The sequence below is a fragment of the Phocoena sinus genome, chromosome 9 (assembly GCF_008692025.1).
Source record: "Phocoena sinus isolate mPhoSin1 chromosome 9, mPhoSin1.pri, whole genome shotgun sequence".
Lineage (NCBI taxonomy): Eukaryota > Metazoa > Chordata > Mammalia > Artiodactyla > Phocoenidae > Phocoena > Phocoena sinus.
This window is the reverse complement of record NC_045771.1, coordinates 87,939,077-89,077,477: the sequence shown is the minus strand read 5'-3', so window position 1 is coordinate 89,077,477 and position 1,138,401 is coordinate 87,939,077. Positions and strand designations below refer to the sequence as shown.

General features: G+C 40.4%; 7 protein-coding genes, 1 non-coding gene and 2 pseudogenes across 35 annotated transcripts; 3 read left to right on the top strand and 7 right to left on the bottom strand.

Moving 5' to 3' along the window:
• Window positions 1-7,826: 7,826 nt before the first annotated feature.
• Window positions 7,827-115,462, top strand: PUS7 (pseudouridine synthase 7). 9 transcript variants are annotated; one of them, XM_032642768.1, is made up of 17 exons: window positions 7,827-7,960; window positions 8,618-9,546; window positions 67,217-67,634; window positions 68,518-68,602; window positions 68,736-68,837; window positions 76,321-76,465; window positions 84,059-84,170; window positions 86,575-86,652; window positions 100,086-100,214; window positions 100,857-100,982; window positions 106,341-106,402; window positions 107,495-107,655; window positions 108,644-108,770; window positions 110,133-110,234; window positions 112,554-112,683; window positions 113,613-113,704; window positions 114,333-115,462. In XM_032642768.1, the coding sequence occupies exons 2-17, from the start codon at window positions 9,390-9,392 to the stop codon at window positions 114,467-114,469; spliced, it is 2,163 nt and encodes a 720-aa protein (XP_032498659.1). In that variant the 5' UTR covers window positions 7,827-7,960; window positions 8,618-9,389; the 3' UTR covers window positions 114,470-115,462. The 9 variants fall into 9 exon arrangements, with proteins under 9 accessions (XP_032498659.1, XP_032498667.1, XP_032498660.1 ...); XM_032642769.1 differs by lacking the exon at window positions 7,827-7,960 and having other exon boundaries at window positions 8,329-9,546; XM_032642771.1 differs by lacking the exons at window positions 7,827-7,960; window positions 8,618-9,546 and adding an exon at window positions 57,218-57,438.
• RINT1 (RAD50 interactor 1) lies at window positions 28,990-53,122 on the bottom strand. The gene is made up of 13 exons (XM_032642778.1): window positions 52,952-53,122; window positions 52,457-52,502; window positions 46,060-46,244; window positions 43,983-44,224; window positions 41,280-41,453; window positions 41,032-41,181; window positions 40,297-40,453; window positions 38,430-38,540; window positions 38,106-38,331; window positions 37,434-37,571; window positions 35,739-35,938; window positions 30,178-30,392; window positions 28,990-29,236 (listed from the first exon to the last, which is right to left on the bottom strand). Exons 1-13 carry the CDS (start codon window positions 52,991-52,993, stop codon window positions 29,023-29,025), a joined length of 2,100 nt encoding a protein of 699 aa, XP_032498669.1. The 5' UTR covers window positions 52,994-53,122; the 3' UTR covers window positions 28,990-29,022.
• Window positions 63,890-64,325, bottom strand: LOC116759700 (annotated as a pseudogene).
• Window positions 115,463-155,775: 40,313 nt separating the features above from the next.
• On the top strand, window positions 155,776-385,985 carry SRPK2 (SRSF protein kinase 2). Of its 15 annotated transcripts, XM_032643949.1 has the most exons (19): window positions 156,279-156,420; window positions 156,507-156,561; window positions 158,340-158,398; window positions 255,069-255,132; window positions 316,066-316,217; window positions 344,445-344,553; window positions 345,280-345,367; window positions 345,587-345,674; window positions 348,164-348,270; window positions 355,749-355,914; window positions 357,060-357,085; window positions 358,566-358,812; window positions 359,422-359,904; window positions 367,079-367,179; window positions 367,298-367,405; window positions 372,465-372,534; window positions 373,171-373,263; window positions 373,620-373,712; window positions 384,339-384,523. In XM_032643949.1, the coding sequence occupies exons 4-19, from the start codon at window positions 255,095-255,097 to the stop codon at window positions 384,521-384,523; spliced, it is 2,154 nt and encodes a 717-aa protein (XP_032499840.1). In that variant the 5' UTR covers window positions 156,279-156,420; window positions 156,507-156,561; window positions 158,340-158,398; window positions 255,069-255,094. The 15 variants fall into 15 exon arrangements, with proteins under 15 accessions (XP_032499833.1, XP_032499831.1, XP_032499836.1 ...); XM_032643943.1 differs by lacking the exons at window positions 156,279-156,420; window positions 158,340-158,398 and adding an exon at window positions 155,780-155,914; XM_032643948.1 differs by lacking the exon at window positions 255,069-255,132 and having other exon boundaries at window positions 156,295-156,420.
• On the bottom strand, window positions 199,412-200,130 carry LOC116759810 (40S ribosomal protein S26-like). The gene has a single exon (XM_032643959.1). The coding sequence runs from the start codon at window positions 199,969-199,971 to the stop codon at window positions 199,624-199,626; it is 348 nt and encodes a 115-aa protein (XP_032499850.1). The 5' UTR covers window positions 199,972-200,130; the 3' UTR covers window positions 199,412-199,623.
• LOC116759921 lies at window positions 247,811-247,917 on the bottom strand. Its single transcript, XR_004351585.1, has one exon. It is a non-coding gene; the product is annotated as a U6 spliceosomal RNA (small nuclear RNA).
• LOC116759811 lies at window positions 303,905-304,165 on the bottom strand (annotated as a pseudogene).
• A 1,687-nt stretch (window positions 385,986-387,672) lies between the features above and the next one.
• On the bottom strand, window positions 387,673-485,427 carry KMT2E (lysine methyltransferase 2E). 6 transcript variants are annotated; one of them, XM_032643937.1, is made up of 28 exons: window positions 485,096-485,227; window positions 463,480-463,552; window positions 460,246-460,430; window positions 440,300-440,414; window positions 439,193-439,422; window positions 438,635-438,723; window positions 435,991-438,084; window positions 427,512-427,570; window positions 426,440-426,612; window positions 422,380-422,418; window positions 417,744-417,974; window positions 417,495-417,625; window positions 416,044-416,161; window positions 414,937-415,046; window positions 411,620-411,884; window positions 410,577-410,675; window positions 400,820-400,984; window positions 400,179-400,487; window positions 396,541-396,795; window positions 396,229-396,373; window positions 395,433-395,683; window positions 394,986-395,042; window positions 394,282-394,845; window positions 392,970-393,259; window positions 392,002-392,090; window positions 391,769-391,894; window positions 391,477-391,574; window positions 387,673-390,586 (listed from the first exon to the last, which is right to left on the bottom strand). In XM_032643937.1, the coding sequence occupies exons 7-28, from the start codon at window positions 436,047-436,049 to the stop codon at window positions 389,087-389,089; spliced, it is 5,133 nt and encodes a 1,710-aa protein (XP_032499828.1). In that variant the 5' UTR covers window positions 436,050-438,084; window positions 438,635-438,723; window positions 439,193-439,422; window positions 440,300-440,414; window positions 460,246-460,430; window positions 463,480-463,552; window positions 485,096-485,227; the 3' UTR covers window positions 387,673-389,086. The 6 variants fall into 6 exon arrangements, with proteins under 6 accessions (XP_032499828.1, XP_032499825.1, XP_032499827.1 ...); XM_032643934.1 differs by lacking the exon at window positions 438,635-438,723 and having other exon boundaries at window positions 435,991-436,071; window positions 485,096-485,427; XM_032643936.1 differs by lacking the exons at window positions 391,769-391,894; window positions 438,635-438,723 and having other exon boundaries at window positions 435,991-436,071; window positions 485,096-485,427.
• LOC116759809 (protein no-on-transient A-like) lies at window positions 481,012-486,339 on the top strand. The gene is made up of 2 exons (XM_032643958.1): window positions 481,012-485,694; window positions 485,907-486,339. The coding sequence occupies exons 1-2, from the start codon at window positions 485,101-485,103 to the stop codon at window positions 485,958-485,960; spliced, it is 648 nt and encodes a 215-aa protein (XP_032499849.1). The 5' UTR covers window positions 481,012-485,100; the 3' UTR covers window positions 485,961-486,339.
• An 89,664-nt stretch (window positions 486,340-576,003) lies between these two features.
• Window positions 576,004-1,110,214, bottom strand: LHFPL3 (LHFPL tetraspan subfamily member 3). The gene is made up of 3 exons (XM_032643957.1): window positions 1,109,652-1,110,214; window positions 743,931-744,167; window positions 576,004-578,340 (listed from the first exon to the last, which is right to left on the bottom strand). Exons 1-3 carry the CDS (start codon window positions 1,110,094-1,110,096, stop codon window positions 578,312-578,314), a joined length of 711 nt encoding a protein of 236 aa, XP_032499848.1. The 5' UTR covers window positions 1,110,097-1,110,214; the 3' UTR covers window positions 576,004-578,311.
• Window positions 1,110,215-1,138,401: the final 28,187 nt, after the last annotated feature.

The window sequence follows — 1,138,401 nt, the reverse complement described above, 5'->3', positions numbered from 1 at the left end:
ATGAGGTACCAAGAGCACACAGCTGGCTGACTGGCAAGCCTGTGCCCCCTTCAGTCTGGTGCCCTGTCCATTCTATTTCCCTGCCTCCTGTAGAAATCAACTGCACCTACCGACTTTTCTTCCTAAGCCCCTGTGGATATTTCCAGAAAGGTATTTTATAATTCTATGTGCCTCCTAGCTGGTTGACTCAGGTCTCTAGAATTTAATTTTACAATACTTCAGTATTTTTCTCCTTTTGATTTTTCCACTAGGCAATAACTTCTTGCTTTCTGATCTGGTTGGAGCTATTCTGGAATGTCAGGTTTAAGGTATCCATGTCACTGAGCAAAGTTCCCAGGAGTGTATTTCAATAAGTTTATTTTCTATTCATTACATCTTCATAAGCCATTCAACTAGAAAAGTAAATGAGGAAGGTGTAAGAAAACTGAACGCCTCAAACAATCAGTCCCACGCAAGTCTGAATCATTGCAGAATCACAACAGGAGCCGACAGCTCGGAGACGCTGCATTTATTGTGACAATTGAAATCACAAATCTGATCTAAGGTCATTAACATTGGAAGGGTTCTCTTAATTTTAGAAGGTTCTGGAGCTTTTCTGGATTCCTCCTTTCGCCTTTAAGTATTTCAGTAAATTTTTTTTTTTTTTTTTTTTTTTTGGGGTATGCGGGCCTCTCACTGTTGTGGCCTCTCCCGTTGCGGAGCACAGGCTCCAGACGTGCAGGCTCAGTGGCCGTGGCTCACGGGCCCAGCCGCTCCGCGGCCTGTGGGATCTTCCCGGACCAGGGCACGAACCCGTGTCCCCTGCATCGGCAGGCGGACTCTCAACCACCGCGCCACCAGTGAAGCCCCTTCAGTAAATTTTTAATCAAAGCAGCAGCAGCATCACAAAAGCGTTCACATCATCAGGCAACTGAGCTAGCTGCTGGGGGTGGGGGGGCTGTGAAAGTAGGAGCTTGCATGGTCTGTATTAGAGTTTTCATTTTCTCTCCAGCCACTTCACTTCTCTATTGGATTTCCTAGCTGGCCTCATCACTAAACCCCCTCCACTACGCACCCCCAAATCTCCCCCATGTTCCTGAATAATCCAGGTGCAGTGTTGGAGGGCTGGCAGGTAGAGGGTAGTAATTCTGGCACATTATTGGGATAGGGCAAAGGCAGAGCCCCATGGAAGTGAAGAGAAGGAAGAGGAAAAACATGATTCCGGGGCTTTTCCTTTGGAAAGAATCAGATGCATGTTTCTGTTTCTGTTTGCAGTTTTTACAAGTCTCTTGGTCCTGTCCAGCTCAATAAACTGAGAAGGTTTGGATCCATACTAGATGCTCAGTACTGGGCCTGCCTGGCCGCTGGACACACCAGAGACGGTATCTCCTGCAGTTCTCACTGTCCAGCATTTGGAGGATGTTCCCTCCAGGTCCTTGCCGAGCCCAGTACTGCTCAACATTTTAATTAATGAATCGGCATTCAAAGTAACCTTGGTGAATTAAAGCCATGAATACAAACAGACAGATTTATAGAATAGATGTCACCTTTCGGGGGCACAAGGGAGGTTTCTGGTGCTAGCAGTGTTCTGTATCTTGACCTGGGGGCTTGTTAAATGAATAGAATCACTGATGAAATATTTATCTGATTGTGTACTTAAGATTCATTAATTTTACTGTGCACTTTTAAATTTAAAAGTTTACACACAGACACAAAAGGTAAAGGGCAAACTTGGAGCCATAATTGTCTTTGCAGAAAGAAGAAAGTTAGAAGTGGCTTGAGGAGAATACTAATAAGCCCGTTTTCTCCCCAGATCCCCCAGAGGCAGTAGGTACCACAGAGAAGGGGTGCACAATGGGGTGAAAATGGGGAAGAGGGGCTTGAAGTCTCACATGAGGTTGTCAGGCCCCTCAGAGCCCCCTTCACCTCCCACATGCAGCCAAGTGGCTACTCTCTCTCCCCCCACCCCTGCGCCCCAGCAGGGGACTAAAAAGTTATTTTCTGGAAAAATTGAATGGGAAGCTGAGATTCAGGATCCAAGGAAACCAGGTCCAGCAGAGAAAGTTACCTTGGGGTGGAATAGGGGGGTGGGATGAGGCACAAGATTGTCTCTTTTCATCCCAAACTGTAGAATTTTAATGTGTTACAAAAATGTGTGTGTTGCTTTGATATTTAAAAAATTCAGATAAGTATATTATCAGGACACCTACACAATGATGAAATACATGGGAGCCATTAGATGATCTCACTTTTGTGTTTCTAGAGTACAGTGTTTGGCTTCGGGCTTGGCAGCTTAAAAACACTGGATACAGGACCAGAGAAAAGTGGTGAAAGTGATCAAATATAGTTGATTACAGTGAATAGTTGTGGAATACACTGTCCTGGAGATGTCTAAAAATGGAATGCCTGGGATGGCCTTAAAAACAATCCTCCTTCACACGGGGACTTTCCCAATGGAGATTTTCTGCTGGTAAAGTTTGGTGAGGGTTATGTGGGTTACATTGACATGCCGGTGCTTTTTCATTCAAAAAACATGTATACTTCATGTTTCCTTGGACTTCAAATTTATCTGTAGGACCCTCTTAAAGGACTGTGTTATCCAAGGTTGTTTGGATCCTAAAACAGGAGCAGGCATACAATTGGCATACAATACACGTTTGCTGAGTTAAAAAATGAAATGGTGTGTTGGTGGTAAATGTCAAACATCCAGCTTTAGGGGTGGCAGGGGAAGCACTTGCTGATTTCTGTAATGTTAAGACATCCACCGTGACTGATTTCAAGCTATCAGCGTGACCTCTCTGAATCCAGAGGGGGAAGAGAAGTGCACATTAACTCCTGTGAGCCTGGGCAAGCCAGCCCCAGCATACAGAGATTTTGGTCAATGCAAAAGACATGCTTATGACCATTGATACTATATCAATTCATGTTAAACTACAAGAAATAATCTAATCCATTAGTCAGGCCAACAAGGAGAATTTTGCTATCAGTTGGAAATAACCAACGTTCAAATCAACAATTTCTTACCACTTTTTACTTTTTTTTTTTAACTTATTCCTGCTTGAAAAGGGCACTGGGGCAAAGCGGATGTCTTAGTTTCCAAAATTATATCCAAGCAATTATCTTTCCTGTATAAGCAATCCCCACTCTGTGGGCTGTGCTCCAAATGTTTCATTTGGAACCTAATATATTCTTCCACTTAAATGTAATATCAAGGGTGATTAGGTTGCAGGACAACCCACAAAAGCCTATAAATCCCACAATGTACCTGAAGTCTGATATCAGTGCAGTGGTATTATTTTGGGAAGTGCGTCCTTGGTTTCAGCCAGGGAAGGCAGGATTGTATGCCACCTGGCTGCTGTCCCAGCTATGAGAGACCACTCCCCGCCACCCTGCCATCTGCCAGGAGAGTAAAGACTTCTGGCCTGTACCCTGAGCAGACTCCCAGCTCTAAGCCAAACCCGCACTACTCTGACATCAAGAAAACAGCTAGAAAGGACAGGGATTCCCCTGGCGGTGGTACTGGTGGTACTGGCGGTGATGGTGGTAGGGGGAGTGAGTAATAACATTACTGATTATGTGTTTTACATCTTTTCTAATTTAATCCTTACCATAATTCTATGAGGTCAGTAAGATTATTACCCCCGTTTTAGCGATGAGAAAACTATAAAGTTTTGAGAGGTCAAGTAATTTGGTCAGGATCGCACAGCTGGTAAATGGCGAAGCCTCTTGAGAAAGGGTCCTTAACTCCCCATGTAAACTGTATCAATAAATAGGAGATCATCTGAGGTCATCCTTCATACAAGTAATTTAGAAGCTCAAAGAACGTTGTTCGTAAGTTTTGTTCTGGGCGTCAATTTGGTGAATCTAATGAAAGCTTAAACAGACATAGTCAGTGTGATGGGAGCTAAATTTAGGCTTAGGATATAATATGATGTTCGGAAATGCAGAAGTAGCCTCCAAAATGAAACGGAACAGAAAAAAGAAGAGTTCATGTAAAAACTGGTGAAATCCAAATGAGGTCTATACTTGAGCTGATAGTATTGTACCGATGCTGGGGTCCTGGTTTAACAAAGACAGTGTTCTACGGTTATGTAAGACAGTATCGAGAGGAACCCAAGGAGGATACACTGGAACTCTTTGTACCATTTTGCAACTTCTTGTGAGTCTTCAACTGTTTGAGAGGATTTTAAAAAAAAATTTTAATGAAGTACTGTAGAGGGGGTACCAAAGCACCAGAGCTATTATCCCAATCTCCTCCTGAGATCCTTTGTACTGTGGCCATGCTGTTGATATTTTCTACATTTTCGTGTTTTGTAAAATGGATTTAAATTAATGTTTCAAGATGTTTTTTAGCATTTTTGCTCTTTTTAGGTTATTGAAGAATGAGGAAAGCTTCTGAGTAGATGAGGCACTATCATAGATAATTGAGTGTTACCATTTCACAAAGACTAACTTTGAGACTTGAGTTCCACAGAACCCTGTGTACCTGTTAAATCACAGTTGCAAAGCTAAAACAGGAGTCCGTGTTAGTTCCACTTGACACAAAGACTAATACGATGTCACTACTAGACCGTGTTCTGGTGGGTTGTTTTTTTTTTTTAATTCCAAAAATGCAGCTCACCAATAAAGCAACTTGGTGAAAAGGAAATTATCAGGTTCCAAACTATGTCTCCCTTATGATTTGCATAAGAACATTAATCACATGGTATATATACCTTTAGCTCCTCCCATCTTGACATGCAGAACAAGAACCTATAGTTCTTTAGAGCTGCAACACAAAATCTGAAAGATTAACCAAAACATCTTTCAATAGGAAACCGTATAGGACAGCCTATGGACGTAGGCTGTAGGATATATTTAGTCACGATTTCTCCCTTCTCATTTTCACAAGGCTGTTAAGATAATAACAGTGAACACTTATGTAGTTCTTAGTACATGCCTGGCACCATTTTTTAAAAGAGCTTTACATACATTAACTCAGTCCTGAAGACATCCTCTATGAGGTAGATACACTGTCCCCATTCTGTCCTTGAGGACACTGAGGCAGAGAATTTAGGTGTTTGGCCCAATATCACAAAGTTATTAATAGTCAGTGGTAAAACAGTGTGTTAAAGTGAGGCAGTCTGGCTCCAGAGGCCTCTACAGGACACTGCCTCACCATACAATTGCTCAGAAAAAGTGGGCTTCATATATTTCTCCCCTTTAACAGCAACCAAAACTCCTAGTTGAGGCATCTCTAACTTGTCCCTGGTTGACAGAGAAAACGGAGAGAGGGAGTTAGCCCACATTCTGTCCTGGCTACTCATGTCCCCCCACTTTCCCTTTTATCCATGCCCTCCCCCAAACACACACACTAACCCTGAGCTATAACTCCCAAGTTGACAGGCAGATTGACAAGTCTATCCAACACCAAAGCCTGAGCCCTTCATGCTAGTGGTCCACAAATGGAGTGACCATGTATTAAGATGACCTGGGACGTTCCCAGTATTATGGTTGAAAGCTTCATGGTAACGGACCCCTCATAGTCCTGGGCAAACCAGGACAGTTGGTCACTCTGTGCTCTAGAACCACTCAGGAAGCTGGTAAAAAGCTGCGATGCCTGAGGCAGCCCCCCAGCCTTGCACCCTGGCCCCCAAGGCAATTATATCAGACTGACTGGGGGGTGAAGGGGCAGACACTGTATTTTTTTGATGGCTCCCTGGGAGTTTCCAGTGTGTGTCCTGGGTCGATATGAGCTATGGGATGATACTAAGCACGAGCTGGAACCTCCGAGGCTCTTGGGATTCCTGATCAACATTTCCCAGATCTTTTAGCTCAACCCTCATGGGCTGCTATAACACAGGGTCTCAGTCCTGGCTGTCCACTAGGATCTCCTGGGGAGCCTTTAATTACTAGTAATTTGGGAATATAAAATGGTACAGCTGCTTTGGGAAAACAGTTCAGCAGTTTCTTAGAAAGTTAAACATACACCTCCCATGTGAACCAGTCATCCCACTCCCTGATACATTTAACTTAAGAGAAATGAAATCCTATGTGCACACAAAGATCTGTACATGAATAGTCATAGCAGCTTTATTTGTAATAGCTCCAAACTGAAAGCAACCCAAATGTCCATCCACGGGTAAAGAGAGAAACAAATTGTGATATATGCATACTGTGGAATCTTACTCAGCAATAAAAAGGAATGAAATATAGATACATGCAACAACATAGGCGAATCCCCCAAAATAATTATGCTGAGTGAAAAACACCAGACCAAAAAAAAATTATATATATATATATATATATATATATATATATATATATATACTGTATGGTTCTATTTATATAAAATTCTAGAAAATGTAATCGACAGTTACAGATTACAGATTGCAGGTCTGTGATGCCTGGCAGTGGGGGTGGGGCAGGGTTAAGAAGGGGTGAGAGGAAGGAACTAGAAAGGGACACAAGGAAACCTTGGGGGATGATAGATACATTCTTTATCTTGATGACAATGATTTCACATATATGTACATGCTTCAAAGCTTATCCAAGGGCTTCCCTGGTGGCTCAGTGGTTAAGAATCCGCCTGCCAATGCAGGGGACGTGGGTTCGAGCCCTGGTCCGGGAAGATCCCACATGCCAGGGAGCAACTAAGCCCATGTGCCACAACTACTGAGCCTGTGCTCCAGAGCCTGCGAGCCACAACTACTGAAGCCCACGTGCCTAGAGCCCGTGCTCCGGAACGAGAGGCCACTACAATGAGAAGCCTGCCCACTGCAAGGAAGAGTAGCCCTGGCTCGCCGCAACTAGAGAAAGACCGCGCTCAGCAACGAAGACCCAACACAGCCAAAAAACAAAAAAACAAACAAAAAAACTTATGCAAGAGTATGTCTTAAATATGTGTAGTTTATTATGTTAATTATACCTCAATAAAGCTGTTCAAATCCACAACAACAAAACTACCCGTATTCAGGCCCCATCCCCAAAGATTCAGTCTCCTGGACCTGGAATGGAGCCCAGGCCTCAGTACGTTTTAAGGTACCGTCAGTACTTTCAAAGGTGGTTCAAATGTGCAATCCTGATTGAAAACCACTGCAATGATGCCTACCACCTGCAGTTACTGCCCCAAACCACTAAAAGGATTAGTAATAATAAGGAGATGGAGGACAGAGTCTAAGAAGTGAGGATGATGACGTCGATGATGATGAGGAATGAAGGCCAAGTTGGCTTATTAAGAGATGGCATTGACAGAGAATAGCTGACTCCACTAGGTGGCATCTGGACACTTCTCTTTAGCACGAGTCCAGGGGAACTGGAGATTCAGGGCCAGAGCTGCCTGAGGTATGTTAAGAGAGGGAGCTCTGAGCAGACAAATGCACCCAGGCTTGTTGAAACAGAAAACAATCAGCAACTTGGGAAGATGTCAGCAGGCCAGGTGTCACTGGAAGTTCTAGTGTCATTTGAGGTTCAAAGAGCAGAGCTATTTTATTCAGGGACCGAGTAACTCCTGGAGAGTAAGTAAATGAAGTTCTCAAGGAGATCAAATGTCTTGAGCTTCATGCACAGAGAAGAAACTCTGTGTCCAGGGCACCAACTTGCAGTCCTGAGTAGATTTTTTTAATGTATTAAGTACACATAAGGTATAAAGAATCATAATCCAGGGCTTCCCTGGTGGCACAGTGGTTAAGAATCGCCTGCTAATGCAGGGGACATGGGTTTGAGCCCTGGTCTGGGAAGATCCCACATGGCGCGGAGCAGTTAAGCTCGTGGGCCACAACTACTGAGCCTGCATGCCACAACTACTGAAGCCTGCACGCCTAGAGCCTGTGCTCCGCAATAAGAGAAGCCACCGCAATGAGAAGCCCGCGCACCACAACGAAGAGAAGCCCCGGCTCGCCACAACTAGAGAAAGCCCACGAGCAGCAACAAAGACCCAACACAGCCAAAAATTAATTTAAAAAATCATAATCCAATGAGCACCTGTGTACCCACGACTCAGGTAAAGAAAATCTTATTACCTTTACCCCTGGAGTCCCCAGGATATTCTTCCACAAACCCATTCTCTTTCCTCTCACCTCCAAGGCAAATACTGTGCTGAATTTTGTATCATTCCCTTGCATTTCTTAGTAGATCTCCTACACAGGCTTGAATCTGTAAACAATACATTGCTTCATTCTGTATGTTTTTTAACTTTATATAAGTTGATTCATACAGTATATATTCTTGAGACAATATTATGTTTTTGAGAGTCACCCATATTGTTGCAAGTAGCTACAATCTATGGTTGCAAAGCTTTATATATTTATATTGCATTGTGAATATATAACAGTTTTTTAAAAAATCCATTCTAGTTTTGATGACCTTTGGGCTGCTGTGTTTTCTGTCATGCACACTGCTGCTCTGAACATTCTTGTGCATATCTCCTGGTACAGGTGTACAAGAGTTGCTCTAGGCGTGGAATTTCTGAGTCATGGTGTAGAAACATGTCTATGCTACCAAGATAATTCAAAATTGTTTTCCAAGGTGGATGTTCTCCTTTGGAAAGCTCCCATCATCACTGGCTGTTTTGATGCCCTATATCCTTGCCAGCAGTCTAATTTGTTCAACTTCCTAATTTTTACCAGTCTGGTCGATGTATAATGGTATTTTCTTGTAGTTTTCTTTATAGGATTGCCGGAGAGACTGAGAATATTTTCATATGTTTATTGGCCATTTGTCTTTCCTCTTCTTGAAGTGGCTATTCTGGGATAACTCTCTGGTGGGGAGTAAGGGCACAGACCTCAGAGCCTGGCCCTCAAGGACAGAAGTCCCAGCCTAGAGTTTAGTTTCTCAGGTATTTCGATGGCTGAGTAGAGGCCCTCCTGGCCACCTGCGTCCCACCTTATTCAGTGGCTCTCCCTCAAAACGACTGTCAGGTGGTCTTTATCTCAAGACCAGCTCCACACGGTCTAGTTAAGCAGCAAACACATGTAGGAGCTCAGAATCCACGCACTTCACGACCCCGCAGTCTGGTAGAGAAAACCGTCAACCTTCCTGCCCCGCCGCCAGTGCCGTGCTGCAGGCTGCTCACACCAAAGATGCTGCTTAGGACTCTCCACTGGACACCCCCGTTATTACACAAGTTCCTTCTGTTATTAGTCTATCCTCATGTGTTATTACCACATGAGACCTTGGGTCAGCAAGTACTGAGCTAGGTGCTAGAGACAGAAACAGGAAAAGACCATCAGGCCCGGCACTCAGCCCAGACAGCGGACTGGGCCCTCCGCCCGCAAGGAGCTCTGCACGGGTTTCCCTCCGGCCTCCGCGTAGGCCCCACCCCACACCTCCCAGACTGCTTCCCTCGCGATGAGGTGCAGGATTTGGTGCCCAGGTCTCAGCCTGTGGGGCGCGCATCACGTAACCGCGTCGGGCGGAAGGGGCGGGGCCGAATGGCCGTGACGCTGCGTGGTCGCCTAGCAACGTCCCAATTCGGAGCGATGGAGGCCAACAGCAGCAGGGAGATCGAAGCCAGGAATTATTTGGAAAAACATCGGATTATGGAGTTGCTGACCTATCTCACCAGCGCCCTCCTCTTTTTCCGGCCGGGTAAGTGTCTTGCCTACCACTCGGCTTTCTGTCCCATACAGAGCAGTCCCCGGAAATTCCCGGTGTAGCCATCCCTTCCCGCCCGCGTCCCGGGGGGCCAGCTTCCTTCCCGGCTACCACTCCCAGCCCCTCCGCATACACTCTCCTGCCTCTCGGCTACTCGAGCCCTTCTGCTGCTAGTTAACGCTGTGGCCTTCAAATTAAGCAAGACTTATTGAACGGCCTCTTTGTGCCTGCCACTAGCTGAGTGTGGCGGGAGTCTCGCCGGTGGAGGGCTCTCGCCGGTGGGAGAGAGGCCCCGAGGTCCGGTAGCCTGCCTCCTGGCTCCACCCCTTACTACTTTGTGATAGTGGGCAACAGCCTGAACTTCGGTCTCCTCTTCTGGAAAATGGCGATTATAATAATACCGATCTCATGGCAACGTGGGGAAGATTAAACAAATAATGTATAAATCATCCTTATGCCTGGTAAGAAACAGATGTTTCCAGTGTTATCCCTGCCCTCAAAAGAGTCTGTAAGCTGGTAAAAACAACTGATAGGGTAAAAGGAAGGATATTCTTGAGGAGATAGATTTTCCTGACATGTTTTCTATGTCTGATTCCCTTACAAAGTTTGGATCATTTCATAATTTTTGTGTGGTCTGTAAATGTAAAAGTTATGTTAAGGTGAAAGTGACTCGATGTGCTTCTCCCCAGGGTGCAGAATTGTAATTTACTAGTCTCATATGGAGTGTCCAAAATGCCCAAATTGTCCATTTGCCTCTGGGTAAGGAAATATAAAAACCAAATATTCCAATTTTGCCAAAAGCCTCCCAACTAATATGATCCTATATAAGGTGATCAGGTTCTCTCTAGTTGTTTTAAAATGATAAACCAGCAAAAACTCTGCAACAATTAAAAATAAATAGAAAATCAAAAAAACAAAGTACAAAGGAATGCACTTTTTTAATGCACTGGGAAAAAGTTGCTATCAAACTAATTTTTAAAAACCTAGTTTTTGAAAAAGTGAGTAATTACCATCTCTTGCTGGTCTCTGGTACTGTGGTGGTGAAAATAGTTTTTTGCTGTTAGATGCAGACATATATGTAAATGTGTGTGTGTGTCAAAACTTCAGAAATAGCAGAAGTAAAGCCAATGAATCACCAAAGTAGTAATCAGTAAAGTTTATTTTGCACACACCAAAAAGATAGTTTGAAAGCCAGGAGCACTCAAACCAAAACACGGAATGAGGCTCAGGGGTATATTGTTAAAAAGCGGCTTATATGGTGAGAAGATAGTGACTGTTTATTCTTCACAGTAATTGGTTTTAATATTATCATCATCTTAAATGATAGGGAATTGGTTACTTCATATCAACCTTGGGAAACAGTTTAAATTTTGCTTATTTACAGAGGCAGAAGCAAGAAATGACCCAGGTCAAGTTAGTCTTGCAAAATAAGCTAAATTAAGCTTTGCTTGTGTAACTTAACTGGTTTTGTCTGCCCAGGGAATTTTTCAAGGCTGGTTTCCATTTGGTCTTGATTTTAACAATACCCCCTGCCCCCTCCGTGGGCGGAGAGTATGAGCAACCAGTATAGCATTATTCCTGGTTACCACTGTTGATGTAGTCAGGCTGAAGAATCGCATATACACTGTTTGCATTAGTTGAGTCCTTAGGCAGGAGAGCCGTGTAGTCACTATCTTAATTCTTTATATGGTTATTGTTGATTTTGTCCAGTTGTGTGATCCTGATGAATGCCATTTGGCATGCGAGTGGCTGGAGACAGGCGTTTAAAACCCTCGAGAGTGTACAACACACTAGAAAGGTTAATATGATAACTATAAGGAAAATAATAACCAAGGATTGAAAAATGGTCCAGAGCAGAGATTCCCAGGACCCAAGATTTAACCAGAGATTCCCAGGACCTAAGATTTAACCAGCAGTTTTTAAGTTTTACCTTTCTAAGTGAACCGACAATTTTTTTGGATTAATGTGCCATTAGGTTTCAGTTTTTAAAGGTTATTTACATAGGCACAACCTGGTGTGTTAGCAATCACACATCCTCATGATTCCTCAAGACAGAATGAAGGGAGGATGTTGTATTTTAGGAGACCGCGCTGCAGGTGAGCTTCCAACTAAATGAGGTGTCTGTGTGCTGTGAGCAAGCAGGTAATTTAACAAGAGGCATTTCTAGGGAAACAAAAAACAAAGGCTAATAGTTTGAGCAAATTATAAATTCAGTTTCTGAGTTTGGAGAGCAGCCATTTGAGAAAATGTGTAGATTTGAGTTTGAAGCATCTCCAGATGGTGGAATGAGGATGGCATTGACAGTCTAATGGATTTTCCTGGCTTGCAGTTTGAATGTGTCTGGCGAGCTTCTGAGTGGCCATGTAAAAACAAGCATGCAGATTGCCTGCTCGTGAGCTGTTGTGATTTCTCTGAGGTTTATGTCAAGTTGTCCAGCTTTAATTTGTATGGCTTTGGGAAAAGGGCAGTTGAGTTTCATAGTGATTTGGAGTCAAAAGAGTGGGAGAAAATTGGAAATATTACTTTGGAGAGTTCTAGTCAAATACTGGAAGAAACTAGAAGAATTCAGGATCCAGTTCAGTTTACAAGTAGAAAACAAAACCTCAAAGAGGGTTAGCAGTACTAAAATCTGATATCTACAAACCTGTATTACTAAAACATAATTTTTCTTTCTATAATCATCCCGACTGTTACAAAGGATAACCAGTAAGAGAAATTTGTTTGCAAATTAAGTCTAGTTTCATAAACTTGATCTGATTATTTGCGTAAGTGCATTAAGAACAGTGATTGTATCGACTGCTTTTTTTTCTATTTCAAATGCTTGAACCACACATTTTTATTTCAGATTGAACCAGGAAATACATGAGTTTAGTTTTATTTTTTGAATTTTATTTTTTTATACAGCAGGTTCTTATTAGTCATCAATTTTATACACATCAGTGTATACATGTCAAGCCCAATCTCCCAATTCATCACACCACCACCACCACCACCCCGCTGCTTTCCCCCCTTGGTGTCCATACGTTTGTTCTCTACCTCTGTGTCTCAATTCCTGCCCTGCAAACTGGTTCATCTGTACCATTTTTCTAGGTTCCACATATATGCGTTAATATACGAAATTTGTTTTTCTCTTTCTGACTTACTTCACTCTGTATGACAGACTCTAGGTCCATCCACGTCTCAACAAATGACCCAATTTTGTTCCCTTTTGTGGCTGAGGAATATTCCATTGTATATATGTACCACATCTTCTTTATCCATTCGTCTGTATCGATGGGCATTTAGGTTGCTTCCATGACCTAGCTATTGTAAATAGTGCTGCAATGGACACTGGAGTGCATGTGTCTTTCTGAATTATGGTTTTCTCTGGGTATATGCCCAGTAGTGGGATTGCTGGATCATATGGTAATTCTATTTTTATTTTTTTAAGGAACCTCCATAGTGGCTGTATCAATTTACATTCCCACCGACAGTGCAAGAGGGTTCCCTTTTCTCCACACTCTCTCCAGCATTTGTTGCTTGTAGATTTTCTGATGATGCCCATTTTAATTGGTGTGAGGTGATACCTCCTTGTACTTTTGATTTACATTTCTCTAGTAATTAGTGATGTTGAGCAGCTTTTCATGTGCTTCTTGGCCATCTGTATGTCTTCTTTGGAGAAATCTCTATTTAGGTCTTCTGCCCATTTTTGGATTGGGTTGTTTGTTTTTTTTAATATTGAGCTGCATGAGCTGTTTATATATTTTGGAGATTAATCCTTTGTCCATTGATTCGTTTGCAAATATTTTCTCCCATTCTGAGGGTTGTCTTTGTCTTTTCGTCTTGTTTATAGTTTCCTTTGCCATACAAAAGCTTTTAAGTTTCATTAGGTCCCATTTGTTTATTTTTGTTTTTATTTCCATTACGCTAGGAGGTGGGTCATGCAGGCTTCCCTGGTGGCACAGTGGTTGAGAGTCCCCCTGCCAATGCAGGGGACACGGGTTCGTGCCCTGGTCCGGGAAGATCCCACATGCCGCGGAGCGGCTGGGCCCGTGAGCCATGGCCACTGAACCTGCGCGTCCGGAGCCTGTGCTCTGCAACGGGAGAGGCCACAACAGTGAGAGGCCCGCGTACCACCAAAAAATTTAAAAAAGATTTTGCTGTGATTTATGTCAAAGGGTGTTCTTCCTATGTTTTCCTCTAAGAGTTTAATGGTGTCTGGCCTTACATTTAGGTCTTGAATCCATTTTGAGTTTATTTTTGTGTATGGTGTTAGGGAGTGTTCTAATTTCATTCTTTTACATGTAGCTGTCCAGTTTTCCCAGCACCACTTATTGAAGAGACTGTCATTTCTCCATTGTATATCCTTGCTTCCTTTGTCATAGGTTAGTTGACCATAGGTGCATGGGTTTATCTCTGGGCTTTCTATCTTGTTCCCCTGATCTATGTTTCTGTTTTTGTGCCAGTACCATATTGTCTTGATTACTGTAGCTTTGTAGTATAGTCTGAAGTCAGGGAGTCTGATTCCTCCAGCTCCATTGTTTTCCCTCAAGACTGCTTTGGCTATTCGGGGTCTTTTGTGTATCCATACAAATTTTAAGATTGTTTTGCTCTAGTTCTGTAAAAAAAATGCCATTGGTAACTTGATAGGGATTGCATTGAATCTGTAGATTGCTTTGGGTAGTAGAGTCATTTTCACAATATTGATTCTTCCAATCCAAGAACATGGTATATCTCTCCATCTGTTGGTATGATCTTTAATTTCTTTCATCAGTGTCTTATAGTTTTCTGCATACAGGTCTTTTGTCTCCCTAGGTAGGTTTATTCCTAGGTATTTTATTCTTTTTGTTGCAGTGGTAAATGGGAGTGTTTCCTTAATTTCTCTTTCAGATTTTTCATCATTAGTGTATAGGAATGCAAGAGAATTCTGTGCATTAATTTTGTATCCTGCAACTTTACCACATTCATTGATTAGTTCTAGTAGGTTCCTGGTGGCATCTTTACGATTCTCTATGTATAGTATCATGTCATCTGCAAACAGTGACAGTTTTACTTCTTCTTTTCCAATTTGTATTCCTTTTATTTCTTTTTCTTCTCTGATTGCCATGGCTAGGACTTCCAAAACTATGTTGAATAATAGTGGTGAGAGGGGACATTCTTGTCTTATTCCTGATCTTGGAGGAAATGCTTTCAGGTTTTCACCATTGAGAATGATGTTTGCTGTGGGTTTGTCATATATGGCCTTTATTATGTTGAGGTAGATTCCCTCTATGACCACTTTCTGGAGAGTTTTTATCATAAATAGGTGTTGAATTTTGTCAAAAGCTTGTTCTGCATCTATTGAGATGATCATATGGTTTTTATTCTTCAGTTTGTTAATATGGTGTATCACATTGATTGATTTGCGTATATTGAAGAATCCTTGCATCCCTGGGATAAATTCCACTTGACCATGGTGTATGATCTTTTTAATGTGTTGTTGGATTCTGTTTGCTAGTATTTTGTTGAGGATTTTTGCATCTATGTTCATCAGTGATATTGGTCTGTAATTTTCTTTTTTTGTATATCTTTGTCTGGTTTTGGTATCAGGGTGATGGTGGCCTCATAGAATGAGTTTGGGAGTGTTCCCTCCTCCGCAATTTTTTGGAAGATTTTTGAGAAGGATGGGTGTTAGCTCTTCTCTAAATGTTTGATAGAATTCACCTGTGAAGCCATCTGGTCCTGGGCTTTTGTTTGTTGGAAGATTTTTAATCACAGTTTCAATTTCATTACTTGTGATTGGTCTGTTCATATTTTCTATTTCTTCCTGGTCCAGTCTTGGAAGGTTATACCTTTCTAAGAATTTGTCCACTTCTTCCAGGTTGTCCATTTTATTGACATAGAGTTGCTTGTAGTAGTCTCTTAGGATGCTTTGTATCTCTGCGGTGTCTGTTGTAACTTCTCCTTTTTCATTTCTAATTTTATTGATTTGAGTCCTCTCCCTGTTTTTCTTGATGAGTCTGGCTAATCAATTTTGTTTATCTTCTCAAAGGACCAGCTTTTAGTTTTATTGATCTTTGCTATTGTTTTCTTTGTTTCTATTTCATTTATTTCTGCTCTGATCTTTATGATTTCTTTCCTTCTGCTAACTTTGGGTTTTGTTTGTTCTTCTTTTTCTGGTTCCTTTAGCTGTAAGGTTAGATTGTTTATTTGAGATTTTTCTTGTTTCTTCAGGTGGTAGGTGTCTATAGCTATAAACTTCTCTCTTAGAACTGCTTTTGTTGCATCCCATACGTTTTGGATCGTCGTGTTTTCATTGTCATTTGTCTTAGGTATTTTTTGATTTCCTCTTTGATTTCTTCAGTGATCTCTTGGTTATTTAGTAACATGTTGTTTAGCCTCCATGTGTTTGTGTTTTTTACGTTTTTTTCCCTGTAATTCATTTCTAATCTCATAGCGTTGTGGTCAGAAGAGATGCTTGATATGATTTCAGTTTTCTTAAATTTACTGAGGCTTGATTTGTGACCCATGATGTGATCTATCCTGGAGAACGTTCCATGCGCACTTGAGAAGAAAGTGTAATCTGCTGTTTTGGGATGGAATGTCCTATAAATATCAATTAAATCTATCTGGTCTACTGTGTCATTTAAAGCTTCTGTTTCCTTATTTATGTTCAGTTTGGATGATCTGTCCATTGGTGTAAGTGAGGTGTTAAAGTCCCCCACTATTACTGTGTTACTGTCAATTTCCTCTTTTAGAGCTGTTAGCAGTTGCCTTATGTATTGAGGTGCTCCTGTGTTGGGTGCATATATATTTATAATTGTTATCTCTTCTTCTTGGACTGATCCCTTGACCATTATGTAGTGTCCTTCCTTGTCTCTTGTAACATTCTTTATTTTAAAGTCTATTTAATCTGATATGAGTATTGCTACTCCAGCTTTCTTTTCATTTCCATTTGCATGGACTATCTTTTTCCATCCCCTCACTTTCAGTCTGTATGTGTCCCTAGGTCTGAAGTGAATCTCATGTAGACAGCATATATATGGGTCTTGTTTTTGTATCCATTCAGCGAGCCTGTGTCTTTTGGTTGGAGCATTTAATCCATTCATGTTTAAGGTAATTATCAATATGTATGTTGCTATGGCCATTTTCGTAATTGTTTTGGGTTTGTTTTTGTAGGTCCTTTTCTTCTCTTGTGTTTCCCACTTAGAGAAATTTCTTTAGCATTTGCTGTAGAGCTGGTTTGGTGGTGGTGAATTCTCTTAGCTTTTGACTTCTCCATCGAATCTGAATGAGATCCTTGCCGGGTAGAGTAATCTTGGTTGTAGGTTCTTCTGTTTCATCACTTTAAGTATATCATGCCACTCCCTTATGGCTTGTAGAGTTTCTGCTGAGAAATCAGCGTTAACCTTATGGGAGTTCCCTTGTATGTTATTTGTCGTTTTTCCCTTGCTGCTTTCAATAATTTTTCTTTGTCTTTAGTTTTTGCCAATTTGATTACTATGTGTCTCGGTGTGTTTCTGCTTGGGTTTATCCTGTATGCAACTGTCTGTGCTTCCTGGACTTGGGTGGCTATTTCCTTTCCCATATTATATTGTTTATTTGAGATTTTTCTTGTTTCTTGAGGTAGACTTGTATAGCTATAAACTTCCCTCTTAGAACTGCTTTTGCTGCATCCCATACGTTTTGGATCGTCGTTTTTTCATTGTCATTTGTCTTAGGTATTTTTTGATTTCCTCAAAAAATACCTTCCCATGTTAGGGAAGTTTTCGACTCTAATCTCTTCAAGTATTTTCTCAGGTCCTTTCTCTCTCTCTTCTCCTTCTGGGACCCGTATAATGCAAATGTTGTTGTGTTTAATGTTGTCCCAGAGGTCTCAGGCTGTCTTCATTTTTTTTCATTCTTTTTTCTTTTTTCTGTTCCGCAGTAGTGAATTCCACCATTCTGTCTTCCAGGTCACTTATCCGTTCTTCTGCCTCAGTTATTCTGCTGTTGATTCCTTGTAGTGTAGTTTTCATTTCAGTTATTGTATTGTTCATCTCTGTTTGTTTGTTTTTTAATTCTTCTAGGTCTTTGTTAAACATTTCTTGCATATTCTTGATCTTTGCCTCCATTCTTTTTCCAAGGTCCTGGATCATCTTCACTATCATTAATATGAATTCTTTTCCTGGAAAGTTGCCTATCTCCACTTCATTTAGTTGTTTTTCTGGCGTTTTATCTTGTTCCTTCATCTGGTACATAGCCCTCTGCCTTTTCGTCTTTTCTGTCTTTCTGTGAATGTGGTTTTTGTTCCACAGGCTGCAGGATTGTCATTCTTCTTACTTCTGCTGTCTGCCCTCTGGTAGATGAGGTTATCTAAGAGGCTTGTATGGACTCTTTTAAATCTGCTTTGCTGGCGCTTTTTATAAGGAATCTCAGATTAGACTTTTAAAGTCTCTTTAGGCTAAGAAGCCAAGCCAAGAACTTGTCCATTGTTTCCATTGTGCAAATATGTATATTGTCATGAAAAATAAGAGTATTTAGTAAGAGTTTCAAAATTCTGGAGGAATCAGGTAGGGAGAAAAAGATTAATGTTTCAACCTTTGTTGCAAATATATACTTCACCAAATTGCAATAAGTTATAGATAGCTTAAAAGAGAGGAGAAAAGAGGCCTCTTTAAATCTGGAAAACAAAACATTAAAGCACCAGCAATGTTTTAAATTAAATCATAAAAATTAAAATCATCATCAATTCATTCAGTCTTACATAATTAATTCTTATTTTGCTTGATCTTGGTAGGCAGCTTTTTTTTTTTTTTTTTTTTTTTGCGGTACACGGGCCTCTCACCGCTATGGCCTCTCCCATTGCGGAGCAGGCATAGCCGCTCTGCAGCACGTGGGATCCTCCCAGACCAGGGCACGAACCCATGTCCACTGCGTCGGCAGGCGGACTCTAAACCACTGCGCCACCAGGGAAGCCTGGTAGGCAGCTTTATGAATCAGTTTTCCACTAGAGTTCTAGAAATTCTTACCCAGTTCAATAATATGATTTTATAATTATCAGAAACCTTTACTTTTCAGAGTCTTTTCCATGAATCTTCTTGAAGATTAAGCACTTTTTAGGAACATTTTTGTGAAAGCATAACAGTAAAACAATAACTATCTGTGAGTGGCAAAGGACCTAAAAATAGTCACGGTTAAAGATCTGGTAAGGGCTTCCCTGGTGGCGCAGTGGTTGAGAGTCCACCTGCCGATGCAGGGGACACGGGTTCGTGCCCCGGTCTGGGAAGATCCCACATGCTGCAGAGTGGCTGGGCCCGTGAATCATGGCCGCTGAGCCTGTGCGTCCGGAGCCTGTGCTCCGCAACGGGAGAGGCCACAACAGTGAGAGGCCCGCGTATCACAAAAAAAAAAAAAAAAAAAAAGATCTGGTAAGTGTTCACATACACACACCAAAAATGATGCAATTGACAAGGAAATTTGGTTACTTTTATGATATATAATGTTTTAAGATAATAGCTGCAATTATGACTGATAACATTATGCCAGGATATAGATTTTTAAGAATTTCATATAATTTCTGAATTACTTATTTTAATGATATGTATCTCTTATAAATATCACCTAAGAAGGTTAAATATTGCTTTTTATTTGACGATGTTTCCCATGCAGTCTAATATATCAAATAAGCCTAGGTAAATTAATATTTCGCTTTTAGCTTCATTCAGAATTTGATTTGGGAAGTTTGTTTAAAATGTCAAAACACTGAAAATATGTGATCAAATAGAATCACAGGTCACTGTGAAACAATACTCAGTTATCCATTCAACCAAAGTGACAAAAGATTTCAAAGGCAAATACAGAAAGTTATATAGTTGTAAAAAACCAAACAAACAAAAATTAGCTCTTTTAATTCAATGAGTCAGGTTTTTTTTTCTACATAGTCAAAGACCTGATAATGACAACGTGAAGCACAGTAAATTATTTTCATAAGACGTACATCTTATTTTAATTTTTGGCTGCATTGGGTCTTCATTGCTGCTTACAGGCTTTCTCTAGTTGCGGCGAGCGGGGGCTACTCTTCATTGTGGTGCATGGGCTTCTCATCGCAGTGGCTTCTCTTGTTGCGGAGCACAGGCTCTAGGCCTGCGGGCTTCAGTAGTTGTGGCACACAGGCTCAGTAGTTGTGGCTCGCGGGGTCTAGAGCACAGGCTCAGTAGTTGTGGTGCACGGGCTTAGTTGCTTCACCGCACGTGGTATCTTCCCAGACCAGGGCTCAAACCCATGTCCCCTGCATTGGCAGGCGGATTCTTAACAACTGCGCCACCAGGAAAGCCCAGGGCGTACATTTTTTGTTTCCTAGGCAGATTACATTAAAGGTAAAGAAAAACCTTTGTTCACCATTTCTTTTTTTTTTTTTTTTAAATGCTACCGTCTGTTGGCTTGCTTTTATAAATTTATTTATTTATTTATTTTTAGTTTTGGCTGTGTTGGGTCTTCGTTTCTGTGCGAGGGCTTTCTCTAGTTGTGGCAAGCGGGGGCCACTCTTCATAGCGGTGCGCAGGCCTCTCACTGTCGCGGCCTCTCTTGCTGCGGAGCACAGGCTCCAGACGCACAGGCTCAGTAGTTGTGGCTCACGGGCCCAGTTGCTGCACGGCATGTGGGATCTTCCCGGACCAGGGCTTGAACCCGTGTCCGCTGCATTGGCAGGCAGACTCTCAACCACTGTGCCACCAGGGAAGCCCACCATTTCTTTTTTTAAAGATTTTATTTATTATTTATTTATTTTTGTCTGCGACGGGTCTTAGTTGTGGCACGTGGGATCTTCGTTGTGGCGCATGGGCTTCTCTCTAGTTGTGGCACGTGGGTTTTTTTCTCTCTAGTTGTGGCACGCAGGCTCCAGAGCCTGTGAAATTGTGAAATTGTGAAGAAGGAAAAGAAATTCATTTGAGTTTTGCTGATGTGGTTCAGACTGCAAATGTTACAGCCACAGTGCATAAGTGCTTAGTTAAGATGGAAAAGGCATTAAATTTGTACAGTAAGATATTTTGAGACCACGTTCATATAACTTTTATTATGGTAAATCATTATAATTGATTTTATTATTAGTTGTTAATTTCTTACTATGCCTAATTTATAAATTAAACTTTATCATGTGGTTTCAGGCATTACAGAGGGTATTGGAATGTATTCTCCATGGATAAGGGGGAGCTACTGTATATCCATTTCTTTTTTTTTTTTTAAGTAGCTTTTCTTTTATTTATTTACTTATTTTTTAAAAGGTTTTTTTTTGTTTGTTTTTGTTTGGCTGTGTTGGGTCTTTGTTGCAGCACGCTGGCTTTCTCTAGTTGTGGTGAGCAGGGGCTACTGTTGGCTGCGGTGCATGGGCTTCTCATTGCGGTGGCTTCTCTTGTTGCGGAGCACAGGCTCTAGGCATGCGGGCTTCAGTAGCTGTGGCACGCGGGCTCAGTAATTGTGGCTCATGGGCTCTATAGCATGGGCTCTAGAGCACAGGCTCAGTAGCTGTGGCTTACGGGCTTAGTTGCTCATGGCATGTGGGATCTTCCTGGACCAGGGCTCGAACCCATGTCCCCTACATTGGCAGGCGGATTCTTAACCACTGCACCACCAGGGAAGTCCCTGTATATCAATTTCTAATATGTTCCATATTACTCACTATTGTATGATTGATGCTCAGGAAGAAACACTATCTTTATCTTGGGTCTTTGCAAAGCTCCTGGCATTATGATATGTATCTCAGTTTGAAAACGTTGGAATTGTAAGGGAGTTATGGAAAATAAGACTACACAGCGTGGTTGGGCTATTACTGTTGTGAGAAAACGTCCACAATCCCACATCCTTGATCCCTAAATTCTAGAAGCTCTGAAACCCAACAGATTTTCATAACTCATTTAGCAGCCAAATTTGACATAATCTGAAGTCATTTGGTAGGAAAATCTGGCCTTTTCTAGGGTATATTGGGAAATATAGCCCCTGGCTGGGCAGCCCTTCCCAGTGGTAATTCTATGCTGTGGAAGGAGGGAGTATTTATTTTTAGGGGATGACTTTAAAGAAATCAGAAGTTTTTTTAAGGAGGCAGTTGTAGTCACCCAGGTGAGAACTACTGCTGTGGCAGTGGTGGGGATCAGATGACTGAGAGCTACTGAGGAGAAAGACTCTGGAAAGATTGTCATGACTGACTAGGTTTGGGTGTCGCAGGTGCTTCCCATGTTTGAGTTAGTTGAGTGTGGTAGAATCTCGGAGCTGTGGAAGCACACTGACTGGGTTCATACTGGCTGTATGGCCTTGAGCAAGTGACTGTTGTGAGGAGAAAATCAAGTAAGCCAAAGAAAATGTTTATCATAGTACGAGGCACATAGTAAGGGCTCAATAAATACTTGCTATTAGTATTACAACTTAGAACTTGAAGTTTGTCTGCCTTGAAGAACTGATGGTCATTATCAGCTGACATTTATGTAACTTCAGTGGTTAGTGCCATTTGGCTCTTCCCTTCATGTTTAAAAAAATGTATATCTTTATATACTTACGTTGTAAGCATTTTCAAAACATTTTTAGAAGCAGGTGGAGTATAAATTATAGATTCCAAATATAGACATTATAGCACCTCATGTAGTCTGAAGGATATACAGCAACAAATCTTCATCAAAGTAACATACCAAGTTCCATTAGCATTATTTACATATTCTAGCCTTAAAAAGAAATGTAGTGAGTTGAAATCAAACTTGGACATATTTCTCCTTCTAATTTTGTTATACAGTTCAGAAAGAAATGACAGAAGACTACATACATGATGTGATTGCCTTAGTAACCTATCTGCTATAATGTATTAAAAGTTGCACAAAAAGGCACTGTATTAGATTAAAAGTCTGCCTACTTCTAGTTTCAACACATAAATTCCAAGGAGTGAAATACACGGAGGAGAAACCTATATGATTAAGAGAGACTTAAAAACATAACCTATCACAATGTGTGGACTCTGTTTGATTACTGATTTTTAAAGAGTGTTTACAATTTATGACATTTGTGAGACAACTGGAAATTTGAATAATGCCTGGCTATTTGAGAATATTAAGAATTTTGTTAGATGTGTAAATTGTATCACGATAACAGTATTGTGGTAACATAAAAAAGAAAAAGGAGTCCCCTCTTCAACAAATGGTGTTGGGAAGACTGAATAACCACATGCAGAAAAAGAAAACTGGACCCCTGTCTAACACCATTCACAAAAATTAACTCGAAATGCATTAAAGACTTAAACATAAGACCTGCTACTGTGAAATTCCTAGAAGAAAACACAGGGAAGAAGCTCCTTGACATTGGTCTTGTCAGTGATTTTTGGATATGACCCCAAAAGCACAAACAACAAAAGCAAATATCAACAAGTGAGACTAAATTAAACTTTAAAACTTCTGCACAGCAAAAGAAACAATCAGCAAAATGAAAAGGCAGTCTATGGAATGGTAAAGAAATATTTGCAAATCATATATATGATAAAGGGCTAATATCCAAAATAAATGAAGAACCCATATAACTCAATGACAAAAAACCAATTTGATTAAAAATGGGCAGAGGAACTAAATAGATATTTTTCCTAAGAAGACATCCAAATGGCAACATGTACATGAAAAGATGCTCTATATCACAAATCATCAGGGGAATGAAAATTAAAACCACAATGGGATATCAAGTTATACCTGTTAGAACAGCTGTTATGGGTGGACCTTGAGGACATTGTGATAAGTGAAATAAGTCAAAGAGAGAAAGACAAATACTGTGTGATATCACTTACATGTGGAATCTAAAAAAGCCAAACTCCTAAAAACAGAGTAGAATGGTGGTTACCAGAGGCTGGGGGATGCGGGATAGGAGAGATGTTGCTTAAGGATACAAACTTGCAACTAGTAGATAACTAAGTCCTGGAGATCTAATGCACAGCATAGTGATTACAGAGAACAATGCTGTATTGTAAACATCAAACTTGCTAAGAGACTAGATCTTAATTATTCCCACTGCAAAAAAGCCATGATCATTATGTGATGTGATGGAACTATTAGCTAGCACTGCAGTGGCAATCATACTGCAGTATAAAGGTACCAAACCAACACATTGCACACCTTAAACTTACACAATTTTATGTCAGTTATAGCTCAACAAAAAAGAGAAAAGGGGGTCCTTATCTTTTAGAGATGCACACTGAAACATTCAGTAATGAAATGTGATTGCTGTGATTTACTTCAGAATAATACAGGAAGAGGGGACCTAGGTGGGATCATGGTAAAATAAGACCAGCCACAAAACTGAACAGTTGAAGTTGGTGATGAGTTCATTATACTTTTCTGTCTACTTTTATTATATGTATGAAATTCTCAGTGACAGTTTTTAAAAGACTTTTAAAATACACACACACACACACACACACACACACACACACACACACACACACACACACACACAGACTCACTCCTACTAAATCCTAGGATTGAAGTACAGTGATGGAGCAGTGGAACATTCATCATCTAAGCCATACCATTTTTACTTCTTTTGGCTTCTTTTATTACCATAACTAACCTGGATTATTTCTGAAAAGTGGATTGATCTTGATTTTTCATTTTTCACATTGTTTAGATGAAAGCCTGTTTATCCATATCCAAAATACTGCCCTTATGTTAGGAATGAACATTTATGCTTCCTAATTGGAGGACTATATTAATCTAAATGTTTGTTTTTTAAAATCTATTTTTTCCTTCTTTTAGCTGGCCTTTTCTCCTGCATCATGTTTTCCATTTTGAGGGTTTTCAACTTTGTCCATAAATTAAGAGTCACCTGAGGAGCCTTTTTGAAAAATGCGTAGATCCAATCTCTGGACATTTTTATTCAGTCATCCAGAGTAGAGCACTTTTGTATATAATTATTTAATTGTTTATTGTCTTGCCTTTCCTGTAAGCAAGGCCTATATTCCCAGTGCCTTGTACAGTACTTCAAATATAGGTATTTAATAATTGTTACATGACTGTTTCCATTTGTGACATATTTTAATTTCATATCAGAAAGAATTGGAACTATTCTTTTACAGAAAAACCAAGAGAGTATTTAATACCTATATTGGAACAGCTGAGAACTGCCAAAGTATCAGGCGTGGCTTTCCCTTTCTTTATGGATAACTCTAACATTGCAGCCATGTTTCAGATGCTGGACTCCTCGAATAAAGGATCCATATCATTTATACAGTATAAAGAAGGTCAGTATCTTCTACAAATTGAGGTAATAATTTGTGGTCATTCTGTAAATTTCCCTAGCTGAAACTAATTCTCACTTTTTAAATTTTCCTTTCTTCTTATTCTCATAGCCCTAAAAACCCTGGGTCTGTGTACTGCAGATGAAGTTTTAAAAGATGATGGACATGGAATAACTTGTGAAAAATTCATGTATGAAGTGTAAGTTTATTTTTAAGTGACTAATATTTAAATAACGTGGCATGATTTTGAAGTACAATTAATACATTTTAAAACAAAGGTTCCTACCTTCTGATAGAAACATTTCATTCCCCTGAAACTTTCAGCTGACTAGAAAGTGAGGACAGGCAGGGCTGACAGTACTCTGTAAGCCTGGGGGGAGGGGAGGGAGAGGATGCTGGGGTTAGGAGGATCCAGAGGCAGCTTCCTTCTTTTCTCAATGGGAAACCCCAGCAATTCTCAAAGAATGAGGTAGAGAAGCGCCGATCTGCTAGAAAAACTAACAGAAAAGCTTTAAGCTCAATATACTAGTTGGAAAATCTCTGTATACAGAGTAATAAAATTTCTCTCAAAATAATTCCTAAAAATGATTTCATAAATGTTTATCAATAGTACAGGCTGCATGCCAGCCTGACAATTTCGGGTTTGAGGTATTACAGCATGAAAAGTACTAACTAAATGCTAAGTCAGAAAAAACAAACAAACAAAAAAAAAACCGAGGGAATAAAACTTGATAGTTCTGGAAGCCTCTAGCTAATCTAGTTCAGTTTGTTTAAAAGTTTTATTTAACATAATCCAAGGCCAAGGAGAAGTTAGAAGAAAAAAGAATGTTTAAGATTCTCATCTCATCATTAGTTACATAATTATTCAACAAAAAACGTTTCATTACATTACCTACCCCAGAGAATGATGGTAGCACAGTGCTGTAGCTGAAATGTTTCATCCACAAAGCAAAGGTTGCCCACTGTCACATGGAATGGAACTAGGAAGTATTCTGAATGGAAAGACATTTGTAGAAAATGAGAGCAATCCTATTTCAGTCACTATCTCATAATATGTTTTCTTACGGGAAATATAGTGAATTTCCAAACTAGATACAGGAACTTCAATTATAAACATTTTATTTTATTTTTTAACATCTTTACTGGAGTATAATTGGTTTACAATGGTGTGTTAGTTTCTGCTGTATAACAAAGTGAATCAGCTATACATATACATATATCCCCATATCTCCTCCCTCTTGCATCTCCCTCCCACCCCTCCAGGTGGTCACAAAGCACCAAGCTGATCTCCCTGTGCTATGCAGCTGCTTCCTACTAGCTATCTATTTTACATTTGGTCGTGTATATATGTCCATGCTACTCTCTCACTTTGTCCCAGTTTACCCTTCCCCCTCCCTGTGTCCTCAAGTCCAATCTCTACGTCTGAGTCTTTATTTCTGTCCTGTCCCTAGGTTCTTCAGAATCTTTTTTTTTTTCTTTAGAAAAACCGTATGTGTTAGCATACAGTATTTGTTTTTCTCTTTCTGACTTACTTCACTCTGTGTGACAGACGCTAGGTCCGTCCACCTGACTACAAATAATTCAATTTTGTTTCTTTTTATGGCTGAGTAATATTCCATTGTGTATATGTGCCACATCTGCTTTATCCATTCATCTATCGATGGACACTTAGATTGCTTCCATGTCCTGGCTATTGTAAATAGAGCTGCAATGAACATTGTGGTACATTTCTCTTTTTGAAGTATGGTTTTCTCAGGGTATATGCCCAGTAGTGGGATTGCTGGATTGTATGGTAGTTCTACTTTTAGTTTTTTAAGGCACCTCCGTATTGTTCTTCATAGTGGCTGTATCAATTTACCTTCCCACCAACAGTGCAAGAGGGTTCCCTTTTCTCCACACCCTCTCCAGCATTTATTGTTTGTAGATTTTTTGATGATGGCCATTCTGACCGGTGTGAGGTGATACCTCATTGTAGTTTTTTTTTTTTTTTTTTTTGCGGTACGCGGGCCTCTCACTGTTGTGGGCTCTCCCGTTGCGGAGCACAGGCTCCGGACGAACAGGCTCAGCAGCCATGGCTAACGGACCCAGCCACTCCACGGCATGTGGGATCTTCCCGGACTGGGGCACGAACCTGTGTCCCCTGCATCGGCAGGTGGACTCTCAACCACTGCGCCACCAGGGAAGCCCCTCACTGTAGTTTTGATTTGCATTTCTCTAATGATTAGTGATGCTGAGCATCCTTTCATGTGTTTGTTGGCAATCTGTATATCTTCTTTGGAGAAATGTCTATTTAGGTCTTCTGCCCATTTTTGGATTGGGTTGTTTGTTTTTTTTGATATTGAGCTGCATGAGCTGCTTGTATACTTTGAAGATTTAATCCTTTGTCAGTTGCTTCATTTGCAAATATTTTCTCCCATTCTGAGGGTTGTCTTTTTGCCTTGTTTATGGTTTCCTTTGCTGTGTAAAAGCTTTTAAGTTTCATTAGGTCCCATTTGTTTATTTTTGTTTTTATTTCCCTTTCTCTAGGAGGTGGGTCAAAAAGGATCTTGCTGTGATTTATGTCATAGAGTTAAACATACATTTTAAAGTGATTTTTAAAAGTTTATTTGTTATGTTAGATCATCTACAACAGTCTCCCTGAATTGGCAAAGAAAATTAAAAGTTGATTATAATTTATTATCTCTGCTCTTGTATTTTATTCAACAGACATATTCATCATTTATATTTGTAAATGGAGTTACTCTGAGTTTTCATGGCTTCTGAGGTTTTTGTTTTTGTTTTCTTAGGAACAAGAAGACTCAGGAAATATGGTCAGCATTTTAATAACACTGTAAGTCCAAGATAATAAATGATTCTACATAGTTTTTAGTTGTTCAGTTTCATTAATTCAGAACTTCATCATATAACTTGAAATCCAACTGGCTCTGGCTTTTTCTTTATTAAAAAAAACAAAAAACCCCAAAAGGAAAAAAGACACTTTATTTTCCAGTGTTAGGCCAGTTTGTCCTCAAATTAAGTAGAATCTCAACATCTTGTTGAGCCAGTTTATAAATTCCGACTTCATTTAATGCCGCTGTGGCAGGAGGTTGCCCTGAAGTTGACTGCAGGACATCTCTCAGAAGTAGGGCACAACCAGTGTTCAAATTCAAAACAATACAGGCTTCTTTTACACTGTTTAAAAAAAAAAAAAGCTGCAGGTAAATGAGATCTCCATTATCGATATCATCCCATATTACCCTGTAACAATTTCATTTTGAAAAACTAAACAACTACCCTCCACTGTTAGATCATATCATTTATAGTTTATAAAAACTATTTATAGATTAGCTATTTGGCTCTTTTAATGTGTTTTGACTGTATATGTACAGAGTTTATATTTCATTAGATTACTATAAGGTAATAGGATCATTGATTTCAGTACGTATCCATTACTTCCCAAAATGTGATACTTGGTAGTAACAGTCTATTAAATGTAGCTAAGACTTTAGGTACATTAGGATACAGGAAAAGAGAAAATTAAGGGACAAAATAAAAGCAGAAAGGTAGAATACTAAAAAAAAAGCAGAAATAGATACCTTACTGAAATGAGCAAAAAAACTTTCATTTTATCTGTTTAAAAGGAATACTTTATAATCTCAAAAACCTAAATAATTTAAATTTTACATCAACAATTTCTAAAAATACTTGTAAGAATTCTCTTACATCCATTTATAATTATACTTAGAACCAAAATTAATATCAAATGTTTAAGAAAACAAATTTTCTTCAGGCCTGGCCTGTTATTCAGTACTAAATATATTTCAGATTTCTTCTATTTATTGAATATGGCAGAACTGCATTTGCTTTCATTTTCTATTTATTTCCCAGTAATAAGCACATAGTAGCATTACACCAAATATTAGAAAACAAAGCCCAACATATCATTTGTATCCAGTTCTGCTCAAGTTTTTGGGGTCATGGGTCACATCTTGTATTACTGGTACATAATGAATACTTTAAACTGTTAACTGATGCAGTATATATTTAACATCACTGGAACCCTAAAGCTGTTAAAAAAACGAATCAACTTCCTCTAACAATTTGATACATCAAAATTAATTGTTAAATATTGCACTTACTGTTTAAAATAATTTTCTGGCCTCTTGCAATAGTGGGAAAACAAAGGGAAAAGATTCCGAGTCATATCGAAGTGCAGCTGAGCTGCTCCTCCTTCATTGAAGTGATTGGCAAGAATTATCTGAAAAAAAGGACAATTCATATAGCAGTTGCCTCTATCATCACAGCCCAACATACAGTCTACTCTTACTTACTTCTTGGTAGATGTATATGTCCAGCTTCTCTACAAGCATTTGCCAGAAGATTTTAAATAAGGAGAAGCAGAGCTGCTGCTCCAATTGCAGTAAACGGTCTCGTAAAGTAAGCAGTAAGGGGCAAGCCGAACTGGACAGGGACATCACTGCCTGCTCTGACTGCGATGGCAAGGACAACCACCTGGAAAAAAACAGAAACAGCACTGCCTGAAGCACATTAATTTTTATTATGAAATTTTTCATCTCTCTGTATTTTTAAAGATTTAACAAATCATTTTAAATGTGGGGAAGTGCACTGTCCTGGGGCATTTTGGTTAAGAAAAAATGTACAGCCCAACATTAAAAACTCTTTCAGAAAATAAATGTACTTACGTTTGTTTGCTTATTTATTTAATTTTATTTTTTGGCCACGCCACACAGCTTGTGGGATCTTAGTTCTCTGACCAGGGACTGAACCCAAGCCCTGGCAGTGAAAGTGCTTAGTCCTAACCACTGGGCCGTCAGGGAATTCCCTGTACCTATGTTTATATTGTAGTTCTCAATGAAATACTCTACTTAATGAGGATGATAAGTTTTTTAAATCCCCAATTTTAATATGACTTACTGATATAAGAGTTAAAATGTAAAACGCATTTACATTTAAGACATCAGCTAATTTTACACTCTAATTTTCAGCAAAACAACAGGGACTAATAACACTTCCAAACTGATAACAAGTCCTCTGTGTGACAGGACTGCTAGGACAGACATTGCCTGCGCTCAAGGAGCTCACCGTCTGGGAGGTAACAGATGTCACAGGAATCATGAGAGTGGACTAAACGATAGCACAGGCATGCACAGGTACTACAGCAGCACCTTGCTTTGTCAATGGGTGACAGGCTAGGCATTCGGCCCCATGCCAGACACCAGCTCGCTGGACTTACACATCTGAAGGTTAAGTTATGATCAGTTTATTCTGATTAAGAATGTCTGAATATATTTTAGAAACAGTTAAAAGTCTGGAGTGCAAAAGGCCAAGCTCTGTGCTATCTAGACACTTTGGAAATCTGACTGCATGTCACCTTTTAACTTCTATCAAACTGGAGTCGAGAGCTGACTTATAAGAAAGTACAGAGGACTTACCTTTCTTTTTTATACAATTTTGCAGCATCTTTAACTTCTCTAAAAACATGGTCTACTTGCCGGGTCAGCATGTCATGCTTTAAACGCTCTAACAGGTTAATCATGTCATCAAAGACAGAGCTCTCCATAGAGGCCAGTTGCCCCAGCTGCAATTTACTGAGAGTGTTATTCTCTGCAAAGACTTCCAATGCTGCCTGTTGAAGTTGTAGAAAGAACTGAAAGCAAAAATATGTTAACATGTTTAAGATACCTTTCTTTTTTTAACAGCTTGAGATGTAACTCATGTACCGTACAATTCACCCATTTAAAGTATACAGTTTGGGGACTTCCCTGGTGGAGCAGTGGATGAGAATCCACCTGCCAACACAGGGGACACAGGTTCGAGCCCTGGTCAAGGAAGATCCCACATTACAACGGAGCAACGAAGCCCGTGCGCCACAACTACTGATCCTGAGCTCTAGAGCCCATGAGCCACAACTACTGAGCCCACATGCCACAATTACTGAAGCTGGCGTGCCTAGAGCTCATGCTCTGCAACAACAGAAGCAACCTCAATGAGAAGCCCCCACTCGCCACAACTAGAGAGAGCCCATGTGCAGCAGTGAAGACCCAACACAGCCATAAATAAATAAATTAATTAAAAAAAATAAAGTATACAGTTCAGTGGCTTTTAGTACATTCAGAGTTGTGCATCTGTCACCACAATTTTAGAACGCTTTCATTACCCTACAAAGAAATCTCACACTCTCTGCCATCATCCCCCAACCCCCTCCTAGTGGTTCCCCACCCCACCCCCACCTTGTTCCTGGGCAACCACGAATCTCCTTTCTGTCTCTAGACCTGCCTGTTCTGGACACTTCATATAAATGGATTCATACAACCTATGGTTCTTTGTGACTAGCTTCTTTCACTTAGTATAATGTTTTCAAGGTTCAACGATGTTGTAATATATATCAGTATTTCATTTCTTTTTATAGCCAAATGATATTCCATTATATTTACCCATTCATTAGTTGACGGACATTTGGGTTGTTTACACTTTTATGAATAATACTGCTGTGAACATTTGTGTACAGTTTCTGCACAAACATACGTTTTCATTTCTCTTGGATATATACCTAGGAGTAGAATTGCAGGATCCTATAGTAAATCTATGTTTAACCTTTTGAGGAACTGCCAGACTATTTCCACAGCAACTGTACCATTTTACATTCCCATCAGTGGTGAGTGAGGGTTCAGATTTCTCCACGTCATGCTAATAACTGTTACTGTGTCTTTTTTATTACAGCCATCCTAGTTTGTATGAAGTGGCATCCCATTGTGGTTTTGATTTGCATTCCCCTAACGGCTACCTTCTTTAAGTGCTCATGTTTTTCTAGACACAGATTGAGAGCTGTAGTAAACCTAGAAGATATGAGTTAAGAGAATTAAAATGTCATTTTTGTACAGTATTATTTTAGGTAGAATTAGTATTATTCTTTGTACCCTACAGGAAAACAACACTGTGGGTAATTAGCAAAACGTTAAAAACCTAAATGTCTATTAATAGGAGACTGGGCATGGCTACTAGGGATTGTTCAGGGATGACATGTGAGAGGCCATCTTGGCATTTCTGCTGAAGCTGGCAGGGAAGTGGCAGTGTCCTTTTGAGCCTGTTCATGGACCGTGGAAGCCTGGAGCCACCCGTGGTCATACTTACCAGAGCCGACCTACGAGTGAAGCCAGGAATGAACAACTTTAGAGCAGCCGTGCCTAATCCTTTGAGTTACACAAATTCCTCACCTCACGCCACCCCACTCCCCTACTTAGGCCAGCATGAATCTGGGTTTCTGTCACCTATGACTGAAACATTCCTAATTCCGAATGGCTGGGTTATGTCAGGCTTAGCACAGTCTGGCAATGGACAGACAGCTGTTAGTGGAGAATGTAAATGAATGGAAGGTGAACTCTACTTTTTTCTGTGTAATACAAGAGCTTACATGATTTTCATTTAGAGCATTCACAGGCTGAAGGACTGTGAATGTGATTAAATGATTTTTTAATTAATTATTTTTGCCTGTGTTGGGTCTTCGTTGCTGTGTGCGGGCTTTCTCTAGTTGCGGTGAGCAGGGGCTACTCTTCATTGCGTGCGCGGGTTTCTCACAGTCGTGGCTTCTCTTGTTGTGGAGCATGGGCTCTAGGCGCACAGGCTTCAGTATTTGTGGCACGTGGGCTCAGTAGTTGTGGCTTGCGGGCTCTAGAGCTCAGGCTCAGTAGTTGTGGCATACAGGCTTAGTTGCTCCGCGGCATGTGGGATCTTCCAAGACCAGGGATTGAACCCGTGTCCCCTGCATTGGCAGGCGGATTTTTAACCACTGCGCCACCAGGGAAGCCGTAAATGATTTTTGATGTTAAACAGAATTTGTACCATAGTAACATACCAAACACAAAATTCATTCATGACTTGAAGAGTCAACTCTAAAATTTGGTTATTTCTCTCTTGACAGAAGGACCCAGTTAATTCAGTATCAGATTATAAATTTTCTAGGGCTAGGGATGATGGCCAATTCATCTTTGTTAACAGACTATGGCACTGAGTAAAGTAGTTAATGATGTTCCACAAATATTTCATTGAAGCTAACTAAACATGTGGTCCTGAATGAGTCTCTTATTAAAATCACTGGCATAAGAATCAAGAATGACAATTTGTTTCACGAAAAAGCTTAGCAGCAAATGGAGCGCTGTGGTGGAGTGAATGAATAAAAGCACTCACTAAAATTAGGAACGTGACACATAAAAGTACATAATGAGTGAATGTATTCTGATTAGGTGACTTTATAAAGATACTGCATTCATCATTACACTCCACTTATATTCATTTTATGAAATGATTATTTTCCTTGCTCAGCAGAATGATATGCACATGTATTTCAGTTAACATTTTTGTAGAAAAGGCTTTAAATAATTACAAAGTCCCAACCAAAGAGTCCAGATTAGAATAAACTATGATTGTGTTTATTAGATATTTATCTTGTTTGTATCTGTTATTAGTATATTTATTTTTGTTTCCTATTTTTTTTGGCTTATTACCCTGATAAAGACTTTTTCATTTTGTTTTTTCTTTCACAGTAAAGGAAAATATCTTCTATATAATGTGCTAGCAGTATATAATTTTTTATCATAAATTCATAATTTAAAATACATTCTTGTCATGTTTTCTAGACTTTCTAACTCAGGCATTGAATATTTTAAATGCCTGTGTGTGGCTATATTTCATTTCTGCTTTTATTTTTTGTTTTATTACATTAAGATTTGACAATGTATAGAAATTTTAATTTACCTTCGTTCATATTTGTGACTCAGCTGGACACACTCAAAAATTGTGTTTCCCTTAGTATACTGCGGACTTACCACCAATCTCCAGTTAATCAGTCTTTCTAATTATTTAACTCTAATTATTCAGTTCCCACTTTATCACATTTTAAAAGGGATGTTTTTAAGTTAAAATTATAGTTGTTTTATTTTCCTACTTTCATTTAATGACACAATTATATACATAATACTTATATTTATAATGTGTCTTCATATTCATTATGCTCAGTATAGTTTTTTCACCATTAAATGTATATTTTACTGTTTTATGGTCATCTTAATCCTGTGTTAATGCTTTCTGCCATGAAATGTACTTCATGGGCCTTGCTGGATTTTTGTATCCACACATATGATCTTAGAACAGTGATTCCTAACCTGAGGACACCCTGTCCAAGAAGGAGGATTTGGGGCTTCCCTGGTGGCGCAGTGGTTGAGAGTCCGCCTGCCGATGCAGGGGACACGGGTTCGTGCCCCAGTCCGGGAAGATCCCACATGCCACAGAGCGGCTAGGCCCGTGAGCCATGGCCGCTGAGTCTGCGCGTCTGGAGCCTGTGCTCCGCAATGGGAGAGGCCACAACAGTGAGAGGCCCGCGTACTGCAAAAAAAAAAAAAAAAAGGAGGTCTTGGAGGCCCTCTGCAATCATTTTAATATCTAAAACAGCTAAAGGAATTTATTTATGTTAAGGCTATAAAGACTAATTAAGTTTCTTCACTTTTAGTTGGAAGTACATATTAGAAAATCTGGTTACCAAAAGCCGTGATCACCAATATATTCCTTGGATTAATAAAAAGAGTAAAACTAAAGTACTAGTTAATAATTATATTTAGGCAGATCAAATCTGCCAACACATGGACTCTGCATGGAGAAAGGAAGGATAAGTAAAATCCTTGGAGGTAAAAGGCCTTTCACAGTACTTGTTACTAAATCCAGGGTTTGATTTTTAGATTTATTTAAAATATACCTTCCAGGGTAAGAAATTAGTTAATTTTTTTGGATGTGATAACAGTATTTTTTTTTAAATATTTATTTATTTATTTATTTTGGCTACATCAGGTCTTAGTTGGGGCATGCGGGATCTTTCATTGCAGCACGCGGGCTCCTCTCTAGTTGTGGCGTGCGGGTTTTTTCTCTCTAGTTGCGGCGTGCGGGCTCTCTCATTGAGGCATGCAAGCTCAATAGTTGTGGCACGCGGGCTTTGTTGCCCCGCGGCATGCAGGATCTTAGTTCCCCGACCAAGGATTGAACCTGCGTCCCCTGCACTGGAAGGCGGATTCTTTGCCCACTGGACAACCAGGGAAGTCCCCTGGTATTGTGTTTTTAAAAAAGGTGTTCTTATCTTTTAGAGATACATATGAAAATACTTACCATGAAATGTATCTGAGATCTACTTCAAAATAATCACACATGGGGGTAGAGCAAAGGTTTAAATGAAACACAGTTGGTAAAAGAAGCTGGGTGAGAACTTCCCTGGTAGTCCAGTCCACACTTCCAATGCAGGATGGGTGCGGGTTCAATCCCTGGTTGGGGAACTAAGATCCCATATGCCACGTGGCACAGCCAAATTTAAAAAAAAAAAAAAAAAGCTGGGTGATAGGCACATGGGAGTTCGTTTTACCATTCTATTCACTCTTGAATATGTTTGAAAATAAACAAAATATTAAATAATTTTTTAATGTATGAAATACTTAGGTTAAAAAATGTTTCTATTTTTATGACTTCATAATTTATGTTTCGAAGGCACTAAAAAGGTATCAATGTTATTCTTTTATTTTCCTTAAAGTCTTGAACTTTATTGATTTTGACACCATTATGCAATCTTAGCTTTTCGCGAGATGGCAATTACTATTCATGACATTTACCAAGTTCAAAGTCTAAAAAAGGAAAATGGTTCATTTTATAAACAACAATTTCACGAAAAGATGGCTTCTCCAGTGATTAAAATATCAGGATTATTTAACCGTTTGAGACTTGAATGAGAAAAATATGTACTTTAATCACACCTCCTAAGTTTGGCCCAACTGTGATTCTGCCTAACTTGCTTGCTACAGATTCAACATTTCAAAAGGCAAAACTGTTGAAGTTACTAATATATTACTTAATATATTTTGCTTGCTACAGATTCAACATTTGCTTGCTACAGATTCAACATTTCAAAAGGTAAAACTGTTGAAGTTACTAATATATTACTTAATATAAAAGATTAACTTACAACATTGTCAGCCCAATCTGCTAGTACTGTTGAGATATAGTTCACGGCATTAAGAATTGCACAATATCGAAAGCCAAGGGAAGCTCTAGTCTCTTCTTTCATCACCTGAGTTAATCGTATCCTAAAATCATCTACTAAGTCCTTCTGTAACTCCAGGAACTGCAGCTTTCTGGAAGCTGTGGGAAGATTTTTATATCTGTCTGTGGAGAAAGTTAACAAGACATATGAAGGTTTATGGTACCATCCATGACATAGTTATAGGTTTTTCCTACTGACTGGCTTTGGTGCCTTTGTCAAAAATCGATCGACCATTCAAGTATGGATCCATTTCTAAACTCTCTAAGTACGTGGGTTTCCCAAGTATTGGTATTTGTCAAAACTCATTGATCTGTACACTAAAGATCTATGCATTTCACTGTATATGAGTTATGCTTCTAACACATTGTAAATTAACTATACTGCAATTTAAAAAGTTATGCCTCAATATTTTAAAAAGGCATATGAGAAAGTTATATACCAAAACTATTCTATTTCTTCAACAAATAAATAACATTTTTTAAAAAGGAAGGAGGAACTAGGATAGGTTAAAAGAGATACACAGTTAAGGATTTATAGGTGAAATGCTAAGATGTCTGAAATGTTCTCTAAAATACTTCAGGGGAAAAAAATCTGGATTTTGGGGGGAGAAAAACACATAATAGAAAAGTGATAGTTTTAAACCTTAGTAACAGATACCTGAGGGTTCGTTATGCTACTTTTATATATATTAGAAAATTTCCATAATAAAATTTTTTTTAATCAGTTTTGCTAAATTTTTTTGTATTTTAGTGTTTTTCATATCTTTCTTACAGTTAGAATATAGAATTTACTGACTGGCCTGGAATGACACCTCTTCAGGTTACTAGACAGGCCCAAGCAATGGACAAGACACTGGAGGATAACGGCAGTGAGGGCTCAGTGGCATCTGGAGAACCAGCAGGCCTGCAGTGCCCTGGGGCAACGTGGATGGCTGCAGACCAACCAGGGCTAGAGGCAGCTGGGCCACCCTCCAGCCAGAACATTCTTGCACCATAAGAAGAGGTCCTATTACTATTCCAATCCCTAAAGTTACTTTATTATTTTACTGTTCTACAATCTTTGATATATCGAGGTGAAGAAAATAATATATAAAATTTAGGTCAATCACCATTTACTGAAGACACTCAAAAAGTTGAAAGGCAAGAGATTTCAGGTAATAAAATTAAATTCTTATTTGTTTTTATGTAACGATTCAGGAATTTTTCCCTCACGGAAACTAATGTTTAAGATCTTATTTAGATTACTAAAAATCTAAAAGCTGGAATGCTGTGCTAGAGTTCTGCCAAAATAGAAACTGCATTTGAAGGTATTACAATAACCACTATATATTTTGTCAAACTACCTGAAAAGTACCATGTGAAGAATCAGTACTTTCATTTACTTTTTAAAATTTTATGTATTGAAGTATAGTTGATTTACAACGTTGTATTTAATTTCTGTTATACAGCAAAGTGACTCAGTTATACATATATACATTCTTTTTCATATTCTTTTCCATTATGGTTTATCACATAATGGAATCCATCCCCCCCCCCACACCCCTTGGCAACCACAAGTCTGTTAAGAGTCAGTACTTTAAAAAAAAAACAAAGTTGTATCTTAAAAGACTATACTTACCAGTTATAACCAAGAGTAGTGTCATAAACGTCTCTGCACAGTCTGGAACTTTCATCTCATCCACATCAGTGATATCCTTATATTGGGATATCCAGGCAGCTTCTGACGAGAGCATTGAGTCCATTTTTTGAAGAGCAACTGATAAGCAGGAAAAAGGATTATGTCAAACAACTAGTTACAGATTGTTACATTACAAATTCCTAATCTTTCAACTCATAATCTCTTAGGAATGGTAACTTTTCATGAAAAAATAAATCTATAACCTCCTACTAGTTGTACTATATTTAACGTGCTCTATTCTAGGGTTAAATAAGATATTTTACTTCTCCCTGCCGTACCTACCCCAAATCTTCAAAATAGTTACACTCACTAGACAAGCCACATCCAATATGATTCCAGCAAGAACAGAAATACTATACGTAAAATCTATAAAACAGTTAACTATATACTGTACTGGCTTGAATATTCTACCCTAGAAACCTGTAGAGTGCAATTCTGGGAAAAACTGAAGCTTGATGGGAAGAAAAGAAAATAAGATGATCTCTGAAGGCAACTTGGTAAACCCTAACCAAGAAAAATATAGATGGCTCTAGTTTCTACCCAGAACTGGAGAAAATTTATATACGCAAAAAGAGGCATCTCTCCCCACCCCACAGCCACGTGAGCACTTACATTTTCTCTCCACAGTCAACCATCTCTGAAAACAGGTCTCTTCTGACAGAATATGCATACAATTAGCAAAAGTGCTGGGATAGCCATGAACGCTGTGTAGTTCTCTTTCAAACAAAAGCACCTCATCCACCAAATGACAGAAGAGACTGTCATCATAGAGCAGACAAGGAATATCAGCAGCTAACTTTTCAAGAACCAGCATCATAAGGCCCCGAGAAAATTCAAGCTACAAAAATATACATAAGCATAAGGTAATGAAAATGACAGGTTATTCATGGACACCTACAACTCTAAAACGGAAATGCTTTGGACAAAGTCTCTTACCCTTGCATTTACCGAAGAGCCTACTTTGTCTAATATTGGCTGAATCTTCTCATCCAGAAACTGAGTGTGGTTCCCAATCCACATAAGTACCTGAGCCAAGTACCATTCGGGCTAAGGAAGGAGGTAAACAGTTTGAATTCTTAAGTCATTCCAACTGGAAAGTTTCAGTTAAATGTCTCTATTTAATTGTAGACACACAGTACTTACAAAAATTAGTTGAAAATTCCTATATGTAAGAGCACAATTTCTACTCTGAACTTAAAATTCATGCAAGGCTTAATAATCAAATGTTTCCCAATGTACTCCCAATAAATTTCAATAATGTGGCTTATGTCAGTAAACTCATAAATTTACAATGCCATAAATATTTAAAACCTAGTACTTTAGAAATATGTAAAGTATAAATATTATATATATTTTTGAAGTAACATTCCAAAATAATTTTTAAACATGACCGTCTTCTGTTTTGTTCTTTTTTTCAAAACCTAAATTAGGAAAAAAAAAATTGGCTGGTCTGCATTACAAGAAATACAAATGCTTTAAAACAGGTATAATTATAGAAGAGTAATATAAGTATGCAGCTTTTTAAACTGTCCCTAGAGATGATTCTATAAACCTTCCAAGTTTTGCTGGGCAGGAATTCTAAAACATTTACTGAAAGGTAAAACCCTGCTGTGTGCTAGATGCTGGGAATACAGAAATGAAAAAGGGGCAGTAGCTACTCTCGGGGGCTGCATAGTTCAGGCTTGATGTCATAGTACTAGGACCACTGGAACCACACTTCAGGAAGCAACAATATAACTCACAATTTTCTTACTTCAAGTGATCACTGCCTCTCTACAGTTTAGGTTTATTGTTTTGTCTCACTTACACTTACTAATAGGTTCTACTTTTCTTTCCACCAACATCCCATCCAAAAAAGGAGGAGACCCATGAAGTACAAAAGAACAAGCTGAATTTAAGAACCAGAAATCCATTGTCACTCTACTCCCTTCCTATACAGATGTAACTGCCTATCCCTTGATTCCTTTAATAGTCTATAAAGCCTATAAACTCATTTATGGATGACACATACAATGCCTGGTGTAATCTGGCATTTAATAACATTTACTTCAAAACACTGAGAAATTAAGAATATATATTTTAAAAATAAAACATGACCCTATTACAAAAAAAAAAAAAACAATTACCGAATCCCTCTGCTACTTGCACTGCATTAGATGTAGCAAGACTCAAGAATAGTATCCACCCCCTAGCAACCCCCAAGGTTATAATTCTCAACAAATTCAATCAAATTTCATTGAAAACAGTTGTCAGTGATTGTTTTTCTGATCAAATTAAAGAAAAAAATCTCAACAGTATGCCCAGTACACATGGGTATAGTCCCTCAACTAAAATGTTGGTGATAATTTCCTCAAAGCCATTCCTGTCACTTATCCCCATACTCTGTCTTACACAGCTACAAATCATTTTAGCATCAGCACTTCTACTCAAAAACTAATGCTCTACTATCTTTTGATTCTCACTTTTCTTTCTGATATATTTATAAACCTGAAGGAGCAATCTGCACAGTGGAACACATGTAGATCCAGTTGTAAAAAGTGCCACAGCAAATGCTACAGCACACCCCAGGGGAAACTTCAGAGACTGGTCAGATGATGTGCTAGTGAGTGAGCTGATGCCTATAACAAATCAACACAAGTCCCAAAATATATCTATAAAGGGTAGTGACAAAACAGGAATTTAACTCTTCAGAGAAAAACAGAAATGTGAATAGAATCAGATTTTAACTCAAACCAGCAGAAGTACAGAAAGCCTTAACATTTGCTATTAATAAAAACCAAGGGCAAGAATTGGCAAAGCACACCTTGCTTATAACATTAGTTTGTCGGTTCCCTCTGAAGTGATACCTGAACCTCTTTTGAAGGGGAGTCAGCATAATCTGGATGGGCAGGATGACAGTAGGGGATGCAGGAAGAGAGTATTTTTCTGGAAGTTGTTTTGTCTCAGTAAGTAATTCATCTCTGACATAGTCAAGTCAAGGAAAAAGAAAAGCATATGTATATGTGTGTATATACACACACGTATGTGTATGTATATACACACACACGTATATGTATGTATACACACATTTTTCCGAGACATATATGATACTAAGTAAAATTAATTATAATACGGATAATATGTAGTCTAACTTTACATATGACTTCAGTAAAATACATGAAAAATGTTATTAGAATTAATCTCTTTCCTAAAATAAAGAATAATAAGTAATAAGGAAACATATTCAAGTAATCGTGCTATTAAATTAGTACTACGTTAATAAGGTTTCTTCCCATTGCGCATTTTTTTGATTGTCCCATGAGACCTATATGTGATGCAAACTTGTACAGTCATGCATTTCAGAACTCCTCAAAGCCGTCCCACCCACATGCAATTTATGTGGAAGGAGAACAGTCCATGGGCATACATAGATCAAGTCCAAACCCACTACTCCCTGGCCACTTTCAGAAAGCTTTACTCTCTGGTCACTTTACTCTCTGGCCACAAATCCACTCTAGAAAAAAGAAATTTTAGTGAGTTTTAACTCCAACAAAGATACGAGGTTTGTAGTTTCAGGAGCTGACAAAATAGTGTCTCCAAGTTACTGTATATCTCAGGGGCACTGGCTGGTCGACTTATGCCAACAGTCTGAGACTGAGGGGGTGCGATGAATGGCCAATGAAGCTGTGCTAAAATTTCCTCAAAGTCACTGTAACAGAAAAGTGACACAAGTATTACAGTAAAATACCGTGAGCACCAAATATCCATCTGAAAGCAATTACCATGAAATATGGATAAATTTCTTGCCTTGTAAGCTTGTCCTTGAGAATTTTATGCCAGAATTTAACAGTGGCTCTCATGAAACCAAGAAGATGAGTACAGGATGATTCCTGAAGCTTGATGTCAAGTTCTGCCATAGAGGCCAGAGTAGAAGCTGCCTCTGGGACATTATTGGTCATCAGATATTGCTGAATGTTATCACTGCAAAACAAGGCAAAACAAACTGTAAAGACAGTTTGTTCACAATAATTCCAAACATGGAAAAACGGCTGTTTCCTCCTGCTTTATATAAAGCTACATCCAAGAAAGAAGGAAGCGCCACCTTGTAGTGGCTTTTTTACCTGATACGCAAGTCTCTGGGAGCCTGGAGTCCTCAAATTCAGCATCCTTCTAAGAACAGTGGCCTGTGTTCAGGATACCTCCCTCCACCTGTCCCTTCCCACCCCTCCCAAGGTAACAGAATTTTCCTTTGTCACGTTCCCTCAGGCACCACTCATTTCTAATAAATCTGTCTTTGACAGAAGTCTGTCATATCTTAATCCAAAGGGGAGAATGTGGGTGGCATCTGGTAAGGTCAAATATGGTAGACTTCAATTTTTACCTACTTTGCCCAGCTAAACTGGATTATAGGAAACTTAGGGAGGTAGCACCTCAGAGTCTAGTCCTTTCAAGTTACTGTTAGCCAAGTTGCAGACAAAATTTAAGGTAAGCTCTACAGCAAGGGTAGCTAACTCAAATGCCTGGCAAGGCCTGATGGGCACAGTAAATGAAAAAAGCAAAGTGGGCGGGGACTAGGACAAGCTAAAAAGCACATACCCCATCCTAAGGCTCCAGCCAAGTGCTGCCACACTGGAGTGTAGGTCCAATGTAGCCAAATCTTAAAATTTTTCAAGAGAATCCAGAAACCAAGATTTCCATGTAAAATCAAACCAGTTAATCAAATTCTTTAAAAGAAGCCAAATACAACCTATCTTCAGGATTCATTCAGCCCATGACTACCATTTTGCATATTGGCTAAATAAAACGAAACATTTAAAACTGAAATGTTTCTTTTGATGAAAATAACATTCCATATCTTAAGCCAGAATAGGAACAAAATTTAACCTTTTCAATAATTAATCTCAGTTCAGGGGTCGGAAGTGCTCTCCCTCTAGGCAGCCTGTGTACATCCTACCCAGGCCTGGCCACTTCGCTAGGTGAGAGTAAGCTGGGACTCTCATCCCCCGCTGAGTGCCACGCTTCGGTTACGCTGCTGGGTGGGCACAGCACCCTCCTTAAGCGCAGGAATGTGTACTGCCACCCTGCCCATCTCCGCTATGCACTAGTACTTTCCCTTCTCCCTCCACCACGAGCGGCCTTTGTTTTCCACCATCACTGCTTCAGGCCTCAACAATCATACTAATCTCGTGTGTATTATTCTATTTCTGATAGCCTTTTTGGCCTTCCCCTACGCTCATTCTCTCATTTTTCGTTCTTCTCCTTTCCTAGTCATTCTTACTAAGTTTTTTAACAGATTTTGTCTTGTTTTTTAAAATTTTCATTTATTTATTTACTTATTGGCTGTGTTGGGTCTTCATTGCTGCGCGCAGGCTTCTCCCCAGTTGTGGTGAGCGGGGGCTACTCTTCGTTGCAGTGCGAGGGCTTCTCATTGTGGTGGCTTCTCTTGTTGTGGAGCACGGGCTTCAGTAGTTGTGGCACGCGGCCTCAGGAGTTGTGGCTCGTGGGCTCTAGAGCGCAGGCTCAGTAGTTGTGGCACAGGGACTTAGTTGCTCTGCAGCATGTGGGATCTTCCCAGACTAGGGCACGAACCCTGTCCCCTGAATTGGCAGGTGGCTTCTTAACCACTGCGCCACCAGGGAAGTCCCCAGATTTTGTCTTTTATAGCTATTTTCAGAATTTAAATCATGAAACCAAAAAATCTACCAATGTAGGCAGAAATTTTAATATAGCTTGTTTGAAAGGCAATACCAGACACTCACAATCAACTACCAGTGATATGTATTTAATTCAAAAAGAGTTACAATAGACCCTTGAGGAACATGGGTTTGAAGTGCACGAGTCCACTTATACACTGACTTTTTTCAGTAGTAAATACTACAGTAGTACACAATCCCTGGTTGGTTGAATCCGTGAATGTGGAGCTAAGGATAGGGAGGAATCGTGGATACAGAGGGCTGACTATGAGTTGTATGCAGATTTGACATCTGAGGAGAGCTGATGCTCCTAACCCCTGCGTTGTTCAGGGGTCCACTGTATTTCTTTATTTTTCCCTATTCAAAAGCAGCAGGACTCTGTTTTTCATCTAATAATAAATACTGTGTAGCTCTTCTTAGGTGATACCCACTGAAAAAAATTCAAATTATAGAGAAAGCAATCCATTTCATTAAGTGACCGTCTCTAAAAGGTAAAAGAGGAGTATTACCACACTGATGAGCTGTTTTATTAATTTGGCATTATAATCATTTTTATCATGTGTTCACAATGTAACTATAGGACTTAAAACTTTTTACTTGGATTACTTTCTTTCAAACGCAAATTAAGCTCCCTTAAAAGTTTATGTTCATTCATAATAAAGGAAAAGAATCATTATCATAATGCTATTTTCGTAACTGGTAAAATCACATTATTATAATCTTTAATTAACCCAATTATTTAATGGCATGCAGGTACTTTCTAAGACATAGCCTCAAAGGAAAATAATAATTATGAGAACAAAGAGGCCTGTTTTACCTGAGTTCTTCAATTTGTGAAATCCATTTAAGATAAGCAAGATGCCGTTCAATCTCTCCGATTTGGTTAATCATGGCTCCGAGATCTTCTATCCAGGGCTGTGCAGTCAGCAGATGGCTGTTAATGGAACTGAAGAGATGGCTTTCTTGCTCCAGAAAGTGATTAAGGAATTGCTTTGATTCTTCTGCACTTTTTAAGGCACTCTGAATTCTTTTAGGGATTTCTGATGAAACTGTAAGTACCTGCTCATACCAAAAACAAACAAAAAATAAAAAACAGCAGCAATCAGATAAGATTCTCATTTTTTTCTCTTTTTTATTAGTTACCTTCAAAATGCATGTTTGTTCTAATAGAAATGAAAATTGTCATTTAAAAGCTTCAAAAGAAACGTTGGGTTTCTGCATCCTGTACTAACCAAACCTCAACATGAAATGCTCTATGTGGAGGTGTGTAGGGAGGGCCCCCAGTAAACATCTTTGGATCTACCATCATGAAGCTCAGCACTTTCAGAGGGTCCAGCCAAAGAACATTTACCTGCTTTATCTACTAATAATTTTCTTTCAGAAACAAATGAGGCTCTGATTCTAAAAGTCTGGGTAACTAGTTGCAAAAGTTCCCCAGGTGATTCTGATTTAAGCCCAGATTGAGAAGGAACTATTGACTTGGTAAGATGATACCCAGGTAATGCCTTTAGATATGATATTTATTAAATAAATTTTTCTTACAGCAGATGGAAAAACATATACAAATATCAGGCATCAGTACAATATGAAAGGAATATTATAAAGGAATTTCAATTTAATCAACACTGATTAGACACTCTATACCAGGCACTGTGCTAGGGTCTGACAGATAAATTAGACACAGCATCTGCCCTTAAGCTCAGCTGGTATGGAAGAGAGATGTAGGCAAACCTTCAACAGTGGGATCAGTGCAATAAAAGAGATGCCAGGTGTAATGGTGTACTAAGGCAGTGCTTCCCAGACTTGAAGATGCATAGGAATCACCTAGAGATCTGGTTATAGTGCAGATTCAGACTTAATAGGCCTGAAGTAGGGACTGAGATTCTGCATTTCTTACAAATTCCCACACTTTGAGTAGAAGGTTTTGGGGTGCAAGGCAGTTGTGCTTGCATGGCTCATGCACAGACCTTTGCAGGTTAGGTGGAAATTTTTAGGGAAGTTTGCGCCACCAGGGAAGTCCCCCACTGGATTTTTTAAAACATTATTTCAGGTAATATGTTTATTATAAAAAGAAAAAAACTTGAGAATACAAAAAGATATAAAGAAATCACTTGTGGGACTTCCCTGGGGGCACAGCGGTTAAGAATCCGCCTGCCAATGCAGGGGACACGGGTTTGAGCCCTGGTCCAGGAAGATCCCACATGCCGCGGAGCAACTAAGCCTGTGTGCCACAACTACTGAGCCTGAGCTCTAGAGCCCGCGAGCCACAACTACTGAGCCCGTGTGCCACAACTACTGAAACCCGTGCACCTAGAGCCCATGCTCCACAACAAGAGAAGCCACCGCAATGAGAAGCCTGAGCACCGCAACGAAGAGTAGCCCCGGCTCACTGCAACTAGAGAAAGCCCGCACATAGCAACGAAGACCCAACACAGGCTAAATAAATAAATAAATAAATAAATAAATAAATATATAAAAGAAGAAAAAAAGAAAATAAATCACTTATTAACCAACCACCCAGAAATAACCATTATTATAATGTTATACTTATTTTAATGTTTTCTCCTTATGTGTGCATATATAAAAAAATTGGAATGATAGTGTTGTAACATTTTGGTATCCCAAGAACTTACTTTTAAAAGCACATTAAAAGTCATTGTATGAAAATGTCAGACATAAATGTCAGACATAAATCATTATCAGTAGGAACTTTCTTTTACATAATTTGTAAAACACCTAGCACATTGTAGGTCCTTAAAACCTATTAAGCAGTTTTAAATGATTAGACTGTCACAATCTATATTTTCAAAAATGCCTATATATTAATGGTTATATTTACATTATATTATAATGAGTATAGTACTGATATTGTTTCAGTGAGTTTTAATACTTGCCTGTTCTTCTAACTGCATTTTACTTTCTGTCATCTGTTCTATGAGTTTATCAAGTTTCTTTAAAGATTTAAGGTCATTTCCAACTTCCTGTTCTATAAATACCGCCACATAGGAAGGGAGATCACCGTTATCTGTACTTTCACAGACTGGTTGGTTTCCAACGACAGCTGCAATATTTATGTCACCTAAAATTAAAGAATAACAATTACTCAACACCACCAAGTACTATGGAGTTAAAAGAAATGCAAAAGATATACAAGGCAACATATCTACTTTCAAAAGTTAAAGAAAACACTACCTATATATGGCATTTTTGTATATATAGTACTTGTGTGTATATGTATATATATATACACACATACACAAAAATACCCTAATGAATATAGTGTGTGTAAATGAATATATGTATATATACATACACACTATATTTTATATTTATATAAAGCAGTCAGCCCTCCACATCCATGAATTCAACCGACTGCAGATAAAAAAAAATGTTTTTTAAATCCAAAAAGTTAAAAAAAAAAAAAAAAAAAAGAAAATAAATCCAAAAAGTTCCAAAAAGCAAAATGAATTTGCCATGCTCCAGTAACTATTTACATAGCATTTACATTGTATGCAAAATTATTATTATTAGCATTAGGCATTAAGTAACCTAGAGATGATTTAAAGCACACAGAGGATATGTGTAGGTTACGGGCAAATACTATGCCATTTTATATAAAGGACTTGAGCATCCAGGGATCTTGATATTCGCAGAGGTCCTGGAACCAATGCCCCATGGATACCAATGGATGACTGTATATATTTATATATATATATATGGGTATATATATGCATATAAATACACATACGCACGTACGCACGCGCACACACACACACACACACACACACACACACACAAATACCCAAATGAATAGCTATAAAGCAATCTATCGATCAAGTACTACTATAAAATGCTTAAGAGCTTAGGAAATTCTGAGTGAAAGAAAAATTACTAAACTCTGTCCTAGTACCCTAAGGTTGCAATAGATGTTGGCATGACAGTGCAGTTACAAACAGAACTAAACTTTTCTAGACAACTGTGTATCTTAAGAATCTTTTATTACTGAGGGGAAAAAGGTCAAATCTGATTCTGCTGATGCAGCTTTTATTAAATTAGTAATATATTTTCAAATTTTGTGAGGAATCAGATGGTATAGTCTAGAATAACACCAAAGGAGGACTCTGGTTTTAAAATGTTTAAAAAAAAAAAAAGAAACAAAAAAGGTATTGAAAGATCTCAAGTATATGAAAAAAAGCTGAAAGGGAGAGCAATGAGTAAAAACTCCTCCTGATATAAGAGTAAAAGAGTTTTAAAAGCTTCAGAAGTGATTGTACAAAGATGTCCATTTCAGGGACTTCCCTGGTGGCACAGTGGTTAAGAGTCCGCCTGACAATGCAGGGGACACGGGTTCGAGCCCTGGTCCAGGAAGATCCCACATGCTGTAGAGCAACAAAGCCCATGAGCCACAACTTCTGAGCCCACACGCCTAGAGCCCGTGCTCCACAACAAGAGAAGCCACCGCAATGAGAAGCCCGCCCACCACAACGAAGAGTAACCCCCGCTCGCCGCAACAAGAGAAAGGCCATGCACAGCAACAAAGACCCAACACAGCCAAAATAAATTTTTTTAATAATAAAAGTAAATTAATGATATAAAAAAGATGTCCATTTCAGAAACAGAAAAAAAAAAAATACGAGAGAAAACACATTACCAGGAAAACTCAAAATGGCTAATGCAACCACTAAATTGTACAATCTAAAGTGAGATTCTTCCCATGGCAAATAAACTAGAATTGGCCAGTTCATATTGGACTTATTAATATGACAAAAACAGGTGATTTGGAACCCTCTTAAGAAGAGTGGTAGCAGAGGCAACATGTACTATAGCAGAACACACAATACCCAGTGAAAACAGGAACGCTATGTAGCTTTGCTCTCATCCCACCAAGTATGTGAAATTTCCCAGAGTCCACTCCTTATTCTATGCTTGAAAGTCGATCATTTCCTGTAGTTCACAAGTCAGTTTTTCACTCTGCAGGAGTCTATACCTTCTTCCACTATCCAGAATATTTAAGACGTAATTAAGCAATTTAAGTTACCTTGAATTCTTTGTGGAATGAGGGAAGATTCAAATATATAAATTTAAAAATTCTGATTTTTATTTAAACAAAACACTTAAAACAAATTTCTAGTAAACAATCCACTTCAAAGGCAATTAAATTATTTTCCATGGTCCTACATTTGTGGACCAACAGCACTGCTCCTCTCTTCCAGAGTATCTCTACCTGTACTTTTGCTGATGATCTGTGACAGCATGGCTTTCTGAATGTGCCCTGAACCCAAGAAACCTGAAGGCTCAAAGCAGTTTCTTGACAAAGACCCACAGCTGGCTGCCATGTCCTTCTCCTACTCCCACCCCCATGTGCTAAGATGAACTGCTTCCTTTTGAAGTGTGTTTCCATGTGTAAGCTACTCCTTTTGGTTACTTATGGTTTCCTTCTTCCTGAAAAGTTTAGGAAACCTGAAGTTTGGGTCAAACTTTATAATGGTAACTCCATGTCACTGTGCAGCCATTAAGTTCCCTGATATTAAACACGCTCAAGGGACTTCCCTGGTGGTGCAGTGGTTAGGACTCTGTGTTCCCAATGCAGGGGCCCCAGGTTTGATCCCTAGCCAGGGAACTAGATCCCACATGCACACCACAACTAAGAGTTCACATGCCACAACTAAGGAGTCCACATGCCGTAGCTAAGGAGCCAGTGAGCCGCAACTACGGTGCCCGCCTGCCGCAACTAAGACCTGGTGCAACCAAATAAATAAATTAAAATTTTTAAAAATAAAATTAAAAAAAATTTTTTTAAATAAATAAATGAACCACGCTCAACTCTAGTAAGTCCACAACTTGAATGATTCCACATACAGGGTTTAATCTCCCTAGAGATGAGTTGTACCTAGAAATTTAAAAAACAAACAAAAAACAAGATACTGTAAAAATTCAGAGTAATAGCCAGTGAACTCCAAATGAAAATAAATACTATAAAATAAGGGCCCTGAGAAAAAGAGAGTAGAGTTCATAGAAACCAGACATTAGAATAAACCTGAACATACAGTGCATTTCTCTACTTCAGGTTTGCCTGTAGGATTTGGTTGTCTCTAAACAAACGATTAATGGTTTGTTAAAAGCGTGACTGTACTAGTATATATTTCGTTACAAGGACTACAACAATTTCTAAAAAACAAAACAAACAAAAACAAAAAAATAAACAAGATGTGTACATGAGAGATAAAGCTGGGGCAACAATACAGAATATCCTGAGAGCTCTGCTAGTTGGATTTCACCTCTGTTCTTTCTTGGAGCTGCCCTTGTAGAAGTGGCTCTTTACCAAAAATAAAGCGTTTTCCTTTTTTTTTTTTTAATTGAAGTATAGTTGCTATACAATATTGTATGTTACAGGTGTACAGTATAGTGATTCACAATTTTCAAAGGTTATGCTCCATTTGTAATTATAAAACATTGGCTATATTCCCTACATCGTACAATATATCCTCATAGCTTTTTAAAAAATTTTTTATTGGAGCATAGTTGATTTACAATGTTGTATTAGTTTCAGGTGTACAGCAAAGTGAATCAGTTATACATAAACATATATCCACTCTTTTTTAGATTCTTTCCCATATAGGTCATTACAGAGTACTGAGAGAGTTCCCTGTGCTACACAGTAGGTCCTTATTAGTTATCTATTTTATATATAGTATGGTGTATATGTCAATCCCAATCTCCCAACGTATCCCTCCCTCCCCCTCCCCCTTGGTAACCATAAGTTAGTTTTCTACATCTGTGAGTCTATTTCTGTTTTGTAAATAAGTTCGTTTGTACCATTTCTTTATGTTCCATACATAAGCAATATCATATGATATTTGTCTTTCTCTGACTTACTTCACTCAGTGCTTATTTTATACATAATAGTTTGTAATTCTAAATCCCCTACCCCTATATTGCCCCTCCCCGCTTCCCTCTCCCCACTGGTAACCACCAGTTTGTTCTCTATATCTGTGAGTCTGCTTCTCAAAAATAAAGTTTTAAGGAAACAGCAATGAAAGGCAAGAGGTTATAATCAGCCTCATTAAAAAACAACAGTCACTTCTGACAAAATGAAGATAAGAATATCTAGATAAAGATATGCCTAAATGCAAAATGTAACTACAAGAGATTAACATAATATATACCAGTATTTAGTACTGTGTATGTTCCCCTCCCCCAGGCCTTAAAAAACCCAAATTTTCCTTTGTTCTCTTCAATTTATAAGAATTAAAAGTTTCACATGCAATGAGAACGAGTAGCTCACTGGTAGGTAGAAGTGAAACTAGTAAGATTCTATGCCTCAACTTACCTACTATAAATTCTAACATTTGCCCAGCCTACACTCAAAGGTTGTAAATGGGACTAAAATCCATGTTTCCTGAATTTCAAAACAATATTCTTATTTTCTTCTCCTTCAGATATGATCAGAATTGGCTGGTCTGCATCAAACCTTATTACTACAGGACTCCATCTACTATTAAGTACAGGAGTCACAATGTTGACTTTTTTTTTTTTTTTTTTTTTTTTTGCAGTATGCAGGCCTCTCACTGTTGTGGACTTCACTGGCGGTCCAGTGGTTAAGACACCATGCTTCCACTGCAGGGGGCACTGGTTTGATCCCTGGTCGGGGAACTTAGATCCCGCATGTCTCGGGGTGTGGCCAAAAGAAAAACAAACAAACAAAAAAACCAAAAAACCCCGCGAACTACAGGTCAAGTGGCCCAGGCTCTTCCACCGATATATATATATATTTTTTGCGGTATGCGGGCCTTTTACTGTTGTGGCCTCTCCCGTTGCGGAGCACAGGCTCCGGACACGCAGGCTCAGCGGCCATGGCTCACGGGCCTAGCCGCTCCGCGGCATGTGGGATCTTCCCGGACCGGGGCACAAACCTGCGTCCCCTGCATCGGCAGGTGGACTCTCAACCACTGCGCCACTGGGGAAGCCCACAATGTCGACTTTTTAAATTTATCTTATATAAAATATGTGAGTTGTGTGATGTATCTGCAGACACAGAGGCAGGGCTATGTGCAGAGGGAATGTTTTGTGAAGATAAGCTTGCTGTAGCTTAGGGAGTAAATTCTATCTTCACTTTTTACAAAAAATTATACTCTTTTGATTTAACCATTTAAATGCAGCATAGTACATTCTTAGTCAAATGACATTCTTCAAAATGACACAATGGTGATTTGGGGGGGGTGGTTAATGTCTCTCCTTTCCTCTATTTTTTGTAAAGAGCACTTCCAATTGCAAAGAAATTGACCAAGCCAACAAAGGAGGATCTAGGGCTCAGTGGCATCAACTTCCCAGGCATCTGAATGGGGCAAAGGTGGAAATGGGAAGGGTTAAACTGAATGATATGAGGTACTCTCAAATCCTTTAAGGAAAAGGAGCTAACTTGTGGCAGCTGTGACTGTCAAGTGCTATGAAGTACTCAGAGCTTTCTTTCTGAGGCAGATTGCAGCAACAGGCAATGTTAAGGGCAAGTCTAACTCCTAAAGCCAATATGGTAACACAAGCACCCTTTCTGTTACTACTACTCATTCCCAGACTATTTGCCGTGATGAGAAGAACCAAAAACCCTCTGATGGAACAGCTGTGCCATGCTTCCCGCTTCCTCTCCCAGTAAATTTCACTTCAAAAGGCCCTCAAGATTCCTTGATTTCCAAAATCTTGCCACATTTAGCTTATAGAAGTAAAATACCAAATGTCCACCCCCTGGTGTATGCTCCTGTCCTAGGAAGGAAATGGAGATAGTGACCTTTACCCTATCCAGTTCAAGATCCAGGAACCAAGTTATCTGTTGTGCTCTTCCCAGATCAACAATTACCTGCAAATTCACTGAAGGTAAATACAACTGAACAATGATCATTTGACTCCTCTGAATGCAACTAAGGTGGTGGTCATCTCTCCTAGATCATTAGCCCCTCGAAATTCCTGATGCTTCATAAGTTGATGCTTCACTGAAGTAACAGGCAGGCCCCAATTACTCTGAATCTAGTATGAAGGGCAGCACTGGAGTGAAACCACAAAAGTCCCTGCACTAGGTAGGGCACAGGAAGTGCTCTTCTCCAAATCATGCCATATTTTACCATCCGGAAAGGCAAAAATATGTGTATGATGATAATCAGTATTTAATACAGAAAGAGAAAAAGAGATGCTTCATCTAAAAGATAACAGGCTAAGACCCTTCTCGATGCAGACCCTTGAGGGCAGAGTTTTGGAGAGATGGCTGGGTAGAAAGTGCTAAGGTGTCTGGAGTCCGCTTACTTTTCTCCTTGATGTTCTTCCTTTGGTCACCATTTTCAGAGCAGCACTAGAAGGAGATCAGGTGTGACAAACACATTAAGACTGAAGTGATAGGTGGAACTCACACAGGGTTCCCAGAGGGCATCCACTGGAAGACAACAAGGTCCCAGCCCCCTCCCTCTGGGGCCTTCCTGAGAGGTCAGGATCTGGAGGTTCTAAAACGGGCCACCTCCCTGGGGCCACCACTGCCACCTCTCCAGGCCCGGCCTCCAGGGCCACCTCCCCAGAATGACCTGTGTCATCTCATCGGGATCACCAGAGCCACCGCACTGGGACCACCTCCCCCGGGAAGTCTTTGCCACCTCACCAGAGTTGCAAGAGTTATCTCCCCCGGGCCACCGCAACCGCGTCCCCAGGCCGCCAAGGCCACTTCATCGAGGCACCCTCCCCTGGGAGGTCTGTGCCACCTCACTGGGCCACCAGTGTCCCCGCCCCGGGCCATAAGGGCCGCCTCACCCGGGTCGCCGGCGCCTTGCCGAAATCCCCGGCCAGGAGCATCCTGCCTCCGCGCGAGTCCTCGGCTCCTTGCGCAGCCAGCGTGGCCAATGGACTCTGGCTCCGGCCAGTGATCAGACACCAGTAGGGCTTCGAGACCGTAGCTCCCAGAGCCACAGCAACTTCCTCTGCCGTCTCTCTGGTTTCTTCCTCTCCTCCCAGAGAGGCCCTGCCCACGCAGCCGCCGGCCGTTCCCGGTGGCTCCCCCTGGCGGCGGGGGGCCGGATCGGCTGCTCTGGAAGGAGAAGGGGGCGGGGGCGGGGGGAGGAGGTCCTTCTCAACCTCGGTAAACCTCCTCCACAGCATTGGGGTCGTTAAGAATGGAGCTTGCAGGTATCCCTCTCTGCACAGTGTAAATTCAATATGAATCATTTCAACTTATATTTTAGATGATATCCCAGATGTTCTGAGTGTGAGGAGGCGTGTTGACTAGCTTTAATGTAATTTGGTTGGACAGTTTAGTTGCGGAATTTCCGGTGTCTTTATCTTTGGCTCTTTCTTTTAAGGCAGATCAAATTCAACTAGAGGTGACCCTCCAGCTTCCTACCTGGAGGGTACAGATCTGGTTGTAAACACTCTGGGACCTGAAAGGAGGAAAAGGACTCTGCGGCTAACATACACTTCAACCAGTGCAGAGACCAAAAAAGCCTGTCCTTTGCCAAGGAGGGGACCTAGGAGTGCCAGCAAGAGCTGAGTAGAGGACCTAGGGATTTGACAATTTCAGAAACAAACATGGAAGGTGGTATCGCGGAGACGGAAACAAACAGGGGAAGGGAAAAAAAGCAGCCCTTAGAGAAAACAGAAACCATTCAATGAGGAGAAAACCTTATTTATTTATACACTGAGATGTGTGACACCATTGCAACCATAAAACAGTAACAGACTACTATTTTAAAAGGAGCATTCAGAGACAAAAAAATATGATAGTAGAAATGAGAATTGAATAAAAAGGTGGAAGATAAATGTTGGGAAGTATCCTAGGGGGAAGAAAAGCAAAAGGACAAAGAAATGAAAAATATGAAAGAAAAAATAAATTAGAGGACCACTACAGGGTGTTCAAAATACAAAAAATAAGAACTGTAAAACAACAACAACAGGGATTAGGGAAGGAGTTATCACCAACAAAACAAGAAAATTTCCCCCAAACTAAAGGTCATGAATTTCCAGCTTGAAGAGGTCCCACTGAGTGCCATGCACAATGGGTACAACTTGGCTCATCCCAAGGCTCATCATTGTGAGATTGCAGCACACTGGGGGCAAAAAGACAATCCTAGCCTTCCAAAGAGAAAAAGAGATCATTTAGAAAGGATCAAGAATCAGCATATCTTTTGATTTCTCAAGGGTCACAAAGAAAGCTAGAAGACATGGGAGCAGGTCTATTAAATTCCAAAGAAAATTTATTTCAAACTGAAATTCGGTACGTGACTAGTAAACTACCAATCAAGTGTGGATAAAGAATAAAGGTGTGGGGACTTCCCTGGTGGCGCAGTGGTTAAGAATCCGCCTGCCAATCCAGGGGACATGGGTTTGAGCCCTGGTCCGGGAAGATCCCACATGCCGCGGAGCAACTACGCCCGTGTGCCACAACTACTGAAGCCCGCGGGCCTAGAGCCCGTGCTCCGAAACAAGAGAAGCCACTGCAATGAGAAGCCCTCATACCACAACGAAGAGTAGCCGCCGCTCTCCACAACTAGAGAAAGCCCATGCACAGCAACGAAGACCCAACACAGCCAAAAAAAAGGATAAAGGTGTGTTCAGACATTCAAGAGCTCAAAAAATTTCCCTTTCATTTATCTCTCCTTCCTCAGGAAGCTACTGGAGATGTACTCCACTAAAATGAGGGCTAAACAAAGAAAAAGAATGCATGGGATATAGGATACAGAAGACACAACACAGGAGAAAAATAAAGTGGGAAGCCCTGACAATAGCTGTGCACTAGACGTAGATGGTGCAGGTCAGAAGGCTCCAGAAGAGGCTCCTTCAGAAAGATGAGACTGATAGAACTTCTCATCTATCTGAATCTCTGGAGGGAGAGGTTTAAACAATCATTAAGAAGGCTTAGTGATGAACAGTAAAAATAAGATCATTATTAACTGCAAGAAAAACAAAAAATTGAGAAGTAATCATAGTATATTACTTCGCTCAAGATGTGAGTAATGTTTACCTAATTATAATGAAGTAAACACAAATCTGTTTTTAAAAGTACAGTATAACTGGGAACTTCTCTGGTAGTGCAGTGGATAATACTCTGCGCTTCCAGTGCAGGGGGCCTGGGTTCAGTCCCTGGTCAGGGAATTAGATCCCACATGCATGCTGCAACTAAGAGTTTGCATGCCACAACTAAGGAGCCCTGGAGCTGCAACTAAGGAGCCCACATGCTGCAACTAAGAAGCCTGCCTGCCGCAACTAAGACCTGGTGCAAACCAACAAATATTTTTAAAAAGGTACAATATAACTATATTAGGCAGATAAAGGGAAGGGAAGTGTGGTGGGGCTGGGGGAAGGAAGAAGAGCTAAATCCCAGTTTTCCACAAGTGAATTCAATAGATAGTGCCTAAAAGTGACACATCAAGAAATAGCAATGCAAATTTTACATAGAGAAATGAAGGTAAAAAAAATCAAAATAACCAGTTGAAAGATGAAGTGACTTTGAGGAAAGGGAAACAGGGAAGGGGCAGGGTGGGGATACAGTCTCTTCTGTTTCATTGCAAAACTTACAAGGTTTCTATAGAATTATTTGACTGTAAATCACAGATATGTATAATTGATAAAAAATAAAATTAAAGGAGAAAAAAGATTGCTCTAAACCCCAATTTTTACCTCTGAACAATTCATATTCCAGTGAAGGAAACAGATGAAGTTTAAGATTGAGTGCAGTAAGTTCAACAAGGGAAATGTTTGCAATGACTGAGGGAGCCCAGAAAACAATTAACTACTATCTGGGGAATGGAGAGAGTTATCTAAGATGGACAGAATGCTAGACAATAATAAGGATGAAACGAGATAAACTGTGTGTGCTAGGCACTTAGCAATCCATAGTACTGGTGTGGAGTTAAAAGCAGGATCCTGAATATTATACATAATATACATATTAGGATGTAATTTTAGCGTCAAGGAGAACATTAAACTGTCAAATGTTTATTAGAGGGAGTTGGAATGGGGAAGAAGTTTTGAACACTCCTGTGTTATTTTAACTATAAAGGCCAATAATAAAGAGCTGCCTTTTTGGAAAACAAAAAAGCAAAAAATGCATGTTTTACTTGGATCTTGTCTAAGGAAGTTTAGGCTGAAATGCAAAAAGGGTAGGTTTTGACCGTGGACCCAGTTAATGTCCAAAGAAACGTGAACATTCTTTCCTCCATACGTGCTTGTGGGGAGTTGGGCCACAATCTCAGAGAAGGTACTTTTTAAAGTACAGTTGACCATTGAACAATACAAGTTTGAACTGCCCAGGTCCATCTATACAGATTTTTTTCAATAAATACTTACTACAGTACTATATCATCCGCAGTTAGTCAAATCCACAGATGTGGAACTGCAGATACAAAGGGCTGACTATAAAGTTATACTTGGATTTTCAACTGGACAGAGTTGGTGCCCCTAACCCCTGCATTGTTCAAGGGCCAACTGTATACGAAAATTAGAAGTTTAGATTGAATTTCTACTGTGTGGGTGTGGTAAAAATACTTGCAGTTGCTGTCATTGGTACATTAACCTATGAATTAACCACAGTTCAAGAAAATGTGATTGTACATGCATTAGGGACAGAAAACTACTCAAAGTACTTAACTGAGGCGAGTAATATCAGCGGAAGGCAGCATAGAACGCAACCAGTCTTAGCGAATTACGTATGATCAGCTAACCAGATTCCCACATGTAAACCCAGATTTTAAAAACAAGTCTACTGCTGCTATGGAAAACTATATGGGGGTTGGTCAAAAATTTAAAAATGTAATTACCATATAACACAGCAGTTCCCCTCTGGGTATATACCCCCCGCCAAAGCGCAGGTGCGACCGCCTGAGAGCTCATGGAGTGAACGGACCACGGTGAGCTTCAGCCTCGCAGGTTGCAAGGCCAAAGGGTGCAAGCAAGAGGCTTCACGGGGGCCACTGAGCAGGGGTGGGAGGGAGTGGGCGGGACCTCCTCCACAGGTTGGTGGGCGGGGGCGGAGGAGGCGTGGCCGGCGGCGGAGGGCGTGCTCCGCCCCGGGGTGGGGCCAGCCGGGAGCGGCGCGTCGTTGCGCCGCACGTGTGCGAGACCAGCCGCTGTGAGTCCGCCTGAGCGCGGCGGCGTCCAGGTGCTCACCGAGCTCGCTGCTTATGCCTGGCCGCCCTTGCGGCTGGTTCTTACGAGTGGCCCTTGCCGCCGCCGCCCTCTGCGCCCGGAGCAGCGCGCCCGCCTCCTTGTCGCCCGGTCCGCGCCGCGCGCGCGCTCTCAGGCCCCGGGTAAGTGCGCGACCTCCCCACAGCCGCCCGGGCTCTGCGGCCAGCTCTCGGCCCTGCCACGCGGCCCAAAAACCCCGCCCGGAGGGGCAGCGTAGACTGGGAAGGTGTCCCGGCCGTGGTCTGAGCCCGCGGCGCGCCCGAGGCGCCTCCATTACGGATCGTGCCTGCGGGAGCGTGGCGGGAGCCCGGCTGGTTCTGCGGTTCGGCGGTGCCAGCCCCGCCCCCAGCTCTCCCGGCGGGTCCTCGCAGGCGCCGCGCCCTCCCTCCTCCCCGCGGCGCTGTTAGCCCGAGGATCTCAGTCCCACTCCTCCCATTCTTTGCCCCTGAGGCCCCCTAAACTCTTCTTCCTCCCGGAAGAGAAAACCCGCCTTTATCCCGAAGCCCTTTATAGCTTCCGTACACCGCTGAGCCAGGCTTCTACCGGGTCCAGCCCACGTGCTTTCGTTCTCTTATTTATCTGTCATTACTAGCAGCGAACCTACTACGTGCCAAGCAGGCACTCAGGTGACTGCTTGTTTTGTATACGTCTCCCAGTGTAGGAGCAAACCGGAGTTTTTCTCGGTCAGTGTTTAATGAGTGGATGGAGGAGGTGCTGTTGGGCGTGTTGACCCATCCGCACGGAGTCGTTACCGCCAACCCTGCACCTAGAGGTTTAACAGTACACCCTCATTGCCTGGGTATTAGCGCCTGCCAAGAAATAGGGTTTGGAGAGTTTAGTCTTTCAAATATTTGGTTCCGTTGTCCGACCACTTTTTTTTTTTCATTCCGAAAATATAGGGTTACTAAGGACTTTTGTTTCAAGTCTCTAATCTGTGAAGCCGGCATGCCCCCCATCACCTTGGCAATCGTTGCCTTGCACCTCCTTGCCTTGGCAATCGAGGCACCTGCCCAAAATCAGACTGTACACTCATACTGGATAGGCAGTGATGTTGTTCAATCATTAGGCAAAGTAGCCAACAGTTCGTGTGTATTAATTTATAACTCCTTTTGAACGTATCTTTTGATTGATAGAAGCTGGTGCAGTAGAGCTGTTAATGAAACGTGGCTTTTGGCCCCACGTAGGAGAGAGAAATAACAGTCCAGCTGGTCTGTTGAATAAGTTTGCTCCTGGCTCAGGTTCTTTACAGGCACTGTACCTGCTGCCCGAACACACACATCTTTTCATGTCTAGTTCTTCCGTCAAGTCTTTGCTCACCAGGCACTTCGTTAGAGAGACTTCACTAAAGAGCACCCCTCGTACTCTCACTGTCGTTACTCTGCTTGACTTGTAGCTCTTATGCGTGCATGTTCTGAGATTGTTTTATTTTATTCTCTGATATGTAAGCTTAATGGGAGTAGGAAATTTTCCTCTTTTCCCCAGTGCCTGGAACAGTGCCAGACACATAAGAGGTGGTTAATAAATATTTGTGAAATGAATGAATCTAAGGGACTTAATGACTTCGCATATTAGAGTGTGGTATGTGCGCTGCCCTGAAGAGAGTGCTCTTTATTGTGAAAGCTGGAGGGATTCTTGATGGTTTGCAGAGGACGGAGGATAGATGCATTTAAAAAGTGGAAGTTGTGGAGGGTTTTGAAGTACAGATAAGATTATTATGGCTCTTCTTTAGATGTTCATTTTGCAGGAAGTAATGTTAAGGGACTGTCAGTCTTGTATTAAAATTTTGAAAATGCTAAACTTTATTTTTGTTGTGGATTGTAGAGGAAGCTTATTGGTGAATCTAATGTCTTAATGAAAAAGACTTTTAAATACTGTTAAAATTGTAATATTTCTAATCCCATTTGGCTCGTTCAGAGTGTAAAAGAAACAAAGCCTATTACTTTAGTATTCCCGCTAAAGAATTGTGGAGGACTTTGAGTTCATGGGTAAGTATCATTAAATTTCATTCTATTCCCAGTCGTAGCATCAAGTTTCTGGTCGATAAAGATTTTAGTTGACATTTGAGAAGCTCTCATTAGTATCGTGGATAGTGTTTTTGTACAGCATTATGTTTCTTAAAATTTTTTTTTAAATTTTAGTACCATTTAGAAAACTCATAAAGCTCGTCCCTTTACTCCACATCCCCCCCCCCCCCCCTTTTTTTAAAGCCAGTCACTTTTTACAGCTTTGAGGTAGAAGGCTTGAATATGTATATTTAGATTATCCTGAATGCAAAGCTCATTTCCTTAGGGAAATCAAATGGGGGCCGTCAGGGTTGTTTTATTTTTCTGGTTGAATTCTTCTTGGCCTCTTGGATGTTCACATGATTCATTCTCTCTCTCTCTCATTTAAAAATTATATTTCATTTCAGTCTTTTCTTTTGTGTAGTTTCTGCTTAAGAAGACAACACTGATTTGAGTTCAGCCTCCCTTAGCACAGACGTTTGCATACCTGTTCTAGCAAATATGTTCTCGGCTTCTAGGCCCACAGACAGAACTTAGCAAAATTTATATTGAGTGATTTATAATCACTTGTGCTATATATACTTTAATAATCTCTGTGTTAGGGCCGTTGGCTAAAACAAATGGAAAGTATACTTTTGTTTAATGAGCTTGTCTTTACAATTAAATGTAACAAGAAAAAGAGATCAGGCAAGTGTCCACAAGTATCAAGAAAAGGACTGCCAAAAGATACTAAAGGTCTGTTTATTTGGTGCTCTTGGCAGTGCTTTGAGGGTCTCTTAAAATTAAATGGTATCTGAAGGAGAAAGCCATGTTTAATCATTAGCCCAGAGAACAAAAGAAGCATAAGAAGCTTTGGTTTTCCCCAGACTCAGCAATACAGTTCTGCAGTGGAAACCATCCATAATAAATATTAATGACCAACAGTTGAATAGCAGCAGCTAGTACAGACCTTTGACCAAGTCATCATTTTCAGCTTTAAAGAGAAAAGAACTGATACTTAAGAGAGGTGACCCACGTGGTAAATGGCAAAACCTAGATCAGGCTCCAAGTCATATGCCCAAACTGCCAAGCAAGAGTTGAAACCAGTGGTTGATACTTCAGATCCACGATCTGCTAGTATTCTCATTCCAGGGATGTTAGGTGTAACAATGCTGTCCTAAACCTTCTAGAATTTCATTCACATAGGGGAGAGTGAGGAGATGGGGTGATGTCCATATTTTGGCTTAGGTGACTGGTAGTTTGTTGCTAAAATTCCTTGAGTAAGAGGTGCAATTTAAAAGAAGTGCAGGGCTTCCCTGGTGGTGCAGTGGTTAAGAATCTGCCTGCCAATTCAGGGGACACACGTTCGATCCCTGGTCTGGGAAGATCCCACATGCCGCAGAGCAACTAAGCCCTGTGCCGCAACTACTGAGCCTGCACTCTAGAGCCCGTGAGCCACAACTACCGAAGCCCATGCGCCTAGATCCCATGCTCCGAAACAAGAGAAGCCACTGCAATGAGAAGCCCGCGTACCGCAACGAAGAGTAACCCCTGCCCCATGCAACTAAGGAAAGCCCGCGTGCAGCAACAGAGACCCAGTACAGCCAAAAAAAATTAATTAATTACTTAAAAAAATAAATAATAGAAGTGCATTTGTGGTGGGAAATGATGAGATCACTTTGGGACATGTTGAATTTGATGTTTGATTCTACCTCTCACCAGACTGTGTGACCTAGAGCAAGATACTCTGTTTTTTAGTGGCTAAGATGGGAATATTAATGACGCCTAAGTCACAGGGTTGAAGCAAGGCTTGATTGAGCTCCCTGTACACTATCATTGTTTAGCGGTCGTTATGATTGCCTCGGACCCCTCCCCTGAGTAAATCAGGGAGTTGGAGATGCGTCTTGGCTGGAAAACTTGGGAATGAGAAGGGAACAGGACTGGGGAAGCCCAGATTTAAGCAGCATGTTGAGTAGGAGGGGAAAAGAGCACCTGAGAAGCAGGACAAAAGCACGGAGTAGAAGCCAGATCTTCCACCAGAATGTAAGCTCCACGCTGGCGGGGCATTTATTTGATTTGCTAGGGTGTCGCATGCAGTACCTGGAATAACGCCTGGTACAGGGGTGCGCGGTGAGTATTTGCTGAGGGGATGGAGTGCAGGGACGAGGAGTGAGTGTTAAAAGGAGTCTGGAATTCCCCTCAGAGGGGTGCAGTTGCAGGAGAATGGTTATAATAAGGGGTCTTGTGAATGTGCTGGAAGGAGGTGTGTCTGTCCCAGGATCCCTGTTTTCTTTGTGAGTGGCACACAGGACTTGGAGAAGACCCTGCTGACCAGGGATGGCCAGGCAGTATGGAGGGCTGTCACAAGAGGAAGTCCCCTCACCTGGTGATGTTTCCTCCAGCAGCAGCCAGGAACACAGATGGAGACAGTAGGATGGGTACTTGGTTGAGGTTTAGCAAGGATCGTGCAGCTGGGCTAGTGAGCAGGAGTGTTGAGTGTGGCTTAGGAGTTAAGAGCTGTTGAGGTTTGGGGCGCTTGAAGAAATGAAGATGGAAGGGGTGGTATCTTGCGACTGCAGGTCTCTGTGTTTGAAGAACAGGTGATGGGAGAGAGGGAGCAGTAGAGCTGGACAGAGTGGTGGTTTGATGAGAATAGAATAATTAGTGTACCTTTTTATACCTTGAACTCTTATTTTTATTATAAAAAATTTCAAACATGAAAAGTAGAGAGAATGATGTGATGACATCCCCATATTCTCATCACCCATTGTTGTTTCAACAATTATCAACTCATGGCCAGTCTTGTTTTGAATCTATACCCCACTGCACTTTCATTCATCACTGGTAAACTATTCTGAAATGAAGTCCAGACTTCATATCTTTTCAACCATACAGATTTCATCCTGTATCTCTAAAACAAAGATTCTACTTTTAAGTGTAACCACAGTGATATTATTATACCTTAAAAAGTTGACCATGTTATCTTTTAATGAAGATACTTTTTTTGTTTGTTTTCTAATTAATTAATTAATTTTATTTATTTTTGGTTGCATTGGGTCTCCGTTGCTGTGTGCGGGCTTTCTCTAGTTGTGGAGAGCGGGGGCTACTCTTTGTTGCGGTGCGTGGGCTTCTCATTCTGGTGGCTTCTCTTGTTGCAGAGCACAGGCTCTAGAGCGCAGGCTCAGTAGTTGTGGCTCACGGGCTTAGTTGCTCCGCGGCATGTGGGATCTTCCCGGACCAGGGCTCGAACCCATGTCCCCTGCATTGGCAGGCGGATTCTTAACCACTGTGCCACCAGGGAAGCCCCATGCTATCTTAATGTCATCAAATATCCTTACTGTTTCAGTATACCTGATTGTTTCATAAATACCTTTTTAAACAGCTGATTTGTTTAAACCTGGATTCAAAGAAGGATCCACCCATTGCATTTCTTTGTAGGTTTATCTGTACGTTACCCTTTCCTGTTTTTTGTCTTGCTGTTTATTAGTTGAAGGACTGTCCTGGTCCTTGTTGAGTTTCCCACATTCACACTTTTGCTAATTGCTTCTGCGTGGTGGTGTTTAACATCTTCTGTCCGTGTATGCCATCTAAACTAGTAGTTAGACATAGGGTTTCAATCAGTAAGAACTTCATAGATAACAGCGTGTCCTTTCAGCGGCCTGCAGTGCCTGGTTGTCTATTTTTTGTGATGTTAGTGGCCATGGATGTCATTGCCCAGGTCCAGTATTTCATTAGGGAATTGCTACTTAGTAGGTCTTTGATACCTGTAGACGGGGAACAGTTTCGGCACCTGTTTCAAGAATTCTTCAAAATATCTATTGATGCTTGTTATACCTCTCTGGATTCTCTGGCAGGCACAAAAGAATTACTGTCCTCAAAGAATCTGCAGACCTCTTGAGGGAGAACAGGGGACTGGCATTTATCTAGTCCCTACTGTGGCCAGCCACTCTGTGTTTGTCATCTCATTTAATCTTCACCACAGTCCTGTGAAGCACGTATCATTCCCGTTTTACAGCTGAAGAACAGAGGCTTGGAGAGATTAAGTAATTTACTCAGACCAGTTACACAGCTAGAAAGTAGTGAGGGAAAGCATGGTATCTGGCTGCCCACATGGGTAGTGCAGATGAAGGGAGGTAAAATGGGAAGACATGGACTTAACAGAGAGGAAGGCATGGGAGTCAGGGCTCGTGGTCTTCAGATGAGTCTCAAAGGACAAGGGAGCCCAGGGCTGAGACAGGTGTGGAGGACCTCCCACAAGAGAGAGCCCGTGCATGGTCAGGCTGGGAGTGGGCACCTGTGCGGGCTGGACCTCGGTCGTCGGATGCCTGTGTGGAAGATAGTGGCACGTGGTGCTGGATGATGGATGGTGCCGAAGCAGAAGGTTGGAGCAGAGGAAGTAACAGGTGTTTCCATCCAGGCTTATGGCCATCACGTTGTTGAGAGGGAGGCTGATGAGTTCTCTGCGTCCTGGGTAGGAGGTAGACGTCCTACAGACCGTGAAGTCTGAGCCCAGCTGCGGATGTGGCTGTTACTGGCCGTGCTCTCCTCTTCTCACCTCAAGAAGGGTATCGGGATCTGCTGGTAGATCCTGTCATGCCAGCTCGGAACGTTGTGAGGGTTTTTTGTTTTCGTTTTTTTCTAGAGCTTGTGTGTCTTTAGTGGCCGGCAGGCTGCTTGAGGGGGATGAACCGGGAGGCGCGGGTGGCCCCAGTGCTGGATTGTAGGTGACTGAGAACTCGCCTAGGTAGTGGTCCATCATCCCAGGCTGATTTCTACCTGGCTGAAGGTCTTGCCATTGTAGATGCCCACCATGCTGCCCACCACCTCGGGCAGGATGATCACGCTGCACAGGTGCTTCTTCACCACCTGGGGCTTCTCTGTGGGCGGCACCGCCTTCTTGGCCTTATGCAGGCACTAATGCAGTGACGCCGCTCCCTCCGAAGCCCGTGGTTCTGCATCAGCTGCTCACAGGACATGTCCAGCCCCTGGTTGAGGTCCACACCGCCACTGGGGCATCGGGAAGCCATTGTGGGTTTGGGGTGAGAATATGTGTGACACAGTGTAATAAGTGGCCATGGGATGTACTCCAGGTGCCAGCAACACCGCAGGGCTGTACGTGTGCTTATATCCCTCCTACCCACCATGCCTCTTCCTAGGGTCCCTGTGTCAGGAAGAGCTCCCCTTATCCTCTCAGTTCCCCGAGACAGAAAACCTGAGTCATCCTGTAGCATTTCCTCTTTCCTCTCACATTTATCACCCAGTCCTGTCCGCACCACCTCTTAAGTGTCCCTGAATCCACCCCTCCTTTCTGTCACCTTTGCCTCAGATCAGGTTGTACTGATTTCTTACCTCAGTTGCCGTCTTACCTAATCTCCCAGCCTAACCCCGGTTTTTCTCTTTGAAGGGATACCGCGAAATCTCTCTGACTTATGCATCAGATGACGATTTGTTTTTCGGATGTAATCTCCTCAGTTCAGCTTGGTGTGGCTTCCGCCAGCTCCCCAGCTTTAAGTGTAGGTTCTCTGCATGTGTGTTTTACCCTCGTGATGCATGGTGAGCTCAGTGGGGTTCCTCCCGCGCTCCGTGCTCTCCTGTGCCTCTGCACATGCTGTACCACCTTCCTACCGCTTTTTGCACAGCCTCTCTCTTACTCGTTCCCCGAAGCTTGACTCGGGTGTTCACATCTAGTCTTCCATTAGGAAGAGGTCTTCTCAGACCCCCTCACGCCAATGCCCCCTGAGGTCTTCTGTGTGTTCCCATGTCTCGGGGAAGCCCTGGGCCCTGCCTGCCTCCGTCACTGGTGTGCAGGCTCTGAGGACAGTTTCGTTGATATAAAGTGAGAATGAAACACCATCAGCATCTCATAAACTAGCATTCTCTTTTACTATACCTTGCTTAGAACACATAAAGAATAAGTGCTTTCTTACTTGGATTAGAGATAATTTTGTATAACTAGTTGTAGTCTACTTCAGTTCCCATTTTTTGGTTTCTTCCATTTTCTTTTTTTTTTTTGTCTTTCAAAGGAAATTGTTTTTACTGACATTTTTCTCTACTTCCCCCCTTCTTTTTTTTTTTTGTAGCCTTCCACTTTTCACTTTTCTTTCCATTCTTTCCATTCTTTTTTTTTTTTTTTTTTTTTTTTTTGCTGTACGCGGGCCTCTCACTGTTGTGGCCTCTCCCATTGCGGAGCACAGGCTCCGGACGCGCAGGCCCAGCAGCCATGGCTCACGGGCCCAGCCGCTCCGCGGCACGTGGGATCTTCCCGGACCGGGGCACGAACCCGTGTCCCCTGCATTGGCAGGCGGACTCTCAACCACTGCGCCACCAGGGAAGCCCCGGATTCTTAAAATTTAGTTCATCATTATTATTCTACTGTAGATGCTTCTGTAGGTGGGCTTCTTATTAACCAAGCCTTGGAGAACTAGAATATTCTGCTCATTTATGTTCTTTATGTTTACCAAGTTCGTATGTTAATTTTAGCATTTCCCTATATAGGTAGTATAGGAAGAAGCTTTATCCTTATTTCAACAAGAGCATCAAATAAGATCAAATTAGGGCTTCCCTGGTGGCGCAGTGGTTGAGAGTCAGCCTACCGATGCAGGGGACGCGGGTTCGTGCCCCGGTCCGGGAAGATCCCACATGCCGCAGAGCGGCTGGGCCCGTGAGCCATGGCCGCTGAGCCTGTGCGTCCGGAGCCTGTGCTCTGCAACGGGAGAGGCCACAACAGTGAAGCTCGCGTACCGCAAAAAAAAAAAAAAAAAAAAAAAAAAAAAAGATCAAATTAGGCACTTGCAGTCTTAGATAAGTGTGTGCTCCATACTGGGAAGTGCATATGGTTTCCTAGACTTTTGCTTGGTACATTGTGTATGGGCCAGTTAAATGATAATCTGTATTTTTTAAATTGTGGCAAAATACACATAACATCATTTTAACCATTTTTAAGTGTGCAGTTCATTAGTGTTAAGTACATACACATGTACTTTTATTCAGAAGTCACCTTCTGAATAAAAATGGAACCAATATATAGAGCTCTTTTTCATCTTGCAATACTGAAACTCTATACTCATTAAAGAACTCCCCATTCTCCTTGCTTTTTAAAAAAATATGACATGGGGCTTCTCTGGTGGCGCAGTGGTTGGGAGTCCACCTGCCGATGCAGGGGACTTGGGTTCGTGCCCCGGTCCGTGAGAATCCCACATGCCGCGGAGAGGCTGTGCCCGTGGGCCGTGGCCGCTGAGCCTGCGCGTCTGGAGCCTGTGCTCCTCAACGGGAGAGGCCACAGCAGTGAGAGGCCCGCGTACCGCAAAAAAAATAATAATAATAAAAAAATAAAAATGACATGGTATCAGTCATATTAGTAAATGACTCATGTTAGTAAATTTATTTATATACTTCTAACTTAATCGGCTTTTCTAAACGATAACAATATACGTGAAACAAAACTCAGGTGCTGCAACTGTGGTATTCAGTAAACACAAGTCTCCCTGCTCTCCGCAGCCACCTACACCCTCTCCTAGAAGCAACTACCTTTCCCGGTTTCTTTTCACATTGTTTCTACATGTTGTTCAGTTTATGTACCTAGATGTCATTGTTCTTAATTTTTTGTTAATGTAAAAGCACTGAGATGAGCATCCTTACAGGTAAAACTTTAAGCACTTTCTTAATTATTTTCTTAGGATAATCCCTGAAAGTAGTATTTCTGGGTCAAGAGGCATCCATATTTTTAAGGCTTTTGCTGTCAAATTCCCTGCAGAAATATTTTGCCATTTTTCTATGCCACTAAAAGTATATTTGGGAGAATTATTTTCATAAATGATATTTAGGACCCTAGGAACAAAGTTAAATGTGCCTCTATTTGCTAAAACCCAATTCTTTATTGAAGTGATTATTACTGCCTGCTCTTTCTTGCTTCTGAAAGGTTCTCTTAAATTCTTTCTTGGAACCTTGACAATGGAGATGACAGAAATGACGGGTGTGTCATTGAAACGGGGGTCTGTTGCCGTCGAAGATAATGACAGTGTGGCCCCAGGTGAGGCAAAGAGACAGAAGGTCTCAGAATGCTGTCCGACCAAAGGTCAAGACGGGCTAGAGAACAACTCTCTACCCAGCGGTGAAAAGGTGCCTGGGCCACCCAAAACGGCCGGAGAGGGTAAAAAGAATTCTGACCCCCAGTCGGAGGAGGAGGGGGAGGAAGATGGCCTTTCAGAGGAGGGGGAGGAGGAGGAAGAGGCAGAGAGCTTCGCCAGCATGATGAAGCACGGGCTCACCGAGCTGGATGTGGGCATCACCAAGTTCGTGAGTTCTCACCAAGGATTCTCAGGAATCTTAAAAGAAAGGTATGTTTCGTTTATGTCAGGTTGTTTTAGTTATATTAGTTCTTTTCTCTAGAAAGAAATCAGCAGTCCTTTTTTCCATTTAGCTTTCTGTCCCCAAGGATTGTTCACACTGATGGTCAATAAGGAATAGGATGAAGGAAAGCTGCCTGGATGAGTAAACGAAACTATCTGAAGATAAAATGACTAAATAACAATTTCCCTGTGGCATCCCCTGTCAATATGTGAATGGGTGCTGTTTATTTTCTTAGAATATATTACTTTAAATGGTTTCAAGTTTTCCCTTGAATTGATCTTGAAATCTTAAACTGTTTCACCTGAATGGGCCACATCTGCAGGAGAAAGAAGGTGGTCTTTGGAGCCAGGTGGATCTGGGTGTGCATCCAGTTCAGCCACTTCATAGTTACTTAACTCCTCTGAGCTTCAGTATTCTTGTCCAAAATTGGATCATAATTCTACCTGAGGGTTGTTGAGAGTATTTTAAATAATGTCTGTAAAGTATTTAGCATAAAGGTAAGCTTCCAGGTGGTTCACAGTAGATACACAGGCTTCTGATTTGATTAAATTTACTGTGTTTGGTGATTTACTTTAGAATGGACTGTATAATCATAGGGCAACATTAATAAGCTTTGATTTAGGCATTTTTCTGGAAGACTATTCTAGAATTTCAGAGGGTCTTTTCTGTACATTCTGGTACCAAGCCAAGGTGTGGCTTAGAATTCATTGTGAAACCAGAAAACAATAACTCCGTGACTTTGCACTGAAGGTTTTTATTTTTAATCCCTGTTTTGCACAATGATAAGGCTTACTGTTGAGAAACTTTCTCCTAAAATTAATAGGCAGCAAAATGTTAATGCTCTGAGAGTTTGCGTTTTCTTTTCCTCAGATATTCTGACTTCGTTGTTCACGAAATAGGAAAAAATGGACAGATCAGCCATTTGAGTGACTTGTCTGTCCCAGTAGATGAAGAGGTAAGAGCAGCTCTCTAGCAGAAGTCACCTTCTGAATAAAAATAGCCTTTCCTGGAGATCATAGAAATATAGAGCTTTGACAGCCTCGAATTCTGTGTGTGACTCACTGGGAGTTCTCATGGTTATTTTAAAGGATCCTTCAGAAGATGTATTTACGGTTTTAACAGCTGAAGAAAAGCAGCGTTTAGAAGAGCTCCAGCTTTTTAAAAATAAGGAAACCAGTGTTGCCATCGAGGTAAGTAGCACAAAAACATATGAAAAGGTTTTTTAGGGTATTATTTTATTTTTTTTTAATTTTATTTTTTTATTTATTTTGGCTGCACCAGTTCTTAGTTGCGGCATGCGGGATCTGTAGTTGCCGAGTGTGGACTTCTTAGTTGTGGCATGTGGACCTTTAGTTGCGGCATGCATGCAGGATCTACTTCCCCGGCCAGGGGTCGAACTCTGACCCCCTACATTGGGAGTGCGGAATCTTACCCACTGGACCACGAGGGAAGTCCCCAGGGTTTGAATTGCTTCTTGTTGGGTGGATGTTAATAAATGTCTTTTGGAAAAATCACAGTAGTTAACAAAAGGATGGCTTTGCCCTTTTTGATCTAAAAGTGCATTGCACTAAAAATGTTTTTATCAGTGGCAGATAACGAGTATCCAGATAAGCTATGGCCCCCCCCCAAAAAAAAAGGTTATGTTTCTGCTTAAAAAATTTTTTATGTGACCACAAATCAACAAAGAAATCTGTTGTTTAGAACTGCAAAGTGACCATTATATCACACAGTGTCTGCTGCAAAGGACTGTCGCAGCCTGACAATGGTCCTGATAGGGAAGCCCTGGCTCCAAAGGCCTCGTGGTCTCAAATTGGACTCTGGGAGGGGGAGGAATTGGGGGAAGGAGGTAAGGGAGCGTTGCTTTGCTCATCTTGAGTCTACTTCTGCTATTCAAGAAAAAGAGAGCTCAGCTACTAAATAGAACAGTAAATGCCTTTTAAAAAGCTTTTTGTTTTGAAAATTTTATTCTCGATTAGTGCTGTCCAGTGGAATTGTGGTGGATTCTTTTTGTTTTGTTGTTTGTTTGTTTTGTTTTGTTTTTTTGGCTGTGCCCTGTGGCATGTGGGATCTTGGTTTCCTGACCAGGGATCGAAGCTGCGCCCCCTGCATTGGAAGTGCAGAGTCTCAACCACTGGATGGCCAGGGAAGTGCCCTGTCCAGTGGAACTGTGATGCGAGCTATGTTTTTAATTTTAAATCTTCAAAAAAAATGTAAAAGTAAAAACAGGCAAATAATTTTGACAGTATATTTTATTTACCCAAAATATTTCAATATGTAATCAATATTTTAAAAATTACTAATGACATGTTTTACTTTCTTTTTTTCCTACTAAGTCTTCAGAATCCAGTGGTATTTTATACTGGTAGCACATCTCTGTTCAGACTAGCCCCATTTCAAGTGCTCAGTTGCCACGTGTGGCTAGTGATGACCATACGGAACAGAGCAGCTCTAGGTGATCTCTGTAGCAAAGCAAATATGTTACAAGATTTTAAGAATCTTGAAGCACAAGATTATTAGAATTTAAAGTTTATTATTAAATTAAATAATGAATTATTAAATTCATTTTGTCCTATATTTTGGCGACTTGCTGGATTTGGGGTTGTTTGAAATTTCTCCTTCCATTGCTCCCAGGTAAAAAGAGTTTACTGTAACTTTTCAGAATTTATTATTTGCCTCCAACCCTCATCTCCTCGTCTACCCACCAAAATTTCCCTAAAATATGTACTGTTAAAATTTTAGGGATCTTTAATTTACTGAATTTACTCATAGACAAAATGTCCAGCAATGCCAAGGAGAAAATTCCTAAGAATTGGTTTTTTTTTTTTTTTTTTTTTTTTTTTTTTTTTTTATGCGTTACGCGGGCCTCCCACCGCTGTGGCCTCTCCCGTTGCGGAGGACAGGCTCCGGACGCGCAGGCTCAGCGGCCATGGCTCACGGGCCCAGCCGCTCCGCGGCACGCGGGATCCTCCCAGACCGGGGCACGAACCCGCGTCCCCCGCATCGGCAGGCGGACTCCCAACCACTGCGCCACCAGGGAAGCCCCCTAAGAATTGGTTTTGAGAGCAGTCTAGGAGGATGATCCAGGCTTCCGTTGCTTGTGCGACGCAGATACATATCTTAGCCCCACAATACACTTTTCCTACAGAGATGGCAAGATTTACTGTCACCTTAAAAATTATAGTTATGCCATCTACTGAAAGGTTTTACATTAAAGAGTATTAACCATGGGCAAGTGTCCTCATCTAAAAAATAGGAGGATGGACTTTCTGAATTTCTGAGATCTGAATATGTATTCATTCATACACACTAATTATGATTCCAGCTCATTGCTTTCAGTGAATTCTAGATGTAGACTCACTTCTTTGGTGGAGGTGTGTGCGGGGGGAGGCATGCTGTGCTGTGCCGCTTGTGGGATCTTAGTTCCCCCACCAGGGATTGAACCCAGGCCCCCAGCAGTGGGAGCACTGTATCCTAACCACTGGACCTCCAGGGAATTCCCTGGCTCACTTTTTGATATGAAAATGTCACTTATCTATAATTATAGTGTACTTTTCTTTTACATTTTTAATTTTGCTAGAATATTGTTAGGTTTAGCTAGTAGTAGTTACATCTTCTTAGCTTGCAGGTTGCAGTCCATCAGTGGGTCATGAAATCAATTTAATGTAGCTTAACCAACATTTTTTTTTTAAATTGAAGTATAGTTGATTTAAAGTGTTGTGTTAGTTTCTGGTGTACAGCAGAGTGATTCAGTTTACATATATATATATATTTTTTCTTTTTTCATAATCTTTTCCATTAGGGTTTATTACACGATATTGAATATATTGATAGTTCCCTGTGCTATATAGTAGAACCTTGTTGTTTATGTACTTTATATATGGTAGTTTGTATCTGTTAATCCCAAACTCCTAATTTATTCCTCCCCCCATCCCCTTTCTCCTTTGGTCACTGTAAGTTTGTTCTCTACGTCTGTGAGTCTGTTTCTGTTTTGTAAATAAGTTCTTTATTTGTATCATATTTTAGACTGCACATATCACATATTATATGGTATTTGTCTTTCTCTGTCTGACTTACTTCACTTAGTATGATAATCCCTAGGTCCATGCATGTTACTGCAAATGGTATTATTTCCTTCTTTTTTATGGCTCAGTAATATTACCTTGTATATATTATATGGACCACATCGTCTTTATCCATTCATCTGTCGATGGACATTATGGTTGTTTCCATGTCTTTGATATTGCGAATAGTGCTGTTGTGAACATTAGGGTGCATGTATCTTTTCAAATTTTAGTTTTGTCTGAATATATGCCCAGGAGTGGGATTGCTAGATCATATGGCAACTCTATTTTTAGTTTTTTGAGGAACCTTCAGACTGTTTTCCATAGTGGCTTCACCAATTTACATTCCCACCAACAGTGTGGAAGTGTTCCCTTTCCTCCACACCCTCTCCAGCATTTGTTATTTGTAGACTTTTTAATGATGGCCATTCTGACCAGTGTGAGGTGGTACCTCATTGTGGTTTTGATTTGCATTTCTCTAGTAATTAACATTGTTGAGCATCTTTTCATATGCCTATTGGCCATCTGTATTACCTTCTTTGGAGAAATGTCTGTTTAGGTCTTCTGCCCATTTTTTGACTAGGTTGTTTGGGGGTTTTTTTTGATGTTGAGCTATATGAGCTGTTTGTGTATTTTGGAAATTAATCCGTTGTTAGTCACATCATTTGCATATATTTTCTCCCAGGTGGTAGGTTGTTTTTTCATTTTTCTTTTCTTTGCTGTGCAAAAGCTTACAAGTTTGATCAGATCCTATTTGTTTATTTTTGCTTTTATATGTATTGGCTTGGGAGACTGAGCTAAGAAAACATTGCTACGATTTATGTCAGAGAATGTTTTGCCTATGTTCTCTTCTAGCTTTATGGTGTCAAGTCATATTTAAGTCTTTAAGCCATTTTGAGTTTATTTTTGGGTATGGTGTGAGGGAGTGTTCTAACTTTGTTGATTTACATGCGGCTCTCCAGCTTTACCAACACTACTTGCTGAAGAGACTTTTTCCCATTGTATATTCTTGCCCCTTTGTCAAAGATTAATCAGCCATAGGTGTGTGGGTTTATTTCTGGGCTCTCTATTCTGTTCCATTCATCCATGCGTCTGTTTTTGTGCCAGTACCACACTGTTTTACTGTAGCTTTGTAATATTGTTTGAAGTCTGGGGGGGTTATGCCTCCAGCTTTGTTCTTCCTCCTCGGAATTCCTTTGGAAATTTTGCGTCTTATATGGTTCCATATAAATTTTAGGATTATTTGTTCTAGTGCTGTGAAAAATGTCATGGGTAATTTGATAGGGGTCACATTAAATCTATAGATTGCTTTGGGTAGTATGGCCATTTTTAACAATATTAATTCTTCCAATCCAAGAACATGGGGTATCTTTCCATTTCTTTGAATCATCTTCAGTTTCCTTTATCAATGTTTTATAGTTCTCAGCATGTAAGGCTTTTACCTTGTTGGTCAGGTTTATTCCTCAGTGTTGTTTTTTTTTTTCACTGCACTGTGCAGCTTGTAGGATCTAAGTTCCCTGACCGGGAATTGAACCTGGGACCATGGCAGTGAAAGTGCTGAGTCCTAACTACTGGACTGCCAGGGAATTCCCAGTTTTTGGGTTTTTTTTGATGCGATTTTTCAAAGGATTGTCTTTTTGCTTCCCCATTCTGATATTTCATTGTTAGTGTAAAGAAATGCAACTGATTTCTGTATGTTAATCTTGTATCCTGCTACCTTGCTGAATTCATTTATCAGTTCTAGTAGTTTTTGTGTGGAGTCTTTAGGGTTGTCTGTATATAAAATCATGTCATCTGCATATAATGACAGTTTTACCCCTTCCCTTCCAATTTTGATACCTTTTATCTCTTTTTCTTGTCTGATTGTTGTGGCTAGGATTTCCAATACTATGTTGGATAGAAGTGGTGAGAGTGGGCATCCTTATTCCAGATTTTAGTGGGTAGGCTTTCAGCTTTTCACTTTTGAGTATTAGGTTGGCTGTGGGTTTGTCATAAATAGTTTTTATTATGTTGAGCTTTGTTCCCTCTATACACACTTTGATGAGAGTTTTCATCATGAATGGATGTTGAATTTTTTTTTTTTTGGCTATACGCGGGCTTCTCACTGTTGTGGCTTCTCCCGTTGTGGAGCACAGGCTCCGGACGCACAGGCTCAGCGGCCATGGCTCACGGGCCTAGCAGCCCCACGGCATGTGGGATCTTCCTAGACCAGGGCACGAACCTGCGTCCCCCGCATCGGCAGGCGGACCCTCAACCACTGCGCCACCAGGGAAGCCCTGGATATTGAATTTTATCAAATGCTTTTTCTGCATCTATTGAGATGATCATGTGATTTTTGTTTTTTCTTTTGTTGATGTCACATTGAATTTTTTTTTTTGGTTGCGTCATGTGGCATGTGGAATCTTAGTTCCCCAATTAGGGATCGACCTGTGTCCCCTGCAATGGAAAGTCCCTTACGTTGATTTATTTGCGTAGGTTGAACCATCCTGTGACCCTGGGATGAATCCAACTTGATCATGGTATATAATCTTTTTTATTTGTTGTTGGATTCAGTTTGCTAATATTTTGTTAAGAAGTTTTACATCAAAGATATTATTTTTTTTGATAGTGACTATGTCTGGTTTTGGTATGGGGTGATGGTGGCTTCATAGAATGACTTTGGGAGTGTTCCCTCCTCCTCAGTCTTTTGGAAGAGGTTGAGAAGGATAGGTATAAGTTGTTCTTTGTATGTTTGGTAGAATTCCCCAGTGAAGCCATCTGGTCCTGGACCTTTGTTTGCAGGGAGTTTTTTAATTACAGATTCTATTTCACTTCTAGTGATTGGTCTGTTCAAATTATCTATTTCTTCTTGATTCAGTTTTGGTGGGGTGGCCAGAGGTTTGTCGATTTTTGTTTACCCTTTTAAAGAACCAGCTCTTGTTCACCAACATTTTTAAAATGTAATAAAATAAAATAGAAAGTAACAGTGTATTGCACATCGTAAGGGTAAATACTGTTTTGTAAATTTCTGTTAGATTTTTTAATAAGGAGCAAACACATACATATTGCTGGCTATTGATTCCAAGTATGAAATATATTTCTCAGTGTAAGACGTGCTCAGAAATTGAAAAACAGTTGTGTAACTAATAAGTTTACATTTTCTTGGTGTAGATTTTTCTTTTTTGTGAACAGATGTACTAGAATGTCATCATAAAGTTACTCAGTATAGAACAGGATTCATTGGAGGCAGTAGTAGACTTGACTATCCGGGGAAATGAGTTTCTGACATCCCCAAAGACCCAGCTTACCTGCTTTTCCATCTGTGAGCCCTGAGGTATTCATTGTTCAGCCGAGTCCCTAAGGGGGAGCGTCTGTGCTGGGTGGCTCTGGAGTCAGACAGCCTGAATTTCAAATCTGGCTCTTCCAAGCTACAGCTATATAATCTTAGACACATTCCTTAGCTTCTCTCAGCCTCACTTTCCTCATCTCTTAAGTAGATATACTGGTGGCATGATAGGGAGCTGATTGGGATTGAGTAAGACAGCGATTGTGAAGTGATTTTGGTACAGTGCCTGGCGGCTGTACAAGGTCAATAAATGGGCTGTTTTGGTTTTTTTTTTTTGGCTGCATTGGGTCTTTGCTGCTGTGTGCAGGCTTTCTCTCCTTGTGGCTAGCAGGGGCTACTCTGTGTTGTGGTTTATGGGCTTCTCGTTGCGGTGGCTTCTCATCTCGGAGCACAGGATCTAGGTACGTGGGCTTCAGTAGTTGTGGCTCTCTGGCTCTAGGGTGCAGCCTCAGTAATTGTGGCGCACGGGCTTAGTTGCTCCACGGCATGTGGGATCTTCCTGGACCAGGGATCGAATCCGTGTCCCCTGCATTGGCACGTGGATTCTTAACCACTGCGCCACCAGGGAAGTCCCAAATGGGCCCTTAGGATTTGCAGTATTGTGAAGCTCTAAAAGATTTCTGATAGGAAAGTAACCTAAATGTCCATTGAAAGATGAATGGGTAAAGATGTGGTACATATGTACGATGGAATATTACTCAGCATAAAAAAGAATGAAATAATGCCATTTGCAGCAACATGGATGGACCTAGAGATGATTATACTAAATGAAGTAAGACAGTGAAAGACATACAATGTGGTATCATTTATATGTGGAGTCTAAAATATGATAGAAATGAACTTATTTACAAAATAGAAGCAAACTCACAGACATGGAGAACAAACTTATGGTTACCAAAGGGGAAAGGGGGGAGGGAGGATAAATTAGGAATTTGGGATTAAAAGATACATGCTACTGTATATAAAATAGATAAACAACAAGGACCTACTGTATAGCACAGGGAATTATGTTCAATATCTTGTAATAAACCATAATGGAAAAGAATCTGAAAAAGAATATATATATATGTATAACTGAATCACTTTGCTGTACACCTGAAACATTGTAACTCAACTATATTTCAATTTAAAAAAATAATTGAGAAAAAGACTTTTGAAATCATACCCCTGTACTTTGGTTACTTCACATCATTATTAAGATGAGTAGTGTTTTTACTAATTCCTTAGTATTATTTCCTTATTTAATGTTTGTCAAATTAGTAGTGTCATTATCTGTGTTTTTAATAGGTTATTGAGGACACCAAAGAGAAAAGAACCGTCATCCATCAAGCGATTAAATCTCTGTTTCCAGGATTAGAAACAAAAACAGAAGATAGAGAGGGGAAGAAATATATTGTAGCCTATCATGCAGCTGGAAAAAAGGCTCTGGCAAGTAAGTATGCTAGTGACTCGGCATTTCTTCCGTCTCCTCCTTCTCTCTGACTGTTCATGTTCAAGGGTCATTTTGCGGTTGTTCAGAGAAGGATATTGATCATGTCATTCCTTCAAAGAAGGCGAATAATACCATTTCAGATGCCAGAGCAATCCTGCAGACTGTGTCTGGTAAGGGGACAGTAGGTCTTATATGTGAGTACGGATTTGCTGAAATGATAGTGGTGCCTGAGAGAGAGTCTTAGGAATTTGACATGTTCCCTGAAGAGCAGAGCAGGCTGAGTGGCAATTCAAGAAGAAAACGGAAGGAATATTGCTCATTCTGTGCTCTTAATGGAGGTAAGGAAGCTGTCAGATGAACAGAAACTGCTGTCACCTATCCCAGTGGCATATTCTGCAAAGTCCCTCTATTGAAAGTGCTGCTGCTTTCCAACCGTGAGTACCTTCTTCACTACACATAAAAACGTGGGATATATAGAAAACCACCCCTTCGCCCAAGCCCATCTTTCACTGAGTAGCATTCATTTGAAATGGGTGTGTTGTCAGTGCATCCTATTGATATTTATGTTCTGTTTTCTCCAGCCATGAAGATTTCTATTTGCACATAACCTTAAGAAAAATTGGGTAATTTTTCTTCTTTTACCTGTCAAATCAGCAGATAAAATTTTAATGAGAATTACAGAAGGAAAAATTGTTTCCTCACCTTCTCCCCTACCATCGATGACACCTGTTAGTGAAGAGTTATTTCTAGGTATATTTGTTGGAGTAAAACTCGATGATTGTTATATAACAAAAGAGCATTCAAGCCATCAGTGCTTTGTCAGTTTTCTCTTAGGTTAATGCTGTGAGTGGATGAAGCCTTAATTGTCTCTAACTGTGGTTCTAGTGAAAGGAGAGGGTGTGAGAAAAATGGGAGCAGAAATAAGGTTTAGCTGTGCCTGAGAAAATCATGTCATCAAATCAGTAAGTCTGGTTAGTGACATAGTGAGAAACCTTGAGCTGTGGGGAGGAGAGGATGGAGGCCAGATGTCACTTCTCAGCGGATACCAGAAAGGGCAGTGAGATGATGTGTTCTGGGACTGCTTGAGGGCACAAGTTTTTTTTTTTGGTTGTTGTTTTTTAATTAACTTTGTTAATTTATTTAAATAAATATACACAAAAAATTATAATTCCAGCATATAATTCATGAAAAATTATATATTAAATATGCTGTGTTATTGACGTTAAACCTTTCAAATTCAGTGTATACTTATATTTATGACAATGTCAATTTGGACCAATCACATTTCAAGGGATTAGTACCCACATGTGGGTTGTTCCTGCTATATTAGACAACACAGTCCTAGGCCCCAGCATAGGTCTAAGTTGGAATTCAATACTTCTTTTGTTGTACCTTATTTGATAAGATAGAAATTTTGCTAATTATTTTTATTTTTATCGTGACCTATAATGATGGAGGGCACAAATTGTTAATCATTTCTCAATCCACAGTCTTAACGGCTTGGGTACTAGATGTTTCTTTGATGTCTGAGTCACAGAATAAAATATAACCCTGACAGCTTTTCTGCAGCCAGGGTTGTCCAGGCGAATTAAGCCCAGTGGGAAATGATGTGAATGGCTGTTTTTTTCTATTCTCCCACAATTGGCATGTAGCTGGTAACTCATCTAGCTGTGGAGGAGAGAAGGTGACTTCCTACACAAAGCAGATGCCTTGGTGCATTCAGTCTTCATTCTCTTGAGGAGCCCAGGTTGAGAAGGGCTGCTAGGGAGGTGTTCTTTATAGAGATGTAGTCCTCGTTGGTCAGCTACCCTCTTGCAGAGGCAAGAGGAAGAGGCAGGGTCTCATTCTGACGACTGGTCACGAGGAAGCAGATTGGAAAAGGCAATTTTTTTTTTTTCTATTTTCTTGACTGGTTACTTCTTGGAAATGATTGTTCTATCTTAGAGGATGACCTAAGCATTTTTGTGATGTTGGCATTTGCAGGCCAAGGTGGCCAGTACAGTTGCCCGCTCAAGTGAGTGGTTCCATATCTCTCGTGTTCTGTCTTTATCTGCATTTTCTGTGCTTATTCCACACCCACCTTTCTTTTTTTTCCCAAATAAAAAATTTCCCTGTTTTCCAAGGGAGGTGCTGAGCTCTGTGTGACATGAACACCGCTGCCCCCCACCCATTTCCCTTCTCACATCTTCAGTAAAGTATGAATTTCTCACTGTAAAAAGCATGAAGGCAGGTCCACTTGAATCAGTGCTTGGATGGAGATCGCGACCTCTCGGGCTCAAGGGGCTGTGGCGTTTAGTCAGAGATGGACTAGAGGTCTGCCATCTGCGTGTTCCCGCCCACCTTCTCATGGACCCAGATGGGCACCTGAGAGCCTATGAGTATCTTCTACAGATCTGGCCCCCCCTGCCCCCCTGCAATCTGGGAGTGGCCTAAAGTAAGCAGCATTCAGAAAGTAGGGAGAGCTGGTGCCTGAAGAAGGCTGTTTGTGCCTCTGCAAACAGAATGCAATACCAGTGACAGCTCATCCTCCTGGGCCGCCTTGCTAAGCATTTGAATGGATTAGCTTTTAAAAGCTTCATTGCAAAGCTAAGATAGAATGTTTTTAGAGCTCCCTCACTACCAAACCCTGACATAAATTGTTACTGGTGGGTCATGCATTATCTACCAGATTTCCAACATTTTTTTTTTTAAAGTTTTTATTTTTATTTATTTTTGGCTGCATTTAGGTCTTTTTTTTTCTTTTTTTTTTTTTGCGGTATGCGGGCCTTTCACTGTTGTGGCCTCTCCCTTTGCGGAGTGCAGGCTCAGCGGCCATGGGTCACGGGCCTAGCCTCTCCGCGGCATGTGGGATCTTCCCAGACCGGGGCACAAACCCGTGTCCCCTGCATCGGCAGGCGGACACTCAACCACTGCGCCACCAGGGAAGCCCGGGTCTTTTTTTTTTTTTAATTAATTAATTAATTTTGTTTTTGGCTGCATTGGGTCTTTGTTGCTGTGCGTGGGCTTTCTCTAGTTGGGGTGAGCAGGGCCTACTCTTTTTTGCAGTGCGTGAGCTTCTCATTGCGGTGGCTTCTCTTTGTTGCAGAGCACAGGCTCTAGGCGCGTGGGCTTCAGTAGTTGTGGCATGCGGGCTCAGTAGTTGTGGCTCACGGGCTCTAGAGCGCAGGCTTAGTAGCTGTGGCACACGGGCTTAGTTGCCCCATGGCATGTGGGATCTTCCCGGAGCAGGGCTTGAATCCGTGTCCCCTGCGTTGGCAGGGGGATTCTTAACCACTGCGCCACTAGGGAAGTTCCTGCGTTGGGTCTTAGTTGCTGTGCACGGGCTTTCTCTAGTTGTGGCAAGTGGGGGGCCACTGTCCATTGCGGTTCGCGGGCTTCTCACTGCGGTGGCTTCTCTTGTTGCGGAGCACGGGCTCTAGGCGCGCGGGCTTCAGTAGTTGTGGCACGTGGGCTCAGTAGTCGTGGCTCGCCGGCTCTAGAGTGCAGGATCAGTAGTTGTGGCGCACGGGCTTAGGTGCTCTGCGGCATGTGGGATCTTCCTGGAGCAGGGCTTGAATCCATGTCTCTTGCATTGGCAGGCTGATTCTTAACCACTGTGCCATCAGGGAAGTCCTAGCAGATTTGCAACATTCTTTACCTCAGATAGGGCCATGCATCCTAAAACACGGGTGTGGTAGATTCTAAATCATGGTGGCCAAACACAAATTACCAACTGTTATAACTCAGACGTTATTTTGTGTGTTAATCCAGTCTGATAGGGCACATTGATTTACCTACTAAAGCATACGTATGGTATTATTCTGAAAATACCATAATTATCATAAACCATATACTCAGGTAAATTAACTTACATTTTGAGATAGATAGTATACATCCCCAAAAACCTTTTTAAAGATTTAAGTTAAAAAATTTTTTTGTGCCATGTAATATGTAGAGATTCTCCATACTGTGCGAAATGAATGGCTTCCAGGAGGCATACCTGGATGGAGGAGTCCACAGAGACTCAGGATGAAGAGCCAGAGAGATACAAAGTTAAGTTTCTGGGAGAGCCTGGTGTTACGCAATCCATAGGAAGAGGGGATTTCAATGATAGAGTGGTTAGCTGTGGAAAATATTACAGACAGTTCCAACAAGATTGGAACTCTGAAATATGTCCACCAATTTTTAGCAATATGGAGATCATCAGTGTCTTTGCCAGAGCAGTTCTACTGGAGTGACTGGAAACCAGTTTACACAGTAGGTTGAGATGGAAGATGATAAATACACCGTAAAGAGAAGGAGAAAGGAAAGGAACATGGTTAAGGAGAGGGAGACGTAGGTTTGACTTTGAAAATGCAAGAGCCCTGAGCATATTGATGTGCTGACGGGAAAGAGCCAGTGGAGAGGGAGGGGGCTGATGATGGCTGGAGCAGAACCCCTGGGGAAGCTGCAGGGTGGGTGTGCAGGTGCAGCAGGGGAAATGGACTTGAATAAGAAGGAAAGAATGTTCTGCATGCTACCCATCCTGTCATCTTTCTCGAGCTACAAACATTTTTCCTTCTTTATTCATGAGGATCTCTGTGCTCAATACATGAATCTTCTTGAACGTGGTTTTCTTTTTTTATCTGGTTTCTGTTTCTCCTCTCCTGGGGCTGCCATATTAGACCATCAGAAGGTTGCTTCCTAGCCTGAGAATTCTTTGCATTCGTATTTTAAATCAGAGTGTCTCAAAAATGTTTGAAAGTTATTTTAAATTCACTTAAATTGTAAAGCTACCATCTATGCTACCTAGCATTCCAAGGATTTGGAGTTTTATGAAGTCAAACAAATTCCCCAAAATAAGTTGAGACTCACCGATTGTCCGTTATTCAAAACATTCCCAGTTAATCAATGCATATGCTTATTACTAGTTTGTGTACTGAGTGCACTTGGAAAAAGAATCCTTATGTCTGTTACTTGCAGAGGAGGTAATTGAATGCATGCTCACTGCTTGGATTTGCTAATAAAAGATGCATGCTTGTGAGCCAAACTCATATCAGTTGTCATGGTTTCTCTTAAGGTGTAATAGCACTTAGTTTTTTAATCTTGTGGTTTCATTTATTTCTTGCCACTATAGTTAATTTTGAGCGTACTGAAAGGGTAGTTAGAGGAAAATGTAGCTACATTTCATCAATTTTTATCACAAATTTTTTAAAAGCTTTTTATTATGGACATTTTCAAACATGCAGACAAATAAAGGAAGTAGTATGCTGAACCCCTGTGTACCCATCAACCATCTTCAATATTATGAACGTTCTGTTGTTTTGTTTGACCTCTTCCTCCCACTTTTTTTTCCTTTGTTGAAGTGTTTTTAAAGAAAATTCTACGTAGTACTTCATTTCACTCGTAAATACTTCAGTATGTATCTGACAGATAAGAACTAAAACCCTAAATCATTATCACATCCCCACAAAATCAACAATAATTTCTTAATAGCTCATACCCTGTGCATGTTCAGTTTTTCTCTGATTGTCTCAGAAATGCCTTTTGCATACAGATGACTTGTTTAAATCATGATACAAACAAGGTCAGAACATTGCATTCGGTGGGTAAGTCTGTTAAATCTGTTTTAATCTATCAGTTTGAGAACTGTTTTCCATAATAATTTTTTGCATTTTTTTCAAATAAAGAAATCAGTGCAGGAAACTCATAAAACACAGAAAAGCACAATACAAAACAATCATTACTTGCAGTCTCACAACTGAAAGATAATCACAAATAGCGTTTTGGTACACGTCCTCCCATATTTAAGAAAACAAATCTCTGGATGGGGAGGCACTTTGCATCCAGTCTTACACCTTTTGCTACATCCTGTAGGCACAGACAGTGCAGCTTTTGAGGGTGAGTGGACAGGCCACTGTGAGGGGATTGAGACAGGGAGGCCTGGACCTGTCGGTGAGTTTTCTGCTTGTTCACTGTTTGCCTCTGCGACATTCCATTGTTAATGTCTAAATGGCTGTTAACCCACCACATAACCACCAGGCGCTGTAGGAGTCCTCAGTAGAAACTTTCCATGCGATCATTTGCATGTTCACTTCTAAAGCACTTTAATATTATTATAAATTAAATACTGCTCTCTTGTGCTCTTTATGCTGTGCATTTGGACAGAGGTCAGAACTGCAGCAGGTAAGAGCGGTTGGCGTTTCATGTAGATAAAATGAAATGCCAATGATTTTTGTCACAAGTGCTAAGCGTAGACAGTTTTGCTTAAATGTAGGGAGCTGGAAGGAAAACCAAAAATAATATCCCTGTTCACAATTTTCTGAGGATGAGTTGTGAGGAATTCATACCAAGAGCCCAAGAAATACTTGTAGTGCTTTTTCTGTAATACTTCAAGCATACACGCTATGGCAGTTTTCCAAGACAGCTTATTGGTCAATTTGTTCTTTACATTGTAGCTTATATCCCTAACCTGTGAAGCAGTGCTTTTTCCCTTGGCAAAGGCAGGTGTACAAGTAACTTTAGTATCAGAAGTTTCTTATGTCTTTGAAGATGAAGGATTCATGAGTTCATGCTAAAGGGACAAAGACAAAGGAACATTTTTAAAAGAAGAAGACTTCTGGGGATTATATGAAATATTTTTTCACAGTCTTTCTTTCATAGAGTTACAGAAATCAACTGAGTTAGATGCGTTCATATAACAGCTGCAGCTGTGTGTCACACAAGACTCACAAACGTTATTGTACAACATCTGGGACGTGCAGTTGCGGCTTACACATTTCTCCCAAAGTGTTGAGTTTTCAGAACACTCTTTGGGCAACTGAAGTCAAAAATCTTAATATTGTTTAAATATATGTTTCTAGATTGTAGTGTAATTTTAATGTTCGTTTGGAAGAACAGTTTTAAAAGTCAGATTTTCCAAAGTCTCGAAATGTTTGCCAGTTTCTAAAAAGTTGAGCAATCGACGTAATAGTGGCTCAGAAGTTAATATTTAACCTGACTTAATTTTTAAAGTCTCCTCTTCCCCCAAGAATGACAATTAGGTATTGAATGCCAGCTGCTCTCTCTGTCCAGTAGACCTTTGCAAACCATCTAGTATTAGCTAAACTGTGATGGAAGTGGCCTTTGGAAAATCTAAACTTGTCACTGAGGCAGCTCCTCACAAGCTTTATCCCCAACCCTGCTAGGGCATCCAGCCTGTTGTGAGAACACCTGACTGGGGAGATGAGGCAAAGCTTGTAGGCTCTGCCATGACTGCTGTTTCCCTCTGGCCTGCATACGTTCTGGAGGGCCAGGCGGCCCCCTTTCAGACACATGCTTATAAAGTAAGCCACTGGGGAATGGTGGACCCCTCTGTGTTTCTCTGTGTGAAGATTGCTGGTTAGGTTTAGTCATTTGTCACACCACCTGCATTTCTCGAGTTTGATTTTAAATACAGACAGATAAGTATCCAGTCACAGAAAGTTTAATAATTGTAGACCACAAGGTATAACCACTTAACCCATATTTCTTGTCAGACTAGATCTGATTTCTCTCTCAAAGGTTCTCTAGCAAAAATGATCTTGTGGGGTTTCATAAGAACTCAGCTAACTTTTATTATGGTGTATATAATAGTTAAATTTTTTTTTTTTTAAGATCCAAGAAAACATTCTTGGCCAAAATCTAGGGGAAGTTACTGCCACTTTTTACTGTACAAGGAAAACAAAGACACCATGGATGCTATTAATCTACTGTCTAAATATTTAAGGTTAGTATTTTGTTCTTTTGCCCATACAAAATCAAAACGCAGAAGTGTATTTTCCTCTTTCCATGCTGATGAAAAGGGAGTGGGAAAATAGGCAAATAGGTAGCAAATGTGCCTCCTAGTTATAGTGGGTTTTGTTTGTTTGTTTGTTTTGGGAGGTTTTTTTTTGGCTGCACTGCATGGCTTGCAGGATCCTAGTTCCCCGACCAGGGATTGAACCTGGGCCACAGCAGTGAAAGCGCCGAGTCCTAATCACTGGACTGCCAGGGAATTCCCAATTATAGTTTTCTTAGACAACAGTTGAATTAATTTTTTTTAACCTCCTTGCATATTGCCAGTGATTCAAAATGAAAATTCTTTAAGTAAGTGGTTTACATGTAGTTGAGAGTTAACAGTTCACCTAGCTGAAAATAAAAATTAACTTTCTTCCCTGAAAGCCTACACTTTGATGTGTTTGCAGAGGACTGCTACTAAACCATAAGCTCTTAACTCCAGGAGATAGACTAGATTGGAAACCTGACACCAGTCAGATTTTCTCACAGGAATGCAAATATAGTAGAGTTTGGGTCTCTGAGGATGAGCCAGGTGCCATTTTATTTTTGGAAATGGGTACAGGTACCATAGCGAATCTGTATGCATGGAAATTTGTTTTCTGATATATATTTAACCCAGTTTAAACACAGCACACAGTGTGTTAATTTGCTATGGCTGCCTTGACAAGATACCACGGACTGGGTGGCTTAAATAAGAGACATTCATTTTCCCACAGTCCGAAGGCTGGAAGCCCCAAGCTCAGGGTGTCGGCAGGTTTGGTTTTTTCTGAGGCCTCTCCTTGGCTTGCAGATGACCACCTCCTCTGTGTTCTTTCGTGGTCTTCCCTCTGAGCGTGTCTGTGACCCGGAGTCTCTCTGTGTGTCCACGTTTCCTCTCCTTGTATTAGGACACGAGTCTAATTGGATTAGGGCCTCATTTTAACTTAATCACCTCTTTAAAGGCTCTATCTCCAAATACACTTGCGTTCTGAGGTACTGGCTGTCACAGCCTCAGCATAGGAATTTTAAGGGAGCACAATTTAGTCCATAGGACACAGTACCATTTGAAGTAACATTTTACTTTACTCTGGTTGCTCGCTCTCTCTGATTCCTTGTCTGTACCTGAACCTGGGAGAGTAGGCAGTTGGGGAGGGAGCTCCCCTGAGATCTGGAGTTGGGATTGCTCAGAGTTCAAGAAATTCTTCCCGTTTCTTTCCTGTTCGTGTGGAGCAGTTTTTATAAAATTCTTCTTGGTTAACTGGCTCACTTATATCGTCATATTAAAACTATTCCGATCCTTGTTTTAGCATTTGGCTTTTATACAAAGAAATAGCATGTATTTATGGAAAATTCACATTACTATTAACTTGTTTGAAATTGAAGGTATAAAATTTTTGAAGTGGTACATCTAGAATGTATTTTTCTTTACCTTCACAGTTATGTAATTAATGAATTGCATGTAATCAACAGGAAGTGCATTACTTCCTTCTCTGTTGCTGGCTAGTACTAATATTCTGAGTTACACACAGCTGGACTTCCCTGGTGGCGCAGTGGTTAAGAATCCACCTGCCAGTGCAAGGGACATGGGTTCGATCCCTGGTCCGGGAAGATCCCACATGCCGTGGAGCAACTAAGCCCGCGCGCCACAACTACTGAGCCTGTGCTCTAGAGCCTGTGAGCTGCAACTACTGAGCCTGCGAGCCGCAACTACTGAGCCTGTGTGCCTAGAGCCCGGGCTCCACAACAAGAGAAGCCACCGCAATGAGAAGCCCGTGCACCGCAACAAGAGTAGCCCCTTCTCGCTGCAACTAGAGAAAGCCCGTGTGCAGCAATGAAGACCCAATGCAGCCAACAATTAAATTAAAAAAATAATTTAAAAAAGTCACACACAGCTAAGGAGGGGGTTGTTCAGGCATCATTTTTTTTTTTAACACTTTTATTGGAGTATAATTGCTTTACAATTGTTCAGGCATCATTTACTTTCTTAGCTTGAACACTAATTTATGTTTTCCTGTTTTTTTTTTTTTTTTTTTTTCCGGTACGCGGGCCTCTAACTGCCGTGGCCTTTCCCGTTGCGGAGCACAGGCTCCGGACGCGCAGACTCAGCGGCCATGGCTCACGGGCCTTGCCGCTCTGTGGCATGTGGGATCTTCCTGGACCAGGGCACGAACCCGCGTCCCCTGCACCGGCAGGCGGACTTTCAACCATTACGCCACCAGGGAAGCCCTCCTGGGTATATTTTAAAATAAAGTTTGTCCTTACTCTTCTCTTATTCCATTACGGTTTTAAGTATATTTATTTTAAATCTTAAATTATGAGAAGCATGATTTCCTAATGGTACATGACTTCAGATGATTTTGTTTTTGTCTTATCAGAGTCAAGCCAAACATATTCTCCTACATGGGAACCAAAGATAAAAGGGCCATAACCGTTCAAGAGATTGCTGTTCTCAAGTAAGTAGTGAGTACATGTCAGGATTCGTACTGCAAAACTCCTAGCACCACCTTTCAGAGTTCTTGGATTTGCTCTGTGGAGTTTACCTCTTCCATCTTTAGATGGTGCCTCTGCCTATTCAAAAGATTGCTTTTCTATTTGTTTTTTTCTTCTTCCTTATCTGTATTTTCTAATGTTTTTGCAGCCAAAATGTTTTGCAGTAATTTTTAAAGGATTTTTGTGGTAGAGTCAAGAGAATAAGTGCCTCTTTCTCTCCTTTCTCTCTCTTTTTCATTCATTATTAAATATAAGTTATTTAAAATTACAGAACAGCGAATGAGGTCTTTTGTTACACACTGGAGATATACAGATGAAAAAGATGGCAGAGAAAAATAAATCAGAACTTATCACACAGTGAGATAAATGCTAAAATAGAGGTATATTTGGGGTATTAGGGTAGACCTGACGACAGAGCTTGGCATTCATTGTGGGGGGCAGGCCAGGGAGGTTTTCACAGAAAATGGCATCTAGATGAGGGCTTCTCTGCCTCTTCACTTCTGGCATTTTGGACTGGGTAATTCTTTGTTGTAGGGGCCTCCTGTGCATTGTAGGACGTTTAGCAGAAGCCCTGGTCTCTACCCACTAGATGTCAGTAGCATTCCCTCTACTGATGTCAGCATTGTGACAAACAAAAATGTCTCCAGACATTTCTAAATGTCCCTTGAAGGGCAAAATAGCCCCTGGTTGAGAATCACTTGTCTAGATTTTAGAAGGATGGGTAGGAGTTTCCTAGGGCTGGGAGGGTCTAGGGTTGTTGGTTCCACATCAAGAAAAGAGCTTGTGAAAAGACACTGGAAAGGATTTGGGGAGCATAGCATATTTGGTACCTGGCAGGTGTTTGAGTCTTGTGGGAGCTTAGCAGGAAATAAGGCTTGATGGGTAGGCACGGTCCAGATCCTGAAGGGCCCTGAGGGTCATGTTAGGATCTTGGACTTGACCTTAATCTGAACAGGGGGAGTCGTGTGTAGGGACAGGCTTAGGAGTTGTTGGTGAGCAAGAGGGATGGAACGGAGATCGGGGCTACTGCCATATGCTGGGGCGGAGGACAGGGGCCTGAACCCAGTCAGTTCAGTGAAGGTCAGAGGGAAAGGAGGAAGTTGGGCAAACTCAGGCTTCTGTCCTCATGCACCCCCTGAGGTAAGGAGTGGTGGGAGGGAGAAATAAAGGGGCAGGAGAAAACTTTGGGGGTGATGCAGATGTTCATTAGCTTGAATGTGGTGATGGTTTCACAGGTTTTAACATTCACATGTTAAAACTTGTACATTTTGAATATGTACGGTTTACCGTGTGTTAATTTTGTCATGAAAAAGTCATCTATGCTTGCTATCCCCACTGAAAACAAATGCATGTATGTATTTGTACTTTTCCCATCTTTTCATAAAGAAGTTGAGGTGGCGCCTCCTCTTCGCTCCACAGTCACCTGCCATCTGGCTCCTTTCCCACCCCTCCTCTGATTCATTTGAGATAATGTCAGGATTGAGCTCCCGGTTGCATCCTAATGGATTTTCCGGTCCTTTCCTTCACTGACCCTGGGACAGTGGCGTGATGTCGTAGTAAAGGCAGGGTGAGAACATCTCTCCACGACTTCACTAGTGGCGGTGTGGTGTCGCTGTGTTTGAGGGAGAGCGGGAGGAGATACCTGAAGATGCCAGTGCTCTCTCCTGGTGGCCTGGTCTCTCTCTCCTTGAGATACATGGAACGTGGGGTCGTCTCCTGAGAGTGTAGGGGGCAGGAGTGGGGAAGGGAGCTTTAAAAGAGTGTGATGATTTGAAACAGCCTCTGTGGGTGATGGGCTCGTCAGCAGCTCCTGACAATCGGGTACCGGCAGTGACTCGTGGGCTTGGGCTTTCCATGCTCTGGATGGTGGGTACAGAAGGTTCTTGCCTTCTCTTTGGTGTCCTGAAATACCATTGTAGTCAACTCCTGTGCTTTCCGGCCGGCCAGCTCTGGGAATTTTTCCACGTAAATTAAAAAATGGATTGGTTCAGGGGCTTCCCTGGTGACGCAGTGGTTGTGAGTCCGCCTGCCGATGCAGGGGACATGGGTTCGTGCCCCGGTCCGGGAAGGTCCCACATGCCGCGGAGCGGCTGGGTCCGTGAGCCATGGCCATTGGGCCTGCGCGTCCGGAGCCTGTGCTCCGCAACAGGAGAGGCTACACCAGTGAGAGGCCCGCGTACTGCAAAAAAAAAAAAAAAGATTGGTTCAATTTTTTTTCAACACAGAAGGAACTAGGTAGAAAATGAAAGTTCCACCAGAATTGTACTCCCTCAGAGATTGCCTTGCTTACGGCTTGGTATATTTTTGTAGGGGACTCTTTTTTCCTTATAAACCGAAATATTTGTTTTGAATGTGTTCGTTTCTTTTAAACAATAAATGATGTACCTCTTTCCCTGTTAATATGTAGCAAAAGATATTTAAATATATGGATGCATCCTAATTTATGAACTACTGTTCTATTTCTGAATGTTTACATAGTTTCGCATTTCTTGCTATTATAAGCAGTTCCATGATGAACATATTCGGAGTTAAATCTTGGCACACATCTGTGATAACTTCATTAAGATAAGCTTAGCAGCGGAATTACTGCCTTAAAGGGAATGTGAAGTTCTAGGTTTTAGGTTTTTGTTAGCAGAGTTTACTTGCCCTGTAGAAAGGTGGTACCAGTTTATCACCTTTATTCTTCTCCAGAATCCTCCCTGACACATATCACGATCTAAGAAAAAAATAATTTACTAATTTGAGGGTCAAAAAATGGCATCTCGCTATTTTCTGTTGCATTTTATGATGTGACATCTTTGAAGAGTGAAGGTATTTATTTCTCTTCTTCGTCAGCCACCAGGTGTCATACTTGATCACAGTGCGGCTCTATTCATAGACCTTTGCTGCCTTTATCATCTTCCTGTTGACTTAGTAAGAAACCATATTAGACACCTCAGTGTTGGCCTTTGGAAAGCACATAGCACTTATCTTGCGGATGCAGGCTGCACCCTTCGTTTGCTTAATGGATACGTGGGGCTGGACAGATTGGCCTTTCCCGTGAGAACTGGTGGACAGGATAAACCCACTCCGCCACACAAGGATTTTAATTATTGCTGAATTGATCAATCCTCCGGATAAGCAGCTTTTCAGCTTCATGTAACTCTCCAAAGTCACCTAGTAGTTTTAACAGGATCTCAAGCAGGAACAGCCTCATTCAGCATGATTTGTTTCTTTTCCTGCCTCTTCCTGCCAGTCTCCTTTCTGAGCCTGGGCCAGTCTTTCCCTGGCTTTGTTAATAAAGGCTTTTTTGTGCAACATGCTGCTTAGGTTGGCTCCTGATGTTTAAACGCAAGATTTTGGTCGTCCCAAGTTACTCACAGAATTGCTGTGAATTGACAGCCGAAGAGCTTGATCCAGGATCATCAAAGTTAAAACTATGAACGGTATCGTGAAAAGTATTGTCAGCTTCATTTCATCAGTTCTCAGGGAGCACCCACACCACTGAGAACTGAGTGTAGCTCTTGCTTTCTGCTGTGCTAGTGGGTTTCAGAAATATATGTTGTGTATTTAAGAATAGACAGTAGAATATGATTCAGCCATGAAAAGGAATGAAGTACTGATACATACTATGACATGGATTAAAACATTATGCTAAATAAAAGAAGTCATACACAGAAGGTCACATACTGTATGATTATATTTGTATGAAATGTCCCAAATAGGGAAATCTATAGAGACAAAGTAGATTAGTGGTTGCTAGGAGCCGCAGATCTAGGGCATGGGGTCAGTAGGTGTAGGGTTTCTTTTGGAGGTGAGAGGAATGTTCTGGAATTAGGTAGTGGTGACAGTTGCATAACATTGTGAATATACTAGAGACCACTGAATTGTACACTTTATAATGGTTAAAATGATAACCTTTTTGTTATGTTAACTTTAGCTCAACTTAAAAAAAAAAAAAAAAAAAAAGAACAGAGCTGTCTTTCATGGCTATTGGGCATCAGTCTCCATAAGCTCTCTCCAGAGCTGCCAAGTCGCTTATCTGATTCCTTCTTTCCTCCTGACTCTTATGAAATATTCCATTCGTTTCTACAACAGTAGTTACTGACCAAAGAGGGGTTCTGTCCTCCTGGTTCTCCCTCTGTTCACCTCCATCCTCTCCTGCCTGGACTCCAGGATACTGTTTCTGGATTAATTTATGCCCTGTGGCTCTACCATTGTCCCTGCATATCTGAAGTCAAGGATGTGGTGCCCTTTTTCTCCTGGATCTGCTGCCTCTGAGCAGCTGGCCCAGGCTGGTATAGACCCACTTTACACCTTTTTGGTACTCGGGTTGGACAGGGCATTCAGAGCCAGGGGAGAGGGTAAAGGAGTATGAGCTTTGCCCACGTCTCAGGCTAGCTTCCTACATTTTATAATAATTAATGGGATAATGACAAATGTTTTTTCCTCAAGAAATTTGGTCAGGCTGTTTCTGCTCATATTGAACCAGGAAACAGATAAGACTGATTGATAATGCATCAAGGAGTTGATTGTCTTCAGGGAGTATGGGGAAATTTTCAGCAAGGAGACAAGAATTCTCTGAGATGAAATGGCAAACTGGTATTATATCGGTGGATTTTAAACAGTTTAACTCAGTAACAGCATATTTTTAACAAGGGAATAAGATAAAATTTCCCCACTAATTTTTCATGTAATGTTGGAAATTCAGAGGCTGCAGAGCAGGGGCACACACCTCTGTGGGGCTGCTTCCATGATTAGCTGCTCTGGGTTGATAGACCAGGTGCTTTGGGGCAGAACAGCCTCTCGTGCAGGCCCCGGGCCCAGGAGCCGCATCCAGGTCCTCCCAACCCCTGTATTTCCAGGCAAAGCCGGAACATGGCTCCTCATAACAAGAGCCGGCAGGAATGTGCTTAAGGACCAAGGCTGAAAAACACTGCACAGTCCAGAGTAGTAAAGAGAGAAGTGTATTCAACAAAGTGAAGCACAAGCGCTCTTTGTTCTGGTAGTTCTCAGCGTAGATGTCTTTTCAGAGGAAGTCTGAATTCAGAAAAACTTAAAACGGCTTTCTTAGGCACAGTGATACACTGTGCAGCATTATTTGTAATTTTGAAAAATTGTAAACAACCCAGGTGACCCAAACTGGAAAATCTTAAATGAATGGCTAAATAAGTAAATTCCAATTGATGAATTATTTTTGACCATATTAGATTATTTGTAATTTTCAAAAAGGCTCTTTATTAAAGGAAAGGGCAAAGTGTGAAAGTCTCAACTGAAAAGCCAATGTCCTGTTTAATGGTGAAATACTAGAGCATTTTATTAGAGCTGGGAACAAAGTAAATAAAGATAACCACACTATTACCACTATTTATCATTGTTCTAGGCATACTGTAATACAGAAAACAAAATTAAGAAATAAGTGGTGTAAAAATTAGAAGGGAGGAGGCCAAATTGCAGTTTTTGTTACTGATATATTATTGTTTCTATGCAAGGAGTTGACTGAAAGTTATACAAGATAGGAAAGATTATGTACAAAAATCAATATTCAGATGACAGCCAGTTAGAAATTATAATGGAAAAAACTCTTTTACACAGAAAAAGTTTAAAAGAAAAGAACATACCTAGAAACAAAGATTTTTGTAAAGTATAAGACCTCTCTCTATGAAGAAACTTTGAAATGCTATTGATCGATGTAAAAGGACTTGAATAAATGAATGCTATAACCTGTTCTTGGATACATATAAATGTTCTCTAATGAATAAATGTATAAATTTATGCTGATACTAATGAAAATTCCAATAGAATGTTTCAGTGTAATCAAGCTGATCATAATGTGGGAAAGACACAGAGCTAGCCATAAAAATTCTGGACAAAGTGAATAATAAAGGGGTATTAGCCTCAGTATATATATATGACATATCTATAAAAAATATATACGTATAAATACATATATATTTTCATTTTTAAAATGTTTTTATTGAAACATTCTCATGATGATTTCTGCTGTGGGGTAAATTGTACACTTAGACTAGTAAAACATTTTAACCACACTTTCCACCCTAAGATATTTCTGGATTTATAGTAATCGATTTCTCTAACTTACCACCTGTTTCAATTTTTTTAAATTTATTTTTATTGAAGTATAGTTGATTTACATTGTTTCAGGTGTACAACAAAGTCAGTTTTATACTTATATATATATATATATATATATATGTATATAAACGCACAGACACACACACATATATTCTTTTTCAGATTCTTTCCCATTATTGGTTTTTACAAGATACTGAATATAGTTCCCTGTGCTATACAGTACAACTTTATTTTATTTTTTCTTTATTTTTTTTATATCTTTATTGGAGTATAATTGCTTTATATTTTATATATAGTAGTGTATGTATGTTAATCTCACATTCCCAGTTTATTCCTCCCTTCCCCCTTTCCCCTGTGGTAACCATAAGTTTGTTTTCTATGTCTGTGAGTCTGTTTCTGTTTTGTAAATAAGTTCATTTGTATATATATTTCTTACCACATATAAGTAAAAGCATATAATATTTGTCTTTGTCTGACTTACTTCACTTGGTATGATAATCTCCAGGTCCATCCGTGTTGCTGCAAATGGCATTATTTCATTCTTTGTTATGGCTGAGTTAATATTCTATTGTATGTAGGTACCACATCTTCTGTAGCCATTCATCTTTCAATAGACGTTTAGGTTGTTTCCATGTCTTGACTCTTGTAAATAGTGCTGCTATGAACACTGGGGTGCATGTATCTTTTTTTTAAAAAAAATAAATTTATTTATTAATTTTGGCTGCGGTGGGTCTCCGTTGCTGTGCGTGGGCTTTCTCTAGTTGCAGCTAGCGGGGCCTAGTCTTCCTTCTGGTGTGCGGGCTTCTTATTACGGTGGCTTTTCTTATTGCAGAGCATGGGCTGTAGGCATGCGGGCTCAGTAGTTGTGGCTCATGGGCTCTAGAGCGCAGGCTCATTAGTTGTGGCGCACAGGCTTAGTTGCTCCATGGCATGTGGGATCTTCCCGGACCAGGGCTCGAACCCATGTCCCCTGCATTGGCAGGCAGATTCTTAACCACTGCACCACCAGGGAAGCCCACATGCATCTTTTTAAATTAGAGTTTTCATCTTTTCTGGGTATATGCCCAGGAGTGGGATTGCTAGATCATATGGCAACTCTATTTTTAGTTTTTTAAGGAACCTCCATACTCTTCTCCATAGTGGCTGTTACCAATTTACCTTCCCACCAACAGTGTAGGAGGGTTCCCTTTTCTCTACACCCTCTCCAGCATTTGTTATTTGTAGGCTTTTTAATGGTCATTCTGACTGGTGCGAAGTGGTACCTCACTGTAGTTTTGATTTGCATGTCTCTTAATAATTAGCAATATTGAGCATCTTTTCATGTACCTGTTGGCCATCTGTATGTCTTTTTTGGAGAAATGTCTATTTAGGTCTTCTGCCCATTTTTTTATTGTTTTTTTTTTTTTTTTTGATAATGAGCTATATAAACTGTTTGTATATTTTGCAAATTAAGCCCTCGTTGGTTGCATCATTTGCAAATATTTTCTTCCAGTCTGTTGTCTTTTTGTTTTGTTTATGATTTCCTTTGCCATGCAAAAGCTTTTATGTTTAATTAGATCCCATTTGTTTATTTTTGCTTTTGTTTCCATTACTCTAGGAGATGGACACAAGAAAACAGTGCTATGATTTATGTCAAAGCATGTTCTTTTCAAATAATTAATTAAGTAATTTATGGCTGCGTTGGGTCTTCATTGCTGTGTGCAGGCTTTCTCTAGTTGTGGCGAGCGGGGCCTAATCTTTGTTCTGTTGCGTGGCCTTCTCATTGCAGTGGCTTCTTGTTGTGGAGCATGGGCTCTAGGCATGCAGGCTTCAGTAGTTGTGGTGCATGGGCTCAGTAGTTGTGGCTCGCAGGCTCTAGAGTGCAGGCTCAGTAGTTGGGGCGCACGAGCTTAGCTGCTCTGCAACATGTGGGATCTTCCCGGACTAGGGCTCAAACCCATGTCCCCTGCATTGGCAGGTAGATTCTTTTTTGGCAGGTAGATTCTTAACCAGTGCACCACCAGGGAAGCCCAAAGCATGTTCTGCCTATATTTTTTTCTAGGAGTTTTATAGTATCTGGTCTTACATTTAGGTCTTTAATCCATTTTGAGTTTGTTTATGTTGTTAGAGCATGTTCTAATTTCATTCTTTTACGTGTAGCTGTCCAGCCTCAGTATATTTTAAAGCATATCATAGAAGTATAGTAGGGACTTCCCTGGCAGTCCATTGGTTAAGACTCCACACTCCTAAGGCAGGGGGCACGGGTTCGATCCCTGGTTGGGGAACGAAGATCCCACATGCTGCGTGGCATGGCCAAAAAAGTATAGCAGTTAAAGCAATATGATACTGGCACATAAACGGGTAGCATTAGAATAATTACAGGCCCAGATATAGCCACAGAGTTAGTGTATAAGCAAGTAGCATTTAAAATCAGCAAAGAAGAGTGTTGGTTTTTTGTTTGTTTGTTTTTTAATTTATTAGTTGCAGCAGGTGGGCTCCTTAGTTGTGGCATGTGAACTCTTAGTTGCGGCATGCATGTGGGATATAGTTCCCTGACCAGGGATCAAACCCTGGCCCCCTGCATCGGGAGCATGGAGTCTTAACCACTGTGCCACCAGGGAAGTTCCAAAGAAAAGTTTTGAGTCAGTGAATTTGTTGAAATAACTGAGTAGCCACCTGAAAAAAATTAAATTGACTCCTTACCTGAGTTTTTATATGTCTTCACTGGAAGAGGCAAAGCTTTGCCAAATATTAACAAAGCCATTTGAAAGGTGGTATCAGCCACAGTGTCACTGCGAAGATAGATGGAGAGAGAGAGATATATGATATTACAGATAGATGTAATATGAATATTTATCTTTTGTAACCAGGTGCTTGGTATAGTATTTATACTCCTCAATCTACCTTTTAAAAAAAGACAAAAAGCCAAAAGATACGTGTATGCTGATAATTTAAAATGCAGAACCAAAGCCACTGAGCAGCAGGTGATACTGTTACTGACTTGTGTGTGAACAGCTTTCCCCTCTTCTTTCCTTAACCTCCTTGTTGCCGAGGATGAAGAGAGTCCATAATTTAAAGCAGAGCGGGAGGACTTGACCTCCTCCCATTCCTCTCTAAATGAGCCACTTTGGGCATCAGTAATTGACTGGGGACAGTAAACAGAAACTGCCAGTCAAAGCCCCTGGGACTCCAGTACCAGAGTTCTTTTCTTCTTTGCCACAACCATTGTAGACTTTAAAAGACCAGTAAGTCAAGATTAGTATGTTAGGGACAGCATGGAGGCCAGCACTGCTGTAAATGAGACATGATGAAAAGTACGTCACTACTGTTGGCCAGAAGGAAACAAAAGGAAAAGTACCCTTTTTACTCTAAAACAACAATAACTGGGGCTTCCCTGGTGGCTCAGTGGTTAGGATTGCACCTGCCAATGCAGGGGACACGGGTTCGAGCCTTAGTCCGGGAGGATCCCACATGCCATGGAGTGGCTAGGTCCGTGCGCCACGACTACTGAGCCTGTACTCTAGAGCCTGCGAGCCACAACTACTAAGCCCACGCGCCTAGAGCCCGTGCTGCGTGACAGTAGAGGCCACCAAGAGTAGCCCCGCTCACTGCAATTGGAGAAGGCCTGCACGCAGCGACGAGGACCCAATGCAGCCAATAAATAAATAAATAAATAAATAAACAAATTCTTAAAAAAAAAAAAAAAAACAGCTGCAAAAGTACTCTACTTATACCTGGGGATACTATTTAAAAAAAATAATCTCTGACTAGGCACACCCTTCCTAAATAGACTTAAATCCCAGAGCTATTTTAAAAAAATTCAACTAACTAAATTTCAACTAACTGAAATTCAACAGACTCACAGACTTAGAGAATGAACTTACGGTTACCGGGGTGGAGGGTATGGGGGAGGGATAGTTAGGGAGTTTGGGATTGACATGTACACACTGCTGTATTTAAAATGGATAATCAGGGCTTCCCCGGTGGCACAGTGGTTAAGAATCTGCCTGCCAGTGCAGAGTACACGGGTTCAAGCCCTGGTCTGGGGAGATCCCACATGCTGCGGAGCAGCCACTACTGAGCGCCACTACTACTGAGCCTGTGCTCTAGAGCCTGCGAGCCACAACTCCTGAAGCCTGCATGCCTAGAGCTCATGCTCTGCAACAAGAGAAGCCACCACAGCGAGAAGCCTGCGCACCGCAGCAAAGAGTAGTCCCCTCTCTCTTCAACTAGAGAAAGCCCGTGCACAGCAATGAAGACCCAACACAGCCAAAAATAAATAAATAAAAAAATTTTTTTAAATCAAAATAAAATAAAAAGAAAAGATAACCAACTAGGACCTACTGTATAGCACAGAAAACTCTGCTCTATATTATCTAACAACCTAAATGGGAAAATGAAAAAAAAAAAGTTTTACTGTACAGTCCTGTTTGTAGAAGAATGCCAACTAATATAGGAGGAATGGTGGGTATAGAAAAACAGTCTTTTGCAGTCAACACAGTAATACTTGCCTCAGCCAACAGTTACCCTTGGGGGACTTCCCTGCTGGTCCAGTGGTTAAGACTCTGTGCTTCCAATGCAGGCAGTGCGGGTTCCATCCCTGTTCTGGGAGCTGGGATCCCACGTGCTGCACAGCGAAAAAATAATGATAATAAAAAATTATCCTCGGGTACCTAAACAGTTGGATGAAAGACTATGGGGGAAGAGGATAGTCACAGAATTTTTAAAATGTCACCCCACAGATTACCAACTAAAAAAGGGAAAGGAGAGAGAGGTACCGTTTTGCTGCGATACACTGAAAAAGCCACAGCATCACCTACGTGATATTCCCACCAAAATGTGGGCACCTTAATGTGAGGAAACAATGATTGTCCTGGTTCTTGATTAGATCCTGAATTTAAGGAGGTTTAAAAAAAAAAATCTAAGTGATGTTATTGGGGGAATTGGGTGAATTGGATGTGGAGTGCTCATCAGTGGCCTTGAATTTACATAGGCTTCGTGAGGGTGACTGGTGGTTAGAAACACGGGAGACCCTGCTGTTCTTAGGAGACACACTGCAGTCACTTTAGGGGTGAGGTGTCCCTAGGTCTGCAGGTCACTTCACATGGTTCAGAAAAATACATAGGTTTTACCTGCATGTGTGTATGTATGCGCATATGTGTAATGTGTGGGTGTTCATATATCTAGAAATATATGTAAAGTAAATCTGGGAAACGGTTAGCAATTGGTAAATCTACAGGTGAGGTATAAGACCTTTCGTTATAGTGTTGCCAATTTTCTCCAGTTTGATTTTTTTTAACATGAAGTTGGGAAATTTTCTAAAGTGTAAAATACTATGAATAAACTCACAAAATGGGAGATAATATTTGCAAGCTATGTGGTAAAGGGTAGATTTCCTTAATATATGAAAACAGAAGAATATTAACAATCCAATAGAAAAATAAGTAGTAGGACGAACAGGTACTTCACAGTCAAGATAATGAAGAAATGTTTAGTTTCTCTCATAGTAAGAAGCATTCAGATAAAAATCAAAATAGCATTTTAAAAAAATAAATAAATTTATTTATTTTTGGCTGCGTTGGGTCTTCGTTGCTGTGCGGGCTTTCTCTGGTTGCGGTAAGCGGGGGGCTACTCTTCATCGTGGTGCGTGGGCTTTAGTAGTTGTGGCACGTGGGCTTCAGTAGTTGTGGCTCTCGGGCTCTAGAGCGCAGGCTCAGTAGTTGTGGCTCACAGGCTTAGTTGCTCCGCGGCATGTGGGATCTTCCCAGACCAGGGCTTGAACCTGTGTCCCCTGCATTGACAGGTGGATTCTTAACAACTGCGCCACTAGGGAAGCCCCAAGATAGCATTTTTAACTTATCAGCCTGACAGAGCTCAAAAAGGTTTATAACATGCTGTGTGAGGAGACACAGGCCTGAGGAAGTAGGCACTTACATATTAATGGTGTGAGTGTGAATTGGTGTAACTGTTTTGGAGGGCAATAGGGGTTAAAATTTAAGATCCCTGCCTTCTAATTCTAGGGGCTTATCTGAATCATTCACTTATGTAGATGCACCAAGAAGTCTATACGAGGTTATGTGTTATAGAATGGATTGTAATAGCAAAAGATAGGTAGCAATTTAAATGCCCATCACAGGGGACTGGTCAGATAAAGGTCAGAGAAAGGATCCAGGCAGTGCAGCAGCCATTCTTTGAAGCTGTACACAGAGTGAGGCAGCTCTAGAAGGACTGTATGCATAAGCCCAGTCTGTAATATGCGTTCTTTCAGTGAATATAAGCAAGATGCTGAACAATTTATAATGTAACAAAAATTGTTTTTTGAAAGGGAAGATCTGGATGCTAGTTACATGGTTGTGTTCACTTTGTGAAAATCTGTCAAGCAGAACACTTACGATCTGTGCACTTTTCTGTATATATAACATATGTGTTAAAAGCTTACAAAGAAATTCCAAAAAGAGAGAAGAGTGAATTCAAGGCCACTGATGAGCACTCTACATCCAGTTCACACAATAGGCATACCTGTGTGTTCAGAAAGTGTTACTAGAAGAATAGACAAGAAACTTTTAATGTTGGCTGCCAGTGGGGAGGGGTATTGAGGGATAGAGATAGAACAGAGGCCTTTCAGTACTGTATTTCTTTTTCTATGTGTATTACTATTTAAGAAGTTTTTCATGAAAATTTTATGCCATTTAAATGATAGCAGGAGGGTACAGATTATGGTAGGATTCTGACTACATATATATAGTCAGATAAAGATAAATATTATATAAATCTATCTGACATGAATTTAAGAAAGAAAGAATGGGAGGAAATTCAAAGTTAGATATTAACAGATTTTTTTTTCAGGTGATGAAACTGAATTTTTTTTTTCTTGTTCTGTACTTTTCTGTATTTTTCCAAGTTTTCTGTAGTGAGTTTACAATACTTTTCTGAGGGACGAAAATGAAAATTGACTTTTTTAATGCTTAATAACTATCTTTTTACCTGTAGGGATTGCTCTCTGCTCCCTTTCTCACCCCTCTTCCCTCACAAAAACTAGAAAATTTCACAGATGATACTGTTCCATTATCAGTATGTAAGTAACATGAGGCTCTAAGAATATAAACATTGCCCAGGTTACATCATTCCAATAGGAACAGGTGTCCTCATGCTGGAGGAACATTCCAGAGGCAAATGAAAGGTAGACTCACCCCACCAGCTGCAGTGCCTTTGTTTTGCATCGTCATAGTGTGTAGTCTCATTTCAAGCTGCCGTTTTCTGTAGTAAAGTGTCCTAGACCATTTCAGCCAGGCGATAGCTCATGACCCTCTTTCTGCTTCTTTTTTTATTTCGTATTTTTTAGAATAACTGCACAAAGACTTGCCCACTTGAATAAGTGCTTGATGAACTTTAAGCTAGGGAATTTCAGCTATCAGAAAAACCCTCTGAAATTGGGAGAGCTTCAAGGGAATCACTTCACTGTTGTCCTCAGGTAAAGAGCTGCGGGTATGAATGCAGACCAGAGAGGGTCTTGCTGTGTCACCTTGAGTCTGTTCAGAACAGTTAATCCCAGTGAGCTGGTGCAGATGCCCGTGGCAGCCAGGAAGGCGGGGTGGGGCCCAATGAGGCTGGGAGAGCAAACACAGCTGCAGTGTTTGTACCAACACGCCCACCCCTCTAAAAACTCAGCACCACCTTTGGAAAGAAGCCGTCTCCTTGAAATACAAAAGACGGCCTATGATTCCACTCATATTCAGTACCTAGAATAGGCAAATTCATAGACGTAGGACGTAGAATAAAAGTTACCTGGGGTATAAGGTGCGGACGGGGAGGTGGAGAGCTGCTGTTTAATAGGTGCAGAGTTTAGATTTGCGAAGATGAAGATAGTGGTAAAGGTTGCACGACATTATGAATGTACTTAATGCTACTGTATTGCATACTTAGAAATGGCTAAAAAGGTAAATTTAGTGTTGTGTATATGTCACAATTTTTTAAAAAGACAGTGTCCTCAGGAGGTAGAAAGCTGCAGGGGGCAAGGGAAAGGCACAGAAGCCAAGCCATGTCACTTGTGATATGCATCCCTGAATGTGTTGGCCTGTAAATTTTTTTCTCTGGGTAATTTGGGCCCCTACAGAAATATTACTGGAACTGATGACCAAGTGGAACAAGCCATGAACTCTCTCAAGGAGATTGGATTTATTAACTACTATGGAATGCAAAGGTTTGGAACCACAGCCGTCCCCACATATCAAGTTGGAAGGTTTGTATTTAATTTCTTAACTTTCGTCTAAAAGAGCTCTCTCCTTAAAAAAAAGAAGCAGGATGTTTTTTGTTGGTGGTGTTTTTAATTATTTCTAGATTTCCTAGAAAAAATGGAAATCTGGGCCAAACGAAGCAGTGTGTCTCATCCTTTTGGATGACCAACTGATCCACAGCCTCCTTCTGTTTTATGATAATACATGCACAAGGTGAAAAAATAAATCAGAATTCAAAAAGATATAACTTGAAAAGTAAAGTTTTTCTCTCTCCCCTGATAGCCCCTCTAGGGATTCTATTTTATTTTCTTTTTTACAGGTAAATCTTGGCTCAGTAAGTGACCCAACAGTAGCAGTTGGGTAACTCAGACCCAAAGTAGCCTGAAGGAGACGGTGTAGTTTATGATCTCTGTTAACAAGTGCTTCCTAGTTTCTTAAACCTGTACCTGCCCTTCCCCCATCCTTTAAAGAAAATGGTATAGGGTGCAATTAGCAAGTAAAATTTATTTTAAGAACTCTCTGATTAGCTTTGAGATAACAGGAAATCCCTGTACGGTGAGCTAGAGTGGGAATCCCATCAATAAATACTTGGGTTTATAAACTTACTTATGCTATCCTGCTGTCCAGCAGAGACTGTGTTACCTAAATAATTATTCATGTGGCAGTTAGAACTGTGGAAGTCTGAGTTGGAAGTGATCTGAGAGGTTTAGTTCATGTTCTTCCTGGTGCTTCAAATCCTTTATTTTAGCAAAGATGAAATCTCGGCTTAGGGAGCCTGCCCAGGCTCACTAGTTGGTCAGGTGCAGCACTGAGAATAGAGGGGCTCTTCTTGAATAAGTCCATGGTTCAGCAGCTGACTCCATGAAGTTGCATTTGTTCATGCATCTTTAAGAGCACAAAATGAAAAATATCATGTAGTATTTCCTCTACCTCTCTGAGGCAGTGTTAGGGTTAAAAGCTCAGGCAGAAGGGGGTAATTCCCTGGCCGTCCAGTGGTTAGGACTGTGAGCTTTCGCTGCCTAGGACCTGGGTTCAGTCCCTGGTGGGGGAACTAAGATCCCGCAAGCCTTGCGGTTCATCCAAAAAAAAAAAAAAAGGCAAAACAAAACAAAACCCCTCAGGCATTGAAGTCAGATTTCAGTTCTGAGCCTCCCATTAGTCATCTGTGAAATGGAAAGGATAACACCAGCCTCACAGGGGTGGTGAAAATGAAGTAAGCTGAAGTCTATGCAATACCTGTTTCTATGCCTAGCAGATAGGAAGTGCTCAATAAATGGAAAGTAATATATTAAAATTAGAATATACTAACCAGAGAAAAAAATGTTGCCAGGAAGAACACTGTAATAAATAATAATCACTATTATTAGATAATAAAAGATAATATTTTCAATCTTGCTAATGTTCAGAGGACATTGATAATGAAGATGCTAATTGTACTGTGAGACAGAATATTTAAGAGAAGGCTGTATCACCCGTTGAATTGGTAGCCAATTCGGCAGAACAGCAGCCATGGGACCCTGTAAATTTTGCACTCCAAAGATAATGTAGAATAGCTAATGAAAGTGACATCAGATTTATTCAGGGCCAAAGTTGCATTAACATGCCCAAGTATAAAGTCAGTATATAATCCATTCAGAATTCCTAACCAACAATTTGTAAAACACAAGAATGTTTCCTAGTTTCAGAGTAGCCCACTGTTACCACCACAGGACCACCTAAAGAAAAAAACCCTCAGTTTATAGTTTAAAGGTGGAAGAATGACTTGAATCCAAAATATTTAAAGAACTGTTATGACTCAAAAACAAAGAGAGATAACCTAAAAATGGTCAAAAAATCTGAGTAGACATTTCTCCATAGAACATAGACTAATGGCCAATGAGCACATAAAAAGATGCTTGACATCACTAAGGAATCACTAATCACTGGGAAAAAGCAGTTCAAAACCACAATGAGATACTACTTTACACCCAGTACAATGGCTAAAATCAGAAAGACAGACAATAAATAAGTATGGGTGGGGGACTTGGTGGTGTAGTGGTTAAGTGGACTTGGTGGTGTAGTGGTTAAGAATCCACCTGCCAGGCTTCCTTGGTGGCGCAGTGGTTAGGAGTCCACCTGCCAATGCAGGGGACTCGGGTTCGAGCTCTGGTCTGGGAGGATCCCACATGGCACGGAGCAACTCAGCCCCTGCGCTACAACGGCTGAGCCTGCGTACTGCAACTGCTGAAGCCCTCATGCCTAGAACCTGTGCTCTGCAACATGAGAGGCCACTGCAATGAGAGAGCCCGCGCACAGCAACCAACATCCAACGCGGCCAAAAATAAAAATAATTAAATAAATAAATAAAAAAGAATCCACCTGCCAAAGCAGGGGACATGGGTTCAATCCCTGGTCCGGGAAGATCCCACATGCTGTGGAGCAACTAAGCCCATGCGGCAGGACTACTGAGCCTGTGCTCTAGAGCCCGTGAGCCACAACTACTGAAGCCCGTGCCCCCTAGAGCCCATGTGCCTCGACTACTGAGCCCGTGCACCGCAACTACTGAAGCCTGCACACCTAGAGCCCATGCTCTGCGACAAGAGAAGCCACTGCAATGAAGAGTAGACCTGGCTCGCCGCAACTAGAGAAAGCCCACGTGTAGCAACGAAGACCCAATTCAGCCAAAAAAGAAAAAAAAAAAAGTATTGTTGAGGATGTGGAGAACTTGGACCTCTCATGACCTGCTGGTGGGAATCTAAAATGGTGCAGCCGTTTTGGGAAATAGTCTGGGTTTTCCCTACACGGTTAAATAATAGGGTTACCATATGACCTAGCTGTTGCGTTCCTAGGAATATACTCAAGAGAATCGAATACATATGTCCAACATGAAAATTTACACTGATATTTATAGCAGCCAAAATTATGGAAACAATCCAGGTGTCTATCAGCTGATAGATGGATAAACAAAATGTGGCATATTAATACAATGGAGCATTATTCAGCAGTAAAAGGGAATGAAGGACTGATACATGCTATGACTTGAATGAACCTTTAAAACATGCTCAGTGAAAGAAGCTAGTCACAAACGGCAACATAGTGTATGATTCATTATGTATGAAATGTCTAGACTAGGCAAATCCATAGAATCAGAAAGTTGATGGGGCAGAGGTCATGGAGAATAAGTGGCTGCTGATGGGTTAGGGTTAGGATTTCTTTTTGGGGTGATGAAAATGTTCTAAAATTGATTGTGTAATGTTGCAAAATTCTGTAGTATACTAAAAGTCATTGAGTTGTGCACTTAAAGGATAAATTATGTGGTATGTGAGTTATACCTCAGTAAAACTGTTTAAAAAAAAGTGGAACAAATCCTAATATATATGGTTAGATGATTTTTGACAAGGATGACAAGATCATTCAATTGGCGAAAGGACAACTTTTCAATGAGTAAGTGTTGGGGATACTGGCTGTCCACCTGCAAGAAAAAGAAAATGAAGTTGGAACTTTACTTTTACACCATATTAAAAAACTTAGGGTTTCCCTGGTGGCGCAGTGGTTAAGAATCCTCCTGCCAATGCAGGGGACATGCGTTCAAGCCCTGGTCCGGGAAGATCCCACGCACCACGGAGCAACTAAGCCCGTGTGCCACAACTACTGAGTCTGCGCTCTAGAGCCTGCGTGCCACAGCTACTGAAACCTACCTGCCTAGAGCTCTGTGCTCCGCAGCAAGAGAGGCCACCGCAATGAGGAGCCCGTGCACCGCAACGAAGAGTAGCCCCCGCTCGCCGCAACTAGAGAAAACCCGCACGTAGCGATGAAGACCCAATGTAGCCAAAAATAATAAATAAAATAAATTTATTTTTTAGAAAATTAAAAAAATAAAAAAAGAAGGTGGAAGAAGGAAAGATAATGTCAGAAAAATAGAAAACATTTTAATGTGTGGTGAGCCAGATAGGATGGCTTGTTATAAACCAAATATATATTTGTTATAAACCAAATATAAACCAAATTAGTATATATATTAATATGGCGATATATACTGAACCTTCATGTGTGTGGTAGTATCTTAAAAGTGTTAAAAAGTCCTGTAGTTGAGAAATTTTAATATATTACACCAGATGTTGGCAGACTTTCTCTGTAAAGGTAAATATTTAGGCTTTGTGGGCCATGGAGTGTGTGTAGTAGCTACTCAGCACTGCTGTTACAGTGTGAAAGTAGCCAGAAATAGTACATAAATTAAGGGTCACGGATGTTTTCCAATAAAACTATTTACAAAATCAAGTGGCCAGCCAGATAACAAAGGTTTTTGAGCACAGAAGTCTTTTTCCATGAAATCTGGCACACTAGTTCCTAGTCTTGAATTAATACTGTACTCTTTTTGGAAATGTTACTGAAGGCCTAGGCAGCTGAATAATGTGTCGCTCAGGAGTATATTTAAAGACTGATAGAGCATGGCTTGTTCCAGGACTTTAAGGATGGCCAGCAGTGGGATATCTATTAATCTAATTCATTGCATTAGTAGGTTAAATATCCATATGATCTCATCAGTAGATAAAACATTTTATATAATTTAATACATAGAAATATATAGATTAACTTAAACGTGAAAAATAAAAACGCTAGTGAAGTAGAAAAACAGAAAAATTAATAGAAGGGATTTTTATTTTCTTATGGTAGGGAGGGCCTTTCTCAGTATGACTCCAAGAGCAGAAATCTTAACTATAAAAAGTGTTCAGATATGATACATGAAATACAACCTCTGTGTGATAAAAGAGAGTATAATAAAAGTTAAAGAAGAAACTGCATACACTTAAAGATCAAGTAAGTCTTGAAAACTACTCTCTGAAGTGTTAACAGTGTTTATTTTTTAAAGGTTAGATAGCAGGTAACCTTTCTTATGTACTGTTTAATTTTAAAGAAGCATGTATAACTTATAATCAGCAAATGTAAAGATACTTCCATTTTGGCAAGAATAATAGAGAAGGATAAATTGTATTTATTCTCTTTATCTAGGCAAGAAAGTATTTAACATGGGAGACTTTTTTTGAGAAGTTTCAAATAAGTTTTAGTATATAAAGACAACTTTGATTTATACAGATAATACCATGTATATCAGCTTAAAGCATGACTAGGTAGTATTTATACTATAACAGCTTTCTAAAACTGTGAAATGATATTAAATGTTATGAGTAAACATTATATTTTTAATTTTCTTCTCTTAAGTTCTTTTGACATTTACATTTGAAACCTATGTTATATTAGTTTTTCTGCTTATTTTAAGTTTAATAAAATATATAAAGTTAATATGGTTTGTTACTCCACAGGCTTGGGCAAATAAGATTCATCTTAATGCAAAATTAAGTAAAATAAATGCTGTTTAATTTTAGAGCTATACTACAAAATTCCTGGGCTGAAGTCATGGATTTAATATTGAAACCCCGTTCTGGAGGTGAGAATAAAAATAATCTTAAGAAAAAAAAAAGAATATATGACTAGGTATTCATGGAATTGCTTTGAATTGAAGTATAGGTACAAATTGGGGTCATTATTTCAGAATTTTTAAAACTGTTTTTAAGGTAAAAAGTATAGTTTATGTCTTTTTTTACACAAGTTTTATGTATATATTTGAGATTTATAATTTATATCTTATTTTCAGGTCTTTAGCTCATCTAATTTATTAATTCATAAATGAATACATTCATTTCCTTTTCTCCATGCAGTATTAAATCTCTGAACATATAGGAATCCAAACAGATTTCACTGTGGTTAATTTGTTAAAGCAAAATGTAATACAATATAAAAACTTGGCAAAAACACACTGAGGATTTTTAAGTTTGGAGAGTTCATTAAAAACTAATGTCATGGGCTTCCCTGGTGGCGCAGTGGTTGAGAGTCCGCCTGCCGATGCAGGGGACGCGGGTTCGTGCCCCGGTCTGGGAGGATCCCACGTGCCGCGGAGCGGCTGGGCCCGTGAGCCATGGCCGCTGAGCCTGCGCGTCCGGAGCCTGTGCTCCTCAACGGGAGAGGCCACAACAGTGAGAGGCCCGCGTACTGCAAAAAAAAAAAAAAAAAAAAAAAAAAAACTAATGTCATACTGTATGGAAAAGGATTTAAGTACCACTTTACAAATCAGCAAAATAATTATGCCCACTTTGGATAATTATTCATTTGCAAGTTAAAAGAGATAAGGTCTAATTTTATGGAAAGTAATCCATTAACTTTGACAATACAATAGAAAAAGAGAGGGAAGGAAGAAAGGACTACCAAGGTTTTGTCTGATGTTGAGTCAGCTTGATAATGAACAGTCATTGGCTTTAAGTCCTGGGGTGGTAGCATGTTGAAAGCCATCTAGTTCTGTAAACTTTCTGTCCTTCCCATCTTTTCACTTTTCTGATGATTATTCGCAGGTGACCAAAAGCGCTTCAGAGTATCTCTCTTACAAATAGCACTTTCTAATTTTGTGTTCTCTGTGAAGTGTTTTAAGTTATAGAACTGTCTTTTGGATAAATTGTTTAATCACAGCTTTTTTTCCCCCCACCAGCTGAAAAGGGGTACTTGGTTAAATGCAGGGAGGAATGGGCGAAGACCAAAGACCCAGCCGCTGCCCTCCGAAAACTACCTGTCAAAAGGTGTGTGGAAGGGCAGCTTCTCCGAGGACTTTCAAAATACGGACTGAAGAATATAGTCTCTGCATTTGGCATAGTGAGTGCAATTTGTGAAGTCAGGCACTGACTTGAGGTGGCTCAATGCTTTGAACTTTTTATCTTTAAATATTTTACTAAATTTTGGAAGAACAGAAGGTAAATAAGGATCCTTTGGCAATCTCTGAGAGGGGTGTTGCCTGCGGGATCCTTGCTGAGACCCTGGGTGGTGATAGGGGAGGGTGGTGGGTGCAGGCAGTGGGGCAGTGGTTGTTAACATGCAAGGCACGAGGAAAGCATCTGTGTGGAAAATACCTACAAGGAAGTTTAATTTAAGTATCTTGGTATTTGAAAAATTCAGAACCCATCATAGAGTTCATTTCTTAGTCTCTGTAGCATCAGAGCTGTAACCTGCTTCAGTGAGAGGGTTGCACAGTAAGTGATCTAAATGACTACATTTTAGTGTGGTTTCTCTGTGGTGATTCAAGACTGGGTAGCATCATGGTAAGTGTAGCCTATACTGGTGTTTGCATTCTATAGTACAGATAGACTAAAGTTTAACTCCTAACTGTAAGTCTTGGTTACTCTCCCCCAGATGTACAAAAAAATCAGGATTCCTGCTGGAGGAAATTAGTTGTCAGTTCAGTCATACAGGCTTTCTCCTTCCATAGAATTAGAAAGCACTGTTAGCTCTATGATTGAGGTGTAAATTCCTTGAGCTTGAAGTCTGTATCTTTGATTGAGGGTATAAATTCCAAAGCACTTGCTTTCTTCACATGAACGTCTGAACTGTGGGTGCAAAACGGGAGCCGCTGCAGCTGCTGCGGATCATGAACACCCCCTAGTCTGAGGGCTTCCGTCTCTAAAATTGGTGGCTGTGTGTCAGTTACTGTTTCTATAGGCTGTTAGAAAAATGGGAGATTGAAGTTACGAGTTTCTTGTACTAGGGGCACCACTAAACAAGTGGGATGTCTTGGAAAGTACAGTACTTTTAATATTTGGAATGTATTTTTTTTTCTCTTGCCTGTTTTTTATTTTTCTCCCATCAGATACCAAGAAATAATCGCTTAATGTATATTCATAGCTATCAGAGCTATGTGTGGAACAACATGGTGAGCAAGAGGATTGAAGAGTATGGACTGAACCCTGTCCCGGGGGACCTTGTTCTCAAAGGAGGTAAGAGGGCAGACACCATCCTTGCTCACACAAACTTGGGTTCAGTTATTTGACACTAGTGCTTAACATCCAGCCTGGCTGCTGGTTAAGATAGCTGTCTGGTAAGCTTGAAAGGGAAAGACATTGTAAGCTCAGACTGACTGGTGTGGATCTGTCATATGTAATGAAAAATAGGCATCTGATTTGAAAATATGCACCTGACTCTCTCCGGGCTTCCATTTTCTCAACTAGGATAAGATTTGGACTAAGTGTTGCCTAAGATCCCTTTGCAAACCCTAATCTGGGTCTAGCTAATACTTCTCTACACTTCTGGGTGTACTTCAGCCTCCCTGCTGTCGTTGGCCAGTCTTAAAGAGTTTCTTTAAGTCAACACAAGACTGGAGTGCACTTTACATGGGGCTGTGATATCGTAGACATGCAAACAGTCCCATCTGCTGTTGAGCCCTTACTGTGTGCTGGCCCTTCTGCTAAGTAAGCCCTTTACCTGCATCTTCTAGTTTAAAGCTCAGTATTACTGTGAAGCATTCTGTCTGTTCCTCACACGAGGTTCAGTCACTAACCCCAAGTTTCCACAGCTGGTTAAAAAAAAAAGAGAAGGCTAGGACTTCCCTGGTGGGCCAGTGGTTAAGACTCTGCGCTTCCACTGCTGGGGACGTGGATTCGATCCCTGGTCAGGGAACTAAGATTCCACATGCCACTCAGTGTGGCCAAAAATAAATAAATAAATAAACATTAATTTTTAAAAAAAATTAAAAAGAGAGAAGTCTGGGAATCAAAACAAGTCTGTTTCCAAAGTCCATTTCTTCCTGGCTACTTCCTGGAGACAGTCTGCTCATCTGCAGGTGTGCCCAGTAAATGAACTAAAGCTTTTCATTTGTATGGAAATTTTAATTAATCTTTTCCTGATTTAATTTTTCCTCACTCAATATTGATCACATCTGGTATATTTTAATGTCCCCTGTGCCACCACATTTCATCCTCTAAATACAGACGGGGTTTTTTTTCCCATTGTTTATGCTTTTGGCAGAATGCATTCATCTGTGATAACTTTCCAGATAGTATTTTGTAGTGTTGTCTGATGAGGAAAAAGAAGCTAAAAGCCAGGAGTCCTAAAACGTGAGGGTGCAGCTGAGAAACAGATTATTTTTAGTTTTCTACTTTTTCTGAATCCACGATATTTATTTTTCGGGTAGAATAGAAAAGACAGAAAGGCAAATTAATTTCTCTAAGCTCCATGGGGCACTGAACCTGGGCACGCTTGCATTTCTGATTGCTTAGCTGTGTAATTTTAGAAGGTTGGACTTGTGGAAATACTGCCTGTTTCCTTAATTCTTCTTAATTTATCCATTGGTATATTTTCAGCTGCAGTTGTCTGTATTGAGGAAGACGATGTTAATAATTACTCCATCCATGATGTGGTAATGCCCTTGCCTGGTTTTGATGTTATCTACCCCCAGCATAAAAGTAAGTTCCCTCCGGGGAAGATAGTTAAAGTCAGACATAATTAAGCCACTGGCAGCCAAGAGTCGAGAGAGGGGAAAAAAATCAGTATTTTAAATATGATTTTAGAACCTTAATTTCCATCCGACTTGAAAAAAAATGTTTAGGTTTCAAACATACATAAGCCGTGTTTGCTTATAAAAGTCCCCCTGAAATAGATGCATTCAGATGGATGATTTAAATTAAGAAACCAGGTGGTGGAGGTGGTGGTGATGGTGATAGTGTTGGTATCCTTATTGTTGTGGCTGTTATTATTGGCACTGTTATTTAAAATTTCTGAAATTCACTAATTCTTACTAAGGATGGAAGGGTTTGGAAAGAGTCATTGAGAAAGAGAATGGATAATTATACTTTAACATTGCTTTTTTTAACCTTTTTTTTTTTAAACCGCGTTAAATAATATCTGTTCATGTGTTTCAAGAGTCAGTGAGCTCAGAAGTTTATAAACTGGAAACTTAGCATTCCCTACCCTTATTTCCCATTCCCCAGAGGCTGATAAGAATTACTTCTGTACCTTCATGGATGCCATTTTGACAGGGGAATTGGAACTTTTACTCTTGAAGGATTCAGAAATTGTAAAAAAGAAAGCAGCCCTGAGCATGGGACTACCCTGGTGGAACTGACTCTGGAAGTTTACTCCTCACCAGGGCTGGTCTGTCGGAGGTGTTTTCCTGTTAAAACATCTTTTCTCTCAAGATCCCAGAATTAGTTTACTTATCAACGTTATATTTCTTGAAATTACAAAATGATGAGGATTAACACCCTTCTTTGATAAGGCAAATACTTATAAAAGAGTGGAGTGGTAGCCTGCCATTTACATGTTGACTAATCAGACTGCTGTGTGAGGTTGGCCTCATGGAGGGAAAAGGATTAGACAAGAGGAGGGAGAATGAATAAGGGCGGTAGACAAGGGTGGGGTGGCCTGCCCGTGCTGCGTGGATGGCACAGATGATGCAGCGAGGAACCGGAGACCAGTACCAGGAGGTAGAGAAGGAAGGCACTGAGATGCTTGGAGCCACACTTGCCCTCTTTCCAGGAGAGAAAAAGAAAGCATTCTTTTCTACTCTCTGGTACCTCTCAAGGTCAGAAACTTTGGGCTAGTTAGTATCAGTTAAAACATACATTCAGCTTAGCCTTTGACAGAGCCGATTGTGGAGACCTCGTGGCCAAGACAGGGGCTCACAGGCTGGCTGGGTGGTGGTTCAGGCATGTGGATTCATGACGTAGGCACACTTGGTGTCAGCAGTGCTCAGTTAGGGATCCCTGCTGTCCTCACAAGTGGGTCGTGAGGGAGTCTTTCCTTGACCCTGGTCTAACCAACGTTTTTTACGAATGACGTGAGTAAAGAAATCTGCTTATCATATTTGCAAGTAGTATAACCCAAAATAGTTAATATTAATTATATGGAAAATAAGTATTTAAAAAGAACTGCAGAGGGCATTTAATAGGGTTAAATGTAAATTCTCATGTTTACGTTCAAAGATCAAGTGTACAGATGGAAAAGGCCAGTTTGGTGGTAGTCTACATGAAAAGTATCTGGTGTTACTATTAACGTAAGCCTGTTACCCAAGGCAGATGAGGGGTCGGTGGGGAGTACAGAAATATCAAAGGAGGGACAGTTGGAGGAACTTGTTGGTCTAGAGGAGATCATGGCTTAAAGGCCCAGTACTTACAAACACATGTGGAAGAAAGCAATTAATCTGTGTTCCAAAGCAGTTGACAGGAGTCACACGATGACATATTTCAGCATGGCACAGAAAAAATTTTCCAATAATTGCGTGCCTCACAAAGTGGTAGCTCCCCATAAATGGCGACGTGAAAGCAAAGGCTGGATGACTGTCTCTCTCTGGTGTTGTAAAAAAGTTTCTACATCAGGTGCGAGGGTGAGCCAGATGGTGTTCCCAGGTCTCTTATTTTTATACATTTATTTATAACTACCTTCTTCCGGAAGGAGTTAGAGGCTCTGTATATGGTCTCTTCCAACTCTGAGTACATATACATTGTAGTTGAGTAACTTCTGATGAAATGGCCTTTTGTAGCCATCTTGGGACCCTTAACCCCAGATACTGTGCCTGGTTGCAAAAATAAAGTACGAGTCGGCCAAACCTAAACTGGAGACACCTGGTACTAGTTAGTAAGTCAGTACGTTTTAATTCCATAGAACAGATTGGATTGTAAATTGAGATGATTAATTTTGTTAAGGTGACAGAATTTATGTTACTCTCTATAGTTCAAGGTAGCTTGCTGACATGCTGCATTCCAACTGATTTTGTTTTATATTAGTTAGTGAAGCCTACAGGGAAATGCTCACAGCGGACAATCTTGATATTGACAACATGAGACACAAAATTAGAGATTATTCCTTATCAGGGGCCTACCGAAAGATCATTATTCGTCCGCAGAATGTCAGCTGGTGAGTAATAGTCTGGAATGAAATAGAACTGAACTACTAGATTTTAACCTTTTTCATTATATAAATATTTTTCATTGCTTACAGCCTGGCATAAAAGTGTTATTGCTGTTATTGAATACTATTCTCATTACTGCTACTACCTGGTAATTTTCAAATTATCAGGAGATAAATGAATTCAAATATATAGTGAAAGTGGCTAAGTTTACATCTTACTGACATTGCTAAATTATTGAAGAGATGTGCAGAGAATGAACTTTTTCCCTATTCCTAAAAAACTGAGATTTTCAAGTTACCTTACTCAGAATTAGCTGTGAGTTCCACACTGATATGGTTGTTTCATTATCATGTTTCTAGAGAGAAAAAGATACTTGTATTACCCATTTTAAAATACTTTAATACCTAGTATTAGGTAAAGCTTTATTTGATAATTTAAAAAATTAAACCCTGGACTAGTTGCCCACTGTCAGGAAGTTCTCTTCCTTCTCTCCATCTCTTCTCCCTTTTCCTTTTCCCTCCTCTTCTCTGGATTGTGGGAAGAGGCTGACAGAGTTGGCCTCCATCTTGCCAGAGAGCAGTTTCTCACAGCAACATGGTGGTGTTAGTGGTGATAACCGCCCTGGAGAAAGTACACATGCTGTGATTAATTCAATTGCATCTCTGCCAAGTGAAGTTTACTACTTACCAACTACATACAAAAGGAATTTCCATCCTAGGGAAACATTTTTTATTTTTACCATAGGCTGGCATCATCTGTCACCTTGCTATATAGTATTTCTGTATAAAATATGGCCGTATTCTGTTATTGAATACTCCCACCTAGAATTATTTACACTAGGCCTGTGTGTTTTCCTTGCTAAACAAATGGTGATGAGTAACTTAGTGCCTGTTATGGAAATTCACATTCACACTTTTCTTCATATGTTTCAAAGGGAAGTCGTTGCATATGATGATCCTAAAATTCCACTCTTCAACACAGATGTGGACAACCTAGAAGGGAAACCACCACCAGTGTTTGCTTCTGGTAAGTTTACTCAGCCATCAGTTCTGTGTCAACTTTGAAATGTTTTCTCATACAAAAACATATTTAAAAAAAAAACTTACAATCACCACCATCTCCCAACCCACTCTATGATTTCTATTTTGTGTTTTGTCATCTTAGTTTTATGATTACAGTTGGAGGTCAGTGATTAAAAGAGTATTTCCCACTGAAAATGAATGAACATTATAGAAGGTTGTGATATTAGGTGATTGAATATCCTCCCCACTCCCATAGAAAGTTAACAAAGTTAAGTGAAAACCTAGCAAGAGAGTCTAAAATGCCTTTTCATTGTCAAATTCTTGTTGCCATTCCTTTGTCTGTTTTCACCCTGTAGCGTAAATTTTTTTTTTTTTTTCATTTTATGTGTGTTTCTCTCCTATGCTCTTCTGTCACCTACCCTTTCTATGAAGGTTCCAGGTAGAATTACTATAGGGATTCAGGTGGATCCTTCACTCACAGATCTCTTACTCCCATGCCTCATTTTCTGAGGCCCCATGGGAAGTAGGCTGAAGAAAGGAGCACAGTTCTTTTATCTGTATAGAGATTATGTGACTCGCCCCAGTCTGTCTGCAGCTGCCTTACTTTCTGACTGTTCTTTCTTGCCTGGCAGAAGGCAAATACAGAGCTCTGAAGATGGATTTTTCTCTCCCTCCTTCTACCTACGCGACCATGGCCATTCGCGAAGTGCTAAAAATGGATACCAGCATAAAGAACCAGACCCAGCTGAATACCACCTGGCTCCGCTGAGGCCTTTGTCTCCAGATTAGAAAATGCAGACACGTTTGCTGGCTTCCTGTTCATTTTCCTCTTAGTACAGACCCCTATGTGGATTTTGGATCTTTGTACTAAAAAAGCTATTTGTATTTTTCCAAGTTTTTATTAGCTTAATTTGCAATATTTGTACATACATACAAATTTTGAGGATCCTAATTCTAGCTCAGAGAATATCAGTTGGTTAGAATATATTTCAGGTGCTTAAATCATAGTAAAACGTCAGCTTTACTGGCTTTATAATCATTTAAAGGAATTTGGTTTAAAGTAGCAGTTTTAGGTTTTGCTACATTCTTCGAAGGACAACAGTAATTTTTTTTTTTTTTTTGGCAACAGTAATTTTTAACGCATCCATGGATGGAGTACATAGCAATGGAATTTAAGAGAAAACAAAACAAATCTTGGCTATGGATAAATAATTAGAGTGAGCCTTCCCCCTAGAACCTGTGAATATAAATAACAGTACTCATGCTTGTTTAAATGGTGATAAAACATCCACAAGTTTAAAAACACAAAGTGATTGTCATTATCCGGCTCATGAACCAGGTTCAGGTAAGTGTTTATAGACTTTTCAGTTGCCATAGCTTTTGCATTTATTATTATCATTGGCTTGCAGGAGAGTTGCATCAATAGGGCTTTTTGTTTCTTGATGTAAACATGTGCACCTCTTTTTGTTAGTTAAGGTCTAATTTTTATTCTAGGTGCCTTTTATGTTCAGAACTCCTTCCACTGGACTGATTGATATCTGCCCAAAAATAAATGATAGAGAAGAAAGCTTTTGAAAACTTACAAGGGCTCCTCCTATCAACAGCATTATCCTTTGTTATTCACGGCTTAGGTATTTCCAGTTCTGGCCATGCATAAAACTTTGCTCTGGTGTGAAAGCATAAATATGCCTTCCCAAAGGTGTGTGACGTAATTGTACCATCATTTCTAGAACGAAATATAATAAATATTTTAAAACACTCAGTTCTACTGGTTATGTTAATAAATGGAATAAATACTTAAACTGAATGCAAATGAGAATGTTGGCCCTGCTGAAGGCGAGAAACTAAGTGAATGAGAGCTCCTCAGAAAAGGTGTGTCGTGACTGGGGGTGAGATAATATGATGGCGTGTCCAATTGTGTGACTGATTGACCATATTAGACTGGCATCAAGGTTATTCTTACAGTAGCACCACTCACTTGCCTTCCAGCGTGCTTTCTGGATGGAAAAGAAAGGGGTAGAGAAAAGCCACCCTACTCCACCACGGGAATGTGGATGACATTCATCCTGTATCTGGCAGTGGAAACAAGGTGGAAAATTGTATTTTAGCCCTGGTATTTTAATGATGTCTGTCACATTGCAGAGGTTAAAAAAAGATTAGAACCCTCCTGGTAAATTACCCTTTCAGCTGGCTAATTTCTAAAGAATCTTTTGCCCCACCAGGGCCAAATGTATTAAATGTATGATTTGTCTATTTGTACTTTCCAGTGCTAGCAAGTTATTCTTCACCAGACTGATTAGTGAGAAAGTATTTATTGAGGGAACCTAACTCTTCATGTTGCAAGTGCATTCCGTACTTCTGCATTTATAAATTTATATTACAAAAAAAAAAAAGTGAGGCTAAACTTATGTTTTCTTCATTTTTGCAGTATTGGTACTTGTGGCTCTTTGTGACGAGTTAATTTTCCTGGCTGCATTAGCTGACTACCAGTTTGTGCATGTCTCCTCTTAAACAGCAGTGGAGGATAATGATTCAAGGCAGATTCTTAGAGCCATTTTGAGACTTGGGGACATATCTAATGCTAGGGACTTAGTCCACTGGGAATAAATCATTGCCATAGCATCTTGTTGTTAACAAAGTGGAGGTGTGGGGCGGGGGGCAGGAATACTGTAAGGCAGGTTTACGAAGCCTGCCGACAGCCGCATCCTCAACATAAAAGTATCTTTGAAAAAAGAAATCTTTGTTTCCTAAATTTTTGCCAGACAAATAATAAAGGATGAGTGTTTTTTATTATAATATAAAACCAGCGCTATCTACTGATGGAAAAGTAAGCTAAATAACCACCGGCTGACCATCAGCTGTTTTGTTCATGGTTTCATGTAGTAGATTATAACTAGACTGCCATTATACTAATTAAAAAGATACCTGGCTGATTCCCGAATCTTCATGGTTACATGTTGTAGATAACAACTAGACTTCTATGATACTAATAAAAATTTTTTTTTTCCTGGTTGATTCCTGAATCAACCGAAAAATTGGTAGCAGCTGCAACAGCACATCAGTACTTAAAACTCCACCAGTTGTTCCAGGCTGTACAAATTAGCACAAACCGGTATGTATTTGCACTAAAGTGCATTTTGTGGCCAATTTTGCACTAAAAAATCAGGGTGTGGGTATGGGTGTATAATACAAAATAGAATATATATAAATGTTATACTACTTATCTGTGCTAATGCGTGTACATGTGGTATTTTGAAACATAAAAACAGTCTAGGAGAATGAACTGTGGGTAGCATGGGTGAAGAAGTGAGAACACAGCAGAAGAACCTCAAAGCCGTGGATGGCCAGGTTCTGCCCTTCATGAATTGAAGACTGTGCCTGCATAACAAAGGGTAATTTAAAAGTTTTTCTTTGTTCAATGAAATCTGCTTTCCTACTTTACGGGGCTACATTTCTATAGGATAAAACTTCTGTTTTGGATCACAAACTCCTTGGAAAATCTAAGGAAAAAGTGTGGACATTGTCTTCAGGGGAAGGAAAGGGGAAAAGCATGTATATACACATACGTACACCTATACATACACGTATGTGCCAACTTTTTATACAGTGTAGTATTCAGCTAAGACCCCCTACTCTGGGTCAGTGCTTTCCAGACGTTAATGTGCATAGGAATCGCCTGGAGATGCTGTTACTGCAGGATGTATTTCAGGAGGTTCAGATGGAGTCAGAAATACCTTGTGTTTCTAACAAACTCCCAGAGGTACTTGTGCTGCTGGTCTGCACACCACACTTGGGAAGCAAGGCTCTAGACCTTTGCCGGCCAGTACAGCAGCCCTAGCCACGCGTGTTAATTTAAATTTAAGTTAACTAAAATGAAGTTGAGCTTCCCAGTCACACTAGCCACAGTTCAACAGCTCCATAGCCATCTGTGTGGTTAGTGGCTGCTGTATTGGACAGCACTGCTCTGGATAACAAATCCGTCACCAGAAGTATTCCAGTACACAGGAGGTGTGACATCCAGCGATGCTAATGATTAAAGTCAAATGCTCAGGTAACACGCATTCCACAGGTGCAGGTGGGGTTACGTTGCGATTAGATCCAGGGCTCACACTGATGGCTTAAGAGTTCCCACTTGAAGTAGATCACCCTAGGGGTCTTCCTTAAACTCAGTTCAATGCTTCTCATGTTCTGGTGTCCTCCTGGATCACCTGTGATCCTTTTTACTGCCCTTGCTTTCATCTAGATACCTTGTCCAAAGGTTCAATCAAACCATACTTAAAGCTCTCAGGCTGTTTTGCTCCACAGGGGGAAATTATCCAGAACTGCTGGATAATTAACAATTATCCTTAACTGATGTCATTTAAAACTTTCCTTCTTGGCTGGCACATGCTGTAGCTTCTTATGAAAGCAACAGCTGCAGAAAGCAAGCATGGTTGGAGGGTCCGTATGATTGTGTTGTCTCGAAAGTATGGTGATGACTTTGTGTTACAGCTTTTCCACCCATACTAAAGACTCCTGCAAAGTGACCAGTATATAAAAGAGATGGCGACAGGGAACTATAATAGAAGTTATTCAGAGCCCTGTCTTCTGATGCATACTTACCTTCCCCTCAAAAGCTCTAAATGTTTTTCTAGAGCAACTCTTTCCAATAGAAATATCATGTGAGCTGCGTATGTAATTTGAAATGTTCTCGTCCGGGTGGGGGCCCTGAGCCCCCACGTTGAGTCTGTTTAAAAAGAGACAGGTGGGATTAATAGTATATATTTTATCTAAACCAATATATCTAAAAGATAATTTCAACCTGTAATATGCAAAGCTAAATATTTTTCAGTCTCCATTTTGTAGTAAGTCTTTAAAATACAGTGTGTATTTTACACTTACAACACATCTCAGTTTGGACTAGTCACATTTCCAGTGTTCAGTAGCCACATGTGGCCAGTGGCTACTGTGTTGGACAGTACGGTTTTTTGTTTTTTTTTTCCGGTACGCGGGCCTCTCGCTGTTGTGGCCTCTCCCATTGTGGAGCACAAGCTACAGACGTGCAGGCTCAGCGGCCATGGCTCACGGGCCTAGCGGCTCCGCGGCATGTGGGATCCTCCCGGACCGGGGCACGAACCCGTGTCCCCTGCATCGGCAGGCGGACTCTCAACCACTGCACCACCAGGGAAGCCCGACCGTAAGGTTTTGAAAGAGCACTTCTTTATTGCATGTCATTGGTATAATGGTAAATATTCCTTCAGTATTAAGGTTTAATTTGTCATACTGTGAATATGTAAGTTGGGATTAAGGCTAGTTAAATGTGATTTTAAAATGCTTAATTGATTATTACATTTTATGGTTATTGGGACTAAATGTTTTTACTATGGGAGCACATAGCAACCATGGCTGTTAATGTAGATGGGAAATATTTCAGGATGCTGAAATTTTCCTTAAGCTGTTCCGATGATGTTCTGCAATTTTCTCTCCTCTAAGTAATGCAGAGCTGATCTTTAGTGCAGCTTCTGTTTAGATTTTAGATTCCAAATTCATGGAATATAAATTGAGGTTTTAGGGATGATAGGATTTTGTGACCGGTTAGCACCCAAAGCTGGGAACCCAAGTTGTTTGTGCAGGCGGGGTAAGGCGATTGAAGCAGGGCTGAAGTTTCTGCCTTGTTTTTTTTTTTATTAATAGCTTTGTTGAGATAAATTTCATATGTTGTACAATTCACTTATTTAAAGTATGTAATTCAGAGGTTTTTCAGTGTATTCAGAGCTGTGCAACCATCACCACAATCAATTTTACACCACCTTTATCACCCCTTACCCATCAGCAGTCACTTTCCATACCCAGCCCCTGGCAAGAACTACTTTCGGTCTCTATAGATTTGTCTATTCTGATCATTCGTATAAATGCAGTTATACAAGCTGTGGTCTTTTGTGACTTCTTTCACTTAGCATAATGTTTTCAACTTTCATCCATGGTGTAGTAGGTGTCAGTGCTTCATTCCTTTCTATTGCCACGTAATATTCCATGTATGAATATACCACATTTTGTTTATCCATTCGTCCATTTGACGGATGTTTGGGTTGTTTCCACCTTTTGGCTGTCATGAATAATGCTCCTAGAAACAGTTTTGTTCAGGTTTCCGTGTGGATGTATGTTATTTCTTTTGGGCATATAACTGGGAGTGGAATTACTGGGTCATAACTCTGTGTTTAATCTTCTGAGGAACTGCCAGAATGTTTTTCAAAGCATCTGCACCATTTTACATTCTTACCAGGAGTGTATGAAGGTTCCAGTTTCTCCACATCCTCACCAACACTTGATATCTGTCTGATTATAGCCACCCTAGTGGTTGTGAAGTTGTATCTCATTGTGGTTTTGACTTGCATTTCCCTAATGACTAATTATGTTGAACATCTTTTTGTGTGCTTATTGGTCTTTTTTCTATGTTTTTTGGAGAAATGTCTATTCAGATCCTTGGTCCATTTTAAAATTGAATTATTCGTCTTTTTGTGGTTGAGTTTTAAGACCTCTTTTATATTTTCTAGATACATTATCAGATATACAATTGGCATATATTTTCTCCCAGTCCCTGTGTTTTATCACTTTCTTGGGGAATGGGTTTTAAAGGTTGCAGGAGATATTCTTTGTTGAGATTTTGTTTGTAAACTAGTCCACAGTAACCCCAAAATGGATTTTCATGACAGGGAGGGCTCGAGGTTAAGTGCAAGAATTCCTCAACCTTAACTCTCTGGAATGAAAGGCACTTAGGCACACCTGGGAGCACTTCTCTTTCAACTCTGATCAACTCCACTTGTAGCCTCTGAGATCTGTGTTGGCACAAATAGCATGTGGGTAAAAGCACCCCTGCTACTCTCTTTAGACGTCCCCAATCCACGGCTGCTCTTTATTGGCCACATTCATCCTGTTTCTACATTTTTTTTCTATTTACAAAAATAGTTTTCGCTATGGAAGATCTGATGCCTGTTTTGACCAAGACAGAAGGTTTCACTCTTAAAAACCCTGGTCTCGAGGACTCAGTCGCTTCATTTGACAAGGAAGCCATCTTCCATTGACTCGACCCTTTGGAAAGATGATATTGTCTTAGTTGATCCTAATACCACTCTGTCTAATAATGTGGAGTTAAAGTCTGTTTCTTTCCTGAGCCACCCTGGCTACTTAGGCCTGGGCCCTTGTGCTTTAATTAGGAGGAAGTCATGATATAGATAACTCCAAAAAGTGAAAATCCAAAATTAGATATAGTTTACTTTTTAAAAATAAATAAATTTATTTATTTATTTTTGAAACAGGCTTTCTCTAGTTGCGGCAAGCAGGGGCTGCTCTTCGTTGCAGTGCGCGGGCCTCTCATTGGGTGGCTTCTCGTTGCAGAGCACGGGCTCTAGGTGTGCAGGCTTCAGTAGTGGTGGCACGCAGGCTCAGTAGTTGTGGCGCGCAGGCTCAGTAGTTGTGGCGCAGGGGCTTAGTTGCTCCGCGGCATGTGGGATCTTCCAGACCAGGGCTCGAACCGGTGTCCCCTGCATTGGCAGGCAGATTGTTAACCACTGCGCCAGGGAAGCCCTAGATATAGTGTACTTTAAATACAGCACAGCTTATTGATATCTGTAATTCTACAAAGAAAAAAATATGCATCATTCATTCCACAAATGTTTATTGCATTCCTGGTACAGGCATACCTCATTTTCCTGCACTTCACAGATACTGTGATTTTTACAAATTAAAGGTGTGTGGCAACCCTGGGTTGAGCAAGTCTATTGGCATCATTTTTCCTACAGCATCTGCTCATTTCACGCCTCTGTCACATTTTGGTAATTCTTAACAGTATTTCAAATTTTTTCATTATTTGTTATGGTGATCTGTAACCTCTGATGTTACTCTTGTAATTGTTTTGGGGCACCACAGACCGCAACCATGTAAGACGGTGAACATAATAAATGCTGTATGTATTCTGACTGCTCCACTGACCAGCTGTTCCCCAGTCTCTCTCCCTCTCCTCAGCCTCCCTATTCCCTGAGACACAACAAAATTGAAAATTGGCCAATTAATAACCCCGCATTGGCTTCTAAGTGTTCAAGTGAAAGGAAGAGTCATATGTCTCACTTTAAATCAAAAGCTAGAAATGTTGCACCTAGTGAGGAAGGTATGTTGAAAGCCAAGGTGGGCTGAAAGCTACGCCTCTTGTGCCAAGAGGCGAGTTAGCCAAGTTGTGAACACAAAGGAAAAGTTCTCGAAGGAAATTAAAAGTGCTCCTCCAGTGAACACATGAATGATAAGAAAGCGAAACAGCCTTATTGCTGATATGGGGAAAGTTTTAGAGGTGCGGATGGAAGATCAGGCCAGCCCCAGCATTCCCTTAAGCCAAGTCTAATCCAGAGCAAGGTCCTAACTCTCTCCAATTCTTTGAAGGCTGTGAGAGGTGAGGAAGCTTCAGAAGAAAAACTTGAAGCTAGCAGAGGTTGGTTCATGAGGTTTAAGGAAAAAACCCATCTCCATAGCATAGAAGTTCAAGGTGAAGCAGCTAATGCTAATGTAGAAGCTCCAGGAAGTTTTCCAGAAGATCTAGCTGAGGTAATTAATGAAGATGGCTACACTAAACAACAGATATTCAGTGTAGACAAACAGCCTTTTATTGAAAGAAGATGCCATCTGGAACTGTCATAGCTAAAGAGGAGAAGTCATTGCCTGGCTTCAAAGGACAGGTTGAAGACTTATTAGGGGCTAATGCAGCTGGTGTCTTTAATTTGAAGCCAGTGCTCATTTACCATTCCAGAAATCCTAGGGCCCTTAAGAATATATGCTCAGTTTACTTAGCCTGTGCTTTATAAATGGAACAACAAAGCCTGGATAGTAGCACTTCTGTTTACAGCATGGTTTACTGGATATTTTAAGCTCACTGTGGAGTCCTACTGCTCAGAGAAAAAGGGTTCCTTTCAAAATATTACTGCTCATTTACAATACACTTGGTCATCCAAGAGCCCTGTTGGAGATGTGCAGCAAAATTAAATGTTTTTGTGCCTGCTAACAGAACATCCATTCTGTAGCCCATGGTTCAAGGAATAATTTCAACTTTAAAGTCTTATTTAAGAAATACATTTTGTAAGGCTATAACTAATACAGGTTGAGATTCCTCTGGTGCATCTGGGCAAAATGAATTGAACACCTGGATTCACCATTCTAGATGCCATTGAGAACATTCATGATTCATGGGGAGAGGTCAAAATATCAACATTCACAGGAGTTTGGAAGAAATTGATTCCAACCCTCATGGGTGACTTTTGAGAGCATTCAAGACTTCAGTGGAGGAAGTAACTGCAGATGTGGTGGAAATAGCAAGAGAGCTAGAATTAGAAGTGGAGCTGAAAGATGTGACTGAATTCCTGCAATCTCATAAAACTTAACAGTTGAGGAATTGCTTCTTATGGATGAGCAAAGAAAGTGGTTTCTTGAGATGGAATCTACTCCTGGCGAGGATACCGAGAAGACTGTTGAAATGACAGCAATGGATTTAGAATATTACATAAATATTCTAAATAATAAATAGATGGTAAAGCAGTGGCAAGGTTTGAGAGGAATGACTCCAATTTTGAATGAAGTTCTGTGGGTAAAATACCGTCAAACACCAATGAGAAATTGTTCATTAAAGGAAGAGTCAATTGATGTGGCAAACTTCATCGTTGTCTTATTTTAAGAAATTGCCGTAGCCTTCCCAACCTTCAGCAGCCACCTCCCTGAAGTCAGCAGCCATCAACATCGAGGCAAGACCCTCCACCAGCAAAAAAATTATGACTTGCCGAAGGCTCAGATGATGGTTAGCAGTTTTTAGCAATAAACCATTTTTCTAATTAAGGTGTTTCCATTGTTTTCTTATATATATAATGCTATTGCACACTTCACAGATAGTATAACGTAAAACACTTTTATATGCACTGGGAACCCAAAAAATTCATGTGACTCGCTTTATTGCAATACTCACTTAATTGTGGTGGTCTGACTCGAACCCACAATATCTGTGAAGTATGCCTGTATACAGAAAGCACTGTGTTGATATATCCTTAAGTAGACCTTGCCCTCGGGGAGCTCTTGAAATTACTTTGTCCAGTACTTCCTTCCTGTACATATACCAACTGATGGCAGGAGAAAAACAGTCCAAAAGCATGCTAGAAAGGGAAGCCTGGCTGCCTAATAAAACTGGAAATAAATCAGAAAATGGAAAATTCTTTATAATGGATAGTCACAAAACTGGAGATAGTTACTTTTCAGAAAATTTTGAATGTAAAGTTTTTAACACTAGACAGATTAAGAATATATTTCTTCCACAAACTACTGTATATAAATAGATAAGAAACAAGGATATACTGCATAGCACAAGGAATTATATCAATTATTTTGAAATAACCTGTAATGAAATATAATCTGCAATGATACTGAATCACTATGCTGTATACCTGAAACTAACACAATATTGTAAATAAACTATATTTCAATTTTTATAGAATTAAAAAATTAATGAGTAAAAGAATATATTTCTCTTTAGATGTATAATTTCCTAATTTTATACTCAACAAAGACAGGTAATTATAAAGATTTAAAAATTCACAGTGCATTTTATTTTATTTTATTTTATTATATCTTTATTGGAATATGATTGCCTTACGATGTTGTGTTAGTTTCTGCTGTACAACAAAGTGAATCAGCTACATGTATACATATATCCCCATACCCCACCCTCCCTATCCCACCCCTTCACAATGTATTTTATTTCTTTTAAAAGAACAAGCTTTTGATATCATTGCTTTTCATGGCAAACTTTTCTTTTTCATTATTTATTTTATTTATTTATTTTTCGCTGTGCTGGGTCTTCATTGCTGCTTGCAGGCTTTCTCTAGTTGTAGCGAGCAGGGGCTACTCTTCGTTGCGGTGCGTGGGCTTCTCATTGCGGTGGCTTCTCTTGTTGCAGAGCATGGGCTCTAGGCTCGCAGGCTCAGTAGTTGAGGTGCACGGGCTTAGTTACTCCGCGGCATGTGGGATCTTCCCGGACCAGGGCTCGAACCCGTGTCCCCTGCATTGGCAGGCCGATTCTTAACCACTGAGCCACCAGGGAAGGCCTGATTTCATTGCTTTTCTCTATTGTTTTTCTGTTTTTGATTTCACTGATTTCTGCTCTATTTTTTTTTTTTCTTGGTATGCGGGCCTCTCACTGTTGTGGCCTCTCCCGTTGTGGAGCACAGGCTCCGGACGCGCAGGCCCAGCAGCCATGGCTCACGGGCCTAGCCGCTCTGCGGCATGTGGGATCTTCCCGGACCGGGACATGAACCTGTGTCCCCTGCATCGGCAGGCGGACCCTCAACCACTGTGCCACCAGGGAAGCCCTCTGCTCTAATTTTTAAATTGTTTTTCTCTGCTTGCTCTAGGCATAAGTTGCTCTTCTTTCTCTAGTATTTGATGGAAGCTTAGATTATTGACTTCAGATCTTTTCTGAAATGCACATTTAATGTTATAAATTTTCTGCTAAAGCACTGATTTTGCTGCATCCTACAAATTTTGATAAGTTGTATTTTCATTTAAGTTCCAAATATTAAAGTTTTTTTTCTTGTGACTTCTTTTTTGACTGGTATTTTATTTAGAGAGTCTTGTTTAATCTCCAAATATTTGGGGATTTTCATAAACAAAATGAAAAGACAGCCTATGGACTGGGAGAAAATATTTGCAAATGATGCAACTGACAAGGGCTTAATTTCCAAAGTATACAAACAGCTCATATAACTCAATAACAAAGAAGCAAACAACCCAATCAAAAAATAGGCAGAGGGGCTTCCCTAGTGGCACAGTGGTTAAGAATCCGCCTGCCAATGCAGGGGACACGGGTTCAAGCCCTGGTCCGGGAAGATCCCACATGCCGCAGAGCAGCTAAGCCCGTGCGCCACAACTACTGAAGCCCACGTGCCTAGAGCCTGTGCTCCGCAACAAGAGACGCCACCACAATGAGAAGCCTGCACACCGCGATGAAGACCCAATACAGCCAAAAAAAAAAAATAGGCAGAAAACCTAAATGGACATTTCTCCAAAGTAGACATACAGATGGCCAAGAGGCACATGAAAAGATGCTCAACATCGCTAATTATTAGAGAAATGCAAATCAAAACTACAATGAGGTACCACCTCACACTGGTCAGAGTGACCATCATTAAAAAGTCTACATGGGAATTCCCTGGTGGTCCAGTGGTTAGGACTCTGCTTTCATTGCAGAGGGTGTGGGTTCGATCCCTGTTTGGGGAACTAAGATGCAGGAAGCCGCACTGTGCAGCCAAAAAAAAAGTCTACAAATGACAAATGCTGGAGAGAGTATGGAGAAAAGGGAATCCTCCTACACTGTTGGTGCGAAAGTAAATTGGTATAGACACTATGGAGAACAGCGTGGAAGTTCTTCAAAAAACTAAAAATAGGGCTTCCCTGGTGGTGCAGTGGTTGAGAGTCCGCCTGCCGATGCAGGGGACGCAGGTTTGTGCCCCGGTCCGGGAAGATCCCACATGCTGCGGAGCGGCTGGTTCCGTGAGCCATGGCTGCTGAGCCTGCGCGTCTGGAGCCTGTGCTCCGCAATGGGAGAGGCCACAACAGTGAGAGGACCGCATACCGCAAAAAAAAGAAAACACTAAACTAAAAATAGAGTTGCCATATGATCCAGCAGTCCCACTCCTGGGCATATATTTAGACAAAACTATTAGAAGATACATGCACCCCTATGTTCATGGCAGCACTATTCACAATAGCCAACACATGGAAACAACCTTAGTGTCCATTGACAGATGAATGGATAAAGAAGATGTGCTACATATATACAATGGAATATCACTCAGCCATAAAAAAGAAGGAAATAATGCCATTTACAGGAATATGGATGCAACTAGAGATTATCATACTAAGTGAAGTAAGTCAGAAAGAGAAAGACAAATACCATATGATATCACTTATATGTGGAATCTAAAATAAGACACAAACCGGCTTATTTACAAAACAGAAACAGACTCAAAGACATTGAACAGACTTGTGGTTGCCACGGGAGGGGGTCAGGAGAGGAATGGACTGGGAGTTTGGGACTAGCAGGTGCAAACTATTAAATATAGAATGGATAAACAACAAGATCCTACTGTGTAGCACTGGGAGCTATATTCAATATCCTGTAATAAACCATAATGGAAAAGAATATGGAAAAGTATATATATGTATACATATATATGTAAAACTGAATCACTTTACAGCAGAAACTATATGTAAAACTGAATCACTTTACACCAGAAACTAACACAATATTGTAAATCAACTATACTTCAATTTAAAAATACATTGGAGCTTCCCTGGTGGCGCAGTGGTTGGGGGTCCGCCTGCCGATGCAGGGGACGCGGGTTCGTGCCCGGGTCCGGGAGGATCCCACGTGCTGCGGAGCGGCTAGGCCCGTGAGCCATGGCCGCTGAGCCTGCGCATCCGGAGCCTGTGCTCCGCGACGGGAGAGGCCTGTGTACCGCAAAATAAATAAATAAAAAAAAATATATTGGGGTTTTCCAGCTATCTTTCTGTTCTTGGTTTCTAGTTTAATTCATTGTGGTCTGAGAATATACTTTGGTTTATTTTTTTCTTCAATTCCTTCAAGTGTGTTTTATGGCCCAGAATGTGGTTTGTCTTGGTGAATGTTCCGTGTGAGCTTGAGAAGACATTTACTATATCCCAGGAGCTCCTGGGATATAGCCATATTTACTATACGGTAATATTTTCAAGCTCACTGATTGTTTCCTTGATTATGTCCAGTCTGTTGATGAGCCCATCAAAGGCATTCTTCATTTCTGTTACACTGGGTTTTTAATTTCTCGTATTTTTTAAATTCTTTCTTATTGTTTCCATCTCTGTTTACCCATCTGTTCTTGCATGTTACCTACTTTTTTCATTAGAACCTTTAACAGTAATCATAGTTATTTTAAATTCCAAAGTCTATGCCATGTCTGAATCTGATTCTGATGCCTGCTTTGTCTCTTGCCTTAAAACTTAGTATGTCTTGTTTTAGCCATACTAAGGTATATTAGGTAATAGAGACTGAGATCAGTAGGTGTTCCGTGTGCGGTCTTATGTTAATCTGGCTAGGAGTTAGACCGTGTTTCATATTTGCTGTAGCTGTAGGTGTCAGAGACTTTCATTTCCTCTAGTGTCCTTGTTTCTGTCTCCCCTGTTGGCTTTGTGGTTGAATAGAATCTGCACCTTGCAGTTCCTTCAGCTGTAATCCACTGTTATACTGTGGCCCTGTTGATGTGGTAATGTTTTGGGGAGAGAGGAGATGTTCTATAATCCTATGTGTAAATCTCAGTCTTTTAATAGGCCTGTGTCCCTGAACTTTCACAAGTGTTTCTCAGTATTTTTCCCCCTTAGGTGAGAGAATAAAGCTAGAGAGGGCTGGTTTGGGTAATTTCCCTTCCCCCAAATGAACTAAGGCTCTGGTGAAGTCTCTTCTCTCTACTGAATAGGTCTTTGTTAAGGAGAACACTGGGCATATTTCAAAATGGTTACTTTTCCCCTCCCCCTGCCAGAAACACAAGTGTTCCGTCTTGGCTCTTCATAATGAGAACCTAGTGGGGTTCCTGGAAGTAAAACCCACTGAAGTATGGAGACCTCAGTTAGACTACAGCCCCTCAGAGTTTCTCTCTCTAATGCTAGTCCACACCCAGTCTTTAGCAGTTCATCGAAGTTACCATGTAACTTCCTACTGCTTTATGGCTCCAGAAACTTCTGTTTCAGGTAAGCTGATCTCACCTGTGACTCTGTGTTCTCCTGTCTCTAGATTCTGATGTGACAGTTTGTCCTGCAACCTCAATTCTACTATTGCTCCGAGAAAAGCCATTAAAGTCATTGATTTTTCAGTTTGTTTAGTATTTTTCTTTCTTTTTTTTTTTTTTTTTTTTGTGGTACACGGGCCTCTCACTGTCGTGGCCTCTCCCGTTGCAGAGCACAGGCTCCGGACGTGCAGGCTCAGCGGCCATGGCTCACGGGCCCAGCTGCTCTGCGGCATGTGGGATCTTCCCAGACCGGGGCACAAACCCGTGTTCCCCTGCATCGGCAGGCGGACTCTCAACCACTGCGCCACCAGGGAAGCCCTAGCCTTTTTCTTTTAAGGACATGAGAAACAACTTCCAAACTCTTTATATATCAGAACTGACTCGACATGAGAAACAACTTCCAAACTCTTTATATATCAGAACTGACTCGACATGAGAAACAACTTCCAAACTCTTTATATATCAGAACTGACTCTGGAAGTCCCCCAGTGTGTATTTTTAAATTAATTAATATATATGTAATTAATCCCTCTTACTTGGAATAAATTACATGACACTAGTGCTTCTCAATCGCCATTGTATTAACCCCAAACCTCCTAAAATAACTTAACACTTTGCTGTGATTTCTAATTGTTTCTCCGTTTCTATGTGTGTATATATCTGTGTCTCTGTGTGTGTGTATCTATACACCTCTATATACTCACATATATATATTTATATATATATATATATACACATATATACACACATTTTTAATGTGGCTGTAATGTGTGTATCATACTATGCTGTAACTTCTTTTTCCACTTAATATTCTCTGTACTTCGTTTTCTTTAAAAGCTGAATTTATTTCAGATGAGATTTATATTCACCTGACGAAACTGTACTTTTCCTCAGGAGTCCTGAAGTTTCATTTATGTTATTAATATGGTATATATTATATATAGCATATACACTGTGTTCATACCATATTAAAATGTTGTGATTCTATTAAAAACAGGCCAGAAAATTTTAATTCATTTCCCGCTACTTTTTACGCAAGTATTCAATTATATAATTATTTCCTAATTTCCAAATAAAACATCAACATATAATAAATAGGAAAAGCTGAAATAAGTTTTTCTATTTTCCATCTTGTGAGGGTTCAACAAAAGTTTGAAAATAAATGTTTTTCTGTAGCTTTATCACATATATTTCTGGTTTACTATGGCAGACAGAACACACACATCTATCTTCTTTCTCTCCCAAGGTCTCATTGAATTATGGAATTATAGAAGAGAGTGAGCAGGTGGGGTCAGATTGATAGAGAAAAAGAGGAGGGAATTGCACTTAGTCCAACACACCATATGTAATGAAGGAAATCCTGGCGCTGGCAGTCGGCTAGTTTGAGCTCAATACAAAGAGCAGGGCTGGACCAGGAAGCCCTCTTTAGGATAATTCATTACTGAAGCATGTTTGGAATTGCAGGGACGTTTGGGTCCCTCCCCACTTGTCTTCCATCATTTATTCAACAAATAGTTGTTGAGCGCATTGCAAAGCACTAGGCCCTGTTCCAAGTGCTTTTGCCTAAAGAAAGTGGGCAGGTGGCCTGAGGAGGGCACCCAGCGAAGTGCTTCAAGCCTGGGCGAAGGAGAGCAGAGCCTGAGCCTACTTCGGAAGTCCACAACAGACGTGGGTGGGGAGGAGGGAAAGGCAGCTCTGCCTAGGAGAGAAACACGCTAAACCTGTTCCATGCAAAGTACAGCCCTCCTTAATTAAGCGATTGTGGGGTTCCCCAGCCTGTCTGCTGGCTCTGTACCCACACTTCTGGTGAGGCATGCTGGCAGGCAAGCTCTGCCACTTACAAGCAACCTGCTTTCCCCTTGGGGAGGCCAGCTGGGGAACAGAGAACTTCACTACTGAAGAAACCCACACCCACCACTGCCTAGACTAACCAATGGAGGCCTTTGTTCCTACATCTGAGTACATGTCAGGGCTTACCAGACAAGAGGAAAGGCAGCAGTAACATGGAAGAGAAGGACCCAGATGAACAAGCCCCATTGGAGACATAGGTAACTCTAAAAACAGAAGAGGCTTTCAAATTGTCCTAATTAGCATACTCAGGGGATAGTGCATCTATCAAGCAAAAAGTCTGCAATGAAAGGGAAGTAATTAATCGGACAACTGAAAGAGTGATTGCCAAGACGACATACTGGATTAGAAAAATGATAAAGTGGAAAGCTGAAGGCCAAGTAATTGGGAGGACAAAGTAGAGGAAGCCTCTCAGAATAGAAATAAAAAAGACAGCAGATGGAGGATATGTCAATGTAAAGAAGGAGAGAACGAAGACAGGAGAGTGGAGAAATAAATCATAGAACATATTCCCTAACTGAAGAAAAGTATGACTCACCAAGTATCAAGCAGGGCTAATTAGAAAGGTGCACACATTCTGATGACATTTCAGAAATCCAGAAATTCCAGGGAAGTCCCTAGCTGTAGGTTTAAGTGATAAACTATAAAATTATGTCAACAAAGTAAGATAATATTATAACGAAAAGAGAGAAAATTAAACACAAAAGCATTAAGTTACTGCTTTTCAGAGAGAGATCAATAAATACGACATTGCTTATTTAAGAAATAGATGACTTCGGAACTTCCCTGGTGGTCCAGTCGTTAAGACTCCGTGCTTCCAATGCAGGGGGCCCGGGTATGCCTCAACTAACAGCACACATGCCACAGGTAAAAGATCCTTCACACCTCAACGATGATCCCACATGCCGCAACTAAGGCCCAGCACAGACAAATAAATAAATATTAAAAAATAAAGAAGAAATAGATGATTTCATACAATAAAGACAAAAAGGTAGAGCTTCCCTGGTGGCGCAGTGGTTAAGAAATCCGCCCGCCAATGCAGGGGGCACGGGTTCGAGCCCTGGTCAGGGAAGTTCCCACATGCCATGGAGCAACAAAGCCCGTGCACCACAACTACTGAGCCTGCGCTCTAGAGCCCACGAGCCACAAGTACAGAGCCCACGTACCGCAACTACTGAAGCCCGTGTGCCTAGAGCCTCTGCTCTGCAAAAAGAGAAGCCACCGTAACGAGAAGCCCGCTCACCGCAACAAAGAGTAGCCCCCACTCGCCGCAACTAGAGAAAGCCCGCGCACAGCGACGAAGACCCAAGGCAGCCAAAAATAAATAATTTTTTTAAAAATAAAGATATATGTGACAGAGTTCTCATGGCTTAGCCATTAAAAGATTAATGCAGGCTTCCCTGGTGGTGCAGTGGTTGAGCGTCCGCCTGCTGATGCAGGGGACACGGGTTTGTGCCCCGGTCCAGGAAGATCCCACATACTGTGCAGCGGCTGGGCCCGTGAGCCATGGCCGCTGAGCCTGTGTGTCCGGAGCCTGTGCTCCACAACGGGAGAGGCCACAGCAGTGAGAGGCCCGCGTACTGCAAAAAAAAAAAAAAAGAAAAAGATTAATGCTCTGCTGAATATTTCTCGGAGTCCTCTTAACTCCAACAGAAAATCCCCTTTGTAGATAATGATCCACTGGAGACATCTGAGGGAATAAACCAAATTATTCCAGCCAGAAATCCTTGACCAACACAATATGTCAGTTTTATTTGAAATCTGACCTGCTTTTCTAAACTTAATTACCTGATGAGAAGATAGAAACTTTGTTGTGATACATATATTTATAAAGGACCTAGAAAACTGAAGATGGTAACCAAGATTTGAATGCTGTCTGTCTTTTTTAGTTGGTCAGCATTGTGTGGTTTATAAATTCTGAAAGATAATAACTTCAGTACTGAAAAGAACAAAAATGTTTCTTTGACATTTATGACATGTTACCCAGCCAGCAGAGGGAGACAAGGCTATACAGGTTTTAGCAGCTACACTTCTTTTTCCTTCTTTCCTTTTTTTTTAAATTGAAGTATAATTGATTTACAATATCATGTTAGTTTCAGGTGTACAGCACAGTGATTATATATGTGTGTGTGTGTGTGTGTGTGTGTGTGTTTGTACACACACACACACAAATATATATATTCCTCTTCATATTCTTTTCCCTTATAGGTTATTACAAAATATTGAGTATATTTCCCTGTGCTATATAGTAGGTCCTTGTTGGTTATCTATTTTCTATATAGTAGTGTGTATATGTTAGTCCCAACCTCCTAATTTATCCCTCCCTCCACGCCCATTTCCCCTTTGGTAACTGTAATTTTGTTTTCTGTTTGTGAGTCTCTTTCTGTTTTGTAAATAAGTTCGTTTGTATCATTTTTTTTAGATTCTACATATAAGCAATATCATATGATATTTGTTTTTCTCTGTCTGGCTTAGTTCACTCAGTATGGTAATCTCTGGGTCCATCCATGTTGCTGCACATAGCATTATTTCATTCTTTTTTATGGCTGAGTAATATTCTATTGTATATATATATATCATATTTTCTTTATCCATTCATCTGTCACTGGACATTTAGGTTGCTTCCACGTCTTGGCTATTGTAAACAGCGCTGCTGTGAGCATAGGGGTGCATGTATCTTTTCAAATTTTGGCTTTCCTCCGGATGTATGCCCAGGAGTGGGATTGCTGGGTCATATGGTAGCTCTATTTTTAGTTACTTAAGGAACCTCCATACTGTTCTCCATAGTGGCTGTACCCATTTACATTCCCACCAACAGTGTAGGAGGGTTCCCTTTCCTTCATACCCTTTCCAGCATTTATTATTTGTAGACTTTTGGATGATGGCCATTCTGACCAGTGTGAGGTGATACCTCATTGTAGTTTTGATTTGCATTTCTCTAATAATTAGTGATGTTGAGCATCTTTTCATGCGCCTTTTGGCCATCTGTATGTCTTCTTTGGAGAAGTGTCTATTTAGATCTTCTGCCCATTTTTTAATTGGGTTTGTTTTTTTGTTATTGAGCTGTATGAGCTGTTTGTATATTTTGGAGATTAATCCCTTGTTTGTTGTATCGTTTGCAAATATTTTCTCCCATTCTGTAGGTCTTTTCATTTTATTTATGGTTTCCGTTGCTGTGCAAAAGCTTTTAAGTTTAATTAGTTCCCAGTTGTTTATTTTTGTTCTTATTTCTGTTATTCTAGGAAATGGATCGAAAAAGATAATACTGCAATTTATGTCAAAAAATGTTTGCCTATGTTTTCCTCTAGGAGTTTTATAGTATCCAGTCTTACATTTAGGTCTTTAATCCATTTTGAGCTTTTTTTGTTTGTTTGTTTGTTTGCTGTACGCGGGCCTCTCACTGTTGTGGCCTCTCCTGTTGCAGAGCACAGGCTCTGGAGGTGCAGGCTCAGCGGCCATGGCTCACGGGCCCAGCCGCTCCGTGGCATGTGGGATCTTCCCAGACTGGGGCACGAACCCGTGTCCCCTGCATTGGCAGGCGGACCCTCAACCACTGCGCCACCAGGGAAGCCCCATTTTGAGCTTATTTTTGTGCATGGTGTTAGAGAAATGTTCTAATTTCATTCTTTTACATTATACTCTTCAGCTAGCGATAAGAAAGGTGATATCAGTCTACAAGGAATCATCAGAAAGATCTTGGAGACCATTTTCCAGATGAGGAAAATGAGACCCAGAGCAACATATTGACTTGGGTCATAGTGAGCACCCCTCTGATCTCCAACACCTGGTTCAGTGCTCTTTCCTTTACCCTGTATTCTCAAAGGGGGCAGTAGTGCCCTCTCAACATATTGAAAATGTGTGAAGGTATTGTTGAATGTCACAATAACTGGGTGGCTTTACTGGCATTTTACCACATGGAGACCAAAGATATAAGATGTCTGCCATACAGGGATATTCACGCCTAATGAAGTCTTGTCATCCACCCCTGTTTTTCAAATGTCCTATCAGATGTAGGTTGAAAACCTGTTTATAATTATCTGACCCTAGAAAAAAACTTCATTTTACAAATAAACACAAATATTTTTTTACACGTTTTATAATATACCCTGAATTTTCCAAGAAAACAGGTATCATGAATGTGAAAGGGCGATGTGACTGTGTTACGTACTGTTCCTCAGCAAGAGTTTTTTGCCATTTCAGAACACCGTATCACCTTATCATCTTTAACAAGTTTCAGAATAATTTTTTCTTTGACAGTATCGACATGCAAAAGCATGTATTTGGACCCCTACCTCACACCATATACAAAAATTAACTCAAAATGGATTAAAGATATAAATGTAAGAGTAAAAACTCTTAGAAGAAAGCATGTGTAGATTTCTATTAACTTGCATTAGGCAACAGTTTCCTAGATAGGACACCAAAAGCACAAGAATAAAAGAAAAAGATAAATTGGACTTTGTCCAGTTTTTCAAACTTCGGTGTGTTATAGGGCACCATCAAGATTGTCAAAAGGAAACCCACAGAATGGGAGAAAATATATAAATCATATATATAAAAATCATATATATATGATTTTATATATTCAAAATATATAAAATCATATATCTGATAAGGGTCTGGTATCCAGAACATATAAAGAACTCTCACAACTGAACAACAAAGACAATTGAAAAATGGGCAAAGGATTCGAATAGACGTTTTTCCAAAGAAATACAAATTACCAAAACGCACATGAAAAGATGCGCACCATCATTAGCCATCCGGAAAATGCAAAGCAAATCCACAGTGTGATAATACTTTACACCCCCAGGATGGCTATAGTTATATAACAACAACAAGTGCTGGCACAGTTGTGAAGAAATTTGAACCGTTATATATTGCTGGGGGGGGGAAGGTAAAATGGCACAGCTGCTTTGATAAACAATTTGACATTTCTCAAACTGTTAAACACAAGAGTTACCACATGACCCAGAAATTCTATTTCTAGCTATATACCCACAAGAAATGAAAACATTTCACACAAAAACTTGTACATGAATTTAATAGAAGTATTACTTATTATAACAGCAAAAAAGTGGAAACAACCTAAGTTTCCATAAGCTGATGAATGGATAAACGAAAAGGGGATGAAGTACTGATACATGTTACCATATGGATAAACCTCGAAAACAATGCTGAGTGAAAGATTTGGGATATAACATGCCACATATTATATGATTTCATTTATATGAAATGTCCAGTCTAGGCAAATCCGTAGAGACAGAAAGTATAGTAGTGGTTTCCAGGAGATGGGAGAAGGGAGAGTTGGAAGTTATGGGAGCTTTTTTTGGGTTGATAGAAATGTTCTGGTGTTTGATAGTTACACAACACTGTGAATATAATAAAAAACCACTGAGTTGTGCACTTGAAAAGGGTTAAAATGGTGAATTTTATTTTATGTGAATTTTACCTTTAAAGTTTTTTAATAATAATAACAAACGCATAACATGTTATACTTTAATGGAAACAACTATATTTTCCAAGATAAAAGGATAGTGAGAAGGGCATTGTTTTACATTTTGGCAAGTCTCTTTGATGTCTGGTCTAATAGAAAATAGTTGGATTTCATATCTGCTTTTACATTCAATCTGTTGCATTATGTTGTTTTGGTTGAAGAGTATCTGGCCTTAAACAGAAATGTAGTTGGAAAAGTGGGAGTTCATCTGTAGAATGTTTAAAATTTGAATATTTAAAATTTAAAAGAATGACCAAACGTTGGTGAGGTGTGGAGCTTCATAGTTTATTGGAGAGATTGTAAATTGGTACAACCGGTTTGAAAACAAGTTGGTGGTTTCTTAAAAGGTAAACATATACCTACCGTATGACCCAGTGATCCTATTCCTATGTATTCACCAAAAAGAATTGAAAGCACAGTATATACAAAATATTTTACACAAATGTTCATAACAGCTTTATTTGTAATAGCCAAAAACTAGAAACGACCCAAATATCCATCTGCAAGTGAACGGATATACAAATTGTGATACATCCATACAACGGGCGGTTGTATTCAGGAATAAACTGTTGGTACATGCAACAATATTATGTGTCTCAAAATAGTTATACTGAGGGAAAGAAGCCAGACCCAAAAAGTATGCATACTGTATGATTCCATTTTTAAGAAGTTTTAGAAAATGCAAACTAATCTGTAGAAAGAAGATCAGTGATTCCTTAGGAAGGGGAGTGTGTGGGGAGATTGGGAAGGAGGGATTACCAAGGGGCATGAGAAAACTTTTAGGGGTGATGGATATGTTCATCACCTGGGTTGTGGTAATAATTTTTCAGGTGGATAATATGTCAAAAGTTATCAAATTGTACACTTTAACATGTACAGTTTATTGTAAGTCAATTTTACCATAGTAAAGCTGTAATAAATAAATAATGTTTTAAAAAATGAATCAACCACATATATACACAGGTCTTGTTCAGATCCTGTTTCAAATCATTTGTAAAAAGATGCTTGAAACAATGGGAAACATTTGAATACTGACTGGTTATTAGATTATATTAAGGAATTATTCGTATTTTTTGGTGTGATAATGGAGTTGTTATATTAAAAACTGCCTTATCTCTTACAGATATATATTGAAGTATTTATGGATGAAATTATATGGTGTCTGCGATTTGCTGAATTGGGGGAAATGATGGGTATGTATGAGGCAAGATTATCCACATATTACTAATGCTGAATTTAAATGATGGTTACGTGGGGGTTTGTTATACTATTCTTTCTACATATGTGTATGTTTGAGATTTTCCCTGTTAAGTTGTTGTTTGTTTTTTTAAAAGAAAAGTTTACTTTAGTCATGCTCCAAAACAGTGGAGTGGTCTAAGTGGCATCTGATCTTCCCATCTGAGAAAACATACCTTTTCTATTAAGTGATAATCTCTATCATAAAACTATATACTTCTCACTAGAAGCAGAAAATTGAAGTCTGAAGGGCCCATGGGGTTTTTTGACCAATTACTCATAAATCTCTACGCTGATCTACTGTTGGAAGCATTGCTTAAGAGATGAAAGAAAGATCCAGTGGCATAGGATAAAAATGCTATTTTAAAACGTATTTCTTCTTAACTCATCCAAAAATCTCACAGAAATAACCTATCACTGGAGAGAGAACATCTTATCATTCTTTGAAACTCAAACAAAGCAGATTACATTTTTATTGTGACTGGAGGAGAATACATGTGGTCTGATCTTTTCTGACTACATACAAGTTTTCTAAATAAAAAACAGCCAACTGGAAACTATCTCTTGGGGACAAACAAGCTAAACAATTATGTCAAAGTATCATTTTCAAAAAGTTTGAAGTATGACTCATACAAACAGAATGAACACTTGGAAAATATTTTTTTCAACTCAGTGAAGGAACAAACAGAATGATAAGGCTGATTCAAAGAGTGTTTGAGGAGCGGGGTAGTGACAGCCCTTTCAGAAAGGAAATTTTAAGTAAGATTGTTCATCTTTCACCTGGATGAATCTCCAGAGAATTGTGCTGTGTGAAAAAAGCCAATCCCAAAAGGTTACATACTATATGATGCCTTTATACAGTATTCTTGAAATGACAAATTTACAGAAATGGAGAATAGATTAACAGTTGCCAGGGGTTGAGAAGGAGGTGTGGTGGGGGGCTTGAGAAAAGTGGTGTGACTGTTATAAAATGGCTACATGAGGAAACCGGTGATGATGGAAATGCTCTCCATCTTGACTCCATCCATGTCAGTATCCTGGCTGTGATACTGTATTAATAGTTTTGCAAGATGTAACCAATGGGGAGATTGGGTAAAGGGTACACAGCATCTCTCTGTATTCTTTCAACTGAATGTTAATCTAAAATAATCTCAAAATTAAAAGTTTAATGAAAAAAAGATTCTTCTGTTAGATACAAAACTAGTTAATATCCTATGACAATAAAACAATAACTTTGGTGTTTTTACCAAATTAATTTTGCCTTTACTGGACAAAAATCTGCAAGTTAACATGTGAATTCATAAAATCTAGGCCTTTAATCAATAGTGAATAGTGAGACAGACAAAGGGACTTCTTCTAGAATAGGGTCACCGCAGGCCACATTTAGCTGCTGGTCTGTTTTGGTGTAATCCATGAATTAAGAATGACTCTTACATTTTTAAAGGATTGTAAAAAAAACAGAAACAGAAGGACTTCCCTGGTGGCGCAGTGGTTAAGAATCCGCCTGCCAATGCAGGGAACACGGGTTCAACCCCTGGTCTGGGAAGATCCCACATGTCAAGGAGCAAGTAAGCCTGTGCACCACAACTACTGAGCCTGTGCTCTAGAGCCTGTGAGCCACAACTACTCAGCCTATGCACCTAGAGCCCATGCTCCGCGACAAGAGAAGCCACTGCAATGAGAAGCCCTCACACCACAAATAAGAGTAGCCCCTGCTCACTGCAACTAGAGAAAGCCCGTGTGCAGCAACAAAGACCAACGCAGGCATAAATAAATAAATAAATAAAAATTTTTAAAAAGTTCTCTCCATCTGTAGAGAACCTCTAAAATTCTCTCCATTACTGAAATAAAACCAGTCTTTGATTTAAAAAAAAAAACGGAAAAAAACAAAACCTGAAAACTTACTATCTGTATCTTTACAGAAAAAGTTAGCTGACCCTTAGATTGTAGATAATTAAATAATGCTTTGATGGGCCTGTTAAACAATGCTTGGATGTGACATTGGCAAGACATGCTGCTCTCTCTCTGCCTTATTTCTGTGTTTTGGACAATATTTTTTAACAATTAGAACTAAAACTATAATGAACTAATTTGCATTCCTTCTGCCCTAACCACCATATTTTCAAAAAACTCTCATGCTATTTTGTTTAAGTAATTCCTCATCTGAATAATACTGGTCTTTAAGCAGCTTCTCAATTCAGTACTCAGTGTAGAATATGGTCCTATCATAGCTTGCCCCAAATTAAGGGGTAACCCACCTTTGATGATATAATACTTTTGAAGCTGCCATTTTTTATAGTCATTGTACTTTTAAAATGTTCACAAACTTTACGCCAAGCTACCAGCTAATAAAGGCCTACTAAATCCATTTTCACTGTTTTATTCATTCTCAAGGATTATGAGGAACTTCAATTTCAGGTGTCAGAAGAAAATGTAATTTTGTTCCATCCAAATTACTTGTCATTATAAATGTTCCTTTGGTTAAAGAAGAACAGATTTTTAGATATTTTATGTAATCAAACAAGTCCGCCATTAGACTGAGGTGGCTCTAATGTCTTGGTGGCCTTCTTAGGCAAATCTAAGCCAGAGTAAATTCCTTAAATGTCTCAAGCATAAGAAATCTAAACCTAAGAACAAGCAATTACAAAGCCAAGTAGGCTTTCCTAAATAAGGCAGCTGCTTAGCCATTCAGGTAAGTTCCTTGCTTTGCTTCCAGGCCTGCTCTGTCATAGTCTTTCCCCTAGCTACGGTCAACAGAGAGCTCTTAACCATTCTTGTTCTGGTACTAAGTCAAACTCATGTTTGCTCGGATGAACTCTTCCAAGTGTTAGTATACCACAGTTTATCTTTTAACATCATTCATTCAAATATTCTCCATTTACAGGTTGTTTTTGTCGTAAGTTTAAGTAATAAAGACTACCACCTCTTTCTGGTTAAAATGTTTTCTGCCTCTAAGAATTACATATTATATGTGTATTATTATATATGCCTACATGTACCTATGTATATATATGCATTGTATACTATAAAATGTATATTCCTCTAAGAATTACAAACACTTCTATTTCAAACCAAAGACCACTATTCAAGTAAAAATTCAAGAGGTCATTTTGTTATTCTTATGTATAATAATAATTTTAATGGAAGACAGTTCATATATTATTAATCTGAGCTTACTTTATTTCTTCTTTTGAGCTTGCTTTTCTTTTTGCTTCAGTACATCATTTTATAATTATTTCAGTGGCAGAATAAGAAAGAAAAATTTCAAAACTTGAAAGGATTTGTTTAGGGATAAAAAAACAGTGCTACTTTACAAAGCAGGTACATTTATGGTGCATATTACTACTAGGGATCGTATTATGATCAGGAGTCCATATAAATGGATGAAAAACTCAAGAAAGTTAATTATAAGAGATCCCAAAACTGTAAATGTGATTAACCTTTTGAGGGCAAGGCCTGGCAAGTGTTGTATGTAATGTCCTTGTTGCAGTGTTAGGAGAAATGTCGTCACTAGCCAAATCAGTCATTGTTCTCAAGTCGTGTGGCACTTTAAGAATTTCACATCTTATCTTGTCTTGGAACGTTACTTCTAGTTAAATTAATATTGTTATTAGTAACGTCCTATCATGGACACTTGCTATGTGTTAGGCACTGCGCTAGGTGCCTGTCGCATGTTGACTCCATTCTTTACAAAACCACAAAAACCCCATGAGGCAAGTATTGTCAATCTCATGTTACAGAGGAGACTCTAAGACCTAGAAAGATTGAATTACTTGTTCACAGTCACTGCTAGGGAGTGGCAGAGCTGGGATGGGAAATCAGGTTGCTTTCTACTGGCCAGGATTCGGACACAGTGTTGAATTCAGTATGATTATTTAAATGACACTTTCTTCCTAGTTTTTTTTTTTTGCGGTACGCGGGCCTCTCACTGTTGTGGCCTCTCCCATTGCGGAGCACAGGCTCCAGACGCGCAGGCTCAGCGGCCATAGCTCACGGGCCCAGCCGCTCCGCGGCATGTGGGATCTTCCCGCACTGGGGCACGAACCCGTGTTCCCTTCATCGGCAGGCGGACTCTCAACCACTGCGCCACCAGGGAAGCCCTCTTCCTAGTTTTAATTCCCACTACCATTTTATTATAAATATACTTAGGCTATGAACTTATTAAATAAATATTTAATGTAGCACAAACTTAAAAATGAATACAACCACAACTATTTACAGGAACTTGTCTGAATTTATTTGCCCTTTCTGGTAAAAAGTTTAGGTTTAACTCACACACACGCAAAAATCATCAGAGATTTGCCACTTTGTTCTTAAAAACCTCTTTTGAACAATTAATTTAATGTCTTCAGATTACATATATAAAAGTAGGAGAAAAGAACAAGTCTTTGTGTTTTGGGCTGTAATAGTAATGAAACTTGTTTAAACACTTCATTTCATTCAGAAAATGCCAGATATGATATAAACAATGAAGTGATTTATACCATTTAAGCCATTTTGAAATACCGTAAGCAAAAAAAGTAATAGGTAAAGATTCTTATCAGTTGCAAAGTGCTTCTACTCAAATTTATTGATGAGAAATATTAAATTAACACATATTCAGCATAAAAGAACTTTTTAATTGAAGTATAATTGATTTGTAATATTGTGTTAGTTTCAGGTATAAAGCAAAGTGATTCAGTTTCTTTTTAGATTATATTACATTATAGGTTTTTGTAAGGTATTGAATACGATTCCCTGTGTCATATAGTAAATCCTTGTTCCTTATCTATTTTATGTATAGTAGTTTGTATCTGTTAAATCCCATACTCCTGATTCGTTCCCTCCTCCCTCTTTCTCCCCTTTGGTTACCTTAAGTTTGTTTTCTGTGTTCATGAGTCTGTTTCTGTTTTGTATATACATTCATTTGTATTATTTTTTAGATTCTGCATATAAGTGATAGCATATTGTGTTTGTCTTTCTCTGATTTACTTCATTAAGTATAACATTTTCTAGGCCCATCCATGTTGCTGCAAATAGCAATATTTCATTCTTTTTATGCCCGAGTAATATTCCATTGTATGTATATACCACATTTTCTTTATCCATTCATCTGTCGATGGACATTTAGGTTGTTTCCATGTCTTAGCTATTGTAAATAGTGCTACTGTGAACATTGGGGTGCGTGTACCTTCTTAAATTAGTTTTTGTTTTTTCCAGGTATATGCCCAGGAGTAGGATTGCTGGATCATATGGTAGTTCTATTTTTAATTTTTTGAGGAACCTCCATACTGTTCTCCATAGTGACTGTACCAATTTACATTTTCACCAACAGTATAGGAGGGTTCCCTTTTCTCCACATCCTCTCCAGCATGAAAGAGAACTTTTTTTTTCTAATTTATTTATTTATTTTTGGCTGCATTGGGTCTTTGTTGCTGTGCGTGGGCTTTCTCTAGTTGTAGAGAGCGGGGGCTACTCTTCCACAATAATTCAATTCCAGTAAAGTTCTAAGTGTAAGTTTAACTAGACCTATTTTTAAAAAATCACTAAATTTGCAAGGTATCAAAGCATTATTGTTATTTAAATCACTTAGTAAATATTTGTTGAGCACTAAATATGTGCTAAAGTCTTTATAAAGTTTATTTTTATTTAATAAATTTATTTATTTTATTTTTATTTTTGGCTACGTTGGGTCTTCGTTGCTGCGCGCGGGCTTTCTCTAGTTGAGGCGAACGGGGGCTACTCTTTGTTGTGGTCACAGGCTTCTCATTGCGGTGGCTTCTCTTGTTGCGGAGCGCAGGCTTTAGGCACGTGGGTTTCAGTAGCTGTGGCTCACGGGCTCTAGAGTGCAGGCTCAGTAGTTGTGGTGCACAGGCTTAGTTGCTCCGCGGCATGTGGGATCTTTCAGGACCAGGACTCGAACCCGTGTCCCCTGCATTGGCAGGCGGATTCTTAACCACTGCACCACCAGGGAAGTACCACATTTACATTTTTTAAAACCACAATTTTGTATAGTCAAACAGAACAATCCATGGGGAAAACTGTTTAGAAGACATTTGCACTCCAAGAAGAAGTGGGGGGGCTTCCCTGGTGGCGCAGTGGTTGAGAATCCGCCTGCTAATGCAGGGGACACGGGTTCGAGCCCTGGTCTGGGAGGATCCCACATGCCGCGGAGCAACTGGGCCCGTGAGCCACAACTACTGAGCCTGCGCGTCTGGAGCCTGTGCTCCGCAACAAGAGAGGCTGCGATAGTGAGAGGCCCGCGCACCGCGATGAAGAGTGGCCCCCCGCTTGCCGCAGCTAGAGAAAGCCCTACGCACAGAAATGAAGATACAACACAGCAAAAATTAATTAATTAATTAATAAACTCCTACCCCCAACATCTAAAAAAAAAAAAAAAAAAAAAGAAGAAGTGGGGGAGTGTGTTCGTAGACCTTGGAGGCTCTAAGATGGAATCCTAAACAAGAGCCTCGGAAAACTGCTGAGGCTAACAAAAACCACCTTATCCCCTGTCCAAGGTGCTGCAAGGGACAGGGAAGAGGGGCTCCCAAACTGCCTTAGACGTTAACGTGCAGGATGATACTCTGTAATCGCAGCTTGCCATCATAGAATTTTTTTGTACTTTTAGAAGACGTTGGTCTATTTGCAGACCTTATCCCGCTGATAATATTCATAGTAAGCATTTTTTTGTTTGTTTTAAATATCTCAGCATAACTCATTTCCTGGACACTTCCAGCATCACTATCTCCTCTAAATTGATTTTAATGCTTGCCAGGAACTCTTGGCAGATAAGTTTGCTGTTGTGATACTCAGTTTATTTGTTTTCAGACAGCTTAGATGCCTCATTTCTAGTGGTGCTGTATGTGCATATACAGAAATATGTGACTGTCAACTCAATTTTCTCCTTGGAACTTTGGATTGGGTTATAAGAGCTTTGATTCCCTCCAGAAAGTTTTGCTGCAGCTGGAGAGTCTGCCTACTGGTGTAGCTATCACAGGAACTCTTACTCTCCAATTTCTCTCTTTGGCTTTAGGTTTAATGTTCTCTAGTTCTTTCACACATACAAAGAGGGCAGGCACAATGTCTTATGATTCATGAAAAACAATTTTTTTTGGAGAGGAGCAACCAATGTGGAGAAAGAAGTATATGTTGGTAGAAATGAGTGTGTGTCCTAGCTCTCCTATCTACTGCACAGTGGGGACTCTGGAGTGTTTTCCAAAGCCAACAACCAATTCTCTGATTCTTAGGACACCAACTGAATATTCAACGGTTCAATTCAGTTTTGATACCAGTTATCCAGAGTTAGTGCACACCCCAAAGTTTAGGGCTCAGTCCCACAAGACTGCCCCTCTCCCAGCTTCAGACACCAGTTGCATGTCCTGGAGAGGCCACCCATGCTTCTGACTGATTGGCTCTAAACGAGGGCTTCCCACAACCCCTCCTCAGAACAGCTCACAGAACTCAGGAAGGCATTTTACTGATTTATTATAAAGGATACAACTCAAGAACAGCCAAATAGAAGACATGTGTAGGACATGGTACCGGGTGGTGGGGTGCAGTTTCTATGCCCTCTCTGGGCTCCCCACCTCCCAGCACCTTGAGGTTTCATTGCCTGGGAGCTCAAATCTCCTTTGAGAGTTTTTATAGAACAGTTCAGTTTCCAGCTCTCCTCCCCTCCTGGAAGGTCAGGCGTGGGGTTGAAAGTTCCAACTTTCTCATCATTTGGTCGTTCTGGTGACCAGCCTCATCTTGAGGGGCCCTAGGGGCCCTACCTAAGTTGGCCAGGTGTCATCTAAAGGGGCTTACTGGGATTTCCCTAGTGGTGCAGTGGTTAAGAATCCGCCTGCCAATGCAGGGGACACGGGTTGGAGCCCCGGTCCGGGAAGATCCCACATGTCGCAGGGCAACTAAGCCCATGCGCCACAACTACTGAGCCTGCATTCTAGAGCCCGCGAGCCACAACTACTGAAGCCCACCCACCTAGAGCCCGTGCTCCGCAACAAGAGAAGCCACTGCAGTGAGAAGCCCACGCACAGCAAAGAAGAGTAGTAGCCCCCGTTCGCCTCAACTAGAGAAAGCCTGTGCGCAGCAACGAAGACTCAGTGCACACGTACATACATACATACATACATACATACATACATACATAAAATTTAAGAGGGGGGCGCTTATTATTATTATTTTTTTTTTTGCGGTACGTGGGCCTATCACTATTGTGGCCTCTCCCGTTGCGGAGCACAGGCTCTGGATGCGCAGGCTCAGCGGCCATGACTCACGGGCCTAGCCGCTCTGCGGCATGTGGGATCTTCCCAGACTGGGGCACGAACCCGTGTCCCTTGCATCGGCAGGTGGACTCTCAACCACTGCACCACCAGGGAAGCCCAAGGGGTGGGGGGCGCTTATTATGAACAACAAAAGACGTTCCTATTACTCAGGAAATCCCAAAGGTTTTAGAAGTTCTGTGCCAGGGATGGGGATCAAAGACCAAATATATTTACTATATCACCAGCACATACACCCTTATCTATTTCACAGGGTGGAAATGAGAAAACAAATTTTTTTTTTTGCAGTACACGGGCCTCTCACTGTCGTGGCCTCTCCCATTGCAGAGCACAGGCTTCGGACGTGCAGGCTCAGCAGCCATGGCTCATGGGCCCAGCTGCTCCGCGGCATGTGGGATCTTCCCGGACCAGGGCATGAACCCGTGTCCCCTGCATCAGCAGGCAGACTCTCAACCACTGCGCCACCAGAGGAGCCCCGAGAAAAAATTTTTTAATGGTCTTGAAAGCACTCTTTTAGCCAGAAATTGTGTGATAAATATATATTCCTAGCCTATTACTTTATTCCTTGTGGTTGCTCAAAAAAAAATTGTTGACTGACTGACCTTGCAGAGGCTTAGGTGCATTGGGAAGCATGCCTAAAATGAAGTCTGATGGGATTATATAGCTATACACATACGGTAGATTGTTGTAAAATGACCCTGATGAATACTGTCTCCCTGAATTCATGCCCTTGTGTGGTTGCCTTTCACAATGAATCTGGCCTTAGGATTTGCCTAAACCAATAGAATATTGTTGAAATGACATTGTGTGAGTTCTGGAGTCTACACAGCTTGTGCCTTCGCTCTCCTGGGACTTGCTGTGTAAAGAAGCTTGGATAAATTAGTTAATGATGAAAGATAACATGGGGAGAGAGAAGTCCTAGCCCTCTAGTCCCTTCAAGGCCCCAGATATACAGATATGGTCACCTTGGGCCTCCAGCTCTAGCTGACCCAGCGGATGAATGCAGCAGCATGAATGACCCAGGTGAGATCAGAAGAACCCACAGAAGTGTGAGAAATAATAAACCATTGTTTTAAGCTACTAATTTTGGGTGGTTTTACAGCATAGGCAACTGAGGCAACACCCAGCTTGTGATGACCAGATTCTTTAGATGTTAGGTGATGATGAATGTAGCATTAGGAGGGGGATTGGAGAGGGAAAGGATGAGAACTAAAGAAATGTCTGAGGAGTCAGAGACAGGAGGTACTTATATCACCTTGTGTGATGACATCAGAACATGCTGGCTTCCTCTTTGGTGACAAACAGTGCATGAGAAGAGACATCAATTTGTTATGTCACTGCCTGTGATGAGTCAGAAAAACATGCCTTACATACCCAGAGATTAAAAAATAGAATTGTCTATAATTCATAATTAGGTATATCTGCTTCCTCACCATTTTGTCATTCCGGTTATATTACTTGTAAAATCAGAATGATGTCACGTTAACAATCTGTATCGTATAAAAGCAGACTTATGGGGCTTCCCTGGTGGCGCAGTGGTTGAGAGTCCGCCTGCCGGTGCAGGGGGCGGGGTTTCGTGCCCCGGACCGGGAGGATCCCACGTGCCGCGGAGCGGCTGGGCCCGTGAGCCACGGCCGCTGAGCCTGCGCGTCCGGAGCCTGTGCTCCGCTAAGGGAGAGGCCGCAACAGTGAGAGGCCCGCGTACCACAAAAAAAAAAAAGAAAAGCAGACTTATGCAATTGGAAACTGTGTTGTTGTAGAAAGCATGAATATATTTTATTAACAAGTGTATGTGTTGCCTTCACTCCTTCTCCTCCTTCCCCCACCTTAATTTTTGTTGAGTGGATTTCAGAGCACTCGATGGCAGTCAGCTTCCTATATTAACATCTAGCAAGCTGCTACTTTTTCTCCATGGTGTGCTCATGTCAGGAACCCTGAGTTCCCAGCAGGTGCTAGTAACCCATTCATTCTTGAGAGTTCGGCTTGTGATGGTTTCAGGTAGGGTGTGAAGAAGCGGGTTGTTTGCCTTGCGTTTTGTGTAGGTGATTCTTAAGACATCCCAGGGGTTGGACAGGAGCACCCTGAAGTTTGAGTCACTCTAAGAATAAATCTCAAAGGGATTTAATTCAGTTTGGGATCTCCACCAAAGATTCTTGGGAGAGGGTTGGAATGATGAGGTCGATGTGCCGGATATGAGGCTGCCCTAGTCCATAAGCAGCCAGTGTTGTGTTGCGTCTGTTCCTGAATCAAGTCATTTAAACCTATGTTGAGGAGAGAAATGGGTCTTGCAGGGCAATAGAAGCAACCTGGGGAAACAGAGGCCTGTTTATCTCCAGCTGCCCGGAGGAATACGTGCTGGGGTGACTGAGTATCCCCTAGATGGGACACAGCTGCCCGGTGGAATATGTGCTGGGGTGACAGTATGCCCTAGATGGGACTGACCTCAATTTACATTGCTGTTTCACATTAGTTCAACTGTACAGAAGAACAGATATAAACTTCCCCTTATTATCTATTCAACATCACCTACTATGTACCAGGCACTGATAGAGGAATTAAGGACACAAAGTCTGTCCTCAACAGAGTCTCGTTTTCTTTAGCACTGCAACATAAAAATTCTGAAGCTGAGATTAAATTACAATAGTGTGGAGTTTATTGGCTCTCTGTAACTTTTTTTTTTTTTTTTTTTGCGGTATGCAGGCCTCTCACTGTTGTGGCCTCTCCCGTTGCAGAGCACAGGCTCTGGACATGCAGGCTCAGCGGCCATGGCTCACGGGCCCAACAGCTCCGCGGCACGTGGGATCCTCCCGGTCCGGGGCACGAACGCCTGTCCCCTGCATCGGCAGGCGGACTCTCAACCACTGCGCCACCAGGGAAGCTCAGCTCTCTAACTTTTAAAAGTTCTGAGGATCAGGTATGAGATCCTGGGAGTGTCTTAGAATCAATGCAATTATTGGTACAACCACTTTGGAAAACTTTCAGGCAGTGCCTGCTGAAAGTGAACACACACCTCCCCTATGACCTAGCAATTCCATTTCAGGTATATACACATTTCACCAAAAGACAGGTAGGAGAATATTCATAGCAGCAGTATTCATAGTAGTCCAAACTGGAGACAACCCAATCATCTATTGTACCCATTAGAGAGAAAGCAGGGACTATTTACTTTTGTATGGCAGTTAGATTGTTTTAATAACCACAAAAAATATAAGGTATTGATTGGTTGAAGAGGTGTTGGAGAACTGAAAAAGAGTAAAGGGGACACAAATAATACAGTGATAATGCAGGAATCAGCGTCCACTCCTAGGGCTGGGGAACAAAGTGCAGAGGTAGGTTAGTAGACCTCAGAAGCTTAGAGGAGGGAGCTGGGACCCAGATGTCAGGAGGGGGTATGGCCTGGCCTTGATTGTCCTTCTAAGGAGAGACAATGAAGCCGGTTTGAGGAGCACCACTGAAACTTGAGACTGCAGCCAACTGCTTCTCTGAAGGGCCTGTGCCAAGATGATAGTGACAGGAACAGCCAGCGAACAGGAGGGAGTAAGTCCCTTCTCTCTTTTCCAGCCTTCCAGTTTCCCTCTAGCTCCCCCATCTGGCAGAATTAATGGGCATCCGCTGGCAACGGAGAAATGTTAGCTGAGTCACAGCTCCCTCATTACAAAGCTGAGAGTAGAAGGGTGAGTTTGGGGTTGAGGCAGTAGTTTAATAAATAGCACCAGTGAATTAAAAAAGTGGTGTATGCATAAAATGGAATACTATACAACAGTGAAAAGATGATTAAACACAACACATGGCTCAGTCTCACAATATAATATTGAGCAAAAGAGACCAGATGCAAAAGAGTACCTGGTGTATGATTCCATTTCCCATAAAACTAAAAACCAGTTAGCGTTAATCAGCAGTGTTAGAATAGAGATAACCTTGTTGGGAGCAGTTACTAAGGAGAGACAAAGTGGGCTTTCAAGGTACTGGTAACCTTCAATATTTTTAAACATAGGTGTCTTTGCTCTATTGTACCCTTGTGATTTATGCATGTTTCTGTATGTATATTATGTAACAATAAAAAAGTTTTAAAAGCAAGTTCAATTAAACACTATAATAATGAGGATTATAAAGCTGCTTTCTTTTTTAAAGCTGCTTTTTTTTTTTTTTAAAGCTGCTTTTTAATGGTAAAAGTATATCTTATTTCCAGATACAATGCCTAAACCTACCTGAAGGTGACAAATACACATGTTGAAGAACTGATTGTGAATTATGCTTGAACAGAATATGTGTTTAACTGTGAAAAAGATCATCTTCAGTTTCTATTAGATATTTTTTATATTAGATTTTATATTGGATTTTTAAACCAGTTACAGTAAAATGGAAAACCAAATTCTTATACTCAGAGAGTTCAGATATTTGAGAAATGAGTATTCTGTCATGGCTTTATCCATGTCTAAAAGCTTGAAAGAAATGGAGCCCAGGGTGGGGAAGTTCAACATAGTCATTATGGACAGACCATTTCATCTATTTAGATATGTGTGGACATATTAGTCAGTATTCTAAATCCATCCTAATCCAGCCCTGGGCACATCTTCAGGAGTCATTTTTTTAAAAAATTTTATTTATTAATTTTTGGCTGCGTTGGTTCTTCGTTGCTGTGGGCGGCAGGCTTTCTCTAGTTGCGGCGAGCGGGTGCTACTCTTTGTTGGGGTGCACAGGCTTCTCATGGCGGTGGCTTCTTGTTGCGGAGCACGGGCTCTAGGCACACGGGCTCAGTAGTTGTGGCTCGTGGGCTCTAGAGCACAGGCTCAGTAGCTGTGGTGCATGGGCTTAGTTTCTCCGCGGCGTGTGGGATCTTCCCAGACCAGGGCTCAAACCCATGTCCCCTGCATTGGCAGGTGGATTCTTAACCACTGCGCCACCAGGGAAGTCCCAGGAGTCATTTTTTAGCTGGTTTATGTAAGAGTCACATAGAGAAGGCATTTTATTTATAATAAATTTATTACTATTGATGATTTTCTCTAGATAATCATTCTAATCTACATTCCTTTTTCTTCAGTCTGAATGTTAGACTGAAAATTCCCTTTCATGTCTAGTATTTAGACAGTATGAATGAGAGGTCTCAAAGGTTTCTCACTTGCAAATCAGAGGCACCAAAGGAAAGAAGGAATGAGCCCTTGTGGTGGTTTAAAAATGTGTCCACACACTCACTGATAATTCTCCCTATAAGAAGTGGCTTCATTCCCCTCCTTTGAGCGTGTGCCCTACTTGTTTCTAATGGATAGAATGTGGTGGAAATGGTGGATTGTGACTTCTGAGAGTAGGTCATAGAAGGCATTGCAGTTTCTTCCTTGCTTTCTCTGGGGCCACTCACTCTAGGGGAGCCAGACACTCCAGTAGCCCTATGGAAAGATCCAGGAGGGCGAGTAAGGCCTCTCTGAAACAGCCAGCAAGGACCTGAGGACCCCTGCTGACAGCCATGTGAGTGAACCATCTTGGTGACAGATCTCTCAGCCTTCTGCAAGCCTTCAGATGACTGCAGCCCCAGATAGCATCATTTTCCAGCTAGACTGCTCCCAAGTTCCTGGACCACAGAAATTGTGAGATGATAAATTCTTGTCGTTTTAAGTTGCTAAATTTGGGAGAGGTTTGGTGTGCAGCAATAGATAAGTAATACCTGTCTTAATATGCATATAAATATGAATACCTAATTTTGGGGGGAACACTTAGATCCTTCTCTAAGCGTTCTATGTGAAATAACTCATTTAATCCTCACAACAAACATATAAGGTAGGTAATATTACTCTGCATTTTGCAGATCAGGAAACCGAGGCACAAAGAAACTGAGAAACTTGTCCAAGGTTAGCCAGCTAATGACAGAACTAGGGTTTGAACTCTGACCGTTTGGCTCTACTATTCTGTGTGCTGACTTCTGTGTTACACTGTTACAATGGTGCCAGTGCCACTGAGAAACACACTATAATGAAATAACAAGCAACAGGCTTAATTTTCATAATAGAAGGTGTACATAAGATATAAAGAAACTTTTCTAAAAATTTAAAAGTGTTGAGGGACCATTAGAAGGAGGCCAAAGGCCCCAAGATGCATTATATGACCTCTCAAGTCTGATTCCAATTCTATGACATAATAAATATATCTTCTAAGATACAACATGATTTAGTAACTCTACTTGGAAATATTGGAGTGCAGTTGGATTTATAGCATTCTTTAATTTTATTTTATATTTGATAAAAATTAATATGATGTGTTCATCTTGAATTCCATTGTGCGAGGTTGGGGAAAAATGCATACGTACTGCCCTTTTCATTTATTTTGGACTGCTACAGAAACCTACATCTAGTTTTAATACTTTCCCTTCTTAATTATAATATTCACATAATTAATATATGTATAAATAAATGATGGTAGGAAAAATTAAACTCCTGTTACTGTGTTTCTTCTTTTTTGTATTTCCTTCAAAATGTCATTTTACGTTTTGATGCATCTCAAAGAAATTTTTAATTTCCAAATCAGCAGGGACTGGGTTTATAATTTATTCTTTAAGCATCTAATATAGTATGTGTAAAGTTGTTCATTAATAATTAGGTTGGTGTATTTTAATTCAATAAATTCACAAATATTCTAGGTGGCAAATATAGTTCTCTCCTAATTTATAGAAGTAAAAAGCCTGGCAAGATCACCTTAAGGTGGGGAATTCGCTGGTGGTCCAGTGGTCAGGACTCCTTGCTCTCACTGCCTTGGGCCTGGGTTGGATCCCTGGTCAGGGAACTAAGATCCCTCATGCCACACATCATGGCCAAAAAAAAAACGATCACCTTAAGGTCTTTAAATAAGTGTTACCTCCTCAGTGAGGCCTTTCCAAAACACCTTCCCAACAGATTGCTGTTTTGTTTTGTTTTGTTTTTCTTTTCCTAGACGCTATCACCATCTAGTAAACAGAGTATATATTTTTGCATATTTATTTTGTTTATTTTCTGTCTTCTGGCAGTAGAATGTCAGCTTCATGAGGGCAGGATTTTTATATGTTTTCCATGCTGTAGACTCAATATCTAGACTAATGCCTGCTATACAACAGGTGTTTGATAAGTATTTGTTGAGAATAAATGAATGCAAAAGATCCAGCAGATTGGGTATGTGTCTCCCAACTAATGTTCATGATAATTACTATTTATTGAATATTATCTTAGTAGATTATCATATTGATCTGGGATGATTGGTATTGATATTATTACTGTTTTCCAGATGTTGTAATTAAGTAACACTCAAGGTTATGCAAAAATTAAGCAGCAGAGGGACTTCCCCGGTGCCACAGTGGTTAAGACTACACGCTCTCAATGCAGGGGGCCGGGGTTCAATCCCTGGTCAGGGAACTAGATCCCACATGCATGCCGCAACTAAGAGTTTGCATGCCACAACTAAGGAGCTGGCAAGCCGCAACTAAGGAGCCTGCCTGCCGCAAGTAAGACCAAGCGCGACCAAAAAAAAAGCCACTAAGCAGCAGAAATTGGTTTCAACATTAAGCTGAGAAAGAAGCCAGTCACAAGGCCACAATGGTAGGATTGCATTTTTATGATCTGTCCAGAATAGGCAAGTCTATAGAGACAGAAGGGAGATGGTTGGCCAGGGCTTAGGCAAAGGGAGGTTGGGGGAAATGGGGGGTGACAACTAATGGGTATGGAGATTCTTTTAGGGGTGACAAAAATGTTTTGAAATTAGATTGTGGTGGTGGTTTCATAGCCATGTGAATATATTAAAAACCATTGAATTTTGTACTTCAAATGGGTGAATTGTGTGGTGTGTGAGTTACATCTTAAGCTGTTAAAAATAGTAAAGGAAAATGGTTTCAAACTCAGATTTCTTTGGCTTCAAAGCTTCTGATCAACTTTTAGAAGGAGCAAAAACAGGAGAAATGGCTTGTTCTAAGACTCAGTTAGGGAAAGCACAAGGTTTCCTGGAATATCTTGTACCAGGAAGTAAAGAGGTGCTCAAAAATGGATTGGGACATGTCCAAAGACACTGCAAGTTGAAAGCATCTTCCCTGGTCAAATGTGGGACAATTCAAGAATCAAAACTCAAAGTGACAGTGTTTACTGTCAATATTGATACTAAAGACAAAAAACCCCACAAAAATCAAGCCCCAAATAAACAGAAAACAAAGGAGTGGCAGGAGAAATGAAAGCTCACCTAATTAACATAGTTGGAAGAGATGGAAGGATAGGATTATATTGTCATTATTCTCCAACCACTATAGTAATACTTGATTCAAGCAAACATGGATGGATGCTAGCCCATGGAGTGAAGGATTCTTGGGGGAGGATACTCACACAATCTCAAAGTATTACCCCACAGGTTACTTTTTAAAAAAATTAAGGTGAAATTCATCTAACATGTTAAACATTTTAGAGAGAAGAATTCAGTAGCATTTAGTACATTTCCAGTGTTGTGCCACCACCAGCTCTACCGAGCTCCAAAACATTTTCATTGGTACAAAATAGAACCCCTTATCCATTAAGCAGTTGCTCCTTATCTCTCCTCCCCCCAGCCATGGGCCACCACTAACCTGCTTTCTATGGATTGGCTTATTCTGGATGTTTCATATAAATGGAATAGAACAATAGATGACCTTTTGTGTCTGGCTTCTTTCACTTTGCATAAGGTTTTTGAGGTTCATCCATATTGTAGCACCTACCAGTACTTCATTCCTTTTTATGGCTGAAAAATATTTCTTTGTATGTCTATACCACAGTTTGTTTATACATTGGTGGATATTTGTTTCTAAACTTTTGGCTAGTATGATTAGTGATGCTATGAACATTTGGGTACAAGGATTTGAGTACCTGTTTTCAATTCTTTTGGATATACACCTAGGAGTGGAACTGCTGATAATTCCATGTTCAGGGTTTGGAGGAATTGTGGAACTGTTTTCCACAGTGATTGCACCATTTTACATTCCCAGCAGTAATGTATGAGTATTCCAATGTCTCTAAATCCTCACTAACTCTTATTTTTCATTAAAAAAAAAATTATAGCCATCCTAGTAGGTGTGAAGTGATATCTCATTTTGGTTTTGCTTTGCATTTCTCTAATGATGCTGGGCATCTTTTCATGTACCTGTTGGCCATTTGTATATCTTCTTTGGAGAAATGTCTGTTCAAGTCTTTTGCCCATTTTTTACACAGACTACTTTTTAAATACAAAGGAAAAAAGGTACCTTTACCATGGAGAAATGATTACATATAATATCACCAATAATAGTACAAACTGACATCGTATCCCTCTTGATGCAGCATACTATGATGAACACAACCTCATCTATACAGTGTACATGACAAAATTATTTAACTTGAATCTAATAGGGAACAGATGAATACAAACTGAGGAACATTCTGCAAACAGAATTGAATTCTTCAAAAAAATGAATGTTACAAAAGAAAAAAAAAACAAGAAAAAAACCGGGTTATTCTAGAGTAAAGGAGCTTAAAAAGACATGACAATTAAATGCAATGCATGATCCTTGATTGTATTCCGGATTGAGAAAAAAGTCAGCTAAAAAGGACATTTCGAAAATTTGAATATGGCCGCTGTATGTTACAGATAATAGTAAAATGATATGAAATTTTCTTGGATAATGGAATTCTGATTATATAGGAGAGTATCTTTGTTCTTAGTAGATACTTAAAGAAGTACTTAGGGGTAAAGGGTAAAAGCCTGCAAAAAACTCAAATGATTGATCATAAACGAAACAAAACCAAAAACCCATACACACGGGGAAGGCAAATGTGGTGAAATATTCAAAATTGGTGAATATGGGGTAATATGGGTGTCCACTGTATTTTTCTCATAACTTTTCTGTACGTTTGATATGTTTGAAAATAAAAAAATCGAGAAAGTAAAAAGCTCTTCAAGTTCAAGCAGCGCTGTTCTAGTGGGTTTAGGATCTTTATAGTAAGGTTAGCTACTCTGATCAGTTAAGAATATAGTTGAGAGGGTAAATGGTCAGGGTGAATATTTTTCAAAAATATTATAATTATTTAAATAAACAATGGATCACTGCAGTTATTTTATCCCCCAATCAACTTGATTAGAGTCAGGTAGGCCTAAATTTGAATCATTGCTGGGTAAACTGTTTAACCTCTTCAGGACTCAGTTTCCTCTTTGTAAGAAACTCCTTGGTGGGTTGTTGTGCTAGATTGTTAGACACATGGAATTTATTGAACTGGACCTTAATTCATGTGCAAAAGCTTAATCCTACTATCTGTGCCATTTGCATCTTTTCCTTCATTACACTCAAGCAATCCTGTGGGGTAGATAAAGGTGAGAGATAAGATGACTTTTCCGAGGTCACACGGCTAGTGAAAGACCCAGGTTTCCCAGCTCTTGGTCCTGTGCCCTTTCCACACCCGACAGAGAGGAAGCGGCGCTCATGGGGATGCAAGGATGTAGAGGAGCAAAGGGGGAGAAGAGGCCGCGTGAGGAGAGGTGGTGTGAGACCCGCGGAGGCGCCGGCCAAGGAAGGGCACATGGAGAAGCGGGCGGCGCGACCCGCCGGGGTGGGTAGGAGAGAGGCTGGAGAGGGAGGGTCGCGCAGGCCGCGTGCCCAGGAGGGACGGGAGGCCTGGGCCAGCCGCAGGGGCGGAGGCGGAGGCCCGGTCTGCAGGCTGGGGTGGAGGAGGCATGGGAGGGAATGGCGGTGGTCGTGGGGGGGGGTCACTTCCGCACAGGTGGGCTAGGCGGGTGGGTGCGAGCGCGCGGGCGGGGCCGGCACGGGGGTCTCGACCCCACCGGGCGGGGGGGTTGCGGGCAGGCGGGCGGGGCGGGGCGGGGGCGGGGCCGGCCGGGGGCGGGTTTTGCCGGGCCCCCAGCGGGAGCGGCGGCTGCGGCGGCGGCGCAGGCGCGGTTCCCGCCTCCTCCCGGCCGGCGGAGTGAGTGGAGGCTGCAGCTCGGCTCGGCTCGGCTCCCGCGACGCTGCTGCCGGTGCAGCTGCTGCCGCTGCCGCCGCCGCCGCCGCGAAGCCCCCCGCCCCACTTCCCCCGCGTCGGGATGAGCTCCCGGAAAGGTGAGTGGCCCGCGGCGTCCCCTTCTCCCCGCCACGCGGCCCCGCGCCGGCCTGCCCGACCGTTAATGTGTGTCTTCTTTCCTCAGTGCTGGCCATTCAGGCCCGAAAGCGGAGGCCGAAAAGAGAGAAACATCCGAAAAAGTGAGTCCACGCCGCGCTAGCCCCCGGACCCCCGCCTCCGCCCGGTCGGGGTTAGCCCGAGACTGCGCAGGGGAAAGTTGCCCGGATTCCCGGGGCGGGCGGGCGGGCGAGCTGATCCCCCGGGACGCCGGCTCTCGCCTCCTGCGCGCCCCGCGGGCGGCCCGGGGGGAGGGGCGGGGGGAGGGGCGCGCGCGAACCCGCGGCCGGCCCGCCGAGCATCCCCTGACCCCGAGCCCCTGGGGCCCCCAGTCTCCGCGGCCGTTGGGGGCGGACGGGGAAGGAAGCGCCGGGCGTGCGCACCCTCCCCTGCGCTCCGAGGTGACCCGGGGGTCCCGGGCCTTCCTGGGAGAGAAGCTGGCGCCCGCTGCCCGGGCCCCGGCGCCGCGTGCGGGCGTGAGCCTGCGGTATCGCTCCCACCTGGGCGCCGAGGCCCTAGAGGAAGAGGAGCCGAGTGTGAGAGAGAGAGAGAGAGAGAGGGAGAGAGTGTGTATGTGTGTGTGTGTTGCCTCCTCTTCCTCTCCGGCCCCCGCCTCTCGGCCTTTCTGCTGAAAACCGGAGCTGGTTGTCAAGTGGTTTGCCTCGGGCGTGTTCCTGGCACGAGTTCAGCTCTGAAACCTGTGCGTTTCGGCGCTTGGTTTTTTTTCCGAAACTTTCTGCCCGGGCCGAGCGTGACTTCGCTGCGACGCGGCTGCGCCCGGGTCTCGGGCTGCGCGGGGCGGGTGGGCGTGTGCGCGGGCGGTCCTCGGCGCGGCTGCCCAGCGCCTCATTGTGCCGGGAGGCGATGAATAGGGTGGTGATATTTCAAACATGCCAGCCGCCAGCCACCTCCAGCCTGGCCGCGGACCGGAGTGGGAGCGGCCGGCGCCCGGGAAGCCTTTCCTGGAGAGCGGCTCCAAGACCGCAGAGCGCCGCCGCGTCTCCTTTCCCTTTCTTTCCTAATTTTGAAGAATCTACCAGCGTAGATTACTCCTCCTCCTAGATTTGTGGCTTCACTCTTCCATTTGAGAAAGAAATAACTCTGTGGTATATATTTGGTATTATGGGGATCGTCCGTGATCATCTTTAAGTAAAATCACGAAGCATTTTTGGTTGGTTTGTTTTCTTTGGGGGACTAGCCTGCAGCATTCCTAGGCTTTTTCCCTTCTTCGCTTTGGTCTCAGCCTGGCGAATTTCATAACCGTTGGTGGCGTCTATGAAAACTGCCTAAGTCATTACTAATGTGATGTATCATGACAGGATTTGTGTTCATTCAAACCGGAATATAACTTGAAACTATGTTAAGGATTTCACAAAATGTAGATACCGACATAATAAAGCCTTTCTTAAAAAAACAATTAAAAAAAAACCACTAGAGCGAGGGAAAAATATTTATTAAGGGCTTGACCTGGTGGGTAAAAATTAGATGTTGGAGTCTTAAGATGTTAAATCTCAATGGATATTTGTTAGTTTTAGATGCTTTAAAAATTAATACTAGTAATCAGAACCTTATATTTGGGATTTCCTTTGGTGAATGACGGAAATTTAGTCCATAAGTAAGGAGAACTGTAATGTTTAGGCTCCTGAGTTGGGTCACAACTTTCAGTTCAAAACATTTATTCCCACATAGCCCATTTTGTTAAGAAAAGTTAAAAGGAGTTGAAAAAAGCATTCCCCTAGTTTTGGGGATGGCTCTGTGTGTGTGTGTAGGTGGATATATGTAACTGTGTATGTTTTTTATATATATATATGTACATGTAGAAAAACAGTTAAAGTCACTGTTTCATATTTTCATATTTCAGGGTATGACTTTCCTAATGGCCAGAGCCTTTTTTGGTGTGCTGCAGTTTGGATTTATGTGGTATGTTTACAGAGAATTAGCATATATCCACAGTATTCAACTTCTACTCTCACAGGTTAATCTATTAGCTTTTTTCGTTGTCTGTTGTACTTATGTGACTAGATTTGACAGAAACCCCTCAGTCAGTGACTAAATGAACTGGTCAGTCTGCAAGGACCAGGAGGAGACCAGCCCCATTACATAACTGTTTGAGGCAGTTTTTCACTTAATTCTTTGAATCAAGCCAGTATTATTTTAAAGGAATCCTTGATGTGATTGATTTATTCATATATTCAACAAGTGTGTGCATGCCTTTCCTAGGAAATGGTGGTAGAGCTTTGAACAAGGCAAGGCAAGCTCCTCACGAAGCTTACATTCTATGGGGGTTTTGGAACCCTACAGCGAATGACAAAGAAGGCAGTTCCAGACAGTGCTCAGGGAGAGGGAGAAAATGAAGATGGGGTGCCTTAAATATAGTGATAGATGACATTTGAAAACCGTGCCAGTCTATTTGCTGCTTGCTTTACATGCGTTTATCCCTTGTGATAATTCTGTGAGGTAGGCACTGTTGTTACGACTTTACAGATGAAACGGGGGTACAGCATGAGTAAGTAACATGTCCAGCTATTAAGTTGAATCTAAGCAGGCTGGGACCAGAATCCACATTCAGTTCTCTGAGGAGGTGACATTTGAACAGAAGTTAGAATAAGGCGGAGGAGATGGGAGTGTGGCAAAGGCCCTGGGGAGGAATGGGCTAGGAATGTTGGAGGAACCCAAAGGTCAGAGTGGCTAGAGTGCTACCCAAGAGGATGGTGAGGGGGGAGGAGTCAGAACGGGTAGGGCCTGGCCTTGTAGGCCACTGGGAGGCATATGGATGGGAGTGGCAGGATCTGATTCCTGTTTTGAAGAGTACTGGCTGTCAATGTAGAGAATGGATTATAGGGGGTGGGGAGAAGTAGAAACTGAGAGCTGGCCTTCCATAGTACGTGGGGAAACCATGATGACTTGACTCTGGGTGCACAGAGTGGCACGGGGGAGAGGTGATGGTAGAGGGACTTCAGGAGACTTGTAGCCTCGGAGGTATTCCTCATTTTACAGACAGCTCTAATAGAGGGTAAGGTCACACAACTAGCTTAGTTTGGACTAGAATTCAGGTCTCCTGATGCCCAGTGTTTTTGCTTTTTGATTAATTCTCCAGAGGAGGAAAGAGAGTAATAGATCTAATTTTAAACTATATTAATATAATGACTGGCAGACTTGCATTATGTGACTACATGGGCCTGGCTTGATGTAATACGATCTACTTTTGTCATATGCTTGTATGTGCAAGTGGCACTTCATTCATTTTAATTCAGTTCAATTCTGTGAGCTTTTGTGAATTGCGCCAGTTCCTATAGGCAGCTTTTTTAGAACACTAGAATTTGTAGTTGTTAGAAATAAGATTAAGATTTCTGAACTGAGATTGTTAGCTTGTCAGATTGTTCCAGTGAGTTTAGTTTGCTAATTATTAATTGTGCTGCTTTGTAACAGGCAGCAGGGAAGACCTAATTCTTAAGAATTAGCTAAATCACATGGCTTGGGATAGATTTTTGCTTTGGGGCCTGTGCATATGTATAAAATGTTTTAAAGAATTTTTTTGGTTTTTATTGATTTTTTTCCTCACATGTAACTTTTTTCTTGAAACATAATTCACGTACTTTAAAATTGGTTTTTTAAGAATTTAGTTTTTAAAGTGTATAACTTGCTGTTTTTTTTAGTATATTCACAAGGTTGTGCAACTGTTATCTAATTCCAGAATATTTTCATCACCCCCCCAAAATAACCCTGTACTTGTTTGTCATTCCCCATTTCTCCCTTGACCCCAGCATTCATTAATTTATTTTCTCTTTCTATAAACTTATCTCTTCTGGATGTTTCATATAAATGGAATCATACAGCATATGATCTTCTGTCTGGTTTCTTTCTCTTAGCATAATGCTTTCAAGGTTCATCCATGTTGTAGTATGTATTGGTAATTCATTCCTTTATATTGCCAAGTAACATTTCATTGTGTTGATATTACTGTGTTGTAGTTATCCATTCATTGATGGACATTTGGGTTCTTTACACTTTTTGGTTATAAATTACTTTTTTAACACCTTTTTTTAAAAAATCTTTTTTAAAATTTATTTTACTTTATTTTTGGCTGCATTGGGTCTTCGTTGCTGTGCACGGGCTTTTTCTAGTTGCGGCTAGCGGAGGCTGCACTTCGTTGTGGTGCGCTGGCTTCGCATTGCGGTGGCTTCTGTTGTTGCGAAGCACGAGCTCTAGGTACGCGGGCTTCAGTGGTTGTGGCTCGCGGGCTCTAGGCGCGTGGGCTTCAGTAGTTGTGGCGCACAGGCTTAGCTTCTCTGCGGCGTGTGGGATCTTCTGGGACCAGGGCTCTAACCTGTGTCCCCTGCCTTGGCAGGCGGATTCTTAACCACTGCACCACCAGGGAAGTCCCTGTTAGCATTCCTTTTTTTTTTGTTTTTGTTTGTTTGTTTGTTTGTTTTGCTTTTGCGGTATGCGGGCCTCTCTCTGCTGTGGCCTCTCCCGTTGCGGAGCACAGGCTCCGGGACACGCAGGCTCAGCGGCCATGGCTCACGGGCGCAGCCACTCCGCGGCATGTGAGATCTTCCCGGACCGGGGCACGAACCTGTGTCCCCTGCATCGGCAGGCGGACTCTCAACCACTGCGCCACCAGGGAAGCCCCCTGTTAGCATTCTTGTACATGTCCTTTTGTGGACATTAGCACTTATTTCTCTTGGGGATATACTCTAGCAGTGGGATTGCTAGGTTATAGAAGAGGTGTATGCTTAGTGTTAATAGTAATTGCAGAGATTTTTTTCCCAGTTATATTATGAAATAGTTTTGATTGAACTGCCTTACACTCCCACCTGCAGTGTATGAAGTTTCGATTGTTCCGCATCTTTGTAATACTTGATCATGTCATTCTTTTTAATTTTAGCTCTTCTGGATATGTACTGATACCTTACTGTGGTTTTAATTTGCATTTGCCTGAGTGATGGTTTCGAAGATCTTTTCGTATGTCTTGGTCATTTGAAATTTTTTATTTTGTGAAGTGCCTGTTTTGTCTTTTGCCCATTTTTTAAAAATCGGATGGTAAGTCTTTTTTCTCACAGAAAAGTATGAGTTTTGTTGAGGTATAATTTACATACCATACAGTTCATCTACTTAAAGTGTACAGTTCAATAGGTTTTAGTAGATTCACGGAGTTGTGTTAAACTGGATCTGGAAGAGCCAATAATAATTTCCCAAGTAAATAGGTGGCAGGGTGAGGGCCTTCCAAGCAAAAGCAGTGCTGCAGTTGGCGTAAACATGTGGAGGTGTAAGTGGCATGATTGTGTTCTCGGAATGTCAAGCAGGGAAGTGCGGCTGGGGTGCAGGATGTGGTGAGCATTGAGTGGGGCTCATTGCTGTGGGTACAGATTGAGATGTTTAGAAAGGTTACTCTATCTGCTGTGTAGAGAATGGCTTAGAGGAAAGAGATCCAGCTTCAGGTGACTGATGGGTATTAAGGGGGTAGAATTCACTGCATTTAGTGTCCAATTTAATGTGGGAGGAGAGTGGGAGGGGTCTAGGATGAATCCCAGGTTTCTGAATTAGCTAAATTTGTGGATGGTGTTGCCATTCCTCAAGGTAGAGAATGCACAGCAGCTTTGGGAAAAGCTAATGATGGCTTTTGTTAGGCAGTTACAGGTGTGTGGTTCACTTCCAGTTAGAGACATTGGTGAGTGTTAACCGCTAGAGCGCTGGCAAGAGCTCTGGTTAGAAATGCAAATGGGAGTTGTTGGGTATAGTGTTGGTGGCAGCTGGCTGAAGATGTTGAATGTGAAGAGAAGAAAGCCATAGGTAGGGTAAAGGAGGAGCCAGAGGGATAGGAGAATCAGGAGAAAGTTGATTCACAGAAACCAAGGGCATTTCGAGAAGGGAAGAGCACAGTCTGCAAAATAATTCAAGTGAGATGAACCCTGATGGTGGCCTTTGACTTTGGCAGTTAGGAAATCATTAGAGCCCACACCTGGAGTAGTCTCAGCACCGTGCTTTTGGCCACACGGAGCCTGCAGCCCTATGAGTGAATGGGATGACACTGTAGTCTTTTTTTTTTTTCTTTTTAAAAGGTTACTAATTGAATAAGCTTTCTTTGTGTGAAGGAGAAAGGGTAGCAAGGGAGTGGTTCCTGAGGAGTGTTTTTTTCCCTCTCAAATGTAAGCGAATGGCAAGGAGCTAGTAGAAAGGGAGAGGTTGAAAATACTGACAAGAAGGGGAATTTGGAGCAAACGCCCTGAGTTGACAGGAGGGGATGTGATCAGAGCACAGGTTTGTATTGTACAGAAGGGGGATCTCTTCTTCCTCTGAGAACAGGAAGGCTGTAGGCTGCATGTTTTAAAAACATGCTCGTAGACCTTGCTGCAGTCTTACATAGTACATGAAATAGGCACCAATATCATAGTGTCTTTGGAAAACCCAAGAAACTGAAATGCAGTGACATCTGGCCCCAAGGTTTTGGACCCGTGGTAAGTGTGCAGTAAAGGTTGGCTGTGGTTATTAGGCTTTGGTTATTGCTGTCTTATTTTTTTCTAAATGATTTGGCTGGTCACCGCAACGCTATTGCATCTCTCCATGTATGAGTATTGAGGTGTTGATTACTCTGTTTCCGCTTTAGTTCCCTATTTTTTAATTTACTGTAGTTCTGAGTACGTTGTAGGTTTTGGTAGGGCAAGGGCTCTCCCACATCTCCTATATACACCTTGTCACTCTTTTTTTTTTTTTCCCCCACCTTGTCACTCTTGTTTTCAGAATTTTTTGGGCATTTCTTACATATTATTAAGATTATATTTCTGAGTTCCTTCTCCAGTTTATTTTTGCTATTTAGTTTAAAATAATATTGACTTTGAGGATTAATTTAGGGAGACCTGACAAGTCTTGAATTGGAAACACATTTAAAAAATTACCTTTTTTCTGATTTTATTTATTTTTTTAATGTAGATTTATTTGCTCTGGGTCTTAGTTGCAGCAGGCCAGCTTCTTACTTATGGGTCGCCAGCTCCTTAGTTGCAGCCAGCGTGCTCCTCACTTGTGGCATGTGAACTCTTAGTTGCAGCATGTGGGATCTAGTTCCCTGACTAGGGATCAAACCCAGGCCCCCTGCATTGGAAGCGCAGAGTCTCAACCACTGCACCACCAGGGAAGTCACCTTTTTTCCTGATTTTTAAAATATTATGTACCATATCTGGAAACTATAGAAATATGTAAAAAAGAAAACAAAGGGATTTCCTGGTGGTCCATTGGGTATGACTTGGTGTTTTCAGTGCCTGGGTCCTGGGTTCAATCCCTGGTTGGGGAACTAAGATCCCTTGTGGCCAGGCCAAAAAAAAAAAAAGAAGAAAACAAAAATGACTCACATTGTCACCATCCAGCACGATACAAATGGGACATTATTAATATTTTGTTATTTTTCCTTCTAGTCTTTTTTTCATCCCTGTGTTTTTTGTTACTTAATCATCTCATGTATGATTTTGTATGCTGCTTTCCTTATTTAACATTTTGTCATTAACATTTTTTTTTTTTTTTTAATATTAAACTTTATTTTCTTCTAAGTTTTTTTTTTTTTTTTTTTTTTTTTTTTTTTGCGATACGCGGGCCTCTCCCGTTGTGGAGCACAGGCTCCGGACGCGCAGGCTCAGCGGCCATGGCTCACGGGCCCAGCCGCTGCCGCGGCATGTGGGATCTTCCCGGACCGGGACACGAACCCATGTCCCCTGCATCGGCAGGCGGACTCCCAACCACTGCGCCACCAGGGAAGCCCTGTCATTAACATTTTTAATGTCCTTAAAATTTTCTCATAACTGGGACTTCCCTAGTGGTCCAGTGGTTAAGATTTTGGGCTTCCAGTGCAGGGGTCTTGGGTTCGATCCCTGGTCCGGGAGCTAAGATCCCACATGCCGTGTGGTGTGGCAAATAAATAAATATTTTTTAAAAAGAAGTTAAAAATTTTTTTCTCATAACCAATTATTAGTGACTGAGTAATGTTCTAATTTACTTAACTGCTTAATTTGTTTAAATATTTCTTTATTGCTGGAAACATGTTTACTGTTTCAGGCATTATAATACTTCAGTGAATATCTTTGTCTGCATTTCAGATTTTCTCAGATTATGTGGAATCTTAGAAATGGAAATATTGAGTCAAAGACAGTGAACCTGTTTAAGACTTCCAATTTTGAAAAGTTCTTTTAAAGAAGAGTCAGCAGGGCTAGAACTAACTAATTATGGGACATGAACAGGAAAGCAATAAAAACAATGGCAGTTTTACTGAAAATGTTACACTTAATGAAGACTAAGAAAGTTGGGAGAAGTTGGTTGGAGATGGGATAGAGATTTTGTTTTAGGCACACTGTATTTGAAGTGACAGATATCCTAAAGGAGGATAAGGAGAGTTGGTTTGGAGGTGGGAGGCTGGGACTAGAATACACCTTTGAGGACAATTAGGACGGCAAGATCAGCTTACTGAAGAGAAGGGGGAGGAGAGAAAAGGGCTGGAGCCTGAAACTTGGAGAGTGCCATTGGACAGAATAAGAGAAGGGAAGCTAAAGATCAGCTTAAAGAGGGTAAATAGCAATATATGGGTTAGGGAATTTTAAGGAGAATAAGATTTGAGAAGAGTTCATTAGATTTTTAAATTTAGTTCATCATTGATGGCCTTTATATTTCAGGGGTTAGTATTTCTTCCCTCCCTCCCTCTTTCTTTTTTTAAACTTGACAGTTTGTAAAGAAATTACTTACCTTTGTCTCATCATCTGGTCCAGGTAGATAAAGTATTTTTTGTGTTGATGACTAAGAATTAAAGAGATTTTTGTCTTGCTCTGTGTTTGTATCAAAGGTCTAACAGGTCCCCAGATTTTTACCACCAAATCTTGTGTTCTGTTTTCAAAGAAACAAAAAAAAGTTATTACCTGCAGTTGTCAGGTTTTTAAGCTTGTACCCTGCCTTGATTCCAGGAGCGCTGTCAGCCAAGGTTAAAGGTAGTACGGTCTAATCTAGGCTGGTGGCCTTAGAGTGATTTGTGTGGCTGGCTATTAGCAGGTCTTTTTTCTTTCTTTCCTTTGTTTTGGCGGGCGTGCTCTATTCCGTTGTGTATGTCTCCAGGGGAACATTTCACATTGAGTTTGTATTATCAGATACTTTATGTACCCAAATATAAGATAGCCTTGGTTGTAAGTCTCCTAACTCCCCAATGAAAAGTTTAAAATTCTATACAACTTGAAAGTATAAATTTTAGAGATATAGTAGTCAAATGTTTAGTTATGATATTTAGTTTCTTTTTTTTATAAATTTATTTATTTATTTTTGGCTGCATGGGGTCTTCGTTGCTGCACGCGGGCTTTCTCTAGTTGCGGCGAGGGGGGGCTACTCTTCGTTGTGGTGCGCGGGCTTCTCATTGCGGTGGCTTCTCTTGTTGTGGAGCACGGGCTCCAGGCACGCCCGCTTCAGTAGTTGTGGCTCACGGGCTCTAGAGCGCAGGCTTCAGTAGTTGTGGCACAGGGGCTTAGTTGCTCCGCGGCATGTGGGATCTTCCCGGACCAGGGCTCGAATCCATGTCCCCTGCATTGACAGGCGGATTCTCAACCACTGCGCCACCAGGGAAGGCCCTTGACTTGCTTTTTAAAAGGCTGTGTACAGCATTAATGAGGAGGAATAATTCCAAAAATGTGTTGAAATTATTGGCCTCTTTTTTTTTTTTTTGCGGTACGTGGGCCTCTTACTGTTGTGGCCTCCCCCGTTGCGGAGCACCGGCTCCGGACGCGCAGGCTCAGCAGCCATGGCTCACGGGCCCAGCCACTCCGCAGCATGTGGGATCTTCCCAGACCAGGGCACGAACCCTTGTCCCCTGCATCGGCAGGCAGACTCTCAACCACTGCACCACCAGGGAAGCCCTATTTGCCTCTTTTAAAATTAATTTTATTGGGTTGATGTCTCCCAAATTAGTATTGATTAAAGTGATTTCGGACAGTTCCCTAATCAATCGTCAGTCAGTGAAGAGTGTTTCATCCCCTCCTCCCCTCTCTTCTAGGTCTCACCAAGACTCCTCCGAGTCAGGGTCCTCTAGGAATGGTCATTCTATTACCCTCTGCCATCAAGCCCAGCATTACTGTAATCCTGATTGTTCATTTCCTTTTGAAGATTTTTTTTTTTGCCTTATTATGTTAAAAATAAGGTACTTGAGAAAACAGTCTATCATAATAAAGGCTTTATAAGGACTAGAATCTAAGGGAACTACTTCTTTTTTGCGGGATAATTTTTGGGAAAAGACCATGGTTTATACTTGGGCATATATGATACTTTATGCTGAGTTCTTAGCCTTACTGGATAAATCCTACAAAGTGTAATGTTTTGTCCCTGGTGTTTGAATTCACTTCCACATTGAATATCTTTATAGTCAAACTGCTTTGCTGATAAGTTTAAAATTAATAATTGGCCTATCAATTCCAGAGTGCATTTATTTCAGCTAATTCTTGGACATATTCTTAATGTAAGTATTTTTAGGCATTAGAATTCTCTAGTTAGGGTCTTAGAATGTGGAGCCTAAAAGGATAGGGACAGAAGGGAACATGTGAATGAGATTATTGATGGCTTTAAATTTGGTTGTGACACATAAGACTGTTACTCACCTTAGCTGAGCGTGGTGTGTGGGTGTCACGTCCCCTGTGGTACCTCAGTGTAGTAGATGTGCCCCGAGATGATTGTGTGAACTAGGCAGGGTGGGAGAAGGAGTAAAGACAGACTGCAGCCCAGGGATACCTCTGTAACCCCAGGAAACAGAAGTTTGAGATGTGGAAGAGATAAGACAGACAATGCACTGAAAAGCGCTGCCTGGCTCTTGGGACTCCTGTGCCTGGCTGCTTGCTTTGGTCGGCAGGTGCTGTTGTTGCTTCTGACGTCCACGGAACACAGCTTGCTGCTATTGTTTCTGCTGTCAGTCAGCTGTTGCCACCACTTACACAGGGAATCTTATCCTATTGATTATTTTTATTTTTAGAATATCCCGTTGAAAGTTTTTTTTGGTGGGGGGTGCGTGCGTGATGTGTTTTATCCTAAAATGGGATGTAACTGAACATTAATTGCAGCACTGATATAAAATTGACTGTGTCTTTCACACCTGAAATTTATTGCATAAGGCTGTGAATCTGAGAATGCAGTGAAGTAGCCAGGACTTTAGAGAGCACCTGAACAAGTGTTTTTCACTCTTGCTTTGTAGTAGCAAAATGCTTTCCCCCCGCCCCCCCACCAGGGATTGAACCTGGGCCCTTGGCAGTGAAAGCACAGAGGCCTAATCACTGGACCACCAGGGAATTCCTGCAGAATGCTTTTTAAATAAAAATTTACATAGAACTCCATTATATGTAAAGAGGAAAAAGTGGCTCTATTCTGGGAGAATTGGCAGGTGAGGGCTTGGTCCTAACCACCTGGTCTTTCCCTCATCCACTGTAGTGCTTCCCAAGGCAGCTTCTTGGAACAGAGCTTAAAAATTCTTCGGGCCTTTATTTCTCTTTTTCTTTCTCAGTAGAGAAGTTTCAGTGAAGGAGCAGTGAGGGTGACTGAAGAAGCAGTTACTTGATTACAGTCAGTTATCTTTTAGTTCCTGAGCCAGTTTACAGTGCTGGTTTAGAGTCCTGGCTTCTGATTCACTGGCTTTTGAAACTACCATTTAGTCTGCAGAAAGCAAGCCATTCTGGGACTAAACAGAAGGTAAAGTTTTTAGCCCCTAAAGAGATTATTGCAAGAACCTTTTTTTGTTTTGTTTTTGTTTGTTTATTAGTTTGTTAAATGCTATGGCAGTGTTTCAACTGTGGGGTCATCTGGAAGTTTTATCACCACAGAAGGTGATGAACATTTTGTGATCCAAAGTTCCTTTGTTTCATACCTTCCTAGAGGCAGAAACTACATGACTTTACAGATTTGTTAAAGCAGATTACGCATTTGTGGGGTTTCAAAGCACTTGAGGCACTTTTTGTTGTATCAGCAGTCTCTTAGGTTGGGGGACTGCCTGACTGGGATTGGTTGAGAGAAGTCAGTAGGGAAACTCAGGATTTGTCCAGAAAGTGGGAAGAAGGCAATTCAGTGGGAGCCAAAGGTCATTCTTGAGTTGTGGGTTTTTTTTGTTCATTTGTTTTTAATTTTTAATTTTAATTTTTTAACCTTGCCACTCGGCCCCCTGCAGTGGAAGCACGGAATCCTAATCACTGGACCGCCAGGAAATTCCCAAGAACCTTATTTTTATTTTATTTATTTAATTTTAAAAATAATTTTATTTATTTCATTTATTTTATTTTTGGCTGCGTTGGGTCTTTGTTGCTGCACATGAGCTTTCTCTAGTCGTTGCGAGCGGGGACGACTACTCATTGTGGTGCATGGGCTTCTCATTGCAGTGACTTCTCTTGTTGCGGAGCACGGGCCCTAGGCACGTGGGCTTCACTAGTGTGGCTTGCGGGCTCAGTAGTTGCGGCGCACGGGCTTAGTTGCTCCGCGGCATGTGGGATCTTCTGGACCAGGGCTCGAACCTGTGTCCTCTGCATTGGCAGGCAGATTCTTAACCACTGTGCCACCAGGGAAGCCAAGAACCTTACTTTAAAATTTTTATTTTTAAATTCCTCCCTTTACTGTCAGAAAAAGGCAAAAATATATTCTCTTGGGACTTCCCTGGTGGCGCAGTGGTTAAGAATCTGCCTGCCAGTGCAGGGGACGTGGGTTCGATCCCTGGTTTGGGAAGATCCCACATGCCTCAGAGCAGCTAAGCCTGTGAGCCATAACTGCTGAGCCTGCGTGCCACAACTACTGAAGCCCGCATACCTGGAGCCCATGCTCTGCAACAAGAGAAGCCACCGCAGTGAGGAGCCCCCGCTCACTGCAACTAGTGAAAGCCCACACAGCAACGAAGACCCAATGCAGCCAAAAATAAAAATAAATTTAAAAAAAAGAAAAGAAAGAAAATATATTCTCTTTCTCCGAATGGAGACTACTTTTTTTTTTAAGACACCAATTGTACTTGAACATTTGTTACTTTTTTTCTTTAATTAATTAATTAATTTTTGGCTGTGTTGGGTCTTCGTTTCTGTGCGAGGGCTTTCTCTAGTTGTGACAAGCAGGGGCCACTCTTCATTGCGGTGCGCAGGCCTCTCACTGTCGCGGCCTCTCTTGTTGCGGAGCACAGGCTCCAGACGCGCAGGCTCAGTAGTTGTGGCTCACAGGCCTAGTTGCTCCACGGCATGTGGGATCTTCCCAGACCAGGGCTCAAACCCATGTCCCCTGCATTAGCAGGCAGATTCTCAACCACTGCGCCACCAGGGAAGCTCGAGACTACTTTTAATATGTCACAAGGGCCTGGACTGTTTTATCATGTGCATGTATGGTAGGAGTGAGATAGAAGTTGCTTTATGTAGGCACTTTTAGTATACAGTAAGACAGTTTTTTAAAAAAAGGTTTAACTGTGTTTTCTATCTTAGCTTTAAAAACTCGTTTTTGTTTTTCAGTAGCTACAAGGCTGAGGCTTTCCATATCCTTTTGTAGTCATCAGCACCCTGTAGGTATAACCGTAATAGTAGAACTGTTCTTCTCTTCCCCTTGGCTCCACTGATGCTCACTACCTGCAGTGTCATTGCGATCAAGTTGAGGGACACTCGAGGATACATTTACCTTTCAGAGGATCCTGAGCTGTATAATTTTACTCTTAACGTTTGAATCCTCTTACTTGGTGTAGGCAAAGGCTATCTCACTTCCCCAACTTAGCTGAGCAGAAGTAATAGTTTCCCCTTTTCCTAAAGTTTGATCAGTCTTTGAATATTCTTTGCTGAGGCTGATATTGTTGTCAGAGGCAGCTGACCAGGGTTCAAGTTTTGAAGGCATCACTTTTCTCAGTGGGGTTGGATAAATTATTTAATTTTTCTAAGTCTCAATTTTTTTTCCTTAAAATAGAGCTAATCATACCTCTCAGAGAATAAATGTAAGGATTAAATAAAGTAATATGTGTGTGGCGCGTAGTAACTGGTAAGAGGCAGCTATTAGTTATTTTATGGTGCTTCAGTTGTATTTTAGGAATTTTTATAATAGGCAAAAAGGAAAACTGGAATTATTATAAAATTTTCTTAAGCATCTAAACATGAATATGTTTTCAGTTATTTTAGCCAGCTTAAATCTTTATTTTTCTCAGTAATAACTGCTGTAGTTACTTATTTATTTATTCTTTGGGACAAAGCAGAGCAGAGACTTTACTGTTGATCAGGAATAAGGAAGGAAGGGCTTATGCTCTAATATTGATAGGAAATAATGTTGTGTAAGCATAGGCCCTCACAGTGAATTAGAGCAACAAAATTACCATCAGATATAGAAATCATGAAGAAAGTATTCATTGTTCATAACAGGTGATCTCTATCTAGGTCTATAATTTTTTTTTTTTTTTTTTTTTTTTTTTTTCCCGGTACGCGGGCCTCTCACTGTTGTGGCCTCTCCCGCTGCGGAGCACAGGCTCCGGACGCACAGGCTCAGCGGCCATGGCTCACGGGTCCAGCCGCTCCGCGGCATGTGGGATCTTCCCGGACCGGGGCACGAACCTGTGTCCCCTGCATCGGCAGGCGGACTCTCAACCACTGCGCCACCAGGGAAGCCCTAGGTCTATAATTTTAAACTAGACCAAGGGGACAGGGAGGAGACTAAGACGTGATAAAAGGAATAGGTGATCCTGGTAGTAGTTTTAAAAATTATTTTTAATCATGTTTAGACTGTCCAAGAGGGAAGTAACCATTTGGTAACCCTTGTTTTATGAGATAAATGTATTTTGGGCAAGATTGAAAAATTACATTTTATTAAAGGAGTGCTAGTTACCTGTTAGCTTATATTAAGAAATCAAAGTGATGTTTTCCTATGAAAAGAATTCTTAATAGACTGAGTTGAGAGCTTTGGCTAATAAAGGATTAAGGTGGCTGTCAGGCCTGAACCATAGTATGTACTGTTGTTAGTGTAGGAAATGCTTTACAGACTACTGGTCTCAGAGACTTCCCTTTCCCATACTTTGCCTCTCATATTTTCCACAAGAGCAGAGAAATTCCTCTGACTCTATAAACTGAAGTTTAAAAAATTTTGAAAATAAGCCTCATTCCTTCTGTTGAGATGCAGTTTTACATTTCATTATGGAAGAGCAGGCTGAACATGACTTAATTTTAAGCTGAGTATATATGACATGGGGCTATATGAAATTGGCTTTTTTTCTTAAATGTCAAATTCCATCAAATTTCATGTGGTTCATCTAATACAGATAATAGCTAATATAACAGCTAACATTTATTAAGTACTTACTGTGTGTTAAGCATTCTCCTAAATGCTTAATATGCATTTATTTTTCATTTTCACCACAACCTTAAGTTGGGTTTTTATTATTTAAAATTTATTTTTTTGTTTTTAAAAATTGGGCTTTAAAAGTTTTCAGCTGTTCAGAATCCATTTATCCTCCCAGAAAGAGGCCTCAATTTTGTGTGGTGTTTATCTCTTATCTGTTTTTGGTTCACATCCTTTGTGTCCCTTCCCCATTTCCCAAGGATAGATCACAGCCTATTTCACTTAGTGTTTTATATTCTCGGGCCACAGCGAGACAGCCCACACAGAGCTAACCCCAGGGCTTTTGCTTTCTCCTGTTGGCATGACTGTGAGAGGATGTGAAATGGAGTTATGGAAGCCATTTTGTCACCAAAACTGAGCGGAGGACAGAGCCTAGCCCAGAAATGGAGAAAATGTCGGTCCTAATGATGATGTTTAAACCTGTGCTGAAGCAAGGGCTGCCTGCTGGACTTTTCGTTTTTTGCTTCAGCCAGGTGGAGTTGCATTTTCTTATTACTTAAAACTGAAAGAGCAGCATTATTCTTAATGGCCAGGTGGAAACAACTCAATGTCCATCTGAAGGGATAAACAAAATGTAGTATATCCTGGGCTTCCCTGGTGGCGCAGTGGCTGAGAGTCTGCCCGCCAATGCAGGGGACACGGGTTCGAGCCCTGGTCCGGGAAGATCCCACATGCCGCAGAGCAACTAGGCCCGTGAGCCACAATTACTGAGCCTGCGCGTCTGGAGCCTGTGCTCCGCAACAAGAGAGGCCGCGACAGTGAGAGGCCCGCGCACCGCGATGAAGAGTGGCCCCCGCTTACCACAGCTGGAGAAAGCCCTCGCACAGCAACCAAGACCCAACACAGCCATAAATAGATAAATAAATAAATTTTTAAAAAATGTAGTATATCCACACAATGGAATGTTATTTAGCAATAAAATGAAGTTCTCTTACTACAACATACGTTTACCTTGAAAACATTTTGCTACATGAAGGAAACCAGTGATAAACGACCACGTTATATTATTCCATTGATATGAAATACCTAGAAGAGGCAAATCTATAGAGATGGAAAGTAAAATAATGATTGCCTAGGGCTGGGGGGAACGGGGAGTGATTGTTGATGGATATGAGTTTCTTTTTGGGGTAGTGAAAATATTCTAAAATTGATTGTGGTGATGGTTGTACAACTATGTGAATGTACCAAAAGTCATTGTGTCGTGTATTTTAAATGGGTGAATTGTGTGATCTGTGAATATCTGACTAAAGCAGTTAGTAAAAAAACATTTTTAACTGTAAGAATTCTAATTATTCTCTATTTTACAGATGAGAAACAGGCCCAGAAATGTTAAGTAGCAGGCCCATTGTTGAGAGCTGGTAGGTTGTTGAGCTGGGATTCGGAACCACCTGTCTGACTACCAAGACTAAGCTTAGAGCTGTGCTATTCTGCCTTTTGCAAAGATAAATAAGACTCATCCTTATGGAACTTTGGAGTTGGGGGTTACTTAGCAATTAGTTAATCTAACCCTTCATTTTACTGATGAGAAAGTTAAACCTTAGATAATGCAATGATTTATCAGGATTGCCAAGTTAATTAGTGGCAGTCAGGGATTTATGACGTACTCAAAGAGACAGGCAAGTAAACAACTAACAGTGATAGAAAGTGGAAGAGGTTGATAGCAAATAGAGGTACAGGCATTGTGCTGTGTAAAATAAGGGAAGGATCAGTTAATTCGGATGGCTACACAAGGGAATTTTCATAGAGGCCATGACATTCTGAGGGAATAGCTAGTAAACAGGCGCGAGTGTTAGGGAGAGAATGAGATGTCCTAAATGTCAGTGTACCCATGGAGTGTATAGCAGGGTGCAGGTGATTTGAGTGGAATAATCATGGAGTGCCGTCGAGGTAATGTGAGGGAATTCTGACTTTCGCTGTAAGCAGTGGGAACCACTCTAGACTTTTGAGGGGCTGAATAGCAGGATCACATGCTTGAGAAAGAGAATGGGCAGCTCTGTGAAGGATGGGTTGAGGTGGGGGCAGAGACTGAAGGGAGAAACATGGCCACATTATTACGGTGGTCCAGGTGCCAGAGGAGGAGTGGCTGCGGTAGGAATGGAAAGGCGGGGATGGACACAAAAGTCTGCACAGAGGAATCGTTAGGGCTTAGCAGCTGACTGGAAGCATGCTAGCCTGTGAGCTCCTGGTGGGTGGTGTGTCCAGCTTGCCATGTATCCCTGGCACCTAACACAGTGCCTCAAACATTTATTGAAAGCAGAAGGGGGAAGATTTTAATAACACTTTGGACATCTCATCCTCTGACTTCACAGATTTTGGTCTGTTAACACAGGAGGAGAAGCAGGGCTGGGCATGGGAAGAAAGGGGAAAAAGTGAGGAGTAAGGGGAGATGCAAAAAAATCAGATTTTGTTGAGTTTGAGGTTTTTGTGAGACATTCACATGGGGCTCTTGAGCTGGGGAAATTGGGATCTGTGACTCAGATGAGAAGTAGAGGCTGTGATATGTTTCGGAGTCAGAGAGCATCTGCAAAAGTCATCATTGAGGGTATGAGAATGAAGAGGAGAGGACCAAGGAGAGACCTTTGAGGATAACCTGCATTTCGAAGGGGCAGGGAGAGCAGCAGCAGCAGTAGAGGCCAGAAGAGACCCTGTTATTATTAGTTCATTCTCTGGGAGCCAAAGGAGGGGACAGTTGTGGATGAGTTTTAGATAAAGCAGGGGAGTAAGTGAAGTAAATGAAGACCAGTGAAAAAGGCTCTTGGACAACTTAGGTTTGTAATGGAGGTGCTCCCTACTGAGAATTGGGAATTTTTAAGAAGTCTAAGGGAAGCTGCTAGTGAAGGGCAGATTAAAGAAATAAGATTAGTTACAGTGAGTATTTACTGAACTTTCACTGCATATTGGGCATCATGCCAAGTGCTGGACACATCTTCCATGTAATCCTCATAGTGACTCTAAGAGGTAAGGTAATGGAAAGATTATTGTAAAATGGGGAGGATTTTTAAAATAAGAAAAAAATTATCATGTACCATATTACACAGGGCAAAACTGAATCTGAGAAATTGCCCCTTAGTCCACAACTTCTTTTGACAGGCGACCTGCTGAACCTACACTTTTTTCTGTTAGGTTTTTTTTTAAATTGAAGTATAGTTGAGTTTCACTGTTATTTTGATGGCAAGGTGTGGGTCATGTGTGAGATACTTGTTTTCCTTCCTGGTTGTATTATTACTGTGTAACAAATTGCCTTAAAATATAGTGGCTTAATTACCGGGATGTACACATTAAATATCTTACAGTTTTGTCAGTTATACTTAAAGCTGAAAAAGAAACCCCCACAAACCACGGTGCCTTAATAAAACGAACATTTATTGCCACGTAGTTGTGCTGAGGATTGGGCATTCAGAAGCAGCGTAGCTGGGCGGCTCTGGCTCAGGTTTCAGTCACTCGAAGGCTGGGCTGGGGCTGCAGGAGCCGCTTCCACGCGGGCTTGCTTATGTGGCTGGCGGCAGGAGGCCTTGCTTCCTCACCATGTGCACCTCTCCTTGAGTGTCCTCACAACATGTCAGCTGGCTTCATCCAGAGTGAGGAGCCAAGAGAACAAGGAGGACGCTGCAGTGCTTTTTATGACCTACTCTGGCAAGTCTCACACCTGTCACTTCTGCCACATTGTATTTGTTAGAAGTGAGGTACTTGAAACTGGAACACAGTTAAAAATAAATAAAATGTATCGAAAAAAAAAGTGAGTTACTGAGGGGAGTGTTAGGTTCTGCCCTTTGAAGAGAGTTGTATTAAATAATTTGTGATGAACATATTTTTAAAACTATCACACGTGTCAGGTACACTGAAGAGGAAAGGCCCTGGCTGAGAAGTCAGAAGACTTGGGTTCCAGCCAGCTTGCTGCCGTGTCCGCTGCGAACGTGGTTTATCTTTCCTGAATGTTTGTTCTCTCTAGGGAACCAGGGGTCATAACACTGCGGTCTACTGCACAGTGTGTCTTAAAGGTGATAGCAAGTAAGACAGCACCTGAGATGGGCTCTGTGCACTTCAGAGTGGCGTGGGCTTCGTGTCCCAGTCCTGCTGCTTAGTGACTGTGTGATCTTGAGCATGTTGTTGAACCCAGTGGTCCCCCACCTTTTTGGCACCAGGGACTGGTTTCATGGAAGGCAATTTTTCCGCGAAACTGTGTGGGGGTGGTGGTTTTGTGATGATTCAAGTGCGTTACGTTTATTGTGCACTTTATTTTCTGTTATTATTGCATTGTAATATGTAATGAAATAATTATACAACTCACCATAATGAAGAATCATTGGGAGCCCTGAGCTTGTTTTCACTTGCTACTCACTGATAGGGCTTTGATTATGAGTCTGTAAGCAGTTGATTTATTATGGTCTCTGTGCAGTCAAACCTCTCTGCTAATGATAATCTGTGTTTGCCGCCGCTCCGCAGAGCTAGCATCACCTCAGCTCCACCTCAGATCATTAGGCATTAGATAGATTCTCATAAGGAGCGAGCGACCTAGATCCCTCGCATGCGCAGTTCACAGTAGAGTTCGTGCTCTGCCACCGCTGATCTGACAGGAGGCTGAGCTAAGGCAGTAATGCAAGCATTAGGGAGCGGTTGTAAATGCAGATGAAGCTTCGCTCCCTCGCCCGCCGCTCACGTCCAGCTGTGCAGCCTGGTTCCTAACAGGCCGCGGACTGGTACCAGTCTGTGGCCCGGGGGTAGGGGACCCCTGATTTAACCCATTGGTGCCTCAGTTTCCTCATTTGTGGAACAGGATTAATGAAAGTATCCCACAAGGTTACTGTGAGCATTAATTGAGAATTCATGTGACATATTTAGCGTGATGCTTGCACATATTAAGCCAGGTGTTAATAAATAGTGACTTTTTTTTTTTTTTTTTTTTTTTTTTTTTTTTTTTGCGGTAGGCGGGCCTCTCACTGCTGTGGCCTCTCCCGCTGCGGAGCACAGGCTCCGGACGCGCAGGCTCAGCGGCCGTGGCTCACGGGCCCAGCCGCTCCGCGGCATGTGGGATCTTCCCGGACCGGGGCACGAACCCGTGTCCCCTGCATCGACAGGCGGACTCTCAACCACTGCGCCACCAGGGAAGCCCATAAATAGTGACTTTAATACTCTTCTCTTTCTGATTGTGTCCATTCTGTTATCTCTTTCTTGGCCTTTACCCAGTACTTGGCCCTAGGACTTTCACATGGATATTTATGAAGAATCCCTGATTATATAAGGTATTAAAGTATGATTATAGTTTAATACTGCTATTATTACTCCCTGTTTCACATGTTACATCATGTGTTTTTGGCAAGCTCAAGTATATTTCTTTAAATAAAACTCTTGAAAAATAGATCACCTGATTGTAAGGAACTAGTTTGGTTAGAAAATATTTCAAACTATTCTGTACCACGTAGTGTGACTTACTAATCAGTAAGTTTGCCAAGTGATTATAGTCTCATTAATATATGTCATTTGTATGGACCAATTTGAAACTGTTTTGGTTTTCTCAGCTTTCTTTTTCAAGGGAAATTTCCAGTTGTGATGTAATTCTATCTTTAGTGAATAATTGAGACCTCTGAGATATCTGTTAGTGGTGGGTTAGGATTAATTGTGCAAATCATCACATACGACTTTTCTTAATAGTGGTTCATAAACTGTTGGAGATGACATACATATAACCTCTTCTTATTGAAACCTGAGATTTTATTATGGTAAAATATATATATCATAAACCATTGTAACCATTTTTAATTGTACATACAGTTCAGTGGCATTAAGTACATTCGCATTGTTGTGCAATCATCACCACCATCCATCTCCAGAACTTTTTCATTATCCCAAATTGAAACATTGTTACTCATTAGAAACTAGGATTTTCATTTTTTTTTTACTAGCTGCTATTATGAAAACCATTTGATTTTTTAATTTTTAAAATGACTGAGAGGGGTTTACCTGGTGGTCCAGTGGTTAAGAATCCGCCTTCCAGTGCAGGGGACGCGGGTTCAATCCCTGGTCGAGGAACTAGGATCCCACATCCTGCGGAGCAACTAAGCCCGCGCTGCAAGGAAGATCCCACATGCCCTGAGCGTGTAACACAGCCAAAAATAAATAAATATTAAAAAAAAAAACCCAAAACTGACTTTGAAAAATAAATAAATGAATAAGATAAAATGACTGAGACAAGATTTATTGCACTGCTGTTTGCTTCAGTAGAAAAATACAAATGGACACTACCTACATACAGTATTGTTAAAGTATATTTGTAGTAAAATGTCTTTGTGAAGGTCTTAGATAGCTTATTTTATATAAGAGTTAAAAGAAAGTTTCAATAGTAGCAAAATATTATGGTTATCTCTTTGGAGATGATTGTAAATAATTTAATACATAACAGTTTTGTTTTATGTTCTCTTTAGAAAAATTTATATCACGTTTGCTCTAGAGCCAGTTTTCTGTCATGTGTAAGAAATATGGTTGAGATGAAAAGCTGAAAGCCTTGCTGCGAAATTCAGGAACAAGACAAGGATCCCCACTCTCACCACTTTTTTTTTTTTTTTAAATATTTATTTATTGGCTGGGTTGGGTCTTCGTTGCTGTGCACGGGCTTCCTTTAGTTGCGGTGAGTGGGGGCTACTCTTCGTTGTGTGGCGGGCTTCTCATTGTGGTGGCTTCTCTTGTTGCGGAGTGCAGGCTCTAGGGTGCCACGGGCTTCAGCAGTTGTGGCTCACGGGCTCTAGAGCGCAGGCTCAGTAGTTGTGGCACACGGGCTTAGTTGCTCCGCGGCATGTGAGATCTTCCTGGACCAGGGCTCGAACCCATGTCTCCTGCCTTGGCAGGCGGATTCTTTATTTTATTATTATTATTTTTTGCGGTACACGGGCCTCTCGCTGTTGTGGCCTCTCCCGTTGCGGAGCACAGGCTCCGGACGCGCAGGCTCAGCGACCATGGCTCATGGGCCCAGCCGCTCCGCGGCATGTGGGATCTTCCCGGACCGGGGCACAAACCCGCGTCCCCTGCATCGGCAGGCGGACTCTTAACCACTGTGCCACCAGGGAAGTCCCTCTCACTACTTCTATTTAATGTCGTATTGGAAGTCCTATCGACAGCAGTCAGACAAGAAAAAGAAACAAAAGGTATTCAAATTGGAAGGGAATGGGTCAGACTGTCACTATTTGCAAGTGACAGTTACTCTATATAGAGAACCCTAAAATCTCCACACAAAAATTAGAACTAATAAATGAATTCAGCAAGATAGCAGGATATAAGATTAATGTACAGAAATCTGTGGTGTTTTTGTACACTAACAATGAAATACCAGAAAGAGAAAGTAAAACAAACTTGTTTAAAATAATGCCAGAAAGAAAAAAAAAAAAAACCCAAAACCTAAGAATAAACTTAACCAAGGAGGTGAAAGACCTATATGTTGAAAGCTATAAATCATTGATAAAGGAAATTGAAGATGATTCAAAGAAATGGGAAGATATCCCGTGTTCTTGGATTGGAGGAACTAATATTGTTAAAAATGGCCATATCACCCAAAGCAATCTACAGGTTTAACGCAATCCCTATCAGATTACCCATAACATTTTTTACAGAACAAGGAAAATCCTAAGATTTATATGGAACCACAAAAGACCCAGAATTGCCAAAGGAATTCTGAGGGAAAGGATCAAACCTGGAGGCATAATCCTTCCAGACTTCAGACTACACTCCAAAGCTACAGTAATCAAAACAATGTGGTATTGGCACAAAAACAGACAATATAGATCAATGGAACAGAATAGAGAGCCCAGAAATAAACCCAGCCTCACTGCTGTGGTCCAGTTAATCTTGGAAGAGGAGGCAAGAATATACAACGGAGAAAAGACGGTCTCTTCGACCAGTGGTGTTGGGAAAGCTGGACAGCTACATGCAAATCAGTGAAATTAGAACACTCCCTCACTCCATACACAAAAATAAACTCAAAATGGTTTAAAGGCCTAAGTATAGGACATGACACAATAAAACTCGAAGAAGAGAATATAGGCAAAGCATTCTCTGACATAAATCATAGCAATGTTTTCTTAGGTCAATCTCCCAAGCAAAAGAAATAAAAGCAATAATAAATGGGACCATATCAAACTTAAAAACAGCAAAGGAAACCATCAACAAAACAAAAAGATAACCTACAGAAAGGGGGAAAATATTTGCAACTGGTGTGACCGAAATATACAGACAGCTCATACAACTCAATATCCAAATAAAAAAATAAATAAATAGGCAAAAGACTTAAATAGACATTTCTCCCAAGAAGACATACAGATGGCCAGTAGGCACATGAAAGGATGCTCAACATTGCTAATTATTAGAGAAATGAAACTCAAAACCACAATGAGTTATCACCTCACACTAGTCAGAATGGCCATCATCAAAAAGTCTACAAATAACAAATGCTGGAGAGGGTGTGGAGGAAAGAGAACCCTCCTGTGCTGTTGGTGGGAATGTAAGTTGGTGTAGCTGCTAAGGAAAACAGTATGGAGATTCCTTAAAAAACTAAAAACAGAGCTACCACATGATCCAGCAGTCCCTCTCCTGGGTATATATCTGGAAAAGATGAAAACTATTAATTCAAAAAGATACATGTGCTCTAGTGTTTATAGCAGCACTACATATTTACAGTAGCCGAGACTTGGAGGGCTCTGCGCCCCTAACCCCTGCGTTGTTCAAGGGTTAACTGTGGTTCATACATGTTCACTTTTTTATTGTGGTAAAAAAAAACCACAGCATAAAAAATTTATTGTCTTAACCTTTTTTTTTTTTTTTCCCCCGGTACGCGGGCCTCTCACTGTTGTGGCCTCTCACGTTGCGGAGCACAGGCTCCAGCTGCGCAGGCTCAGCAGCCATGGGTCACGGGCCCAGCCGCTCCGCGGCATGTGGGATCTTCCCGGACCGGGGCACGAACCCGTGTCCCCAGCATCGGCAGGTGGACTCTCAACAACTGCACCACCAGGGAAGCCCTATCTTAACCTTTTTTTTTTTTTTTTTTTTTGCGTTACGCGGGCCTCTCACTGTTGTGGCCTCTCCCGTTGCGGAGGACAGGCTCCGGACGCGCAGGCTCAGCGGCCATGGCTCACGGGCCCAGCCGCTCCGCGGCATGTGGGATCCTCCCAGACCGGGGCACGAACCCGCGTCCCCTGCATCGGCAGGCGGACTCTCAACCACTGCGCCACCAGGGAAGCCCCTATCTTAACCTTTTTATGTGTATAGTCCAGTAGTGTTAATAACTATAGCACATGTAATACAACTCTAGAACTTGTTTTTTCATTTTAGAAAACTGAAATTCTCTACTCATTAAACAGCAGCTCCTCCTCACCCTACCCTTACCAATCACCATTGACTTTCTGTTTCTAAGAGTTTGACAACTTTAGCTACTTTATATAAATGGATCATGCAATATTTGTCTTTTTGTGACTGGCTTATTTCACTTAGCATAATGTCCTCAAGGTTCATCCATGTTGTAGCATGTGACAAGATTTCCTTCTTTATTAAGTTTGAATAATATTCCATTGTATTTACATATATTTATTTTAAATCTACTCTATTTCATAGCTAAGTAACTGAAAATTTTAGATTAATTTTATAGTTCTGGGGTGGTGTGTAATACTTTCTTTCCCCTTGTAGACTTCACTTTTTAGTAAGTCCTTGATTTTTTTAAATTAATTAGTTTTATTTATTTATTTTTAGCTGTGTTGGGTCTTTGTTGCTGTGCGCGGGCTTTCTTTAGTTGCGGCGAGCAGGGGCTACTTATTCGTTGCGGTGCATGGGCTTCTCATTGCAGTGACTTCTCTTGTGCTCTGTTGTGGAGCATGGGCTCTAGGTGCACGGGCTTCAGTAGTTGTGGCGCATGGGCTTAGTTGCTCCACGGCATGTGGGATCTTCCTGGACCAGGGCCTGAACCCGTGTCCCCTGCATTGGCAGGCAGATTCTTAACCACTGCACCACCAGGGAAGCCCCTAAGTCCTTGATTTTTAGGAACCAGAAAATTTGTGTCCACCAATGTGTGGTGCCATTTAAATCCTACAGTCAACTAAGTGCCATAAAAAATAAGGAGCAGCAAAGACTTAAAGCTGCTTGATTGGTATAACCACTATGGAGAACAGTATGGAGGTTCCTTAAAGAGCTAAAAATAGAACTGCCATATGATCCAGCAGTCCCATTCCAGGGAATATATCCAGAGAAAACCATAATCTGAAAGGATACATGCACCCTGATGTTCATTGCAGCACTGTTTACAATAGCCAAGACATGGAAACACCCTAAATGTCCATCGACAAAGGAATGGATAAAGAAGGTGTAGTACATATATACAATGGAGTATTACTCAGCCATACAAAAGAGTGAAATAATGCCATTTGCAGCAACATGGATGGACCTAGAGATTATCATACTGAGTGAAGAAAGTCAGAGAAAGACAGATAGCATATGAAATTGCTTATATGTGGAATCTAAAAAAATGGTACAAATGAACTTACTTACAAACAGAAATAGACTCACAGATGTAGAAAACAAACATAATGTTACCGGGGGGGAAAGAGGAGGGAGAGATAAATTGGGAGATTGGGATTGACATATACACACTACTATATATATAATAGATAACTAATAAGGACCTACTGTTTAGCACGGGGAACGCTGCTCAATACTCTGTAATGACCTTTATTGGAAAAGAATCTTAAAAAGTGGATACACACACGTATGCATGATTCACTTTGCTGTACAGCAGAAACTAATACAACATTGTAAATAAACCATACTCCAATAAAATTTTTTTAAAAAGACTTAAAGCTTCTTGAATACCAGTAGTTATGAAATGGAATCTGGCTTTTGTGTTGTTTTTGTCAATACCAGAAAGACTTAGAGTTCTTTGACCTTTCATGCAACAATTATTGGAGTGATTTCTGTATTCTAGGCATAGGTCAGAGGTGACAAGGAGGAGCTGTTTTCCACTTGAAAGAGAATCGTTTGATAATCAGAGTGATATTGAGAATTCTTCACCTTACGGGACAATGAGAATACTGTAGTTGAGGATATTAAAGTTACAGTTGAGGGTGGTTTAAAGCTAATAAGGAGGTTGAAATAGTTACTGATGAAATACTCATTTCCAGAATGCTGTAAAAGTTTTAGAACCCTGGTAGAAGCATTCAAGATGATGACTTTGCTGTATGAGTTATCCTAGGAAGAAGTTTTTTTCAGCTCTTAATATAGTAAATACTTGTACAGAAAGACTTACATGGTACTTCCCATGTGGTAGGTGGCAGGTGGTAAACATTTTACACTTTCCTTTTGATGAAAGGGCGAAGTTAAGTTTCATTTTTATGTTTCAGTCAGTGGAGAAAGGGAAGTATGTAACGTATCGTAAACCAACTCTGTCCAACAAAACTTTGTGTGGTGGGTGATGGTGGAGATGTTCTTTATCTGTCTTGTCCAATATGGTAGCCACAAGAAATCTCTTGAGCACTTGAAGTGTGGCTAGTTCGATTGAGGAACTGAAGTTTTAATTTTGTTTAATATTAGTTAATTAAAATGTCAATAGTCACATGCAGCTAGTGGCTGTGTTATTGGCCAGAGCAGATAGAGAACTTAGGCCCATGTGGTCACAGGCCATTTCTGTTTTGGACACCTGTTTCTTACCTGACTTTGTGTTCCAAACACATTAGTTTCTTCATGCATAAAATAAATATGTATGAATGAATGTGAGAAAAGTTTTCATCCTTCAAAAGATATGTTGTTTCAGATATTTTCTAACTTATTTCCATTATAACTTCTAATTGTTAAACAATAGAATGTCTTTTCCTTATATATAGTATTTTCTCATTTGTTGCAGTATACTTGGTCATATTATTCATTTCTTTAGTCTGGTCTTGTGCATTTCTTTAAAATGTGAGATGAGTTTAGAATATTTCATTAGCAAACTCAAAAGCTACATTTTAGTTTTTAGCTTTGAAACTGTGGGAGAGAAATTAAGACTGACAATTGAGATTCATCATAATGGACTCTCTTTTTAACACTTGACATCAATATAAGTGTTGTCATTGTTCTTTGTTCCATTTACACAATTACTTAAAATCCTCTTTTCCTTCCTTCAGTGTTTTAAATCAGAAACTAGATAAGCAAGTTGTTTTTATTTCTTCCAAAGTGCGAATTTGGGTGAAACGGAATGTGTTCAGGTCAGAAGAATGCTTAATTGTTCATTACCTAGAGGCCATCACACGGTTGGGACTTAGCAAAAAGACTTGCAAATAAAGTTAATTGTAGTGCTGTAGAATAAGGAATAATGGAATGGTTGTACTGTTGAACCTTTAAGAGGGTGTAAGCAGGAGTCTGCAAACTGTAGCAGGCTGGCCAAATACAGCCCTGCCACCTGTAGTTTGCATGGCCTGTCATGTAAGATGGTTTTTATGTTTTTAAATGATTGAAAAAAATTGAAAAGAAAATTTTGTGACATATGGAAATTATATGAAATTCACATTTCAGTGTCCACAAGTAAAGTTTTATTGAAGCAGTCACATTCATTTGTTTACATATCTATGTGCTTTTGTGCTACAACAGAGACCATTTGCTTACAAAGTCTGAAATATTTATCTGGCTTTTGGCAGAAAAAGTTAGCCAGCCTCTGGTGAGAATGTTACTGAAAGATGGAGGAATATGACATTGTAAGCTAAGAAGTATAGTTTTTTGAAAAGTAGGAAACTCATAACCAGTGCTTAAGGGCTAAAATAGAAATACGCTCATTATGGTGAGTCAAGAAATGTGTATGAAATGAGAGATAAATACGGGTTTTTTCCTTCAGAGAGCCTAAGCTCTGGTAGTGAACTTGACAGCTGAAGGCAAATTTCTGCAGTTTTTCTGGACTCTGGTACTGCTAAAATATTGTGTTCTTCCTAATAATAACAAATTTTATGCATGTTTGCTATTTTGCAGTAGCTCCTTGGAGGCATATCTGGCGTCCAAGGCCTCCTCACAGGCTTCTACCCACCTACTGTAAGCGTCCCTCTTACTTTTTCCTACAGTATTTAGTTTATGAACTTGTGAACACATCCTGCCCTCGAGACTCCCTGAGAGTAAGTTTGAGCTTAGAGAAATTATTTTTCAGCTCCTTAGCAAAGGCTGACTGGTTACACTTTTTTTTTTTTTTAAGGTCATTTGTATTTGGGCCCCAGCCCCGCAGTTTGTTCCCTTGCTGCTTTTTGGCTCTGTCTGCACTTTCCCCATGGTCTACTTTTCTGTATTTCATCTCATTATCCCTCCTTTCCCCTTTGTTTACTTGACGCTTACCTGCTTTTACCCATCCGGGTCAGATCCATAGTTAGGGTTTGTGGGAACTGTGTGAGAGGAGAATGATACTCCCCTTAGAGAGGAGGCAGGGAGGCGGGAAGGGAACAAGATGGGTTCCACAGATAATTTGGTATGTCTAGGATTTAACATCTTTCTGGGAAAGTGTTGGGAGGTGCAGCCAGGGAGGGAGGGAGAATTTATTATGGAACGACCCTCTCTTACACCAGTAGGTTTTCAAATCTTAGTGTGAGATTCTTCCAGGCTACCACTTCCCTGACCCTACCCCCGGAGATCCTGAGTCTCAACTGCATGGAATCCAGGGTAGGTGATGACAGGTGGGATACAAGCATGGCTGGGGTGAGAGCAGGTTGTGGAAGGTCTTGAGGTCTTGTTTGAGCTTCGACTTTTGTTAGTAAGGTAGCTAATATTTTGAGATTCTTCATCAGGAAAGTGACCCTGGGAAAGCAGTATCCAAAATAATTATTCAGAATGCATTGGAATGAGGAGGAATTCGAGGCAGTGAGGTAAGCTAGGGGACTGTTATAGCAATTAATATACATTCATTCTCATTCCAGAAATGATTTGAATTGGTGAGACTTCAGACTTAAGGCAACAGCAGCAGAAAAACAAAGAATTTGAAAGAGAATTTGAAATTGGAAACAAATCTGATACATGGGATACAGAGGATGAAAAATGAGAGAATATAAAATAAGTTGTCTTAAATTTTGGAGATTACAGAGTGATATTACCTGATGTTTTGATGAACGAAATTAAGATTAGCTTTACTTCAGGAAAGGAGTAAGTTTCACAGAAGACTTCGCTTTCCTTTTGCAGTTACCTCTTAAAATCTTATTGGTTACAGTTTTACTGTCTTGCTTGATGGTTTTATTATTCTACTTTTATTGTATACTACTGCAGACCCTTTTGGAATGACATGAGATAAAAAATGATACATGTTTTCTTTAGTTGGCATATTTCAAAAATGAAGATATTGAAAATGAACCCTTACTCCCATTACTATTTTGATTTCTGTATGTATTTCCATTTGCATTCTTTTTTTGTTTAGGATTTTTGCCAACTTTATTGAGGTATAATGGACATACGATAAACTGCACACATTTGATAGGTTTTAAAACAGTTTTTTAAAGTTATTTATTTATTTTATTTTGACTGTGCCAGGTCTTAGTTGCAGCACATGGAATCTTCATTGTGGCATGCAGGATCTTTTTAGTTGCAGTATGGGGACTTCCTAGTCGCGGCATGCTGACTCTGAGTTGCAGCATGCATGTGGGATCTGCTTCCCCAACCAGGGATTGAACCCGGGCCCCGTGCTTTGGGAGTTCAGAGCCTAATCTGCTGGACCACCAGGGAAGTCCCCATTTGTTAGGTTTTTGATGTATGTATACACCTGTGAAACCATCATTACAGTCTTAATTATAAACATATCCATAACCCGCAGAAGTTTCTTTCTGCCAAGTTGTAATCCTTCCCTTCTGTCCCTGTTGATCTTCTATCATGTAGATTAGTTTGCATTTTCTAAATTTATATAAATGGAGCCATACAGCATGTATCCTGCTATGTCTTGTTTCTTTCAGTCAGCATACCTATTTTGAGATTTGTCCATCTTGTTGAGTGTATCTGTATTTCATTCCTTTTTATTGCTGAGCAGGATCCCATTGTATGGATATACCACAGTTTGTTTATATTTGTTATTTGTTGATGGATATTTATTTTCAGTTTTTGCTTTTATAAAGAACCTGTGGTGAACATTTGTGTATAGGTCTTTCTGTGGACATATGCTTTCATTTCTCTTGGGTAAATGTGTGATGACTGGATCATATAATAGGTGTATCTTTAGGTTTTTAAGAAAGTGCCAAGTATTTCCCCAAGAGCCTCCACCATTTTTTCCCACCAGCTTATTTAAGACATCCAGTTCCTCCATATCCCTGTCAATACTTGGAATGGCCAGTCTCTTTTAATATTTTGGCATTCTAACAGGTATGTGGTGACATCTCATGGTGTTAATTTTCATTTTCTGGTGACTAATGCTGTTGAGCATCTTTTCATGTTCTTATTTGTCATCCCTAGATTGTCTTTGGTGAAGTGTCTGTCTTTTGGGAGTGTGGGGGGGCGCGATGTGCAGTTTGCAGGATCTTAGTTCCCCCACCAGGGATTGAACCTGGGCCCTCATCAGTGAAAGCGCAGAGTCCTAATCACTGGACCGCCAGGGAATTCCCTGTTTGGTGAAGTGTCTGGTTAAATCTTTTAACAATTAAAAAAATATATTGGGTTGTTTGCTTATTATTGAGCTTTGAGACTTCTTTTATATATTCTGGGTATAAGTCCTTAATCAGTTATGTGATTTACAAATATTTTCTCCCATTCTGTGGCTTGTCTTTTCATTATCTGGCTTTTTTTTGTTGCGGTACGCAGGCCTCTTACTGTTGTAGCCTCTCCCGTTGCGGAGCACAGGCTCCGGAAGCTCAGGCTCAGCGGCCATGGCTCACGGGCCCAGCCGCTCCGCGGCATGTGGGATCGTCCCGGACCAGGGCACGAACCTGCGTCCCCTGCATTGGCAGGCGGACTCTCAACCACTGCACCACCAGGGAAGCCCTGACATTTTTTTTTATGTAATTTTTTTTTTTTAATTTATTTTTGGCTGCGTTGGGTCTTCGTTGCTGCGCACGGGCTTTCTCTAGTTGCAGCGAGTGGGGGCTACTTTTCATTGCGGTGTGCAGGCTTCTCCTTGCGGTGCCTTCTCTTGTTGCGGAGCACGGGCTCTAGGTGCGTGGGCTTCAGGAGTTGTGGCTTGCGGGCTCTAGAGCGCAGGCTCAGTAGTTGTGGTGCATGGGGTTAGTTGCTCCACGGCATGTGAGATCTCCCTGGACTAGGGATTGAACCTGTGTCCCCTGCATTGGCAGGCAGATTCTTAACCATGGTACCACCAGGGAAGTCCCCATTTTCTGACATGTTTTGAAGAACAGACGTTCTTAATTTTGATCAAGTCCAGTTTACCAAAATTTCCTTTTTTTTTTTTTGTGGTACGCGGGCCTCTCACTGCTGTGGTCTCTCCCATTGCGGAGCACAGGCTCTGGACACGCAGGCTCAGCGGCCATGGCTCACGGGCCCAGCCGCTCCGCGGCATGTGGGATCTTCCCGGACCAGGGCACGAACCCGTGTCCCCTGCATCGGCAGGCAGACTCTCAACCACTGCGCCACCAGGGAAGCCCCAAAATTTCCTTTTTATATACATGCTATTTCACAAAGATCGCCTTTTTATGTTTTTTTCTAGATGTTTTATAGTTTTTACTTTTTCCATTTTGAGCTAATTTTTGTGCATCAAATACATAAATTTTGTGGATCAACGTTCTTTTTTTTTTTTAAACAAATGACTATCCAGTTTTTCCAGCACTTTTTGTAGAAAAGATTATTCTTTCTCCACTGAATTGCTTTTGCACCTTTGTCGAAAATTAGTTGACCATATATGTGGACTGTTTCTATTTTTGGACTATTGATTTGTCTGTCTTGTCACACTGTCTTGATTACTGTAGATTTAATAATGACTTGAAGTCAGGTTGTGTAAGTCCTCAAAATTTGTTGTTTTTCTAAGTTCTTTTGGTTATTCTAAGTCCTTTGGCCATGGCTGACGGGCCCAGCCGCTCTGCGGCATGTGGGATCTTCCCGGCCCAGAGCATGAACCCATGTCCCCTGCATCGGCAGGCGGACTCTCAACCACGGCGCCACCAGGGAAGCCCAGTCCTTTGTATTTTTATATGAATTGTAGGATCACCTTGTCAGTTTCTACCAAAAAATGCCTATTTTGATTGGGATTGCATTGACTCTATAAATAAATTTGTGATAAATGACATCTTAATGATATTGAGTGTTTACTCCATGAGCCTGATAATTCTGGTTGTCTTTAATTTCTTTCAGCAACATTTTATAGTTTTCAGTGTGTTGGTCTTGCACATCCTTTGTCAGATTTATCCCTAAGAATTTAATAGTTTTGATGCTATCACTAGTGGTATATATTTTTAAATTTCAGAATTTTACTTTATTATAGTTAGCACTTACATAAATCATGTTTATGATTATGGATTCTGGAATTAGACTTGGATTTAAAATGCAGCTTTGCCACGTTTTTTTTTAGAGATTTATTTATTATTTATTTAATTTATTTTGGCTGCATTGGGTCTTAGTTGCGGCACATGGAATCTTCGTTGAGGCATGAGGGCTGTTTGTTGTGGCGCACAGGCTTCTCTCTAGTTGTGGCGTGTAGGTTTTCTCTTCTCTAGTTATGGCGCACAGGTTCCAGGGTCCGTGGGCTCTGTAGTGTGCGGCACCCAGGATCTCTAGTTGAGGTGAGTGAGCATGTTGTGGCATGCAGGCTTAGTTGCCCCACGGCATGTTGGATCTTAGTTCCCTGACCAGGGATCGAATCTGAGTTCCCTGCATCGTAAGGTAGATTCTTCACCACTGGACTACCAGGGAAGTCCCTGCCACTTTTTTTTTTAACTAACTTTATTTTTTTAATTTATTTCATTTTATTTATTTATTTAATTAATTTATTTATTTATTTTAGCTGAGCTGGGTCTTTGTTGTGGCATACAGGCTTCTCTAGTGAGGTGCGCGGGCTCTCTAGTTGCGGTGCTTGGGCTCTACAGCGTGTGGGCTCAGTAGCTGAGGTGCGCCTGTTTAGTTGCAGTATGTGGGATCTTAGTTCTCCGATCAGGGATCGAACCAGGGCCCCCTGCATTGGGAGCGCGAAGTCTTAACTGTTGGACCACCAGGGAAGTCCCTGCCACTTCTTGTGTGACATGAATTAAGCAAAAGTCATTCAGTCTCTCTGAACTTGTTTTCATCAGTAAAACGGAGAATGCTTATAGATGGGGTTTCTTTCTTTTTTTTTTTTTTTAGATGGGGTTTCTTAACCTCGACAGTGTAGATTCCAGTCACAGCTGCTCAGACTGACAAATGAAAAATGTCTTCAGACATTGCCAGATGTCCCTGGGTAGGGGTGAGACGGACAGGATATAAAAATCACCCCTGATTGAGAACCATTGGTTGTTCTAACTTCATGAGATTACTGTGAGGGTTAACTTGATATGTATGGAAAGTTTAGAGGACTTACCCATGGCAGGTGGTGATTGAGTGATACTATATCACACATTCTTCAAGTTGTTTTGGCAACTTAAGGTATTTTGTTTACTCTAAATAAGTTCAGAAAGTCTCTGGAAAGAAATTATTTAATTATGTCTTAGAGTCCAGGGAACTTTTTTTTTTTTGCGGTATGCGGGCCTCTCACTGTTGTGGCCTCTCCCGCTCCAGACGCGCAGGCTCAGCGGCCAAGGGCCTAGCCACTCCCCGGCATGTGGAATCCTCACGGACCGGGGCACGAACCCATGTCCCCTGCATCGGCAGGCGGACTCTCAACCACCGCGCCACCAGGGAAGCCCCAAAATTTTTTTACTGATTTTATTTATTTGGTTTCACTGGGTCTTAGTTGCGGCATTCATGTGGGATCTGGTTCCCTGACCAGGGATTGAACCCGGGCCCCCTGCGTTGGGAGCGTAGAGTCTTATCCATTGCACCACCAGGGAAGTCCTAGGGAACCTTTGTAAGAAAAATATTTATTTATTTGCTGCTTTGGATCTTAGTTGTGGCATGCGGGATCTTCTGTTGCGGAACGAGGCTTCTCTCTAGTTGTGGTGCACGGGCTCCAGAGCGTGCGGGCTCATTAGTTGCAGCGGGTGTGTGGGCTCTGGAGTGGGCGGGCTCAGTAGTTGTGGTGCGTGGGCTCATTTGCCCCGTGTATGGGATCTTAGTTCCCCAACCAGGGATCCAACTGGCGTCCTCTGCATTGCAAGATGGATTCTTAACCATTGGACTACCAGGGAAGTCCCCAGGGAAAATTTGATAAAGAAATAATTTGGTGTGGGTGTTTTATACTAGTTTGAGAAGGTATATCTAATTACATGTCTGCATGGCAGTCAGAAAGAAATGAAGAAATGGAGAATCATTAAGAAGTTAAACTGTTGTCTACTTTCTCTTGTGTCACATCTTCCTGGTGTGGTTTTTTTTTTTTTTTTTTTTTTTTTTTTTTTTTGCGGTACGTGGGCCTCTCACTGTTGTGGCCTCTCCCGTTGCGGAACACAGGCTGCGGACGCGCAGGCTCAGCTGCCATGGCTCACGGGCCCAGCCGCTCTGCGGCATGTGGGATCTTCCCGGACCGGAGCACGAACCCGTGTCCCCTGCATCGGCAGGCGGACTCTCAACCACTGTGCCACCAGGGAAGCCCCTCTGGTGTGGTTTTATTATATTATGTCAAAGGTTGTGGATCTCCAGAATATCAGTTATAAAAATCAAGTGTGTTTCAAAATGCCGTTAGCTTCACCTTGCCTGATGGGCATGTGTTGTTTCTTTGCTGTTCATCATTCATTTCATCATCTATGAAAAGAGCACCCTAATTTCATTTTGCAAAATCGTACAGTATTGAGAGTGTTAGTGGAAGTGCAGCTGGGGGGATCTTGCCTTAGCCAAGAGATAGGCACTGGACGCAGTCTAAACCTGGAGTTTCCTCCCTGGAATTTGCATCCTGTGCCCAGTGACTGGAGACCCTGTGAGGTTCCCTGTAACTTTCTAACAACTCTCCTTCCCCTTTTTTCTGAATGGAGTTGGTTATAACAAATTGATGTTTACCCCTTCTCTCAAATAGCATAGATAAAATCTGCAAAGGGCCCAGAATTGCTTTGAAAACTGATATATAAGTATGTACTTTTCATACATATTATCTTATCTGATTGTAACATCATATTTCTTTGTCTTCATTTCTTTGATTTTCCTACCAGTGGAGGGCTGTTTTGTGAGAATAAATCTGATCTACAAAAAAATGTCATCTGAAAAAAAAAATGTCATCTGAGAATGTCCAACCTTTTTTTTTCCGATATGCGGGCCTCTCGCTGTTGTGGCCTCTCCCGTTTCGGAGGACATGCTCCGCACGCGCAAGCTCAGTGGCCATGACTCACGGGCCCAGCCCCTCCGCGGCATGTGGGGTCTTCCTGGACCGGGGCACGAACCCATGTCCCCTGCATCAGCAGGCGGACTCTCAATCACTGCGCCACCAGGGAAGCCCTGTCCAACCCTTTTGAGTAAATTTTCTTAGGTCTGTGTTCGGTGCTATAGACTTCTATGACTGACACAGTGAAGTAATTTTAACACTAGTAAGCCAAGAGAGTAGGAAATGTTTTACATTCAAGAAAGCCTCTCATTTCCCATTTTTAAAAGACCGTTATTCCTTCATAGGTTGGAATAGTTTTAGTATGTTTAATTGTAGGGATGAACATCTCTGTCTCAGACTGAATACCAGGCAGAGGTTGTAGAACTCCATGGTTCATCCTATGGAGGGAATGATGAAAACTGACATTTGTTGTCTTTCCTGTCTCTTGTCTTGGATGCAGATGGCCTTTCTGGATATTTAGAAGGAGATTGATTAGGACATGGCTAATCTTGTGATTGCCTGATGAGTTTTAGGCCAAGATATAGTTTGAGGAATTGCAGTCTTGGAAAGTGGATGAGGTTAGGTAGAAGTTGGTAAGCTTGTTAATTAAAATAGAAAGATGGCCAGTGCCAGCTTCCAGGGCATCCCTTTCAATGGCAGTTTAACATTTCTTGGGAAATTAAAGCAGAAGGCATTTGTTAGGCTTCGTTTACTATTTAACTTTACTTAGATTAGAAGTAAATTACTGTGCTTAAAGGATCTTGTTTTAAAAGATAGACTTGAAGCTTCCATTTTAGGAAAGAGTTCCATCATTGGTAGGAAACTGGTATTTAAAGTGTTAGTATTTAGTCTATTAAGATTATATAGTACAGTTTTAACTTTGTTCTTTTAGACATAACTGTCTTTGTACTGTTCACGTGTGAATGTTTATTCACACATGAAAGTTTTATTCACTCCCAGAAAGTTTTAACTAACATCAAGGTGTTTTGTTTGTTTGATTTGTTTTATGGTTGGGAAATTAGTATTGAAAATATAACATGAGTTCTGAAAATATCTGTTATGCCCTTTTAAAGGAGGGCAGTGGTTGTGCTTTGCTTGTTTGCGGATCACAGTATCTGGAATTTCAAAGAAGATAAGCAGGTGATCTCAGTAGAAACCCCCTGTGCTGTTAAAAATTGTTGATAAAAATTCATATCCTTTAATCACAGGAAAGCCACTGGAAAAACACTGTCATGGTTGTTTTCTTCATAGTTTATAATAGATTAGTAGCTATACATTAGATTGTGGGAAAATGTAGAGTAGGCTGGGATGGCTGGGGACACATATGCCATTTATAGTGAAAGATAATAAACTGCTCTCTATATGTTGTAGCTTGTATTTGAAATGTTCTTATTACTCTTTTCTTCAACTTATGTATCAGCAGTTCTCAAACATTTTTGTCTCAGGACCGCTTTATGCACTTAAAAATCATGGAGGACTACCAAATAGCTTTTGTTTATGTGGGTTATATCTTATCAATATTTACTATATTAGATTTATCAATATTTATTAGAAATTTAACTTAAGTTAAAAATTATTTGTAAGTAAATTTATTGTTATTTAAAATGATCACATCATGGTCACATAAATAACATATTTTTTAAATGCAAAATAACTTTTCCAAAACAAACATTTACTGAGAAAATTGCATTGCTTTACATTTTTTGTAAGATTCTTTAAATGTCTGACTTAACAGAAGACAGTTGGATTCACATATTTACTTCTTTGTTCTGTCTATTGTGATGTACTGTTTGCATTGAAGCAGGGGTCCCCAACCCCCGGGCTGAGGACTACTACTGGTCCTCGGCCTTTTAGGAACCTGGCGGCACAGCAGGAGGTGAGCGGTGGGGGAGTGAACAAAGCTGCATCTGCCGTTCCCCATCGCGCTCCCCATTGCTTGCATTACCTCCTGAACCATTGCTCACATTACCGTCCGAACCATCCCCCTTCCCCCACCCCGTCCGTGGAAAAATTGTCTTCCATGAAGACACTGTCTCTGGTGCCAAAAAGGTTGGGGACTGCTGCATTGAAGTATATATGACGGAAATCTGGCCTTGGATAGGTTTACTGTTAGGAGAACAGTGTTTTTATAGCCTTTTCACATAATTGTGGATATTTTTTATTACTACATTAAAACTTGGCAAATGTTAGAAGAAAGGTTGGTAGAAGAAAGGTTGTATTGTGGAATCTGAACCCATATTGATGGACTTTAGCTGTTGCTTTAAAATCTGTTGATTTTCTTGCAATTTAAATGACTTTTCCCTCCATACGTGATTATGTAATATCATTTGGAAAATATTAGCTTACCGAGTTATGCAGATCTTCCAAATGTTGACACATACAGTAATCAAAATTAACACTTGTTAACATCTTATCAGAAAGTGTTTAATTATTGAGACCGGTCACACTTAGGGTGGCAGGTATAAGTTTTATAGATTTCTAATATTCTCTTGCAACCTTAAATTTTATCATCAGCAACAAATACTTTCATCTGTTTTTCTTTAATTGATAGGTTCTCTTCACTCATTTTTAAGAAAATGTCTGCCATATACCCAAGTCTGAGTAAGCATAATTTGTATATATGTTCTTTCAAGTAAAAATGATGTTTCATGAAAAAAGTGGCTCGTTCAGCTCACAACTCAGACAGTTGTCCGAGTGCTTTTTCTTGAGAGAGGTATCATATTTTGGTGGGCAGCAGTAGTTTTTATGTGCATTTTGTTACACAGAATTTTTAAAGTATAAGCATGAAGATTAGTAAAAATAAATTTTACTTCCTCATTAAGGACCTTCTTAAGTGAAAAGCGCCCCCCCCCCCTTTTTTTAAGATAGTGGTGAAGTATACACTGACTGGTACAGGTAGGGATCATTGCTTTGATTCCTGCTAAGGCACCAGCACTTTTACCCACCATTATTATTGCACCATCAGTGGAAGAAAGCAAACAGTATTTGAGTAGTATTCTCAGGGGCCACAGAAGTCCTTGAAAATATACCATCTGAACATAATCAGCTTTGCTTCTTTCTAATTTGTGTATGTTTTATTTGGGCCCTGCTTTGAATGAACAGTGTCACTCAGCATTCAAGACTTAGTTATTACTGAATTTTTCTGGAAATCTCAGTTTGATGGTATTTCTTCCTTCAGCATTTTGTTACAGTATTTAGCACAATGTGATGGTGTGAGCTTCTTGAAGATGAGAACTGTCTATTAATCTCATCATATTCTCCTATTCTTGATGCATAGTACCTAGATCAGAGTACATGACCAGTAAATGCTTGTGGAATGAAGGAGGTCATTGAAACAGACATCTAACAACGCCAAACCTAGCCTGGGATCTTTACTAAAAGAAAAAATGGCCCTGTATACCTGTATTTAAAATTCCTGAGGGAATGTTTTTTGGGCACAGAACATTAAATATCATTTATAATGATGACCCAGAGTTATCATAAAAGATAAAATTATACTTATTGGTCTTTGTGTGAGAACAGGATTTCCATGACTAATTAATGCAAAAATGGATTAAAGGAGCAAGTTTGAATGTCTTTGTTGAAAACCCTTTGTAAAATAGGAAATAGGAATAGAAAGACCTTTCCTTAAAATCATTAAAAAAAAAAAAAAAAAAATCAGGGCTTCCCTGGTGGCACAGTGGTTGAGAGTCCCGTCTGTCGATGCAGGGGATGCGGGTTTGTGCCCCGGTCCGAGAAGATCCCACATGCCGCGAAGTGGCTGGGCCCGTGAGCCATGGCCGCTGAGCCTGTGCGTCCGCAACGGGAGAGGCCACAACAGTGAGAGGCCCGCGTACCGCAAAAAAAAAAAAATCAGTCTTAATGATAGTCTTGATCATGGTAAATGTTATGTATATTACCATTCCCATTAAAATCAGGAACTAGATTGGTTGAGAGTTCTCCCTCATTGTTGCTTGGTGTTAATTCTGTAAATGTTGGTGCAGTCAGATATAAAAACTAAACAAAACGTATACAAATTAGAAAGAAGCAAAGCTTATTATTTTCAGATTACTATGTTGTCTACTTGAAATCTGAGAATAATATGTATTTTGAAAATTATAATCAATAAGAGTTAAAGTTAACTTCTAAACAAAAAAATCAGTAATTTAAAAGTATTTCAACAATAATGAAAACCTCTGTTTACAAAAGAATACCAAAATTATGATTTCTCTTTTGTAATTGACATTTAAGCAGGTAAATAATTTGGACAAGTTACATAATTAGAACATGAACAGTTAAGGTCATTGCTTTTAACTTGTGACTCTTAGGTGAGACAGATTATTTTAAAAAATCCTGTAACAATTTCCCCCAAATTTATTCAAATATAAAGTTTCAAGTCAACTTTTATTTTTGCCTCATAATAATTTCACATGAGTACTGTGTTTATCTTAAAGCATTTTCAGGTTTCAGCTGTAGGAATTACATTGAAAAGCATTTTCTTATTTCTTTTTTAAAGTTTTTTTTTTTTTAGTTACGAGAAATTTGAAACTTAGAAGTTGAGCCAGTAGCATATTAAATCCCCAGCACCAGTCACCTAAATTAAAAAATTATTAGTTTTGCTCCATTTCTTCTATTTTTTTCCCTTTTTGTGAATACGTTTTAAAGCATATATAGGATACATTATTTCACTTCTACATACTTCCATATGCATGACTGTTTCAGCATGGACTGCCATAAGAAAATACCATAGACTGGGTGGCATGAACAACAGAAATTTATTTTCTCACAGTTCTGGAGGCTAGAAGTCTGAGATCATGTTGCCAGCAAGGTTGGGTTCTTGTGAGGGCCATCCTCCTGGTTTGCAGACAGCTTTCTGGCAGAGTTCTCACTTGGAGAGAGACTAAATTCTCTGATATATCTTCTTTTTTTTTTTTTTTTTTTTTTTTTTTTTTTTTTTTTGCGGTACGCGGGCCTCTCACCGCTGTGGCCTCTGCCGTCGCGAAGCACAGGCTCCGGACGCGCAGGCCCAGCGGCCATGGCCCACGGGCCCAGCCGCTCCGCGGCACGCGGGATCTCCCCCGACCGGGGCACGAACCCGTGTCCCCTGCATCGGCAGGCGGACCCCCAACCACTGCGCCACCAGGGAAGCCCTGATATATCTTCTTATAAGGGCACTAATCCCATCACAAGGGCCCTACCCTCATAATGTCATATAAACCTAATTACTTACCAAAGGCCCCATCTCCAAATACTATCACATTGTTGGTTTAAGACTTCAGTGTATGAATTTTGGACTGGGGAGAGGGGATACAATTCAGTTCATAGCAGTGTCTACAAGATTTGTACATTTTCTTGTGCATAATCACAGTGCCATATTATATCCAACAGAATTAATAAAATTCTTTGTCATCTAAAACCCAATCTATATACACATTTCCACAGGTACTTAGTCATTTTACAGTTGATTTGTTAGAATTGGGATCCAAAAATAAGTCCATGTGTTACATTTGTTTGTTATGCTTTTTAAATCTGGGTAGCTAAAAGGGTGGTTTTAAAAAGCAGTGCAGTGGGACAACTGGCTTTTTCTTTCAGAAATAATTGTGTAAAAAAAAAAAGTGAAGGAGAAAAAATAATAAAGAAAAAAGGGAAGAAGGAGAGGGGAGGGACTGCTGTAGAGTAAAAGTAACTTAAAGTGCAAAATAAACAAATGTAGTATATGGATTTTTATTTTGGACCCTTATTCTAACAACTCAACTGTAAAAAGGTGGAAATATCCTGAATTCTTTAGCTCCAATATTCTAGAAAATAGGGGCATGTAAACATTTGAATTTTAAAGAAAAAAAAATTCCGGAAGTATTTGAATTAAATAAAGATTTTTATAGTTCTCACAAATTACCATTGTATTTTAGTTTTAAAACAGTCTTAACACATGAATGAAAATTTTATGTGAGGATATTGTTAGAACTCAAGATACAATTAACTCATGATACAGCTCTAAAAACTTCTCCAAAGCTGAATTCATCACAGTAGTTTATAAAAGTTTGCAAAGAACACTACTAAGATTTAAAAAAATTTTTTTAATTTATTTATTTGGCTGCATTGGGTCTTAGTTGCAGCACGTGGGATCTTTCGTTGCGGCATGCAGGATCTTTCGTTGTGGCACGAGGGCTTCTCTAGTTGTGGCACGTGGGCTCAGTAGTTGTGGTGCTTGGGCTTAGTTGCCCTGCAGCATGTGAGATCTTAGTTCCCCTACCAGGGATCAAACCTATGTCCCCTGCATCGGAAGGCAGATTCTTTCTTTCTTTTCTTTTTTTTTTTTTTTTTTTTTTTTTTTGCGGTATGCGGCCCTCTCACTGTTGTGGCCTCTCCCGTTGTGGAGCGCAGGCTCAGTGGCCATGGCTCAGGGGCCTAGCCACTCCGCAGCGTGTGGGATCTTCCCAGACTGGGGCACGAACCCATGTCCCCTGCATCGGCAGGTGGACTCTCAACCACTGCGCCACCAGGGAAGTCCCTGCTAAGATATTTTTGACTGTAGTGAATATTTGAGGTGAAATAACATTATTGAAATATGATTTTAACCAGTAGATGGCAACAAATCAATATCTGAATGTAGTTTTAAGAAAATTGCAGGAGAAATAGTATAAGTCATCAACAAGGTACATTAGATTTTTTCCCACAGATAAACATTTTGTGCTTATGTCTTTAATATATGCTTGCTTGCTTGCTTATTTATTTATTGCTGCATTGGGTCTTAGTTGCTGCGTGTGGGCTTTCTCTAGCTGTGGTGAGCGGGGGCTACTCTTCGTTGCGGTGAGCAGGTTTCTCATTGTGGTGACTTTTCTTGTTGCAAAGCACAGGGTCTAGGTGTGCGGGCTTCAATAGTTGTGGCACATGGTCTCAGTAGTTGTGACTGATGGTCTCTAGAGCGCAGGCTCAGTAGTTGTGGCACATGGTCTCGTTGCTCTGTGGCATGTGGGATCTTCCCGGACCAGGGATCGAACCGTGTCCCCTGCATTAACAGGTGGAATTTTCTTTTTTTTTTTTTTTTTGCGGTACGCGGGCCTCTCACCGCCATGGCCTCTCCTGTTGCGGAGCACAGGCTCCGGGCGTGCAGGCTCAGCGGCCATGGCTCACGGGCCCAGTTGCTCCGTGGCATGTGGGATCTTCCCAGGCCTGGGCACGAACGTGTGTCCCCTGCATCGGCAGGCGGACTCTCAACCACTGCACCACCAGGGAAGCCCCCAATATTTGCTTTTTAATTAGAAAAATTAATATAGATTTTCTTTTTATGTGATATGCATTGTTCATTTTAAAGCCGTGATTGATTTTTGATAGTTGGATGATTAGTTTATAGTTGTATTTAAAAACTGAGCATTACTGCAGTTATTTGGTTTGTTAGTTGGTAGAAGCTAGTAATCAGTGGTGATTTGGGGAATTATTTATTTATTTATTTTTTAAAGTATAATTTCCATTTTATTGTCTTTCCAGGGGACGGTATTTCTTTAGTCTTTAAGAACTTAGCTCCTTACATGGGCTTTGGTGGAGGTCGTGGGGCAGCACCAGCAGGTCTAAATCGGGGTGGAGGTGTTCTGTCCTTCCGGGCTTCCCGAGAACGATGCTTGACTACCTTGCTGTGAATAGCACAACTCACGCAGTAATGCACTTTCACGTACAGCTTGCGAAGCACATAGGCGTCGAAAACACTCGCTTCGGAAATGTCCCTGACGGCTGCGGCCTCTACGATGTTCCGAATGACGAACTTCTTAATGGCCTTATCCTTGGGCATGCAACGGGTGCAGTTGGTACAGCGAATAGGCTGCACATGGCCGCGGCCCTTTCTGGCACGACCATTGTTCCTTATTTTCTTGGTCATCTTGGAAGCGAGGAGGCGGAAGAGTGGGAATTATTTTTATTTGCCTTGCTTTATTAGAAGTTTAATAATCATGTAGTTAGTAAGCAATGTTATTTAACTTAATAAAAATAAGTTTATACTTTTTAAGAAAACAAACTGTAGAACTGTGTGATAGAAAAAATTGGGAAAAATCTGTTTATCAGTATGGGTTATATTTCCATGATTATTGTAATGCTGTGTAAATGCTGTAGATCTGTTGGTATTTTTATCAACTATACACACAGCATTGCATCAGAAAGTTTGATACCTGACACAAAAGTGTAGCACCTTTGTGAAGTTTTCCAACAACTCAGTACTATATATTGTTGATGGATATGTGTATATTCTCTCTCTGTTTCTCTGTCTCTTATAAAACTTTATGAAAATGGACTGGCAGGGTTACACCAGAAAGTTACTGCTGTTTGGAAGTAGGAGAGGAAATTGGGACTTGAGTTTGTTTTAAAGGGTTAATTTAGCTATTTTTTGTAATATTAGCAGTTGTTAATTCTGAAAAGCCGGAATGAATCTTTGTTAACAATACTTTTTCTTTTCTGTATCTTTTGAATTAAAATAGACACAACTGAACATAAATAATCTTGAGCAGAGCAGCTAGTGATTACAAAATGTTAATTATTTGTGACTTCAAGTTAAAAAATTTAACAATATATACATTTTGCATTTTGTCCATATATACAAACTAAATGTCATTATTTATTACTTGATAAAGTAAACATTTTAGGTATTATTTAATCTATACTCATCTTTCTGATGTAAACTTAATGCATCACAATTTATATAGTTACATATTTGTAGGCCTTTTGGTGGTTTCTTATTTTATAAACGTCCCTTCGGCAGATATCTTTTGTGCAGTTAGTTCTGAGAGGAGGAAGAGTTAATTTTTGGTAAATAAAAGTCTATTGAGTCTACAGGTAAGAGCAATGCTATAGTTTCTCTTATTTATTTTTAGATTGTCTTTATTTTTATTGGGTTTTTCTTTTTTAATTGAACTTTGAGAGTTCCCTGGCGGTCCAGTGGTTAAGACTTTGCCTTCCAATGTGTGTGTGTGTGTGGGGGGGGCGGTCAGGGCAGGGGGTTGTGAGTTCAATCCCTGGTCGGGTAGCTGGGATCCTACCTGCGTCATGGCCAAAAAAAACCCCAAAAAACATAAAAAAAAAGAAGCAGCAATATTGTAACAAAAATTCAATAAAAGACTTTAAGAAGTCTTCAAAAATTCAATAGAAGACTTTTTTTAATCTTTACAAAAATAAAATTGCAGTTTAGTTGATGTACAATGTTCTGTTAATTTCTGCTGTCCAGCAAAGTTATTCAGTTATATATGTATACATCCTTTTTATTTGTTTATTTAAAATTTATTTTTATTTATTTATTTATTTATTTTTGGCTGTGTTGAGTCTTTGTTGCTGTGTGTGGGCTTCTCATTGCGGTAGCATCTCTTGTTGCAGAGCATGGGCTCTAGGCACCCAGGCTTCAGGAGTCGTGGCTTGCAGGCACAGTAGTTGTGGCTCACAGGCTCTGGAGCACAGGCTCAGTAGTCGTGGTGCATGGGCTTAGTTGCTCTGTGGCATGTGGGATCTTCCCAAACCAGGGCTTGAACGCGTGTTCCCTGCATTGGCAGGCGGATTCTTAACCACTGCACCACCAGGGAAGCCCTATACATCCTTTTAAAAATATTCTTTACAGTTGATCATAGGATGTTGAATGTAGTTCTCTCTGTTATAAGTAGGTCCTTGTTTATCCATTCTGTACATAAAAGCTTACATTTAGATTGTCTTTAAAAAGAGCAAACTAATGTACAGTTCTGTTGATAGTATGTATGTACTTCCCCTTCCTCCTCCCTGGCAACTTTTGGCTTCATGTTTGATTTAGTTTTGTTAGGTGGATAAACGTAGGTGGCTGTGAAGAATGTACTTTTCCCATGTAATGATGTATTGTGTAGGAATACGTGTGCTTCTTAGTACTTTAAAATACCATCTTTCATCACTTGCCCTTGTTTCATTTTCTCATTCACGGTGGCCCTGGACTCTTGGCTGCCTGTGGCCTTGTGCTGCTGTTTTCCCTACTCTTCATTTGGCTGGTTTCTTGTTCTTCCTTAAGCCATCGGCTTTGATGTTGTACCTCAGAGAATTTTTTCATGACCATACCATCTACAGTGCCTCCTCAGTTGTGTTCTCTTGGAGCAGTGTGTCTTTTCCTCTTTAGTGCTTACAGGAAGTTTCCATTGCCTTTTGTGCTTTTTGCTCATCTCCCTACTAGACTTTAGCTCTGTGAGATCAGGGGCCTTGTGTGCTCTATTCAAACATTCTGAAAATTCAGGGCCTACATCAGTGCTTAGAATGTTATGTGCATTTTAAATAGTTGTTGAATGAATGAACTCTAAATTTAAAGACTTAAGTTTTACATGTCAGAACTCATTTAACTTTCTTCTGTTCGTTCTGTAGTAATGATACTACAAAGCTAGAGTATGCTTTCTGGATCAAGATTTTGTTTTCTTGGATTGGAAGAATCAATATTGTGAAAATGACTATACTACCCAAAGCAATCTATAGATTCAGTGCAATCCCTATCAAACTACCAATGGCATTCTTCACAGAATTAGAACAAAAAATTTTACAGTTCGTATGGAAACACAAAAGACCCCGAATAGCCAAAGCAATCTTGAGAAAGAAAAATGGAGTTGGAGGAATCAAGCTCCCTGACTTCAAACTATGCCATAAAGCTACAGTAATCAAGACAATATGGTACTGGCACAGAAACAGAAAGGTAGATCAATGGTACAGGATAGAATGCCCAGAGATAAACCCACACACATATGGGCACCTAATTTATGACAAAGGAGGCAAGAACATACAATGGAGAAAAGGCAGCCTCTTTAGTAAGTGGTGCTGGGAAAACTGGACAGCTACATGTAAAAGAATGAAATTGGAACACTACCCAACACCATACACAAAAATAAACTCCAAATGGATTAAAGACTTAAATGTAAGACCAGATACTATAAAACTCTTAGAGGAAAACATAGGAAGAACACTCTTTGACATAAACCACAGCAAGATCTTTTGTGACCCACCTCCTAGAGTAATGGAAATAAAAACAAAAATAAACAAATGGGACTTAATTAAACTTAAAAGCTTTTGCACAGCAAAGGAAACCATAAACAAGACAAAAAGACAACCCTCAGAATGGGAGAAAATATTTGCAAATAAAACAACAGACAAAGGATTCATCTCCAAAATATACGAAAATATATGGAGCTCAATATCAAAACAAACAATCCAGTTAAAAAATGGGCAGAAGACCTAGACATTTCACCAAGACATACAGATGGCCAAGAGGCACATGAAAAGATGCTCAACATCACTAATTATTAGAGAAATGCAAATCAAAACTACAATGAGGTATCACCTCATGCTGTTCAGAATGGCCATCATCAAAAAATCTAGAAACAATAAATACTGGAAAGGGTGTGGTGAAAAGGGAACCCTCCTGCACTGTTGGTGGGAATGTAAATTGAACAACTATGGAGAAACAGTATGGAGGTTCCTTAAAAAACTAAAAATAGAACTACCGTAAGACTCAGCAATCCCACTACTGGGCATATACCCTGAGAAAACCATAATTCAGAAAGAGTCATGTACCACAATGTTCACTGCAGCTCTATTTACAATAGCCGGGACATGGAAGCAACCTAAGTGTCCATCGACAGACAAATGGATAAAGAAGATGTGGCCCATATATATGATGGAACATTACTCAGCCATAAAAAGAAATGAAATTGAGTTAACTTGTAGTGAGGTGGATGGACCTAGAGTCTGTCATACAGAGTGAAGTCAGAAAGAGAAAAACAAATACTGTATGCTAATGCATATATATGGAACCTAAAAAAAAAAATTGTCATGATGTACTTAGTGGCAGGGAGGAATAAAGAAGTACACATAGAAAATGGACTTGAGGACATGGGGTGGGAGGGCGAAGCTGGGGCAAAGTAAGAGTAGCATTGACATATACATACTACTGAATGTAAAATAGTTGGCTGGTGGGAAGCAGCAGCATAGCACAGGGCTGGGTGCTTTGTGATGACCTGGAAGGGTGGGCTAGGGAGGATGGGAGGGAGGTTCAAGAGGGAGGGGATATGGGACCATGTGTATGCACATGGCTGATTCTCTTTGTTGTGCAACAGAAACTAACAAAGTATTGTGAAGCAATTATACTCCAGTGAAGATGTATTTAAAAAAAAAAAAAAGGTTTTGGGGGGGCTTCCCTGGTGGCGCAGTGGTTGAGAGTCCGCCTGCCGATGCAGGGGACGCGGGTTCATGCCCCGGTCTGGGAGGATCCCACATGCCGCGGAGCGGCTGGGCCCGTGAGCCATGGCCGCTGAGCCTGCGCGTCCGGAGCCTGTCCTCCGCAACGGGAGAGGCCACAACGGTGAGAGGCCCGCGTAACGCATAAAAAAAAAAAAAAAAAAAAAAAAAAAAAAAAGGTTTTGGGTCTTTCCTGGTGGCGCAGTGGTTGAGAGTCCGCCTGCCGATGCGGGGGACACGGATTCGTGCCCCGGTCTGGGAAGATCCCACATGCCGCGGGGCGCCTAGGCCTGTGAGCCATGGCCATTGAGCCTGCGCGTCTGGAGCCTGTGCTCCGCAAGGGGAGAGGCCACAACAGTGAGAGGCCCGTGTACCGCAAACAAAACAAAACAAAACAAAATTAAGTGCAAAAAAAAGGTTTTGTTTTTATGGATTATTCTTTATATTTAACTTTTTGACACATCTGAAATTTATTGTGTAATGTCATGTGAAGTATAATCCAAAGTAATTGTGTAATATCCATTTGCCTTAAACCACATTTATTGTGCATTTCTTATTGTTATTTGTGGTTACTAAAGATTTAAAGTGTAAATCTGTAGAGATACTGTTTTAGTCCATTGATTAACGTCTTTTCTGTTGAAACCAGAAAAATCTAGTTTTGGGGTTTTTTGTTAATGCATGAAGTTTTGCTATTTTTTTAGCTTTTCAAATCTATTTGTATTTTAAGAAGAGATTTCTTGTAAGGTGAGTGAATAAATTAGATGACTAACAGGCGGTATGACATGGTGAAATATATAAAGATTCAGGCTGTGTGGGAGTAAAGAAAACTTTGGAGGGGGTGGTTGAAACTGGGAAGCAGCCCGTTCTGTGATCAGTATCATGTAAGCTCATATCTGAGCTTGGGGCCCTGTGTCATCCTATGTTGTTGTTGCTGTTAATACCTTTTACTGCTGGACTGCAGGTTAATTTAAAGCTCCCCACTCCTCACACCCAATCCCCTATATGATCCCAGTCCATTTTGTATGATGTTGTGGTTTATGACTGGAATGAGCCAGGATAGAGTCATTTGTGTGGCTCCTTTGGAAAGCCAGGCAATCTGTATTTCTGGTATCTTCTAGAAGAAACTTGTATGTTTGAGAGTTCCTTAAATTCGCTCATTCAAATTTAGTGCCTCTGTCTTCCATTCATTCAGCAAGTATTGGGCACCTAGTATAAATGGGCATTGCTAAGCACTAGGGATACAATAATGAACAAGCAGATGTGGGCCTCTTCCTCTAGCATTTTGTAATCTAGCTGGGGAGTCAGATATATAACAGACAATTATACATGTCAGAATGAATGCAGAGTGATGGGAGAAGCATCAGGTGCTATGGGAAAAACTTTACCCGGATTTGGCAGGGAAAAGGAACATTTCTTGAAGGTCAGGATGCTGGGGAGAGATGAAAAATCAGGAGACTGTGGCAGTGGTTGACAAACTTTTTCTGTGAAGTACCAGATAGTACTTTTGGTTTTTCTGGCCACATCTCTGTTGCAGCTACTTAACTCTGTGATTGTAGTGCAAAAACAGCCATGGACAGTAAATAAATGAATGAGTGTGGTGGTGTTGGAATCAGACTTTATTTATGGACACTGAACTTGGAATTACATATAATTTTCAGGTGTCATGAAATATTATTCTTTTGATTTTTTTTCCTCCTGCAACCATTTAAAAATATAAAAACCATTTTTAGCTTACATATAAGAAAAGCAGGTGGTGGGCTGTAGTTTCCTGAGTCCTAGGATATGGTGCTAAAAATCCCATTATCAACTCTTCATAAAAATGAAGCTGTTGTGTAATAGACCTGTAGTCAATGCATGTATTATGCTTTTAGTAAGACACACATTTGTAGGTAGGGTTGAAAATTATAGTATTTCTTCACCTCTAGCTGTTCTTTTGAAATATTCCCGTAATTCTGGAAGGTGAAAGTAAAGGATGTTGGGGATTATGAGGGTGTACACGCAGAGGGGCTTGCCTGGTGCAATTAATAGTAAGCTTGGAGGGCTCAAATTCTAGTCGTGATCTTGTCAGTCATTGACTCTTCAGTGTTGGGCAGATCATTGCACTTTTCTGTGCCTCGTTTGTGAAAGAGAAAATAAACAACATAGATACTGCTCAGTATTACTGCAAATAATAGTATACTTCAAAGCACCATGCAGTGTCAACATTAATATCTTAAAATTACACAGCCATTTCTGGCATCTTCACATATAACGTTTAGATGTAAGATGGCATTATGATTGATTACTTTGTGTCACCAAGATGTGTTCTTGAAGAATTCAGGCATCATGCAGATGTTCAGGTATTGTTCTAGGTATGGGGATACACAATAAACAGAAATTGTTCTGTTCTTGTGGGTTATAAATAAATAGATATATCATACCAGTCATAAGTGCTTTAGAGAATATAAAGGCAAGGGGATAGGTAGGGAGTGTGGGGACGGTGGATGAGGAGGGAACTGGGAGAAAACCTCTAGAAATGAGGTGTGACCCAAGACCTTGAAGATTTGGGGAGTGGAGGAGCTTTCAAGGAGAACATACAGTGCAAAGATCCTGAGGTAAGAAAGGGTTTAGTGTATTTGAAAACAGAATAAAGGCCAGCACGCATATATGAGACCAAGTGATGTAAGGAGGTAGGGGACAGATTTATAGGACCTAGTAGACCATGGAGTTGAGTTTGGATTTTATTCTGAGGAAGATTAAAAGGCTCTTGGAAGATTTTGAGCAAAGGATTGAAATAACCTAAGTCCATTTAAAAGTGATAAATCTTTTCCCCTTCCTCCTCGACAGTTATGACCTAAAGCCATTATGTGATGCATAACAATGTGGGTACTCACAGTGTGAGGAGGGGGTGTGAGGAGCTGTTGGCCCCGAGCAGCTTATTTGGACCCAGGTGGGATGAGAAGGGTGGCCTGGGACAGAGTGTCCATGTTGTGAGGGCCTGGAAGAGTCAGAGCCCAAGCAGGGTGAAGAGGGGATCTCTTTGACCTGGTGGCCTGGTGCGGGATGCTGCAGCTCAGTCAGTTAGGCGAGTGTGCCAAGCGGGGAGCAGACTGCATGGGGAGTTGCCCGTTGTCTCCACCATGTGTAGGGGGTGGCGCGGGTGGAGTGTGAGGATTGAGCCATAGTAATCTGTCAGGCTCAATTTTCTGATCTTGATCATTTTCTTGTAGTTATCTAGACCATCCTTGTTTTTAGCATTTGAAGATGATGGAACATCATGTTGGCAGCTAACTCTCAGGTGGTTTGGGGAAAACAAACATTTCTTTGTACTGCACTTTACTGTAATTCTGTTGTTTCAAAACTGAAAAAAAGAAAACCCAACAATGTCCCTCTGGCCACTGTATGGGGAATGGACTGTAGAGTGGCAGGAGTGAAAGTATGAAGACCAGGGAGGAGGCTACTGCAGTCTGGTCTGGGCAGGTTGTGATGGTGGAGTGGGCAGGTGGTCTTAGTGGAGGAGTTGAGAATTGTCAGATTGCAGGTTTATTCTGAAGGTGGAGCTGACTGGATTTGCTGATGAGGTATGAGATAAGAGTCAAGATAGTTTCTTAGTTTTTTTAAGGCTTGAGGAAGTAGGGAAAGATGATGCCATTAAATAATGCATGAATTCATTTAAAAAATAATAGGGTTTGTGAAAAGAACTTGTCTTAGCTCACCCATTGAGATGGTGTGTGAACTTAACTTCTGCCTTGACATTTCTGGTTCTTGGTTGCTTCATGTGGGTAGCATGGTATAGAATGTTTACCGTGGGCCCAGTAGGCTACTTTAGCCATGGGAGGTCTTGATTTCAACAAGGCATATGATCTTCTCTCATGATACTTTGCTGAAGAGCTAGATGTGGTTTATATAATAGAACACCTATTCTCCAAAATTAGTGGTTAATGAATTAAGTACTAACTTCCAAAGAGCTTGTTAGTGGTGAGGTGAAATACTTTGGAACTATTTTGTTAAATATTTTTATCATTGACTTGGATGAAGACCTAGATTACCTGATTATTAGTATACGTAGGGATCTTGAGAGCTGCCCTTTTGGAGAGGATACAGTTGGGATTCATAAAAGTCTTGCTTGAATGAAACCACCACCGAGTAATTATTACTGATGAATACCTTCAGTTAACTTCCTGAGGTACCTACTTCAGTGTACATGGTAGACTTTACAATAGGCATAATAGGATTACAGGATATTAAATGGTAATAGATGGGAAAACTCAAGGCATGATGCCTGATCCACACACCTGTTAAACGTCAGTAACGTTCCTCCCCAGTCAAAGGGGGTGTAACAGCCTTGCTTTTCATACTGTACATTCATTAGTTTTTCGGTTATGAATCATTTAGTCAGAGTGCTTTTAAGGAAAGACAGTTTGAATCCTTTCAAAAATTTGTTTCTATTGTGCATACTTGAGTTGGCTTTCTTGAGAAAAGCTTTCTTAGGTGAAATTTTCAGCCAGTTAGCTTGGCTCCACTATGGAAAGGTGTGAGTGAAGTGATGTGTCCTCAAATCACTACTGTAGTATAAAGATATAGATATATAATACTACGCATAATATAGAGGTATTTTCACCACTTGGAAATTAATGTACTATTATTCTATTTTGTTCTTCTTAAAATATTCACTCTAAAGGCAAGAAACACTGTTGCCCTCCGTTGTATTAGTATGTAGCATCTTGTACACTTTGGTGCTCAGTAAGTTACATAGTAAGTAAATGAGAAGAAGGACTTCATTGTTCTTAACATTCTGAACAGTGCCAGTAATGTTTTGTTTGCCTCAAAGATCAGCCCTTACAAAAAGTAATAGACTGCCTGCAATGTCTCAAATATGAGATATGGGCAGTTCTGTCTTGTGGTTTGAAGTTGAAAAGTTAGGAGGAAGTCCTTTGCTGCCTGCAGTTTCTAATGTTTTGCTGGTAATGCAGACTTGAACAGTTGTCACTGCCTGCGCTCACAGAGGCTTCACCTTCGTTTGTTTTTGAATTTTATTAAGGAAGTTTTAGTGTATACTTTTCTCTAGTGTTTCTCTAGTGTTTTCCCTGGCATAAAATTTCAATCTTTGTGTAAATGTACATTCTTACTATTTCTTTTCATAGGTCTTTTTGACTGAGTTTTTTTCTTCAGCTGCATCCATGCTATGCGCCAGGGTCTCCGAAGGCGTTGAGAGGAGACCACGGAGCTGGGGAAAGCATTCCTGGCTGAGGTGGAGATATGTGACTAACAAGTGAGATATCTGTGCAAACTTTAAAAAAATTGAGGTGAACATCACAAAACATTAAAGTAACCATTTTAAGGTGAACCGTGGCAGTTGGTACATTCACAGTGTTGTGCAGCCACCAGTTCTTTCTCGTTCCCAAACGTCTCATTAACCTCAAGAGAAATCCTGTATGCTTTAAGCAGGTGCTCCTACCCGTCGCCCGTCGCCGCCCAACCCATGGCTGCTGCTCGTCTGCATTTTGTCTCTCTGGGTCTGTCTATTCTGGATGTTTTATATGGTAGAATCATAAAATATGCGACCATCTGTGTCTGGCTGCTTTCACGTTGCTTAATGTTTCCGAGAGTCATCCCATTGTAGCATGAATCAGTACTTTATTCCTTTTTATTACTGAATAATATTCCATTATTTGTATATGCCAGAGTTTATCCGTTCATCCATTGATGTATATTTGGGTTGTTTCCACCTTTTGGCTGTTATGAATAGTGCTGCTATGAACATGTGTATATGTATTTGAGTACCAGTTTTCACTTCTTTGGGTTATATACCTAAGAGTGGAATTCTGGGGTCATGTTGTGATTCTGTGTTTAATTTTTTGAGGAATCACAAACTTTTCCCCAGAGGCTGTGCCATTTGGTATTCCTCCCAGCAATGTGTGAGGGTTTTCTCTACACATTTACCAACACTTGTTGGTTTCCTTTTCCTTTTTCTTTTTTTTTTTTAATTTATAGCCATCTTTGTGGGTGTGAAGTGACACCTCGTTGTGGTTTTTATTTGCAGTCTCTTAATGATTAATGATGTTGAGCATCTTTTCATGTGCTTGTTGATCACTTGTACCTCTTGTGAGAAATGTCTCTTCAAGTCCTTTACCCAGTTTTTAACTGGATTGTCTTTTGGTGGTTGTGTTTGTTATATATTCTAGGTATCAGACCCTTATCACATATGAGGTTTGTTAATATTTTCTCTTCTGTATGTTGTCTTCCACTTTTTTGATAATTTCCTTTGATGAAGAAAAGTTTTAAATTTTGATAAAGTCCAGTTGATCTATTTTTCCTTTCTGGAACATGCTTTTGTTTTTATAATCTCAGAATCTGTTGCCAGAATCAAGGTCCTGAGTGTCTGCCCTGCCCCCCCCACCACGTTTTCTTCTATGAGTTTTATGGTTTTAATTCTTAAATTTAGGTTGTTGATCCATTTTGCGTTAGTTTATGTTTATGGTGTAAGGTTGGAGTCCAGCTTAAGTTTTTTTGGAATGTGTATATCCAGTTGCCCAGGTACCATTTATTGAAGAGACTTCTCTCTCCATTGAATGGGCTTGGGTGCAAACTTTTACTTCTGTGTGTATGTGTATAGGCTTATCTAGAATTTACTTCCAACTAGGAGCTGTATATGAGAAGGTTTTGGGGAGGGACACAGTTTCATTTTGGGTGATAAATGGGGATTTCTCACTTGAAAGTAAAATTAGCTTTAGGGACTTCCCTACTTCCCTGGTGGCGCAGTGCTTAAGATTCCGCCTGCCGGGGTTTCCCTGGTGGCACAGTGGTTGAGAGTCCGCCTGCCGATGCAGGGGACACGGGTTCGTGCCCCAGTCCGGGAGGATCCCACATGTCACGGAGCAGCTAGGCCCGTGAGCCATGGCCGCCGAGCCTGCGCTCAGCAACGGGAAAGGCCACAACAGTGAGAGGCCCTCGTACCGCAAAAAAAAAAAAAAAAAAAAAAGAATCCGACTGCCAATGCAGGGGACACGTGTTCGATCCCTGGTCTGGGAAGATCCCACATGACATGGAGCAACTAAGCCCGTGTGCCACAACTACTGAGCCTGCGCTCTAGAGCCCATGCAACAAGAGAAGCCACCACAATGAGAAGCCCGCACACCGCAACGAAGAGTAGCCCCCGCTCGCTGCAACTAGAGAAAGCCTGTGTGCAGCAACGAAGACCCAACGCAGCCAAGAATATAAATAAATAAATTAATTAATTAAAAAATTAGTTTTAACTGTAACTATTTTAAATTAGATAGTTAAATTAGTTCTGACTTTATTTTGGCCATTGAGTCCTCTTATAAGCTGTATTTAGTATGCCTTTTGTAGATGAGTAATGTGGAAGTGAGCTTACTGGCTCCCTTTTCTGAAAACTTATAGTTTATTCTGTAATTTATTCTCAGGGTAATTAATGTGCTTTTTAAAGTGAGAAACAGTAAAGAAATTATACTGATACATTTGCTTTATGTTTTGTTTAACAAACATTTTGCATATGTAGCTCCTCCCTTTTTGTCTTCCAAATAATTAAGTTCGCAAAATTTTTGTGTTGGTGGAATTTAAGGAATTAAGGAGAGAGGTGCTGAGCAAAATACGAATATTGGCTTAAAAGGTTTATTCTTGTACCTTGTTAGGGACGTGTGTGGGTGTTAGTGTGATTGTGAGAGAGAGTGAATATGTGTGTGTGTGTGTGTGTGTGTGTGTGTGTGTGTGTTTTAAAGCATAGATGTTGCTTTACTCTTTTGAAAAATAATTTGTCTTAAACAGCAAAACCAAGCAGCAGACAACATTGCAAATAAAAAAACATATAACTATGTAAAGATTTGATGAACTGGATTACTAGAAAAAGACGTTGATTATTTTGGGGAAAAAAACTGGAAAAACTGTAAAAAGCAGCTTATGTTTGTCCCCTTCTTGGATTAAATTTGAGTGCATATTGAGGGACTTTCCTGGTGGTCCAGTGGTTAAGACTCCATGCTTCCACTCCAGAGCGCACGGGTTCCATCCCTGGTCAGGGAACTAAGATCCTACATGCCTCATGGCATGGGGGGTGGGGGGTGGCGGGGGGGGAGTGCATGTTGAAAGTCAAAACCAAAGCTTGTTAAAATTAATCATTGGGCTTCCCTGGTGGCGCAGTGGTTGAGAGTCCGCCTGCCGATGCAGGGGACACGGGTTCGTTCCCCGGTCCGGGAAGATCCCACATGCCGCGGAGCGGCTGGGCCCGTGAGCCATGGCCGCTGAGCCTGCGCGTCCAGAGCCTGTGCTCTGCAACGGGAGAGGCCACAACAGTGAGAGGCCCGCGTAAAGAAAAAAAAAAAAAAAAAAAAAAAATTAATCATTAATATGTTTCTTAAAAAGATTTTAAGAATGTAGAAAAGACAGAAGGTAATTTTAAACCTTAATAATATTGCTAATGAATATTAAAAAATTTTCATAAAGCCACAAATACCTGGAGGCTGTTGTACTTAAATCCCTGTATTCTGAGTGCCTAGTGTTTAATAGTAGGTAATTCTATTTTGATTGTAACTCTTTGCTATATTGAAAAGGCCGTTTGCAGTGATGAAAACTTTTGTCTTAGATTCACATGTGTAGAATTTTTAAATAATAGTTGCATTTTCCCAGAAATTAGAGATATGTAAAGGTGATACTGTGAACATTTTTCTTGACTGTGGCATTCAGTCAGTTTTGAAATACTGTGAATTAGTCTTTTATATATGACACATTTCATTTTCACTCTTTTGGATTTGTGTTTTATTTTAGTTGAGATTTGACTCCTGGTCTACTTGAAAATATTGCCTCGGTTTTGTTTTAAAACATGAATTTGACTCATGCATGTAAATTAATCTTTTATAAATTGGCTAGCAATCGTTTGATTTGTGACTCTCTTTGGAGTACAGTAGTTAAAAACTGGACATGTGAAATACTGATACCTCACAGCTGTCCAGTGCCAGGATTTTATACCAGGGTCTAGTGGCAGAGCCTGAAGGACATTATCCTTGAGCCCAGAAATTGCATGCATTCTGTAGTGCTCGAGTTCTGTTTTCTAGAGTCAGAGCTTTACTTAACGTTCTCAAAAGAGATGGGGAAGCATATCTCCAATAAAAAGGTTCATTAAGCTAAGAGCATATTGACAGCTGAAGGGTAAACTAAACATAAAGTTAGTAAAGTTCTTTTTATTAAGGATGTGACAGAAAGAATATAAAAGGCTAAAGTGCTAAGTGACATTTTTGATTATTTAAATAGCTTGAATTAAGGAACTTTACAGTTATTCTTTTTTTTTTTTTTACAGTTATTCTTAAACATTTTGCTCTCAGGACTCTTAGACTCTTAAAGATTGATATCAGAGAGCTTTTGATTTGGTTTATATCTATTATAGTTACTGTATTAGAAATTAAAATTGAGAAAAATTAATTCATTTAAAAGAATAAATAGTAAACCCATTCCATGTTAACATAAATAGCATACTTAAAAAAAATAAATTTATTTATTTAAATTTATTTTTTATTTTTGGCTGCATTGGATCTTTGTTGCTGTGCACGGGTTTTCTCTAGTTTCAGCGAGCGGGGGCTACTCTTCATTGTGGTGCGCGGGCTTCTCACTGCGGTGGCTTCTCTTGTAGCGGAGCACGGGCTCTAGGCACGCCGGCTTCATTAATTGTCGCTCGGGAGTTCTAGAGCGCATGCTCAGTAGTGGGCACACAGGCTTAGTTGCTCCATGGCATGTGGGATCTTCCTGGACAAGGGCTCGAACCCCCATGTCTCCTGCATTGGCAGGCGGATTCTTAACCACTGTGCCACCAGGGAAGCCCCAAATAGCGTACTTTTAAATGAAGAAATAGAAGTTTTTCAAAACAAAAATTAGAATGACATTGTTTTACATTTTAAAAATTTCTTTAATGTTTGGCTTACTAAAAGCTAGATTCTTACACTTCTGCCTTTAGTCTGTTGGAATATGTTACTTTGGCTAAAATATATGCAAAAATTCTTAAACCCATGCTGTGTCCTTGTGTCAGTTGTGTTCTTTAAAGCGACAGCTTCATTTCATTCATTTTTGAGGATGTGTCTGCCAGGTACCCAAGTTTGAATAACCATTGCTTGTCTGTCAGTCAAGTAAGAAAGGTGTTCCCTGGAAAAAGGGACTAGTTCTACTCAAATCTAAAACAACTGCCAAGTGTTTTTCCTTAAAACATCCATTGATGCAGTGCAAGTGCTTCCTATTTTATAAGAGAATATGTATACAGGGTTGAGATTTAATAAAAATTAATATGTTTTACTCCTTCTTTAAGAACACTCCTAAGTGAAACTGGCATTGCCTTAGCTGCAAGTCCTTGTCAGTGAAGAATACAGTGACTCCTAGTGCAGTTCAGGGCCACTGCCTTGACTGGTGCTACGGTATCACCGCTTTTACCTGCTGTTGCTTTTACATTGTCAGTGCACATGTCAGCAGTGAAAAAGGCAGTATCTTGGTATCATTATGAAAGTGGTTTGATCTCGTGGATTTCTTCGGATTTGTGAACCGTACTTTGAGAATTGCTGGGAGGGATGGACACCCCCACTATTGAATTGCTGTGGTAGCTCTTCCTCCCCCCAGAAAAAAGAGAGAGTCAAATCCGAGTCGAATTTTCAACTATAATGGAGAAGGGGAGGGAACAAATACTTACGACTTTACTATTATTTATTATCATTTAAGACTCTTGACTGCCCTGTAATTCTAGATATTGTTTTCCCTTATTTGAATACTGGGTAACCAGATCCTGAGAGGTTAAATAGCTTGCCTAATGTCATAGAACTAGTAAATAGTGGCCAGTGGGCTGGAACTAAACTCTGGGTGAAATCAAAGTCCATATGCTCTTCCGTAAGCCAAACATGTCTCCAAATGGATGTAATGGATCCTGGAATGAGGAAGTCTAATCCAAAGGTCAGGTTAACTGTTGCCCTATCCTTGTATCAGTTTCTTATCTCGTCATTAACATTTTGATATTAAGAATAATAGGGATCTTAATTAGAAAGATGCCCATGGAAACAACTGATATTTGCTTGATCTTTGATCTCATTTGTAAAATTGGAATAAGGTCAAGGAATAAAATATTGTCAAAACTAGAAGTCAGAAACATAGCTTATCTGGTGGGCTGTCTGGTTTTTAGAGTTATTTGTACTAGTTTGTACTGAAGGACTGACTTAACACGGAGGGAACGTTGTACAAGTGAATAAATAATTGTGTTTTACCTAGTCCTTGAGAGTGTCTCGATTGAGTAGCAGATAGACTACTCAAGTTAATGCTGCTTTCCAGTCCTTTCTGAATAGTTATTTGAGAGGTAGTTTCCACTGCTTAAAGAATGCTTTCCTGTCAAGTTAAGAGACACACTTTTAAAGATTACCTAAAAGATACCTTTTTATTTAGCGTACACCAGTTTGCTCTGTGTAAAAAGGCTGGGAGTAACAGGATATCAACTAGGAAGTAATTTCAGAAACGTTTTAGTAACTAATGTCTGTAATTTGAACACAGGTTGGAGGAAAATGGTCAAAGAATCTCAGAATTACAGTACGGTGCAGTATATTAAAATCATGCCAAACACAGTTAAACTGGATTTTTATTTGTGTGTTCATCAAGAATATTTCTAGGCTTGCTGTAGGGATGAGAATACAGTTGTGTAATATTTAGAATGACATAATACTGCAAGAAACTGTAAGGATCATCTATCTATCTGGTCAGGTTTTAGAACAGTAAAACCTTTTCTTGAATTGAAATCATATCCAGGAGTCTAATTTTTAAAGCATAAAAGGCAAATGATTGAAATGAGAGTCGTGGGTCTGGAATTCTCAGACTTGCTTGGCAAGTTCTGTTTGCCACTGCTGAGAGCCCTTGGTTAATAGTAATAGACAGCATTACATGTACTGAGTGTTCATTCTGGGCCAGGTACTGAAACACTTGACATGCATGATTTCACAGTTGAAAAACCATTCACCTAGTTAAGTTTCTGAATTTTATCTCTAAAGAAGCAGGCCCCTAGAACTTAAATGAATTGCCCAGGGTCTGAAACTAGTTTATAGTAGAGTTAGTGTCATTAAAATCCTTTTAGTCATTTCAGCTAATGGTATGTGTGTGTGGTGTGTTATTTTCCCAGATGTGAAAGTAATATGTGTTCATTGCAAAAAAAAAAAAAAAAATTGGACTTACAAAGGAGTGTAAAAGGGAAAAAAAATACTTAACTTCAGTATTTAGGGATTAATTATATTTTGGTATTGATCTTTCTAGTCTCCTTTATAAATTGTTTCTTTATTAGGAAATTAATATACCCGTCACACCATTTTGTTATGAGTCTTACAATATATTCTAAAGCGTATTTTTTCTAAATATTCTTTGTGAGAATGATTATTTAATGAAATTTTACTAAAGTTGAACAGTTTATTGTTCCTATTGTTGGACATTTATGATGTGTGTCGTCCCCCCCCCCCCCCCCCCCGCTATTTTATTTAATGCTGTAATGAGCATAACATTTCTGGAACATAAACTTCTAGATTTCAAGTTAGTGGATCATTTAAAAAATATATCTTGAAACATATTTCCATATTGATCTTTGGAACATCTTGCTAGCTTATACTTTCACAAGTCATACAATTAAATTCTTGAGTTCTGGACAATGCCATTGAAACAAATAAGCCATTATTTAAATCTGCATTTCTTTGATTATAAATGAGGTCAAACTTTCCTTCTTTATATTGATTAGCGGTTTCTCTTTTTTTATTTGTAAATCCCTGTATTTTTACTTTGTCTTTCTATTTGGATGTTTTTTCTCTTTTAAAAAATAAGAGTTCAGACTTCCCTGGTGGCACAGTGGTTAAGAATCCGCCTGCCAATGCAGGAGACACGGGTTCAAACCCTGGTCCAGGAAGATCCCACATGCCGCAGTGCAACTACGCCGGTGGGCCACAACTACTGAGCCTGCGCTCTAGAGCCCACAAGCCACAACTACTGAGCCCACGTGCTGCAACTACTGAGCCCGCGTGCCACAACTGCTGAGCCTGCACACTTAGAGCCTGTGCTCCACAACAAGGGAAGCCGCCGCAATGAAAAGCCCGCGCACCGCAACAAAGAGTAGCCCCTGCTCGCCGCAACTAGAGAAAGACTGGGCGCAGCCACGAAGACCCAACACAGCCAAAAATAAACAAATAAATAAATTTATATAAAAAAATAAGAGTTCAAGAAACACATATTCTTATGACTCACTACTCCGCGCCTCCCCATGCCCACAATCCCTGTCATGTCTGTTGCCATTTTTTTACTCAGGTTTAGAAAAAATTATTAATTTTTGGCAAAAAGAAGTTTTAACTTGAAAAATTTTCAAAGCGTGTAATATCTGATTATCTCTTCTTTTGTGATGTTACCAGCCACTGATGACCATTACCACATCCATTAATTCATTAGGTGTTCCAAAATGCTGATGTTGTAATTTTGTCATTCTTTCTTTATTTTCCTGGAATATTTTATAGACAAGGGTCCCCATTTCAACTGTTTGGATACATCAGGTGCAGTTCATATAGACAAGTCAGTATACATGCTTGATTCTCTGATTTTATTTAACGTTTTTGAAATAGTTGATTTTACTAGCTTCTTCCAAAAGGACTAAAAGAATTAATTACGGATTTAAACATGTTTGTGTATTATTATATTTATTGATGCGTAAATTGTTCCATCTATGGCCAGCAGGAGCTCCTTCAGCACAGCTCTTAAGTGACAGGGCTGAGTTCATCTGTTCTGACCTCAGCTCTTGCTTTCAGAACCCACATGCACTCTGTAGAATTGAGCCACGTATTCTGAGATGTCTAGAAGAGAGGGGAGGCTCACTGAAGACTCCTGGGGAATAGAGTTAACTTGTTATTGATCAGCACAACAAATACATGCCAGGGATATAGTAGTGACCATGAATAATTAATTTCAGGTAAATGCTCTGAGAATATGAAACAGGGTGATATGATAGTGAGTGAATGTACTAGTTTAGACATCAGTGAACAGAATAGTTTTTAGCTGTTGTGTACCTGGAGTCTGTAAGATAAAAATCTTGCCTTTTATGGCCCCCAAACAAAGCATGAAGTTACTGAGTAGAGCTGTGTTACATGACTTTGTGCGTAGAGAAGGAACCATCTCCTAAAAGAGCAGTTGAAAATGGAGCTCAGGATTGTGTGTTTAAAGCTTTAAGGTGGAATTAAGTTTATGAAGATTTGGGAGACTGTGTACTTCTAATTCCTCTAATTACATATGATAAAAGTAATTCCGTGCTTAAAATCTCAACCTATCCTACAGTGAAACCTGCAGGAAAGAAATCTCTTGGCTCTGAAGTAAAAGGCCCCAAATTTTCAATCTAAGCTTTGTGGTCTTTGAAGAAGCACCTTCTCTGGCATTCTTCCCTGAGGTGATGGTTGTTAGAATTTTACTAGGGGCATGGAGAGGGGCAAGGTACTACCTTCTTTTGGGAAAGAAAAATACCTCTATTACAAATTTGGACAAGTTATCATTTTGGTGGAAGCATTGCTCATTGAGCTTTTAAAAATCCATACCATAATTCATGGTCTGGAACCTGGGTCCACGCTACTTCTAATGAGGATTTCACTCTCCAGGATAGAGAGACATAGTAAGATCATCATCAGTATCATGGATATACCTGAATGGATGGTCAAGAGCTCAATAACTATTTTAAGGAAATTACTTTAACCATGCTACAGTAGATGATGAAGTTCACACCTTTAGTCTTTCCCTTTTCACTGTCTTTTTTTTCTGTTCATACTTTCCCCATTTAAGAGAAAAACAAAACTCAAGACCTTCTTTCCTTCCTGTCTCGTCCCACAGTTATTACTCTCCCTCCCTTCATTGTCTTGGCAAGGATAATCTGATGGATACCTTTTACAGTATTAATAATGTTTTAGTTCTTATATTGGGGGTCCAGTATTTTTAGCTTTACGATTGTGCTGTTTAACTTGCATATGTATGTGTGTGTGTTTGTGTGTGTGTATGTGTGTATATATATACACACACATATTCTTTTGTATATAGCAGATATTACATATCTTTTAGAGTGTAAGCTCTTTGTTTATACTCTCCACGTTCATTCCTCATTGGTTTCTCCTGCCTTCCACTCCAGTTTTTTTCTTTTTTCTATTTATTCATAGTTTGTGGACCTACTCTGCATACTTCCTCTGACATCAGTCAGAGGATGAGTCACACAGTATTATGTAATGGAGAGGTTAGTACAGTCAGAAGACCTTCCATCTAGAAGTTGAAGGTGGTGATATTCTCTTTTGCCTGGAGTAATTGTGAGGAGCACATTAGACATACTTTGCAAACTGGAAAGGACCATACAAATATAAGGTGCTTTGATAGTCCCAGTGGCATAGCTGCAGCAAGGCTTCGACTTGTCTAGAGTAACACAAGTAGTCCTCCTTGGAACATCAGAATGTTACATTTTCAGTGATTCGAAGCTCTCTGAACTACCCTGTGTGCTTCTCTACCACTTGAGATTTTTCTTCCTGACTCCCGCTTGTCTTGGGTGATACTCTGCCTCTGCTGAGTTGTCATTGTGACTAAGTCCCCTGGTGTAGGCACAGGGTAGAATTTGTTCTGACCGTGAGAGCTTGCTTCCTTGAGGGTTGCCTTTCCCCAGGCCTTTTTTTGCTTCTCCCTTTTTTCTGTTTCTTGTTGCTTCTCTTTGAGCTGCCTGACTCTGACACCCAGTAGCTGGCCTTTTATATTCCTTAGTCACTTAGAGTACTCTTGCTTTGTTTTGGGTGGCTGAACAGAGTGTCCCCTAATCTTTGGACTTTGATTCTATTTTTGTGGTAACTTGAAACAGCTTCTTCTTCCTATCCCTTCCTTGTCTTTCTTTCACTGCCTCCTTTGTTTTTTCTTTCTTTTTTAACCCCTTCTTCTAGTATCACAGGTCATAAAACTTGTCAGTAACTAGAGCAACTCCTGAGAACAAGCACCATTGGAAATAAAAAGGCAGAGATTGTATCTGGGCCCTGATATATAGGGCCCTGGCTGCAGAGATATAAAAGGAAAGTTGACAGCAGGGCGGAAGAACATAGCAGAGATGAGGCGCAGCGGTGAGGTAGGTCTGTGGCGTTGGATGAGGCAAAGTAGAGCAGCTGTGTGGGCAGTGAGGGTGGATCCCCGGTGCGTGGACACACGCACACACACGTGGTCCCCGGGAGTGTCGGGGAGCGCCAGGGTGCACATGCAGCAAAGCTGCTTCCACACCACTTCATTTTGCTGTTTCCTCTAGTAAAAGGTAAAGACTATGTGTTAAGAAAACTGATACCTGCCAGTTACTCACAGAGGTGGAAATGTGGGGTAATATCATTTGACCAGTAGAGTTTTGATTTCATTGTCTTATATGGCATCGAGATTCAAAAGAACAGCTTCTTACATTAAGAAAACCAACCAACCCACTTTTTTATTTAGGTATAATTCACATACTGTAAAATTCATCCATTGAAAGTGCATAATTTCGTGGCTTTTAGGATCTCATACAGTTGGGCCAGCATCGCTGTGATCTAATCCCAGCACATTTTCATCACCCCGTAAAGAAACCCACACCCATTAGCGGTTGCTCCCCTCAGCTTCTGGCAGCCACCAGTCTGCGGTCTGTCTCTGTGGATTTGCCTGTTTTGGACATTGCATGCAATGTGTGACCTTTGTGTCTGGCTTCTTTGACTTAGGATAATGTTTTTAAGGTTTACCCACTTTGTAGCATGTGTCAGTACTTCATTCCTTTAAAATTTTTTTTGAAAAATTGGCAAAATACACATAAGATTTGTCATCTTAACCATTTTTAAGTGTGCAGTTAAATACGTTCACTTTCTTGTGTAACCAGTCTCCAGAACTCTTCATGTCGCAAAACTGAAATTCTGTACCCATTAAACAACAATTCCTCATTCCCCTCTTCCCACAGTCTCTGGCAGCCACCCTTCTACTTTTTGTTTCTATGAATTTGAAACAAATCAAATTACCTGACGTAGGTAGAATCATACAGTATTTGACTTTTTGTGACTGGCTTATTTCACTTAGCAGAATGTCCTCAAGGTTCCATTTGTAGCATGTGTCAGACTTCATTCCTTTTTACGGCTGAATAATATTCCACTGCATATATACACACCGCAGTTTGTTTATTCATCTGTTGATGCACGCTTGGGTTGTTTCCACTTGGCTGTTGAGAATAGTGCTACTGTGAACATTCGTGTGTGTACAAAGATTTGTTTGAGTAGCTGTTGTCAGGTCTTTGAGGGTATATGGAATGGAATATAGGAATGGAATGGAATTTCTGGGTCATGGGAGAGTTCTGTGTTTAACTTTTTGAGGAATGGCCACACCGCTTTTCACAGTGACTAAACCATTTTACATTCCCACCAGCCATATACAAGAGTTCCAGTGTCTCCACATCTTTTATAACAGGGGTCCCCAACCCGCCGGCCGGGGACCGGTACTGGGCCGTGGGCGAGGAACTGGACCACACAGCAGGAGGTGAGCAGCAGGTGGAAGCTGCATCTGCTGCTCCCCCATCGCTGGCATTACCACTGGAACCATCCCCGCTCCCCTGGCCCCGGTCGTGGAGAAACTGTCTTCCACGAAACCGGTCCCTGGTGCCAAAAAGGTTGGGGACCGCTGTTTTATAACACGTATTTTCCATATTTTTGATGATAGCTTAATAGGTGTGAAGGAGTATTTGTAGTTTTTATTTGCATTATCCTAATGACTAGTGATGTTAAACTTCTTTTCATATGCTCATTGGCCGTATTTCTATCTTTTTTTCAGAAATGTCTGTTGCTCGTCTTTTAATTGGGTTGTCTTTTTGTTGAGTTGTAGGAGTTCTTTATATATTTGGGGTAGTAGACCCTTATCAGATATATGATTTGCAAATATTTTTTCCCATTCTATAGATTGTCTTTTCACTCTCTTGATAATGTTCTTTGATGCACAAAAAAGCTCTTCACTTCTGTTGAAGTTTTTTTTGTCAACTAAGGCAGTTAAGCAGGGTCATACTATGTGCAGAGCCAAGCCTCTCCTAGTGCATGGGTTCTCTGATGGAAAAGAATAAAAGATATCTCTCTTTTTGGCCTGTGCTATGTGAAAAGGCTGAAGCAGTTGACATAAATATTGCTTATTTGTGGCAAGGTGGGTTTGGCTTTCTAAACTTAGTTTTTTTATGCTCCATTTCATTCCTCAAAAGGTTTGAGGAAGCTTATAATGGATGTGACAAAACAGAAGTCTAAGCAGATAAAAATGAGAATCAAGGGAAAAATAAGTAGATTAAAGATTGGGCAGAAGAATGTCATTGGATATTTCTAGATGGCATAGCAGTTGGTGTAGGATTATGGGTGATATAAAATTTTCTTCTTTTATGTGATGGTTTCTATTTTTTCCATTTAACATGAATTACTTTAGTAAGGAGAAAATTTTACTACATTATTAAAATTCTGAGTGCATTTTTCAGACTTGCTGATACACTTTCTCTACATTGATAAATGATCCGTCCTCAGGGTTTGATCTGCTTTCTGTGTTTGTGTTCAGTCCATCCCTCTGCCCTGAACTTCAGGTGATTCAGCTGGCATTCCCCCCCCCCCCCCACACAGTCCTATCCGGGTCATGGACCCAGCAGGGCACCTTCCAGCCTCACCTCCCTAGCCTCACACTTTACATTTCTTTATATCAGAAATGTAAAGCTGCAGCCTGGCCTCTCTACTTTTTTGCTGTTTGGCTCAGTCCTACTAGCCAAATGTCCCCTCGGGAGAAGACTGCCCTGACCTCCTTCACTCTTTCTCTGCTGATTCAGGATTCTTTTCTCACTGCTTCCTGGCCTCTACCTGTTCTGTAATTACGCTGACCACAGTGTTTATGGCATTATGTATGTCTGTGTGCTTTTCTCCTCCACTGGATGAGGACGTAGACTGAGACTTCTTCATTGTTTGTCCCCATGCCTAGCAAAGGGTGGTGCAGGGTTGGCACCATGGTGCCATACCTTTCTGTTAAGTGAATAAATAAGACCTCCACTATCATGAGGTGCGAAATGGTGCGTGTGAGTCGGATCACACCTGTGGATGTGTTTGTGTGCCTCATGGTGCCTGGAAACTTGGGACGTTTCACATAAAATTCCTTCTTTCTTTTTTTTTTTGCGGTACGCGGGCCTCTCCCTGCTTTGGCCTCTCCTGTTGCGGAGCACAGGCTCCAGACGCGCAGGCTCAGCGACCATGGCTCATGGGCCCAGCCGCTCCACGGCATGTGGGATCTTCCCGGACCGGGGCACGAACCCGTGTCCCCTGCATCGGCAGGCGGACTCTCAACCACTGCGCCACCAGGGAAGCCCAAAATTCCTTATTTCTGTATTCTGAAAAAATGAGACTCTCTGGCCACCGTGTGTCAGCATTCTTTTGTGATGGCTGTTCCCACCGCACTCATCTTAGAGGAGGCCTGCTATCCCCTTGAGACACCTGGGATTAGAACCCCGATTTAGTGGAAGGATGGACTGCGTGCTGCCTCGCCCGGTTCTCTCTACATCTGTCTCTGATTGGCCTTTTGGTAGAAGGTGGACAGCAGACAGTTTGAGGTTTTGGCTTCTGGCATGTTTCTGCAATTTTATATTTCTATGAGACTGGTTAAGGATACAGCCTAAAACTTTGATACATACATATACAACTAAAACATATACAAAGTGCTGATGAATTGAATTTCCAAGAACATTAGCAGAATGACTGTGCTAATGGCACAAACTTGAATAAAATGAAATGTTTAGTTACTGGGAAAGTTTATCATTCTGAAGTTCCTAAATTCCTTAAAATTTTTTTGGATATATAATCTGTATGTTGATGTATGGCTTTTTGGTTAAAATAAACTTTGCTTACCTTCAGGAAATAGTTGTGGACCTGCCTGGAGAAACCTTTAACTTCTCTATGAAATTAGAGATGGAATTTTGTTACTTATGTTTGGAATTTTAAGGCATTAAATAAATTGTTTTCTTGGTGTGACTGTATGCAAAATTTGTGTGCGCCTTTTAGGGAGACATGTGGCCCATAATTCCCATTATATTTTTATAAGAGACTGGTCACAAACCCCAAAGCAAAGTACTGTGGCCGTAGGAAATGGGGCAGTGCTGAAGGGCTTTAAGCAGGGCAGTAGTGGGATCAGTTTGCTGTTTTTGAAACTTGACTGCAGCAGTGTGGGTCGGGGGTTAGAGAGGTGTGAGACATCAGGGGCAGGGATTCTGGCGGGGGAAGAAATGGTGAGGGCTTCAACTAGGACGAACGGTTAGGGAGGGAGAAATTCCACCTGTTTATTTTTGATGAAGTTATAAGTACTTAGGTTAATTTTGAAACTCCTTTTCAGATAAAGATGAGTGAATATTGGGAGTACTGTGCCTGACAGTATCCTCTTAGTAAGCTCCTGTGCAGATTGAATAAAGGAAGGGCTAAGATCATCTCATAGCGCTCTGTAGGAAAAGAATCTGTTAGTTGAATAGGCAGATGCTCATGATTACACCTTTCTGCCCTGTGATGCATTCAAGGTGTAGGTGTCAGGTGCTTTAGGCACCACAGATGTGGTCCTGCCAGTAGGACGTAGTCAGTGGTACCAGCCACCAAACAGATTAGTCTGACAGTTTAAGAGAAGAGATACTGTCTGGGTTTCAGTCATGAGATTCACCACTTTCCCTCTCTGTGCTTCTGTTCCCTCAGTTGTACCTGGGAACCCTAAAAGTATCTACCTCAAAGCGTTGTTGCAAAAACTAAAGTACTGCATGTAAAATGTTTACAACAGTGTCTGGTATTCAGTAAGTACTTAGTATACATTGCTTCTACTATTGCTGTTACTGTTTTTATTAATGGAGAGATTCCCAAATAAGAGTTCTTTGGAGTGAACTTTCTATTACATTATGTGTGGTTATTGTAAGTAGAAATATTGTCATAGAAATGCTGTTCAAAAATAGAATAGGGCTTCCCTGGTGGCGCAGTGGTTGGGAGTCCACCTGCGGATGTGGAGGACATGGGTTCATGCCCCGGTCCAGGAAGATCCCGCATGCCAGGGAGCGGCTGGGCCCATGAGCCATGGCCGCTGAGCCTGCGCGTCCGGAGGCTGTGCTCCGCAACGGGAGAGGCCACAACAGTGAGAGGCCCGCGTACCGCAAAAAAAAAAAAAAAAAAAAGAATACTCTGGCTTGCACTGTAGCCTTTTTGTTGGCCATCAGAATGAAGATTAAAGTCCATACAATTAGAAGTCTGTACATGTCCACCATCCCTTAAGGTAACCACCCCTGTTGATTGCTCTTGAATAGAAGTTCTAGTAATACAGTACTTTCCATACAAACTGTATGAACGTTTTACATGTGGAAGCAGCCAGCATGCCCCAGAATGGGTTTTCCAGAGCCGTGTGAGAACATAGCTCTGTGCGTGCTCAGGAGGGGAGCAGAAGGAGTGTTGAAGTGCCGTCGCAGTCTTTTTCACAGCTGGTTGGTTGATGGTGAAAGGACAGGGCTTCTTTCCTGTGTATTTTTTAATTCCCCTTGATGCAGAATTAATTTTTTATGAAAACAGTATATAAAGTGTTATGACCTACAGGTTGCGCAGCAAAAACTCTAACCCCAAACTTGTAACATTGGGACATATTCAGGTGGTAAGCCCACGACTTTAGTAGTGAAGCTGTTGGCTAATAGGTATTAAGGCCTTCTACTTTGTCATGCACTTTTGCTTGTATTATCTTGTGTCATCCTCACAACAATTTTGAGATGGGTATTCTTTCTTTGGTTTTTTCTTTTAATATTTATTAATTTGGCTGCACCAGGTCTTAGTTGCGGCATGCGGGATCTTACAGTTGCAGCACTCGGGATCTTTAGTTGCAGCACGTAGGATCTTTAGGTGCAGCATGCGGGCTCTTAGTTGCAGCATGTGGAATGTAATTCCCTGACCAGAGGAACCCCCTGACCCCCTGCATTGGGAGCACAGAGTCTTAACCACTGGACCTCCAGGAAGTCCTGAGGTGCATATTCTTACTATATTCTGTTTTTGTAGATGATGGTTAGGGATAGTAAGTAATTTAAATTTTAGGAGTGGTCATTTAAGTCCAGGCAGTTGGCTCATACTCTTTCTTAATCACCATGGTATATACCACTTCATTGTTAAATTATTATCATGATTATAAAAAATGAAGTATCTATTTATGCTTAAATAAATTTATACTTAATATATATTTATAGTTAATGTAGGAAATTTAGAAATGTAGAAAAAAATCTCATAGTCTTACCACTTATACAATCACTTTGAATATAAATTCATCTGGATTCTGTATTGCCTCATGTTTACTGATATTAAAGACTTCTGCAAGACACTGTGTTGTGGCATCATACAGGTATATCTTTGATACTTTTTCTCAAGGAGTCTTTTTTTTTTGCGGTACGCGGGCCTATCACTGTTGTGGCCTCTCCCGTTGCGGAGCACAGGCTCCGGACGCGCAGGCTCAGCGGCCATGGCTCACGGGCCCAGCTGCTCCGTGGCATGTGGGATCTTCCCGAACCGGGGCACAAACCTGTGTCCCCTGCATCGGCAGGCAGACTCTCAACCACTGCGCCACCAGGGAAGCCTCCTCAAGGAGTCTTTTTAAGTGTAAAAGTAAAAAGTAAAATTTAAATAATACTTTGAAACAACAGGAGAGAATAAAAAAATCACAGTCTGTTGCCACGTGGATGGCACTGCCTGTGAGTGCTGCAAGGTGTTAGGAGGCTTTTCTCACCTGTCTATCCTTGTTCGTATTTGTAGGAGTCCTAGGTCACCAACTTAACAGACTAAGTTCTAAAGTAAACTATTTACTGGGACTTCCCTAGTGGCACGGTGGTAAGAATCCGCCTCCCAGTGTAGCGGACACAGGTTCGATCCCTGGTCTGGAAAGATCCCACATGCCGCGGAACAACTAAGCCCGTGCGCCACAATTACTGAGCCTGAGCTCTAAAGCCTGCAAGCCACAACCACTGAGCCTGCGTGCCTAGAGCCCGTGCTCCACAACAAGAGAAGCCACCACAGTGAGAAGCCCGCGAACCACAACGAAGAGTAGCCTTCGCTCACTGCAACTAGAGAAAGCCCGTGTGCAGCAACAAAAACCCAACACAACCAAAAAATAAATAAACTATTTACTTATTACACATCGGAAATTGTTTGATTCTATATGCTTGGTTTTGGTTTATCATTTGTTTATCCTTTTTAAAAGATCATGGAATTTTTTTTTATATATAACAATAAGGCTTTCTTGCATGAAGAGAAAAGCCTCTTTGTATCCACCATGGCAGATGGAATGGCATTTCTACTTCTAAATTTTTCAGTAGTAAGACTACTAAAGTAGCACTAAAATTAATTGCTTTAGTTGATCCCCCCTTTTCTCTACTGGGGACGTCGCGGTTAAGTCTTCCTCCAAAATAGTTCAGTGATCCCTTTTACATTATACATTCCAGCCCTTACACTAAAACCTCCTTTTGAGCTGAGGCCTTTGTGTTTCCAGGCCTTGTTGAGTTGCACCTGCCTGGTATTCAGATCTTTCTCTCCGGTAAGCAGAGAGGGAAGGATTGTATTCCTTTTTCAGAACTTGGATGGTGCGATGATTTGATACCTGACCATAAATGTACATCTGCATTTCCATAATCACGGCGTTTGTGTCCAAACATTTCTTTTTTCAGTATTGTAACTACATCTTCCCCTTCTTGGTATTATTTTCTTTTACATAAATGTTCCTGTGATAGTGTTTTAGTTCTAATTCTGAGAAATTTATGACTTTGTTCCTCATTTTCTTCCTAAAAGTTATTTTCTACTTAAGTTATAGATGTATATAGCATTAAAATGGATTGCAGATAGAGACATTTGTAAATGAGTGTTTTGGTTAAATGCTTTTCCAACTGAAGGTGGCATCTGGCCAGCCAGAGGGCGGCAGTTAGCCAGCATGTCTTTCCACATGACTTTTTTCCTTTGTTTAGGCAGAGTAATATCCTTCTACTTTAAGGGTAGATGAGTTTTTAAAAGAATGTTGTTTGCTTGGTTTTAAAGAGTTGACCAGAAGATGACTGTGGTGTGGTACTTTGAGCTTAAAAATTTCTACTCAAACAGTTTGGTTCTAGCTGTATGTCCTTTGCAGTAATAATTCATAGTTGTTATGACTTGCATTAATATTTTGAAACTATATATGGTATTTTTGGTAAATATATGTAAAGACACAGAGTGAGAGTACAGAGATAGATGACCCTCCAGGGCCTAAGTCTTTTAAAAGCCGAAAGCGCTGCCTCTGTTCTCTCCCTGAAAAATGAAATATGACAATACTGAAATGCAAACTAAAGAGAAGTCCAGCACAATTCTCACTGTTACCTGTGGCTTTAAAAAGGAAATAAAGTATCAATCTTAAAGAGAGAAGTATTCTTATTTTTTGGTACCCCTCTTTTATTGTTGAAGGGGAGCATAGGGGAGAGTATAAGTCACCCCAAAATATGCCACTTTGGCAGAAAGATTGTTTTGAGCTAAAGGCGGTCAGCTCTCTGCGTTCCTACTTTCTGTCTAAAAGCAGTACATAAATTTCCATTTGTAAAAGCATTTCCTTTTCTCCTACCTGGAAGAGGAGAATGACTCTTATCTGCATAACAAACCTTACTGAACAATCCTTATTTACTATATCTCCTAGTCACCCTCTCACAACTCCTTCCTCCCCACCCAGAAGCCCCAAACCCCCTTTCCTTTGTTTAGCCTTTTCACACTTTATCACCTTTTGTTAAGATGATATATAAGCCCCAAATTCTATCCATCTTTCTGAGTTACTCATCAGTGAGTTTTTCAGCATGTATTCTCATTCTGTGGGTAAATAAACTTTTTTCTCCTATTAATCTGTCTTTTATCAGTTTGAGTTGCAGATCCCATTCACTGAATCTAAGAGGGTAGCGGAAGGTTTTTTTTTTTTTTTTTTCTCTTTAACATGTGCTTCATCTTCTTCCTTTTGGGTAATTCAGCACTCACTCTCCCATAAATTGTACAAAAGACAGCTAGAATAACACAAGAATGAGCAAGAGAGCATATTTTATCTGGAAGAAAGTTTTTGTTTTTAAATGTTACTTCTCTAAAATGAGCTAAATATTAATTCCTTTTCATGGTCTTTTGTATACTACTGTGATGAAGTAACAGGCAACAGGATTTTTGTTAAGTAAATGTCCATATCCTCTCCAAGGCTTTAAAATCCCAGAGAACATAGAAATTTATTAAAATAGGTACTTGAGCTAAAGCATTTTGAACAATAGTTATTTATTGCCACAGTGTAGATGCTTCTGGGAAATAGACTGGAGTGATAGTTTATATTTTTCATTTAGGTCAGGGATCTTTTTTAGCTGTGTGGTAGTTTGGTTTTAAAATCATTCTAGGGGACTTCCCTGGTGGCACAGTGGTTGAGAGTCCGCCTGCTGATGCAGGGGACACGGGTTCGTGCCCTGGTCCGGGAAGATCCCATATGCCGTGGAGCGGCTGGGCCCGTGAGCCATGGCCGCTGAGCCTGCGCGTCTGAAGCCTGTGCTCCGTAACGGGAGAGGCCACAACAGTGAGAGGCCCGCGTACCGCAAAAAAAAAAAAAAAAAAAATCATTCTAGGAAGGCTTTTAGTTTTTCTTTTAGCAAGGAGGTTTGTGTTCCTAGTCTGCGGACATCTGTAGGACTCACATAGCAATTGCTAATAGCAAGTTGAGGCTAGGGCAGTCCTGAGGTGCCCAGAATAGATTGCTCTATGTATCACTCTTCTCTAGATTCCTAGAGTCACAATAGTAAAAAGAAAAGGTAGACCAAATATTTTGGTTTTTCGGTTTATCAGTTTTTCTTACCATTAGTCATATTAGGATATTACCTAATGGAAAATGAAGGGTAAAGACAAAAGTCAGCTTCAAGTCTTTGAGTAACACATTTCTATTTACTTTAGTATGCATACATGCATAGCCTGCCTTGTTCCAAAAAGAATTAAATTTTCTGTATTTTTTATGGTCTGAGTAAGACTTACTTAAACATACACTTAGCAGTCTCAAGTTGAAATGAATCTGGCTTCCAAATGGTATGTACTTACTCCAGCAATCCTGCCACTGTACCACAAGGTCTTGTTACACCTTTAGGGTTTGAATATGCTCACTGGTCATAAATCTTTATCCTTTGATGTTAGAATCAATTTTTGGCCTTGGCTAAAAGTCATTGAGTGCCAAGCCTGGTGAATAACCTGGATAGGCAGTCTGGGTTGTTAGAGCTTTTGGTTTATTGTTTTTGACTCATGAACTGTGAGCCAGCACGGCTTCTGAGCCACAGTTAACTCCTGGTTATATCCAGCAGCCTTGAACAATGGGTCCGATTGACTCTTGGTCTTTGTGGGATGCTCCTACGTTAGCAGTCCCATTGAGATCAAATAAACAAGTTAACATTGTCCTCACTTGTGATTTTGATATGAATGTTTTCTTGGGTTTGGACTGTAACAAAGTTTTCAATTGCAAATTTCATGTTTTCAGGTTATAATGAAAACTTTTATTGTTAGCTCTAGTAATTTTCTTAAAACGTCATTTTTAAAAGCTATTCGTGAAAGATCCAAAGTAGAGAACAGCTTGTAGCTTTGTCACTTAGTGAAAATGTTTGAAACAGTCTTCACCAACTTTATATTTATTTATTTGCCACTGTCTGCTCACCACCACCACGCCTCCCCCCATGCCAACTTTTCCTGTCTTCTGATTTTCCTGTGTAATCATTCAGTTGGATGAATCAGATTATTACTTTGACAGCATTTTATAGATGAGGAAACAGACTTAATGAAAGATGAGACTTACTTAAATTTGAGGAATCGCAGATACTAAGGAGTCAAAATTCAAATCTGAATTTTCTGACTGAGGATTTCTTCAGTACATAACGCTGTCATGATGGAATCGGTTCTACTTTCTTTAATTTTCTTATAGTAATGTGAAAATTATTTCTCCCCTTTATTTCCATATATTTTACTTTTGGATTTAATGCCACACAAAATTAAATGTTAGTTTTTTTCTCAATGAGGTAGTTTTAAATTTTATATTGACATGGAGCTTATACATATATTCATCTCAACCGATTGGTGTTTTGGCCTTGAAAATAATTGTTGCATATGAAAAAGTAACAATACATTCCTCCTGTGCCTGTGCCTTTGTTGTTTGCCAGAAAATTAATTACATTTTATAGTCATATTTTGTGTTTGTATTGAAACATTAGTTTGTTAACAATGTTAGTCATGATGATCATAATGTAGCTGTAAAAGTCACACTTAAAAGTTTACTATGTAAGGGGCTTTCCTGGTGGCGCAGTGGTTAAGAATCTGCCTGCCAGTGCAGGGAACACGGGTTCGAACCCTGGTCTGGGAAGATCCCACGTGCCGCGGAGCAACTAAGCCCGTGCACCACAACTACTGCAGCCTGCGTGCCTGTAGCCTGTGCTCCACAACAAGAGAAGCCACCGCAGTGAGAAGTCCATGCACCGCAATGAAGAGTAGCCCCTGCTCACTGCAACTAGAGAAAGCCTGCGCTCAGCAACAAAGACCCAACACAGCCAAAAATAAATAAATTAAGAAAAAAAGTTTACTACGTAAAAGTATTTAGTGTTCTAATAGTTTGTCTTTTAAATTAATTTGTACATTAAAATTAGGTTGAAGCATAAAGAGTTTGTTAAATATTATATTTCATGTATGATGGTATCGTCATGTGCTTGTGAGTTGAAGAAGTGATCATTTTTATTTTGGAAATGTTTTAGACCTGTATAAATGTTTGTGTTGTATTCTAAGTTTGGATTGGAGGTGCTTAGGTCACCTGCCACTGAATTTGTTCCCAGGGGAATGTGATATGGACGGTCACCTCGACGCCTCTGTTGGTGGCAGTTTCATTGGAAAGAGTGAGTGTTGGAGAGCAGTAGGTCCCCATATAAAAATTAGAATACTTGTGGGAAAGGGGGCTGGTTTTTACCAGGAGTTTCCTGTGACCTGTCACTGCCTGCTGATAAGAAAGAGTTTAATAGCTATGCTCCAAGTTCTTATAAGCAAGTGTCCCATTAAACTCTCTGCCACACACAAATGCTCAAAAGCTCAGTGGGAATATTTATATGAAGGGTTGTGTGTTGGCTGCCCATCCATTCTGTCATATTCTAAATTTTATGATTGTATTAAACTAAGCCATTTTGGTGACCCGCATTCCTGAAAGGCATTGTATCAAAATGGGTTATGCTTCTTGTGGGATGAAGGGGGCATTACATCTCTCCTGGTCCATGGTACAACATAAGAAAAGGTTAATATTTCTAATTTTTAAAAGTTCCTCTTTAAGGTAATTATAGTGTACTGATTTTCCTTAACTAGAAATAGATAGGTTAGCTGTAGTGTTCTTTTAGGTTCTGATTTTTTTGGTAGGCCTTAAAAAATGACAGGGTAAAGGGTAATATCACAAAGAAATCATTAAGATTTAGTTAAATAGAAAAAATTATAGAACATCAGAGCTCTGAATCTCATATTTTAAAGATCAGAAAACTGAGACCTAACAAGTTTCAGCATCTTTCCCCAAAACTAACAAGGGCTTGGGATTCAACCCAGGTTTTATGGCTCCAGGTTCAGTCCTGAGATTATTACTGAAATTATGGAGAGAAGATGCTTGATACTTAGGTTGTTTAAGGAGGAGTAAGCTAGAAGAGAAGGGTGTGCCCTTTGTCAGATGGTACAGGAGTTGGGAAGAATGATGATTGAGAGCTACCTCTTAATCTGGTATTGTTATCAGCAGCTTTTATTGCATGCCTCCTGTGTCAGGGGCCTTGTGTTTCAGTTCTTAGGAGTAGAGAGAGGAAGACCTTGCCATCAAGGACTTGTGGCCAATGGGAGAGAGAAGGGAAGATCAACCTTTGCAAAAATTAGAAGTGATAGGCATGATCAAATGACCTCTCAGGTCTCCTTCACCTCTAAGAATCTGTGATTATTCTTATTTTTTTCTTTTCTTTTTTTTGGCCTCACCACGCAGTTTGCGAGATCTTAGTTCCCCAACCAGGGATTGAACCTGGGCCCTGGCAGTGAAAACGTGGAGTCATAACCACTGGACCACCAGGGAATTTCCTAAGAATCTGTGATTGTTTTGCAAGATGCCAGTCTCTGGACTACTCTCTCAGGGTAGAAACTGTGGGACTGTGTTTTGGCATGTGGGATAGGTGAGGTTTTCTTCAAAGTGTGGGGTATGATAGAAGAAAGTGCTAGGGTTTCAGTTAAAGAAAGTTTTATTTGTCCTGCAAATAATAAATGTAAAGCTTCACAGTAATGAATACAGATGCAGTTTTATCCAGTCAGCAGTTGACTTTATATTTACAAGGTTTATTACTTTTCTTTATTCTTAATTTCTGAAAAGTTATTTTACCAAAACCTTTTTTTTGTTTCTTGCGGGCTGCGTTGGGTCTTCGTTGCTGCGCGTGGGTTTTCTCTAGCTGTGGCAAGCAGAGCCTGCACGTCATTGCGGTGCGCGGGCTTCTCATTGCGGTGGCTTCTCTTGTTGCAGAGCACGGGCTTAGGTGCGCAGGCTTCAGTAGTTGAGGTGTGTGGACTCAGTAGTTGTGGCACACGGGCTTAATTGCTCCGCGGCATGTGGGATCTTCCTGGATCAGGGCTCGAACCCGTGTCTCCTGCATTGGCAGGCAGATTCTTAACCAGTGCGCCATCAGGGAAATCCCCCAATATCTTTTTCAAAATGGTTAATAAAATGTGAAATTCTTAAAACAGGAGTTTTATCCATCATCCTACTTATGGGGTATATGGAAAAGATTTCATTCAAAAAATTATGTAGGTGAAGTGGAAACGTGTCTTTAATTTGTTTAACGTTTGCTTGATTTTTAAGTGTATTTTTATCACACACATATATTTATTTTGCTTTTTTTTTAAAACATCTTTATTGGGGTATAATTGCTTTACAGTGGTGTGTTAGTTTCTGCTTTATAACAAAGTGAATCAGTTATACATATACATATGTTCCCATATTTCTTTTGCTTTTGTAAAAAATTTATGAGAGAGTGGCATGGACATACATACACTACCAAATGTGAAATAGCTAGCAGGAAGCAGCCACGTAGCACAGGGAGATCAGCTCGGTGCTTTGTGACCACCTAGAGGGGTGGGATAGGGAAGGTGGGAGGGAGATGCAAGAGGGAGGAGATATGGGGATATATGTATAGCTGATTCACTTTGTTATACAGCAGAAACTAACACACCATTGTAAAGCAATTATACTCCAATAAAGATGTTACCAAAAAAATTAGGTAATGCTGTTCAAAATGTTGAGATGGGAGGAAGCCTTTAGTTGAAGGGGCTTATGCGAAATTTGCACTTTACTTGGTAGTATGGTGCTCTCCCATCTGAACCGAGTAGTCACTCTTAAGAATGGGAAAGTCAACCTCTGGGGACAGTGAGAATAGTAGCCCGACCTCCACCTGTCCCTGCAGAAGAGGGACGTTGGAGGAACAAGGGCCTCCATTCCCGGGGCCTGCAGGAAAAGTCCTCAGCGGCAGCCAGTCCTGTTAGGGCAAGAAACAATTCTTTTAGAGAGTTGGCAGAGGATGTAGAGAATTGCTGAGGATTCTTAAGTTCCAGTGGGCATTGAGGAGGGGTCCCCGAGGGTTGGGCCAGGGGCTGGGAAAATAGGGCAGATTAGTGGTGCTGGTGATGTGAATAACCCGATCTCAGTGGGCTGAACAGGGTCTGTGAAGGTGGCAATTCTAAGCTGAACAGGTGCTGTTGCTGGTTCCTTGGTGGTGATGAAGGGTGTGATGGAGGGCCAAGTGAAGACCCCTTGAGGGAGGCAGGCTCTGTTGGGTGCCTTTGTCTCCTCTCTCTTCAGCAGGGCTGGTGGAGAGTCAGCTGGGGAAGGGGCTAGGGCGACTCCTAGGCTGGGGGTTGTCAGCTTATTCTGAAGGCCTATTTATTTGGTAATTTTGTTTGCTTTTATAGGTGCAGAAAGATTATTATACTGTAGTAGTGATTGGGTTGAGTTTTGTTGCTTTCGTGTTTAATGGGGTTTTTAGCTTTTTAGTCCCTTAAAACATCCTGCCCAAAATGCTAGCATGCGGTAGTGTCTGCTATGAATAAAAAATGGTCAAGAAGAATTCCGTCCCCCTGAACAGCCCTTATTCTTTAACATTTTTGGATATTGCTTGTGTTATTTCTTCTTCCTAGAATGTTGTTCTCTGCCTGGTGAACTGCTGCTCAGTATAAATACCACCCCTCCTAGCTGTTAGGTGCTGAGTCCTTTCTCCTGCCATTGTGCGTGGACTTACTCTGTTTTCATACTGCTAACTATGTATTTTAGTGAGTTGATTATGTTGTGTTCTCTTATTTACTCTTACATCCCTAGGCCAAATATAGGTGCTTAGAAAACACTTGTCAAATAAATACTGTGATAAGGGCCAGAACTTTGGATCAAGCTATAAAAATAAAAAAGTAATTGATACTTTGGTACACAATACACAAAATTAACTCAAAATGGATTATAGGCTTAAATGTAAAACTACAGACTACCAGAAGAAAACAGGAAAAAAATCTTTGTGACTTGAATTAGGCAAAAATTTCTTATATAGGATACGAAAAGCAAGATTTATTTTTTAAAAATTGGACTTCCATCAAAGTCTTCTGCTTTTTAAAAGATGCTCTTAAGATAACAAAAAGAGAAGTCACAAACTGACAGAAAATACTTGCAAATCACATATCTGATAAAGGGCTTTTATCCAGAATATATATAGAACTTTGCAAACTCAGTTAAAGAATGGGCAAAAGAAAAAGACCCCAATGAAAAGGTGGATGAAAGATCTGACATTTTACTAAAGAAGGTATTTAGACAAGCACATAAAAAGATGGTCCATTTTATCAGTCATTAGGGAAATGTAAATTACCAGGAGATACTTCTCCCCAGGTTCGTAGTGGTTCTTAACATAAAGAGAAACTGTGCCAAGTGCTGGAGAGGACGAGGAGACGTTCCACCCCTCACGTGCCAGACTGTGTGACCCACTCCTGCGTTTTACCCAAACGAAGTAAAAACTTACATGTTCATACAGAAACATGCGCTCGAGTTTTATAGCAGCTTTTTTGTTAGTTTGTTTTTGGTTTTGTTTACAAGTGCCAAAGACGGGAACTGTTCAGATTTCTCTCAACTGGTAAATGGATAAACCAACTGTGACACATTCCATGCAGTGGAATATTGCTGAGCAATAAAAATAAATGAGCTACTAAAAATAAATAAAACTGTTGCAACAAATGGATGGATCTAACATGTATTATGCTTAGTGAAAGAAGCCAGATACAGAAGCACCAAGACTGTACAGTCTGTGTGTGTGTATTGGAGAGGGCAAGATGCTGGGAGCTGGGGGGGGGGCGGAGGCTGGACTTAGAGCGGCCTGGGGGAATTGCTCTGGGCCATGGAACTCTGCTGTATCTTGTTGTGGGGCTGGCTCCAACAGCTGTCTGTTTCTCACAGCCTGCAGCACTGAACACTAAAGGGTGGATTTTACTGTATGTAAATTTTAACTTAATTAAAAACGAAAAGGAATTGTACAGATGATTTAGTAAAGGTTTTGTTGACTGTATTGAAGCTTGATAAAACTTTGCTGGCTTGGAGGTAACAACAGTTGGCCAGAATGTGACAATCTCTGAAGGCCCTTCAGGTGACTGCTGGCGAGGTCCTCTGTGTACCAAATCTTCTACAGCTGGAGCCGCAGGCCAGAGGGTGTTGGCACAGCTTGTGGAATGAGATGGTCCCTCTGTCAAGGGAAGCCAGGGTCTTTTGAAAAATCCACAAATGTTGAATAGGACGACATTTAGTGAAGTTTATTGAGGAAAGTGCAGCAAGACATAAATGTGTTGCTCTGCACCCTACCTTGTGTTTCCAGCAGTTGTTACCACGGTGTGTGGTTTCTGCCAGTATGTTACTGAACTCTGTAAAACTAAAGATCTGTGATTGGCAGTTGATTTGCTATTTCTAACAGTCCATTTGTTTTTTTTATTTCTAAAATAAAATTGGTTTATTTCATTTTGATAGTTTTGTCACACTAGTGAGTTATGGTTCCTGAAGTTTCCCTAGAGTTTGCCCAGTGGATGAGGGAGGGGCTCAATAAGTATTCTTAGTCTGTACATTTTTTAAGTTAGTTTATGACACTTGAGCCCCAACCCACCATAAATGTTGTTGTGACCCCCCTGTAACTATTATGAGAAGCAGTATGTAGTAGTGGCTTCTGGAGCCAGGTTGCCTGGGTTTGTCTCTGCCATTTGTTTACTAGCTGTGTGACCTCGGGCAAAGTTATCTACCTTCTCTTAGGCCTCTGTTTCCTCATCAGTAAACAAGGGTGATAATTACAATACTGACTCCATGGAAGGTTTGTGTGGATGAAATGAGCTAATAAAGGGAAAGTCCTCACAACAGGTAGCAGGCAGGGAGCTTGATATCAGTGTTAGCTGTTGTTATTATTGTTGTAGTTGTTATTATTTTTATTCTGTGTCAGTGAGTAGCTGCATAAGCATTCCTTAAATGTTGAAATACGAGGGTGACTATGATGCTGTTTCTCCTTTGGCTTCCTGAGAGTAGATTTAGTTCTGGTAAAGTCAGCTGACTTAAATCCTACTTTTTGTTTTTATTTTCCTGAAATTCCTCTATCTTATATTTCACTGCATATTGGATTTTTAGGAAACATGCTTTATACATTTGGGATCTGCCTTCTAAGTACTCTTATATAAACTAATTGGAAATAATTTCTTACAACATACCCTCTTCTGTGTTTAGAGGTACAACACTAGTTCATTGCCTTAAGAAGTATGAGACAAAAGTAAATGTCTCTCTTAAGTTAGAAGCCAGGGAATGTGGTTTTAAATTGAGATTTGGAAACCTTGTTAAATTTAGAGCACTGAATACTGTAAATCAGAAGAACATCAACTTGTTTGCTTCTGTGTGTACAGTGTCACCTCTGTAAAATTGTGTCTTTTATATAGAGAAGTGCTCTCCGCACAAAGCTCTGTTTGTCAGAGTATTTTGAAGACGTTTGTTAGGAAGCAGTTGTGGAATGGTTTGTGGAAATGGCTATGAGGTTTCAGAGTGTTCTCGTGCTCTTCAAATTCATTCTTCAGTAGGAAAAAATAAGACTTGTCTTTTAAGCTTGATGGTAGTAAACCAGTTTACTAGACTTTTCTATTTGTGGGGTTAAATTCAGTAGGGTTCATTGGAGGCACTTTAAAAAACCTTGAACTGATTTGCTAGCAGCGTTTATGTCCTCTGTACTGAGAATTTGAGGTAACTCTTGCAGTCCCTCTTACTACCTTGAGTGAGGCGCTTTCCCCGTGGACTCTGAACCGTAACTCTCCATTTCCCCTTCCCAGCGCCTGGTAATCTCTGCTCTATTTTCTGTGTCTCTTAATTTGCTTATTCTAGGTATTTCATGTAAGTGGAATTATACAGTATTTGTCCTAATGTGTCTGGCTTGCTTCATTTAGCATGTTTTGAAGGTTCATGCATGTGTAGCATGTGTCCAAATTTCATTCTTTTTTATAGCTGAATAGTATTCCATGAATCCAATAATACAATTTAATAATATGTTTAACCCAGCATATCCAAAATAGTATCATATCAACATGTAATCTGCATAAAAGTATTAATGAAATACTTTTCATTCTGTTTTGTGCTGAGCATCTGTTCAGGTTTGCCACATTTCAAGTGCTTGGTAGCTAACGGTCGCTAGTGACTGCTGCACTGGGCAGCGTAAGTCTAGATAAGGGAAGGATTACTTAAGATTGTTAAGCAGCACAAACTTTTTCTTAAAGAAGAATATTTGCTGAAACACAGTATTAGAGATTTTAGTCATCAGCTGTAGAAAAAAAGGGTTTTACAAAAATGATGGAGGTCCAGGCATAGCTCTTCCTTTGTTTCAGATCTCACACAACATAGGAACCTTTAGAGGAAGAAATATTTCACTGTGAATTTTTTTTTCACCAGAACCTCTGATGAGAAAACCTAAGGAACTCTTGACAGGATTTTTTATTTGATTCGCACCGTCCTAAATACAGTGCTGGTAAACATTAGGTAATTAACATTTTGAGTAGAAAAATTTGAATAATGAGGTGAACTGGGACAGAAATTTGCAGTGGGTGCTGTAGGGCTTGATGAAAACTCTTACCCAAACCGGAATTTTTCCTTTGCATTCCCATTCTTTGAACTCTGGGGTTTGGGCCTGATGCATGTCAGTCACACTCTCTTCCAACTTCTTGGGCTGTCAGGAAGTCGGAGCACATGTGAAGACTGGAGGTGCCCCCCGGCAGCCCTGTTGGATGTGGCTCTGTTGTGTGCTATGTCCCCTGAAGGGATTGGATTAGGTGTGCATTGTGACCCCAGTGCAGGTGGTCTAGCATCTTGTGGTTGGGGTAGCCTGGCTAGAAAAAGATGAATTGGAATAGTGTAATCGCTACCTCAGGAATTTGGATTTCTGAAACTGAGAGATTAGGTCAGTTTGGGAGTGTCAGTATATTACTGTAGATAATAATAGCATTCAGTTCAGAGTTTTATAGACCTAGGGCCAAGTTCTGTGTCAGCCACTTAATAGCTGGGTGACTTTAAACATGTTACCTTATATTTTAGGCTTTTACCCTCCTTTACTCATCTATAAAATCGAGCTGATGTTTGTATCTACCTCATAGTGTTTTTATGAAGATACATACGTAATCCCTGTCAAATTGCCATCATAATACAAAGCAAGGGTTAATGTTTCCATTGTAATACAGAGGAGCCTGGCATACTTTTTTTTTTTTTTTTGCGGTACGCGGGCCTCTCACTGTTGTGGCCTCTCCCACTGCGGAGCACAGGCTCCAGACACGCAGGCTCAGCGGCCATGGCTCACGGGCCCAGCCGCTCCGTGGCATGTGGGATCTTCCCGGACCGGGGCACGAACCCGTGTCCCCTGCATCGGCAGGCTGACTCTCAACTACTGCACCACCAGGGAAGCCCACCTGTCATACTTTTATATTCCGTGTGCAAGCCACAGTTATAGAACTTACCACTTGGGAAAGTACAAAACATATGTTCAAAGAGAAGCAGATGTACTGTGGCAGTGGGACCCTTGGAAGAGAGCAGGACCGGCACTCTTGATGAGCATTGATGTAGGATTCAGACATTCAGTTGTTACAGATAGTTCAGGGGAAACTTTATGTACATTGTGAGAAACTACCTACCAATAGTTTTCTCAGCAGTTTAGAATGAGCCAGTTAGAAGGGTGCATATATAGTGACATGGCGGACTGTATGGGACAACACAGAAAAGCAATAAGTAAAAAGCACTGTCTTAATCTGGAGCCCTCAGTGCAGAAGCAGACCTTCAGCTACCTTTCAGAGGCCCTGAGAATATGGGTGTAGTGCCTAAAATGAAAGGCTTTAAGGTAGCCAAGAAACTTTGTATTATCCTCAATGTGAATGTTTCAGTCCAGAATGGTTTAAATGAGGTAAGGAATCTTTCAACTGTGAACACATGGCTGTCAAGAATCACTCATTCCGGGACTTCCCTGGTGGTTCAGTGGTAAAGAATCCACCTTGCAATGCAGGGGACGTGGGTTCGATCCCTGGTCAGGGAACTAAGGTCCCACATGCCGGGGGGCGACTAAGCCCGAGTGCCACAACTGCTGAGCTTGTGTGCCTCAAGTAGAGCAGGCATGCCGCAAACTACAGAGCCCACGCGCTCTGGAACCCCTGCACCACAATTACAGAGCCCACATGCCCTGGAGCCTGTGTGCCACAACCGGAGAAGAGAAAACGCGCATGCCACAACTGGAGAGAAGCTCACGCACCACAGTGAAGAGCCCTCATGCCGCATCTAAGACCCAGCACAGCCAAAAATAAATAAAATAAATAAATAGGGCTTCCTTGGTGGCGCAGTGGTTGAGAGTCCACCTGCCGGTGCAGGGGACACGAGTTCGTGCCCCGGTCCGGGAAGATCCCACATGCCGCGGAGCGGCTGGGCCCGTGAGCCATGGCCGCTGAGCCTGCACATCCGGAGCCTATGCTCCGCAACGGGAGAGGCCACAACAGTGAGCGGCCCACGTACAGCAAAATAAATAAATAAAAAAAAAATAATAAATCTTTAAAAAATCACTTATTCCTCGAAGCCCTGGTAGCTGAGGTTTACCTGTATTTCAGGGGAGTAAATAAGAGAATACGTGATGAGAGCAATGGAAAAAACTAAGAGGTGACTAGGTAGTAATTTTAAGATGCACAGTGTTCCACTTTTGCCCTGGCACATCTTTCATTAATTCTTCTGGTTAAAAACATTTTTTAAAGTTGTGATATCTTTCATGCATGTGTTACATGAATTATGAATGTAAGTTTAGGGAACAGTAAAATAGGCACCTGTATACCCACACCTTAACTCAAGAAATAGAATACTGTCAGTCCAAGTAGTACCCCCTGCTGCCACACCTTGTAGTCTCAGTCCAAATTTCAGACTGAGTTAGACTTTAGAAAAAGGTGGGTAAACAGACAAGTTAAAATACTTCAGTAGGGTAAAAAAAAAAAAGAACTTTGGTAGGTATATTTCAGTGGAAACTGAGGAACTATTTTGTTATTAAAATGGATAATTGCGTGACTGGAAGGAAGTTATTTTTCAAAGAAAAAAGCAGGAGTAGAATTTCTTAACTCTGTTCTTGAGCCATTTTACACTGACCTCTGTATTGCTGTGGTTCTTTTGTGGAGAGTGCTTCTTGCTTTGTAATTGCACTGGCACTTTGACCACATGCCTTCCTCCTTTGCATGGTCTAACAAAAGCACCTAATGATTCAGATGGCTCTACTTAAAATTTTTTGTTTTTATCTTAAACTGTCATGTATGGGATTCTGTTTTTCTACAGCAGTAGTGTATCTTTCATAAGCATGCCTTCTCCGTTTGTTGAGACTTGCTCATTTGGGGCTTGCTAAATTAATTACCTATATTTTTAGATAGGCTGTTTTTGTTTGTTTGTTTGTTTGTTTTTTGCGGTAGGCGGGCCTCTCACTGTTGTGGCCTCTCCCGTTGCGGAGCACAGGCTCTGGACACACAGGCTCAGTGGCCATGGCTCACGGGCCCAGCTGCTCCACGGCATGTGGGATTTTCCCGGACCGGGGCACAAACCCGTGTCCCCTGCATCAGCAGGCGGACTCTCAACCACTGTGCCACCAGGGAAGCCCTAGATAGGTTGTTTTTTTAGTTTACCAGTTTATTTCAGCACTTTTATTTTGTTTTAAGAGCCTGTTCATGATAAAATTAGAAGGAGCAGACTGAATTTAGTTTTTAAAGCTAGTTTTAAATGACCAATTTTGTACAACCTCCATGAGATTCCCTTTTTTATGATAGAACAGTGTCAGAATATTCAGCTGTTGTGTTTTTTCCCCTTCAGTATAACACTCTCACAATTCCAACAGAACATTGCTTTGACCTTGATTAAACTGTGAATTTTATTTGAAAGTGAAAATCGGCATTTTGGAGACTATTTATAATGGTGTGATGGCAGGCTTTTTGTAGACTCTCCATTTGAAAGCCATGTAAGTACAAAAGGGGTCTATTTTATTTTATTTAATTTTTAAAATGTTCTCCTTTGTATTATTTTAAAGTTTTACTGTTTTGCCTTTAAATTTAGATCTGAAATCCACCTGAAATTATTTTTAAAATATTAATTAATTAAGTAATTATTGGCTGCGCTGGGTCTTAGTTGTGGCATGCAGACTCTTAGTTGTGGCATGCATGCAGGATCTATTTCCCCAACCAGGGATTGAACCCGGCTCCCTGCATTGGGGGCGCGGGGTCTTACCCAGTGGACCACCAGGAAAGTACCGAAAGGGATTTATTTTAAATGGATATCCTTTGGTAACAGTTAACATTATTTAAGAAAATTATTTTTAATTACGCAGGTAATACCTATAAAAAATCCAAGTGCAGGTAATGGTAAAATCCCCCTGACTGCCATTCCTCATTCCACGTCCCATCTCCAGAAGTGAGGAAGAACTTTTTTTTTTTGCTGCATTGGGTCTTCATTGCTGCGCGTGGGCTTTCTCTAGTTGCGGTGAGCGGGGGCTACTCTTTGTCGAGGTGTGCGGGCTTCTCCTTGAGTTGGTTTCTCTTGTTGAGGAGCACGGGCTCTAGGCGCACAGGCTTCAGTAGTTGTGGCTCGCGGGCTCTAGAGCGCAAGGCTCAGTAGTTGTGGCACATGGGCTTAGTTGCTCCGCGGCATGTGGGATCTTCCCGGACCGGGGCTCGAACGCGTGTCCCCTGCATTGGCAGGCAGATTCTTAAGCACTGTGCCACCGGGGAAGCCCCTTTGTAATGTTTTAAAGATTCATCCATGAGGTAGCATGTATCAGTACTTCATTTTCTTTATGTATGGATATACCACATTTTGTTTATCCATTCATCAATTAATGGACATATGGGTTGTTTCCACTTCTTGGATATTATGAATAACGCCATTACCAACATTTGTGTACAGGTTTTATGTGAACAGTATTAACATGTTTTCTCTTGGGTTTATAACGAGGAGTGGAATTGTTGGGTCATATGGTAACTCTTGGTTTAACTTTCTGAAGGACTGCCAGATTGTTTTCCAAAGCAAAGGTACCATTTTACATTCTTACCAGCCATGCACGAAGGTGCCAAATTCTCAGTATCCTCGCTAACGCTTGTTCTTTTGATTATAGCCATCCTGGTGGCTATAAAGTGGTATTTCATTGTTGTTTCTATTTGCATTTCCCTAATGACAAATAATGGTGAGCATCTTTTCATGTGCTTATTTGGCCATTTGTATTTCTTCTTTCAAAAAATGTCTATTTAAATCCTTGGCCCAGTTTTAAATTGGGTTGTTGTTTTTTTTTAATTGCCAAGTTGTAAGAGTTGTTTATATATTCTGGATGCTAGTCCCTTATCAGTTACATGACTTGCAAATATTTACTCCCATTCTGTGGATTGTCCTTTTGTTTTCTTGACAGTATTCTTTGATGCACAAAAGTTTTTAATTCTTTTTTTTGGGGGGGGGTTCCCAGTGCATATAAAAGTTATATTTATACTATACTGTAGTCTATTAAGTATGCAACAGCATTATGTCTAAACAAATGTGTATACCTTAATTAAAAAATGCTTTATTGCTAAAACTACCAACCATCATCTGAGCCTTCAGCAAGTCATAATCTTTTTTCTTTTTAATAAATTTATTTATTTATTTATTTTTGGCTGCATTAGGTCTTTGTTGCTGCACGCGGGCTTTCATTAGTTGCCTCTAGCGGGGGCTACTCTCTGCTGTGGTGCACAGGCTTCTCATTGCGGTGGCTTCTCTTGTTGCGGAGCACGGGCTCTAGGCGTGCGGACTTCAGTAGGTGTGGCATGTGGGCTCAGTAGTTGTGGCACATGGGCTCTACAGTGCAGGCTCAGTAGTTGTGGCACGTGGGCTTAGTTGCTCTGTGACATGTGGGATCTTCCCGGACTAGGGCTTGAACCCGTGTCCCCTGCATTGGCAGGCGGATTCTTAACCACTGCGCCACCAGGGAAGCCCCAATCTTTTTCCTAGTAGAAGACTCTGCATCAGGGTTGATGGCTGCTGACTGTTCAGGGTGGTGGCTACTGAAGTTTGGGAAGGCTACGGCAGTTTCTTAAAATAAGACAACAGTGAAGTTTGCCACAATGATTGACTCTTCCATTCACGAATGATTTCTCTGTAGCATGCATTTTACCCATAGTGGAACTGTTTTCAAAATTGGAGTCAATCCTTTCAAATCCTGGTGCTCCTTTATCAACTAAGTTTATGCCATATTCTAAATCCTTTGTTGTCATTTCAACAATCTTATACAGCATCTTCACCAGGAGTAGATTCCATCTCAAGGAACCACTTTCTCTCCTCATTCATAAAAAGCAACTCCTTATCCGTGAAATCTTCTCATGAGATGGCAGCCATTCAGTCACATCTTCAGGCTCCACTTCTAACTCTCGTTCTCCTGCTGTTTCTACCACACCTGCAGTTGATTCTTCATTGAAATCTTGAACCCCTCAAAGTCATTCATAAGGGTTGGAGTCCATTTCTTCTAAACTCCTGTTAATGTTAATATTTTGACCTCTTCCCTGGAAAATCATGAATGTTCTTAATGGCATTTAGAATGGTGAGTCCTTTCCAGAGGTTTACAGTTTACTTTGTCGAGATCCATTGGAGGAATCACCGTCTATGGCAGCTATAGTCTTATGAAATGTTTTTCTTTTTTTTAAACATCTTTATTGGAGAATAATTGCTTTACAATGTTTTGTTAGTTTCTGCTGTATAACAAAGTGAATCAGCTGTATGCATACATATATCCTCCTATCTCCTCCCTCTTGCGTCTCCCTTCCACCCTCCCTATCCCACCCCTCTAGGTGGTCACAAAGCACCGAGCCGATCTCCCTGTGCTATGCAGCTGCTTCCCACTAGCTATTTTACATTTGGTAGTGTATATATGTCCATGCCACTCTCTCACTTCGTCCCAGCTTACCCTTCCCCCTCCCTGTGTCCTCAAGTCCATTCTCTACATCTGTGTCTTTATTCCTGTCCTGCCCCTAGGTTCTTCAGAACCATTTTTTTTTTAGATTCCATATATATGTGTTAGCATATGGTATTAGTTTTTCTCTTTCTGACTTACTTCACTCTGTATGACAGACTCTAGGTCCATCCACCTCACTGCAAATAACCCAATTTCGTTTCTTTTTATGGCTGAGTAATATTCCATTGTATATATGTGCCACATCTTCTTTATCCATTCATCCATCGATGGACACTTAGGTTGCTTCCACATCCTGGCTATTGTAAGTAGAGCTGCAGTGAACATTGTGGTATATGACTCTTTTTGAAATATGGTTTTCTCAGGGTATATGCCCAGTAGTGGGATTGCTGGGTCGTATGGTAGTTCTATTTTTAGTTTTTTAAGGAACCTCCATACTGTTCTCCATAGTGGCTGTATCAGTTTACATCCCCACCAACAGTGCAAGAGGGTTCCTTTTCTCTACACCCTCTCCAGCATTTTTTTAGAATTTATTTTTTTTTAAAAAATTTGAATTTTATTTTATTTTTTATACAGCAGGTTCTTATTAGTTTATCCATGTTATACATATTAGTGTATACATATCAATCCCAATTGCCCAGTTCATCCCCCCGCCCCCTGCCGCTTTCTCCCCTTGCTGTCCATACGTTTGTTCTCTACATCTGTGTCTCAATTTGTGCCCTGCAAACCGGTTCATCTGTACCATTTTTCTAGCTTCCACATATATGCGTTAATATACTATATTTGTTTTTCTCTTTCTGATTTACTTCACTCTATATGACAGTCTCTAGATCCATCCACGTCTCAACAAATGACCCAATTTCGTTCCTTTTTATGGCTGAGTAATAATTCCATTGTATATATGTACCACATCTTAATCCATTTATCTGTCGATGGGCATTTAGGTTGCTTCCATGACCTGGCTATTGTAAATAGTACTGCAATGAACCCTGGGGTGCACGTGTCTTTTTGAATTATGGTTTTCTCTGGGTATATGCCCAGTAGTGGGATTGCTGGATCATATGGTAATTCTGTTTTTATAAGGAACCTCCGTACTGTTCTCCATAGTAGCTGTATCAATTTACATTCCCACCAACAGTGCAGGAGGGTTCCCTTTTCTCCACACCCTCTCCAGCATTTGTTGTTTGTAGATTTTTTTTTTTTTTTTTTGCGGTACGCGGGCCTCTCACTGTTGTGGCCTCTCCCGTTGCGGAGCACAGGCTCCGGACGCGCAGGCTCAGCGGCCATGGCTCACGGGCCCAGCCGCTCCGCGGTATGTGGGATCTCCCCCGACCGGGGCACGAACCGGTGTCCCCTGCATCGGCAGGCGGACTCCCAACCACTGCGCCACCAGGGAAGCCGTTTGTAGATTTTTTGATGATGGCCATTCTGACCAGCGTGAGGTGATACCTTGCTGTACTTTTTTTTTTTTTTTTTTTTTTTTTTTTTTTGCGGTACGCGGGCGTCTCACTGTTGTGGCCTCTCCCGTTGCGGAGCACAGGGTCCGGACGTGCAGGCTCAGCCGCCATGGCTCACGGGCCCAGCCGCTGCGCCGCAGGTAGGATCTTCCCGGACCTGGGCACGAACCCGTGTTCCCCGCATCGGCAGGCGGACTCTCAACTGCTGTGCCACCAGGGAAGCCCCCTCATTGTAGTTTTGATTTGCATTTCTCTAATGATTAGTGATGTTGAGCATCCTTTCATGTGTTTGTTGGCAATCTGTATATCTTCTTTGGAGAAATGTCTGTTTAGGTCTTCTGCCCATTTTGGGATTGGGTTGTTTGGTTTTTTGATATTGAGCTGCATGAGCTGTTTGTATATTTTGGAGATTAATCCTTTGTCAGTTGCTCCGTTTGCAAATCTTTTCTCCCATTCTGAGGGCTGTCTTTTCGTCTTGTTTATGGTTTCCTTTGCTGTGAAAAAATATAGAATGCTTCACGAATTTGCGTGTCATCCTTGCGCAGGGGCCATGCTAATCTTCTCTGTATCATTCCAATTTTAGTATATGTGCTGCTGAAGCGAGCACAAAAGTTTTTAATTCTTACGTTCAATGCATCTATTTATTCTTCTGTTCTTTGTGCTTTTGGTGTCATATTTAAGAAACTTTAACCTAATCGAAAATAAAGGTTTACACCTATGTTTCCTTTTAAAAATTTTATACTTTCAGCCTTTATATTTAGGTCTTTGGTCCAGTTTGAATTAATATTTTGTATATGGTGTGCAACAGGAGTCCAGCTTTATTCTTTTGCATGTGGACATCCAGTTTTGAGCACCATCTTTTGAAGAGACTGTCTTTCCCAATTGAATGACCTTGGCACGCTTGTCAAAAATCAGTTGACTGTAATGTGAGGGTTTATTTCTGCACTCTAATTCCATTGCATTGATCTATATGTCTATCTTTATGCCAGTTCCCCACTGTTTTGATTACTGTAGCTTTGTAGTAAGTTTTGAAATTTATGTGTGAGCCTTGCAACTTTGTTCTACTTTTTTAAGGATTGTTTTGCCTATTCAGGGTCCCTTGACATTTCCATATGAATTTTAGGGTCAGCTTGTTGATTTCTGCAAAAAAAGGCAGTTGGAATTTTGATAGGGATTGTATGACTCTGTAGATCAATTTGAGGAATATTGCCATCTTAACAATAGTAAATCTTCCAATCCATGAACACAGGATGTCTTTCCAATTATTTGGGTCTTTAACTTTTTTCAACAGTGTTTTGTAGTTTTCATTGTACAAGTCTCTCACCTTGGTTGAATTTATTCCTAAATATTTTATTTTTGATGCTATTCTAAGTGGAGTTGTTTAGCCCTGGAATCTTGAGAAAATTTCTTAAACTTTCAAAGCTTCAGTTTCTATGCATGTAAAATGGAAATATTGAGTACGTACCTTCTCCAGTTGTTGTGGGGATTAAATGAGTTAATTCATATAAGGGGCTTAAATAAGCTATTTGGTTCAAGCTAAATGTTAAATATTAGGCTGTGAACTCTCTAAGGGAAGGAATTTTGCCTTACATATTTTTGTGACATATTTTTTCTTCCCCCTGCTCAGGTAACACCTAGCTCAGTACCTGTTCTTACTGAAGGAGTATAGAAAGGTGGAAAAATTGGACTATATCACATAAATTTCAGTTCCTAAGTTTGAAAGTTAATGTTGGTTAGGAGTTGGGGACACTAATTCCTCCTTATACGCACACATTTTGATATGGCTTGTTTTCTTACACATTTAAATAAACCTTGCACAATAATTTTGTCACCTCTTAAGATAGTGAATTTTCTTTTTAAGATGGTTGAGTGGGCCTTGACTTCTTTGGTGAACCCAGAGTTCTTTATGTGCCAAAATGGTAAATGAAATTAAACAGTCTTAATTTAGGACATTGTAAGTCATAATTTTGGAGAACCGAGTAGTTTCAGTTGTATATTAATATCTAGTAAGAAAAACTATCTTTAGGTTAGCATTATAAAAATACTTCCTTTTTCTGATTACTATTCTCTGATATAATTTCTAAAATTCATATATTATACTAGTAAAATGTACAAGTGATAATTATTTTGTAAGTATAAAATAGAGAATGTTTTAAAACTTGATTTCATGGTGAATAGAGCATTGGATCTCACCCTGAGTGTAACAGCTCAGTTATCTAAGAACTTGTGTTACTTCTTCTGTCTCCCCAACAGAGCGAGGGTTAAGAGTGCCTTTGTTCTGTTTAGTGGCTAGATTAACTATTAATGATACTCTGCTGTGGTGAGAAACCTGTAGACAGTTTTCAGGGATTAATTTCATTACATTTCATTGCTAATAGAAGTCATTGATGGTGAGGCTAATAGAAATAGGAATTTATTTAAACATTCATATTTTCACACTTTAATGCAGTTTTGTATTTGTTTCTGAAATTCCTCAACATAAAAATAACCAAGCATCGGTAACAAGTACTGTGTGATGAACTTAAAGTTTTATGGTGCTGCATACAGTGTTAGGATGGATGATCTGGGGTCTTGGCCTGGTGCAGACACAACCCTAGCATTGGTCTCTTTTGTCTGCCTTCTTGCTTGGTGGCTTCCAGGGGGGTGGGTGAGAAGGAGAATCCCAATTTTAGGGGATTGACCCACTTTCCTTACTAGGATTTGGAAATCAATAACAAGTCTTTCCTTTTAAACTAGCATTTCTTTTGGGTTATAAGTTGCACTCAGAATAATAATTTTAAAACTGACAGAGGAAAACATTTTCTTTAGGAAGTGAAGTTTCTTGTAAGTGGCAGCATTAGCTACCTTGAAAGTTTTAAGCCGGAAACCTAACCAGCCTGAGACCACCTTCTTCTCCTCCTCCTCCAATCCCCCGCCAATTACCCCCGCCCACCCCAGCCCGCCCCATTGTAGAGTTTGGAGCATACATATTGTTGTTGGTTGGCATTGTACTATATTCAGGAATATAAAGTAATACTGTTTTGGAACTATAGCAGGAGGAAATTTGATACCAGAAAAAGACTGCTTTTAAGGAAGGCGGGTGAAATTGAGACTTTATTTTGAAAAATAAAATCAGATTTTAGAAGTAAGCTTATTTTATTTAACAAAAGTTCAAGCTGTAGTTGAAAAATATGTACTGAGTTTACTGAGTTTTAGAAGGAAGAGTGGTATCAAGTGCTGATTGTTTCTGACATACATATTCGTATTAAGTTTTATATACAGTTGATCCCTGTGGGTTCTGAATCCATGGATACTGAGGGCTGCCTGTACTACCTCATTTATATAAGGGACTTGAGCATTTGTGGATTTTGTTATCAGCAGTGGGTAGGGGGTGGGGGTGGGAGTCCTGGAACCAATCAGCCCCCCCCACCCCATGAATACCAGGGGGTGACTGTAATAATGTGACTGGATATCTTTTAAGTAGTAATGCAATTGTAATGTTGGATATTTTTGCAGACTATTTAAGAGTATTATTATTTTCCCCCAGTAGTCTCTCATAATCAAATAATTATCATTCCTGAGACACTTAGCATATTATTGTCCTTGCTGATTACTCTTAACAATTACTAACCTTCTTAACTCCTTTCTATATTGTCATTTGTCAATGGGTTTGCCTGGGATTCTAACATTTCTTTAGTATTGTCCGTCATCTTTGTCTAAAGTTCCATCCTTTGTTTCAGATTTTCAGTGTTCACTTTGCTCTGGACTTGCATTTTGTTTGAATTGTTGGGCTGTATGACCACCAGTGAGAGACTGAACAGAGAAGGCATTTGATGGATGGGGGTAGAGGCTGGTGAATATCAGGGACAGTTGTTTGAATGGTCAGTTTATCAGTGGTCATTTTTTGCACAATTTTTGCTTTTCTGTGCATTCTCATCACAAAGAAAACTTGAATAATGAATGCTGGGATAACAGGGACTCCTTTTTAGGCTAGACTGATCTTCAGGATGTTGGGAGCATTTAATCATTGATCTTCCTAGATGTCTCAGAGAGCTTGCTTTACTCCTGTCCCTTTATGAAGAGTCTCTTTTGTGTCAGTCTCTTGAATTTTGAGTCAGGACCTCAATACTTGGTCCCAGATGGTAGTATCATGGATTGACACCTGAGCAGGAAAAGTGTCTGCAGGCCTTCTTGCAAGCTTAAACAGGAGCCCCTTAAAGATACTCGCTTAAGGTGAGAGAAGGCCGTAAGTATGCATTCCAAGGCAGGAGAATCTGTGAACATGTGAAGTAAAGAGAAGTGGTTACGAGTTGGTAGCGAAGGGAGAAATGGAATTAGGGTCAGAGGTTTTGACCGCCAGGATGGGGAAAGGTTAAGGTGGAGAACAGTCCCTCAGAGCACTTGGTATTGTAACTGGGTTTCAAGAGCTGCCCCGTCTTCTGAACAGGATTCTGGTTCTGAGGCCTACTGAGGCATTTTTTTTCCTCCTCTTAACTTCTAGATGTATTCTTGCTGTATTATCCTGTCACCTGAAGTAACCTGAGCACATACCTGTTTCTTGTAGCCTGAAATGGCTCCAAATTTGCCAAGTGAGAGGAAATTTAGTAAATCTGTTAGAATAACACCGATGTTAAAAGGATGTAGGTCTACGAGTTTAGGTAGAACTGTTTGCCCAATTATGATGTCTTATTTAATTTCCATGTCATAAAAATAAGCGTCCTTTGTGAGCTCATGCTCGGTGTTTAGTGATCTTAAAGGACACGGTAGTGGATCCTCTCCATGGGAGCCCTGTGTTACGCTTATTTTGCTATTGCTCTTAGGATTCTAGGTGGATTCAGGACTGCCCAGTTTCTCTTCTAGGGTCTGAATCTTTGAAGCACCTCCTTTACTGGACTATGTTTTGGTAGTAGTTATTGTTCACTGCTATTCCTTGTCAGGGTTCTTAGGGATTGGTTCAGCTGTGGACCCTAAGTGTTCCAGGAGTCTTCAAACTCAGGTTATTGAGTAGAAAATGAAGTATTAGAGATATAGGTACTACTTGCTTATTTATTTGTGAAATAAGGAAATGTGAGTTTAACAGGAAAACCGTAATTCGTAAAGGAAAAGACTGGTGGGATTAATTGCAGAAAAATAAAGTATAGGGCCCTGGATACTGTGAAATATCCAGTATAGATATAGAAAAACAACTAATTTGGGGGACATATTTGCAGTTTGTGTAGGAGAGCATCCTACGTGTGGTCATGGTAGTAGATGACTCAGGTGATCAGAGGTTCAGGACACTATTGAGGAGCCCAAGGCCCTTAACCAAGGGTGTTTGGAATCATATTGACATGAACATCAAAGCCCCCCAGGACTGTGGCGTTTATTGTGGTAGAATGAACATGGGGAGTAATCAGACCCTTGGCTGGTATTGATAAGGATTAGATAGGAGTGTAGAGGGAATGCATGGCCCTCAGTGGATACAATGTTAATGTGGTATTTGTGAACATTCCTGAAACTTTCAGTCCTTCTGGAGCTATAAACAGATCTGAAGGTTTGAAAAAAAATGTGACAGTCATGTTGGAAACCTTTCCATGAATTATTTGAAACCTTTTTGGTTTGTAGCTTCCAAAGTCACCAGCCAGAAAATGGTTTAGAGCTTTAACTTTTCTTTCTAATATATGTAAGATGGGCATATACTTCATTAGAGCTATGCAGTTTAATCTTGGGGACTTTCAGCTTAAGTGCATAGATATTATAGAGATACCCTGAAGTGTGAACTTTCTGTCTTTTTGGAATGAAAAATTGCCACGGTGAAGAAGAACTCAAGTGTCACCTCATTCCTGAAGTGGCTAGTTGATAAACCGAGAATAATTCCTCTAGAAAGGAAGGCTGAGACACAGGTTAAAGTTTAATTTCCACATATAATAATATCAATACTACGGTGATAAAAAGGTGAATGTTAAGGTTGGTAGTAAGAAGGAGAAGGTGGATTAAAACTATAGAAAAGCTCTTTAAAATGGAACAGACCTAGTATACCTCATTAGGTCATTCAACAAATATTTATTTAGGATCCCATCCTTTGCTAGGCAGTGAGGGCTTATTACTACGTTCCAAGTACAACACTACGTGCCTTTCATGGGTTATGTCATTAAATCCTTACAACAGCCCTTCATGTAGAATTATTATCCCCATTTTATAGGAGAGGAGATAGTTTATTTCCCCAAGGTCATATGGCTGTTAAAAATGATGGAGAAGCCTGCTTTCAAATCCTAGGCTGCTTGGTGGCGGATCCTGGAGCCTGAGTTCTTAAATGCCATGCTCTTTTTAAACGGGGCGTTACTGAGCATTCACTACGGCACCAGGTGCCAGGCTCTGTAATCCACATAAGACTCCTCAAGGTAAGTTTCATTATTATCATCTCAATTTCACCACTGTGCTATATGCTCTCCCCATTGGTAGTTTGGCTGTAGCCTGTGGTAGAGTCCGTGCTCTCATTAGATATTCATGCCAGCTTTATAATGCCCATTGGATGAAGTTGTTAGCTTAAAAAATTTGGAAAAACTCTTATTTTAACAACGCTGAGAGGATATTTCTGTACAGGCCCATTGTATTTTATGCAACTAATTATTTTCCTTTTTTCCTTTACATTTCATATTCCTTGGATTTCTAGAATCAAGATTCTTAAAACTTAAAATTTGTTTTACCCTTTAAAAAAAAATCCCAAACTATTGAGGTCTACTTTGAAATCCTGAAACTGCCTATAGATTTAGTGGGATTGTGTTTTATATTTGGTATGTGCATTTTTAAGATTTTGAATAGGAAAACACATTTACAAATAGGAAAACAGCTTTATATGTGAAATAGTCTAGATAATAGGACCACATCAGCTTTACTCATGTAAAATTATGTGCTTTATATTAATGGTTAATATTTTAAAGGAAATGTGTTAGGTTTTTTTTCCTTCTCTTTTTCCTCTTTTATTTTTACCTCACCTTCCCTTTTTGTCTATAATCTTTTTTTTCCGAATCAGTATCGGCAATGATCTTTTAATTAAATTGAATTGGCACTTACATTTCTGTTGTAGATAGCGTTGTCAGTCCTCTCCTAAAAGGACAAGTATATTATCTGCTTGTAACTGGGTGTTGCTGTTCACTTGTGCTGTACTGTGAAGGAGGAGGGGAAAATTAAGGTGTAAAACAGAAGTGTTTTTCTAAAGGAGTTAGGGAGTAGATATAAATGTATCTTTAAAGACCATCAGTAAATTATAGCAGATTAAAATATTTTTAGTCTAAAAATTGGGATTCTGGTTTAATATTTCATTCTTAAGTGATAAAAATGATTCACTGAGCCATATTTTTCAGGGCTGATGAAATAGAAGTAGCCAAGGGTTGCCTATCTGTTTATTACAGTCTGTAACTTTATTACCAAGACTTCTTAAATTATCTGGTATGTTCAATCTAGTTGTTAGCATTTTTGGTTTGTATTTTAATTCGCTGCATTTAAAAATCTTCCTGTAGAGCCATGCTAGTTCTACCTTAAAAAAAGAAAACACCCCTCTGCTTGAAAGAAATGGTACTTCCTGCTTTCATAAACAGTCATGTGCATAGTTTAGCAAGGCCTGATGCCTCTGGAGCTTTTTCCCTTTAGAGCACCATTGAATCCCAGTCCTAACAGAAGTACTGCGAATCTTGTGGCCTCATTTTGAACAAAAGGGATTAGGGAAGAAAAATCTCTTGATATAAGGCTTGAAAGCAAGGGCAGGCAATCTTGGTTGTGAATATTTTCTGATTTTTCCAGAAATCAAGCAGAAGATTGAGCTGCTGATGTCAGTTAACTCTGAGAAGTCGTCCTCTTCAGAAAGGTACAGCTACATCTCTTGCATGAACAATTAATGGTGTAGCATTGCTAAGAAACAAATCAGGGTGTATTTTTTTCTTGTCAAGTTTGCTATATAACGTATCGTATTGCATGCTGGTCATTGTGCTGTTTTGAAGACGTGTATTTCGGTAAGCTGTTCTGCTTTTACAAAGGCTAATTGATTTAAAAAAAAAATAGTGAAGCCTAATCAGCTGCAGCATGCACACCATAACACAGCAGACTGGTGGTTCGTGTGTGACAGCTGTTGAAGGCTTTAAAAAATAATATCCTTAGCTAAAAAATAAACAGAAATCTTGCATTCTTTAAGGAAATACTAGTACTAGGTTTGTTTCCTGTATTTTGAGGTTGTTGCTACACAAAATTACCAATATTGTTTGTAAGATCTAGGTTAAAAATACTTAGCTTTCGGTTGTATTAAATATTTTCTTATGTGGAAAGGGAGTGCCATTTGTAAATAGCTTAGGAATTGCAAACCCACATATTAGTCACATTCTGAAAGAGAGATATGATGCTTCTTCAAGTCTGTGCTAGGAAATGGAACAGTCACTGCATGCAGTAATGGTTCATGCCTGCAGGTAAGGACAAAATGACTCAGAAGTATTTTTAAAGCAATTATTTTATCTGTCAATCGAATGATTATACCTCTAAGGAGATATTTTCATAAAATACCTATTTTACTTAATAAACAGAATTAAGATATGTTTCTCTCAAGTCAGAAATGGGTCTATAGTTGCCTATTTTGATATGTAAATGTGTGTTCACTTCTGTTTACCAAAATTGTTTCTACTACATAATATTTTAAATTGAGGTTCTTGGGCATACAGCTGATGCTTACCTTTCTGTTGGTTGCCTAATAGTTTATACGTAATGTTGGTATTTTGTATTAAGGTGTGTTGATTTATCTTTTCCCTGGTTAGTCTTCAGGGTTGTCTTTTTGTTCATAGATTTAATATTTAGGAAAATATTATGGAGAAATACTTTGGTAGTTAAAGAATGATACAGGAAAAACCCTGGAAAGAAAATAGGAGGTGAAGAACCCAGCATGGTAAAATGAATTTAATTATAGTACACTAGTGTATGGAGAACATGATGTGATGGCAAAATGATGACATTAAATCAATTTATTAGTATATTTGGGTGAAAGGCTCCTGGCTTTAATTTAGGGAATTATGAATAAGGAAGGATGTTACTGCTTTCTTTAGAGGTTGAACATAGAAAAATTTAGACACATTTGTGTTTATTTTTATGTAGCTTCTAACTTCTGGTTTGTGGCTAGCCATCCAATTTTAAGCATTCTCTTTGCTGAGATGAAAAACAACCTTCAGCCTTGTGAATATTCTGCCAGTAAAATGGTGGTGATGGGAAGGGGAGAGGATGGTGGTGTAAATAGTGAACGTACCGGGTACCAACTGTAATATTAGAGTTTTGTTACTAGGAAGAGCATTCTTCATGGCATTACAACAATAATTACGTTGGCTTTTTGAGTAGCATGTGTTCTCTATTGAGAAATTGAAGGTTAAACAGAATGGGTGAATATTATTGAGAAACAAGTTAGGAATGGGTGAGGTTTTTGTAGTTAAAATACACTCTTATAAGGAAAGATTCTAAAATAATTGGTGATTACATATATTTATTTAAAAATTATTATTATTGTTTCACCTAAGCTCCTGTGGTTAAATTTGATGAAAAGGGAGGATGAATGCAGACATGATTTTAAAGTTTAGAAATCTGCCACTGTGCTTATGACAACTCTATACACATTTTACCAGAGCTTGCTTGCTTTGTTTGTTACTCTTTTGGGGGGTGCTTACACATATATTTGGCAATTGTGATATGCTGACTTAATGGGTATAAATGTAGCTTATGGCTAAGCCAACACTTTGCCAACATAGAAGTTGTTTTATTAATGTAGAAATATTAAAAATAGAAATTACTCTTTTCTCCCCCTCCTTTAAATAAATTATACAATCATGGCCATCATTTGTCTTTTTATTTTATTTGGAAGAACTTGAAAAACAAGAATCTGAATTTTAAAAAAAACATTCATGGCTTAGGAAGACTATATTTGCCCCAGCAATTTAATAGTTTATAGTATCATGTAGCATTACCACCACATTCTGCAATTCCTTGTTCTCTAATCACCTAAATTTCTTAAGTCTTTGTTTTATTTTAAATAGTTATTTGAAGCATGGCATGAGTCTTAATGATATTTGGCATTTACCCATAGTCAGTATTCCCACGTATTCTTTGGTAAAAAGGATGAAGAGACCCTGTTTTTCTTTAAAGAGGGGAGAAGCTACTTGTGAGAAACCAAGTTATCATTTGTCACGATTGATTTTTGTTCACTGTCTGCAGTATAGCATGATCTTATGTTTGTATGTATGTACGGCTGTGTCGGGTCTTCATTGCTGTGCGCGGGCTTTCTCTAGTTGCGGTGAGCGGGGGCTACTCTTCATTGCGGTGCGCGGTCTTCTCATTGCGGTGGCTTCTCTTGTTGCAGAGCACGGGCTCCAGGCGCACCGGCTTCAGTAGTTGTGGCTCGCAGGCTCTAGAGCGCAGGCTCAACAGTTGTGGCGCACGGGCGCAGCAGCTCCGTGGCATGTGGGATCTTCCCGGACCAGGGCTCGAACCCGTCTCCCCCTGCATTGGCAGGCGAATTCTTAACCGCTGCACCACCAGGGAAGTCCCCTAGAGTGATAGTTTGATATGATATCTCAGACAACCGAGTGGAGGAACGATGTTTTTAAGTACAAAATGTGATAGATATATAAACAGATGTTCATAATAGTCTTTCCATCTCATATTTTCCACCCGCTTAATGAGAATTGCTAGTCCTGTGACAGCTGGTAGTGGTTGAATTATTTTTTTTTCCAGACAATATTGTAAAATGGGAAAAGCAAAACAGACTTTATTTTTGTAGACTCTTAAGGATCATTCATTGAGAATACATACAAATATGATTTAAGTTATATTGTAATGGAGATTTGAAGTTTTTCTGTGACCTGAATTAGAAAATATGTTATCTTTTTTTTTTTTTTCTCCCGGTACGCGGGCCTCTCACTGTTGTGGCCTCTCCCGTTGCGGAGCACAGGCTCCGGACGCGCAGGCTCAGAGGCCACGGCTCACGGGCCCAGCCGCTCCGCGGCATGTGGGATCTTCCCGGACCGGGACACGAACCCGCGTCCCCTGCATTGGCAGGTGGACTCCCAACCACTGCACCACCAGGGAAGCCCCGAAAATATGTTATCTTAACAAATCGCAATACCACCTTGAAATATAAATTCTTTTTTTTTTTTTTTTTAACCTTTAACAGAATGGAGGGGTGTCCATTGAATATCATTTAGCAGGGGAGGTGTGGAGCACTTCTTTTCCGAATGGCTGACTCATAAGACAAAAAACAGTGGGGTGACAAAAGTTGTAATTTAGTTTTTGGTTTTATATTTTGGAGAGAGAGAAAAATGTCAGCTTACCCATTTTTAAAATTAAGGACAGAGAACATTATTGAATGAATAAAAAAACAAATGAGCCTGATTTGTATGTTATTGCCAGTTAAGAGGAAGACATATCTGTTGCAAGAGAGTGCCCTTCTGCAGATTTTAGGAATAAACCCTACAGTGAATATTTTCCTTTTAATTGAGCTGCTGTTGGATAGATGGATTATATTCAGCTTAACCATGGTAGAGGCAAGGGTCGAGCATAATTTTAGTTCTTCATCTGCTGCTACTTAATGTAAAAAAAAAAAGCTGTAAAAATTTATTTGATGCAAAAATTAGGTTTTTCAAGTTTTTGTTTCTTCTTACCTTTTCCTAGCTAGAACACTCCAGGGATGTGGAAATTTATGGGGTTAGAGTAGGTGGGGAAGAGGCATATAGTAATAATGGTAAGAGCTGGAAGAAAGGTAGTAATCATTTATTAAACATTTTCAGATACTAGTTCTAAGAGAGGAGAAAGCAGGGTGTGCTGTAGGGAGACTCTGATTAAATCATTCCCAGAAAGGTCCTGAGTGAACAGAAAACACTTCACTCTGCCTCAAATTTTTTCAAACTCTATTACTACTTCTTCAGTGAATCATGAACAAAATCAGACAATACTTAATACAGAAGAGTTGAGCCCAGAGTGCTGAGAGCTATGCTTCCCAGTCCATCTAGGCTGAGTCCATGGAGGGTTGAGGAGGTCCTGAGATAAGGGGCTTGAGAAGCTGAGAATCTGCACTCACACTAAGCATTGCTCACATCTGCTATTGTAAAATGTGAATGGATGTTGTGATTAATAAGGTTCACAATTAGTCAAAAGTTAATGAAATATCGGTGCCTTTGTAGGATTGCATTTTCTCAGGGAACGGATACTAAAAGGATCATCTCTTGTTGTGTATGTGGTTTTGACATTTTTTGGTGTTAAAAGGGGTCCTTATACTGGAATAGATATGAAGTAGTATCCTATATCTTTAGCATCCCACATAGCTAGCACATAGTTGACTTGAGAAGTTGCTAGCTACCTTTTAAAGAAGAGAAAAAGGGAGAGGGAGAAAGTATCATAAAAATAATTATGCTGTGGCTTATATTCTACCAATGCTATATAAACAGAATTGGTGAGAAGTGATGAGATTGGTATGTTGCCCCTCCCCCAGTATAAGGGCATTTGAAATAACATAAAGAACCTGTGCTATTTTTGTGTATATATTTTAATTCCTTTTCTTAATTTGGAGCCTCTTCAGTGAAGAGAAAAGGACATATGATAGTAATGCATGGTTGCAGAAAGCAAAAAGAGAAGTCTGGAAGAATCAGGAGAACAGAAGGGAGAGAATAAATAAATAAGGATGGGACTAGATGAAGAGAGAAGAAAGTAAAGGATGTTCAGTGGAAAACGATCCAGGATCAAGGTGTCTTTTATTTGCTCTTATGTTGAGTATATTTTCCTCCATGTCTCTGTGGTGAATTAAGAGTAGTCGTGGGAGGAGAGTCAAATTTTATAACAGATGCTTTCTTCATTGGACCTGTCCCCTTCCCATTCCAACTCAAAGGCTAGGACGGGCAGCTAATGATAACTGTTTTTTCCTTTTCCACCCCTCAACTCTGCCACTCTTGGCTTTGTTTCTGTATTTGCAGGATAGAAGTATTTGAGATGTAGTTTTTCTTGAGTGGTGAGCTGAGTTGACAGTGGCTGACTGGGTTGTCTTCCATCTATTCAGTCTTTATGCTTTCTTCTGCTTTTATTTAATATTTTGTAGTATTTAAATTGTAGATGGGAAAGTGCATAGATCACAGATCATTATAAAATTCAGTTTATTGATTTTTTTCTTGTGTAGTTTGTGGTTTATGTGTTGTATCTAAGAAATCGTTGCCAAGCCCAAGGTCACTAAGGTTTTTGCTATGCTTACTTCTAGAAGTTTTCAGCTCTTCATATTTAAGCCTGTAATTAATTTTGGGCTTTAGTATTAAGGTAGAAATTGAGATTATTTCTGCACATGACTAGTCATTTTTTTTTTTTTTTTTTTCCGGTACGCGGGCCTCTCACTGCTGCGGTCTCTCCCGCCGCGGAGCACAGGCTCTGGACGTGAAGGCCCAGCGACCACGGCTCACGGGCCCAGCCGCTCCGCGGCATGAAGGATCCTCCCGGACCGGGGCACGAACCCACGTCCCCTGCATCGGCAGGCAGACTCTCAACCACTGCGCCACCTGGGAAGCCCCTAGTCAGTTGTTTTATCTGTTTTTGAGTATTTTATATATAAACAGAAACCCTCTGTGTAGTCTTTTGGTCCATCTTCTCCTGATGTTACCTATGTGAGATTCATCCGTGTTTTCATGTGTAGCTGTAATTGACTCAGTCTCATTGCTGTACAGTATTCACCATAGGAATATACCTCACAGTAGATAATCCATTCTGTTGATGAGCATGTGGGATGTTTGCAGGTGGTGGCTGTTAGGAATAGTGCTTCTGCGAGCCTTTGTATACATGTCTTTTGGCGAATGAACCTTTGCATACCATTTCTGTTGCATGTCGTTCCTGGGAGCGCCATTGCTGAGCTTCGGTGGGTATTGCCAGCTTTACAAAGTGAACGTGCCAGTCTGCACCCTCACCAGCTGTGCTCTAAGGCCTTGCCACCTGGTACTGTGTATTCTTTCTCTCTTCCCTCCCCTTTCCTTTTCCCTTCCCTCCTTTCCTCCTTTCTCTTGTAGCATTCTGGTTGGTGTGCCAGGGTGACCCAGAGTTTCAACCTTTTGGAGGAGGATTAGAAGCAAATAGGGGACTATTTCCGAGTACCATCTCTTATGAAGAAGATCACAATGAGAAGTTTAGACCAAACAGGAACCATAGGGTGTAGTCATCTGAGGTACTGCTCTCCCACAGACTGCTTCTAGTCTAGTCTTTTACCTGGGTCTTAGAGGCCACGGGTGTTAACATCAGTTTTCAGATTTAGTTTCAGTAACAAAACCATTTCTTCAGTTGACCCTTATTAGAAACCTCTCGGGTAAAACATACAAAAGACAAGCTTGGACTGGGAAGCAGGGAAGTGACCAGAACCCAGCAGTTGTTGGTACTCAGCCACCCAACCCTGAGAACCCCTCCCTGGAGCTTCAGTCCTCTCTCCTTTAAAACTCTTGATGCAGGTAGGCCACACAGATCTGACGAAGAAATTATGACATTTTGGTATGTTTTGGTCTAGATGCAGTTCCTAAATTATTTTGTTAGTTTGTAACCTGTTTAAACTTTGATTCTGTTTCCTGATGCCTCTTGGGAGGCTTGCCACGTTACAGCCAGAGCAAGCCTTTCAGAATGCAGATCTGCTCAGGTAGGTAACTCCACTTTACAAACTCTTTTGCTGTCTTCCCATTGTTCTTGGCATAAAGGTAAACTCCATACCTGGGCCATTGAGCACCTGTACTCTCCAGCCTAGACTCAGACTCCTTGACTTTGGTCATGTTCCCCCTGCCTTGCTGTTTTGCTGCTCCCAGCCCTCTCATTTCAAGGAAGCCCTGCCTAGGTCAAATTACGCCTGTTATAACCGTTACAGAATCATGCATCTCTCCTTTGCAGCATTTGTCACAGCTGCTGTTTGACAGTGGGGAGTATTGGTGACATTTGGTCTTCTTACTGGTTTACTTACTATTCGCCCCAACTTATGATCTTAAATATAGAAGTGCTCTCAGCACAAAATATTTTTATTTTATGTCATCATTTGCAGCTTATAAATTATGAACTTTGTGGGAAGACTTTTTACGTTATAGGGAGATATCTATTTCTATGGTATTGGCATAGATTAATAAATTATAGCCATATATGTTATAGATAGTCAATTATATATGTATATAATCATATGGTCAAGTATAGTCATAAGCTAATTTAACTCTTACGAACTGTCAAGATTACAAATCTTAGGTTTTTCTATCACCATAAAAATGCACAGTTTATTTTATATATATATATTTTTTCTTTTTTTTTTTACATTTGTTTTAATATAAAATAGAAATTAAAGTAAATCTGAACACTTTCCATCTTTGCGCCATACTGGTAACATCAAGCCATATAGCCTTTTATTTCCCAAATGTCAGTATTTTGAATATCATCGTGGTGTTTTGTCATGGTTGCACTCCACCCTCTACTGTTATTTACTTAATATCTTTTTTTGTTTAATTTTTTACTGTGATAAAATACATACGACATAAAATTTTATAATGCTCTTTAAATGTTAATTTTCTTTAAAAGGGAATCTTTCTATCACTACCAGAACGGGAGAAACAGTATCATTTGCCTTTAAAAACAGTTATGGTTAAATCCTGTCTAGATTCTGTTGTCTGATAAAGGCTTCAGGCCTGAGCCATATGCTCCCTCTGTTTACAAGGGAAATTAAATTGGCCAGTGTCATAAAAGCACTTAAGTTATGTGTTAGCTCCAAAGTGAGACTTGCTCTTTGATATACTTAGAAAGATTTAAAGAAATTTGGGAAAGGAGTAGTTTTTTTTTTTTTTTTTTTTTTTAAATATTTTGTAGAATTTATTTCCTCATTTTACCAGAATTTTAAATGCCACCTCCGCCCGCCCCCCCCCCCCCCAGCCCCATATGCGGGCCTCTCACTGTTGTGGCCTCTCCCGTTGTGGAGCACAGGCTCCGGACACTCAGGCTCAGCGGCCATGGCTCACGGGCCCAGCCGCTCCGCGGCGGCATGTGGGATCTTCCCGGACCGGGGCACGAACCCGCGTCCCCTGCATTGGCAGGCGGACTCTCAACCACTGCGCCACCAGGGAAGCCCAAGGAGTAGTTTTCTCAGTATGTGATTCAATACCTAATCCAGAGTATCACCTAAGATTATTTTATATACCAGCAGTGGCACTTCTTCACTTTGGGAACCCCCTTCCCCCAAAATGGTTGTTCAGGGAAGTTTTGAACAAATGTGAGCAGCTATCATAAGAATAACAATGAAGGGCTTCCCTGGTGGCGCAGTGGTTGAAAGTCCGCCTGCCGATGCAGGGGACACGGGTTCGTGCCCCGATGTGGGAAGATTCCACATGCCGCGGAGCGGCTGGGCCCGTGGGCCATGGCCGCTGAGCCTGCGCATCCGGAGCCCGTGCTCCGCAGCGGGAGAGGCCACAACAGTGAGAGGCCCGCGAACCGCAAAAAAAAAAAAAAAAAAAGAATAACAATGGCACCAATAAAAAATAGCTCTAAATAATCATATTGCAGATTCCCTTTGAGGCAGAATTCTTTATGTGCCAGTAGTTGGAAGAAATTAAGACTAATTTTAGTATAGATTACATTTGTCATCTATCCATCCTCCATTCATCCATCCAACATTTATCAGCAGCTGCTGTGTACTAGCCACTCAGTTATTGGGAAATCAGGGAGCAGCAACGGCAGCACAAAAGCAGAAGAGGCTTTGGTGGGTGGCTTTAACCCTGACATACCTTGGTCGTTTTCTTGGGTGTGCAGTGCTGAGTTACTGTATCATGGAGGACTCTATGGTGGGAGGCCATTGGCACTCTTTGAAAGAATTACAAATAACCAGTAATTGCATTTTGGGGGAACTTATATTAAGACTAGTGCTGTGGTGTGCAGAGTTACAAACACAGTTGTCTCCCGACGGCCAGTATAAATGAGCGATGAGGGCCTCTTGGGGACTCTGGCAACCTGGAGACCACAACCGCATCTAAAGAGGTGACAGCTTCTGCTGATAACTGCCATGTTGAAATACAGACCAAGTTGTGCCAGTTCTTGTGATTTTTAGGAAAAGTTGAAAATTTGCTTTTCTTGTAACATCTCTTATTTTAAATGATGGTGCAGATTAAAAAACAAAACAAACTTGTACCAGTCATTTAAAAAAAAAGCATCTTATCTAAATTCTGTTCATGATAAACATTCTTCTACTGTACTGTAGCACATTGATTTACAATTTGTGAACCACAGACCTGCGCAGATTTGCTGAGTTTCAAATCCTGTGAGTACTAAGCATTATCTATAGAATACAAGTCAAACAATTGTCTTGTTAAGCGATGTGTTTACGGGTTTCTCTGACATTTCAAACGTGCAAAAGCACTGGTGACTACTCCTCTAATAACCACATACTAAGATACCAAAAATTCAGTAAGATATCAACTGTTTAGAGTAGGAAGAACCCCCAAAAGAGATGCATTTCTCAAATTGGGGAGTTGTTATCTTCATTTATTTATTCTACAAATATTTATTACGTACCCATTATGGTGGAACTTAAACTTTAGTAAATAATCTGAAAATTACAGAGGTAGAACAGTGTTCTGCTTGTACAACTGCCACCTCATCCTTTTTCTCCTTTCCCCCTTTCCTTCTTTTTCCTCTTTGCCTCCATCACTCTCCACAAAAAAGATTTTGAGGCTAGCTAGAATAATATCTACAATGCAGTAGAGAAAGGGTCAGAGAAAATTCAGGTCAGGGTAGAAGGTTTCGAGGGAGGACAGTCAGATGCACACCCCAATATGTGGTGTTTCCTGTGCAGCTCCTGAAGGTGACTGACAAATCTGGCTTTATGTTTTCCGACAGCCAAACAAAAGAAAAAAAACGTTACATTGCTCTTATTATCTGTAAGGAGAAAATATACTAGTTTAGTTATTCAGGTGAAGCAAACTTTCCATAATTACGATTATTATTATTTAACATAATCTTTCCCACATATCTCAGAAGATAACATTTATTCATTTTAGAAAATTCAGATTAAAAAGTAAACAAAAAGCACCATGCTTTTATCATTAAAGGTAAGTCACGGTTATTAATTTAAGTTTAATTTTTGTCTTAGTGTAACGTATACCTATAAAATTTAAGCAGATTTACTTAAACATTAATAACACCATCACCAACAAGAAACCCAGTATCATACTGACAAATTATTTTGGAATTAGCTTTTTACACTTATGCAGTTTTCCTGATGTTATTAAGTAATCTTCAATAGCATCATGTTTTTAAAATGCTGTAATTTTAAAAGGCTGCACAGGACTGATTCCATGATATGGATGGATGTACCATAATTTTATTTATTGAGTCTTGATCTTAGAAATGGAATCACTTACAAAACCAACTTGTGAGGTTCTCGATAGAGAGTGTTAAATTGCCTCCAGAAAGTGCAGCTTTACACTCTCACTGGCAGTGTATAATGAACCTTTTTGTTTACACGCTGATTTGGGATTCTTACATTAGTCTCTTTTTGAGTGTTGTATAGATGACTCTGAGCAATATGCCAGGCGGCGTCGACTTATCAGTCCCTCTGCTCCTTGCCTCTTCCCTCTAGTAAAGCCAAATGTTGTTGTGGTCCCTTTGGTGTTTCCATCGGGTTGTTCATAAGTGAAAGTGAGGTCAGTACGATCCACTTTAACAAGATATAAGACACATTCAACTGTTGTATTCACTTAGGCATTTATTATTGATAAATGCCTTGGGTGTAGTTAGTGTTCATGCTGATGAATCTTAATTTTTAAGAGATTTCAAGAAGTTAAATGATCTAAGCTTCTCACTCCAGACAGATGACATAACATTCAACACAGATGGTTGGTTTTCCCTTTTTGTTTTATTATTTTTTTTAAGATACAGGAATTAAGATTCTCAAACCTTCCTTGTTAAACCAGAGCCTTGTGGATGTTCAGTAAGTATTCACTGAGTATTGCAAAATTTAATCACCTTTTTCGTCAAGATCTTCCTTTTGACAAAATGCTGGAGTTTGAATCTTTTGGGGAGAGTAGGGCTAGGGAGTGTAGAGAAGGAGGACCAGAATCTAAAGTCCAAGTCGTCAGGTTAGCATTGCAGGCGGAGGAAGCAGCACGGCAGAAGTCATAGTGAAATGAAATGTCGAGGTACCGTCTGGGAGCTCTAAATAATTCCATAAGGCTGGGAAGGAGGTGGAGGAAAAGATTGGAAGATAGGTGAGAGAGAGATGATGTACTCTGGTGGCGAGGACTCTTCTATGCAGTGGTAAGGTTTTTGAATTCTGTGCTGTCGTTTACAAGGATCATTGAAAGGTTTCAGTAAGGGAGGTGTTCTGCCTATGTTGAGAACAGGTACATGCTCCTTAGGGCATAAAGTAAGGTCTTTTAAGGAAGTTCAAACAAATGCATTTTTTTTCTTCTAAGATTGAAGGTTGCAGTATATCCTGTAGAGTTGGTGGCCAAATGTTCTTCTGTTCTGGAAATGGGTAGAAAAATTATAGCAGTATTTACCATTTGAGTGAGAGAGGGCAGATGAATTCCTTGATTCTGGGAGGATTACCAAGAGAGGCTATGAAATATGTTTTTCTTCAAGGCTTTAAAAAGAGGGTGGTTCCTTATTTGTTTGGATGGGTAGAGATACTCTAAAGACAGATAGTTGGCCTGCTGAACCTTAAGTATTTTTTCTATGTTGTATATGGTTAATCATGATTGCAAGATTCCTGATAATCATGAATATGAAATATTAAAAATACGAAATGTTCGTCTCAAAATGTTCTATCAACAATTTGTGACAGAAGTCTTTTCCTGGTGGATATATAAAGCATCACTTCTGTAAATTATTTAAAACATTCCAGGCCAGTGCTGTACAATAGACTTTCTGTAGTGATGGAAGGTTCTATAATATAGGCATGCCTTACAGAGCATCAAATGAGTGGCTCTCATGACCAAAGAATAAATTTTAAATTTTATTTGACTTTAATTTAAAATTTAAAGCACTGAATAATATTTTCAGATGAGAATGCCCGTGACCTCTGTTGTTTTAATCTTTCTTTTTTCATTTAGAAAATAATTATATATATTTTTTATAAATTTATTTATTTGTTTTAGTTTTGGCTGTTTTGGGTCTTCATTGCTTCATTGCACACGGGCTTTCTCTAGTTGCGGGGAGCGCGGGTGACTCTTGGTTGCGGTTCGCGGTCTTCTCACTGCAGTGGCTTCTCTAGTTGTGGAGCACCGGCTCTAGGTGCATGGACTTCAGTAGTTGTGGCTCGTGGGCTCTAGAGCACAGGCTCCGTAGTTGTGGCACATGGGTTTAGTTGCTTCGTGGCATGTGGGATATTCCAGGACCAGGGATTGAACCTGTGTCTCCTGAATTAGTAGGTGGATCCTTAACCACTGCACCACCAGGGAAGCCCTCCTTATTGTTTTTCTTTCCTGATCTTCACCCTATCCTATTCCATTTTCTTGTTATTTTGCTCTTTTTATGCTGACAGTATTATAGTGTATGGGTAAAAGAGTTTATTTCCTTTATTTTAACTCAGATTGGTCATATAAAGGAAATTGCATTCACTATTTGTCCTTTGATAAACATATTTTTAGTTTTTGCTTAGTCCCCCTTCCTCTTTTTTTTTTTTTTTTTTGTGGTACGCGGGCCTCTCACTGTTGTGACGTCTCCCATTGCGGAGCACAGGCTCTGGACGCGCAGACTCAGCGGCCATGGCTCACGGGCCCAGCCGCTCCGCGGCATGTGGGATCTTCCCGGACCGGGGCGTGAACCCATGTCCCCTGCATCAGCAGGCGGACTCTCAACCACTGTGCCACCAGGGAAGCCACCACTTAACTAAATTTTAAGTCTTCTTTTTAATGTTCTACTAACTTAACCGTGTCTTATTAATAGGAAAAGCAATAACTTAGTTTCCTAAATGTTCGGTTTTAAAGAGAAAGATAAAATGAGATAGACAAATTTCCAAGTCTATGTTATCTGATGAATTCGTGGTTTAAGCTATTCAACACATATACACATACACAGATTATTCTCAGTTTGTTCTTCTTGATATTGTTTTAGCCAGAGCTTAAAAAAAAAACCCAAGGACTTCCCTGGTGGTCCTGCATGACCCACGGCACGGCCAAAAAGAGAAAACAAAATTTGATTTTGAAAATCAGTTCTTGTCTCCCTCACTAGCCTTTTCCCCTCACTAGCCTCCCCCCAACCCCCCTTAACAGTTTAGTAGTGATTTATGATAGTATTCTTTGGACTCCGGATGAAAAGGGACATCCTGTTTTGAGGGTCAGGATAATCCTTAGCTTGCAGGAGTAGCCTCTGTTTAATGCTGGGCTGAAGAAGGTTTACAGTTACGTTGACTACAAAGTTATATTCATTTATGGAAAAGCAAGTGTGATGGGATTAAACATAGAATTGTGGAAGAAAGATTTTTATTTTGTTGCTCAGCTCAGTCTTTTTAAGAAAAAGAGATTCAATGCTTGCTTGCTTTTTGCATATTTTATTAGTTTTAATTTGACAGTCTGTTTGAATAAAGGAAGGACTTCTCTAGAGGAATGCTTGGCTGCCTGTGATACAATACGTAAACACCTTGGTTTGTTATATGTGGTTTTCTTTTCAGTTTAGGACTGTCATTTTTTTCTGAGCTTTTGTAGGTGAAGGGCGAGTGTATTGATGGATTTATTGCTGTTGTGGTATCTTTGTATACTTCTCTTTCACTGTAGATGCAAATATCTGTTTCACAGTGAACAAATCAAGAACTTGTGTGTTATGAGCTGTGCAGTGTCCAGTTCACCCTCGCTTTGTTCCTCCATGGTCACATCCCCCTTAGAAGTTTCTGCTGCTGTTGCTGCCCTGAAGTCAGCCATGTTCCCAGCAGCAGCTTAGGCCCTATTTTGTGGTCCCCTGAGGAAAAATAGTTATTATCCCCCGCTTCTCTCAGTGTTACTATAAAATATTTAATGGTTTATGATAAAGATGGAACTGATTTTCATAGTAGTAAAACTTACCGCTAATCACCCATCTGATTGTTTAATGGAATCACAGATTTTTATGGAGAACATTAAAGGCCTTCTGTTTCTTAGGACTAGATGTTATGAAGTATCTGTTTGTAGAAATACTTTTAGATAAATGCAAATCAAGCATTTTCCAAGAAATTTCTTCAAATTTAATATTTTAAAAGTGGATCCACAGACGTTAATTTTTCTAAAGTTGAGGCATTCTCTAGTTACCTGATGTGACTTGGTACTTTATGTAACTCTGAACTTTAAAATTCCCATTAAGCGTTCAGTGGCATCACTCCTTGCATGTATGTAAGTTAAAAGCTGTATGTCTGCAAATGTGAAATTATGTAATGACTGACATCATGACAGCAGCCTTTTCTCCAGTGATACAACACATAAGTTTTTCTTTTCTTGCACTGTTTGCATTTGAGGGCATGTGGTGCAAAATAATGTATTTAAATTTAAACATTAGAATAACATTCAGCTCCATGATAGAATCATGCTTTGAGAAGCACATGGGCAACAAGAACTCATGTGAAGGAATCGAAGATTTATCGTCATGTCTCGTGTCGTTCCAAGTCATAGGCTTATTGAAAGAAATGTTTGGAGCAATCGCCACATTATCAACATTATTATTTTCCCTCTAACTTTAATATAGTTGAGATGGTGCAGGTAAAAGTGCGTTTATGAATGATGCGGCTCAGTTATAACGATTCATTTTCATTAATCAAAAGCATTTAACTCGTTCTTTTGACCAGGCATATATAGATGAATGTAATGATGAAAATTATCATAGCAAGAAGGGAAATTGGAGATCCACTGTATCCACCACCCTTGTTTTTTGCATAAGAAAAAGTGATGCCTGAAATAGTGAAGTGATGCATCTAAGATTCCAGAGGATTCTTGTAAACCAGTAACTTGCAGTATTTAAATTTGGAGTCCTGGAACATTGCATAATGCAGTTGGTTTGCCCAGTTCCCTTTCTCTTCTTTAAGAAAACCAAGAATGATTATTTTAAATTATACTAGTACTGTTTTTTATATCTGCTCTAACCAGAGCATGGAAGAAATAATGTTAAATGCCTTTCGTTTTACAGCACATTTTCCTATTCACTCTTCATTCTTTAAGAAATGCTTGTAGAAGCATACTGTAGATGGTTCTATTCCCACTTTGTAGGTAAGAAAACCAGTATGTTTACGACTTAACAATGTCACACCTCAGTTAGTGGTAAAAGTACCCTCAGAGCCATGTTTTGCAGCTCCAACCCCTGTGCTCAGGGCACATTGTCTGAAAACAGAGATTTTGAGTATTTTTATGTAGCAGGTGTCTTGAGTCAGGTTGCATGCATTTAATAAGAGTTCATACTCTTCATTTCTTTCTCCAGTAACTTCAACATGTAAGTACCAAAAAGGAAAGAGATTAGGAGTGCCAACCTTTGCCGTGAAACAGAGCAGGTATAACTAGCACACATGGACAGAATTCACACTTTTGCTGTCTTCTACCCTATTGCTCATCCTGGTTAACCGTTGTGTATCTCAGTGCTTCACACTCAGCTACCTGATTCTGCGAACCATTCACATAAAGGGAAAGCTTCCCTTTTCTGTAAATGCCACTGATCAGAAGATTTCACTCTTAGGCAATCCCTTTTCTCCTGACAGTTCTGGGCAAATGAAAGATTGTTGTCACTAACTGGCCACCTTTCAAAATTGGTAAAATTTATAGTTGATTGTCTTCAGTATCCAAAATATCTGGCACTAAAATAGATAGATATGCTAAATACAGAAGGTTTCTTTGTTAGCGTAGAAATTGGAACAGAAGATGAGGTAAAAGTGATCCTTCTCAGTTTCTCTTTTGATTTCTTCTTTATTGCATACGTTGGCCCTTCCTCAGGGTTTCAGCCTGAGGTCTGTTTCTCTTCTCATGCATTCTCTCCGAAGATGGTCTCACCTTTCATGTTTCATTTCTCACGTTGCCATGGTGTTGAGTACCATCTGTGAGCTGACTGCTGAATTTATACCTCCAGCTCTCCGTTCTGAGCTACAGACATACATATCCAGCTGCCTACTTTACACCATTACCTAAATGTCTGCTGGAACGTCAAAATTCAACGCGCCCTAAACCAAACTCATTATCTTGTTAATCCTTCCTCACTGTGCGGGTAGATAGGTTATATGGCCAGTCTGTGCTTCACTTTTCTGCCTTGTAAAATGTATTTGTAGGGGGAGGGAAAGAGAATAAATAATCCTTTTGGTTTATGGCTGACCTTATGTGCTCTTGAGTCAATGACAAAAATTACCCTGTGCGTAACCCGCCTCTGCGCGTTTAAAAGTACATCATAAGTATCTTTGAAAGAAAGCAGAAGGCAACAGGAAACTTTGTGAGGTCTATACAAGGATAAAAGGAAGCCCCCTAATCTTATCCCAGCAGATAGTGAGCAGTTTGCTGAGATGTATCTGTAATTTTCAAGCTGTTCTTTGTAGCAGCTGCTGGAGCCACTGTCACCTCTCTGCCAGGCTTCTTGCTCATGTTACTTCTTAACTGCCAGGCTCTACAGCTTTGGGGCCCACTGTGACTGGGAACGGCCCTTCTGACTCTAAAATTTTGTCACTCTGCTTATTTTAATTAAAAAATGAATATTTATAACTGTCTATAGACTCAAAAGCCTCAGCGTTAATGTATCTCATTTTCCTTACAGTTTACATCTAGTTGGTCACTAGGTCCTGTCGATTCCTTTGCAGAAGTTCTTGCCAAATTCGTCTGCTCCCCTGTGACTTTTCTTACTGCTTTTACTCAGCCATTCCTTGGCTCTGGCCTCAGATACTGCTCTGTCTCTTTCTGACCGCTGCTGGCCTCTCCCCTTTGCCCTTTGCCCCACCTCCAGGATCACGTTCCTTAAGAGACTCTTCAGTGTAGCTTAAGTAGGTCTTTCACAATCTGGTGCCCCTCATCTGGAGTTCTTACTGATCTGCCATCGTTGGTGCTTTCACCCTTTTATCTTCCTAACAGACTTGTCTTGACCTCTCGACTGCTCAGGTGCCACTGCTTTGAGCTGCTCCTCTCACACCCTGAGGGCGCTTCTTGCCGTTTCTGTCTCCTAGTATGCCATTTACACTGCTGTACTAGATGCGAGAGACAAGGAGATTTACCTATCTTTATGTTCCTGTTACCGAGAGCATCTTTTGGCCCATATAGTCAACATAAATGTTTATTTGAATAAAGGTTTTAAAATTTCTTTCCCAATTAGTAAGCAAGTTTTCGCTAAGAAAAAGTTATTTTTGTCTTTTTTATGAGAAAATGCTGGGCAGTATCTTCTTGTTTTACTCTCTTCTGAAAAGCCTTGCTAAGTGTTTCTTTTTGTAGCTGTTTTACCCCACCTCCCTGGGCTCAGAGGCCTTAAAGGACTGCCGTGCTGTCAGTGGGGTCTCCAGCGCCTTCTCTCGGGTATACCCTTTACTTCTGGGAACACCTGCCTGTTGTAGAATTGCCTGTGAGCCATGAGCCTTGGCAGCATATTCGGCAATTAATGTCAGACTGAAGGCAGCATCCAGAATACTAGGCAAAGCTCCCTAGATTGGATTGAGAAAATTTTATTTATGCCAGTTCTCACATTTAAATTTAGGTGATCTGCTGAACTGCATATATGTATTAATATAATATGCTCTAATTTATAGATAAAATAATCTATATAACTGAAATACAAAGTTTTTTTTTTTGCGGTATGCGGGCCTCTCACTGCTGTGGCCTCTCCCGTTGCGGAGCGCAGGCTCTGCGGCCATGGCTCATGGGCCCAGCCGCTCCGCGGCACGTGAGATCTTCCCGGACCGGGGCACGAACCCGTGTCCCCTGCATCGGCAGGCGGACTCTCAACCACTGCGCCACCAGGGAAGCCCGAAATACAAAGTTTTATACCGTTTCTCAAGTTCAGAGTTTATTAAAATTCTCACCTTTGTTCACAGCCCTAAATTCACCATTTATTATTTAAAGGTGTTTTGCAAGTGATTTTAGGGTTTTAATTTTAATCTTGCCACCTTTGCTCCTTCTCACATCCCCCAACTGTAAAGTGACTCATCTAGACTTGGAGGATTGATTGGAATGTAAAAATGTCCAGGCTTTTTGAATCTTTGCCACACCTTCTAGCAGAGTAAATAACATAATGCAATAGATTTGTATATTTGAAATGCTACTTTCTTGGCAAACTGAAAATCTTTCTAGCTTTCTGTTCTTTTATTTGCTTTATAGCTGCAGTCAAGCCAAAGGTTACTCTTAAGGATTGGAGATCCGACTTGCCTTAAAGATTCATTGGTGAGCCCAGTTGACTGTTCAGCTGTTCAGTTGGCTGCTGCAGACCAGCCTAGGCCATCTCTTGAGTGGGTTTAAGCTAAAAATAGATGATTCATTTTGGGTTGGCAAAGCACAAGCTCTGGATTGTTTTTTGTTGCTTGTTTCAGATGGGACTTTGTGTGCCTATGAGTAGATCTTTGTGTATACATTAGAACCTAATAATGGTTACTTTGCTTTACTTACTGCTGTGGGGTTTTATCTACATTCCCCCCCCCCCCCAAATTTCCAGTCTCTTCTTCACAGGCAGGCAAAGGAAGAGGGGATGTATATCATATAACTTAGAGCCCTAAAATGGAAGGGTCACTTGATATCATGTTGTTCATTTTACAAATGAAGTAGCATACTTAGAAATGTCTGTCATTAACCAGGTTGATAATGGCACAAGATGGAAGTGACTGTGAAATATCATGATGCATTGGAAAGAGTATCTTATATGGCCTTTGGAGCTATGAACCAGAAACTAAATCCTAGCTAGCTACCTAACTTCTTTGTCTTAGTTTTCCTGATTTTTAAAATAAAGATGATAATGCCCACCTCACATGGAATTGTAAGGATTTAAGGAGATCATATATATGAAATAGAGGCTTAAGAGGCAGTGGGTGGTATTGTTTTAGGAGAGAGAATGTGGCATAGAAAAATAGTGATGTTTTGGAATTAGGCCAGATTTTTGATTGAGCTCGGATCACTGACTGACTTTGTTTACCTTGGGCAAGTAGTTAACCTTCTTTGGGCCCCAGTTTCTGTATCTGTATAAAGCAAATATAAGAATGCATAGCAGTTGGGTACTCATGAAATTTAACTGAGATAATGTACATGAAGGTAATGTATATGAAGTTTTCAGGACAAGATAACAATTCAGTAAACGGTCTAGGAGCTGGTAGATGCTGCAGAGAAGGAACATCTAAATTTAGCCCATCAGCCCTGTTATATACCTCAGTTTGCCACCATCTAATTTTGGTATCAGGATTAGAATTCTTCAGAAGCAAAATTACAAAAAGAAATATACACCCCATTCTTACAACACAATCTTCTTTAAAAAAGTTAATTTATTTTGTATTCTAACATCATTTCTCTGTTTTCACTTAGAGTTCTTCCATCTTCTTGCCCTTCAGCTCTTCACTCCAATTTGACAAAATGATTATTGAACATTTTTAAAAACTGAAACAAAATGATAATAAAAATAAAGATTACAGACTGTGAACTGGAGTAGTGCTGCCAAAGGTTACTTTTATTTAAGTACCTTAAACACTTAGGTAAATATTCAGTAAATAAATATATCAGATAGAAATATTTGATAAATAAACATTTTGGTAAATATCAAGTAAATATTTTCATTTGTAGTAGGTAAAGTCCTACAGAAAATCAAGAGCATATTTAAAATAAAACATGGAGACAATGTATTTTAGACATTGCTGTTTCAAAGCAATATTCTTTCTCATTGCCCAGACATCTTTCCATTTTTGGAGACTAGTGAGGTTCAAAGGTCAGCTGTTAGCTCACCCTGTACTTTCTGAAACTACAATCTATGTTTAGGCTTTTAAAGTTAAATTTTTTTTTTTTTCTTCTCCCTCCATTTGTCCCTGACTGTAATTTCTGGCCAGGATTTATATGGAGGGAACTCTGTAAACCAGGCATAATGTAGGCTGCCTTGCGTGTTTTTTGTACCTCTTCTATATTCTTGGGACTCGGTTTGAAAAAATGTTTTAAAGTAGTTCATTCCATACTGCTTCCAGATAAAATGATTATTTCACTATTGCTCCATAAAAGGCTAAAAATAAGTTTATAGAAAATTTACTTTTGACCTTTTAGTTTGTGCCCAATGTATTTGATCTAGAGGTTGAATTTACTGTAGGTAAAATATGATCAGTGGTGTTACGGAATGTGAACAGGGTTCATCTTCAAAAGAGAATACTTTGAGAAAAGAGGTAAGGAAGTAGCCTGTAGTTAAGGAGCCATTGCTGACTAGGGCAGGAAGCCAAAAGTGAAGAAGCAGTGAAGCTGCTACAAAGCAAGATCCGGGCTTACAAGGGGTGGGTGGGAGGGATTAAAAGCTCAGGGGCTCTGGCTTTCTTATTCTTATCAACCATTTATCACTGTATTTAAATCTGTCTTCAAAGTTTTCATACTTTCATATTTTTCTCATGCTATATATTATAGAGTAGCACTATTCCTATATCTGGTTCTAACTAGATTTTGTTAATTATGTTTTATTTTCTGCTCTCATCCCATTACATCTTATCAGCTTCTAGGAGTATGTTTGAAACAGTATGTTTTGATGTTCAGGCTATTTTCCCCCTCTAGCCTTCTTAAGGGCGCTGACCCACTTACAGGCGGGAAAACCAAAAAGATGTGTTTCTTTATTTTGGGTGTGAAAAATTGGATGTATTGCTTCAGTGGTGCCCTGATAGTTCAGGGAAAAAGTCTTTTGTTCTGTATGTATTTTTTATTGAGTGACTTCCTGTGCAAAGATAAATTGTATCAACCTTTTTTCTAACTTAAGGAAGGTGTGTTATTTATATTTTGTACTTTCTGATGCTAATTATATTGTAGGTTTTTGTTTAAGAAGCTTTTTGTTAAAATTTTTTTTTTAACACATACAATGTAATTTAATGAACATGATGTTCTTGTGATGTTTTCTTTTTAAAACATTCTGTGATATATAACATGTGATATATAACATGTAATAAACTGAGTAAAATGTATTAATTTCAGTATACAGCTCAATGAATCTTTACATATGCACATTTAAATATGTACATATGGGTCCACATTTACCCAGGAAAGTTCCTTAGTGCCTTTTCCTAGCCAATCCGGGCCCCTAGGCACCAAACAAAACCCTTATTCTGACTTCAAACACCATGGAATAATTTTACCTGTACAGGCATACTTTGGAGATGTTGTTGGTTTGGTTCCAGACCATTGCGGTAAAGCAAATATCAAAATAAACGGAGTTACTTGAATATTTTGGTTCCCCAGTGCATACGAAAAAAATTTTTGTCAATTTGCTAGGACTTCGGTTTTTCTTCTTCTCCTCCCCCTTCCCCCCCCTCCTTTTTTAAAGGTTTCTCTTTTTGCCAAGTGGTAAAAATAAGTTGTGCTAAATAATAAATAAGTAAGAAGAATTTGTAATTCATATCCTCTTTGGACAAATGGGACTATTTCTTAAGTAGGGGTTCCTAAATAGTAGGCTCAGCTATTCTGATATGTAGGGGAATTGTACAATTGGATTTGCCAGGGATTACCCCAACTTATGTTTGTTTTCTTGGCTGACTTATTAATAGGGGAAGGAGGGAAAGAAGCCCTTTCACTCTCAGAGTGTATTGGGTGATGAGTTATGTGGTCGCCGTGCCCTGGCTTAATGACTTCATAGATCTCCAGTGTGGTCACAGTGTCTACGCTTTCTTCTCTGGGGTCAAGATGTCCACTTCCACTGAAAGCTTGGAAAGGTGTGCTCCAGAATGGTTGTGGTTTTTTCTGTCTAGGTGGTGGAATTATAAATAATGTTACTTTCTTCACTGTCTTGATCTCTCATTTCTAACTTTCTACTAACATGAAATGATTCTGTTATTAAAACCAAAGCAGAACAACTAAACATGTTTTCAAAAATCGTTTAATTTTAACAACAATAAAAGGGAGGCTGTGTAATGGTAAAGCCTATCAGTCAAGCTTCTGCATGCCAAGCAGTACAAACTGACTGGCTGTTTTAAATACAAATAGAAGATATGGGAATGGTTGAAGAAGGTGATGGAACAACAGAAAAGCTAAGGGACAGCTAAGAGAGGCAGCAGATACCCTCATGCCACTGGCTCAGTCTTGGGATCGCATGGCTACTGGACACACCACCACTGTAGCTGGACCGGTCCGACTTTGATTTTGCTACCTGTGCCCTTGAGTGACTCTTTCAGAGTGAGAGTGTTCCAAGCTGAGCCTGGGCCTCCAGAGAGCAGGAACAGACCACATCTCCCACTCCAGAATGGGGAGGCAATGCTTTTTGGTGACTTCCATTTGAGCATTTTTTTTACCATCAGTTTACACCCAAGGGATGATGATGATGATGATAAAAATAATAATGATGATCTAGTTATCTTGATATTCATTTATTAGGAATTTGAATGAGGCACGCAGTGCCTTTAAAGGAAATCTGCTTTGACTTGAAAATGATTGTTAATTGCCACTAGTTGGAGTCTCAAGTAATGTTGCTTTGCTGTTGTTTACCCTGCATGATTCAGCCCTTACTTAGAACCTCTTGTCATTTCTTTGTCTGGCTGGCAGAGTATGGAATACTAGTTATTTTGACAGAGGGGTTGACTTAGATATATGCTTTGCCTTTAACTCTGGGTTATTTTGCTCATGAGTTGTGTGAAGCCTAATAATACTGTAGCTTTTTTAGAGCTTTAATTTTCAGAATGTACCACCCCTGTTATTGGCTGTTTATAAACATTTAAATGATTTTCTGTAAATCAGTCCAAGAGTTAAATGTTTATAATGAACCTAAAACCAAGCATGAAAAATAGAAATATCTTCTGTTAATTGCTCTGGACCTGTTTCCTTGGGTTCTTTTTTTTTTTTTTGGTGGTAATAAATTTATTTATTTATTTTTATTTTTGGCTGCGTTGGGTCTTCGTTGCTGAGCGCGGGCTCTCTAGTTGCGGTGAGCAGGGGCTATTCTTCGTTGCAGTGCACAGGCTTCTCATTGAGGTGGCTTCTCGTTGCAGAGCACGGGCTCTAGGTGCACAGGCTTCAGTAGTTGTGGCTCACAGGCTCAGTAGTTGTGGCGTGCGGGCTCTACAGCACAGGCTCAGTAGTTGTGGCGCAGGGGCATAGTTGCTCTGTGGCATGTGGGATCTTCCCAGACCAGGGCTCGAACCCGTGTCCCCTGCATTCGCAGGCAGATTCTTAACCACTGCACCACCAGGGAAGTCCTTTCTTTGGGTTCTTAAAATTTGGCTTACAGTTTTAATAGAGCACCAAAGTGGTAGGCACCATCTGTGTGACAGTTCATCACTTATCAGAGTCATGGTATTCAAGTGTCCTGAGATTGTAGAATTGAGTGAATCTTTTTATTAGTAGACCTGCAGTAGGGAGTGGGAATACATAGGATGTTATGACAAATAGTATTTGTTAGATTTTCTATTCTAATTTTCTCCTTTCTTTAAGTCTTAGAATTGAAAAATCATTTGGCAGCCTCTAGAACAGTATTTCTGAAAGTCACATCTTTTCAAACCAAATTTGATCAAAAGCATACAGTCTGTGGTTTTTTGGGGAGTCATTTTTATTTGCTGCTGAAATAGCTTTCTGGCATCTCTTAGAAAGCTGATGATGCACAGTGTTCTGGCGGCTCTTCAGGCGCAGGACCCGTTTTGTCAGAAACCTGACTTCGTGGTATCACCTACTATATTTTAAAGTGAATGCTCAAACCAGTGTCTGTCTCTTCAGAGACGTTATGTCATATTCTGCATCTTGCACCACTGTGTGAAAGAAACTGTGTTCCCAAACTGCTGTTTGATTCTATCTGTATATTTTTGGAGGTGCTTCATTTGGCTGTTTTCATTTATTTATAGTTTCTTAATAAAAGTCTTGAAGCAATTTATCTTGGTTGCTTTAATTTGGTATTTCACACCTGGTGCCCATAAAATCTTACTTGGCTCCTGGTGATATGTTATGGTGCACTGGTTTGCCCTCACCTCCTTTCCCTCTCTCTGGCAGGCAAACTACAGGCCATTATTGTAAGCAGTATCATATTAGGGGAAAGGTGCTTGGTTTAATATGTCAAAAATTTTGGATTTCCTAATCTTGCACCTGTTGTTTACTAGCTGTGTGTTCTGGAATGGGTCACTTACAGTGTCCTAAAATCTGTTTCCTCATCTGTAGAATGGGAATAAAACCTGCTTTCTCTTTTATAGCACCCCCGTATGAGAAGAAACGACATTGTTTTTCAGAGAATCAGGAACTTACAAATTATAATACACCATTATTTTATGTGTTACTAAGAAAGAAAATTCACTGCCTATTAAACTATGATACACCATTGATTACAAAAATGCATCCTACTTGCAGAAATTATAAATGTAAACAATAAAGTGCATTAGAATCAATGAAATATGTTCTATGGGAAAGCTCCATTCTCCATATTGCTGCAAGAGTGATATTCTTAAAACCACAGATCTTATGCTGTCATTTCCCTGCTTGAAATTCCTCAGTGACAGCTATAGCCTCAGGATAAAATCCAGACCCTTAACATGACGAACAAGGTCTGGCAAAATCTGGATCAAAGCGTGGTGTCCAGAACAGCAGCATTGGCACCACCCGGGAACTTTTAAGAAATGCAAGCTCTTAGACTGTACTCCATTCCTACGGAATCAGAAACTCCAAGACAGACCCCAGAAATCTGTGCTTTAACAAGCTCTTCAGGAGCTTCTAATATGTGCCACACTTTGAGAACCACTGATCTAGGTCAAACATTTAAAATTTCATTTTTCCCCTTCCTCTAATGTGCATGTAGAAGTTAATATACAAGTACTGTGACTGCTAGAGTATCAGGTGAGTACTCTGCTCAAGAAGTTATCTCCCAGAAAAGAGCACTGCATCGCATCTCTTATATGAGGGGGAACTATCTCAACGACTATGTTGAATAGAATTCTTTGTAACGACATTATGAATCAAAATTATTTTAATCAGTGCTTCGTTTCAGATATTTTTAGATTTCAGTAGTGGAAGTAGTTAAAAAAAAAAAGACAAAGGCATTTAACACCAATTTTATAATTATTTCTCACAGTTGCCAATATTGACTGTCTTTCTAAGGCCTTTTAAAGATCACATAAAAAATAAAATAATAATTGACTGTAATGTGGAGATGGTATGTGTATAAAATGGGGAAATTAACTGACCTGAATGAAATAGTTATATCTGACTGGGGATAACAGCTCAGTGGCCATATCTTATATACTTAAGTTAAAAAAAGCAACAACAGTTTATCTCAAGAATCTTAAAAATGGAGATGCTGGGGCTTCCCTGGTGACGCAGTGGTTGAGAGTCCGCCTGCTAATGCAGGGGACACGGGTTTGTGCCCCGGTCCAGGAAGATCCCACATGCCGCGGAGCGGCTGGGCCCGTGAGCCACGACCGCTAAGTGTACGCGTCCAGAGCCTGTGCTCCGCAACGGGAGAGGCCACAACAGTGAGAGGCCCACGTACCGCAAAATAGAAAAGGAGATGCTATCTTTTGGAAAACTGAGTTTATGAAGTGGCTTTATTAATGGAATACAGTCATGACAAAGATGCATGTGAAGCATTTGAATAAACTTGCTTCATGAGAGTGAGAAAAACAATCTTTTTGAGTAATATTCATGTGAATTAAAAACTAGTAAATAGTTAAATATATTTAAATTAAATATTAGATATTGTAAGTGAATATTTGACTGTTCCATCTCTCTAGCTAAAAAAATTTCAGGGAGCAATTGCCAGATAATAGTAATTGTAGTTTCCAAAAACTACATCGCTCTCACTGCCTGGAATGGTCTGTCACATCTTTCTCCTCATTTTGCGGTTCTTGTGTTCTTTGAAGCTCTCTTGCCCTCCTCTGCCCATGTCTGCTGTGCCTTTTTTCTTTCCCACCCCGAGGTTAAGAGTACCCTTCTCCTGCTTCCTGTAGCATGTGGCACATACTGTAGCATCAGTGCACCTAGCTTCATTGCTTGGTGCTTTCTGTAGCTTCATTATATCTTCTATTAATTTGTAAGTTATTTTAAGGCTGTCTCCATAGAGTAATGCATAACTAAGTGTAATGAGCATGGGCTGTGTAGACAGTCTTGGTTTGAAGGATGGCTTATCCGCTGTTTAGTTTTATAACCTGGAGAAATTTATTTAATTTTAGTCTCCAGATATTGAAGATAATAATTAGTTTGTTGAATTATAGTAAGGATTGAATGCCCATGGCTCAGGATATATTTCTTAAATGAGAAAGAGGGATTTTTTTCTAATTTAGACCTCACTCTCTATGGATAGATCAAAAGCAGTAGTAATCCATAGATGTAGTATTAGCATATGTTTCAAAATTTTATTTATTAACTAATATTATTTGCATCGTTTCAGACAATATTTGTTTAATTCTATCCCTTAGGAAAAAAGTCACCCACAACCTTACCTTCCAGTGGCAACTATTGGTATATATGTTTGCAGTCCTTTTCTTGTTTATTTTTACATAAATGAATTTACTAAAATACAGTCTCATTTACCTGATTATAACTGGAATAGGAAAAGTCTTCTTAATGTGAATCTATTTTAATTAGGGACATAAATTTCACAAAAATGGTGAAAAGGGTTTATCTGGGCCTTATCTTGGTATAAGAATAACTATAAACTATTAAAATTAAATTAATTTTACCTTATACTTAACAAAATATAATATCATTGTTGCATCTGTAGGCCGGTTCATAGAATAAACAATGACTCAAATATTACTTCTGTTGTAATATCCCCATTCCCCTCCCTCCAATATATTTTTCACTTCCTGTTTGAATTTTACAGGAATTACTAAGAGGGTCTTATTTTGTCAAATAGTTGAGAGCTTCATCTCTTTTAACAGTGATCTCCCCTAATTCTTTTTTTTTTAAAAATAAATTTATTTATTTTTTTTATTTGGGGCTGTGTTGGGTCTTTGTTGCTGCGCCCGGGCTTTGTCTAGTTGCGGCAAGCGGGTCTACTCTTCGTTGTGGTGCGCGGGCTTCTCATTGCGGTGGCTTCTCTTGTTGCGGAGCACGGGCTCTAGGCACGCAAGCTTCCGTAGTTGGGGCATACGGGCTCAATAGTTGTGGCTCGCAGGCTGAGCTGCTCCACGGCATGTGGGATCCTCCCAGACCAGGGCTCGAACCCGTGTCTCCTGCATTGGCAGGTGGACTCCCAAGCACTGTGCCACCAGAGAAGCCCTCCCCTAATTCTTATATGTATATATTGTCCTCATTTGAAGAGCCTCTTAACGCATTATCTTTGTTGATCTTGTCATCTGCAGTTGTTAGTTGGTTGGCTAGGTTCTCATTTGTCAGGAACTTTGCTACTATTTTATCTATTTTATTGTCCCCTTGAAGTCTTGTATATTTTCAGGATTTTTAGTTTCATTGAATTGTATTGATATCTGCATTCTGTTATCAAATGCTGAGTTTCAGAGAAAAACTGACTAATCTGTGCCTCCATTAAATAGATCTGTGTCTCTTTTTTGTTTAAGTAGGGAGAGATACTTTAATTTTATGACTGGTCACTTCATTTGTGAATATTTTTGTGTTTACTTTCTTTTGCAAACTCATTGCAAGTTTGTGATTAATGACAATTTACTAAATACAGTTTTTAATATGGCCATTTTTGCTTTAATGTACTACTGACTGTAAATTTCATTTAAAAAATAAATCTTATTTCTTAATGAATTCAAGAATATTGGATTCATAAGGTCCTGTAATATTGTTTGCTACTATAAACAGTGATTCTTTATAATTGTTATGCACTCTTTTTAACTGAAAAGCGGTTGGATTGTTTTCTATGAATAAATTCCTAAGGCAGGGTCACAGGATAGGTGACCTTTTTTTTTTTTGCGGTACGCGGGCCTCTCGCTGTTGTGGCCTCTCCCGTTGTGGAGCACAGGCTCCGGACGCGCAGGCTCAGCGGCCCTGGCTCACGGGCCCAGCCGCTCTGCGGCATGTGGGATCTTCCCAGACCAGGGCACCAACCTGTGTCCCCTGCATCGGCAGGCTGACTCTCAACCACTGCGCCAGCAGGGGAGCCCCCTGCTCTAATTTATTAAGGCTGGTAGAGGGACTGAGTCTCTTGTTGCAAAATGTCCTCCCCAAGCGTGCCTGTATTCTACCTTCAGGTCAGGACCAGTTCAATCCTACATCCTCTTGAAACCTTCCTGGATCACTAAGTCCTCATCATTTTCATCGGAACCACTTTGTTCTTAAATTAAAAGCTGTTGTGCAATTTTTGTCTTGGCTCCTGGGCTAGGTCCCTGGGACACTGACTCTGCTTTGATTTTTCTTTTTTGTTACCACTCTTACTTGACAGTGTATTCAGTGTTTTGCCCTGTATGTGCTTGCCTGATATTTCTCAGCTCTTGGCCTTGGTACTTAACCTCAGTCATCTTACCAGGCCGTATTCCTATTCTGTGATCATGGAACCTGACTCTAGAATTTTATCCCTGAATGAGAGGGAGGGAGAGAAATATCTCTGTCACAGAGATTAAGGCTGTATGTTTGATATAATAATGATGAGATATTTAGATATCTGGATTTTTGTATGTTAGCACAAAAAGAATGGCTCTTTAAAGCAACAATGTCTCTTAAAATTTTGAGGTGTTTATATATGCTTGCTTTGTTGAGCTGAGCTTGTGGCAGCTTTCTTGCTCTCTTGGGTATCTGCTTTTTAAATAACTGTTGGTGGGCTAGCGACATTCCAGCTTCATTTCCACAGTGATATGGCAGCAAAGAGACTGTTATTTCTGTGAGCAGTAGTTAAAGTTAATATAGCAGAAACTAAAGTGTTTCTTTGTAAACTACAATGTTATATATAAGAAAGTGCTGTCATACAGCACGTATTAGTTTCACTCCAAAGTAAAAGAATAAAAGTGATGTTGTTATTTCTACATTTTTACTTTGTGCCCATTATACATCTAAAGAACTTTTATTGCATCTTTCATAATTCCCTTTAGTATCCAGATATTGTCAAAAATTTTTGTTTGAAACGTTTTTGAAGAGAGATATTGTCAGAGAGTTGATGTGCTTTTGCAGCTTCAGATGGAAAATTTAAAAATGTTATTCAAAAGATCTAAATCCAGACACTGTACTTTTCTAGTAACATCTAGTCAGTTCACACTTAATAGTGAACTTTATCCATTTCTTTTTATTATTTCTCCCATATCAACTTAGGATATTGGTTTTGGCAACCATTCATATTTTTGTTACTAAAATCTTCCTATTTTAAGAATAGTAGATTAGAGGGAGGGAGACGCAAGAGGGAAGACATATGGGAACATATGTATATGTATAGCTGATTCACTTTGTTATAAAGCAGAAACTAACACACCATTGTAAAGCAATTATACCCCAATAAAGATTTAAAAAAAAAAATAGTAGATTAAAAATAGCTTGTGGATATGGATGTTTACCCTTGTCACTTATTTCCCCCTCCCTCATTTCTCTGAGGGTCAGGGTAGGTTGTGAGATGTTTGCTGTGCTTTTTCTCCTATTTTGTTAATAATAGTTATTAATGAAAGAGAAAGGAAAAAATATTTCTTTGGCTGCTCAGAACTGCTTTGTATTAGTAGAACATTACATTTTCTGTATAATTGAGTACAGTAAAGTATTCTATAGTAACTCAGTTATTTATTTATTTATTTTTGGCTGTGTTGGGTCTTTGTTGCTGTGTGCGGGCTTTCTCTAGTTGCAGTGACCCAGGGCTACTCTTTGTTGTGGTGCACAGGCTTCTCACTGCGGTGGCTTCTCTTGTTGCGGAGCACTGGCTCTAGGTGTGCGGGCTTTGGTAGTTGTGGCGCACGGGCTCAGTAGTTGTGGCTCGCAAGCTCTAGAGCACAGGCTCAGCAGTTGTGGTGCACGGGCTTAGTTGCTCTGCGGCATGTGGGATCTTCCCGGACCAGGGCTTGAACCCATGCCCCCAGCATTGGCGGGCGGATTCCTAACCACTGCGTCACCAGCGAAGCCCACAACTCAGTTTTTACATCATCTCTCCCACTGAATACAAAACATGGTAGAGGGAATTGAATTACTATATTTTTAGTGCCTTTAATACATCTACCTCATTGACAGAAGAAATACGACAAAATAAATACATTAAAATCTAAAATGTTCTTCCTTAACAATACATTCTGTACTTTAAAAAGTTCTCTTTAGAGTTACTGGTTCAATAAATGGCATTTGTTCTAGATACAGATTTTCCTTTAACTGGTAAATGGATTTCCTGTGGTCTGTGGCATATGGTGTTAGTTTGTTTGGCAGCAAATGAGGTAAGGGTATAAAAATGAATTCAGAAGTAGGAGGGTGGGGTAGGGAGAATTAGCTATAATTTAAGCTTGTTAAATGGTCTTGTTGGATTTTCTTTTTTCATTCTTTTCCTTGATATAATTCTGACTTCCTGAGTTACCAGGGATAAATCAAATAGGCCTCAGTTTTCTATTCCGTAAAATGGAGGATAGTAATAATATCCATCATAGAGTTGTAAGGAGGATTGAATAAGTGAACATAGGTAAAGTGCTTAAGACAGTGCCTAGCACTCATTTAAATCTCCCTTGTTATTATTACATTTAATACTTTTTTTAATTGATTGTTTCCTATATGGAAGCCTTTTAGTTTGATGTAGTCCCACTTGCCTATTTTTGCTTTCATTGCCTGAGCTTCTAGTGTCATTGCCAGGACCAGTGTTATGAAACTTTTCCCCTGTGTTTTCTTCTAGGAGTTTTATGGTTTTATGCCTTACATTTAAATCTTTAAACCATTTTGAATTGATATTTGTGTATGGTGTAATATAAGGGTTCAATTTCATTCTTTTGCATGTGGATATCCAGTTTTCTCAAGACCATTTGTTGAAGAGACTATCCTTTAACAAGACTGTATTTTATCCTATAACAAAATAACTTTTGCTATTTTTTTATACTGGTAGTTTGGCCACAGAGGTTCATATTCTTTCTCTTACCTGCCTGGAATAGGAAGTGGAGAAATAGGTGAGCCTGGTTTTTTTCTTGTCGATGTCTATGAATTTAGTGGTAGGCAAATAGGTAAATTTCTTGAGGACCTCTGAGGTTGCAGTAAAGTGAGTCTGAATGAAAGGTGAAGAACATCTGTGATGTGTGATGTGATGGGTACTGAGTCGTGAAAAGAAATCTGGATTTTGAGGCACAGTTAATTTGGCTTTTGTAGTTGCAAGAATAGGAATAGTTGCATCGTTGAAAGAGATGAGCATTTTTAAACACTGGGAGGGAGCCATAGGATTTTTGGTGGGGGTATTGAGGTATCTGAGAGTGATTCTGCATTCTTCCAAATTCATAAACAGGTGTTTCTGAAAACCTTTTTTTTTTTTTTTTTTTTTTTTTTTTTTGTGGTACGCGGGCCTCTCACTGTTGTGGCCTCTCCCATTGCGGAGCACAGGCTCCGGACGCGCAGGCTCAGCGGCCATGGATCACGGGCCCAGCCGCTCCGCGGCATGTGGGATCTTCCCGGACCGGGGCACGAACCTGTGTCCCCTGCATCGGCAGGCGGACTCTCAACCACTGTGCCACCAGGGAAGCCCCTGAAAACCTTTTTAATCTCTAAAGTCACAGTATGAACTTGGAACCCAGAGGAGGAAAAATAAGAAAAAAGGACTGTACATCTCTCTCTCTCTCTCTTTTAATATTTATTTGGCTGTGCTGGGTCTTAGTTGCGGCACGCAGGATCTTTGTTGCCACATGCAGGATCTTTAGTTGTAGCATTCAAACTCTCAGTTGCGGCATGTGGGATCTAGTTCCCTGACCGGGGATCGAACCCAGGCCTCCTGCATTGGGAGCTTGGAGTCTTAGCCACTGGACCATCAGGGAAGTACCCTCCACAGTCTTAAGAGTGCTTGTTTTCTAGATGCAGCCTATTAAACTTTATACATAAGATTTCTTTTTTTGTGTCTAATTAACAGTGTAAAAAATGGCTGGGTAGTTTTTCACCAAATTTAGAAGATTTGAGATGTTCTGAGTGAAAATATAGGCTATGGGGTCATACTTTGAGTGGCTTTGGGAGTAAGGTGGCCATCATCTGTGAGAGGGGGGCCGGTAGATGATTTGGAAGCCCTGCCGCACTTCATCCAGGACGTAACACAGATAGCAACAACTCACGGCTTCAAGTGTGAGTCTTAAAGAGAAAGTTACCAGGGCAGATGAGCTTAAGTGCTGGTTGGCAGCTGTCTGTAGCCTGCTCCAGGGGTAGTAGCAGCAGTCATTCTCCAGTGCAAATGGGGAGAGGCCAGTTGCTAGTGTTAAATAAAATCCATTGTCCACGGCCTTGATAGGCAAAAAAGCAAAAGCCAAAGTTTACTGACAATTTTTGGATGGTGGCAACATTCTAGGAAAGGAGATCTGTTGATTTGATATTTTAACATATCAAATATTTTATATTTAAGCTTTTTTATATTTATATTTAAGCTCATGTGTGTCTTGAGATTAGGGCTTTTTGCTCATGAAAAAAATTAACTTTGATATAGCAGGTAAACATTTGAAACTTTTTTGGCCACGGAGGATGTTTAAGTTCACTTTAAATAGTAGCTCAACATACAAAATTCATGAAATAAAATCAGGTATAATGGCAAGGTAAATTTTCAGACAGTTTGCAGTTTGACTTGGAATTCTAAGTGTTCCCAAATGTAAGATGGTGGCAAACTGAAACTTGAGGCGACATTAACCAAATGATAAGTTTGTTCAGAAAAACCCAAACGAACTTTTTGGCCAACCCAGTATTTACTGGGTAGTTACAATGTGTTAAGATCTTTTTTGAACAAAGGACAGAGATTCTGAATTCCTAGAAGTAACTCTTTACAAAGCTATGCATGGCCCTTATGGAGAAAATGACAAAATATTACTGAGGGCGTAAAAGCCCTCTTGAACATAAGGTGAACATAGGATGGAATGATTTAATATTGTGCAGAAGCCATTTCTTCTGAAGTAGTCTGTAAATTCACTGGACATGTGTAACTTGTAATCTGATCTAAAATAAATAATTGCTGGGACAATTGGTCATCCATATGGAATAAGCCAGTACTAGAGCCCTACCTCACACATTAAAGAAAAACTCCAGGTGGGTAATTCTGTGAATCATCACTGCATCAGAGTTGAAGGTGTGCATAGCCTGCTCATTAGAGTTTTACTTCTAGATACACACTTTCAAGCAAGGGGGTTCCATATTTTATTCTTTTGTGACCCAGTGCGTACATTGACCTGTCTGTGTATAACGGAAATATGTTTAAAGAAGCAGTACTCTTATATATGAAACACATTTTCTACTTTCATTTTTAATAAAACACGGTCTGTAACCAAGTGTATTGGTTTCATGAGTTGCTGAGTGTAGCTTGACAGAGTCTGCCTTTGAGAAACCCTTGTATGCCTGCACAAGGAGATGTGTGTGAAAATGTCAGCGTGTTTGTGATAATATAAGGTGATACATCCCAGACGTTCATTGAGAAAAGGGCTCAATATACTGGTGAATATTCAGATGATGTAATACTATATGACAGTTACAGCAAGAACTGGAGTTACCTCTGTCAACATGGGTAAATCTCAGAAAACAAACTGAGTGGAAAAAAAAATTGTAAAATGACATACAGTATAATACCACATATTGTTTATTGGTACAAGCTGTATGGTTAAAGTATAAACCATGCACAGACTGTACATGTTTATTGGTACAAGCCGTATGGTTAAAGTATAAACCATGTATAAACATGCATGCATAGACTCATGCACAGGAATGATGAGTCTTTAATTTCAGGATAGCTTTTAACTGTCGAAGGAGGGGGATGAATCCAGGGGCTTCAGCTCTGCCTGTAATAACTGAGTCCTTCTTTTAAAAGATGCGAAGCAGTTATGATGAAATATCAAGGTTTGTTAATATTGCAAGTGGGCATGTCGGTTTTGTATGTTTGAAATAATGGAATATAATATAATAAACAAGAGGGAGAGAAAAAAAGAGCAAAGGGGTTAGATGAGGCTGGACCCTTAAGCAGGGCCCAGATCATCAGAGTTGTATTTATCATGTTAAGAATATTTTGCTTTATCTCAAGGGCAAAAGGATTTAAGAAAGAAATGAGATCAGATTTGTGTTTTTGAATGGTTACTTTCACTACAGTGTGGGACATAAATTGGGTGGGTGGAGGCTAAGGGTAACGTGGTAATAATTCAGTTGAGGGGCATTTGTGGTCTGAGCACAACAGGGTGGTGGGAAGCGGGGATGGTCTGTAGACATCAAGGAGGCCAATTCATTGGTGGCTGGTCATATTTAGGGGCCGGGACTGAAGTTGAGGTTAACTCCCAGGCTCTCTGTTCGCTACTGAGGTGTATAAATGGTGGTGGTGGTTCCTGGAAGGAGAAACAGAAGAGCTGGATTAGATTATAGGTGCACATACAGAGAGAACTAAATGGTAAGTCAAAGTTATCCATAGGAAGATGATTATGCTAATCATTTTCAGCTTGATTTTTGAAAGAACTAGAACTTAAATTTTATAATTACTGTTTTTATGTTCACTTAAGAGTTTTTTGAGGGTTTTTTTTTGTTTTTTTGTTTGTTTTGATTAAGAAGGTAATTTTCTCTTTTTTTAAATAGATTTAATTAATTAATTTATTTATTTGGCTGCGTTGGGTCTTCATTGCTGTGCACGGGCTTTCTCGAGTTGCGGCGAGTGGGGGCTGCTCTTTGTTGTGGTGTGGGGCTTCTCATTGCGGTGGCTTCTCTTGTTGCAGAGCATGGGCTCTAGACGTGCTGGCTTCAGTAGTTGTGGCATGCAGGCTCAGTGGTTGTGGCACACGGGCTCTAGAGTGCAGGTTCAGTAGTTGTGGCGCACGGGCTTAGTTGCTCTGCAACATGTGGGATCTTCCCGGACCAGGGCTCGAACCCGTGTCCTCTGTGTTGACAGGTGGATTCTTAACCACTGCACCAGCAAGGAAGCCCAAGCAGGTAATTTTCTCTTTAAAGCTGGAAGAGGGGGGTTTCCTGGCAGTCCAGTGGCCCGGGTTCAATCCCTGGTTGGGGAACTAAGATCCCGCAAGCCACGCAGAGAGGTCAAAAAAAAATTGGAAGAAAAAGGTGCTAAGATTGTTTGACAAAGTAGCTGTTTGAATACTAATGGAGATACTTGAAATGATAACAGAGAATTGGGTTTGCATCATGATACAATTTATATATGTTTATAGAACTTTCACACGTACCAGTGGGTATTGGGTTAATCTGTTCTTTTTTTTATGCTTTAGCATTCTTAAACATTAGAAGAATTTTTAAAGTAATACCACTGTTTCCTAGGTGTATAATTTTAACTTCTGTTTCAGTTGCAGCTGGTTCAGGAAACCAGCTTTGTGCTTATTCTTTTATTACTCTATTGTCTTCCTTTTCACGTGAAAGAAATTTGATAAAACCCAGAGTTGGCAATTCCAACTGACCCCATAAATAGAAACCGTTTTTCTGTTGGGAGCATGATGGAATGCACGTGCTGGTGGAATGGAAACTTACTTTGCTTCTCTACATCCATCTTTTTTTTTTTTTTTTTTTTGTGGTTACGTGGGCCTCTCACTGTTGTGGCCTCTCCCATTGCAGAGCACAGGCTCTGGACGTGCAGGTTCAGCGGCCATGGCTCACGGGCCCAGCCGCTCCGTGGCATGTGGGATCTTCCCGGACCAGGGCACGAACCCGCGTCCCCTGCATTGGCAGGCGGACTCTCAACCACTGCGCCACCAGGGAAGCCCTACATCCATCTTTATATGTTGGAGCTGTTATTAAAAATCTTCAGAGATGATAGTCTGTTGTGTGTTTCCTCATCAAAGATTGTGTCCCTTTGTTTGTAAATCAGTGTATTGCCTAGCACAGTGCATGGCACGTAGTTGGTCTTTAATAAATTACTTGTTGAACAAAAGTACATGACCAACATATTGAATATTTGAGTCTTTTACAGTGTGCCTTTGAAGTTCAGTTACTACTTTGTGAAGATAAAACATCACTTCTGGAAGCATATTTTTACTTAGAATAAGAACACAGACAGTGGTTCACAGTGAGCAGGATTAAATTATTGGTTTGAGGTGTTCCTGTAATGTAATTCATGGTAGCACGAGCCTTGTTTGTGCTGACCCCTTCCCTGGTCAGGCTGTTTTATAAAGTACCTGTGGGAATTCCAGATAAGGCTTTTTTGTTTGTTTAAATTCACACATATATTATTCAGAATTATAAAGTAAATAATTTTATTGTGTTTGGACATTGAATTTATTTTAGAAAAGGATTAGATAATTTTAGGATTTGGAAGTAGTTTCATGTTTTTAAATTAAAGAAAGAAGTTAAATGTTTGAACATTAGCTGTCTTCTTGACCTAACAGATTAAATATCTGTATAGCAAGAACTCAGTTATCCAGGGTTCTTTTCTTCTCCATCGCAACTATCTAAAATACAGGTGAGAGAAAAAATACAGAGTTTTGAAATTTTGTGATGTGCAAGACACCAAACCAGAAATTGGGTGGTTTGGAGAAGGTGGTGAAACCTGGGCTTGGGAGAGGAAAATGCGTGTGCAGGTCACCAAACTACAAGAGGGCCGAGTTCTGTGGAGGACCGATGGTCCACAGACCTGACTGTTGAAGGAAGAGTGTAACTGCTGAGATGGAGTAGGGAAGCATGGCTTTTATAAGGCAGAAGAGACAGGGTTGGATCCAGATAGGAGATCAACTTGGGTAGGGAGGTATAGCAGGATGGCAGGGACAGATGGGGAAGGAGTGGCCTTCAATTCTGCATTCTGCCTGGATTATTAAAATGTGGAAAGAAAGCCTGTGACTGGTCAGCACTTTAGGAATCTCTTCAGAAGAGGCTTTTTCATTTTTGCTGACATTAGGCAAAAAATAGTTGTTACAGTTGATTTTTTTTTTTAAGCTGAAGAGATCATTCGTGGAATTATTGCCATTGGGCCCATTCTGGGCAGATAGAGCTAAGGTTTTGAAATCATGTGGTCTCAACATGCTTTTTTCTGGACTGAGAGGCCCTGGGGTCAAGGTGGGTCTGGCCTCTCTTATACCTGAGTCATTTTGCACAAAGAGTAATTGCATCAGTAGTGAAATTTTATTCTGTGCCCTTTGTGTCTTTTTAAAGATTATTTGAATAAATGTGAAAGCATTTGGATAATGCCTGGCTCATAGCAGGAACTAGAGTTTAGATGGCTTTTTCCATCAAAAAAATTATAAACTTCCCTTTTCCGATTCCAGTGTAGTTCCAACAAAATACTCTGTGAGGTCTGCAGCCATATCACTCTTGTTCATGATGAAGCAAACAGAGAATGATGTCGTAAATGGTCAGTAAGGTTACAGTTGCATGTAAGTGCAAGTCTATTGGAAGTGTGTTTTAAAATTCATGTTATTATCCATTCAGCTGCTGTATTTACACCAGAATGGTCTTTCTCAAGAATGTAATTTATGATGGAAAACACATAAGGAATACTGTGGAATAATAGTGTTTAAAGAGTTAGCAGTACTCAGAATAGATACTGAAGTAGGTAAGAAAATAGAAGTCTTAAAACTTAACAGTAATTTTGCTGTTAAAAACTATTTTCTGCTTAAAATGCTTATTGAATTGTTAGGAATATTGTTTTCAGTTACTGTTTGATCAAATTTTACTTCAGATTTTAAGTTTCAAACTTTATTGAGTATAGTGCATTTTTTGTTTTTATAGCATGGATTATTACTTATTAGAAAAGTTAATGAGCCATTGTAAGGAAACAGTTCTTTCTTTGTTGGGATGTCTATAGTGGAATATGTGCAGGAGCTCATCTTAAGCAGTTAAACTACCAATAAATATGTTCTCTGATGATGAGGGTGTCACTTGTACAGATTTTTGTATAGCAGTTTCTCAGTATGTTTGATTTTTTTTTTTTTTTTTTTTTGCGGTACGCGGGCCTCTCACTGTCGTGGCCTCTCCCACCGCGGAACACAGGCTCCGGACGTGCAGGCTCATTGGCCATGGCCCACGGGCCCAGCCGCTCCGCGGCATGCGGGATCTTCCCGGACCGGGGCACGAACCCGCATCCCCTGCATCGGCAGGTGGACTCTCAACCACTGCGCCACCAGGGAAGCCCCTGTTTGATTTTTAAATGTGGAAAGTCTTTGAACTGGTAAGTTACTCCTGAGACTGTGTTCCAAGAAGATAGCGAACTATTGAAAGAGTTTTTATTTTAGCTTGGTATCACAAGTCAGACTGTACTATAATGGATCCAAGAATGAGGAGAAACAAGTTGACCTTAAAGCATTCAGTATATAAAACATTAATTTTACTGCCACATTTAAGCTCCACCTTTTTTTGGGGGGGCTGTATGTAGTTTTTGTTGGCTGTTTTTTTTTTCTTGCGGTACGCAGGCCTCTCACTGTTGTGGCCTCTCCCGTTGCAGAGCACAGGCTCAAGACGTGCAGGCTCAGTGGCCATGGCTCACGGGCCCAGCTGCTCCGCGGCATGTGGGATCTTCCCGGACCAGGGCACGAACCCGTGTCCCCTGCAACGGCAGGCGGACTCTCAACCACTGCACCACCAGGGAAGCCCTGTCTGCTGTTTTTTTAAACAAATCTTTTAATTAATTTATTTATTTTTATTATTTGTTTGTTTTTGGTTGCGTTGGGTCCTCGTTGGTGCGCGCGGGTTTTCTCTAGTTGGCGGCGAGCAGGGGCTACTCTTTTTTGCAGTGCGTGGGCTTCTCATTGCGGTGGCTTCTCTTGTTGCAGAGCATGGGCTCTCGGCGCACAGGCTTCAGTAGTTGTGGCACTCAGGCTCAGTAGTTGTGGCTCACGGGCTCTAGAGCACAGGCTCAGTAGTTGCGGTGCATGGGCTTAGTTGCTCTGCGGCATGTGGGATCTTCCCGGACCAGGGCTTGAACCTGTGTCCCCTACATTGGCAGGCAGATTCTTAACCACTGCACCACCAGGGAAGTCCCTGTCTGCTGATTTTAAAACAACCATTTAAATGAAACGTTATTTCACTTTTTCAGGATTTAAGTTATATATTATTTGAGTTCCTAAAATTCTCCCGAATAAGTAGTGATGAATAGACTGTCTAACTTGTATGCCTCTAGGTCACGTGTACACCAGTTGGGAATTTTTGCCTGTTCTTGCCACCGGTTTGTAACTAAGTCCTTAGTAAGATTCTTTATTCATGAATTCCTAACACGTAGAAATAGCATCTCTAGTCAACAGAATTTCTTATACTTTCAAATGACACCTTATTATTTACTGCATATTTGGGAGGAAGAAAGGACTAGGAAATGTATTCTTTAATATAGAAAATTTTTGTGACTTCACTGAAGTTCAGAATCAATGTAAGATAGTGAAATCAAAGTTTTAGATTATAGGCTTAATGATTTAGAAAGTAGCAGGCATACACCTTTTCTATTTTGGTTTTTTATTCAGCTTGTATTGTTTAATGTCTGCCTGAGTAAGCACCCGTGCTAATAAGAACATAGGCACTAAAGCTTAGCTCTTGTCCTCAGTCAGCTACTCAGCATCATACCTAGTAAAGAGTCATCAACCGCCAGCACTGGAAAGCCTGAAACGAACCTGGGTTATAGGAGCTGGTTGACCCTTATCAAGGTGTAGAGAGAACCCAGTGTGTGATATGTTAAACGCTCATTAGTTTTTTTGTTTTGTTTTGTTTTGTTTTGTTTTTTTGAGGTACGCGGGCCTCTCACTGCTGTGGCCTCTCCTGTTGCGGAGCACAGGCTCCAGACATGTGCAGGCTCAGCGGCCATGGCTCACGGGCCCAGCCGCTCCGCAGCATGTGGAATCCTCCCAGACCGGGGCACGAACCCGTGTCCCCTTCATCGGCAGGCAGACTGTCAACCACTGCGCCACCAGGGAAGCCTGCTTATTAGTTTTTAAGAGAAGGATGTTTTAAAAATGAATTCTGTTGTAACTGTATATGGGCCTGGCCTGGGTGTGGCTATTCCGTTTCTCCAATAAGGAATTCTCTTTACTCCTGTTCAGCGGGGCAGAGTGGAGCAAGGAATCTGAGATTCTATTAATTATCAAAATGGTTTCTCATCACAGTACCTTACCATACCTTCTCCAAAAGATTGTAGCCAGATCACAGTCTTTCCTGAAGCAAAGACTTTCTCCAAAATAACCAGTCCTTGCTTCAGGAAAGGTTGTAATCTGCCTACCTGGGGGTAGGGGTGAGTGGGGAAGGAGCCATGGCTCTGTCCAGCTAAGCTCTGTGTATTCAGTAGCATCCCCCCAACAACCTGCCATCTCCCCAGTCCTTGGTTTTTATGTCGAGGCTCTGTGGTTCTGGGTTGGACTAGTCTCTGGTCCGTGTCTGGCACTGCCGGTTGTAGTGCTTCGTTCTTCCTATTTGTTACCTCCTGCATTGACTTTGTTTTCTAAAAACATTGTTGAATTTCTTGTTCCTTGATTTTTACTATTCCATTGTCTTTGTTATTTTGGATTTTCTTGGTTTTTTTTTTTTTTTTTTACTACGGGAAGGAGAGAAGAAAAATGTATGGTGTTAATCAGTCATGTTTAAATTAGAGAAGTCCTTTAGCTATGGTTTTTCTGAGTTTAAACTCTGAATACTTAATGGTATAATTATGTATATTTTGATGGAATTAACTAAAATTTGGATTTACTTGAATGAAGTAGGTGATTAAAACAGACTGATTAGTGTAGTAACATTTTAAGAGACATACATTTATTAGAGTGGAATGTCCTATTCCTGAAATCTTCTGGAGCATCAGAAGTTCTTATTTGAAATCTGCCTTTCTTTGCCTGTGCCTAGTAGTATTTGCTTTCCTTGCTTGTGTTTCAGTCATAAGCACACTTGAGTGTATTACCGGAAGACATCTGTAAGACACGGTAATGGCTCCTTACAGCGGAGATTCTTAACTGGGTGTGTGTCAGACTCCTAGTGACATGTGCCCAGGCCACATTCCAGACCTACTGAGTCAGAATCTCCTGCTTGTAGGCTTTTGTCTTTTGAAAAAGCTTCTACATGATCATGGTGTATAGTCTTATAAGAACTGTTGTGTTACAGATCCTAAAATAAATATAGATTAAATTCTGCATGACGTTTTATATCTTACCAGAAGTAAACTCCATATTCTTCATTCAAGGGTGTCAGAATCTGGTTTCAGTCTTTCTTTCTAGCATTTCTGCCAATATTCTCCTGTGGGTACCTTGAATATCAGCAAAACTGGACTTTCCTGTTGCCATGCCTGTGCTTATTCCTGAGGTTCCCCTTGCCTCAAAAGCTCTTCCTCACAGTTCAGCCTCAGTTGTCACTACTTTCTCTATGGATTCCGTGGGGACTAAACGAGCCAGAGAAAACATTTCTGCCTTTCTGGGTATTTTGTTTTGTTCTCATTGTATTCCCTGGACCTTGGAACCTTGACTATATTGAGGTGATTAAGGTAATAATCTTTCTGAACCATGGTCCACCTTGTTTTATATTGTTATTTGTATACTTGTCTGCTCTAGTCTGTCAGACACCTGGTTCCATGCACGAAGACAGCTTTTACTCATTTTTAACAATAAAAAAGTTTGATAAATATTTCTTGAACAAATGTGAGGTATCTTCTCTGTACGTGGGTAGTCAAGCAGAATTTGGAACTATAGGGTAGAATCACAAAATTTATGAGCACAACTGTAGGAGAGAATATCACAGTCCGTGAGTTCTCTCTGATCTGAGTCGGTGGGATGATCAGACTGGTGGAGTACTTTATAGCTCCTGCCCCATCAGAGATACCAGTTTGATGTTTTTCAAGACAGTCCTCAGTTGTGAGATAAATTTGAACTGAGACGGTACTGTGTCATGTGTGAATACAAGGGGGAGTATTTGTAGCATTTGGTTTCATGGGTGCTAGTCTCAGCAACACGTTATGTTTTGAATTTCTGTTCCACCTTAGGTAAGGCTCTTATGTTGAACACTAAAGCTTTTATTTTCTTACCTGTTCAGTACTGCCCTTGCAGGTTAGTGAGTGGTTTAAAACTAGGCAGTGAGTTTCCCATGTGTTAACATACATGACTGGGGGGTTTGCAGAATTTCATATTTGGTGGTGAAGAGTATTTGATCTGAACCAACTGGAGGGTGATGAGAGCATGTGTTAAGAGCAGTGTACAGGGGAGAACTCACTGGTGGCTATGATGATCGGTTTTTTTTTTGAGTCAGCTTTATTAAGATATGATTGACATTAAATAAAGAGTCACCAGTTTTAGGTGTACAATTCATGGAGTTGTGACTGTTGTACGTATACGTGGTATAACCACAACCGCAGTTGTGAGGTAACATTTCGTCAGCACCAGAAGTTCCCTTGAGCCCTTTTACAGTTAGTACCCTTCCCCCACTCCTTAGTCTCTGGCAACCATTGATCTGCTTTCCATCACTGAAGTTTCGCCTTTTAAAAATGGAATCATATACTCTGTAGTTTGACTTCCTTCACTTAGCACAGTTCTTTTGAGTTCATTCATGTTCTTGTATTTGTTCATTGTCTTGTATTGCTGAGTAGTTATTCCATTGTTTAACCACAGTTTATCCTTTCTAGTGTCATCTTTTGGTGAGCTTGAAACTGCACATTATTTGTTTAAGGGTTTAGTTGACATCTGGTATCCAAACTACACATGAGTATGATTTTTCTTGTTTAGAAGCTCATTAAAGTCAAATAGAATCTTAGACTGAAGGACTTGAATGTAGTGGTTATAGTGGTGACATATGAATCTGGTAATGTTTCTTCAAGTGTGGCCCTTAAACCACCTGCATCAGTTTCCTGGGGTGCTTACCAAGCATGCCAATTCCTGGGCCTTCTCTCAGTCTTAGTGAGTCAGTCTGTGAGTGGAGAAGTCTGAGTGCTGTAAGTGGATATCCGTACTACAGAGGATTCATCTCATCCCAGTGAGTGTCCTTCAATGTTTCCTTTTCAAGCCTCTCACCGGTGTCAGTTATTTACCACCTACCCTTCCTTCTACAGTCCACTGGCACAGCAGCAGATCTAGTTCTACTAGAAAGTTGGGTCTGGAAATATTTCACTGCTTCCAGCTGCTGCCTAGTAGGGAAAGCTTCCTTCCTGGCTCTCCAGTCACTAGTTGTATGACCTTGAACTTACCCCCTGTGCCTTATGATCCTCATCTGTGAAGATGGGGTGAATAATAGTACTTCAGAGTTGTTTGAGCATTGAGTTAATTATATGAGTAAAGTACTCAGAATAGTTCTATTATTTAAGAGTTCGATTTTTAAAATATTGTTATTTTGAGTAGTATTTTTATCGCCACCCTGGAAATATACATTCATTATTTGTTTTAACTCACGTTTACGAGTTTATCAATCACCATTTTTTCTTGTAATTTAGACCTTCCTTCCTCATCGTTTCATGTCTTCCTGAAATCTATTCTTTAGAAGTTTCTTTAGAAGAAGTCTGTAAATGATAAACTCAGTTTTTGTTGATTTGAAAATACCTTTATTTGTTTTATGTATACATGTTTTCCTTCCTTCCTCCCTCCCTTCCTCCCTTGGCTGTGTTGGGTCTTCGTTGCTGCGCGGGGGCTTTCTCTAGTTGCGGTGGGTGGGCTTCTCATTGCGGTGGCTTCTCTTTGTTGCGGACCACGGGCTGTAGGCGCGCGGGCTTCATTGCTCTGAGGCATGTGAGATCTTCCCAGACCAGGGATCGAACCCGTGTCCCCTGCATTGGCAGACAGATTATTAACCGCTGCGCCACGAGGGAAGTCCCTACGTGTTTTCTTTAGCCAGTTATATAACTGAAAATGACAGTCATTATGACTCTTAGCACTTTGATGACCTTACACCACTGTTGTTTGACTTCTTTCTTTTGTGACCTCTAGTGACAGTGTAATTGTCATTTCTATGTAGAAAATCTGGCTGTTTTTCTCCCTGTTTTTTTCTCTTGCCTTTGGAGTTCTTCAGTTTTATTGTTCTGGAGATTTCTCCTTGTCTGGAACACTTTGTGCTTTCTGAATTTGAGATGTATGTTCCTTATCAATTCTGGACAGTTCTTAGCTCTTCCTTCTTTTCCCTTCTTCAAGAAGCCCAAAGAGTAGATTGGTTAGATCTTCTCATTCTCTACTCCACTTCTCAACCTTTCGTCATGTTTTCAGTCTCTTTGTCTTTCTGTGATACTGGGTTCGCCAAAAAGTTCACTCAGGTTTTTCCTGTTTTACAGAAGAACCCGAGCAAACTTTCTGGCCAACCCAGTACATCCTAGATGATTTCTCCAGATCCATATTCCAGTCTCTTGTTTGTTGTCTAATCAATCAATGAATTTTAAGTCTCATGCTTTAATTTCCTGCTTGTGCTTTCGTTTCCTTTGTTTATTTCTATCAGGATTATATTTATTGTATATTCTGTATTTCATAGTACTAGTATCTGAAGCTACTTTTGCTGGTTATTATTTCTTTTGGCTTGCTCATTGGGTATTGTTTCCTTATTTATTTGGTGATTTGAAAAAAATTATTAAATCACACCTGCCCAACCCAATCTTAACTGCTTGGAATCCCAGTTAGCCCTGATTGAAGATGCATCTCTCCCAAGAGGATTTGTTTTTAACTTCTTCCAGGCACCCAGGGACGGCAGTGACCCGGAAGCACTCCAAGTTAATTCTTGGCTTGGGGGTTTCAGAACTAGCAAGGTATAATAAAAAATTCAAATGCTAACTCTGCCCAAGGAGAAGCTTGAGATTGCAGATTAATAGGAGAGATTTCCCCTGCCTCTAGTCGAGAGAAGTTTGGTATCCGAAATTCGTCTCACTGGTTGATCCTAGTTCTTGTTTCTCTAGTCCTATCTCTTCCTAGGACCTGTCTTTGGATAGCAATTGTAGCTGGAATCCTAACCTTATTCTTGAGCCTCTCCCATTGGGGTTGGATTTGGTGCTTGGAGAATCTCCCGTTTCTCTGGAAAATGTTTTTCTGATAGCTTCTTTAGGTATCCACCAATCTCTGAAAACGGCCATTCCTACAGGAATAATATTAATGTGTTTCAGCATTTTTGAAGAACTATAAACACAATTCCTATAGTAAGGTTGGTATTAGTGCTAATTGAAGCAAGTCTTAAATAAAGCCATTTATCTAATATTGAAGAATGTGTATGGCTGAAATTATAAAGTTTGAAAGAGGCAGAACGTATTGCAGTGGACTAATAACTCTTCAGATGACCAAAACTCTCTGCCAGCAATTGTAAATTTTGTCTTCCATCTAGGGGAAACAGTTTTTAAGATGGGAACACTGCTGTTGTGTAAAGTCCATTGAAACCCTAGTTCACAAGAAAGTCTTTGAGGATTAGGCTTAACTTTGTACTTGTCAAAAAAGACCTAGTTAGAACAAGTCATGTGTTACTGGAGAATGTTTATTAAGCAGTTTGCTTACGTGTTAAATTTTTTAAATCTATGTTGGACATCTTTTTTTTTCCCCCAAAGATGGTTATAGCAGCAGTACAACCCATTTTGTCATATTGCCTTGTAGAAATATGTGATAATTAACAATAGAGATGCTTCTGAAACTTTCTTAAATCTCATAACCAATCATGGTTATAAAATACATGAGTTTAGAAGTAGAGAGGTTAAGAGGTAGATTGATGCTGACCTTTGCATTAGCACAGTTACAGATGAGCAGAAAGGGCCAGAGGTCTGATAGCGCTGTCATGCATAATATATCAGGGTGTACCTCCTTATTATTCACAGCTGGAGCCCTGAGGAAGCAACAAGTTCATGGTAACCACACACCAGAAAGGTGAGAATAGGATGTGAGGATTAACCTTTATTGACTGCCTACCATGTGCGCAGTTACCATACCAAGGAATTTATGTATCATCCCTTTTAAATTACCATAAACCTATGACTTTCTTGAGAGGCTCAGGGAAGTTGTCACTGACTTGAATTCTTGTGGATTTTTAAGTGATGGAACCGGTATTCACACCTAACCCACAGGCTTTCTACCAGAAAACTGCATATTGTTTGGAGCTGGACTTTTATCCTAGCTTTCCAGCCCTAGACAGTGCATTTTGTTGTTCTTTAGTAAATTCTCCCGAGGCGCCAAGGGTGGGGGAGGGGTGGAGTGGTGGTGGGGTCAGAGATAGGAACCACTTTCCCAGCATCCACTTTGCCTTTCCTTATTTTTCTTTCTTGTCTTTATAAATTAATAATTAATTTCAGTAGCTGTGCGCATGGTGCCCAACTGAAAAAGTATGAAAGGAGTATAAGGAATTTTTGAAAAGTTAATTCCTCTCCCTGACCATCAGTCATTGAGCTCCTTTTCCTGGAGGAGAGCCATTATTGTCAGTTTCTTGTTGCTTCCACCAGAAACAGTCTGTTAACATGAGGTGCATGCATTGTATTATATCTGTAAAACAAATGGTACATGCCACACACAATTGCGCTGCACCTTTGTATTTATCATCGACCTATCTTCCATATTAGTACATAGAGGACAGCCTCTTTATTTTCGTGTAACAACTTTATTGAAAGATAATTCATGTACCATAAAATTTAAAATGTGCAATTCAAAGATGTTTCAGTCTACTCACAGAATTTTGTAACCATCACCAACCACCTAATTTTAGAACATTTTCATCATCCCCACAATAAATTCTGTACACTTGAGTAGTTACCTCCATTTCTTCCCACCTCCTCAGCCATAAGCGGCCACTAACCTACTTTCTCTCTATTCTGGGAATTACATGTAAATGGAATCATATAATATCTTTAGTGGCTAGCTTCTTTGAGTTACCATAACATTTTCAAGGATCATCCATGTCGTAGCATCTATCAGTACTTCCATTACTTTTTATTGTTGAGTATTATTCTATTCTATTACTATTTTGTTTTATTTATCCATTCATCAATTAATGGACATTAAATTGTTTCTGCTTTGGGGTAGTACGAATAATGAGGCTAAGAACATTTATGCGCAAGTTTTTATTTTTGATGTATGTTTTAGCTTCTCTTGTGTATATACCTAGGAGTGGAACTGCTGGGTCATATGGTAACTGTTTAATCTTTTGAGAAACTGCTTCTAGTTTTTCAAATGTTTTTCAAAATGCGTACATCATTTTCCTTTCTTATAAACAGTCTGTGAGGGTTCTAATATTTGCATATTTTTGCCATCACTTGTTAGTATCTGTCTTTTTGATTATTGCCATCCTAGTACGTGTGGATTCGTGGTTCATTGTGGTTTTGATTTTTGTTTTTCTGATGGCTAAAGATGAACATCTTTTCTAGGAGTTTTAAATAGTTTTAGGTCTTAACATCTGGGTCTTTGATCTACTGTGAGTTAATTTTTGCGTGTAGTGTGAGTTAGGAGTCCTACTTTATTCTTTTGCATGTGGGTGTTCATTTATCTCATCACCTTTTGTTTAAAGACACTGTTCTTATTGAATGGTCTTGGCACCTTTGTTGAAAAATCATTTGACGGTAATGTGATGGTTTATTTCTGGACTCTCAGTGCCACACTCTGTTGATTACTGTACCTTTGTAGTAAGTTTTGAAATCAAGAAGCGTGAGTCTTCCAGTATTGTTCTTTCTCAATATTGGTTTGGCTATTCTGGGTCATTGCATTTCCATATGAATTTTAGGAATGGCTTATCAGTTTCTGCAAAGAAGCCAACTGGTATTTTGATAGGCGTTGAATTTGGGGCATACTGTCATCTTAACAGAATTAAGTCTTCAGTCCATTAACGTGGGATGTGTTTCTTTTTATTTAGATCTTCTTTAATTTCTTTCAGTAATCTTTTCTAGCTTTGATAGTATATATTTTGAACTTCTTTTGTTAAATTTATTCCTATGTACAGTTGACCCTTAACACGGGTTTGAACTACTTGGGTCCACTTATACGTGGATTTTTTTTAATAGTATGTACTACAGTACTACACAGTCCACAGATAGTTGACTCTGTGTATATGGAGGAACCACATACACAGAACGCCAACTATTAAGTTGTACTTCGATTTTCAGCCGTGCCCCAACCCTCTAATTGTTCAATGTTCAACTGTATCTTATTCCTTCTTTTTCCATGGAAAGCAGAAAAATAATTTATTCTAAAAGATAGCAGAAATAAGAAATTCATCCTGAAAATATACTTTGGTATAATTCTGGTGAGACAGATTTTTCCCTCTGAACATGTTCTCCTACTGACTGCCCCACTGGAGTCTTGTAAGAGTTCTTAAACATTTCGCTGATTCCCCTGTTGAGAGCAGGAAGGAGCCATCTTCAAATCCACAGGTTCCAAGGAGAGAATAACATTATTTCTCAGAAGAACAGCACTTTCTATCTCAGAAGAGTACATAAACATTTTATGGAGGTAGCATACTTTAGGTTAAATAGGTACATCATTCACCAAAGTGTAATAAGAAAGGTGACCAGAAAAAATACTGCATTGTAGAATAAGGCATTCAAATGTGGTGGGAACATTTAAGGCAGTTGATGGCTAAAACGTTTGAGTTAAGGAAAGGAAGGTGGTCTGGGTGTGGAGGTGATTTTGCATCCAGAGGAGTTCTCTTTGTGGCCTCAGTGACTGAGCACTGGCGAGCAGGTCTTCTTCCTCAAGGCCAGTGATGCTTGAGGTACCAGATGGTTTCATTTTTCAACTGTGGTCCAAAGAGAGGGTTGAGTTGGGCCAGAATTGCGATCAGCCAAAAGAGATAGCGGCAAACCGAACAGGTCACCAATATGGTGATGATAACTCCCTGGTTGGGACCCTTTCAGATGAACCAGGGCACCAGGAAGCTGATGAAGCCACAGAACATGCTCATCATAATGAGAGGCACCGTGAGGCTGGTATATGCCATGGTTGCCACCGGAGCTCTGTGTTTTATTCTTTTTGATGCTATTGTGGATGGAATTTTCTTTCTTTTTTTTTTTTTTTTTTTGCGGTACGTGGGCCTCTCACTGTTGTGGCCTCTCCCGTTGCGGAGCACAGGCTCCGGACGCGCAGGCTCGGCGACCATGGCTCACGGGCCCAGCCGCTCCGCGGCACGTGGGATCCTCCCGGACCAGGGCACGAACCCGCGTCCCCTGCATCGGAAGGCGGACTCTCAACCACTGAGCCACCAGGGAAGCCCTGGATGGAATTTTCTTAATTTCATTTGCCTCATTTTTTATAGAAGAGTTTTGTTGTATGCATGTGCCATAATCTATCATCATGTTATTAACAAGTCTCCCATTGATGGACATTTAGGCCCCAATATATTGCTATTTACAGATATTGTCACTGTGAGTATCGGGTGAATTCCAGTAAGGAGGTGTGCTGAGCTAAAGGATATTCAGATATTGGAATCATCTGTCAAATTAAAAATGAATATACTCTTCCTGTTTATAATTTTACAGCTAAAATTTCCAATGGTGGGCTGTATAAAAAAATGTTCCAAACTCTTTTCAGTTAATTTTGTTTACTTATTAAAAGTAATGATATGCTAGAGGAGGTTCACGTTGCTAAAATGTTGCCTAGAGCAGCACTGTCCAGTAGAACTTTCTGTGATGATGGAAGTGTTCTATTATCTGCACTGTTCAGTACCATAAGTCACCAGCTGTATGTGGTTCTGGCTGCTTGAGCCCTTAAAATGAGGCTAGAGTGACGGAAGAACTGAATCTTAAATTTTATTCTGTTTAATTTGGCTAGTGGCTATTGTGTCATATAATTATAGTTGCTTTTTGATTTAAATCTTGCGGAGGTGTGCAGAAGCCATGTTCAAAGTGGTACATTTTGCGTTATTTCCTGAGTAGCAGGAGGCAGTTGTTCTAGTTAAGTTTCATCAACATACAGGTCTTAGTAAACAATTCTCCCCCCACCCCCCGCCCTTTTGTTTTTGTAGTGGCAGTTTACCCTGTACCCAGCTGGCTTCAGATTGCCTACAAACAGAGCCTTTTAGATAGAAACACACGGGTTCTTAGTTTGCTAGATTTTATATGTATATCTCGTCCTAATGTAAAAAGGTAGGCTTATATGAGGTAAAACTTATATATTCTCCAAAATCTGTCTTTGAAATTTATGAATTTATCTTGGTGATTATGCTATGGGTCACTGCTTGCAGATCATGAACCAGGAAGGCTAGAATCTGTTGGTGGTTTGACTAACCTTGTATGTTAGCTCTTAACTAGGCCTTGCTCTTGAACCCCTCAGTTCTCTTTGGCACTCTCACATGCTTGGAGAGGCATTGTTTACCAGCTGTTCACTCATGACCTCTGTTTCTATTGGCAGCCTAAACCTTTATTTTTTAACTATAGATCCTATATACCAAGCAGTCCACTGTATTTCTACAATGCTGGACATCCCACATGCCCCTCAAACTCTGATGAGCTGAAACAGAAGTAAGCTTTCACTGCAAACCATTCCTCCTCCTGCTGCTGTGTTCTCTCTCCAAATTAATGGTAACACTATCTTACTATCAGAAACCTAGGAGACAGACACTCACCTCCAGCAAATGAATTACTGAGTTCTGAGTTCAGGTTTTCATCATTTCCTCCTGCGACACCTCACTAGTTTCCCTGCTTCTGTCTTTTATCCTTTCTACCCATTCTGTATACCAATTTCATATGTTTTTTGCAGAGAGCAACTCTCTGGTCCTAAAATTGTATTTCAGTGGCTCCTACTTGCCTTAAGGATAGAGCGCAAATCCCTTAGAACTGTGGGTCGTTCCTCTGTCAGCTGGCTGCTGCTGAACCTCTTCCCTGTCTCCAGCCACACTGGACTAGTTTAGGCCTTTGTGCCTCTCATCACCCTGTTCCTGGGCCTTGGCCACCCTCCTCCACCCCCTGTGCCTCATTCTGTTCTGTCTCTAAGATCACTCCCAGCATGTAGATGTTTCTGGCTCAGCCCTCTGCCACCTCCTCCTCTATAACAACACTTGGAGCAGTTATGTTCCTATATTCATGCGTTTACAGGCATTTCTCTAGAGCCCTCTTGCTAGACCATGCATCCCTCAGTGCTGGGCTCCTTTGTACCCCGGTACACGTCATGGTGCATGCTATACGCCAGGGATCCCCAACCCCCGGGCCACGGACCAATTTCGGTTGGTGACTTGTTAGGAACCGGGCCGCACAGCAGGAGGTGAGTGGCGGGCGAGTGAAGCCTCATCTGTATTTGCAGCCGCTCCCCGTCACTCGCATTGCCACCCGAGCTCCACCTCTTGTCAGATCAGTGGCAGCATCAGATTCTCATAGGAGTGCAAACCCTACTGTGAACTGTGCGTGCGAGGGATCTAGGCTGTGCGCTCCTTATGGGAATCTAGTGCCTGATGATCTGAGGTGCAGCTGAGGCGATGCTAGCGCTGGGGAGCGGCTGCAAACACAGATTATCATTAGCAGAGGGGTTTGACTGCACAAAGACCGTGATAAATCAGCTGCTACAGAGTCATATCAAAATCCTATCAGTGAGTGGCAAGTGACAAGCTGCATCTTATGGAGTAGACTGGACCTAAGGCACACACTTCAGGTGTCACTGTCTCCTGTCACCCCCAGGTGGGACCATCTAGTTGCAGGAAAACAAGCTCAGGGCTCCCACGGATTCTGCATTATGGTGAGCTGTATAATCATTTCATTATGTAGTACAGTGTAACAATAATAAGAAGGAAAGCGCACAATAAACGTAATGTGCTTGAATCATCCCGAAACCATCCCCCACCCCATCCCATGGAAAAACTGTCTTCCACGAAACTGGTCCCTGGTGTCAGAAAGGCTGGGGACTGCTGTTATATGCTATTCTGAGTATTTGTGGAATCAATGGACGCCATTTTTACACGCTTTTGGGCTCTGGATTAAACTTTTCTGTCTGCCTTTCTCTTCTTCAGTAGTAATAACGTGTACTGCCAGGCCCCACACTGTTTTATGAAGTATTAATAATACAGGTGGATGAGAAGTCTATAGCTCCGTCATACATACGTTGTTAGGTGGTCAAGTAGTCAACTCGTTTGCTATCTAAGGTGTAGTTTAGTTGGGAAGCAGGTGTGATTTACTTACATCTTCACTAACTATGTTCAGTGTTCTAGAAGACAACACAGTCTTAGTAAGACCATGTAAAGTGTCTGGCTTGGAATTATGATTGTTTCTGTTAGAATTTGGGGAATAAGGTTTTGTTTTCCTTTCTTTCTTTTTTTTTTTTTTAACTTGCCTGTGCCCCAAAGAGAATTGGCTGTCACATTCTTATTACCCAGCTTCTTAATTCCTCTGATCATTTCAATTATTTAAAAAATGCCAGATTTGGTTGAGGCCAAAATCTGATAATTTAAAGTGAACTACTCTATTACTTATTGAGAACTTGGCAGCTCTATTCATTTTCTATTGCTGCACAAATTACCACACTTAGCAGGTGAAAACAATACCTGTTTATTAGCTCACAGTTCTGTAGGTCAGAAGTTAGGGCTGCACAGGTGGCTGATTTCTCACTGGACTGAAACCAAACTGCTGGCCAAGGCTGCAGTTCTCATCTGGGGATTGGAGTCCTCTTTTAAGATGACTAGTTATTGGCAGAACTCTTCCTTGCACTGAAGTTGTTGTTATCCTTCTAGCTGTTGGCTGGGGACCACTCTCACTCCTAGAGGCCACCCGTAATTCCTTGCTCTGTGGCCCTAATGGGCAGTTCCTGACATGAATGTTTGCTTTTTTGCAGGCTAGCTCAAGCACGCCCCTGACTTTTTCTGTGACCAGTCAGAGAAAAACCCTCACCTGTAAAAAGGCTCATGTGGTTAGGTTAGGCCCACCCAGTGTATCTGCCCTTTTGCCACATAACATAACGTAATTACAAGAGTGATATCATATTCACAGGGCTACCCACACTCAGAGGAACAGGGAATTACACAGGGCAAGGGTCATTGGGGCTCATTTTAGAATTCTGCCTACCACAGCAGACACTTCACATTTAGGTTTGATTTATACAAAGTTTAGAAATTCTCTTTTCATTGGAGAGGAATACATGAAATCATTGTGGCTTTTCCCTCCCTAGCTGTGTGACGTTACCCAGTGCTACAGCAGCTAGCCTTTTTAGATAAGCTATTTTGAGAGAAAGTGTATACTGATTGATTCTGTCCTTAAGTAGAAATGCCAGATTGCATGTTTCTCAGGCTGACAATTACCACCAAGAGAGGAAGAGTGAGAAGGAGGGTGGGAGGAAGAGAGTGAGTTTTAGATTTAGGCTGTCGACATACAAGGAAAGAAAAAGAAATTTGACTTTATGTGAATGTCCCTAGAATACTACCTGAAGAAATTGGTTTGGGATTCCTTTTCTTTATGTTTTGGTTAAAGATTAACTGAATTAATTTCTTAAATGGTGTCAGTTGCCATTTAAGCTGATAACAAAGGAAAGTACTTCTTTTTCTGCCAAATGTGAGGTTTACTTCTTTTTCTCTGCTGGAATGGAAAAGAAATAGCAGCTGGAAGGAAATCAGAGAACTCCCATCTGGTTGCTGTGGCAATTTAGAGCAGATGATGTATGCATTTTGCAAGGGTCGTTCAGTTTTTTCTCTTTACTAATAGAGCAAATGTACATGAAAAATATAATATGAAGTCGATAAGCATGATAAAATAATCTTAGTATTCTAATGTAATATTTGAAGAAAAGTATTTTGTTTTTTGTTTTTAAGAAGATGTTGGGGGTAGGAGTTTATTATTTTATTTTATTTATTTTTGCTGTGTTGGGTCTTTGTTTCTGTGCGAGGGCTTTCTCTAGTTGTGGCAAGCGGGGGCCACTCTTCATCGCGGTGCGCGGGCCTCTCACTGTCATGGCCTCTCCTGTTGCGGAGCACAGGCTCCAGACGCACAGGCTCAGTAGTTGTGGCTCACGGGCCTAGTTGCTCCACGGCATGTGGGATCCTCCCGGACCAGGGCTCGAACCCGTGTCCCCTGCATTAGCAGGCAGATTCTCAACCACTGCGCCACCAGGGAAGCCCGAGACTACCTTTAATATGTCACAAGGGCCTGATAGCCCTATTTGGAGTAATGATTAGAATATTTAGTTATGTTTTATGTAGGGCAAAATAAATGTAGTTCTTTGTGAAAAATATGAATGACTAGTTGGAATTTTGCTTTCTAGATTTTTTATTCCAGTCACTGAGCTGGTACATTTTCTTATGTATACATACACGTTCTGAAATTACTAGTGCCTTATAGAAACTTCAGATGATTAGATAGACTGTCTCTACTTTTTACAGAACTACATGTTATTTTTCACTGTGAATGTACTAGGCATTTGTAAAAGAGACCATGCATATAGATTGCTTAAATCTAAATGTAGATATTTATGATTTTTCTTGGAAGCATATACTTTATTAAGGTATAAGGTGGATATTAAAAGGTATTATATAGTCGTATAGGCTTTTGCTTTTTAAAAAACAGCTTTTTGAGGTATAATTCAAATACCATACAAATTAGACATTTAAAGTATGCAGTTCAGTATTTTTTAAGTATATTCACATGGTTGTATAACCATCACCACATGAGAACATTTTCATGCCTCCTGAAGAATCCCCCGTATCTATTAATAGTCAGTTTCCACTTCTCTCTTCCCCTGCTCCCAACTCCAAGCAACCATTAATACACTCTACAAATTTCCCTATTCTGGACGTTTTGATGTAAAATGGCATCATTCAACATGTGTTCTTTTCTGACTCGTGTTTTTCATTTAGCGTAATGTTTTCAAGGGTCATCCTTGCTGTAACATGTATTATCAGTACTTCATTTATTTCTATTGCTGAATAATATTACATTGTAAGGATATACCACATTTTACTTATCCGTCTATCAGTTGATGCACATTTGGGTTGTTGCTGCGTTTTATCTATTCTGAATAGCACTGCTATGAACATTTTTACACAAGATTTTGTGGGGTCAGATGTTTTCATTTCTCTTGGGTATATACCTAGGATTGGAATTGCTGGGTTTTATGGTAACTCTAAATTCAACCTTTTTCGGAACTACCAGATATTCCAGAACAGCTGTGCTATATTATACTCCTGCTACAGTAGTACGATGGTTCCAGTGTCTTCATTCTTGACAATACTTGTTGTTGCCTGGTGTTTTTTTTAATATAACCATCCTATTGGACGTGAAGTAGTATCTCATTGTGGTTTTGACTTCCCTCTTCCAATTGACTAATGATGCTGAACATCTTTTCATGTGCTTATTGGTCATTTGTATATCTTCTTTGGAGAAATGTCTCTTCTACTTTTTTAATTTTTAAAATTTGTCTCTTTATCGTCGTGTTACAAATTTCTTTTTATATTCTAGATACAAGTTTGTTTAAAGCTGTATGATTTATAAATATATTCCTCCATTCTCTGGGTTGTCTTTACTTTCTTAATGGTGCCCTTTGAAACGCAAACGTTCTTAATTTTGTTCAAGTCCAGTTTTATCTTTTTTTCTTCTATTGCTTATGCTTTTAGTATCATATCTAAGAAACATTGCCAAGCCTAAGGTAATCAAGATTTACTCATAGTTTTTCCTGCAAGTTATTAATTTTTTTTTTTTTTTTTTTTTGTGGCGTGCGGGCCTCTCACTGTTGTGGCCTCTTCCATTACGGAGCACAGGCTCTGGACGCGCAGGCTCAGCGGCTATGGCTCACGGGCCCAGCCGCTCCACGGCATGTGGGATCCTCCCGGACTGGGGCACGAACCCGTATCCCCTGCATCAGCAGGCGGATTCTCAACCGCTGTGCCACCAGGGAAGCCCTCCTGCAAGTTATAATTGTTTTAAAAAGTATTTTTATGTATTTATTTGGCTGCACCGGGTCTTAGTTGCGTCATGCGGGATCTTTTAGTTGTGGCATGCGGGATCTTTTAGTTGCGGCATGCGGGATCTTTTAGTTGCGACATGCATGTGGGATCTAGTTCCCTGACCAGGGATCGAACCTGGGCCCCTGCCTTGGGAGTGTGAAGTCTTAACCACTGGACCACCAAGGGAAGTCCCAAGTTATTAATTTTGAGTTAATATTTATGTGAGGTAGGGTTACAACATTTTTTTGTATGCAGATAGCCATTTGTCCCAGTTACATTTGTTGAAAGACTATTCTTTCACCATTTAGTAGTGTTGGCATTGTTGTTGAAAATATTTATGAGTTTTCCCCCCCCACGGCTTATGTGCTTGTAGTAATTCTTTTTTTTTTTTTTTTTTTTCTGGCCATGCCGCATGGCTTGCTGGATCTTAGTTCCCTGACCAGGGATTGAACCCAGGCCACAGCAGTGACAGCGCCAAGTCCTTACCACTAGACCACCAGGGAACTCCCTATTAATTCTTATATGTAATAACTTTCTTGGTTTGTCTTTTGAAATAACTTCTTGATGGTTTTCAATAGGATTAGTGAAAGTTGTCTTTTATTTTTTTTAATCGCTTGATGTATTTCATGAGTATACACTTGGTGAGATCACCTCTTGATCTTTTAAACAGTTGGGATTTAACCAGGCTTTGAGGTGCTGTAGAAGCCACCAGAGACCAGTTTGAAGAAGCCAGCCTTTAAAGACAGTGTGGCATCATTCTCTCTTACGTCCGTCTGCCCTAAGACAAATCTACTGTGTTTTTCCTGTGCAGTAGGCAGTAACAAGGCTGGATGGGATGAAAAGGAGTCAGTGATTGGACTGTAACATTTGGTAGTTACAGTGTACTTATCTTACTATGATGAACTGGGTAATTTGAGAGTTGGTGATAATTGGTGTGAAGCAGGTTACTGGGAGAAGCCTCAGAAAAAAATATTCACTGATGTGACCAGGAATCTCTGCCAAGACAGTCCTCTGCTATTGTTGAACCTGAGGGTCTAGAGTGGTGCCATCTAATAGAAATGTAATGTGAGCCTCATTTGTAATTTAAAGTGTTCTAGTAGCCACATTAAAAAAAAAGATGAATTTAATTTTAATAATTTATTATATCCAAAACATTATTATTTTAACATGTAATAAATATAAAATTATTTTATATATATATATATATATGTGTGTGTGTGTGTGTGTGTTGGTGTTGTTGTTTTTCCAGTACGTGGGCCTCTCACTGTTGTGGCCTCTCCCGTTGCGGAGCACAGGCTACGGACGCGGAGCACAGGCTGCGGACGCGCAGGCTTAGCGGCCACGGCTCACGGGCCCAGCCGCTCCACAGCATGTGGGATCTTCCCAGACCGAGGCACGAACCCGTGTCCCCTGCATCGGCAGGCGGACTACCAATCACTGTGCCACCAGGGAAGCCCCAATATAAAATTATTAATAAAATATTTTACATTTTTTTGTACAAATCTTGGCAATTCAGTACGTATTTTATACTTAGAACACATCTCAATAAGGACAAGGTACATTTTCAGTGCTCAGCACTCACATGGGGCCAGAGGATAGCAGAGTTCTAGGTGTTTTGATATGATAGCCAGTCAAGATATTACATCAACATTACTCAACTTCCTCTGTATTTCAACATTACTCAACTTCCTCTGTATTTCAAGGTATGCTGACTCATCCCTTTAACTTGATAGAACTGGCTTTGGGGGAACTATCTGCCTGCCTGTTCAGCATGGCCCTCCCTGACCCCAGAGGGTCTGAGAATTTTGTTAAGCAAGTGATGTGGCAGCTCACCAAGAGACATACATTATGATAAAGATACCCAAGCCTGTCAAACTAGAGAAAATGGGCGTGTGAAAATTAGAATCTGTTCTCCTTTATCATAGATACAGTCTATTCCATTGAGGTAAAGGTATATGTAGCAAATGCCACTGATGAAGTGGTGCTCACATGGGCATCATTTTGCCACCACTCCCCTCCCCTCCCTCCCTCCACCCCCTCCTCCCCACCCATTTGTCAGTGTCTGGACTTAGGTTTTTTTTGGTGATGATTAAAAAATTTTTTATTGGAGTATAGTTGATTTACAATGTTGTGTTAGTTTCAGGTGTACAGCAGAGTGAATCAGTTATACATATACGTATATCCAGTGTTGGTTTTTTTAAGATTCTTGTCCCATGTAGGCCATTACAGAGTATTGAGTAGAGTTCCCTGTGCTATACAGCAGGTCCTTATCAGTTATCTATTTTATATATAGTAGTATGTATATTGTCAATCCCAATCTCCCGATTTATCCCCCACCCCGCTAGTCCCCTGGTAACCATAAGTTTGTTTTCTACATTTGTGAGTCTACTTCTATTTTGTAAATAAGTTCATTTGTACCCTTTTTTTTTTAGATTCCACATATAAACGATATCATGTATTTGTCTTTCTCTGTCTGACTTACTTCACTTAGTATGAGAATCTCTAGGTCCACCCATGTTGCTGCAAATGGCATTACTTCATTCTTTTTTATGGCCGAGTAATATTCCATTGTATATATGTACCACATCTTCTTTATCCATTCCTCTGTTGATGGACATTTAGGTTGCTTTGTCTCTGGACATGTCTGTGATGATCACAACTGACATGTAGTGGCTGGAGGCCAGGCTGACAGCGTTCTACAATGTACAAAACAGCACCCACAGCTGTGAGTTTCCTGGCTCAAGTATCAGTGGTGTCGAGCGTAGCAGCGCCCTGCAGCAGTGGAACAAGATCTTCTAGTCCTTCCCTTTTCATTAGTTGTTACATAGTCTCCACAGGGAATATGTGTCGTTGTTTTTTTGGGTTTTTTTTTTTTTTAATTTAGAGAATCTCTTTATTTTTTCATATAAAATTTCTTAGGAAGAAATAGTCAACATTGAAAGTATTTTTGGTTGAGCAAATTTGTCAAATAGATAGATTCCACCCCCAAGAATGGGTCATGTAAATCTTTTCTCTAACCTCTTCCCTTTGGGGAAGCATTAAAACTGGTGCAGTTCCTCTCCTACCTCCCCTTCCTCAGGCCTCTTTTCCCTAGGATCATTTTATTTTCAGTAAAGCCATGTCTGTTAAAAAGAAAATGAGCATTTGCAAGGCTGCCAGAAAGATGACTGCACTTCCATAAGGTCCCTTGGGATTTCTTTGGCGGTCCTGGCAGTGGTGTTGGTGTTTGGTTGTGATGACTCCCTTTCAGTGCTCCATCATGAGGCATGGTTAATTGAGAATGTTATCGCCACCATTGTCCTAATGTCTGTTACCTAAGGAGCTGTAACTTTGAGTCTCCATAAATTGTAGCAAGTAGAAATCAGTACAAGTCATTTTCAGTTTATAAACATTCTTTAGTTGTCCTGCCAAAGGTAATCATACTTGCCAGGGTTGACCTTTAAGGTTACCTGTGAGGTGTGATCCCCACCCCATCCTCATGACTGCTGGTGTTTCTGCTGCCTTCCTTCGTTTGCTGTGGCACTTTGAGTTTTTGGTGGCAACCCACATAAATGAGCTGTAACTACCTTAGGCTGAAGGAAGTGTGCTAAAAGCTATTTGGGGGCTCCTAGATTTGGCAAGAATTTAGAGGTTCAGCTTAGAAAGGGGCAAGTCCTCTGACCCTGCCTTTTACTAGCAGCTAGGATGAGTTTGCACCCTGTGATGGCTGACCTTCTCAAGCAAGGTTCCACGGCTCTGTGCCCTAGGCTGTACCGCAATGAGAAGAGAGGACTGGAGCCAGCCTTTCATTGTGCAGGGAGTAGCAGTGTTCCAAAACATGCTTTTAGAAAGGGAGCATCAGTACTGGGGAGGCCAAAAAAATGGCCGTTATCTACCACATCAGTGTCTGTGAGGTTCCCCTTGCTCCCCAGACTAGAGGCCCTCTGTTCATCCCACTGAAACTGCCTCTGGGGAACAGTCCATCAGCCGAACCCCCTTGCCCCTACCACTCAGTATCTTTTCCCTCCCCACTTTTTATCTGTAGAGCTGTGGCCAGCTCAGGGAGAGCAGTGATGGTCCTGTTGTTAGGGCAGCTTGCAGCTCAAGAGAGGTTCTGCATCCAGTTGAGACTATTGGTTCAAGATTCCCCATTGGGATATGGCTAGAAGGAGCAGTTACATTTTATAAGTGAAAGCTTGATTTTACAGAATTGCATTATGAATGTTTTACTTCTAAGCAAATGTATTTAATATATCCTGAGTTATTCTAGATATCTGAAAGGTTTACATCTGTAACCTCTCAAGTTGTTTATTTGTTTTTAGTATTATAGGCTTTCCTATCTTTTGTAAAGGAGTATACTAAACATTTAGCCTTTTCGTAACAATTAGAAATAACCATTGGAAGTCTTGCATTGATGTATGGGTTGTATTTGTATTTGACTGCAGTGGATGTTTTCTTTGTTTAATTTCCAGTTTGGGACAGTGTTCTTGTCTTGCTAAGCAAGGTGTACATTACAGTATACATTAGTTGGCTTTTATGAGTTATCCAGGAAACCTAACCACATTCCAACTGTTTCTATGGGGAAAGGAATTCTGATTTTAAAATGATGAAAATAAGCCCTTTTTTTAAAGTCTAGGGTTGCTTTCCTCTGTCTTTTTCTAATCTCTGGGGGATGTGTTCTGACTACTAAGGCTGTGTATCATGAGAGGATAACTCTTTTTCACTTACAATTCATAATATTATCAAGACTTAAGACATAATGACACTTGGAGTGAAAACGGGCCTGCAGAAATATTCCTTGGTTTAATAAGGGTAGTCACCCCCCCGCCCCCCACTTGTGTTTTGAAGCAGTACTTGAATTCAGCTAAAGTGGCTGAAGTGACATTAATCAGCATCTCTTCTTAGTGTGTGACAAGTTTTATTTTTTCCCATAATAAGAAACTCTCAAGTGTATTCATAATGCAGGATTTACTTCTGAGTAAACAAGAATTGTCCTTCCTCTGTTTCAGGCCGGAGCCTCAGCAGAAAGCTCCCTTGATTCCTCCACCCCCGCCCCCTCCACCACCGCCGCCTCTGGCAGACCCTGCGCCCCCGGAGCCAGAGGAGGAGATCCTGGGGTCAGACGATGAGGAGCAGGAGGACCCCGCAGACTACTGCAAAGGTGACGAGCCCGTGCGCCTGCCGGCAGAGCACGGGGGCTTGGTGATGCCAGCTCCCTGGTCGTTGTAAAGTTAGCCTCTTGCTGTCCGTATCGTTGAAAACTTGTAGATCATTAAGAGTAGAATGCTACCTGAAAATATAAGAGATATCAGGAGGAAAATTTGTGAGGGAAAGAAAATAAATACATGTGTGCGTACATATGCTGAGTACGTTCAAGAGGATTTAAATCCGCTGGTAGGGTTAAAAAGATGGTATAAAGCAGGACTACTAAAGATAAACACAGAGTAAACCATCTGCAAAGAAAAGAGCATAGAAAGTAGAGGGTACGAAGCCCCTACAGGAGGAGCCAGTTAAACTGCTGTTCTCTGCATTGGACTTGAGCTTCTGGGCTGCTAAGACTAATAAGGAACTGTTCCTTTCTCTGCGCAGCACTGAGTTACATAGTATTCATTGTGTGTGGAATGAAAGTCGGTCCATTTGTTTCCTGGCGTTGTACTCAACGAGAAAGACAGTTTGTGGGTTCTGCCATTGTGACGTAGTGGATTATGTTTTCAGCTATAATTTCACAGATACATAGAAGTTATTCAAGTGGAGTATTCTTGCATTGACATTTCGTGAAGCCCAAGAGCATATAGCTAAACTCCTAGAAGGCAAGCATGTTGTGTGATGAGTATTGAAAACAGTTTGATCCAGACCCCATACTCTGTGTAGACTGGATCCCAGGAATCAAGGCGAAAAGAAAGGCAGTCCATTTGCTGCCTCTTCTTACTCACTTGGACTTTAATTCCCTCTAATGGAAAATTATCACAATCTGAATTCTTAGCTTCTGAACAGTTGATGAGCCATTTATCTGCTACAAATTAAGGAAAACGTAAATCAGATTCTATATGGCTTAAGAATAGATGGCAGGAGATGCACACGTGTTCAGGCCATAAAGCATTAATGACTCTTCGGCTCTATTGTATCTTAGCGTCAGTTTATCTAGTGATTGCAGGCCCTTTGTGTGTTGGTTAACGTTAGATACGAGAAAGCAAAAGTTAATATTCTGCTCTGAAAAGTTTAAGAAGGAATCTTCCGCTCTAACGTGATTTTTCCATAGGTGTAGATTTCTACACATAAAATCATGTTTTCCTTAGAAAATGGAATGTTGATCTTTAGCATTTGTACGAGTAGTGATTATGACCCCAAAGGTAAAGATCTATGCCTTTTAATATGGAAAAGAAGATGTTTTCCATCCTCCCTCTTAATCTGCATTTCTTCGTTTGAAAATGAAGTTATTTGAAGAGGAAATGCGGACAACTGTCTTGATTTTGCTGCTTAGGCCAAAACATTAGGTTGGTGTGAAGGAACTGTTCTCTTCAGGTCATAGGTTCCCCACTGCTGGAATGAGAATATTTGCCTCACACGTGGCTCTTTTGTGGTATAGACCGTAACAGGTGTTTAAGATAACTGACAAATGCTTTCAAGGGGCCCATGGAGTTGATTGGGAATGTCCGGGAAAATAACTGCCCCCACCCCACAATAGAATAGATAACTTTCTATCTATTCTGGAAACGGTTGAATTTAAGTTACCAACACGATGCTTTATCATCCCTGAGTACTTTAGTATGTTTTGCCTACAATCAAGTACATTCTCCTATGTTAACCACAATACGACTATCAAGATCAGGAAGTTAATGTTGATATACTTCTACCATTCAGTCCTCGGACTCCATTCAGGTTTTGCCAGTTGCCCAGTATTGTTACTTTTGTGAAACCGATCCATTGAAGAATCACATTGCATTTTGTTTTCTTCTTCCCTTAGTCTGGAACAGTTCCTTAGTCTTTTCTGGGCTTTCATGGCTTTTGAAGATGTAGGCCAATTGTTTTGTATAATGTTTTCTCATTTTGGAATACCAAAAAAGTGTTGTTCTGTGAGACGTGTTCTTCTCATTGAATCCTATCAGATACTACATGGTTTTGATTTATACCAATACAGTTGATGTCAATCACTTGTTCAGGTTGGTGTCTGCCAGATAGCTCTACTGCAAAGTTACTCTTTACCTCCTCGTAATTAATAAACATTTTGTTGAGAGTTACTTTGAACCTTTGTAAATATTCTTTTTTCAAGAAATTTACTTCCTTCTTCCTCTTCTTTCTTTCTCTCCCTGTATTCTACCTATCCCTCCCTCCCATCCATCTGTCTGTGTATCTCAGATGTACTCATTCATAGATTTCCTTTTTACTCAGTGGGTTGTAATCATTTAGTCTCCTTATATGTATAAATGCTTAGATTTTCCCAAACTGGCCATTAGGAGCCCCATCAGGTTGATTCTCTGTCCTTTTGAAAAGTTCATATCATTCTTTTTTGTTCTACACATTATTTTTTCACTTAGTATATATTAGAAGTCACTCTGTATCAGTACGTATAAAGCTGTGTCATTTGTTTTATTTATTATTTTTTTAGTTTAGCATAAATGTAAACCTTTATTTTTTAACTTAATTAAAATTTTTTTTACAATTTTAAAGGTTACTCTCCGTTTACAGTTATTACAAAATATTGGCTCTATCCCCCGTGTTGTGTACAGTACATCCTCGAGCCTGTCTTACACCCAGTAGTTTATACCTCCCACTCCTCCACCCCTGTATTGCCCTTACCCCCCTCCCCACTGGTTGTAACCATTAGTTTGTTCTCTGTATCTGTGAGTCTGCTTCTTTTTTGTTTTATTCACTAGTTTGTTTAGTTTGTTGTATTTTTTAGATTCCTCATATAAGTGATATCATACAGTATTTCTCTTTCTCTGACTTATTTCACTTAGCACGGTGCCCTACAAGTCCATCCATGTTGTTGCAAATGGCAAAATTTTATTCTTTTTAATGGCTGACTAGTATTCCATTGTGTGTGTGTGTGTGTGTGTGTGTGTGTGTGTGTGTGTGTGTGTGTTTATACCTTGTCTTCTTTATCCATTCTTCTGTTGATGGGAAAAGTCCCTATCATTCTTTAAATCCTTTCTTACTTTCAAATAAGATGTTCCTCATATACACTATTGATACTATGTATAAAATAGATTACTAACGAGAACGTACTATATAGCAGCGGTCCCCAACCTTTTGGCACCAGGGACCAGTTTCATTGAAGATAATTTTTCCGCGGACCGGGGGTGGGGTGGAGGGATGGTTCGTCAGTAATGCGAGCGAAGGTCAGCAGCAGGTGAAGCTTAGCTCGCCCGCCCACCATTCACCTCCTGCTGTGTGGCCCGGTTCCTAACAGGCTGTGGACCGGTACCAGTCGGAGGCTTAGGGGTTGGGGACCCCTGCTGTATAGCACAGGGAACTCTACTTAATGCACTGTGGTGACCTAAATGGAAAGGAAATCCAAAAAAGAGGGGATATATGTATAGCTGATTCATTTTGCTGTATAGTAGAAACTAACACAACATTGCATAGCAACTATACTCCAATAAAAATTAATCAAAAAAGAAAAAAAAAGAAAGATGTTCCTGGTTCATCTTGTACTATCTGTACGCCAGCCCTGGAATCAGCTCTCTCCACAAGGACCCCTGGTTTCTTTTAATGAAGAACAGTATTTAGAAAACAAGATCTGGGCATTAGATGAGATCATTACTATTGAGGTGTCACTGCTTCTAGGTCTCTTAGCACAGAGCTAAGTACATACTTCCTTTATGTATATATTTCTAAATATTTATTTCTGTTTTTATTTATGCATATATTACAATCCATGAGTTTAATATATCTCATTTCCATTGTAATGCTGGAGGATTCAGCTCAGTTTTATCCTTACCATGTCTATAGTTTCTTTCTTTGGCAGTAAGAGACTAGGCTGTCATTATCCTCATTTTGTTTACTGACTAGATTAATTTCCTTGTATGTCACTGCCGTTTTGGACATGTCTCCCCTCTCCTCAACACCTAGCCTGTCCTTAGACGTCCTTTGTCGCTTGGCACTACCTAAGGGCTGTGGAGTGAGAGCTCAGGAAGAGGGAAGAGGAGGGATGCCTTTCGCAGTCTAAGGGTATGTTTTGCTTAGTCTCTGGAGGTGGCTTGTCTCTCTTCTGTCACTTCACATCTCTTCTTGTTTCCTCTGACTTCATTCTTGGAGAACCTCTGCGCCACCAGACAGTTCTTAATAGTCCTGAAATAAAATAAAACATTAACAGACACAAAATATACCACATCTTTTCTCTCTCTTTACAAAAGACATTTTTGTTCATCATAGGAGTTATAGATATTTTGGGGGTCGGAGTGTCACCTGGAATCCCATCACCTACCTTTAGCTGCAATAACCATTTGGGTTCCTGCAATTCTGAATCATTCATGACGAACCAAACTGTATCTTAACTTTTTACCTTCTTTTTACCTCTTTACCTTTTCAAGTCTTTCCTTATTCAAAGCTTGTGAAACGTAACGCCTTTTTTTTTTTTTTTTTTTTTTTTTCCGTAACGCCTTTTTAACAAAAAGGCCACTATTTAAAGTTCTGATATTGCTAATGCATTATTCTTTGCTCCTTTCTATTGTACCTGGCAGTCTCTGTGGCCTGGGAGTCTTCTTTTCCTTTCTTCATAGCTAGCATGTTCCTACCCACGAGTCCAGGGGGGAAGTATAGACTTTGGAGTCTGAAAGAGCTGGGTTCAAAATCTGACCCTGTTGCTTTCCATTTCTGTATCCTCGGACAAGTTACCTTTGCTGTAGGCTTTATTAGTTTCTTCATCTGTAGTATCATCTCTCCACGTAATAGAATATGTAACAGCACCTATCACTGATGACTTTTTGAGGAATAAAATGAGATAAATATGTGAAGTAGGGCATACTACCTGATACATAGAAGATTCTTAAGAAATACGAATGTTATTTTCCTTAGTTCTGTTTTTGTTCCATCATTCTCTTCTCGGGTGTGTCCCCGTCTGTACTTTTGTGCTGACCCCCTTAGCGGTCTTAGCTGCCTCGCTTGTAGTATGCTTGTTTCTCTGGCCTCTGCAGACAGAGTGGTCAGCACTGCTTCTCTCTCTCCTTGTTTTTTTATGTTACCTCTGGTCAGTTGTCTGGGACAGGAACTGTAGCAGCAGGCTGTGTGGTTTATTCCGACATTTTCTTCCAAGCCCAGAGTATAACAAGGGTCAGGCACAGGGTCAGCCTGTAAGCAAACAGTTCTAGGAGGCCCTTGTGTAATACTGTACTTGCTTGCTTTTTTAAGCTGAAAGCCTCTTCATCAGGGCAAAACCTCCTCCTCTGGGGAGATTTTAGTCTAATGTGGGTTTTCAGAGTGTGACCTGTACCACCTGCATCAGAACGTTTCTAGGCTAGACTCTAAGTCTTGAATTTGAATCCTTGGGAGTAGAACCCGGACTCCCAAGTATTTAACAGGTTCATCCAGTGATTTTTCTGCACATTGAAAGTAAGGATGGCTCACCTGAGGCATGTACCATTCCTCTAAAACTCCAAATTTGTGACTAAGAGAAGTGACCCTTCCCGTCACTTCACGCTGTGTGACTGATTTGCTGTGTAAGGGGAATTACTGCTTTGAACTACCTGTGTTGTAAAATTTCCCCAGAACTCTCAGCACGTATTTACTCCAAGGACGAGTAAATGGTGGAAGTAGGAACATCGCTTTGGTGTATCATGCTTGCCTGCACTGACTGACTCCTCAGAGATCCTGTCTTGTGGCTCTGCTAAATCACTTTTAGATAAGTTGGCACCTTGTATACAGTTTATCACTTGCATCGTTTCTGGAGACATAGTTGTGCTCTGACTTGGTAGTGAAGCGTGTCATTTCCTTGTGGCTTCTTTGAATCCCTGTCACATCTTATTTAGGCCTCTTCCTTTATCACCCACAGTAGTCTCCACTCCCCACCCCCGTAGCACTCATTATGATGTGTGATTATATATTTATTTTTGCGTTTGTTTCTGAGCTCCTTCTCCTCAGTCTGAAAGATTTCTTGTGGTCAAGGGCTGTATGTTTTGTTAATCCCACTGCATTTGAACCATCTACTGTGCAGTAAGTATTTCTGTTTGGGTGAAGAAATTGTCTCTGGTGTTAAGCTTCAACTAAGGGCAGGACAGCACTGTTGTTACCTGCGTATCTGAAAAGGCGTGTTAGGGTGAGGAGGTTGACAGGCCATGAAGGACACACAAATCAGAGTACAGACGCTTCATTTCTGCTTTAAATTTTCTTAAAATCATCCACAGTGCCCCCGAGCTCTTCTCTGGGAATTTGGGAATATCTCCTTCAAAACATAGGATAAACAATATGAATACTTGCACACTAGAAAAATGTCAGATGGCTTCCTTATACGCAAATTGCCTTTGCCCATGTGTGTTCACTTTCCATTTGTGAAAAGTTTACACAGGTTGAATTTCACTACGTCTCAAAATTTAATGTTGGTGGTTATAATTTCTTATTGGTCTTGTTTCTCTCCCCAGAATCTATGACTTAATGACTATTTTATAGCTTCAGGTTTTTTGTTTTTTGTTTTTTTAAGAAAAAAAAGCAATATACATTACACGAAGTTGCCTTAGAAATGGTGTCATGTAGCTCAAGTATTTTATGACAATGTAGCCTTTTTAATTTTTTTTTTTTACAGTAGGTCCCTGTTGGTTGTCTGTTTTATTTATTTATTTATGGTTTTTTTATTTTATTTTATGTGGACCATTTTTAAAGTCTTTATTGAATTTGTTACAGTATTGCTTCTGCTTTATGTTTTGGTTTTTTGGCCCCGAGGCATGTGGGATCTTAGTTCCCTGACCAGCAATTGAACCTGCATCCCCTGCATTGGAAGGCGAAGTGTTAACCACTGGACCGCCCGGGAAGTCCTTGGTTGTCTATTTTAAATATAGCAGTGTGTACGTGACAATCCCAAACTCCCAATCTATCCCTACCGCCCCCTTTCTCCCCTGGTAACCATAAATTCATTTTCTAAGTCTGTGGGTCTGTTTCTGTTTTGAAAATAAGTTCATTTGCATCTTTTTTTGTTAGATTCCACATATAAGCGACATCATTTATTTGTCTTTCTCCGTCTGACTTACATCACTTAGTATGATAATCTCCAGGTCCATCCACAAATGTAGTCTTTAGTTTCTGTTCTTCTCTTTTTTTTTTTTGCGGTACGCGGGCCTCTCACTGTTGTGGCCTCTCCCGTTGCGGGGCATAGGCTCCGGACACGCAGGCCCAGCGGCCATGGCTCACGGGCCCAGCCGCTCCGCGGCATGTGGGATCTTCCCGGACCGGGGCACGAACCCGTGTCCCCTGCATCGGCAGGCGGACTCTCAACCACTGCGCCACCAGGGAAGCCCTGTTCTTCTTGAGATAAGTAAAAGATAATCTTTATTCATTCACAGTTCTTTTCCTTAAAACCACTAATGCTGCATGAATACTTAATTCACCACGGTTGTATGCGTTTTTAAAAATTAGTAGGCTTAAATTGGCTTACTTGAAGCCTTGAGAAGAGACTCTGCTTAGAACCAAAATGGAACAACCTGTGGCCTGTTGACTATGGGATGAATGAATGAATGGACTAGATTAAGAAGCTACTTAAGTGCCTTTCTTCACCTTTTTTGTGTGGTTGACTAATTATAAGAGGAGAAAAAGGAAAATTTGTGAGGATGCGAAAGGAATGAATTTGTATTTGGTTAGAGGTAAAAGAAAAGACTTTATAGAAAATGTAAAGGGGGCCTTGCCAGGTAAGAAGAATTGGACTTTGTTGATGGGGGTGGGCGTTTCTCTGGCCAAATCCTGGAGCCTGGGAGAGGTGTCTCTGAGAACCTTTTGTTTTCCTGCCAAATGGGCAACATATAGATTAGGTTGAAGAGTAATGTGGGGGCATCATGTAGAGGATAAATACGAGGATGAGAAATTTATACATGAAGTAAATTAAAACATCATCTAGAAAGACTTTTTTTAAAAACCCGAAGGAAGGCAGAATGGAAAAAGAGCCCTTGGGAGTCCCCTGGCTAGTGGGTACGATTTGGCGCTTTCACTGCCCAGGGTGCGGGTTCAATCCCTGGTCAGGGAACTGAGATCCCACAAGCCGTGTGGCCAAAAAAAAGGCAAAAGAACCTTTCTGGTGTGATCAGCTCTCTTTTTAAAAATGTATTTAGAGTGAAAGAGCTATACCAAAACGTCAGCAGAAAGGTGTGAAGTTGGTGTGGAGGTTTCTTCTTCTCTACATACTTTTATGTCTGGTTGTTGTTGGAAAGACACTTCTTTCCCTATGGAATTGCCTGGTGCCTTTGTAAATAACTTCACCGTATGTATTAGGGTCTATTTATGGACTCTTCTCTCTTCCATTCCACTTTTGGTCTGTCTGTGTGCTTATTCCACTCCGCCTTGATTTGTGTAGCTTTATGTAGTAAGTCTTGAACTGGGTAGTGGATGCCCTCCGACTTTGTGCTTCTCTTCCAGAATGGGTTTTGACTTGTCTAGTTCCTTTGTATTTATGTATAATGTCAGCCTCAGCTTATAAATACAAATATTTTAGACATGTCGTTAGTAGTATTGATCTTCTAATCCATTGTAGAGGAGCAAAATTTGCCATCCCTGAAGTCTCTTTGGCATGTGGATTATTTCCAGCTGAAAAGGCCCAAAAGACTCAGGAAGAAACTTTTGACTTTCCCCCAAATGCCTAAAAGAACTTAGATAGAGGGCATGTTCCCTGACAGGAATAGAGCTGTCATCGGAGGTGTCTGCAAAGAATGTGGGCCAGGTGTGATGGGGGAGTCCACTCTGTCTGTGTCACAGCCATTTACCAAGTATTTGCTTTTCCATCTCCATGTGAATGGCCTTTGTTCCCTTTGAAGTCCCAAATCACTACCCCCAACATCCTGAAGATGGTATTTAAGGTGAGGGCTTTGGTGGTTTTTGGAGAGTTACTCAGTTTTCCTGGGCCTCTCCCGTGTATACAGGTCATTAAACTGTTGTTTGATTTTCTCCTTTTAACCTGTCAAGCTTAATTCTTAGACCAGCTAGAATAACCTAGAAAGGTAGAGGAAATTTCTTCCTCCCAGACACCACTAAGATCTCTGTGTCCATTTATTACCAAATTGATCAACTGGACTCACACCAGGGTTCTAGCCCAGACCGAGACCCCTGGTCTCGCCCAGAGAGGTTCTTTTTCCATCAGATTCATGCAGCCGTAATGAAACCCTTGCTGAGACTAGAACAGCACACACTTTATTCAATGGCCAAAGAAAAGGAGAAGCAGGAACTTAGTTCACAAATTAACTTCTCAAGCCAATCCGGGTGGAGACGTCAAATCTATAGGCGGGTCGAGGTAAAATGGAGGGATTTGGATAGAGTGAGAAGAATATTCATGAGTTATCAGAGAACTGAGATCCAGATTCAGGATTGTAGTTTGGACCTGGAACTGATGCAGCTCTCCTCTTTAGTCCTTGTTTGGGCTTTTCTGGTTGTTGTCGTGGCAGTCATAACTGTCAGGGCCATCTTGGGCCTTGTTGGTTCTAACCAGTTCTTTTTTTTTTTTTTTTTTTTTTTTCTGTTTGCAGCATCCCCCTGAAACTTAGAGTAATTGGTTTCTATTTGAGGGAGGGGCTTGGGGTATGATTCTGGGGCCACAGCCTTGGTAACACATTTATTTAGGTCTTTAATTTCTCTCAGCAATGTTTTATGTTTTTTTAGTGTGGAGGTCTTGCGCATATTTAAATTTTTTCCTCTCTTTTGTTTTTTGATGATATGTAGAAATATAATTAATTCATTGACCATGTGTCCTGTAACTATGCTAAATTTGTTTGCTAATTTTATTTGTGTGTGTTCTGTGTAGAGTTTTTGGATTTTCTGCGCAAGCATTTATCATTTCACTGCAAATAGTTTTCTTTTCCTTAGCATTCTTTATGTTTCTTTCTTGCTTCACTGCTCCATCCATGCACAAGATTGAATAAAAGTGGTAGGAGAGGACATCCGTGTCTTGTTTCTGATCTTACAGCAAATATGTAGATTTTCAAAAAGATCTGTTTCTTAGGTTGTGATAGATCCCATAGACTTAAAAGTAAAATGAAAAGCATAAGGCTTACAAAAAGAAAAAAAGTAGAAGTCTTCATGGCCTTGGAGTAGGGGAAGATTTTGTAGAGCGAATACAAGAGGTATTAAGGTTAAAAAAATTAAAAATTGGATTTCATCCAAATAAAAAGTCCTTTGCTGATTAAGAAACATTTTGAAAAATGAAATGACCAGCTTCAGAGTAGGAGAAAATAATCGTAATATATATAGTTGACAAAGACCATGAATCGGAGACTACATCAGGAAACTGAGATTTTGGAGAAATGTTCTTTGTATTAATTAGGGCATATACATTTGTCAAATATTAGGGAATTGTATATCTAGACTGCAGGATTGGATTTCTCTATCTCTCTTTTTTTAAACTTTGTCTTTTATTTGTTTTCTGCATTGAGCATATATTTCTTTGTAGATAGAAAAAAATGTTTGAAGAAGAACTTAGCAGTGAGGAACTATTTGAGGTTTTGAACAGGGAAGTGCCGTTCTTAAGGAAGAATAATTTGAAATCTTAAATGACTGGAGTTGGAGAGAGAGAATTTGTATATAAGGAGAAGACAAAAGCAAACAACATCACAGAGATAGCATCTTTATCATTTGATAAACTATGGCACATAGAGGACAACAATGAGAAAAATTCCAAGTCTTCAATTCTGGGGTGAGTGGAAGAAGAATAGTACTTCCTGGGCATCATGGGGAAAAAAAAAAGGACTCTGAATTTTGAAACTGCTTGTCTTTTCTTCTTAGTTTCAGATATCATTTGGCTGTTCAAAAGCCCAGAGCCAAATGTGCAGTCCATCTCTTAACAGCTGAACAGGGATTTACAGCATGCGTTCTGTGTCCTAACTTCACTGCAGCATTATTCTATTTTATTTTTTCTGGGCTATTTTTTCTTCACCCCAGTTTCCTTCTAATTTTATATCTTGTATTGTGGTTTTATAAACTGCCTCAATTCTTTATTGAAAAGAAGTGGATTTGGTACTATTAACAGGAACAGTGAAATCACAGTTGGGCTGGGGAGATATGGATGAGTTTGACTTTTTTTTTTTTTTTTTTTTTAAGTGTTTTCAGCCATTCTCTAATGTGGTTTAATTAATTAATTAATTAATTTTTGCTGTGTTGGGTCTTCGTTTCTGTGCTAGGGCTTTCTCCAGCTGTGGCAAACGGGGGCCACTCTTCATCGCGGTGCGCGGGCCTCTCACTATCCTGGCCTCTCTTGTTGCGGAGCACAGGCTCCAGACGCGCAGGCTCAGTAGTTGTGGCTCACGGGCCTAGCTGCTCCACGGCATGTGGGATCCTCCCAGACCAGGGCTCGAACCCGTGTCCCCTGCATTAGCAGGCAGATTCTCAACCACTGCGCCACCAGGGAAGCCCGAGTTTGACTTTATTCATTTGAATTTAACGAAACTGGTGGAGAAATCAAGAAGGCAGCTGGAGATACGAACCTGGGGCTCAGAAGAGAGGGCGAGCAGACGGTGTAGTAAAGAATTTAACATTGCTGAAAGAGAAGTCTGGTTTTTGCCCTAAACTCCTAGGTGATAGTCTCTAAGCCCTTGGAGTGTCTGCCTGGTTAGTGTCTTCTTTACCTGGGCCTTGGGCCACACAGAGTAATATTATAGTGCTTGGTGCTGGTGGGGGCTTTTGGCACTTGTGGGCCCTGAGGTTTGCCATGTTGCCAGTCCACCATGTCTACATAACGGAGCCCTAATAAACACTCTGGGCCCCAAGGCTTGGGTGAACTGCTCTGGTTGGCAGTACTATGTGTGCATTGTCATGTGTCATTAACTGGAGGAATCGACAGTGTCCTTTGGGAGAGGGACACCTGGAAGCTCTGAATTTGGGGCCCTCCTTGATTCTGCCCCAGGCATCTCTTCCTTTGACTGACATTAAGTGATAGCCCTTATGCTATAATAAACTGTAACCATGAGCTTAACTGCCTTCAGTGTCTTCCGTGAGTTCTTGTCACATATTAATTCCTGGAACTGAGCACGGTGTTTGGACGCTCCAAACCTGCAGCTGGTGTCAATAGTGAGGGTGGCCTTTGGGACCCCTAGACCCTACAGTTCTGTCAGAAATGAGCGTGGTCTTGTGGACTGTTCCAGACCTTACACAAGTATATAGATTTGATAGGAAAACAAATTGTGTAAGGAGTGTTAAGTGAATAAAAAAGATGCAGGGAGACGGTGCAGTGAGAAGCCTTTGAGAAATTCCGTGGGGCACAAGAGGAGAAAGAACAAGTGGAAGAACAGAGCAGTCAGGCAGGCAGGAGAGCAACCAAAGGGGTGTGTTCACCTTGACGGCGCAGATGGTGGAGCTGCAAAGGTACAGCTCCGTTACTCTCAATGAAAAATTCCTCGACACATTCCGTTGGGTAAACTGAAGTTTTCATTTTTTGAGTGTAGATGGAGTCCTGCTTGCGCTCATTCTAAATGTCAGTGGTTCTTGTCCCCACCTGTCAGCCCCCTGCATAGTCTGCCCCTTTGGATCTGGACATCCCAGAAGAGGCGCCGCAGGATCTGGGCCAGAGTCACCATGTGATGTTTGTCGTGATCTTTCCCGCACCTTGTTCCTGTGGTGCTGCCGGCACCCGCCGTGAGGTGCTCCCGTCCGTACCACGGGGGCTCTCCCCACTGTATTCAGAACCAGAGCAGGATTGTGTGGCATAGGTAGTGAGAGGGCCCAGCCCAGATGCCCCCGTGCCTGTGCCCCTGCACCCTGCCCTTTGTGGGTCCTCCAGCTGTCCCACGGCCCTTCTCTCCGCTGGCCTGCACCGCTGGTCCCTGGAGTCTGGTTTCAGAAAGAGTGCACAGTCAACGTGACGGCTTCGCTTCTCGTCTTTCTCTGTCCCGTCGTCCCTCACCCCCTTGTGGGCTCACTGGAGCATAAAATCCCTTCCTTTTCCTAGCTCCAAACAGAAACATTCTTGCACTTTGCCTCCTTGAGGCTGTTCACTAATTCCCTGGGCAGGCCCAGGCACGTTTGATCCTTATTTGGCATCTTAGGTACAATTCTAAGTATTACGAACAGAACCTGGTAATGGGGCAAGTTTTGGAGTAATTTATTTGGTCTCTTTCTTTTTTTTTTTTTTTTTTTTTAAAGACTCTTTTTTTTTTAAGAAGACGTTGGGGGTAGGAGTTTATTAATTAATTAATTTATTTTTGCTGTGTTGGGTCTTCGTTTCCGTGCGAGGGCTTTCTCTAGTTGTGGCAAGCGGGGGCCACTCTTCATCGCGGTGCGCGGGCCTCTCACTATCGCGACCTCTCTTGTTGCGGAGCACAGGCTCCAGACGCGCAGGCTCAGTAGTTGTGGCTCACGGGCCTCGCCGCTCCGTGGCATGTGGGATCCTCCCAGACCAGGGCTCGAACCCGTGTCCCCCGCATTAGCAGGCAGATTCTCAACCACTGCGCCACCAGGGAAGCCCTGGTCTCTTTCTTAAAATTTATTTTTACTGAGATATAATTGATGTATTTAAGTTTTAAGGTGTACATTGTGCAGGTCAAGGTTTTTATTTGATACGTTACACATTGCAAGATGACTGCCACCCATACACACACCTCTGTCATATCACATAATTATTATTTCTTTTTTGTGGTGGGAACAGTTAAGATCTTGTCTCTTAGCAGCATTGAAGTTTATAATACATCATTGTTGTCTATATTTTCTCCTTAGTTTCTCATCTGAGGCTAGTATAAAAAAGGACTGTATTCTTAGGTACCTTATCCAGGTTTTTCATGATCATTTTTCTATCTCTGATTTTTCTATCTCTCTGTATTGAATCTTGTTTCAACCTGGAATTTAAAAGATTATAATGAAATAAAGAAGTTTCAGATTTTGTTGGAGTTTTTTGGTCTATTTTATATTGACTAGGAAGGAGTAATTGAAAATTTGCTATTTTTTCCCACATACAATTTTTTTTTATTGATTACATAAGGTACACCCCTCTAAAGGGTACACTTCAGTGGTTTTTAATATATTCACAGAACTGTGCAACTACTACCACTAATTCCACAACATTTTTACCACGCCAAAAAGAGACACGGTTCAGGAGCAGTCAGTCCCCGTTCCTCCCTTGTCCCAGAGTCCATGGCAGCTACTCATCTACTTCCTGTCTCTGTGGATTTTCTTATTCTGGACATTTCATATAAACAGAATCATATAGCCTGTGGCCTTCTTGTGGCCGGCCTTTTTTTTTTTTTTTAAAGCATGTTTTCAAGTTTTATTCATGTTGTAGCATATATTAGTACTTTATACCTTTTTATTCTGAATAATGTGTTCTGTAGTCTGGGTATATCACATTTTGTTTATCCATTCATCATTTGATGTGCATTTGGGTTGTTTCACTTTGGAGCTATTTTGAATATGCTACTTTGAACATTTGTATGTATGAGTTTTTGAGTGGACATATGTTTTCCATTTCTCTCAGATATATACCTAGGAGTAGAATTGTTCGGTAATATTATAACTCCATGTTTAACTTCTTGAGGAACTGCCAGATTGTTTTTCCAAAGCAGCTACATCACTGTGTATTCCTGCCAGCATGTTATACGAGGGTTATAGTTTCCCCACATCCTCACCAGCATTTGTTACTCTTTTTTATTTTGTCCATCCTAGTGGGTTTTAGGTGGTCTCTCACTGTCATTTTGATGTTGATTTACCAAATGACTGTTGATGTTGAGCATCTTTTCATGTCCCTATTGGCCATTTATATATCTTCTTTGGAGTTGCTGCGTTAAGTATGTGTGTGTGCATGAACATGTGCAAGCGTTCACGCACGTGTTATTTTTAAGGTTGTGGCCCATGAGTACACATGTTGTTCTATATATGAGGATGCATGAGCGTTTTCCTTTACTCTCAGTACCTGGAAAAGCTGTACCATTACCGTGTCACAATATGTTGTTGATGTTTTTAATACCATGACTGTTGTGCTGCCCCTGTTTCCTTGTTGGCTTTCAGTGTTATGAAGTACTGTGTGAATTGAGGTTTATACCTTCAGTTCTGAGTGATCTTAAGTATATACTACTATAGCTATTTATTTAAACTCTTATTTGCTAGTTCAAAAAATTATTATGAAAGTGTTATATGGTAGTGTTAAAAAAAATTCAAACAAAATAGGAAGCAAAAAATTAAAATTCTCAGTTTTTGTATTTGACACTCTGTTCCACAGTCAGCATCTCCAAGGTGAATTAAAGGGGTTTCAAGTTTCAGAGGTATCCTCCCAGAAATTAATGTGTGTATATGCATATCCATATATGTATAACTTCCATAAAAGAGATTGATCTGCGTGTGCTTTCCCGTACTATGCTATGCTATTTCCTTTCAGTAATATTTGTGGATGTATTTTCATGAACCTACATATAGTTCTGCATCATTGTTTTCTGCATAATACTCTGTTCTTTTTGTTTACTTTGATTAAGTAGCTTTGTAGTGATTAGACATTTATGTGTTCTCACCTTTCATTATTGTAAATAATGCCACTGGGAACTCCTTGTATATTCAGTTATGGGTTTGTCCTAAGCATAAATTTGTAGGTGAGATTAGCTAGTTTGAAGCATAGTGCATTTTCATTTTAAAACATGTCACCAGTTGCCCTCCAAAAAGACTATACTGATTTACACACTTACCAGAAGTACGTCATTGTGGCTCCACGCAGCACCACTGTCTTTACACGATATCACCAATAATCTCTTGTTTTTATTTTACTCATTTGATTATTAGTAAGACTGGCCATTTGTATTTAGTATTTTTGAAAACTTGTGTCCATATTATTTTTGACCATTGGGTTTTTAAAACTTGCCTTTATTCTTTTTGTGTCATGTGATCTTGTATTTGGCTTTTTAAAAGAGGTTTTAGTTCTTTGATTATAATTTCTCCATGTCTTGATTGTACTTTACTCTTCTTTGTACTTTTATGCTAATTAAAATAATTTTACCTCTTTTCCTTTTATTGATCCTGTGAGCAGCCTACTAGGCTTTATTTACTATACCACCCAAATTCACTGTGACCTTTAAACTGAATATCTCATCAGGCTACCAAAATTCTTCCCTAGGACAATAGTAATTTTTCCTTTTTTGGTAACATACCAATAAGATGGTGGTGTTCTTTCCAAGACTGTTAAGTCTGAGACATAAAAGGAAGAGTGTTTTCAAGAAGGGAGGATTTAATAATAGCAGTATTCGGTTAAGCCACAGTTTGAAGATGAAGGCTGAGAAAAGGTCAGTGAGCTACTTGTGGGGAGGGTCCCCGTTGGTTGGGGCCAGTGATGGATCATGCACATGTCAAGGTGAGGATGCACTGGAGAGAGCATAACAGATACTTTGGTGAAATTTAGCAATGAAGTGAAGAGAACACTGTAGCTTGTAGGGGGTGAGGTCAGATATGCACAGGAGAAAGTTGATTTTAAGACAGGATACCTGAGCCTGTTTCTAGGCAGAAGAGAAGAAATCTGAGGAAAGGTTGGAGAGCCAACAAGGAAGGAATTAGATGAGTAATTTTTGGAGGTAGTGGGTTAATCTTGGAAAGATTGAGGGCACATCTTTCTTGTAGAACAGTGGGGAGGAGGTTTTGTATAACTGTTACAGTGAGTAGAATAAGGACTGCTCTGGTTATTGTTGTGTAATGAATTACTCCGAAACTTAGCACATTGAGCCAACTTTTAATGTTGCGTATGGTTTTATGGATCAGGAACTTAAAAAGGGAAAAGATGAGGGGGTTCACCTCTGCTTCGTGATATCTGGGATGTCTGTTGAGGGTGTCTGTTGAGACATCTCAAAGGGTGGAGACACAGGAATCATCTGAAAGCGCATTTTTCACATGTCTGGCCCCCTAGGCTACAAGTATTGGAAGACTGGGACTGCAGACAGGTGTGCCTGTCTGCATGCTTTCTGTGTGGCTTGGCTTCCTTACAGCATTGCGGCTTCCGGGGTGGTGGCGGGGGTGGCCAGTCGTTACCTGGAACCTGGAGTTCCAAAAGCAAGCGTGCACCTTACAGAGTGGAGGCTGTGTTGCTTTACGACTTAGCCTCGAAAAAATCACACAGCCACTTCCACTACCTTACGTTGGTTAGATGCACATCAGAAGCTCATCCAGATCTACAAGGAGGAGAATTAGAGTCCATTTCTTGTAGTAGAACTTCAGGGTTCTAGAAGAGCAAGTGGTTTGGGAGATGCTGTTGTGGCCTTTGGAGAACATAGTCTGCCAGAAGAATGCCACAAGAAGTTAATAAAAGGATGTTGTGAACTTTGAAGTATGTATAGTTATATTGTGGTATAATCATTTAACCATTTTTCCAAAGACATAAATTTATCTAATCTTCTTTTTGTCTGGCACAGGCTATAAGACCTAAGTCTAAAGTCCCCTGACTGTTATCTAACTTGCTATGTTGGGTGCGTACCATAGGGGTATGCTCAAGTTGGTACATGAGTTAGACTTTCTGATGATGACTGAACTAGAAAACGTTAATTACTCTTGAGTTGTAAAACCAGGTGGGGCTAGAATGAGGCCCAAAAGTCAGTTCTGTTTTCTATATATGTGTCAAAGAGCTTTTTACTTACTGTATTTGTAGTCATTGATCTCCAAGACCTATGTCCTTTTCCCATTTTTTGAATTCCTTTAGAAATAATGAGAATTTGGATTATTCACAATGAATTATTTTTTACAAGAGGTGTAATGTACACCTGGGAACATGCCTGTAGTTGTGTGGTTGAGTCAGACATTGCTATGTGCTGTGATGCACCCTTACACATTCATGAACAATGGAAGTGTGAAATAACAATAGGTCTCGACTTACTGAGGGAACTTAGTCTTTCAGTTATATTTTGATGTCTGAGTGTGTATAATTATGGCCTTTGGTTTTAAATGGCCAGGGAATTGTTGTCAGAGTTCTTTTATTTGAAACGTTTTTTTGCGGTACTAAAAGAATTTTTTTTGTTTAGCTGTGAAAGAAATTCAGTGTTTCTCAGGTGTCTTCTGATTTCTGAACTCTACTTTCACCTAACAAGACTTTCTCATTGCAAGATCGGTTGTTTCCCCAGTTCATAATTCGATATATTGTATTTTTGCTTATCCAGAACATAATTAAGAGCTAAGAAACAAGCCCAAAATCTTCGAGTATCCAAGTTCATGTACTAGCCCCCTTTTAAGATCTCAAATAATATTTGTTTACTCTTCCTCTGCCTACAAAGCAAGTAAGGAGAAGGCTAAGAGCAAGAAGGAAGACATTAAAACTATGAAAATCATTGTAAAATCCCAGTAAACATCCCAGCAGCCTTATCCTGCTTGATGTGGTGGTAAACATTTTTAGGCAAACAGACCACATGTCTTATCGGGGGAAAATCAGATTGTTACCAAGCTTTTGTACAGCAGTACTTTGGGCAAGAAGACAATAGAGCAATACATTCGATACACTCAAGGAAAGAAAGAGCCGAAGATTTTGTACCTGTCAAACTGCCCTTCATTTATAAAGGTCCCATATAAAATGTTATACACAGTATATATGTTAGCCCTGGGGGAATATTTTTCTCATGAGCCCTCTGAGGAATCTATTTTAAAAAAAAGTCTTTAAACAGCCAAAATCAATGGAGCGGTATAGACATAAAGACAGAGTTCAAAAAAAGACAAGATTACCCTTGAAAAATTAAGCCTGTATCAGTCCTCTGGAGTACTTACCTTACAGCCTGCTGTTAAGGAAGTGCATTAACCAGACACCCAATTGGACTTTAAAGAATCTGTACTTAGTTTCCATAGACTGTATTTTTTAATTTAAAGGTAAATTTTATAATACCTTTAATGGAGCAGTGGTTAAGAGTTTTCTGTCAAGGATATACTGAAGAGACAAATGGCAGTGACTGGCACTGTGTACTTAAGACGATAGAAAGTGTTGTCAGTGGATACAAAGTGTGTCCATTAACTGTCTTTCATTGTGAATTCTAAGACTTGTAGAATATTTATATGCTCAAAATACTTTCAGTGAAACTGAACACTTAGTTATATGTGTATGTTTGATGAAGAAAGTTCGTGACCCAAAGTACAGCGTCAACTACATCTGTAGATTTGGCCTCTTGAAGACAGCCACTAGCCATTTATGATTTGATGGTAACTCCTTGTGCATTTTAAGGACTCCTGCCAACCCCCAAAGCTCATTTAACACTGTGTTCTAAAGCCTTTTCACTGGATTAAGAAATGATTCAGGAATCTTCTAGACCGTAGAATGTAGAGATTAGGCTTTTAGATTCTGGCTTGCCCCCCAGAATGCGAGTTGCATTTCCACTGTGGGCTATCATCCTTGAAGGTCTTTTCTGTCAGTATCAATGTATTTTAGACAAATTTTACTTATAGCTCTAAAATTGCAGCACTAAAATGAGAAGAAATCTAGATTACTGATCATAAAGGCAGAAGAAATCCTTAATTTTATTTGATACTGTCTAGAATCAGATTCCAACTTTGTAAACGTATGGAGCTGTTAGTGTACTTTAACCTCTTAAATGTTTGTGGATCCCGTGATTGCTGAGTTCAGCATCTTACAGATATTTTCACAGCTCGATATCCTTCTTACCACCTTGCCTTAAGCTACACATTTTAGTTTTGCAGTGTAATAAAAGTATAATTTTTCAACTATACAATTCTCTTGGCAGTGTCTTTATGTGATATGATATTATGTTTAGATTATTAGTTCACTTTTCCCCATCTGGTCATAAGAGAAAGGGAAATCTACTCAGGATATACTGTCTTGTTAAATTTCTTTTCACAAATAAGGATGAAAGTCTAAACTTGTACATCTTGCACAACTCTTAAGGCTTTTCACAAAGGCCATCGACGTCTGTGTTCAAAACATGTGCGGAAATATGGTTGATCTGGATCTGGTTCTCTCAAGCTGTGAGCTGGGGCTGCTGTCAGCAGAAGGTTTGACCAGCCTGAAGGATCTGCTTCATTTCCCTGCTTTTGCTCACTCAGGAGGTTGTTGGGAGGCCCCAGTTCCTTGCCACATGGGCCTCTTCACAGGCTTCCTTGCCACATGGGCCTCTTCACAGGGCTGCTCATAGCAAAGTAGCCAGCTTGGCAGAAGGAGAGGTAGAGAGAGCACCCAGGAGAGAAGCCACAGTCTGTGTAAGATTGTGGTAAGCCACAGCCTTATCTCTTGTGAGGTGACCTTATACTTGAATGCTGAAAGTCTTAATTCTCTTATAAGAATATTTCAATGTTTGAATAAATCATAAAAAGATGAATTAATTGTGGTGGTCATTTTGTAGTAAATAGAAATATCGAATCATTATGTTGTGTACCTGGAACTAACATAACATAGTGTTGTAGGTTAGTTATACGACAAACTAACAAAAAAAGAAAAGAAAAAAGATGAGTTAATTAATTTGTTTCTTTTACTTTCTTTTTTTGACGTTTGACAGCTATAGATCATCATCATATCTGGAGTATCAAACACCTTTGCTGATTGGGCTGTGATAATGATTTAGATTACACTTTGGGCCACTTAGTTGTACCATCCTAAATAGCTGTAGGTAATACCCATAACCCTGGCCTGCTGACCCATTCATTATGTGTTATTAGTCACAGTGGATTTGGGTAGTGGCCAAACAGAGTAAACACTTAGCATGGCACTTAATATGTGCCCAGATATTCTGAGGGAGTGAGATGTAGGGGCAGGTACCGAGAGAAGTAAAGTAGTTTGCTCAATGTCACTAGTAACATAACTAGTAAGTGCCACTGCTGTGGTTCAAGTCAGCATCCCTGAATTTAAGCACAAATCTGTATAAGTAATTGGCAGGAGGCAAGGGCTTGAAATTATTAGTTGGCCTTTGTATTAACATTTCAAATGTTTAAGGTGTCTCAGTCTGTTTACTCCAATCTCTGTAGCCCAACTGCAAAAATTGTTTCTCCATCCATCGTATTTATCTTACATTCAAGTAATTTTTGTTGTTACCTCTTTAAGGTCATAGATAAATAGGGATCCTCTGTCTTTGGAGCATCTGTCTTTGCTCTGATTTTGCCTCTACAGCTCTCTCCCATTCCTTAGTGTTATAGGAAATACTTGATGTAATAACAGAGATTAATTTACATTCAAGAGTTTTTAAATTAAGTTTTTCTGATTGAATCTCCCCCAGTTTGAAAGGAGTTTAACAGTTGTGTTATAGGCTTCATTATTGCTTAGTTTTCTGGTAGATACTAGGGCTATTTTTTATACCTTATTCCTGCTGCTTTTGTGTGTGTGTGTGTGTGTGTGTGTGTGTGTGTGTGTGTGCGCGCGCGCGCACGCGTGTGTGCTATACCACCACATGGCATGCAGGACCGCGTGGTCTTAGCTTCCCGACCAGGGATCGAACCCGCGTCCCCTGCAGTGGAAGCCTGGAGTCTTAACCACTGGCCCACCAGGGAAGCCCCTGGCTTTTTATATTTAGCATTATTATTAATGTTTCTAATGAGGTGCCCATGATCTAAATTTTACTTTAAATTACTAATCAGGAGAATAGTGTTTTCTTAATTTCAACATTTTTAGTTGATGTCCTTTACCAACATATTTTTCACAACTGTTAAGTGTGATGTGGCTGTCAAACATTAGCAAGTTTATGCGTGATAAAATTTTAAAGCAGTAATTTATTTTCACATGTTTTGTAACCTAAATTATGGTTACTAAAGAACGGTTGTAAAATTTTGTTCATGAAGGTCAGTTACAATAGATTCTTAGGTATCGTTGACAGACAAACCATTTCCAACTGCTTATCTTGTACTGGGAAAATAGATACTACTTAATGGCGGTTTTAATTTTTATTTCAGAGTTTTTCTCTATTCATTCACAACGCCATACAATTAATCCATACTTTAATCCTAGTCATAAAGAAAAGGCGCACACATTTTAGCGTCGGGGTGAATACTCAGTCGTGGTAGAGTAGAAAGAGCGCAGTGTTGAGAATCCAGCAGAGCCCGGTTCTAATCCCGGCGCTAAGGCTTCTGTCCCCCAGGACGCTGGCCGGCGGTGAGCAGCCCCGCCCCGCCTCCGACCTGCGTTCGATAGAAGCGATAGCACAGCTTCCCGTGTTGCTGCCTTAAATGACACCCTGAGTGCCACGAGCCTCGAGTGGGCCCTGAGCAGGCTTCTCATTTCAGCTTCCCCTTCAACCTCCTTTTCACAGTTTGTTTCGGAGCGCTTGGGGTCCCGCCCACATGCATTTTCCAGTCGGGCTGCAGGGCCTCTCTCTCCTGCCCCCCAGCGGTTGGAGCTGGTCTCCGCCTGCTCTGTGATTGTGTCGTTCAGACAGCTGCTCTCACCACCACACCTTTGGAACGAGTAAGAAAGAGGCAGGTTAAAAATAACGTTCTTCTTTATTGTGGAAATTCTCAAACGTAAAGTAGTTTTGAAGGGATAATATAGGGAATTACTGCATTTCATCTATTTTAGCATTGTTGAGGAATGACTTACATTTTCTCTTAATTTGCTTTATTATATACATGTGTGATGTATATGCATTTTTCTTTTGCTGCATTACCTAAAAAGAAGTTAAAACATCATGACATTTTACTTCCCAAATTCTCAGCAAACATCTAAGAAAAAGTGCATTCTCCTATTGTGTAACCACGATATCATTGTGTTACACCGAAGAAACTGCATTAATCTGTACCGTCATCTAAAATTCCTTTCTTATTTAAATTTCCCTAATTGTCTTAAGAAACGACTTTTACACGTTTTTTTCCTTTTTAAATTTAGGACAATTAGCATTTACCCATTACATTGATTATTATGTTTCTTTAATCCTTTTACTTTTTTTTTTTTTGGCCTCACTACACAGCTTGCAGGATCTTAGTTCCCTGACCAGGGGTTGAACCCAGACCACTGCTGGGAAAAACGCCGAGTCCTAACCATTGGACCACCAGGGAAGTCCCATTCCCATCTTTGGTTAGATTTATTCCTCTGTGTGTGTGTGTGTGTGTGTGTGTGTGTACACACAGATTTTTTTTTTAACTTTAATTAATTTATTTTGGCTGCACCAAGTCTTAATTGTGGCACACAGGATCTTTAGTTGTGGCATTCAATTTCTTAGTTGCAGCATGTGGGATCTAGTTCCCTGACCAAGGATCGAACCCGGGCCTCCTGCATTGGGAGCGCGTGGAGTCTTAGCCACTGGACCACCAGGGAAGTTCCCTAAGGGTGTGTGTGTGTATTTTATGTATATATATTTTATATATATATATTTTATATACATGATATATATATATATATATAATATTTTGGCTGTGCTGGGTCTTTGTTGCTGTGTGCGGGCTTTCTCTAGTTGCAGCGAGCAGGGGCTGCGCTTTATTGTGGTGCATGGGCTCAGTGCCGTGGTTTCTGTTGTGGAGCACGGGCTCTAGGTGCGCAGGCTTCAGTAATTGTGGCCCGTGGGCTCAGTAGTTGTGGCCCACGGGCTTAGTTGCTCCGTGGCATGTGGGATCTTCCCAGACCAGGGCTCGAACTGTGTTCCCTGCATTGGCAGGCAGATTCTTAACCACTGAGCCACCAGGGAAATCCCTAAGTCTGTTTTTAAGATTTCAGTTTCACATTGTTTATTGCTGGTATGTAGAAATACAATTGATTATTATATCTTGAGCTTATATCCTGCTACTCTCTTCACTCGTTAGTTTTAGTAGCTTTTTTGCAGCTTCCTTAAGCTTTTTCATGTAGACGATCAGGTTGTCTATGAATAGAGGTATATTACTGAGTGCAGGTTCATGTCCCCGACACACAGTGAGGCCAGTCAAGCAGAAACGTCGAGTTTGATAAACCTTTCAAGTAGAGAAAGGTTTATTGCAGGGCTGAGCAAGGAGAACGGGTGGTTCAAGCTCAGAAAACCCCCAAACTCCCTGAGAAATTTCAGCAATGCATTTTTTTAAGGAAAGGTAAGGAAGGGGCATCCCAGGGTATGTGGTCAGCTCATGCACAGTTCTCTGATGGGTTGATGATGATCACTCCTTGGGCGGCAGAAGGTCTGGAGGCTACCTGCTCATGATCATCAGGTGGTTAATTTCTAACATTTGTTGGTGGTTTTAGCATCTGAAAAACTCAGGAAGTATGCATGAGATACTATTATCTGGTACTTCAGAGAGGAGCTACCCCGGAGGATATGGGGGAGGGGTCTGTCTTGGGAAGGCCCCATAGGCTCTTGCTCGGCTATGGATAGTTCTTCTTACTTTCCAGCCTGGATACCTTTTTATTTATTTATTTTGTCTGATTGTGCTGACTAGAGCTTCCAGGCCAGTGTTGAATAGAAGTAGGGAGAGCAGGCATACTTACCTTGTTCCTGATCTTAGGTGGGGAAAGCATTCAGCCTTTCACCATTAGGACTGATGTTACCTGTAGATTTTTCATAGGTGTTCTTCTAGTCCTGCTTTGTTGAGAATTTTCATTGGGAATGCATGTTGGATATCGTGAAATGTTTTTTGTATGTTTGTTGATCTGCTATAAAGTTTTTCTTTTTTTTAGTGTTAATTATGGTGAATTACATCTGTTGATTTTTTAATGTTAAACAAGTTTTCATTCTTGGAATAGACCCCACTTGGTCATGATGTATTATCCTTTTTATATGTTGTTTAATTTGAAACATCACCATCAGAGGGCTAAGAAACTAGGGTCAGTGAAAGAAAATGTTACCTAATATTTTTTGCTAGAAAATAGAGACTTTGCTGAAAATTCTTCCAGACTGTTGTCTGAGAGAGAGTTCTGAACTGTTCAAATTGAACCTGTTTTTTGCTCAGCAAGGAAAAGGGAGTCATCTTTATCTTGGCCAACAAGTCCCCCAAAACAGCTAAGAAGGATAGTTTCAGAATTGTCTTCTTTGAAGCCTTATAAATGGTATAGGTAGAGCTTTAGTTATAGGTTTTTTGGGTGTGCTTGGGAGATGGGAGTCAGAGTGAACTTAAAAATTGCTTAACAATCCATTCTTGCTCTCATGTATTTGTAATCCAGTCTAACATTTACTTTTTAAGAATAAAAGGAAAACTTTGGGGACTTCCCTAGCAGTCCAGTGGTTGGGATTCTGCACTTTCACTGCCGAGAGCGTGGGTTCAATCCCTGGTCGGGGAGCTGAGATCTTGTAAGAGTTGTGGCACAGCCAAATTAAAAAAAGAAAAAGAAGAAAACTTTTAAGTGATAAATGCATGATTTTTATATTAAATAGTATAAGTAGTGAGGTACAATTGTATCAACCAAAGTCCTAAGTCAAGGTAGTCCTCAACTGCTGGACCCTAACTCGTTCTCTGCTTGATGCCATCAGCAGAGTCCTTCTGTGGCACTGCTGTTGTCCTGTGCTTCTGTACTCACTGATGGTGAAGAAGCGGAAGGAGGGGGGCCTTGTCTAGTCTTTGGCTGGTCTTAGGATTCCTTTTGTGTGGACAGTGTTGTGGGCCACAGGGTATGCTCTGCTAATAGCCATCGTGGCATGTGTTGTTTGCTAATTTGAGGGAATTGGAGAAGAGTATCCGTTTTCTCTTAATTCCCTGGATGTTGAAGCAGTTGGTGTGGTCTGCCCTGGGGAGATGTGCTCCGCCCTCTGGCAGCCTGAGTGTTAGTTACTGTTCTTTGAGAAGAGATTGAAAAATGTTTGGAAAGATTGTCATTTCCTGTAGAAATCTGGGGGTTAGGATGTGACAATATATGGACTGCAGATTTGAAATTGTGTATGTCAGATTTTCAAAATAAAAATTAGGATATGTTTGGGACTTCCCTGGCAGTCCAGTGGTTAAGACTCCACACGTCCAATGCAGGGGGCGTGGGTTCAATCCCTGGTCTGGGAAATAAGATCCTGCATGCTGCGTGGCAAGGCCAAAAAAAAAAACCAACTTAGGATATGTTTAGTGCTGTCAGTTGTTTTTATATTTGTGTTTAAGTTTTACTTTTATGCACCTCTTGTTAGTTGGCCTATTTTCTGGCACAATATTCTCAGTGTGAGGGCTCTTGAAATAACTGGACTAAGTAATTTCTTTTGTTCAACTTTCAGGCCCGTTGAGAAAAGGAACGGCTGTTCTTACGCTGTGATTACACTGGAAATAGTGCTTGTCTATCTTAGGTCACATGTACACACTCTGGCTGTTCAAGAATTCAAATCTGAAACATAAAATAGCGGTACAGGTTTCTTCTCTTTATGCATAATTAAATTAATTTTAAATTTAGAAACCTTCATGTTAGCAATAATATGCAATTAAGTGGTAAGTAGCTTTCAATTAAACTCTCAAGTGTTCCTGTTTAGTAAGACCAGGAAATGGTCTTCTGGGTATTAAAAATGGAGTGCGTTTCTTACTGGTGCACAGAGTGTGGTGGTCTTTGGAGTCAGACCCAGTTTGCAGCCCTGAACTGACTACTTACTATCTCTGAGACTTTTGCCCACTTCAGCAGTGTAGAAATAATAACACATGTTGTAAGAAACAGTAGACGTGAGTGTTTCCTAAATACTTTGTGCTGTGAAATATGGCTAGTTCCTTGAAGAAATGGTTTTGTGAGCAGACCTGTCTGGAATTTGTAGCATCCTGTTTTCTTGGAGGTTCCCACTGTGTGTTAAGACACTGGGCTCTGAGAACCACTTTGGTCAAGAAATCTGCTTGCTTTGTTCAGCTAAGCATTTCCCAGGCAGAACTTCTCCCTTCTTCCTTCCCCGCCCCTGCTCCCTCCCCTTGTGGGAAGCCTGCAGCATGTTTCAGTTTACTTTTGTTTCATGGATCCTGGTTTTGAAAAGAAAGTGCGTAGCGCAGTATCCCGAATTTTACTTGAATAATGATCGATTTCTTTTCGTCCTTTTCATTGTTAATTTGAATGATTTAAACACTGTTGTGAACTCAGAGCCCACTTTAGTTTTGGTTTAGCCTTGTATGTAAGTAATAAGCCATTTTCTCTTCCAGTTTTATTGAGATGGAATTGACTTAAGCACTGTGTGAGTTTAAGCAGTACAGCCTAACGACTTGACATCTCTGTATTGAGAAATGATTACCACAATAAGTTTAGTTAACACCCATTCATTCATTTAATAATTTGCTATATTTTATTCCTAATTTACTATTTCAGTTCATGTCTTTTGCCCAAATTGTTGTTATAGACTTTGATATTAAAATCCAGGAAAAGCAAGTGTGGTATGAGAGTAAGAATCATAGAAAGTTAGTATCTGGTCAAATTCCTGCTTTACTAATTGAACGCAGTTTAAATATTCATCAGCATTCATAACACTTCTTGAACTGCTACTCCTGGCCCTCTGTTAGATATAGTGGAGGATGTGATTTAGATGCTTCCTGCTTTGAGCCTCTCAACACTAGGCACGAAACATCCATGTCTTTCTTGAGTGATTTGTAAGAATTCTGCAGATGTAAAAAGTGAGAACATTTTTGCAATAAGTAGAGCAGTAGATGTTAAAGAATGAAATGTAGAAAAGTATTTTTTAAGGAAATAATTGGAAGAGATATAGAATGAATAAAGTAAAATAGAGATAAAAAGAATAAAAGAGTAATTTTATATCCAGAGATGTTTGCTGCTAACATCTTATCTTCCCAGACTTTTTCTTGTGTGTTTCACAAAAAATGGTATCATATTACGCATGCTACTTTGTACCCTGCTTATTTTGTTGATGATGTCAAGTGAAGGTCTTTTAGATGCCTGTGAAGCGTCCTTACCTCCCTAAGAGTCAACCTTAACACTGGGTGCTCTCTCTTGCTCTCCAACCTGTTTCCTGGCAGGAGCTTTAGGCTGAGGAAGAGTGGTGAGAGCAGCAAGTTCTTTTGGTGGGTAAAGTGTCATATATTATATAATTCCTTGTTGGCTGTGCATAAACTCTTGGTGTATGCGCAGCTCTGCAGAGTCCACATCCTTTGTTTCGGTGAGTTGTGTTATACTGGCCCCGAAAGATTTGCATTTAACTTGTTGCTTAGAAGAAAAAAGATTGTTTAGAAATGTCAAGAGCTAGAATATACATATTATGTACAGCTAGACTTACAGATAAAACCTCCAGTTATTGTTACAGCGTGCTGGGTGGTTCATTGCTTTTCTAAGTTAAATTAAAAAAAAAAAAAGCCTAAAAGAAAGACATAGGGGGCATTTTTCTCTTGATGAAAGGTAGTCTTGAAAAAATGTTGTATTATTAAATGTTTTTAAATCTGATTTTATTATTTAGGTTTTATTTAATGGTATCAGGAACTGACAAGGAAGAACGAGTTTCCATTACTAGTTTTCTGAAATTTAATTTTCTTCTTTCTTTCTTTTAAATAATAAAAGGTGGCTATCATCCAGTGAAAATTGGAGACCTCTTCAATGGCCGGTATCATGTTATTAGGAAGCTAGGATGGGGACACTTCTCTACTGTCTGGCTGTGCTGGGATATGCAGTAAGTGTTCCTTGTCATTCGTGCTTTTGATTCCTGGTCTGGTTCAACATCTTTATTTTACAACAAGCTAAGGCTGAGGAGCACACCTGCTTCTGTTGTGGCATGTAAAGCGCACTGTGGCACAGGCCTGCCCCACCCCAGACTTGCCCCTCTCACTTTGAAGTTCATTTGCCTGTCATCTTTAAATATTAATTTTCTTCTGCTTTTATACCTGAGGCTTATTCATTGTAATTGCGCTACACTCGGGTCATATTGTTTTTCTAGTAATTCATCCATACCAGAAAAACATTCAAGTATAAAATAATAATGTTTAGGCCTTTCCAGTCAGTGGTTTTCGACTCTTTTTGAAAGCCATGACCCATAATATGAAACTGCATCCTTAGAGTACACGTACACATGTGTAGTGTGTGTGTGAATTGAAACAAAAGTGTTATAATACTTGATCTTAACCATATGTGATGAACTCTGACATCTATCTAGTCTACTTGATTTTTATGAGGACAAAACAGAAACACAAAGCAAAGAAGAGATTGATACATGAACCCACTGCTTTACTGTAACCCCACAATTTGAAAAGTACTATTTTAAAGGAAAGCTTATTGAAAGTCGCTATTTCTTGGAGTTTATTAGAGTTCATTATGATGTCTAGTTTATTAGTCTAGTTTATTAGAGTTATTATAAATGATCATTTCTGTTAAAATTTTTTTAAATGCATTTTTTTTTAAGGGGAAAAAGATTTGTTGCAATGAAAGTTGTAAAAAGTGCCCAGCATTATACAGAGACAGCCTTGGATGAAATAAAATTGCTCAAATGTGTAAGTACTACAAAAATGTGAATGATACCAGAAAGGTTAATGATGAAATTTCACGGAGGGATTTTTCTGGGTTTTACTAAATTAATTGAAATTATTTGTAAGTTCAAATACTGAATCTTTTATTTTTTACAACATTTATTAAACAGTTTTGGTTGGTACAATGGAAATGACTTTCAGTCTTAAACACTCCTGTTCTTGAATTCATTTTTCTCTCTATAGGTTCGAGAAAGTGATCCCACTGACCCAAATAAAGACATGGTGGTACAGCTAATCGATGACTTCAAAATTTCAGGCATGAATGGAATACGTATCCTTTCTGATGATTGTGTTGCTTCCTAATGGCTGAATTATGCTCTAGTTTTTCTTTTTACTTTTAAAAAGTGGAAATAGAAAGATAGAGCTGGTCCTTCTCTGCGCCTGGTCTCCAAGTGAGCCTGTTTGTTTATGTGCAGGCAGGGTAGCCCTTCCTCTTGCATCAGATCTGGGAGGCAGTTCTTAAGACACACTTGTGTTTGCTGTTTCACTCTCCACGTGCAGCCTCTAGCGTCTTCGTGTTATATGATTCTTGAAAGATGAAAGTTTCTTAGTTATAAGGTGAATTGTTCCTTTTGCTTTTTGAATAGGGAGGCCTTAGTTCTGATTCTGGAAAAGAAGTGTGTCTTACAAGTGGAGCAAGTGCATCTCATGACCTCCCTTTCTCTTTTGAGGATGTCAGTTTTACTTGGGCTGCTGTTAATATTGTTTGCATGCTTAGTAGTTTTGGGGGAGGGAGGGCTCAGGAGGAAGTGAATGGGGGTAGTGTGGAAGGAGCTCTTATCTTTACCCTCCTTCTGCCCAGGGCATTGGTTAAGGACAGCCCCAGGGCTCGCAGTGACAGCAGAATAACGTGTAGCTCAGAGCTTTTGGCACAAGCGGAGAGAAGAGATAATGCCTTTAGTTTCCAGAATGCTGTTTCCATATTTTGGTATTCGATCCTCTGAGATAGCCCTGTATGGGCCTGATCTAAGCAATACCTTCATTCCCCAAGGTTCAGGAATACCGAGCCGTGTATTCATTATCTTGTGACTGGTGAGTGCCGGGTGTGTGTCAAGAGCCAGGCTCTTCTCCTCCTTCCTGATCTTTTAATCTTTCCTTTATCATGTTTGGAACAGATCCAACATTTTGATATTTGACCTGTTCAAGCTCCAGAACCTGAGGACAAAGCCTTCTCCCAGCTTACACCCCAGAATGACAGCTTGTTTCTGCATCTACTAAGACTTAATCCCATAGGGAAGCACTTTCTTCACACCCTATGTATTTGAGGAGGTTTTTATATTTCTTCTAGAGATCAGATTTGAGGATACTAACAAGTTCTGGTGACTGCTGATGTTACCTCACCCTTTGCCTCAAGATCCTTTCTGCTAGCTGCAAAGTACATTTTCCCCTCTTGATCGATAGAAAGATAGAGCTGGTCCTTCTCTGCGCCTGGTCTCCAAGTGAGCCTGTTTGTTTATGTGCAGGCAGGGTAGCCCTTCCTCTTGCATCAGATCTGGGAGGCAGTTCTTAAGACAGCTGATAGAGGGTTTCTTTGGAGAAAACACCTGATTTGTAGGTAAATGGAGGGATTTTTTTTGGATATATATTGAATACGTTCCAGTGGCTCTTTCTACTGTTAAGTAGTCCAGATTTGTCAATGCTTTGAGAACACTCAGGTCATAATTTAGAAGCCTTGGGCTTCGGCTCTATGCCTGCTACTAACTTTAGACCTTAGTTGCCATTTTTTTAATGAGCTTGGGAAATAGTAAGGAACTTCTAGCTTTAGATCATCTATGCCTAAGTCTGTACCACATACGCTGTCCAGTGTCATAGAAATATTTTTCTTATTTTTATTAAAGATATTTAAAGCAATAGTTACTATGATGATGTGGTAGATCCAGATATTGTAAAAAACATTAACTCATCTGACCTTCTTATAGGCCGCATATAGGTCTCCAGGGCTGAACAAAATATTCTCAAAGGGTTTCAGAGCCATTTAAAATCTTTGTGTATGAATGACATGAATATATTTATATGAGGGAATTTGGTGGCTCACAGTTCTGGAGGGTCAGTGGTTGACTAGAATTTCTATTAAAAAACAAAACAAAACAAAACCCAGATTCCTGAGATTTCATTATTATAGGTTGGTCTTAATGGCCATGTCATGTCTTGTGATCATACATCCTTAAAAACTTAAAAACTTAAAAATTGATCTAGTGACCCAGTGAAAGATACTGTTGAAGGAAAAGATTAAATGTCTTCACTGTGTTTGGTAAACTTCTGTTTTATAAAGTGTTTTATGTGACGTATAGGATAGAAATTTACGTAGGCAGGCAGGACACTTAAGGCGGGAGAGTTCTCTATTCTTCTCCTCATCGGTTTCTGTGAGGTTTCAGTCCTGCTCATTTTCGTTAAGGCTGATTGTCAGAAGAAGTGTGCTTGAGAGCGTGGGTAAGTGTGGGGTTGAGTCATGACTCTGCCACCTTTGGGTGGTGTCAGGCAGGAGGGTTCTTTAAACTCCCCGAGGTTTACTCTCCTCATTCCTTATGTTGTTATGAGTACACATTAAATCATGTATGGCACATGGTAGGTACTTAGTATGTGTTAGGTCTTTCTATTTAGGTGAGGAACAGCAAATGACCACTTTTGGTATTATTGATAGTACTGAAGTTGTATTTTATAAAGAAATAATTGTTTTGCCAAGTGCCACAATGATGCTGCTTTTAGTAATTCCGTCACTGCAGGAAATGTATCCAGAAATGATCCTTAACCCTGTCCCAGATGTCTGCATGGTCTTTGAAGTGCTTGGCCACCATCTCCTCAAGTGGATCATAAAATCCAACTACCAAGGCCTCCCAGTACGTTGTGTGAAGAGCATTATTCGACAGGTGAGGCTTATGACGGCAGCTCCCAATACCTAACTGACTAGCCTTTCAACACGAATTCCTGTCTTAAAAAAAAAAAACAAACAAAAAAAAGCATGCACGGGCTTCCCTGGTGGCGCAGTGGTTGAGAGTCCGCCTGCCGATGCAGGGGACACGGGTTCGTGCCCTGGTCCGGGAAGATCCCACATGCCGCGGAGCGACTGGCCCGTGAGCCATGGCTGCTGAACCTGCGCGTCTGTGCTCCGCAACCTGCGGAGCCTGTGCTCCGCAATGGGAGAGGCCACAACAGTGAGAGGCCCGCGTACCGCAAAAAAAACAAAACAAAAAAAGCATGCGCAAACACATATATATCTCTCTCTCCAGTTTTAGAAATAAATACATATATCACAGTGCATAACATTTTGAACTTATTAAATCAATTTTGTATTTAGTTAATGATAAGCCATTCTGTCTTGTAAAGGGAGTAATATGTAACTGTCAAGCATATATTTCTTTTGGCATATGGATCTTTTTTCAGGTAAGTGATACAGTAAAATGAGAAATTGTTTTATCCAGTATCATTACTACGAAATGTCCCACTTAGTTCCTTAGAAAATAATACAGAAAAAAACATATAATGTATTGTGTTTATTTGCTATTTCTAAGTATTTGGATGAAGGATAAATGGAAGGTAATTTAAGGCATGTTTAAGTTATATATGGAGTACTGTGTTTGTACTTCGTTCAATTGCCTTGACAATAGAAAACCTTCCGTTAGTGTGTGGTTCGGTGTTGATGCTGCAGCAGATATTTATAGAATGGAAGTATACACATATGGAAGATTTCCTTCTAATTAGAAATGTTTACCAGATTCAGTTTTCTGCATGGAACATACCAGTCTTTGACTCATTGCCCTTAGAGCCTAAATTAGGGAAGTTGCAGATACGCTTTATTCTGGATTACCTATTCTGATATAATGGATAATTACCATGCATATTTCTGCAGAGTAAGTAATATCAGGGAGGTTGCTTGGTTTGCTTGAGAAGAGGACTTGTTGGTTTGGAGCCCATTCCTTGTCCCCAGGCCCAGAGCTTGAGGTAGACCTGCCTGGGGGTTCTAGACCTGAAATACAGACCTTGATCCATAATTCCTTTTTTTTTTTTTTTTTTAATATTTATGTATTTATTTGGCTGCATTGGGTCTTATCTGCGGCACGCAGGATCTTTTGTTGCGGTGAGCAGGCTTCTCTAGTTGTGGCATGCGAACTCTTAGTTGAACCACTGGAATAGAGGAAAGTGTAATGAGTACACTTAAATCTTGGCAATAGACTTAATTTCACATTCTAACTTTGGCACTTACTACTTTGTGACCCTGATCAAATTACTTAACTTCTGTAAGCCTGTGTCCGCATTTGTCGCATCAGGACGATAATGCATAATTTGTGGCTTTATTGTGCAGATGAGTTTGGAGGGACTGCTGATAAAGCTTTCAGCATGGTGACCAGCACAGAGTAGCCATCCTGTCTCCCCAGCTGCATACTCTGAGCACCGGGAGTCCCAGATCACGTATTGTAGGTTTCACATCTCTTTGTAGCTTCCTTCACGTCGTAGGAAGTCAAGAAACGTTTCTGAGAGGTTAGCTTTCCCTAAATGAAAGAAGAAATGTATGTTCCTCTTATTCTTACTGTAGAAAGTGGCTGACCTTTCTGTGATCTGAAGGGTTTGTAGATAAAGGTTCCCACTTATTTTTGAAAAGTCGCAGCACAGTTGAATCACTTGCTTTTCCAGGGTTTCCTATACGCTATTATCAATCTTTTGATCAGTTCTTAACTCTCCTTGTTTCGCCCTGGTGACCTTGTGCAGGGTCAGGAAGGGCCATCCTCTGGTTTCTGGTGATCGTGGTGAGGACACCCCCTTGCCTCCTCCAGGCTGCTTCTGTGGCCTCAGGCGTGGGGTGTATTTGCCCCCCAGCTTTCATTTCTTTTTCTTTTAAAATCAGCTTTATTGAAGTGTATTTTATGTTTAGCTTTTATTTCTAAAGCCGAAAGAGGAAAAAGGGTGCTGTGTTGTCAGTGTTTGTTATTTGTGGTGCATTCAAGGTGTACCACAGGTGATGGGGTTTTAAAATGCTGTTGCTGTTCTTTATATTTTTTTAATTAATTAACTTATTTATTTTTGGCTGCGTTGGGTCTTCGTTGCTGCGCACAGGCTTTCTCTAGTTGGGCGAGCGGGGGCTACTCTTCGTTGTAGTGCACGGGCTTCTCATTGCGGTGGCTTCTCTTGTTGTGGAGCACGGGCTCTAGGCATGCAGACTTCAGTAGTTGTGGTGCGAGGGCTCAGTAGTTGTGGCTCATGGGCTCTAGAGCGCGGGCTCAGTAGTTGTGGCGCATGGGCTTAGTTGCTCTGCAACATGTGGGATCTTCCCAGACCAGGGCTCGAACCCGTGTCCCCTGCATTGGCAGGCGGATTCTTAACCACTGCGCCACCAGGGAAGTCCCTGTTGCTGTTCTTTAAACGTGGCTTTTATTTTCTTCTGTACTCGAAAGGGTAGCCGATATTTTACTTTTTAAAACCTTATGGTTTAATTCATTGCCCTGTCCAGAAACCTTGTGAAGAAGTGACTGCTTGCCGTTAAATGAAGCTTGGTAAGGGCAAGGCTCTGAATTTGGTGACTTTGCTACGATACGTAGGTACAGCGTGTAGCTCTGGATTTTTGAGTTATCATTAACTCTTTCTGTTATCATGCTTGTCACTAACATTTATTATGCTCTTTCAGGCATTCACAGTTTTCAGTGCTTGCTTTGTATTATGCTGTCTATTCCTCACCACAGCTTTGTGAGGCCAGAGGTGTTCTTACCTTCACTCTGAGGAAGATGTTAAAAGTTTTCCACAGGCCCCCAGTTACTGTGGGGAATCAAGACTGGAATACAGGTGGTGCAATCCGGAATCCATGCTCTTGACTGCCCGGGTAGTGTGAAATGTCTGCATAGAAAGACTGGGGAGCATTTTAAATGACAGCATGTCTTGTGAAGAGGATGCATTCATGTCTCTGTTTGTGGAAATGGTTTACTTCTACGTTTGTCTGCGTTTAGTATTTATTTACCATTTAAATGATCTCACAGGTCCTTTTGTCAATGAATGCATTATGATCAAGGCAGTATTGTTCAATTTTAGAATAGAGTATTAATTTTAAGTTGGTAAACATTTTTATGTTCTTGGATTTGATCAGTGTGGTAGTACATGTGATTCTGTACTAACTTGGAATTCTCCTCCTCAAAATGTTGGGTATGCAGCTCAGAAATTTGGGGAAGTCGCTCCTTCAAGGGAGTTGAGCCCCTTTCCCAACTCATTCCTCTGTGCTTCCTCAGCGCTGGGCGCAGTGTTTTATCTTTCATCCTGACGATGTTCACGAGTGAAGTACAGCTGCTGAATTTTCTCATTAGTTCTCACTAGTCAGAGTTAGAAAGAAGAAGGAGCAGAGGGCGATTTCGGGACAGAGCGGATGAGGACAGTGTCCCCTGGCTCTAGTCCTCTGTGAGTGAGGCAGGTATTCGCCACACTTCTCCATTCAGTCTGGCATGTGCTCGTCTGAGCAGCCTGTAGCATTTACCTCCTGTCTGTCCTAGCGAGGAAGAGAGATCCGGTGGGTGCCTTCACTTTCCAGTAGCAAAGCTTCTGGCTTGAGGAGAGCCCTCTGCTGTCTCGCTCCACCCCTGCAAGCATCAGTGTCTCGGAGCAGTGCTGCCTGTCTGGTTCCCCACCCCCACCCCCCGGCGCTGCGTCACAAGGCCTTGCCCCGTCTGCTCGCCCTGTGTCCTTTGTTAAGGTGCCCATGTTGTGACCAGAGTCAGGAGACACTGTGGACAGTTGCTGTCCTTGTGTTCCTCTGTGCATGTTAGAATTTGGGAGGAAGCTCACTCTGGGTGGCCAGCAGGCCAGGGAGACACCTTCACGTGAAACCTCCACATTAATTATTCCCAACTCCCTCCTTTTATGTCTGCGACAGGACCTATTTCTAGCACGCCGAGGTGGAGAAGAGCCAGTTTATGTTGTTAACACCATAACAGACAGTCTCTGACACGGTTCATAGGTACCTAGAAGAAACGTTAGAGACTGTGCTGACCAAGCCCTTGTTTTCTGGCTGAATTTGAGGTCAGGGAAGGGGAGCCATAGCTAGTCAGTTCCTGAACCAGAGCACGGACTCTGCCTCCAGGTCTGCACTGCTGCTGACTCACATGCAGAAAACTGGCCCCGCCCTGGGGTGTGATCTCCGTCCCCCACGTGGGATGCAGCCCCGTCAGGGACCCCTCTGTGGCTATGCTGATCGCCGACTCCTGGTCAAGCGGATGGCAGCCCGGGGCCTCTGCAGCCTGTGCTGCCTCCTGCTGGTGAGGCTAAGTATGGTTTGTAGGCAAGAGAGACACACTGTGATGAGACAAGTGAGGCAACAGAGGTCTGTCCTGGGGCATGAAGCTTGCTTGATTCATTGATTGTTTTTTTTTTCACGATCATAATTATTCAGTGTAAATGGTTGTAAGGTTGCCCATCATTATTGTCGGATTCTGGATTCTGGGGTGCTTAATTGCTTTAAGTTCACTGGCTGTGAACAGAAATACTGTTTTTGAAAATAAACCATTCTTCTTATAGCTAAAGATTTTTTTTAAAATATATTAGTCTAGAATTAAAAGGATCAGAGTTTTATTAGGTAGAGCCCATTCATATTATAGATGGGAGAAATGAGACCCAGAGAAATTTAATAAGTGACTTAGAAATTTAATGTTATGGTTATTAAGTCAGTATCAATACAAGTCTTCTGACTTAGTTCATTTCTACCATTTAGTTTGAATTTCCTGTGAGCTAGACCATGTATTTGTGAGTTTTCCATACATTATTTCTAATTCTTACCATATTTCTGTCTAATGGATATGTTCCCCCTTTTATAGATATGAAAATGGAAGCTCAGGCAGCTTAAGTACCTTGCCTAGGGAATGAGTGATTGAGCAGTAATACAGGAGTGGTCTGAGTCCCAAGGTCGTGATTTACACAATGCGCCATGCTGTCTCTTAACTGTTTCCTTTAAGATTTGTGTTATCTTAATTGACTTAATTTATCCCGGTGATAGTCTGTTCCTTATGTTCATTGTCAGAAACAAGCTGTGCTTCTTGAGGAAGGTTAACCCAGTTGAGTGCAACAGCCAGTATTAAAAATCTGGAACCTTAAATTCTTACTGAAGACACTTTGCTCCTCTCAAGCGCCTCATTGTCATTGGAATTCATTTAACACCTTTGGATACTGGATCACGTTAACTCTTATCTGAGTAGCTTCTCACACAGTAAAACAACCTAAGAACTATGAGAGAACTAAGGTGGAAAGTTAGGAGCAACTTGTGCATGGGTGGTGGTGAAAAGATATTTTTGGAAAGATGCTGACATTTTAACTTTGAGTTAATATTTGATGATTGAAATGAAGTTTCAGTTGGAATAATTTAAAACAGTTTAAAGTTTCTAAAAACTCTTAATTCCTTTTACTCCCGCAGGCTGGAAGTCATCAGTGTACCTGTCCATTAATTTCTTGTACTTCTCATAATTTCTCTTGTTATTCAGATATAAAAACTCTACATGATATTTCAGTTTGTTGAGAGAAGATACGTGAATGCCAGTGAATAACATACAGGCTCGTTGGATCGTGTTCCCTTCAGGATTATAACCTTATTCTCTATGGAAATATATAATGATCTCTTTCTTCCTATTGGTTCTTTGACATTTTAAACATAATTTAAATATATTCTAATCGAAGTATTATCTAAAACATTCGATATTAATCCTAAGGTAAAAAGTCAAGGCCCAATGGAGACAGGGGACTTCTACTGCTATGTGTCAGACATCTAGAAGGGTGTATGGTCTGTTACAGGAGCTCAACTGTTGTTCAGTCAGTGAAGTCATGTAAAAGTATTTCCAAGGAAAAGTTTTTTTAGATATGTGTGGGGATTTTCATCTTGTTTAAGAGATAGGTCTCCCTTTCATTTTCTTCTGAAACCTCTTTCCCTTGAGTTACTAATGTTTTGTCGTCTGTTAAGATTGTTTAGCCAGGAACTCAAGGTAGACAGGAGCATTGGGTTTTTTGCTGAGAACTTGTCAGAGCTGATTGATATTATATATCTTCGGCTTGTCTTTTTGTCACTTCCTTGTCTAGTGTCGTCAAGGCCCCTAAATGACTTAAAATGTTTGAATGAGGATGTTTATCAAATGTTAATGTTTATTGAGCTTGTAGAGTTTCTGATGTATGGGAACATGAACTGTACTTTTTAAATATTTTTTTCCTTATGGAAAGAATTGCAACAATTCCCCTCTAATGGAAATAATTCCAGAAAAACTTTGGCCTTGCATTTAGGTCACCATGCTCTGTAATTTTTGTGATATATATGATATGTAAATGATATATATAATAAGTACATGAGTATCTTGGCTTAGCATTTTCTTTTAGTTCAGTGCTATAGTGTTGCCTGGTTACCAAGGCTATTTAATCCTCCTTTCCTGCAGTATTAAAAATGTACACACATCATTAGCCATTATTGGAATGCAGATCAATGAGATACACACTTCACACCCAGTAGGGTGACTAAAATAAAAAGACAAGTATTGGCCATGATGAAAAAATTGGAATCCTCTCACGTTGCTGATTGGAGTGTAAAATGGTGCAGCCATAGTATAAAACAGTTTGGCAGCTCATTGAAAGGCTAAATATAGAGCTACCGTATGACCCAACGACTGCACTCCTAGGCATATACCCAAGAAAAATAAAAAACATATGTCCACACAAAAACTTGTACATGAATGTTCATAGCAATATTATTGATAATAGCCATAAAATGGAAACAACTCAGATATTCATCAAGTGAATGAAATGTGGTATTTTCAATGGAATATTAGTTGGCATTTAAAGAAATGCGGTATTGATACATGCTACCCTTGGATGGACCTTGAAAGTACTGTGCCAGTTACAAAAGACCACTCTGTATCATTCCACTTACATAAAATGTCCAGACCCAGCAAAGTAGATTAGCGGTTGCCTAGGGCTGGAGGAGTTGGGAGGAGAGGGGGAGTGACAGCTAATGGGTGTACAGTGTTTTCTTCTTTGTGTGATGAAAATGTTCTAAATTAGATAGTGGTGAGGGCTATACATCTAGAAACCATTGAATGGTACCTTTAAAAGGGTGAATTGTGTGACATGTAAATTATACCTCACTGAAGTTGTTATTTAAAAGAGTATATGTATGGATGCATTTGCTTCCATGAGCATAAATTATCTCCAGGATGATACACATTGCTTGCTTCTGGGAAAGAGCTGGGTTCCTCTGGGGGCCGGGGTGGGAGGAAGATTTTTACTAAAACCCTTTGTATCCATTGTATTTTGTACCTTGTAATGATTTTAACTATTTTACAAACAAATGTTAAATAATAAAGGTATTAATAAGTCATCTCCTCTCTTGATTTCACGTGATCAGGTCCTTCAGGGGTTAGATTATCTACACAGTAAGTGCAAGATCATTCATACTGACATAAAGCCGGAAAACATCTTGATGTGCGTGGACGATGCATATGTGAGAAGGATGGCAGCCGAGGCCACCGAGTGGCAGAAAGCGGGCGCTCCTCCTCCTTCGGGGTCTGCAGGTGAGGGCTGAGCCAGCTTTGTTTCAGTCTGTGCGGGGCATTGAGAGCCTGCCAGGTTGTACACTGGGGGCAGTTGAGTCAGATGTGTATGTATTAGGGGCTTTTGTAAGAGCCTGATGACTAGAAGCAGCTAGACCTTTTTCTTAAGCAGGAAGATGCCCCAGTTAAGTTATACTTTAATGTTTGAATTACTTTGTCCTCCCTTAAAAGGTCATTGACCTCTTACCTGCTGCTTCATCTCCTTGGAACACTGTCCTGTGTTGCCCACTTCTCTGCAGAGGACTGTCTCTTATAGCAAGAGGTCTCATGTAGCCGACGTTCAGTCGTCAGAGTGCTTCCTTGACTCCAGTGAGCACAGCTACATCAATTTGAGTCTAGCTGGTGGATTTAGAATTAGTTTCAAAAGACTTCAGGGTGGGAGAAGACCAGCTGACTTGAGTATTGGTGTATGTAGTTTAATTTCTGGTTTTCGCAGTGTCGTGGTGGCAGTGAAGTGTGGACGGTGCTTTCACCCTCTCTTCACGTGCTGTCTGCCCTAGTGTGTTGTCAGGCAGGCACGAGGACTGCAGGGCAAAAGCCCTCTGTCTGCCTGGGGCTCTTGGGACATGCACCACTTCTGAATCTCGTTTTCTAACATCAGGGTGTTTTTTAGATCACGGAACCATAGTCTATCAAGCTTCTGACACTGGCCAAGTCTGTTCGTGTGATTTCTAGAATATTTGCCGCAGTATTGGACTTAACTTTAGTTGTATAAACTTGTGAAATAGTTTTCAAACATAGTTGTGTAAGTGAATTGTTCATTTCATTGTCTTTAAACAAATTTGGTTGGATGACTCTTCTCCGTTTTCTTATCAGTCAGTGCTTTGGGATTGTCTGTTTTTGAAATGAATGCGTATTTAATTTTAGATAAGTAAGAGAAATGACTCCATATGAACCACTGTGGCTTTGCCTTTTAAGAGCCAATCATTTGTTTGAGTTGGATAAACTTTAGGTCTCTCTGATTCAGAAGTTTTAATATTTAACAGTTGTTGAAGTTGCATAGCCATTAAAAGACAGTAGTTATTTCATTTTACAGTTCAGATTACCTACATAAAGATAAGTATCTATTTCGCTCTAAATGTTCATTTTATTTTGTTTTGTTCTAGTGAGTACTGCTCCACAGCAAAAACCTGTAAGTACCTACACATATACTTATATTCACCTCCATGTCAAAAGTGACTATTCATTATTGAACTTTTCGAATTGTAACATTAGTTTTTGTTTCTTTCTGCAACGATTTTTCATTAAGGATTGTTCGGGGGAATTGGTTGTGCATTTTTTTGTTCCATTCTCAATCACAGATGTTGTAATGTATTTTAATATAAAAGACAGTCATGTTTATAAATGCTGGGTATCCTTGATTATGTAAGACAATGTTTTGATAAGGTGAAGTGATTTTTGGAGTTGGGGGATAATTTAGAGCTGTCCCAAATTCTGTCTTTGTTTTCCTCATGCACTTTCTGGAGTGCTCTTGGCTGAGTCTGGTAAAATGTGAGGTTATAGAGATAAGGGTTTTAAGAGTGATTGTTCCAAAAACACTTTATATTATTTCTGATCTGCCTCTAAGTTACCTGTTTTTCTGAAGCTGCTGTTGTGATTTTTTTACTTCCAGGTAGTAGTTAAATATGAAAGAGTATTATCTTTGTGGTCCTGTCAGAATGCTGAGTGTGAGCAAATGAAACAAGCTGTTTGGAATTAAATCCTACCCCAGCGGAGCTAAACCTGGCTTGGTTCCAGTCGAGCATAGAATACATATATGTATATATATGTATGTCTTGAGTTGATGGGTCATCTACAAGTTTTAAAAGATCTTTATGAACCAGAAGCTTTTGGAAGGAAATGTGTAGAGCTTCAGAGTGCTGCCAGCAGCCCTCAGTTTGGAATGGAAGTCTGAGTAGGAGAGGGAGATGTAAGAATTATTCCACCTGGCCTGCTGAGTTCTGCTGTGGCTTGAGCAGCTTGTTTTGATTATTGACTCTGTGAAAGACTGGAGGCTCTCGTTGCCAGTACTTTCCAAGTCAGCTCGCCATAATTGGAGGCAGACTGAAACCATGGCTTTTTCTTTTTTCCTTTTACTTCATGTGCTCATTTTTTACAGTTCCTGCAGTCTTGGCTGTTGATAACAGCTCAGGGTGTGAGACCCAAACGCAGACAGTGCTGTTGACCAACAGTGAATGAAATACACCTGATTTGGCAGGCAGTTGAGTAAGACAGTTAAGGAGAAGGGGACATTGTTACTTTATAGACAGGCAGCAGCAAATAAAACTTGCAAGAGGTGCTTCTTGTTTAAAGGCAAGAGTATCTATCTCAGCATATTTAGTTCTTCTTAGAGTTTAAAGGGGAAAGACTTGCTGCATTTAAGCTATATCCCTCTAAGGCCAAGACCTGGTAGTAGTCCCGTTACGTGATATTAGCACTGGTTTCTTTTTTTTCTGGTTTTGCTGTAACCCTAACCGTGATGTGGATCTCGTGTCTGGGCATGTGATTTTAATTGAACGCGACCTGAGAAAAACAGCCTGTGTTGGTATTTGCCATGCTGCCAGCATTTACGCTGCTGCATGGTGCTTTAAAAAGAAGCAAACTGACCGTGGTATTTTCTTAACATGTTGTAGATAGGAAAAATATCTAAAAACAAAAAGAAAAAACTGAAAAAGAAGCAGAAAAGGCAGGCTGAGTTATTGGAAAAGCGCCTGCAGGAAATAGAAGAATTGGAGCGAGAAGCTGAAAGGAAAATAATAGAAGAAAACGTCACATCAGCTGTACCTTCCAATGAGCAAGATGATGAATACCACCCAGAGGTGAAACTAAAAACAGCAGGATTAGAGGAGGCAGCCGAGGGTGAGACTGCGAATAACAATGGTCAGTGGAATCTGGAGACAGGGCTGCATAGGAGCCCAGGAGCTCCCACAGTAGGGACCCGCCCGGTCACCAGGCAGGGTGACTTGGTGCTGCGCTGATGCTTCAGACAGGAGGGTGGTTCTCTCCGAGGCCTTATTGGAGAGCGTGGGGAGTTGTTTGGTACTTGCTTTGTAAAATGTGTGCCAGAAATACGTTAATATTTCAAAATAGTTTTTTTTTTTTTTAATGTCAAACGTCTGAGAAACACCATGTCTTTATCATGCTAATGATTGTCCTTCATTTTGTAATTAAGCTTTTACTTAACGGTAGTGTACACTCAGACTTTTTCTGAAGATTATAGAGGAGAGGGTAGAAATGGAAGTACAGCTCCATTTATGCCCATTTTCCCAAAGAGCTAACTTTTTCTAATAAGAGTAGGCCAGTTATTTAATAAATGAAAGATAAGATTTAGAGTACCTAAAGATTTTACCCTGAGAGCCAAGAGGTTTCTGCTCTGTAGCACATGAAATTAGCACATTCGAATTTGTCTCTTGTTGGAGGAGATAAGTGCCTACTGCACTCTGTTACGGAGAGAGACAAGTTCTCATTCTTACCCTTCAACTTTTTAAGGCGAAGCTGAGGACCAGGAGGAGAAAGAAGACACTGAGAAAGAAAACACCGAGAAAGACGAAGACGATGTTGAGCAGGAACTCGCGAATGTAGACCCTACTTGGATGGAATCACCCAAAACCAATGGCCATATTGAGAATGGCCCATTCTTACTGGAACAGCAGCTGGACGAGGAAGACGATGATGAGGAAGATTGCCCAAATCCCGAGGAATATAACCTCGATGAGCCAAATGCAGAAAGCGATTACACGTATAGCAGCTCCTATGAACAATTCAATGGTGAATTGCCAAATGGACGACATAAAATTCCTGAGTCCCAGTTTCCAGAGTTTTCCACATCGTTGTTCTCTGGGCCCTTAGAACCTGTGGCTTGTGGCTCTGCACTTTCTGAGGGATCCCCGCTTACCGAGCATGAGGAAAGCAGTCCATCCCATGACAGAAGCAGGACGGTTTCAGCCTCCAGCACTGGGGATTTGCCAAAAAGTAAGTGTCCCTTCCCATCAGGTGTCTGCTTTCAGTGGTCCAAGTGTCATACCCTTGACACATGCTGTGAAGGGAATTGGCTGGAGATGGTAAAGCTGGGTATGTATGCGTTAACCATTTTCATTTTATTACTTCTGTACTCATGAATAAGTTAATGTAATTTTAAATGTATTCTGTGCCACTAGGCTCTCTCTTTCTCTTTGCATATCAGGTCCCATTTCTGAGTTTTTTTCCTTGTAATTTTAAATATATTCTGTGCCACTAGGCTCTCTCTTTCTCTTTGCATATCAGGTCCCATTTCTGAGTTTTTTCCTTCTTCCTGTCTTTCGCTAGTGAGCATACATTTGCAGAAACCTTCCAAGCCTAGCATCTCATCCCTGTAGCTTTTTAGCGTGTGTAGTTTAATTCAGAATTTGTACTTCCACCTGACAGTGTTATATTTAGTTTTTGGTTTTTTGTTTTGTTTCGTTTCTATTCAAGGAACAATGTGCCTGCTCTTTATTTGTGGTGAGGAGGAAGTGTCTTACTTTATTTTGATAGCTGTTCTTGATTATAAGATTCTTCTTTTGACATTTTAAAGGAAGCGGTGTGGGTTTAAATGTGATGGTGATGCATATATATCAAAACCTGATTTTGAGGGTGAGTGCCACATGACAGATCTCTGCCTGTGGCATGCTAGGGGACTTCAGTAGGCAAACCCTTGGTGTCACACACAGTTGGTCTCCATTCTGGCCCACAGTGGAAGAGCTCCGAAACCTCCTCTGCTCCCTCTGCTGGCAAGAATGTTAACACATGGTGAGTCAGTTGATGAGCCGGCCCTGCAAATAGCTCAAGATGTTCTGCAGCCCCTTTGATTCCAGTAGCTGAGAGACCTGCAAAGCCTTCTCTGTTACTCAATGGCCACAGCTAGTCATCCTAAGGAGATATATATAATTTTTAATTGGACAGACACATTCTGCTCCTGTTTACCTTTACCCTGACCAGAGGGTTTGAAGGTGCGTAATGAAATGCCTTCACGAGGAATGTAGCCTCATCTGAGGAAAAAGCCACCTCTGTGTCTCCTTTACTCTCATTCTGCTCCCATATTACTGCTGACACTTTTGGTTACCAAGCACATGTGTGTAGGGGTGTCTCCCCACCTAAACAGTTCTCCGGCAACAGCTCGGTGTCTTGCAATTGAAGTGAGGTCTGACACTACTTGGAGAGAGTGTCAGATCCCAGGGTTAAGGGCTCAGTCTCACAAGACTGTGTCGGTCTCCCCCTGCACTCCCCCCACATCCATCCCAAGTCCATGTTGTCACCGGTGCTTCTGAACAATCGGCTGTAAGTCAGAGGTTCCTGTGACGCTGCCCTGGGGCTGGATTAATTTGTTAGAGCAGCGCACGGAACTCAGGAAAACAGTGTACTTGCTAGACAATCAGTTTATCAAACAAGGATGTAAGTCAGGAACATCCAGATGGAAGGGGTGTGTAGGGCATGGTGGATGGGAAAGGAGGGAGGCTTTCACACTCTTGCTAGAGACACCACCCTTCCTGCAGTCTCTCACGCATTCCTTCATATCGTGGACTCATGAATTTTTTTTTCTCTTTAATTAACATGTCGAATTGTGTGTTATCGTTTACAGCTTTTTTTTTGAATGCCAGGATTATCCCACATTTGGTCTGTGTGAGCCCCCTCAGGTTGGCTCTTAAGTCCTTTTGACAGAACCCCGTTATTCCTCAGGTGCCCCCTTGCTCTTCTAGAACCATGTGCCCAGGTTCATACTTGCCCTGCCCCAGGCTGGAGTTGGCCATGTCTCCAAGTAATTTTTGCTATTGATATTTTTTACATGTTTTTTATAATGTACATAATGTATAGGGACAGTAATATGTAAAGTTCATAAACATGCACATATTGAAACGAGTGTTCAAACATCTCTTACTGATGGAGTAAACAGTGCAAAGGTTTAGTAATCTCAAGTGTAGCGGGGTCTCTTCCCCGTTTATCCTTGAGACGTAATAACAGGTGTCTGTGTGAACGTGGCTCATGGCTCATGCTTCTGTGCCTTTGCTGACGCCTCCCTCCTCCCTCCTGCCTGGAGTGCTTCCTCCTGTGTGTTTGGGCACACCTCTTTTCTTCTGTTGGGTCCTCACTGTGTTCCCTGGCAGGTCCCAGTTCTTGTTCCCCTCTTTTCCTGCTGGTCACACTTTTCTTCACTGTGTGTTCGTTGTTCGTTTCCACTGTCTTCCTCTTCACTAGGATGGAAACGCTTTGAGAGTGCTGTGTATTTCCGTCTTTGTATCCTCAGCATCTAACTCAGTGCTAAGATAAGCATTTATTGAATAATGAACCAACCAATCAGTGATACCTGACTATATTCTTCCATCCTTCCCGTTCTCCCACCTTTGCCCATTCACAGTCAGAATTTTACTTTGTCCAAAACACATTCTGTCCCCAGCACCCTGGCTGTTGCGTGAATATTGCATCCGGGAGAAATAGGAGGTCTGTTTTTTTTCATTGAGCCTAGTCTCTTACCAAGCTGACCTTTTCATTGATCCAGTCATTTATTTGGAGGCACTCGGCTTGGGTTTGCAGCCTGGTCTTTGGATAACCGTGGACAGCCTCCCGCAGGGGAGGTGTTTTGTTTCCTACATGGAAGGGGTATGGTCTAGAGACTGGAAGTTGGCCACCAGGTACTACGAGAACATGAGGCGAGAGAAACATCCTTCCCTGAGTTTGTGTAGATCCTTGTCGTTAGAGCAGAATGGATACATTAGGAAATAGTAGAAGAAAAGCTAGGGCCACAATGAGAAGATTGAGAAAGAACTTACATGCCAGGCTAAGGATGTGAACTTCTCCCTGGAGTAGTTTTGTAGCCATTGAAGGTTGAGAAGAGGAGGGTTCCTCTTGGGTTATTACTGCTGGAGCCATAGCACGTATCTGGGCTCAGCACATCTGAAGTACAAAGGCCTGGGAGCAGGGTGGTACGTGCAAGGTGTATGTTGAATCCTTTCCCCCTCACCTAGTAGTGACCCATGTCAGTGGCAGTGCTTGGCTAGGCTGCTGGAACATGACTCCACACTCTTCTCACTCCACTGTTGCTCCTAGTCTGTTCCCCAAGGAACAGTCCCAAGAGAGCCTTTTTTTTTTTTTTTAAGCGGTACGCGGGCCTCTCACTGTTGCGGCCTCTCCCGTTGCGGAGCACAGGCTCCGGACGCGCAGGCTCAGTGGCCATGGCTCATGGGCCCAGCCGCTCCGCGGCATGTGGGATCCTCCCAGACCGGGGCACGAACCCGTGTCCCCCGCATTGGCAGGCGGACTCTCAGCCACTGCGCCACCAGGGAAGCCCCCCGAGAGAGCTTTTGAAAGCACATTCCACCCCGCACCGTGTAGCATAACCCGCAGAGGCGTCATTCTCTAAAGCTTACAGCCCTGTACTGTCCGTCCCGGCCGCGCTCTTTCTGGTATCGTTCCCCACCTGCCTCTATGTCCCCTGCTCATTCTGCCCCTCCCACACTGTCTTCTTTCTGAGCTTTCTCAAGGTTGCAAGCTTGGCACTTTCCACCTGCTGTCCTCTCTGCCCAGAGCGTCTCTCCTCTGTGCCTCCCTTTGTTCAGGCCTCTCCTCAAAGGTCACTTTCTCAGAAAAGACGCCGTCTGCACACCCGCCCGTGGCCAAACACCCTCATCAGTAGCCATCTCCTTTCTCCGCTGTGCTTTTCTTCTTAGCAGGTAGAGCTACTTGACATGATGCGTGAATCATTCATTTTATTTATCACCCATATTCCCAGCAAGTGCGTGAGTTTCCTAATTTGGGATGTGGTGGCGGAACCTTGTATGTCTTGTTGATTCTCTTCCCAGTGCCAGGGCAACGTCTGGCACATAGAGGGGACTCAGTAAATACTCACAGTACCTATTTGTGAACAAATAGGTCAGGTTTGGGCATTAAGTCTCCTAGTTCTGCTCTTTCTTTGGGCTGGTACTAAGTCTCCTGCATATAAAGAGGGTACCCATGCCTTCCTTGTAAGGATGTTTTAAACATAAAAGTGTCAGTGTGGGGCTGCTTCATCACTGAGGCCCCACCGGCTGCCGTTTTCCTGGTTCCTAGGGTCACCTCAGATGGAGTGAATACCGTGTCACCCAGAGACCAGGTTATCAGAATGACTTCAGGACTCCAGCCCTTCCTGAAGAGAAGTCTTCCTGCCTCTCTCTTCCCACTCTTCATTCCCTCCTTGGTAGAAGCAGAGAGCAGGGAAGAGCTGTGGTAGTTGCATGATAGTGCCTGAATCACGGGGGGTGATCTGATTTCTGGGCAAAGCAAAACTCGTACGACTGCACAAGAAGTGTGGCTGTCCCTGTGTTTAAACGGGCCTTTTTGAGTGTTGTACTCAGGTAACCTTTTACAGATTACCTAGAGCAGGAAACTAGCACGCTGGGAAAAGAAGTGCAAGCGGATTCTCTTTTACGTCCTTTGCGTTCTTAATACAGTTAAAATTTTGAGGTAAATTCCCTAGTATCATCTGGAATGCCTCGTGCGCCTGGTAACCACGCACAGAGATGAGAATAACAGCATGTCACCAAAGAGACTTGGTCTAGTGCTCATAAGTGAGGGATATTAAATACAAAGAAACTGTACAGGTGGCCCCTGAATTAACCATGGTTCGATTGTACGATGGTGCGAAAGCGAAACGCACTCTGTAGAAGCTGTGCTTCACATCTTGAATTGTGATCTTTTCCCGGGCTAGCGATACACTGCACCATCCCACCTTGTGATGCTGGGCAGCCCCCAGGCAGCCACGCGATCACACGAGTGGACAGCTGGCACAGGTGCAACCACTCTGTGCCCAGACAGCCCTTCTGTCTTTCACTTTCGGTACAGGATGCAGTGAATTACATGAGATATTCAACACAGTTTATTATGAAGTAGGCTTTGTGTTAGTTGTTTTTTTGCCCAACTGTGGGCTAACGTAAGTGTCCTGAGTGATGTTGAAGTTACTAGGCTCAGCTATGACGTGTGGTAGGTGATGTGTAATTAAATGCATTTTGAATTTACGGTATTTTCAACTTGAGATGGGTTTTTTGGGACATAACCCCATCGTAAGTCGAGGAGGATCTGTACTGGAGGTGTGTGATGTTGTGTTTTGAAGGTGTTTTTTCTCTAGCTGAAGTGACTCGTGTGTGATGTCTTTAGAACAACGACTGGAGGAGGGTGGCGGTTTCAGATCCCCTCTTTCCACTCGAGCACCCTTGACGGCAGCTCACTCAGTCAGAACCTGCCGCTTCATCCTCTTCTCCTGCCAGGCCTTTGACCTCAGTGGTTTGCAGTGCTGGAAGCCACGGCTTGGCCTCCCATCCTCTCTGTGCCGCGGGAACTTTGGCTGGTCCCTCACTGGCCATTTAGAAGCCCTGGCCTCAGAGGGTGGTCTGGCTGGTGGCAGGCAGGAGGGAGCCTCTGGATCTGGCCAGCCAGGCGCTGTCGTAGCTCTCCTGTGTTTGGTCTTTTTTTCATTTGTATTTTTTGGCGGAGGAGGGGTGGTCCCTTCCTCTTCCTCCTTTACTGGGAACTGAGCCTCAGAGTTTAAGTCATTTGCCAGAGTCTTGTAACTTACAGACGTAGAAACAGATTTGAATCCAGTTCTGCAAACCTCACGTTCCATTTTCTTGCCCGCCGAGTCTTCTTTATTAAATGACATGAGGGATTCATCTAAGCCATTTCCAGTGCTGGCCATCCGTCTGTTGGGTCGGCATTTTTATGTTTCTTCTAGAACTCAGTTTCGCAGCCATTCCCTGTTCGGTGTGAACACCTTGCCTCTTCGTGTGTGTCTTTGTGCTGCTGTCCTTCTCATCATTTCTCATTTCCTGTGTTTCTTCTCCTCGGCTCGTACCTGGCCTTTGGTGAGGCCTCACTTTGGTCAGTGCCCTCTTAAAGAGGGACATGGTGTGGGGCAGATAGCAAGGAGGGAACGTGTGGGCCTGGCTGGCTTGGGTTGGTCCGTAAGTCTGAGGAACAGGTCTTGAGGGTTAAAACGTTGCCAGAGTTCTCTTGCATTTTCTGGCCCCTCCTGGGGAGCTCTGTGGGTGCCCCAGGTCCTGGGTGCGTCGCCTACTCCCTGCCCTGCTCACGGTGCATGCAGCCTGGCCTTGCCGCCCACCTGGGGTGCCGAGCCCCACAGCACGGGTCTACCCGAAGGAGGGACAGTCATTCCAGCAGTCCCCACCTTCGAGTGAGCTAAAGGGTGTTTAATATTCTGCATTGAGCGGGCTTTTCTGTTTTGTCTGTGAGTACCATTTCAGAATTACTTCTGAAATGAATGAAAAGCCATGGTTACATCTCACCTTTACCAGAAATCCCAGCTTGCCGGTCAGTTTGAGGTTTGATGGAGATGCTGAGTCACTTCAGCATTTTCTGTCTGGGCCTCACCACATTATTCTTCTTTGTCACTGCCCCCTGGTTAACTGTGCTTTCTTGCAGGCCTGGTCTGTGCTTATCTGAAAAGTTTCTCTGGCCCCGCAGCCCTGAGAATCCCGGCCCTGTGCCTACTGTTGAGAATTCCTCAGGGTTCCTGGGGGTTGAGAGTGGCTTGAGTATTTGACAAGTCTGTGAGGGACCTCAGAGGGCCCGGGCCGTCTCAAGAGACCTCTGTTCTGCAGTGTTACTTGTCCACAGCTAAACCAGAATTGATTGGTCCCTGCCCTTAATCTGTATTTGTTAATCGGCCATCATCTAACTCTTGAGGTCTCTGTGCTCGGCCCAGGCAGAGGGAGAGGTGAGGGCTGTGGGCCACTTAGGAAGGGATGGGCACCCCCCTGGGGAGCGTTCTCTCTACCCTCACGTTAAGTAATAACGCACCTCTGAGCTAGACAGGGTCCGTTAGGGAACTGGCGTGGCCCAATGAGGAGCAGCTAAAAGATACAGGAACCAAGCAGGGCTGACCTGCTCGGTGAAGGATGGGGAGAAAGGAGGAGGGGCAAGGCAGTGTCCATGGGGTCTCTGGGCAGTTTGCTCTCTTGTGAAGTATTTTCCAGAGGTGGAGACCAAGAATTTAAATTCTGTTGAGTTCAACTTACAGGATTCCAGGCCTAAATGATCACCCACCGCTTTTCTAGAAAAGGACACTGTGCCCAGCAAGTATTGTGTGCACACGTGCAAACCACTTATCCCAGGCACTAACTGTCCTGCTGTTTGCTCATGCCAGCAAAAACCCGGGCAGCCGACCTGTTGGTGAATCCCCTGGACCCACGGAATGCAGATAAAATTAGAGTTAAAATTGCTGACCTGGGAAACGCTTGTTGGGTGGTAAGTACAGTTTTCTTTCTAAAACATTTCGGTTGTGATGATGTATTTATTAGAAGATGCTTTTTCTCTCGTTTAATGTCTGTGTTCCTCCACGGTAATGCAGTCTGTTCCGTTCCAGCATAAACACTTCACAGAAGACATCCAGACGCGTCAGTATAGATCCATAGAGGTTTTAATAGGAGCAGGTTACAGTACCCCTGCTGACATTTGGAGTACGGCGTGTATGGTAAGAACGGCCTTTGCCATTTTCCTCTGTGTAAAGGCTCATCCTTTTAGTTCCCATGATGGGGCAGCTCCACCAGGGCCTTTGGTCGAAGCTTTCTGATGGTGAGGGTTGTCCACTGAGGGGTGGGTGAGGGGAAGGTGGCTACCTTGGGTATCTTAAGAGACCTTCTCTGCCATGTCCTGGTGTGTGTTTTGGTTTGGTCTTGTGAGAGACGACCTCGCGAGGCCCTCTGCAGCCCGCGGCCCCGAGAATGAGAGCCCCGCTGTGGTGACAGTGACTTCAGGGAGCTCCTGTGGCTCCTGGAAGCTTGCAGATTGCGCGCGGTCCCCTCACTCAGGCCGTGGAGGAAGATGAGACAGCTGCGATTTAGGGGAAGGTTGTCTGAGCGGCTCTGACAGACCTTGTCTCCTTGCTGGAGAGAGAGGATTTCCCCACATACCAGGGTCCAACCTCTCTGCTGTTAAGCAGAGTCTAGAGACTGTTCTGGCTTACTGCTCTGGGCTGTGTCCAGCCACGTCTGAGGCACCAGCAGCCGCCTGGACCGTTTGACGGAGTCTGTTCCCTTAGGCGGCTCAGCGATGGTTTTCCTCAGGGCCTCGGGATGCCTCTTGTTTCTCCAGTACGATGTAGCCATTTCCACTGCCACTTGTGTGCATCAAAAGTCTGGTTGTGTCTAAACTGTCCTCAGCCCCACCAGTGCCTCTTCTCACCTACTCCTTCCCTGTGAGCCGATAAGCATGAATGGTTCCTCGTCCATAAGCCAGTTTCAGTTTCTCTCTTGGTCCTGTTTCCTGGTCGGTTTGTCACCTTCCTCTTAGTGGGCTGAGCTTTGTAGTCCTTTGTTGGAAGAGGGGATGCATGTGTCTCTTGCTTCACGTGGTGTTTCATGCTTTCCTCATTTTTTCTCCAAATTCTCCTATGATATTTAAATGAAAGGACATGGCATGTGTGTAAAGCTTGGTACTTGTCTTCTCACTAAAAAAACAATGCAGAATAAGTGTATTGTCTGTTATTCAAGGATTAATGTAGCACTTCTTTTGGGTGTGTCCTCTGATGCTAAAGTATAGCACTGTTAGCAAGCTGTGCTAAAACAACATGAAAATAGTGGATGTTCTGTGTTTTTCAAGTTTGCAGCCAGTATGGCCCAACAGATCTAGAACAGTGTGCCCTTCTGTTCCCATGTTGCTCTGACGGGTAATGCCAGAGAATAAGTTTAAAATTAAGTTTCTCAGTAAGTATCAAAAACTGAGCCCTTGCCTTGCTAGGTATGGACAAGGAGAGTTAAAAGAATTGGTGGACCAGATGGCTGGGCTGGCCCTGGTGGGTGGGGCTGACTTCTGAATGAGGGAGGTTATCAGAGTGGGAGGAGGGCAGGGGTCGGAGATCATGGGCCAGAGGCCAGGGGGTGTGGGGGGTGGTAGCCACTCTAGTCTTTTTTCTTTTTTTTTTTTTTTTTTTTTTTTTTTTGCGGTACTCGGGCCTCTCGCTGCTGTGGCCTCTCCCACTGCGGAGCACAGGCTCCGGACGTGCAGGCTCAGTGGCCATGGCTCACGGGCCCAGCCGCTCCACGGCATGTGGGATCTTCCCGGACTGGGGCACGAACCCGTGTCCCCTGCATCGGCAGGCAGACTGTCAACCACTGCGCCACCAGGGAAGCCCTAATAACTCTTTTTAAATTAAAAAAAGAGAGAGAGAGAGAGAGAATTGGTGGACGTGTCATGGTTCCTTAGAACGCAGGGCCTGCTGTGTGGACAGGGGTGAGGCTCCCTGTGGGCGAGTCGGGGGGCAGCGGGGAGGGGGGCTGGGGGCTAGAAGCAGTGGGAGGCAGCGGCCAGGTCAGCAGAAGGGGGCGCCGTCAGCAGTGGGAACTGCGGGGCTGTTGGATCTCAGGGTGTGGTGAGGTCAGGCCCTCCTCCCCAGCAGCACAGAAGGGGCCGTGTCGGGGCTGCCCTCATTTACACTCTGCAGGCTCTTTCAGCTCTGAAATCCTGTGCTTCTAACTTGGGGTGTTGAATTTTGGTGATATAACCAGAAAAATAGGACAAGATCACAGATGTAGTCAGATAATGGCGGAGCTGTCAGTACTGTTTTATACCGGGCTCTCTGTCTGGCCTTCTGTGAGGTGAGGGTCTGTCCCTCCACACAGTCTCCTGTCCTGCTGAGCCCTGCAGTTGCTGTGAACGGTGGCGTCAGCGTCAAGAGCAGACTCCTGGGGAAAGCACTCACTCCATCTCCTTTGCCTCCCAAGAAGTGGAGCCTAAGGTCCCTCAGTACTTCTAGGGCTGCTTAGGAAGTTCTTGTTAATCAGTTTAAGGGTGATTTTCTGGGAGCGGGGCAAGCCTGCATCCCCACCCTCCCCCGTCCCCGGAGGCCGCGGCTGAGAGGTCGCCTCTTGTTCTTCGTAGAGAACCTGGTGCAGAGGAGCCGTCTTTGCCCAGCCCACCCTGCTGTTGAAGTTTAAGTATGTAACAGTACATTAAATTCATAATACCAAGCTGTAGTAAAGCTCCAGATTGTTCTTGGTGGTAAAGCCCAGGGTTCTTTGTTATAAAGGGCATCAGATCTTACAGAGACGCTAGTGGAGCTGAGAGTGGTGGCTGGTAGCCGTGTTCACTGGTCAGTGCCTGTGCTGCGGGCAGGGAGGAGAGCTTTCACGCTGGGCAGGGGCAGCGCCGTGAGGCAGGGCAGCTGGGCTTTGTCAGGTGTTGAATCTCTTTTCTCTTTTCTTGAGCTTTGGAGCCCTCCAGATGTAAGTGTGTGTGATTAAAAATTACGTGTGGACCCCGGCATTGGTCGCTCTGCCCTTGTGTTTCGGAGTCCCTGAATAGGCGTCTTCCCGTGGGCTCCATGGTGAGCCTCAGTCAGCGCTGTAGAGACAAGAAAAGCCAGTCTGACCCATTTCACCAAACTTCTCGGCAGTGGTCACATCACAGAAGGCATACGTGACCTTATTTTATTCAGAATGGGATACTTGACGTGGGATGATGGCATTTCAGGAAGGGGTGTATCTGGTCTCCCCAGAGCCTGAGGACAGAGGCTGGTCCAAGGGAAAGAGGGCCCTCTGAGGGGATTGGGCCGAGTACAGAGTTCCCAAGTATTAAAAATAAGCGATAATAATAGAGGTTATATTGAGAGTAACTTATTGAGTTGAAGGCAATAATTTTTCGTGGTTTCATAGTTGCCAGCATAAAAGCAAGCTGTAAAGTACAGAGACTGATGTTTTCATTGTGGTGTGTTCACCCTGCCTGCTGTCTGCGTCCTAGTTGTTAAGAAAAATCTCATCATGCTTCAGAGAATCGGGACCCGAGAACATGACAGGGGGAGCCTTCATCTTGCCTCTTCCTTTTTTCTTCTAAACCATTTCATTGATAGGCTTCTTCAACCTGTGTTTCCTTGGAAATACATGGGTGCTAATCAAAATGGTCATCTTTCAAAGAACACTCAGTGGACATATCTTAGTGCTAGGCTGTCAGAAGTACATACAACCAGATTGAAATGTTTTTGAACATTGATTAGAAGAGTGAGGGAGGCCCCAAGGACGGTGAAGAGCAGCTGGTGCTCTCCTTTGGCTAGATCATGCGACTTCTGGGGTCTTCTTTCTCCATTAGGGTTTCACCCTTTTCTCTTGGCTTGTGTCCCGGATGAGAAAGATGCTCCTGGCCATTCAGTGTGTCATCCACTTGTTCCCCATGGACCTGTGGCCAAATGTGAGGTGTTTTACCCTGATCTGGGATTGACCCTAGTATCTTTATTGTTTGTTGGGTGGAGCGGGGAGGCCCTGCGGCACCCAGACGACCGCTTGACGTACTCTGTGCTGAGACTGGGCACATCAGACCCAGGTCTGGCTCAGGGCAGGGATCCCGAGTTGTGAACTAGTGTTCGTCACAGGGTAGCTGGCAACGGGCTTGGCATCCCACCTCCCTCCTTTCTTAAAAAAGGAAAATACGAGGTGAAGAGATGTGGTCCTGGGCTAAGCACGCCCACCTGGGTTTGTGAGAGGGGCCCCGCCTCAGGCAGACGAGACTTCCCCTGCGGGTGCCCGCCCACCCTGTGATCCTGGACAGAAGTGGAGAGGGTGGGCTGGTGTGGGGCGGGCTCATCGAGGCGCCCGTGGGGATGGCGGTACCTTGAGAGGAGCGGGTGGTGCCCCAGGCCACCGACCCACAGGCATCTGCAGACCTGACAGGACGGCCCCTGAGGGCCTCCAGAACAGCGAGATCTAACGCACGGGAGAAGTAAGTATGGGAAAAACCAAACACGGGATTTAGCTTGTTCTTTTTAAAACTTCTTGTAAATTCTCATTTAAAACATGTTTTCAAAAAAACATGGTATTTGATTAACAGAGCGATAGCAGTTGTCATTTTTATGTATTGTTAGCAAGTTAAAGCTCATAGTCCTGAGATAATTTTATGAACAACGGAAGTGGGCTCAGTGGCAGCGATGGGAAAGCAGTGCCCCTCCCGTTCCCTCCCGACCCCAGCACCCTGGTGGGGACAGCCCTGTAACCAGGAAGCCGCTCTCCTGGCTGCCCTCGGGCGGGCTGCACGAGGGTCTGGTTCCTCCTGGCCCCGGGGGACAGAGCAAGAGGGGCTTCTTTGGTTCTGGAATGTCCTTTGGTTGAATCAGAAGTGAATGAAGCGATGATGAGTTGCTGAAAGTAGCCCCCTGTTGCTAAGACATGAAGGTCTTTGCTTCAGGAGAGCAGCTGCAGCCGTGGTCCGGGGCCAGGTTAGCCTGCGGGTTGCAGCTGGGCTCTGGGGCCACACAGACCTGGGCCTTAGACTGAGCCCTCGTTCTGCCGTTCAGATTAGAGTGCAGTGCTGCACACGGCCACGCCTGCACACGGCTGCTTCCTGCAAAGTGAAGCAGAGGTGCAAGAATATTTCTGAAGCTTCTTTGAACTTCTGGGAAGAAGAGAAAGCCTGGTGTTGAGCCCTTTCAGGAGGCTCTTTGGTTTGATTCATATCCTCATAAAATGTAGGTCTCTTGTATCAGAAAAAGTTGCTGGCTTGGGGCCCGTCTCCGTGAAGCGCTTAGCATGTCATCTGTTGTATCCTAGGCATTTGAGCTGGCAACGGGAGATTATTTGTTTGAACCGCATTCTGGGGAAGACTATTCCAGAGACGAAGGTGAGTATTGCTGCCTGCTGAGTACCTCAGTCCGGGTTTCCTGAGAGTCCTGAACTTCTGGAGAATATTGTCTTTTTGCACCGAAATAGAGCTGTGTTTTGGTTTTCAAGCACCAAATTCAGATGCTCTCCCTTTGAGCTTGAAGCCCCCTCAGCTGCAGTGACTGGGCAGAGCCTCCTGGCACCGGCGATGCTTTGGAGAGCCCTCGGGCCTGAGCCCGCCCCCGCGGGCCTGAGCCCAGCTGGCCGGGAGAGGACAGGCCGGACGAACCCGGAGCCTCTCCGTGGACGTTTTGTCCACTGATCTGCTGCCCACTTCTCTGTCCTGTTGGGGGCTGAATTTAAAACCGGGGAACTCTGGCTTGAATTCCCGTCTGCAGACCTGACCATCTCCATGCTTATTTGCTTGCGATGCTGGGTTGGCCTGGGGTGAGCTGGCATCGGTCACTGTTAATGCTCCAGATGGGGCCTGAGGCCTGCCAGTCCCAGAAGCCTCTGCGTGGATGTGCTGCACACATTGTTGATTTGATTCTATCTCTGATTTTTTACTAATTTCAATTTTTTCCCCCTCTTCTTTTATCCCATCCTTCCCTTTGCCCCTCCCATTCCCGTATCCTTTTTTTTCTCTCCTCCATAGACCACATAGCCCACATCATAGAGCTGCTAGGCAGTATCCCAAGGCACTTTGCTCTGTCTGGAAAATATTCTCGGGAATTCTTCAATCGCAGAGGTAGTACCTCTTTTTTTTGAAAAGCGCCACGATGCAGACAGAAATGGAATAGCAGCTGCTGGTTGTAGCATTAATGGTGACAAAGGCCTTTCTCCTAAATTCCAAAAGCAACCCAGCAGAATTCCTGTGCTGACTTCGGACTTGAGAAAGAGCCCCTGCCTGGCCCCGTCCTGCAGTCACCCTGTGCATCAGCTCCTCTGCGGTGCCTTGAATCTGGCCACTCGGGCAGAGCCTGTGCTCTGGCTGTCAACGCTGCGCTCTGTTTCTGTCTGCGCGGGCGATGGCAGTGTCTGCATGCAGTGTACTGATTAAATTGTCGTGTGTTTCTGTTTTGCTGGCAATGTTTCCCAATGCAGATCACATAGCATTGATCATTGAACTGCTGGGGAAAGTCCCTCGAAAATACGCTATGTTGGGGAAATATTCCAAGGAGTTTTTCACCAGAAAAGGTAACGGTATTTATGCAACACTAAATTTTCAGCGTAATCCTCTCCCAGAGGAGAAATTGTGCGTTCGCGTTTGGGCAGTGGAGAAAGATCTGGACTTAACCGCTGGGGGAGTCTGCTGAAGAAGGCTCTCAAGAAATAAAGAATCATCTGATATCTGTGGAATAAGAATTTTGTAAGAGAACAATCTTCCGAAAATCCTTTGACCTCCTCCACACCTCTCCTTTACGCTAAGCACCAGTTCATGTATTCAAGTATTTTTCAAAGAGTTTAAATGATTTTTAGAAAGCAGCTAGGCTTACCTTTCCGTTTTCCACATTGCTCCTGGAACCAGAGTGTTTTTGCAGTGGAGCAGAGGTGGCCTAGAGACTGGACTTAACGACTGTCCATCTGCATCCTGTTGCATGTGTCGGAGCTGTTTCTGTAGGGGATGTGGGCCTGTGAAGTCCTGTGTGCCTCACATTCTTATCAATCATATGCTCTCTCCCACTGCATTACCTCACACTGTACTGTAGGTGATTTATTTTAATATTGCAGTTGTCGTTGATCTTCCTTGGCGTGACCTAGAACAACTCTTTTTGCCCTGTGTAGTCCCTAGTGAGAGATCAATTTTTTTAAAAAGCCCCGGGGAATTTATTTTCACAGCGCCCTTCCCCAATGCCATAGCCTTTGATGTGAGCATAGATAGTCCTCTGAACTCATGTTTTTCCAGCTTTGATTTGGAGGGGGTGGGTGCTGCAATTCCCATTAAAAAAGAACTGTTTAAAGTTGATGTGAGCGGGACATGGAGTTTCTAGAAATTTCTGCAAGTACTAGATACTCTATCTCCCCTGCTTTAGCCAAATTTGGAAAACCAATTTGACTTTTTACTTTCCTGTGAGATAAGGAATTCTTGTAGAGTAATAACCTTTTATGATATACTTTGGTGATGTTCAGCTAACCAGTGCTGTCTTACCCCTTAAAGTCCATCTCCCCATGAATGCATGAGGCCTGAGAGCGAACCATGCCAAGACAGTGGTTTCTTGCTCACGTACTCTTGAGAGTGTTGACCACAACTCTTAGGTTTTTTGGGAGTACCCAGTGGGTAACCTCTGAAATATATAACTGGATGCAGTATCTTGTTATTTCCTTTTTAAAGCTCATCAGAGGAAAAAAAAAATTGTCAACGAAAAATGTTCTTCAGACATGTATTAATTTTCGTTCTGAGACTCTGGTCTTCGAGTCTGGGTCACTTAAGCAGGTACAGGGGTCCCCCGCCACACCCAGACTCTCACGCAGTCTCAAGTCGTGCTCAGGGCAGTGTGTTCAGTGGCACGGCTGGGGCTGGAGCGTGCTGGGGGGCTGGGGCTGGGCACGGCGTGTCACGTCGTCTCCGAGGCTGTCAGCGGGGGTGACTTCCAGTGAGTGCATCCTTGATACAAGGAGGCGTGAGAGGATGTCTGCACCACACGGTGCATTAGGAACTGTTTCCGTTATTGGTAAAGCAGAATTGTAAACAGGATAACGCTGTGCACATTGTGAACTGGTCAGCAGTATGACTGAGAGAGCGGGCTGTTTCCTAGGAAATTTCCAGAAACTGTTATTTGAACGTAGTTGAAGCAAGGGAAAGCTCTGGATTATTTTGGCCTGGGATGGTGTGGCTTGGGGAGTCGTGTTTATTTTAATCAAAGCAGACTGCTTCTTCCACATTTCAGAATGTTTTCAGAGCCCATGGGAGATGGCCTGGGCCTCAGGAGGACTTGGCTGGTAGGTGACCTGCCCCCAGCCATAGCTTTCACCATTGTCAGGTGGGGAGGGCGGCCAGGAGCTAGCAGCCTGATCTGTCAGGCAAGTAGCAGTGTTGGCCTGCGGGTGCCCTGGAGGGGAAGGGGGGCGGGCCCAGGAGGGCTCTGGACCACAGCCCCTGATCCTCCAGCACAGTGGGCTGTGGGGGCCTCACTCCTCGCCCCAGGCATCAGGCGTGGTGAGGGCCAGCAGCCAGCAGAGGCACACAAGGGGAGTGTTCCTTTACTCGTGCTGCTGCTGCCCTTTCCTCTGTAGCGAGGAGGCCGTGTAGGGTGGCTGGGCTCTGCTGTCTCTGTCCGTTGTCTGTGGGTGAGGAACCAGTACTGTGCACGGTGGCGAAGAAGTTGAAGAGGAACCAGGGTGGGGCGGGCCCTGAGTGGTGAGAAGGTGGAGTCAGGCAAATGATTTGAAGGTACCCCTGCCGGCAGCCTGTGGTCAGCGTTGCTCGTGGAGATGGCTGCTCTGCGACTCTGGCTCCTGTCAGGCTTTGCCCCTGGTCTGAGCTGCAGGGACTGGGGCAACGCCTGCCGAGTCCCAGCCCAGAGCCGGCGGTGCGCCTGGGGCCCTCTCCTCATCCCACCTGTGGGGCTCCTTCCGCAGACTTGATGAGCGATGCCTGGTGGGGGACTGATGTCGGCGGGTGGTTGGTTCCAGCTCACAGCTCTCTGTCCTGGGTCCCTCATGCTGGAGGGCGGCTTTCACACTGGCCTTTCCATAAGCGCCCTGCTCCTCGGGCAAGTGGACCACTGCCTTTGCCCAGATGGGAGTATAAAGTGCTTGCACGGGCCCCTGCTGTTCCACCACCGCGTTGTTAACGTATGTGTGCTGTAGGGGTTGTGTGCGTGGGCTCTTTTTCGAGGAGCTTGTTGGAAGGTGGCCTGTGGAACTGAAGTGCATCTGGCATCCTTGGTAGAGAAAGGCCGACAACACGTGGACTTGCGTTACTGTGGTGACTGGAGTCCTTTTTTCCTTCCTTTGGATGATTAGGCAAGAAATCCCCTAAGATGACTGGGAATTGGGGCTGATGATTGTTTGTTTATGGTAGCTGTGGGACTCGAAAGGGATTTAGGGTTTTCACAGAAGTCTCGGGAATAGTACGAAGACGAATGAGGGCCTGTCCTGAAGTCGATTTCACCATGTCCCTTGGGATGAGGGGAGTGATGGTTGCATTAAAAATGTGTTTTGGCATGCCTCCCCCATAAAGGGGGTGAATACACGTTTTGGAAATAATGGGCTCTTAAGTGTATCCATTTAAAATTTTTCCTAAAATACCTCTGTGCCAGAACCGATAGAGAAAGGTGACGTTGAAAACGGCTTTTATGTTGCTTACACCACGCTGGCGAGCGGCGGGAACCGAGGGCTGAGCGGCAGGCTTTCCTGCTCCTCGCTCTCCTGGGTGGGAAGCAGGCTTCATCCCCACTCTGAGGCCAGGGAAGGGGAGCGGGGTCTGTGCATTAAAGCTAAACATCAAGTGCAGCTGAGTGGAGTCTTCTTGCTTACAGCTCAGGGTGAAATGACTGCTACTAGTTTAAATTATTTCTTGGCCAGGCGTTTTATTAAAATTGAGCTGGATTTTTGCGGCTGGGGATATAATTACTGTTCTCACCCTGTTGGGGCTTAATCTGCTGCTCATTCTTTTGGGTGTGGGCATTAGCCACCAAAGATCTTTAAGGAAAGCCATCTTGGTCAGGGTGTCAAGGTGTGGCCCAACAGCAGTAGGCACCTCTGTGGATTTTGTCCCTATGCTGTCCTGCTGTGGCCTGAGTGGGTCCCTCCAAACCCTTTCCTGACCCCGTAAAGGTGACAGTGTTAGGAGCGGGGCTGTTGGAAGGCGTGTAAAGGCATGGGTGGCGTGTGAAGGCATGGGTGGCGGTAGTGCCTTACGGAGAGACACGCATGGGTGGCGGTAGTGCCTTACGGAGAGACACAGAGAGCTCGCTAGCCCCTCCGCCACCTGAGGACACAGGAGATCTCTGAGGTGGAAGAGGGCCCTCACCTGCCTGTGCTGGCGCCCTGCCTCCAGGACTGTGAGAAGTGAATCTGTTGCTTGTAAGCTCCCTAGTCAGTCATATTTTGTGATAGCAGCCTGAACGGACTAAGACACGAACCCAGGAAAGTGTCCCAGCCCTCAGCTGATGGCGAGAAAAACAGTACAGCCAGGAGCACGCCTTACTGTGCCGCCGAGCACGTACTCTGTTGAGCCATCGGTAGCCATCGTTTTAGTAGAAGCTGCTGTATTGAGAATGGAAGTAAGAGAGGAGACAGTTAACTTTACAAAGGAAAAACTACTTGATTCTAGATGAAGGCGTTGCGTGTATTGTAATATGTGTGAGCGGTAGTATGTGTCAGACCAAAGACCTCTTGAATACAGTGGAGAATTTCAGAGCATGCAGGAAACTTCTGTGTAGCCAAAGGAGGACATTTGCAGGGGACGGCATCAGGATAAGTGGTGTCCAGTAGAAGATGAGGAAAAGTGTAGGAGGGGGTGAGAACGGAGGGTGAAACTCAGGAGCTGGATTTCTCGTTTCGTTTCGTTTTGTTTTGTTTTGGCCACGCCGCGCTGCTTGTGGGATCTTAGTCCCCTGACCGGGGGTCAAACCTGTGCCCTCAACCGTGAGAGTGTGGAGTCCCAGCCGCTGGACCGCCAGGGAAATCCTAGGGGCTGGGCTTTAAAAGAGGCACTATTCTTCATTTTTAATGTTGAGATGAAGCTTGTTAGAATGATTTTAACTTAGCTCCAGAATTACCTGAAAAGCAACCGATTCTCTTATTTCTGTGAAGAGAAAAGCCCCTCTGTGGCGTTCGGCCCATACAGGGTAGGATGGTCACTGCCCCACTTGATTTTCATGGCTTCAAGTTTAAAACCTTCTCGGTCATAGCATTTCCACGCAGCGTAGGCAGTGAAGACAGGCAGATTGCACACGTGGGCTTAGAGCAGTGTGTGAACTTGAGGGGTGTCTGGCCTGGAAATGCTGGGGAGGAAGGACGCAGGCCTCAGCGAGGCCTCACTCTGTCCTGTAGGAGCTGTACACCGAGATGGGCCTGCGGGGAAGTGTGAGCTGGGCCGATCTCCACGGGAGCTGGATTCTGGAGAGAACTAGTAAAGTTTCTTCATACTAGTGAGTCTCAAAACTTTTAAAACATAAACTGCCTTAACTCTCATTTTATCTGAAGCACTAATTCCGTGCTATAAGAGGTCTGGTTTTCCCTCTCTGTGATAAACTCTCTCTCAGAAGCTGAGCTCCGTGCGAGCAGGGGCTCCGTCTGCTTCCTTTCCTGCCTGCTGCCCGGAGCCCAGGTTGGGGGGTGGTGCCTGGTGAAGGTGGCTCCCTGCCGACTTAGTACATTTGAAAGCCTTCACCTGAGTCCAGTTTGTGTTTTATTTATTTTTTTAATAATTTATTATTATTAATTTTGGCTGCATTGGGTCTTCATTGCTGTGCACGGGCTTTTCTCTAGTTGCGGTGAGTGGGGACTACTCTTCGTTGCGGTGCATGGGCTTCTCATTGCGGTGGCTTCTCTTGTTGTGGAGCACGGGCTCTAGGTGCACGGACTTCAGTAGTTGTGGCACGTGGGCTCAGTAGTTGTGGCTCTCGGGCACTAGAGTGCAGGCTCAGTAGTTGTGGCTCTCGGGCTCTAGAGTGCAGGCTCGGTAGTTGTGGCGCACGGGCTTAGTTGCTCTGCGGCATTTGGGATCTTCCCAGACCAGGGCTTGAACCCGTGTCCCCTGCATTGGCGGGCAGATTCTTAACCACTGCGCCGCCGGGGAAGCCCCCAGTCTTTGTTTCAGATGGAAGTCTTTGTGCGCTAGAAGCGGGGCGGTGGCTGACCCTCGGTGCTGGGACAGTGCTAGTAACGCCCGTCGTCCTGGCATCACTGACGGCAGGCTCACTCTGCCCCGGGTCCCTGCTTGGAGGCTGCGTGAGCGGCCTCCCCGCGAGAGTTGTGGTGGAGATAGTGTGTGATAGTGGCAGTGCTGCAGCTCGGAGGCTGGCTGTAGTGACACAGAGCACACAGCAAAGGTGTGTGGGGAATAACAGACCACGAGCCGCAGCCGAGAGTAGCTTTGAATTTACTGTTTTACTCATTCAAATTTGAGCATGTGGTGCAGAAAAACCAACAGTGAAATTGCTGTAACAGGTTCAGGGAGCTCCCATTACAGCCCATCCCATTTACTCCTAGCATTTAGTATGAGCTCCTCAGTAGTGAGGTGTTTGTTTTTACTGCATCCTTTAACACAGCATTGGAATTCTTTTTTTTTTTTTTTTTTTTTTTTTTGCGGTACGCGGACCTCTCACTGTTGTGGCCTCTCCCGTTGCGGAGCACAGGCTCCGGACGCGCAGGCTCAGCGGCCATGGCTCACGGGCCCAGCCGCTCCACGGCATGTGGGATCTTCCCGGACCGGGGCACAAACCCGTGTCCCCTGCATCGGCAGGCGGACTCTCAACCACTGCACCACCAGGGAAGCCCTGGAATTCTTTTAAAGTTATTTTGTTGTATGCTTTGTGCCAGTTTCTCAGTAACAGTTTCCCTGAGGTGTGACCTACACAGCACACAGTTTACCCTTTCAAAGCGTGCCATTCAGTAGTCTTCAGTATATTCACACAGCTGTGCAACCATTACCAGTCTCTGATTTTAGAACATTTTTGTTACCTCACAAAGAAACTCTGGGCCCATTAGCACTCACTCTCCATCCCCCTACCCTCAGCCCCTGGCAGCCCTGATCTACTTTCTGTCTCTGTGAATTTGCCTCTTCTGGATTGTTCATACAAATGGAATCGTGCAGTATGTCGATTTTTGTGATGGCCTGTTTCATTTACTCCAGTGCTTTCCAAGTTTGTCCATGTGGTAGCATGAATCAGTACTCCATTCTTTTTATGTATGGATAGACCGCGTCAGGTTTCTCCATCAGTTGATGGACATTTGGGTTGTTCCCGGGTTTTGCCTATCATGAATAACGCTGCTGTGAACATCAGTGTACACGTTTTTGTGTGGACAGAATGTTTTCATTTCTCTTGAATGCGCATGTTGTGATACTTGAATTACAAAGGTTTTTAATTTTGATGAAGTCCAATTTTCTGTTTCTTGTTTTTGTTACTTGTGCTTTTGATATCGCATCTAAGAAACCATTGCCTACTTCAAGGTCATGAAAGTTTATTCTTCCAAAAATTTATAGTTCTAGCTCTTAGGTCTAGGATCTATTTCATGTGTGGGCGGTACGGTTTAATACAGATCTTCACTTCAAATATTTACCTACATGTACTTTATAGGAATTTGTTCAAATGTCTTGTGTTTTTTTGTCTTGCTTTGTACCTGTATTTATTGATAGGTTTCCTTTCTATGTGTATGCTATTGAAATATGTCCTAATTTATTTCATTTCATGGTTTCTTTTCTAGTTACCAGGAGTTACAGTACCAGGATTTCCCTTTATCGTCCCCCATGTGTGGTGTAAAACCTCATATGCTTGTGTGTGTAATTCTGGAATGCTGTAATTTCATAGTCAATATAATACATTTTCCTTCACCAATCACTTACTATTCAAGAGGAGTATAATGGAAGTACTTAACTTTTTTCCTTACAGAGCACCCTGATGACCTGAGGCTGGCCTGTAGAGTGGCCTTCCTTAGCCTTTACTCCGAGGGAGGGGCCCTCCCTCAGGCCCCCTCCCTGTCAGCCTTTCCTGATCCGTCAGGGTGATTCTGCCCCCCCGCCCCCAGAGTGGGTCAGGAAGCCTGAGAGGCAGCTGTCCATCTGGCCTTGCTGGTGTCTGGGTGGCCTGCGTGTGGGTGAGAGCTGATGCCGAGGGAAGGTTAAGTATCACTCAGTATTCTTTAGGAAAGAAAGGCTGGAAATGGTTTAAAAAGTAAAGACTGTCACAGCCAAGTGGTTCGTTATTGGCACAATTTGTTTCAACAAAACACATCTTGGTATATTTTCCCAAGGGAAAAAAATGTCAAGGTAAAAGCTACTTGTACAATAGGACAAATAGGAAAAAATTGTTTTTAAAATGTTGTGCTATCTGGTTATTTTATTTTTGTTTTATACGTGGTGGGAGTGGAGGTGGCTGTGTTTCTTGTGTTATGGGCCAGTCTGGAGTTGGTAAATGGACTTGAAGCCCTTACTCGTCAGAGGAACCTGTTCTTGGCGTTTCTGGCAATAGACGCACAAGTTTGGGAGCTTAGGGTTTGTTTTTAAGTAACCTTTATCAACTTTTCTAAGACAGCGTTTCTTCTTATCATGGAATTGAACATAAGAAGTTGTGCATATGATCATAGGGCCAAGGCGAGTTTATTTCGTCTTTCTTGGCATTACAGAGTTTTCCCACCTATCTCCATGATCCACGTATTGGTTCTTTTTAAAGACAATGCACTATTCTGTTATATTGCAGTGTTATTATGTATTCAGTATCTTGGTATTCAGGACTGTTCTGCATACTGCATATTTTCCTATTACAGACAGTATCTTTTCACGTACATTTTTTTTGTGTGGGATTACCTGGTCAAAAGTGCGTCACATGTTTTAGAATTTCCTTTGGAATCGCTTGTATCAGTTTATCAGGGCGGCTAGTTCGGTATAGCTTTCCAGCCTTTGTATTCTTTTAAGGCACCTGTCATGGTAAAGCGTCTGTCTTCTCACGGAAGGTTTGTACTCTGTTGCCTGTGTACGGAGTTCAGTGTATCTGAGCACTGCATCCTCAGGAGCATATGCCCACGTTCTGAGTGGGTCTGAGCAGACCGAGCTCAGCCGTTGCTCTCATTTGCAAACCTGGCGAGCGTTTATTCCAGGTCAGAATAACATCCTCCAGCCACGGAGCTGGTTTCACCATGTTGCGTGTGTGCTCTCTTCGTTTGCTCTAACCTCACCCTGGTGAGACGAGCGGTTACTATAAAATCAATAGAGCTTCACTAGAGACAATGCAGAACGAGAAAGAAACAACTTTTAAACAAAGCTGGTGTCTCAAAGCACCTGCTTTCCATCTTTATGGGCACTTTGAAAATTACTCCTGGGGTTGTATGTGGAACACAGTTTTGACTAACGTTACTACTAAGCACGTTACCATACACTTTCCCACACGTTCCTGAGTGCTGTTACCTACTCCTCGTCAAGTGGGCGTACCGTGGCTGGCTGTGTTTTTGACCACCGTTCTCCGATGACTGAGCACTTGTAATTTTGTGAGTGTATGTGATTTTGCAGTGAGCATAGTTTGGGGGCACGGCGGGTGGGTGGGTGCCAGGGTTTATCTCCTTAGGTGAGGGTCCCTACGGCGGGGATTTCTGGGTTACAGGGGTGAGCGGTCAGTGGTCGCTCCCACTCGTTCTCACGGGGACTGTGTTTCCTGCTGGCAGAGGGAACACTGTCTCCTCTAAGGTGGCGGGTCCACCTGCCTCGGGACAATAGACCTGGCCTGCAGCCTCCACACTTAACTCTGTCCCCCGTCTTTACCTGGGAGCCAGGAACTTACTTAACACCCGGTCCCTTTCACGAGAAATACCTTCTAGTGACTTCTGTATTCAGAATTGTGTGCACATCGTCATGACTACTCTGTAGACAGACCAGTTCATAAGGACCCAGGTTGAAAGAGTGTAGGCCCAAAGGAGAAGTCATCGTGGGGTGGATTACCAGTCGTTTTTTCCTTTGTTTTTGTAATTGTCTGTGATATCCTTTTATCTTCTTTATGACTAAAGAAGCAGGAGGGGTGTGTATCTACACTGGGTTGAATAGCTGGGTGGAGCAGACCTGGCCTCCTGAGAAGACCTTTGTGAGCCCTGGACTGACCCTCTGTCGGTGCGCCGCGTGTACAGACCCCCTCGTTGGTGAGGTTACAGCAGGTGCCAGCGGAGAGAGGAACTGGCCTCTGTGTGAGGGTGCCCGTTGTCGGCGGCTTGGGCCCCAGGACAAGGGGAGCCGCAGGGCAGACGGAGGAGGCCTCGCGGTGCGCGGCTCCTGTGAACAGACAGAGGAGACGAGTCATTCTCCCTGACCGTCCTCCTGTCCTTTTGGCAGTTTGACTTTAAAAGTAACTTTTTTTCCTGTTGCGAACAAGGCTGTGATAGTTCGTGGACCGTTTATGAGCTTGTCAGCCACTCTGTCAGGGCTGCTCATAACCCACACTTTTCATACTGCAGTTAGCACATTTTGAAAAGTATAACTTCAGGCTTTATAAATTGATGTCCTGATAGCTTAGATTTTACAACAAATGTGTGGAGATGAATGCTGTTTGATTTGGGCTGGCTCTAGGGCTGTGCTGTCCAGTACAGTCGCCACTAGCTATTTGTGGCTATATTTAAACTTAAAAGTTAAACTTCTGTTCCTTAGTTGCGCTCACCCCGTTCTGAGCGCTCAGCAGCCACATTGAGCTGGCAGCGACCATACTGGACAGCACCTATACCTATGAAGTACACCTCTACTGTCACTACTGTCAAGTTCTCTTGAATAGCGCTCTTACAGAGGAAAATGGTAAGCTGCAGAAAAAAATGGTCCAAGGAGTTTAAATAGCATGTATCTTAAAGCTTTTTCTAAGCAAATTGCAAAGAATCCCAAGTTGGGGAGAGTGCCTCGGTCAGTCTTTTGCAAATGAAAATATTCTGGGCATCCTCAGCATGCTCTGCTTATTTAAAGAAACTTGGAGCTGATACAAATGAATTCTTCCTTTTTAAATGAACCCTTGTTTATATTCACCAAGCTTACTTGAAATGTGACACTTTCGTGTGTGGGAAAGCTGGCCTCTGTTGTCATGTAGTGTTGAGCAGGTAGGTATCTGCTTCGTTGTAAAGAACCCAGCTGGACCAACAATGGGAAATGCACAGTTGGAGCTTTCTTGACATGCCTGTTTTTCCCTGTAGGAGAGCTGCGGCACATCACCAAGCTGAAGCCCTGGAGCCTCTTTGATGTACTTGTGGAAAAGTATGGTTGGCCCCATGAAGATGCTGCACAGTTTACAGATTTCCTGATCCCAATGTTAGAAATGGTTCCAGAAAAACGAGCCTCAGCGGGCGAATGCCTTCGGCACCCTTGGTTGAATTCTTAGCAGATTCTGCACACACGCATTCTGAGCTGGCACATGTTGTCCAGTGCATTGGCCCTAAAGGGGGACTCTCGTTCTTAACAGGATTACAAGTGAGCTGGCTTCATCCTCAGACCTTTTATTTTGCTTTGAGGTACTGTCGTTTGACATTTTGCTTTTTTGTGCACTGTGATCCTGGGGAAGGGCAGTCTTTTGTCTTCAGCTTAGTAGTTACTGACCCACTTTACTTCTGGAAACAATAACATGTCTCTAAGCATTGTTTCTTGTGTTGTGTGACATTCAAATGTCAATTTTTTTTGAACGAAAAATACTTTCCTCCTTGTGTTTTGGCAGGTTTTGTAACTATTTATGAAGAAGTATTTTAGCTGAGTACTATATAATTTACAATCTTAAGAAATTATCAAGTTGGAACCAAGAAATAGCAAGGAAATGTACAATTTGATCTTCTGGCAAAGGGACATCATTCCTGTATTATAGTGTATGTAAATGCACCCTGTAAATGTTAATTTCCATTAAATATGGGATGGGGACTCAAATTTCAGAAAAGCTACCCAGTCTTGAGTGCTTTGTAGCCTAAGTTGCATGTAATGGACTTTAACTACTCCGAGGAGTTGTGCAAACTTTTCATTCCGTGACAGTCCTTTTGCATTGGATTTTAAACAACTGGCTCTGGGTTATATCATTCCCTATATGGCACTTTATACAAAGAAAAGACATGCTTCTCATTCTAAACTACGTATTATAGTTTAGCACTCCCATTCATATTTTTGCATATTTTAAATTAAAGGTACTTTTAAGGAAAAAGAGCAATTTCCCTTTAAAAATGTGGTAGCCTGGTACCATGTGGCGTTGCCTCCTCCAAGCCCTGTAAGTTAAACTCTACATAGATTAAACTGGACAAGAGAAACATGTTCAGTGTGTGGAGTGAGAAAAAATATTTTTTTGGAAAAGCTTGCTCGTGTTTGTCTAGAACCAAGGTATGATGTGTACAATTTGCAGTGCAGTGGGCAGAATACTAACATCTCAGAGGTAACAGGGATTGCATTCATTCCAGGGACAGTTTCGTGTGTGGCTACAACACATTTTACTAGCTTTTTCATTGTCTTTCCATGCGCTGAAGTTGAGAAAATGATTTTTTCCCTTTGCAGATTGCACACAATTTTGTTTATGCATTTCCTTAAAACTGTAGAATCCAGAACACAAACCGTAGTAGGCAATACAATTTTAGAATGTAATATATAGAGGTACATTTAGCCTCTTTTAGAAATCAGTGGATTGAATTTTTTTGTTGGTTTTACATTCCTCAAGGTGCCTCATTTTTCTTGACTTTGTCCATTAACATTTATCCATATGCCTTTGCAATAACTAGATTGTGAAAAGTTAACAAGTGTTGTAACAATAATCCGTTGTTTGAGGTGCTTGCAGTTGTCTTAAAAATTAAAGTGTTTTGGGTTTCTTTTCCAGACATTGCCTTGGTTGGTCATTGGCCTATATTTGAAGCGATAGAATCAGTAAACATTTGCTATCCTTTTAATGTAGTGTAACCAGAACGAAAGGAAGTATCAGCATTCCTGTAGCAGGAAAGGTAGTTGTAGAACATGCATTAAGGCTTAATACGAGGAAAACATTCATTGTTTTGTAAGGGTAGGATACGGATCTAGAAAAGATGCTGTAGTATATAGATCCATTACCTAGAATTTCTGTGAACCTTTTTCATTCACGTTTCATCAGAAACATACTAGTTACATTTTGTTTGCGCATTGTCAGTTTTCTTCTTTTTTAACAGTACTCACTGTGAGGGAACAAGACACGTAATCCTCTTAGGAGTTAGCATTAGATCATATCGCTGTGCGGTGGAAGATACCATTCATTTATGAAATGTGCATGCTAAGTTTTTCTTCTGAGGCTGTAGGTGACCTTGTAGGTTCCGTGAACGATAGTGGCTGTAGAGTAGACCAGTGATGCCATCCACAGTTTGCACAGGAACATTCTCACGAGAACCACGGAGTTCACGTATGTCTTCCCTAAGTCCATAAGAATTTTTATCAGGGTTATGGCACACTTGAATGAAATTTGTCTTTGGGCTCATGTTAGAGAATAATCCAGATAATTACGAACTTTGTAAGGATCTCTAATTTAGGATAAAATAGCCTAACTAGTTTATAAATATACAAGCAATTGTTCTAGAAGGAATATACATTTGTGTTAGGTATGGTATGGTTTTTAGCAGATTCTTGGTGGCTTGATGATGATGAATGCATATAAGCTAACCGAGAACCACTGGTTTATGCAGAACACTATAGCCAGCTCCGTGATTTCAGTTGAATGTCCTATCTTTTCCTTTCTCTAGTCCATGTGAAGTCATCATGGAAAATGACAAGCAGTGGATCACATATGTGATGATAGCAGATTCAGAAGCTGGCTGTCTGGAAATTAGAACTGCCCCAAGGCAGAGGAAAAGTGGATATAATAGGAGCTTCAAAAAAGCATTAGCTTTCTAGGTGAAAACTGATTTACTAACTTGCTTCTTCCTGTACTTGGATCGTCCGTAGCTAGTTAACAGCTGGGGTAGAGAACTTCAGTTTGTATCTGCCGGTGAAATTACTTCTTAAATTCCAGTTTTCTCCCATTAATTTTTTTTAAAGAAATTAATGCAGTTTACAGAAAAGCTTCCGTATACATTATTTGTATAGTAGGCAAATCTAGAACTATGAGGAATTAAAATCTTTAGGACAGTCCTTTAAAAGAGGTGTCACTATGCTAGTTAACTTTGTCTTCTGTTTGAAAGTATCGGTGGGGGGGGGGTGGGGGGGGGTGGATGACTGGATGATGTAAAGCCACTTCTTCGTGGACAGGTATTTCTTTAGCAAATACCATAAGTAGAATCTTGTTTGATAATCAAGGATGGCAAAGTTGACCTAAGTTCTAAAACTTGATTAGGATTGAGCCCTAAACACAGCTGTGTTAATGTAGCTGTTTTCAAAAGGAAATGGAAATTAAAAGTGTAAAAACATGACATACTACTGCCAATCTTAGTCATTTTTAGTCTGTTTACTTTTTTCTCCAATACACAGAATCTGTATACTGTGTCAAATTATGTCAAGTAATTGGATGGTGAACTATGTGTTGACAGATACTGTCACTGCTATTGGTTTATACTTAATCCTCCTGAGAGGTAGAAGACTAAGAATTTATTATTCCAAAATAATAACTAGTATTTTGTATTTCAGCAATAAAATGTTCACTTGAGAGGCCACTTTCATTTCACTTGAGAGAGCTAAGAATGCCTTTTTCCTGTAGTTTTGTACACCCAAAACAAATTTTTAAAATTTCCTGCTACTCTTTAAAATACTATAGCTAGACAGTAAATGTTAAGGTTTTCAACTAATTTTGGTTCATCAGTAGGACATCTCAGTCATGTTCTAACATGTACAAATTAGATATTCCTGTGTTTTTAGGTAAAATATTCCGTACTTTCAAACAGCTGTAAATTAGTCTGTAGTTGAATCATGGGACGCTTCAATGGAATGGACTCATCTTGTACGATGTCAGATATAAGCAAACGTGTGCAGCATTTACGTAGCACGGTAGTTTCTCATGGCTCCTGCTCCTGCAAAACAATAACACGTAGGAACCTTCCAGGAACAAGCCTTTACCGCCTCCTGATCTTGCTGCAGTCCCGTCCAGCTGAGGTAGTAGTTGCGAAAGAAAATGGAAGGCTCCTTACAAACTCTATCTGGAAAAGGTAACTTCTGTAAAAACACTTGCATAAACAGACCCCAATCTCAGAAGTGGTACAGGACAATTTGGTAAAACTGACATAATTGTGGTTTATTAACATGAATTAAAATGCCCAACCAGTGCTTCAATGTGACAGTATATTTAAAATAGAGGAATTAAAGGCCATATACTGTACTACTTTCACAAAGATCACACAGTTTTGCAAAGACATGTCGTATGTACAGTGCTATATGTCAAATGAGAAAAGCTGTAAGCGATTATATACGCAAAAGAAATGCAGTATTTACAGTTTTTCAGGAGACATTAAAAATCATCTGTACATTAAATTACATTTTGCTTGCAAATAACCGATAAAACAAAATGAGCCATCTTCACACCAAACTAAAAATCTGTATTGCATTTTTTTATACATAAGATGCACTCACAGAACTGCTGATTGATAGAAAGAAAATCCTCGTACTGCCATTACTTAGCCGTGTATTTAATGCATATGTATAACATAATAATATAGAAAACATTCACTAAATGAATTTAATTCCAACAATAAAATTTAAAGATCATGTAGCATCAACTCTACTGCCAGAAAAACAGCTGGAATGTTCACTTACAAAATAAAAGATACCTACACTGGCTAAACAGCACATTTTTTAAGGAATTTTTTTAAAAAGCAAAAATGGGAGAAATACAATGAGAGAGCACTGGTGTTTTTTTGTTTTGTTTTTTATACAAAGTTTCATGTACAAGCTTTAAAAAGTACCTTAACAGGTACATATGAAATGTACAGTTTATCTTACAGAACATTTTAAAAAGTTTTTGGAGTCCATTTTAATGCCACCCTGAACCATGGTAATTGTTCTGAAATGTTGGTGGCACCTGTGCTCTGTGAATTGGAATCTGTCCAGGCACTGGAGATGCCTGCTGAGGTCCTTGAACCCCATGTGGCAGGGCCACAGAGCCAGGATGAGGACAGAACCCTGAAGCGGTAGGTGTGGGAATACTGTTTGGTCCTTGGGGCTGGAGATGAGGACCTGCGACTGGTAAAGGACAATGTGGCCCTGTTCCAGAAGGCTGGTGTTGGGGTCCCGGTCCCAGAGTGGTGTGATGTGTAGTAGCTTGTGAGGGGTACGGTGGTACAGCTGGATGAGCACTTGAAGGAAAAAGTGGAGGTCCTTGATGAGGTGGGTGGTGTAAGGCCGGAGCCGATGGGGTATGATGTCCGGAAGCCAGAACACCGGAAGGCGGCGGAGGAGGGGGTGGTGGAGGGGCGGAGCTCACCACGTGCTGGTGTTGTGCTTGCAGACCTGGGAGTCCCGTGGAGGGGTGGGGCGGTGGATGGTGATGCGGGGCGGGAGGGGGAGGTGGGGGTGGCAGACGGTGTCCAGCCGTTTGAGAGTGAACGTGGGACCCAGGGGCGACAGCGTGGACAGGCCCCACGCCGTGTGCTACGGAGTGTGGCTGTGGCTGGGCGAGGTGTGGTCCTGGAGCGGGAGGTGGGGGAGGAGGGGGTGGGACTACGGCGGCGGAGGTCTGGTGGTGAACGGGAGGGGTCTGCGAAGGCAGAAAGTGCCCTGGAGTCACGTGATGTCCCGGAACGGCTTGCTGGCCCGTGGTGCCGGGGAGAGCTTGATTTGGTCCTGATGTAAACACAGTTTGTTGGGAAAGACTGCCTTTCAGCTGATTATAGCTCTGAAAGTTTGCGGAGGGCTGCTGGTTTTGATAGTAAGAGGACGAGGGGGGGGGCGGGGGGGGCGGGGGTGGTGGGGCCGCGCCGCCCAGGCTCGACTGGGTAAACTGCTGACTGAGCGCTGCCGGGGGCTGTCCTGAGGGCGTCTGCGTGAACAGCGCTCCAGAAGGGGCCTGCTGCGTACTGGCTTGAAGGTTCTGTGCTGCTGGGTAAAAATTTCTTTGAGGCTCTCGCTGAGGTGTTCCAACTTGAGGTGACTGTGAGTGGTGAGGCCTGTAGGGAGAGCCTAACTGCTGTGAAGGAGGCTTTGGTGAAAGATAACCGTGTTGTACAGGCGTGTGAGGCGTCGACGACTTTGGAGGATTTTCTCCGTGAGGTGATGGAGGACAGTGCAACTTCACGGGCGCGGACGGCAGCTTCTGTGCAAGTTGCTCAGGTGCGCCGCGAACAAGTGGCTGTGGAGGAGGATTCTTCGAAAGTGCTTGGGTGTTACTTGACAGCTGTTTTTGATGGAGTTCTGTTTTCAGGTGGACACCGTTCTCCGCTTCTGACACAGTAACTGCTCCCTCCCAATGGGAATCTGGTTTTGTGAGTATTTTCCCATGTGGCTGGGCAGGAATTACAGGTCCCGGTGAACCAGGCTGTGAGAAGAAAACAAATTTATATAAACTTTAGAAACATTTTATGTACACTGAGGTTTGTTATTACTGGTATTTAATGTTAGCTAAATATTAATTGGAACGGGGGCAGGGAATAAGAGGTCTGAGAGGAGGACAACTACAGAGGCTTGGGATGTTAAAACGCCAGTTTTTTTAAGTAGTTGAGCAAGTTCTGATAATAAGCTTCAACTGAATTCCCTGAAATTTTATTGAAGACAAGTTAAGGAAATTAATCTGCCTTTTTTCCCCTGAGCAGTGAAACCTGTCTTTGACTCCTATTCTGAAAGAACCACACTTAAACACTGCAGGCAAGTTTCAATTCCATAATTGAAATTTCTATACTCCACCTAAGGATAAATTTGCTTGGGTAGATAAACCTGCTCCCCCCCAACTGTTTTCACTTGTAATACCTTTTCCATTGTTCAAGTTCAGGTAATCCAAGGATAAGACTACTTGAATATATAATGATGTTCTTTCTTTAAGCAGAAAGAAAAAATCAATCTCAGATTTCCTCATCGTTACGTTTCCAAAGATACTGCCCCACTGGATCATGTCTTGATGATCCAGGATAGAGGCAGCATTTCTTTTAAATTAAGAATGTCACCTGACCGTTTGTTTTTAGAGAATTAACAGGCTGGCCGGTCAAATATTTTATGAAAAGACTATGAATTTCCTAGACACTAGGATAAGGAAGGGGTGGAAGGAACTCTTGGAGCAGGTGTAAGCTGCTGAAGTACGTTCAGCACATGGGAACTTGAACAGGAGAAGCGTCCAGAAATCAGAAACTGATGCTTGGTACAGCAGGAAAACCTCCATGTGCACATTACCACCCACTTTTCTGAAGGGCCACGTTCAAAGGTCAATGTTATTACCTTGCTCATTTTTGAAGGGCTTTTACAAGTATTTTGGGAAGGATCTGGGGACGCACATTCACTTGTAGTCGTGGGTTCTGGATTTTCAGGATCAGGATCTGTAAAGCGTAAGGAACCATAGAAAATGTAAAACTGCACGATAAATACTGCTTTTTTTTTTTTTTTTTACTAACAAACACTCGGACGTACATTCTACTATTCAAACCAACGTCTTATAAATAAAGGCTCTCTCTCTCTCCTTTCTGAAAAGGTATTTAAAACAACCACCATGATAGGTCATCTGCTTACTGACCTTCTATAAGTTCACTGAAAGAAGGGACTGGGCCCTTGGGTTGCAACTGGGGAATGTGATTTGAATGAGATGAAGGTGAAGACGGAACATGAATCGGTGAACATGGGACACATGGTGACTCTCCCCCTAGAGATGAAGCAGAAGCAGACCCAAAGAGAACATTAGAAGCACAGAACGGGGGTGCAGAGTGATTAGCTGACTCCACTTTTCGGCAAAGCAACAAGCTCACTTACCACTATCTTTATCTTTTCGGTGATCACTGAGTAGTAAAGCTCTCTGATAACTCCTCTCTCGCACTTGCTCCACTGAAGTTGAGGCGGTCCTTTAAAATCAAGTCATAACATCAGTTCAGAAGCTGCTGCCGGCTAGATCAGTGCGTGTCCCCTGATGGCCAACACAGCCTCTCAGATAAAGGCTCTTGCTCGTTGGGGAAAAAGCTTTGAAAACAGCTCCCCACCCCAGCCCCAAAACTGAGACTTTTATCCTCATTTATTTGAAGAACTCAAGCAGACGCCATTCCTTTGTCTTAAGCAATTTCTTGGTGAAAAGGAGGGGGTGGTTGAAGGGGGTAGCAAAACAACATTCAGAACGTCACTTCCGGTTTCCAAAGGGACCACATATACCCCTGACAAATTACCTTGGGTCTGGATTATAAGGCTAGCAGGAAGCTCAGAGGTAAGAGGACCATGGAGCAAAGTGAATGTGGCCTCCTGCCCTTTGCAGGACCCTTCTGTATCCAGCTTCTTCTATTCCTATCGAAGAAACACTAAACATGGCTGTACTCTCAAGGCAACTGGTAAGGGTGACAAAGAAACTGCCAGATGTTGACTAGGATAAAGGTTCTTTGGAGAGGAATATTTGTGTGAAAATTATCAAGGAGTAGATATAATGGACCTTTAATGATGCAGGGAAATACTTAACTGGCTTAAAACTCTTATCAGCAAAAAGGATCTGTCAAAATTATGATCACACACCTCCTCTGCTTTAGGAGAACAACAAGCAGGAAGGCAGATTAACAAAAACTTTGTTTTTCAGAACAGCACACTACCACTCTTTACAAATAGATAAGCTCCGTTCAGAATCAGCTATGTGACTGGATGATAAAATAACAAAGACTACTGTCATTATAAGGTGTATTACTTGTAGTTCTAAAGTTACCAGTTAAGTTAGGTTTTTTTTTTTTCCCCAACAGGCAGCTTACCATTGGACTTCTGGTTCATTCTTTTCACTGGCAGAAGCTTCCTTAACAGGACAGTTATTGCTGGTTTCTTCCAAAGTAGCATTATAAACTGTAGCTGGTGTTGGTAAAGGTAGGCTAGCAGTGCTTTCTATCTGCTCCCCATTTTCATTCCCGTTGGCACACCCATCAGCATTGTTGCTGCTCAAGTTTCCAGTTGTGTGAGGTGATACGTTAACCAGTGGAAAGTGTTCTGCCTTAGAGCCACTTTTCCTAGCTTCACGTTGTCTTTTCCGGTATTCTAATAGAGAAACCTTAAGCAAGAAAGATAAGGAAAATCAAATCTTTATCCTTGTTTTTATATGTCAGTGTCAATCTATTCTTTTTTTTTCTAAAGAGAATTACTATATTTACATTAAGAAAATTATATGAAATAATTTGATTCTGAACAAACAATAATAATTAACAATTATCAAATGCCTACTATATGCCAGGCATTGTATTTAGATGATTTACATACATTATCTCATTTAATCCTCACAACAACCCTATGAAATAGGTATATTATCATCCCCATTTTACAGATGAGGAAATTGAGTAACTCACTCACTCAAGGTCACACAGCTGGTGAGTGTTGGAGCCGGGATTCGAACCTAGGTCTTACTTGAAAGCCCGTGCTCTTTCCACTATACTATATTGCTTCCCACAAAGTTGCCAACTGGACTCTGTTATAAAAATTAAAAGCACACATCACTAAAATTCTTTCGACTTGCAAAGCAATAAGCCTATTAACAAATAAAATACGTGTTGTAGTTTCTCCCACTGATCTGAAATAAGGCATTCTAATTGTCTCAGTATGTCTGCCAACCAAATAATGGTGGTAAATCAGGGAACTTATTATTTATATAATAAATACTTTTATATCCATGGCCTAAATACTGTAGGTATTAAAGATGAGGAAAGAGGCATTTCTTCTATATTGGCTGCCTGTTCTATGTAAAATAAGGGTAATAAGAACACAAATATTATTCAGTTCTGTTTATTTGGTTGGGAAGTGGTTATCTTTAAAAGTTACTCCTTCAGTGAAATAAATCACCTTGAGGTTTCGATCTCTGAAACCATGCTCCTTATAGGAATTTTCCGTTATCACTAGCTCTCTGCAAACATAATCTAATTCACTGAGCATTTACAAAAGGTTTAAAAATGTATGTATCAATAATTCAATATGAATAAAGTATGAATGCCTTACACAGTACATATTATAACTACTAATTACCCTCAGAAGTAGTATGAAAAAAACACTATTAAAAGGACTATAAATCGTTAAATTTGTAACCTTTTTCTTTTGTGGTGGATTCTGGGGTGTGCAACTTCCGTCGATCAAATTGTCATTAATAGTCCGTCCAAAACCAGATACAAGCCCATCTTCTGAAGTACAAAACACAGGTGTTTCCATAAACATGCCTCTAGTATCATCCTGCATCAGGCACTTTGACTCACTTATTCGGAAGCCTCCTCCAACCTCCAACTGATGTGAGGGTGTCAGGTCCCTCAAGTTGGAGTTTACTGAGAAGTTAACTCCTGTTCTGTCAGGACTCTTTACCCAGGAAGAATATATTGGGCCCCGTCCAGAGTGAGCAGATTCCAGTTGGCTGTTAGACTCAGTCCTGTCATGTGCAGGTGTTTCCATGGTTTTATGTAAGGCAGCTTGCTCAACTGTATCGAGTCCCAGTTGAAGGTCTGACACAGATTCCTTTTCTCCAGGGCACTGCCTACTGACTTCAGTCCTACTCCTAGGGCTGGTATAACCAATAGTCTTTATTTCTTGCAGACCGAGTTCAGTTAAATTAGAATTTCTAAAAGGCCCCAATGTTAACATGGTTGAAGATCTGTCAAAGCCCTGTTTACAGAATTAAAAAAAAAAAAAAAATTACACCAATAACCACATTTGGAAGCTAGTTACATTAAATCTACCAACAATTTATAATGATACTAGGGAAAAGTCACCGATTTAAAAAACCTTTTTTAGTATCTCCTTACCTCTTGACTATAAGTGCGTCTCTTAATTTCTGGAGAACTTTCTGGGGAAGAAATATTCTACATAAAAGAAATAATCATAATTGAAAATTAAAATATGTTAACAAACCCATGATATTTATAGAAATGAGAACTTAAAATGAGCAACTACTACACAGACTTTGGTTTTAGACTTTTTTATTTCCATTCCCCTTATATTTTGCTTCAAGGTCACTTTGATACACAGTCATTTAGTCTGACTTTTTGTATATCAATCAGATGAAATGAAAGTTATGTGCATTTTAATAAAAAAATAAAGTTTAAATTCACAAATGCATGTTCCAAATTTTCGCTCTTAGATTCTTAAGAACTTTTTTTTCCTGCTCTCAGTACACTAATTATTAAAGGGAGAAAAAAACAGCTATTAAAGAAGCCCCATCCCCATGGGTTTTTGTTTCTGTTTTTTCTCACCTCAAAGTGCATGGTATTTCCCGGTGTGCCCGGAGTTACTGGGGTAACTGGTGAATAAATGGGCTTATAACCATTTCTACAAGCTTCGTCGTCTGACTTTGCCCGTGGAGGAGTGGCAAATGATGGATCCGTAGGAGTAATATCTGTGTGAGTTGGGGTAGCATATGGTGAAGGAGTAGGTGTGGAGGTTTCTGAGTAAGCAGAATCTAGTAACTGATAGAGTCTTCGTTTTTTTAGTGGTGTAGTTAAATCTGTTGGTGAAATAAGTTAAGAAATTATACTGCTGCTATTTGCTATAATCTGTAATATATTCTGGGAAAGATCAAAAAACATCAGCAATCGTAATTATGATGATTGTCACCCCGAAACTAAATTTCACAGTTTTTAAAGATAACAGGAAACAATCTCTCCCCCACCCCCACCCCCCAACTTAGTCATTTTCACTGTTAGCAAGCATATTATCTTGCCAGAAGGCTTACAGGCCTGGGGGGCTCTAAGAAATCTTGCAAGTACAGCTGTTCATTTAACTGATTTCTAAGAGTCCTTTTGAATCTTGCTGAAAAACAGCTGGCCAGCTAGGCCCAAAATTCAACCATAAGCCCCAACATATTGTACATGGTACTTGCAAATTAAGGTTTTCATGTCTACCTTCGTCTAAAACTTTGGAGGACAGAAAAGAGAAAATATATGTAACAATGTGCTTCTTTTGAAAGGTACATAATAATTAGAATATATATATGCTATATATATCCTGCCACAGTCTCAGTGCTAGAACAACACTGAAAAGAAATTCTACCTGGAAGAGAACAGCTATCATTTAATAGTAGTGGACTTCTATTTTCACCATTGACTGTAGGACTTCTGGATCTTTCTTGACAGGGTGAATTAAATCTGTGTAAAATTGCTGAGTTTTCTTCTTCCAGAGCTTGTTTCAACCACCGCTGAAATACACAGAACAATAAATGAAGAGAAATCAGTTTGTAGCTGTTTACCTATCCTATAAATATACAGCCAATTCCAAAAGCATTTCACTACCAGGACTGGCAGAGTAAGGAATGAGAATGGCTTTTGGCTCGTACTAGAGTTTCATATCCAAAGAAAAGTTTACCTTCTTGCATGAGCCAGAAATGTTTTCAGGAGGTTCTTTTCTTCTCCTTTTTTCTGAAAGGAATGGTGAAGTGAATCTAATGTAGTGCTTAGGAGTAGAGTATACATGCGGACTATAAGTGAGACCCGGTAAAGAATTGAGCTGTGTAGCTAACACTTCAGGATCTGTAGTTATGCGCAGAGGCTTTTCTGAAAGGGTGTCTGAAGGTTTTCCCGTCTTCTCATTCTTCTCACTTAACCATTCATTGACCAAGTGCTAGAGAGAAGGAAAATCTGGATCACTATATATGTAATTATACAGATTCTCCTATAGAATATTCTAATACCAAATTTGTAACTGACATATCTAAAATGAGAGATTAATTTAAATCCTTCATATATGATGTCTAAAAAGTCAATATAAGTCATTCTGCATTTCCTTGGTTATCTACACTTATTACTAAATTTTTTTACACAATTATACTTTGTAGGAATACATGATATTTTTATAAAATAGTAAAAATCTAGGAGACCTCAGTACTATCTTAAAAACACACTAAACTGCTTCTATATTATGTGTAAAATGTTTAGTTTGTCACACTTTAGGCAGTGTTTTTTTTGTTGTTGCTGTTTGTTTTTTTGCGGTACGCGGGCCTCTCACTGCTGCGGCCTTTCCTGTTGCGGGACGCGCAGGCTCAGCGGCCATGGCTCACAGGCCCAGCCGCCCTGCGGCATGTGGGATCTTCCCGGACCGGGGCACAAACCCGTGTCCTGTGCATCGGCAGGCGGACTCGCAACCACTGCGCCACCAGGGAAGCCCTAGGCAGTGGTTTTCTACTCTGGCTGCTCATCAGAATCTCCAGATGAGGCCAGTGCATATACACATATATATTTTTTTAAAGCTGTCGGCATTGACAATCACTAATGATTTAAGGGGGTTGAAATCTCTAAGTTCCCATGCTTTGAAAATTCACATAATCCCTTTCTTAGTTCTGTTTATTTTTTTGCATCTACAATGTACATAGTTTAGTCTTTACTGGCTGTATGAATATACCTGATCCTAAAGTATAATGATTACTCAACTTTTTCTTTTTTTAAGAACGAGTTATTTAGTAAAGTTCAGATGTAATGGGCATGGAAATAAGGATTACATTTCTCAGCTCAAGCACATTTTCCTTGCTGTGTGGGCACTTATATCTTTTCTATCTAGTTATCAAATTATACTCCTTTAATTTTTATTATAAACGTAATTTGTAGAATATGTAGAAAAACTAGTGTATATGTATTTACACATACATTCTCACAATACACATACAGAAATACATACATTAAAAAAACAGTCTACCCACATCCTGTCTTCTAGAGATAATCACTATAAGCATTTTGGCATCTTTTCTTTCCTTCCTTTTTTCAATGTATGTAAACTTCCTTTCTAGGACAAGCAACAGTGGAGCTAAAGCACTTGGGAGTCTGCAACAGACTGCCCCGGTGTGAATCCTGGCTTTGCCACTTACCGTTACCTCAAGCAAGTTACATAACTTTTCTACATCTCAATCCAGATCTATAAAAGAAGGGTCATGAGAGAAACTAGCTCTACAAATAGGGTTATTGTAAGGATTACAAGAGTTAAATAACCAAAGCTCTTCATAGAGTATCTGGCACAGAATAAGTGCCATGTATGAAACTGAAGAAGGCCTTTACATTATAGGAAATCACGATAATTTGGTACTCTGTCAAACAGTAATGTTGTTTAAAATAACAGTATATATCACACGCAAAACCTGTGGGAAAAAGGTTTTTTTTTTTTTTAGAGAGAATCAGGATATGGGAACCTATATCTCAAGACCGGGGAATTAAATCTATAGTGCCACAGTAGTTTAGTCATTTAATAATTAAAGGGCAGGGACTGTGTCATATTTGCAATCAAGAAAGCAGCCTTTTTTTTTGTTTTCCTGCACTGTGCAGCTTGTGGAATGTTGGGTCCCAGACCAGGGATTGAACCCACTGGGCCCTCAGCAGTGAGAGTGCAGAGTCTTAACCACTGACCACCAGGGAATTCCCAAAAGTAGCTTTTCTTTTAAACATGAATCTTTTTTCTTTCTCACTAATCCAAATTATGGAGAAAATCTGCAGCTACTTTTTGTCCTCCCAAAGTGGGCAAAAGTAACTACTCATTGTCAAAAAATCAAGTGCTGGCTTGCTTGTTCAGGATCCAAGGTGCAAAGGTGAGCACAGACTTCAAATCAGAGCGGTGTTTAGATCGTCTCTGTCTAATCCTCTGACTCGCCACTGAAGTATACCCCCAGGTTCCTCCTAGATATTTACGAAGTATACTTCTCATGGTTTCACAGTACCTACAAACTATACTGAATTTGGTAAGAACAAAGACCAGATAAAGTGGGTTTCAAAGTATTTTGTTGTAGAAGGGTGTGAGAAGGATCCATTTATGATCTACCCCACTGCCCAGAGAGCCTAAGGGTTGCACTTTGGTATCTGCTCCAATCTGCTGTACTCAAAATGGGAGAAAAACAAAGCTTCATAAGGGTGTTCTGTATTTCTGGCCTTCCTGTAAAGCTCAGGTTGGTTTATCTCAGTGATTGTTTACCACAATTGCTTCATTAAATCTGACAGTAGTTTGTGACAGATTTTTATTAATAAATTGACCTAAAACTACCCTTCCTGAAATCCTCCTACACTGTTGGTGGGAATGTAAATTGGTACAGACAGTATGGAGGTTCCTTAAAAAACTAAAAATAGAGCTACCATATAATCTGATAATCCCACTCCTGGGCATATATCCAGAGAAAACCGTAATCTGAAAGGATACATGCACCCCAGAGTTCACTGCAGCAGGACCTAGAGATGATCATACTAAGTGAAGTAAGTCAGAGAAAGACAAATATCATGATAGCACTCGTGGAATCTAATTTTTTTAAAAAAGAAACAAATGAACTTATTTACAAAACAGAATCAGACTTAAGGGGAAACGGGGTGGGGGGGATAAATCAGAAGCTTGGGATGAACACATACACACTACTATATATAATAAGATAACCAACAAGGACCTACTACTGTATAGCACAGGGAACTCAATATTCTGTGATAAGCTATGAGAAAACAATTAAAAAAGAATGCATGTATGCATGTGTATAACTGAATCACTTTGCTGTACACCTGAAACTAACACAACGTTGTAAATAAAATTAAAATGAAACTACCCTTCCTTATAAATTTTCACATCCTACTACATTCTATGGAAATCAACAGTTTCTTCACATTTAATTCTTGTAATCTACCTTTACCATGAAATTTATAAAAACTACAAAGAATAAAGAAAGGATAACACATCTCAAACTAGTTGTTTCTGAGAAGTGTAGTTTAGTACATAAAGTAGGCAAAATTAAATCATTAGAAATCAGAATTGCAATACTACAAGGAAGCCTTGATATACTGGATATTTTAATGATGCAAACATTTCTATTAACTGATTTTACAGTTTTGCAATTCTCACTCTTAGTTTAAAACTTTGCTAGTATAAAAACCACGACTCTATCACTCTTCCTTATGAGATGTTATAGACTGAATTCCTAAAACATGAATATATTTAACATCATAAGACATTTGTTAAAAAACAGTTCTGACATTCATTAAGAATCATACCTTTTTTGTTTTGGGATACTTTGTTGGACATTTATTAAGTGCTGGAACTTCAGTTTCAGTAATTATTTCTGCTAGTGCAGTTTCACTTTCTGGTTCTATTGCAAGTACAGTATTTTCAGTATCATTTTGTTGTGAAGTAACTTCTACATCAGGAGAAGACGGTTGGATATCTGAACACATGCTGACAGTTCTGTGTCTCCGACGCTGCTGTCCGATGTGGGTCCTACTCCGAGAAAAACTTTTTCTCTGTTTAGTTCTATTTACTTTGGCAGGAGTTGGCTTGCTAGCAGTTTCTTCTTTTGCTTGTTCCTAATTCAAAAGAGAATGGAACTTTTAATACGATGTTTATATAACTCAGTAGTTGAAATCTGATGGCATCAATCTGCTTCAGAAGCTAACTGCCCCAAATGTCTTTATGAATTCTGATATATATTAAATTGACATAATTAAAAATTTTCTTACTCTCCAAAACAAAGCAAGTGGAGTCTCACAGCTGAAGTCTTAAATTCTCATAGGATTTGAAAAATGCTATTGAAAATGAAAAGCTAGTATCACATCAAAAATTCTTTATAGATAAATTGTGGAGATTTTATTGGAAAGTGGTGAAGTGTGAAAATAAAACTAGACCTGAATAATAATACCTGAATAACTTCAGCATCAGTGACAATCTGTGCATCTTTACATTCAGTTTTAACTTCAGTTTTGGCAGTGCTGATCCTTTCCAAAGCTTGTTCTCTTCTTTTCTCTCTTTTTTCAAGTCTGGCAAAAGCTTGCAGAATTGCTTCCATTTTCCTTTCTTCTCTTGTCTACAAAATTTAAAGTAACATAATAAATACTGCTGTGAAGTAAAATTCAAAAGTCCAAATGTTCATGGCAAATTAAAAAAAAATTTCTATGATGGTGTTAGCATCATTGATGGTAGATATGGGATTAAAAACATTTATATTCATTTTAGATCTCTGAGAATCCCAAACATCTTGGTAAACCCTGTCATTACAAATATATTACAATGAAAGGAATGTTTGGATGATTGTATGTTAATGATAAGGCAAAACCAAAAAAAGACTCAAGAACGACCCTGCTTTATCAAACCAAAAATCTTTTTTTCTCAATAATACATTAGGCAGCCTTTTAAAAATAAGATCAAAGTTCCTAAGGTAATAATATGTTGAAAAGGTTAAATCCATATGAACGTAAAGAGTGAATATATTGACATGTCACAGCAGGATATTGTGGGGTGAAGTCCTGGGTTTAAATCATGATGCTACCAGTCATTTACTATCTCTGTGACCCTAGGCAATGTAACAACTCTGGTTATTAACCTTTTTGAGCATCTTATAAAATGTGGCTAACAATATTTACACTTCACAGAATTGTTAATGAGTTCAAATATAAAATATCTGTGAAGTTTTCCAACCTTACTTGGAAAATGGTAGGCATTTCTTAGGTGTTACTATTTCTCCTTTGGCTCTCTTGCCCTGCATTATAATTGTTATAAGGCATTCCTCTATCTTCTCCTCTTCCTGTCTACACTGACAGTTCAAGGCAGAGACTGGAAAACAGCAAGAGTTCCTTTGAGCGTCAGTTCTCTTTGGAGAGAGAACATTAAAAGCAAGACCCAGAGCCTTGGCCAGGGGGCCTGGCAAATGCTTCAGGTTTCAACCAGAAACAGGAAGCATGTCCATCAACTGTCCAGTTCTCCAAATGTAAAGAACCAGGTCCTGAGGCTTAGAACCATTCGTCTTTCTTCCTTTATTGTCATCCATGTGGGAAAGGAAGATCAATAACTCAAGGTCTGGCTGCATGGTCTTCTCAATATCAGAGCTTTAGAGTTCGAGTAATTATCAGAAGAGATTCAAGCATTAAGACACCTACACTATGAAAACTATTACTTACTCTTTCCTATATTTTTTTCTTTCATTGTTCCACTAGGTAAGGGAAATATGTAAACAAAACTCTTCTGAGAACTTTATAATTGGTGAAAACAGACTACCATACTGCAAATGTGTCAGTCTTATAAAATGTGTTATCCTCACCCTCTTTATTTTACAGGTAAGGAAACTGAGACCCAAAGAGGTAAGATTACTTGTTCATGGACACATATCTGCATCTTAGCTTTCTTGGTCTGGGATGGATAATAAGACACTAAAATAGAGAACATAGGCAAAAGATGATCTCTTTACTGGAACTGGAAGTTGTTTTTTTTTTTTTTTTTTTTTTTTTGCGGTATGCGGGCCTCTCACTGTTGTGGCCTCTCCCACTGCGGAGCACAGGCTCCGTACGCGCAGGCTCAGCGGCCATGGCTCACGGGCCCAGCCGCTCCATGGCATGTGGAGTCTTCCCGGACCGGGGCACGAACCCGTGTCCCCTGCATTGGCAGGTGGACTCTCAACCACTGCGCCACCAGGGAAGCCCCCTGGAAGTTTTAAAGCTGAATTCTTTCCTTAGATAATACATGTCTCTGGTCTTAATAAATCACTTTACTCGACCCCCTTTCATTTATGGCTCTCTCAATATATTAGGGCTGTCTCAATATATTAGGGCTTTTCTAACACCCTAAATTTAGAAGTCTGGAGTAACTAAAAAATACAATTTTCATAATTGCTTCACCTGTGGAATGGGGGTGGGTAGAAAGAGAAGGGGTTCATTATTGTGCTTATAAATTTAAAAATAAATCTGGGAAAAGTACATTTTTCCAAAAGAAACAAACTTGTGTTAGCAAGAATCATTTTATGTATAAAATAAATTTACCCACGGGCCAGGCACCCAAAGGAGACATTTTCTATGTCATGATTATCCAAGGAAAGTTTCCTAAGATAAATACGAATTTATGCCAAAAGAAGTTTCCTTGACATGGTCCATTATTCACTTGTTTTAGATACAGTAAGAGTCAGAGATAAAATTAATTGATGTAAAGACAAAATTAATTCATTTAAAAATTGAACTCCCTTGGTAAACAATGCAGCTAATGGATAGTCAAAGCAAAATCCTTGATTTCTAGATGACTCGATCTTTTTGAGCTGGTCAGGATCTTAAAAATAATCTAGTCCTAAACTGCTGAAGAAACCAGAGCCCACGTGTATTAACTGAATCACTCAAAGGCAGAGCCATAATTATTATCCAAGTTTCCAGGCTCCTGGTTTGTTCTTCTTTCCAATTACCAACTACTGACACACTACATAATGCAAAATAAAGCATAATCATTCCTACATTTACTACAACTATTAACTGAAAGCACTAAACAGGTATCCTAATAGCTTTAACCCAGCTTCATCTTAAAACACACACTGTAGAAAATGTAAACATGCTTTTGATTATGTGAAGAAAAAAAAAAGTTAGTTACTAATCTACTTTTATTTTAAATTCCTTAAGGTTCATATGTCATTCAGCTTTTATATTCACCAGTGTATTCTCTGACACACACAACCAGATATACAGTATGTAATGACTGAAAAATTACCACCCACTTTATAGATCTAACTGATAAATAAGTTTTATATATAGCTTGAGATAATTATAGCTGATTGTTCAGGGGACTAGAGAAATTAGGAGTCTTAGTTAGCCCCAGCGGACTGTCCATAGATACTGACATCTGAGCTGGATGTAGTTTAGATGATACTTGTCACCTAAGGCTACCACCAGGACCTGCATGTTTCATTATCATGACTCATTCCAAGCCACTGACTGTTCAGACCTCAAAAGTCATTTTTACACTCTATGAGCTTGGCAACTGATAGACCCTGATATAGAATTAGAATTAGAATCAGACAGGGTTGACTTTTCACTTTTGTTGTTAACAACAACACTGTTGTTAACGCTGGAGTGTTGGGTGCTGAACTAAAAAAACTGAGAAATCTCTGATGAGATCTACAGATTGCTTTTATGACATTTTTCAGTTTATGGCTTTACATTATAACACACAAGAGTACAGTAATTTTCTGTAAGCAGAAAGTCTGCTTAATATCCCTTTATAGGATTTTATCACTTGAGGAGTGGGTACAGTGAGAATTTTTATTACAATTTTGTGCTTCAATGTATAAACACACTGGAACACAAATTTAACTTGAAATCATGTCACGTTGTACTTGGAAGAGACAATGGAGATCTTCTTGTATGAGCCCCTTATACAACAAATGGTGAGGGACTTCCCTGGTGGCACAGTTGTTAAGAATCTGCCTGCCAATGCAGGGGACATGGGTTCGAGCCCTGGTCCGGGAAGATCCCACGTGCCGTGGAGGAACTGAGCCCGTGAGCCACAACTACTGAAGCCCCTGCACCGCAAGGAAGAGTAGCACCCACTCGCGGCAACTAGAGAAAGCTTGTGCACAGCAACGAAGACCCAACACAGCCAAAAGTAAATAAATTTATATTTTTTAAAAAATGGTGAAAACCTAAGGTCCATATAGTTCAAGGACTACATAATAAAGAACACGAATTAAAGTTTTATACAATATCACGACTGAAAAACTAAACTACACTGACTAAATTGTTAGAATTCATCCCAATTAGAGATATTTGGTAATATGAAGCTGAGTGAAAATAAGCTTATGTACTCTGGATGCCTTACAGTGGCTTTAGAAGGAAATTTGCTAGTAGTAGGATGTAAGAATTGAGAAGGAAACAAAATGAAGACATTTAGGTATTTTGTGATTTCTTTTTTTTTTTTTTTTTACCTTACTACCAAGTAGGAAGTGGCTCTTTAAAACAAAGTTGCCTTTTAAAGGAAAAGGGAAATGGCAGGGCCAACCTACCAAATTACTTACAGCGTTGAAATAGAGAAATTAAAAGACTTCTTACTCAACTAACTTCCCTTAACCTTTTGAATAGGAATTTATTAATTTTTTTAAAAATGCTAAGATTACTGCTTACCAATAAAATTGTTCCACAAGAGTAAGTATCTCCATTTCTTCTCTACCACATGATGACTTAGTTTAACTTCATAGTACTCTTTCCTGTTTGATGTTTGTTTCTCCTTCCACCCCGTCCTCTGTGAAAGCTGCTCCAGAACAGGGACCTTGCCTTCTTTTGTTCACCCAGTACTTTAAATGGTGCTCAGCATATAACAAACACCCAAATTTTTAAGTGAATAAGAATTGGGTATACATTATATAAACCATGTATATCACTGTAATTTGAAGGTATGTAATGAAGTCTTTAAACAAGATTTTGGAAATCTTGAATTTACTACAAGGCAGCTGAAGCTGAATATCCTCATTTCGTTTGAACAGACAACCTATAAAAATAAACAGGTTCCTTTTTGCTAGTCGATACTACAATTTTGGAAAAACAATTCCTAAACACTGTGATGAAGAAAATGGGACTTCAGAAAATTAAAACTAGTAATCAACGTTAACTTAGTCATGCTCTGAGGAGAGAAAAGTAAGATGGACAATACATGTCAGATGACTTTTCTGGCAAATTTACCCTCCCCTATAGTTTACTATTATTAAAAATCCTTTTGCATCTTCTAAACTGATCTTCTAAATCAAGTCACTTCCCAGAGACATTAGTAAGAGCATGGATTCTGTATAGTAGTGTTTTCTCAGAGTGTTTTTTTCTATGGAATAAAAATCTGCAGGACGTCAAAGGTGTCACTACAGAAAAACAAGTTGCAAGGACGTACAGGCTGAGGGAATGCTGACATAAACAGAATTTCTCGAGGTTTCAAACACCATGTATACTGGAAATCTCGAAGTTGGGGACAAGGTATACTGTTTACTAAAGTCAGCTGGCTACAAAGCTCTCTCTTTCACAAAACATCTTAAATTAGAGTTCCATGGAATACCTTTTGATGTGAAGGATCAAGGCTGAGAAAATTGTGGGGAATCCTGCATCCTATCCTGCCTGGACTATAAGCTTCATTTAGTTCATACTCATGGGCGTATCTATAGCTTTCCTCAAATGGCTGCCAGGAACATCTAATAAGCTCAATTATAGACCACCTACTTTTATAAAAGCCAGACCTTTTTTTTCCCCTAGAAGCTAGGGCTAAGGCAATGAGCCCTACAAATCCTTGCCCTTACGTAGTTTATATTCTAGTGATATACAGTTAATTCTAAATTGTCCTAGATGCTTGACAGGTTTAAGAAACTCATAGCTAGGTGACTATCCCTTCATATCCTTTTGTTGGTCTCAAATTTCTATCCTCCTACATGTGAAGACCACCTGAACCACCTTGCATGGACTCCAGTTTAAGCAATCTGACTATAACAGGCCATCAAATATTACCAAGACTATATTCCCAAAGTAGTCTTTCCATAAGGTTGTGGAAAATTATTTTGAAAATATATTAAAAGATACTACAAAGGAGGTTCTTTTCATTTCATTATAAATGGGGTGAAGGAGGGGAAGCAAGCCTCCTTTTGAATTTAAATCTTTCTAAGGTTTTATATTTTTAATCAATCACCTGTTCATCAAAATAAGGTGAGCTTCTCAATATCTAAGCCCCTTCTGTACACTTAACCTCTGACAAGGTTATGGCCACCTAACTTCAACTCAACTACCATGGACCTGGGAGAGTCTACTCAGTAGTACCCCGGTTTTGAAACCAGGTGAGTATAAACAGCCTGCTGTATTTCAACTTACTGTACTATTGTATTTCAACCCACTGTATTTCAGCTTAAGATTCTCCCAAGTCAATTCCAACCCACTGCCAAAGAAGTATCTCTTACTAGCTAAAGAGAAAATGTCCAATAACCATCTATTCAGTTCCATACCATTTAGCCACATGTGAGCTTTTGTAAGGAGAGGACAAAATATAACGGAGGAAAAAGGAAAATGTTAAGAATGGCTTTCTACCCTGGCCCCCTAATGATTTGAGTATTCTTTCATGAAATCAGCATTTCATATGATCTACAAGCAACCAATCTTATTTTCCTATATCCCTCCTCACCACCACCCCCCAAAAAAAACAGCCTATAATTCCAGCCAAATGTGATTTTAAACGTCATAAGGTAATGGTAAATTCTACCTAGTTCATGAAATGACCTCTGATCCCTCCAGCTCTAAGTTACCTGTCATATCTCCTTTACCACACTTCCTGCTGCATTGTAACTGTTTTCTAAATGCCCTTGAAGGCAGAGATATTATCTTCCACTCTCAACAAAAGGAACAAAGTAGCAACCAAATTACATAAATCACCTGTGCTATTTTTGGAGACTGAGCAACATGCTAATATTAGGTTGTATATGGAACTGCCATTTGTGTAGATAAAAACTATCAAATCAACAATTTCATATGGTTCAAGCTATACTACAAAAGGATGGGCTGAAGTATATTTGAATTTGGACATTACATGGTACGTATCTGGGAGGAAAGTCTGACTTTTTATATTTCAATCTCATAGATACACGTGAGAACTGGTATCTCCTATTATAATACTTTAAAGTCTGTCCCATCACAGGAGAAAATTTAAATCAGTTTGACCTAAGTTTCTCAGGAGTTGACCTATCTTTCCAATTACTGATGTTAACATAGCCAATATAAAAGGCAAACACTGGAGTAATAAAGGCTGATGAGTACTTAAACTTTTCGAAACAAAATATTTCAACCCACAAACACTAATACTTTGGGGAGTGGGAGGGGGCCATACCAGCCGCTTAAGAATTCTAGGGTGCATGCTTTTTTGCATTCTAGTCATTTGAGTATAGCAAAAATTCTATAATTAAAACATCCAGGCAAACATAGCAATTACAACTAACAACATTACAGTGACCTTGAAGGCTACAGGTTAAGGAGCCAAGGATTTTTAAATACTTACTTCAAAAGGGAACCCTCATGGGCTTCCCTGGTGGCGCAGTGGTTGGGAGTCCGCCTGCCGATGCAGGGGACAGGGGTTCGTGCCCCGGTCCGGGGGGATCCCGCGTGCCGCGGAGCGGCTGGGTCCGTGAGCCATGGCCGCAGAGCCTGCGCATCCGGAGCCTGTGCTCCGCAACGGGAGAGGCCACAGCAGTGAGAGGCCCGCGTACCGCAAAAAAAAAAAAAAAAAAAAAAAGGAACCCTCATACACTGTTTGCGGGAATGTAAATTGGTGCAGTCACTAAGGAAAACAGTATGGTGGTTCCTCAAAAAATTAAAAATAGGATCCAGCAATTCCACTTCTCAGTGTGTAAAGAAAACCACTAATTTGAAAACATACGTGTACCCCAATGTTCACAGCAGCATTATTTATAATTGCCAAGATATGGCAGCAACCTAAGTGTCCATCAACAGATGAATGGATAAAGATGTGACCAATATACACACATATATGTGTGTGTGTGTGTATTACACACACAAACACACACAATGGACTACTACTCAGCCATAAAAAAGGATGAAATTTTGCCATTTGCAGCAACATGGATGTGGAAGGCATTATGCTAAATGAAATAAGTCAGAGAAAGACAAATACTGTATGATATCTCTTATATGTGGAATCTAAAAAATACAACTAGTGAATATAAGAAAAAAGAAGCAGACTCACAGATATAGATAAACTAGTGGTTACCAGTGGGGAGAGGGAAGGGGGGGAGGGGAAGTATAGGGGTAGCAGATTAAGAGGTACAAACTACTAGGTATAAAATAAGCTACAAGGATATATTGTACAGCACAGGGAATATAGCCAATATTTTATAATAACTATAAATGGAGTATAACCTTTAAAAACAATCACTATTGTACGCCTGTAACTTATACAATATTGTACCTCAATACTTCAATAAAAAATATTTCATATCCCTTCAAAATACCAAATTCTAAATATTTACGTTTGTTTATTCCTATGAAAAATACTCAGCTGCACAACCACCTTAGTGGCATATATTAAAATGAATATGCTAAAACAGATATAAAAACATGAAGTATTCATTTATATTAATACAGCATACTAGTAGACAAAATCTGGACAAAACTGGATTCCCAAGTATGCCTTTTTGTCTATCTATCCAAAGTTCCATCATGTTCAACAAAAAGGCATTTCTCTTTCCTTCTGCCATCTCAAAATGAGGATGTTCTAAGTTCCACTAACTTTCTCAGCACTGAAAGAAGGAAGTATTTAAAAAGTAGCCCCAGAGTCATATAACAAACCTCCAGGTTTGAGTTTTCTTTTTTCCTCTCATTTCTCTCCCCTCAAAAGCACTGTTATAGCCCTTAAAGCCGTATTTGTATCAGACGCATGCCTCATACAGAAACCACTCATACCCTAAAGTGATCTTCTAAAAGTTTCTGCAGGATTATTGCAAAGACAAGGCTGTGGCAATTGTGGAATGAACTGGCCGATATTGAACATCTAGTCAAGAAAGGGCCATAGGTAATTTGGGTAGGTACAGGTAATTTATTAGATGTAACCCAATCTTGAAAAAGGTTCAAGATAATTCCTTTTAGAGGAAGAACTCCTTTTTCTTTATAAGCAACCTCCTCCAATATTTTCTCCTATATTTGTTTTTCTTCTCTCCTGTTCCTAACACTACCCTGTCCCATCAGAGCAGTGCTTCTGAAATCCTGAGGCTGTGAAACAGTTCTGCATTGCTTTTGCAATTTTGAACATCAACAATACATCAGTGTTAGAGGAATGACCATCAAGGCAATAAGAGAGAGTTACATTTAAGCAGGCCTACAATGACCAAAATCCAAAGATCCTACCGCTAAGTATATGACACCTGAGGGTCCATGAAATACATGAAAATCACTAAAACAGGAAACAAGGGAGCATATAAAATAAAGGGGAGTGGGGAAAGCCCATACTAAGATCATCAGTTGGTATATAAAGTCATTTTCAAATCTTAAGGCAAACTATATCTTAATGTCTTCTTAACTGGCCTAGACATTGTATCAATTGCTAAATTACCATGGATTTTTAAGAAAATATCTTGTCCTAGTTTTTATACAGGTTAAGATATTTCAAATAAATAGTACAGGGAGTGTAAATACTAAACTTATTTTAATGAAAACGTTATTTTATGATAGCAGTATGAAATGTAAAAATAGCAGCTGCCAAACAGTGGGTTTTCTTCTTTTTCGCATAAGCCATTTATTTAGTGCTATTATAAGCTTTAAAATTCCATTTTTGTTTTACATTAAATTATGAAGAGAAAGGATACATTTAGTTAATGAAAAACATTTTGAACAGTAATTCTGGCATTAAAATTAATAGTACTCTGCTTCAAAAATGTTAAAAATTTCTTAAATGTCAGAAATTCTAAATTGTCTAATGAACACACAGTGAAAATACAAAAGATTAGTGGAAGTTACTTGAATGGTAATGACAAAGCCAAATGAAATGCTCAGGGACACATCATGTTTGCTAACTTCAAAGAACAAGGTAAAGGCCCTCCTAAAGGCAGCAGCAAGTATTTTGGGACGAGCAGTGTCACTAAACCCAAGTGACAGAAGGAAGCTGCTACCGGCCTTCCAACTTACCATCTTCCTTCTCCTTTCTGCAATCTGTTCCTCTGACTCCATTTCTACTTCATTGCTAATGGGAGTTTTTTCTTCTATATCATCAATAAAATCTGGTTCCTGAAAGATGGAAATGACTGCTTTATAGAAACTACTACTCCATCTACAAACCAGAGGCACAGAACCATGTATTTTAAATGTCTTTCAACCAGAACTAATTAAACATAAAAATTACGAGAGTACTTAAATCCATTTCAGAAACTTAAAACTGGTTCTAAATTCAGGAAACTTTTCAAAATCATGCAATCAAATAATTTTGTTTTTCAAAGTTCTAGTCAATAATGTTCTTTATCAGTAGAGTCCGCAAAGCCTTAAGTTTATATTCTTACTAACACATAAACATATAAATTATTTCACATAACCCAGCGCCTACAAATACCAAGTGCTTAATAAAGGTTTGTTCAATTTAACACTTAAGGGAAACTACCCTTAGAAGATAAGACACTGGAGACGAATAAAAGCTTACTTAATCTTCACATTTAAAAGGTCCCGCCTAACTAACTTCCATTTGTTTAAAGGGCATATAACAAAATACTTCCTGGTGAAGCGGAAGTACAGGCCAAACTCTTTCCTCAAATTTATCTTATGTGTTTTTAAAATAACTTCCTCTCAAAAATCATATGTCCACCCCTATAGAATTGATTTCATTATGTCCCAAATATTAAAGGAAAGGAATCATTATGGCTTAAGACTTTAAATAAGAACATTTATTACAAACATAAGGACAGTGCCATCTGGAAGAATTTTTTTAATTACCCAGTCTTAAGGAAAATCTTGTATTCAATTCTACAAGGATTTGCTGGGTGAGCTGTTTCTTAAAAGTTTAACAAATATTGTACAAATTCTAGCAGAACCTGTAGTTTACATTTATAAGTACTTCATTAAATAAGAGAATGACTTAAAAAGTTTAAGCCATTTTATATAAAAAATAGGATAAAATATGACAAATTAATTTTCTTCTCTTAACTTCTTCCATCAAGAATCAGTAGAGCATAGTTCAGTACCTGATTATTTGACACCGATAGTCTCAGAGGAGAAAGCTTTCTCTGTTTAGTTTCCGGGCTCTTCATTTTGTTCGCTGTCCCTTCACAATCCAAAGTAATATTCTGATTTTGTGTATCTTTTTCTTTTGAAATATCCTTTTCTTTTTTTCCTTTCTTCCTTCTGGTCTCATAACCACTATTGATGTTTTCCGTGGATTCAGAACTACGTTTCAGAACAGGGCACTCTGGATTTTCTTTGAGGCATGCACAATCCACCTTGTACTTACTGGAAAGAAAACCAGTTAAATATTTGTTCAAGATATAGACTGTAATATTTTCTAATCCATTTTAAGCTACACCTCCACAAAACTGTATGCTATTACTAATTATAAGCAATCGTTTTTGCTAATTTTCATTCCTTGTAACTATGACAAAATAAATTTTCTCATAAAAACAATATAATAATTAGAAGTTGATTTCTGACCAGAGATTGGTCATAATCATAAGGATAACCAGTGATGGGTTTCAGAAGGAAAAAACTCCAATAAATTAAAACTGAGTCTTTTTAAGTCAAATGATACCATGGCATATTTTAAGGCAAAAACCCCAGGTTACCTCAGAGTGCTATAAAGTGTATATGCAGAATATGATAAAATACTCTAAATCTGACCTAAATAAAAAATGCTAGGTACAATAAATACCAAACCTTAACTAGTTTGTCTTATACTTTAAGGAATGATTTCAATAACCAGGGTTCTTTAAAAAGCTACCTTGAAAAAACTGAATGTCATGTTTGCCTTTGCCCTTAGGTATTCCCTCTTTCAAATAAACGGAAGCTTGAAAAATAATTGCACTACCTCTCATCTTCACAGTAGTGATAATTATTACTCCTATTTTACAGATGAGATTAAAGCTCAGAAGGTCAGTATCTTGTCCAAAGTCACACATTAAGTGCTAGGGATGACATTCAAATACAGGTCTGAGTCCAAAGCCCACACTTTTCAGCTCTTCAGTATTTCTTAACTCTCTACCCTCTTGTCTACCACCAAGAGTCAGTTCATCTCTAGGATATAGGCTGAATGCCCAAACCAGAGTTAAATAATAACAGAAGACTCCCACTTTGCATGTTTTGAGTAGTTTGTTCATAATAAAAAATAATTTACTTTTCCAAGTTTCTAATACGCCTAACTCATTCACTTTCAACACTGGTAGAAAGCTACAAGTCAAACTGTCTAATTCTGTGAATCGGGTAGAACTCAAACATCATGGTCTACCCCTCACCTCTCCAAATCAGGCAGTAACAGAAACTAGCTGGAAACTTTTTCTAGATATTTTCTTTGATTTTAGGACAACAGAACTGCAAATAATAATGATGACAACTGCTAATATTTATTCAGCACTTATTTTGTATCAAGAATGGTTTTAAACCCTTTACATGTGTTAACTCAATCTTCGAAATATTCCTGTTAGGTATTATTTTTCTCATATTATAATGAGGTAATGAGGCAGAGAGAGATGACAAAATTGGTCCAAGGTTACATAACTAATATAAGTGACCGAGCTAGGATCTGAAAGCAGAGAGTCAGATTATAAAAAGCTTATATTTTTAACCACTGTGGGAAACGGTCCCCCAAAGCAATGAGCAAAGAGCTATTATGCTCAATTTTCCATCTTGGTGGTGGGGCGGAGAAAGAGCTAAAAAGGAAACACTTTAGTTATCAGGATAAATCTGACTCCAACAATCAAGCAGAGATGCATATACTGAAGGAAGAGGGATTTCATTGACAGAAAACATAATGGACATTAAAAACGTCTGCATGTAAAATGGATACCACACAAACTTTTAAAAATAAAATACAGGAGGATATGAACTGAAATCCTTATAACCCAAAAGATTATAGAATATATAAAGAAGTGCCTCCACCCACATCGGTTTAAAAAAAAAGACTACCCAGCAGAAAAATGAACAGATGATGAGACAAGTCATAAGAGAGGAATCCAAATGACAAATGAATATATAAAAGGATCTTTGGGCTCTTAAAATAATCATGGAAGATGGTAATTACAAATATAAAAAGATACTATCTCACACAGATTAACATCGATTTTTAAAGTACAGTAAAGAAGCGTTGCAAGGAAGTGAAGCTATGGGAGTATAAACTGGTCATTCACCCACGTCTGGTAAAAACTGAGGCTGTACACATTCTACAACCCAGCAATTCCACCTCTACGTCCCTATCATGGAGAGAACATGTACACATGCAGCATTTTTTGTAAATCTAAAGGTCCACCAATAGTGGAATGGATAAATGCCATCAGCAGTGAAAATAAATGAATTAGAGCTACACATAACAAAAGAACTGAATCTCACAAAAGTAATGAATGAGAAAAGATGAATGCAAAATAATACAGATTATAATTTCCATAAATTCTTAAAATATACAAAACTACTCCATACTATTTAGGGACATCTACAGACATAGTAAAAATGTTAAACTCATAAAAATGTTAAACTCACCAAATTAAAGATGGCAGTTATCTCTGGTAAAAGACAGAGGATAGACGCAATCGGGCTGCTAAACATATGGGCCTTTAATGGATAATGTTTTGCTTCTTAATTTGGAAATGAGGCACATGGACTTTTTTTTTTTTTTTTGGCCACGCGGTTCGTAGGATCTCAGTTCACCGACCACGGATTGAACTCAGGCCACTTAAGTGAAAGCACGGAGTCCTAACCATCAGGGAACTCCCTACATGGACTTTTGTATTACTATTTTTTACAGTAAAATTTTTAAAATTTAAATTGCAGTTTCTCTACTCAGAATTAACTTTTCTTAGTGTTAATCAACTCTTCTTTAGTGTTTCAGAACAACAGGTCTCAGAGTTTCCTCGTACGATCGCCAACAAACCCTTTCAATTTATACTGCAAAGAAACTTTGGCACAATTTCCTTTCTTCTGAGGGGCAATAAGTGAAATTATCCATTTCTACTGATTAACCAAATTAATTGAATGAGTAAAACTCTACACTCTACCTAAAATACAAGAAAGAAAAGAAGGAAAATATTCTCACATAAACAAGGTCAGTATTGCTCAATTAGGATTACTAATTATTATACTATGTGCATTACATTACAATAATAAGAAAAGTTTGGAAGAGCAAAGCAACCATGCTGTAATGGAAGCTGATATCAGAATGCTTGTTTCCAAGTATTTTTAATTGCCTAATGGTAAATAAAAATAGAAAGCTAAAGAAGTAATGACAATACCTACATTTTTATAAGGACATTAAGGAATTATTTCAAAACAACAGGTATCATATTTACAGACTTGAACTTACCAATTCCCATAGTCAAAATCAAAGGCAATAGTAATTTCAGTTCCCTTTGGAATACTTTGTACAGAATAAATGTAAAGATGTATGGTTCCATCCTCAATTTCATGCCTCACCTGTTAGTTAAAAGAATAATTTTGTATTTCCATAAATATATGTCTCTATAAATTATTTTCTACCTTTAGAAGCATCTCATCTTGCAATTTTGAAAACTATTCTTTTCAAAGTAATTCACAAATACAACATGGAAAATATGCCATTAATTACAAGACTTGTACCTAAATCAGTGGTTATCAACTGGGAAGGAGGTACACATCTATGCAAGTTTGATGCAGGCTCTAGGAGCATCGAAAAGAAAATAACTCTATTTCATCAATTCTATGGTGCATATTTTTTCCCCTTTTAAAATCTGTGAAATTGGGAGTTTTACAAGTGATGGCATCTTTGATTTAATGAAACGCATTAATGGTACAGTTTATAAATATATAGTTAAAGTACAGTTTAACACTATACTTTTCTGTGATATACACTGTTCTAGGTACTCTACATGTATTAACTCCTTTAGTCCACATAACATCTTTTTACAGATAAAACTGAAGCACAGACAAGGTTACAAAGCTAGTAAGTCAAAAAGAAGACATGAATCTGTAAGTCTTGCTTCAAAACCTACACTTAACTGTAACATTATATAACTAGAAAACATTTATTTTGGTATGTGAAAAACAAAACCAGAAATATTATTTTATACACTACTTCTAAAACATAATTTACTACAGCACATATAAAATCTACTTTAGTTTTCAGCTTCGTCATCTACCTTGATCAAATCAGAGCATATATTTGACTCATAAATAGAGCTTCCAGAATAAACAGAGAAGTCCAGTATTTTCTCTTACAAGTAACATCACAATTTCTTCAATGCTCAAAGTAACCTGAGACCTCACAGCCAGTTATCACCTAAATTTTCGTAATGGAAAGATGTTGGGCAGTATAAAATGCATCAACAACTAAAAACTGTTGGTCTGTTTTAGGCCACCAGACTTTTTTGTGCTTAATACTCAGATTCCACACACTCCCTACCCCTGCCTCCCCAAAGGATTTCTATAAGCTTACCTCTGCATTCGGTGTACAGGAACGCCTAATGAACCGAGCTTCATTCCCAAAAGTCCTTGCATCAACACACATTTCTAGACCATGAAATTTAGAATAGAATAAAACAAAAGGGTATGGTCTACAAAAAAAGAAATGCATTAGAAACTATTAACATTTTGAATTTAAGAAATTTCTAAAAGACTCATAGTAAGTAGGGAGGCCAAGATTTGAATATACGCAGTCTGATACCAGAACCCATTCTTAACCACTAGGCTAATTCATGCTAATAAGATTTTTACCTGCTCATATAACCTTACCTAAACCAAAGACAATTAATTCAGGTGGGAATTCAAATTTACAAAGAATGATAAAAAGGGAGTGACTACTGCCTTTACATAAGGATTCATAATGAGATGCCATTAAAGTTCCTATCAGTGCATTTACGTGTTTGATTTACAGCACTGTTTCAGATCAAATCTGCTATATGAAAGGGAAAGATTCTTGTATATCTTTCATAACTTAAGTAACTCAGTTATAAACAATACGAAATATTTTAAATAATTATAGCATATAGGCTGAGAATGTTATTTCCCTAGAGATGCAAACATATTTCTCGACCTCAGGGAAGCGATGGCTATCACAAGATCACATCAATTCCCACCCCCAAAATCACAAATGATAGAAGAGGGCTCCAAAGTCCTTCCAGTACCAAGAAAGTCGGAGTTCAAAGTGATGACAATAATGTAAGACCAAATCTAACATCCTCTGATAAAAAAAGGACGTGGTCACCAGTGGTCTTTGCAGGTTCTAGCAATTATAAGGAATTAGGAAAGGTCCTAGATGGAAAGGGTTCCTTATAATCTCAGGTAATCAGACTTTTTCATTAATGTCCACCTATATTGCTACAGTTTATCTTTGAAGTAGATTGTTTTAGGAGTGTCAGCACGATAGGGATGGGTAAGAGACTAAGGAATAGGGACTTCCCTGGTGGCGCAGTGGTTAAGAAGCCACCTGCCAATGCAGGGGACACGGGTTTGATCCCTAGTCCAGGAAGATCCCACATGCCGCGGAGCAACTAAGCCCATGTGCCACAACTGAGCCTGTGCTCTAGAGCCCGTGAGCCACAACTACTGAGCCCATGAGCCACAACTACTGAAGCCCACGTGCCTAGAGCCCGTGCTCTGCAACAAGAGAAGCCACCGCAATGAGGCGCCCGCACACAGCAACAAAGAGTAGTCCCCGCTCGCCACAACTAGAGAAAACCCACACATAGCAATGAAGACCCAACGCAAGCAAAAATAAATTAATTAATTTTAAAAGAGACTAAGGAATATATCTGCATCTACAGTTTTAAATATTAAAATAATCCCTTAGAAAACAAAATACACATAAACAATAGCTTTGTGCTTAAAATAGCCAAAAATTCAATACTTAACTACAGAAAACTAACATGGAGAAATAAATGAATATACCTCTTAAAGAAATATCCATTTGCTTCAAACTGTTCTCTTAACATAAACTTCCCTCTGTATTCAATGATAAGTGCATCAGGAGGCAAATCTTTTGCAGATTTCAGAATTTTCTTATTTTTTTGTATATGGCTCTACAATCAGAGAAAAGTTGAGATTAACTAAAACCAGACTGCTTTCAGTCTAAGTACTTAAGATATACAGTAGAAAAAGGTTTTTGTTTTATCATCTCTTGGCAAATGATATATTTACCTCTACAGGAGGTTTGAAGATCAAATTATTGGTATTCAAATCTGATTTATTTATCTCTTTTTTGTCATTTCCGTTGCCCAGTCTCAGAGCTATTCTTTGTGCCTCCCTCTGAACACCCTCACTATATTGGTTATTATTTGCCTCTTCGTATCGATCCATCCATGCTTTAATTTTTGTCTCCCATCCAAAATTTGAACCATCAGACGAAGGATCAATCTCTGGAGCTGAGCCCTAAAATCATAGCAAACTAAGCATTAATATCTGGATTTTAAGTATTTACACACACACACACACACACACACACACACACACACACACACACACACAATATGACAATCTATATAAAAGAATACAATATAAACCAGAAATAATGATAGGCTTTCTAAGTTGGTCCTAGTAGGAAAAAGAAAAAAAAAAAGACCATAAGTGAGCAGCTTAATACATTTTTATACTGATGCCAGACACACGAGTTGGAAAACTGAAGGAAGCAGAGTTAAGTTGAATAGCAGAAGTTGAAGCTTCACTACTGTAGCCAAATGGAGGCTTTCAATAAAACTGAAAATACCCAAAACTTTGGAGTCACTGTCAGCTAACGGTTAAAAAAAGATAGCGTGTAATAATTTTTTTGAGACTGCCAATATCTACTCTGTACTCACAGTTCTATTTAACCAGAATAAATTTGCAATTATTATGTAAACTATACATACTACATATTAAGTATAAACTTATTTTCTGATATAATACTTCAACTTTTAACATGTTTTATAATAAAAATATACTTTGATATCTTAATTTTGTATAATTCCAAGATCTATAATCAACTGTCCACATGATAAATTCAACATGAGAATAAAATGTCTCACAAAATAAAGACCTTTAAGCTTAAGTGCTTGCTCCTCCTCATACCCCCTATTAAAAATCTGTAAGATAAGATTGCTAAGTGCCAAAATGCAGCAAGATGTTTTTTGATCCATCTTTTAGAGTAATGAAAATAAAAACAAAAATAAACAAATGGGACCTAATTAAACTTAAAAACTTTTGCACACCAAAGGAAACCAAGAACAAAACGAAAAGACAACCTACAGAATGGGAGAAAGTCTTTGCAAACAAGGTGACCAACAAGGGATTAACCTCCAGAGTATACAAACAGCTCATGCGGCTCAATATCAAAAAAACTAACAACCCAATCAAAAAATGGGCGGACGACCTAAATAGATGGACAAGAGGCACATGAAAAGATGCTCAACATCGCTAATTATTAGAGAAATGCAAATCAAAACTACAATGAGGTATCACCTCTCACCAATCAGAATGGCCATCATCAAAAATTCTACAAACAATAAATGCTGGAGAGGGTGTGGAGAAAAGGGAACCCTCTTGCACTGTTGGTGGGAATGTAAATTGGTACAGCCACTATGGAGAACAGTATGGAGGTTCCTTAAAAAACTGAAAATAGAGCTACCACACGATCCAGCAATCCTACTCCTGGGCATACGTCTGCAGAAAACCATAGTTCGAAAAGATACATGCACCCCATTGTTCACTGCAGCACTATATACAATAGCCAGGACATGGACAACCTAAATGTCCATCGATGGATGAATGGATAAAGAAGAGGTGGTACATACATACAATGGAATATTACTCAGCCATAGAAAGAACAAAATAATGCCATTTGCAGCAACATGGATGGATCTAGAGATTGTCAGACTGAGTGAAGTAAGTCAAAGAGAAAGACAAATGTCATACGATACCGCTTGTATGTGGAATCTAAAACAATGGTACAAATGAACTAATTTACAAAACAGAAATAGAGTCACAGATGCAGAAAACAAACTTATGGTTTGGTTACCAAGGGGGAAAGGGGGGAGGGATAAATTGGGACATTAGGATTGACGTATACACACTACTATATATAAAATAGATAACTAATAAGGACCTACTGTATAGCACAGGCAACTCTACTCAGTACTCTGTAATGACTTATATGGGAAAAGAATCTAAAAAAGAGTGGATATACGTATATGTATAACTGATTCACTTTGCTGTACAGCAGAAACTAACACAACATTGTAAATCAACAATACTCTAATAAAAATTTTTTTAAAAAAGAAAAAGAATGCTAAATGCCAAGCAGTGAAAAGTTACAACCTCTCAATAGGTTTTAGGAAACAAAAAGGGAATCCTTTTCTCATTGGAATGCAACTTAGAGAAAGGCATAATTACCACACATTTAAAAAGTTTATTAAAGCCTGGACTCCCTCAATTAATTATTTGCAGTCTTAGGACGAAAATCAATTAATGCAGATAACAAAAACATATATCTTATCCATAGCATAATTCAAATTTATAATGGATTTATTAACACAAGAAGTTTCAATTTAGTTGTTTGCAAATGCTGTTCATCAATTCTTCTACAGAACGGAACACCTTTATGAGAAGATAGATTATTTCTATACTGTGTACAACCTACCATAACTGTGAAATTTAAAAATCACATATAGATTTCATGAAAATTCTTATATATGCTGCTAGACATGTACATGTGTATGGTAACACTTACTAAAATTTACCATCAGTCTACCTTCCATATAGGTAACTAATCTTTATTACAAAAAGTATTCTTTTCTATAATGAAACAAACGATAGTAAGTTGCTCAACTATTTGATAGGGGTAGGTTTCTTTTACCAACTGATCTTTTACGGAATTATATATTCTACATTATAATGACCACTTGATAAAGAACAGATTTTTACAGAAATATGAAACATCACATATTTTGGGGCCTTTATTTATTTTTTTTTATTTTTCAGAATTTTCCATAGTGAATATGGCTTATATAATACAAAAATGTTTTTCAAATACTATATACAGACACAGAAGTTTACAATCACTTTTTTACTACCCCTATTTATTTGTTTATATATTGAGGTATAACTGATTTACAATATTACATTAGTTTCAGGTGGACAATGTAGTGATTCAAAATTTTTTATTGATCATACTTCATTTAAAGTGATTATAAAATATCGGCTATATTCCCTTTGCTTATTATTATTATCCTTGTAGCTTATTTATTCTATACATAGTAGTTTGTACCTCTTAAGCCCCTAACCCCATCTTGCCCTTGTCACACCTCTTCCCCCACTGGTAACTACTAGTTTGTTCTCTGTATCTGTGAGTCTGTTTCTATTCTACTTATTCATTTGTTTTATTGTTTAGATTCCACATATAAGTGATAATATACAGTATTTGTCTTTCTCCTATATGACACTACATATTAAGGTTTTCATCAGCTTTATTAAAGAAATCGTCTCAGTTTTTAATTTGTTTTCTTTTTTGCTCTCCCTCCCCCGCCAAATAAATCCTCTACTAACTTGGTTTCTCTTCAATACAGCTCTTCTATATCTCTTGAGCCTTTTTAATATGACAGAATTACTTATTAGAAATGTAATGATCTTAAAGACATATTCAAGTTAACGAAAAAATTTTCAAAGATGAACAAAGCATTTTTCAAATTTTAATTTGTCACTTCTTTACGTAATAAATGAAAATATCTCAGTTAAGTAAAAGATGCTCCTTCCTCATTAAGCCTGCTATTCAGATTAGATAAAATGGGAAAAAAGGAAAACCACTGGAGTATCAATAGTTCCAACAGCTTAATAAAAAACCCTTTTTCAGACCTCTTCATTCTGGTGTCAGAGAAAATCCCATAAATACAAGTTTAATATAGTAAATATAAAACCCCCAACTTTAACATATACAGAACATTTTATAAGACTTTGGACTTGCAGTATGCTGAGTGACACCATGTATTAACATTCTTAAGAAAAAGTTCCAAAACTATGCAAGAATAATCATTGGACAGCTGCTTAATGATCTGTTTTCCAGGAATGTGGAATAATTAATAATTATTACACTTTATACTATGGGGACAACACATGTATTCTAACATGCTTCCCACATCCTATTTTAATATCTGGCAACTTGAGATATTCATTCTCCTTTACTACCTAACCTAGAAAGTTAGAGTAACACTGTATAGTTGACCTCTGTGATCCAACAGAAACCTATCTTTTAAGGGGAGGCAGAGCTGGGGGGGGCTTGCTTCTCTCAGCAATCTTGGCATCTACAACATTGAGGATGTATTCTAATTAATTCAAGGCATAAGTGACTAGTTTGTACTTACACGGTGAATCTATGGTGATTTTATAATATTTTATAACTACTGACAACTAAATCACTAGAATTCCAACTTTGCAAAAGAGCAAAATTTCAAATTCCAAATATTATTTTGCATTTCTATGTCTGAATACTAGTGGTACTGGAGACACGGAATATAATGATAAATGAAATTTTTTAATTTTAGTATTAGAAATTTTACTATTAGAAATTACTTATATATCTCCTTTTGTTTAATGTTTTAACAGTGTTAATAAACTCCAAGAGTGGTATATTAACCCTATTATAATTCTCTATTGTCCCACTTCTGGTAAAGATAATAAGCAATAAAATGACACATAATTTACTTTATGTAAGTAAAGTAAGCATAATTTACTTTATTATGAACAAGCAACCACTTAACCACTAGATATTTGACAACTGATAATAAGGGCTTAAATTTAATGTGTTTACCTTAACTCTTGATGATTTCCTAGATCCTTCACGAAAGGCCTGAAATAACATGGAATTCTGAGTTAGTTTTTTAAAAACTGGATATAATTAATATTTAAAAATGAGTTCACTCAAGCTTTTTATTGAAGCTTTTTATTGAAGCTTTTTATTGAAGTCGCATAAATAACACAAAATATGGTAATAACCAATACAGTCAGAACTAGGGGAATGTTGAAGTAAAGTCTTCTACTAGAACACTGTACTACTATTAAAAATAAATACAGACTATGTAATAACATGAAAATATGTATAAGATACAATGCTAAGAAAATTTCTAAATTTTCTGTGTGCTCAATATTACAATCATGGAAAAATATTTGATAAAAGTTGGAAGGTATTAAAAATATTGCAGTAGTTTTAAGTCATGAGCCAAGTTTTGGGGTGGGTTAAAATAATTTCTAAGTTAACTAGCGAGTAATACTTGAGCACTTACTAGTAGGGACTCAAATTATAAGCACTATGGTGAAAAGAACTGTACTTACTCAGTAAATATTGAATGGGAGCTCTCTAATCTGCCAAGTCCTAAAGTGTTAGCTAAGACTTACTTCACCACTCCACTCCCCAAAGTGTACACTCTTACTTCGAGAGACTTACGAACACTAAACCTAGAGTAAGCAATATAGTTCCTAATTTATTTAGGTTCCAAATTTGTGTGCAGACTATACGTTGGAAGACAGCAAGTTTTATTAAAAAGAGGAGGAGGAGGAGGAGGAGGAGAAGGAGAAGCAGCAGCAGCAGCAAAGAACCTTCACGTAAAACACAGAAAAAGAGCTAGGACTATGGAGAATAAATATGTTCAGACAGGTGGACAACTGAAAGAAATACAATTCTGGTACTAAAGAAATATGAAAGATGGCACGCAATAGGAAGAAATATGTCGCACTCAAAGAAAAACTAATATACCACACTTGTTACCTACTGAAAATAGTTATGACGTAAGACTGGCTAAAAAAAATGTAAAAGTAGGTCATGAAAGCCTTATTTAAAAACTCACATTTTAAGATTCTGACTTAAATACCGTATGTTCTTCACTATGATGGAGGAATCCATGAAATACCTCTGAGCAGAGAAGGGATATAAAAACGATATTCACAGAACATGTCAGAACCAAATGCAGAATGGACTAAAGTAAAAAGAGGATAAAGTTGGAGAAATTAAAGAAGATATTACTGTACTAGAGGTAATAAGGGCGTAGACTGGGTTTATAGAAGCAAAAAGGAAGAAAAATAACAATATACTGAAGAGACATTCCCAAGGAAAAATCAATAGTGCTTTTGACAATAACTCTGAATGTCAAAGACTAAAGATGACTTAAAGATTTTTAAACCTGGATAATGGCTGTGCTGCTGAAACAAAAGAAGAATTTGAAGTATGATGAAAGAAGATGCAAGTTTGATTTACAGAGGAAACACTGAAAGAAAAATAGAACATTCATAAGTAAGTAATATGTGCTGACCATAGTTTTATGAAAAAATTAATATCAAGTTTGAAAAATTCTTTTCAAGTAAAATTAGAAAATTTTTAAAATTAAAAAAAATTAAAATCCTAATATATGGGTCACAATACACAATCCATGTCTTTAACAGTGTTAACGCTTCATGCCAAAGCCCTAAACTGCTAAAACACCAACCAACAATACCTTAATAGGGTTTTATGAGTATTTTTTAAATGTCATCTGTCCAGAATGTCTATTGTTAACTCCATTCACATTTTTAACAGTTAGCCATAACAACAGGCTGAATAAAAAGCAAAATTAGATATATCCTTCTGCTATATATTTTTAACTATATATTGCCCCCAAATAATAATAAAAACTTAACAGTAAAGCAAACTAAATCTTTTACGCCCAGTTCCTGGATTTTTTTTTCTAACACTTATCAAGTATTACTAACTTAACAAGAGAGAAAAAATTCTCTTTTTAAATATACAACAATATTCTGAAACAAATAAAATGTGCTCCAAGACAGAATTGATTCATTTTAAATAGCCAAAAGTCATTTCAGCCAGAGAAAATGCAAAATCTGTTTTATTAAAAAAGTAGATTTGTTAATCTAGATGACCTAAAAATAGAACTACACAAGGATAACGTTTCCAAGTAACTTTTATACAGTAAACAGAGAAGGCATAATTTGAAAGCAGTAGATGAAAAAATTAGGTCAATACCTAAACATGAGTTCCTAAATTGTAAAAAGCACTTAATAGACAATCACTTTCTCTGCATAAGTTACAATCTGAGATGAGGAAAATAACAATGAAATAAAGCAAAATGTGCTTAAGTGCTGTAATAATAGGTTCAAGTGCCATGATGAAATGCAAAGAAAGATCATCATAGCAAATTTCATCGAAAAAAGTACTGCTTTAGATGGGCCTCAAAGTAGAGTAGGAGTTTAAAAGATAAAGATGGAGAAGAGAATATTCTGAACAATGAAGGAACAGCTTAAGTAAAGATAACATATCAGAAATCAGAGGGAGAATTTGGTAATAGTTGTCCAGACTGAATAAAATACAGGAGAAGAATAGCAAAATTAGAGAGAGACACATATGTGAAGACTGCTAGAATCAAGACTTATTTTAAACAGGGAGGTGAAATTAGAAAATGAAAAAGATATTTAAAAGTACATGCTGCCGGACTTCCCTGGTGGCGCAGTGGTTAAGAATCCGACTGCTGGGCTTCCCTGGTGGCGCAGTGGTTTAGAGTCCGCCTGCCGATGCAGGGGACACAGGTTCGTGCCCCGGTCTGGGAAGATCCCACATGCCGCAGAGCGGCTGGGCCCGTGAGCCATGGCCGCTGAGCCTGCGCGTCCGGAGCCTGTGCTCCGCAACGGGAGAGGCCACAACAGTGAGAGGCCCTCGTACCGCAAAAAAAACAAAAACAAAAACAAAACAAAAAAAAGAATCCGACTGCCAATGCACAGGGACACCGGTTTGAGCCCTGGCCTGGGAAGATCCCACACGCCGCGGAGCAACTAAACCCGTGTGCCACGACTACTGAGCCTGCGCACCTAGAGCCCGTGCTCCACAACAAGAGAAGCCACCACAGTGAGAAGCCTGTGCACCGCAATGAAGAGTAGCCCCGCTCACCTCAACTAGAGAAAGCCTGTGCACAGCAACCAAGACCCAACGCAGCCCCCAAAATTAATTAAATGTAAAAAAAAAAAAAAAAAAATACATGCTGCCTATTAAATAACCAAATAATATCATGAAGAATTACTCAAAAAAAAATGATTTTATACCTACGTATAATTTCACTCTTTAATAAATATATAGTCATTATGGAAAGTATCTTTTACCTTACATGACAAAAAACTTCATTAGCAATTATAACAAATTTATTAAAAAGTGGCTTATAAGTAGTTTTCTGCCATCATATCCTGGTGATGTATATATATTTTTTTTGCAGTACGTGGGCCTCTCACTGTTGTGGCCTCTCCCGTTGCGGAGCACAAGCTCCGGACGCGCAGGCTCAGCGGCCACGGCTCATGGGCCCAGCTGCTCCGTGGCATGTGGGATCTTCCCGGACCGGGGCATGAACCCGCGTCCCCTGCATCGGCAGGCAGACTCCTAACCACTGCGCCACCAGGGAAGCCCCTCCTGGTGATATTTTAATACAAAAATTTAAGTGAGAAAAATCTAGATCGTAAGAAATTCAACAAATGTGGAGTCTTATTAAAATGATTAAAGATGATTCAGAGACAAACAGCTATAAACAACCATTCACAATCATTATATGCTCCTCTACCTCTTTATAAGCTATTAAAAATTTAGAACTGTTATTTCTGTTTTCTAAACCAACAACCTTCACTAAATCTTATTTTAGCTTTTGCATTTCTATGACTAGTCTCATCAGAGTGATGATTTAAAGCAGTTTGCAAACATTTTGCTCTACTCCATTTCAATCTTTAAAACACATTAAAAATTTTAAATGAGTTTGAGTAAGCTTAGATGCTGTTACCTTCTCTAGCTACTATCCATTACTTCTACCACTTCCTATCTATTCATCTTCAAAATAGGAAAAACTTACTTTTTTACATTTTGAAATGTTTTGTTCTTTCTCCCCACTTTTTTTCCTTCTTTTATCATTAACCTTGGAAACTCTTGAAGCAGTTAAAGTAATCGATGTCGGGGTATGCTGAAATGCAGTATATAATTCCACAGGAACCTCATCACCACTCTCAGTTGCACTGGTATCACCATCTTCAAAGGCAAAATAAAAATTATTGCACAAGTAATACTTCTACTTCAAACAATAAAACAGCATTCCACATGACAAACTACTTTCCCCCACCTTTCTGAAGAATAAACATTTTTTTTCACTTCCTCACTCAGTAAGACACATTTAAATGCAAACTGCAACTATATTTCTCGTATGTTAAACTAGAAAGGATACAAAATCTGACAACACACTCAGGTGGTGTGACTGTGGGAAACAGACACTTACAAACATAGCCAGTGGAAATTCAGAATTCTCTATGAAGGGGAATTTAGCTATATCTAGCAGAATTCTATATACACTTACCCTCTTCACCCAGCAGCCCCATTTCTAGGGATCTATCCACAGATAAAATGGGAAAAGTACAAAAAAACCCTTCTCCAAGAGGGTTTCATGACGTTACTATCTATAATAACAAAAACACTGGAAACACCCCAAATGTCCATCACACAGTTCAATAAACTATGGTTATTCAAAAATAGTTGTATTGGTGGCAACATGTTTTATAAGCCAAAGTGAAAGTTTAGCATATGTTAAAACTTCAAATCCTGTTCCTAAAAATGAAATAAACACTATTGCACATGATCAACTAACGGATCACCATCTTTCAAAACAGCAAACATATTTTACATCTTTAAACCAACAGGTTACCTATGTGCAAGAAAATATGATTTTTATTTATTTTCCATATTTCCTAAAATAAATACATTACTGTTCTATAAAATCTGTAAAAAAGAGTATTTAAAACCTACACTTGAGATTGTAAATTATATATACAATCAACATTCATTAGCAAGCAGTTTATGTCTGACTAAAAAATATGCAGGCCACTTATTCTCTCAATCATACTAAAGTTGATTTAGTATAGATCCTTTTCACCCACCTGACATATTTTCCCTTTTCCGGCGTTGTAGTAGCACTGCCCTCTCTTTATCCAAACTCCTATATTAAAATATTAACATGATTATTTATAAACTTTCATAAATTTAGATGTAAAGCAGATCTGTTTTAAATGTGATAAACTTGATAATTTCTCTAATGTACTTATTGAAAAATGCACAGTATAAAATATATGTACATCAACTTGCCTTACAGTTTAGATTTGATCTAGCATAATTAGCAGTAGATGCCAGTTAAGTGACTCTGTTGTGTTAAGAAAATAATTTTTTACTTTGGAAACTAGTACTTTTTTTTTCCAAACTGAAAAAAGCAAAAAGTCTGGGGGGAAATGTTAGCGTCATTATTGCATTATTACTATTTGCCTAAATTATTTCCAATTTTGAAATAATAAACACTAAACATTTAAAAATTAAGCAAAATATTTCATTAACCTCCCCCAGCCTCCGCTCATGAAGTACATCAGCCATAGTAACTGTTTACTTGCCCCGCCTTCCGCCCCCAAAGCGTTTTCACTGTCTAAACTTATTAGTCTAAATGTCAAATAACTAGATATAGTTCTTACATGGGAGCTGAGATGGGAGAATAAGAGCTTTAGACTGAAATACCTACTACTCAGTAATAAGACTTGCCTTAATATCTAGTAGGACATAAAACTATCCTAGCATCACTGATAATTCTAGTTATCACAGAACAATAAGCAGATATCACTCAAGTGACTGTCCTCCCTAATGGTCAGTTTTTAAGCAAGCTTTACTGAAAATCAACAGATATTTACCCCATGATTAAAAAAAAAGATTTTAACATGTTAAAAAAAACCTAACTATCTGGAAAAAGGCTAGTAACTATTATAAAGTGAAACAAAATCAAAGAAAAACCTCACTCATACAAGGATATGTCCACTCTCACCACTCTTATTCAACATAGTTTTGGAAGTCCTAGCCACGGCAATCAGAGAAGAAAATGAAAAGAAATCCAAACTGGAAAAGAAGAAGTAAAACTGTCACTGTTTGCAGATGACATGATACTATACATAGAAAATCCTAAAGATGCCATCAGAAAACTACTAGAGCTCATCTGGTAAAGTTGCAGGATACAAAATTAATGCACAGAAATCTCTTGCATTCCTATACACTAACAACGCAAGATCAGAAAGAGAAATTAAGGAAACACTCCCATTTACTGCAATGAAAAGAATAAAATACCTAGGAATAAACCTACCTAAGGAGGCAAAAGACCTGTACTCAGAAAACTATAAAGAACTCATTGAAGAAATCAAAGATGACACAGATGGGAGAAATATACCATGTTCTTGGATTGGAAGAATCAATATTGTGAAAATGACTATACTACCCAAAGCAATCTACAGATTCAGTGCAATCCCTCTCAAATTACCAATGGCATTCTTCACAAAATTAGAACAAAAAATTTTACAATTTGTATGGAAACACAAAAGACCCTGAATACCCAAAGCAATCTTGAGAAAGAAAAATGGAGCTGGAGGAATTAGACTCAACTTCAAACTATACAACAAAGCTACAGTAATCAAGACAGCATGGTACTAGCACAAAAACAGACATATAGATCAATGGAACAGGAGAGAAAGCCCAGAGATAAACCCATGCACCTACGGTCACCTAATCTATGACAAAGGAAGCAAGAATATACAATGGAGATAAGACAGCCTCTTCAATAAGTGGTGCTGGGAAAACCGGACAGCTACATGTAAAAGAATGAAATTAGAACACTCCCTAACACCATACACAAAAATAAACTCAAAATGGATTAAAGACCTAAATGTAAGACCGGACACTGTAAAACTTTCAGAGGAAAACATAGGAAAAACACTCTTTGACATAAACCACAGCAAGATCTTTTTTGACCCACCTCCTACAGTAATGAAGATAAAAACAGAAGTAAACAAATGGGACCTAATGAAACTTAAAAGCTTTTGCACAGCAAAGGAAACCATAAACAAACCAAAAAGACAACCCTCAGAATGGGAGAAAATATTTGCAAACAAAGCAACCAACAGGGGATTAATCTCCAAAATATACAAACAGCTCATGGAGCTTAATATTAAAAAAAATTAAAAAAAAACTAACAACCCAATCAACAAATGGGTGGACGACCTAAATAGACATCTCTGCAAAGAAGACATACAGATGGCCAAGACGCACATGAAAAGATGCTCAACATCACTAATTATTAGAGAAATGCAAATCAAAACTACAATGAGGTATCACCTCTCACCACTCAGAATGGCCATCATCAAAAAATCTACAAACAGGGCTTCCCTGGTGGTGCAGTGGTTGAGAGTCTGCCTGCCGATGCAGGGGACACAGGTTCGTGCCCCGGTCCGGGAAGATCCCACATGCCACGGAGTGGCTAGGCCTGTGAGCCATGGCTGCTGAGCCTGCACGTCCAGAGCCTGTGCTCCGCAATGGGAGAGGCCACAACAGTGAGAGGCCCGCGTACTGCAAAAAAAAAAAAAAATCTACAAACAATAAATGCTGGAGAGGGTGTGGAAAAAAGCGAACCCTCTTGCACTGTTGGTGGGAATGTAAACTGATACAGCCACTATGGAGAACAGTATGGAGGTTCCTTGAAAAACTAAAAATACAACTATCATATGACCCAGCAATCCCACTATTGGTCACATACCCTGAGAAAATCGTAATTCAAAAGAACACATGTACCCCAGTGTTCACTGCAGCACTATTTACAATAGCTAGGATATGGAAACAACCTAAATGTCTAACAATAGATGAATAGATAAGGAAGATATGGTACATATATACAATGGAATATTACTTAGCCATAGAAAGGAACGAAATTGGGTCATTTGTAGAGATGTGGATGGACCTAGAGTCTGTCAAACAGAGAAAAGTAAGTCAGAAAAACAAATATCGTACATTAATGCATATACATGGAATCTAGAAAAATGGTAGAGATGAACCTACTTCCAGGGCAGGAATAGAGATGCAAACGTAGAGAATGGACATGTGGACACGGGGGGGGGGGAGGGGGGGCGGGGAAGGGGAGGGTGGGATGAACTGGGAGATTAGGATTGACATATATACATTACCATGCGTAAAACAGATAACCAGTGGGAACCTGCCATAAAGCACAGGAAGCTCAGCTCGGTGCTCTGTGGTGACCTAGATGGGTGGGATGGGGGGGTGCGGTGGGAGGGAGGTCCAAGAGGGAGGGGATATATGTATACATATAGCTGATTCACTTTACTGTAGAGCGGAAACTAACACACCGTAAGGCAATTATACTCCAATAAAAAAAAAAAAAAGGAAAAACCTCACTCATAATAAACAAATGAAAAGTGTCAATAAAACACTGAGATTACCATTTCTCACCTAGTTAAACCAGCAAAACTCCAAGTCTATCAAAAACTCTACTGTGAGGCTGGGGAAAATAGGCATGCTTATCCATGACTGGGGGGAATTCAAAACTGGACAGTTGCTACTGGAGGGGAATTTGGCAATATCTGACAAAATTTGATATATACATTTACCCTTTTACTGAACAATCCCACTTCCACTTGCAATTACACAAGACTGGAAACAACTCAAATGTCCACTCAAAGGGCTGACTAAACTACAGTACATGAAAAAGATGGAGCACCTTGAAGCTACAGAAAGAAATGAGTCAATCTCTATATTACTATTATGAAGTGATCTTCAGGATATATTTTTAAGACAAAAAAATTAATGTGGCAAAAACTCTACTATACTACTGCTTATCTAAGTAAGGAGGGGAATACAAATATATATATATGTGCATATCTGTTTCTAATATAACAAACAATGGAAGGAATAATCAATTTTTCAAAAACTGCTACTTCCAAAGTGAAAGGAACAGGGGTCGTAAATGTTAGACTTATTTGAATGTACCTTGTCTTAAATATTTGACTTTAGAATGATGTGACTACTTCTTACATAATTAAACAAGCATATAATTATAAAAATAAAGTACAAAAAGCAATCCTTAAAAATAAAATTGCTGTATTACTCATCCATTTCTGGTAGGAATGAAAAATGATACAACTACTCTGCAAAATAATTTGACAATTTCTTATAAAACTGAACATGCAACTAACTACCATATGACCAAGCAATTGCACTCTTAGGCATTTATCCCAGAGAAAACAAAACTTAGGTTTACACCAAAACCTGTACACAAATGTTCAGAGCAACTTTATTTGTAATAGCCAAAAAGTGGAAATGACCCAAATGTCCTTCAGTAGGTGAGTGGTTAAACAAACTCTGGTACATATATACCACATAACACTACTTAAAAATAGAAAAAAGTGAGATACTGATATATGCCACAAATTAGCTGGCTTTCCAGGGAATTATGCTCAGTAAAAAAAAAAAAGCCAATCCCAAGGGCTTCCCTGGTGGCACAGAGGCTGAGAGTCCGCCTGCCGATGCAAGGGACACGGGTTCATGCTCCGGTCTCGGAAGATCCCACATGCCGCGGAGCGGCTGGGCCCGTGAGCCATGGCTGCTAAGCCTGTGCGTCCGGAGCTTGTGCTCCGCAACGGGAGAGGCCACAACAGTGAGAGGCCCGCGTACCGCAAAAAAAAAAAAAAAAAAAAAAAAAAGCCAATTCCAAAAGGTCACATACTGTGTGATTCCATTTATGTAACATTCTTAAAATGACAGAATTACTGAAATGGAGTACAGATTTAGTGGTTGCCAAAGGTCAGGGATGGGAGGGGTAAGAGGTGGGAGGTAGGTACGGCTAGGAAAGGCAACATAGGAATCTTTGTGATTGAAATGTTTTGTAGCTTGACTATACCAATGTCAATATTCTGGCTGTGATATTGTATTAACAGTTTTGCAAGATGTTACCACTGGGAGAAACTGAATAAAGGATACGCAGGATCTCTGTATTATTTCACAAATGCATGCAAACCCACATTACTTCAAAAGTTTAATTTTTAAAAAATCAAAAATAAAACTAGGGCTTCCCTGGTGGTGCAGGCATTAAGAATCCCCCTGCTAATGCAGGGGGACATGGGTTCAAGTCCTGGTCCAAAAGATCCGACATGCTGTGGAGCAACTAAGCTTGTATGCCACAACTACTGAGCCTGCGTTCTAGAGTCTCTGAGCCACAACTACTGAGCCCGCGTGCTGCAACTACTGAAGCCCGTGCGCCCTAGAGCCCATGCTCCTCAACAAGAGAAGCCACCACAATGAGAAGGCCACGCAACGCAACGAAGAGTAGCCCCTGTTCGCCACAACTTGAGAAAGCCCGCACGCAGCAACGAAGACCCAACGCAGCCAAAAATAAGTAAATAAAATAAATTTATTAAAAAAATAAAATAAAAAAATAAAACTAATAACCTAACCCAGAAGTATGTACCCTGTTGGTGTTATAACCACACAATAAAATTCTTTCAAGAGACTTTAAACACAAAAAATTAACTATACATCCCTGTAGAAAATATCTTACAGGAAAAAAAAGGTCTGAAGTGTTTTACATAATCATATTGTTACAGGTGCTATTGTTGGTACTGTTACTCTGAGACTGTTACATTCTTCTATGGGATTAAGCAGTTGAGCAAATTACATGATACTCTAATTACACTACTGTATGTGTTGTTGAGAACTAGGATAAAGAGACACACAGATGGAATACAGAAACAGTTAAATGAAAACCTTGTACAGCTGACCTCTGAACAACGTGAGGGCTGGGGTGCCGAAATGCAGTGTGTGTAGTTCTGTAGTATTTACTATTGAAAAAATTCCATGCATAAGTGGACATGCACAGTTCAAACCTATGTTGTTCAAAGGTCAACTGTATTCCTAAATTTAAACTGCAATTATCTGTATAAACTCATGTATTTTATCTTAAAAATAAACAAACAGACAAAACTTCTAGTAGACTAGGTTCGTCTACTAAAAAGACCTAGCAACGTTGAGTAGTTCCGGAGGAAGGAGCATTACTAGGTCTCAGATTCTGGTCTTGAAAACCAATTCTGAGCGTGGGGCACAGAAGTATGAGATAAGCCCGAGACATCTTGTCGTATTAGATTGCACAAAGCCAGCAAGTACTACTAGGGTATTGTCAAAAGGACCGCAAAGCCAACTCAAAGTGGTTCCCATTGACCAAAAATGGGACAAAATTTCAACATAAATAAGGATAATAGGGGGACTTCCCTGGAGGCACAGTGGTTAAGAATCTGCCTGCCAATGCAGGGGACACGGGTTCGATCCCTGGTCTGGGAAGATCCCACATGCCATAGAGCAACTAAGCAAATGCGCCACAACTACTGAGCCTGAAATCTAGAGCCCGCGAGCCACAACTACTGAGCCTGCACGCTACAACTACTGAGCCCGTGTGCTGCAACTACTGAGTCCACGCACAGCAACTACTGAGTCCACGCACAGCAACTACTGAAGTCCATGTGCTCTAGGGCCCGCATGTTGCAACTACTGAGCCCGTGTGCCTAGAGCCTGTGCACTGCAACAAGAGAAGCCACTGCAATGAGAAGCCCGCACACTACAACGAAGAGTAGGCCCCACTCGCCGCAACTAGAGAAAGCCCACACACAGCAACGAAGACAATAGGGACACCCCTGGTGGTACAGTGGATAAGACTCCATGCTCCCAATGCAGGGGGCCCAAGTTCGATCCCTGGTCAAGAAACTAGGTCCCACATGCATGCTGCAACTAAGAGTTTGCATGCCACAACTAAGGAGCTGACAAGCCACAACTAAGGAGCTGGCGAGCTGCAACTAACAAGCCCATGAGCCACAACTAAGCAGCCCACATGCCACAACTAAGGAGCCCACGTGCCGCAACTAAGGAGCCCGCCTGCCATAACTAAGACCCTATGCAACCAAATAAATAAATATTTAAAAAGAAAGGAATAACTGCAACAGACTGATATCCAATATGTTTAAATCCCTGACTTCATAATGACACTTAGAATTCTTTTCACTATTCTAAAAACTGATAAAGGCTACAAATCAACAAGCATTTATCCTGCCTTTCCTCAGTGAAATATACCTTAAGAGAACGGAACAGTTAATATGGGGAAGTTTTCTACAGAAATAGTCCAGCTAATAAGTGATAAGCAATAGAATTAACATGTCACTAATTTGCAACCCCTAATAAATTAATGGATCTTAAAAATAACCATCAGGGCTTCCCTGGTGGCGCAGTGGTTGAGAGTCCGCCTGCCGATGCAGGGGACGCTGGTTCGTGTCCCGGTCCGGGAAGATCCCACATGCCGCGTAGCGTCTGGGCCCATGAGCCATGGCCGCTGGGCCTGCGCATCCGGAGCCTGTGCTCCGCAACGGGAGAGGCCACGGCAGTGAGAGGCCCGCGTACCACAAAAAAAAAAAAAAAAAAAAAATAACCATCAATGGGTCCCATTCATATATTATAAGATGTGTCACCTGATAGAACACAGTGTATGAAAGTCTAACCCTCCCCTAAAAAAAAAAAAAAAATCTAATCTAATCACATCTAGATTAGACCTAAATCTAATCACACACCTATTTACAGAAATATCTATAGAGAGAAATCTGTTAAACCATGATAATGCAATTGGCAAACTCACCAGGATAAATAAACAATTCAGTCCCTTAAAGAAACACACTGCAAAGGAGACTGGGGTTGGTTGGGTAAGGGGTGTAGCTTTAGATTACTAGAGACTTAAGAGATGTATAGCAACCAATCAATACTTTAAGAATGGCTGGATGTAACAGATTTTGTTGCATGTATCAATATAATAATCGTTTTGTGGTTATAGATTTTTGTTAAAAAATTCTTTTATAGATACATACTGAAATACACAAATACATACATACTGAAATACATAAGGATACATATGAATGAAATAATATATTTGGGATTTGCATTAAAACAATATGTGAAGGAGAAAAAGACACAGCAATGTAAATGAAAAAAGATTATTGACAATTGTTGAAGCTGGGTGGTGGAAACATGCAGGTTCATTACACTATTACTTTTATATAGGTTTGAAATGTCCATTAAAAAAGATTTTTTTTAAAAAGCACAAAAAAGAAATGGGAAGAAAACACATTACTGCCAACAAGCAGAATGACAGTAAAAGCCCTGCAAAATTCTGTAACTAACGAAATGTCCTTCTAGTAACTTTATAACATAATGTGCAGTCCACTGAAAAAAAGATGTCATCACTTAAAAAAGGCACTATTATTTCATGCATCATTAAAAACCCTAGAAAATAAACCATGACACGCTATCAATGGAAAGATTCTTCTTGATTTTAGAGATGTCAGAGTGGAAAAAGAAAAATACCAAACAAACCATAAAAAGGAAACTTCTTCCATCTTAGATTCGATGAAATACAGTATCCATTAATTGTTTAATCTAGAATTCATACATAAATTTCTAATAACTAAAGATTACCTCAGTAAAATGACTGGCAATTTTACTGTATGTACAACTTACCTAGGCTGACAACGTTCACAAAGATATGTATCAGGAATATGCTGCCTGTCAATCCCCATGCAGTCAATATGTTGCCAAACACTTTAAAAAGGAAAAAAAAAGAAAAGCAGAACATATAAAATATTATTAAAATCATCCTTAAATTAAGATTTGATATTCCATTTAACCATCAGTTAATAAGTGTCTACTTTGAGTTTAGCAGTGTAAAAGGTAATACGAAGAATTCATAGAAATATGTCCTCGGGAAGATAAAACTTCGAGATGCAAAAATAAGAGGACAAATATAGGATATTATATATATGATATAAATTTCTAAAGCAAATATAATTTTACAATGTAAAAGGTATACGTTACAAATATAATTAGAAGTCACAAACTGGAGATGTCCACAATGCTTGGAATTAATGGAAAAAGAATCCTGAAGAATAACGGAGACTTGAAGAGAACCTCACTTGGGAAATTAGGAAGAAAAGACCTCATTATAGCAACATTTTCTCAAGTAGACAGATACTGGGAGCAACAGCCAGAAGGCAGTTAATATATCTGAAGAAGAATGTTCATTTTGAGAAACAGAGGGGGATAAAACTGAATTAGTAAAATGCAGTCAGATTACATACAACCTGGAATGTCAGGATTTGCAGAGCATTCCTCTAATTGGCAACAGGTAACAACTAGAGGTTGCTTTGATGGTATACAGTGTTAATTCAAAGAAGTTAAGAAACTGGAGGCATAAAAATCAACTAAGAGGCTTTTCCAACATTCCAGATCTAAGTTAAAGAACAATGGAAAGAACTAGAATGATGGCAGAGAAGATGAAGTTAAAGAATCCAAGAGTCATTTCATGAAGATAGAGACTAAACCTATTATGAACTCTATTTTTAACGTGATACATGGACCAACCTGAGGCAAATTTCTCAATGCTATTATTTTGCATTTTATTGCCAAGACTTTAATTGGTCTAAAGTTGATATATATGCCTGTTTCTAAAGATAGTCTTAATTATTCCTTATATAATAATGAGCTACTTTTAATATATAGCTACTGAGTTAACTGCTATGATCTTGCTCTTTACTTCTTAACTGAGTATGTTGGGACGAGAACTGGTAAATGTGAAAGGTAATGGACTATGTATCAAAGATGTAGGGGAAAAAGTTCAAAAGAAAAGCAGAACACCTGACATGGAGAGTCAGAATAACAAATTAGGTTAAATCTGGGGGCTAAGTAATAATGTCATGCAGACCACAGAAGAAATAAAACTAGAAAATGAATAAATAATCAGAGCTCTAGATGTCAAACTTGAAAGAGATGAGTATGGGCAGTAGGTACATGAAAATATATAGAGGCAATGAAAACAAGAATAGAGGAAAAAAGATTAAGCCTTGTAGTATACTACAGGTTAAGCAGTAGAAAAGTAGAATAACAAAAAATAAATTCAACAAATAGAGCAGTTGCTAAAAAGCAAATACCTTGAATAATCCAAAATACGTGAACTGGCCCCTCAAGAATTTGTAGATAGGTATAAGTCCTAAGGACTATTTCACTCTTTTCTAATAGATATAATTCTATATTATATATAGATCATTGTAATTAATCAAAACAAAAACACTTTAGATTATGCATTAAAATAAAAATATTGTCCAATGGTATGTAATTTATCACATAAGACAAAATCAGCAATGAGAAAGCTATTTTATATGATTGGTTAAAATATGAATTCAGATTTGCTAATAAGTAGCTAATTAAAAAATAATGAGGAAAACAAGTTATCAGAGAAGTTATTTTCTTAGTTTTTAAATTCACCTCCTGAATAAGCTCACTGAGGTGATTGCTTATGGTAATTAGTATGTACCATAAGTTTATTTTTAAATTTTAAAAATCATCACAATGTATTTTTATTATGAAAATTAACTCAAAGCATTAATATTACAACTTCCCATAAAAATAACATCAATGGGCTTCCCTGGTGGCGCAGTGGTTGAGAGTCCGCCTGCCGATGCAGGGGACGCGGGTTCGTGCCCTGGTCCGGGAAGATCCCACATGCCGCGAAGCGGCTGGGCCCGTGAGCCACGGCCGCTGAGGCTACGTGTCCGGAGCCTGTGCTCCGCAACGGGAGAGGCCACAACAGTGAGAGGCCCGCGTACCGCAAAAACAAACAAACAAACAAACAAAAAACCCCATCAAATTTCACATTCCACTTAAGAATAATCTTCCCCCTTTGTGGCAAAGGTAAATCAACTTTTTCATATATAACCTAACTGCCTGTTTATATCAATAACATCCCACTCCTAATCACCTAACTTAATAGATGGGAACAAGATTACAAATAATGCAAAGTAATTTCTATGTGGCTCAACAATGCATTTTTACATTCACATTCAAATATGGGTACTATTTCAAATAAAATGATGAAGTTATGCCTTAAGACCAGATCCAGGACATTCTGTAAACTATCAAACTTTCTTATCCTCTACAGTACATTGCTTAAATACTCTCTGCTTCCCAGCCTATGCAGGGGATGGACTCAGTAACTTTCAGGTTGAAATCCTACTGTTCCCTCTCCATCCTCCCCAACTCCCTCCCACCAGGGGAAAAAAAAAAAAAAAAAAGAAAGAAAACAAAACCCCACTTTCTCTCCCAATCACACCTTCTCTAGGGGAGGAGGCCTTTCTTGTTGGTTGAACCAGGGTTGGGGGAGGGGAGACTGTGGTTCTGGTTCAAGGAGACTCCAGAGTGCTGCAAGGTTCAAGTCAAAAGGAGGTGAGAGAGTCAGGTCAAACAAACATCAATCAAAATGTATAATTCCCCCAAACTGGAAAATCATAGTTGACTATACAGCACAAATAATTCCAAAGGAAATACACAGGACTCAATTCTCCTCTCATTTCTGTCTTGTCTACTTTATGTAGTTGTATTACTACCAAATGAGTAAAAAGAAAGATGTGATTCTGTATGAATAAAGTTCAGAACTGATTGCCTATTACTCAATTAACAACGAGGATTTCTAAGAAAAACTCTAGGATAGCTTTTTTCCCATAGGGGCATTTCCTAGGAGCAAAAGAGAGTGCACTGACAGTTGCAAAAGTATCACTTAAAAAATGCATTTATCAATTCCTTCAAAAGTCACTTTATTTTTTCCAACATTAGCAATCACAAAGGTTAGCAGCATTCTAGAAAAATAAGCAAATGGCATGAAACATTTTACCTGCATTTGTCACAACAGATCATGTATCCATCATCATGTGTAAAACCACATATGCACCTGGTTACATCAGTACCATAACTTCCATCCTCAGATGTGCTGATTGTAGTAGCACTGGAAGTTTCATCAAAATTAGGAGTGGTAAATATGCCTACTTCATTTTTGCTAATAAGAACTGATGGAGGAGGGGAAGCCGGAGGTGTTGGAGGAGGACGAGCACCATAATTATGGTCCTGGGTAATTAATCACAAATACATCACAATGTAATTTCAATAAAAATATAAACTAAGCAACTTAAATAAAATTCAATCCTTAATTTAAATATTTGAGAGAGATGAAATTGGCCTACTTCTTCCTTAATACCTTTAAAATAATGACTTGGTGAAACCAGATATAGAAACTTGGTCACCTTCACAATGCAAGATGTGAGAATAGTGGTTAAAAAAAAAAAAAACTCAGGAAACTGGAGGCTAAAGAATAACAAAAACAATTACAAAAGACGTATTATCACTATAAAGTATAAAATAGGGATTTTTAAAGTTTTGGCAACATTGAATAAGTTAGCTTAGACAAGCTTTCATTTTCTCAGCTACGAAATGGGGATGAAAATTATACCTATCTTATTAGGTTGTACCTATCTTATTAGGTTGTTTTTGAAGATGAAATTAGATAATGTACGCAAAAATGCTTAGCACAGAGCCTGACATATAAGTGCTAAATAAATGGTAACTATATAATTACTATATAATTTAGAATCAACAGTAGATAGTACAATTCTATCTACAGTCTTTTTATAAAGAAGGTAAAGAATTATAATACTAAACTATTAATAGCATAAAAAAGCAAAATAATAATAATATAAAAACTTCTAGAGAATTCCTCTTATAGAATTTTAATCCCTTGAATAAATATAATTAGATCAATGAAAAAACTAAACTACAAATTACATACCTAATTGTTTAGATAGTATAAAACAAGTCTGCTTTTAAAATATTCAGTTTTAGGCACAACACCACACACATCAACTTTCAACCTCTAGATATATAAAATATATAGAGATTTATATACAGATATAAAACATACCCTTCCAGAGAAATGTGTGACACTTACCGCATAGGGCAGACCAATGTAACTGTGTGAATGATGCGAGCTGCTGGTATATAACTGGTGGGGATAACTGTTGGATTTCTCAACTACCACAGGGCTAGCTTCTACAGATTCTGGTCTGGAGGGAAAAAAGTTGCATCAAAGAGAATTGCATTGATTTTTTTCCTTTCAATCTATTTAAAATTATAAGCACTTATTTTATTGGCTATCAAATAAAATGTCTTTAAAATGTCTAAAACAAAGACACCCTGTGGACATGATATATCCTATTTAGAATCTGTGTCATTAAAACAAACTTTTAATTAAGTACAATAAATGTCCCCCCTTCAAGTTCAGATATAGTTTTCCTATCATTAAAAAAAATTAGTAGAGATTAAACATTACTTAATATACTCAGTGGCACTGGGGACACTATGCACAGGATGGAGAAAAGTGGTAGAAATAATTTAAACAAGACTAAGGACATACTGAATCCATATGGACCCCAATTTGAATGTGAAGTATACATTTCAATGTCAAAGCTTCATGTATGTGTTAGTGTGTCAAGATATAACAAAGCCTTGGAAATATCAGAAAACCTAAGGAACAGGAAACCTCACAATGAACCAAAGTTTGCTTATGAAAAAAATGTAACTAGCAGCCTATGGTAGTGTAAGATCAGCAGTCTGGCCTGATAATGGCCAAATGATGATGACCTGACCAACCACTGATACAACTGAGAGTAACAACTCACCCGCTCTGGTGGACTCATAAATTCCCTGGCTTAGCATTTTACATTCATCACTTTCCCAAATTCTTCACTTATATCAATCCTCCTGAGCCCTAGCCTGATAATTCCTATTGATCAATGTGGTAGTGAACCTACTTCTGAGGGCAATTCACACTGAAATTAATTTCTCCCTTGCACACACACAACATGACTCATTTCTGTGCCTTTATTCTTACCAACGCCATCCTTTGAGATGATTTTTTCATAACCCTTATGCTACTTCTTATTCAAAACCTTCCCTTAGAATTTAGTACTACTTGCACTCTTCATGGTTTAAGGCTTCTTAATGCAGTTACAATCTAATTGGTCAAATTTCTACTGTCAATTACTTCCTGATATACTGCCCCCCTCCACTCATCCCCTGCACAAAGTCTCAGTTTTGCTCTAAGTGACTGCTGCTTGGGATCCAGTGTGCTAAAATCAGTAGAGAGAGGAGGCACAAACTGAGGTCAAGTGGTTCTGAAGATTACAAAAGAAGACTCTCCAAAATGTTCTGAATATTTAGAAAACCAGTACTCACCTATTATCTATGCTGTTATGTTAAAATTTTACTTGCTTAATCTTTTTTAAAAAATGTGTTTAATTCCAAACTTAACACATGCTCATTGTACAAACTTTAAAACAGAAGTATGTAAGAAAGTGAAAAGATCATGTCTTCATCCATACCTGATACACCCATGTTAAGATGCCATGTATCCCCCTCTAAATTTGTCTATCCATAAATACATCTAACAGTTGTTTTTTTTTAAAAAAAAATGAGAAGGTACAATATGTACTCACAATTTGCTTTTCCAATCTTTCACTGTCAACACATACCTACCTTATTTTTGGTAATAACAGATTATTTCATTATATGAATGTACCATAGTTTATTTAACAAATTCCCTTTTGGTAGATGTTTAAATTGTTTCTGTTTTTCAGTGTTAAAGGTATCACTGAAATTGTACACCCTTCTATACACTGTTTTCTGCTTACTTGGCAGTATTTCTACAACATGGATTCCTGGAGGCAGAAATGCTGAACAAAAGGGTAAAAGCACATAAAATCAATACATACTGCCAAACTACCTTTGACTACAATATTGATTCCTTTAGAATTCTTTTAAAAATACATAGAGGGGGGCTTCCCTGGTGGCTCAGTGGTTGAGATTCCACCTGCCGATGCAGGGGACCTGGGTTCGTGCCCCGGTCCGGGAAGATCCCGCATGCCGCAGAGCGGGTGGGCCCGTGAGCCATGGCCACTAAGCCTGCGCGTCCGGAGCCTGTGCTCCGCAACGGGAGAGGCCACAGCAGTGAGAGGCCCGCATACCGCAAAATAAATAAATAAATAAATAAAATTTAAAAATACATAGAGGGAAGAAATGGGGTTTTAGCAATTCCTGACCTATTATTAAAGCAAGATTGTAGGAATTGTGGCCATTATAGAAAGATTCACTCTTAGGGATTTAGAGTGTGGCAAGAAATTTGTATTTTGGAGTAGATAATGGTTGGGAATTAAAAAAATAAGACTTTCAGTGAATACAGATAAATTCAAGCATGTAAACAAGCCACAAATCCTTTGCATAACCTCATGATTCAAATTAAAGCTATACAGCACTATTCACAATAGCCAAGACACAGAAACAACCTAAATGTCCATCAACAGATGAACAAATAAGATGTGGTACATATATACAATGGAATACTACTCAGCCGTAAAAAAAAAAAGAATGAAATAATGCCATTTGCAGCAACTTGGATACAACTAGAGATTATCATACTAAGTGAAGTAAGTCAGAAAGAGAAAGACAAATACCATATGATATCACTTATATGTGGAATCTAAAATATTGCACAAATGAACCTATCTACAAAACAGAAACAGACTCATAGACATAGAGAACAGACTTGTGGTTGCCAAGGGGGAGGGGGGAGGGAGAGGGATGGACTGAAAGTTTGGGGTTAGTAGATGAAAACTATTACATTTAGAATGGATAAACAACATGGTCTTAATGCATAGGACACAGACTATATCCAATCTCCTAGGATAAACCATAATGGAAAAGAAAATAAAAAAGAATGTATATAACTGAGTCACTTTGCTGTACAGCAGAAATTAGCACAACACTGTAAATCAACTATACTTTAATATTAAAAAATAAAAAATTAAAGTTGTAAATACTAACAAGTTGGCAATGCAAGAAGGCAGAAATACTTCATCAAGATCCTCATTTCTAATGCTGCTACTTAATAAAAGTAATTTTAAAAAGAAGGTAACAATTGTTAAAAAAAAGGGTTGACATATTTTAAGGATTTTTCCAAACTGTAAGATAGTATTAAAAAGAAAAACAAAAAAAGCCAAAAAAAACCAAAAAAAAGGACACCAGACATCCTTAGAAATGTTCCCTAAGAAGTCCCATGGTGCTAAACATCCTCAAAACACACAGTGAATCTGAAAACAACTTTGTGACAAATACCAAAAGTCAAACATCCTTTAGATCCGGTAACCCCATTTTTGGAAATTTATCCTAAGAAAGTAATTCCCACTAAATAACGACCTGAAGAATTGAGATGTTCTTTTTAACACTATTCATAAAACTAGATATGAGTAGAAATCATTTAAATGTCCAATGAATAGAAAATGATTAAATCTGAGCAACCTACCATATTTACACATGGACAACAGCACAGCAAAAACTCATGGTAACAAAAATCACTGTATTATGGTTACAGGAGTTTTCCTCAAAATCTCCTATAATGTTACCATAAAGCTTTAGTAAATTTTTAACTGCAGGGCTAAAGAGATAATATGTAATAGTAAGTTTCTGTGTAAATAGTTGCTTCAGGGCTCTGTTTAGCCAATTTATATTGTCACATAAATGCCGAGTTAATACACAGGTATAACATTTACCATACAGAAACTACATTAGTATACTATGTCTATAAATAATTATGTATCGAAACATAAACCATGGTGCTGTGTTCATCCTGCAAATAAGATTTCATTTACATAACTGTGATGTCACTTTTCAAAGAGAGTGTGATTATCTGTATTCATATATTGTTTTGTATGTGTTCTTAAATCACTGAAACGTTGATCATTGTCAAAAAGATGATCTTTATCCATGTGAAACTTCCTAAAGGATAATCATCCTCTAGTTTGGTAATTCAAAATGTCCAAAATGTTAAAAAAAAAAAAAAAAAACAGGTAATTAAAGTAATCCTAATGTATAAGCAATAAGATATGGTCAAATGATCAATATGGCCTGAATTATAGTTTTCAAAACTTTGAATTCTGTTTCCCATAGGTAGAGAAACTCAAATGCAGAAAAAGAGATTCTAATAAGCAACTGGCTCTAAAACTGAAATAAGAAGTATGCTCTCTTATTAACTAAGTCAATACTGATTGCTTCTTTTAGAAATTCTCTAAAAGCTAATAAATGCAGAAGGAATGATCAGATTAGAAAAGTTACCAATCTGCTACCTTCGAGAGATAATGGATTTCGGCAACAGATAACCATGGATGCTAAAACCTTGAAAATTTAAAGATGATGGACAGATAAGGCTGACAACACCTGAACTTCTTGATCATTCTTAACATCACTGGAAGTTAGACAACTAAGCTTTTCTGTGCTTCTTCTAATATTATGCAACAGAAAATATAAAGTCCCACATAAAAAGTCTCATGCTGAAAAAAGAAATATGAAAGAGGGAAGAAAAAACAAATCTGAAGCTAATCATATCTCTTTATCTAAATATCAGTTTATCAGAAATATGGGGAAAGTGGAATATTACATGATGCCAAAAGGAAGAAAAGAGCCAAATACAGAATACTGAAACTTCTGTAGGCCAAATGATCCAGTTTCTTATACAGTATGAGGAAAAACACAATTTAAAGTGTTGTTTCAGATAAAAAAATGATTCAAGAGACATTTCAATCAAATACAATGGGTGGATCTTGTCTGGAGCCAATATGAACACAACAATTACAAAAAGACAGTTTTGAGACAAGTGAAAGAAATCTGAAGATGAACTGGGTATTTTATATTAAGAAAGTATTAATTTTGCTATATGAGATAATAGTATTGTGGTTTAAAAAAAAATCCTTCTCTGTTAGTGGTGCATACTGAAGTATACATAGTTAAACTGATGTGAGGATATGCTTCAAAATTCTTTAGGGCTTCGCTGGTGGCGCAGTGGTTGAGCGTCTGCCTGCCGATGCAGGGGACACGGGTTCGTGCCCCGGTCTGGGAAGATCCCACATGCCGCGGAGCGGCTGGGCCCGTGAGCCATGGCCACTGAGCCTGCGCATCCGGAGCCTGTGCTCCGCAAGAGGAGAGGCCACTACAGTGAGAGGCCCGTGTACCGCCAAAAAAAAAAAAATCTTTAAAACTATGGGATACGTGAAACAAGACTGGCAAAACTCTGAATACTGCTGAAGCTGAGTAATGGCCACCTGAGATTATTATACTATTCTCCCTACTACTGTACATATTTTTGTATTTCCCTACTAAAAAGTTTTTTTTTTTAAGTTCCCCAAGCCTTTTATCTTACATATACTGTCCTATATAAAATAGGTAACTATAAGAATGGTATACTTCCTCCCAACTCAGGAAGACGTCCTCGCCATCTATTTCTAAGCCTCTATCTGGGGAATCTCTCTTAACCCTTACTTCTTAATTTCAACACAGTCCTCAAGGCTCACTTCAGGTACTCCTTAAGGAGCACTTTTGTGACTGCTTCAACTCGTAATTTTATAAATCCTAGATTCCTACAGCACTTATTTGCTGTACTGTTAAATTATTTCTTTTCATGTAATATTTTCGTATGCTGTCAACCATCTTCCCATATGCATTTATTATTTTCTCTCCCAAACTCCATCAAAATTAACAAGTTTTATCCAGTAGGAAGAACATGAAATTGGGACTTACATGTCTAATGCTGGCCATTAAAGGGGTACAGGTACAGTATGCACCTTTCTGAACCTGAGCTTTTTATTTGTAAAGTGGGGATAAATATACCTGCTTCACCCTCTCCAGAAATATGGATGAAACTCAAATGACACAGAGGATGTGAAAATGTATTTTTCTCAACTGTAATGTATTATAAATGTGTAACATACTCATGTATTCAGAAATGCCTCTCTAACTATGAATATTCAGACTGAAGTTGCTTTTAACCTTAACTCCACAATAATTCAATTCCAGTAAAGTTCTAAGTGTAAGTTTAACTAGACCTATTTTAAATAAATCACTAAAGTTGCAAGGTACCAAAACCTTATTGATATTTAAATCACTTAGTAAATATTTATTGAGCTCTAAATATGTGCTAAACTCCTTATAAAGTTTATTTTTATTTATTTTATAAATTTATTTATTTTATTTTTATTTTTGGCTGTGTTGGGTCTTGGCTGCTGCTCCCGGGCTTTCTCTACTTGCCGCGAGTGGGGGCTACTCTTTGTCGCGGTGCGCGGGCTTCTCATTGCGGTGGCTTCTCTTGTTGCAGAGCACGGGCTCTAGGCATGCGAGCTTCAGTAGTTGCAGCATGCAGGCTCTGTAGTTGTGGCTCATGGGCTCTAGAGTGCAGGCTCAGTAGTTGTGGCGCACAGGCTTACCTGCTCCGCAGAATGTGGGATCTTCCTGGACCAGGGATCGAACACAGGTCCCTTCATTGGCAGGCAGATTCTTAACCACTGCGCCACCAGGGAAGCCCCATAAAGTTTATTTTTAAAGTACAGTCCCATAACTCCCTAAATTAGGTTGAAATAAGTGCCTTTGCTATCCTTTTGTAAAGCAGATTTTTAATACATATTTTCTTAGAGTTGAGTCCATATATACCACTGAGTTTTTTACATAGCAAAAGACTAAACTTTATACCAAGAAATGTAATCAGTAATCATGAACATGTAATATTGATATAATAAAGTTTTAAAATTCTAGGTCGGTGATTCAGAACATTAACCAGGAAAATGTTTTATTGCTACACTGTGTGTGTGTGTGTGTATATATATATATATATATATATATATATATACACACATATGTATTACTAATCCAACGTGAACACACAAAGCAATATACATACATCAGTTTTCCATATTTACTTTCCTTATCTCTTTTAATGACATTATACACTCCAGGAGGCAAGGACCAATTACTATAGTAAAGGTTATTTACCACAAACAAAATAGGAAATAGAAAATGGTATAACTACAGAATGAGATTAATGTTCTAGTTTTAATTCCAATCACTGCTTAAAACATTCCTAATTTCAACACAAAAGCTAATAAGCAAGGAATCACTATCACTGGCAGCAGAGATTTTTTAAATGTTTAGACTGTTTTAAAATGAATATTTCTGGGCTTCCCTGGTGGCGCAGTGGTTGAGAGTCCGCCTGCCGATGCAGGGGACACGGGTTCGTGCCCCGGTCTGGGAGGATCCCACATGCCGCGGAGCGGCTGGGCCCGTGGGCCATGGCCGCTGGGCCTGCGCGTCCGGAGCCTGTCCTCCGCAACGGGAGAGGCCACAACAGTGAGAGGCCCGCGTAACGCATTAAAAAAAAAAAAAAAAAAATGAATATTTCTAAAGTTTTTGGTTTAAAAGGTTTTTAGAAGAGCTATATAGAGGTATGTTAAGGCTTAAGCATGTCAATGAAAAAATGAAGCTAATTTTGGTGGAACACTTAATACAGTATACATATGTAAGGTTTATGTAGATTAACACAGTCTGATACAATGTATTAGATACATTTTTCACACAATCTAATATCCAACATGTTGGGACTTCCCTGGCAATCCAGTGGTTAAGACTCCGTGCTTCCAATGCAGGGAATGCAGGTTCGATTCCTGGTCAAGGAACTAAGATACCATATGCCATGGGGCGCAGCCAAAAAAAAAAAGAAAAGAAAAGAAAAGAATATCCAACATGTTAAACCAAGGAGCAGTATGTGAGCTCCTTAAAGAGAAGTGACTATTTTATTCAAAAATTTTGTATGGGAATATTTTATTTGATTCCTCTCTTTAAACTCTTAAAGGCACCCCCTAGTTTTTATGTTTTAATGTTAAGTGACTAAGAACCTATCCATACAGGTAGGTTCACTCCTACCTCCACTGAACTATCATATTTCCCAATACACAGGTCTCAAACTTATGAACAATCTTCATAACATGCCCCTTAAGCCCTGGTGACGATTTATTTCTTCAATAATATGTGGCAGACAGAAAGGCAGGGTACGACAGCCATGAGTATAATATATCCTGTACAAAGAGATGATAATCTCATGATGATCATCACTTTGCTGGACTCTCCTGACATACTTTACTATACAAAGTCAAGAAATGATCTTATCTTAGTATTGATATTTCTGTCCCTGCTTATAGTGAAGCATTTGCCATTTTCTGCTGACTCACAGTCCTCTCAAATCTATATCTTATCATCCTTAACATAAGCTTTCAGTACATGAAAGAATGAATCTGGAGATATCATTATACAGTCCCTATTCCAAAGAAGTCATATAGACATTAAAACAGAGCAACCCTAATAATGCTGGAGGAGGACACCACAGTTTAGACCACTCCATCCAGAAAGTTTATTCCTATACTTTGTTTCCATCTATGATAAATAGATGATAAATCTATTGATCTATAAATCTATGATAAATCCCACTTACAGTATTTTTCTGGGTTTTTCTTGTGTGTATTTACCTTACAATCAAAGGAGCACACAAACCGTAAATCAACAAATAGCTCTATGATGATGTTCAATATGTAAAGTAACTTGTTAGATTCTAGACAGGATAGAAAGATATATAAAACCTACTCACACCCCTCTCCTCAGAGTTTCTGATCGTGGAAGGAATGGCAGGGTTAGCAAAAAGAGACAGGTATACAAAAACCCCCATACAAGGCAAAAATAGGGTAATGCCCTAAGAAAGATATGAGTAAATGCTTAAAAAAAAACTCTTTCCTCTTATGCATGAGACCTTGATCTTTGGTCAACTTTCTGCCTCTGATCCCCTGCAAACCTGATAGTTAATTTGCTATACCGCTAGGTACATTAATAAAAACGATCCTTGGTTGGTAAATTAATTGTATCTGGACTGGGAAAATTATAAATAACTTGATGAGGATGCCACAGATGTGAACTTCCCCAAGATGCAGTGACTCCTGGAAGGGAAACTGGAAGTTCTGCCTATGGTTGTTACAAGAAATATTGGCTTCTGAGGTGCATGGGGCTTCTAAATTAGGGAACACCCTCACATCTGCCCAATGTGGATCTTAAGTCCTTGTCCCTGACCAGTCACCTGACAACCCAAGACAATAACTCCTGGATGGCTGACTATACTCCTTCATAGACACACAGAGAGGAACACGTGATGCTAACCTCTGATAAGCTATGGCTCCTATCCTATTTACCATGTAGACTAATGCCAAGTATGGCCTACGACAGTCTTGTAAGTCTGAATGTTTAGTTGAACTTAAAAAGACCTCCTTGTAGGAGCTGCAAAAGGTCAACGCTCTAGGCTCTAGATTCTGCAGGGTTCAAGAGAAAGACATATCTACCTGAGTAACAGGAAAGATAAGGAGTGACATCATGAGGCTTCATTAGATGTGAGAATGCTTCTGAAAGATGCAGGAATTTCAACATTTGAATGTTAAACGAGGTAAATCTTCTACTGAAAAAATTTAATTTAAAAAAAAGCAGTAATGATGGCGCTTCTCTGGTGGCGCAGTGGTTGAGAGTCCGCCTGCCGATGCAGGGGACACGGGTTCGTGCCCTGGTCTGGGAGGGTCCCGCGTGCCGTAGAGCGGCTGGGCCCGTGAGCCATGGACGCTGAGCCTGCGCATCCGGAGCCTGTGATCCGCAGCGCGAGGGGCCACAGCAGTGAGAGGCCGGCGTACCACCAAAAAAAAAAAAAAAAAAAAAAAAAGCAGTAATGATGGAGAAAGACAATATCTCATGCATATGCAAAAGGTAGGAAAAATGGCCTGTAGAATCTTTAAGGAGTATGGAGAGGTCAGTCAGACTTCAAGACAGTGTTTATTTATTTAGCTGTTTCTCAAAATCAAATATACAAATCCCCATAATAGAAGGAGGGGGATTTTTCTTTGTAGATTTGGATTTAGAAAAAGATTACATTAAATTAGATCTTTAAGTGATCTGTGTACCAACACCATCGAACTCAAATTCAAGCCCTTGCATTTGAAATCTCATGGCAATATTTGGTATTAAGTGGTAGTCAACCGGAATAATTCTAAACATACTCTTTTTACCTATCTCAAAATTAATATAGTAAAATTTTAAAATTTCAGCGAGCTCACAGAGCTCCCTAGGGATTATAACCACAGACCTCAGTTTGAATAGCACTGATTAAACAAATACTGAGGGCCTAATGTTTGCCAGGGACTATGAGAGTTATAAAGATAAGACACTGTCTCTGCCTTCAAGGAACTTATGATAATACAGTTTTCACTCATTCAATAAACATCTGAGCACACACTAAGTAGAAGAGACTGAGATGCTGGAAATCAAAAAATAAAGAAGTAACAGCGGCCCTTCTCAAGAAACTGATGTATGGGGAAGACAAACAAGTACATCAATGATTACAATAGTGCTATAAGAGGCACACACAGGGGCCATTCATAATAATTCATAATAGTTTAAGTAAGTTCTAAAGAATAAGTTAACAAGCCCAAGAAATAGAGGTGGAAGAGATGGAGAAGATATTCCAGACAGAAGGCACACAGGGAATCAGAGATATCAACAGCAAGAAGTGTTTAAGCATGTTTCTCTAAGCATGCTCAACAGACCACCAGCACCACAATCATCAGTAGTGCATGTTACAATTTCTTACAACTCTACTTAACCAAATGAATCAAACATTTTTAAGATCAGGCTCACAAATCTATATTGTAATAAGCACCTCAATCTACATTCACTGTAGTTTAGGAAGCACAGATTAAAAAGAACTGCTAAAATTCAGAGCAGAAAGAGTTAAAGGTATAGAGAAGGGGCCAGAGATGAGGGCAGATAAGTCAGGCAAGGAACAGTTCAAGAAGTACCTTGGGTATCCAGCTAAGGAATATGATCTTTATCCTGAAAAACTATACAGAGCCACTAATGGTTTGTTTCTCCCACAGGAAAGATCAGAGCAGCAGCATGGCAAAATAAAGCTGAGGGCTTCAAATGTGAGGTGGAGCAATCTGTGAATAATTCTCCCAGATTCAGTAGGTTTAGAAGTTCTGAACCTGATGAGAACATGTAAAAAGTGCTACCTCTCCAAAACTCCTCCTTACTGGTAAGTTACCTTTGCTCAGGTCTTTGCTTCACTGAAAAACACATGTACCCCGTCTAGTTTCCAAGTGATCCTCATGAGTGTAGTGTGCCCAGGGTCCAAACTGGTAACCTTTTTATTGAAGAAAGGGATATGAAACTATGCAACTTGCTATTATAACTAAGAATTCTGCAATTTTATTCTTGAATTCCTTCAATACTAAGTACAGGACCAACCCACCTTGATGATTTACCTACATTAATTTTTTATTAGGTACAGAACACAGGGCACATTAACCACTGTTAGATTCATTTGAAACTTAGCTACTTTCAATGACAATGTGGAAATAAATGACTTTAAAATATTTTATTACTGAAAGAAGACTTAATTCTTGATAATCCCTGGATCTATCAATTACACCACCAACAAGAAGTTTCCATTAATACTCTAGCAGGCTTCCTTCTTATAATGTGTTTTTAAAACCTTACTAAACTTGGTGTCATTTGCCAAATACGCATCAAATTATCTTTTCATCCACTTAATTTCTAGTTGTTACATGTCATGCCAAACTTCTTTGAGTCGACTTTTCCATTTAAGACAGTTCTGAATTCTGAAAGAAACTTTCTACTTGGCTGTTTAGCCACACAAAGCTCGAGTCAGCTTCAAGGGCCTGTTTTTGATCTACAGCACATTACTAAAAAGCTTCCAAAAAGAGACCTTTACATACACTCTAAAGTTGAGAAAATATAATTACATTTTAAACTCCTACTCTTAACCGTATGATCTGGGAATTTAAGCCTTCCTCGGTTAAAGACAATATGATTTAAAATTTCCTAGTTAAAATACCATAACTGGTTAAAAATCTTATACTGGAGAACTTTATATCCTTCCTACTTCTATTGATACATTCTGTCCTAATATATTCTATCATGGTGAGTACTCAGTCACTCAAATAATGTAGTAAATTTCAGTTTCCCTCTTGTCACTATTTTAATTCTGCTAGTTTCCTAATGCCTTTTTAGTATTTGCCACCTTCCTGAAATAGGCACTAACCAGAACTGTTACTTTAAAGAACTACAGCATCCAACTCATTGAAATCAGACTAGCTGTTTAAAGACTTTTTTTTTTTTTTTTACATATAAGGGACATTTTGTTCAGTTCTATAGTCCCGTGTATCTATCTACCACAAAGAGGCTGTAAAAAATTTGTACCTTTAGTTCTACCTCTCCTAAACAAATGAAATAGAATTAGCTAAGATATGAGCACAATCATTTGTGTATAATAAGCTTTGGGGTTAACCAAGAGACCTTCAAGCCATATGATTCATGACTTACTACTGTCTGCTTCCAAACTTTTTCATCCTCCCAGACACTTTGTACTCATTAAACCTCTTACCTCCTCCAGGCCCAAGCACCTGGTAACCTCTATTTTACCGCCTGTCTCTATTTGCCCATTCTAGACACTTTATATAAATGGAATTATAAAATATTTATCCTTTTGTGTCTGGTTTACTTAATGTTTTCAGGGTTCATCCATTTGTAGCATGTTTCAGAATTCTATTCCTTTTTATGGCTGAATAATATTCCACTGTATAGATGTACCACATTTTGTTTATCCGTTCATCTGTTGATAGACATTTGTGATGTTTCCACCTTTTGGCTATTATGAGTAATGCTGTTGTGAATATTGGTATTCAAGTACCTGTTTTGAGCCCTTGATTTCAGTTCTTTTGGGTATATACTTAGGAGTAGAATTCCTGGGTCATAAGGTAATTCTATGTTTAACGTTTTGAGAAACCACCGAACTGTTTTCCATCTGGTTTTCTTTTCATGCCTTAATCTCCTTTTTAAATGTTTCTTCTCCTGTTTCTTAAATATTTTTGTTTTCTAGGTGTCTACACTTTGTAAACTGTACTGGAGGTTTCCAGCCACTAGTACTGTAGCTTTCACCATTTCCTAAGTGTTCATGACTTCCAAATCAGCCTTAACCTAATTCTATCTCATTAGCTCCACCCAAATAGCTCTCCACATTACTAGACCTCTTAATTTAGATGTGTCATGACTATAAAGTACATGTTTGTTGTAGAAAATCCTTTCTCACGTCCCAGATTTTGGAATTTAAAATTAAATTTAGAGCTGGGGCCAGCAAACCTCTTCTGTAAAGGACCAGAGATTAAATATATTTAAGGCTTGGAACAACACGGTTTCTGTTGCAACTACTCAGCTCTATTGTACCTGGAAAGCCAGAAAACATATTTAAATAATTGGGCATGACTTTTAAAAATAAACTTATTTATTTTTTATTTTTGGCTGCAATGGGTCTTTGTTGCGTGCAGGCTTTCTCTAGTTGCAGTGAGTGGGGGCTACTCTTCATTGCATTGTGCGGGCCTCTCATAGCAGTGGCTTCTCTTGTTGCACAGCACAGGCTCTAGGCATGCGGACTTCAGTAGTTGTGGTGCGTGGGCTCAGTAGATGTGGCCTGTGGGCTCTAGAGCACAGGCTAAGTAGTTGTGGCACGTGGGCTTAGTTGCTCCACAGCATGTGGGATCTTCCAAGACCAGGGCTCAAACTCGTGTCCCCTGCATTGGCAGGCAGATTCTTAACCACTGCACCACCAGGGAAGTCCGTGACTGAGTTTTTTTTTTAATTAATTAATTAATTTATGCAGATTCTTAAGCACTGCGCCACCAGGGAAGTCCATGACTGAGTTTTGTTTGTTTGTATGACTGCACTGGGTCTTTGTTGCTGTGCACAGGCTTCTCATTGTGGTGGCTTCTCTTGTGGCGGAGCAGAGCCTCCAGGCACACAGGCTTCAGTAGTTGTGGCTCGCTGGCTTCAGTTGTTGTGGTTCGCGGGCTCTAGAGTGCAGGCTCAGTAGTTGTGGCACACGGGCTTAGCTGCTCTGCGGCATGTGGGATCTTCCTGGACGACGGATCGAACCCGTGTCCCCTGCACTGGCCGGTGGATTCTTAAGCACTGCGCCATCAGAGAAGCCCCATGACTGAGTTTTAATAAAACTTTATACTCAAAAGTCAGGCAGCAGGCTGGATTTGGCTCAGGGATCCTTGTTTGCCAACTGCTTGTTTAGAGAGAGCAAATTCTGGGAAAGAACTGACTGTAATAAAGAGTACCCTTTTTCTCTAGTTTCAATGGCTTAAGCAAGTACTACTAGTTCAGTGGTATAACTTTCTTTGAAAATGTAACAAGAACTCAACAGGAATTTCTTATTAATTTATCAGTAAATATTTATTGAGGGTTTATTATATACCAGCTACTGTTTTAGGTACTGGGAACACAACTCCATTATCTAAAATCTTGTATTTATATTCAAATTCTGTTTTTCTCTTGTAAAATGGAAAAATGTCACTCTTTTTATTACAGTCCTATTCTTCCACTTGCCCTCTGGTTCTCATCCCTTCTCACCTTTTCAAGATCTTTACACTTTACTCATGATTGATCAAAATTAGCTCTGATTCCTCCTGAAATTGGACTTTTATGACTTCCTTCTTCCTCATCAAAAATTTAATTTCTTCCCTGTATAAACCTACAAAATATAGTTGGATTTTAATGAGAAGCTTATACCACTGTTTTAGGTGAAACCTCTAATTTTCCTTTTAATGTTTAAAACATTCAATAACGGACACTTGGGTATCAGTAACTGCACATGGATAGACTAGCTCCCTAATTGTTATAGTAATGAATGTGAAAGATCTCCATGAGTTCTCAAGTATGCTCCTTCAGATCTGTGATCAAAACATGTCTATCGTCCTTGTTATAACCTATTATTTTTTAAAGATACATTAAAATTACACAAACTACAATAGTATACAAGAAATGTTTTTAAATGGAAAGGTTTGGTGTGACAATTGCCCTCAGTTTATCACATGTGGCATTTTACTTCATTTAACTCAACTGTTAACAAAACGTAGCTCTTTGGATCTATGTGGCAAAATGGATCTGGAGCCAAGCAGCCTTGGGTTTAACTCTCTTATTTTTTATTAACTATGGCTTTTTTTATTAACTATGGCCTTAGTTAATTAAGTCTGTTATCTCCCTGAGCTGCATTTCTTTTGCAAAATGGGAATAATACCTGCCCAACTTTTTGCTGGGGTTATGAAGAAGTATTACACACTACGTTACAGACAACTCTATGAACGCAGTGAGCTCTGTAATCAGTATCACAAGTGGGAAAAAAATTAGAGAAAAAATGTGTTTATTATTAAGTATAAAGCAAATGAGAAATTCAATGTCATTCTAAGAACCGTTCTAAACAATGCTAAGACAGTAATTTAAAATAGGCTTTTGAATATTAAAACAAAATCACATTTAAATGAAAGCACTTCCAAATTAGGATAAGCAAATCAACACTTTAAGAGCAGCAGAAAGTATTAGCTTTTTGATAGTAGATTAAGTGTAAAGAAATCATAAGCAGAAATGTTAAGTACTAGTGGAACATGAACAAGTAAAAAGCTACTGAAAACATTTCATTATACACAAAACATTTTAGTATCTTCAATTACAGAAATTCAGACTAAAGGCAACCAAACACTTCAACAAATTAATCAATTCTGTCAGCAGGTGGCTCTAGTGACACTGAAATAACTTAGTATCAAATACTATAAACAAAATATAGATAGTAAAAATGTACTGAATCTCAGAAATTTGGAGTCAAAAAGAGTCACATTAATACTTCAATCCAAACCCTGTTTTTCAAATGAAGACACAAAAGCCTACCATAATTAAGTGGTTTAAGTCTACCATAAGTAAGTCTACCGTAATTAAGTATGTTAGTGGCAAAACAAAACTGAAAACCCAGATATCTCTCTTTAGTACTCTCAAGTCAACAAAGAGGCATTTACTGTATTGCCAGGCATAGTACTAAAAGTCCTCCTTCAAAATAATTCACCTATAACTTAGATATGTCACATTTACTAATTTGTCTACCTCATCCAAAAATACACATAATTATATAAAAGCTCATTATAAAGACTTCTAACGGAACATTTGGTAGTAATAATAATGTTAAAAGGAATACAATGTTAGCAATCATGTTCCCAGTCTCTGAGAGGAAAAAGTAATTTGGCTCTTCTTTTTTAAAAAGGCTAGGCAAGGGGCTTCCCTGGTGGCGCAGTGGTTGAGAGTCCGCCTGCCGATGCAGGGGACACGGGTTCGTGCCCCGGTCTGGGAGGATCCCACATGCCGCGGAGCGGCTGGGCCCGTGAGCCATGGCCGCTGAGCCTGCGCGTCCGGAGCCTGTCCTCCGCAACGGGAGAGGCCACAACAGTGAGAGGCCCGCGTAACGCATAAAAAAAAAAAAAAAAAAAAAAAAAAGGCTAGGCAAGAGTACATTTAACACTCCCCATTTATACCTCTTCCCACTTCCCAGCTCCAGAAGGGTTTCTCATCTTTGCTTCTTTAACCAATTTAGTAATTCAGATGGAATGTCAGATGTAAAATAGGTAAGCAGCAACAGAATAGGTCAATTTCTACCAATTAGGATAAAAAACACACAATTCTAATAAATGGCCGAACTCTGGCTCACTTTCTTATCTATCTAGTGGTAATGGAGTCTAGGTTTTCTTTCATATTTCTTATCTTTGAGCAGAGACCTGATGAGAATACCTTTGTTACATGCAGTCATATATTATACTGAATTTACTACTCCTAAAACTAAAGCTACTACTTACATGAACCATATATCAAAATAAATCAGTTGTTATATAAATCACTTTTTGTAACAGTATTAAAAAAGGAGCTATAATAGAAATAAGCCTAAAATCAACACATCAATAAGTTCTGCCTCTGCCACTTAACTGCTCTGTGACTTCAGTTTCCTCACCTATAATTTAAAAATAATACCTACACCTCATACTTACATCTTTATCTTTCTTATTCAGAAAGAAACAGATCATTATGATCTCAGTTAGAATTTTTATAACTAGCCTAGGCTTCATTGTTCTTTTCTCTTCTGAGAGCCTGTACTTTGTTATTTGGTCTAGAACTTCTCTATCCAATACAGCAGCCTCTAGACATGTGCTACTGAACACCTGAAATGCGGCTAGTTTGAACTGAGAGGCACTGGATGTGTAAAACCAACTCTTGGCAGGAACAGAAAAAAGCAAACTACAAGATCCCTAACTCCGCAGGAAAGGTAAAACAAACCCAAGATTTTTTAAAACTTAGTAATGAGAGGAAAAGAAATATGTAACAAGGAAGCTGGACTTGAAGTCTTACTTTATAGAGACACAATAACCCAAGAGCAAACGTTACTGAGTATGAAAATACCAGACTAGAGCTTAGCAAACCCATTCTTCATAGATCCTGAACCAGACCTTCAATTTCCTATCTATAAAATGCTACAGATAGCATGAACTCTATCTAGATGAACTCAGACTAGATGAACATTAAGTGATCAAATAAATTCCCCTTTACAGCCTCAGAAGTGAGTATAAATTTGGTCTAGTACACTAATTCACTCAATAAGCAATCATCAAGTACCTCCTAAACTTTATATTAGTTTATTAATGATATATTATAATTTAGCAGTACAATATTTAAAAAAATATAACATATAATAACATTATATAGCCACATGAGTGTAATAAAATGTAATTCTCTTTTTAAAAAACATTTTGAAATAATTATGTAGCTTCACAGGATCCTGCATCAACACAACTATAGTATCTTCTGATTATGTATTTGAAATAAAAAGGAGGCAACTTGTTAATTATATCAACATTTCTTATGAAAACAGTTCCAAAAGCTTTATGTATCTGTGGGAATGGGTGATGGGGTGATATGATTTAAGGATCTTTTTAAGCTTCCAGGTTTTATATATTTATATATACACAGAGAGAAAAATTTTTAAGTTTGAAAATTAAAACACAAAAATTCTGATAGTTGTCGCATAATAGAAACTGGTACCAGTTATCCTTTCTGTGTCCACTGAATAGAGGATACTATGCCCAAAGAACATATACTTGTATGTGGAATAGAAAAAAACTAATTTCCTAAAACGGAAACGTTCTTTAAAAAATAGTCATTCTGGGGCTTCCCTGGTGGCGCAGTGGTTGAGAGTCCGCCTGCCGATGCAGGGGACACGGGTTCGTGCCCCGGTCCGGGAAGATCCCACATGCCGCTGAGCGGGGGGGCCCATGAGCCAGGGCCGCTGAGCCCGCGCGTCCGGAGCCTGTGCTCCGCAACGGAAGAGGCCACAAAAGTGAGAGGCCCGTGTACCGCAAAAAAAAAAAAAAAAAAAAAAGTCATTCTGTAATTACCTACAAATTGATCATTTTCTCACAATAAAAATGGCCACATTTGTATTAGGAAAGATTTGGCCCCACAATATAAATCATACTTTTTCCATACATGCTCTATAAATGCATTTAATAAAGAACACAGGCAGAAAGCAATCCCCTACACTGCCCTCTTTCAATATATTATTCATTCTCTTTTAACTGTATAATTAATATGCAGCTTTCATTCTGTTTGTGAATTGCCTTACAGTACACATACTAAACATGCAAACAAGGCAAAGGTGTATCTCACATTGTATACTAGACTAATTCCTATCTGGTATATAAATAATATTTCATAAACTATATCTTATATTCAGTGCTTAAGAGGCCAATTTAAAAAAAGACTGTCAAGGTGAATATTTTTAGGAAGCAAAGAATCTTTGATTATTACCAATAAATGCCTATAACTATCATCAGATATAGATTTGCATCTATCAGATGCTATACATTAAGAAAAACTAGTACTTTAGCCTGGGAACCTCTTGCCTGTCAAGCCCTGCTTCCAGGTTCTTTCCTTCCTGAGTAGTGTCACTACCTGGGCAGAATGAATGTCAATCAACTGTCATAAGAGTGCCATGTTTGGGAATCTATTACTTTACAACAAAAATAACTTAACGCATAGTGTAAAAACATGGCTTTTAAAAACTGTATTTTAATAATCATATAGTTAAATGGACTGTGTAGCATATTATAGGAATACTAGAGAGCATCCCTGAGTCTTTCTCAATGGCAGAAGTGGGAGTGGTGAAAACACTTCTAGACCATTTGAAATGCCAGCAAAAGGAGAATATTAACTGCAATTTTTGTCCTTTCTACATACCAGTTTTAGGAGCTCAAAAATAAATAAATTTGTTTTTTTTTTTAACTTGAATTCAGCTTTCTGGTCAATGAGCGTCCCATTTAGCACAATACAACTACATATTGAATCTGAGAGCAAACGTATGCATCTTTCCATCCTTTAGATTCCATCACTGTCACATGAACCCCTTGCAATTTCCAAAAACAATCAATTTTCACAGCAATAACTTAGTGTTAATGTAGTGGTCTTTCAAGATCAAAATAAAATGAAATCTATCCACACAACTGCCAAGACCAAAGAGTTAGAGGCGAGGAAGAACCTTTCACTGAATCCCTCAGAAATGGCTCCCATAAAAGCAAAAAGTGGCAAAGTACACATCTAGAAGGAAATACTCCCTTTTTCTTATTTAAAAATGGCCTGAATTTTTTCAACTCAACTTTTTAAAAAATGAAGCAATTATTGTGTTTAAATGGATATTACAATTTTTTAAAGATTCAAATTTAAAACCAAATTAATTTTCCAATATAAACATGAAAGGTCTTACAATTTAAAAAAACAATAACCTGCTACCTTGACTCTTGATGTCAACAATTAGCAAATGGAAAAGACAAAAAAAATCCGAAAAAGATAGAGCATTTTGGCTCAAAAGTTATTTACAAAGTAATTTTAGTTAAAGGAATTTTTGCCTTTAAACTTCTGACATTTTATTTTAGCCAAGAGTCTAAAATGAGAAAAAATATAAATGCAAATCAAGCACTGCTTGGTTGTGCTAAAATAATTACATGAAATATTTTGCCCTTCCCTATCCAAAATACCTTTAATTTAAATACTTACTCTGAGCCTGCAGCCATTTCCAAGTATGACGTTTCTGCTGTATCAACCCCCAATGGGATCACTATGCTCATGACGTTCGCCTCTGGTAAATTCGATTACTATGGAGTCCTATGCATTGGTATCCAAAACACTGGGGCATGCCAGCCACAGTGCTCATTGCAAACATCTAAGTGCATCCACAAACCCTATTTAAAAGAAAAGGGAACCAAAAGTTAAGAATCATCTTCATATCCCCAGCAACAGTCAACCTATAACAAAGGTAAGTAAAATACATGAAGAAAGCATTCTTTATTGAAATATCAATACCAATTGGAATTTGCTCAAGGGGTCTCTATTTTATTTTTCTGGAATTAAGTTATGAGACTATGATCAAAAGAAAAGTTTCTGAATCATAATCTTCCTTAGGGAATGAATTTAGGATGCCAAAAGAATGATTACTAAGGCATACTGCTTAGTGAAGAACCAACAAATATTATTCATTTTGAAAGATAAAACAATTTCTTACAGCACTCTCCAAAATTAAGTCTTCTTGGTTCAGTAAATGCTTTAACAATAAACTAACAACTATTGAGACTTACTGTGGACTAAGCTTTTACATGGATGGTCTATTTAATCCTCACAACTCTGAGATAGGGATCTCCATTGTACCACCGAGAAATTCAAAAGCAACTAAGGTTAAATAACATAACCAAAGTTGCTCAGTTTAAGAAAGAAAACCAGAATTTGAACCAATTCTACTCTATTGTTTATATATTTTTTAAAAAATCTATTTTATTTGTAATAAAGTCAATTGTTTTATAGTGGTTGTCATTTTCCATACTACATAAATACATGTATATGGAGGGAGTTTATTTCTCCAGTTTTCTCCCATGAGTTAATGATCCCTAGCACAGACAATCAGAAGAGAAATATACTTGAATATTTTTAAATATTCTTGTCATATACTTGAATACTTATTTTTAAACAAACTTACCATAGTAACAAAAACATATTCAGCTTCCATATCAATTCTTCTAATCTAAATTCACTGTTTAACACCTGCTATATGTACTATATGTGAAATATCTACTCGAAATATTTTCAGCAATGATACAGTACAACTCGGAACAAAGCAGACAGAGATAACCATATAAACAAGAGAAACAGTCAATGTTGTCCCGCTCAGGTTATACCTGAAATACTGAAGAGAAGTGTTTCTTCAAATAGCAATTCTTATATTTACTTTTAATTTTTACAAGTAAGCTTGAGAATATCTACTCAGGTTAATTCCTATTTCACAGATGATGCAGACTGCGAGCTCATATCTTATGGGAAAAAAATACCAAAATATGGAAATAACGAGGTAACAGTGGTTTGAATTCTCCAAGAAAACGAGCCTTTACTTTTAAACCATGAATAACTGGGGGAGAGCTACTAGATTTCAAGTAGTAGCTTGAATACAAAATAGTACAAAAGTAGTACAAAAGTACAAAGTAGTACAAAAATATACAATAACAGGCAATTGCACTTAAAAGTGAAAAACATGAGCATTGGAGCCTATCTCTCTCTAACAGCAGATGTGTGAGCTAGGCAAGTAATTTAACCACTCTAAGCCTCAGTTTCCTTGTTTATAAAATGGATATATATCCGCCTACGATTTCTGTGAAGAAAATGAAATAATGACTGTAAAGCATTTCATACACTGCATTATGCATATTTAGCAATCAATAAGTGGTAGTCACATAAGAAGAGTTGCTCTTATTTCATAACCAAAAAACTGTGTGGATAAAAAAACTCTTTAGCTCTCATTTAAAGAGAATCTTCTAATAGTTTTTGAAAATAAAGTATGTAATTATGGTTCTCTATTTGCTACGATTTTACAGTTTTCACCAAATTAAAATCATCCTCTTAAAAAAAAAAAACATTCTCTAAAAACAATTAAAGCAGGGTGAGAAAAAGGAAAAACTGCCCTACCTCCTTTTCTGCACCTGCGACTGTTTTAGAATTACTAAAAAAAGTATATTTTTACTATACTTTTTTTTTACTAAAAAAAGCTATATTTATTAACCTGCACAAAGCTATAAAATTATGAAATTAGATTCTAAGTGACAACATGCAAGCAACATATAAATCAAATGTTATTCTGTATTTCTTTAAAATACTGAAAACTTGGACCTAAGAACAGATAATTAAAATTAAAAAAAAAAATTCTCCTCCTGTTGGTACCATCTAGTTGGTAGAAGTTTTCTTTAGCTCAGCTTATCTTAACATTAGACTCATAGGAAATCTTATATTTTAGGTATATGTTGTTAAATATTTAGTTGTATGTTTTTTCTTAAAACCAGAGGCAGAAACTAGAAAGCAGAAGTCAAATGATTATGTATTCTTTTAGGTAACTGAGTAATGTTTCCAACCTAAAACAATTTATTTGAATACGTATTTAATAGTGTCCCCCATCTTTATATAAATATACAGTCCTCAATAAACACTATATTTCAGCTGTTTTTAAATAGCAGTGAAGAGCTTGCCATAAGCTTATTTCAGACAATGGCTTATATTTTTGTGATTACTGCCTGTCTCTCAAATCCTGCACAGTGCGTAGAACATAAAAGGCACTCTACAAAGAACTGGTGAATGAATTAGAGCACCCGGAATGAAACTGCAGTTCTGGCCTCATTAACCAAATGAGTTGTCAACCTATACAATTACGCGCTATAAAAACAACCACGTGACACCTTTTCCAGAAATGCATCTCTCATCTAGAATCACAGAAGCTCATCCCCAGGATAACAACTCATCATCACATCTGTAACCGAACCACAGACTCTGAGTTTGATTCAGCAAACAAGATGATCTCACAAATTTACTCACAAGAGGTGAGAAGGCAAGAGGTCATATCTATTGAGACCATAAAGTGGCAAATATTTCACTATATTCATTAATATCAAAAACTCCATAGCCAGAAAACTCACACTGTTTAAAAATCCAGCTGATACTTAAAGTATAAATTCATTAGGGTCTTTAAAAATAAGAAAAAAAGAAAGGGAAAGACAATGTAGTAAACAGAAAAGATGTGAGCTTATAACATAGGCATAACTAGAGAAAAACAATTCAACACCATACAAACAACTACCACAAAGCTTTCATATCTTACATGTGAACAAAAAACTGGTTATACAACTGGCAAGCAAAATATATACAAAATACATTGAGAATAAATGGCAGCCATTAAAGAAATAATATAAAAGGAAATACCATGAGATGTCTGGTAAATCTGAGGTCCAAGAAAGAATAAATGTCTTCACAAAACCTGCTATCCAGAACAGACCTAGAAACCAAGTGAACACAGGAGTATTGAGCTGTTTATAAATGGCATAAAATTATAGGTATTGATACTTCTAACATGGAACCTAAAATCAAAGGGACTCAAATAAAGATAGCAGCTGATTCTTTTTTTTTTTTTTTTTTGCAGTACGCAGGCCTCTCACTGTTGCGGAGCACAGGCTCCGGACGCGCAAGCTCAGCCGCTCCGCGGCATGTGGGATCTTCCCAGACCGGGGCACGAACCCGTGTCCCCTGCATCAGCAGGCAGGCTCTCAACCACTGCGCCACCAGGGAAGCCCAGCAGCTGATTCTTAAAAAAATAAATTTATTCTTCACTCTTTTATACAAATGAATGTAAACACAAGTAAAGGAAACAATGCTAAATACCAAATCAAACTGGAAAGAAACTGGGAAAACACGATATTAAAAACAAATTTAGGGGAATTCCCTGGTGGTTCAGTGATTAGGACTCCGCACTTTCACTGCTGAGGTGTGGGTTCAATCCCTAGTCAGGGAACTAAGATCCCACAAGCCTCGTGGCACCGCCAAAAAAACACACAAAAAAAACAAAAAATACAAAACAAACAAAAAAGAAAACAAACAAACAAAACAACCCCACAGATTTAGCAGAGGCAATGATACCAAAACAAAACCAAACAAAACCCTAAAGTAGGAAAAACGAGATAAAAGGCAAGAAGGAAAAGCAATTAAATTAGAAAACAGTTTATCAGAAGAACTGGAAAACTGAGGCTGCTTTTAAGACCACATTAAGAAGTTCAAAAAACAAAAAAATACCACTGAAAAGATAAATATGATACCCAAAAGGCAAAAAAGATGAAAATATGAGGAAAATTTTTTTTCTAAAATTGCAAATAAAGGGCCCAACCCAATTTAACATAATCTCTTTGAGGAAAGGGTCATTTATTATTACCTTGCAATCCTTAATAAACACCTTACAAAGAGCTCAATAAATATTTAATATTAAATCCATGTTTACATTTTGGACATATAACAAGAGATAAGCAGGTGAATCTGGGGCTGAATTACTAATAGAAATGAAACAAAGAAACTTGAAAGAAGTTGTGAGGTACCACATAACTGAGATTTTCTTATAAATCAGAAATTAAACTGCCCTCATTAATCATTTATAATTTTAATTTTACTTATAGCTGTTGACTAAGGTATAACAAAAAAGGATACTAGTTAATCAAAATCTATTACCAAGTTACTACCTACGAAACTTTGGTCAACTCATTTCACTATTCTGGGCTTCAACTATAAATGGAGGCAGGTTAGGCTGATGATCTTACAGTTTAAATTTTACAATCACAAGTACATTAACAGATTAGTCCTGATAATCAAAATGACAGATAAATATCAGATTCTAAGAAGAATAACAGAATGAATTATGTATTTCTCTAACTGGGTTAATGTTAGTATTAGCCAGTGCTTTATAAGCACTTACCTGATACTCAAACGTCCCCAAATAGAGGTTATAATAATAATGATGATAAATACTGCTTACAATGCTTAATCCTCACAATGAGCCTATGGCATAGGTACATTTATTACCCCCTCTTACAGATAAGGCAGAGAAGTTAAACTTTTCCAAAGTTCCATAGCTAATAAATAGAAGAATCAGGTTTTGAACCCTAACAGTCTGATTCCAGAACCTACACAGTAGTTTCCCTGAAATTAAAATTTGCCAGATGGTTGGTAAAATAAATAAAATAAAATCCAGAATTTACAGTTAAGGGGGAAAAACTGACAACTGCCTCTCTCAAAAAGAGGAGAAATTAAATAACTACATAACTGTTTCACTGCAGAACGTATGGACTGCATTCATTCTGGCACACTAAATGAAACAACAGTAACAAAACCTACTTTGCTCCTCCCTGAAACCTAATCTACTTAATAAACCTACATGCATTCCACAGCAATGCATTAAAACACTACAAAGTAAGTAAAGATGCATGGGCTCAAAGTCTAAAATTTGCATTTAAAATATTTCAGGGACAGTGCAAAGCACATACTCAAAGGATAAAAATATTTAAATTCCCTATCATTTTTCAGGAACAAACAGATGCCTTGCTAGTGAATTGAAAGCAACCCAAAAGTTAAGGGAACCAGGCTTCAAATTTGAGATTACTAATATATACGTAAGTATACTCAATTCCTTACATAGAACTATTTGTTAAGCAAAGACCACCTATCTAACCAGTTGAATTTTTTTTTTTTTTTTTTTTTTTTTGTGGTACGCGGGCCTCTCACTGTTGTGGCCTCTCCCGCTGGGGAGCAGAGGCTCCAGACACGCAGGCTCAGCGGCCATGGCTCACAGGCCCAGCAGCTCCGGATCTTCCCGGACCGGGGCAAGAACCCGTGTCCCCTGCATCGGCAGGCGGACTCTCAACCACTGCGCCACCAGGGAAGCCCTAACCAGTTGAATTTTAACTTGAGTATCCCTTTGATAACCATTTCATTCCTAGAGATAAAGAATTTCACGAATTCAACTTACACTATAATCTTTTATAGCAAATAAACTCTCTATTGAAAAAAATCTTTCTTCTGGTAGTCAGGATTAATGTTGATGGACCTACATGAAAAATGGAAACCTATATATGAAATTCAATGTTCAAAACACACAGTTTCTGGTTCTATACAAGAGTTCCACAGTTTCACCATATTTTAGTACAATTCCAACCACTAGTACTAAATTCAATATCAAAATAGCAATGCTTCAGTTTTAACACTCTGCCACCTATTAATAATGGTTACTTATTCTCTTGAAGCCTTAGTTCCTCATCTGTAAATAGGAATAATCATAAAACATATTTCTGAATTGTTTCAAGGAATCTGTGTGCCACTCAGTTAAGTATTAGCTATGATAACCAGATAACAATTCTGGGAATTAAATATTTAGGAAAAGTCCTTAAAAAGATGAGTATTGGACCATATGGTATCACTTATGACATCACTGGAATCTAAAACATGATACAAATGAACTTATTTACAAAACAGAAACAGACTCACAGACATAAAAAACAAATTTATGGTTACCAAAGGGAAAGGGGGCTGGGGAGGAATAAATTAGGAGTTTGGGATTAGCAGACACCAACTACTATATATAAAATAGATAAACAACAAGATCCTACTGTACAGCACAGGGAACTATATTGAATATTCTGTAATAAACTGTAACAGAAAAGGAAAAAAAAGTATTGGAGAACAATTCTCAGCTATTATACTTGTAAAAGTCAAGTAAACTATTAAGAATTTCTGATCTATTCTAGAATCCATTCTTGTCAGTAAAGGAGAAAGGATGCTTCTGTGTTGGACTGCAAATCAGAGAATGTGACAGAAGTAGCTTCACTTAAAAAGGCAACAGCCAGGGACTTCCCTGGCAGTCCATCCACTAAGACTCCACGCTTCCACTGCAAGGGGCCCGGCTTTGATCCCAGGTTGGGGAACTAAGATTCCGCATGCTGTGTGGTATGGCCAAAAAAAGAAGGGAAAAAAAAAAAAAAAGGCCAACAGCCAAACCTCTTTATTATAAACTCTAAACATACTGTTTCGATTATTTTATTAAAATAAAAACAGAGTAATGGTTAAAATAACTAGGGCATCAGGCCCTTGAAATCCTTTTTACAGAATTTTTGTCAAAACAAGATTGGCTCTAGTAAGAGTAAATTCTTTAAAGAATAAGCCAATGCCAACCCAACAAGCACTAAACCACCCCTATACAGTTAAGAATGAGTCATTTTCCCAGATCAGCCAGTATTTGGCATTACTTCACACTGGCCTACCTTGCAACCCAGTTTACCTTATCTTCAGCTCACTAGAGATTTGATATTGTAATCAAAATAAAGTATCAAGAAGTACAACCTTAAAAAAAATGAATACAAAGAGTGAGGCTTAGTGTAAAATTTGGTTGATAATGATGTGCCAATGTTGATTCATAGAATTTAACAAATGTACCATAATGATGAGAAATACTGATGGTGAATATGGTATTCTGAACTGTTTGGCATCATATAATGGGGTACCACTCTAACAGGGTTTGGGGAAGCTATGCTGAACACCAATTCTTCAACCTGTCAAAGTACTGGTACACTCCTCCATTACCACCCCAAAACAACCTTGAATTAAAATAATTAATTTCAATACTATCCAGTTTTTTAATGCACCACGTCATTATTTTAAAACAGTATTCATCATTCCCTAAAGTGTTGGAGGTCACTAACCTCTGGTGTAAAATCTAATAAAATGCAGCCTTTGAAGCAATTCAGTGATTGGTAACTGGTTAGTCTCTGGGTGCAAATGTACAATTTCTGTTTCTTACACACACAAACTATTTTTAGAATGAGTTCAGTCTTTGTTCATACCCGACTACGTAAGTAACAAAAGTGATTTCATTCTAAACAGTTACCTATTCCCACTTTCTACTTGCCATGTGGCCCACGACTATATGTCGTAGAATGTACGGCTTGATATACAAACACAGAAGAAAAAGAATCTTCAAATTTAAGAATTTCACCTTCCCAATTCCTTAAAATCTTACTTTTATGTACAAAAGTAATGAGTACTGTAAAGCATAACACCACATAACTTCAGTGGGTTCTAAACCTTCCTTTAGTTAAAAAAAAAAAAATTGTTGTCTACATGAGCAATTTTTAAACTGTGCTCCCAACAGTCCTAACAGAGTTGGGAACTGAGATAATAAAAGAAAACAGAGTCAGGGAAGTTAACAAAAGAAAATGAGAGACAATATGCTCTGTAGATTTAAAAGGAAAAGTCTGAAGCTGCATGTTCTATGGGGTAGCTACAAGTGAGAAAATAACATTAAGTGGAACACTACTTAGCATTATAAAGGAATGAATTACAGATACATGCAACACCTTGGATGAATCTCAAGGAAACTGTACTGAGTGAAACAAAGCCAATCTCAAAAATGTCACACATACTGTATAATTTCATTTATCTAACATTCTTGAATGACAAATTATAGAAACAGAGAATAGTGTGGTAGTAAGAGTGCAACACCAGGGATCCTTGTGGTGATGGAACTGTTCTGTATCGTAACTGTGGTGGCGGAGATACGAACCTACATATGATAAAAATGAAAAGAACTATATACACACAACACACACACAAGTAAAACTGGGGAAATCTGAACATAATGGGTGAACTGAATCAATGTCAATATTGTGGTCATATTGTGCTACAGTTTTGCAAGATGTTACCACTGAGGGAAACCAGGGAAAGGATACAGAATTTCTATTATTTCTTACAATTGCCTCAAAATTAAAACTTTTAAAAGTGACATTAAAATTGTGGCCTTCAAACTCTGACTATTGATAGAAATTTTCCTACAAATAAAATCTTACACAAAAATCTAATCATCTATTTTTATTCTAGGATTAAAAAAACGTTTTAATCTCCTATGCTTTTCCCAGTAATTGCTAGTGTCAACTTTAAATGTTGTGTTAAGGAGGCTACAGCCAGATACAAACGGGAGATGGCCCCAGTGATTAATGATATTTGCTAATGGGCACAGTAGGCCCATTATTTGCTTTTTTACTTCATTATTTGCTATGTCTGCAGTTAAAGAAGGTGGCAAGGGAATGTCCCTGCCTGAACATCCTCCCACCTACCAGTTAAGTCCCATTAAAAACCTAAGAATTCCTTGAGAATAGTTTGAAAATCATTGGCTAAAAGAAAATACTTACTGACTCAACATGTGACATAAAAACCTTATCGCACTGGTGAATTCTCTTGTCCAAAAGCAAAAAACAAAAACAAACAAACAAACAAAAACACAGTCTTCCAAAAAGTAGTGTTAAAACATTGTAATTAAAAATCAAACAAAATCAACAATAAAAATCCTGCATTTATCTTTTAGTCACTCAACCTATACAATCAAGCTGGTTCATTCTTGCCTTTTTAGCCTTCAAATAAGTATGTCACCAGGAAAGGGCATACTTTTTGACTGAAACAAACTTGGCAATAATTTTATTCTCTCATTCTTGATTCTAATCTCAAGCAAAATAATGTCCTCACTCTTCAGGATGAACTAAGTATTCCTTCTATCACTATTTTAATCATTTCTTTTAGTCTGAACCTTGAATCCTCTCATTTCCCTATAGAAAAACAATGTGCATCAAATCTAATTAATTAATAGGATTTAAACAAATCTTTCTGATCCTACTGTCTACATTTTCTTATCTCAGACCTAGGCTACCAGAATAAGTTTCTAAGTAGTCTCTCGCCCTATTCTGACTTGACCTTTAAACCAGTGGTTCTCAAACATAGATCCACAAAATGCCACTTTTAATATACCTGGGGTTAGGGGCTGAAAATAACAGATTCATAGGCCTTACCCTAGAGATTCTGATTAAGTACGTCTGGGATGTGGCCTGGATGTCTTAAAAAAAAAAAAAAGAAGAAAGACATTTGCTCCAGTGCTCTATTTTAGAACACTTGCTGAAACACTGAATATACTTCAAAGCCCACTAGTTTCCTAATTTTGCCCTCTTCAAAAAAGCATAATAGCAGGCTTCCCTGGTGGCACAGTGGTTGAGAGTCCGCCTGACAATGCAGGGGACACGGGTTCATGGCCCGGTCCGGGAAGATCCCACATGCCGCGAAGCGGCTGGGCCCATGAGCCATGGCCGCTGAGCCTGCGCGTCCGGAGCCTGTGCTCCGCAATGGGAGAGGCCACAACAGTGAGAGGCCTGCGTACTGCAAAAAAAAAAAAAAAAAAAAAAAAAGCATAATAGCTCACAGTAATAACAGGTTCCTAATCTTGGCATTATCAGGTTACCCTGTTCCATACTAATATCCCAATATATAAATCCACTGATTATGTCAGTCTTTTTGTGATTGTTGGCATATCCTTGTTCATTCTCCTTCAAGTTTTCAAAAGTCATTTTCCTCTATTTATATCCATCCCACTGTATAAATAAAAATCTTATTAAACCTTCGAGGATTGTTCAAGTACCAGCACTTCCTTGAAGCCTCAACTTCCCAACTTTGACATCTCTGCCACAAAACTAGCTTTCAGATCTCCAGCAGATCAACCTCCTGAGCACTGTTTCCTTATCTGCAAACAGAAATTTGACTACATTAACTCAAAAAACTGTTAAAGCTGTAAGGCCTCTTATATACTAATCTGTTCCCTTCTTAACTTCCCAAAGAATATATTAGTTACATTTTTTTAACCACTGGTTTATATTTTGACACACTTTTTGGAAACAAATGTTAGATATACAGCTTCCACAAATAGATCATCTACTTCACTCTATATAGCAAGAACTGAAATATTTATATATTAGCTCTCAAAGCTTGGAACATAGTGGCTAAGATACCACCTAAGTTATTCTTGCTTAAACCACACTTTCTTTAACACATTTAATCCTCTCCTCTCCTTTTAGATGAACGTGAACATACCTTGAAAAAAAACAAAAAATCTGCCATTAAAGAATGTTAGTGACTGATTTCCTTTTGGAACCTTTTTTTAATTGCTTCCTTCTCCCTTATTACTCTAAAATCTGGTTGTCCTTTAAGGCTCAATCCTCCCCATTATTAGTCTCCACCAATCTTGGATATAACCATTAATTCCTGATTTCCTATTCCTAGCCATCTACAAGATATATATCTATTCAAATACCTGCCATCACTACAAAAATCAAACTGAATCTTTTTCACACATCTTCTTCCATTCCATTTTTTATTAGTACCCTTTTCTCCCAGTTCTCTTTTTAATCGTTCTTTTCTCTAATCTATTACATTTGGTCACCCAGTCTTCTGTGCCTCCCCAGTGTTTCAGATTCACTCTTTCTCAATTTCTGTGGCCTCCACCACGATCTTCATCATCTGAATAATTTCCAACAATCAACATCTCTTCCAGCTTATCACTATCAAGTTCTGAGTACTTTGTCTCCAAACAATGGAAGAAATCTTGAGTGTTAAGCATTTCTCCCCCCAGACTATGGCAACTATTCTTTCAAAATATAATGAATTCAAATTCATTCATTTAACATACTTATTGCGCATATACTATTCCCTAGATACTGTTCTAAGTGCTGGGGAATGAGCAGTGAACAAAATTAAGCTGCCCTTCCTTCTAGAATAATGAAAACAAAAACAAAAATAAACAAACGGCACCTAATGAAACTTAAAAGCTTTTGCACAGCAAAGGAAACCATAAACAAGGCAAAAAGACAACCCTCAGGATGGGAGAAAATTAAGTTGCCCTTAAGACACCTCAAATGAGCTATGACAATCTAATATAATCAAGGGTATCTTAGAATAGTTTTCTTAAGTAACTGCCTTGGATTAGTAATTTGTGTATTCTCATTACCTTGCCAAGAACTAGTCCTTTTTAAGGATCAGTGGAAAGCTATGATGATTTTCAAATGACTTGAATTAAAATTCTTGATCAGTCACTCTTTAGCTATGTGACCCTCAGTCTCTCTAGGCTTCTCATGAAAAATGGGTAAAAGATCTACCTGTAGAGTTGCTGTGCAGAGAAAATAAGATATGTAAATACACTGTAGATACTCATTTATGGATGTCAGTGTTGCGCCTCTTAGAATTAAAGCTATGAAGTTTATATTTTCCAATCCAAAGATAATTTAATCAATTCCAGTCAAAATATTGTTGGCTACCAAGGACATACAAATGGTGAAAGAACACGTGAAAGAACAAATGGTTAAAGAATATATCTGTTTAAAATATTTACTTTTGGGCTTCCCTGGTAGCGCAGTGGTTAAGAATCCACCTGCCAATGAAGGGGACACGGGTTCAAGCCCTGGTCCAGGAAGATCCCACGTGCCGCGGAGCAACTAAGCCAATGTGCCACAACTACTGAGCCTGCGTTCTAGAGCCCGCGAGCCACAACTACTGAAGCCCGTACACCTAGAGTCCGTGCTCCACAACAAGCGAAGCCACTGCAATGGGAAGCCCACGCACCACAACAAAGAGTAGCCCCCACTCGGCGCAACTGGAGAAAGTCCATGCGCAGCAACAAAGACACAACACAGCCAAAAAATAAATAAATAAATACATTTAAAAATTTACTATCAAATCTTAAGTCTAAAATAAGAGTACTTTAATTTCTAAGTATCTAACAACCTACAAAGTCAGCAAGAGACCAAAATGAATAAAAAAAGGAAAAATACTTTCCATGTTTAAACCGTTTACTTTTATGGAATTTTTCCCAGTCCTTTGATCCCAGGGCTTACAGTATTCAAAGATCAGCTTCCCCCTCTTCATATGTTAATATAAAAACAAAAACCAAAACCTAGAAATGGAGGACTGGTGTATTACTACTAGAGTTGAAACTTAGAGAAAAAGTCTATGCATCTTACTCAAAAATGAATTATGGCATTAACAGATCTAAGTCTCTATTAGAAAAGCTTTTAGAGGCATATAATCACTGAGAAATTTTACAATAAAGAAAAAATAAAATGTCAAGAATGAAGTTGGTAGATACAACGAGTTCTATAGTGACCAGTATATTTGCTATAAGACAGGCTGCACCCACTTTCACTTTCAAACTTCATTGTAAAGACCTTTATGTGAAGAGATTAAATGAAAAATAATCCACATGTACTGAGCTGACCAGCCACTCTTATAAAAGTCATTTGAACATGAAGAAAGAAGTTGCTGTGTGAAATCAGGGACCGAATTAGAAATACTTTTGCCCAAATCCATAATGAACAACTTACTTCAATCTATAAGAAGCATAAAACTGGAACTTCTTCTAAGTGATAGTTTAGGCTATACCAGCAGAATGTCTTCTGAAATCTCCACCATGACTCCAGATTAAATTTAAATGATAAATATCACAGCTTCTCAGATACTCTCAAAGTAAATACACAACAAAAGAACTTTCGTGTTTTGGCACAACCACACCACATCCATAAAATCCGCCAGTTTTAACACGAAATTAAAAAATCATGCAGTTACTACATTAATGTATAACTAAAAAGTTACTACTAACATAGAGCAACTAGGTTACAACATACCAATTACAGGCTGAAATTTGAAAATGAAACAAACTGATCCCAGGTATATTAGCCAACACAATCATCAGCTACTTCCCTTAGGAAATATGTGCAAGATCAGCAAGCCAAAATTAGTAGCTACCATGATGCTTCCACATAGAGGGCATTCAACTATCTGCCACTAAATGAATCTAATATATAATACTATCAGAGTTAGAAAGGTCCTAAAGAAGAGTACAATTTAAATCTCACAAGGTAACAAAGGCTATTGGATCTTAACATATCAATGTATCTGTTAAATTCTAGAGACAAATGAAATCTGTCATTTCATCTAGGTAGGGTCATATAAACCCCATTGGACAAACCTGAGTCTAATTTTGAAAGAACATTTTTAGATCTACAAGATACTAAATGAAAAAAGAAAGTTACAGAATACAGTTAAGATCCATCCTGTTTTGGATTAAACATTGAAATCTGGATTTATATACAAAAAATAGGGACTAGAAGTTTGAGTTCATCAAAGTCAGTCATTTAACATGGAGAATCACGAAAAAATTATATATAAATATATATTATTATAAAGACCGTATTTTTAATTTATAATATCATTCATCAATATTTTGGTGTCAAGCTAAAATATTTTTTGAATATGGCTCCCCTAATTCATATTCTGGGTTCTCATTCTTGTAGAAACCATATCTATAATGTATTACCTATGGTTTTTGGTTTTAGATTATTCCAAGGTAAGAAATCACCTAGACACTTGTGCAGCAGTGTGAATGTAGACTTCCTTCTAGATTTTTTCTTATTTTTCCCCATAATCTTTTTTTTTTTTGTGGTACGCGGGCCTCTCACTGTTGTGGCCTCTCCCATTGCGGAGCACAGGCTCCAGACACGCAGGCTCAGAGGCCATGGCTCACGGGCCCAGCCGCTTCGCGACATGTGGGATCTTCCCGGACTGGGCACAAACCGGTGTCCCCTGCATCGGCAGGCGGACTCTCGAGCACTGCGCCACCAGGGAAGCCCCCCCATAATCTTTTAGTTGTCTTACCAATACCTAACTTGACAATTTTCTTCAGCAATTAATTTGCCTTTATCAAGTTTTCCAAAGCATTTAACTTAGTTTTCATTTAAACAACTCTCTCTTCACATTCATTATCTCTGTTTTATGTAATACCTAACTAATATAAACACAAGACAAGCACAATGGGATTAGCCAATTTGGGAACAAACATGACTATTGTGAACATTCAACTCAACTAGTGGCAGCAGCACAGAGTAGTTTATTTACATCATTCAACATGTAATGGGCATCCGTAGTTTTTACAGAAGGAATATTAATCCTGAAGGTTGGTTAAATGAAGGTTAAAGAAACTTCTACAGCATCTACATAAAACACCAAAAGAAAAATACAGAAATTAGAAACAGTCATCACCTCAGCATAAGAGAGAAGCTAAGGATGGGAGTCAGAGACTCACTTTTTTCCTGAAACAACTATAGCAGCAACAACTTATAGAGCTTACCAAGATTTTATACGTATTAACTCACAGAATTTCAAAACAACTCTATATCAACTATATTCCAATTAATAAAAAAGACTCTATAAGATAGGCTCTATTATTATGTTCATTTTGCAGATCAAGAACCTAAGGCACAAAAAGGTAAGTAACTTGCCCAAGGTCACATAGGAGTACAACTTAGTTTGAATGCAGTCAAATTAAAGCAGCGTGGTGGTTCTAGAGTTTCTACTCTTCACCCCTCTGTAATACTGCCTCTAAAGAAGTACTGAGTTCTTTTAATAAGCATATATTAATTACCTTCATAATCCTAACAATTTTAAGGAGTAAATAAGCATGTCCTAATATATCACTCCCCAAGGGTAATTTTTCAGTGGCTCTTCCATAAAAGCCACTCTTTTATCCTGGCATTCAAGACTCACCACAACTTGATCCCAATTGGTACTGCTATAATTCCAATCCAAGACTCTTCTAGAAACCAAGAGATCATCTTGAATTGGGATACAGAAAAGCACAAAATATAGAGTCTGTCACATGACATTGCACAAAGACCAGCATTTCCTCATTTAGAGAATCCAGAAGCCTGGCTTCTCAAGAGAAGAGTCAGCATGGTTTCAGCAAGGAAAAGTATAAAGCACCAAGCATCAGGATCTAAATTTTAATTCTTGATCAACCATAATCTAATATGATCTTGGGAAAATTATTTAACCTCCCTGGGGCTGAGTCTACCTGTAATATAAAAGAGCTAAAATAGTGTAAAAATCAGCTGAGACTAGTACTCAAATGCAAATTCAAGGCCCCTCCAGATGTGATTATGTAGGTCTGGAATGGGGCCCAAGAATGTACATTTTAATAAGCACTCCATGTAAATGATACATGTGGTCCCTGGGCCACAATAAGAATATTTAAACAAAAGATCTCACAAACCAATTAAAACTCTAGTTTCTTAACTTTAGTCAATAGGGTGCTACTTTACATGTCCAGATTGGGGGTTTGGGCCTAAAAGAAAATCCTCTAATTCATCATGGGACTTGTTTTTGCACCTTTCCCTCTATACTTTTTTAAAACAACGGGCTAAGATTTGGTAATGCTACAAATTGAACTTTCCTTCTCTTAAGATACAGTTGGATACAGTTGATTCAAATGAGTTTTAAGTCAACAAAGCACCTGTAGAATGCTACAAATCCACTGTATCATCTTGTTAATCCTCACTATTCTCAAATATGATCATCTTAATTTTCTCAAAAGGGAATTTAAGTTTTACAGAATAAAATCTCCACTCTCTAAGTATTCACAACACTTTTCTTCTACCAGTCCCTCTAAAAATTTCCCAAGAAATTAAATTAATAATTTTCATTCAATATGTTACCCAGGACCTAAATCAGTATAACATTCAAATTATCATCCAAATTCACTACCAATATTTTGCTATCAATGAAAGGAAATATGCCAAATTGATAAAAGTGTCATCACAATGTAATTAAAGTCTGAATATGTGTTTTGCTTCTTATCCCTTTCTTGTTCTTCTGAACTTCTTTACAATGGTATGTATTTCTTTCATTACAAGGTTCCAAAAATCATACACCGCTTTGACCTAAGGGTTATAGATGTTTGATGCTCTGCTGTATTACCAGCTTACCAACCCCTTTTTAAAAAGCATTGACTTGTGTATATGGGAAAAAAGAACCTGTCTCAATGATTTCAGGAAAAAATATTTTAACTTTAAAAAAATTACTTGAAGAATTTTTTTAATGGAAGAAGGGAAATAGCACCACAATTAAAATATGTATTTTTAGCCTTGTGTTAGAAATCAAACTGCTAGCATTAGTAACAAATCATAAACCTAAACAACTGTTAAAGGCTCATTTAGCAATAATTCTAAAAACTGAATGAGGAATTGGAACTACATCATTTAAAAATTTTTTTAAAAATCTAAGTACTTAATTTCTGTGTTCTGAATTTCAAATTAGGCTAGATTCAAGAAACTCTTTTAAATCCCATTTGTGTGGAAAACCGTGCAGGAATACTATTGATACTATCTAAATTATCTACACTTTTCTTCCTTAAAATTCACTTATTTGTTGTGATTACAAAAGCAACCTATATGCGTTACAGAAAAACCAAAATGGAAAAAGAAACTCCCACAATACCAATTACCCAAAAACAAACCGCTGCTAAAAACCTTGGTAAATGTGCAGTTACCATAGTAAAAACTTACTCAGGTAAGAATCATCAATAGACACTAAATCTAAGAGAGGAAAGTCTCATGAGGAACAGGATATTTACACAATTTCAAAATATCTCCCCACAAATTACTTAATAATGGCAAAATGAGAAACAGTAACTATACAATGGAGAAACTCCTCAATACCTCTACCAAGCAATCAAAACGAACATACTGGTAGTGGGCAAACATCAAGTGCCTCCAGATGAGAGAAAAACACATATTACTTATCTAGTGTTCCAGCCCAAAATGTAAAATCTGAATTTAATTATGAAGAAAACTTAGACAAACCCAAACTGAGAGGAACTGAATAAATTTCTAGCCCACCAATGCTATGACAACAGACAGAGGAACTCTCTTTCAGACTACAGGAAACTAAAGAGACCTAAGAACTAAATGCAATCTACGATCCTGGATTAGCTACTGTACCAGAAAAAAATACTAATAAAGGGCATAATTGGGACAACTGATGAAAATGGAATATGGACAATAATCTAGATAAAAGTATTACACGCATGCTATATTTCCTGAATTTAACCACTCTGGTTACCTAAGAAAAGATGCTTGTTCTTAGGAAATGCATACTTAAGTATTAAGGGCTCTAAGAGGGCATGATGTATGCAATATACTCTCAAATGGTTCAGAATTTTTTTTTTATACGTACAGAGAGAACAGTATGTAGTGACAAAATATTAAAAATCAGGGGATCTGGGTGAAGAATATAAGGCAAGTTTATACCATTCATGAAACTTTTCTGGAAGTTTGAAATTATTACAAAATAAAAAATTAACACCTAAAAAAAACCCCTGTTTTTTTGGAAACACTGGTCAACATTCATATATATTTATATATATATATATATATACCATATTTGCATTTTTAAGCTAAAAAATAGAATCATCATTCGATACTAATTATTTAGTTTTAGAGGCCCTCCAAGGTATATCTGAGTATCTGCGGGGAAAAAGGCAATTATTTTCAGATGAATTAGAGGCGCTTTTCTTTTGCTCTCCATACAAGGAAACTACTCCCCCCCCCACACACACACACTCATATCTTAAATACTCACCCCACTACCATCTCCTTAACCAGTCACAGCTAATTAGAGGGATCAAGATGGAGAATACTGGTTCTCTGACACCTTGCCAATTCCTGTGAGGCCCAACTGTACTTTTTCAAATAAGTTCTGTGAGATTTCCCTACAGCCTTATAACAAATCTTTTACTTTAGCTACTTGGAGCTGATTTCTGTTCCTTGCATCCAAACAAATCCGAAAACAGTAGGCTTTTGAGAAATAGAAACAAATGGTGCAAGGGAAACAGGAGCTACTCAAATTAGTGTTTTGTCTGTGCCTCAAAAATAGTGTTTAGGTAGGGGTTTAATGCTAAAATGTAATAAGGCTGTGTCAAATTCAACCAATTATGCAGCTTCATTTAAAGAGAAAAGCAAATAATTCCAAAAGGAACAATCTTACTTTCTCAAGAAGAATTACAATGTATCAGACCAACCGGAGACCCTACTGCCCGCCCATCAATTTATGGCTACCAAAGTATCTTCCCATCTTGAGACTCCCCTGGTGGGGCGGGGTTAAGAATCCACCTGCCAAAGCAGGGTACACAGGTTCGATCCCTGGTCCAGGAAGATCCCACATGCTGCATAGTAACTAAGCCCATTCGCCCCAACTACTGAACCTGTGCTCTAGAACCCACGAGCCACAACTACTGAGCCCACGTACGCCTAGAGCCCGTGCTCCACAACAAGAGAAGCCACCACAATGAGAAGTGCACACACAGCAATGGAGAATAGAGAAAGCCCACACATAACAAAGAAGACCCAACGCACCAAAAACAAGTAAATGAATTAATTTTAAAAAAATTTTAATCATCTTTTGCCACATGATTAAAGATGAAATGGGTTTTCAAATTCCTGAAACTTGTCTTTCTTTAAATGACATACAAAATAAGAGGAATGCAAGAGGTCTCTCTGTAAAATCAAAAATAGAAACTATGACCTCATTATTAGTCTGTGATATAAGAAAAAGTATTAGAAGGGCTTATCTTTCTCACAGATAGTCTCCTGATATGTGAACTTTTGAAAAAACAAACCTGTGTTTTCCAGACAGTATCTTAAGTGATAATGGTTAATTTCTACCACATTCCTCACTTTTTGCCAAAAACCACTGACACTAGGCTTTACCTAATTCTTACACCAAACGGTGAGAAAAATGGAAAACATATAGCTCTAAAGTTTAAACTTATTTAAATTAATTTATCATGGAAAATTTTGTTAAAGTCTTTAAATAAAAATGTTTTAAGTACTTTTTGAAAATAAAACTCAAAAAAGATTTTAAAAAGTTTTTAATTTTCTGGTCTCAGATAAAATGTTAGATAACATAATTATGTGAACTTGAAATTATCTTATAAATACCACAAACCAAAACTAACTCAATCCCACTGTTATATTACTTAGCTTCTGCCACAGGCTCAGACCTTAAATGGTGCACCCGTGTTGGTTATAACACAGGTGTGATTACTCAATATTATCTTTCTCAATAATAAACCTCAGGACCAAGAATGTTTATACGTTTGGATTAACTAAACTGCGCGATCATCTAAGAGTTAGTAGAAAATTATCTCTTCTCCAGTTGTATAAAGAAAGCTGTACTTATCATTTTGTATCTCATGTTGACCTGTATATAGGTCCTTCCTTAAACCCAGATTTCACATTTGAGATAGTTTTAAAATGCAAAAATAGGTATTTTAATTTAAAATGATTGACAATTATTTACTCATTAAATTATAAATTATTTACTCATTATTTTAAAGCATAATGTCTGTTTTGATGGCATCTTAATGCAACACACCAAAGAAGACATCTGTGACTGACCTGTTGCATGGAAAATGTCCAACGTCCCTAAAAGCTTAAATAGGTTTGATAAATAACCAAATGAGATTTTCAACAAAGGTATAAAACATGGCTTTCCTACACAATTTAAAATAAAATTTGATTTATGAGCTATCCACAAGAACTGAACTGATATCAAGCAAAAATACATACCAAGTAAAATATAAAACTATCTTCTTGATTCTGATTTAAGTAAAAAGCGTCCTGGTTACCAATGGTTAATAAAAACCTCTCATATTCTTAAAGATACAAGTTAAGATCTAATTAACCTAGTCTGAGTCACTACCATTTGATTTTTACTGTGGCACTCATCATAAGTGCTCACAATAACAGAAAACAATTTCTTTTGGTCAACTCCTACCTCTTTACAAAATACTCATCCTTAAATTGCAATGGCAAGACTGTTACCATTAAATACTGTCTACTTCAAAACTTTAGTGCACTAAAAACAATTTTCAACCACAAATATTGCTCTTCCATATTAAATAAATTTTTAGGTAATACAAAAATATCTTTTTCGTTCAATATTAAGGAAAAAGGGTGGGATAGGGAGGGTGGGAGGGAGGGAGACGCAAGAGGGAAGAGATATGGGAACATATGTAAATGTATAACTGATTCACTTTGTTATAAAGCAGAAACTAACACACCATTGTAAAGCAATTATACCCCAATAAAGATGTTAAAAAATATATATTAAGGAAAAAAATGAGGCTACTCCCAACATTATTATAAAAGAGGCAGTAAAAAAAGAGATAGTAAGCCACTCCAATTTTAAACCCAGCCTACAAACTGAATAACATTTACACAGCAATATCTCAAATAGTATCTGTCTTGTTATTTTGCCAGTCAACACAAAAAATAATTTTATCACAAAGAATAATTCTATATTCAACATTAAAAAGTAAATCTCACAGAATACATGTATTTAACATTTATTCTCACACATGACAAGGAACAGTCCCTGATCACCCTGAATATGAGATGTAAATGTGTTCACTTAACAAAAGCTTTAAATTGAACAAAAAATTGGGCACCTACTATCTGCTGAGAATGAATCCTTTGGAGATAGAAGCTATTTTATATATTATTAAAATATTTTTTAAAAAATAAACATAATGTCTCTTAAGAAGATTCCATACTAATATTCCTTAAGCAGTTTTTTGATAGCTCTTCAAAGTCCTGTTGATTTTATACAATACTTTAAATACACAATGGTAGTATACATTTTAAGTCCCAGTAGTAACTTCCAGAAAAGAAGAGCTGTTAGGATTTATAAAATACATTTAAAAAAATAAAACCATAACCTTCTTTAAGAGTTTGATGCATAAAAATGGGCCATATTATTCTTAGAAATAAGAAACCAATTTAATAAGTTCTAATTTCACTAAGACCACTACAGTATATATTGAGAGGAAGAGTTTCTCCTAACTTATTAATTGGCTTTTTGCCTCACTTCCTCATTTTTAGATTCAAGAAATCCTAGAGCTTACTGCGGTATATATGGTAAAAATTCTCCGGCTGGAAGTAGTGAGGAAAACAGATGAGGCAAAATTGTAGAAGAGTTATCAGAGACCTAAAGACTTGAAAAGAAATGAGAAGTCCTGTAAAGGTTCTAAACTTAAACTGAGATCGATGGGGTCCTGTAACTTATACTGACAACAAAAGGGAAGCATGATCAAAATGTGGTCTCTAAAATTTGCTCTCCAATTACATTATGATCTTCTACAAATCCACTTAAACAGATAAACAACTAATCCCTCAAATTCAGCTATTCTAAGAACAAAGACCATTTGACTAGTTTTGCCCCAAGGCACCAAATGTTTCAAAACTCTCTGGGAACAAAAATTATGCCTCACCTTTTAATAAATTTGCCTTGACAATCCAAAACATAGATAGTCAATTGGGGTATACATGAATAAAAAGCAAACATTTACAACCATGTTATTTATAAAGTGCAATATACAAAAAATAAATAAAAAGCCAGACTCACTTTATAGGAACCAAAAACATACCAATACAAACAAAAAGAAACAAACGACAAAGCAATGAAGCAGGCCAGTATGAAGAAAGCTCGTACGAGTGAAGGCAGCTTTTCTTATAATTTCTAACTTGATATTGTTTGTTTGAAGCCAAATAAATCCAAATGCCTTATAAGTCTAGACATGAGCAAGGTCAAGATCAACAAAAACATGCATATAAACAGTGTTCCCTCCTCTGGCTATATAAACCAAGTTTTCCCAAGAGTATACTAATTACCTACATTAGATAGTAAGTTTAAAGTACCAACCTTCTGAATCACAGATCTTAACCACTTAGTCTATAAAATAAATGTACAATCTTTACACAGCAGTTAAGGATCTGAATTATATGATCAGTCAGAGCATATGACAAATGAGTACTGACCCCAAGTCCCTACACAAACTTTTCCACCACCCACCAACACTTCATCTTACAAAATATTTCAAAGATTCTAAGTAAAGTTGTATGCTCAGTCTTCCATGATAAAACTCCCTAAGCCGGTAACTTCTACTATTATTTTGTAAGTTAGAAATTTTTCATCAGTCTAACTCATATATGAACTTCATAAATCTCTTATTCCACTGTAAGTATTTTAGAGCAGAATTTACAATGAAATAAGAGAATCATGAAAGGGTGTATCCTCTCCAACCTTTTTAAGTACTACTGGATTGAAAGGCACTCATCTTCCAGTTGCTCCACAATCACAATGGTCATTAAATGCCATTAACAGCCCACTCCTAGCTCACTGCTTACTTCAGGCCAAAAAAGATCAACTTCCCACTACAGAGATGAATTCTAATCATTCACACTTTAAAAAATAAAGTTAAATGACGTCATTTAATTTTCTGCCCCAATCTGTAAGATTTTGAAAATAGCATAAAATGGATTCAAAACCCTGTTATGATATGGCTTTTATTTAAAGTCTATTAAAACAGACTAAATTCCACATCCCATAACGGGTACATAAACGGGCATGTTTGGGAAGGAAAAATATCAAGAGCTAGAGCCTTACTTTTTTACTTACATAATTATAACAGAATGCTGTAAGACAACTGTAAGGGAGCAAAGCATGCAGCTCCACTTTATCAAATACACAACTTACAAAATTCCTCAGGAATGCTTATATATATGGGAAAAATGGATGCCAAATATAATAGTGAGAAGAACAAGCATCTCCACACCCAGTGAAGTAACAGGTTTAGGCTTGTTTGTACAGCTCCCTAAAAATCTGAAAGATTACAAAAACCAAAATTCACAAAATTGGTCAGAAGTTGGATGGGAAACGTTCCACTCTAGTCTAAAATGCCTAATCACACAAAATAGGTTGCACTTACACACTTACTAAACATTTTAATTTACTTTGGCTTATTGAATAAAAGACTCTTTGGATTAAACCAAACAAAAACTATTATTTGCCCCTAAATAATTTTTTTACTATGTAAGAGCACCTGGCCTCACTACTGAAATTTCTATTAAAAACACCTGAGTGTTTTTATTTTTTCAAAAGTGGTGTCATTTTATTTGCCTCTCAGGAAAAAGCCATAAAATTAATCAACTAAGACACAGCATTGTAATTTGCAGTAAAATCAACACATCTCTGTAAACGGTTTGGGGAAGAAAAAAAGCCCAGCCTTTTCATGTAAACATAATAAGCCTGTAATATGCTGCAGACAAACGCACTGCAAGGGGTGTGGAGGACCCGAGCTGATTAGATTACCACAACATCAGCCTGGGGCCGCCATTTTTAGAATCTGTAAAGGACAAAAGAGGGAAATTTCACTTTTTACTGCCCGTCTCAGAGATTAAAGGAAAAAATGGACTGTTTTCCAATTAGGTATTGATGTCTCCACCCCAGAGTTGAATGCACCTCACTTAATTCTCTTCAAGGTCTCCAGAACTCCAAATACCTTACGTTATTCACATCTCTAAAAAGGGGGGAAACAGGCAAAACGGGGTTTACTCTATAGCCACTCTAGCGATTTCCCTTTGCCTTGAAACTGCATCGTTCTTAAGACAGAGTCTAGCAAGAACGGATCTCAACGGAGCTAAGGCCGGTGGAAGAGAGCCCTCCGGATTGTTTTCTCTCTCCCCCTCCCCCGTTTAGCACAGTGAACCGTTTGTTTCTCTTCTGTGTCTGCTGCCACAGTGTTTGTGCCAATCCCTTGGTCAAAATCAGCTTCCCTGAAATGTGCCATATTGTGGCTTCTAAGCCTCCGCTACAGTAAAGGACGGCGATAATGCAAGAGAAGGGGGGGAGGAGACTGAGAAGGCTGGGTACTGGGGTGACCACCTCAGGGGCGGTTTTACCCTCTCCTGGAGAGGATGAAGAGCTGTCTCGTTCTCCCACAAAGGGAGATACCCAGGGCGTTCTTTCCACCCCCTTCGTATTTATGAGAAAATTAAACCTGAGACTGCCAGGCAAGAAATGGAAGCAGCAGAAGAAAATGGGGCCTAGACGGGTTCCCAGCACCTGAACGAGATGCGGTAGAGGACAGGGAGAGCTGGCAGCTCCTGGGACCACTTCAACACAAACCCTACTAACAGTCACAAGCCTCCCTCCTCACACAAGCGGCCCTAACCCGCAGCCAGCGAGGAGCGCGCCCCCTCCCTAACTCCCACTCTCAAGGGGGTTTAACTGCCAATTTCCCCTTCCCCAACCCTAAAACCCGCCATAATGTTCCCTTTCTAGGGACAGAGAAGATAAAGGATAAATTCGATTCAAACAACCAACGTCTTGCCCCCGCCAAGACACCTGAGAGCCAACGTCGACCCCCCCCGCCGGAAAGATAAAGATGCGAAAGCCCCCTACCCCTGGAAACACACGTCCCTCCACCCCGCAAACCCCATGAACTCCCAAGGAGACGACAGGCACTGACCTGTGATGTTCACACACCAGACACCCGAACCCCGTTATTTGCTCGACCCCCAAGGAGTCTGTCCACACCTCCGCGGTCGGACGACCCCCCGACAGCAGCCACTGCGGACTCAGGACCCGGCTCCACACACCCCCTCCCCAAACAGCAGCTCGCAGCCTCTTCACCAGCAACCGCGGAGTAGGGGAGGGGGCACCGAGAAAGTCAACAGGAACGCAGAGGCGACGGCGAGGCTGCTCAAGAGTGTCTATGCCCCCTCTGTTGCCGCTCCCGAACTCAGGTACCGTCTCGGACTCGGCCCCCTGCGCCCGCTCAGTGTCACTGCCTCTCGCTCTGGGAAAATGGCGGCTGACGGCGGCGGCGGCCGCGGCGGCGGCGGCGGCGGCGGCGGCGGCGGCGGCGGCGGCAAGTGCACGGGGCCCGCCCGCCCCGCTCCGCAGGGGCAGAGGGGGAGGGGACGAAGCTGTCCGCCGCCATTTTGCTTGTGGGCTGCTGCCCGCCGTTCCCTCTCCACCGCGGCTAGAAGACAGCCAACTGGAGGCAGAGCGGTGGACAGAATCTCCGTCTATTTCACAACAGATGCAGTCAACAATGCACCGAAGGTTTGGGAAAGTTTCGGTATTTGATGGGATTGGTTCTTTATCCCCTTTCCCTGAGTAGCCCTCAAGTCTGGATATCGGTGAGCTTGGGCGCGCCACTGCTGGGTGGAAGGATAATGATTGGAGGCCCTGGAAAGACACCCCACCCCATGCACTTTCTCCCACTCCCAAAACCACCTCAGCCCTGGTCTGCCCTTCTCCCTCCCCCTCCTCAGTCTAGCCTCCAGCGCGGGATGAACTCGGTTGGGGTGTCACTCGACGCCCACTAGGGGCTGAGGCGGTTCCAGTGCGCAGGCTCCGAGCACCGGATAAAAGCGGAGCTGGCGAGTCCAGCGCCGTCTCGATGGAGGAGCGAGAAACGGAAGAGGTCAGGGGGAGAAGCAGCAGGAAAAATACAGCCACCGTCAGCGCCGCCTCCCTGCCACCGTGTATCGGGGTAAAAAGCTGCCGTTGCCGTCGGTGCAGTTGCCGTCTGTGCCTCCTACTTTGGCCCCGGGGAAGGATTTCCCCGCCGGCGGGACAATGTGCGGGGAGGGGAGCGGGAATTCCTTTATGCGTCGGTGATTAAACGAGGGAGGGTCAGAGAGACGGTTATCTCGAAGAACAGAGGGGCAAGCCAAAGAATAAAGGGTTTCCCCAGTAAAATAACACGGTGATTGCGGCTCCTGTTTTCGGGGTCTTTCCCCGTAATGGCGGTTTCCGTCTTCTAGCTCCACAGCCTCCCGGAGCGCTTGGTAAGCGGAGTCGGGAGAGGCAGAGGCGGTCCGTGCAGCCAATCAGTGCCCGAGGTGTTCTGTTGGGCGTGTCGTGATTGGCTAGCGGTGACCTCATGCTGCAGCAGCGGGCGGGGCCGGAGCCGTCGGGGGAGGCTGTTGCAGAGAGAGAGCAGTGACGATGGTGTTCATTGCTGCCGCGGCCGGTATGGAACCCAAGCGGTGGCGAAGGGAATCTCAAGGCTTTTCCTTGACTGTTTTCTCCTGTCCCTGCGCGAGGTGAGGGCCCCGGCTCGGCCTCTGCGAAACTTCGGGGTGCTGGCGTGGACGAGGAGACACCAATTTTCCCATGACTTTAGTAACTGCGTCAGGGCAAGATGGCGCTGGGTCTCCTTGGGGCGCGGGGGGAGAGGCACGTCCACCGCCGCCGCAGCGCATGTGACCGGGCTGCATTCCTGTGGGGTTTGGCTCAGACCCAGGTTGGGGCGGGGGAGGGGAAAGGGCTGGGGCGGAGGAGACTGTGGTGCGGTCGGCGTCGGCCGCCTGAAGAGGAAGAGTTGACTGTTGAGGGCGCTTCGCCTCCCCCATACTGCTTATAAGAGCTGCGGCTCTCTGGGAAAAGCCCCCGGAGGGACACTCCTTAGGGCCTGTGACGGCTGTTGGTGGAGGGGAAGGTTTGGCGCCCTATTTTCTTACCTGCCTTTCTCCTTGCGAGGTGTATTTACTTAAGGTGGCTGGTCCCTAATGTGGGAATCGGAATCAACCGTGAGTCCCGAAGGGCCACTGGACTGAGTAAAAAGGAGAGTCTAGTTCCTGGGCCACGGCGCCGAGGAGTATCGATTATTTTCTGAGAAAACGTAAAGTTTCTCAGATCCGAATGGCAAAATATTCCCTAAGTTTGGAAACAAGTGTAAAAGGCCATAATACCCAGGAACACTTTTAGTCACCTAAAACAAGAAACCAAGGAGTGTATCATCTGAAATTTGAGGGGCCCTCTTCAAACTTGTCTTTTCCGTCTGTATTTACTTTCTTCCCGTTTCCTCCCTATCTGTATATTCTACAAGAATGTGAAATCTTATCAGTGGTTTTGTTTTTTTAATTTAGACGTGATTAGTAATACAGAATAAAAGTTGCCAGTGTTGTACGTGAAGTCGTAAGGCTGTTTTCAATACTCTTAGTCTTCTGTTTTTCTGTCGCTCTCTTACTGTGGTTTTTAAAAATAAAAGATGAAATTATCACTTTTGGTAAATACTATTAAGATTCCTGCACCAGTATGAAATATTAAAGCGTACCTCTATAAATCACTTTTGTACAAGTATGAATTTTAATTTTAGTATTTGGAACCTTGGTAGGTGAAGATTTCCAGCAGCTCAGAAGTTCTTATGGTCAATATTGGCAGATTGAGTAAGAAAGACTAATTTTGTTTTTGTCTTTTCCCTCTTGGCCAAACTAATAGCCATTAACTGAACTAGAGAAGATTTAAAAGGGCTTCTCTCCTTGGGTGGTGTTGAGTGAGAGCTGGGAGTTACTCAACAAAGACTTTTCCACCTAACTCCTGACTTGCTTTTTGACTGAACACCTATATTTGGTGCTTGGAGGAAATGCTTGTTGGACCTGAAAAGATGAGTTAACCTGGAGTCAAGGTTGCACTATTTCCTTTAGTCTTAGTTGTAGACTTGGTAGTTTGAAAACAACATTGAATTTTTAATATTTATTTTAAGTACTACAAAGATTTTAAAGTTCAAAACTTTTTTGTGTGTTCTATGAATATAAATTGGGCATTTTACCTATAAGAATTCTTCAATAATTTCAGGGGTCTATTATGTGTAAGTAACGACTCTCTTACCCTTATAGCAATTTTCTTACGGCTTAGAAAAGAGGAACTAAATATGAAGTCAGTAGATTTAAAGGCAATTTTCAGAAGGTTCTAACTTCACTGCCTTAATAAGGAAGAGAGGCCATATTGCAAGCTAATGGAAACGAATCCTTGTTTTGTTTTGTACTTTTAAGTAGCTTAGGTCCTCATTGTTCCTAATTGCCAAATCCATGAACCTCTTGAGCTCTAATTTTTCTTTACTTTCCTGTGGCATTTAAAATACTACTTGCAGTTACTTCTTGTCGTTGTCTATCTTCTTGCATTATATTAATATGTTCTCCCTAGACAATTTCCTTTGTGCCTGTTCTCTAATGAAACACCCAAATTTTCATCTCAGAGCTGCAGATGCAGTGCTTAGGTTTACCAGGGGCCACAGGCTTCCTGAACTCATAAAAATATTATGCTTGGTACTTTATTCCAAACTGTAAAATCAACAACAACAACAAAAAACCCGTCTTTTGATCACCACAGTTTTGAGAAGAGGTAGAGGGTTGATGAGGCTCAGTGGCGGGGTTTCCTCCCCTTTCACATGTGAGATGGCGTGGGGAGGCAGCTGATGGGACAGCCATAGTGCTGCCCCGCGAAAGGGTGGGAAGACAACTGGCCTTAGTATTTTTCAACATCCATATTTCTCACATCTAGCAGACATTTTAATCTACAAACTTCAACAGTATACAAACACCAATTGTTATCTGGGTTTACAGTTCCTTGATGTATTTGGAGTTTATCAAGTTATGTAGTACTGCTTGCTCTGATACTAGAGGATCCAATAAGTTGTGCCCTTGTATTTTTGTCACTTTTTCTCTTGTCATTTACGTGTCACCGTGCCAGCCACTAGTAGCTACATGTGTTTTATGTATTATAAGGTTGGCATTCCAGTAATAGGGCTTATTAAAATTGCATGTAAAATGAAGCTCTGCAGTAAATCAAATTTGGGCTTTTGGCATAAACATTGATAACCCTTTTGTCTGCTCTTAAAGTTTTGGGGGTGGATTTTTGAATAGTCATTGTCTATCTTTTGACATACTTGCTGAAACAATTCAAAGTAAAAAAAAATATTCAGAATTACATGTGACTTTCACTGGATTTTGTTTTTATATAAAACTTTCCTTTGCCCACCCCACCCCTGACTTTAATGGCCTTTAAATGTAGAATGAAAAGATTTATATCTGAGAACTGTTTGAGTTGAAACCATTAAATATACCTTAAAATGTTATGGTTAAACAGCATTACAGCCTGCTTAGTTTAACTTCCTGAAAAAAAATGCCATCTCTCGTTCTTGCTGGGCGAGGTGTTAACACAGGTGTTAACACTAAACCTAAAATGCATATTTGCAAATGGTGGTCAAAAAAATTTTCCAGGGTGTGGATACCTTGAGTCAACTTGATTATTTTTAAGGAGAGGTAATGAGTTTGTTCCTAAGTATCTAAAAACCATTTTGGAAATTACCTGCCCTCTGCCATCCAAAAAGAATCAGGTCCCATAGTCTCTTCCCTGTTGACGTTTAGTTCAAGTTTGAAACATCTGTAAGTACGGGATTTCACCTGGAAACTAGAAAAACTAATAGTATTCTGCTTCCGCCTAAATGAAGCAGATAGGAAGTAGCAAAAACTTACAGATTTCACTGTTCTCTGGAGTGGTCCAAGAAAAGTATTTTATGCCATCTTGTCCTTCAGTGCTTATGTTTGCCATAAACTCTGCATACTTAAATGCTTATCTTGCACTTGTATTTCTTACAAAAGAAAAGTGGGTTTGGGGAGTTTTTGTTTCTCTTTTATTGTATGCACGCCACAAAACAGAAAAGGCCATGGTCAACATTGTCTTTTTGAGGTACAGAATATACCTTCAGTAAACAACTATCTTTTATATAGTGCTGGTCCTAATAAATTGGTTATGGACCCAGGGTAAATGGTATTTCATACAACTGAAAGCAAGTTAAATTATGTAGCAATTTATTCCTAGAGATTATATCACTTTAATTTTTTTTTTGGTGTCACTTTAATATTTTTTATCCTCAAAGGTATTTACTTTTAAAGGTACCCCTCCCAAAGTATAATAGTATTTATGTCTTAGACTTAAAACTATATTCTGGTTTTCCCTCTCCAGTTTCTTTGTTCTTGGGACAGATTGGAACTCTAGCTCTAATTTCAGTCAAATAATTTGCATTCCTACCATATTTAAGATACCTGGAACATAATTCTTAGCTGTTAACATTTTTCAGTTAGTTTGACAAGATAAACTACTCAGTAGTTTACAAAAATCCTTTGAAAAATTAGATGGCTGAGAGGAGGTATTCTGCCCATAACATCAGAGGTCAAGGGTTCACTTGTGCCAGCTATAGACTTTAACTGTCTAAAAGTTAACTAGTTCCCTTTCTCCACAGCCTTTTAAGTAAGTCTTATCTTATGGAATAAGAAAAGACTATATGCAGTTATTTGCATTTATAACATTTTGTGAAAGTCTTGTATTCTTATATGCTCCAGGCGTGGGTGGTCTTATATAACCTATAGCAGTTGATTCCTTAGAATATAACTTTTTAAAATACCATGGTTCCCTGGTGGCGCAGTGGTTGAGAGTCTGCCTGCCGATGCAGGGGACGCCGGTTCATGCCCCGGTCCGGGAAGATCCCACATGCCGCTGAGTGGCTGGGCCCATGAGCCATGGCCGCTGAGCCTGCGCGTCCAGAGCCTGTGCTCTGCAACGGGAGAGGCCACAACAGTGAGAGGCCCGCGTACTGCAAAAACAAAAAACAAAAAACCATGGTTTATATGCTAATACCCTTTGCTAGTTGCTATTCCTGTCCTTCCTGTTTTCATTAGTTGCTTTCCTCTGCTTCTTAATTGTTGCTATTTCCCAGTGTTGTGACCCCATCCACTTTTTCACCAATTATATTAATTCCCACACCTTTACCTATTGATGACTCCAGAATTTATCATCTCTGAACTCAGTTGGAACTGCTAAATATCTTACCTGTCCCTTAGGTACTTCAAACTAAACAAATTCAAAACTGAGCTATTTTTGCTTTTAAACTCCTCTTTTGTTTCTCTTTTTTATTTTATTATTTTTTTGTTCTCCCCTTCTAGGTTAACTTATATAGTCAAACATCTTTCCAAACAATTTTTTTTGCTTAAAACACTCAGTTCATCACATTTGAGGATCAAGCTGGAACACACCCTATGATATGCAGGTTTGTTCATTTGTCTCCTGCTTATGAGCCTCATGGGTAACCACTAAAGTTAAAATGACCCAAGTCTACATAGCTGCTCTTTTTATCTCCAGAAAATGAGACATTCCCTCTTCTTTGTTAATTCTGTATCTATCACACTGTCATGTTCATGTTCCTCTTTTCTGTTAGTTTATGAGATACTGGTAGACAGTGTCTCATCTTTGTAGCTCAAGTGCAAAGTTCCTGGCATGTAATAGGCACTCAGTTTTGTTGTACACATGACGTAATATGCTTTGATGCTAAATGCCTGAAAATTTCGCGATAGTATGTGTTTTTGTTAATAGCAACTCAGTTGGATATACAAATGGTTGCAAAATGCTCTGGTTGATTCCATACCATTATGTTACAGAACTTTGGGTTTGTTTCCCCCGCCCCATTTAACACCTATTTTGCCAGTGGTGTTAGCCCTCTAATCTGGTTTCTGCCACCTGGTTCTCTTCACTTAAATATTTGTACCTGTTACTAATTCTACTCTATTAATTTATAACCTAGTTTGGGATTAAGCCACGTAGGTATTTAAGCATTCAGCCAGGAACCCAAGTTAACAGGTAATGTGCTTCGTAGAAGAAATCGAATTTTTGAACTAGGAGGCAAAATGTTTGTGGATTTCAGTAATGGATGGGGTGGGGACAGTGAAACTGTATTTGCCCTCAGCATGGCTTTATGTGCAAAGGCATAGAACAGGAATAGAAAAAACATGTTCTAAGTATAAGAAACCCGTTTGACTAGTCTTGCATGAAGTACATTGAGAGATGAGACAGGAAAAGAAGCTGGATTAAAACCAGATGATTTCATTATTTTTTTAAAATCTAGAGTCCTTTTGCCAATGAAGCTCAAGCCATTTATTCCCTTTTTTTTTCCTCCTCTTTTATTTTGAGGAAGTAGTCTCAAAGAGGGAAATAACTGGCTTAAGTCTCACAGTAGGTTTGGCACCCAGATATTGCTAAAACGTCAACTCAGGTCTTGATGTTTTAACTTTTATGCTGAGAATCCATGTAGCACAGGCAACCTGTGTTTATACCTATATAGCAAAAGCCAGAACTTATCATTTTCTTGCTACATCAGGAAATACGTCTTTTTTTCTTTTTGGCCGCGCCGTGTAGCTTGTGGGATCTTGGTTCCCCAACCAGGGGTTGAACCTGGGCCCGTGGCAGTGAGAGCGCAGACTCCTAACCACTGGACTGCCAGGGAATTTCCAGGAGACATATCTTGATTCCTTACTTCCTTATTAAAATGCTAGGCTCCCAAAAACTTATTAAAATGCTTCAAATTTCAGGTTAGCAATTTTGTTCATGTTTGTACATCTTAAATTCATTATGCCCATGCAAAATTCATTTTTAATGGCTTTTAGAACATGTGTGAACATTTGGCAGTCAGAAGAAATGATAGAATTTAAGGTTTTTTTTAGGTGACGTGTAAGCCCTCGTTTCAGCACGTAACGTATTATTAAATATGGTACTGTATTGGTCTTACAGCTGTTTCTGAAGGTTGTTCTGCTACCTTTAAGAATGAGCCCTCCAAGGCTCCAACAGTTACACATTTTGAAAAACAAAGCTTGACTTACACTGCTTGTATATCAAGGGTCTGATTTGTAGTTTGTGCTTAAAACTGTTTTGTTAGAGACTAACATTTTAGATACCAAAGTCATAACTGTAAATGTTCATAGATAGCTAAATGTCAGAAGACGCTAAGAATGAATACCATTTATACAGTCATCCCTTGGTATCCGTGGGGCAAGGATATGGAGGGACAATTGCACTTAATGTATGTCAGCTGAGCTTGCGTTACCTTTGCCTTATGGTTAGTTTTTAGTGATAGACTCGATTTAGGCTTTTAACAAATGAGATTAATATCCATCAAGATCACTTGGTTTTACGGACTTTATTTTCCTAGGTATGATCAAATTTGATGATATTTTCTTTTTTCCTTCATTTTTATATGAATCCAGTCACCTAATCAATGCTTATGTTAAATAAGTCATTCGTGTTTGTTTTCAGTACTTTATGTATCCTGTGTCTTTCTCTCCTAGGTGATCATTAACATAGAGTAGGCACCTAATTTTTGGTTCCCGTTCTTACTGGCTCCCCCTTTTTTCCACCCCTATACTCTACAGACTTCCCTCTTGATTAATAACTATACAATTATATATATATATATATATATATACATAAACAATGTATACTCTTCAAATATATGTGTATCAAAGTGTTTTTGTTATCCTTACCTGTGTAGGCAGTAATTAGTTCTATTTAACTAACAAATCAAACTTTGGTATTATTGAAGCCCTCAGCCTCTGTAAAGATGACCAGAGGTTAGCATAGTTAAATTGAGGGGGAGATTAAGACTTTCTTAAACGTTACTCATATTAAGCTACAAAGTAAACTGACCTTAAATTGCAGTTAGGTAGTAGGTTACTTCCTAATTCATAGCCTTAGGTCCAAATAGCTGTCTCTGAAATTAAAAACAAAACAGAAAACATGGGAAGTAGTAGAGGTTTATGTCATGAAAATCAAAATTTCATGATTATGAGACTTTAATAGCTGTGGCATAGTTATTTCTCTGTATACCTGCCTTTTTTCTATCAGCCAAATGGTCATTATCAAATTATGTTCAAGGATAAGGACTAAATTCTGAGAGGAGTTTAATCGGAGGCCAAGTTCAAAGTGTAATTTTTTTAAGGTAAACTCTTTAAACACATGGTTAAGTTTTCTGTACCAGGTGCTTAGTAAAATCATTTATTTGTGGAAGAGAAGCAGATGCTTGGTTTTCTATGCATAAACTCCCCCAGCCCTTGCCATCATGTATTCCAAAAATAATAGTAATGAACAATATTAGGTTATGTCTTCCATTTTTAAAACTGTGAAACAAGTCATATGTTCCCCTTGGAATAAATTTTCGATTTGTAAATAAACTGAAATCGTTTTTCCTTGGAATGCATTTTTGTGAAATAACTATGATTTGTGTGAAAATTAAAATATAATCATTGTGAAATATAAATTAGCAAAGTAAAATTAAGGAACCAGATTACAAAATCAAGTCATGAGGTAAGGCTTAAGAAGATGGGAAGAGGACAGTTAAGCATTCATGTATACATTTTTAATCTCTTTGGAAAGGAATTCTCATTGTAAAGAATATCTTCATAGCAGTCATAAAATTTGGTATTTTAGAACTCAATAATTACAGCCAGACTAGCAAAGTTCTTAAAACTTGGGGCCCCAGAACATTCAGGTGAAGGTACATGTGTACGGTACTAGTCCTGTTTAGATTGAGGGTGTAGGAAGAGTTTTGACATCACAGGCTATTTTGACTTAAAGCATGAACTTGAAAGTGGTTTCATTTTTTAGAGGTTGATTATTCATTCCCTTGCAGCCTCTCCCTCTCACTGGCAGAACTTATTTCCTTGCTTGCTCATTCTGTTACTATGCATCAGAGGCATTGTGTACCAGAAGTCTTTAAGCTACTTGCAAGAAAGGTACTTATAAGAACCGGGTACTTGTTAATCATAATAAACAGTCTGTCGAGGTGCATGGGTAACTCCCTGATGTATTAGTAGCAGTCAGCAACTAGATAGCTTCCCAACAAGCGCGTTAGATTTGTTCCTTCTAAATCAAGGACTTCTGCTTCATAATCTAGGTCTTGTGTCTCATACGAGCCTTTATAATATAGAATGGTTAAGGTGGGAAAGGCTCACACTTTATATATCCCTGGAATACAGAGCCATTGTTTTGACTTCAAGGATTTAGGACAAATCGAACAATGTGTGTCCATAGATATCTGAGATATGAGTCAACAAAGCTAAATAATTATTCTGTAGGATTTTTTTGGTAGAATGTAGCAATCCAGTATGTAGGAGAGGCAAACTAAAAAGAAATAGTTGGCAGGATTTTAGACCTAATCAAATACCTTGGTTCCTAGACTTTGGGATTTCTTGAATGAATCAAATGATAAATATGGAAACCAATATAGTTACTATTTTTAGTTCTCTAAACAGCAACACCATATCCTTGGTTTTAAAAAAACAGGTGTTAACAGCAAATAAGGACATAGTCTCTTAATTTAAAAAATTAAATTATTTTGAAAAACCTGCTACATTGTTCTTATTCTCATTTTCGTGTGGAATAATGAAAAATTATCCAAAATTCATTTTAGATTGTTATTTGTGAATCATTCATGTATCTCAACTCTCATTTTAATTGTGACAAGTCAGTCTTAGACGAATGTAAAAGGCTTATAAATTTTCAACAGAATCTGTTTAAATGAGGATATGTCCATGAATACAGCCATTAAAATTATTTTTAAAGAATCACTTCAGGGCATCACATACCACAAAGAAATGGTAACAAAAATATGAAAAACAGATTACAATTTGTAGGGCTTTTGTATATTGTGTTTGCTTTGATAGAAATGGGGGTAAAGGAGGTAAACTACAGTGGTTTCACTGGTTCTCTCTGGGTTGTAGGCATACAGATGGATTTTCTACAACAGACAAGTATATCCAGAAAGCATTTTTTTCAAAGTTGTTCTAGTTTGTAATGATAAGGCAAAATGCTTGGATATTATTTTTTATAATGGGATGCAAACAGTATGGTCTACAACTAGTCAGAACCCAGGAACCATCCTCAATTCTTTAATACTTTGTGTCTGTTATGTCCCTAAGTAATGTCCATTCTGAGTTTTTATTTCTTGGTCTGACCCCCCTTGTCTTCATGACCATTGCCACTGCTTTAGTTCAGGCCTGGCATAGAGTAGTCAGTTGCCCTGAATATTTGCCAAATAAATGAGTCTTTATATATAACTATGTGGTGATGTAGCTTACTCTGCTTTAATCTTGCCCTTTCTAATCCATCTGTCATCCTTCAAAGTTATTTTACTAAAATGTGAGTCTGATCTTACTTGAAATGCTTTTAATGGAGTCCATGCTCCTTAGAGTGGCATAAAGGAAGGCCCTCTGATTTGTTGTCTCCTGCCTTTTTTTCCAATCAGAGATCCAGTTGCTACTCCTTTTGCTTCGACCCGCATTACTGCTTTCAGTTCCCTAAACTTACCTTGCTCTCTCAGACCTCCTTTCTTTTTGTTATTACCTTTTCATGGAATCCCCCTACTCTCCCCTTTGTGAATGCATCCTTCAGTTCAAATGTTTTTCCTCTTTGAAGCTTTCTCAGTTGCTCTTCCAAGAAGTCTACTGTTGTTTATAATTCCATGTACCTTTTACTTAGTTCTTTTATAGCAGTTTGTTGTATTGGGTTGGCCAAAAAGTTTGTCTGGGTTTTTCCGTAACGTCTTACGAAAAACCTGAATGAACTTTTGGGCCAACCCAAATTATTTAGAATCTCCTCACCCTTTTAGAATGTGAGCCCCTGAAGGGCAGTGTTTACCTCGCATTATCTCTCAGATAAATGCATACAGCTTGCATTAATTCCCAGGACATACAGTAAGTGCTCAAATAAATGTTTTAATTAATTAGGTCTCTTCTCATTTTGGGGTGAGTATGAGTCTGCAAAATAGTAAAAGCTCTTGAACTTTGATTGTGAAGAGAAGGAAAGAGGGTTAGAGATGTATTCGTGTAGTTAAAAGTTAGGAAACCTAAAATCGGTAATGATTTGTGACCAAGAGCAAAGCCACTCTATTCTAGAGGGGGGAAAAAAATAATTGAACATCAATTAGTCTTTGAAAGACTAACAATCCCAAGTGAAGCATATCCTAGTACTTTTCTCTGTCCATTGCAGATAAAAGCCTCCTCTCAAAAAAAAACTGTTAAATTGTGTTGAGAAAATTGAAAATTCCTATCCATCCTCTGGTGTTTGGTTATAAATTCTTAATTTTCAGGTTTAATCTGCCTTTCCAAAGCATGATAATAATAATACAAAAATAACTGTACAGGTACTTTAACTTAATTACATTAGAGAAGAGAACCTTCCCACTGCTAACTTTTCTAAACAGTTCAGCAACCCTATTAACAGGATGGAAGTTCAGGGCTAGAGTCTGGTAGCTCATTCAAAGGAAGAGCTATGGTCCCACAAATATGGATGGAGATTATAGATGCTTACCAATATGCAGCAACAAGCCTAGGGACTAACATCCCAAAATGGCATGGTAAAAACACATGTTTATCTCTGCACAGAAAGATACTTAGTCTAAATTCTTAACAGTTTACAATCAACAGATGATGTTAATACCCATTTTTATAAAGCTGAATCCATTAATGTACTAACCAATCCCTTCCACAACACAAGCAATTTTATATTCTTCAGGCAGTTTTGGCACTAAGTTGAAAATCACTCCTAAGATTTGTAACATAAAATAAGTTGATATGTTCTGTTACACAGAAACCAACAAATTTCTTTTCCAAAGTGTTAGTTGAAAGTACTACATAAAAGAACTGGTAGAAATATCATCACACATTTAATTCTCAAGGCAGAACTTAGTTGGTCTTGCATTTCTAACAACTTAATTGATTTTTCATTGAAGGCAAATTCTTAACGCCCAGGGTTATAGTCGTGGCTATGAAGCCTTTAAAAAAAAAAATCCACTTTAAAAAATAAGTTTCCCTACTACAGGCATGTTGAACTGCTGCAGGTCGGTAGTTTCCAAGCCAGTTTGACTACCATAATTATCTGGGAAGCTTGTTAACTATACATTCCAGGGCTCCACCCAGAGTTCCCCCAAACAAGATGTTATGTATCATTCATAATTTTCTTAAGAATGTACCAATTCATTAAGAACCATATGCTGAACTCCTTAGTGTGGCCCAGGAATCTGCATTTTTCACAGACCTCATCCTCAGGTACTTTTCATGCAAATTACTACTTTGATAAACATTTAGATACATGGAATGAAGCATTTCACTAAAATGTTTATTTAAAGTTACAGTGCCAAGACAGTTTTGTTTTACCCATTTCTTTTTTTGAGTGTTGCTGTACTAGTAGACATCTCCAACCTGTGAAGCTTGGATGTACTATTGGCATGAACCATTTCCTTCATTTCTTCTCGGAGATTTCATCAGAACAGCAACGTAAATTGTTTTCTAAGAAATTTAGAATATCCTGATGGACTGACCCTTTTTTTTCTGTAGCAGATAAGGGTCAAGTCTTGTTACCCTGGGAATCAGTCTGTCTTTTTAATGAGTGTTTAGGGTTTTTTTGTGAAAAAGAAGCCTTATTTCTATACTCCTCCCCTCTTAATATATAGGAGCATTTTAAACGGGGAGGAGCTATCAACTGTTACTTTAAACATAGTGACATTTCATCCTGCTTTTACAACTAATTATTCTAAGATGTTTAGAGAGTGTGATCTTTTAACCAAGGTTACTGTTTTCCCTTCAAGGTGAAACCAGTAACTTTAAATTCCAGAAGTGCAACTCAGAGTAGAAGGAAGCATCCTTTCATTTAATATTAGTAACTTAAGAGTAGTAGATCTTAAGGAATTTAGATGTCATGAGCTAGGACTTCAAGGACCCACTTCAACATAAAAAATCCAGTCCCAATGCCAGTAAATAGTCTCATGTAATTCACATTTTGGTATCATGTTCACCAGGCAACTTTATGTATGTAATTAGACTTCCTATATAATTAACCTTCTTGGAGGAAACTACTGGCCAAAGAGTTAATCATGTGTCTTCATAAAAAAAAAAAAATCATCTGATTTATCAGTTTTAACACACCTGTCCCTTGGTTACTGAGATACCGATGTGCTTATTAACAAAGTCAGGTGTGTTGTTTTTTTTTTTTGCGGTATGCGGGCCTCTCACTGTTGTGGCCTCTCCTGTTGTGGAGCGCAGGCTCAGCGGCCATGGCCCACAGGCCTAGCCGCTCCATGGCATGTGGGATCTTCCCGGACCGGGGCACGAACCTGCGTCCTCTGCATCGGCAGGCGGACTCTCAACCACTGCGCCACCAGGGAAGCCCCAAAGTCAGGTTTTTTGATGTTATATGTTAGATTGATAAACATTCTTTTGACTTTGAAATTATTTATAAATGCCAAATATAAAGAACTAGAAATTACTTCAGCAAATCCATAATACAGCATATGGAGATACATATGAAAATATAAATAGTATACCAAGAATTCATTCTTTAATCAAGCTGGTAGTACACATTGTGTGTGTGTGTGAGGGGAGAGGGAGGTTGTTTCTGAGAAGACTGACATATGTTTTAGTCTTAAGGAACTCCCACTATGTCACCATATTATCCAGAAGGTTAACCAGGAATAGAAGATGTAAAATTTAACTTACCCTAGATCAAAATTAAGCTCATCCAGGTCTTTGCCTGCTGATTCTGCCAAGGTAATTGCCTTGGCAGTGTTTCCATGGATACTAGGTAGGGGCAGTGGGGGTTGTATTCATAGGCATCACTATTTAGATGATGAGGCATTTGGCTACCTTAAAGAGTCATAGTTACTCCTTATCTTACCCTCACTTCATTGATTTGTTTTTGTTTTTTAATTAATTTTTATTGGAGTATAGTTGATTTACAGTGTTGTCTTAGTTTCTGCTGTACAGCAAAGTGAATCAGTTGTACATATACATCCACTCTTTATTAGATTCTTTTCCCATATAGGCCATTACAGAGTACTGAGTAGAGTTCCCTGTGCTATACAGTAGGTCCTTATTTATTTTATATATAGTAGTGTGTACATCTCACTTAACTGAATTTCTTTACTTTTTTTTTCCTTCAAATTAAAGCATAGATTTGCCTCAGATTGGAAACTAAAGTAGTCATGTCATTAGCTGTGGGATTCTTTAACCTGAAAGGCAAAAGACAACATGATTGCATTTAAGAATGTATGGATAAGATAAAGAATTGTGGGGTGAGACTGGAAGAAATCTTTTTAAGATGGCTGTATTTTAACACCTCCTGCCTAATACATTCACGTCCGAAGGGACAAATGTGTGGAATTTAGTCCTTCCAACATTCCACTGAGTTAATCATTCTTTCTGTTAAAAGAGGCAGTGAGGAATAATTTGTGAGTTGCTGCAGTTAAAAATAAAGTGCCATATGAGCACCCAAGGGCAGAGATAAGGATGGAGTTATGGGTCTTGAGAAGAACCTGGCTTAGTTTACACAGGTGCCAAATACATGAACAAGAACACTCCATTAAAATTCCTCTCAAACATTGTATATCTTACGAGAGTAGGTATATCTGTGGGCTTTCACAGTGGTCAATCTTGCTCCATTAAGCATAAGCTTAAAAAATATTTGCAGAGATTGACAGAATTTAGGATTAGCCTAAAAACCTCTCAGGTATCCAGTGTTAATTATCTCTCCCTCCCTCTTTATGCATGCATTAGTTTGCCCAACAAGTAACTGACCTCTGTTTAAATAGCCACAGTGATATTGGGGCAGTTTATTGCATCTTTGGTCAGCTCTGTTTTCCTCTGGATCCCTAGAACTGGATGCATTATTCCAAATTGGTTTTGTCCCACAAAACAGTAAAATGAGGAACTGGGGAGGTAAGTGGCAAAGAGCGTAAGTTATTTGGACATGTAGCTCACTCCATAAGTAGACTAACCAAGTAAACAGGAAGCTATTTGAGAAATTTAACCATAATGTTTTTTTTCAAATGTTATTTTTAAATCTTTGGGAATATTTTCATAAAATAACAACTTCCATCATGTTACTTAGTAGAATTACAGCAAGTTTTAGGAGCTATCCGAGATAAAAGATGTTGCATGTAAAGCTAAAATTACACACATAAGTATGTAATTGTACGCATGTTGTAATAAACTTAAATCTCAGTTTGAGTTATTTCTTACTGTATAATCATTGAGTTTCTTTTCACCCAAGGTAAAGTGTGAGTATATTTTTAGACTTGCTGTATTAATTGACCAAACAAGCACTCAGTGATATTTTCAGATGCCAAAAAGCATTATGGTGAAGACCATGTTGAATTAAATATCCAGCCAGCACTTTTAAGTTACTGTGATCATACACGTATGCATTAAGTTGAGCTTTACCCTTCTTCCCATTAAGGACTAGAGCAGGAATGGGCAAGCTATAGCAAGCACTGCCTGTGTTTTTATAGCTGGGCAGTTCAGAAGGTTGTTCACATTTTTAAAGGGTTATTGTGGAGGGGGGGAGGTGACCCTATGTGACTGAGACTGTTTGTGGTTTGAAAAGCCTAAAATGTTTCCTGTGTGGATTCCTGAACTAGAGCAATTAAAGGAAATATTGTGAACTTAAGACTTCTAAAAACAAGTAATGATCAACTGGTAACTGCTAAGCCAGAGAGCCTGCTCGTCATCAAGGGATCAATTGGGACATAGGAAAGATGGAAGCCAGTTTAGGCAGGAGGTCAAAATACAAATATCAAGAACTAGCTAATGAATAGGCAAATAATTATATATCCTGGGTCAGAGCCAGTAGATGGAATAGTATGCTATCATTAAAATGAACTTATGTAAAAATGTTTCTGATATATTTATTTAGTATAAGGCTTTATACCCCATGTCTTAGTGACTTATAGGAAAAAAATGTAAGTAAAGATGTATCACGGCAACTAGCGCAAATATATGTCATGTTTGATTCAGTGCATGTTTCTGTTGTGGCGGTGAGGGTTTTGCTTAATCTCTTACCCGCTGACTGCTAGGTAATTGGTTGTGCAGCAGCATTCTCTGAAGTATCATGTTGGCACTACCTTTAAACAGAAACTGATAGGTTAAGGAAATGGTGAGTCAAGGCCTGAATCATGCTCATTATTCAAACAGAATAATGGATGTGACATTAATAAGCGGAAAAGGATTACTTGCCTCCTCACTAGGAAAATTTAACCTTCAAATATGGTACTACTAAGTAAAAGTTTTAATGCACTGGAATCAGAAATTACTCTGATTATTTTTTATTACTTGGTAGACTAATAAAGTTAATCGGACATAATAAGCATTGTCAAGCTATTCTTTTAAAATGATGGACTCTTCAGTGAGGTGTCGGCATTTTATAAAGCTATATTGGACTTAAAAATTGGTCACCAGTTCATGTACATACCATGTGAGGTTGCCCTCCTTGGGCAGCCTTTGACTCATCCTAAAATTTAAAACAGGGCTGTGTACTTAATCACATTCACCAAAAAGAGATGAGGGATTAAAAGTAATATATTTTACTGACAACTTCACAGGGGAGACTGAGTAGGGAGTTTAAATTGCAAAAATTATCCTATTTTGCTCACAAAAATCCCATGCAGTTATTTCCTAAGATTTTTTTTTAATTGTGGTAAAAGAAATACATGAGGTCTGTCCTCTTAAATTTTAAAGTGTACAGTATTGTTTCTCCTAAGCTTTTGCTTCTCACTTTCCAGTTACCCAGTCTTTCTAAAAATGTCCTCCTCTAAGTCGTCTTTCTTATGCAGAACAATTTAGCAGTTGTGGGCAATATACAAAGTTAGCAGGTATATTCTTATACTTGCTTAGGAAGTAGCAAATATAATCAGATTGTATGTTCTTCTACCTTGTGGCAAGGTCCCACTGGATAGAGGACTGATAGTACCAAGAACCTTGTAGCTGCTTGTCACAGAGGGACACAGCTATAAAAGAAACAGAGCATCTAACATCTTTGAGGAGTGTCTCACTGGATTTAGCCCACTAATTTTACCAGGTATTTGGCAAGGTGTGACTGCAGTACAGGGTCTTTTTTTTCCCACATCTTGATTTAGGTCCTGGGCCTGCAAAGGCTTGATTTGCTCCAGTGCTTTCCCTCAACCCAGGCCCTTAGTCAGTATTATTAGAGTAATAAAGAATTGTAAATTTTAATCATATATAGGTGGAGGAGAACTTAATCTGGTTTAATAAACTTGGAAGACATTATCTCTGAGCCTGAACATCTTGAATAAATAACATAAAGCATTTGTAAAAACAGGTTGTTCTATAAAAAGTCCTCATTTCTATCCAGCATATTTTATTTGGCTGTGTTCCTTCCCTATAATAGGATAGAACTTCAAGAAATTCCAAAGCAGATTTGCACTTTTGCATAAATTACTCAGTTTGTTGGCTGTCACGCCTCCATAGGTTTTCTGTCTGATTATATAAAATCAGGATAACTCGGGACTAACCAGAGAAATGATTCCAAGCAACCATGATGTATTTGCCTTTAAATGGCCAGTGGTTCTTAAAAATGGGGATTCTGGGTCAGCCTGTAGCAGAATTACCTGTGGGGCCTGTTGAGAGTGCCTGTTTTTGACAAACCTACCAAGCTAAAATCAAATCAGTCCTCTATTCTGAAAAGGTAACTATAATCAAAAGAAATGTTCTCCTTTTTTGAGATACTGAAACTGCAATGAAGAGCTTGTCTCTCAAAATAGTTATGAGAAATGCCATAGTATCAGGCTCCACATTTATGGGATGTTTTTTATGAAACCCAGATCAATATTTTAACAAGACTTGAGGAATGCAAATATTAATAGGCTATCTAGCATGAACAGATGTAAATAGGAGTGTATTCGAGCAACCATGGTTTTTTAAGGGAGCTATGAATTTACAGTGCAATCCTACAGGGAAAGAAGGGAGAGAAAACTGCTATTTTGAGCTGCACACAGATGAACTGCATCACATCGGAGATTTGATAGTCCCCTCTCCTCACTATTCTTGTTGCACAGGAAAACTACATGATTAAAGGTAACTTGATGTAAAAAAAGATACTTAACTGTAGAAGTCAGGGAATCATGATAACACTTTCCAAGATTGGGTGTATGGGTGTGGGGGGGGTGGGTGGTGTGTGTGTGTGTCCGGGGCGGGTTCACCTGGCCAGAGGAGTTGAAATAACAATGGGATTAACAATGTTCAAGAAAATTTGTATCGAAAAGAAAGTTATTTGCATGATGGGTTCAACATAAACAATCTGATACTGCTACCCAAGTGACCCTCTTTGGTAGGCTTTAAAAAAATTTTTTAACAGTTACATTAGTAATCTGTGAACCCAACCATTAACTGGAAAATAGTCGAGGGGAATCCAGGTGCAAAAAGCAGGTTCTTTGTACTTAAGGAACACAGCTTCAAAACACCTCCAAAGTATGGATTAAAATAGCAATTCACCTTATCACCTACCCCGGACTAAGAGCCCCACCTATAAGACTTCCCGATTCCCCAGGGAAGAGGGTCACAGTTCTTGAGGTGCTGTCATGCTGTTTTCCCGTTTCCTTGGCAAAGATAAAGCTATTGTTTTTTTCCTCAAAAAAAAAAAAAAAATCCTCAGAATCCTTCCTTTTCTGATGGTTTCATGGAACCAAATTATTTATGGTTAAGATTCTTTTGTTTCAAGCTCCCAGAAAGTAAGCTTAAATGGCCTTAACCTGAGTTTTCTCCAGAAATACTTCCCTCGGTCCCAAAGACATAGAGATTAATTTTGTGCCGTGACCTTTTGACAGCCCCATAAAGCCTATGATCCCTTCTCAGCATGCTGTAAATGTGCTTTACGTAGTGCACACACAACTCTGAATTCTATCTGCGGACTCGTGGTTAGAAATCCTTTGACAGGGGTCACAATTCTGAGAGAAGGCTACGTAATGAGGTCTGTAACTGCTGTTACCCCAGCACCCTGTTCTGGAACCCCTTCTCTCAACTGACTTCGGAGAAACTAGCTCGCTTCAAAGTGGCGGAGGTGAGAAGCCACAGTGGGGAATTTTTCTTTAGTTGTAAACGGAAAGAGAAAGAAGTTAGCCCTCTTCAGTCTGACCAGTCCAGAGGAGGGAGAGGTTCTGTCACCCAGTTTTGGCCTTTTGTGGAAATAGCCCCTTTCACTGTATACATGATAAATGGGCTTAATCATAACTATGGACACACCCAAGACCCCCTTTCTCTTAATCGAGATCTCGCTCGCTTTTGGTGGGGCGGCATTTGCCCTCATGACCTCTACCAAGCCGTCCAAACATTGTCTTCCCCGTCTGGAAGAGCGAGCTGTGGGTGTCTGCGTAGCAGATTTAGGCTTGAGGCCTGGCCGTCGGCCCAAACGAGTCGGGACCTGGAGTTTTCGTCAGGGTGGCCGGCTAGCCAGCGCCGTCAAGAGCGTAACCGGCCCGCTTCCTGCGTCGCAGGGGCACCGCCCTCGCGGCCGGGGAAGGGGTTGGCGCCAGAAAGCCGCTCTCCCTCCCCAGAGTCTTCCTGGCGGCCGGCGGCCGGCGGCCAGCAGTACGGCAGGGTCGGAGGCAGGGAGGGCCGTTCCGCGCAGCCGCCGCGCCGCTGGAGCAGCCGCCCCGCCCGCCTCGTCGCGGAGGAGCCCCAGAAACGCACTTCCACCGCGGCCGAGCCCACTTCCGCCTGCTGCTTCCTGGGGCCGCCAGGCCTGAGCTTTAGCTTCTCCGGAATTCATTATACTGCTTAACACCCTGTAAAGCCATCCTCTCCTCGTTCTTTCCAAAACCCGTATAATGCCGCTTCCACTTCGTGGCGCACACTGCTCAAACTGAACCCGGCGCAACCGCCATCTTCGGAAATGCTGGTAGCTGTCGGTATGTCCCTCGTTCTGTGTGCAGAGCGGAAATGACTGCTCGGTATTCTCGATGCTCTACTAGGGGAGCCCAGAGCAATAATGTCCCTGCTATGGGAAGGACCTGCTTTTGAATTCTGAGCCCCCTATCACCTATTAGCAGCTGTGTCCAAATTTAAAAGGTTACTTAATTTCGCCGAGTCTCTTATAGATGGATCAAACAAGGTAAAGCATACAGAGCCCTTAGAACAATACCTGGCATAGAGCGGTATCATAGAGCATAAAGGTTAAGTAAAAACAAGGAAAAGTTTAAAGGATTTTTCGAGCACCTATTTGCTCAATATTATGTTGGTTGTGTTAGGCAAGGATTCTCTCCGTCCCCATAGGAATGGCCTCCCACCTGAAAGAGCTGGTGTTTGTCTAATGGTTTCTCAGTATGTTTACCAGCTCCCAGGCATCCTTTAAAGCTCCTGGTTCCTAAGGAAGTTTCTGCTCGTGTTCAACGTGACTTGCCCCTATTGCAGAGCTTTGTACTGGATGAGTATTCTGTAGGGATGGTGGACAAGCCTAGGTTTGGTATGACTGTAGCATTAACCTTTTTTTTTATTTCACAGGGAAAATGGAGATGAATGAAGAGCTAGACAGGCCTCTTCCCAGGGACATTTTAGGCTGCTGCCTGACAGCAGGCCATAATGCTTCCGAACCCTGGCTCCCTACCATTTGCAACCAGGTGCAGATTGGAGGCCGCGGGGTGGGGGGCGGGGGGCGGGGGTTGAGTTTTGAAAAAAAGATCAAGAGAAAGATGCTAGTTTTTTTTTTTTTTAGTTGCGCTAATGACTCTAGTTGTGCTTCTTGTGATAACTTGTAAGGGAATGATAGAGAATTAAACGTACAAAAGATTTATTTTTCACCAAAAAATGGAGAAACTCCAAACTTGTGACCAACTCATTCATGATCCACTGAGTCTTAACATGTTGAAGAATAATTAGAACTTTACTCTTCCGGGCTGAGTTGTTAACTTGTTTCTCGATTGATTTCTGCATTCCCAGCAGGACTCTTTTAAGTCCTTGCCCCTTCAGACCCTAACTATTCTCACTGCCACATAACTTGAGACTGGATGATACCTTCAAACACCACAGTTCCCACTGTGGAGTGAAATTATCTGATCCTTACACCGGTTAAAGAGGTGGAGGTTCCTTATACTTAAGAACTTTTTTTAACTTAAGTTATACTACAATAAAAAACCAAAAATGAAATGACATTTTTAATGTTGAATGGCATGGAAAGGTGAGCATCTTGTATAGTTTGATGAAATCACATGTACAAGGTAATCTCATTTTTGTAAAAAAAAATTATAAGAATATGCATCAAAATGGTGATTTTCCTCTTTGTTTATTTTTTAAATGTTCTGCAGTTATAATAGTGGAAAATAAAAGTTATTTTGTAAACTGTCTGTGACTTATAAGAGATGAATATTCTGTTAGCTAACTCCTCAGTTTCCATAGAGGTAAACAAATAATGTCAGTGTGATAAATCAAGAAATAGAAACATTATTTCGGAATCTGGAGTTACCTCTAAAAGATACTGCCTCTTGAGGCTGAGGATGGGGTCATGTTCCTTTTCATTTTAAGCTCTTGGATATACGTGTGGGGTTTTTCTTTTCTTTTTAAAAAATATATGTACATTTTACTTTGCTAAATAAATTTTAAAAGGTAAAATATATCTCAGTGTGTAATTTTTTTTAAATTTATTTTCATCCAGGTTACCCTACCCTTTCCAGGTTACTCTTCCCTTTCCCTTCACACTCTGCCCTTCAACAGGCAGGGCAAAGAGAAATGTGAAAACCTGGCTGAAAGGCACTTTGAATAGAAATCAGTAGAGACAAATTACAAATTGCTCAGTATAAAGCATGAGGGTTTTGTTTTTGTTTTTAATTGAGGGGCTAAAAATACAGCTGCTTAATTGTCATAAACTGCATCGTACTCTTTCTGGGATGGCCTTTTGGCTTGAATCCGTTACTGATTATGTATCTTGTAGCACTGTGGGAACTGCATTATCAGAACAGTTTTAGTCACAGCTTGCGTATTTGGTGCCCTCTAGTGCACTATTTTCAAATGACAAAAGCATAGTTTATCCACCCCAAGCTGTTAACTGAAGAGGATAAAATGTACATTTCAATCCACCTTCCCAGTGTGATTGATCTTGTTTCTTTTCCTGACATCCAAAGACACTGATTCCTCTCTGCACATACACATTATTTCATATCATGACAGTTGCTAGGCTGTGACGTTGCACTGACTAGTTCCTTAATCTCTGGGCTTCAATTTCCTCATCTGTAAAACGAGGATGATAATCGTCAGAACTGTAATGTGGACGCCCTGCACACACGGGGGACGCACTCACTGCTAGCTATCTTTTTTTTACATTTAATAGATCCAGTCGATACTAAACATGCTTGAAGACAGTAATCAATCTTGACTCAGGTATCATAATCTGGTGGTTGGGGAATGTGACGAATGTTAACGAGTAGCTTAAAAGATAAAGAACAGAAGTCTAGGTGTGATTCTCATCTCTGGTCCCATGTTACTGAGTCAATTCATTCCAATTCTCAAGTCTGGAAGCATGGTAAATTTCTCTGCATCCTTCACAGTACCTGTAATTACATACCCTTAAGAAATATTTGTCTTGTTTTAATGTTCAAGGTAAATGGTGTTCTGGTTGAACCTAGAAAATACAGAAAATGCTGAATGATAGAAAATAGTTAGTTTAAAGGTTTAAAGATTTGGATTCAAACTTGTTTTGTAAGCCAGAGGTTTCAAATGCCTCTTTTTGGATTTAGTGTGGTTTCTCAGTGGGCTGTGGACAGTTTTTCTGTTATCAGTGTACAGTGTGAAGGGATGATTGACTGTGGAACCCATGTGAATCAGCATTTACAAATCGATAAGAGGTAGTAGGTTCCAGAATTTTCATCCACTCTCACCTAACTCCAGTTTTGCTTAAGGCTCTACAGCTGACATTTATTTTCTCTGACACATCTCTAGGAGACCTTATCTAGTTTTCCTGCATTGACAGACTTGGACTCTGGTGCTTAACATCACTACCTCCTAGATTCCCCAAGAGCCCAGTTACCTGAAGAAAGCACTGGGTGCTTCTGACCCCGTGAATGCCTCTGGAGTCTTTGGTCTTGTATGTAATAAATGTCCCCATGCTTATTTTTCCTATGTGTCTTATATTAGGCATGTCAGTATTGTTTCTCCTCCACTTCTACCTGCCTCAGTGCTAAATCAGATTTTTTCTTGAACATCTACCAGCTGACCATTTGTTGAAGCCCTATTATATGCTAAAATGTAAAGCATTTTACGTACATCACTCCTAAACTCTCACAACCACCGTCCAGTTAGGCAGAGGGTATTATCCCCATTTTCCAGAAGAGAAAATCGCTCTAGGTCACCCAGATAAATGTCAGAGCCACATTTCCAGCTCAAGCCAGCCTCGCGAGCCCATGGCCTCAATACTGCATCAGAAACACTTCCCAAAGGGAGAATTTTGAGTTATTTAGCGTTTAGAAGTGCAGGGAGAATCTTGCAACTCCCTTCAGGCACTCAGCCATCAGTTCTGAGGCTTATTCCCTTCAAGAAAGCCCACCTGTCCAGCCCTGCCGTATTGATCATTTTTAAAACCATGATGGTTCACATTTGCTTGGCACCTTGCGGTTTTCGAAGGTTGGCCCATGGGGTATCTCATTTTCTATTCGAGAAAGCCTTTTGCCCTCATCATCCGCTGAATCTCCAAGCTGGGGCAGCAACTTCTTTCCTGGCAGAAGATTGCAGCTGTTATTATTTACCCTCCAGGGGATACACTGCGCATCCCACGCCTTACAGCTGGGAACACTGACATCTACCTGTGCAAGCATATAAAATAATCTTGACGAAGGGGAGGGGTGTTCACTCGCAGGCCATCCTGGTCACAGCATGTTGGGCAATGAACTCTCCCAACTGGAAGCTGTGCCACAGAACCAAAGGCACCGTCTTGGCCATCAAAACTACATTCAGCAGTCAGCCGGGCCTCCCCAACACATGTGCTCATCCACTTGGGCCAAGCATGTGGTCATCTAATTGCTTTACCTCTCTTTAACTCCCTCCCTTCTTCCCCCCCCCCCCCATTCCCAACTCTCTCTTGTCCTTAAAAGCTTCCTCCAGGTTTACACCTTAGCCTCCTTGTAGGGTGCCGGTGAATGCCAAGGCTTGTGTGGGTGGAAGATTCTAAATCAGCTGCGGACACAGGCCTGGGGGGTGGGCTGCCTGGAGTGTAGAAGGGCCACAACCTGAAAACACATGAGCCTCTTTCATCCCAATAGGATTTTTGTTGTTGTTTTCTAAAGCCTGCTGTTCCAGCAGGGCACTTCACCAGAAGCTATGGTGTCTGCAACTTTTAGACAGCATAAGCACCAACAACAGAGCTGCCCATATACGTATCCTCTGCAAGACTTTCAACAGAACTTGGGGGCCTGGAAAAATTGTTTTTTAAACAAGCCTGTTTCTCCCTTAGCAAAACAGTTTTGAAAAGTATCAATAGCTTGAAGCATATCATGCACCATCATCTCCGTAATTAAGAAGTTTCACAAAATGACAGGGTCAGATTTCATACTGTCAGCTCTCAATTATTTGCTGGTGGGGGGACTCCAGAGACAGAATTCCAATGGGACTTAAATACACTGTTCATTTACATAGGTTTTACGAGGCATTTTAGTCATTAACATTTTTAAAGGGGTGTGTCTGCGGTTCTGGAAATTTACAGCTGTTTACAGCAAATAACAAAGGTACTCAGTGAGGATGCTGACGGGGCTGGAATGCTGTCGAATATCTTTTCCACCCTTTGGACCAACTCTGCTCAGTGAGGGCTGGAAACAAAATGGGATTTGGCCTTAGACAAAGAAAAGTTTAATCCCTGATGCTGCTGTGTGGCTTTTCAGATCCCTTTCTTGGAAGATGGGGGAAATGAAATAATATCACCTACCTTCATGGTATCAGAGAACAACCTTGGAAGTTGCGAGGGAATTCTCAAACACAACCGTGAAATGTCTCCAGCATTCACTCAGGTATTTTAATCTGGAGGAGTCTGGATGTGTCACACATGTCCATGAATAGACCAGAGCTGCTAATTATCTTGGGTTGGGAGGCCTTGCCAACCTCTCTAAATTATGACATTCTGGCTATAGATTATAAATAAAGGGGCTCAGGATGACCCAGGAAAGTCACAAACTAGAGTCTCTGGCTGGAATCTGGTCAGTGAGCAACTCAGCTTGGAAGGTAAGCATGTTTTGTGTTCCTAAGAGCCATCGAAAAAAGCTCAATTTCTTTTAAGAAGTTGCTGCTCCATGGTTTGTCCTTACTCAACTTATCCTGTTTGTTAATACATGATTAATTTTCAATAATTCATTTAAATGTATACTAAGTGGCAGATGTGGCCTTGAATTCACGATGTTGCCTGAGAGGTTAGACGGCAAACAGGCTCATGTGAGCAGCCGTCCTACACAAAATCCCAGCACCATGTGCACAAGTTCTGAATTGGAGCAGGGTGGGGGGTGAGTATGGAATAAAGGGGGGATGGATTGGTTAATATCAGGCAGAAAGAACTGGAAAGTGGGAACCCAAGTATGTATGATCTGTTGAAAATACCAGATGAGTTTCTGCAGCTGCTTCATCATCCATATTATGTAACTAACATGTTCTGGATTAAGGACTCTCTCTTGATCCCCAGGATAGAATCGGGTCCTTGTGCCCATAAACAAAAGAAAGCTTGACAAACTCAATCGTATGTTCTTTCCAAAGAGCACATTTGTTTTCAGGATCAGGAAGTCGGAGCAGTGTTCTACTAAATGTTTAGATCTGTATTACTCAGGACACGGGTTCAACAACTAACAGAGATGCCCAAACAGTAGCGGTTCAGCAGTGTCAGGGGCCCCATTTCTCTCGTTGTGCTGCCACCCTCAATACATGGCTTCCATTTCATGGTCCAAGATAGCTACTCCAGCTCCAGCCCTCACATCAACACTCCAGCAGAAAGGGAGAAGGTGAAGGGCAACAATCTGAATGCTGTGTACATCACTGCTACTCCCAACTTTGGCCACATCTAGTTGCAAGGGAGGATGGGAAACTGGTGACTGTGTCCAGCTAGAAACTCTATTATAAGAAAAGTCCAGACTGGAGGGCAACTAGCAGTTTCTGCCATGATTCCCTTCCTGTGGTTTTCCACTCCAAACCTACTTGATTAATAATTCAAAGTGCTGAGCTAGAAGCCCACTGAATTCCCTACATAGAGAAAACAGTTTTACCTCCTCTATTATTTTTGGATAGCATAGGTAAGAAATGCTATTATTCTTACGTAATAATATTATTATTATTCTTGGGCAAAGAGTAGAAAATACAAATCAGTAAGAACTTAAGAATTAGCATAGTAAGACTCCATCCCCTAGTGATAATGATGTTAGGATTTTGATGTCTTTCCTGATAGACTTGCCTAATACAAATGACATAGATAACATAGAATCTTGGGGCGATAATTTACATTACACGATGGCAGTGATGATAAATGGTCTATATCACTATGTGGGGTGGGGAAAGGACTTTTAACTGGTTAAACAGTTGAAAGAAAATAGAAACTGGGAGACTTGGATTTTAGTTCCACCTCTTAACTGACCCCTGTGCGACTCTGAGCAAGTAACAAATTCTTAATGTTTCCATTTTTCCATACATAAAATAGAAATTGTATTTGATTTTCTCACTCCCTGTTATAAAGATAGTCATGAGAATCAAGTATTCCTTCCTGTATTCCTCCAGGCACTCTTGGGTGCCCTCTACATGGTGGGTATTGAGACATGTTCCCTTGCCCCCATGGAGCGGAATCCAATGGGTGAGGCATAGCACAATGTTTCGGGGAACATCAGCTGGGACACACATGTCAAAGGTTACTATCAAGGGGTGACTACCAACTATCATAATGTTCCTTGACCCTTCACTTCTCTCTTCATACCTCTTTGCCAAGACCAAAGTGGCGGAAGAGGTAGGAGATAAAGTGGTCAGTTGGAAGGAGGTGGTCTGGCTTGGTCAGGCTGCCATTTTTCTCTCCCCCTCTCCCCTCCAAACCCTACCAGCCCTAACGCTACTACTATACAGATCAGCATTTTCTGGTTTCATCTCGTCTCTTCCATTTGCCCCACCCTCTTGACAGGGAAGTAGGAAAATTGAGATTTGCAGAAGTTGGTAAAAAACTCATGTCAGAAGGCAGAGTTCCATTTCTAGATCCAAGAAAAACTTCCTGTTGTGTTAAGACCCTTCTTAGGAGCGGAAACTAGCTCACTCAAATGAAAACCACAATGAATAATTTCACTGATTTGTACCGTATGTTTAGCAAGCCTAAAATCCCAAGAGGAGGTTGGTGAATCAGAAGAGAAACCATCAGAAGGGAACTGTCCCACCCCCCCACCACCCCACCCCCACCACCAGCCAGGGCTCTTCCTCACTTCCTCCTTCAACACGCCCTGCAGGAACAGTGACAACCCACCGAGTGGAATAAGTTTGGGGGCACGTGATGCAAAGGCAAACTGGCAGAGCCTCCGTGTCTGGTTCAAGGATGGCACCACTCAGATTATTCATCCCTTCCCCAGATGGATTTTTGTTTTTTCACAAAAAGATCTAGAAAAGCAGCTGTATTCGCTTAGACTATGCTGCAATGACCAGTTAAGCCCAGAATCCTGGCTCAACGCAATGAAAATTTATTCTTGCTTTCATTATGTGACCAATACAGGTTGGTGGTAGAGTGGAAGGTAGACACAAGGGAATCCTGCTCAACAGCCCTGGTTGACAGAGGCTCTGACATTTGGAGTCTTGGGCCTCCATCATCCTGGCTGGCAGTAGAGGAACAGAACGAGTGGAGAACACACACGTGCTCTCCTGTGCATAGCCTGGAAGTGACACAGTTCACTTCTGTCCCAGTGGTTGGACAGAACACACTACAGAGCAGCTGCGACTGATGGGGAGGCATGCAGGTATCTGGCAAGCAACCAGTGCCTCTGCCCTAGCAGCACTTGAATGCCAAGTGCATGCTGCAACATGTAACGGCAGCTCAGAATCCCAGACCATGGAAAAATCGTTTGAATCCAAATCCTCTGAGATGTATCATCTATGGGTCTTCCCTATTGGTTTCCTGAGTGCCTGACAGGCAGCTCTCAGGTCAAAAACGGCCCACCCCTTTTAAGGAGGGTTCTTCATAAGGGTTTTACTGGCACCACCTATTTATGTGCCTCATTAGCTAGTTCACAAGAACTGGTCGCTCAGAATGGCCTCACCATAGGATGTTGGGGGACTAACATAGCTTGGTGTCCCTGGAAGCATGGATCGATTGATCATTGGAATCAAAGCTGACTTTTCATAAGTTACGGAATTTTAAGCTGTTCACATTTAATTGCACAAAAATGACACCATAAAACTGGAGGCTTGTTCTCTGAAGGACTGTTGACCAAAATTGTTCAAAATATGATTCAGGCCTCCTCTTGCAGTTGACTCATGTCTGACTCTTGTCCAGTGTTTTTATGCCAAGGGAGGATGCTCTGTACTCACTATTATCAATAATTAAATATACATACAGCCCATACATGGATGATAGAGTTTTCTTGAATGAACTTTGTATGCCCCTGCTAGGGGGCAAGCAGTCGCTTTCTATGTAATAGCTTATCCAGGACTGGAATTTCTCTGCCTCCCCTCCCCTGTTGCTCCTTGCTCTGGGGACATTTTGCCATCCACCAAAAAGGCAGGAGAGAAGCAAGGGAAATACAGCTTAGTTCGAGGCCGACTGACTTCACAGGGTGGTTCGCAGTTTGTTTTACTTGGCCTGCTTTGGAGCTGTTTTGGGACATATGAGGTTCTTCAACCAAGAGGCCTTTTCCAGACCTGATTTCCCCTTGGAATGACACATTATCCTCCCTTCCAATATAGCGATTGTAATAAATTCCTGCCTGGGGAGCAGCAATTGCTTTGAATTACACACTATTTGAATAACCCAGTATGGGATTAACAAAGCCTTATTGTCCTGCAGTCCTCTACTGAAATTTGCGAGAATAATTTCTGGTGACATTACTTTTCCCTGCCTAGCATTTGACTATGCAAAGACCACTTCTCCGCACTTTAATTGGTCCTTTTTAGTTGTATGTAATAGAAACCTCTTTTTACCATTCTACCAATACTGAACAGGATGAAATAATACTATCAGGTTTTTTTTTTAGTTCACCTTTTTCCTCCCTTTCCCTCTCTGGCATGTTTACTATAATTCCACACCTTAAGAGTTTCTCAGTTTTTGTGTGCCTAAAATACTACTTCCTGACCGCTATATACACATGCAAGTACGCACACTGTAAGGCAAAATTTAGGATTCTCTCTTTCACAATATGTGTACATGCTATTTTTTAAATAGACCTCAGGAGCACAGAGTAAAAACAGTGATTATCCCCAGTTTGTGACACAACTCTCATTGTTGGTCTGGAAATGCTATTTTAAACATGTTTTTATGATGACTTGAGGAAACCCATTTACATTTACTCTATTCCATTTCTTTAAAAAAATTTCTCATTCACTTTTTAATCATCTGCAAATAAAACTCAATAACTAAGAATAAATCTACCAATATTTACTTCCTAACCAAAGTTATTTCTGCCAGTACCAAAACGGATCTCTTTACAGTGACAAAGTCTAAAGGCAGGACTATGAAAATGGTGAGACCAAGACATTATTTACCAATAAAATAGATCTCTATAAAAGCTTCTGATTCTGCAAATGTGAAACCAAAAAATTAGAGCTATAATGGAATTTTTTTCTAATTGGTTTTAGACCAGTTAAATCTAATAAAGATTATAAAGATAGGAAACTAACTTGAAACCAAAATAACTACCAAGAACACTTTGTATTCCATTAATAAGTAATAAAAATCTATGCACTGCTAAATGAAAATATAAAACCTGATTATTTATGTAAAACATTAGGCCCACATAATTATCGCTCCAAAAAACAGCTTAATAGCACAATATTTTTAAAACAGCCTTTAATGAAATCTACAAAAAAATAATCTTTACCCATCTGTCCCCAAACTATCTCCTCAGATCCTACACCTAAGTTGAAATTTTTGTTCCAGACAGAGTTGGAAGATATTTCAGATATAGTTACAAGAAGTATGATAAATTAGTATTTTCAAATCATTCGATGATGACCATGAACTCAGCTAAAAAAAACCAAAAAAATAACAAGTCTAGAATCTGCACTGAGAAGATTTTAATCTATACAGATATGAGCCAGCTTTTCCCGTTTTTCAAACCAGAGACTTTGAAGCACTTCCTCTTAGAAAAAAATAAAAAGAAATGGTGTTGCTGCTGTTAGTCATTTCATTAGCAAGGAGACAGAATTAATTCCTTTAGGGAACTTGTTTCAAAGTTGAGGTGTAGATGAAATCCAACGACACACAACTGGAGTTGAGTGGGCCTTATATAGACACTTGGCTCACAGGCAGCATAAACAAGAAAGTTCAGTAAGCTCAAACAAAGCTGAGGCCAAAATCACATAGTGATTTGTAGAGGAACAAGAGGTAAATACCATAAACGGATGCTAAAGTAAATGAAAATCTTATGAGCAGGTTAAAAAAAACTAAGAGATTTAGAAGAACTGCCATCTAGCCCAGGTTTTTTTTTTTTCCCTCTCATATGAGTAATGCATGACTACAAACAAATGAGTAGGAAACAAAATGACAGGAAACTTGAAGTATAAACTTCCAGACTTCTGGTAACATGGTTTATAACAGGGCTCAAGTATTCAGGCTTGCTTCTAAATTAAAGAGAAACAAAACAAAAAAATCCCAGTTTGAGCCTAAAACATTTCATATTTGGTAAACTATTTGGGGAAATTCCATCAAATCTACAGGCCAAGTAATTTTATTTATTCTTACCCTCCAACCTTTCCATTTCATTTTGCTTCAGCAGTTGTTAAAAAACCGAGTAGATAGCTGGGATAGACCCAGGAGCTCTCTTCTCCAAGAAAAAAACTACATGTGCATCCTAGGCAGATAAGAAAAGTCTTTTTCTTCCAAGCTCAGGCCCTTGTCACTGTTGAGGACTGTCCTCCTTACTCCCATCTCCTTCAGACTGCCATATACCAACCACTCACCTCCCTGGCCACCAGGTGATCACACTGCTGGGAGGTATGTTGAGAGCCCGAGTCACTGGTGGCCGTGACTAGTCAGGCAGAGCTCTGAGAGCCCATGAGGTCTCCCACATCACAGCTTTTCCACCCTTCCTTCCTCTACTGGAGGTCCACCCTGCAGTGACGTGACCTAGCTCGTTACGCTGCCCTGGTGCCTCAATTCCCCTCATTGGGACCGAAGACCTGCCCCTTAGCTGAGGTTACTCTGTCTGGCTCTTTGCCAGCTATATGCCTCCCTATCCACCCTGCCACTGCCCCCATGGGCTGGGACTCTGCTGGGAATAAGTCAATTGCTCAAAAGCCATGACTCCTTCAAGACTTTGGTTCACCATCCAGTCATTTCCCCCTGCTTACTTTGCTCCCTGAAGGTACTAATGGTTGCCTGGACCAAATACTAGCTTGCATTATCTACTGAGCCCACCTGACTACCTTTTCCAGAGCCAGCCTAGCCAGCCAAGTTTGCTCCCCTGCCTGCCTCTTCCCACCAGCTGATGCTGCTAAAATGTTGATGACAATAACAGTAATTAATGATAGTTAAAAAGATTAGTCTCTCAGAAACTGTCTTAGGTGTTTAATATACTTATTTATTTAATAATGACTATAACACTTGGAGAAACCAACACTAGGAGAGGTTAAATGACTTGCTCAAGGTCACCCAAAGAATAAAGAGCACAGCTGGAATTTGAATCTAGATCTTTCTGATGCCAGGTACATTTCTGCTCTCAATTCCAACATGTGGGTTTTTTCCCCACACCAAGCAATTTTAAGGCACCAACTGGGTGTCCTACAATTCAACTCAATTCTGACACCATCCATCTGGAGATAGCATCAAATCCCACAGGTTAAGGGCTCAGTGCTACAAAAATTCGCACCCCACCCCACTTCAGACGCCAATCACAAGAACAGTAGTCACCTGTGCTTCTGACCGACTGGCTATAGATTGCAGTTTCCACCAATCCCTTCCTTGGGATCCATTAATTAACCACAGCGGCTCACAGAATTCAGAGAAACATTTTACTTACCAGATTAGTAGTTTATTATGTAACTCAGAAACCGCCAGATGAAAGAGCTGCAGAGGGCAAGGTGGCGGAAAGGACGAAGAGCTTCCATACCTTCTGTGAGCGTGCCGCTGTCCTCAAGACTCCTCCACCTGTTCACCAACCCGGAAGCTCTCCTAAGCCCATCCTCTTAGCTTTTTCTGGAGGCTTCATTACTTAAGCATGATTGATTCAATCATTGGCCATTGGTGACTGAGCCCAACCTCCAGCGCTTCTCCCCTCCCCTTAGGTCGCGGGTGGGACTGAAAGTTCCAACCCTCTAATCACGTTGTTGGTTCTCCTGGCAGCCAGTCCCCATCCTTAGGTGGGATCTAAAAGTCATCTCTTAGACTTAACAAAAGGCACCTTTATCACTCTCATCACTTAGGAAATTCCAAGGGTTTCTGGAGCACTATGCCAGGAACAGGGACAAAGACCAGATATCTATTTCTTATTATAAATCACAATATCACACCGGGTAAATACTCTTAACCGCAGGCCAAGGGTTCGCAACATTCACTTTGCCGCTACATGGTTCCCATGCGCTTTATGTTTGTTGGGGGAAGCACACCTCTGGGGCAGTGCAGAATCTCATCTCTGCGGCCTCCCAGTGGGCCTTGGACACCATCTGTTAGAAAACTGATGTCTCTGCCTCTCTTATTTATGCTTCCACTACTTCAGCTGGCTTGGCTACCAGTAGACTTGGCTTGTTGGCAACGATCAAACTTTACACCTGAGTGCAGCCATCCATCTGCTCCCAGGCCCACGAAGGTTTCCCTGGGATCTAGGAAGCTCCAAATCTTAGCGTTCTGGCCCAGGTCTTTAATTTTACTTAGAGCTAAAACTCAAAGAACTGAAGTAAGTTGTCCCGTGTCACACAACTAGTTAATGGCAGGGCCAGGACTGAAGTTTCATGGTGCCCAGGCCACCCTGAGTAGGCTAGAAATAAGGGAGGCCACATTTTGCAGCAGGGTTTTTGATGGCAAGCTAGATTGCTTGAATCTATGACTCTTGCCCCCGTGGTTTTAATCTCTGACATGGAGCAGCAAGAGAGGACTAACTAAAAGGATGGCAATATTGCTTATAAGAAGCAAATTGTTCGGGAAGAGTTGCTGCTACCACCCATCTTTGGCAAGGACCAGGACTTTGTGAGTCTATTACCAGTCTGGAAGCCAGAAAGATGTTCACAGATGTAGTCACATATTGTGATCTGATTTACATCCCAGGGCAAAAGCAATTTCATGATAAGGAGAGCAACTTTAGGCTGAGCATTTACTACATACCAGAGACAGCTCTAAGTAAGCACTTTATATGCATTAACTTGTTCAACCCACACAACAACCCTGTGAAGCAGATGCTTTATCATCCTCATTTAACTATAACGAAATTGAGCCATAGAGCAGTCAGGTAACTTGCACAAGATCACACAGCTAGGAAGAGGCAGAACCAGGATGTGGATGAAGCTGTCTACTTCTAACATCGATACTCCTAACCCGTGCACCAGACTGGCTTTCATGGGAAATGGGAATGGACATTTTTGAAACCCCAAAAGACACAGGGATCCCCACTGACAGGGGACCATGGATAACCTTCATAGCCTGCAGTTAGCTTTTCAGAGCTTTTCACTTTGCTCCAGGAAACTGTTATCCAGCCCCATGTGGTTTCTAGGCCACTCTCAGCGTGCCTTATGGCCACCTCAATTCCTAGGTTAAAGTTTAAAGCAGATAAGGTGCAGAGGAACATAGAAAAGGAACCAAATAAAACTACCAATAAAACAAAAGTTTGGCAACTTTGAAACCTTGTTGCATAACTCCTTGCTTGGGAAGAAATGCTCAAAAATCAACAACAGGAGGAAAAAACAGGATGTTAAAAAGCACTTTTATTATGTTTTTAGTAGCTTACTGCCAGACTACAACTATTTCTGCCAAAAATAACATACTTAACTCCCTACAACCTACATGATTTGGGGTTTGCTGGGAATTTTGTGGGATTTTTTTTGGAGTGAAACCGTAAGTTCCCACCAAGTTCAGTTTCAAAAAGAATGTCCCAGAAATGAACGTACATCCAGGGAAGGAGTCTCCTGGGTAGAAACAATGGTCCTACAGCCCCTACTGTGAATGATGTGTCCCAAAAAGCTTTGGCTTGGAGAATGGCATCTTCCATGGGGTTCCTTCAGTGCACCTGCAGTGACTGCAGGTCTCCTTTGGAAGGTCTCTGTCCTATGGGCGGGGGATGCAAAATGATGCAAGATCATGAAGATGTGGGAAGGGCCCAGGACCAGGAGCCCAACAAAGCTGGGCTCAAATCCTGGATCCACCAACTCCTATCCTCATCTGTGAGACGAGAATAAAGTATCATCCTGCACGACTGCTGTGAGGGTGAAATGAGGTATCGTACGTACATGGCTCAGCACAGTGTCAAGAAGTAGTAGCTTAAGCCCTTCCACTTGGGAGAAGACTGGATAGAGCTACATCACTGCCAGCCAGGAACAGAGAGAGCGGGGAGCAAGACCCTGAGGGGGCAGAGGGGTGGCGGAGAGACTGAACGGCCCAGGAGCGAGAGGAAGAGAAGAGAGAAGGACTCGCTCCTTTCTGTCCTCCAAGGTATACTTGGTGGGGACAGATAGAAGATTTCAGGGGCAAAGAAAAAATTATTTTGCACCATCCAAGAGCCAGATTTTTCAACTAATTAAGTACCACTCTTCCAAACGTTGAAAGCATAACAAAGGGGTCCCCATTATTGTTACTGAGTGGTAGGATTTTTTTATGTTTCTGAAACACTGTTTTTTTTTTTTCTCCAAGATTTTTTATTCCCCTTGTGCCACCTCTCCATCTGAACAGACAAATCATTCTTTGCTCATACCTACCGGACGGGACCTGAGAGCAGAAAGCACAGAATTTTGGAGTTTTTTTTTTTTTTTTTTTTTTTTTTTTTTTTTTTTTTGTGGTATGCGGGCCTCTCACCATTGTGGCCTCTCCCGTTGTGGAGCGCAGGCTCAGCGGCCATGGCTCACGAGCCTAGCCGCTCCACGGCATGTGGGATCTTCCCGGACCTGGGCACGAACCCACGTCCCCTGCATCAGCAGGCGGACTCTCAACCACTGCGCCACCAGGGAAGCCCAGAATTTTGGAGTTTTAAAAGCCTGGGCCAGTGGTTTTCAAAGTGCAGTCCCCAGCCCAGCAGCATCAGCATCACCTGGGTATCACCTGAGTGCTTGTTAGGTAAATTCTTGGGCCCCACCCAGACCTGAATCAGCAGTTCTGAGGATGAGGCCCAGCAGTCTGCCTTTTTTTTTTTTTTTTTTTGCGGTACGCGGGCCTCTCACTGTTGTGGCCTCTCCCGTTGCGGAGCACAGTGGCCATGGCTCACGGGCCCAGCAGCTCCGCGGCATGTGGGATCTTCCCAGACCGGGGCACGAACCCGTGTCCCCCGTATCGGCAGGCGGACCCCCAACCACTGCGCCACCAGGGAAGCCCGCAGTCTGTCTTAATAAGCCCTCCAAGTGATTTGGATGCAGCAACATTTGAAAACCATTGGCCTAGGCCCTTATGGACTGGAGAGGACTAATATAGGCAGCAGATTCAGAAAACATGAGGAGTGAAAGCAAAGCTCCTCACCCAGATTAGGGAAGTATTCCCCAGGCTGAGGAATGAGGGGAGATAGAAAGGAAGTGATGAGAGAGGTAGCGCCAGAAGTGAGTGCCAGCCTGCCTCTGAGTGAGCTCTGTGCTTTGTGCCAAGGGGCTACAGTGGTTGCCATCTTGCAGGTGTCTGGTGAGGACTTACACTTGACAGCAACCAGGCTTCCTCCATTGCCTGACAGGCAGGAGAAATTGTTGGGTCTCTGTCCTCCTTATTCCACATGGACAATCCATCCTTGCAACAGCCTGGAATGCTCATCAGCCTGAAGGAAGTCAGGACCCTGGACCTCTAGTGGCATGGGGGTGGGGGAGGAAGAAAGGCCTTGCGGTTGATCTTGGCTGGCACTGAACAGAACCAGTGCAAGATTACCCATGAGCCAGGGCAAAGATAACACCCCAGTTATAATCCCTACTTGCGAGGGAAAGGTATTGTCATTGAATTGGATTGTCCGTTGCTACCTCTTCCTGGGGTGTCTCTCTGTGTTTCAGAGTCTGGAAAGCTCACAGCTACATCTCGCAGACTCCCTCGTAGCTGAGCCCGTGCAACTCACTGATTGTGTGAGTTTCAGAAGGCGGAAGTCAGTCAGAAGCCATCAGCCTTCTCTGGTCAAACTTGCTCAGTCAAGCTTCATGTCCATAGTGGCAAGGGGGCGTTCCCAATCCTAGCTTGCACATTTCTCGAGTACAGCAACTGCAGTGTGTAGTCCAGGGACAGCCCCCTGATGCCCCATCCTCCTAAGTGGGAGAGAGGTTACAGCTCCTGCAGCGGGGGGTGGGGCTGGGGGGAGCCTGTTCTCTGGGTTTTCAGGGAGTCATTCCAAAAGGCACCAGCCCAGATGCCTGTTCCTTCAGTACTTCGAACTATTTTATAAGCACCACCTTCCCTGTATTAATTTCTTTTGTGCTTAAATCCTAGTCTGGTTCATATTTCTTGCGCTAAGGATATACTATTCCAAAAATGGGGGCGGAGGTGGCTGCCTTTAAATTTAACTGAAGAATCAGGACATTTGTACAGAAATGCTTATGGGTCCAGAAAACCATGCCATGTACCAAAGGAGCAGCATGGACAGCGCGTGTCTCAGAGGCTCCGAAGCAAGAACACTCACCATACCAGCATTGTTAGGCTTTGCAGTAGGGTGGGACTCGAAGGAAATGTCTTCAAAGACCTCACAATGTGCTTTCTGGCTGATTTTCCTATTTCAGCTGACCTTGACCTTTGCCTTGCTCCTGCTTCCTCATTTCCTCCTCCATACCTTCTCTTGTATAACTGCCCACGTGGCGCTGCTCTCCTTTTCTCCTAAATATCAAGCCCCATTTCTCCTTCCATGTTTTTACCAGCGTGACTTGTTTCAGAATAGGCATGTGTCTGTATGTTTCAAGGAAGTTCACAGTTTGCAGCAAGCGTGACCAAATGGATGTCATTTATTTCAGGATGTGAGCCCCTGCTGATGGCCAAACATTGTCCCAGGTGTATAAGAACTCTCCAGAGTTTCTATTTGTTGTTTGTTAGGGGAGCTTCCACTGTTTGAAGGTAGCTCAAGAAGCTAACCATGGAGATTTCTGCTGCTACCCATGCCTAATGAGTATTTGATGAGCTCTGTCCACAAAGAACAGAAATTTGAAATGACCCCTTCCAAGCCTGGAGAGCCAACCTCAACTGACCCTCCCTATAAGAAGCTTTCTACATGAAGACTCCAGCTTGGCAGCAGGACGTGCTTTAGTATTTCAGTGAAACCACATTTCTCCAGGCTACACCAGCCGTGGGTACTGCTTAGAAGTATGCTCTCCCAACACCTCTTCTCTAGTTGGAGGCACCATGAGCATTTCTCTTGTGGCTCTTCCACCACCTGTGCTCACTATGTCACTGCACTGAGACCTCAGCTCCTACTTAGGAAGCTCCTGTCCCTGGTTTGCTGTCTTAATAAGTCTCCTTTTGGTGAGATCAAAGCTGTATGTCTGTTCTGCTCCAAGTGTCACTCCTGAAGAGGGAGAATTATGGGCCTGTATGAGTTAGGGTTTTCCAGAGAAACTAACACGATGTGTATATACAGCAAAGGAGTTTTATTTTAAAGAATTGGCTCATCTACTGTGGAGGCTTGGCAAGTCCAAAATCTGACAATGGAGGCCAGTAGCGGACTGGAGACTCAGGAAACAGTTGTGGTTTGAAACTGCGGGTTCTGCTAGCAAGCCAGGAACAGCTGATGCTGCTGACAAAGTGGTAAGGCAGTCTGCTGGCAGAATTCCCTCTTGCTGCAGGAAGGTCAGCCTTTTGTTCTATTTAGGCCTTCAGTTGGTTGGATGAGGCCCACCCACATCATGGAGGGCAATCTGCTTTATTCAGAGTCCACTGATTTAATGTAAATCTCATCCAAAAACACAGGAACAGCCAGAATAATGTTGGACCAAATATCTGGGCACTGTGGCCCAGCAAAGTTGACACATAAAATTAACCATCATAGACCCTTGTTACTAAGTGACAGGGGAGAATTATCTCATATTCTTTGCTCTTGCTGCATCCTTTCTCTGGTGCAGTCACTTCATCATAGGTTTCCCTGGCCTGTGCCCCTGATCAGGTATGGTTTCCCTTGGAGGTCAGTGAAGGGGGGTGGAGATGGAAGAGGGGTGCTGGGCTGGAAGTTAATTAGAGGAACGTTGGGCTCAAAATCTGCTCTTCTGGGCTTCCCTAGTGGCACAGTGGTTGGGAGTCCGCCTGTCAATGCAAGGGACGCAGGTTCGAGCCCTGGTCCGGGAGGATCCCACATGCCACGGAGCGGCTGAGCCCATGCGCCACAACTGCTGAGCCTGTGCTCTAGAGCCCCCGAGCCACAACTACTGAGCCCGTGTGCCGCAGCTGCTGAGGCCCGTGCACCTAGAGCCCGTGCTCCGCAGCAGGAGAGGCCACTGCAGTGAGAGGCCCACGCACCACGGCGGGCAGGGGCCCCCGCTTGCCGCAACTGGAGAAAGCCCACACGCAGCAACGAAGATCCAACGCAGCCAAAGTAAATAAATAAATAAATAAATCTTAAAAAAAAAAAAAAAAAATCTGCCCTTCTCATGATTTCCCCGCCTGTATGCCCACAACAAGCCAGAGAATTCTCTGCCCTCAGGTTTCCTTCCACAGCAACCTTTCACCCCCAGGTCAGAGGAAGACAATTTCCCAGCCGTCACCAACATCTTGGCTCCAGAGCCCAAGTTTAGCCAACCACTGCCTCTCCAAGGAGCCAAATCTCCAGCTGGTCAGGCCCAGTAGCCCCCAGTGTGAGTGCAAAACTTCCTGAATCCACGCATGTGGTTGAGTTGAGCCTTGGTGACATTAGTCATGTTTACTGTTGATGGAAAACAAGGAAAGCTGTAACCAAGTCCTCACTGTGGTTTTTAACTGTTGCTCACTAACTGTAATAAGACTATAAAAAAGGCCCCAAATAGCAACTGTTTACACTGTCGGGGTAAATAGGATAGGAGACCAGACTACTCCTTCAGTGATGCCCGGTAGTCTGTCTCCTTCACTGGAACAAGTTCGTGTGTACCCTCCCCGATGCTGCCTGTGTATTTCCTGTTTTACTGACATATAATTCATGTTTCATACCATTCACCCGTTTAAAATGTGTGACTCAGTGGTTTTTAGTATATTCACAGAGTTGTGCAACCATCACCACAAAGAATTTTGGAACATTTCATCACCCCCCAAACAAACCCCAAACCCATATACAGCCACTCTGACTCCTCCCCTCCCCGCAAACTTCCCAGACCTAGGCAGCCACTAATCTACTTTCTGTACCTATGCATGTACCTATTCTGGAGATTTCATATAAATAGAATGTGGCTCTGACCAATTTTTACAAACATAAAATTAGTTTTCATCTTGTCATGACGACAAGATAACCGGACCCAAACATTCACTTCCCAGAGATACTGGTCACATGGCTCATCTCAGTGCAACAGGCAAACAAGCATCTAAGCAGTAAGAAAGTCAGAAATTCTGAATTTCTAGCAGCACAAAACAGATGGAAATCCTGGATTCCGTGTAAATTTGATTTACGGTCAAAAGAAATCTCAAGGCGTGTTTAGTGGACAAGGCACTTGCGATCACATGAAGAGCCCACTGAACAGCTCTGTCGGGCAGGCCAGGTGGCAAATCTCCTGGAGTCCAGCTGCACCCTTTAAGATGTATTTCTTGGGAAATTAACTCTCTTACCACTTGCAATGCTCTTCCCAAGAGGAATTCGGTAAACATGAAACAGGCATTTTATGTCTATGTCCTGACTGAATAAGAAGAGGGGGCATTAAAAATAAAATAAAATAAAATAAAAATGAGTGCCCTTCAAAAAAAAAAAAAAAAAGAAGAGGGGGCAGAGGGTGTAAAATCAAATGTGCACAGTATCAGAGCCTGACCTGAGGACCAAAGATCCAGCTCGTGCTGTCCTACAACGTTGTGCATTTGGCAGATTCCAAGAAGGAAGTGCTGACAACTGAAGTCAGCGCTTTGAAATGGTGAGACCAGCTAGCTATTTAAAACAAAGGAAACACTCACTAGCCTGCTCTCAGATCGCCTCTCTCTGGGTCCTGGGTATAATTTTCCTTTCTCAGAGTCTGATAATTATAAAACATTGCTTAAAAAGAAATGAGTTATTAAACATAAGAGTTTAAGAATTCTTTGGCTGGTACACGAGGTGAATCAGGACCTGTGTTTGTGACAAAGCTCCCTGTAGAGGTTACAGAAGGCCAGCCCATTGGAAAAAGGTACTGCCCAGATGAGCAAACCTGAGCTGGAAGGGAAAAAATGACTGAGTTTACATAACAGCAATGACTGAAGTGAGAGAGAACGGGGAGAAGGGTGGAGAATGTCCCTGACGGTGGCCTGTTCCAAGCACTGCCTGGAAGTCAAATCCTCTCTCCGTAAAGAACTCCGATGATGCCTAAGCTTTTGCGCAAAAGTTTCAGCAACACAAGACCATGACTACTCCCTCTCTTTCCTGAAAATTTATACAAATCTCAAGTTACTTCATAGGCCCCTGAGAAAATGCCGGCTTGCCTTCCCTGATAGCCCATGCTTGGTCAGAGGAATGAAGAAAACAAATCACTCAGTTTATCTAGTCAGTTAAGCTGGCAGACTAATATAGATTCTAAAAAAAGAAAAACTTGGAGCATGGTCATTACTGTATAAACTGCCTTATACTGTTCTTATAATCCCTCGTGATTTCTTCTCTCCCCATCTGCGTTCTAATCTTGAAGGTGGGGGATATGTATTTTCCTTCTATACTGTTATTCACTGTGTCTGGCACACAGGGGACAGAGGACTCTATCATTTTAGGCTGGCGGTTTGAAGCTGGGAAGCCAAATACAGGCAGGCAACGGTGAAACAGGCAAAAGAAGCGAAATTTTCAACAAATTAAAAAATCAACTTGCAACTAATCAATAGTTAATTGTAGCTTCTTGAAACCCATCCCAAGACCCAAAAGTGTTTTAGAAATTAATCTCATGAAATGTGTTGACATTTAGTTCACATTTTGTGAACTAAAGCAAAGTCACAGTTTTATAAGGAACGTATATTTTAATAAGTCATGTGTGTAATCCGTTGAAAGAGCCTAGAAAATTTTCTTTTTCTTGGGTGGGTGCAAAGGTGTTAAATGAAGTTGAAAGACCAGGAAAGAAAACACTAAGGTCCTGTGTTGAAGAAGTGCTTTCTAATTCTGGGAAGGAAAAAAAAAATCCCCAAAACTTCATGCTGCTTTCTGAAGTGCTACAGCCAAAGAAAATAATGTAGGTATAAGTTGAATTAACTAAGATGAGTACAAAATAGTGAATATGTTCATAAGTGGGATATTATGATAAGTGGAAGAACTAGTACCTGCCCAGGAGAGAAGTTTTGGTCCTGGGACCCAGAGTGAGGAAGTTTGTCAGTAATCAGCGAACTACAAAAGCAAAAAAAATGCACGCTAAATCCAAAATCAAAATTAGAAAGTAATTCAACACCCATTTATGATAAAAACACTCCAGAAAGTAGGCACAGAGGGAACATACCTCAACATAAAAAAAGCCATATATGACAAACCAAAAAGCCATATATGACAAACCCACAGCAAACATCATTCTCAACGGTGAAAAACTGAAAGCATTTCCTCTAAGATCAGGAATAAGACAAGGATGTCCATCTCCCCACTTTTATTCAACATAGTTTTGGAAGTCCTAACCACGGCAATCAGAGAAGAAAAAGAAAGAAAAGGAATCCAAATTGGAAAAGAAGAAGTAAAACTGCCACTGTTTGCAGATGACGTGCTACTATACATAGGAAATCCTAAAGATGCTGCCAGAAAACTACTAGAGCTCATCAATTAATATGGTAAACTTGCAGGATACAAAATTAATGCACAGAAATCTCTTGCATTCCTATACACTAATAATGAAAGAGCAGAAAGAGAAATTAAGGAAACGATCCCATTTACCATCACATCAAAAAGAATAAAATACCTAGGAATAAACCTACCTAAGGAGGCAAAAGGATTATACTCAGAAAACTATAAAACACTGATGAAAGAAATCAAAGATGACACAAACAGAAGGAGAAATATACCATGTTCTTGGATTGGAAGAATCAATATTGAGAAAGTGACTATACTACCCAAAGTAATCTACAGATTCAGTACAATCCCTATCAAATTACCAATAGCATTTTTCACAGAATTAGAACAAAATATTTAATAATTTGTATGGAAACACAAAAGACCCTGAATAGCCAAAGCAATTGTGAGAAAGAAATACGGAGCTGGAGGAATCAGGCTCCCTGACTTCAGACTATACTACAAAGCTACAGCAATCAAAACAGTATGGTACCAGCACAAAAACAGAAATATAGATACATGGAACAGGAGAGAAAGCCCAGAGATAACCCCCCACACATATGGTCACCTTATGTTTGATAAAGGAGGCAAGAATATACAATGGAGAAAAGAGAGCCTCTTCAATAAGTGGTGCTGGGAAAACTGGACAGCCACATGTAAAAGAATGAAATTGGAACATTCCCTAACACTGTATACAAAAATAAACTCAAAATGGATTAAAGACCTAAATGTAAACCAGACACTATAAATCTCTTAGAGGAAAACACAGGCAGAACACTCTATGACATAAATCACAGCAAGATCCTTTTTGACCCACCTCCTAGAGAAATGGAAATAAAAACAAAAAGAAACAAATGGGACCTAAAGAAACTAAAAATCTTTTGCATAGCAAAGGAAACCATAAACAAGACGAAAAGACAACCCTCAGAATGGGAGAAAGTATTTGCAAACAAAGCGACCAACAGGGGATTAATCTCCAAAATATACAAACAGCTCATGCAGCTCAATATCAAAAAACAAAACAAAACTAACAACCCAATCAAAAAATGGGTGGAAGACCTAAATGGACATCTCTCCAAAGAAGACATGCAGATTGCCAAGAGGCACATGAAAAGCTGCTCTATATCACTAATTATTAGAGAAATGCAAATCAGAACTAAAATGAGGTATCACTTTACACCAGTTAGAATGGTCATCATCAAAAACTTTACAAACAATAAATGCTGGAGAGGGTGTGGAGAAAAGGGAACCCTCCTGCACTGTTGGTGGGAATGTAAATTGATACAGCCACTATGGAGAACAGTACACTATGAAGAACAATATAGAGCTTCCTTAAAAAATTAAAATAGAGCTACCATATGATCCAGCAATCCTACTCCTGGGAATATATTTGGAGAAAACCATAATTTGAAAAGATACACGCACCCCAATGTTCATTGCAGCACTATTTACAATATCCAGGACATGGAAGCAACCTAAATGTCCATTGATGGAGGAATGGATAAAGAAGATGTGGGATATATATATACAATGGAATATTTCTAAGCCATAAAAATGAACAAATTAATGCCATTTGCAGCAACATGGATGGACCTAGAGATTGTCATATTGAGTGAAGTAAATCAGACAAAGACAAATATCATATGATATCACTTATATGTGAAATCTAAAAAAAAATGGTACAAATGAACCTATCTACAAAACAGAAATAGAGTCACAGATGTAGAAAACACACTTGTGGTTACCAAGGGGGAAAGGAGGTGGGGGAGGAGGGAAAAATTGGGAGATTGGGATTGACATATACACACTACTGTATGTAAAATATATAAGTAATAAGAACCTGCTGTATAGCACAGGGAACTCTACTCAATACTCTGTAATGACCTATATGGGAACAGAATCTAAAAATGGGTCGATATAGGTATATGTATAATGGATTCACTTTGCTGTACACCAGAAACTAACACAACATTGTAAATCAACTATATTCCAATAAAAATTAAATTTAAAAAATTAGAAAGTAAAAATTGGGGGATGGAAATACTGACCTTATGAAATTTAATGTTTAAGTTGCCCCTCCCCCCAAATGTGGCCACCCCTAATGGACTGGCCATTTCTAAGTCAGTGGTTCTCACCTAGCATGCTTGAGACATTGACCAGGAGGTTATTAAAAAGTCAGATGCCAGGGCCCAGCTTAGATCTACCAAATCTGGAGAAAGGTTTCTGATATTGAATTTTTTTTTTTTTTTTTTTTTTGTGGTACGCGGGCCTCTCACTGTTGTGGCCTCTACCGCTGCGGAGCACAGGATCCTGATGCGCAGGCTCAGCAGCCATGGCTCACGGGCCCAGCCGCTCTGCGGCATGTGGGATCTTCCCGGACCAGGGCACGAACCCGTGTCCCCTGCATCGGCAGGAGGACTCTCAACCACTGCGCCACCAGGGAAGCCCCTGAATATTTTTAAAAAGCTCAATAGGTTAAAAAAAAAAAAAAAAAAAAGCTCAAGTAGACCATTGCTATGGACTGACTGTATCCCTCCCAAATGCCCATGATGAAGCCCTAACCCCCAGGCAATGATATTTGGAGATGAAATCTTTAGAAGATAACTGCTTTTAGGCAAGAGCATGAGACTGGGGCCCTCATGATGGGATTGGAGAAGAGACACCCAGGTACTCACTCCTTCTCCCCATGTGAGGACACAACCAACAGGCTGCTACCTTTGAGCAAGGAAGAGGGCTGTCATCAGGAACCGATTCTGCTGACAACCTAATCTTGGACTCAGCCTCCACAACAGTGAGAAATAAATGTCTTTTGTTTCAGCCACCCCATCTTTGGTATTTTGTCGTGGCAGCCCGAGCTGACTAAGACAAGCATGAAGTAGATACATGAAGTTGAGCCCCTCTGTAACGTTGCGAAAGCTGCAATCATATCATAACATATGGAGTTTTTCCAATAGTTTGAGCTCGTACTTTCTACACAAGTTCAAACCTATATTACGCTAGGCCTTGGGGGACCCGGCTATAAATGTTGAGTCAAGCATCTAAGTCAGGGTTGGTGGGAATGGATTCGTTGAAGATGAACTCTTTGTTGAAACTCTGTCCTAGACAGACAGCCCATTCCTTTTTTGCAGTACTTAGCAAGTTTTTTCTTCTTATATTTCATCTGTGTACATGCTTGCTTGGCCACTAGACCATGGGCTAGCTTCAAGGAGGCGGTACCATGATTGATCCATTTCTGCAGCCCCAGAGTTTACCTTAGTGCCTGGCACACAGGAAGTGTTCAATTAATGTTGAATGAAATGCTTGTTAAGTAAATTATACCTTCAAATCTTTTGAAGGATAAAGTTTTCTGCTCAAAAAAAAAAAGCAACAACAACAACCCTTTTGATTATGGACACTTTCAAATATACAACATTAGAAAAAACAGTAAAATAAGCTCCTATGCACTCGTCACCCTGCTTAAAAAATTATCAATCCATGACCAATCATGTTTCACTTATATCCTTCCACTCCCTATATCTCCAATTTCCACAACACACATGATCATTTTGACAAAAAACCCACACATTACCTCATTTCATCCATATTCCTCAGCATCTATCTCTTTTATAAAGACCCTTAAAACAAAAGAAAACAGGACAAATATAACCACAATCACATCATCAAGCTTGAAAAGATTAACCATAATTTTAATACTATCAAATATCCCGTAAGTATTCATATGTTCCCAATTGTATCATAAATAATATTTTTGTTTAGGTCTGTCTGAATCAGGATCCAAAGCCCACACGTCAAATTTGGTTGATCTGTCTCTCAAGATTTTTAACCAACAAATTCCCCTTCTTTTTTCCTTTTCCTTCAACTTTTTTTTTTTTTGCAACTTTTTGTTGTTGTTGTTTTTGAAAAAGCCAGATTATTTGTCCTGCAGAGATTTCCACATTCTGGACTTTTCTGATTGTACTTCTGTGGCATCGTATTCCCCTAACATGTTCCATACTCCTGCAAACTGGTAGATAGAGTCATATGTAGAGGCTTGACAAAATACAATCCCTGCCCCCCACCTCCCACCCTCTGCCCCACAATGGCTTATTTTTGGTAGGGGGTGGGGACAAAAATGCTTCTGTTATGGTTACTATTGTTGTTGGTTTTTTTTTAACTTTTGAATTTTATTTTATTTATTTTTTTATACAGCAGGTTCTTATTAGTTATCCATTTTATACATATTAGTGTATATATGTCAATCCCAATCTCCCAATTCATCACACCTCCACCACTCCCCTGCCACTTTCCACGCTTGGTGTCCATACGTTTGTTCTCTACATCAGTGTCTCTATTTCTGCCCTGCAAACTGGTTCACCTGTACCATTTTTCTAGGTTCCACATATATGCGTTAATACATGATGTTTGTTTTTCTCTTTCTGACTTACTTCACTCTGTATGACAGTCTCTAGATCCATCCATGTCTCAACAAATGATGCAATTTCGTTCCTTCTTTATGGCTGAGTAATATTCCATTGTATATATGTACCATATCTTCTTTATCCATTCATCTGTCGATGGGCATTTAGGTTGCTTCCACATCCTGACTATTGTAAATAGTGCTGCAGTGAATATTGTGGTGCATGTCTCTTTTTGAATTATGGTTTTCTCAGGGTATATGCCCAGTAGTGGACTTGCTGGGTCATATGGTTCTTCTGTTTTTAGTTTTTTAAGGAAACTCCATACTGTTCTCCGTAGTGGCTGTATCAATTTACATTCCCACCTACAGTGCAAGAGGGTTCCCTTTTCTCCACATTTCCCTCTCCAGCATTTGTTGTTTGTAGGTTTTCTGATGATGCCCATTCTAACTGGAGTGAGGTGATACCTCGTAGTTTTGATTTGCATTTCTCTAATAATTAGTGATGTTGAGCAGCTTTTCATGTGCTTCTTGGTCATCTGTATGTCTTCTTTGGAGAAATGTCTGTTTAGGTCTTCTGCCCATTTTTTGATTGGGTTGTTTTTTCAATATTGAAATGCATGAGCTGTTTTTATATTTAGGAGATTAATCCTTTGCCTGTTGATTCGTTTGCAAATATTTTCTCCCATTCTGAGGGCTGCCTTTTTGCCTTGTTTGTAGTTTCCTTTGCTTTGCAAAAGCTTTTAAGTTTCATTAGGTCCCATTTGTTTATTTTTGTTTTTATTTCGATTACTCTAGGAGGTGGATCAAAAAAGATCTTGCTGTGATTTATGTCAAAGAGTGTTCTTCCTATGTTTTCCTCTAAGAGTTTTATAGTGTCCAGTCTTACATTTAGGTCTCAAAGCCATTTTGAGTTTATTTTTGTGTATGGTGTTAGGGAGTGTTCTAATTTCATTCTTTTACATGTAGCTGTCCAGTTTTCCCAGAAGAGACTGTCTTTTCTCCATTGTATATCCTTGCCTCCTTTGTCATAGATTAGTTACCATAGGTGCATGAGTTTATCTCTGGGTTTCTATCCTGTTCCATTGATCTGTATTTGTTTTTGTGCCAGTACCATATTGTCTTAATTACTGTAGCTTTGTAGTATAGTGTGAAGTCAGGGAGTCTGATTCCTCCAGCTCCGTTTTTGTTTCTCAAGATTGCTTTGGCTATTCGGGGTCTTTTGTGTCTCCATACAAATTTTAAGATTTTTTGTTCTATTTCTATAAAAAATGCCATTGGTAATTTGATAGGGATTGCATTGAATCTGTAGATTGCTCTGGGTAGTATAGTCATGTTCACAATGTTGATTCTTCCAATCCAAGAACATGGTATATCTCTCCATCTGTATTATCTTTAATTTTTTTCATCAGTGTCTTATAGTTTCTGCATACAGGTCTTTTGTCTCCCTAGGTAGATTTATTCCTAGGTATTTTATTCTTTTTGTTGCAATGGTAAATGGGAGTGTTTCCTTAATTTCTCTTTCAGAATTTTCATCATTAGTGTATTTTTCCCTGTAATTTATTTCTAATCTCATAGCATTGTGGTCAGAAAAGATGCTTGATATGATTTCAGTTTTCTTAAATTTACTGAGGCTTGATTTGTGACCCAAGATGCGATCTATCCTGGAGAATGTTCCATGTGCATTTGAGAAGAAAGTGTAATCTGCTGTTTTTGGATGGAATGTCCTATATATATCAATTAAATCTATCTGGTCTACTGTGTCATTTAAAGCTTGTGTTTCCTTATTAATTTTCTGTTTGGATGATCTGTCCATTGGTGTAAATGAGGTGTTAAAGTCCCCCACTATTATTGTGTTACTGCTGCTTTCCTCTTTTACAGCTGTTAGCAGTTGCCTTATATATTGATGTGCTCCTATGTTAGGTGCATATATAATTGTCCTATCTTCTTGGATTGATCCCTTGATCATTATGTAGTGTCCTTCCTTGTCTCTTGTAACATTCTTTATGTTAGAGTCTATTTTATCTGATATGAGTATTGCTACTCCAGCTTTCTTTTCATTTCCATTTGCATGGAATATCTTCTTCTATCCCCTCACTTTCAGTCTGTATCTGTACCTAGGTCTGACGTAGGTCTCTTGTAGACAGCATATGTATGGGTCTTGTTTTTGTATCTATTCAGCGAGCCTGTGTCCTTTGGTTGGAGCATTTAATCCATTCACATTTAAGGTAATTATTGATATGTATGTTCCTATGACCATTTTCTTAATTGTTATGGGTTTGTTATTGTAGGTCCTTTTCTTTTGTGTTTCCTGCTTAAAGAAGTTCCTTTAGCATTTGTTGTAGAGCTGGTTTGGTGGTGCTGAATTCTCTTAGCTTTTGCTTGTCTGTAAAGCTTTTGATTTCTCCATTGAATCTGAATGAGATCCTTGCCGGGTAGAGTAATCTTGGTTGTAGGTTCTTCTGTTTCATCACTTTAAGTATATCATGCCACTCCCTTCTGGCTTGTAGAGTTTCTGCTGAGAAATCAGCTGTTAACCTTATGGGAGTTCCCTTGTATGTTATGTGTCGTTTTTCCCTTGTTGCTTTCAATAATTTTTCTTTGTCTGTAATTTTTGTCAATTTTATTACTGTGTGTCTCGGCATGTTTCTCCTTGGGTTTATCCTGCCTGGGACTCTCTGCACTTCCTGGACTTGGGTGGCTATTTCCTTTCCCTGTTAGGGAAGTTTTCGACTTCCCTAACATGGGAAATATTTTCTCGGGTATTTCTCTCTCTCTTCTCCTTCTGGGATGCATATAATGCGAACGTTGTTGCGCTTAATGTTGTCCCAGAGGTCTCTTAGGCTATCTTCATTTCTTTTCATTCTTTTTTCTTTATTCCGTTCCGTGGCAATGAATTCCACCATTCTGTCTTCCAGGTCACTTATCCGTTCTTCTGCCTCAGTTATTCTGCTACTGATTCCTTCTAGTGTAGTTTTCATTTCAGTTATTGTATTGTTCATCTCTGTTTTTTCTTTAATTCTAGGTCTTTGTTAAACATTTCTTGCATCTTCTCGATCTTTGCCTCCATTCTTTTTCCGAGGTCCTGGATCATCTTCACTACCATTATTCTGAATTCTTTTTCTGGAAGGTTGCCTATCTCCACTTCATTTAGTTGTTTTTCTGGGATTTTATCTTGTTCCTTCATCTGGTATATAGCCCTCTGCCTTTTCATCTTGTCTATCTTTCTGTGAATGTGGTTTTTGTTCCACAGGCTGCAGGATTGTAGTTCTAGCTTCTGCTGTCTGCCCTCTCATGGTTACTATTGTTGCATAACAAATTATCCCTTAACTCAGCAGCTTAAATAACTTTTTAATTTTGCTCGTGATTTTACGGGTCAGGAATTTGGGAAGGAAAACAGGTATGGTTTATCTTTGCTTCAAGGTGTCTGGGGCCTTAGCTGGGGCTAAAAAACTGTACACACACCACAATACCAATATTACTACTGCTATATGGAATATAGTTTTAAATTTCTTTACAGTTTGTTATGGGTTGAAATGTATGCCTCCAAATTAACATGCTGAAGTACCTCAGAATGTGACTGTATTTGGAGATAGGGTCTTCCAAGGGGTAATTAAGGTTAAGTGAGTTCATTAGGGTGGGTCCTTATCCTATGAAAGGTCTTGTTATAAGAAGAGGAGATTAGGACAGAGACATGCACAAAAGACTGTGTGAAGATTACAGGGTGAAGATAGCCATTGACACACCCAGGAGAGGAGCCTTGGAAGAAACTGACTCTGCTGAGTCCTTGATCTTAAGACTTCCAGCTTCCAGAACTGTGAGGAAATAAATTTTTGTTGTGTAAGCCACCCAGCCTGTGGTACTTTGTTATAGCAGCCCTAGCAAACTAAGACACAGTTCCTTTTTATCTTTAGGATGTATCATAGTAGGGATAGAGTCAATTTAATATATAAAGTTATTAGAAATAATTCCTTTCTGTATGGTTGCCACTAATTCGATACACAATTAGATTCATTTGTTTTATTTACTCTCAAGCTTTAGGAATTTCTTTTTTTTAACCCATCTTTATTAAATTTTGCTTTATAATTATTTAAAGCATAGACATGGTTCCAAAGTCAAACCTACAAGATAAAGTACACTGACAGAAGTCTAGTGTCTTACTTCTCTCCCCTTCACTCCATCTCCCCCTCTCCTTACAGATAACCAATTTTACCAGTGTTTGGTTTATATTTCCTTTAAAAAAGGCAAATACATATAAGTAGTTGCATTTCCCTTTTTCAGATAATAGTAATATACTCTACACACTGTTCGTGCTTTTTTTCACTTAACAAGATATCCCAGAGGTCATGTTGATACACAGAGCCACTTCTTTTTTTACAACTGCACAATACTCGATTGTGTAGATGTCCCTTATAGATGGACATTTGTGTTGTTTCCAGTCTTGTGCTATTATATAAAGTGTGCTGATAGCTTCTTTGAGTGTCTGAGACTTTAGGATGAAATCTCATTAAATCTGCCAGTGTCCTACATCCATCCCTGTCTCAAAGTGAGCTGTTGGTATAGTTTACCCTGATTGCTAAGATGTTCCATCTTCCACTCTTTCTTATCTCATTTGGTATAGGAACTCCTTAGCATGAATAACTCAAGCTCCTATATTCAAAATAACACCAATTGCGGTTTTGAAGAAAAAAAGCAGCAATCTCTAGTTCTGCAACTTAAGTCTCCTCCCCCTTCCTCCTTCCTCCCCTAAGTAAGACCAAACAAAGTCAGGGATTGTAGGAATGTTTCTGGTTCAGCATTCCTTAGATCTGGACGAGGAGTCAGACCACATCTTAGGTACCATCTCCCCATCACTCGTGTGGAGAGCAACCTTCCAGTTCACTTACTTATTTATCAAATATTTAATAAATGTTTGCTATGTGTCAGACACCATGCTAGGTGCTAAAGACAAAGCAGTGAATAAGACAACCTCAGTTTCTATCCTCCTGGAGCTCAGACAGTGGCCCTTAGATTTTGTGACTGGCTGAAGCCATTTTAGTCCACACATAAAACAGCACTTACTCATCCTTCTCAAGGAGCTCACAGCTTCAAGAATATCATCATCTTGGGCTTCCCTGGTGGCGCAGTGGTTGAGAGTCCGCCTGCCGATGCAGGGGACACAGGTTCGTGCCCCGGTCCGAGAAGATCCTACATGCCGCGGAGCGGCTGGGCCTGTGAGCCATGGCCGCTGAGCCTGCACGTCCGGAGCCTGTGCTCCGCAAAAAGAATATCATCTTCCCAAGGTCAACATCAGACTGAGACTTTCTCCTCCTTGCACGGAAAGTGATGGGAAAAGGCCCAAAAGGTTTGGCAATACTTCCAGGGATTCACTCTTAGGTGTCCAGATTGTAGATCCAATGGGAGCAACTGCTCTAATTCTAACAGATAGTAGCCAGACTTTCCTTTACACGCCTCCTCTAAATCAATAATGCCTCAGTCTTAATTTTGCATTTAATTTGCTCTGGACTCCCAAGTTCTTTTTATAACAGCACTAGTCACCATACATTGAATATTTACTATGCTCCAGGCATCGTGCTAAGTCTTTTCCACTTAAATCATGTAGTTCCCCCCAGTTATGGGGTAGGTACTATTTTTATTATAGAGGCAGACACTGAAGTTTAGGGATGTTAAATAACATACCCAAGCTCACATATCTAATAAGGGCAGATACAATCAGAGAAGTCACACCGATGAAGGTAAGGCAGTCTCTGGTATGACTGACAGGCTATAGTCAGAATAATAATAGTAACAGCTAACTTTTATTGAGCACTTACTGTTGTATCAAGTACTAAGTGTTTACACGTTAGGTTGGAAAAACTTATTGCTCACCTCTGATGTTTCCTTCCGCAGGGGGAAGCTCTTCTGGCAGATTTCTGACCTCGCCCTTTTCCTTGACTCAATCCTCCCCAACAGTGAGGAGGGACAGGAGGACAGGAAGGGGAGGAGAAGCAGCTTCTCAGTGGTGAGTGTGGGGAGTACAGACCCCAAATGCATAGCTCAGCCTCTCTCTGTCTTCCTTCTCTTGGCAGCCAGCCTCCTTTAGAGCCTCTACTGGCGCTCTTCTCCTATGAGGCGTGGTTTACAGGGACAGTTCCCACCTGGGAGGGCTGCTCCAGCCTGTGTGGGTACCCTGCCTAATTCTGGGGTTCACCTACCCACACGTATAAACCACTGACTCCCATATAAAACCTATCAGGATAAAGTTGATATTTTGATCCCATCTGTTTGATTTCTTTATGCCCATCCCTAAATTAGAGCTTTGTATGGGATGAGGGGGTGTCCTTTATTATATCCTCTTGAATCCCCAAAATTATTAACTCATTTAATCCTGGGAAGACTTCCATTAGAAACGTACTCTTCCCTCTCGTATGAGGAAATAAAGCAGTTCTCATTTGGCCTCTCCCTTGAAGGATAAATATTTGCTCTTAGTTCAGATGAACTAAGCACATGGATGAAACTAAAGCACATGAGAGAGTTTGCAAATTGTTAAAGCTAAACAAACAGAAGGCCATAAGGGCGGTGGTTCTGGCTCGGACCCAGGCAGTGGGATCCCAATCGGTTCCTTTCCGGCTTCCGGCTCCTTTATCTGTAAAGCCAGGGGTCCGAGCGCCCGCCGCTGGCAGCTCGTTCCTGCTCTACCGTTCACACTGTGAGTCAGTGGTGACTAGCCTCTGACTGTTTCCCCCGACTTCCTTTGCGTCACTGAGGACTTTTGGAGGCCGCCTTTTCCCTTGATCTAGCTGGGTCCAGTCCCTGGGGGGACCCGAGGTGCCTCAAACTCCCCCTCGGTAACGGGCTCTGCCTTCTGCGGTTTGCTGCTTGCTTGCCTCTGGTTGCGCAGCAACATAACACACGCCCACACCTCCGGTTCGGAGAGCCTGATCTGCTGTCAGGCTCTCGTTGAAGGGGTTCCCCCAGGCCCTCTGCTGCATTTCCTTGCTTTCTCAGAGGGGCCAGATGATGGCGAAAGAAACCCCCTAGTCATTCCTAGGGAGATGTCGGGGCTGATGTGGAAATAGGCAGACCCCTTCCCAGATAAAAATGCCCATCTCCCTCAGGTCAGCGTTAGGAAGAAAGACCTCACGAGATCCAGGCTTTCTCTTAAGAGCCTGCTTTCAGGACAGTGAGTTCTGCTATTGCAAAAGCTTGCCCTTTGATTGGCCTCGTGGAATCTGGTTGGGTCACCAGATTCTGGGGAATAGAGGCCATGTGGCAGGCCTTCACCGTAAGTTGCATCTGATTCTGAAACTCCGGTGGTTTAACACCGGAAGAAAGCAAAATAGCAAAGAACAGGAAGTGGAAAAAATATTTTGCCTAGTGGAAACTACCTCTCCTTCACCTGTGCTCCTCCAAAACAGCAGTCAAATTGGCACAGATACCGCCTCTTCTGGGGGGCATCCCCACAGGGTGCCTCCCCCAGAAGTACTTTGTTGACGAATTTGTTGCCCCAGTTCTTCAGAAGAGAGTTCTAAAGGCATCATTAGAGGAACTTGAGGCTGTATCTCCCTGCTTCCAGAACAAGAGAGCTCACTCTCTTGCATTTTTGAAAAAAGAAACCTCAGTGGGGTCAGGACGTCAGCACAGAGCCAGGGCCAAGTTCTGAACTAGCTCAAGGGAAATCTTTACATACTGGGAAGTGCTGGGACAGCTCCTCCACAGGGAGGAGCAGAGATGTGTGTTTGCATTGGCCAAGGCGGACAGAGGAATAAGATAAGCACGGGTTTTGAAAGTGCAAAAGGGTGGGGAGGTCAGCGTGTACCAGAGGGAAAAGAACGGGCAGCCAGGATAAGAGACACTGCTCCGTCCTCCTGACCCTTTGCTCTGTCCTCCTGACCCTTGCCCTCGCAGGACCTGTCCCACCCGCCACCAGCAGGCACTTCTTCCCTTAGGGGGAGGAGGGGGGTTGTGGCCCTGGGTGGCACTGTTCCCAGAATGAAAAATGCGGGTGTTGGCAACCATATCAAAGGCCTAGAATTGTTCAGAAACCTTTACACCTCTGATCACCAGACCACAGAGCCCAAGGGCCATTCAAGGCCGGTGGGAACTCCGGAACAATAGACTTGGCCCCCTGCTTATCTGTTTGCATAGCTCTCTGAAGGCTGTAAATGGGCCCCAGACCAATCACCACCCTACTAATCTCCTTCAAGCCAGTTCTCACAAGTTACAGTCTGTACTAAAGCCAGCAGCAGTTAGAGACGGGAGCTGAGGTTAGGACACTCCACTGTGGGGAGACTGAAACTAGCCTGACTGAGCTCAGTGAGGTACTCACCTCAGCACACAATTTCAGGGGGCACCAAAAAACTCAGTAATCGAGATAAGTAATACTTAATGTAATCTTTAAAATGTTTTCTTTTGATAGTTTGTTCATCATGGATTATTTTGCATTCGTTTTGATTTTTTTAATGATTGTATCCAAATATTGTTTATCTTAACTACTGAGTTTTTTGGTGCCCCTTAAATTTTACACCTGAGGCGAGTGCCTTAATCACCTCACCCTAAACTCCACCCAGCTGAGAAATGATATTGTTCGCAAACATTCAGAAATCGGAGACGTGGAAAAGCCCCATGACAATTAATCAGGAGGTGAGGGTCCTTCAGAAGGTGTGGAAAGTGTGGCCCTGATATCCCAGGCCTGGATATTGAAGTTGGATGGAGATGTTAGAAAAGTCAGCCTTGTAACAGAGAATTCTGTCAGGGAATCCGGCTGGAAAGCCCCCTCCAAGGGCTCTATCCAGCCAACCTGAAACCTTTTACAGGGAGGGTGGGGCAAGCATTAGCAGTAGAATGTCGCCTACTTGGTATCAGCTGAGAAGCACTGAAAAGCCTCATTTTCCCTAAAGTCATGGCAGGTATATACCATCAGTACCGTGGTCAGTCCTTTGGCTCTCTTGAAGTTGTCTTGGTTTTAAAGAACGAGCTGTTATAATACAACCATCTCTGTGGGAAACAATTACTGGTAGATATCTTAGCAGAGATGGACTTATTCATTCAACAAACATTCACTAAGCACCGTGGACCAGACTAGAGCAAGATCTACCCTGCCCAATCTAACGGGAGTGACAGATAGGAAAGTCAACTTACTGTAGCAAGGTCAGGATCGAGGCCAGGGCAGGATGGTGGAAGGGCCCTTCATTCAGTTCAGATCTCCTTCCGTCTACGACTGCAGTATGTAAGGAAAAGCAGGATTCAGTGCAGGCTCCTGCCTGGGATTACAGAAGGGATGGAGACAGCTCTCAAAACACCCTTCACCTGTTTCTCAGATCTGCCTGGGCTTTGTAGGACGAACAGGAGGCAGCCAGCAACTGGCTTTGATTCACAGAGGTCTTGCTACACAACTCCAGGGGGCACCATTCTCATAGAATATAGTGGCGTTGGACAGGATTGGGAGGGTTCTGTCCTGGCACAGTGAAGACACTCTCTGAGAGGAGGCTGAGTTTGCCCCTGAAGGTATATGGCTGAGCATCTGTGGGCCTCTGCACCAGGAATCCTGACCCTTGTGGGGTGGGAAGAAGAACCCAGATGGGCTCCGCATCTTGGATCTCTGCCTAGGGCTGACCTGACATTGTGAGAGTTTGTCCGGCTTTATGGCCCTCGCCCAGCTCCTCGGGTGAGAAAGGGGCTGTGACCCTAGTTAGGCGGCCTCCCTGGGAGACAGAGGCCATTCCACTGGTGCTTTCTTTGATGTGCTTCTCAGGGGAGGTGGCCCGGGAGCTAATCATTGATTGAGCAGCCTGGGAAATGACAGGAGAGTGGAGGACAGGAGTGTTTCAGGTTCCTGAAACCCGTCTCTCTTTTTAAACAACTACCCAACAAACACATATGCAGCACTTCTATATACATCTTCCTGTTTCTTTTTCATGACAACTCTGTTATGATAGGTTCTATTATTCCCATTTTCCAACTGTGGAAATTGAGTCCTGAAAGGTGACATAACTTCCAGATAAGACAGTCAGTAAACAGAAAAGTTGGGATTGAACATTATACATCTGCGTCTCTTTCCCTGTGTCACTCAGGCCCTGTGACCCAAATGCTTCTATGCTTCAGGCCAGACACCGGAGTCATCCTTTCCTCCTCGTCACTAATCCTCACACACAGTCCTTGGCAGCAAGTATTTCTACCTAAGAATGGATTTCCATCTGCTCATTTTCCCTATCTCCCTGCCACTGTCCTAGTTCAAGCCATACTCATGGTTCTGCTGCTACTCTTGAACTCCCTAGGTTTTTTTCCTCTTCTTACTGGCTGTGTGTCTTTGGGCAAGTTTCTTAACATCTCAGGGCTTGAGCGTTATCTCTGTAAAAGGGAACTGAGACTAGCACCACTGCACTGGCTTGTGCTAAAGATTAGGCGCGATGCTGTGTTTAGAGCAGCTCCTTCCCAGAGAAATATAAATGCAAGACTCATGTGTAATTTATAAACTTTTCCAGCCACCATATATTATTTTTAAATTTTATTGCATTTATTTATTTTTTATACAGCAGGTTCTTATTAGTTATCGATTTTACACATATTAGTGTATACATGTCAATCCCAATCTCCCAATTCATCACACCACCACCACCCGCCCCCACGTTCCCCCCTTGGTGTCCATACGTTTGTTCTCTACATCTGTGTCTTTACCTCTGCCTTGCAAACAGGTTCATCTATACCATTTTTCTAGATTCCACGTATACGCGTTAATACACGATATTTGTTTTTCTCTTTCTGACTTACTTCACTCTGTACGACAGTCTCTAGGTCCATCCACGTCTCTACAAATGACCCAATGTTCTTCCTTTTTATGGTTGAGTAATATTCCATTGTATATATGTACCACTTCTTCATTATCTATTCGTCTGTTGATGGGCATTTAGGTTGCTTCCATGACCTGACTATTGTAAATAGTGCTGCAGTGAACACTAGGGTGCATGGGTCTTTTTGAATTATGGTTTTCTCAGGGTATATGTCCAGTAGTGGGATTGCTGGGTCATATGGTAATTCTGTTTTTAGTTTTTTAGGGAACCTCCATACTGTTCTCCATAGTGGCTGTATCATTTTACAATCCCACCTACAGGGCAAGAGGGCTCCCTTTCCTCCACATTTCCCTTTCCAGCATTTGTTATTTGTAGATTTTCTTATGATGCCCATTCTAACTGGTATGAGGTGATACTTCATTGTAGTTTTGATTTGCATTTCTCTAATAATTAGTGATGTTGAGCAGCTTTTCATGTGCTTCTTGGCCATCTGTATGTCTTCTTTGGAGAGATGTCTATTTACGTCTTCTGTCCTTTTTTTTGTTTTGTTTTTTTTGCGGTACGTGGGCCTCTCACTGCCGTGGACCCTCCCATTGCGGAGCACAGTCTTCAGACGTGCAGGCTCAGCGGCCATGGCTCACGGGCCCAGCTGCTCCGCGGCATGTGGGATCCTCCCGGACCAGGGCACGTACCCATGTCCCCTGCAGCGGCAGGCAGACTCTCAACCACTGTGCCATCAGGGAAGCCCCCTTCTGCCCATTTTTTTTTTTTTTTTTTTTTTTTGCGGTACGCGGGCCTCTCACTGTTGTGGCCTCTCCCGTTGCGGAGCACAGGCTCCGGACGCGCAGGCTCAGCGGCCATGGCTCACGGGCCCAGCTGCTCCGCGGCATGTGGGATCCTCCTGGACCGGGGCACGAATCCGTGTCCCCTGCATCGGCAGGCGGACTCTCAACCACTGCGCCACCTGGGAAGCCCTCTGCCCATTTTTTGATTGGGTTGTTTGCTTTTTTAATATTGAGCTGCATGAGCTGTTTATATATTTTAGAGATTAATCCTTTGTCTGTTGATTTGTTTGCAAATATTTTCTCCCATTCTGAGGGCTGTCTTTTCATCTTGTTTATGGTTTCCTTTGCTGTGCAAAGCTTTTAAGTTTCATTTGGTCCCATTTATTTTTTTTTGTTTTTATTTCCATTTCTCTAGGAGGTGGATCAAAAAGGATCTTGCTGTGATTTATGTCAAAGAGTGTTCTTCCTGTGTTTTCCTCTAAGAGTTTTATAACGGCCTGTCTTACATTTAGGTCTTTAATCCATTTTGAGTTTATTTTTGTGTATGGTGTTAGGGAGTGTTCTAATTTCATTCTTTTACATGTAGCTGTCCAGTTTTCTCAGCACCACTTGTTAAAGAGACTGTCTTCTCTCCATTGTATATTCTTGCCTCCTTTGTCATAGATTAGTTGACCATAGGTGCGTGAGCTTATCTCTGGGATTTCTATCCTGTTCCATTGATCTATATTTCTGTTTTTGTGCCAGTACCATATTGTCTTGATTACTGTAGCTTTGTAGTATAGTCTGAAGTCAGGGAGTCTGATTCTTCCAGCTCCAATTTTTCCCCTCAAGGTTGCTTTGGCTATTTGGGGTCTTTTGGGTCTCCATACAAATTTTAAGATTTTTCGTTCTAGTTCTGTAAAAAATGCCATTGGTAATTTGAGAGGGATTGCACTGAATCTGTAGATTGCTTTGGGTAGTATAGTCATTTTCACAATATTGATTATTCCAATCCAAGAACATCTGTTTGTGTCATCTTTGATTTCTTTCATCAGTCTTACAGTTTTCTGAGTACAGGTCATTTACCTCCTTAAGTAGGTTTATTCCTAGGTATTTTATTCTTTTTTTTGCAATAGTGAATGGTATTGTTTCCTTAATTTCTCTGTCCGATCTTTCATTGTTAGCATATAGGAATGCAAGAGATTTCTGTGCATTAATTTTGTATCCTGCAACTTTAGCAAATTCATTGCTTACCTCTTAGTAGTTTTCTGGTGGCATCTTTAGGATTCTCTATGTATAGTATCATGTCATCTGAAAACAGTGACAGTTTTACTTCTTCTTTTCCAATTTGGATCCCTTTTCTTTCTTTTTCTTCTCTAACTGCTGTGGCTACAACTTCCAAAACTATGTTGAATACTGGTAGTGAGAGTAGACATCCTTGTCTTGTTCCTGATCTTAGAGGAAATGCTTTCAGTTTTCCACCATTGAGAATGATGTTTGATTTGGGTTTGTTGTATATGGCCTTTTTTATGTTGAGGTAGGTTCCCTCTATGCCCACTTTCTGGAGAGTTTTTATCAAAAATGGGTGTTGAATTTTGTCAAAAGCTTTTTCTGCATCTATTGAGATGATCATATACTTTTTATTCTTCAATTTGTTAATATGGTGTATCACATTGATTGATTTGCATATACTGAAGAATCCTTGCATCCCTGGGATAAATCCCACTTGATCATGGTGTATGATCCTTTTAATGTGTTGCTGGATTCTGTTTGCTAGTATTTTGTTGAAGATTTTTGCGTCTATATTCATCAGTGATATTGGTCTGTAATTTTCTTTTTTTGTAGTATCTCTATCTGGTTTTGGTATCAGGGTGATGGTGGCCTTGTAGAATGAGTTTGGGAGTGTTCCTTCCTCTGCAAATTTCTGGAAGAGTCTGAGAAGTATGGGTATTAGCTCTTCTCTAAATGTTTGATGGAATTCACCTGTGAAGCCATCTGGTCCTGGGCTTTTGTTTGTTGGAAGATTTTTTTTTTTGTGGTACGCGGGCCTCTCACTGTTGTGGCCTCTCCCGTTGCGGAGCACAGGCTCCGGACGCGCAGGCTCAGCGGCCATGGCTCACGGGCCCAGCCACTCTGCGGCACGTGGGATCTTCCTGGACCAGGGCACAAACCCACGTCCCCTGCATCAACAGGTGGACTCTCAACCACTGCGCCACCAGGGAAGCCCTGTTGGAAGATTTTTAATCACAGTTTCAATTTCATTACTTGTGATTGGTCTGTTCATATTTTCTATCTCTTCCTGGTTCAGTCTTGGAAGGTTATGCCTTTCTAAGAATTTGTCCATTTCTTCCAAGTTGTCCATTTTATTGGCATAGAGTTGCTTGTAGTAGTCTCTTATGATGCTTTGTATTTCTGTGGTGTCTGTTGTAACTTCTCCTTTTTCATTTCTAATTTTATTGATTTGAGTCCTCTCCCTCTTTTTCTTGATGAGTGTGGCTAAAGGTTTATCAATTTTGTTTATCTTCTCAAAGAACCAGCTTTTAGTTTTATTGATCTTTGCTCCTGTTTTCTTTGTTTCTGTTCCATTTATTTCTGCTCTGATCTTTATGATTTCTTTCCTTCTAACTTGGGCCTTTTTTTGGGTTCTTCTTTCTCTAGTTCCTTTAGGTGTAAGGTTAGATTGTTTATTTGAGACTTTCTTGTTTCTTGAGGTAGGCTTGTATTGCTATAAACTTCCCTCTTAGAACTGCTTTTGCTGCATCCCATAGGTTTTGGATCGTTGTGTTTTTGTTGTAATTTGTCTCTAGGTATTTTTTGATTTCCTCTTTGATTTCTTCAGTGATCGCTTGGTTATTTAGTAACATATTGTTTAGCCTCCATGTGTTTGTGTTTTTTACATTTTTTTCCCTGTAATTTATTTCTAATCTCATAGTATTGTGGTCAGAAAAGATGCTTGGTATGATTTCAATTTTCTTAAATGTACTGAGGCTTCATTTGTGACCCAAGATGTGATCTATCCTGGAGAATGTTCCTTGCGCGCTTGAGAAGAACATGTAATCTGCTGTTTTTGGATGGAATGTCCTATAAATATCAATTAAATCTATATGGTCTATTGTGTCATTTAAAGCTTGTGTTTCCTTATTAATTTTCTATTTGGATGATCTGTCCATTGGTGTAAATGAGGTGTTAACGTTCCCAAATGTTATTGTGTTACTGTCGTCTTCCTCTCTTATAGCTGTTAGCATTTGCCTTATGTATTAAGGTGCTTCTATGTTGGGTGCATAAATATTTATAATTGTTATATCTTCTTCTTGGATTGATCCCTTGATCATTATGTAGTGTTCTTCCTTGTCTCTTGTAACATTCTGTATTTTAGAGTCTATTTTATCTGATATGAGTATTGCTACTCCAGCTTTCTTTTTCTTTTTCTTTTTTTTTGTGGTACGCGGGCCTCTCACTGTCGTGGCCTCTCCTGTTGCAGAGCACAGGCTCTGGACATGCAGGCTCAGCGGCCATGGCTCATGGGCCCAGCCGCTCCGCGGCATGTGGGATCTTCCCGGACTGGGGTACGAACCCGTGTCCCCTGCATTGGCAGGTGGACTCTCAACCACTGTGCCACCAGGGAAGCCCTCCAGCTTTCTTTTGATTTCCATTTGTATGGAATATTTTTTCCATCCCCTCACTTTCAGTCTGTATGTGTCCCTAGGTCTGAAGTGGGTCTCATGTAGACAGCATATATATGGGTCTTGTTTTTGTATCCATTCAGCAAGCCTGTGTCTTTTGGTTACAGCATTTAATCCATTCACATTTAAGGTGATTATCAATATGTATGTTCCTATGACCATTTTCTTAATTGTTTTGGGTTCACTTTTGTAGGTCCTTTTCTTCTCTTGTATTTCCCACTTAGAGAAGTTCCTTTAGCATTTGTTGTAGAGCTGGTTTGGTGGTGCTGAATTCTCTTAGCTTATGCTTTTCTGTAAAGCTTTTGATTTCTCCATTGAATCTGAATGAGATCCTTGCCGGGTAGAGTAATCTTGGTTGTAGGTTCTTCTGTTTCAGCACTTTAAATATATCATGCCACTCCCTTCTGGCTTGTAGAGTTTCTGCTGAGAAATCAGCTGTTAACCTTATGGGAGTTGCCTTGTATGTTATGTGTCGTTTTTCTGTTGTTGCTTTTAATAATTTTTCTTTGTCTTTAATTTTTATTAATTTTGATTACTATGTGTCTCAGGTTTATCCTGCCCAGGACTCTCTGTGCTTCCTGGACTTGGGTGGCTATTTCCTTTCCCATGTTAGGGAAGTTTTTGACTTCCCTAACATGGGAAATATTTTCTTGGGTCCTTTCTCTCTCTCTTCTCCTCTGGGACCCCTATAATGTAAATGTTCATAGATTTAATGTTGTCCCAGCCAGTCACCATATTTAAAAAGGCAAAAAGAAATAAGTGAAATTAGTTTTAGTAATATAATCTATTTAACACAGCATATAAACACAGTATCCATTTAACATGTAAACAGTATTTTTAAAATATTAATATTTATATTCGTTTTTTCATACTAAGTCTTCCAAGTCCAGTGTGTATTTCACTGTAACAACATATCTCAGTTTGGAGGACTAGCCACATGTCAAGTGTCTAGTAACCACATGTGGCCAGTGGCTCCTATACTGGGCAGCACAGGCTTAGCGTGCTCAGAGCAAGGCCTTGGTGCCTAAGTGTTCGCTCTTATAGTGGCATGTTTGCTATATATATATATGGTGGTATAGCTGTTCCACGGTCCTGGGGCCCAGGCACATACTTCCTTCTGAGCTCACTGCTTTTGCTCTTGCTTTCCCCTGCTTACTACCTTCACTATGGGAGGTTATGGGACTGACTCCAGGTGGGGCAGAAGCTCTGGCATCTGTTTCCTGCCAGCAGCCAGCCTGAAGGTGAGGCCCACCATACCTTAGTTTTCCTGTCTGCTAATGGGGAGCAGTTCCACTCAGCGAACTTAATTATATCCAATCAATCCTAATACAATTAGTGTGTCTGGTGAGGCTCCCCAGGGTGGGAAGGCATATTTTGGTAAGAAGCGCTCAGGAAATGACCCTTTGAGTCAGGAGACGAGGCATGTCCACATCCCTGGCCCCCTGTTGAGGAGGAGGGAGGCACCAGGAGCCACAGTGAAAGGTGGTAATTGGGGGGGGGTTTCCAGGGCAGAGCTCTGAGTCTCTGCAGAGCTTATAATGCCTTTCCATTTCTTTCATTTTAAAAGAGTTGGGCTGGAAGCATCTGGAGCCTGGAAGGACAGTCTGCCCTTCAGTGTGGTTTCCTGCCCCCATCCCTAATGCCACCCTCCTCTGCACAAATACAGAAGCAGAACACTCTTCAAAGAGCTGTGTCAGGCAGGCCAGCTGCTGGCCCTTGCCCTCGGCTCAGCTGATGGCATGGGCTATTGGTGCTGAGGGCCCACTGCCTTCCTGCCCAGAGCATCTCCATGACTTGGCTTTGCTCTCCTCACGTTTCTCAGGCATCCAGATGTATAAGTTTGCTGGGGCTGTCCCAACAAAGCACCACAGACTGGGTGTTTTATCATAAAAGAAAACTATTGTCTCACAGTATGGAAGCTAGAAGTCAGAAATCAAGGTGTGGGCAGGATTGGTTCCTTCGAAGAGCTGTGAGAGAAGGACCTGTTCCATGTCTCTGTCCTAGCTTCTGGTGGCCTCCGGAGTTCCTTGCCTTACAGATGATGTCTTTTCTGTGTCTTTACATCATTTTTTGCTCTCTGCTTGTCTGTCTCGAGGTTCACATGTCCCTTTTTATAAAGACCCCAATCAAATTGAATTTGGATCCATCCTAATGACCTCATCTAACCTGTCTACCTTGCTAAAGACCCCATCTCCAAATAAAGTCACCTTCTGGAGTACTAGGGGTTAGGATTTAAACATGTGAAGTTTGGGGGGGACACAATTCAGTCTATAACACCAGCCTAAGCTCTTTTGGCAAGTGTGGGCATCTGTCCTCATACCTAGGAATCTAGAAGGTGGGTGAGCCTCTGAGCCTTCCAGGGCCAGGGACCATGTCTTCAAGCCTGTAGTGTATCCAACAGAGCTGCCAGGATAATTGCCCGTAATTACGAAACCAGCTCACACAAACTCAGAATTCCCTGGGGCTGCAGGCAATACAGTGACCAACAAAACTCAGGCCCCTGCCCTTTAGGAAATGTAATTCAGTAGGAGAGATAAGACATTAACAAGATAGTAAAATACAGGACAGAGAAAGGTACAGAGAATAAAGCCATAGAAGAGGAGTACTTTCTTGTGGTTCAGAGGTAAGTGAAAGGTTCATGGAGATTCGCTTCCAAGGGTCATTCTGATTCCAAAGGCAAAGATGAGAAAGGTTGGGCATTCCGGGGGTGGAATTCCAGGGAAAGGCGGGCCTTCCAGGGAAGACTGGATTGCATGGGAGTGGACGACGGAAGCAGCTAGGGTGAGAACAGGGTGGGAGAGCAGGACAAAGCCTAGTTGTGGTGGTCTTTTCCTGCCAGGCCATGGGGTCCATGGGGAGTTTTGCAGCAGGAGCACAACATAATGCAAATCACTGATTAGGAACATGAATCCGGTCGGTAAGAATGGGCTAGGAGGGGTTAAGATGGTGGAGTAGAGAAGGTGAGGACTTGTAGGAAGCTGGGGAGAGGCCTGAGTTAGGGCAGTTGCTGTGGAAATGCAAAGGAAGGGATGGGAGTGGGGAAGTGGGAAGAAAGAGCCCACAGAACTTGACACTTAGGTGTGGGAGGAAAAGAGAAGACAGAGATGGCTTCAGCTTTTCAAGTCTGGGCAGTTTGGAGAGAGTGGGTACCATCAAGAGCAGGAAATGGGGAAGTCAGGGTGTGGCTGTCCTGCTGTGTCCAGACATGTCCTGCCGGAAGGGGGAGGCTCCCCCATCCTCCCACCTCCCTTCAATTGCCAAAAGCAGGAGTGGCCTCCCCTGACCCCTCCCCATTCCTTTTTTCCTCAGAAGTTGTATCTTAGTCGTTTAAAGGTACTCTGTGGTCTCAAGGGTGTTCTTGACGTCACAGTGAGGAAATGAGAAAAGGGAAAGACGTTCAAGCAATATGAAGGAGACTTCAAGAGATTGCAGGGTGTAAAACAGATATCGGACAGCATCAGCCCAAAGCTGGCTCAGCACCCACAGAACGCCTCTGACACTGGCAACCCCCCTTTGGGGCAAAATAGACACTTGTATTCAGTTCCTAGGTCCTGGCTTTTCTCCCTCTGAAATGCGTAAGATACAACTTTTGTCTCCTTATGAAAGCTTCTCATCTCCTTTGTGTATAGACCACTGAGCATGCCTGTGTGTGTGTGTGTGTGTGTGTGTGTGTGTGTGTGTGTGTGTTCCCTGCTTGGTATCTCTTCGTCCCTACCCCATCTCACCCCTCTCCCACTGCAGGAGTATTATAATTCCTGCTAGCAAGTTCCAGAGCCTAATCAGGCAGAAATCCTACTGTGGGCAGGGAGACGCCAACAGTGTAGTTGGGAAATCACTGTCTGCTAACAAAATAAAGATGCTGGAAATGAGATCTAGTTGATACCACTTTTTTTTTTTTTTTTTTTTGCCACAGCTGTGATCTGTTATCTCTGAGGGCTAAGGGGGGAAGCCCATGTAAGAGATGAGGCTGGGGCTCCTACCACACCTGTTTCTGGATGGGGATCATGCAGCAAAACATCTGGAAACATCCTGAGGTTGACTATAAGGGAACAGTGTTCAAAATGCCAAGCAGTCTGGGTGGTGGGGATGATGGGGTCGAGAACTTTAAAAGGCTGCGATAGCATCCCCTCTGGTCTCGGCGTCTGCCACTCCATAAAGGAATTTAACTTCCATCAGAAACAATCCAAATGAACTGCAATAGGGGATTGGCTTAAACCACTACCTTTTATCCACACAATAAAACACGCTGCGGCCACTAAAAGGGAGTGCTAGAAGTGGTTACACGGACATGGAAAGACGTTTATGATCTATTGTTGAGGATATATACTGTGATATCTAGTTCTCTGAGTGAAAACATATATGCGTTAAATTTTGAAAGTGGTTATGTCCTAGTTGTATTATGGGTGACTTTTCTCTCCTTTTCTTCCCTCTGTTTTCTTCAATGAAAATATACTACTTGTGAAATTTTTAAATGAATACAATCAGCAGTTATTTAAAATGATTTAACATATGGCCTCAGAAATATTTCATGGGTGCTTAATAGGAAAGGAGCCTTAAATGGAGAGCATCTCTTGACTGCCCAGGGCAGCCGTGATCCTCCCCACACCCTCTCCTCACTGCTTTCCATCTCAAAGCTCCTGTCAGCAGGATTGCTCTCCTGAGCCCTGCTGGGAAGGAGGTGGGGATGGCGGGGGTGGGGGTGGGGGGCTCCGATAAGCATCACTGCCTTCATTAGGAGAGGGGAGGGGTCTCAGGCAGGTTGAGTGGCTCTTACTCTGAAATCCCCAGTTAATCGGGTCCTGTAGGAGGTAGGGACTGGCCTTTCTTTCTCTCTCCTTCTGTTTTCCAGCTGCCAGCTGCTTCTCTCATGAATAGGTTTTCTTTTGGTTTCAGTCCCATGACTTTGCTTTCCAAGTGCTATTGTACCCAGGCCAGCTGGTTAGCAGGACTGGTTTTTAGGGTTATTGAGTCTTCAGGTCACACTGGGGTTAAGTGCCATGGGAAAGGCAGAAACAAAGTTAGAAGGTCACAAGGAAATCAGGGGGCCAGGGCCAGGGTGAGAGGAGGTGGGCCTTCCTGTACCACACGGCCAGAGGGCCCGAGTGAGTGTCCCATAAGTGGGCAGGTCACGGTCAGGGACTTGAGTGCAAGGTTCCTACAGCAAAACTCTCAGGGCCAAAAGAATGTCCAGGTGTTCCTCGAACAGCTGTGCAGACTTTTGCCACTGCTTTGAAAGGTTAAAGTGGGTCATACCCACCTGTTCAGCCCTGCCTTGCCCTCCAAGGGGCACCACAGCTGCAGGTGAGAGGGCCTCTTCTGTTTCCGTAGTGCCTGCAGTGAGGAGAGCCTGGAATCGCTGTGCAGCTTTAGAAGCTGTTTGGTTACAGGACAGCTTCTTCTACATGTGTTTTTACTATGACCCAGCACCTATATCAGTGTTTTTATCTGGGGAGATCTGACCTGGAGAAAAGGGGAGCCCCGAGAAAACCCAGACTCCCCAGGACCTTGGGCTGCAGCCTCTGAACTCTTCTTGACTGCTCTGCTTTTTCTTCTAAGGAGAAAAGAATTCTGACATACCAGTTCCAGGGGGTAAAGTCAGAAAATGGGGAGCAGTGGTTATGAACTCTGCCTGTGTCCCTGCACTACTTTAATTTCTCTGACCCTCAGTTTCTTCATATGTAAAGAGAAAGACTAATATGCTTTGGAGCTGTCGTGAAATAATGCATCATAAAGAATTTAGAGGACAGTGCTGGGAGCTGAGGGCGCACTAAGAGAGATGGACTGGAAAAACATGTAACAGCTAGTATGGGCAGAGACAGATGTTCCTACCAGAGTGGAGGGCAAGACTGCTGGAGCAGGTTCTGGAGCACCTTCTGGTGCCAGGCATTAACTCATTAGCTGCTGGACTGTGGGGAGTCTCCAGAGAGGAGCTGGGGTAATGAGGAAGGTAATGCTATTTATCCACAAGCGTGAAGTTACTTAAATACTTTAACAGTCGAGTATGGCAGCACACCACCTGAATATCAATTGTAATTCTAAATATTAAATATTAATTATTCATTAGAATAAATAAATATTAGCTACAGGGCTTTTAAAGCTAGATTCTCTCTTCCCCAATACATGTGTGCATGCGTACACGTACACACACACACACACACACAAACACACACAGCTTCTTAACTTTTTTTTTCTTTTGTTACGCGGGCCTCTCACTGTTATGGCCTCTCCTGTTGCGGAGCACAGGCTCCGGACGCGCAGGCTCAGCGGCCATGGCTCACGGGCCCAGCCGCTCCGCGGCATGTGGGATCTTCCCGGACGAGGGCACGAACCCGTGTCCCCTGCATCGGCAGGCGGATTCTCAACCACTGTGCCACCAGGGAAGCCCGATTTCTTAACTTTTAAGACAGAAAACCCACAAAGGTAAAGGACCAATACGTGTCAGACTTGGACTGCAGCACTCAGATGCAGTCTCTGGGCTGGGGAGTATGTGCCTCTGAGCAGCTGCAATCCAAGTCTGCTCAGGGCAACTACCTTCTGATGAGCCTTGCAGTCCTGCTCTGCCCAGTGTAGAATATACAGTGTCCAGATTACAGTGTCAGGGGGAGAGGGCTGGGTGGGGATACAGGAAAAGCTTCCTGGGCTTTGGTGGCAAATCAAGGTGTTCTCTATTAGTTTGCTAGGGCTGACTTAACCCAGTACCAAAGACTTTGTGGCTTAAACAACAGGAATTTATTTTATCACAGTTGTGGAGGCTAGAAGTTCCAGGCCAAGGTGCCAACAGGGTTGGTTCCTTCTGAGGGATCTGTTCCAGGCCTCTCTCGTTGGCTCCTAGACAGCTGTCTTATCCCTGCGTCTTCACATCACCTTGCCTGTATGTGCCTATGTCCAAATCTTCTCTTCTTATAAGGATTCCAGTCATATTGGATTAGGGCCCTTCTTAATGACCTCATTTTAGAGCATATCTCCAAATATGTTTACATTCTGATGTTTTGGGGGTTAAACTTCAACGTAATGAATTTTGGGGGAGACATAATTCAGTCCGTAACAAGTTCATGCCTCCTACCCTGGTATACCCAGGGCAGTCTGCAGGCATTTTTCTCTGGCAAACGTAGGGTACGTGCTCCTCTGAGATTTCTCCCCATGTGTTCTTTTTCTCACTTTTTTTTTTTTTAACAACTTTATTGGAGTATAATTACTTTACAATGGTGTGTTAGTTTCTGCTGTATAACAAAGTGAATCAGCCATACGTATACATATATCCCCATATCTCCTCCCTCATGCGTCTTCCTCGCGCCCTCTCTATCCCACCCCTCTGGGTGGTCACAGAGCACCGAGCTGATCTCCCCGTGCTATGCGGCTGCTTCCCACTAGCTATCTATTTTACATTTGGTAGTGTATATATGTCCATGCCACTCTCTCACTTTGTCCCAGCTTACCCTTCCCCCTCCCCGTTTCCTCAACTCCATTCTCTACGTCTGCATCTTTATTCCTGTCCTGCGCCTAAGTTCTTCAGAAGCATTTTTGTTTTTCGATTCCATATATATATATGTGTTAGCATACGGTATTTGTTTTTCTCTTTCTAACTTACTTCACTCTGTATGACGGACTCTAGGTCCATCCACCTCACAACAAATAACTCAATTTCATTTTTTATGGCTGAGTAATATTCCATTGTATATATGTGCCACATCTTCTTTATCCATTCGTCTGTAAATGGACACTTAGGTTGCTTCCATGTCCTGGCTATTGTAAATAGTGCTGCAATGAACATTTTGGTACATGACTCTTTTTGAATTATGGTTTTCTCAGGGTATATGCCCAGTAGTGGGATTGCTGGGTCATATGGTAGTTCTATTTTTAGTTTTTTAAGGAACCTCCATACTGTTCTCCATAGTGGCTGTATCAATTTACATTCCACCAACAGGGTACGAGGGTTCCCTTTTCTCTGCACCCTCTCCAGCATTTACTGTTTGTAGATTTTTTGATGATGGCCATTCTGACTGGTGTGAGATGATATCGCATTGTAGTTTTGATTTGCGTTTCTCTAATGATTACTGATGTTGAGCATCCTTTCATGTGTTTGTTGGCAGTCTGTATATCTTCTTTGGAGAAATGTCTGTTTAGGTCTTCTGCCCATTTTGGGATTGGGTTGTTTGTTTCTTTGATATTGAGCTGCATGAGCTGCTTGTATATTCTGGAGATTAGTTCTTTGTCTGTTGCTTCCTTTGCAAATATTTTCTCCCATTCCGAGGGTTGTATTTTCATCTTGTTTATGGTTTCCTTTGCTGTGCAAAAGCTTTTAAGTTTCATTAGGTCCCATTAATTTTTGTTTTTATTTCCATTTCTCTAGGAGGTGGGTCAAAAAGGACCTTGCTGTGATTTATGTCATAGAGTGTTCTATGTTTTCCTCTAAGAGTATTATAGTGTCTGGCCTTACATTTAGGTCTTTAATCCATTTGGAGTTTATTTTTGTATACAGTGTTAGGGAGTGTTCTAATTTCATTCTTTTACATGTAGCTGTCCAGTTTTCTCAGCACCACTTATTGAAGAGGCTGTCTTTTCTCCATTGTCTATTCTTGCCTCCTTTATCCAAGATAAGATACCATATGTGCGTGGGTTTATCTCTGGGCTTTCTCTCCTGTTCCATTGATCTATATTTCTGTTTTTGTGTCAGTACCATACTGTCTTGATTACTTTAGCTTTGTAGTAGAGTCTGAAGTCAGGGAGCCTGATTCCTCCAGCTCCATTTTTCTTTCTCAAGATTGCTTTGGCTATTCGGGGTCTTTTTCTTTTTCTCACTTCTTTTTCTTTTTCTCACTTCTTACTGTGAGAAGTCTTTTTCTTTTTCTCACTTCTTACTGTGAAAATATTCAAACACATAATAGAATATATGCTGATCCATGTATCCCTCACTAAATTCAATACTGGTTAACATTTTGTCAAATATCATTTTGTGCATGTGTGTGTGTAGGAACCATTTCTAAGTTACCTTTAAATATTTCAGAATGCACTTCTAAAAATAAATGATAAATAAAAAGACATTCTTTTACACAGCCACCATGCCATTACCATATCTAACAATAATTTCCTATGTCATCTAATATATAATCAGTCCATATTCATGACTCTTAGACTACCACCAAAATGTCTTACAATGATTTTCTTCACCAACCAAAAGTCATACATTGAAAATGGTTCTGTCTCTTCAGTATCTTGCCTCTTTTCATCTTAAACATTTCCCCCCCCCCCACCTTTTCTTTTCATGATATTGACGTTTTGAAGACACTAAGCCACATTGGAATGTCCCACATCCTGGTGTTGTCTGATCATCTCCCTTGAGGTAGTGTTTTATCTCAGGTCACTATAATAAATAGCTACATGAAAACTGTTTATTTACTGTAAAACAGTTGTGAGGACAGTACCTGGCATGACTCCAGCTCTTGATGTATGTTCCACTGTATGAGAAATTCTCACCAGGTTTTAGTACCAGGAAAGAGCTGTATCTCCCCCTACAAATGGCATTTTATTTTCTTCTGATTAGAGCTATGAAACCTACTGTCATTTTGTTCGGGAAGTGCAGAGTGAAATTTACAACTGAGGTATACTTTAGGGTTATCGCATCTGCTTCTCCTTTATTCCCTCAATCCCGGGTTCTATTTTGTTAAGTCTTTAAGGCTATTGTGTGTCTTTCATTGTAAATTCAAATTCTTTTTTGTTTGTTTGCTTTAAAGATTTAGGATGTAAATAAGTCCAGCTGATTTCCCCAAGGTCTTTCCTTACGGTCCAAGCTAAGAGAGGAAGAGCTTGCCCAGAGGTGCTTTGGAGACAACTCCTTTCAGGGAACCAGAGGATTGCAGAAAACTTCTGAAGACCGAGCCTCTCCCGCACACAGTGTGCTCGTCAAGGAAGTTACGATTTAACAGTGACCTTGTCTTCTGACAGTGAACAGGATGTCTGCTCCACTTGCTAATCTCTTAAGGTGATCCTGCCTCTCCCAGAGTAACTTCTGGCCCACATGTACCTGCCACCATTCAGTTGTTCACCAAGCTCTGTGCCAGGAATGAAGAGAAAGCTGAGAAAGCAGTTATAGCTTCTGAACGATTGGGTTTAGGATGTATGGCTCTTTTATATTTCCTTGAGATCACAATAGCTCTTGATATTCAAGGACTTAAACACACAGATTAACAGGGTTATTAATCTCAGTCGAAACTTGATAGCCAGAAATATAAATACCATGAGGTGTGGTTTAGTAGCTGCTTATTAAGTACTTATTATGTGCCAGGAATATAAGTGTATTGCCTTACTTAATCCTCACAACAATTCTGTAATGTAAACATTCGTGTCAACATTTTCTAAAACAGAAATCAGAGGTTCGGGGACTTCCCTGGTGGTCCAATGGCTGAGACTCTGCTCTCCCAGTGCAGGGGGCCTGGGTTCTATCCCTGGTCAGGGAACTAGATCCCGCATGCTGCAACTAAAGATCCCGCATGGCCACAACTAAAGATCCCCCATGCCACAACGAAGATTCCACATGCCAAGACTAAGACCCAGTGCAGCCAAAAAAATATTAAAAAAAAAAAAAAAAAGGAAATCAGAGGTTCAGAGATGCTGAGTAACTTGCCCGAGTAAGTGGTGAAGCTAGGCTTTAAACCTACATCTGTCTCCTAAACATTATATATTTATAAACATTATAAATATTTTTTAACATTATACCATATTGTCTGTGTTTTGTTCCTTGCATAGAAGAGAATTAGAGAGAAGAAAAACACAGCGGCTAGACTCGAGTGAGGGGAAAGGGAACTATTTATTATGCTTTTGATCTTCTCCAATACACATGGGGCAGGACTGTTCCAGGATGGCAGTTAGGTTAATTCTGTTTGCTTTTTTTTCTTGGCCCCTAGGCTGGAAGTGGCTTCTGACCACCCCAGCAGCTAGTGGCACCTGACAGTATGTGGGGCGGCAGCAACAATATCTGGTCACACAGTCTTCCTCCAGACGGCCTACCCACAGCCTGCTCCCCTTCACACAGGCAGAATGAAAGCATCAGCATTCCCAGACCATGACGCTTGCCAAGAACTCAAATGCTTATTCAACAGAACAAATATGGTTGAAGACAGTTTATGATCTGATTATGTGTGTAGGCAGAGCAGCTGCCCCAGCACCCTTGATGATCTGTGCTAATGGGAGGAGTTGGGACCCGGTGTGACGCCCACACCACTTGCACTTGGAGGGGTTTTATTTGGCTCGGGAAGAGTGAAGTCAAGAAATGTTAACTTAGGGCTCCTCCTGGGCTTCAGGGAGTCCCTGAAATTCTATGCAAACTTTGTGTGTATATGGATGAGGGGCTTTAATTGTTGTCAGATTTTCAAAGGGGACCCTGACCCCCAAAGATTAAGAATCATGACTTTGAGACTAATTCAGATAATACTTTGTTGATTTAATATTAACTGGAGCTAATTTAAAATTAGTTTACCTTTCTGTCTGGTTATCTAGGTGGTGGGAAAATGTTAAGTAGAGTGAAAAATGTGTCATTCATTAACCAGTGGTAGTTTAAACCAGCAGTGAAGAGCCCAGGGTCTGGAGCTTTGTTTTTCTCTAGCACATGGTCTTGGGCAAGGAATTTAAACATTCTGAGCTTCAGAATGCGTTGATAACTACAGTTCTACCTCATGATGTTAGGTAATAAACACAAAGTCTTTAGCACTACCTAAGGTTAGCCATGATTATTATTTGTTCTATTATTTCTTATTTAACCAAGTGGAATCATTATTGGTGGCAGAGTCTTTGTGGCAAGAAGATGTGAAGGTTGTCCTTCCAATTCCCCCACATGCTCAGAACAGGCTGGGTCCTCCCACGTGACCCCTCCTTTCTCCTCCCAGATCATTTAAAGCCGGCATAGTCTTAAGGCCAGTTCAAGAAACACCTTCTCAATATCTCCCAGCACATTGCCTATTCCAGCCTGGTTTATCTCTTCTTTTTTTTTTTTAATTTTTAAAATTGAAGTGTAGTTGATGTAAAATATCATATACGTTACAGGTGTACAACAGAGTGATTCACAATTTTTAAAGATTATACTCCACTTATAGTTATTATAAACTATTTGCTATATTCCCTCTGTTGCACAAAATATACTTGTAGCTTATTTTATACATAATTGTTTTTACCTCTTACTCCTATACTGCCCCTCCCTCCTCTCTCTCTCCCCACTGGTAAACACTATATATATCTCTGAGTCGGCTTCCTTTTTTGTATATTCACTAGTTTGTTGTATTTTTTTAGATTCCACGTATAAGTGATATCATACAGTATGTCTTTCTCTGACTTATTTCATTTAGCATAATGCCCTCCAAGTCCATCCATGTTGTTGCAAATGGCAAAAATGCATCCTTTTTTATGGCCGAGTAGTATTTCATTGTATAAATATACCACATCTTCTTTGTCCATTCATCTGTTGACAGACACTTAGGTTGTTTCCATGTCTTGGCAACTGTAAATAATGCTGTTATGAACATTGGGGTGCCTGTATCTTTTTGAATTAGTGTTTTCGCTTTTTTTGGATATATACTCAGGAGTGGAATTGCTGGGTCATATGGTAGTTCTATTTTTAGCTTTTTGAGAAAACTCCATACTGTTTTCCACAGTCCATTTAAACCATTTTAAGTGTACTATTCAGTGGCAGTAGGTACATTCTCATTGTTGTGCAACCATCATCACTATTTCATATCCAGAGCTTTTTCATCATTCCCAACTGATACTCTGTAACCATTAAACAATAACTCCCCTTTGCCCCCTTCCTGCAGCCCCCCGTAACCACCATTCCACTTTCTGTCTCTGTGAATTTGACTATTCTAGGTAACTCATATATTGCAGAATCTGACAACATTCATCCTTTCGTGTCTGACTTATTCCACTTAGCATAATGTTTCCAAGGTCATCCACATGGCAGCATGTATCAGAATTTCATTCCTTTTTAAGGATGAATAGTGTTTCGTTAATGTATATAACTCATTTTGTTTATCCATGCATTTGCTGATGAATATTTGGGTTGTTTCCACCTTTTGGCTATTGTGAATAACACAAAATTTCTTTGAGTCTCTGTTTTCAATTCTTTTAGGTATTTACCTAGAATTGCTGGATCATATAATAATTCTAGTATCCAGAGACCTGACCTTGGGTCTTCATTGTGTCCCAAGATCTATTGCTAAGGGTATGGGACAGGGAGCTGTTCTTCTATCTCTGCATCCTCAGTGGCTATGCAAATTAGGCTGCCTGTGATCCACCAATATAATGGTACCTTGTGTTTCCACTGAGCACTTACTTCGTGCTAGTTTCTGTGCTGAGTATAGTGTCTTTTGCATGACTCTGTGAGGTAGATTTGATTATTATCCCTCTTTTATAGATTAGGAAACTGAGGCATGGGGGTGTGTTAATTAATTAAGTTATTTATATTTTTGGCTGTGTTGGGTCTCGTTGCTGTGCACGGGCTTTTCTCTTGTTGTGGCGAGCGGGGGCTACTCTTTGTTGTGGTGCACAGGGCTTCTCACTGTGGTGGTTTCTCTTGTTGCCGAGCACAGGCTCCAGGAGTGCAGGCTTCAGTAGTTGTGGCACACAGGCTCAGTAGCTGTGGCTCGCGGGCTCTAGAGTGCAGGCTCAGTAGTTGTGGTGCACGGGCTTAGTTGCTCTGCGGCATGTGGGATCTTCCCGGATCAGGGATTGAACCCGTGTCCCCTGCATTGGCAGGCGGATTTCTAACCACTGTGCCACCAGGGAAGCCCATGGGGGTGTTTTATAACTCTCCAAGGGCACACAGATTGCAGATTCTGAGCTAGGATTTGAACCTGGACAACATCATGGTAGCTCCCATATGTTTAACCTGTATGCAATTCTACTTTTTCAGATAGAGTGACCATTAAATTAGTCAGCCAGGATTGAATTTATTTGCCTAGAAGAAATAAACAGCTTATGTTGGATAATTACAATAAAAATCAAAGATATAAGTGAAAAAGCTAATGTAAGAAGCCTCTGTGGTTTAACAGGACCTCTGTTGGGAGCTCCCTTCTATATCTGCGTTAAAATTTTTTCTTAGCCTTTGTATATGAGAGGGGCCTTGTACGCTGTGTAGAGGAGCTAGTTTGCTTTCTATTTGGAAGCATAAATCCTCGATTCTACGAAGTTTTTAAGGGTAACCTAGCGGACCTACCAAAATGTACTCTAGGGTGTTGAAATTTGCAATGAAATGTATCACTAGATGGCAGTATAAATCAATTTTTAAAAATTCAACTGCTTTCTAACTCTGTATAGTAAATTAAGCTCTAGGAAAGCACCATCATTTTTGACAAGATCAGGGCAACTGTATTTAATTCAAAATGGCTTTTAATCACCTAGAAGAGAAGTCACAAGCTTTTTAAAGTTAAAAGACCTGAAAAATGTAAAGGGTTTTATAAGGAAAGCTGCTTCTAAAGTTTTAGAAATTCCTGCTTTGGAAGAAGACAAAGTTTTAAGTAAATGTTTTGACTTGAGAAAGTCCATCAGCAAGGTAACATCACATCCACATACTTCTGGGATTCTTTCAGTCGGCCATCTTGGTTTGGATAAGAAGCAGCCTTTAGTCCATAATTGAAAATACAGCTGTCAATTTAGTCCTTGGGTAAGTTCCTTTCAGTTAATGCCAGAGAAAAAGCCAGTATTTAAGTAATTCAGGAAGCTAGAATTGACCCGCTAGGTTGGTTTGACATCTGAGCCCCTGGGCCTATGGACTTGTGATTGAGATAATGAAACAGATCTCACCCATTAGAAGGGAATTCCTAGCTTTTTACTTGAGAGAGTGCATGGCAGGCAGTGAGAAGACAGGTAAATAAATGTATTTTCTCATCTCAGTTCACCAAGGTTTGGCTCTCACAGGATGAGAATTTTTTTTTTTTTTCAGGATGAGAATTTTAATGATCTAACTGTTACCCTGCCTAGGAGAGAGAATTAATGTTTCATTTCAGAGAATGCCTGGAGTCAAAATGGAAAACTAATTTAGAAATGGATTCTTTCTTTTTTTCTCTCCAGCTGTCATATGTAAATTATAGTCTCTTTTAGAAAGTTCACAGGGAACCGGCATCAAAGAAGTGGAATTCAGCCAATCCCTCCAAGAAACTGAAATTTCAGGACATGCCTTTCGAAAGGCAAACACAGGCTGACTCCTGCCCACACACCATCAAGAGCCTAAGTGTATCTGAAAGCCACTGTCAAAACACGCGAGTGAGGACACCCATGGTCAAGAACATCTTGTGACCTTATGGGCAAATCATTTAACCTCTCTGAGCCTCAGATTCCACATTTGTTAAATGGGCATAATAATAGCTCACACGGGTGTGGTGAGGGCGAATGAGATAATGGATGTGCAAGCACTTGTAGGCTATATGGTGCCATCCATATATTGGCTATTATTGCTTTTGACATGTCAGCCCACACAACCCCACTGTCACCCTTCCTCCCTTCCCCCAACACACACACACACACACACACACACACACACACACACACACACACTAACGTAGACTGAGCATTGTCTTTGTTTTCTAATGCCCCACACCCATCAATCTTCACCTCTTACTCTCCATTTCCACAACCAGAAAAATCTCCTACATGGACTTTCTGCATCTAACCTAGCCTTGCTTGACTCCATCCTGCATAATCCTGTTAAAAACTCACTTTGATTATATATCTTTCCCATATTCAAAAACTTTCAATGGTTTCCTATTGTCTGCAGAATAAAGTCCAAACTTCAAAGTAGCTGAAATGAAAAGCCATTGACAATCTGGCTCTCGGACCTAAATAACATCAATGAGAGGGCCACACGGAAATCAGAATGTAAGTGTTAGTGCTGATAAATGCTACGTCGGAGGACAGGTGATTTGGCCACAAGCGTTTGCCAGCAATTTTTTCTTCCTCCTCCTTCAATCTTGACCTTGAGAAAGTCCATCTGAGGCTTGCCTTCCTCTCCGGGGTCATTTTAAGTGAACCTTCCCCAACTTTCTATGCATTCTAGCCTCCGCAATTTTCCTGTACTCACTCACCTGTCCTGGAGCATGCTCTACCACGATATTTATAATAGTTTACTTTTTGAGAGTTCGCTTTCTTGATGGAAGTCAGAAACTCATAACCCACTGGCTGAACCTGATGTATTTTTGATCCTCTAGATGTATTTTTGATCCTAGATGTATTTTTGATCCTCACAATGTTGGTCTGCACTGTGTTGAACAATGTACCAACTTATTGGACAACTGATATTATAAAAAATTCCGTCTTATCTTGAGAAACTCAAAAGGCTAGCAACCAATCCTAGTCTCTCAGATTCAAATGGCTATGACTGACTTCTTGTAAAAGTTGTCTATATTGCTGCCTCCACCTCCTCAATTTCAACTCTCTTCCCTAATTCACTGCTCATATTTTATCTATATTATTTCACAAAGATTGTTCTTGTCAGTGACACGTTACCCCTGTAATTTCCAAATCCAGTGGTCTCCTCTCTGCTTTGTCTTACCTGACCTTTCAGCAGCATTTGACACTTAATTACTCTTTGCTTCTTGAAATACTTTTTCCCCAGGACTTGGCTTCCATTATACCCCATGTCATGGGTTCCTCTTAGTCTTCTTTGTTGGCTCCTATCCTCTGCCCCACTTCTTTTTTTTTTTTTTTTTTAAAGATGAGTTCAGTTTTGGGGCTTCCCTGATGGCGCAGTAGTTAAGAATCCGCCTGCCAATGCAGGGGACATGGGTTCGAGCCATGGTCTGGGAAGATCCCACACGCCGCCGAGCAACTAAGCCCGTGCGCCACAACTACTGAGCCTGTGCTCTACAGCCCGCGAGCCACAACTACTGAAACCCACGCGCCTAGAGCCCGTGCTCCGCAACAGAAGAAGCCACTGCAATGAGAAGCCCACGCACCACAACGAAGAGTAGCCCCCGCTTGCCGCAACTAGAGAAAGCCTGTGTGCAGCAACGAAGACCCAATGCAGCCAAAAATAAATAGTTAAAATGATACTTAAAAAAAATAAATTGACTTACAAAAACTAGTCTTAAAAAAAAAAGATGAGTTCAATTTAAAAAAAAATATTTATTTATTTTTGGCTGCATCAGGTCTTAGTTGTGGCATGCAGGATCTTTCACTGTGGCACACAGGCTCTTCGTTGCAGCATGCAGGCTTCTCTCTAGCTGTGGCACATGGGCTCCAGAGCGTGTGGGCTCTCTAGTTGTGGCATGTGGGCTCTCTAGTTGTGGTGTGCAGGCTCAGTAGTTGCGGCACGCGGGTGGTTGCCCTGCAGCATGTGGGATCTTAGTTCCCCACCCAGGGATCAAACCCACGTCCCCTGCATTGGAAGGTGGATTCTTAACCACTGCACCACCAGGGAAGTCCCTCTGCCCCACTTCTAAAGTCAGCGTGGTTTGGGCTTGGTCAGGGTCCTCTTCTCTATTTGTACAATCTTCCTAAATGATCATATCCAGTCTCAGAGCTTTAAAAGTCATCTATTTGCCATGTCTACTAAATTTGTTTTGTTTTGTTTTGTTTTCTACCCTGGACTTCTCCTTAGGAGTCCACATGTCTACATCTAACTGCCTATCTAACTTGCCATCTCCTCTTGAATTTTTATAAGCATCTTGAACTTAAACATCACAGAAAAGAGTTTTTGGATTTCCATCTCCTAAACCTCTTCCTCCTCCCCTTCTTCCTATGTCAATGAATGGCACCACCATCTGCTCTCAGAGCAAAAAATCAGTAGCTGTCTTTCCTCATCTTCCACATTCATCAGCAAGTCTCCTATTCCCCCAACACATATCTGTACTAGATGCTGTGACGTGCCCCTCAGAGGGGACTAGGGGACTTATGCCCACAGCTGCTGGATGTGTTGCCAACTCACAGCCACTCTGCCCTCTCTGGAAATTGCCCTCACCTGAAGAGAGCCACCACATTCAAGGTCACACCCATTTCCTGGGGGTAAGCAAACCATGTACAGTGACTGATGCTTGAGGCCCGACTCCTAACACAGGATGACTCTGCTAAGGCCTTCACTGAGACTGCATCACAGCCCAACTTCTCCTTCTGCCCAACCTGCTCCCTTCCTTTCCCTTTTATTTCCCTGTCAAGGGTGTTGATGCTAAGAGCCCCGAATTATACACTTATTTCACCCTGATCTTTCTCAGAGTCAGCTTCCCAGGAAACCCAATCTGCAACATCATCCCAAATTTATCCACCTCTTTCCATCTTCACTGCCTCTTCTAGTTGAGGCCACCACCTTCTCTTACCTTGACTACTGCAGTAGCCTTCCCCCAATGTCCCTGCTTCTACTGTCTGTTTTCCGCACAACTGTCAAGTTATCTTTTAAAATATTCAATTTGTTTTATCTTATTTCATTAGATAATATTTGATACAAAAATGTGATATATATGTATGTTTTGAATCTTTAACAAAAGTGAAAAATGAATGCAAAAAGAACACAATGCAGAAAACAGTATGAATGTTATTCTCACTAGACGTTCAAATCTGGTATAGCACAAGTTTCGTTTATACTATTTTGCATTTTTACAAACTTAAATCACTTTGGCTCATATACTTGCTATAAAGTGTTGGCAACAAAATTCTTCAGATTCACATTGTTTGGCCGCATTATTTCTAACAGATAAAGATTTACTTCCAGTTTAAGAGAAAATAATATTTACTGTTGGTGCATGGTCAAGTATATTTTAAAGACTCAGTTAGTGCTTTCATCTAAAAACTTGTTTTTTCTTAAAATGCTGACATCTTCATTGAAATATATCTATATATATGCATGCATTCCACTCAATTAAGATCTGGAACTATTGAAATTGCCTGTATACCTTTCCTTGATTATAATCCCTCCCAACTCTCCAGAAGTAATCACAATCATGAGATTTGTTTTTATCATTTCTGTACTTACAACTTTATAGTTTTACCATATAGATATTTATCACTAAACAGTTTAGTTTTCCTTTGTTTTTGAGATTTATAAAAATGAAGCCATAGTGTATCTGCTGTTTTTTTCCCACTCAAAAGTATATATCTAATATAATATAATCATTTATGTTGATATTTGTAACTTGTGTTTATTCATTTCCATACTTATAGTAGTATTAATTCATCAACTTAATAAGTTAATTATCCACATAAATAAATCCACAATTTATTTATCTATTCTCTGTTGATAAATATTGGTATTTTCCATTCTTGTACATGCTTTTTGGTGCTTATGGGCAAGAATTTCTCAGGCGTTATACCTAGAAATAGAATTGATGAATTTCTTTAGTGTATGCAAATGCTCAATTTTACAAGATAATGCCAAATTATATTTTGAAGTGATTATACCAAATTTTACTTTTACTAACAGTATAAGAAACCCTATTGCTATAAATCATACTAGTGCTTTAAATTTATGCCAATAAAATGGACATTATCATTGTGCAATTAACATTTTTAAATTACTAATGAAGTTGAGTATCTTTTCATATGTCTGCCATTTGTTTCCTTTTCTATTAAATTCCTATACATGTCTTTTGTTTGATTTTTCCTTTTTTTTTTTTTTTGGCTTTTAGGAAATTGATTTTCAAGAGTTCTTATATATTCTGTATTGTTATCCTTTACCACTAATAAAGTTAACAAATATTTTCTCCCAGTTTGTGGCTTTTAGCTTTCTTTATGGAATATTTTCATGAACAGAAGTCTTTTAACCTAGTTGACTTTATTTCCTTTATGATTTCTGTGTTTTGTTCAATAAATCTTTCCCTTTTCTTAGGTTATATTTTCTTCTAAAAGTTAAATCTTTGCTTTTCACAGTTAAGTCCTTAATTCATACGGAGTAGATTTTTGTGTACAATGTAAGTAGGTATCTAATTTCTCTTTTTTTCCCAAGTGGTTAACTATGAGGAACTGTGAAGGGTCTGAGATTTATCCTACTTACAAATGAATAAGCTAGCCTGCCACAGTCTCATTTATGCTGGCAGAACACACGAGACTCCTGGGTCACAGACGAAGGACGGGATCTATTACTCATAGCACAGCAAGCAGCGTGTTGGTTCCCCTTGCCGTGTTTCCAGACAGAGGGCTATGAGAAGAGGGCTGGGTGGTAGCTGCAGTCCAGTGGGTTATATTACAGGAGAGGACACTGAGCTTAGGGAACCTGCATCTTCTATAATGGGCAATGAGTCAGCCTGATCTTTGCCCCAGAGGGAGACATTATCTTTTTAGAGAACAATAAAAAATCTACTCTCTTGCTCTGGAGGGAAACCCTGTCTCTATCCTCCCAGGCTGTTAGTATACAAAGAGTCTTGAAAAGATAGCTTGGAATAAAAGCAGTTAGTGTCTCTGCACACAAGACCTTCAGAAATACAAGAGGCTCATGTAGAATTGTCTCCCAACAACAACCAGTTTGGGGAGAATCAGATCTTAATGCTAATGAGTTTTCCTATCAGTGAATATAGTATATCTCTATATTTAAAAATAATTTCTTTCAAGTCTTTCACTGAAGTTTTATTATTTTTTCCATAAAGGTTCTATACATATTTTGCTAGATGTATTCCTGGGTATCATGAGTTAATAATATATTTTTTTGAAGTTATGTTTTCTAATTGCTTGCTGTGTGACAGAGAAATATAACTTCTTAAAAAACTTTTTAAAACTTCTAAATTGTAAAGTAAAGCATAGAAACAGAACACTAAATGAAACAAATGTAGAGCTTAGTGGATAACTATAAGATGGATACACTGTAGCCACTATCCAGGTCAAGAAACAACTTTTCCTGTCATCTCAGAAGTCCCTCTATATGCCCCATACAGTTCACAGTCCCCTCTCTTCCCCCTAGATAACCACTATCCTGTCTTTCATAGCAATCTCTCCCTTGCATTATTTTACGCTATAATTTAGTCTTGCCTGTTTTTTTTTTTTTAAAAAAAACACCTTGTTATGTCTTTTAAGTCTCTTTTAATCTATGGATTCTCCCTCCATCCTTTGCTTTTCCCTACACTTCATCTGTTGCAAACTCAGTCTGTTTGACACAGAGTTCTACAGTGTGGATTTTGCTGGTTGCACACTCATGTTATAGTCCATCATGTTCCTGTGTCCTCTGGATTTCTTAGAAATTGGCAGCTTGATCCAGATGCTTCATCAGGCTCGGGTTTTATCCATTTATGTTTTTTTCAGGAAGTCTGGTTTTCACTCTTTTAAAAAAATATTAGCAGCCATTGATACTCAATATTTAGACTCATTAATTCATTGTCGGTTGCAAAAAGATGATATTCTATTTCTACCATTTTGCTTTCATGTATTACTTTGAATAATTGTATGAGATGCTTCCCTTTGCCTACTAGTTCGTTATCCATGGAACAGTTTATACAGAAAAGGCAGAAAAAAATGCTTGAGTTTTTCCCTTTTACTTCCCCAGTTTTCTTTTTTAGAAATGTGATGTTTATATTTTGATCTTAAATCTAGTCATTTAATTAATTTCTTATAGATTCTAATAATTTTTACCTGTATCTTTTATGAGAGTAATTATAATCATAAAATGATGATAGTTTAGTTTTCCTTTCATATTCTTATCCCTTTTACTTCTATTTCTTGTTTTACTCTGCTGGCGAAGATTATGTAGTATCAACAAAGGTACTGATGGTGGGCTTATCTGTCTTGTTCTTTATTTTAAGGGACTACTTTTTACCTGTCATAATTCCAAGTAAAAGTATATTGTTTGATAGAAATTGTTTCTTAGGTAAAGGAAAATTGTCCTCATTCCTACTTTTGTAAAAATTCTTATTACCATCAGGTTTTAAGTTTTATCAAATGATTTTTTTTTGCATTTATCAGGCAATCATATGGTTTTTATCTTTTAGCCTCTTAATGTGGTGATTTAAATAGATATATTTTGTTTATTTATTTATTTATTTTTTTGCAGTACGCGGGCCTCTTACTGCTGTGGCCTCTCCCGTCGTGGAGCACAGGCTCCGGACGTGCAGGCTCAGCGGCCATGGCTCACAGGCCCAGCTGCTGCACGGCATGTGGGATCCTCCCGGACCGGGGCACGAACCCATGCACCCTGCATCGGCAGGCAGACTCTCAACCACTGCGCCACCAGGGAAGCCCTAAATAGATACATTTTAGAATGCTGTTCCTGTTAGGATACAGAGGGGCCTGTAGTTTTCCTTTTTCAAACTGTCCTCAGAATGAGCTGTAGGACCATTGCTTCTTTCTGTTCTCTGGATAATTGTGTACTAGATTTAAATAATCTGTTAATTGAAAGTTTGATAGTTATTTTCTTTGTGGAATATTAACATTAAAAAAAATTGAGGTGTAGCACATAAGGAACGTTTTATTTTTAATTTTTCTGTGTCCTTATGTTTTTTTTTTTTTTTTTTTTTTTTTTTTTGCGGTACGCGGGCCTCTCACTGTTGTGGCCACTCCCGTTGAGGAGCACAGGCTCCGGACACGCAGGCTCAGCGGCCATGGCTCACAGGCCTAGCCGCTCCGCGGCATGTGGGATCTTCCCGGACCGGGGCACGAACCCATGTCGCCTGCATCGGCAGGCGGACTCTCAACCACTGCGCCACCAGGGAAGCCCTGTCCTTATGTTTTATATGTCTCTTGTAAACAGCATATTTATGGGTTTTTAAAAATCGAATCTCAAAATCTCTCTTTTAACTAATTTTAATCTACTTCTGTTTATTATGTTATCTAATTTGGTTTTATTTTTTTCTATCTTACATTGTGCATTTTATTTGTTCTGCTTTTTCTACTTTTTTGTTTTTTGGGGAGGGCCTTCTTTTGTACTTATTTAGTGTTTTTTTCTTTCTTATTCCACTTCCCCTCATTGTTTTGAAACTATATCTTATACTGTCTACTTAAATTTTTATCACTTATTTTTTTAACTTTCTAAAAACAGCACAGAGAATACTATATAGTGTATCCATTTTAGAGTTATATTACCTGAGATTGAACCCAGCTCTTTGCTTTCTAGCTGTGTGACCTTGGGTAAATTATTTAAACTCTGTGCCACTTTTATCTGTAAACTGAGGATAACTATAGTATGTAACTCAGAAGGTTGTTACGAGGGTTAAGTGAGTTATTACATATGTCTAGTACACTATAAACAATCAGTTGTGAGCTATTATTCATCTATATCTCAACTCTCTTCCCAATTAATACACATTTCTTAAACTCTGATTATCTCATCCTAATTTACATGTTATTGTTACCCAGTATTTTAGTTCTTTTTTTAATTCCACAAATTAATGTTTTATTATTAATTTGTACAATGTTTGTTTAGATTTATTCACACGTCCCAAAGTCTTTGCCCTCTATTCCTTTTTTTTTTTTTTTTTTGGTACGTGGGCCTCTCACTGTTGTGGCCTCTCCCGTTGTGGAGCACAGGCTCCGGACGCACAGGCTCAGCGGCCATGGCTCATGGGCCCAGCCGATCCGTGGCACGTGGGATCCTCCTGGACCAGGGCACAAACCCGTGTCCCCTGCATCAGCAGGCAGACTCTCAACCACTGCGCCACCAGGGAAGCCCTCTATTCCTTCTTGAATCTCAAACCTTACTTCTTCTTTTAAAAATTAATTAATTAATTACTTTTATTTATTTATTTTTGGCTACATTGGGTCTTTGTTGCTGCACGCAGGCTTTCTCTAGTTGCGGCGAGCGGGGGCTACTCTTCATTGCAGTGCGCAGGCTGCTCATTGCAGTGGCTTCTCTTGTTGTGGAGCACAGGCTCTAGGAATGCGGGCTTCAGTAGTTGTGGCTCACGGGCTCAGTTGTTGTGGCTCGCAGGCTCTAGAGCGCAGGCTCAACAGTTGTAGAGCACAGGCTTAGTTGCTCCGCGGAATATGGGATCTTCCCATACCAGGGCTCGAACCCATGTCCCCTGCATTGGCAGGCAGATTCTTAACCACTGCACCACCAGGGAAGTCTCTCAAACCATACTTCTTGACTCATTTTCAGAAATTTTATCTGTTTTGGTCTATTGCTAGTAAATCCCCTTAGGTTTCATTTATCTGAAAATGATTGTATTCCATTTTTGGTCTTAAAAAGAGTTTTGCCATATAATATTGTACATCAACTATAATTTTTTAAAAAACTGTTAATTAGAAAAATGAGTTTTGCTGAAACACAGTTTCAGACTGACAATTATTTTACTTCAGCACTTCGAATATATTATGCTAATGTCTCTGGTATTTATTTTCAGTCTAGAAATTGTTCTTTTGTAGGTGGTATACATTTCTCTTTGGTTACTTTTATGGTAGTTCCTCTAACTTTGGACTACACTTTTACTGTCATGCTTGAATTTACTTTTCATTTAACTTGCTTGATATCTATCATACTTCCTATATGTGTGGATTCATATCTTTCATCATTTATGGCAAATTTTCAAACAATTTCTATTCACATATTGTCTTTCCATTATTTTATTTCTCCTAGTGGAACTCTGATTAGACACATATATCTTCCCTGATGCTTAGCCTCTTTTTATTTTCCAACCCCTTGGCTTTCTGTATTTCATTCTGGGAAACTTCTTTAGATTTGTCTTCTAGTTCACAACTTTCCTCTTCAATTACACCTAATTTATATTTAATTTACAAATCCTATTTTAAATTTCAGGGATCATATTTTTCAATTCTAAGCATTTTGCTTCAAATCTATCTGGTTGTATCTAATGGATTCTTTACATTTTTTTATTTTTTAGAAATCACCTTTATTTCTTTTACATATAAAACATGATTATATATATTCTCTATATAGTAATTCCAATATCTAAAATCTCTGGGGCAATAAATCTGTTAATTATTTCTGATGATTCTGTCTCATGGTTTGTGTGTTTAGTAATTTTAATATTGTGAGCACTTACTTTGTTGAACATAATTGGTGAGATCTGTGTGCCTGAGATCTGCCAGCTACCAGTGCTCTAGCAAGTTCTTTGATTTCTTGGTTTGGAGTTTCTTTGATCATAAGGAGAGTGTAAGATTGAATTCCAGACTAGAGGGGGCCAGTTTCATGGGTTAAAAATTTCAGAGGGTGACTATTCCTCTTTTTCTTTTTCACCCTATCTAGAATCAGTGTGGAGACAGACTTCTTGATAAGCTTCTTTGGTTTGCTAGCATGAATATTCTTCCTAGGCCACCCCTGTCTAAGGTTATGGCCATCTTCAAGTGTCCTGGTCTAGGGTGAGATTCTCAAATTTAGCCCATCTACTTGCAGTGGCCCAAGGCTTAGCCTCCTCCCATTCCCTACTCTGATATATGGATTTTGCATTTGCTTACAGTGCATGCTACTTTTTACTCTTTTTCTTTTTTATGACTTTGGGATTTCTCTTACTTCCTTGCAAGCCAAGCTGTCTATTAAAAATAAGCTCATTGTAACAAAAATAAACAAATGGGACGTAATTAAAATTAAAAGTTTTTGCACAACAAAGGAAACCATAAACAAAACAGAAAGACAACCTATGGAATGGGAGAAAATACTTGCAAATGAAGCAACCCACAGGGATTAATCTCCCAAACATACAAATAGCTCATGCAGCTCAATATCAAAACAGCAAACAACCCGATCAAAAAATGGGTGGAAGGACTAAATAGACATTTCTCCAAAGAAGACATACAGGTGGCCAACAGGCACATGAAAAGATGCTCAACATTGCTAATTGTTAGCGAAATACAAATCAAAACTACAATGAGGTATCACCTCACACCGGTCAGAATGGCCATCATCAAGAAGTCTACAAGCAATAAATGCTGGAGAGGGTGTGGAGAAAAGGGAACCCTCTTGCACTGTTGGTGGGAATGTAAACTGGTACAGCCACTATGGAGAAGAGTATGGAGGTTCGTTAAAAAACTAAAAATAGGGGCTTCCCTTGTGGCGCAGTGGTTGAGAGTCCGCCTGCTGATGCAGGGGACACAGGTTCATGCCCCGGTGCGGGAAGATCCCACATGCCGTGGAGCGGCTGCTACTGTGAGCCATGGCCGCTGAGCCTGCACGTCTGGAGCCTGTGCTCCACAATGGGAGAGGCCACAACAGTGGGAGGCCCACATACCGCAAAAAAAAAAAAAGAAAACTAAAAATAGAGCTACCACTTGATCCAGCAATTGCACTGCTGGGCATATATCTGGAGAAGACAATAATTCAAAAAGATACATACACCCCAATGTTCATTGCAGCACTATTTACAATAGCCAAGGCATGGAAGCAACCTAAATGTCCACTGACAGATGAATGGATAAAGAAGATGTGGTACATATATACAATGGAATATTACTCAGCCATAAAAAAATGAAATAATGCCATTTGTGGCAACATGGTTAGACCTAGAGATTACTGTACTAAGTGAAGTAAATCACACAGAGAAAGGCAAATGTCATATGATATCACTTATATGTGGAATCTAAAAAAAAATGATACAAATGAACTTGTTTACAAAACAGAAACAGACTCACAGACTTAGAAAACAAACTTATGGTTACCAAAGGGGAAAGTGGGGGGAGGGATAAACTAGGAGGTTGGGATTAACATACATACCCTACTATATATAAAATAATCAACAAGCACCTACTATATAGCACAGGGAACTCTACTCAATACTCTGCAATAAGCTATACGGGAAAAGAATCTGAAAAAGAATAGATATGTGAATATGTGTAACTAAATCACTTTGCTGTACACCCGAAACACAACATTGTAAATCAACTATACTCCAATACAAAATAAAAAATTTTTAAAAATTAAAATAAGCTCATTGTAATTTATCCAAGACCTGGTAGAATAGTGTGAGGAAGGCTTTTTAGAGTACCTAGGTCATACTGCTAGAAGCAGAAGCCAAGAGTAATCTTTTAAAAATGTAAGATGGTCTCCATCTCTCTCCTATTAAGACCCTCTATGGCTTTCTCTAACACTTAAAAAATGTACCATCCATTCTGGCCTACCAAACCGGAAGCTGGTTCCTGGCACAGCTCACATCCCCTTCCCTGCCACCTTGCTGTTCCTCATGAGTAGTGACCTTACTCCTGCCTTAGAGCCATTACACTAGTGGCTCCCCCTGGCTGGCTTGTTCTTATCATTCAGGTCTCACTTTAAATGCCACCTTTTCAGAGCAGTCTTCCTTGATTCACCTCCCAACTTCTGCATCTCGTCACCATGCTTTAATTCCCTCTAGGGTACCTATTATCATTAACTGACATTTTCCCGATTATTATCTTTTCCTACTAGAACATGAGACCTACAAGAGCAGGGACCTTGTTTGTCTGGTTTACCACTATCCTCCCAGGGTTCAGAACAGTTCCTGACACACAGCAGCGACTCAGTGCATATTTGGTGAATGACTAGAGCTGAGTATTGGCAACATCATCTCTTTAGACAAGACGTAGGCTCTCCAGTGCTCCACAGTGCCCACTACTTCCTATTATCTCCCCACCCCAGCTTGCTTTGCTCTGGTAATTTACTTATCTCCCTGGCTCCGGAAGGTATTGAGTTTTCAGTCCTTACCCATAAATGTTACTCTAATTATCTTCGACATTTTGAGAGCAGAGGCTGTGTTTCAAGTTTCTTTTCTTCTTCAATGTCTTGCCTATAGTAGGAGGGAAGGAATTAAAATTCTTTGAATATCTCCTACAAGTCACGTACCAGCACAGCACTATACCTTCATTTATAGCCTCACAACAACACTATGGGGCCCAGGCATTACTGTTTGTATTCATTTAATAGGTGAGGTTAGAGCTGTTTAGGGTCACACAGTAAATGAAGGATCTGGCATTGGGACCTACCCAGACAACACATACTCAATATGAACTACTGTGAAAGGGCTGCTCATGTCTGAGGAACAGGTGGCTGTTTTCAATATGCAAAAGTCGAGATGGAGCAATTAATTGGATGTTTCAGAGTATTTCATGTCAGGTTTTACTTAACAGTCTGGCTATTCATTTATCACTTTCATTCCACTGAGTCTATAAAGATTTAGCTTGAGGTGTATCTATACTTGGCGAGAAGAGGCCTTGAAGATGTTAATCGTGCTTTCCACATGGTGAGGGTCCTGCACATCCAATATGTGTCTGCTGTTGACAAATATTATGCAATCTGACAGGAAGGAGATTTTTCCGAAGACAGTTATTTCAGTCAAATCATCACCTGTCACTGGATCACTGGACAAAGACAGATGCCGAATGTACCAAATGTGTGCCACACCACCAAACAATCTTTTAAATAACAAAATCTTATTTTTATTTTTTACAGAAATTCAGATATTCCAACAAATTTCTTTATATCCTGGACCTTAAAAAAATTACACACAACTTTTGGACGCAATACAACAGAACAGAATGAGAAAGGGAGTCACTTTTTTTAAAAAAGATAAAAACATACTTCGTATACTTAACATTTAGTGATTTACATGTGTATTACCTATGTACAAATGGTACATTGTCAATGACTCAACTTCAGAGCACTATGGTATGCTAAATTACACTTAGGTTGTATGGAAAAAATTTCTTAAAAACATTTGCATGTGGGTAGGAAGCACTTTTTCATTTTCATAAACACCACTATTAGTGTTGTAGGACTCCCAGTGGAATCTGTAATTTACATTGATTAGAGAAAGCCAATACCTTCTATTTTCATTATAGATAAAATAGAGAGGTTCCTCCCTTTAAATCAAAAATGAATTCTTGAAAAGTTGTGTGTAATTGAATTTAGTAAGCGGGGTGTTTTGAATGCAGTGGGAGAGTTAATATTTAAAGCAACAAATAACTCCCAGAACGGCTAATACTTTAGAGGTAATAAGTATTCCCCTAATTTGGTTCTTTAGAAAATCCATATCTTTGTGAGTTGAGTTTCACATATTTGACTGTATCTGTAATATACTTTTTAGCCGTTTGAAACATAATCTCATTTATGGTGAAAAGATGTAGTACCAGAAACATTTGGCAAAACTAGGAGTGTGGTCCTAATAGAGACAGGGTAAGAGAAAACAACCATGATCTGTATCTTGCTTGATTCTTCTTGTATTATGCTCTGTCTGCTCTTCCAGTGATATATGCTAATTGGATCTTAATTTCGATTCTAAAAATGAAGGCATTCTACATGTTCATGTTTTCTGCTCAGGTATAGCACATGGTTTGGCTTACACTGATTACCCCACACATACATTTTAGCTTGTTTTCATTCTCAAGCAATTGGCTACTTCAATATTAAATATTTTTCTGTTGTTGCATATTGGCAGGATATGCGGTGAGGGTGGTGGTGGGGGAAGCCTGGGAGCAAAACATTGCTGAAGACAACTGATCATTTGTCACTACTTCTAAATGCCAACCAACTAAAAAAAAAATTGAGTTTTCTTGAAACCAACATTAGTAAACAAAAAGCAACTTACTCCTATCAAGTTTCCTATCAAGTTTCTTCTGTATAAGTTTATATTCATTTATTTCTAAGGCTATTAAATTATTATTTATTTTGTTAGTACCACTCACTATCATTTAGAAATGGGTTTAATGGAATGGTGTTTTTTTAAGATAAAAATGAGTGCCTGTCAGTAAGGGAAAGAACGGATATGGATTTCTGATGTTATGTATGGCAAAGAAATAGAAAAAAAAGAAGGCATTTTAGATGCTATTTATAAAGTATATTAAATTCCTATGCATATATTAGGGAGAAATAGAAAAAGTGTTTATTTGATAGCAGCCTATACATTATATGTGAGCATCCAAGGTGAAAATGAGCTTTCTATATTTTTCAGAGTTCCTTGATGCTGTTTCCTGAAAGAGAGGGAAATCTATGTTGCTCGGGAAACCATGATGTAAAGATGTACTTCCTGTAATATACAGCTTGATGGAGTAATAGTATATGTCAGAAACACTTTCTCAGTAATAACACGTACACACAGATTAAACTGAACACAGAATTGGTAAAAAGTTTGAAGCGTTACATCTCTTAACCGAGTGGTTTTAACTAATTACACAGTGACATAAATGAACGGCAGACATGGGAACCAAAGGTCATGGCTCCTATGAAAACATTCACAGGCATTTTCCAAGATGCTTCCTCCATAACTGATGCTTGATCAGCTTCTTGGCTATTGAAATAGGAATAATTTAGGATGGACTGCCTTTTTTAAAATAATCTTTAAAGATTAAAGCTTTCTGTTTTCTGTTTGATTAAAAAAGGACAGTTTACAAACTTCGGTACATATATATTTTACATGTTAATTCTAGCACATTTATATTCCTTTTCCTTAAAATATTTCCTGAATGTGATTTCTCATGAATATTATCTGCTCTTATTCAATGATAGTTTCCAATGAGCTGGTGTTTAATCCGTGATCACATCTCCTTCCAGAAAATCACTCCCATCTCTGCCGATCTAGATTTAGAAGGTGCTTTGACAGTGGACGCTTCACTCTCGCCCATATTCATCTTGGTACTCTGATCTCTCCCAAGCGTCTTCCTTCTCGATGTTGATGTACAAAAGCTGTTATTCAATTTGTTTAGCTGTTATTTGATTTGTTTTGTGCTCATTCTAGAGAATATTGGCTTAGCAGAACTGCAGAAGGGGGTACGGGGTGGGGAAGAGAAAGACAAAAGAGAGAAAGAAGAAATGCATCATTTTCTGTCCTCAAGATTTTTGTGCATATTTGTCACGGAAAAACCACACCAACAAATGGTTCAAATGCACTTTAGATTTGTTATCAAAAAAGACTTGAAAAGTTTGCGGTTTCTGGTCCATTAAACAAACAGCACAGTCTTCCTGGTGAGGGGATCCCTTAATAACCCAGACATGCATATTCCCTATGTGTGGGTGAAGATTACAGGCTGCTTTGAAAGAGCAAGGAAGAATGCAAAATGATCCCAAGCATCACTGATTTTTCTGCCTGGCATAGAAAATGTCTCCTTGAGGATTTTCCTTTTCCTTCCAAGTTTTACTTTCTTATCCAATCAACATTATTAACAGCTACAAAAGGAATGATTATAAAGATGAATCATCCATGATCCAATCACCTTGAGACACGAACGGTTTTCTTCCCATGTCTCTTTCTATTTCTTACCTAAAATGTGCACTTATTTGGTACAGTAGGAATCACAGTATAGATGACATTTTTAACATTATATTAAAAACGTATTTCCTGCGTTTCCACTCTGCATCATCAGCATCGGTTTCTCATGACTGTGTAATATTCCATTCCGTTCTCATTCCTCTCCAGTCCACGCTCAATATTACATTCTCAATGATTTCACAAATGTCAGATATGTAGGTTGGTTTCTGTTTCTTTTGTTATTATTATCAATAATGAATATCTTTGCATATAAAACTATTTGTTCTCTTAAATTCTTTCTTTAGGACAAATGCTCAGGGGATGGCTGCTTTTTCTTTTCTCCAACATATTAGGGACTGTGCCTATATTGATAGAGACCACAAACAGTATGATCGACTCCATTCTTTTTATGATTTTTATAGACTTTGGCACTGTTGACCAGGGCTTAAGGGCACGTTATATATTGTGAAGATGGATCAGTGCACCTAGTTGGCCAGATTGGGGCTGAAAGAAAAAAAGCCTGTTGGGTTTTACATCACAGAGCACTTAGAAACACATATTATAATGAAACAATTGGCCCATTACTCAGTTTTAGTCCTCGTTTCACATCTCAAGATAAGATTATGCTTTTTGAATAAGTGCTAGGGAAACCTCTGAAAGATTCTGTCGTTGTTTCTAGAATTTAGCCCCTTGTTGTTTTCCAACATGCTTTAAAAAATTTTAATGCACTTTATGATTTTTAACGAACTTCTCTCAGTGAGAGAAGTTGCTTTAACGTACCCAGACTACACAGGGGATAATTGAAATATGATCATGTCATAATGATGACTAGTCTGTAATGATTCTTTGAGCTTGAATCATGCAGGCAGGGTGATTTCTTCAGATAAGCAACACAAGCAAGCCATTCATGGATTTTACATAGCGCTACAGGCACTTCTGAACTTGGTGTGGTCTCTGTTGCTGTGTCATGGAGGGGCTCTTGCTTGATGGTACCCAAAGTTGGGCTTGTGGGTCCATGATTCCACTACTCCAGCATAATTCACTCACTCTGCATAATTTTCTATTTAAAATCCACAAAGCTGCACGCCTGGGTTTTCGAGTAAGATTTGTGAAAGGTGCTAGTGGGGGAGGGGAGGAGGAGTGGGGTTGTAAGTGTAGGAAGGAGAACAGGGAAATGGGTGATGAAAAGTGGCCGTGTGTGTGGAAGAGAAGGTAGTCCCGGGAAGTGTACTTCTCAGGACTATACGTGTGTGATGTAGGGCAAGAGGGAGGCGAGAGGGAGTCCCCATTGTCTTAGGTTTGCAAATGAATATACCCCTGACTTCACGATAGAAAAGCCTGACGTGGTGTGAACCATTTGTTAGCATCTCGGAAACGGAGACTCCCGCTTTCTCTTTCCGCAGCTCTAAGCTGCCTGATTTGGCTTTATAACATCCCACTGGGCTGGGAAGAGAGCAAACAGGGGTGGAAGGGCTTTAGATCAGGGCTTTAGTTCTGACACACAAGCCTGGGGAGAAGGGAGCTTCCTACAGGGTAGGTACCTCCCTGGGAAGATCCTGAGCCTTCTTGTAGGAAGGGAACCTCTGTGGCCAGTCTCACAGGGTTTCCGGTTTACAGTCCACCATCTGGGCCCATGGCGGAGGGGCAGACAAGGACAAGTCATTCATCACCAACCCTTCCTGGATCTGCTTTGGTCTTGGGTCACGGGTAGCCTCCGTGTAGCCAAATGCCTCACTGGATCCCTCGCTGTAATCTCACCGTCGATTACTCAGCCCTTCCTTCTTAAAGTTCTCTTCTTTGTTGACCACTGTCCACATTGGGACTATACTCCCCACCCCCAGTACTAACCTTGGGTGGGGAGGTGAGGAGTGAATGGGAAAAGAGAGAGTGAAGCCTGCAAGCCAGGCCTGGACTAGGGAAGGCAAGTGGGGCTCCTCGGGTACGAGATTTAAGGAGGCGCTCACTCTCAGGGTCGTGCAAATGCAGGGCGAGGGCCTCCTTAAATTTTGCATGCCAGGCTCCTCATTTGCCTCACCCTAGTCCCAGTCCTGCTGTGAGCACAGGCTGCACTGTCAGGAGGCCTCCTGGGAAAGCTGGCTGGACTGGGGTTACTCAGACACAGCTCCCTAGTGCGTGACGCCACCATGCAACAGGAACCCTGGGGCATGCGAGAATTCTGCAGCCTGTGCTAGGCTAAAAGAGCCAGCACCTGTGTTCCAGGGTTGATCAGAACACCAACACTCCTTATACAATACCAGGAGAACACTTTGCCAAAGGAGTGCAATTAGAATTCTACAGCAATCACTTAAATGGCCCGCACAAAGAATTTTCCACCTGAAAGCTTGGCAGGGGCTAGCCTTTCAAACAGACGTGTGAAGCCAGCAGGTGGAATAGGATAAAGGGCAGAGTTTCCCTCTCCAGATGTTACTGTCACTCCTTCTGCCTAATAATTCTGAGACACCAGGGCCGTCTGCAGAATTTGGTGGTAGCATTAGCATGGTTACACTGTGATCTTCGCTTTGTAAAACATTCTGCTTTTTTCAAAACTTTTGCTAACATTTCCCACGCACCATGGATGTTGCAAAGCTCAGGGGAGGCGATTTAAAAGCTGTCATCTTCTCTCAGGTTTGTACAGAGCAGGGCTGAATAGATAAGTCATTCAATGCTGCTGTGGATCTTTGTTCAGCCGGGTTTGTCCTTGTAACACGTCACGGGCTCCGAGTCGCCTATGTTCCATTTCCAAAGGGCTCTTTGCAAACCCTTTACGAAGCTGTCATTTGAATCGCTGTTCATGAGAGCAGCATTTATAACGGCCACATTGTCCAGGCTGTCTAAATGCTGTGGTGTCGTTGAATTTTCTATGTGTTTGCCGGCTTTGAAAGGTCTCCTGTGATCTGCTTCTGCATATTGTTCCTATCCGACCTATTCAGTTAGGGCTTGGAGCTCCCACTGTCAGGACAGCTGAGGGGCAGGCACTGTCTAAGTGAGAAAAATGCTTCGTGGGGGTGGTCAGGCTTTTAGCAGAATAGCTTGCTGAATCTTTGTTGTGAAAATGAGTAAGGGCGGAATTCCAGGCCATTTTTTCTCATCGGCTATACAAGCTTAGTCATTTTCTCTCACTCTGTTGTTTCAAACTGTGCCCACCTCTGATAGTGCCTTCTGACACCCTTCATCTCTGGGAGGTTGAATACAGTCCCCTGGAAATAACATCTCACCATCTACACCCTCAGGTGCTGCAGACAGGATCTGCCCCACAGTGGGTGTGGCAGGGTAGAGCTGGCTGCAGGTTCTCTGCCTTTCCTCTCCTTGAGAGATGGGCTCTATGTTCCCCTCCCCTTCAATCTGGGCTTTAAGAGTACTGGTGGTTTATTTTTTAACATGGTAAAAGAAAAACACATAAAATACATTTACCCTCTCAACCACGTTGAAGTGTACAGTCCAGTAGTGTTCGGTATATTCGCACTGTTGTGAAACAGATCTCCGGGACTTCCCATCTCGCAAATCTGAAATCCCATACCCATTACACAACATCCCCCTTTCTCTTAGTAACATACCCCCATCCCTTAGTAACCACCATTCTGCTTTCTGTTTCTATGAATTTGATGCCCTTAGATAGCTCCTTTAAGTGGAATCATGCAGTATGTGTCTTTTTGCAACTGGCATATTTTACTTAGCATAATGTCCTCAAGGTTCACCCATGTTGCAGCCTGTGACAGGATTTCCTTCCTTTTTAAGGTGGAATAATATTTCATTATATGTATGTACCACATTGAGTTGATCCATTCATCTGTTGATGGACATTTGGGTCCCTTCCACCTCTTGGGTATTGTGCATAGTGCTGCTATGACATGGGTGTGCAAATACCTCCTCAGGACCCTGCTTTCAATTCTTCTGGATATATACCCAGAAGTGGGATTGCTGGATCATATGGAAGCTCTGTTTTTAATTTTTTGAGGAACCTCCATACTGTTTTCTATTGCACCATTTTACAGTCCCACCTATGGTGCACAAAGGTTCCAATTTCTTCACATCTCTCTGACACTTGTTATTTTCTGCTTTTTTGAGACTGGCCATCCTAATGGGTGTGAGGTGATATCTCACTGAGGTTTTGACTTGCATTTCTCTGGTGATTAGTGATGTTGGGAACCTTTAGAGAACTGGCAGTTTCTGATTCCCCTGCTGGAGTGACCACATAGAGAGGCCTTGGTAGTATGTGGAGAGGGAGAACGGCCTGGCTGAGCCCACCTTCCCAGCCATTCCTGCAAGGGCCCCACCTATGCATGAAGCCTTCTTGGACCCTCCATACTACTGATCTACCTGCCAAATGCCACCAAGTGACCCTAGCTGATGCTACATGGAGCAGAAGAACTGCTCAGCTAAACCCTTTCCGAATTCCTGATCCACACAATTGTGAGATGTAATAAAACTGGGTGTTAGTAGCCATCCTCATGGGTGTGAGTTTTTTCAACAAAACTTTGACAAAGTTTTAAGCCACTAAATTTGGGGATAGTTTGTCACGGAGCAAGAGATAACTGGAACAGTGGGCAGATGCCCTTTCTCTGCCTGTGGTTTGGATTTGCCGCATTAAAGATACTGTAAATGACACGAACAGCTGGACAGCCGGCACAACGCTCACAGGTCAGGAAGAGTGCGCCATCTTTGACTTGTGCGTTCCTTCCTGACACATAATTTCTAGAGGAGCAATACCTGAAACCCTGTCCTCCACCTACTGGTCTACCCATAGCCTCTCTTTGGGCAATCATTGGGTTGTGCCTCAGGTGGTCTAACTGTCGGGCATTAGGATCTGTGCCGAAAATAAATGCATGCTCACAACATACTTTTGGGCTGAACTAAGGCCTAACACTGATTTTGCTGCAGGTTAACACCAGCACTACAGGTGATGAGAAGGTCTGAATTTGTTGTGATTGCACGTATCGACACATGCCCATTGCTCATCTTTACTTGCAGGCCACCTTCCCACTCAACAATCCCCATCAGCACACTCTCTGGCCCGTGACTGCAGTGATGCAAGAAAACAGTGAGATAGGAAGCTACACACCAGTTTCCAGCCCTTCGATATTCTCTAATGCCTCTTTACCCCAACCAGAAAGGTAACACCAGGACTTCTTCCTGGGCTTTATAATTCAGTTTGCATCCAAATTCTTAGTTGCTTGCAGCCTGGACTTCTCAATGGGCCTGGCTGTGACTGTACCTGCTAGGTGGCATCTGTAGTTTCAGGGCTGGTGCCAGAGGCAGAGGGATGGGGAGTGGGGAGAAAAGGAAAGGAGGACGAAGTATTATAATCTTTGGCTCTTTTCACATAGGACCAGTGACTACGTTTCCATTTTTAGAACAGAAAGCTAGATACAAAATAGAAATAACTTACTCCTGAAGGCTTCCACCACCCTACCTGTCATAGTTCATTTTGGTTTCTTTCTATCATATTTCAGTTTATTTGCTTCATAGCACTATGCACGACCTGTAACCATCTCATGTATTTTCTTCTTTTCGCCTTTCTCCCCCATGAGAATGTGAGCTCCAGGCCGTCAGCACCTCCTTTGTCTTGCTGAACAAACGGAAGAATTGAGAAACAGAGGAGCATCTCCCTCTCCCCGGCCAATAATCTACTAGGTCAGTGCTTCTCAAACGTCAATATGTTTAAGAATTGCCCAGGTAGCTTGTTAAATATGCAGATTTTGATTCAGCAAGCCGGGGTGAAGCCTGGGAACCTGCATTTCTAACAATCACCCAGGTGATGCTGCTGCTGGTCCCACACTCTAGGATGCAAGGCCCTGGAATGAACTCCCTGAGGAGAGACTGTGTCCTATTCATCTTTGTACTCTCAGCTCAATGATGTGCTTTATATAATAAGTGCTCAGAGGTTGTTTGTTGAATGAATGGCTGAAACCAACCAGTCACAGGAATCTATGAAAAACCCAGCAAAGCAAATCTTGAGAGACTGGTGGAGGTACTCAGTGTCCTGAAACCTCAATGTGGACTTTTGGGGGCTTTCAATTCCTTCCACCTCCATTAAAGGGCTGGGCAGAGGGAGTCGAGGAGGGGGAGGGGTTCTTCTATCCTGAACCTACAAATAGAGATTTTAGCACTTGGTTGTCACAATAATTTTTTTTTTTTTTTCCAGTACGCGGGCCTCTCACTGCTGTGGCCTCTCCTGTTGCGGAACACAGGCTCCGGACGCACAGGCTCAGCAGCCATGGCTCACGGGCCCAGCTGCTCTGTGGCATGTGGGATCCTCCCGGACCGGGGCACGAACCCGCGTCCCCCGCATCGGCAGGCGGACTCTCAACCACTGTGCCACCAGGGAAGCCCCCAATAATTTTTTAAAAAATATAAATACATAGAGAGGTAGCTAAGAAATGAAAAATGTACAGCCTGAGACAGACCTAGTACATTTTCTTTTTCCTTTCTCCACCTAGCTTCTCCTATTTTTTAGCCTTTATATTCTCTGCCTTTCTTTCTCTTTTTCTTTCTGTCTGTCTCTTCCAACTTCATTTCCATCTGACACACTATTTTGAACACAGGAGAGTTGGAGAATAACTGCTCAAACTGTTTTTCTGACTCCTCATGCAAATCTTCTCTGCTGAGATGGGGCAGAAAATAGTCTGAGGTTCAGGTCCTAGTGACCTTGCACTATTCCTGTGTGCAAGGGACAATTCACCCTTGACATCAGGCACAACACTATCTCATATGACTTTTCCTAGAAAATAAATAATTCATGAGGAGGAATTTCTATTGTTAATTCATGAACATCTCTTTTCTCTTCTTCCTCCCCTTGTCCCCATTAAGGAATACTGTAAAATCTATTAAAAACAAGAAAACAGGCACAATTACTTGGTAGGCCTCCCCCAGCATGTTGAGAATAGAATGTGAGTGCTGACTTATCAATCCTAACAATATTCACTGTCCAGTTTTAACAGGAAGCCATTCCGTACTTTACACAGGTTGAAAGGCTTTTAATAATGAAGTCCAAAGACACGCCCGTTGGAGGGGGAGAGTGTAGTACCCTCATTCTTAGTGTATTTCACGAGAACTCATAGATTGGGTGTCAATCTTACTACATCATCCCTGCCTTAGTGACTTCTAAGCACTCTTCCGTGCATAGACGTTACAAATTTTTCATAGCTGTGTTGCCTTTGCATTTCATGAATATCCTGAAAATATGTGTGTAATGGGTTATATCTGCTCGGCCCTACAAAAATGTGTAACTTCATTCTGTCTTTGCAGATTGACTGTGATGTGCACCACATTCTGGTTTAATGCTTATTCAACAATAAAACTCTTTTCCTTTTCTACTACTTTTATGGAGAGATTTTCTGGGTTGGGGGACGATTTTGTTTATAATCATATTACCCAGACAATGTACACTGATATATCTCTATTTGCCCACCTAAATGCTTTCTTTAACACCTGTCCTCTTTTAGGACAGAATTTACAATAAGGAAGGAAATGTCTTTTGAAAATTTCTCCGAGAGTGCTAGAATCAGTTTTATTAAAAAGGGCTTTACTAAGAATTACCTATTAAAGCCCAAATGATGCTCCCCTTTCTTCTTTCTAACTACTCTACCAGCTTCTATGAAATGATGGTAAGGCACAGCTCTTTAAAATCATCAACTCATCCTCTCCTTCAGGAAGTGGTGAGCCTTTTGTTTCTTAGGATGTGGACCTATGGTCTTGAGTAGTTTTTAGCAGACAGAGTTCAAGGTCATGAGGCTTCACATGTGCTTATTACCACAAATTTAACAGTCTTGATCCTAATTATCCATATGGGTGTTGGCTGTAATGAAATAAGACATTCAAGTATGATGTATGCTTGCTCTCTAGACCAAAGGGAAGTAGACCACAGAGTCCATAAGGCAATTTATAATCAAGATGTAATTCACACACACACACACACACACACACACACACACACACACACACACACACAGTAGCCCCTGTCAGAGGAGAAATCAAGAACTAATGCATTTGCAACAAGGATGGATGTGGAGGGCATTATGTTAAGTGAAATAAGTCAGACAGAGAAAGACAAATACTGTACGATATCACTCATATGTGGAATCTAAAAAATACAACAAACTAGTGAATATAACAAAAAAGAAGCAGACTCACAGACACAGAGAACAAGCTAGTGGTTGCCAGTGGCGGGGTGGGGGGGCTGGTGGTGCCATACAGGGGTGGAGGAGTGGGAGGTACAATCTACTGGGTGTAAGACAGGCTCAAGGATGTGTTGTACAACACAGGGAATATAGCCAATATTTTGTAATAACTGTAAGTGGAAAGTAATCTTTAGAAATTGTATGTATATATATAAAAAGAGACCTAATGCGTTTAGCAAATGTGTATTCCATTACTGATTGGCTGACATCAGTTAGCCACAAATGACATAGCGGTACAGGAGGGACAGAGAACAGCTGAACTGCAGAACATTAGAGCTTTTTAAAATGCAGAAAGGAGTGGACTATTCTTCAGCATAGAACTTTTTAGAGGTGACCCTTTGCTGTCAGATAAATCCATGTGCTCAGCACTGCCCAGGAGGCCTCCTGTGGCCTCACCACCACAGCCTCTCTTCATGGGTTCCCCACTTCAGACTGTGCTCTGGCCTCCTGAATGTGACCTGCGGGTCTCGGCAGGAACCCTCCAGGCCTTTGCTCCTTCTGCCAAAATGCCCTTCCTCCCGTTCTCTAAGTGCCGAATCCCTCTCATGTCTCACATCTCATCTCAAGACACTAGTCCTATAGGATTAGGGCTCCACCCTGATGACCTCATTTAACCTTAATTACCTCCTGAAAGGCCATATCTCCAAATACAGTCATACTGGGGGTTAAGGCTTCCACGTATGAATTTGGGGGGATACAAGTCAGTCCATAACAATGCCTAGGGCTCCTTTCGAGAAACATCTGAGGTTTGTTGAGCATCTGCTGTGCACTGAGTGCTTGGGAAACAGAGTACTATCAGAAGCAGCCCTTGCACTCACAGAGCTCACTGTCTAGCAGGACTAGGCAGGCTGGTTAATGCATGACTGGCGCAAGATGGGGACCAAAAGAGAGAAGGGACGGGTCAGAAAATGCCGGGAGAAAGAAGAGAAAGTGACACCAGGGGTGCGCGTGCATGTAAAAAATGCCATGTGAGGACACAGAAAGAAGACGGCCATCTGCAAGCCAAGGGGAGAGGCTTCAGCAGAAATCAAACCTGCCCACATCTTGATCTTGGACTTCCAGCCTCCAGAACTGTGAGAAAATATACTTTTGTTTAAGCCACCTAGTCTGTGGTATTTTGTTATGGCAGTCCTAACAGACTAAGACAGGTGTCAACAAGGCTAACCTCCACCCCTCCCCACCCCCCCTTTTTTTTTTTTTTTTTTGCAGGTAAGCACTCTGAGACCTAGAGAAATGAAATTGCCCAAAGTCATCCAGCTAGTTAGCTGAAGACTTGAATTAGCCTTCTTTTGACCTAGAGTGATGTTCCTTCTCCACTAGCTTTTCATTTTTTTCCTCCAGTGAAACACTTTTTTCAAGTGAATCTTTTAGGAATTCCAGTTCTACACGTGAAACAGAACTCAATGCAGCTGCCCCGATCAAGGGCCCAGAACCCCACTCTGCCCAGTCTTCCCCTCTTCCCCGTCCCTCCTCTACATCACACCTCTGCAGATCTCCAAGGATTCATGGAATCTAGTGTGACAAGTACTGCTGTACCCCACGCCACCTCCTCCACATGATACCACACATCTCTCAGTTTGCCATGTTCTCTCTCACTGATGTAAGGCATTAGAAACCTGTTCTGAAGTAGGAAAGCCAACTGGGTCAGTAGAAGATAAGACGAGGCAGCCAGAGGATGGACGACTAGGATTTCTGAGATGGAAAGGTCACTGCAGTTGATCTGGCTCTGTCCTGGGGAGATGGTAAAGACCTCAACAAGTACAGTAGAATCATTCAGAAACCAGGTGTGCCCCTACCCTGGTCTGGGACTCATTTTCTAAGCAAGCAAATATCCAAAACATACACAAGGCTTCGCTTCATCCCAAGGTGTACTGATGTTACAGTAAAGGCATTTTACTGATGACCGTGGGAGAAAATCCCATGGCCTTGGGGATCCCTGCCGCAGAAACCGGGCTTTGTGAATGCTATATGGCCAAGGGCAGTGCCTCCTCTGGACCTTCTTGGATCTCAGTCACCTGGGTATTTGTGAATATGCAGATTCCAGAATCCCAGGTAGACCTACTGAGGCAGTATCAAGCCCCCAATGTGTACATTCAAATTTAAGATGGTTAGCACTTTGGCTTTGGAATCAGAGGAAAGTTTGAATACCGGGTCGTCCACTTCCTAGATGTGGCCAAGTCATTTTACTTGCTAGAGCTTTGGCTTTCTTATCTGTAAAGTGGACGTAATACCTATTTTACAAGTTTGTTTTGAGAAATCAAGGTCAGCATTAAACCCTCATCCTCCCCGGTGGAGAGAGAGAGAAGAGAGGAAATAGAGTCAAATTGAGAAAAGCAGTTTCTAAGACTTCCCTGTGAAGTTTCTCCTATTTTGACAAATAATAAAATAAGAAATCCACATAGTTTCTTAGTGATTATTTGGAATTAAGCACTTTAAAATAACCCTTGAGGGTTTTATAGGCACTAAGGATAACATCCAAGTGCTGGAAAAACAACTTCATTGGGGTAAGCATTTGGCTGGAAGGAGGAGGGAAAGAGGCAACAGACTTAACCCCCGGAGAGGTCTGTTTGCTATTTTATGGACATGGTCATAACCTGAGTCATACCCCAGTCAGAACATCTCCCCGAAAAGCTTAGAAATCAGCTGTGGTCCTTGTTCTCTGTAAGACTATTGGCTGGGATTTTAAGGTTTCTCTATGATGATAAAAGCTACCGTTATTGAACACCAACTGTATGCCAGGCATGTACTAAGTGCTTTACATCCATTATGCTGTTCAATCCCCACAAATACCCCTGTGGCAGGTAATATCTTTAATTCCATTTTACTAGTAAGAAAATGAATTCAATGGTTATGACTTTGAATAGTATATACCAATAAAGATAACAAAGAACAAAGGCAAACAAGATCCAGCTCTGTTTTCTCAACCATTCTACTTTGATATTACTTCCCAAGACATGTCTGAATCTTGAGACAGTCTTGCCTGTCACTCTACTCCTTCCTCTGATTTGCACAGATGAGACTGGGGTCTCAGTTAATACCAGGTTGTGAGTGTAAAGTCCAATGAATGGCGTTTAATAAATGTTTGTAAAAAATGCTCTGAATATACTATTATAACAACAGAACAAAGTTGTACACATAAGATTGTTTATTATGGCAAAAAATTGAAAGTAAGTGTAATGCCACAATAGGAGATTGGATAAATAAATTGTGGTACTTTCCTACAACCATTTAAAGTGAATGTAGACTGACAAAGCAATCTTGAGAAAGAACAGAGCTGGAAGTATCATGCTCCCTTATTTCACACTACACTATAAAGCTACAGTAACCAAACAGCATGGTACTGGTACAAAAACAGAAATATAGATCAATGGTACAGGATGAAAGCCCAGATATAAACCCATGCACTTATGGTCAATTAATCTACAACCAAGGAGGCAATAATATACAATGGGGAAAAGACAATTTCTTCAATAAGTGGTGCTAGAAAAACTGGACAGCTTCATGTAAAGGAATAAAATTAGAACATTTCCTCACACCATATACAAAAATAAACTCAGAATGGGTTAAGGGCCTAAATAGAAGACTGGAAACCATAAAACTCCTAGAAGAAAACATAGGCAGAACACTCTTCGACATAAATTGTAGCAATATTTTTTTGGATCTGTCATCTAAGGCAAAGGAAACAAAAGTAAATATAAACAAATGAAAACAAATTAAACTTAAAAGCTTTTGCACAGCAAAGGAAACCACTGACAAAATGAAAGACAACTTATTGAATGGGAGAAAATAACTGCAAATGATTGTGACCAATAAGGAGTTAATATCCAACATATATAAAGAGCTCATACAACTCAATACCCAAAAAACAAACCACTCGATTAAAAAATGGGCAGAAGTCTTGAATAGACAGTTTTCCAAAGAAGACATGACAAGCAGGCACATGAAAAGATGCCCCAAATCACGAAGCATCAGAGAAATGTAAATCAAAACCACAATGAGATATCACCTCACACCTGCCAGAAATGGCTATCATCAAAAAGACCACAGATAACTAATGTTGGCAAGGATGTGGAGAAAAGGGAACTCTTGTATATTGTTGGTAGGAATGTAAATTGGTGTAGTCACTATGAAAAACAGTATGGAAGTTCCTCAAAAAACTAAAAGTAGAACTACCATATGATCTAGCAATTCCACTCCTAGGTATGTATCTGAAGAAAATGAAAACACTAATTCAAAAAGATACATACACTTCAATGTTCATAGCAGCATTATTTACAATAGCTAAGATACGGAAGCACCCTATGTGTCCATCAATAGATGAATGGATAAAGAAGAAGTGGCATATACATACAATGGAATACTACTCCCCCATAAGAAGAATGAAATTTTGCCATTTGCAACACCATGGATGGACCTGGAGGGTATTATGTTAAGTGAAATGAGTCAGACAGAGAAAGACTAATACTCTACGTTATCACTTATAGGTAGAATCTAAAAAATAAAACAAACTAGTGAATATAACAAAAAAGAAGCAGACTCACAGAAATACAGAACAAACTAGTGGTTGCCTGTGGAGAGAGGGAAGGGAGGAGGAGCAAGATAGGGATAGGGGAGTGAGAGGTACAAACTACTGTGAATAAATTAAGTAAGCTACAAGGATATACTGTACAACACAGGGAATGCAGCCAATATTTTATAATAACTTTATTTATTTATTTATTTATTTTTTTTTTGTGGTACGCGGGCCTCTCACTGTTGTGGCCTCTCCCGTTGCGGAGCACAGGCTCCGGACGCGCAGGCTCAGCGGCCATGGCCCGCGAGCCCAGCCGCTCCGCGGCATGTGGGATCCTCCCGGACCGGGGCACGAACCCGTGTCCCCTGCATCGGCAGGCAGACTCCCAACCACTGCGCCACCAGGGAAGCCCATAATAACTTTAAATGGAGTATAATCTGTAAAAATTTTGAATCATTATGTTGTACACCTGAAATTAATATTACAAATCAACTATGCCTCAATTAAAAAATTTAAAAAGTAAAATGAATGTAAATCTATATATTTTTTTATTTATTTATTTGTTTGTTTTGTGGTACACAGCCCTCTCACTGCCGTGGCCTCTCACTGCCGTGGCCTTTCACTGCCGTGGCCTCTCCCGTTGCGGAGCACAGGCTCCGGACGCGCAGGCTCAGCGGCCATGGCTCATGGGCCCAGCCGCTGTGCGGCATGTGGGATCCTCCCGGACCGGGGCACAAACCCGTGTCCCCTGCATCAGCAGGCTGACTCTCCACCACGCCACCAGGGAAGCCCTAGATCTATATTAAATGAGTGATATCCATGACATATTAAATGAAAAAAGCAGGTTATTAAATAGCATGTATAGTGTGATTCCATTTGTGAAAATAAAACACATTTATATGTGCATAGGAAAAAAAACGTGGAAGGATCTACCCCATAATGTGCTAATTAAGCTCTGAACGACAGATTTATGTTTTTTTTCACTTTCTCTATTGTCTGTTTTGTTTTGTTTTCTTACAGTGAGCTGAGCATGCATTCCTTTTATAATTAGAAAAAAATGTGCTATTATCATTTTGGAAATTAAATGCCTTGAAAAGAAAAGGAAATTGAACATTCTACCATCTTCATAGTCTTCATGAATTTGTGTTTGTTTCTCCAAGAGGGAGATTAGGAGATGGTCTGAAACTCTGAGCACACCATAGGGATAGCTATGTTTGTATTTCTAAGCACCCCTTTTGCTACCTCCACATATACTCGATATATTTTTCAATATGCCACTCAATACATTCTTGCTGAATGAATGAGCACTAGAAAGAAAATCTGTGATCGATATGCAAAGTATTGCCAAAGAAGCACAATTTCATAAGGACCGGAAGAAGCTATAACAATGGAAAAGAATAACTTTCCATTTCTTTTTCTTGGATTCCTGGTAGCAAGATTAACTTGTGTTCAAAGTAATTCCATGAATGATTCTACATCCTAGAATCAAGGCAGACCAGGGTGGTAATTGTTTAAGTCACTGTACGAGCTGCTCCCAACAGACGTTTCCCATCAACCTGTCTATACTACATCTCTCTTCCTCGTTATTGCTGCCTTTGGGGGCTGCCACAGATAGGAGAGCTGCCATGCCATTTGTCCAGTGCATGTTCACTATAATAGAACATTCTTCTTTCACAGATAGGGAACAGATTTCTGGTTCTTAGAAAGGCTTCTCAACCTCCAAACAGACTTTGATGATTTTATTTGTGATGCAGGGGAATGGGTCTTGGTCAATACAAAAGAATACCAATTCAGTGACCATTCGAAACAGACTCAATTTGGCGAGCAGGTGTCTCTGATGTGAGATGAAAGTTGAGGTGTAAGTAGGCAGGGCACCAGATCAGCAGAAAGGCTCAAGAGATTAACCCTGACAGCTGCAACAGGTGCTACAGTAGCCGAAGTAGAAATAAATTATCTACTGTGTCACATAAAAAGACTAAACATTCAGTGGCCACCCACTCTGGTCTGTGGCAGGCATGATGAGAGGTGAACAGGGGCATGGCTGGTAAGCTTCCTCACCCCTTGTCCTGCCTGTTCTCATCAGCCTTTGAGGCAGGGAAGCACAAGCAGTACCCCCACAGGCTTTCCTGGGGGCCATATTCAAGCTCTATCTCCGACAAAGGAACAGAGTGCAGAGGTGGTCCTCACTGCCCACCTAAACCTGCTCAGCTGCTAAAGGTGGTTTTGGCAGAGCCTGGCTTCCCTCCTGGTCCTTCCAGGTCTCCGGCCTGAAATCGTTTCCTTCCTGCTAGCAGTTTATCTCAGCACTGGGCACTGAGGTTTGCACCAGCACGTGTTCAGAGCCCAGTGAGGGGGAGGGGCTGTCAGTTACAAAGGGACAAACATACACCCAATTTAGCCACTTAGTTGCAGCCCCTCCATATAGACATCAAGCCAGGAGCTCTGGGGCAGGGTTACTGCTCCATGCAGTGACTGGACAGTTTTTCCTGAGTTCTACAGGGAGTTGTAATGTGGGGAAGGGATAGGATGGAGCCCAGATTAAGATGAACAGCTCTGACGGCCCGGTGATTACTTAGAGCCTTCCTCAGAGTCTCTTCTGCTCTGCAGGGAAGGGGCATAAGGAGGCCCCCAGCATTATTCTGCTGAGCTGTAAAACATTCTTCTTAGATGTTTCCTGCTTCCAAGGACTGAATGAGGAGAGAAGACAGAAGGAAAGAACACCTCTAGGAAACAGAATTAGAATTGCTCCTTAATAAGAAAAACCGATTGAACTTACTTAATTTTGAGATGGGTACAATATACCAGGTAGAGTGTAGCAGCTTGAAGTTTTAAATTTCTATTTTATCAAGGCAATATGTGCATATTGCTAAAAAAAATCAAACCACAGAAGTGATCTTGTGATGAAAGAGTCACCTGCTTCATCCCTTCTCATACCCAGTCTTACTCCCCCAAGATAATCTCCTTTAATAGTTTGCAGTTATACTAGTTACTTTGGTCGTCAAAATCATATGCTAATATTCCCCTATTTATTAATATATCAATTTTGGATAATATCTGTTGAATCGCCTTTAGAAAAGTGAGGATTTGCCTCCACTACTCCTCACCTTCTTTCTCTCCCAATTTTGAGTTGGCTGCCTTAAATACTATGTATACCTTTACCTCTTTTTCTTGTTCTCTTTTTTTCTTTTAATTGAAGTACAGCTGATTTATAATGTTGTGTTAGTTTCAAGTGTATAGTGAAGTGATTCAGTTGTATATTTATACATATATATATAAATATTCTTTTCCAGATTCTTTTCCATTATAAGTCATTACAAGATATTGAATATACTTCCCAGTAGGTCTTTGTTGTTTATTTTTTATATAGTAGTGTATACCTGTTAATCCAAAACTCCTAATTTATCCCTCCCCCACCCCTTTCCTCTTTGGTAACCATAAGTTTGTTTTCTATGTCTATGGATCTATTTTCTGTTTTGTAAATAAGTTTATTTGCATCATTTTTTTTTAGATTCCATATATAAGTGATATCATATGATATTTGTCTTTCTCTATCTGACTTGCCTTACTTACTATGATCATCTCTAGGTCCATCCATGTTGTTGCAAATGGCATTACTGCATTCTTTTTTATGGCCGAGTAATATTCCATTGTATATATGTACTACATCTTCTTTATCCATTCGTCTGTCGATGGGCATTTAGGTTGCTTCCATGACCTGGCTATTGTAAATAGTGCTGCAATGAACATTTGGGTGCATGTGTCTTTCTGAATTATGGTTTTCTCTGGATATATGCCCAGTAGTGGGATTCCTGGGTCATATGGTAGTTCTATTTTTAGTTTTTTAAGGAACCTCCATACTGTTCTCCACAGTGGCTGTATCAATTTACATTCCCACCAACAAAGCAGGAGGGTTCCCTTTCCTCCACACCCTCTCCAGCATTATTTACAGATCTTGTTCCTTTTCTGACTGTAGTCAGACTCATCTCTATTTGAGATGAAGCTATCACTGTTCCTTTTCCTTCTACCTTTTTACCTCTGACTCTCTGACATAAGCTTGACTTTTCGAAAGTCAACTGGGGATTTTCAGTACATTAATCAATGAAAACAACTTAGAGAAGAACCTCCCCTCTGCCTTATCAAGGGTAGTTTAAGGCCTCGTCTTTTTACATGTCTACATGATTGTTTGTGCTTTGTTCACACATATAGCGATGGCTGCATTGTATTGTCATGGATCTATCTGCACGGGTATCTTCCTCACCGGCATTATGTGAGCCTGGATGATAAGAATTGAGCCTTTGACCTCTGTATCCTCATGACCTAGTAGCATGCCTGGTGCATGGTAGGCCCTCAGTGTTTGTTTGCAGTGGAATATATGTACTTGTCTCTATTTTTATATAACTACACTATTGAATGGTTGAAGGGGTGAGGTAACTTAAAAATATGTTCGAATATGGAAAAATTCATCAATGCTGTGTCTCTACTATCATGGTCTCCCAAGTGAGCATGTGTGTATGTGTACATGTATCTGAGGTTCTTGGTCTTGGAAAGGGTGGTCAGAGTGGCTCTGTAAAGGGGTAGCCCTGAGCAGGTGGCTGCCTTTCCGACAGCAATCCCAGGGGAAGTGCCGGCACCTTCCAGAATGAAAGGCAGGGCTGGTTCCGCAGTAAGGCACACCAGATCTGCTTTTCTTTGTAACTTATTCTGACTCTCAAGCTGTTAAGAGCTGTCACAAGCAAAACCCAACCCCAATCCAGAAAGTCCCAGTCCACTCAACCTGAACCACAATAACCTGCTTCTGAACATATCTCCAAGATTTCAGTTCTACTGAAAACTGTCCAGAGTTCTCCTGTTCAGCTTTGTTCACACACAAGATGACTTCATGGGAGGACATCCATTTTTTAGGAAATATTTTTTTGCAAAAGTCAATATTCGTAGCAAAGGCTGTCGATTCTCTGCTGCTTTCCCCTTGGGCTTTACCATTTCACTATCCACTGGAACAGTGTCCAACTGCCCACCTCAGCATCCTTCTGCCTGAGGACTTTCTCTGGACACAAGAGCCCTCTCTGCTTATGCATGGGGCAGACCAGAAGTGCCAGGGAATTAAGTCCCCTCCCCTCAGCAGTCCTCAGTCGATGACTGGTGAGAATTGTTGTATACATAGTACCTCCTTTGCCTCTGGACTCCCAGGCTTCTCTGGTGGGATTGAGCTCCAGTTACCCAAAAAGTGACTTGAGGCTTCCCTCCCTTTCATGTCTCCCCTTCTCATGTCCTACCAGTGTTTCCTGGGATTGCTTCCCCAACAAACCACTTACACTTGATTCCTGGTTTCACGGACTACCTATGGGGGAACTCGAACTAAGATCGTATCCTTACAGAATATGTTAGTCACCTTCCCTTCACTGCAGCTGTTTCCTACAAAGGAATCAGTTTTGCTTTTTCCTCTGCTCTGTGGAGCTGATGCTGACGTGCCCCTAGCGGAAGTTGATACCCATCTTTATGGGAGAGTTTATGGGGAAATAGCTGCTAGCATAACAAGCTTTGGCATGAAGAGAAAATGCCATGGATTCCTTTAAGACACAGCAAGAAAGTCACAAAGCAGATTCTCCATCCATAGTTAGATGTCGAGAGTAGTAAGCTCTTTCGTGAAGTTACATCAGGCTTCCCTTCCATTCACCCCTGACACCCAGGGAGGCCTGTAAGAGTTTTAATGTGATTTCTGGAATGTGCTTAACTTTCAGAGAGGGAATAGTTTAGCCCCTGGGAGAATTCCATTAGTATAATTTTGCAATAGAAAAGCTTCCTATTGCCTAATCTTATTAGCTGTTTATGGACAGTAAGTGGGTAAAAGCTGAGTTTGTGACTTGGTAATTGTGAGTACATATTTTTTGAGTGCTTAGAATGTGGACTAAAGAAGAGATTATTTATGTGTACAGAGAAGAGGTACAGAACTCCAGAAATGACCACTATTGAAATAGGGGGCACGTCGTGTCCAAGTAGCCACCATAAAATAACACAAGGGAGGAAAAAAAGAGAGGAACTCGTTACTCCAATCTTTCTCCAGCTCTCCTAATAAATAAGACCTTCAATGTAACCTTGAAACCACTCGTCAGTAGCCGTCCTTACTTACGTTTGATCTTTTGCTTAGTTTCGTATCACTCACTCAACAAATATTAATTGAGCATATATGGTGCATCAGGCACAGTTCTAGGCACTAGGGACATACTGGTGGACAGAAGAGAATAAGTCCCAGCACTCACAGACCTTATACTCAAATGGGGAGGGAGACAATAAACAAATAATCAGACACTATAATATATCAGGTCATTTTAAGTGCTATGAAGAAAAAGAAATCAGGGTAAGAAAAGAGTTGCTATCTGGGGGCAGGAGGTCAGGGAGGGCTTCTCTGCATGAAGTGAGGGAACAGACACCTGGGGGTCTCCACCTTCTGGGTGGAGGCATTGGCAAAGAGAAAGGCAGGAGGAAGAGCAGGGAAGCCAGGGTAGCTGGAGACAGGAGGTGGGTCAGCGAAGTCCTGTGGGATGCACGGACCATGGTAAGGCATCTGATTTTATTTTATTTTATTTATTTATTTTTATTTATTTTTGCAGTACACGGGCCTCTCACCGTTGTGGCCTCTCCCGTTGCGGAGCACAGGCTCCAGACGTGCAGGCTCAGCGGCCATGGCTCACGGGCCCAGCCACTCCGCGGCATGTGGGATCTTCCCGGACCGGGGCACGAACCCGTGTCCCCTGCATCGGCAGGCGGACTCTCAACCACTGCGCCACCAGGGAAGCCAGCCCTGATTTTATTTTTAAAGTGCTGGGAAGTCATCGGAGGATAGGGAGGCAATGAGAATTATGTTATAAAAAGTTCAACTGGGGCTCTTTGTGGCAACCAGACTGTAGGGGTAAGAGTGGAAGCAGGGAGGACAGTTAGGAGGCAACGAAGCAGCCTGGGTGAGAATGGATGCTGGCTCGGACTAGGCTGGTAGAGGTGGAGGTAGTAAGAGGCAGAGCCAGCGGGATTTGGTGATAGGTTGGACAAAGTGTGTATGTGTGTGTGTGTGTGTGTGTGTGTGTGTGTGTGTGTGTGTGAGAGAGAGAGAGAGAGAGAGAGAGAGAGAAAGAAAGAGAGAGGGAGAGAGAGAGACTGACTCATGGATGACTCTGAAGTTTTTTTTTTTTTTTTGACTCTGAAGTTTTTGATCCAATCCATTTGGGTGAGTGAGATGCTATTTACTGGGATGGGGAACACTGGGGGGAAAACAGATTATTTGAGAAAAACCAGAAGTTTAGTTTGTATGTGTTAGTTTGAGCCACCTATTAGACATCTAGGTGGAGGCATGGAGGAGACAGACACACGGATATCATCAGCAAGGGAGAGGCTGTGACTGGAGATACATATTTAGGAAACATCACCTGTACAGATGGTATTTAAAACCATGAGCTAGGAAGAATTCACTTAGAGGCTGTAAGAGAGAACGGGAGAAGCCCAAGAATTGGGGCCTGTGCCATATCCCCCTCTAGAAGGAGAAGTGGTCTGGGAAGAACAAAGAGAAGCAAGGGGCTATTACCCTCGTGCAGCTTTATATTAGACTGGGCAACTGGGCAGCTTCGTATTAAAAAATCAAACTGAGTAGCAAATAAAATAGAAGCCTCAGTTGTGATTTTCTCTGGGATAGAGTGAAAAGGATAGCATCTGGGTTCGTCTTCCAGCAGTACATTCTGCACTTGGATGAGCCTGAAGCACTGAATGCTGTGAGGGTATCTGGGAGGATTTTTCTTCCTGTCCACCCATCCCCAACTCCTCTGTTAACCCTTCCTCCATCTCCCATTCTTCCTCCTTTGCCTTCTACTTCTCTTCCTCCTCTCCACCAGTCAGTAAACTTGGGACTGAATTTCAGGTGGTTCTAGGGCATATGCAGTCTTCCCTGAGGTGTGGGTCATGGGCAATGTCGTTTTTCTTTAAACATCCATCTCAGATGGTTCACTAATTGGAAATTCATTAAGGTCTGCAAAATGTCAGAATGCAAATTCTCCTGAAAGGAGAGTTTATTTGTTCTTCACAGTTCAGCATGAATTACTTTAATCCGATAATCAGCTAATTTCTCTCCTAGCAGCTGGTTGAGATCAATCTGTACTACATTCTCTATTTGAAAAAAAAAAAAAATCTCACTAGGAATACGGCAGAGATTCTCAAGCTTTATCACGCATTAGATTGACTTTGGAAGTTCATTAATATGCAGAGTCCTAGATTCCATCCCCAGAAACTCCCACTTCCTGGGTCCAGATGATTCTGATGCAGGTGGCTTTTGACCCACATGGGGAAATACTAGGGTAGAGAGGACTGAACAGAACTTTGGGGATCATAGAGTATTCCTGTGGAGAACATGCTTGGCAAACTGTCAGAACGAAGACTTCTGAACAGACCAAGAATGAAGTAGGTCTCAGGGGGTCCCTGAGGAAGGAGAGAGGAGAGGGGAAAAGATTGCAGAATGGAAAGGAACAGAAGGAAGCTAATGCCTTCTCTGTGATGTTGTTGGCACCTGAACCCACCTTTGGCTCCCAGGGTGTACTACGGGCCTAAACATTTATGACGCAATACGCACGGGATTAGGTATTAAGCACTTTCCAGACACTGTCTCATTTAATTCTTATCACCTGCCTCTGAGGGAGGTACTTTATAATCCCTGTTTGCGGACTAAAGAAGCTGCAAGGGTTTTAAGCGGGACAGATCTGAAACCCTTGTCTGGCTGACTGCAAATGCATGAGCTCACCCACTGGGTCGCACTGCTGAAAGGCGAGCTCCAGGCTTGGAAGCTCAAAGGGTAGTCTGTGATAATCACCCAGGAGTGTCAATGACTCAGGGACGAGCACAACGTTCCACCGGGATGGGCTTGCTTTGGTGCCCCCTTGTGGCCACTAACCTGTAGTGCTGAGAAGTGGCGGGGAGAGCCATCGCTGAACTGAGTCCTGCATTCCCAGGACGCAAATTCGATTATTCAAATACCGCTCCTCTCACCTGATAAAACACGCAGGCCCTTGACTCCCTGTACCTGAGCATTGCCAGGGAACTCGCGTTAGAGCTACGTCCCTCATATTCTGCCTCAGTGACACATGACACACTAATTTCCAAATTACAAGCCACAGCCTTTTAACCTGATCACACAGCGGCACACACCTTTCCTCCAACCATTTGGGCTCAGAGAACCGGCTTCATTTTCATTCATCAGTAAGGAAAAGCACCCCGGTTCCCCTACTCTACAAGGCCTGCTTGTATTTTTTAACAGCTGTCTGCCAAAGCACTAGTGTGCTGAAAATACTTACTTACAATACAATTCATCATGTATGCAGCTGCCAGGAGGAAGCTTAGTTTTAAGCTTCATCCAAGATAAAACACCTCTAAGAAACACATTACTTCATATAACTATTTATTAATATCATTTTTAAAGAGTTCTCCGATATGAACCCTTTGCTATAGACCTTGGAAATGAGAGAACTTGAGGCAGAAGTTTGTGAAAAGAGGTTTCTGCAGAACTATTTGGTCACAGTCTTGGCCAAGTTTATAAAATACTTCAGGAGTTCTTTTCCTTAACTTCAAACTCTATTTGTATCTCTTTGATTTTTTAACCTTAATTCTAGATCTCTGCTTCAACTTGATCTAGGTGAACTGGATCACCTTGTAAAACTAGAGTTGCCAGGTTTAACAAATAATATAGGATGCCTAGTTAAACTTCAGATAAACACTGAACAGTTTTTTAGTGTAAGTATGTCCCAAATAGCCCTGAAACTTCTGTGTTTGGGAACACCCTCAGTCCCAGGCAAATGAGGACAGTTAGGTATCCTAAATACAACATAAGCTATACACTCCTCTTGAGGATTTACCACCCACTGAAAAGTCCTGTGGAAGAGAAACTCTTTCCTTTTTGTAACAGCTCTGAGATAAAATCCACATACCATAAAACACCTTGTAAAGTGTACAATTCATTGATCTTTAGTATATTCATCGAGTTGTGCAACCAGCACTACTAACTAATTGTGGAGCATTTTCATCACCACAAAACCCCAACACTTCTCCATTGTCTCGTCCCTCTGGCCTTTGGAAACACTCATCTACCTTTTGTCTCTATGGATTTACCTATTCAGGGCATTTCCTTTGTGACTGGCTTCTTTCACCTAACTTAATGTTTTCAAGGTTCATCCATGTTATAGTATGACTCAGTACGTCATTCCTTTTTATTGCCAAATAGTATTCCATTGTATGCATATACCACACTTTGTTTATTCATTCTTCAGCTGATAGTTATTTGTTCCTACTTTTTCTGGAGTTTTAAGAGTTCTTGTATATTTTGAAACATTAATGAAGGAAATCAAAGATGATTCAAAGAAATGGAAAGATATCCTATGCTCCTGGATTGGAAGAATTAATATTGTTAAAATGGCCATACTACCCAAAGCAATATACAGATTTTATGCAATCCCTATCAAATCACCCATGGCATTTTTCACAGAACTAGAACAAATAATCCTAAAATTTATATTGAACCATAAGAGACCCAGAATTGCCAAAGCAATCCTGAGGAAAAAGAACAAAGCAGGAGGCAAAACCCTCCGACTTCAGACAATACTACAAAGCTACAGTACTCAAAACAGTATGGTATTGGCACAAAAACAGACATATGGATCAATGGAACAGAATAGAGAGCCCAGAAATAAACCCACACACCTATGGTCAATTAATCTTCAACAAAGGAGGCAAGAATATATAATGGGAAAAAGTCTCTTCAGCAAGTGGTGCTGGGAAAGTTGGACAGCCGCATGTAAATCAGTGAAGTTAGAACACACTCTCACACCATGCACAAAAATAAACTCAAAATGGCTTAAAGACTTAAATGTAAGATAAAACACCATAAAACTCCTAGAAGAAAACACAGGCAAAACATTCTCTGACATAAAAGAAAACATACCAATGTCTTCTTAGGTCAGTCTCCCAAGGCAATAGAAATAAACAAATAGGACCTAATCAAACTTACAAGCTTTTGAACAGCAAAGGAAACCATAAACAAAATGAAAAGACAACCTATGGAATGGGAGAAAATATTTGCAAATGATGCAGCTGACAAGGGCCTAATTTCTAAAATATATAAACAGCTCATACAACTCAACAACAACAAAACAAACAATCTAATCAAAAACTGGGCAGAAGACCTAAATAGACATTTCTCCGAAGAACTCATAGAGATGGCCACGTGAAAAGATGCTCAGCATCACTAATCATTAGAGAAATGCAAATCAAAACTACAATGAGGTACCACCTCACACCGGTCAGAATGGCCATCATTAAAAAGTCCACAAACAATAAATGCTGGAGGGGGTATGGAGAAAAGGGAACCCCCTTGCACTGTTGGTGGGAATGAAAGTTGGTGCAGCCACTGTGGAAAACAGTATGGAGGTTCCTCAGAAAACTAAAAATAGAATTACCATAAGATGCAGCAATCCCACTCGTGGGCATATAGCCAGACGAAACTATAATTGAAAAAGATACATGTACCCCTATGTTCATAGCAGCACTAGTCACAATAGCCAAGACATGGAAACAACCTAAATGTCCATCAACAGATGAATGGATAAAGATGTGGTACATATATACAATGGGATAGTACTCAGTCATAAAAAAAGAACGAAATAATGTCACTTGCAGCAACATGGATGTAACTAGAGATTATCATATTAAGTGAAGGAAGTCAGAGAAAGACAAATATTATACGATATCACTTATATGTGGAATCTAAAATATGACACAAATGAACCTATCTACGAAGCAGAAACAGACTCATAGACACAGAGAACAGACTTCTGGTTGCCAAAAGGGAGGGGGGTGGGGAAGGGATGGACTGGGAGTTTGGGGTTAGTAATGAAAACTATTACATATGGAATGGATGGACAACAAGGTCCTACTGTATAGCACAGGGAACTATATCCAATGTCCTACGATAAACCATAATGGAAAAGAATATAAAAAAGGATGAATATATATGTATAACTGAGTCACTCTGCTGTACAGAAATCAACATAACATTGTAAATCAACTATACTTCAATTAAAAATTAGTAAAAAAAAAAAGAGTTCTTATATATTTGGATACAAGTCCCTTATCAGGTATATAATTTGCAAATATTTTCCCCCGTCGGAAGTTTGTCTAAGAAATCTCTTTTTAACCCACTGTTCCCCAAATGGAACATTGAAATTCTTTATTCCAACCACCTATTAAATATTGAGTTTACACTGTGTGCCAGGCCTTGAGGGTCCCAGGATGAAGAGGAGCTGTCAGGAGGAGTTCACAGCCTTGGGTGTGGGGGGAAAAGCATAAAAGCAAATGACTATGGGGAGAGTGGGGAGAGGAAAAGTTTTGTAAATATAGAGTATCTTCATCTATCTCTATTATCTGGTGCAATGTGGAACACACAGAAGTGACCGAAAAATATTTAAAATAAAGATTAAATCAGTAGCTAAATAAACTGGGGACCCTCCTGCCTCTCTTTTTTGTGGGTGCTGAGTTGTGATGTTTTTTATTATGTTTGTCACATAATTTAAAGAATTCTAAAAGGCTTGATGAGGTCTGAAAAATCTCTATCTGCTACGAACAAGTAACATTTCCATCACCATTAAACACCCCTAAGGCTTTGAAGGTCTTGGTTAAAATGAAGCTATGTTATCTGGGATTATCTGGGAGCTATTATTAGTCAGGTAACAGATCTAATGACCCGCAGAAGTCAGGACTGGTAAATTTTGAAGGACTCAGGCCAGGAAGCACAGAGCTGGTGTAGCTCTGGTGAGCTGGAGGGAGGGTGGCAGGAGGTGTGAGGATCTGAGGGTAGGCAAAGGAGGCATTGACAAGGTTCGGGTGGACAAAGAAAGGAACATGGAAGAGCATCAAAGATGATTTTTTTTTTTTTTTTGCGATACGCGGGCCTCTCACTGTTGTGGCCTCTCCCGTTGCGGAGCACAAGCTCCGGACGCGCAGGCTCAGAGGCCATGGTGCACGGGCCCAGCCGCTCCACGGCATGTGGGATCTTCCCGGACCGGGGCACGAAACTGCGTCCCCTGCATCGGCAGGCGGACTCTCAACCACTGCGTCACCAGGGAAGCCCCAAAGATGAATTTTGACTGCGCAATTGTGCTTGGGACCTGCCCTATTTATGGGGAATGAGCATTTCACCTTATAAACTGAAAGGATAATTCATGTAATATTATTTTCTGCAAGAAGCATCAAACCGCAGAGTTTTAATGTTGTCGGATTAAGGGTGATGAATTAGCGTGAATTAACATGTATGTATTATGACTCTGACAGCCTCTTGAAACTCAACTCTTTCGAATATAAGAAAGAATACCTTAAGGTAAAAAGGCTTTCTTTTAGGCACTAAAACACTGTCAGTAGAAATACACTCTTGAAAAATCTCTCCCATGTCTTATTATATAAGTCAAATATTAATTAAAGCAAATAAATTAGATTGCAATTATTTGCAACTGTGAATTGTAGTATTAAGAGGAAATGCTCTTAAGTTCAGTTAATTGGCATCAATTGTGATTTATTCAAATTAATTTAATGTAAAGAGTGAGGTTAATGTTTTGAACATTCTAATAATAAGAAGAATTAGAGAAATGAGATTAGAGCAGCTGCCAGCTATAGATGGATGACATTTCTTGGGAGTCCTATCACATTTCTAGGGCTTCCTTCTACTTACCCCAACATCAGTGAGGGAAGACCCCATAGGCCAATTTTCACTAGGGATCTCCAGGAGCTTGGGAAACTACCCATCCTTCCCTCATCTCTGCTATCTCCCCCACAAAAGCACTGTCAGACTTTCCCGTGACATTCTGAGAATGACCAAGACTAGCTTCATAAAATGGGTGCAATTAAAAGTCTCGCCAGGAGCTTCCCTGGTGGCACAGTGGTTGAGAGTCCGCCTGCCGATGCAGGGGACGCGGGTTCATGCCCCGGTCCGGGAAGATCCCACGTGCCGCGGAGTAGCTGGGCCCGTGAGCCATGGCCGCTGAGTCTGTGCTTCCGGAGCCTGTGCCCCGCAACGGGAGAGGCCACAACAGTGAGAGGTCGGCGTACAAAAAGTCTCGCCAGGGGACATGCCTCCCGTGCTGAGATCTCCCACCCTATGAAGGCAAACGGTGGGCAAAGGCAGTTTGCTGGCAGTACCCAGAATCCCCTTGGAAGTAAAATGTGTGCATGGGAGTGTATGAGCACATTACATATATTGTTAAAAATCAGAATTAAAAAAAATTAACAAACTGGTTTCAGGTTTTTTTTTTTTTTTTTTCCTTAACAGGATCGTCTGTCACTGTTTTTCTTTGAAAATAATCTTAGTAACAACATATTACTTGACACATAATCCTTTTGGGAAGATGAGTTGAAGACCAAATAAACATGAGAGAAATATTCATGTACACACACACACACACACACTCACACACACCCCTACTCTGTCTTCTTTTGAAAAGTTTAAGCGGCCCAGTGCTTCAACCTGCACTGGCTATTAACAGGATTAGAACCCCCCTGTCAAGTATTTGGGCAGCTAGGGCGACCTTGGCCAGCAAGGCTGACCCTCAGTCCAGTGCTGTTACTTGTTCCCGCCCCACCTTGAACTAGAGAACGAGGACCTCTCAGAACTGGTACATCTACACTGCCCATGTAGTACCCCCTGGCCTCACATTTTGGTGAGAAAAAGACATCACAGTTGAGATCCCTTTCTCCTCTTTGGAGGGTTTTCGAGGTCGCATTTTTCACACAGGAAGGTGGGGATGACCGAGTCCTCCAGACACCCAGGTTCTACGTTCCAGTTTGGATATATCTTACAGTGGCCATCCTGGAGGAAGCCAGACTCCTTAAGGAAACCGCTCCGAGCTTCTTTCCTCGATACACAAACCGGGCCGTCAGTCTCTGGTGAAGTTCCTGCTGTCCCAGGCCCCCCTGCTTTAGGGCTGGTAGAATTTTCCACTCAGGCTTTTCCACCTAGCTGAAAGTTTCATGAAGTCAGGTTCTTGGACGTGGGACAGTGCCTATGATGACGTTAGCAGTTGCCATTTATTTTGCTTTTGCCATGAGTGAGGCAGGCTCTGTGCCAAGAGCCTTCATACATTTTCACCTGTAGCCCTTGCCCTGTGAGACAGGTATCACTATTCCCATTTCACAGATGCACAAGCAGGCTTACGGGAGGGAAGCAGCTTGCTAATGGCCACAGGGTTGGTAAGCGGCCAAGCTGGGATTTGCACTTGATCTGTGTGATACCAAATGCCATGCCCGTAGCTATTAGTGCTTGTTGCTTCTTGGTCTCAGGGCTGTTTCCTGCACAGAACATCTGCATAGAGGGGGCCCCTAAATGTTTGTCGACTGAGTGAAGAAGAGTTAACAGTTATATACTGCTAACTTTGTACCAGGCAATGATCTGGGCACTTTATGAACATATACATCCCAACAATTCCAGGAGGCAGGTACTACTGATATCCCCATTTTATAGATCGAGAAGGGGAGGTGTGGAGAGGTACTATAACTTGCCCAAGTTCCTATAGCTAGCAGGTGGTAGAGCTGGGATGTTATCGTAGGCAGTTTGGCTGCTCCAGAATCTGTGATCCTGAACATTACACATATTCCCTCTTCTGAATGAGCATAAATACATCCAAAAAGTGGCTGTGAGATGTTTATTCTGTTGGTGTGAGGGTGGGTTATCCTGGATGAGGAAACTACTCTTGGAAGCTTTCCTGGCCCCTGTAGGCCTGTTCAGCTACTTCCCCCTCTGTGTTCTGGGAGCATCCGGTGCTTAATGGTTTTCTTGTCTGTCTCTCCTTGGTATATAGTAGGTGATTTGGTACATTTTAAGTGAATTATCAGCTAAATGAAACCTCGTCCACACATTTCTTGACTGGGCAAGAAGTTAGCTAAGAGGAAAAAAGGGAAGTTGAGAAATGATTTTGGAAATGAGGAGAATGATAAAAGCTGGGAAGAAAGATAAAGGTGGGACTGTGAGAAAAAGAATAGCAGGACCTAAACAAACAACACTAAGTTAAAAAATGGAGAATTTTTTCCCCCCAGAGAAATACATGTGCCTGCATCAGGAGGAGACTTGCTCAGCAAAATATGAGAAACTTCTTCTGCAGGGCTGCCTGCTTATCATGAATGACTGATCCCAGTTTCATGCAGTTCAGTGCCTGGTTCCCCCAGAGGTGAAGCGGTGTGAGGAGCATGGCAGAAGGAAGAGACAATGCGCTTTGTAACCAGAGAGAACTGGGTTCAAATCCTGACCCAGTGAGTGACTCACTGTGTGAGCTTGAGCAAGTAACCCAGTGTCTCTGGGTCTGTGCGGTCACCTCTCCAATGAGGACAATAAACCCTACCTATCCCATAGGGTTATGTTAGAACTAAATGATGATAATTGAACGAAAGTGCCTAGCATGCGGTAGTTATTCCATAAAAATGTCATCTACCTTTTTCAGCTGCACCCTGCCATCCTGACTACAAGCTGCCCTGAGGCAGCTCAGGGCTTTTTCCACACAGATCCCAACTGAAGAGGAACTGGTATGAGTGAGAAGACCCTAAAGACACAGTGCTTGCATTTTGGATAGCCTTTGATGTCACTGAAGCAAATGCAGAGGTCGTAACTGTGCTGATTTGTAATTGGTTAGTGACCACAGCTGTTGGCAGATGTGCCTTGAAGATAGAGGCAGGGGAGTCAATTCTGTTTGGCCAAAATGGAATTCAATACACTTATAAGAATAAATCGAAATGTTTCCAACTGGAAAATCACCTTCTACCCATCATTTTTGCATTGCTCACTTTATAGGATTTTTGAGATGAAGAGAGAAGTTAAATGGAGGTCAAGGAAAACAAGGAAAACTATGATCTGGAATCAATAACACAAAGCCACTTCTATTCTTAGTTTCTTTTGGGGGAGGTCAGGGGCTCTAATTAGAAAAACCCACTAAGCCAGATATGAAGGGCAATTAACAGAGCATCGTGCAGCTCTGCGTAACTGGGCTTCACTGTCTACCTCTGAGATAGCGAAGGCTGTTTACAGACACTCAGTTTTTCAACTGTACAACGTCTTTCCTCATGTGCTGTTCTGGGACTTTGCAGGGATGGGGGCAGTTGGACCCGGTAACCAGTCGGGGACCTGGGATCCCGGGCAAGACCAGCAGCTCATACATAGGCAGGTAGACCTGCCCCTCCTTCAAATCACAGAGGCCGAAGCATCAGGCCTTCTGCTGCCTGGAGGGGAGTGGCGGTGTGATCCTGTGTTTCCGGTCAGAGAAAGCTGGGCTCCAACGCAGCCCTATCAGTGTGTGACCCTGGGCAATTGCTCATCATCTCAGAACCTCATTTCCTCCTCTGAAAACGGAATTGAAGATAATACCAGCTAACTGAAAGGTAAATAGTGAACAGAGGTAATGTTTTAAAGTGCCTGGCACCTGGAGGTGGCAGTATGTGGCAGCTCCTATATCCGTTCCTTTCAAGTCCACCCCTGAAGTTCATTTTCATCTCATTTCACCTGCATTAAAATTTAGGGGATGGGGATTCTAACTAGCCCTGGTCTGTAACTCCCAGCAAAAGGTGAGGGGCTGATTCTTCCAGCTGGCAGACTGTATGGCATTTTGCGGAAGTTGTACTGGAGGCTTAAACTTGAAGGAGGTGAAATTTGGAGAGTATTTTCTAACCCTGAGTTGATTTGTCTCCTCTTACGCCCTGATAGTAGAAAACAAAGGGCTGGACGATGGCGGAAGGGAGGCACCGCTGAGTCACTTCCCAGAGCGAGTTCTGACCTGCTGCCTGTCGGGACCCCGTGTCTCCATGAATGAGAAGCCACAATGCTATCATAGCAGATTGTCGGCCCAGCCTGATCACCTGCTGATATGTCCACCAAAGTCCATGAATTCTATCGGTCTGCATTGTTGGACCCTAGCGCTCCCTGTAGGCCTTGATGGAGAGAATAACCTCCAGATACCCGTGCTGATCAGAAGCCTGCCTGACAGAAACACTACTTAGGAAGATCATCTCGAGGGAAGGACTATCTCCCCTCTTCCCTGATGTTCTCTAATGTCTATCACTGACCATGTTAGAACACCAGGAGGCTCCACGCTTGGACCATCACCTTAGCTTCTCCCAGAATCACCTTTGCTCAGATGTGCTTTTATGCCCTGATTTCAAGAACTAAGCCATGGAAAACACTCCTTTTTATCATACAGTTACAAAGCTGTTGTCAAGGACACTGTCCATTATGCCACTCATTGTCTCACATAAAAAGAAGTTCCTTCCATAAGAAACTATAGAATTTTTTTAAAGGAACATTTCCTTTTCCGCCCTGAGAAAACAGTATGTTGCTTCTTTTCTGCTGAGAAATGTGCTTACTGATGCCAAGAAGCTCAGAATCAAATCTGATGCTCAGCCGCAGCAACCAGAGTAACTTTTACGATTAGCATATCTGAATTGTGTTCCATCCTTGGTTCGGATTTTTCTTTCTCTTTTAGTAATATATGTATCTTTTGTTGTATATATATATATATATATATATATATATATATATATATATTCTTTATTATAAATAATATATAGAAATATATGCATGTATACTCTGCACACATACTTTAATCTAGACGGAGTCAGATTTTTTTTTGGAGATGCAATTTTCTGCCCAGTAGAACTGGCCGGATGATGATAATGTTTAAGACTCATTAGTTTACTCAAAGAGTTCATCTTCAAATAACCTTTTTTAGCATCTGTCTCTCTGGGACATCTCACAAATCTAATAAATTTGGGTTATAGCCTTAGACCCTCTGTGATCCTTTGAAAAGTTATTTGACCTCACGTCTCAGTATAAAACCACTGCCCATTTACTGAATAAAGTGCTACAGCGATCAAATAAAATCACGAATCACTTTGAACTGAGGCTTTTTTGAAAAGGTAAAAGAGTGGCTCAACAATTCTCAATGTACAGATCAGTGTTGCTTGATGAGGAAAATGCAACTGCGGGGGAGTGAAGAAGAAGAAGAAAGTATATTAAGCACTTTGCTTGGTATTTTCTGGTTGCTCTTCCAGCTCCCTTCTCTTCCACCCAGCCCTACATCCTAGAAGGCTGACCCCTTTAGACTGCATCAATTGGCCTCTTTTGCCCTCTTGGCTGCAGCTAATAGGAAACACTGGCAGAAGGTTGGAGGACGGAAGAGAGGTTGGGTGTTTTTCTCTCCTAAGGATCACAGGTTGGGTGGCAGCATCCTTCTACTGAAGGCCACAGCTCCTGGGAGGGGGCCTCTCCTACAGCCAGCTACTGAGAGAGCTGTGGCTACATTTCTCTCCAGCTGTTTGTAACCACTCCCTATGTAATGGCTGCCTTTGCTGGTAACCTGGGAATGCCCCACCATCCCTCTCCGTTCTCTTTAGTCCTGCCCACATCTTTGTAAATAGTTGCTTCAATAAACCCTCCTAATTACCCTGATTAAGGGTGCCATCTGTTTCAGTTCGGGATCTGTTTGTGTCCCCTCAGAGGCACAATCCGCACAAAATCTCCTTGAGGTAAATAGGATTGCTCATTTTATAGATGAGAAAAAGATATGGTTAAATAAATTTCCCAAGGTCATGTAAATTATAAGTTGTAGAGCTCAGTATCAAACCCATATCTCTGTCTTATGCCCTTTCTATCCATCTTTTGTTCTCATAGGTGGGTAAAGTGTTTTTGATGCTATATTAGAATCTCCAGCATAATGCTTAATGGTAGTGGTGATCAAGGCATCTTGTTCTTGACCTTAAAAGGAGGACTTCCAATGTTTCACAATTAAGAATGATGCTTGCTGGGCTTCGCTGGTGGTGCAGGGGTTAAGAATCCTGCCAATGCGGGGGACACGGGTTCAAGCCCTGGTCAGGGAAGATCCCACATGCTGCAGAGCAACGAAGCCCGTGCACCACAACTACTGAGCCTGTGCTCTAGAGCCTGCAAGCCAAAACTACTGAAGCCCATGCACCTAGAGCCCATGCTCTGCAACGAGAAGCCACTGCAATGAGAAGCCCACGCACTGCAACGAAGAGTAGCTCCAGCTCGCCACAACTAGAGAAAGCCTGCGCACAGCAACGAAGAACCAACGCAGCCAAAAATAATAAATAAATTAAAAAAAAAAAGTTGAAAAGAAACCAGCAATTGTTGGGAGTCAAAATGTGTATGACGGGCTTCCCTGGTGGCGCAGTGGTTGAGAGTCCGCCTGCTGATGTAGGGGACATGGGTTCGTGCCCTGGTCCAGGATGATCCCATATGCCGCGGAGCGGCTAGGCCCGTGAACCACGGCCGCTGAGCCTGCGCGTCCGGAGCCTGTGCTCCGCAACGGGAGATGCCACAACAGTGAGAGGCCCATGTACCGCAAAAAAACCCCCCATATATGACTATTAAAAAAATAATAAAAAAGAATGATGCTTACCATTTTTTTTTAGTGGATACCCTATAATGAGTCAAGGAAGTTGTCCTGTATTACAAATTTTCTGAATTTTAAATTTTTCTTAAATCACTGAATACTTTTTCCTGTGGCTATAAGAATGAATGTTGGATGTTCATTACAGCACTATTTACAATAGCCAGGACATGGAAGCAACCTAAGTGTCCACTGACAGATGAATGGATAAAGAAGATGTGGCACATATATACAATGGAATATTACTCAGCCATAAAAAGAATGAAATTGAACTATTTGTAGTGAGGTGGATGGACCTAGAGACTGTCATACAGAGTGAAGTAAGTCAAAAAGATAAAAACAAATACCATATGCTAACACATACATATGGAATCTAAAAAAAATGGTTCTGATGAACCTAGGGGCAGGACAGGAATAAAGACGCAGACATAGAAAATGGACTTGAGGACACGGGGAGGGGGAAGGGTAAGCTGGGACGAAGTGAGAGAGTGGAATGGACATATATACACTACCAAATGTAAAATAGATAGCTAGTGGGAAGCAGCTGCATAGCACAGGGAGAGCAGCTCTGTGCTTTGTGACCATCTAGAGAGGTGGGATAGGGAGGGTAGGAGGGAGATGAAAGAAGGAGGGGATATTGGGATATATGTACGCATATAGCTGATTCACTTTGTTATACAGCAGAAACTAACACAACATTGTAAAGCAATTATACTCTAATAAAGATGTTAGAAAAAAAAAGAATGAATGTTGGCTTTTCAACTTTAACGTGATATACGATGTGCTTAGTTCTAGGCAGATAGAAATAATCAAGGATCTTGGTGGTGGAAGATACATGAAGAGAGGAAGCTGAAATTTCCATCTCAATATCCACTGAACTTGGAAACTTCCCCTAATTACCTCCCAAAAGTTCTTTCCATGTTCTGCAGCTCAGAGAGTTGCAGAGTTCCTCATTGGCCTGGGATGAACCAGTATTCTGTAGGGCCTCCTCCTGGTGTCGTATAACATACCTACAAAGAACCTGTCTAATCTCTCTTCCTCTGGATAGCCCTTAGCACACAGGCAGAGGACCTGTTTTAGGTATTTTTGTCATCCCATTTGTTCCTTTCTGAACACCCACCAAGTGTTCTATACCCTTGCTTTAAATGTGGTGTCCAGAGCTAAAATCAGCACTGCAGGCCTGAATCAAATACTGCTAAATGGAGGACACACCCTTCATTGCTCTAGACATTTTATCTTTTATGGCCTGAGATTCCATTAGCTTTTTCACAGTATTGGTGCCCAATGACCTTGCCATTTAACTAAATCCCTTGTGCCTTTCCTCCGTACAGCTCCTGACTTGTGGCCTCTCTGTTTGTGTGGTTGGGTGTTGAGAACAAAGGTCAGATCCTTATTGTTTGAAAATTGTTGAATTTCATACTATTAGGTCCAATCTGTCAAAATCTTTTGGATCCATATTCTGTGATCCAGCTATATGGTACCTCACACAGCTTTGTGTCCTGATACTTAGTCAAAATCATAGAGACAAAGAATAGAATGGTGGTTCCCAGGGGCTGGGAGGGAGGGGGAATGGGCAGTTACTAAAAGAAAAAGAACTCAGGAGGAAGAGTAGTCTCTGGGACAGAAACAGGACAGATTCAGTGGTGAGGGAACAACAAAAGTGTGAAAATAAAGATTTGAGACGGACAGGAAGGGATATGAAGCTGTTATTGGATGAGCATGACTCCGGCAGAGGGGCTGGCCTGGGTCCACCGAGGGTGGAGGTGTATTTCGAACTTGAGCAAAGAGGAGGAAGTTTGGAGCCACTTCTGGAAGGGAGGCATGAAGGACCAATGAGAACGGATGAAGGAGGTACCCAGTGGCAATGAGTGCTCAACAGAGGTTAGTTGTGGGGTCTTTCTCCAGCTATGCTCGGCTACCTAGGAACAGAGGTCGGGAAAGCACACGGTGTTGGTGGTGATCCTGGACGCAGGGTTCCCAAGGTGGGGGAAGCAGCTTGGGGTGCTTACAAAGTCTGAGCAGGGCAGAGAAAGACACCCTCTCTGTCTATAGTTATGTTTGGGAGGAGGGTCTCTGAATGTAGCTTTGCTTTTGGGGACCAAATTGTGAGGGGGCAAGGAGGCCTGTGAATTGTAGTTTGCTGTAAGATCTGAGCCTGCCCCAGGTCCCACAGCCTGTAACTGAGCCCCTAGGGCTGTTTTGTCCTAGGAAGCCCCCATAGGAACACCTGTAATATAAGAGGGGTGAGGAAAAGCCTTACATATTGACTGGTTTGGGGTCAAAGACATCTGCAATGCTAGTTTTCAGGGCAAGTCTAGAGGGTCTTCAAGATATTTTTACAGTGTCCTATTGACAGTGAGATATTCTGGTTTGTATTCAGCCTTCATAGCAGGCTTGGACACAGCTAGAATTTACCAACTTATTTTAACTAGACTTTAATTGTCACAGAAGCTGCTACGCAGTAATGATTTCAAACCACATGCCCCACTTCTCCTGCAGAACCTTCAGCTAGAAACCTCCCTGCTGTTCTCGGGCATAGCTTCGCTCTTTATTATCAGGGATGACATCGAGGGGGCCGGTTTTGGGAGCCCAGTAAATTTTATCAGCATTCAGAAAGGAGGAAAAAGATGGACTTTAACACACTGAAAGACGTTAAAAATTACAGTTCCCCACACTGCATGACAAAGAGGCTTCAGTTCCAAATTTACTGCCCCCAGGAGTGGTTTTGCTTGAGTAAGAACAGCCCACCTGGCAGTTACTCTGACATCACACTAATTCAAGGGAGTTGGAAACTCCTTCCCCTGGCAGAATTTTAGGATGGCAGGCCACGCAGCTAAACGGGCTCAAAATTGCTCAAGGAAGTGGGGGGTGCTGAGTTTTAATTCTGGACTTTCCACGTGACTCAACATTTTAGTAACTGCGAGCTTCTTGACACACATTGATTCTTTTTGTACCCCCAGAGTCTGGAATGCATGTGTGCTTCATGGATTTAATACACAACGAATCACCATTGTAACAGAAATTGGGTGGACACATGGTGGCACAAAATATTCACATTTCATCGCATCACCTCCTAGTTTCTGCCTTATAAGGGAAAGGAAAACTACCATGATGGTTGGAATAGTGTCAAATAAGAGCCTGCATTCTGGAAACAGACTGGTGAGAGGGAATCCCTGCTCCACTGCTGACTAGTCGAACAGCCCTGCTGAGCTATAGTGTCCTCGTCTGTAAAATGGAACAATATACTCAACCCTGTTTCATAGGTGATTGTGAGGAAGAAATGACATAATACAGGCAAAGCCCCTGGCATACGGCAAAATCACAGGGATGCAAGGGGGTTGGGAGTCTCTTAGCCATTACCACGATTACCTTTTTCTCTAATCCTCCTGAGGATTAACTTCTCAGTGCTTGCTTCCACCCTGAGGTTTTCCTAAGTACACCAAACACGCAGGGTATCCCTGCTCAGAGAGAAGCCATGAGGATCAGTTAGCTCACAGAAGCCAGCACAGCGCCCAGGTCATTGTACCTCCTCAATACGTGCTTACTAGGAGGGTGAGTGCTGAAAGAAATCTGCTCTCAACCTCTGGGAATTACAAAACATACATATTAGCCTTACTAAGCAAGGGATTTAAAGATTCTCATGCATACATCATTAGGCTTTGAAAACACAATAACTCACTGAAATTAATGAATTGTCTGGAGGTCAGTAGTTCTCAAATTTTACTACCTAAGAGTGCCCTAGTAATTAAAAAATTCCCAAAGAACCACAATCGGTAGATCTGGGCAGAATGCAGGCTACAGCATTTTAAACCAATCCCCCAGGTGCTTCTGATGCAACATTTTAGGGCAGCCTCAAGGCCTCCATTGAGAAACCCTAGGGGTTACTTAAAAATGTGATGCGTGCTGATGTTCTTTTACTCTTAGGTTTCCTTCTTTGTTCGATGGATGAAACAGTAATAGGACTGAAATCACCTTCAGTCATAGACTGGGCTGGGAAAATCTCGGCCCAAGCAAGTTCTGGGATTGTACAAGCACGAGCGTGCTTAAAGGATTTGCCACAATGCTCTAGAGTTATTTGGACATCCTCTATGCCTGGAAAACATCCAGAAGGGCTATTCTTTCGATTGTTAAGCTAGGAGCCTATCTGTTTCTCAGTGTGACATTTCAGGAGGGCTGTATTTTCTCTTTCAGGATTAAAGGAAGAAATACTCTGCAATGCCTTATAAATAATTCAAAATCCAAGAGAGCTTAATGTGAACCACAGGACTATGACCTGCAATCACACTCCAAGTCCAAGAAGAATGTGTCTAGAACACCAATAAATGTATATTACTAGGAAACAAATGCTAGGCCCATCAGTCTGCAGGGGAGAAGTGACTGTGTATTTCTGTGATTTTTCTGAGGAATTAAACTTCCCCAGAGTCTGGACTCTACCTTTAACACCTCCAGTTGAGGTCACCAGTCTGTTCTACCACGACATGGTGCTATGTGGCTTCACTCTCCCTTCTCCACTAATCTGTTGTTGTAAATGTTGCCTTGAAAGGGTCTTAAGATTCAATTATTAATCAGAACTAATTTAACAGACTGTTGATGCCAGGAATGAAATTTTTTCAATTTGCAAAGCTGGGATTAGCTGATCAAGGAGAATGGTATGATTTCACAGGATAAACATTAAGCTTCCCACGCCGGCCTAAAGAGCTTACTGGGATTCGCAGGAGGGCAGAGAAAGGTGTGTTTGGGTGGATACATTACTGGTCCATGGAGAGTAATTACGAGGGATTTGCAAACCATAGAAGGCCTCAGTTTAGACAAACTTTTCTTAACCAGGAAGGGTCACAATGCTATACTCTCTTTTAAAAATCTCATTTAAAAGGCAGCCCCACAAATTTTACTTTGACAAATGGTGCTCCAGAAATATTTTCTGCACTGAAATCTGCTTTATTTCCTTTTTTCATACTAAAGTGATGAGAACTTACAACCTTCTTAATTATCTTTGGAGGCACCAGACTTCAGACAGGAGGCTGATAAATGACCTAAATCATTTGCAATATACTGGAAATACAGACAATCTGTGTTGAGTGTGAGAAGCTATGTTCTTGAAGACGTTTTCTCATAAATTAATGAACTGACCTCACCCAGGAACTCTCACACTGCCCTGTGCGTATCTGAGGTCACCGAGAAATGTGATGGGTGCTCATCTAAATGCAAGAATCTTTTATCTTTTTTTCATTCAAGACTCTCTCTTTTATTTTCTTTTTCATTCTTAGGTTTCCTCCTTTTTTTCTCCTGTAGATGAATGGATACTAAGGTTGAAATTACCTTTAGTCATAAATTGGGGCCTTTTCCCCCCACAGGATTAGAATTTCCTCTGTAACACTGTGTAAGTTTGAACTTGATCATCTCCAAGTCAGCAAGGATTATGAGCTGCACCATTTGCAGGCTCAGTGTTAAATGAAAATCGTTCATAAAGCAGGCTTTTCCCTTCTTTCATGTGGTCTCTCTCTCTAGCCTTGTCATGATGCTTGTTTGTTTTCATTCTTTTTTCTTTTTTCTTACTGTAGTAACATACACATAAAACTCGCCACTTAGACTTTTTTTACATTTACACATTACATGTACACCTTAAGCGCACAGTTCAGTGGTATTAAATACACTCCCATTGTTGTGCAACTACCACCAGTTATGGTGTTTCTCATTTCCTATTTAATGTCATTCTAAGTAAATAAAAGTTTAAATAGTTAGCATGAATTTACCATGCACTTTTACATCATGCAATGCCAGTTTTAAGTGCAAATGTTAAGAGCATTTAACTCGTTTGTGCAATCATTGAAATCACACAAATGTATTTTGCCCCCGGAGGATGCCTTGAGCTGGCCAGAAAAAACAAACACAGACAGATTCAGGAAGACTGGGAAGAAGAGAGTGTCCCCCAGGCACAGAGTGGGCTCAAGAGAGTGGCTGGGGGTGCGCCTCTGGCTCAGGGATACTTCAGAGCCTCACAGGCGCCCAGGAGCCCTGCCCTGTGTGCCCTCTCAGGTCTGATGGCTGTTGGTATTCCCCCTTCCACCGGCTGATGGACCGACACATTGTTCCCTGGCTTGGGGCAGGCCTTGGGGGATCTCCCCTTCCCATGAGGAGATATATGGGTGGTATCTCCAGCCCATGGCAGATGGGTGACCCCAGGTACTGCAACCTCTGTACTAGGTAAATGGATCAGGGGTGGGCAAGAGGTTCTTCCCTCCTTGAGTTGCGACCTCCTACCTGCTGCCCACCAGACACGTTGCAGACCTGCTAGTCCTGGGTGGGAAGGCCACTGCTGTGCCCGGCCCCAAGATGCTGCAGGACAGGTGCACCCAGACATGACCTTCCCCACCTGCACCCGGGCCCTTCCTGGGGCACAAGGAGGGGAGGCTGAGCAGGGCCCAGGTTCCAGGGCGCAGACAACTGGGCTGAGAACCCATCCCCAGGGAGCTGGGGACAGGGCGGGGTAGGGAGGGGAAAGGGGGAGGGGGAGGCAGCAGGATGCAGGGCACCGTGACCAGTCTCCAAGCCTCCCCACCCCCTACATGCTCCAATGTGCCATCGCCCCGTCAGACGTCACTGACAAAACACAGTTTCAAGACCGGGGCTGCAGAGCATTAACCCCCAAGCACAGGGCCCTTCTGAGCTTGGGACCCTGTGGACTACACTGGTCGTGCACTCATGGTGCCCTGGGTGCAGGAACAAAGAACAAGGAAGCAAGAGGAAAATCAGTGCTGCCCACCAGCAAGGCCGGCCCCACCCATTCCCAACTCCCAAAGGGAGTCCTTCCTGACCCAGGAACATCCCTGGGAAGAGGGGATTTATGCTCTGGACAAAAGCCGTCTCCTCCCTTTACTACTGCCCTATTTTCAACATTGCCCTATTTTCTTCCTCCTCTTCTCTTTCCTGCTGACTCAGGAATTTAAGCCTGATGCTTTGACCCGACCCCCAGTGCTGTGGACAGTGTGGGCTGCACTTCTTCTGGACACAGAGTTTAAAATTCGACACTGTGGCTTCTTTTCGGATTTTCCTTTGCTGCTCTTCCCTTCCTTGCGTCTCCCGCTGTCTGAGCGAGGGGAGATGTGAGATCTGTCTTTTAATTATGCTTTCCAGTAAATGAAGGTGACATTCCCTGCCCGCCAGGATGCTTGTAGCCTCCGCAGTTAGCGCTGGTGAGGCTCTTGGAGTTCACGGGGTGGGGTGGGGGCTGCTTTTCAGGACTGTGGGAGGCCCGGCGAGATGAGAGGAGAGGGGAGGAAAAGCTGGAGAAATTCACAGAAGCAGAGGAAAACATGGGAAAGGGAACGTGGGAAAATGGGTGAGGGGCAGAAGATGGAAGGAAGGCGGCAACGAACAAAGGGAGGAAGGGAGGAAAGAAGGGAGCCAGCATTTTGCCTGCTCTACCCACATGATTTTAAAGACTGGAGTCTTGACCTGGTAAAGCTGCTGGCCCCAAGCAGACAATACCCGTGCACACAGGCGCCTGGATTAGGACTGAGAATCCTAGGTCACGACAAGGAGTGCCAGCACCATGTCTGCTCTGCTCCCATCAGATCCTTGAAAAACGTGACTCTGCTTACGTGTCTTCCCAGAGCACAGCCCAACGAATTAGTACCCCATGAAGGTGTAGTGCTCGGGAGAGAACTGAGAGAGGTGTTCAGATGGGAATGTTACATGGGACAGAAGAAGAAAGAGGGCAAATCCCCCCTGGAGCTCCCAGTAGGGCCCAGAGCTGTGTTGAGAAGAGCTGGGACTTTTCATTCACAAGAATCTTCACAAAAAGTGAACTCTGTTTTTCCAGGGTGATCAATGCAGAGGCTGTATAAGCCAAGTGTACTCATAACCTCAAGTCTTGAAAACCCCTTCCTCCTAGCAGTATTATAATAAACCAATGTCTTGGGTCTTGTTGAGAAAGTACCACTAAATCTCGAATTGTTCGAGAAGGGAGAATAAAGGGCAACTTTCTATCTGATGGACACACAGCCCAAAGATGACACACAGCTTCTCAGTCGAGCCTGACATACCACCCAGAGATCCAGACTCAAAGAAGCTACAGGTCTCCTGTTCATTCTGTTCTCTCAGGAATTATTATCTCTTTCCAGAGGAAGATTTCACTTTTGGATTGTGATATGGGCTCTACTGAGGTTTTCCTCACAGCAGCAGCAAAACCTCATTTGCCGAGGGAAAATATGACCTGCTTCAAAGACCTGGAGTATCTGATATGTTTACTGACGTCTCTCTCGTGATCAGTGAGATATAAGAACAATATTTATTGCTAATTCAAGAGAGGAAGCAAAACTGTTGTGGTGAAGATGGCCCTGTTCTTTTTTTTTTTTGCAGTACGCGGGACTCTCGCTGTTGCGGCCTCTCCCGTTGCGGAGCACAGGCTCCGGATGTGCAGACTCAGTGGCCATGGCTCACAGGCCCAGCCGCTCAGCGGCATGTGGGATCTTCCTGGAACCGGGGCACGAACCTGTGTCCCCTGCATAGGCAGGCAGATTCTCAACCACTGCACCACCAGGGAAGCCCAGCCCTGTTCTTTTAAAAAGAGACTTTTTCAAAACAGTGGTCTGTGGATCTCTTGCATCAGAATTACATGGACTGATGATTTAAGAATCAGATTTCTGCATCCTCACTGCAGAACTACTAAATCTCTGTGGGTCAGCACCCACATTTAAATAAGCTAAGAGTTTGTCATCACGTATATACTGACATCTCTGAATTAATGCTTGGAGCAGGGGGCCTCAAACTAGGGCGAGCCTCACCGTTGTCTGGAAGCCTGAGAAACACAGGTGGCTGGGTCCCACTTGCAGAATTTCTGATTCAGTAGGTCTGGGGCGGGGCCTGAGCATCTGCGTTTCTAACAAGTTCCTGAGTGATGCTGAGGCTGCTGGTCTGGGGACCACACCTTGAAAACCACTGGGTTAGAACAATGAAAACAATCCAGCCTTGTGTCAGTCAGGTGTACCCTACTTAACCGTTCTCGGGAAGCCCCAACGATCAGAGTGTGGGGTGGTGGTGGCAGTGGTGGGCTGGTGTTCTGTCCCTCCGGGAGGTGAACGTCTGGGGAAGCAGTGCAGAGCCACCTGGCCTTCAAGCCAGGCCAGTCTATACAGGACTCCTGGGGGCAAATGTGGGTTGGTACATGCGTGTCTGTCAGATAACCAGGCTTCTGGTGGCTGGCTCTTCAGACTCGAGGGAGCTCAGTTTGGTTTCGGGTAACAATGGGGTTACAGGTATATCTTAGGGCAAGTCAGGAAGGATCCAGCAGATCCCAGAACTAAGCTGGTATAACAGCAGGTAGAGTCCTCCTCACCATGACTAACTGGCCAGCTGGGCATGTTCCCATGGCGACAGACCACTAGGCCTCCAGGCTGATATTTCAGGGGCCTCAGGCCTCTGATACACCCTTTCCTCCATCTAGAAAGTATTTCAGGCTGAGGCCTCCTCAGACCACCTAGGACATGCTTGGCTGTGTTTTGGGGCAGCCCACAGTGTCTGACTTCCTCCCCTCCTGCCTCAGACGCCTGTAGTGACCAGTATGGCCACTAGAGGTCTCAGCAGGACAATTATTACCCTAGGAAGGGGCCAGGAAGGACCTGGGAGAAGCCAGAAAAGCGCGTCTTCCCACGACCCCAGGGATCTCCGGCAAAGGGAAATGTAAGGTGAGGGGCTCATGACCTCTGCCTGCCTGTCCAGCATCCTCAGCATGACAACTGGTCTTGTGTGGCTGCCCAAGGATGTCATTTTCCTCTTCATACGGCACAACAGTCACCATGGGAGAAGGAATGGTAACACCAGGGCAATGATGGTTGCCAAGAAGGGGCCTTAATTTCCAACAGCTGCTCCCTCCCAATGACATGGTCGATTGGCATTGTTCAATTTTATGTTAAGTGCCACGCAAATGCAGCTTTAAGAGTCCTCTAGCACAACCCCTCCAGCCAGATTTGCTGCTGCCTGCAAAGCCCTTATTCCACCAAAATCCTGAAGCTGAGATTCTGTCCCAGTAATATTTTCCAAGGTCGCAGCTCTTTGCAGCTCTCCATTTTGTCCAGCAGCGTTAGAACCTAAGACACACACAGGGAGCTTATCCACCTCTGTATTCATTCCCCCTCCCTGTCCTGCTCTTCCCACCAGATCCAGGGGAGACGGCTGCAGACCTGAGGGGCTATCTTGGAAAAAGTTGCATGTTAAGCCAAACTTGATCTGTGGACAACAAAAGGGGCCAAATGTTAAATTAGTGATGATTCTTTGCTTTATAAAAAAGATTGATTATGAACATGCCATGGATTTACCATGGAAAAAGAAAGCTCTGTTAAAATGACATTGTACCTTTGGTTAATCTCTGTATTTCTATAATTTTACATAAACAAGGAGTGCATCTCAAAACTCTGCTGCAAACTAGCACGTGTGGGTCTCTACTCTTGCCTTAATTGGCTTTCAAATTATTCTTGGACTGCCTCACTGACTTCCCTGGCCCTGTTAGCTCAGTGAGCAATGCATCGAAAGGAGAAAATGTGACTTAGCTCACCTACTGAGTCTCCCTAAGCTCCAGAGCTCTAATCAGTGGTGTCTTGGAAAGGAGAGAAGTGGATATCAGCCAGATAACCTCAGACTGCAGAAATCAGCTTATCTGAGATGATCACACCTGGAGTCGGCCATGTCCACCTCCGTGTGGCAGGTCCGTGTAAGGGGGGCAGGCTACTTGTCTCTCACCTGCACCTTTCCCTCCTGCCCTTGTCCTTCCTCAGTTAATAACAGAGACTCACAGAGCTCTTGCTCCTGTAGGCTGTCCCCATTTACACAGCCTGACTAACTTTTTCCCTAATCCTATGGTTAGAAATGAATACTGCTGGGAGGAAGCTGCATGAAAACAGCCCGAGGTTAGGAGCAAACTGAGCGTCATGTACTTTTTGAAATTAGCTGTTGTCAAAGTCGTTTTACAGATGAGGAGCCCAAGGTCCAGAAGGGCAGAGTAACTTTCCCAAGTTCATGCAGATATGTAGTGGCAGAGCCAGGAATGGGAACCGGGGTCCCTTCTTGGGAGGGAGACTCCTTCACTTTCATTCACTTCCTGGTTGTGTACATGGTTCTCCCCCAGACAAAAATGAGCTGGGGCAGCACAACGGTAAGATGCTTTGATGGAAAGAGAACTGAGTTATAATCCAGGCTCTGCCCCATTTGGGCAAGTTACTTTCCCCCTGGAGGCCTCAGTCATCTGTGAATTAAGGGGTTTGGAGTGAAGAATCCATCTCTAAGGACCCGTAAGCTCCAGCATCCTGTGTATGTCTAAACGACGGGCTCGAGTCCCAACACTGCAGGGGACTAAGTGCTCCGTCACATCTCATGAGAGAGCCCCTGCACTTTTAAATTCTTGTCATCTCTGACAACTAACTTGGAAAGTTTCCTCCTCACTCCCTTTCGACATGCACTGGAAACTTCTGGGAGACTGAGGACAAGAGGAAGTTCCAACCCTGAAATCACGGTCAGGTGGGGAAAGCTGTACAGTAAGACAGGATACTTTTTGTCAGGCACAAATTCCTCCACCCCAATTTGTTACTCTGTAAATCTAGTTTATCACATATTGAATTTGTGTGTGTGTGTATGTATGGGTGTGTACAATGAAGGGTCAATATAACCCATATTTGGCTTAGGAACCATTATCCTTTCTCATTGATAATCACAGGTTTGTTCAATATATGTATATGTGTCCATCATATACACAGGTACAGAGAAAACAATAAACAAATGAGAAGATGACCCCTTTTCTCCATGGCTCATTTTAGCCCTGTTGCATGGTATTTATTCTCACAGAGCATTCACTCTGCAAAGGCTCACAGAGCAATAATCCGTTTAGGCTGGTGGTCCCAGAAGAACACTGCACAGCAAAGATGCAATGGGTGCCACAGCCTGCATGAGGGGTCGACACACGTTTCTGCTCTGTGGAGTAGAACGTTGCTGTGAGAATGTGGACACTAGCCCGGAATCCTAAAATCTGACAACATGAGGGCTCACTGTCAGAGAACAATAACAAAACGCATTCCCTGGGTGTCCCCAGCTCCTTCCCGGGGAGGTGTCAGGCAGACAGCGGCAAGTTCTCTAGGGATTGTGGGAGAGAGAAATACAAATACAAAATCAGGAACAAAGACATAAGCTCTACGGCTTAAGAGCGACGGTTCATGCGGCCCCAGGGGCAAGCGGCGAAAGCGGGAATCAGAACAGCAGAGGAAACATGCGGGGATGGTAGGCGGAAGCGCACAAAACACAGTCGGGCCCAGAGGAGCCATGCTCACACTTACATGGCGTGGTCTCACACTACCTTAGTGTGCTTTAAGCATTTCCATCATCTGAGAGTTTAGGAGGGAAAAACAGAATAGTTAAAGGTACAATAAATTAAGAGCTTGCACTTTATTTTTAAAGGTTAATAATAACGGTGTCATTCCTGGCCATCCGATTCCTAGTGTGAAGAGCAATACGTGTGACAATTCATAGTGCTGAGAAGCATAATTCTGAGAGCCAGACCCTGGTTTCATATCTTGGTTCTGCCACTTGTAGCTGTGTGACTCTGTGTAAGTGTCTTACCTTTCTATGCCTCAGTTTCCTCATCTGTAAAATGGGCCTAAGAGTACCGCTTACTTCATAAGACTGTGGTGAGGGTGGAATAAATTAATACATGTAAAATACTTGAACAGTCCTATTCAAGACTAAGCATCATCTAAGTATTGGTTATCACTGTTGTTATTTTGATCTTTAGCTTCCTCAGGCAATACCACCCGGAGTATATGATCAAAAGTTTACAGAAAGCTAAGGACTTGGTGAGGAATTTAGATGCTCAATAAGAAAAACAACTGAAGAAATCAAACATTCAGGAGAAAAACAGACAAAGTTAGAAATGCACGGGTTGAGCAATAGTTTCTGTGTTGTTCTAATTCTCTGAGGGTGTCATTTCAAATTCCAAAGCAATTCAGAGTAGCTTTTTAAGAAAGATAAATAAAAATCAACGGCACACACACAGATCGATTAGAACCCTGAGGCCTGGTTCACACTGGACAATTCCAGGCTGTGTACACATCATCAGGTGTTCACCTTTGGACTCATGGCATCTAACGTGTTCTAACTTGCTTCTGCCCAGTGCCTCACACAGTAAGCGAATTGCTAAAAGGTGCCAGCACAAGGATTCTGGGTCATGAGTACCAAGTCATACAGAAGAACAGACTCCTCTATTCTTTCCTAGAACCATTCTGTCAGCTTTGGCTTCACTTGGCAGGATACGGTGGTCAAGGAAAATATGGGACCTTAGCCTGAAAGGAACCTGCAAGTAAAGTGCTCTGAGGATAACCTGGGCTGAGTCTGCCTTTGCTGCTTACACTCTGAGTCCCTGGGTGGCCAGGACCAGTGCCCTGCTAGTGCTTTACTTGCCCCCAGAGGGAATCCCCTCCCCCACTTCCATCTCCTACTGGTGCATCTGCACACGGAGACAGGTCTTATTTAAAAACATGTGGCAGATGGCCAAGAGGCACATGAAAAGATGCTCAACATCGCTAATTATTGGAGAAATGCCCATCAAAAGTACAATGAGGTATCACCTCACACCGGTCAGAATGGCCATCATTAAAAAGTCTACAAACAATAAACGCTGGAGAGGGTGTGGAGAACAGGGAACCCTCTTGCACTGTTGGTGGGAGTGTAAACTGATACAACCACTATGGAGAACGGTATGGAGGTGCCTTAAAAAACTAAAAATAGAGCTACCATACGACCCAGCAATCCCACTACTGGGCATATACCCTGAGAAAACCATAATTCAAAAAGAGTCATGTACCACAATGTTCATAGCAGCGCTGTTCACAATAGCCAAGACATGGAAGCAACCTAAATGTTCACTGACAGATGAATGGATAAAGAAGATGTAGTAAATATATACAATGGAATATTACTCAGCAGTTATAAAGAATGAAATAATGCCATTTGCAGCAACATGGAGGGACCTGGAGATTATCATACTAAGTGAAGTAAGTCAGACAGAGAAAATATCTTATGATATCGCTCAAATATCTTATGATATCGCTTGTATGCAGAATCTAAAAAAAATGATACAAATGAACTTATTTACAAAACAGAAATAGACTCACAGATTTAGAGAAAGAACTCACGGTTACCAGTGGGGAAGGGTGGCAGGGAGGGAGAGACTGGGAGTTTGGGATTGACATGTACACATTGCTTGCTTGCTTGCTTGATTTATTTATTTAATTAAATTAATTTATTTTTGCGGTACGCGGGCCTCTCACTGTTGTGGCCTCTCCCGTCGCGGAGCACAGGCTCCGGACGCGCAGGCTCAGCGGCCATGGCTCACGGGCCCAGCCACTCCGCGGCATGTGGGATCTTCCCCGACCGGGGCACGAACCCGCATCCCCTGCATCGGCAGGCAGACTCTCAACCACTGCGCTACCAGGGAAGCCCACACATTGCTATATTTAAAAGAGCTAACCCACAAGGACTTACTGTATAGCACAGGGAACTCTACTCAATATTCTGTAATAACCTAAATGGGAAAATAACTTGAAAAAGAATAGATACATGTATATGTATAACTGAATCACTTTGTTGTGTACCTGAAACTAACACAATATTCTTTTTTTTTTTTTTTTTTTTTTATTTTTTTAATTCTTTTTTTTTAAACATCTTTATTGGAGTATAATTGCTTTACAATGGTGTGTTTTCTGCTTTATAACAAAGTGAATCAGCTATACATATACATATATCCCCATATCTCCTCCCTCTTGCATCTCCCTCCCACCCTCCCTATCCCACCCCTCTAGGTGGTCACAAAGCACCGAGCTGATCTCCCTGTGCTATGTGGCTGCTCCCCACTAGCTAGCTATTTTACATTTGGTAGTGTGTATATGTCCATGCCACTCTCTCACTTCGTCCCAGCTTACCCTTCCCCCTCCCCGTGTCCTCAAGTCCATGCTCTACGTCTGTGTCTTTATTCCTGTCCTGCCCCTAGGCTCTTCAGAACCTCTTTTTTTTTTTAGATTCCATATATACGTGTTAGCATATGGTATTTGTTTTTCTCTTTCTGACTTACTTCACTCTGTATGACAGACTCTAGGTCCACCCACCTCACTACAAATAACTCAATTTCATTTCTTTAATATTCCATTGTATATATGTGCCACATCTTCTTTATCCATTCATCTGTCGATGGACACTTACGTTGCTTCCGTATCCTGGCTATTGTAAATAAAGCTGCAATGAACATTGGAGTACATGACTCTTTTTGAATTATGGTTTTCTCAGGGTATATGCCCAGTAGTGGGATTGCTGGGTCATGTGGTAGTTCTATTTTTAGTTTTTTAAGGAACCTCCATACTGTTCTCCATTGTGGCTGTATCAATTTACATTCCCACCAACAGTATAACACAACATTCTTAATCAACTATACTGCAATATGAAATAAAAATTAAAATAAATAAAAACATGGGGCATTCCATGAAACTCAGATTAATGGGCTGTCCTGTTCTTCTGACCCAGGGATACCTGATTCCCTCCTCTCTGACACCTTGCATCTCCTGCTTCCCATTTCGCCCTCTCCTGACTTCTCTAGTCTGGTTGTTACCTGACTACGTCACTTCTTATTCATCACTGGTCTGAGAAAGTTTCCAGGGTGGAAGCTGTTGGACTCTCTGTCACTCTGAGTTCCCTCACACCCTTTTTCACTTCCTCAGAGGACTGTGTTGGCCCTCACTGGGATGTGAGCATTCGGATGAAGCAATGGGATCCTTTAAAGTTGGAATGTTGGGTGCTAAAAGCATCATTTCGAATGAAAAATGAAAAGCAACACTGGAAGTCTTCGGCTGGTCAAACACAGAAGGGAAGAGTGACAAGGAAGATGCCAGGGTCTGTTAGGAAGCCTGGCTTAGCCAACTTTTGCCAGAAAGGGTGAGTCATAGGCTGCCTGGGCAGGAAGCACGCTCACCCCTGGAGCACAGACCACATGATGGTTCTTGGCTTCCACAGAAGTGCATTTTCCCACCAAGCAGTGTGTGTGTGTGTGTGTGTGTGTGTCCCCGACCACAGACTGCTGTGCTCTGACAAGGCCTCTGCTTTGAGCAGAGTTTTAACCTGGCTGATATTCTTTTGTGTAGATGTAACTCCAGCTGCCAGTTGGGCTGTGGGCTCCTAAAGGCTGGGCCTGGGTTCTTCTTTCTCGGGCAGGCTCTCACCCCGTCAAGCACAGTAGCAGTAGGCTGTCTACGGCAGGAGCAGGTTAAGGCTGCTGGTGACTGCAGCTTCATTTGTCTGGCAGGGATGCTGGTGTTTTAAAGACACACACTCAGATCTTTCCCAATCGCAGGTACTGCCTCAAGGACGGAGACTACAGTGCCTGGGCTCTGGAACACAGAGAGACACCTTGATCTGTCCAACACCTCTTTGAATGGATGTTATTTACGTCAACAGAATGTTGCTCTGGCAAAATTACAAACGGGAGAAAGAGGCAGAGGATACTTAGAAAAGCAAAGGAGTTTCCAACCAGAAAAAGTAGGTCTAATGATTTAATATTTGCAGCAGTGGAGACATTTAAACAGAATTATTAAGCAATTAGCCAAATTTTAACTAGAATGGAAACTACAAGATGATTTCAGAGGAAATCATTTCAAGTTAAGTCATTCTCTTGCCTTGGAGGGCTTTCATTCCATGCTGACCAGAAGGTCATTATTTTAACAGAAGAGACAGAGGCAGTCACATTTTCCTTGCTGATGGGACAAGCAATGCCACGTATCCTGGGGGATCAGTGATCCTATCAGGCCACAGGACCGCATCTGGAGAGCTGGGGTCCTTGCTGCAGTGAAGACAGCTGTGGTATCATCATCCTGCATGGGGTGAATTTTAGTGAAGAGTTCAATGGCAGTAGCTTCTAAGTTCTCCTCTAGGTCCCAGGACCCAATGCTCTCCCAAGGCAGGACAGACATTTCTAGGTGTAAGCTGTCAGGCTAAGTTTCAGTGGGCAGCTCATGCAGGAAAAAGGCCAAAAGAATGGGTTCTATTGCTAGATGAGGGGCTGATGCCTGAGTAATCTTAGAGTATTTTGATGCTCTATGCTGTGTCTTGGCTACAGAGGTCTCGAGGCAAACCTCTTCTGGGTCCCTCTGAGCCCTAAGAATTATCCCACAGACTACAGGTATGATATTCCAACCACTGCTGAGGCAATGGGGCATACTCTACGTGCACCCTTCCATAAATGTGGGAGAGGACTCCTTAGAGAAAAGGAATAGCATTACTTCTACCAAAAGGCAGCAGTGGCTTGGTGGTTCCATGCACATGCATGGCCAGCACACTTTTCTTTGCTACAGACACAGACAGGCCTTGTACCATCACTGCTCCTATGGGACACCTTTGAATGTGCAGAGAGCTCACGACATATGTGTCACTCTCAGAGTGGAATATCAACCAATAGGCTGAGAGTCCACTCATTAAGTAATTTTATTTATGTTACTCAAAACATAAAAACAGACATAGCTTTTATGTTTCCATTTGATTTACTCACACTCGAGTGAACAGCTGTCTCATTCACTGGAAACTTTATAGAAACCAGCCCAAATGTCCCTCTGAGATTTCTTTTGTATCTGGGTGATTTGCACTGAATCCTGGGAGTCTGGGTTCTATAGTTTAATTTCCCACTTCCTAGGTGGTAGCAGATAATAGATGGAACGCTGAGCTTTACTCAGTGAGAAAAGTTGAGTGTTGACTGATTTTTATTTTCCTTCCAATGCATCACCTCCTGACCCTTCGGTGCTCCGTGGTGGAGGGTAACAAAGAAAAGAACAGAAACGAAAGAGTCCTAGTGAAAACTACTTTCAATTGAGAGGCCTTTCAGAGAAGACATAGGAGATGGGCGCTGCAATTTACTGTTATAGTCAAAGAAATCTAGGCTGGATGTGACCTTGGTAATTCATTATCCAGTCCCTTGCTTCATTTTACAGATGAGGAAACAAAAGCTCAGAGAGGACAAGTGAAAGCCAGTTGGAGAGTCAGGGTTAGAGGGAGACCGCCTGACTTGTAGTCCAGGACCACCCCACCTATCACACCACTTCCCATTTGCAATAGAAGGGCACAGTTTTCTAAGCAAGGACCTCCATTAGGGAATATAATAGGAACAGTATGCCCAACCTGCCCTCTGAGTTTGGAAAGGTTTAATCTTTTCATGAGCAAGCTAAAGGCAAAGTTGGAAAACTGCTTCAACTCTTCCAACAAGATACAAATCAAGGGGTGTGTGTGGTCTGCCTCTAGGTCACTGATCTCCAAATCTGAAGAAACTATGGACCCCTTTAAAGGAAAATAATCCTCTAAGACCTATGGTAAATTTTCTTAACCAGCATTTGAGAACCATTTACTTAAGACAGCTGAAGTCTCATTCTTTGAACATGATTTTCAATTGAGAAGTCTCACTGAAGAAAAGACAAGTTTTCTGTTTATAATCGGTAAAAATGAAAGCACAAAACCTAAATGTCCTTACTAAGCCCAAAGAACCCCATCTCCCCGCAAGCATATGTGCCTGAAATCTGATTTGAGAAATACTGTCCTAGCTCAGAATTCATTACTGCTCTCTTGTCTGGCCCATGAATGACCTTCTTCAGTTTACATGCCTCCCATCTTCGCTCCTTTGGTAGCTACTTCTTTTGTACCGAACGGATTTTTTTTTTTTTTTTTTTTTTGCAGTATGCGGGCCTCTCACTGTTGTGGCCTCTCCCGTTGCGGAGCACAGGCTCCGGACGCGCAGGCCCAGCGGCCATGGCTCACGGTCCTAGCCGCTCCGCGGCATGTGGGATCTTCCTGGAACGGGGCACGAACCCATGTCCCCTGCATCGGCAGGCGGACTCTCAACCACTGCGCCACCAGGGAAGCCCCCGAACGGATTTTTTAGTTCACATTTTTGCAATGGGGCCTGTGTGTCCTGTATTCCTGTTGCCTCGTCACCCTCTCTCTTTCTGAATCTGGGGTCACTTTGTGATTTACCTAATATTTGCTTTAGATGAAAATTCAGCACAATCCTGCTTTTGTGGAACGGTGTTTGTAATGAAAATGCTAGTTTTCTAAGGTGAAGGCGATTCAGGTTTCGAATCTGACATCTAGGTAGCATCAGTCCCCATCTGGATTTCAGCAATGAAGTTCCATCGGTTAAAATGCACTTTAAACACCTCAGTTGGACTTGTACGGTAGTTAACTTCCTTGCTTTACAATCTTACCAATTTAACATTGCCATCCTGTCCTCCCTCTGGGGTGACAGGTGGCTAAAAACACATTTAGATTTTCCTCTGACAGTCTCTCTCTGCTCTGTGTCTCACAGACAACTAGGAATTTGCCATGGAGCTCCCCTTGGGAATGCCTCTTTCCTGCCTCTGTCCATTCATCTATCCTGGGTCAGAATTTTCTTTTTTGTTAAGAATTCATTCCCCAGTGGAAATGTAAGCATGGCAGAGTTTCTTCCAGTCTCTTACAGCGTTGTTGTTGTTTTCTGCTTTGGATTTTATGGAAAGCGATTAAAAAAATGAGACAGGTCCTAGTTCTATATTATTTTGGCTAAAAAAAAAAATGGAAGCATGTTTCTCTATACTGTACTGTACTTGTACATTCCAATACGGCAGCCTCTAGACACACGTGGCTATTTAAATTTAAGTTAATTAAAATAAAATACAATTAAAAATTTAGTTCCTGGGCTTCCCTGGTGGCGCAGTGGTTGAGAGTCCGCCTGCCGATGCAGGGGACACGGGTTTGTGCCCCGGTCCGGGAGGATCCCACATGCCGCGGAGCGGCTGGGCCCGTGAGCCATGGCTGCTGAGCCTGCGCGTCCGGAGCCTGTGCTCCGCAACGGGGAGAGGCCACAACAGTGAGAGAGGCCCGCGTACCGCAAAAAAAAAAAAAAAAAAAAAATTTAGCTCCTCAGTCTCACTAGCTACATTTCAAATGCTCAGAAGCCACATGTATCTAGGACACTGTATTGGATAGAGCAGACAGAGAGCATTTCCATCATTGTTCTGTGAGACAGTGCTGCTCTACATTTATTATGCTCTAATAAAACTTTAATGTAAGCCGTGTACTATGCTATAGAAGTCTAATTCTGAAAAAGATACAATGAAACATAAATATGTAAGTATGTAAGTCATCTTCAGTCAAAATCCACCTGTAAAGTGCTGAGGATAATTATTTAATATATTTAATAAGCAATACAGGGACTTTCCTGGTGGCTCAGTGGTTAAGAGTCCACCTGCCAATGCAGGGGACATGGGTTCGAGCCCTGGTCCAGGAAGATCCCACATGCCACAGAGCAACCAAGCCCGTGTGCCACAACTACTGAGCCTGAGCTTAGAGCCTGTGAGCCACAACACTGAAGGCCATGAGCCTAGAGCCCGTGCTCTGCAATGAGAGAAACCACCTCAATGAGAAGCCACCACACCACAATGAAGAGTAGCCCCCGTATGTCGCAACTAGAGAAAGCCCGAGCGCAGCAATGAAGACCCAACGCAGCCAAAAATAAATACATAAATAAATAAGTTTATAGAAGAAAAATAAGCAATACAGGTAGAAAGTCAGCCACATAAAGCCTCATCATTTAATTGAGATTCTAAGAAGATCAGCCTTTATTTAAATGAAAAGACAGAACTGACTTTCTCTAAATGGAGGTAGGTGTCTGGAGTTGTGGACTGTGGAAGTGTATGGGGAAATGTATCAGAAACACCTGGACACTTGCATCAACTTAGACAATTCCTTCTCTACCCAGATAGGATGAGGATTTGTTGAGGGAGGGGATGTGCTGCATGTGGAACTTCTGTAGTGTGAAAAAGCTCATCGGGTGGTTCTCATGTGTCTTCTTACTCCACCCCTCTAGATGGGAACCACTGCTCCCAAGAATGGCTAAATTGGTTGAGGAGACTTGCCTAATTACAGAATATCAAGGACAATTTATGTAAGTCAAGTACATAAGTCTTTATATGGGTTATATTAGTCAGAGTTCTCTAGAGAAGCAGAACCAATGGGAGATAGATACACAGATGGGGAAACTGATGGTAAGAATTGGTTCATGTAATTATGGAGGCTGAGAAGTCCTGCAGTCAGCTATCTGCAGGCTGGAGAACCAGGAAACCCAGTGGTGTAATTCAGTCCAAGTCCAAATGCCTGAGAACCAGGGGGAGCCGATGGTGTAAGTCCCAGTCTAAGTCTGAAGGCTGAGAATCAGGAGTGCTGATGGCACTTCTGAGGGGCAGGAGGAGACGGATGTTCCACCTCAAGCAAGAGAGCAAATTCACCCTTCCTCCAACTTTGTGTTCTATTCAGACCCTCAACAGATTGAATGATGCCCACTCACACTGGTGAGCGTAATCTTTTTTACTCAGTCTACTCTGTTCTGGAAATACCCTCACAGACACACCCAGAAATGATGTCTTACCAGCTATCTGGGCATCTCTTAGCCCAGAGAAGTTGATAATAAAATTAATGATCACATAGTTTAAGTTCTGGCTACAGGGGATAGTCTAATGGGCAATTCTGCATAAAAGTCTAAATAGAGTAAAGCCTTCTGGTTAGCAAGGTTACATTGCTTCTCCAAAGCAGTATGAGTAAAGTCTGAAAGCAAGTTAGCAGAGCATTAAACATTTATTCATTCAAGAATCACTTATTGGGCTTCCCTGGTGGCGCAGTGGTTGAGAGTCCGCCTGCCGATGCAGGGGACACGGGTTCGTGCCCCGGTCCAGGAAGATCCCACACGCCGCAGAGCGGCTGGGCCCGTGAGCCATGGCCACTGAGCCTGCGCGTCCGGAGCCTGTGCTCCGCAACAGGAGAGGCCACAACAGTGAGAGGCCCGTGTACCGCAAAAAAAAAAAAAAAAAAATCACTTATTGAGCATCTAATAATATCTGTCAAACACTTTGATATGTACTGTGAATACAATAAAATAAGTAAGGGATGATTCTGGAGTGTGGTAGCTGAATTTCTGCATGGGCTTTAGAGTCAGCCTGGGTTTATATCTGGTACATTCTAGCTGTGCTCTCAGGCAAATTACTGAACTTTTCCAAGGTTCAGTTTGTTATTAAACTGGAGATAATGCTAGCACTTATGCCATGGAGTTATTATCAAAATTGAATAATATAAGATGCATAGTAAACATTCAGTAAAATTTAGTGACTACAGATTATTAAAGAGCATATAGAGGGCGGAGTCAACGTGGCAGACTAGGATGACACAGGATTTGCGTCTCCGCACAACTGGGGCACCTACCAGGCACCGGTGGGGGACCACAGACACCTGAGGGAATGGGAGGAATCCCCAGTGACTGGGTAGGACGTGGGGTGGAGCGAGGGGGGAGGAGAAGTGGAGGCGGGACAGGACCCGCACCCCTGAGGGGCAGCTGGGGGAGGAGGAGGGATCCCACACCAGAAGGGGGATGGGGGGGACGATGGGAGGGCAAAGGATCAAAAGGCAGCATGGCCAGCATTTCCCCTGCCCACCTGGGCCCCCCAGGAGCCTGCTGAGATCCTGGGCCTGATCCTCTGCCCACCAGGGCCCCCTCCAGCAGCGAAGGTCCTGAGGGAGTGGGAGGGAGGGAAGGGGGAGCAAAAGTAAAGGCCAGACCTCCGGGGAACTGCACCCCTGAAGGGCAGCTGGGGGAGGGGAGGAGTTTCTACACACAGCAGGACCCACCCACAACGAGGGAGACCCTGCGGGGGGGGGGGGGGTGCGGAGGAACAGAAGGCAATGCAGCCAGTGCTGAATCTAAACTGCTATACTAACAGAGAACCTCAGACCCCAGGAACTATTAATCAGAGTGAGGCCTCCCAGAGGTTCTCATCTCAGCACCAAGACCTGGCTCTACCCAACTGCCTGCAAACTCCAGTGCTGGACACCTCAGGCCAAACAACCAGTAAGACAGGAATACAGCCCCACCCATCAAAAAAAAAAAAAAATAGAAATGACAAAAAAAATATGTTACAACGAAGGAGCAAGGTAAAACCCTACAAGACCAAATAAATGAAGATGAAATAGGCAAACTACCTGAAAAAGAATTCAGAGTAATTATAGTAAAGATGATCCAAAATCTCAGAAATAGAATGGAGAAAATACAAGAAACGTTTAACAAGGATCTATAAGAACTAAAGAGCAAACAGACAGTGATGAACAACACAATAACTGAAATTAAAAATACCCTGGAAGGAATCAATGGCAGAATAACTGAGGGAGAGGAACAGAAAAGTAAGCTGGAAGACAAAATGGTGGAAATAACTGCAGGGAGCAGAATAAAGAAAAAAGAAGGAAAAGAATTGAGGACAGTCTCAGAGACCTCTGGGACAACATTAAATGCAACAACATTCGAATTATAGGGGTTCCAGAAAGAGGAGAGAGAGAGAGAGAAAGGACCTGAGAAAATACTGGAAGAGATTATAGTTGAAAACTTCCCTAACATGGGAAAGGAAATAGCCACCCAAGTCCAGGAAGCGCAGAGAGTCCCAGGCAGCATAAACCCCAGGAGAAACAAGCTGAGACACGTAGTAATCAAATTGATAAAAATTAAAGACAAAGAAAAATTATTAAAAGCAACAAGGGAAAAATGACAAATAACATACAAGGGAACTCCCATAAGGTTAACAGCTGATTTCTCAGCAGAAACTCTACAAGCCACAAGGGAGCAGCACAATATATTTAAAGTGATGAAAGGAAAGAAACTACAACCAAGATTACTCTACCGGGCAAGTATCTCATTCAGATTCGATGGCGAAATCAAAAGCTTTACAGACAAACAAAAGCTAAGAGAATTCAGCACCACCAAACCAGCTCTACAACAAATGCTAAAGGAACTTCTCTAAGCAGGAAACACAAGAAAAGAAAAAGACCCCCCCAAAAAAATCCAAATCAATTCAGAAAATGGTAATAGGAACATATATATCGATAATCACCTTGAATGTAAATGGATTAAATGCTCCAACCAAAAGACACAGACTGGCTGAATGGATATAAAAACAAGACCCTTATGTATGCTGTCTACAAGAAACCCACTTCAGACCTAGGGACACATACAGACTGAAAGTGAGGGGATGGAAAAAGATATTCCATGCAAATGGAAATCACAAGAAAGCTGGAGTAGCAATACACGTATCAGATAAAACAGACTTTAAAATAAAGACTATTACAAGAGACAAAGAAGGATACTATATAATGATCAAGGGATTGATCCAAGAAGAAAACATAACAATCGTAAATATTTATGCACCCAACATAGGAGCACCTCAATACATAAGGCAAATGCTAAGAGCCATAAAAGGAGAAATCGACAGTAACACATTAGTGGGGGACTTTAACATCCCACTTACACCAATAGACAGATCATGCAGACAGAAAATAAATAAGGAAACACAAGCTTCAAATGACACAATAGACCAGATAGACTTAATTGATACTTTTAGGACATTCCACCTGAAAGTGGAAGAATACACTTTCTTCTCAAGTGCACATGGAACATTCTCCAGAATGGATCACATCTTGGGTCACAAATCAAGCCTTGGAAAATTTAAGAAAACTGAAGTCATATCAAGCATCTTTTCCGACCACAATGTTATGAGATAAGAAATCAATTATAGGAAAAAACCTGTTAAAAACACAAATACATGGAGGCGAAGCAGTGCACTGCTAAAGAACCAAGAGATCACTGAAGAAATCAAGAAGAAATAAAAAAATACCTAGAAACAAATGACAATGAAAACACGATGATCCAAAACATATGGGATGCAGCAAAAGCAGTTCTAAGAGGGAAGTTCACAGCAATTAAAGCTCACCTCAAGAAACAAGAAAAATCTCAAGTAAACAATCTAACCGTACACCTAAAGCAACTAGAAAAAGAAGAACAAAAAACCCCCAAAGTTAGTAGAAGGAAAGAAATCATAAAGATCAGAGGAGAGATAAATGAAATAGAAATGAAGGAAACAATAGCAAAGATCAATAAAACTAAAAGTTGGTTCTTTGAGAAGATAAACATAATTGATAACCCTTTAGCCAGGCTCATCAAGAAAAACAAGGGAGAGGACTCAAATCAATAAAATTAGAAATAAAAAGGGAGAGATTACAACTGACACTGCAGAAATACAAAAGATCATAAGAGACTACTACAAACAACTTTATGCCAATAAAATGGACAACGTGGAAGAAATGGACAAATTCCTGGAAAGGTAAAACTTTCCAAGATTGAACCAGGAAGAATTAGAAAATATAAACAGACCACTCACAGGTAATGAAATTGAAACTGTAATTAAAAATCTTCCAACAGACAAAGGTCCAGGACCAGATGGCTTCACAGGCAAATTCTATCAAACATTCAGAGAAGAATTAATATGTATCCTTCTCAAACTCTTCCAAAAAATTGCAAAGGGAGGAACACTCCCAAACTTCTTCTACAAGGCCACCATCACCCTGATACCAAAACCAGACAAAAATATCACAGAAAAGAGAATTATAGAGCAATATCACTGATGAACATAGACAAAAAAAATCCACAACAAAATACTAGCAAACAGAATCCAACAACACAATAAAAAGATCATACACCATGATCAAATGGGATTTATCCCAGGGATGCAAGGATTCTTCAATATATGCAAAACAATCAATGTGACACACCATATTAACAAATTAAAGAATAAAAACCATATGATCATTTCAATGCAGAAAAAGCTTTTGACAAAATTCAACACCAATTTTTGATAAAAACTCTCCAGAAAGTGGGTACAGAGGGAACCTACCTCAACATAATAAAAACCACATACGACAAACCCACAGCAAACATCATTCTCAATGGTGAAAAACTGAAAGCATTTCCTCTAAGATCAAGAACAAGACAAGGATGTCCACTCTTGTCACTATTATTTGACATAGTATTGGAAGTCCTAGCTAGCCACAACAATCAGAGAAAAAAAGAGATAAAAGGAATGCAAATTGGAAAAGAAGAAGTAAAACTGTCACTGTTTACAGATGACATGATACTATACATAGAAAATCCTAAAGCTGTCACCAGAAAAATACTAGAACTAATCAATGAATTCGGTAAGGTTGCAGGATACAAAATTAATGCACAGAAATCTCTTGCATTCCTATACACTAAAAATGAAAGATCAGAAAGAGGAATTAAGGAAACAATTCCATTTACTATCGCAACAAAAAGAATAAAATACCTAGGAATAAACCTTCCTAAGGAGGCAAAAGACCTATACTCAGAAAACTATAAAACACTGATGAAAGAAATCAAAGATGACACAAACAGACGGAGAGATATACCATGTTCCTGGATTGGAAGAATCAATATTCTGAAAATGACTGTCATCTACAGTTTCAATGCAATCCCTATCAAATTTCCAAGGACATAGATATTCCAGATATCTCAAAATGGTTCAACTGGGTGTTCCAGTGATGGCAATAAGAAAAAAATGATATCGGAAGGACTAGACCCAGATCTTCCTGAGAGGCCAGATGCCCCAGTGCCTGATGTAGAAGGTGAAAAAAATACAGAAGAAAGTTCAGACAGCGAATCTTCTTTTAGTGACTAAGCTTAAGTTTGATAACAATTACATATATACGTGTTGGTGCACATTTACCAAGAAAGAGAGCCTGAACTTTAACTCTAAGAAAGAGAGCCTGAACTTTAACTCTTAGTCATAAAAGCATCAATGGCTACATATCCACCACCAAGCTTCCTCTGTGAAAAAATAAATAAAGCATTTATAATTAAAAAAAGAAATTACCAATGGCATTTTTCACAGAACTAGAACAAAAAATTTTATGATTTGTATGGAAACACAAAAGACTCCAACTAGCCAAAGCAATCTTAAGAAAGAAAAATGGAGCTGAAGGAATCAGGCTCCCAGACTTCAGACTATACTACAAAGCTACAGTAATCAGGACAGTATGGTACTGGCACAAAAACAGAAATATAGATCAATGGGACAGGATAGAAAGCCCAGAGATAAACCCATGCACATATGGTCACATTATCTTTGACAAAGGAGGGAAGAATATACAACAGAGAAAAGACAACCTCTTCAATAAGTGGTGCTGGGAAAACTGGACAGCTACATGTAAAAGAATGAAATCAGAACACTCCCTAACAACATACACAAAAATAAACTCAAAATGGATTAGAGACCTAAATATAAGGCCAGACACTATAAAACTCTTAGAGGAAAACACAGGAAAAACACTCTATGACATAAATCACAGCAAGATCCTTTTTGACTCACCTCCTAGAGAAATGGAAATAAAAAAGCAAAAATAAATAAATGGGACCTAAGGAAACTTAAAAGTTTTTGCACAGCAAAGGAAACCATAAACCAAACGAAAAGACAACCCTCAGAATGGGAGAAAATATTTGCAAACGAAGCAACTGACAAAGGATTAATCTCCAAGATATACAAGCAGCTCATGCAGCTCAATATCAAAAAAACAAACAACCCAATCCAAAAATGGGCAGAAGACCTAAACAGACATTTCTCCAAAGACATACAGATGGCCAACAAATACCTGAAAAGATGCTCATCGTCACTAATCATTAGAGAAATGCAAATCAAAACTACAATGAGGTATCACCTCACACCGGTAAGAATGGCCATGATCAAAAAATCTAGAAACAATAAATGCTGGAGAGGGTGTGGAGAAAAGGGAACCCTCCTGCATTGTTGGTGGGAATGTAAATTGATATAGCCACTATGCAGAACAGTATGGAGGTTCCTTAAAAAACTAAAAATAGAACTACCATATGACACAGCAACCCCACTACTGGGCATATACCCTGAGAAAACTGTAATTCAAAAAGATACGTATACCACAATGTTCACTGCAGCACTATTTACAATAGCCAGGAGATGGAAGTAACCTAAACGTCCATCAACAGATGAATGGATAAAGAAGATGTGGCACATACATACAATGGAATATTACTGAGCCATAAAAAGGAACTAAATTTAGTTATTTGTATTGTGGTGGATGGACCTAGAATCATACTTCATACACAGTGAAGTATGTCAGAAAGAGAAAAACAAATACTGTATGCTAATTCATATGCTAATGCATATATATATGAAATTTTAAAAAGCAGTACTGATGAACCTACTGGCAGGGCAGGAATGAAGATACAGATGTAGAGAATAGACTTGAGGGCACGGCGGGGAGAGGAAGCTGGGATGAAATGATAGAGTAGCATTGACATATATATGCTACCCAATGTAAAATGGATGGCTAGTGGGAAGCTGCTGCAAGTACAAGGAGATCAACTCAAGGCTTTGTGACAATCTAGAGGGATGGGATAGGGAGGATGGGATGGATGCTCAAGAGGCAGGGGCTATGGGGATATATGTATACATATAGTTGATTCACTTTGTTGCACAGCAGAAACTAACACAACATTGTAAAGCATTTATACTCCAATAAAGATGTGGGGAAAAAAAGAGCATATAGTTTAGTAAGGAAGATAAACTCATTTGATCTGTACTCTTCAGTGCAGAGATGGCTGGTTCAACTGATAATGAAATGGTGCTAAAGAAGTCAGAGGTATAGATTTAATCCCTGTGTGGTCCAATAAGCTGTACAGTATACCAGATGCCCCTACCTTTAGCCCTATCATCTCACAAATGTGGACCTCTAGGAAATGAGGATGATGGTATATGGACAATCAAAAGTGAGAGCTGAGAATGATCCAAGATGGAGTTGGTCCAAGTTTCTTCCTTCAGAGATAAGCAGACTAAGGTTCAAAGTAAAAGTACTTGGACAAACTTTAAACATAACCCCTTGGTGACAGAGCTGAGGTCAGAACTTAGAGATCCTGATTCTCCGCTCAGTGTTCAGTGTATATGCACTGATAGTTTCCTAATGCAAGAGAAATCTTCATCACCATGAAATATGAGGAAAGATGCTTACCTTACTATCACTGGGCTGTGGAGTTATTTCCAAACCCACTGCATTAGCTTCAGAACCCAGACACCACACTGGGTACAATTTTCATTTGTCCTCAGAAGAAAACTGACATCCTATGAGACATAGCTCCTAGAAGGGACTCCATGCAGACTCACAATCTATTACAGCCAAGTGTTCTCAGGATCTAGTTTGGGGTACATCCCAAAGGTCAGTCTGGCTCATCAATGCTCAGCAGGGGTAAACCTCCAATTCTTTCTGGAATATTGGAATGACTGGGACCACACAGTGAACTAATGAAAAACAGGGTGCAGGAAGGTAGGAGCCAATCTTCATGTTCACCACAGCCCTGACACTATCTTTCCCGGCCTTTAATTCTCAGGGCAGATGGTCACCTTCCTACTTCAATCACTGCTTTCCCTTTGTCACCTCCTAAAGCACAAATGATGAAAGAACAGTGGGCTTTTCTGAATGTGATGGCCTCTTGGTCTGCTGAGCACTTCTTCCTGTGGATGTATGGGATAGCTTCTTGCAAAGACAATAAATACCTCATCATAGAGGGCCAGCCACACACAGTGACAGTAAAGAGAGGCATAAGACAGCCAAGATGCACCTTTAAAAGTTTAAGTCAGATTATATTACTCCCAGTTCACAGCCATCCAACAGCTCCCATCACAGCTGGAATAAAATCCAAACTCCTTTCCCTGGCTTATAAAGCCTTTGGATCTGGCCCTTGCCTACCTTCCAGCTTCATTTCACACCACTCTCCCTCTTACCTAGAACTATCCAAACTGCCCTTCTTTCTGCTTCTCATTCCCATCTTTGGAACTTTGACCTTGCTCCTCCCACTGCCTGGAAGTCTTTCTCAGGAATGTTGTTGGATCAGTCTCTCCAGATTTTGGCTTAAATGTCACATCCTCAGAGGCCCTCTCTGAACATCCAACCTGGGGGAGCTACTTGGTCCCTATCTATCATATTACCTGGTTTAAATTCTCTGCATAGCATTTTTTACTCTCTGATATTTTCTTGCCTCTTAAGTTTATTTATTGCCTGTCTCTCCCCAGCAGAAAACAAACTCCAGGAGAAGTGGGATTTTTGTCTACCTGGTGTGTTACTTTATCTCCATCTTCCAGAATGGTGCTTAGCACATAGTAGGTGCTCAATGTTTACTGACTGAAATTAATGGATGAACAAGTGATGACCATTTGAGGATCAGAGCTCATCTCAGCTTACTTTCCTGCTGTTGCTGTTCACGCCTACAGTGAATGTCCTAGGCTCTGGACATTGGCTGCCTACATGCAAAGTGTGGAGCGCCCTGAAGAGCAAATCTAAAAATCACTCTTACCAGCAAAACACATAGCAAATGTTGGCTGACTGAACAATACTTAATGAGTGCTTACTCTGTGTCTGATACTAGGGTCTTTATGAGCACTCACTCATTTAATCTCAATAAATCAATCAGTTAGGCACTATTCTCATTTCCATTAGTGAGCATCAGTAGACTGAGGTCCTTACAGTTAAATGTATCACCCATGGCCACAGATATAGTAAATGGAAGGGTCAAGACTTGAACCCAGGGCATCTGACTCCAGAGGCCACACTGCCACCTGCTACAGAAAGTTCACAATGGAACCCACACAAGTGAAGAGAATGCAAGGAAGGAATGAATGGCAAAAAGAAAGTGCCAGAGAATATAAATTTATATTTGTTTAATGAATATAAATCTGGCTGACAACTGTCTTCTACCTGCATCAAAATAAACGGTATCCCTACCACTCCAAGGCTACAATGGTCTTCAGTGATTTGAGAACGTCCATTGAGATGAACAAACATCTCACCAGTATGGAGACCTAGTAAAGGAATTGCCTGGGCACATTCCATCCAAACCATCGTGTAACTGAAGCTGCCTTCTCTGTCTCCAGACCTGAGCAGGTCATGCTGAATGGATTGTGCACATGTGTGTTGATTAACTAGTCAATGGAACGTTGGGAGCCTGTCAGCTAGCTTTTGGCCCTAAGCCTTCCTTCTGCCCACCTCTCAGTTGTTCAAGTGTTTGTCTCTACTGGACAATGACAGCTGCCACATCTTATCGGGCATCTGGACTCGCCATCTTGATCCCTCTTGCCCAGCCAGACCCCAATGATGTCTACTAGGTCCAAACAGGTAATTTTAGGAAGCAACTGATGCTATAGAATATTTAAGTCAAATGACAAAAGCACTGGTGATGTCCAAGGGCATCCAGGAGATACAGGAGAGAAAGAGAGGTGAGGATTCAGAAGGAGCTTGCAGTTCATCCGTGATGGAATCCAGAGACAGGAAAGTCCCGTCTGGTCTGACCTTTGCATCAGGTAGAAATACTGAACGAAAGATCCTAAGAGAAGGTGGTGAGCCATGACAGGAAAATAATTTTTTTTTTTTTTTTTTTTTTTTTTTTTTTGCGGCACGCGGGCCTCTCACTGTTGGGGCGTCTCCCGCTGCGGAGCACAGGCTCGGGACGCGCAGGCTCAGCGGCCATGGCTTACGGGCCCAGTCGCTCTGCAGCATGTGGGATCCTCCCGGACCGGGGCACGAACCCGTGTCCCCTGCATCGGCAGGCGGACTCTCAACCACTGCGCCACCAGGGAAGCCCAGGAAAAGAGCTTTTTGAGGTGGATGAAAAGCATTCTAAGTGAGAAATAACAGAGTAAAAGAAATGCTTTAGGACTCAATTTGCTGGGTTCAATATGCTTTACAGTAGTATTACTCTCTGGCACATTTGGACAGAATGAACATTGGTTATGAAGAAAATTCTCTCCTCAGATGTATGCACTCAAGCCTTATGAATTAGAATCACTGAATGTGTAGCTGGGAGCAAAATTTGGTCCTTTATAGCTACCTGTTTTGTTTTGTTTTTTTAAATGTTCCTGGAGAATGTAATACTATGGGTACTAATATCGCCTGATAGGAAGATGGACAATGCAACCAATTATAGATTCTCCACCATGAAAGGCCAATGACAAGTTATCTGGTGCAGCTAAACTCCTAAACATTCGAGTCTATCTTCTGTACCAAGCTCTTTAACTGGAGAAGAAAATAACAAAGGACAATGCTGATTTCTGTAAGTTTCATTCCATTTCAAAGTTTTCTCCCTGTTCCAGCCTGGCTTTCACCAATATATACGGAAATGGCAAAAGACAGGAAAATAGGAGAAGTGAAGGGACTGGAAAAATTTACATAGTGTACACATCATTAGTCCCTAAATAACTGAAGGGCTGATCAGGCAGAGGGACTGAGACTGTCTACTGTATGACGAGCATTTCCTTGTGCCATCTTTAGTCCATTTCCATGACACCTTTGAAGGCAGATATTATTAATTCTCCTTTTACAGATGAGGACAGTTAAGTCCAAAATGCTTTAGTCTCTTACCCAAAGTCACCTAACTAGAAACCAGTAGTGCAGGTTCAGTGGGGATTCAAATTCAGGGCTAGCTGCTCTGAAGACCATGCTCTATCGCGTGCCCCACGTGCGTCATACAGAATTCCGAAACACTTTCTTCTGATGTATTAAGGTGCTCTATGCAACTTTACATCATTAATCTTCACAATCATTTTGTGATGCAGGAAAATCCCCACTGCCTCTACTTTTTTTTTTTCAATGAGGAAACTATGCTGCAGGGAGGCTCTCAGAGAATCTGACAATCTGACTGGGGTGGTTTGCTGTACGCAGGCACACATGAGAATTGTGACTGAGCGAGGGGCGGGTGAGGGCACCCTGGAGGAGAGGGGGCTGCAGGCCACTCTCCCGAGTGGCAGTACTTTACACTTGATTTTCTCTCTGATACAGGACGTGGTTACGCATAGCTTGACATACACCTTCAGGCTCTAAATGTTCTTCCTTGCTCAGTTTGAAAGTTTTGGGTTTTCCTTCAAAAGAAACAAACTCAGTTTTTCTCAAGGAAAAATGCTCTCAAGGACATGTTTTGAGAGCACGATTACATTCTTGCCAAAGATCTCTTTACATCGTTGGAACTGCCTGATCTGAATTTCCAAGCAATCTGGGAAACAAACCTGTGTAGACTGCACTTTCACCAAAACTCTCTCTGCTTAGGCAGACACTGGAATGCTATCGTGCTGGAGGATGCTGCTGTGAAAGGTACATGCTTTGCTTAGTCAAACTTCTACTCTGCCAGGCACAATGATGAGCATTATATAATTTCTCATGTAATCTTCCTCAGACCCCCATCAGATGGGCAACAGAACACAGTGTTTAAGAACTCAGGTGTTGGGCTTCCCTGGCGGCACAGTGGTTGACAGTCCGCCTGCCGAGGCAGGGGACACGGGTTCGTGCCCCGGTCTGGGAAGATCCCACATGCCGTGGAGCGGCTGGGCCCGTGAGCCATGGCCGCTGAGCCTGCGTGTCCGGAGCCTGTGCTCCGCAACGGGAGAGGCCACAACAGTGAGAGGTCCACGTACCGCAAAAAAAAAAAAAAAAAAAGAATTCAGGTGTTAAGTAAGAGCTGTGCAATCTTGAGCAAGTGCCTTAACCTCTTGGTTTGCTCTGTGTAAAAATAAGGATTATATATTAGCACCTTCCACACAGGGTTGTTGTGAGGATTAAATAAGTTAACATACGTGAGCCACTGAGAACAGTGCTTGGTCAGTAGAACATGGTTGATAAATACTAACCATTCTTCCTACCATTCCCATTTTATCAATATAGAAACAGAGGATGATATTGATTAACACCACAAAGAGAGATGAAAAACCAGACTTTACACCCAGTTCTATCGAGTCTAAGGCCTCTGCTCCTTCTCTATGTTGAGCTGCCCCGCTTAAAGATCAATAAACAAGTCCGGGAAAATATGAATGCAGCCTTTGAATAAACAACAACAAAGTGAAAAACCATCCAAAAACTATGATGATACTGCACTGGTTTCAACAAAAATTATTAAACCTATTATAATTATTTGTAGACTCAAACCATTTAAAAAAGAACTCTCTCTGGTTACTTTTAGTATTACCATTATGTATGGATAATATTTTTTTATTAGGAATAAAAGTGCAGCTTGATGACATACAACTTAGATTAAGATAAATTAGCTTGGATAAGAGTATAATTTTTAATTTGTAAAGATGAACATAGTTACATGGTAAAATGGTCAATGTCTAGCTATAAATATACTATGAGTATAGGAGAAAAGTGATGAAAAGAATAACATTATTCTTTCTAGTCCCTCTCCAAGGTAGAGCCACCATATCACTTGTGGTCCAATCAGGTCCATTTCAAGAGTGAAAGTGGATGCTATTCATAATTATGTCAGGTCAGCAGTTATAAACTGGGACTCTCCCAGGAAAGTCAGGATGGATACCCATCCTAGCCAAAGGGAAACCACTTTTTCTTCTATATATTCCATGAAAACCCAGCAATCCATGACTTAAAAGGCACCTGTGACTTCTATCACTCCTCACAGCAAAGTGGGTCCTTTTATTTTTTTTCTACTCTTTTCCTTTATAATTTCACATTTCTACTTGCCTTTGACGGTGGGCAAGCCAGACTGTGGACCCTTGGTCAGCAAGATGGGGGTGCTCTATCTCCCCAGGAAGCAAGACCTGAGGCCAGGAGCTTGGGGCCAAACTGTAGCCTGGGCCTCATAAGGATGAGCTCTGGGAGTCAGTATGTTTTGGAGACAAATTTTCCTTCTTACTTTTCTACTTAGGCCATCTGTCTGGCTAACCTCTTCAGCTGCTCTGGCCTGGGGAGCCTTCACCCATCTTTCCTGTGGTTGAGAACAGGAGGGCTGCTAGCTGTGCCTTACTGAACCCTGGCTGCCTCATCCCCTGGGAAGGGCCATCAGGCCAGTACCCTCTGGGAATAAGTCCTGAACTCCTGGAACACTGCTCCTTTGCTGGAAGAGTATCCGGGCATCTACGTCTCTTGGTTTCAGACAGGAGTGTAGGGGAGGGGGCTAGATTTGAGTTACTGAGTTCTCTGCTTGCTGGGGCAGGGTTCTCTCCTCCCCATCCTGTGAGGCTGTGTCCTTAACCCTTTGCCTGCTAATTCTGTGAACAGACAGCACCCTCTGCGGGTCTGAGGAGTTTGAGGGCAGTGGGGACAGAGACCTAGAGGCCCTGCCTCTCTGCTCTGAGGGCATCAGAGCCCAGGAAGGTAAACTCTGTTTCTTAGACTGTCCCACAGGAAGAGGCCTGGGCTGTCTCAGAGCCTCTGATGAAAAAGTCCCCCAGGGCTGACTTATGAGTAGGCATGGCAGGAGTGGGCTGCAAAGAGAGAGTCAAACTAGGAAACTGACAGACCTTCTCTGTTTCCTCTTGCACTGCCCACACCCGGATCATTTTGTTCTGTTGTGTGAGCCCCAGCTACAGAGAGATCTGGTTCACAGAAGAATGTTTAGGACTTCTGACAGTACCGTCTGACTTGAAGGACCTGGGGGTAGTTGGTCTGGGGCTGAGATGGTCTAATGAGCACAGGACAGCTGCTTTCAAAATGCCAAAGGCTGTGATCTGGAAGAGGGTCTAACCTCTTTTGTGAGGTCCCCAAAGGGTGGTGGAGGCCTCTGAGAGATGGGCCTTGACCCAAAGATTGGATAGGCCTTCTGAGGGAGTCGGAATAGTAAGATGGACCAAGTATTTCCAAAATAGCTTAAAGAATACATTAAATAATAGCTTTTATTCACTGAATACCTTCCATTAGCTAGGTGCTTTACATATCATGAGAGACTACTAATTAGTTACCTAGTATCCACTCTCTCCTTTTGCCTTAATCCCCTATATTGTTGAGGGTAGCAATGTGTCCATCTCAATTCCTAACTCTTCCAGTCTCCCTTGAAGATAGGTGTGACCAATGAGTTATAAACAAAAGTTGCTGGGTGAGGCACCTAGGAAAACTCTTTAAACAGTTAGCTGGAAGGCAGGCTTCTTCTTGTTCCTCCCTCTTCTGCTTCTTCCTAACTGAAATGGAAACGTGATGATTGGAGCTGCAGGAACCATCTTATGATCACAAGGTAATCGCGAGGATACAAGCCACAAGCTAAAGATAATACAGCAAAACAAAGAAGGAAACTGGGACATTCTTGATGTTATGGAGCCCCCTTGCCAGTCATGAACTGCTACCATCAGAATTCATATTATACGAAGGAAAATCAACCTCTCTGTGTTAAAGGCACTATTATTTGGATTTTCTGTTATATGCAGCTGACTCAGTCCTGAAACACACATTATTTCATTTAATCCTCATAACAATTCTGGATTATAGGTCTTATTGTATCCATTTTATAGATAGGAAAATGCAATCTCCAAGACATTAAATAATTTGTCCAAGGACACATAACTAGAAAGTGGTAGATGTTAAGATTTGTCTTGGATCAATCTGACCCCAAGTTCATCGTATTTCCATGTGGCTTCTCCTTTTTTTTTTTTTCACAGAGCAGATAACGTGTGACGGCAAATTCTGTACAGTTCACACCATGGACTGCTCTTGCTGTCTAAATATGCTTCAGTTCATGAGGCTCACTGTGGCTATGCTTGGCCCATGCCAGCCTGAGTGGGGAAGGGAATTGATCATTTCTATCCTGCTGATCCCTGTGCCAGTTCCTTATATCACTGTCCTACCTTAACATATTCTCCCTCCCTCCCTCTCTCTCAGCCATACAAGCCTGCTTGAAATGTATACTCAAGGCTAAAGGCTGTTCTGTTTTGAGTTACTGGATCTACTGCTTCAAATGTCCACTCTCTGTGTGTCTAGACACCAGCTGAGTTACACAAACATGAGTACTTCAAAGAAGGCAAGTCACAAGCTGGGCCCTGTGCTTTCCAAGCTCCTAAATCTTGTTTGAATAGTTTATTAGCCATATCTCTTTTTCTTCTTCTTCTTCTTTTTTTGTTTTGTTCAGCTTAGTGGCCATACCAGCAAATGTGAAGGCTGATTTACAGTTTGTACTTTGTGCACTCTCTGAAGTGGGGTGAAAAATGGAAAGGCTTATGTCAAGCCCATTCATTCAGACACATTCAAGATCAAATTAATTTTAAAGTACTTATGAGCTATTTAATGTTTCTGAGTTCTGCTTTACATATCTATGGTGAGCTTTATGGCATAAAATATATTTCAAGCTAAAGCTATTGCAGATTTGGAAATACAATTTTTTAATATAAAAAATTCTGGGATGCAATACTTCAGAGAATGAGAAATTAAGCTCAGAATGGAGAAAACCAAAAGGGCTCAGCATCACAGAATGTTGTAGCTGGAAGGGCCTGAGAAATCGTCCGGTTCAGCCCTCTCATTTTAGAGATGGGAAAACTGAGGCCTAGAGCAGTCATGTGGCTGTCATAGGTCACATAGCTGGTTAGGACAGGACTAGTCCTTGAACCTGGGCCTACTAAACTCTTCACTCAGATGAAAAATACTTATAAAATTAAAAATTTTGGTAACAGAGGGACTTCCCTGGTGGCGCAGCAGATAAAAATCCACCTGCCAGTGCAGGGGACATGGGTTCGATCCCTGTTCTGGGAAGATTCTACATGCCGCGGAGCAACTAAGCCCGTACACCACAACTATTGAGTCCGCGCTCTAGACCCTGCGAGCCACACTATTGAGCCCATGTGCCACAACTACCGAAGCCCTTGTGGCCTAGAGACCGTGCTTTGCAACAAGAGAAGCCACTGCAAGGAGAAGCCCGCACACTGCAACGAAGAGTAGCTCCCGCTCACCACAACTAGAGAAAGCCCACATGCAGCAACGAAGACCAAACGCAGCCAAAAATAAATAAAATTCAAAAAAAATGTTTGGTAATAGAAGATTTTTTGGAATGAACTCATCTTCTTTTTTTGAAATTAGTTATTAATTTGGGGAGCAGTTAATAACATTTGCCACATACTGTGCTGACTATCATGTATCACTGTTTCTGTTCATCACATACAGCTTGGACCATAATCCTACTGTTGGACATGTCGATGCTCATCTCCTCATGCAGACTATAAAGTTCTAGAGGCTTGGGACTCCATGTTACTTTGGTTTTGCACTCCTTGCAGCTATAGCACCAAGACGGTGACATAGCAGACACTCAACAGCTACTTCATGATAGAATGAACAGTGAGAACAAAGCAATCTTTGCGTACAAGCCCACTGTCCTTTAAAATTCTATCTTCACTTTTACTCTCTCGCCTGTGTCCTTTTTGTGTTAGCCCTTTGCTGAAGATCACAGCTATTTTGCACCTCTCTTCGATCTAGGATTCCCCCAAGCTGTCATGGCTTACTTGGCCTTAGGGGCGAACAAAGAGGGATTTGTTGACAGACCATTGCTGGCCCACAGGGTGTCTTTGTGTGAAGTAGAAAAAGTTATTCCTTCTTTGACAAGGGTTCTCAAACAGGGGAAACTTTGGATCCTAAAGGATATCTGGCAGTAACTGGAGACATTCTGGTTTATTATAACTGAAGATTGCTACCGGTTTTGAATGGAGAGAGGCCAGGAATGCCAAACATCCTGAAATGCACAGGAAAGCCCACCAGCCCCAAAGAATTAGCTGGTCCAGAATGTCGACAGTGGTGATGCTGAGAAACCTTGTAGCAAGAGGAAAACATTCAGAACTAGACTAGGATGAAATATCAGGGACCTTGTTTTTACTTGAAAAATGTGTTATAAAAAGAATCTAGCATTTTCTACATCAAATATCTATTTGGACCAAGACTGAATACTTCTAGACATTTGTATTTAGAAACATCAGAACTACACTAGAGTTTATTTAAGCTCTATGTTACCACCTTTGAGAAAGACCCTTCAGACTAAGGTCACTTCTGGAACAGAATGAGCCCTGGGCTACTGAAGTCTCATCCAATCATTTAGTATCACAGAAACCTCCTTAAATGGACAAAGCCCACATTATGATTGATGGTTGTGAATTACTGAAAGTTCCTCCCCACTTCCTCCTCCAGGTGGTATTGTCACCAGACTCTAAGTTCAGCCCCTCATGCTTCACTCAATAGGCCCTTTCTGTCCCTGGTGTTGATGCCTTCTTAATATATGCAGGCTGTTATCATCTCCACCCTACAATTCGGGGGAGGTAAGTAGCTCTCTAAAACTCTTGGTAAATTTACCAACCTTTGATTATAGTACTTAATCTGTGTTTGCAAAGTGCTTCACCTATATTCTTATTCATGCAGTTTATTGCATCGAGATGAGGTTTCACTTGGAGCTGGGAGAACTGGTTATTTAATTCACTTCTCTGTGAACTCTACTTTTGCAACTCCAGAAGCTCTGCTACTTTAGGACTTTAAAGAGAGCAAAAACAAGGTTATAAAGCAATGTAGTGAGATGGTCACGCTGCAGGTTAAATCAGATCTCCTGAGTCCAGCACCCCATCTCATTCATATCACATGAAATGCCGTTAATGGGTCTAGTCTTTGTCTTCCAGAACCTTCGGGCCCACAAGTTTATAACTCCTGGAACTCGAAGATTTGGCTGTCTCTGAGAAGCAGCGACAGGTAAATTTACTTAAGGAATAATTTAGGATTTCTTTCCAGAACCAAGAATATACTCACCACCTCGGCCCTCACTTCAGAGTGTATCTTCATTAAACCACCTCTTGCCCACAGCTACAAGTGCTTCTAAATTGGAAATCTTCACTTCCTTGCCTCTTCTGCTCCTACAGAGGCAGCCCTGCCACACCCTGGGGTGGACGCTCTTAGCAGGGGGCCTGTGCTACTCTGGAGTGGTCCACAGAGCTTTGGAAGAGGAGGATGTGGGGCAGCCCGTCCAGCCTCATTTCCCCAAGTCCTTACCACTATAGACATTTGCTAAAACCCATGGAATAGATTTGCTCTGGCAGGCACTCCCTGGCACGTTTAATAAAAATTCAATACAACATAATAGTATTTTTTTTAGAAACAGAAAATGTGCACAAAAGATTAATCTAGGTATCCAGACTGAGTGACATCAGCAAAATGGCTGAAGAAGATGCTCGTTGCTCATATCCCCTCCTTAACAACAACAAGTTGGAATCCATCTATGGACAAAAGTACCTTTGTGGGAGCTCTGGGATCCAGGTAGGAGACTGTCAAACCCCAATGCAGTCTAAGAATGAGGAGAGCTATTTTGGCAGAAAGTCCCTCACCCAGGCATCTAACTTGCTGACCACAGTCCTGCCTATAGATGCAGAAACAACGCTGTCGCCCTGAGGACTAGGCTACAGGCCCTTTTGGCTTTGGTTCTGTCTTATGGATCATACACCCAGGGACCTGGGACAAGTCTCGCCCACCTGTGTGCTGAGTCACGTGTGTGCTTGGCCCTGGCTGTGGTCCCTGTAGTGCCCTATAAACTGGCTCCAGCTACTCTTGGCCGTGGTCCAGGAGCCCCTGGTGAACACTGATTTAGACAACCACCCATGGAGGAGAGCACATTTGTGGAAGTCTGGTTTTCCAGAGGAGAAATTCCAGCACTTCAATGGAGAAAAACAATTCAAAATTGGACGCACTGGAGAGGAAAAGAGGAACAGTTTGACTTGACCTGTATCAACCCTCCCCAAGGTGGCACAGCTCAGTTCCAAGGGCCCTTCTTGGCCTGTGGTTACTCCTGTGAGTGCTCAGCCTTCCCATCTGTGCAGGACGCTGCCAAAGAGGCTCACTTCTCTCTTGTGTCATGAGCTGCAAGAATGGGGGGCCGGCATGTGTCAAGGGGATGCAGATCCTAATAACCGTATCAAGGACTCCATGGGGGATGCCTACCCATGAGCCACTGCAGATGTCTCGCCTCCAGATCTCCTCACCAGGCCCCCAGTGCTCTGTGCACCTCACCCACATGGCCCATTACCTCATGCCTGACTCCCTGTACGTATTCCCAATGATGGCAAGAACAAGCTTTCGCGGATGGATAGTGAGCCTGAATCTGTGGGCCTGGGAGAGACCACAAACTCGAACATTTAGCACTGCCCTTGGGAAAGCAAAAGGGAGGTTGTCAGCATATGGCATGGCTCTGCAGGATTGAGAGAAGGCATTCTAGTTTAAGAATTCTGCCACAAGAGGAGGCAAGAAGTGTGGAACAGGTGTTTCTACAGGAGATCTGATAAAGCCTCAGATTCATAGCAGGGCTGACAGAAGGTATTTCTCTCCTGAAGTCAGTTAGTAAAGATGGAGGAGGCAACTTCAAATGCTAAGACAGCAATGTAAGACTTCAAGGAACATAAAGAATCAAGGACACATGATATTACCAAAGGAACACAAAAATTTTCCAGTAACCAATCCCAAAGAAATAAGGATATGTGATTCACTTGACAAAGAATTCAAAATAGCTGTTCTAAGGAAGTTCAATGAGCTACTAGAAAACACAGAAAGATAAACCAACAAAGTAAAAAACAAATATAAGAAAAATGGGAAGTTTAATAAATAGATAGACATCATTATAAAAAAAACAAAAACAAAAAAAACCCCAAACAGAAATTCTGGAGCTGAAGAACACAATGAATGAAATGCAAAATGTAAAAAGAGTATCAACATCACAATAGATCAAGCAGAAAAAAGAATCTGTGAATTAGAAGATAGGAACTTTGAAATTATTACATCAGAGAACAAAGAAAAAAGAATGAGAGAGAGTGAAGAAAGCCTGTGTGATTTATGCGCTACCATCAAAAGAAACAATCTTGGAATTATTGGAGTCCTGGAAGGAGAAGAAAGGGAGAAGAAGGCAGAGCTTATTTAAAGAAATAATGGCTGAGAACTTCCCAAATCTGGGGAGAGATTTAGACATCTAAGTTCATGAAGCTTATGAGTCCCCAAACAAACTCAAATTAAACAGATCTCTTCAAAAAAAAAAAAAAAGAGATCTCTTCAAGACACATTACAATAAAACTGTCAGATATCAAAGACTAAGAGAGGACCTTAAAAGAGCAAGAGAAAAGAAGTTTGTAACTTACAAGAGAATCGCGTAAGGCTGAGTAAGTTTATCAGCAGAAACATTATATGCCAGGAGAGCTTGGGACAATATATTCAAAGGGCTAAAATTTAAAAACCTGCCAACCAGAATTTTCTATACAGCAAAGCTGTTCTTCAGAAATGAAGGAGGGATAAAGACCTTTCCATAAAAATACTTATATTAAGAAAAAAGAAAGATCTCAAATAACCCAACTTTACACCTCACAGAACTAGAAAAAGAAGAACAAACTAATCCTAAAGTTAGGAGAAAGAAAGAAATAACAAAGATCAGAGTGGAAATAAATGAAACAGAAACTAGAAAGACAATATAAAGAACAATGAAACTAAGAGCTAATGTTTTGAAAAGATAAACAAATTGACGAAATTTTAGCTAGACTAACAAAGAAAAAAAGAGAGAAGACTCAAATAAATAAAATCAGAAATAAAAGACAAGATATTACACGAGGAGATATACCACAGAAATACAGAGGATCATAAGAGAATACTTTGAAAAAATATACACCGACAAATTGGATAACCTAGAAGAAATGGATAAATTCCTAGAAACATGCAACCTATCAAGACTGAATCATAAAGAAAGAGAAAATCTGAACAGACCAATAATGAGTAAGGAGGTTGAATCAGTAATAAAAAACCTTCCAACAATGAAAAGCCCAGGACCAGATGGCTTCCCTGGTGAATTCTACCAAACATTTAAGTAGGAATAAATGCCAATCCTTCTCAATCTCTTCCAAAAAATTGAAGAGGGAATGCTCCCAAACTCATTTTATGGGGCCAGCATTACCCTGATACCAAAGCCAGATAAGGACACTACATGGAAAAAATAAACAGGTCAATATCTCTGAGGAATACAAATGGAAAATTTCTCAAAGTATTAGCAAACTGAATTCAACAGCACATTAACAGACTCAAACACTGTGACCAAGTAGGATTTATCCCTGGGATGCAAGGATGGCTCAACATATGCAAATCAAAAAATGTGCTAAACCACAGGAACCACAATGAGAGACAAAAATCATATGATTATCTCAAAAGATGAGGGGAAGTGTCTGACAAAGTGCAACTCCCTTTCATGATAAAAACTCTCAACAAATTGGGTACAGAAGGAACGTTCCTCAACAGAGTAAAAGCCACATATGACAAACTCACAGCAAACATCATACTCAATGGTGAACAGCTGAGATCTCTTCCTCTAAGATCAGGAACAAAACAAGGATATCCACTTTCACTACCCCTATCACATAGTACTAAAAGTTCTAGACAGAGCAATCAGGCAAAGAAAAGAGATAAAAGGCAGCCAAGCTGAAAAGGAAGATGTAAAACTGCCTTTGTTTGAACATATTATATAGATATATACAAACAATCCTAAAGACTCCATCGAAAAACTGTTAGAACTAATCAACCAATTCAGTAAAGTTGCAGGATACAAAACCAACATACAGAAATCAGTTGCATTTCTATACACTAACAACAAATTACCTGAAAAAGAAAAAAAGAAAACAACCCCATTTACAAAACAATAAAAAATAATAAAATACTTACGAATAAATTTAACCAAGGAGGTGAAAGATCTGTACACTGAAAATTATAAGACTTTAAGAAAGAAATTGAAGATAACACAAATAAATGCAAAGATATCTGTATTCATGGATTGGAAGAATTAATATTGTTAAAATGTCCATACTACTCCAAACGATCTATAGATGTAATACAATCCCTATCAAAATTCCAGTGGCATTTTTCACAGAAATAGAAAAAACAATCCTAAAATTTGTATGGCACCACAAAAGACCCCAAATAGCCAAAGCAATCTTCAGAAAGAAGAACAAAGGTGGAGGCATCACACATCCTCCTTTTAAACTATATTACAAAGCTACAGTAATCAAAACAGTATAGTCCTGACATAAAAATAAAAGACACACAGACCACTGGGACAGAATTGAGAGCCCAGAAATAAATCCATGCTTATATGATCAATTAATCTACAACAAAGGAGGCAAAAATATACAATGGAGAGAAGACAGCCTCTTCAATAAATGGTGTTGGGAAAACTGGACAACTATACGCAAAAGACTGAAACTGGACCACTTCCTTACACCAGACACAAAATAAACTCAAAATGGATTGAACACTTAAATGTAAGATCTGAAACCATAAAACTCTTAGAAGAAAACATAGTCAATAAACCCTTTGACATTGGTCTTAGCAATATTTTTTGGGATCTGACTCCTCAGGTAAGGGTAACAAAAGCACACATAAACAAATGGGACTACATTAAACTAAAAAAGCTTTTGCACAGTAAAGGAAACTACCAACAAAATGAAAAGGCAACCTACTGAATGGGAGAAGATATTTGCAAATGTTACATCCAATAAGGGTTACTATACAAAATAAAAAAAAAAAACTCATACAAATCAATATAAAAAAACCAAACAACCCAATTTAAGCATTGGACCCATATAGACAGTTTTCCAAAGAAAACATACAAATGGCCAACAGGCACATGAAAAGATGCGCCTCATTACTAATCCTCATTACTCATCATCAGGGAAATGCAAATCAAAACCACAAGATATCATCTCACACTTGTTAGAATGGCTGTTATCAAAAAGACAACAAATAACAAGGGTTGGTGAGGATGTGAAGAAAAGAGAACCCTTGTGCACTGTAGGTGGGAATGTCAATTGGTGCAGCCACTATGGAAAATAGTATGGAGCTTCCTCAAAAAATAAAAATACAATCCAGCAATCTCACTTCTCAGTATTTAACTAAAGGAAACAAAAACACTAATTTGAAAAGACACATGCACCCCAAAGTTCACTGCAGCATTATTTACAATAGCTGAGATATGGAAACAACCTAGATGTCCACCAGTGGATGAATGGATAAAGAAGATGTGAGATACACTACTATATATAAAACAGATAACTAATAAGGATCTACTGTATAGCACAGGGAACTCTACTCAAGACGCTGTAATGGCCTATATGGGAAAAGAATCTTAAAAAGAGTGGATACATGTATATGTATAACTAATTCATTTTGCTGTACACCTAAAGCTAATACAACACTGTAAATCAACTACACTCCAATAAAAATTTTTTTAAAAAATTAAAAAAAAAAAAAAAGAAGATGTGAGATATATATATATATACACACACATAAAAAAATATATATATGCAAAATGGAATATTATTAAGCCATAAAAAGAATGAAATCTTGCCATTTGTGACAACATGGATGGATCTTGAGGGTATTATTCTAAGTGAAATAAGTCAGACAGAGAAAGACACATACTGCATGATTTCACTTATCTGTGGAATCTAAACAATAAAACAAAAACAAAATAACACAAAGCAAAAATGAGCTCATAGATACAGAAAACAGACTAGTGGTTGCCAGAGGTGAGGTGGGTAGAGGTAGGCAAAATGGGTGAAGGGAGTCAAAAGGTACAAACTTCCAGTTATTTTATAAGTCATGGGGATGTAATATACAGCAGGGTGACTAGAGTTAATAATACTGTACTGCATTTTTGAAAGTTGGTAAGAGAGTAGATCTTAAAAGTTCTCGTCATAAGAAAAAAAATTCTGTAACTATGTATAGCAATGATGTTAACCAGACATACTGTGGTGATTATTTTGCAATATATACAAATATCGAACCGTTATGTTGTATACCTGAAACTAATATAATGTTGTATGTCAAGTTTACCTCAATTAAAAAAAAAACCAGAAGAACACTCAATGGGGAAAGAGTAGTTTCTTCAATAAGTGAGAAAACTGGATAATCACATGTAAAAGGATAAAACTGGACCCCTGTTTTACAACACTCACAGAAATTAACTCAAAATGGATTAGACTTAAACACAAGACATGAAGCCATAAATCTCCTAGAAGAAAACACAGGGAAAAATCTCCTTGACATTGGTCCTGGCAAGAATGTTTTGTATATAACATCAAAAGTACAAGCAACAAAAGCAAAAATAAACAAGTGGGACTACATCAAACTAAAAGGCTTCTGCACAGCAAAGGAGACTATCAACAAAATGAAAATGCAACCTACTAATGGGAGAAAATATTTGCAAACATCTATCTGATGAAGCATTAATATCCAAAATATATAGGGAACTCATAAAATTCAACAGCAAAAAACCAAACAATCTGACTTAAAAATGGGCAGAGAGGGCTTCCCTACTGGCGCAGTGGTTGAGAGTCTGCCTGCCAATGCAGGAGACATGGGTTCGAGCCCTGGTCCGGGAGGATCCCACATGCCGCAGAGCAACTAAGCCCATGCACCACAACTACTGAGCCTGTGCTCTAGAGCCTGCAAGCCACAACTGCTGAGCCAGCGCACCACAACTACTGAAGTCCGTGCGCCAGAGCCTGTGCTCCACAACAAGAGAGGACATGGCAATGAGAAGCCTGCGTGTCGCAATGAAGAGTAGCCCCTGCTCGCCGCAACTAGAGGAAGCCTGCACGCAGCAATGAAGACCCAGCGTAGCCAAAAATAAATAAATAAAATAAATAAATTTATTTTAAAAATGGGCAGAGGACTTGACATGTTTTCTAAAGAAGACATACAAATTGTCAACAGGTACATGAAAAGATGCTCAACATCACTAATCATTAGGAAAATGCAAATCAAACCCACAAGGAGATATCACCTCACACCTGTTAGAATGGCTATTATCAAAAGATGAGGTAACAAGTGTTAGAGAGGATGTGGAGAAAAGGGAATCTCTGTGCACTGTTAACGGGAATGTAACTTGGTACAGCCACTATGGAAAACAGTATGGAGGCTCCTCAGAAAATTAAAAATAGAGCTGACATATGATCCAGCAATTTCACTTCTGGGCAGACACCCAAGGGAAATGAAAACAGGACACTGAAGAGATAACATGCACTCCCAAGTTCGTTCATTGCAGCATTATTCACAATAGCCAAGATATGGAAACAACCTAAGTGTCCATTGATGGATAAATGGATAAAGATGTGAAAAAATATATACATAAAAATAATATATACATATATATGTATATATATATGTGTGTGTGTGTGTGTATGTATATATATATATATATATATATATAATTCACCCATGAAAAAGGAGGAAATCCTGTCATTTGCTATAACATGGATGGACCTTGAGGGCATTATGCTAAGTGAAACAAATCAAACAGAGAAAGACAAATAGTGCATGATCTTACTTATATGTAGAATCTAAAAAAGCTTAACTCATAGAAACAGAAGTAGACTGATAGATTGGTGGTTGCCTGGGGCGGGGCAGTGGGGGAAATGCGAAGATGTTGGTCAAAGGGTATAAACTTCCAATTATAAGATGAATAAGTTCTGGGGATTCAATGTACAGCATAGGTAATACTGTATTATGTACTTGAAAGTTGCTGAGAGTGTACATCTTAAACCTTAAATGTTCTCACTAAAAAAAGAAAAGATAAATATATGAGGTGATGCAGTTGTTAACCAAGCCCATCCTGGCAATCATTTCACAACAGATACCTGAATCAAGTCATCACACTACCCCTTAAACTTAAAGCTGTATGTCGATTATGTCTCAATAAAGCTGGGGGGGGGAGGAAAAAAAGGTTAATCTAATTGTGGCGATGTTTCATAAAGGTTTTAAAAAGGTTCTATTTTATAAATTAGCAGTATAAGAGCTAATGTTGGGAAGAAGCCTCTTGGAAGGTGTTTGAAGTTCCCGGGGAAGGGGAAATGCAGGCCAATTTAAGCGGGGAAACGCTGGGGGTGTCACTCTAGGTTCCTGTCTGGGATCAGATCCTGAAAATGCTTAAATCCGACGTCAGGACAAACTGGTTGAAAAGTTAACTGTTTGCCTTCCTTGGCAGTGGGCTCATTGCAAAGGGTTGGGAGGCATTTCCTCCTCTTCTGGAGAGGGTGCGGTCAGGACCTCTGGCACAGGGGTCTCTGTTTTCTTTGCCTAGAGGGGAGGTAAGGGGTCTCCCACAAGTTGGTGCTCGCTGAGGTGGTGATGGTCAGACTGCGTGAGTGACGTGCGTTGCCTGAATAGAGGGAGAAATGGCTTCTACGTGATACTGGGAGGACACTGGTGTTGCCGGTTCCACACGTGGTGGCCCTCTGCACCCTACTCTTAAACTGAGGCAAGCTGGGCGTGAGATAAGCTGATAGGGAGCCTCAGTAAAGATCCCTGGAAACACCGATTCATCTGCCTCACAATTCTGCCAGCATCATCTCTGCTATCAGCTTGACAAGGCATGGCTGGCTTATGAAAATGTCTTCTGGGCATTCAGCTCACATCTCTTTGAGTATATTCCTTTTGCTAATCAAACCCAGAGAAGCATTTCACTTGGTCAGATGCCAAGCAGAAGCACTGACACTTTAATCTGGACTGTGGTACATTATTAGCACTCTGCTCACCCTTTCATTCATTTGCTTCTCTCCCAGAAGAAGCTTCCTGGATGATTTTTTTCACTGAGAATGATAAATGGGCTTGACGTTTCCCGCTCTCATTTTTTGCATGTCTGTGAATGCACTTGCATTTTCCAATTTTCAGATATAACATGTCCAGATGTGTATGAGTGAGAAGATGCAAACGTCCTGATGAGCTTAATTTTCCTGGAGAGAATTTTGCAATAATATGAATATGGAGCCCAAATTGTTAAACACACAAGGAAAGAGAACAGAGAAAGAGTTTCTCTCTCATTAAAAAAAAAAAAGTCACAATCAGCTCATCTTGTGCATTGCTTTGATTCTAGAGTTTCCCTTTCATCAGGGACCTGGTGACAGTGGGGACTATTGTGGCAGCTGAAGCTTCTCTATAGCCATGTTTGTTTCTTTGTAAATTTTGAAACTGATTGCTTCTTGACAAACTGGGTGCCTTCAAAAATATAGGCTGCAGTAGTGGATTCATAAAGATGGTGTGGAATTCCTATTAAAATATGCAAATATTAATGAGCTCTGATACAAAACGACTGGAATCCTGAATGGTCATGATTACTTTTGAGCAAAGGGCTTCCCCGTGAACTGCATTTAAAGCGATTAACTGCTATAACATGGGGTGTTAGTGCCGAAGGACATATACTTTATATTACAGGAGTAATACAACTGCTGTTTTTATGAGAAGAGGGAAAAAAGGCACAAGCTTCCTACTGCAAATTATTTTCTCCTGGGATATTGAGAAATCATTCAGAAGCCAGGGTCAGAGTTTTCTGTGTGTAATCATGTACGAGGCTCCTGTGCAAAGCTGAATGTAAGTAGTTGAGAGAGCAGATAGCAGGGCTGTTTTCTTATTTTTTTCCAGATCCAAATGTACTAGAGGAATGTATCCTTTTAGAGACAGATAAAGGGCAGAAGAGGTTTGCATAAAACTGAAAAAAACAAAAAAACTGAACTCTGGTGAGCTGTGGTGGATTGCCAGTGGTGATATGTTAATTGTGATGGTTGTAAATAGGGACCATCTGTTTTGGAACCATTATTAGAAATGCAAGCACATTCCCCATCATTCACGTGATTTACTATTTTCTTAGCAGGATCAAGATGAAAAATTTTTAGTTGCCTTTACAGGGATCAAATTAAGCTGATATTAAATCCATTTAGTAATGCTGGGAATGATTTGGGTCTTTTTTTTTTTTTTTTTTTGCGGTACGCAGGCCTCTCACTGTTGTGGCCTCTCCCGTCGCGGAGCACAGGCTCCAGATGCGCAGGCTCAGCGGCCATGGCTCACGGGCCCAGCCGCTCCGCGGCATGTGGGATCTTCCCAGACCAGGGCACGAATCCGTGTCCCCTGCATCAGCAGGCAGACTCTCAACCACTGAGCCACCAGGGAAGCCCTGGTTTGGGCCTTTGCCTAATGCATGTAAAATAAACATTATGAATATCAACAGGGGCCATAATATATTTTCTCTTAAGTTTCTACATAGCTATGAATTGTACAGGCAGTCTCTTCTATAATGAGAAAAGAGAATCTCAGTGTTGGTGATGGCATTACCAGAGATAAAAAAGAGGAAGAAACCTAAAAACTAGCACTTAAGACAAAATCTCAGGGAATTCTCTGGTGGTCCAGTGGTTGGGACTCTGTGCTTTCACTGCCAGGGCCCGGGTTCAATCCCCAGTTGGGGAATTAACATCCCACAAGCCACATGGGGTGGCGAAAACAAACAAATAAAAACAAAAAAAAACCCCATGAAACCTCAAGGATCTTGAATTTGTATAGGAATTCCTTTTAAAACAAGCTAACAAATTCCCAAATCCAACCCATGTAAATAACCACATTATAGGAAAAGTGAAACATCTTTGTTTTTCTGGCTTTGCTCTAGTTTCCTCTCTGAGTACTTCTGAATACCTGAAATTTAGATTATTAATTATTTCACTTGTAAGCCTGAGCCCGTAATGATATGCCCTCTCAGGGTCAAGAACAAAAGAATCTCAGTAAAGCATAAAACTGAAACTGCGATTAAAAAAATCAAGTAGATGTTTAAAGATCACATATATTGGGCTACCCAGGTCAGCTGTCTCAGGCAAGCAAGGAATTCCACAAATAATGTTAGAACTTCCTGCCTGTATGGATTGTGATAGGTTCGATAGATTACCCAGAAGGTGGTGAAAAGACTCTCCTTGAAATTGATAGAAAATGAAACAGAACGGGAAAATGAACTACCATATTCCTTAGAAGAGTTTAGGCACATTCATCCCTAAGAGTTTTGAAATGAACTAGATGACCCCTGCTGGCTCAATAAATCCTTCTTTCCCCTGTTTTCTCATCACTCTTCTTGCTTGCTCTAAGTCAGCACTGTCCAATACAACTGTGTTATGTTGGAAATGTTCTGTATCCGTGCTGTCCAATATGGTAGGCACTGGCCACATGTGGCTACTGATCATTTGAAATGCAGCTAGTGTTACTAAATTGGAAACTTTAGGAAATAAACTGTATTTAATTTTAATTAGTTTAAATTTAAATAGCCAGCATGGGTCTAAGTCCTTAATATTTCAAGTGAAGACTTTATGATGAGTCAGGAATGGGAGGATTTCAAAGGACAGCTGATGATGTGGTGTGAGGGAGGGACTGTTCAGAGCAGAAGGGTGTAAGGGTGCAGTTAAGGGGGTTCATATGGGATTAAAATGAGACAAATGGTACTGTCCGATGGAGAAGGCTTCTGTGAATCTCTACCTAAAACTGTCAATCAGTGAATCAGGGAAGGCCTCCGAGTTTCTTAGGGATGTGAAACCCTTGGGGCTATATAATAAAGCACAGGCATGGTTTTTGTCCTTGGGATTCTCCCAGTCTAATGGAGAGAGATGAAAAAGAGTAAAGATTACACTATTGACTGAAAAACAAGGAAATAAGTTTTGCAAGAGATTGGGAAAGGGATGGAATACAGAGATAGAGTTGGAAAGTAAGTTTATTAAAAAAGGTGGCATCTACGTGAGAAAACTTCCCTGGAACAAGAAAGCCGTGCTGTTCTTTGATTTGGGGTTGGGCTGCATCAAGACAGCCATTAGAGAAGATTAATCAGGTGAGAAGGAAAGTGGTGGGGGGAATGCCTGTGAGGGCTGATTGAAGATTATGGGGTGAGGTTAAAAAAATCTGAGCCTTTACTTGACATATCAATATTGAATGCCCCACAGGGGATAGGCACTGTCTGTGCACAAAGCATTGGACAGGGCTCCACCCTCAGGAGATTTTAATGAAGATGGCAAACCAGCTCTACCTAAGCTGAGATAAACAACACCACAAAACAACACTCCAGTGAAGTGCCTGGGGAGGCAGAGCAGGGCACTCCCAGCTTCAGAGCAGAGAGAGGCCCCTGCGTGTTGGGGTGGCCAGGGTGCCGGGGGTCTTGGGCTTGAAGAGTTTAACAGGGCAGGAAGCGGAGGAGGGAGAAGGGACAGAAGCCGGAGAGGAGATACAGAACGACTGGAGGAGACAGTTGTCTGGAAGTTAAGGTGGTAACGGTCAGAGTATGGGCTTGACCCAGAGAACTCTGGAAAGCCGCAAGACAGAGAGCTAATGAGGCAGGCTCGGTAAGGGCATTTTCTTGACAAATGCAGTGGTGTTAAAACAGCCCGAGGCTGGGAGGCCCCAGGGAGGCCATGACCGGAGCAAGATGAGCTATTTCTACACTCGGGCAAAGGTTGCTTAGGCCCGAGCCCTCTGCCAAGCTGAGTGGCCTGAAAATGAAACTGCTCAGCTCTGACAGCCACTGTCTGCTTGGAAAAGCAGGGTCCAAAGTTCATTTTATAAGTGAATTCCCACGCAGACCAAAGTAGAAATTTCAGAGGAGGCTTAAGAGATTAAACCCAGTATCTCCTTTATGTAACTGCTCATAATAATTGGAAGAAGAATTCTGAAACCATGGTTACCATAGAGGACTAAAATTAAGATCAAAGGTGATGATTTCAAATCCAAGGAAATAGAACAGGTTCAAGCTAGAGCTCACATTTATGCTTTGTATAGACTATCTGATAATCCTCTGCAAATGCATCTTTCTCCGAAGCAACCTCAGGAGACAGTGTAGTGGCTCACGCAGCCCTGAAGCTTAGTGCAGATCCCCACCAGCCCTGGGTGGCAGGATGGAATCCTGCTTGGCTGAAAGGAAATGAGGTCTGTAACAGGTATGAGGTTTTTAGACATGATTCTTACCTACACTGCTGATTCCTGTTACTCCTGGTGGGCCTAGCTGGGGAAAAGCTTGGCATCTATTAGCAGAGGTGATGGCTGTAAAAAAATTTTCCCAGGAGACTTCGGAATAAAGGTTTTCTAATAGGGCTCAGTTTTTCAAGTTGTTCTTTCAGGCAGGGATCTCAATCTCGTATTTATAAGGAGGGTGGAGACTGTTGTGGAATGTTCTAGAACAGGTGACAGGAAGTACACCACGGGGCTAATTCTCCTCATTGTGAAAGGGGTGCCAGCCTGTCTGGAATGTTGTGGACAGCTACGAGGCCTCTGCGCTCTGAATGAGCAAAGTAGTTCCCTGCATAAATCCCTCATTCTTCAAAGAGGAGGGTACGTTGCCAATACTGTAAGTTGGGCGGGAGGCTGTTCTCACCACTGAGTCTCTTTCCCCCAGTGCTGCTATGAGGCAGTGTGGTTACCCAGTGTCTCCCAACAGTCGTGCCTGCTGCCTGCCAAGAGACGACCTCTCCTTGTGTCAGAAACCAAGAGACGGTTGAGGTCATGGGAGCCTACTATGGGTGGGGTAGGGGGCAGGGGAGAATCGAGTGGAATTAAAAGAAAGGGCCCTCTGAGGGGGAGATGGTATTGGGGGAGACTTCTGAACAGAAGGAGGAAAAGGTAGAGCTGGAAGAATTCTTTTAGGGAATAGAATATTTGGGAATATTCCCCAAATTATTCCTTTGGGGAGTAAATCATTGTAATTAGAATTTTTAAAATTTGCAATTTAGGTTCCCTCAAATCACTACTCAAGGGGTCTCTTTATCTTAAAAGAATTTTTTTGTGTGTGAAGTACACACTCAGAAAAGTGCATAAGATACAAATGCACAGACTAACAATTTATTATCAAGTGAACACTAGTCAGGTCAAAAAACAGGACATTGCCAGCATCCTGGAAACCCCACATGCCCCTCCCCAGTCACATGACCTTCTCTTCCCTCTGGGAGTGACACCATTCTATCTTTCATGACAATCACTTCCTTCCTTTTCATTATGGGGTTATCAGCTATGAACACATTCCAACAATATTCTAAGTCCAACTTCTGATCCTAGAGGTATACTATGTGTTCTCTTTCTTTCACTCAGCTTTGTGCATTGTAAGGTTCATCCATGTTGATGTGGGTAGCTGTGCCTCTTTTATTTCCATTGCTGTACAGTATTCCATTGCATGAACACACCATTTTATTCATCCGTCCTACTAGGGATGGCCACTTGGGTCACTTCCCTTTCCTTTCGGAGATCATTGCTTTCTCAGCAGCTGCTGGCTCTCCATCAGTAGTGGTCATGCCAAAAAAATAAGCTCAGAAGGAGACTTTCTAGATTTTAATGAAGATCAATCACTGAGAAAATGTTATTGATCACTTTCCAGGTAAGACAGCATATACAACACACGACAGAGCTCACGGATGCTCGGACACTGAGAGAAGCGTGAGTCTCCATACTGGCAACTCTTAAATTTTCACCTGCTCTAATTTTGTCAACATTAGAGAAATAATTCTCTGTATTAGTACATTCAGCTTACAAGTTATCAAATAATAATTTAAATCTTTACTGTTTGTGAGCTGTATTAATTCTGCAGACTTACTGTCCAAATCCATCATTGTTGTGTGTATTCTCTAAAATAGCTTTCTTTCATGATGATACAATCAGCTAGTAGGTGACAGTAATAAATGTCTTCATGTTATTTCAGGTTTAGCCTTCAAAATGAGAATGAACTAAAAGTGGAAAGAGCTTTAATATATGCATTCATTTATGCTAGCTTTGACAAAGACTGATGCCGAGAATCAATGTGGCATCTGTCATAATGATAATTGCTAATGATTATAACAACCACGGCAACAACATGCTGTCATCCAGATATAAAATGATGCCACTAACTCAGAGTCAGTAGAATATACTGTTTAGTATTTTTCCCTCCAGGATTGGGATATATGTGTGCTCATCCATCCCTGTTCTCTTAACTGACCCCCATTAAAAGTCTGACTTCAGGCAAGTTGCCTTTGATCACATTTCATCCTGACTCTAACTTCAAGATGGAGACAGTTCTCCTGGGCACACTCAGGGTATTCCTGGACCCCCTGATATAAGAAATGCTATAAGGGCAAGGACAGAGCAATAATCCTTTGCTGCCAGTTTATTCTGGCAGCTATAATGACAACAGTCATAAAATGTGTCAATTAAACATCATAGAGCAATTGGAAAGAAACAACTCCCTTAATTGTTCTCTTGGTGGAAAACCCTTTGGTCAAGAATTTCACATAGGGCTTCCCTGGTGGCGCAGTGGTTAAGAATCCACCTGCCAATGCAGGGGACATGGGTTCGAGCCCTGGTCCAGGAAGATCCCACATGCCCTGGAGCAACTAAGCCCGCAAGCCACAACTACTGAAGCCCGCGCGCCTACAGCCCGTGCTCCGCAACAAGAGAAGCCACTGCAATGAGAAGCCCGTGCGCCACAACGAACTAGAGAAAGCCTGCGCGCAGCAACAGCCATAAATAAATAAATAAAGAATTTCTCATAAACTCAGACACATATATATCTGCTGTCTAATGGATATCTTCATTTGAATATCTTATTGGTACCTCCCACCTCAATATGTCCCCACACGAGAATGACCCTATGTCTGGTTTTCCAGGAACAGGCTCAGTTTATATTGTTGTCCCAATAGTACCAATAGTACCTCCTTTCCTTTTCAGATGTGTGCTGGTCTGGAAAATAAACGACATGGTCACCCTACCCCAAAGGAACTCATGTCTTCCCTCCTCCAATTTCCCTCCATGTCTCCAACTTACGACTCCACTGATGTTCCCTTTCTCAGCTACAGGCACCATCATCCTTCCTGTGGCTCAAAGTGGAGGAGAAGAATGACCTTGTCTCATCAAGCCTTGTAGATTCTACTTTGAAACCTTTTTCCAACCAAGCACTTCTCCGCCTGCCTGCCACTGCACTTCTTCATATACCATCATCTCTTGCCTGGGCTCTTCTGTGAAGCCTCCCCTCTGGTCCCTCTGCCTCTTGTCTTGATCCTTCACAATTTGATTTCCACCCCCTTTGAACCACAAGTCTGATCATGTCACCCCTGCTTAATCCCTGCCATGGCTTCTCATTGTCCTTGGATGAAGTCCATGGTTCATGGGGCCCATCACGGCTGGTCCTCTGGCTGCTCCTTTTAGCACTCCTCACGTTACTCTCTACCTTCCAGGCATGCAGGACCTCAGGTGTTAGGAGCACTGTGCCTGCGCTCTCTGAGGCGCTGCAGATACACCTCTCATCTGGCATGTTCTTCCCCTTCACCTGGCTCACTCCTTCAGATTTCAGCTTACTTGTTGCTTCCTCCAAGAAGCTTTCTCTGGCCCCTGCAGACTAGAAGCAGTGTTCCTCTCAGGTATAGCCTGCTTCTTTCCTACTGGAGCACTGATCATAATTTATTCTAGTTGCTTACTTATAGACTATGTGCTCCAAGTAGCTAGAACTGTGTTCATCTTGCTTATCACTGAATCCCCGGCACCTGGCTTGTGAGCATCACTGGTGCTCAGAAAAGATTCACCAATGAAATGACTAACGTTCAAATCCAGGGTATCTGAACCACAGAAGAATGAACTTCCTCTGTCCTGTTTGGGACAGACTCCTTTTACCCTCAATAATAATTTCCTTAGCAAAAATAAACAAATGGGATCTAATCAAAGTTATATGCTTTTGCACAGCAAAGGAAACCATAAACAAAATGAAAAGACAACCTATGGACTGGCAGAAAATATTTGCAAATGATGCAACTGACAAGGGCTTAATTTCCAAAATATACAAACAGCTCATACAATTCAATAACAAAACAAACAAACAACCCAATCAAAAAATGGGCAGAAGACCTAAACAGACAATTTTCCAAAGAAGATATACAGATGGCCAATAGGCACATGAAAAGATGCTCATCATCGCTAATTATCAGAGAAGCAAATAAAAACTACAATGAGGTATCACCTCACACCAGAGGATGGCCACCATCAAAAAGTCTACAAACAGTAAATGCTGGAGAGGATGTGGAGAAAAGGGAACCCTCCTACACTGTTGGTGGGAATGTAAATTGGTGCAGCCACCATGGAGAACAGTATGGAGGTTCCTCAAAAAACTAAAAAGAGAGTTGCCATATGATCCAGCAATCCCACTCCTGGGCATATACCCAGATAAAACTGTAATTTGAAAAGATACATGCACCCCTATGTTCATAGCAGCACTATTCACAAGAGCCAAGACATGGAAACAACCTAAATGTCCATCAACAGATGAATGGATAACGAAGATGTAGTGCGTATATATCTATACCTCTCTCTCTATCTATATATACACACACAATGGAATATTATTCAGCCATAAAAAAGAATGAAATAATGCCATTTGCAGCAACATGGATGGACCTAGAGATTATCATACTAAGCAAAGTTAGAAAGAGAAAGACAAATACCATATGATATCACTTATATGTGGAATCTAAAATATGACACAAATGAACCTATCTATGACACAGAAACAGACTCACAGACATAGAGAACAGACTTGTGGTTGCCAACGGGGAGAGTGGTGAGTAAGTGAAGGACTGGGAGTTTGGGATTAGCAGATGCAAACTACTTACATAGAATGGATAAGCAACAAGGTCCTACTGTATAGCACAGGGAACTATATTCAATATCCTGTGATAAACCATAATGGAAAAGAATATAAAAAAGACTATATATGTATAACTGAGTCACTTTGCTGTATGGCAGAAATTAACACAACATTGTAAATCACCTATACTTCAATAAATAAGAAACTATTCATTTGGTACTATACATAAGACTCCTATACAAGATTATTGATAGGAAATACTACTTATCAATAATTCTAAATTTAAAATGTTATTGTGAGTATGCGGGTTTATATTTTAAAAAAGAAAATGTATCAAGAACTAGTAAACACAGTTGACACTAGATCAAGGGCTTCAGGATTTTTCCTCACAGAAAACCTGTCCTGTGTCCAGGCTCAGCCCCTTAAAGGCAGATGTGGATGGTCCCTCCAGCACCACTGCAGCGTCCACTAATATGCTCTTCGAAGTAGAAATTGGAAAGGGCTCTTCGCATGTCATTCACTCTCTTCAGCACGTGTACTAAGAAAAGAATCTGAAGGCATGTGTACGTCTTCTGTAGGGCTCAGGAAACTGACATTTAGGAAAAAGATGTTCAACGATTTATAAACTTCTGGAGAGCTCCATGCTGAAAGACCTGAACTTTATTTTTTAATATTTCCCTCTCCCCAGCTTTATTCAGATATAACTGACTTATTGTTTAAGGTGTACAATGTGTTGATTTGATACATTTATATATTGTAAAATGATTGCCATCACAGCATTAGCTCATACCTCCATCCTGTCCATAATTATCATTTCTTTTTTATGGTGAGAATGTTTAAGATTTATTCTCTTGGCAACTTTCAAGTATATAATACAATATTGTTAACTATAATCACCATGCTGTATATTCAACCCCAGAACTTACGTGTCTTATAACTAGAAGTGTGTACTCTTTGACCAACATCTCCCCATTTCCGCCACCCCCCAGCTCCTGGTAACCACCACTCTACTCTGTTTCTACGAGTTTGGTTTTTTTAGATTCCAAATATAAATGATATTTGCAGTATTTGCCTTTCTGTAAGACCGGCACTTTAGATTCATTCCTAATCTTTTAGTAAGATGATCCAAGATCCATTGGATGTGTGTGAGAGGGCAGCAAATGACCAAGTAGTGATTAATAAATATTTTGTGAGGGATTACCCTAAAATCAAGAGATACTCCTAATAATTAATACTAATAACCTTTTTTGTTGTTGTTATCATTTGCCTGTTTTTATGATTCACTAGCCTTAAGGTATCTAATAAATATTGCCTTGCAGTGCGGGTAATTATTGCAAGTTGGTGGAACCAGACACTGGTAGAGCAAAAAGAATGAATATTTCTGGGCTTCCCTCGTGGCGCAGTGGTTGACAGTCCGCCTGCCGATGCACGGGACACAGGTTCGTGCCCCGGTCTGGGAAGCTCCCACATGCCGCGGAGCGGCTGGGCCCGTGAGCCGTGGCCGCTGAGCCTGTGCGTCTGGAGCCTGTGCTCCGCAACGGGAGAGGCCACAACAGTGAGAGGCCCGCGTGCCGCAAAAAAAAAGAATGAATATTTCTCTCTCAATATCCAGACCCGTGTCACCCAGAGCTCTGGCCTTGAGTTTCTGTCTTCTAGACCTCTTCACCTCCAATTCTAGAGGATTTCTACCATGCCGTGGAAAAAGCGTGGGCTTTGGAGTCATTCAGGCCACAAAATATTTGCTGACCACCACGACGTACCAGGCACCATTCCAGGATCTGGCTCCTAAGCAGGGAAGTCCTGAGGCATAAGTTCAGATCCTAGCTCTGCCAATTCCCTGCTGGACGATCTTGGGCAATCCAGCCACCTGTGAAATGGGTGGTAATTTTTGAAACGGGAATAATAATTCTTCCATACTGAAAGTGGGGGCTGGTGGGATCAACTGGTAGTAAGTGTCTCATAGTGTTTTAAGTATCTAGCAGGTGCTTGGTAAATGGTACCATTTAAAATAACCTGGGCACTCTGGTCTCTGCAGGATGTTGGCAGAGTTTGCTGTCTTATGCCTCCTCGTGTCTACTGGAGGAAGATTGTGGAAGGGGGAGAAGAGGAGGTTGAGAGTCAGAGCACCGTCACTTACACCACAGGCACCGCCCTCGAGTGAACACAGACCACATCTTCCTCTAGGATGGAGTACAGTGCTGGCTGAGGCAGAGTTCCAGACCTCCTGGCCATTTTGTTGAATGGATGAAGGGGCCAGGAACTATGATTTCCTCTCAAGAATTATCCATTTGCGATTAAACACCAGCGTCTACCAATATATTCAGTAAGAATAAATATTCCAAAGATTCAATAATGAGTCTGCTTTACACTCTTTGGATGGGTGGGTAAAGTACAAAGATAGAAAAGAAATACATGCCTTGCGGAGGCTGTTTACATCTTTTGTATTTCACAGAGGGGAGCCAGGCTCAGTGAATTCATTCTCTTCTTCCTCCTGCTGCTTCTTTTGCTTCTCCTTCCACTGCTGCTGCTTCTACCCCTTCTTCTTCTGCCGCTTCACCAGCATCATCACAGTCATCATTATCAGCAGCAAGCAGTAGCAGCACCATTAACTTTTATTGAAAAACCGTATGGTCCAGGCATTAGGCTGTGTAAGCCCTTTACATGACTTTGGGATGTCTGTGTACCTCTTGTCAACCAGGCAGTTTAGAAGAGGGTTTTGAGCTGGAAATAATAGTTTGGTTTTGGGATCTGTATTAGTTTTCTAGGGCTGCCATAATATGTACCATAGACTGAGCGGCTTATGTAACAGAAACATATTGTTTCAGGGTCCTGGAGGCAACAAGTCTAGGATCAAGGTGTTGGCAGGGTTGATTCCTTCTGGGGACTGAGGGAGGATCTGTTCCAGGTCCCTCCTCTCTGGCAGTTTGCTGGCCATCTTTGGCCTTCCTTGACTTGTAGAAGCATCATCTATTTCGATCTCTGCTTTCTTCTTCACTTCGTGTTCTGTGAGTGTGTGTGTGTATGTGTGTGTCCAAATTTCCCCTTTTATAAGGACACAGTCACACTGGATTACTGCCCGCTCTATGACCGCATTTGAACCTTACTACCTCTTTAGAGACCCTGTTTCCCAACAAGGTCACATTCTAAGGTAACTGGGGTTCCAACAACTCTTTTTTTGAGGAGATACAATACACCCCACAACAGGGTCATAGGGATAAGTGAAATTATTAGGAAGAACATGTAGAAGGAACAGAGGACTGCGAAAAGGAGAAGAGAATTTCCAAAAGCAGTGTTTAACGCCTGCCTGCGAGGCATTGAGGACAATGAGGCCCGTGGCTCTGGCAGTTAGGAGGGTGAGGGCAGATACCTGATGCCAGATACAGCCCACGGTAGGACTTTGCTGGGTGCCCTTTCCTCATTCCAGGGGCCAGCCCTACAGATATTTTGTTCAAACTGAATGAAAAAAAAAGGACCTCCTTGTACTAATAAATCATTAATCTTCCTTCTAGAAATGTCAACAGAATTTAATCACTTTGATTTTTTTTTCACGTTGCAAACATTCAGATGATGTTCAGATCAAAGAACATAATGGACAAACAACCTAAAAAGATCCTAGGTACTCTTCATTTTAGTAGACACTCCAGAGAAAACATTCATGGTCATCACGAGAGCATGTGTGACTACTGAAAAAGAGAAGTTTGATGCTTTGGTTCCCAGAATCCAGAACTTGTATTTGTATCAAAGACAACTTTGGGGTCAATGCAATCCCTTTACTGGTTTATGAATCTACCGAGATCCAGACCCATTTGAGGATCCTCGGGAGAAACTGTCATAGAAAATTTCCCCTAGCAGAATGAGTTTTATCCTGAGTTAATCATTCAAGACATGTACTGCATCTCTAAACAGTCTATGAATAATTCAGTCCTGAAAAAAACTAAAACTGAAGTGTGAGAGAATCATTATGTTTTGTAGCATATAGCATGAGAACTCTGGAAACAAACAAACAAAAAAAACCCAACCCAACCAAAGTGAAACTAAAACCAGAACCTTCAAGCAGTTATGACCCAAATGACCTAAACATCAGTTAGAAAAAAATTAGCAAGCTTTCCCCCTGAATCCCGCTCTTTGTCTGAAAGCTTGCACCTCTCAACGCCATGCGCCAGGCAGAGCTGCATCTTCACCCAGGATTGCTGTAATTCCTGTGCTGTGAGTCTCAGGCATTACAACACGGCCCGCAGCAGGCTTTAATTACCCATAAATGCACCACCTGTCACCTTTTATTGCTTAATCATGAAACATAACACGGTTTACTGTGCGATGAGATTGATATACTATATTGAGTTGCAGAATCACAGAATCCACTGAAGAATAAAGCCCAGGTTTGGGATGAAGCCGCATGGCAGGGGTAAACCTGGTGAATCCTATTCCCTGAGGGGTGAGGCATCCAGTCTAAAAACTGTGGATGGGGCGGAGAGGAGATGGGTGTGAGCAGAAAGGGGGTTCAGAGTCAGCCTAAAAAGCCCAGAGGAAAGAGGAAATACGACTCTCCATGTAGGATGATGGTTCTCCAAAGAGCTGGGACACCCTGGAGCCTGACTGAAGGAAAGGCTTTGTGCTTTGGTGGCTGGAAGTTTTGTGCAGTGCTGTGAATCCTCCTTCAGTGATAACTGCAGCCTGGGCTCTGCGGGGCTGCAGCTAAGCGTCCCCGGAAAGAGTGACAGAGGGGAAGAGGAAGGGACTGAAGACAGAAAGGTGGCTGGTGTGGGACTATATACTCTGACCATGCATGATGACTCCAGATAGGAAAGGACGTCAAAAACAGTAACAGGTGAGAACTGTCCCCATCATCACAGACAGTCATGACCTGACATTCACATGGACTGCATTTTCATTTAAGTCATTACTGTCTTGAAGAGCACTTATTTTGGGCTCCAAAAATGCTTCCTAACCCTTCACTCAGCACCGTCACATTCTGTGTGGAGCTCATTTCTGTAGCTGAACTTAAGGGATGCGAGAAGGGCCCCAGATATCAATGAAAAATGTCACTGAAGGTCTTTTCCTTTGGGTTAAGACCTGAGGGATCTGTGATAACTGGCCCAGTTAGATGCTTTCTCTGAACAGTGAAACTGTTAGTTCCTAAACTGACGTTAGTGCACAGATGAGTGAGGGGAATGTATGGGGAGCGAGAATGCTGGGCCTTCCCCAGGGTACATAAACCCTCTGGCTGCTCAAGATTGGCACTGGGTGCTGGGTAGGAGGGGGTAGGGGAACCAAAGCAGACCTGCAAGAGATTCTGAAAGGCACGTGGGAGGGACAAGGAAGTGCACTGGTTATTTATTGCTGCATAACAATATTACCGCAAACCTAGTGGCTTAAAACAGCACACATTTGGGCTTCCCTGGTGGCGCAGTGGTTGAGAGTCCGCCTGCCGAGGCAGGGGACGCAGGTTTGTGCCCCGGTCCGGGAAGATCCCACATGCCGTGGAGCGGCTAGGCCCGTGAGCCATGGCCGCTGAGCCTGCGCGTCCGGAGCCTGTGCTCCGCAACGGGAGAGGCCACAGCAGTGAGAGGCCCGCGTACCGCAAAAAAAAACCAAAAAACAAACAAACAAAAAACCAGCACGCATTTGTTATCTAGCTTTTCTGTGTCCTCTGTCTTAGAACCTGTCACAAAACTGCAATCAAGGTGTTGACCAGAGCTGAAGTCTCACCTGAAATCTTGACTGGGGAAGGATATACTTCCAAGGTCACATGGTTGTCAGCAAAATTTAGTACTTTGAGGGCTTTTGGACTGAGGGCCTCACTTCCTGTCCAGAGTCACTTTCAGTTATGCAGACCTCTCTAAATCATGCAACCAAGGCAATAGAGCGAGCCTGCTTCCAAGGTGGAAGTCACAATCCTACATCTTAATCATGAAACCAACATTCCATCACCATTGCCATATTCTATTGATTAGAAAAAGTCACAGGCCCCACCCACACTCAAGAAGAGGGCATTACAAAAGGGTAGAATGTCAGGAGTTGGGGGTCACTGGGGGCCACTTAGAGGCTGCCCAACATAGGGAATCAAGAGGGATGGCAGACATCTATTGTTTTTTTTTTTTTTTTTTTCTTTTCTGCTTTCTATCCATTCATCTTTCTTCTGGTACTTAGATTTCCCCTCTCCATCATCCCCAAAGTGATTCTGGCAGTCCCAGCTGCAGAGGTGACATGTGACTCAAGCCTGGTTAACTAGAATATCATGTCTGGTGATAATGATTGGCTTAGGGTTGGACATATGACCCAACAAGAGCCAGCGAAAAACAATGAAACTTTCTTGGGAATCCGGGAAGAATATGCCCCACTTTTCAGACTGACTTAAAACTAGAGAGAACCTAGGGCTTAAAGCTGCTGCCTCTACTTGCTATGATGTAAAGCCCAAGACTGAAGGTAACATAACAGAAGGAGCACCAAGAAGAGTCCTAACGCTATTGTTGAACCAGCCTTGAATCCAGCTGTGCTTTAAGTGAATTATTCCTAACATATTCAATCCATTTTGGATCAAGTTTTCTGCGATCTGCAACTGAAAGGGTCCTAATTGACACAAGGGAAGAAACTAACATTTATTTGACACATTTGGGGGTCATGAACACCCCATATCCCATCTGAAGGCAACTTCTGAATCCTTTGGTTTTATTTAGAGTTGACAAATTATTTTACCTACAGTGATAAGTATTTTACCTAAAATATTTAGCCTATAATGAATTGCCCTAACACGAAGTACACATGAAGCTTTGAGAGAAAGGGGGTGGCTTCCATGATTATCACCTTCCTTGCATCTTTGACTTTCTTGTATTTTTAGCAGCCCCCCAAAACAGAAGGGTCCCAGATATGTATATCCTACATAGAAATTTATAGCTTCTTCTAGAGCATATTTATGGCCCAAAGGGTCACCTGCTGCTGACATTCACCAATTCAGCCACATCCTCCCAGTTCAAAGTCTTCACACCCTGTGGTCTCTTTGTCTAGATCCCAAGGCTCTGCTAGACCACTGCTGTTTCTCAGAATCTCTCTGGTCTCCCCTGGGACAAGCAGGAACTTCTGACACTCCTACATGCCTTGAGCAGCCCTTGGCAAACTGGAAGCATACCCTTAGGCCCATCTGCCTGGTCACCTCCCTCAGCTCTGTCTAGTCTGTGGCTCAGGGGCCAGACAGTATCAATTTCTGCACGAGGCTGGTGGTCTTATAACGGGAAGCCAGGCCAAGGTCCCATCTGCTCTGGGGCCTCCAGAACTTATTTGGAGCTTCTATTGTACTCTGACTCCTGTCCACTCCCTGGTTCTGGTCCCAGAGTTGGGTGTGTGTATAGAAACTCTAGCATCTCAACTGCTACCCCCTTCTCCAATTCCTCCTTTATGTACTGTCTCTTGTGTCTCTGGCCAGTAAGGAAAGGAACTAGATCCCCCAGGAGTACTCAAAGAGGTATTTGGGTAGGTGGGTTGATGGTGATGGGAGGAGGCAAAGGTTTGGGTGGGGAGATAAAGGGTCAATTAGTTCAGCTTAGGCAGGTTGAATTTGAGGTGTCTTAAGGTATTGAAGACACCCTGCATTAGCCGTTGGAAACAGGATTTGGAGCTCAAGAGTGGTTGTAGTCAGAGTGGCTGGTTATGGGTGGTCAAAACAATGGGAGTGGATGAGCTTAAGGAAAAGGAGAGAGGGGAGAAGAGGTATGAGGAAGAGAAGCTGGGAGGACCCTGGGACGGAGTAGTTGGAAAGGTAGGAGGCAAGTTCTCGGTCCTGCTTGGAAATGAAGCCTAAGATCCCATACATACATACATATCCATATAGATCCATCCATCCATCCAGACCCCAGAAAGCTTGACACCTCTTGGAAAGCTCACAAAAACTCACTTCAGCAGTGACACATCAAGTTCATTTTGTCTTTCAAATAAGAGAGAAGTATATTTGGTAAACTGAGATGGAAACTCAATTATCACTGAGGAAGATTCTCAAAGGTGAGGCACTGTCAGGCTTAGGCTTAAGGACATCTCTGGTTTAGGGACAGCAGTCCCTGCATGATCTGCTTTTGTAACTATTTAAAATTTCAGCTCACTTCCATAATAGCAACAAAGGACAAAGCCTAGACCTGGTATCCTGCAGTCACAAAGAGGAAGGTCACCTGGAAAAGCAGAACAAGAGACTCCAGCACCAACTGGCCGTGGGTCAGGAGATAGAAGGCTGCCAACACAATTGCCAGGAAAGAAGACGGAAGACCACTCTCGGAGATCACGACAGCTGAGTTTATGCCCGGGCAGTGGCTGCAGGGTGAGTCGTGGGAAGGCAAACTTATGAAGGGCATCAATCAAGGTAAAAGCAAAAGGAAAATGAGGTGCTTCAGGGCACAGTGTGTGGGAAGCAAGAGCGTGATGGAAATCATTAGGAGAGACACTGAGACTCCCTTGCCCAGCAGGCCCTTTGTCAGCAGCGTCTGATTCCAGCTCCTAAGGTGGGGACAGAGAGTCTGTATGTCAGCATTGTCAATGTCCAGGGATGGTCCTGGAGGAGCCTGCTCCTCCCCTACCGTGTCATGAAAAAGAGGGAGGCCAGGGTCTGGGGGCTTTGGGTTGTTTTTCTCCCTGGACTATTAGGGAAGGACTGGGAGGGGCATGGGCCATGCTGGTGTTTCACCATCTCACGTTGACCAGACAGACCTGTGAGGACTGTTTGTCAAAGGAAAGGGAATCTCTTCTCCAGGTGAGGCTGGTGCAGCTGCCTGGATGTGACTGCGAGGCACACGTTTCCCGCCAGCGAACGTCAGAGACTCCACTCCCATCCAGACTCTGCTGGCTTGAGCATCAGCCAGCCAGGACCAGAACCCAGAGCCCAGACCTTCTTGCTCCCAGGTCACTGCCCTTTTACAAGCTAGCACAGAGCCCAGTAACAATTTCTGTGCCTTCCTATTTTCATCTCTGAAATTATGCTAGTAAAAATAGCTCTCAAGTATGGAATTATAACTGCATTTTAGAATAGAGCACAGAAAAAATCTAAAAAGTGAGCATCTTGTCACTATGAAATCATGCTGCTTTTTGAAGATTATGACCTAATCAATACTACCCAGGTATGCTATTCTGGAAGCTCTCAACAACCAGAAAGAGTGTTTTTGAATGCAGCAATATAAATTATTTATAGGAGGGTAAACCACCAAATCTTAAACATTACTCTCAGTGGGGGAAAAAAAAAAAAACCTCCTCCAAATCATTCTCAGATTATACACCATGGAATTCCACACAATTCATTTTTGTTGAGCTGGTTAGAAAAATTCTGCAATATATACAGGTCAGAGTCAGTCCAAAAAAAGCAGCAACAGAGACAGGAGTTGGTTTTAAAAGTTTTTTTAAGAATGAAAATATACTTGAATATATGGAAGAAGTATTTTAGTTATTAATCACTAAAAAATTTGAGACTTTTTGTCTTATTTTCATTTAACAACTAAGCTTTCAAAAATCAGAAAATATCCAGAGACTTTACAGCACCTATCTTTTTGGTACTAGGATAATCTATATACCTATTTGTTCATACTTTAAAAATTGCTGTCATTTTACAAAAAAGGCAATTAAGAGTAGAATGATGGTTACCAGGGGCTGGGGGAATTGGGCAGATTTTAAGGGTACAAACTTGCAACCAGTAGATAAGTCCTAGAGATCTAATGCACAGCATGGTGATTACAGACCATACTATATTATAAACTTCAAAGTTGCTAAGAGATTAGATCATAATTGTTCTCACCACAAAAAAGAAATGATCATTAAGTGATGTGATAGAGGTGTTAGCTAACGCTATGGTGGTGATCACATTGTGATATATAAATATATCAACATGCTGTACACCTTAAACTCACACAATCGTATTGTCAGTTACATTTCAATAAAAAGCCAATTATAAGATGAAATGGTACCAAGTTATACTTTTTGGTAGACTATACATTAGAGCAATAAGCATTGCCTATGTGTAGTAATATACACATACCAATTAGTGATACCTACATACTTCAAATGCATTTCAAAAACTAAAACTTATTTTAATAAACATAACACTTAAACTTTTTGTTTTCTACATTGTAGGTTAGTTTTTTCCATGAATACATTTCTGATCTTAAGTAACTGTTTACATGAATTCAGATTTCCTTGATCTGGATAATTCTTTTTTCCAAATTTTTTGAGTAACTTCTTTAATTAAAAAAAAATCCAACAGAAAGTAGATTCCTTTTTATTTCTTATATGCCAGGTATGAGTTTATATCCTTAAGATCATTAGATTATTTAAAAGAGATGAATTAGGAATAATTTTTTTCTTTTGTTTCCCTTGAGGACAAGAACCATAGCTGGCAGCTCTGTCTATAGAAGGGGATTCTCGGGAAAATGTTGCTTTTTTTTTCTGGCTCTAGTATAGATGTGCTCACCCTGGTCTGCCCATACTACTTGATATGTGATGTCCACCTCACCTGGCCTCCTTACCTAGGACAAGACCCCAAGAGCTAATATCAGCTGCTGCCATGGATGCTGTTCATAGCGGTATCAAGGACAGACAAATATGTTGGAGTATTAGAGAAAAGATCTTGGTAGGTTTTAACAACAAAGTTTATTTCTTGTTCATCCCCACCATGGGTTGGCTGGGGGCTCTGCTCTATGTCTCCTCATTCAGGGATGTAGAATGAATCAGCAGCCACCATCTAGAGCACTCATCTCACAAGCAGAACTAAAGATAGGTCTGGAGGCCTCACACTGGCCATTAAAAGTTTCTGGCCTGGCAATGACATATGTCACTTCTGCTCACTACTCATTGACTATAACAAGTTTCATGGTCCCACTCAATCTGAACCAGGAAGTACAATCCCATCACATGCCAGGAAGGTGGGAAGCCAGAAACACTTGGTGGATGGCATTAATGAAGATTATAGTCACCCACACAATATACATCTCCTCTGTCTCCTTCCTAGGAGAAGGCTGACTTTGATTAGTTATCTATATCTCTCTCCCAGGCTGCCCATTAAGTTAGGCAAATCTGACCTATTTCCGTTCCAGAAGAGACCTTGATGTATTTAAGCCAATCAAAATGATCTCAACCTGGTTGCAATTAGTTCAGGAAGGAACATGAGACATAACTTAAGCCAATGAGATGCTATGAGAGGTTGTAGGGCCTTTGGGGAAAGTTTCTTCTCATTTTTCTAGGACAGCTTCTAGGGGTAACTCTCTTGTTCTCCCTGGATGTGAGACAGAAAGCACAGGAGCCCAAATGAGACTTGCAGCCATTCTGTGACCAAGAGGAGAACGAGTCTCAGGATGGAGCTTACACTGGGGATGGTAGAGCAGAGAGATAGAAGACACGTGGGGCTCTGAAGAAATAACTGGCTTCTGGATCAGTCAAACCTAAAGCTTATCCTACCTTTGGACTGCCAGTTATCTTAGCCAAACAATGTCCTTATTGTTTAAGTCACTTTTGAGTTGGATTTTCTGTTATTTGCAGCCAAAAGCATCCAAACTGATATATCTGCTTAACTAGGTTTCCTGTCATGTCCTTCCTGCTTGATTTGTAGCCCTTGACTCCAACTTGGCCTCCTTATTCATACCCTACTGGCCACCCTTCCCTCTTGTCGCAGTTCACTCAGATATATCAATGGAATATAGTTTTGCCTCAAACTCCCAGTATCGTATGAATTCCTCCCCTTGCTTACTGACTTCATGACCTTCATACATGGCCTGCTGTTCTTTTACTCTCTGCCTCCAACTACTTGGACCATTTCTGGCCTCCCCTGATTAGCAGCTCCCCATACCAGTGCTCATAAGGACACCAGCTTCTCAAGGACATTTTTGCTTCTTGAAAACATGTCCTTTGTGTTGTTAAATTGTATTTTACCTACACACTGCTTGAAACTAAAGCAGCCCATCTGGTCAAATGCTATCCGATACAAAAGGTCAGTGGAGCAGTACTCCAACTCTGTCAGCTGCACATACTATCAAAGAGCTGTCAGCTTTGTGATTTAATGACTTGCCTAAGTCCTAAATTGGGGCTGCACTCCTGAAGCCTCAGCAATCTGATTTAAAGCTGCCATTGAAACATCCCATCACATCCCATACGTGGGCTGAAGGGTGACAGCAGAGCACATTTCTATGGCACTTGCCACAGCAAAAGGCAGAAGCCCCAGCGCTCAGTGAGCAAGGATGTGCTTTTTAGATCCAGACTTTAATGGGCATATTTTACGTGAATTCTAATAGGCATGAAGTTAACACAGTTTGTATGTGTCTCCCAGCCTAGCTCATATACCACCATAAATATAAGAAGCTGTGCCAAGATAACTCACTTCAAGTAATTTTGGAGAAGTCAGGGACGAGGCAAAGCTGTGAGTAATCCAAGAAATAGAAATATTCTAGGAGCTGTGTGGGGGTACAGGGCCTGGTGTGACTGGTGACTGGACACGTGCAGTCTGAATTGACCCTTTTCTGAGTTATTAATACTTTCTAAAACCATACCATGGAAGACCTGGACCTGTTACATTTACTGTCTTTGTATCTAACAGGGTTGATTCCAGAGAGATTTCTGGCAGATTCTGGGAAAATATTCTGAGACTGACAGTTGCTTTGGGGAATAAAGAGGCAGCATGTGTCTGCTTATTTTCCCCCTCCTATTCCTTTTCTTTAGCTCATTTTATTGAGTCATGCAGGGCTTTCACTAATACAGTTGAGGCTTACAAACTGTTAGAAGAATCGCTGTCTTAATGAACATCATTTAAGGAAGAGAGGAAGAAAGAAAGGAGACAAGGGATGAGGAGAGAGAACAGAAGGCTGTTATCTAGCCAGCTTGGCTTCCTCTCATGCAGAAGGCTGACTTTCCGGCAGTGGGAAGGAGGATGGGTCAAATTATGGTAATTAGGATCTGATGTGGCAGCTCAGGATGTGCATTTCCTTCATTTCATTGTTTGCTACAGGACAAATAACACACTTCTGAGTTTGCACCAAAGGATTACTCTTGGGACTCAGAAGAGGGACGGCCATCAGAGAGCACGTCTGGCCTGGTTTTCCAGAATGTTTTTCAGGGAGAGAAGGCAGGTGGCTTAGTAGAATCAGGTGACCTATCTCTAGGGGACATTAGAGACTTTAGCAAAGGATCATGAGATGTTAAGAATTTCCCTGTGGATCCAGGTGCTGACTAAGTAGTTTGATTGTGCACTGGATTATCAAAATCATTTATTTTTCCTTTCTGTGTTCTACTAAACACGTTTTGCCTTCCAAGAGACTCAAGTTATAGGAAAAGCTCACAGGGAATTAGGTAGGCTTAGCTCATTTTCTTATCGAAGGGAGGTTGCAGTCATTTCTATCAATCCAGCAAACGCCCTCCAGCCCAGGCCCTGGACTTTCCCCATCCATTGTGAGGTGTGACTGGCAACTTCTCACTGATGATAGAGATTGCCAATTCTCCCTAGCTGTCAGTCACCGTACAGGTCACCTTCAAGTTCACTTCATATTAAATAAGAAAGGAAAGGAAGTGCTTGAAACACCAAACTGCAGGATTGGTTGGAAGTTCCTAGAGTATATTTTAACAGAATCACATTTTCCAGCAGCTACTTTTGAGAAGAAACTATTAGAGAAACATTGGTTCTTGGATGTAATGTGATTGCAACATCACGAGCAGTGGGATGAACATCTGCTACTAAAGTAGGGGCCCACACTGACAGCCACCTGAATTCTACATCTTTGCTATCAACACAGCCCTGTAGTTCCAATTATTATTCTACATCATTCCCCACTTGGCAAATTTACACAGCCTTCAGTTCATTGCCTCTTCTGGGAAGGCCTGTGGCAGCTTTGCCTGTGTTCTGATTATTATTCGAGTCACTAATAGCAGGAATATCAATGCTCTGCATTCATCATGTGCCAATGATGACGGCACCGAGAAGCTTCAGAACTGGGATCATTTGATCTGCCTTCTCATTTTGTAGAAGAAACTGGGGCTCAGGTGTCCTCCTCCAAATCTGCTGTCTATTTAGAGAAAAATTGGCAAGAGAATGCAAAGGCTTTTTTAATGTAAATGTCTCACTGAAGTCTAATGTGTATTGTACTTCTGTATTATGTATAGAAAAGTATGCATATCATATGTGTGAGCTCAGTGAATTCACAAAGTGGGAACACCTAGCCAGACAGCAACCAGCTCAAGAAACAGAATCAGTACCTTTATGCTCCCTTCCCAACTGTATTGTGACCCCCTAAGGGTGACCTCATCTTGACTTCTAATACCCTAGACTGGTTTTGCCTGCATCCAGACTTTATACTAATGGATCCCAAAGTCTTTAACTCACTGCTCCTTCTACCACCACCATAGTTTAATTGGGAGAGAGAGATCTTCTACAGGGGATGACATAAAAGTTGAGCACTTTCAAAAACAATGTTGGAAGGAGAGTCCAACTTTATTTTGAAGTCAGATTACCATCATATTCAAGTTGGTAGCTCTATCATCTTTCACAGTGAGGGACAAGGCCACTTTATTGGAGCCAAGTTGCTAAAAAACCAAGACAAGCCAAAACCAGCTCCTGTCCGATCAGTTCTGAGTGCAGGGCCACCTAGTTGCTTACTGGCCACTCTGATGACAGTTATAATTCTACAAGTGTGAGTTCTAATCATTCTTTAGAAAAATTTATTACCTTTCTGTGGTGGCTATTGATTTTCACCCTGACATATTACTCTCCTTGACAATACTGCTTTTTCATCCCTGACGTCTTAGTAGATTCAGAGACAGAAATATCACTGGAGTATGTTTTCAGTTTCTTCATAATGAACAGCCAACTTTCTATGTCTCATTTCCTTGAATGCAATGTTAGTCTTTCTGTTTGTTTGTTTTCATTTTGAATTAAACACTTAGTTTCTATGACAGACGTTTCCCATCATTCCTCTGTCTTCTTCCCTTTCTCCAGGAGGTAATGCAGATCTACACGCTTCATTTACCATCCAGTTGTGCAGCTGACTGCATCTTATAAATGTGAGCAAACAGCAGGATCGGATACAGACTAACGGTCAGCTCACAGAATATCCATGACAGTTGTTGCATCTTTTGGTCACACATCCCTCTTTGCACAGATACTTTTTCCAAAGCGGTTTTTTATGTACTCAGATATAAGTGGCTACAGGATTGGGTCTACCAGCTGCCCAAACTCTTTCAGCATACCTGTGAATCATCTTATTTTTCCGCTCTACAAGTTACTGAATATGGGAAAAACAGAATAGATCCTCCTTGTCTGGTAAATGAAGGAGATAAAGTTACAGTAGTAGAAACAAGGTACAGGAACTAAGTGTTTGGGTTTGCTCTCCAGAGGGCATTTTATACAGTCTGTGCCTACTTCCCCAGAGGCAGCAGGATTCTTTTGACATTTGAGTCTTGAAGAACTCTAAGAGATAATAGTGAAAAAGCTATTTAGTCATGGATAGAACCATGTCAAAGTGAACTGAAATAAGTAGCTGTGACGGAGGTGATTAACTCATATGTCATAGAGTTTGGACTCACAGAGAATTCTAGTAGTTTTTGATTTCAAATGGGAGAGAGACATGTTATGGTTTCCAGGAAAGAAGCTAGCCATAGAGAGATCTTCTCTCAGATTAAAAAAAATTTACAGGCTTCCAGCCTTTAGCTGATAAGGGGGCTGGAGGCATACACTTCTATCTATTCTCCTTCCCAAGATGTCTACCCAGTGTCTCCCTATCCATGGGATGGTTGTAGGGCATCCTGCATTTGTGGGATGAGGGAAAGGGGAGAATGGAAGTAGGAAACAGGGCAGGAATGATACTGATGGGGAAATGCTCTATCTCTGACTTTGAATGGGAATGTGATGTTTTCCTTCCAACAGCAGTATGGAAACTTTGTTATTTTGAACTTCTTAAAGATCCAGTAACTTTCTACAATCCATTGGGAGACTGGGAGTAGGCAAGCTCTCCCAGACAAGCTCTCAGGTTCCTGAGAGCACAGTATCTTGAGAAAGAAAAGCCTGAAAATATCCTGTAGCTACTACTAAAGACTCTTAAAAGTTGACTGTCAGATAAGGTTGTCCTAGTTTGATAGGCCAGGTGAGTCAGATATAGTTGCCTTGGAATCCAAGAATATCAAGTCCCTGCACTCCTGGGGGAATATTATTTATAATCAGGCAGGAAATACATCCCTTAAGATCCCTGAAAGTCAGAATCTATCTCCATCTTCTTTGATTGTCAGAAGTAGCAGCAGCCCAAAGAAGTTGAGCTTCCCAAGGATGGCAAGGCAACCAGCAGTTCCGGCCATGCCTCCAAAGATGCAGGCAGGTGTGAAGACCTTCAAACTGTAGGGATCACATGGTTGGAAGCTAAAAATATCAAGGAACCTGTGATGTAAGGCTGCCAGAAACCCTTTCTCTCTACTTAACTCCATGATTAATTAAACCCTTTTTAATTATGCCAGAATTAGCCCTGTCCATAGAAATGTTGCCCACAGGCTCATTGCCCAGCCTTTTGAAATTTCCTTTGTACTTTCATGTTTGTTTTGTGAGCAATGAGAAAGTTTCCCTGACGCCAAGGAAGTCTAATGACACCCTCCCCCCATTTTCAGATCAGATCACAATAGTGATAACTTGGTTACTGGAGAGGAAACAGCTCAGAGAAACAGTTCCAATTACACCAACAGGAAGCATGAACAAAAAGAGAGCAGGTTATGGCAATAATAACAGAATATCAATCAGAAAAACAATGGTAAAGCCTTAAATTTGTGGAAGATCTATAAAGTTCAAGATGCTCTATCTGCACTTTTATGTCAACAATGTATAGAAAGACCAATGACTTGATAATTAAACGTACATGCTTTAGTGTTTTATTGATATGAATTGCTTTTGCTTATCCTGTCTTTTTTGATCCTTATCTGAACCTAGGAGATAGAAAGGTATGTAATATAGTAGTTTTGTATACAAGGACGATGAGGCTCAAAAAGGTTATGTGACTTGTCCCAAGTCACGAATGACTTTGAATCTGATCACCTAGCAGTTGGTCGGATACAAATTTCAATGCACTAGAATGTCCTGTTCAACGTATTTCAGGAGGGTGAATTCTAGAATATGGGCTTGGTATCCTAACATAAATCAAATAATTACTAAGATTACTATAGCCTGTTTTAGGCACCATGGGCTTCAAAAGGAAAATCGAATGTGATGCTGCCCACAGGTGATTTACAACCTGGCTGGGGAGAGTGGCCCTGAAATAAGGGATAAACAAGACACTGCAAAACTGGACGGTACCAAAAAAAGCAAGAAAATTCCAGAAAGGAGACATAAATATGGCCAGGCAATGCTAGAAGATTTTCAGATAGGAGGCTGTAGAAAAGTAGGCTCTGCCTATGGGGAGACCAGTGGGATGTGTGAATCTGACCCAGGGAGTAAAAAGGCAACTTGAGGAACATCTTGATTTTAGTTATGTACAAGAAGATTTTGAAATTTGTGGAGAGAATTGCCTTGGAGGGGTGAATAGGTAAGGCTATGAGGATTCAAATCATTTAAAGCTTCAGGATAAATTTCAACACTTGGAATTGCATTTGGAAGCAACGAGGGAGCCAGGCTGGAGCACAGAGCCCTGGTTAACACAAAAGGTCCACCTGGTTTACACGACTCAGCAAAGTGCCGTCACCAGCTTTCTTCTTGTCTTGCGAGGCAGTTTTGAATAAAAAAAACTAGCAGGATAAATCAGGAAATTCAGAAACCCAGAGACACACTTGCTTGGCTGGCAAGTCTACAATATATAATGTAAGTTCAGTGCCGTCATTATAGAGCAGAGAAGAAAAGAGCTCCTAGAAACAGTTACGGCCTACAGTCAGTCTGAATGTTGACAGAGAGTCCTGTCCAAGGCTTCACGCCTCCACTGAGATGTGTATGGAGAGGAATTCTCTCAAAAAGCATCTAAGTCAGCCACAGCCACAGCCACCTGAACCTGGGGCTGGTAAGAGTCAGTGTTGACGACTGAGACTGGAAGGAAAATCATAGTTTATGAATAAATGGCTATATTAGGTAATTTTTCTCTGTTTTTCTACTACTCATCTCATGAAGTTGTCCAAACCCATTTTAAGGTGCATATGGATTTAGTAGAAAATGGTGGGAAAGGAGTGATTGACGCCTGAAAATAGGAGCCAAAGTTTCTCATTCCTAGTAGGGTGGGCAGTGGGACAGGAAGCCAGAATTTATGTGTTTATATTAATTTTGTTTCCTTCATGGTGGCTTCCAATGCAGATAGTTGAAGGTTGGTTGGAACATGGGAAACCCCAGAAACCCAACCCATTTAAAGATGGCCCCTTAGCATTCTTCTCAACTCTGGGAGTCTTGGAGTTTACAGTCCTTAAAAGTCATTTATTCCCTGAGCCGTGTCCCCAGGACTGAGTTGGGTTCTCTCCGTGTATTCACCAAGAACACTATGTTCTTATTGGCTATAGTGTGAGAACGTGGTGTGTGTGTGTGTGGGGTGTGTGTGTGTGTGTGTGTGTGTGTGTGTGTGTGTGTATGAGTAAGGGGTGGTGGGGGAGGATTAAATGGTGCAGGATGGTTACTGGCCTTCCACGGTAGTTCTGGAAGGGAAGCTGTCATAAGCAGGTGATGGGCTGTGAATTCCATTCTTCACTCAGTCCTTCTCAGTCCCCTGTGCTTTGCATACTGTGAGCAACTTGTCCTGTCCTGTGTTTTGGAGTTTAAAGATATATATATTTTAAAGCGTAGTCTATAAATACAAGAATGGTGTTCAACAAGCAGCAACTGCTTTCCACACCAGCAGAAAGCAAAGTTGGATATGTTGGACTTAGAGACACGCAGTGCTTCCCTAAAAGGGTTTTACGGGGTAATTCTGGCTATAATTTTTGCCCTGCCGCTCACTTTCACCACCACTCCCGTGTACATGCAGTCTTGCTCAAGAATGAGAGAGAGAGAATGGATGAAGGTGAAGAGAAAGATGGAGGAAGTGGGCAGTATGATTTGGACGCCTCTTTCACCAACACCTCAGGAAAATTCCTCCTTGACCACGAATGTTCACATCTCCATACACTGTTGATGCAGCATCTTTTCCTCAGGCTTCAGCAATTCTCACAGCTTTCACGTGAGGAAGGCGAAGAGAAGACAGTCTTCGCCTCATTAGAAAAGCAAGAAAGTCACGGTACTGGCTGGCCTTAGTCTGTGAGAAAGAAGTAGACTTAGAACTCCAGACCCAGTTTATCTCCTCACACATATAATGCAAGCACAAAATAGAGCACTATGTGCTTTCTCAAAAGTGCAAGAGTGAAGCAACAAAACAAGGTTTTTATAGTCCCACTGGATGAAGCCCCACAGCATATTGAAGAGATAAAGTGTGAAATGGTGCCTGAAGACAATAAGCTAAGTTAACGGAGGAGTCAGTCTGAGAGGCTGCAGCTGACAGGATTTGGGACGGAGCATCGCTGATGTCTTCTAGAGAACACAGTCTTGAATACTTCATTCATATCTCTTGATACACATACGCCAAGCTCCCTAATAGTTAGGCTGTAGGTGATTCTATTCTGCTTCTTAGACTGTAAATTAGTTGACCTACATCATGTATCAGAGATTATAAAAACAGAACCAGCAAATCTGCTGGGAAGACTCTTCATCAAGGAATTACATTTTCTCCTACGTGTAAACAGAAATGGTTTCTACTCTTCCTGCGGGGCTATACACAATTTATAAAAAGCCTCACTAGGGATAGGTTGCACTGCCCAGGGTTTAAAAATTCAATGAAAAGAATGCAAGGAAGATAACCATCCCAGATCTATTGTTCTCATGCTTTCTATTGTTTTAGGACACGTGATTATCCTGGGAATGAGCTAACATTAATTTTTGGCTTCACAGCTGCTGTGTCCCAACAAGTCACCCAAATTATACTGAAAGGAATTGCAAGACTCTCCTGTACTCGAAGGGCAGAGAGCATAAACTGAATTAACACGAGGCTTCAGTGATGATGCTAAGAGTGTTTCTGAGTGCTTCCGGATGCAACTGTGAGAACAAGCCCATTTTAGAAGTGGAAGAGTATCTGTCACAATGCCCAGCAATGAACACATTTACAAGACAACAGAACAAAGCATAAAGGTAAGTGGCTTGAAATAGCAAAGATCTACCTTAATAATCACAGATTGCAGTGAGGCCAAGTCATACATGGGGTAAGAGAATTTTCCAGAACTATCTTTATCTTATTGGTTCTGAACAATGCTGGGCTTTTAGAGTAAGTCACATTGTTTCTTTAAAAGTTATTTTTCTAGTAATACAAATGCATTCATATGATCTGGGTAATTAAACTTAATTGTGTAATTAGAACAAATGAGCAGAATTAGATTGCACTAACCACATGTAACAACATTATTAGGTATACAAATCTTTCGTTCAAGTTTTATACGTAACACACAAACACACATGGTACCTTTACCCAGGATCACGAACATTCATCTTATCATGTCATTCAGGATGGCACTATTATTTCAATGCCTCTTACTCCCCTGCCTAAAAGCAATTGTATAGTGGTACTCAGATGTTAATGAGGTCTGTTAGTGAGAACACATGCTTAAGTAGCAGAATGAGGAAGTTGATTCTATGATGATAATAATAATAGCTGCCATTATGTCATGGATTGGGTTAACCACTTTACGTATCATCTCATCCAAAATTTGACAACTCTATGGGGAAGGCATTCTTAACCTTATTTGGCAGATGAGGACTTTGAGCAAACAGCAACCAGCTACAGAAAATTTCAAAGCTTGGCTCCTAACCATTATGCTACTTTTTTTTTTTTTTGCGGTACACGGGCCTCTCACTATTGTGGCCTCTCCTGTTGCGGAGCACAGGCTCCGGACGCGCAGGCTCAGCAGCCATGGCTCACGGGCCCCGCCACTCCACGGCATGTGGGATCTTCCTGGACCGGGGCACGAACCTGTGTCCCCTGCACAGGCAGGCGGACTCTCAACCACTGCGCCACCAGGGAAGCCCCATTATGCTACTTTGACATGATAATATTGATTATTTTAATTCTAAATATTGCTACTCAAAGTCTCCATTCCCTGCTCCTACATCTTTCCTTGTGGACAGCTGAACTTTGTATAAACATTTCAGACTGTAACCAGTACCTAAGCTGGTTGGACCACTGGGCTCAGGGCAGGGGGGATTTTTTAAGACGAAATTGTTTACATCACAGCCATATTGCTTGTTGGTAAGTGTTCACTTAATACCCAGGAAGCATGAGTTTTTTTCCAGAAAGAGAAATTGGGGGTAGAGGAGAGTATGTCCACACAGAGAGATGCAGACATGGAGTTAAGAGATGGGTCTGGTGGGTGAGGGGAAGTGTGTCTGCAATGTAAGGGATTTGGGGTCAGGGAGGAAAAAATGACAGAGCAGGTGGGGGCCAGAACACAGGTGCACAATTGGTCCAACCAATGCTTGTGAACTAACTCTGTGGGAGATAGGAGACCATGGAAGTGCTCATGGGGTTAAAGCTTAAGCAACATCGCTACATAATGAGATATGCCCTTTAGAAAGAAAAATCTGGCACTGGTATGGGAAATAAACTTCTTAGAAGAGCAAATGGAGACAAGGAGGAAGCTACTGCCATAGTCCAGCTGTGAGATGATGAGGCCCTGCAGAATGAGAGAAGTGGCCAGATTCTCAAGACATCTCTAGTTTAAGATCAACAGGGCTTGGATAATCAGTGAAAGCAGGTTGGAAAAATCCAGACAATATTAACCAAGATCACAAGGAGGAGCTTCTTTATTTCCTTGGGAGAAGTTAAAAAAATGAAAATCTGGATATGTTGAATTTGCAAGACCTATGAGACAGTCAGCTGGAGGTGTCCATTGAGTACATGGAGCCTGGACTTGGGTAGAGGCTAGAGCTCGAGATGCTCACTGACTGAGTGCCTGCTTCAGCTCCAGGCCCTCTTTTAGAGACTTGGGAGAGCAGTGAACAGTCGTCATCATGTCAGTGTCTGGTGAGGCCAGAGGGGTGGCTGAAATCCTGGGAGTGTGAGACAAGGAGAGAGGACGGCCAAAGACAGAATCCTGAGGAACCTCGACAATCGGAGGGCAGGTGGGCGAGGAGGAGGGGGCAGCAAAGGGGGCTGAGAGGGAGTGGTGACAAGGGCAGGAGCACACAGTATTAGCTGGAACAAAGGGAGGGAATCAGGTCTGCTTTGTTTTTTAAGTTAAAAAATGTTTAATGTGGTTAAAAAAACACATAACCTAAAATTTATCATCTTACTCACTTTTAAGTGTACAGCTCCATGTGTGAAGTATATTCACATTGTTATACAAAGGATTTCCAGGACTTTTCCACCTTGTAAAACCGAAACTCTACGCCCATTAAACAATTACCCATTTCCCTCTCCCCCAGCCACTGGTAACCAACATTCTGCTCTCTGCTTCTATGAATTTGACTACTTTAGACTCCTGATGTAAATGGGATTGACAGTATTTACCTTTTTGTGGCTGGCTATTTTCTTAGCATAATGTCCTCCAGGCACATCTATGTCATAGCATGTGACAGGACTTCCTTCCTTTTCAAGGCTGAATAATATTCCATCGTATGTATATACACCATATCCTATTTATCCATTTATCTGTCGATGGACGTTTGGGCTGCTTCCACCACTTGGCTATTGTGAATAACGCTGCTATGACACAGATGTGCAAATACCTCTTGGAGACCCTGCTTTCAATTCTTTTGGATATATACCCAGAGTAGGGTTGCTGGATCATACGGTAGTTCTAGTTTTAATTTTTTGAGGAGCCACCATACTGTTTTCTATAGTCTACCTGGTTTTTGATATCCCTAATTCTCATTGGGAAGAATAGAAAAGAGAGCTATTTTGCATATTAGCTGTGTGTTGAGGAGCATATGTGCATTATCTTATGTAATCCTCAAAACAATGTTGTGAAGACGTATTATTACCGTATTTTGCAGGAGATACAGGAGCAATAAGTAGTCCATAGAGCTGGTTAAGACTTGGGACTTGACTTTGGGTCATTCCTGATTTTCAGATGTAGCCATTTTGCCATTTTATTTCTAAAGAGAAGGGCTCATTTTCTCAAGCTCCCTAGTGATTCATGAACTGTTTTTCATAATTTGGAAAGTATTTTGTGAATCACAAGGTTACACTGAAAAGGATCGAGAGTCAGTAATTATCCTGCCACTCTTTGATAATTTGGGCCCCAGATTCTTCAATAGTCATATTCTTCTATGCAGAAAATAGACGCAGTTCATTCTAGGTATCACCAACAGCACTCCAGGTTAGCACTACGCTGAGCCTCTCATTCCTAGCTTGGTTGTCTGCATTGTATAACGGTTGCGGTTATTGTGCAGAACTAATGAACAGTTTGCAAACTAGCATCACTTCCGTGAAAGTTGATGGACGTGTTAATTACACCTTATTTAGATTTCACAGTTGCATGACCCAGATTCTTCTTTTCTGCCAAATTTCCAAAGATTCACTGGCATTTTAGAAACTCCAGTAAACACAGTTAGTGCATTAAAATGCAAGCGATGGAGGAACTGGCCACGCAGGGACAGGAAGATGATGAGCTTGGTTTATCTGATTTCAGGGCTAGAGTCAGGTGGTCTATTTTCAGGATTTTAGGTTGATTCAACAGTGTGTATCTTTCCCCTTTGGGGTTTTATTAAAGTCTTTGGTAGGCACTGTACTGACTCAGTGTCTCCTTTCTATTATGCAAGGATCAAAGCATTTACTTGAAGCCACATCCTGGCTGCTAATTACCAGTATCCTCAGGGCATTAACTCTCTTGTTTATGGTGTTTGTAGTCTATCCTTCTGGAAGATCGAGATGCACACTTGAGTTTGAATCCTGGCTTCACCACTTTTTATTGTACTAATGTGACAGGCATTATGTAGACGCTGGGGATACACCAAGTAAACAAGATACAATCCCTGTCTGTGGGAGCTCGGAGAGAGCCCACTGGGGCTAAGCAAGTAAGTAGACAATTACACTACCCTGTGGTGGGGATATGATCAGGAGAAAGATAAGGGACTGTGGAAACACACAGAAAAGATCTCTGTCCCAGGAGTCAGGTGGAGGGTTAGGTCAGGGAAAGCTGCCTGGAGGAAGGGCTGTCTAACAGATTAGTGTGCACCAGACCACCTGATGGGATTGTTAAAGAGAGATTTCTTAGTCCCACCTTTAGAATTTCTGATTCAGTAGGTCTGGGGTGGGGCCTGAGAATTCCCATTTCTAACAAGTTCCCAGTTGATGCGGATACTGCCTGCTCTGGGACCACATTTTGAGAACCACTTCTTTAAGCCAAGATCTGAAGGAGGGTGAAGATTGAAAATGTATGTGTGTATGTGTGTGTGCTTGTGCTCACCCATGGGGGGTGGGGCACGGGGAGCGCTGGGTAGAAGTATTACAGAGGCTTGGAGATTAAAGAAGGCATGACATGCTTGGGGACATCAATGCTGTAGAGTGTAGAATATAAGAAGTGGTGAGAGGTGGAGGTGTCAGCAGTGACACGTTGCAAAGGACCTAGTTGGCCATGCTACGCAGTTTGGGCTTCCCCCTCAAGGAAATAGGAAGCTGCTGAAGTGGTTTAGCCAGCAGAGTGCTGTGATGTGATATGCATTAGAGAATGATAAGCATTATAGAATGCTGCTCTGGCTTCATTGTGGGTAATGGGATGGAAGGGGCAACATGGGAGCAGGGAGACCAGTTAGGAAGGCATTAGTAATCCAGGAGAAAGATGATGGTGGCTGTGCAGAGACTGTGGGTTGTTATTTTTTGTTTTTTGTTTTTTGTTTTGCTGTGGAGAAGGTTGTGGTGGATTGAAGATGACCACAAATACTTGGATCCCTCTTCCCACTGAGAGAGGGGGGTCTGTGTTTTCTTCCCTTGAATCTGCGTGGGCTTATGACTAGGTGACCAATAAAATAAGGCAGAGGGAATGCTGTGCCAGGTTCCAGGCGCAGGCTCTCAGAGACTGGCACCTTCTTTTCCTACCTCTTGGAGCACTTGTTCTTGGACCCCTGACCTGCCTTGTGAGATGACTAGACAGCTTGGCTGGAGAGGCCATGAGGAAAAGTCCTGAGACTACATGCAGCAGGAGAGGGTCCCAGCTTTCCGGTTATGTCTGTCAAAGTGCCACTCATGTGAGTGAAGACAACTTGGGATTCCAGCCCAGCCCAGCCACTAGCTGAATATTATCAAGTGACCCCAGTCAATGCCATGCAGAACAGAACTGCCCTGCAGAGCCCTGCCTGAATTTCTGACCCACAATGTTATGAACATAATGGAATGGTTGTTGCTTTGAGCCACTAAGTTTTGGCATAGTTTGCTTAGCAGCGATAGATAATTGGAACAGTTGCGGTAATTTTTTAAAAAATTAATTAATTAATTGGCCGCATTGGGTCTTCGTTGCTGTGTGCGGGCTTTCTCTAGTTGTGGCAAGTGGGGGCTACTCTTTGCTGTGGTTCGTGGGCTTCTCATTGCGGTGGCTTCTCTTGTTGTGGAGCATGGGCTCTTGGTGTGCAGGCTTCAATAGTTGTGGCACACGGGCTCAGTAGTTGTGGCTTGCGGGCCCTAGAGCACAGGCTCAGTAGTTGTGGTGCATGGGCTTAGTTGCTCCATGGCATGTGGGATCTTTCGGGACCGGGGCTCGAACCCGTGTCCCGTGCATTGGCAGGCGGATTCTTAACCTCTGTGCCACCAGGGAAGCCCCCAGTTTCAATAACTGAATCACAAAGAACATCAATATTTAAGGGGCAGGCAGGGGAAGAAAGGTCCTCCCAGCAGGATAAATTGTAGGGAAGGAAGAAAACAAGGAGAGTGTGGAGTCATGCAAGCCATAAGAAGAGAGTAGATCAAATAGGAAGGGGTGGTTATCAGCATCAAATGCTGTTGAGAAGAAAAAAAAAGATAAGGACCAAACTGTCCTTGAGATTTAACAGCACAGAGGTCTCTGGTGACACTGGTGAACATTTGGTAAGTCCAGAAGATGGTCTGCAGTGAGGAAGTGGAAGCAGAAGGTGGAAAGAGGGAAGATCCGTGGGTATGTAGGGTTGAGGAAGGTTTTTACTTTTAAGTTATCGGACTTGAATATATTCCAGTGCTGATGGCATGAATACAAAACACAGGGAGAGAGTAAGGCGAAGCGCTGGGAACAGGCGGATCCTGTAAGATTCTGCAGAAGCCAGAGGGGACATGTTCCACTGTACAAGCAGACGGATTTGTTTGGGATGGAAGAGGAACTCCTCTTGTACTGTGCCAGGAGGGAATGGGAAAATGATGGTACAGAGGAAGAGAAAGGTATAGATGTATGTCGGCTGTAAGGCGAGGGGATACTTTATCTGATGGTACCTATTTCTTCTGTGAGGGAGGAGACAGGCTGTGTGCTGAGACTGGTGGGGGAACAGGTGAGACAAGACTTTTAGGAGAATGGAGAAGACCTGAAATAACCACTGCGGGGGACAGCAGGGAGCCAAGCAGAGAAACAGAGAAGGATTGCATCCTGGGTAATGGTACATATTTCTGTGGATGTGTGATTTTCTTTTCCCTTTGGCACTACTTAGCAGTCCAGGTGTAAAGTCAAAGAAGGCAGACAGTTGGATTAATCTAGGGTTGGAGCCTTGGTGGACTTATTTAAAGGCATGGATTTGAGGCAAAGGATTTGAGGATGTTGGCAAAGAAAGGACTGAAGTGAGGGCACACCGATCAGAAAGCAAGCGATGACAGAGAAAGAAAGTCAAGTTTGAGGGATCAAGGTCTTGATCAGCTTAAAGGACAGAGAATGGATATCCGGTTTTGCTTTTTGGAGGCTGTAGGTAATGGCAGAGTCCAGGATCTAGAATAGCTGGCTGGAGTGGAGAGGAACTGAAGAGCATTAAGTAGAGGAAATCAAAGCACTGAGAGTCCACGTGATGAGGTCTCTTTGAAGGGGGCCGGGCTTGAAGGTAGAGGAAGCCTGGGGGCACCAGCTGCTGAAGTGCTCAGAAAATACGCAGGTCTGGGAGGTTGTAAACTACTGCGATGAGGAGGGGCTGGGAGAGAGGAGACCTGGTGACATGAATCTCAAGGACACTTTTTTTCCTGTTTCTTTGTTTGTAACCTGAGGGTGCCAGAATATGCCCTGGAAGCAGCACTGGAAATCAGGGAGGATACTGTCACCACCACCTTAAAAAGCTGTGGGTCAATGAGCACATCCTCTGGCCAGGGCTGCAGAGGTGGGGCTCTCAGGCAGGGCTGGGCTGGGCTTCGGTTGAGGCAAGGAGATGGGGAGGAGGTTGAGGCAGTTGTTGTTGCTGCTGCTTTTGCCACAGAACAGGGGTGCCGGGCACTTGCTGACAGTGGGAGTGGAACCATCGCCTGGGCCCCTGCTATGGCTCTCTCCCTTCCAGGGAGTTTTGGTTCCCATGGAGGAAAGTGGGCTTCTGCACCAGCACTCGCTCAGGAGGAGGAAGTGGCCATCAGTGTGTGGCGTGGGGTCCTGTCCTGTCCTTGTACATGTGGGATCTCTCTGCCCAAGGATGGGGCCACACCTATAGAGATGTGCACAAGAGGAGGGGCCCCTGGGCCCTAGAAAACCTTAGAATTCCTTTGCTTATAGGCAAGGTTATAAGCTATGAAATAGATTAAAGATTACTTTAAAAAACCAAATTTATACTACTTCGAAGAGTTCCACTTAGGGGTTTCAGTCATGAAGCTGTGCTGCAGGGATGGCTTCTTGGAGACCAAACACAGTTACAGTAAGAAGCCTACAGACTGTTGTCAAGTCAGATTTGCTGCATGTAGCTATTGAGTTTGTTCAGAATCCATGTTCAGGGAGAAGTGAAGAAAGGAAGGAAATGAAAACTAGAGATCAAGAGTTCTAGACTATAACCTGTTAAACTATATTTTAGGTACAGAAGATACAGAAAATCAACACGCCATCCCGCTGTCCTCAAGGAGCTCCAAGTTTAGTGAGAGAGGCAGACAAGTGGGCCCACACGGATATGAGGCTCTGCTTATGTGGTGCTTACTAGGCCCTGGTGTCGCTTTCCGTGTGTGACTTACTTCATCATCACAACCACCCTCTGAAGTGAGACCTATTATTATCCCCGTTCTACAGAAGAAACTGTGGCACAGAGATCACACAGTTATTAAGTGGCAGAGCGAGGCCGTGAATCTAGGGAGTCAGGCTGCAGAGTTTGTGTTCTACCACAGGAAGCCGCCTGTAATTACAGTATATGCGATAGTAGCTATAAAAGGCTCATGCATACGGAGCAAAAGAGGGTAGGACGGGTTCCTAGAGGACACATGTGACATTTGAATTGGCCCTTGAAGAAGAACAGCTCACATTTATCGAGCCAGGCCTTATGGCAAGTATTCTACCTAAAATAATCCCACTGAATTCAACCCTCCTGACATCCCTCCCAACATCCCTCTGAGCGGAGGCTCAATTATCATCACTCCCATTTTAGAGAAGATGACACTGAAACACAGGATGCTTTAGCACTGGCTGCACGTGACAGAGCGTGTGTTGGAGACTGGATTTTAACTGAGGCAGTATGGAGACAGAGCTGGGCCACCCAACCACCACACCTCAGCCCAGGAGCTCCAGGTGATGGTGTGGGGGGAGACAGGGGACCTGAGGCAGAGGGAGTGTGTCGGTCAAAGTAGGAGGAGGTGTGTGAGGGAAATGCCTTGGATGCTAGCAGGCTTGGGGAGTTCCTGTACGGTGCACATAGCTGGCAGACTGGAGAAACACAGAGTGAAGGATTTTGATTCCACTGGGCATGAGGATAACTGTTCCTTCCATCTAAGCACTTGGAGCTCAGGGCGCCTCTTGGGTACATTTGTGGAGTGGTGAAGTCTGTGGCTGGGGTGCTTCTGCCTCCCCTCTCCCTGCACCAGGAACACATCCCAAGCTCGTGTGGCTCAGCCATCCTAACAGTCAACTGATGCTGGCTTAGGGAGGCAGCAGCTGATCAAGGCACTCGAGCTCGAGTTGGTACGGTTGCCACCTCTGCACAAGGCCGTGGGAGAATGAGTCACTCACAGGAGGGTCAGGCTGTAGATGACTCAAGGAGTCAAAAGCATGTGTGAAGGATCTTGTGAGAAGTATGTGGGCTCATGCTCTCTCCAGCCATAGAACCTCTGGCTCCACTGCCCTTATAGGACTGGTCTGCTTCTCAGTCCTCCTTCCCCAAGACAGGGCTCTAGTCCCAGGAAGCTGAGCCCAGGTTGTTGTGGAAGGAGTTTGGGTAAGCACTGTTTGGGAAAGGATCATGGATTAAATACATGCCGGATTCTTTCTAGACATCAAATCCTGCACGGGCCAGCAAGCAGCTGGGGAAGAAAGCCTGCTGAAATGATTTACTTAAATTGCAAGGGATCCCCGTCCTCCCCTTTCTTTTCACTGGGAGGAATTTCTCAAGAGAATGTGATTTCTGCTGTTTCTGTTCCAACTCTGCCTCCTGGTCAGTCACTCAGACAGAGAAGGAGAGAGAACAAGTGGTTAATCTACGGCCACTGAGCCATGTATCAGCGAGCCAGAGAGGACTGTGCCATGGACTCCCCAGGTTTCTGCGGAGAAACTAAATAAGACAAGCTATTTTCTCTGATGTGCTGGCGATCAGGCACTGGGGATTTCTGGGAACACTGCCTTTGGGGGTTTGGATCAGGAAAAGGGAATAAATAGCAAGGGGCAATGAGAAACCGCAGACAGCAACCAGAAGGTATCCTCAGGAAAAGCCTTGTGGCCCCTTACTTCCATCAGACCCCGAGCCCACAGCACTCCCTGACTCGATACCACAGCAGTGACAGAATCAGGAGCGATGGGCTACACAAGGGGCGTCCGCTAACGGACTTCAGGGCTTATTAGAGTGCCACTCCCTGCTAACCTCTCAAACCCTGTTTTCTAGGAGCCCCTGGAAGGGAAATATCAAGTGCTCAAGCCTGAACTCATCTCCAAACATATCAAAGAATGTGCAGAGACCCATTAAAAACCATACGTGAAACACTGTCCTTCAAGGCAGAAAAGCATGACAAGGGAGGTGGCTTCTTTCTTGTAAGGCCACACCAGAAGTCTATGGGGCTATATTTTGTCCCCTGCATCTCCTTCTTGTGGCCCAGACAACTTGAGACTCCTAGAGGTCATGGCGCTCAGAATCAGACAGCACTGGGCCCTGTGGATGATGCTGGAACATAATGTCCTTTTCCAGTGAGGTGGTCTCAGGACAGAGTTCGCTAAATCGAGCATCATTTTATTTCTCAAATGGGGCTTTTTGCAGTTGAATCAGGAGTGAGGGGTGTTCAGCCATAAGTAGGTATTTTTGTTCCCCTTGTCGTAAAAGCCTGTCACAGCTTGTTTTCTTACAGTGTGGGATTCGCTGCCCTTCAGTCTGGCAGCCCAGCCACCCAACCCGACCCTCACAGTTCCACATGCTGTAAATGAGAAACCAAACACAGGGGAGATACTCAATGAAAATGCAGCATCTAAATGTCACTACAAATATTTGGGATGTTAAAACAGCCATTTCTTGTTAGATTAAGACCAAGAGATTCTCCAAATGTGGACCCAGGACTGGCAGGTTCATATCACCTATGAGCTTGTAGACATGTGCATTCTTGGCCCCTACCCCAGACCTTCAGATCAGAAACCCTGGGGCTGAGGCCCAGTGGAGCGGGGAGGCTTGGAAGGTAATTCTGATGCACACTGTTAGGTGAGAACCACTGGTTTACAATGACCTGAGTAAAAGATGGAGCAGGCAGAGGGCTCTTGTGCCTGGACTAGGACAGATACAGGCTGTCTTATAGCGTGGGAGGAAGGGGGAAAGGGCTGAATTGGCAGTAACGGTGTAGAGACCCATAGGTAGCTAGGTAGCTTGGTGGCATGGATGTGGGGTATGAATTTTTAAAATTTGCTCTATTTGGCATTATAATCATGGCAATAGGTTAAATGTCATACTTCCCAATACATTTTTCTTATCAGCGTGGGCATATAATTTCAATTGTAGCCTGAGTGACTCTGGACTCACAGAGATGACTTCCCTTCTAGTCCTTTGTATGTGTCATATCCACCACGATGAAACTTTGATGTCCTTAGGAATACCTTTAGAGTTATGTCCAGTGGGCTTACAAACCTCTTTGGCTTTGGTCTGGTGGTAACCAGTCTACACCTTAAACCCCCGCTTGAAAATATGGACAGAGGGTATTTTCGGAATTACATTTTCCTTCTTTTCTTCTCAAAAGTGCATTCCAAGATTCTGATACAAATCAGATGCATTTTAGGGTACACATGGAAAATCAAGATTTAAGAACAATGTAAACATGCATTTTTAAATATTCTGATAAGCTGAGAAATAAAGATGGGAGAGAAAGTTCCGAGAATTTAGAAGAAGAAACCCTGAAGGATAAGCCTTTTAGCCAAGAAGAAAGATCGTTAGTTGCTGGTTATACTCAGAAGATTTGCATTTTTAAAGTTAATGACTAAAGTAATACAACTTTCCAGTTAAATTATTACAGTGGCTGCTTGCTTCAGGGCAAGCAAAAAACCTTTGAGGCTTTATATCACGTTCTTCAGTCTGGCAGGAGAGGGTATTTTAAATTCTTGCAAAACGGTTTCTTTAATCTCTTATTTTTCTCTACCTGGCCTCTAATTCTCACACACCTAGCAGGCAAATGAAAAAAAATTTTTTGTACAAAAAATGTTGGTATTTGGATACAAACGGGTAATATTAAGAGAGCTGAGGCTTCCTTGGAGATATCCTAGGTTAATAACTTATAAAAAAATCGGTAGCTGTATTTAATTGCCTAAAATGCATCATATTTTGGTTATCCTATTTTTGAGCCTTGGTGTGATGCAACCTTTGACATGTGCATTGACGATGGGACAGGACCCTTGAAATCAAACCTGCCTCAGAAAAGCCCAGAGATTTGCTGTAACACCAGTGCTGACGCCTCGGCATTTGCCTTGCATCAAAGAGGCAGGGCAAGTGGAAATTTTACAGTAAGTTCTGCTCTAATGCATGATGATGCTAAGACTCATATATTTTGCCTCCTGAATGAAGCCTTTAAGGCAGCATGCTCCTTGTACTGCAAAGAGATCCTCAGAGCAAAACTCCATAAAAGAACACGATGAGGAAGAAGTGAATATACAAAAGTTCTCGAATAAAATGAACCATATCTCAATGCCCAGAATATAAGTAATCAAAGCACTCTTTGTCAATAAAGCCCAAGTTCTGGAAAAACACTGGGACCCAGTGATGGGCATTTGCTTAGAGGCTCTACTGGGGTTTAAGCACTGGAAAAGCTAAGGCTTCGTTTGACCTCAGATTGCAAAGACCCTTTCTTTCTACACTATCTGAGTAAAGGTACAGAAGTGAACAATGAAGTGGTAGGAATTGGGTTCTGGAGACTTACTGCCTGGGACCAAATCCTGGCTCCACCACTTATTAGCTGAGTGACACTGGACAAGTTATCTAAAAATCTTTTGTGTTAGTTTCTTTATCTGTACAGCAGGGCTAACAGCAGTATCTAACTTAAGGTTGGGGTTGGGTAATGACGTAAAGTGCTTAGAACCATGGTCGGCACACAGCAAGCTCTCAACGAGTTCAGCTTCTACTACCAATGTTATTTTAGTTTTTATGAGTGAGGGCCCTGTAAAAAGAAGAGAAGAGGATGCACTGCTTTCTTCCTTTCTTTTCTCCTTTCCTTCTGTCACCTTTCTCTCTTTCCATTTCTATTTCTTGGCCACATTCCAAAGGGGTTCTTGAAGCCGAGGAGTTACGCTGAGCATGTTTAGTGTTGTGTGTGGACACAGCCCTGGTCTAGAGAGGGGGGCACTGACTTCCCTTCCTGGCTTTACCATTAACTAGCTGTGGGACTGTGGGGAAGTTTTCTTGCCTTCTGTTATTAGTTTGCTAGGGTTCCCTTAACAAAGTATCACAACCTGGGTGGCTTAAGACAGCAGAAATGTCTTGCCTCACAGTTCTAGAGGCAAGAGACTAGAGGTCCAGAGCAAGGTGTCGGCGGGGTTGGTTCCTTCTGACGCTGTGAGGGGGGATTCTGCTCTAGGCCTCTCACCTGCTTCTGGGGGCTTGCTGGCCGTCTTCGGCCCCCCTTGGCTTGTAGAAGCATCATTCTGCTGTCTCCCTGGTTACAAGGTGTTCTCCCTGTGTGGGTGTCTGTGTCCAAATGTCCTTTTTTTTAAATATTCTTTTTTCTTTAAACCCCACATTTGTTTATTTATTTATTTTCGGCTGTGTTGGGTTTTCATTTCTGTGCGAGGGCTTTCTCTAGTTGTGGCAAGCGGGGGCCACTCTTCATCACGGTGCGCGGGCCTCTCACTATCGCGGCCTCTCTTGTTGCAGAGCACAGGCTCCAGACGCGCAGGCTCAGTAGTTGTGGCTCACGGGCCTAGTTGCTCCGCGGCATGTGGGATCTTCCCAGACCAGGCCTCGAACCCGTGTCCCCTGCATTAGCAGGCAGATTCTCAACCACTGCACCACCAGGGAAGCCCCAAATGTCCTATTTTTATAAGGAATGGATTAGGGGCCCACTCTACTCGAGTGTCACCTCATCTTAACTAATTATACCTGCAAGGACTCTATTTCCGGATCAGTTCACATGCTGAGGTACTGGAGGTTAGGACTTCACCATATGAATTTGTGATGGGGGGGGCACACAATTCACCGCTAACACAAGGGGACACTTCTCAGAGTCTTCTGGATGTTGCTGTGCTCTGTGATTCTCTGAGAGGGGCATAAGGCATGTATGGTATTTCTCCAACTTATCTAACTAGAGAGCACTTTTGTTCTGCTGTGGAGAATCCTGACAACCTCATGCTAATCATGACAGCCTTTTAGACAATGCTGACAGGGCCGTGACTGCCCTACCATGAATATGACAATCAGGGCTGACCATAACCTGGCTCAGAAAGTCCTCCTCCATCTCAGGGCAGAGACCACCTCCCACCATCTCCTTCAGCTGCACCCTGCCTGTCTGTGGCTAGCTCGCCAGGATGATGGGTGAAAGCAGGACAGCAGCCCCTCACTGCCCCGTCAGTCTCTGGGTGGGTGAGAGACCCCCCAGAGGGCCTTTCTGGCTCCGAGACAGCTGGTGTGGATAACACAGAGACTGGGCGGCTGCATTTACATTCAAGCAGCTGTGATCCCACACAAACTAGAAGGGAAAGCCCACAAGGGAGAAAATGACTTACTCATAAAATTTTAATAAATAGGTTAAAAGAAAAACCTCCCTCAGCTTCGCACTGCGTTGCTGTCAGCGAGCACATCTTTCATAGCAAGCTGACATTCTTGTCGACAGTGCTGTTAACAGCACTCCGAATAAGGTAATTACCCAACAGAGTTAATGTTAGCCAAACTGCATAGTACTTGAATTAAAAATATATCTGATTGCAGAACTGAAGCCTGAGTCATGTGTCTCACCCACTGAACGTGTGGTTTGCCTGCCTCGAGAGTAGGAACCGACATGGGAAAAAGGCTGCCATTTACATTCTGGATGTGAACCCACTCTTGGAAGGAGGAGCCTCGAAGATGCTTTCTTCTCTACCTCAAGGCAGCAAGAGAATGAGATTTCTGCTTTCTCCTTTATCTCTGCGTGATGTTTCTGTTCACTTCGCAGGGCACAGTGTAGTTTAGCACAGCCTGCCCTTTTCCTTGAAGAGTGAGCTGAGGTGGCATCAGAATGGGAAACGGCACTGTTGTATCGGTTCCAGTGTCCTTGTAGGACTGGTGCAAGGAAACAGTCGGAGCCGCTCTCTGACCCCTCCTGTCTGCATGCCCCGGAGCTGAAAAGCTGTGAGACAGCTCACACAAAGGCCATGAGGTTTGAGCAGAAAGAGTGCAGGACCTGGGGTCAAAAGAACTGGGTTCTAAGAGTCACTGTGTCATTAACTAACTGACTGATTTTTGGCAAGTCAGTTCCCTTTTTTATGCCTCATTATTCTCATCTGTCAAACGGAAGTAAAAAATTCACTCTATCCCTCTGGGGTGACATAATAAAAAGAATAATAGGCATGTAAGTACCATGAATATAAGTAGTTTTTATTAGCGTTAACTGATTGGCCAGCAGGGAAGTTGTCATTTTAGGATATTAAAAAAAACAAGACAAAACAGACACTAATAAAAAATAAAACTAAGGAACTTCCTAACAAATATAAGTCCATGCCAGATGGCTTCACTAGTGAATTCTACCAAACATTCAAAGAAGAATACCAATTCTGATCAAACAATTCCAAAAAATAGAAAGGGAGGAAGCACTTCCAAACTTATTTTAAGAGGTCAGTGTTACCCTGATACCACAACCCGACAAGGATGCCACAAGAAAATTATAGGTGAATATCCATGATAAACGCAGATGTAAAAATTCTCAACAAAATATTAGCAAACCAAATTCAACATTACATTAAGAGGATCAAACACCATGATCAGGTGGGATTTATTCCAGAGACGCAAGGACGGCTCAACATCCACAAATCAATCAATGTGATACATTAACAAAATGAAGGATAAAAATCATATGACCATCCCAATAGATGCAGAAAAGCATTTGACAAAATTCAACATGTATTTATGATTAAAAACTCTCAACAAAGTGGGTATAGAGGGAACATAGCTCAACATAATAAAAGTCATATATGACAAGCACATAGCTTACATCATACTCAATGGGGAAAAGGTGAAAGCTTTTCCTCTAAGATCAGGAATAAGACAAAGATGCCCACTCTTGCCACTTTTATTCAACAAAGTATTTGAAGTCCTAGGCAGAGCAATTATACAAGAAAAAGAAATACAAGGCATCCAGATTGGAAAGGAAGAAGTGAAACTGTCACTATTTGCATGTGACATGGTATGCTATATAGAAAACTCTAAATACTCCACCAAAAAAAAACCTGTTAGAAAAAAATAAATTCATTAAAGCTGCTAGATATAAAAACAATATGCAAAAATATGCTGCATTTCTGTACACTAATAATGAACTATCAGAAAGAGAAATTAAGAAAACAATCCCATTTACAATTGCATCAAAAAGAATAAAATACCTAGAAATAACTTTAACCACAGAAGTGAAAGACCTATACACTGAAAACTAAAAGACATTAACAAGAGAAACACAACACAAATAAATGGAAAGATATGTGCTCATGGATTAAAAGAATTAATATTGTTGAAATGTCCATACTACACAAAGTAATCTATAGATTTGATGCAATCCCTATCAAAATTCTAATGGAATTTTTCACAGAAACAGAACAATCTTAAAATTTGTAGGAAACCACAAAAGAACACAGAGAGCTAAGGCAATTTTGAGAAAGAAGAACCAAGTCGGAGGCATCATGCTCCCTGATTACAAACTATGTTACAAAGCTAGAGTAATCAAAACAGTATGAGATATACATATACATATATATAATTTTTTTTTTTTTTTCCAGTACGCGGGCCTCTCACTGTTGTGGCCTCTCCCATTGTGGAGCACAGGCTCTGGACACATAGGCTCAGCAGCCATGGCTCACGGGCCTAGCCACTCCATGGCATGTGGGATCTTCCTGGACTGGGGCACGAACCCACGTCCCCTGCATCGGCAGGCGGACTCTCAACCACTGCGCCACCAGGGAAGCCCCCAATATTTTTAAAATAAAAACATATGCATAGATTAATGGAACAAAATAGAGAGTCCAGAAAAAACCTACTCATATATGGTCAATTAATTTATGACAAAGGAGTCAAGAATATACAATGGGGAAAGGTCACTCTCTTCAATAAATGGTGTTGGGAAAACTGGATAGCTACATGCAAAAGAATGAAACTGGATCACTATCTTACACCATACACAAAAATTAACTTAAAATGGATTACATACTTGAATTTAAGAACTGAAACTATACAACTGCTAGAAGAAAACATAGGCAGTAAGCTCCTTGACATTGGTGCTTTTTTTTTTTTTTTTTTTTTTTGTTTTCACATCAAAAGCAAAGGCAACAAAAGTAAAAATAAGCAAGTGGGACTACATCCAACTAAAAAGCTTCTGCACAATAAAAGAAACCATCAACAAAATGAAAAGGCAGGGTCTTTCCATTTCCTCCTCCTGCAGCGGCAAGAGCAGCGCTTGGCAGTGGCAACTTGGGACTGAGCCCTGGGCAAGCCCCCACAGGGTGGTGCTCAACTGAGAGGGGGGCTCAGTGCCTAACTGAGAGGGGGGCTCAGTGCCTGAAGGGGTGTGTGTAGGGTGGAGCCAGCCAGCTGGAACCAGCTGGTGGCCCTGGACAACCTCCCCCACACCCACACACCCCTTTTGTGTTGTAGGCTGACCCTCCAAGAGCAGAGGCAGCAAGAGGAGGTGTGTGCACCACTCCTCACAGGGAAGCAGTAGGGATAGAGCCCGGCACCACCTCCTGGTTCTCCCTCCAGGGAAACCCAGAAAACAAGAACTAGCAAGAGCTTGACAAATGCCTGGCTTTGAACTGGAGACGATTCAACTGTCTTTTGCTTCATTCCTGGAAATTTCACTGCAACTAAGTAAGGAAAAAAAATACCCGAAAGAAAGAAAACAAAGAACAAAATACCCCAGAATTCCTTAAGAACACCGTGTGGTTGACAGGATCTTGGTGCTCTGCCTGGGTGTCAGACCTGTGCCTTTGAGGTGGGAGAGCCAAGTTCAGGACATTGGCCCACCAGAGACCTCCCAACTCCACACAATATCAAACGGTGAAAGCTCTCCCAGAGATCTCCATCTCAATGATAAGACCCAGCTCCACTCAACAACCAGCAAGCTACAGTGCTGGGCACCCTATTCCAAACAACGAGCCAGACAGGAACAAAACCTCACCCCTTAGCAGAGAGGCTGCCTAAAATCATAAAAAGGGCACAGACACCCCAAAACACACCATTGGACACAGTCCTGCCCACTAGAAAGACAAGATCCAGCCTCATCCACCAGAAAACAGGCACTAGTCCCCACCATCAGGAAGCCTACACAACCCACTGAACCAACCTTAGCCACTGCGGGCAGACACCAAAAACAACGGAAACTACAAACCTGCAGCCTGCAAAAGGGAGACCCCCAAACACAGCAAATTAAGAAAATTGAGAAGACAGAGAAACACACAATAGATGAAGGAGCAAGGTAAAAACCCACCAGACCAAACAAATGAAGAGGAAATAGGCAGTCTACCTGAAAAATAATTCAGAGTAATGTTAGTAAAGATGATCCAAAATCTTGGAAATAGAATGGAGAAAATACAAGAAATGTTTAGTAAGGACCTAGAAGAACTAAAGAGCAAACAAACAATGATGAACAACACAATAAATGAAATTTAAAATTCTCTTGAAGAAATCAATAGCAGAATAATTGAGGCAGAAGAACGGCCAAGTGACCTGGAAGATTAAATAGTGGAAATAACTACTGCAGAGCAGAGCAAAGAAAACAGAATGAAAAGAATTGAGGACAGTCTCAGAGACCTCTGGGACAACACTAAATGCACCAACATTTGAATAACAGGGGTCCCAGAAGAAGAAGAGAAAAAAAAAAGGGACTGAGAAAATATTTGAAGAGATTATAGTGGAAAACTTCCCTAACATGGGAAAGGAAATAGTCAAGTCCAGGAAGCGCAGAGAGTCCCATACAGGATAAATCCAAGGAGAAACACACCAAGACACAGATTAATCAAACTATCAAAAATTAAATACAAAGAAAAAATATTAAAAGCAGCAAGGGAAAAGCAACAAATAACATACAAGGGAATCCCCATAAGGTTAACAGCTGATCTTTCAGCAGAAACTCTGCAAGCCAGAAGGGAGTGGCAAGACATATTTAAAGGGATTAAAGGGAAAAACCTACAACCAAGATTACTCTACCCAGCGAGGATCTCATTCAGATTTGATGGAGAAATTAAAACCTTTACAGACAAGCAAAAGCTAAGAGAATTCAGCACCACCAAACCAGCTTTACAAATGCTAAGGGAACTTCTCTAGGCAGAAAACACGAGAGAAGGAAAAGACCTACAATAACAAACCAAAAACAATTAAGAAAATGGTAATAGGAACATACATAATGATAATTACCTTATAGGTAAATGGATTAAATGCTCCCACCAAAAGACAAAGACTGGCTGAATGGTTAAAAAACAAGACCCGTATATATGCTGTCTACAAGACACCCATTTCAGACCTAGGGATACATATAGACTGAAAGTGAGGGGATGGAAAAAGATATTCCATGCAAATGGAAATCAAAAGAAAGGTGGAGCAGCAATTTTCGTATCAGACAAAATAGACTTTAAAATAAAGACTATTACAAGAGACAAAAAAGGACACTATAGAATGATCAAGGGATCAATCCAAGAAGAAGATATAACAATTGTAAATATCTAGGCACCCAATATAGGAGCACCTCAATACATAAGGCAAATGCTAACAACCATAAAAGGGGAAATTGACAGTAACACAATCATAGTAGGGGGCTTTAACACCCCACTTTCACCAATGGACAGATCATCCAAAATGAAAATAAATAAGGAAACACAAGCTTTAAGTGATACATTAAACAAGATGGACTTAATTGATATTATAGGACATTCCATCCAAAAACAACAGAATACACTTTCTTCTCAAGTGCTCATGGGACACTCTCCAGGAGAGATCACATCTTGGGTCACAAATGAAGCCTTGGTAAACTTAAGAAAATTGAAATCATATCAAGTATCTTTTATAACCACAACACTATGAGACTAGATATCAATTACAGGAAAATATCTGTAAAAAATACAAACACATGGAAGCTAACCAATACACTACATAATAACCAAGAGATCACCGAACAAATCAAAAAATACCTAGAAACAAATGACAATGGAAACACAATGGCCCAAAACCCATGGGATGCAGCAAAAGCAGTTCTAAGAGGGAAGTTTATAGCAATACAATCCTACCTCAAGAAACAAGAAACATCTCAAATAAAAAACCTAACATTACACCTAAAGCAATTAGAGAAAGAAGAAAAATAACCCAAAGTTAGCAGAAGGAAAGAAATCATAAAGATCAGATCAGAAATAAATGAAAGAGAAATGAAGGAAACGACAGCAAAGATCAATAAAATAAAAGCTGGTTCTTTGAGAAGATAAACAAAATTGATAAATCATTAGGCAGACTCATCAAGAAAAAAAAGGGAGAAGACTCAAATCAGTAGAATTAGAAATGAAAAAGGAGAAGTAACAACTGACACTGCAGAAATACAAAGGATCATGAGAGATTACTACAAGCAACTATATGCCAATAAAATGGACAACCTGGAAGAAATGGACACATTCTTAGAAAAGCACAACTTTCCCAGACTGAACCTGGAAGAAATAGAAAATATAAACAGACCAATCACAAGCACTGAAATTAAGACTGTGATTAAAAGTCTTCCAACAAACAAAAGGCCAGGACCAGATGGCTTCACAGACGAATTCTATCAAACATCTAGAGAAGACCTAACACCTACCCTTCTCAAACTCTTCCAAAATACAGAAGAAGGAGGAACACTCTCAAACTCATTCTACGAGGCCACTATCACCCTGATACCAAAACCAGACAAAGATGACACAAAAAGAGAGAACTACAGGCCAATATCACTGATGAACATAGATGCAAAAATCCTCAACAAAATACTAGCAAACAGAATCCAACAGCACATTAAAAGATCATACACCATGATCAAGTGGGGTTTATCCCAGGAATGCAAGGATTCTTCAAAATATGCAAATCAGTCAATGTGATAAACCATATTAACAACCTGAAGAATAAAAACCATATGATCATCTCAATAGATGCAGAAAAAGCTTTCAACAAAATTCAACACTCATTTATGATTAAAACCCCCCAGAAAGTAGGCACAGAGGGAACTTACCTCAAGATAATAAAGGCCATGTATGACAAACCCACAGCCAACACTGTTCTCAATGGTGAAAAACTGAAACCATTTCCTCTAAGATCAAGAACAAGACAAGGTTGTCCACCCTCACCACTATTATTCAACATAGTTTTGGAAGTTTTAACCACAGCAATCAGAGAAGAAAAAGAAATAAAAGGAATCCAAGTTGGAAAAGAAGAATTAAAGCTGTCACTGTTTGCAGATGACAGGATACTATACATGAAGAATCCTAAAGATGCTACCAGAAAACTACTAGAGCTAATCAATGAATTTGGTAAAGTAGCAGGATACAAAATTAATGCACAGAAATCTCTTGCATTCCTATACACTAATGATGAAAAATCTGAAAGAGAAATTAAGGAAACACTCCCATTTAACATTGCAACAAAAAGAATAAAATACCTAGGAATAAATCTACCTAAGGAGACAAAAGACCTGTATGCAGAAAACTATAAGACACTGATGAAAGAAATTAAAGTTGATACATACAGATGGAGAGATATACCATGTTCTTGGATTGGAAGAATCAACATTGTGAAAATGACTATACTACCCAAAGCAATCTACAGATTCAATGCAATCCTTATCAAACTACCAATGGCATTTTTCACAGAACTAGAACAAAAAATTTCACAATTTGCATGGAAACACAAAAGACCCCGAATAGCCAAAGCAATCTTGAGAAAGAAAAACGGAGCTGGAGGAGTCAGGCTCCCTGACTTCAGACTATACTACAAAACTACAGCAATCAAGACAGTATGGTACGGGCACAAAACCAGAAATATAGATCAATGGAACAGGATAGAAAGCCCAGAGATAAACCCATGCACATATGGTCACCTTATCTTTGATAAAGGAGGCAAGAATATACAATGGAGAAAAGACAGCCTGTTCAATAAGTGGTGCTGGGAAAACTGGACAGCTACATGTCAAAGAATGAAATTAGAACACTCCCTAACACCATACACAAAAATAAACTCAAAATGGATTAAAGACCTAAATGTAAACCAGACACTATAAAACTCTTAGAGGAAAACACAGGCAGAACACTCTATGACATAAATCACAGCAAGATCCTTTTTGACCCACCTCCTAGAGAAATGGAAATAAAAACAAAAATAAACAAATGGGACCTAATGAAACTTAAACGCTTTTGCACAGCTAAGGAAACCATAAGCAAGATGAAAAGACTCCCCTCGCAATGGGATAAAATATTTACAAATGAAGCAATTGACAACAGATTAATCTCCAAAATTTACAAGCAGCTCATGCAGCTCAATAGCAAAAAAACAAACAACCCAATCCAAAAATTGGCAGATGACCTAAATAGACATTTCTCCAAAGAAGATACACAGATTGCCAACAAACACATGAAAGGATGCTCAACATCACTAATCATTAGAGAAATGCAAATCAAAACTACAATTAGGTATCACCTCACATCAGTCAGAATGGCCATAATAAAAAAATCTACAAACAATAAATGCTGGAGAGGGTGTGGAGAAAAGGGAACCCTCTTGCACTGTAGGTGGGAATGTAAATTAATACAGCCACTATGGAGAGCAGTATGGCGGCCCCTTAAAAAACTAAAAAGAGAACTACCATACGACCCAGCCGTCCCATTACTGGGCATATACCCTGAGAAAACCATAATTCAAAAAGAGTCATGTACCACAATGTTCACTGCAGCTCTATTTACAATAGTCAGGACATGGAAGCAACTTAGGTGTCCATCGACAGATGAATGGATGAAGATGTGGCACATATATAGAATGCAATATTATTCAGCCATAAAAAGAAACGAAATTGAGTTATTTGTAGTGAGGTTGATGGACCTAGAGAGTGTCATACAGAGTGAAGTAAGTCAGAAAGAGAAATAAATACCGTATGCTAACACATATATATGGAATGTAAAAAAAGAAAAAAAAACAGGTTCTGAAGAACATAGGGGTAGGACAGGAATAAAGATGCAAACGTAGAGAATGGACTCGAGGACACAGGGGTGGGGGGAACAGTAAGCTGGGACGAACTGAGAGAGTGGCATGGACTTATATATACTTCCAAATGTAAAATAGATAGCTAGTGGGAAGCAGCCACATAGCACAGGGAGACCAGGTCGGTGCTTTGTGACCAGCTAGAGGGGTGATTGGGAGGTTGGGAGGGAGATGCAAGAGGGAGGGGATATGGGAACATATGTATATGTATAGCTGATTCACTTTGTTATATAGCAGAAACTAACACACCATTGTAAAGCAATTATACTCTGATAAAGGTGCTAAAAAAAAAAAGGCAGGCTAATGAGTGGGAGAAAATATCTGAAAATTATATACCTAATATGGGGCCAATAATATACATACATATATATATATATATATATATATATATATATAAAAAGAACTCATACACCTCAATAGCAAAACCCCAAACACCCTCATTTTAAAATAGTCAGAGGACCTGAATAGACATTTTTCCAAAGAAGACATACAGAGGGTCAACAAACACATGGAAAGACTTAATCAGTAATCATCAGTAGTCATCAGGGAAATGCAAATCAAAACCACAATGAGCTATCACCTCACACCTGTCAGAATGGCTATTATCATAAAGACCAGAAATAACAAGTGTTGGCAAAGATGTGGAGAAAAGGGAACTTCTGTTCACTGTTGGTGGGAATGTAAATTGTTGCAACCACTATGGAAAACATTATGGAGGTTCCTCAAAGAATTAAAAATAGACCTACCATATGATCCAACAATTCCACTTCTCAGAATTTATCCAAAGAGAAAGAAAACACTAATATGAAAAGATATTTGCACTCTCTTACTTGTTGCAGCATTACTCAATAGCCAAAAACATGGAAACAACCTAAGTATACAGAAACAGATGAATGTATAAAGAAGATATTGTGCATACATATAGAATGGAATATTATTCAGCCACGAAAGAAAGAAATCCTGCCATTTCTGACAACATGGATGAACCTTGAGGGCATTATGCCAAGTGAAATAAGCCAGACAGAGAAAGATGAATACCACGTGTTTGCAATTTTATGTGGGATCTAAAAAAAATAAAACAAAACAGAAAAACCAAACAAACTCAGAGATACTTAGAGAACAGACTGGTATTTATGAGAGGCAGGGGATAGGGTATGGGGCAAATAGATGAAGGGGGTCAAATGTACAAATTACCAGTTATAAAATAAATACATCATGGGATATGATGTATAGTATGGTGACTGTAGTTAATAATACTGTATTGCATATTTGAAATTTGCTAAAAGAGTACATGTTAAAAGTCTGCATCACAAGAAAAAAATGTGTAACTGTGTATGATGACAAATGTTAACTAGATGTATTATGGTGATCATTTCACAGTAACTGAATCACTACATTTTAAACCTGAAACTAATATGTCAATTGTACCTCAATAAAAAAATAAAAATAAATAAACCTAAGGGTAAATTCTGGGCTCAGAGGAAAAAATCCAGAATCTCTTATTTTCTTCAGAGAGTAAGCGGTAGAGTTAGCAAATCACTCATGGATGAGCGTGATGAACAGCAGGAGAAATATTAATTAGGAACTACAAAGGAGAGCCAAAATATCAATATTCATTGGGCTAAAAAACTAACTTTCTTTAAAAAGAATTTAGTGAAACACTCAAAATATAACATAATGACAACTATGTAACTAGTATATATTTCCAAAACTGTGGAATTGGAGAATATGGATATAGCCTCTACTGAAGCAAATGAGATATCAAATGGCAGCATTATCTAGTGGAAAGAGCACTGAGCAGATCGATGCTACCTCTGACATGAGCAAATCACAAGAAAAACCACCTCTGTGCCAATGTTCCCACGCCTATAAAATGGAGATGATAATTCCTGTCCCCTTCACCTCATAGGATTGAATGAAATGAAATACATATCTGAAAAAGTGAAAGTGCTGTACACCTATGAGGTATCATTATTTTAATCGTTTGATCTGTTCTCTGTTCTTATGCTAATTCAATTCAGCAAAGACTGATTGGAGGGTCTACAGGCCAAGTGTGGTAAGTTTGGTAAAGAGGTTACTCATGCATGTGGCTGCATGAAGCAAGAAGAGAAAGAGGTGGCTTCTGGCTGGCAGGGCTGAGAAGGGTTTGTTACAGAGGTGATGTATAAGATGTCCCTGAGAAGTATGACTGATTGATCCACCCTTGCGCCAAGCACTGTTCTAGGGCCTTGGGAGTTCATCAATGAACAGAAGATCCTTGCACTTTAAGGAACTTACATTCTAGTGGAGGAAGGTCGGGACTGGGTGAGAAAGAAGATGCAAGTCATAAGGGTGAGGAGAGATCATCCAGGGGGGAGACAGCAGCGTTAACAAAGATACAGAGAGGGAACTCACAGGGGCTATAGAAAATAAGCTTCATTTCTGGTTTTATTTCAGATTATTTGGTAGTGGCTGTCTGGAATCGATGTTGAGGAGGATTCTGAGACTTCCTTATGGCTCAGGCGGAAGAGTGACAGGATAGATTAATGATGTCTGCAATGGGTGTGGAAAGGGGGAAGTGGAGGATGTGTGTTGGATGTTTGCCATTCCTATGTGGTTGGATTATACCTGTGCCATTATGGTCTGTGCTCTTCCAGTCTCCAGAGAATGTTATGGAGCTCAGTAAGCAAGTATTATTAAGTTCATCACTTATGTGTACATGAAAAATTATTTGGACATTCTCAGAGCAAGGCTTTCCTACATAAATGGAAGTGTTACTGGTCTACTTCTCTAACTTTTATCTCCTCTACAGTGAGACCACAATAGGTGTGTTACGCAGCAATGTTTCACAGAACCTGTTTCTCTTTGTGGTTCCACTTCTTTGGCTCCCTGGACCCCAGCTCAAAGTGAGCTTCAGCCTCAGATTCTCAGAATTTTTACTTGCTTAATTTTTATTCCTGTCTTCTGTTTGGAGTCATCTAATTTATCCCCCTCACAGCATTCTAGAAGGAGAATGATCTATTTCTTTCCTTTAAGTCTCCTAAAGAAACTATGCATCCCTCCTTGTTGACTCATCCTCTTTGCCTCATATCTCTTACAGTTTATTGGGGTTTCAGAATATCTTATACTAGAATGACTCCAACTTTCTGGCTGGGCCTCAAAGGCAGATGGGAGGAAACCCTATTACTTAGCCTTTTATGTGTCAAATAAATAAATTTAGCAAGTCCTTTATTGAGATTGTATTGCTTTTAGGCTACCATGTTAGTGCAAAATTTATTTTGTATATCAAGAGTGTTAATTTTTTCTATTAGATTGAACTATAGGAAATTGCCATATTTTAGGTCAAAAAGGTTGCCTGAAATTTTCTACAGCTGAAACTAATATTTGTATACTTTCTTTAACAGTGCTAATCTTGAGGGTCTGATTTAGACTATATTAGGGAGACTGTCTTGTTCTAAAAAGGCAAAAGAGAGATGAACATTAGTATTTTGTTAAAACATGTCTTCCTGCCTTTAATGCCCATTCTTCTTGTTCCCTCCTTTATGACAGTAAGAAAGTTGCTCAAAAGCCTTTCTTCCCAAACTTGAAGGGTTGGATGCCCTTCAACTTGGCTTTTATAAATGATGTAAAGCCAGAAGGCAGTTTGTCCCCTTTAGAATTCACTGGTTGGATGGAAAAAAATCAAAGATTTAATGAGAAACTCTGGGATGTTTGAAATGACATCCACACTTCTGTTTCCCAAATGCCTGAGGGCAGTTTGGTTTCTGGATTCACTACTGAATAGCGTCTGTGTATAATAGCTGACAGAACCTTGAAGGAAGGTGAGGCTGGTGTTCAGAGACGTTCTGTCTGAGCATCTCTTTTTATTTCACTCGTGTCATCCAGTGGCTGTTTGTGCATGCAGGTATGGAAGTACCTGAATGCTTTGATTAACATTTGTATGAAGGACTGCAGGGCAACTGAAGAGTGCAACAGAACAGGCAAGTTGGAGAGAGGGCTGACTCAGTTTGCTAGAAGGTGGAAACAAACCCATCTTCTAAAAGGGCGATGCTAAGAGTAGTGTTCTGTTCCTGGAAACAGAAGTCAAACTAATCTCTTTGTGCCAGAGGCTTTGCTTGCTGGACCTCCTTCTCGTTGTTTGAAAACTGTTAGTCATAGAAATAATGCAGCCAGTTGGCTAATTAGCAGGGATTCTGCTGCTGGGAAGGGTAGCATCTACAGATGACAAAGGGACACTAAGAGACCTTGGTTCCCTGCACTGTCATCTCATACCATTTCACACAGTACCTCTAGCTACGTTGGGCAAAGAAGCAGGCTGAAGCCCAGCTCTGCTGACTTCACTAATAAAAAAGGCAACACTCAGAGTGGTTTTTACTCCACAGAGATAGGAGTGTGTCCTTTGGTGTCAATTTTTCCTCACTGGGCCAAGAACAGTGTTCTCAGCAAATTCTCAGACATCCTCAGCCAATTGACCAGGTCACTGTATGAACTTAAAAACAATATCGAACATGAAGATCAAAACTAGAGAGCTGAGATATTTCCAGTAAGAGGAAGGAAGAAGCATTGTTCCTGGTTTTGTTTTCTAGCAGAAGGATCACAAGGGTGTTGGAATGTCTGCTTCAGTCTTTCGTAAGTATTCTCCTTGGAGGCTGATGTGGAAGATGTCAGTAGCTTGTTTTTCTTTGCTCCAAGAGTCATTATCTCAGAGCTTTAGGGATTAGAGAACTGAGAATGCCATGTGATGGGGATGAGAGGGTAGAAAACCATCTGGGAGTATTTACTTTTAGGTAAAGATGAAAATCACATGTCTTCTTTTTCTGCTTTGCTCTACAACTTCCTTAAAAGTCATGTTATAGGACAACAGTATAAATAAAAATTATTTTACAAGTGGGGAAAAAACCCCAAATCTGGAGGTGTGATTGTTAGGAGGGGAAGTCAGAAGCCACTGAACTCTGGGTTTTTATTCTAAAGCCAACCTGTGGATCTGGTGATATATTTTGGTCAATCCATTTCATTTCCATGGTTTTTTCAACAAAATCTCTCTGCCTCCTGTGCAAGTTGCAAGGTTGCTTTAATTAGGGTTTGTACTTTGAGAGGCTTGATGAAAGATGCTTAGAAATTCAAGGCAGTGTAACAAAGTAAGCCGAACCCACCTCAGAAAAAGATTAAAAATATGCACAGGGTACCTAAAACTCATTTCGGAGAAGCCTAAACGCAAACTTTACCCAGAGACTACATAAATACCAACTGGAGAGAGTAAGATCAGCTTCCCCGGGCCTCAAGATATCAGAGGCAGGGTGATTCTGTTAATCCTGTCCCTCTGGGTATTACGTGAATTTTCAGCCCTTCTCTCTACGTCCTCTCCAGGATGGAAGAAACCTGCCAGGGGCACCCCTGGGTTACAAATCCTCCAGCATTCCCACTTCTCCTTCTAGAGCTCATTCCCTGATCGCAGCACCAAATGACCTCTCTCGGCTCCATTTAATCCCCAACTGCTCTCGTCCTAAACAGTTTCTATCTGATCACTACTGAGGGCACTAAACTACAAGACTGAAGAGAATGAACATGATGGTTACCTTGACAAATATCATTTTCAGAAAGTCCCAGCTTATCCCATTTGATCATAACTTTGACCTTTTTTTTAAACTGGTTTGCATTATAACTTCATCTTTCAAAATTTGCAGACATTCAGTGATTTTTTTGTTGTTGTTGTTGCTGAAACATTTTTACAGGAATAAAGACAGAGACATAGAGAATGGACTCGAGGACACGGGGAAGGGGAGGGGTAAGCTGGGATGAAGTGAGAGAGTGGCATGGACATATATACACTACCAAATGTAAAATAGCTAGCTAGTGGGAAGCAGCTGCATAGCACAGGGAGATCAGCTCGGTGCTCTGTGAACACCTAGAGGGGTGGGATAGGGAGGGTGGGAGGCAGACGCAAGAGGGAGGAGATATGGGGATGCATGTATATGTATAGCTGATTCACTTTGTTATACAGCAGAAACTAACACACCACTGTAAAACATTCAGTGATTTTTGCTTTTAGCTTTTTAAAAAGAAAATCCAAGTTTCTTAAGATAAAGGCAAGCAATTACAATGCTTCCCATAATTATAAGCTCTGCTAAATGCAAATAATAATGGAAATAAAATGTATGAACTTGGTATCCAAACCAAGACTAAGCTACTTTGGATTTGGTGCCAGTCAGAGATATTGACTGAAAACCCTTGAAATGAGTTTTCCTTCCCCCAACATCATTTTATGTGTTTTGAATATGACTTTTCTGAGACATCTGGTATGGTTGCCCAAACCCACAGTTTGAACTTTGCCACAGACTGACAGAGTGATAGAGGAGAAAAATTGAGGGGAGAAGGAAATTAGAAGAGAAAAAAATGGGAGCAGGAAGTTGGGAAGCAGAATGAAAGAAGAAAGGAATGTTTTGTTCTCTTTCTCATCCTCTGATGTCAAATTCTGTCACTCATCTGAGGGGCTCAGAATCAGAGGATCACACACAAGGCTAGAAGTATGGCAGTGGTTTTCAAACTGTGGGCCAAGGAACCCCAGTGGTTCTTTTCAGGGGCTGCCTCATAGATGGGGAGGGAGAGAAAGGCTTCATCCCCTTTTCCCCAGACCTCATGGACTGGACAGCAAAACAGAATCCTAAAGGGAGAGCCAATTATAGTTTTCCAGGTGAAATTTAACCCATTTAGTATTTTAGTTTTAAAATGAGGATCATCACAAAATGAACAAGGTGGAGAAAATCAGCAGAGATCAGAAATGATCCAAGTGAAGCATCCTGTAGTTGTTATTGGTTCATGTCCTTCATGGCTGGATTTTCCAAGCTCAGGGGCCTGACAAAGCAGGTGCTCCTCACATTGGCCTCTGCCAAAGCCTCGTTCCTGTGACATTCAGACTCCCAAGAAAATACAGTTTAGTTGTAGATCACCCCACTCCTCATTCTTCAGATTGTCTCCCATATCTCCTAAGTGTCTTCTGTTCTCTAGAGAGCCAAGCTAACAACAAAGCTCAGCTTCACCACGCACAGAAATTATTTTACGGTCATTCCAGATAGTCGTTATGGATTTCTGTGCCAACTCAGGAACAAACAATTGTGTCATACAATGATGATCCAGCAGAAAAGAAGCCATAGAGCAGGGTTTAGAGAATTATGAGAGCTGACTATAAAATAGAGAAGAATATGCTGGAGTTTTAAAATAGCTCCCAAGTAGTGGTGCGAAGTGCAGGGGGGGTGAATAGAGCCTGATGTCAATCATGAAAGAGCTGCCAGAACTTTTCTGGGAGAAGGGCAGGATTTCTGCCCAAGAGATTGGAGGAGCTTGGACTTCCATCACTGCGCCACAGTCATCAGACATCTGCACTGCACATAAGCGGTGGGGAGTGGAAATGCCTGATGTAAGCTCTGCTGAGAATTACAATAACTGAGTCTTCTATCACAGGACTCTGCCCTGCTGCCACAAGGTCATCATGGGAGGAGTAATGGAGCAGCTGGCAAGACCAAAAAGTATTTGGTCCTTTGCATGCCCTGTATTGCACTTCGTATGTGACAGCAGCTCAGTAACTATTAGTTAAAGATGGTGCAGAAAATGCCTTTGTAACTTCTCTTGGTAAATGCCTTTCTTTGCAAAAGTTAGGTTGAAAGGAAAGCATAACTACTTCTAAAAGTGATGACAAGAAAGCAGGAACGAGTTCTTCATGCTAATGCTGTCCCTCCCCCACAGAAATAATTCCTAAGGTGTATTAAAATTGGAAGGTCAAAAAAAAAAAAATTGGAAGGTCATCTGGGCATCTCTTTGAAGTACAGCAAGAAACTATAGCAAGGTCTTTGGCCAAATACTGAGTTCAGCAGCATTCTGCAGCCCATGCTTATCTTTAAACTCAAAAGAAAAACATCTAATTCTATTTCAGATGTGTTTTATCAGCTCCCTAGTAACCTGCTAGTGTCATAACCTTTCCTCTTCCTTGTAGCTAGGCTGGAGTCCTTTCCCTTAAAATGGCCATTTATTTAGACTTATCAAAATTTTAGCATTCAACAGAATTTTCCCCACCCACTTCATCAAAAACAAAATGAAAAACTAAGTGTCATTTTCTGGTTGCTTCTAAGGAACCCATTATAAGAAGTGGTTTTGAAGTTTCAGATCTGATATCCTATGAGACTGGGCTCCATTTACATTTTGGCTTCCCTCACCCATACCCCAACATTATTTCCCTCGAGAAACAGAAGATGGAGGCATGAACCTTGAACAAGTCACCTAGCTTCTGTGAGCAATTTTCCTGTCTCTAAAATGAGGACAATAATAAGGGGACGGTTGAAGGATCAAATGAGACAGAGGATATAAAAACACTTCGTAAAGTACTCCACAGATATAATTATAAATACTAAAGAAGCAGTGATAGTACAGTGGAATGAGCATCAAATTTGAGGTCAGGAGATACGGGTATAAATCCGAAATCTTCTGCTTAACAGCTGTGATTTGGGGCAAGTCATGTAAACTAAGACCCACTTTCCTAAATTGTAAATGTGGATCATTAAACTACCAAAAAAACTTCACAGGGCTTTGTAATTGAAATAATAGCCGGGTGAACCAGGGGTAGACATTCAGCCTAACCTAGGCCAATCAGTTTCTCTTCCTTGGGAACTTGGGATTAGGCTTAAAGGACTGTCCATCATTTCTGAGCAAGGATATCAGAGAGAGGAGAACTCAAAGCACCTTGTATAAAGGGCTGATTAGTAAAGAAAGCAGATTTACTGAGAAGGGAGAATGAAGTGGGTGAGAGAGACGGGGATACACACGCAGAGAGTAAGAGTCAATGATTACTCCTTGATTTCTTTACTGCTCCGTTTCTAGGTGACATCCCTAAATATCCTTATTGTAAATCCCTCCCGGATTAGTCAAGGTTCAGCTGCAGATAAGAGAATCCATTCTAGCTAGTTTAAGTGGAAAGGGGTTTAATGTAGGAATTGGGTACTGACCAAGTTGTTGGTAGGGACAGGAACAGGCTCTAAGCCAAGCTTTCAGGACAACTCCCCAAACAATCCCACAGAAGTGGCCCACGGTGGGAGTTACTGCCCTTCCAGAAAGCTGGGGAAGCAAGAAGCTGCTCCCAAAGCCACTGGCTTTAGGACCGCACTGGTTTTGTCAGGAGCCACACCAGGAAGAATCTTGATACTTGTAAAGCCAAGAACTGGCCATGGAGATATCTGCTACCACGCTCACCCTCCAGCCACCGCACCCCCTTATCAACTGGGGGGCATGGCCTCCAGCTCTTGAGGTAACCTCTGCTTAGTGGAAGCTAAGTGGTGTGCAGAGCCGCATTCTAAGGATCTGAGCAATGTGCTCTCCACTGCTCCAGCCTGTGGCATGCGGCAAACCACACGTGGGATACAACAGGGTTCAGTGGGCTAATGTGCATATCCCCACCACATCTACTTTGCCTCTTTCTCTTCAAACTTAGTCCAGTCAGTTTCTGTTCATTTAAAATGAAGAGCATTCATCAACACACCCATGACTACTGCCAGGCTGCTGAATGCACTGCAACGGAGCCATTGGGTTTCTTTCAATGAAATGTTTGGGGACAGCCACCTCAGACACTCACATAGAGAAATAAGGACAAAGTCTGGGTACAGTTGGGACACTGTGACCTTTACAATGTCTCTCCTGTCCTCCCCCAACAATTTTTGCGCTCAATTACTATTGACAAGCCCAGAGCTTAAGATATGGGTACTTCCCACATGAAATAACTGAAGAATTAACAGAGACTGAATCATCTCTGGCATCATCACAACCCTGAACTGAAGTCTTAGCAGGTCTTCATACTATGTCCCGCAATGCCTGGCACCTTACCCTTCCCTCCCTCTCCCATCTTCAGGCCACTTGCTGAACTGAAGGCCCACCTCCTTCCTTGAATCTGGGGTCAGACTGCAGGAGCCCTGGGCTAGTTATGTTATCCCATTAGTGTGCTGCTAGGCCTGTACGGGGTCACGGAAAGAGCATAGAATGTGAGTTGTTTGCTTTGCCACTGAACAGTGAGGGACCTTAGACTAGAAATTAATTCCTCTGAACTTCAGATACTTGTCCAAGATGGAGTAATAACACCTGCCACAGATATCTATGAGAACTATGTGAGATAGTAATTACAAAGCCCTTTGCAACTGTGCTCAACACCCAGACCACGTGTATTAAATACTAGCTTTTTCAGGGCTGAGTTTTCATATCTGTGGGCTCAGCCATGTTTCTTTTTTTTCTTTTTTTTATTTTTGCGGTATGCGGGCCTCTCACTGTTGTGGCCTCTCCCGTTGCGGAGCACAGGCTCCAGACGCGCAGGCTCAGCGGCCGTGGCTCACGGGCCCAGCCGCTCCGCAGCATGTGGGATCTTCCCGGACCGGGGCACGAACCTGCGTCCCCTGCATCGGCAGGCGGACTCTTAACCACTGCGCCACCAGGGAAGCCCTCAGCCATGTTTCTGAAGCTGCACTTTTGGTCAATGGAACCTTGTCTTGTTGTCCTTGGTCTGAGTCTGTGTCTCAGTTCTAGGAATCTGCAACTCAGCTGCTTGCCCACACAGATTTCTGATACTTCTGAGATTCCCCACTGCATCCATCACCCTTCCAATGGTCATGACATCCTCAACTGCTACTGCTGGCCTGAGGCACCACATGCTACTTGTCATGTTGCTCTCCGGATACCAAGTTCCACCTGGCTTTTCTCTTGTCATGTTTAGTCGGGTCCTTATTTTTCCTCCTTGCTATCTGCATCTCCCTCTCTTTCTCTCTGGCTTCAGTGAACATATCTGCTCTCAGGTCGTGGATATTAACCCTCTCATGCCAGGTACTGGCATGCCAGGTACGAAGTCCTCTAGGTCCTTGCTGCTCAAACTGTGTGCACTGGCATCACCTGAAGCTCATTCTGAATCAGAATCTGCATTCTAACCAGACCCCTAGGTGATTCACAGGCGCACGACAGCGTGAGAAGCACTGCACCAGAGCAAGGAAATGTCGGTAGCTTAGAAAATCTTTTGGTAGTGTCTGGTAAAATCGATCAGTCTTCCTCCTTGTGATGTTCTAGAGACAAACTGCTGTTTCCTAATATGGCTTGCTGGCACTTCCATCAAAGGGACTGCACTATGGTATTCCGTGTCTTTACATCCAAGGCATGGGCTTTGTACTTGAAGAATGAAGTCCAGGCTTGTGTCAAGATGCCATTAAGTGAAAATTCTGGTAGGCTACATATTTGGGGATATTGACTCTACGGCAGTTCTACTTGTTTCCGGATCAAATCAAATGAAGGAATTCTGCATTTGTGAAATACACTACGAAGAGGAAGAACTCTTCAAGTCCATTTTTTATCTTACGATTTTCCCCTCGTTCTACTCCAGGCTTCCCAAACCTTCCTTCAGAACCAGCACCCAAGAACAGAGCAGAGCCCAGGAGTCATAAGAGACATGGCAGGGAAAAGCTTTGAAAAATGTCAGTCATTTTTGGTGACTTGACTGAACCGGTGGCCTTTCCTCCTAATGTTTTTGTTCAAAACATGTCTTTGTGATATTGGGGTAATTACAGGTTTTTTTTCAATTATTCAGATAGACCAAAATCCCACCCTTTCCCTTCTTAAAAGCTCTAAGTGCTACAAGGATGAACTATTCTAAACATAAACAAAAAAGAAAAAACCCAAATCAATCAATCCACATTCAGATAAGAAAACAGGCTTAAAGCATCTGTTATGAAAGGTGTAGGCCGTGGGTAACTTGAGAGACTTAGTGGTCTTTCCAGCCTAATTGTCCCACATCCACTTCACTTCCATCTATACAGTCATTAGGTGACTGAGTAAAAAGCAGCCTGTCCCTCCGTTTGGTTTTGAACACACACATGCTACTCGTATTTCTGATGAGGCATCTAAGGAAGATAAGTCTTCCATTTTCAGTGCCAATATCAGTTTGCCCAATCCTATCAAATCAGCACACCCGGGTCTGCTGTCATCTTGTGAAAATGATGGGCTCCATGATAGGCAGCATAAGGTAATCTGTTGTTTTTCTTTAGATATTGCCAGGGTTTGAGAGTTGGGTTAGAAGAGAGGGCTTAAAAGTCATTAAAAATAAATAAAAGGAATGAAAAGGGCTCTCCCTGTCAAGAATGAAAAGGGCTAGAGGTCACTGGCTAGAAAGATTGAAAATGTCCCCAAGCCACTTAATAAATCAAGAGATGGTGGAACTTGTTAGTAGAAAGGTAAATAATTTCTTGTCTCTTGAGCACAGCAGTGGTGGTTAAAATACAATAAGTTAAATTTCAGACTGGGATAGGATTTTTCTCAGCTGCGGTAAATGCACAGTGACTATCACTTGCTTTTAAAAAATGCCACTAGGAAAATATCTGATGATGTGGCTCCATCTTAAATAAAAGATACTGCATGAATTTTTCAAAAGGTAGTAGTGGTGACTTACAAATGTGTGTGCTTGAGAAAAGACTACCCAGTGTTTACATGATGCGAGACATCCACATGTATCATTTCCTCTTCTCTGCAGGAACTGGGTGAAGAGGTGAATGCTTCCTTACTTGCAATAAAGTACTTACGTTCAATGGTTAATTAAAATGAATTAAAAGGGTCATGATGAGTGGATCTTTCCCAGTCCATACTACAGGGTGGCCAATTTTAGCTAAGAGAACAATAATGGACAAATTTATAGATCAAAGTTCAGTTTCTGCCAACGTAGGAAAGCATCATTATTAGCTTAAGACAGATAGGCATCTATATAAGATACCATATCCAGCCAGTACCTCAGAGGTTCTCAAATTGTGGTCCCTGGACCAGCAGCATCAGCATCTCCGGGGAACTTGTTAAAAACATCAATTCCAAGGCCCCACCCTGACCTGCTGAATCAAAAACTGCGGGGGCAGAGGCCAGCAACCAGTGTTTGAACAAGACCTCTAGGAGACCTCACCAGTTTGAGAGCCACTGCTATCTAGCGAGGTCTGAAGAGGGACTGTGATAGAGCAGAAAGTGCCAGGGCTCTGGAGTCAAGCCCGAGTTCTTTCCCTCCCAGCTTTGCCAGCACTAGGTGTGTGACCCTGGTGAGCCCTTGGACTCGTTGATATTGATTTTCTCTTCTGCAAAATAAGGACCATTTCCCCTCCTCACAGATCTGTTTTGGGGCAAATGAGATGACCTAAGTCCTTGTTCATACAGTAGCTCAGAAAACACTGATGCTTTTCCTCTTCCTTTCCCTGAAGCTGGGTTCCTGCTGGGAAACACAGCAGGTCAGATTCATCAATTATTTGTGGAAAGCTAAGAGCATTTTCACATACTCATGGACATTATAATTAAAGTCAGAAAACTTGTATTCGGTGGGCTATTTGCTGCCTCGGCCTGTGCTGTCCTATTCAGGCCCCACTGGCCATGTGGGCCATTGAGCCCTTGAAATGTGGCTCATTGAACTGAGATGAGCTACAAGAATAAAATACACACTGGATTTGTAAGACTTAGTATGAAAAAAAATGTAAAAATATTTAATTTATAACTTTTCAAAATTGATTACATGTTGAATTTAAAGTTTGGATATACTGGGTTAAATATATTCTTAAAATTAATTTCATCTTTATTTTTTTTAACTTTTAAAAGTGTGGCTACAAGGAAATGTCAAAGTACTTTTCTGCCTCACACGACATTTCTGTTGAACAGTGTTGGTCTAGGCATCCCCAGGGTCTAGCATGGCACTGCTCTCACGCCAGACCCAGGAGACCAGGGAATAAAAATTGCTGATAAAAATTGCTTATTATCTTCTTGGCTTCAAAATTTATAACCTCTGTGGAATTGTTCCTCATTATAGTCTTTGCAGCATTTTGTAGCTGCAAAGGATTCCACAATCTTTTCATCCGTTATTGCTCAGGACATAGTCTGTGAGGCAGGTCACTGCTAAATTATGAGACTTGTTAAAGTGGTCTTCACCATTTAAAGGCCAGTGGAGGCCTCCACAGACACATACCCTCACACAGTGGTGAAACGGGATAGCAAAGGAATGGCAAGAACTACAAAGCAAGAGTCTGGGGTGGGGAACGAATACAAATGTGGGGCTAACCTGGAGTAACCTGTGCATGTTAGTCATGTTCTCCCTGCCAAGGAAAGCTCACTGTGTGGTCCCCCCATCCCATGCGGCATCACTTCTCCCCTACTTCACCATGCTTTCTAACGGGCAGAATCTAGAGACTTGATTAACCCTTCAGATATTTTAGACTCAGTTTTCAGGAAATGAGGGTTCTTTCAGCATCAGCTCACTTTATCTTCTCTTGCTTAACAAAAGCCAGTGAAAGGCAGTTCCCTCCGATGTCTATTTGTCCTCGGTTCGACGTAAAAATCAGCTCAGGAAATCATTTGTCAATCAAGTACATTACAGAGAGACACAGTCATGGAATTACCTGACTTGAGATGTTTCAAATGACAATTTTGTACTTGCACCTCTTCAAGTATTCAAGACAACACAAGGCTGCTCTAATCTTTAAAAAGATTTTAGGATTAAGGAAACTTGGCACTCTATGTTTCAAGTATTTAGTCTTACTTGAAGAGCCCAACTCTTACAGGAGATTCAGGGAGGGTTCCAATAACAGAATGAAGCCCCTTGATGTGAGGAATAGGCCAGGTGGTAAAGAGAGATGACTCTATGCAGGTGTAATATGTATGATATCTGATCACTCTTTCATTTCAGGTTTTTGGTTTGGGGGGTGCAGAAAGTTCCCAGTTAGCTAAGCTGAAATAAATATTGAGCACCTGCTGATGCCAGGCACTCTGCCAGGGCACTGAGGGTGCAGAACGGAAAGAGACACAGTCCCAGGTCCAGCTTGGACTAAAATAGAAATAAATGACAATCCCCTTTACATACCCATGATTATTATTTTATTGATTTTCATGTATAGAGCTCATTGTTTTCTTTTTTCCTTGTTTGCAAGGCACCATTCTAGGTATTGGGCCCTTGATACATTTTTAAAGTATGAAAGGCATATTTAAATTTAATTTTCGCAGCAGAGAAAGGGATATTTTGCACACAGTAGTGAAAAGTCATTAGAATATGGGCTTCTCTGGTGGCTCAGTGGTTATGAATCCACCTGCCAATGCTGGGGACACGGGTTCAAGCCCTGGTCCGGGAAGATCCCACATGCCGCGGAGCAACTAAGCCCGTGCGCCACAACTACTGAGCCTGTGCTCTAGAGCTCAGGAGTCACAACTACTGAAGCCCGCACGCCTAGTACCTATGCTCCGCAACAAAAGAAGCCACTGCAATGAGAAGCCTGCACACTGCAATGAAGAGTAGCCCCCACTCGCCACAACTAGAGAAAGCTCACGTGCAGCAACAAAGACCCAACACAGCCAAAAATAATAAATAAATTTATGGGGAAAAAAAAGTCATTAGAATCTGTATTTAGTATTCAAACCAAAAATACCTTTTTGAATGAATGAATGCTTCTTTGAAGGTAAAACTGTTGCATTTATAATGTAATATGAATGCACATTTCAGGCTGTTTAAGCAGGTTTTCCCCTACCCTGGGACAAAAGATTCATTTTTTTTCTTCAAAGAGACTTGTGGATACTCAACCATTTCATTAGAAACTGACAATTTTGTATTTAAATTTTATATATGCCAGACTGTAGCTATTGATACTAGTATGAACATTAACAGCAGGCTATGATAGTCTATCAAAGGTTCAGGGCAAGGTACCATGATTTAAAGGTTAGGAACAAACTTTATAAAAACTTGTAATTTCATCTCAGTCCTTGGTTAACATCTCTGCATTTGTTCCGGATTCAAGAAAGGGTTTTTTTCCTTTATTTTTTAAAAAATATTCCCAAATAGCACTATCTATTCAGTTGTCTACTTCTTTAAGGATAGATCTCCACCCCTCTGCACATCCCACCCCCAGACCCCAGAGTAAGACTCATCTATCTTTAGTTACTGTATTAAAGTTAATATCACACTAGTCACTGGGGCTTCCGCCCTCATGTGTGTGGGTATTTCTCTGTGTGTGTGAGACAGACTTGCTCAGGCCCACTTTTTGTATCATCTGGCATTCAGTTTTCCTGCTTTTCCAGCTAGGCTGTGTTCCCTCTTGCCTGTCACTCATAAGAAGGATGTGGCTTCCTGTGTTGATTGCATGAATGGGCCAGTTCTTCACCCTTCCCTGTCCTCTGTCCAATTATTTTGCTGTGCCTTCCTCCTAGGGGCAGGGTGCAATTCCCCACCTGTAGGCATGGCCATACAACTTACTTTGACCACTTACTTTAGCAGATGTGACACAGCAGAGGCCCAAGTGTCCTGTGCTATTGAGCTTGATTTTCCTGTGTCTCTGTCATCACCATGGGAAGAACATGTTGGCCTGTTAGTTCCAGGAAGAGGATGAGAGACACCCCCAGACAAGTCTAGTCCAGGTGCTCCAAACCCCAGGTAACCCACAGACTTCTAAAGAATAGTAAATGATTGTCTGCTTAAGCCACTGAGTGTTAGGATGGTTTGTACACAGGAAAACTTCCATCCTCCCTACTCTGTCATCATCACAGATGACAGCTCTCCTCTTCTCTATTTTATAGGCTTCTTTTCCACCTAACATCACCGTGTCCCAGCACCCGGTGGCAAAAAGTGGGACCCTCTGTGGAACTGGGGAAGTGGAAGAGAAAATAAGGGGAGGAAATAGGGCAAAGGAGAGAAGACTGATACCAACTGCAAGATTTTTATCGGAAAGATGGAAAACTTAATTGTCACCACACTCAGCCTGCTCCTGCCTCCATTCTCCCATCTCCTTTCTCTCCCCCAGCCCTAATTTCCTACCCTTAATAAACAATGTTCCCACAATCAATCTTCACGATAAGGCTGAAGTTATATTACAATACTGCTAATATTTATTGAATACCAACTGTATATATTAAGCACTGAGTTAAGTGCTTTACTTGGACTGTATCTTTTAAACCTCATTGTGATGCTGTAAGATAGATAATGTGATCTACATTTTACTCCTGAAGAAGCTTAAGAGACACTGAGACCCACAGCTAGTAAGGGGTGGAGCTGAGGGTCTAATCCAATCAGTCTGATGCCACAGCCCAGGCTCTTTACCCCCACACCACACGGCCTCCTCTTGTTGAATCCCCTTATCCCCATTTCCCACTGTCATTCTTCTCCCCTCTCTATGGGCAACCATTAATGGATATATTTTTATTTTAATATATTTTATATTATACACTGTGGATCATTGTTTGATATGAATTATTTTTAATTTATGTAAATGGTATTTTATTACCTATATTATTGTTTCCTTTTTCTCACTAAGCATCTTGTTTTTTATACATCCATGTTGCCATGTGTTGACTGCCAAAGCAATCCTGCGAAAAAAGAACAAAGCTGGAGGTATAACCCTTCCAGACTTCAGATTATACTACAAAGCTACAGTAATCAAAATAGTGTGGTACTGACACAAAAACAGATATATAGGTCAATGGAACAGAATACAGAGCCCAGAAATAAACCCACACACCTATGATCAATTAATCTACGACAAAGGAGGCAAGACTATACAATGGAGAAAAAACCCGTCTCTTCAACAAGTGGTGCCGGGAAAGCTGAACAGTGACATGTAAAACAATGAAATTAGAGAATTCCCTCATGCCATATATAAAAGTAAACTCAAAATGGTTTAAAAACCCAAATTTAAGACATGACACCATGAAACTCCTAGAAGAGAACATAAGTGAAACACTCTTTGACATAAATCATAGCAATATTTTCTTAGATAAATCTCCCAAGGCAAAATAAATAAAAGCAAAAACTTAAAAATGGGACCTTATCAAACTTAAATGCTTTTGCACAGAAAAGGAAATCATCAACAAAATGAAAAGACAACCTATGAAATGGGAGAAAATATTTGCAAATGATGCAACAAACAAGGGGTTAATATCCAAAGTATACAAACAATTTATACAACTCAATATCAAAAAAACCCAAACAACCCAATCAAAAAACGGGCACAAGAACTAAATAGACATTTTCCCAAAGAACACATACAGATGGGCAACAGGCACATGAAAAGATGCTCAACGTTGCTAGTTATTAGAGAAATGCAAATCAAAACTACAATGAGGTATCACCTCACACCAGTCAGAATGATCATCATCAAAAAAGTCTACAAGTAATAAATGCTGGGGAGGGTGTGGAGAAAAGGGAACCCACTTGCACTGTTGGTGGGAATGTAAATTGGCACAAACACTATGGAAAACAGTATGAAGGCTCCTTAAAAAACTAAAAATAGAGCTACCCTATGATCCAGCAATCCCACTCCTGGGTATGTATCTGGAAAAAATGAAAACTCTAATTTGAAAAGATACATACAATGTTCACAGCTGCACTATTTACAATAACCAAGATAAAGAAACAACCCAAGTGCCCATCAACAGATGAGTGGCTTAAGAAGATGTGGTATACATATACAATGGAATATCGCTCAGCCATTAAAACAATGAAATGTTGCCATTTGCAGCAACATGGATGGACCTAGAGAATATTATGCTTAGTGAATTAAGTTAGACAGAGAAAGACAAATACTATATATCACTTACATGTGTAATCTAAAAAATAATACAAATGAATGTATATACAAAATAAAAACAGACTCACAGCCATAGAAAACAAGCTTATGGTTACCAAAGAGGAGAGGTGCGGGGAAGGACAAATTCGGAGAACAGGATTAACAGATAAAACTATTATACATGAAATAGATTAAAAAAACCCAAGGATTTACTGTATAGCACAGGGAATTATACCCAATATCTTGTAATAACCTACAATATAATCTGCAAAACTACTGAGTCACTATGCTGTACACCTGAAACTAACACAATATTGTAAATGAACTATACTTCAATAAAAAAAGATCCATCCATCCATGTTGCCCTGTGTTGATTTAATTTTTTGTCTCTGACCTGCTACAGAATAGTCTATGGTTTCCACTCACCCCAAATGATTTATCCACTCCTCCATAATGAAGATCCAGATTTTTTCCAACTCTTCACCACAAATGATACTTCAGTGAGCATCCTCAAATGCTATCCCTCACGGTGCTAGCAAGAAATTCCTGGACATAAATCCAGGAGCAGAACTGGTAGATCATAGGGTATGTTTAGCAACTGGAATAGACTGCTCTCCAGAATGGCTGCTCTAGTTCACACTCCTACTAGCAGTGCAGAGGGAGATCCCTGCTTGTTATCCTGTCTAAATTCTGCCAACCTAAAAGGTGTAAATTTACAACTCATTGCTGTTCTAATTTATATTTCTCTATTAACGATTTGGGACATTTCTTCATATACTAGTTCTTTCTGTTTCCTTTCCTACAAATTGCCTGTTCATAATCTTTGCTCATTTTGCAATTGATTTTGAGTTTTTTTCTTATTAATTTCGAGGAATTCCTTGCTTATTCTAGTTACTTGCTATTTTGTAACATTCCAAATAACTTCTCTAAATCTGTCACCTGGTCTTTGTCCTTGCTGTCCTTCATGAACAGAAGTCATATTTTGATGTAATTCAATTAATTTTTTTTTTGCCTTATGGTCTGTGCCTTTGAAGTTTTGTTGAAAAAAATCCCATCCCATCTCTGGTTCTCAAAGATTTTTATTTTGTATTTTTGTCTATTGACTTTATGGGCTTACATTTCTATTGCCTTTTGTAAAAAAAATCCAATTGCTTAAATAACCTTATTCTTCTAACATTATGAGTGAAACAAGCTTTGGAGGGCAAATCCAAGAAATTGACTGTTGCTGACATCCATTGCTTCTATGAAAAGTATGTGATCTGAGTTCCAAAACACCAAGCTGGAAGTAAACTTTTGGAATAGATCCTATTTATGCACTGAGGGGTGCCAGGATATTTATGAAAAGCAACTCTAAGGTAACAATACTGCTCTGGCCATGGTTGTTGGCCTCAGTACCATAACATTATAATTGTAGTGTTAATCTGATTATAAATGACCCTGAGCAGTGCTGCTTAAAGCACTGCCCTCAAATCAACTGCATCACATTTACTTAAATGTACTTATTAAAAATACAGATTTCAGTGTCAAAACCCATAGAATGTACAACACGAAGAGTGAGCCCTAACATAAACTATGGAGTTTGGTTGATAATAATGTGTCAATGTTGGTTCATTAATTGTAATAAAAGAGCCACATTGATGTGGGATGTTGATGGTGGGGAGGCTATGTATATGGGGAAAGCGGTGTGTGGGAACTCAGATTTTTGCTTGATTTTGCTGTAATCCTTAAACTGCTTTTAAAAAAAAAATTATTAATTAAAAAAGAAGACTCCTTAGAGCTGTTCCTTAGAACTACTAAAGCCATAATTTCATTTTTCATTAGCATCCCAGGTAAATATTATTCTCATAGAAGTTTGATAGCTACTACCTGAAATGTATCTTTTAATAATAATAATAAAAAGGTTTGTTACCTGGTGGGTGTGAATTAGCTGGTGAGGGAAGGGATCAGTTTAGAGTGTACCAGGAGAGAGAGCCAGAGATAAATGGGTTTTGAATAATGAGGGAGGAGTCCTCCCAGTTTATTTTAGCTTCTAATAAAGATTTTATTACTTATGTTTGTTTGACATATGGATTTTATTTGCCATGTATATGGTAAGGAAAATAAAGATGTGTTCTGACCAAAACACAGGCACATACTAGCCTAGTAGCACTAAACTTTTATCACCCTATGTAAGAACTGAAGTGATTGTATTCCCCTACATTCAGGGGATTCTTGTCTTTACTGCTTTTTCTGCCTGCGTGGACTCCCTTCCCTCTATCACTTCTGAAGGACACTTCTCACAGACATTTTTAAGGCCTTGAGTTTGGCTCTCATCTGTCCAGCAGTGCACTGAAGGAATTTTCCGCCAGGTTGAAATTGGGTAACATTGTAATGAGTGAGTCTTATTTCTATCAGGGGATCATGGGGTCTCCTTGGTGACTGTCACTGAATTTACAGACCTGGCTATATGGTTTGAGCTCTTTGAGTAGTAAATATAATGGAATACCTCCTCCCCCATCCCACCCCTGATCATCCTCAGATACGAGTACATGCAGGAAGATTACAAAAAACAAAGCAAAATTTCCCACAAAACCTCCAACCAACCAACCCTCACCAGTCGTATTGAAAATATTTGTAAAATTACCAGATGAAAAACGTCATATTTAAACATGTGGAGGGAACAATTTCTAGATCTTAATGAGGTCCCCATTATGATGCAGAGTTGCTAAGAACAAAGGGAGACCGTGGTGCAGTGGTTAGGGTGTGGGCTCTGTACCGCATGAACCATGGCATACAAACAAGCTCTATATATGTGTTTGTCAAGTAAAATCAAAGCTCTCAAAATAAAAACAGTTTTCATAGGTGTCAGACATTGTGACAGTTTACATACACTATCTCATTTTCACAAAATGAGGCAGGTTCTATTAACGTCCTTACAGATGAGCACACTGAGGCTTAGAGAGGTTTGCCCGAGTTCACAGAGACAGCAGCTGCCACAAATCGATTTCCCAGGGCTGGCAGAAAGCCCTGCTTCCAAAAATAACAGCAACTGAACTGTATCAGAGATGATTATTTAGCCTATTACAGAATGAAACTTGACTATTTTCATGGGTTACCTACTGATTTCTAATTATAAAAATTCAAACTGATGAGATGATCTTTATTTCCCCTCTCTGTGGCTTAGCTTTCTCATCTGTAAAACGAGGGCACTGGGTGAAGACATTGGTCCTCAGCCCTGGCTGTATATGAGAACCGCCTGAGGAGTTCTCACACCTGGATCCACCTCATGCCAACTGAATTAGAATCTCTGCAGTGGCGCCCAAGCACTGGAATCTATTTTTAAGCTCCCCGGCTGACTGTAAAGAGCCAAGTGATTTCTGGCTCTACAAGTCCTCACTCTGTGATTATATTTCAACATTTCTTTAGCTTGACCCTGTCCCCCACCACACCCCAGTACAGATGAGAGGAGACAGTTGGCCATTCACCCAACATCTGAAGAGTTATTAAGCCCACCACTAAGACTTCTTTTCAGTTGGATTAAAAAAAAAAAGAAAGAAAAAACAAAAAACCAAACAGTCACCCATGCTTTTAGAGGATTTTCCTGAAAAAGAAACTTCAAGACAGTGTCATCTGGTAATCTGCTACCATGTACTGATCTACATAGCATCTTTGAACCCCCTTTACCAAGGTCAGGAAAGGGTTTTCTTATTTTTTCTTTTTTAAATGGGTGAACTGGAAACAAAGCTCCCAGAGCCCAGACAATTGCACTTCTCCTGTCTGGACAGAGAACGTCTGGTTCATTTTGTTTGTTGGCATTGGCACCAAAAGGCCAGCCCCTGGTGAGAAGCTATCAGGTGAGCAGATGGAATTTGCTCATGTGACTTCTTCTGGGCTTGTCACCTTCTCTGGGACAAGGGACAGTGTTTTAGATTTTCTTTGGAGAAGCTGCCCCTTGTAAGGGCTCCGGATCGGAGCCCTCCTTTCAGTGAGCACTGCAGCTTCACCCACTGCCGCGAGGGGCTGTGTCCGGCTTCTCTCCAGCAACCGGCCTGCCTAGTGGTTCTGTCAGAACATGTGTTGGGGTGGCTGACACTAACACCACAACTGCGTTTCTCCCTGGTTGAATTCTGCCCTTCAGATCTCTTGACAACATCGTCACTCTCGCTCTTGTGGGCTTGACAGCGCACTGACTTGCAGACAGCATCGCGTGGCAGTTGTCAGAATTCACATTTCGTCTCCTGGTTATTCCAGACACATCATCAAAGGTGACGTGGTGAAGTTAAGTTAGGGAGATGATATCTACTCAGGCCAAACCGATTTTTCCCCACCCAATCTGAGGCTGAGATTACGTGTGCAGCAAAGCAGGAAGCAAAAGTCAATGAAATGCATAAATACAGCACTTGCTGAGGATCAGCTGGCTGGCTGACTGGAAAGACATTGTTCAAGGGTGATAACAGTGGCGGTACAATGGACTTTTCCCCAAAACGGTTTCTGGAGTTTAGATTTTCAATAGGCTGCTCTAAAACGAATGCTTTAGCAATAAGTGAGAACTCCCCACCTCTCTATTCTGACTTGTCCCTGTCCACAACATATCTATTGCATTTTTTTCATTTCTTCACAGTTGTGTTCTCCTTTGTTTATTTAATACTAACAGACTCACTGATGTTTTTCTACAAGCTGATTTTTTTAAAGCCTCTCAGCAGATGAAACCTTGCGTGTCAAATTGTCCTTGGGAAGCAGTCTCTGCTTATTATAGCATCATCGTTCACTGGTGCTGGAGTGAGGCAGCTGTCAGCGACGGCATGCACTCACAGAGGTGGTACCAACAAAGTGACCTGGTGAAGCCATGTCTACGAGGACGGGACTGGAACTCAGAAATATAACCTAGTGCCTATAACACTACATGTTCTCCCCAAAGAGACTGAGGGCAAACCTTGCCCCAATCATTCTGGAACTCTCAGTGTTTATCACGAGGCTTGGCACACACGAGGTGTGGAGGAAATGTTTGATGAGCTGACTGCTGTGGTTTTGCCCATTGCTTGGCACACAGCAAGCACAGAGTACATTTTTGTGCCTGTTGAAATAAGGCCTAAAGAGGTACACTGATTTGCTGAGTGGCAGAGTTACAGTATATTGTTCCAACATGCCGTTCTCTGATTCTTTAAAAATATGTATCTATGTGTAACATGCAGGCAAATTTATTTCCTTTGCAATCCATGAAGTAAGAGACAAACTGCTTCGTGTGCAGGGAACATGTTAAATGGGACATTTACTTACACCATTCTTTCATGGAATTGATTCAATAAAAGTAACAATAACAAGTGCTTAAATTTATTAAGCATTTACTATGTGCTGAGAACTATAATACTGGATATAACAGATAAAGAAGACATAGTCCTTGCTCTCAAGAAACTTAGAGTAAAAAATGTAATTTGCGGGGTTTTTTTGGCGGGGGGGTGGTCATATTTTGTAAAGCACTAATAGAACACCTATTTCTGCAAGTAATCTCAACATTTATTTATCTCAGCAGTATCCACTTGGCACTGTGTCCTTACCTCCCCTACCAGACGTTAAAAACAGAAGATGTGATACACACACACTCACACACAACGGAATACTATTCAATGATAAAAAAGAACGAAATTTTGCCATTTGCAGCAACATGGATGGACTTGAAGGGCATTATGCTAATAATAATAAGTCAGAGAAATGTCAGACAGAGAAAGACAAATACTGTATGATATCACTTATATGTAGAATCTGAAAAATACAACAAACTAGTGAAAATAACAAAAAAGCAGACATATGTAGAGAACTAGTGGTTACCATCAGAGAGAGGGAGGGGGGAGGGGAAATGTAAGACTGGGGGACTGGAAGGTACAAACTGTTAAGTATAAAATAGGCTACATGGATATACTGTACAACACGGAGAACATAGCCAATATTTTATAATAACTATAAATGGAGTATAACCTTTAAAACTTGTGAATCACTGTATTGTATATCTTTATATAATATTGTACAGCAACTATATTTCAATAAAAAAATCAGAACCCCCCCAAAAAAACCCAGCCGTTTCTCCTTTGCCAGGGGCAAGTGAAGTGACAAGTTACATTTTCAGTGTGTTCTTCGACCTCACAATGGAATCAGTGAGCATGCAGCAAGAATGTAAACATCACTTGCCAAAAAATTTCATGTACACTAAAAAAACAAGTCTGAGTAGGGACACTGAGCCCCAAGGAGATTTAACTAGAATGAAAGTCAAGAACACTAATGTTTCATTTGGTACCTGTGCTTCTCCAGATAGAGGATGTGGAAAAACACCAGAGACTCCAGCATGAATAAGAGGAAAGCTAGAGGGGTTCCTTGTTAGGAAACTAGATAAACAGGAAGCAACTAAACTACTGGAGAATATTTATGGGGGAGAAAAAATTTTCAGAGGTATATTTGTGGCCTAGAAGTGTAAATATGTAGATAAGAATACTAGAGATAAGAGATGTCATGAACTGAGATGGGGAAGACCGTGGGGGAAGGAGGCTTTGTGGGAAAGATAAGGAGCTCAGTTTGGGAAAGTTTGTTAAGTTTGAGAAGCTAATTTAGATATTAAAAAAGGGTGTCAAGTAGGCAGTTGGGTATATGAGACCAGAGTTCATTGGAGAGGTGGGAGGTGGATTAAATTTGGGAGTCATTAGGGTACAGCAGTCATTTAAAGTCACGGGAATAAGGACACAGACCTACTAGAGAGTGGACTTGAGGACGTGGGGAGGGCGAAGGGTAAGCTGTGACAAAGTGAGAGAGTGGCATGACATATATACACTACCAAACGTAAAATAGACAGCTAGTGGGAAGCAGCCGCATAGCACAGGGAGATCAGCTCGGTGCTTTGTGACGACCTAGAGGGGTGGGATAGGAGGGTGGGAGGGAGGGAGACGCAAGAGGGAGGAGATATGGGAACGTATGTGTGACTGATTCACTTTGTTGTAAAGCGGAAACTAGCACACCATTGTAAAGCAATTATACTCCAATGAAGATGTTAAAAATAAATAAAGTCATAGCAGAGATGAGATAACCTGGGATATGAACATAGATAGAGTGGAGAGATAGTGAGGAATCAGCAAAGGAGACTTGAGCTCAAAGAGCCCCACAGAGGCAAGAGGAAATCTAGACAAGGTCAGCTACTGGAAGCCAGCTAAAGACAGACCTTCAGATGGGGCCAGCAGTCAGTTGTGAAAGGTTGCTGATAAGTCAATACAAGGATTGATAATCGACCATGAAATTTAACAATTAGGAGACTGGGGGTGACCTTCATAAGACAGTGTCTGTGAAGTGCTGGGGGTGAGAACTTGAATGGAGTGAGCTTATAAAAGAGTGAGAGGAGAGGAATTAGAAGCTCCAAGTATATAAAACAACTCTATGAGCACTAAGGTCTGCTCCAACTGAGACTGACGTGAGCCCTTCTGAAAAAGTGTCAAGATGTATGCCATTTTTTAGAGGTACACTCTGAGATGCTTTGATGACCAAGGGAGCTTTGTTCAAATCCCAGTGGGAAACAGACAATTCACTATGGCCTTATTAAAGCTTTAATTCAAAGCACTTGAAGATACTTTCTTTCCTACGCTTCCTGATCTTACCTCACTAGGTTTTTATAAAGTTAGAGTCAAGTAAGAGGATGAGCTTTAAATCAAGGCTTTCCCCCATTCTCAAGTGTATTAAACTTTTGATTGAATAATATTATCTAAAAGCTACCAAATGAAAATAAGACTATACTCTTACTTGCACAGGGCTGACTACTCAAGTGGAAAGCATTCGAATCAGCATCCATAAAGAATTGATTACATCATGTTGTGTTATTACACAACAAAAAGAACTTGAAATTTCAAGTAAAATGATTTGTGTTTGAGTCCTGGATCCATTCCTTCCTAGCTGTGAAAATTTACACAAAATATTTAACTTTCATGGGCCTCGGGTTTTGACGTGTAAAACTAGGATGATGGGGATGATGGTAACTACTTCACAGGATTATTCCAAAGACCAATTAAATGTCATATGGGGGAAATGATTAGCAATAAGCCTGTATCAATATCACTGATTATAAATTGCTTCTACATCTATGCTTTTGGTGGATTCTCCCAACCCTACAGAGGAGGCAGAGCTGAGTATTATCGTTCCCATTTTAAAGAAAGTGAAGCTGAGGCTCTGAGATGTTAAGAGACTTGTTCAAAGTCACATGACTAATCAGTGCCAGAGTTGAGGCCAGAAGAAAAGTTTGTGTCTGTGATCTGGGGCCTTGTTCACTGTCCAGGTGTCCACATGGACATCACATAGTATGGGAATCTAGTGGGGCAAGGAGCCTCCTCTGCATGGGACAGAGTTTCTAAATCTGACTCATTCTCCTCTTGGTGGTGTGCACGAGTGGGGCTGTGACAGCAGGTTCAGTGGGGAGGTACACGGCTGAGGGAGAAACACCTAGGCATCCTGGACCTCCCTCCCCTTGACGTTTATCCTTCCCTTCTCCTAGTCACCCCTGCAGTGCTAACAAGTCCCTAAAAGAGCCTTTAGTGTATTCATTGCTCTGAGGGTAGAAGCTATTACGACTCTCAGAACATCCTTAAAGGACGCCTCTGAAGGTGTCCCTTGAATTGGAATATTTTACAGCTGGAAGAAACCTCAGATGCCATTTAGGTGAGTCTGCATTTTACAGAGAAGGAAGCTGAATTCCGGGACTATTAAGATATGAATGCAAGGCTCCTCGGGTCACATCACACCAGCTCTGGGCAGTGCACACTCTTTCCACAGACCACACTGCCGCCCTCAATGAGGCTGTGGCACGGCATGGTACCTTAACTCAAAATCTTGAAGCATTTCTCAATTAGTTATTTAAGTAAAATGAATTTATTCTAACTCCCCCTATTACAGCATTTAAGAGCTTAAACCACTTAATAAATAAGTGGCAGCTGGAGTCACCTCTTGATGGATAATCATGCTTTCTCATTTGAAGTTAAAGTGCTAGAAGACAAAGTGACTTTAAAACTGCTCAGGAGAGGCCCCAATTATCTGATAAGCAATTCCAAAGACCATACACATAAACGCAGAAACAGACCTCTTTATGAATGGTGTCTGACAAGGAAAGAGGTATTTGTGGCATAGGAGCTCTTGGAAATGTAATTATTTATCCTTTCACAATTAATGAAAGAAACTGAAAATGAAGCTTTCATTTCAAATCCTTTTTATCTGGATGAAACTTTAATTTTACATAATGAAATTGACTTCACAGTTCAGTGTGTTAAAATATGCACTTAAGCAGCATATCAAGGTTAAATGCCGACTGTTGTCGGCTCATTTAGAAATCATGCTGCCCAACGCCCAAAACAAGAGTGAACACCTGTCTGTCTGCTACTAGCCCCAGATCCAGGGACAGCACACAGCCTGCAGGGCTGGCTCCCCAAATGCAGGGGATGCAGTTGAGCTTTCTCGCATATGCCGACTCCCGTATAAAGTTAGTTGGATATTTAGAGTTTTCACTCCTCTTTGTTTTTCAGTGGAGCTGTTTTTTGTTGTTTTTTTGTTTGTCAGAGCGCCATAGATGATTAACTTTCTCTCTTATAGAAGTCTGCCCTAAGACAACACTTGCATCATCAAAGTTGTTGCTTTCAGTTTGGTGAAACAATGTTAAAACTCCTTTATTCAGATTTTGCCATTTCACAATTTATGATAAATTTCAGCTTAGATCTCTTTCAAATTATATTTACACTCTTGGAAAAGGAGGACCTTATGAAATGCTGTGGGAGGTGTGGTATGGGAACATGAAAATGGGATCGAGGTGAATTCATTGGACATTTATCTTAAGAGACAGAGGTGGAGATGTTCATCTGTGGATCTCCCCGTTTTCCCTTTGAATAGCACCTTTGTGACAGTTAATTTATGGCTCTGGAGCATCCTATGGAGCACCTTTCACCCTAAGACTCTGTAAGTGGAGTAAAGGCAACAATTAGAGCTGCATTCCCTTCCCTTCTCTGATATAGGCTGTAACAGTGATTCTTGTTTTGACCATTGGGGTGGTTGCTGGGAAAGACTTATGGATCTAAGCAATATCTTATTGTACTGAACTCATTTGGTGGCTTTTCTAGATATACAGGGCAATTGTATTATTAGATTACAAAAGCCACATTAAGGAGAAATGATAATGAGACCTTTCAGGACAAACTTCTTCGAACTGGGGGCATATGCCACATTTGCAGGTTTATTCTTTCTATAATGGTCCTGCTACTTGTTATAAGATGTAGGTTGTTAGGATGATTGCCAGGCCATAAAACTGGAAGACTGTAAAAGATACTACAGTGTGTGTGGTGATATAACCTATATCATAACCTATTTCCTCTTCTGTGTCAAAGCTTGAGTTATGGTATTATCTGCTTCCATGATACCAGAAGGCATCACGTAGTTTATAAAATCTTCCAAAATTCCATGAGCTAGATTTGCTTCTTGTTTCACTGCATTGCCCTGGAACCCAAAGGAGGCCTTAACTATCAAAGGACATCACGTTAGTTTTATCAGTAAAAAAAAAAAATTGATAGTGAAAAACAATGTTTCAATAAGGGAAAATTTATATTAACGTAGCCATGCAAAGTACCTATATAAAACCAACTTCATAATTACAACTTATTCTTACAGATCCTCAGGGAAGTGAAATCTGAGAGAACAATGATGTATTTAGTTTTGGTTACTGCATGCACTTCAAAGCCATTAAACTACTGGTTAGTGAAACTATGTTCATACACAAACATAAAAACAAACCACTGATTGGTTTTCCCTCAAACAACCTAAGTTTTTGCAAGTTTTAACAATGAACAAGTGTTTAAATAATAACAAACAATAACGGCTACTCTCTACAACAACTGTAAATCTACCGTTTCTCAGAAACATGCAGGTTTAATTACATTTTATACAAGGCTTAGAAAACCTTGCTCTGATTTTTACAAGACCCTATTGTTTACGGATCAGAACTGCCCGGGTAATAGAACTGTTGATACATTCTCAGAGTTCCAGGAAAAGGAATTTCAATTGTGAAATAAAAATGTGGTAGAATTGAAATGTTTCATCAATATGGCCTGGTGTTCTCTGCTGCTTTATTATATCTATCTGATTTGATACAGAAGAACTGCTACTGATTTTAGTCCTTTAGAACCAGATGGAAGAAACTCTAGAATACATCCAAATATGATACGTTCAAATGGAGAAGATGATGAACACAGAAAAAATTATTCACAGATAGTCCCTAAACCTTATATTGGCCTATTTTAATCTTCTTTCCCATTAATGCCTTTACAAGGTGTTTCCAATATATCATTGAGTAGAAAATGATGCTTTCTTTAATAAAGACCTAGACAGAAGGGATCAGACATCCACATTTAACTGAATCAACTGGTAGAAAAGACCCATCTTGGAAACTGTTGATTATTTTTCTATAATCCTGCCTGTTCCATCCTGAAGTATGAATTCAGGAGAATTCTCAGTTATATGTGTGATTGTGAGTTAGAATTCTCAGTGGCCAAGTGAAAACATTCCTGGCTTTGTTATTTTTTTCTTCTGAATTTTCTTCTTCTTTTATGTGGTCAAAGGATATCTGGAAAGTTAAAGGTTCTCAATATAACTTTGAATTGTACAGTGAATAAATAGAATTCTGGGTGGTGGTGAGAATCAAGCATTTGCAGAACAAAGTAGTTTTCTTTAATTCATTCTCTAGGGAAAGGTAATTTATTCTAATATTGAGCTATCTCTACTATTAAATTTGAAGTGAAGTTAACAGGACAGAGACCGGTCTGTGTACATCCAACAAGACACAAAGACAATAGCCAAGGGCACCAAATTAATGAGTGCATGTGAAAGCACTTTAAACCTGCAACATGCTTTATAAGTGTAATCAGCATCTAGAAAAGGCAACTCAGAGGGAGGTAGTCATGTTTTTAGGAAGTTCAGCACTATTCCCCTATGAAAGGATTATTTTTGTGTTTAAAATATTTTTGATAGACCCAAGTAAACTAATATGTATTCTGTCTATAAATCAGAGGAATAAAGGGCTTGCGGGTGACTGCTCCTCTCCCGGACTTCTCTATTCATCTCTTTATAGTTCACGGCTTATGAGCATAAATTGTGATGTTCTAAGTATAAAGCTTGCTACACTATCATTACATGTGACATTCACGTAGATACTAATGTATGCTTATATTTGAGGCATATTGAGGCAGTGAAGAGTTTTTCAAGTAAATACTACTTGAAATAAACTAAATTTCATAATTCAAAGATGGATTTAGTTCTTAATTAGGAATAAAAGCTAGAAGAAGGAGCCACTCAGTTGAAGGTGCTGATACAAGTCCAAAGTATTAAAGATAACATAAAGACAAAACAATTTAATGAACCTAAGGCTTTAACAAAACAGAGACAGTAAAATTCTATCCCAAGAAATTGGTTTAGAAATGTGGAAAGAAAATTAAAAGATTTATCTTGAATAATGACTTGCTAGCTCTTACTGGCACACTAGAATATTCATGTGTCATTCACTAGTCAATGTCCTATTTTCTATCCTAGTTTGTGTGTGTGTTACAGAAGGCATTTTCTTTTTGAAGAGAAATTTGAGGACTTTTGATTACCCAGATAACACATTTTAAAATTCAGCTAACGAGGTAAACACTGAAATATCTAACTGTAACTATTTGTGGTCAGTATCTCTACCTCTTTCTGAGAGGTTGAGTCTGAATTCAACTATATTGATGGTGAGCAGTTTAACAAAGACGCTTATAGATGATTCTCAAAGCCTCCCCAGGCATTTATTTCAAGCTGGAAAATAGCTGAATACGTGGCGAGAAAGCATTTGCTGTTTGGCCAAGTAGGGCCTCCCCACACCCACCCCCCAAAAAAGTTGTTGTTTCATAGCCATGGACTCAGAGAGCCTCAGAAAGGTAAACATAAAAATACACTATTTTAATTGTGTAAATGTCTTGAGTCTAGGAAAAGTCTGTGAACTAGACACCATTAAAAGATGCAGTATCTGCTAGTACCAAACTCCCAATCCATCTTCCCCCAACCCTCCTCCCCCTTGGCAAACAAGGTCCTACTGTATAGCACAGGGAACTATATTCAACATCCCGCAATAAACCATAACGGAAAAGAATATGAAAAAGAATGCAGATATATGTATAACTGAATCACTTTGCTGTACAGCAGAAATTAACACAACACTGTAAATCAACTATACTTCAACTTTTTAAAATGCAGCAAATTAGACCCAGAGGGGATGCACTGCTACCAGACGGGAAAGAATGCAGAGTGTCATTTTTTGTGTTTGAGGTGTCCAGGTAAGAGCTCCCCAAAGCAATCTTACCTTTGTTTTCTGCCTTCAGTTCCTCTGCCATCAAGCTGTCTTGTCGGTTACCAAGCACGAATGCCAGAAACGAGAGGATGAGGGCATCCAAAATCCCAATGATAGCCAGGATGTAAGCCCAGCGGACTGAACAAGCCCCAAGAGTGTACTTGTCTGTCTTTTCTCCACACATCCGTTTTACTTCATCTGAATCCCAGCCATCAGGGAAAATCATACAGCCAAGCACAAGGCAGGCAGCTTAGAAAGAGAGGAAAAAAAGAGAAAAGGAGTTACATAAATTCCATTTTAGCAAATGTAGCTACTATGTGTCAAATCATTGTCCAAATTCTTGATGTCAAAACCAGCAAATCTTACTGCTGTCCAACCCTGAGTGGTTTTTTCCTGGTTAACTTAATAGCAGCCCAGCACTCTGCAGTGAAAGGGGCTCTGGGAACTCTCTTTTGAGACTGAGCATTATAAGAGAGGCTAAGGTATGCTGATCAATAAGAAAATACTTTAAAAAAAATTGAATTTGAGTGCATTTGTGAGAAGGCTTCCACTGCAAATAGGCCACAGGCAATCCTAACACTGCAAAATGACAATTCAATGCTGGCTCTGAAGAGCTATAACAGCAGCCAGATTGGGGATTAGGATAACGTGGAAAATACCAGAGCATATATTGACTTGGAGTCACAGTAAAAAATAGTTTCATATTGTGACTTCCAACATACACACTAAAAAGTTTCTTGAAACTACACTTACCACATGCAATGCACTCTGATATTTTCTAGTCTATTCTCCGTTCTATTTCAGTTTTTAAAAGGCCGAAAATCATGGTAATGCGGTGTGGCACCACAGAGCTCTTATGGAAATTCAGGAATTTAAGGAGAATACTTATGTTCTACTTCCCAAATATCACCATGTGAATCATATGAATACTTTTAAATAAGAATATGTTAATTTGAAGGCTTTTGTTGCTACTCTCTTTACATTTAATCCAATTATTTGAGGGTAAATGATGACAGTGTTAGGTTACATAGAGCATTCTGAATAGGTAGTTCACTCATTAATTCAACAGCTGCTTATCGAGTGTCTCCTAAGGAGTACCAGACACAGTTCTTGGTGCCATCAAGGGATACAGTCATCAAGAAAAGAGACATGGTTTATGTTATCATAGACTTTATGTTCTGTCAGGAAAGGAGGCAAAAAATGAGTAAGCATGCAAATAAAATAATTCTAAGTTGTAATAAGTAATAGGCAAGAAAGAAACAAAGGGCTCAGAGAAGAGCGGGTGGGACCTTCTTTAGAGAAAGTGATCAGGTAAGGCCTCTTGAGGGGATGACATTTAAGCTAAGGCCAAAAACAGGCAAAGCACTAGACATGTGAAACAGATGGGAAAGATGTTTCAGGCAAGAGCATGTGCAAAGGCCCCAATGTGGGAAAGAGGCTTGGTGTATTTCAGAAGCTACCAGGAGATTAGTGATGGGGGTGGAGAAAGTGATGGTGTTGATGCTGTGAGGCAGGCAGGGGCTATGCATCCCAGCAGGTCATTGTTTCCAGGGCATGTAACTAAAGATGACTTTGATAGCACAACCCAGTTAGAGTTCTGTGACTATCGGAGGCAAACAATCCCTGAAGCTGGCAGGAGCAAGTCCCACATAATTCTTACCTCACTGCAACTTACTGAACAAGCCAGAAGTAGACAACTATTATCTTACTTTTTAACAGGAGGACAGCTCTACAAGACAGGTCTGGAGGAGACAGATACCAAGAGGGGTGACAGGAAGGAAGACTGCCTGGGAGAACTCTGATTTAGGATTCCTCGTTATTTTACAGGATGATAGTTCAAAACTTTGGGTCACACTTAAGTCCTCTCTTTTCTTTGCCCCACATCACAAATGTTGCCATGCTTCTCTTACCTACCTGTGCAGTATCTCCGCATAGGCACTCCTACTTTAAGCCGTCATTATCTCTCAAAAGGAACCCTAACTTCCCTCTGCCTTCTGTTCATCCTCACTGTATTTCACATCACACATTACTGCTCACGCTCAAGATGTCTTGCTGGTTCCCACTGGTATTGAAGAACACTCAGACACTCAGCTAGATATTCAAGGATCCACGGTCCAACCCCTACTTAGTTTCCAGTCCTCTTCCCCTTTATACTCTCCACTTCATGTGGGTTGAAATACACATGATCCCCTGTCCATGCACCAAGTTTTTGGATCTCTGTTTTCTCTTTTGCCTGGAGAATTTGCCACTACTGTCCCTAAATACTCTACTCTTTTTTTTTTTTGGCGGTACGCAGGCCTCTCACTGTTGTGGCCTCTCCCGTTGCGGAGCACAGGCTCCAGACGCGCAGGCTCAGCGGCCATGGCTCACGGGACCAGCCGCCCCGCGGCATGTGGGATCTTCCCGGACCGGGGCACGAACCCATGTCCCCTGCATCGGCAGGCGGACTCTCAACTACTGCGCCACCAGGGAAGCCCAATACTCTACTCTTAAATATCCTTTAACGTTCAGTCAAAAGCAACATTCTCCACAGAGTGAGCCATCTCAAATTCTCCTTGAACTACATTATTGCCCTTCTCTGAACTCACATAGCTGTTGACTGCACTGATCTTAAAGTTCTTACTGTTGTTGTTTTACATGTGTTACAGTTATTTATTTATAAGCATTATCTCAATTATAGACTATAAGCTTTCTGAGGAAAGAATCATCATATTAAGCTAAGTTAAGTCATATTAAGTCATCATATTTATAGCACCTAAAAGAGTGCCTTGTAGATAGTTGGCAATAAAACACTTTTGAATCAGAAACTGAATGAAACAATCAACAAATTATAGCACCTAGACAGTATACTCTAAAATATAGTTTACAGAAGTCAACATCACAACTAGCAAAGGTCACCAATCTAGTTAAATATGGATTCATACTTCGATAACATTTAACACAGGCAATTTTTTTATAACTTGACGACAGATTACAAGTACTTGGGAGATTAGAAAAAAGTGAAGCTGATGATTTGAAAATACTTCAAATTCCCATTCCTTCTGTAGTTTCTAGCATTCAGTACCAACATGCTCTCCAAGGCATTTCTAGTAGTAATCATCTTTGTATTTTAAAAAACATGTGGTTTCCATGAGTGAAAATTCATTTTATTTGGGAAGACCCAGATTTTTAAATCTAAACCATATTTCAGAAAAATCACCTCTAAGGAAGCTATGTTACATGGAATATCTTCTAAAATATTCTCAATGCTTTTTAACATAATTTTTATTTATGACAAAATTACTTAAAAAGGAAAATCAATTTTTTTTTAATGAATGGGAATCATTTGGAGCATGGTAACATAGTTTTACCTAAACTTAATAGATATCACCAAGTGACTCAAGTTCAGGCAGGTTATTGGACATTATAGGACAATTCCACTGGAATAGGATGTTTGTGGAATGCTGACATCAACAAAGACATCTTTTCTCAAAGTCTTTATGCACTGAGGGTAGACTATCTTAAAAATTTTCATTTCTGGAAACTCTGAATTACATACTGGAATAAAAAAAGCAGAGGCAGAATTCACACTCTGAAGCTAAAACTACAGGAGACTATGAATGGCAATTCATTATTCCCTATCTTCAAAGTATATGATTTCCTTAATCAACTTTTAAGTGAAGAATCTGGGAAGATAGAGGATATAATATACCCCATTGTGCTTCATTCTACGCAATGGGTATTTTTGCTGAAAGTAACAAAAATAGAATTTTTGAAGTGCAATTTTTATTTTCAATATGGTCTAAGGGAGTTGGCTGTTCAGAGGAATCTTTTTTTTTTTTTCTTTTGCAGTACGTGGGCCTTTCACTGTTGTGGCCTCTCCCGTTGCCGAGCACAGGTTCCGGACCCGCAGGCTCAGCCGCCATGGCTCACGGGCCCAGCCACTCCGCGGCATGTGGGATCTTCCCCGACCGGGGCACGAACCCGAGTGCCCTGCATCGGCAGGCAGACTCTCAACCACTGAGCCACCAGGGAAGCCCCAGAGGAATCTTAAGATAAAACCTGGGCTGATAACAAGGTCGGGTTTTGGCCTCCCAGGGAAAAAGGTTTAGGTCCCCCACTCACAGGTGTACTCCAGGTGTCCTTCAGGCCAGAAGGCACTGGAATTTGTACTGCATTCTCCACCCCCTTCTTGTTGGCTGTCTCTTAAAGTGAAAGATCTGATCTTTTAAAAAAATTCGTCTGTTTTGAAAATCTGAATGGTTCTGTAGTAGGATAATAAAAAATGAAACTCAACTGCACTTAAAAGATTTCAAAACTTTGTAAGTGAAGTCTGATTAAAATCCAATTTTTAAATAAATAAATCCTATCTTTTTGAAAGTTGTGCTTCTAGATGGCCACTGCATAACAAATTTTATTTTCTGACAATGTATTATCAAATATACATTTTCTTCTCACCCTATCCGAACTTCCCCAACTTGGCTGTTTTATTTTTGAAAGGCAAAGCCCCCTCCCCAAAGTTATAGTGTATTAAAGATTAATTTAAACCATTAAGATAGTTTAGGCTCTGTTGGTTTCTCAGGAAAGGTATGGTTATTACATTCTGCATTAATGCTTGAATGCTATTATAAATTCTGCTTCCTGGCATCCTATTAACCAGAACCTCACTAACCTGCACGATTTGTAGAGCCGCTAGAAACTAACAGCTGTTTGTAATCCTGACTAAGAAGTACCTGCAAGATGCTAGGCTAATGCCTCAGTCAACAAAGGATGAAATAATATTCCTGTTGGCTTTATAATTATTTCTAATTCTTTACAAATTGATCATCCTGTAAGACGCAGCACCACCACTATACTAAACATTAGCGTATACAAGGCACCAGAACATTTGATTAACTTGGACATGCTATTTCCTGACTGGGAGGGATAGTGGAGAATTAGTTCCAACTGGGCTATTATCCAAAAACGGTTTCTTATTAGAATGTCACCTAGAAAATGACTAAGTTACTTGCAGTTATATATTCCTTCATTTCAGCAGCAGGTTTTCCAGAAGTATATCAGAGAACATTCTTGAATATTAAAGAGAAACAAGAGCTCACAAGCTGGAGGTGAGCAGAGAATAATGATGAAAAGAAACCTATGTCCTTACGGAAAGCTGCCATGACATCTTCTAATCTAGAATATACAATCAAGGCACCTTTGTGAGGGCATGACTGTTGACTTCAATTTTAAGCATATTCCAAATGGCTAAGAAGCATTCACATTCTAAAAGGAACCTCTATGTAGAGGCTGCCCACAATGGGTTCTTCTGAAATAGCACACAAACAGCTAGTGGTTCCCTAGAGCCACTAATTGCTCTGGTATTTTTCTTTGCCAAAGAGCTGAATATAACCTCTGTGAAAGAAACAGCCTCAGAAAAATCCACAACTGTTTTTAATTGGGTCTTTCTCCAAAGGGAAATGAAGCAAGAGGAAAAAAGCAATGGCGGGGGCGGGGGGGGGGGTCTATGATTTGGGTCACTTGGGCCTGCTGACATTGCTGAACCAACTGTCCTAATCAGGACTTTCAACATTGCAAACCTGAGAACGGCTTATTTTTTGGACAGGAAGGGAAGGTCTAAATTCATTCTTTTAAAAGTCTATGCACTGTTGCACAAAAAGCATTATAAACTGCCTCACGTTGCTGAAGCACTCAGAGGGAACGTGGTGAAAAAAATGAACCTGAGTTCACTTTATCAATTATCCAGGCATATAGTAATTGAAGAAACTGATGCCAGCAGAGCTGCCAGGCTATGGAGGGGGAACTTTCACAGGAGGATTTTTACTCTAAACACCTGGTTAAGGAGAGACACGAAGCATTCCTACAGTTTCCTCATTAGCACACGGCCAACCAAACTGAACCATAGTATTCATACGTCTGGAAAAGGTACTGAATTTATACCTCAGTTTACCTCTGGAGAACTGAGTTGCTAGACAATCCAGGACAAAGTACTGTGGTTTAGAGTCCAGTGGAGAAAACAAATTGTCTCCTGATCAGTTTTGGTTTTAAACCCAGTATAATTTTATGAGCATTTAACTTGGGGTCATAGCACAAAAGATACAGCATCCCTTAGAAAGAGGAGAAAGAGAAAATGTAAATAAACAACGGGCTCTCAAAAGAGGAGAATTAGAAAGTTGTGTGGGATGAGAGAAGCTTCTCTGCACAGACGCTCAGCCCTAATTGCCGGAGTAAAGGGCACCATGCATCCACTTGTGCCTTGTGCTCAATCAGATGTGAAACCCACACCATTGGGTTTAATAGAAAGGGGAGAATCAGGAGCCCACCCACACCTGTGCTTAGGAGCTACGTAGTGGAGAAAAAGCTTTTCCGGGATATGAGGAAAAACATTTAACTAAGTACAATGTACCTTGCTAATGTGCCCAAATTTTGAGGGTTACTAGCCAAATATAATTACAGATCAGAATGTAGAACTTAAAAATACAATACAGTTCTGATCTCTAGAATGCTAGTAGATGGCTTTTGATATCTATCTTGGATCCAGTCAGACTCCATGAAATCTTGATATGACATAGTTAATAACAGTACACACCATAATAAATAGCTAACATTTATTATACGTTCACCATGAGTGGGGCACACTGCGCATACATCATCTCATTTAATTCTCAAATAAAGCTAAGACAAACATGAGAGCACTACTTCCCAGCTTCTCTAGTTTCTAGAAACAGGGATTTTTTCCTGAAATACCCTTCACTCCTCATCCCATTCTTTCTTCCTTCCCACTGAGATGGAGTGAGTCACCTGAGGAATACCTGGAGGAGAGGTATTCTGCATACCAGCCCAGCCCCTTCCTCTCCTTACCTTAGGAGCAGTTTGCCCACATGAAGAATATACTCCACTCTTCTGTGCTGTACATTTTACACAGGGTGGGCTTGACTTTCCAGTGATGCCCAGAAGTAGGAAGACAAGTATGTTTGATTCTGGGGGTGCAGATTAGGAAGTCCTTTTGGCTGAGAGACCCAGAGTCATTTCTTCAACCTAAGCTTTCTCATCCTAAAGGGTATATTTGGTCTCCATCTGCCAGCTCTTCTCTCTCTTAGTTGGTTCAGAGCTTGGGAGGGTCCCACAGTTCTGGAGGCTAGAAGTCTGAGATCAGAGCACCAGTATGGTGGGTTTGGTGAGCACCCTCTTCTGAGCTGCAGATGGCTGACTTCTCGTTGTATCCTCCCTCACATGGCGGAAAGACAGCTAGCTAGCCCTGCGGCCTCTTCTTATAAGGTCATGAATCCCATTCACGGGGGCTCTGCCCTCAGAACCTAATCACCTCCCAAAGGCCCCAGCTGCTAATACGATCATACTGGGATTAGGGTTTTAACCTGTGAATCTTGGGGAGACATAAACATTCAGTCCACTGCGGAGGGGGAACAGAGGGTTGTCATTCATTGTTTCTCCACCAACCCCAACATTATTTTCTTTTTTATGTATAGGAAAAAAGGAAGCTGAAGCACAGAAACTTCAAATAGCTTGCTCAAGGTCATGCAAAGCCCACAAGTGGTGAAACAGGATTTGAATTCACGTAGTCTAGCTTTGGAATCTATGCTTTTAACACCACATACACTATTACCCTTTACTTATCAACAATAAGGATGCACATGAAATTACTTTATTATTAGAGTTTAAGATTTCACTCTTTTCTATTTTTTTTTGGCCATGCAGCGCGGCATGTGGGATCTTAGTTTCCTGACCAGGGATTGAACCTGTGCCCCCTGCAGTGGAAGCACAGAGTCTTAACCACTGGCCTGACACGGAAGTCTCGAAATTACTTTAGAATATTTTTATTTTTACTAAGAACACTTACAGAATCTTGAAAGTGCTTGTTGTTTATAATTAGACATTTATTGAGTACGTGAGCTACTACTAAACTGATGCTTAGAAACTGCTAGCTTTTATATATATTTCTTTTGTTTACATCAGTACTTTACCTAATCAGAATTTCACCTGATATGCAGTGCCAAGAACATAAGAGTAATTATAAATTATAAATGTGTGAAATGGGAATTAATGAGATTAATTATAAATAAATATATGTATATTTGGTTTTATACACATTTCCCAAAAAAATCCAACCTTTTTTTTGGCTTGATATTTTAAGTTGGTTTTTGGCTTGATATTTTAACTTGGCTATGTGTTAGCCAAACATTTTATATGCTCTTAAAAGGTACATATTCCTTTTAAGAGTATACATGTGTATATATGACTATGAATATATTTACCTTATTAATTTACATATGGTTACTTACATATAGAATAAGTTCTACTTCAGGTAAAAATAAAGACATGAGTCAATTCAGTCCTAATAAAGTTTTTGTGAAGATTTACTTCTTTTAAGTAACTTCTTTGAGTTTCTACAGACACATTGTTTTAATGAACATTTCAATAAACGCAAAACCAAACATGCTGGCAGGTCACAAACTTTGAAAAGTGCAGGAGAGCTCTTGACTCAGGCAACATTTTCAAGTGCTAAAATCTATATTGCATTTCAGACACAGGACCTTAATAGAAGAAAATATCGTCTTTCTCCACAGCCATATGAACAGTACACCTATCATCATTCTCCCAGCAAATCTGCTTTAGCCATGGTAACACCCGGAGCAAAGACCAATTATTATCTTGCCAGCATTTTTCCGTGTGGTCCCTTGTGCCAAGCTACTTTATTTGTAAAACAGGGAGCCATGGTCTAGATGTTTGAGTGGTTATTTACTATTTACTTTATATCATTCATATTTAGGAGTATATTTGTATTCACTTGATGCTCCATAGATACACACATGATGAGAAATAACTGCATCTGTAAAGTAATTCCTGAGCAGACTCAATGTCTTCCTGCTCAGCAGACAGACAGAGGGTGGTATCCTTGCTCTCTGCCCTAACTCAGGGAAAGGAGACATTGGCTGGAGTTTGACAAGGTCAGGAATCTCATGCCAATCCAGCCAGCAGCATCTCATTTCTCTGTAAAAGGGGTAAACTTAGGAGCAACTGAACTCCTTCTCAGTGAGGATGAGGTCTCCCAAACCTGCCAGACTCCCCCGAAACAGAGTGCCCATTTGTACACACTTCCCTGAAACAGAATTTGTCACCAATGTAGCTTTATGGTGGCAAGCTTTTCTTTTACACAGCTTGCCCACGTTTTATTTTATTTTCTTGATGTAACATTTCAATTCTTTAGAAACTTCAAATGGCAAAAATTATTGTTCAAAAACAACATGTGGAAAAACTAAATACTACATACTAAAAATGTCAGAAGTGGAACCAAGCTCAAGCAAGATGGATGCTTCCCCAACCATCCTTTGTAAGGAAGGCTCTTACTTTCAAGGGGGCATTAGATGCACACATGTACACATTATTTACAGACTCCCAGGTTATGTTTTTTCACAGTTTAGCTGATATTTCTTTCTCTCTTTCTTTCCCTCTCTCTTTCCCCTTCTTTCTCCCCCCTTCTCTTTCCTCCCTTCCTTCCTTCCATCTATATCTAATCAATATATCAATATTGATATCAATATCGATATGATACATACAGCTCTCCCTCTGCTTCACTCCTGGTCCCTATACAGCTTAAGAACAGCCACATAACCTATGGAGCGGTGTCATTCTTTGCAGAGAGGGCTTGTAATATCATTCAGGACAAATACGGTCTAGTCTAGGCACTGAATTATTTTTTCATCACGTTGAAAAAGGCGGAACGGCACGTTGGGGCTCTGGATAACAAAATTTTCTGAGCTGACTGTTCCTAATGTCTATTCTGTTCCTCTTTAGTGTCACGTCCTCATTTCCATCCCCTCACCACTTGGATGCTTAAGATCAAGGTTATGCAGACTCTCAGGGTCTGCTTTATTACAGCTAAAACAAAAAACTGCTAAAGAAAAACACAACTGTGGCAAATTGTTTGAGTTCCTTTTTTTTTTTCTTTATTTCTTGCTCCTTGAAAAAACAATTTTTTTTAAAGCCTTCCATTCTCTTTGCTATGCCTTTGAAACAATTTATTCAGATTAGGGAAAATAATCTTGAGATATGTTAGGCTTTAACTAATCTATGGTAAAATCTTCAGTGATTTATGTTTATGGAGAACGCTAATGGTTTAGAACAAAAAACTGTCCCCAGAGAAACCGAATTGGAATTGGCAGTAGGTATCAAAAATGAATAGGAGAAAAATCAGGTCAAGAGAGGGTGAAAGAAGTCAGTGGGTTAAATGTTCTGTCAAAAGATTTTCACGCATCTTTCAACTTCAAATTCTTAAAGTGGTAACCAAAAGTTTATAGATACAACCTTGTCCCGTGTGACATTTGAAGAACAATGCCTGAATCAGAACAATGCCTTCCCTTGACTAAAAGGAAATGCAACCTAGTCTTAACCTGCCAGTGAAATGCCCAGAAGGTGGTTTTGCTTTGAACTCAGATGCTAGAACGGCCGCAGCAGGGCTGTGGCTAAATCTGAAACCTCAGCAGGGAGCTTGGGCTTTTGCTCTCTGCCCTTGGGGATCATTCCTGCCCTCAGGGTTCTGTACTTTCACCCTTTAACCAAGGCCCCAGGTTCCTGCTTGGGGTTAAAAAAATCTACTGTGATTCATGTGCCACTCTCATAACCAAGGCTGGGGTATGCTGATGGGAATTATAGCACTGTGATGATCTAAAGTATTTTAAAATTTGAGATGATGGCCATGTGAATTACTGATAAACTCTGCTAGTTAGAAACATTTAATAAAGTGATAGGATGGTACACTTGTTCCAACATGTTTCAGTAAAGAATCTGTTTTTCTTGGGCTTCCCTGGTGGCTCAGTGGTTAAGAATCCACCTGCCAATGCAGGGGACACGGGTTCGAGCCCTGGTTGGGGAAGATTCCACATACTGCGGAGCAACTAAGCCCTTGTGCCACAACTACTGAGCCTGCGATCTAGAGCCCACGAGCCTCAGCTACTGAAGCCCGTGCGCCTAGAACCCATGCTCCGCAACAAGAGAAGCCACAACAGTGAGAAGCCCATGTACCGCAATGAAGAGTAGCCCCCGCTCGCGGCAACTACAGAAAAGCCCGTGCATAGCAACGAAGGCCCAATGCAGCCAAAAATTAAAAAAGAAAAAAAAAATTTTTTTTTTTTACCACTATCTGAATCCAGAATACCAGTTTCCTGCTTGCCCAGACAGAGAGAGGGATATTAATTCTTCTTAGAGACCAATATATGACCAGGAGCAGAGCTTAAAATTTCTGAATGGAAATTGAGAACAGTCTAGAGCAGCCATGATCTGGGCTTGGGTCCTGGTCCCTATCTTGAGTCAGGCTCCAGGGAATAAAAAGATGAACACACATTCTCCACCCTACAACCCTGCCTGCTCTCCCTCTTCAAGGTACCGTTTGTATTCTTCAAAGAGTAGTCGACTTTCATACATAAAAGAAATATCACTTGGGACAAACTGAGGGCTTGTTGATTCTACAATCAAACACAATCTAGATTAAGCATTTCCTTATCTGTAATGTGTATTAGTTTTCTATAGCTACTGCAACAAATCGCCACAAACTTAGTGACTTAAAATAACACAAAACCTTTTTTTTTTTTTTTACATTCCATATATTTTTGTTAGCATACGGTATTTGTTTTTCTCTTTCTGACTTACTTCACTCTGTATGACAGACTCTAGGTCCAAGGTTCTGAAGAACCTAGGGGCAGGACAGGAATAAAGACGCAGACATAGAGAATTGAGGACACGGGGAGGGGGAAGTGAGAGAGTGGCATGGACATATATACACTACCAAATGTAAAACTGATAGCTAGTGAGAAGCAGCCGCATAGCACAGGGAGATCGGCTCGGTGCTTTGTGACCACCTAAAGGGGTGGGATAGGGAGGGTGGGAGGGAGAGGCAAGAGGGAGGAGTTATGGGGATATATGTATATGTATAGCTGATTCACTTTGTATAAAGCAGAATTGTAAAGCAATTACACTCCAATAAAGATATTAAATATACATATATATAATTCTGTAAATCAGAATTCTGATACAGGTCTCACGAGGCTAACATCTCATTGTTTGTAGGGCTACATTCCTTTCTGGAGGCTACAGACAAGAATCCATTTCCCTGCCTTTTCCTGCTTCCAGAGACTGCTGGCATTCCTTGGTTCCTGGACCCTTTCCCTCTTTCAAGGTCTTCAATGGTGAGTGGGGTCTTTTCACATCTATCTCTCTGACCCTCTTCTGCCTCTTCTCCTTCCACTTTTAATAATTCATGTGATTAGGCTGGGCCCACCCAGATAATCCAGGATAATCTCCCCATCACAAGGTCAGCTGATTAGCAAACTTAATTGCATCTGCAAACTTAATTCCCCATCTCCATGTGACCTAACATATTCACAAGGTTCCAGGCACTAGAGTGTGGACATCTTTGGGGGGCATTATTCTGCCTACCACATGATGTTACACACGGTAGTGTGTCGTTATAATCTTTTTTTAAAAATTGAAGTCTAGTTGGTCTACAATGTTTCAGGTGTACAACAAAGTGATTCAAATACACACACACACACGTGTATATATATATATATATATATATATATATATATATATATATATATATATATATTCCTTCTCAGATTCTTTTCCATTACAGGTTATTACAAGATACTGAATAAAGTTCCCTGTGCTATACAGCAGGTCCTTGTTGTTTATCTATTTTATATATAGTAGTGTGTATCTGTTAATCCCAAACTTCTAATTTATCCCTCTCCCCTACATTACCCCTTTGGTAACCATAAGTGTGTTAGAATTCTAAGTACGTGAGTCTGTTTCTGTTTTGTAAATAAGTTCATTTGTATCACTTTTGTAGATTTCATATACAAGTGATATCATATGATATTTGTCTTTCTCTGACTTATTTCACTTAGTATGATAATTTCTAGGTCCATCCATGTTGTTGCAAATTGCATTATTTCATTCTTTTTTGCAACTGAATAATATTCCATTGTATATATGTACCACATCTTCTTTATTCATTCATCTGTCAATAGACATTTGGGTTGCTTCCATGTCTTGGCTATTGTAAATAATGCTACAATGAAACTGGGGTGTACATATCTTTTCAAATTATGGTTTTCTCCAAATGTATGCCCAGGAGGAGGATTGCTGGATTATATGGTAGCTCTATTTTTAGTTTTTTAAGGAACCTCCATACTCTTCTCCATAGTGGCTGTACTAATTTACATTCCCACCAACAGTGTAGGAGGCTTTCCTTTTCTCCACACCCTCTTCAGCATTTATTGCTTGTAGACTTTTTGATGATGGCCATTCTGACCAGTGTGAGGTTATACCTCATTGTAGTTTTGATTTGCATTTCTCTAATAATTAGCAATTTTGAGCATCTTTTTGTGTGTCTCTTGGCCATCTGTATGTCTTCTCTGGAGAAATGTCTGTTAGGTCTTCTGCCCATTTTTTGATTGGGTTATTTTTTTTGACATTGAGCTATATAAGCTGTTTGTATATTTTGGAAATTAATCCCTTGTTGATAGCATTGTTTGCAAATATTTTCCCCCATTCTGTAGGTTGTCTTTCTGTTATGTTTATGGTTTCCTTTGCTGTGCAAAAGCTTTTAAAGTTTCATTAGGTCCCATTTGTTTATTTTTGCTTTTGCTTACATTACTCTAGGAGATAGAGCCAAAACATACTGCTGCAATTTATTCAAGTGTGCAACACACTTCAAAGAGTGTTCCGCCTATATTTTCCTCTAGGAGTTTTATAGTACATGGCCTTACATTTAGCTCTTTAATCCATTTTGAGTTTATTTTTGTATATGGTGTTTGAGAATGTTCTAATTTTATTTTTTTACATGTAGCTGTCCAGTTTTCCCAGCACCACTTATTGAAGAGACTGTCTTTTCTCATTGTATATTCTTGCCTCCTTTGTCATAGATTAATTGATGACAGGTGCATGGGTTTATTTCTGGGCTTTCTACCCTGTTCCATTGGTCCATGTGTCTGTTTTTGTGCCAGTATCATACTGTTTTGACTATTGTAACTTTGTAGTATAGTCTGAAGTCAGGGCGTGTGATTCCTCCAGCTCCGTTCTTCTTTCTCAAGATTGTTTTGGCTATTCAGGGTCTTTTGTGTTTCCATACGAATTTTAAAATTGTTTTATTTCTATGAAAAATGCCATTGTAATTTGATAGGGATTGCACTGAATCTGTAGATTGCCTTGGGTAGTATAGTCATTTTAACAATATTGATTCTTCCAATCCAAGAACATGGTATATCTTTCAATCTGTTTGTGTCATCTTCAGTTTCTTTCATCAGCATCTTACAGTTTTCAGAGTACAGGTCTTTTGCCTCCTTAGGTAGGTTTATTCCTAGGTATTTTATTCTCTTTGATGCTATGGTAAATGGGATTGTTTCCTTAATTTATCATTCTGATATTTCATCGTTGGTGTAGAGAAATGCATTTCTGTATATTAATTTTGTATCCTGCAACCTTATCAAATTCATTGATGAGCTCTAGCAGTTTTCTGGTGGCATCTTTAGGATTTTCTATGTATAGTACCATATCACCCGCAAAACAGTGACAGTTTTACTTCTTCCTTTCTAATTTAGATTCCTTTTATTTGTTTTTCTTCTCTGATTGCTGTGGCTAGAACTTCCAAAACTATGTTGAAAGTGGTGAGAGTGGGCATGTTGTTATAATCTAGTTCCTGTCTTCTGATTTGTAGTTACTGTGGTCCACACTGAGAGGCATACAGTTGTAGATCTATTGTAAGGGATGAACCCTGAGCATCTGTGCCACATAAGGCTGGCCTTCCATGGATCTCTGCTGGGTTTTCTGGGCATGACATGGTTCTATCTTGATTTCCTGATTACCTTTATGCTTTCCTGTTGGGACCAACGTTTGACCTTTTTTGAGCCTGCTTTTCTGAAGTCCTGATATTTTTCCTGTCTCCGACGGTATACATTCTTTAGCTTAAGCCCTTAAAGGCAAGCTTGAGTCATGTTTCAAGAGTGTGGATTATCTTGACCAAAGCAAACAATGCTCAAAAAGGCCATGACGTGGGGGCCTTCTTGCTAGGACCAAATCCACTGCTTGGCCATCTCTCTGCCTTGGATATTCAAGCTGGAAGCTTGAATCACACCTAACTTTGGAATCCTTTGGGCTATTTGCTATTCCTCTCAGTGACTCTGTGCAAGCACAGACTTGCTAGTCCCTACTTTCTCCCTTTCAGCACTGGCTCCCTCTTGGGGTCACAGCATAATACTTGGCAGAACTCACCTAAACTACAGCCAACAAGGCCATCTCAACAGCTCCAGACCTGTAGAGATGACACCAAAGACTATCTTTTCTCCCTCCTGCCTAAAACTGTGGGTGATCAAGATGAGTACCTCTGATGTCTGCAGAGTGAGAGATGAATAATAATTTCCCGAAACTTTTGCCATTTGGCACATTTGGAAGTTTGAATAAGAGTGCATATGGATCCTGTCCCCTAACCTCTAGGTACTGATGTATTCGACCTGTGGGCTCAACCTTCACACCTCTAACCCACCTTCACAAAGACAGGCAGTATATTGGGAGGTTCAGATGTAGCTGCATGGAGTTAGTTATGGGTCTAGTGTGTAGCATGAGCTCAGTACCTCAATTCTTACCCATTATTCCCAGGTACTGATCTCTGGACATTAATAATAGTATTATTATTGTTATATAAAGCCAAAGCCATCATTTAGGTTTCTGAGAGTCCAGAATCTCCAGTGAGATGAGTAGTTAGAACCAATGTTGAAGAAAATAAATTTGTCAGGGAAACTGGAGCAAAAACCTGTAGTGCCTTCATTTTCCTAAAATATTTTTAATACTGTAAAAATAACAGCTAACATTATGAAGCACTTGTGTCACACACACTCTTATATGAATCAACTCATTTAAACCTCATTACAACCCGATGAAGTATGTATTATTATTACCCCCATTTTATAGAAGTTGAAACAAGAACAGAGAGCTTAAGTAACTTTGAAAATGTCACAGCTGCCAGGATTGACACCTTGGGCAGTCTGACTGTTGTTCCATCTCTTAACCATTTTATAATTATAGAGTTTAATTTTTACTATTTCAGAAAAATACAGAGCTTTCCTCTAACAACAAAATCAGAATACCACAAAAGATTCACCCAAGAACTGGTGAGACTGATATAGATAATCTGACAAAAGACTGGTCTTTGACTTAATTAAATACAGTCAACAATTAAGGTCAAAGCAGGTTGTTAAAAATGCAAAAATTGGACACATCAACAGATATTTGTATTGCAGTACATGGCTAGAAGCCCATTACTGAGAAACGGTCTTGTGGTGGAACAATACTAGAGTTCCCATGAACTTTAAGAAATGGACCAACTTATTTTAAAGTGTTGGCATCCTGAGTTGTCAAAATGACATCCCTAGAAATAACTGGCAGCAAAATCTCAGTAAACTGAAATGCAGGAACTTCATCGATTTTTGTTATTGCTGTTGTTGAACTTTAGAGCAATATATTCCCAGTTAAGGGAGTTCTTGTCAACAGCTGATGAGAGCCTTAAGAGGTGCCATTTCTTGTATGGCCAGACATAAAGTGATTTTACATATCCTTGGCAAACAGTTTCTTCAGTCAGGTAACTATTATTTACATCCCAGTTCTGGGGACAATGGGTGATTAAGACACATCTAATTCCTTCTCTCAAGGGACTTCTAATCTAAAAGGGTACCCAGTTTAACTGCTGTAATACGGGAAAAAGGGAGAAACAGGCTACTGAGTGTAACTGAACATATAATCTTAAACCTCCAACCTATGCTTTGAAATCTCAAAATCTGCTGAAAGGGAAAATTTAAGATTTTTAGTCTCAGACCATTATTCTTTCAACCAGATCCAAAAGTTGGAAGAGGACTGGGACAAAGAGGACTGGAAGCTGGAGAACGTAAGTAAAACCGTATGTGTGTGTGAGTGTGTGTGTGTGAGCATGGTTATTTAATTATAATACTATATAAAATAAAGGTACAGATATAACTGTTAAGACTTGGAAGATAACTAGTATCAAAATAGGAATATGCAGTAAAACTTACAATTACTAGGGAGGACAAAAGGGATTAAAAAAATAATAATTCTAGCAAAAGAAATAGGAACTGGGGTATAGTCTCAAGCTGAGGAGGTCGGGGGATGTCTCTGCTATATGACAATACGATTCAAACTCAAGCTCCCTGTATCATCAATAGTGTGGTATGTTATTCATCTCTTCTACTGGAAGTACAGTAAATATTAGGACTGGATGTTTCCACAGTGAAAGTTATATTTCCTTGAAAGAATCCAAAGAGGGAAAATGATTTACCATTCGCATATTTTAGATGAGGATACTTCATATCTTTCCTCAGTGCCAGATCCTAGAACACTGCCTGGAAACCTGAAGTGATGTATGGTTTACATGATCTATAAAGGCTGACAAGAACCTTGCTCTTGGGTCTTTCTTCATGGTGATGGGTGTTTGGTTGTTTCCACCAGCCCTCCAAACTGGCCCTTCGAAGCAAGGGGAAAAGAGTTCTAGGCACTCATACTCCTGCTCTCCCCTCAACATTTCTTTATTTCTAGCACATTCTAGGTCTTTGGCCTCTCTAAGGTCCCTGTAGACTCCTCTCTTAGCATTTTTTGGAATTAAGCACCATTTCATGGTTTTAAATTACTCCTGCTTGCCCTGGTAGTATCAGGGCTAAATACATCCCTCCAAACTTTAATTCTTCTCTTTAAGCATTCTTCTTCCTGCACTGGGGAGGGGGATCACAATGGTTCCTTAAATTCTACAGGAAGTGTTTTCAGTCATGCAGATGCAATCAATAGAGAACTCCACACAGCCTTTATAAGCCAGAATGGAGCCAGTATACAAAAAGATTTTAAAAAAGTACTAGAGAAAATGGAAAAGGCACACAGCTCTGTAACTAAAACTACTCACGGGTCAGAGGGAGAGAAGGAACATTCTTCTTGTGGTCCCAGCAGGACCTCTATCAGGGATGGTTAAATGCTTAAGAGTTCCTTGAAGTTCCAGTTGTCATGGAGCTATTTGTAGACTGGTCTTCCCAGGATATCAGTTGCTTCAATATTACAGATTATTCTTGCATGGTTGGTGGCCAGTACATTTTCGTGGTTTCTAGAGGGTCCCAATTTTGCAGATCCACTTGACCAGGAAGTTTCCATGCCTCAGTAGGGGGTGTGTGTGCTTATTTTATTCATTTCAGGCTGATACAATGCTAAATTTGACAGAAGATATTTTTCAGTGAACTGGCTGGTTAGAAACCCTAAGCTTCTGGCTCTTCCCTGACTGAACACTATGTACCCTGGGAAGTGGTGAGCTCTGGAGTGAATTAAGCCTAATGGAGCATGAACTTAGGTCTACATCCATCTGCAGTCAGGCACATTCATTTATTGGGTTGGACATGAAATGGTGCTTTAGATGTGGTTGAGTGATGACGCAACTGCTCCTCTGGCACACCTCGGATGTTGAATGTTTGGTGTCAGATTTAGAATGAAGACCTAAGGCTTCTTTTTGTTGTTTTATCATAATGCCCGGAGGGACCAGGATATTGGTTAGCATCAGACACTAGTCTAGCTGGGCACTGGATCCTGTAGATATCACTCACCCTTCGCACCCTCGCGCCACTGCCGACCCTGCTCCTGCTAGAATCTCACAATTGCAGCTACTCATGCTTCCCCGTTTTGGTTTTTTATTTATTTATTTTTTTAAAGATGTTGCCAAGCATGAGAATTGTGGCTGGGCCACTTAATCTGGAATGATATTGACATCAGCACTGGCCACTGAAATTTCATCACATAGCAAAAACATCACTCATGATGATCTTTCTCCCATCTGAAGGCTAATAAAAGAGGAGGCATTCATGGGGTACTTTATAAGATATGCCCTACCAACCTGAAAATTGACTTCTAGTAGAGAGTTACTACCTACAATTTTCACCACCTTAGTGCAGTAAGTTCATACATCCGCAAACAATGGTTCTGGGATGCAATCTTTACTGAACTTGAATTTTGGCTCTGCTTCAACCTAGAGTAAGAGCTACATCATGGATGCCAACTTTCTTGCATATGAGACCTTAATGGTCAAGAAAGTGAGAATGCTGCCCACCTGGCCTAACTTGTCCAGCTGTAACAATGTCCTCAGTGGTCTCTTGGAATGCTGAGTCATGGCCAGAGCTAGATGCTATGCAGCAGTGTCCTTGTCAAGGCCTGTCTGTAAGTGATATCCCTGTCTGGTTTACCTGCCAGTGGTATCACTCGCTGGCAGCAGGTGATATCCTGGAATTTTTAAGGTAATGAGAAATATCATGCCTCCTGTTGCTTTGGTCATCATGACATTGGGTCAGGCTGTAAGGCTATAATGTAGTCTACTGCTTTGCCACTAAAATAATGTATTGGAAGATGAAGGCCTGAGAACACATCCCTGACTCATTCCTCCAAAAAAAAATGAACAAGTTGAGGCTGTTGGCAAGTTAAGAGAGTGTGTGCCAACCTGAGAGCCAAAGTTTCTGCTCCCTGTGGTGTTGAGGAAGAGTGGAGAGGGCTGTGGAGTGGGGACTCCAGATTTCCTGCTCCTGGAGGGGCCAGACCAGCAAAGGCCTGTATGCATATTCTGCTTATGCTCCTGGGAGGACTGTCAGACCTCATGGCCTGGAGGAGAGATATTTTTGTAGCTGAATTGCTTCCAGTCCCTTAGGCGGAGAGGACTGCTGCTTGTTCCCAGAATGGCCTCCTTCCCACCTCAGGGCAGCGACTACCAGCTCAATGCTTATCAACTGACACAACAGAAGTTTTCATGGCAAACATCAATGGCCTAGGGAACCTCTAAGTCCTGACTGAAGCTGAAGGTAAATAAATCATGAAGAGTCAAAGGAATGATAATTCCTTTAAGGAGAATCAGACACCCAAGGGAGAAAGGAAAAGCTGAACTGGAGCTGGTGGCTGTATTGCCATAGAACTGAAAGAAGTAGGAGAGAACGTGAACAAAGTACTGATGCTCCTCAACGAGATGCAATTAGAATACATTAGACTTCCTGGAGCTAAATATCAACCTCAATTTAAAAAAGAAAAAAAAAAAAACCGACCTGAAGAAGATGGGTGTTGTTGAGAACTGAAATAGTGGTTTGGAACACCCTGAAGAACAAATGGCACAAAAGAACAAAATCCCAAGGTATAAGGGAAAGGACAAGAGATCTGGAAGTTAGAAACTTAAAATGTAAATAGTAAGAGCTCTGAGAAGAAAGAAGTACACGGAGATATAATTTTTTAAAAAAGAAGAAAATTTCTTTGGATAAAGACAAGTTTTTAGATTAATAATGGTTACCAACACTCAGATGTGATTAATGGAAAAAAATTTACATACCTAGTTATACCTTGGTGAAGCTTATAAATTCCTTGGATTAAAAAAATCTTATAAATTTCTACAAAGAACATTATGACAACAACAAAAATTAACTAAAGAAATGGTTAGTATGAGTTACAGAGTTCTGAAACAAAAGACATACTGAAAGGGAAAATAATATCCCCCAACTAAAATTTTGAAGCAGTCCAGCAAACCCTACAAATTTTAGTGGAAGTAGAAATGCTGTGGTGTGTTGGAAATGATTAACAACTGATTCTACGGAAAAATGATAAACAAAAAAACAAAGCCTTGCTTTGTAGTTCTTGCCAATTTTCACAGTGTAAATACTCCCTCCAAGGTTAATTTCAAGCTCTCAAAGTGATATCATTGAACACAGAGTTGGGAAGAAATGAGTCAGTTTAAACCAGCTCCAGGACACCAATGCAGAGAGCGGTAGTGCAGATATAACAGCTTAAAAATATCACCTCTGTGGAATACTTGATGAGTATGCAAAGAAAATGCCTTAGTGGAAGGACACCTTTAATATGTTAATAGAGAAATGCAGGTGTGATTATCGCTGCTGGGGTGAGAAGGTAAGCCTTGGAAGAAGTGAAAACAATTAATTAGCACTTCCAAATTAATAGGGCAAGATACAATGAAAGAACTGACCAAGTCAGAAAAGTAAGAGGGACTTCTGGTTTCCAGTCCATCATGCAAGGAGCCTGGAAGTCACCACTTCATCCTAATTGTAAGTAAAAAATTTGTACTAAAAAATCAATAACCTTTCTCAGATCTATCAGGAAAGTGAGGTCACAGGGCAAACTGCTACCCCCAAGTTTGGAGAGATAGACAGGTGGATACAGAGACTCACAACTTATGAGAGAGCAGAAACCCATGAGCAGAAACCTGAGGAACAACTGCAGGGGTAGGAAAACCTGAACTGCAACTGACAAATTGCTGGGGGCTCAGTGTGGACAAGTTTGAGAGGTAAAAACTCCTAGGGACCCAGTCACAAGGTGGCCTCCACACATTTGTGAGTTTTACCTTCTGGAGCTCTGCCAGATCCCCACAGTAAAGACTGGAGAAAAATCCCTTCATGCTGCTGGCAGAGAGAGGGGCAAAGGAACCATTCTGAAATATGCCAGAGTGTCTGTTCATCTTAACAAGGCCTGTCCTCAAGGAAAACTATTTTACCAGAGTCTAACCTATTGGGATTTTATCAGAGGTTAATCAACATGGGGGGAGGGAGGAAATACCCAACTCCAGCCCCTTCTAGCCATCCTGTCCCATTTAAAGCTAGGGAAAAACTAGAGAAGCACTTGTAAAGAAAAGTAAGAAGAGGAAAAAGAAAAAAATAAAGTGTGTTCATACTAAACCTAAAATTAATGGAAGGAACAACACAAAGAATATCAGTTATGCAACAAATATGGAAAGTCTGAATTTCCCTATCAATATACATTATATTCAGTTAGAGAAAATCCAGTTATATGTTAACAAAAATCACCATTAAAATAAAGTGACAGGGGGTGGAGTAAAGATGGCGTACTAGGAGGACATGGAATTCACATCTCCTCATAACTACAGCAACTATCAGGCACTGGTGGGGGGCCACGGACACCTAAGGGGATGGGAGGAACCCCCAGCGACCAGGTTGTGAGATTGTGGTTCCCAGGACGAAGGTTGGGCCCAAGCTCCTGTGGTGGGAGCTCCGAGTCCAAACATCAGGACTAACAGAGAACCTCAGACCCCAGGGAATATTAATCGGAGTGAGGCCTCCCAGAGGTCCTCATCTCAGCACAAAGACCCGGCTCTATCCAACTGCCTGCAAACTCCAGTGCTGGACATCTCAGGCCAAACAACCAGTAAGACAGAAATACAGCACCACCCATCAAAAAGAGAAAAAAAAACTGAAACAACAAAAAAAAAATGTTACAGACAAAGAAGCAACGTAAAAACCTACAAGACCAAATAAATGAAGATGAAATAGGCAACCTACCTGAAAAAGAATTCAGAGTAATGAGAGTAAAGATGATCCAAATCTTGGAAATAGAACAGAGAAAATAGAATAAACATTAAGATGAACCTAGAAGAACTAAAGAGCAAACAAACAATGATGAACAACACAATTACTGAAACTAAAAATACTCTAGAAGAAATCAATACCAGAATAACTGAAGCAGAAGAACAGATAAGTGACCTGGAAAATAAATAGTGGAAATAACTACCACAGAGCAGAATAAAGAAAAAAGAACGAAAAGAATTGAGGACAGACTCAGAGACTTCTGGGACAACATTAAATGCACAAACATTCGAATTATAGGGGTCCCAGAAGAAGAGAAAAAGAAAGGGACTGAGAAAACATTTGAAGAGATTATAGTTGAAAACTTCCCTAATATGGGAAAGGAAATAATCAAGTCCAGGAAGCACAGAGAGTCCCATACAGGATAAATCCAAGGAGAGACACACCAAGACACAGATTAATCAAACTCTCAAAAATTAAATACAAAGAAAAAATATTAAAAGCAGCAAAGGAAAAACAACAAATAACATACAAGGGAATCCCCATAAGGTTAACAGCTGATCTTTCAGCACAAACTCTGAAAGCCAGAAGGGAGTGGCAGGACATATTTATAGTGATGAAAGGGAAACACCTACAACCAAGATTACTCTACCCAGCAAGGATCTCATTCAGATTTGATGGAGAAATTAAAATCTTTACAGACAAGGAAAAGCTAAGAGAATTCAGCACCACCAAACCAGCTTTACAACAAATGCTAAAGGAACTTCTCTAGGCAGAAAACACCAGAGAAGGAAAAGACCTACAATAACAAACTCAAAACTAATTGAGAAAATGGTAATAGGAAGATACTTATTGATAATTACCTTAAAGGTAAATAGATTAAATGCTCCAACCAAAAGACACAGACTAGCTGAATGTATACAAAAACAAGACCCATATATATGCTGTCTACAAGACACCCACTTCAGACCTAGGGACACATACAGACTGAAAATGAGAGGATGGAAAAAGATATTCCATGCAAATGGAAATCAAAAGAAAGCTGGAGCAGCAATTCTTATATCAGACAAAATAGACTTTAAAATAAAGACTATTACAAGAGACAAAGAAGGACACTACAGAATGATCAAGGGATCAATCCAAGAAGAAGATATAACAATTGTAAATATTTTGGCACCCACATAGGAGCACCTCAATATATAAGGTAAATGCTAACAGCCATAAAAGGGGAAATTCACAGTGACACAATCATAGTAGGGGACTTTAACACCCCACTTTCACCAATGGACAGATCATACAAAATGAAAATAACTAAGGAAACACAAGCTTTAAATGATACATTAAACAAGATGGACTTAATTGATATTTATAGGACATTCTATCCAACAAACAACAGAATTCACTTTCTTCTCAAGTGCTCATGGAACATTCTCCAGGATAGATCATATCTTGGGTCACAAATCAAGCCTTGGTAAAGTTAAGAAAATTGAAATCGTATCAAGTATCTTTTACAACCACAACACTATGAGACTAGATATCAATTACAGGAAAAAATCTGTAAAAAATACAAACACATGGAGGCTAAACAATATACTACTAAATAACCAAGAGATCACTGAAGAAATCAAAGAAGAAATTAAAAATTACCTAGAAAAAAATGACAATGAAAACACAACAGCCCAAAACATATGGGATGCAGCAAAAGCAGTTCTGAGAGGGAAGATTACAGCAATACAAACCTACCTCAAGAAACATCTCAAATAAACAACCTAACCTTATACCTAAAGCAATTAGAGAAAGAAGAACAAAAAAACTCCCATAGTTAGCAGAAGGAAAGAAATCATAAAAATCAATCAGAAATAAATGAAAAAGGAATGAAGGAAACAATAGCAAAGATCAATAAAACTAAAAGCTGGTTCTTTGAGAAGATAAACAAAATTGATAAACAATTAGCCAAACTCATCAAGAAAAAAGGGGACAAGATTCAAATGAAAAGAATTAGAAATGAAAAAGGGGAAGTAACAAGTGAAACTGCAGAAATACAAAGAATCATGAGAGGTTACTATAAGCAACTATATGCCAGTAAAATGGACAACCTAGAAGAAATGGACAAATTCTTAGAAAAGCACAACCTTTCCGGACTGAACCAGGAAGAAATAGAAAATATAAACTGACCAATCACAAGCACTGAAATTGAGACTGTGATTAAAATCTTCCAACAGACAAAAGCCCAGGACCAGATGGCTTCACAGGCAAATTCTATCAAACATTTAGAGAAGAGCTAACATGTATCCTTCTCAAACTCTTCCAAAATATAGCAGAGGGAGGAACACTCCCAAACACATTTTATGAGGCCACCATCACCCTGATACCAAAACCAGACAAAGATGTCACAAAAAAAGAAAACTACAGGCCAATATCTCTGATAAACATACATGCAAAAATCCTCAACAAAATACTAGGAAAAAGAATCCAACAGCACATTAAAAGGATCATACACCATGATCAAGCGGGGTTTATCCCAGGGATGCAAGGATTCTTCAATATACACAAATCAATCAATGTGATACACCATATTAACAAAATAAAGGCTAAAAACTATATGATAATCTCAATTGATGCAGAAAAAGCTTTCAACAAAATTCAACACCCATTTATGATAAAAACTCTCCAGAAAGTAGGCACAGAGGCAACCTACCTCAACACAATAAAGGCCATATATGACAAACCCACAACCAACATCGTTCTTGGTGATGAAAAACTGAAACCATTTCCTCTAAGATCAGGAATAAGACAAGGTTGTCCACTCTCACCACTATTATTCATCATAGATTTGGAATTTTTAGCCTCAGCAATCAGAGAAGAAAAAGAAATAAAAGGAATCCAAATCAGATTTGGATTTGTTTTCAGATGACATGATACTATACATAGAGAATCCTAAAAATGCTACCAGAAAATTACTAGAGCTAATTAATGAATTCGGTAGAGTAGCAGGATACAAAACTAATGCACAGAAATTTCTTACATTCCTATACACTAATGATGAAAAATCTGAAAGTGAAATCAAGAAAACACTCCCAAAAAAAAAAAAAAAAAAAAGAAAACACTCCCATTTACCACTGCAACAAAAAGAATAAAATATCTAGGAATAAACCTACCTAAGGAGACAAAAGACATGTATGCAGAAAATTATAAGACACTGATGAAAGAAATTAAAGATGATACAAATAGATGGAGAGATATACCATGTTCTTGGATTGGAAGAATCAACATTGTGAAAATGACTATACTACCCAAAGCAATCTACAGATTAAATGCAATCCCTATCAAACTACCACTGGCATTTTTCACAGAACTAGAACAAAAAATTGCACAATTTGTATGGAAACACAAAAGACCCCAAATAGCCAAAGCAATCTTGAGAATGAAAAACGGAGGAACCAGGCTCCCTGACTGCAGACTATACTGCAAAGCTACAGCAATCAAGACAGTATGGTACGGGCACAAAAACAGAAATACAGATCAATGGAACAGGACAGAAAGCCCAGAGGTAAAGCCACGCACATATGGTCACCTTATCTTTGATAAAGGAGGCAAGAATGGAGAAAAGACAGCCTCTTCAATAAGTGGTGCTGGGAAAACTGACAGCTACATGTAAAAGAATGAAATTACAATAATTCCTAACACCATACACAAAAATAAACTTAAAATGGATTAAAGACCTAAATGTAAGACTGGACACCATAAACTCTTAGAGGTAAATATAGGCAGAACACTCTATGACATAAATCACAGCAAGATCCTTTCTGACTCACCTCCTAGAGAAATGGAAAAACAAAAATAAACAAATGGGACCTAATGAAACTTAAAACCTTTTGCACAGCAAAGGAAACCATAAACAAGATGAAAAGACAACCCTAGAATGGGAGAAAATATTTGCAAATGAAGCAACTGACAAAGGATTAATCTCCAAAATATACAAGCAGCTCATGCAGCTCAATATCAAAAAAACAAACAACCCAGTCAAAAAAATGGACAGAAGGTCTAAATAGACATTTCTCCAAAGAAGACATACAGATGGCCAAGAGGCATATGGAAAGATGTTCAACATCACTAATCATTAGAGAAATGCAAATCAAAACTACAATGAGGTCACCTCACACCGGTCAGAATGGCCATCATCAAAAAATCTACAAACAGTAAATGCTGGAGAGGGTATGGAGTAAAGGGAACCCTCTTTCACTGTTGGTGGGAATGTAAATTAATACAGCCAATGTGGAGAACAGTATGGAGGTTCCTTAAAAAACTAAAAATAGAACTACCATACGACCCAGCAATCCCACTACTGGGCATATACCCTGAGAAGACCATAATTCAAAAAGAGTCATGTACCACAATGTTCACTGTAGCACTATTTACAATAGCCAGTGTCCATCGACAGATGAATGGATAAAGAAGATGTGGCACATATGTAAAATGGAATATTACTCAGCCATAAAAAGAAACAAAATTGGGTTATTTGTAGTGAGGTGGATGGACCCAGAGTCTGTCATACAGAGTGAAGTAAGTCAGAAAGAGAAAAACAAATACCGTAAGGTAACACATATATATGGAACAAGAACAACAAAAAATGGTTCTGAAGAACCCAGGGGCAGGACAGGAATAAAGACACAGATGTGGAGAATGGACTTGAGAACACGGGGAGGGGGAAGGGTAAGCTGGGACAAAGTGAGAGAGTAACACTGACATATACACAGTACCAAATGTAAAATAGATAGCTAGTGGGAATCAGCTGCATAGCACAGGGAGATCAGCTTGGTGCTCTGTGACCACCTAGAGGGGTGGGATAGGGAGGGTGGGAGGGAGGGAGACGCAAGAGGGAAAAGATATGGGAACATATGTATATGTATAGCTGATTCACTTTGTTATATAGCAGAAACTAACACATCATTGTAAAGCAATTATACTCCAATAAAGATGTTTAAAAAAATGTTTCTTGCATGAATGCTTGTCATTCAATCAGAAATTCAACTCTTTCCTTGTGTGGAATGTGTTACAAGTTTCAGCAAGGGAAACGGGTATGGGCTTAAGCAGGTTGCAATGTAATGGAGGGGACCAGACAAGCTAAGATTATCAAGAAAACTTGAGGCCAGGTGTCAGCAAACAATCTGTAAATGACTGGATACTGAATTTTAATTTTAGGTTTTGCAGCCCATATGGTCTCTGTTACAACTACTCAACTTAGCCATTGTAGCATGAAAGCAGCCACGGACAATATGTGAACGAATGGATGTGGCTGTGTTCCAGGTGTGGAACATATACCTGATTCACTTTGTTATACAGCAAAAAGTAACACAACATTGTAAAGCAATTATACTCCAATAAAGATGTTAAAGGAAAAAATAAAAAAAAAATAAAGTGACAAAGATATGGCAAACATATGTGTGACTATGTCTCCTCAGGCAAGGAAAACAAAAGCAAAAACAAACAAATGGGACTACATGAAACTAATCAGCTTTTGCACAGCAAAGGAAACTATACAAAAAAGGAAAGTCACCTACTGAATGGAAGATAATATTTTCAAACAATTATCTGATAAGGGGTTAATAGCCAAAATACACAAAAAAACTCATGCAAGTCCACATCACAAAAACCACAAACGACATGATTAAAAACTGGTCAGAGCAAAGATGTACAGAACAAACTTATGGATACCAAGGGGGAAGGGGGGTGGGGTGGGATGAATTGGGAGATTGGGACTGACATGTATACACTACTATGTATAAAATAGATAACTAATGAGAACCTACTGTATTGCACAGGGAACTCTACTCATTACTCTGCAGTGACCTAAATGGGAAGGAAATCTAAAAAAGAGGGGATGTATGTATATATATATAACTGATTCACTTTGCTGTACAGCAGAAACTAACACAACATTTTAAGCAACTATACTCCAAAAAAATACATTAATAAAAAAAACTGGTCACAGGATCTGAATAGACATTTTTTTCAAAGAAGATATACTGGTGGCCAACAGGCACATGGAAAGATGCTCAACATAACTAATCATCAAGGAAATGCACATCAAAAGCACCATGAAATATCACCTCACACCTGTCAGAATGGCTATTTTCAAAAGACAACAGATAACGAGTGTTGGTGAGGATGTGGAGAAAAGGGAACACTTGTGCACTGTCGGTGGGGATGTAAATTGGTGCAGCCACTATGGAGAACAGTACGGAGATTCTTCAAACAATTAAAAATAGAACTATCACACAATGCAGTAATTCTACTCCTGGGTTTTTATCCGAAGAAAATGAAAACACTAATTAGAAAAGATACATGCACCCGCTATGTTCATTGCAGCATTACTTATAATAGCCAAGACGTGGTAGCCACCCAAGTACCCATCAGTAGATAAATGGATTTACAACAGCATGGATGGACCTGGAGGGTATTGTGCTAAGAGAAATAAGTCAGACAGAGAAAGCCAAATACTGTATGATTTCACTTACCTGTGGAATCTAAAGAACAAATGAACAAACATAACAAAACAGAAACAGATTTATAGATAGAAAGAATAGGTAGGAAAAAATAACACAGAAAGATTGAAAATAAGGGTATGGACAAAGACACATCTAATTAATGCAAACAAAGGAAGCAGTAGTAGCAGAATTCAAAGTCAAAAGCATTTAATGGGACCCCTGCCATCTGCAGGCCGCCAGGCCCAGGTCGCCACCTGGCTCTGTCAGTTGGTATCTTCATGAGGGTCTCTACCGCCCCTTTGGCCGTGTCCAGGCTCATCCATTTGCCACCCCTCTCCACGGGGCCTTCTGAGCCCCCTTCACCAAAGTTCAGGAAGAGCCCCCAGGAAAGAAGATGAACAGGGCAGCATGGTGCCCTGCCTCTTTTACCTGCCCGGTTTGCTGCGGCCAGCCGCGTTCCTGCGATGGCCTGATCTTAGCACATTTTAATATGCCTGTGTCCACCTCAGAATAATGTCATGGAACATTTCTGGGGAAGATAACGACCACAGGAAGCTGCTTCGCAACCATAAGCTAGTGATGTCTGGTGATCACAGGAATTCTCTCTTTTTTGTGTATTTCTCTTCACGCATACACACACACATACACACACACACTTCACACACTCTTTAGTGCATTGCCTCTTCCATACGCCACCCTCACTCTCCTGGTCTAGCTCTTCCTCTTCTCCACGCCCTGTCCGCACACACGCTCTCTCCACCCCCCAGTACCCGGGCTTACTGAGCAGCTGCGCCTCCAGCCTTCCCCCGCCAGGTGAACGCTGTCCACCTGACACCCCAGCACAATCCCGCCTCCCTCCCATTCAGTGTGACACGCGGAGCTGCAGCCAGGGCACACACGAAATCCAAGGGCCTGCAACACGGCTCCACGCACAATTCAAGGCCTGTTAGGGGAGACTACCCCCCAGTCCGCACCCCAAGCCTACACCCGCGGAGAACACAGACACCTTTGTCTCCACAGACAACCCCCTGCTCCCGGGGCCCATGTTTTTTGTATTTCAATACTAAGTCTAGACTGAAGCACAGATTAAGTGTGAAAGCCCAAACATAAAGAGGTGACCACTTCCACTGAAAAAAATTTTTTTTTGCGCACCATTAAGATTCAGCCTCTTTTGATGAGAAGAAATCCCCACCTTTCTTCCAATTCTCCTGGGCTCCAGAGCCATTTTCACGTTTTCCTGAGTGCTTTCCCCGGAGATGAGCATAGCTTCCAAAACGCAGATCTGAGGAACTGAAGAGAAATGAGCGGCGCCGGGAAGAAAGGCGCCTACACGAGCCGAAGAGACGCTTGTTCAGGCCGCAAGATGAAGGCGAGGATTGCAGAAGACGCCGCGCTCCCCAGACCTCAGCTGACGGAGAACCGCGATGAGAGGAGCCACGACGCCAGCGGCACCAACTTCCTGTATTCCAGTCAGAGGAAAAGGGCCTCTGGTACCACAGGAGTTTTAAAATGCGTAGGACCTCTCCTGCTGCTGAAAAGGCCGGCTCGGAAACCCCTTTCCAGTCAGCGGCTCCACTTTAGGTGAGGCACACGCGCGAGTGCATCACGTGGGCTGCCGTGCTTCAGGCTGATTGGTCGATTGATGGAGGGTGGGTGGGCTGCAGGCTCCGGAAGCCAAAGTGGCACTAGAGGCTTTTGCGGTGATAGGGCTTTGAGGGCTGAGAATATTTTTTTTCTTTCATATGCCTCAGATTGGGGACCCGATATCTGGAGCTCACTTAGAATTTAGGATTAGGTCACACAGAAACGTCTTAGTTTGCAACAAGTCCACTGGGTTCTGGTTTGCACAAATCAACTGCAGAAGACATTTTGAGAAACATTAGGTATACTTTAACATAAACTGATATTAGATTATGTTGGGGAATTATTGTTAGTTTTGTTAGGTAACCAGGGAAGGGGCCAAGGAGGAAAATTCCGATTTTCAGACACACATGCTGAAGTTTTTTGCCATCTAATGATTTTTGGAATTTGTTTTAGAATATTTAAACTTTTACTAAATCAAGGATATGGGGTAAAATGGAAGAAGAGGAACAGTCTATAATAAAGGGGAAAAAAGCATTTAATGGGACAAAGAAGTTTATGTACTGACCGAAGATGATATCCATGAGAAAAATAAGCCATGAATCTTTATACACCAGGTTATGTACAAGCATAACAGACCAACACCTTAGAAAAAATTTTCTAAAAATTTGAGGAGAAAATGATAAAATCACAGTGGGAGGTTTTAATAAACTTCTTTTGGAATTTGACAGTCTGAAAATAAACTAAAGGATTTGAGTAACATGATCAACAAGGTCGAGTTAATTGACATGTATAGAATTTTTACTCTACAAATACAATAGGTAATCTGAGCCTTTAGAACACTTATAAATATCAATTTGGTGATGAAGAACCTAAATAAATTAATAACATTGGGATTTAGAAGCTACATCTTGATTTGGAAAGATCAGAAATCAATGATAAAAAGATGAACAGGGGGCTTCCCTGGTGGCGCAGTGGTTGGGAGTCCGCCTGCCGATGCAGGGGACACGGGTTCGTATCCCGATCCGGGAGGATCCCACATGCCGCGGAGCGGCTGGGCCCGTGAGCCATGGCCGCTGAGCCTGCGCGTCCGGAGCCTGTGCTCCGCAACGGGAGAGGCCACAACAGTGAGAGGCCCGCATAACGCAAAAAAAAAAAAAAAAAAAAAAAAAAAAAAAAAAGATGAACAGGAAAACTACTTGGAAATTAAATAGATGCCAGAAGTTAATAAAAGCTGAAAGATAAGAATTTTTGGATTGAAAAAACTCACTAAATGCTGAGTGGGGTGAGTGAAATCAGATAACTCATGTCACTGTAAAATTGTAGAATGCCAAATATAAGAAAGTAACGTTAACAGCTTCTAGAGAGAAAAAAGTTCAGTATAACAGACAAGAATCACACTGACATCAGGCTTATCAGCAACACTGGATGCTTCAAAACTGTCTAGCAATTCCTTAAACATTCTGAGGACAAAGGATTTTCATCCCAGAATTCTATACCCAGACAAATTATTCATTAAGTGGGAGAACAGAGTAAAGACACAGGCCTACAAAGATCCAAAGTTTACGACCCACCTATCTATTCTTAAGAGTTATTTGGCGACCTACTCCAGCAAAATGAGGGTGTAAACAAAGAGGAAGGCATGGCGTCCTGAAACAGTAGATCCAAACCAGGAGGGCAATAAAGGGAGCCTCCCAGTTACTGAATGTGCAGCAGACCTGGAGACAGACTGGTACAGATTGGACAGGGGGGATGGAGGGCTCTAGAAAAAAAGGAAGTTGACAGAATAGAAAATATGATGGATGTTTAGGGGGCAAAAAAGGACATAATAAAGTCAAATAATGCAAGACAAAAGGGCAATTAAAACTAGAAAAATCAAAACTATAAACTAAAATATGGCATGAATTTAAACCACTGATGGAATTTAAGAAGAGCAAATCCATTAACCTCAACGCTAAAAATACTCTCCTTTGGGTCACCGACAGAGGAAGGAAATATAATCAAACACACCATGTGACCCGAGACAAAAGCACATTTGCAAGTTATATTAAAGTAAAGGCAGTTCAGACATTTTCAACCCTTAGAGTCAACCAACGGACAAAGTAGAGATGATTAACAGTGCCTGCAGCATGTGTCACATAGGAAGCTCCATATACTCCCCACCCCCCAAGAGAAAGAGTGGAGAGCCCTTCCTCCCGGTGGAATCAGGAGAGAGACAGTTTCATGGGCAGTGAGTAAAGAAGAGTGAGGACCCTGACTGGGTCCCTCAGGAATCCAGTAGCTCACCAATCTGGGCCTTGGCCAATGGGGTGAGTGGGTAGAGATTATGGACACTTCAGGTAGGCTAAGAGGAAGCCCAAAAAAACAGAGATCAGTAATCTCTTTCCTGGTTATCTTTGAGCCAATACTGAGAAGGGACAGGAAAAAATGAAATGGTGGTATGACACAGTGATGTCAAAAGAGGACTCGAGGCAGTTCTTATTGATTCCGCATAGCATAGAGATCCCGCGTGGTCCTCAGTTGTGCAGGATGTGTAAGATGCCTAAAGATGCAGACTGCTGGTCTTATGGCAGGGGTGGGGTGGGGGAGGTCAACGCAGGACGGGGTGAAGTGACCTTACAGCTAAGGACTGAAGGGTAGATTCCCAGACTGGGGAATGAAGAGAGATTGCATCTGACCCCAGGGGATCTGTGAGGCCTGATGGCTGAGGTTGGGGTCTACTCATCAGAGCAAGAGAGCAAACTCCCTGGGAGAACAGACCAAAGATGCTATTATGCTGGAGGCAGTATGGCCGGAACTTCTTTGGGTCAAGACATCCCAACTGATGTCAGAATGCAAACCAAGGGCCTGGCACCAGAGCTACGAGGATACCTAAATTCTGGGAAGGAGTAAGGAGCCAGGAGAAGCCTGGAAAGTAGGGAAAACGGCCCTTAGAGTAAAATATACATAACATAAAATTTACCATTTTAACCACTCTTAAGTGTACAGTTCTGTGGCATTTTAAACGCATTCACATTGCTGTGCAGCCAGCACCACCTCCAGACTTTTTTCATCTTCCCAAAATGAAACTCTGCACCCATTAAACACTCTCCCCATGCCCCTTTCCACCCCCAGCTTCTGGCAATGACCACTCAACTTTCTGTTTCTATGAATTTGACTGCTCTCGGAATTTCACAGAAGAGGAATCATACAATATTTGGTCTTCTGTGACTGGTTTATTCCACCATTAGGTCTTCAAGATTCATCCATGTTGTAGCATATGTCAGAATTTCCTTCCTTTTCAAGGCTGAGTAACATTGCATTGTACGTGCAGCACATTTTGTTTTATCCATTCATCTGTCAGTGGACACTAGGGTTGCTTCCACCTTTTGTCTATTGTGAATAATGCTATGAACACCGGTGTACATGTTCATCAGATATTGTTCAAATCCCTGCTTTCATTTTTTTGATTATATATCCAGAGGTGGAACTTGGATCATATGGATTTTCTGTTTACTTTGTGAAAAACGATACTATATCGGCAGTCGCACCATTTACCTTCCTACCAGCTACATGCAAGGGTTCCAATTTCTCCACAGCCTCACCAACATTTGATATTTCCTTTTTCTTCCTCCCTCCCTTCCTTCCTCTTTCCCTTTCTTCCTTCCTTTCTTTTTTTGATAGCAGCCATCCTAATGGGTGTGAGCTGGTATTATGGTTTTGACTTGCATTTCCCTAATGACTAGTTAGGGAATATGTTAAGCATATTTTCATGTGCTTATTGGCCATTTATATACCTTCTTTGGAGAAATGTCTATTCAAGTCCTTTGCCCATTTTAAAATTGGGTCATTTGGTTTTTTGTTGTTGTGTTGTAGGCGTTCTTTGTATATTCTGGATATCAATTCCTTATCAGATACATGATTTACAAATATTTTCTCCACTTCATGGATTGCCTTTTCACTCTGTTGATAGTGTGCTCTGATGCATAAAAGTTTCAAATTTTGATGAAGTTCCATTTACCTAGTCTGTCTTTGTTTGTTCTTGGTTGTGCTTTTGGTCCTTATAGAGTTTTAAACTTTGAATTGACTGAGAACCCAAAGAGTCTAAGTCAACACACCTCCAAAGCTTAATGAGCAGAAGGAGACATGGCTGACTTTCACTGGTACATTCATGACTTTTTTTTTTTTTTTTTTTGCGGTACGCGGGCCTCTCACTGTTGTGGCCTCTCCCATTGCGGAGCACAGGCTCCGGACGCCCAGGCTCCGCAGCATGTGGGATCTTCCCAGACTGAGACACGAACACGTGTCCCCTGCATCGGCAGGCGGACTCTCAACCACTGCGCCACCAGGGAAACCCCATTCATGACTTTTTGGTTTTTATTTTTTGCTACTGGGTGAGAATGAGAGCTCTACTGTAAAGTATGATGGGTTATTAAAAAAATAAATAAAAGTTGCTTTTTTTTTTGTTCTTGTACATCTGAATTTTAGTGTGTACATTTTTGGCCCTTACTCAAAAAGATGGCAGAAAATTCAGTAGCAAAATGTGACAAAAGCCCCATGGAAACTTTGATAGAATATCATTCCACACCAAGAAGGAGGCCTGGCTGGCAGGCACACTGCTCAACATTTGGAGAGTTATACACATAGGCCCTGTGATATTGGATGAGGGTTTGGAACTTATTTAGGTTAGTTTGTCTTTCCTTCTCAAGAACATGAAAACCATCACCGTGGGAATAAGAAACCTGTAATACAACCATGCTAAAGATGGGAATTTAAATTGAAAGTCATAAAAGGCAAAACAGAATTTCAGAAGGAATCAATATGCTGTCGCATCGTTACCTGCCTACCAGGTCCCTGGGATGCAACTGGGTGTTCATTAACTGGGTGTTCATTAACTGGCTCTTCTCTCTGCTGCTCTGGTTTCATCAGCGCCAGGTTAAAGAACTTGACCAACTGGCTTTCTTTCCCCTTCATATTTGAGAACATAAATATTGCATTGGCACTAGGGTAAAACTCAATTATAAAGAAAAGTTAGATGAAAAGCTCAAAATAAAAGCTTTGCTCTTTTGGTTTTGTTGTACTTCTGAAATCGTGTATGGAGAAATTGTTCTGATCTCCTACTATATCCTTATTATTTTTGAAAAGGCAAATGAATTATTACATTTATATTCTTTGGCCTAATATACAGCAAATCTGATTTCTGTTCTGTTGGTGCTTCTAAGAAGGCTATAAATCTCCTTTTGGCAGGAAACATCACTGTATATTTTATTTATTTTTTGATCATGTGCTATTAATATTCTCAGGCAATATATCTGCTCTATCCTTGTTTATGGATTCTTGCAGCATATAAATTATGTGAACCTCCTCATATATCTGCCAATTTGAAATAAACTGCAGGTCCTCACATAGATTCTCAAAGAACTCATACTGAGTCTTTGCTCAGAGCTTATCTCTTATTAGTCATTAATGCTTGTCTTTATTTTGGGAGACAGTATTTTCTTGTTGCATCATTGCCCCCTTTCTCCTGACCAGACAACTATTTCCTTGTTGTAGGAAATGTCCCCTTGACATGGAACAGAGAAATCCTACTGGGAGTGACTTGATTCCCTTCTGCCCCAGAGCTTGTTGATGGAAACAGTTTCTAACAAAGGGATAAAATGATGGGTTATTTCATTTTAACTTCACCAGCTAATTTGGCTTTAACAAAAGACAATTATCTTTCCTTATGCCTCCTCTTCACCTGTTCCCAAAGAGTGGCATTTTTTCACGTTCACTCCCGTGCTCTGAAACCCCTCTCCAATGAGCCTGTCTGCTGCCCTTGGACTACCCCAATGCTATGCATTTATTTTTTATCAAGCAGCTCCAACACCGATTCACAAAACAAATTCCTGGGTTGGAACTCTGCAGGGACACCCAGTTTACAAGGTGCTGAAAAATCCTCAGAGCCATCAATTTCTTTCATCTTTTGTGGAACTACCTTGAAATTTTCAGTTCTTGCTGCATTTAGTTCTCTCCTTTAGTGATGGTGAAGCAGGGACTTACACTTGTTTGTATCTTCCCTTCTAAGATTTCCTCCCCATCCCCTTAGCTAATTTAGTCCATACTCTCAAAACCCTTCATAAGGTAAATTTGGTAAATTTTACAAGGTATGTACACACACATACACAAACACGTATACACACACATGCTCAGTGACACGATTTTTTTCTGTTTCATCCTTTTAAGCTTTCACCCATCTCTTTCTTTCAACTCCCATTTGCTGAGCACGTTTTTTACACCCTGGTGCATTGCTGTTCACGTATTCTCATTTAATCCTCAAAATAATCTTGCAAGTAGGGATTAATCCTGGTTTACAAATGAGAGATTTGAAGCTCAGAATTCAAATCATTTGTCAAAGAGCATGCACATTTCGGAAGTGGGTGAGCAAGGAGGTGAGCCCAAGTCTGCTTCTCTTTCTACTCTAGCCTGCTGCTTTTGTACCTGGTGTTCTGCACAATTTCCAGGCCTTGTGCTCATTGCTTATTGCCCTTGTTTATCTAAGGCAGACATGTGCTAGATTTAGTACATTTATTGCTAGTGCTCATGGGTCCCTTGGGGAAGTGGTAAGTTTCTTCTGGATGTTTTGCATTCCTGTCAACTTACTTCATCTACAGGGACCACACCCATCAGAAACAATGTGTAAATCTTCCAGATCTGGAATACCCAGATGCAAAGCCCTTGTTTTCTTAGTCACAGCTTCTTTGGCCATGTTTACAATTAGGATATTTGCTCCTTTTCTTCTTCTTCTTTTTTTTTTTTAAAAAACTAGTAGTTTTTTTTTTTTTTTTTTTTTTTGCGGTACGCGGGCCGCTCAATGTTGTGGCCTCTCCCATCGCGGAGCACAGGCTCGGGACGCGCAGGGTCAGCGGCCATGGCTCACGGGCCCAGCCCTCCTGTGGCATGTGGGATCTTCCCGGACCGGGGCACGAACCCGTGTCCCCAGCATCGGCAGGCAGACTCTCAACCACTGCGCCACCAGGGAAGCCCTATTTGCTGCTTTTCATCTGGCATTTCTCTCCAGCTAAACTGTCCTTACCAGAATATTGAGGATTCAATAATCTAGGAGGCCCAACCGATAAGGTTATACCCTTTTTTTTTTTTTGCGGTACGCGGGCCTCTCACAGTTGTGGCCTCTCCCGTTGCAGAGCACAGGATCTGTGGTAGACATCCATACAACTCTGAATTTTTCACCCTATTTTTTTTTTAAATTAATTAATTAATTAATTTTTGACTGTGTTGGGTCTTTGTTTCTGTGCGCAGGCTTTCTCTAGTTGCGGCGAGCAGGGGCCACCTCTCATCACGGTGCGCGGGCCTCTCACTATCGCTGCCTCTCCTGTTGTGGAGCACAAGCTCCAGACACGCAGGCTCAGTAGTTGTGGCTCACGGGCCTAGTTGCTCCGCGGCATGTGGGATCCCCCCAGACCAGGGCTCGAACCCGTGTCCCCTGCATTGGCAGGCAGACCCTCAACCACTGCGCCACCAGGGAAGCCCTATTTTGACATCATGTCAGCAAACATTTATATACATTTCTATCACCACTGCTTCCACTTCCAGAAAAAGAAAAAAAAAAGGGGGTTTAGAGTTTTTAATTGGATAAGTGAATTAACTTTGTTAATTCAATGTAATTGCCATAGTGCCTTTAATAATTGTTGTTTTTTGGGGTGCACTTAGGTTAAGACTATTAAACCTGGTTCCCAAGTCTTCCATATTGCAATAGACCAGTGTTTCTCAACTTTTGTTTTTTCATTATTCCTGTCTAAGGAGCATTTTTAGACTTTTTTTGTAATTGCCCCCCTTCCCAAGAAATTTTAATACTAAAATGCATTGTGTATCTGTTTACAAACTATAGCCCTTTGGGAGGGGATCACAAACCAGTGTAAACTGATATCGCTCCCACTGAGAATGCATGCAGAGACCACCGAGGTAAATTCTACAACACTGTGGTTAGGTGTTAAAAAATTCCAGAACACTTTTTATGATCCTTGTTGTTTCTGAATAGGGAAGTACAAGCAAACACTATTTCTCCTTCCATTTCAAGACACTATCACTAGACCTAACTACTTCCTAGTGAATGTAGAACATAGACTAATTACTAATTATGTGTGTGGTTATTAAGCATCTCAGATGACAAAATCAGGTGTGCAAGAAACCCAACTTTCTGTATTTTTCAATAATGAAACCATTTCCATTTCTTTCTCCCATTCTGCTGCGTGGTAGACATTCAGTATCAGGTAACTCAAGATTCTCACTCCTCTTTTCTCGGGGATTTTGTTTAAACTCCTGGCAGAGCTCTGGTCCTGAGTATCCTATCAGGACTGGTGTCTGTTGAGATGCCCTGGCTTCCAGCTGCTGGTCCGGGTAGGGCACTGGTTTTTTTGTTTTGTTTTTTAAGTTAAAAAAAAAATTTTTGGCTGCGTTGGGTCTTCGTTGCTGTGCGTGGGCTTCCTCTAGTAGTGGCGAGTGGGGGCTACTCTTCATTGCGGTGCGCAGGCTTCTCATTGCTGTGGCTTCTCTTGTTGTGGAGCTCGGCTCTAGGCACGCAGACCCTAGAGCATGCAGGCTTCAGTAGTTGCAGCGCATGGGCTCAGTAGTTGCAGCGTGGGCTGTAGGGCACGTGGGCTTCAGTAGTTGTGGCGCGTGGGCTCAGTAGTTGTGGCAATGGACTTAGTTGCTCCGTGGCGTGTGGGATCTTCTTCCCGGATCAGGGATCGAACCCACGTGCCCTAAATTGGCAGGCAGATTCTTAACCACAGCGCCACCAGGGAAGTCCCGGGGCACTGTTATATTCTCTTTGTAGCCACCTGCAAAGATCTCTGTCCTCAGTTGTCCCATTCTTGGTGCGTGGGAAGCACATGGTGGCTCCCACAAACTGCTGTGCTGCAGTGAGTTCCACTTCTCTACTCCTATCTGGCACCAGGGCTCACCTGCATGTCCCACGGGTGGTGCAGGGGACCCTGCAGGCTGTCTGGAGCCTGTCTGCTGTTACTTACGCTGGTTGAGGGGCTGGGTTCTTATTACCTCTGCCCACTTTGAGAGTCTGGGCACAGCCCTGGAGATGTGGTCCTGGGGTGGGGTAAGGAAAAGGACTTCTCTTCAGGGACCACCTCTACTCCCCTCCACCCTCCTCACACCCTGAGGGCACTTTGCTCTCATTACTCACAGTGTTTCTAAACCTTTTGTCTTTTGCCAGGGCTTAGGCTTTTGAAACTCAAAAGCCAAGAATTTGACTCTTGTTATTTGTGTCCGGCTGAATTGTCCTTTATGTGAGGGAGTGAAGGCAGAGTTCTGCCCAGCTGTCCTGAATATGGAAAAAGCAAGGGTAATATAAAATATTAGAGGTGCAAATGTAAGTTACCATTCTGAAACAGGATCTCAACAATCCTTGGGCGCTTATTTCTCACTCTGAAGGACTAGTTCTTATTTTTTTAAATCTATAACCGTTTCTCTACTTAATACATTCCCACTGGTAAAACTCTATTTCAATAGGGCAAGGCATGCCCTGCCCATTTGAGAATCAACGGTAACTCATCCTGGGTGAATCTAGTAAGTTGTGCCCATTTATACCTGAAGTGCCTAAGCCACCTGAGAATCCTTCCTTCCTTCCTGCTTTTTGAGAATCTGCTGTGTGTTTTCGACTTTAAACTTATCCTTGGAATCTAGGCCTTGGAAACAGAGGCCTAACCTCAGAGTGGAGCCTAAGATGGTGGCAAAGGATAGACTCGGTCCCATTTGGACCTGATCATTCTTAGAAATATTTAGAGAGGGCAATCTTGGAAGAGACAGACTTTTTGTGGGTTTAGCAAGATTGAGGTTAAGAGCTTAATGATGGCCATTCACATTTAAAGCCTGGTTAACTCTGGCCATACCAGTTACACAGAGAAAGTTATTCTGAACCTGGCCTCGAAGATTAAGCAGAACTTCTTGTACCATCTGCTGAGTGTTTGGAACTTTGCTTTTACAGCTCTTCTCCAAAAGCGGGACAAGGCACTAAGAAGTATACAGTGCAAGGAGTTCAAGTAGAAATTTGTTCCCTTAACCAAAAATTTCAGAACATACCATCTAATAGAATATTCGATGTGTAGGGATTTTGAGTTAACCCTATGTAATCGACATGAATAATATGTAATAATACTGGAAACTATCAAATTTGGAAGCAGCATTTCACATTCAATTTTGTGAATAAAGAAGCCTAAGTAAAAAAAAAAAAAAAAGAAAGAAAGTCATTTCAGAAAGTGCCCCTCTAATTTTAAACACAGACAGGGTCAACCCTAATCTACTCTTCTTTTCCCCTCTGGCTAAACAGCACACTTCAGGCCTCCATTTTCCTCTGCAATACCGTCATTGCTTCAGTGGCATTTCTATTTATCACGCTAACATGGAATCATTTGGCTGCAATGTCTCCTCAGGTCTTGCCTGGACTTGCTAACCATTTTCTCAATTCCTCCTCATCTAATCCTTCAGGGATATCTAAACAACAAGCCACGAAGAGCAACCAATCTTAATCTGGAGAATACCTACAACTTCCCCGGGCAGTTCTCAGATGTGTCCATGCATAGTGTGTTTATCATGGAATCTGTGCTCTCAACACTATGTTCTGTCTTTTGTCAAATGAACAAAATCTTAGAGGCCAAGGGTCCTGCAATTCTGATACTCAGTTGATCTGCTGTGGCTACAAGTACCTGGTTACACCTTCTGGAGGCTTCCTGTGATGGGCACCTGTAAGGATACCTCCTGGGCGCTCTTACACTCTTTTAAAAATCTAGTGAGTTGAGTAAGGCAAGGAAAACGCATTATGAAGGAGACAGTGTGGAGGAGGGCAAAGAGTACCTGGATTTGGGTCATGCTACTGCCTCTGAGGGTTTTTTTTTTTTTTTTTTTCTTTTATGAGTTACTGAATCTTTCCGGGCTAGGCTTCATCTGAAAAACAGAACAGATGAACTAGAGCTGCATAGTCCTAAAAACCTGTATCTAATACTTTACTCCGTGGTCACAAGAATAAGTGAATGAGTTTCTCTTTGAGAAGGACAACCTATTTCTCTTCTCAAAGTACCCATATAGGCAGGATACTTTGAGATATCAATTCATACTTTGTTTTTACTGCTGTCAAAGAAACAGAATGAGCACGATTTTCCCTCTCACCCAAAAGAGGACAAATGGGACCCTGAGTGGTGGGTATCAGGAATATCCTTAACTCCCGAGGTCTCAGAAGGATGAAAATTGTCTAAGAAGTAGGAGCCAGCAAGGTTTGAGCTGGGCGCACTTCCCCTCGCTGGTGCAGGCAGCGCGTGGCAGGGTGGAGCATCTAGGGCTGCCTGGCAGTGGGGACCTGGATTCCGACCTCTACAACTTCCTTTCTTTGGGGCACCAGGTGGGTTTTTACCCTGAACATATCAGTGGCATTGAGTGTGGAAGAAGTTCCGAGCAGGAGGTGGAAAATCATATGCCCTGCTGCCTATTTTTCTACAGCCTGGGAGTAAAGAATGGATTTTACATTTTTAAATGATTGAAAACAAATTTTAAAAAGAATAATATTTTATGACTGTGAGATATTAGAAAAAATATATATATTGGTCTCGGCCCCTGGTTCCTGGAAAAGAGCTCCCGAAATTCTTGTAATTTCCTAAGTGATAAGAGCACTAGGAACATCTTCTGTTCTCATATTTGGTCTTCGACCCTCATTCCTGACAGAGTTCCTAAATCCCTTGGAATTTCCTGGGTGATCAGAGTGTCATTTGTTCTAATGAGGTGACTCTTCACGGGCTCCTGGATGGGGCTGGTCACCAGAAAGACCAAGCCATGATTAGAAGCTTGGAATTTTCAGCTCTACCCCACATTCTCCAGAGAGGAAATGGAGTTAGTAATTGATCGTGCCTCCATGAGGGAGCCTCCATGACCAATAGTATGGGGTTTCGAGAACTTCTGGGTGGCTGACCATGTGGAGGGGCTGGGAGAGTAGGGCACTCAGGAGAGAGCATGGAAGCTTTGCGTTCCTTCCCACATACCTTGCCTTATACATCTCTCCCATCTGGAAGTTCATCTGTGTCCTTCATCATTTCCTTTTCTAATGAACTGGTAAACGGTAAATAAGCTGTTTTTCTGAGTTCTGTGAGCCACTCTAGCAAATTAATCCAAGCCGAGGAGGGGGTCATGGGAACCGCTGCTTTATGGCCAGTCAGTCAGAAGCACAGGTGCCACCTGGATTTGCGATTGGCATCTGAAGGGGTGGGGGAGTCTTGTGGACTGAGCCTTTAATCTGTTGATCTGATAATATCTCCAGATAGATAGTGTCAGAATTGAGTTAAACTGTAGGACGCCAAGCTGGTGTCACAGAATTACTTGGAATGGGGAAAAACCCCACACATCTGGTGTCAGAAGTATATTGTGACTGTGGTAATAATGTGAGAGTAAAGGAGAAACACAGGAGGAGGGAGGACTAAGCTTTCTCCTACACGACATATGAAAATTACACGAAGTTCACAGTTTCAATGTCCATAGATGAAGTTTTGCTGAAATACAGCTACATTCACTTGTTGACATATGTATTGTCTGTGGCTGGTTTCTACAATACCAGAATCAAGCAGTTGCAAGAGTGACCAGTACGGCCTGCAAAGCCTGAGATATTTACTATCTGCCCACTTACAGAACATGTTGACCCCTTGACTAAGAGAGCCCTTGGAGACTTTCATTTATTTCTGGTGAGAGGAGTCCCATAATGACTGAGGTGAAATTTCCCACCAGTTGGGGTTCATGGCAGACCAAATTAGATGTAGAGAGATATAAAATAAATATGATGCTTATTATATGAGTGTTATAGATTAAGACTTGCACCTACTATTGTCGTTTGCAGAAAAGATTACATAAGAAGTTTTATTGAACTGGGAACCCGGCTTAAAGTGCCCTCTTTATTAGGCACTTTTCCATTCAAATGTCATCTCTGGGTAGGGCAGAGCATTATATAATCTCAACCAATTAGTAAGCTGCAATTTCTGAAAACAAATATGATCCATCCCTATTATACCGACTAATTTAAGGTGGAAGACTTTTTAGTATTTGGCTATACAGTCAATAAAAATGATTTTAAAAAGTTTTATTGAAAATACGTCTCTATCAAAGTTATCCCTCAGAGGAATCTTAAAGGTGTTTCAAAGACCAAGAATCAGATTCTTCTACTGGGAAAGGACAAGTGGCATTCTATTCGATTCTATTCTGCTCTACTCTATTCCATTCCACCCATCCCATCTCATTCTACTTATTTATTTTAGTGACACAGTCTTTTGTTCAAAGGTAATCTGAAGCACAGAAGCATGGTATTAAAAACAGACAAGAAGCTGAGCTAGGCTGAGCTGCCTGGTGGGGAGCCTGGAGGCAGGGTCAGGGTCAGGGGATCCAGAATCCTACCTCCTCCACATCTTCACCTAAGAAGGTCCCTTAGGAGAAGGGGTTTCAGGACCCGCTCTTGAAAAACTCTGAATGAATATAACCTCATTATTTGTATGAGTATTGGATGATTTGTCCTAAATCTCAGTTAAGTAGGAAAGAATTTTTTATCATGAATTAACTTTAGTACAACAACGGTATGGGAAATAAAAGGGAATAGCTAGAAAGCAAAACTTAAATTCAGAATTGTGGATTAACAAGTTTGGCACTAATGTATGTTCCAGAAACTAAAGTTTTAAAAGTAATCTGGCATTTTCTTTATGGAAAAAGAGGGTTAAATTCTGTCCCTAAATATAGATGTGCATTTTTACAAACATTACAGAGAGAACTGGTTCTTTATCAATAATAGCAGCATACACAAAAGCCAACAAAAATTTTTTGATGAAGTCTTTAATTTGAATAAATGGAGAGAAATGTCAAGTTCCTGGCTAATAAGGCTAAATGTTGTATAAATGTCAATTCTTCCCCAATCGAATTAAAGGGATGTGGACTTCTGATTGTTGTTTCTGGTTTGTAGCTTGGTGATGATATTGAAGTTTACTAAGAAACGAAGAATGCGAATTAAAATAAGGAACCATCATTATATTACCCCTCAATTAGTAGAAACTCAGAAACATATACTAACTCCGGAGTTAGTTGGCTTTGTATTTAGATTAGTACTTAGACTGCTTCTGGGAGAGGGATTGGCATAGTCTTTCTGGAAGCTGACATTATCTTTCAAAGTAAAGGTATCAAACACCCTTTTTTTTTTTTTTTTTTTCGGTACGTGGGCCTCTCACTGTTGTGGCCTCTCCCGTTGCGGAGCACAAGCTCCGGACACGCAGGCTCAGCGGCCATGGCTCACGGGACCAGGCGCTCCACGGCATGTGGGATTTTCCCGGTCCGGGGCACGAACCTGTGTCCCCTGCATCGGCAGGCGGACTCCCAACCACTGCGCCACCAGGGAAGCCCTCAAACACCCTTTGACTCAGGAAATTTTCAGGTGGGGGGAACCAATACCAAGAAATCACCAGTCACGGACAAAGATTTATAAAGAAGAACATTCATCATAAAATGATTTAAATAGTAAACAAAATTATAAACCATATATCTTTTCAATTAGGGGTGGTTAAATTTTGAAATAATCACAAAATAGAATAATAGAGATCCATTTAATTTTCTTCAAATTATATGAGCTGGGAAAGTGTTCAGGACAAGTAAAAAAATCAGGTCACAAATCCACCCATATAATACCACTTTTGCTTAAATTAAGATTGATAAGAAACACACCCCTTAGCAGCAGTGGTTCGTATTTTCTAACTTATCTACAATAAGCATGTATTGCTTTTAAAGTCAGATATAAATAAGCACCATAAGAAGAAAAAAATCCCATCAACTAAATATGAGCTTGAATTCCAAATGTTGCCTATTAAAATTAATGTCAAAGCACATGACACAATCAAATCCTACCAACGGCTCAGCAATTGAGAGGATAAAAATAAACTTGCAAATATACATTCGAACAGAGGAAGGGGGCACAATTATCCAAAAACTTGTCTTCCCGTTGGCACAGTCCCATTCCAGGACCCTCTAAAGCCAGACCAAAACATTTTGATCTTCCCAGAGGTTTCAAGGTTCCCATTATTGTAGGGAACGGAATGGTGGGTATAAGGAACAGAATTCTAGTGAGCACTGTCAGACACTATGCTGGGCACTTTAATTCTCACATCTTCCCAGATGAGGTCACTGAGGCTTAGAGCTGTGCTTCTCAAAATTCAATGTGTCTGTGAGTCACCTGGGGATCGTCAAAGGCAGTTTCTGATTCAGTGGGTCTGGAGTAGGGTCAGAGGTTCTGCATTTCTAACAAGCTCCCTGGCAAAGCCTGTACTGCTAGTCCCCCTAGAGTAACACTTTGAGGAGCTAGGATTTCCAGAGGGAGGTCTCTGGTCCAAAGTCAAACAGCTAGTAAAAAAAAAATGGGTATGGGTGTAGCTTTCTACTTTTTTGGCTGTTCTTAAAATAAAAGTGAAATGAGTTTGAACGTAGGATGCCTACATGAATTATTTTCCATAACTAGTTAGGCTGCTAATAACAGTGCTTGGCAATTATGTAGTCCGTTATATTTTCAAAGCTTTTCTGTAACTATTAGTTTGCTAATCCACAAATTTATCTTGAAGAGAGGTAACTATTATCATCTGTGCTCTATGGCCCAGTTAACTGTACACACTTATCTTCAATCCTTTACAGTAGGCTGATGGCGGAATCGGGATTTAACTTGAGCTATATAAGTAGTACACACAGACATGTATGAGAATCTAGACCAGGATAATATGTGTGGGACGCGGCCTACACGTGCCTTAATGTTGTCTTTTAAAGGTTAGAAGAATGATATTTGTTGAGTGAATACATGTTAGAATCAAGCCCTTTGTTAGCTGTGTGGTTTAGGCAAGTTACTTAACCTCCCTAAGCCTCAAAGCCTTATCTGTATGGGTTGGCCAAAAGGTTCGTTCGGGTTTTGTGGTACGATGTTACGGAAAACCCAAACGAAAATTTTGGGTCAACGCAACAGAATAGGGATAAAAAGACCTTGTGGGGATTAAATGTGATGATATTTCCTTCCTCTCTTAATCCCTTCCTTTCTCCCTTCCTTCCTTCCTTTCTCTTGCTTCCTCCCTTTTTTCCTCCCTCCTTTTCTTTCCCTCATCTTTTTCCCCCCAACGTTATTAAGATATAATTGATATATAACATTGTGTAAGTTTAAGGTGTACAATGTGATAATTTTATACACATACATATTGAGAAATGATTATCACAGTAGGGTTATTTAACATACCCTTCACCTCACATAATTACCATTTTTGTTGTTGTGGAGGTGAGAACTTTTAAAATCTACTGCCTTAGCAACTTTCAAGTATACAAGACAGTGTCCCCACACTGCACATTAGACCCCAGAACTTATTCCTTCTCTCACTGGATGTTTGTACCCTTTGATCCTTTCCTTCTTTCAATAAATAATTTTTGAACACACACTTTGTGCCAAGAACTATTCTACACGTTGCCTAAGGCAGTAAATAAAACAGACAAAAATCCCTGTTCTTATCCTCATGGGCCTAAGATTCTATTGGGGGAAACAGACAATAGGGCATACCACCCCCCAACCCCACTGAAAAAAAAGACAAACAAGCAAACAAAACCCTCAAAACCAATAAAATATGTTAAGCACATGTAACAATGTCTTTCACTTCATAAATGCTTAACAAATTAAAATATTATTAGGATACTGGGGAAGGAGGCTATATCTCATAGAAGACAATCTGTTCAAGTACATGTTTACTTTTCTATATGAAATAGCAATACTTTAAAAGTTCAAGCTTAATTTAGGTTGGATGGATAGATACTAGAGTTCTATGAATTCAGCCAGTAACTAATTTATTCAATAAACATTTAGAACCAGGCTAATTTTTCTTCCTTTAGATGCTTCCCTTCCTATGTTTTGGCCCTCAGGTAAAATTTACCCTGTGTGGAAAACCCCCAAGCTTCCCTATTTTTCTTCTTTCACCTCCATCAAGTGTACCTCTTTTTTGGTCCTGATTCTTCCAAGCAAGGATCTCTCAGTGATTACAGTAAGCATTGCCTATTAAATTGTCCTGGCTAATGTGTACATTTATAGTGTGAATTCTCTTTCCTATACCCATGGAACAAAACCTACAAAAGGCCTTTGGGACCAACTTCCCTGGAAAGACTTGAGAATTGTTAGGTCTTGCAAGGGGAGTTCCTTTTAAGGAGGCATAAATGATGTGGTAAGAAGCAGAAAATGGTAGGACTTCACAGGGAGGTATTTTTGGAGTAAAGAGAGCTTTAAGTATCCTCAAGTCACACCGTCAGAATTTCTTGTTTGTGTCGCCCACACAATCCTGACCATAAGTGATTGATGAGTAATCCCCTGTGCAGGCAAATATTCCTGCAGCCATGAGGGGTGATGAATGCTGTCACATAGGCAATGCCATGACATCCAGACAGGGGAAATCTGTTTCCAGCTTGGAGCCCAGTCAGGACACTACTCTTGCTGCCAAAGGAGTGGGATACACCTCATCCCGTCCCCTCTGTATAAGGAGCAGCACAGTGGGGGCAGGCAGGCTGAGTAGCCACATTACCATGTGGGCAGAAACAGCCCATTCTCAGGGAAAGCAACAAGGGCTCAGTGGTCTGCATGCTTATCTCACTGCTTTTCTTCTTCCCTGTGACACCGAAGGAAATGTTGTGCTTTGGACATGGCAGTTTTGAGAAGCCAATTAATCATCTCAGCAGAGACGTTGAGAAGGCAGCTGGATATACAAGTCTGAAGATCAGGGAGGGGTCTGGGCTGGAGATAAAAAATTTGAACCTCATTGAATTGCATGAGATCACCCAGAAAAAAATGCAGACAGGGAAAAACAGAGGGCAAGGGGTTATTTCAAATAGAATGTCTTCCATTTGCCAGGGCAAAGCTGCAAAGCACCCACTATTAGACTTTTCTGCCCCTTTCCTTCAGAGTTGAGAGACCACCTGAGTTTTCTTTGCACTCTTCTTTCACAACTAGCCTAGTAGAAATCTTAGGAAACAGAGGGTAGCATGCATTTTTGGACTTTTGACTTCACAAACGTACATTCTTAGTGGGAAAAATGTGTCAGGCACAAAATTACAATTACTGTGTAACAGAACCCCAAGAAACATGGAGAGAAAAAGTATACTGCAAATCTGACATTTGACTATGAACCTTGGCATGTAAGTTCTATTCAGATTCTAAGTATGGCTTTGTCCTCTCTTATTTGACAATAGTATAATAAACATAGACCAATCAAGCTAGTTAACAGGCTAAAGCATTCCACGTATGTTTTGGTTTAAAGTACACACATTCCTTGATACTGCCTTAGAGCCTTCAAGAGGCAGAATCTCATTCCCTACTTCCTCAATATGGGCTGGACTTAGTGACTCTCTTCTAATGAACAGAATATGGCAGACGTGGCTACATGACTTCAAGGATGGTACACAAAAGACAACGAGGCTTTAGACTTTCTCTTTTGGATTACTAACTCTTGCATCAGTCAACCACCATGTAGTGAGGACACTCAAGCAACCCTGTGGAGAGATCCATGTGTTGAGGCCTCTGTTTCTGCCAAAACCCAGTAAGGAACTGAGACTTCTTGACAACAGCTATAATGGAAGAGGATCCTCCACTTGGAGGCTCACGTTAAGGCTTCAGATGACTACAGCCTGGCAGACAGCTTGACTGACATCTCATGCAACACCCTGAGCTAGAACCACCCAGCCAAGTTGCTCTAGGATTCCTCACCTTCAGAAACTATGTGACTAATACATGTTTTAGGCTGCAAAGCTTTGGGTTAATTTTTCACACAGCAATAGATAATGAATACAATGTACAGTTATGAATTATAATTTGAAGTATATTTTCTTTTAATTTTTGTTTACTTTGTAGAAAATTTATTTAAATTTTAATTAAAGTTTCCACAAGTATACTCACACTAATGTGAAAACAAAAAGAAAAAATATTTCATATGTTATTTTTAAAAAGCAAGAAACAAGTGAAACCTATGGCCACACTGATGTCAATGTTCAAATGCAGAGTTAATTGCAATGTAAAGAAAGTCTAACTGAAAGTTGTTATGACTATATAATTATACCTAAATGCTTCTGCCATAATTTCATTATTTTTAAAACATTATTCTCCCATCAGAGTATAATAGTTACATTACCTTAAGTGCTATAAGATTTAATAATTCTGATTAAGAAGAATTAAGAATTGTACCTTTTTCTTCTAGTTAAAAACAGAGACAGTAGTAGATTTGGGGGAAGCTCTTAAAACACATTAACCAGAAGAAAATACCTCTTAAAATCTCAGCCATAAAACAAAATACCGGAAAAGAGCAGGGTTTTTCCCTCCTCCTTTTAAGAGGTCATTATAGGGTAGTTCTTCATTTGTACCTCTGGTGTGCAGCACATGCAGACAGAAATAAGCTATTTACTTATTTTTATTTAACTACAGCTGATTTACAATATTGTGTTCGTTTCAGGTGTACAGCTTCAGATTCTTTCCCATTATAGGTTATTACAAGATACTGAATACAGTTCCATGTGCTACACAGTAAATCCTTGTTTATCTATTTCATATATAGTGGTGTGTTTATTAATCCCATACTCCTAATTTATCTTTTCTCCTCCCCTTTCCTCTTTGGTAGCCGTAAGTTTGTCTTCTATATCTGTGAGTCTGCTTCTGTTTTGTAAATAAGTTGATTTGTATTTTTTCAGATTCCACATATAAGTGATATAATATTTGTCTTTCTCTGCCTGATCTACTGCACTTAGTATGATAATCTCTAGGTCCATCCATATTGCTGCAAATGGCAATATTTCACTCTTTTTATGGCTGAGTATTATTCATATATATGAATATTATATGTGATATATATATACACACACATATATATATACCACATCTTTATCCATTCATCTGTCAATGGACACTTAGGTTGCTTCCATGTCTTGACTATTGTGAATAGTGCCGCTGTGAACATTGGGGTGCATGTATCTTTTTGAACTACAGTTTTCATTCTATTCTTAGTTTTTTAAGGAACCTCCATACTATTCTCCATAGTGGCTGTACCAAATTTACATTCCCACCAACAGTGTAGGAAGGTTCCCTTTTCTCCACATCCTCTCAGGCATTTATTATTTATAGAATTTTGATGTGTCCATTCTGACTGGTGTGAGGTGATACTTCATTATAGTTTTGATTTGCAAGAAATAAGCCTATTTAAAACACAATATTTAAGAAGTAGTGTTGTCTACCTTGTCTGAGCATCAGAATCTTGCCTGTAACATTAGGACAGTATTTACCCTGTCCAGAATTCTATCTTTACCAGGATGCAGAAGAGTTATTTAATTATAAATTTTATGACACCAACCAACTATAGGAATTAAGAAAAAACCTACATCATGGAATGAGAACTCTATATGGTTTACTTAACAGTTAATTTATACCTAAATTACGTGCATCTATGAATTTCATACAGTGGAGATGGAATTAAACCTCCAGTTTCTCCTAGGAAACTGATGGGATCCTAACTCCAAAGGGGCTGATAGACTTGAATCTCGTCTACTCTGGATCTTGTCTCTTCTCCTACTGAACAGGGTCTGATGATCCTTTCCTCCATGCCCCATGCCATAGAACTGCACTGTCCAATACAGTAGCCATTATCTGTATTCTGGTTCTGTATATTTAACTTAATTAAATTGAAGAATCTGTTTCTCAGTTGAACTAGCTCCATTTCAAGTCCTTAATAGCCACATGAGGCTACTGCATTAGCACAGGTATAGAGCATTTCCATTGCTGTAGAAAGTTCTAAAGGATGTGCTGCCCTAGCATGTTGCTTCTGTGCTATTTCCATGAAAAATTCATAGCCTTTTCTTCTGTAATTGCTCCATGTGCCAATGTAACTAATAGATATAAAACAGAAAAATTGAAACAGGCAAATCTAATAAAATTAAGATGATTTATCTCACACCACCCAGCGATGAACATATTGTTTGACTTCTTTTCTAGGCATATGTAAACAGAAATAGGCTATAGAGTTTCACTATATTAGAAGCATTTTTCTATGTCATTACTTCCATGACATCATTTTAATTGCTGCATAGTATTTTATCATATGGATATTTCTGTATTGTTCATCATGTTCCCAACTTTTCACCACCCCAATTATGGATACTGTGAACACTCTCATAGTTAAATCTTTGCCCTCATCAATGTGGCACATATATACAATGGATATACAGTATATACAATATATACTCAGCCATAAAAAGAAATGAAATTTATTTGTAATGAGGTAGATGGACCTAGAGTCTGTCATACAGAGTGAAGTAAGTCAGAAAGAGAAAAGCAAATACCATATGCTAACACATATATATGGAATCTAAATTAAAATGGTTCTGAAGAACCTAGGGGCAGGACAGGAATAAAGATGCAGACATAGAGAATGGACTTGAGGACACGGGGAGGGGGAAAGGTAAGCTGGGACGAAGTAAGAGAGTGGCATTGACATATATACACTACCAAATGTAAAATGGATAGCTAGTGGGAAGCAGCCGCATAAGCACAAGGAGAACAGCTCGGTGCTTTGTGACCCCCTAGAGGGGTGGGATAGGGAGGGTGGAAGGGAGATGCAAGAGGGAGGGGATATGCGGATATATGTATATGTATAGCTGATTCACTTCGTTATACAGCAGAAACTAACACAACATTGTAAAGCAATTTTACTCCAATAAAGATGTTTAAAAAATAAGTATATGTATATATCTCCAGTCTATACCAAAAAACACATTTATTGCTGCCTTTGGGTACATTTCTAGGATTAGAATTTCTAAGGCGGGGACTGCTGAGTCAAAGGTATGCCAAGGGGCTTCCCTGGTGGCGCAGTGGTTAAGAATCTGCCTGTCAATGCAGGAGACATGGGTTCAAGCCCTGGTCCGGGAAGATCCCACATGCCGCAGAGCAACTAACCCCGTGCGCCACAACTCCTGAAGCCCGCGTGCCTAGAGCCTGTGCTCCACAACAAGAGAAACCACTGCAATGAGACGCGCGCCCAACGCAGCTAAGAGTAGCCCCAGGTCGCCGCAACTAGAGAAAGCCCGTGCACAGCAACGAAGACCCAACACAGCCAAAAATAAATAAACATAATAAATTAAAATAAAAACAAGGTATGTCAAGTTTTCAGCCTTTTTTTTTTTAAACATCTTTATTGGAGTATAATTGCTTTACAATGGTGTGTTAGTTTCTGCTTTATAACAAAGTGAATCAGCTATACATATACATATATCCCCATATCTCTTCTCTCTTGCATCTCCCTCCCTCCCACCCTCCCTATCCTACCCCTGTAGGTGGTCACAAAGCTCTGAGCTGATCTCCCTGTGCTATGCGGCTGCTTCCCACTAGCTATCGGCTTTACATTTGGTAGTGTATATTTGATACAAATTGACACACTGTCTTCCAGAAAATATATACCAGTTGTCAAACCTTGCAACATTGTTTCAGAAAGACCATGTCTCTATCTCCTAGTCAACTATGGATTTTTTTTTCTATTTTGTGTTCTTTGCCATTTTGGTAAGGGAAAAATTAAATTTCATTCATATGTATGTATATATTAGTGAGGCTAAACATCTACAAGTCTTTACCAATGGTATTCCTAAGATGGTTTGCTTCATCCAATGTGGTTGTCAGATAATTTTTTAAAATACCAGATATGTTTGGTAAAATATCTGCTACCAGAAAACAATATGTGCATGGTCTGAGAAGTTTCTTGACGACTTCTTACTACACCTTTGCTTTTACATTAGATATACTTAAATTTTTTTTTTCACTCCTTTGGAAGCCAATGATGAATATTTTAAAGTAAAAAGGTGATAAACATAAGGCTATGACTTCCTGACTTCACAAACCTGTTCATATGTATAATCCTTTTCTGCGCTGAAGTGTTAGTGTTCCTCTCAGATATTTTTGAGTTTTTAAGTGTATCAGGCATACTAACCTTTTGTTTGAAAATTTCCCCCGATCTTGGTTTTTGCCTTCAGACTTAATTTGCAATGTCCTTAGAATAGAGAACAGTTAATAAACATAAAATGACTAAGTGAGCATAAAAGCAACAGAGCTCATGAAGCAAACATTTGACATATCTGACCACATAAAAACTGTACTCTTCGGGCTTCCCTGGTGGTGCAGTGGTTGAGAGTCCGCCTGCCGATGCAGGGGACATGGGTTCGTGTCCCGGCCCAGGAAGATCCCACATGCCATGGAGCGGCTGGGCCCGTGAGCATGGCCGCTGAGCCTGCGCATCCGGAGCCTGTGCTCCGCAACGGGAGAGGCCACAACAGTGAGAGGCCCGCATACCGCAGAAAACAAAAACAAAAACAAACAAACAAACAAACAAAAAACTGTACTCTTCCAAACATCTCAGTCTTCTTTGCTAGTTCCTCCTCATTAGCTGGCTCGTAATATTGGAGTGCGCTAGGCTCAGCCTCAGACAACTTTCCTTCCCTCTCCCTCTTCAGCCCCTAGCCAAAGATCACCTCATCTGGTTTCAGGTTATTAAAAAACACCCACATTCTGAGGACTCCCAGTGTCCATCTCTAGTCCCATCCTTTCCTCTGAACTTGAGACTCATACATCCAAACACTTTGGAGGGACATCTCAAATATAACACGTCTAAAAGGGAACTTCCAGGTTTTCCTCCCAAACCAGCTATCCCCACAAACTCCCTCATGCTTCAAATTACTTATCTAGCTGCTCAGGTCAAAAACACCATGTGTCATTTGAGACTCCTCTCTCTCACACCCCACATTGGATCCTTCAGCAATACCTGTTGACTCTGCCTTCAAAATATATCCAAAATTTGATTATTTCTCAAAACTCCTTTGTTATCACTGTAGTCCAAGCTAGCTTCATATACTACTTAGATTGTTGCAATTGCTTCTCAGCTGCTTTCTCTGCTTTAGGCTTCGTCCTCCCCAGCTTTTTTCTACATAGCAACCAGAACGATGATCCTTTTAAACCTTAAGCCACACTATGTCACTCTTCTGCTCAAAACTCCCAAAGGCTTCGTATCTCACTCAGAGCAAAGGCAGGGAGTAGCAGGAAGACCCTGCAGGACCTTTTCCTAACTGCTGCACTCTTGACTTCATTGCCCATTGCTGTCCTTTCTGCCCACTCTGCTCAGCTACTCTGGTGGCTCTTATTTTGAAGACACTAAGTTTTCTCTGCCTCAGGGCATTTGCAGCTCCTATTGACTTTCCTAGAAAGTTCTTCTCTTAGATGTCCAAATGGTGAGTGCCTTCTCTTCTCTCTGCTCAAATGTCATCTTCTGAGGCACACAGCCTCCTAATCCCTGGGATTCCTTATTGCTTCTACTCTGCTTTATTTTGTTTGTTTTGTTTAATGAATACATTTCTATTTGTTCTTCTCTGAATTGCTCAGATCATGGATTCCTTTTTCTTTCAAGTTTTTAGTGTTTCTGTTATTGGTTTATATGAATGATTTATATTTGGGATACATTTACCCTTCATTGGAAACATTTTCTACTAATTTTGATTTGCATTAAAATTTTGTTTATGATATCCCCTGAAGCATAGAAATATTAAAATTTTATGCTGTCATGTGTGTCAGTCTTTCTTCCTTATAGTTTATTTCATTGCTTTTATGCCTTACAAAGTCCTTTTCCCCTTTCAAATTTAATATTCACACATACTTTCTTGTAGAGTATTCATTTTTTAAAAAAATTTCATCTCCTCTATTAACTTTAATCACATTTTCAACATACAGCCAAGAATGAAGCTTTGACAGTAAGCCATAAATTTACACAAGCAAGCATTGTCACTTTTCTGCAGTAGCAGCACTGAGATAACAGAAGAGTTTTTTCTTTCTTGTGCCTTTCTTTGCTTGAAAGCAATAAAAAAAGACCTGAAAGATTTATCCATACCTCAAATTCATTTACCATAAATCTCTTGAAATTATTGCATTTAATTTTGCTTGGTTTCTGGCAAATAAAAAATCACCTTAGTTCCTCAATTAGATTGTTAAATGCAGATTTTTAAAGATCACAGTGATGACAGAACTGGTACATATTTCATCATAATACACCTGCTTATGAGAACTGACATTAAACACTAAAAAGGATTTACATTTAACACGGATCATTTGCCATGTGGGCAAATACTTCCGGTTTACTCAGAGCTAGAGTCTTTACATGGTTCCAGAGGGATGTATTGCAGATTTTGCTGATTACTCATTAAATAGTTGAAACATGTATAGACATTATTTATCTTACAAAGCTTACCCACAGCTAAACAGACATAAAAATTAGGTAAATCTATGGGCAAGATTATGGTTCTTGGAAAGGTTAAAAGTCACCTATATTTTTGATAAGCTTTTCCTTGTGAGCACGTTTTAAAAGCTGAAAATATGAAGTGCTGGAAGGTCACAAACTTAACAAGCATGTCTTGTCATCCAGTGAAACATGGCATTACACTGCCATGCAAAATCTGCAACTTCTCCCAACAGGCCATTCAGAGACCAACATGGCTCTCTTTGCATAGCAGAGACAAGGTTTTGACTCTGCTCTCTTTTCAATGTGATCTCTGCTCCCGGGACAGTTGTTTCCCAGTACATTACTCATGGAGTAACACTGTATACATTCCTCCAAGAGCCAGGGAGGCTATGAAAGGCAGCCACCATATCTGCTTTCTACAATAATAAACTCTCCAAAAAGTGTTAGGCGAGAACACATAACAAATAAAGGCAAATAATTTTATACTTAATATTCTATTTCGGAACTTCTCAAGGCAAACCAACAAGATAATGCTAACTTAGTGTTTCCCAAGAACTTCATACTATGTGTGGCTAAGTCACTTGGGACCCGTGTATAAACCCTTTTTATGTTTTGCTCAAGTGTTTAAAAAAAATAAAGTCTGATTTAGTTCAGAATTCAAGTCATTCCCAGCCTTTTTAAGATATAGATCCTACGTAGAGGATCTATAATTCAGGCTGTGAATTTGCAGGGGGTGTCCCAGATGTCATAATGGATTTGTACATAAAGGTAAACTCATCAGTAAGTGAGTTATCACTGCAAGGGATTAACATCTATGGTCAAGTGAAAGAGGGGGAAACGTTATTTCATTCAGATTCGAAATCAAAACAGCCTTGGGAGAGTCATGCAGAGAAATGACCACATTTTCTCCTTTACTGATTGGGTAAAGAAAAACACACAGGAACCCTGAGGGCTCAGGTGCTCTAAAGAAGAGGGCAGCAACAGGGAGCCATTCCTGGGATTGACCAAAATAATGGGAGAAGAAGAAAGGTGAAGGAAAACAGCACAAACTCCACGAGGGTTCATGATGAACTGCAAAGGTGTGCTTCTCTTGAGTTCACAAACACCAAGACTAGATTCGAAAACACAGGTTTGGGACTGAGATACTTCACAATAATTTGGTAGAGAAGGGGAGCAAAGCAACCTGTGAGTTCCCATTAAGTGTTAGGCACACCCTAGCTACATCATGATCTTATGATGCTGATTCTTTCATCGACTGTATAAAATGTGGGGAGAAGAGTCAGAGCTGGTGCTGCCACTTTCTAGCAGTTGACCTTGAAGAGATTATTCATTTCTCTGAGCCTTGTTTTCATGTCACTCACTCTTAATCACTTATTCAATCATCCAACATTTATTGATCATATTCACTGTGCCAACTACCGTGCTTGGAATCAACAACACAAAGATGAATTAGGATATGGACTTTGGCCCCAAGAAATCCTGAGCCAAAAAGGCGAAATACCACAGCAGGTAGATTATAAAACAAGATGGTTAGTGCAACTAGGAGAGAGGAACTCTTTGAGCCCAGATCATTTATCCCGGGATGATATTCAAAACATTTAACATCTTGTTAACATGGTATTGCTGAGTCACAAGGGAGGCGGCCAGAAAAAAAACCAACCCACTGACCCATCAGTTTGGCCCTTCCTGTGCCTATTGGTTGGATGTCAGCCCTGCAGACATCCCATCAAGTAGGAAGTTTGCATGAGTAACTATTGCAGCAGCAGCGACAACAACAACAAAAGATGCACTTGGGAATTAAAGTGAATATTCTAAGAAGGGAGACTATATTACAAAAAAATTCAACACTCTCCCACTTGCTTTTATAAATTGCTCTTTAGTACTACCATCATAATCAATAAAAGTAATGGAAGGAAAGAATAATTCTTTCAAAAGAAGGGCTTCCCTGGTGGCGCAGTGGTTGAGAGTCCGCCTGCCGATGCAGGGGACACGGGTACGTGCCCCGGTCCGGGAGGATCCCACATGCCTTGGAGCGGCTGGACTCGTGGGCCATGGCCGCTGGGCCTGCGCGTCCGGAGCCTGTGCTCCGCGGTGGGAGGGGCCACAACAGTGAGAGGCCCATGTACCGCAAAAAAAAAAAAAAAAAAAAAAAAAGAAATAGTAACATTGATATTAGTAGAGAAAAAAATCAGACACCAGTTCTCCAACTAAATTATAAAACGTGTATAATAACATTTTCTGGGTTGTTATTAGGATTAAATTAAATAACGGATGGGATGTAGACCAGCTATTTCAGTACTTAGCACCTAGAGGGCCCTGAATAAATGGAGACTCTTAATGTCTTTTTTACAGATGAAACAGACTCGAAGAGGTTAATTAATTCGTTCACGTTTACATAACTAGTGTTGAAGCCAGCATTTGATGTCATTATATAACCATACAGTGGAAAAGTCCATAGCTTTTCCTTGTATTTCTTTAATTACTAAGTTGTAAGTTGCAAACATAATGACGTGTTAACCTTCGTTACTATTTACCTTTGGCTCTTTCGACAAGTTCAAGGTTGTACACTAAGTGGATAACTAATATTTGTTATGCTGATATCTGGTCCAATTACAAGGCTTTGGAGGAAGACTGGCTAATCTGACCGCAAGTTCATCACCCAGATGACATTGATCCTGCTGGGGCAGCTAATTTAAATTAAAGGCATAAGCACCCAGGAGGATGGAAGCAGCCGCTGGGTTGTGAGCCTTGAAAAGTCAAATCTATAAAGTGACAGCAAAGGCCCATGGCATGTGATGTTTAATTCAGGCAGAGACCATGACAGTGATTTGTGATTATGAGAATGTGGCATAGCCACCATAAAGCATCTTTATGTGCTCATATATACTGGGTACCATGTAAGCCAATTAAGGATTTTTCCCCACAAGAGAGGATAATTGTAGGAGGAGTTATTTGCACTGGAAATTTGCACCTTTAAAAAGGTTTTACCTAAAATCCTTTAGAAGCTATAGTGGAATATTTCAAACAGGATTTGTAAAGATAAAGCAAGGTACATCTGCAATGCATTTGGAATCTGTGGTTTTATGCCCAGAGGAACTCCACATGGGAAACAGAGCTCAGCAGCAGGAGTCCTTCTCACCTCAAACTGAGCCACCCAGTCTTCTCTGATAGTTAAGAGATTAGGAAGACACCTGTCGATCTAGATACTGGAAAAAGTCAAAGCGGCAGAAAATCAATTCTTTCCTCAACCACGAGTCCATTAGAGATAGGTCATTCTTTCCTCATGCATCTGAAATAACTCACCTTTGAGCAGAGATAAAACATATGTAAAGCTTCACTAAAAAAAAAAAAAATCACATTTTCTTTCATTCAAGTTATGAACAACAGATACATGTGAATTAGGGTGTCTATACTCATAGCTCTTACTGCCTTGGACACAACTCTGTCTTGATATAATTGCTTTGTATTTATGCAAAACAGACTTTCTGTACATGGACAAGTCTAAGTTACCATGGATACTACAGTTTAGAAACTCCTGGAATTTTCTTTTTACAATTAAAACAAATCTCAATATGGTTGTATTTTTTAAATGAATGGATTATTATAATTAGAACCTGATTTTTAAAGCTCTGAACCATATTTTCCTCATCTTCTGAAGAAAATACTTTAACTTCGGAAACAATTCAATGTCCAGTCTTCATGGATGGACCCACCTGCTGAGTGTTCTGATGAAAACTATACAGAAAAGCCACCAGTTAATTACAGATACACAAACCGTCACTTTCCATTAGATGCTACATTTGTAGACAACAAAAAATGTTTCAATAAAAACATGACCTATTGGGCTTCCCTGGTGGCGCAGTGGTTGAGAGTCCGCCTGCCAATGCAGGGGATACGGGTTCGTGCCCTGGTCCGGGAAGATCCCACATACCGCGGAGCGGCTGGGCCCGTGAGCCATGGCTGCTGAGCCTGCGTGTCCGGAGCCTGTGCTCCGCAACGGGAGAGGCCACAACAGTGAGAGGCTGGCGTACCGCAAAAAAACAAAACAAACAAAAAAGAACACGACCTATTGTTTCCAACATAGAATGAATTACCTCTTTTGAAAACTAGTTTTATAACAGCAGTCTGGGGCAAGAAATTCATAACTAGTAAATTAGTGATTAAGTGCTAAAGTTCATTCCATGAATAGTATGGCTTTTAAGAAATCTGAAACTCAACATTCACTACTTTAACAGGACCAACAGAATAGTAGCTATGAGTATGATACATCTGTGGCTACAATGGCTAAATGTCTATCAAGGACTCATATTTCTCTTCCATGATAGAGACAGAAGTGCTGCCAGGAAGTGACTTCCCAGCCAGGGACTACATTTCCCAGGCACCCCTGCATCTAGGTGAAGCCCTGGATTAATTCTCACTAGTGGAAGTGATGTGTGACACTTTCAGGGCAAGATGACTCAGCCAAGAGTGTCTGTGTTCTATACATTTTCTGAGAAGATTCTGAGACCTAAGGACAGGGGTAAGCAAAATACAGTCTGGGGGCCAAATCTAGCCTGCCACTTGTTTTTGTAAATAAAGTTTTATTGGAACATGTTTAGTCGTGTTATGGCTACTTTCTGTGCTACAACTACAGAGCTGAGAAATGGCAAGGGACAATATGGCCTACAAAACCTAAAATATTTACTCTCTGGCCCTTTAAAGAAAAAAGTTGCCAACTCTTGCCATGGGGAATATTGGAGACAGACTATGAAAGGAGCCTGTGTTCTTGAATCATCATGAGGAAAAGTACCTGATTAGACATACCCATTTGGGGTCTGAAGGAGTGAGAAAGAAATAAACTTCTGTATTTGAGGCATCCTAAAGTTTTTAATCAAAAAAAATTTTTTTTGTATTGTTTTACCATATGTTCAAGGAGAAGTGGAAGGCCAAAGTTTTTATATGGTTGAAAGAAAGAATGCTTAAATAAAATTCGGTGCAAAACTGGCTAATGTCTTTGGGCAATAAAAATGTAAACTTTATCTTTTCTATGGGACAGAAATTAATTTCTATCTCTGCTGGACAAAATTCATTGGATTGCTGTCAGACAAGAGTCATTTCCATCACTATTAGTTTTCTAAGAGTTATTATCTATCTGCTAATCAACAGTAAATAGCAAATTAAACAAAGGAGCACACGCCTACAAAATCAGATACTCCCCAGGCACTTCTGCTAGCTAGTATGTCACCTAACACTGAAAACACATGCAGTAATAACTTTTGCCTATTTCAAATTTTTGTTGGTCTTATAGACAAGGTGAATAAATATGGCCTGGGTGACCGAACAGTTGAACATCCAGCAAACACCTCTTGTTTACATGGATCCAATTCTAGGATCATGGCATTCTGTGATAGTAAATACAAATTTATCTAGGTAATACACCATGAAATCCCAGCTCTTTTAGTTTTCTGGTTGTTCTCTTTTAACATAAAATATGTAGTTTCCTAAACTTGATCTCCTACACGGTAACCTGGAAAATTTTGGCATATACTCTAACTCTCCTTGGTTTTCCTATGACAGTAAGGCTACTAGCAGGGCATATGACTCTTTACAATTCTGCATGTTGTATATGAATTCTGCAACCAGATGGTGTAGCCACGTTTCATTTGAAATTCACAGCCTGGATCTATGCTCAGCGAAGGATGGGTGAGCCTTGGCTCCTACTTCAGACAGGGAGCTCCAGCCAGAACTGATACATGGTTTTCTTTAGCTGAATCCCTTCAGATAAAAGTTCCACTCTTTCTGGATTGGAATGCTAACACTGGCTGCCCAAAGATGTTGAGGAAAAAAGAAAAATTCACAAAGATCCTCTCTATGTGTTGGATATCTATTACTTCTGATGTGTCTTCTCTCTCGGTGTATGAGTTTGTCTTCTAGCAGATAGTTAAAATAGTTTGTTTTAAAAAATCCCTAAAAATTTCAGATTCAAATTCACATGCATTGTAAACAAGTTTGACTATAACTCAAGAGGTTGAACCTTCCAGTTCTTGGGTTTGTGATCAAGGTTATTATTTTATTTTATATTCTGAAGTTAACATTTGGAAAATAGGCATTCAGATAACCATTTTAAAAAAAATGTGCCAATCATGGCTGGATTTGTGAAGAAAGGCTACATGAGGAACTGGGACTTAAATAAATTGTGGTGAAAAGGAAAATATTTTCAAACACAAAGGAGCATGACTTATTATTAGAGGTAACTGAGAGAATCAGTTCAGAATGTCTAAAGACTCTTTCTGGAAAATCAGACATTTTGATTTAAAACTTTAAAGACTGATGATCTAATGGTAATCATACAGAGCTTTTGCTGTTATTAAATTAATCTGATCCGATATTTGGGAAGATAGACTCCACCAAGAGGTTCCATCAACATTTACAACCCCCAAAGAAGAAATTCCTTTTTCTTCTTTGCAAGATGGTTGAATATTCATTCATTTGTTTGTTCACTAATTTGTATCATTCCTCCAATAAACATTCATTAAGTGCCTATAAAGCATCCTCATTGCCCTGGGAGTTGAGTGTCGCCTACCACACCCCACGGGGCACATAGTTAAAGAGAGTTGATTCCAGAGCCAAGCTCCCTAACTTTGACTCTAGACATCTCCATTTATTAGCTGTGTGACCTTGGGCAAGTTATTCAGGTTGTTGTGCTTAGTGTCTTCATCTACAAAACAGAAATTAATAATAGTATTTACATCATTGGGTCTTTGGGAGTATTCAATGAGATAGACTATTTTAAGAGCCTGGAGCAGTGAAGGTAAATAGTGAGTGCTAATATACTTCTGCTATAATAATTATCTGTAAGATGATTCAGTTCAAATATATCACCAGAACTGAACCATAAACACAAGCCATGTCCTGCTACCACAGTTATTGGTATCTATATATTATGAGGGAAACACGTTTTGGATTTATCAAGTACTTCTCCCTGTCTCCATCCCAAAATAACATACAAATATCTTTTTCTCCTCTCAACCAAGAAAACGAGACAAAAAAGTCAGAACATAGGCATTTTGGATTCCTGAATTAATTGCCTATCATTCAGAGAAGGGCAGTGCGGATGGCCTGCTCTCTCAAATGGTGCTCTAACGTGAGTTAGCTCAATTAGAAATATAGCCATGGATGTTGTAACTATTTACAGACTCCGGGGAAGAGGGCACTTGGGTGGAATGGTTAGGACCACCTTCCCACTCAACCAGTAGAACGATGCTTCTGGAGGCCAAGGAGATTTCTGTGTGTAGTTTACATCTATATATCCAGCTGCCATCACCACCTCATAGGAACCTGAATTTCCTTTGACACCATCTTAATTAGGTTCACTGTGCTCTGGGTCCAGCAACTTCATGGACCATTACTGTACCATCCTTAAGCCTGGCTGATATCAGTGCTTACGTGATCTCAATACAGAGGCATCCATCTCATTAAGAAAGTTAGTTGTACTAATAGAAATGTGGTGTCTCCATGACCACAATGCCAGCCAGCAGCAGCAGCAGTTTTAAGATTTAAGTCCATCTGAGTTTACATTCGTAGGTATAATAGGGAGACGCGTGGCATCTAGTTTTAGGGGATGTGCTCTAGCATAATGAAAAGCAGACCAGAGAAATGGTGTACACTGGAGTGTATGACCTTGGGAAAACCATTTGACTTCTATGTCTTATGCAAGATGAGATAAATGTGTTATGCAAGGAGAGATGAACAACCCAAAGGGCTGTGGTGAGGCCAAACGTGGAAGATTTTGAAAAAGGAAAGAGCTATGCAAATGTGGATATTAATATAACCTTCAAGGCAAAGATGAAAGTCTTCAAGGATGATTTAATTGACACTGACTAGAGAGTAATCTAGTTCCTTAAGCCTCCACATACAACAGAAGGTGACTAGGAAGTTCACATTGGGTTGTTTATATAGCAACTTTCTAACCCACTCTAACATGAAAATCATGTACCTTCTGCTAAATTTGCATCTAGTTGACAGAAATAGACAACATGGCATAGTACAAACAGGCAGCCTGGTATGACTAACACTCTCCCCCATACTGACTGAAGAAAAAAAATCCTTTTTTTTTTTGGCCCAAGCTACAATCGATTGGAAAGAGATCTCAGCCTGGGACTGGTGGTGGGCAGAGCTGGGCTGGTTGTGCTGACAAAGCAGATGGCAAACGGGTCACTTGTTGTACATTGGGTTCAATTAAACAAAAAGGGTTGCTATGCGAAACTTGAAGGCCAAGGAAAGGAATCAATTTGAAACATCTCATAATTATTAAGAAGAAAGTGACAATGAGGGCCTTCTCTGGGGGCAGTGGGCCAGCAGGGCACAGCAGGGGACCACTTCTAACTAACTCTTTCTCTATAATATTAGAGCTAGTTGGCTCAGAAATAGGGACTGTGGCTAATCCAGACCAAAGCAAGATAGCTTTCTATGGTAGCCGCCCAAATTCTTCCTGATTTTACTGTCTGAAATTTTAAGAAGCAGCACCATTGCGTTCAGTTGCTTATTTAGAACACTGCACTAAGGTACCCATGTTAACGGTTTCAATTTTTGTGTTGAAAAGTAGTCACTTTGGTCTCTCTCAGGGCCTCAAGCCATCCCCCTAATCCTACTAAGAATTCCCCTACCACCGTGGATTCAGGTCATCAGAAGCATCCAGAAAAAACATGTGGCTATACTGTGTGTTATGGAGCACTGCTGGCTGGCATCTGAAAGTTCCTGACCTGCTGGTGCATCCTGGAATTTCCTGGTGAGAAGGAAAGAGCACTGAAGGGCCGACAGAAGATGGTGGTCCAGATCCTGGCTCTACAACCTGGGTGCCTTATTTAGAAGTACCTCCTCTGTTCCAGGCATGGAGGGAGGCACTGGGTATCTGAGATGAGGCCCACCACGGAGGAGCTGACAGTCTGTGGGAGCACAGACAGGTGTAGAACCAGACACCTGAAATGTGGTACTTACATACCAAACCATCAGAGCAAGCCAAAGGCAAGGAGCGGATGATGCACTCTGCCCGCCCAGAGCTGGGCCATGAAGGATGAACGGGGTTCAAGACACAGGGATGTCATGTGCAAAAGCATGTGGTGTGGGCTTCCCTGGTGGAACAGTGGTTGAGAGTCCGCCTGCCAATGCAAGGGGATACGGGTCGTGCCCCAGTCCGGGAAGATCCCGGAGCGGCTGGGCCCGTGAGCCATGGCCGCTGAGCCTGTGCGTCCGGAGCCTGTGCTCTGCAGCAGGAGAGGCCACAACAGTGAGAGGCCTGCGTACTGCAAAAAAACAAAAACAAAAGCATGTGGTGTGCTCAGGGGACCAGATGGTGCAGGTAGTAGGACCTCACTGAATCTCAGATTTTCCACTGGTAAATTTCTATCTCATAGGCCTGCCTTGAGAATCCAGTAAGGTAATGTTTATTACACTAGTTCTATATCTCTTCCAGTTTATCTCAAAGTAGAGTTTGGGGAATCAACTGTATCAGAATGATCTGGGGTACTTGTCAAAAATCCAAATCCCTGGGCTCTAACCCAGACACCCTGAGTTTGAATCTGGGGTGCAGCCCAAGGTGGTGACTTTTTAATAAGTACTCCAAGTACTGAGGATGGAGAACCACTGATGTCATCTATAGTGACTCTGAGCAATTCAGAGATGAACTAACCTGATTTCACAGACTCACTGAGTAGATAAAGGACTAAGTCAGCATGTTTTCAAAGTTGGGAGTGAAAAAAAAAGATCAGAAAGATGTGTGTGTACATATATGGCAAAATGTATTTCCTTAAAGTCTTTCTTCTCATCCTATCTAGAAATGCAGTTGATATTCAAAAGAAGTCAGAATTGAGAACTCGCAATAATATGTATATACACAAATATATTTAATGGTGCATAAAGTGCTATATGCATATTTTTTTATCAAGTCAGCATTAAATACCAAGCAATTCTAACTGCAAGGCAGCAAGAAATTTGAGAGCTCTCCATAATATTACTTGAAATCATGTATTATTTTCTTCCAATGAACACTTTATGATTTAATATTATGGCCTTTTTTTTTTTCTGCCAAAGGCATAGCATTGAAAATAATTGTACTAGTATCTATGGAAAAACACTTGATTAAATGGGCCCACATATCACTGTAATTGCTTTCTACTGGCAAGTTAGTAGCCAGATAAAATGGGATATCATTCAACTGTCAAGACTTAGAATTTACTATCATTAAAGCAGTTCATCTTGACTGTGATTGCAGAAGTTTTCAGTACAGTGGAGAAGAAAAAGTTTAAAGCCGTGACCTGTGAGTTGGGGAAGGGGAAGTCTGTAAGAGGCCAGGAAGGAAGCTCCAGAGAAGGAAGATGACGGACAGAAGGGTGGGTGGGAATGAAATGCACAGAGAGAGCGCCAATTATACCGGAAAGAGTGTGGGATTTGGAACCAGATCTGTATTCACATTCGGGCACCTTCATGCATTTGGTAAAGTAATTAGTAATATCATTCTCAATTTCTTCAGTAAAGTGAAGAAATTATTGTCTATCTTGCTGGGCTGCTATGAGGATTCAATCTCTGCCAATACTAGATGTTTAGTAACTAATAACTATTAAAATTAAACACTAGTATTTCCAACAGAAATGTAAAAACAAAAACCCTAGATTTAATTTTTAATCCTCAGAAGGAATTTCAACCAATGATTTGCCGCCTGAAGGATCAAACTTAAACGTTGCCTTTCCAATGTCATTAGTTACACATGAATTAGAACAGTTGAAAGTATTGATAGGCAGGCTTAGCCGAGCATGCCTTCGGGAAGCAGGGTTCCCTTTGGCAGCATTTCATTTCGTCTGAATTCTTCAAAGGCGAGCTTCTGCCAACAGCTAATGCTTTTAAATTATGCAGAGTTGGAAAACATGTTGATGATGGGATATTTTGATTCTTAAGAACCACTTGAAGAGGGATTCATAAAATTAATTAGCATACACATAAGATTGCTCAGCATGTATTAGATTATGTTAGATTATATTCTGTTAGATTATGCATAATTGAAAAAAAGTAAAAAGGGGAATGTGGAGAAAGTGAGTCATCACAACCAGCCAAACTCCTACCCTTACCCTTAAAACAAGGCAAATGGGAGGCCAGGGCTTTGGTTCTGGCCAGGCATATTTTTCTGAGGTTTGGACTTGTGGACAATGGCAAGTTCGGAAAATGTAAGTTAACGTGGGCTCCAAAGGGACGTGGTAGACACCCATGACCTTTTCAAAAAAGGGCAGTAGAATGCAAAGATGCCCAGATGGGGAATTAGAATATCCACGTGATGTCTTAGCAGGAAAATAAAGTGTGATTGTAAATGGTCTTACAATCAGCAGGTATTTGGTCAGACAGGTCCTCCTCAGCTCAGGGAGTCCTGAAGAAGTCTGGGAGGTAGGAGGAGAATGCTGTGCGGACGGTGGGCAGAGGTATCTTGTGGTGCATGGCCAGTGGGTTTCCTGTGGGCAGGGCCTTCTCAGGCTGAGCAATGTCCAAAGGGCCACCCTCTTCAGGAAGCATGAAGGGGGAGGATGCCCTTGTAGGTCAACTCCTCATGCAGGATTTATATCTGCCTCTGCCAGGAGATCTGGTCACTAGGTTCCAGGCAGCATCAAAGGAAATGAAGAAGTGGGGCTGGGAGCAGCGGGTCATCAGTGTCACATCCCTGAAAGTAGCCCCGAGATTTGTCCACATGCACTTATTTCCCAGCAAGACTCACACCAGCTTACGTTACCTTCCTTTATGGCCTACACAAGGCCTCACCAGACTAATGGATGCACTTGGGTTAAACTCGTTTGAACTCATTGTTGTGTAGAACAGCGCTTGGTAATCATAAAAAAAAAAGCCTCTTCCCCTGCAGGCCCTAACTCCCATCTCACTTTCTTTCCCCTGGAATCAGATAAAACACATTTAGCAAAAAAACAACAACAAAAAAACACATTTAGCCATTTCAGGGATGTTGGAGGGAATCAAGTCAAAAAAATAAATTAGCAGCAGTCATCTTGTTTATTTTATTTAGGCGGAGAAGTTCAAATTGTTTTTTTTGTACAACCAGATTGATTATATAGAATTTTATATAAAATGTCTCAATTCTGAAATCTGTAATGAGAGAAATAAAACCTCCCCAGTAAAGAAAACCCCTACTAGTCATTTTCTGCTTTTTTGTTACTATACTCATTTTATTGAAAAAACAAAATTCAATGCTTTTCTGGAGACAAAAGCACATCACTAGTTCTAACCTTTGTCAATGCAGCACAAAAGCAGAGATACTTTGTTTAACACCAGAAACCCACAGATGAAGAACTAAATGTCATTGGTAACCAAGGAAACTAACAGCTGTCTTTCAAAGGAAGATAAGAAGGGGCAGGAGAAAGATAATACAACATAGGTTAAATCCCACGGGAAGAAAAGATGCACTGCGCCCAGGTATCCTATTAGTACCACCTCTATTTGCATTTTGCTGATTTCTTGCAACAAAACCTCCTGTCACAAACAATTCAACACAAGGAATACCTGTCTTTGGTCTTAGTCCACAGAACAGTTGTGTTTTATAATAAAACCCATTCAATATTTCATTTTGGCCCTGTGAGTATCCCCAATTTTGCCCTCAAGGGCTGTCACCCCAAAGTACATACCAAACACTATTTCCTGTCAAAATATTTATTTGCTGTTGTGATTGACAAGTTATCATTCCTGGAATATAACATCGTCAATTGTACCTATTCACCACGCACACCCAGATATCTGCTACACAATCATGTTTCTCCATTTTTAATCATCAGTCAAATGCATTCACAGGATGCCAGCCATGCACTGAGAGGAGAGAGAGAAGAAACAAGATGTAGAACCCTGGACCAAGAAACCTAAGGGACAGAACAAACATGGAGTGAGAAAACAAAAGACATCCAATTGGAAAATCAGCGAGAGAAACACAGGAAGCGCACTTTGCCAAAGCTAGCTACACAGCACCGCATGTACGTGTGGGAGAGCTGGAGTGGGTCAAGGGCTGTCATCACTCACGGATGGCTTCCTGGACCAGCTGGGGGAGGCAGAAAAGGAAGCAGAGATGGAAAGAAGCATAGAATGCACTTGGAAGAAACTACGCACTTAGCTTCTTTGGATATGTTCTGAAATGGGACTCTGGGACCTTACAAATATTATGACAACCATTTCCTGAGTGCTTTCTGGGTGCCAGATGCCTCACTTGGAAGGTTACAAGTATTATGTCTAATCCTCATGATAATCCTACAAGGTATGCACGATTATCCTCATTTCACAGACGAGAGGCCTGGGGTTCAGGAAAGTTAGGTCACTTGCTCAAGGTCACACAGATATTTGAATCTGGAATACAAGTCTGATTCTCAAATGGGAACATTCCCACTATCACATGCTGCTTTTCTCAGAGGTGCACTTCAGAGGGTACAAGATTCAGGAAATCATTTACTCAGGGCGGCCCACCTAAATCCTCTGATCTTGGAAACATGTTCGAATGTTTAAAACAAACAAACAGACATTCTCAGACATTCTCATTAGCTGAAAGGAGCAAGTCCTTTTGGTCAGCCCTTGGGTTTTCTGCCAAGGACACAAGGCAGAAGCATCAGCATGATGCCATGGACAGCTATCACATCTGCTTTCCTGTTCCTGTTCTTAGACAATGCAACTGACTAAGAAACCTACTAATTAAATTGCAGGTGGAGTTGCAATCGGAGAGGAACTGCTTACTTGTGGTTTCTCTCTGGAAGCAAGGAGGGAATCTCTTGGCACGGAGGGAACGGGCAGACCTGAGGTACCATCCGAAGATATTTTTAATGTGAGCATTGTCATGCAGGAAGTTGCTCCCAATTAAGCTTAAGTAGTGGGCAAAAAAGTGCAGTCTCCAGGGAGGCACATCGCCTGGCTCTGCATGGAGGCTGCAGGCATGCAGCTTGGTAGAATGCATCGGGCCTGAGGGTCTGGGGGGATGCCAAGCCACAAATTAGCTCTGCATCCAGTGGATGAGGCTGTAATTTCTTTTCCTTGGCCGGGAGGAGGGGATGAAATTTTGCAGGTGAATGTTTTGCAGGAGAAAGTCCCCATAGGCAGGGGGAATGTCAAAGCGTTCTACGTTAATTTGAGGGGTAAAGAGAGCAACCTCCACACACGTATGGGGTCAAAGCAGAGCTTAGTAAAGGGTCAGCAAGTGACAGCTGGTTAAATCCAGCTTGCAACCCGTTTTGCTGTGATCAGAATGACTTTTGCATTGTTAAATGTTTGAAAAAAGAAGAATATTTGACAGAGACCATATGGGGCCTGCAAAGCCTGAACTATTTACTATCTAGCCTTTTACAGAGAAAATTTGCGGATCCCTGGTTTGAATGTTGCCACTAAAGGACTTTAGGGTCCCTCCGTGCCTCAGTTCCACTCTGGGGATTCCGTCATTTGTGCTTTTTACCCAATCCTCAATTTCTGGTTCAATCTTTCTTCTCTCTTGCAGCCCTCCACTCGGCTTAGAAATATCTTTGTTTCCATGACCCTGGCTCCTCTGGAAGACTCTGTCCTTGACCAAACTCAGGCTCTTCTGAGCCTTCTTCTAGACGTGGCCTCAACCTTGGCCTATAAGGACTTCAGACTCTGCATAAATGACTTCAACCACCCTGGGCTCCACTAAGAGACCTGAACCAACTTAAGCACAGTTTCTTACAGCTCAAGGCCATGTCCCCCATCCACTCTTAAGTTCATGCCTGAGAAAGCTCAAGACCCCCAAAAGAATTTACTGTCTGTTCCAGCCAACACCAGAAGATAGAACCCTTGTCTCCGATAAGCGTCGGACAGCAAACCCAGATGGCCTAATTACACTGACCAACGCCTTTACCTGCATTTTGTAATTTTCCACTTTTCCAACTTGAGCCCCAATCATTCCCCCTGCCTATTCCCTCCTTCTACCTTTAAACCACCAATCACCTCTGCACAGAACAAAATTGAACTTGGCTTACATTGGACTCTCTTCCTTATACTATAGTAGTTATACTGAGTAAAATCAGTCTTTATTGCTTTTTTTTTTTTTTTTTTTTGCGGTATGCCGGCCTCTCACTGTGTGGCCTCTTCCGTTGCGGAGTACAGACTCCGGACGCGCAGGCTCAGCTGCCATGGCTCACGGGCCCAGCCGCTCCGCGGCATGTGGTATCTTTCTGGACCAGGGCACGAACCTGTGTCCCCTGCATCGGCAGGCGGACTCTCAACCACTGCGCCACCAGGGAAGCCCGTCTTTATTGCTTTTTACTAATGTCTGGCTTCCTCTCTCTTTGACATCTCCCAGCACTTGTACCCCTCATCCAAGTGGCCCTCACTTATCACCTCCAAAGTCTTACCTCCCACCCACACCTCGGTCCCCAGCAATCAGGGTGCTATCTCCAAAAAGTTCCCACTGACCTCCTAGCGGTCTCCTTTCATCCTTTTCTTCCCAGGCCTTTGCAGCAACTGACCCCATAAAAGACCTTCTTTCTGAAACTTTCCCAAGAATTCAGGGCACTGCCATCATCTGGTTCTGTTCCTATTTTGCTCTCTATTCTCCAATCTACCCTTCAATGATGGCAATCCCCAGGGCTTTTCCTTAACCCTTTCTCCACATGCTGTACACCCTTGTTAATGGCTTCACAACCAATACCATTACTGTCCCTGGATATCGATTCATCTTTTCAAGTGTCTCTGGACATCTTTTCCTCTCAAACTCAGCATGTGTCAAACCAAACATCTCACCCCACACTTCCTACTCCTCTTACATTTCCTTTCTCAGTTAAAAGCAATTCCATTTACCTAGTTGCCGAGCTTAGAAACTCAGATACCTCTCTGCTGCTCCTTTCCCCCATCTTATCACAAAACTTCTCCATCATCTGGGGGACATAGACAAGGTAGCTGACATTTACTGAGCATCTATTATGGGTCAGAGAAACCATGCTAGGCAGTCCACATAGGTGATGGCATTTAATCCTCACAACTATCTGTGAGTCAGACTATGATCACCATTCACATATCAGGAAACTAAGGCTCAGAGAGGTTACTACCTTCCCCAAGGTCTCACTGCTAGTGGGCGACAGTGATTCCAGAGCACATGCTCTGATGTGCTTCATGGGCAAGATCAAAGTGGTGGTATATGCTGGAGGCATACAGAGTAGAACCCAAAACGCATCATGGTGCAGACGGAAGAAGACCTGGCTGAAGTCACTTTCATACACTTCTATGAAAAAATGACGATGCTGGATCTCTCGTATCCAACTCAGCCCTGCCTGCATGAAAAACAAAGGCAGGCGCCCTGCCTTCCCTCCCTTCACAAACTGCACTGCTGAGGGCATGTGCCAGGGTGAGCATCTGATCCACTGCCAGGTGAGGAGGCACCTTGGAGCGGGTGGCAAGGCCCCAGGGCTCAGGGCTGCACACAGACATGTTTTCCTGGAGATTCTTAATCCTTGGGTTCCCATAGCTCACAGTGCATTCCAGCCAGATAACCTATGGCTTAAAATCTTTATTTCAGAATAATGGCAATATGGAACCCAGACAGTCAAGGCTTTGTTCTAATTTCTACCAGTCTTAGAGCTTGAGGAGGCTTGGATTTCTAGCTCATGGAAGGGAAAAAGATCACCAGGGACCATGCTTTTCCATGTGGCCCATTAAAGGGCAGCCTGTTTCCCACTTATTCAAAGATCTTCCCTCAGTGGCTTGGTTTCAACTCACCCTTGTCCTGCTCCCCATGGGGTGTTATGTAGTCTGCTTATTCTCACGGCAGCTGTTGCCTCACTCCAGTACTACACTCAGAGGTGACCCTATCACACGAATGCACTCAGATCCTTACAAGTCCTTTGAGATGCAGACATCTATCGAAGTAAGTCACTGTAGAGGCTGATTTTTTTTTTACCAGTCTCTTTTTGACAGTATGAATCATTCCTTTTAGAAGTTTCACTGTGATGCCCCATAGAAATTTTGAATCACCTTAAGTGATTGTCTACTTAGCTTTCACAATCTTGTCCCTTTTTCCTGCCATTGACCTCTTTTGCATTCCTCCAGTGTCAAGGGCAGCTCTCTTTCCACACTGTGGATTTTCTCCCCCCCAACCAAACGTGTGTGTGTGTGTGTGTGTGTGTGTGTGTGTGTGTTGACAAGAGAAAGGGTAATCAGAAGCTTGTAGCACTGAAGACCTCACTCTCTTCGGGCTGTTAACTCTTTCTGAAGGTTACAGACTCTAGGGGCACTCAGGTGTAACAAAAACAATGCTTTCAGTAAGGGATTCAGCAAACTGAATGGAATAATTGAATTTTGCTTGTTATAGTTCTGCCTTGCCATTATTAGCCTTGCATGAAATGTTTCTCTACTATTCCAGATTCATTAAGTCTTGAAAGCATTTAACTGGCTAACTCCCATTAGAAAGGACTGTTCGCTCAGGAAGAAGAAAGCAGCAGTGAGGACGATTTCTACCGTCACCCTTGTTATCTGGGAGCTGTCTGCAGAAGTGCCTCTGTTGCCCCACCTTGTGTGCTGTCCAGCGTCTTCTGAGGCTGCTGGGGACGTGTGTATCCACCCCAGAGGATGGCTCCGTTGGTCCCTGGAGAAACTGTGTCTTCCCATTTCGGTGGCTTAATGGCAGCCTCTTACTACACACACCTTCTCCAGATCACTGTGCCTGAGCACATGGCATCCGATCCTGGTGTTTTCGGACTCCCCTGTCGCTCTTACATGGGCAGATGTTGACTCTTAGTTGCTGTCTCCGCTCAAGTAAAAGCCTTCTATTGGGACTTATTCTGGTATAGAATTTAAAACAGACCTCTTGGTAAAATTCTCTCTTGCCCCTGTCTACTAGATCAGTGCTTCTCAAATTTTGAGGGGCACGTGGGTCACCTGAGGATTTTACTAAAAGTGCAGAATGAGTCAGCAGATCTTAGGTGGGGCTTGAGATTCTGCATCTCTAACAAGCTTCCAGGTATTGCCAATGTGAACCACCGGCCACACTTCTGAGTACAAGATACTAGATTCATTGATACTGGGACAGCACCTCAGGGGGATCCCTCCCAGAAGCCCACGGCTCCACTGGGATGCACAGGCACCTTTGTTCTTGCTGCTCCCCATAACTCACATCTCTGTGCTAGTCATACGCAAACGCATCCTCCTCCCTGGATTAAGCGCCTTCGGCAGATGCGTGCCCTCTCAACAAGAGATTGTATTCAGTTCATCAAAATCCTAAATGCAGCAACATCACAATTTATCTTTCCGGGCTGGTCTCCCGTCTCCCTCCCTCACCCTAATCACCTTCCAAGTGGCCGATACTGGCTGAGAGGTTGCTACGGGCCAGGCCCTGCCCCTTGGACCCTGCAGTTCTCCATGCTCTTTCATTCCTCGGGGCTCTTGAAAACACTACCCCTTTACTAGGAGCCCCCTCTCCCATCCTCTGCTGTTGAGTGGCAACAGGTCCATGCCACCTCCCCTGGAAAGTGCTCCTGGATTCTTCCAGGCAGGGTTGCTTGTACCCTTCTCTGTGCTCCAAAAGCTTCCAGGAAAGATCTGTTTTATTTTGTTCATTTGCCTGTCTCTATTCCCCAAATATACCCTCCACACTGTGAGTTGAAGGGGCCTGCAAAGTGTCTTGTCATTCCTAGCATTGATCCTAGCCTTTCCCTACTCTCCAAATTAATGCAATAAAGTGAATTCTGCTAGCTAACCTATTTGCTCTTCAAAACAGTCAAATCCTCTCTCAACTCCTAGATCATAGGTTAGGTAAGCAGTGCCTAAGTGATTCTGTCCTCTGTTCAACTTGACTGGAGCAGAAGGAGTGAAGAAAAATGGGAGGAGCCCTTCAAAGGACAGAAGGCCAGGGTATGTCCACAGAGTTCCCAGTGGTTTGGGTTGGAGAGTTGACAAGACATGTCTCATACAGCAGAATTAAACATCCCCACCTGCTTCTCTGAGAGCCACTACTGCATTATCATGCAGAATATGGTGTCTGGGATCAGACAACCTGGGTTTAATCTAAGCAATCAGCTTTACTTTTAGAGTCTGTTTTCCTGCTAGGACTAGTAAGCGCTAGTACTAGTAGTCATTGGGTAGCTATTCTGAGGATGAAATGGGCTTCTCTATGACCAGCACTTACTCAGTGCCTGGCACAAAGTAAGTGCTTTATACACGGTTGTTACTCTATTACATAGAACCATGGTAATCTAGGGAAGAGTAGAATAAAGTGGTGCAGGGCTAGGAACAGACAAGTCAGGTCTCCAGCTGGGTGACACAGGCTGAGTTACCAAACCTTACTTTACCAGCTTTGTGTGCTCACGTGGGAATAATACCACTGTTCCTTGATTCTGTGATACCACCAGTGGCGAGATACTTCATTAATTTAATAGCAGCTTTCCCTTTGGTAGGGGTCTGAAGATAGAAACTATTAATGTAGACATCATCCGAGGGCCTCGCCTTGAAATTAAGGAAATATGGCTGATTGAAAGGCTTGAGAGGCATCCCTGGCAAGCTCACTCCTGAGCACAGTGCTTGGCAGTGGGGAAGCACTCAGTACACAGAGATGTTATTGTCACTGTTACAAGTAGAAGCAGCCCAGGAAATGGAACAGCACACACTCCAGGACTTGTGTTTCTGCCACTGGCTTCCTACCTAGGAGAGGTCCTCCAGGGGTAATTATATTGATGCTTTGATCTGTCAGATGGAAATGGCCCAGCTACTCAGTAAAGAAAGGAGAGAACACACATATAAATATACAATAGAAATAGAAGATACTTCACTCTTCCATCAGTTCAGTAGAAGCCTTCCTCAGAAGTCAGATATCACTGCTGATATGAGTCGATTTATTTAGTAGATATGTGAGTCCACTTACACACTTATTTCAATATCATCCATTGCATCCATGAGAGGGGTATACAGCAGACTCTGGTGATTGGCTGACTCATTCCCGTCCCAACTCCCTTTCCCTTTCTGGCTCAAAGAATTGCCAGAAGAGGTCTGTGTAGGCTTCCTGGGAAACTTGCTTTCTTGATATAGATGCTACCCCTTCCTCTTCATCCTTCTTTCTAAAGGAACATGAAAAAGATGGCAGGAACTACAGCAGCCATCCAGTGATTATGAGGAAAGGACCAGAGAATCAAGGAGATTTCTGCACTGGCCTTGTAGATTTGTTGAAACAAATTCCAGTAATGTTACATGAGAAAAAAGAAAACTCTTTGTTTAAGTCACTCTAGTAGAGGGTGCTGCTACTTGAAGCTAACAAAATTTCTAATTAATGCAACATGGAGGCAACTAGAGATTATCATACTAAGTGAGGTAAGTCAGAAAGAGAAAGACAAATACCATATGATATCATGTATATGTGGAATCTAAAATATGACACAAATGAACCTATCCATGAAACAGGATCATGGACACAGAGAACAGACTGGTGTTTGCCTAGGGGGAGCGATGGAGTGGGAGGTTGCAGTTAGCAGATGTAAGCTTTTATATATAAAATGGATAAACAACAAGGTCCTACTGTATAGCACAGAGAACTATATTCAATATCCTACAATAAACCATAGTGGAAAAGAATATAAAAAAGAATGTAGGTATATATATATATATATGTATGTGTAACTGAATCACTTTACTGTACAGCAGTAATTAAGACAACATTGTAAATCAACTACAGTTGAAAAATGAATATTTGACATAGTAAACCCTACAAATATGTGCTAAGAACCAATATGCAACAACAGAAAAGCCAAATTAACAAGTTACTCCAGACTCTTCCTAGATGCCTGTAGAACTCATATTCCTAATTCCAGCCCCACTTCATTCTATTTCATTGCAGGCTGAATGAAAACATTCCTTGGGCAGGAACCACTAGCTCAAGCCAAACTCAGCTACCCAAGGTCCAATCCTAAGTTGACATATGTCAGCCTTACTTAGTTTAGACCATTTTACTTGGTGTTCCGGGTGACATGAGCCTTTATGAACTAAGGAGGAAGCTTTCTAGAGTTTGTCCAAACAAATGAATTCCCTCTTCCTGAAAAAACCCAGGTTCACAACTTGTACAGTTTAGCAACTATATTATGAATAGTAAAAAACAGGGAGACTTGTGCTTTCATTAGCCTGAATGAAAAGAAGTAAATAATCAAGACTTCCCCTAAGACTCCTAGTCTGTCCTGGGTATCCCAACGGGATTTCTGATCCCTTTCACTGGGCAGAGGATGGGATCTGTGACTCCGGGTTAATCAATGCCTGTTTCTAACAGCCGCCATTGTACTCAGTTGACTGAATCAAGATACTCATGTTCACAACTCCATGGGGGGTCCTGAGGCTGGTGGGGAGGGAAGGCACTGTGCTTATTCATATTTGTGTTGTAGCACTTAGCCCAGAATCTGGTACTCCATAGAAGTTTGCTAAATACTGAATAAATGGTGTCATTTCTATTAACAGTGAGTTGGTAATTCAAATCTCATTGCTGTACTCCAACTGTATTATACTTGCAGAAAATCATCCTAGTGACTAATGACTTAGGTTATATAAACATTTAATAGCACAGTCCCCTATAATTATGTTTATCTTTGATTAGGACAGCTTCAATTTGTGCCTGCCCATTTAATTTGTTTTAGTAAAATACATATTACAAGTAAACTTGGAATGTCATCCCAGTTAAAACAATTTTCTTATTGAGTTTTAGAATCTGTTTTTCTAGTGGAAACCGGATAATGCAGCCCAAAAGGTTTCAGGTCTCTTTTCTCTCTGTTTGACAATTTTTATATTCTATTTCACAGAAATAAAACTCTGAATCATAACTCCTCATTGTATACACATATAGCACTATTTTTCTTCACTTACAATGATACTGGTGATCATTTAAAGAATGTTCCAGAGTGTGCTACAGAAAATAAAACTTAGAGCCCTTGGTGACCCAAGTGGAAGTGAACAGATTCTTTAAAATACATGTTTATAAATTGAACAACTGATTTATCAAGCACCTACAATACAACTGGCATTGGGGTTGTTGCTGTACAAGATTTACTTAAGCCTCATATAGACATTGAAGGGGATCAGGAAATGCCATCCCCAAATATGCCCTTTGACATAAGGATCACTTTGAACTGAAGGCAATTAAGAAACAACAGATATAAGAAGAGTTCTTTGCCCTTTTCTTATCTGCCTAAAATCAGGGCATAAATTTCCCCTTTTCCTGCACTAAGATGAGAGCTGGCACTGAGATGAGTCTCCACAAACAAATCTTACTAAAATAACCCTTATCTTCCATTAATTCCCCTAGATGTTTCCTAGTTACTTCTCTGCAGTTTTTCATTTCTTGAAGCCCAAACCCTCTTTCCTGTGTTAAAAAGGGTATATAAGCTCCTGAGTCTTAACCACTTCGAGTTTCACTTTTTTTCTGTGAACTCCCATGCATGAAAAATATTAAGACATTTATATTTCTTTTCTCCTGTCAATCAGTCTTTTGTCAGTTGAATTTACAGGCCCCTAGGAAAGAACCTAAGAGGGTAGAGGGAAAGGTTTTACTCCCCAACAGCATTATTACCCCTCTCTTAGATAACCAAGGAATATTATTACCCCTCTCTTAGATAACCAAGGAATATGAGGCTCAGAAAGATGACGTACCTTATTTTTGGTTCCCTGACCTGTAAGAGGTGGTGCCTGGAGGCAAACCCAGCCCTCATGTTCCCCTGAGCCATGGTGCCTGGAGTGTTATGAGGAAGCCTCTCCATCAGGCACTGCTCTGCATTTTGAGGATGAGAAATCCTGATTCCGAAGAGCAGTGGTATGGACAATCTACCCCTGTGGAGCAGAAACGTCAGGAGAGTGCCCTTATATCACAAGAGGAGCTAGACAGGGTTCCTTTAGAAACATTTTGCTGTATTCATAAATTATTTCTTCCGCAGAGTTACTTCATATTCTCTTTTTGTCAGGAACACAATTAATGTGAGATATTCAGGGGGAACATAGCACTCATCAGAATTTTACAAAAATTCTTTTCACTGGGCAATTATAGTTCACGTGATAAGGCCAAAAGACTCCTTATCCTGTTTTATTTTTAAAACTTAAGCAAAAACTTATTTCTTTTTAAAAATAAGATGTCTTTATGGAAAGTTTTTACTAGATTACATGCACATGGCTCAGAAATAAAAAGTCTGGACAAGTTAACATGAAATCACTGTGCTCCTACTGAGGAGATCACAGCAAGTTTTAGTCACTCGTCTATCCTTTCTGAGATGTCAGAGCATAACCAAGTAAATACAAGTGCATATACACACACACACATATTCCTTAACCCCCTTTAAAATATATTATAGCATACAATACACTTTATTCTTCACCTTGCTTCCCCCCGCCCCTCAGCTGCTTTGTACTCTATTGCATATATGTACTGTCGTTTAACTGGCCCCAAATTTGATGGACATTTAGTTTCTAATTTTTTGCTGCAATGAATAACCTTGTACATACATTTTATACACTTCCAAGCACATCTGTAAGTTCAATTCCTAGAACTTCAATTACTGGGTTAAAAGATGTGTGCATTTGCAATCTTTTAGATATTGCTATGTCTCATTCATTGAAATTTAAGCAAATCTGTTCTTCATAAGCTACATATTAAAGTCTATTTCTCCATGGCCTCACCAACACAATGCGTTATTAGGTTTTTGAAGTTTTTCTAATCTGATAGGTGAAAATGGCATCTCAGTGCAATTTGAATTTTCATTTCTCTTTTTATGAATGAGGTTCAAAGTCTTTTCATTTAAGCCAGCTGTAATTTCTTTTTGTGAGGTATTTTTTCATATCTTTTGCCTGTTTTCCTTCTGATTTATTTTTCTTTATTGATTTCTAGGAGCTCTTTATATAATTGATAAGTTTAGCCCTTTGTCCGTGATGTGAGTTACAAATATTTCCCCGGTTTGTTTTTGATTTTGCTTTAAATGTTTTTTTGCAGCTTAGAAGTTTTTTGAATTTTATACATTTGAAGATACTAATTTTTTATTTTATTGCACTTTGATTTTAAGTCACAAATGAGAAGACCTTTTTTACTCTGACATTATATAAAAATTCTTTTGGCATTTTCTTCTATTTTCATGGCCTCATTCATTTTTTTAAACATCTTTATTGGAGTATAATTGCTTTACCATGTTGTGTTAGTTTCTGCTGTATAACAAAGTGAATCAGCTATATGTATACATATATCCCCATATCCCCTCCTTCTTGTGTCTCCCTCCCACCCTCCCTATCCCAGCGCTCTATGTGGTCACAAAGCACTGAGCTGATCTCCCTGTGCTATGTGGCTGCTTCCCACTAGCTATCTATTTTGCATTTGGTAGTGTATATATGTCCATGCATGGCCTCATTCTTTAATTTCTAATTTATTGTCCTGTATGGTGTGACATGTGAGTCAAATTTTGTTTTTGTTTTCCAATTGCACTCAGTTGTTCTAACACCACTGATTGACTAGTCCACCCCCACTGATTTGCAATATATCTTGATCATATACAAAAATTCCATCTATATCAAGGTCTATTTCTAGACTTTTCTCTCGATTACATTGGTCAGATTGCTTATTCATGCACCAGTGCCACACCATTCTACTTGTTAAGGCTTTATAATGTTATAAAATCTAGTGGAGGCTAGTTCCCCATCATTGATCATTCTCAAAACTTGCCTGACTATTCTTGCTTGTCTCTTTTTTCATTTCAACCTAATTACCTTATCTAGTTCAAAAAGGGGGGCTCTTAATACCTTTATTATCATTGGGCTAAATTTACAAAATGACTTAGGGAGAGTTGGCACCTTTGTGATGTTTGTTCCCACCTACAACTTGGTCATTTGTACAAATAACTGTGTCTATTTTAATATTACATAAAATTCTTCCCCATCTCCAATTGCTTAGCAAAATTATACTTCCAGGGAGATTCCTACCAGTCACATTCTGGATCGTCCCTGGAAGTATGCAAACCTTCGTTGTAGAAGTTCAAGTTCTAAGGGGCTGTGTTTAAGATGGAAACTATTTTCTGCTCACAATATAATTGGTTCACAATATGAACCATGATCATTTAAACTGCAGATTAGCTGTGTCTTTCAAGTTGCTTAACGACCCTCTTCAACTCTTTCTTGTGACCTTCCACTTCCCCTAGGCCCATATACTACAGCTGTAGATGCTCAGTGACCATTTTATAAACATTCCTTTGCCCTGGCCTCAGTGACTGGCCTTGAGAAAATATGAGACCTGTATCTAGAAATTTAAGGTTGGGATTGAGAGAGACCAATTTCATTTCTTTTGGTGGCTGGCCTGTTACCTGTTGGTAGATAAGTTCTGCTGTGTGACTAAGGAGGAAATGAAGCTGGTTTAGCAAGAAAAGGAGGAAGCAGATGCACAGAGAACGAGATGAGAATCACAGAGCGGTCCCTGGCTCTAGGCCTTTCCAGGTTGCATTCCCATCCTTGAATTTTATAAAACATCACTGTATCCTTATAATCATCCAGTTTGCTTAAGCAAGCTGAAGGTGGTTTTTGTTTCTTGCAATCAAAAGTAAACTAATACAGTCAGTGCTTCTGTATGAAATGATCCATATTAATTCCACAATAATATGAAAAAAAACCCAAATATTCCAAATTTCATAGAGAACCGACTTGTGGTTGCCAAGGGGGAAGGGTTGGGGGAGGATGGAGTGGGAGGTTGAGGTTAGCAGATGTAAGCTTTTATATATAAAATGGATAAACGACAAGATCCTACTGTATAGCACAGGGAACTGTATTCAGTATCCTGTGATAAACCACAATGAAAAAGAATATTAAAGAAAGAATGTATATATATATATATATGTATAACTGAATCACTTTGCTGGACAGCAGGAATTAACACAACTTTGTAAATCAACTATACTTCATTTAAAAAAAATAAATTAAAAATATCTTCCAAATTTAAAAATGCTCTTAGGGCTTCCCTGGTGGCACAGTGGTTGAGAGTCCGCCTGCCGATGTGGGAGACACGAGTTCGTGCCCCGGTCCGGGAAAATCCCACATGCCACGGAACGGCTGGGCCCGTGAGCCATGGCCGCTGAGCCTGCGCGTCCGGAGCCTGTGCTCCGCAACGGGAGAGGGGAGAGGCCACAACAGTGAGAGGCCCGCGTACCGCAAAAAAAAAAAAAAAAAAAAAGCTCTTAAATACCTAACAATAGCAATAATGAACATGAATTACATGCTTACCAAGTATTGAGCTTAAGCGCTTTACATACTCTCTCATTTGATCCCTACAACAAGCCAATCCTGTTTTACAGAGGTGGATACTACCCAGGTATGTCAAGTAAAATGCCTGCTCACAGATTTGAGAAAGTCAAGATTTAAAGCCAGAATCAGAGGTCTCACCTGTGAGTTATGCTGCTTCAAACACTGACTTTTCCTCACAAAAAGCAATGGGAAAGTTTAAGCCAACTCACTCTCGAAGCTGGCCCTGGCTTTCCTCAACTGAGGCTGCAACGCTTACCCGGCAGTTCTCTGACAGAAGCGTTCAGGGTGGAAGACTTGGCCTGAGTAGAAGAACATGTGGTTCTGGAAGAGGCCACAGGCGCTGGAGTGCCTACTCGTTTCCCTGGCTGGATGAGAAGGACCCAGATTGGAAATGTGCTCTAAACCTGGACACCAGGTACCATGTTCCACCGGAGAACTGCTTATTGGGAATTGGCTTAAGTATTGAGAAATGGGGCCATATGAAAAAGAAAACTATTTCAAACTACTGAACTTTAACTAAATATAGAAGTTAATACTAGTAGGAGAGCTTTTGGGGGTCTGTTCTCCCTTCAAATCAATATCTCATTCAATTTTTTTTCAGGTGTGTACACATTTACCTGGAAATAAAATGGAGCTAATTAGGAAAACATAGGCTAAAAATACATTTTGTAAAAACAAGCATTTTGGAAAAGAAGCCTTTGCTGTACCTTTGGGACTTCTCAGCGATGGGGTGCTCTGGCATGTTCCCTCTGCTGAGTACCATAGGTTGAGGGATGTTTCTGTGCCACCGCTCTTGCTTCAAATGCTAATTCTATCACTGAAGTCTGGATTATATGCACACCAGCCACCCTTGGCGCAGTTTTGCTCGTAATTCATTTTTGTGCCTTGCTTTTTGAAAAGAGGAGTACTGGGGCTGCTCTGTCGGGGTAGAAGCGGCAAAGCAGAGCCTGCGTCCACATGCGCAGTGCAGTAGAGAGAATCCAGATTATCCTGATGCAACAGAAAAACCTGGGTGCTTGCCTCTTTGTTATGGTAGGAATGTTTTTATAGTGAGAGCAGAGCAGACGCAAGGTCTGGGAACTGTAGAGGGGTGGTGGGGAGGGGAGAGGCCATGGGGTAACGGATGAGTAACTCAGTGGTCTGAAACATTCGATATACATCAAAACCACGTGGGAGCGTTTTAAAAAATACCAGTAACTGGAGGGTTTTGTTTGTTTGTTTTTTGCTTTTTGATTAATCTGGTGTGACTTGGGCCCTCCTGTAATTTAAAACTCTTCCAGGTGATTCTTCTGTTCAGCAGGGGGTGGGAAACCACTGGGCGAGTTGATGGACACTTGGTAGGCCGGAAGGGTGGAGGAGTGTCCATAGAAGCAGCAGCAGGCATTGACCGGGGAGGAGAGTCTGAGCACAGCCCTGAGCAGGGCTCCAAGGACTAAGGACAAAGTCATTCCTCCTGCTGGATGTCACGCACTGCAGATATCAAGGAGCCTTTCTACCGAGAAGATTGAGTCTTGACCATAAGAAAGCGCTCAGCTTGGCAGATGAAGAAAATGCCACTACCCGGTTCTATTCTTACTATTCTAGATGTTGCTTTCCCAAGAGTGGGCATGGATGCCGCCAGTTCACCCATGCTTTGTGTGTGTATGTGTGAGCGTTTCTGTGTGTGTGTCCGCCTTCTTATCACCCAATACTATTTATATACCTGTGTTATGCGCACTGCGAAAAGAGATTTCCTGGGAACAGCTGGGTTAAAGAAAGTTAGTAAAGGACTCTCACATTGCTGGCAGTTTGAACCTGGGTTGGTGTTGAGCGGGAGCTCTAGGTGAGTATATGGAAGACAAGTGAAGTTTGCACCTACAACTGTGGGATTGACCATTCTACAGACCCAGTGCCCGAGCCTATTAGAAAGACTCAGAAATGGCAATTGTAACTTAGGACTGCATCAGTGAAATATTTGGTGATGAAGGCGAAACTTGATAGTATTTTGACTAATCTGTGAAATCAATGACAAGTTATTTTGACTCCTATCAATTAAAAAATGGGAAATATTTTATCAGTGGCTACAGTCTCCTAATACAGGTAACACTCAGCAAAGAACTAGTAGCTGACATCCATTAATGGTGCTTGGATTTGAACTACATTCGCTTATAAGAGCTCATTAACAGATTTCTCAGGGTTTCTCTGGGATAAGATCACAGTTCAATAGCTACCCAGGAAAATTCTGCAATTTTACAAGTAGTGGAGCATTCCTTTGTGAATGGGCTCTGCGTTGGCATTTTTACAAGCTGTACACTGAAGAGAGAGCCCCTTGCTGGATTTTGTTCAGGTGGATTTTGAATCTAAGTTTAAACAAAAATAGAGTTTTCAGCCTTGGTTGTCCATTAGAATCATCTGGGGAGCTTTCAAAAGGCCCAGGCTGTGTCCCAGGACAAACAGCTGAATACTTCCAGGTGTGGGGTCCAGGCGTCAGTAGTTTGTAAAGCACTCTGGGTGAGTCCATTGTGTGACCAGGGTCAAGCACTACTGACCTAGTGCTCTCCATGGGGCACTCAGTGTCTCCCACTGTTCCTGCTTTACCCTGGAGATGGCAAGATACATGTAAAAATTTCTAGGAACTTTTCAAGAAACTCTACCCAGAAGAATCATAATGTATATGATAATCAGGATGTATATAAGGTATACAGAATGTATATGATTCCATATATAACAAACCCTGTAGTAGTAGCAGCAGCAGGAGTTAAGAAAACAACAATAATAACTAATATTATGGATTATCTCAATCATAAGAAAAACTATGTGAGGTAGGTACTATTGTTACCTTCATTTTAAAAGAAAACGGAGGCTATGGAAGGCTCAGAGAAGATTTTATTTACCATGTCCCTTTTTTATTTCCTGTGTGGGAACTTGGTAGAGAAGGGGTCAGAAGGAGATGAGGCCAGGGGAGCTGCTCTCCAGCAGACAGAGCCAGGTGAAGAAATCAAGAAGAGATCCCACCAACAGAAGAGATCTGGTGGGCAAATGCCTCCCTGATGAGCCAGTCTTATAGGAAGTTTAGACGTCAGATTCTTGCGGGCATTCATGCCCCCCTCTGCAGAGTAAAGACCAACCTGAGTTTATGTGAAAAAAACCCATCTAAATAAAAAGAGCTTATAAGCAAATAAACTCAAAAAAAAAAAAAAAAAAACCTTGGTTAAATATCGCTGAAGTTGGACTGAAAAGGGGGTAAGCTTTTAACTTCATGAAATGAAAGAAAAGTCACTGCATATTACAAGATTTTTAAAACAACCGCTTGAGAGAGAGTTGCTGGGCTATAGTTAGATAATCTTTTAGCATTCAGAATGCCAGCTGGTGAAGAGGAAACCTCCAGAGCTGAGACTTCCACCGGGTGTCTTATAATCAGGTGCGGCAGCGGGTGGAAGCAGGACGCTCCCCAGACCTCTCTTATCATGCCCTGCGTGGGAGACTGGGGGACCAGGTTATGGGGAAGAATGTGGGAGGGGGTAAAAAGTGGTTTTTATGTCCACACGGAGGGCAAAAAAACCCCTCTACCTATGACTAACAAGAAGGAGGAGAAAGAGAGAAACTTCACAAGCGAGAGGCTTCATTTTGTCAACATGAGATGTACTGTGCTCTGAAAATTGAAGCGAGCAGTAAAACAAAATTTTACAGTTGGAAACATTTTTATTTATGTTTGTTCTCTACCATATTTATTCCTGAACAACCAGATTCCTCTAGGGGAGGAATAGAAAATAAACCAATCTGTGAAACTTTTAAGTTATGGGCCAGTAGAAAATCTCAGTGTGAAGCAATTTAAATATGGCTCCCAAGGAATCTTTAAGAGCAACACCAAAAGAGTTATTATTCTTACTGTCTATTTTGTTATGTCTGGTTACAAAACTTGGGTTGTTTTTCATCATTTATGTATTACTTCAAAAACATTGCCTAATGAGGTGCAGAGAACAGAAAACCATCACTTTCATAAGGAGATCTTTTTTTTCTATGCCTGTAAATACTAATAATTTAAAAGTTCTTAGATACACAATGTTATGGCAATTCTATCTCAATAAAAAAGAAGTACAACATTAAAAAAAGAAAGTTCAGATAGAACCTAATCTTCTGAGGATGTGAATGAGTAGTCTTGCAAACATTTTATAATCTCTCCTATTTCTCCCTTCATATAAAGATTTTCCCAGTCAATTTTTTTTTTTTTTTTTTTTTTTTTTGCGGTACGTGGGCCTCTCACTGTTGTGGCCTCTCCCGTTGCGGAGCACAGGTTCCGGATGCGCAGGCTCAGCGGCCATGGCTCACGGGCCCAGCCGCTCCGCGGCAGACCAGGGCACGAACTTGTGTCCCCTGCATCGGCAGGCCGACTCTCAACCACTGCGCCACCAGGGAAGCCCTTCCCACTCAATTTAAGAAGGAATTTGTCACTGAAACCACAGGTCAGAGCACATCAGCAAAATAGAGTGACTAGTCACCAGAGAAAACCCTCTCATCTTTTACTTAAAAGAAACAGCCAAGAAAGAGAAGTATCCACTTGAATACTACCCTTTCCCCAGAAGAAATCAGTTCTGCTTTTCAAGTTTACCTCAAATGAAAATGGACCAAATGAAGGATATTACTGAGAGGTAATTACTGCACAGGCAATTAGGTGGATCCTCTTTCATAACAAAATTAGCTCATTCATGTGTCCTCTCTACATAATTCACTGACCATGTCATGTTCTCCATGGTGCATTAAGGGAGGGAGTCACATGGTCCCATTCAAGTGAAGCTACTCGTGTTTCTAATTTAACTCATTGGCTGATGATCTAAAGTCTGGTATTGCCAGCTTTCTCTATCTTGTGCATTGCTGGTGATCAAAAATAATGTCTGGCTTATTTTGACATTCACACTTTTATTACTTTTGCTATTTCTCAAGTTATTTGGCATCCCACTTGGAAATAAGATAGACGGGCTAGGAAAAAATGTGGCACCAAAACACAGCGAACACACTTACTTATTCCCTGTCCTACTTTCAGCCCAGTGTGCCTTATCTTTGCTCCTCCACCCACAGGATATGTTCACTTAGGAAAAGAAGACCTGTCTTTAATATGAGTCAACCTAAGGAAACACCATATAAGGGGCAAATACGCTTCTAAAATCATGTAATATGGTCCAAGGCCAAACATAAATATTTTCCCCATCCCTCAGAGGTAACCCCTTTCAACTCTTTGAGCTGTTTCTTCTTGCATTAACTTCCATGTTTCTAAGTATATACATATCCTGCTACCTCTTAACACATCTGCTTTAGACACTGACTATTGAAAAAGGCTTAATTTCCTCTGTGATAGGTAAATATTCTTCCCCCTCTCCCAACATAATTATGGTTAGGTCCACATGTATTCAGTGTTTTCATTATGATTATGTAAGCATTGTTCACTGCCGAACCAGAAAGTTAATATGATTCCATTTCCTTTCTAGAATTACATTTTATTGTTGATATAGCTAATAATGCCCTTTCTCTTTTTAAACTTAAAAAACAATTTTATTTATATTTGGCTGTGTTGGGTCTTCATTGCTGCGTGCGGGCTTTCTGTAGTTGCCGTTAGTGAGGCTACTCTTCATTGCGGTGCGCGGGCTTCTCATTGCAGTGGCTTCTCTTGCTGTGGAGCACGGGTTCTAGGCGCGCAGGCTTCAGTAGTTGCAGCATACGGGCTCAGTAGTTGTGGCTCGTGGGCTCTAGAGTGCAGGCTCAGTAGTTGTGGCATGCAGGCTCTAGGGAACAGGGCTTCAGTAGTTGCGGCTCGAGGGCTCAGTAGTTGTGGCTTGTGGGCTCTAGAGCGCAGGCTCAGTAGTTGTGGCGCATGGGCTTAGTTGCTCTGTGGCATGTGGGATTTTCCTGGACCAGGGGTCGAACCCGTGTCCCCTGCATTGGCAGGTGGATTCTTAACCACTGCGCCACCAGGGAAGTTCTAATTCCCTTTTTTATTTACTCATTTTGGGGGGAACATCTGATTGTTTCCCACAACCTCCAACAGCTCTATAAAATGCCTCTCAGTATGATTTTCAATGTGGTCAAATTTGTCATTAATTTACTGGCCCATCTCTCTCCTGAAGACATACCTCCTAGGGTCCACTAGTTTCCTGCTCCAGTCTTGGCTGGCTGTGCTCTGACCTGGAACAGAGATGGCATGCTGGGACTTCCTTTCACTCTCATACTGGAGGTGTCCTTCGTCTCTTTCCTGTATTGATCTCTACTTGTCTTCCTCCTTCTTGTTCACTCCCCTTGCTTTTGTGGAATACATACTGCAGTAACTTCTTGAGTAATGGTGCAGAGAGATAAATTTTTTGTGTGTGTGCTTGCATGTCTAAAAATGTATTTTTTCTTCCTTTTTGTTTACATGATAGACTGGCTGGATGTAGAATTCTCTGTTAAAGATCATTTTCTTTCAGTATCTTGAAGGCATTTCTCTATTGTCTTCCAGCTTCCAGTGTTTCTGTGGTTACCTCCTTCTTGAATGCTTGTTTTCCTCCTCAGAACCAGTCCTGTTTCTGTTGTATATGTGACATTGAGGCAATGCACATGGTCCAGTTTATACATTTCCTACTTAAGAGTAGTGGTCAGAAATAAACCCCATCCCAATGTAGCATCAACACTGTGTCAAGCTGAAGAGTCAGCTAAATGTTACAGAGTAGGGGAAACCACGTTTGAGGGACAGTATGGCTGGGATACAGACTGGCTATAGCTACTAAAAGTAGCTTCTTAAATAGTTTCCTCAACACCTTTTATGTATCAGTTGGAAAGTCTGAGTCACAAGTGGTGAGCTGGAACATAGCCACTCTATCAGCACTGAAGCCAGGCTTGGAGTAGCATCAGCTCTGCAGGGTTGGAAATGTACAAATGACAGATAACATAAGGCCTGCTTGCCAGATTCCACGTGGGGATGGAAAGGGCAGGCAAAAGAAATGTGGTGAAGACTTCCTGGGGAAGACCTAAGGTGCTGCTACCTATACTGTAAACACTGCAGAAGCTAATCAACCTGGCTTGTGGCCCTCAGAGGCAAAGTAAATCATTTTGAACTGTGGGACCACAAATTCTGGAGGGTAAATAAGCAGAATTGTGAACAGTGACAAAGCCAGCAACAAACTTTCCAGAATATGCATTAAGTAAGGAGCTGCTGATCCCTCATCAGTCTTTATCACCATGTGAAAGCACATGAGCCTCAGTGATGTCAACAGCATCCTTCTATGAATACAAAGTGCAGTGAGTGAGACAGGTCTAATATGTCAGAAGAAATAAGGGAGAACACTGACATTGCAAAGGAGAGAAGAACTTTTCCAGTCATCAGCAGGTAACACATATAAGATATTTTTGCTGGCTTAAATGGCAGTATTACAATTACACAAAAGGAATAAAATCCAAACAAAATTTAATTGACAGAAGGCAAGATGGTATTTTATTTAGCAATATTGTCAGACACTTAAGTAAAGAACATTTTCAAGATATCTTAATGTTAATATAACTGGTGCTGAGGACAGTCATTGATCCCATGAATCTGAGAAGTCTGCTTCATATCTGATATCAAGAAACATTCCCACTTAAGGTGTAGCCTCCCAAAATTGTGGTCTAAATGTCCAAAGACACCGTTATTAATCAGTAAGAGTAGAACTGGGGTCAGTTCTTACTTTCTTTAAAAAGAACTAACCTTTAGTTAAAATTACATAGAAAAATCCTATAAAAATCGTTCATTTAATTTCAACTGAAAAAGTCTAAATTTAGCTCTAGGGAATCTCAGTAATATGAGTCTCCCTTTCCCTCTCTCACTACACACACACACACACACACACACACACACACACACAGCCACTTATTTCCAGTGATCAGAAAACACTGTCTTTGGTTGCAATAATTTAGCAATTCTGCACATGCAGTGAGATCCTCGGCAATTTTCACCTGATGGAACCACAAGGGAAGATTTATTAACCAAATTTAATATTCTAGCATCACAATCTCAAAGTAAATATTATTTACATCATCACTGATATCTCCCCAAGAGATATTTTGTAAACATAAGAGGATCCTTCATACATCATCAGATTAAAAAACCATTGAGCATTGGATTTTTTGTTGTTTGTCAAATTCTGCAGCTTGATTTGCCCGTATCTGAGGATTATGTATTCCAGGGCAGTGCTGTTTTTTGGTTTCTGGTGCTTTATCTTAGCTGAATATGGCAGTGATTTAAGAAAGCCTTAGTCTAGGGTAGTAGCTGCAGCAATAAAGTACTGTCCTATTTAAAGCTTGCTCAGTAATGTACCTAATACAACATTACCTCCAGTGAGGTTTCATACTTATGCGCAATTATCAGCATTGATATAGACAGGAGTGAGCCATGTGTATCTAATTTTCAATGGACAGGAGAACAGCTATCACTGTCATACACCTCAGACTTGTGCTTCCCTCTTTCTGCTCTACAAGCCCTTCCATCTAAGGCATTCAGGAGTTACCGTGACATTCAAGATTAAGGGCATAGCTTCCCTGACCCCAGAGGAATGTTAGAAACCTTGCCTACTCTGATGATTCAGGATGAAAAGGGTCATAAATTTACTACCTTTAATGGATTAGACATCTGGTTTGGATAATTCATGGTTGCAATTATTTCCTGATCTCCATTATTGCAAGAGCAACAGTCAACGGCAGAGCAAGAATATTAGATTTTTCAGTAACTCTCTCCCCACAACACCGCATGAGGCAAAAGTGCTGTCTTTGGATTCTGCCTTGGAGGCAATATAGGCTGGCAGTTTGATTGTGGGTCACATTTTAGAAATTCAGAGTTCTAATCTCAGATTCTCAACACAGAGCAGCTGAGGTATGCAAGGAAGTGTCCCAGGTGCTGTACTCTTCCTATTTGTTATTCACAAGAACATTCAGTACAAATAATGAAAGGAATGGTATCTTCATGAAAGGCAAGCAAAATCAGGAGGTCTCTGCATTGGAAGAACAGGAGGCCTAATTTTGTGGAGAAGCCTGCTCACCCCAGATCTGTCCAATATTACAATATTGTCTTCTAGTTCTTCCTGAAGATGTCCCTTCCTTTACCATAACAACCACAGTTTGGTTATAAAAGCAGCAGGAGGGTTGCTCCATCAACTAAATAATCTAGTTTCTGGATGTTCCCAACCAAGACATCCAAGTACCTCATAATATCTCAAATTGTTTTGCATCCATGTCCAGCAATCCATATGTCAAAAATCCTAAATTACATAGATGTGCATACTAGATTGGGGACCCCAGATCACAACAAAGAGGACCATAAAAAGAGGGATGGATGGGACGTTAAGTATTTTAAAGTGCCTAAATGAAAGGACAAAGAAAGGATACTATGCAAATCAGAGCAACTCAGCTTATTGTAGATTCCTATTTGGGAAACTGAAGAAATAGAATGCAAGTCTGAAACCTTCTGCCTCTAATAGTGGCACTTGTAACTGTGAACAGCTGGACTCTAGAGGGAGGAAGTCTGATGCTCAGAGCTCTACATGTCTTTGGGGTTGATAGTGAGTCACACATACCACCCTCTCTGGAAAGCAATCTTGTAAGACACGGGCACTCAGGGCTAATGTTAGGCCCTGGAGCTAGTGCATATTTTGGTTAAAGTGAAAAAATTACATGGGTGTGGAGGATGTTTTCCCCATAATATTAGTGTCTTATTTATATGAAAGGAACGAGTACAGTACGTTTGTGTTGTTTATTCTTACTGAATATATGCCAAGTGTGAAAGTGGAGCTTATTAAGGCCTGTAAGGCAAATTGGCTCTGGCAGGGCCATGGGAGGGAAGATGACAGCTGGTTGGCTGGGGTGTTATTTCAGAAACTTTGAAGAAGTTTCATGATGTGAGTACCATGTGAACCTTTTAAACATCACCATCTCTGTATGGGTAAACTTGATTGTATTTGGTTGATAAAGTCATATCCAGTTCATGAAGGACCCCAGGGAGGAGTTCACAGATTGGTAAAAATTTCCCCTTAAATTTCAAGTTTAGGTGGGCCTTTGACCACTTGGTGATTGAAAGTTGTTTGTAACTTGGAGATGGAGGACAGCCAATGGGTAAGGGAGGCTGCTGTTCACATGGTAAATCCCTGGTGATATTAGTCTCAACAGAAATACCAATGGTAAGAAGGATAATATGGTCTTATCCTTCCTTTATGGGTAAGATATAGAGGTACAAAATTAAGGCAGGTATGGTAGACGCTTTGAAGAGAGAAAATTCCAAGTGTTGCTTCTCTCTCTGCTGGAATGCCATGCTTATTACTGCTGCTGGACTTTTGGTCATGAATGGGAGGATTTTGGTCTCCTGTACTGTGGAACTGAGATGGGCAGCATTTTGCTTATAGAATAAAAAGGCAATATTGTAAGTTTGTTGTTTAAGTTGGCTGTTTTATGTGATAGGCCACAAAATGCCAAATGTCATTATAGTCACTGTTTTCCAATAACTGTCATAATTAATTCAGAATGGTCACTTTTTTTCACACATTTTGTTTGGTGAAGAAGGACAGCATATTCAATGTAATTAGTGTCTTTTACATAATGGCATGGTACTTAAAACTAGGTGGTGACAATGCAAGGACCATCTTAGTGAAGAGTTCATCTGACTATGTATGATTTTCAGAGATATTTTAATAAATTAGAAGCAGGAAGGACCCTCTACATATAACTATCACCTAAACGATTGTGGGAAAATGAATATTTAATTCTTCATAATCTTTAAGGAGGTGAGAACACAATGCTTACTATCTATAAACCATCTCAATGATTAACATGCCACCTGATCAGAAAGTTCAAGTTTATATGCCCGAACCCAGATTTATTCTCCTTTTGCTCTTTAATGAATCTCTGGAGATAAATGTCTCTCCTATATGATAAACTAAAGACACATCCAGCTTTTCTGCTAGGGAAAGAAAGAAGGAAAGCACACCACTCATATATCTCAACCTACCATTTTTGTGATGTTTCATTTTTTCTTGAGTTGAAGGGATACCACTAAATAGTCTTTCAAAGAAAACTATTTTTCCTTCTATCCATCCCTCTATCCATCTTTCTATCCATCCATCTATCCGTCCTTCCTTCCTTCCATCCATCCATCCACCCACCTCGCTCTCTCTTCTCAAAATAATGACTCCCTTCTTTATTCCAAACCCCTTCTTCCCCCTGGAAGTGTAGCTGAAGCACCACCACTCACCCTAGGGGAGTCTGTGGTACTCGGGAGGAAGATAAGTTCCAAGGAGATGAAGTGACTTACCCGTGATTGACTATTAGAATAGCTGAAATTCTATAGGAAGTCCTGATTTTCAGCAGGTCCTCCTTTATATACAAACAACAGGGGTTAATTAGAGGAAGCCTCTGATTCGCGATATTAGCTACTTAGCTAGTAGTTGGGTTGTTGAGTACAGCTACAGCTCCACAAACCGGATCCTGAATTGTTTTTAAAAGTGGATGCTCCACTTTCAGATGTGTGTAAAAGTCTCAGGATATTCGGTTTAAATTTGAAGTGATGTAGCATAAAGGCCTGAAAAACCTCCGGCATCAACAATATTCAAGACTTAGGGTCAAAATTATAACACCAAAAAAATCATCCTTTCTGAAGTAAGTTTCTTAAGTAAATATAACCTTTTATTTCTGAACTAAACACAGTCACTTCCCCAGTGTTTCAGTTATCTAATTTTGTGGAACAAACTGTCTCAAAACTTAGTGGCTTAAAATAACATCATCTTATTTTCTCATGATTCTGAGTCAGGCATTTGGACGGGGCTCATCTGCATGGTTCTTCTGCTTCACATTGCATTGACTGGGGTGCTGGATTTCCCAGAAGGTCCAAAATAGCCTCATTCACATGGTTGGCAGTTTGTGCTGACTTTGGCTGGGAGCTCAGTTAGAGGTATTGGCCAGAGGCCTCAGTTATACTTCATGTGGACCTCTCTGCATGGCTATTGGGCTTTCTCACAGCATGGCAGCTAGGTTCCCAGGGGAAGTTTTTCTAAATTTGAAGGCATAGCCTGAAGATCTTTTAAGTTACAGACTCAGAAGTTGCTCAGAGTCACTTCTGCCACATATCAGTCAAATGAGCCAAAGAGTCAGCCCAGATTCAAAGAGGAATGTCAGTCACATTGCAAAAGAGCATGTGGGAAGAGAAAATATTTGTTAATCATATATATGATTTGTATCTAGAATATATAACAAACTCTTACAACTCAATAATAAAATCCAAATAACACAATTTTAAAAATGGGCAAAAGTATTTAAGTAGGCATTTCTCCAAAGAAGATATATAAATGGCCCATAAACACATGAAAAGAAGCTCAGCGTTATTAGTCATCAAAGAAATGTAAATAAAAATCACAATGAGAGAATACCTCATACCTATTAGGATGGCTATAGTAAAAGAGACAGATAATAACAACTGTTGGTAAGGATGTGGAGAAATTGGAACACTCATTCAGTTCTGGTGGGAATATAAAACGCTGCAGCCACTTTGGAAAACAGTCTGTTAATTCCTCCAAAGGTTAAACGTAAGAGTTACCATATACTCCAGCAATTCTATTACTAGGTACCTAACAAAGAGAAATGAAAACATATGCTCCCACAAAAACTTGTATATAATGTTCAGAGCAGCATTATTCATACAGCAGAAAAACAAAAGTGGAAACAACCCAAATGTCCACTAAATGCTGAATGGATACATAAAATGTGGTATATCCATACAATGTAATATTATTTGGCAATAAAAATAAAGTACTGATGCATGAATGAACATTCATTCATTTTAAGTGAAAGCAGTCAATCACTAAAGAACACATCTTGTATGATTCCATTTTATATGAAATGTACAGAATAGGGAAATCTATAAAGACAGCAAGTAGATTAGTGGTTGCCTAGGGCTGTGGGGTATGAGGTTTTTGGGGGGTGGTAATAAAAATGTTCTAAAATAAATTGTGGTGATAGTTGTTCACTTATGAATCTATTAAAAGCCATAGAATTGTACACTGTAACTAGGTGAATTTTATGGTATGTAAATTATGTCTCAATAAAGCTTTTAGTGGGATGAGGGATATTGTTTCAGCTGTCTTTGAAAACACAATTTACAACACTCAGAGGGATTCATTGTTTATGCCACAGTAAGTAGAAATAGAGGGAATTTAATAAATTGTAAACACATATGCTTTATTGTCTCAAGTGGGAAGAGTATTTTTTAGTAGGTAGAAGATGATGTTTTTGGTGTCAGCATGGGTTACTAAAAGACCAGAAGACTAGGCATGAGAGGCCTATTTAAAAAAAAAATTCTTTGGGGACCTAGAGTTCAAAATTGCTACAAAGCTAAAGTTTTGTGACCTCCATAAGTGGAGTGGTCCTCTCTTCCTGCCCTCCTTCCTTTTAACATTCTATGATAAAATAAGAGAACTGAAGTTGGAGTGTACATGCTGCCATCTCTTATCCTACTTACAGATGCAACTAAAAAGCCAGTTACAACCCCCTTGTGAGAGAGAGAACAATTCCCTAGTCTGTCATTATCTTCATAGCTGGCAGTAAGATTAAGTGATCTGCCAGCTTCATGGAGGGAAAGGTGTCAATGTCATCACCTCTGTATGGAAGTTCTAGGTGCCCCCTCTTGCCCAGCTCACTCTTCAGTGGTATTTGTCATTCATTACAGAAGCAGCTGCTTCTTTTAGTATGAATCTGATGGACTGGGCAGTAATTCAGTTTTGCAAATGTGTTAACTCTGGGAAATCACATATTAGCATTGTGCTTTTAGGAAAGGCCACATACAAAAACATGAGCATACATGAGTGGCAAACTCTTTCAGTGAAACATCTCTCGTAGAATATTACAGTTTTCTATTAATCTATCAAGAGAGAGAAAAACCCCAATTCAACTAAACCTCAAGAGCCCCCAAATTAATTTTCAGGGCCAGATCTCATTTGACTTTTGGATGGGCAGGAGAGATGTCATGGGATTATGGGTAGGGTTGCAGACTGAAAATTGAGAGACCTGGGGATGGGTCCACAGATTTGGAAGATAAAAGAAACTTGAAACCCTAGTCCTCATTTTGTCCCTTGGATTGCCTGTGTAAGAGAGGACATATAGGACAAATGCCCGAACAGAGCCAACTTCTGTGAGCAGAGGATGGGTTTTTCCTAAAGGGGGTAGAGATGTATACTGTAGAGGATTGAGGAAAGGGCTTTCTCTCTGAGGAAGGAAATGAGACAAGTTCCTGGACCTGAGGGCATTTGAAGGTCAACCTCAGTGACGATCGCTTTATATCTTTCTCTGTATCTGCACTCTGGCTACAAAAAGTAGTCAGGTACATCATTTAACCTTCTTGTTAATCATAAACCCCTACACTGGGCTCCTACACACAGGAAGTATTGCCATTTCAAGATCCTTGGTGATGAGTCTGGGCCATTATGCAACTAGAAGTGGAAAATCACTGCAGGGAAGAAAAAGTGCTACACTAAAGATAAAAGGTATTTCTATTTGGCTAGAGTTGCTGTGTGTAACAAAAGACCTAGTTGGAGGCTTAGACAAGGGGTTAAAACTGATAAGGAGTCCCTGCAGAAATGAAATGAATGTTGATTTATGAACATATTCAAAGAATCACAGACTTGAAGGAAGAAAGCAGAGACTGTCACGCAGTGATAAATGCCAAAAATGGAAGCCAAAGTCGCACAATTTGACAATAAAGCAAAAGATGAGGTAGAAGCAAAAAATATGTAACACAATCTATATAGACAAAAGGGTTTATGCATAACTGTCCCATTTAAAGCTCTTAAACACTTATGAATCTATGATAGAGTGATAACTGTTTCTAATAACATGTCTAAAGCAGTATTAGATCCGAAAGTGTCCTCTGAATCTTCCAAGATCAAATTATATTTAACAAGATTTGCCTGCTTCTCTGATTTCTCAAGGCTGGGTCACAGATTTGTCTGAAGGTCCCCTAAGAGCTGTGACACTTGACATATTGTATGATACTTGTCTAGCTCCCCAAGTAGACCACAAACTCCTTTCATAGTGATGTTATGACATTGTTATTTTCCCAGTATCTAGAACACTGTTTGATTCAGCTAATATGAATTTTCTGATTAAAGGAATAAATTAATGAACATTAAGTGGTTAAGTATATTTAATTTGAACTATTTGAAAATTGATACCTCAGTCTATTGATTTAATAAATATGTAGCATTCTACTAACTAGTATAAATATGTATTATTCTATTAACCAGAATATCTCTCATTCAAATCATTCCAAATTAATAGAAACTTTAATTGAATTATAAAAGAAATATGACAAGCACCGGCAAAAAAAATTCTGAAACAAGAACAAGGGCCTACAATTTACAACCTGATATGTAGCATTAAAATACCAATGGCATTACACTAGAAATTTTAGAAAAAGTCATGGTAAAAGGAGTACATGAAAAGTAGCAGAAGTACAGAGAAGGGATTTTTTTAAAAAGCAATGGAATTAATGATAAAACAGTTTTCACACTGTGGTCTAAAAATAGTATCAGAAATAAACATTAATACTGACAAAAGAGACTAAGTTGTGACTACATATGAGAAACTGTGTACTATTTTTACTGAAGTCGTTTATATCTTTAAAAAAAATCCCTTTGTACAGTCTTAAAAAGCCTCTCCAGTTTCCCACTCTCCATAGTACACACAGCATGCTGCCTCATTTCTCCTGCAGTCCAAAGGGAGGGCATTAAGCCTGAGCAATGCTCCTGATACAACCACAACTGATGGTTTCATCCCTCACTAGGTGGGGGTGAATTGAGAAGCTACCAAGGGGCCTATTCTTTCAGCTGTCCTGAATTCTAGTGATCTACTCTGTTAGTGGAAAGGGGATTACACATCATTCTGAACTTGATGAAGATACCATCCCTAAGCTCAGCAAAGTAGCTGGCAAGATATATGTGTACTAGTCCCAGCTCTACCATTAAGGTTTGTGGGACTTCGGCTATCATGTAACCTCTCTGAAGTTTCCCATTTGGATCAAATAATCTGAATCTAGTGATTTTTACATTACCCTTCCTTTTCAGAATCTAGTATAGAACTTCTCCCCTGAAAACAAGAACCATTTTTTAAAGAACTGGTATTGAAATGGAGAAGGACCCTATGGTCCTTGCCCCCCATGTCCTCAGCCTGCCTTTTGTCTGTGGAAAAACTTTAGCCAAAGAATAAGTTTAATCAGAGAAGTGAGAAAATGCAGAAACAGAGGAAGACAGTCAAAGGAGACCAGATAATAATAGTTTAGTCATTAAGCATAGTCAAGGACCTTTAGTTCCTCCTTAAGGGCTATAGATAATATTCTGAGCCATATCCTGTGAGCTGTCTTATAGATACTGAAATCCCTAGCAGGTGGAAGAAGTTAACTACATGATGACCAGGCTGTAGCCATGATATAAGCTGCCACAATTCCAAGAATAGGCCTCAAAGAAGTGGAAACAAACCAACCCTGGAACTGAAGATTAACTGCACCTAAAACAATTGAGATAACGCTGGTCGGACCACTGATGACCAATTTCAAGAGGACTGTCAGAGCTGACTGAATTGTTTCTGCATGTAGCCCCCTCCCTCTGTCTATAAAAGCTCTTGCCCCCTGATTGTCAGGGGTGGGAGTCAGCCTTTGGACAGGCGTCTGCCATCCCCACCGGTTGCCAGCCTCCGAAATAAAGCAACCTTTCCTTTCCTACCAACACTTATCTCTCGAGAATTGGCTTTCGAGCAGCAAGCAGCCAGACCTGGGATCGGTAACTGTATGTTACTCTAGGTTATTTAGGTCTGTGACATAGCCCAAGTAAGTTTTTCATTAAGAAGTGGGAAGACAAGTAAAGCTGAGATGATCAAACAACATAAAATGAATTGGAAGAGGTAGGTTAAAAAGGAGGTAGATAGAGGCAGCCAAGCATGGTGTTTAAAAACGTGGAGTCCAGAGCCAGACTACCTGGGTTTGAATCCTGGTTCTGGCACTTGCGAGCCATGAAACTTGGGACAAAACACTTAACATCCTGAAACCTCAATCTCCTCATCTGTAAAATGGGGAGGATAATAATAGTACCTTCCCCATAGGGTTGTGATAAGCATTATATGAGCCTGTGTTGTAAAGCCCAGAGTAAACATTGCATAAAATGGGGTTGTTAAGCATCTGTTCATTGGAGCACTGATGGTATTATTTTCTTTACTGCAGAATTTTTTGGGTCAATTTTTAAATTGACGTAGAGTTGATTTACAATGTTGTATTAGTTTCTGCTGTACAGCAAAGTGATTCAGTTACATATATGTGTGTGTGTGTATATATATATATATATATATTCTTTTTCATATTCTTTTCCATTATGGCTTATCACAGGATGTTGAATATAGTTCCCCATGCTATACAGTAGGACCTTGTTGTTTATCCATTCTATATATAATAGTTTGCATCTGCTAATCCCAAACTCCTAGTCCATCCCTCCCCCGACCCCCTCTCCCTTGCCAACCACAAGTCTGTTCTCTACATTACAGAATTTCTTTATTCTTCACTTATTTTCATGTTTATAAAACATAATCTTTATCAAAGTGCAGAAGCAGTTATTAAATATTATAGTAAGAAGCCAAGATGCAAAAAGTTTCTGGTTATAAAAAAAAAAAGGAACAGCTATATTATGGAGCTAGTGTAGAAAGAGATTCTGGGAAAAAACCAGCAAACAAGGACTGAACATAATCCTTTATTTCAGTCATACCTGAGAGTCCTGTTGTGAATAAACATGTATTCAGTCAACAAATGTGTATTGAAAGCCTACTTTTGTTTTTTCTTTATTTATGGCTATGTTGGGTCTTCGTTTCTGTGCGAGGGCTTTCTCTAGTTGTGGCAAGCGGGTGCTACTCTTCATCGCGGTGCGCGGGCCTCTCACTATCGCGGCCTCTCTTGTTGCGGAGCACAGGCTCCAGAAGTGCAGGCTCGGTAATTGTGGCTCACAGGCCCAGTTGCTCCACGGCATGTGGGATCTTCCCAGACCAGGGCTCAAACCCGTGTCCCCTGCATTGGCAGGCAGACTCCCAACCACTGCGCCACCAGGGAAGCCCTGAAAGCCTACTTTGTGCCAGACACTGTTCTAGGTTCTGTGATATAATGGTGAATAAAATGGGTAACACAAAAGAAAATAATGGAATTGCTCATGATGTTGGAGGGAAGGTGTTGGGAAAATGGAACCCCTGTTAAAACAACAGTACCGCCACTACCAAACCACTGAACAATGGTGCAAGCTGCTAATGTCAGTTTCAGGATGTGTTATTCATTTCTGCAAATATCAAGTATTTTGGCAGCACAGGCATGACTTTTACCTACACACATTTCTGGGCAGAGTGTTTATGGAGGGGCTTGCTTTTCACTACTTAAGTTTTCATAACATAAAGTTGCCATTCGCAGAGCCCCATTCCTAAGAAGCAGGCAGGCGCTCCAATGAGGTGTCCATCCTCACCATTCTACCAAAAGAGACTCCTCTTGTCAAAGTCACCAATGATCTCCATGTTGCTAAGTCCAATGGTCAGTATCCAAACCTGGGCCTATTCCCCTGAGGCTGGTCCCTGGACTATCCTCATCTCAGTTAATGGTGATCCTGTCCTCCTGGTTGCTCAGCCCGAAGTCTCTGGAATCATCCTTGACTCTCTTTATTTCTCACATGCCACGTCCAATCCTCCATCAGCAAATGTGTCCAGAATGCCACCACTCCTCTCCTCCTCCACTAATACCCTGGGCCAGGCCTTCATCATCTCGCACCTCAATATGGCAATGGTTTCTTCAGAGTGTTCCTCTGTCGGCCTTGCCCACTTGTTGTCTATTTTCTAAAAATGTTAAGTCATATCACATCACTCCTCTGTTCAAACCCTCCAATGTCTTCTCATCTCACTCAGAAGTACATCCCAACTCTCTGCTCAAATGATACCTTATCAGTGAGGTCCTCCCCAAGTGCCCTATATAGTATAGCAATATCTCCCACCTTCCACCCAGACAGGCACCTATACACACACTGCCCTCAGAACCAGAAATTCCCCAGCCCTTTTACCTTCCTTTTCCCCCTCTGAGGCACTTATCTCCTTGACTACTTGTTTTTTGTTTTGCTTCTGTTTTAATTTTTATATATCTCCCGCCTTTAGACCATAAGCTTAAGGTGGGCAGGGCTTAATCTGTTTTGCTCACTGCTCTATCCCTTGTCTCTAAAGTAGGCACTCAGAAAATAGGTGCATATGAATAGGGATGTCAGAATACCCAAAGCCATTCCCTCCTTCCTTGCTGGCAGAATCTGGACATCCAATTAGGGGAAATCCTGGTTATTCTTTCTTCCATAGTCTCATTCTTCTTGCCAGTGACTAGTTTAGGCCTGCACAAATTATCAGATAATATGATGTAATGTGAAAGATTGCTGGGAAAAGTTCCTTGGCTGATAAAAAGGGACATGTAGGAAAAGATGTCCCTTCTCCCTCAACACAGTATCTGGAGTTGAGGCAGTTTTGGGTCCTGAGGACAAGAAGGACACCTGGAAGACTGCAGAACATGAACAATGGACAGCGATGATGTTGTTACACTGCAGAGCAGACTCAACATGTCTGGATCCACCTCACCTCTGAGTTCTTGTTCAGTGAGATAATTTGACTCCTTACTGTCAAAGCTTAAGGCCTAAGTTATTTTGAGTTCATTTTCTGTTGCTTGGCAGGAAAAGTATTGTAACTGATACAGGATGTGAAGACTGCCAATTTTCTCTACATGCACAGACATTGGCTCGGATTTTGTCTTCAGCAAAATATGGCATTACTATTGTCATGAATCTGTTAAAGAAAACCTTAAGACTCTAAAATGTCAGCTTGAAATCATTACTGAAGCCACAGAGTAGTAAGTTGGGGGGTTACTTGAAGTTAGAACATTTGGATGAAAGGCAAGCCATTCGTCGAATTCTTTCTTGACATCTATGTGTCCCTGTGATTCAGGTATCGGGAAATATCTGGATAGTAGATATTATCTAGAAAAAAATCATAAAGCTATTAACTGGATTGTTTTCTTTGCATTCAGGTGTTTTAGCATTACGTAAACATGAATTATATCTAGGAAGAACAAAAGAAATGTAAGATGTCCTTATTAGAACGCTTCCAAGTCTGAAGCTTTGGAAGGAACCAATTAAATATGTAAAGCAGTAAATTACCTTTTGTTGTCTTTACAATGCCACCACAAGATAGTCCTGGCAGAAGTGAAAGCCTGTATTTTGTGTTATGATTTAAGAATGCTGTTGTTGGGCTTCCCTGGTGGCGCAGTGGTTGAGGGTCCGCCTGCCGATGCATGGGACACGGGTTCGTGCCCTGGTCCGGGAAGATCCCACATGCCGCGGAGCGGCTGGGCCCGTGAGCCATGGCCACTGAGTCTGCACGTCCGGAGCCTGTGCTCCGCAACGGGAGAGGCCACAACAGTGAGAGGCCCGCGTACTTCTTAAAAGAACTCTTCTTAAGCTTGTAAATTCACATACTTTTAGAAGCCCAAACAAGTAGTTGTAACTGGAGAAACTATTATGAAAGTGCCATGAAAGCATATAACAGACAGAAGGACCAAGGTGTTTCTAATGTTCCCCTAACTTGACTAAACTTTAGACAGGTTGCTTCCTGACTATAGGTCCCAGATCACCCTTTTCTTAGAGATTTACATCAGAAAACTTGTAACTGTAAATTCTTTTTCTGCCACTTGGAGGTATAGATCTTCTCCCAACCTCTTGCCAATTTTATAACCTAAGAACATCTTTCTGAAGGACCTAGGAGCCATCCCTTTGAAGTGTAATCATCAAGAAAGATAGCTCACCTATCTCCCAGTCTGGGTGGTGAGGGGGTATAGAAACCTAACTTAAGTGCCAATTAGCAAACACAGATGGTCTAATCACACTCACCAACCTTTTTCTAGCTCTCTCCAGTGCTTGAAACCTCTCCCACCTTTTCTCTCAACAGAGCTGAGCTCAATCTCTCCCCTATTGCAATAGCCTTGAATAAAGTTTTCCCTGCCAGTTCAACTTGTCTGGTGCAATTTTTCTTTGACAACCTAATCTAGTTTGAGTGGCAGAGTGGCTGCGGACACTTCACAAAGGAAGTGATGATTAAGACAGGTCTGAAAGTTGGAGTTATCTAGGCAAATGCTGATGGGGGATGAGTGGAGGGTAGGTGGTGTTGAGGATGGGATAGGTATGCAAGGCAACAAGGGATAAATTATTCTTTATCACCACCTTTTATCAACCTTGGCCACTTTCAGCCTTCCTATGGGTTCTGAAGAGGTAATTTCAAAAGCATGATCATTTTCTAAAACCTGGATCCCTTTCTTTGACAGCAGCAATTAAAGGGCATTGAGGTTCATTTGCAGTTACACAGGAAAACAATTCTAGGATTCAAGGCCATAGAGTTTTTATTCTCAAAAATTCTTAAATAGCTCAAGTTGCTTTTAAATTAGATCTGCCCTAAGCTGATCTCTGAAGTTTCCGACTGGACACTGAGCTTTTAAAAAGTTCTGGGGCTCTGGCATCATTTAGTACTGACTCCACCCCAGCCCCGCTTTATTGGGGTATGATTGACAAACAAAAATTGTACGTGTTTAAGGTATACAACATGTTTTGACATACATATACATTGTGAAATGATTACCACAAATCAAGCTAATTTACATGTCCACCACCTCACATAGTTACCTTGTGTGTGTGTGTGTGTGTGTGTGTGTGTGTGTGTGTGTGTGGTGAGAAGATATGACACCTACATCCCCAGCAAGTATTAAGTATACAATACATTATTATCAACTATAGGCACCATGTTGTGTACTAGGTCTCCAGAACTTATTCATCTCATAACTAAAGTTTGTATGCTTTGACCAACATTTCCCCATTTACTCTACCCCCAGCTCCTGGTAACCACCATTCTATTCTCTGTTATGAGTTTAACGTTTTTGGATTCCACATATGAGGAGTTTTCATTACAAGCACTATGATTGTTAAATACATTTCTTTGCATATTTGTTTCCTAATGAATTACTCCAATTCCACCTCTCAGTCATAAACATTGAGAGCTGAGCGTGGTATGGGAAAACACTGATAGGAAAAATTCAGGAACAAAGAAGCTATGGTTAATGCCACAGTTTAATTCACAACATTTGGGTTCTCAAAGCTAGCCTATGGAGGAGGAAGAGAGTCACTGGGCAAGGCAGTCAGGAAAATGAAATGTCAGTCTCTCTAAGCAAAGCAGTGTCATCATCCTTCATAGCCCTCCACCTCCCTGTATTGGCCCAAAACTACACGATTAATCAGTTGAGAGGCAGGAAGGTTTAGATCTCAGCACAGGTGCCTGTGGGGCTTTCATTGAGAACTCTTTTTAAGCGTTTTAATTAACAGACACATTTAAGAAGACCAAACACATTGTGTGGGCATTCAACTACTTCTAAAACTACTAGCAGCTATTAGCGAGGGATTTCTCTTTATTCTAAACTTTGGTGTTTGTAAGTGCACTCATTTCTTTTTAGGCATTCGTTGTTTTGTTTTGTTTTGCTTCTTGGCTATCCATCCATCCATCCGTACATCCATCCAGCCAGCCAGCATCACTACTGAAGCATCAGGATAATACCTGACACATTTTATTCAATCCTCAACAACCTGGGAGTTGGCTAAAATCAGCACTAGTTCACATATGTGGAAACTGAGGCTCAGAGGGATTAAATAACATATTTAAAGTCCTAGAGCTAAAAGGCAGAGGAGCTGGGATTAAAAACCTGGTTCGATTACAAAGTCTATATTCTTAATCTCTGGTCTTGAATTTCCAAACCTACTTAAGTAATTAAGTTCCCTAATGTTTCTGACACCATGTAACTCCAAAAGAAGAACAAAATCAGCCTAATGATGGAACAGTAGTTGTTTGTGATAATTATCCAATTCAATGTTTTAGAGTGATAATATTTTACTGGATACTTACTGTAGGCAAATTGCTATCTCAGAAGCTGATGTTAGTTGTAGATGACATGCTCCCGAAGAGCCTACACACCAGCCTGAAGTGTACAAGGCAGCCCAGGATTGCATTACCTACTGTACAAAGCTCAGCACTTTTGTATTCTTTCTTTCAAATCATCTAAATTGGGATTTAATTCATATTCTTATAACTACTCTTATTCTATTATTACCCCTACCCACAAACCCATCTAAATTTTTTTTCTAATATATTCTGCCTTTTAATCAACTATCTCGTTTTGACCCCATGTTTCTTTCTTCTCCTCTATAATTAATTTCAAGTTTGGGAATGGGGTGATTGAGCAAAGATGATTCTATTTCTCTTTTACACTTTCCCTTTTTTTCCTTTTGCTGCAATCAACTATCCTCACTGCTGACTTCTCTGAGTTGAGCTAAACATCAGAGACTAGTCTTCCTTGTTTGCCTTTTAATTCAGACACTCTGAAGTGTTCTAACAAATATACCCTTCCTCTAACTAGCTAAGGCAAAACTGTGCAGAGGATGATGTGTGCCCTGGAGTATTTTCTGCCTGGATTTCTCCCCATGCAGCCTGTATTGCTTGGTACTGATGTCTCCTTCCAGCAGTATCACATGGTGGGTTGGAATTCCAGCTCTGTAACTGACCTGTGACTTCGGATCGAACCTCCAGAAGTCTCAGTTTCCTTATTTGTAAACTGGAGGCAGTAATAGTACATGTCTCATATGGTTGCTCTGATGATTAAATAAAATTAGTGTTATGTTACCTTCCTAATTCATTATGATCATTTAATAAATTTTATCTGCTATCCTCACCACCACTGCTACCCTCACCCAACACTTAAAATCATCATCCTAGGTTTTCCCCAACTCCTTTATCAGCCTATGTCTAACTTTCCTGGTCCATACATCTCAGAGCTGCTTTATTTTCTCACCCTTCCTGTCCCCCTGCATTTTAAAATTACCAGTCCAGCCTCTCATTGCTTCATAGGACTCAACTGATTCATGCCACTCTGCAAATGAAAAGATGGTTAGAAGGTTGCTCCAGACAACCAGAAATGGCATTTAAACTGAGTGTGTGTTTGAGACAGACGCTCTACTTTTTCTCATCCACCTATGTGATGGTTAATTTTACGTGTCAACTTGACTGGGTCATGTAATGCCCAGATATTTGGTTAAACATTATTTCCAGGTGTGTCTGTCAGGGTGTTTCTAGATGAAACTGACATTTGAATCGGTAGACTGAATAAAGCAGATCATCCTCCCCAGTGTGCGTGGGTATCATCCAGCCCCTTGAAGGCCTGTGTAAAATAAAAGGCTGAGTAATAAAGAATTCTCTCTCTCAGTCTGACTGTCTGTAAGCTGCGACATAAGCCTTCCCCTGCCTTGGAACTCTTACTCAGAATGGAACTGACATCATCAGTTCTCTTGATTCTCAGGCCCTCAGCCTCAGACAGGAACTATATCATTGAGTCTTCTGGGTCTCCAGCTTGGCAACTGCAAATCTTGTACAGTTGACCCTTGAACAATGTGTGGGGATTAGGGGCACCGACCCTCCACGCAGTTGAAAATCCACGTGTAATTTAGTCAGCCCTTTGTATCAGAGTTTCCTCCAAAACCGCGGTTCTGAATCTGCAGATTCAATCAACCTTGGATCACGTAGTACTGTAGTACTTACTATGGAAAAAAAATCTGCGTATCACACAGTTCAAACTCATGTTGTTCAAGGATTCAAGGTTTACCTGTACTTCTCAGCCTCCATAATTATGTGAGCTGATTCCTTATAATAAATTATATATATATGTATATATATAAAATAATTCTTACTTACGCAGCCTTTTATTTAACACGGGCCTTCAATGGGCTGGATGAAACCCACTCACATTGGAGAGGACTGTATATATATATATATATATATATATATATATATATATAATTGGTTCTGCTTCTCTAGAGAACCCAGACTAATACAGACTAAGAGTGGTTCCAGAGGAGAAGAATTTTAAGGAAGAGTTTTCTGAATTCCTACTGGGATTTCGGGAATTGGCTTTTTAATCTGATTAGATTTAAAGATGCTAATGACTTGTTTCCAGTAGTAACAAGGTTACTGATAGTCCATGGTGTGACCTGACAAAAGAGGTGTGCAAAATATCTCCACTGGGTACCCCTAATCAAATCATTTATAAGAAGTAAGAAGCTAAGTGACTCTGTATTTGATACCTCTGAATATTTTTGGAAATCTAATTAGTATGAGGTCGGCTAGTTGCTCCTAATGTGTCTTGACAAATGGGTGAAAGAAAAGGATGAGCTCACGAATTGAAATTCCCAGCTCAAATTTATGCCACATAAAATGACTGAAAGCTTCCATGGGTGCCCTGAAGGAAACCCTTCTCCTGCAGCCCCAGGGCTGAGACTGCTGAAAATCAAACGCAGAATCTCATTTTGCAATTGGTTGAATTACAATGCAAGTTAAACTCCCAGCCTACTGTTAAAGTGGGGGCATTGACTGAGGAAGAATGAGATCCTGTAAATTGGAGTGGGGGCATGTGGGAAGACCCTTTTGAAGCTGGGGACATTGCACTGATGGGTCTTCTTTGCCAGTGGAAGGGGCTTCTCTACTCCCAATGCAAACAGCCTCCTAATCCCCAGTGGTACCAGCCTTTTCATCCCCTTCTGAGGGGATTAACCTTAGGTTTCCTGAGGGAACTGTAATGACCTCCCCTGAGGTAGTCATCATGCAAGACAACGCTGATTCTCCTTAGGACCCATCTTTACCACTCTTTGCTTCTAGACCTACAACTAGACTCAAGTCCCAGCAGGCACCTAAAGGTGAGGTATGAAGTGTGCTCCATGAGGAGTGTGCCAAAAAATTACTTGAGTTTTCTAATTTATATAGACAGAAATCTGGGGAACACGTGTGGGAATGAATGTTGAGGTGTAGGATAATGGTGAAAGGAACATAAAGCTGGATCAGACAGAATCTATTGATAGGAGCTCACTAAGTAGAGTTTCTGCATTTAATGTTGCAGCTTGGGTCGTTAGAAAGAACTCTGGTTGGCTGAAACATGGATCAAAAGGTGACTTGTGCAAACCGGTTTAATGTAGAGGAAAGGATTCATAAGCTTAGGGAGATTGGAATGTTAGAGTTGATTTGTTGTTTAAGACCTACTCACCCACCCTGGGAGGGTCCAAAAGACATATCTTTTACCACTACCGTGAAAAATAAACTTGTGAGGGGTGCTCCAGCATCCTTGAAGAGTTCTGTGATTGCTCTTCAATGTAGGCCAGACTTTACAGTGGGGACTGCAGTCCCTGAATTCAGTAACCTAAATGTAGTGGGAGTAGCTAGATTCCAGGGTGGCAGGGGCCAAGCGGCAGCATTAACCGCCAAAGGCAAGGTAGGTGTGGTTATCATCATGGACAACAGAGTCAAGGCAGCAGTCATAACAGTCGGGTTCTGCAAACCTGCAGTGTTGGTTAGTTGTTCACGGTATTCACAGAAGTGAAATAGATAGGACTCTACTAAATACTTGGATTTTAGAAGCAGAAAAGTTCTAGGTCAAGTGGACAAAAGTCCAACCTAAATCATAAAAGAAAAAAATTATGGCACCTCAGTCAATTCCCAGATTTGAGCCAGTTTACAGATCTAGAATCCCTTGAATGAAGGAGAGGCTGGGCCCCCTTGAGGAAGGACCCTGGTGTACTGCCCAAATTTGGACTATTAATCTTCCTTTTAGTCTTCCCCAGAGGAACCTATGGCCTTTTACCAAGGTAACTATGCATTGCGAAAAAAGAAATAAACTTTTCGGGGGCTACAGGACATTGGTTCTGAACTGACACTAATTCTAGGAGATCCAAAATGTCACTGTGGTCCACCAGTCGGAGGAGGGGCTTATGGAGTGATCAATCAGGTGATCAATGGATTCTCAGCTCAGGTTTGTCTCACAGTGGACCCAGTGGGTCCCCAAATCCATCCCATGGTTGTTTCCCCCACTTTAGAATGCGTCATTGGAACGAATATACTCGGCAGCTGGCAGAATCCACACATTGACTTCCTGACTTACGGAATGAGGAATATTATGGTGGAAAAGGCCAAGTGGAAGCCGGGAGTACTGCCTCTACCCAGGAAAATAGTAAATAAAAAGCAATACTGCATTCCTGGAGGGATTGACTCAAGTGGTGACTCAGACTGCAGCTGCTGTACAAGATGTGGTTTTATTGCTTGAGTAAATTAACACGTTCTCTGGGACCTGGTATGTAGCTAGTAATCTGCCAAATGTTATTTTTCGTGATAAGTGCTGGTAAAGACCACCAAAAGCAGTTTGCTTTCACCTGAAAGGTCAGCAACATACCTTCACTGCCTGCTTTTGGTGTATGTCAACTCTCCAGCCCTCTGTCTTAATTTAGTTGGCCAGAATGTAAATTGCCTTTTCCTTCAACAAGATACCACATTGGTCCATTACACTGATGGAAATATGCTGCTTGGATGTAGTGAGCAAGAAGTAGAAACCACTCTAGACTTATTATCAAGACATTTGGGTGACGGGGGGAGAAATAAATCTGACAAAAATTCAGAGGCCTTCTACCCTGTTGACATTTCTAGGGGTCCAGTGGTGAGGCACATGTTGGGATCCCCCCTCACTTTTTAAGGTGAAGCATAAGTTGTTGCTTCTGCCCCCTTCTACAATCAAGGCAACAAATTCCTCATTTAAGTGTGTTACTCTGGATCATTTACTGAGTGATCCAAAAAGTTGCTAGTTTTAAGTGGGGCTGAGAACAAAAGAAGCTTTGCAACAGGTCCAGGCTGCTGTGCAAAACGCTCTCCTGCTTGGCCATATGATGCAGCAGATCCAATGGCGTGTGAAGTGGCAGTGGCAGGTAGGGGTGCTGTTAGGAGCCTTTGGCAGGTCCCTATGGGTGAAATGCAGTGCAGGCCTTTAGGATTTTGGAGCAAAGCAACGACAGTTGACCCTTGAACGATGCAGGGGTTAAGGGTGTTGATCCTCTGCACAGTTGAAGACCCCTGTGTATCTTTACAGTTGGCTCTGTGTATCCATGGATCTGCATGGATTCAACTAACATCTGCATCGTGGACTCAGATAACCACAGATCATGTAGTACTGTAATACTGATAGGTATGTGTTGAAAAAAGTAGGACCCAAGCAGTTCAAACCCATGTTGTTCTAGAGTTAACTGTACTCTCCTTTTGAGGAAGAGCCCTTGGCTGGCTACCGGACCTGAGTGGAGGCTGAACCATGGGCCACCAAGTTCCCATGCAACCTGAGCTGTCCATCATGAACTGGGTGTTATCTGTCCCACCAAGTCATGAAGGTGGGTGTGCACCGCAACACTCCATCATCAAATAGAAGTGGAATATATGTGATTGGGCTTCAGCAGCTCCTGAAAGGACAAGTGAATTACACGAAGAATTGACCCAAACGCCCATGGTCCCCACACCTGCTACACTGCCCTCTCTCTCCCAGCCTGTACCTATGACTCTATGGGGAGCTCCCTCTGATCAGCTGACAGAGGGAGAAGACTGGAGCCTGGTTTAGAGATGGCTCTGCAAGTTATGTAGGCATCATCTGAAAGTGGAGAGCTATAACACTATAGCCCCCTTCTGGGACATCCCTGAAGGAGTGTGAATTCCTTATAGTAAATCTCTTAATGTGTTTGGGGGTGTGTGTGTCTCCAATTGGTTCTGGAGAACCCAAACTAATATAGACCCCATAGGAGTGAGTTGCAATTAGGTTTCCAATTGACCAACAGGGGAATTGGCAAGTTGATGAGAAAAATGTTATCGAGTAAGTAGGATCTCTATGGTCCTTTAAATCATACCACCTAACATAGAGGGTTGGCCTTGCTTTAGTCAATTAAAAAAAAACACTGACTAATTCAATCAAAGACGCCCAGATATTTAGTGAGTCTTTCAGAAGATTCAGGATACAAGGAGGATTTCTTATTTACAACTCAGAATCTAACATTTACTCCCAAGTTTTAATTTGTTGTATTGTATCTCCAGTCACAGAAAATAGTTATACAGCCAACTGGAATCAGTACTAGAATGGGGATCAGCTAACGAAATTAGATACAATTTTGGTTTTAGCAATAATTCTGTGAAGGAATTAAGGCAAAATGTTGATGTCTTTAATTTTAGTGGTCAGAAAAATGTGTCCTATATTATTTTTCATACCTCTGTTAGTTTGAATAGTTTCATTATGAAAAATTAAAGAAGAAATAATTATGTTTCCCTCACAAGCCCTAAATGTCTCCACTGGCAATGTCTGAGAATGCAATATCGTGTCTTCCCAGAATAGTCTCTTCCTTTTATCCTCAGAATTGCATTATTTAATTACTGTATTTTTTAACTAAAATATTTTAAAACTAATTAGACACTGTTTTAACTATTTTTCCAGATGTCTTCCTTGCTTACCAGCCAAATTTAGGAAGTGATGGCAAACAAGCTTGGCAGGAGCTGTATGTGTAACTGTTTTCTGGGCACTGTGTAATACCAATATTGTCATTTTAAATGTACTTTACTGTTCTCCTGGGTTTTTACACCCTCTGTGCCATTTCCATTACTGGTGATTCTGTGCCTCTTCCTACTCTTTTAAGCTGAGACCCCTTAATGTGCCCAACCTCTTAAACCAAAGAGAATATTTATTTTGAATATTATTTACTTAGATAAAGAAATATCTACTTATGTATCTCAAGATATATCTCAATTACTGAAAAAGTTCTCCACTTGCAGAAGATGAGTAGTTGCTTACATTTATGTTATAGATGGACCAACAGAAGTATAGGAGTTTAAATCCTAATTAAGATAATAAAAAAAACTAATTGTAGCTAACATTTATTGAAAACTCACTATGTTGCTTAGCTAAGTGCTTTTTTATTTAATCCTTTTAACAACCCCATTAGATGTGCATTATTACTATCTCCATTTCACAGATGATAAGACCAAGGCACAGGGTGGTTATGTAACTTGCTCACATAGCTACGTGGATCAAGCAGAATTCACTTTTTAAATTCTGTTCTGCATGAGACTGACTTAAGCACCATGCCTAGACTTGAATGCATTTGCTTAAAAGGTTAGATTACTGCCAGAGGTTCCTAACTCTTCCTACAGGACTGACACAGTGTCTAGAACAGCAACAGTATTTTTACTCTTCATTCTCACTTCAAGGAAATGTGGGTGTGCTTCTAAATGCCAGACGTCATGCTTTTGGGCTCAGGCTTGGCCCCCTGTGGGTGCTGACCCTCTGCCATGAGCCTTCAATCTTCAGTCTTGCTGGACCTAGCCATGGTGGTTTATAGAGCGGACGTCACACAGGGAGCTTTGCAAAGCCTTTCACAGACATACAAGTGACTCTGATCTGAATACCACTTTTGCATGTAGTTAAGATTCAGGGATTTCTTGGTTCATTTCAGGCAGACAACTCTCCTGAGACCATTAGAAAGAAACCATACATTTGTGCAGTGCTTTGTGATTTTCAAAGTCCCTTATTGTATAGAATCTCACTTGACCCTCTTAGGCAGGCAGGAACAGTATTATCATTAACTCCATTTTTTACATTTTTACAGAAACCTGAGGTTCAAAGAGGACACGTGATTTTCCAAGCTCACAAAGATGGAGGATTTCAAATACAGAGTCAAGCAAGTCAGCCCTAGACACCTGTTAGCCTGTTTAAAACAACAAAGCTAGTTGTCGTCTGTAGACATGACCAAATGATGAATTTGAAAAAAAACACAAAAAAAACAAAAAAACCCAAACCGTGATAAAAGCAATACTGCTTTCCGACATCTCTGTTTGTCTTCCTATTTCCAAATCTCACTCACTACCATCTGGTCAAAAGCCAACCATGGGATTTCCCTGGTGGCGCAGTGGTTAAGAATCCGCCTGCTAATGCAGGGCACATGGGTTCGAGACCTGGTCCAGGAAGATCCCACACGCTGCAGAGCAACTAGGTCCGTGCACCGCAACTACTGAGCCTGTGCTCTAGAGCCCGTGAGCCATAACTCCTGAAGCCGGCGTGCCTGGAGCCTGTGCTCCACAACAAGAGAAGCCACTGCAATGAGAAGCACACACACCGCAGCGAAGAGTAGCCCGCGCTCGCCGCAACTAGAGAAAGCCTGCATGCAGCAACGAAGACCCAATGCAGCCAAAAATAAATAAATACATTTATATATATTAAAAAAAAGCCAACCATGCTGAAGGAACCCAATCAGTAAAGGTGGATAATTATGATGGGGGTGGGGTTTCCAGTCCCTATGAGGCCCTAAATTCTGTCATCTAAACGTGTTCTTGGTTCCCTCTAACTAACACCTTTATGTTTAAAAGTAAGAGCCTGTAAAAATCTGTGGTAGATTTTTAATATTTTGTATGATGTTTCTTTCTAGTAACTGTCATTTTTATTTTGACCAGCTTCAAAAACGACTTGAATTTTCTGCTCTTTTAATATGAAAGTAAGCTTGGTGTTTTTTTCTATAGTTGTAGCAATAATGGTAAACATTGCTTTATGCGTCAGGGATGTTCTTGAAAGTTATCTGTAAACTGAAACACCAAAAATGTGATTTGAGGCTCTTAAAGTGAAGATTTCTTTTATATGAAATATCACTTACTGATGTTTGTGAGTTTATAATTTCACAGTCAGTTTTATCAAATCAGAGTAGACCTTGGAATTTCTGTGTGTATGAGTGCGTGTGTGTGCATGTGTAATTTGTAAGTACGTATCAAGAAAATATTTTTCACTCATTACTCTGTGGCCAGCATTCTTAAGTTGTAAGTTTGTACTACTGCAGTAGTTATAATATGAATGAGCATGATTTTAAAAGACTTAACCAAAAACAGCTCGGATAGCCATTAAGAAAATTAATATACATACTTATCACTATCGCTGGAATCAGAGGAACTGACCATTTTTCTCACTTGCCTTAATAGGAGAAAGCTTTTCATTTCTCTTTATTCCATTACTAAGAAGGTAATTCTTTGGAAAGTCGGAGTATTAGAAAGGCGAGGGAGGTAAAATGATTGTCCTTATGAAACAAAGTGAAAGCCGTTATTTTGATTGAGAATTGTCAGTCAAAGGTTTAAGAACCTTATTTGATAGGGTAGAATTTTTCTTATGGATTAAAAAAAAAGGATAGTTTCTGCATTTACATTGCCAAAACCCAGGTTATTTGAGTATTTAGTTATTGATAATTTGTACAGATAGCTGAAAATAACAGAATTGTGTTTACTGAGAGACATTTCAGAACCTTGAAGGATGAAGGAGGTGGCTGGTAAATCCCAGTAGGAAAATAATTATTTCCCCCCAATAAAGTCCATTTAATTCTTAGGGTCATTTCTGACCATTTTGAAATAATTCACAGGCTCCCTGGAGACTGACAATCCTGACAGCTTCATCTGGCAGTGGAACAGTCTTGAAACCAGTTCTGCATGGCCCAGCAGCTTCGACAGCTGAATAATTGAGTGGAAAAATCCATTATTGGAGGAATTTGATCTTCCTGCTACTTGCTTTTCTGAGAAGTTAAAAAAATATATATCACAATGACAGACACAGTTGTTTTCTGTTATCCTGGTGGAGCTTATTTCAGAGCTCCCGCCAACTTAGGTAGATTCAAATTAGACATTTAAGCATTTTAAGTCATAAAAACCTTAAAATTAAATCATCAGGACTTACACAGATTTCAAAAATGGTAACCGTTATATTTAAGTATGCATTTAAAAATCTATGAGAGGTAAGCTGATCAAGAGTACGTGCTAATGAATACTTGCTGAAGGAATGAATAAACTGATGTAGCGTCCAAGTCCCACTTGAGAAGCTTATCTTAGAAATTCAGAATTTTGTCCAAATGCATCCATGCAAAAAATGAGGAAATGTCTAAGGGTCTGAATACAAGAAATTTTATTCAACAAATCTTCAGCATCTATGTACAAGGCACTGTGGGGCTTTGAAGGTGAAAGATATCTATCTGTCTTCACATTGAGATGGGAGAGACAACCCAAACTACAAGTAATTTCAATGCAATGCGGAGGTCCCGCTGTAGACACAGCAAGTCTCATGGAATGGTAGGGGTGTGTTAATTCTAACTTGGGGTCATCAGCGAACGTTGTGCAGATCCTGAGCTTGGCCTGACAGCTTCTACGAGTTATAATTTATTTAAAGGTTGGCTTTGTGAAAAACTCTCCTCAAGTAAGTTCCAGAACTTGCTATCTGCTCCAACACAGACCATGAGCAGCAGAGCTGAGTATAATGACTATTGTCAAAGGAGTCATATCCCCAGGACACGTTTCACAGTTTTTTACAAGGAGAGAATGGAATAATTTGAAAAATCTCCCCAAAGGTCATCAACTCCTTTACCCCATCCCCGACCTTTTATGTTATAGTTAAAAGTTTATTTTTCACTTTTATACAAACATAAACTTGGTTTCCATTCACTGTAAGTCCTAGACGAATGTATTTCAGTGATTGGTTTGTATGAAACACTTCTACTGACATCATTCTGAAGGCACCATTGCTTCTGTGTCCTTGAGATTTAATTATGCAGAACTTCACCACTCAGCCTTCCTCTGTAATAAAAACCGAATAGAAACATAGTTGCCAGTCACATTATATGTAAAAATTACAGGACACTGGGTATAGACATGTCAAGCAAGGACTCATGAGCCAAGCTGCTTTCCAGAATCTTCTAGTTCCCACCGGCTCCACTAGCTGCCTTGTCTCCTGCTCATATATTAAGTTCCATTCAGAGGACAAGGAAAGAAAAGAATCTGGGTCCTTAACAAAGACAAACTGCTTACAGAAGAATAAACCTCCGATGTGAATGTTTTTCAGTTTTTAAAAAACTGACATTTTGAAAGTCAGCTATCATGTGAGTCAGGGGCTCTCTCTGTGTAGGTTGCCACCCCTGTTGAAGATGGAATGAGTTCTCCTATGGGTGGGGGGAGCCATGGAACCAAGTGCAGGGCAGTCATGATTCCAGGTCATGTGGACCAGAGCCAGCTCCAGGCTTTGGCATTGAGAATGGCTTGTGACAACCAGCCTTGCCGGGTGCTCTTGGCATTCTGGCCCGAGCTGGGAGTTGAGTAGTCTGAGCTCATGCTTGATGCCTTTGTGGGATGAGGGAGAGCAGTGCCAGTGCCAGCTGTAGGCAAGAAAATGCCCAAGACCCGACTCTAGCTCTCCGCGTGGGGTGGCTGCTTTTTGCCATTCATTCTTGGCCTTCATACCACTCAGAGAAGACTTCTTGACCACCCTATCCAGCAGTCAATCTCTCTCCTCGATGTCTATCTCATCATACTGTTTAATTTCATTCAGAGAACTTGTCACTGTCTGGAATATATGCTTCATGAGTGTAGGGGCCGCATAGATTTTGTTCACTGCTGTATTTTCAGTACCTAGAGCACACTTGGCACACGTTAAGTACTCAATAAATTTGTGTTGAAAGGACAAAATTAAGTTGGATCTTAAAAAAAAAAGACTATAGGGCTTCCCTAGTGGTGCAGTGGTTGAGAGTCTGCCTGCCAATGCAGGGCACGCAGGTTCGTGCCCCGGTCTGGGAAGATCCCACATGCCGCGGAGCGGTTGGGCCCGTGAGCCATGGCCGCTGAGCCTGCGCGTCCGGAGCCTGTGCTCCGCAACGGGAGAGGCCACAACAGTGAGAGGCCCGCGTACCGCAAAAAAAAAAAAAAAAAAAAAAAGACTATAACAAGAGTTAAGAGATACAGTTTAGTTGCTAATATGGAAGCGAAGAGTCTTAAACCACCCTTTCTCCTGAATGTCCCTCTCCTCACCACCTGCTTTTACCAAGATTTTCTGATATATCTCCTAGGGGACCAAATCCTTTATGAAAAATCTCTGTGGTGTAAGAAGAGAGATTATCAATGAGCATGTGCTCTGCTTGTAAATGGACTGGAGATGGAAAAAAAATGAGAACCTCTGGCTTAATGGAAAGAACATTAGAAAAGGAATTTCGGAACTGACTCTACAGCCGGTAAATGGAGACCTGGGTAATTAATTGGTTTACTCTTCCAGCAAATATGGATAGTGGTCCCTACCTCACAGACTGTTATGATTTAGATAAGACATTATATATGAATACACTTAGCACAGTGCCTGGTCCAAATTAGCTGCGTGACACATCTTAGCTGGAGGTGAATAGGCATGAACTTGGGTAGCTACATCCCCTCTTATGTACCTCAGTTTCCTTATCTGTAAAAGAATAGTAACTGCAACTCACGGGGAAACTGTGAAGAATGAAGGAAATAACAATACAGCCCCTTATGAACTATAGAGTGTTCAGGCAGGAGGCTCTCTATTCCTGGTTTCACCATGAGCTAAGTGACTACATCAGTCTTTGGTGCCTCTAAATCTTTATCAGTAAAAAGAGGATTTTATGTGTATTATCTACTTCTTCACTGTGAGGATAAAATGAGATAATAGTTTGGAAAATGGTAAAAGTGAAAAGCATTATGAAATATGAGTCTTTTGTCATCACCACCATCAAAATCAAAGCGATGTCTTCAATGGCTCTGGTAACAGCGTGATTGAACCATAAAGGTCCTATTAGAACCTGCTGAAAGAATAATCTTTCAGTCATAGATCAGCTTGGTGACATGGAAAGTGTACAGAATGAAAGACAGTTCCTCATGCTTTTGAGGGTTTGTACTCCCCACAGAACAGAGCTCAATATCTCAATAAATATTTGTTGAATGGAAAGAATGAGGGTTTAATTCTCAAACGTAGCCAGCTCAGAAAGTATTCAAATAGTGAAGTAATGGTATGGTGATAAAATCTACTGAACAGTTCTTCTTCTGTGAATTCAGATACCTTCCTCTTCCCTCACTCCCCAACAGTAACTGTGAGTCAGTGGGCCAGGAGTTACAATTACAAGGGTTAAACACAAAATAAAAGAGTGGAGAGGAAGAATGGGTTCATTACCCTACACAGACATCAGGCCAAGGGCAAAGACGCTTAAGTCCTTACCTGAGGCTCCTGGCATAGGATAAGGAGTCTACAAGCCTGGCCAGGGTCAGAGCCAAAGGGCCAATGCCACAGTGCTCCCTGGGGCTGTAGTTTTAGGGCCAGGGAAGCTCTGGGTGGTGTCTGGGTTTAAGAGGTCTAGGGCTTTTTACAAAACTTGAAGCTAGCGCAGCTCAGGACTGCCTGCAGAGCTAGAATTTGGTTATCCAGTGGCCTCACGTCAGCCAGTGCTGATGTTTGGCTGGGAGAGGCACTTTGGTTGACTGAATGGGAAAACAAGAGACCAGGTCCCTGGCCCTTCCACACTACTGCTGCAAGGCAGAGAAGCCTGGTGTAGGTCCTCTGTGATGCTTCCTTAATACCGGGTGCACATCTGCATCACAGACCTTCAGTGTATTCAAGTATTAAATTTCTGACATCTCCCTCATTAGACAGTGATATGTGCTTGGTTCATCCTCATATCCCCAGTGCTGTACATACTCTCTGGCGTAGAAAAGGTTCTTTACTGGTTGAATGAATAAGGAAGGGAATGGATAAAACATGTGATGGGTTCTTTTACTCTCAAAGCCTAATGCTGCTCTCCCTCTAAAGAGAGGACAGAGGATTCATTGACCAATTAAGGACCATCTAACATCATTACTCTGTCCTACTACTTCTACCCCCATTACAGCCAGTCCAAGAACTTCAGTTACACTTACAAGAAACAGTGTATTTCCAAAATAGAACTTGAAAGCCAAGTTTTATTCCAAAGAAAATGAAAATAAAGTAAATATAAAACACTTCTGTGACAGAAACCAACTACTAGTGGTGATAACAGTGATTCTACATGTATGGGTTTAACAATCACATAAACTATAAGAAATCTACAGAAATCACTCTCACTTATTGGGTGGCTAATTCTCAACCTGTGATCACTCCAATGGGAGCAAGAGCAAAGTTTTCTCTTCTACTATCTTTAAAAATAATAAGTGGACACAGTTGGGAGAATACTTATCTATTAAAGAAAAGCACAGCCTTCAAGTCCTTTAGAAGCATTCACATACATGCAAAAGGGACAATCACAATGCTAGAGGAAGCCAGTATTGTCAATATACAAAGCAATTTTATAAATTGATTGAAAGAGGACAAATTCTAGTCAGAATTTTAGCAAAGATAATGCCAGTTCCTTAAAAATTCAGTCTATTTCAGACTTTAATTAATTAAGATTGTATTTCCTCCGAATTAATGCAAGTAAGTAACCACATTTTATTTTCTTCCACATATCTCAATACAGGCAGGCTCTACTTGTCTATTTATATAGTGGAGTAAAGTAGAGTAGACTTGAATAATCTAATGAGAAAAATAAGCATTTAATTTCTTCTGGTACGACTGTATTATCGGAAGCCTGCAAACTACTTTTAATCAAGGGAGATCAATTTAAAGATGCATCTGCAAGTCTTAACTAAAGTGTTTTACGATTCAGGTGTATCGAAGCTTGAAATGTAAAGAGTGGAAGTGGAAACTTCATTTTGCAGTTAACTCTAAAGGCAGCTTTAATGAATATTCACAAAAAGAATGAGTTGAATTAAATAGTGTGCAAAAGATACAAAGAAAGAACAATTACTCAAAAAGAAGTTTAAATGGAAAGAAATGCCTTAACATGCTAAATATATAAATTAATAAAAGAATGTTACTCCCATTAAGCAAAGTATTACTGGCTGTGACATCTTATATATCCATTTATCATGCTACAGCTTTGTGACTTAGACTCTGCATGGATTTATGTGGGCAGATGACTATAGCTGCTTTCAGGAAGAATAGAAGAGATAGTGTTTGTGAGTTCCTATAATTCAACCAACATTGTTATTCAGCACTCAGATATGGGTTAGAAGTTGGGATTGATGTTGGGGATAAAGTACATGAACAAGATAGGGTCACTAATTCCCTCAATGAGCTTATGGTCACTTGGGGAGGATGGACATAAAAAAAATTAACAATTTAGAGCTCATTAGTCACTCCAATAAAGAGTACAAAGGCCTAGCCACTCATCTTCTGGCAATGAATGTGGGATGCTATTAGGAGGAAAGCTGGCCAAGTCTACAAGTGTAAATCTTAATGTATCATTAGGTATCTGAATGCAACCTCCTCTCTACAAGAGTAGATCCTATGATTACCAAGGCAGGTATGAAGCACACTGAGAAGCTTTACGTCACTAGCTGTTTTGTTACTCATGTGTCTTTAATCTATCTTGAAACAAACAGATCTGAACAGAATGATTTTTATTTCCTAACCTTTGATAAGATTCAAAACGATGCAGGAATACTATCATTATTTCTGTTTCACGTTGGACAAAGAAACCTGAAAAGTGCTCACTTAGACTTGTAGCCACCCACCAATCATATTGAGATTTAAATTACAAATGGAGGAAACGACTACTTCATGAAGATGCTGTTGCTTCTGAGGAGAACCTGTGTGATCTGTCTCAACCAATCAGTTCTAAGTATTTAAATGTGTCGTGGGCTCACCTTGCAACTGGAGTTCACAGTGGAGGTCTTCATTGGCACCTCTCGACTAAACACATGTTTATGAGCCCTGGTAAGGTCCTAGGCAGGGAGACTGCATCCTATGTGATGAAAATTAAAGAAGCAATTTGAAGTTTGGGCACTGCCACCAAAGCTGGATAGAGAGCTCTTGCCTGCAGCAACAGGGGAGCCTAGGAGAGGCTTGCTGCAGACCATCCTCAGAAGCACCACATAAATAACTGTCCTCATGTCTGATGTTATCTGCATGCATGCTTGCAGAGGATGTTTGAAGCAGATTCCACAAGAGGAAGGGGCATTTGGCGGGAGTATTCCATCCAAAAACTATTAGAAAATGTCAGGTTCTATCAAAGCAGTTCGTATCACCCAGCATTCAGCAATCCTGATTGTTTATACAATAGAGAGGCATACGACGCGCCTCAGGACTCCCTGCTACTTATTCTAATATTCCTAGTTGGAATATTGTAATCACAATATTATAAATACAACTGAATTACAAAATCCACTCTTTATACTTTATTATTCCTACTTATGTCCTAACCAGATCCTAGTAAGTGTAAAAATAAGAAAGGATTCCCATTACCACAAGCTTATAGTCTGGTGGGGAAGATGGGCTTCCCCTCCCTTCAAATTACAGAAAAAATTTCAAAATTTTAACGGTGCTCAACGTTTTTAAGGAGAGTTGTGGAGGGTTATAAGAGCATCCATCAGGAATCCTCACTTCGTCAAGAGGATTGAGAGAAGTTTTCCCTGATGTTTAGGTAGAGACCTGGAGAATGACTAGATGGAGGTGGGGATGGGTGTCCAGGCACAGAAAACAGCCCATGGAACAGTGCTGTCACACAGCAGGCTCTCAATAAACATTTGTTTAATTAACGATGGAACAGCATGGGCTGTTTAGCCCTTTGACAAAGCGGACAAGGTTACCATGAAACCTTCAAGGTTATGATTATGAGTTTTCATTGCTGGAAGCTATGCTGTGAGGTCTACAGCAGCTTCAAAGAGAAGTTTCTATTTATTTATTTTTTTTCTTTTTTTTCTTTTTTTGCGATACGCTGGCCTCTCACTGCTGTGGCCTCTCCCGTTGCGGAGCACAGGCTCCGGACGCACAGTCTCAGCAACCATGGCTCACGGGCCCAGCCGCTCCGCGGCATGTGGGATCCTCCCGGACCGGGGCACGAACCCGCGTCCCCTGCATCGGCAGGCAGACCCCCAACCACTGCACCACCAGGGAAGCCCAAAGAGAAGTTTCTATTTATTATAAAGCACAACATGGAAGTCCTTTAGGAACTGTTTCACACTGCTAAGAATCAATTTCCAAGAAATTCTTGCCACTAGAACAACTTGACCCCAGGAAGTTGGCCAAGAGATTTCTGAAGATGTTCCCTACAAACTGAGAGCACTCAAGGGGAAGCTACACCACTGAGTGTGAACTTAGTCATATGTACTGCAGATTACAACAGTCTGAAACTGTGGCAAATGATCCATGTTCAAGGTAGTCCAAAACATAAGATTCCCTTCTCTCCACGTACAGCACATCTTTTTCTACAGTTTAATTTACCAAACCAAGTAGGAAAGATTTGTCAGGATATCAGAGGTATCCTCTTACTCAAGTGGGCTTTCTGCACAAGCTTGTTATCTTATGATAACAAGGGTCAAAATAGAAAAAACATTATAAAATAATATTTCTTTTCATTTAGTGACTCTTTTTACCCTCACACCACATTTTTTTAAAACATCTGTATTGAAGTATAATTGCTTTACAATGGTGTGTTAGTTTCTGCTTTATAATAAAATGAATCAGCTATACATATAAATATATCCCCATATCTCCTCCCTCTTGCTTCTCCCTCTCACCCTCCCTATCCCACCCCTCTAGGTGGTCACAAAGCACTGAGCTGATCTCCCTGTGCTATGCGGCTGCTTCCCACTAGCTATCTACTTTATATTTGGTAGTACATATAAGTCCATGCCACTCTCTCACTTCGTCCCAGCTTACCCTTCCCCCTCCCCGTGTCTTCAAGTCTGTTCTCTATGTCTGTGTCTTTATTCCTGTCCTGCTCCTAGGTTCTTCAGAACCCCCCTTTTTTTTTTAGATTCCATATATATGTGTTTGTTAGCATACAGCATTTGTTTTTCTCTTTTGGACTTACTTCACTCTGTAGGACAGACTCTAGGTCCATCCACCTCACTACAAATAACTCAATTTCGTTTCTTTTTAAGGCTGAGTAATATTCCACTGTATATATGTGCCACATCTTCTTTATCCATTCATCTGTTGATGGACACTTTAGGTTGGTTCCATGCCCTGGCTATTGTAAACAGAGCTGCAATGAACATTGTAGTACATGACTCTTTTTGAATTATGGTTTTCTCAGGGTATATGCCCAGTAGTAGGATTGTTGGGTCGTATGGTAGTTCTATTTTTAGTTTTTTAAGGAATCTCCAAACTGTTCTCCATAGTGGCTGTATCAATTTACATTCCCACCAGCAGTGCAAGAGGGTTCCCTTTTCTCCACACCCTCTCCAGCATTTATTGTTTGTAGATTTTTTGATGATGGCCATTCTGACTTGTGTGAGGTGATACCTCATTGTAGTTTTGATGTGCATTTCTCTAATGATTACTGAGGTTGAGCATCCTTTCATGTGTTTGTTGGCAATCTGTAGATCTTCTTTGGAGAAATGTCTATTTAGACCTTCTGCCCATTTTTGGATTGGGTTGTTTGTTTTTTTGATATTGACCTGCATGAGCTGCTTGTAAATTTTGGAGATTAATCCTTTGTCAGTTGCTTCATTTGCAAATATTTTCTCCCATTCTGAGGGTTGTCTTTTCATCTTGTTTATGGTTCCCTGTGCTGTGTAAAAGCTTTTAAGTTTCATTAGGTCTCATTTGTTTATTTTTGTTTTTATTTCCATTTCTCTAGGAGGTGGGTCAAAAAGGATCTTGCTGTGATTTATGTCATAGTGTTCTGCCTATGTTTTCCTCTAAGAGTTTGATAGTGTCTGGCCTTACATTTAGGTCTTTAATCCATTTTGAGTTTATTTTTGTGTATGGTGTTAGGGAGTGTTCTAATTTCATTCTTTTACATGGAGCTGTCCAGTTTTCCCAGCACCACTTACTGAAGAGGCTGTCTTTTCTCCATTGTGATTGCTTTGGGTAGTATAGTCATTTTCACAATGTTGATTCTTCCAATCCAAGAACATGGTATATCACTGCATCTATTTGTATCATCTTTAATTTCTTTCATCAGTGTCTTATAATTTTCTGCATACAGGTCTTTTGTCTCCTTAGGTAGGTTTATTCCTAGATATTTTATTCTTTTTGTTGCAATGGTAAATGGGAGTGTTTTCTTGATTTCACTTTCAGATTTTTCATCATTAGTGTATAGGAATGCAAGAGATTTCTGTGCATTAATTTTGTATCCTGCTACTTTACCAAATTCATTGATTAGCTCTAGTAGTTTTCTGGTAGCATCTTTAGGATTCTCTATGTATAGTATCATGTCATCTGCAAACAGTGACAGCTTTACCACTTCGTCTCTGATTTGGATTCCTTTTATTTCTTTTTCTTCTCTGATTGCTGTGGCTAAAACTTCCAAAACTGTGTTGAATAATAGTGGTGAGAGTGGACAACCTTGTCTTGTTCCTGATCTTAGTGGAAATGGTTTCAGTTTTTCACCATTGAGAATAATGTTGGCTGTGTGTTTGTCACATACGGCCTTTATTATGTTGAGCTAAGTTCCCTCTACGTGTACTTTCTGGAGGGTTTTTGTTATAAATGGGCCTCACACCACCTTTTATGAGTTTTACCTTTCTTGAATACTAAGTGAGCCAGTGGCTTATGTAATCAAGCCTGTGCTCTGAGCTTTGCTTGAGGGGATGGTTTTTCTACCTACCAAAACAATAATTAATATGTTAACCTAAAAGTCCATTATGGGCTTCTGAAGGTTTTGAATCCTTGAGTGACAGAGTGATACACAGAACTTTTTGCAAATTGAATCTTGTGAAAAACAGAGTCACCTTTTAAACTGGTGTATGAGGCTCTGGCTCACTAGTAGACCATTAGGAGTCCTTTTATTCAACCCTCCTACCCTTCCCTTCATGGCAACTCTCTCTCTCTTTTTTAAAAAAATTGAAGTACAGTTGATTTATAATGTTGTGTTAGTTTCAGGTGTACAGCAAAGTGATTCAGTTATACATTTATATCTATTCTTTTTCAGATTCTTTTCCCTTATGGGTTATTACAAAATATTGTGTATTAATTCCCTGTTCTATACAGTAGGTCTTGTTGGTTATCTATTTTGAATATCATAGTGTGTACATGTTAATGGCAACTCTCAAAATGGAACTGGTCACTGTGGCTATTCCCAGTGCATCTTTTCACTTTTCAGTTGGCACACGAAGGTGATGTTGCAACAAATGAGCCTGACTTTGGGAAGGTGGAGGGAAAGGTCAGGCGTGGCTACATGAGAAAGAGTGAGATTACAACTCTTCATGGACCATGCCTGGCTCCAGAGGGACATTTGGGGATGGCCCCAGTGAACATCCTGAGGGCAGGGACCATAAGCTAGTTTTGTCTCACTATCTCCAGGGCCTATCGTAGGGCCTGGCACATGAGCACTCGCTGAATAAATGAATACATTCGTTGAGCAGGGTGGTGGTGGAGAAGCAACAGGAAGTGAGGCAGCCTCAGAGCTCCCAGGGGAAGGTGACAGAACCAGCAGGAAGCAAAGCCTCTGTGGTCTGTGGTGAGTGTTGTGACCTGCCCTCCATGTCACCCACATGACTTTTGCAATACAATTGCTGAATGTTTAATTTCTGGTAAAAATAAATATTTTTAAACATTTTCCCTTATATTTAAGTCCTCCTTCATACCACCAAAGTAATCTTCATAACTATCAACTCTAATTTTATTACTCCTGCTTAATATCTTCCCAGATGCCTATCAGATAAAGTCCACATCCTTGACAGAGTTGAAGAGAGCTTTCATAATTTGGAACATACCTGGTTCTCCAACTTGTCAACCCCCTAGAGACTCGACTCTTTGATTAAACTTAGCTGCTTGTAATTTCCACAAGTGGGCCATTTCATGGGGCCCCAGGCTGCTTTTGTACCTGTCTCCTCTGCCTTCTTCCCTTTGCCAAGCAGTCGAACATCCACTCATCTTGTAAGACTCAACTCTGAACACATCTCTGATCTCATCTTTCTGGATGCCCTTGTATACCCTTCTATCATGGCACCTATAATGTGTCACTGCATTTCTTGGTTAACATAGATATCTCTGGATTCTAGACAGAGGCCTCCTGTCTGGGGCCACCTTCATATTCATTTATGTACCTCAAGTGCATATCATAGTGCCTGTACCATGGTAAGTGCTAAATACAAGTAGACTGAATGAATGAATAGCTCAATGAGCATTTCTCTCTGTATTATTTTTGGCATCACAATAGGAACAATCTCTGCCTCTTTGTTTCATACTCATACATACTAACCTCCTAATTTTATGTCTCTGAACCGGAAAAGAGCATGGATGTCATCTTTCAACAGGGTACATTTGAAAGAAGGGTCTGTTCGACATTTCACATACTCCCAGACGGGCCTACCAGCTCTTCCAGTAGCTTTCCAGTGGACTCATCAGGGGCCTACAGATTGGGTTAGGGTGCTCTGCTAGAAGAGGTTTTTATAAAACACCCCTATATTGCCTGACATATAACACAGGAGACCCACATCTGTTTACTGAACCAATCACTTTTTTAAAAGTTACTATACCATCTGTTCTGACTGCCTTCTATAAAAGTGAAATGAGTAGATAATGCTAATTCTAAAATGTTTAAGATGTTTACACCCATTGGAAATTTTAATAAAATATTTAAATTAAATTCCCTTAAAAAACATACCTTTCCAACTTTTAAGAAAGGGATTCTGGGTAAGGCGAGATGAAGAAAACATAATTTAAGTCATCTCAACTTTCTACTTTGTAATACTTTGTACAATCAATTATTTTTTGAGCAGGAACAATAATTTATATGCTCTGTTATCTCTTCTCTTGAATATACAGAGGAGAAAGAAAAGATGTGTGTAAAGATGAAACCAGGGAGGAGAAACTTGTGGGTGGAAGTAGTAGGTGAATTATAAAAGCTGTTGTCAGCACTCTAAAAGATGGAAGAAGCAGAAGTGAGAAGAAATAATGTTCAATATTCTCTAAGTTGCTTTCCCACCAACCTTAACTCCTCTTTCTCTTTCCCCATTAGAACTGTCCAATCCTTAAAGTTTCCCTAAGTTCAAATTCTAACACACCTTCTTTTACTTCCTCCTTGCAAATGAACATAAATGAAGTTTATTTTCATGGTTCAACTTCCCCACAATTTATACATGTTCTGATATCCTAATTCAGATTTTCATTCTATTCATTTTTTAACATCTTTATTGGAGTATAATTGCTTCACAATGGTGTGTTAGTTTCTGCTTTATAACAAATTGAATCAGCCATACGTATACAGATTGCCAACAAACACATGAAAGGATGCTCAACATCACTAATCATTAGAGAAATGCAAATCAAAACTACAATGAGGTATCATCTCACACCAGTCAGAATGGCCATAATCAAAAAATCTAGAAACAGTAAATGCTGGAGAGGGTATGGAGAAAAGGGAACCCTCTTGCACTGTTGGTGGGAATGTAAATTGATACAGCCACTATGGAGAACAGTTTGGAGGTTCCTTAAAAAACGAAAAATAGGGCTTCCCTGGTGGCGCAGTGGTTGAGAGTCCTCCTGCCGATGCAGGGGACATGGGTTCGTGCCCTGGTCTGGGAAGATCCCACATGCCGCAGAGCGGCTGGGCCCGTGAACCATAGCCACTGAGCCTGCGTGTCCAGAGCCTGTGCTCCGCAGTGGGAGAGGCCGCAACAGTGAGAGCCCCGTGTACCGAAAAGAAAAATAAAAAAACAAATACAAAAAACTAAAAATAGAACTACCATATGACCCAGCAATCTCATGCTATTCATTTTTCACATTAATTCTCAACTGACTGACCCTCTTCATTGGTAATTATTACTGTGAAGGTTTTGAATACCATTAAACTCTTCTCACTGGCTGCATTAACTTTAAGATAATTTGATTAATTCAGCAAGCCACTGGTAGATGCAGATTTAATACCTCGTAGAATTTGTGCGTTATCAGTATTTTGCAGCAACTAGATCTGAAAGATAAATGAAATACTTTGGGACCAGATTTTTAAAAGGCTGGTTGTTTCCCTGCAAGATTTTAAGTAATTTTGTTAAGCCTTAAAAAGTACATTCTAAATTGTTTCCCCCAGAATTACAAACAGAACATTCCTCTGCATTCCCCTGCAGTCTTGGTTTAATAACTTTTCATTTCTGTGGTGCACGTATATTTCCAGGGCTCAGCCAAAAGTTCTTCACTTGGGAGAACACAATGACTTTGAGGCAGCAAAAGTTATCAGCTGATAAACTGTAGAATAATGTAACTTGCCAAAACCCTCCACACGCAAAGGCTTCTGCTCTCTTCATCCCATATCAGAGACAAAGCCAGGTTAGCGTATGTGTATGTGCATGTGTGTGTGTGTGTGTGGTTTTCTCCCCAGTGCCTTATTCCATTTCCAGCATTAGCTGCATCATATTCAAATACAGTGGCTATGGATTAAAATGATGAGGGAGGTGATGGAGAATGCTGAAGAGCCCCATGAAGATCTTGACAGAAGACCTGTTCCTGGTAAATGTTAACATCTTCTTTTAGAGGAACAAAGAGTTGGTTAAAACAGTTTCTTGGGTAGAATCCTTTTAGTCTTAGATATCCCCTCAGGCAAAGTAGTCCCTGTGGGAGTCACCAGGTGCCACAAGAATCTGTGATGGGCCCATGGTACAGGGGAGACAGAGGGCAGATAATAAAAAGAGGAAAGGAAGGACAGGTAGAAGATGACACAAGATTGTTAGTAGTAGAGAGAAGGAGAGAGCATGTGAGAGAGGAAAAAGTGCCAATCATGGCAAATGCCTGTGAGGCTCAGGAGCCACTGAGGGACCACAGTGTGATGGAACAGCTGCCCTTAATGTATGTGCATAAGGCTTTAGTATAAACATAAAACATAAAACAAAATAAAATCCAAAAGATGCCACCTACGTTGGTAAGCCTACTCCACATTTCTTAGTTGATTTAGATTTGTTGAATTCACTGAGCTAATATGCTGACTTATGTTTATTCTGTGGACCACTATGACCAGTGAGTTTTTCCTCTTAAGTACTACTATCTAGTGATTCTTTCTTATTTTGATGACTTATGAGTTTTACTATTTCTTTGAAGTGATAATATAAGCATACTCCTTTTAGGAAAATATGCAAGATTCCATACTAAGAACTCAATGAGACTTTCTTACCTTGGTCAGTCTTCTAATTTGATAAATAACAACTGAACTCTACTACTGTATAATGGCTTACTAGTTGGTTTACATTTAGATGGTATTTTAGTTAATTGCTAGGAAACAAAGTAAAATCATGTCAAAACTTTATTAATAAAGATTTAGTAAATGATCTCTATTTTCTACATAGCTGCTTGACTAAAGGGGGGGGAAAATGAATGCTTGTGATGTTTCGGTTTGGACCAGTCTATTTTGGCAGTACTTTAAAACCTCACCTATCCAGATACTCTCTGAAATGGCTCCAGGAGTGCCAGACCAGCTACTCAATGATTTTAAGTTTTTTACCTGGTTTTATTAAAAAATAATATATAATAAATGCAAAAATCCTTAGCAAAATAATCAATGTAATTCATCATATTACAGGCCAAAAATAGACATATACGATAATCTCAATAGGTACAAAGAAGCATTTGACAAAATTCAGCACCCATTCATAATAAATATTAGCAAAATAAGAATAGAAGAGAACTTTTTTAATCTAGTAAAGAGTATCTATGGAAGAACTACAGATAACATCATACGCAGTGGAAGAAATGTAGAATACATTCCCTATGATCAGGAACAAAGCACAGCTGTCTATTGTCACTGCTTATATTTTTCTGGAGAGTTGCCAGTGCAATAAGGCAAGAAAAATAAATGAAAGGCTTATAGACTGAAAAGAAAGTTTTAAAAAAAGCCTGTTTGTATTTACAAATGGCATAATTATTTAAGTAGAAGATATTAACTAATTTAAAAAATAATTAAACAACGAATGGATCACTGAAGAAATCAAAGAGGAAATCAAAAAATACTTGCAGATAAATGAAAATGAAAAAACAACAATCCCAAATTTATGGTATACAGCAAAAGCAGTTCTAAGTGGAAGTTTTTCATGATACAAGCTTTCTTCAGCAAACAAGAAAAATCTAAAATAACAAACTTACCTTATACCTAAAGAAGCTAGAAAAAGAACAAAAACCCCTAAGGTCAGGAGGAAAGAAGGAAAGAAATCATAAATATCACAGCAGAAATAAATGAAATAAAGACTAAAAAATAGAAAAGATCAATGAAACTAAGAGCTGGTTCCTTAAAAAGATAAACAAAATTAATAAACCTTTAGCCAGACTAATCAAGAAAAAAAGAGAGAGGGCCCAAATGAATAAAACAGAAATGAAAAAAGAGAAGTTACAACTGACACCACAGAAATACAAAGAATAAGAGACTACTAAGAACAACTATATGCCAATAAAATGGACAACCTAGAAGAAATGGACAAATTTGTAGAAAAGTACAATCTTGTGAAACTGAACAAGGAAGAAATAGAAAATATGAACAAATTATCAGTAATTAAATTGAATCAATAATGAAAAAAACTTCCAAAAAACAAAAGTCCAGGACCAGATGACTTCACAGCTGAATTCTACTGAACATTTAGAGAAGAGTTAACACCTATCCTTCTAAAACTATTCCAAAAAATTGCAGAGAAAGGAATGATTTTGAATTCATTCTAGGAGGCCAGGATCACCCTGATACCAAAAACAGACAAAAATATTATCATATTAAAAAAAAAGAAAATTACAGTCCAATATCACTGATGAACATAGATGCAAAAATCCTCAACAAAATGTTAGCAAACTGAATCCAACAATACATCAAAAGGATCATACACAATGATCAAGTGGGATTTATCCCAAGGATGCAAGGATTCTTCAATATATGAAAATCAATCAATGTGATGCACCATATTAACAAATTGAAGAATACAAATCATATGATCATCTCAACAGATGCAGAAAAAGCTTTTGACAAAATTCAACATCCATTTATGAAAAAAACTCTCCAGAAAGTGGGTATAGAGAAAATATACCTCAACATAATAAAGGCTATATAAGACAAGCCCACAGTGACCATCGTACTCATGGTGAAAAGCTGAAATCATTTCCTCTAAGATCAGGAACAAGACAAGGATGCCCAATCTTATCACTTTTACTCAACACAGTATTGGAAGTCCTAGCCACAGCAATCAGAGAAGAAAAAATAGTAATAAAATGAATCGAAATAGGAAAGGAAGAAGTAAAACTATCACCGTTAACAGATGATATATCTTCCATAGAAAATCCTAAAGACCCCATCAAAATGACTACTAGAGCTCATCAATGAATTTGGTAAAGCTGCAGGATACAAAATTAATACACAGAAATCTGTTGCATTTCTATGAACTATAAGAAAGAGAAATTAAGGAAAAAATTTACATTTGTTTGAAATTACATTTGATTGAAACCATTTACCATCACTCAAAAGGAATAAAATACCTAAAAATAAACTTACCTAAGGAGGCAAAAGACCTGTACTCTGAAAACTATAACACACTGATGAAAAAAATTGAAGACAACAAAAACAGATGAAAGATATACTATGTTCATGGATTGGAAGACTTAATATTGTTAAAATGATAATACTACCCAAGACAATCTACAGACTTAATGTAATCCTTATCAAAATACCAAGGTTACTTTTCACAGGACTAGAACAAATAATTTAAAATTTTATATGGAGATACAAAGGGCTCTGAACAGCCAAAACAATCTTGAGAAATAAGAATGGAACTGGAGAAATCACACTTCCTGACTTCATGATATACCACAAAGCTACAGTAATCAAAACAGTATGGTACTGGCACAAAAACAGACACATGGATCAATGGAACAGAATAGAAAGCCCAGAAATAAACCCATACACTTATGGCCAATTAATATATGATGAAGGAGGTAAGAATATACAATGGAGAAAAGACAGTCTCTTCAATAAATGGTGCTGGGAAAACTGGACAGCTACATGTAAAACAGTGAAATTAGAACATTCTCTAACACCACATTCAAAAATAAACTCAAAATGGATTAAAGACCTAAATGTAAGGTTGTAAACCATAAAACGCCCAGAAGAAAACATAGGTGGAACGCTCTTTAACATAAATCACAGCAATATTTTTTGGATCTGTTTTCTAAAGAAAAGGAAATAAAAGCAAAAATAAACAAATGGGGCCTAATTAAACTTAAAAGCTTTTGCACAGCAAAGGAAATCAATGACAAAATGAAAAGACAACCTACTGAATGGGAGAAAATATCTGCAAATTATATGACCGACAAGGGGTTAATATCCAAAATATATAAACAGCTCATACAATTCAACAGCAAAAAACAAACAAACTGATTTAAAAATGGGCAGAGGAACTGAATAGACATGTTTCCAAAGAAGACATACAGATGGCCAACAGGCACATGAAAAGATGCTCAACACCGCTAATCATCAGAGAAATGCAAATTAAAACCACAGCTAGATATCACCTCACACCTGTCAGGATGGCTATCATCAAAAAGAACACAAATAACAAATGTTGCTGAGACTGTGGAGGAAAGGGAACACTTGCACACTGTTGGTGAGAATGTAAACTGGTGCAGCCACTAGGAAAAACATTATGGAAGTTTCTTTAAAAAACATAAAATAGAACTACCATATGACCCAGCAATTCCACTACTGGGTATTTAACTGAGAAAACGAAAACACTAATTAGAAAAGATACATGCACTCCAATGTTTATAGCAGCATTATTTACAACTGCCAAGATATGGAAGCAACCTAAGTGTCAATCAACAGATGAATGGATAAAAAAGTTGTGGTATATATGCACAACAAAATACTACTCAGCCATAAAAAAGAATGAAATTTTGCCATTGCAACAACATGGATGGACTTGGAGGGTATTACACTAAGTGAAATAGGTCAGACAGAGAAAGACAAATACTGTATGATATCACTTATATATGGAATCTAAAAAATAAAATGAACTAGTGAATATAACAAAAAAAACCCTGACTCACAAATATAGAGAACTAGTGATTACCAGTGGAGGGGGTAAAGTAGGGGTAGGGTATTAAGAAGTACAAACCACTATTTATAAAATAAATAAACTACAAGGAGACATTGTACAACACAGGGAATATAGCCAATATTTTAGAATAACTACAAATGAAATAGAAACTTTAAAAACTGTGAATCATTATGTTGTACACCTTAAGCTAATATAATATTGTACATTAACTATACCTCAAAAAATAAAATATTATTAGAATTAATAAGAACTTAGTAAGTTAGTTATAAGGCCAACATACAAAATCCAATAACACTTCTATATATTAGCAATGAAAAATGAAATCAAATAACATTTCTATTAATATTAGTGTCAAAAAACACAAAATAAATTTTAAAAAAGGATCTGAAAAGACGAATAAACTTTTAAAAGATGTACAAACCTCTCTAGGAAAAACTACAAGGCACTATCAAGAGAAATTAAAGAAGACTAAACAAATGGGGAGACATACTATGTGTTTGGATTGGAAGACTCAGTGTAGTTAAGATACCAATTTCCTGAAACTGGTTATAGATTTAATGTAGTTCTGATAATAATCCCATCAAGGCCTTCTTTGGTAAAAATGAACAAGATAATTTAAAATTTTACGTGGACATGAAAAGTATCTAGAACATCCAAAGCAATCTGAAAAAGAGGAACAAAGTTAAAGGACATCAATACTCTACTTTAAAACCTACTATCAAGCTACATTAATCAAGACAGTGTAGCATTTGGCATCAGAATAGACAAATAGATCAATGGAACAGAATACAGAGCCCATATACAGACCCACACCTATATGGTTATTTGCTTTTTGATAAATGTACCAAGATAATTCAATAAGGAAAAGAAAGTCTTTTTAAGAAATGAGGCTGGAACAACTGGATATCAATATGGAAAAAGTAAACAACATACACAGAAATTAATTTGAGATCGATCATAGACTCAAATATAAAAGCTAAAACTATAACTTCAAACATAAAAGCTAAAACTATAAAACTTCTAGAAGGAGAGATAGGAGAATATCTTTATAAGCTGAAGGTAGGAAAGGTTTCTTAGGACACAGCAAATATGCATGAAATTTTAAAAACTGATAAATTCATTTTCATCAAAATTAAAAACTTCTGTTCATCAAAAGACACTGTTAAGAAAATGAAGATGCCAGCCACGCAATGGGAGAAAATATTTATAAAACATGTGTAAGACAAAGAACTTACACCTAGACCATAAAAAAATCTTCTACTCAAAAATAAATGGCAAACAAATCAATAAAAATGGGAAAATATTTGAATGAAAACTTCACTAAGGAAGATATAAGAACGGCCAATAAGCACATGAAAAAGTGCTCAACATCAACAGGCTTTGGGGATTTGCAAACTAAACCACAGTAAGGTATCACTACACATCTCTCAGAATGGCTAAAACTAAAAAGACTGATGACTTCAAATATCAGTAAAGACGTAGAGCTCTCACACATTGCTGATGGGAGTGTGCAATGGTCCAACAACTCTGGAAAACATTCTGGCAGTTTCTTATAAAACTAAACATGCACCTACCCTGTGACCCAGCAATTCCATTCTTAGTTTCTTACACAAGGGAAATGAAACATATCCACAAAAAGATGTACAAGAACATTCATCACAACTTTACTTGTAATGCTCATTCACTGGAAATAACTGAAATGTCCATGAGCAGTAGAGTGGGTAAACAAACATTTATACACAGGAATGCTACTCAACATAAAAAGAACTAGGGTACATGCAACAACATGAATGGATCTCAAAAATATTATGCTGAGTGAAAGGAGCCTTACACAAAAGAGTTCATTCAATTTATATGAAGATTTAGAACAGGCAAAATTAATCTGTTGTGGAAAAAATCAGAACAGTGGATGCTCTGGACGATAGAAGTTAGGACTGACTGGGAAGAGTATGGGTGAACTTTCTGGGGTGATAGGAATGTTCTACATTTTTATAGGTGTTCGAGTTACAGGGGGCATGCATTTGAATGATATGCTTAAGATTTGTACTTTATAATGAAATATTGAACTCTAGTTAATGATAGGCATGGGGAACTGTGTAGGTGTTAAAGTCACTGATGCTTGCAACTCACCTTGAAATATCTAAAAAGTAAGATGGATTGATGGATGGATGGATGGAAAGATATATGATAAAGCACAAACTTGTTAACAATTCTAGAATATAGGTGGCAAGTACATGGGTGATTATTGCACAATTCTTCCAACTTTTCTTATCTTTGAAAATTTTCATAATAAAATGTTTGGGAAAAAGAAAAAAATAAGATATACTGCAGTTGTCACCTGTGACAGACTGTGCTCCTGGGCTTCACAAAATAGTCACCGATAATTTGCATATGTCAGCACTTCAGAGGGAACATGACTGGTCAGCTGAAAGAAGTTTATTAAGCATGAAAAGATTCTCAGAACTTATTTTGACTAAAGATGAGTGAGTGTTTTAATTTCTATAAATCTTCGGGGAGTCTTTGTTAGTATATCCCTGGGTGTCTCACCTTCCAATTTAGGACTGAACGTTGAAAGATCTTATAGCACAGAATCTAACATCAACAGTTAACTATTTAAGTAAGTACCTCATTACAAAAAACTGAGTTTTGAGTTGAAAATCTTGCAACTAAATAGTAAAAAGACTTAACTCTGAACCCCCAAGAGCTATAACATGCCCTGTAAGCAAGCTCTAGCTCTAACTTTAGTTACACAATCAGCTTCAGGAGGCTGAAAACACTGTCTTAACTCACTACTGGGTCCCCATTGTGAGCAGAGTTCCCTGATCATGGTAGGTGTTCCGTAAACACTTATTGTATTGAATGGGTGGATAATATTATGGGTTGGCCTCAGCTTTTTCATTGGCATTCTAATCTGGTCTAATTCAGTAGTAACTACTGAATGGAGTAATTTAGATATCTATAAAATACTAAAAGTAAGCGTACAATAATGACAACAGGGCTAAAGTTGATTGGCTGACTTACTTGGGCCTCTAGAATATGGGGAAAAGATAAGCATAAGCTAAGATCAGGCAACGTAGTTCAGCCCAGTAGACCTCTCAAATGCTTCTAAAATGCATTATTACCTGCTCAAATAGTTGGCCAAAAAAAGAGGATGCTTGAGGCTACTGGTGGCAGGGCTCTAAACTCAAATTAGGAGACTCAAAATGCAAATCTGCTTTAAGCTCAGGAGTAGCCAAGTATGGTCTTTGAGTGACCACTCTTAGTTGTATCTCAGTTTGTCTTTGACTTTATCTGCTGATCTGCCCATCTATCAATTCTAAATCTTTTCAGGGACATACCTAAATGTGGAGTGAGAAGGATAAGGTATAGAGTGGTCCCTACTGACAGTACTGCCAAGCAGCATCCATCATGCCAGAGGTGGGGGTACTGATGGGCAGGGTCCAAGAATATATGCTAAGGACTGGACACCAGGAGAGCTGAAGCAAGGTTAGAGGTGCAAAATAGGAGATTATAATACAATATGATTTGGTATGATATAATGTAATATAATACAATATCAACTTTTAAGGCTTTAAAATATTTTCAGATGCTTTATTTGATCCTCAGAACATTTTTGCCTGGATGCTTTGAGGCCTGGAACCCACAGGTAAAGGCAGAGGCTACCCCTGGCTGGAGAGCGGGAGTGTGGATATGGTGACCAATGGCAGAATTGGTCTGTGAGAGATGAGAAATTCCAGTGTTCAGATGTCTCATGAAGTGGGATGGAAAGTGACAAGGATTATAACTGAAGCGGGCTCATCACAAGGCAGCTCCATGGAGGCCTCTCAGTAGGGGGGCTCACTAGGAGTTATCCGTGCCCAGAGGAAGCCTTTTTAGAACAAGTCTATAATACTGTGAATCTTCAAACATAAATCGCAGCGACTCTTTCTGAAACCTCTTTCCTCGAAAAGCTAACTGCCTTAACTTTTCTTGACACCTGAGACACAAACAACCAATATTAAGTGACTTAGAAAAATTCCTTAAATAATTGTCCTTTATTGCATTTCTTTATCTGAGGTACCATTCTTCCTGACATTCTATATATGCCACAATAGAAGATGATAAGCCGACAGAATTTCCTTCCAGAATTTCTTTTTGTTTTTCCATAAAGAAACAGACCCAAATGTATTTTTCTCACTTCACCATGGTTGAGAGGGAAAAGAGAGTCTGTATTACTGTGGAAAAGCTTTAAGTATTTATTAAAGATGTCAGAATGCATTAGGGGCCTTGGGACAGAACGGGAACAGTAATGGTTTTCTAGAAAATACAAGGTGATATTGAGAGTGACCACTCACAGAAACCACAGCTCAGTATACCTCACATTATGCTGAATAAACTCCATCTCCAACTTACCATTAGCATTTTTTTTTTTTTTTTTTTTTTGCGGTACGCGGGCCTCTCACTGTTGTGGCCTCTCCCGTTGCGGAGCACAGGCTCCAGATGCGCAGGCCCAGCGGCCATGGCTCACCGGCCCAGCCCCTCCGCGGCATGTGGGATCCTCCCGGACCCGGGCACGAACCCGTGTCTCCTGCATCGGCAGGTGGACTCTCAACCACTGTGCCACCAGGGAAGCCCCTGATGCCTGAATTTTAACTGTTAGAGTTCAAACACTTTCTTGGACATCAAATACTTTTCTTTGACATCAGTTAAAATACAGCTGGCATTAGAACAAAATCGGTTTAAGCTCTTATTTTCACATCGCTGGGAGTTAAAAATCACAGAACAAATTTAGATTCAGGAGAGGGGGACTCAGGAGGAGCCAGGGAAAGAAGGGGTCCGAATAAAGACAGGAGGACCAGAAGGCTACAACATTAAACTCAACTGTTGGTTCTTCATTAATACAGACACACACACACACACACACTGAGAGCAGATCTTTGAAACATCACCATAAAAATAGGTCTAATTTGCCTACTGCAGCTTCAACTAAACTGCCCTCTCCTAGGGCATTAGCATTTTCAGAAACAAGGGAGAGTGATTCTCTCTTTCCTTCTTCATCCAGCCCCTGCCTCCCACCCCATCACAGCTTCTCTGCTACCACCACCTACTGGGATGGCTTTGAAACTAGGACAACCACTCTGGCCCTTTATTTGCTAACTGGGCTCAGCATTAATATCCCTGCCTCCCAAGTGCCTACAAATGCCCAGAGAAGTATCTCCCATCAATCTCTTTACTTATCTTCAGTCAACTCCTCTCTTTCCCCTCAATTGGAATCTCAGACTCACCTCACAAGGGGCCAGTGGGCATGATCTCATGCAACTTCCTGTTTCAGGTTCCCCTTAATTTCCCCCAAATTTACATACATCCAACTCATCTTCATATGCATATGTAAGTTTCAGAGGATGAAATGGGTCAAGTCCAGTACTCTGTCTGTGCCCTTGACCATACCTCTTCCAGTAAATCTAGAACCATATTTTGTCTGCCATTCCCTACTCCTTGCTCCTATCTTCAATCATTACCACTCTTCTTTTCTTTCCATTGGTTGTTTTCTTCTAGTTATAAGATTCATCTTTCTCTTCCCTTTTCATCCAGACTCTCAAATACACCCTTACTTCTTTCTTCCCATTCATATGCATGCCCACTGCAAGCTGGCTTTTATCACACATAGCCCCACTTAACACCCTACTAAATGCTCCTGCATTGGCTTGCAAAATCTAACAGGCACCTTTCAGCCCTTAAAATACTGAACCTTCCTGTTGAATCTCAAGCTGGTAGTGATGTTCTCCTTTCCCAAACTCATTCCTCCTTTAAGTTAGCTTTCCCCCTTTCTTGTCTCCCCCGTTGTGGGTGTCACCATCTACCCAATCCTTATGCTAGAACTGGAGTCCTAATTTCACGACTGCTTCTTTCTCATATATCCCAAGACCAGTTAATCACAACGTCTTGCTTATGTTGAGTCTTATATAGCTCTTACATTTTTCTTCTCCCTGGTCTAGTTCAGGCTCTTATAATTTTTTCTTCAGATTACAGCCACAGCCTCCTCACTTATCTCTCTACTTCCAGCTTTGCACATCTTATTATTTAGTGAGAGTGATCTTTCTAGACTATTCCCATGCTTGAAACTCTCCACTGACTGCCTAGCCACTCACGTCCTCTTAATAGTTTATGCTCCCAAGCACTGAACTAGTTGAAATTCTCTATATTGTCTGTGCTGATTCTTACATTCAGGCCTTTGCTTATGCTGTTCTTTCTGCCTGGATACCTTTCTCTCGCTAATCATTATTTCATGCCTACTTACCCTTTAAGAATCAGATTACGAGTGACTTCTTCCAGGAAGCTCTCCCTGACACCCCCATGCTGTCACCTGCTTCTCTAACACTCCCATAGCTTCTCCTAGAGCTCGTTGTCTTTGATTTTCTATTTAATACGTCTAGGTCTCCCATTTATAAAATATGTCCCTCTCCTGAGGGCAAGAACTGAATGTTTATATCCTTAGAACTGCAGTTCCTGATTCATGTTTAATGTTCAGCTAATGTGTATTTAATGAATAAACCAATGAACTGCTGGATCCTTTTCATGGAATACAGGAAAGCCGAGGCTATGCAGATTCAATTGATTTAGACGTGGTTCATAAAGGTAAGAGTCATCAGAAGGCAACCGATCAAACAGAAGATTAAGCTAAAGCCCAGGGCCCAAGGAATGTTAAGCAGAGAATCTTTGGAGACAGATTCTTTGTGGACGAGGACCCAGTAAGAGACTGTCAAGAGAGATTAATACAATAAAGACCCCTAGGAAGTGACGGCAGATCAGATTGATGGCTCTTGGAAATTTGGCACTAATCATTCTCCTTTTTAAGCCTTGGCCATGATGTGGATATAGTCATAACTTGTTTCTCAAGGAACCTGGAGGTCAAGGTATAAGATTGCTGACTAAGGGGCATTAGGGAATAAATGGTCCATGAAACAGTATAAGTCATGTCAAAAAGGACAGCAACTTTCTCCAACAGGACAGAGGATGCACAGGTCTGCCCTGGGAGGAAGACCTATGCTTATAATGGTGGTGGGGTAGGGAAATCTATGCTTCATTTAGACAGGAAGGCAATCTGGAAGCTTAAGAATTAATAGCAATGCCTAGCATTGGAGGGATATTGGTGGTACTTGAGCCTGCCTATAATCACCATCAGTTTTCTTCTTCAGACTACTCAAAATGAACATACAGTCTAAATATAAACAGTGTCTTTGCAATCTTGGCTGCAAGACAAATTACTTAACCACCCATTCCAAAAAGATGGCCTCCCTTAAACTCCTCCTATTTGGAAGTTTTGAAGACAATGCTTTCAAGAACAACACATCAAGAACAGTTGTGTGGGGTTTCCCTGGTGGTGCAGTGGTTAAGAATCCACCTGTCAATGCAGGGAACATGGGTTCGAGCCCTGGTCAGGGAAGATCCCATATGCCATGGAGCAACTAAGCCCATGCGCCATGACTACTGAGCCTGCGCTCTAGAGCCCGTGAGCCACAACTACTGAGCCTGCGTGCTACAACTACTGAAGCCCGTGCTCCTAGAGCCCATGCTCTGCAACAAGAGAAGCCACCAGAGTGAGAAGCCCGTGCATGACAACGAAGAGTAGCCCCTGCTCGCTGCAACTAGAGAAAGCCCATGCACAGCAACGAAGACCCAACTCAGCCAAAAATAAATAAATAAAATAAATAAATTTATTAAAAAAAAAAAAAAGAACAGTTGTGTGTAGAGGGAGGTAGTTTCCCTCTCTGTGTTTCAAGGGTAACGTGAAGAAGCCTGCCATGGGGTCCTAGGCAGCTTGCTTGCTTCTGTTTTTCCAAGGTCTGGGAGTACTGTCTGCTATTTTATCATTCCCCACATGTTAAAAATAGGCTTATTTGTCAATAATATATTAAAAATGCACATAACACTTTCAGTGAATTTTACAGTCAGAATCGCGTAGCTAGTCATACTCAATTTCTATTATTGTATTCCTTAAATAACCTAATCTCCAAATATCTTTTCAAGATTGATTTTTTTTCAAAGTAATTAGGGACATCTCATAGACTTCATGCTAACCCTTAAAGGGAATTCTTACAAGCAAGAGGAAAATGGTGTAGTGGAAAGAGGAATAGTCTGAGAGGCAGAGGTCTTAATACTTAGTTCTGGCTTGGTGATTAACTGAGTTAGGCACAATTTCTCTGGGCTTTAGTTTTCTGATTTGCTGAACTGGGGAAACTGGATCCCCTCTAAGGCTACTTCCAACTCTCAAATTTAGAAAATTAGTAATAAGCAAAATATTCTTAGCCTCTTTTTAAGAGAAGTCTTCTGTTGTATGTGTTCCGTTTCAGTTCTCTCAGAAACAAATGCATGATTTGTTTAGTATTTTTCTTTAAGATCAACTCATCTTTCTTCACTAAATGAACTCATTTAAAGGAAACCTCCTATACTAACTTTAATGGAAAATGAATTATCAATTGCCAAAAATATAATTACTATTAATGTAAATTAATAACTATTAATGTAAATACAATGAAAACAAAACCATTTCATTTAATTCTGGCTAAATCTTGTGGTTGGCCAAAAGCTGTGCTTGACAAGACCTGCTCTTTCTATTTAAAAGGAAACTCGTTAATGTTAGAGACCAACATGAGACTTTGTTCTTCTCTTAATTAATAGAATTGAAAGTAATTAAAGAAATACTTTTCTCACTTACGATTCAATGTATTCAATGTAGTCTCTAAAATCATCTGCTGAAACACCAGTGGTGAAGTTCCAGATTTAGGAAAACACTGATCTACTTTAATCCCTGTACAAGATTAACCCTTAGAAGTAAAGCACTATTAGGAAATATGTGCTATTATGAGGTCACTAATTAATAGAGCAGAAAGTATCTTTTTTGCTCTTTTGCAAAATTATCCAGCAGAAATATAAAACATTAGATCACCTTTTCCAAAGAAAGATAGCAAATGTACTTGTGACAATGGGTTATATAAAAAGTGTTAGACAACATTATTATGAATGTTCTCAGTGTCTGAAGAAAAGGAAATCTCCCTAAAAGGCTTGATTTTAGCACCTCCAGTTGAATCTATGAGGCTGTAAAATTCTTCTTCTCTAGAATATTCTTTTGAACTAAAACAGACTTGATCATTTGCCGAATCAAACTCCATATTTCTCTCTTGCTTCCAAAGCCACCTAATAGGTAGACCATAGATGAGCCTAAAATTATAATTGTGTGTTATTTTACAAACTTTTAAAAATAACAAAATATAGATTTAAATCTGTGAGGAAAATACTTGAAAATGTCACCATATTTTTTTTATATGACAGATTTGTTTTTTTTCAAAACTCAAGTGGTACAACTCTTGAAAGGAATAGAATTACTCAGTTAAAATCAGTACTTTAAGCCAGACTGATAGCCCGAATATCCACCAATCCACCAAATGACTCAGAGTGGCTATCCCTGGGTGGGAGGAGTATTCAAGATTTTAGGTTTTTATATTCTACTTTACATATGGTGTATCGTTAGTTTTTCTTTTTTTTTTTAATAAGAACACATACAATTTTTTAAAGATTTTTTTAAAACCAAAATAGAGTGCATCCAGAGAATCATCAGGATGGTCAATATAGTAAACACCATTCCTCTGAGGAAGGAATGAGAGTATAAGCATATTTACCCTTGGGAAGACTTGGTTGTCTGCAGATAACTAAGGGTTCCTGGAGATGGGTGGTGGGTGGGAGAATATGGTTGGGTGGTGTTTCTTCTGAAGGCAGAATTCAGGTTAATTGGTGGAAACAACAGGGAAGCAGATTTTTGTTTCTATTCAAGGAGGATTTTTCTTATAACCTGAGCCACTCCTCAGTGGATTTGGCTTCTTTCAAAGGAGTGAGCTCCTAATCACTAAATGTGTTTAAGGAAAGACTTGGGAACCATGGGCCGAGGACTTCAGAGATGAGCCGTCTGCACTGTGAGGAAGCAAAGGACGGAGAATGGAGGAGCTTTGAGGCTCCTTCCAAACAGAAGATTCTCTGATTTGTGCTGAAACACATAACTTCCATACCTCATCTTTTTCCGTTGACTGAAGATTAAAAACACAGAGGAAAGAGTTTAGTTTAATGGAGAATCATTTATGGTCTCTTGACTGGATGAAATGACAAATTCTTAAATTTTTCATGGCCTTTTTATCATACAGTCTAAAGTAGACACAGGGCATCATGTAAAAATGAGAAGTTATGAATTACTGACATCATAAACCATTTAGGATGAATTTGCTCAAGGAGTTCATAAGAGGTTTTTAACACTGAGGCAAGATGAATTTAAGCAGAGTATGAAATATAATCAAATTAACATTTTAATTCAGATGCTACTCTTATTCACATTTGCTGGGTTCTCCAAAAGAGCCCTTTTTACCAGGTGAACACTGAGGGCAGGATGTCTGAGTCATGTGAAAATGTCTGATTATTTACAAGGTAAGAACAGCCAATATTCCAGAATGATTATTAGAAGGAAAATCAGGGTTATTTGGGTAGGGTGTAAATTTACATATAAGAGTTCATAAGAAAGCAGCAGAGTTTATTCCAAGCAATTCTATTATCATCAGTGATATCTATTAGATAGTGATATCTATTATCATCAGTGGAAACTGATAATACAGACAGTACAGCTGCTAGGCGTTCATTCTAGGATAAACAGGGACAGGTACTGGAAATAAATTTGCTTCAGATATAGCATCTGCCCATTTATCAAGGAGACTGAAATTCAAGAAAATTGATCCATCTTTTTGGCTTGTGACAACATAAAAAATGCAAATCATACCATCAGGTCCAAGTTCTGACTTGAACCCAGGTCTACCTAACATACTGGCTGAGTAGACAGTGGTGTCACTGGGGACATAGCCAGTTGAGCTCCTGAAATTCCACCGTAGAAAATTCTTCTTTCGGGTGAAGCTTTCTGGTAATAAGGCTTTAACCAAAGTGTGGTGCCATCATGAGGGGTGTGAGCAATGCTGATGATGCTGAGTACGGGGCAGGACTGACAAGAGCAGACAGAAGGTAGAAATGGAAAGGCCTCAATCAATCAATCAAAATTGATTGGGTATTTACTCTGTAATGATAAATTTTACCCATCCCACAATTTTCCAATGGCTTGTGGAAGGTAGAGCTTTCATAACACAGAAACAGTCTGACTTAATTTAAGCCAGCACTTTAAACATGTAAGAGCAAACACATTTTGGAGAAATCAACATTTTCATATAACACTCTTATGCTCCAAAACACAATGAGTCATGTCTTTGCTATAGCAAATATTTATGATTCTCATGAGTTTGTCTTAAGATTATCCTTGAAGATGATCAGGAAAACTGGGTGGTGGCAGGGGGTGGAAGGCAGTAGAGCACAATGGTTGAGAAGATAGTTTCTAGTTTCAGTTTCAAACAGAAACTAGAGTTTGTTCGAATCTTATTTCCATTATTTATAGGCTATGTGACCTGGGGCAAGTTACTCAACTTTCCTAAGCCTATTTTGTATCATGCATATAGGGGAAATAAAAGCATCTCCTTCATACGGCCTGTTGTCAGAATTAAATGACATAACATCCCAGACTAAGCGTTGTGCCTGGCACATAATAACCCCTCAGTAAATGTTAGATGTCGTTATAATACTGCACTTACAATTGTTGCTATTAAGAGATGACTGAATGAGAAGTTGTGGACAATCATGTGTAATTCTTTCTACCTTTGCCATGAAAGTAAGACTATTTACCTTTAATTTTCAGGTCAAATGTCATTCATTCATTTGAATGTGTTTATTGAATATCAGCAAGATGCTGGTGATATTAAGACAGATAAGACATCTCTCTGTCCTCATGCTCCTTGGAGTCTAGCAGAGGACACAGTCATAAAAACAAATACTTGTAGTACAATGTCACGGGTGCTACACTGGGGATAAATGTAACAGATACCATGGCCCAAGGAAGGAAGGTAAGGACACAGGAAGATTTCATCCTCTGAATCTCTGTTCTTCAATCACTATATTGTCTATAGCTGGACATCTATCCAGGGCCACAACATAAAAGATGAGTTAAAAACATAATTTAATAAAAAATATGACATTAGAGGTATTGAATCTTTTAATGAAGGCTAATCACCAACTCTATTCCTTCTCAGGGGGATCTTTTCTGTTGTTGTTCAAATATACTTACGTTAGCCTGTCACTTTCACGTATGTTGAATATGTGCTTCAATATTCAGTCAAAACAAAGCTTCTTTCCCCATTAATTCAGATTTAAAAAAAAAGCCCACTAGTTTTTTAATAACTTTATGTTGTTTTACATCTCAAGGAATAGAGTCACGGAAAACTTAACAGCAATCCGAGGAACTGATTGAAAAGTTTAGTTATTGATTCATAACGTTTTAGGAAATGAATTCTAGTTTCTCTGGCCTTTGGCAGGGAATCACCAGCGTGTTTTTGGGAGACAAGAATCCGCACCATATCATGGGTGGGAAGAAGACAGAAACAACCAGAAAGGAAAAGGAAGTTGCCAGATGGGCAGTATGATTTTTAGCATGTCATACAGGCTGCAATCAGGGGTTAGTTAGGTCTACAAGAGAGAGGCCCTATAGATACTCTAAGGTTAGAGGGTAAATGTAAGATGTCAGTCCTGCAATAACAGAAAGAAGAGTGGACTGTGAGTAAGATGATCAGAGCCCTAGTGTTAACTGTGCAAGAAATTCATATGTGACCTTGGTTAAGTCATTTAACATTCACCAGCCTTGGCTTTCTCAGCTGAATAACTTCCCGTCTCTTCTACAAATACTGAGTACTTACCATGGGATAAATAATAAGATTCAAAGAAGAATAGGACATGGTCCCTGCCTCCAGGGAGCTCACAGTTTGGTGAGGGAGATGAGCAAAACACAAGTACCTTTAGCACAAGAGGAAGAGTGCTACATGATATCAGATGCTTAACCGGGATTGCACACCAGAATTGCTTTGGGAGTTCCATCTTGAATCTACCAAGTCACTTGCTCTCCGTGGAGCCTGAGTTTGAAAAGCCTCCCCCGGTGAATCCCAGGGATTCACCTATTAGGGATCCTATTAGAAGCTATTTGTCTCCAGGGCTCCTTGAGGGCCCATATGAGGGGTGTGGGGACTGAAGGGGAGGGTAATTTAAACAAGAGTATTAGTCTCGGGCCCCTTCCACCCTGACATATTTGAACCTACAGAAGAGCAAAGCATGGCTCCTGGGAAGGCATTGTTGGTACCTCGAGACCTGACTGAGAGAGCAGCAGACATGTATCAGGGTGCGGGGCTTAGAGGGACAGGAGGAAAAGTATCTCAGGTCTGGAAGGGGTGGGAGGGTCTACAGGAAAACACAGCTGGCATGACAATTAGTTCAACAGCCGGGCTTGTCTATCTGTACTGAAGGTATGTCCTCTACAGAATGAGGCAGGGATCCACAGGAGCATGTGGAATGATGCACTAGGTCCGTGGGGCATCTTCACGATACAACCTAAAAGGAAAGAATCCCCCTTCCCTCACTACTAGCCCCAGTCACTTTCTTCACTGTGGGCTTGTCTCTGACAAAAGAGCTTTCTTATACTGTCTAAAAGGACTCTAGAGCCTCCCCCAAAGAAGAATGGACAAACATAGCTTTGCGACTAGAGGAATGCTTTTGTCTTAGCATCTGTTGGTTTTGACCTAAAACTTGTCCAGATCCTCATCTGATGCCATAGATGGGCTGACACACCAGCTTTGGGGATGTTAGTACATTCAGAGAGAAGAATGTAAGAATGCCCACATCTCCTGATACAATGTGGGCATAACCAAGGAGAACGAAAGCTGCATTGGAAGCTCTTGAAGGCTCATCAAGTCAGTGGCGTCTCCTGAGAGTGACTGATTTATTTAGAGGGTCTAAAACGTTCCTATGATTAAACTGCTCTATTGCCTGTGCGTGCCTATAGACATAATTACTGAGAAGAAGTCATTGAACTCATTGGTAAAGGAAATATTACAGAATCTTCTAAAATATGCATGGTCTCTCAATCACTAGAAGTCACTTTAGAAACTCCGCTGTCACAAAAGTTAAGTGAAAGACTGTACTACCTAAAAACTTAGTTTGATATAAAGCTGACTGTTGCAGCTCAATAACAAAAAAACAAACAACCCAATCCAAAAATGGGCAGAAGACCTAAATAGACATTTCTCCAAAGAAGATATACAGACTGCCAACAAACACATGAAAGAATGCTCAACATCATTAATCATTAGAGAAATGCAAGTCAAAACTACAATGAGATATCATCTCACACCAGTCAGAATGGCCATCATCAAAAAATCTAGAAACAATAAATGCTGGAGAGGGTGTGGAGAAAAGGGAACACTCTTGCACTGCTGGTGGGAATGTGAATTGGTTCAGCCACTATGGAGAACAGTATGGAGGTTCCTTAAAAAACTACAAATAGAACTACCATATGACCCAGCAATCCCACTACTGGGCATATACCCTGAGACAACCAAAATTCAAAGAGAGTCATGTACCAAAATGTTCATTGCAGCTCTATTTACAATAGCCCGGAGATGGAAACAACCAAAGTGCCCATCACTGGATGAATGGATAAAGAAGATGTGGCACATATATACAATGGAATATTACTCAGCCATAAAAAGAAACGAAATTGAGCTATTTGTAATGATGTGGATAGACCTAGAGTCTGTCATACAGAGTGAAGCAAGTCAGAAAGAAAAAGACAAATACCATATGCTAACACATATATATGGAATTTAAGGGAAAAAATATGTCATGAAGAACCTAGGGGTAAGACAGGAATAAAGACACAGACCTACTGGAGAACGGACTTGAGGATATGGGGAGGGGGAAGGGTGAGCTGTGACAGGGCGAGAGAGAGTCATGGACATATATACACTAACAAACGTAAGGTAGATAGCTAGTGGGAAGCAGCCGCATAGCACAGGGAGATCAGCTCGGTGCTTTGTGACCGCCTGGAGGGGTGGGATAGGGAGGGTGGGAGGGAGGGAGACACAAGAGGGAAGAGATATGGGAACATACGTATATGTATAACTGATTCACTTTGTTATAAAGCAGAAACTAACACACCAATGTAAAGCAATTATACCCCAATAAAGATGTTAAAAAATAATAATAATAAATAAATAAAGCATCCCCACCCAACCCCATCATGAAACTACACCTTTGCCCCAACCCCGAAAAGAAACGATCACTTTGGAAATTAATTCTTCTCCATAGACTTCATGTTCCAAATTCCTCTCCTGGGCAATCATGTAAGATCTGGTCAGGAATTTATTATTATTTTTTAATTATAAGGAGAGGGTGACACTTCTATCAGTAAAATTCTGCTTCAATTAGTAAAAAAAAAAAAGCTACTGTTTTGTATACAAAATATAGAAATTACATAGCTGTTTGAGAGGAAGCAATGCAAATGAAACCAAGTTTGCTGAGAACTACGCCAGTCATTGGGGAATACTGGCACAAAAGTGTGTGAGGGATGAGCTACAAGCACATTACCTGGAGAAGAGAAATCCTAACAGAAGATCAAAGCGAATTTTTAGTTTCACTTGAAAGTTGTAACATTTTCTCCTTATGAAGTACCTCATACAACATAGTTATGAAACGGAAAATTGCATGTAAGGGATAAAGTTTTCCTTGGTGCTTGGATAAACGAAGAAACAAATGGCACAGAGGGGACTTGACTCCCTCTCATGTAGTATTTCCTCAAAACTTTTCCTTTTAAAAAATACAAATATAATTCTCATTAGATAAGGTGCACAACTGCCCTGCTGTCATCACTGGGGAAGAAAGGCACGACTTCCGGGGCCATCAGTTGACTAGTGGGAAAGAGATCAGAATGAAGCTTTGGGCCCTGTCATGGCCCTCTCCACATCTCTCAGTTTTAATAATATGCGTAATCTTTGGATCTTACTCAAAAATCCATCTTTTTTCCTCCTTAATATTAAAAAGAAACCCTGAAAGCTCTTGTATAAAGTGTATGATTGACAACTCAGTTTCTAAACATGAATAAAAAGACTTGTCATGACAAGTCAGGGTATTTTTATTTCCAGATGTGGAAGCTGAGGGTAGGTGTTGAGTGTAGGGAGAAGGTAGATTCTGAGTCACCAAACTGATTAGAGCTTACCTCCTGATTCCTACCTCTGTTTAGCACTTCTAGTTAAAATACCTTTTCCCTTTGATGCATGGATGCCCGTGGGCCTTAATAGTGCCCCACACTTGTTGACCCTACCACATACAGGTCAACAAATGTCCCAAACGGTCATCACTCATCAGCGGTTGCCCCAGAATGGGAGCCCAGAGTATCTTTTGACTGGTAATATAAAGGCTACTAAAAGAAAAGACTAAAAAGTCTTCTATACCAGCACAGACCTGGTTTTTGTATAAAAGCCACTTATCATCATAGTTTCTAATGAATCAAGATGCCACATGAGACATACCCCTGCCCCAGAACTGATCTTTAAAGTGATAGGTCATAAGGCAAGATTATTGAAAATTATATCGAGACAGGAAGATAAAGCAGGGTGCCATTTATGTAAACATAGGGAAACTTGAGAAATAAAAGCGTAACTATTATCTATCTTCATTTGGATGAAGTGCATGCATTTGCTGAATGGCTTTCATTAAAGTGCCAAGCAATAAGGAATTTGTATTTTAAATTAGTATTTTCCCAGGATTTAAACATTCACGCAGCTTTCATTTTTCCTCCTCTCTTACAACTACCTCTCCTTATATCTACTGAACAAATCTGTTTTGGAAAAGTTAGACCAATTTAACTAATAGGCCAGTTTAGTCCTGATTCTTAAATACAGTTCTTTAAAGAGTGCTCAAGTAAATAGCAGCATTTCGTCTTCAACATTTGTCTCTTAAATGCATGATTTAAAGCACAGAGCTTTCTGAACAGAAGGTAGACTTAAATTTATGATTTTCTGGAGGGCTTTAGTTTCTTTCAAAATATCTATGAGTCACAACACTGTAAAAGGTTATCTCCACAGGACTAAACATTTTTTCAATAAATATGTCTCGTGCTTCCCTGGTGGTGCAGTGGTTCAGAGTCCGCTTGCCAATGTAGAGGACGCGGGTTTCTGCCCCGGTCCGGGAAGATTCCACATGCCGTGGAGCGGCTGGGCGCGTGAGCCATGGCCGCTAAACCTGCGCTTATGGAGGCTTATGGAGCCTGTGCTCCGCAATGGGCCACAACAGTGGCCCGCGTACCGCAAAAAAGAAATATGTCTCATATGTTTGAATGCTTAGGTGATTTCAAAGACTTACTCGTACTTTTCTAAAGTTTACTAGCTAGCTATAATTTTAACTCATTAATAGTATTTCTACTGATGATAAATTCAGCCATTTGCAAAATGACTTTCCAGATAAATGCAGGCCACACATTGTCATTTAATCTTCCACGTTCACAAGATTCCATCACTGACTTCTATCAGCTTATATTTCATGATCACTACCGGAGAGTTGTTGCTAATGGGAGCAGTGAGCGTGGATAATTCACATCCACACAGCCAGCATCCAAGCCTCTGCATCCAGCACCAAAAGGAAGATGGTGCCATCTTCACCACTCTTCTACCCACTTTGGGAATCTGGGCACACTTTTCTCCCACATGGACACAAGGTGGGTATCATGGGCTGGCCCTCCCTGGCTTCAGAACCAGAGAGTTCTGCAGTGTCTGTTATTTCAAGGCCCATCTTCCCATCCGCAGCTCCACTGCCTTCTGAAACGGACTGGGTGCACAGTCACGTCTGATTGCCTGGGTCTTAGAACATTACCAGACTAGAGAGTCTGAAAGACATTCAGGAGAACACATTTCTCTCTGTCTAATTTTGCCTGTTTTGTTTCTTTCTCATATAAAAACATTTTTTATTTAGGTGATCTGATGCAATGTGGTATCTAGGTGAGTTCATTCTATTATTCAAATGTCTTTTTATCCTTCGCAATAACCAGCTTTTATATCTTACACACCACAGACCCTCAGTAAATATTTGTTGAGTTGAATGAAGTACAATTCAATATCATCAGCTCCCACTCTGGCTATTTTACCTATCTTAGTGGTATATTTTGTAATGCAAGGAAGGATTTTCTAAAAGTGGTATCATTACATCAAGAATTACTGAGTCCTGACTATGACAAGCAAAGCTGTGACTGTAACTTACACATCCGAACATCAATCAGTAAAAGTAGAGGCTATAAAGTGCATAGCATAGGGATTATGAACACAAAGTCAGACGAGTATAGGTGTAAATCCTGATTCTATCTGGTGTATGACTTTGGCCAGGTACTTTATCTCTCTATTCTTTCTTACATGGAATAATAGTAGCCACACCATAGGATTGTTGGAAGGATCAAGTGAGATATTATATATGAAGTGTTTAGCATAATGCTTGACATAATTAGCACATACTGCTTATTAATGATAAATTAGAGCTTATAAGTGGTTGCTATTACTATAGCTACTGGGAATCTTCTATGACAGGAAGATCAATTATTGCAACTCCATTTGCCTAACAATCATTAAGTCCTTGGCTGAATGTCAGTTTTAATATTTCTCCTTAGCTAGATGGTTTCTTTACATTTATTGAGTTTTATAGATAAAATGCTAAACTTGAAGGGGATAAAATATAACCCAAGGATCTTCCAATCAGGCTGTTGGCTTGCAATTTGGTTAGGTGCCTTGCAAGATGTAGAACTGATGACAAGTCAGATTTGTAAATCACCTAGAATGCATGATAAGAAAAATAAATATTAATGAAAATAATTACGTTATTATAATCCTTTTCCTAGATGAAGACAAGAATGTCAAATCAACTAAGAAAGGTAAAAACATTCAAAAATAAAAACAAACAAAAACCAAAAATACTGACCTGTTTATCAAAATGAAATAGACAAGGATGATTCATTGTAAGACTGATGGATAATATAAAGCATTGTGCAAAGGATCAGAGAATTTTTACTGATGAATTGTCATCAGCCAGAAATAGCCACATCATGAAGTACCTTGGGTATCATACGGAAAGGACTTTGGAACAGACATCACAAGCGAATACTGGGAGACACAATAAATCAGAATGAATCCACAATAATTCACATTCACACAGTCAACACCTGAGCCTCTAATCTGGCCAGACACTGGTTACTGGAAAAGGAAGATTCCTCCAAGCCTGGACTGATTAAGTTCCAGTGTTTACTTCTCAGCATGAAATGTCAATAACAGCTGGGATGTTAATATGGCAACAGATGGGACTTGCTTATTTGTGGGGTATGAAAAAATCTCAGTATTCTGTGGTTTTAATTTGTAAATTGCCTTAAGGCTCATGAAGAATATGATATAGATCAGTAAGGCACAGAAAAAGAAAAGTTAAACTGAAAAGAGAAATGGGAATAAGGTGACATTAAGCCACTTACACTTTAGATTCATACTCCTAAATTCACTGGGCCTAGAGGCAGTTTCATATTGAACCAGGAGAGTTAGGGTTAAAATCTTCTGAAATATGTTCAAAGATTAGGGAAGTAGCAAGTGGTCTCAACTCATTCCTTCCCCCACCCCACCGCCCATGTTAAGAAAGGACCTAACTCTATCTAGGTTGAGGATGTTGGGTCCTTTATAACTTGTCAAAATAGACAGAAAAGCAGCAAAGCAGCAGTGGAGAGCATATTTCTGTGTCTTACAACAGTTTCTGTGGGCTGCCTTCTGCCCTGAGTTATTAATCTGAAGGCCAAACTCTGGCTTCAGTTCAAAAGGTGTGAACTCTAAGAATGTGAAATGCGGTTTCTCTTGGGCAAGGATATTGTAAAACATCTATACAACAAGACCTGAATTCTTAGTTTAGATTCAGGATCAAAATAACATGGTAGAAAGCTACGCACTGAGCTTAAGGTGTGGAGAGGTACATGTAACCTCTAACATGTAAATAATAATAATGTAACCTCTAACATGTAAATCTAACATGTAAATAATCATAATTATAATACAGATTAATGTTTAATGAGGCAGAATTCTAAGTGCTTTACGGATACTAACTCATCCAATTTTCAAAATAACACGCAAAATATGTACCACTTATATTTTCATTTAAAGAGAGAAAGCCAAAACAGAGAAGTTAAGTAGCATGCCCAGGTCACGCAGCTAATAAAAGGTCGAACCGGGATCTGAACGTATGAGCTTTATCCCTTTTTCATATTTCCAGATTATAAAAATCTAGATTAAAAAAGGAAGAAAATTAGGAGATAGCAATTTTCTTCACTGGATTCATTAGATAACAAGCAGCAAGCTTAAAAACCCACTACACTTAAAAATATTTCAATTATAAAATATACATATACATAAAGTTCCTAACATAGATTAATTACAGGTAATATATGCACTTGCTTAGAAATGGCCAAGAACTGAATTTGTTCCTTTTAAGCTCCAACCCTGATTCACACCTCTATTGCTTAATGCAAAAGCGATAGTAAGTCCCCAAATTAAATTTTCTGAGGGGAGAAGGAGATGCCTTCCCATTCCTACTCCACCCCTGGGAAACTTATCTCCTCCTCACAGTGCCCTCAGCAACATCTGTCAGGTTGGAAGATCTCAAACAGCATAACCATGGACAGGGTGAGCCCTAATCAATGAGGAGGAAATCACTACAGTGCTAAATCAGAAAGGGAACCATTGTTTATTGGAAAAGGAACTCACAGCCCGTCTCGCATGGAGCTGTCCATGGTGCTGATCTCTTTTTGCGCCTGGCTACTCATGCTGGTCTTGTTAGTGTTTATTTTGATTACTTGGCTCAGGTCTCGCTCACTCAGTTGCTGCCTGATACCTTTCCAATGTTGCTGTGGAAGACTTTAATCCCTGTGGCCTATCTATGCAGGGCTTTACAGATTAGGAAACTGAGGCACAAGGAGGTTAATTAATGGGCAGTAAACTGCCCAAGGCATATGGCTAGTAAGTAGTGAAGCTGGGATTCAAACCCAGCCTGGTCAGCAGCAGAGACCATGCCTTCAACCTCCACCTCCCTGAATAAAAGTCTACAAGGCTTAATTAAGTACTGCATAAAAGCAGACAGGAAGTGCCACACTGTGAAACTGAGAGTTCTGGAGAGGATAAGGTGGCTGATGAGCAGAGCACACCATGAAATGAACAAATGGCCCACCGGCCAAGTTGCTATAAAGAATTTCCTCTTGGAGGCTGATTTGCTTCAAAAGGAGTCTTTCTTCCTTTTCTCACACTCCTCCCTGGGAACGAACTACCCAGCATTTCACTTGATTATTCAGCTTTCCCTTATTTTTATTCCTGAGAATAACCAATACCTTTATTTTAAATAGGATTGCCAAGTTTAGGTAAATTTTTGAATAGTTGTGTTGCCAAGGGTCAGGAGGGCACGCTTGGTTTCCCACTTTGTCATCAACACTGTAATTACTATTACTATGAATACTACAATAATAAGTAATAGAAAGTACTATGACAACATGAGAGGTCTCCCTGAGCAAAACTTATCCACAGGAACATTGTAGCAAAATTAGGGGAGGGGACAGAGAGGAAGGGAATGTTTCTGTTCCTAAGAAGAAAACTACACCCCTGCAGGTCAATCTCTGCATACAGATCCTGCCTACAAACCAAACCATACCTGAGAAATAGAACCCAAGGGTGAGCTATTCAAAATTTATAGCTATCAGAAACATGCCAGCATTATTCAAACAGAAAGAAAAGTTTCCTATGAAAAAAAGAAATGCAAAGCTATGCTTTCCCTAAGCTCAAAGAAATAAAGACTATTTAAAACCTATATTGTTACCAAAATCTCAAAACATCTGTCTTCCCCTGGACCAGCTTAAAAGCTGTTTTTCAAAATACTCCAAAACATGAATGAGTGTGTACATGTGTGTGTGTGTGTGTGTGTGTGTGTGTGTGTGTGTGTGTGTGTGTAGACAAGGCCGGGGCTGGGGCCACTAACCTCATTCAAGTCTATTAAGAAATGTTCCAGTTAGTGTATCGTGTTGTACAGTCTATTGAAAAGGTCAAGGTCTATAGCTGAGCTAAATATAACCTGGTGAGAGAGAGTTAGGAGAGCTCTGGAAAATTTTGAGAGGCTTTCAAACTGTTTGGAAGATAAGAACATTTTTTGAAGGAATTTTATTCTTTTTTATGAAGTGTGTGATTGAAAAAAGAGGTATCAAGGATGACTAAAACTTCTTAGACAAATCGCTTTAAAGAGAAATCTAGAATAATTTCTCACTGGTTAAAAAATTATAAAAATAATGCTCTGCTCCTCTTGTCTATCTTTTCTCCAAGAAACTTAAATCATTTTCACAGGTTTAAATAGAGCTGGTAATCGTGTTCCTTTTGTGAGAGTTGAGGTCAGGGTGACCTTCCAAAGACACACAGCTGACCGGGATCCTTTGCTGCTTAAAATCCCAATGACTCCTCATGGCCTGTGGAACAAAGTCCAGAACCCTGCCATGCAATCAAGGCTTTTGGTTTTCTGACCAATGGTTTCCAGCTCCTTCTTATTCTGTTTTACTCTCATTCATTCTGTGGTCATTCAAATTACCTGTGATATAACTGTGTGCCTTTGGACAAAATGTCCTTTCCCACATTGTCGGCAGGCTCTTCCTCACCACTGAACTGTTATTTCCCCAATCACACCACCACTGACAGCTCTGCCCCACCCTCTATTCCTCTTTCCAGGGCAGAAATGATTTCGTCTTCCCCTTGGTCACTGTTGTACATTTTACAGGCATATGATATAACATCCAGAATATTTATCATATTTATTGGTTAACATCTCTGTCCTCCCCTCAGCTGTAAATTCCAGGAGGGCAGTGTCCACCCAGCACAGTGCCTGGTATATAATAAGTTGAACTATAAATAATCAAGGTCTCCAGATAGATACAGAAATACAGAAGTTAAGCAAATTGTTCTGCATTGTGTAAAGACATCCTCAGATTAATCAAAGCTGTTATAATTTTTCTTTTCTAATCTCATCTCTTCCTTCTCATAATCTGCCTGTTACGAAAGCAAAACCGTGAAAGCAATGTCCCTTGTGGGTTCCCACCGTCCCAACACATATTTGGGTAGAGGAAGTTCATGCCAAATGTGTATGTATATGTAAGCATATGTGTGTGTGTGTGTGTGTGTGTGTGTGTGCACGGGGGGGTGGGGTGGGTGCTGAAAAGAGTGTATCCTGAAAAAATACTAGGCTGGTGACTCCTCTAGCCCTATTTTAATCAATTTTGATGGTTTGTGCCAAGCAATAATAGTTACCTTGTGCCTAGCCTTGAAGAATACTAAAAACAGTTCCACCTTCATTTTATACCATTTTACATGGCAGGAGACTGAGCTCTCACTTGCACAAGATTACTTTTATCAAGAGTCTTCAGGTTTTCTGAACCAATTTCCTACTCATTCCCTTACACTAAACTGAGCTCAATGACAGAAGATCACCACACTTCATGTTCCTTCCAGCATTTCCCTCCAAGAGCACCATACTGTCTGGAACCAAATGCCTGGGTTCAAATCCTAACTCCATCACAGGTTAGCTATGAGACTTAGGGCAGTTTACTTAACCGTCTGTGCTTGAATGTCTTGATCTATACAATGGGGATTAACAAAATCCACTTCATTTGATTGTACTGTGGGTAAAATGATTAAATAAATAAATAAATATATACACACACACACACACACACACACTTATAAAATAGAACAATCTGAAATATAGTAAATTCTATAAAGTATCATTCCTGATCCAGAACGTTTAGCAGCCCACCTTGATTACTACATCAAGTGTGGACTCTCACACTACTTTTAAAATCATCTTTGCGGGCTTCCCTGGTGGCGCAGTGGTTGAGAGTCTGCCTGCCGATGCAGGGGACACGGGTTCGTGCCCCGGTCTGGGAAGATCCCACATGCCGCGGAGTGGCTGGGCCCGTGAGCCATGGCCGCTGAGCCTGCGCATCGGAGTCTGTGCTCCGCAACGGGTAGAGGCCACAGCAGTGAGAGGCCCGCGTACCGCAAAAAAAAAACCATCTTTGCTATGTATTCCTTTTTCCACCGATGCACCAGGTTCTCCCATTATTCCCTGTTTAGATCTTATTAACTCCCATCTCAACCTATAGAGGTCTCTTCTCCCCACAGGTCCAACTACTGGATTCTTCAAAGTTGAAGTAAAGTCCAGTTGTCCTGAATATTTCCTGACTCTACAATTCTGCTCTAAGAATCCCTTAATGACTTCACAACTCTATCAAACACTTAAGATAAAGGCACTGAGCTATTGTCTAGCTGTTTCGTGTAGGAAGGCAAGAACAATAGCAGCTGCCTCATTTCTTCCCAGGGCTGGTTGCCAGTTTGTGGTGGTGCTAATTTTCAGAGAACTGCTGCTTTGTGTCTCTCTCACAGGAAGACACATAAAAGGGGTATGGGCACCTCTTTCTTCCTATCACTCTCCTGGGCTGGCTAACCAGTGCAAGCTTGGCCAAACTATATCTCTCCTGGGCAGGGATTCCTATTGGAACACTTAGAGAAGGGAATCTTCTACAAAAAGCAGTTACAAATATAATAATTAATTCAAAAAATCACCAGTTTTTTTTTTTTAAGTTTCAGGACATACATAGATTATACAAATTTATAATTATTGGAGCTCTCCATTTGCTCCTTTTCCTCTGTTATTTCATTTTATAACACAGAACTATTTATGTGTTCATACACAGACATGCAACTGGAGAACAAATGTTTACAATAAAACAAGTAATCAAGACTGAGAGGAAAACTGCATCAATTATTGGAAAGAGAATTTTATGGTTAAAAGAATATTGGTTTCAGACATTTTGGTTCTTATTTAATTTAGGCATAGGATGAAAATACTACTCAGAATAAAATAACATGCTAAAAAATGTAGTGAGCGTTTAATCTCTAAGTAATAATTAACTGTGTGTATGTTCTCATAGTTGCCTAGATGTATTTTATATTTCTGAAAAATAATGTTATATTATATAATTTTTTTCCAGACTTGGAATAGCTGGGGTTTAAATTGTATTTGCTGATATTTGCTGTGAGAGCAAATGAAAATATTTTTTCTAAAATGTTGAACTCTAGCTGGTTGTCACATTACTTATTATTAGATGCATTTGATATAAATGAAAATTGAAGAGGGATTGCCCAAATATTCCTTCCATAAGCTTTTCTGGCTCCTGGAACTTGGAAAGGTATAAATCTCCACTTCATTCTCCTACTTTTCCTCATGTCCTGTGGAATAAGAAGGCCAATGAACTTGCAGGTCAATGTACTGTCTGGAAGTTTTTTGAGGCTGAGAGGAGTTTGCAGGAACATGGCCCTTTGGACGACTGAGGAATCCTGTCTACTCTTACCATCATCAATAATCATGATTTATTTATACAAGATACACGTGCATACAAACTGCTTTTATATTCAAGAGGCAACCTTGAAGGATCACCCCAGAACCACGTCACTATTTATCATTCACACCCGTTATAATTCTCATGCTTCCAAGTCCAGATTCTAACCCCTGGAATACACTACTGAAAAAGAACTGCAGTATATCCCTCAAGTACTGTGAAGTCACCAGTGCAGCCATCAACACAGACAGGTGAATAAATTAATTCCATCTGGAAGCAGGGGAATTAACTGGCATAGTTTATACTTATTTAAAGACAGCATTTGTTGAGTTCTTGTTAATACATGTGCCAGAAACTTTACATTTTCTCACTTAATCCTCTCAACAACCCTGTGAGGTAGGTACAGATTATTACCCTCATTTTATAGAAGAGAAAACTGAGTCTCAGAATAATGACTAAGGTCACATAGCTTTCTGAGACCAGGCCATGGAGCCAAGATCTGAGCTCAGACCTCCAAATCCAAAGTAAAAACATTCATAACTCAGTTATGCAGCTTACTGAGGACTCAAGAATTTACTGTAGGTGATGACTTCCCTATAGGATCCTCTATAGCTACAGTGGATCTTTAATTCAATGTGTTGTTAAGGATATTAGCAATAGTAACAATTTGTACTACAATGAAAGGAATCTACATTGTCACTTTCATTACAGGGAGGAAACCATTCATTAAAAGATCAGCCTTCATGTCAATTACTAGTTTCATTACTTGATGTTCTTTTGAGTGTCTTTTTTCTCCCCCCCACCTCTCAACACACAAAATTGCATTTGTTATCCGGTGCCTTATTAACCTTCATTATGCAATGTGTGATTAATAATAGTTGGCAATGAGTCTTGGCTACGTATCAAGGGAATTTCAAAGATAAATTTACTGATCCAAAAGTGCTAGATTAAATATTTTGTTGTGGATTCCTGTATTTCCACTAGAAATATAAAATTAAATACAAACTACAAATGAGGTGTTAAATCACATTCCAAGGTCCTTTCCCTGGGATATTTTTTTCAAAGTCAGGATGCAAACAGTGTGCATCAACTAAAGACCCATTAAGTACACTGTGGTTCAGAAAGTTATGTCATGATGAAACACACCACAATAGCTCAGAAACAGCTTCTGAAACAAAAATTTAGTTTGCTAATATCAGGCCAAAATTTTCCTCCTTTGCAATGTGTGTGTGTGTGTGTGTGTGTGTGTGTACTATCCTTTGTAAGAGTTTTAGCTCACAGTGGGCTCATAGGCAGCCAACAATCCACTAAGTTTCAGTGTCTGAAGATTTTCACACAAGTTAAGGAAGAAAGAAAAATGCCTGCCTGTTCCATGTAGAAGAGTGGTGCTTGCCTGTTGGACCCTTTTCAGTTTGCAATGCCCCAGTGGAAGAAAGCCTGGTAGAGGTAGGAGGCTGACCCAGGAAGGCCGATGATGTAATGTCCTTGTTCTTAGGCTTTGCAAATAAATTTGCTGACGCAGCACGCTCCAATTATGGGACCCTTTGGAGGGTGGTAGGAAGGAGCCGCTGGTTGGAAAGATACAGTGGGCTAAGCTTAGTCCCCTTGACATCTCTAGGGGCTGTCCATACATTCGGAGGGGAGGTGGTGGCTTCCACAGTATTCTACCAGAGCCAACCCGATCAAACTCACCTTGAAGAAAGCCCTTGAAAGATTAGAGCCCTTCTTCATACCCTACTCAGAGCAAGCAGGAAAGATGCAGATGAGTTGACTTGTAACAAGACCTGGATATTCTCTGGAGGTCAGTATTAGAGGAGCACAAGAATCTAGGGAGTGATGGGAAGTGGCAGGGATGAACATTAGAAAAGGGGCCCAGAGCAGGCCATTCAGAACTAAAAAGCTTAGAGTTGAGCTGGGCTGATACCATTCGATAAAGTTTATTTGATATTTGATCTTTCTCTTCAGTGACAAATAACAAAGCCAGACAAAGATGAAAATAAAAAGGCAGTGACTATGGAAAAAAGAGGAACCAAAGGCAGTCCACGATGGTAGCATAGGAAGATCCTGAACTTACCTCCTATCACAGATACACTGAACCTACAGATACACATGAAACAATCCTTTTTTAAAAAAACCTGAAAACTAGCTGAACAGCTCCTTCACAACAAACAGTAAAAGGGCTACATCAAGATAGGTAGGAGAGGCAGAGATGAGGTCTTGTCAAAAACCCCACCCCAGTTATGGTGACCCACAATCAGGAAGAAACTCACACATCTGGAGTTTCTCTCTGAGAAGGAAGGAGTTTGTGCCCCACATTAAGCACCTAATCCTTCAGACCTGCAATGGAGAGATGAGCCCCCAAAACATCTGGTTTGGAAAACCAATGGGGCTCACGATCAGGAGACCCAAAGGGCTGTAGGGAACTGAGACTTCTCTTAAAGATCTTGTGTGCAGACTCACGCACCCTGGGGACCAACGCAAAATCAGCAATTTGAAAAGTGACTAGATTATATGTGAAAGAGATTCATTTGCTAATCTTAGTGTCTGCTGGAGGAGCAGGGGCCAGATGGGACTCTCCTCAAGGACGGAGGCACTGGTGGGCATCATTTTTATGCCCTCTCTCAACTTTGATAGCACTGGCAAGTGTGTCCGGCCCTGTGCTCTCCAGCTGCCTTGTTAAAGCCAGCAGGCATGCAGAGTCCACGAAGAGTATGCTTCTTCATCACCTGGTTCTGGTTCCATATGTGTAGAACATCTTTTTCCATCCTTTCACTTTTAGTCTCTGTGTGTCCTTACTCCAAGTGAGTCTTTTGTAGGCAACATATAGGTCAGTTGTTTTTTTTTTTATTCATTCAGCTACTTTATGTCTTTTGATTGGAGAATTTAGTATATTTACATTTAAATTAATTATTAATAGGTATGTACGTATTGCCATTTTGTTAATTGTTTTCTGGCTGTTTTGTAGTTCCTCTCTATCTATTCCAAGGATGAAAGGATGGTTCAATATTCACAAATCAGTGTGATACTCTACGTTAACAAAATGAAGGCTAAAAATCATATGATAACCTCAATAGGTGCAGAAAAAGCATCTGACAAAATTCAACATCTATTTATGATAAAAACTCTCAACAAAGTGGATATAGAGGGAACATATTGAAAGATAGTAAAAGTCATATATGACAAGCCTACAGCTAACATCATACTTAGTGGTGAAAAGCTCAAAGCTTTCCTCTAAGATCAGGAATAAGACAAGGATGCCCACTCTTGTTACTTTTATTCAACATAGTATGGGAAGTCCTAGTCAGATTCGTCAAGAAAAAGAAATACAAGGCATCCAGATGGGAAAAGGAGTAAAACTGTCACTATTAGTGGATGACATGATTTTATATATAGAAAACCCTAAAGACTCCACTAAAAAACAGAACTAGTAAAGAAATTCAGTCAAGTCACAGTATATAAAACAAACATACAAAAATCTGTTACATTTCTATACACTGACAATGAAGTATCAAAAAGAGAATTAAGAAAAAATCCCATATACAATTGCATCAAAAAGAATACAGTACAGAGCAAATTTAACCATGGAAGTAAAAGACCCATATATTGAAAACTATACATTAATGAAAGAAATTGAAGAAGACTCAAATAAATGGAAAGATAGTCCTTGCTCATGGATTGGAAGAATTACTATTGTTAAATTGTCCATATTACCCAAAGCAATCTACAGATTCGATGCAAGTCCTATCAAAATCCCAGCGGCATTTTTCACAGAACTAGAAACAAAGAGTCCTAAAATTTGTATGGAACCACAAACGATCATGAGTAACCAAAACAGTCTTGAGAAAGAAGAACAAAAATGGAGGTATCGTGCTCCTTGATTTCAAACTATACTGCAAAGCTACAGTAATCAAAACCAAAACCAGTTTTGGTACTGGCACAAAAACAGGCACATAGATCAATGAAACAGAATACTGAGCCCAGAAATAAACTCATGGATATATGGTCAATTAATTTATGACAAAGGATACAAGAATATACAATGGGAAAAGGACATTTTCTTAATAAATAGTGTTTGGAAAACTGGAGAGCCATATGCCAAAGAATGCGACTAGACTACTATCTTGTATCATATACAAAAATTAACTCAAAATGAATTAAAGACTTGAATGCAAGATCTGAAATGATAAAACTCCTAGAAGGAAACATAGGCAGTAAGCTCCCTGACATCAGTCTTGGCAATGATTTTTTGGATCTGACTCCAAAAGCAAAGGCTACAGAAGCAAAAATAAACATGCAGGACATGGGGCTACATCAAACTAAAAAACCTCTGTACAGCAAAGTAAACTGTCAACAAAATGAAAAGGCCTACCGAATGGGAGGAAATATTTGCAAATCATATATCCAGTAAAGAGTTAACATCCAAAATATATAAAGAACTCATAAAACTCAATAGCAAAAATACCCAAACAAGCTAATTTTTTAAATTGGCAAAGGATCTGAATATTCATTTTTTCCAAAGAACACATACAGATAGCCAACAGGCACATGAAAAAATGTTCAACATCACTAATTATCAAGGAAATACAAATCAAACCAACAATGTGCTGTCATCTCACACCTATTAGAATGGCTGTTATCTAAAAGACAAGAAATAACAAGTGTTGGAGAGGTTATGGAGAAAAGGGATTCCTTGTACACTGTTGGTAAGAATGTGAATTGATGCAGCCACTGTGGAAATCAGTATGGAGATTTCTCAAAAAATTAAAAATAGGGGCTTCCCTGGTGGCGCAGTGGTTGAGAGTCCGCCTGCCGATGCAGGGGACGCGGGTTCGTGCCCCGGTCTGGGAGGATCCCGCATGCCGCGGAGCGGCTGGGCCCGTGAGCCATGGCCGCTGAGCCTGCGCGTCCGGAGCCTGTCCTCCGCAGCGGGAGAGGCCACAGCAGTGAGAGGCCCGCGTAACGCATAAAAAAAAAAAAAAAAAAAAAAAAAAAAAAAAAAATTAAAAATAAAACTATCACATGATCCAGCAATTCCACTTCTGGGTATTTTTACAGAGAACATGAAAACAGTAACTTGAAAAGATATATGCACCCCTATGTTCATTGCAGCATTATTTACAATAGCCAAGATATGCAGACAACGTATGTTCATTGGTAGATGAATGTATAAAAGTGTGGTTTATATATACAATGGAATACTACTCAGTCTTAAAAAAGAATGAATTCTTGCCATTTGCAACAATAGGAATGGAATTTAAGGCCATTATGCTAAGTGAAATAAGTCAGACAGAGAAAGACAAATACCGTGTGATATCTCATATGTGGAATCCAGAAAAACAAACAGAACATAATACAACGAAACTTATAGATACAGAGAACAGAATGGTAGTTGATAGTGGCAAGGGGTTTGGGGGAGGGGCAAAATGGGTGAAGGAAGGAGGTCAAGAGGTATAAACTTTCAGTTATAAAATAAATAAGTCATAGGGATGAATAATATTGTAGTGCATATTTGAAAGATGCCAAGAGAGTAAATCTTTAAAGTTCTCATCACAAGGAAAAAACCTTTTTTTTTGTATGGTGACAGACGGTAATTAGACTTACTGTGGTGATCATTTTGCAGTGTACACAGTAACGAATTGTTACATTATAGACCTGAAACTAATATAATCTTACATGTTAATTGCACCTCAATCTTTTAAAAAGGTAGTGATTGTGGAGAACATGCATTTTTACAAGAATGATGTATGTGGGAATAATTTTCACATTATTCAATTGTCCCTAATCAAACCGAAGAAGGAACTGGACAACTTTCAAAGGTAAAAATGATTTGAGAACTTATTAGGGGGAAATAAGAACACAAAGGCTTGAATTCAAGATGAGATGAGGCTGTATCCTTTTTGGTATAAGTAGCAATGGACAAACTGTCAGGTTTTATCTGATGTAGCTAACCCAGAAATCCTATATTTGAGGCTCAGTTAAGCCAGATACATTTCCAAATGGCTAAACCTCTGTTTCTCCAGAGCCTGTTTTATAACAACAGCTCCACTTCTGGTGAGGGGCAGGAAGAGGACCTCTCATTTTAAAGAATTTCACAATTGCACACTCATCCTCAAATCACTTTCCAATTACCACATAAAAACAGACCTCTTTTCTTCAGAAATTATCTTTTCAGATAATTATAGCTGCAGTATGAAGGGATGGAGTGGCAAGGAACTGACCCATGGCAGGGGTGTTTTTGTTTGTCAAGAGCTCTCACCCATCATTTCTCAGCTAAAACTCCTGGCTGTCCTAGAAAGAACTGAAAGAGAAATGACTTCAGGGCTTAGGGTTAATGGGAAAAGAAAATGTTATATTTCTGAGGGAGAGGAAAACAGATGTCCCATCAAAATGCATCTGACCCTATAATGTTCCAAATTTCTGTCTTTGTGAAGGCAAATTATAATCTTGTCGCTTGCCTAACCACCACTTGTTACACAGTGACTTGTGTGTGTGGTTAGCTTATATCCTGAGATAACTTTGGAGCCATACACATCTTCCCCCAAACCTATAAATGTGAGTTTGAGTTTACTATTGGTGTTACTTTCATTCTCTAAAAGTGGGATCATAAAATTCACTGGGAAGGGACTGAAATCCCAGTTATTAGTGGTGTTTTATGACCATCAGCATTTGAAGTATCATTTACTGATCTATTTCCATTTTCTCTAAACAGCACCTAGATTAGCTAGAAGAATAAAAATCAGACAATTCTGTACTTCCTCACCCACCTTTGGGGGCTGAATAAATTGAAAACTCTGAATAGCAGGTATTTAGCAGGTATTTTTAAAAGAGCTCTTGCACTGGGAAAAGTCAGTGAGAAAGGAAGCAGCATCAGTGGTCGCCTTTCTCCCCGATGCACTGGGGTGGTTCCAGCAGCCTCCCACCTGGGAATGGGTACGTCTGGGGAGGAGGCAAGGGCAGTGCCTTACTGAGCACCATGACTTGTCTGGGCAGGGCCTCTTATCCAAGATTCCATTTGGGGAAAGGGGGAACAATAGAATTGGCTATCAGAGCATGTTCTGTACAGGACTAATTTGGAAAAGTCTCAAAGAGCAGCCCGGGTCCAAGATCGGGTCTCTGGTTTTTTATGGCAGTCCCCAAACTGCTTCTGTTCTTTAGAAGATGGGATCCCTCCACACTGGCCCTTCCATTACAGTTACTGATTAAGTACTCGTGGCTCCTCAAGACCACTCAGACCAGCGGAGGGCTTTAATCTTCACTAGCTGAATTGCCTTATCTTGTTTAGGGAAACAAAATCTAAATGATATAAGGAATGAAAACTTTTAAGGCCAAGTCTCTGTGACCAGGTCCTAGAACCGGGGCCTCAAAAAACCAAGTCACCTTCCCTTTAAGCTGTCATCTCTGACCTCTCCGTGTCTCTTAACACTCCTGGTACTTCTCCTTATCAGGAAGGAAAGCTTTGTGAAATAGTCACTTCTCTCCCTTATCTTACTCAGTGTCTCAGCAGCACTGCACGGAGATGACCACTTCTTTCTTCAAACGCTCTCCTCTGCTGTCTTTCACAGCACACACTCACTTCTGGTTTTCTCTGACTGTTTGGCATCTGCTTTTTCACTGCCTTCCCAGCCTCGTCCTTTAAAGACCTATAACTGTTGGTGTTCCCTGGGCTTCATCTCAGGCTCCTTTCTCTTCCTTGCTAGATGTTCTCCCTAGGAGATCCCATTTATTCCTGTGGTTTTAAATGCCATCTATGTTTTATTTAGATGGTTCTCAAATTTAAAGAAAAATGTTCAAGCTTATTCATTTAACATTTGCTGAGATTATACAAAGCAGGAGCATGCTTCTGTATTTTGACAACGTTAGCATCCTGGTCCTACACACTTGTTCATTTATGAATCCTTCTCAGTAATCTCTCTCTACTCTCCCACGTGGCCAGTCTGTCAGCAAGTCTTATAGACTTGTTTCTTTTGTGTATTTCATATCTCCTCTTTCCTTCCCCCTGGTCAAAATCTTATTCAAGATCCTCATCACCTTGTGACTAGGAGAAGAAAGCAGACTTTTATCTGGCCCTCCTATATGGAGAATACTGAACCCAACTCAATATTCACACAGAGTGATGGTGGGGGTCATTCATTCAGCATGCATCATTTGAGCCTACTATGTACATGTGTTATTGAAATCACACTGTCCTTGCTCTCAAGTTGTTGACATTTTAGTGGATGAGGCAGAAAAATAAGTGAACCACTAAAGCAAAGGGTGATAAAGGCAATAATGGGATATGCACAGGTGCCATGGGAGCACGTGGAAAGGGCACCTGCCTCAGTCTTGGGGATCAGAGGAGTTCTATCCCTAAAAGTGAGTTCTGAAGGAACTAGAGCAAGAGTTAGCCAGAGGTGTGAGTGTGTGTGTGTGTGTGTGTGTGTATGTGTGTGTGTGTGTGTGTACTGCAGGGAGGATGTGGATATGAGGAAAACAAGCACCAGCACAGTGAAGTAGAGAAACTGCCAGTGCCTCCTCACTACAGGGTTTTAAGCAGGAAAGTGACAAAGTCAGGAGCACTCTTTGGAAAGCTCCCTCTGACTATAGTCAGGAGAAGGGATGAGAGGAAAGCCAGTTGGAGGCTGCTGCATTCAGTAAACCAGGCAACAGATAACGGTAGCTTTGAACAAAGACGGTGGCAGTGGGGATGGACAGAAGTGGAATGATCAACAACTTACTGGCCTTGGTGAATGATTAAATGGAACAGAGCCAAGTTCAAATCTGATCTTAATCATTAACTGGATGCAGGCCAATCACAACGTTCCCTAGCCTCAGCATCGTCATTTGTAAGAGGGAGGAAATAGTAACTAATGCCCAGGATCATTACGATGGTGAATCAGGACTTACTGCATGTGAGAATGCCTGACATAGAAAGTTGTCAATAAATTTTCATTTCTTTCCTTCCTCAAACATTGTATTGATCTTGTAATACCTTACTCCAGAACGCATAGCAGTTCTCTGCTATTTTATTATATTGAAACTAACTTCCTGTAGAGCAATGTTTCTCAGCCTGGGCACAATTAACATGGGGGCCTGATAATTTTTTCTTGTGGGATGCTGTCCTGTGCATTGATTAGACGCCATTAGATGCCAGTAGTACTCCAAACCCAGTGATGACAAGCAAAAATGTCTCCAGACATTGCCAAACATCCCTATAACCTGGGGGGAAAACTGGCTGTGGTTTAGAACCATTATTCTAGAATTTTCTGTCCCTTTCCCAACCACACTTTCAATATTACCTCCCATCCCCTCAAATATAGTTTCTGATTACTTTCCTCCATGGACCACCACTCTAGCCAGGTAAGATGTATTACAATCTCATTCTCGTCTCATACCACATAATTTTCCCACACCTTACACAATGCCTAGAACACAGCATTGAATGTCACTGAATGATATTTTCATCAACTCTATTATGAACAGATTAGAGCCCACACTCCTAGTACTCAGTGAACATTGCATATGTCTAGCTCCTCTAACTCTCCAGCTGGATATCATTGTCTCCTATTATTACTCCCACCCCAACTCATCCTTTGCCGTAACACACTGCCTTCCAGGCTTCAACATTTCAAAGACCAGGGACCTCCACTTTCAATCTCAGCTCACCCACACAAAGAAAACCAGCTAAGTTTGCCAACTTTATTTTTCTAGGTAACAACATTTCAACAATAACAGCACCAAGCATCCCACTATCCCGTTGTTAAAGGAAATTTTCAGAAAAATAGAAAAGAATATAATCTCAAGATAGAAGAAAAGAATTTAAATGGATTGAATTTAGTTTTATGAAAAGACTCACTACATTGTTCTTGTTTTCCTTATTTCTGAGAAAATTGGTGATTTCATCATGGACCAGCTTTTGAGACCCACTGATCTCGTCTCCAGGCCAACCAGACTAGGTTACTTTCTTCCTTGACCTGACCCTCTTGGCCCATGGGCTTCTGTATGCATCCACCCAATACGCTCTTCCCACCCCTCCCTGCCTGGAAACCTCCACTCCTTCTCCAAAGTCAGCCTATAGAAATTAAGTTATGCCCAAATCAGAGGCAGTCTTTCTCCTCACTTACCTTACTTCTTGGGTCACTTCCATAGTCTACCTATGGGAAGTGTTGTTATATAGGCTGCAACTAGCAGCATCTCCTCACCTTTGTAGAAAAGGACCTTGCAGGTAAATAGTGGACATCTAATAAATGCGTGCTGTATCAAGCGGTTGAAGTGACTCCTGCTTTGGATATTCCACTGCCTCCACTGGGAATACCTGCCCTACTAGTTTTCTATTCCTGCCATAACAGATTACCACAAATTTAGTGGTTTAAAATAACATAAATTTATAACCTCATAGTTATGTAGGTTAGAAGGCTGACACAGGTCTCACTGGGCTCAAATCAAGGGGGTAGCAGGGCTCTTTTCCTTTTTTGGAGGCTCTAAGGGAGATTCTGTTTACGTTTTCCCCCCCCAGCTTGTACAGGCCAACTGAATTTCTTGGTTCGTAGCCCATTTTCTCCGCGTTCAGAGCCAGCAGTGTTGCATCTCTCCGACCCTTCTTCGATAGTCACATCTCTCTCTGACTCTGACCTGAGCCAGAACAAGTTCTCTAATTTTAAGGATTCATGTGATTAGATTGAGCCCACTTGGATAATCTAGGATAATATCTCCATCTCAAGGTTCTTGCATTTAATCACACCTGCAAAGTTACTTTTACCATGTAAAGTAATATAGTCACAGGTTCCGAGGATTAGGCTGTGGACATTTTGGGAGGCTATTATTCTGTCCATGATACCCACTTCTGCTGTTCTTTATCAATCCACCTTCCTCACTCTTTATTCACGATCTGAAATTTGCTCATGCTCATAAAAATAACATCATAGAATCAGGACTTGAACCCAGGTCTATGTGGACACAGAGCTCCCTCTAATACCTTTGTGATAAAGCAATGGCAAACTTCTGCCTTGTGCAGTGGACGGCCACCATGTGGAGTGGATGATGAGGCAGTGAAAACACTTTATTCTGAGCACCTTTTAAATGGCATTTGAAATTGCACTGATGCTTTCCCCCAATACCCTGTGTGTGTATGGTTCTGTGTTCAAAGACAAATGTTCATGGCCATAAAAGACATCTGAAAGACACTCTTCTAAATTCGGCTCCAGCTCTTGTAACTCATCTCTGTGCGGTCAGGCCACACTCATCCCTAGGTGTCAATGTATTTTTAGCATCTTGGAACCTTACACAGTTAGGCTTCCTGAGCTTTGATCTAAGAACACGTTTCTTACGAGCTTCCCTTTAGCTGTCACAGTGTTCAGATTTGCAAAACCTGTGTGGAGTAGGAAGGGTTATTTTTGTTTAAAAATTTAGCATTGATTATACAGTGGTGATTATACAGTGGTGATTCATGGCTTGGGCACTTCAAGGCTTAATTAACATAATAGTGCATGGTAAGTAAGGTCTTTGTGGCAGAATTCAGAACTAATTGGCACTGAACTAAAATCCAGAGTTATTGACTTTTATTTTCTCTAGCAGGGCTCAGTAGAGACTATTTCTTGCAGAAGAAACCTTGCCTTGACTTTCATTCACTGTGACCTACAGCTTGTTCGGACAGTCAGACAATGACTAGAACTGCCCCTGGCTTCAAAATAGTCTTTACCTATCCAAGGAGGACCTTGGTGGCAAGGATTCTACTGTTTAGAGGCAGGGCTGTGTATAACATATCCTAGGTAAGTCTCTCCAATTTCCCTCATTCATTTGCATTAGAGACAATTAGGGAAAGAGAACTCTCTCTTTTTCTCCAGCTGTGTTGAGGTATAATTAACAAATGGAAATTGTATATATTTAAGGTATACAAGTTGATGTTTTTATATATGTATTCATTGTGAAGTAATCAGTGCAATCAAACCAATTAACATATCCATCACTCACAAAGCTACCACTTTCGGCTGAGTAGTATTCCATTGCAAGTATATACCACGTTTTGAGAGTGCTGTCTTGATTTAAGTTAGCAAAAGCCATTGATGGTAATCCTCCATCTATATATGATTATCCGAGCTTCAAAATGTTCACATCCATGAAGTAGGGAATTCAACAATTTTATCCATGTTAATTAAAACTGACAAATGCATCACAGATGTACATGCACAACCTTTATCAGCCATCAGGACAGATAAAACAGCTGGAGAGGCTGGGTGATGGTTCAGATGCAGGCTTAGTGAGATCACCCTGTTTCATTACATGTGCTTCAGATATGGGCAATGTACCCAGGAAAATCAAACAATTGGGGCTGGAACCCACAACAATTGAGTAGGCGGGGGGTAACAGACAAACAACCAAAAAGCAAAACCAAAGTTGCCTAGCTGAGGAAATTTAGCACAAGAATATCTTTCTTATAAATAGTCTAAAGATTCTGGTGATAACTTCATTTTCTAAAAGTCCTCCGTGGGAAACGGAAGTGCCAGAAGGAGAAGGAAACGTGAAAAGAAGCCGAGAGCTTTTAGAAATAATTACTGTTAACTGGAAATGTCACTCTCCCCCACATCCCCAAGTCTCTTTTTAGATTAGCAAGCATCAGTGACCAGATGGAGGCTGCGTGTTGAAATGCCTTCTGTGACGCTAGCCAAACAACTGCAGGAGTCAAGCTCCCCCTGAATAGATGGACCACCAATTGCTCGGGTTAAAGATCAGCCAGGCTCATTAAAGAAGATGCAAGGGTTCAGCAGTTAAATTTCCTTTTTAGCCTCCTATCCTGAGGGACAGAAGCATCTTCCACAACCTAAAAAAAAATGGTTAACCAGAGTTGGGAGATTACATAGTCCAAACTATTGATATCAAGGACTACAGGAAGGAATATAGACAAAAAAGGATAGGATTAAAGGATGGTCATTTAAGCCTAATGCTACTGCCCATTAATGACATTCTTTGGTAGTTTTTGGTGTGTTCTATTATAAATGTATTGACTTGAAGGGAATTAGTGGAAGGGTTTTTGTGTAAACGCAAGCTTAATTTATTACAATTCTGAAATAACCAGTACAGGCTGGCTAGAGGGAAGTAAACGAAAGGGGCATCTTATCATCAGTGTAAAAGGATTAAATTAAATAGAAAATTTGAGGCTGCCACTGGAGGGGAAGCACACGAGGAAGCAGAGAACAAAAGTTATGTTTCATGTTTCCTGAGAGAGATCAGATCACAGGAGATTGGATCAATAGCTTCCTCTGACAGAACGACTTTAATTGACAAAGAGAAAGAGCCAATTATTCATTCCTGCTTTAGGGGAAGACTTGAGGTAATGGTCTGGGAAATCGTACTTGGAAAACGTTTTTCAAGTCGACCTGGAGACGAAGTCTCAAGTATTCCCAGGCACGTGGGCTGGGTCAACCATTGAAAAGTATGTGAATCAGTCAAAATTTGACTTCACTGCCCTCTCACATCCATCTGCTTTCCATCTTCATTTATTGCAGTTTGGGGTTACAGCTATCTCCCAGCTTCATTAGAGATAGATATTAGATATAGTCATAGGTCAACAGATATGAACCTCATGGTAACTACAACTCAAAAACCCGTAACAGATACACAAAAAATAGAGAGAGAGAGGAGCACAAGCATACCGCTATTCTGAATATTTTTAAAATTAGGACTCTTTAGAAATGTACTATATACATTTGCACTTTGCTAAACAGGAAAACTAAGTGCCATTTTATCTTGGTTTGAGATGGGGTCCTCTTTACAGTTATGAATTATCTGTGATGCCCTCCCTGCAGCTGTGGCTATGGACGAAGGTGTAGGCGGTGTGGGCCACAGGAAGACAAGGTAGCTGGCTAAGGAGTCCCTGTGAGCACAGTGAAGTTCCCTGCAGACAGCGGAGCTTCAATAACCGTGCTAAGGCGCACACAGCTCATTCTGGGGGTTGCTAACGTGTGTGTTGACGCCATGTGCTTCCTACTTTCCAATGGCATAATTTTTCTTTCTTCCCCTGGCTCCCATCCCCATAGCTTGTTATCCCTGTTGTTTTTAATATTCACTCCTCTCTTCTTTCTGCATCGTTTCTTTGCTGTCTCTTTGGATGCCCATGCTTCTCCCATGTTCCTTAGCTCTCAAAGGCCAGCCTGGTCTTGATACATTCTTCCACTGGCACAGGGCTTTTTTTTTTTCTTTTTTTTTTTTGGTAATATGCCTAACATCTAATCTCAGGGTTCCCTGTCTGAAATTTAGGTGTTCTGTGGCTTTCACTGTTGCTGGGCTCAAGGGTTACTCCTCTGCTGGTAAAGGCCCTTTTCCACTTAAACCCATGTTTAGAACAGAACCGGACCCTTGAGGGGACTGTTGGTGGGGAGGGTGTCTATGAGTTAACAAGGATTTATTGAAGTGGGTCCTGAATTACTTCACTCAGTTATAGAAAATGAATATGTTCCAGCTACTCCATGGGCATGCACAGAATCAAATGAAGGGTACAATTCTGAATGCCTTGGAAATTGCATTTGGGTACATTTTACTGGGTTGTAGCCAAATACAACTTCTTGCAATACAGATCCAGAATGACAATTTACACTGCTTAACAGAAGCATCATTTGGATTTTTGGCAATTCTCATCAAGTTATATGACATGATCAATCCTTGCCCAGAGACGTAAAATAACACAAAGTATGCCATTTTCTCCTAGGTTTTCTCTCTTACCAAAGAATAATGCATCTTGAATAACTCATTTGCAGTTCAATCAGAGAAATACTGATGCCTAAAACACCTGGTGGTAGGATTAATGACCTTCTTAAATACAGGTTAACAGGACAAAAAATGACAGAAAGAAGAGTCAGAACTTACGGTCTATATATAGTCTTGGTAAATCGACTCTTTCCTCCCCCCCACAAATATTTTATTCCCAGGTCTGTGTCAAGCACGGAAGAGGTAACAATGAAGCAGAAGTAATAATTGCAAGTCATAATTGCCATCCTCAATGGACTTACAGTCTAGTTATTCAAAGCAGAAAAACCATAGTTTAAAAATGGCATAAAAGAATGGGATAATTCAGGAAAACTTACCACCTCACAGAGGACCTGATTTCTAAATTAATAGTGTGGAAGCAAAATGCATACTCCTTAGTTCAGTGATGACTAAGTGAGGATATAAAAGCAGTCTACAAATACTTTAAAGGTGTAAATACCAAGTAGGGTGAGGAATTATTTTGTCTAGTACTCTACAAAATAGCACTGAACATAAAATTAAGAAAAGGAATACACTGAATTTTACAAAGGAATTCTTAAAATGTAGCTCCAGGGTACTTAATGACCTCAAAAACAGCTGTGGCTCTTTGATAATACCTGCTGTCATCCTGCAATTGTCCAGTCAATGCCACTGAACTTCAAGACTGTAATAGACCCCAGGGTAGAGAAAGGTAAGAGATAACCTCCAGCTCTTTTGGAGCAGGAGGTGAGATGGAAATGTGGGTAGAGGCCAGCCATGGTGGATTTGGGGGGTCGTGCTAAGGAGGCTGCACATCAGAGTTACCCAAGGAGCTCTTTCAGCACATTGATGCCAAAGCCCTGTCTCAAATCCACTGAATTACCCTCTCCAGAGTTGAAGCCAAAACAATATATTTGAAACATTTCATGGAATTTTTTTCTGATGAGATGGCAGGGTTGCAAATATTTGCTGATGAGTTTCAAGCAAAGGAATAATCAGCACTGCATTTTAGATTGTGGGGAACAAAATATGAGACTAGGAACCACATAGAAGTGGTCTGAATAATCCAGGGAAGAAGAGATGAGGGTTTAAGTTAAGGCAGTGTCAGCAGGGGTGTAAAGGAGTGTCCAGAGCAGGTTCAATGATGGCTTAGTGGTTTGAGGAGGTGAAGGAAATGTGAAGACCCAAGACTTCAAGTCTGGAAGTCAGGACATCATTCACCAGCAGAGGGCAGCCTAGAAACTAGTTGAGGGAGTTTCTTCCAAGATTGCATGGGACAACATAATCAGAGAGATAGAGCAGAGTCAAATATTAAAAGGGAAGTTGAAGTCCAAGAAGCAAAAAGGGAGACCAAAGATTACCAAGCTGGTAGGGGTAGAAGTAATAAATGTAATAAAACCTGGAGTCCCAGAGCCAGTTGGATGAGAGCAATAACAAGGAAACAGGGAATAAATCTGGGGCAGCTGTAGCAACTACTTAGAATAGGTATTAGTTTTGTGTGCTTGAGTGGACTGGTCAAGATGAAGGAGAAGGAAGGGAAATTACAACCTTGTGAAAGATAAAAAGAGCCCTAAAGTGGGGTACAGGTTGGTGGGATAGAAATTGAGGCATTCTACTTTGGCACTGTTGAGCCTGCGGTGCTAAGGAACATTCAAATGGGGGTGTCCAGCGTGCATCTGGATGTAAGGGTCCAAAGTTCAGCGGGCTCAGCAGGGATGAGTCATTAGCAGATGGTTAGTGGTTAAAACTCGGAGAGTAAGATTACCTTGTGAAGGGAAAAGAGGACCAAGAATGGAAGCCTGGATTTGTACATGGATAAGTATTCAGATGTGGATAAAGGAAAAAGCCTCATGAAGGATTTCAAGGAGGAAATATCAGAAAGGCAGGAGAAGAACCATGAAAAAGTGCTTCTTTGGAGTCTGAGGGAGAAGAGAGTTTCAAAAAAGAGTGGTCACTCATGTCCAATGCAGTCAAAGGTCACAAGAAGGTTCATTTTTTCTGGTGTTTCTGTTTATAAACATGTATCTCTATTTAAAAAAACATTATAATGTAGAGGATTTGTCTAATGCTAATAGACAAAATATGACTGTAAAAATCACTACATTATATATAAAATCATATAAGTAAAACAGTTTAATTTGTAAGTGGAGGCATGACAATCATAGGTTCCTTGGAAGATTTCTGGGAAGCCGATTCCCTTTTCACTTTCTCCTCATTGACACATTAAACTAAACTCAGTTTCTCTTTTACCTTGGACACTGTGACAAATTCATAAATTACTCAATGCATGAGATTTGCAGATCCTTTTGTCTAGTGTTTTTGTTTGTCTGTTTACCCAGTGCAAAAATGAATCAATCAGGCATCTGCCTTTGAGAATGTATGTATGTGTCTACGCTAGGATAATTTTTTTGTGATAATAAGTTACGAGTTTCACCCTATATTTTCTATTTCCTATTCCCCTTCAGAGAAAGAAAAAAAGATTGCCTATAGAAACTTCTTTTCTTGGCTTTTATTTCCAGAAGCAAAAGCCCATTGAGAGGGCTTCCCTGGTGGAGCAGTGGTTGAGAGTCCGACTGCCGATGCAGGGGACATGGGTTCGTGCCCCGGTCCGCGAGGATCCCACATGCCGCGGAGCGGCTGGGCCCGTGAGCCATGGCTGCTGAGCCTGCGCGTCCGGAGCCTGTGCTCCACAACGGGAGAGGCCACAACAGTGAGAGGCCTGTGTACCACCAAAAAAAAAAAAAAGTCCATTGAGAGTAATGGGGTATAAGAAGATGGGGGTACTTGTGAGGAAAACATAAAGAAAGAAGGATTTTCCCAAGCTAAAAATAGATTCCCCAGGGCCAGAGGAAGAAGAAAGAGAAGTCTTGTGTGCATGCTTCTTCTGGAAATAGGGAGAAAGGGAAAGATTTTCCAAGGCTAAAAAACATTATCTAGGCTGGAAGGAGGAGAGAGGTGTGTGGTCTCTTGGGAATTAGAAACCGAAAGTTAGTCCCTGACAGTACCAAGAAGAACTGGTAGAACCTAGGAGAAATCAAAGCTCAGGACTCCCAGCCTTGACATAGTTTCTTGTGTGCCCATTGTCAAACCAAAGGTATCAATCAATGCACTTGATGACATGGGCTGGGATAACGTAGGGACAGATGCTTGATGGCCAGGGGGACCATCCTTAGAACCTTAGCAAAACCATGGTGGGGAAAGCCCTGCAGATAGCTGAGGTTACAGTCCAGCAAAATGCGGTATATCACAGTCAGAATTAAACTGTAACTGAAAAATAAAGAGATATGATAGCTCCCGTACTCTTGAGTTGGTGGCCCTCTATTCTTACCCACGACATAAATCATTCCCCATATGGATCCCTTCGTTATACATCTAGCTGTGATCCTTGGGGAAATCCTAAAAGACATGTTTGCACACAGCAGGTGGGCCAGGCTGTCTTTGTGAAGGTCTCAGCCTCCAGGAAAAAGTACAACAATTGCCTTTGAAGCATCTCTGAAATTAAGAGTCTCATTTCAAGGCCAGTGACGTAATTATGTTAGCATCCTGCCACAAAGTTAATTGGGATCCTGAGTGTGTTAATCAGCAGAAGCTTAACCCTCCCACTAGGAAAATAATCAGCTCAGACCCAGTGGCCCTTGCCAACTCTTATTTTATCTAGTGGTTAACAGACGTTGTGGTTGTTGGTTTGTGAGAGCTGCTTATATCTTCACTGGAGTGCTACTACTCCCTGAAGTTCTTAGCTGACAAAGTGAGCTGATTAGCCTGGAGACCTCTGGGAAGAGGAAGGGGTTGTAGAGGGAAAGAAAAGAATACTCAACACTGACAGAAATAAAATCAAATGAAAAGAGATGCAATAATTGTTGTAAAACCGAACATCAGTGGTTTAGAGCAAGAAGCAAATGTTAAGTGGGCATCCTTCAGGGCTGACTTAAGATTTTGTAACTCAGACTCATTCCAGACTGTGTTATGACTTCCAGAACTTTCATTGATTTTTAAAAAAATACAGCCAATATTTTCGTTTCAGACATTACATAATTGTAAAGCACTTTCTACCAGCACAACCGAGGAGCATTACGCTCCTGCCACAGAGAGAAAGCAGAAATGTAAATCAATACTGCATACCATAAATTACTTTTTATTACAAGACAAGTAAATGATTGCCTGTGACAGTGGACCTGCTTTCCTGGTGAAGAATTAAAAGCATGTTTATTGTTGCAATCCAAACCTTTAAAACAAAACCCTTGGAGGTAGAAAGACAGATTTTGGTGCTTCAGCTACTACTCTACAACACGCTGTTAAATCAGTCCCCTTTCTTAAAGCAGCTAGTAATTTATTGCCCAAAATATGTTGTTGTTGTCATCTGTGGATTCGGAGTCACACAACTGTTAAATTTAACGAACTATGGTTAAGAAATGAATGAATAGTTATGAGCATCACAAATGAAATGCTCAAATCTACACTTCACTTTTCTCGAATTCTAAATATATTTATAGCAGGCATGGCTCCACCCCTCATTGGCTTGTCACGCTCAATTTTGCAAGGACAAGCACACCACCAGCCACACTGGCTGTCTGCCAGTTACAGCTGTATCTGGGGTGGGCCTTGGGTGGACTGGAAATATCACTGTTGGGCAGGAAAGTACTCTCTAGGCCATATGCTTTCTGTTTGTGGCCATAAAGGGCCACATGGCCTCCAGTGCAAAGTGATTTGGGCTATATTTGAGTCACTGGAAAATAGAACCAGTATTTCATCTTCTGCAAGTCTATGGGAATTCACTTGTTTTCATTTCTACAGTATACAAAATGACTTATATCTAGAACTAAAGGCCCAAGTCTCAAGTTTGGAGTTGCAACCATAAATGATTATTCAGTTGCATCATCTTTTCTTTCCTAATATGTCAGAGCCCCTTTCAGATGTTACACCACTGTTAACATTCCAACAGAAGCTGTACTGAGGACCATTTAGGCTGGGAGGATAAAATCAGAGCACAGACACATTCTTGGATGAGAAGCAACTAAAGCCGTACTCTCTCATAGCCGTTTTGTACCTGCACATCCATCCTCACTTCTCTCGTCATGTCTACACGCCCTTCAGAGATTGACTCATGCTGCCTGAGTCTCACTCTCAGATTTGCCCTGGTTAGTTTACCCCAGGCTGACTTGTTTGACACTAGGCTCTCACCTAGTAGCCGCATCCTCTGTGCTGACTCAGCCTTTTCTGGAATAGCCCTACACAGATACTCTCCACGCTTGTTCTGACTCACCAGGCCACTCTCTAGGCCAGCTGAAGAATCTGCCTGGCTTCTTTCCTGCCACCTCCCCAATTAGTCTGGCCCTCAAAACGTGGGCCAAATCTTTCAACATGATTTTCTGCCTTCTGTAGAAAAAGAGGAATGTCACCCACAGATAGGATATGGGAAGTGCTTGATGACTACTTTCACTGAAGAGGGTGTTATACCCAATATATTTGATGTATCTTCTTTATCACTCTTTTTGGAGGACCCTTGTCCTTGTCATCTCCTTGAAAGGGCCTTCCCTGGCCCTTCAGCTGAAGTAGCAACCTCTATTACTATTTTTACCCAGATTTATTTTTCCTCATTGCACTTAACGTTATTGGGCATTTTATTACATAGGTGTGTGTTTAGTTATTATCTGTCTCCCTACTAGAATGTATGTTCCACTAGGGTAGGGATTTTGAGAGTCTTCCTCATCATAGGATACTGCCTCTCACTTAATAGTTACTCAATAAAACCACTGAATGATGGTTTGTCTGTCTTTGCTGAGAAGAATCCTATGGTATTACTAGTGGGTCCACAGAATCAGAACTATCTGAGATCTTAAAACTGCTTCCTGGCCTCTGATGTCAGTGCACCAAAAAGTCTTAACTGCAATGTCAACAAAAGTCTGGATAACATTTCTCAAGTGGGTTAATAGGATTGTTCACCAATTGTCTTAGACTGCGTAGCTTATAAACCACAGAAATTTATGTCTCACAATTTTGGAGGCTGGGAAGTCCACATCAAGGCACCAGCACAGTCAAGTGAGGAGCATCTTCCTGTTTCACAACTGGTACCTTTTTGCTGTGTCCTCACACGGTGGGAAGGGAAAGGGAGCTCTCTGGAGCCTCTTTCACAAAGCCTCTTTTCACAAAGGCACTAATCCCATCCATGAGGGTTTTACCCTCATGACCTAAGCACCTCCCAAATATACCACCTCCTAATATCAGTCAGGCATTAGGATTTCAACATATGAATTTGGAGGGGGGAACACAAACAATCAGAACATAGCAATCACCATTTTAAAGAAATCATTGATTAACATCAACCACTGCCACAGTTCTCAGGTTGACACTGGCTGTTACTTACTTATAAGTAAATAGGTAATGAATTTCTCATTTGTAACTAGAGAGCTGAGGACTACTATGACATTTTCATACAAAAGCCTCCGTACTTTTTGTCCACCTCTGTCTTTTTATGGTATCACTGCTGTGCCATAAAGATGGTTGTTGACATTTTCATAGAATCACAAATCCTAAGTAAAGCTCTTTAACGGATGTATTTTTTTGTATCTGTTTTGCTACTGTCCCTTTGTTTTGGAAAATCACCTCTTCCCCATTTCATGTGGTTTTCCTAACCACTGAAATTGGAATTTCTGCTGGTGGTGTCTGGGAATCTGAATTTCCAAAAGTACCCAAGGTAATTCTTATGCAAAGTAAAAGTTGAGAAACTTTGATTAGAGGGGTAGGAAAAGGGCTCATGTGGGACCAATCCAAATCTTTTCTTGGATTGATAGATGAACTTTGAGAAAAAGATGCTCTCTTTCTACTAGGGTTGCCTATCTGAGAAGGAATGAATCTGGGTCTTCTAGCAACCTTCTTTTCCACACATGGGAGGAACCTCCCTACTTGCAGGATAAAACCAAGGAGAGACAAGCAGAGTCAAGGGAAGATAAAGACAGAGAGGTGGAGGCAATTCCTCTGGACTAGTCCCTGAGACCTGATTTCTCAAAGGTCTTCTTCCAATCTTGTGAATCCCTCAGTAACCAAAAGGAGAAAGGATACTTTCTCCTTTTGCTTAAATTCACCGACTTGGGTTTCCGTCACTTCCAAAAGTATCCTCACTACCCTAGAGTAAAATAATGTCCACGAAAATCATACATTTAGGAGGCTCTAGAAGGCTCCTTGAATATTTATCATATGTATTTATACTGATGCCCTTAGTCTTCAGAATGCCAATGCCTGATGTCGTTATGTTCCACTATGAGTGGATTAGTACATATAGAAATGGTGACATGAGCAGTTTGAAAAGGAGGGGAACTGCTTTTCTTGGGATGATTTGAGAGCTAAAACAGTGAACAGCATATTGAGATTTAAGATGTGTGATACACATTGAGGAGCTCAACTCTCGAATGGGAAACAAACACCCACTACTGCTTTAAGGGGAGTTGTTAACTCCAGTGCAAGCTAAAGGAGCTGTTGAATCAGCACCACTTTCTCATATTTCCATGATGATGCATATGGCCACAGCAGAGTCTGCTTCTCTAGGAAGCCAACATTACAGCAGAGATACTGGGTATATATAATTTGTCAGTGGTTTAAGCACTACAGAAGCCAAACCAGAAAAAAAAGAATGAAAACCTTTTTTTTTTTTTTTTTTTTTTTAAAGCAAACTGCTGAGCATAAAAAAGGGATTAACAGGGCTGAAAGAACACTTTAGGGGAGGCATAGTACCTACACATTTTGGAAGAAATCTGAACTGTGGGCCAAATACGACTCAGCATTAAAACGTCCCCATTATTCTTGGTCTTTATCCAAAGTAGCACAGTAATCAGTGTTCTAAAATTAAAACACGCCTTTTCCTTGCGGATAAGATATTATAAGACTCTTGAGCAGTACCATGGGTCAGAGTCTATCAGGAGTCCTCAATTCAGTTTAATTCAGTTCAGTAAACACTGACAAACACTAGGCTAAGCCTGAGGCTACAGGGAGACATGCTGCAAGACCTTGACAATCGTGCAAGTCCAGAGAAATAGGCAGGATGAATTCCATGAGTGTCAAGGACAACCCCATGTATAATTTCTAATTCTTCACTTGTAAAAATGATGCTCCTAACCATCCCTCAATACGATATCTACAGTCCTTGTCCCAGAAGCACCTGGAGGCGTCTGTGCACAGCTGGCTTGTCTCTCCTGTATCAGTTATTGTCTACGGCTCCCGCTAACATAAAATTAACAGTCAACACAGTCATCAAAGCCATGACCTTGGCCTGCTTATCTCATTTTTTGAAACAGAAAAAAAAAAAAAAAAATCAAAGGTGTTTTCTTGACACAGAGCTCATTTGGGGGAGGGGTGAGTCAATGCAATGTAAAAACAAACAAACAAACCCAAGAATGCAAATGATCAGCTTCTTTTAAAAGGTGCTGGTTTCCCGCCTTTACTCCAAAGCTAGTTTCAATCTTATTTTGGGCATATATACATATATATATATATATATATATATATATATATATACTGGAGCATTCAATATCAGAAATATCATGGTTAAAATATAAAAAGCAACACATATCTAGTGAGTTTAAGTTTCTCAATCATGAGTTCAGCCAAAATTCAATTCGGTCCACGAAGTTGCCAATGGCTCCCCTCTCTCTGGTTGGGCTCTCCTGACCATCCTGTATTACCTGCAATCAGAGAAGGCCCAGCAAATCTCAAAACACCCATATAAGTTCTGGGACCTTTCCTCTTCCTTCAAATGCCTTTGTGTCTGGTTGAAAATTCTCACTATAACATCGTTCTTTTAGGTTACATCATTATTTCCAGGAAGCCCTTGTACAGAACTCTTCCTTTTGGGAAGAGTAACTGATTAACAGTCACCCACACCAAAGTGAGTGTTAGCATATCAGCCTGCTATGGAGCAATGAGGGTCCTCAGGGAACAGGAGGAAGAGAGTTTTGCTGGAAGAGAAAGAAAGCTCTAAGACGAGGGTCTTCAAAACATTTTTGCTCATATATCCCAGCCCCTCCAAATTTTGAAAAACTATGTGCCCCTGTGCCCATTTTTCAATTAAACATCTAAGGTAATTTATTATAAATTAAACAGGTATAAAGGAAGTATATTAACATTCTAAAACAAAACCCTAACATTGCCCTTTTAAACATACCCAATGGAATTTAAATAGCATAGACTGGATAATCCATTATCATTTATTTAACAGAACTAGACCCAAACTCTTTGCCAAATTTTTATACCAATCTTTTACTCCTTTAAGTTATATTTGCCTTCCACTTACTCCACTAATTATTATTCAAACATATTATATTTTCATCCTTGGAAACCTTTTATTGATTACTCTATCATAATTCTCTGAAACAAATAAACAAAAAAGTATATAAATTAGAATTTAAAAAAAATATTCTGTTACCATCAGGTGGCAAAAATTTTTTAAATTTTCTTCTGAATGAAGAAATTATAATTATTAGTAGTAATACATAAATATTATCAGTAGTATACAAGTGATCAAAACAACACATGTAGATTATAAATTTTTGATAAATTATCAAAGTAAAATGCTACTGGAAATGAAGTTCTTAATGGTTTGTTACTCTTGCTGTTGATCTAGCTTATACATTCCTATATTGATATTTATTATTGGAATGAACAGGGCTCATTATCAGTTTGATTCCTATTTTTCATTTTTTTTTTTTTTTAGCGGTACGCGGGCCTCTCACTGCTGTGGCCTCTCCCGTTGCAGAGCACAGTCACCAGAGGCGCAGGCTCAGCGGCCATGGCTCACGGGCCCAGCCGCTCTGCGGCATGTGGGATCCTCCCGGACCGGGGCACGAACCCATGTCCCCTGCATCGGCAGGCAGACTCTCAACCACTGCGCCACCAGGGAAGCCCCTATTTTTCATTTTTATAGACATATACTATGAAATGTTGCTCATATAAATAAGTAGATGGGATTGTATTATAGGAATGCCAACCAATTATTTGAACAAATTTTGAGTTATATGCCCAAAATCATTGGGTGATGTATTATTAAAATTAGTTAATAATTTAATTTCATTAAAATTATTTGTCAAATAAATTTAGTCAATTAAATTTAATATTAATAATTATTTAAAATAATTTTAATGCTTATATCTTTTCATTCATTTTCTAAATTGAGGTATATTGACATATATTAGTTTCAGGTGTACAACAGGATGATTTGGTAAATGTATATCTTGTGAATTGATCACTACAATAAGTCTAGTTAACATCCATTACCATACATAGTTACAAATTTTTTTTCTTTTCATGAGAACTTTTAATATCTACTCTCTTAGCAACTTTCAGATATGCAATTCAGTAATATTAACTATAGTAGCCATGCTGTATATTACATTCCCAAGACTTACTTATTTTATAATTGGAAGTTTGTATCACTTAACCCACTTCACCCATTTCACCCACCACCATTCCCCACCTCTGGCAACTTTTAATTCATTTTGGAAAACAGAAACTCATCTTGTAAAAGCTTTTGATACTTATTCACTAGAGTCATTAACTTTATCAGGTTCTGGGAAGTATACCAGAAAGATTTTACCAAGGTTCTTCAAACAACTATTCATTAAACCTGTTTCTCTTTCACTTAAAGGCATCTTATCTAACTCAGTGTACTCAGAAATGGTTGGAGAAGGAAAAATATTGTTAATTTCAAAACTCGTTTGCCAACAAAATTTTTAATAACATGACAATTAAATTTTTGTCAAAACTTCAGAGCTGCAGATCCGGCTCATTCAATTTATGTTAGATGTCTTTGACCTAACACAAGTGGCAAAGCAACCCTTATTGTCAAACAATTGGCTTGACAACCACACTTTTTGTTAGAAACGGTCTGGCCCAGTGTTTCCGTTCTAATAAATGCGTTAATATGCATCCCCATGACAGCCACCTCACTTTGGATTCTTAATTCTCAGATAGACGGGTAATAGGGTAGTAGGATGTGGAGCCCTGCTAAGAGACTGTTGTAAGAATTAAACAAGGCGCTGCCACTGTCACTATTTACTTTATGATTTGTTGGCTTTGTTCTGAAAGAACGCTCCCTCAGGAGCAATGCATTCTTTGATAATAGTGGAGGATGGAAACAATGAGGTCATTAAAGAAAAACTGCCATCACTATGGGATCCAGAATATCTCAACAAGGACAATCATACTTGCCTCTAACACCATGCTTGGCCTGTAACAGCAATGCGTCTAAGACAGGGAAGACACATGCCCTGCCTAAGTGCTTTGATAAAGGGAGGTTACCCAACTTCAGTATTTCCAGTTGTTCTTTTGTTTGACATTCTGGAGTTTACCACAGTGAGATTTTGGAAGGCTGAAAGAGACTTTGTTTTGTAAAGCAGGAAAAGAGTGATAATGAAACAGGAGGTGGGAAAGAAGAACCTGCATAACAGCTCAGCATACTGACTGCAAGTCTTGTCTCTGGTAGATGAGTTTTAGGAAGGAGTACGTATGGACACTGGGGATCCAGAAGTGGATTCCGTTATGCTTCCTGTGTGTGTCTACTGCGTGGACACCCTCTGTGAGTCCTGAGAGAACATGAACACTGGTAAGGAGTTCTCTGGCCTTAGGAAACTAAGGGGAGAATGAAAGGCAGTGCTATAAACAGAGAGATTGTGAGAGCAGTTGGCTACATTCTGGCCAAATGCACAAGTTTTCCTAAGGAAGTCATACTTTTTAATTTTATGGTTAAGAGAACAAAACCTCTTCACTGCCAGCAGCGATGTACACACCCAGTGTAGCAGGAGCTGTGTTTTTGGCAGTCACATAGGTCAATGGCTAAATTTAGGCAAATGTACAAAATAGACAAACCTTATTTTATTTTATTTATTTATTTTTTAAACATCTTTACTGAGGTATAATTGCTTTACACTGTTGTGTTAGTTGCTGCTGTATAACAAAGTGAATCGCTATACGTATACATATATCGCCATATCCACTCCTCCTTGCGTCTCCCTCCCACCCTCCAATCCCACCCCTCTACGTGGCCACAAAGCACTGAGCTGATCTCCCTGTGCTATGCTGCTATTTGCCACTAGCGATCTATTTTACAGTTAGTAGGTATATATGTCAATGCCACTCTCTCACTTCGTCTCAGCTTATCCTTGCCCCTCCCCATATCCTCAAGTCCATTCTCTACATCTGCATCTTTATTCCTATTCTGCCCCGAGGTTCTTCACAATCATTTTTTTCTCTAGAGTTCATATATATGTGTTAGCACATGGTATCTGTTTTTCTCTTTCTGACTTACTTCACTCTGTATGACAGACTCTAGGTCCATCCGCTTCACTACAAATAACTCAATTTTGTTTCTTTTTATGGCTGAGTAATATTCCATTGTATATATGTGCCACATCTTCTTTATCCATTCATCTGTCAATGGACACTTAAGTGACTTCCATGTCCTGGCTATCGTAAATAGAGCTGCAACGAATGTTGTGGTACATGACTCTTTTTGAATTATGGTTTTCTCAGGATATATGCCCAGTAGTGGGATTTCTGGGTCATATGGTAGTTCTATTTTTAGTTTTTTAAGGAACCTCCATACTGCTCTCCATAGTGGCTGTATCAATTTACATTCCCACCAAAAGTGCAAGAGGGTTTCCTTTACTCCACACCCTCTCCAGCATTCTACTGTTTATAGATTTTTTTGATGATGGCGATTCTGACAGGTGTGAGGTGATACCTCACTGTAGTTTTGATTTGTATTTCTCTAATGATTACTGATGTTGAGCATCCATCATGTGTTTGTTGGCAATCTGTAGATCTTCTTTGGAGAAATGTCTGTTTAGGTCTTCTGCCCATTTTTGGATTGGGTTACTTGTTTTTTTGATATTGAGCTGCATGAGCTGCTTATATATTCTGGAGATTAATCCTTTGTCAGTTGCTTTGTTTGCAAATATTTTCTCCAATTCTAAGGGCTGGCTTTTCATCTTGTTTATGGTTTCCTTTGCTGTGCAAAAGCTTTTAACTTGCATTAGGTCCCATTTGTTTATTTTTGTTTTTATTTCCGTTTCTCTAGGAGGTGGGTCAAAAAGGATCTTGCTGTGATTTATATCATAGAGTGTTCTGCCTATGTTTTCCTCTAAAAGTTTGATAGGGTCTGGCCTTACATTTAGGTCTTTAATGCATTTTGAGTTTATTTTCGTGTATGGTGTTAGGGAGTGTTCTAATTTCATTCTTTTACATGTAGCTGTCCAGTTTTCCCAACATCACTTATTGAAGAGGCTGCCTTTTCTCCACTGTATATTCATGCCTCTTATATAAAAAGTAAGGTGACCATATGTGCATGGGTTTATCTCTGGGCTTTCTATCCTGTTCCATTGATCTATATTTCTGTTTTTGTGCCAGTACCATACGGTCTTGATTACTGTAGCTTTGTAATATAGTCTGAAGTCCAGGGGCCTGATTCCTCCAGCTCTGTTTTTCTTTCTCAAGATTGCTTTGGCTATTCGGGGTCTTTTGTGTTTCCATACAGTTTGTGAAATACTTTATTCTAGTTCTGTGGAAAATGCCATTGGTAGTTTGATAGAGATTGCATTGAATCTGTAGTTGCTTTGGGTAGTATAGTCATTTTCACAATGTTGATTCTTCCAATCCAAGAACATGGTATATCTCTCCATCTGTTTGTATCATCTTCAATTTCTTTCATCAGTGTCTTATAGTTTTCTGCATACGGGTCTTTTGTCTCCTTAGGTAGGTTTATTCCTAGGTATTTTGTTCTTTTTGTTGCAGTGGTAAATGGGACTGTTTCCTTAATTTCTCGTTCAGGTTTTTCATCGTTAGTGTATAGGAATGCAAGGGATTTCTGTGCATTAACTTTGTATCCTGCTACTTTACCAAATTCATTGATTAGCTCTAGTAGTTTTCTGATAGCATCTTTAAGATTCTCTATGTATAGTATCATATCATCTGCAAACAGTGACAGTTTTACTTCTTCTCTTCTGAATTGGATTTTTTAAATTTTTTTCTTCTCTGATTGCTGTGGCTAGAATTTCCAAAACTATGTTGAATAATAGCAGTAAGAGTGGGCCATCTTGTATTGTTCCTGATCTTACTGGAAATGGTTTCACTTTTTCACCATTGAGAATGATGCTGGCTGTGGGGTTGTCATATATGGCCTTTATTATGTTGAGGTAAGTTCCCTCTATGCTTACTTTCTGGAGAGTTTTTATCATAAACGAGTATTGAATTTTGTTGAAAGCTTTTTCTGTGCCTACTGAGATGATCATATGGTTTTTATCCTTCAGTTTGTTAATATGGTGTATCACACTGCTTGATTTGCGTATACTGAATAATCCTTGCATTCCTAGGATAAACCCCACTTGATCATGGTGTATGATCCTTTTAATGTGCTGCTGGATCCTGTTTGCTATTATTTTGTTGAGGATTTTTGCATCTATGTTCATCAGTGATATTGGCCTGCAGTTTCCTTTTTTTGCGACATATTTGTCTAGTTTTGGTATCAGTGTGATGGTGGCCTCGTAGAATGAGTTTGGGAGTGTTCCTCCCTCTGCTATATTTTGGAAGAGTTTGAGGAGGATGGGTGTTATCTCTTCTCTAAATGTTTGATAGAATTTGCCTGTGAAGCCAGCTGGTCCTGGACTTTTGTTTGTTGGAAGATTTTTCATCACAGTTTCAATTTCATTACTTGTGATTGGTCTATTCATATTTTCTATTTCTTCCTGGTTCAGTCTTGGAAGGTCATACCTTTCTAAGAATTCGTCCATTTCTTCCAGGTTGTCCATTTTATTGGCATAGAGTTGCTTGTAGTAGTCTCTTAGGGTGCTTTCTATTTCTGCAGTGTCTGTTGTAACTTCTCCTGTTTCATTTTTAATTTTATTGATTTGAGTCCTCTCCCTCTTTTTCTTGATGAGTCTGGTTAATGGTTTATCAATTTTGCTTATCTTCTCAAAGAACCAGCTTTTAGTTTTATTGATCTTTGCTATTGTTTTCTCTGTTTCTATTTCATTTATTTCTGCTCTGATCTTTATGATTTCTTTCCTTCTACTGACTTTGGGTTTTGTTTGTTCTTCTTTCTCTAGTTCCTTTTGTGTATGGTTAGATTATTTATTTGAGATTTTTCTTGTTTCTTGAGGTAGGCTTGTATTGTTATAAACTTCCCTCTTAGAACTGTGTTTGCTGCATCCCATAGGTTTTGGATCGGTGTGTTTTCATTTTAATTTTTCTCTAGGTATTTTATTCATTTCCTCGTTGATTTGTTCAGTGATCTCCTGGTTATTTAGTAACATATTGTTTAGCCTCCATGTGTTTGTGTTTTTTACCTTTTTTTCCCTGTAATTCATTTCTAATCTCATAGCATTGTGGTCGGAAATGATGTCTGATATGATTTCAATTTTCTTAAATTTACTGAGCCTTGATTTGTGACCCAAGATGTGATATATCCTGGAGAATGTTCTGTGTGCACTTGGGAAGAAAGTGTAATCTGCTGTTTTTGGATGGAATGTCCTATAAATATCAATTAAATCTATCTGTTTTATTGTGTCATTTAAAGTTTGTGTTTCCTTATTTATTTTCATTTTGGATGATCTGTCCATTGGTGTAAGTGAGGTGTTAAAGTCCCCCACTATTATTGTGTTACTGTTGATTTCCTCTTTTATAGCTGTTAGCAGTTGCCTTATGTATTGAAGTGCTCCTATGTCGGGTGCATATAAATTTATAATTGTTACATCTTCTTGGATTGCTCCCTTGATCATTATGTAGAGTCCTTCCTTGTCTCTTGTAACATTCTTTATTTTAAAGTCTATTTTATCTGATATGAGTATGGCTACTCTAGCTTTCTTTTGATTTTCATTTGCATAGAATATCTTTTTCCATCCCCTCACTTTCATGTATGTAAGTGTCTGTATGTGTCCCTAGGTCTGAAGTGGGTCTCATGTAGACAGCATATATATGGGTCTTATTTCTGTATCCATTCAGCGAGCCTGTGTCTTTTGGTTGGAGTATTTAATCCATTCACGTTTAAGGTAATTATTGATATGTATGTTCCTATTATCATTTTATTAATTGTTTTGGGTTTGATTTTGTAGGTCCTTTACCTCTCTTGTGTTTCCCACTTAGAGAAATTCCTTTAGCATTTGTTGTAGAGCTGGTTTGGTGGTGCTGAATTCTCTTAGCTTTTGCTTGTCTGTAAAGCTTTTGATTTCTCCATCGAATCTGAATGAGATTCTTGCCGGGTAGAGTAATGTTGGTTGTAGGTTCTTCCCTTTCGTCACTTTAAGTATGTCATGCCACTCCTTTCTGGCTTGTAGAGTTTCTGCTGAGAACTCAGCTGTTAACCTTATGGGAATTCCCTTGTATGTTATTTGTTGTTTTTCCCTTGTTGCTTTCAATAATTTTTCACCAATTTGATTAATATGTGTCTTGGAGTGTTTCTCCTTGGGTATATCCTGGCTGGGACTCTCTGTGCTTCCTGGACTTGGGTGGCTATTTCCTTTCCTATGTTAGGGAACTTTTTGACTATAATCTCTTCAAATATTTTCTCAGGTCCTTTCTCTCTCTATTCTCCTTCTGGGACCCCTATAATGGAAATGTTGTTACGTTTAATGTTGTCCCAGAGGTCTCTTTGGCTGTCTTCATTTCTTTTCATTCTTTTTCTTTATTCTGTTCCACAGCGGTGAATTCCACCATTCTGTCTTCCGGATCACTTATCTGTCCTTCTGCCTCAGTTATTCTGCTACTAATTCCTTCTAGTGTAGTTTTCATTTCAGTTATTGTATTGTTCACCTCTGTTTGTTTGTTCTTTAATTCTTCACCTCTGCTTGTTTGTTCTTTAATTCTTCTAGGTCTTTGTTAAACATTTCTTGCATCTTCTCGATCTTTGCCTTCATTCTTTTTCCACAGTCCTGGATCATCTTCACTATCATTATTCTGAATTCCTTTTCTGGAAGGTTGCCTATCTCCACTTCATTTAGTTGTTTTTCTGGGGTTTTATCTTGTTCCTTCATCTGGTACATAGCCCTCTGCCTTTTTATCTTCTGTATCTTTCTGTGACTGCAGTTTTTGTTCCACAGGCTGCAGGACTGTAGCTTTTCTTGCTTCTGCTGTCTGCCCTCTGGTAGATGAGGCAATCTAAGAGGTTTGTGCAAGTTTCCTGATGGGAGGGACTGGTGGTGGGTAGAGCTGGCTGTTGCTCTGGTGGGCAGAGCTCAGTAAAACTTTAATCTGCTTGTCTGCTGATGGGTGAGGTTGGGTTCCCTCCCTGTTGGTTGTTTGGCCTGAGATGACCCAACACTGGAGCCTACCCAGGCTCTTTGGTGGGGCTAATGGCAGACTCTGGGAGGGCTCACGCCAAGGAGTACTTCCCAGAACTTCTGCCACCAGTGTACTTGTCCTCACGGTGAGACACTGCCACCCCCTGCCTCTGCAGGAGACCCTCCAACACTAGTAGATAGGTCTGGTTCAGTCTCCCCTGGGGTCACTGCTCCTTCCCCTGGGTCCTGATGTGCACACTACTTCATGTGTGCCCTCCAAGAGTGGAATCTCTGTTTACCCCAGTCCTGTCAAAGTGCTGCAATCAAATCTCACTAGCCTTCAAAGTCTGATTCTCTAGGAATTCCTCCTCCTGTTGCCAGACCCCCAGGTTGGGAAGCCTGACGCGGGGCTCAGAACCTTCACTCCAGTGCGTGGACTTCTGTGGTATAGGTGTTCTCCAGTTTGTGAGTCACCCACCCAGCAGTTATGGGATTTGATTTTATTGTGATTGTGCCCCTCCTACCGTCTCATTGTGGCTTCTCCTTTGCCCTTGGATGTGGGGTATCCTTTTTGGTGAATTCCAGTGTCTCTCTGTCGATGATTGTTCAGAAGTTAGTTGTGATTCTGCTGCTCTTTCAAGAGAGAGTGAGAGCACGTCCTTCTACTCCACCATCTTGAATCCAGGAATCTGTGACCAAATGTTTAAATAACAGCCTTTTCACTGTCAATATGATCTGTCCAAATCATAAAGCTCTCAGAATCTCATTTTCTTCATTATAAAATAGGGATTATAATCTGAACCTACACCTTTTAGGATCAAACTGAGGCCCACGTGATATAGTGTATATGTATTTAATGAACAACTATTAGTGTTAGGCACCATGTTGGCTCTGGATATACAACAGTGAGTATAATATGGCTTCAAGGACTTGATACAGTCTAGTGGTAGAGACAGATAAGTGAACAGGTCATGGGTTAAGTGGCAGGGAACATGATATGCACAGCAACTGTCACGGGAACACTTAGGAGCCTTGAGGGCTCAGGCAAGGCTTGCCAGAGTAGATTTATATAAGCTGACTCCTGAGCCATGAGTAGGAGTTTAATGATGAGATATATATGGGAAGTGCTCTGCATTCTCTGAGGAGAAAGAAAATATTTTCCTTACAAAGTCAGTTTTCATGCTATTCCAGCAAATTGAATGTGAAGTTCACTTTCAAAGAAATGTGTACATATTATGTGTAATCAACTCCATTTTTGGCTTTGGAGGAAGAGATATGTACAAGATGTCTTTTCAGTATATAACTCTGGTCTACAACTATGATCTTTGAAAATGGAGAAGAGTAACTTTTTAAAGACTTTTCATTAATCTGCTTAAAAGAGATTAGCTTTTATATTACAACAACATCCTCTGATAATTGTAACACTGACTAATTCCATTAATTGTATTTATTCTTATTTGAATACTTGCTTAGGTTCTTCTACGATCATCATTCATCATCGTGTGCTTATCTTTTAGGGATTTACAAATATATTTTATATATATATGATAATTGGCCAATTGCTATATTCCCAAAGAGTTTTAATTTTTCATCTCTTGAACAAAACAACTCAGTCATCCATGATCAGACAATTTTCCCCACAACATCCAACACTATTAATGTTGTTAAGCCTTTTTCATGTAGAGCTCACCGACAGCTCACCATTCTCCATCTTAACCATTTTCAACTTTTTACCCTCTGCTTTCTCATATCTCTAGGCATATACAGGAGAACACACAGTTGTGCTTTGTAATTATCATCATTTACTTCTAATTTGCTCTTCAACATCAGCAACATGAAAGCTTTTCATTTCCATATCTCATTTTAATGTGACGGCTTTAAAAATAAATGTAGCCCAGGGAAAATGTTTTCTCCTGTTCATGACTGAATGTAATCATGGGGTTAGAAGACACAAATTCCACTGGTTGTATGATTTACATCCCACAGGACAGAAAAGATATATATTTTTTCTTTAATGTTCATCCGTCTGACTATTGATTTGCAGGGCCAGGGCCACTCTGATACAATTGTAAATGTTGAAGAGTTTTGCTTTGATGCACTACCTCCTACATATAAGCAGTGTGACTTTGCAATTCTTGAAGACTAGGAAAATTTCATCAGGTCACGTCTGAGGATTGGCCAACAAAAATCTGCCACAGTAACTCAATGAAGAACAAAGCACGTTGAGTCAATTGTATTTATTTTTACACCAATACCACACAGCAGAAACAAAGCAATAGTGACTCAAGCAATTTATCTTGAAATATGGTAAAGGTTTTAATCCATTACACACCATGTCTCATCAACCAGGTAGGAAGTAAGGTGTTTATTGCCCTCTTTTAATGGGGGCAGATACTTGAATCAAGGAAGGAACATGGAGGAAGAGGTGATATGGTATGTTTTGGAATCAGCCCTGAGCCACTGTATTTGTTTTTTTCTTTTTATGAGGCCACTGTATTTGTATTCAACATTCATGGCCCAGAATCAGAAATGCACTTACAGATCTGTGGAGAATTCTCAATCAGAAGGGTTGTTACTGCTCTTAATTCCACTGACCACATTCAAAATGACTTTAATATTTTTGAGATATTTTAGTATCAGAAGAATGCAATTTAATGCCATAAGTGTAAACATATAAATGAGAAAACATTTAGGACAAAAATCTAACAGCAGACATTAACATTGAAAAGAGAAAATTCTGGGAAATATTAATTGTTTATAAAGTGAATACACAATTAACAATGACTATGAAAAAACCCATATCATGTTCATGAAGAGCTAAGGGTTAAGGATAACTACTTCCACTATAGTCTGTCTTAGCTACACTTTTCTATGATTGTCTCTAGTTTTGTCACTGCATTTTAAATGAAGAAAGAGAACAGTCAGAGATGAACAATAAATAAAGATGAAAGGAATAGAAAATCGATTCCCAAAGAAAGATGAAAGGAAGGGGGTCTTTATAGGCCTGGAGAGGAAAAACGAGTAACTGGTAACAACTGTCTTCAAGTACAGGCAGGATCATTCTGCTGAAGAGTTATTTCCATTATCAACCGAATGAAAACAAAACAAGACATAAAAAACAAGAGCCTAGGGCTTCCCTGGTGGCGCAGTGGTTGAGAGTCCGCCTGCTGATGCAGGGCACACGGGTTCGGGCCCCGGTCCAGGAAGATCCCACATGCTGCAGAGCGGCTGGGCCCGTGAGCCATGGCCGCTGAGCCTGCGCGTCTGGAGCCTGTGCTCCGCAACAGGAGAGGCCACAGCAGTGAGAGGCCCGCGTACCACAAAAAAAACAAACAAAAACAAAAACAAGAGCCTAATGAAAAGAAATGGGCTTACATGAATGTGCTAAAGAAATATCAGACTTAAGAAAAAAATTTTTTAAATATGGAAATTATCAAACTATGAGATAGAATACTTGGAAAACATTTTGGAAATAATTGCCTTGAGCACATAAAAATATTTTTTGTTTTTTATGAAATAAACAAACATCCATTATAGAAAATCCAGAAAAAAATAGTGAGCAAAGGAGATGACTATAAAAAGCACCTATAATTCCATAAGCCAGAGAGAGCTAAATCCTTACAGTCTTTTCTTTGTGTGTGCATGTGCGTGCATACATGTGTTTGTTTTTAGCAAAACAGGCGATCTTTGTTCTTTCTATTTTTTAACCTGATCCTTCCACTTAAAATCACGTGTGAACATCTTTTCACAGCTTTATAGCATTCTACTATCCTATTAAGCTTCATTTATTTAACCAATCCCTTATATGCGGTATTTAAATTGTTCCTGGTTCTCCGTTTTACAAACATGTGATGAGAATTTATATAACTAAACATTTACAAACATATATAATTACATTTCTAATATAAATTTCTAGAAGCAAATTGCTGAATCAAGGGTTTGCAGAATTCTAAGGTCATTAGTAACTATTTCTTAACTATCTTCCAAAAAATTTGAAATGATTTATACTACCACTGACAGTGTGAAAGAGTGACCTTTTCTAAAGACTCAGACATAACTGAGTATTATTATTTTAAAACATAATGCCCTGAAAACTAGAACTACCAGAATCATCCTATAAACCAGTTAGTATGAAATAGAGTTGAATAAACAATAAGAAATGTTATTTATGCCCTCAATACTGGCATTGGAAAAATAGATGTTATTAGAAACCCTTTGAGTTGTTAGGGTTAGAAAGTCACTTTTAGACTAGTTACACTACATTAGTGCATTTCACCTTCCTTGTAAGGAGCAAACCCAAGTACCTCAGGAGGTAATGTATGTGATGCGGACAGGCAGAGCACAGCATCCTCGACCCACCCTGGACAACAGGTACAATCTTCTGTCATCTTAATGTAGAGCAGTTATCTATCATTCATGCCATCAGAGTCAAGAGATCTGTAAGTACCCACTAGGCAGATGGCTTAGCCAACACGTGGACACTGTTTCTGTGGTCTTTTCTTGCACAACTTTATGACTTCAAATAAGAAGAGTATAATACCATTTTTTCCTTAATTTGGTGGTAAGCATTATCTCTTTTAAGAACTAAAGCATTAAAAACTGACTTCTTTCCTACTTTTTAGGTAAAAGTATTTCCAAATTCCAAACCATAGGATAAAGAGGACAGGTTTTAACTAGTTCAGATGTTAGCAAATAAACTGTGTTTTGCACTATTATATTTCATGTATAATATAGAAAGTAATGTGTTATACAGTTAGAATACAAGATCCACTGTTCTGGTGGACACGAACAATTCTGAACAAATTGTTTCAATATTCATAAAATCTCAATAATGATATGTGACGGTTTGATGATTCATGTCTATTTTCACTGAATCATTTTTTTATAGGTATCTTTAGGAGTCTAATTTCCACCCCTTTGACCAAATGCATTTACAATAAGCAGACCACTATCTGATTATTTTAAAATTCTTTTCAGTTAATTCTATTCCCAGCACAGTACAGCTGCAGAATAAATTTGGTTTTCTTTGAGATTTTCCTTGAGTTACAACCTTTCATTTTCCCTCTCTTTCAAATGGGAATCTGTCATTTCTAGAATTCTGTTTTACTTCTCTTAACATGCTTGAGCCTTAGGCTGTGGCACGTCAACTGTCCCAGAACCTCTGAACTCACGGTATTTAATAGTAGACATCAAAGACAAGAAGGGTTTGGGAAATACAGCCACAAACCTCCAGAAGAGAAGGATTGAGTGGCTTGTCAATAAGACTCGTCCTTACAATTAAGGGATAGGAGTATGTATCTTCAGTTCTACAGTTCAAATAAAACCACAAGCAAAAAATTCCATTTAGATGGAGCTCCAAAGTTTATTAACATCTTATTTGCTCTTAACTTCAAATCTAAAAATGTCTGCCTTCAGTTTAAACCACATTAGCAATTGTATAGAGCAGTAACTGCTCCCAAGTGACTGGAGCAGTTTAGTTGGTTGGGTTTGAAGGCTTTATCTTACTTAATAGCTTTTAAATTAGCAGAATGAATGTCGTTGAAAGAAAAACAGCATTAAAGTGGTATACGGTATTGGCTTATAATTTTGTAAAGCGTCTGTGCAAGTATACTTTTGATTAACCAAGGAATAATATTTGAAGTTCATAAGGATACAGCAAATCAAGAAGTTTGTTCCTTTCTTTATTCTTTCCTTCCTCCACTCAATACATATTTACTGAGCACTTTTGCCTGACACTGTGATAAACCGTGGGGATATATTAATGATAAAGATGAGGAGGCAAGAAGTAAATACAAAGTTGCAATATAAAATGACAAGTGTATAGACAAGATAACTATATGCCAGGTAAGCTAGAGGGTAAAGCTGCTAGAAGTGTAGGGTTAGATGGGGCAGGTTTGAGAGGGTATCTCAGGGACACATGTCAGTTGAAGGCTGACAAGGCATTTGAAAGGTCAAAAAGAATATTCCTGGGAGAAGAGGCTGGGAGACATAAAGGAGCACAGACCATTCAGAGAGCTGCACACGGTCACATCTGAACAGAAGAGAGGGTTTATTCCACGGGCAGGGATTTGCTCAAGAATTGTAGGCTGGTGAGTTCATCTGATTTGTTTGTAGAAAATTCACTCATTGGGGAGGAAAGGGTGTAGAAGAGCGAAAGACGTGAGGCAGGGGGACCAATGTAGGCTAATTACAATGGTCTGGTGAGAGAGGATGAAAGCCCAAGGTAGTCCACAAGGAACGAGGAAACATAGGTGGGTGGATTCAAGAGATAGCGCAGAACCTACAAGGACCTCATCCCCCATCAGAGTACAAAAGGCTAAGTAATGAAATTGTCATACATACAATTTTAAATACATATATATTATTATATATATTCACTAATTATCTTTTTCTTACCTTCATAGAGGTGAAATGTTAACATATTTTCAGCTTTATAAAGCAAAATTTAGCAAGCAATACTTTATAAAATCTCAAACTAGGCTGTAGCAAATTCTTTCCACTTTGTATTTCAAAATATCTAGTACTGATTTCCATTTGATTAGAAGGGATCACAAAGATATTGATAAAATCAGCAGGTTGTTGATACAGATTTCAAGAAGCTGTCTAGTACCCTCAAGTATTTCTGAGAAGAACAAACCTCAGAAGAACTTTGTCATAAGGCTATGATTACCTGTGGAATCTCTGAGGCACCAATCTTTACCCACATTCCCATTTCTTCTAGGACTGAATCAGTCCTGGAAACAGCCATCCAATCAGGGATGGTGCACAGCCAATGTTTACCCATCCACACGTACTATGCTCATCTTTATGATTGAATTCTGTTAAAGAATTCTTTAACAGAATAATACATTTACTGCATTTGGAAAAATAAAAATTGTAAAACATCTTCTAATCTGGTGGTGCATTTTGTTATTTTCTTTATTTCTAGCAGTATTTTCTTTTTTCTTCTATTATTAAGAAAGCACTATTAAAATACAATGGAATCTTTTAAAGCAATTTACAAAACTCTGTACAGTTTAGGGGTTAAATGTGATTATAACTGTAGGCAGTTTATTATCTTGCTTCAAAATATGGATGAGATCATTAGTTTAATGATTTAAACCTCCCAACAAAAAGAAATTAACGTAACAGATTGAGTTAATTCATCTTATTACTACTCACTAGGCCTCTTCAGGGAGGGAAAACGTTCTGTAATTAATGACACAATATTGGTGCACTGAAAGCTAACACAAAAACAAATAATCCCCTCATTCTTTTGAAGGCCTTTCTCCGAAGGCCTGGGAGCCACTGAGACTAACTGGTGGAAGAACTTTCCAACAGGAACTGCCAGGGTGATATTAAGAGAGTTACTAAAATGATAAGAGCTGGGTCATACTTCAGAGTAAACATAACGGGCTTCTTCCATTAAGAGTAAATATTAACAAAAATGTTAATAATGCAGGTTTGAGATATATTACAAATTTTTTTTTTCAAAGCACATCAACATCAATCACTTTACTTTATATCAAGAACTCTGTTAAGATGAGTAGGGAAATTTTGATTCGTTTTGTAAATGAGGAAACAGGTAAACAAGGGTTAAGTGGTTTTCCTAAGATCACTCATCAAGCTGATGGCAAAGTAAAGACTGGATTCCACGTCTCCTGACTCTTATCTTCCCTTGTATCCTTCTTTTACCCATAAAGTGGTTAAGATGACACTACTCCCTCCAGTAATAAGATTAAGGCAATCAAGAAGCTTTCTAACCATGTTCTATGCTATCACTTTTGAGCAAAAAAATGACTTTCATTCATGCTTCCCTAAATTTGACCCTCCATGAGTTGCTGTACTTGGAATGTCCATGTCCAAATCCTAGACCCACTGCCCTCATGGAAGGAAATTCATTGAACATTTTTGGAACTGGTCCTCAAAGGAGAAATAGATGTATACATCTTTCCATTTAAAAATTTACTTAAATGTTCTATTTTTAGCTCAGAATTGATAGTGGATGCATTTTCACCCTAACAGCTGGCATGTCTAAGCGTTCTTATTGCCAAGGGAAAAGAAAATTTTATTAAAAATTGTTTCCATGTGTAGACAGTGAAGCATAAGTGAACGCAACAAATGAGGATTAAAATTCACTGCAGATTAAAAGATCTTGTACCAATTATCTTCTTGTGCAAAGATAAGGCATCTGGAATAAGGAACAGAGGTGGGTAACAAGGAAGCCTCAGGGCCCAGTGGTTTGATAGAACATATGGGGATTTTTTCCCGGTAATGGTAGTCACGGTTGATTTTGTTGTCAGAGTAGCAACTATAAGCACAAGGATGAAAAACAGCATATTATAGTACTGTGAGTTCACAGCATACATTCATGGTGATTATCTTATTTAAATCTTATTTAATCCTCACAATATCTCTACGGGGCAAGTATAATTTTTTTGTCCTCCTGTTAGAGATTAGGAAACTGAGGATCAAAGATAAATCTGCCTTAAAGAAAGAAACTTGGCAAAAAATCATTTGGGCCTTGGGCACCGATGCCTGCCTCACCCTCATGCCTAGTTTTTCTGTCTTCCTTAAAACACAGGCCTTTGGATCCTGGCTTCTAACTTGGTGTCTGTGCCACCTAAGACAGGTTAGGACTCTGTGACTCAGGCGTTCAGACTCTGTTATCAACATGAGCCACACAGGGCTCTGGTTCTGCCTGTCCACCCCGGGGTGTCTGCTGCCTTCCCTGGTGGCAGTGGAGATGGGATTGATGGGTTACACTGGGACATCAGAGTCAAGAGATTTCTAACTCGGCTCCAGGCAGGTACCTAGCAGTGGGCACCATTGGATGGAAGAATGACCAGCACGTTCCACACCCTAGCATATCTTATATCCAGTTTTGCACAATTAGGGAAGGACGTTAATATTGAAATTTATGTTTGTGCTTTCCTTTCCTCCTTTTTTTATTGGTGTGTGCAGGAATTCTGTAGGATGGTAACCATAGTAACAGAAGAAGAAGAGAAATGAGATTTCACCTCAAAAATTGCATATTATAGGCTGTTTACTAAAAGTGGCACATCTGCTCACCCTCACAGATGAAGACAAAGCCTTCTTCTTTTTTTTTCCAGAAACTCATTTTATTTATTTATTTTTTTAACATTTTTATTGGAGTATAACTGCTTTACAATGGTGTGTTACTTTCTGCTTTACAACAAAGTGAATCAATCATACATATACATATATCCCCATATCTCGTCCCTCTTGCGTCTGCCTTCCTCCCACCCTCCCTATCCCACCCCTCTAGGTGGTCACAAAGTACCAAGCTGATCTCCCTGTGCTATGCAGCTGCTTCCCACTAGCTATCTATTTAAAATTTGGTAGTACATATATGTGCGTATATACACTACCACTCTCTCACTTTGTCCCAGCTTACATTTCCCCCTCCCTGTGTCCTCAAGTCCATTCTCTAGTAGGTCTACATCTTTATTCGCATCTTGCCCCTAGGTCCTTTATGACCATTTTCTGTTTTTTTTTTTTAAGATTCCATATATATGTGTTAGCATACGGTATTTGTTTTTCTCTTTCTGACTTACTTCACTCTGTATGACAGACTCTAGGTCCATCCACCTCACTACAAATAACTCAATTTCATTTCTTTTTATGGCTGAGTAATATTCCATTGTATATATGTGCCACATCTTCTTTATCCATTCATCTGTCGATGGACGCTTAGGTTGCTTCCATGTCCTGGCTATTGTAAATAGAGGTGCAATGAACAATGTGGTACATGACATTTTTTGAATTATGGTTTTCTCAGGATATATGCCCAGTAGTGGGATTGCTGGGTCATATGGTAGTTCTATTTTTAGTTTTTTAAGGAACCTCCATACTGTTCTCCATAGTGGCTGTATCAATTTACATTCCACCACAGTGTATGAGGGTACCCTTTTCTCCACACGCTCTCCAGCATTTATTGTTTGTAGATTTTTTGATGATGGCCATTCTGACTGGTGTGAGATGATATCTCATTGTAGTTTTGATTTGCATTTCTCTAATGATTAATGATATTGAGCATTCTTTCATGTGTTTGTTGTCAATACGTATAACTTCTTTGGAGAAATGTCTATTTAGGTCTTCTGCCCATTTTTGGATTGGGTTACTTGTTTTTTTGATATTGAGCTGCATGAGCTGCTTGTATATTCTGGAGATTAATCTTTTGTCAGTTGCTTCGTTTGCAAATATTTTCTCCCATTCTGAGGGTTGTCTTTTTGTCTTGTTTATGGTTTCCTTTGCTGTGCAAAAGCTTTTAAGTTCCATTAGGTCCCATTTGTTTATTTTTGTTTTTAATTCCATTCCTCTAGGAGGTGGGTCAAAAAGGATCTTGCTGTGATTTATGTCATAGAGTGTTCTGCCTATGTTTTCCTCTAAGGGTTTGATAGTGTCTGGCCTTACATTTAGGCCTTTAATCCATTTTGAGTTTATTTTCGTGTATGGTGTTAGGGAGTGTTCTAATTTCATTCTTTTACATGTAGCTGTCCAGTTTTCCCAGCACCACTTATTGAAGAGGCTGTCTTTTCTCCATTGTATATTCTTGCCCCTTATATAAAAAGTAAGGTGACCATATGTGCATGGGTTTATCTCTGGGCTTTCTATCCTGTTCCATCGATCTATATTTCTGTTTTTGTGCCAGTACCATACTGTCTTGATTACTGTAGCTTTGTAGTATAGTCTGAAGTCAGGGAGCCTGATTCCTCCAGCTCCGTTTTTCTTTCTCAAGATTGCTTTGGCTATTCGGGGTCTTTTCTGTTTCCATACAAATTGTGACATTTTTTGTTCTAGTTCTGTGAAAAATGCCATTGGTAGTTTGATAAGGATTGCATTGAATCTGTAGATTGCTTTGGGTAGTATAGTCATTTTCACAATGTTGATTCTTCCAATCCAAGAACATGGTATATCTCTCCATCTATCTGTATCATCTTTAATTTCTTTCATCAGTGTCTTATAATTTTCTGCACACAGGTCTTTTGTCTCCTTAGGTAAGTTTATTCCTAGGTATTTTATTCTTTTTGTTTCAGTGGTAAATGGGAGTGTTTTCTTAATTTCACTTTCAGATTTTTCATCATTAGTGTATAGGAATGCAAAAGATTTCTGTGCATTAATTTTGTATCCTGCTACTTTACCAAATTCACTGATTAGCGCTAGTAGTTTTCTGGTAGCATTTTTAGGATTCTTTATGTATAGTATCATGTCATCTGCAAACAGTGACAGCTTTACTTCTTCTTTTCCAATCTCGATTCCTTTTATTTCTTTTTCTTCTCTGATTGCTGTGGCTAAAACTTCCAGAACTATGTTGAATAATAGTGGTGAGAGTGGGCAACCTTAAGACAAAGCCTTCTAATGTACGTTCCACTTGGCTTTTTTTTTGTTCTACCATATATATATATACATATATACACAATACATATATGTGTGTATTTTTTATTAAAAATCTTCAAAAGGAAATTTTACTTTTGGGGTTGAAACCTAAGAACCTTCTTTATGAAATGAATTAGCAAGGCTTTGTTCTGACACACAAGTAAACCTTGTAATTGCATAAAACATGCTGTGGGAAGAATGCTTTTGTTTTTTGCTTTGTCAATCACACTTGATGACCATAATAATGGTAATCAGATCATCTTCTCTTCCATTCTCACACCCTCAGCAGCTCAGCTACCCAGCAAATCACCTATAACAACCACAGTCTCTAATCACATAATAGTCCATGGGACGATTTCTCCTGGTTCTAGGGAGACAGGAAGATGCTTAGGGCAGGAATGATAGAGTGAGCAAAAGGGACCTTGTTCTTCACTTAGGCCTTTAATTTTATGTCATAAAGAGGCAGAAATGATATCTGAAAAGCAGTTTGGGAACGTTCATAAGAACTGGAGTGTTTATAAGAACTGAGACTAAAGTTTTTCTAGGTTTCCCCTCCCTCCCTTTCCAGGAATGCTTTGTACTCACACCCTAGATGGACTGCTCTATGCTGGGCCCAGAGGGTGAGCACTACTCCTGCCTGATGAGTGAGATGAGATACATATTCAAGGGCATGTATGCAATCACATTTAAGCTGAAGTAAAACAGGTTAATGGCTAAACACAGACTTTAGAACCAGCAAGGTTCCAAATATTGTTTAAAATCCTGGTTCCTCTATTTATGAGCTTTGTGATTTCAGATAATTAGTTTATCATCTCAAAGTGAAGTAATAAGTGAGGATTACATGAGATAATGTACACAGTGTCTGGCACATCCTGAGAACAAAATGAAGTGAGACACTGCTCAAAAAAATGTGCCATGAAAGTCCAAAAAGGTAGTGACTAGCTGGCTGATAGGGGTAGAAGAGGAAGGGAGTGAGCCTTCTGTGAAGAGGAGGTACGTAAACCAGAGAAATACCCTAGGAGAGACAGAAGTATAAAGAAAGCAGGGTGACAGATTGGGAAACCAACCATAATCTTAGCTTCTGCTTCTTGCTATGGATTTTGAAAGACATAAGGATTAAGCAAGCATGATCTTTTTGAGGGTCATGGAGCAATTTGCATATACCACACAGAGCATTAAAGGAGCTGAGGGGCATTTTTCTGGCATGGAAGAAGCAAGGAAGATTTTATTATGGGGGGGTGGTGGATATGGACATGGAACATTATAAACAAAGAGGGATGGGAACACAAGGGTATGAGCGGGGAGTATGTGGCAGGCACGGTTTTGAGGCATGGAGAGTATAAGCAAGGAACAGAGGGCAATAATGCATATCTGTTGTATGAGTGAATGAATGCATAGGAAATATAGGTTGGGATCAGATGGTTCAGGGTATGGAATGTTGAACTAAAAGATTTAGATTTGATGCTAAAGGAGGCACTTCGTGAAAGCATTTTGTAAAATAACGTATGTTAGTTACTGCTTCTATTGTCAATATCATTTCGTGGTGATGAGATGCTGTTAAATTTTTTGAGCAAAATAACATAAGCCTCACTATGTGCTATAACAGTGCTACTTAATAGAAATATACTTAAAGCCACATATGTAATTTATAATTTTCTTATTTGCAAACAATGCAACTGACAAGGGATTAATCACCAAAATATACAAACAGCTCATACAGCTCAATATCAAAAAAACAAACATCCCAATCAAAAAATGGGCAGAAGATCTAAAAAGTCATTTCTCCAAAGAAGACATACAGATAGCCAAAAGGCACATGAAAAGATATTCAACATCGCTAATTATTAGAGAAATGCAAATCAAAACTGCAATGAGGTATCCCTTTACACTGGTCAGAATGGCCAACATCAAAATGTTTACAAACAATAAATGCTAGAGAAGGTGTGAAGAAAAGGGAACCCTCCTACACTTCTGGTGGGAATGTAAATTGGTACAGCCACTATGGAGAACAGTATGGAGGTTCCTTAAAAAACTAAAAATAGAGCTACCATAGGATCCCGCAATCCCACTCCTGGGCATATATCCAGAGAAAACCGTAATTGGAAAAGATACATACACCCCAAGGTTCACAGCAGCACTATTTACAATAGCCAAGACATGGAAGCAACCTAAGTATCCATCGATATGAATCAATAAAGAAGATGTGGTATATATATACAAGGAATACTACTCAGCCATAAAAAAGAATGAAATAATGCCATTTGCAGCAACCTGGATGGACCTAGAGATTATCATACTAATTGAAATAAGCCAGACAGATATGATATAGTTTATGTGTGGAATCTAAAAATAAAGATACAAATGAACTTATTTACAAAACAGAAAAAGATCACAGACATAGGAAACAAATTTATGGTTACCAAAGGGGAGGGGGAGAGGAATAAAATTAGGAGATTGGGATTAAAATATACACACTACTATATATAAAACAGATAGTCAACCAGGACCTACTGTATAGTGTAAGGAACTATACTCAATATCTTGTAATAACCTATAATGGAAGAGGATGTAAAAAAAGAACATATATTTATAAATATATGTATAACTGAATCACTTTACTGTACCTGAAACTAACACAACATTGTAAATCAACTATATTTCAATAAAAATTAAAATAAATAAATTTCTATTTACCACAAAAAACATGAAACTAATTTTAATATATATCATAATATAATTTCAACATGTAATTCATGTAAAATATTATTAAGGTATTTTACATTATTCTTTTAGTATTAAGTACTCGGTATCAGGTATGCATTTTACACTTACTGCATATCTCAATTGGGACTAGCCACATTTCTAGTGCTCAAGAGCCACTTGTGACTCGTAGCTCCCCATTGTAGAGCATGGGTCTCTACGACGGTGGAGAAAAGTAAGAGACCAGGAGAGGGGATCAGTCTGGAGGTGACTGTAATAGCTCAGGAGAGAAGTAATGGAGGGGGCTGAATTTGGATAGTGGTGGTAAGAACAAAGAAAAAAGACAGTTGCAAGAATTATTGCAGAATTAAAAACAACAGCCTCTGAAAACTAACTTGACAATGGAGTTAAGGAAAAGGGAGGAGTCAGCACTGATCCTCGTGACTCCAGGACTGGAGAGACGAGTGGGAGCATCAGCAGGTGTAAGAACACAGCAGGAGGAGCCGACTTGGTCTGATGCATTGGTTGGAGGGTTCACTTTTGCAGGTGTCTGGGGGACATCTAGGTGAAAAAGGCCTGTGGACTCTTCAGAGGCAAGAGTTCTAGAGAGAGAGGATGGGTACTGAAAGCTAAACCAGGAGGTCATCACACAGAGGAGACACTAAAACTCTGCTATGGGGTGACATTTCAGAGGTGGAGAGCGTTAGGCGGAGGAGAAGGGAGCCAAAGATTTTTAAAAATCACACCTACACTTGGAGGTGGGCGTGGGGGAGGAAGAGGAGACGGGGAAGGAGCAATCAAAGAAGTCCAAGGCAACCTGAGAAAGCCCTTTGTCCAAGGTGGAGTACATTCCCAGAAAGTGGGAGTCAGATTCTACAGAGAGAATGTGGAAGATGAGCACAAGACTTGGGAAGGTTTCACTGGAAACCTTCAAGGTCCCAGGGCATGGGGGAACAGTAGCCACTTACAAAGGGTTAAAGGGCATATGAAAAATGAAGTGGAACGGGCCACATATATTACTCTTTTAATAAAATGGAAGAATAAATAAATAAGGAATAAAGGAGAATTGCTTGAAGGAGAAAGTGAAGGTTTGATGCTTTGTCTTTTAGGATTAGTGAGATGAGTCCCTCTTTACAGACTCAGGAGAAGGGTCTGGTGGAAAAGGAGGAATGATGGATTGATGAAGGTCCTCAAAGAGGCAGGAGGGAATGGGAGCAAAGATGCAAGTGGAGGGAATAGGTGAACATCTACATCGTCCTCTAAGACAGAAAGGAAGGGGGAGAGGGTGTTAATATACAGATATTTTAAATAGGAAAGGAAGAAATTTGAGGGCTCTCACAAGTCACAGATCCTTTAAATTAGTGGACATAGTAGTTATAAATGAATTTGAAACCAGAATACATTTTCATAGAATTTACGTAAGAACCAGAACCATATGTCTTTTTTTTTTTTTATACAGCAGGTTCTTATTAGTTATCTATTTTATACACATCAGTGTGTACATATCAATCCCACTCTCCCAATTCATCCCACCACCACCCCACCCGCCACTTTCCCCCGTTGGTGTCCATACGTTTGTTCTCTGCATCTGTGCAGAACCATATGGCTTGAATGTGTATTATTATACAATACTCATTAAGCTCTTCTGTTGTAACCGTACAAGTTTCCAAATGGAAAGCACAGCCAACAAAACAGTTAGCATGTGCCAGGCAAAGCCTGAAGACAGAGCTATTGCCCAATACTCCCTGCAAGGTACCATTTCTTCAGTAAATTCAGTATGGTCTATGGTCTGATCCTAGGTTCAGGCATGCTCTGAATGGATCCATTCCAGAGCTAATCAGTTGGAAACTGAAACATTCTCCCTAAAACGAGTCAGTAAACAATTTGGGGCAAGTCAGTATCCTCTTTGCCCAGGAAAGTCCAGTGATTCAAGAACGTTACTATCCTGTTTCTATTACGGGAATTTTGATGTTGTTTCCTGTTAACTACTTGTAAATAAGAAAAGAGGAACAATCACTTAATGAGGCACAAATGCAAAACCAACATTTTAAAATAAAATCCAATTCATAACAGCATTGTTATTCAAATGATCCTATAGTTCTCATCTGCTAGTTGAGAATTTATGCTAGAACGGAAAAAATTTTTAAATAATTTTTAAAATAAATTAACTCCTAGTGAATAAGCACATACTAAAGGAAAGAAACATTCAAAGCCAATTAATTATCTTTTACCACACAAACTTCCCCAACACTGGTACACACACACACACACACACACACACACACACACACACACACACATTTTCTTAGAATATAAACGTAATTTTTGTATGACTTTTGAATGAGAATATTTATGTTTACATGTGATGGAATGAAATTGGTAAACATAAAACATTTCTAGTTGGAAAATTTCTGTTTTGGGTGCTGTGTTGGTCATTTTAATTTGGATGAGAAAACTTATTGATTATTTTGGAAATAGTATTAGAAAGTTTAATTTGGATTAAATACAGACTACAGTGGAAATAACTTAAATATAAAAGGATTATAATTCTGTACTTTTATTTTATGCCTCTATGCCCCCACCCCTACACTGAAGGGGGATGGTGGGAGAGCCCTGAGCGGCAGGCTCTCCCACACTGTGATGTGATACTCCCCGGCAGGTATCTGGTAGAGCTCTGATATCTCCCTGCCCACCCTGAGGAATGTGTGGGCTGCTGTTTTTATGTCTAGCCCCTCCACCCCCTCAGTGTACAATGAGTTTTTGTACATGGAAAAGTTCTTGTTATTTTGCCAAGCGTGATAGGGTCATCTCTTTACCTGCAATGCTAAATGAAAATACCTAGAAAGGAATACGAATGTGGAACTTCAGCTGGAATAGACCATGATCGACAATGGGAGTCATACACACATGCACACATTAAAGATCCCCTAAAGCTTAGCTGCAAGTGATCATTTTCCATTCCATTTCCCCCAACTGTATATTCTGTGGGGAAGTAGAGTATTGCCAGGATTTCTAGTTAACTGCTGAGGCAAAAGGTAAATCTATGGAGACAGGGTAGAAGTGAAACACCAGGACTGCACATCTGAGTCTACTTCCACAGCTAGATGAGCTTTCTTTATAGAGAAGGATATAAGAACTTAAAGAGCCCCAAATCGTTGAAGGAGAGGAAAGGGGAAAGGAATTAAAAATTCTAATCTCCAAGCCTATTATGATTAATAAGACTTGAAAATCTCAAGGATACTGTTTAGAAACACATCAATGAAGTTGCCACATAAGCTAACTCTGCTCATTTACTTGAATCAATATCTTATGTAAAATGACTACATGTCCAAAATAACAAATTTATGATTTTTTTACTAAGTTACTTGGAAGAACTACAAATACTTCAAAATGTGTCAAGGGTATCTCGCCCACATGTTTACTTTTACATCTACTTTACAGTATACACATTTTTAGGGGAGAAAAATGGTAAAATTTTCTGTGCAATTTTAAAAGTCTGTGGATCATCAATTTAAAAACCTTGTTCTCTGGTTAAGAAAATTGAACAATTGAACATAAAAGTTATAAAATGATAAATTAGAGTGGCAGTCATCGTGATCCATACCTTTCCTGTTTAATCTCAGCACCCCCAAACAGTTTATCGACAATTAATTAAGCATCACCACTTGCTGAAAATGTTTTCCATCCTACTTTAGGACAAGAAGGGCATCTATGGGAACAGAATCAATCTTGCAAAACAAATCAGGAGTAAGAGTGAGAAGAAATGACTGGTTCCTGTCCTTTGATCAGTGAATGGAGAGGTCCTCAAACATTTGTTTTGATCACAGTGAGCACATTTTCACAGAATTTACTGACTTCCATCTCTTTTGGAGTCAATACCTCAGTTCTACGAACACTCCAATCTCTTTGCAAACCAAGGTTGAGAGTATCCATGTGGTTCCACATGTGTCCATTTCATCAGGACATAAAGTGCATCCAACATACTTCCTGTACTCTGGTGTACATTTCCCTATGGGCAGATAATAAACACTGTCCAACAAACTAAAACCTGATGGAGACTTGGCTCTTAGAAGAATGATGCGAGCGTATCTACCAGAACTTCTCTATTCCTCAGCCTGGACCACAGCCAGCCCATGAACTGCCATTCAAGAGGAGGCACACCTGGGGTGGGAAGGATGGCAGATGGCACACTGGGCAACCTGCCAGCTGCCTTTTGGGTCCTAAATCTGTTCAGTGTTCCTGAGGTGCAAGCAATTGCTGTTTTAGGGTTTGAAGAGGTGGCAAGGAGAAGGAACAAGAAAAGCAAAGCTGGGGCTTCCCTGGTGGCACAGTGGTTCACCATTTAAGTGGTTAAGTGCAGGGGACACAGGTTCGAGCCTTGGTGTGGGAAGATCCCACATACCGCGGAGCAACTAAGCCCGTGTGCCACAACTACTGAGCCTGCGCTCTAGAGCCCACAAGCCACAACTACTGAGCCCGTGTGCCACAACTACTGAAGCCTGCATGCCTAGAGCCCGTGCTCCGCAACAAGAGAAGCCACTGCAATGAGAAACCCGTGCGCCACAACGAAGAGTAGACCCCGCTCAATACAACTAGAGACAGCCCACGCACAGCAACGAAGACCGAACGCAGACAAAAATAAACAAATTAAATTAAAAAAAAAAAAGAAAGAAAAGCAAAGCTCAGAAAGGCAGTATCTTCTTTTAGACTCTTTCGTGACAAATGACTGACTCACTCTGTCTGTTACGCACATTGCAGCAAGGAGAGAGTCACAGGACTGCAAACACCTAAGAGCCTAAAAGGACAGACCCAACTTAAAGAAGAGCTTTGCTAACTACACCACTGCCGGGACACCTATTCAGGGTGAGAGGCTTGAAAGAGGCTCCATCTGTGCAAATACACAATTGGCAGCAACCCTCCGGAGCCCCTTCATCGGGAAAGTCTGGCTCCACAAGAGGGTTTTGGGACCACCAGTGTGGCTTAGGTTGGGTCCCTAGAAGCAGAGCATGAGCCAGGTAATTTGCAAGTGATTTATGAGGAGTGTTCTCAAGAGACAAACTTGTAAGGAAGTGAGGAAGGAGGGAGATGACGGGAGAGATAAAATAAGGAGGTCAGTCAACTGAAATGTAACTTCAGCATGGTCACCTGGGGAGCTCTAGAGTGAGAAGAGCAGGTACTACAGGGTTCTTTCCCCTTAAAGAAAAGAAGCTGGGCTTTTGTACCCCTGTTTCAATCAGTCATCAGTTACAGCCCCCCCGCCCCAAGGGGAGGGAAGTGTGTAACCGTTCAGGCAGGGCAATTACCCTTCAATAAGGGCAATTCTCAGTGAAGGATACAAGTGTGAGTCCATAGCAGCTCACACTTATGAAGTGAGAGGGGCAGGTGGGAGCAGCGTTACAGATGTGGACACGGCACCAACAGCAGCACACAGTGGCACAGCCTAGACTGCAAGGTCAACCACTTAGTCCTTGAAAGTGGTTCTGTCAACAGTGGAGGGAAATCTCCCAGGACAGCACAAATGTGTGGTTTCACCAGTCACTTTGCATAGCTCTCAAAAACTATTTTAGGAATTCCCTGGCGGTCCAGTGGTTAAGACTCCACACTGCCAATGCAGGGGTTGTGGGTTTGATCCCTGGTTGGGGAACTAAGGTCCCACATGCTGCACAGCACTGCCAAAAAGATTTTTTAAAAACCCAAAAACTATTTTAGCCAACAACAATGTCCTACTGTATAGCACAGGGAACTATATTCAATATTCTGTGATAAACCATAATGGAAAAGAATATGAAAAAGAATATATATGTATAACCGAATCACTTTGTTGTACAGCAGAAATTAACACATTGTAAATCAACTATACTTCAAAAAAATTTTTTTAAAAAGAAAAAAAAATCTCTTTTAACCACATTATGGTTCCCTGATCTGGTTCTGGGGTAATGTTGTCCAGTTACGACCCCATCCTCAGTCCATGCCCACAGAACATTCCTGTTTCCCCCAGGGGGCACTTTATTGTGCATTGGAGTTAAGACTAATACCTGAGAGCTAACTGTGCGGCAACATACCAAGGAGTGCCTGAAACTTGGGAAGGGTCCTTTCTTAGTAGCCGTTAAGTATCTACCTGAGCTTCATTAAGAGAGAGATTTAAGATACAGGGACAGAATGCATGGAGCACACCTGTAAACAGCACTCAGAGGACAAATTCTTGCTCCATGGGACCCTTACACCAGGGACATGGGTGTTACAAGAACATGTAAAAGGGTAAACCAGTGGCCAGCGAGGGATCAAGATGAGCTGAGGTGCCTTGGTTGTTCCCAACACCTCACCCCTGCCATTTTCCCTCTGGAGGACTCCAAGCCTCATTAAGACTCTCTGTGTCCAGGTGAGTGGAGCAGTGGAGAGAAGAGAAAGGACTGAAGAAGCAAATACCAAAACTGCCTCAAGGTCCATGACCTTTGCTCTTACTCATTCAGAAGCTGTGACTTCTAGGAATCCCTAGTGACTGAAGCACCAGAAACCAAAAGATCGCACATCTCCCCTCGCCAGGTAATTTTATGGAAGTTAAAATAATTCCTCAACCAATCAGAAGTTTCATTAAGATAATGGACCATCATAAAAGGGTTCCTATAAAACTATCAATCTAATAAAAGCCCATTTTGATTCATGAGGATTTTTATAACTTTTAACTTTAAAAATATTATATCGTCATTGTTAAAAATGGATAAAAACAGAAAGGTAAGAATTTATATACAAAGCACTCACAGTTAACATTGTGATCTCTCCTCCACGCAAAATATAGAGAGGGCTTTGGAGAGTTCAGTAATTATTCCCCATGGCATTGGGCTCAACATGGACCAGTTTTTCACAAGCTGTTCATAAGCCTATTCATAAGTCTAGGGCTTTTCATAAGCTGTTCATAAGTCTGGAAAGCTTTTCCTTCCCCCTCGTCATCTGGTGAGTTCCTGGTCACCCTTCAAATCTCAGTTAAGTGTCACTTCCTCAGTGAAGTCCTCTTTCACGTGTTAGGTTCTTTTGTTAAATGCTCTTGTAGGGCAGCATTCCTTTCTTTAAAATGCATCACTGTGTTCATAATCATCCACTCTTTGGTGTGATTATTGGATTAATGTTTATCTTCTCTTCAAGGCAGGCTGCATGAGAGCAGGGACCATACCAGCTCTGCTCACCAGCTTATGCCGATCGATACCACCATGCTTGGTACAATGCCAACACTTGATAACTATTTACTGAATGAGTGAAGAAATGCATGAAAGTACCTAAAAGAAATTATGTTTTACAGAGACCAGGATCACAATGAAATGTTCAACAGTAATTTATCAAATGGCCCCTCTCCTGCTTTATAGTTAATTTTGCTCCAAATGTGTGCGCCGATGGAGTGTATTTATTTCTAAGTTATCTAACATGAAGACTTGAGTGAAAATAATTCCCTTAAAACTTCTTTTCCTTTTTTTTATAATTTAGCACTAAAATGAAGGAGACTAAAGAGTCATTTAAAGGTTCCAGCAAAAGTCATTTATATACACCCATTTCCTCCGACATTCAGATCTTATAATATGCAAGAGGTGACAAAAGTCAGAAACAATATCAACAGTCAACATCATCTGAAACCTAGTTTCCCAATCCTTTCACCAGGAAAGTCCTGTCACATTATTTTGATATTTTACATCTCCTGCGCGGTACCTCCAAGTCAGAAAATCTTCTGACGGGATTTTACGTTTGTTTTATTTTTCTATAATAATAATTGACAAAGAGGCTCCTTTGGGCATGCCCATTTTACATGGAAGAAGGTAGATGTCTGTCAATGAAAAATGCTTGGCAGAACATTGAATAAATGTTTTCAATAATAAACACATTACCACTCCACTTTCTCTAAGCTCAGTAGGCACAGATTCAAGACATGCTATACTTCTAAGCAAGAAGAAAAACTACTTCTAAGAGAGACTAGTGTCAGTGACAATATGTGTTAAGAGTTTTTCTCAAAATTAAGAGGCTAAAAAATTAACAGCAGGGCTTCCCTGGTGGCGCAGTGGTTGAGAGTCCGCCTGCCGATGCAGGGGACACGGGTTTGTGCCCCAGTCTGGGAAGATCCCACATGCCGCAGAGCGGCTGGGCCCATGAGCCATGGCCGCTGAGCCTGCGCGTCCGGAGCCTGTGCTCCGCAACGGGAGAGGCCCCAACAGTGAGAGGCCCGCGTACAGCAAAAAAAAAAATTACCAGCAAAAAAATAATTAATGAATTTCATGTATTCCACTCAAGAAAGAATAGAAAACAAATCATTCACTATTTTCTAGCCATGGCATCTAGACAAGCATTTCCTAAAGTTGTTTTGAGAAAAACTAGTGTGTACTACTATGTTTTGAAATTTAGCACTGAACAAAATTAAATGGGTTCCTTCATTGCAGGACTTCTCAGAGCCTTTGTGAACTGTTAAGTGACCAAAATGGAATTATAAGCATGTATATTTCACAAACATACTTGAGCACAGAGCCCTTTCTGTTAAGACATGATTTTTAATATACCAAAAAACAAGAGTATTCAAGTGATATGCCAAAAAATTCTGGATTAGTTAAAAGATTAAAACCACCAGGACAGATGTAGGGGATGGTTAACTAAAAATATTTAGTGGTTTCCTTTGATGATAATGGGTCACATCTTTTTGATTCTCCATCTGCACCATTACTCCCAAGCTTCTATTGATTATCACTACTCCCATAACTTTCAGAGAATAAAAGTGGGAAATAATGTTTAGATATTATTAGAAACAATGGTTTTCCATCTGTACCAAAAATGTCATATTGAGAGCAAGCTTATAGCTTACAAGGGGTGTTTTATACATAAGGAAGAATTCTCATGGAAAAATATGGTTAAACTTATCGTATCATGTTTCTTCTCATCTTGACACCCCGCAGTGACTCTCATGGCCTAAAACATGAAGTTTGAGCTTCTTTGCAAGGATTCTGTGCCCTCCATGATTTGGTCCCAGTTTAAATTTCTAGTCTTTTTTTCTCAGTACCCAGAGCTTCAGACATCCCACTGTTCCCCCACACACTGTATGCTATTTTTAGATCCCTGTGCCTTTATCTCTTTTATGATTTTATCTGGGCATGTGCTTCTCCCATGTTCTCCACTAAGAAGAACTCACCCACTCTCTGCAACAGGAAATAAAGCCTCTCCATGACACCTTCCTTATGTCTTTTCAGCATGTATTTTATTCCGCTATTACATCCCCTATTCCCTAGCCACAGGGTCTTTGAGGTCAAGGATATTTTCTTATTCTTTTTATTCACCTTAGTCCTAGCACAGTGCCTTTTCATAATACTCAAAAATTTGTCCAACTGAATTGAACTGAATCCCGAAATAGACATTCTCTGAAGGTCTTTAGAAGCAGATCAAATTCTAATTGTTCAGCGATGACTTATATCTGCACCTTCCAGAAGACAGGGGATGAGCTAAACTGGCTGGAATGATTTTCTTGTACTATGGTGAATGTGGGTAGAAGAAGAGGTCTTAGGATTTATTTTACATGACTCTCTGCTGAGTAGATCACATGTGCCTCCTGGCGTGGTATGTCTTTCTGCTCCCTGACATGGCAGGTTTGAGGGAAGCATGGTGACCTTGTGAGCAAAAGTACACACTGCTTGTGTGCGTGTCTGTCTGTCTGTCTGTGTGTGTCTAGGTGGGAGAAGGAGGGTGTGTACTCCACACAGCTTTATAAATACTTTACCCCACATAAATATTTTACTTTTTTTCTTGTTTCTTTTAGTGAAGGGTGACTATCAAGGAACATTTTTCAGAGGAGTGCCTTTATATGCCATCTGTCAAAATCAATTTCTAAAATAAATTTACTCTAAGATTTATTTAGTGCTTACTATGTGCCAGGCACTCTTCTAAATGCTTTGCATGGGTATCTAGTCTAATCGCCACAATAACCCCATAAGATAGAGACTGTTTCATTCTAATTTTACAACCAGGAAAATTGAGGCACAGAGTGGTTATGCAGTTTGCCCAAGGTCACACAGTAGAGAAAGGATTTAAAACCAGGATTTTTTTTGGCCACGCCATGTGGCATGCAAGATCTTAGTTCCTTGACCAGGGATCAAACCTGTGCCCCCTGCAATGGAAGTGCAGAGCCCTAACCACTGGACCGCCAGGGAATTCCCAAAACCAGGCTGTTCTGACTCCAGAGCTCAAGTTCCCCACCACATTCATGAAGAGAAAGGCACAAAGTTAGCAGTGAATAAATACCTGTTTTCTTGGCAAATAGTGGAATCAACTGATGAGACAGGAAGATTATAAGAACCAAGCACAATTGTGTTAAAGCTTTTATAATGTTAGTTGACTTGCCTGTCATTTGCTATTCATTCTGTACTAGATACAGGTAAAAAAAAAAATGTGGGGTGCATGGGTGTTCCACTGAAAAGTCCACCTGGGAATAATCCACATAAAGAAAATCTTTATTGTCATTAAAACTTTAGAAAGGCCAACCATAAATTGCACAGGAAAGTACTTTAACAGGTTGTAAAACTTATGTTTGAAATAAGTATTTATTCCCTACAGGGTTCTGGTAGTTGTTCTCCAGACCACATGCTGGTTGGATTTATATTTCATAGAATATGTCAGTATAATTCTGAGCCATTTCTCAGAAAACAGTTCTCTATTTCACTGCCTCTAGTTCCACAAAGGAGAAAATCTTAGTTTCATTAAAATTACAGCTATTTGAAATTAGAAATCTCTTTTATTAGGATCATTAATATTTGTTCTCCACCTCCTGAGGGATCTAATGAAGGAGGTTTCTATAATGCCACATCAAATTTTATTTTGATCAGGTTCAAAATCCTCAATCAAGGATTGGACTGTGACATTTTACAATGAAATTGCATTTTGTTATCAAGCCAGTGACATAAAAAAAAAAGGACTGTGTTAAATTAAAAGAGACTTAAGGGACTACAACCAACTATAATAATACTGGTTTAAACAAACCAAGTGTACAGAAAATTATTGGGTCCATTAGGGAAATATGAATATGGACTTGATCTAGATGAGATGAAATTTGACCTAAATGAAATGGAAGTCATTGGCTGAAAAAGTAATGGATTACTTAATAGTGGGCATAATAGGATAACATTCTGATTAATTAAAAATGAATATTTGCAAATACTCATAGACATACCTGCATACTAAGGGATCTGGAAACATATGCAGGAGAATGCTACAGTGATGATTTCTGAGTGGTATGAATGTCATATTTTTTATATTTGCTTGCTTATATTTTCTAAAATTCTAAAAAACACATGTAGTGTTTAAAGGTTATTAAAAATAGAATGAAGTAGCTTTTAAGGACAGTACTTCATATCACCCATTTCATGGAGTGTGAGGCTGCATTTCTAAAAATGTAGCTTCTTTCCCCCTCTCATCTTTCCCTTTTGAAAGCATATAAACTTCATGAGCGGCACAGGCTAATCTATATTGTTTTCCTCAATTTTAGTGACTAAAATAGTACACATTTACTAACACCGAGTAATGAAAATTTTACATTAAGTAAAATATTCAGTCAAAGCGTTAATGATCCAACTTCAGTGTAAGATTTCTCATAGCATCTACACACATTTACTAATATAATTCAAATTCAAGGTATGAATCCAAATGAGAAGCTTTTTTTTTTTTATCATCTTTATTGGAGTATAATTGCTTTACAATGGTGTGTTAGTTTCTGCTTTGTAACAAAGTGAATCAGCTATACATATACATATATTGCCATATCTCCTCCCTCTTGTGTCTCCCTCCCACCCTCCCTATCCCATCCCTCTAGGTGGTCACAAAGCACCGAGCTGATCTCCCTGTGCTATGCGGCTGCTTCCCACTATCTATCTATTTTATATTTGGTAGTGTGTATACATCAGTGCTACTCTCTCACTTCGTCCCAGCTTACCCATCCCCTTCCCCATGTCCTCAAGTGCATTTCTCTGTGTCTGAATCTTTATTCCTGTCCTGCCCCTAGGCTCTTCAGAACCATTTTTTTTTTTAGATTCCATATATATGTGTTAGCATACAGTATTTGTTTTTCTCTTTCTGACTTACTTCACTCTGTATGACAGTCTCTAGGTCCATCTACCTCACTACAAATAACTCAATTTCGTTTCTTTTTATGGCTGAGTAATATTCCATTGTATATATGTGCCACATCTTCTTTATCCATTCATATGTTGATGGACACTTAGGTCACTTCCATGTCCTGGCTATTGTAAACAGAGCTGCAATGAACATAGTGGTACATGACTCTTTTTGAATTATGGTTTTCTCAGGGTATATGCCCAGTAGTGGGACTGTCCAGCTCTGTATTTCTTTCTCAAGATTTCTTTGGCTATTCGGGGTCTTTTGTGTTTCCATACAAATTGTGAAATTTTTTGTTCTAGTTCTGTGAAAAATGCCATTGGTAGTTTGATAGGGATTGCATTGAATCTGTAGATTGCTTTAGGTAGTACAGTCATTTTCACAGTGTTGATTCTTCCAATCCAAGAACATGGTACATCTCTCCATCTGTATGTATCATCTTTAATTTCTTTCATCAGTGTCTTATAGTTTGCTGAATAGAGGTTTTTTGTCTCCTTAGGTAAGTTTATTCCTAGGTATTTTATTATTTTTATTGCAATGGTAAATGGGACTGTTTCCTTAATTTCTCGTTCATTTATTGTTAGTGTATAGGAATGCACGTTAGTGTATAGGAATGCAAGAGATTTCTGTGCATTAATTTTGTATCCTGCTACTTTACCAAATTCATTGATTAGCTCTAGTAGTTTTCTGATAGAATCTTTAGGATTCTCCATGTATAGTATCATATCATCTGAAAACACTGACAGTTTTACTTCTTCCTTTCCGATTTGAATTCCTTTTATTTTTTCTTCTCTAATTGCTGTAGCTAAAATTTCTAAAACTTTGTTGAATAATAGTGGTGAGAGTGGGCAAACTTGTCTTGTCCCTGATCTTAAAGGAAATGGTTTCAGTTTTTCATCATTTAGAACGATGTTGGCTGTGGGTTTGCCATATACAGCCTTTATTATGTTGAGGTAAATTCCCTCAATGCCTACTTTCTGGAGAGTTTTTATCATACATGGGTGTTGAATTTTGTCAAAAGCTTTTTCTGCCTCTATTGAGATGATCATATGGTTTTTCTCCTTCAGTTTGTTAATATGGTGTATCACATTGTTTGATTTGCCTATACTGAATAATCCTTGCATTCCTAGGATAAACCCCCCTTGATCGTGGTGTATGAACCTTTAATGTGCTGTTGGATCCTGTTTGCTAGTATTTTGTTGAGGATTTTTTGCATCTATGTTCATCAGTGATATTGGCCTGTAATTTTCTTTTTTTGTGACAGCTTTGTCTGGTTTTGGTATCAGGGTGATGGTTGCCTCGTAGAATGAGTTTGGGAGTAATCCTCCCTCTGCTATATTTTGGAAGAGTTTGAGAAGGATGGGTGTTAGCTCTTCTCTAAATGTTTGACAGAATTTGTCTGTGAAGCCATCTGGTCCTGGGCTTTTGTTTGCTAGAAGATTTTTAATCACAGTTTCAATTTCAGTGCTTGTGATTGGTCTGTTTATATTTTCTATTTCTTCCTGGTTCAGTCTCGGAAGATTGTGCTTTTCTAAGAATTTGTCCATTTCTTCCAGGTTGTCCATTTTATTGGCATATAGTTGCTTGTAGTAATCTCTCATGATTCTTTGTATTTCTGCAGTGTCAGTTGTTACTTCTCCTTTTTCATTTCTAATTCTGTTTATTTGAGTCTTCTCCCTTTTTTTCTTGGTGAGTCTGGCTAATGGCTTATCAATTTTGTTTATCTGCTCAAAGACCCAGTTTTTAGTTTTCTTGATCCTTGCTATTGCTTCCTTCATTTCTTTTTTATTAATGTCTGATCTGATCTTTATGATTTCTTTCCTTCTGCTAACTTTGGGGTTCTTTTGTTCTTGTTTCTCTAATTGCTTTAGGTGTAGGTTAGGTTGTTTATTTGAGATTTTTCTTGTTTCTTAAGGTAGGATTGTATTGCTATAAACTTCCCTTGTAGAACTGCTTTTGCTCCAACCCATAGGTTTCGGGTCATTGTGTTTTCATTGTCATTTGTTTATAGGTATTTTTTGATTTCCTGTTTGATTTCTCCAGTGATCTCTGGGTTATTTAGTAACGTACTGTTTAGCCTCCATGTGTTTGTATTTTTTACAGTTTTTTTTCTGTAATTGATATCTAGTCTCATAGCATTGTGGTTGGAAAAGATACTTGATATGATTTCGGCTTTCTTAAATTTACCAAGGCTTAATTTGTGACCCAAGATATGATCTATCCTGGAGAATGTTCCATGAGCACTTGAGAAGAAAGTGTATTCTGTTGTTTTTGGATAGAAAGTCCTATAAATATCAATTAAGTCCATCTTGTTAAATGTATCATTCAAAGCTTGTGTTTCCTTATTTATTTTCATTTTGGATGATCTGTCCATTGGTGAAAGTGGGGTGTTCAAGTCCCGTACTATTATTGTGTTACTATCAATTTCCCTTTTTATGGCTGTTAGCATTTGCCTTATGTATTGGGGTGCCCCTATGTCAGGTACATAAATATTTACAATTGTTATATCTTCTTGGATTGATCCCTTGATCATTATGCAATGTCCTTTTTTGTCTCTTGTAATAGTCTTTATTTTAAAGTCTACTTTGTCTGATATGAGAATTGCTACTCCGGCTTTCTTTTGACTTCTATTTGCATGGAATGTCTTTTTCCATCCCCTCGCTTTCAGTCTGCATGTGTCCCTAGGTCTGAAGTGGGTCTCTTATAGATGGCATATATATGGGTCTTGTTTTTGTATCCATTCAGCCAGTCTATGTCTTTTGGTTGGAGCATTTAATCCATTTACATTTAAGGTAATTATCGATATGTATATTTCTATTACCATTTTCTTAATTGTTTTGGGTTTGTTATTGTAGGTCTTTTCCTTCTCTTGTGTTTCCTGCCTACAGAAGTTCCTTTAACATTTGTTGTAAAGCTGGTTTGGTGGTGCTGAATTCTCTTAGGTTTTGCTTGTCTGTAAAGGTTTTAATTTCTCTGTCGCATCTGAATGAGATCCTTGCTGGGTAGAGTAATCTTGGTTGTAGGTTTTTCCCTTTCATCACTTTAAATATGTCTTGCCACTCCCTTCTGGCTTGTAGAGTTTCTGCTGAAAGATCAGCTGTTAACCTTATGGGGATTCCCTTGTATGTTACTTGTTGCTTTTCCCTTACTGCTTTTAATATTTTTTCTTTGTATTTAATTTTTGATAGTTTGATTAATATGTGTCTTGGCGTGTCTCTCCTTGGATTTATCCTGTATGGGACTCTCTGTGCTTCCTGGACTTGATTGACTATTTCCTTTCCCATATTAGGGAAGTTATCCACTATAATCTCTTCAAATATTTTCTCAGTCTCTTTCTTATTCTCTTCTTCTTCTTAGACCCCGATAATTCGAATGTTGGTGTGTTTAATGTTGTCCCAGAGGTCTCTGAGACTGTCCTCAATTCTTTTCATTCTTTTTTCTTTATTCTGCTCTGTGGTGGTTACTTCCACTATTTTATCTTCCAGGTCACTTATCTGTTCTTCTGCCTCAGTTATTCTGCTATTGATTCCTTCTAGAGAATTTTAAATTTCATTTATTGTGTTGTTCATCATTGTTTGTTTGCTCTTTAGTTTTTCTACGACCTTGTTAATCGTTTCTTGTATTTTCTCCACTGTATATCCAAGATTTTGGATCATCTTTACTATCATTACCTGAATTCACTTTCAGGTACACTGTCTATTTCCTCTTCATTTGTTAGGTCTGGTGTGATTTTTGCTTGCTCCTTCATCTGCTGCGTGTTTCTCTTTCTTCTCATTTTGCTTAACTTACTGTGTTTGGGGCCTTCTTTTCACAGGGTGCAGGTTCATAGTTCCCGTTGTTTTTGGCGTCTGCCCCCAGTGGCTAAGGTTGGTTCAGTTGGTTGTGTAGGTTTCCTGGTAGAGGGGACTGGTGCTTGTGTTCTGGTTGATGAGGTTGGGTCTTGTCTTTCTGGTGGGCAGGACCATGTCCGGTGGAGCGTTTTGGAGTGCCTGTGACCTTACTATGATTTTAGGCAGCCTCTCTGCTAATGGGTGGGGTTGTGTTCCTGTCGTGTTAGTTGTTTGGCATAGGATGCCCAGCATTGTAGCTTACTGGCTGTTGAGTGGAGCCGGGTCTTAGCGTGGAGATGGAGCTCTCTGGGAGAGCTTTTGCCATTTGGTGTTATGTGGAGCCGCAAGGTCTCTGGTGGACCAATGTCCTGAACTCAGCTCTCCCACATCAGAGGCACAGGCCTGACACCCGGCCGGGGCACCAAGACCCTGTCAGTCACACAGTGTTGTCCTAAAGTGAACAGACTGCCAGTTATTTCTCCAGCAAAGATGGGTTTCTTCTGTATCAGAAAAGAATTGCATTTCTGGATCTATAACCATGAGGAGCCATGAGTTAATCCCCCTAAATGAGAAGTATTAAATGTGAAATTGTATTATGCAGCTTTCAGATTTTATTAATAAAAATAAAATGTAGCCAGGAAAAATGAGGCATAGAGCGTTTATATAAGTAACTTGCCTAATGTCACAGAGTAGAGAACTTTCTATCTGAGGTTGATCAAGGTTTTTATAAGCTCTATACAGTAATTGTCAAGACCATAGATTTTGAAGCCATTGTCTTGATTTTGATCCCTGGCATTGCCATATACAAACTAGGGCAAGTTACCTAAACATTTGTTTCCTCATGAGTAACACAAGTGTAATGATATCCACCTTATACTGGTGATGAGGCTTAAATGAAACAACTTATAACAGTGGCTGGTACAATACGGTCAAAATAATGGAGGAGGGAGAGGAAGATAAGACAAAAACAAGGAGGAAGCCACATCACTTTGTTTCAACAGTGACAACAAAACATCACATTCTCATCCTGCAACTCAGTATTGTCATCGTCAATAACTATTACCACTGCGGTCAAAGATACTTATTAAGAACATTGCATGGGATGCTCTGAACTGAATTACAAGGACTCTTCCTGACTTCTAGAGTCTAAGAGACCATTAACACAAACACATAGAAAATAAACCAAAATAACTGGGCATACCCTCTGGAAAGAAATACTTAATTGTCTTATTGTATATAGCATAATGATCATGCATCAGGAATATAACAAATGAGAAAATCATGGGACTTCCATGTTTATAAAGATAAATTGTCTTTTTACTGGTGAGGGATGTCTTTGCAGAAAAGCTGAGATTTCTTGGACTCACTGGAAACTGAGAAAGCTTCAACAAGACAAAGGGTAGAAATAACCACTCTGTGAACTGGGCTGGGAACTGGTGGGAAGGCAGAGTCCTATATGCAACATGTAGACTGGACAGAAAAGGTCCCACCAGGATTTAGATTATGAAGATGACGGTTGGAATGAAAGGGAAGAGATGCAAAAGCCAGAGGAGTTGCTATGAAGAGAAAGCATGAATGAGGAGACCATAACAAGTGTCTGTATGCTATGTGACCTTGATCAAGTTCCCTACACTCTTTGTCCCTCAGTCTCCTCATCTGTACAACAGGAAATAATAGGGCCGTTATCAGAGTTCAGCAAATTAGTATTTGCAGAGCTGTTTGTGGTTCCACAGAGGGAGCACTAAGAATGCTGGGTAAGCATAACATGCTGGGACTGTTCCCGGGCCAGGCATGAAGAGGGTCACAAAGATGAGCTGCTCTCTCAGCTAAGGTTAGTTGAGCTGAGATATTACAAATGCTTTAAAATCCTGTCTTACACACAGTATTTTATATGATTGGGACCATGTGGGAAATAGAGGCTCACAACGAATGAGTAGGTAGTAAAAATAAGAGGATGAATATAGATTAAATCATTTGTGAAATAGTTCATTTTCTCAAATTCAGAATTATCCTACAAGAGACGCAGCACAGAATCATCAACAAAGGCCAGTTCTGGCTAAGACTACTACTCTAATTGACCATTTTTCCTTCTCTTGCTTTTGAAAATATGAGGCCAGACACTAAGAAAAGAGAGAGAAAAAAAAACTCAACAATATCCATTTTCTCCTTTTCTCAGTATCTCCCAGCTGGTCCATTCTTCAACCTCCTGTCAACTGTTCTGTACTTTCAGAAAGAAGTACAAAGCAATGCGTGTTCTCACCTAACATCTGACCCCCACACAGCACGCTCACCTGGGGTTTGGGCATTCTAGAATGTGGCATTCTAAATTCAGCCACTTACTTCCCTACACTTTTCCATAACTGTGCTATAATTGTGCTCAAAGGGAATGTCAGATTAGGGATAGATATTAACACATTATTCGTCTCACATTTAGGACAGTGATTGTACCTCATTCATGCTCTGAAAGTTAAGAAATGTCACCTTTCTCTAACCAATAACAACAAAAACATGCTACATTGATTTGAGTTGGTTAAAGTTTCTCTGATAACCATTTTTCATGGGCTTCTAGAAAACAAGAAACAAAACCTAATGTTTACTATTAGGGAACGGAGTTCTACCACTGTTAAAGGTAATTTAGAAGGGGGAAACATCACGAGTCCTTGAAATCGCCAAGAGGTAAATTCAAATGGGGTGAGCAGGAAAACTGATGGAAAATGCAGATTTTCAGTTAATGTCTACCTCAGTCACATGGCCACCCTTTGAAGAAGATTTATACCAAGCTTTACGAGTTATTTAAACCTAGTAAATAATATTAAGAATCATTAATAAGCTATTTATTTGGGTAGGAGACTTTCACTAAGAAAAAATAAACTAATTCACTAAGAAAAAATAAACTAATTCACTAAGACACAAGTAAACAAAACCCAGTTCGGCACCACTCCCAGTTAATGCCTCGCAGGAAATATTCACAAAATGAATCCCCCTGCATAGCGCTGTAAAGCCACCTCATCAGACATGCTGATTTCACAGGTCAGGGCACAAAACGTAGCAGGGGTTTAAAAACACCTTATCCTTTCTCTACTTGCACAAAACACATTACTGATGAGCTGGGAACAGAATGGAGGTCTGCTTTGAGCCCCCGTGCATGACAACACTTCTCCGTTTCTACATAGCTCTTGTAAGGATCTGCGGCAGCCATTTCTGAAATAAATCCATCAGCTCTGAAGCTGTCGGCACTCATTTTATTTACTCCAGTGACCAGAGGCTAGATCAAACCATCCATACAACCACAGGGCAAAGGTTTGATGTGAGCTTGTTAAATTGGAGTCTCCCAGGGAATGAATGACACGAGAGTTGAGTGAATCAAAGTTCTCTTGCCTGGGAAGCACCTCAGTGGTTAAAGGCAGGAAATGTTTCCCAAGTCCTTCCTACTTTGGGTAATTTGTCACTCTCCATGAAAACTGCTCCATGTTGAAACATGCCTATACAACTCTCAGTCTGAGAGCAGATCTTCACATCTTTGCTCTCAACTTGTGAGAGTGCAAATGATACATCCACTTTATTGGTTTTCTATAACCCAAAGTCATTATTTTCCCCTCTTCGTTTCTGAAAACTTCAGGATGACCTGGCAATATAAGCCAGTCAGCCTCCCAAGCTGAAGTTATTGGCAATAGCTTACATTCTTACCCCATTCTTGTAAAAGCTGGGAAGTTAAAAATTACATTTCTAGACTTCTTAGAAGCTAGGGTTCTGGATGCAATATACATTCTGCCAATGAGATGCCTCTGCTGGCAACATAGGTCGTTAGAACCTCAGTAACTGGATTCCATATGCCAGTGTCTAGTCACAGCTTCAAGGATGCAAGACAACTGAGGCTGGGGAATGGGCAGGGAGGGAGAGCAGTTGCACTTCTTGGCCTCTGGATTGCAGCCAGGATAGTTTAACCTCGAAATCAATTGTCCACATGGTTTCTGCTCCTCCAGCCCTTTCAATAATTTTGTAAACACCTAACTCTCTATACGAAATCATTCTCTTTAAAATATCTCAAGTGCACTGAAAACTGGCAAAGCCATCTCTCTGGGGTGAAAGTTGCACAAAGACCTGCCCCCTACTGCTAATGTTATGGGAACACAAAAACACTGAACACTAAGGAAATTCATGGGTCAGTCTACAAGTGAAAGACATGGTAAACACTCTACTGAAGAGAAGAGAAAAGAAGACAGAGGCAGTGGGGGTGGGGGGAGGTAGAGAGGAGGAAGAAGAACATAAAGTGGGGAGGGGGAGAGGGAGGAAGAAAGAAAGAAACCAAATGACTTAATACTCAAACTAATAATTTGCTCAATGCAAATTCTCAATTATTTCCAGTCCATGTTTTCAACTATCTATTCTCAAATATGCTCCTGTCCAAATGTATCTAATTTCTTGATTGGGTGAGGAGAAATCAACCCAAGAAATATTATTAAATTGGATATGCGTCTATATGCCATCTGCCAAATAACAGAAGATGGCATGTTTGTCATGCAACACAATCTAATACAGGGATAATGAAATGGATTAACCCAGCAGAGTCAATTTGCCACTTTTTTCCTGAATAGAGATAAGCCTGTATAACATACATTTTTTAGCACTTTACAGTGTACAAGTTATATTCATATACCATTTGCTCCTAATACACTTCTGTGAAATGGACAGGTAGGAATTATTTTTATTCCTGTATGACTGTCGAAGAAATATACACTCAAGGAGACCCCATGCTATTGAGTTGCAGAGATGTGAGTTAAGCTAAAGTTTTCTGTCCCTTCCCCAATCCTAGGTCCTACCCATTACCCCTTACTGCATCCTAGTTACTCCTGTTTGACTGTCACACCAACCATGTGAGACAGGTGGGGCAAGGAACGCCTCCCCTCCCATTTTTACAATGAGTCGTATTGACACCACTTAAGACACTCACGACTGCCTTTTTCTGACTTTCCACTAACTTTAGACACCACTGGACTTCAGAGATACAAGTACAAAAAAAAAAAAAAAACCACACATTTTATTCTAGAGAGAATGTTGGGAAAGAGGGGCACCAATGTATGTGATGTTAATAATGGAGGTGACCCTTGGAGAATCATTAGGATGGGTTTATTCCTACAGTGGTGAGCATCTTAGAGGGAGGAATGTAGAACTAAAGGAAAGCATCAGGTATATGGCTCTTGAGAAAGAAAAAAAACTGCAACAGGAACCAAAGTTAGATGACAATTCTGGGCAAATGCTATGTTGTTGGAACATGTGGAGTCCTACAACATGGTTTCATTTGATTCTCATCAGAAGATTTTAACTCCAGCTAAAATCCCTTCTAATCCACAGGCAGGGATTAGAGCTAGGTCAAACACCCAGTTCCACTTATCCATAAAGTCTTGGACTGATGACAAAACAACCACATAAAAGCCAGTTTGCTTCCATCGAGTAGAACTGATGGAAATACCGGCAGAGCTGCGGCTGAGCAAGAACTGACAGCAATATGGGAACATAACTGGACTCTGTAGAATTTGAAAAAGCAACGGTCACTTTTTAGCAGTGGAAGAGCATATTGTTTCCAAACTACCTAGGTATTTTTAATAGTAGAATTAGTATAATACTATAGAATAAGTGCTTGTATCCCCATAAAATTCCTATGTTGAAATCCCAACCCCCAAGGTGATGGCATTAGGAGGAGGTGGGGCCTTGGAGAGGTGATTTGATTATGAGGGCAAAGCCTCATGAATGGGATTAGCGCTTTTATAAAAGAGACCCCACAGAGCTCCCTTGCCCTTTCTGCCCTGCGAGGGCACAGCGAGAAGACACTGTCATGAATCAGGAAGCTGACCCTCACCAAACATGGAATCTGCCAGTGCCTTGACCTTGGACTTCCCAGCCTCCAGAACTGTGAGAAATAAGTTTCTGTTATTTATAAGCCACCCTGTCTGTGGTATTTTGTTAGGGCAGCCTGAATGCACTAAGACATGCCCACAGCTGTCTGAAGCATGGTAACACAGTCCACTTATTTCTCTTGTTTCCAATGTTGACATTTCCTGCTCTCCTGGGGAAGGACAAAGATGTAAGTATTGTCTAAAAACACATTTATGTATTTTTAGACACATCAGAAACATACCTACAAGTTCCAATAACATTAGAAATATTTTTGTTTGTCTGTTTTTGCATACTCTCAACAGCAATAGTTAAGGAGATGTAAATTTTCAAATATGTAAATTGTTGCTGGGTAAAGGTATCATTGATACAATTTTTGGGTAAATTGGTTTAAGCAATAAAAATGGATTCTTTTTTAAAATTAAGGTTAACAGTCCCTGTAAAGTAACATGCAAAAAGAAGGATATCTTGCTCAAATGTTAGATTGCATTACTAATCCAGGCACAAAAAGACAAATATATAGATCCCGAGGTATTTATCTCCTCTCCAGTGCCAGTCACTAATGGGGCGCTTCTCCTTCTGCCAGGTTTCAAGGCGATAGCTTGGGGGAGGTGTGATGCAGCCAGGAACAAGCCCGGCAGAACCAGCCATGAAAATACTTGGATCCCTATAAATTCTTGCCTTCTACACTCTCCACAGCCAAACATTAAATGAAGTATGGGGGCAGTCGGCACCAAGAATTTTGATCTCCTCAGAGCAATATTTCTGCCCACTCCATCTTGTTATACTGGCTTCTTTGAAAAAGATTCAGAATGAGGTCTTATGCCCAAGGCTATAATTGTATTTCGGGTTTAAATCTGCTGCTTCAGGTTAAATTCCCAGAGTACATTAACATACTAGGATCTGGACACATTAACAGGTAACAAGTGACACTTAAGTGTGGGAATGAACACAGTGCATTAGGAACTGATCCGAAAACACAAACCACTCTAGATATTTTAAAAAGAAGAAATTTAACAGAGGAATTGGTTACACAGGTGTTGGAAGCACCTTAGAAGCCAAGGCAGACAAGGTTAAGTTACTCAGAGATTAACTGCTACCCTGGGCGAGAGGAGCAGAAACACTCTTGGGGCCAAGGTTCCATGCTGCATGTTTCTGGCTGTCCTTGTAGCCTGGCTGCATGTGCAGGAGCCCAGGAGCCTGCTGCTGAAAGCCCTGCTGCCCAGACACCCGCTTTCACCCCACCCCCGTGGCCAAAGCCAACAATGCTGTTACCTCTCCTGAACTGTTGGAAATCAGCCCCTCCTTACCTCCCAATTCCCTAACAGTGCCTCTCGCCAGCAGAACCTAATGGAAAGCCCACTGACAATGGGATGTGAGAAATACAGTCTGAGCGCTGGGACCTAGCAGCGCACAGGACAGCTGAGAGCAAACAGGCCAATAACAGCACACAAGGTTTTTAAAATACAGCAGAAGAGAGACCCTTTAAAAATGAGTTGGGGATAAAAGCTGAAAACAATCGTAAAGTATTTAAAGCTAAAATGTGAAGCCACTGTATATTTCTTTCCAAAACTTTGGCAACATCTCCAGATGTAGTTTTTACATATTGGAATTCTTTTATTCTTGAAACTGCAGTCTGAACACACATATATCTCTTCATTGTTTCAATTTTTAAATATCAGTTTATTAAAAGCTGTATAGCATTAGTCCTCTATCTATGCATCGCCCCCTTCCACCCTTCAATCTTCCAGGTAAACACAAAGTTCTTCTGAGAGCATCTTAACGGCTCTGTCTTGAGTTAACTATTTCATCATAATTTTTGAGCTTACAAAAACATAAAGCATCACACTGTATAAATACTTTACAAATTAAATGTAAATGTATACTTATATTCTTCTTTCTTTATTAAGAGTACATAAAATTGCAAAAGACACTTTTCATTTATATATGCAGAACTGTAATTGTCAACTCACTAGAAATTGAGTCTATGATCGCAGTGACACACAGGTAACAAGAGCGCTCCTGGCACGTAGGTGCTTCGTGCTCTGGTGGTCAACAGAAAACAAAAAACTTCGTAATCAACTAAATTCCTGTTGTGAACCCTTAAAATATAAACTAATTATCACTGAGTAATACATGCAATGATTTATGAAAATAGAGGTTGCCCTGACTTTTTGAGTATTTTTTTCTTACAAATAAGCTAAATATTTGTACAATCTTATAAGGAGTATACTTGGTCAGTATCTTGAGCTGCTAATTCTTAGCAGTTTGAGAGAAATAACTATTAATATATAGAATTCAAAATCTAAGTCCCTCTTTTTTATGAATTGAGCTTTAGATTCTGTTTTTGGAAGTGCTTGCCATACATTGTCCAAATTTCCAGATCAGAAACTTTTCAATTAGTTGTGAATCAACTGATTTGCACATTATAGACCTGAGATAAGCATTTTGTGATTCAATTAACTTGTCTCATCACCAGTAACTCATTAAAAGAAAAATGCTAATTATTGTGCATTTTGAAATCACAAGATCCATTTTTGGTGAACAGGGCTGCCTATAGTCAATGTTGATATTGGCGATGAAGTGAAAAGTTGCAATCCACACCTAGTTGGTACATCCAGATTAAATGAAACTATAAAGGAAAAACACAGGAGGCTCTGAGGCAAATGACAGACACCAAGGAGAAGACTAGCCAATTGATCACAGCTAATAAGGCAAGATGGAATAAGCAGGTTACACACTTCATTTGCTTTCCACTCATCATTCACACAGTACAAACTAGACCATGAAACCAAAGGATAGGGTTTCCAAGTAATTTATACCTTTATAGATGGGCAATATAGGAACTAAAGAATTGAACAGTTAGGCAATTATGCCCCTCATGTCTTTTAATCAAAGCAGGGGGATGGCATTAATGAGTTGGGGAGACAATACGATAGGGAAGGGAACAAAAATTAATTGACCTCATTCTATGTGAGGGACCCGGACCAGGCATTCTGAATACATGATACCACTGAATTATCCCAAAAACCTTGAGTAGAGTTATTATCCCCATTTTACAGGTAAGGACACTGAGCTTCAGAAAGGTTAAATTACTTGTCTACAGGGTACTAATAACAGAACTTTGATTAGAACCCAGGCCTGCATGTCTCAGGGCTCTTGCTTTTCCCTATGTTATGGATACCCTTGACAGGTACAATTTGTGGCAGGTGAGGATGAGGTTACTCAAGTAGGAACCAGGAGAATCCAAGCGCTGAGTGCTCAATGATAGTAATAATTCTCATTTCTCAGAGGTGAGAACCAATCTTACAACATAGATTTTGACTGCCTGACCTTGGTGGAGTGTTTCAGAGGACAAGCAATGGGTCTGACTGTACCTATGGTCTGACTGATACTGCTCCACACCATGTTCCTTTTACTTCAACAACCATTTGTACACACACGACATGAATTTCAGTCGTAGCTTCTGCCTGAAAAGCACTTCAACCAGTAAATGGAGAAGTCGAAGCTATTCATCTCTCCCCCATCTCTTGCCTTGATTACCTTCCCTAGGCCTGAGATGGATATTACCAAGCAAGACACTCTTAACAGCCCCCTAAGCTTTACTATTAGACAGGTTTCTTCCTGATTATATGCCCTTTAAATTTCCCTTTTCTTAGGGTGTTTACTCTAGAAAACTTGCAATTGTGAATTCTTTTTCTTCCTCTTTGAGATGGAGGTGTGCTATAATCCAGGAATATCTTTCTCAAGGGCCTGGGAGCCATCCCTTCAAAATGCAGTCATTGGGCTTCCCTGGTGGCGCAGTGGTTGGGAGTCCGCCTGCCGGTGCGGGGGGCGCGGGTTCGTGCCCCGGTCTGGGAGGATCCCGCGTGCCGCGGAGCGGCTGGGCCCGTGAGCCGTGGCCGCTGGGCCTGCGCGTCCGGAGCCTGTCCTCCGCAACGGGAGAGGCCGCAGCGGTGAGAGGCCCGCGTAACGCATAAAAAAAAAAAAAATGCAGTCATTAAGAAAGATAACCAAAAAAAAAAAAAAAAAAGAAAGATAACCACCCCAACCTCCTAGTTTTTGTGGGAGGGTAGGAACTTGACATCAAGAAGCACCAATTAGCAAACACAGATGTCCTAAATCACATTAGTTAACCTCCTCCCATCCCAGAAGTCCTCCAGTACTTTTCCACTAGCTCATTCTAGCGCTTAAATTTGCCACCGTTTCTTTCAGTGAAGTAGGGCTCAGTATCTCTGCCCTATTACAATAGTCTTGAATAAAGACTTCCTTGCCTGTTTAGCTGATCTAGTGCAATTCTTCTTTTACACAAGCAAGTCTCAGATCAAGAACCAGACAATTGTAAAGGCTCTATTAAACTTTTAAGACAAATTACCAATCATAAAAGTATTTGAAATACATATAACAAACAAAAGGTTAATATCTACTATATAAAGAAATTTAACATATTAAAAAAGGTACAGGGCTTCCCTGGTGGCGCAGTGGTTGAGAGTCCGTCTGCCGATGCAGGGGACACGGGTTCGTGCCCCGGTCCGGGAAGATCCCACATGCCGCGGAGCGGCTGGGCCCATGAGCCATGGCTGCTGAGCCTGTGCGTCCGGAGCCTGTGCTCCGCAACGGGAGAGGCCACAACAGTGAGAGGCCCGCGTACCACAAAATAAATAAATAAATAGATAGATAAACAGCAAGGACCTACTGTATAGCACAGGGAAGTATACTCAATATTCTGTAATAACCTATAAGGGAAAAGAATCTGAAAAAGAATATATATATATATATATATTCAGTTATATAATATATATAACTGAATCACTGTGCTGTACACCTGAAACTAAGATGACGTTGTAGATCAACTATACTTCAATAAAATAAAAAAAAGAAAGAATAAGTATTAAAAAAAAAGGTACAAGGATGCCTCCTGTACCACTGTGTGAAACAACTTAAATGTAAACAACTTAAATGTCCATCAATAAAGCCACAGTAAAAAAAAATTCATCTGTAGATTAAGATACAACACAGCCATTAAAACTGATGTCTTGTGTGAGAAGTTGCCATGTCACACTCTGAGTAAATAAGCAGCCCCATTTGTGGAAAAGTCACATAAATCAATCCATACCTACGTATGCATAGAGAGATGACTATAAGGAAATAACACCAAAATGTTAGCAGTGGCTATTTCTGGGTGATAGTTTTGGGAAGTTTTTACTGTCTTTCTTTTGTACTTGACTATACTATTTGAAAATGTTAAACAATGAGCATGCATCATTTGTGCCAACACAATAAAAATATTTTAAACATAGTATATTCTAAAAAAAGAATATATATTCTAAAACCAATTTTATCATATATATTTATGCATAGGAAAAAGGTGCTTTAACCAAGTGTTGACAGTTATCTATCACTAAAATGATTACTAGTTTTCACTTTCTTCATACTTTTTCTATATTGTTTGCCTTCATATATAGTACTTTTAAAATCAAAAGAAGCTATTGCACTAGAAAGCAAACAGGAAAAAAACAAAACTCTTCATCACCAGCATCAAGGCATTCCTCCTTCCCTCATACCCTAGTACTTTACAGATTAGATATGCTTAATCAATTTATGATTGATTGGCTTGCCTTACTGACTCCAATTCCTTCAGTTGTCTTAACTTTGAACATGGCAACCACGTACACTTTCCAGCCTTGCCAGCTTATCACCAGGAAGACATTCTATCAATGAAAGTAGTAATCTGTATGAGTCATGAGACACTCTCCCTGACACCCTCCATGAAAAAAAATAATTAGCCATTACATGCATATGATATCCAGAAAAGCAAAATCTAAATCTATAGTTTCAATTCCACTTTCAGTTCTCTCTTGTCCTAGTCCCACTGGGTCTTTAAGAGGAGTTATGGGCTCCTTGCTCAGGGTTCTGGTCCACCTATTATGAGCCTCCCACCTCTGAGGATCCCCCTGGACAGAAGGGGAAGGGAAGAAGTAGAGGAGGGTTTACAGGAGGCTGAAACATTCATTTCCACTCTGCTTTGTCTCTTTAGTGAAGGCTTTTCAGAGTTAGACAGAAAGAGAGACAGAGAGAGACAGAGAGACAGAGAGAGAGAGAGAGAGAGAGAGAGCTCTCTGCAGAATGGAGACAGGACATCCTCAGGGAAGCCATGAGGGTAAACACACAGCCAGCGGCCATTTCTCTTTTTGTTCCTAACTAGAAGGGTAACTTCATTTCCTACTACTGTTTTTTAGAAGGCACTGTTTAAAATTCAGAAGTCAGGAAGGGCCTTTTAATGCTAAGGGGTGGCACTTGTGATGCCAAAATCCATAAGCAAAACAACTTTTTTCTTTCTTTCTGTTCTCTGCCTCTCACTACTCTTTAGATTTCTCAGATAAGTTTGGGTGATTTTTTTTTTCCCCTGAGAGTCATCAGTCACAGATGTTTCTGAGGAAAGAAAAAAAAACAGAAAACAAATTGCCATATACTATCCAACCACTAGGAGGGGGTTTTCTTTTGGCCCTTTTCCTTGAATATGTCCACTCAACTGAGGGATGAAAATGTAAATACAAAACCAGAAAGCTGTGTGAGCTGAGGGAAGCAGTTGAATGTGAAGGAACTATCCTCCTCATGTGTCACCTACCAAGAGAATCCAGGCAGACAACTCCGATTATCAAGCAAGTGGTCACCTGAGATAGAAAACGTTAATGACATTTCACATTCTTAGGGAAGATAGCCTAGAGTCACTAGCTGGAGTGAGAAGGCAGAGTTTGAGGCCATTATCACCACAAGGGATGATGGGAAAGCACCATGAAGAGATGCCCTGTGTCCTCAAACTCAGTTTTCTACCCTGATTCAATCACACATGGACTTCAGCAAGATGGACTGAAGGACTTTTCTTGGAAATGTAAATGGATTAAGGTAAACCCTCAGGCTAAGGCCTAAGAAGACATACTGAGATACGAACCACATATGTGAGGAGCAATCAAGACCTTATTCTTCACCCTGTCCTCATAGAGTTATTGAATGCAGCAAGTCCTGGTGTGGCTTGTGGGATTCCATTTCAGAGTCCTTGCATGATTCCATTCTAATTCCCCACTTCTGTGCTCTGCAGAGGCTTTCTAAATATACTTAGATTGTCACACCTGTACTCAGTGTATGTTATCATGCCATCAGGAGAAGAAGCAAGAAACAGCATGGCATTTTCCATCAAAGCCCAGCAGCCCAGTGTGGCAGGGCAGCTATTTTTGCCTTTCAGGGGGAAAAAAATCATTACAGTGGGCAGGCACTCCATCTACAACCTAAGGCACTGCTTCGTTAGAAATCCTTGCATGATACATCACTGCAAAAACAAACGAGCACAGATTCCTCACAACTGTCTCCATGGAATTTTATCTTTGACTTCTTGATGCTTATTCCCCAGGAAGAGAGACCAAAAACCCCACACCGTAACTTCATCCGGAAGGAAATGAATCCTTTTGAAAGATAAGTAAAGACATCATCTTAATTTTAATCCGAAAGGCATCTTTGTTTGTGAAACTAACTCTATTAGTATTAAAACTCAGTCTAGCCAGTGCACACCTCCTTTCAAACAGTAGTGATAGACACTTCAGCATATCTTCTTAAATGGGCTTTATACTTCTGTCATTAAGTTATTCCAGGTTTAAATGATCACATAAAAATTGTGCCAGGGCCTAAACATTATAAAATCATTTCTTCCCATTCTTTAAAGGCAATCAAAGCTATTTTCTTCTCTATCAAAGCAATTCACATTAATAGTCCGGGCACTGTGTCCTGCTATCTCTGACACTGAGAGACTGTTCATAATAGAAATAACTATAAAAACAATTACACTAAGTGATTTTCACATTGAAATAGAGCCTTGTACAGTGTTCATATAGTACAGGAATGGTTTTCAAAAAGAGGTTCCAGGGCTTCCCTGGTGGCGCAGTGGTTGAGAGTCTGCTTGCCAATGCAGGGTACACAGGTTCGAGCGCTGGTCCGGGAAGATCCCACATGCTGCAGAGCAACTGGGTCCGTGAGCCACAGCTACTGAGCCTGCGCGTCTGGAGCCTGTGCTCTGCAACAAGAGAGGCCGCGATAGTGAGAGGCCCACACACCGCGATGAAGAGTGGCCCTGCTTGCCGCAATGAGAGAAAGCCCTCGCACAGAAACGAGAGACCCAACACAGCAAAAATAAATAAATGAAATTTAAAGAGAGGTTCCAAAATACTCATAAAGGGTGATAGGGAATTAGCTTAATGCTGTGGATTGATAGGCTATCAACGAAATAACACACATTTTTCATGAAAACGGCTAAATCACTATTTACTTGATGAACTGCAATGTAATGGCTCTGAAGGAGTCATTTTGCTGTATTGGCTAAATAATGTGTGTTTACCAAAACTGGGTAATTATACAGTCATCATATAAAGCACTGTCTGTGCCTGCCAAGGAACAAGATGAACCTGCTACAGGGTGAGACCTTGAAATTTGGCTACAGTTATTTCTAATTCTGGCACTGCAGCCAGGAATGGATAAACTGTATCCTGAGGAAAAGCAAACGAAGGAAAAGAATATCCCTGTCATTTTCGCTATTTAATACTCTTCAGGAGCAAAAAAAATCTACCAGTTAAATCTGTGACTCCAATAAATTATTTTACTGAGAAAGAACTGAAGGATGTCATCTTCCTTTGCAATATGTGAACCATATTAATAATAATGGAAGTTACCCACATGACTTGAGGAGGAAAATATAACATTAAAATAAATCAATTTTGTTGAAAATGAGAATTTTTTCATTAAAATGTATTGGAAAGCCTAAAGGTAAATCACATCTCAATTTATACAGAAGATGGATTTCCTACACAGTAATAGAGAGAAAGCAAATAACATATGAGAAAAAGAGAAAACTGCCGATATTTGACCATTTCTGACTTACAAAAACAGTAATTTTATATGGTTCAACTTAATATCGTACATGCGTCCCAAACTTTTACTTTCAGATAAGTGGATATTTTCATTTATTTAAATCAACAGATAGAAAAAAGAAAAAAGTATAAAGTAATGTTTTTAAAGCATTTTTATAAAAACAAATGTTTCAGAGAGAATAGAAAAAAATGCCCAAGATATGAATCTTGGTGAAATCTCTATTTAGGAAACACAGAAGTGAGAAAGGTGAGAGGAGTATCAGCCTAGGGTTCCCCAAATGAGGATCAGGCATTGGTGCTAAGAGCTAAAGAAAACAGTACTAAGCAAATGTCACTGGACTTGAAGATTTAGAGACCACTGGTGGCCTTGATTTTTAAAGAACCTAACTGGCTTTTTGACTTGTATCACCAATTAGATGAAAAAATTCTTGAAGGTGAGAAATTTGTAATTATTTGAATCGCTCATCTAGATCAGTAAGTGTTTTGAACTAAAACACTAATCTAAAAAAATCTTAAAAAATGATACTAAGGAACTTATTTACAAAACAGATTCACAGGCATAGAAAACAAATTTATGGTTCCCAAAGCGGAATGGGGAAGGGATAAATTAGGAGTCTGGGATTAAAATATAGACACTACTATATATATAAAATAGATAACCAACAAGGACCTACCGTATAGCACAGAGAACTATACTCAATGTCTGTAGTAACCTATAGTGGACAGAATCTAAAAAAGAATATATATATAAATATATATATCTGAATCACTTTGCTGTACACCTGAAACTAACACAACATTGTATATCACCTATATTTCAATAAAAAATTTTCAAAAAATAAGTGTTCTGGTTGACCAATTAGAGAAAGTATTGTCTTTTTAAATTCAGTATTCACAGAGTGAATCCCAAAGACCACTAGGGAGGGAATCTTACAACCTTTCTTTCACTGCAGATTAAAGTAAGTTATCATCAGAGGTTTTAGAGAATGAATGCAGTTTTTTTCCCTAGTGTTTACCCCAACAATATGGTCAAGTCCCCACACTTTGCAATCTGAGAATCAAGCTCAATGCAATTTGGTATTCAATTATATAATACGCAAGGAAAAGGTGTAGAAATAGGACAAAATGTACTATAAAGTTGTACTCAGCACCAAATGCAAAATAACAACTACAGATTTCAATACTGTCCCTAACGTGAGACAGTTTTCCTACCTTTGTGCCTGAAAACTAATATTCTCCTACAGTTAAGAATTTATAATACTGATCTATTAGTATGAACCAATCAAAGCAAGCATGTTATTTTGTAACTGATAGTTTAAAAAAAACAGGTAATAAAATTTGAAAAAAAATTTAAAGATGCTGAGACCTAAATGTGATATGTGTGCCAAATAAAACTGTCATCTACAAATAGCTCTGATGAAGCATCTTCCTACAGAAAGGGTTTATAGATACAGAAAGAACATAGATAGTTCCACATGATCTACTGGTGGCCCCATCTTCACTGATTATGTTTTTATCTTTGTTTCTGCACCTGCCCTCTTCCTCCTACAACATAAGATGTCATTCTAAGTGATTAGAGAGCAGAAAACACAAACAGAACTGATTGCCCTGAAGTCAATTTCTACTGAAAATTACTTCTCAAGTCCAAAGAATTTCTTTTCATTTTGGGGATAATTCCCAGTCCTCTTGAGGGAAAATTCATAGAAACTGACCTACAGGGCATTTTATCAAATAAATATCCAGCTTTGTCCAATTACCCTGTGTCCCTCTGAGAAGGCATTAACTAATAAACCTTCCTGGTGATAAGAACAACATCTTATAACGCTTGACTTTCATTAGCAGCTCCTGCAGAAGATGAAATATCCTGCTTTATGGATCAGGGTCAAGAGGCTCAGATTAAACCAAAGGACAGAAAAAACGGTCTTGGTTCTCTCCTTGCTTTGCTGCCATTAACTCGCAGGAGAGATATTAAGGGAGGTGGGATCCAAAAAATTGGTGGACTATGACAACGTGCAAAACCCCCTTTTTTAAAGACATATAAAAGAATGAAATTAACTGTTTCCAAGTCTTATATCTTCAACTTTGCCTAGATACATATTTGATTGTTATAAATGAAAAAGTTATTTATATAAAAAAGGAGGCACTAGTCTAGAAGTCTGTTTTGTGTCACTTCCTTAAAAGAAATGCAGGGCTTCCCTGGTGGCGCAGTGGTTGGGGGTCCGCCTGCCGATGCGGGGGACATGGGTTCGGGCCCTGGTCCGGGAGGATCCCACGTGCCGCGGGGCGGCTGGGCCCGTGAGCCACAACTACTGAGCCCACACACCACAACTACTGAAGCCCACGTGCCTAGGGCCTGTGCTCCACAGCAGGAGAGGCCACCACAATGAGAAGCCCGCGTGCAGCAACAAAGACCCAATGCAGCCAAAAATAAATAAATTTATTAAAAAAAAAAAAAAAAAAAAAAAGAAATGCAGTAACCAGAGAAGGGAGAATTAACTCTAGGGGCAGGTACCATTTCTCAAGCCTGTGAGAACATTAATAGATGAGATGATAAAAGTTTACTGAACATTTACCGTGTGCCAGGTCCTGTATTAAGTGTATTACTTTATTTGATCTTCACAACAATCCTGTAAGGTAGATACTCTTTAATATCCCCATTTAACAATGAAGAAGCCAAAGATTAGAAAGATTAAGTCGCTTGCCCAAGGACACACCTAGTAAGAAGGGAAGCTGCGGTTGGACTCAAGGAGGCTGATTCCAGAGCCAACGCTCTTATCCATCAGGTTATACCATTTCTCTATACACTGAAGCTTGTGAAATTGATTTTTCAGTTCCATAAAACACCAAGCTGTGTATTAATAAAATAAGGCACTTAAGTGTCCTAGGAACAAATAAATACACAAGACCACCACATCTTGGTCAGATGACCAATATAGCGCCAACAAACACATGAAAGAATGCTCAACATCATTAATCATTAGAGAAATGCACATCAAAACTACAATGAGATATCATCTCACACCGGTCAGAATGGCCATCATCAAAAAATCTACAAACAATAAATGCTGGAGAGGGTGTGGAGAAAAGGGAACCTTCCCACACTGTTGGTGGGGAATGTAAATTGATACAGCCACTATGGAGAACAGTATGGAGGTTCCTTAAAAAACTAAAAATAGAACTACCATATGACCCAGAAATCCCACTACTAGGCATATACCCCGAGAAAACCATAATTCAAAAAAAGTCATGTACCACAATGTTCACTGCAGCTCTATTTACAATAGCCAGGACATGGAAGCAACCTAAGTGTCCATCAGCAGATGAATGGATAAAGAAGATGTGGCACATATATACAATGGAATATTACTCAGCCATAAAAAGAAATGAAATTGAGTTATTTGTAGTGAGGTGGATGGACCTAGAGTCTGTCATACAGAGTGAAGTAAGTCAGAAAGAGAAAAACAAATACCATATGCTAACACATATATATGGAATCTAAAAAAAAAAAAAAAATGGTCATGAAGAACCGAGGGGCAAGACGGGAATAAAGACGCAGACCTACTAGAGAATGGACTTGAGGACATGGGGAGGGGGAAGGGTAAGCTGGGATAAAGTGAGGGAGTGGCATGGACATATATACACCACCAAATGTAAAATGGATAGCTAGGGGGAAGCAGCCGCATAGCACAGGGAGATCAGCTCGGTGCTTTGTGACCACCTAGAGGGGTGGGATAGGGAGGATGGGAGGGAGGGAGACACAAGAGGGAAGAGATATGGGGATATATGCATATGTATAACTGATTCACTTTGTTATAAAGCAGAAACTAACACACCATTGTAAAGCAATTTTACTCCAATAAAGATGTTAAAAAGAAAAAAGATGCAGCAGAATTTCAGGTAAGAAAATAAAAGTATACGTGTATAAAATGGATGGCTAATGAGGACCTGCTGTATAGTGCAGGGAGCTCTACTCGGTACTCTGTGGTGACCTAAATGGGAAGGAAATCTAAAAAAGAGTGGATGTGTGTATGTGTATGGCTGATTCACACTGCTGCATGGCAGAGGCTGGCAAAACATTGTAAAGCAACTATACTCCAATAAAAATTAGTTAAAAATAATAAAAATAATAACTACTATAAACCAAAAACAAACCAAAAACTGCCTAGGCAACACAAAACTTCAGATCAACTATAGAACATATCAAATTAACAAATATCTGAAAGGTCCCCACATCTATCATACTTTTTAAAAAGAATCATCAACCTACTCAAATCAGGTTCCTTGTTGTTAGGTCCTGCCAGTCAATGTTTACGATTCAGTGAACATGGCGACTGCAACTTAGAAATCATGGTTAAGAATTATTGGAAAAGAATAATGTTACGTTGACAGAAGGTATTCTGTAACCAACACAGTGGAGGTACCCAGAACCTTCAATGAAGAGTTCTAAAATTCCTTTAAACATAATCCATAAACAACAAACCTCTCAAAATACTGAGGAGTGGCTTCTAACACATGCACAAAGTGGGTCAATTAAAGTAACACTTAGTTCAATGGATTTCAGAGCAATCATAACCTAGCACTCACTTGACTGACATACACATTATTGTCCTGACAACACAAAATACCCAATGCTATTGTTTGCTTTCTATAGGAAGGTGCACCTGGTCAGAATCGCCATGCATGGATCTCCTTAAATGAATGGTGAAGTCACGCTGCAGGCATGTCACAGCTGCTCTGCTGGGTACAAATGGCCCCTGGTATCTGTCTCTCTACTCCTGTTCTGAATCACACCTGAGAAAGGAAGAAAGCATCCATTTTCTGAGTAAGTAGTTAACTGCATGTGGAATGACAGTTTCCCTATTCTCTCTAAAATGCCCAAAGGTTTTGCTAATTTGCCAGCAACCTATTTTATATGGTGATGATCAGTCAACTTTGGGGGGATGAATACTGCATTAATCTACATTTCATTTCAATAAGTCCATTAAGATGCTAGATTTTGATAACATCTTTTTATCATTATAATTTTTCTTGTCCTCTCTGTATGTTCCTCTATTACACTCTTCCAGTTTCCAAAAGAAATATGTCCATTCTGCTTTTTCTGACCACTGAACAACATCTCTGTAATCATTTTCACGAACAACCTACAGAAGTATAGGTCATCAGGGTGTGCAGAATATTGTAGAGCAGCCTTAGACTGAAATGGGGGTGGGGTTACACACTCCTCACTTAGACCACTTTCCAGGGGTCAAGTCACAGCTGCTTTGAGATTAAGGAATTTTACAGTTACCCGTCCTTGGCGGTTACACAGAAGCACCTGGGGCCAGCCTCCATTCCTTTCATCTTGAATGCTTTCGAATTTTCTCATGACTGATATGGAGGGTCTTTTTAAATTCTAGACATTCTGGACTCCTTGCCTCATCTATGAGTGGTGGACCTGGTAGGTCGAGGGAGTCATGCAAAGATGTCTAATGGTGTTGGTATCCTTCAGTGCTGATGGGCAGTCACAAAATGATCAGAGCTCACAGGAGAACACAGACCTCGGAGGCCAAAGATCCATGCATTGGAAATAATGGTCATGGACTCCTCCTGTCTCCTCTGACAAATCACCCCCAACTGTGCCATCCAGGGTGGGTATTACATCCTGGTAGATGGGCAGGGCTGGGTAATGCTAGTATTGTGCGATGCTGTGCTCTCTGCTTTGGGAAAAGGCTTAGGGCTACGTCTTGCCTGTCTTCCACCCTTTTCAGTGGCTACAAAAGACCACAAAATCTCCCGTCTCTACCAGCCACACTGATCTTCCTCTTCTTAAGTCACCCTAACTACACTTTCTGAAAATGGGGTCCTGACAAGGTTACCAACTGTTAGGTATAAACTCTTCCTAGTCTCCAAGATAACCCAAGTCAATGAGGGGATTCAGGGTTTAATCACCAATCACTAGATCACTTATGACAATCACTCCAAATATTACAAAAATACAGGATCAGGCTTAAAAATCAAAGGCATCTATGTAGGAGTACAGTGAGATCTAAAGATAAGGAAGCCCTATTCTTTGGCATAGAGAGTAAGGAGTGATCTCTGGCAGCCCCAGTGATACACTTAAAAATACAATCACCGCCCCAAACTCAGCAGTTTGCCAAGGAGACTCTTTAAAAAGGTACAATATGCTACCAGAAAGAGCAAGCTTTAATAAACACACAATTAAATAATCTAACATTGCCTGGGCAGATGGCACCCAGCCTGCAGAACCATCTGGCTGAAGAAATATTCAGAGAATCATAAACCTAAAAACCTAGATTCTACCCAGTAGGCTACAAATCTAGGTTCCTAGATATAAACTGCTTCATGAAAAGATAATGATTCACAAAACCTTAGCAATCTGCTCTTTTAGATATGTATTTCCCTCAGCCTCCATAAATTTATCATTCAGTTCAATTCAACATATAATGTCATTCCTTCTATCTTTTGAAAAGCAAGAATCCTTGTACCAAAGTTTCATGTCAATGTCTATATACATAGGCTGAAATGGAGAAGAATTACAATAAGGCTAGGATTTTTTAAAAAAAGAATTGAAATAGATAAGGGGTTAATAGCTAAAACATATAAGGAACTCCTACAATAGGAAAAAATACGAATAACTCAATTAAAAAATGGGCTAAGGACTTGAATAGACGTTTCTCCAAAGAAGACAAATAGCCAATAGGTCTATGAAAAGGTGCTCAAAGTCACTAATGATCAGGGAAATGCAAATCAAAACCACAGTGACATATTATCTCATACCTGTTAGAATGGCTATTATCAAAAAACATGATAACAAGTGTTAGTGAGGATATGGAGAAACTGGGACCCTTGTACATTGTTGGTGGGAATGCAAAATGGTGTAGCCCCTATAGAAAACAGTATGGAGTTTCCACAAAAATATTAAAAATAGAACTACCATGTGATCCAGCAATCCTACTTCTGGGTATATATCCAAAAAAACTGAAATCAGGATTTCAAGAGATGTCTGCACTCCCATGTTCACTGCAGCATTATTCACAATAACCAAAATATGAAAACAACCTAAATGTGCATCGATGGAAGAATGGATAAAGAAAATGTGGTATACACATACAATGGCATATTATTCAGTCTTAAAAAGAAGGAAATCCTGCTATATGTGACAACATGGATGAACCTGGAGGACAGTCACAGAAAGACAAATATTGCATGATTCAACTTATATGAGGGATCTAAAATAGTCAAATTCATAGAATCAAAGAGTAGAATGGTGGTTGCCAAGGGCTAGGGGGAGGGGGAAATGGAGGGGTGTTGTTCAATGGGTATAAAGTTTCAGTTACACAAGATGGCTAACTTGTACAGATCTGTTGTACAACATAGTACCTATAGTTAACGATACTGTATTGCACACTTAAAAAATTTATTAAGAGGGAAGATCTCAGGTTAAACGTTCTTACCATATACAGGAAGAGAAAGAGAGACAGAAAGAGAAACAAAGAGAGAAAGAGAAAGAAAGAAAGAAAGAAAGAAAGAAAGAAAAGAAAGAAAAGAAAGAAAGAAAGAAAGGAAAAAAGGAAAAAAGGGAGAAAGGGAGAAAGAAAAGAAAGAGGCACAAGGCAACTACTTTTGGAGGTAATTGATATGTCTATTACCTTGATTGTAGTAATGGTTTTATGGCTGTGTACATCTATCTAAACTCATCAAATTATATACATTAAATTTGTGCAGTTTTTTGTAAATCAATTATACCTCAATAAAGCTGTTTAAAAAACTAAAACAGAGGGCTTCCCTGGTGGCACAGTGGTTGAGAGTCCACCTGCCAATGCAGAGGACACGGGTCTGTGCCCTGGTCCAGGAAGATCCCACATGCCGTGGAGTGGCTGGGCCCGTGAGCCATGGCCACTGAGCCTGCACGTCCGGAGTCTGTGCTCCTCAACGGGAGAGGCCACAACAGTGAGAGGCCTGCGTACCACAAAAAATAAAACAAAACAAAACAAAAACTAAAAAAGAAAAAAAGAAAGAATTGAAAGGAACTACTCACATGACTTAGTCATAAATCAGATATTAGTGTAAGTAAATATCCTACAAGTAGATACCCAGTCTTCCTTAGGATTCACAGTTAACCTATGTAGTCACACAATTCTTTAGAAATAGAGTTCCACAGTTCACATGCCTTGAACCAATCAGAAGATCACCCTGGTCATGATCTTCTCTGCATTCTCTACTTAGCATTCTAATTCAGTCAACATACAATCAGAGTTTATGCAACTTCTCTTCCTTTTTCCTTACGCCTCTCCTCCCCCAACCATTTTTGTGCTAATTAGTGCCACTCTGAGAGAAGCTGCGACAGAGAGAAAACAAGCTAATGAATTGTTCTCTTCAATTTGATGAGTGTCTGAAGAGAGGATATATAAACTGTAGGTTGAATGTCATTTGCTTATGTATGCATGTACACATGTATGTGTTATCTATATAGGAATTTAAATTACTCAAATTTTCCTTCCCCTTATTATTAGGCTTTCCATATAATCTCTGTTCAAGTAGGTCAAAATTTCATATGGCCAAACTTATACTTTGGTTCATTTAAAACCATACTCTATGGGTGACAAGTTTATGGCTTTGTATTATATACTGACCTTGAATTGTGAAACTCACATATTAGTTTCAGCAGGTTTTGTCATGGTGGTTAAGATTGTGGTTGCTTCCTTAGAATTTTCTGTACAATCATGTTGCTTATATTTAGGGACAGATTTACTTCTTTCTTACCAATTTTTGTTTTACTTCTTTTTCTTACTTTTTTCATTGGCTAGGATTTCTACTACTATGTCAAATAAAAATAGTGACAGTAGATATCCTTGCTTTGTTCCTGACCTGAAGGAGAAAGCATTCAACTTTCATCATCACTATTTTAGCTGTAGGCTTTTTGTAAATGCACTTTACCAGATTGAGGAGTTTACACTATTCTTTGTTTACTGACAGTTAATTTTTTAAAAATCATGAACGGACACTGAATTTTGTCAAATGCTCTTTCTGCATCATTTGAGATAATCACGATATTCAACTTTTAGTCTGTTGATACAGTAAGTAAAATTGTTTGATATTTGAATCATTCCTGGGATAAAGCCCAGCTGGTCATATATATATATATATATATATATATATATATATATATATATATATATAATATTTTTATACGTATTGTTGGATTTGATTCACTAATTTTAAAAGAATTTTATGTCTATGTTTATGAGGAATATTCATTTGCAGTTTTCTGTAATGCCTTTGCCTGACTGTGGTATCCAGGGTTATTCTGGCCTCATAAATTAGTCAGGAAGTGTTTCTTCTGCTGCTGCTGTTGCTTTATACAGAGTTTATATAAGATTATTATAGCTTTCTTAATTCTTTGATAAAATTCATTAGTGAAACTACCTAGATCTGAAGTTTTCTCTGTGAGGGGATTTTTGTTAATAAATGTAACGTTGTTCATAGACATAAGCCTATTCACACTTTCTACTTCATCTTGTGTCAATTTTGATAAATTGTATTTTTCAAAAAAGTATCCATTTCATAGAAGTGGCATATACTTGTTCATATTATTTAGTATTCTTTATAGTTTGTAAAATTTCTGATGATATCCCCTTTCCTTCCTGATATTGGTAGTTTGCATTTTCTCTTTTTTTCTTGAAAAGGCTTGCCAGAGATTTAATGATTTTGTCAGTGTTTTTAAAAACTAACTTTTGGCTTTGTTAATCTTCTCTGTTGTTTGCATTCTGTTTAATTTGTTTCTACTCTTAATTTATTATTTCCTTTCTACTACTTACTGTTGGGTTAATATGCTCATCTTTTTCTGCCTTCTTAACATGGAAATATAAATCACGGATTTCTAAGCCTTTCCTCCTTTCTATTTTTTAACTTTATTGAACTATAGTTGATTTACAATGTTGTGTTAATTTCTGCCATACAGCAAAGTGATTCAGTTATAGATACATATACATACATATACTTTTTCATATTCTTTTCCACTATGGTTTGTCACAGGGTATTGGATATACTTCCCTGTGCTCTATAGTGCCTTTCCTCCTTTCTAATACAAGCATTTGAAACTATAAATTCCTCTTAAGCACTGCTTTAACTGCATCCCCAAATTGATATGTTGTGTCTTCAATTATCATTCAGTTTTAAATAATTTCTAATTCCCCTTATACACAAATTACACCTCAATGACAAAATCATGAAAAATTATTTTCATGAGCCTCTGATGTACCAGAGAATCTATATACACATAGTATATGAATTATTTCATGAGAGCCATGTTTTATGGAAAATCTATGCAAGTATAACCAGTGGTGGAGTAACTTTTAAAATTAGGATTTTAAAGAAAATATTTCCAAGGTCAGGTTACAGAGAAAGCACCAGACACAAAATTCATTCCCTGCACTCAAGCTAATGCCACTTACAAGGGCAGCCAAGGTGCACAATGTAACAGTGTCATCAATGCAGTTCATTTTGTACAAACATTTTTTTAAAAGTAGAGCCTGGTAGAATCTTTACAATACTTTAAATAAGATTGTTGCTAACCATAAAAACTGTTTCATCTCTGGTATCTTGTGGCAAAATACAGAAGTGAAGAAACTTGTCAAATGTAAAGATGTTACACATTTTTTGACAAAGGACAAGTGTTATAAATCTTCCAAATTTCTCTGTGATGACAAGAAGTATGTGACATAGCAGATATTTTGAAAAAAATATATAATTATACTTAATCTGTCTCTTCAAAGCAAAGGTGTCATTTTTAGCAATGAGACCAGAAATATTTAAAAGACAAACATGGAAATGTTTAAACATATGGATTTAAAAAAATAACATATGGAAATGTTTTCATTTTTTTCTTCATAAAAATTATGTGTGTCACCTCTAAAAACCTTCATGTCATTTTAAACCTGTTTTTATTTTAAATAAGTTTATTTATTTATTTAGGGCCGCGTTGGGTCTTCGTTGCTGCACGCGGGCTTTCTCTAATTGCCGCAAGTGGGGGTTTCTCTTCATTGCGGTGTGCGGGCTTCTCATTGTGGTGGCTTCTCTTGTTGCGGAGCACAGGTTCTAGGCGTGTGGGCTTCAGTAGTTGTGGCACGCAGGCTCAGTAGTTGTGGTGCATGGGCTTAGTTGCTCCACAGCATGTGGGATCTTCCGGGACTGGTGCTCAAACCCATGTCCCCTGCATTGGCAGGTGGATTCTTAACCACTGCACCACCAGGGAAGTCCTAAACCTGTTTTAAAATCTTTCTAACAAAGAATTTTCATAGGAGCCACTTAATAATATAAAACTACAGCATCATCCAATTCGTGTGCCAGAACAACTTAAATACATGAAGAGAAATAGAAATTTACTAGCTGAATTTCAGTAAAAGCCTTTGCATAATTAATGAGTGGATAAAAAAACTGAGCATCATGCTTTAGTAAATGCAGTCAGTCAATGATGCCCTTCATATGATATACATACTGTTGTGAGGTCTATATTTCAGCCATCAGATCCACTAAATGCATGCATTTTAAAAATGAATGAGAGGGCTTCCCTGGTGGCACAGTGGTTGAGAGTCCGCCTGCCGACGCAGAGGACACGGGTCCGTGCCCCGGCCCAGGAAGATCCCACATGTCGCAAAGCGGCTGGGCCCGTGAGCCATGGCCGCTGAGCCTGTGCGTCTGGAGCCTGTGCTCCGCAACGGGAGAGGCCACAACAGTGAGAGAGGCCCGTGTACCGCAAAAAAAAAAAAAAAAAAATGAATGAGACCATTGAACTACTCCATCACAAAGTAAGAAACCAAGATTTTAATAAATAAAGAATCCTATTCAATCACACTGCTGTCACTGGTGGCAAAAAAAGAACTGACAGAGGATGCTATCAAAAAGTTGAGAGACTACTGCTTAAGAGCACGAATTGAGTTTGTGTACTGGTCCTACCATAGACAACCCTAGGTTAGCTATTTAATCTATCAGTTTCCTTCTATGAAAAATGAGAATATTAAAAATATATACCTCATAAGGATTAAATGAGATTAAAATGCATATAAAGTACCTGGACCATTGCCAGTCACTTATGTAACTTTATATAAAGATATTATTGTATAATATTATTACATTAACTATTATGTTATAATAAAATTGTTATAACAATCAATATTATATAACTTCATATAATAAGTATAATGTAAGCCACTTATATAACTGAAATATTCTAGCAGCCTCATTAAAAGACTGAAAAGAAACAGGTGAAACTAATTTTAATAATATATTTTATTTAACCTTATATCTCCAAAATATTATCCTTTCAACATGTGGCACTGGTCACATTTCAAGTGATCAGTAGCTACATGTGGCTAGCGGCTACCATATTGCCCAGTGCAGGTCTAGAAGATAATAAATGTGTATAACAGCTACTATTTGAAATGCTTTTATTGTTATTACTACTATAATTTTCAAAACACCAGAATCCTCATATTCAAATGTAAATCCAAAGCATATTCCTAGATCAAATATTACCTTTGTCATTTCTCTTCTAGGATCTTGTCAATGGCCTTATTTTTGTTGTTTGAGAATTATAAGTAACACAGTTGACTTTATGAGGTTGAATCACAGGCCATGGGGTTAGTCTATAAATAATCAGTCAGGAGGAAATGTAAAATTGATAGGAATTAAATAAGAAACAGACTTTCTTGAGGTAAACTTTCAAAATAGAGAAAAAGAAAAAAGATATTAAATAATCCAAGCAAGGGGCCATCGATTGAGGACACTTTATGCTCTAACAAATTCAGAATATGTTCTAACCATAAAGACTACCAGTGTGTATATCTTGGGTGGGGAGGGGTGATAAAAATAAGTAAATAAGTAAAATAAGTAAAGAAATCTAATATGGAAGGAAAAAAAATCAAAGTATAAAACCTTTTAATAAATGAATATTGAAAAGAATATTATGGAAAGCATTCAATCCCATTTTTTTCCATGCATTTTCATTTTTAAATGTTTACTTTTCTTTTGCTTTAATGTTGTGGTGTCACCAAATAAGAAAATTATATCTTTAGCAAAAAAGATATATCCCAGATGTGAACAAAACACTTAATGAACACTTAATATACTTAATATTTATAATATATTAATAAATTAATAGTTAAATAAACACCTAATAAAATGAATCATATTATTAATCAGTATCTATATGAAACATATTGATGGGTTTTTAAGGATTAACTATCTAAAGGATTGATCAGCAACTGAAATCTGATCTTACAAAATAGCTTTCTGAACATAAGCCTATTTTGAACGTGATTTATTAGCATTAACCTGAAAATTTAGGTCTGAATTTGCCTCTAATCACTTTGCAAGTCTATCTGCACAGCAGCTGTCTAATTTAGACTCACATCCTCACTTTACATTACATACAGTACAGAACTCTACAAATTCAATAAAGAAGTCTCACAGAGTCATAGTACGTATAAATATGCCATCATAAAATGGACCTGAGACACTGATTGATCTCACACCTAAGTTCACTCTTTTTCATTGGAAATAAAATAGCCCACTACACACTGAAAAGCAAGTCATTAATTGTAAAGTGGTTCTTAGGCTTTTCTGAATCCTTGAGCCCTTTCAAAGGTGAAAGCTATGCATCCCCTTCCCAGAAAAATTGACATATGCAGAAAAGCTTTTGTATGCAATTTTCATGTGTCTCCTCTGACCCTACGTTAAGTTATTGCTGGAGCAGAAAGATCACCCACAGGCAAATATTCTACAGTTCTAGGTGGCCAAGAAAGTAGTCACACACGGAACTGTTTCTCTTTATGCCCTAGCCCCACCATACCCATTTCCTGGTTGGTCGGGGGAAGGTGGACCCTAACAGGGGCAGTTAGTTTTCCGTAACCATCAATTAAGTTGGTCCATAGCATATACCCAGTAGTATCCATAACTAATATCTTACTAGTGTTTTTAAATTGGAATTTTTTAACAAAAGAGGTGAATTAATACACATTATAGAAAACCATAAATAGATGTCAATTTACTAAGCATCTAAAAGAAAAATATGTAAGTCAGTTAAAAATGCCTTATATTACTATACATCTGTTGTTTTTGTTTGTTTGTTTTTGTTTTTTGCGGTACACGGGCCTCTCACTGTTGTGGCCTCTCCCGTTGCGGAGCAAAGGCTCCGGACGCGCAGGCTCAGCGGCCATGGCTCACGGGCCCAGCCGCTCTGCGGCATGTGGGATCTTCCCGGACTGGGGCACGAACCCGTGTCCCCTGAATCGGCAGGTGGACTCTCAACCACTGCGCCACCAGGGAAGCCCTTTACATCTGTTTTTTCATCCATTGATTCAATAATGCTATTGAACATCTACTCTGTGTCTGGTACTGTGCTGAAAAGCCATGATGAAGACGCAAGGAGCTTATAGTCCATTGAGGGAGACATAAGTAAATGACAGTTACAAAAGAAGAAGGGAAACGTTAAAATGGGGTTAAGTGCAAGGAAACCAGAGGAGGGGCCTGGTTTTCAGGGAAGGTTTTAGGCAAAGTTGAAGACAAGCAGAAGAATGAGTAGGGGCACAAGGCATTCCAGGCCAAGATGAAAGCAGGAGTGATGGCCTGGAGAAGAAAGAGTAAGTGCTGAGGCTGGCAAGTTGTCAGCCTGGCTGAAGCAGAGGTCAGAGTAGGGACATCACAGCAGGTGAGTCTGGAGAGACAGACAGAGGTCAGATCATGAAGGGTCTTGTATATCTTGCTGGAGCTTTCGGACACCATCCTGAGAGACCATGGCAAGGCAATGAAGTGACTGAAAATGGGAAACAATGGGTTCAGATGAGTAAATTAAGCAGTGGTTCCCACAGTGTGGTCCACAAAGCTCTAGGGCACTCCTAAAATCTTCAGAAGTCTGTGTGGTCAAAACTATTTTCATACTAATAGTAAGACAGTTTTCCTTTTTTACTCTCATTCTCTCGTGTACCGTGGAGTCTTCCAGAGGCTACAAAATCAGTGATGACATCACTGATCTGATGTGCTTGTGTTATTCTTGTGTTTTAAATTTTATTGTTTTAGTTTCTAATAAAGTAAATATCTATATCGATATCTATGCATAGCACAGAAACGAAGGTCCTTGGAGCCCTCCACAAATTTTAAGAATGCAAAGGTTGCCTGAGATCAAAAAGTTTGAGAACGGCTGAATTAAAGGTTTCACTCCAACTGTACAGGATGGAATAGGGAGGGAGGAAGAGGAACATTTAGGAGGGTCATTTACATCACTGGTGATTGATGATGTGGCCTAGATTAAGGCTTAAAGTAGGAATAGAGAAAAGGAGATGAGTCTAAGATATGTTGAGGAGGCAGAATCAACAGAATTTGGTAATTAATTAAATGTGGGCTGTAAAGGAGAAGTCAGGAAGGACAATCAGATTCTAGCTTTGAAAGTTAAGTGGAGGCCTTACAGTTAGAGACAACCCAGGAGGAGCTGGCTGTTTTTTCAGATGGAGTAGGCTGATTTTTCAGATGTGTTTTGCATCTAGCTGGTCATGTCCACTGGTGAGCTGGCTGGAGTACAGCAGAGCCTATAGCTGAAAATAGATCATGAGGTACCTTCAGCATGTAGGTGCTAATTGAGGTTTTAAAGGACATGGGATCAGCTCCAGAGGATGTGGAGTATGACAAGAAGCAGGACTTAGAACAGGAATGGGCAGAAGAGGACTCTTAGAAGAAGAAAAAGAAGCAACCCATAAATGTACTATCAGGAAGGTAAGGCGAGAGTGTTTTAGGAAGAAGGCATGAGTCAATTGTGTAAAACACTGCTGAAGGGAGTCTTCCAATTCTGACAAGATGACGAACCAGACCTGGTTGCTGAGTTCCTTCCGCCAAATCAACCCTGGAGAAACCACAGAAGCTAGAGGTTGCACAGACAAAAGTATCAGTAACATAAAAACTGAGAAAGTCTCAGGGAAACCAAAGGCTGTCATGAATCAGCAAGGTCAAGTGCAGTCTGGTGCAATGAGAGAAGAGGTTGAGGGAAAGCTTTTAAATTCTGCTCTAGTCTCCACCCAGCACTGCCATGCAAGATCACAAAAACCAGCCTGTTTCTGTGGTACAACATCTGGCACCCAAAAGCCCAGTGGAGCAGGGAGCTAGAGTACAGCAGTGAAGCAGATCGACCCCGGGACATTTGTTCCTCCACTTCTCCCCTTTAAACCTCCAGGACTAAAAGATGACAAACCAAGGAGATTGGCACGATAGTGAAATGTATGACAAGAGAAAACTCTAAAGCCTTGAAGAAAGAAAGAGCTTATCATTTCCAAAGGATAAAAATCTGAATGAAGTCGTATCTCCCAGTAGAAAAAATTGGATGCAGAAAGATAATAAAGTAATATTTTAAAGTACTGAAGGGAAAAACTTTGAGCCTACAATTTTATGTCCAAAAATTATTATATACATGTGATGGTGAAATAAATATGCTCTCAGGCTGATAAGGTCTTAGGAAGTTTGCCACCCAAAGGCCCACTTTAGAAATATTCTTAGAGGAAGTGCTTTAAAAAGATGAGAAATAAACTCAGGGGAATCCTGCAAGAGATACAGAAAATAAGAATGATCAATAAATTTAAAAAATGTATTACCCTCTAAAAAGACAAGGACCAAAGAAAAGAAACAGAAAAAAATATAGCCCAAAACAATCCAGTTCTAAATACCAGAAGATACCAACATGGTATGGGGAAGGGGGTGTGAGGGCTATAAGGATGAGAGAGCCTCATTGGAGAAACCTGTAGATAATGCTAAGTTAAAATTCGACAGCAATGAATACAGTAACAATGGCACAATTATAGCAGCGAGGCCATGAGAAAGCCTGAGAGGTGTCTGCTGAAAGAGGTCATTCTTGACTATTTGGATAATCAATTTAAGAAAGGTAGTGGGGACTAAAGCCAGACAGCAGTGGATTTAGGAGTGAGCAAGAGATGAAGAAACAGAGAGCAAGTACAGAAAACTCTTGTAAAAATTACCTTTATGTAACAGACAGGGGAAACCACAGACAGGTGAAATCCTGGGTTGTGGGAGGGCTTCTGAGATGGGAAGGAATTGAGCATTTAAAATTTTATGTATCATCACAAAATAGATTTAAGGTGGTTTTGAAATACATACAAACCAAATGAGCAAATTAGGATATAGGGGAACTGAAAGGGGGAAAATTAAGTCATCAGATGTACAGCATGCACACCTTACACACTTGCAAATATGGGGCAGAGGGGGGTGCTGAGCAGTCAATTCAAAGAGAACACTTTGCTTAAAAATGAACCCACATAAACATGAATTTCAATTAGAACCCCAACCTGCATTCACACAGGATGCTGCAACAGGCCCTAGAAGAGCTGGCTAAGTCCTTGTCTTGGTCCATCTCTACTCTAACGTCTTCATTAGCTTCCACAAAGAATAGACGTCTCCTCGATAAGGTATCAATTACTCCCACTTGAAAGCAGACAGGACAAAGACTGAAAGGAGGTTTTCTGCAAACCAGATTTTTAAAAGAATGCCTTAAATTTAATTTCTTTCCCATCTTGGTTCCATTGTCTCTTCTATTCCTTTTTGTTTTCTAAATGACTGTTACCGTCACATTCAATTGGTATTGAAGCCCTGCCAGGAGTAATGGCCAGAGCAGTCCGAGGAGCACTGAGCTGTTTCTCCTTGATTTTGTCCTTCTGTATCTCAAGTAGAACAAAAGCCTTGTCTTCAAAGAACAGTCCAAACATCAACAGGCACGTTGCTTTTCATAAACCACATGTCCACCTCAGTCACCTTTTTTCTTTCTTTCCTGGATTGAACTTCTAAGTCTACCTGCATTATTCTTTGTTGATTTGCCTCAGTCAGGTCTCAAATTCATATACATATATAATTTCATTTAAGCTTCCAAACAACCTTGTTATGTATTATTACCCTACCTCTATAGATAAGGAAAAATAAAATCAGAGTAAGTTGCCTGAGTTGTACTGATTACAGCCCAAGTGGCAGTGCTGAGATTCCAACCTTTTTGTAAGAAATAATTAAGGAATAACACAAATAAACCCCTGAGTGTATGGCTCTGGATCTTTTCCTGGATCTTTTTTTTTTTTTTTTTTGCGGTACGCGGGCCTCTCACTGTTGCGGCCTCTCCCGTTGCAGAGCACAGGCTCCGGACACGCAGGCTCAGCGATCATGGCTCACAGGCCCAGCCGCCCCGCGGCATGTGGGATCTTCCCAGACCGGGGCACGAACCCGTGTACCCTGCATCGGCAGGCGGACTCTCAACTACTGTGCCACCAGGGAAGGCCTTTCCTGGATCTTTAAATGGCTGTTATTCTGCTCTGGTATTTTCTATGCTATTTTGTTTGTTTGTTGTTGTTGTTGTTTTTGGTTTAAGTAACATCAAGGATGGTTAACATACAAACTTCTAGCTGGGAGAGCAAATCTATTTCAGAGTACCCAGTAAGGATGTGAGGGAAAAATGCCCATCCCTTGGTTGTTTCAGAAGGGACTCCTTGTTTGCTTCAGAAAGCTGAAGGAAGACTCTGGGAGCACATTAATAGATGCTAACAACTTTTTCTATAAGAAAGCATGAAAACTTGCCCCACTCTTGTCCAAGATGAAACATGAAATATTTTGATACATTATCCTTCTATATTTAAAAAAAATCTCGGCTGCTGTTTTAAAATAGGGCAGATGTGACCCCAGTTGCCTTTTGGGGGGTTAATTTTTAAATGTTTGCACACCAAAAATTTTATCAACAAAAACATACATCTCTGAATAAAATGAGAAATACTTATAACCAAGAAGAACAACAGATAATGTCACTGGTAGTTACTGATTTTATAATGTTTTTCAGTTTATCAGAGGGATTTTTCTTTTTGTGCAAGTATTTTGCTTGCTTATTTTGGGTCAAATACTAAACCTAGCCCTGACACCAGTATTTAATTCCCACAGCCTAGTATATGTACACAAGGAAAGCTTCCAAAGATATCTTCCTATCAACTGAGTTATTTAAAATAATAATATATTTGTCTGCCAGAAAAAACATACTGATATCATATTAAAGCTAGAGTTTTGGATGAGGAAACATATTTTGTTATTCATTTCTAAACAATTTAAAAAATAAATATGAAAATAATTATAAAATAAAACTTTCTAGAGTCATAAAATTATTTTATACCCCTAAGTGGTTAATTCCTTTTTAAAATTAATTGAAGGGCTTCCCTGGTGGCGCAGTGGTTGAGAGTCCGCCTGCCAATGCAGGGGACGCGGGTTCGTGCCCCGGTCCGGGAAGATCCCACATGCCGCGGAGCGGCTGGACCCGTGAGCCATGGCCGCTGGGCCTGCGCGTCCGGAGCCTGTGCTCCGCGGCGGGAGAGGCCACAGCATTGAGAGGCCCGCGTAACGCAAAAAAAAAAAAAAAAAAAAAAAAATTAATTGAAGTATATTTGATTTACAATGTTGTATTAATTTCAGGTATACAGCAAAGTGATTTAGTTATACATATACATACATCTATTCTTTTTCAGATTCTTTTCCCATATAGATTATTACAGAGTACTGAGTAGAGTTCTCTGTGCTCTACAGTAGGTCCTTGCTGATTATCTATTTTATATAGTTGTGTGTATATGTTAATCCCAACCTCCTAATTTATCCCTTCCCCTCCCTCCCCTTTGGTAACCATAAGTCTGTTTTCTAAGTCTGTGAGTCAGTTTCTGTTTTGTAAATAAGTTCATTTGTATCATTTAGATTCCACATATGAGTGATATGATTTAATATTTGTCTTTCTCTGTCTGACTTACTTTACTTAGTATGATCATCTCTAGGTCCATCCATGTTGCTGCAAAAGGCATTATTTCATTCTTTTTTCATTCACTTTTTTTTTTTTTTTTTGGTACGCGGGCCTCTCACTGTTGTGGCCTCTCCCGTTGTGGAGCACAGGCTCTGGACGCGCAGGCTCAGCAGCCATGGCTCACGGGCCCAGCCGCTCCGCAGCATGTGGGATCCTCCCAGACCGGGGCACGAACCCGTGTCCCCTGCATCGGCAGGTGGACTCTCAACCACTGCGCCACCAGGGAAGCCCTTCATTCACTTTATACGTATTAGTGTATACATGTCAATCCCAATCTCCCAATTCATCAAACCACCACCCCCACCCCTGCCACATTCCCCCCTTGGCGTCCGTACATTTGTTCTCTACAACTGTGTCTCAATTTCTGCCCTGCAAACCAGCTCATCTGTACCATTTTTCTAGGATCCACATATATGTGTTAATATACTATATTTGTTTTTCTCTTTCTGCCTTACTTCACTCTGTATGACAGTCTCTAGATCCATCCACATCTCTACAAATGACCCAATTTCGTTCCTTTTCATGGCTGAGTAGTATTCCATTGTGCATATGTGCCATATCTTCTTTATCCATTCATCTATCAATGGACATTTAGGTTGCTTCCATGTCTTGGCTATTGTAAACAGTGCTGCAATGAACACTGAGGTGCATGTATCTTTTCGAAGTATATTTTTCTCCAGATATATGCCCAGGAGTGGGATTGCTGGATCATATGGTAGCTCTATTTTTAGTTTTTTGAGGAACCTCCATACTGTTTTCCATAGTGGCTATATCAATTTACATTCCCACCAATAGTGTAGGAAGGTTCCCTTTTCTCACACTCTCTCCAGCATTTATTGTTTGTAGACTTTTTGATGATGGCCATTCTGACCGGTGTGAGGGGATATCTCAGTAGTATTGATTTGCATTTCTCTAATAATTAGCGATGTTGAGCATCTTTTCATGTGCTTTTTGGCCATCTGTATGTCTTCTTTGGAGAAATGTCTATTTACATCTTCTGCCCATTTTTTGATTGGGTTATTTGTTTTCTGCATCACCTGTTTGTATATTTTGGAGATTAATCCCTTGTCAGTTGCTTCGTTTGCGAATATTTTCTCCCATTCTGTGGGTTTTCTTTTCACTTTGTTTATGGTTTCCTTTGCTGTGCAAAAACTTTTAAGATTTTTTTTTTTTTTCTGGCTGCGTTGGATCTTCGTTGCTGTGCGCAGGCTTTCTCTAGTTGCGGTGAGCAGGGGCTATTCTTCATTGCAGTGTGCTGGCTTCTCACTGCGGTGGCCTCTCTTGTTGTGGAGCACGGGGTCTAGGCACGCGAGCTTCAGTAGTTGTGGCTCACAGGCTCTAGAGCGCAGGCTCAGTAGTTGTTGCGCATGGGCTTAGTTGCTCCACGGCATGTGGGATCTTCCCAGAACAGGGATCGAACCCATGTCCCCTGCATAGGCAGGCAGATCCCTAACAACTGCGCCACCAGGGAAGTCCTGCTTTTAAGTTTATTTGGTCCCATTTGTTTATTTTTGTTTTTATTTTCGTTTTTTTTTATTGGAGTATAGTTGCTTTACACTGCTGTGTCAGTTTGTTTTTATCTTCATTACTCTAGGAGGTGGATCAAAAAAGGTATTGCTGTGATTTATGTCAAAGAGTGTTCTGCCTACGTTTTCCTCCAAGAGTTTTATAGTATCTGGCCTTACATTTAGCTCTTTAATCCATTTTGAGTTTATTTTTGTGTATGGTGTTAGAGAATGTTCTAATTTCATTCTTTTACATGTAGCTGTCCAGTTTCCCCAGCACACTGAGGGGTTAATTCTAATATTTCCACAAAGATAGGTCATAAGTGACAAGCCAGAAGCTGTGACTTGGGCTTGAGGAAGACGTTTTAGTACTATGTGAAGCTCTGTGATTAAGTAAAAATTTTAGATTCAACATTAATTAGACAATATAATCAGTCAATATAATCAGGACAGCAACTGTTAATGTGTCAACCACACATACACAGATACTGGCGAGAGAACTGGCTAAATTATCAAACCCGAAAAGAAAATGCCTACTTTTGTTATTTCCTAAGTCATCAAGAAGATTCAATTGTTCTCAGCTTTGAAAAAAGGATATTGACTCCAAAAACTTTGCATAGACAGTAGCATGCATTCTTAGATATGATGGAACAATTTAATTAATGATGATGTTAGGATCCTGTTTTCATACATGCATTGCTCTATTGTCTCTTCCTAAGTGAGGAAAAAGCTGGCACTATGGGATCACACTACCAAGTTATATATGTAGATTTTAACATAATGTGGACAGACATGTACAAGATGGCCGTCATTTAGGATAAGGTTAGGCAAAGGCAGCATAATATGACCGCAGCTCCAAAGGGCTACATGACCATTTAGAAATGAAACAAGCAAGGTGAAATGTTACCATTACCTACTTGATGCCCTATGCCACTGAGATGTCATCTGCTGCTTTACTGGGATGACGCTTTCCATTCATTGTAATTAGCCTTATTCTATCCTGGCATATGCTACATAACCTCAGCTTTCATATTTTGAACAAGCAACAAGCAGTTGGGACTACTGGGTGACAGTCCTCATTACTGATGCTCATCACAGCCAAAACTGATGTATGAGGTGTTTCAAGTTGTGGTTGCTTGAACTGAACAATCCAAGCTACTTTGTTCATGACCCTGCATATAAAAATGTCAAGTACTTGAAGAACGAGACGATTTGAATTTGTAATCGGGTTTAAAACTCCTGATTCCACATGAACCACTGGTCTGCTTATAACCCTAGATGGAGAGAGTGCAAATGATTTCAACTTACAGCAAAGAAGAGCCCTAATGTAGACTGAATCAGCCAGGAAACAAGTCAGGCTACGTAAGTACAAAACCTGATCATAGAATGTTTTTAAGCTATGTGGTTTTCTTCTTTCAAATTTATACAGTAATTCAAACTACATGTTGACAAAATAATTTCAAGCAAAGACCCTGCCAGGTCTGCTTTAAAGAATGATCTGACACTAGCACCATTCATTTTTCTTAAATTCCATATATATGTGTTAGCATACGGTACCTGTCTCTCTCTTTCTGACTTATGGCACCATTCATTTTTATATAAGCCATGAACATATTTAAAAGAATAATTTGCTTCCTTTAGGAAGTAGGAGGGAAGCTATATGGCTGCTTACCTGCGAAGTTCTTTGCAAACCCTTTTACTTACATAGTTTAGTATAGGCTGGAAGAGGTTTAGGAATAATGATATTTCGCTCATCTATGAAGACAGCTTTTCAAGTTCACAGAGGTTTCATCTGAGAACCGGACTGGTCTCCTTGAGATATTCAAGGATATTCTTTTTTCCCACCTGTCCTCCCTTTTTCCACCTTGCCTTCCATCTCTCCATAAACATCACTGAATGTTGACAATGGCGAGGTCTCTGATGGATTTGACTAGATAGACCCTGAACACCTTGAGACACAATGGTTTTGAATCCCTAGCATAGTACCTAGAACACAGTAGATACCTTATAAATGTTTGCTAATTATTCATCATTTTAATTTTATTCAATATGATTTTTGAATGTTTATTATGTGTTGCACACTGGGCTGGGGGCTGGGTGGGGCAGCAGTGAGAGTAGTGAATAATACACAGTTCCTCTTCTCTCAAAGAACTGCATCTAGTAAAGGAGAAAGATCACAGAAATTAATTATAAGGCAGTGTGGAGTTCAATGGTAAGCCATTCATCAAAAAGGTTTTTTTTTAACCCACTAATGTAAATAAAAGCATGAGGCTGGTCCAAAGAATAAAGGATGTCTTGGGGAAAGAGAATTCTTAGCAAAATGTATGTAAGATAGAGAACTAACAAAGTTACCCCTGGCACGTCTAGTTTTAAATTCTCTGATCTGCTCTTAATTTGGTCCCTTTCATAAACCCTGACTTCATTTTCTTAAGAGCTTCACTATGTTTTGGAACATAGTGTAGAACACAGGAATATTAAAATATCACATACAAGTCAACCGATGAAATTTCAATCCTTAAGAAGCAAGAAAAATTAAAATTGAAATCCCTCCATATATTAGAATAAAATGCTTACACAGACAGTGTATAGAAAATGCCATGCCAATAAACTGGGAAATATACTAGTGGCACACTGCATCAGTCAATGGGGCAATGATTAACATTTTACACTACTTTATGGGTGTTAAGTTACAATTTTGCCATTGTGAATAAAAGTAATAGGTAGTGTTGATGCAAAAACAGTTAAAATGACACAGAAGTGGGCTTCCCTGGTGGCGCAGTGGTTGAGAGTCTGCCTGCCGATGCAGGGGACACGGGTTTGTGCCCCGGTCTGGGAAGATCCCACGTGCCGCGGAGCGGCTGGGCCCGTGAGCCAGGGCCAGAGCCTGCGCGTCTGGAGCCTGTGCTCCACAACGGGAGAGGCCACAGCAGTGAGACGCCCGCGTACCACTAAAAAAAAAAAAAAAAAAAGACACAGAAGCTTCCCTGAACTTCATCTTCTATGTGTAATAGTTTAAGAATATTCAGCCCCGTATAAGGGAGAGCTGGGAAAGGATAAGAATGTATCTATTTTGTGAGTAAAAGGTTAAAAATGAGAAGATGGAAGAAATACTTCATATTTAGTCCTCTACATGAAAAAGCCTCAGAAAAACCTTCTAGGAAATAATTTCACCAAATCATCTCCCAGAGTTAAGAGAATCCCTCAGGCATTCCCAACTGTGAAAGTATAAAAACAACTTCATTGCTGAAAAAAGAAATTAGTAACATAATTAATCACCTACAGATGTGATATTAGAGCTAAGAAGAAAGCTGAATCTTTAAGAAAAGCATTTCAGCTAAACTCTTTTTCTTTTTCTTTCATTTCTTGTCCTTCTTTTCCCCTCAGGTGACAAGATAGCAAATAACCACAGCTGTCTTTCTAATCATCATCATAAGAGCAATAATAAGATGTAACATTTATTGGGCACCTAAGATGTGCCAGGTGGCACTATATTAAGAGCTTACATACACTATTTCATTCAGTATGTGTAACAGGCAAATGAGGCACACACCCATTTTTTGCAGATAAGAAAACCTTATTCTCAGAGAAGTTAACAAAGATCACCAAATTACTACATGTTGGAATAAACACTCAAGCTCACGTCTATGTGTATGTGACATACAAACATCCTTTGTCAATATCAATACCTGGACAACCCCCATCTAAAATCCCCATTCCAAGAATCCCCAGTCTCCACCCCACATCTGCTTTCCATCTCATCTCCTCAGCTACCATGATTCCAACACGCCTTTCCCCTTACTGGACCCTACAATCTACCAATTGCACCACTTTTTACAGCCCCTCCGCTACTTCATGTCTTTGTCTCCCTTTCCCCAGCTTAAAAGCCAGGTTCTATCAGAGGGTTTCTCAGCCTGGGCACTACTGACACTTTGGGCTGGATAATTCTCTGTGGTGGAGGCTGTCCTGTGCCCTGCAGGCAGTTCGGCTGCATTTCTGACCTCTACCCCTAGGGTAGCCTCTAACTACCAGATGTCAGTACCTTCTCCTCCAACCAGCTGTGATGCCCAAGAATGTCTCCAGACCTGGCTGACTGACCTTTTACATTAAGCAATGTTTGGATTTATTGTTTATTCAGGTCGTCTATACTTTTTACACATTTTTTATCTATCTTTCTTTGGTCTGATATAACCTCCTCTGTAATGGAAAGCCGTGAGCCTTTTGAAATGAATTGAAAGATTGTCTAGTCCTGGTGCAGATCCTGCAAGAGCTCCTCAGTGCCTCAGTGGACAGCCTTTCTTCTTTCTGTCCCTTCATTCAGCAGCACTTCTGTGAATGATGACAGACAGTTCTCTGATTCCCAGCAAAAGGACCTCAAGCCAAATGGGGCTCTGCCACCTCTTGCAGAGCAAGTGCCTATGGAGAGACAGCTAAACCTGAAAACCAGTTTCTCTAGAATGATACCAGTAAATCACACACTTGGTAAAGTCGTCATAGTTGTAAGAAAATTAATATGAAAACACTATAAACCACAGTCCCCTTCCCCACCTCCCCCTTTTTTTTAAGGGAAAGAAGCATTTATAGGATACTTTTTTGTCGAAAGCACTAATTGAGTGGTTTTTGTTTTGGGGTGTTTTTTGCTATGTTTTATTTCAGGAAAGCACCGTAGGTAGGATGCATCATACTATCTCTTTAAAAACAAAGCTAAAGTCCATTTCAGACCATTGTTCCTTCTTCACAGACCTGTTCGCTACTGGCTTTTCTTCCTGCGCCACTATCCCACCGACTCCCCACAGCTTTATTGAGGTATAACTGATATATAGCATTATATAAGTTTAAGGTGTACAGTATGGTGATTTTATATTTGTATATGTTGCAAAATGATTGTCACAATAAGGTTAGATAACACATCCATCACCTCAGAAAGTTACAGTTTGTGTGTGTGTGGTGAGAACTTGCAAACTCTACTCTCTTAGCAAATTCCAAGTATAGAATATTGTTAACTACATCAATGTACATATAATATACATCACACTGTATATTAGATCCCCATAACCTATTCATCTTATAACCAGAAGTTTGTACCTCTGACCAACCTCTCCCCCAACCAACCAATCTGTTCTCTGTTTCTATGAGTTTGGCTTTGTTTTTTGTTTTTTTTTAGATTCCATACATAAGTGAGATCATAGTGTATGTGTCTTTCTCTGTCTGATTTATTTTACTTAGCATAATGCCCTCACAGTTCATCCATAATGTTGCAAATGATGCAGGATTTCCTTCTTTTTTATGACTGAGTAATATTCCATTGCATACATATACTGATTCTTTTTATCCATTCATCATGGACACTTAGGTTTCCATGTCTGGTTATTGTGAATTATGCTTCAATGAACATGGGGTTGCAGATACCTCTTCAAGATAGAGACTTCATTTCTTTTGAGTACATATCCAGCATTGGAATTGCTTGTCTCTGTAATTTTTTGAAGAACCTCCAAACTGTTTTCCATTGTTCTGCAAGCCTTTCTGACCACTGCTGGCCCTTTCTAGTTCAGCCTTTCCTCTCTCCATGGCCAGGCCAAGTTAGATGGCCCACCGCTCTGCTTCCATAAGCAGCAGCCCCTCTGATGACTTCATTATAAATGTCCCATCACAACCCCCAAACATCTTGCTCCATGAGGCCTACCTTACCCTTAACCTCTATTTTAACTGGCACTTCCACCACCTCTCCCCAGCCTGGTCTCCGTTACCATTAGCTTGTTCTCCTTTCCTCTCATAACACATGCCACCTCCTTCCTAATGGACTTGACTTATTTACTCTAACACTTATTTTTTCTTTCTCTCAGTAAAATGCAAATTCCATGAAGGCAGGGAATGTTGGCATGTTTCATTCACCAATATATCCCCAGCACCCGGAACACTGTAAGGAGCTCAGTAACTATGTGTCAATGAATCAATTAATTTTACTATAATTGTTGATTCACTCAAAGGTATTAATATATTTCCCAATAGCTTCTGAGTCCTTGAGTACAGGAATTCCATCTTATTCATCTCTGAATTCCCAATGTATTTTACAACACCATCACCATCACCAGGGTGACAGGGAATATTAATGAATGTGTACAAATTGCTGGCTCTGTAACCCTTTTTTGGTGCAATACCATATTTCATCTTCACCATGAGATAGCTATTACATTATTATCCCCTTTGTACAGGTGAAGAAACTTAGGCTTACAGAGATGAAGTAACTTGCTCGAGTCATATAGACAATTCATGATGGAGTTGGGATTCAAGCCCATTCCATTCAAGTTTCACTCTAGAATTCTTGTGTAACAATTTTGGAACAAAAGTTAGTTGAAGATAAATGAATCTCTATAAGCCATGAAGCCCAACTTAATTTATTTTGGGAGAGGAGGAAATTAGAGAGACCATCACCAGGAGGACTACGGCAATCTGTGCTTTCCATGTCTGAACAATTTCCAAATTCTTTTCTTCCTCCTCTTTGTCTTGGCAACTTATCTTATTCTTCCCCCTTTTTATTTTTCTGTAGAGCTTTTTCTCTTCCAGTGCATTATGTAATCTCCAGTGTTGACAGCCAGCATCTTCTCTCTGGCTTCCCTGGCTGAGTCTCTCCAATTCTCAGTAAGACTTCATTTCCTCTAGTTCAAGATGCTGCAGAAAGAAATTATTTTCATGGCCTCTTCCCAAGAAGATTTTTATGTGACTTTCCCCCAGCATATGTGATCTTCATCTACCTCATCTCACATTTTCAGTCCATTTCCTTCTCCCCAGTGTGCTCTTTTGAGTCTTTCCTTTCTGACTCCTAACTCTCTGATATCATTCCATAAAAATCAGCTGCTAACAGGTGGCCATCTGCAACACACCCAGTTTTCTCCTGCCCCAAAGCCTCTCCTCGGGTCAGAACTCACTTCGACCCTTTCTCTTCTCTACCCTCACCCAAACCTGCCTACGTATTTTCTTTCTTCCTTAAATCTACTGGAGCAAAGCTATTCGTGCTCACCAGTCCTTAAGACTACACTTATATTTAAAACCCACAGCATCTTCCTTTTTAAAAAAATTTCAATGATAAATCCTTTTCTAATTCTATCCTTTCTCATGTCCTCCAGAACCTTACTTCATTAAGTGTGTTTCTCTTTTGCACAAACTTACTACATTTGCTGTTTCCTCTCTCTGACAGTCTCTCTTATCTTTCAAACAAGATGCAATAACAAGCACACGTCTCAGTCCGGCTGTACCCTTGGCCCATCTCTCTCATTCCTTTCAACTCAAATTACCCCAAAGTGTCATCCACAATTTCTCTCCTCCATGCTTCCCACCTGACTGTTCTTCACCCTTGTCAATATGCCTTAATCCACTGCACCACTAAATCCATCCCTTGGAAGGCTACAAGCAACCATCTAAATTTAAATTTTACATAACTTAAATGCAACCTGTCTTCAATTTTCACCTTCCTCCATCTTTACACGGAATTCAACACTTACCACCACATCTCTCTCAGCTTGTCTTCTTTGACAAGCCTCTTTGTTACCTACCTGTCTAGTCTCTTTATTAACTAAAAGGAAGAGGATTATCATAGCTGTTTTATGTCTGCTGCCTGCACTCCACCTGCAAGGGAGGGAGGGCTGCCATGGACACTTTGCTGACCACTGTGCCCTGTCCGGTTCTCTCCTTTCTCTGTAGCAAAAGCAATAAGAAGGTCTGGCTGTAACTCCTGGAATAAGGCCCAGAAAAGTGCTTTCCATCTTGCTTTGCTTCTGGGTTCTTAAGGTTTATCCACCAAGGCAGATGTGGTCTTCTCTGTGGCTGAGTCTGGGCCCCTGGAACTCTTCCTGGGGTCACAGCCAAAGCTCTCTACTAGTAAGTGTCCCTCTGCCTTTCTTTGTCTTCTCTGAACTTTTTTTTTTTTTCACTTGGAGTCTGAGGATAAGAGTAAACTTGTCAAGGGTATGGCCAGGGTATTTCTGGTGCTCTAGTCCAGTTTGATCACATTTTCATGCCACCAAAACACAGAGAAGAGGAGAAGACCTTCAAGATGGCAAAGGAGTAAGACACGGAGATCACCTTCCTCCCCACAGATACATCAGAAATACATCTACATGTGGAACAACTCCTGCAGAACACCTACTGAACACTGGCAGAAGACCTCAGACTTCTCAAAAGCCAAGAAACTCCCCACAAACCTGGGTAGAGCAGAAGAAAAAAGAAAAAACAGAGACAAAAGAATAGGGACGGGATCTGCACCTCTGGGAGAGAGCTGTGAAGGAGGAAAGGTTTCCACACACTAGAAGCCCCTTCGCGGGCGGAGACTGCGGGTGGCAGAAGCGGGGGAAGCTTCGGAGCCACGGAGGAGAGCGCAGCAACAGGGGTGCGGAGGGCAAAGCGGAGAGAGTCCCGCACAGAAGGTTGGTGACGACCAGCACTCACCAGCCTGAGAGGCTTGTCTGCTCACCCGCTGGGGCGGGTGGAGGCTGAGAGCTGAGGCTCCGACTTTGGAGGTCAGATCCCAGGGAGAGGACTGGGGTTGGCTGCGTGAACACAGCCTGAAGGGGGCTAGTACACCACAGCTAGCCAGGAGGGAGTCCGGGAAAAAGTCTGGAACTGCCTAAGAGGCAAGAGACCATTGTTTCGGGGTACATGATGAGAGGGGATTCAGAGTACTGCCTAAAAGAGCTCTAGAGATGGGCAGGAGCCGGGGCTATTGGCGTGGACACCAGAGACGAGCATGAAACACTAAGGCTGCTGCTGCAGCCACCAAGAAGCCTGTGTGCAAGCACAGGTCACTACACACACCTCCGCTCCCAGGAGCCTGTGCAGCCCACCACTGCCAGGGTCCCGTGATCCAGGGACAACTTCCCCGGGAGAACACACAGCGTGCCTCAGGCTGTTGCAATGTCATGTCGGCCTCTGCCGCCGCAGGCTCGCCCTGCATCCCGTACCCCTCCCTCCCCCCCAGCCTGAGAGTGCCAGAGCCCCATAATCTGCTGCTACTTTATCCCCGTCCTGTCTGAGTGAAGAACAGATGCCCTCAGGTGACCTACAGGCAGAGGCAGGGCCAAATGCAAAGCTGAACCCCAGGAGCTGTGCGAAAAAAGAAGAGAAAGAGAAATCTCTCCCAGCAGCCTCAGGAGCAGCAGATTAAATCTCCACAATCAATTTGATGTACCTGCATCTATGGAATACATGAATAGACAACGAATCATCCCATATTGAGGAGGTGGACTTTGGGAGCAACTATAGCCTTGGGGTTGGCTTTCTGTGCCTAATTTGTTTCTGGTTTTATGTTTATCTTAGTTTAGTATTTAGAGTTTATCATCATTGGTAGATTTGTTTATTGATTTGGTTGCTCTCTTCCTTTTTTTTTTAATATGTAGATATATATATATTTTTTCCTTTTTCTCTTTTTGTGAGTGTGTATGTGTATGCTTCTTTGTGTGATTTTGTCTGTATAGCTTTGCTTTCACAATTTGTCCTAGGGTTCTGTCTGTCCATTTTGTTTGTTTCTACTACAGTTTTTAGTGTTTGTTATCATCGGTGGACTTGTATTTTGGTTGGGTTGCTCTCTTTTTTTTCTTTACTATTTTTTATATTTGAATTTTTTTAACTTTAATAATCTTTTTTATGTTTTATTTTAATAACTTTATTTTATTTTATTCTTTATTTCTTTCTTTTCTTCTCCCTTTTCTTCTGAGCTGTGTGGTTGACAGGGTCTTGGTGCTCGGCCAGGTGTCAGGCCTGAGCCTCTGAGGTGGGAGAGCCAAGTTCAGGACAGGTCCACCAGAGAACTCCTAGCTCCACGTAATATCAAATGGCAAAAGCTCTCCCAGAGATCTCCATCTCAATGCTAAAATCCGGCTCCACTCAACAACCAGCAAGCTACACTGCTAGACACCCTATGCCAAACAACTAGCAAGACAGGAACACAACCACACCCATTAGCAGAGAGGCTGCCTAAAATCATAATAAGGCCACAGACACCCCAAAACACACCACCAGACATGGACCTGGCGACCAGAAAGACAATATCCAGCCTCATCCATCAGAACACAAGCACCAGTCCCCTCCACCAGTAAGCCTACACAAGCCACTGAACCAACCTCACCCACTGGGGGCAAACACCAAAAACAACGGGAACTATGAACCTGCAGCCTGAGTAAAGAAGACGGCAAACACAGTAAGTTAAGCAAAATGAAAAGACACAGAAGCACACAGAAGATGAAGGAGTATGGTAAAAACCCACTAGACCAAACAAATGAAGAGGAAATAGGCAGTCTACCTGAAAAAGAATTCAGAGTAATGACAGTAAAGTGATCCAAAATCTTGGAAATAGAATGGAGAAAATACAAGAAACATTTAAAAAGGACCTAGAAGAACTAAAGAGTAAACAATGATGAACAACACAATAAATCAAATTAAGAATACTCTAGAAGGAATCAATAGCAGAATAACTGAGGCAGAAAAACGGATAAGTGACCTGGAAGATAAAATAGTGGAAATAACTACCACAGAGCAGAATAAAGAAAAAAGAATGAAAAGAATTGAGGACAGTCTCAGAAACCTCTGGGACAACATTAAATGCATCAACATAAGAATTATAGGGGACCCAGAAGAAGAAGAGAAAAAGAAATTGACTGAGAAAATATTTGCAGAGATTAGAGTCAAAAACTTCCCTAATATAGGAAAGGAAATAGCCAATCAAGTCCAGGAAGCACACAGAGTTCCATACAGGAAAAATCCAAGGAGAAACATGCCAAGACACATATTGATCAAACTATCAAAAATTAAATACAAAGAAAAAAAATTAAAAGAAGTAAGGGAAAAGCAACAAATAACATACAAGGGAATCCCCATAAGGTTAACAGCTGATCTTTCAGTAGAAACTCTGCAAGCCAGAAGGGAGTGGCAGGACATATTTAAAGTGGTGAAAGGGAAAAACCTACAACCAAGATTACTCTACCCAGCAAGGATCTCATTGAGATTCGATGGAGAAATTAAAACCTTTGTAGGCAAGCAAAAGCTAAAAGAATTCAGCACCACAAAACCAGCCTTACAACAACTGCTGAAGGAACTTCTGTAGGCAGGAAACACAAGAGAAGGAAAAGGCCTACAATAACAAAGCCAAAACAATTAAGAAAATGGTAATAGGAATATACATATCGATAACTACCTTAAATGTAAATGGTTTAAATGCTCCAACCAAAAGACATACACTGGCTGAATGGATACAGAAACAAGACCCATATATATGCTGTCTACAAGAGACCCATTTCAGACCTAGAGACACATACAGACTGAAAGTGAGGGGATGGAAAAAGATATTCCATGCAAATGGAAATTAAAAGAAAGCTGGAGTAGCAATTCTCATATCAGACAAAATAGACTTTAAAAGAAAGACTATTACAAGAGACAAAGAAGGACACTACATAATGATCAAGGGATCAATCCAAGAAGAAGATAAAACAATTGTGAATATTTATGCACCCGACATAGGAGCACCTAAATACATAAGGCAAATGCTAACAGCCATAAAAGGGGAAATCGACAGTAACACAATAATAGTAGGGGACTTTAACACCCCACTTCCATCAATGGACAGATCATCCAAAATGAAAATAAATAAGGAAACACAGGCTTTAAATGATATATTAAACAAGATGGAGTTAATTGATATTTATAGGACTTTCCATCCCAAAACAATAGAATACTCTTCCTTCTCAAGTGCTCATGGAACAATCTCCAGGAAAGAACATATCTTGGGTCACAAAAGAAGCCTTGGTAAATTTAAGAAAATTGAAATTGTATCAAGTACCTTTTCCGACCACAATGCTATGAGACTAAATAACAATTACAGGAAAAAATCTGTAAAAAATACAAACACATGGAGGCTAAACAACACACAAATATCCAAGAGGTAACTGAAGAAATCAAAGAGGAACTGAAAAAAATACCTAGAAACAAATAACAATGAAAATACGATGACCCAAATCCTATGGGATGTAGCAAAAGCACTTCTAAGAGGGAAGTTTATAGCTATACAATCCTACCTCAAGAAACAAGAAACACCTCAAATAAAAAACCTAACCTTACATCTAAAGCAATTAGAGAAAGTAGAACCAAAGAAACCCAAAGTCAGCAGAAGGAAAGAAATCATAAAGATCATATCAGAAATAAATGAAAAAGAAATGAAGGAAACAATAGCAAAGATCAATAAAACTAAAAGACAGTTCTTTGAGAAGATAAACAAAATTGATAAACCATTAGCTAGACTCATCAAGAAAAAAACGAGAAGACTCAAATCAGTAGAATTAGAAATGAAAAAGGAAAAGTAACAACTGAACTGCAGAAATACAAAGGATTATGAGAGATTACTACAAGCAACTACATGTCAATAAAATGGACAACTTGGAAGAAATGGACAAATTCTTAGAAAAGCACAACCTTCCGAGACTGAACCAGGAAGGAAGAGAAAATATAAACAGACCAATCACAAGCACTGAAATTGAAACTGTGATTAAAAAGCTTCCAACAAACAAAAGCCCAGGACCAGATGGCTTCACAGGTGATTTCTATCAAACATTTAGAGAGGATCTAACTCCCATCCTTCTCAAACTCTTCCAAAATATAGCAGAGGGAGGAACACTCCCAAACTTATTCTACAAGGCCAACATCACCCTGATGTCAAAACCAGACAAAAATGTCACAAAGAAAGAGAACTACAAGCCAATATCACTGATGAACATAGATGCAAAAATCCTCAACAAAATACTAGCAAACAGGATCCAATAGCACATTAAAAGGATCAAACACCATGATCAAGTGGGGTTTATCCCAGTAATACAAGGATTCTTCATTATAGGCAAATCAATCAATGTAATACACTGTATTAAAAAACTGAAGGAGAAAAACCATATGATCATCTCAATAGATGCAGAAAAAGCTTTCAACAAAATTCAACACCCATTTATGATAAAAACCCTCCAGAAAGCAGGCATAGAGGGAACTTACCTCTACTTAATAAAGGCCATATATGACAAACCCACAGCCAATATCGTTCTCAATGGTGAAAAACTGAAACCATTTCCTCTAAGATCAGGAACAAGACAAGGTTGCCCACTCTCACCACTATTATTCAACATAGTTTTGGAAGTTTTAGCCACAGCAATCAGAGAAGATAAAGAAATAAAAGGAATCCAAATCAGAAAAGTAGAAGTAAAACTGTCACTGTTTGCAGATGACATGATACTATACTTAGAGAATACTAAAGATGCTACCAGAAAACTACTAAGGCTAATCAATGAATTTGGTAGAGTAGCAGGATACAAAGTAAATGCACAGAAATCTCTTGCATTCCTATACACTAATGGCGAAAAATCTTAAAGAGAAACTAAGGAAACACTCCCATTTATCATGGCAACAAAAAGAATAAAATACCTAGGAATAAACCTACCTAAGGAGACAAAAGACCTGTATGCAGAAAACTATAAGACATTGATAAAAGAAATTAAAGATGATACAGACAGTTGGAGAGACATACCATGTTCTTGGATTGGAAGAATCAACTTTGTGAAAATGACTATACTACCCAAAGCAATCTACAGACTCAATGCAATCCCTATCAAACTACCAATGGCATTTTTCACAGAACTAGAACAAAAAATTTCACAATTTGTATGGAAACACAAAGACCCCAAATAGCCAAAGCAATCTTGAGAAAGAAAAATGGAGCTGGAAGAATCAGGCTCCCTGACTTCAGACTATACTACAAAACTACAGTAATTAAGACAGGCTGGTACTGGCACAAAAACAGAAATATAGATCAATGGAACAGGATAGAAAGCCCAGAGGTAAACCCATACACATATGGTCACCTTGTCTTTGATAAAGGAGGCAAGAATATACAGTGGAGAAAATATGGCCTCTTCAATAAGTGGTGCAGGGAAAACTGGACAGCTACATGTAAAAGAATGAAATCAGAACACTCCCTAACACTGTATACAAAATAAACTCAAAATGGATTAAAGACCTAAATGCAAGGCCACACACTATAAAACTCTTAGAGGAAAACATAGGCAGAACACTCTATGACATAAATCACAGCAAGATCCTTTTTGACCCACCTCTTAGAGAAATGGAAATAAAAACAAAAATAAACAAATGGGACCTAATGAAACTTAAAAGCTTTTGCACAGCAAAGGAAACCATAAACAAGATGAAAAGGCAACCCTCAGAATGGGAGAAAATATTTGCAAATGAAGCAACTGACAAAGGATTAATCACCAAAATTTACAAGCAGCTCATGAAGCTCAATATCAAAAAAACAAACAACCCAATCCAAAAACGGGCACAAGGTCTAAATAGACATTTCTCCAAAGATCTACAGATTGCCAACAAACACATGAAAGGATGCTCAACATCACTAATCATTAGAGAAATGTAAATCAAAACTACAATGAGGTATCACCTCACACCAGTCAGAATAGCCATCATCAAAAAGTCTACAAACAATAAATGCTGGAGAGGGTGTGGAGAAAAGGGAACCATCTTGCACTGTTGGTGGGAATGTAAATTGATACAGCCACTATGGAGAACAGTATGGAGGTTCCTTAAAAAACTAAAAGTAGAACTACCATATGACCCAGGAATCCCACTACTGTGCATATACCCTGAGAACACCATAATTGAAAGAGTCATGTACCACAATGTTCATTGCAGTTCTATTTACAATGGCAAGGATATGGAAGCAACCTAAGCGTCCATCGACAGAAGAATGGATAAAGAAGATGTGGCACATATACAGAATGGAATATTACTCAGCCATAAAAAGAAACGAAATTGAGATATTTGTAGTGAGGTGGATGGACCTAGAGTCTGTCATACAGAGTGAAGTAAGTCAGAAGGAGAAAACAAATACCATATGCTAACACATATATATGGAATCTGAAAAAAAAAAAAACGGTTCTGAAGAACATAGGAGCAGAACAGGAATAAAGATGCAGACATAGAGCATGGACTTGAGGACACGGGGAGGGGGAAGGGTAAGCTGGGATATAGTGAGAGAGTGGCATGGACGTATATGTACTACCAAATGTCAAATAGATAGCTAGTGGGAAGCAGCCGCATAGCACAGGGAGATTAGCTTGGTGCTTTGTGACCACCTAGAGGGGTGGGATATGGATGGTGGGAGGGATATGCAAGAGGGAGGATACATGGGGATATATGTATATGTATAGCTGATTCACTTTGTTATAAAGCACAAACTAACACACCATTGTAAAACAATTATACTCCAATAAAGATGTTAAAAAAAAACACACACACACAGAGAAGACGGTTACTTTCTGTGTTTCTCCCTGCCCCTTTTTCTTCCTCTTTCCCCCTCACTGTGATATTCCTGAGCTTCCAGTCACCCTCTCATCTTCTTCCACAACTTCAGCCAACGCATATGGCTACTGCTCTCAACTAAAATCTTCACTCAGAGAACCCCCAAACTGTAGCTTTAGCTTTATCCTTCTTCCAAGTTCTAATTCTGAACTTTTTGTTGGAGATATCCACTTCAAAATCAGTATGTCTAATGTCAAGTTTATAATCTTCTCCCTAAAATCCATTCTCCTTTTAACATCTATATCTGCGTTTTTAGTAGTATCATAATCCTCCAGTCATCCAGATCTGAAACGCGAATCCATCTTTGACTTCTTCCTTTTCTTTCCCTTTCCCCATTTTCCATGGGTCACTAAATTCTGTTAACTCATCTCAGAAATACGTCTTTCCAATTCTCAACTGTTCTATATCAATCTCTCAGCTGTATTTCAAGCTCTGGTTACCTCACCAATGGCAATTTCTCTCTTTAACTGATCTCCTTAACTCTAGTATCTCTGTTTCAAGAAGTCCTATACAATATCACCAGATTGCCCTTCCAAAGTAACATTCTGAACCTGTCACTGTGCTGCTCAGAACCCCCATGGCACTCTAGTCCCTGCTAAATGAAGTTCAAACCTCTTCACCTGACACTTAAGCACCCTCCATAGGTTTTCACCAGTATACCTCTTCTTCTGTTTTCTTTCATCACTATCCATCTTGCATTCTAAACTGCAGTTGAATTGGATCTGCTAGTCTTATTGTGTGAAACAATTTTCTCACACACCGTAAAGAGCTTGGGCTCTGGAGTCAGACAAATAAGGATTCAAGCTACGATCGCCATAACTTGTAGCTGTGCAACCCTGGGTAAATTACATAACCTTTCTGGGCTATGGTTTTTTTCATCAATAAAATGGAAACAATAATGGTATTTGTCTGGTAGGCTTGCTTTAAGATTTAAGTAGATAATGCACGTGCAGTGCAGAGTTAGCACAGTGCCTGCCACAGTGGAAGGGATTCACTATCTTTTAGTTAGCATATCACTAATTATTTCTCATTCTTGGGGCATGATTTATGCTTTCCTATCTATGTCTTCCCCATGCCATACCCGCTTCCTGGAATGCCTCCACTCCACCTCTGTTCATTGAAATCACACTCACTCTTATAGGGTAGGGTGAAATCCTTCCCTTCTCTGAAGCTTTCTGGACTCTTGCTGTGAAGTGACTTCTCCCTTCTCTAAAATCCTAAGAAAATCTATATCACTTTTAGGAGGTTTATCACATTGTATCACAGTTCGTTTTTAGGAGGCTTATGACAATGTATTTTAGTTCTTGGCAAGTTTTCTCATTTCTTAATTCAACTCAAAGCCACTTGACCCATGTTCCTTGTTGAATCATCTACTGTGCCTGGTGCAGTCTCTTGCCTCCAGGAAATATTTGTTGAAGCAATGAGTAAATAAAGTTTTGATTTTACTTTCCTTAAGAAGAATAGAAAATACTCACAACACAAAAATAACATGAAAGTTAGTAGTTACTGACATTTTACTGAGCACATCAGTGTACTTCCCCTGGGTCAGGCACTGCTAAGCATTTTATGGCATATTAGGCATGCCAAAAGGATAGGACTTCCTTGTATATTTTAATTAATGTAACTTGGAAAAAAAGGATTGTTTTCTTAGCTATTTCACATACAATTTGATTGATCCTCAGCAAAAACACTGGCAGCAACTTAATGCCTCTCAATACTAATATCTAAAAAGTGCTTGTTTAAATACGTCCTTCAAAAAACGGCAAGGCCCCAATAAAATCAGACCAGAAGAAATGCAAAATGTAAACTACATGTGGAAAAATATTTATTCTTTCTAAAGATCCGTAAATGTGAATCAAAGCAACCTTAAGGTATTTACCAATTAAATACAAAGAAACTTAAAAAAAAATCACTTAATCCTGGGATTATGATCAAACAGGCACACACGTATACTATCCGTGAAGTTATAAAGTGAGAAGATGTCTTTGAAATCTATGAATATGTAGTTGGAGTCATGAAGGCTGTAATATTCCATTCAAGATATGGCTCAACAGAAGCAAAAACATATAGGCATACATATGTTACTGTATAAAATAAGAGCAATCTGGAAGTTACTGTGACTGCCCGTAAAAATAGAAAAAACCTTTTTAGAAATAGCATCAACGTGACGGAATATTATGCAGCCCTTAAAGTTCATAATTATAAAGTCAATCATATCAGACTCTTGTCATTCCTTTTGGTTGCCTGGCATTTGAGCTCCTTCCTAACACTGGGAGAATTCCATACCTTATGAGTTTCACTGAGAGGCTCTAGAAGCAGGAAATGCCAGCTCCTCATTTCCCTAGCCTTCCCTGCAGCTAGGGCATGGGCATATGTCCTAGAAGTCACTGCTCAGATGCCCCTGCCATGCTTTAAAGAGGAGCTGGCGAGCCAGAAAGAGGGGCCAGGGAAAGGTTTCTCTCTGGAGACAGCAAGGGCAGTGAGTAGGTGATTCGGGTGTGAGGAGCATATTAGTTTGCTAGAGCTGCTGCATCAAAGTCCCACAGACTAGGTGGCTTAAAATAACAGAAATGTATTATCTCATGGTTCTGGAGGCCAGGCGTCCAAAATCAAAGTGTTGGCAGGACCACGCCTCCTCTGAAACCTGCAGGGGAAAATCATGCCTTGGTTCTTCTAGCTTCTGATGTTCGCTGGTGATCCTTGGCGCCCACTCTGTGCCTTCATCTTCATGGGGCCATCTCTTCCTTGTGCGTCTCTCCCCTCTTACAGGGATATCAGTCATATTGGACTAAGGGCCCACCCTACTCCAGTAGGACCTTATCTTAACTAGCTACATCTGCAACTATTTCCAAATGAGGTCGCCTTCTGGGGGTTAGGACTTTAATCTCTCTTTTCGGGGAGCCATAATGCAACCCTTGGCAGGTGGTATCTACCAACCTGTGCCAGTCTGTCTCCAGTGCAAGCTTCAATGTCTAGTGCTTGGTGGCTTCCTCCTCATGCTGGAGACCTGACTGGGACCTTGCTGTGGGCTCTCTAGCCAATTATCGACCTCCTCCTGGAAAGTCTAGAAGCTATCTGATGTCCTTTAATAATTCTTTTTCTACTTAAACTAGCTGCATTTCTGCTGCTTTCAACCAAGAATGCTATACAACTATTTAGAAGTATAAAAATATTTATGTATCTATGGGTTTTGATAACTTTTTAATGACATGTATCTACCCATATAGAAGAGTTTCACTGCCTTAAAAATCCCTGTGCTCCACCTGTTCATCTCTCCCTCCCACCTCACCCCTGGCAGCCACTGATCTTTTTTACTGTGTCCATAGTTTTGCCTTTCCCAGAATGTCATAGAGTTGGAAGCCCACAGTGTACAGCCTTTTCAGATTGACTTCTTTCACTTAGCAATATGCATTCAAGGTTCCTCCATGTCTTTTCTTGGCTTGATAACACGTTTCTTTTTATAACTGAATAATATTCCGGATGTACCAGAGTTTATCCATTCATCAATTAAAGAACAAATGTACAACACAAAGAGTGAACCCCAGTGTATACTGTGGACTGTAGTTAATAACAGTGTATCAGTACTGGCTCATCAAGTGTATTATAACAAATGTACCACACAAATGCAAGAAGTAAATAGAGGAAACTGTGTCGGGACAGGGGGTGAAGGTAATATGGGAATTCCCTATACTTTTGCCCAATTCTACTGTAAATCTAAGACTGTTCCCCCAAAATCTACTAATTAAAAATATATTTATGTAGCACATTAAATGAAAAAAGTAGGATAGAAAATAGAATGTGTTTTATGATTGTAAGCATGTGAAAATATGTTCTTAGGTAGCCCGAAACTGGAAATTAGGTGAATATTATATTGGGGTTGGGGTGAGGGAATAGCTCTGCTTTATCAACTTTTCATAATTGTTTTCCATATTATTATATAATTTTCTTAATTTTCAAAAATTCTGGAAGAAATGAGAAGGAAAGAAACAATGACTCAAAGTCTGCCTCCAATCTGATACTATAATTTATTATTTTATTAGTAGGAATTTCAAAATAGTGTTTGGGGATAGGGAATCCATCTACCACTCTGGTAGTAAGAAAAAAAACATATCACGCATCATTCACAGAATAGTTAAGAGTGACAGCCACTCAACCAAGCTCTCAAGTCAAAGTGAATCTTATAACTATTTTGTGTTAGCACGTAGCACAGGCATCACAAACAGAAAATGCTTAACAAATAGTTGTTGTTGAATGGTTAAATTATTAATGATTATATGAGTAAGCAAGTGTCCTTGATGTAGGATTAAGAATTTATTCTCCCACTTTTCTGTTTCGATTTCCAATTTCTTGGCTCTGCTCAAACCGACACCAGTTGATGAATAAAAAGTTATGCTCTTAAATCCATTTCTGCACTCATTGTTTTTCATCACGATCTCAATTATATGCTCATCAGAGTTAACATTCACTAGTGGTATAACGATATGGGGCAACTTGTTTTCTTCTCAGGCTGACTCATGAAGAAATGCTAACAACCATTAAATCCAAACACATCCTGAGCAATGCCATTATTAAATATTGGAAACACACTCATTTGAAATGGTGGATAAAAAATTTTAGATGGCAACATTATCTGAATTTGTCAAAGTTCTTTTTAAATCAGTAAGAGAATTCAACCCTCAAAACTGAAGCGTTAAGGCGGCTGGTTGGCAGCATGAAATTGAATGCAACGAGCCTGTTTTGGATCACTGCTTAGCTGCTAAGGTCAATAAGACTTTGTGCCATCTACAATTTATGCATAAATCTAACAGCATAAAGAGATACTCCAGCCAATTTACATTCTCAGCAGCAACTCTGCTTTTACAATTTGTTTCTGTCTTCTGAAAGGGGGAAAAAGAACAATTTAATTGATTGCACATAGTGTCTCCCTTACAATTTTCTTAAAAATATCAGGCCAGCTGGGCTTCATTTCAGAGTTACCTGTCCTCAGATTGGGACACGATCATGTTTTGCTCAGAATATAGAGGCTCCGAAGAAATTCTATGAAATGCCTAACAATGTTCTCCTTCTACGGGATCCTTTAAGAAAACCACACAGAAATTCCTCTGCTATGGATCCTGAAAAACTCATCAGCTGCAATTTCCTCTTCTTATTCCTGAAGCTATATACGTTTCTTAAAATGCAAAATGGAAATTCTAATTAAGAGCATATTTTTCACACGGATAAAACATGAAAGCTGCTGTGACTGAGGGTTAATCATTTTCGGTATAACTATGGTTCTCCACCTACTATTCACACTAAATGCCAACAAACAGGTTCCAAAGGAAAAATAAACTTTTGTGTGATACAGGTCTCTTTCACTGTAATAATGGAGAAATGCCGTGCCATATTTAAAGGAGATAAAGGGATTCATTTAACTAGCCCATCTCTACTGTAATATTATACTTCTTTAAAGTCTGTCTTTCTAATAAGCGAGAGAGTTTTATACTTTAAATCACTTTTTCTGCAGAAAAGAAATTAATCTGGCCAGTGGGTCAAATGGGAAGTTAAAAAAAAAAATTTCCTAGCAAAAGGTGATCCTGTGAATCAGAAGCCTTGCCTGGTGTTTGACAATGATGGGAAAAGAGTCGTAAACAATGACCCTAAGATACTAAAAACAATGTGAGATGGTATTTCTATGAGTAAACGTTGTTTGTAGTGAAGAACACACCACCATTTGAGGCATCCCAGAAGGGTTCTACCAGAGGTGAGGAACACAGAGCCAACTTCTCTTGGAGAAGGCAGGAGTGCACTGCTCAATAGCATGGCCTCTGGAGCCAGACCACCTGGGTTCCAATTCCCACTCTACCTCTGACTATATGACCTTAAGCAAGTTATCTTACTGCTCTGTGCCTCAGTTGCCTCACCTACAAAATAGGATCTCCCCCATAGGGTTGTTCTGAGAATTAAATGAACTAATATAAAAAGATCTTGGAAGAGTACCTGACAAATAAGTGCTTTCTAAACCTTAGTATAATTATTTGTGGATGTTGAGGATTCAGAGAAGAACCAAATTATGAGGGCCAACTGGAGAAACAGGCACTTCTTAGGCAAACAATGTAGGGATGTGACACATACATCACAGCCTTTATGTCAATGTTGGCTTAACAACATCAAATTCATTTGAGGGAAGAAGTTGGTCAGCACCGTCTGGGGCCTCACTCTGCTGGCTGATGCTGGCCACCAACTTGACTGGTCTGATGAGGAGGGAATCTGCAGGTGGCAATAAGTCAGAGTCTATCCCTTTCCTTTCCTTTAACTGACATATTCTAAGCCAGTAGTTGATTTTGCAAAGAAACCAGTAGTTACCATTTCTTCCTCTAAGCTTGCAGGTAGCTTGCAGGTAGTAGATCAAGAGGAGGTTTGCTATCCATCCTCTTCTGTTATCGTGCATGGGTTGTGGGGTGGACCAGAAGGGGATGAAGAACTTTGGAAAGAAAGAAGGCAGGTGACCAGTTCAAATCTCCTTATAAACATGCTAATGACAGACCTCTGATAAATAAATGGTATCTACTTGAAAACATATATATATATGTATGTACAACTGAATCACTTTGCTGTACACCTGAAACTAACGCATTGTAAATCAACTATACTTCAATAGAAAGAAAAAAAGGAAAAAAATGGTATTTATTAGCAGAAGAGTCCTTATCTATAGAATACTTTTAGTAGAATGTAATAGGGCAGCCTATTTCCATTGTTCTCAAACTGTTATTTCTAAGCCTCAATTAGGTCTATGATGGGTGTTTTTAGGAAAGAGTGGGGAGGGTCCCTGAAGGACATACATGTTACCTGTATGTTTCAGAGAATTAAGGCTATTAAATTCCAAAAACGTAAAAAGCTATATAAATTATCTTTCCCGGGCTTCCCTGGTGGCGCAGTGGTTGAGAATCTGCCTGCTAATGCAGGGGACACGGGTTTGAGCCCTGGTCTGGGAGGATCCCACATTCCGCGGAGCAACTGGGCCCATGAACCACAACTACTGAGCCTGCGCATCTGGAGCCTGTGCTCTGCAACAAGAGAGGCCGCAATAGGGAGAGGCCCACGCACCGCAATGAAGAGTGGCCCCCGCTTGCCACAACTAGAGAAAGCCCTCGCACAGAAACGAAGACCCAACACAGCAAAAATTTTAAAAAAATAAAATAATTCGAGGAAATAGAGTATATGCTCTTAAAAAAAAAATTATCTTTCCCTCCTACCACCCTTTGTCAAAAAGTTACACTAATAAGCCTTTTCCATTGTTCTCCTGTGAAGGATGTATCTAGCCAAAATAACCTGCCATTCTGAGTAATGACTTCAAGATATTCATAATACAGCCAATGGCACAATAGCTATCTACTCTCTTGTTAATCCTTTCACATATAAAGATAAGTGATCAACATTATTATCAATTAAAAAAACCTATTGGAACCTAGAGCTGAACTTGTAAGTCATAAATCGAGAGGTTAACACATTCAAAACCAACTGATCAAGCATGAGAACAGAGTGATGTTTCATACAGCTAAGCTCATATTACATCTTAATTAGAATACCCTCACTGAAAGTAATCCATTTGGAAAGAGTCTACTTTTATGAGGACACAGTCAGTATGCCTTCTCTCTTTCTGCAGTGTTTAAAGCACAGAAGATATTTTCCATTAAAATAATTTCTGGTTGGGTTCTATAATACTCTTACATGATTGAGGAAATGAATCACTTCTGAAAATCACTCAGAATCACACTGAGGCGCTCAGGATACATCAGCATTAGACATTTTGCTTTGCCAATCCATCCTTCAACTGTTTTAATTTACATGTCTACTAATATCCTTTTTAGCTGCTTCCCTGAAGAATTATCAAGATTGTTTGGTGATTATCTTTGTATCATCCATATTAATCAACACAATATTAAGTACATTATCACACATACTTGTCTCTCTGCTGCAAAATAATATACTGTTTATGTCCTTTTCATGACCTTGTTTGAATCTTTAATAAGATGTGTTATAACTCAAAAATGACTTGGTTGGTCAGTTTAATGGTGCAACATTTTAATTTATGTATTATTATTCCCTTTATTCACTAAATTTATGTTAACTTTTAACTTGTTTACACATTCATTATTTTATGTTATCCAGTTGATTCTCATAGCAACCCTGTGGACAAGTCAGGTTCTTCAATGGATAATACAGACACAAAGAGAAGTTAAATAATTTGTTCAAGTCATGCAGCTGGTTAGTGAAGGAATCAGGTCTCCTGGTTTTTGTTCAAGTGCTCTTCCTAATAATCAGGAAATATCACCTCACACCTGTTAGTGGCTGTTCTCAAAAAGACAAGAAATAGCAAGTGTCGGCAAGGATGTGGAAAAAAGGGAACCCTTACACATTGTTGGTAGGAATGTAATTTAGTGCAACCACTATGGAAAACAGTATGGAGGGTCCTTGAAAACTTAAAAATAGAACTGCCATATGATCCAGCAATTCCACTCCTGGGTATTTACCTGAAGGAAATGATATCACTGTCTCAGAGAAATATCTGCACCCCCATGGTCACTGCAGCATTATTCACAATAGCCAAGACATGGAAACAACCTAAGTGTATGAAACTTGAGGGCATTATGCTAAATGAAATAAGTCAGAAAAAGAAAGGCAAATACCACATGATCTCATTTATATGTGAACTCTAAAAAAGTCGAACTCACAGAAAAAAAGGTAGAATGCTGGTCATGAGGGGCTGGAAGATAGGGGAATGGGGAGAGATTGTACAAACGGTACAAACTTCAAGTTATAAGATGAGTAAGTTCTGGGGAACCAATACACTGCTTAGTGACTACAGTTAACAGTACTTTATTATATACTTGGAGTTTGCTAAGAGAGTAGATCTTAAACGTTCTCACCACACACACACCAAGGTAATTATGCGAGGTGACAGATGTGTTAACTAACCTTATTGTGGTAATCATTTTGTAGTATATACAGTTATCAAATCATCTGTTATACACCTTAAACTTACACACGGTTATTTTGTCAATTCTATCACAATAAAGCTAGGGAGGATCAAAGTTAATGAATATGCACTGAAGGAAATGAATACTGAAAAGAAAAAAAAAAGAGCATCTGGCTGTCAATCCCTGACTCAGCCTCTTTCAGGCTTCTTCTAAGATACCTACACACACACACACACACACACACACAAACACACACACACACACACACACACACACACACAGCTAAATCATGAGAACATAAGATAAAACAAAACTTGGGGTACTACCACAAAATTTGGAGGAAACAGGCCAGTGGAGTTAAACTGAGAATCTGAACTGGAGCCTACCATATACTTCCCATTGAAATAATACTAACAACTTTGAGAAGACAGACAGATGTTCTCCCCTCCTGCCCCCACTCTTTCTGGCCCCTGGCCTCAGTAATCCAGCCCCAGAACGAATCAAAAACCTTCGTACCATCTCTCTGCCGTGAATTTGCTGTATATGGTCACTAAGTGTCGGCACCACCCCTCTCTTTGGATACCTCCCTCTGCATTCATTCTGTAATTCTTACACCCAGAAAACTATAGAAGCCAGAGCGAGGAGGGGAAGAGCATGAGAAAAGGAGGTACACCAGCAGTGCACTGCTTTCTGAGAGGTGTAAATCGCACCAAAGTTGGCAGGAAAACAAATTGATACAACCGCTCTAAAAAGGAATCTGATAATCTGTAACCAGAGCCTGCTCATCTATAATACCCCACTAATTCCATTTTTAGGAGTCTAGAGAAATCGTCAAACATAAAAGCAAAGATCTATGTTCAAAGATATTTGTCACGTTATTTATAATAGCAAATCACTTGGACATCCAAAAAAAGGGGAATAGTTAAATGTTTTAATCATTTAAATACAATGAAATAGTATGCATTCATTTTATTTTCAAGACTATTGAACAAATGAGAAAATGTTTAAAATTTGCTCGTAGGATAACATGTGCTCACAGTACTTATCCCTAGGTAATGAGATCACGAGAGATTTTAAACCTTTCTTAACTTTTCAGCATTGTCTAGAATGTTTTATTTTTTTTTAAAGTCTACTCTTGAACAAAAACAAATCTTCTAAGAATCAGAGCAACACCAAGGGTTCACCCAATATTCCTTCATATTTGTACGACTTGATAACTTTCAGACACACGCGCACACGCACACACAGTTCTAAACTTTCTGATAGATTTTTATCAAATCAAATGGAGGAAGGCCACTTTTCTGGTTTTCTGACAAAGAAGCAGGGTCTGAGAGCTATTTCCCTCTCTTTCAACAAGGTTGGAGGATTACTCCACTAGTGCTGCCACTCCTTTTCTGTCCCACTCTCCCCACCAGCACAAAAGGCAGGCATTGCTAGTCTATCACAGAGCTCATTCCAGTGAGAACGGACATGTCTCAGACTTTTCTGCTTTGAGTGTCCAGATAGGCACTATCCAGTTGTTCAGAACTGGCATGTGGAGTGTAACCTATTTGCTATTTCTGAGATAGACTCTATTGATTGACATTATGAAGTTGTGATGATAAAATGAATTTGGCCAAATAGCTTCCTTATTGGTTTCAAGGGCTTATTTCCAATAATACTCTGCTCAATTCATATGACACCAGGGTGGAACACCAGAGTTGTATCGTAGTGTCCAATATTGATCAATATTTGGGGGATACAGAAAACTATCAAATTTATTCCAGATATCTGAAGATCCAGTGAGTAAATTACCAGCTAGTATGTATAAACACTACAAATTCACATGTGAAAGCTAAAGTTAAATCCAGTCTGGAGAAAAACTGCTCCCACAAGAACAAGGTAGCTCAAAAATTGACCCTACTATTGGCTGAAATTGAAAAACAAAGGGATTCTGAAATAACAAAAATGGAAAAAATACATTTCAAACATACTGTTCTGGCATAGATTAGAAATACTGTTAAAGCCAGAAAAGAAGGTTCAAAGATCAAAAGGATGGACTTAATCATTGCAAACTGTGTTGGATAATAAAATTGGGTATGAAGAGTCCCACTCCCATGCCTCTGGGTTAGTTGGGCTGAGCAAATAGTCCAACCATGTGAAGCAGGGAATTTCTGGGTTTCCTAATCCGTCCCACCTGGGGAGAGGGCTCAAAAGAAAAACAAGCCATAAACTATCTAATTGTAGTCCTGTCCCAAAGAGAGTGAAATTAGATGATAGCCAGTATGCTAAAGTGAAAATCATTGGATTTAGAATGATAATAATACATGGGTTCAAGTCTAGACTATGCCACTTACTGGTTGTTCACCTTTTTTTTTTAAGATGAAAGAAATGAACACTTTTTATTGTTAAGAATTATGTTAATCCTAGAAATTAAATCTATACATCAGCACTTAGAGGACATAATTTAAAGCTTATAATGGAGAGATTAAAGATTCTGCTTTTAATCAGGAAAAGAGAAAAGTTACTCTTACTTTATTTCAAATATATAATGCAGCTAAGGATTGAGGAGAATCAAACTATACCATAGCTGCTTCTGTGGGTTAATTTACCTTTTTATTAGTTTATAGCCACTTTTTAGACTATTGGGCTTCCTTACTTTATTTAGCAAAAGTAAAATAAATTAAAAATCATAATTCTTTTAAGCTTTACCTAGGTCAAAACTAAGTTTTATTCTCAGATGAGTTTAGACTTGGATAGTGAAAATCTGTCCCAAATTTTTAATTAAATTTAATACTCATATGTTTTAATATAACTGAAAAAATACATTAAATTTCTTTAAAAAGTACACTAAATTTTTTGAATGATCAGCCCATAATCCTCAATTTGAAAAGCTGAAAACTGTAAGGCAGCCATGATTATATTATCTAAAAACCAGAGTAGCAATCCTATTTTGCCCCCAGCTACTTCCCTTTCTCTTCCCATCTATAACAATTTTACAGGCTCTTCATTTCATATTTAGTTTTTAACTACTTATATCTGCCCTATGCCCTCACTACACTAATTGGTCACCTTCTACTTTGTGTCTTCTTTTTGCAAAGTCTTTGTTCCCTTGACTTTACTTACATTACTCTCTCCTAGTTCTTTCTTCTTTTCTTTCCCCGGCCCCACAGGCTTCTACATTTCTACATTTGTATTTTTATCTGCTTGCCCTTTTAATCTGTTGTCTTCCATTTAAGTCACGTAATTTTCTCTTTTTTAAAAATTTATTTCATTGTGGTAAGGACACTTAACATGAGCTCTACCTTCTTAAATTTTTGAGGGTACAACACATACTTGTTGACTCTAGGTAAATGTTGTACAGCAGATCTCTGGATCTTATTAATCTTGCTTAACTGAAACCTTATGCCCTTGGATTAGTAACTCCAAAGAAGACATACAAATGGGCAACAGGTATAGAAAAGGGGCTCAACTAATCACCAGGGAAATGCAAATCAAAACCATAATGAAATATGACCTCTCACCCAACAGTATGGCTATCATCAAAAAACAATAGCCAAGTGTTGTTGAGTAAATGGAGAAATTGAAACCCTTGTGCACTATTGGTAGGAATGCAAAATGGTGCAGCCATTATGGAAAACAGTATGGAGTTTCCTCAATATATTAAAAATAGAACTACCTTATAATCCAGCAATTCTACTGCCAGTTATTTATTAGAAGAACTGAAATCAGTTTCTCAAAGAGATATTAATACTCTCACATTTACTGCAGTGTTACAAATAGCCAAGATGTCGAAACAACCTAAATGTCCATCAGAAGATGAATGGATAGAGAAAATCTGGCATACATCAGTGGAATATTATTTAGCCTTAAAAAAGGAGAAAATTCTGCAATATGTGACAACATGAATGAACCTCAAGGACATTATGGTAAATAAAATAAACCAGTCACAGAAAGATAAACACTGCATGATCTCACTTAAATGAGGTATCTAAAATTGTCAAATTCACAGAATCAAAAAGTAGAATGGTGGTTGCCAGGAGCTGTGGAGAGGAAGAAATGGGAAGTTATTAGTCATCCAACTTTTACTTAAAATTTCTAGATGGTTTGCCATGAAAGACAGTGGGCTAATTTAAATAAAATTATTTCACCCTGAATGGGAAATGAGGCACAAAGAACTTAGTTGATCTCTACTGATTTTGTTCCCACCATCTCTCATGTTGAGATCTTAAACATCCTTCAAGACCTCAGTCACACCCCAGTGACACCAAGGTTTTCCCCATTCTCCATTTCTTTTGCTTCATAAGATCCACACAGCAGTATTTGTGCCTTTCTTATAGAAATTATCCTATCTACTTTTAAAACTATTTTTGTTCTTGACTATCGCCTCAAAACTTTAAATTACTTAAGGGCAGGGATTATGCTTTATAATCTTCCACCAACCACAGAACCTAGCAGAGTGACCTGATCTTTTAGAATTAGCATCTAAGTGAGAGTAACCTGAAGAAAGGAGGAGTAATTCTTGTATTCCACAGAGGGTCAGACGTGGTTACATGAGATGTCATTGAGCCCTCACATCAACCTCATGAGGTAAGTCCTGTGAATGCCCATTTTACAGACAGAGCAACTGTGGCTCAGAAGGGTTCCTGAGGGTAACCATCATCCAACAGCTATTAAGTGACCAAGCAGGAATCCAACCCATATCTTGGACTCCAAAGTCCAAGGCCTTTCTAACTCATGACCAAAGAGATATAGGTTAACAAGCACAGGTTTCTAGAAAGACAGACAACGCGGGTACCCTGGAACGTTCCCTAAATTATACATTCCCTAAAAGCAGGGTGTGTGTTGTATGTCTTTTTGAATCCCACTGGTTTTAGCACACAGCCTTTGGCCACAAGAAGAGATCAATGAGTATCTATTGTCTCTATTGCACTTCCCGGTCAGTCACCTGGGACACCGGATATGAGTTGGCTTCTGTGCGAGAGCAATGACATCACATTTTCTTTCTGCACACCTACACGTGTCTTTCTCAAGAAGAACAAATTTAATTCAGTAGAAAGATCATGGGCTCTGGAGTCTGACAACCTGGATTTGAATTCTACTACACAACTGTGCGAATGTTATTCACCCTCTGACTTTAATACATGTGTCAATTAAATGAAACATGGTCTCAATTTGTGGAGACAGTTATAACAACATCCTAGGTGATTCTGAGGAATCAATGATAGAAAATATATGAATTTCCTGGCAACTAGTGGTAGGCAATTGTCTTAGTCTGTTAGGGCTGCCATAATGGAATACCATAAACTGGGTGACCTATAAATGACAGAAACTTATTTCTCACAGTTCTGGAGGCCGGGAAGTCCAAGATCAAAGCACCCTCAGATTTGGCATCTGGTAAGGACCCAATTCCTGGTTTGTAGACAGTTGTCTTCTTGCTATGTCCTCATATGGTAGAAGGGATGAGGGAGCTTTCTGGGGTCTATTTTGTGACCTAATCAGCCCCCAACAGCCCCACCTCCTAATGCCATCACCTTGGGGATTAGGTTTCAACCTATGAATTTTGTGGGGACACAAACATTCAGTTTATAGCAGCAATACATATTGGTTATCTCTTTGACCCTTCCTTGGACAACCGCTGCTAGTGTCAGCTATGAAACTGTTCTCTTAACATGTCCAACTCGGCCTGCATTCTGAAGGTAAAATGCTCCCTCTAACCCCTGCCTGCAAGGATGCTTTGCTGATCCAACTCTATGATCTTTGGACTCACAGTCTCCATACAAATAGGAATATATCTGCAGCACAATTACACCTCCATTCAGCTGGGTCCCAGCTCACTAGGAAGCTCCCAATTGGCAAGGGTCTGGGTGGAGAGTGGCTGCGTTATAAATGGAAAGCGTTAAATTAGTGAATGAGTACGATTTGACAGCATACTTATAAAACGTTATGACTCCTTATCTAGAGGACAATAAAAGAAAAAGAAACTCCTAGCCAGATACATCCAGAAACAAGTCACTCTGTGCTAGAATTCTAGCTGTCACTTCACCTGTTTAAGTCAGGGAATCTTGCTAACCTCCTAAAGGTTCCATTTCCTATTTTATAGACAGGAATTATGAATCTTACATTTCAGTGCTCTTGTGAGGAGTAAAGGGAATTATAAGAAGTGAATGCCACTGGCCTATGGTCTAACATACAATAAACACTCAACTAACATGTGCTGAATTGAAATCTTCTCAAACGTATCCATGCTTTAGATGTTCTGTTTTGTCCCAGATCTAAAAACAAAATTTATAATTAAAAAGGTGCCAGGAAGATAATGATTGGGAGGCAATATAGTATAGGGGTTAAAATCTTGGACTTTTGATGTAAACAGTTGGAATTTGAATCCTGAATCCACTGTTACTGTGTTAGACAAGTTACTTACCTTCTCATTGCCCAGTTTATAAAATGAGGATAATCACAGTACCTAGTTCATTAGACTATTGACAGGATAAAGAGAGAAATTTTATGTAAAGCACTTAGGAGAATGCCAAGTGTATAATAATTCCCTGGTAAATGTTAGCTGCCATTATTTGGGAACATCTGGTTTTTTTTTTTTTTCAATTGAGGTAACACTGGCTTATAAGTTTCATGTGGGCAACATTCTATTTCTACTTCTGTACACACTACAGCATGCTCACCACCAAAACCCGACTTTCCATCCATTACCATATAGTTGATCACCTGGATTTCATTCTTACTTTGGCACTCATCTGATAAATTAAAGATTAAATGTACTACTGAAGTCAGCAATGAAAAACATTTTATTTCCTGTCAATTCTACATTATTAAAAAGTAAAAGTGCAGGGAGGATAGTTTTTATACCATAAAATATTAAACAGGAGAAAATAATATCTCAAATGTCATTATTTTCTTCATTTTATAATTCTGTAGTACTGAAATTGTTTTGCTAGGCTCAAAACTCTAACCACTAGAAAAGTAGACTGACAAATCCCATCACTATTTTACCTTAAGTATAAAAACTAAGATCTCACAAATAGGATCAATACTATTTTGAAAAACTACCCACCTGAATTTATTAGAAACACATACATCACGCACACACATACACACACACACTCACCCACACACCCCTCCTTAAAAACTCAAGTAACTAAAGTAAGTGTAAGAACCTGTTGAGTAGGTTTGATGGCTCTGATCAGTTAATTGCCAAATATCAACAAAAGACCAGGGAGAAAAAACAAATTTGAGAACAACCTAATTTCCACCTCCTTTGTATTGGTAATTCTAGAGAAGTTTGTTTATTTTTACTTGAACTACAGGGATACTAAGCTATGCAGTCAAGGAACTTAGAGTCCCTGTAAGGTAAAACAGGATAACACAAGATAAAAATACAAAATATTTCAATAAATATTTAGCTAGGTTCACAGGTAGCTGGTTTCCAGCAAAGAAAAGGTGCCACCTACTCACCTGAGTTTTTCAGTTCAGACTCATGGAGCTCAGCTACTCTGCCTCCTAAAAAGGTTCTTCTCTGACACAGAGAGAGTCAGAAAACCATGGAGACAAAGGACACATTTGAACAGTGCAGTTTGTCTTACACTTTTATGGCTCAATTCTGACTCCTTTTAAGACTGGAGAGGTGACTATGGTGATTTACTGCTACTACCCAGAGTCAAAAGTCAGTAACCTTGATTTTCAAGCCAGACTTTACCTCTCAAAATACTCTCTCTAAAATATAGCGTGCATTTCTCAAACAATCTTACTTCAGCAAAACTGGACCTATAATCAAATTGTTATTGATCTCTAATGAATCACATAAGCATTTTTTTTTAATCTTTGTTGAATTTGGCTAAGAGTCTAACTCCAAAGAAATTTAATTCAATGTAATTTTATTTTGAAAATTTTAAAATGTTTAGCTTCAAATTTAAGCATGGCTATTTCACCCACATTACAGAAAGTAGGAAAACCAGAAAATAATTGTCAAAGTGATCTCATTAAAATAACTATTTAAGATTTAGTTTATCGATCAAGATACAAGATACCATTTTTTTCGAGAGTATGGTGAAACTCTATTATCTCTCTAGAGCAAGCATCAACCAAGTTTTTCTGCCAGACAGATCTTTGAGGCTTCAGGCCAAATGATCTCTGTTACAACTCCTCAAATTATGTTGTTATAGTACAAAAGCAACCACAGATAATATGTAAACAAATGAGCATGGCTGTGTTCCAGTAAAAACATTGATTATGGCCACTGAAGTGAGATTTTCATATATCACAAAATATTCTTCTTTTGATTTTTTTTCAATCATATAAAAGTGTAAAAATCATTCTTAGATAATAAGCTGTACAAAACCAGGTGGCAGGCCAGATCTGGCCAGGTAGCTGTAGTGTGCCAACCTTGTTTCTAGCCATCGGAAAGGAATGACACCTCTGTTACAGGCTTTCTGTCTCGTAATAAGAGAGACCGAGCACCTAGGCTCACAAAGGACATACTGTGATCCCCTGTGCCATCAAAACTGCAATCAGTTCTAGAGTGATCCTGCAGGTTCACTTTATAATCTTTCTCAATTTTTTTTTCCTCCAAAGATATCTTTAAGCACATTTGTAAAAACGGTGTCAAGAGATCTGAGAATTAAAAATGTATCCAAAGACCAAAGTGATGCCCTCGAAAGGAGAAAAGTTGAATAGCTCCATCATTAATTGCACCTTTTTCTCATTCATTCTTCCAGGTAACAAAATTTTGCAGAGTGCCTACTCTGTACACAGGGCCTTGCAAAGTACCAGGGGTACAGAGATGAGTAAGACACAGTCCTTGTCCTGAAGGAGCCCAGGGTCCAGCGGGGGAGATAGGCAAGTAAACTCAGATTCCACACACTGTGCTCTGTGCTAGGGTGCAGGCATCCTCCCTCCGCCTCAGGAGGACCCAGCTCAAACGCCCACGCCTCGCCTGTGTGGCTAAGCCTTCTCCAGTACAATATGTAAGCTGAGTCTCAAAGAAAGAGTTTGCCAGATACGGTGAACTAGAACAGAATAAGCTAAGTCTATTGTCACAAGCCCTTGGCTAAGCAAGCCAATTCCCTACTTTAAACTTTCATATAACTTTACTTTAATTAGGTTGTGGGATCTCCCCCAAGTGAAGAAACTAGTAAGTAATAACAAAGAGGACCATATCTGGTTTATTTGCTCAGAGAGCTCACTGTTTTAAAACCTGCAGCACTTCCAGTAGGAGTAAATATTCAGTCATCCAAAAGTATTCACTGGTTGGAATATTTTTTCGATAACCTTTTTGAGTTTATCCTATTATTTTTGATTATACCCATGCGGCATCATGCTAAATAATTCTTCTTTCTCTCGGTGTTTTACACATTTTAAATGTTTGTAGACTGTTATTATAACTCCCCTGAGTCACTTCTAAGCAGAGCTAGACATTCTTTGCTACTTTAATCTCTCCCTGTAATTTAATTCCATTGTTCCCTTAATAATTTCTACTATTTGTTTTCTCTTCACTGGGTTCTGTCTTCAATTTTCTGAATCTTTCTCTTAATGAAACATCCACAGCTGAGCCACTCAAATACCAAAAGCAAAAAGAAAGAATGTATAAGTTTATTTATGGCTGTTTATAGTATAAATCTAGTTTGTCTTGACTTGTATTTTCCAAATATTCTCCTTTCCAAATTGAATTTCTGAAAAATATCTGGCACTCTTCCTTAAATAAAATTGAGTTTAGGGTTTCTGCTTTTGTTTTTCAAATTCTAAATCATTCAAGATGTTATGTTCTTTTTTTTTTTTTCTTCTCCATTGATTGTCCTTTTCTATGTGGTAAATACAACTTACTTTCTGCTCTTCTGAACACTGCTGAAATTGATTTTGCTATTCTTATTTAATGAAAATATTAACTTAAATGTTATGCCAAATACATTTCTAAAAATTCCATCCTTTGGGCCCTGAACCAAGATGGCGGAGTAGAAGGACATGCTCTCACTCCCTCTTGTGAGAACACCAGATTCACAACTAGCTGCTGGACAATCATCGACAGGAAAACACTGGAACTCACCAAAAAAAGATACCCCACAACCAAAGACAAAGGAGAAGCCACAATGAGATGGTAGGAGGGGCACAATCACAGTAAAATCAAGTCCCATAACTGCTGGGTGGGTGACTCACAGACCGGAGAACACTTCTACCACGGAAGTCCACCCACTGGAGTGAAGGTTCTGAGTCCCACGTCAGGCTTCCCAAGCTGGGGGTCTGGCAACGGGAGGAGGAATTTCTAGAGAATCAGACTTGGAAGGCTAGCAGGATTTGATTGCAGGACTTTGACAAGAATGGGGGAAACAGAGACTCCACTCTTGGAGGGCACAGATAAAGTAGTGTGCACATCGGACCCAGGGGAAGGAGCAGTGACCCCAGGGGAGACTGAACCAAACCTATCAGCTAGTGTTGGAGGGTCTCCTGCAGAGGCAGGGGGTGGCTGTGGCTCACTGTGGGGACAAGGACACTGGCAGCAGAAGTTCTGGGAAGTACTCCTTGGCGTGAGCCCTCCCACAGTCTGCCATTAGCCCCACCAAAGAGCTCAGGTAGTCTCCAGTGTGGTTGCCTCAGGCCAAACCAACAGGGAGGGAACCCAGACCCACCCATACGCAGTCAAGCAGATTAAAGTTTACTGAGCTCTGCCCACCAGAGCAAGAGCAAGCTCTATCCACCACCATTCCCTCCCATCAGGAAACTTGCACAAGCCTCTTAGATAGCCTCATCCACCAGAGGACAGACAGCAGAAGCAAGAAGAACTACAATCCTGCAGCCTGTGGAACAAAAACCGCATTCACAGAAAGATAGACAAGATGAAAAGGCAGAGGGCTATGTACCAGGTGAAGGAACAAGATAAAACCCCAGAAAAACAACTAAATAAAGTGGAGATAGGCAAACTTCCAGAAAAAGAATTCAGACTAATGATAGTGAAGATGATCCAGGACCTCGGGAAAACAATGGAGGCAAAGATTGAGAAGATGCAAGAAATGTTTAACAAAGACCTAGAAGAATTAAAGAACAAACAGACAGAGATGAACAATACAATAAGTGAAATGAAAAATACACTAGAAGGAATCAATAGCAGAATAACTGAGGCAGAAGAACGGAGAAGTGAACTCCAAGACAGAATGGTGGAATTCACTGCTGCAGAACAGAATAAAGAAAAAAGAATGGAAAGAAATGAAGACCACCTAAGAGACCTCTGGGACAACATTAAATGCAACAACATTCGCATTATAGGGGTCCAAAAAGGAGAAAAGAGAGAGAAAAGACCAGAGAAAATATTTGAAGAGATTATAGTCGAAAATTTCCCTAACATGGGAAAGGAAACAGCCACCCAAGTCCAGGAAGCACAGAGAGTCCCATACAGGATAAACCCAAGGAGAAACACACCGAGACACATAGTAATCAAATTGGCAAAAATTAAACACAAAGAAAATTTATTGAAAGCAGCAAGGGAAAAATGACAAATAACATACAAGGGAATTCCCATAAAGGTAACAGCTGATTTCTCAGCAGAAACTCTACAAGCCAGAAGGGAGTGGCATGATATACTTAAAGTGACGAAAGGGAAGAACCTAAAACCAAGATCGCTCTACCTGGCAAGGATCTCATTCAAATTCGATGGAGAAATCAAAAGCTTTACAGACAAGCAAAAGCTAAGAGAATTCAGCACCACCAAACCAGCTCTACAACAAATGCTAAAGGAACTTCTCTAAGTGGGAAAAACAAGAAAAGAAAAGGACCTACAAAAACAAACCCAAAACAATTAAGAAAATGGCCATAGGAACACACATATCAATAATTACCGTAAACGTAAATGGATTAAATGTTGCAACCAAAAGACACAGGCTTGCTGAATCAATACAAAAACAAGACCCATATATATGCTGTCTACAAGAGACCCACTTCAGATCTAGAGCCAGATACAGCCTGAAAGTGAGGGAATGGAAAAAGATATTCCATGCCAATGGAAATCAAAAGAAAGCTGGAGTAGCAATACTCATATCAGATAAAATAGACTTTAAAATAAAGAATGTTACAAGAGACAAGGAAGGACACTACATAATGATCAAGGGATCAATCCAAGAAGAAGATATAACAATTATAAATATATATGCACCCAACATAGGAGCACCTAAACACATAAGGCAACTGCTAACAGCTATAAAACAGGAAATCGACAGTAACACAATAATAGTGGGGGACTTTTAACACCTCACTTAAACCAATGGACAGATCATCCAAACTGAAAATAAATAAGGAAACACAAGCTTTAAATGACACAATAGACCAGATAGATTTAATTGATAATTATAGGACATTGCATCCAAAAACAGCAGATTACACTTTCTTCTCAAGTGTGCATGGAACATTCTCCAGGATAGATCACATCTTGGATCACAAATCAAGCCTCAGTAAATTTAAGAAAATGGAAATCATATCAAGCATCTTTTCTGACTACAACGCTATGAGATTAGAAATGAAGTACAGGGAAAAAAACGTAAAAAACGTAAAAAACACAAACACATAGAGGCTAAAGAATATGTTACTAAATAACCCAGAGATCACTGAAGAAATCAAAGAGGAAATCAAAAAATACCTGGAGACAAATGACAATGAAAACACAACAATCCAAATGCTATGGGATGCATCAAAAGCAGTTCTAAGAGGGAAGTTTATAGCTTTACAAGCCTACCTCAAGAAACAAGAAAAATCTCAAATAAACCATCTAACCTTACACCTAAAGGAACTACAGAAAGAAGAAGGAAAAAAAAACCCAAAGTTAGCAGAAGGAAGGAAATCATAAAGATCAGAGCAGAAATAAATGAAATAGAAACAAAGAAAACAATAGCAAAGATCAATAAAACTAAAAGCTGCTTCTTTGAGAAGATAAGCAAAATTGACAAACCATTAGCCAGACTCATCAAGAAAAAGAGGGAGAGGACTCAAATCAGTAAAATTACAAATGCAGAAGGAGAAGTTACAACAGACATTGCAGAAATACAAAGCATCCTAAGAGGCTACTACAAGCAACTCTATGACAATAAAATGGACAACCTAGAAAAAATGGACAATTTTTTAGAAAGGTATAAACTTCCAAGACTGAACCAGGAAGAAATAGAAAATATGAACAGACCAATTGCAGGTAATGAAATTGAAACTGTGATTAAAAATCTTCAAACAAACAAAAGTTCAGGACCCGATGGCTTCACAGGTGAATTCTATCAAACACTTGGAGAAGAGCTAACACCCATCCTCTCAAACTCTTTCAAAAAACTGCAAAGGAAGGAACACTCCCAAACTCATTCTACGAGGCCACCATCACCCTGATACCAAAACCAGAAAAAGATACTACAAAAAAAGAAAATTACAGACCAATATCACTCATAAATATACATGCAAAAATCCTCAACAAAATACTAGCAAACAGAATCCAACAACACATTAAAAGGATCATACACCATGATCAAGTGGGATTTATCCCAGGGATGCAAGGATTCTTCAATATATGCAAATCAATCAATATGATACACCATATTAACAAATTGAAGGATAAAAACCATATGATGATCTCAGTAGATGCAGAAAAAGCTTTTGACAAAATTCAACACCCATTTATGGTAAAAAACTCTCCAGAAACTGGGCATAGAGGAAACCCAACTCAACATAATAAAGGCCACATGCAACAAACCCACAGCAAACATCATTCTCAATGGTGAAAAACTAAAAGCATTTCCTCTAAGATCAGGAACAAGACAAGGATGTCCTCTCTCACCACTACTATTCAACACAGTTCTGGAAGTCCTAGCCACAGCAATCAGAGAAGAAAAAGAAAAAAAGGAATACAAATTGGAAAAGAAGAAGTAAAATAGTCACTGTTTGAAGATGACATGATACTATACATGGAGAATCCTAAAGATGTCACCAGAAAACTAGTAGAGCTAATCAATGAATTTGGTAAAGTTGCAGGATACAAAATTAATGCACAGAAATCTCTTGCATTCCTATACACTAATGATGAAAAATCTGAAAGAGAAATTAAGGAAACACTCCCATTTACCACTGCAACAAAAAGAATAAAATACCTAGGAATAAACCTACCTAGGGAGACAAAAGACCTGTATGCAGAAAACTATAAGACACTGACAAAAGAATTAAAGATGATACCAACAGATGGAGAGATATACCATATTCTTGGATAGCAAGAATCAGTATTGTGAAAATGACTGTACTACCCAAAGCAATCGACAGATTCAATGCAATTCCTATCAAATTACCAATGGCATTTTTTACAGAACTAGAACAAAAAATCATAAAATTTGTATGGAGACACAAAAGACCCCGAATAGCCAAAGCAGTTTTGAGGGAAAATAATGGAGCTGGAGGAATCAGACTCCCTGACTTCAGACTACACTACAAAGCTATAGTAATCAAGACAATATGGTACTGGCACAAAAACAGGAACATAGATCAATGGAACAAGATAGAAAGTCCAGAGATAAACCCACGCACCTATGGTCAACTAACCTATGACAAAGGAGGCAAGGATATACAATGGAGAAAAGACTGCAATAAGTGGTGCTGGGAAAACTGGACAGTTACATGTAAAAGAATGAAATTAGAATACTCCCTAACACCATACACAAAAATAAACTCAAAATGGATTTGAGACCTAAATGTAAGACCGGACACTATAAAATTCTTAGAGGAAAACATAGGAAGAACACTCTTGGCAAAATCACAGCAAGATCTTTTTTGATCCACCTCCTAGAGTAATGGAAATAAAAACAAAAATAAACAAATAGGACCTAATGAAACTTCAAAGTTTTTGCACAGTAAAGGAAACCAGAAGCAAGATGAAAAGACAACCTTCAGAATGGGAGAAATTATTTGCAAACAAATCAACAGACAACGGATTAATCTCCAAAATATATAAACAGCTCATGCAGCTCAATATTAAAAAAACAAACAATCCAGTCCAAAAAGGGGCAGAAGACCTAAATAGACATTTCACCACAGAAGACATACAGATGGCCAAGAAGCACATGAAAAGCTGCTCAACAGCACTAATTATTAGGGAAATGCAAATCAAAACTACAATGAGGTATCACCTCACACCAGTTAGAATGGCCATCATCAGAAAATCTGCAAACAACAAATGCTGGAGAGGGTGTGGAGAAAAGGGAACCCTCTTGCCCTGTTGGTGGGAATGTAAATGGATACAGCTACTATGGAGAACAGTATGGGGGTTCCTTAAAAAACTAAAAATAGAATTACCATATGATCCAGCAATCCCACTACTGAGCATATACCCAGAGAAAACCGTAATTCAAAAAGATACATGCACCCCAATGTTCAATGCAGCACTATTTACAATAGCCAGGTCATGGAGGCAACCTAAATGCCCATTGAGAGACAAATAGATAAAGATGTGGCACATATATACAATGGAATATTACTCAGCCATAAAAAGGAATGGAATTGGGTCATTTGTTGAGACGTGGATGTATCTAGAGACTGTCATACACAGTGAAGTAAGTCAGAAAGAGAAAAACAAATATCATATATTAACGCATATATGTGGAAGCTAGAAAAATGGTACAGATGAACTGGTTTGCAGTGCAGAAATTGAGACACAGATGTAGAGAACAAACGTATGGACACCAAGGCGGGAAAGTGGCAGGGTTGGGGGGGATGGTGTGATTAATTGGGCGATTGGGATTGACATGTATACACTGATGTATATAAAATTGATGACTAATAAAAAAAAAAGAAAGATGAGGAAGAGGAAGAGAAACAGGAAACAAGTATATTGTTAATATAGTGAAATAACAACAAAAATATTCCATCCTTTGGAAAATGCACAAAAATAATATTTTCTCTAAGATTTTCTTTTCCTCTAAGAATTTCAGGAATCTCTATAAACAAAATTTTAGATAAATACTAGGAATGAGCCTATAATAGCCATGTTCTATTGAGTTTAGAGTTTTTGGCTGAGAATCTCTATTTTCTCCACACATAATTCATTACTTGTGCTACTTCCGATCACTATATAGGGGCTGAGAGTCCTTACCAATGACAGCCAAGCCCAGGACTGGGGCCCAGTCCCAGACTACAACTGGCCCTAGAGCTTCCTCTCCATGTAACAAACAAAAAAATTTTATACATTTTGTTACTTTTATAGGACTCCAGTGCAGATGTCAATATAAAATTCATAGCTCTAAATTATTTACAGCAGTGTAATAAGGCACATGGTTAGTCCAGTAAACCCTTACAGATGGTGGCTGTCCTCACCAACAGGGGGTATTTATAAAAATGATGTAAAATGGAAAACCCATAAATAGTTCTCATGAAAGGTTTTCAGAAGGAGGAGGCTAAAATCTTTGAGTTGAAAATACTGAGAAATTTTTTTAAATGTCTGTGGTTTTCACAAAAATTTTAAGAAGCTGGGACAGTTTAGATAGTGTTAAAGGGTTTTTGAGTTTGTTAATTTGGTTGAGTGCAAATGATATTGCCTTTGAGGTCAAATGTCTAGATCTTTTTTCATTTAACATTTATGTGCTCTGGTAAAAATCAGATGTAATGTAATTGAAATCTGGAATTTTTCAAGCATAACTCATAAACTAAGGAACCTCTGTATGCTCGATGTAAAATATTTGATTTTCTTCAGTAAAATGGTAACCAAATGGCTTTCATTATGAATAACCTTAAGAATATGCCCCTATGTAAATCAACTATACTTCAATAAAATAAAAATTTTTTAAAGAAAAGAATATGCCCCTAGGCAGATGAAAAAATTGACCTACCAGATAGGGTTAATTATATTCTCCCATTAAATGTTGGACAAACTCCACCAAATAAAACTTAAGGTGCAGTATAATTTATGCCAGACTGTTCTTTTTAACAATATTTAATTGGCAGGTTCAGACACTTCTTGTGTCCATCACCACATCTGAGAATACATGTCTTCTTCTTTGAACTTCAATAAGTAACTTGACCCTGGATGACTGCTCAAAGATATCAATCTGTAAAAACACATGGCAGGTCAAGCTCTAATTCTCTCATGGAGTCTTTCTATAGCCCTCCATACAAACGCTGGGGTACCTGGAGTAGCCACTTCAGAGTAACATAACTGCCTTAAGAACAGAAAAACACAATGGAATTTGTAAACAGTTTACTCTGATCTCACCCAGTGACAGAAGAGATGTGGGAAAACATCATTTGAGCAAAAATAAACAATAAATAAAAATCTTAAGTTACCCAGCAAATTAAAACTGCACAAAATACCAACATTCACTCTGATTTCAAACAACTTAGTACCTAGATGCTTACCCTAGCATCATGGAGCTGCACCATGGCCTCGCCCACCTGAGGACCTAGGATGTCCAGGGAAGTGAGAGGACAGCAGGGCTAGCAGCTTCTAGGCCAGCTCATGGAAACTCTCCATCCCTCAGAAAATTCCAAAGGAAGTGACTTCTTACCCCCCAGTTCCTTGCCGTCTTTCAGCAGCTCACAGAAGCTCCGGCAAACTGGTTGGTGTTTTTACCCCCACTACGACTATAAGCCCAGTCAATAGAAAGGAAATTAACCATTTTTAAGCACCCACTATATGTCAGACTCTATGGAAGGTACTGGGGACATCGAAACAGATAAGAACTTAACCCATGCTCTCAAGATGCTAATGCTAGCAAGGGAAAAAAAACAGGCAAACAAATCATAGTAAAACAGTGTGATAGGAGCTGTGATATAGTGACATGTAGCTTGGATGAGAGCACCCAGGAGACACTCTTTTTGTCGGGGAAGATTTCCTGAAGGAGGGAAAAGAGAAGTTTGCCAGCGAAGGAAAGAAGATTAAGAGTGAGGAATGGGATATGGCAGCTGCTGGGCAGGCTCCCCCTGTCTATCTATCATGAGAAACTGTTGAAGTGGTTCTGGTTTTTGCCATCTCCATGGGTCTCAAGATAAACTTTCTACGTACAGGAGCCTTTACTTATGCCCTTTTCTTAACATGGAATGCCCAGTCCCTATTCACTATCGAATTCCCACTCTCCCTTCAAGGTTCAAGTCCATTGTCAGCTCCCTTTGAACTAAACACTCCTTGGTTTAGTTCAAAGCAACTTGGTCTAGGACACTGCTTCTCTTCTGGTTGCTCACACCCCTCCTTCTGCCTTTCAAATAGTAGATGCTCTGTGTTTGCTGAATAAGTGGGTTATTGGAGGGTACTAAATGTGCCTTCTTTTCACATACCATGAGGTATGTGCAGGGGGAGAAGAAGGATGGACTGCTCTCAGAGAAGGGGGAAAGGGCAGTTCTGTAACTTGGCGGAAATGAGGGAGTAATGTGAGGAAGTGGCTGAAAACTCCCTGATCAACAGTTACATATTTCTTCCTATGCCGCCACTGTAAGCATGGCCACGGCTTCCCAGGAATTCCCAGGGTCTCAGGTTTTCTTAGGTGGTGTGGGTGGTGAGAAGGTGAGAACTTAATTGAGATTCATATACAGGCATACCTCCTTTTATTGTGCTTTGCTTTATTGCATTTTTTTTTTTTTTACAAATTCAAAGTCTGTGGCAACTCTACATTGAGCAAATCTATTGGCGCCATTTTTCCAACAGCATTTGCTCACTTTGTGTCTCTGTATCACATAATTCTCGCAGTATTTCAAACTTTTTCATTATTATTATATTTGTTATGGTGATCTCTGATCAGTGATCTTTGAAGCTACTATTGCAAAAGATTATGACTCATTGAAGGCTTAAATGATGGCTAGCATGTTTTAGCAATAAATTATTTTTAAATTAAGGTATGCTTTTTAGACATAATGTTATTGCACACTTAATAGACTACAGTATAATGTAAACATAACTTTTATATGCACTGGGAAACCAAAAAATTCATGTGACTTGCTTTATTGCAATATTCACTTTATTGCCATGGTCTGGAACCAAACCCACAATATCTCTGAGGTAAGCCTGTAAAAACAATTTTTTAAATGAAATAACTAATGGAAGTTAAGAGGAACATGGTGAAATGATTTGTTGGGTAATGAAACCAAAAACACAATAATAAGATTCTCTACTCTTAGTGTTACAGCTCTAGAGTAATTTTTAAGATGAGAATGTTACATGATATAAAATTATAGTCTATAATTTTTACTTTAATGAAATTTGTATAATTTTATTGGAAAATTCACTTGTTACTAATTACTTTAAAGTAAATATGTCCCAAACTCTATAAAAATGTTCTTTATGCACTAATAAATTTATTTTTGTATTTGATTTTATTGTCAGTCCTCTCTGATTTCCATATTTTTACTGGGACTCCTTGGATATATTAATCTAATGATTTTTAACCCAACCAAGCCAAACATTACAACTAAAAAAATAAAAAGAATAAAATCTCTACATATTTTTCACATATTTACACATCTACATATTTTCTTTTTCTTAACTATTCATCATTGTGCTTTTGTACCATATTACATTGTAGAAATATAGGGGATCTAATGAAGAGTATGGGTTGGAGAAAAGAGGATGCCTCTGATTTCCCTAGATTGAGCTTTGATGAACCTTTAATATAATAGCTCTGTCATTCCTTCCCCTGAGGAATTCAGATTTATAGCATTATAACTCTACGCTGGCTGGCTACACCCTCTGCTTTCAGTCAGGTGAAATCTTATCAACTTTTTCTCAGAGGTACAAAAAATTAATAAACAGAAACCTCAATTAAGTAGAGTCGGGAGACCGGAAGGGGGAGCTCTCACGCCCTGAGACCATAACAGAGTCCAACAGGAAGAAGAAAGACTCCTCTTCTTTCCTGGCAAGGACTCAACCAATGAAAGGCCATGGTCTCTTTGTTTATTGAGCCCTCCCAACTTCCTTTTCCCTGCTATAAAAGTGTGCCCTTTCCCTTGCTGCTGGGGGACTTGCATGTGGCTCACATGGTTGCAGGCCCTGATTGCACTTCTCTGCTGATCCCAAATAAACCCATCTTTGCTGCAGAAATGTCTTGCAGTTTATTATTATTTCAGGTTAACAGAGGTAATGGAGTTGCCATGTTTTCTACGTGGACCCAAGGGCAGGAAAGGGGCCCTACAGAGAGAGAAGAATGAAGAAGAGGGGCCTTGGTGTTCTCCCAATATGTCCTTCCTTCAGGCCTACCTGCCTTCTTGTTCTTGAGGCCAGGTAGACAATCTGGATCCCCTTTGGGTTTTAAATTTACTTGCCTATTTCTATCCCTTTTAGCCAGAAAGAGCTTTTATTAGTAAATGCACATTTATAAAAAGCAAAGTTTTATTTTTGAGGGTGTTCTAAGATCTAAAGGTAGATGAACACCATGAACATTAGGAAATAAAGAGTAAATCTCATTATGACTTAATCCAACATGTGAAATTACCTGGTGCCTTAGAAAAATCCAAGCTGAGGAAATTTATTCTCATAAAGTATTGAAATTTATTCTCATAAAGTATATTTGAGACCGAGCGGAAACTGAGACAGAAAAATGCAGAAGAAAGTATCTCAGTGGCAGGCAATTTATTTCTTCCACCTGTTGTCCAATTACTCCCATGTCTCCTAACTGTTGCCTCTCCTGTCAATCAGTGGGTCCTTCTGATAACTAAGTAGATAAAAACTATGGTGAGCGTCTCTGGGGTAGGAGTGGAGGAGGAAGTCTGAGAGTAGGTGGCAAAGAAACTGGCTGCCAGTTTCAGAAAAAAATTATTGCCTGTAATGATACAAGTGACACTAAGTGGCAGACTGGCTGGGCACACAGGTAAGTCACTGAATGTACTAAAAGAACATGGTGCATGTGAGCAGACAGGAGAATCCAGCTATTGCCACAACTAAACAGCTCTGAAGTCAGCTTTTTTAATGGACTGTGGACACATGTATTTAGGAAAAAACTAGAGTTAATTTTGAAATCTCCATGTTTGTTGATCATGCTAAAATGAGCCTTGTAATTTAGTAAGCTATCCAGTACTTAATAAAATAACTACAAGCTCCTTAAAAATCAAATCTTTAGAATCTCTTCCACTTTGGTGTCTTTCACGGCAATGAGACAATATAGTAAATGTTGGGTAATTGTAATATAAAATTAGCTCTCTGGGCAAGAACTAGTCACAGCATATGGCAGTGTTGATCCTTAGAAGATGATGGCTAGTAATTATAACTAATTAACCTCAATCGACTTATTAATGCTAACCAGAATGTTTAAAAAGGAATATAAAATTAATAATAATACGAATATATATACTTTGATTTTCACCCATAACTTCTTTACAAAAGGAATTCTCCTGATAGAAATGTAGGATAGATGGAAAACTAACACTAGCCTAAAATAAATATAACATGCTTGCAGAGGATTTCTTTTCCTTTTTGGAAATGGCCATTTACATCTTTCTGATTACTTAAAAAAAAAAAAACTTTCAAAGAATCAGAAAACTTAGAAGCGTATAAAAAAGAAAATTTAAATGACCTAAATTTACATCACTAGGTCCATTAATTGATATTTCTGAAGTTATCCTTCCAGACTTTTTGTTTTTTGCAAGTCTATTAGTTTGAAGACCAGAAGCATCAACATTACCTGGGAGCTCATTAGAAATGTTGAATCTTAGGCCCCACCCCAGACCTATTGAACCAGAATATGCATTTTAATAAGGTTCTCCAGGTGATTTGATGTATGCTAAAAGTTGAGAACTACTGTACTAGGTAGAGTTTTAGTTTGCTTTGCCAAAATGTTGAACCAGAATTTTTCAAAACAGTTTTACTGATATAATTCACATACTGTACAAGTCACCCTTTTAAAGTATACAAATAAGTTTTTAGTATATTCACAGAGTTGTATAGCCATTGCTAATACCTGATTTTAGAATATTATCATTACCATTAGCAGTTACTCCCCACTCCTACCCCCAAATCCCCAGTAAACAATCTATTTTCTGTCTCTATAAAGATTTGCCTATTCTGGAAATTTCATATAAATAGAATCATATAATATGTAATATTTGTGGCTAGCTTCTTTCACTTAGCATGTTTTCAATATTCATCATGTTGTAGCGTATATCAGTACCTCATTTCCTTTTATTGCTGAACAATATCCCATTATATGGACACGTGACATTCTGTTTATCCATTCATCACTTGATGAACTATTTTTTTCACTTTATGGCTATTGTGAACGTTCATCTACAAGTTTTTCTGTGGACATATATTTTCATTTCTCTTTGTTATATATCTAGACATGGAATTGCTAGCTCATATGGTAACTATGTTTAATTGTTTGAGGTCCTGCCAGACTATTTTCCAAAGTGACTCCACCATCTTGCATTCCCACCAGCAGTATACGAGAGTTCTGATTTCTTCACATCCTCAACGACACTTGTTATTATCTGATTTTTTTGATTCTAGCCATCATAGTAGGTGTAAAGTAGTATCTCAGGGTTTTTTTTTTTTTTTTTTGTGGTACGCGGGCCTCTCACTGTTGTGGTCTCTCCCATTGCGGAGCACAGGCTCCGGAAGCGCAGGCTCAGCGGCCATGGCTCACGGGCCCAGCCGCTCCGCGGCATGTGGGATCTTCCCAGGCTGGGGCACGAACCCGTGTCCCCTGCATCGGCAGGCGGACTCTCAACCACTGCGCCACCAGGGAAGCCCTATCTCAGGGTTTTGACTTGCATTTCACTAATAACTAGTGATGCTGAGTATCTTTTCATATGTTCATTGGACATTTGTGTATCTTTCTTAGAGAAATGTCTGTTCAGACGCTTTGCCTGTTTTTAAATTGGGTTATTTATTTTTTTTATTGCTGAGTTATAAAAGTTCTTTAAAAACAGACCCTTAACAAATAAATGATATTTTCTCTCATTCTGGGGGTGTATTTTCACTTTCTTGTTCATGTCCTTTGAAGCACAAAAGGTTTTAATTTTAACTTTGATGAAATCCAATTTATTTTTTCTCTTGTGTTTGTGCTATTGGTGACATAGCAAAGAAACCATTACCCAATGACAGAAAGATTTACAACTATACTGTCTTCTAAGAATTTTATAACTTTAGTTCTAACATTTAGGTCTATGATCTATTGTGAGTTTTGTATATGGTATGAGGTAGGAGGCCCAACTTCATTCTTTTACAGGTGGATATCCAATTGTTCCACTACCATTTGTTAAAGAGACTATTCTTTCCCTACCAAATGCTCTTAGCATCCTTGTTTAAAAAAATCAGTGGACCATAGATGTTTAAGAGTATTTCTGGACTCTCAATCCTATTTCCTGATTTATATGTCAATTCCTATCCTAGCACCACATTGTCTTGAATAATGTAGCTTTGCAGTAAGTTTTGAAATTGGGAAATGTGAGTCTTTTAACTCTGTTCTTCTTTTTCAAGATATTTTGGCTATTTTCAGTCCTTTACACTTCCACAGGAATTTTAGGATCAATGTTTCAACTCCTGCAAAGAAACAAACTGAGATTTTCACAGTGGTTGCATTGAGTCTGTAGATTACTTTGGGGAGTGTTGCCATATTAATAATATTATGTCTTTGAATATGGGATGCCTTTCCATGTACTTAGTCCTTTAATTTCTTTCAACAATGCTAGTTTTCAGTGTATGTCTTAAATTTCTTTTGTTAAATTTATCCCTAAGTACTTTTTCTTCTTGATGTTATTAAAAATGGAATTGTTTTCTTGATTATGTTTTCAAGTGTTTACACATTTTATAGTGTTCATTGCTAGTGTACAGAAATACAACTGATCGTTGTATATTAATTTTTTATCCTGCAACCTTGATAAACTCATTCATTAGCTCTATTTTTTTTCTGGATTCCTTAGGTTTTTCTATATATAAGATCATTTATAGAGAAAGTTTAATTCTTCCTTTCCAATCCTGATAACTTTTGTTTTTTTTCTTGCCTTGTTACCCTGACTAGAACCTCCAGTAGGATGTTGAATAGCAGTTGTGAGAGTGGACATTCTTGTCTTGTTCCTGATCCTAAAGGGAAATCATTCAGTCTTTTAGTGCTTTTAATAGTCTCTTAAGTATGATATTAGCTGAAGGCTTTTCATATTTTTCTTTATCAGGTTGAAGGAATTCCTTCTATACCTAGGTTGTTGTTTTTTTTATCATGAAAGAATATTTTATCAAATGCTTTTCCTGTGTCTATTGAAATGCTCATGTTGTTTTTGTCCTTTATTCTATCAATAAGATATATTACATCACTAGTATTTTGTTGAGGATTTTTGTGTCTATTTATAAAGGATATAGGTCTGTAGTTTCCTTGTGATGTCTTTGTCTGACTTTATGATATCAGGATAATACTGCTCTCATAGAGGGAGTTGGGAAATATTCACTTCTTTTTTATTTTACATAAATTTGTGAAGGATTGATGTGACATTCTTTTCTTTGGGCACTTTGAATATGTCACTGCACAGCCTTCTAGTTAAGTTTCAGTGAAAAGTCAGTTGTATATCTTATTGAAGATCCCTTGTAGAAAATGAATTGTTTTTCTCTTGCTACTTTCAAGATTCTGTTTGTCTTTGTCTTTCAATGGTTTGACTATAATGTGTCTAGGTGTAAACATCTGAATTTATTCCACTTGGAATTCACTGAGTTTCCTGTATGTTCAGATTGGTATTTTTCATCAATTTGGGGGCAAGTTTGCCACTATTTCTTGAAATATTCTGTCCCTCGTTTTTCACTTTCTTCTCTCACACCTTTCCTTCTGTGACTCCTACTATGCATGTATCGATATGCTTGATAATGTCACAGGTCTCTAAGACTCTGATAATTTTTCTTCATTCTTTTTCTTTCTGTTCCTCAGGCTGGATAATCTTTTTTTTTTTTAATTTTATTTATTTATTTGTTTGTTTATTTATTTATTTATTTTTGGCTGTGTTGGGTCTTCGTTTCTGTGCGTGGGATTTCTCTAGATGCAGCGAGCGGGGGCCACTCTTCATCGCGGTGCACGGGCCTCTCACTGTCGCGGCCTCTCTTGTTGAGAAGCACAAGTTCCAGACGCGCAGGCTCAGTAGTTGTGGCACACGGGCCTAGTTGCTCCGCGGCATGTGGGATCTTCCCAGACCAGGGCTCGAACCCGTGTCCCCTGCATTGGCAGGCAGATTTTCAACCACTGTGCCACCAGGGAAGCCCAGGCTGGATAATCTTAATTGTGCTTGCTTCAGTTTTGCTTTTCTTTTTCTGACAGCTCAAATCTTCTTTTGAGCCCCCTAGTGAATTTTTCATTTCAGTTATTGTACTTTTCAGTTCCAAAATTTCTGTTCAGATCTCTATAATCTCTATTTATATTCCCTGTTTAGTGAGACATCATCCTCATATTTTCCTGTAATTCTATAGACATAGTTTCTTTCAGTTCTTTGAATATATTTATATAGCTGATTTAAAGTCTTTGTCTAGTAATCCCAACATCTTGGCTTCCTCAGAGACAGTTTCCATTGACTGCTTTTTTTCTTGTGTGGGAACCATACTTATTTGTCTCTTTGTGTGTCTTGTAATTTTTGGTTGAAAAATGGACATTTTAAGTAATATAATGTGGCAACTTTGGAAATCAGATTCTCATCCCCATCCAGGGTTTGTTGTTACTCTTCTTTTTTTCTGTTGTTGTTGGTTTGTTTGTTTGTTTGTTTAGTGACTTTCCTGAACTAATTCTATAAAGTCTGTACCCCAGACTTTCTAGCTACAGAATTCTCTGCTCAGTTAGCTTAATGGTCAGCTAATGATTCGACAGGGATTTTCTTAATTGCCTTGAACTTAGTTTCCCAGCCTTTACTGAGGGGCTCTGTGTGTATATTGGGACACACCTGCAACACACTGGAAGTTTATAACTCTGCCTAGTGCCTTCACTTCCTGCTTCTACAGAGCCTCAAAATCAGCCAGACATGGTAAATTATGACATTCTCTGGTCTTTCCTGACATGATCATAGCCTTGCACATATATGTAGCCTTCTATATCCCCAAGACCATGGCAGAGCTTTTCAAAAACTCCTATGGACATCTTACTTCTCACATCTTCTTTTTAAGTTTTTGACCAGGCTCTTGTTTACCCTAGTTGGCACTGTAGCTTCAGGCAGCAGTAATATTAAGTAATTACCACGATTATTTTTTTACACACTCCTCAGGGATAGTGATTTTCCTAGACAGTGAGGTCCAAATCAGGTCAAATAATGACAGTGCCCTATGAATATAGCTTTTTCAGGGAACTGTGGGAAAGGTCAAGTAATGACAATACTCTGGAGATAGGATGTTTTGGAGAGTTCCAAACCTGTTAGCCCTCTCCAATGGCTACTAGGTTGCTGGTTTTCACAACTACAATTGTTGTGAGGCTGCTAGTATTCAAGGCTACCACAGAGCTGGGTGAAGGGGGATGAGCACAAGTAAAAATGCCATAAAGCTCACTGTTTCTAATGAGATTCAGATGTTTTTCTTTAATAAATGCTTTTCAGATTTTTGTAAGCCTTTGGTTAGTTTCCAGAGCTCTGAAAAAGTTGATTTTGATAAACTTTGTCAGTGTTCTCACTGCTGTTATGGAGATGTAATTTTTAGAGGTTCGTTCCCAAAGTTCTTCCTCCCTTCAAACTTTAAAAAATAAGTATTTTAAAACTTACTCCTCTACTAAAAGTAACAAAAATGAGAACATGACATTTGATGCATTAATCTTCAATGTAAAACAACTTATAGTTCACAGTATTATAATGTAGGTAAGAAAGTGCAGTTGCCTTAGCTCATCCTAGCATTAAAGTAAAACTCCCTCTATTTCTTGAAGCAATGAATGAGTGAATTGGTACATGAGTGGATAAATGAATGAATGAGTGAATGCATGCATAAATGATGAATGTCCATCCTCCCCAGGAGTTCAAGTGTTACCAAGAAAGGAATGCTGGCAGCCTACCAAGATGCCTTCTAGAGAGGCAATCATTATCTTGGTGATTTTACCCTGGTGCCAAGTCTGGCCTTCGGATTTGCAGACTCAGCTTATAGCCAGTCTGTCAACACATAAGTGGGGCCACACCTCTCAGACAGCTTCTCATTAACCCAGCTCAGAGAGATCAGAAAGCCAACTTATTAATTTACAATAAGAACTATAAATACCATGAGGACCACAATAATTATATCAGCAGGTCTAGTGAATTTTCTCCCTGTAGGTAGATCTAGATGGAAAGATAAATCCTTTTGAGATGTTTGTCAGGTGAGCACAGAAACAGGACAATAAGAATTGTTATAAAACAGAAATTTTTAATGACATTGGGCTACTGAGGCCTGAGAATCTATTAAAACTTAGCCTCTGCCTTGTTCCTGTTGTTTTAGGAGACTAGAAATAATGGAAAGGTAACCTCACCATAAAAGACCCAAGACCCTTTTTACCTGGAGGAGGGAGTCAGTGGGGAGGTTAAAGAAAGGGAGGGAATAAACATCTTCTTCGTACTTTTTTGGGCCACCACCAGTCTTTGTTTGGAAAGTTGGGCCCAGCAAGGAGTTAGGCTGGCAGGGCCCCAGTTGGGACAGAGAGAGAGAGATGAATGCTTAAACAAGAAAAGGAAGTGGTCTGACCTGGCAGAACATGATTTCCCTGAGCTTGAGAAGAGTAAGAAGGGGACAGGGTTTGGGAAAGTGGTTCCACAAGTGGCAGAGGCCTACAGCCCCCACTTCAGAAAGCTGGACATTCAATATCTAACTGCTCAAGTTTTCAAGTGGACCATTCTGAGGCAGGAGATTGATGAGCCCCAGGCTGAGCAGCTGGAGATTGTCCCCTGCGGGCAGATACACCAAGCCGAAGAGGAGGAGAAGCTAAGCCCCGCCCAGGTAAGAGACCACATAGTTCTCATTCTGGAGGTCAAGGAGACCTTCCCAACTACACATGCACAGAAAGGCTCCTCAGAGGTCAAAAGGGAGGGGGCGCCATCCCACAGTAAGTGATGTCAACCTACCCATAGATCTCTTTACTAGAATCCATCTTGGCTAAGAGATGTGCGCACACACATGGGAGAACCCTGAGATAAACCAAATACGGACTCAGAACGAGGCAAAGCAAGATGACTGGCCAAAGGAAACCCAGAAGAACTGCCCCATATAACTGATTCAAACTACCACGAGGGCGCAACTCTCTCTCTGAGTCCACCCATGTGAGTCTATTCACATATACCATTTTTCCTCCTGATAAACACTCTACATGTTTCACCACTTTCCACCTCTTTGTGGGAATTCATTTCTACAAAGCTGACAAGCCAGGGCCTTGTCACTGGCCACTGGTTTAGTGGCTAGGATTCAGGGCTCTCACTGCTGTGGCCTTACTTCAATCTCTCCTGCTTCAAGGTGCTGCAGGCTGAGGCCACCAGAGATCAATTCCAGCAGTAAGAGTGAAGACAGCCTGAAAACTGGAGGCCCAACTTCTCTAGAACCTGTAGAACTTCTCTGTCACCTGTAGAATTCCTCAGTGCAAAATGTAACTAAGATTTAAGTTCCCAACTGCTCCTTACTTTTCTGATGCAAAAAGACTTCCCTCTCCCGGGCAAAGTTTGAATGGTTCTCACCAAGATCCCTTTCACTAATTCCCCTTTTAATATGTGCCATTTCTGAGCGATCCCTCTTTTTTGAAATAAATTTATTTATTTATTTTTGGCTGCGTTTGGGTCTTCATTGCTGCGTGCAGGCTTTCTCTAGTTGCAGTGAGCAGGGGCTGCTCTTCGTTGCAGTGCACAGGCTTCTCATTCCAGTGGCTTCTCTTGTTGCGGAGCACAGGCCCTAGGCATGCAGACTTCAGTAGTTGTGGCACATGGGCTCAGTAGTTGTGGCTTGCGGGCTCTACAGTGCAGGCTCAGTAGTTGTGGCGCACGGGCTTAGCTGCACCACGGCGTGTGGGACCTTCCCGGACCAGGGCTTGAACCCGTGCCCCCTGCCTTGGCAGGTGGATTCTTAACCACTGTGCCACCAGGGAAGCCCGACAACCCCTCTTTTGATATGTTCATTCTTTAGTCTTACTTTGGCTTCATTCAAGTCCCTCATACAGACTTAACAGAGCTGCTCCAACCCAAGTTCCAGGAGGCATCTCATTTTACCATCACATCTTGATTCTGCCACTCAGTTTTGTATTTATTATATCTGCATCGAACAGGTTATCGTCACATTCGGTGTCCAAATAATTGTCTAAAAAGACATCTGATCCTTCTCTTTTCCCCTTTACCCTCTGTCTAGTCTTCGATCTCCCTATTCTTATATCTTTTCTTTAATCTCCCTTAGTCCCTGGAGTTGATAACATTTCCTGACACGCTTATTCACTAGGTCTTTTCCTTCTCCCATCCTCAGCACCTTCAGTGGTTGGTTTCATTTAGTTTCCTTTGCCATCATTATTGACCACTATTTAACTTATTCTCCCCACATACTCTGCTCTAATTATTCAAAATGTCTCTCATCTCCATCTCTCCCACCCACATAGGTTGCAGATGGAAAAGTCAAGTGAATAATACTCATGTCTAACACACTTCCTGAATTCACAAGATGCCCTCTTGAGTGCTGAAAGAGGCTACAGCTAGAGGTCAGACAACTGATGACATGCTCAAAAATAATTCCACAAGACACCCAGCAACAAGCCCTACTGACATTCAAGATTCAAAACTAACCTTTAATGAGAGTCCATAAGACTTTCTCCATTCCCCCGATGAGAAAAGAGAGAAAAGAGTGCCACTGCTTTCTTGCATATTTATAGCTTTTTTTAAAAAAACGGGATAGCAATTCCTGTAATCTTACCTTCAGACTTTAAACACCTGTCAAAAAGAGCAGCAAACTCACAACAAAGTCCAGGTTTCCTGAGAGCAACATTTTTCCATGTAGAAATCAAATGAATTTTAAATGTTGCTCTTTAGGAGAAAAGACCATTTCCTTCATAGAAACACTTTGAAAGAGAAGCCAGGTGCTGTGTATTTCATCAGCAAATGCTAATGAAATGCTAAGATCTTAGGGCATAAACTGTGAGACTGAAGATCTTCAAATGCTGGTTCAACTATCTGAACATCTGGTTAGAGGAAGTACACTCACAGGGGCCAATCAGCATGTCTGTTTTTAAAAATTAACTTTAATGATGATTGACAAGGCCAGTCTATGTCTAAACAGATTAAGAAGCCACTAATTTGTGAGGGATATTGACAATCCTATGTCAAAGACCCCAGCCATAGTTTGTCTTGGCACTTGAAACCTCCATGCCATTGTCACTGGGTTAGACAAGAGCCTCAATTAGAACTGACACTAAAACATGCACAATTCACAAGAGAAAAGAAAGGGGAAGAAAAGCACAGTTACTAAAGTACTACTAGGGTTTTCTCACATTTGTGACTACATATGATCCTGTTACTATATATGATGTTCCCAAAACTCTCCCCGGGTCCAACTCTTACTATCATTATGATGAGGCATTATAGTATGGTGGTCAGGAACATGGGAGCCTGGCTCGGTCATGTCCTAGTGCCTCACTGTGCCTCGGTTTTCTCATCTGTGAAAGGGAGCAAATAATGTACTTAGAGCACTGCTGTGAGCAGTAGATTAATTATTACAGATAAGCTCCCTTTAAGAGTGGCTGGCACATGGTAAGAATGTAACGAGTATTTTGATTATTATTTTTCAGATGAGAAAACTGAACTGTAAGGAAGTGAGGTAGCCTGCTGACAATCATACAGCAGGTAAGTGCCAGAGCCCTGAGCAGGAATCAGGGCCATCTGTCTCCAAGCCCAGGCATGTGCTTTGCATATCATCTCCCCACAATAAGATCTCAATGAAGCCGGCATGTGGAAATGGGACACAGGATATGTAAACTATGGTCAGATGTGGGGCAGAAAGAGAACAATGGTCTGCAAAAGTCTAGGTCAGTGATACTCAAACCTCTCTTCACAAACAAGTTCAAAGCTCTCGGTACTCAGGTCACATCTAAGAACAATTAAACCCAGTGTCTTTGGAGGTGGGACCCACTCAGCAGGAGTTAGTAAAGTTCTCCAGGTGATTCCAATGTGCAGCAAGTTTGAGGCCTGCCAGATCAGAATCACCCAGAGAACTTGTTAAATACAAACTTCTGCCGCCACCCCCAACCCCCAGAGTTTCTGATTCAGTAGAGATGGGATAGGACCTGAGAATGTGCATTTATAGCAAAATTCCACGGTGATGCTGATGCTGCTGGTCCGGGGAAAGCCCTTTGAGAACCACCGCCCTAGACAATTAAGAGGAGCTACAATATAGTAAGAGGATGAATGTATGCAGAGATAGGAGGAGCTAAGTATCTCAGACTAGAGTCTAGAGACACACAGTGGGGAACAAAACACACTCTCGCCCGCCTCAAAACTTCTTTCCTAAGTCTTGCTCAAATGATGAATAAGAGTTGACATTTTTATGCCAATCTTTGGTATTTTTAATCAAATGAGTGTCTCTCATCATTCCAGTACATCTGTTCCAGTGGAAGCAGTAATATTTCACCCAACACCAAGCTTTCAATGAAGGAGATTGGATTTTTTTTTGGGGGGGGATATTTTTTTAAAGTCAAAACCTACTTACCATTATTCATTTATAAAAATGTTTTATATTAATGCATGAGCAGAGATTCATTGGCAAATAGTGAAAAGAGGAATCTTAATTTGTCCTTAGATTCTAAATTCCATGAGAGTAAAGACGTTAACTGTTTTACTAACAACTTCATATCCAGAACAAGTGCAGTGGCTGATACACAGTAAACACTCAATAGCTGCATGTTGAACAGAGGAAGGGAAGAAGGGAGGAAGGCAGGAGGAGAAAGACAGGAAAGAAACATGATGCAAGGCAACAAACAACAAATGGGGCAAAGAAGATTAGGTGGGTATAGTCCACAATAAAGAGATAATGGTCATCAATCTTTATGTATTATGAATAGTATGACATGGAAATATGGAAAAGAAAAATGTTTAATGTATAAGGCAGAAAGGCTAGAAGCTCAGCAGTAGTAGACCTTTTTGAGTCACCCTATTTACGTCTGCTCTTACAGTATTTCATTGAACTCTCTTGTTAATCGACTTGATATGTAAATTTTGGTCAGCATGTAAAGGAATGGCACCCAATTTAACTTATAGTCCTATGTGAATATAATCATATGTGAACACTGGATTTTAACCTTGTCATCCTGCTTTATACTTTTTTTACTTTGTATAGTACTTTAATATTTCCTTCACAGTCTATTTTTGCAACATGGATTATATTTAATTTTTTAATACTTTTTAAAAACAGCTTGGGACTTCCCTGATGGTCCAGTGGTTAAGACTCTGTGCTTCCACTGCAGGGGGCACAGTTCAATCCCTGGTTGGGGAACTAAGATCTTGCATGCCACTCGGCATGGCAAAGAAAAACAACTCTATTGCAGTATAACTTATATGCCTTAAAATTCCCCTGTTATACATGCCTATTTGCAGTCTCTATGCTTTTTGGAAGGTATAGTTCTATTTCTAATTCTACTTATAAGTATCCTTCAGCTTTAAAAAACACACTGAGCCTATGACACCAATTATCAGCAGGAGAGTGAAACAGTACTTTTCAACTCCCTCTCTTGAGGTTAAAAAATGAACATATTTACTACTTTCTACTTACTATTCCTCACACTTGCTACTTTTTTAAATAATTCAGGATTTTCTAACAAGCTTATAAATCATAAACTAGTATTATTTTGTCTCAAGAATTATTTATTACAATTACATTCTCAGTAAACAAATTTTCAACAATTAAGGATTAAATCTGCACAACTGATTTCAATGTTCTCAGTTATTCCTTTTATGACATGAATTCCCCTCTCTTGTTTTCTTTGTTTTTATTCATTTCTTTCTTAGCTAGAGAATGCCTGTAAGGAAAATTTTCAGGATTATATAAAAATGAGATATTTTCTAAGCCCTTCTAAATCTGAGAATGTCTTTCTGATTCTTTCAGGCATATAGAGTTTAGAATTCCTCAGTCACAAATGTTTCTCCTAAAATTCTTTTGATACATGGTCTTCATCTTATGGAGATGTCTAAGACTTACTTGACTTTTTATTCTACTGTAGGAAACTTTTCTTTCCCTTACTGAATGCTTGCCAGAATTTTCCTTTACTCTTGAAATTCACACAGATATGTTTAGACTACAGCTATTTTCATTAATTTTTCCTGAAAAATGATAAAATTTTTCAGTAGATTCAGGTCTTCTTGAGCCCTGGAACATTTTCTTCTATTTATATCTATGAATTTTGCTTATGTTCCATTTCTTCTTGAACCTTGTTAGAAATACCAATTACCATGTGCTGGACTATGGTTTTTCATCTCCACCTCTAACAACTCTTAATTTTCATCTCTCTCTCTCTCTCTCTCTCTATCTCTCTCTCTATATATATGTATATATGTATATGTATATATATACAAGGATATTATTTTAAATAATATAATAGTTAATGTCTATTAAAGGACTCACCATGTGCTGTGCACATGGATTATCTGAATAAATCTTCACAAGAAAATTCTATAAGATGGGTCCTGTTATATCCTCATTTTGAGGTTGAGAAACTTGAGGCTGAGAGACGATATAGTTACATGTTCAAGGTCGCACAGCCGGTAACTGATGGAGTTATGACGGGAAGGCAATCATTCTGGATGTTCGATGCTGTGCTCTTAACCACTATGCTTACTAATAAGAATATGATATGTATCATAACGAAACAGATAAGGATTTATAATAACACACACAAAGTATTCTTCCCATTAAATCTATGCCATCAGCAGAATTCAATATCTCTGCTTTAGTCAGAGAATTTTCATATAACCAGTCCAATAACTACACAAATATGGCATTTCCCATCATGATAAACATGAGATTTGGTAAAACCTGGGACAGCACTGTAACTGAGGGTCACAGACTGTGGCTTCAACCACATCCATTGCTTCCTCTACATAGCAGATCATCCCCTTACCCACCATTTCTGTTTCCCCTAAAGTTCAGAATGGATCTACACATATGCATGAACTTTTGTGACTTCTTCCCTGATAGTTCAGTGGCTTTCTTCTCTATTAGATCTTGTCCTAGAAGCATTCATTAACTGGTGAACCTACAGGAAAGTCCATTAGCCAATGTGTCTATTATACCACCCTCCTCCTCAGATGTTCTGCTTCCTTACTTGGACAATTAAAATAGTTGACTAGTCCAAGACTTTAAAAAAGAAGCACTTTATTATTTCAGATATGGTACTTCTCTCGGATATATCATGATCCTTAAGAAACCCCTTTACTAGCCTCTTGGAATAAGGAAGGGACTCCATTTTCATGTTCGAGAAAACATCAATAATGGACAGGCACACTTACAAACTTACAAGGGAAATACTCCAACATCGGCAGTTAGTTTGGTCTGGTTCAGGCCAGCCTTCAAAAAGGAACGCCCAGGAACTGTGGAAGGTTTCCCCAAATTACCTCAAGTTCCCTGAGTTATCAATTTGGACACCTGGCTCTGTCATGCAGCAGCTTCAGGGACCTGCCAATCAATCTGGATTTACAAGTTTGCCCTAGAAGTGGACCTGGTTGCACTGAGTTGGCAAGAAGGAGCAAGGTCTGTATCTCCGGGCCATCTGGCACTATTTCTTTCAAAACTTCTATGCTAAGTTTATAAAATAAAAGTCAGCACTCTTGCCTGATATAATTGGTGCTTGGTTTCAGAATTCAGGAGCAATATACTGGATGATATGTTGGGAGACAAGAATAAATTGAACCCAAAGCATAAAAGAAAAACATTGATAAACTGGACTCTTCAAAAGACTCCGTTAAGAAAAATGAAAAAGGCAATTCACAGACTGGGAGAAAAGATTCAAGATCTATATATATATATCAAAGGACTAGTAGCAAGGATATATGAAGAGCTCTCACACCAAACTCTTACAAAAGATTTGAAAAGACACTTCACTGAAGAAGATATACTAGTGGCCAAGAAGCACATAAAAAGTTGCTTAACATCATCATTACTCATCAGAGAAATGCAAATTAAAACAATGAGATACCATCATACATCCACTGAATGGCTATATTCAAAGCAATGTCAATGACAAGTGTGATGAAGATGTGGAGAAAGTGGAACTCTCATACGTTGCCACTAGGAATGTAAAGTAACACAGCCACTTTGGAAAACAGTATAGCAATTTCTTAGAAGTTAAACATGCACTTACCCTATGTCCAAGAAATTCCATTCCTAGGTAGCTACCCAAGAAAAGTGAAAGTATGTGCATTCACAGACTTGTACATGAATGCTCATAGTAGCTTTATTCATAACAGCTAAAACCTGGAAACAACATAAATGCTCATCAACAGATGAACAAATGTATATCCATACAACCGAATACTATTCAGCAATGAAAGAAAATGAACTACTGATAAACAATCATTTTGATGAATTTAAAAAGCAGGCTCTGCAAAAGAAGCATAAGACTAGTACACACTGTGGTTTCCAATTCTCTGAAATTCAAGAAAATGTCAACTCATCTACAATGACAGAAAGTAGATCAGTGGTTGCCTAGGTCAAGGATGAGGGGAATGACTGCAAAGGGGCAAAAGGAAAGATTTGGGTGTGATAGAAATCATCTACCTCTTGATTGTGATAGTGTGTGTTAGGTGCACAGTTTGTCAAAACTCAACTGTACATTGGAAGTAAGTCATTTTATTATGTGAAAATTATACCCCCAAAGAGTTGATATTTTTTTTAAAACTAAGCTGAGGGGCTTCCCTGGTGGTGCAGTGGTTGAGAGTCCACCTGCTGATGCAGGGGACACGGGTTCGCGCCCCAGTCCAGGAAGATCCCACATGCCTCGAAGAGGCTGGGCCCGTGAGCCATGGCCACTGAGCCTGCGCGTCCGGAGCCTGTGCTCTGCAACGGGAGAGGCCACAACAGTGAGAGGCATGCGTACTGCAAAAAAAAAAACTAAGCTGAGAGTAAATTTCTTTCAGGAAAGCTCAGAATTCTAGTGCAGTGCTCCATCCATTTTATTTTCACAAGACGGAATTTTTACAAGAATTGAAGAAGCCACAGAGAAGTAAAGTTTAGGTTTCTAAGTTGAAGGCAAATAAAAACTTAGCTCTTATTCTTGAGAAGACACAGGAAAATTCAGAAAGCATTATTATATTTTAATATGCAGATTTGTCCTTCCCAGGGGTTATGTAATGCTGAGAAGACACTGCAATGATTTGGGGTGGGGATAAAAGTGAAACATGGCACAGTCACTGTTTTGCCAACTGTCACAGAAAATGGTGAAAGAGTCAACTTATGCTAATTGACCCAGTTCTCACAGGTGCGAGTTGATTCTTCAGAAAAGCCAATAGATGGTTTTAAGTATTCCAAGCAATTAGGCTTCTGTCATCTCTTTAATAATTGATTCCAAAAAATAAAGATATTGTGATGAAGAGATGCTTTTCCAAAGCATTTGGTTTGAAATGCTTCATTCCTTAAACTCTTTGTTTTCCTCCTACCTATGTGTGCTTGGTGACACATCAAAACCTGATTTCTTTCCTTTTCCTGTAAAGAATGGAGTTATGTCTCCCTCCAAGTAACAAATAAGCAGGGAAACAAAAGGACACTTTAACCATTAAGTGTGTTTTGCAAGAGGTATTCAGCATTATCGGCACCCCGTGATCCCTCTCTGGGTCACCTTTCCTAAGGATGGTTTAAATCAGGCACCTTCAAGGATGGGAGGTGAGTCAGCAAATTCCTCCCTTCCATCCTGTGATTGAACAAGGCATGGAACTTTAGAAGATGTCATGGCGAATCCAGTCCCCCGCCACCCACAACAACGGGGATATATCCGACCTTCCTGCAGTCCTAATGGAGTTAGCTGGGAACTGGAAAATGTCCAGATATTTGGGGAAATGTAGCCAATTCGTGCTATTTCCTTTTTGCCCTTACCAAGCAAAATTTCCAGCAAGAAAAGTAAGCTTTCTACATAATATATCAAAAATTTAAAGTCATAACTCAGGTGTACTACATACTAACAACAATGCTAACTTGCTTTGCAGGACTCCTAGAACTTCTAAGGAAAGAACTACATATTCTGAATTGTAGATATATAAATACTACTGGTAAGATGACTAAAATAGCATAATTCACCAATATATTCTAGCAATGAGGAGTATAGCCACAGCTTCCCTGCCAGCCCAGAGTAAGAGAGACTGCCCGGCAGACACTTCACCAACTTTATTTTCTTCCTGATGTCCAACCAAGGAGCACATTTTGACAAAAGCTTTTATAGAGCAAAAATTCCTTCTCATATTGCAACTTTTCACAACCCCCTGCCAGTTCAGCCCTATCTTATCACCATGACAACCTACATCCCAAGAAAAGCAGCAGGGATATTATCAGAAGAATGGAAAGGAGACAGCTTCCAATGTTACCCTTGCCCCTACTGGGGGAGATGACTGGCTTCAGAGATCTCATCTAACATCTCCCTTCCTGCAGGCTCTTGGCATTTGATGATACACTGAAAAGTTCTATATGAAAACTTCCTTACATTTCTTTCATCACAGTTAGCACTACCTGAAAATATATACTTTTTATTTGTGTATAGTTTAACACAGAAGATGAAGGCAGGCAGCTATGATAATAGTAAGACAATGCAGGATTGCTAGACAGCTGTAATGATGCATGCTCTGGCAAATAAAGTGAGAAAAATACTAGCCCGTGCAGGCTTGCCTCCAGAAACCCATTACTGAAGAGGAGGACCCACGATAGTGGCTGTGAGGTTTCCTTTGCACACATTGTTTCTACCAAATCCATTTATTTTTTCTGGGGTCAAGTCTTACAAATGTAAATGCTGTCAAGAACTCTTAGCCAATAAGAAATTTAGCCATGTGTAATTTTGAGTCGTGTTAATTTTATATTACTTTGATTACTTTTCATCAAGTCCAATTTTTCCCAGGTCAGTTTTTACAGATTTCAATTTTACCAAACAGATTTGGTCTTACAACTAGTTTGCCAAACATACCAAATGTTACCATGTGCAGTGTTTATCACTTTCATTTTCACGTTGAATTTTTATTTCTACCGATAAAATTCATTATGAATTGAACTTTAAATAAACTAATAGTTTGTATTTCTTGCTCAAAGCAAATAGCATTAGTAAGGGATAAAAAAATGATCCTAATGACAGGTGGGGTCAAAACACTCTGCTTCCAATTCTAGTCATTCATCAAAGACTCAAAAAAATAATTTCCTGTTTATCATGTGCCTAGCACTGTGCTAGGATCTAAGAGACAAAGAAAAAAAACACACACGTAAAGACCATCCTAAGAAGCTCACAGTCTGGTGGAGGAACCCGCACTTCTAGTAGGCTCCAAAACTATTCTCAGTAGCGTTAGTCCCTCTGATGCCATTCATCAGAATTGGTTACAAGACCATCCCATTAAATCAAGGCAGGGCTCTGTGTGTTTCTAATACCCCAGACAAACCCCACCTAGTACTTCTCGTGCTGTGTCTTAATTTCCAGTTTTCCCACCCACCCCCATACCTATTCTACAAAGAAGCTTTAATATCCCATTCAGAGATAACAGAATTACCCTCCAAATCAACAGATATTCAAGACATGTTTATTCCCAGCTTGGGAGCAGGTTATAACACACCATCAATAAATAGAAAGCAAAAATAATTCAGAAATATTAAAACATATATAATACTTTTGAACCAAGTGTTTCCTAGGTTCATCCAACTAAAAATTCATTTCATTTATTTCACAGTTTTTCCTGAAATGTGATACTGTGCAAATAAGACTTTTTTTCTTTGATCTTATTTCCAAGTAAATTTCAAGCACCTTGTTGTCTTGAAAATTCTGCTTAAGGCAGAATATGCCAGTGGATACACTATTCCGTTAGATATTACATGGAGGAAAAGGTCTAACAGTCGAATAAGTAGAACATGTTGGATTAACAGAGTTCACCAGCATTATGTACTGTGGGACTTCTCAGAACCTTTAATAGGTTAGCGTGCTTTATGAATCATTAGTAGAGGATGAACGCATGCAGCCGTTCACAGACTTACTTGCCTGTGGAAGTGTTTTTCTTAAAAAGCATCTCTCAAGAAAAAAATTTTTGCATGTTTAAGCCACAGACATTTTCCTTTACTCAGAAGTATAGTCAGTGACAGGCACGGAGCGTTTTATTTGGGTTAATTCATTATCCACCATTCACTGGTTAATGTATACTAAAATCACAACTGGCTGATCCTAGGATGAATAGGATGTGAACAGCATCCCGTAACACTGAAGTCAAAGCTGCATCAAGAACTATGCTAAGGGCTTCCCTGGTTGCGCAGTGGTTGAGAGTCCGCCTGCCAATGCAGGGGACACGGGTTCGTGCCCCGGTCCGGGAAGATCCCACATGCCACGGAGAGGCTGGGCCCGTGAGCCATGGCTGCTGAGCCTGCGCGTCCGGAGCCTGTGCTCCGCAATGGGAGAGGCCACAGCAGTGAGAGGCCAGCGTACCGCAAAAAAACTATGCTAAAACTCAGATGCAAGTATTAGATTTACTGCTCCTGTTGGTCCCACAGCAACATCATATATTCAGAACCTACAACCCTGAATTTCCATTTCACAGGCTCCCTGACCAGAAAAGGACAAAAAATCATACAAGTCAAAGTGAACCTGAGAAAGTAGTTTCCTCAACACTGCCCAGGCCATTAGAGGCTGGATTTTTATGTTGTGGGTGGACGTCTGAGTACCTCCAGCAAAGACTAAAGTCATGTTTAGGTCCTGACTACTCTGGCTGAATTCATAATGTTTTTAATGGCTGTTTGGAAGAGGAACAAATTATCACCAAAGAGGAAATGGTTCTGAAAGAGCTAGATTATTCTTAAATGGACTGCAACTTTCACTGAAAGGAAAAAAGGAATTAACTGGCCATTAGCAATCCACCCACCAAAATTTTTTATCCTTTCTGATGTTTTCAATGTGAAGTGAGATAATTCTGGTCTTCAGACTTTTGGTCTAGATAAATCTTACAGGTATATTCATAGAATCGGGGAACATTCATATGCTATGTGCATATCAAAATAAAGCGAAATAGCTCACTTTATTTTGTTGCAACACTATTTTGTCTGTGCAAAATTATGTTCCTGTACTCTTATAAGTATTCTTTAATGTCACTTTCAAATTCTAAGCATAAAAGTATCACACAGCCTATGAACCAATTATGTATGTGTAGCATCCATACTGTGAGTCATCTGGAAAAAGGGAAATTTTGCCTAATTTCTCAGTTGGGGAAAGTCATGGTAATATCACTACTCTAGAACTTGCAAGTTAAGGAATGAAAGCAACAAGTTCAAGTCCAAAGTGAAAACAGTGAACCATATTCTGAGACTCAGAGAACCAGAAAGCAACTAAAAAACAGGAGAGAAAGACATAATCAACTGGAAAACACAGAATCAAGTGAATTAGACTCTTTCCCTCAGAGAGAACCATATCCAAATGATTCTCCTCTAATGTCAATTTCTCCCATCCCTCGTGGGTCATTCTGGGGGAGAAAAAAACATATGCCCTTGTTAGTAAACCATTCTCATCTTGCAGGAAGTGGAGAGCTGAAAGTGAGAGACAGAGTTATTTTTTAAAAAGCAATAATCCAGGTGGATTGGTTTCTTTTGAAGATTGGAGCCAAAGCTCACCATCTGGGGTCTCTCTCATTAGGGTCTAGAATTTTATAATTCTCTTATGCATTCAAGAATTCAGAAGAACTATGGTAGCTTTTTCTCAACTGACAAGACCACAGAACCACCAAGATCCAAGAGTTCAAAAAAGGAAGGAGCATTGTTTGCAAATCATGTTTTATGAAAACATGTGGCTGGATGAGAGAGGCAGACTCTGGAGCCAGATATGTGAGCTCAGATCCCAGCTCTGTTCCTTATCAGCTTGAATATCTTGAGAAAGTTACTCCGTTGTTCCTCAGTTTCCTCATCTGTTAAAAGGGAATAACAGTACCACCTACACATGCTGGTCACTAAGCTATTTTCTTTTTTCATTTTATTTTACTTTCTTTATTTATCTTTGGCTGTGTTGGGTCTCCGTTGCTGCACCCAGGCCTTCTCTAGTTGCAGCGAGCGGGGACTACTCTTCGTTGCAGTGCTCGGGTTCTCATTGCCGTGGCTTCTCTCGCTGTGGAGCACGGGCTCTAGGCGCAGGCTTCAGTAGCTGTGGCTCGCGGGCTCTAGAGCGCAGGCTCAGTAGTTGTGGCACACGGGCTTAGTTGCTCTGCAGCATGTGAGATCTTCCCGGACCAGGGCTCAAACCCATGTTCCCTGCATTGGCAGGAGGATTCTTAACCACTGTGCCACCAGGGAAGTCCCTAAGCTATTGTCTTGAAGGGAGACTTCAAACTCTCCCTTTCATACTCTATTCTTTGATGCTGGGGCTAGGATTCTGCAAGCCACGTTTCTACTTCGTCATTATCCTCCTTTTTGGCTCTGCCAATGTGGCGGGAGGAGGGCGGAAGAGAACGGAAGGGTGGAGGAGGAAAAAGGGGCTTCTTGATCTTCCTTTCAGTTGCCCTAATCTTTCTTCTTCTTCCCATTAGTGGCAGTTAGTTCCAGTAGCTGCAGTTAACTCCAGTTTGCAGTTTGTCCAACTCCAAGAACTAGCTTCACCGTATCCCCTCATAGACACCGGTACCAACTGGGCAGCATCCTCTCCTTAGAGGACCAAGCTCCTTCCCTAAGCTTCTAAGCCTTATAATTTTAACCTCTTCCTTTTGTTCCTCCATCCTTAGAGGTGTTTGCTACTTCTTGCAGTGGGTGCCTCCATGAAGCTTTTGCATTCCTTTTTTGCCTTTTCAGTTCTTCAGTACATGGTTAACACATAGGTTAATAACATGGTTAATAATTCTTCATATTAAATTCTCTCTATTAAAATAACTGACGTAGGAATAGACCAGCTAGAGCCTGGGAGAAAACATTTGCAAATTATGTATCTGATAAATAAAGAAGTCTTCCAACTCAAACCTAGGAAGATAACAAACAAGAGACTTGAATAGACAATTTACCAAATAAGATAAGTGAATGGCTAGTAGGCACATAAAAAGTGCTAAAAATCATTATGCTTTTTGAGAATGCAAATCAAACCCACAATGAGATACCACTAAACACCTATTAGAAATGCTATAGTCAAAAGGACAGATAAAACCAAGTATGGACAAAAACGTGGAGAAACTGGAACTCTCATACATTGATCATGGGAATGTAAAATGGTACATACACACTGGAAAATAGTTTGGCTGTTTCTTAAAAAGTTATTCATAAACTTACCATATAACCAAGTGATTCCAGTCCTAGGTATCTACCCAAAAGAAATGAAAACATATGCCCACACATTATTCATAATACTCAAACTGGAAAAAATGTAAATGTCCATCAACTGGGGAATTAATAACCAAAAACAGTATAACCATATAATAAAATTCAATTCAGCAATGAAAAGAAATGAACTTCCGATACATGCAACTACGTGTGTGATGTTCAAAAGCATTATGCTAGGGGCTTCCCTGGTGGCGCAGTGGTTGGGAGTCCGCCTGCCGATGCAGGGGACACGGGTTCATGCTCCGGTCCGGGACGATCCCACATGCCGCGGAGCGGCTGGGCCCGTGAGCCATGGCTGCTGAGCCTGTGCGTCCGGAGCCTGTGCTCCGCAACGGGAGAGGCCACAACAGTGAGAGGCCCGCGTACCGCAAATAAATAAATTAATTAATTAATTAAAAAAAAAAAAAAAAAAGAAAGCATTATGCTAGTGAAAGACACCAGACACAAAACACCACAGATTGTAGGATTCCGTATTTATGAAATATCCAGAAAAGGTATATCTATATGGATATTGAGGAAATGAGTAGTTGCATGAGGCTAGGAATGGGAGCAAGTATTGACTGTAAACAGACTCTAGGGAGTTCTGGGGGGTGATGGAAATGCTCTAAAACTGGATTATGGTGACAACTGCACGCATCTATAAATTTACTAAAAATCACTTATGATGTAAACTTATAAACCATAAACTTGTGATGGATAAATTTTATGGTATATAAATTATACCTAACAAAGCTATTAAAATGGTATGGTTTCTGTCTTGTAGATAGACCTGACAGATATAACCCTCATAGGGTAGCTGTGAATATAAAACAAGTTAATATGTAGGAGGTGTGTAGAATAGCACCAGGCACGTAGTAAGTGCTATGTAAGTGTTAACTCTTACATTATATTACTTTGTTCTACCACAAATTAAACATTGTATGTACATTGCTCTTGGCACATAGTAGGTATCAGTGCAGAACAAACTGGCCATGCCCTTCTAAGAGGCTGGTATGGAGGCATCCATACCGAAACCATAGAACCATTGGTGTGGGAGTGCTATGCAAAGAAAAACAAAACAGCACACGCACACGCGCGCGCGCACACACACCCCAACCATATTTCGAAACAGGACAAAGATACTGGGGCTGGGAGTCAGGGACAGGAAAGGAGAGGAAAGACTTAGGCAGCGGCAGGAACAAAGAAATAAATGAAAGTCAGGAAGTGCTGGTGAACATAAAGGGACAGACTGCAAACCAGAGAAGTGGGTCCCCACCTCCCCCACCCCATTCAGGTAGGTCAGTGTCTACAAGCATCTTGCCTTGGCCAAGGTCCTGCAACTTCCTGCTAAGCTAAAATCGGAGCCTTCAAAGTCCCAAACTGAACCATTCAGGTCCCTTTCTTCCTTTCTCCCTCACATTTTCTTTCAAAAGAAGCTGGACGGAGGTTTTAACCACAAGGAAAATGTTATTCAAACCCAAATTGTCCTGCTGGGGAAAATAAAGTGCAGGACCCACAGCAAAGGCTGCCTGGCGAGGTGTCCTAATATAGCCCTCCTGAATTCCACAGTATACCTAAATCACATGCCCCGCTGCTAACCAGCTGACAGCTTCACTCAACACTGCTCTGTATGGATAAACAACCGAGCAAAGCACTGAATGCCCAATGAGACGAAAGCTGGGTCCACAGGCAAGAAATGATAGCCAAAGAATTACAATGACAAATTTCTAAGTGCTTCTGGGCTAAAGGCTTAAAGTTCAGAAGTACAAGGGGGAAAGTAAGCACTGGGGATATAGCTACTTCTAGTAAATGAACCATTACAGACATAAAATGTTTTCCTTGTATCTTTAGATGAAATTCTAAAAAATTTTTCCTGTGGGATACTCTCCCCTCCTTAAGTCCCATCAGTCCCTCAGCAACGGCCACTTTCATCTGCAAGTCACAAAAACTCAATTTTATTTGCCTGGGCAGCCAGAAACGAAAACCAACAAATAAACCAAAACATACTTTTTCTAACATGATGTGAATAGCTCTAGAATTTCCAAGTTGGAAAACACATATCCATTGTGCTGATGTTTCCAATTCCACTCTATTTTACTGTGGTCATCATTATGACAGCAGCCTCCCTCTTCGACCTGCTTAAAATCTAATAATCTATATCCTCAAACCATAAACAGCCCATTGTACCTGACCTAACATTAATACTAGGTAGGGGTTAAAGTTGAATCCCATCTTAAGACAAAGCTTGAGTGTAACAACACACCAATTCACTAATGTGGAAACAGGAGAATAAGGAAGATGTTCACTCAGGTGACGACTTAAATACAGGGCATTTAATCTCCAAGCTGGAAATAAAAGGGCTACCCTGACATTTATAGCCCATAAGGCTCCCAGAACTCAGCATCGAAATAGTTCTCTCTGATGATCAAACATGTTATTTGTATGCAGTAAAGGTAGAAACTTCATAGAACCTCTCAAAAATTAAAAAAGTCTCTCTGATATTTTAGTTTGATCATCAGAACCTAGCTAAATGCACCCCAATATAATTAACCCACAAACTCCAGAGCAAACTTAAACCACTTCTCAGATAAATTTTAATAGCAAAATAATGGGGCAGGAGGGCCCCAGGCAGTCCAGACTTCATTACATTTAGAAAACATGCTTCAGGACATTCACAACAAAGCTATGAAGTATTTTCATAAATATGTAATTAACAACCATCCACACTTGGCAAAATAAATGAAAAAAAACCTACATTCGGCAGTGCTGGCTGTTTGATTTGTTTTCTCTTTCCTGGCTATTTTGCAAAATTCAACAATCCACAAATGGATTCACCCATCTCTAACATAAGTTAGCTGAGTTCTCATTTCTCTGTACATATTTACTGAATCTCCTGAAATGACTCTTTATCAAGAATATAGTCAAAGCCATGACCATAAAATGTACTCATGCAGGCAAGCAGAAGGATATAATTTTGTATCAGGGTGAGAGCAGAAAAACTTCCTATAGAAGTGGGAGGCAAGGCTGGTATAGTTAGGGAAATTACCCCTTATGGTGGAGCCAGTCATAAAGAGAGGAAAGGAAAGCCATGGATGGGGTACTTGGCAGGAGAAACTAGGTCATCTCCTCTGAATGAGATGAGAACTTCATGTGTCAATTCTGGTCTACAGCCTGGTCACTGCAGAAATTTTTTCCTGATTTCATCTTTTGCCATCATCATAGACAGCATTCAGCTTACTTTGCTTCCAAGAAGATCGACTGAGCATCTACTCTGCGCCCGACAATATACTAAGGGCTGGGATATCAAAATAACAGAGGCTTTTGGCCCTGGCCTTATTGGGCTCATAGTCAAGTCCTCTGCCCTCTCTATTCCTCAAGCTTCTCAAAAAGAGAATGTAATTTCCACTCTATTTCAATCACTCACGGGTCTTAGAGCATCTTGGCTGAGTACTGTTTTGCCTCCAGTGTTTCCTACGTGTTCAAGACATCCTCTCCTTCCAACTGATCCTTCTCTACTCCCTCATAAAGACCACAGAAAATTTCAGACTCTTCTGTTTTTCTCCCAAGCCAACTTGCCAAGGGCAGTCATTCCAAGGTGGCCCTGTCTTACATTCGGGCTCCCTCCACCCTTGTCCTTGTGTGTCAAAGTATGAAAAATATGGTAACTGAGTACACCACCATTCCTGTTGTTCAATTTCATGTGAGTCCTTGAGGTGCTCCAAAATGTTTCTATTCCCCTCTTGGTAACTCTCTTGATTCCGCTCCACACAGTTGTTCCAAACTTTTTCTCTACTCCTTACTATGTCCATCTCCCCTTCCTGACCACATATCCTAGGCAGATGACCAAGCTGGCATGAAGCCTTTTATCTTCCTGACACCACCTCATCCTGTTCACTACCCGTATCTCCACCCACTGTGGCCCCGCTCCAGCCTGTCTCACCTTTCTGGACTGAATCTTCCACATTGATCTCCTGATGTCACTCTCTCCCACCTCCTTCACAACCTTGCTACAGCAGAAATTTTCTTTCTCCTGCACCTTCAGTAACTCTCTCAACTAACTCCTTCTCTCAGTCTAAGTACAAATACTCTGAAGTCTCTTTTAGTCTAAAAAGAAATTTCTCAGTCCTGCTGTCCCTCTAAACTGACAATCCCTTGCTTTATTTTCATTGCCAAATTTCGAGCTACAATGTTCTCCTCCAGTTTCATCTTACAAGTGAAGAAAGCAAAGTTACATAATTTGTGCATGTGAGAGCGTACCTAAACACAAGGATGGTACAACTCTTCACGCCGGTGATTCCCTTCCTCCTAACATTGCTCTCTCTCCCCAACACCTAACTTCTAATCATGACTGTGCCGCACCATTTTCCACTTCTAGAACTTGCCCCCAAGACAAGAGTAGAAGTTTGGTAGATGATCTGGGTTCTTTGGACTTCTGAACAGGGCTAAGCAGACATAAAAATCTACTATCTACTATCAGCTTTGCTATTACTTGTTCAAAGCCATTTTTCTTCTGGCAAAACCTCTTCAAAATGCATGTGCTGTGTGTGTTTGTGTGTGTGGCTAATGTTCCTTTTACATTTATCCTGTTTGGTTGTGTTTCCAGCTCACAGAGAAAAATGCAGCCCACAACAAAAGGAGCTGCTGGAACACATGCTGAAAAGGGCAACCACTCGTAAACAAGCCCCCCACCATCATCATGCTGTAATATTATCAAACTGTGCTTACTGCCAAAGGCTCTTATTACATGTTCAATACAAAAATCTTTGAGTAATAATTGCCTGTCTGTCTCCTCTGTCTCCAGGCCATCTAGGAAACGGCTAAATCCCAAGATTAGGTTTGGGCTGCTGATTTGGGGGCAGGAACTTTTACAGAACATCCTCCTTGTTACTCTGCTTCTAAGACTGAAATATAGGAACCTTCAGCTACAGCACTTGGTTTCTCTGAATTTTCATGAGTCCACATAGGAAAGTCAACATCTGAATTAAATATATTCCAAGCCATAATGACCTCCTTAATAGCTTAAACTAGTTAACCTATTAACAAGAAAAGGAGGAAACCTGTGAAAATAAATTAAATCAAGCCTACTCTGGGAGACTCTATTATCGTTCACCAACATCTGATGTCCTTCCCACTTTTTCAATGAAATGTGAACAGAAGTAGCCTGTCAACCCTTGGTGAAAGCTTTAAGAGGCTACATGTACTTCACCAAGCCCTCTTCCCTCTGCCCCTTGGACCGAACTATGGTAAATGAGGCGAGGTGCCTATAGTATAAAACGTAGGAGACACTCATCCCCAGGGTCATGTAAATGCAGGGTTGGCTCTTGTAGGACCCTGAGAGTGAGTGCCAGTGGTGCCTCGCTGGCCTCACCCTAGAGCCAGCCCCACCATAGCGGCTGCCCCATGAGCCTGGATCCCCAAGGGAGGACGCTATCCACATGAAGCCACCCTGCCACCCACACGGACATGTGGTGAGAGGAGTAAGTTGTGGTTAAAATCACTGAGATTTTGAGGGTTATTTGTTACTGCAACATGACCTCCCAACATACACTCATCCTCCCAACATTACAAATTAAAAACTTAAAATTTTAGTAGGAGGCAATTCTATTCTTACACAGCATAGAGGAAAAAGCATGAGCGGGGCTGTCAGGCAGACGTGGATCTGTATCCTTGGCCTAAAACTTACCAGCTAGGCGACTTTATGTAATTTATACTAACTCCTTGGTTTCTTGGAAAAAAAGATACTTTTTTTTCCAGATTTTTTCAGATTTAAACAAAATTACTTAGGCAAAGGTCCTGGCACAACTAATTCCAACCTCCTTAGGAATTCGAGGCTTACTCTACCCAGAGCCTCAGAGGGTCCCAAGAAGATGGAGACCAGGTTGTCCACAGGTTAACTATCCCTGAAGAGATAGAAAAATAGAAAGAGATAGAAAAATAGAAAGATAAATAGAAAAATAGAAAGAGATAGAAAAATAGAAAGCCTGGATTTTATCCCAGGAAAACACCCTCTATTGGCTTTTCCTCTTCCTTCTCCTAATCTCCCTGCTCCTCACTTTTATTTTTTAGGAGCGCCTCCCCAAAACTGTCTTTCTACAAATCAAGACAGATTTATGTATCTTGAAGAAACAATAGTCTCCCTCATGGCTCCAAGATTTCTATGCTAGTTTGGCCGCATTACAAACACACATTTAATCATCAAATCTGAATTGTTTTACTAGAAACCTATTATTATGTGAGTCAGAGATGAAGATCATTACCTCAGGGCCCTCTGTGTGCCATTAAAAATAATGTCTTATACTGATCGCCGCATTTCCTCAAGAAGCACAAACACTGCCCATACATTATCTCATAAATTCTCACGGCAGCCTGTGAGGTAGTGTGGGGCAAAGGGCTGCTATTACCCATCCCACCCTTTCTCTTCAGTGCCCACTCTCAGATGGAAAAGTTCGAAAGCAATTGAAAAATTAAAGTTCTTTTACCCAGATCAATCATGAGAGATTTTCCAGATGCTATTTAGAATGTACCTTCACAATGTACAATTATTCCAGCCCTTCATGCCAACACACATTAAAGTTGCACCATAAAAATCAATAGAAATCTATAAATGCGATCAGTCTGCTCTGCTAGAAGGCTCCTGAAACAATGCTATTGTTTTCCCACCAGCCTTAAAAGGGGATGACACTACTGTGCCTTAGAGCAGAGACTGGCAAACTTTTTCTGCAACCAGACAGTAAATGTGTTAGGCTTTGTGGGCCATAAGGTCACTGTTGCAACTACTCAACGTCTGCTCTCGTAGCAAAAACAGCCATAAATGAATGGGCGTGGCTGGGTTCCAATAAAACTTTATTTATGGACCCTGACATTTAAATTTCATACAATTTTCAAGTCATAAATATTCTTCTTTTAATTTTTTCAACCACTAAACAATGTAAAGATCATTCTTAGGTCAGTTTTTGTAGAACTGTACAAAAACAGACAGCAAGAGGGATTTGGCCCACAGGCTCTACAGTTGCCCAGTTATTAGCTTAGAGGCCAAAGTGGGGATTTTTGAGTCTACAGAGCAGATGATCTCCCCATTTTCACTCTCCCTGAAGTCTTTCTCTGTACTCTTTCATTGTTTTCATCTTGGGCAAGAATGTATGTAAATATTTAAGTGCACACACACACACACACACACACACACACACACACACAAGACAGAAAGCACTTATTTAAAAAATATATATCCACTGTGGAAATCAACTTCCCTAAAGCTAAAAATACTATGAATGGAAAGGCTGGATTTTATCTTCAAGTCTGTCATTGCATTTATATTTCAGGTGCCAGCTGATCCATCCTCAGGCATAGAAATTGGTGGCTTGTCTTCAAGTCCAGTTAGCTCGTCCCTGGTCTCCTACTTCCCCTGCCCAGTCTCCCTCTGGCCTTCCCTTCGTCCAAGATGCACCTGGATGCCTTCACCTGATTAATTCAATACACACTCATTCAGGTCTTAAATTCTATGCCAGGCTCTGTGCCAGACACCATAAATGATGACAAGTATGACTATAGACACATGGGCGGGTGTACAGCCAGCACTGGGGAGGGTGTGGTTAACCGTAGGACGTGATACCTGGGAACACAAGGCTCCAAAGAGGAGGTTATGCTTAAGGTGTGTTTTCTAAGAGAACAGAAACTCTTCAAGTAAATCACTTGCCATTGCCCTGGTCTTCTATCAGGAAACATCCCCTGGATTGCCCTGTCTCCTTTAAAACTGTAGGTGCTCTATGCCTTGTTTTCTGGTGACTAGATGCTATGGGCTGAGTGTTTACGTCCCTCTCAAAATTCATATGTTGAAATCCTAAACCCCAAAGGTGATGGCACTGGGAGGCAAGGCCTTTGGAACGTGCTTAATTCATGAGGGTAGAACCCTCATGAATGAGATTACTGCCTTACAAAAGAGGCCCCAGGAGCTTGCCTGCACATTCCACCATGTAGGGATACAAGGAGAAGTCTGTGACCCTGAAAAGTGCTCTCACCCAACCATACTGGCATCCTGGTCTTAGACTTCCAGTCTTCAGAACTGTGAGCAATAAATTTCGGTTGTTTATAAGCAACCCAGCCTGTGGTATTTTGTTATAGCAGTTCGAACAGACTCAGACATTAGCTCTGGCTAAAAACCTTGCTAGAATGGTGCAAGGCAAGGACTCCCCTGGTGGTGCAGTGGTTAAGACTCTGCCTGCCAATGCAGAGGACACGGGTTTGATCCCTGGTCCAGGAAGATCCCACATTCTGCAGAGCAACTAAGCCCGTGCACCACAACTACTGAGCCCGAGTGCCACAACTACGGAAGCCCGCGTGCCTAGAGCCTGTGCTCCGCAACAAGAGAAGCCACTGCAATGAGAAGCCCGCGCACCACAACAAAGAGTAGTCCCAGCTTGCTGCAACTAGAGAAAGCCCGCACACAACAACAAAGACCCAACTCAGCCAAAAATAAATTAATTTTTTAAAAAAATGAATGGTGCAGAGCAAAGTAACAGAGTTTGAGAATCAGACTGTCCTGGGTTTGAAGTCAACTTTGACACTATCAGTGTGACTTTGAGGGAGTTATTCACTTTTCTGAGTGTCAGTTTTATGATATGCATAGTGCACAAGACTGTTAGAAAAAGTAAAATCAGAGGAAAGGCAAATATTCAACATGGAGGCAGAGGGTGATAAGCTGGAACTGATGCTGTTACGACCACCGACTGGAGAAAAAAAATTGCGGCAGAGCAATTAAGAGCTCACATGTCAGACTTATGAAGAAATGGACTTGCAAAAGGGAACTCTAATGGGGAAGAAATCAATTCCAGAGAGATTTAGGAAGATGTATTGTTAGCACCTGATGGCTGTTGGTAGGCAGATGACAAAGGAGAGCTGGCTTGCGTGACTGGATAGTGATGCCTTCCACAAGAGAGGGGAATACAAGAAGAAGGGCAGATGTTGTATTAATAAAGTTCCTCTAAAAGGATGGAATGGAAATAAAGAGATTTTTAAAATATATGCAGAGGGGCGGAGTCAAGATAGCATACTAGGAGGACGCAGAATGCACATCTCCTCACAACTAGGGCACCTACCAGGCACTAGTGGGGGACCACGGACACCTGAGGGCATGGGAGGAACCCCCAGTGACCGCGTTGGATGTGGGGCATGGGGGGGAGTGAGGGGGGAGGAAAAGTGGAGGGGGGATGGGACCGGCGCCCCTCAGGGGCAGCTGGGGAGGGGAAGGGATCCCACGCTCAAAGGGGGAAATTGGGGAACCAATGGGAGGGCAGAAGATCAAAAGGGAGGGTGGCCAGGTCTCCCCTGCCCACTTGGGCCCCCCGGGAGCCTGTTGAGATCCCAGGCCTGATCCTCTGCCCACCAAGGCCCCCTCCAGCCGTGTGGGTCCTGAGGGAGTGGGAGGAAGGGACGGGGCAGCAAAAGTAAAGGCTGGACCTCTGGGACCAGCACCCCTGAGGGGAAGCTGGGGGAGGGGAGGAGTTCCTACACCCAGCGGGACCCACCCACCATTAGGGGTACAGCGGCGACAGGGGAGACCCTGGGGGAGACAGTGGGTGAGGGGCATGAAGGAATGGAAGGGAACGGGGCCAGCACTTTCCCTGTCCACATAGGCATCAGGGAGCCTCTTGGGCTCCCAGGCCTAATCCTCTGCCCTGGAGCCTCCCTCCTGCTGCTCAGAGCCCAAGCCTCACCCCTACACCCCCACCCAGGGCCCTACCTCTACACTCGGAGACCCCCCTCTGAGACCCCCTCCAACGAGCTGGGCCTAAACTCCACCCACACACCCTCACTCAGGGCCCGACCTCCAAATTCCGGAACTCCACGCTCCAGAGGCCCTCCTTTCCCCTTCTGCACAGGTCCTAAGTATAGGCCCTGCCCCACGATTGAATGTTGCCCCGCCTAGCCCCGCCCTATGTTCAAACATCACCCACCCACCCGCCTAGGTCCCAACCCACCCTAAATCCCGCACCTGCCTAAGTTCCACCCCCCCCCACCTAAACTCCACCCCCATAGCCAAGGCTTTTTTTTCTCTTCTTTTCTTTTTTCCTATTTTAGATTGGGGCTCTGTTTTACTTTGTTGATTCATTGCTGTTGATTCTTTTATATTTTCATTTTTCCTAACAAATCTTTTATTTTTCTAATTTTATCTTATTCTTTATACTTTGGAAGTGATCTCTCCTTTGGGCTTGTTGCCCCCTCCCCCTTTTATTTTCTTTTCTCTGCTGTGGTTTCATTTTACCTTGTTGGAGTTGTTGCAATTATAGTTTTATTTTTCCTAATATATTTTTTATCTTTCTAATTTTATTTTATTTTTAATTCTTTGATACTATACTGCTTTTTTTATTTCTTCCTTCCCTTTTTTTTTTTTTAACCACACCACAAAGCTAGAGGGATCTTGGTTCCCAGGTCGGAGGTTGGGCCTGAGCTCCTGTGGCAGGAGCTCCGATTCCAATCTGCTGGACTAACAGAGAACCTTACCCCAGGGAATATCAATCACAGTGAGCCCTGACAGAGGTCCTCATCTCAGCACCAACAACCAGCTCTATCTAACTGCCTGAAAATACCAGTGCTGGATGTCTCAGGCCAAACAACCCATGAAAAAAAAAAGAAACAATAAAAAAATATGTTACAGACAAAGACAAGGGAGCAACGTAAAAACCTACAAGACCAAATAAATGAAGACAAAATAGGCAACCTACGTGAAAAAGAATTCAGAGTAATGATAGTAAAGGTGATCCAAAATCTTGGAAACAGAATGGAGAAAATACAAGAAACATTTAACAATGATCTAGAAGAACTAAAGAGCAAACAAACAGTGAGGAACAACACAAATACTGAAATTAAAAATGCTCTAGAAGGAATCAATAACAGAATAACTGAGGCAGAAAAATGGATAAGTGACCTGGAAGATAAAATGGTAGAAATAACTGCTGGTCAGCAGAATAAGGAAAAAAGAATGAAAAGATTTGAGGACAGTCTCAGAGACCTCTAGGACAACATTAAATGCACCAACATTCGAATTATAGGAATCGCAGAAGAAGAGAAATAGAAAGGGTCTGAGAGAATATATGAAGAGATTACAGTTGAAAACTCCCCTAACATGGGAAAGGAAATAGTCAATCAAGTCCAGGAAGCACAGAGAGTCCCATACAGGATAAACCCAAAGAGAAACACACCGAAACACATTACTCAAACTATGAAAAATTAAATACAAAGAAAAAATATTAAAAGCAACAAGGGAAAAGCAACAAATAATATACAAGGGAATCCCCATAAGGTTAACAGCTGATTTTTCAGCAGAAACTCTGCAGGCCAGGAGGGAATGGCAGGCTATATTTAAAGTGATGAAAGGGAAAACCTACAACCAAGATTACTCTACCCAGCAAGGATCTCATTCAGATTTGATGGAGAAATTAAAACCTTTACAGATAAGCAAAAGCTAAGAGAAATCAGCAGCACCAAACCAGCTTTTCAACAAATGATGAAGGAACTTCTCGGGGCAGGAAACACAAGAGAAAGAAAAGACCTACAAAACCAAACCCAAAACAACTAAGAAAATGGTAATAGGAAGATACATATTGATAATTACCTTAAATGTAAATGGATTAAATGCTCCAACCAAAAGACACAGACTGGCTGAATGGATACAAAAACAAGACCCATATATATGCTGTCTACAAGAGACCCACTTCAGACCTAGGGACACATACAGAATGAAAGTGAAGGGATGGAAAAAGATATTCTATGCAAATGGAAATCAAAAGAAATCTGGAGTAGCAATTCTCATATCAGACAAAATAGACTTTAAAAGAAAGACTATTACAAGAGACAAAGAAGAACACTACATAATGGTCAAGGGATCGATCCAAGAAGAAGATATAACAATTGTAAATATATATGCACCCAACATAGGAGCACCTCAATACATAAGGCAAATGCTAACAGCCATAAAAGGGGAAATCGACAGTAACACAATCAGAGTACGGGACTTTCACACCCCACTTTCATCAATGGACAGATCATCCAAAATGAAAATAAATAAGGAAACACAAGCTTTAAATGATACATTAAACAAGATGGACTTAATTGATATTTATAGGACTCTCCATCCAAAAACAACAGAATACACTTTCTTCTCAAGTGCTCCTGGAACATTCTCCAGGAAAGACGATATCTTGGGTCACAAATCAAACCTTGGTAAATTTAAGCAAATTAAAATTGTAACAAGTATCTGTTCTGACAACGCTCTAGACTAGATATCAATTCCAGGAAAAAATCTGTAAAAAATACAAATAAATGGAGGCTAAACAATATGCTACTAAATAACCAAGAGATCACTGAAGATATCAAAGAGGAAATCAAAAATTACCTAGACACAAATAACAATGAAAACATGACAACCCAAAACCTATGGGATGCAGCAAAAGCAGTTCTAAGAGGGACGTTTATAGCAATACAAGCCTACCTCAAGAAACAAGAAACATCTCAAATAAATAACCTAACCTTACACCTAAATCAATTAGAGAAAGAAAAACAAAAAAACCCAAAGTTAGCAGAAGAAAAAAATCATAAAGATCAGGTCACAAATAACTGAAAAGGAAGTGAAGGAAACAATAGCAAAGATCAATGAAACTAAAAACTGGTTTTTGAGAAGATAACCAAAATTGATAAACTATTAGCCATACTCACCAAGAATAAAAGGGAGAAGACTCAAATCAACAGAATTAGAAATGAAAAAGGAGAAGTAACAACTGACACTGCAGAAATACAAAGGATCATGAGAGATTACTAAAAGCAACTATATGCCAATGAAATGGACAACCTGAAAGAAATGCATAAATTCTTAGAAAAGCACAACCTTCCAAGACTAAAGCAGGAAGAAAGAGAAAATATAAACAGACTGATCACAAGCACTGAAATTGAAACTGTGATTAAAAATCTTCTAACAGGGTTTCCCTGGTGGTGCAGTGGCTGGGAGTCCACCTGCCAATGCAGGGGACACGGATTCGTGCCCTGGTCCGGGAGGATCCCACATGCTGCAGAGCGGCTAGGCCCGTGAGCCATGGCCGCTGGGCCTGCACGTCCAGAGCCTGTGCTCCGCAGCAGGAGAGGCCACAGCAGTGAGAGGCCTGCGTACCACAAAAAAAAAAAAAAAAAAAATCTTCCAACAAACAAAAGTCCAGGACCAGACTGCTTCACAGGTGAATTCTATCAAACATTTAGAGAAGAGCTAACACCTATTCTTCTCAAACTCTTCCAAAATATACCAGAGAGAGGAACACTCCCAAATTCATTCCACGAGGCCAACAACACCAGAAAACCAAAACCAGACAAAGATGTCACAAAGAAAGAAAACTACAGACCAATATCACTGATGAACACAGATGCTAAAATCCTCAACGAAATACTAGCAAACAGAATCCAACAGCATATTAAAAGGAGCATACACCATGATCAAGTGGGGTTTATCCCAGGAATGCAAGGATTCTTCATTATAGGCAAATCGATCAATGAGATATACTGTATTAACAAATTGAAGGAGAAAAACCATATGATCATCTCAAAATCAGAAAAAGCTTTTGACAGAATCCAACACCCATTTATAATAAAAAGGCTCCATAAAGTAGGCATAGAGGCAACTTACCTCAACATAATAAAGGCCATATATAACAAACCTACAGCCAACGTTGTTCTCAAAGGTGAAAAACTGAAACCATTTCCTCTAAGATCAGGAACAAGACAAGGTTGCCCACTCTCACCACTATTATTCAACATAGTTTTGGAAGTTTTAGCCACAGAAATCAGAGTAGAAAAAGAAATAAAAGGAATCCAAATCAGAAAAGTAGAAGTAAAACTGTCACGACTTACTAGAGAATGGACTTGAGGCGATGGGGAGGGAGAAGGGTAAACTGTGACAAAGCGAGAGAGAGGCATGGACATATATACACTACCAAACGTAAGGTAGATAGCTAGTGGGAAGCAGCCGCATAGCACAGAGAGATCAGCTCGGTGCTTTGTGACCGCCTGGAGGGGTGGGATAGGGAGGGTGGGAAGGAGGGAGATGCAAGCGGGAAGAGATATGGGAACATATGTATATATATAACTGATTCATTTTGTTGTGAAGCTGAAGCTAACATACCATTGTAAAGCAATTATACTCCAATAAAGATGTTAAAATGAAAAAAAAAGAAGTAAAACTGTCACTGTTTGCAAATGACATGATACTATACATAGAGAATACTAAAGATGCTATCAGAAAACTACTAGAGCTAATCAATGAATTTGGTAAAGTAGCAGGATACAAAATTAATGCACAGAAATCTCTTGCATTCCTATACACTAATGATGAAAAATCTGAAAGAGAAATTAAGGAAACTCTCCCATTTAACATTGCAACAAAAAGAATAAAATACCTAGGAATAAACCTACTGAAGGAGACAAAAGACCTGTATGCAGAAAACTATAAGACATTGATGAAAGAAATTAAAGGTAATACAAACAGATGGACAGATATACCATGTTCTTGGATTAGAAGAATCAACACTGTGAAAATGACTATACTACCCAAAGCAATCTACAGATTCAATGCAATCCCTATCAAACTAGCAATGGCATTCTTCACAGAACTAGAACAAAAAATTGCACCATTGGTATGGAAACACAAAAGACCCTGAATAGCCTAAACAATCTTGAGACAGAAAAACGGAGCTGGAGGAATCAGGCTTCCTGACTTCAGACTATACTACAAAGCTAAAGTAATCAAGACAGTATGGTACTGGCACAAAAACAGAAATATAGATCAATGGAACAGGATAGAAAGCCCAGAGATAAACCCACGCATATATGGTCACCTTGTCTTTGATAAAGGAGGCAAGAATATACAATGGAGAAAAGACAGCCTCTTCAATAAGTGGTGCTGGGAAAACTAGACAGCTCCGTGTAAAAGAATGAAATTAGAACAGGTCCTAACACCATACACAAAAATAAACTCAAAATGGATTAAAGACCTAAATGTAAGGCCAGACACTATAAAACTCTTAGAGGAAAACATAGGCAGAACACTCTATGACATAAATCATAGCAAGATCCTTTTTGACCCACCTCCTGGAGAAATGGAAATAAATCAAAAATAAACAAATGGGGGGCTTCCTTGGTGGCGCAGTGGTTGGGAGTCCGCCTGCCGATGCAGGGGACACGGGTTCGTGCCCCTGTCCGGGAAGATCCCCCATGTCGCGGAGCGGCTAGGCCCGTGAGCCATGGCCGCTGAGCCTGCAAGTCCAGAGCCTGTGCTCCGCAACGGGAGAGGCCACAACAGTGAGAGGCCCATGTACCGCAAAAAAAAAAAAAAAACAGAAAACAAATGCGACCTAATGAAACTTAAAAGCTTTTGCACAGCAAAGGAAACCACAAAAAGATGAAAAGACAACCCTCAGAATGGGAGAAAATATTTGCAACTGACAAATGATTAATCTCCTGAATATACAAGCAGCTCATGCAGCTCAATATCAAAAAAACAAACAGCCCAATCCAAAAACAGGCAGAAGACCTAAATAGAAATTTGTCCAAAGAAGATATACCGATTGCCAACAAACACATGAAAGGATGCTCAACATCACTAATCATTAGAGAAATGCAAATCAAAACTACAATGAGGTATCACCTCACACCAGTCAGAATGGCCATCATCAAAAAGTCTACAAACAATAAATGCTGGAGAGGGTGTGGAGAAAAGGGAACCCTCTTGCACTGTTGGTGGGAATGTGAATTGATACAGCCACTATGGAGAACAGTATGGCGTTTCCTTAAAGAACTATAAATAGAACTACCATATGACCCAGCAATCCCACTACTGGGCATATACCCTGAGAAAACCGTAATTCAAAGAGTCATGTACCACAATGTTCATTGAAGCACTGTTTACAATAGCAGAACATGGAAGCAACCTAAGTGTCCATCAATAGATGAATGGATAAAAGAGATGTGGTACATATATTCAATGGAATATTACTCAGCCATAAAAAGAAATGAAACTGAGTTATTTGTAGTGAGGTGGATGGACCTAGTGTCTGTCATACAGAGTGAAGTAAGTCAGAAAGAGAAAAACAAATACCATATGCTATCACATATATGTGGAATCTAAAAAAAAAAAAGGTTCTGACATAGATGTCCTGGCCTATTGTAAAAGAATATTCAGGTACTGTCAGTCAGTCAAATGTAAATGAATGCACTTTGGAAATTAAAGGACAGAAAAAATATTTGTATTATATTTTTTTAAAAAAGTAAAATCATGTGTAAAGAGTGCCTTGCACATCTTAGACATCCAACATACTACATCACACTCAAATAATCATCTTTCAATAGGTGTCCCCTAGAGATAGGCCAGCCTGAAGCCTGGACCTTAACGGTGGCCACGGTTGATACAGTCGGGCAGAACTCTCCCTCTGTAAGTATAAAGTTGCTGCTAGGTCCGTACGTGCAGCACTCAGAGACCTGAATAAACAGAAGGAGGCCTGAGATGTGTAAGTTTGCTGATTGAGTTTTGTGGAAAGGACCACATCAAATTGTACTTAGCTTTTTTATATGTTTACTGAGTCGTTAAGGATGGGAACATTCACACCTCAAAAAACTTATTTTGTCTAAAATTTGTTTTTTAAAGGCTGAAATCAGCAATTATGAAATTATCATATATGATGGTTAATAGTAACTTTTAAATTTCATTTTCAACTTGTAAAAATGACATAAAGGTAGCCCAACATAGGACCTCCTAAAGATTCTTTGAGTTGTCTGAAGTCCCGCTTATGCCAGTAAATAAATTTTTCCTTCACAACTTCAAATACTTAATGTTGCTTCTAAAAAACCTGAAAATATTTCCAAGGAGAAATCTCTGTATTGAGAACATTAGACATGCAATGTGTTGTTTCCAGTTGAGAAGGAAGAAGCATGAACACGAACAGAAGGACATCCCGAGCTGGCCCTCTTTGTGTGGCTTTGCACGTCATCTCTGAACATATGCTCCACGCAGCCTCTTCCAGGGAAGGCCCATTTTACTCCCTGGCCCCAGGGCACTGTCAGAACCCATTTTCTTGGTGATCCATAACTCTAGCTGGGAATTCATCTCTGTCTGTCAGTAGCAACAAATGTGAAAAACATTTCTCTGAACTGTCACCACTGCAAAAGGATCATTATGCTGACATCCACCGTACAGCAAGTGAGAGCTCATGCTATACACAGAGGAAAGGACCCACACATCACAGTTCCCAATAAAAAGCAAGCCTGAAAAGCATTTACTGTGAAGAAAAGAGCCATGGCAGTAAAATATTCCCAGGAACCCAAGTACAACAGCCAAGCTAAACCTCAGTTTTCTGACAGCCCAGAGATTCATGACCGTCTTCCCAGTCGGTGCACTCTGAACAGAAGCTCCCTGTATCTGCAGATCTTCATCACTGGCTCTGTGAAAGCCACCCAATTCTGTATTATCTTTACTACTCAATATGCTTTCAAGCTGTTTAAGCAAAGCCTGCCTGTGCCCTCACATTATAAGCTGGGGATTCAGAACAATAGGCTTGAACAATGTCCATCTCAAGTGTGTAAGGGAGCTGAGGCCCCTTGTCAAGGACCTGAATCCCTTGCTTAAACAAAGGTAAACACAAAAAATTGGCACTTTAAATTACACTTAACCAACCCACAATAACAGGTGTGTTCCAATTTGGGCCCTCTGCAGTTGGCTATGCAGAGCACTGTTAAATGACAGTAACATTTGATTATTTTTTAATAATGGTAAAAATAGATATCACATAAAATTTATCATTTTTAAAGCATACAGTTCAATGGCATGAAGTACATCCACAATGTTGTGCCGCCATCACTAATCATTAGAGAAAATTCACATCAAAACTACAATGAGGTATCACCTCACACCAGTCAGAATGGCCATCGTCAAAAAATCTGCCAACAGTAAATGCTGGAGAGGGTGTGGAGAAAGGGAACCCTCCTGCACTGTTGGTGGGAATGTAAATTATATAGCCACTATGGAGAACAGTATGGAGGTTCCTTAAAAAACTAAAAATAGAACTATCATATGACCCAGCAATCCCACTACTGGGCATATACCCAGAGAAAACCATAATTCAGAAAGATACATGCACCCCAATGTTCACTGCAGCACTATTTACAATAGCCAGGACATGGGACCAACCTAAATGTCCATCAACAGATGAATGGATAAAGAAGATGTGGTACATATATACAATGGAGTATTACTCAGCCATAAAAACGAAAAAAACTGGGTCATTTGCAGAGACATGGATGGACCTAGGGACTGTCATACAGAGTGAAGTAAGTCATAAAGAAAAAAGCAAATATTGTATATTAACACATATATGTGGAATCTAGAAAAATGGTATAGTTGATCTTATTTGCAAAGCAGAAATAAAGACACAGATGTAGAGAACAAACATATGGATAGCAAGGGGGAGGCGGGGGGTGGGATGAATTGGGAGATTGGGACTGACATATATACAGTACTATGTATAAAATAGATAACTAATGAGAACCTACTGTATAGCACAGGGAACTCTACTCGGTGCTCCGTGGTGACCTAAATGGGAAGGAAATCCAAGAAAGAGAGGATATGTGTATACGTATGGCTGATTCACTTTGCTGTACAGCAGAAACTGACACAGCAGTGTAAAGCAACTGAACTCCAATAAAAAAAAAAAAACAGATTACACATTTTATGTGTGGTCGTGGAAAGCAGTATTAGGACAAATGAGTAGAAATTAGAGAGAAGCAGATTTTGGCTCAATATAAGAAGGGCTTTCTAATAATCAGACATATCTAAAATTTTATAAACAATGTAAAGTATTTTTCTGTTAAACAAAACTTTACTTGTACAAAGTGGCATTTCACTTCAGTCACTGAAAATTTAGCATCCGAACTGAGATGTGCTTTCTTTGTTAAATACGGATAGGATTCTGAAGACTTATTATGGAAAAAAGAATATTAAATATCTCACGAACAATTGTTTTATCAATTACATATGGAAACAAAAACATATCTATTGAGTTAAATAAGATACATTATTGGGATTAATTTCACCTGTCTCTTTTTACCTTTTTTTTAATGTGGCTACTAGAAAATCTGAAATTACATATGTGGCTTATATCATATTTTGAATGGGCAATGCTTATACAGAGAGATGCGCAAAGCTCTGACCATGAACTTCACCCCATGAACTGGAACACAGTTTAACAGCAGAAAAATTTCAGCTAACAAGCATATAAAGAGATGATTTTTTAAAACCATTAAAAATCTAGAGAAATGTAAATTAAAACAAGGAGATATGACATTACACATAAAGACTGACCAAAATTCGAAAATTACAAAAAGATGAGAAAACTGGAGATGCCAGTGGAGATGAGAGGGTCCAGGAGCACTCCTGCCCTGCAGGTGGACATGTGGACTGGAGTGGCCTGCCCAAATGGCAAAGTGACCCAAAACAGTCAAAGTTAGCATGTGTGTGCCCTACAGTCCTGCAATTCCCAAACAATCCCACACAGGTTCATCAAGGGATGTGGACAAGATGCTCAGTGCAGGGTGGAGACCTAGAGGCAATCGGGGTGTCACCAGATGAAATATGGTGGATACCACTGTGGAGTACTGAGCAGGTGTTGGTAACAATGGACCAGAAGTCCCTACAGCCAATGGATGGATCTTCAAAACCTGGTGCTGCACAGAAAAAAGTTTTAACTAGATACGTGGATAACAAAGAGAGAGAGAAATCTATAGCAGAATACCATTTACCGAAATTAAAAATAGAGGAACACAAAAGAGAAGTCTTTTTTTACAAGAATCCATACAATCGAAAGGATACACTTCAGACTCCTTACAATGGTTTGTCAGTGGGTGAGGAAGGCAATGGGAGGGGGAAATGAGGGAAAAAGGGACTAACTAGAAAAAATATATCAAAGAAGAGAGACAGAATCAAGCCTTGCTTTTGCACTTACCATGGTGGCTGTGGACAAGGGGCATAACCTCTCTGAGCTTCAGTGACATCATGAGCAAATAACAAAATCTATCCTGAAGGACTGTTAAGAAAAGTCAGGGTGCCACATATAAAGCACCCAGCACAGCACCGTTATATCCCAGGGCTCCTTAAATGGCAACAACGATTATCGCTGGGAGTTTATACAGGTTCTGCGCACCCTTTGAAGCACATGCTCCCGCTCTATTAGGCACTGATGCTCACAGCTTAACTCCAGGCCAACCAGGCATCGAGGAAGAAAATAAGGTGAAATAATTCAGATTTTAGGTAGTTTGAAAGGATTATCCTTTATCTTACAGGAATTACTCTCACTCTGCAAATACTTCTTCCATCCAGAATCTTCTCTCTCTGCATATATACTGTACAAATGAATAATTTATCACTGTATCTATCAGAGACACAGACCCAAACTAAGGCCTGAGGAAACATAAATAAAAAGAACTATAGCTGATTCACGTTGTTATAAAGCAGAAACTAACACACCATTGTAAAGCAATTATACTCCAATAAAGATGTTTAAAAAAAAAAACTAATGTGATTCAATGACAGAAGTTCTGAGAAAACTGTGATCCCTCCCACATATTATGTTCCTCATTTAGTCTCATCGAACATCTCTGGCAGCACGGCGCACGCTAATTTACCCCTCTTCAGCGCCGCTGCCTATAAGCTCAGGTAGCTTTAAAAGGTGAATTTCTCCAACACTGTCTCCTGCTGCATATCTATCTTACCCTTCCTCACAGAGTGGCCCATAGTGTGACAGTGTGATAGATGTGCATATATACCCATATATAAATTATATATATATTACATACATATGTAATATAAACCGTTCTCCTGAACTCGTCAGAGCTTTTAGTGCTTCCTCACAAATCCACTGCAAACAGAAATCAGTACATTTCAACCCCTTCCAAGCCTCTGTGAGGCATCCAGAACAGAAGAGGAAACACAGCCTTTCTGTGTAGCCGTCACAGGCACCCCACGGAAATCAGGCGCCTATCCAGTGCAGTTGGAGGCTCACCTCCTCTCGGCTGCCAACTTTCAAGCTTTTTTAGATTGTTTTTAAATGGGGTTGGGGAACCCCAACTGTTACTGGAAGATTAGCCAGGAGCATGTGGCTGGTTCTACCTGGATCCTGCCCACACTCACGGGACCCAGACTCGTGGCTGGAGTCCTGGTTTTGGGCCCACATGATCCCCCCTACACTGAGGGTAAAGATTGGAGAAAGCTCCACCTCTGGAGAAACAGGCTCATTGTCTTCTGCCTTGAGGCCTTCCCTTTAGGTTAGAAACAGGTGAAATCTCAACAGTGCCCTAGTACAGGATATTAAAGGGTTTTCAGGGTAGAGGAACTCCTGAAACGTGCAGGATAGATTAGGAGAATTAGGAGGAGAATCAGTGCTCACCAAAGGAGACATGTTCCATGTACGAGTTGTCGGGTACAGGGGCAGGATGGAAGACATGGGTGGGCTACAGCAAGAAAGGGTAGTATGCTAGAGACAAGACCTGCTTAAACAAAGCAGAGAAAGGGAATAGACTATTAGGGGTAATAATGATAACAGCTATTAGCAGGTACGTGGTAGTATTCAAAGAATTTTGCATGTAAAAGTAACTTACATGTAAATTGCTTGGAATACAAACATAAAAGTAATACTTTATATTAATTCATTAACTTACTTTGTCCTCACAAATAAGAAGAAAGGGGAGTAGTCATCCACTTGTACTAGATCTTAGAGAAAAGGAAAGCATGGACTTGGACTTATAGGATGTAAGGAACAGTGCCATAGTCAGGAAGGGAGGGTGCACAGGAAATCCTAGGAATTGCCTTACGAATTAAAGCTTTCCAAATACTTGGCAAATGAGAAGCTGAATGTATCCTTAGGGGGTGTCAAGATGGCTGTCTTAAAAAATTTAAATTTACTCAGAGACTTGGGATTCATTTTCTATGTTTGATGAAACTATTAACAATTAAAATCGTAAGTCTGTTGATTCCAGGAGTAAAATTTTAGACTATGATTTCGTTTCTTTTCATCTTAATTTTCTTTTTTTAATTTAATTTTTATTTTATATTGGAGTATAGTTGATTTACAATGTTGTGTTAGCTTCAGATGTATAGCAAAGTGATTCAGTTATAAATACATATATCTATTCTTTTTCAGATTCTTTTTACATATGTTATTACAGAATATTAAGTAGAGTCCCCCGTGCTATATAGTAGATCCTTGTTGATTATCTATTTTATATATAGTAGCGTATATATGTTAATCCCAAACTCCTAATTTATCCCTCCCCCCCATTAATTTTCTTCTAAGAAGAATTTTATCAGCCTGGCTTTACATATAGTAACTTCTGATCTGGTAGGCTTGTCTATATTTATTGGCGGGAGGGGGCCAAGAAAAGCCAAAAGACTTTTCCAACAAATATGATCCTGTAATCCCGTTGAGACAAGGTTAATCATAGAGGGGTGTCAAGATTTGCTTTGTGTTGCAAAGTCTGCAAACTACAAAATCAATAATATCTGGCTCAAAGGAAAATGTACAGAAACTGGGAAAGAAAGGTGACATCACACCAAGGGTGAGAAAGGCTGAAGAGATGAGATATGACAACAGGGAAGAGAAGGAATTTCTGTGGATGCCTGCCATCTTAGGTGGCACTGAACAGGTTAACTGAACCCACTGATCTCTGCCTCAGGGCCCTTGCACTGCTACTCCCACTGCCTGGCTTGCTCCTCTCCCACCTCTCTATGTCTTCTTTCTCCCAGGTCTCTTCTTAAATAGGGTCTTATCAGAAAGACTTTTCATCAGCACTCCCCATCATCATTTCTTACCACGCTTTGCTTTCTCCACAGCACTTACTGCATTTGATATATTATATATTTAGTTGTGTGTGTCTGTCTGCCCCCAGCAGAAGGTAAGCTCTGTGAGGTCAGAGAATCCATCTGTCTGGTTCACTGCTGCACCATCAACAGCATCTAGAACAATATCTATCACTCCTCAGGGGCTCTATAAATATTTGTGGAATGAATGAATAAATGTCCCATTCCATCTTTAGTCATGAGTCTTCCCTTTATCCTTTAGGTTAACATCAACACATAGATTCTCGGTAACAGTCCCTTGACTGTTACTGGAAGGGGGAAAATAAGATAGTTCAGTGCAGTTCTGAGCGTGGACCCTGGAAGCAAACCACCTGGCTTCAAGCCTGGCTTCACGACAGCACTGCCCAATAGAACTTTCTGCCATGATAGGAATCTTCTGTTCTACACTGTCCAATAGAGTAGACACAAGCCACGTGGACCGACTGAGCACTTCGAGTGTGGCTGGTGTGACTGAGGAACTGAATTTTTTATTTAGTTTAATTTAAATTTAACTAGCTGCATGTAACTAGAGGTTACTGTATTGGACAGCACAGTTCTAGCTGTGTAATCCTAGACACGATTTATTAATCTCTCTGTGCCTCCATTTCCTCATTAGTGAAATGGTAATAATAATAATAATAACAATGACAGCAGTAGCAGCACCCACAGGATTTTGTGAGAATTAAATCAGGCAAAATGCAGTACCCTAAAACAGTACCTGGTACATAGTGAGCTCTCGGTAAGTGGTACTATTGCAGGCAAAAGGAGCTGGCTTTGCAGTAACACTGAATCCTTATTGAGACATAACAGCAATATTAATCTAACATATAAATAAGCAAAGGGAAACTTAGGCATTTCCAGAAAGTAAGATTATATCAAATATGTGATAAGTCAGAAAATAGGGTAAATGTAAGGGAAATCGAGAATCGCATGCCAACAAGTTGACAATTTTAATTGACTGTAAATGTTACTCTTTAATAAAAGAGCAGTTAGCATAGCAGCCAGACATCACAAAGTCATTTCAAAATCAAAGACAATGAGCTTCTTCTTAAATAATCGTTGTGAACAATGTAACTGAGCAATATCATGAAAGGGCTCCCTTGTATGTCTGGGGTTTATCGTTGAGAACAGTTCATTTCCCAACAATTTTCTCCAGTTTCCCATCTCTACTTTACTCCCAAGATTCTACACATCTTTCTTATTTCTGAGGGTTTATTTAGATGTCTTCTAAGAACTCATAACAATGAAAAGGTAAAAAAATCATTTTATAAAAAAACAGGATTATGAAGGATAGCTTATGACACCACTTTATTATTGCCCTAGGAAGCAGCAAACTGATGTTACTGTATTTTGAAGGAGGCTTGAATTAATTTTTCAGTATTGTGTATTTCTGTGAGCCTCCAAATAAAATGTTCTTTCCCTACCTCTACAGGTTTTATCTTTTTTATATACTCATGCTTTTCTTCCTTCCCAGAGAATTTGAATGTCAAGCCAAATTTGAAAAGAAGAGCAGGAGGATGGGGCAGAGGAGGATTAAGAGAGATTATTTTGCTCCCTGATTAGACTTTACCCGATCAGCTCTCCTCTTGCTACCGTTATATAAATGTCCGTAACTGAAGCAGGGATGGCAGAGACCACAGAAGATTACTTCTGCCTCTGTCACATGACAGACCCATCTGTCTAGCTCCTTGAACCGTATTGCTCTCTTCTGTCTTCTAGATCATCCCATCTTGCTCTACTCTCAGATTTTATGGTCATTACCTTGAAGGCTGAGAACTAAAAGAATTTCTTTTGGAAAACAGTCTGTTTAAAAACAAGGTTTATACCCACATATGTTAATGTTTACTTAGTTCTGTAACATTTTCATTCTTTGTGTTAAAGGTCAAAAATCACAAAGCATAGGGCCCACATATCTGATTTTAATAAAACATCTATTTGTTCAGTGCCAAATTTCTCTTGTCAAGGTGAGCCATTTAGAATGTGTCATTCCATATTCCTACACACAAGATAGTAAAGCATAATCAAGTTTGGTTCATAGTTCATTGTTTTGAAATGTGAAATAAAAATAGGACCTGTTTTCTTAAGGAGAGCTTAAATCATACAAAGTGGTAGGATCTCTAGTTGTACTGACTCTGTGCGGAAATCCCTATGTTGACCCCTTCTCTAAAAAGAGCTGTGAAATTGTCTTTAGATCAATTCCTAGGATAGAGCTTTGTATTGTGGCATACGTTTAATGCACTGGAAGGTAAAGCAAACTTAAAACAACAAGCATCCTAGGCATTAAATGCAGTGGTGAATAAAACAGCCATGATCCCTGTCCTCAAGAGGCTCCCAGTAAGAAGGGCGCAAGGAGCTAAATTGCTAACTGCTACACTTCCTGTCCAAGCCCTAATGATGTCATTCTACAGATCCCAATCTTCAAACCCAAAAAGAGGGCTAAAAGGGCATCCACTTGAGGGAAGTTCCACATCTTTCTTTGTTCTCCTCTCACTATCATAAAATCCTCACAAAGGCCTAGAATGGAAAGGGCTAACCTCACCCAACAAAAAATGGAGTAGCAATGAATTGACAGCTTCAAAATGTACAAGATTCCTTTTCTAGATTAAAAGAGAAATAAAATTTCGAGGTCATGTGGGAGTTTTATAGAAAAGCAACACACTGTGCTCTTTACACTTCTTTTTGTTTCTTCTGGGACTGCCTTTCTAGAGTGATGATGATGACACAGCCATCATAAAGGTGATAACTAATATCTAACATTTATGAGTGTCTTAGGTACTTTTTTTTTTTTTTTTTTTTTTTTTTTGTACGTGGGCCTCTCACTGTTGTGGCCTCTCCCGTTGCGGAGCACAGGCTCCGGACGCGCAGGCTCAGCAGCCATGGCTCATGGGCCCAGCCGCTCCACGGCATGTGGGATCTTCCCCGACCAGGGCACGAACCCGTGTCCCCTGCATCAGCAGGCAGACTCCCAACCACTGCGCCACCAGGGAAGCCCGGAAAGGTACTATTTTTATCCTCATTTTACAGATGAGGAAACTGAGGCATAGATAGGCTAAAGAATTTGTCCAAGGTCATACAATGACCTTGTAAATGAAGCAGCCACCACACAAACCCAGGTATTCTGGTTTCAGAGCTTATGCACTCATCTAGTATGATAGAGTTGCCTCCATGTTCTTCTTCTTAGTAATGCAATATTCTTTCCAATCCTGAGAAGAAAACCAATCACAAAGAGATCCTTAATATTAAAAAGCATTTTAGTCTTCATATCATCTCTAGAACACATAACAGGCACACAATAAGGAAGGATAAATGAATAAATGAAAGAATAAAAGAAAAACTAAAAACTCAATCACGGTATTTCTGTTATTTAATTTGGTACTTTTATATTAAAACTAAGAGAAAAAACAAACAAACCAAAAAAAAAAAAAAAAAAAACCAAAAAGAGAAACTAAAATACCACACCTTAAGATTTTAATTCCAATAAAAAAAGTAAAATTTGGGTCAAAAAAAAAAACTAAGAGAAATCTACATTACATGCATATGTCACTGGAAGTGGAGACCTTCACGTCTTTGCTCCTAATATATAGCTCATCTTAGAAAAATATGATGCTAGTTTGCCACGGGAGATTCATGAGTCTCGAGCAGTGGGTTCAGAAATTAAAACTGGTTTGCATGCATCAATCTACACTTCTCCAATCATGTACCACTTTTAGCAATGGCATAAATTGGCTGACTGGGCACTTTGAAGTTTAGTTCCACGTGGTCATAGAACTAAGCAATGTCAACTAAATATTATCCATAGGATTTACATTTTGGGCAACACGGCAGATCAAATGTCCCTCCGCACCGCCACAAAATATCCCAAATAGAATACCTAAAAATGCTGGATAAAATTTCAAAAATATTTTTAATGTGCATGGCTTAGCAATAGTAAAGTAAGAGAAATCCATACAGATAAGAAAATTTTCAGAGAAAAAATTGAACACCAAAGCTAACAATGACCTTGGTGGCATCAACTGACCCTTAGTGGGTGAGGGTTTTTTCTCATGTTTTTCATACTACGATACACATCGAGAATGAAATTATTATAATATCAATTGCTAGAATAAATGGGAGAGTATTTGGGAGCATTTATATGTAACTTTGTAAAAACATTCATTATATTTACTTTATATAAGAAAAATAAATTATAAAGTATTAAATATATTGAATATATATCCAATATTAAATATAGTGAATTTGTATAAACCTGCCACTAGAATATTTGTAAATATTTTTACAGTAACTTGAACTTTCTTTCATGAATGTATATATTTTTTCATTTTATGTCATACTTGAGATGGTTGCATGCAATTCCTAATAAAAACTTTTAAAGACGATCTCTTCAAAAGTCTCATTATGGATAAGCCATTTTTTCTGTAAGTTTGTAGCAGCTAAAAATCAATGAGCTCGGTAACCAACTAAGAAGTTAGAAAAAGAACAAAAGAATAAGCCCAAAGAAAATAGAAGAAATGAAATAAAAAATAAAAATAAAACTTAATGCTATAGGGGTTCCCTGGTAATGCAGTGGTTGAGAGTCCGCCTGCCAATGCAGGGGATACAGGTTCGTGCCCCGGTCCGGGAAGATCCCACATGCCGCGGAGCAGCTGGGCCCGTGAGCCATGGCCGCTGAGCCTGCGCGTCCGGAGCCTGTGCTCCGCAAAGGGGGAGGCCACAGCAGTGAGAGGCCTGCATACCGCAAAAAAAAACAAAAACAAAACAATGCTATAGAACAGAGGAATGTAATGGAGAGGAACAACAAAGTTGGTTCTTTTAAAAAGACTAATTTAAAAAATTAAAAATAAAAAAACGACTAATAAATCTGACAAACTTTTGGCAAAATTTATCTAAAGAAAACAGGATGCCAATGAACAACTCCAACGATTTTAAGAGTATAGTATGAACAACTTTATGCCAGTAAATTTGATAGGGTAGATGAAATGGACAAATTCTTAGAAAAATATATCTTTAAAAACTGACTGAAGATGAAATGAAACACCTGAATGATTCTATAACAATTAAAGAAATGTAATCAGTAGTTTAAAATCTTCCTCAAGGAAACACCAGGCCCAGACACTTTTACAAGGTATTTCTATTAAACATTCAAGGAACGGGTAATTCCAATGGTTCACAAATTCTTTCAAAGAAAAGAAAGAGACTTCTCAAATCCTTTTATGAATTTTACATAACTCTGATACCCAAACTAGATAATGATAGTATGACAATGCAAAAAAACAAAAGCCTTACTCATGAAAATACTTTAAAAATAATAAAATATTAGAGACTGCTGAGTCTCACAATGTATGTGAAAGTTGGCTTTGTTTTAAAAAATGCAATATTTCAAATCAGAAAATCCAGTATTGTAATTCATCTCATCAATATATACTAGTTGGAAGTCATTTGATTACCTCAATAGCTACAGAAAATTCATTCAATAAATTTCAATATATATTCACAATCTAAAAACTCCTTATCAATGTAGGAATACAAGAGAACTTCCTTAACCTAATAAATAGTATTTGCAAAAAAAATCTACAGCATGTCATGCTAAATAGTGAAATATTAAAAACATTTCCTTTAAAAACAGAAAAAGACAAAAATTAAACAACATGTTACTCGGGATATGTACGTCAGTGATATAACTATAAGGAACGTAGGGTAATAACACAAAACTCAGAGAAGTGGCTACCTCTGGGTGGTTATAACCAGGAAAGTGGATAGCAGATACACAAATGGTCATTATTGTTTTTAAACTCTATACACAAACACACACAGGCACATACACACAATATAAAACATTATTCATAACATGTTTGCAGATGAACTGAAACAATGATTCATTCTGCAAATGTTAAACAAATCCAGAATGATGGCTAGTCTAAATAACATTGTAACTACAATAGAAATTTAAATCACCTTATCTTCCATTGTACAAGTTCATGCTTGCCTTCATATACATCATATTTCTACACTAAACTTAGGTCATAGTTTAACACATTTGGGAATAAATTCCAAATGAACTGCTCACATCCCAGTGAGACTTAGAGAGAAAAAATTATATATGAGACATTCTATTTCCTGAGTAAATCTATCACAATTAAAACTTCAGTGTAAAGGGACCACCTCCCGCATCTTTAGGTTGGTCTTTTAGAAACCGTTTGTAAAAAAATCAATTCTTTAACAGTACACAAAGGAAAGGAACAGCCTTCATCAAATGAACTCACATTGATTGCAGAATTCTTCCCCTTTGTTCTATGCACGTTAAATTCAGCCCCAAAATTCTAAGAGACCCCACAGCAATGCTTAGTGTGCTCTATTGAACCACAATATCCAGACAGTTCCAGATTTTCTGCTTGGTCTGTTCAGGCACAGACACTTTAGAGGGCACTGGAGACAGAGTGGAACATTGGCGCTAATGAGGGGGAAATCTGAGGAGGATTAAAAAGGATGCTTTCTGAGCACGAGATGGAAAAAAAAGGCTTGATATTGAGCAGGGAAGTGTGCTTTTTGAAAGTTTTCCTCTAAAGAACTTTCTGTACTTCTGGTTCCCAAAGAGACAAAATAGAAACCAGACTGAGGTCAGCTTCCATTTTTTTTTTCAAGAAAAAAAGAAAAGAACGAAATTTGTGTGTTTTTTGAGTGGCTTCCAGTGGAGAAAGGTATGTGTGAATACAGCAGGCACTCATTCATTCTCTTTTTCGTTACTGTTGTGTTTAAGGAAATGGAGACTGGAATATGTAGGTAGGCACTAGTAACGAAATTAGGTGCCCAGTTTTTCATTCTGATCATGTGAAGCATTACTTGCTTATGGCTGGGGTCCATGTTCTAAGTTATTGTAAACATTATTTTTAAATTCTGCAAAGTCCCTCAAGTTTCCCAAGAAATGGTATTTCCAATTCTACTTTTTTTTTTAATTTCAAAACACAGGCTGCTGCAGATGTAACCAAGCAGAACCCTATGGAATCTTCCCAGGACAGACCCCTCCCCCATATCCTCTGCTGTAGCTCCTCTCTGAAGTACCTAGATAATAATATCTGATGCACATTTCCTGAGTTGTTTTACAGATGCTAAAACCACCGCCAAATGGAAGAAATTAACTACTTGATGATCATGAGCACATAGCCCCCAGCCCTACTGGCGCCTAAGGATTGATAAAGTTAACCTGTGACACCGCCCTGTCCTCACCATCAGCCAATCAGAGAATTGTGCATGAGCTGATCACATGCACACCCCTCCCTCACCTTGCCTTTAAAAATACTTTACTGAAACCCATCAGGGAGTTCAGGTGTTTTGAGCAGTAGCTGTCCTGAACTCCTTGCTTGGCGCCCTACAGTTAGCACTGCACTTTCCTTCACCACAACCTGGTGTCAGCAGATTGGCTTTATTTCGAGTGGGTGAGTGGACCCAAGTTTGGTTCAGTAACACAGAGACGAAACCTGCAACCATAATGCATCGTTCATGACCACCAAGATCAAACAGCTATTTAGAATCCTGCAGTTCTGTATGCCTCAACTTCTTTTGAATTCTACAGTAACCTACTATTAGCAGGTCTCCAGTGACCTGCCAATTCTCTGGGGATGTCCAAGTTATTCCAAAGTGTCCATCTTCAAGCTGAGAAACCATAGCCAAAATGTTCAGAGGGGAGAATGACCATCCCAATGAGTCCTCTAAAAAGAGTAGGTCAGTGGAAAGTCACAACAGCTTCTTAACAAGTCAGATAAGTTATAGAGAGTAATTTCAAAGAATTTATATCAAGGCAAGGGACTGCAAAGAAAGTCCAGGAGGAGCTGGCTTTTTCCTCATAGGTAAATGAGTGTTCCCGTCTACTGCTTGCATTTTGGATGAATGCCTATTCTTTTTCAGCCTTCATATTTTATCCTCCACCCTCCATGCTCTAAAATGCTATCTTACACATAGTGTCAGGGGGAAAATGACTCTGGACCTGACCCTATAAAAAGGAAAGTTCTGAGAAGATGACAGGGCTGGAGCTCCCTCTAGAGCCCATCTTGCAGTGCATGGAGGGGTCTTCAGGAAACTGAACCAGAGCTGGACAGATCCTGGCCCATTTCCCCATCCCAGCTCATCTTGCTAGAGAGCCCTTTCCAACAGACTGAGAGGTCTGCAAGAGCAGAGCTATTCACCATCCCCTGCAGGGTGCAGTTGGGAGGCTGCCCAGCAGTGCTCACCAGCATCTCTTCACCAGCATCTCTAGAAGCAAATGGTCTGATCCAGAATGCTTATTCAATGAGTTCTCTTGTCAACCTCAGCTCTGGATATTCACCACCAAAGGGATCTTGATACAATGTAGAACAGAGAATGTTCATTTGTTCATTATTCAATCCAGCAGTTTGGGTCATAGTCATAGATGTAGTCATAACAAATGGATACTCTCATTTTACAATAAGCTGATGACTTTAAACCTGAAATGAGACTTTTTTTTTTACATCTTTATTGGAGGATAATTGCTTTACAATGGTGTGTTAGTTTCTGCTTTATAACAAAGTGAATCAGTTATACATATACATATGTTCCCATATCTCTTCCCTCTTACATCTCCCTCCCTCCCACCCTCCCCATCCCACCCCTCTAGGTGGTCACAAAGTACCGAGCTGATCTCCCTGTGCTATGCGGCTGCTTCCCACTAGCTATCTATTTTATGTTTGGTGGTGTATATATGTCCATGCCACTCTCTCACTTTGTCACAGCTTACCCTTCCCCCTCCCCATATCCTCAAGTCCATTCTCTAGTAGGTCTGTGTCTTTATTCCTAGGTTCTTCATGACATTTTTTTAAATTAAATTCCATATATATGTGTTAGCATACGGTATTTGTCTTTCTCGTTCTGACTTACTTCACTCTGTATGACAGACTCTAGGTCCATCCACCTCATTACAAATAGCTCAATTTCGCTTCTTTTTATGGCTGAGTAATATTCCATTGTATTTATGTGCCACATCTTCTTTATCCATTCATCCGATGATGGACACTTAGGTTGTTTCCATCTTCTGGCTATTGTAAATAGAGCTGCAATGAACATTTTGGTGCATGACTCTGAAAGGAGACTATTAATAAGAAACAATGTTGAGCTTTTTTAAAGCCTTCTTTAGAAAAGCTAAAGAAATACAAGGAATTAACATGCTACTGAAAAACAGAGCAACACAATCTTCATTTGAGCATAAAGCTGAGAATCTTAAATCACTATTTTCTTTAGGAGGAAAAATAAAGATTCACAGATATCATATTGAGAAACCTAATTTTCAATATATTACAGTTACCTGTAAAATAACACAGAATAAAATGCTTCTTCTGATTTGTTCCTGTTACATGGTGTTATCAGAGATAGAGAATATTCAATTTTTCTTTTGTGAAGAGGGTAATACCTGATATTTCTCTGTCAGTGGCGGGAAACTTAGCAAGAATGCCTAAGTGCTTAGGTCTTGACACAATCAGAAGATTGCCTGGTCCACATTGCCTGTAAAACATGGCTTCTTTTTTCAGGTTAGTTCAGTTGAACTTATTAAATAGTTCAACATTATCTCCAAAATATATTCTTGTTACTTTTGAGTCACTGCTGTAGACAAATAAAATGGAAGAGCTAGACCCTGTCAACACAAAATTAAACTCTTAACTGAATATGGTGTTTTCTTAGTAATGTACAAAATTTATTCTAGGAATCACAATGGCATTTATATAACACTGCAGTTTCCAAAAGGCTTTCACAGCCATTATCTTTCTTGATCCTCAGAATGAGGTAGGTCTGGCATATACAGGTTGTGAAATGAAATTATCCTTCTTTAAGTTGTGTATTGTGAGTCCAATTGTTCTGTCTACTAAGTTTTCTGAATACTAACCACTTCTCCAGCCCTGCTCTCTTTAGTAGTAGTAATAACAACAATGCCAATCATAGCTAACGTTTATTGAGTGCTTATTGTGTGCCAGGTCCAGTTTTAAGTGTTTTACATGCATTAATTCAATAATCCTAAGAACACAGGTGTTTTTATTTATTTATTTTTAATTAATTTATTTATTTTGGGCTGTGTTGGGCCTTCGTTGTTGCATGCTGGCTTTCTCTAGTCGCGGCGAGCGGGGGGACTCTTCGTTGCAGTGCGTGGGCTTGTCATTGCAGTGGCTCCTCTTGTTGCGGAGGACAGGCTCTAGGCGTGCAGGCTTCAGTAGTTGTGGCACGTGGGCTCAGTAGTTGTGGCTCTTGGGCTCTAGAGTGCAGGCTCAGTAGTAGTGGGACACGGGCTTAGTTGCTCCGCAGCATGTGGGATCTTCCCGGACCAGGGATCGAACCTGTGTCCCCTGCATTGGCAGGCGGATTCTTAACCACAGTGCACCACCAGGGAAGTCCCAGGTGTTTTTATTTAAAGTCTCATTATACTGAGGAAATCTAACTCTAGATATCTGTCTATAATTGTTCCCTACTTGCTTCCTCCTTTAATTTCACCCTGTCTTTGACGGTTTTCCTAATATTCACTTTATTGATAAAGGCACAGCAACACTTGGTTAGCAGATGATATGTTTTTAATGTCCATAACCTACAGCCTCTTTTTACATATCCAAAATACAATTATGTTAACTTTAGAAAAATGACATCAAGAAAATGGAAAGTCAAGAGTAGTTACACGACATGGCCAAAATCATTCAGCCAATAAGCAGCCAAGTCAAGATGTAAATCTACACCCGGTTCCCTAATGCCTCCAAAAGCTGCCCAAGTCTATTTTTACCCTTTCTGGAACTGTGTCTGTGACCTGGTGATCCTGTCTACCATCACCACCTTCACCATTGCCATCAATAAGCAAACCTATTAAGAATGTTTCTACATTTGACGCAGGGCAGAAATGGATGACACAGAGCCAGTAATGCGGTTCCTACAGGAATTCACACTCTAAGAATAACAGCAAGGAGATCTGAGATATAACCAAGGGGACAAGGTGGGTAAAGAACCACTCAGGCTCTAGCTTATGAAAATGAGAAGGATAGGATGAGGAGTACCTCATCACACCTAAGTATGCTTGAAGAGGGAAGTCTGATAAACATGTAGATATCTTCCCTGTAAATACCAGATCCTTCCTTTCATGTTGATACAAAATATTGCAAATGCACATTTAAGTTAGGAGGAAAAAGAAAGTGATAGAAAAGGCACTGCACTGGGAATCAGATGTGTTAGTTTCAACTCTATCAAGGTGTAATTTTGGCAAGACAATTTCTCTCAGCCTCAGACGCAAAATATTCTGTCAGACGGGGGAGAGTCTGATTTTGGTTCAAATCATTTACTGGCTCTGTGACCTTGAACAATTTTTTAAGCCTCAACTTCTTCATATGCAAATGTATATAATAATTCTAACCTTGTAGGTTTGTTGTGAAGGTTAAATATACAAACTAAATACACTAAGGTTTTTGCAAATGGTAGTTGCTTAATAGTATTTACCATTATTATTTCTTTATCGAGGAAACGAGGAGACTGCTAAATAATTTTTAATATCCCTCCAACTTCTAAAAGCCTGTGCGTCTATATTCACTTGGCACTGGGTTAATCATACTTACTTAAATGTTTGCTTAGACAGATTGTTGCTTTATGACCATGTCATTTTTTTTCACATAAATGGTCAATCAAATCACATCTAGAAAAAATAATTCTTATTTTCATTCAACCCACAATTTAATTGGGGTACATTAGCATTAAGTCATTAATGGAACTGAGATAAGAAAAATGTCTCAAATTGTTTAGATTAAGTATAGGTAAAAACCTAATCTACCCTTTAATGCAAAATTACCTATGAATTGGTGCAAACGTTCACAGTTTTCCAAACAAGAGGTAATTATTTTTCTAAATTCATACTACATCATCTTTTCTCTGGAATAGTATCTATCACACATTTTGAATACAGCCCATAGTAAGCAATACATTGCAATCTAGTCCACATACACATATGTAAATATTTTAGGAAATAAAGTTTTCACAAAACCCTTATTATCTGCATTGCATTCACATTTTCTATTCTTTTTTAATCCAAGCTTTAACACTGAGCATTATCTACTAAACTGATATCATGACCTATCAAAGGGTCACCAACCATGGTTTGTAAAATGCTACAGTACAGCAATTCTTTCTCTATGAAGGTTTTCTAAAAATGCCAACTAGTCAGTACTACATCTTGTCCAGTCAACTGGTTAAAACATGGACATTCAGTTAAATAATATGTAGCATTACACAGATCACAATATTGCTGGTTATTAATCATCTGAAATTTAGATAAATTCAATTAATCTAGCTTATAACTATATATGTTCTTAAAATGCTCTGCAAATATATTTACCCTAAATGCTCACTGTAAGTTCCCTTTCCCCACTAAAGGCATTATAGAAATCAATTTAGCTTCACAATCTGGAACTAGAATTTCAAAGAGAAACTGGAGGAATGCTATTTATGAAATTTTACAATGACCTTTTCTTTCTTAGGTTGACTTATTTAATCCTCTATGTTTGCATCTGCCATATAAGAACCTCTATCATCTGTCTTTGTATAGCTTGATTTTAGAATCTACTGCAACTTCCTACAGGGGGGTGGATCCATAATTTTTCTTTCTTGACAATTGGGATTTGCACACAGCTTTGCACTGTAATGCATATTCCAGCTCTCTGCTTATCCTGTGTCAATACATTTTTAAGCCATTGATGATATCAAATTCAACGGGCTTTTGATGTTATCAAATTTCACAGGCTTTTCAACCTTGAATTTCTTCATGTCTTCTCTATTCATACTTCATTTATTTTTGCTGTCACTCTTCTATGTCCCTGTCATTCTTCACATCTGGATCCATTTGCCTGTGTTTCAAATACTGAGCCTCCTGTCAATGATGATACACATTTCCCACTCTGATTTTTACAACCTCACTCTTGATCTTCATTGAAACCAAAAAACGGCCATACAAAGCACCCCACCGCAGGAGTTTCCAGACACTTAAGTAAACAGGCCTATGATGCATTCCATACTAAAGTCAAAGTTGAGTTCCCTTCAAGCTCCTGTTTGCCATCATTTTCTAGTGTGAAACTTTTCTGATTAGTTAAGTTCTGCATGTCTACCTTTGAGCTAAGGCCTCTTTTCTGATCTACAACTATTTATTATTCATTTCGTTACCTTTCACTACTCTTCCACTAGCCCTTTCATTGATAAGTCATAATCTCAAAATTTCATGCAATTAGACTAACTTCACACAGCCTATCATTTAGGATCTTTTCTCCTATTAAGGACACACAGACAGTCCCTACACTACTGCAGACCTGGTTTCATTAGGAATGATATCAGAATCCAGGCACGAGAGACCCATTCTTGCAATTCCATGCCAGCAACTCCATTTCAAGAAAGTTTGCTTTCTTTTTTCACCCTGCTCAATAGTAATTAGATATGGTTCATGTCTATATTGATCAAAAAAATTATTTATCTTCCTTTTGCAAGCTACTCATTCTTCTGTTTTATTTTAGCAGAAACAATGAGAAATGTGCTCAAGATTACAGTTAGGACAATTTAACTATGGATGGTGCTGTGACCTTGTGCAGTACAAGCGTCACAGAATCGTAATCATAATTTGAGAGCTGCATGATATTAGTTATGTAAACATTTAGGATGCTGGGGGAGGATGGTGTTGTTTCTTTCCTTCCTCAAAATGCCCTAATGACTTTTCATAACAGCTTTATGTTTAAATCATCAAATAACTTACCTACTATTTGATATGTGAACCAGCCTCTTAGCCTCTTAGCTTTCTGTCATTATTAATATCTTCTTGTTATTATTAAGAATAAAGGTCAGCACCTTGGTCTTTCCTCATATCAAATAAAAACTCCACTTGACTCATTATAATGAAAAATCACATTAATTAAAGTTGGTGCTGACCCCCAAAGTTCAAATATATTATGGAAATTGCACTTTAAAACTCTCCCAGTTATCATGCTACGAAGCCCCCAAATTAGAATTCTCCTGGAGTGTTCTTTGCTTCATGCCAGTGCGATCTGAAGTTCTCTCTACTCCTCTCCCCATAGTTTATCTCCTCACACCACACGCAGAAGGGCACTGAGCCACATGCTGCAACTATAGCTGTATGCTCTGCTGGGTTTGGGGTTTTTTGTTTTTTTTTTTTCATTTAAAATTTTACTCACTTTTAAGATTTCTAAGGTATGTACATAAAATGTAACATACTGGCCTGGCCACCTGGATTCTCTTTACTGCATGATATCACCACACCAAACAGAAGCACCAATCACTAAATAATCATTTTCATGTTAAGCACCTGATACCATATTCTGGTTATGTATGTATGTGTATATATATATTATTTATAAATGCATACAAGCACCTTTTTAACATTTTTACAATGGAAAAAAGCTGTTACATATGGAGCCTCACACCAAGAAAAGAAACCACCTAATAATATACCTATGGGTTATATGAGGTCTGTTATTTTTCACAAATGTTCACTTAAAATCTCACTGTTATAAAAATCATTTGATATTCACATTAATATGTTTTCCAACATCTCTTCATTGTCATAGTCCTTGTCATACTACATAAAAGCAAAAAAAAAAAAAACAGTTTGTAGATTCTCATTTCAAATCATTTTCTTGTAAGTTTGGCTTGGTAAATCGAAAATTCTTATAAGTGAAATGTGTTATAAGAAAATGAAAACTGCCTTCCCTGAGGGTACACATTCTTCTCTGCAATCTGGGGGAGTATTTGAAATGCACTGGCAGAGGAAAAAACCCTCTTCAGGGCCATTCCATAACTCTGAACTTAGGATGGATTAGCAGCTCCAAGAGGCAAGACCTCACTTTCTCACATGCTCAGCACCACCCAGATAAAGAACTGGTGATGATAGTCCTGAACTTGAGTAAATCCAGACCTTGTCCTCTCTTCAGAGTTCCCCATCAGAGCTCTGCACATGCTGGGCCACCCATCTGGGCCAGCATGCACGTCCAAGAAGAGCACATCTGCTCTGACACCCAGAAAGAAGAAAGGAAAGCCTGGAAGACATATCCTCTTCTGTCCAGATTGCTCCTTTAGGCGTGCAAGGAAACCCAACCTGGAACAGGAGTCCCTTCTATTATGAAAGAAAGTCTGACCTTTTGATCCTTACATAAAACCTCCATTTTGAATAACATGATTTTTTTTTCATGAGAAACTAAAAGGTAAGGGAAATTTTGCTGAATCCTAAGATATAATTAATTATACCCTAGCATTGTAATAAAGATCATTACCTATGCATCAGAAAAACCCTCCATTTGGGAATAAGCTCATCATGAATTAGGCTGTCAAGTCATAACCACTGCCATCAAAGAATTTTGGAAGAATTCCTTAAGTGCAATTACTGCTGATGCCACAAACCAATGAGAAAGATGAGCATCATGGCTTTCAAAGTATATGGTATTCACTTCTCAACATGGCATGTGGGACATTTTAAATCACTTCCTTCTCTTTTCATTCTTCATGCCATTAATCATTCATTTTTTTATTCATTAACTCAATAAAAATGAACACCTATTATGTGCCAGACATATACGTGCTACTGTGTGCCAAGATACAGTAGTAATAATAACATAATAACAGTAACCCTACCTAACACAACTATACTGCTTGCCTACTATGTGCCAGACACTGTTCTCCTGTATACCTTGGCTTATTTAATCCTTGCACCAATCTCCTGAGGTAAGTACAATTATATGCTCACTCTGCAGATGAGCAACTGAATTACAGAGAAATTAATTCCCTAGGTCATACAGTCAATGAGTAGCAGAGCCAGGGTTCAAACCCACATCTTTTTACTCTAGTGTCCATGATCTTGACTTCTATGCTATATGCAAAACAGACATGGATTTAAAGAACTTTCAGTATACTGGAAAAGACAGACATTAAACAAATAAACAAACAAACACACTTGTAATCTCAAATGCTGATAAGATATATAAGAAAAGAGCAAGGTGCCCTGAGAGAATGGTATAACATTGCCAAGGCTCTTCCTGCAGGCTAAGAAATGCAGTAATTACCTCAGGTGACTCTCATCTCAACTAAATGACAAAGGTATAAAATTTAAGAAAACAAGCTGATTAAAAAGAGCTGGGGAAAACTAAGGCTGGGAGGCTGGGGAAGGTAACTAAGCAATTCAGCCCTTAACCCTTGCCACAGAGCCTCACCATCTTGGTGGCCCTTCCTGTTGGTACACTCAGAATGACCAGAGATAGGGATCTGGTGAATGCAACCTCCTCCTCCTATCTTATCCCTACCAAATATGGAAATCTAACTGGACCCGGTGCCCCTTATTCACAGATGAAACCAAGTACCTCCTCATCTGCAGTTTTCCACCAAAAAGTCTGTGGTGGATGTCTAAAACCCTTAAATTCTGCCTTAATGCTTTAGCTTATTAAAAAAATAAAAGATTTCATTGGCCTATAATGGGTAAAACTTGCGTCTCTGAAAAAAATTTAAGACATGGTTGATAGTCAGTAAAACAAACAAAACCCCACCTTTATGAAACTTGGCTATTAATAGACTTGGAAACAGACTGAAATACTGATTTGAAAACAAATACACGAAAGCAGAGAGTCAAGCTCCCAGAAAGACAAAATCCCCTTGCCATCCTGATTTAAAAAAAAAAAAAAAGATCTGTACTTTATTGCCCTGCTTGACAAGTACAGATCTACCTCTTTCTTATTAGTAGAGAAATCATACAGAGAGAAGAAACATCTCTCTTCTCAAGAAGTTGTCTCTCTGTGAATTGGGGAAATTTTGCATCTCTAATTGTTATTATTTATTTTATACATTTTTTTCTGTCTTCAGTCTTTATGTTTGGCATAGTCCCTAAGTATAGGATTACATCTGGAAGAAGTGTGACATATTAGCTCCTAATTCTGTAGTTTCACTCCACTGAGGTTAATGATGATTCAGAGGGGAGAGCACGGAGAGGGCAGGTGTTCATAATAGCACCATTAATTATGTGCGCTTTGCACATCTAGGTAGAAAGCAACATCATTTTCAGGTCCAATAAATAAAGTACTTTTTCTAGTTCATTGTTCAGAATCATAAAAAGAATAATTCTTGATGTTGTATTGCCACAAGAAAGTCTCCTGCTTCATCATCTTAGTGTATCATTTCATATGGGATATTCCACCTGGCTCTGATATACGAGGTTTAGTAAAATGCTTAGATAACTAAATACACAACTTAATCATTTGACTTCTAATGAAGGTTAAACAGTCTCAAGCAAACGGCACATTAAGGCTCATCTTAATAGTTAGAAAATTACACTTGAGAGGCCTAGGTACACTTAAATTATGAGAAGGCTTCTTAACATTAAAAAGAAATAGCCTAAAGGTTAGAAACTAAACTTTGACAGTAACTTACAATACATTATGTTAAATTTACTGTTAGTGTCATGAGACTTTAAAAACCTTAAAAGCACGTTAAACAAGACTTTCTTCAGATATACCTTCTTTATCCCATCCTTTAAAAACATCCGTGAATAAAACTGACTTTAACTCTTAATATAATTGACTTTGATTCATAATCAATTCTTTTTTAATTAATATACTTCAGTAATAAATAAGATCATGTCCTTCTGTGGTTTACCTAGAAATAAAATACCAAATAAATTGAAAATAAAGATTTTTAAATACGCCAGAGACTTAGGGATCTGGACTTCTCCAAAAATGAAGTAAATGTGCTTATATCTTCATCAGTACAAAGGCTATCATTACATTTTACATTGGTATATGGGAAACAGGACAGTATACTGATGTCAAACTTCTGAAAACATGACATCATATTTCACTACTGCAGAATAAATGATTTTTGTGTGCTCTATTCCAGGAAGAGGAAAGAAAAAAACATTGTAATAGTTGCAGTTTGTATTAACTTCAAAATAGTAATTCTTTACCAAAGATAGTTTTCTTTCCTTTTTAAAACAACAACAACTTTGGTTTAGAGCACAAAATCTCATAAAAATAAAATATCTTATAACATGTTGAGAAATCACCTGCAAATTACTTTCAGACCTTTGAAAAAGAATCTAATTTGAATCACCAGTCTAAATAGGTCATTTAACTTAGAAAAATTAAAATTAGCTGTGCAGGGCCAATTCTTTTTTTCTAAAGCATCTGCATCCTCAACGTCCTGCTATCTTCAAAGTCAAACCAGAGCTAAGGGCCAAGAACAACAATAATATATGAATTCATTCCAAATCTCAAAGTTAGTCTGCTCTTGAAATGGCCATAAAAGACAACATTATATATAAAAATGGGGGGGGTGCTTCAAGAAGCTGGGAGTGGAAGGACAGAAGGAAAAGCAGAAAACTCATATTTCAGAAGAATAATGGTATATTTTCTGGGGAGTGTGTTCTCTACTGGTGTACATTTCTTGCCTCTCATGTGCACATGTTCACGGTATATGGCGAATCAAAACCAGCTGAGGCATACCTAATACAAAGCAAATACTTCCAAACAAGTTCATTCCCCCACAAGCTTCTCCTATAGTAAACTAGCAGTATAAGATCATGAACTTAATGCTCTTGTCCGGCCCCCTTCAGGACTTAATCGTCCTGTAACATTCTGGTAAACTCAGGGATCAAAGCCCTACTCCCCAGAAAACCTTCCCAAGCATAGGAAAAACTACAAAATCTTGAAGGTAACACCTTTAGGAAAGAGAACTACACAATAAAACAAAATACACATGAGAATGTGGCTGCCTGAGACATCCTATATCCCTTCACAACCAGACCATCCATAAAATCAAAACAAAAACAGGAGGGTGTCAAGTGTTGGAGGATGGAGTCTACCTTTAGAAGGCAGGGCACCCAAGGTGACTAGCAGAAAGGGAATCGGGATCACAGGAGGTAGGGAAAGGAGTCAGTTTTGTTTCAGGATTCTCCAAAGCCACCAGGAAATGCACCCCCATCCTTTCTGGGTTAAAAGTAACTTTGATGCTCAGAAAAAGTACTCTCATATTCTCCAGCTAGCAACCATCTATCATCCACAGGCAAAGAGTGCTCAGAAACACCAATGAAACAAGCTTTCCTCTCTGCCCATCTTCCTAAAGCCACTTCCCCAAAACTGAGATCTTGAGAAATCTTGATTCCCTCAAGATTTCTCTGTTTAAAGATGAAATGGAAGGACCTTTGCTCTGACAAGGAAGCAAACTGAAGACGTGACGTTGGGGAATTGCGAAGGAACATTCTTAGCTACATTTTTTCTTAAAAGGGTAAAACCCAAAACGGAATTCGAATTTCTTCACCTCCACATGGACGATAAAAATTTTATAACTTCCCGGGACAAGCAACTTCACTCCAGCTCTCAACCACCCTCAAGAAGCGGTGACTGAAACCGTCCCAGAGAGCCACAGAGCAGGCTGACCCTCCCTGCACTACAATCACTCCAAATCCGCTTTTTGCCTCGCTGCCAGCTCCTGCTTAGTCACTCAGCTCGCGCCCTGAGCCCCCGCTTCTCCCCATCTCTAGTTCGTAGGGGACTCGGCCCAGCAACCGCCCTGCCTCCATCGCGTCCCTCTGGGTGGCGTGCCCCACACTTTGGAGGTTCTCGAAAGCCCCGGGACGAGGCGCTGGTGTCGAAGCTGGGGAACCCCGGGGATTCCGGCCTCCAAGGGCTCCCGCCAGAGCGGATTCAAGTTGCTCGGCCCCCAGCGGAGCGCACAGCCCCCCAGTCCCTCCCACTCCCGCCCCTCCCCGGCTCGAGCGCCCCGGGTCCCCCCGCCTCCGCGGAGGTGAGCGCGCACTCACCGGAGGTGAGCTGCATCCAGGCACAGATCTTGTACACCGTAGCCGTGTTGCAGAAGAAGAAGAGGGTAAAGCAAATGATGCAGGCGATGATGAGCATCATGGAGAGGCCGATAAAGAAGGAGGCGGCTTTGAAGGCTCCCGAGGGCAGCGTGGAGAAGTCCGTGAAGCTGCCCCTGCAGGTCAGCTCCCGAGAGAAGCCGTTGCCGATGCAGTAGTGGAAGAGCCCGAAATAGCCGGCTTGCGGGGTGTCCACGCCGTCGCCGATCCAGTAGGGCTGGATGAAGCACACCACGTTGACGATGGCAAAGCAGATGGTGAAGATGGCCCACAGCACGCCGATGGCCCGCGAGTTCCGCACATAGTTGGTGTGGTACAGCTTGGCAGCCTCCTGAGCCGGGAGCATCGCGGCAGCGGCGGCGGCGGCAGCGGCGGCGGCTCCGGGCATTCTCCCCCTCCTCCTCCTCCTCCTCCTCGTCCTCCGCCTCCCCCCGCCTCTCCGCGCTCAGGAGACACACTCACCGAGCCGCGCGCGCTGCAACTCCCCTGCCTCCGCCTCAGCCCAGCAGCGCCAGTTCCAGAGTCTGCATCCTCGCTCCCGGAAGGAGGGCGGGGGAGCGCCGAGCACCCCTCCGGCTCGCCTGGCACAGCCTCCCGGCCCCCCTCCCTCCCTCCTGGTCCGGGCTGCAGCCCTCCTCACCGCCCTCCGCCCCTCTTCCCGCCGCCGCCGCCGCCGCTGCAGCTGCTGCAGCTGAAGGCGGCAAATCCCGCGCTGGGCGGCGTGGCGCGCGAGCTCGGGCGCCCCCCCTCGGTTCCCGCCTTCCGCCTCCCTTCACGCCGCGAGCCCAGCGGCGCGGAGGACCTCAGCGACCCTGGGACGACCCTCAAGTAGCCGGCGTGGGCCGGGGACGCAAGCCTAGAGTTGGGGAGGGGGGACTTCAGGAGGGGGCAGGAGCACCCACAGGGATCCTAGAGGCGATCCCAGGATCCCGTTTGGTGTTAGTGGCCGGGCGCCGGAGGCTCGTTCTGAGAGCGTTTCAAGCACCGCACGGCAACGTGCTTCGACCTCTGCATCTTTGCAGACGCGCGAGGGGCAGCGCGGCAGGTAAAGGCGAGAGACGCCAAGGAAATAGAGGCGTGTTGCCCCAAGAGGCTCCCAGTGACAACCACAGAACACCGTCCCCGGCTAACTCCTCGGTGGCCTCGGGTCGACGAAGTGGAGACAGAAGTTGGCCAGGAAACTGGCAGACAATAACGTAAAAGGCACACCTCAAGTGTGGTCTCATACCAGCTCAGCAGAGCTTATTTCCTCTTCGCGTCCCACCGCCCCGCCCCCCATGCAGCCAGATGAACTGTAGCCTATTGATGCCCTATACTTTCCTTTAAGTCAGGTCATTTTCCCCAAAAATCCTGCCATAGATGGGGCCTGTGGGGCATAGAAGTGGCTGTGTCACCGAAATGTATAGTTTTTCTGAAAACATCTGGTATTTTGGCCAGTGTTCTAATTCTTATACAAATGTTCATTGGCAGCACTGGGCTGGGTGCTAAGGATACTACGACAACAGCAGATAGTTTTTTTTGTTCCTTGTCCAACTAACCAGAAAGTTCTTTTCAGAGTAATTTCCTCTGAATTATCCGTATATAACCCCTTACATTTTCATGTGGCATTGCTGTTATACACGCCTGCACTTTGTGCTGTTTCCTTAGCTTAATGTTTTCACTTTGCAGTCTTTCTGTTGCTCTTTTAACAGTCCCTGCCTTTCAAACTCCCTTTCTTTGTTTCTATTTGTTATTTTTTTTGGTTCCTTCTGACTCTGATATAAAACATGTAACCCCTGCTCAAAGCAGGGAAACCGGAATGTCCAATGGCAGCATCAGATTTTGGTAACAAGGCCATTTTGAACCATATGACTGCTGAATTCTCTGAGCAGAAGGGAGAGAGTTCTGTTAGAATTTGACCCTTAAATCTACACTTAATCACACACCTTATTATAACGCAGAAACATACGTAAGCTCCTTGACATTGTCTTGCCATTATGCCCAATCTGCCCAGCTTCTTAATAGGACAGTGAGAAACGTGAGATACCAGGTAGAACATGAAGTTAGCAGGAAGAGGTAAGAACACTCAGAATGGTTCGGTTTGGAGGGGTGGCTACTGGGGACCAAGGAAGGAAAGCTCCAAAAGGCATTTGGCTACATAAGTGGCTATTATATGGAAGAGGGGTCACACCCTAAGTGGTGAAGACCAACCATGCCCCTCATCTAATAACCTGAAGATTTACGATTGTATGGGGAGAGGGGGGAGATAGTGGAAATAGGGATGTGGGATGCAGAAGCTAAGGAAGGGATTGAAACTGGGAAAGAATTTAAAAGGGTGAGTGTTGGAATCTTACATTCAGTTTTTCCTACAGGCGTGAAGTTCAAGGTCCACTAGGCAGGGCTTTGGAAGTCAAGAGGACAGCGTTAAACAGTAGCATGAGACCTGAGAGTTTAGGCGATGACTAAGAACTTCTTATAAATCTGGTTGTAGACTCTCAGAAGGTCTTTTAAAAATCAGAGGGATTGGGGAGGGGGATGGGGAGGGAAGATGACCTAAATATGAGCCAGCCCAATATAACACTTGCAAGTCTCTAAAAATGTAATTCGTGATGATGCCCCGTCAGTGCACTGGTGGCAATGGAGGGTCAGGACTTCTGTTAGGTTGCATCTGTTTTAACTCCCCTGAAATTGCTGTTAAATCAGAAAATCAGAAGTGTTTTAACAGGGAAGGAGGAAGAGGAAAGGTGAGGGTAATTGGATTTATGGGGCCATCTGGCAGGCCATGTGTCCCAGGGGCAGAGATAGCTTTACAGCAAGAACTGACAGTAATTTCTAGTGACTCTTCCAAGCCCTCAAATCTCCCCAAACCTGCTTGTATAAAGTGATCTTTCTGGGCTTCCCTGGTGGCGCAGTGGTTGAGAGTCTGCCTGCCAATGCAGGGGATACGAGTTCGTGCCGCAGTCCGGGAAGATGCTGCGGAGCGGCTAGGCCCGTGAGCCATGGACGCTGAGCCTGCGTGTCCGGAGCCTGTTGCTCCGCAACTGCAGAGGCCACAGCAGTGAGAGGCCCGCGTACCGCAAAAAAAAAAAAGTGGTCTTTCTTTAAAATCAGTGCCTAAAAGAGATTTTACTGTTCCCCTAGGGTGGTTGAGATGGAAGGTTGCTGAGAGGGGAAAGGCTGAGAATCAAAAAGCCTGGTTTAGATCTCAGCGCTTAAATTGACTTTACAGGACCAAGAAAAAGACTGGCAAGTGACTCAGATTCAAATGTCGTGATTCAAAGAGCTTTTCTATTTGAGTCGTGCCCAAGGAGAGCCTTATTCTTATTTCAGTTTTGGAATTGCCTCTGGGTTCATGCTCAGTATCACTATGCCAAGGGACACACTCAAGGTGTCCCCTCTTATCAACAGCAACTAGGAACAGACCAGTGTTGGTGTATTGCTGACCTAAAGTGACCCCTTCCCCTTGAGAATCAGAGTTGTTGCTCCTTGAGGTGAGGGGTCAGTCAAGGGTGACTGAACCCTTCCAATGGCCTTTCTGCCCACTTTTATCCTTCCCTGCACTACAAAAGATTTCCAGGGTGAAGCAGGATCTCCCAAGACTCTTGGAATCAGGGAAGAACTGGAATACATGTAAACTCTTCTGTTGCCATCGATGAATGCAGATTGTCCTTCTATTTCTTCCCAAATTCCCCGTTGCCCATCTCCAACCTTGCCCTTGGCAACCAGAAACCCCAGAGATAAGACTGTCCCTATCCTTAATCTAAAGCTTTAGTCTGGCACCATGCAGATTTTAGGAGCTCAGACAGCTAAGCATCTGGGCAACTAATTACATTCATCAAATGTGATGTGACCAGGACAGCTGTTTGGGGGAAGAGGAAATAATAAATCTAGCCTGGTTCATGCTAAGAAGTTACTATTGATAGAAAAGTATTTTGAAACTATAACATGATTCATATGTGCTAAATAACTAGTAGAAGTCAGTGGCATTGACAGCATCAAATTAGAAACACTGAGCACTCAAATCTCAAACTTCACTGTTAAAAATGTTTTTCTCTTACTGCCACAAAGGGTCAGTAGTGAGACCCAGTTTTACCCCAAACTGTGTTTTAATGTTAGGGCTATAAAAGAGAAAACAGAGGAAGAATAGTTGGACTGTGTAACACTACTCAAAAGATTCCTGGTGAGTAAAAGGACTAAATGTTTTGATCCCAAACTAATCTGTGACGGCTTGGGAGAGTATAAATATTTTGGAGGGCAAGGGACTTGGGATCCAAACCCAGCACCGTCTTCACCTAATCATGAGAAACCAAGGCTCTTGGGGGTCCCTTCCTCATTTCTAGAATTATGGTGATGAAGAGGGGAGGGACATCAGAGGAATTCTAAGGTCCCTTTCTGCAGTAAAATTCTATTCTGTTCTACAAAGACTATTCCAGGATGACTTTGCAAAAAAAAAAAACGATAAAACGCAGTACTTGAAAAAAAAAATGACGTGAGACCTAACAAAAGATATCAGACTCTGATGATGCAAACATTTTATTTAAAATTGAGAATCCTTTCTGAGGATTGTTATAATTTTTCAGGCAGTGGGTACTTAGTATTCAGGTGAGTCATTGCTATGACCTTGGAAAATGGAGAAAAACGTGATTTCTAAAATCTGTTACTTAATCAATGATTAGGGCCAATATTAGATCCCACTCCAGAATATAAAGATTCTAAAAATCAAGCTCTCTTCACTCACCAAGGGTTTCCCTCTGCCCCTCCCCCAATCCTTTTTTTTTTTTTAAGAGCTTTACAGAAATCATGAAGCATTTCTTAGTCACTACGTTAGCATTGGCAATCAGATGGATGGAGTGTTTCAATGCCCCATACAAATCAAGATCAAATGATCACAAGGCTCTGATTTCACTGCACCTTGGTTTATACCACTTTGCAATGAGATGTGGAACTCCACATACAGAGAAAAGTGGGAAATAGAAATATAAGTCATTCTCTTTCCTGACCTTTTTCCTCTAGTTTGAATTGGATTCTGTGTAAGAGTTATCCCTTTTATAAGTTCTTTTCATGTTTCCAGAACCAGCTAAAACCATAGGTTATTTTCTTATAAGGCCGAACACCTCCAGCAGCCTATGTTAGAAGAGCTATCTCTCTGTTAACCCTTTTAAGCCCTTGAGGATTTCAGAACAATTCTGTCTGAAGGTAAGTAGTAACCTCTGTTGAATAAAATACTATGAAAACGTGACCATCACTTGAGGGATGATTTTTTAAGCCCGTCATGGAGTGCTATTATATTAAAGTTTTAAGTTCAGTGTGTAGGTTCTGTTCTCTTTCAAGTTAGTGCTGATTGGTCTTCCTGATCTTCAAAAAAAAAAATGAATTCTATCTGCCATTCATTCTGAACCTGCTTCACGGAGTTTCCCATTCAAGATGCACCTTGACTGAAAATCAACATTTTCATTTGGAACATCTACACTTGTATTTTTAGTATTGGGCTCATATTTGAAACTGCTACTTGAATTCCCTGCTACAGGCATCTTTATCCACAAAACTTGTCTCTCCTACTAGACAATCACTTGAGTCTCTCAAATCTCAGGTTCGGCCTTGGTGAGACTCTCCCCCAAGCCACATACTGTATATTTTAAGTCTTATAGTCCCAAACACCCCTCTAAATGTGAAGAAAACCCACCCAGATGCTTTCTTTTACTACTACAGTGACACAAAAATATTAATCTTGATAATTCAGTACTTTTATCGAAGGGGCACATTTTCATGCCGATTTTAGTCAGCTTTTGCTAGAGAAGCAAACCAAACTCTCAGTTTGGTATAAACACAAGTATTTTCTTTTAACCCACATCACACAATGGTTGTTGGTTGGCTAACCAAGGTCCAGGCAGTAAACCTGACTGAAGGTCTGCTTGTATTCTCATTCTGAAGTCCAAGTTGAAGGAGCAGCTCCTATCTGGGGCATGTTTTTGGCATAAGGACAGAAGTGTAAGAGGCTAAGGCAAATTATAAAACTGTATCTAAAAACTTCTGTTCAAATATAGCATGCAGCATGTCATCTCATATTCCATTGGCCAAAGCATGTCATAAGAAAAAGCCAAAAGTGAAAGTGCTGGGGGCATATAATCGTCTTACCAGGAAATAAATGTGTGAAAAATTAAGAACTTTAATCAAATCCATCACATCCATCCTCTGATAAAACTTTAATACCAACTTACTTTTCAAACAGTTCGACTTCCTGGGAAGACTATATGCATATATGATTTTTGTTTTAAGGCTGTAGACTATTTCATTTTGAATAAGTACTTCACCCCACTCACCAGTCTTTTTTTTTTTTATTGGCTGTGAGGTTTGCAGGACTCCCACTCAAGGAGTGACTATGATTAAGGCAAGACAGTTGGGCCTTGTGAAAGCCCTTCATCCTGACTCTACCCGATCAGGGACTTCTGGAAGAATGACCTTCCCACCGTGGACAGATCTACTGACCAGGGATTGAACCTAGGCCCAATAGGGATACCCTGGAAATGAGAGAGCCATAGAAAAGCTAGATAAGCTGTCCACACACCTCCGGCCAAGGAATGACATGCACATTCAGAGGAGACAAAAAAGTATTTGATGGAAAGTAAAAGCTGAGGAAGACTTGAGAAATGCTGGAGGAATCCATTGTCAGAGGATTGAAGCCTTACAGGTTTGATGTATTTGAGCACAGTCTCTACCCAAATCATTTCCTGACCACAAAGCTATGCACACTTAAGGGAAAACTCTAGGAAGGCAGGCTAAAAAATAAATACAATAATAATAAAAACTGAGCAGAGATATTAGCAGCCACACACCATGAGGGAAACAGAATCTGCAAGCTAAGTCCTAGCAAATTACTGAAAAAAAATGCCTCAGGAGGGAGAAATGAGAATCGAGAGTTGCTATAATTTATTATTTAAAAGCTCAGTTTTCAACAACAGCAACAAGAAAGAGACATGCAAAGAAATAGTAAAGTCTAACCCTCACTAAGGAGAAAAATCGGTCAGTAGAAAGTCACTTTGAGTGGGCCCAGATGTTGTTTGTTTTTTGACACAATAGTGTTTTATTTATTTTATATATATATATATTTTTAATTTATTTATTATTTTTGGCTGTGTTGGGTCTTCGTTGCTGCGTGCAGGCTTTCTCTAGTTGCAGCGAGCAGGGGCTACTCTTCATTGCTGTGAGCGGGCTTCTCATCGCAGTGGCTTCTCTTGTTGCATAGCACAGGTTCTAGGCACGCAGACTTCAGTAATTGCAGTACGCGGGCTCAGTAGTTGTGGCTTAGTTGTTCCAGGGCATGTGGGATCTTCCTGGACCAGGAATTGAACCCGTGTCCCCTGCATTAGCAGGCGGATTCTTAACCACTGCGCCACCAGGGAAGTCCCCAGTGGGCCCAAATATTGGTTTTAGCACACAAAAACTTCGAAGCAGCTATTTAAAATGTTTTAACCATACACCAACAAGAGGTTAATATACAAAATATACAGACAGCTCATACAACTCAATATCAAAAAAAAAAAAACCTAATCAAAAAATGGGCAGAAGACCTAAATAGATATTTCTCCGAAGAAGACATATAGATTGAACCCATGAAAAGATGCTTAACATCACTAATTGTTAGAGAGATGTAAGTCAAAACCACAATGAGGTATCACACTGGTCAGAATGGCTTTCATCAAAAAGTCTACTGGAGAGGGTGTGTAGAAAAGATACCCATCCTGCTCTGTTGATGGGAATATAAATTGGTGCAGCCACTGTGGAGAACAGTATGGAGGTTCCTTAAAAAACTAAAAATAGAGTTACTATATTACCCTGCAATCTCTCTCTTGGGTATATATCCGGAAAAGATGAAAACTGTAATTGAAAAAGATACATGCACCCCCATGTTCATAACTAGCACTATTTACAATAGCCAATACATGGAAGCAACCTGAACATACATCAACAGATGATTGGCTTAAGAAGATGTATATATATGCAATGGAATATTACTCAGCCATACAAAAGAATGAACTGCTATACATAAAGTAAATAAGCAACAAAGATATATTGTGTAGCACAGGGAACCATATTCAAAATCGTATACTAACCTATAATAGAAAATAATCTGAAATATATATATATATATGAATCACTTTGCTGTACACCTGAAACTAATACAATATTGTAAATCAACTACAGATCAATAAAAAAATATATTTAAAAAATATGTTTTAAAAAATGAAAGGAAACCATGTTTAAGACTTACCTAAAAGTATAATAACTATTACATAACAAATAGAAAATTTCAATAGAGAAATAGAAACTACAAAAAAGAACCAAATGGTGATTCTAGAGTTGAAAAATTCAATAACCGAAATGACAAATTCATTAGATAGGTTCAGCAGCAGATTTGATATGATACCAGAAAGCAACAGCGAATTTGAAGATAAACCAAGAGGAAGTATCCAATCTGAAGAAGATAGAGGAAAGCAAAACAAAAAGATTAAAGAAAAATAAGCAGAGCTTCGGAGATCTGTGAGACAATATCAAGTGTACCAAAGATGTGTAATGAGAGTCCCGTATAGGGGCAAAAAGTTTATCTGAAGAAATAATGGCAGAAAACTGTCCACATTTGAAGAAAAACATTACATATCCAAGAAGGTCAATAAATCCCAATTTGGACAAACACAAAGAGATCCATATCTAGGTATATCATAGTTAAACTGCTGAAGCTGAAAAGGAGGAAAAACTGAAAACAGCAAGAGAAAAACACTTCATAGGAACACTGGAACAATACAATCTATGGCTAATTTCTCATCAGAAACAATGGAGGCCAGTGGCATTGGGATGACATATTCAATATGCTGAAAAAAAAAAATAACTGTGAATCAAGAAGTCTATATCCAGGGAAGCTGTCCTTCAAAACTGAATATTGGGACTTCCCTGGTTATTAAGAATCTGCCTGCCAACACAGGGGACACGGGTTTGATCCCTGGTCCAGGAAGATCCCACAATGCTGCGGAGCAACTAAGCCCATGCGCCACAACTACTGAGCTTGCGCTCTAGAGCCCATGAGCCACAACTACTGAAGCCCGCACACCTAGAGCCCTTGCTCTGCAACAAGAGAATCCACTGCAATGAGAAGCCCATGCACTGCAATGAGGAGTAGCCCCCACTTGCCGCAACTAAAGAAAGCCCACATACAGCAAGGAAGACCCAATGCAGCCAAAAAGAGAAAAAAAACAACAACAAACTGAATATCACTCAGCAATTTCAAAAAAGAAGCAAACTATTGATACATGGAGTAGCTTGAATGAATTATGCTGAGTGAAGAAAAGCCAATCCCAGAAGATTACTGTATATACTTTTTGGGGGGCCACACAGCACTGTTTGTGGGATCTTAGTTCCCAGACCAGGGAATCAAACCCAGGCCCTTGGCAGTGGGAGGGTGGAGTCATAACCACTGGATGGCCAGGGAATTCCCAGAAGATTTCATACTTTGTGCTTCTATTTATATAACATTGTTAAAATTAAAAAAATTATAGAAGTGGAGAACAGATTAACAGCTGTTAGGTGTTAAGGAAGGAGTGGGTATCTGAGGGAAGTGGGTGTGGCTATAAAAAGGTAATTGGGAGGGGATCCTTGTATTGATGGTAATGTTTTGTATCTTGACTGTATCAATGTCAATATTCTAGTTGTGCTGTAGTGCTATAGTTCTGCAAAATGTTACCAACTGGAGGAAAACTGCATGAAGGGTACACAAGAATATCTCTGTATTATTTCTTATAATTGCATGTGAATCTACAATTATCTCAAAATAAAAAGTTTAATTCTAAAAATTCTATGTAAAGATATACATATTTTAAACTTAAAAAACAAAGTGAATGGACCAAACTCTCCAATAAAAATACAGAGATTGTCAGACTGGCTAGAAAACAATCTAAACATCTGTGAACTGGTAATGGATAAACAAAATGTGTTTTTATCTGTACAACATAATTTATTCAACCACAGACATGAAAAAACTACTGATACATGCTTCAAGATGGATGAAGCTTAAAAGCATTACGCTAAGATAAAGAAGCCAGGTGCAAAAGATTCCATTTATAGGAAATTTCCAGAAAAGGAAAATACCTAGAGCGAGTAGATTAGTGATAGCCTGCAGCTGGAGGTGGGAGCAGGGATTGATTCAAATGGGCACAAGAAAACTTTGGGGGGAAATTTAAATGTTCTAAAACTGGATTATGATGATGGTTGCACAACAGATTAACAGCTGTTAGGTGTTAAGGAAGGAGTGGGTATCTGAGGGAAGTGGGTGTGGCTATAAAAAGGTAATTGGGAGGGGATCCTTGTATTGTAGAAATTTAGAAAAAAATTTACTGTAGAAATTTACTAAAAAAAATCCTGGAACTGCACATTTACAATGCTTGAATTTTATGGCATATAAATTATACTTCAATAGAACTGTTTACCAAATTAAGTTTAATTAAGTCCCTATTCTTATACTTCTTTTGAAACCTACTCATACTTATCAATCCAAAAGTCATCTACAAATTAAATATAGTCAAATCACCAAACTGATAAAATTCAAATTAACATTTCTAGGACACAACTGAGAAACTTAAAGATACCACCTAATGAAAATCTCCTTCTTAAATATTATTTATTCACTTATACTAATACAAGTTGATAGGCATAAAGACAAGATCAACTCAAGAAGTCCTCTCTCACTATAAATTTGGCCATGGTTGATCTGGCACGGGTTTTTTAGAGGCTGCAATGCCTGGACTACAATGTGCCCTGTGGCAACTCAATTATCTCACCAATTTTCTCCCTCCAAACTACTGCAAAACTCTCCCTTGCACAGTTGGACCATAATGTGCTTTGGCTTTACTTGGTGCTTAGACATCATTCACTAGAATGTAAGCTCCACAGGACCGGGAACTTTTTCTGATTCACTGCTGTGTCCCCAAAGCATAGAACGGTAGTACATGGCATATTGCAGATATCAAAAGAATAAATGAGTGACTTTACACATAAAGACCACTCTATTATGTATTATTACTTCAAAATATTACTCTGGTGTACTGTATCATTTACTTCTTTTTTTAATTTTTAAATTTTATTTTATTTATTTATTTTTTATACAGCAGGTTCTTATTAGTTGTCTATTGTATACATATTAGTGTATATATGTCAATCACAATCTCCCAGTTCATCCCACCACCACCCCCTCCCACTTTCCCCCCTTGGTGTCCATATGTTTGTTCTCTACATCTGTGTCTCTATTTCTGCCTTGCAAACTTGTTCATCTGTACCATTTTTCTAGATTTCACATATATGCGTTAATATACGATATTTGTTTTTCTCTTTCTGACTTACTTCACTCTGTATGACAGTCTCTAGGTCCATCCACGTTTCTACAAATGACCCAATTTTGTTCCTTTTTGTGGCTGAGTAATATTCAATTGTATATATGTACTACATCTTCTTTATCCATTTGTCTTTCGATGGGCACTTAGGTTGCTTCCACGTCCTGGCTACTGTAAATAGTGCTGCAATGAACATTGGGGTGCATGTATCTTTCTGAATTATGGTTTTCTCTGAGTATATGACCAGTAGTGGGATTGCTGGGTCATATGGTAGTTCAAGTTTTAGTGTCTTAAGGAACCTCCATACTGTTCTCCATAGTGGCTGTATCGATTTACATTCCCACCAACAGTGCAAGAAGGTTCCCTTTTCTCCACACCCTCTCCAGCATTTGTTGTTTGTAGATTTTTTGATGACGGCCATTCTGACTGGTGTTAGGTGATACCTCATTGTAGTTTTGATTTTCCTTTCTCTAATAATTAGTGATGTTGAGCAGCTTTTCATGTGCCTCTTGGCCATCTATATGTCTTCTTTGGAGAGTTGTCTATTTAGGTCTTCTGCCCATTTCTGGATTGGGTTGTTTGTTTTTTAATATTGAGCTGCACAAGCTGTTTATATATTTTGGAGATTAGTGCTTTGTCCATTGATTCATTTGCAAATATTTTCTCTCATTCTGAGGGTTGCCTTTTCACTTTGTTTATAGTCTCCTTTGCCGTGCAAAAGCTTTTAAGTTTCATTAGGTCCCATTTTATTATTTTTGTTTTTATTTCCATTACTCTAGGAGGTGGATCAAAAAAGATCTTGCTGTGATTTATGTCAAAGAGTGTTCTTCCTATGTTTTCCTCTAAGAGTTTTATAGTGTCCAGTCTTACATTTAGGTCTTTAATCCATTTTGAGTTTATTTTTGTGTACGGTGATAGGGAGTGTTCTAATTTCATTCTTTTACACGTAGCTGTCCAGTTTTCCCAGCACCACTTATTGAAGAGACTGGCTTTTCTCCATTGTATATCCTTGCCTCTTTTGTCACAGATTAGTTGACAATAAGTGTGTAGGTTTATCTCTGGGCTTTCTATACTGTTCCATTGATCTATATTTCTGGTTTTGTGCCAGTACCATATTGTCTTGATTACTGTAGCTTTGTAGTATAGTCTGAAGTTGGGGAGTCTGATTCCTCCAGCTCCATTTTTTTCCCTCAAGACTGCTTTGGCTATTTGGGGTCTTTTGTGTCTCCACATAAATTTTAAGATTTTTTGTTCTAGTTCTGTGAAAAATGTCATTGGTAGTTTGATAGGGATTGCATTGAATCTGTAGATTGCTTTGGGTAGTATAATCATTTTCACAATATTGATTTTTCCAATCCAAGAACGTGGTATATCTCTCCATCTGTTTGTGTCATCTGTGATTTCTTTCATTAGTGTCATAGTTTTCTGAGTACAGGTCTTTTATGTACCATTTTCAAATGACAGTATCATAGTCACTAAATAAGAAATCAACATTTTATTCTATGAAAATGATTTTCAATTGCAAATTATCACTGTAAAAAAGAAGAGTGAAATTTTTTTCTTACACAATAAGAGTTGTGTAATAGTAGTTGTGGGATAAATGTTATCTTCTTGACATCAGGATGTGTAGTAGGGCTGGACATTCTTCCCAACACATTTAAAACTAAACCCTTTGGTGGATCCTTCAGCATAAATGCAATCATAAATACGGAGCCCTCCTATGATCTAAAACTGTTCATCAGTGCAGTCTTTCAGCCTATCTCCTCAGCAGACAATAAGTGTATCAGATAATTTGAAATATGCTTGTATTAACTTTTAAATTATCATCTAATTTAAAATTAAAAATTCTCCTACAGAACTCAAAAATGCTGAAGAATGTGTTGTGTGGATCTCAGTTTAAGAAGCACTGGCCTAGGGACTTCCCTCGTGGTCCAGTGGCTAAGACTCCATGCTCCCAATGCAGGGGGCCCAGGTTCAATCCCTAGTCAAGGAACTAGGTCCCACATGCCACAACTAAAGATCCTGCATGCCGCAACTAAGGTCTGGCGCAGCCAAATAAATAAATAAAATATTTTAAAAAGAAACACTGACCTAAATCATTACACATTTCACCTGACAGTATTCTGCAGTTTCATGAGCATTTATATTTCATTAGTCTCCTCACTAAAAGCATGAAATAGTGCTCCAACTAATTATTCTGTTGGGAGGGGTATTCTACTTAATACATTTTTTCATTGAAAACCCCTGCTTTTAACAAATTTTCAGGCTTGATTCATTCCTACTGTGTTTTATTATGGAGAATTCTAAAATCTCAGTTGAGTATTTCTTCAAATGCTGAAGCAGATTCTTGGCCAGGGGTGGAGGGGTAGCTGGACACTGGGGAGGGAGAGCAGGGAACAAAGACAGCTCACTGGGGAATTCCCTGGTGGTAAAGTAATTAGGACTCCAGGCTTTCACTGCTGAGAGCGCGGGTTCCATCCCTGGTCAGGGAACTAAGATCCCGCTAGCTGTGCAGCATGGCCAAAAAAGTTAAAAATAAAAAGTGAAGATCAAAAAAAAAAAGAATGAGTTCTTAAAAAAATAAATAAATAAGACAGCTCACCAGCAAACTTCTGGTCTCTTCCATTGGCAGAGGCAATGGCAACCCCTTGGGGAAGAAGACTAGTTGTACTCCTAATCTTCCCCCACAGAATGTCAGCTCTGATACCTTTGCATTTGGGGGTCTTATACACATCGGATTCATTCCCTTTCTTCATTGACATAAACAAATACTAATTAGTGCCTCCTGTAGTTTGTACAGTGTGCTAATTGTTGGAGTTATGGATGTAAGCGAGTTACAGTCCCTGACTGAGGAGGCACACACTATCAGGTAAAAGAGAGACAAATTGAGTATTGCAATGCATTGTGGTAAGTTCCAACATCGGATAGAGGTGCATTCTGAAGGCACAGAAGGGAAGCCTCTAACTAGCCTTAAATCCAAGAAAGCTCCCTTGATGAGGGATGGATTGATGAGGGGATAGAGAGAAGTGAGAACAAGTAGGGAAGATGTTACAAGAAGAGGCAGCAAAACCAGTAAAGGCACTAAGGCAGGAAAGAACTAGGGAACTTGGAACTGAAGAGAGATGTGCCCATTTTCTTATTCATCCCTCCGTCCATCCATCATCCATTCATCCAACAAATACTCAGTGTTAAATTATCTCTTAAATTCCAGATGCTGGGCTAAGTGGTATGGATTCAAAGGTTATAAAGATTTGACCCCCATTAGTCTAGAGGAACCGGAGTCCAGTGGTTCAGGAGAGACCTAAATAAATGCAGGATCTCCTATCTATTTCTTGAATCTGTTCAATTCTCTCCTTTACCACCAGGCTAAGTTATGAATAGCCTCTTGCCTGAACTACTGCAACAGCCACATCATTGTTCTCCTTGCTTTCACCCTCTCCCATTTATCCTTCACACTGAGGACAGCGTACTTTTTGAAATGCAAATCTGATTAGGCCATTGCCTCTGTTTAGAACACTTCAGTGGCTTCTCACTTCTCTGAGACTAAAGGCAAAATGTCCTGGTCTGGACGCTTCTACCAGCCTCTTCAATCTCAATTTATTTGACTCTGTCCTTCTCACTCACTTCTTCAGCCACACAGGCCTTCATGTCTTTGTTCTTACTATTTCCTGTCCCTTTACCACAGGGCCTTTCCACATGCTGTTCTCTGTGCATGGAATGCTCTTGGAGAAATTTAACTTTCTCAACCTTATTTGTTTCACTCTTATTTGTTCTTCCAGAAAGAAGCCTTTACCGACCTCTTAGACCTCGTTATACTCCCTCATGATCTCTTATTTGCACTATTTATCAGACTTATAATTATATATCTATTTATGTGATGCTTGAATAATGCCTACTTCTCTCACCAGATAGTAAATGTATATTTTTCCTCACCACTGACAACTTAACTCCTCATCCAGTGATCAATAAGTATTTATTGAATGAATGAATGAACGCATACAGTGTGTCGGGTTGCACTTTCCAAAACTGGCCACAATAATATCTCCCCATCCCACATGCTTTTCATAATGTGTGGCTTTAATGTTCCTCCTGTTGAGAGGTGGTAATTGTGTTCCCTCCTCTTGAGTCCAGGAAGGCATGTGATTACAGCAGAAATGAAGCTATGTGACTTCTGAGGCCATAAAAGGCAACAGCTGCTGCCTGGTTCTTTTGACTTTTAGACTTGGAACTCAGCCACCAAGCCACGAGAAAGTCCAAGATGAAGAACTGAGACCCCCCCATTCCACAGCCCTGTCTGAACTCCCAGCTGACAGCCAGCACCATATTGCATCAAGTGTAGGAGCCACCTTGAAAATGGACCCTGCAGCCCCCAGTTGAGCCACCACAGCTTGTACTATGTGGAGCAGTGATGAGCCACCTCAGCAAAGCCCTGCCCCCGAATAAACGATTGCTATTGATTTAAGACAGGAAATTTTGGGGTAGTTTGTTACATATCAAGAGATAATTGGAACATATAGCAAAAGAGATTCATACTTAAGTGACAAGATATCCAGATTAGGTTGTAAAGATCGCTAAATCAGAATGAATATTTGGTCACTGATAAAGTGTTTTTCAATCAACCATTTAAATAATGGAATAGAGCAAAGCAACCATCAAAACAGCACACAAATGAATCACAAAGAACACAACGTTGTAATTCAACTATACTTCAATAAAAAATAAATTTTAAAAAGTCACAGAGAAATCATAGTAATATAAAGGATTTATGCCTTTTCACCCAGTCTAGATCCCAACTCTATACTTTATTTCTGTCCACTCCTTTTTTCTTCTTTAGTCTTTCCTATCTTATGCTATTTAAATCTACTAAATTGTCTTGTTCTAATTTTTGCGATACAGGGTTTAAGCCAATGATAATTTTGTGATCAGTAGAGAAACAGCTAAAAGATTATGACAAGGATAATAGAAATAACTGATCAAAGGAATTTGCAGCGACATCTCTTCTGAACAAGTGTCTGGAATTGTTTAGGGTCTTGATTTTACTTTTGCATGTTTGTGGCATGTGTCTTACTAGATATATGCAAGTTGAGGAACTTCGTGGATTCTCTGCAACATGGCTGCTAATTAAGCTGATAAGGTTATCATGTTTGTGATAGGGGGCATATAACTAATTTCTCTCTGGAGTACACCTTGAAAAGCCCTGCTCCAGTCTCCCCTCAAACGTTAAACGTCTACTGACAGGATGCAAAGAGAGCATAGTATATTGTGAATAAAGAGTGCCAGATCCTGAATCTGGCTACCTGGGTTTGAATCCTAGCTTACCATTTATTAATTATGTCACTGTGGGCAAATCACTTATTCTTTCCAAGGCTCAGTTTCTTTAGCTGTACAATGGGTACAAAATGGTACCCATTCTGGAGGATTGTTGGGGAGGTTAAAAGAGATAATTCACATGAAGCATTGAACAGGTGCTTGGCCATAAAAAGTGCTCAGTAAGTCCAATGCTTGCATTGTATGTATCATGACTCATTGCTTCCAGTTTCATTGTAGATGGCCAATCTGCATGACCCTTAGGGAAAGATGGTGTGTGTGAAACAATCTTGAAAGAAATGAGTCAGTTTACAATTTTTAAGACTACTTCTCACCATATCAAATCATTCCCCTTCCAGAGTCAGGGGTTAAGATGGTGGAGTAGAAGGACATGGAGCTCACCTCTCCCACAAACATACATGTGGAACAAGTCTCACAGAAAACCAGTGGAAACGTAGTAGAAGATCTCTTATACAACCAAAGCTGCAAGAAAGATCTCCATGTAACCAGGTAGGACAAAAAAAAAAAACATTCCCCTTCCCACTTCTGTTGTCTTCAGGTTTGTTGCAGTTTTATTACAAGCTCACCAGGTGAAGAACAACCCTGATCAGTGTGATGAATCTATTGAATATATACAAAGCAGAAACAGACTCACAGACACAGGAAACAAACTTATGGTTACCAAAGGGGAAAGGGAGGAGGGGAAGGATGAATTAGGAGTATGGAATTAACAGATACAAATCATTATATGTAACATAGATAAGCAACAAGGATTTACTGTATACCACAGGGAGCAATATTCAATATCTCGTAATAACCTATAATGGAAAACAATCTGAAAAAAATGTATATATATAACTGAATGACTTTGTTGTACACCTGAAACTAACACAATTTTGTAAGTCAACTATACTTCAATAAAAATAAATAAAAACAGGTAATGTTAAAAAAAAATGAAAATAGGGCTTCCCCGGTGGCGCAGTCGTTGAAAGTCCGCCTGCCAATGCAGGGGACGCGGGTTCGAGCCCTGGTCTGGGAAGATCCCACATGCTGCAGAGCAGCTAGGCCCGTGCGCCACAGCTACTGAGCCTGCGCTCTGGAGCCCGCGAGCCACAAATACTGAGCCCACGCGCCTGGTGGGAGAGGCCGCCGCAATGAGAGGCCCGTGCACTGCAGCGAAGGGTAGCCCCCACTCGCCGCAACTAGGAAAAGCCCACACGTAGCCACGAAGACACAGTGCAACCAAAAATAAATAAATTAAATAAATAAATTTTTAAAAATGAAAATAAAAATTAAAACCATAGTGAGATACCACCGCATATCCCCCAGTAAGGCTAAAATTAAAAAGACAGACATACCAAGTGTTAGTGAGGATGAAAAGCATCTGAAAGTCTCATATTATGCTGGCAAGAGTGCAATTCGGCAAAACCACTTTGTCGAAGTGAAGATACTGGTTTGCCAGTATCTGCTAAAGCTAAACACTTGCATACTCTGTGATCCAGCATTTCCACCCGTAGGTATGTCCCCTAACAGAAATGCAGGGGATTCTGTATAAATGTATACCAAAATACACATACAAGAATGTTTATTGCACCACTCTGTAAAACTCCCCAAATGGAAATAACCCAAATGCCCACCAACAGTTAATGGATTTTTAAAATTTTATTTAATATTCATGCAATGGAATAGTCTATAACAATGAGAATAAGCAAACCACAACTGCACACAACATGGGTGAGTCTCTAAAGGTTCTGGTCACCAATTCCAATGTGTGTCGGGGGAGGGGCAGTTCCACACAACAAGAAGAAATTCTCAAACACTACAATTTACCTCAATTCTGACACTATCTGCAGATAGCGTCTGATGAGATAGCATCAGATCCCACAGGTCAAGGGGTCACTCCTACAAGACTGCCTGGTATCCAACTTCAGATACCAGTTGCCAGTCCAGACTGTCATGTGTGCTTCTGACCTACCTGCTATAGACTGGAAGGGCCAACGAACCCCTCTCTGAGTTTGATTAGTTTGCTAAAGCAGCTCACAGAATTCAGAGAAACACTTTACTTGCAAGATCACTGGCTTATTATAAAAGGCTATATAACTCAGGAATAACCAGATGGAAGAGATACACAGGGCAAGGTATGGGGAAAGGGTGCAGAGTTGCCCTGCCTTCTCCAGGAGCATTGCTCTCTCCCAGACGCTCCGTGTGTTCACCAACCCAGAGACTCTATGAGCCCTGTCTTTTTGGGGGTTTATGGAGGCTTCATTCTGCAGTCCTGATTGATTAAATCATTGGCCATTGGCGACTGAGTCAACCTCCAGCCTCTTTCCTCTCCCTTGAGATTGGGGATGTGGGACTGAAAGTTCCAACCCTCTAATCACATGGTTGGTTCCCCTGGCAACCAGCCCCCATCCTTAGATTACCAAAGAACTTTCCAGAAGTCACCTCATTAACATAACAAAAGACACATTTTGGGCTCTTACCAGGCATTTCCAAGAGTTTTAGGAGCTGTGTGTCAGGAATGGGTTGAAGACCAAATATATATTTCTTATTGTAAATCACAATATCACAGTCTCACAAGAATATTGTTGATGAAATGAAACCAGAGACGGAAGTATATATTGTGTGATTCTGTTTACAGTGTTAAAAGATAGGCAGATCTAATTGACAGGGATAGGAAAATGGTTACTGCTGAAAGCAGTAATGACTGGGAAGTGGCCTAAGGTAGATAATGTTCTATTTCTAAATCTAGGTGTATGAGTGTGCTCACTTTGTGAAAATTCATTAAATTGTGCACAGAATACTTTGCTTCTGTATGTACATTATACTTCAATTTTTTAATTTAATTTAATTTTTTTTTACGGCAAGCAACTTGGCTCAAGTCTATACCCCGAATCCATAGCTGTTAGCTGATGGTAAAGATTTTATTTTGAGATCAAGACACACCCTTTGTTCTCCAAATCCCACTCTGTTATACTTTTAAAAGCTCTGCAACCAAATGACTGTGACCTTAGTTGGCTGGTTATGACCTTTCTTAGCCTTCTACAGGAGAATGAGTGGACACTCTAAGCCTTACTGTAATTCTGCTTCTACTCATTAGACCTTACCAAGCTTTTTCTGCACATTTTGGACTAATTCTTGCTGTGGGATTGTCACCTCACATTATCGTTATTGGTTTGAGCTTTTTGCCAGCTGTTGCCCGATCTCCTATTTTTTTATACTCATAGACGTGACATGCTTATACCCTCTATTTATCTCACTTACCAAACTACAGCCAAAACAGGAGTTAAACTAAGCCTTGTCTCTCAGAACTTGTCACTCTTAGTTATGATTGAGACTGGGCTCAAGCAGAAGCATCAGAGCGCAGTGAGAGCTACAGAGGAAACCTGGCTGCGTGGTCTCTGAATAGTGCTCCCAAGCATTAACTGAGAAATAAATCATACTAAATCAGGAACAGAAACAGAAGTAGAAAAAATGTGGCTGAAAACTTTTTCTGTGACTTTAAAAAGCTTCTTGAAATATCTATGATTATAAGCCATAGACAGTATTTCATGTATAATAATAAAAAATTAGTATTTAAAGTGTTTAATGTAAGCCAGGTTCTGCGCTAAGTCCTTTTACACACATTATCTCATTTAAGTCTCACAACTACCCTATAAGAGGGATTATAATTATAGTTATCTCCATTTTACAGATGAGGAATTTGAAATTTAGAAGTGTTAAGTAACTCACCCCAGACTGCTCAATAAATGAGTGAGAGTGTTAGAATTTGAGCTGAGGTCTATTTGGTCCCAAGCTCTATCTTAACCAGTATCCTCTACTACATATTTATCGTACAACAGATAGTGTATGTTGATTGGAGATCGTGGATGAAAGTCTATACAGGAGGGCTGAAATGAGAGATATTACAGTAAAGTGTAATAAGGATAGAGCAAAATTCAGCAATGGAAAGTATACATCATGCTAATCAGGCCCGATATGGAGAGGCCACCAGTAAACCCAACCATATGCTTATTATTTTATTTTATGGGACGTGGATGCATTGTACATTCATCAGAGATGTCTCTACTCTCTTAACATTCATCAGCATGTTATTTGTTTAGAAACTCAAGGTTGTTGTATCTGTTTACTGAGACTAATTTATAAACATTATGGGTTTTACACATCGTCTGGGACCATTCTTTATTATTTAGTGCCAGTACTAGAAAAAGGAAAAAGAAGACTTGGAGGCTAGAGGTTCACGTTCCTGTATTACTGTTGCCATGACAACACCCAGGCTCTTCACTGATGAGCTGTTGCTATCATTCAAAAAAAATAATAAGTTTTGTGTTTTTATTTTCTATTATTGACTTTTTGGATGTATTTTATTTCTTATTTCTTATGACCCATAACCAGAAAAACTACAAGGCGTGAATAATCATCTTACTTGCTTTGGGATCATGTTCACTGGTTTGTGTAATTCAAATTTTTTAAAAGACATGAAAATAATTACTGTGCTTTCAATTTAAATTTATGATGTGTTATGGTTGAACTAACCATAAAATATAAAATCATAAAACAACAGATTTGGCTAGTGCTGAAAGATTATGGTTAAATCAATAAACTCCTGCATAAATGACCAGGACTAGGTTTTCCAGGCTAGTGTGGTAGATTGTGGAGGGCAAGGTTGCCCATCCGAGCAGCAGAATAGATAAATTGTGTGTCTAATGTGGTTGAAGGGATGATGAGTCTGCCTACTTTACCCAAAAATATCTCTTCTGATACTTGTCAGACATGGTGCTTGAAATGCCACTATTAGAGCTTTATTTCTGTGGGTCATGAAAGTTTTTCTTAGAAAAAAAAATTTGGGAGGGGTGAAATACAAGATACATATTTAGAAGTACATAAGTCATAAATAAAGTTTAACAATTACAGTAATTACTAAGTAAACACCTGAGAAACCATCACTGAAATCAAGAAATAAAACCCTGACAGCACTCCCCCAAATCCTCTATTTATCTTATCCAATTAACAGCCCCTTCTCTCTTTCCCAGAGGTAACAGCATTCTTGATATTTACAGTAACGACTTCTTTTCTTTATAGTTTTATCAGCTGTGTATGCATTCCTAAACAATATAATTACATGTTGTCTATTTTAAAAGACTTTATATAAATGGAATTATAGGCGTTTTCCTTCTTTTGCTAACATTATATGCAAGATTCATTTATGTTGTAATAATTAACTATAGTTAACTCACTACCATTAGTGTATAGTATTCCATTGTACTCTACTGTTGATGGACATTTGGGCTGTATTTTCTTCCTCTTTTGGGTTGATCACATGATTTTTCTACTTTAATCTTTTGTTGTGATGAATTACATTGATTGATTTTAATGTTAACCCAATCTCACATTCCTGGGTTTTTAGTTCCTGGGCAACTATTTTCATGTGTTGAGATTCGCCTCTATTTTTCCTTTTGCTTACAATCCTTCTTGAGTTTTGGAATCAAGGATATACTAACTTCACAAAAGGAGTCAGAAAATGTTTTCTCTTTCTATTCTTTGGAAGAGTTTGTATCTGCTTTATTTCATCATTGAAATATTTCATTATTGAACATTTAGCAGAATTTTCTGGTAAAGAACTTGATTTCTGTCTCCCTACCCCTGAGGCTGCTGAATCAAAGCTCAAGCTTCCTGGTATCTTTTCTAACATGGCAAATGCCCTCAAGCAGCGTTGGGGCTCAGTGACTTTCCTTACCTCTTTGGGACCAGGCTTTCTCTCAGAATGTGTCTGACAGTTCCCTACAATTTTGTCAACTTGTCAATGTTTAAACATAAATTAAAATTTTTTAATTTGTTTTTACTTCTTTTCAAGTCTGCATTTTCATTTGTTTTAAAGTCCAAGGAAGGTAGGTCTGAATAAATACTTAATTCCATAAAGAGTCCTCTATAAAATGCGAACGTACTTGGGAGGTAAACTCTTTGAATACCCGATTGATTCATTTAAGTTCATTGTTTTTCTAGTATATTCCAGAACTGAGCTAGGTAAGACTGAGGGGACAAAGGCTGTGGTCCTAGTAAGGAGGACGGATCATGGAAGTGGCTTACCTCCCTCGCCACACCAGCTCCAACTTCTATTGGAAGAAGGAGGAGGTATTACTACTGTCCCGTGACCCACTTGCTTTGACTCCAACATAACTTTAGTGCCTGAGGCAACCTGTTGACTCCACTCTGGCTCCACTTCTGCTCTGGTCACAGCTCCACCAACTAGCTCTGTTCCCATCTTTTCCAAACTTTCAATCTCAGTTCATTTGTCTCTGGAAACCAAGAGGCACCAAACCTTCAAACCTCAGAAATTTCACTTCAAAAGAAGAAGGTCCTTGAAGGGACTCAGGAGACACAGCTTGCAGAGTCATCACATGGTGCCCTGGGTATAGTAAACCACCACAGAAACTACTTTGTTCTTTGAAAGAGGGCACAGGCTGTCTGGGTCCGATGAATTTCTTGGATTATTGGGGGAATAATAATCTCTCTTCCTTAGGGAAGAGGATGCCTCATTCAGTTGTCTACCTGAGTTCTGAGCTGTTCAACTGAGATCATTGAGCTTCCAGGCAGCAAGAGAGTTTGGAGGACCCCGGCAAGACATGCTAGATTGCTCTAGCTGCTGAAAATGCCCCCAAAGGTCTTTGTTTTCCAGCAATTATTTTGTAACATCATTAATATATCTTTTGGATAAGGTTAGATGTCTCCTATGGACTTATTAGCCAGTCACTGCAACAGCTCTGCTTCCATTTTAGCCAGTTTGCTTTGGTTTTCCAGTCTACTGCAGGATTTTCATGGAGGTGTATGTATAGTAGAGCTTTGTGTGATATATTTCTGATAACTCACAGGACAGAATGACATGAACTTGTATAAGACATAAAAGTCAGCTCACAAACTCAGGAACACGATGAATATTATTCTTCCCTCTCTTTCTTTTAATATTTCATCTTTAATTCTATCCTCCATACTACCAAGTTGGGAGGAAATTCCACGCTAATTCCTTTGGAGTTCTTCCAGTCCCCCATCCTCCATCCCCACCTCTAAGTTGTGCCAAGACCTCAGAAGCTTTCACAATGAGTAGCACTAGGCTTGAGAAGAAGCAGGAGGATACTCTGATCATCAGTCATTGGTTCGCAATGCTCATGTCTTCAGTCATCTCCCCTGAGTTGGCCACCATGTCCTACAGGTCCACCAGCTCTCTGCAGTTTCATGTCACTCATGGATGAGGCCAGGAACCTCAGAGTTTACGGTTTTCCTAAACCAATGGTTCTCAACTGGGGCAATTTTGTCCCCAAGGAACATTTGGCAATATCTGGAAACATTTTTGACTGTCACAATCTAGAATGGGTGGGTGCTACTTAAATGTAGTGAGTAGACGCCAGGGATGCTGCTGAACATCCTACAACACAAGGACAGTCCCCCGCCCCTCCCACCACCTAAGAATTATCCATCCAAAATGTTAATAGTGCAGAAGCTAAGAAACTCTGCTCTAGACCAGCAACTTTGCCCATAAAAATTAGCTGGAGAGATTTTGAAAAATACCTATTCCTGGGCCCAAATTAGGCCATTTAAATCAGAATCTTTGGAGGTGGACTTTGGTATTGGTATAAAAACTAAAACACAAAAAATTCTCTCCAGATTTTACCTCATGTGCAGCCATGGTTGAGCACCACTGCCTTGGATAATCCATCCAGTTATTTCTCTCTGGGGTCTAGCAGTCCCTGTGTGCTATCAGGAAATAAAGCATAAAGAAACCTATAGGCCTCTCAGCTCTCCATCATCCCAAGAGCGTCTTCTTTTAATCTGAGGGAGACCCTCTCTCCCTTCTGTTTCTTTCAGCCCACTTTTCTTGCTTATACCACTTCTAATGGATTTATGCTTTTAGATTACTAGGTCCTATAAACCACTTTTGTACTTTCTACTTGCCCCTTACTCTCCCTTAGGCAATGAAGCACATAGTCTACTGGAGGAAATGAACAGGAAAATGCTGCGTGTGTGTGTTTGGGGCAGGTACCAATGTTTGGGGAGATATGACATAATGTTTCCAAATATTATCCAGCTGTAAACTTCACAAACATTCTATAACTTCTTAAAAGCTACCACTGTCATTCCTCACTATAGCACCTGAATATATTCTAATTGATCTCAGTAAAAGTTCTCTTATAGGTTTAAACGTTTCTAGTTTTGTTGAATGTTTATCTGAATCCATAACTTCAGATTTACAATTGTTAAGGGACAATTCCAACAGGATATTCTACCATCAACTCACACTCAACATTTCCAAAGCAAGCTCATCCTCCTCTATTTTGAATGTCCCCCTTTTCTTCTCCACCCCCTCCTTCATTTCTGAATTACCTTCAAGAAAATAGCATTCCTCCATCACTCAGGGTGAAAAGGTGGAATCGCTTTTGAATAACTATCTTTCCTCCATCCACTGATCCTATTACATTATCAAGATCTTTTAAATCTTTTTTCGAATGTATCTTATTCCTATTTCATTCTTCCAGTTCCTACAGCTAACACCTTTGTTCATGACCCTATCACTTCATGCCTCTGTTACTGTAATATTTTCCATCATACTTGGCCCAGTTGATTGCCATGTTCCATTCCTTTTGCAGCCAGGATATTGATGTCATTGAGCCCTGCTTTCATCAACTCATTGTTCTGCATAACAAATTTCCAGGGTTTCCTCACTGTTAGTTGGATCAATTGCAACTCCCTTTATGTTGCTTTCAAGTCCTCCACAAGTTGGCTCTTTCATCTACCTACCCTCTCTAAATCCATAAATCTTCTAATCCAGCCAGGCTATGACCTAACAGTAATGGATACATACCATGGCCAGTTCTAGAATTGATATCACAAATAGTCTGACATGCAGCTGGGGCTGCAATTCCTGCCCCTGCACTGGGCTGCCTGCCCCTCTGGAGACAAAATTTTCAGTCAATCCTCCACATAGAGACCAGAGGTGAGTTTTCTGGAGGTGAGAGCATTCAACAGTAACAGCAGGACTGAGCCTTCAGGAGTCCTTCTCCCCCAGCCAAGAGAATAAATAGAAAATACTGTCCCTCCCAGAGGGAATGGCCAAGATTACTCGTACTCTTACAAATATAAAGGATACAGGGGTGGTAGTTCCCATCTTATTCTCATGTCATTCAGCAGTTTGGTCCCTACAAAATCAAATATATATTGTGGAGGATGAAGGTAGATTACTGCAAACTCAACCAAGTACGAATTGCAGTATTAGATGTTGCATCTTTGCTGGGGCAGATTAATGCAGCCTAGGTATGTGGTATGCAGCCACTGATCTGGTAAATGCATTCTTTTTCATCCCTATCAGGAAGAAGAATCAGGAGTAGTTTATATAAATGTGGCATAGACCACAGTACAATTTATGCCTTCATCCAGGGCTATATTAACTCTCTTTTTCTCTGTCATAGTCTGAAGGACCTAGAGCATCTGGACATTCTGTAGAATATCACATAGGTCCACTGTATCCATGTATCAATGAGATCATGTTCATCAGACTGGTTGAACAAGAAATGCTAAGTATGTTGGAAGCCTTGGTTGAAAACACAAACTCCAGCGTGAAAGTGATGATGAAGTACGAAGTCCTGGCCCCCTTCCATCAACTGGGGACAATCTGAAGGAACATCCCAACTCCACTGCTTCTCCTGAAATGAGCTGAAGCTTCTCTTGCAACTACATCATGGATCAATTTCTCCTCAGTCAAATCCTGCTTTCTTCACTGCTTTACAAGAGTTGTTTCATAGTGCAGTTCCCAATAGGTCTCCTGCATACAAATATCTCACTGAGAGTCTGTTTCATGGGCAACCTGAACCTTAAATAAAGCCTGAGGTAAAGTCTTTAAATAATGAGGGGGAGTTGGTGGGTGATGTCAACCAGTGAGGTAGTGGGTAGTAGATTCTGATGACTCAAAGTTCTAAGCTGGTATTTTGTGGGAGGGAGGAAAGAGGAAGAATGGTCTACCATCTACAAAAGACAATGAGAAGCTAGGGCAACCTGCAATCCCACTTGCACAGGAGTGTGGGAGAGAAAACAGCCTCCATTTGAGAGGACCAAAGCAGAAGCAGAGGCCTGAGGGGATTACCACCTTTTAATGAGGGCAAGAAGGTGAAGGAAATGTTCAGAGAAGACTGAGGAGAATTTCTTATAGTGGAACATGAGTTTCAGATTGCTGGTGGAAAGGAAAGGCATGAAGTAGAATCTAAAAGGAAGATTTAGATTGGGAATTAGAGTGGGTGGGAGGAGAGGCATCCTGGGCTTCTGCCAATAATTAAAGTAAACAGAGATGAACATAATGAAATTAGTCTCGGGATTATTAAAGCAGAGCGGGCAGGACAGTTTGTGCCTGTGGATGAAGACGACAGGTAAGGGCGTTGTTGGCAATGCAGAGTGTCAGGGTCCCATTTCCCTCCACCAGAGTTGATGTGAAGGCTGAATGGAATGGCTTATACATAGCATCAGACCCTCTGAGGCTCTCCCTTCAATCCTTGCACAGGGGAGAGGCAGTCTTTGCCTAAAGTAAAACTTTCAGCACATTTGTGAGATCAGGTGAATTATTTTTATTCTCTTTCTCACAATAGTAACTATGAGACATACACTCACCCATCATAAAAATTTTTCTTTCCTAATGGCTGATATAGCATTAAATTAAAGATGTTTGGTTATAATAAGAAGCTTCAGAAATTGAAGATGTCAAGCAAAAATATCTGTGTTAATCTAAGCTCCATTAAACATACACACAGAAAGAAAAAAAGATGGTTATCTGTCAAGTGGGAAGAATAAAATCATCCAGAAATGAAAACATGTTCATGTTTATGAGAAGCTGAGGTGAAGAATAGGCAGAAAAAAATTGAGTGAATCTAAAATATAATCCTGGGGCTTTTTTCTTTGATAAGAATGTTTAAGTTTGGTATTTGGAGAAATATTTCTTCTGATAACTTCAATAACTGCTGAACAAAGCCTTTCCAATTTGTCCAAAAGATTGATTAAATGCCTATGGAAGAAAGACTCTAATTGTCAGCCCATTTTTGCTCTGAGTAACTTGGTGAAAAAGTCATTGATTTATTGATTCATTCACAAAACAAATATTTTGCACCTACTACATGCCAGGCACCGAACTTAGTCTTGAAGATAAAGTTAAGGAGAAGATGGAGACGATCCTTCCCATAGAAGGATCATGGGGTTCGTAGCCGGATTCGTAGCCGGATACAGACAGAGGCAACAGCAGGATGGGGTAGTAACTGCTGGTGACGAAAGTACAGGAGTCCTCTGTGAGCACTTAGGAGGGGCCCCACCTTGATTTCAGCAGGAGTTAGAATAGTGAGAGGACTAGAAGGGTGTTTGAGGCAAGTCAACAGCTCCTGAGAAGGCCCAAGGTAGAGGAGATCTTGGCAAAACAGACTGGAATTGTCGATGAGTGATGTGGGGAGGGGAGCAGCTAGAGCATTAAACCAGGTAAAACAATTTGGTCTTTACATCGGGGAGGGTGAGTCTTCGAGCACGTCGGCATTTTAGAAAGATCACTCTGAGTACTGTGTGAAAAAGATGGATTGTCGAGAGGGCTTGAAGGGATTGGACCAGGGGAGTTTTAAGACATTTTTTCCACCTCAAACATTCTATGATTTGTTTAAGTAAATTATAGAGAACTTCTGTGAGTAACCATTAGGTCATTCAGAATTGCCACAGATTATAATAAGGGCTAACACTTACTATAGCCCTTCTGTAAATCAGGATCTATTTAAGCATTTTATATGAATCAATAAATTAGAAACACACAACAACGCTATGATACATGTTTTATTATTATTATCATTGTCCAACTTTACAGAGAAGGAAACTGAGACGCAGTGAGGGTCATCAGTAAGTGGCAAATCTAGATTTGTATCAGATTTCAGGGCCCAGGCTTTACCTTGGGATGCAAATATACTGACTACTCCACTTCCCATTATTCAGAAATCTCTAGTCCTACAGGAAGCATTTCCCAAGTG

Excerpts from the sequence above, each read along its gene's own strand:
- PUS7 (XM_032642768.1), top strand. The coding sequence starts at position 9,390 with ATGGCCGTGACGCTGCGTGGTCGCCTAGCAACGTCCCAATTCGGAGCG. Across the intron at positions 68,838-76,320 it reads AAACCAGTGTTGCCATCGAG|GTTATTGAGGACACCAAAGA; the intron begins GTAAGTAGCACA and ends TGTTTTTAATAG. Across the intron at positions 100,983-106,340 it reads CCCACATATCAAGTTGGAAG|AGCTATACTACAAAATTCCT; the intron begins GTTTGTATTTAA and ends GTTTAATTTTAG.
- RINT1 (XM_032642778.1), bottom strand. The coding sequence starts at position 52,993 with ATGCTCCTGGCCGGGGATTTCGGCAAGGCGCCGGCGACCCGG. Across the intron at positions 46,245-52,456 it reads GAAGAACATCAAGGAGAAAA|GTGACATAAATATTGCAGCT; the intron begins GTAAGCGGACTC and ends CTTTAATTTTAG. Across the intron at positions 41,454-43,982 it reads TCACAAATTGAAGAACTCAG|TGATAACATTCAGCAATATC; the intron begins GTAAAACAGGCC and ends CTTGTTTTGCAG.
- KMT2E (XM_032643934.1), bottom strand. The coding sequence starts at position 460,316 with ATGAGCATAGTGATCCCATTGGGGGTTGATACAGCAGAAACGTCATAC. Across the intron at positions 410,676-411,619 it reads TATCGGTGTCAAATAATCAG|GAACCAGATTTTATTGATGA; the intron begins GTACTGAACTAT and ends TCCATCTTTCAG. Across the intron at positions 400,488-400,819 it reads CTGATGCTGAAGTTATTCAG|GAACAAGCAAAAGAAGAAAC; the intron begins GTATTATTATTC and ends CTTTTGAATTAG.
- LOC116759809 (XM_032643958.1), top strand. The coding sequence starts at position 485,101 with ATGTTCACACACCAGACACCCGAACCCCGTTATTTGCTCGACCCCCAA. Across the intron at positions 485,695-485,906 it reads CAGTCAACAATGCACCGAAG|TCTAGCCTCCAGCGCGGGAT; the intron begins GTTTGGGAAAGT and ends CCCCCTCCTCAG.
- LHFPL3 (XM_032643957.1), bottom strand. The coding sequence starts at position 1,110,096 with ATGCCCGGAGCCGCCGCCGCTGCCGCCGCCGCCGCTGCCGCGATGCTC. Across the intron at positions 744,168-1,109,651 it reads CTGGATGCAGCTCACCTCCG|CTGCCTGCCTTGTGCTTGGC; the intron begins GTGAGTGCGCGC and ends TCTCTTTCTAAG. Across the intron at positions 578,341-743,930 it reads ACTGAAGGCAGAAAACAAAG|TTCTGCTAAGCCAATATTCT; the intron begins GTAAGATTGCTT and ends CCCCTTCTGCAG.
- LOC116759810 (XM_032643959.1), bottom strand. The coding sequence starts at position 199,971 with ATGACCAAGAAAATAAGGAACAATGGTCGTGCCAGAAAGGGCCGCGGC.
- SRPK2 (XM_032643940.1), top strand. The coding sequence starts at position 155,788 with ATGGGGATGCAAGGATGTAGAGGAGCAAAGGGGGAGAAGAGGCCGCGT. Across the intron at positions 155,915-156,506 it reads GGGCGGCGCGACCCGCCGGG|TGCTGGCCATTCAGGCCCGA; the intron begins GTGGGTAGGAGA and ends TTCTTTCCTCAG. Across the intron at positions 373,264-373,619 it reads GGAATTCTTCAATCGCAGAG|ATCACATAGCATTGATCATT; the intron begins GTAGTACCTCTT and ends TTCCCAATGCAG.